Below are 1,153,433 nucleotides of genomic sequence, written 5' to 3'. Positions count from 1 at the left end.
TCCAATGCAGGCATGGCATGTATTCCTCGTGCCTTAGTTACCGGCCCCTCCAGTGATGCGATACCCCTGGCATCGGACCTCGCTCGCGCCTGTGCAAGTGATGAAATGATTGCTTCGATCCCTGCCTACAGGCCCCTCCTGTGTGCGGCTGGACTGCTCGTAATCACCTTCAAGCAACCTGCCGGATCGACAGCGGCATCCTCTTCCATGAAGTATTTAAGAAGTCAGCTCAGTTCCTGCCGCCTGAGTGAACACAGGAACAGCTCTTTCCACTAGACGCTCCAACGACTCCCCTTTGCACTGCAGGCATGGCTTGTATTCCTCATAACTTAGTTATCGGCCACCTCCTGCGATGCGATAGCCCTGGCATCGGACCTCGCTGGCGCCTGCGCAAGTGTTGGGATGACTGCTTCGCTCCTTTCCTTCAAGACCCTCCTGTGCGCGGCTGTATTCCTTGAACTCACCTTCAAGCAACCTCCCGGATCGAAAGCGGCATCATCTTCGTTGAAGTATTTAAGAAGCCAGCTCAGGTCCTACCGCTTCAGTGGACACAGGAACAGCTCTTTCGACCAGACGCTGAAACGTTTAACCTCTCCAATGCAGGCATGGCATGTATTCCTCGTGCCTTAGTTACCGGCCCCTCCAGTGATGCGATACCCCTGGGATCGGACCTCGCTCGCGCCTGCGCAAGTGACGGGATGATTGCTTCGCTCCCTGCCTTCGAGCCCCTCCTGTGTGCGGCTGTACTGCTCGAAATCACCTTCAAGCAACCTCCTGGATCGACAGCAGCATCCTCTTCCATGAAGTATTTAAGAAGTCAGCTCAGCTCCTGCAGCTTCAGTTGACACGGGAACAGCTCTTTCAAACAGACACTCAAACATTTCCCCTTTCCAATGCAATCATGGCTTGTATTCCTCGTGCCTTAGTTATCGGTCCCCTTCAGCGATGCGATACCCCTTGCATCGGACCTCGCTCGCGCCTGCGCAAGTGATGGGATGATTTCTTCGCTCCCTGCTTTCAAGCCCCTCCTGTGTGCGGCTGGACTGCCCGAAATCACCTTCAAGCAAACTCCCGGATCGACAGCGGCATCCTCTTCCATGAAGTATTTAAGAAGTCAGCTCAGCTCCTGCAGCTTCAGTGGACACGGGAACAGCTCTTTCAAAGAGACACTGAAACATTTCCCCTTTCCAATGCAATCATGGCTTGTATTCCTCGTGCCTTAGTTATCGGCCCCCTTCAGCGATGCGATACCCCTTGCATCGGACCTCGCTCGCGCCTGCGCAAGTGATGGGATGATTTCTTCGCTCCCTGCTTTCAAGCCCCTCCTGTGTGCGGCTGGACTGCCCGAAATCACCTTCAAGCAAACTCCCGGATCGACAGCGGCATCCTCTTCCATGAAGTATTTAAGAAGTCAGCTCAGCTCCTGCCGCTTCAGTGGACACGGGAACAGCTCTTTCGAACAGACACTCAAACATTTCCTATTTCCAATGCAGGCATGGCTTGTGTTCCTCGTGCCTTTGTTACCGGCCCCCTCCAGTGATGCGATACCCCTGGCATCGGACCTCGCTCGCGTCTGTGCAAGTGATGGGATGATTGCTTCGCTCCCTGCCTTCCAGCCCCTCCTGTGTGCGGCTGGACTGCTCGAAATCATCTTCAAGCAATCTCCCGGATCGACAGCGGCATCCTCTTTAATGAAGTATTTAGGAAGTCAGCTCAACTCCTGCCGCGTCAGTGGACACGGAAACAGCTCTTTCGACCAGACACTCAAACGTTTGCTGTTTCCAATGCAGGCATGGCTTGTATTCCTCGTGCCTTTGTTACCGGCCCCCTCCAGTGATGCGATACCCCTGGCATCGGACCTCGCTAGCGTCTGTGCAAGTGATGGGATGATTGCTTCGCTCCCTGCCTTAAAGCCCCTCCTTTGTGCGGCTGGACTGCTCGAAATCATCTTCAAGCAATCTCCCGGATCGACAGCGGCATCCTCTTCCATGAAGTATTTAAGAAGTCAGCTCAGCTCCTGCCGTTTGTGTGAACACACGAAAAGCTCTTTCGACCAGACACTCAAACGTTTCCCCTTTCCAATGCAATCATGGCTTGTATTCTTCGTGCTTTAGTTATCACCCCCCTTCAGCGATGCGATACCCCTGGCATCGGACCTCGCTCGCGCCTGCGCAAGGGATGGGATGACTGCTTCGCTCCTTTCCTCCAAGACCCTCCTGTGCGCGGCTGTATTCCTTGAACTCACCTTCAAGCAGCCTCCCGGATCGACAGCGGCATCCTCTTCAAATGAAGTATTTAAGAAGCCAGCTCAGCTCCTACCGCTTCAGTGGACACAGGAACAGCTCTTTCGACCAGATGCTCCAACGATTCCCCCTTGCAATGCAGGCATGGCTTGTATTCCTCGTGCCTTAGTTATCGGCCCCCTCCCGCGATGCGACACCCCTGGCATCGAACTTTGCTCGCTCCTGCGCAAGTGATGGGATGATTGCTTCGCTCCCTGCGTTCAAGCCCCTCCTGTGTACGGCTGGACTGCTCGAACTCACCTTCAAGCAACCTCCGGGATCGAAAGCGGCATCATCTTCGTTGAAGTATTTAAGAAGCCAGCTCAGGTCCTACCGCTTCAGTGGACACAGGAACAGCTCTTTCGACCAGACGCTCGAACATATAACTTCTCCAATGCAGGCATGGCATGTATTCCTCATGCCTTACTTATCGGCCTCCTACTGCGATGAAACACCCCTGGATTTGTCACCCCTGGCATCGGAAATCGCTCGCGCCTGCGCAAGTGTTGGGATGATTGCTTCGCTCCCTGCCTTCAGGACCCTCCTGTGTGCGGCTGGACTGCTCGAAATCACCTTCAAGCAACCTCCCGGATCGACAGCGGCATCCTCTTCCATGAAGTATTTAAGAAGTCAGCTCAGCTCCTGCCCCTTCAGTGGACACGGTAACAGCTCTTTCGACAGATACTCAAACGTTTCCCCTTTCTAATGCAGGCATGGCTTGTATTCCTCGTGCCTTAGTTACCGGCCCCCTCCAGTGATGCGATACCCCTGGAATGGGACCTCGCTCGCGCCTGTGCAAGTGATGGGATGATTGCTTCGCTCCCTGCCTTCAAACTCCTCCTGTGTGCGGCTGGACTGCTCGAAATCACCTTCAAGCAACCTCCCGGATCGACAGCAGCATCCTCTTCCATGAAGTATTTAAGAATTCAGCTCAGCTCCTGCCGCTTGAGTGAACACAGGAACAGCTCTTTCGACTAGACACTCAAACGTTTCCCCTTTCCAGTGCAATCATGGCTTGTATTCCTCGTGCCGTAGTTATCGGCCCCCTTCAGCGATGCGATACCCCTGGCTTCGTCACCCCTGGCATCGGACCTCGTTCGCGCCTGCGCAAGTGATGGAATGATTGCTTCGCTCCCTGCCTTCAACCCCTCTTGTGTGCGGCTGGACTGCTCGAATCACCTTCAAGCAGCCCCCCGGATGGACAGCGGCATCCTCTACAAATGAAGTATTTAAGAAGCCAGCTCAGCTCCTACCGCTTCAGTGGACACAGGAACAGCTCTTTCGACCAGACGCTCCAATGATTCCCCTTTGCAATGCAGACATGGCTTGTATTCCTCGTGCCTGAGTTATCGGCACCTCCTGCGATGCCATACCCCTGGCTTCGTCACCCCTGGTATCAGACCTCGCTCGTGCCTGCGCAAGTGATGGGATGATTCTTTCGCTCCAAGCCTTCAACCTCCTAGTGTGTCCGGCTGGGCTCAAACTCACCTTCAAGCAACCTCCCGGATCCACAGCGGCATCCTCGTCAATGAAGTATTTAAGAAGTCAGCTCAGCTCCTGCCGCCTGAGTGAACATAGGAACAGCTCTCTCGACCAGACACTCAAACGTTTCTCCTTTCCAATGCAGGCATGGCTTATATTCCTCGTGCCTTAGTTATCGGCCCCCTCCAGCGATGCGATACCCCTGGCATCGAACCTCGGTCGCGCCTGCGTAAGTGATGGGATGATTGCTTCGCTCCCTGCCTTCAAGCCCCTCCTGTGTGCGGCTGGACTGCTCGAAATCACCTTCAAGCAACCTCCCGGATCGACAGCGGCGTCCTCTTCCATGAAGTATTTAAGAAGTCAGCTCAGCTCCTGCCCCTTCAGTGGACAAGGGAACAGCACTTTCGACCAGACACTCAAACGTTTCCCCTTTCCAATGCAGGCATGGCTTGTATTCCTCGTGCCTTAGTTATCGGCCCCCTCCAGTGGTGCGATAACCCTGGCATCGGACCTCGCTCGCGCCTGAGCAAGTGATGTGATGATTGCTTTGCTCCCTGCCTTCAAGCCCTTCCTGTGTGCGGCTGGACTGCTCGCAATCACCTTCAAGCAACCTCCTGGATCGACAGCGGCATCCTCTTCAATGAAGTATTTAAGAAGCCAGCTCAGCTCCTACCACTCCAGTGGACACAGGAACAGCTCTTTCGACCAGACGCTCCAACGATTCCCCTTTGCAATGCAGGCATGGCTTGTATTCCTCCTGCCTTAGTTATCGGCCCCCTCCCGCGATGCGATACCCCTGGCATCGAACCTCGATCGCTCCTGCGGAAGTGATGGGATGATTGCTTCGCTCCCTGCGTTCAAGCCCCTCCTGTGTGCGGCTTTGCTCCTTTAACTCACCTTCAAGCAACCTCCCGGATCGAATGCGGCATCATCTGCGTTGAAGTATTTAAGCCAGCTCAGGTCCTACCGCTTCAGTGGACACAGGAACAGCTCTTTCGACCAGACGTTCAAACGTTTATTTTATTTATTTATTTAGAAATACTGTCAACCCTCAGTTGAGGGTCATTACAGGGAGGGATGTTACATATACGTTCATGCAAAAAAAAACTGCCAGATACAAAAAGAAATATGCACATGCACTACAGCGCCCTAAGGATATAACACAAGATACGATATACAGACTATGTATTCAAATGTTCACCCAGCTGCCGCACGCGCACAAACAGAAAAAAAAGAAAAAATAGAAAAAAGAGAAAAGAAAAAGCACTTTACAATATCCACACGGTACAGTTTTAGTGAAGAACGTTGATTGCATTCGTAAACAATGCGCTATCAGAACTGCGAACAATTTCTGTAGGCAGCTTGTTCCACAGCTCTATTGACTCTGGAAAGAACGAACAACGAAAGGCATTGGTTCGGGACAAGTATGGTCGAATAGCTTCACTATAATTTAAGCGGGAGCTCAGTCTGCCTTGAGGTTTTAATTACAAGTCTTTATTAATTTTTAGTTCGCCGTTAATTATTTGAAATAACGTTTTTACTCTCTGTCTCTTGCACCGATCTTCCAATAATTCAAGACCGCAAGACTTTAACATCGCAGAAACTGAGTCTGTCCTTCTATATTTCGAGCAAATAAAGCGCGCCGCCCGGCTCTGCATCTTCTCTATTTTGGCCCACATTACCTTTTGATGGGGCTTCCATGCTACTAATGCCTATTCTAGGGATGGTCGAATAAGAGATCTGTAAGCCAGCAGTTTAACATCTTTTGTTGCCCTCCCAGTTTTGCTCTTAAAAAACCCAATTTCTTCTGTGCCGCTGAGCACACTCTTTCTACTTGATTGTGCCATTTTAAATCATGCGAAATAGAAACACCAAGATATTTGAAACAAGAAACATTAACTAGATTGTAGCCTTGAATATCATACTGAAAAGTAAAGATATTCTTTTTTGCAGTGATATGCGTGTATGTGGTCTTATCAAAATTATTTTCATTTGCCACTTATCACACCAACTCCCAAACGCCTGAAGGTTTCGGTTGAGCTTAATCTGATCCTCTAAACAAGATATCGGCGCAAAAATTAGGCAGTCATCTGCAAAGAGTTTTATCTTAGCAGAACTATCTAAAGCGCTTGCTACATCATTGATGTAAAGCAGAAAAAGTGCTGGCCCTAACACGGACCCCTGAGGCACTCCTGAGTATACATCTACAAAACCAGACTCGGAACCATCAACGCGAACTGCCTGCTTGCGGTTAGGTAAATAATCTTCAATCCATTTTAGAATGTCGCCATTTATACCAGCTTTGTACAGTTTAAAAAGTAATTTACGATGAGGAACCTTATCAAAGGCTTTGGCAAAATCAACGCATATAACATCTGTTTGTTCACGGTTGTCCATAACTTCGAAAAAATCATGCAATGTCTCAATGAGCTGCGTCACTGTGGAAAGACCCCGTCGGAACCCATGCTGGCATGCGCAAAGGAGGCCATTTGATTCTAGGAAGATAATTATATGTTTTGTTATGACGTGTTCCATAACCTTGCAGCAAACTGACGTAAGGGATACAGGACGGTAGTTATTCATTAGAGTACGATTGCCACTTTTAAATACGGGGATAACTATAGCACAACGCCAGTCCTGGGGCACGGAATGGGTGCTTAGTGATTTCTGAAAAATAATTACCAAATAAAATGATATCCACTCAGCATACCTTTTCAAAAAGCCAGTAGGTATTCCGTCTGGCCCAGAAGCCTTCTTGTCATCTAACTGTAGCAACTGCTGGAATACGCCCCTCTGAGTAAAGTTGATAGCGTCCATGGAACTTTCGCTGAAAGATGCCCCATCATCTACCGGAAATGGTCGATCACTGCGCGTGAATACTGATTGAAAATATTTGTTTAATCCATCAGCGATAACACATTTTTCTTCTACTAGAACATTTCCTAACGTCATTTGCTTTATTTTTTCCTTTCTGCGGTCTAAATAACGCCAAAATTTTTCTGGGGAAATCTTAAGAAAACCACTTAAAGTGCGATTAAAAAATGTTTGCTTCGAGCTCAGTAACAAAGCCTTTATTCCCTGACGTACTGCGTGTATTTCCCTAGGATCTGCTTTTCCTCTGCGCAGCCTTTTTAATTTCCGTTTCGCGTGAACAATATCCCTCGTTATCCATGGGTTACTCCGCTTCGTTTTCTTGAGTCGGGTCGGAACGAACTGATCTATGCAGACTTGAATAATAGTTTTAAAGCGCTGCCACAACTCTTCAACTGTTTCGACCTCGGAGACATTTTCAAATTCGTTGAAACACTTTTCTAAATAATCTAGAATAGATGTATCATCGGCCTTAGCATAGTTTTTGATTTCAACACGTACAGTAGGTTTTGTAGGTGGTGGTTTACAAGTAAGCACATTCAGCAAAATGATTTTGTGATCGGATATACCATCCGTGACTGCCATTTCAAAATCGCCTACTTTATGGGAAAGGAACACCAAGTCAAGTAATGATTGCGATTGAGACGTTATGCGTGTGTTTTCCTTCACTATTTGCCTTAAATTATGAAAAAATGTGATATCCAATAATTTCCAATAATTTTTCGGCACTAGAAATTTCTGTATTTCCAGGCGAAATAAGTTCGAAATCGATATGTGGCAAGTTAAAATCACCAGTCATTATTAGCCTGGTGTTCCTGTTTACATGTGAGCAAAGAAATGTATTTAACATATCTAGAAAATCAGGTGAAGTAGTTGGCGGCCTATAAACGACTCCTATGAGGTACGACATGCCAGAAAACATGATTTTACACCACACCGATTCCGACATGTCACACATAACCGTACAGGCTGTCAGCGATGATTTAACAATAATGGCCACACCACCACCACCACGAGAGTCCCGATCCCACCTAAACATTGTGTAGCCAGGAGGGATAATGCAGTCGCAAGAAATAGCACTGTTGAGCCATGTTTCTGTAATGCAAACGACGTGCGGTCGCTCAGATAGCAACAGACATTCTAATTCAGTGACCTTGTTAAGAATACTGCGGGCATTGAGCGAAACGATTCTGAGCTATGCTGTATTTGAGCTGCAGGAAGGCATGCCCTCCTTGTCATTGCAAGCTTCCTCTGACACTTTGCGATTGCTATGGCGGCCCTTATCACGGCGTTCTTGGCAAAGAATACGCTCGTTGCGACTGTGATCCCAGGCATATAGACGGTCATCAATCTTAAGCCTATCATGAACCAGAGACACCTTTTGCTTGTTGTCCCTTTCTATAATGGCAGATTCCCATAATTTCTTTCTAACGTCTGCAGTTTCCTTCGCATAATCATTGCTGACATGAACAGATTTTCCCTTAAGTTTCTTGCAATTTTTTAGAATGCTGTCCTTTTTCCTGCTGTCATAGAATTTCATTATGATAGGTCTATGTTTTCCTGGCTTCTTCCTTCCAATACGGTGAATTCTTTCTATTGTGGTGACTTGGACACCTAGTTCTTTTTTAAAAATGTTGTCCGCAACAGCTGCCCTCAGATCTGACTCTGTTTCGCTCGCCTCTTCCGGGACACCAAACACTAAAAGGTTGTTACGCCGCCCACGGTTTTCAAACTCACCTAATCTTTTGGCCTGTTGCCTGACAGTATCCTCGAGCTTATCTATTTTTGTGGTCATTTCCTGGATTACCACTAGGTAATCTGACAGCTTTTCTGTCCTTGCTGAGAGAACACCAATTTGTTCTTGAATTGAATTAAGTTTCCGGTCGGTTTCTACCTGGTTGTCTAGAATGGCCTTCAAATACTCTTCCGTCGGGGGCCCTGGATTCTCCTCAATATCTCCCGAAGACAACAACAACAGCATCACTGACCAGCAGTCAACCTAAATGGCGCGACATCTGCGAGGGCACGGCAGAACTATGAGAAATCTATCGTCACTGCGATAGGAAATATAATTAGGCCACGAACCAACCTGCAAAACGAGCAGAAGCTTTTCAGCCATGCTGTCCCTCAGGCGCGTGCCGTGCCCTCTGAGGCCGTGGGTGTCGAGGTGCTGCCTTTGTAGAAGTTCCGCCGATGACGTAATTCTCGAAGGAAGCTTGTCGGCGAATCGGAAATCCGTCATGTCCCCCATGCGGCCAAGTAGGAATGACGGGCCACGCGGCTTGCATGTTGTCGCATCCGATAGCATGTCGTTGTCGAGATGACATGGCAGGCAGGATGGCAATCCATCCCAGGTGATCGCTGTATCCGAAAACCACGACAGGGCCTGCAAAACGAGCAGAAGCTTTTCAGCCATGCTGTCCCTCAGGCGCGTGCCGTGCCCTCTCCAATGCAGGCATTAACCTCTCCAATGCAGGCATGGCATGTATTCCTCATGCATTACTTATCAGCCTCCCACTGCGATGCGACACCCCTGGCTTCGTCACCCCTGGCATCAGACCTCGCTCGCGCCTGTGCAAGTGTTGGGATGATTGCTTCGCTCCCTGCCTTCAGGACCTTCCTGTGTGCGGCTGGACTGCTGGAAATCACATTCAAGCAACCTCCCAGATCGACAGCGGCATCCTCTCCAATGAAGTATTTAAGAAGCCAGCTCAGCTCCTACGGCTTCAATGAAGACGGGAACAGCTTTGCCGACCAGACACTCAACCGTTTCTCCTTTACAATGCAGGCATGGCTTGTATTCCTCGTGCCTGAGTTATCGGCCCCTCCTGCGATGCCATACCCCTGGCTTCATCACCCCTGGTATCAGACCTCGCTCGAGCCTGCGCAAGTGATGGGATGATTCTTTCGCTCCCAGCCTTCAAGCTCCTACTGTGTTCGGCTGGGCTCGAACTCACCTTCAAGGAACCTCCCGGATCGATAGCGGCATCCTCTTCACTGAAGTATTTAAGAAGTCAGCTCAGCTCCTGCCGCCTAAGTGAACACAGGAACAGCTCTTTCGACCAGAAACTCAAACGTTTCCCCTTTCCAATGCAGGCATGGCTTATATTCCTCGTGCCTTAGTTATCGGCCCCCTCCAGCGATGCGAAACCCCTGGCATCGGACCACGGTCGCGCCTGCGTAAGTGATGGGATGATTGCTTCGCTCCCTGCCTTCAAGCCCCTCCTGTGTGCGGCTGGACTGCTCGAAATCACCTTCAAGCAACCTCCCGGATCGACAGCGGCGTCCTCTTCCATAAAGTATTTAAGAAGTCAGCTCAGATCCTGCCGCTTCAGTGGACACGGGAACAGCTCTTTCGACCAGACACTCAAACGTTTCCCCTTTCCAATGCTGGCATGGCTTGTATTCCTCGTGCCTTCGTTATCGGCCCCCTCCAGTGATGCGATACCCCTGGCATCGGACCTCGCTCGCTCCTGCGCAAGTGACGGGATGATTGCTTCGCTCCCTGCCTTCAAGCCCCTCCTGTGTGCGGCTGGACTGCTCGAAATCACCTTCAAGCAACCTCCCGGATCGACAGTGGCATCCTCTTGCATGAAGTATATAAGACGTCAGCTCAGCTCCTGCCGCTTCAGTGGACACGGGAACAGCACTTTCGACCAGACACTCAAACGTTTCCCCTTTCCAATGCAGGCATGGCTTGTATTCCTCGTGCCTTAGTTATCGGCCCCCTCCAGTGATGCGATAACCCTGGCATCGGACCTCGCTCGCGCCTGAGCAAGTGATGTGATGATTGCTTTGCTCCCTGCCTTCAAGCCCTTCCTGTGTGCGGCTGGACTGCTCGAAATCACCTTCAAGCAACCTCCTGGATCGACAGCGGCATCCTCTTCAATGAAGTATTTAGGAAGCCAGCTCAGCTCCTACCACTCCAGTGGACACAGGAACAGCCTTTCGACCAGACGCTCCAACGATTCCCCTTTGCAATGCAGGCATGGCTTGTATTCCTCCTGTCTTAGTTATCGGCCCCCTCCCGCGATGCGATACCCCTGGCATCGAACCTCGATCGCTCCTGCGGAAGTGATGGGATGATTGCTTCGCTCCCTGCGTTCAAGCCCCTCCTGTGTGCGGCTTTGCTCCTTTAACTCACCTTCAAGCAACCTCCCGGATTGAATGCGGCATCATCTTCGTTGAAGTATTTAAGCCAGCTCAGGTCCTACCGCTTCAGTGGACACCGGCACAGCTCTTTCGACCAGACGTTCAAACGTTTATTTTATTTATTTATTTAGAAATACTGTCAACCCTCAGTTGAGGGTCATTACAGGGAAGGATGTTAAATGTACGTTCATGCAAAAAAAAACTGCCAGATACAAAAAGAAATATGCACATGCACTACAGCGCCCTAAGGATATAACACAAGATACGATATACAGACTATGTATTCAAATGTTCACCCAGCTGCCGCACACGCACAAACAGAAAAAAAAGAAAAAATAGAGAAAAGAGAAAAGAAAAAGCACTTTACAATAACCACACGGTACAGTTTTAGTGAAGAACGTTGATTGCATTCGTAAACAATGCGCTATCAGAACTGCGAACAATTTCTGTAGGCAGCTTGTTCCACAGCTCTATTGACTCTGGAAAGAACGAACAACGAAAGGCATTGGTTCGGGACAAGTATGGTCGAATAGCTTCACTATGATTTAAGCGGGAGCTCAGTCTGCCTGGAGGTTTTAAATACAAGTCTTTATTAATTTTTAGTTCGCCGTTAATTATTTGAAATAACGTTTTTACTCTCTGTCTCTTGCACCGATCTTCCAATAATTCAAGACCGCAAGACTTTAACATCGCAGAAACTGAGTCTGTCCTTCTATATTTCGAGCAAATAAAGCGCGCCGCCCGGCGCTGCACCTTCTCTATTTTGGCCCACATTACCTTTTGATGGGGCTTCCATGCTACTAATGCATATTCTAGGGATGGTCGAATAAGAGATCTGTAAGCCAGCAGTTTAACATCTTTTGTTGCCCTCCCCAGTTTTGCTCTTAAAAAACCCAATTTCTTCTGTGCCACTGAGCACACTCTTTCTACTTGATTGTGCCATTTTAAATCATGCGAAATAGAAACACCAAGATATTTGAAACAAGAAACATTAACTAGATTGTAGCCTTGAATATCATACTGAAAAGTAAAGATATTCTTTTTTTGCAGTGATATGCGTGTATGTGGTCTTATCAAAATTAATTTGCATTTCCCACTTATCACACCAACTCCCAAACGCCTGAAGGTTTCGGTTGAGCTTAATCTGATCCTCTAAACAAGATCTCGGCGCAAAAATTAAGCAGTCATCTGCAAAGAGTTTTATCTTAGCAGAACTATCTAAAGCGGTTGCTACATCATTGATGTAAAGCAGAAAAAGTGCTGGCCCTAACACGGACCCCTGTGGCACTCCTGAGTATACATCTAGAAAACCAGACTCGGAACCATCAACGCGAACTGCCTGCTTGCGGTTAGTTAAATAATCTTCAATCCATTTTAGAATGTCGCCATTTATACCAGCTTTGTACAGTTTAAAAAGTAATTTACGATGAGGAACCTTATCAAAGGCTTTGGCAAAATCAACGCATATAACATCTGTTTGTTCACGGTTGTCCATAACTTCGAAAAAATCATGCAATGTCTCAATGAGCTGCGTCACTGTGGAAAGACCCCGTCGGAACCCATGCTGGCATGCGCAAAGGAGGCCATTTGATTCTAGGAAGATAATTATATGTTTTGTTATGACGTGTTCCATAACCTTGCAGCAAACTGACGTAAGGGATACAGGACGGTAGTTATTCATTAGAGTACGATTGCCACTTTTAAATACGGGGATAACTATAGCACAACGCCAGTCCTGGGGCACGGAATGGGTGCTTAGTGATTTCTGAAAAATATATTACCAAATAAAATGATATCCACTCAGCATACCTTTTCAAAAAGCCAGTAGGTATTCCGTCTGGCCCAGAAGCCTTCTTGTCATCTAACTGTAGCAACTGCTGGAATACGCCCCTCTGAGTAAAGTTGATAGCGTCCATGGAACTTTCGCTGAAAGATGCCCCATCATCTACCGGAAATGGTCGATCACTGCGCGTGAATACTGATTGAAAATATTTGTTTAATCCATCAGCGATAACACATTTTTCTTCTACTAGAACATTTCCTAACGTCATTTGCTTTATTTTTTCCTTTCTGCGGTCTAAATAACGCCAAAATTTTTCTGGGGAAGTCTTAAGAAAACCACTTAAAGTGCGATTAAAAAATGTTTTCTTCGAGCTGAGTAACAAAGCCTTTATTCCCTGACGTACTGCGTGTATTTCCCTAGGATCTGCTTTTCCTCTGCGCAGCCTTTTTAATTTCCGTTTCGCGTGAACAATACCCCTCGTTATCCATGGGTTACTCCACTTCGTTTTCTTGAGTCGGGTCGGAACGAACTGATCTATGCAGACTTGAATAATAGTTTTAAAGCGCTGCCACAACTCTTCAACTGTTTCGACCTCGGAGACATTTTCAAATTCGTTGAAACACTTTTCTAAATAATCTAGAATAGATGTATCATCGGCCTTAGCATAGTTTTTGATTTCAACACGTACAGTAGGTTTTGTAGGGGGTGGTTTACAAGTAAGCACATTCAGCAAAATTATTTTGTGATCGGATATACCATCCGTGACTGCCATTTCATAATCGCCTACTTTATGGGAAAGGAACACCAAGTCTAGTAATGATTGCGATTAAGACGTTATGCGTGTGTTTTCCTTCACTATTTGCCTTAAATTATGAAAAAAATGTGATATCCAATAATTTTTCGGCACTAGAAATTTCTGTATTTCCAGGCGAAATAAGTTCCCAATCGATATGTGGCAAGTTAAAATCACCAGTCATTATTAGCCTGGTGTTCCTGTTTACATGTGAGCAAAGAAATGTATTTAACATATCTCGAAAATCAGGTGAAGTAGTTGGCGGCCTATAAACGACTCCTATGAGGTACGACATGCCAGAAAATATGATTTTACACCACACCGATTCCGACATGTCACACATAACCGTACAGGCTGTCAGCGATGATTTAACAATAATGGCCACACCACCACCACCACGAGAGTCCCGATCCCACCTAAACATTGTGTAGCCAGGAGGGATAATGCAGTCGCAAGAAATAGCACTGTTGAGCCATGTTTCTGTAATGCAAACGACGTACGGTCGCTCAGATAGCAACAGACATTCTAATTCAGTAACCTTGTTAAGAATACTGCGGGCATTGAGCGAAACGATTCTGAGCTATGCTGTATTTGAGCTGCAGGAAGTCATGCCCTCCTTGTCATTGCAAGCTTCCTCTGACACTTTGCGATTGCTATGGCGGCCCTTATCACGGCGTTCTTGGCAAAGAATACGCTCGTTGCGACTGTGATCCCAGGCATATAGACGGTCATCAATCTTAAGCCTATCATGAACCAGAGACACCTTTTGCTTGTTGTCCCTTTCTATAATGGCAGATTCCCATAATTTCTTTCTAACGTCTGCAGTTTCCTTTGCATAATCATTGCTGACATGAACAGATATTCCCTTAAGTTACTTGCAATTTTTTAGAATGCTGTCCTTTTCCCTGCTGTCATAGAATTTCATTATGATAGGTCTATGTTTTCCTGGCTTCTTCCTTCCAATACGGTGAATTCTTTCTATTGTGGTGACTTGGACACCTAGTTCTTTTTTAAAAATGTTGTTTGCAACAGCTGCCCTCCGATCTGACTGTTTCGCTCGCCTCTTCCGGGACACCAAACACTAAAAGGTTGTTACGCCGCCCACTGTTTTCAAACTCAACTAATTTTTTGGCCTGTTGCCTGACAGTATCCTCGAGCTTATCTATTTTTGTGGTCATTTCCTGCATTACCACTAGGTAATCTGACAGCTTTTCTGTCCTTGCTGAGAGAACACCAATTTGTTCTTGAATTGAATTAAGTTTCCGGTCGGTTTCTACCTGGTTGTCTAGAATGGCCTTCAAATACTCTTCCGTCGGGGGCCCTGGATTCTCCTCAATATCTCCCGAAGACAACAACAACAGCATCACTGACCAGCAGTCAACCAAAATGGCGCGACATCTGCGAGGGCACGGCAGAACTATGAGAAATCTATCGCCACTGCGATAGGAAATATAATTAGGCCACGAACCAACCTGCAAAACGAGCAGAACCTTTTCAGCCATGCTGTCCCTCAGGCGCGTGCCGTGCCCTCTGAGGCCGTGGGTGTCGAGGTGCTGCCTTTGTAGAAGTTCCGCCGATGACGTAATTCTCGAAGGAACCTTGTCGGCGAATCGGAAATCCGTCATGTCCCCCATGCGGCCAAGTAGGAATGACGGGCCACGCGGCTTGCATGTTGTCGCATCCGATAGCATGTCGTTGTCGAGATGACATGGCAGGCAGGATGGCAATCCATCCCAGGTGATCGCTGTATCCGAAAACCACGACAGGGCCTGCAAAACGAGCAGAAGCTTTTCAGCCATGCTGTCCCTCAGGCGCGTGCCGTGCCCTCTCCAATGCAGGCATTAACCTCTCCAATGCAGGCATGGCATGTATTCCTCATGCATTACTTATCGGCCTCCCACTGCGATGCGACACCCCTGGCTTCGTCACCCCTGGCATCAGACCTCGCTCGCGCCTGTGCAAGTGTTGGGATGATTGCTTCGCTCCCTGCCTTCAGGACCCTCCTGTGGGCGGCTGGACTGCTGGAAATCACATTCAAGCAACCTCCCGGATCGACAGCGGCATCCTCTCCAATGCAGTATTTAAGAAGCCAGCTCAGCTCCTACGGCTTCAATGAACACGGGAACAGCTCTGCCGACCAGACACTCAACCGTTTCTCCTTTACAATGCAGGCATGGCTTGTATTCCTCGTGCCTGAGTTATCGGCCCCTCCTGCGATGCCATACCCCTGGCTTCATCACCCCTGGTATCAGACCTCGCTCGAGCCTGCGCAAGTGATGGGATGATGCTTTCGCTCCCAGCCTTCAAGCTCCTACTGTGTTCGGCTGGGCTTGAACTCACCTTCAAGCAACCTCCCGGATCGATAGCGGCATCCTCTTCACAGAAGTATTTAAGAAGTCAGCTCAGCTCCTGCCGCCTAAGTTAACACAGGAACAGCTCTTTCGACTAGACACTCAAACGTTTCCCCTTTCCAATGCAATCATGGCTTGTATTCCTCGTGCCTTAGTTATCGGCCCCCTTCAGCGATGCGATACCCCTGGCTTCGTCACCCCTGGCATCGGACCTCGTTCGCGCCTGCGCAAGTGATGGAATGATTGCTTCGCTCCCTGCCTTCTAGCCCCTCTTGTGTGCGGCTGGACAGCTCGAATCACCTTCAAGCAGCTCCCCGGATCGACAGCGGCATCCTCTACAAATGAAGTATTTAAGAAGTCAGCTCAGCTCCTGCCGCTTACGTGGACACGGGAACACCTCTTTCGAACAGACACTCAAACATTTCCTATTTCCAATGCAGGCATGGCTTGTATTCCTCGTGCCTTTGTTACCGGCCCCCTCCAGTGATGCGATACCCCTGGCATCGGACCTCGCTCGCGTCTGTGCAAGTGATGGGATGATTGCTTCGCTCCCTGCCTTCAAGCCCGTCCTTTGTGCGGCTGGACTGCTCGAAATCATCTTCAAGCAATCTCCCGGATCGACAGCGGCATCCTCTTCCATGAAGTATTTAAGAAGTCAGCTCAGCTCCTGCCGTTTGTGTGAACACAGGAACAGCTCTTTCGACCATACACTCAAACGTTTCCCCTTTCCAATGCAATCATGGCTTGTATTCTTCGTGCCTTAGTTATCACCCCCCTTCAGCGATGCGATACCCCTGGCATCAGACCTCGCTCATGCCTGCGCAAGTGATGGGATGATTGCTTCGCTCCCTGCATTCAAGCCCCTCTTGTGTGCGGCTGGACTGCTCGAATCACCTTCAAGCAGCCTCCCGGATCGACAGCGGCATCCTCTTCAAATGAAGTATTTAAGAAGCCAGCTCAGCTCCTACCGCTTCAGTGGACACAGGAACAGCTCTTTCGACCAGATGCTCCAACGATTCCCTTTTGCAATGCAGGCATGGCTTGTATTCCTCGTGCCTTAGTTATCGGCCCCCTCCCGCGATGCGATACCCCTGGCATCGAACTTTGCTCGCTCCTGCGCAAGTGATGGGATGATTGCTTCGCTCCCTGCGTTCAAGCCCCTCCTGTGTGCGGCTGGACTGCTTGAACTCACCTTCAAGCAACCTCCGGGATCGAAAGCGGCATCATCTTCGTTGAAGTATTTAAGAAGCCAGCTCAGGTCCTACCGCTTCAGTGGACACAGGAACAGCTCTTTCGACCAGACGCTCGAACGTATAACCTCTCCAATGCAGGCATGGCATGTATTCCTCATGCCTTACTTATCGGCCTCCTACTGCGATGAAACACCCCTGGATTTGTCACCCCTGGCATCGGAAATCGCTCGCGCCTGCGCAAGTGTTGGGATGATTGCTTCGCTCCCTGCCTTCAGAACCCTCCTGTGTGCAGCTGGACTGCTCGAAATCACCTTCAAGCAACCTCCCGGGTCGACAGCGGCATCCTCTTCCATGAAGTATTTAAGAAGTCAGTTCGGCTCCTGCCGTGTCAGTGGACACGAGAACAGCTCTTTCAACCAGAGATTCAAACGTTTCCCCTTTCAAATGCTGGCATGGCTTGTATTCCTCGTGCCTTAGTTACCGGCCCCCTCCAGTGATGCGATACCCCTGGCATCGGACCTCGCTCGCGCCTGTGCAAGTGATGGGATGATTGCTTCGCTCCCTGCCTTCAAGCTCCTCCTGTGTGCGGCTGGACTGCTCGAAATCACCTTCAAGCAACCTCCCGGATCGACAGCGGCACTCTCTTCCATGAAGTATTTAAGAATTCAGCTCAGCTCCTGCCGTTTCAGTGGACACGGGAACAGCTCTTTCAACCAGAGATTCAAACGATTCCTCTTTGCAATGCAATCATGGCTTGTATTCCTCGTGCCTTATTTATCGGCCCCCTTCAGCGATGCGATACCCTTGGCATCGGACCTCGCTCGCGCCTACGCAAGTGCTGAGATGATTTCTTCGCTCCCTGCCTTCAAGCCCCTCCTGTGTGCGGCTGGACTGCCCGAAATCACCTTCAAGCAACCTCCCGGATCCACAGCGGCATCCTCTTTAATGAAGTATTTAAGAAGCCAGCTCAGCTCCTACCGCTTCAGTGGACACAGGAACAGCTCTTTCGACCAGACGCTCCAATGATTCCCCTTTGCAATGCAGGCATAGCTTGTATTCCTCGTGCCTTAGTTATCGGCCCCCTCCAGCGATGCGATACCCCTGGCATCGAACCTCGCTCGCTCCTGCGCAAGTGATGGGATGATTCTTTCGCTCCCAGCCTTCAAGCTCCTACTGTGTCCGGCTGGGCTCGAACTCACCTTCAAGCAACCTCCCGGATCGACAGCGGCATCCTCTTCAATGAAGTATATAAGAAGTCAGCTCAGCTCCGGCCGCTTGAGTGAACACAGGAACAGCTTTTTCGACAAGACACTCAAATGTTTCCCCTTTCGAATGCAGGCATGGCTTGTATTCCTCGTGCCTTTGTTATCGGCCCCCTCCAGAGATGCGATACCACTGGCATCGCACCTCGATCACGCCTGCGTAAGAGATGGGATGATTGCTTCGCTCCCTGCCTTCAAGCCCCTCCTGTGTGCGGCTGGACTGCTCGAAATCACCTTCAAGCAACCTCCCGGATCGACAGCGGCGTCCTCTTCCATGAAGTATTTAAGAACTCAGCTCAGCTCCTGCCGCTTGAGTGAACACAGGAACAGCTCTTTCGACTAGACACTCAAACGTTTCCCCTTTCCAATGCAATCATGGCTTGTATTCCTCGTGCCTTAGTTATCGGCCCCCTTCAGCGATGCGATACCCCTGGCTTCGTCACCCCTGGCATCGGACCTCGTTCGCGCCTGCGCAAGTGATGGAATGATTGCTTCTCTCCCTGCCTTCAAGCCCCTCTTGTGTGCGGCTGGACTGCTCGAATCACCTGCAAGCAGCCCCCCGGATCGACAGCGGCATCCTCTCCAATGAAGTATTTAAGAAGCCAGCTCAGCTCCTACCGCTTCAGTGGACACAGGAACAGCTCTTTCGACCAGACGCTCAAACGTTTAACCTCTCCAATGCAGGCATGGCATGTATTCCTCATGCATTACTTATCGGCCTCCTACTGCGATGCGACACCCCTGGCTTCGTCACCCCTGGCATCAGACCTCGCTCGCGCCTGCGCAAGTGTTGGGATGATTGCTTCGCTCCCTGCCTTCAGAACCCTCCTGTGTGCGGCTGGACTGCTCGAAATCACCTTCAAGCAACCTCCCGGATCGACAGCGGCATCCTCTTCCATGCAGTATTTAAGAATTCAGCTCAGCTCCTGCCGTTTCAGTGGACACGGGAACAGCTCTTTCAACCAGAGATTCAAACGATTCCCCTTTGCAATGCAATCATGGCTTGTATTCCTCGTGACTTAGTTATCGGCCCCCTCCAGTGATGCGATAACCCTGGCATCGGACCTCGCTCGCGCCTTCGCAAGTGATGGGACGATTGCTTCGCTCCCTGCCTTCAAGCCCCTCCTGTGTGCGGCTGTACTGCTCGAAACCACCTTCAAACAACCTCCCGGGTCGACAGCGGCATCCTCTTCCATGAAGTATTTAAGAAGTCAGTTCAGCTCCTGCCGTTTCAGTGGACACGAGAACAGCTCTTCCAACCAGAGATTCAAACGTTTCCCCTTTCCAATGCAGGCATGGCTTGTATTCCTCGTGCCTTAGTTACCGGCCCCCTCCAGTGATGCGATTCCCCTGGCATCGGACCTCGCTCGCGCCTGTGCAAGTGATGGGATGATTGCTTCGCTCCCTGCCTTAGAGCTCCTCCTTTGTGCGGCTGGACTGCTCGAAATCACCTTCAAGCAACCTCCCGGATCGACAGCGGCATCCTCTTCCATGCAATATTTAAGAATTCAGCTCAGCTCCTGCCGTTTCAGTGGACACGGGAACAGCTCTTTCAACCAGAGATTCAAACGATTCCCCTTTGCAATGCAATCATGGCTTGTATTCCTCGTGCCTTATTTATCGGCCCCCTTCAGCGATGCGATACACTTGGCATCGGACCTCGCTCGCGCCTACGCAAGTGCTGGGATGATTTCTTCGCTCCCTGCCTTCAAGCCCCACCTGTGTGCGGCTGGACTGCCTGAAATCACCTTCAAGCAACCTCCCGGATCGACAGCGGCATCCTCTTCCATGAAGTATTTAAGAAGTCAGCTCAGCTCCTGCCCCTTCAGTGGACACGGTAACAGCTCTTTCGACAGATACTCAAACGTTTCCCCTTTCCAATGCAGGCATGGCTTGTATTCCTCGTGCCTTAGTTACCGGCCCCCTCCAGTGAAGCGATACCCCTGGCATCGGACCTCGCTCGCGCCTGTGCAAGTGATGGGATGATTGCTTCGCTCCCTGCCTTCAAGCTCCTCCTGTGTGCGGCTGGACTGCTCGAAATCACCTTCAAGCAACCTCCCGGATCGACAGCGGCATCCTCTTCCATGAAGTATTTAAGAATTCAGCTCAGCTCCTGCCGCTTGAGTGAACACAGGAACAGCTCTTTCGAACAGACACTCAAACGTTTCCTATTTCCAATGCAATCATGGCTTGTATTCCTCGTGCCTTAGTTATCGGCCCCCTCCTGCGATGCCATACCCCTGGCTTCGTCACCCCTGGTATCAGACCTCGCTCGCGCCTGCGCAAGTGATGGGATGATTCTTTCGCTCCCAGCCTTCAACCTCCTACTGTGTCCGGCTGGGCTCGAACTCACCTTCAAGCAACCTCCCGGATCGACAGCGGCATCCTCTTCAATGAAGTATTTAAGAAGTCAGCTCAGCTCCTGCCGCCTGAGTGAACAAAAGAACAGCTCTCTCGACTAGACACTCAAACGTTTCCCCTTTCCTATGCCGGCATGGCTTATATTCTTCGTGCCTTAGTTATCGGCCCCCTTCAGCGATGCGATACCCCTGGCATCGGACCGCGGTCGCGCCTACGTAAGTGATGGGATGATTGCTTCTCTCCCTGCCTTCAAGCCCCTCCTGTGTGCGGCTGGACTGCTCGACATCACCTTCAATACACCTCCCGGATCGACAGCGGCATCCTCTTCCATGAAGTATTTAAGAAGTCAGCTCAGCTCCTGCCGCTTGAGTGAACACAGGAACAGCTCTTTCGACTAGACACTCAAACGTTTCCCCTTTCCAATGCAATCATGGCTTGTATTCCTCGTGCCTTAGTTATCGGCCCCCTTCAGCGATGCGATACCCCTGGCTTCGTCACCCCTGGCATCGGACCTCGTTCGCGCTTGCGCAAGTGATGGAATGATTGCTTCGCTCCCTGCCTTCAAGCCCCTTTTGTGTGCGGCTGGACTGCTCGAATCACCTGCAAGCAGCCCCCCGGATCGACAACGGCATCCTCTACAAATGAAGTATTTAAGAAGCCAGCTCAGCTCCTACCGTTTCAGTGGACACAGGAACAGATCTTTCGACCAGACGCTCCAACGATACCCCTTTGCAATGGAGGCATAGCTTGTATTCCTCGTGCCTTAGTTATCGGCCCCCTCCCGCGATGCGATACCCCTGGCATCGAACCTCGCTCACTCCTGCGCAAGTGATGGGATGATTCTTTCGCTCCCAGCCTTCAAGCTCCTACTGTGTCCGGCTGGGCTCGAACTCACCTTCAAGCAACCTCCCGGACCGACAGCGGCATCCTCTTCCATGAAGTATTTAAGAAGTCCGCTCAGCTCCTGCCGCTTCAGTGGACACGGGAACAGCTCTTTCGAACAGACGCTCAAACGTTTCCTATTTCCAATGCAGGCATGGCTTGTATTCCTCGTTCCTTTGTTACCGGCCCCCTCCAGTGATGCGATACCCCTGGCATCGGACCTCGCTCGCGTCTGTGCAAGTGATGGGATGATTGCTTCGCTCCCTGCCTTCAAGCCCCTCTTGTGTGCGGCTGGACTGCTCGAATCACATTCAAGCAACCTCCCGGATCGACAGCGGCATCCTCTTCCATGAAGTATATAAGAAGTCAGCTCAGCTCCTGCCGCTTGAGTGAACAGAGGAACAGCTCTTTCGACTAGACACTCAAACGTTTCCCCTTTTCAATGCAATCATGGCTTGTATTCCTCGTGCCTTAGTTATCGGCCCCCTCCTGCGATGCCATACCCCTGGCTTCGTCACCCCTGGTATCAGACCTCGCTCGCGCCTGCGCAAGTGATGGGATGATTCTTTCGCTCCCAGCCTTCAACCTCCTACTGTGTCCGGCTGGGCTCCAACTCACCTTCAAGCAACCTCCCGGATCGACAGCGGCATCCTCTTCAATGAAGTATATAAGAAGTCAGCTCAGCTCCTGCCGCTTGAGTGAACATAGGAACAGCTCTCTCGACTAGACACTCAAACGTTTCCCCTTTCCAATGCAGGCATGGCTTATATTCCTCGTGCCTTAGTTATCGGCCCCATCCAGCGATGCGATACCCCTGGCATCGAACCTCGCTCTCTCCTGCGCAAGTGATGGGATGATTCTTTCGCTCCCAGCCTTCAAGCTCCTACTGTGTCCGGCTGGGCTCGAACTCACGTTCAAGAAACCTCCCGGATCGACAGCGGCATCCTCTTCAATGAAGTATTTAAGAAGTCAGCTCAGCTCCTGCCGCCTGAGTGAACATAGGAACAGCTCTCTCCACTAGACACTCAAACGTTTCCCCTTTCCAATGCAGGCATGGCTTATATTCCTCGTGCCTTAGTTATCGGCCCCCTCCAGCGATGCGATACCCCTGGCATCGGACCTCGGTCGCGCCTACGTAAGTGATGGGATGATTGCTTCTCTCCCTGCCTTGAAGCCCCTCCTGTGTGCGGCTGGACTGCTCGACATCACCTTCAATACACCTCCCGGATCGACAGCGGCATCCTCTTCCATGAAGTATTTAAGAAGTCAGCTCAGCTCCTGCCGCTTGAGTGAACACAGGAACAGCTCTTTCGAATAGACACTCAAACGTTTCCCCTTTCCAATGCAATCATGGCTTGTATTCCTCGTGCCTTAGTTATCGGCCCCTTTCAGCGATGCGATACCCCTGGCTTCGTCACCCCTGGCATCGGACCTCGTTCGCGCCTGCGCAAGTGATGGAATGATTGCTTCGCTCCCTGCCTTCAAGCCCCTTTTGTGTGCGGCTGGACTGCTCGAATCAGCTGCAAGCAGCCCCCCGGATCGACAGCGGCATCCTCTACAAATGAAGTATTTAAGAAGCCAGCTCAGCTCCTACCGTTTCAGTGAACATAGGAACAGCTCTCTCGACTAGACACTCAAACGTTTCCCCTTTCCAATGCAGGCATGGCTTATATTCCTCGTGCCTTAGTTATCGGCCCCCTCCAGCGATGCGATACCCCTGGCATCGGACCTCGGTCGCGCCTACGTAAGTGATGGGATGATTGCTTCTCTCCCTGCCTTGAAGCCCCTCCTGTGTGCGGCTGGACTGCTCGACATCACCTTCAATACACCTCCCGGATCGACAGCGGCATCCTCTTCCATGAAGTATTTAAGAAGTCAGCTCAGCTCCTGCCGTTTGTGTGAACACAGAAGCAGCTCTTTCGACTAGACACTCAAACGTTTCCCCTTTCCAATGCAATCATGGCTTGTATTCGTCGTGCCTTAGTTATCGGCCCCCTTCAGCGATGCGATACCCCTGGCATCGTCACCCCTGGCATCGGACGTCGTTCGCGCCTGCGCAAGTGATGGAATGATTGCTTCGCTCCCTGCCTTCAAGCCCCTCTTGTGTGCGGCTGGACTGCTCGAATCACCTTCAAGCAGCCCCCCGTATCGACAGCGGCATCCACTACAAATCAAGTATTTAAGAAGCCAGCTCACCTTCTACCGCTTCAGTGGACACAGGAACAGCTCTTTCGACCAGACGCTCCAACGATTCCCCTTTGCAATGCAGGCATAGCTTGTATTCCTCGTACCTTAGTTATCGGCCCCCTCCCGCGATGCGATATCCCTGGCATCGGACCTCGCTCGCGCCTGAGCAAGTGATGTGATGATTGCTTCGCTCCCTGCCTTCAAGCCCCTCCTTTGTGCGGCTGGACTGCTCGAAATCATCTTCAAGCAATCTCCTGGATCGACAGCAGCATCCTCTTCCACGAAGTATTTAAGAAATCAGCTCAGCTCCTGCCGTTTGTGTGAACACAGGAACAGCTCTTTCGACCAGACACTCAAACGTTTCCCCTTTCCAATGCAATCATGGCTTGTATTCTTCGTGCCTTAGTTATCACCCCCCTTCAGCGATGCGATACCCCTGGCATCGGACCTCGCTCGCGCCTGCGCAAGTGATGGGATGATTGCTTCGCTCCCTGCATTCATGCCCCTCTTGTGTGCGGCTGGACTGCTCGAATCACCTTCAATCAGCCTCCCGGATCGACAGCGGCATCCTCTTCAAATGAAGTATTTAAGAAGCCAGCTCAGCTCCTACCGCTTCAGTGGACACAGGAACAGCTCTTTCGACCAGATGCTCCAACGATTCCCCTTTGCAATGCAGGCATGGCTTGCATTCCTCCTGCCTTAGTTATCGGCCCCCTCCCGCGATGCGATACCCCTGGCATCGGACCTCGCTGGCGCCTGCGCAAGTGTTGGGATGACTGCTTCGCTCCTTTCCTTCAAGACCCTCCTGTGCGCAGCTGTATTCCTTGAACTCACCTTCAAGCAACCTCCCGGATCGAAAGCGGCATCATCTTCGTTGAAGTATTTAGGAAGCCAGCTCAGGTCCTACCGCTTCAGTGGACAAAGGAACAGCTCTTTCGACCAGACGCTCAAACGTTTAACCTCTCCAATGCAGGCATGGCATGTATTCCTCGTGCCTTAGTTACCGGCCCCTCCAGTGATGCGATACCCCTGGCATCGGACCTCGCTCGCGCCTGTGCAAGTGATGAGATGATTGCTTCGATCCCTGCCTACAGGCCCCTCCTGTGTGCGGCTGGACTGCTCGAAATCACCTTCAAGCAACCTGCCGGATCGACAGCGGCGTCCTCTTCCATGAAGTATTTAAGAAGTCAGCTCAGTTCCTACCGCCTGAGTGAACACAGGAACAGCTCTTTCCACTAGACGCTCCAACGACTCCCCTTTGCACTGCAGGCATGGCTTGTATTCCCCATGACTTAGTTATCGGCCACCTCCTGCGATGCGATAGCCCTGGCATCGGACCTCGCTGGCGCCTGCGCAAGTGTTGGGATGACTGCTTCGCTCCTTTCCTTCAAGACCCTCCTGTGCGCGGCTGTATTCCTTGAACTCACCTTCAAGCAACCTCCCGGATCGAAAGCGGCATCATCTTCGTTGAAGTATTTAAGAAGCCAGCTCAGGTTCTACCGCTTCAGTGGACACAGGAACAGCTCTTTCGACCAGACGCTGAAACGTTTAACCTCTCCAATGCAGGCATGGCATGTATTCCTCGTGCCTTAGTTACCGGCCCCTCCAGTGATGCGATACCCCTGGGATCGGACCTCGCTCGCGCCTGCGCAAGTGACGGGATGATTGCTTCGCTCCCTGCCTTCAAGCCCCTCCTGTGTGCGGCTGTACTGCTCGAAATCACCTTCAAGCAACCTCCTGGATCGACAGCAGCATCCTCTTCCATGAAGTATTTAAGAAGTCAGCTCAGCTCCTGCAGCTTCAGTTGACACGGGAACAGCTCTTTCAAACAGACACTCAAACATTTCCCCTGTCCAATGCAATCATGGCTTGTATTCCTCGTGCCTTAGTTATCGGCCCCCTTCAGCGATGCGATACCCCTTGCATCGGACCTCGCTCGCGCCTGCGCAAGTGATGGGATGATTTCTTCGCTCCCTGCTTTCAAGCCCCTCCTGTGTGCGGCTGGACTGCCCGAAATCACCTTCAAGCAAACTCCCGGATCGACAGCGGCATCCTCTTCCATGAAGTATTTAAGAAGTCAGCTCAGCTCCTGCAGCTTCAGTGGACACGGGAACAGCTCTTTCAAACAGACACTCAAACATTTCCCCTTTCCAATGCAATCATGGCTTGTATTCCTCGTGCCTTAGTTATCGGCCCCCTTCAGCGATGCGATACCCCTTGCATCGGACCTCGCTCGCTCCTGCGGAAGTGATGGGATGATTGCTTCGCTCCCTGCGTTCAAGCCCCTCCTGTGTGCGGCTTTGCTCCTTTAACTCACCTTCAAGCAACCTCCCGGATTGAATGCGGCATCATCTGCGTTGAAGTATTTAAGCCAGCTCAGGTCCTACCGCTTCAGTGGACACAGGAACAGCTCTTGCGACCAGACGTTCAAACGTTTATTTTATTTATTTATTTAGAAATACTGTCAACCCTCAGGTTAGGGTCATTACAGGGAGGGATGTTACATATACGTTCATGCAAAAAAAAACTGCCAGATACAAAAAGAAATATGCACATGCACTACAGCGCCCTAAGGATATAACACAAGATACGATATACAGACTATGTATTCAAATGTTCACCCAGCTGCCGCACGCGCACAAACAGAAAAAAAAGAAAAAATAGAGAAAAGAGAAAAGAAAAAGCACTTTACAATATCCACACGGTACAGTTTTAGTGAAGAACGTTGATTGCATTCGTAAACAATGCGCTATCAGAACTGCGAACAATTTCTGTAGGCAGCTTGTTACACAGCTCTATTGACTCTGGAAAGAACGAACAACGAAAGGCATTGGTTCGGGACAAGTATGGTCGAATAGCTTCACTATGATTTAAGCGGGAGCTCAGTCTGCCTTGAGGTTTTAATTACAAGTCTTTATTAATTTTTAGTTCGCCGTTAATTATTTGAAATAACGTTTTTACTCTCTGTCTCTTGCACCGATCTTCCAATAATTCAAGACCGCAAGACTTTAACATCGCAGAAACTGAGTCTGTCCTTCTATATTTCGAGCAAATAAAGCGCGCCGCCCGGCTCTGCACCTTCTCTATTTTGGCCCACATTACCTTTTGATGGGGCTTCCATGCTACTAATGCCTATTCTAGGGATGGTCGAATAAGAGATCTGTAAGCCAGCAGTTTAACATCTTTTGTTGCCCTCCCAGTTTGGCTCTTAAAAAACCCAATTTCTTCTGTGCCGCTGAGCACACTCTTTCTACTTGATTGTGCCATTTTAAATCATGCGAAATAGAAACACCAAGATATTTGAAACAAGAAACATTAACTAGATTGTAGCCTTGAATATCATACTGAAAAGTAAAGATATTCTTTTTTGCAGTGATATGCGTGTATGTGGTCTTATCAAAATTAATTTGCATTTCCCACTTATCACACCAACTCCCAAACGCCTGAAGGTTTCGGTTGAGCTTAATCTGATCCTCTAAACAAGATATCGGCGCAAAAATTAAGCAGTCATCTGCAAAGAGTTTTATCTTAGCAGAACTATATAAAGCGGTTGCTACATCATTGATGTAAAGCAGAAAAAGTGCTGGCCCTAACACGGACCCCTGAGGCACTCCTGAGTATACATCTACAAAACCAGACTCGGAACCATCAACGCGAACTGCCTGCTTGCGGTTAGGTAAATAATCTTCAATCCATTTTAGAATGTCGCCATTTATACCAGCTTTGTACAGTTTAAAAAGTAATTTACGATGAGGAACCTTATCAAAGGCTTTGGCAAAATCAACGCATATAACATCTGCTTGTTCACGGTTGTCCATAACTTCGAAAAAATCATGCAATGTCTCAATGAGCTGCGTCACTGTGGAAAGACCCCGTCGGAACCCATGCTGGCATGCGCAAAGGAGGCCATTTGATTCTAGGAAGATAATTATATGTTTTGTTATGACGTGTTCCATAACCTTGCAGCAAACTGACGTAAGGGATACAGGACGGTAGTTATTCATTAGAGTACGATTGCCACTTTTAAATACGGGGATAACTATAGCACAACGCCAGTCCTGGGGCACGGAATGGGTGCTTAGTGATTTCTGAAAAATAATTACCAAATAAAATGATATCCACTTAGCATACCTTTTCAAAAAGCCAGTAGGTATTCCGTCTGGCCCAGAAGCCTTCTTGTCATCTAACTGTAGCAACTGCTGGAATACGCCCCTCTGAGTAAAGTTGATAGCGTCCATGGAACTTTCGCTGAAAGATGCCCCATCATCTACCGGAAATGGTCGATCACTGCGCGTGAATACTGATTGAAAATATTTGTTTAATCCATCAGCGATAACACATTTTTCTTCTACTAGAACATTTCCTAACGTCATTTGCTTTATTTTTTCCTTTCTGCGGTCTAAATAACGCCAAAATTTTTCTGGGGAAGTCTTAAGAAAACCACTTAAAGTGCGATTAAAAAATGTTTCCTTCGAGCTGAGTAACAAAGCCTTTATTCCCTGACGTACTGCGTGTATTTCCCTAGGATCTGCTTTTCCTCTGCGCAGCCTTTTTAATTTCCGTTTCGCGTGAACAATATCCCTCGTTATCCATGGGTTACTCCGCTTCGTTTTCTTGAGTCGGGTCGGAACGAACTGATCTATGCAGACTTGAATAATAGTTTTAAAGCGCTGCCACAACTCTTCAACTGTTTCGACCTCGGAGACATTTTCAAATTCGTTGAAACACTTTTCTAAATAATCTAGAATAGATGTATCATCGGCCTTAGCATAGTTTTTGATTTCAACACGTACAGTAGGTTTTGTAGGTGGTGGTTTACTAGTAAGCACATTCAGCAAAATGATTTTGTGATCGGATATACCATCCGTGACTGCCATTTCAAAATCGCCTACTTTATGGGAAAGGAACACCAAGTCAAGTAATGATTGCGATTGAGACGTTATGCGTGTGTTTTCCTTCACTATTTGCCTTAAATTATGAAAAAATGTGATATCCAATAATTTTTCGGCACTAGAAATTTCTGTATTTCCAGGCGAAATAAGTTCGAAATCGATATGTGGCAAGTTAAAATCACCAGTCATTATTAGCCTGGTGTTCCTGTTTACATGTGAGCAAAGAAATGTATTTAACATATCTAGAAAATCAGGTGAAGTAGTTGGCGGCCTATAAACGACTCCTATCAGGTACGACATGCCAGAAAACATGATTTTACACCACACCGATTCCGACATGTCACACATAACCGTACAGGCTGTCAGCGATGATTTAACAATAATGGCCACACCACCACCACCACGAGAGTCCCGATCCCACCTAAACATTGTGTAGCCAGGAGGGATAATGCAGTCGCAAGAAATAGCACTGTTGAGCCATGTTTCTGTAATGCAAACGACGTGCGGTCGCTCAGATAGCAACAGACATTCTAATTCAGTGACCTTGTTAAGAATACTGCGGGCATTGAGCGAAACGATTCTGAGCTATGCTGTATTTGAGCTGCAGGAAGGCATGCCCTCCTTGTCATTGCAAGCTTCCTCTGACACTTTGCGATTGCTATGGCGGCCCTTATCACGGCGTTCTTGGCAAAGAATACGCTCGTTGCGACTGTGATCCCAGGCATATAGACGGTCATCAATCTTAAGCCTATCATGAACCAGAGACACCTTTTGCTTGTTGTCCCTTTCAATAATGGCAGATTCCCATAATTTCTTTCTAACGTCTGCAGTTTCCTTCGCATAATCATTGCTGACATGAACAGATTTTCCCTTAAGTTTCTTGCAATTTTTTAGAATGCTGTCCTTTTCCTGCTGTCATAGAATTTCATTATGATAGGTCTATGTTTTCCTGGCTTCTTCCTTCCAATACGGTGAATTCTTTCTATTGTGGTGACTTGGACACCTAGTTCTTTTTTAAAAATGTTGTCCGCAACAGCTGCCCTCAGATCTGACTCTGTTTCGCTCGCCTCTTCCGGGACACCAAACACTAAAAGGTTGTTACGCCGCCCACGGTTTTCAAACTCAACTAATCTTTTGGCCTGTTGCCTGACAGTATCCTCGAGCTTATCTATTTTTGTGGTCATTTCCTGGATTACCACTAGGTAATCTGACAGCTTTTCTGTCCTTGCTGAGAGAACACCAATTTGTTCTTGAATTGAATTAAGTTTCTGGTCGGTTTCTACCTGGTTGTCTAGAATGGCCTTCAAATACTCTTCCGTCGGGGGCCCTGGATTCTCCTCAATATCTCCCGAAGACAACAACAACAGCATCACTGACCAGCAGTCAACCAAAATGGCGCGACATCTGCGAGGGCACGGCAGAACTATGAGAAATCTATCGTCACTGCGATAGGAAATATAATTAGGCCACGAACCAACCTGCAAAACGAGCAGAAGCTTTTCAGCCATGCTGTCCCTCAGGCGCGTGCCGTGCCCTCTGAGGCCGTGGGTGTCGAGGTGCTGCCTTTGTAGAAGTTCCGCCGATGACGTAATTCTCGAAGGAAGCTTGTCGGCGAATCGGAAATCCGTCATGTCCCCCATGCGGCCAAGTAGGAATGACGGGCCACGCGGCTTGCATGTTGTCGCATCCGATAGCATGTCGTTGTCGAGATGACATGGCAGGCAGGATGGCAATCCATCCCAGGTGATCGCTGTATCCGAAAACCACGACAGGGCCTGCAAAACGAGCAGAAGCTTTTCAGCCATGCTGTCCCTCAGGCGCGTGCCGTGCCCTCTGCAATGCAGGCATTAACCTCTCCAATGCAGGCATGGCATGTATTCCTCATGCATTACTTATCAGCCTCCCACTGCGATGCGACACCCCTGGCTTCGTCACCCCTGGCATCAGACCTCGCTCGCGCCTGTGCAAGTGTCGCGCCTACGTAAGTGATGGGATGATTGCTTCTCTCCCTGCCTTGAAGCCCCTCCTGTGTGCGGCTGGACTGCTCGACATCACCTTCAATACACCTCCCGGATCGACAGCGGCATCCTCTTCCATGAAGTATTTAGGAAGTCAGCTCAGCTCCTGCCGTTTGTGTGAACACAGAAGCAGCTCTTTCGACTAGACACTCAAACGTTTCCCCTTTCCAATGCAATCATGGCTTGTATTCGTCGTGCCTTAGTTATCGGCCCCCTTCAGCGATGCGATACCCCTGGTATCGTCACCCCTCTCATCGGACCTCGTTCGCGCCTGCGCAAGTGATGGAATGATTGCTTCGCTCCCTGCCTTCAAGCCCCTCTTGTGTGCGGCTGGACTGCTCGAATCACCTTCAAGCAGCCCCCGTATCGACAGCGGCATCCACTACAAATCAAGTATTTAAGAAGCCAGCTCACCTTCTACCGCTTCAGTGGACACAGGAACAGCTCTTTCGACCAGACGCTCCCTTTGCAATGCAGGCATAGCTTGTATTCCTCGTACCTTATTTATCGGCCCCCTCCCGCGATGCGATACCCCGGGCATCGAACCTTGCTCGCTCCGGCGCAAGTGATGGGATGATTCTTTCGCTCCCAGCCTTCAAGCTCCTACTGTGTCCGGCTGGGCTCGAACCCACCTTCAAGCAACCTCCCGGATCGACAGCGGCATCCTCTTCAATGAAGTATTTAAGATGTCAGCTCAGCTCCGGCCGCATGAGTGAACACTGGAACAGCTCTTTCGACCAGACACTCAAACGTTTCGCCTTTCCAATTCAGGCATGGCTTGTATTCCTCGTGCCTTAGTTATCGGCCCCTCCAGCGATGCGATACCCTTGGCATCGGACCTCGGTCGCGCCTGCGTAAGGGATGGGATGATTGCTTCGCTCCCTGCCTTCAAGCCCCTCCTGTGTGCGGCTGGACTGCTCGAAATCACCTTCAAGCAACCTCCCGGATCGACAGCGGCATCCTCTTCTATGAAGCATTTAAGAAGTCAGCTCAACTCCTGTCGCTTCAGTTGACACGGGAACAGCTCTTTCGACCAGACACTCAAACGTTTCCCTTTCCAATGCTGGCATGGCTTGTATTCTTTGTGCCTTAGTTATCGGCCCCCTCCAATAATGCGATATCCCTGGCATCGGACCTCGCTCGCGCCTGAGCAAGTGATGTGATGATTGCTTCGCTCCCTGCCTTCAAGCCCCTCCTGTGTGCGGCTGGACTGCTCGAAATCACCTTCAAGCAACCTCCTTGATCGACAGCGGCATCCTCTTCCATGAAGTATTTAAGAAGTCAGCTCAGCTCCTACCGCTTCAGTAGACACGGGAACAGCTCTTTCGACAAGACACTGAAATGTGTCCCCTTTCCAATGCAATCATGGCTTGTATTGCTCGTGCCTTAGTTATCCGCCCCCTTCAGCGATGCGATACCCCTGGCATCGGACCTCGCTCGCGCCTGTGCAAGTGATGGCATGATTGCTTCGCTCCCTGCCTTCAATCCCCTCCTGTGTGCGGCTGGACTGCTCGAAATCACCTTCAAGCAACCTCCCGGATCGACAGCGGCATCCTCTTCCATGAAGTATTTAAGAAGTCAGCTCAGTTCCTGCCGCTTGAGTGAACACAGGAACAGCTCTTTCGACTAGACGCTCCAACGACTCCCCTTTGCAATGCAGGCATGGCTTGTATTACTCGTGACTTAGTTATCGGCACCCTCCTGCGATGCGATACCCCTGGCATCGGACCTCGCTGGCGCCTGCGCAAGTTTTGGGATGACTGCTTCGCTCCTTTCCTTCAAGACCCGCCTGTGCGCGGCTGTACTCCTTGAACTCACCTTCAAGCAACCTCCCGGACCGAAAGCGGCATCATCTTCGTTGAAGTACTTAAGAAGCCAGCTCAGGTCCTACCGCTTCAGTGGACACAGGAACAGCTCTTTCGACCAGACGCTCAAACGTTTAACCTCTCCAATGCAGGCATGGAATGTATTCGTCATGCATTACTTATCGGCCTCCTACTGCGATGCGACACCACTAGCTTCGTCACCCCTGGCATCGGACCTCGCTCGCGCCTGCGCAAGTGTTGGGATGATTGCTTCGCTCCCTGCCTCCAGGACCCTCCTGTGTGCGGCTAGACTGCTCGAAATCACCTTCAAGCAACCTCCCGGATCGACAGCGGCATCCTCTTCCACGAAGTATCTAAGAAGTCAGCTCAGCTCCTGCCGCTTCAGTGGACACGGGAACAGCTCTTTCTACCAGACACTCAAACGTTTCCCCTTTCCAATGCAGGCATGGCTTGTATTCCTCGTGCCTTAGTTATCGGCCCACTCCAGTGATGCGATAGCCCTGGCATCGGACCTCGCTCGCGCCTGCGCAAGGGATGATTGCTTCGCTCCCTACCTTCAAGCCCCTCCTGCGTGCGGCTTACTGCTCGAAATCACCTTCAAGCAAACTCCCGGATCGACAGCGGCATCCTCTTCCATGAAGAATTTAAGAAGTCTGCTCAGCTCCTGCCGCTTCAGTGGACACGGGAACAGCTCTTTCAACCAGACACTCAAATGTTTCCCCTTTCCAATGCAATCATGGCTTGTCTTCCTCGTGCCTTAGTTATCGGCCCCCTTCAGCGATGCGATACCCCTGGCATCGGACCTCGCACGCGCCTGCGCAAGTGATGGGATGATTGCTTCGCTCCCTGCGTTCAAGCCCCTCCTGTGTGCGGCTGTGCTCCTTGAACTCACCTTCAAGCAACCTCCCGGATCGAAAGCGGCATCATCTCCGTTGAAGTATTTAAGCCAGCTCAGGTCCTACCGCTTCAGGGGACACAGGAACAGCTCTTTCGACCAGACCCTCAAACGTTTAACCTCCCCAATGCAGGCATGGCATGTATTCCTCATGCATTACTTATCGGCCTCCTACTGCGATGCGACACCCCTGTCTTCGTCACCCCTGGCATCAGACCTCGCTCGCGCCTGCGCAAGTGTTGGGATGATTGCTTCGCTCCCTGCCTTCAAGACCCTCCTGTGTGCGGCTGGACTGCTCGAAATCACCTTCAAGCAACCTCCCCGATCGACAGCGGCATCCTCTCCAATGAAGTATTTAAGAAGCCAGCTCATCTCCTACCGCTTCAGTGGACACAGGAACAGCTCTTTCGACCAGACACTCAACCGTTTCTCCTTTACAATGCAGGCATGGCTTGTATTCCTCGTGCCTGAGTTATCGGCCCCTCCTGCGATGCCATACCCCTGGCTTCATCACCCCTGGTATCAGACCTCGCTCGAGCCTGCGCAAGTGATGGGATGATTCTTTCGCTCCCAGCCTTCAAGCTCCTACTGTGTTCGGCTGGGCTCGAACTCACCTTCAAGCAACCTCCCGGATTGATAGCGGCATCCTCTTCACAGAAGTATTTAAGAAGTCAGCTCAGCTCCTGCCGCCTAAGTGAACACAGGAACAGCTCTTTCGACTAGACACTCAAACGTTTCCCCTTTCCAATGCAATCATGGCTTGTATTCCTCGTGCCTTAGTTATCGGCCCCCTTCAGCGATGCGATACCCCTGGCTTCGTCTCCCCTGGCATCGGACCTCGTTCGCGCCTGCGCAAGTGATGGAATGATTGCTTCGCTCCCTGCCTTCAAGCCCCTCTTGTGTGCGGCTGGACAGCTCGAATCACCTTCAAGCAGCTCCCCGGATCGACAGCGGCATCCTCTACAAATGAAGTATTTAAGAAGTCAGCTCAGCTCCTGCCGCTTCAGTGGACACGGGAACACCTCTTTCGAACAGACACTCAAACATTTCCTATTTCCAATGCAGGCATGGCTTGTATTCCTCGTGCCTTTGTTACCGGCCCCCTCCAGTGATGCGATACCCCTGGCATCGGACCTCGCTCGCGTCTGTGCAAGTGATGGGATGATTGCTTCGCTCCCTGCCTTCAAGCCCGTCCTTTGTGCGGCTGGACTGCTCGAAATCATCTTCAAGCAATCTCCCGGATCGACAGCAGCATCCTCTGCCATGAAGTATTAAAGAAGTCAGCTCAGCTCCTGCCGTTTGTGTGAACACAGGAACAGCTCTTTCGACCAGACACTCAAACGTTTCCCCTTTCCAATGCAATCATGGCTTGTATTCTTCGTGCCTTAGTTATCACCCCCCTTCAGCGATGCGATACCCCTGGCATCAGACCTCGCTCACGCCTGCGCAAGTGATGGGATGATTGCTTCGCTCCCTGCATTCAAGCCCCTCTTGTGTGCGGCTGGACTGCTCGAATCACCTTCAAGCAGCCTCCCGGATCGACAGCGGCATCCTCTTCAAATGAAGTATTTAAGAAGCCAGCTCAGCTCCTACCGCTTCAGTGGACACAGGAACAGCTCTTTCGACCAGATGCTCCAACGATTCCCCTTTGCAATGCAGGCATGGCTTGTATTCCTCGTGCCTTAGTTATCGGCCCCCTCCCGCGATGCGATACCCCTGGCATCGAACTTTGCTCGCTCCTGCGCAAGTGATGGGATGATTGCTTCGCTCCCTGCGTTCAAGCCCCTCCTGTGTGCGGCTGGACTGCTTGAACTCACCTTCAAGCAACCTCCGGGATCGAAAGCGGCATCATCTTCGTTGAAGTATTTAAGAAGCCAGCTCAGGTCCTACCGCTTCAGTGGACACAGGAACAGCTCTTTCGACCAGACGCTCGAACGTATAACCTCTCCAATGCAGGCATGGCATGTATTCCTCATGCCTTACTTATCGGCCTCCTACTGCGATGAAACACCCCTGGATTTGTCACCCCTGGCATCGGAAATCGCTCGCGCCTGCGCAAGTGTTGGGATGATTGCTTCGCTCCCTGCCTTCACAACCCTCCTGTGTGCAGCTGGACTGCTCGAAATCACGTTCAAGCAACCTCCCGGGTCGACAGCGGCATCCTCTTCCATGAAGTATTTAAGAAGTCAGTTCAGCTCCTGCCGTGTCAGTGGACACGAGAACAGCTCTTTCAACCAGAGATTCAAACGTTTCCCCTTTCCAATGCAGGCATGGCTTGTATTCCTCGTGCCTTAGTTACCGGCCCCCTCCAGTGATGCGATACCCCTGGCATCGGACCTCGCTCGCGCCTGTGCAAGTGATGGGATGATTGCTTCGCTCCCTGCCTTCAAGCTCCTCCTGTGTGCGGCTGGACTGCTCGAAATCACCTTCAAGCAACCTCCCGGATCGACAGCGGCACCCTCTTCCATGAAGTATTTAAGAATTCAGCTCAGCTCCTGCCGTTTCAGTGGACACGGGAACAGCTCTTTCAACCAGAGATTCAAACGATTCCCCTTTGCAATGCAATCATGGCTTGTATTCCTCGTGCCTTAGTTATCGGCCCCCTTCAGCGATGCGATACCCTTGGCATCGGACCTCGCTCGCGCCTACGCAAGTGCTGAGATGATTTCTTCGCTCCCTGCCTTCAAGCCCCTCCTGTGTGCGGCTGGACTGCCCGAAATCACCTTCAAGCAACCTCCCGGATCCACAGCGGCATCCTCTTTAATGAAGTATTTAAGAAGTCAGCTCAGCTCCTGCCCCTTCATGGACACGGTAACAGCTCTTTCGACAGATACTCAAACGTTTCCCCTTTCCAATGCAGGCATGGCTTGTATTCCTCGTGCCTTAGTTACCGGCCCCCTCCAGTGATGCGATACCCCTGGCATCGGGCCTCGCTCGCGCCTGTGCAAGTGATGGGATGATTGCTTCGCTCCCTGCCTTCAAGCTCCTCCTGTGTGCGGCTGGACTGCTCGAAATCACCTTCAAGCAACCTCCCGGATCGACAGCGGCATCCTCTTCCATGAAGTATTTAAGAATTCAGCTCAGCTCCTGCCGCTTGAGTGAACACAGGAACAGCTCTTTCGACTAGACACTCAAACGTTTCCCCTTTCCAGTGCAATCATGGCTTGTATTCCTCGTGCCTTAGTTATCGGCCCCCTTCAGCGATGCGATACCACTGGCTTCGTCACCCCTGGCATCGGACCTCGTTCGCGCCTGCGCAAGTGATGGAATGATTGCTTCGCTCCCTGCCTTCAAGCCCCTCTTGTGTGCGGCTGGACTGCTCGAATCACCTTCAAGCAGCCCCCCGGATGGACAGCGGCATCCTCTACAAATGAAGTATTTAAGAAGCCAGCTCAGCTCCTACCGCTTCAGTGGACACAGGAACAGCTCTTTCGACCAGACGCTCCAATGATTCCCCTTTGCAATGCAGGCATAGCTTGTATTCCTCGTGCCTTAGTTATCGGCCCCCTCCAGCGATGCGATACCCCTGGCATCGAACCTCGCTCGCTCCTGCGCAAGTGATGGGATGATTCTTTCGCTCCCAGCCTTCAAGCTCCTACTGTGTCCGGCTGGGCTCGAACTCACCTTCAAGCAACCTCCCGGATCGACAGCGGCATCCTCTTCAATGAAGTATTTAAGAAGTCAGCTCAGCTCCGGCCGCTTGAGTGAACACAGGAACAGCTCTTTCGACCAGACACTCAAATGTTTCCCCTTTCGAATGCAGGCATGGCTTGTATTCCTCGTGCCTTTGTTATCGGCCCCCTCCAGAGATGCGATACCACTGGCATCGCACCTCGATCACGCCTGCGTAAGAGATGGGATGATTGCTTCGCTCCCTGCCTTCAAGCCCCTCCTGTGTGCGGCTGGACTGCTCGAAATCACCTTCAAGCAACCTCCCGGATCGACAGCGGCACCCTCTTCCATGAAGTATTTAAGAATTCAGCTCAGCTCCTGCCGTTTCAGTGGACACGGGAACAGCTCTTTCAACCAGAGATTCAAACGATTCCCCTTTGCAATGCAATCATGGCTTGTATTCCTCGTGCCTTAGTTAGCGGCCCCCTTCAGCGATGCGATACCCTTGGCATCGGACCTCGCTCGCGCCTACGCAAGTGCTGAGATGATTTCTTCGCTCCCTGCCTTCAAGCCCCTCCTGTGTGCGGCTGGAGTGCCCGAAATCACCTTCAAGCAACCTCCCGGATCCACAGCGGCATCCTCTTTAATGAAGTATTTAAGAAGTCAGCTCAGCTCCTGCCCCTTCAGTGGACACGGTAACAGCTCTTTCGACAGATACTCAAACGTTTCCCCTTTCCAATGCAGGCATGGCTTGTATTCCTCGTGCCTTAGTTACCGGCCCCCTCCAGTGATGCGATACCCCTGGCATCGGGCCTCGCTCGCGCCTGTGCAAGTGATGGGATGATTGCTTCGCTCCCTGCCTTCAAGCTCCTCCAGTGTGCGGCTGGACTGCTCGAAATCACCTTCAAGCAACCTCCCGGATCGACAGCGGCATCCTCTTCCATGAAGTATTTAAGAATTCAGCTCAGCTCCTGCCGCTTGAGTGAACACAGGAACAGCTCTTTCGACTAGACACTCAAACGTTTCCCCTTTCCAGGGCAATCATGGCTTGTATTCCTCGTGCCTTAGTTATCGGCCCCCTTCAGCGATGCGATACCACTGGCTTCGTCACCCCTGGCATCGGACCTCGTTCGCGCCTGCGCAAGTGATGGAATGATTGCTTCGCTCCCTGCCTTCAAGCCCCTCTTGTGTGCGGCTGGACTGCTCGAATCACCTTCAAGCAGCCCCCCGGATGGACAGCGGCATCCTCTACAAATGAAGTATTTAAGAAGCCAGCTCAGCTCCTACCGCTTCAGTGGACACAGGAACAGCTCTTTCGACCAGACGCTCCAATGATTCCCCTTTGCAATGCAGGCATAGCTTGTATTCCTCGTGCCTTAGTTATCGGCCCCCTCCAGCGATGCGATACCCCTGGCATCGAACCTCGCTCGCTCCTGCGCAAGTGATGGGATGATTCTTTCGCTCCCAGCCTTCAAGCTCCTACTGTGTCCGGCTGGGCTCGAACTCACCTTCAAGCAACCTCCCGGATCGACAGCGGCATCCTCTTCAATGAAGTATTTAAGAAGTCAGCTCAGCTCCGGCCGCTTGAGTGAACACAGGAACAGCTCTTTCGACCAGACACTCAAATGTTTCCCCTTTCGAATGCAGGCATGGCTTGTATTCCTCGTGCCTTTGTTATCGGCCCCCTCCAGAGATGCGATACCACTGGCATCGCACCTCGATCACGCCTGCGTAAGAGATGGGATGATTGCTTCGCTCCCTGCCTTCAAGCCCCTCCTGTGTGCGGCTGGACTGCTCGAAATCACCTTCAAGCAACCTCCCGGATCGACAGCGGCGTCCTCTTCCATGAAGTATTTAAGAACTCAGCTCAGCTCCTGCCGCTTGAGTGAACACAGGAACAGCTCTTTCGACTAGACACTCAAACGTTTCCCCTTTCCAATGCAATCACGGCTTGTATTCCTCGTGCCTTAGTTATCGGCCCCCTTCAGCGATGCGATACCTCTGGCTTCGTCACCCCTGGCATCGGACCTCGTTCGCGCCTGCGCAAGTGATGGAATGATTGCTTCTCTCCCTGCCTTCAAGCCCCTCTTGTGTGCGGCTGGACTGCTCGAATCACCTGCAAGCAGCCCCCCGGATCGACAGCGGCATCCTCTCCAATGAAGTATTTAAGAAGCCAGCTCAGCTCCTACCGCTTCAGTGGACACAGGAACAGCTCTTTCGACCAGACGCTCAAACGTTTAACCTCTCCAATGCAGGCATGGCATGTATTCCTCATGCATTACTTATCGGCCTCCTACTGCGATGCGACACCCCTGGCTTCGTCACCCCTGGCATCAGACCTCGCTCGCGCCTGCGCAAGTGTTGGGATGATTGCTTCGCTCCCTGCCTTCAGGACCCTCCTGTGTGCGGCTGGACTGCTCGAAATCACCTTCAAGCAACCTCCCGGATCGACAGCGGCATCCTCTTCCATGCAGTATTTAAGAATTCAGCTCAGCTCCTGCCGTTTCAGTGGACACGGGAACAGCTCTTTCAACCAGAGATTCAAACGATTCCCCTTTGCAATGCAGGCATGGCTTGTATTCCTCGTGCCTTAGTTACCGGCCCCCTCCAGTGATGCGATACCCCTGGCATCGGACCTCGCTCGCGCCTGTGCAAGTGATGGGATGATTGCTTCGCTCCCTGCCTTCAAGCTCCTCCTTTGTGCGGCTGGACTGCTCGAAATCACCTTCAAGCAACCTCCCGGATCGACAGCGGCATCCTCTTCCATGCAATATTTAAGAATTCAGCTCAGCTCCTGCCGTTTCAGTGGACACGGGAACAGCGCTTTCAACCAGAGATTCAAACGATTCCCCTTTGCAATGCAATCATGGCTTGTATTCCTCGTGCCTTATTTATCGGCCCCCTTCAGCGATGCGATACACTTGGCATCGGACCTCGCTCGCGCCTACGCAAGTGCTGGGATGATTTCTTCGCTCCCTGCCTTCAAGCCCCACCTGTGTGCGGCTGGACTGCCTGAAATCACCTTCAAGCAACCTCCCGGATCGACAGCGGCATCCTCTTCTATGAAGTATTTAAGAAGTCAGCTCAGCTCCTGCCCCTTCAGTGGACACGGTAACAGCTCTTTCGACAGATACTCAAACGTTTCCCCTTTCCAATGCAGGCATGGCTTGTATTCCTCGTGCCTTAGTTACCGGACCCCTCCAGTGAAGCGATACCCCTGGCATTGGACCTCGCTCGTGCCTGTGCAAGTGATGGGATGATTGCTTCGCTCCCTGCCTTCAAGCTCCTCCTGTGTGCGGCTGGACTGCTCGAAATCACCTTCAAGCAACCTCCCGGATCGACAGCGGCATCCTCTTCCATGAAGTATTTAAGAATTCAGCTCAGCTCCTGCCGCTTGAGTGAACACAGGAACAGCTCTTTCGAACAGACACTCAAACGTTTCCTATTTCCAATGCAATCATGGCTTGTATTCCTCGTGCCTTAGTTATCGGCCCCCTCCTGCGATGCCATACCCCTGGCTTCGTCACCCCTGGTATCAGACCTCGCTCGCGCCTGCGCAAGTGATGGGATGAGTCTTTCGCTCCCAGCCTTCAACCTCCTACTGTGTCCGGCTGGGCTCGAACTCACCTTCAAGCAACCTCCCGGATCGACAGCGGCATCCTCTTCAATGAAGTATTTAAGAAGTCAGCTCAGCTCCTGCCGCCTGAGTGAACAAAAGAACAGCTCTCTCGACTAGACACTCAAACGTTTCCCCTTTCCTATGCAGGCATGGCTTATATTCCTCGTGCCTTAGTTATCGGCCCCCTTCAGCGATGCGATACCCCTGGCATCGGACCTCGGTCGCGCCTACGTAAGTGATGGGATGATTGCTTCTCTGCCTGCCTTCAAGCCCCTCCTGTGTGCGGCTGGACTGCTCGACATCACCTTCAATACACCTCCCGGATCGACAGCGGCATCCTCTTCCATGAAGTATTTAAGAAGTCAGCTCAGCTCCTGCCGCTTGAGTGAACACAGGAACAGCTCTTTCGACTAGACACTCAAACGTTTCCCCTTTCCAGTGCAATCATGGCTTGTATTCCTCGTGCCTTAGTTATCGGCCCCCTTCAGCGATGCGATACCCCTGGCTTCGTCACCCCTGGCATCGGACCTCGTTCGCGCCTGCGCAAGTGATGGAATGATTGCTTCGCTCCCTGCCTTCAAGCCCCTTTTGTGTGCGGCTGGACTGCTCGAATCACCTGCAAGCAGCCCCCCGGATCGACAACGGCACCCTCTACAAATGAAGTATTTAAGAAGCCAGCTCAGCTCCTACCGTTTCAGTGGACACAGGAACAGATCTTTCGACCAGACGCTCCAACGATACCCCTTTGCAATGGAGGCATAGCTTGTATTCCTCGTGCCTTAGTTATCGGCCCCCTCCCGCGATGCGATACCCCTGGCATCGAACCTCGCTCACTCCTGCGCAAGTGATGGGATGATTCTTTCGCTCCCAGCCTTCAAGCTCCTACTGTGTCCGGCTGGGCTCGAACTCACCTTCAAGCAACCTCCCGGACCGACAGCGGCATCCTCTTCCATGAAGTATTTAAGAAGTCCGCTCAGCTCCTGCCGCTTCAGTGGACACGGGAACAGCTCTTTCGAACAGACACTCAAACGTTTCCTATTTCCAATGCAGGCATGGCTTGTATTCCTCGTTCCTTTGTTACCGGCCCCCTCCAGTGATGCGATACCCCTGGCATCGGACCTCGCTCGCGTCTGTGCAAGTGATGGGATGATTGCTTCGCTCCCTGCCTTCAAGCCCCTCTTGTGTGCGGCTGGACTGCTCGAATCACATTCAAGCAACCTCCCGGATCGACAGCGGCATCCTCTTCCATGAAGTATATAAGAAGTCAGCTCAGCTCCTGCCGCTTGAGTGAACACAGGAACAGCTCTTTCGACTAGACACTCAAACGTTTCCCCTTTTCAATGCAATCATGGCTTGTATTCCTCGTGCCTTAGTTATCGGCCCCCTCCTGCGATGCCATACCCCTGGCTTCGTCACCCCTGGTATCAGACCTCGCTCGCGCCTGCGCAAGTGATGGGATGATTCTTTCGCTCCCAGCCTTCAACCTCCTACTGTGTCCGGCTGGGCTCCAACTCACGTTCAAGAAACCTCCCGGATCGACAGCGGCATCCTCTTCAATGAAGTATTTAAGAAGTCAGCTCAGCTCCTGCCGCCTGAGTGAACATAGGAACAGCTCTCTCGACTAGACACTCAAACGTTTCCCCTTTCCAATGCAGGCATGGCTTATATTCCTCGTGCCTTAGTTATCGGCCCCCTCCAGCGATGCGATACCCCTGGCATCGGACCTCGGTCGCGCCTACGTAAGTGATGGGATGATTGCTTCTCTCCCTGCCTTGAAGCCCCTCCTGTGTGCGGCTGGACTGCTCGACATCACCTTCAATACACCTCCCGGATCGACAGCGGCATCCTCTTCCATGAAGTATTTAAGAAGTCAGCTCAGCTCCTGCCGTTTGTGTGAACACAGAAGCAGCTCTTTCGACTAGACACTCAAACGTTTCCCCTTTCCAATGCAATCATGGCTTGTATTCGTCGTGCCTTAGTTATCGGCCCCCTTCAGCGATGCGATACCCCTGGCATCGTCACCCCTGGCATCGGACGTCGTTCGCGCCTGCGCAAGTGATGGAATGATTGCTTCGCACCCTGCCTTCAAGCCCCTCTTGTGTGCGGCTGGACTGCTCGAATCACCTTCAAGCAGCCCCCCGTATCGACAGCGGCATCCACTACAAATCAAGTATTTAAGAAGCCAGCTCACCTTCTACCGCTTCAGTGGACACAGGAACAGCTCTTTCGACCAGACGCTCCAACGATTCCCCTTTGCAATGCAGGCATAGCTTGTATTCCTCGTACCTTAGTTATCGGCCCCCTCCCGCGATGCGATACCCCGGGCATCGAACCTTGCTCGCTCCGGCGCAAGTGATGGGATGACTCTTTCGCTCCCAGCCTTCAAGCTCCTACTGTGTCCGGCTGGGCTCGAACTCACCTTCAAGCAACCTCCCGGATCGACAGCGGCATCCTCTTCAATGAAGTATTTAAGAAGTCAGCTCAGCTCCGGCCGCATGAGTGAACACTGGAACAGCTCTTTCGACCAGACACTCAAACGTTTCGCCTTTCCAATTCAGGCATGGCTTGTATTCCTCGTGCCTTAGTTATCGGCCCCTCCAGCGATGCGATACCCCTGGCATCGGACCTCGGTCGCGCCTGCGTAAGGGATGGGATGATTGCTTCGCTCCCTGCCTTCAAGCCCCTCCTGTGTGCGGCTGGACTGCTAGAAATCACCTTCAAGCAACCTCCCGGATCGACAGCGGCATCCTCTTCTATGAAGCATTTAAGAAGTCAGCTCAACTCCTGTCGCTTCAGTTGACACGGGAACAGCTCTTTCGACCAGACACTGAAACGTTTCCCTTTCCAATGCTGGCATGGCTTGTATTCCTTGTGCCTTAGTTATCGGCCCCCTCCAATGATGCGATATCCCTGGCATCGGACCTCGCTCGCGCCTGAGCAAGTGATGTGATGATTGCTTCGCTCCCTGCCTTCAAGCCCCTCCTGTGTGCGGCTGGACTGCTCGAAATCACCTTCAAGCAACCTCCTTGATCGACAGCGGCATCCTCTTCCATGAAGTATTTAAGAAGTCAGCTCAGCTCCTACCGCTTCAGTAGACACGGGAACAGCTCTTTCGACAAGACACTGAAATGTGTCCCCTTTCCAATGCAATCATGGCTTGTATTGCTCGTGCCTTAGTTATCCGCCCCCTTCAGCGATGCGATACCCCTGGCATCGGACCTCGCTCGCGCCTGCGCAAGTAATGGGATGATTTCTTCGCTCCCTGCCTTCAAGCCCCTCCTCTATGCCGCTGGAGTGCTCGAAATCACCTTCAAGCAACCTCCTGGATCGAAAGCGGCATCCTCTTCCATGAAGTATTTAAGAAGTCAGCTCAGCTCTTACCGCTTCAGTAGACACGGGAACAGCTCTTTCGACCAGACACTCAAACGTTTCCCCTTTCCAATGCAGGCATGGCTTGTATTCCTCGTGCCTTAGTTACCGGCCCCCTCCAGTGATGCGATATCCCTGGCATCGGACCTTGCTCGCGCCTGTGCAAGTGATGGCATGATTGCTTCGCTCCCTGCCTTCAATCCCCTCCTGTGTGCGGCTGGACTGCTCGAAATCACCTTCAAGCAACCTCCCGGATCGACAGCGGCATCCTCTTCCATGAAGTATTTAAGAAGTCAGCTCAGTTCCTGCCGCTTGAGTGAACACAGGAACAGCTCTTTCGACTAGACGCTCCAACGACTCCCCTTTGCAATGCAGGCATGGCTTGTATTACTCGTGACTTAGTTATCGGCACCCTCCTGCGATGCGATACCCCTGACATCGGACCTCGCTGGCGCCTGCGCAAGTGTTGGGATGACTGCTTCGCTCCTTTCCTTCAAGACCCGCCTGTGCGCGGCTGTACTCCTTGAACTCACCTTCAAGCAACCTCCCGGACCGAAAGCGGCATCATCTTCGTTGAAGTACTTAAGAAGCCAGATCAGGTCCTACCGCTTCAGTGGACACAGGAACAGCTCTTTCGACCAGACGCTCAAACGTTTAACCTCTCCAATGCAGGCATGGAATGTATTCGTCATGCACTACTTATCGGCCTCCTACTGCGATGCGACACCACTGGCTTCGTCACCCCTGGCATCGGACCTCGCTCGCGCCTGCGCAAGTGTTGGGATGATTGCTTCGCTCCCTGCCTCCAGGACCCTCCTGAGTGCGGCAGGACTGCTCGAAATCACCTTCCAGCAACATCCCGGATCGACAGCGGCATCCTCTTCCATGAAGTATTTAAGAAGTCAGCTCAGCTCCTGCCGCCTGAGTGAACACAGGGACAGCTCTTTCGACCAGACATTCAAACGTTTCCCCTTTCCAATGCAGGTATGGCTTATATTCCTCGTGCCTTATTTATCGGCCCCCTCCAGCGATGCGATACCCCTGGCATCGGACCTCGGTCGCGCCTGCGTAAGTGATGGGATGATTGCTCCGCTCCCTGCCTTCAAGCCCCTCCTGTGTGCGGCTAGACTGCTCGAAATCACCTTCAAGCAACCTCCCGGATCGACAGCGGCATCCTCTTCCACGAAGTATCTAAGAAGTCAGCTCAGCTCCTGCCGCTTCAGTGGACACGGGAACAGCTCTTTCTACCAGACACTCAAACGTTTCCCCTTTCCAATGCAGGCATGGCTTGTATTCCTCGTGCCTTAGTTATCGGCCCACTCCAGTGATGCGATAGCCCTGGCATCGGACCTCGCTCGCGCCTGCGCAAGGGATGATTGCTTCGCTCCCTACCTTCAAGCCCCTCCTGTGTGCGGCTTACTGCTCGAAATCACCTTCAAGCAACCTCCCGGATCGACAGCGGCATCCTCTTCCATGAAGAATTTAAGAAGTCAGCTCAGCTCCTGCCGCTTCAGTGGACACGGGAACAGCTCTTTCAACCAGACACTCAAATGTTTCCCCTTTCCAATGCTATCAAGGCTTGTCTTCCTCGTGCCTTAGTTATCGGCCCCCTTCAGCGATGCGATACCCCTGGCATCGGACCTCGCACGCGCCTGCGCAAGTGATGGGATGATTGCTTCGCTCCCTGCGTTCAAGCCGCTCCTGTGTGCGGCTGTGCTCCTTGAACTCACCTTCAAGCAACCTCCCGGATCGAAAGCGGCATCATCTCCGTTGAAGTATTTAAGCCAGCTCAGGTCCTACCGCTTCAGGGGACACAGGAACAGCTCTTTCGACCAGACGCTCAAACGTTTAACCTCCCCAATGCAGGCATGGCATGTATTCCTCATGCATTACTTATCGGCCTCCTACTGCGATGCGACACCCCTGGCTTCGTCACCCCTGGCATCAGACCTCGCTCGCGCCTGCGCATGTGTTGGGATGATTGCTTCGCTCCCTGCCTTCAAGACCCTCCTTTGTGCGGCTGGACTGCTCGAAATCACCTTCAAGCAACCTCCCGGACCGACAGCGGCATCCTCTTCCATGAAGTATTTAAGAAGTCCGCTCAGCTCCTGCCGCTTCAGTGGACACGGGAACAGCTCTTTCGAACAGACACTCAAACGTTTTCTATTTCCAATGCAGGCATGGCTTGTATTCCTCGTTCCTTTGTTACCGGCCCCCTCCAGTGATGCGATACCCCTGGCATCGGACATCGCTCGCGTCTGTGCAAGTGATGGGATGATTGCTTCGCTCCCTGCCTTCAAGCCCCTCCTGTGTGCGGCTGGACTGCTCGAAATCATCTTCAAGCAATCTCCCGGATCGACAGCGGCATCCTCTTCCATGAAGTATTTAAGAAGTCAGCTCAGCTCCTGCCTTTTGTGTGAACACAATAACAGCTCTTTCGACCAGACACTCAAACGTTTTCCCTTTCCAATGCAATCATGGCTTGTATTCCTCGTGTCTTAGTTATCGGCCGCCTTCAGCGATGCGATACCCCTGGCTTCGTCACCCCTGGCATCGGACCTCATTCGCGCCTGCGCAAGTGATGGAATGATTGCTTCGCTCCCTGCCTTCAAGCCCCTCTTGTGTGCGGCTGGACTGCTCGAATCACCTTCAAGCAACCTCCCGGATCGACAGCGGCATCCTCTTCCATGAAGTATATAAGAAGTCAGCTCAGCTCCTGCCGCTTGAGTGAACACAGGAACAGCTCTTTCGACTAGACACTCAAACGTTTCCCCTTTTCAATGCAATCATGGCTTGTATTCCTCGTGCCTTAGTTATCGGCCCCCTCCTGCGATGCCATACCCCTGGCTTCGTCACCCCTGGCATCAGACCTCGCTCGCGCCTGCGCAAGTGATGGGATGATTCTTTCGCTCCCAGCCTTCAACCTCCTACTGTGTCCGGCTGGGCTCCAACTCACCTTCAAGCAACCTCCCGGATCGACAGCGGCATCCTCTTCAATGAAGTATTTAAGAAGTCAGCTCAGCTCCTGCCGCCTGAGTGAACATAGGAACAGCTCTCTCGACTAGACACTCAAACGTTTCCCCTTTCCAATGCAGGCATGGCTTATATTCCTCGTGCCTTAGTTATCGGCCCCATCCAGCGATGCGATACCCCTGGCATCGAACCTCGCTCGCGCCTGTGCAAGTGATGGGATGATTGCTTCGCTCCCTGCCTTCAAGCTCCTCCTGTGTGCGGCTGGACTGCTCGAAATCACCTTCAAGCAACCTCCCGGATCGACAGCGGCATCCTCTTCCATGAAGTATTTAAGAATTCAGCTCAGCTCCTGCCGCTTGAGTGAACACAGGAACAGCTCTTTCGAACAGACACTCAAACGTTTCCTATTTCCAATGCAATCATGGCTTGTATTCCTCGTGCCTTAGTTATCGGCCCCCTCCTGCGATGCCATACCCCTGGCTTCGTCACCCCTGGTATCAGACCTCGCTCGCGCCTGCGCAAGTGATGGAATGATTGCTTCGCTCCCTGCCTTCAAGCCCCTTTTGTGTGCGGCTGGACTGCTCGAATCACTTGCAAGCAGCCCCCCGGATCGACAGCGGCATCCTCTACAAATGAAGTATTTAAGAAGCCAGCTCTGCTCCTACCGTTTCAGTGAACATAGGAACAGCTCTCTCGACTAGACACTCAAACGTTTCCCCTTTCCAATGCAGGCATGGCTTATATTCCTCGTGCCTTAGTTATCGGCCCCCTCCAGCGATGCGATACCCCTGGCATCGGACCTCGGTCGCGCCTACGTATGTGATGGGATGATTGCTTCTCTCCCAGCCTTTAAGCCCCTCCTGTGTGCGGCTGGACTGCTCGACATCACCTTCAATACACCTCCCGGATCGACAGCGGCATCCTCTTCCATGAAGTATTTAAGAAGTCAGCTCAGCTCCTGCCGTTTGTGTGAACACAGAAGCAGCTCTTTCGACTAGACACTCAAACGTTTCCCCTTTCCAATGCAATCATGGCTTGTATTCGTCGTGCCTTAGTTATCGGCCCCCTTCAGCGATGCGATACCCCTGGCATCGTCACCCCTGGCATCGGACCTCGTTCGCGCCTGCGCAAGCGATGGAATGATTGCTTCGCTCCCTGCCTTCAAGCCCCTCTTGTGTGCGGCTGGACTGCTCGAATCACCTTCAAGCAGCCCCCCGTATCGACAGCGGCATCCACTACAAATCAAGTAATTAAGAAGCCAGCTCACCTTCTACCGCTTCAGTGGACACAGGAACAGCTCTTTCGACCAGACGCTCCCTTTGCAATGCAGGCATAGCTTGTATTCCTCGTACCTTAGTTATCGGCCCCCTCCCGCGATGCGATACCCCGGGCATCGAACCTTGCTCGCTCCGGCGCAAGTGATGGGATGATTCTTTCGCTCCCAGCCTTCAAGCTCCTACTGTGTCCGGCTGGGCTCGAACTCACCTTCAAGCAACCTCCCGGATCGACAGCGGCATCCTCTTCAATGAAGTATTTAAGATGTCAGCTCAGCTCCGGCCGCATGAGTGAACACTGGAACAGCTCTTTCGACCAGACACTCAAACGTTTCGCCTTTCCAATTCAGGCATGGCTTGTATTCCTCGTGCCTTAGTTATCGGCCCCTCCAGCGATGCGATACCCCTGGCATCGGACCTCGGTCGCGCCTGCGTAAGGGATGGGATGATTGCTTCGCTCCCTGCCTTCAAGCCCCTCCTGTGTGTGGCTGGACTGCTCGAAATCACCTTCAAGCAACCTCCCGGATCGACAGCGGCATCCTCTTCTATGAAGCATTTAAGAAGTCAGCTCAACTCCTGTCGCTTCAGTTGACACGGGAACAGCTCTTTCGACCAGACACTCAAACGTTTCCCTTTCCAATGCTGGCATGGCTTGTATTCTTTGTGCCTTAGTTATCGGCCCCCTCCAATGATGCGATATCCCTGGCATCGGACCTCGCTCGCGCCTGAGCAAGTGATGTGATGATTGCTTCGCTCCCTGCCTTCAAGCCCCTCCTGTGTGCAGCTGGACTGCTCGAAATCACCTTCAAGCAACCTCCTTGATCGACAGCGGCATCCTCTTCCATGAAGTATTTAAGAAGTCAGCTCAGCTCCTACCGCTTCAGTAGACACGGGAACAGCTCTTTCGACAAGACACTGAAATGTGTCCCCTTTCCAATGCAATCATGGCTTGTATTGCTCGTGCCTTAGTTATCCGCCCCCTTCAGCGATGCGATACCCCTGGCATGGGACCTCGCTCGCGCCTGTGCAAGTGATGGCATGATTGCTTCGCACCCTGCCTTCAATCCCCTCCTGTGTGCGGCTGGACTGCTCGAAATCACCTTCAAGCAACCTCCCGGATCGACAGCGGCATCCTCTTCCATGAAGTATTTAAGAAGTCAGCTCAGTTCCTGCCGCTTGAGTGAACACAGGAACAGCTCTTTCGACTAGACGCTCCAACGACTCCCCTTTGCAATGCAGGCATGGCTTGTATTACTCGTGACTTAGTTATCGGCACCCTCCTGCGATGCGATACCCCTGGCATCGGACCTCGCTGGCGCCTGCGCAAGTTTTGGGATGACTGCTTCGCTCCTTTCCTTCAAGACCCGCCTGTGCGCGGCTGTACTCCTTGAACTCACCTTCAAGCAACCTCCCGGACCGAAAGCGGCATCATCTTCGTTGAAGTACTTAAGAAGCCAGCTCAGGTCCTACCGCTTCAGTGGACACAGGAACAGCTCTTTCGACCAGACGCTCAAACGTTTAACCTCTCCAATGCAGGCATGGAATGTATTCGTCATGCATTACTTATCGGCCTCCTACTGCAATGCGACACCACTGGCTTCGTCACCCCTGGCATCGGACCTCGCTCGCGCCTGCGCAAGTGTTGGGATGATTGCTTCGCTCCCTGCCTCCAGGACCCTCCTGAGTGCGGCTGGACTGCTCGAAATCACCTTCCAGCAACCTCCCGGATCGACAGCGGCATCCTCTTCCATGAAGTATTTAAGAAGTCAGCTCAGCTCCTGCCGCCTGAGTGAACACAGGGACAGCTCTTTCGACCAGACATTCAAACGTTTCCCCTTTCCAATGCAGGCATGGCTTATATTCCTCGTGCCTTAGTTATCGGCCCCCTCCAGCGATGCGATACCCCTGGCATCGGACCTCGGTCGCGCCTGCGTAAGTGATGGGATGATTGCTCCGCTCCCTGCCTTCAAGCCCCTCCTGTGTGCGGCTAGACTGCTCGAAATCACCTTCAAGCAACCTCCCGGATCGACAGCGGCATCCTCTTCCACGAAGTATCTAAGAAGTCAGCTCAGCTCCTGCCGCTTCAGTGGACACGGGAACAGCTCTTTCTACCAGACACTCAAACGTTTCCCCTTTCCAATGCAGGCATGGCTTGTATTCCTCGTGCCTTAGTTATCGGCCCACTCCAGTGATGCGATAGCCCTGGCATCGGACCTCGCTCGCGCCTGCGCAAGGGATGATTGCTTCGCTCCCTACCATCAAGCCCCTCCTGTGTGCGGCTGGACTGCCCGATATCACCTTCAAGCAAACTCCCGGATCGACAGCGGCATCCTCTTCCATGAAGTATTTAAGAAGTCAGCTCAGCTCCTGCAGCTTCAGTGGACACGGGAACAGCTCTTTCAAACAGACACTCAAACATTTCCCCTTTCCAATGCAATCATGGCTTGTATTCCTCGTGCCATAGTTATCGGCCCCCTTCAGCGATGCGATACCCCTTGCATCGGACCTCGCTCGCTCCTGCGGAAGTGATGGGATGATTGCTTCGCTCCCTGCGTTCAAGCCCCTCCTGTGTGCGGCTGTGCTCCTTGAACTCACCTTCAAGCAACCTCCCGGATCGAAAGCGGCATCATCTCCGTTGAAGTATTTAAGCCAGCTCAGGTCCTACCGCTTCAGGGGACACAGGAACAGCTCTTTCGACCAGACGCTCAAACGTTTAACCTCCCCAATGCAGGCATGGCATGTATTCCTCATGCATTACTTATCGGCCTCCTACTGCGATGCGACACCCCTGGCTTCGTCACCCCTGGCATCAGACCTCGCTCGCGCCTGCGCAAGTGTTGGGATGATTGCTTCGCTCCCTGCCTTCAAGACCCTCCTGTGTGCGGCTGGACTGCTCGAAATCACCTTCAAGCAACCTCTCCGATCGACAGCGGCATCCTCTCCAATGAAGTATTTAAGAAGCCAGCTCATCTCCTACCGCTTCAGTGGACACAGGAACAGCTCTTTCGACCAGACGCTCCAACGATTCCCCTTTGCAATGCAGGCATGGCTTGTATTCCTCGTTATTTAGTTATCGGCCCCCTCCAGTGATGCGATAACCCTGGCATCGGACCTCGCTCGCGCCTGCGCAAGTGATGGGACGATTGCTTCGCTCCCTACCTTCAAGCCCCTCCTGTGTGCGGCTGGACTGCTCGAAATCACCTTCAAACAATCTCCCGGACCGACAGCGGCATCCTCTTCCATGAAGTATTTAAGAAGTCCGCTCAGCTCCTGCCGCTTCAGTGGACACGGGAACAGCTCTTTCGAACAGACACTCAAACGTTTCCTATTTCCAATGCAGGCATGGCTTGTATTCCTCGTTCCTTTGTTACCGGCCCCCTCCAGTGATGCGATACCCCTGGCATCGGACCTCGCTCGCGTCTGTGCAAGTGATGGGATGATTGCTTCGCTCCCTGCCTTCAAGCCCCTCCTGTGTGCGGCTGGACTGCTCGAAATCATCTTCAAGCAATCTCTTGGATCGACAGCGGCATCCTCTTCCATGAAGTATTTAAGAAGTCAGCTCAGCTCCTGCCGTTTGTATGAACACAATAACAGCTCTTTCGACCAGACACTCAAACGTTTTCCCTTTCCAATGCAATCATGGCTTGTATTCCTCGTGTCTTAGTTATCGGCCGCCTTCAGCGATGCGATACCCCTGGCTTCGTCACCCCTGGTATCAGACCTCGCTCGCGCCTGCGCAAGTGATGAGATGATTCTTTCGCTCCCAGCCTTCAACCTCCTACTGTGTCCGGCTGGGCTCCAACTCACCTTCAAGCAACCTCCCGGATCGACAGCGGCATCCTCTTCAATGAAGTATTTAAGAAGTCAGCTCAGCTCCTGCCGCCTGAGTGAACATAGGAACAGCTCTCTCGACTAGACACTCAAACGTTTCCCCTTTCCAATGCAGGCATGGCTTATATTCCTCGTGCCTTAGTTATCGGCCCCATCCAGCGATGCGATACCCCTGGCATCGAACCTCGCTCTCTCCTGCGCAAGTGATGGGATGATTCTTTCGCTCCCAGCATTCAAGCTCCTACTGTGTCCGGCTGGGCTCGAACTCACGTTCAAGAAACCTCCCGGATCGACAGCGGCATCCTCTTCAATGAAGTATTTAAGAAGTCAGCTCAGCTCCTGCCGCCTGAGTGAACATAGGAACAGCTCTCTCGACTAGACACTCAAACGTTTCCCCTTTCCAATGCTGGCATGGCTTATATTCCTCGTGCCTTAGTTATCGGCCCCCTCCAGCGATGCGATACCCCTGGCATCGGACCTCGGTCGCGCCTACGTAAGTGATGGGATGATTGCTTCTCTCCCTGCCTTGAAGCCCCTCCTGTGTGCGGCTGGACTGCTCGACATCACCTTCAATACACCTCCCGGATCGACAGCGGCATCCTCTTCCATGAAGTATTTAAGAAGTCAGCTCAGCTCCTGCCGCTTGAGTGAACACAGGAACAGCTCTTTCGACTAGACACTCAAACGTTTCCCCTTTCCAATGCAATCATGGCTTGTATTCCTCGTGCCTTAGTTATCGGCCCCCTTCAGCGATGCGATACCCCTGGCTTCGTCAACCCTGGCATCGGACCTCGTTCGCGCCTGCGCATGTGATGGAATGATTGCTTCGCTCCCTGCCTTCAAGCCCCACTTGTGTGCGGCTGGACTGCTCGAATCACCTTCAAGCAGCCCCCCGTATCGACAGCGGCATCCACTACAAATCAAGTATTTAAGAAGCCCGCTCACCTTCTACCGCTTCAGTGGACACAGGAACAGCTCTTTCGACCAGACGCTCCAACGATTCCCCTTTGCAATGCAGGCATAGCTTGTATTCCTCGTACCTTAGTTATCGGCCCCCTCCCGCGATGCGATACCCCGGGCATCGAACCTTGCTCGCTCCGGCGCAAGTGATGGGATGATTCTTTCGCTCCCAGCCTTCAAGCTCCTACTGTGTCCGGCTGGGCTCGAACTCACCTTCAAGCAACCTCCCGGATCGACAGCGGCATCCTCTTCAATGAAGTATTTAAGAAGTCAGCTCAGCTCCGGCCGCATGAGTGAACACTGGAACAGCTCTTTCGACCAGACACTCAAACGTTTCGCCTTTCCAATTCAGGCATGGCTTGTATTCCTCGTGCCTTAGTTATCGGCCCCTCCAGCGATGCGATACCCCTGGCATCGGACCTCGGTCGCGCCTGCGTAAGGGATGGGATGATTGCTTCGCTCCCTGCCTTCAAGCCCCTCCTGTGTGCGGCTGGACTGCTCGAAATCACCTTCAAGCAACCTCCCGGATCGACAGCGGCATCCTCTTCTATGAAGCATTTAAGAAGTCAGCTCAACTCCTGTCGCTTCAGTTGACACGGGAACAGCTCTTTCGACCAGACACTCAAACGTTTCCCTTTCCAATGCTGGCATGGCTTGTATTCCTTGTGCCTTAGTTATCGGCCCCCTCCAATGATGCGATATCCCTGGCATCGGACCTCGCTCGCGCCTGAGCAAGTGATGTGATTATTGCTTCGCTCCCTGCCTTCAAGCCCCTCCTGTGTGTGCGGCTGGACTGCTCGAAATCACCTTCAAGCAACCTCCTTGAGCGACAGCGGCATCCTCTTCCATGAAGTATTTAAGAAGTCAGCTCAGCTCCTACCGCTTCAGTAGACACGGGAACAGCTCTTTCGACAAGACACTGAAATGTGTCCCTTTTCCAATGCAATCATGGCTTGTATTGCTCGTGCCTTAGTTATCCGCCCCCTTCAGCGATGCGATACCCCTGGCATCGGACCTCGCTCGCGCCTGCGCAAGTAATGGGATGATTTCTTCGCTCCCTGCCTTCAAGCCCCTCCTCTGTGCCGCTGGAGTGCTCGAAATCACCTTCAAGCAACCTCCTGGATCGAAAGCGGCATCCTCTTCCATGAAGTATTTAAGAAGTCAGCTCAGCTCTTACCGCTTCAGTAGACACGGGAACAGCTCTTTCGACCAGACACTCAAACGTTTCCCCTTTCCAATGCAGGCATGGCTTGTATTCCTCGTGCCTTAGTTACCGGCCCCCTCCAGTGATGCGATATCCCTGGCATCGGACCTCGCTCGCGCCTGTGCAAGTGATGGCATGATTGCTTCGCTCCCTGCCTTCAATCCCCTCCTGTGTGCGGCTGGACTGCTCGAAATCACCTTCAAGCAACCTCCCGGATCGACAGCGGCATCCTCTTCCATGAAGTATTTAAGAAGTCAGCTCAGTTCCTGCCGCTTGAGTGAACACAGGAACAGCTCTTTCGACTAGACGCTCCAACGACTCCCCTTTGCAATGCAGGCATGGCTTGTATTACTCGTGACTTAGTTATCGGCACCCTCCTGCGATGCGATACCCCTGGCATCGGACCATGCTGGCGCCTGCGCAAGTGTTGGGATGACTGCTTCGCTCCTTTCCTTCAAGACCCGCCTGTGCGCGGCTGTACTCCTTGAACTCACCTTCAAGCAACCTCCCGGACCGAAAGCGGCATCATCTTCGTTGAAGTACTTAAGAAGCCAGCTCAGGTCCTACCGCTTCAGTGGACACAGGAACAGCTCTTTCGACCAGACGCTCAAACGTTTAACCTCTCCAATGCAGGCATGGAATGTATTCCTCATGCATTACTTATCGGCCTCCTACTGCGATGCGACACCACTGGCTTCGTCACCCCTGGCATCGGACCTCGCTCGCGCCTGCGCAAGTGTTGGGATGATTGCTTCGCTCCCTGCCTCCAGGACCCTCCTGAGTGCGGCTGGACTGCTCGAAATCACCTTCCAGCAACCTCCCGGATCGACAGCGGCATCCTCTTCCATGAAGTATTTAAGAAGTCAGCTCAGCTCCTGCCGCCTGAGTGAACACAGGGACAGCTCTTTCGACCAGACATTCAAACGTTTCCCCTTTCCAATGCTGGCATGGCTTATATTCCTCGTGCCTTAGTTATCGGCCCCCTCCAGCGATGCGATGCCCCTGGCATCGGACCTCGGTCGCGCCTGCGTAAGTGATGGGATGATTGCTCCGCTCCCTGCCTTCAAGCCCCTCCTGTGTGCGGCTAGACTGCTCGAAATCACCTTCAAGCAACCTCCCGGATCGACAGCGGCATCCTCTTCCACGAAGTATCTAAGAAGTCAGCTCAGCTCCTGCCGCTTCAGTGGACACGGGAACAGCTCTTTCTACCAGACACTCAAACGTTTCCCCTTTCCAATGCAGGCATGGCTTGTATTCCTCGTGCCTTAGTTATCGGCCCACTCCAGTGATGCGATAGCCCTGGCATCGGACCTCGCTCGCGCCTGCGCAAGGGATGATTGCTTCGCTCCCTACCTTCAAGCCCCTCCTGTGTGCAGCTTACTGCTCGAAATCACCTTCAAGCAACCTCCCGGATCGACAGCGGCATCCTCTTCCATAAAGAATTTAAGAAGTCAGCTCAGCTCCTGCCGCTTCAGTGGACACGGGAAAAGCTCTTTCAACCAGACACTCAAATGTTTCCCCTTTCCAATGCAATCATGGCTTGTCTTCCTCGTGCCTTAGTTATCGGCCCCCTTCAGCGATGCGATACCCCTGGCATCGGACCTCGCATGCGCCTGCGCAAGTGATGGGATGATTGCTTCGCTCCCTGCGTTCAAGCCCCTCCTGTGTGCGGCTGTGCTCCTTGAACTCACCTTCAAGCAACCTCCCGGATCGAAAGCGGCATCATCTCCGTTGAAGTATTTAGCCAGCTCAGGTCCTACCGCTTCAGGGGACACAGGAACAGATCTTTCGACCAGACGCTCAAACGTTTAACCTCCCCAATGCAGGCATGGCATGTATTCCTCATGCATTACTTATCGGCCTCCTACTGCGATGCGACACCCCTGGCTTCGTCACCCCTGGCATCAGACCTCGCTCGCGCCTGCGCAAGTGTTGGGATGATTGCTTCGCTCCCTGCCTTCAAGACCCTCCTGTGTGCGGCTGGACTGCTCGAAATCACCTTCAAGCAACCTCCCCGATCGACAGCGGCATCCTCTCCAATGAAGTATTTAAGAAGCCAGCTCATCTCCTACCGCTTCAGTGGACACAGGAACAGCTCTTTCGACCAGACGCTCCAACGATTCCCCTTTGCAATGCAGGCATGGCTTGTATTCCTCGTTATTTAGTTATCGGCCCCCTCCAGTGATGCGATAACCCTGGCATCGGACCTCGCTCGCGCCTGCGCAAGTGATGGGACGATTGCTTCGCTCCCTACCTTCAAGCCCCTCCTGTGTGCGGCGGGACTGCTCGAAATCATCTTCAAACAATCTCCCGGATCGACAGCGGCATCCTCTTCCATGAAGTATTTAAGAAGTCAGCTCAGCTCCTGTCGTTTGTGTGAACACAGGAACAGCTCTTTCGACCAGACACTCAAACGTTTTCCCTTTCCAATGCAATCATGACTTGTATTCCTCGTGTCTTAGTTATCGGCCCCCTTCAGCGATGCGATACCCCTGGCTTCGTCACCCCTGGCATCGGACCTCGTTCGCGCCTGCGCAAGTGATGGAATGATTGCTTCGCTCCCTGCCTTCAAGCCCCTCTTGTGTGCGGCTGGACTGCTCGAATCACCTTCAAGCAGCCCCCCGGATCGATAGCAGCATCCTCTACAAATGAAGTATTTAAGAAGCCAGCTCAGCTCCTACCGCTTCAGTTGACACAGGAACAGCTCTTTCGACGAGACGCTCCAACGATTCCCCTTTGCAATGCAGGCATGGCTTGTATTCCTCGTGACTTAGTTATCGGCCCCCTCCCGCGATGCGATACCTCTGGCATCGAACCTCGCTCGCTCCTGCGCAAGTGATTGGATGATTCTTTGGCTCCCAGCCTTCAAGCTCCTACTGTGTCCGGCTGGACTGCCCGAAATCACCTTCAAGCAACCTTCCGGATCGACAGCGGCATCCTCATCCATTAAGTATTTAAGAAGTCAGCTCAGCTCCTGCCCCTTCAGTGGACACGGTAACAGCTCTTTCGACAGACACTCAAACGTTTCCCCTTTCCAATGCAGGCATGGCTTGTATTCCTCGTGCCTTAGTTACCGGCCCCCTCCAGTGATGCGATACCCCTGGCTTCGTCACCCCTGGTATCGGACCTAGCTCACGCCTGCGCAAGTGATGGGATGATTCGCTCCCAGCCTTCAAGCTCCTACTGTGTCCGGCTGGGCTCAAACTCACCTTCTAGCAACCTCCCGGATCGACAGCGGCATCCTCTTCAATGAAGTATTTAGGAAGGCAGTTCAGCTCCGGCCGCATGAGTGAACACTGGAACAGCTCTTTCGACCAGACACTCAAACGTTTCCCCTTTCCAATTCAGGCATGGCTTGTATTCCTCGTGCCTTAGTTATCGGCCCCTCCAGCGATGCGATACCCCTGGCATCGGACCTCGTTCGCGCCTGCGCAAGTGATGGAATGATTGCTTCGCTCCCTGCCTTCAAGCCCCTCTTGTGTGCGGCTGGACTGCTCGAATCACCTTCAAGCAGCCCCCCGGATCGACAGCGGCATCCTCTACAAATGAAGTATTTAAGAAGCCAGCTCAGCTCCTACCGCTTCAGTTGACACAGGAACAGCTCTTTCGACGAGACGCTCCAACGATTCCCCTCTGCAATGCAGGCATGGCTTGTATTCCTCGTGACTTAGTTATCGGCCCCCTCCCGCGATGCGATACCTCTGGCATCGAACCTCGCTCGCTCCTGCGCAAGTGATGGGATGATTCTTTCGCTCCCAGCCTTCAAGCTCCTACTGTGTCCGGCTGGACTGCCCGAAATCACCTTCAAGCAACCTCCCGGATCGACAGCGGCATCCTCTTCCATGAACTATTTAAGAAGTCGGCTCAGCTCCTGCCGCTATAGTGAACACAGGAACAGCTCTTTAGAGTAGACGCTCCAACGATTCCCCTTTGCAATGTAGGCATGGCTTGTATTCCTCGTGACTTAGTTATCGGTCCCCTCCTGCGATGCGATACCCCTGGCATCGGACCTCGCTGGCGCCTGCGCAAGTGTTGGTATGACTGCTTCGCTCCTTCCCTTCAAGACACGCCTGTGCGCGGCTGGACTTCTTGAACTGACCTTCAAGCAACCTCCCGGATCGACAGCGGCATCCTCTTCAATGAAGTATTTAAGAAGTCAGCTCAGCTCCGGTCGCATGAGTGAACACTGAAACAGCTCTTTCGACCAGACACTCAAACGTTTCGCCTTTCCAATTCAGGCATGGCTTGTATTCCTCGTGCCTTAGTTATCGGCCCCTCCAGCGATGCGATACCCCTGGCATCGGACCTCGGTCGCGCCTGCGTAAGGGATGGGATGATTGCTTCGCTCCCTGCCTTCAAGCCCCTCCTGTGTGCGGCTGGACTGCTCGAAATCACCTTCAAGCAACCTCCCGGATCGACAGCGGCATCCTCTTCCATGAAGCATTTAAGAAGTCAGCTCAACTCCTGCCGCTTCAGTTGACTCGGGAACAGCTCTTTCGATCAGACACACAAACGTTTCCTTTTCCAATGCTGGCATGGCTTGTATTCCTTGTGCCTTAGTTATCGGCCCCCTCCAATGATGCGATACCCCTGGCATCGGACCTCGCTCGCGCCTGAACAAGTGATGTGATGATTGCTTCGCTCCTTCCCTTCAAGACACGCCTGTGCGCGGCTGGACTTCTTGAACTGACCTTCAAGCAACCTCCCGGATCGACAGCGGCATCCTCTTCAATGAAGTATTTAAGAAGCCAGCTCAGCTCCTACCGCTTCAGTGGACACTGGAACAAATCTTTCGACCAGACGCTCCAACGATTCCCCTTTGCAATGCAGGCATGGCTTGTATTCCTCGTGTCTTAGTTATCGGCCCCCTCCCGCGATGCGATACCCCTGGCATCGAACCTCGCTCGCTCCTGCGCAAGTGATGGGATGATTGCTTCGCTCCCTGCCTTCAGGACCCTCCTGTGTGCGGCTGGACAGCTGGAAATCACCTTCAAGCAACCTCCCGGATCGAAAGCGGCATCATCTTCATTGAAGTATTTAAGAAGTCAGCTCAGCTCCTGCTGCTTGAGTGAATACAGGAACAGCTCTTTCGACCAGACGCTCAAACGTTTAACCTCTCAAATGCAGGCATGGCATGTATTCCTCATGCCTTACTTACCGGCCTCCTACTGCGATTCGACACCCCTGGCTTCGTCACCCCTGGCATCGGACCTCGTTCGCTCCTGCGCAAGTGATGGGATGATTGCTTCGCTCCCTGCCTTCAGGACCCTCCTGTGTGCGGCTGGACAGCTGGAAATCACCTTCAAGCAACCTCCCGGATCGAAAGCGGCATCATCTTCGTTGAAGTACTTAAGAAGCCAGCTCAGGTCCTACCGCTTCAGTGGACACAGGAACAGCTCTTTCGACCAGACGCTCAAACGTTTAACCTCTCAAATGCAGGCATGGCATGTATTCCTCATGCCTTACTTACCGGCCTCCTACTGCGATTCGACACCCCTGGCTTCGTCACCCCTGGCATCGGACCTCGCTCGCGCCTGCGCAAGTGTTGGGATGATTGCTTCGCTCCCTGCCTTCAGGACCCTCCTGTGTGCGGCTGGACTGCTGGAAATCACCTTCCAGCAACCTCCCGGATCAACAGCGGCATCCTCTCCAATGAAGTATTTAAGAAGCCAGCTCAGCTCCTACGGCTTCAATGGACACGGGAACAGCTATTTCGACCAGACACTCAACCGTTTCTCCTTTACAATGCAGGCATGGCTTGCAGTCCTTGTGCATGAGTTTTCGGCCCCTCCTGCGATGCCATACCCCTGGCTTCGTCACCCCTGGTATCGGACCTCGCTCGCGCCTGCGCAAGTGATGGGATGATTCTTTCGCTCCCAGCCTTCAAGCTCCTACTGTGTCCGGCTGGGCTCGAACTCACCTTTAAGCAACCTCCCGGATCGACAGCGGCATCCTCTTCCATGAAGTATTTAAGAAGTCAGCTCAGCTCCTGCCGCTTGAGTGAACACAGGAACAGCTCTTTCGACTAGACACTCAAATGTTTCCCCTTTCCAATGCAATCATGGCTTGTATTCCTCGTGCCTTAGTTATTGGCCCCCTTCAGCGATGCGATACCCCTGGCTTCGTCACCCCTGGCATCGGACCTCGTTCGCGCCTGCGCAAGTGATGGAATGATTGCTTCGCTCCCTGCCTTCAAGCCCCTCTCATGTGTGGCTGGACTGCTCGAATCACCTGCAAGCAGCCCCCCGGATCGACAGCGGCATCCTCTATAAATGAAGTATTTAAGAAGCCAGCTCAGCTCCTACCGTTTCAGTGGACACAGGAACAGCTCTTTCGATCAGAAGCTCCAACGATTCCCCTTTGCAATGCAGGCATGGCTTGTATTCCTCGTGCCTTAGTTCTCGGCCCCATCCCGCGATGCGATACCCCTGGCATCGAACCTCGCTCGCTCCTGCGCAAGTGATGAGATGATTCTTTCGCTCCCAGCCTTCAAGCTCCTACTGTGTCCGGCTGGGCTCGAACTCACCTTCAAGCAACCTCCCGGATCGACAGCGCCATCCTCTTCAATGAAGTATTTAAGAATTCAGCTCAGCTCCGGCCGCTTCAGTGAACACAGGAACAGCTCTTTCGACCAGAGACTCAAATGTTTCCAATTTCCAATGCAGGCATGGCTTGTATTCCTCATGCATTACTTATCGGCCTCCTACTGCGATGCGACACCACTGGCTTCGTCACCCCTGGCATCGGACCTCGCTCGCGCCTGCGCAAGTGTTGCGATGATTGCTTCGCTCCCTGCCTCCAGGACCCTCCTGTGTGCGGCTGGACTGCTCGAAATCACCTTCAAGCAACCTCCCGGATCGACAGCGGCATCCTCTTCCATGAAGTATTTAAGAAGTCAGCTCAGCTCCTGCCGCTTCAGTGGACACGGGAACAGCTCTTTCGACCAGACACTCAAACATTTCCCCTTTCCAATGCTGGCATGGCTTGTATTCCTCGTGCCTTAGTTATCGGCCCCCTCCAGTGATGCGATACCCCTGGCATCGGACCTCGCTCGCGCCTGCGCAAATGATGGGATGATTGCTTCGCTCCCTGCCTTCAAGCCCCTCCTGTGTGCGGCTGGACTGCTCGAAATCACCTTCAAGCAACCTCCAGGATCTCTAGCGGCATCCTCTTGCATGAAGTATATAAGACGTCAGCTCAGCTCCTGCCGCTTCAGTGGACACGGGAACAGCACTTTCGACCAGACAGTCAAACGTTTCCCCTTTCCAATGCAGGCATGGCTTGTATTCCTCGTGCCTTAGTTATCGGCCCCCTCCAGTGATGCGATAACCCTGGCATCGGACATCGCTCGCGCCTGAGCAAGTTATGTGATGATTGCTTTGCTTCCTGCCTTCAAGCCCTTCCTGTGTGCGGCTGGACTGCTCGAAATCACCTTCAAGCAACCTCCTGGATCTACAGCGGCATCCTCTTCAATGAAGTATTTAAGAAGCCAGCTCAGCTCCTACCACTCCAGTGGACACAGGAACAGCTCTTTCGACCAGACGCTCCAACGATTCCCCTTTGCAATGCAGGCATGGCTTGTATTCCTCGTGCCTTAGTTATCGGCCCCCTCCCGCGATGCGATACCCCTGGCATCGAACCTCGCTCGCTCCTGCGGAAGTGATGGGATGATTGCTTCGCTCCCTGCGTTCAAGCCCCTCCTGTGTGCGACTGTGCTCCTTGAACTCACCTTCAAGCAACCTCCCGGATCGAAAGCCGCATCATCTTCGTTGAAGTATTTAGGCCAGCTCAGGTTCTACCGCTTCAGTGGACACAGGAACAGCTCTTTCGACCAGACGCTCAAACGTTTAACCTCTCCAATGCAGTCATGGCATGTATTCCTCATGCATTACTTATCGGCCTCCTACTGCGATGCGACACCCCTGGCTTCGTCACCCCTGGCATCAGACCTCGCTCGCGCCTGTGCAAGTGTTGGGATGATTGCTTCGCTCCCTGCCTTCAGGACCCTCCTGTGTGCGGCTGGACTGCTGGAAATCACCTTCAAGCAACCTCCCGGATCGACAGCGGCATCCTCTCCAATGAAGTATTTAAGAAGCCAGTTCAGCTCCTACGGCTTCAATGAACACGGGAACAGCTCTGCCGACCAGACACTCAACCGTTTCTCCTTTACAATGCAGGCATGGCTTGTATTCCTCGTGCCTGAGTTATCGGCCCCTCCTGCGATGCCATACCCCTGGCTTCGTCACCCCTGGTATCAGACCTCGCTCGAGCCTGCGCAAGTGTTGGGATTATTGCTTCGCTCCCTGCCTTCAGGACCCTCCTGTGTGCGGCTGGACTGCTCGAAATCACCTTCAAGCAACCTCCCGGATCGACAGCGGCGTCCTCTCCAATGAAGTATTTAAGAAGACAGCTCAGCTCCTGCCGCCTGAGTGAACACAGGAACAGCTCTTTCGACTAGACACTCAAACGTTTCCCCTTTCCAATGCAGGCATGGCTTATATTCCTCGTGCCTTAGTTATCGGCCCCCTCCAGCGATGCGATACCCCTGGCATTGGACCTCGCTCGCGTCTGTGCTAGTGATGGGATGATTGCTTCGCTCCCTGCCTTCAAGCCCCTCCTGTGTGCTGCTGGACTGCTCGTAATCATCTTCAAGCAATCTCTCGGATCGACAGCGGCATCCTCTTCCACGAAGTATCTAAGAAGTCAGCTCATCTCCCGGCCCTTCAGTGGACACGGTAACAACTCTTTCTACCAGACACTGAAACGTTTCCCCTTTCCAATGCAGGCATGGCTTGTACTCCTCGTGCCTTTGTTACCGGCCCCCTCCAGTGATGCGATACCCCTGGCATCGGACCTCGCTCGCGCCTGCGCAAGTGATGGGATGATTGCTTCGCTCCCTGCCTTCAAGCCCCTCCTGTGTGCGGCTGGACTGCTCGAAATCACCTTCAAGCAACCTCCCGGATCAATCAATCAATACTTTATTCAACATCATCAGGATGTTGGGTGCGCCGGCAAAAAGCCAGTGATGAGGCTTGACGAGTGTGACGCACCCTGCAGAGGCAGTTTGGCAGTGACACACATAAACAACAGAAAGAAAGAAACCAAGTTGATACAGAGAAGATCATGGATTAACATTCGAACATTTAGGGCATGCGGTAGTACAGTTATCAATCAGTTGTTCGTCAACTCTGATTCATCATTTAATAAATGTGGGAGAGTGAAGCGCAACATTTGACAGCCATAATTTGTGCGCGTCCTAGGTAACAACCATTTCAAACTTGTTCTAGTTGAATTCATAGAATGTTTAAACTGTAATCTTGACAGCTGTAACATCCTGTTCAAATGAAGTATTTAAGAAGCCAGCTCAGCTCCTACCGCTTCAGTGGACAGAGGAACAGCTCTTTCGACCAGATGCTCCAACTATTCCCCTTTGCAATGCAGGCATGGCTTGTATTCCTCGTGCCTTAGTTATCGGCCCCCTCCCGCGATGCGATACCCCTGGCATCGAACCTTGCTCGCTCCTGCGCAAGTGATGGGATGATTGCTTCGCTCCCTGCGTTCAAGCCCCTCCTGTGAGCGGCTGGAATGCTTGAACTCACCTTCAAGCAACCTCCGGGATGAGAAGCGGCATCATCTTCGTTGAAGAATTTAAGAAGCCAGCTCAGGTCCTACCGCTTCAGTGGACACAGGAACAGCTCTTTCGACCAGACGCTCAAACGTTTAACCTCTCCAATGCAGGCACGGCATGTATTCCTCATGCCTTATTTATCGGCCTCCTACTGCGATGCGACACCCCTGGATTCGTCACCCCTGGCATCGGAAATCGCTCGCGCCTGCGCAAGTGTTGGGATTATTGCCTCGCTCCCTGCCTTCAGGACCCTCCTGTGTGCGGCTGGACTGCTCGAAATCACCTTCAAGCAACCTCCCGGATCGACAGCGGCATCCTCTCCAATGAAGTATTTAAGAAGACAGCTCAGCTCCTACCGCTTCAGTTGACACAGGAACAGCTCTTTCGACCAGACGCTCCAACGATTCCCCTTTGCAACGCAGGCATGGCTTGTATTCCTCGTGACTTAGTTATCGGCCCCCTCCAGTGATGCGATAACCCTGGCATCGGACCTCGCTCGCGCCTACGCAAGTGCTGGGATGATTTGTTCGCTCCCTGCCTTCAAGCCCCTCCTGTGTGCGGCTGGACTGCCCGAAATCACCTTCAAGCAACCTCCCGGATCGACAGCGGCATCCTCTTCCATGAAGTATTTAAGAAGTCAGCTCAGCTCCTGCCGTTTGTGTGAACACAGAAGCAGCTCTTTCGACTAGACACTCAAACCTTTCCCCTTTCCAATGCAATCATGGCTTGTATTCCTCGTGCCTTAGTTATCGGCCCCCTTCAGCGATGCGATACCCCTGGCTTCGTCACCCCTGGCATCGGACCTCGTTCGCGCCTGCGCAAGTGATGGAATGATTGCTTCGCTCCCTGCCTTCAAGCCCCTCTTGTGTGCGGCTGGACTCGAATCACCTTCAAGCAGCCCCCCGGGTCGACAGCGGCATCCTCTACAAATGGAGTATTTAAGAAGCCAGCTCACCTTCTACCGCTTCAGTGGACACAGGAACAGCTCTTTCGACCAGACGCTCCAACGATTCCCCTTTGCAATGCAGGCATAGCTTGTATTCCTCGTACCTTAGTTATCGGCCCCCTCCCGCGATGCGATACCCCTGGCATCGAACCTCGCTCGCTCGGCGCAAGTGATGGGATGATTCTTTCGCTCCCAGCCTTCAAGCTCCTACTGTGTCCGGCTGGGCTCGAACTCACCTTCAAGCAACCTCCCGGATCGACAGCGGCATCCTCTTCAATGAAGTATTTAAGAAGTCAGCTCAGCTCCGGCCGCATGAGTGAACACTGGAACAGCTCTTTCGACCAGACACTCAAACGTTTCGCCTTTCCAATTCAGACATGGCTTGTATTCCTCGTGCCTTAGTTATCGGCCCCTCGAGCGATGCGATACCCCTGGCATCGGACCTCGGTCGCGCCTGCGTAAGGGATGGGATGATTGCTTCGCTCCTTGCCTTCAAGCCCCTCCTGTGTGCGGCTGGACTGCTCGAAATCACCTTCAAGCAACCTCCCGGATCGAAAGCGGCATCATCTTCGTTGAAGTATTTAAGAAGCCAGCTCAGGTCCTACCGCTTCAGTGGACACAGGAACAGGTCTTTCGACCAGACGCTCAAACGTTTAACCTCTCCAATGCAGGCATGGCATGTATTCCTCATGCCTTACTTACCGGCCTCCTACTGCGATTCGACACCCCTGGCTTCGTCACACCTGGCATCGGACCTCGCTCGCGCCTGCGCAAGTGTTGGGATGATTGCTTCGCTCCCTGCCTTCAGGACCCTCCTGTGTGCGGCTGGACTGCTGGAAATCACCTTCAAGCAACCTCCCGGATCGACAGCGGCATCCTCTCCAAGGAAGTATTTAAGAAGCCAGCTCAGCTCCTACGGCTTCAATGGACACGGGAACAGCTATTTCGACCAGACACTCAACCGTTTCTCCTTTACAATGCAGGCATGGTTTGCAGTCCTTGTGCATGAGTTTTCGGCCCCTCCTGCGATGCCATACCCCTGGCTTCGTCACCCCTGGTATCGGACCTCGCTCGCGCCTGCGCAAGTGATGGGATGATTCTTTCGCTCCCAGCCTTCAAGCTCCTACTGTGTCCGGCTGGGCTCGAACTCACCTTTAAGCAACCTCCCGGATCGACAGGGGCATCCTCTTCAATGAAGTATTTAAGAAGTCTGCTAAGCCCTTGCCGCCTGAGTGAACATAGGAACAGCTCTTTCGACCAGACATTAAAACGTTTCCCTGTTCCAATGCAGGCATGGCTTGTATTCTTCTTGCCTTAGTTATCGGCCCCCTTCAGCGATGCGATACCCCTGGCATCGGACCTCGCTCGCGCCTGCGCAAGTGATGGGATGATTGTTTCGCTCCCTGCCTTGAAGCCCCTCCTGTGTGCGGCTGGACTGCTCGAAATCACCTTCAAGCAACCTCCCGGATCTACAGCGGCATCCTCTTCCATGAAATATTTAAGATGTCATGTCCGCTCCTGCCGCTTCAGTGGACACGGGAACAGCTCTTTCGACCAGACACTCAAACGTTTCCCCTTTCCAATGCAGGCATGGCTTGTATTCCTCGTGCCTTAGTTATCGGCTCCCTCCAGTGACGCGATACCCCTGGCATCGGACCTCGCTTGCGCCTGCGCAAGTGATGGGATGATTGCTTCGCTCTCTGCCTTCAAGCCCCTCCTGTGTGCACCTGGACTGCTCGAACTAACCTTCAAGCAACCTCCCTAATCGAAAAAAGCATCATCTTCTTTGAAGTATTTATGAAGCCAGGTCAGCTCCTACTGCTTTAGTGGACACAGAAACAACTCTTTCGACCAGACGCTCAAACGCTTCCCCCTTTACAATTCAGGTGAGTGCAAACCTTCCTTTTTATGCGAGGAGGAGTAATGACATATGCCTGGTGCTGTTCCGTGTCCACGAGGTTTTTGCGAATGTTTTTCTATGGCTCTCTTGTGGTTATGCGCCTGTCGGAGCTGGTTTTTCCTCGCCTTAGCTCCGACAGATTTGGCGACCCGGCATCGAACACGCAACCCCATTACCCTACATGGATTCCCCTGGCTCTTCCGACCTTCCTACCAGCGGGCACCCGTCCCAGAAATCTCAGCCTCTCGTTGCTTCAGTGGCCGCGTTCCAGCTAGTCAGCGTGCCGCCGTTTTGGCCCTATAGCCCCCGCGGTTGGCTCCTTCAGGTTGAGGCGCATTTCCAGCTGCGACGTATCACCAGCCAGGAGACCAAGTTTCTCCACCTCGTGTCGGCCTTGCCTCCTGACGTCGCCGAGCATTTAGCCGACGTCATCAGTTCGCCGGACTTTGCTCGACCCTTCGAAACCTTGAAGGCGGCTTTCATCGAGCAAACTCCACCGCCTCCTCAGTGCTACAGAGCTTGGTGACAGCCGCCCTTCGCAGCTCCTCCGTCGCATGCGCCAGCTTCTGGGAGAGTCCGCTGCTCAGCACGACCCACTTCTGCATGAGTTGTTCCTTCAGTGTCTTCCCCAACACATGGTCCCCATCCTCGCAGCTGCGGGTGATGTTTCATTAGACAAGCTCGCTTAACTCGTTGACCGTGTTGCATAATACTCACGGCTCCCTAACGTCAGCTCCGTGAGCAGTTCGTCTCCAACTACTGCCGCAGACTCCTAGCTTTCCAGCATCGAATGTCGACTTGATGCTCTTGCCAGGCGGCTCGATGTCCTCGCGCATTTGCCGCGCCGTTCTCCGTCGAGGTTCAGGCCACGCCGCCCCTCCCCCTAATACCAGCCATCCGACGCGCGGCCAGCCACCTCTCCCTCGGCTCTCTGCGGGTACCACCGTATTTTCGGCAGCTCTGCCCGCAAGTGCACAAACCGGTGCTCGTTGTCGGGAAAAGCTGCGGCCGGCTAAAACAAGTTGCGTATTACTTAAAGCTGCTACATGTATGACACGGCCACGGACGCTATCGTGAACATTGCGACAGGCACGCAGGGCAGGCTCTGATTCCCCCGCAGCCGGTTGGGAACCCAACACATCCTAGGTACACGTGAGGGGTAATTGTCGGGCATCTAAAGCCTTTGAATCAGTTCTTTTCGCTAACATCGGAAGTGTTCTTAACAAATATAACTCGTTACCATCAGCTATCGACACGTGTTCTGCAAAAATTATTGCTCTAACAGAAACCTGGCTAACCGCGCATGTCCGTGATTCTGATATCTTTCTTAACGCTCATCAATTTGCATTATTTCGTTGTGATGGTGCAGCAGAGAGAGGCGGAAGCGTGCTGCTGGCGATTTCAAACAATATCACTTCATCATGTGTGCATGTTCCGACTGACAGAAATGGTAAGGACAGCAGTAACGCTTAATCTCCAAAAAGTCATAATAGGAGTGTGCTATCGCCCACCATCTCCCTCCCCCACCTTCTGCAATGAACTTCACGATGTCATTTATTCTGTCACTACACATTTTCCGCATCTCCGATATTTCTACTAGGTCATTTTAATTTTCCCAACATCACTTGGAGCTCCGACATTCCCAATTTGTCGCCATTCTCGTCTCTAGCTTGTGAATTTTTGGATGTATGCTCAGTTTTCACATTACAGCAGATGTGCACGCAAGCGATAAGACTAACAGCTAATGTTGCCAAAACACTAGACTTAATCCTAACTAGTTGACCCGCAATAGTTTCACCTATAGTTTATCTGCCTGGCCTTAGTGATCACGCTATTCTTGAGTTTTCCATTAAGTTAACTTGTCCAGAAACGAACAAAAAGGTAACAGTGATACGCGATTATAAGCGAGCCAATTTTCAGGCAATAAACACTGAACTCTCTTCTTTTATTGACATTTTTCTTGACGACTTCGTCAGTCGTACTGTTCAATCTAACTGGAACAATTTTTCGTCCAAAGTAAATCAGCTCACTAAACGGTTCATTCCCCAACGCACCATCATCAACCACACTAATGTTCCCTGGTATAGCAATCATATCAAGCCTTTATTCAATAAAAAGAAGCGACTTTGTCGTATCACTAAGCTTTCCCCCACTAGATAACGTTGGGCTTCGTACTCGGCTGCATCCGAGGCATACGTGCAGGCAGTTAAAGACGCAAAGAAACACTTTCACCCAGAGATTCTTCCCTCTATGCCCACAACAAATATTAGAAAACTTTTTCGCGTGATTAATCCCATGACCGAAGAAAATATCGTCCTCACCGACTCCTCTGGTGACCCTATTGCTTCAGACCTTGTTGTCTCAATTCTTAACCATTCAATTGCTGAGAACTTTTCTGTCATATCTGCTGCACACATGCCTACAAATCGTAATTACCACTACGCAACTATGTCGCCAATATTATTTGATACTTTTGGTGTCATTAAACTTATTGATAACCTCAATCTTCATTCCACTCCAGGTTGTGATCTTATTAATCATATGTTTTTGAAAAACACTTTAACCTATGTTTCCATTACGCTAACAAAAATTTTCCAACAATCTTATATGACCAATCTATGCTACCGAAAAAGTGGAAAATTGGGAAGGTGATTCCAGTCTACAAGTCGGGTAGCAGAACATCTCCCCTCCACTATCGTAAAATCTCTCTAACTAGCACATGTCGCTAAATATTTGAACGTATAATATTTACAAATATCGCTAATTATCTTGAACTAAACGCTTTCGTCTCATTGACACACGACGGTTTTGAAAATTTTACTCATGCGAAACTCATCTAATATGTTTTACACATGCCTTACACACTATTGACCATTCATCTCTAACTGACTGTTTATTTCTAGATTTTAGTTAAGCTTTCGATAAGATTTTGAAGTTAGAAGTTTATTTTCATTTCAAAAAGAAATGAGGGTCCGAGACAAAACGTGAAGGTTAACTCACTTGACGACGCTCGGGCCCCATTGCATGACAAAACATTAAGGTGTCGGTAGAAACATTTGGTGCATTTACAATTTAGGCAGTACATTCCAGTACATTTACAGACCTTTTTGTTCTTACCACGCATAGCTGAGTCTTTGTTGTTAACGCTAAAGACACAATATGAATGACAAACATGATCAGCGAATAATAGCAATTTTACATAGCAACAAACCCGCAAAAAATCCAAAAGACACAGGAGAAACACACCTCAGGAAAAGCAGAAAAATTAAATTTGCGAGAGAAAGAATGAATGTATCATTTTCCTATTTACATTTTCAATATTAACTTTATTTTCGCGAAAATAATTTAGCAGAGTGGGCAGAGTATGTGCAAGAATTTTCTGGCCAAACGTCGTTCTTACTAAAGGTACCGCCCAGTTATGAGCAGAACGCGAAGGATATGTTCATGTAAGTGTTGTAGACTGGCGATCGAAAGCATTGTACTCTCAGAGGTAGTTATGTGCACGCAATAACAACTGCAACAGCTGGTATCAGAGCGCACTTTAAGTTCGCGCTTTAAGTTAACGCTATCGCTAAATGCCTGTAGGAAAGTGATTCATGGATGTCGGCTTTTTTCGACGCATCTTTTCTCTACAGGTCAGTGGCACCGAGCTCAATATTGAACCGCGCACGGTACTGCGAGTTGCAAGATCGTTCGCGTATTTGGCGCCGCTCGCTGGACTGTAACTTTATGCCCCCGTATTTATATTGCGTGGACTGCGAGGAAGCGAAGACCGGCCGACACGGCAACCCTTACACAAGTGCCTTTATTCCGAATAAGGTCCATGAAAGGCGCACGCCTAGGAGCCACACACAGAGAGCGGCGAGGCGCGCTGGAATCTATGCGCTTCTCGCTCGTAAGCAGGTGCCGTTGGCATGGAGGAGCTTCTTCTAGTTTACATGTGCGTTCACATGAATAATCAACATGCAGAGGAGTTTTAGAATTCATACCCAGCCGAACTTGCTGTTAAAACCCGCTAAGCATTGAATAATAACCCACACAGGTGAATCAGCAAGTTATCAGAGAAGGCTGTCAGGAATTCCTTTTAGTAGATTTGCACATTTTCGTAACAAACCACTGAGATTTAATTGTCCCTATGATAAGGACACACTTTACATAATAATGTGCCTGCATCCGGCATACTTCTCTTGATATTAATTCTTGCACTAGTCTTAATTTTTAGTTTACTCCTTCCCAAACCTGACTTAGTACGCGACAGCAGCAAATCCGGCAATGTTCGATTTGTGCACAATAATAAAATGGTATGATCAGAAAAGAAAAAGATATAGGAGCCGTGTGGCTTAACTCACGAGCATGTGTTATGGCTTGACCTACAGTGGAGCTTGCATCAAATGCAAAACTTGACCACAAACATAGACAAAATGTTTTTGAACGTCGCTATTGGCTGCTGTGTCCCCATATACTCTTTGCACTGCCACTGGAACTGCGCTTCATGCCTTATGCCTTCACTTCGAGTTGACGTACACATCAATATTATTTTTGAATTTTAATTTTCACAGCAGTGTTCTGCCTCAACCACCGCATCATTATAATGAGCTTGCGCTGAGAAGGAATTTTGTTCTTTTTAGTTGAAAAGGAACAGCGCAAACACAGGACGAAGAGACGAACGTACAACACAGGCTTTCATCTCTTCGCCCTGTGTTTGCGCTGTTCCCTTTCGACCATGTTAAACCAACTAGCCCGCAAAAACACCCTCGTAAACTTTGTTGTTTTTCCATGAGTAAGCATACTGACATAGAAACTACGCATGGAATATTTTTATTATAAAGCACAAAACAGGGCACAGAAAACATCACAGCGAAACAACAGCACATGGAAAAAACGCCATATCGACAAAGCGACACAGGGAAAAAACAGCATGGCGACAAAACAGCACATCGCAGTACGGTGCAGCACTGCTGGAGGGGTGGAATATATATCCATAACCGCAAACGGTAAATCGCAACACATGCGGCAGCGAACTTTGGAGTTAGCGAGTGCCCATTTCGCAGACTCAATAAGAAATGCGGTAGAGTAATATTCGCGATATTAAATACTCACTTTTAAGAGCGTTTGCTCTTACTCATCAGGTTTCGAGATCTCGTGGGGTCTGCAACCACCCTTGATCACAGCGCCATCTGTGGCAGCAACTACTCATCACGCTTCGAGATTTCGTGAGGTCTCCTACCACCCTGAGACCATTGCGCCATCTGGGGCTGCAAGTAGAAAGCAGCGCATATCGCATTGAGCCTTGTAGCGTCATCTACAATAGCATTGTAGAAACAATCACCTGCCGCGTGCTAATGATGACGTCACGGTCTAATATGGTGTATAGAGGTGGAACTATGTGAGTATGACGTCACGGGACGAAATGGCGGCATAGTTTCGGTTTCTCTCATCCAAGATGCCGGCCATTAAAATTTCTGGTGCTCTCTAACCCCTTTCCTCTCCACCCCTCACCAAAAAATAACCTAAAACGGATGGGAAAGCTGTCCCGTTAGGAGACCGCTATACATGTATACATTCGTTCCGCTATATATATATATATATATATATATATATATATATACTCCGACAACAACCGGCACCCATCCGGAGACAGTTGTATACCGAATTTGGTAAGCAAATAAAACCCTATGGGTTGTGGAATCGAAATAAAATCACAATTAAAAAATATGTAAATATGGTATACATGCAAATACAAACTAAAGCGTTCCCATATCATACCGCAATCCTAATTCTAGGCACACCTTGACCACCCAAACGAAGCAAATTCCGTTTGGGACGCATCTTGAGGGGGTGCAACTCGACAATGGGTAGACGTGCATCGGAATTTCTCTGATAGATGGCGCCAGGCGGCGATCGTTCCGCTAGGCGGCGTGCGTGCACGCGTAGCCGCGCATGGTGGCAACAGAGGTGGGCAAAGCTCAGCCCGTTCGCCTACCTTGCCGTGCCCGAGCTGCAATACCCTATGTGCCAGGCGTGAGCGAGTCATTGGCCCGCATTTTTCGCACCTACGATGTGCATATAGCTCACATGCCTGCGTGCAAGCTTCGTCACGAGTTGGTGTCCGTAAAGGACAAGCTAAAAAGGAAAAGTTTCCCGGAGTAATTTATAAACTCCCCTGCTCAGACTGCGATCACTCCTACATAGGTGAAAGCGGAAACTTTGAAAGACGGCTGAATGAGCACAAGAATGATGTCAAGAAAAAGAAGGCTTGTTCCAACGCACTGGCTGAACACGTTGAAAACACGAAGCATGATATCGCTTGGGAAGAAGCGGCAATTATCGGCCGTGAGAAAAACTGGATGTCACGCCAATATCTGGAGTCTCTGTTTATCCAGACAACAGATCAGACGCTCAACCGTAACATCGGCAATCTAAAGCCCTCGTACGCTAGATGCCTGCGACGATTAGCACAACGTACTTAAGCTTTGTGTGCGAAATTTTTCCATCAGTGAACAAGACTTCCGTGTGGAAGTCGAAACGTCCTTCCATCTTGACAACACCTTTTGGTCGGCGCTTCATTATTTTCGCCAATGTATTCACCCGACCAGACGAGATTTCGTCGAACCTTAGATTTCATCATGCTACGACGGTCGTATGGCCAGAATTTCATCCCTCAAGTGCGCCAGTTCGTTTCGCTAACCGTCCGGCTTTCTGCGTTCAAGGCTCATCTAGAATTCAACCTCATATGCAAAGCCAGGAACCTAACCCCGCGGTCCCTCCGCTTGCTACGACCGGTCGATACGCCCTTCGGTCATAGCGTGGTGTCAAGAGCAGAACGACAGTTGCTTCAAGCCAGAATCCTGGAGTGCAAGGACTCAATAAGGCACCTTCACAACCAAGCCTTTTTTGCCCGTCGCCGCCTTGAACACCAGTGTCCGAACGAGTTCGTCAGCATCCAGTTGCACGCGAACTTCGTAGCTAGTCTACAGTCTGGTCAGCGTGGGCGCACACACAAAGAGAAGCTAATCAGACTGCTACCTGGCCGTAAAGGGAGTCCGGCCAACAGACCTACCCCCACCGTCCACAATCTGTCTTCGTATAGGCCTACTCGAACAGAGCTCGCCGTTCAGGAGCTTGGTTTGAACTTCAATACGAGAGCGGCTCCGGACGCAAGAAAAATCATCTGTGCCGTGGAACAGGCTGTGGGACGCGTGGAAAACAATCGCCGAGAAGAAGCTCCTACCCGTGCGATCAGCATACTCGCCAAGCTGCCACATCGGCACCCCACCCCACTCCTTGCTCAGGAGCGTGATGCAGTCAGGAGCCTGCGGAGCAATACGGATATCGTAATCCTACCTGCTGACAAGGGCAACGCCACCGTTATCCTAAACCACCGCGATTACTTTGAGAAAATGACAAAGCTTCTGGAGGATGATGGCACGTACATGCGACTCAAGCGGGACTCTACACTCAAGGTAGAGCGAGAGTTGCAAAGGCTTTTGACAGACGTCTTCCAGTTTGTTCCACCACAGCACAGGTCGTTATACTTCGCGCTCCTCTGCCACAATGGATCTGCCCCTGCTTTATACGGCCTCCGGAAGATCCACAAGTCAGGCGTTCCAATGCGACCAATAGTGGATTTTACCCGCTCTCCCTTGTACCGGCTTTCAGGCTACTTGCACAAAGTTTTTTCGCCACTCGTTGGCAAGAGACCGACTTTCATACGCAACTCCTTTGATTTTACTGAAAAAATACGCGAAATCACTATTGACAGCGACGAGATAATGGTGTCATTTGACGTCAGTTCACTGTTTACCAGCGTCCCCTTGGATCTGGCGGTGGAGGTATGCCGTTCAGCACTTCGAGACGACGACGGACTGAGTGCTAGGACACCCATCGATCCATCGGACCTGTTGAAGCTTCTGCAGTTTTGCTTGAAGAACACGTACTTCATCTTTCGGGGCACTGTCTACAAGCAGGTTCATGGCACTGCCATGGGAGCATCTATCTCGGTCACAACCGCAAACCTCACAATGGAAGCACTGGAAAGCCGCGCTTTGGCTTCGTTCGAGCCGCGCCCGAAGGTCTTCCTGCGGTACATTGATGACTGCTTTTGCATAATCAAAAAGAATGCCTTGGCTGCTTTCACGAACCATTTGAACAGCATGGAAGATTCCATCCAGTTTACCGTCGAGGAGGAGATTTCTGGCCGTCTTCCTTTTCTGGACGTCATGGTGGAGCGACGTGATGACCGCCTATCGTTCAAGGTGTACAGAAAGGACACGCACACAGGCCAATACCTTCACATTAATTCAGTCCATCCTAAGTGCCATAAGCGCTCCGTCGTTTCTACCCTCGTCCGTCGTGCGGAAAGAGTATGCTCGAAACCCGAAGAAAAAGCCTCTGACATACGCCAAGTGCGACGCGAGCTCAACAATTGTGGCTACCCACAGCACTTCGTGAACGCTGTAATACAGCAGACAACGAGACCAGCTCAGCCCGTTCGCCTACCTTGCCGTGCCCGAGCTGCAATACCCTATGTGCCAGGCGTGAGCGAGTCATTGGCCCGCATTTTTCGCACCTACGATGTGCATATAGCTCACATGCTTGCGTGCAAGCTTCTTCACGAGTTGGTGTCCGTAAAGGACAAGCTAAAAAGGAAAAGTTTCCCGGAGTAATTTATAAACTCCCCTGCTCAGACTGCGATCACTCCTACATATGTGAAAGCGGAAACTTTGAAAGACGGCTGAATGAGCACAAGAATGATGTCAAGAAAAAGAAGGCTTGTTCCAACGCAGTGGCTGAACACGTTGAAAACACGAAGCATGATATCGCTTGGGAAGAAGCGGCAATTATCGGCCGTGAGAAAAACTGGATGTCACGCCAATATCTGGAGTCTCTGTTTATCCAGACAACAGATCAGACGCTCAACCGTAACATCGGCAATCTACCGCCCTCGTACGCTAGATGCCTGCGACGATTAGCACAACGTACTTAAGCTTTGTGTGCGAAATTTTTCCATCAGTGAACAAGACATCCGTGTGGAAGTCGAAACGTCCTTCCATCTTGACACCTTTTGGTCGGCGCTTCGTTATTTTCGCCAATGTATTCACCCTACCAGACGAGATTTCGTCGAACCTTAGATTTCTTTTGCCCTCGTTTTTACTTTTCCTCCCTCACCCTCACTATTGAATCCGTGGCCCTCCCTCACCCTCGTCCTCATTCTGAAAAGTTATCCGGCCCTCCCTCGCCCTCAGCCTCACGTCGTCGGCCCTCCCTCTACCTCACTAACAGTCACTTTAAAATTCAAGTTATATTTTCTAGTCTGCAACTTCCGGCGATATTACTGAGTAATAAACATACAAGACAAGCCCTCAATGCTCTTTTGGACGAGGGGCTAGATGCTTGTACTGTTGTGTGCGTGCGGGCATGTGTGAGGGAAGTGTTCGAGCTAATACGTGAAACAAAACAGAGACAGTTACGAGTTGGGCCTTAATATGACATTGTGCCTTTACTTCTGGCACGCACTACATGCATACATATGCCCTGTACTTATAACATTTCATTGTTATCTATGTTTATTTGCCTTATACTGCAATCCCCACTGGGGATTTTAGAAGAGTGGGATACAGATAAGTAAACACAATGTAATAAATCAGGCAATGAGCACCAAAACAAAGTATAATAATGTAGCTCAAAAATTTTGAAAAAAATAAGCATACACAACAGATTTTTTAACATTACTGGAATGAAATGTCGACAGATGATTTTGAAACGTGGTCGTTGGATAGGAGATTCCGTTCAATTACTGCTAATGGAAAGAAAGAATACTTAAAACGGTTATTACGCGTGGTAAAGGGCGTTACTGTGAGTCTCTGCCTTTGTCTAGTGGCGTAACCAGATGACAAAGAAATTATTCTCGTGAGATCTGTCTTATTGCTACGACACAGAGATCTGTCATATATTGGCCGTTTATAAAGTTAAATGGGAATTTTAGTCGTGACACGCGGGTTTTTTGCGTTAATGGGGGCAAATCCGCTTAACTTAAGAATTCTGTCACTGACGTACGTCGAATCTATTATAAATGAAGCGAGCTGCTTTTCGTTGAAACATTTATGTCTTATTAGTGTAAGTTTTATTTATATATTTATTCAGGTACCTACAACACCCGCTGAGGGCGTTTTGGTAGGGGGGATACAACTGCAAAGCATACATCGTCATGCTGATGAAACTGTGTAAAAAACAAGCAAACTAACAATAAAAATACGACGCATTCCAATACTGAGCAAACTGATACCAAAACAATCATGAAAGCAAGAAAGATGTAAATGGCATATTGTAATATGAACAAGTGTATACTAAAAAATTCGAAAACGCAGAGCAACACAGCACACACAAAAAAAGTTTATTCTACGGAAGGGGCAACAGGGAATTTTCAAAAGAAGACTGCGGGGCTGAGACAACTTCTTCTGGCAATTCATTCCAATCATGCGCTGTTTTGGGGAAAAAATGGGTTTTTAAAGACATTTATACAGCACCAGTATTCTTGGACCTTTTAAGAATGATCTAAACGGGAGGATATACAGCTGGGAGCTTTCATGTATGACTCTTTAGACAAACCTGTTGCGCCTGTAAAAATACTGTAAAATAGCTCGTCTAAGGTATTTGCGTCTGTCTTGCAATAGAGGCAAGCCAAAATTTTTTCACATCTGAGAGGAGCCTTTCACATAGTTTTCGGACACAAACCTTGCTGCTCGTTTTTGAATTCGTTCAAGTTCGCTGATAAGCGTTTTTGTTTCAGGGTGCCAAGTCGCACAACCATATTCTATGATGGAATGCACGTTTATCAAGTAGAGTATCTCCTTAAAATCAGCAGGTGCCTGCTGGAAATTGTGTTTTAAAAAGTTTAACACGCGGCTAGCTTTGGCAGCAATATGGTTTACGCGGTCGTTCCAAGAAAGGTTGTTTGCAATGATAACACATAAGTACTTGTGATTCTTAAGAAATGATAAGTTTCTGTCGCCTAAAGAGTACTGGGTAGGTAATGGTTGCTGTTTATTTGTAAATTGCAGAACTTTACATTTTGAAAAATTTAATGCATTGTTCCATGTTTTGCACCATGCCAGGACAGAGTCGAGGTAACTTTGCAATTCATAGGAGTCGCTTACACAATTGACGTCACGGTAAATGAAACGATCGTCAGCATACAATCTGACCCGACTAGAAACCTGGTCAACTATATCATTGATAAATATTAAAAAAGAAGAGGGCCCAAAACTGATCCCTGGGGAACACCAGATAAGACTGCAATATTCGATGAACTTGCGCCTTCAAGAAAAACGGGTTGCTTTCTACCGACGAGCTACGCTTCAAGCCATTTCAGCAGGGTGGGTGGAACTTTGAGGGTATACAGTTTCAGTAATATTAAATTATGGGTGACAGAATCAAAAGCTTTTTGAAAATCGTAAAATATGCTATCAACCTGGTTACCATTGTTAATTTAAAAAGCAACATCGTGAGCGAATTCTATCAGTTGCGTATCGCAAGAAAATCCATTTCTGAAGCGATGTTGCTTTGGACAAAAAAAAATTGTTATCCGAGAAGTGTTTAAATAAATTAGTGTAAACGATGTGCTGTAGCGATTTTCATATGACACTTGTAAGGGAGATGTGCCTATAGTTTACAGTTTTTGTTTTGTCGCCACTTTTGTATAGAGGAACTACGTTGGCGCCCTTCCAGTCATCGGGCAAGGCGCCGACATCCATTGATTTTTGTAATAGTGTTACTAAAAAGGGAGCGACAGAAACTGCACAGTTCTTCAAGATGCAGTTCAGAATACAGTCAGGACCAGGTGCCGTGTTTACCTTGAGCTTCTCCAAAAGTAACACTATTCCATGTGTTGAGAAATCTATGCCACTCATCTCCGTAAACTCATTCACAATATGTAAACCGTCGGTAGGACATGCCGATAGAGAAAAAACTGACTGGAAATAACAATTAAACTGTGCAGCCTTGCCTTCCAGATCAGACCTATAGCTGAATTCACCTATAATATTGGGAACGTTGTCTCTTACACGCTTTCTTTTTCTGATAACGATACGGAGGGTGCGCTTATACAATCTTTTGGGAACCTTGCTATCATGTGTGCTTCTAAAATTTCTCTTGTCAGTGAGTCGCGGCTCCTACCTATCACAACGCACTCGTTGTACAGTGGCTTGCAGGCATAGATGTGAAGAAAAACGTTTCCTCGACTGCGAATGCTGATACGCGTGTGCTTTATTTCGAGTTTTTTTTATATATATTTATGACTTGTGTGCATTTCCTTCCATTTCTGGCCGCCAGTCGGGTACTTATTCCGGCTGGCAGCTAATAAAGATTTTAGCTGTGAGTCGGCTCTGTGCGGTGTCCCTTCCTGTGTCCTTCTTCTACGTCCCGTTCGTTGTGCTGTACTTATGGAATATAGAAACCAACTCGCCCAACAACTTACCTTGTCGAACTCCTCGCTAAGCTGTTTTATTCCGTAAATGATCAGGTTGTTTCTCCTGCCTCTGTTTTCTAAATCATCTATCTGGTTCCTGACAGTACTAAGCTGCTCCTGAAACAAGGTAACCATGTGGGCTAGTTGGTGTATTTCAGACATAACTTCACCAGCGAAAGCACAATACACCAGGGGAAGAAGAATACATGACAAAGCTGGATTAACAGCTGAAGTTTAATCGAGAAACGGCCAACCTACGACACCAGAAGACGCATGCGTATCAGACACATTAAAAAAAACGAAAAAACAAATTCATAAGTGGCGTTTCACCAAGGAGTGGATACACGCTCCATATCTGGCAAACAACAAAAATGGCAAGAACTGCACTCTGAAGCATGCCAACAAGTTCGTTGCTTGTTCGACGCGTGTCGTTTACAGGTTACCCTTGTCATGTGGCAGATGTGTTAATGACCGCGCACGCGAACATAGCAATTCCCTGAGAAATTTGTCTGATCAAAATAATCTCCCACGTCACTGCAGGAGTTGTAAAGATTATGTCGGAAAAGGAAAAAAACAGGGAGGAGAGGGAAATCCTGGAGGCCTACCATATTAGGTTGCAAGGCAGTGACACATGCGTCAGTGCACCGTCGTTATACCTCATTAACAAGGAATTTAATTTCCTAAGCAAAAGTGTCCGCGTGCAATTTTGACAAGCAAAGTATGTGCCTTTTTTTGTTTGCCAGATATGGAGCGTGTATCCACTCCTTGGTGAATCGCCACTTATGTATTTGTTTTTTAGTCTTTTTAGTGTGTCTGATACGCATGCGTCTTCTGGTGTCCTAGGTTGGCTGTTTCTCGATTAAACTTCAGTTGTTAGTCCAGCGTTGTCCTGTGTTCTTCATCCCCTTGTATCTCGTGCTTTGGCTGGTGAAGTTATTGGTGCTCCTGAAGTTCCGATATTGCCGATTCCATGCCTCTTACCTTCGTGGCTAAGGTATTTAGGCCCGACAACTGTTTCTCAGTGCCATCAATTTTTAAACCGGAATGTTTATTCTCAGTTATGTTTTGAGACGCCTGCAGGCACTCCATTATTGAATTAATCTTGCTCTGGCCTTCTAACAATTCCGATAGCATTCGTTTCTCAATCGGGCCAGGATTTGTTTCAACACCGCCGCAAGGCAACAGATCTTTTCATAATGCAGTCACGCAAGAAAGGAAACGCTGAACACGTAGTGAGCAGGGCAGCAACACTAGAAAGCGATGGCCACCCCAGTAGCAATGTGCAGATTTGCAATCACTAACCTGGACATCAAAGCAAGAAGTATTGCTTAGCATGCTGCCTAGTTTGCTGCTACTATGTCCAGTGTGTTAAAATAGACTGCTAAAATCAGTCAGCGCGTTGTTGTGTCTGTATACAAAAAAAATGGCAGTGGCTTATCTCAGCTATACCAGGATATACGTAGCGAGAGGTACGTTTTCCTGGCTGCGCTTGTTGTAGTCGCTGTATGTTTAGCAATGAGAGACGTGTAGGCTCCATCTCAGCGGCCATGCGCCGTCTTCCATAGGCTGAATATCGGCGGCTATAGCGTCGTCTATTGCACTCAGCAGTCTGGCATCTCCGTGTGGCAAGCCGTTCCTCCCTCTGTTCAGGCGTCTCTGCTGCTCTCTTCGAGTTCTTACGCTCATTCTATCTTTGTTGAGTAGCCAAATGCCAGGCGACAACCTCAGGATCGAAAGAGTTAACATTCTCTTGTCTACAGCGCCGTTTAGCAGCGGCTGGACTTTCCTTCTCTGCATGCATATCAAATAATGTGATACAGACGCCCATTACATCTCCGCCTTTTATACGCAAAGCTGTCCATGTGACGCGCGGTACGGGTCATAGAGCGGTGTGCGGCGAGGCGGCGACGTAAAGCCCCTCAATGAAGTTCAGTGAGGGGATTTGCGGCGACGAAGCGCGCGGCGCACCTGTGGGATCTCTCTCGTTACCATTGTATCGGCGCATGCGCACAACTCCTCATTCGCGTGACGTAACGCGCTGCTCCGACGGTGGAGCGGGCGCGCGGCCGCAACGACGGCGAAGCGCCTGCTGCTCCTCCGGTTGCCATGGTAACGGCGCATGCGCGCAACTTTCCTCTGCCCCCCACCGCGAAATGCTAGACTAGTAGCCCAGAGTAGCTCTTGCTACAAAAACTAATGTACGTAAAGAGTATTTAGAAAAAAATTCAGTAGCAGGTCGCTTAATTACCATTGCCCGATGACATTGAGATTGCACTACGTTCTCTGAATTTGACTGCTTCTAATCTTCCGCCATTTCGTGCGGTTTTCTGCATGGTCGTCTGATGACGCTTCCACGCGCACGGATGGAAGATGATAAAGACCGCGCTTTCAAACTACAGCGTGAGAGGCTGGCACTTTCAACAACTCTCGTGAACGCGGCTACATGACGAAGACGCCGACATTGCAAGCACAGCACGAGAGCTTGACAGTTTGTACAGGCAGGATGTTAGGATTTCTCCAAACTGGTTGTTCAAATTAGGGAAGTGTATGAACCGACCGGCATAAAACCGGCGTGGCACTCTTTCTTGGTGATGTGCTCGGCCTATACCTCTCTGCTACGGCTCTTTTGCTCTCTCTTTGTGATGTGCTTCATGGCGTATCCTAAAAGCTTTGTAATTAATTTAGTTAATATAAATGGAATATATTTATAATTTTATAAATGTCATGATTTGAAAAAAAAAAAGCTGTGGCGACGGCGTGGTGGTCTGAAGTAGCGGCCAGCGGAACTGATTTTTACGCAATAGCGTTAAGGGGTTCGTGTCGCAGAAAAGCCGGCGTCGGCGGCGTTGGCCGTGAGCGAAAAATCCTCCTCCTCGCACTCGTCCTTCTCCTCCCAATGTACCCCACTGCCCCAACAGATAACGCGCGACGGCAGCGCCTCCCGCTCGTCTCGTTCGGGCGCAGTGGGCACGCAGGAATGACGCGGTGAGCAGCGAACAACGCAGCGCGCATCCAAGGCGCGTTCACCACGAAGCTTGCGGCTTGCTGCCCTTTCGTTCGGAGCGGAAGCTATGCTGGCGCTCGTGGCATCGGGTTTGTCCAGAACGATGTGGCGACGAAGTACGGCTGCAACTTGACTCCCGTGCGTTTGTGCAAGGCGCCTGGCAGCGCTTCCACGTGGTATGCCGCTCCGCGCGTCCGTTTCGCCGTACGTAGCAGAGTGATTTGTCTAACGTGCAAGGCGTCGCGCCCAACGGGCGACGGCTTCCCGTGGACTCCCTGACAGTGCTGCAACACGCTGTAGCGTTCAACTCTTAAAGGCGATACTTGAGCGTCCTCCGATTTTTTTAGAGCCGCCGTGAGTTCGCATCCCGCTCCCCCAGCTTTAAAGTTTTTTTTTATTTCTTCAGTGTCTTCTCCCGTGCGGTTCTGGCTTTCCGCTGCAGTCAGGATCTTATGCGGTCGCTTAAAATAAAATATTATTGAGGCCACGTGAAGACTAAACGGCTCGCTAAAATGCAGCATTTGTGCTGAATAACAGTAATCACTAACTCCCCGAGTCTGGAGTCAACGATTCCTGTGGTTGCCATTTTAGTGCTCTAGCATTTCCAAACCGCCGAAAAGTCGTTGTCTGTCGGTCCGAACCCTGCTTCTAGCACGTAGGCCACCCTGGTCACGTGACGCGACGTCATCGCAACTTGCCCATCGGATTGTGAGCAATTTAATGATTAGTTGCTAGAGATTTCTCAGAAGCAACATAGTTCTCACAAGCCACACCGATGGCAGCACCTGCCGTGGCAGGGCAGTGGCGCGTCGCTTAACCGCTACACCTCTGCGCCTGGGGCAGAATCAGGACTCCCAGGTACCTGTGAATGTAGAAAATAACCAAATCTACCGCAGTACAAGTCTAAAATGATGCAGTAAGACGCAAACTTACATCATATTGCATGTCAACCAAAGTACTTAAGCATGTTCAGGCCAAAGAACAGCTTAGAAAATCAAGATAAACCATGCGAAAAAGGACTAACGATGCTAGCGCACGATAATTCACGGTTAACCCCAAGCGAAACCACCCAAGATTGCTTCTACGTCTACGCCTTACTCAAACGCTGAGTGTCAATTCCCTGCCATGCCTGCTAGAAATTTTGGTCATAAAATCAGGCGCGCGATTTCGCGCTCACAGGTCTTACCTGGGACAGAAATAAACCAACATATGTTGACGTTATTTGGAGAGCAGGACAATTTGTTCTTTTTTAGCACATCGTAGAATGCAAGGTGGAGCGAGGGTTGATTCAGACGAAGGTGATTATGACGCTGCTTTATTTTCATGGTAAGACTACAGTGGCCGCCTTTGCCCACCACATTGCGGCACCGCTTTCCTATGCCGCAAGTCCAGAGAAAATAGAATATAGAAAGAAGATATGACTGTACACAGAGCGTGAATAAAAAAAATCCACACCAACGCCGCCAACATGCTTTGATTTGACAGTGGAATTTCGCAAAAGAATTTTTTGCGTAGCAGCCAATTTTGTGAAACCTAAATGAGCTGAAATCAGACTTCGTTCCGGCAAAGAAGGCCTAGAACTTTGGAATTCAACAGCAATACTAGGTATAATTTCTACGTGTTTTACTCTACACTCTGATCATCCGACAGACTCGGGGCTGATAATGAAAATGTTGACTGCGGTACCATGCTTCCCGTAGGACTGGCGGCCACCCGCTTGGCCCGGCCAGTGACCCCTTGTTAGCGCACTATACAGGGTGTCTCGCCGAATACTTAACACAACTTAAAAAAAACGTTTTTAAATTAGAAGAGCGCTCTTTTCGACGGTGTAGTACATCACGGCGACGGAGAAGGTGTGCTGCACCCGCGTTTCGTGTTCTCCTCGTGTAGCTCCAGAGTGCAGAAACTACGACTTCCCCGGGATCTTCACCCTAAGAAGTAGCGCTTTAAAGCGGGAATTCATAACGGCCGGCACAGGCAAAAGCGTTAGCTTGGAGTACGGTTCAGGCCACCACCCTCGCCCTCAAAGTGTAAATTCTGCCCTCCCTCACCCTCATCTAATTATGTCTTCCCTCCCTCGCCCTCACCTCACTATGTCTTTCCTCTCTCACCCTAGCCCTCACGCATTTTCATCCGCCCATCCTCCCTCACCTCACCGAGTGGAATCCTCATGAGGTGAGAGTGAGGACGCCCTCATGAGGGTTCGCCCTCGTGAGGATGCCCATCGTTGGGTGGCAATTCACCCCGTTTCAAAGGGCATTACATTCCGTTTCTCGACACGAGCGCGCGTTCTTCTTCGCTTTCTTCATCTAGTAAACCAAACGGCTAACGCTCGTTACTTCAACGCCTTTCAGACGGTGGCGGCCTTTTTTATGGCGGGTAATGGAATGAATAACGCTGAAGAAGTTTTCAGGAAGCATCTAAGAAGGAAAAGAGGGTTGTTCAGAGAGGGGTGTTCGCTGACGTGTCCTTGCTGGCTGCTGCTATTCTCTGCTTCTCCTGGTGGTTCCGGCTTGTTCATCATTGGTGATTCCGTACTATGTTGGGGGGTTTTGGCCAAGGCGTAGGTTAAGCCGCAGTTCATGTGAACCTGAGGGTGCGTTTTGCTGAGATGCCGTTGACCTCCCCAGGTTGAGGGTTGGCAGCTTGGTTTGCCAGCTTCCCAGCCCAAAGCCTTCAACTTGAGTCTTTAAAAAAAATGGCATTGACGCAATTCCCGCGTCTCGTCCCAATCGGTGAGGGTGCGATCAAAATGAAAATCCCTAAACTAATTAAACAGGAGCTAAGATCATTGACAGACCACTATCTGCAGATCTTTGAAGTGCGTCCATTTGGCCGTAGAGGAATTGTGTGCAAGTCCTCATACATCGCTTGTGTTGCAGATTTGCTTCAGTGCAAAATTTTCAGCTCACTGCCGGTTAAAGCATGCATTCCCAAACAGCTTGCATGTGTCAAGGGTATCGTACGTGGTGTCGATCCAGCATCAATTCTAGAAGTATTTCAGGATGCAGGACGTGGGGTTCTTTCAGTCTACCGCTGAAGTAGAGAGGTAAATGGCTCGCGTGTTGCTACTGTCTGTGTGATGAACCAGTTTCTTAAAATGGCCCTGGGCCCACACTGGGCATGAGGAGATTGATGCACCGACTCCAAAATGATTTTTGAAGTGATTTAATTAAAGCATCTGGCTCGATGCCACTTACGGGACCGAAGCTGGGCTCGTCGTCGCCGGGGCTGAGTCAGCGTGGTGTGGCACGGGCTCGATGAATGGCTGGTTGTCTGCAGCGGCCGGGCTGGGAGTTCCTCGTGGCTGTGCTGCCCTCGTTCTCGGCTGGTCGTTGGATGAGCTGTCAGGCGTGGAGGCGCGTTGGCGAAGGTCGAACGTTAGCGACGGCTAGACCCCGGGCTCAGGTCAATGCGCAGCCCCAGTCTTCTGCCTCGCTCCGTCTCCGGCCCTCTCGTCCACTCGCTCTTTTCTCGCCCCGATCGCTCTCCTCCCTTCCTCCCGTCGGCTTCCGCTTTTAAAGCCTTTGCTTCTTTCTTCAGCCGTGGCCGCGCCTTTGTCCACTCCCCCGTGGCTCTCGAGGGGTGCATAATGACGGGGACACTCAAGCGTCGTTCGACAGGGCCGTCGACGGTTACCATATATGGTCATGTTTCTCCGCCACAACCAAATATGGTCATGTCTCTCCGCTGCGACCCGACGCCAGGACGGCGCGGCCAACCGTCTCCAGGAAAAGTCACTGACCGGCTCACCGTGGCACCGGTGCATGTGCACGAATCGTCACATCTGTAATAACAACATTTTCTGGCTCTTCCTGCCCTGCTGAATTAAAATCTGGCCGATTGTATACCGCGTGGACACTTTGGAACCCCGCCCTCTTCAATGCACCAACTGCTGGTGGTTCGGGCATAGCGGCAAAGCATGCAAGTCAGAGACCCGCTGCCGTTTATGTGGAGAAAGTCATTCTGCTGATAACGTCAGAGCAGCCTCATTGTTGCCTCTGCAGCAACATCCACTCAGCTGATGATGCCGACTGCGCTAAACGTAGTGAAGAGCGTAGCTTGTTGGAGATTATCAAAGAGAAGTGGTGCTCAAGAGCCGATGCTTACGCTGTTCTTAACAGGAAAAAAGACTCATATGCTAGTCGTGGGCGCGATTCTGTTTGGGACATTGAGTCCAACTTGACTGCCTCAATTGGGATCACAGTAGAAAATGCCTTTAATAATGTGGTTGAGCGAATGCTAAACGCAATTTTTGACGCGTTGGCTCAGTTTGGTGCCGTTCAGTCTGTGTCACCATCAACACCCGCTCTGGCAGCAGCGTCTGCATCTGTATCAGCTTGTGCAGCTAGTGCTAGCCGCTCAACATCACCTCCTGATGCTCCCCAGGTCCCAGCTAACATCTCTGTTCCTAGCAGTGCAGGTCGCACTGACATCTGCACAACAGATGTCGAAATGTCGTGCCCTATGCAGAAGCGCCGTGCTTCCTCGTCACCTTCTAGATCTAGTTTTCCACAGTTGAAAGCTAAAAAAGGACCACCAAAACTTCTTCCCACGTTGATATCCTTAAAGAGGCGGTTTCTGCCTTTTCAATTGGTCAGTAATCATGGCAGGTATCAAAGGGTTGCAATGGAACTGCCGCTCCGTACTGTCTTCTCTTCCAGATCTAGAAATACTTATTCACAAACATAAACCTGATATTGTGCTTTTACGAGAAGCGTGGTTATCACCTTTTAGATCATGTTCAATGAGAAACTTTCGAGTTTTCAGGTCAGATCGAAATGTTGGCAGGGGAGGTGGATTGGTAACCATGCTTTCTAGACGTTTATGTCATCAGGCATCTATCTCTAAGAAAATTCTCCCTGACTGTGAGCTTTTTAGCGATAAAAATTTCATTTCCGCATTGTGCCGATATGACAATTGCTAATGTCTGTTTTGTTTTAGGTGTACGCAGGACAGACTGTTTTAATGAGCTTGGTGACTGGCACAAGCAGTGCAGTCATCGCAGGTGATTTTAACTCTCACAATAGTGACTGGGGAAGTCGTAGTGATTCCTGCGACCAGCTTCTCTGGTCGTGGCTGTCTGCAAATGCTGTACGCTGCTGCAGTTCCAGAGAAGTAACCTTTATGCGAGGAGTTGCTCGCTCAGTCATTGACTTAACTTTATGAGCAGGTATGCTAGAGGTGACTGATTGGTCGACACAGGATTCGTGTACATCTAGTGACCACTTTCCTATAACTTTCACTATTTGGTTATCTCCGCTCAAAACTAGTTGTGTAACCCATAAACTTGTCAACCACAATATTTTTAAAAATTTGATATTCACCTCAATTTCCTCTGTAGTTAGTACAAGCCGGGATGACAGAGCGCAGCAGACGGTTTCATTTTTGAAAAATGCAGTAGAACACTGAATATTCACTGTGCATGCAGCAGCCTCTAATAAAAAGCCGTCTCCTTGGTGGACAGAAGAATGTGAGAAGGCCTATCGTCGCAGAAAGGCGGCCTGAAGATCCTGCAGTCAGAGACCAGCTAATTGGTTAAATTACAAATTTATTTCTGCATCTTTCAAATGAACAATTGCAAAAGCTAAGGAGGAGTATAACCAAATTTTAAACACATATATTTCAAATCCTTGTAATCAGAAGCCCTCTATAGATTCATGGAACGTAACAAGCGTTCTGCGGTCCCTCTCCTCACTAGTTTAACAGTGTTATCAACACAAGAGGCTCAGGAAACCCTGGAGCGTATTGCTCAGGGATTGGCGTTACGTTTCCAGACGCAGAAAAACGTCCCTTTGTGCACAATCTCACCCTCTTCGGACTATACCGAGGTTGACGCATCAGAGCTCCTCTCAGTCCTGGCAATGTTGCATCCTGCAGCTCCTGGACAAGATGGTGTCACTGTTGGTATGATTAATATTTTAGCCCATGATTTTACCAGTGACCTCTTAGATATCGTCAATGCTTCGTTGGAAAATGCATGGATTCCAAGCGTTTGCAAAACAGCGAAAATTATTTTATTGATGAAAAATGCAGGAAAAGGTTACGTCATAGATACTATTCGGCCAATTGCGCTAACTTCAAATTTAGACAAATTAATAGAAAGAATAGTGCACAGTCACCTCACAAAACATGTTCATGACGTCAACGGTCTCAGCTCAGCCCAGATTGGCTTTCGTCGCGGATGCTCTATATGGTCCGCGCGTGTGGATCTAGAGAGCAGAATTCTGCTTTCGCTACGCAGGAGGGAAGTTTCAGCTTTGGTGACTCGATGTAGCAAAGGCCTATGACAGTGTAAAGCATACTATACTACTTAACAGGCTTGCTGAGTTACATCCTACAACCTACATTTATGCGCAGATATCTGAATTTCTGAAGGACACATACTTTTACTGCACAGGGGGAACCCTATGTTCTAATAAATATTATCAATCAAGAGGTGTGCCGCAAGGATTGGTACTATCTCCGCTGCTTTTTAAAATTTTGGTTAGTGTCATCCCCAAACAACTTTTGTGTATGCAGATGACATAGCTTTTTCCGCCTCGCCCAGGGATATCCATTCCCTTTACCAGATTCCGCAGGGATATTTGGATACTCTTGGAATATTGTTGCACGGTATTAATTTAACCCTGAATGTTGACAAATGCGGCGTTTTGGTATTTCCTCCAGACACGCCTTTGCACATTTCTTTAGCCAATCGCTCTAACCAGATTCCACAAGTGGAATGTGTTAAATATTTAGGTGTTACTTATCACCCATCATTAGATTGGAGCCTTCATATAAAGAACTATGTGCCTAAAGGAGAACGCGCTCTAGGCCGGCTGACAAGAATCGCCAATAAAAAGTTTGGGATGCGCCGCTTGACAATATTGTTACTATACAAAGCCTATGTAAGACCTATACTTGAGTTTGGTTGCATTCTGTTCTCTGGTAGTGCAAACTACAAGATTAAACCCTTAATATTACTGGAAAGGCGCGTTCTATGTCTCTGCCTTGGTCTCCCAAAATCAGTTTCAAACGCCCTGCTTTATCCGGAAGCCCGTATCCTTGATCTAAGTTCCCGCTTTCAAATACTCACGGTGCGAACTCTCGTCAGGTCGTTGGACCCGGTGACTGATGTCTGTACTCCTATTTTTGTGTCTCAGCAGGCCTTATTCTTTTCTCATCATTGGCCACGGTATCAAATGCCACAAATTATGTTAACGCAGAACCTTTTTCACGCCGATTGCTGTTGATCTCAGTTTTTGCAGAGGGTTGTTGACACGCCGGCAGCAATGGAATTCAATCTTTACCACATCTTCCCATCTCATGCGAAACACAAGCCGGCAATCATTATAAATGGCCTTTTCTCTGATCATATATAGGAGTACCCCTATCATACCGTGCTTTCTACCGATGCCTCCGTCAGCTGCCAAAAAGCTGCAGTTGCCAACTTTTCGCAGGATTTAGCCTGGAGCTTTTCTCTCCGCATCCCTGATTATATTCTTATATTCTTTGCAGAAAGTTTGGCTATTGGATTGGCCCTGCACAAAATTTCATGTCATGTGTCGCACGTTATTGTTCACGCTGATTGTCAGTTTTAGTCTCCCTTGAAACATGACAAAAATGTTCTCTGAGCCGTTTTCTGCGATTTTTGTCCCATGCACTTTGAAGGAGGTCCGTTTTGTCTGAGTCCCTGGCCATGCAGGCCTTCATTCAAATGAGGTGGCTGATTACTCAGCAAGGTCGGCTCTTGACGGGTCAGTGACACATCCTGTCCAGATTTTCAGCCTCCTGGCGAATTCCATGTTTCAGCGGTTTCAACAAATATCAGCCAGGTTACGTGATCCCTTACTAAATACCACTGATTATCAGCACTTAGCATATAATTGGAACGTCCGTTCTGGTAAAACCAGGCTGTGTGAGGAATCAATGACGCGGCTGCGGTGCAGGATTCCCAGTTTGAATTTGTATCTCTGCAGGTGTGGGTTGACACTTTCAAACTATGTGACGCATGCGGGGATATTGAATCTGTAGACCATTTTCTCCTCTACTGTACATAGTTCGCACTTCAGAGGAAGATTCACCTGGAGGTTACTCTCTCCAGGTTATGGCTGCCGTTATTTCTTCCAGTGTTATGATCGTTCGGTGCAAGCGCCAAAGGATTTGCATTGGGTTCAATTCATGGGATTCTCTATGATTACATAATTTCAACTGGTAGGTTGATTTGCTAATTCTTTTAAAATTCATTGAGCTCTTCTTTTTTTCACTAAACTGCTGTCTGTTAATTTACTTTAAATTTTCTTCTGTCGTTTTTATTGATACATTTTTCAAAATTCACACTGGGTGCTAAAATTTTGTCGTAATCTCCGATGGAAATTTCCTTGTTTATGTCACTACACTTTGGCCAATCTCCCCATGTGGTTATATGCCATGCCTTAAGAGGAAGAAGAAGAAGAAGAATCCATTCTGCGGTCTCGCTGAACGGCTCGCTCGTGGCCCGTATCTCGCTCGCTGGCCTTCAAGCGTGACGTGGCCCAGGAACCCAGGCTGCGGGGTGCGGCTAAGTACCTGGCGGTGTTGCGCTAGCTTGCTAAATTTCTCCTTCTTTTTGTCTGTGCCTGCTTCCTCCTGTTCTGGGGGGATTGGGCGCGGGGCGAGGGCTTAATGTCTACTTCTCCTGGTCAGGCGTTTTCCCCTTGGTCGGCATCTCTTTCTCAAGGCCAGCTCCCAATTGATCTCTTTTTCCGCAGTGGAGTTTCGAGCATTCCAGTCGATTGAGTGCCTTGCGATGGAGGCGCTATCCGACTGAACAACCCGGGGGCAGTGCAGGTGGCTTTTCAATCCACATCCAAGCACTTCATGCGAATTACGGATGTCCGGCAGGTCGCCAGTGGTGGTATTTTGTGCAGGTCACCGGATAAAGACTGCATTGAAGACCTGCTAAAGTGTACGACTTTCGCCAACCACCCGGTGAGCGCATTCATTCCGCCTCATCTAGCATGTTCCAAGGGCTTGATCCGAGGGGTCGACTCTCGATTGAGCCCTGTGGAAACGCTTGAGAACCTCTCGCCTGCGGGAGTGATTGCTGTCCATCGATGCATCAGGATGGTTGATGGTGTAAAAATTCCTACGGAGTCCGTCATTGCCACATTTGCAGGAACATTTTGCCCGTCAGAGATTAAGGTGTGGCCATTGGTTTTTCGAGTAGATGCCTTTAATTCTCGGCCCCTTCAGTGTCAAAACTGCTGGCGATTTGGCCACAGCGGCAAAGCCTGCAAATCGGCCTTACGCTGATGTGCCTGTGGGGAACGTCATTGCAGAGAGGAATGTCCTGAACAGGAAAAGAAATGTTGCTTGTGTAGTGGTGCTCACCCTTCTGATTCGTCTGACTGTCCTGCAAGAGCGCAAGAAGTTCAGGTGCTTGAGCTTATAGACAAGCGCAGATGCACGCGGAGAGAGGCTTTTGCCGCAGTCAAGGAGAGAGCCTCAGGCTACTCTAGTGTGGCCGCCAAATGCCCACCCATAATGGATTCTAGTTGGTCCCAGGCTATTACAGCGGCAGTTGAGAAAGCTGTGACAAATGCAATGGATCGCATTATGGAAATTAACCGTATCCACGTGCATTTCGCAGGTCATAACTGCTCAGATCACCAATATTCTGCAGGTGTCCACCGCTCCGGTCTTGCCTTCTTTGGCTTCGGAAGCTACTCCTCCTTCTGTAGTAATCGATTCCGCTCCACAGGGCCAAGAACAATGTGAGCAACAAAAGACCTCTCAGGCCTCTCCTTCGAACAGCGTTATGGACGCATCCTCTATGGACTGTATGGATATGGAGTCTGATCTTCGCGCCCAGAAACGAAGTGGGTCTCCTCATAATATTGCAGGTCCATCTTGCCCCCGGTCAAAGACAAAGAAAAGTAACGCAAGTCAAAATGCTAGGACCAGGATTCTAGAAAGGGCAATCGCGGCTGCGGCTCTCCCGCCAAGATTGGGTTCTTAAGTGTACTCCAGTGGAATTGTCGATCTATATTTTGAGCTTCAACATATTTAAATTGCCTATGCAATCAGCTTCTACCCGATTTAGTTGCTTTACAGGAAACATGGCTAACTACAAATTTCAATTATAATCTCAAGGATTACCGTCCGTTCCGGCTTGAGCGGTCATCACGAGGGGGAGGATTGTTAGTGCTCATCTCTGCAATGTTTTGCCGCAGGGCATGCATTTCTTTCCAATATGCGGACAATTAATGTGAAATCCTTGCGGTTGACCTCAGTGTCCCAGGTCAACAGCCCTTTACCTCGGCCCCTTGATTCACTCGTGTCTAGTAGCCGATGTCAGGTTCTATTACTTGGAGACTTCAATTGGCACCGTGTGTCGTGGGGGTTTAAAACAGACAGCTTTGGTTCTAGACTATTTTATTGGGCTTCTGACAACAACTTGATCTGCAACAATTCCGGACTACCAATGTTTGTTCGCAGTCAATGCCGCTCTGCCTTGGATTTAACTTTTTCCTCCCAATGAGTCTCTGTTATGTCTTGGGCGCCTGTTGACTGTGCAACAAACAGTGATCATCTACCGATTAGGTTCAAGTTTGCGTACAAATTAACGCTTCCTGAGAGACATCAGCGCACGTTAATAAATTACAGTTGCTTTAAAGACACGCTAAAATCAGCACTCCAAATCACTTCAGACCCTTGCGCTCAGACAAGTGCCGAAAGCAAGGCTGCACATCTATGCTTAGTACTGGACCATGCAAAGCAAAAGTGAATTTTTTGTTAAGGAAACCAAGGGTGCAATCGCGAACAATTGGTGGAATGCTGAGTGCACGCGTGCTTATAGACGACGGAAAGCAGCTTGAAAGAAACTTCTCATCAATCAATGCCCGAAAAATTGGTTGGATTATAAGTATGTTGCAGCAACATTTAAGGGCACTGTCTCCCGTGCAAAGGAGTATAATACAAATCATTATGATTTCCTTTCACAATCAGTAAATAAACGAGCTTTGTTCATTTTCATGAGGCGCAACAAGGTGATTCCACCGGCTGCCAACATTGAATCCCTCGTTCAGTCTCTTGCTGACATCGCAAAGGCCTTAGAAGATATTGCGTGTGGCCTAGAGCTTCGCTTTACATCTGCTCTACCTTCTCCTGCTATATTCACATGCACCTCAAGTGATTTCACTGAGGTCTCTATGCCTGAGCTGTCGCAAATTGTTCTGTGCTTATCCCCAGCACTCCCGGCCCCGATAAGGTCACTTCATCTATGATCAAAATTTTGTTCAATGAATCTCCTGCAGACCTGTTGGCTCTAATTAACCATTCGATTAAGGGTCCTTGGATACCTCATCAGTGGCGTCTTGCTGAAATAGTTCCATTGCTTAAAAAGCAAGGGGAGGGCTTAACATTAGACAACATATGCCCTATTTCATTAACATCAAACCGAGTGAAATTGGTGGAAATGGTCCTTCTCAGCCGTGTCATGTCATTCATTTCGCAAAATGCCCTCTTGAATTCATGTCAAATTGGTTTCAGGCCGGGTTTTCAATTTGGTTTGCTCATAATGATCTAGAGAGCCGTATTAAATTAGCTCGCAATAGAAAACAGTTTGCTGCGCTTGTCACCTTGGATGTCAGTAAAGCATACGACAGCGTTGAACACTCGACTCTTACTAAGATGACAGGAACTGAACTTCCCAAGCTATTTTGTAGCATGGATTTCATTTTTTTTTTTGAAAAAAGAATTTTACGGCTGGCAAAGTGGTGTTTCCTCAAGGAGATTTCCACACACAAGAGGTGTACCTCAAGGATCAGTTCTCTCACCTGTCCTTTTTAACATTTTTCTAAACTCAATTCCATGCATTCAAAATGTGAAAACTTATGTGTACGCCGATGATATTGCATTTTTTGCATCAGCAGGTGACATTCACGCTCTTTATCGAACCCTGCGAAATTACCTCAATGTTCTTGACAACTGGTTAGGAAGAATTCATCTGTCCCTCAATGTGAAGAAATGCGCATTTTTAGTATTTCCGGTTTCTGTTCCTGTAAATGTATGCCTGGTCTATAGAAATAACATAATACCTCAAGTTCAGACAGTGAAGTATCTCGGAGTAATATACGACTCTACTCTATCCTGGCGGCCACACATTGAGCATGTTTCGGCGAAAGCAGTTCGGGCCATTGGCATCCTACCCAGGCTTTGTAGTGCTTGGTCAGACATGAGAAGGCATACACTTCTGATGATTTATAAAATGTACGTCCGCCCAATTTTGGAGTTCGGGTGTGTTTTATTCTCAGGAGCTCCTGCCTCTAAACTTCGCCCTCTTGTGCTGTTGGAGCGTGAGGCGTTGCGCCTTTGTCTGGGGTTTCCAAAATATGTCGCCAATGCTGTTCTGCACATTGAGGCGCGAATTCCATCGTTATCAGCTAGGTTTCCCCTTTTAACAGTTCAAACATTTTTAAAATTGTGCGACTCACCTCTTCCAGCTTCCAGAATAATATTTCTTAGTCAACCTTCCGCCTTTTTTAGTGCCGCCTGGTCTCGTTTTCATACTCCGCAGATATGTTACGTGCAGTCCCTCTTTGATCCCATAAATATTCATTTCACAGATGTCCGCCAAATGTATAACAACTCATAATCGGTCCAGATTGAATTCGATGACATTTTCCCATCGAATGCAAAGTTGCAGCCCTTCCCGCTTCTTCAGGGTCTGTTGCAGGACCATGTAAGGTCCTTTCCCTCTCATGTTCTTATTGCTACCGATGCCTCGCAGGATCGCGAAAAGGCAGGTGTGGGAATTTTTTCGCCTTCACTGGATTTGCCTTTTTCTCTCCGTCTTCCTGACTTCACACCAATTTTTCTGGCTTAATTATTAGCAGTAGATAGATAGATAGATAGATAGATAGATAGATAGATAGATAGATAGATAGATAGATAGATAGATAGATAGATAGATAGATAGATAGATAGATAGATAGATAGATAGATAGATAGATAGATAGATAGATAGATAGATAGATAGATAGATAGATAGATAGATAGATAGATAGATAGATAGATAGATAGATAGATAGATAGATAGATAGATAGATAGATAGATAGATAGATAGATAGATAGATAGATAGATAGATAGATAGATAGATAGATAGATAGATAGATAGATAGATAGATAGATAGATAGATAGATAGATAGATAGATAGATAGATAGATAGATAGATAGATAGATAGATAGATAGATAGATAGATAGATAGATAGATAGATAGATAGATAGATAGATAGATAGATAGATAGATAGATAGATAGATAGATAGATAGATAGATAGATAGATAGATAGATAGATAGATAGATAGATAGATAGATAGATAGATAGATAGATAGATAGATAGATAGATAGATAGATAGATAGATAGATAGATAGATAGATAGATAGATAGATAGATAGATAGATAGATAGATAGATAGATAGATAGATAGATAGATAGATAGATAGATAGATAGATAGATAGATAGATAGATAGATAGATAGATAGATAGATAGATAGATAGATAGATAGATAGATAGATAGATAGATAGATAGATAGATAGATAGATAGATAGATAGATAGATAGATAGATAGATAGATAGATAGATAGATAGATAGATAGATAGATAGATAGATAGATAGATAGATAGATAGATATGTTTATTTGAGTGTGCCTCAACAGCCAAGTGGCCTAAACGAGCGCACACTAGGTCAGATACATCAAAAACACCACTTCAAAAGATTTAAAAGCAGGCACGAAAACAACAATTAGGCAAATATGCCATGTCATTAAACGTTTTGTTATATCATCATCATCAGCCTTACTACACCCAATGCAGGGCAAAGGCCTCTCCCATGTCTCTCCAATTAACCCTATCCTTTGCCAGCTGCATCCACCCTTTGCCTGCAAACTTCTTAATCTCATCCGCCCACCTAACCTTCTGCCGCCCCCTGCTACGCTTACTTTCTCTTGGAACCCACTCCGTTACCCTTAAAGACCAGCGGTTATCTTGCCTTCGCATTACATGCCCTGCCCAAGCCCATTTCTTTCTCTTGATTTCGACTAGGATGTCATTAACCCCTGTTTGTTCCCTCACCCACTCTGCCCGCTTCCGATCTCTTAACGTTACACCTATCATTTTTCTTTCCATGGCTCGCTGCGTTGTCCTTAACTTAAGCTGAACTCTTTTCGTTAGCCTCCACGTTTCTGCCCCGTAGGTGAGTACCGGTAAGATTATGCTGTTGTACACTTTCCTCTTGAGGGAAATTGGTAAACTGCCACTCATGATCTGCGAGAATTTGCCATATGCGCTCCACCCCATTCTTATCCTTCTAGTTATCTCCCTCTCATGATCCGGATCAGCTGTCACTACCTGCCCTAAGTAGACGTACTCCGGCACAATTTCTAGGCTCTCCCTGCCAACTGTGAACTGTTTTTCCCTTGCTAGGCTGTTGAACATTACCTTGGTTTTCTGCATGTTAATTTTTAGACCCATCGATCTGCTCTGCCTGTCTAACTCGTTGATCATGATTTGCAGTTCACCTGCTGAGTGACTCAGCAAGGCAATGTCATCAGCAAATCGCAGATTATTTAGGTATTCTCCATTTATTCTTATTCCCAACTGTTCCCAATTCAGGCCTCGAAAAACCTCCTGCAAACATGCGGTGAACAGCATTGGCGAGATCGTGTCTCCTTGCCTGACACCCTTCCTTATTGGAATTTTATTGCTGACTTTATGGAGGACTATAGTAGCTGTGCAGTTGCTATATATATCTTCCAGTATTTTGACATAAGGCTCTTCTACCCCCTGATTACGCAATGCCTGTATGACTGCTGAGGTTTCCACTGAGTCGAATGCTTTCTCGTAATCAATGAAAGCTATATAGAGAGGTTGGTTATATTCTGCGCATTTCTCTATCACCTGATTGATAGTGTGAATATGATCTATTGTGGAATATCCTTTACGAAAGCCTGCCTGATCATTTGGTTGATTAAAGTCTAACGTTGCCCTGACTCTATTAGCGATTACCTTAGTAAATACTTTGTAGGCAACGGATAGTAAGCTGATCGGCCTGTAATTTTTCAAGTCCTTGGCGTCTCCCTTCTTAAGAAATAAGATAATGATTGCATTCTTCCAAGCTTCTGGTACAGTCGAGGTCATAAGGCATTGCGTATACAGGGTGGCTAGTTTTTCTAGCACGATGTCCCCTCCATCCTTCAACAGATCTGCTGTTACCTGATCCTCCCCAGCTGCTTTTCCCCTTTTCATTGCTTCTAAGGCTTTCTTTACTTCATCTTTCGTTACTGGCGGGATGACGGATTGCTGTGCACTGCTGTTCTCATTAGCGCTCTGATTACATTGGCTACTGTACAGGTCTGTGTAGAACTCTTCGGCTACGTTAACTATCTTATCCATATTGCTAATGACATTGCCCTGCTTGTCTCTTAATGCATACATCTGGTTTTTACCTATGCCTAGTTTCCTCTTCACTGTTTTTAGGCTACCTCCGTTCTTTATAGCATGCTCGATTCTCTCCATATTAAACTTCCTTATGTCAGCTACCTTGCGCTTATTTATTAACTTTGATAGCTCCGTTAGCTCTATTCTATCGGTAGTGTTAGATGCCTTCATGTTTTGGCGCTTCTTAATCAGATCTTTCGTCACCTGAGATAGCTTCCCGGTATCTTTTCGAACTGTCCTACCGCCTACTTCTACTGCGCACTCCGTAATTATTGATGTCAGGTTATCGTGCATTGAATGAACATCAAGATTTGTAAACGAGTCATTGGACAGATGGCGTGCAAATCGGGATAAAATGTGTCGAAACATTTTGCAGCTTTTGCATGCGGCACACGAAAATTCAGCGACATCAGTAAGGTCCCACAGTTAATGTAACCGCGCACGACGTTTTGCAGAAACTGCATGTCACGTATGCGTCGCCTGTCGCCAAGGGTAGACATATTGAGGTCTGCCAAGAGAGAATCATAGTCGTAGAAATGACGGCGACCAATATATCTATCATAATAGATGCGTTTGAACTTACGCTGGACATTTTCAATTTTCGTGCAATAGGCGACAGATACGCTATTCCAGGCTACTGACGCGAACTCAAGACGCGGTCTCACAAGGGCACAGTATAGAGTGCGTAGACATTCGTGCCGTCGAAATTTTTTTGTTAATCTAGAGATAAGACCAATATGCCTCAATGTGCGTAACACAATTGAATTTACATGCAGTCTAAAATCAAGCTTTGAATCAACAACAACACCAAGGTCTCGTACATGAGCCAGGCGAGAAATCTCACCCGCCAAAAGTGTGTAATCAAACGTAACTGTGTCGCGTTTCCTCGTTAGAGACAGAACGGAAGTCTTCTTAATATTCAGTTTTAAGCGATTCATCAAACACCAATTCTCAACGTTGTTAATGTCAGCTTGCAATTGGCGGCAGTCCTCAATATCTCCAATATTACGGAATAATGTGAAATCATCTGCGAAGAGCAAAATTCTCGAGTTCTTGACATGTAACGGCAAATCATTAATAAACACTAAAAACAACAGCGGTCCTAAGTTGGAGCCCTGAGGCACTCCCGAAGATGACAGAAATTCGTTGGACACACAGCCGGAAAATCGTACCATGTTACGGCGGCTGCCAAGGTAGCTTTTGAGCCACCTGCAGTATATGGGGCAAAGTCCGTATCTTTCCATCTTCATCATAAGTACCTCATGGGAAACCATATCGAAAGCTTTGGTCATGTCAAAGTAGACTGCATCTACCTGACCACGATTAAATACATGTGGCCCAGTATAATCAAGAAAGCTGCATAAATTCGTTTCCACAGAGCGACCTTTCAAAAAACCGTGCTGCAGAATCGAGATCTTCTGTTTGAAGTATGAGCCCATGCGTTCGCACATAATCATTTCAAAAACTTTCGCAAAAGAACAAATTAGTGACACAGGACGAAAGTTGTTTACATCACAAGCATCGCCAGACTTGAATACAGGAACAACTACTGACAACTTCCAATGACGAGGGAAAACACCAGTTCGCAACGATAAGTTGAACAAATGCGCCAAAACAGGGCCGAAAATGTCAGCGCATCCTTTGATTATGAAGCTGGGAATTTCATCAATTCCTGTTGAAAGTTACGAAAATTAGACTTACGAAAATTAGAAACTACCGTTTCCCAGGTCCTGGTTATGACAGACTCTCTGTCCATTTGCTCTTCATTATCCTCAGCCACTGAGTCTCGGGCATTACGCCTCTTTAAGTTCCTTATTCCGCTCCATCTAAATTCGGTAAGGTTGCTTTGGGTACCAGGTCACATGGGCTTTCACTTAAATGAGGTTGCGGATTCCTTAGCAAGAGCCTCTCTCTGCGGCCCAATTGTTGCTGTCCTGCCAACGTGTGCATATGGAGCTGCGGTGAGGTTTCGCAGCTACACAATATTTCAGGAATTTGCTGCCTCGGCTCTTACATCATCTCCCGAATATCAGCATCTTCTGCATCCTTGGAGTAGCAAAGACTGGCGCTCGCGCAGACTAGAGGTCTCTTTCATCCGTTTGCGTTGCCGGGCTCTCCTTCTAAATTTATACCTTCACAGATCTGGCCTGGCGGCTTCCTCACTGTGCCCTTTTTGTGCCGAACCTGAGACATTAGATCACTTCCTGCTGTTCTGCCGCCGCTTCTCTCATTTGAGGAAGCGTCTTTTGCAAACTCCATTTCATCAACTGGGCTTGCCTGTGTCCTCCGCGGTTGTTCTTTCCATTGGTGCTTCTTTGCTTGGACGAAGCGACAGGAGTGTGTGCTTTGCTGTGCAAAATTTTCTTCAAGAAACGCAGCGACTCCCACTCTAATTTCTTATTCCCGCTCTCAGTCAGTACGACAGTGAAACATTACAGCCATTGAATACTATTATGCACATTAAGCCATTGTCCCGTCCTCGATCTCAGAGTTGACAGGACTCTCTACTTCCGTCTTCCAATCTATCAGACTACATACTATTACCACTCCTTTTCCCATCAAAACTTTCCTGTATCCAGCAATTAACCGCCTGTTTCTTGGCCGCGCCCTCGTAGTGGGTATGTGACAGCAATGTCTGAGGCCTTCCTTCCTTCCTTCCTTGACTAACATGGTGCTGATTTCCGCAAACACGCGCGACATAGCACTCTGGGTATACCAAATTTCTCATTCTTCAAAACTCTCGCTGTCGGAAATTGAATCTTCAGCAATTTTGTTTGGAGCGAGCCACAGAGCCTTCACACACCGAAAATATCCAGTATGCGATGCTTACATTTAACGATGGCAGGACTGCCCGAGCCGATGTTTTCAGTTTGTTTGGTGTTGGAACAGGACGCTGCACAGTGGTTGTCCGAGGGTGAGCTGAGCTTACTCTACTTTGAAAAATGGGCTATACAGCTGACCTGAAAATTCATGCATCAGCGTGCTTTTGCTGAGTGTAATTTTATATTGAACCTCTTTTTTTCACTTCAAAGAGAATTATCTCGAAACCTCAATTTTCGCAACATTTGACCAAAGCTACTTTTTTCGCTTGAAAGGCAGTTTTATTAAGACATCAATTTTCGCCAAATTTGACCCTTTTGCAGGAACCACAAGAATCACCTAACAAACACATGTGGGAGTGTACAGAAGCAGAGTTGTAGAATGAACGCAGGGAATTTCGTTTCATAGGATGTTTTGTGCCAAATTTGATTTGAAGATTGGTTGGATCCAGAAAAAGTAACAAAAGGGTAATGTACTATGTTTGTCCTTATAAAGACAGCATGAAAAGCTGGTCACAATTATACCAGTGCGATGGCTCTATCCTAGGTAGTAGTAGTAGTTATAGTAGCACTGTAAGACATTTAATCATCCTGGTTATAATTACACCGGTGCGACGTTGGAGCAGGCACGAGCGGGCACCCATGGCATGCTTGTAGACGCAGGGCTGCTTTCACACCACGACGCAGTGGATGGCGAACCTTGCACGCAGCTGGACCTTCCGCAGAGCCGCCGCCAGGAAGTGCTTACGTTAGCGCACGACATACCATGCGGGACTATTTTTCGCAATAGAAAACTAAGCAGCGCATACGCAGCGCATTTTTCAGGCCGACGCTCGCCGCTGATGTTTGATGTTACTGTCAGATTTGCCACACCTGTCGTTACACGCCACACTGGAAGGTCCCCTTTAGTACATGCAAATATGGTCATCAGCAATTACGACAGCAGTTACCTGTGTTACATAATAAACTTAACACTGCAAATATTCACATTAACGCAAGAACTCCTCGATCTTGGAAACTGCAGTGTATGCGATACTCTTCCGCCAATGTGCTACAGTCGTCTCTACAAAGTAGTACTGTTTAGAGTTTTTTCTCATTATTTATTTCTACAGTAATGTATGCTACTGTGTATTGTATTATTGTAAACTAATGCATGGTGCTGTATTTTTTGTGTGCCATTGTATACGCCCCCTTCTTCTGTGGCGCTGACCAGGAACGCGCCTTTCCCACTTCGATCGCCACCACGCCAGTGTTGGCGCATTTGGATGTTGCAGCCCCCACCAAAGTCCATACTGACGCCAGTGGCTACAGCATCGGCGCTGTGCTCTCTCAGCGGCAATCCGGTCACGACCCTGTCATCACCTACGCCAGCCCCCTCCTCTCTGCCCAAGAGCTCAATTACTCCATTACAGAATGCGAGTGCATAGCCCCTGTTTGGGCAGTTGGGAAATTCTTTCTCTATTTATACTGCCGCCATTTTACGGTTAAAACAGACCACCATGCGCAGTGCTGGCACTATTCCCCGAAAGACGCTAAGGCCGGCCTGGTCGTTGGGCATTGCGCCTGCAAGAGTACGATTACACAGGGATCTACAAGTCTCGCAGGTTGCACACACACGCCGACTACCTCTCCCGTCACCCTGTTGGCCAGTCTGACAATCTTGGCAGTGCCAGCGACGCCAACCTGTTCCCTGTCTCTGCCCTCGCCCACGTGAGCGAAGAACAGCGCCGCGATGACGAGTTGCACTCTATTTTCAACCGCCTCAACTCCGCTCCATCTGATTCTCCGATGCGGCGCTTCGTGCTCCATGATGAATGTTCATATCGCCGCAGCCTTAATCCAGCTGGCCCCGACATCCTCCTAGCAGTGTCCAAGCACCTTCCTCCTGCCATCCTCCAAGAGCCTGAGGTTTGAAGTTTGAATTTGAAATTTATTTTACCGCAAAGCAAAATGATACATGAGATGTAGTAGGGAATGTAGGGGAAACGATACATACAAGTAGCTTGACTAGCCCCACCTCCCAATAACTGACAGCGGACGCTTTGACAGAGGTAGGTAGCACAGATTTACACAACAAATATCACAACTACGATTCTAATTTGTAAACGACAGACTCAAAATGCAAACAACACTGTTACATCACAAATTGGAATAAACAGCGGAATATTGTCAAGCTTTACACAAAAAGCGAATACAAGTCAAGTGTAGAAAGTGCACGCAAATTCTCTATTGTGATGTGGCATTTATTTAAAACCTGTGGATTTTTGAATTTAAAAGTTTATTCGGCCATATTTACAATAAGCCCCCGGGTAGAGACAAAAGGAGACGGACAGAGCATGCCTCCTGACGAGGCCTACACCCCGGCTTACCCGTCAGGACACTGGTGACAAAACGGTAAATCACATTTACAATTAAAAAAAATCACTTTTCAAGAAAAGAACAGCATACTTCAGGGTAGCAAACCTGATCACAAAGAAAAAAGAGAAATACATTCTGATAATCTGAACAAAAAACAAACACGACACCGTTACGCCCGAACTGTCTATCCATAAAAATAGAACACAGCTTATAACTAGAAAACGAAAATCATTAGCAAAATTGATAACACACTTGAGTATAAATATAACGGCAGCAGAAAAATCCACTGCACTCATAAAAGATGGTACCAACTTAACTCAAGTAATTGCAAAATTACAAAACAGGAAACAGCAACTTCAATTTCTTCTTAAAGGCAAAACAGCTTGTAGATTCTTGAGCCATTTCCACTAAAGATGGGTGCGCATCACATAAGGCTGCAATTTGGTTATTTATACTTTATGTTCCATAATTCGCTCTACATGTTGTAGTAGGTAGGGAAAGCACACCACGCAATTCGTATTTACTGTTTCTAGAAAGGTACATATTCTGGAAGGAAGTGAAATCCTCCTTAATACTATAAAACATGTGAATTGCTAAGCTTAAGTCATAAAAGTCAAGGAAACTGCGTGTATGAAAAGTTTTGAAGAGATTTGTTCCATCAGTTGGACATATACTTGAGGCACGTAAGGCTCTTTTCTGGGGAGCAAATAATTTATGTGAATAAGTTTTATTGCAGGTACCCCATACTAGATTGCAATATACTAGATTACAGTGAACCAGAGAAAAATATATTTATTTTTAACCTGCTGTTGTAGAAGGTGTCTTATTCGATTAATGACACATAAAGATCTGGCCATCTTCAATCTGATGTTGTTCACGTGATCGGTCCACCCTAGATCACTGCGGAAATACACACCAAGAAAACGAATGCTATGCAGTTCTTCAATTCTTAAGTGGTGAAACTGAAGTGAGATGTGGTGATCTATTGGCTTTTTTTGGGGGTGGAAAAGCATGAATTTCGTTTTGTTAACATTCAATTCAAGTTGATTAACAGAGAGCCAAATCATTAACTTTCTCAGCCAGACATTTGATTGCTGTTCAAGTGTTTGTAGGTTAGTGACCGAAAAGAACACGTTTGTGTCATCGGCATACAACACAATATAAGTAGTATATGTAAGTAGCGTATAAAAATATTAACAATGTCATTGATATATACAATAAACAAAAGGGGTCCTAGAATAGAATAATGGGGGAGCCCAAAGTTTTCTAAAGCAAACAAATTTTATATTATGTATTTTCGTGTATTGCCTGCGTGCATTTAAATAATTCTCAAATAGTTTAGTGGTAATTCCATGAATTCCTTATATCTCGAATTTTTTAAGTAATATTGAATGCTTAACCGAATCAAAAGCCTTGGAAAAATCTGGAAATATACAAACCCTGTAAGCCTACTTTCAAAATTTTGAACTAAACAATTTTTATGTCTAAAAGCGCTGTTTGGGCCGGTAGAGAGTGTATTTTTGCCAGATGCACCCAGCGTCGCTGACGAACTGCAGATCGCACGCGTTGCAGTTATCTTCTGATGACGTAGGAGGCAATCTGCGAGGTCAGAAAAACGCCGCTTGAACGCTTTGCGGTGATCCGTGCCGGCGCCACAGCTGTCCGATGAGTGAAGGAGATGACGCTGTTCCAGGCTTTCTGAATGGTCAAGAGGGGATGGTCGGGAGGGGGCGTAGGTTGAATGTCCTGGCCGGTAGGGAGTGTATCTTAAGCAGATGCTCTCAGTTCAGTTCAGTTCAGTTCAGTTTTATTCCTTAAAGGCCCCCATTTCAGGGGGTGTTACATAAGGGGTGGGATTACATTTGTAGTGAGGAAAACAAACAGCGATGGTCATTTAACATTGAAGGTGATCTGTTACGCTTTCTTGAAAAGCAGATGTTAAAGCGATGTCGACGATGTCATGGGGTAGGCCGTTCCAGTCCGTGGCTGTTTGAAGAAATAACGAAGCTGAAAACGTAGTAGTGCGTGATAGTGGGCGGGCAACTTGAAGGGGCTGACTGGTGCGGTGAGATATGCGTGATGCGGCGGCGATATACGGTGCTTGATTGAGAGAAGAATAAAAGAATTTGTGATAAAGGGTGAGGCTAGCAATGCGACGACGAAAAGAGAGGGGTGGCAGTCCGGATGTAGCTTTCAAGGATGAGACACTGACGTCATATGAGTATGAGGAATGAATGAATCGGGCAGCACGATTCTGCACAGCCTCCAATGCGGTGATTAGATATGCTTGTTGTGGGCTCCAGATGGGGGATGCATATTCTAATTTGGGTCTTATAACTGATTTATACGCGAGCAATTTAACATTTGGTGGGGCAAGACGAAGGTGACGTTTTAGAAAACCGAGTGTTTTGTTTGATGCTGAAATGATGTTACCAATATGAACCTGCCATGATAGATTAGAAGAGAGGGTGACTCCTAGATATTTATATGATTGTACTTGCTCAATCTGTGTGTTAGAAATTGAATAATGAAAGAGATATGGATTGTGACGGCGAGTGAAGGACATGAGTTTACATTTAGTAGGATTGAGGGACATTAGCCAGTTATCACACCAATTTAGTACGTTGTTAAGCTCTGTCTGAAGAGTGTATTGATCGTGATAGTTATTAATGGTGCGGTAAATAACACAATCATCTGCGAAAATTCGAATACTACAGGAAACATGCAGGGCCAAGTCGTTAATATATATTAAGAATAGGAGGGGACCGAGGACAGAACCTTGTGGGACCCCTGAAGTAATCGGGAGAGATGTAGACAGATGGCCGTTAAGATAGACTGACTGAGAACGGTTAGTTAGGAATTCTTCAATCCATTTGAGAGTATTAGGGGGTAGGTTCAGCTTTGAGAGTTTTAGTAATAGCCGGCGGTGGGGAACCTTGTCAAAAGCTTTGGCGAAATCAAGAAAGAGGGTGTCTGTCTGCATATTATGGTCTAGATTAGTGTGCAAGTCGTGAAGGAAAAGCGCTAGTTGGGTTTCGCAAGAGAGGCCCTTACAAAACCCATGTTGTGAGGGGTGACAGAAATGGTTTCGGTCCAAGAAGTTTACGATTTGTGAGTAGATGACATGTTCCATGATTTTACAAGGCACACTAGTCAATGAAATGGGGCGGTAATTCAAGGGCGAGTCTCTGTTACCTGATTTGTAGACTGGAACGACCTTCCCCGTTTTCCAATCAAGAGGCAAAATTCCTGAGGAGAGTGACTGTGAGAAAATGAGACATAAATATGATGCACAAATTGATTCCACGTTTTTCAATAGTTTTGAATTAATCAGGTCCATACCAGCTGATGATGAAAGTTTCATATTACGAATTATGGATGAAATGCCTTCTTCGACGAACGTGACTGCCGGCATGGGGGTTTCTAAGTTAAAGGGTGGTAATTGTGAAAGTGCGTTGGGTTCGGTAGTGAACACAGATGTGAATGCATGGTTAAATATTTCTGCGCAATCATGGTCAGTCACTGCTTCATGTGAATCATTCGTCAGTTTAATATCGGGAGGATGTGTTGGGTTTAAAACTTGCCAGAATTGCTTGGGGTTTCTTATAAGTAAGTTTGGTAAGTCATTGTGATAAAATGAGTACTTGGCGTTACGAACAGAAAGTAGGTATGATTTTTCGGCCTCGAAGTATTTTCCTCATGCGGCCGGCGTGTGGTTTCGTTTGGCGGTACGAAACAATCGTTTCTTTTTGTTTTCGAGTCGTTTTAAGCGCTGGGTAAACCATGGTTTATTGCGATTAGTATGAAAGGTAATCCTTGGTACGAACATATTAGTGAGATGATTTAATTTGTTCTTGAATATTAGCCAGTTTTCATGAATTGAGCGAGTGTGAAATGCGGATACGTATTCAGGAAAAAAGGAGTTAAGTTCTTCAGTTATTGCATTATAGTTACCCTTATCGTAGAGGTGTATCGTTTTATCGGATGTCTGTTTTTGAGTCGAGGTAAATGAGAATAAAGCGTGCATGACTTTGTGATCGCTGATTTCAGGAAGGTAACTGATGGATGATACATTCTCGGGGCTGCTTGTTAGTATCAGGTCGAGTGTGTTTGCTGATTCTCGTGAGACACGGGTTGGTTGGGAAATTAATTGAGTGAGGTTAAAATTTAAACTGACATCGATGAAGTTCTTCGCCCCTGCATGACACGTTATTGTGGAACTAGCTATGTTCTGCCAATCAATATCCGGGTAGTTAAAATCACCAAAAAGAAGAATACGGGCATTTGGATATGTGAAAACAAGTTTATGAAGGATGTTGTTCAGGTGACGTGGGAAGTCTGGACTAGTCTGGGGGGGGGGGGGGGGGGGCTGTAGCAAACGCCAAGCAGAACTGTTACGGGGGGAGCGCGACAGATGAGCCATATGGCTTCAATGTCGGATGCGACGTCAACAACAGAGCACGATATGCCTCGATGAATGGCAACGAGAACACCGCCCCCCCGTTTGCCTTTCCGATCGTTTCGATACACTTCGAAGTTGGGTAAATCGGCCAAAATTTCCGCATCCGTTACGTCACTATTTAGCCAAATTTCTGTTAGTATTAGTATGTTGCTTCCGGATGACGACATGATGTTTGATATGAGTTCGCGCTTTGGAAGAAGACTACGGATGTTAGTGAATATTATCGAAAACGAGAGAACATTGTGCGGTGGAGCGGGTCGACGATTTGTTAAAGTTTTGTGACGGGGCAATTGCTATGCTATTTCCTTAACGGTTTGGGATGATGCGTCAAATACATAGCGTTTTGAGCCGATGTGCAGGGTTTTGAAGCGCAAGGAGTACTTGTTAGAATTGGCTTTGGCAAACACTAGTAAGTGTTTACGCGCGTGTCGAACGGTGCGGGAAAAGTCCTCTCCAATACTGTAGTTTGTGTCTTTTAATTTACGGCCATTTGATAACAGTGTGTCTTTGGTTTTATGAGATATGAATTTTACGATTACGGGACGAGTTCGGTCGGCTGCATGATTTCCGAGGCGATGCGCTCTTTCAATGTCGTTAGGTTCCAAGGTTATATCAAGACTATTGCGGCAAACATCAATGACTAGTTTTTCTGACTCAGCCCACGTTTCAGCGCTAGCAGGGTCAGAGATGCCATAGAAAATGAGGTTATTCCGACGTGATTGGTTTTCCGCGTCATCCAGGCGTGTTTCTAGTTCTTCAATCTTTTTAGCTTGGTTGATTGTGGTTGACTGCATTATTTCAATATCGTTTCTGAGGTGAAGAAGTGTTTGGTAATGCGCTTCGAGATCGGCCATTGGTTTGTCTAGGCTTGCTATGGTTTGATCTGTTGTGTTCAGCTGTGTTTTGAGGCCCTGTATTTCCGTAATCAACAGGGTCTGTCCCGCGTTTAGCTTCTGTAGTTCAGCGAGTACAGCAGCGTTTCCCTCAGGACCAGGGTTAGTCTCAACGTCACCTGATAGCATGAGCAAGGAATGAATTACGTGAGCACACTCAACGGCAATGGCGACACAGCAGTGCGGGCTCGGAAACTGCACCAAAATATAATTACTGGATTTTTTAGCGAAGAGGGCATACGATGTACTGACCTGCATCGCAAAGGTACGCGGATTAGGTGGCTGCGCTGTGGTGCAGTCACCGAGCCCACGAAGCGGTGTCAGCGGGTGAAGCTCTTTTATACATGTTGGCATTGTTGCTGATGTCGATGTGGCCACCCATGGTACTGTGATTTCCGGTGTGTGCAGCTCCTCTGGCGGCACATCCAGTAGGGACGAGCACTCGTCGGGCGGTAGATGGCAGGAGCCCGGGTCATCACCAGTGTACGGCAGTGCGCACACCGATTACGCCCCCGTAGACAGGCCTGCCAGAGACGGCAGCAGCAGGCTGTCAAATGCGAGGACGGTCGTCTGCATCGCAAAGGTAAGCGGATTAGGTGGCTGCGCTGTGGTGCACTCACCGAGCCCACGAAGCGGTGTCAGCGGGTGAAGCTCTTTTATACATGTTGGCATTGTTGCTGATGTCGATGTGGCCACCCATGGTACTGTGATTTCCGGTGTGTGCAGCTCCTCTGGCGGCACATCCAGTAGGGACGAGCACTCGTCGGGCGGTAGATGGCAGGAGCCCGGGTCATCCCCAGTGTACGGCAGTGCGCACACTGATGACGCCCCCGTAGACAGGCCTGCCAGGGACGGCAGCAGCAGGCTGGTAAATGCGAGGACGGTCGTCTGCATCGCAAAGGTAAGCGGATTAGGTGGCTGCACTGTGGTGCAGTCACCGAGCGTAGCTGACGGACTGCAGATAATAATAATAATAATAATAATAATAATAATAATAATAATAATAATAATAATAATAATAATAATAATAATAATAATAATAATAATAATAATAATAATAAATCTTTTATTGCACATAACGTGCAGAGGGCAATGAAACGGGCCTGTCAAAGCCTCTAGTGGCTTCAGGGGCTTGGCCCGGCAAAGTAGGCAGACGGACGTGCAATATAAACATTAAATATGAACATAATATCAACACAATACTAACACGAAATGAATAGTGACCAAGGTGCAAAAGGTTAGGAAAAGTAGCATGAACAAGTAATGAAAATAAACTGCAAGGAACCTAAGTTAAGAGAACTGTAGTTTAACAATTCATTACTGATCATGAACATTTTTCAGACATATGGGAACCGTGTTAAAATGAGTGAACTATGATTTTAGCGCTTTTTTTGATGTTGCGGAAAACAGTTCCTCTGGCAGGTCATTAAAAATTTGGGGAACATAAACACAGCGCCTGGCTTCCCCATACCTTGTTGAGGAGCGCGGCACCTTAAAACGAATGGAACTACGCAGGCGTCGGGAAGCTGTATTTCGCGTTTTGAAATTGCTGTCCCAGAAATGTCGTACAACTACAGTCTGTAGAAAGAGTGTTCGAAAGCATGGAAGACCAAGTGCTGTGAAAAATATTATCAGACATAGAGAAGGCGGCGTTATAGGCTATGTTTCTTTGTATGTTTCTTAATAAAGTGTCAACTTTGTTTTGCCATCTGGTGGAGCAAAAACGAAAAACAGTAATCCCATATCGGAGAATGCTGTACACCAGAGCATGCGCAATATTTTATTTATGTGAAAAGTAACAGTGCATTTTATATGGAAAAACAACCAGGCCGCGCTCCGAAGCTTATCACGGACATGTGATCGCTGGCTGTGCCAAGACATATCACTGTCGAAGAAGACTCCCAAGTATTTTACCGAATTCACATAGGCACGCACCGACAGGGAAAACAGCCGTGAACATGCAGAAAAACCGGCGCATCCATAGCGGTTAGTTTTAACGGGAATCTGAAGAAAACTAGTTTTGTTTTAATCGAGTTAACCTCCAAGCAGTTATTAGCGAACCAAGTCATTGTTTTTTCTATATTATTCTGGAGATTAGTAATTGCCATGTTGTAAGAAAAGTGCTTGGAAAGCAATACAGTGTCGTCAGCGTTTTTAAATATTAGTCCTTTGGAAATAACGTGAGATAAGTCATTAACGAACAAATTGAACAGAAGAGGTGATAATATGGAGCCCTGTGGAACCCCGGCCTTCAATAGAAGTTGACTACTTACATTTGCCATCCTGTCTAAAACAACAACTTGTAAAACGACCAGAAAGGTAATTCTTGAGCACATCCTAAATTGGACCTCTGAAGCCTATGGAGTTTTGTTTTTCGAATAAAATACCGTGATTAACTGTTCCAAAAGCTTTATAAATCTCTAAAAATAAAGCAACACTAAACATATTTTGATCGAAAGCTGAAAAAAGTTCATCGAAGAACACTTCCAGAAGAGCTACAGTACCACGACCGTGAACAAAACCAAACTGGCGGGTTGACAAAATGGAAAATTTTTCAACAAAGGATGACATGGATCTCAAAAGAAATTTCTCGATTTTGTGGGAAAGTATAGGCAAGATCGAGATGGGTCGATAGTTTTTTATGTCGTCTTTTCGTCCTCCTTTAAATAGCGGTTTAACTAAAGCAGTTTTAAGGTCATCCGGGAAAAATGCAGTGCGCAGAAAACCATTCAGCATGAAAATCAGAACATCAGACAATGCTTCAAAATTTCTTTGGAGCAAATTTGCTGACAAGCCGTCAATACCAGGAGGTTTATTTCACTTGAAGCTAAAGATTATATGACGCAGTTCTTGTTTTGTAATGCTGGCTAGAAAAGCGGACGCAGAGTTTGATTCTTTCAACGTGTATTGGTATGTCTGACTGGAAGATGCTTTCTCTGGTGCAAAAAAACGATTAAAACTCTCTGCGACTTCGGTGAAATCGCCCGGGAAAAAGAAAGCGGGGAGGTGCTTGCAGAATTTTTGCCATGAAAATGGTTTATCAGTGGCTATGTTTTTGCGGAATTCCTTGACGACTGGCGAATTTCTTGAAAAAAGTACTTGCGCTTCGCGGACCTTAGCAGAGCGACCAGCCTATTTCTTGCGGGTCTATACTTCAGCCGTAAGGCTTGATTTTTTGGTATCCGTTTACACCGTCTCCAAAGTATGTCTCTGTACGAAATGGCACGCATTACGTCAGGGGTCAACCAGTTATATTGTCACGGACGCCGGTAGGACGTTCAATCCCTGGCAGAACAGTACCTGGCGAGCACACTGCGCAGAGCGTAGCCGGCAGGGCCTAGCACCGAGGAGAAGAGGACGAAGTCCGGCGCGCGACAAAGGTCGAAGACAGACCGCACGGGGGAGCCGGTAGCGTGATGGCTAAACTAAGTGCGGCATTGCCCCTCCCCTCTGGAAAGGCATTGACTCGATGCCTGACAGTGAGGGGGAGCCACGTGTTGGTGTTAATAGAATGCCAGGCACCGAACGTGGTGAGAGTTGTCCTAGCGGGCATGGTATGGCTTGAGTCTTGCGACGTGCACAATTTCGGGCGTCGGCGGGCGTCTGGAAGAACGAACACTCCCTTGCGGGCGCACTTCATACGTAACGTCGCTGAGTTGGCGGAGTACCTCGCAGGGGCCGAAGTAACGGCGCAAAAGCTTCTCGGAGCGACCGCGCAGACGGATGGGGCTCCAAACCCACACTTGATCGCCAGGCTGGAAAATGACTTCGCGGTGACGGAGGTTATAGCGGTGAGCATCGACTTCTTGCCGCACGCAGGTTCGTTGCCGAGCCAGCCGGCGGGCAGCCTCTGCATGGCGAACGAATGCATCAGCGTCGGCATTGGATGGGGGGGCAATATCGGGCAACAACATCGTGTCCAACATAGTCACGACTTCACGACCGTGTACCAAACGATAATGGCGTGAACCCCGTCGTCTCTTGAAGGGCAGTATTGTAGGCAAACGTGACGTACGGAAGGATTTCGTGACAGTTCTTATGGTCGCCGTCGACGTACATAGAAATCATATCAGCGATAGTCTTATTGAGGCGCTCGGTTAGGCCGTTGGTTTGAGGATGGTAAGCTGAGGTCTTACGATGACTTGTGCCACTGAGCCGCATAACTTCCTGAGTAAGCGTGGACGTGAACGCTGTGCCTCGGTCAGTTAAAACATCATAAGGGGCGCCATGGCGGAGGACTATGCAGATGATGAAAAAGTCAGCAATTTCAGCAGCAGTGGCGCGGGGAAGGGCTTTCGTCTCACAATACCGGGTGAGGTAGTCGGTGGCAACCACAATATACCGGTTACCCAATGATGACGTGGGAAATGGGCCCAGTAAGTCCATGCCGACTTGGTGGAAATGAATTCTCGGCGGATCAATGGGTTGGAGCAAGCCAGCCGGCTTGAAAGGTGGTTTCTTCCGACGTTGACACTCGCGGCAAGTACGTACATAACGCTTGACAGTCGCAGAAAGCCTGGGCCAGTAATAACGGTGACGAACTCGTGCCATCGTTCGAGAAAACCCGAGGTGGCCGGAAGGAAGCTCGTCGTGGCATGCCTGCAAAACGTCAGTGCGGAGCGCCGTTGGAACCACGAGCAGGTAACCAGAGTCCGTCGGGGCGTAATTTCGTTTGTAGAGGACGCCATCTCGCGAGCAAAACGACGACAAGCCACGCGCGAATAGACGAGGCGGTAACGAGGCGGTACCCTCAAGATAATCGATGAGTGGCCGCAATTCCGTGTCGTCCCTCTGGTGTTGAGCGAGGTCGGACGTGGTCAGAGCACCAATAAAGAGGGTGTCATCTTCGAGGTCATCAGAGCTGGACGGGATAGGAGCACGGGACAAGCAGTCTGCATCGCTGTGTTTGTTGCCCGACTTGTAGACAACTGTTACATCAAATTCTTGCAAGCGAAGACTCCAACGAGCTAGCCGGCCCGAGGGGTCTTTAAGATTCGCGAGCCAGCACAGTGAGTGGTGGTCACTCACGACCCGAAACGGGCGACCATACAAGTAGGGCCGGAACTTCGGTATCGCCTACACAACAGCTAGGCACTCCTTTTCTGTGGTTGAGTAATTGGCCTCGGACCGAGACAGCGTGCGGCTGCCGTAAGCAATCACACGCTCAACACCATCTTGCCACTGGACGAGGACTGCACCGAGGCCAATGTTGCTGGCATCGGTGTCAAGTTCTGTATCCGCCTCCTCGTCAAAATGGGCAAGAATGGGCGTTGTTTGTAGGCGTTTGCGGAGCTTTTCGAAGGCGTCGTGCTGTTCCTGTGCCCAGACGAAAGGCTGATCGTCTTTTGTCAGCCGTGTGAGAGGCTCAGCCAGCCTGGAGATGTCTTGCACGAAGTGTCGGTAATATGCGCAGAGGCCAAGAAACCGGCGCACAGCTCGCTTATCAGTGGGAGTCGGGAACGCAGCTACAGCAGCCGTCTTGTCGGGGTCGGGGCTGACACCCTCAGGTGTCACAACATGGCCCAAAAACTTAAGCCGTTGGTACGCGAAGTGGCATTTTTCGGGTTTTAGAGATAGACCGGCTGATCGGATGACCGTCAATACTGCACTCAAGCGTTTGAGATGTTCTTCGTAGGTCGCAGCGAAAATAACCACATCATCAAGATAGACGAGACACGACTGCCATTTGAGGCCAACCAGGACAGTGTCCATCATTCTTTGAAAGGTGGCAGGAGCGGTACACAGGCCAAAGGGGAGCACCTTGAACTCGTACAAACCGTCAGGCGTTATGAACGCGGTCTTTTCACGGTCACGTTCATCGACTTCGATCTGCCAGTACCCACTGCGTAGATCAAGAGAGGAAAAGTATCGGGCATGACGCAGGCGATCGAACGAGTCATCAATTCGGGGCAACGGATAAACGTCCTTTTTAGTAATCTTGTTGAAGCGACGATAGTCGAAGCAGAATCGGAGAGTGCCATCCTTCTTGGCGACCAGCACAACGGGCGAAGCCCACGGGCTTGTTGACGGCTGGATAACCTCGTCGCGGAGCATTTCCTCAACCTGCCTCCGAATCACCTCCCGTTCTTTCGCAGACACTCGACAGGGGTGGTGTCGTATAGGCCTCTCGCCTTCATCCACTACAATGCGGTGTTTAGAGACCGATGTTTGTCGAACTTTAGAAGTGGTCGCAAAGCAGTCACGAAAAGAGTCGAGGATCATGTGGAGGCGGTGTTTCTGACCGGCGGTTAGGTCGGGGTTCACGTCAGTCATAACGGGGGCGTCAGACGTCGATGCATGGGTATCGTTGAGGGAGCAGGCGCAGTGGGAGACTGAGTCACTAATTTCATCGAAATAGGCTATGGCGGTTGCTTGCGGCAAGTGGCGGTATTCGGCGCTAAAGTTCGTAACAAAAAGCTGCGTTCGCAGTCCGCGGAGGGAAGTAACACCCCGCGCAACGCAGACTTGTTGACTCAGCAGTAACGACAGGTTACCTTCCGCAACCCCGTGAGGAGTGCGTGGGTTGGAGCATTCCACCGTAATAAACAAACTGGAGCGTGGTGGTAGCGTGACATTGTCATCAAACACGCGAAAAACAGGCCTGTCGGGCTCGCTGCTGTCGGCAATGGCACAATGAGGTGAGGACGTCACGACAAGTTCGCGGAGGTTGATTATCGCACCGTGTTCCCGAAGAAAATCTAACCCGAGGATGAGGTCCTTCGAGCAATGAGCCAACACAGCGAAGCAGGCAGTGAAGGTGACACCACGAATCTCCATTCTAGCGGTGCAGACGCCAAGCGGTGTCACCAGATGGCCTCCAGCTGTCCGGATGTGTGTTCCAGGCCAAGGTGTCAGTACTTTCTTCAGGACAAGCGTCAGACCACGACTCATGACGGAGAAATCGGCGCCGGTATGTACGAGAGCAGTCACGCGGCGGCCATCAACGATGACCGAGATTTCAGCCGAAGCTTGGTCACCGTCAGAAAAACGCTGTGTGAGGGAGGTCGGACTAGGGGATCGTTCTAGCGGTCGGGTTGGGGCGTCAAGCGGAGGCGTCTCCGTTCGTCGAAAAGTCGTCGGACTTAAGGGTCGTTCAGATTGTCCAATTGAGGCGTCAAACGAAGAAGGCGTCTCTGGGCGTCGAAAGGTCGTCGCGGCGTGGGGTCGGAGGTCGGGTCGCATGCTAACATCGGTGAGCGGAGAATGTTCGTCATTATGTCCGGTGACGGCGGCCCTACCTCCGGGGGTCGCCGTCCTCAGTTTTCCCGGCGCGGGCTGGAGGACTGCCGGACGTAGGACTGGCGAACTGGTGAAGAAAACCGTCGAGGCGACGGTGATCTGGACTGACGTTGGGCAGTGGGTACAGGTGGAACGTTGGCCGCTAGGTACTGATCGATCTCGCGGGGTCGTTCACCATAGCGCGGCAGGGGTGCGTCGGGCGAAAAGCCGCGCAGGCCAATCCGGCGGTACGGGCAGTGACGACGGATGTGGCCTGCTTCGCCGCAATGGGAGCACAGGGGCCTGTTGTTCGGCGTTCGCCACATGTTTGCCTTCCTGACGGGTGGGCGGTCGTCTGGCAGCGCTGTCGTATGCGGGAATCGGTGGGACGGCGCGGTAGGGGCATGAGAGTAGAACGCCGGCGGTGGTGGCGCAGGACTTCGCAATGTCTCGCTGTATGTCATCACATAGGGCGCTGGCGGTGGCGGCGGTGGAGTGGGCTGCACCGTGCGGCGTATCTCGTCACGGACAGCCTCCGAGATGGCGGTGACACTAGGAGGCTGCTCCACAGAGCGAAGGTTCTGCAGCTCTTCGCGAACGATGCTCCTGATGAGCTCTCGGAGGGAGGTGTTCTCATCCCCGGGCCTCGGCATGTGGCACTCCACAGCAGTGATGTTTGAGGAACGGCCGTAGTGCGCAAACCGCTGCTGCAGGGCGCGCTCCATGCCTGCCGCCTCCTTTGCAAAATCGGCGACTGTAGCCGGAGGATCGCGCACGATCCCAGCGAACAATTGCTCCTTGACGCCCCGCAACAAATGGCGCACCTTCTTGGCTTCCGACATCGAAGGATCAGCGCGGTTGAAAAGCCGGGTCATGTCCTCCACGAACATCGCCACGCTCTCGTTTGGCTGCTGCGCTCTCGATTGCAGGGCCAATTCAGCACGCTCCCTCCGCTTGTTGCTGCTGAACGTATCCAGCAACTGGCGCCGGAAGTCTTGCCAGGTGTGGATGGCGGGCTCGTGGTTTTCGAACCCCGTCTTGGCAGCGTCCTGGAGGGCAAAGTAGACGTTCCGAAGCTTGCGGTCCTCGTCCCACAGATTAAATTCAGAGACCCTGTCACACCCATCCAACCAGTCCTCCACATCTTCAAACTTGTCACCATGAAACGGCGCGGGCGTACGAGGCGAATGAAGAAGCAGCGGTGGCGGACTCACAGTTTGCTGGAAGGTCTGGCTGGCCACCGTAGAGGTCATCTTGCGGGATGGCGCGGCGAGGGGATTGTACTCGGGAGCTAAGCCTTTCAAGCGGCGGCTTGACTTGTGGACAGGTGTCGTGCCCAGGGGGTGTGGCTGAGCGCTGGAGGTTCCTGGGACCTTTTCGTACATAGATCGTACCCAGCAGCTGCACCAAAAATGTCACGGACGCCGGTAGGACGTTCAATCCCTGGCAGAACAGTACCTGGCGAGCACACTGCGCACAGCGTAGCCGGCAGGGCCTAGCACCGAGCAGAAGAGGACGAAGTCCGGCGCGCGACAAAGGTCGAAGACAGACCACACGGGGGAGCCGGTAGCGTGATGGCTAAACTAAGTGCGGCAATATTCTCTTCGGCGATTTTTTATTATGACGCGTTTAGAATTGTTCTCAAACTTCCTTATTTGGTCGCAGAAGATACTATAGACCTTCTCTGGTGAATTAGAATCAGTTATTGCTAACCAGTTAAAATTGCTAATTAAGCTATCTAAGACACTATGGTCAGCTATTGTAATATAGGTGAGGTTATTTGGAACAGCGTTTCGTGAAGTATTTGATAAAGGAAAAGATGGAGACGAACGACAAGCAACCAGATAGTGATCGGCGAAGCGCTGTAATATAACACAAGAGGCAAATGAGTAGTTAGGAGCACGTAAGACAATGTGGTCTCGTCTATACATGAACTAGTTAGATGATCGTTAACCATTTCTTCACGAGTAGGAACTGTGGTTGTATTTATTAAACCACATGAGAACAGGACAGACAAGTAATCGGAAACGATGCTCATTGTAGGGCACAATGTATTTATGTTTAAGTCGCCCACTAAACATATTTCTTCCACGGAATTCCAGAGGTGCAATATTTCTTCGAGTTCAAGCAGAAATCGGGTGATACTAGCGCATGGCGGCCGATATACAGCCAACAAACTTAAACACCGGGCGCCGCAAGTTATCTTCAACGCTAAACATTCCGCATGCGCGAAGTTCACGTCCATTGATGAAACATCAAATTTATCACTTACAAAGATGGCGATTCCACCACTTCGACGATGAGGCCTTGTCACAAAACGACTTTGATAGCCTGGCACTGAAAATGTACGCAAGCAAGGATCTGAAGTATTGATTTCTGTCAGCACGAATACATCGACGAATCCTATTCCTGACGTAGCGGCTAGCTTGAATTCTTCCCAGTATTTGCGAAGGCTCCTGATATTTGTATTTACAATAGTGAAATCATTATCAACGCTCACACTTTTGGTGTGAGCGTTGATTAATAATAATAATAATAATAATAATAATAATAATAATAATAATAATAATAATAATAATAATTTATTGCCATAACATCTTGTTATACATACAAACTCGGGCCTGTCAAAGCCAAGAGAAGGCTTGCAGGACTAGGCCCGGCAGCAACGGCGAGCGAAAGTATAAGCAATAAAATATCATGGTAAGTGTACATACACTGAAATATAACTACTAAACAAATTATATAGTAAAAAAGAACCCACTGTAACAATGACGTGCTCTCTGCATCATTTTTCCTTATAACATCGATTTCAACATCCGTTTCAACGTCGCTTTGGAAGTGGCAGAAAATACATGATCAGGAAGACTGTTGAATATTGCGGGGACATATACACCTCGTCTTGCTTTGCCGTATCTGGTTGAGTATTTAGGAACTATGTAGCGCTGACCTTTACGTAGGGTTCTGGTAGCAACTGATTTAGTCTTGAAGGCAGGATTCCAAAAGTGTCGGAGAACTACTGTTTGTTTATATAAACTTTCGAAAGACGGAAGGGCCAGAAATTTAAACAAGTTTCCTCGAGGGGGAAATGAACGTTCGTAGGCAGTACTCTTCAACATGCTTTTTAGAAGGGTATCTACACGATCTTGCCACCTTTGCGAACAGTGCGCAAAAACTGTGATGCCGTACCTTATAACACTGTACGCTAGTGCATGCATGATTGTCTTTTTTACAGATACAGTAAGGAAAGATTTAATTGTAAACAATAGCCATGCAGTGCTACGTAATCTGCTACAAATATATGCCATGTGACTGTGCCAAGACAGATCACTGTCGAAGTATATACCCAGATATTTTATACAATGAACATTTTCAACAGGAGCGTAATGGCAATCTTTACCGTTGTGGCAGTGTAAGAAACAGATTCAGTCAGTACAGTTGTCTTCAAAGGGTTTCTAAAACAAACTAATTTTGTTTTTTGGTGGTTTACCAAAAGACAACAACAACAACAACAACAACAACAACAACAACAACAACAACAACAACAACAACAACAACAACAACAACAACAACAACAACAACAACAACAACAACAACAGCAACAACAACAACAACAACAACAACAACAACAACAACAACAACAACAATGATAATAATAATAATAATAATAATAATAATAATAATAATAATAATAATAATAATAATAATAATAATCAATCTACTTTTTCGGTGCCCAGGAACAACCCAAAGGTCTTGGTGCTGGTACACCATTCACACGCACAAAATGTAAATTTATTTCACTACAAAGGAAGACACTCAGGGGAGGTAATGCAGCAGTCAAGGCGATAGAAAAAAAAGACAAACTAGGCGTGACAGCAAGCATGAAGCAAAAAAGCGAAAACAAGAAAACAGCGAGAGCAGCGGTAAATGAAAACAGCAAGAACAGGCAACAGACATGTAAATAACTAATGAAACAATAAACAAAGAGAATGTACATAAGAACAACCGATAACAGCCAAGTACAGCATATTGCAAAATACAAACAAGAATAATGCCAATACTAATATGAACGAATAAGAAACCACTGAAATACAAGCTAGAAATCCAATCATACACAATAAGAAACGTAATTAGTGAACGCGTTACAGACAATCAGGCGTGAGTACACAGTATTAAAGAAATAGTATTAATGAGAACAAGTACACGTGATGAACAATTAAGGAGAGAAAAAAACAATATAATACCGGTGCAAACGCACAAGTGTAGTAAAGACAAAATGCATGAAAGGGGAAGTTATGTATGAGAAAGAGTGCTCAAAGTGGAACGTCACGGACATCCAATATAAAGTGTGACGATTCGTGCACATGCACCGGTGCCACGGCGAGCCGGTCAGTGACTTTTCCTGGAGACGGTTGGCCGCGCCGACCTGGCGTCGGGTCGCAGCGGAGAGACATGACCATATTTGGTTGTGGCGGAGAAACATGACCATATATGGTAACCGTCGACGGCCCTGTCGAACGACGCTTGAGTGTCCCCGTCATTATGCACCCCTCGAGAGCCACGGGGGAGTGGACAAAGGCGCGGCCACGGCTGAAGAAAGAAGCAAAGGCTTTAAAAGCGGAAGCCGACGGGAGGAAGGGGAGAGCGATCGGGGCGAGTGGACGAGAGGGCCGGAGACGGAGCGAGGCAGAAGACTGGGGCTGCGCATTGACCTGAGCCCGGGGTCTAGCCGTCGCTAACGTTCGACCTTCGCCAACGCGCCTCCACGCCTGGCAGCTCATCCAACGACCAGCCGAGAACGAGGGCAGCACAGCCACGAGGAACTCCCAGCCCGGCCGCTGCAGACAACCAGCCATTCATCGAGCCCGTGCCACACCACGCTGACTCAGCCCCGGCGACGACGAGCCCAGCTTAATCAATCAACCAATCAATTTATTTAGCATTTCTTTCAATACAGAAATAAATGCAAGGATAAGAACAAAAAGCTGCTTCTCGAGCAGCTTGACAACGGTTCTTACCCCTTGTTTTCTCTTGACAACGGATAACAGCAGAAATAATACAAAGCTGCGATTAAAAATTGTACGAAGATAAGAGCATGCAGTATACATAGAAATTGTAAACACAAAATATATAGAAACACAAAATACATAATATACATAGTAATTCCAAACACAAAATGCCGCATATTAGTAAAAAGTAATAATACCGGTTCAATGTAACTGATAGACATGGATTCAATAAGACGAATACTAATACTTAATCACCAATATTTTGCACACTGAAGAACATCTAACGGCGAAATTGACATATGGCTATACAGGACTACAAACATTTCCTGCTACATTTGCAGGCATAGAAGCGCAGACCAGTTTTACGACACACAGCTGTAATGCAGCCACCATTGAAAATACGTGTACAAAAGGCTGCAATAATAAAACAAGATTTCAAAACATTGATGTTACCTTCCTAAATAGTAAGTGAACAAACGCTTAAGGTGTTGTTTCGATAGTGTGTGGATGTCCGTGTTTGAATTACGATAGTTGTTAAGTAAAGTAGGCATAATGTATTGTGGTCTGTTCTGACCATGATTCGTGCGGGAAAACGGCACCAACCATACTTCTCTTGTTCTTATATTGTACGGTACCTCGGGTGGTTTTGTTAAATTGCATAATCGTAGAAAAGGCATCCGATTAAATTTCAGGGAATATTTGTATTTTAATAGGGCATTCAGCTCGTACATATGTGTCACAGGAACAACACCAAGTAAGGGGAAAAGGTCACTTGTGTGAGCGTCGTATGGAGCATCTGCTAAGTGACGGAGAGCTCTTTTTTGTAAAAGAAGGAGTTTGTTGATGTTCGTTAGTGATGTAGTTCCCCATACAAGATTACAATAGTTTAGGTGAGGATTGAAAATAGCATTATAAAGTAGCAGCTTTATTTTGAGTGGAAGAACTTGTCTAAATCGGCAAAGTATCCCGCAAGCCCTGGCCAGACATTTAATCACACAGTCTACATGGATATCCCACATCAAGTTCTCGTGAAAGGTGACACCGAGCGTTTTCACTTCTTTTGTTATTTCTATCTTCTCAGATCCTAAATAGAGATTAAGATAACGGTCAACCAATTTTTGTGATGGCGAGAAAATGACAGCCTTTGTTTTTTTATTGTTTATTGCTAAAGAATTAATTTTGCTCCATTCTGACAATTTATTCAGGGTAATATTTCCTAATTTCTCGAGTTCCGTCGTATCGTCACATTGAATGAAAAAGCTCGTGTCATCTGCATAAATTACCAAGGAGGCTTCTGGGGATACCCGTGTTATATCATTAATGTATATATTGAAGAGTACCGGTCCGAGGACACTGCCCTGTGGTACTCCGCATGTTATGCTTCGTAATGTGGACTGCTCTTCTCCGATAGAAACGCATTGTTTTCTGTTTTCTAAATAAGATCTTAGGAGAGCAAGGACAATGCCACGAAAACCGTAGTGCTCTAATTTAGCGAAAAGAGTTTGATGATTAATTCTGTCGAAAGCCTTTGAAAAATCAACGTAAACACCTAATGTTATTTTTCTTTCTTCGAATCCTTTGATAATGAAATCTTTTTGGGTTAGAAGAGCCAGTTCCGTAGACAGACTTTGGCGGAAACCAAACTGGCGCTCCGACAAAACATTATGCTTATTACAATATGACATAATCATTTTACAGATGACTTTTTCAAATCTCTTTCAGATAACTGGCAGCACCGAAACTGGGCGGTAGTTCGAAAGCTCATTTTTGTTTCCAGATTTGTACAGGACAGTTACTTTAGCCCTCTGCATGTTCACTGGAAAGACACCAGTGGCTAGACAAACATTGGAAATATGGGCAATAACATCTTCCAGGAGGTCAACAATAAACTTAATAGGCCTGATTTCTAGCCCGTCTATATCTCGTGCTTTGCTGTTTTTGCCGGACATAAAAACTGAGTGAGTTTCCTGTGGTGTAATAGGTTCAAAAAAAGCAGAGTTTGCATTTTCATTATGGTTGCTATTTGCAAGAGTTGTGAAGTATTCGTTAAAATGAGATGCTAATTGCATACCAGTTAATTGCTGATCGTTGATCGTGACTTGCAGACTATCATTCTGTTTAGTACCTGGTTTCAATAAATGATTTATTTCACGCCATATGAGGTCACTGCGGCCAGATGCCTCATTAAAAACGTGTTCGTAGTTATTTTTCTTAGATTTCCGCAAGAACTTCGTGACATTATTTCTGTATTTTTTAAAAGCAGAAAAGTCTGCGGGATTTGTAGTTTTCACGAAATGAAAGTACATTTCATCTTTTTCGCGTATCATTTCGAGGCACTCATCTGTGAGCCATGGTTTGCGAATTTTTTTTTTAACTCTTTACTCTTTTCACATGAAAACAACTATCGTAAACATTCTAAAGGACAGTCATAAACGTGTCATATGCTAGATTTTCGTCTGTGCATTCATATACAGAGGTCCAGTTTGTGCATTCCACCCGACTTCGAAAAAGATTGAGAGATTTCAGGTTAATATTTCGTGAAAGAAAAGACATTGGGGGATTGGCACAGTTTTTCAAAACACCATTTTGTTTGCAGATCAGATAAATTGGCAAATGATCACTTAGCTGTGCAGCAACGACACCTGATTTGGCGCACTCCGTTGTTTTGTTTGTGATAAGCAAGTCAAGAAGACTTTCAGAACAGGAGGTGGTGCGTGTGGGTTCTGTTATGACGTTAGTGCAGTGAAAGGAATCTAGAAGTGTTTGAAACTCATGGGAGCTGGAAGTGTCTTCAATCAAATTTATGTTACAGTCGCCACCAATAATGAGATTCAATTGATTGGAACATGTAAAGCTTAATAACTTAGCTAGAAATGTGAAAAAGAGGTCAGGTTTACCGTCCGGTGGGCGGTATATAACAGAAAAAACAGTGTTTTGGCTTTGTAGTGTTAACACTTCATAACCAGCTGTCACGGCGGAGAATTCGGAGAGCATATTGCAAGTAGGGCGGTTGGAGACAAGTTGCAATACGCCGCCACCTCGGCGTCGGCATCTGTTTAAGTAGAAGCTGTTGAAGCCATCCATGGTAAGTACGCCTTCTTGTGAAGTGTACCAGGTTTATGTTACTATGATGACGTCAAATTTGAAACTAAAGCTGTTAAAGAAAGCTGTCAATTCGTCATTCTTATTTTTTGCAGACTGCGCATTGCAGTGCAAAAAACTAAGATAGCCATTTTTGTTTGGTAGTGTGACATCGCGTGTTGCGGTCATCGTGAAAATCTTTAAGATAAGCTAGCACATTTGAGGGTGGCACTTCAAGATATCTTTGCTAAGTCAGCTTCGCATGTGATTGGTACGACAGTGGAAGTTTCTGTTTTCCGCGCAAAAATTTTTCCGCCCTTCGACCAGGCAAATTTCCAGCCCATTTCCTTTTTCTTTCTTATAGCTTCTCCGAGCAGTTTTTTTCAGTTGCGGGCACAGGTGCTCATTTACAAATACTGATTGGGTGGGGGAAAATCCCAAGTCTTCAGTCGTGAACCTCGTCTTTTTTGCCTCATCGTCAACCGCATCCCGTTTTGCTCTGCGGTTGAAAGCCACAACAATGTTTTGGCCCTCAGATGGATTCCATGCACGTACGCAATGGCATGCCTCAACATCCTCCTGTGTTATTGGCTCACCAAGAGTGTCGCCAACTTTGCCAATTATATCAATCAAGTTTTCATTTTTGTTTAGTGGTATTCCCTTGATTTCTATATTTCTGTTTCTTGAATACTGGTCTTGGGCAGTGATCTTCAAAGCATTTTCTTGCACTTGTCCCGTAAGCGGCATCGAGCCAGATGCTTTAATTAAATCACTTCAAAATCATTTTGGAGTCTGTGCATCTATCTCCTCATGCCCAGTGTGGACCCAGGGCCATTTTAAGAAACTGGTTCATCACATTGGTGTCAGAAGTGGGGTCCACACTTAAATCATTGGGCAAAAGCTGGACTGCACCCCCGGCGAGAGGAGCTTGAGGCACTGACTATATTTGGTCTAATATGGAAGAAGCCCACTCGAGTGCACAGCCCTTTGGGGCAAGCGTACTTGCATTAGCAAACATGGTGGAGAGATTCACTGGCGACGGTCAGGGGCCGTCTATTGTTGAATTTTTTGACATGTTGGAGCAGGTGCGCAAAATGGGTGGGTTAACGGATGCACAACAGCTGAGAATGGCGAAATGTCGCATGTCAGGGGCAGCACATGATTTTGCCTGGAGAGATGAGGGAGTCAGGAAGGCGGGCACGTTGGCTGAATTTAAAAAGCTAGCGTTTAAATATTTTGACAGGGAACCTTCAAGCGTAAAGCTCAGGCGGTTCCTCGACGCTCGGCAGAAGCCGGGGGAAGACGCACGCGCGTTTGCCTCCCGCCTTCGCTTCCTTGGGAACGAAACCCTAGCGCGAGAACCGGGGCCTGATGGTTCGAAGCAAAAGCACGCCAGAGAGCTGCTTCTGGAGCAGATGACGTCCCAGTTCATCACTGGCTTGAGGGATCCGGTGCGCAGGTTTGTTCTGTCTAAGGCGCCGTCTACTTTTGAAGGAGCGGTAGAGGCAGCTGTAGACGAGGAGCGTAATGAGTTGCTTGTCTCCAGTGAGGAGAAGGTGCGGCTTGTAACAGAGCCAAAAAGTGCAAGCGCCGACGCGAATGTTACTCAGTTGACCGATAGGCTAGACCGGCTGGAGGCGCTCCTCGCGGAAGGGCTACAGTTAAATAACAGGGGCAATTTCCGGAACCGTGAAAGGAGGCAGGTTCGCTGTTATGCTTGCAGAGGGTACGGACACGTTGCCAGATACTGTCCCGAGCTAAACCGCGAATCTGGTACGCCAAATGGGCAGCAGCACGCGCCGACCAACACGGGGATGGAACAAAGATATATTGTGCCAAAATACGCGTAGAGTCCCCCGCAGCCGAGCCGGTTGGGGGGAAGAGCAGTAATAGCTGTGCTATTGTAAGCGTTTTTGGAGAATCCTGCCCGATTGCCAAATTCGTGGTAAACGGGGTCACTTGCAATCTGTTGGTTGACACTGGCTCCCGGATAACGCTCCTTAAGCAAAAGTTTTTTGATCGACTGACAAGGAAGGGAGACAGGCAGGTGCATGAGGCCCGAGAAACTCCGAAAGTAAGATTCGTGGGCATCACAGGAGCTGACCTCGGCACGGGAGGACTGTACCTTTTGCGCTTCACAATCGGGAACGAAAGTTTTGACCATCCCAGCTACATTTGTTCCGATGCTGTGTCGTTGCCGGATGGTATATCGGGCCTCGTAGGTCAGGACCTGTTACGGCAGCATGGCATCGATCTCATATTAAGCCAGAACTGCCTTTCCTGTCGCGGGGCTTTGGTCCCATTAGCAAATCGAGAGGCCGAGTACGTTGCACGAGTGGACTATGGGGAACAGAGCGCGAAACAGGGCTCGCTGGCACACGCGGGCGTTAGTGTTAGGACAACGAGAGAAACAGTGGTGCCGCCTCGGTCAGAGATAATCTGTGTGAGAGCGATGTCAGCTCAGATTGATGAGCGACACATAGGAGTCGTTGAACCTATAGAGGGGCTCGCAATAGGACTGAGTGTGGCGGGCTGTTTGGTCACGGTTGACTCAAAGAAAAGGGTTCCCGTCCGCTTATGTAACTACTCGCAACAAGAGCTTCACCTGCCGAAAAACAAAAACATAGCTACATTCTCCACGGCTGAGGTAGATGAGCAGGGTACCACGATTTGCACTACGGGCCTCGTCAATGAAAGGAAAGGAAAAGAAGGGAACCTGCAGTTTGACCTCTCTCACATCGACTGCAAAGAGCGAGGAAGAGTTGAGGGTCTCCTACAGCGCTACTCAGATGTGTTCGCTGCATCGAAGCTAGACCTTGGAAAGTGCGGAGTGATTAAACACCGCATTACGACTGGCGACTCGCCACCAGTGTACCAACGGGCCTATAGAATTCCCTACTCACAAAGAGAGGAAATGGATAGGCAGGTCCAAGAGCTAATCGACAAAGGCATTGTTGAGCATTCCAAGTCGCCGTGGGGGGCACCGGCACTTCTAGTTGAGAAACCCGATGGTTCATTTCGACTGGTAATAGACTACCGGCGATTGAATTCCATTGAATTCCCATCGGCAACAGAGATGCAAAAAACTGTGAGCACCTGTTTGACATAATGTTTAGTTTTTCTTTATCACAGATTTAATGAACCTACGCGTGTCCAGGGGAATGCCTGTTCAGTACTTGATCTTGCTTTGGTATCGCAGTCGATAACACCACATTTACGCGTTGAAGAAGAGATTTCAGATCATAAGATGCTGGTTCTAACATTTTTTACTCTGCGTATGAGCGCTGGGTTTAAGACCAAAACATCTCGAATAGCTTTCAAGGACTATAGCCGAGCTAATGATGAGAGTGTTATTGACTACTTAGAGGAAACCTTGGATGGTTTCTCGGCTGAATCCTGTGGAGGCGTTAATGGCCTTTTGATAAAACTAAAAGAAGCTATAATGCATTGCGAAAATAATTTCATACCTACAAAATTCAAAAGAACCGAGCGGAAAACACCGTGGATCACGCGGAGTATAATTCACCTAAAACGAAAACTAAGAAGGCGTCGAAGAAAAAGGATAAATTCTGCGGAGATAATAGAGCTCGCATGCAAATTGAAATTAGAAATAAAAGCTGCAAAAGACTACTTTCATAAGGAATCAACAGCAAAAGTTTTGGCTCTACTTGTCGAAGCCAGAAGGCGTGAGCAGTAAAATAGAAGTGGCAGGTTTGGTCATAGAAGACAAGCGCGTTGTAGCAAATACATTTAACACCTATTTCCAATCCGTCTTCACGCGCTGGCCAATATCGTGTGCACCCGTGACAGCCGCTGACACCCGGATGGGCGGAGTTGTGATAACTGAGTCGGGCATTTTAAACTTACTTTTGGAAATAGACACCAAGAAGGCGCCGGGGCCCGATAATATATCAAATGTATTTTTGAAACGATACGCGCAGCAGCTGTCTCCCTTTTTGCAAATTATATTTTCTTAATCGCTGAGTACAGCCTCTCTTCCCAAGGATAGGCTATGTGCCAAAGTAATACCCATTCATAAAGAAGGCAATAAATTACACGTGGAAACATATAGACCAATATCACTAACCAGTTGCTGCTGTAAACTAATGGAACACATAGTAAGTAAAGCCGTCATGACATACTTACAAGAAAATAACATATTATATCCTAAGCAACACGGTTTTAGAAAAGGCTTGTCAATTATAACACAATAATTAGAAATAACACATGATTTCGCATCAATAATTAACTCCAAATTCCAAGCTGATGCTATTTTTATTGATTTCTCGAAGGCTTATGATCGCGTCGTGCACTGTAAACTAATCGAGAAAATAAAGTCTATCGGAATTGAAAACAATGTAGTAGAATGGATAGCAGCCTATCTGTCAAACCGAACTCAATATGTTACTATAAAAAATTATGACTCGGACCAACTCGAAGTTTATTCAGGGGTACCACAGGGGTCCGTATTGGGGCCATTATTATTTCTAATATACGTTAACGACATCGCCGATTGTGCAGAAAATGGAGTAAAATTGCGGCTATTCGCCGATGACTTGGTAATTTATACAAGTGTACAAGGAATCGAGGACCAGCTTAGACTAAATACTATACTAAGCAATATAGCCCGCTGGTGTGACATGTGGGGAATGGAAATTAATCTTAAGAAAACACAGTATATGACCATAACTCATAGAAAGTCGATCTTTAGGTTCAATTATACATTAATGGGCAACGATTTAATACAAACTGACACAGTAAAATATTTAGGCATAACCTTTACAAGCGCGTTAAAATGGAATACCCATATCGATAATACATGCACGAAGGCCTTCCGAACACTAGGTTTTTTGCGAAAAAAATTAACTGCAGCACCATCCTATGTGAAACTAACAGCATATAAAACCTTAGTAAGGCCAATTCTTGAGTATGGTAGCATAGTGTGGAACCCGCACCAGAAAGGACTCTCACAGAAATTAAAAAGCATCCAAAATAAAGCGTTGCGATTTATTTACCATAAGTATTCTCGACACGAAAGCGTAAGTGCTCTTAGAAGCCAGGCAGCACTGCCTACTGTGACATTCCTTGTGTGCTACGAGGTACATTCCTTGTGTGTGCTACGAAGTACATTCCTTGTGTGTGCTACGAGGTACATTCCTTGTGTGTGCTACGAGGTACATTCCTTGTGTGTGCTACGAGGTTCCGCGTTCGACGGCGCGGCGTAGACGGAGACCCAGATGACAGCGGCATCATCAATTACCCAGCCATGCTCTTTGAGTGACGACCAGAACGAAGGGACCCGCCGCCGTGACAGCGGCATCATCAATTACCCAGCCATGCTCTTTGAGTGACGACCAGAACGAAGGGACCCGCCGCCGCCGCCGCGGGGAAACAGGCTTTATCCTCCCCAATTGGCGTGGCGGTTCCAGGGGCGGCCCTTCCGAGCACATTCCAGGACAAGGGAACTGTCAGCGATCCAGAGCGCGCCTTACCTTGAGGAGCGAGTGTCAGTTGATGGATGAAGAATGGAGGCCGGTGACCCGCGGGAACTGTCAGCAAGCCAGAGCGCGCCTTACCACAGCCGACGCTATGCGCTACCTCGAAGACAACCTTCTTTCCCGCGGACTCAACACGTGAGGGGGGCGAGACCACGATGCGGTGGTATGTTTGTGCGCCCAAGTGAAAGCCCTAGCCCCCCTCCTTCCCCTCCGGCGTGGGCGTCCTCACCCTACGGAGTGTGGAGAAGAGGATATAAAAATCGAGAAGCAGTACGGAAGAGACACGCTCAGGACGACATCGTTCGCCAAGAGGGCCTTCAGCGCCGAAGCCCGACGGCGTGCAGCTTCTGCCAGCAACCGCTCGAGCCCAACTCCGGAGCCACTCCATCGCCCCCATGAAGTCGTCGGCACGTAAGCTCGGACGCCCCAGCCTCTGATGTATAATCTTAATCATGTGTAATTATTGAATATATCTGTTTGTTTAAACTGAGCCATACGGTGTCTCTTTGCCTCTCCGTCCCGTGTGGACCTGCGCATTATGGGGGTCATCACACTGGTGTCAGAAGTGGGGTCTCAAAAGCAAATGTCCTCTGAATGCTGTGACATTCATGACTTCAAAATTGTAATCAAAAGGGAATCACGGGACTGATTGTGGGACTTTTACCCCCATTTGAGAGGCTTGAGGCACTGGAGGGCTTGAGAAAAAAAAAAAAGTCTGTATCTGAGGGAGCTCCCACTCCACAGCCGTCGCTCGGAGCAAGCATGCTGGCATTAGGAAGCGTCATTCCGACGTTTACGGGAGATAAGACAGGGGTTCCAATCTGCGATTTCTTTTCCATGCTAGAAGAGATTGGGAAAATGGGGGAATGGTCCGATGCTCAAATGCTGGGAATGGCGAGGTGTAAGATGGCAGGAGCTGCTCATGATTTTGCATGGCGAGACGAAAAAGTAAAATCCACAAAATCATTTGCGGAATTTAAGAAGCTCGCGTTTGAGCATTTCGACACTGAACCACGTCACGTGCGGGTACAGAGGTTCCGTGACGCCGGACAGATGGTAGGGGAGGACGTGCGAACATTTGCGTAGCGGCTTCAGCGCCTAGCACGCGATACGTTAAGCAGGAAGGAGGAAGGAGACCAGCTAAGGAAGAAATACGCGGAGGATCTACTTAAAGAGGAAATGACCGCTTTGTTCGTGGCTGGTCTGCAAGACCCCGTGCGCCGGTTCGTGCTCTCGCGCAAGCCGAGCAATTTCGACCAAGCCGTGGCGGCCGCATTGGATGAGGAACGAAATGAGGCGCTAACGATAGCCGCAGCGAGAGTACGCGTCATAGAGAGAGCGGTGCTCAACCCTGAGGTTGCTCTCTTGACAGAGCGGTTAGATCGCTTAGAAAAGCTGCTATCTCAGCAGGTGGAACGCCAGGTTGAAGCGCGCGCTCAACAGCGCCCATTCGCTGGAAACCGGAGACCGCCACAAAGCTACAGGCGCGGTATGCGAGATTTTGAAGAAATCGTATGCTTCGCTTGCCAGGGTCGCGGACACATCGCCAGGTTCTGCCAAAACGTGCGCCGTGGGGAGCCACAAAGAGAAGCAGGCGAGACACGCCCTAAGCAAGCCTACAGCGGGGCTCCAGATACCGAGACAAAAAACTAGATAGTCCTCCCCAGCCTGAGGAGCGTGGGGAGGGAGCAGTAGATGATGAGGTGGTGGTAGTTTGTGTGGCCGACGAGGCATGCCCTGTTGTGCGTTGCAAGTTAAATGGTTGTTGTATGGAATTGTTGATAGATACGGGGTCAAAGGTGACATTGCTTAAGGAGAGCAGTTTTAACACGCTTCGAAGGAAGGGGGACCGCGAGGTGTTGGAAGCGTCTGGTGGTATGACAACCAAATTTGTAGGCATAACGGGGGATCCTCTTGGCATAAGTGGACTCTACCGGTTACACTTCTCTCTCGGCGGAATTGCATTGGAGCACCCCTGCTACGTATGCCCGGACACGGTGTCTCTGCCAAACGGAGTGTCAGGTATGTTAGGGCAGGATTTTTTGAGAAAAGGGAAGGTAGTAGTCTCATTCTCTGAGGAAGAGGTTAATGCGGGCGGATCAAAAGTTCCGTTTTTGAACAGGAGAGGGGCTGAGATTCGCATTACCGATATTGACACCCGTCAAACAGTGGGATCATTGGAGAAGGTATATTCGCGGGTTGCCGTCAGGCTGGTCGATGAGGCGGTCGTCCTTCCTTGGTCGGAGCACATTTTGTACGCGTTTGTGCCTTCAGATGCAGAGAGCGGCGCCGTGGGAGTGCTTGAGCCGGTCGACTCTCTCAGCAATGGCCTGAAGGCAGCCGCGTGCCTCGTGACAGTTAATGACGCCCACAGAGTGCCCCTACGGGTGGTTAACTGTAGCCAGCAGCCACTGAGCCTTCCCAAGAACAAAACATTGGCTTTCTTCACCTCTGCGATAGAGAAACGTGAGCCCACCGATACGGTACTCGCAACTGTAGAGCATGCTAGTCCTTCGGCTGCTCCAAAGGTGTCGTTCGATCTTTCTCACGTAAAATCCAGGGAGAGGGAGGCTCTGGCTGGTTTGCTGAACGACTACTCGGAGGTATTCGCCGCGTCCAACCTGGATTTGGGCTGCTGTGGCGTTATAAAGCACAGGATAGAAACCGGCACTTCATCGCCCGTTTACCAGCGTGCGTACAGGATTCCTTACTCCCAACGTGAGGAGATGGAGCGGCAGGTGCAGGACCTGATTGATCGCGGCATTGTCGAACACTCAAAGTCACCCTGGGGAGCACCAGCACTATTGGTGGAAAAGCCAGATGGCTCGTATCGATTGGTAGTGGACTACCGCAAACTAAATGCCGTAACTCGCATCGATCCATACCCCATCCCCAATATACAGGAGACGCTTTCTCAGCTGGGCTCTGCCAGGTACTTCACGGTAGTGGACATGGCGGCGGGATTCAAAAACGAGGTGAAATACCTCGGGCACGTTGTTTCAGCTGACGGCGTGCGACCGGACCCTGAGCAACTAAGGTGTGTCTCAGATTTTCCATCCCCGACTAGCGTCCGCCAGGTCCGGCAGTTTCTCGGCCTGATCGGTTACTACCGAAGGCACATAGAGGAGTTCGCCAAGCTCGCTAAGCCGCTCACCGCCTTAACAGCCAAAAATGTCGCCTTTCGCTGGGACGAAAACGCGGAGAATGCTTTTGGGGCCCTGAAAAGGAAGCTAATGAGTGCACCGCTGTTGCGCCACCCGGATTTTAATTTGCCCTTCGTTATGTCCACAGATGCGTCAAAGTTCGCAGTTGGTGCCGTGCTATCTCAGGTTATCGAGGGCAAAGAACATCCCGTTGCTTTTGCTAGCCGACAGCTGAGCCCCACAGAGCAAAAGTACGGAGCTACGGAAAGGGAGTGCCTCGCCGTTGTCTGGGCAGTAAAGCACTTCAGATGCTACCTTTACGGCCGCAAATTCAAGCTAGTCACAGACTGCCATCCTCTGAAATGGGTGATGAGTGTCAGGGACCCTAGCTCGCGACTCGCTAGATGGAATCTACACCTGCAGGAATACTGCTTTGAAGTTGAGCACAAGTCAGGAAAGACGCATCTGAATGCTGATGCACTCAGCCGCACAGCTGCCGTGGCAGCTATAGATGAGTTTGTCCCCGTAGTCGACCCCGCCGAATTACGCACAGAGCAGTGCAAAGATCCTGACCTGAAGCGAATAATCGAAAGCTTAGAGGGCGCACCGTCTCACCCCGAACAGCTAGGTTATTTCATTGGCAAAGACGGCACCCTGTGTCGGCGCACGAGGCCAACCAGGAAAGGGAGACCAGAGAAAACCGCTTGGGAGAGAGTCGTCATACCTCGGTCGTGGACAGGAAGGGTTCTTCGCGCGTTTCACGATGCGCCATGCGCCGGTCATTTTGGCGTAGCGAAGACACGCAGGCGTGTGGAGCGTTTGTACTTTTGGAGTGGCATGCGACAGGATGTTAGAGACTACTGTGCGAAGTGTCATTCCTGTCTCGAAAGAAAAACACCCAAGGGACGAAGACCAGCTCCAATTCAGCCGTTCCCTGAGGTTTCGGCTCCCTTCGAGCGGACAGGTATGGACATAATGGGCCCATTGCCCACGACCACTTCGGGAAACAAGTACATTTTAGTATTTGTCGATCACCTTTCAAAATACGCGGAAGCGGTAGCACTCCCAGATCAGAAGGCAGACACGGTTGCAAGAGCATTTGTCGAACAGATCGTGCTCCGACATGGACCCCCGAGGCAACTCTTGACAGATCGGGGAACGAACTTCGTGTCGCAGCTAATGAGGAGAGTTTGCGAGCTGCTTAAGATCGCTAAGAAGCAGACAACACCGTACCATCCGGCTTGCAACGGCGCGGTGGAGCGACTGAACCAAACCGTGGCCGGGTTCCTGTCGCATTTTGTTTCGCGCGACCAATGGGACTGGGACTTGTGGCTCCCGTATGCAATGTTTGCCTACAATTCCGCAGCACACGAGAGCACGGGCGAATCGCCATTCTTTCTTCTCTACGGCCGAGACCCGGACCAGCCTAGTGAAGTGCCAGAGGGCCCCCGTCGTGTCCCATACGCTTCACTGGACGACTATAAGGTGGAGCTAGAATCGCGCTTGCAAGTGGCGAGGGACATCGCAAAGGAGGCCTTAAAGAAAGCGGCGAAGCGCAGGAAGGAGGTGCACGATCGCAGTGCTAGAGACGCGCCGTTTAATGTGGGGGACAGCGTGTACATTGAAAACTGCCAAAGGCAGATTGGGCTAGCTCGTAAGTTCCAGACGAAGTGGAGAGGACCGTGCGAGGTTGTCGAGAAGCTTTCTCCGGTAAACTTCAGAGTCCGAGACGTGAACCGGCGCTTGATAAGGATACACGCAAATCGCCTCAAGTCGGCACCGGTTCAGTATTCACGAAATGAGGAAAGGGAAAGCGCGGATTTTGATGGGGACAGAAGTGAAGCGGAGCGCGCAGATAGTTCGCAAGAAACGCCCTCTCCTGCATTTGTTCGGCAGGCGCCAGAGGTGACGGCCAGAATGCCACCGGATTTACTTCATGCATTGCTAGAAGAAGAAGCGCGCGAGGTTGCCGCGCAGATAACGCCAGGAGAGGCTCCTGCCACGAGCCCTCGCGAGTCCCAAAGCAGACAAAGGGTCACAGACTTACTTAGTATGATTCATGAAGGCCGATATCCGCTGCGAAATCGGAAAGCTAAGTCGGACTAATGGTGTAAACAGAGCGGAGTTGTGAACTGGTCAGAATTGTGTAATGCCGCAGCTCATAACATTGCTATATGCGTATGTGTTAAGTTATCGGAGTTAGTAGTTAAACCTTTCTGTCATTAAGTAACACCTTCACAGGAGAGCATGCGGAGCGCATGCAGAACCTGCCCTACTTCCTTTCGTTATCTATATTTTTGTCTGTGCCGTGATCGTGCTAGAAGTGGGAGCTCCTTTGTAACTGTGGTAAATTTATTTCGTCCAGTTTGGACTAGAAAGGAGAGGCTTGGGTGCTGAGTTTCATGTTTATCTGTAAAAGAAGATCAGTGCTGCCCCTGGAGACGCCAGTTATGACAGCGGAGGCATATGGTGTTGTGCAGTGGTGTTGAGTGCAGCGAAAAGTGTTTTGTCGGACGCACTGTGCGAGGCGATTCAGAAAGACAAGGGGAGCTGCAGGGACTCAAATGTTCGGAGAACATTCTTCTGGAGGGTGAGCGAGTGTGACATTCCTTGTGTGCTACGAGGTACATTCCTTGTGTGTGCTACGAGGTACATTCCTTGTGTGTGCTACGAGGTACATTCCTTGTGTGTGCTACGAGGTACATTCCTTGTGTGTGCTACGAGGTTCCGCGTTCGACGGCGCGGCGTAGACGGAGACCCAGATGACAGCGGCATCATCAATTACCCAGCCATGCTCTTTGAGTGACGACCAGAACGAAGGGACCCGCCGCCGTGACAGCGGCATCATCAATTACCCAGCCATGCTCTTTGAGTGACGACCAGAACGAAGGGACCCGCCGCCGCCGCCGCGGGGAAACAGGCTTTATCCTCCCCAATTGGCGTGGCGGTTCCAGGGGCGGCCCTTCCGAGCACATTCCAGGACAAGGGAACTGTCAGCGATCCAGAGCGCGCCTTACCTTGAGGAGCGAGTGTCAGTTGATGGATGAAGAATGGAGGCCGGTGACCCGCGGGAACTGTCAGCAAGCCAGAGCGCGCCTTACCACAGCCGACGCTATGCGCTACCTCGAAGACAACCTTCTTTCCCGCGGACTCAACACGTGAGGGGGGCGAGACCACGATGCGGTGGTATGTTTGTGCGCCCAAGTGAAAGCCCTAGCCCCCCCCCCCTCCTTCCCCTCCGGCGTGGGCGTCCTCACCCTAGGGAGTGTGGAGAAGAGGATATAAAAATCGAGAAGCAGTACGGAAGAGACACGCTCAGGACGACATCGTTCGCCAAGAGGGCCTTCAGCGCCGAAGCCCGACGGCGTGCAGCTTCTGCCAGCAACCGCTCGAGCCCAACTCCGGAGCCACTCCATCGCCCCCATGAAGTCGTCGGCACGTAAGCTCGGACGCCCCAGCCTCTGATGTATAATCTTAATCATGTGTAATTATTGAATATATCTGTTTGTTTAAACTGAGCCATACGGTGTCTCTTTGCCTCTCCGTCCCGTGTGGACCTGCGCATTATGGGGGTCATCACACTACCCTTGTTTGTCGGCGTCGTGTGGCTGTCATGAAATTCCTTTTTATGCTGTGTAATAACAACATTAATATAGATAAGCGAGATTACGTGCAGCCACCACACCGACACTCCAATAGAACCTGTCATAATAGACACATCAGGCAGTATCCGACACAATGCGACACGTTTAGGTATTCATATTTCCCATGGGCAATTGAAATCTGGAATACATTGCCAAAGGAAATTGTAGAAACAGATTCTGTGGATAGCTTTGTTGCAAAATTGGAGTCATATTTTGGCTGTTCATGAAAGTATTTGAATGCGTAGTTCCAAGATATTGCGTTGGTTGAGTGATTGGACACTAGTGCACGTGTAATTTCATTTTAAATGTAAATATTGCAATGTGCTGAATAGTGGTGTTTTATAGATCCGCGATAACTACAAGAATATTATATGACAAATATTACAACTGTTTTGAGTACTTTGTTCCCTGATTCATGTGAAACAAAAGAAAGTGTCTTGTATTGAATTCCAGTGCTGTTGTATGGCAGTTTTTTTTGCTCTATCTATTTTTGTTTGTTTTTTGTTTTTTCCTGCTTTTCCCATGCTCGTGTGTATATCTTACAATCCACTTCCTGTTTGGGCTTGTGCAAAGGCCTACAGTATTGTTAAATAAATAAATAAATTACAAGGACAGATCCCTACCCGCTGCCACAGGTGCAGGAAACCCTCGCGCAGCTTGGGTCAGCCAAGTATTTTACAGTTGTCGACCTCGCATCGGGGTTCTGGCAGATCGAAATGAATCCAAACGATGTCGACAAAACCGCATTTAACACTCCGTCTGGCCACTTTCAGTGGAGACGCATGCCGATGGGACTTGTTAACAGCCCTGCAGTCTGGCAGAGAACTGCGGACGTAATCTTGGCCGGTTTGCTGGGAAAGAGGTGCTTCGTCTACACGGACGATATAATAATTTACAGCAGCACCTTTGCCGAAAACTTGGAGGCCATTGAGGAAGTGCTGGTCAGATTGCGAGCTGCTGGCTTAAAATTGAAACCTTCAAAGTGCCAACTTCTACAGCGGCAGGTCAAATACCTTTGCCATATCGTTTCCGCAGACGGCGCAGAACCTGAAGCGGGAAAGTAGCGTCCGCGACTTCCCTAGACCAACTGGAGTTCGAGGCGTTCGCGAGTTTCTTGGCTTAGTCGGATACTACCGAAGGCATGTGCGAGATTTCGCCCGAATCGCAAAGCCACTGACTGCACTAACAGCAAAAAACATAGAGTTCGTATGGTCGGAGTAGGCAGAGGTGGCGTTCGAAGAACTAAAGGAAAGATTAATAACCGCTCCCTTGCTAGGATATCCAAACTTCAGCCAGCCTTTCATTGTAGCGACTGACGCCTCGAAGTTTGCAGCGGGTGCAGTGCTGTCTCAGAATTCGGACGGCAAGGAGCACCCTATCGCGTTCGCGAGCCGGCAATTCAGTCCAGTCGAGGAGCGGTACAGTGCCACTGAGCGGGAGTGTCTTGCAGTGGTTTGGGCCGTGCGGCACTTTCGGTGCTACCTCTATGGCCACAGATTCAGGCTAGTGACCGACTGCCAACCCCTTAAGTGGCTTCTAAACGTGAAGGATCCGAGCTCACGCCTCGCGCGCTGGAATCTGCAACTTCAGGAATACGATTTCGAGATAGAACACAAGCCAGGCAAGGTGCACACTAACGGGGACGCATTAAGTCGAGCTAACCTGGTACGCACCGTGAATGAGTTTTGTCCGGCCATAGATACAAATGATATCCGCACCGAGCAGCGAAAGGACAAAGGGCTAGAGAAAACATTTCATGCCATTTCTGGGGGGATCGCCCGGGATCCCGACAATTGTTACTTTGTTGACAACGAAGGAACCCTACGAAAGCGCACCCGGCCTACGCGGTCAGGAAGGAAGGCTAGCCAGGTGTGGGAAAGAGTGGTGGTACCAAAGTCAATGGTGCCGCACGTCTTGAGGGTTTTTCACGATGCCCCATACGCGGGCCATTTTGGAGTAATGAAGACGCAAAGGAGGTTGGAGCACACACCGAATGCGGTGGTTGATGGACAGAGACGGGTGCCATACGGGTCACTAGATGATTATCGAGCCGAACTGACGTCTCGATTGCAAGTGGCCCATGACGTAACAGCCGAAGCATTACGGGAAGCAGCCGACAAAAGAAAAAGGCGGTTCGACACTAGGGCTAGGGCGGTTCCTTTCAGGGTGGGAGACCGCGTATACCTTGAGTGTGTGCAGGTCAAGGCAGGGCTTGCCCGTAAGTTAACGCCCAAATGGAAAGGACCTTACCGCATAGTAGAGCAGCTATCGCCGGTTAATTTTCGGATTCGGGAGATCGCAGGGGCCTCAACCGCTGTGGTCCATGCTGACCGGTTAAAGCAAGCACCAACATGTTCGCCTCTTTCTGAAACGGCTGCCTCAAGGGTACAGGAGGGGGAGGATAACCTTCGCACGGAGCCCGCCATTGTAAATAACCCTGCATTGCAGAAAAGCGGTCAGAGCGGCCGGCACAAAAATTTCAGTCCATGTGATGAACTGGAACACTTCATGCAGTCGCAGCTCGGAGGTGCCCTTCTCGAGGAGGAGGCATTCCAATCTGGCAGACGTATTCCAGCCGCTAGGTACTACCTCCGTAACCGAGTAGTGGACAGGGAGGTACCTCACTAGGACTACCTTTCCTTGTTTTGTACATTACAAGTGCGCTTCGTTTAGTTTCATTTTTTGTTCGTTCTCTTGTTTGAGATGTTGTACATACTGTTAATTATGGTCTTATATTGTGCACTCGAGTGGTATCTACGGTGAAGAATTGTTCTGAAACTCCGCTCTGGCTCGGTGCTCGTGGGGAAGAAAGGAGCGACTTGTGCGGGATACTGGCCCGAACAGCGCGGCGTGTGTGTGTGCGCGTGTGTGTGTATGACGTATTCCTAATGTTCAATGAACATTCCTTTTAAGAACGAGCGGATGTGACGATTCGTGCACATGCACCGGTGCCACGGCGAGCCGGTCAGTGACTTTTCCTGGAGATGGTTGGCCGCGCCGTCCTGGCGTCGGGTCGCAGCGGAGAGACATGATCATATTTGGTTGTGGCGGAGAAACATGACCATATATGTTAACCGTCGACGGCCCTGTCGAACGACGCTTGAGTGTCCCCGTCATTATGCACCCCTCGAGAGCCACGGGGGAGTGGACAAAGGCGCGGCCACGGCTGAAGAAAGAAGCAAAGGCTTTAAAAGCGGAAGCCGACGGGAGGAAGGGGAGAGCGATCGGGGCGAGTGGACGAGAGGGACGGAGACGGAGCGAGGCAGAAGACTGGGGCTGCGCATTGACCTGAGCCCGGGGTCTAGCCGTCGCTAACGTTCGACCTTCGCCAACGTGCCTCCACGCCTGGCAGCTCATCCAACGACCAGCTGAGAACGAGGGCAGCACAGCCACGAGGAACTCCCAGCCCGGCCGCTGTAGACAACCAGCCATTCATCGAGCCCGTGCCACACCACGCTGACTCAGCCCCGGCGACGACGAGCCCAGCTTCTGTCCCGTAAGCGGCATCGATCCAGATGCTTTAATTAAATCACTTCAAAATCATTTTGGAGTCTGTACATCAATCTCCTCATGCCCAGTGTGGACCCAGGGCCATTTTAAGAAACTGGTTCATCACAAAAGGAAGGGAGAGAATTTTCGAATATATCAAGGTGAGGACAAAGAGAATTAAACAACTTTTGCATTCTGTCCAGAGGGGAGGGGGAGTGCAGGAGCGCAGAAACTTGGAATGGTCTGAATTCCCTTATGCTCTTTCGCGGTACACGCAAAAGGATACGCGCTAGGAGCTGAGGGCATAGAATGTGACCATGAAGAAGTTTATACAAGAAAATTATATCTGCCCTCACGCGACGGCAGCTAAGAGAAGGAAGCTGCAGTGAGTTACTCCGTCTGGGACGAGAGCTGGAAGTTTTGCAAGAAAACCGATGTTGAAATATGCGTAAAAACTTTAGCTGAACTCTGTCGATTTTTTCACAGTTCGACTGGCAAGTGCCGTTACAAACAACAGACGCATATTCCAAAAGCGGCAAGCATATGGAGAGGTAGGGCTTTAAGAAAGGAAGTGGGGATCGAAACTCTCTCGAAAGCCTGCAGATGAAGCCGAGTGTACGCATAGCCCGTAGAGCAATGCGTTTTGTATGAGAGGAGAAGCTGAGGCTACGGTCGAAAAGTACGCCAAGGTCATTAATTTCATCAACCCTGGGCAGCGGCCTACCATTCACAGAATAAGAGTAGAGAAGACTGTGCGTTTTACGCGTAAATGAGACAACCTTGGTTTTAGATGAATTGAGAGTGAGCCCATTCTTCAAGCACCAATCAGAGAAGGCGGATATGTCCGATTGCAATAGCAAGCAATCATGAAGAGTATGTATTGCCTTGAATATTTTTATGTCTTCCGCATAAAGGAGAAGCGAGGAGTTTTTGACCACGGAGGAAACGTCATTGATAAAAACAGAGAACAGAAGCGGGCCTAATACCGAGCCCTGAGGAACTCCGCTGGTTGGAGTGTAAACAAATGAGGTCTGTCCATTTACACTGACAAAGCAGGACCGATCAAGAAGATAGTTGCGTAAGAGGGCTACAATTGAAACGTCGATCTCAAACAGCAGAAGCTTTTGAAGAAGTAATGAGTGAGTAACAACGTCGAAAGCTTTGCTCAAATCACAGTACACAGCGTCTACCTGACTCCTCTGAAGGACTTTAGCTGATGTATACGTCATAAAAGTCACAAGGTTAGTTGTAGTAGAACGACCTTTTATGAAACCATGCTGATTATGTATGATTACATGTTTGAGGTGGAAGGAAAGTACTTTGTGCAAAGCTAATTCAAAAAGCTTAGAGGTTGCACAAAGAAGAGAAATAATAATAATAATAATAATAATAATAATAATAATAATAATAATAATAATATATTTCTATCAGATAAAATAAAATTTGATGGAAGAGATGAAAAAAAGCGGCAATTCGCTTGATGGAGTTCTCACCTCCAGTTCAGACGGCAATGGCAGGAGACGAGAAACGCTGTAACTGAACTGAAAAAGTCTTTCAATATAACATAAGTCGCGTTCAATATATGTCAGTAAAAACATAAAAATAAACATAATAGTGCATGCAGTGAAACAGAATACAAGGTACTATAAGCAATGAACACTATAGGTGACTAAACAACAAAACCCAAAAAAGGGTGGAAAGCATTTCATGCAACAGCAGTTGATGTATTAGTAATATCTGGATAGAAAAATGATACTTCTCAGAGAGGAGATAGTAATTTGAGGGAAGCTAACGCTAGCCAGTTAACTGGCTTAGTAAAAACGGTAATGTGATAGCTAATGCTTTGAAACTCGTAGTTTGTTCTTGTTAAATATGATGATAATATGTGGATAAATATAATATAATGATAAAAATGATGAATGATTCTGATGGAAAAGAGCCAGAAAGGAAATGATATCAATATGTCGGTTTTGCTCAACTTTGTACTAGCGCAACAGCCTATAAGCATAAAGATTTAGTATGGTAACTATCTCGAGGTCAATTATCAAAATCCTTAGTTGTGTGTCTGCTGGGTAAGTCATAAACTAGGAAGAATTTTTTAAAGGACGGATATCTTATGTTAGTTAGTATGTGTTGCGGTTGCCCACACTGTAGTGTATGATTGCATTTTGTTCAACGAAATCAACAGCCCTAAAGATAAAATCCTCTTTAACTCTAACCTCCAGAAAATTGACACTTGGTGCATTAATTGGGATATGCAGCTTAAAGCCGCGAAGGCAGTTTTTATGAAAATCAAAAACAAAGAAATTGTAGACTCATTTCCATACACCCTTCCATCGCATCCCCTTGTAGAAGTTAAAGAATGTAAATAACTTGATGTTACCATAACTAATAATCTAAGTTGGAACAGCCATATTGCGAATACATGCTCATCCTCCTACAGAAAACTTGGACTTCTTCGCCACAAACTTAAAAACGTTCCTTCCCGGTTAGCATACTACAGACTCATAAGTCCCAAACTAGAGTACGCGTGCACTGTCTGGGACCCTTATACCAGGAAGAATATTGAGGCATTGGAGGCTTTACAGAAGAAAGCCGTGCGCTTCATCTTTTCTAAATATGCGCGTCTGACTCTCCTTCCATTTCAACGGAAGAGAAAGCCATCCCACAAGTGCAAATACGTAGAAAAATCCAAAGACTACAATTTTTAGTTCTGCTGAAAAACAACAATCTCTCCATGGGTTCCGAACTTAACCTCGCATCTCTTACAACTCGTCCCATAAGACATCATCATGCACATCCTTTAACTCCTTATCATACTAAAATTAATGCCTTTAAATATTATTTTTATCCACACACTGTTGAGGAATGGAACAAGTAGCCTTCCGATGTCATCATGTTCATTCATTCCACTAGCATATTGTCGTCGTCTACCTCATAGTCGTGTTTCGTATTTATGTATGTTTTCTTGTAAGAGTTTAACATGTCTCAGTGTATTTTGCTTACTTATGTTTCGCGCGATGAATTAATATTCACAATGTTGTATTCCCCCCCCCCCCCCCTCCTGCTAGGGCCCACTTAGGGCCTGCAGTATTTTCTAAATAAATAACTAAATTAAGTAATTTAATTCGGAGCAGAATAAGGAAATGTATAAGAAAAGTGAGTTTTTCCGGTAAATTATTTTTGTGCCGCGATAGAAAGCCGTTGCCTTTGGATGTCTTTAGCATGACATGATTGACATGGTCATCCCGTTTCATGTTTTCTTGGAAGCACACACCAGGTGATTTGAATGAGTTTACTATTTCAGTTAATTGTAGTTTGTAAAACAAACCTAATTATGCGCTACAGCTTTCATTCTTCGGACGGAGGAGTACAGCTTTAGATTTTGTCACAGTTATTGAAAAGGAATTTGCGTCCGGCTATTGTTCTAAATGGTTGAATATGTGATTAGCATGCATGTTTAGATCGTTTTAGGTATCATTTGGTATAGGAATAGTGTCATCTGCAGAAATGATAAAACGGGCGGAAGTGTCAATAGTAACAACATCATTGATATAGAGGTTGAACAGCAGAGGACTAAGGATACTGCCTTGAAGGACACCGGTGTTAAGTGAGCGTTGTGAGGATTTAAAGAGTTTGATGTATACATATTGTTTTCGAGATGATAAATAAAATTTCATGAGCACTAAAGGCTGTCCTCGTATCCCATATAATTCAAGGTTTCCTAAAAGCGTATTATGGCTAATTATGTCGAATGCCTTCGTGAAGTCCACAAATATACCTAGTGCTAACAATTTCCTTTCAAAATGTTCTAATATGTTTTTCGTTTGGTGAGGAAGGGTGAGCTCTGTTATTTTATTTCGTCTGAATCCATCCGGTCAGCAAGTAATTATGTTATGAGATTGCAGAAATTTTTTCATTCGTCTTAGTATGATTTTTCTAGGCGCTTAGAAAATACAGGAATAATACCAATTGAAGCGTAATTACCGATGTCATCTTGTTACCTTTTTTATAGAGGGCAGTCACATTTGGTGATTGCATATATGAGGGGAAAATTGCTTTTTCCAGACATAAGTTATATATATAAGCAAGGAAAGCAGAGATGTATTCACCAATATATTTCACAGGGCGAATTTGGAAGTTGTTGACTTCACAAGAGGTGGAGTTTTATCATTCATCGAATGTTCGTATGGTTTCTCTTTCATCAACAGGCGCAATGAAATGAGTGGCAGGACACCTAGAGATAAATGTGAGGTTCAATTCAGATGCAGGGTGAATACATTGTGTGAAATAAGTGTTAATTGCTTGGGCTAAGTTTTCACCTGTACATTCTTTCCTGCCATGGGTGACCTTATTGAGATACTTGGCATTAAGGAATCGCAACTTTATCCAAGGTATGTCAGGACGAACGACTGTACCAAAGCAATTCCCGTAACAGTAACTCCTTGCATTACGTTTATCACTGTTTAACTTATTTCTTTATGGCTTGTATTGCTCTAGAATAGAAATGTTTTTATGTAATAAAATAATTGTACAGTTTATTCTTCTCTTTAATACGTGCGAGTAGTTGCAGTGGTATCCGCGATTTTTGCGCGTTCCTAATCTATCCTTTGTTTTTAAGAGGAAAGTGCTCGTTATATGCGGAGTTACATTTTTCTACTAAGACTTGATGTGCTTGGATCACGACACTTTTGTTACACACGTCGTTCCAGTGTACAGCGCAAACCTCTACAGGAAAAGCGTCAAGGGTGCTTGGGGTTAAAACTTCCGGAATCCACTTCCGGAAACAGGCGGGATGCAGTCGCCACGGACTACGCTACCCGCTACGCGATCACGCGGGCACTGCCAACCAGCACTGCTACCGACGCTTTCTCCTTTACAGCCTAATCTTACATCATGGTGCTCCCCGCCTACTTCTTACCGAGCGCGGCCGCTGCTTTTTCTCCAGTGTTGTCGACGACCTTTTTTGTTCCTGCTCTACTAAGCACACGCTCACCACCGCCTATCCCCCGATCATCGGGACTGGGACCTCGCTCTCCCCTATGTTACTTTCGCGTACGACTTCTCCCGTCTTACGTTTTATACGGCCGGAAGCCCCAATTGCCTTTGGACACGCTGCTGCCTACTCCTGCTGCTCCGCCATCTGAAGACTGCACGCGGCAGCGGAATCAGCAGCGGCTCGAGCGATAAATCGTAACACGCGTCTTGCAGCTGCTTTTCGACCGCCTGAGGAACACGGTGCGGTGATAGCTGTTGCCGGGGGGCATCATCATTGGCCCGCGGACCACTCGTGATTTCGTCATCTCCCAGCAAGGCGTTGAGAAGAAGAACCGGCCCCGCTCCGGGGCATTGCACGCGGCAGCGGCATCAGCGGCGGCTCAAGCGATCCATCGTAACACGCGTCCTTTGTTTTGCAGGTTGTTCTTTTCGCTTCACAAAGTGTAATAATACACGATATGTCTGCGGCTGTTGCTGCCGCTGCTGCCACTTCTAGTCGCTGATGCTCTTGCTTGTTCCGAACTGAACAATGTCCGTCCACACTCCGTCTGATATATGCTTAGCATGTCACGAAACTTTGAACAAGGATTCCACCCTTATCACATGCTCTGTATGTACTTTTGCTTATCATGCAGGCAGTTGTTCTGGAGTGGCTGAATCAGCAAATAAGGCAAAGCCCGACATAGAGAAATTATCGTGTAAGGTTTCAAAATTGAGGACAAGCAAAAGCTCTAAAATTGAGCCCGGGGCTGACATTACGGCAAAGCTAAGCACATTAAACAAAAAATCAGTATGGTTCTTCCGATCATAGAAAATTTGATGAACTACTGACTATGAAATGTGACATTCAGGCAGTGCAGAAATCTATCGATTTTCTGTCGAACAAATATGATACTCTGCTAGAAGCAGTGGCATTGCAGGGAAAAGAAATTGGTGAACTAAGATCGAGGGTTGAGAAAGCAGAGACTGGCACTTCACTCCAGGAAATTAGAAAATTGAGAAAGGAGATTAACGACCTTGATCAGTATAGCCGCAGGTAGAATGATCAGTATAGCCGCAGGTAGCCGCAGGTAGCACTCTGAGGATGAAGACCTTTTGGTGAAACTTAATGGAATGGCGCGCAAACTGAATCTGCCGGAAGTAACAGCAGAAGACGTGGAGGCTATCCAAAGACTGCCTAGGAAGCCCGGCACGGTGCCGGCTGTGCTTGTCCGCTTTTCTGCACGAGCGAGGAAGAACGAGTGGATGGACCAACGAAACTCCTCCATGATAAGCAGCTAAACGCGCGCTTTTTTGATAACCTAAGCCACTATAAAAGGAAGCTAATGTGGCTTTCTAAGCTCAGATCCAAAGATATATAAGTTCGCTTGGTTCAAGAATGGAAAGGTATGCGCTTGCTAGGAAACAGCCAGGCGATTCTGTCATCCAAATAAAGAATAAGGGTGACGTCGACAAGCTTGTTAAGAAGGAAAGGTTCAGCTTTTGTCAAGTTACAAACGACTGTAATGACTAATGACCTCAGCTATTATAACACTACATCATTCAACAATGCCTTGAAGGAGCGACAATCAGTTCACAATTTATTATCCGTGTTTCACCTCAACTCGCGCAGTCTGGAATATAAGCATATAGACGTCAGCTTGTACCTTGAGTCGCTGAATCTTGATTTCAGTGTCTTAGTGTTTAAAGAAACTTGGTTTTGTGGGCCAAATGATGTAGTCTTGTTTGATAACTATCAGTATGAAGCAGTGTACCACTGTAACCAGAAAGGAGGTGGTGTCGCTCTTTATGTGAAGAAAGATATAACATTCGCCGTCACACCTGAAGACACGGTAGTCAATGATGATTATGAACAGCTCACAGCTAGAACACTGCTTTTACAATAGGTGTGCTATATCGCCCACCTTCTGGATACTTACAAAATTTCTATAAGTTCTTTGAGGACCTGTGTGAGAACCTTATGCGTCTAAAGGCACTAGTTCTCACATTAGGAGACTTCAATACTAATCGGCTCTCAGCAGATTGTTCCTCTTGCAACTTAGTGCAGTTTGCACAATCTGCTGGCCTGGGTAACGTAATCAATGTGTCTACCCGTATAACCGCAAATAGCGAGTCAGTAATTGATTTGTGCTTTACCAGCAGCACAGATCATGACTCTCGAGCCGGAGTTCTAAAGACAGGAATTAGCGACCACTTGCCAGTGTGCAGTTTTTTCCCGATTAATAGCAAAGTTCCTGAAACAGATTTTCCCCGAGGGCATATCAATGATCTTAGCACGATGTTCTAAACTCTGAAAATGCAAATGAGGCATATAATTTCTTTTTGAGAAAATAACTAATGTATATTACAAACCTTCCCCTATCAAGAAAGTAAGAAAATATCCGAAAGCCAGAAAACCATGGATCACAAAAGAACTTGTAAGAAGGATGAAGCTACGAGACGGAATATTCCAGGTGTTTATTGCAACCAAAGACTTAGAAAAGCTAGCAGAATATAAAAGAGAGCGAAATAAATTAAACTCTGAGCAAAACAAAGTGCGAACGGTGTATTACATTAACAAATTTACAGACTGCAACTGCTCGCAGAAAACTTGGAGGCTAATGAAATCATTACTTTCTAAAAACCGCAGCTTGATACCGCAAGAGCTCAGCATTGATGGTGTCACTTACCGGGGATCTGACCTGGCTGACAAATTAAATGCTCACTTTTTAACTTCTGACATATCGGGTAGCAGCTGCGCAAATAGTCCGAACGTTGAGTTCTCGACTTACAGAGTAAAAGCATTTTTCTGCAGCCAAATATGCCGCTTGAAATAGCTGCTGTTATCATGAAGTTGAAAGATTTCTGCGCAAGTGGCTTTGATGACATAGCAGTTCCTCCAGTGAAAGTTGTGTCAGATATTTTGTGTGTTCCTGTTTCGCATATATGTGATGTTTTTCTTAGAGACGGGTTATTTCCCGACAAAATGAAAATCGCCCGCGCCTGCGCAGTTCATAAAGGCGGCGATCGAACAGCTCTTAGAAATTACAGACCTATATCCATGTTACCCGTGTTTTCGAAAATAGCAGAGCAAGTAGTTTGTTTTTTGGTTAACAAAATAATCGTAACCGAGCATCAATACGGGTTTCAAAAAGTCAAGTTAGTTGAGTCTGCCTTGCTCAGCATTAAGGAAAAAACAATTGCAAACCTAGAAAACAGACTTTACACACTTGGGATATTCTTAGATCTCAAGAAGGCTTTTCATTCTATAAAACATAATATTCTTTTCTCAAAGCTACATCGATATGGTATTCGGGGTATTGCACTCGACTTGATGAAAAGTTATCTGCAGAATCGCTTTCAATTTGTAGGCCTCGGGAACAATAAATCGTGTCTGGAAATCATGAAATGTGGGGTCCCACAAGTTTCGATCTTAAGGCCAATCCTATTCTTAGTCCATATAAACGATAGTGTAAATATTCCTGGAATATTGGACATTATCTTATACGCAGATAATACGAATGTCTTCTTTAAACGAAGCAGAATAACCAGCCAAATATCTCAAGCAAATACATGGCTGCAAGGACTGTCATCCTGACTCTGTTGCAATCAGCTGATCTTGAACATTGAAAAAACAAAGTACATTCTTTTAGCAACACAGCAAAGTGGGCGAATTGGTATTGCATCTTAAGGTACGAAACAGCGGAACTAACACGAAGGACCAGAAAAAGAAGAATACACGGACAGCGCGTGTCCGTGTATTCTTCTTGTTCTGGTCCTTCGTGTTTGTTGCGCTGTATCGTACCTTAAGATACATTCTTTTTCGTGCCAAAAAAAGAAGTTTGCTGATGTTTCGATCCATCCTGTTTTTCAAGGAAAACCGATGAAACGCGTGAACGTGCATAAGTTTCTGGGAGTATATACTAATGGCTATTTGGGGGGAGGGGGGGGGAGGAGCTCGACTCGACACGTAACACAGTTAAGTATAGAGATTTTTAAAATCACTGGCATGCTGAATAAACTGAAGTTTGATACCTATCTGGTTTAAACGGCAATTGTACGTACGCATTTAGAATGGCATATTAGTATGGAAAAATACAATGAGAACCAATCTTGAAAGACTACACGTGGGACAAAAGAAGGCTATAAGAATAATCGTAAATAATCCATGATATGAACACACCGCACCTACTTTTCAGAAATATAAGATATTGACAGCTTTCAACACGTTTTGGTCCAGCCTCGCTATGCAGGTGTATCACGTAGTCATACCTGTTGGTTTAACATTTCTTGAATCCTACAGATGCCAGTATTATGCTTATAATTTTACGTGAAGGCAAATATGTGAATAATAGAGCTCGAACATCATACGCAACACAGCTAGTTTGCCATCAAACTCCCGAACTGCTTAATACTTACCCTCAGCTAGTCGACGCCCTATCCGAGTCAAATTCATCATCTGGGTTTAAAGAACGCGTGAAAGATCTCCTTCGCAGTGTATAGTATGTAGAGGAAATGAATCTATCTCACTGCGTGTAGTCCGCACGTACGCTGTGCATTTATGTTTAAAATCATGCTACCCATAGTTCCTGCCAAAATTATGATCATCATAGTGTTATTCGATTAGTATTATTATAATAGTATTGTTGTAGTGTTATTGGAATTGTACTTGTAATGCCCCTGCAAGCATTCTCTGTGCAGACCACTTGTGTGTACACTGATATTTTGGTCGTTTTGGTCGTTCGCGGCACCGGCGCGAACAGAACGAACAATTCACTTTTCACCCTTCTCCAGGTGGTGGCCTATTCTGCACAAGTTCTACCGGAACATGGCCTCGTCAACGTATCGTGGAACACGGCTTTCCTTTGCGCCGCACAAGAAACAGGAGCGGCTGCAACAAGCTTTGACGAATGGCAATGGACCGGCAACCGCTGCGTCGGCACAGCACCAGGAGCATCGACATTGTCGGCGGAGGCGTTTTCCTTGAACCTGCCTGTCCCTGATTTCGGCAGTTGGCTTGGCGGCACCGGCGCGAACAGAATGAACAATTCACTTCTCACCCTTCTCCAGGTGGTGGCCTATTCTGCACAAGTTCTACCGGAACATGGCCTCGTCAACGTATCGTGGAACACGGCTTTCCTTTGCGCCGCACAAGAAACAGGAGCGGCTGCAACAAGCTTTAACGAATGGCAATGGACCGGCAACCGCTGCGTCGGCACAGCTCCAAGAGCATCGACATTATCGGCGGAGGCGTTTTCCTTGAACCTGCCTGTCCCTGATTTCGGCAGTGGGCTTGGCGGCACCGGCGCGAACAGAATGAACAATTCACTTCTCACCCTTCTCCAGGTTAGTGAAAAACGTTATTACAGCAGTATGAGGGACGATTGTCCTGGTTTGCTAGTGCTGCCGAGCCCAGATGCCCTCTTGTCTATTGCTGTTGAGTGTTGCGATGTCATTTCTGGCATTCTGCTGTGTTGTGGCGATATTGAAACGAACCCGGGGCCCGACACGGCGGCTTTGTTACAAACTATTCTTGATGGTCAAAACGAAATCAAGGCGGATATATCAGAAATGAAGCATAAGCTGTCTAACATGGAAACGGTGGTATCTCATGTGACCGAATTGGCTAAAAGGCTTGAGGAGTCTGAGAAAGATCTATCTAGTTTGCGTGCAAGCATGGATAACATGTTGAGAAAGATCGACGACCTCGAGAATCGTTCTCGTCGAAACAATGTTGTCATTCACGGTATTCGTGAGGTTCCAGATGAAACGTACGAACAGCTAAAAATCAGTGTAGTAAGCGGTGTTTCTCATGAAAAACTGGGCGTTTCCGTGGCGAGCACCGAACGTATTCATAGGATAGGACGACCAAGCACAGAGCGTCCCAGGCCTGTAATTGTGCGTTTTGGCAACTATAATGAAAAGGTAGAAGTACCAAAAAATACCAAGAAGTTAAAGGATACAAATTTTTCCGTTCACGAAGATTTCTCAAGTATCGTCAGGAACAGAAGGCAAAACCTTTGGAAGAGTGCTGCAGATAACCGAACGAATGGAAAAAAAGTGGCTTTAATTTTTGACAAGCTGAAAATAGATGGTGTCATGTATGCTTGGAATGACGTTACAAGCGAACGTTATCAGGTTCATCAGCCGCTATCAAATGCTTCCACGTCTGCCCGAGAGAGTGCTTCTACGCCTACCCGGGGGAGTGCTTCTCCATCTGTTCAAGACTGACAGACAAGCGAAAATGAATTTCATATACTAAACATAAATGCACGCAGTCTTGTTAATAAGGTAGAGGAGCTGGAGCACGTTTTATTATAACACCAACCTGATGTGTCACGGAAACTTGGCTTCACCCAGATATTTTGGATACGGAGATATGCCCCCCTGGGTATGGCGTTATCAGATTTGACCGCAGCAGCCGAGGGGGAGGCGTAGCTATTTTCATTTACAATACGATACAGCACACGGTTATTTCAGGCCCTCATAACGTCGAATCCGCTTTTTGCCGAGTCTATCGCGGAACACATGAAATTTTAATTGGCGCTGTGTATAGTCCTCCGGGCGCAACTTCAGACGTCATTGATGCATTGAACGACTTTCTACACCATTTGCGAATTCAAAACAAAAACGCGATAATCGCGGGGGATTTTAACGTTGCGGATGTGAAATGGCATGAAATGATGCCGGGGCAACGTGAACGAGAGGCAGCGCTCGGTCTTCTAGATTTGTGCTTTTCTCATGGGCTTCAGCAGGTAGTACGAGGGTACACAAGAGTACAGGGTAACCGCAAATCAGTTTTAGACCTTCTTTTTCTAACTCAAGGTCTTTTGTCACAGCCGGTGGAGGTAGAAGTGTTGCCTGGTCTTTCCGATCATTGTTTAGTTAGTATGAAATTGTCCTTTGCCTCTTTTCGAAAGAAAACGATTGAAGTGTCATCTTAGAGAGATCTTAACAGGGAAGACACCGCCGTACTTGACGAGCTAGATTACTGCTTTGGCCCGTTTGAAGAACTAAGCTGTAACGAATCAGTGACTGTTAATGAACTATGGTTAGAATTCAAATCTTAAGTTCATAGGTGCATAACTCGTTATGTGCTACTGGTCACAAAAAAGAAACATGCGTGCCGACCGTGGATAACAAGGAACATTATTCAACTAAAAAGAAAAATCGGCAGGCGTAGAAAAAAGTACCGACGCACACTCGATCAGGCTGCGTTGAGTGACATGCTAGCTCTAAGTAGTAATATGAGGTCACACATAAAGGAATCTAAATTTAAGTTTTATAACGTTACATTGGAAAAATTTCTACGAGAATCACCTCAAAAGTTTTGGAGACACTTGGCAGTACCAAAGAAAAAAGTCGCGGAGATAAGCTCAGAGAGCGGACCTATAAGTGAAAAGACTGAAATGTGCGATCTTTTCAATAGATACTTCGCAAGTGTTTTCGGTGAAGACGATAACAAGCCAGCGGATACTAGGTTCGCTGCTGAAACACGCGCAATTGACGACATAAGCTTATCGATAGAAGGCGTACTGAATTTATTGTTGAGCCTAAAAACATCAAAATCAATGGGCCCTGATGATATTCCTAACCTGTTTTTGAAGCGATACGCAGAATGGTCAGCTAGATACCTCGTACTAGTGTTTAGGAAGTCACTATCAACAAGCACGGTTCCCGATGATTGGAAAACTAGCAAAATAGTTCCTATTCTCAAGACTGGAGATTCAAAAAACGGCCAGTAATTATCGTCCCATCGCACTAACGTCAACCTGTTGTAAGCTTCTAGAGCACATTGTCTCAAAGCACATTCGACAATACTTAACAGATATTGAATTCTTGAATAGGTGTCAGCATGGTTTTCGACAGGGCATGTCAACGGTTACACAATTAATAGAAACTTTGCATGATTTTAGCGAAATCATTGACCAGAAAGGGCAAATTGACATAATATTTCTAGACTTTAGGAAAGCCTTCGATCAGGTAAATCATAGAAAACTTTTAAGCAAATCTCAATCAGTACTCAAAAACTCAAATATAGTTCGTTGGCTGGAAAGTTTTCTTGTGGGCCGCAGGCAATTTGTAAGTATTGACGGGAGCGCATCCCAAGTGTGTGACGTGACAACGGGAGTGCCACAGGGCTCGGTACTCGGACCGTTATTGTTTCTTGTTTACATAAACGACCTCATTGAAGATTCAGAAATCAAGGCCAGATTGTTTGCAGACGATTGCATTATTTATACTAATGTTAATTCAGTTGAAGATCAAGTTAAGCTTAATGGTTACCTGCTAAACATTAGCGAATGGTGTAGAAAGTGGCAAATGTCTTTAAACCCCAGTAAAAGAGTATGTATGACAATCACACACAAACATCAGCCACTCGAATTTGGCTACTCATTACAAGAAAACAAACTTAATCGAGTAACAGAATATACATACCTGGGAGTGACAATTACTTCAGACCTGCGTTGGAACACTCACGTACATAACATTGTTGCTAAAGCAAATAAAAGATTAGGATTCATTAGGCGGTCACTTAAGCAAGCTACACAGGATACTAAACTTACGGCTTATAAGATGCTCGTACGCCCGACAATGGAATATGCGTGTGAGGTGTGGGATCCCTACACTCAAACACTTGCAGCTGAACTGGAGCGAGTGCAGCGACGTGCACTTCGCTTTATCTATTCTCGCTTCCGAAGACAAGATCAGGTAACCCCACTTTACACTTTAGCGAACTTGCGCCCTCTTCAATGTCGCCGGAAACAAAACAGACTCATTCTTTTCTATAAGATTATGAACAACATGGTACATATCGATAAGCAGCAATACATGAGCGAAACTACTTCACGTATCACTCGGGGTAAACATTGCAGACACGTAAAAGAACAAAAGTTTTCTAAGCACTGCTAAAAGCATTCCTTCTTCCTGTCCACAGCGAGAGAATGGAACAGACTGCCAGAGAATGTGGTGCTCGCATCGGGTGTGGATGTGTTCTCTGCCGGAGTTCGTGATTGTTGGTATAGTGCCTGATATAATGCGCCTTGCATTTGTGTTGGGCATGGTGTTTTCACATTGTTTTCTGTTTCGTTGCAGCGATATTTTTGCGCATTTTTATTTGTTGCTTAGAGCTCAGTTCCATTTTTTGATAAGTTAAAACTTGGCACCGACTGGATGGTGCTGGTGTTTTGTTTGTCGTGTTCCGCCTTTGTAATCTGTACCCTGTATCGCTCCTATCTTGGTCCTGACCGGACTGATAGTATCTCTAATAAATAAATAAATAAGTTAGTGCGTGTACATCGTTAAATATTGTACTTAGTGCAACATAACCTTTTTTGCTTTTGTTTCTTTTTATGCTTTCTTGCTTTTTCTCACCATCAGTGCAGTGTTACTTTCAATCGTCACGCCGTTTTATGAGGCATTGTCTGCAATAACGGTTCCGAGGCATCGTCAGGAGTTTCAATACGCCTTTTGCCGCGGCTATCCAGACAGGAAAATTGAATATGTATGTGCATATACACTGTACCAGTTTCGGTCAAAAATAATTAAAGGAATGAATACGCCCACGACGCCTTTGCCCGTGCAGACCACGCCCGTCAACTGGCATGCTCCCGACTACTCGCCTCGCAGGCCTTCCAGCAGGTGTTCTGCGACCGCGGTCACCGCATAGTCTCTTCCTCTCCTGGCTCTCTCGTCTTGCTTTGGTCCCCATCTCGCCGCGTCGGCCTCTCGCAAAGACATCTGTCCCGCTATATCGGCCCGATCAGGTAACAGCAGATCTGTTGAAGGATGGAGGGGACATCGTGCTAGAAAAACTAGCCACCCTGTATACGCAATGCCTTATGACCTCGACTGTACCAGAAGCTTGGAAGAATGCAAACATTATCTTAATTCGTGAGAAGGGAGACGCCAAGGACTTGAAAAATTACAGGCCGATCAGCTTACTATCCGCTGCCTACAAAGTATTTACTAAGGTAATCGCTAATAGAGTCAGGGCAACGTTAGACTTTAATCAACCAAATGATCAGGCAGGCTTTCGTAAAGGATATTCCACAATAGATCATATTCCCACTATCAATCAGGTGATAGAGAAATGCGCAGAATATAACCAACCTCTATATATAGCTTTCATTGATTACGAGAAAGCATTCGACTCAGTGGAAACCTCAGCAGTCATACAGGCATTGCGTAATCAGGAGGTAGAAGAGCCTTATGTCAAAATACTGGAAGATATATATAGCAACTGCAAAGCTACTATAGTCCTTCATAAAGTCAGCAATAAAATTCAAGTAAGGAAGGGCGTCAGGCAAGCAGACACTATCTCGCCAATACTATTCACCGCATGTTTGCAGGAGGTATTTCGAGGCCTGAATTGGGAACAGTTGGGAATAAGAATAAATGGAGAATACCTAAATAATCTGAGATTTGCTGATGACATTGCCTTGCTGAGTCACTCAAGAGGTGAACTGCAAATCATGATCTACGAGTTAGACAGGCAGAGCAGATCGATGGGTCTGAAAATTAACATGCAGAAAACCAAGGTAATGTTCAACAGCCTAGCAAGGGAACAACAGTTCACAATTGGCAGCGAGAGCCTCGAAATTGTGCCGGAATACGTCTACTTAGGGCAGGTAGTGACAGCTGATCCGGATCATGAGAGGGAGATAACTAGAAGGATAAGAATGGGGTGGAGCGCATATGGCAAATTCTCGCAGATCATGAGTGGCAGTTTACCAATTTCCCTCAAGAGGAAAGTGTACAACAGCATAATCTTACTGGTACTCACCTACGGGGCAGAAACGTGGAGGCTAACGAAAAGAGTTCAGCTTAAGTTAAGGACAACGCAGCGAGCCATGGAAAGAAAAATGATAGGTGTAACGTTAAGAGATCGGAAGCGGGCAGAGTGGGTGAGGGAACAAACACGGGTTAATGACATCCTAGTCGAAATCAAGAGAAAGAAATGGGCTTGGGCAGGGCATGTAATGCGAAGGCAAGATAACCGCTGGTCTTTAAGGGTAACGGAGTGGGTTCCAAGAGAAAGTAAGCGTAGCAGGGGGCGGCAGAAGGTTAGATGGGCGGATGAGATTAAGACGTTTGCAGGCAAAGGGTGGATGCAGCTGGCAATGGATAGGGTTAATTGGAGAGACATGGGAGAGGCCTTTGCCCTGCAGTGGGTGTAGTAAGGCTGATGATGATGATGATGATGATATCCGCCCGTACGGCGCCATGAAAGAACAGCACACGACAAAAGAGAATACATCAAAACAGCGCACAAAAAACAGCACAGCGATAAAACAGCGCAGGGAAAAAACAGCGCAGAGACAAAATAGCACAGTGAAAAAACAGCATGGCGACAAAACAGCACAGGAGAAAAACCCGATGTTTTGTCATCGTGCTTTTTTTCCCTGTACTCTTCTGTAATTCTGCTGTTTTATCGCTGTGCTGTTTTGTCGGTGCGCTATTTTGTCCGGCGTGCTGTTTTGACGTGTGCTGTTTTTTGCTTGGGCTATTTTGTCGCCATGCTGTTTTTCCCTGTGCTGTTTTGTCGCTGTGCTGTTATTTCCTTGTGCTGTTTTGTCGCTGTGCTCTTTTCTGTGCGCCGTTTTGTCGCATGCTGTTTAGCAGTGTGCTGTTATTTGGTGTCCCCGGCACGTACAGTGTCCTGCGCTATGCAGGCCACCGCCGTCACTTACGAGAACGATCCGGCCTTCCCGGACGCCACCTCCCGCCAATTTCAAAGTGACGTTGTCCACGTCTCCCGCTTGAAACCATAGATCTGGCTGTGCCCAGCGGCGACCCTCAAGAACTCCGTGACGGTGTTCTTCCGGCCGGGCTGCCGTGCAACGGTAAATCTCTTGGAAAACGACGTAGAGGAAGTGCCTGGGTGTTGCGCGCGCTGTGTCCGGTGCTCCCTGTTATGTGTGCATTGTGCCCTGGTCGTCCTTGCGTCTGACTTGCCTTCGGGCAACGTGACAATATTTTCAATATAATTTACATCTTAAAATACGACTGTGCTCTTGTGTTTTTTTTCTTTTCGTATATTGGAAGTCCTTGCAAAGCTTGCGCAGTTCTCTTTGCTCCTGGTTGCGGTTGTTTGCTTCTGCTACTGCCGGCAAGAATGTAACAGCGAGCGTGGTCCCTGCAAGCCAACAACTCTGTCGGCTTTTTGATCGCGCTTCCAGCGCCACTTTGACTGAAGCAAATAAAATGATTGCATGATTCATTCATCGAACAGGCGTTCCGCAGATAGGGTGCCAATCACTCCTTTGACGCGGTTACAGGGACCATTGCAGGTTGTGTATATTGTCACGAAGTGGTGGCTGCAATCCGGAGACCAGAACGATGGTGAACATGGCGTCTAAACAAAACTCTTTATTTGGACTGACTTGCGCCCACAATGGACTGAATCACTCAGCGGTGGGGCAGAAACAAGCGTGCTCGGCGGCCCTCGAACAGAATGCCCGCCGCTTCCGGCCATGCTCAATTTAAAGCTGATAGCGAACTTTCGTGATAAAATGTGCTAAGTTACTAGAACATTCTGGAACAACGTAGAACCAGCTCTGCCTGGATGCGATCAAGATAAATCTGGTCGCATCTTGCATCCCGAACAAAGCAATAAAGCAGCGTGCCGGCAGCTTTGAAGAATTAAACTCTGCAAAGATTTGCGGCATTACTTCCTTCTTAAAGGAGCATTGACTTGATGCATTAAAACAAATAAAACTGTGTGTCGCCGCGAGAACGACAAGCCAACCTGAACCAAGCGGAAGAAACGCTTCGCGACGAATTCATCCTGCCTTCACACAGCCCATGGGCGGCTCCGGTTGTTCTAGTCAGACAGAAAGACGGCGCACTTCGATTCTGCGTTGATGAACGCCGCTTGAACAACATAACAAACACGGACGTCTACCCTCTCACCCGCATCGACGACCCACTGGACCGGCTCTGCAACGCCAAGCATGTCTCATCGATGGACCTCAAGATCGGCTACTTGCAAATTTCAGCCGATGAAACAGATCGCGCGAAGACCGCATTCATCAGTCCGGATGGCATCTTCTAGTTCAAAGTGATGAATATTTGTATGGTATATTTGTGTTCGCCACGAACTTTGAAGAGCACCTATAAAAGCTTTGAGCAGTGCTAGACGCAATCAAGTCGTCCGGCCTATCCTTGAAATCAGAAAAGTGCCACTTTGCTTATGAAGAGCTGCTGCTTCTAGGCCACATCGTTAGCACGAGGAAGTGCGCCCAGACCCTCAAAAAGCAGCTGCTATTGAAGAGCTTCCACCTCATGCTGATAAGAAAGCTCTGCGCACATTTCTGGGTCTCTGTCCGTATAACCGACGATTTTTTAAAGCGAAGTTTATTGCTCCAGGGCATCAATGATGGGTGAGGTTGTGATAAATTATTTAGTAGAGATTAAATGAATTGAAAAAGGTTAGCTGATTTGATGAAGTCCAGTAGAGAACGATGGTACGGTCCCTACGTCCAGGCAGTGTATGAAGCAGGGTTGCTTGGTGAAAGACCTGCTACCATCAGGTGCCGGATCCTTGTAGGCTTGAGAGCTGGGCAGTCCCACAGTAAGTGATGTATGTCGGCTTCAATGCCCTCGTGTTTACATATCGGCCACCCTGGCCGAGGAAACAAATCTCGGTATTGAGGCCACTTCCGAGTGCCGGCTGGTGTGAGGGCAACTCCGACCCGGATCCTCATAAGCGCAACCTCCTCTGCACGGGTAAGACCGCGGGGTGGGGTTACCGCACACGGAGGGATGAGAGCACGTGTGCGCCGCCGGAGGAGCTCCTTTCTTGATGAAAGGAGGGTAAAATTGTCCAAATGAAGGAGCCCAGGCGGTGATGAGTTTGTATTCGCAAGGCGGGTCGGTAAATCTGCCTGGCTTTGATAGGTCAGCAGATCCTGTGGGACCCACTCAATACGTACTGGCTGCGGAATGCGTGCCGCGATCCAGTGGATGTTCTGACATATCGTTGGACAGCGGCTAACACGTCGTAGCAACCGGACAAATTGAAGGTCGTCAGTGCGGATGACAATGCGGGCTGCAGGGAGCATAGTATGTCGGCCACGGAGCAGAGAGCTTCTTGAACTGCAACGAGCTCAGCACAGAAACACGAAGGGGGTTCCGTAAGCTGAAACCAAGAGGTTTGATTCAGGGCAGTTCTGCACGGGCAGTAGATAGCTGTTGTTGCTGTGCAGTCTTCTATGATTGCGTCTACGTAGACAAGAATGGATCCATCAGGCAGGCAAGCATCTTGTTCCTCAAATTTCTGGCGAAGCAACGATGCCGAATTAGCAGATGTTGGCCGGCGATTATCTGTTGGCTCGTTGTCACTGAGCCGTACAAACTTCCATGGGGGAAGAACTGGCGTTGGCGGCTGAAGAATGGAGTGTGACGTTGCATAAGTCCTCAGTGCATGCGCGGAGTGCGATAGACTGGCCTTAAGGCTGCGCGCTTCACGGCGCTGCTGCCCCAGCTCATCAATGGTGTTGAGCTGCGCATTCTCTTGTAAAGCTATGACCGGTGTGATGCGTGGAAGGCACGTAATGGTCCTCATAGCCTCTCGGTTCACGGCTTCAAGGTGATCCCTATGGGCTCTTGTAAGATGTTGAAACTGGGCTTGATAAACAATACGTGGCTGCAGAACTGCCCTCACCAATTGCCGTGCAACGAACGAGCCTGCCCCACCCGTTTTAGGAGCAATTCTTCTAATCAAGCCCAAAGTCTGAATAGCTTGCCTTTTTGCCTGCGACAGCCATGCAGTCGCTGATCCTGATTGGTGAATCATTAAGCCAAGGATTTTTACACTTGGACTTTCCTGTAGTGGGGTACCTGATAGACAAAATTGGACTTGCAGCAAGTTTACGGCGTCCCCAGCGGTTGGTGACTGACGTGTATGTTGTTTTATGCACGAATAGCTGAAGTCTGATGGATGATGCGTAATTACAGGTAACATCCAAGGCAGATTGTAGGGCAGCCTCCTGAGTACGGAGATCTTGGTGAGTACTCCACACCGTGATGTCGTCAGCGTACTGAAGAAATTTTATGTCACGGATGTCATGTAAGCGCCAAGCCAGCGGGATGAAAGCAATATTAAATAACGTCGGCGACAATACTGATCCCTGGGGCACGCCGCAGAGAGGAACAAATAATCCGACCGCTCCGCCGCTGAGGCGTATTGCCAATTTTCTGCCTTCCAAAAATGATTCGACAAAGTTACGCCCTCTCAGTGGTAGATGAAGCATGTCAATAGCGTTCAGAATGGCTGCATGACTGATGCTGTCATATGCCTTTTCAACGTTCATTGCTAAAACAGTACGCATATTGCGGCTGCGGGTAGATGACCAAACTGCAGATGCCAAGACAGCCAACCCGTCCTCTGTACCAATATATCGACGAAAGCCGATCTGTGCTGGCTCGTAAAAACCGTGCAGCTCTAGCCACCATGACAATCGTGTGGCCAGCATTTTCTTCGCCAGCTTGCACAGCGTAGGAGTTAAGTAGATAGGTCACAAGTTGGCAAGGTCCGTCGGAGGCTTTCCTGGTTTCGGGATTGGAATCACGACAACGAATTTCAGCTCTCGGGCACCACGCCATCCAACCATACTTTGTTTATGGTGTCTAGTAGTTGAGGGAGTTGTTGAAGGTGGGGATCGGGGTCGCTTCTCGACACAACCTCGGTCAAGATGACGCCCGCTCCGTCCAGGACAGGAGTGCCGCTGAGTGAAGCATTCGTTAGTGGAGGAAGAAGACTTGGTTTATTTTACATATTCACAAGCTTTTGAGTTCTGAAGTGAGCTCCTTCAACTGCATCTGCAGTCCAGTTTTATACACTGCGTCTTCCCTAGATTCCCCAGGTAGGGGACGCCCTCGCCGTGGTGGGTGTGGACAAAACTTGCGCTATCACACACAAACAGACACCTCCGCACACATGGACACGCCCCTCGCATAAGTTGAGCCCGAGGGAGAGTGGTGTGCGGCCAGGACCCCGTCAGGCTGGCAGGCGACGTCAGGTGTTCGGCCCGCTCTCCGCCGGTCGGTGAACTTCGAAGAAACCGAGGCGCAGCCCCGTTGGAGATAATCCCCAGTGGTTCTGCCATTAGGCATGGCCGGCGAAGCCTGCAGACAAGCCACTGTGGCGATCTGTACCCAAGCTGGTGCTGTGCCCGCGAGGCCAGGGGTAGTCGGGTCGGTGGAGACGTCGGGGAAAATCGGAAGACATCCGGAACCACTTCGCGGCCCGTGGCAGCGACTCCTTAAAGGGATTTTCGCAGAACCCTGCTCCCCGCTTGACCCACGCAGCAATGACCGGGCGAGCGCGGTAGATGCACCCCGTAGACACCTGGCGAGAGATTCGGCCTTTGTGGCAATCCTCGAGACATGCTGGCGCCAATCCTAATACCAGCTGGCGGCCATTCCTAGTACCTCCTCCGCGGCCAGGAAAATCTCGTTCGACCAGTGGTAGCAATCCATTGCCGATGAGAGATGGGCTGGTCTTGGGAATGGGATGACCGGTTATCTTCTGCGAGCAGCAACCCCCAAACCTCCCACAATGGCAAACAGCGGCCGGTTCGGCCCCAGCAACAAGGCTCCACACGACGCGAAAGCACCCAGTCTGTGCCCCTGATCCACCAGGCTTATCCCAACAAATAAGGTAATAACATAACAAATTCCGACTCCGAATGGTTCCGCCATCTAAGTCAACGTATCATGGATATTTGGGCCACAACAAAGTCAGAGCCGTGCATGAAATGGATCGAAGTACATAACTAAACTTGAAAAAAAAAACATACATAGGTCTGCTAGTAATACACACACACACACACTCATAAAAGCTGGAGGACCCTTTTCACCTTAAGCACTTCAGAATAGCCTGCTTAAACCATCGGCATTGCCATTCATTTTTCCTTTCTTATACCTCACAGAGAAGTTGTACTCCTGAAGCATGAGGCTCCAACGCAGCAAGCGTCCGTTCTTTTGATACATCTGCCTCAGCCACGTGAGTGGGCAGTGATCCGTCTCAAAAACGAATTTTGATCCGTATAGGTAGCATGACAGTTTTTGTGCTGCCCAGACTAAGCATGCGCATTCTTTTTTTGAGGCGCTGTAAGCTTCCTCCCTTAGCGTCAGTTTCCGGCTTGCGTATAGGATGGGATGCTCTTCGTTGTCTTTTCCGACCTGACTATATACAACGCCCATCCCCTTATCACTCACATCGCGCAGAACTACAAACTCTTTTGTGTAGTCAGGCGTCCGCAATACGGGCCGTGAAATGAGTACTTTCTTGAGCTCTTGAAAGGCACTCACCTTTGCTTCATCCCAAAAAACCCTTTCGGGCTCTCCCTTTCGTAGCGCATCTGTCAATGGACTCGCTCGTTGAGAATAGCAAGGAATGTACCTCTGATAATACCCAACAAGCCCCATAAAAGAGCGGATGTCTTTCTTTCTTCGATGCGTTGGAAAGTCCGCTATGGGCTTAATTTTAAGTTCCGAAGGCTGCCTAGTTCCACGACCTACAATGTGTCCCAGGTAGGTCACTTGTGAACAACAAAAGTTACACTTTTCAGACTTCAGTGTGAGCCCAGCGTCCCGCAACCTTGCCAACACGCTACTCAGATGCGCGATATGCTCCTCCGAGCTGTTCGAAAAAATGGCTATGTCGTCCAAGTAGGGACTGCATAGGGACTGCATAGCTCTGCATGTCTTTAAGTACAATATCAATTAATTTAGAGAAACTATACGGTGCGTTCTTGAGGCCGAAGCTTAAAACTAGAGGTCTGAAAGTCCCAATGGGTGAAATGAAGGCGGCATAGCGGCTGGAGGTGTCTGAGAGAGGAACCTGCCAATATCCACTCACCAGATCTAACGTAGAGATGAACTGTGCCCCACTTACCCGCTCCACTCTCTCTTCAATATTGGGAATCGGATAGAGCTGGTCTCTGGTGATTCAATTGAGTTTTCGATAGTCCACGCATGGACGAGGCTCTTTACCTGGCACTTCGACGAGAATCATAGGGGAAGTGTAATCACTTTCAGTTCGTTCGATTACCCCGATTTCGAGCACTCGCTTAATCTCCGTCTCCAAGATCTGCCGTTGACGTGGTGACACTCGATAAGCTTTTGACCTGATTGTTTCGGAGGAGGTCAGCTCGATCTCGTGAGTGATCAGGTCAATTTTCCCTGGCCAACTGCTAAACATCGCTTTGAATTCTCCCAAAAGACCCTTAAGTTCATCTACCTGTTCCTCTTTCAGAACATCAGCCCTCGCAGAGCGCGCAAGAATGTCCTGGACGCTGCACTCCGCATCGTGGTTTGTTGCTAACTCAGGTAGATCAGCCTGTACTTCCTCGGGTGCGTTTAACATCATATTTACCTCCTCCTCCCTGCCTACATAAGGTTTCATCAAATTGCAGTGGTAGATGGTAACCTCATTTCTCTTGCCGGGTTTTTTCAGGACATAGTTTGTTTCTGACAGCCTGTGCTGAACTTCCACCGGACCCTCACACTGCACTTCCATTTTGTTTGTGGTTTCTCGACTCGTTGACATGCGTCACACGACTTCACGTACCGCTCCACGTCTTTGAAGCACCCTGGCCAGTAGTACTCCATTAAAAGTCGCTCTTTCGTTTTCTTGATCCCCAAGTGTCCCGAACAGCTGTTCCCATGACACAATCTCAGAAGGTCCGCCCGGTATTTTTCCGGAATCACCAGCTGATCAAACGTCTTGCCTTTGCGATCTCTGTGGTGCCTGTACAGCAGTCCGCCTTTTTCGAGTATCGTGATGTTACGCCTCGCTATGCCCTTTTCCGCGGTAGCATGCAGGCGCCTCAAACTACGGTCATTCTTTTCCTCTGCTTTCAGCATATCCCTGTCTATTTCCAATAGCCGCTCAAAACTGTGCGAAGTCGGGGCCAATATTGACGCTCCGACAGGCTCTATTTCCTGCTGTTCGCTTGGCGCCGCAGCTGCGTCGATGTCGCCTGATCTAGCGACAACCTCGACCCCTTGTTCAGCCACTAGGTTTGGCTCCATGATTTCAGGTTCTGCTCCGATTTCTGCTTCTCCCTGTCCCAGGTCCTGAGTTAACTGAGCGGCGAGCTGGCGGGTTTTAGAGCGCGTTAGTGCCTGCACTTTTCCTTCTCCAAAGATCTGCCCTCGCTCACGCAAGAGCCGGTCAGACCGGTTTGAGAACAGATAAGGATATTCCAGCGGAACTGTTTTCGAGACGGCTGCCTCCGTCACCAGTTTTCCAAACGGACCTGAAATTTCAACCCTTGCCATAGGTAAGCAAACACTGTGCTCCTCCAACACCTGTTTAATCCAAGTTACTCCTCCCGTGAAATCCTCAGACGTAACATAGGATGGGTGGACTACATCCATCGTAGCCGCACTGTCCCTGAGCACCTTACAAGGCTTGCCATTTACCCCTAACTCATGAAGGTAGGGGCGAAGCAGTTCTAGGTTTTCATCACTACCGTTTACGTACGCTAACACCAATCGCTAGTTTCTACATCTTGCAGCGATGTGCCCTGTTTCTTGGCATTTATAACACCGCAACGGTTGCCTGGCCTCGAACTCCTTTTTCCCCGCCTTTTCTACCCCTTCGTCCTTCGTTTGACTGCCGCTCTTCTCTGTAGCCTTTTCGGTGAATTCTTTTTGTGTTACACCCTGCCCCACGTTTCTATTTAGAGCCGGCCGTCTAGAAGAAAAATACTTTCTTGAGGTAGTTCCTCTTTCTGACTGGTCTTCCTCCGCAGTCGCCTTTCTCCGCGTCGAGAATCCTTCTGCGAGTTGAGCTGCTCATTCTACTGTCTCTACCTTTTCTTTGTCCTGCACCCATAGTTTTACGGACGGTGGAATGCTGCGGAAAAACTGCTCCAGACAAACGCACTCAACTACCTTGTCCCTGCTTTCGTACACGCCTGCCCCCTTAAGCCACTCTACAGGGTTGCTTTTCAATGTGTACGCAAACTCCGTATAATCCTCATTGCTTTTTTTTGTTGCCTCCCTAAAACGCTGCCGAAATGCCTCATCTGAAAGGCGGTATTTCTTCAGAAAAGCAGATTTCACCTTTTCATAATTTTCCGCATCCTGTTCGCTGAGCCTGGCGATCGCATTAGCCGCCTCGCACGGTAAAAGACCTGGCAGGCGTTGTGACCACAAATTTTGTGCGATTTTGCTCTTTTGACACGCCCTTTCATAGTTGATTAGATACAGACCGATGTCTTCGCCCATCTTGTCTGTACGGTGAGACTCTACCCTGTTTAATCTGTCACTAATGCTTGCTCCCCCGTTTTGGGCTGCCAGACGCTGACTTTCGAGTTGGAGCTCCCTCATTTTCAGTTGTATCTGATCTGCGGCTTCCTTTTCTTTTCTTTCATCCGCTGCTTTCTTTTCTTCATCCTCTGATTTCTTTTTTCATCCTCTGCTTTCTTTCTTCGCCGTTCTAGCTCTTTCTTTGCCATTTCCCACGCAATTTGCATCGCTTCTTCGTCCGCATCGCTATTATTGATTGCTTTTATGATTGCCCCTTTCCTCATTCCTTCCTCCACTTCCACATCCAACTCATCACACATCAGCAACAGCTCTTCCCTATCAACCTTCTTGAAGTCTATGACCGTTGCCACAAATGGTGGCTTTGCCCACTCGCTAATGTTCTATGGTTGTGTGCAAACTACACTGTGCTACAGACACCCGATTACCAGCAGTTCAAACTTTTTACCCAGAGTTTAAAGCCTGGTGAATCATAGAACAAAGACAAAGCGCTCACCCGTATATGCAGAACGATGCCACCTGGTCCATCCCAAGCGCTGGCAACCAGTTGTTGAAGGTGGGGATCGGGGTCGCTTCTCGACACAACCTCGGTCAAGATGACGCCCGCTCCGTCCAGGACAGGAGTGCCGCTGAGTGAAGGATTCGTTAGTGGAGGAAGAAGACTTGGTTTATTTTACATATTTACAAGCTTTTGAGTTCAGAAGTGAGCTCCTTCAACTGCATCTGCAGTCCTGTTTTATACACTGCGTCTTCCCTAGATTCCCCAAGTAGGGGACGCCCTCGCCGTGGTGGGTGTGGACAAAACTTGCGCTATCACACACAAACAGACACCTCCGCACACATGGACACGCCCCTGGCATAAGTTGAACCCGAGGGAGAGGGGTGTGCGGCCAGGCTGGCAGGCGACGTCAGGTGGTCAGCCCGCTCTCCGCCGGTCGGTGAACTTCGAAGAAACCGAGGCGCAGCCCCGTCGGGAGATAATCCCTAGTGGTTCTGCCATTAGGCATGGCCGGCGAAGCCTGCAGACAAGCCACTGTGGCGATCTGTACCCACGCTGGTGCTGTGCCCGTGAGGCCAGGGGTAGTCGGGTCGGTGGAGACGTCGGGAAAAATCTGAAGACATCCGGAACCACTTCGCGGCCCGTGGCAGCGATTCCTTAAAGGGATTTTCGCAGAACCCTGCTCCCCGCTTGACCCACGCAGCAACGACCGGGGGAGAGCGGTAAATGCACCCCGCAGACACCTGGCGAGAGATTCTGTCTTGGTGGCAATCCTCGAGACATGCTGGCGCCAATCCTAATACCAGCTGGCGGCCATTCCTAATAGAGTGCAGCGCTACTCAGGTTCTTGTACACCTCGCACTGAATATTGTCCGAGCTGGGCGCTGTTTTCTGTTTCGCATCATTTATTGCAGCCAGCAACACAGTCATAGAGAATGAACACGAAATTTCATCTACGTAGACATCAGACGGCATTTGATATACATGCGCTGGGATGCCTGCCATATTTAAACCAGCGGCTGAAGAAGGCACAGCATCGTATTTTGGGAAAAACTTTCGCGCTGATTCTTTGGCGAAATCATCTGGCGACAAGTTAGTCACGAAGCATGCGGCTGCTGCTGCGTCAGTCGAACGGCGACCGCGTTCCATTGTGCGGAATGTTCGCCAGAGAGAGGCATTCGAGGAATTTGCAGAAATTTGTTCGCACCACGCATGTCACTGCCGTCGAGAGAGGTCGTGTTCATATTTGCGTGCCTTCGCTGTAAGATAGTGCAATCGCGTACGTGCCTGCGACGAAGTAGGGTCTCGCGTAGCAGCCAGCTCGACTTGACGGCGTGCCGCCCAGAAGTTAAGAAGGCCGAGGTCTGGTGCCGGTGGACCAACATCAGTCCAGGTGGTAGTTGTAGCACTGTTGAGCGCTGTTTGTATGCGCTCAACAAGGATTGGCTAAGAATCTGAGGAGAGATTGTCCATACAGGAGCGAAAACTGTCCCAGTTGGTCACAGAACCTTTGTAGCGTAAAGGTCGGAAATATGAGGTGTGAAGACCGATCATGATAGGGTGATGATCGCTTCCCCAGCAGTCTGGCGCCAGGAGAGAGCACCCGGACCCGACAACCACGTCAAGACTGGAGCATAGGAAGCACTGCGAGTTTGACGCACTGGCCGTGTTGCAGTCCCAGGATGGTTGAGCAGCACAAATTGGGCATCTGTCCCGCACACGCCTGCCACGAGGGCTCGAAGTAGAGTACCAACAATCCCTATGATGGGCATTAAAGTTATTACCGACGATTTGTCAAGAACATTTCACGCATCTCCACCCACCTCACAAAGGGAGACTTGCCATTTGAATGGGAAGCGCCGGAACTGGAAGCCTTGAAGGAACTTCAGCGTCTTCCGATCCTTGCGCACTTTGATGAAGACGCCGATACTGAATTTCACACCGACGCAAGCACCGTGGGAGCAGGAGCCGAACTCGTTCAGAAAAGTGAGGGACTGGAGGAAGTACTCGCATACGCTAGCCGTTCCCTGCCCAAGGCCGAGACTAACTATTCGACAACTGATTGCCTTGCCTCAGCTGGGCAACGTCGAAATTCCGCCCCTACCTGTACAGACGAACGTTCAAGGTGGTTGGCGATCACCACGCGCTGTGCTGGCTTGCAAATTTGAAGGACCCCTCTTTCCGCCTCGCTCGATGGAGCCTGCGCCTCCAGTAGTTTGATGTCGCCGTCGTTCACAAGTCCGGACGCAAGCACTGTGACGCCGACTGCTTGTTACGAGCCCCTTTAGATGCACCAACGCGGACGACGATAGAGGACGCCTTCCTGGGACCCAACGGCCCCAGCTCTTTTGCACAGCAAGAAAGCTTGGACCCCGACCTGAAACACCTCATCGAGTAGTTGGAAGGCAAGCTTTCTTCACCCCCTCATCATTCAAGCGAGGATTGTATTCGTTCTGTGTACACAATGCCGTCCTCGTGAAAAAGCAGTTGCGCGTTACCCTCGATGATGGCTTCAGTGTTGTTGGCTTTCCTGGCGCCTACGGTGAAGATGACGCTTGAACGGGATGGAACGCTCACTTCTTCTTCCAGGACACTCAGGGTAGTGTGATTTTTTAGAGTTCTCGCCGAAGAGATGGCGTCCTTCTTCGAAAGCGTGATCAGCTTGGATCGCAGGTCGATGATGGCCTGATGCTCAAAAGGAAATCCATTTCCAAGATCACTATGTGGAAACAATGCCATAACACAACGAAGGTCGCAGGATAGGTATGTTCCTTATGACAATCACTCGCGCTGTGTATAGTGCTTTTGGCGTAATGAGGTGGCCCCCTGCGGTGCGAATTTGTGGGCCGTCCCAAGCGGTCGTGACTTTCTTCAGCTGCGCAGCGAATGTTCAATTCATCACCCAGTAATCGGCTCGTGCGTCGACTAGAGCGGTAAATTTCCGGCCATCGATAACCACTTCTAAGTCGGATGTTCTGGCTCTTGCGTGGCACGTCGTCCTGGGCGTCGTGTCACGGCTTTGTCGGGTATGGGAATCGTGGGCAGAGCGTGTCATTGAAGCTTTTGTCGGTGGCGGCATAATTTTCAAGGCGGTGGTTGTCGTGGTCGAGGTCAACGTTTCTAGGCAAGGAAAGTTGGAAAACTTGCCCCCGGGATGCGGCTTCACTTCCGTTGCCGCTTTCATGGATGGATGGATGGATGGATGGATGGATGGATGGATGGATGGATGGATGGATGGATGGATGGATGGATGGATGGATGGATGGATGGATGGATGGATGGATGGATGGATGGATGGATGGATGGATGGATGGATGGATGGACGGACGGACGGACGGACGGACGGACGGACGGACGGATGGATGGATGGATGGATGGATGGATGGATGGATGGATGGATGGATGGATGGATGGATGGATGGATGGATGGATGGATGGATGGATGGATGGATGGATGGATGGATGGATGGATGGATGGATGGATGGATGGATGGATAAGGCTGAACCCTTTAAATCGGGCGGTGGTTCAAGCCACCTAGGCATGACTTGCGAAATTTTACTCTGTTCTTGATTTTAGCCACCAATCAGATAACCTTCGCTTGGTTACTTCTACCCGCTTAAAATTTACCTTCCCTTCAGTGTCCTTAAACCGCAGTGCCTTGGATAAATCAGCCCCGCTGCTTTCCACTGTAGGTTGGAGCCCCTTACAGTAAAGTATCAAGTGTTTAGCCGTTTCCTACCCCTCTCCGCACGCAACGCACAACGTGTCTATCTCGTGGTACCTGACTCTAATATCTTAGTCCGCAGAACCCCCGTCCTGGCCTCCAACAACAAAGAGCTTCCCCTACAATTATCATAGATATTTTCTTTGGCAATTTCCTGCTTAAGGATCCTATATGTTCGCAGTGCCGATTTCGTCAGCATCTGTTTTGCACAGAGCTCTCTCTTTCTTTAACCAGTTTCTAGACCGATAATTGCTGATTTGCCCCTCTTCTGCTGTCCAGATATTTGCTTGTAAATTTTATAGTTTTCTTTCTTCATTTCGTGTCAATATTCCTTATGTACAGGTATCTGAAAACTTTCCTAGCCCACTGCTTTTCCCCCATTTTTCTCAATCGCTCCTCAAATGCTCTCTTACTGCTAGCTTCTCTGCTCTCCAACGACGTGCATCCCATATCAACCTGTACCGCATGATTTGGTGTATTGCCATGTGCTCCCAAAGCTAGCCTCCCTACGCCGCGTTGTTTGATTTCTAACCTTACTTGAACATCTGGCCTCATGCACAGGACCGCATTACCGAAAGTCAGGCTAGGAATCATCACCGCTTTCGAGATCTCTCTTACCACTTTGTACCTATTGTAATTCCACAGTGCTCCGTTTTTCATGACAGCTGGATACCTACTAGCTATATTCATTACATATTTTTCGTGCCCTGTCAGATATTCCGCACCGTAATTTAGCCACACCCCAAGATACTTGTACTCATCCACTACTTCTAGCGTGAACTCCTGTATTCTATGCTCGCTGGCGTCATCGATAAATATCATGACTGCAGATTTTTCTTACTAAAATTTTAACCTAATCTCTCTCCCTCTCTACCACAAATGTCTATCAACCTCTGCAAATCTTCGTTGTTGTCAGCCATCAGAACTATATAATCCGCCTATATTAGTCCCGGTAAGGACTGTTTAATCCATTCCCCTTGCTTGAAAAAAGAAAGGTTGATGTCTAGTCCGCTCCTCTCTAGCTTGGCCTCGAACCTTTGCAGGTACAACATGAACAACAAAGGACACAGAGGACATCCTTGCCTAAGCCCCCGCTGTATCTTTATAGGCCCTGATACATTTTTTTTCATTTTATAAGCACTCTGTTACCTTTATATACTTATTTTAAAAGATTTAATACTCTATCTTCCACATCCAATGTGCCCAGTGTATCCCACAAATACTCTTGATTTACGTTGTCGTAGGCTCCCCTATTATCCAGAAATGCTAGCCATACGGGCCTGTCTTCCTTTTCTGCAATCTCTGTACATTGCGTCAATAAAAACAGATTGTCCTCCAACCTCCTTTGTTTGCGGACCCCATTTTGTAGCTCCCACAGCACCCCCTGGTTCTCCACCCAAGCCCGCAGTCTGTCCTTTATTATCTGCATCACCGCCCTGTAAGCCACAGATGTCACTGTTATGTGACGCTAGTTACTTACGTCATCTTTGCCCCCTTTCCCTTATATATTATGTTCATTCTACTCAATCGCCATTCATCGGGGACTTTGCCATCCACTATAATTTTATTCCCTACCTGTATTAATGTTTGCTTGGATTTTGGTCCTAGCTTCTTTATTAACATAATCGGAATGCCATCTGGTCCTGTTGTTGTGCCACTAGGAACCTTTTTCTCTGCCCTTTGCCACTCTCTTTGCTCAAGTGAAGGAATTGCAATAACCGGTCTATCCTCCTTCGATAAATTATGTGCAACATTTCTTTCTTTAAATCTCAAAGAGACGCGAGCGCCATCACTGGGGTTTTGACAGTACCAAGTTAGTTTTGTCGGTTTTCTCTTTGCCGCCGCTACGCCCATTCGCTGCGCTTGGTAATGTGGGCAGTTTGCTGAAAAGCTACGCTGTGAAAAGCTACGCTGAAAGGTCTACGCTGGCTCGCGCCTCGCCTCGTCTGCGCCGGATGCGGCAGCTTCAAGCCCCGCTCATCTAGGTAGTGGAATGTTCGCGTCCGCTGTACGCCTGCGGTGCGAGAGGCCAGGATGCTCGGGGTTGATGTTTTGTGTGTAGTTGTCGGCCGAAACTTAAAGCCTTCTTTCCGCGGTTCAACGCGGCAAAATCAGAGAAACGCGATGTGCCGCTTACCCCCTCGTAGTTTGGGTTCCTCGTGTGTGTAATATGCGGTTGTGCAAAGTAGACTGTAACCGTTCCTGTATTTATTAGATCACTGAAAGTTGAGTGTTTGTAAATAAAACTTGGCAATAGCTTACAAAGACACTAAATGTTTTTGATTTATTTTTTCTTGCCGCATACGCACTTTAAATTTTTCTTCAGCCACTTTCTGTTTTAATGCGTCGCGACGAAAATATATTCGTCCTGGTGATTGAGGCATTTTCTGCAAGTAAAGTGATCAATACTGGGAGCACGGTAGATTTACTTCTTGAATGCGTATCTAATACGCATGTGATAAGCTATTTGCCAACGCGTCCTCAACGTGCCCAGCTAAGGTTATGGATATAAATGCTACTAAGCCGTCTTGTTTCATTAATACAAAAGCGATGAAGGCGCAAATTACCTTTGTATTCATTATAAATACGTTTCTGTACGCACGCGTTTCAGCGTCAGCTGACGCTCCTCAAGCTGGAAGTAGCAGACGACGCGCACATCCCAAAGTGACCGCAGCGGCAACGCCAAGGCGGCAACCGTTTTGGGTTCAGTCTGCTCCCGAGCGCACCGCCGCAGTTTTCGAACTGCCGTTATCTAAAAACTTTAGTCGAGGTTGTCACTGTATGCAGCACCGGCAGCAGCGGCAGCGGCACGCAGTTTCAACGCTCAAAGCTCGCAGTTCAGTACTGTTGCAGGCGGCACGTTGGAGTGACTTGGTATGGTGGCAGGTTCGTGCGACAGTTTTACGCCTGGTTCTTTCTGCGCCTCGCTTTGCAAGCCACTGACAAGCAAGATATTGGAGAGCCTGTTAGCTGCCCGTCTTTTGCCGGATGAGGCCGCCACGGGCCCTGTCGACGTGCAGGCTATAAAAGGGATCATCGAGGACGCGTCCATCACACCGGCAGCAGCGGCAGCGGCACGCAGTTTCAACGCTCAAAGCTCGCGGTTCAGTACTGTTGCAGGCGGCACGTTGGAGTGACGTGGCGTGGTGGCAGGTTCGTGCGACAGTTCTACGCCTGGTTCTTTCTGCGCCTGGCTTTGCAAGCAACTGACAAGAAAGATATCGGAGAGCCTGTTAGCTGCCCGTCTTTTGCCGGATGAGGCCGCCACGGGCCATGTCGACGTGCACGCTATAAAAGGGATCATCGAGGACGCGTCCATCACACCGGCAGCAGCGGCAGCGGCACGCAGTTTCAACGCTCAAAGCTCGCGGTTCAGTACTGCTGCAGGCAGCACGTTGGAGTGACGTGGCGTGGTGGCAGGTTCGTGCGACCGTTCTACGCCTGGTTCTTTCTGCGCCTGGCTTTGCAAGCAACTGACGAGAAAGATATCGGAGAGCCTGTTAGCTGCCCGTCTTTTGCCGGATGAAGCCGCCACGGGGCCTGTCGACGTACAGGCTATAAAAGGGATCATCGAGGACGCGCCCATCACACCGGCAGCAGCGGCAGCGGCACGCAGTTTCAACGCTCAAAGCTCGCGGTTCAGTACTGTTGCAGGCGGCACGTTGGAGTGACGTGGTGTGATGGCAGGTTCGTGCGACAGTTCTACGCCTGGTTCTTTCTGCGCCTGGCTTTGCAAGCCACTGACAAGCAAGATATCGGAGAGCCTGATAGCTGCCCGTCTTTTGCCGGATGAGGCCGCCACGGGCCCTGTCGACGTGCAGGCTATAAAAGGGATCATCGAGGACGCGTCCATCACACCGGCAGCAGCGGCAGCGGCACGCAGTTTTAACGCTCAAAGCTCGCGGTTCAGTACTGTTGCAGGCGGCACGTTGGAGTGACGTGGTGTGGTGGCAGGTTCGTGCGACAGTTCTACGCCTTGTTCTTTCTGCGCCTGTCTTTGCAAGCCGCTGACAAGCAAGATATCGGAGAGCCTGTTAGCTACCCGTCTTTTGCCGGATGAGGCCTCCACGGGCCCTGTCGACCTGCAGGCTATAAAAGGGATCATCGAGGACGCGCCCATCACAACGGCTGCAGCGGCAGCGGCACGCAGTTTCAACGCTCAATGCTCGCGCTTCTGTACTGTTGTAGGTTAGTAACTACATGATTGTGTAAATTTTTGCCTTTGCTATTTGCTGCTGTTGCTGCTGGCACGGTGTGACTTGTCTCCAGTAGAGCAGTGCAAAGTGTGTGAAAATGGATGTACCGATCCCGTGAAATCAATAACACGCATTGAATGTGGTTGCAGGTACCATACCGTAAGGTGTGCTGGCATTCCTGATGCCACAGTAAAATCGAATGGTGAAGCGTATAAACAAGCATGGCGATGCACGACATGCCGACGTTCTAAGCCTCGCTCACGGTCAGGAAATGTGGTGAAAGTGCCTGAGGCGCAGGACGACGTACGCGTGTGGTTGAAAGTCATTAACGATAAGCTGGACCTGTTGCTACCCCTGAAAGAAACAGTTGAGGGTCTAGAGGATGAGCGAACAATATGATCATCTCTTGGCACGTACTGAAAAGAATGAGCGCGATGTCGCCGATATGAAGAGCATACTGGAAATGCCTGAAGCACGGGATGAGGTCATGCAACTGAAAGCCGAAGTTGACAATTTGGAATGGCAAAACCGTAAGCTGAACCTGAAGTTCCACGGGATTCAGGACACAGAGAACGAAAATTTACTGGAAAAGATAAACGTGCTAGCAGCTAGGGCCCAACTTCCACAACTCCTGCAAGATGACGTTGTGGCGATCCACCAACTGCCATTGAGGAAAGACAGAACGGAACGCCAGGCATAATTTGCCGCTTTGCGAAAGATGCAAAGCGAAGTGAATGGGCCGTTCCTTTTTAATCTCCACGTGAATGACATAGTAAGCGTAGCTCCAGCTACAAAATTCATCATTTACGCAGACGATACGAGTCTATTCTTTTACGCAAATGATACCGTTAAAGTAATTCGCCATGCGAATGAAAGCCTAGCTGAGCTAGAGAAATGGACTGAAGAAAACGTTTTAAAAATAAACATACAGAAAACAAATGCAGTTTTATTTCACGCCAGAAATAAACCTATAACAACTAGCCAATCTGTCTTGCTTGATTTAACCCCACTTGAAATGGTGCCTTGTGTTAAAACTTTAGGTGTTATATTTCACGAGACCTTATCTTGGGATGCACTATTAACTGCTTAACAAAAAAAAACTCGCAAGTAGTCGGCCTCATATACCGAAATGCAAGTGTACTACCGCGTAATGTAATGATGCCACTGTATAATACTGCCACAGTATCAAGCAATCCAGTGGCGCCATACCGCGGCCGAACTTGCCATGCCTTGCGCACTCCAGGGGCTAGAGGTTTTCGTCGTTTTCCTCGCTCGAGCTCCCTGCTGTCTTGCACTCCCAGCACGTCTAATTAAACCTGGTTTGAGTGCTTCGACCGTTTGTCGGTGACATATTTGGTGGAGCCGCTGGGTAACGGTCCATGTACGCTGACCTCGACGACACTCTTGACGTCAGTTCTCAACGCGTGGCTACAACACCAGTCCACAAGGCGAGCCGCCGCCTGCGAGGCCTACAGCCAGAGTTCGGCCAACTCGCAAGACCAGCAAGGGCCATGACACTCACCGCGGCTAGCCAGACAAGTCAGCACTCCGGGAGTGCCCCGCCATTTGTCCTTCACGCACCTCGATCGCCGCCACCGTTCCACGGGGACAGGTCCGAGGACGTCGAAGACTAGTTGGCCAGCTTTGACCGAGTGGCGGGTTTCAATGAGTGGAACGGCGAGCGCAAGCTGCGCAACGTCTACTTTGCGCTGCAGGACTCGGCCAAAACGTGGTTTGAGAACCACGAAGCTTCCTTTACCACCTGGGAGGCTTTTCGTCGAGAGCTGCTAGCGATATTTACCAGATACGAAAAAAAAGAGAAGGCTGAAATCACCCTGCGCCCAAGATCACAGCAGCCGAATGAGAGCGTCCCGATGTTCATAGAGGACATGACGCGACTGTTCAATCGGGCCGACCCTGCTATGCCCGAATCCCATAATGTACGCCACTTAATGCGTGGCGTAAAAGAGCAGCTATTTGCCGGACTGGTCCGTGACCCGCCACGAACAGTGTCCGACTTCACCAAGGAGGCAATGGGTGTCGAGCGCTCTCTGCAGGAACGGGGCGCCCACTACGGACGTCAGGCTACTGTAGCAGCCGCTTCCCAGTACACGCCTACGTCGCTGCCCGCCGAGGAGCTTCGGGAGCTTGTAAGGAGCCTTGTGCGCGAGGAACTGGCGAACCTTCGCTTTGAAGCTCCACACGTCAGCGTCGCTGCCGTAACGGACGTGGTCCGCGAAGAAATCCGACGAGTTGTGCAGCCACCCCCCGCTCCACACCCGGCGCCCTCCGTTATGGCGTACAGCGAGGCGCTACGAAGTCCCGGGCCAGTGATACGAGCCTTTTCCCCCGTCGCTCCTGTGCCATACCTGCAGGAGCCAGTCGCAACTGTACCCTCCGTGCCGCAGGAGTTCAGGCCACCCGTGAGCAGAGCGCACGTTTGGCGTACGCCAAACAATCGGCCGCTCTGTTACCACTGCGGGGAGCCCGGCCACATCCGCCGCCACTGCCCCTACCGCAGAATGGGTTTAAGGGGGTTTTCACCTGACGCACCTTACGGTGAAAGACCACGGGATATCGAACAGTACTTGGCTGATAACGTGCAATCTTCGACCTCACAGCGACGCCAGTCCCGATCGCCATCCCCAAGGTGGTTCTCTTCGCCCGGCCGCCCGTCATCCTGTGGCCAGTTCAGAGGCACGTCCCCACGTCGGGAAAACTGAATACGGCGTCCTCCGGTGGTAGGGCTGCCGCTACAGGACCGAGTCAAGAGCCTCCACCCGACGATTCGCCGCGACGCTCCGACGGACGACGACCTGACCCGACGACCTAGACGACGCGCTGCGACCGACTGGTCTCCGCCGAAATACCCGTATCCGCCGACAACCACGACGTTACCGCACTCGTGAATACCGGCGCCGATTTTTCTGTAATGAGCTGACGGTTAGCCACGGCCTTGAGGAGGGTTCTGAGCCCTTGGTGTGGGCCGCAGATCCGGACAGCTGGTGGCCACATGGTAACTCCGATCGGTGTCTGCACTTCGCGAATCCAGATCCGCGGTGTTACTTTCCCTGGTTGCTTTGCTGTGTTACCCGAGTGCTCCAAAGACCTCATACTCGGTTTGGATTTCCTGCATGAGTGCGGTGCCGTTATCAATCTCCAGGAGCTAATAGTGTCGTGTTCCACCCAAGGCCCTGTCGACGACGATACTGAGCCAGGCAGGGCTACGTTATGCGAATGTGACGACCACGTATTGATCCTGTCTAGAGCCAGCATGTTTGTTACCTTCGAGTGTGATAACAGCCCCAGCACTCGTGGCATCGCTGAAACCATCTCACTGCTCCTGGGCCGGCAAGTCTGTGTAGCTCGCGGATTTATTGAATTGAACAGTGGGCGAACCGAACTTTTAGTGACCTATTTTGGTTCTGAACCACAGTTTTTGCCTGGCAATACAGCTATAGCGTATTTCGAAGAACTTAGCAAATTCGCAGGACAGCACTCGCTGTCCGAAATCCCGGCATCAGGGGAGGCACCGACCACTCCAATAAAAACCGACGTGAACCCGAACCTCCCATCTAATCAGAACGCTGCCTCGAGAGCATTATCGAATCTTTCCGTGACTGTTTTGCCTCGACCTCCAAGGACGTGCCGACTCCGCTCATAAAGCACCGTATTATAGTTGACGCAAACCAGCGACCGTTATGCCAGCCGCCTTATCAAATTTCTTCGAAGGAACGGGATGCCACTCGCCGACAAGTTCAAGAAATGCTCCAAGACGACGTGATACAACCGTCGACGAACCCGTGGGTATCGCCTGTTGTTCTAGTGGCGAAGAAAGATGGAACCCTACGGTTCTGTGTTGATTACAGGCGTCTAAGCAGTCACCAAAAAGACGTTTATCCTCTGCCACGCATTGATGACTCCCTGGACCGGTTACGCCACGCCACGTACTTCTCGTCACTAGATTTACGCAGTGGCTATTGGCAAATCGAGGTGGACGAAAGCGCCCGGGAAAAGACCGTCTTTATTACACCGGACGGTCTGTACGAATTCCGGGTGCTTCCTTTCGGCCTGTGCTCGGCTCCTGCTACCTTTCAGCGGATGATTGACACCGCGTGCTTGCCGATCTAATGGCAGTCCTGCGTAGTGTACCTAGATGACGTAGCCATCTTCTCCGCCACGTTCGAAGAGCACCTGAGGCGCCTGCGCGCTGTGTTCGCAGCAATTCGTTCGGCCGGTCTTTCCCTCGAAAAGTGTCACTTCGCCTTCCAGGAGTTGAAGTTTCTCGGCCGCATCGTGAGCGCTAAGGGAGTCAGCCCTGCCCCCGATAAGACAGCCACCGTCGCTTCTTTTCCCGTGCCAACCGATTAGCGCAGTGTGCGCCGCTTTCTTGGTCTCTGCGCCTATTATCGGCGTTTTGTGCCGAACTTCTCCCAGATCGCTGTGCCCCTCACCCGCCTCAGGAAAGATGCCGAACCGTTCCTCTGGGGCCAGAGCAACAACAGGCCTTCAAAGGCCTCCGCACTCGTCTCCAGAGTACGCCCATCCTTGGCCACTTCGATGAGTCAGCCGACATTGAACTGCACACCGACGCCAGCAACATCGGCCTCGGTGCGGTTTTTGTGAAGTGGCTGGATGATATCGAACGTGTCATCGCATACGCAAGCCGCACCTTGTTACGCTCGGAGGCCAACTATTTCACTACTGAAAAAGAATGCCTGGCAATTCTGTGCGCAGTGACCAAATTTGGCCCGTATCACTTGGTAGCATCACTTGGTAGCTGCAGTGATGACAGCAAGACCGATGTAGATATAAAGGCTCTTCTTTCATCTATCAGTCTGAAGATTGAAAGCCTACTAGCCCTCGTAAATCGGGTGGAAGCCATGGAAGAATCTGTCAGGAACATGTCTGCCATTTTTGAAGATTTGAATAAAAAAACAAGCGGTGTGCAAGAAAATGATGAGGAAAGAAGGTGCAAGAACTGGAAGAAAGGGACGAAAGTAACATATCAGCCCAGGAACAGCTTCGACGAGAAGTAAATGAGCTTGAGTTTAGAAATAGGCAGCTTAATTTGGAGTTCATGGTGTTCCTTGTCTGCAAGATGAAAACTTGCTCACGATATTGAATGAGGTTGCAGATAAGATCAACGCATCATCCAGACTAACAGGACGGCACACAGGCTGCCCGCTCAGAAAGATAAGATACCCGGCATAATTGTGCGCTTCACAAGGCAGGCGATCAGGGAGTCGTCGTTGAGTAAGAAGGACAACCTAAAAGACAGTAAGCCGAACATCTTCATCCAAGGAAACCTAACCAGACAAAACCAAGAACTGCTTCTAGGAACAAAAAAAATGAGCGAAAGATGCCAAGTTGAAATATATACGGTATACCCAAGGGAAGGTTTTTGTGTGGATGATGGATAGAGCAAACGCAAATGCCTCCAGGACCATGACCGCAAAATGAAGTATGCACTGAGTGCTATACCTAAGTGAGCAGCGCAAAGCTGTATGAGCACATCTTTCACTCGCCAGATGATCTGAACATTAGAGTATCTAATTTTAGGTCTTCCGTACTAAAATGTGTACTCCTAAACGCAAGATCTGTCCGCAACAACACATTGGCTTTAGAAGAATCCTTCAGTAAATTTTCTTTTAGCTTTTCTGTTATAGTCAGCGAAACATAGAGCACGAACGGGAGAGAAGTTTTCAGAATGAAAGGCTACAATACGTACTATATCAACCGCCCTTGTGGTCGTGAAGGTGGCACTGCAATTCTCACTTTGGAGCAAATGCACGGCGAACTGCTTGATTCATTTAGCATAGTGACTCCAGACTATGAAGTGTTAAATTTAATTGCAGATAAGGTAATATATTGGTCTGTTATCGACCGCCAAATGGGCATGTTTCAACATTTTTTTAATTTTTGTGAAGGCTTTCTTTCATTTGTTGTAGAGAACAAGTATAAGCTGATCGCCGCAGGTGATTATAATATTGATATGGGTGTTAGCACTCCTACTAATACAAATTTGAAGAACCTTCTTTTGTCATATGGATTTGACATTATTCATGAACCAACCAGAATAGCAGCTGAATGTGAGTCAGTGCTGGAGATATTCATAGGAAACCTTTCATCGCAAGGTATAATAGCTGGTGCCCTATCATGTTTCATTAGTGATCACCTTCCCGTGTTCCTTTGTTTACAAGTTGTCCGCACTCTAAACTGTTCGTCTGTTGACAGCCTTTACCAGCCAGTAACTGATACGGCTTTTAAAGGGCCACAGAAAGGGGTGTTTGAGCTTGGCTTTAAAATGCTTGCACTATGTAGAGTGCAGGCCGAGTACGCGACCTCAAAAGCGAGCGGGAAATTTACAATACATTTGTAAAAAATCCCGCTTTCGCACCTCGCGGCGACGCGCGGTGCCGGGCTTTCGCACGAAAACCTCGCATGCGACGTCACGTCTTGCAAACGACGTCAGCAGCCGGGGTTATCATTGGTTCAAAGCGCCAAATTCTTTCAAACGTCACGCGCTACCGCGGCCGTCACCACTCCGCGCGCGCCGCAGCCGGCGGAGGTAGGGGATGGGCCGAGTGAGTGGGGCCGGCGGAGGAGCGTCGCCGTTTTGGCGTGCGAGAGGAGAGGAAAATGCGCGAAAACGCGGAAGTTCAAATTTTTTCCGCCTATAATTCAGCTTCCACAAAACACATTAAAATAATTCTTGCTGGGGGATAATTATCAACCGTCGTCTTTTAACATCCGAGATATATCGCACCTTTAGTAAGACCCCCTATCTGGGTCCTTTTAACGCGTTTAAGAATGAGCTGCTTCAAATAGACTGGAGCGAAGTCCTGAATATACATGATGCTAACAACCCCTACAATTTTTTTTCAGATACCTTCAAAAGATTGTACAATGCTCATTTTTCGGTTAAAAGATGCAAAAATATTAGACATTCGAAAGCCATGGGTCACACATGAACTGTACCAGCAAATGATAGCAAAAGAGTGTTGTGTTGTGTTGGGTGTAATGGCACATAGGCAGCTAAGGCCATCATGCGTCAAGCTCAAGGTATAGAAATGGTTCAATGTAGAGTGTTTAGGAATATGAAAAATCGTCGATAGTGTAGATGGCTTAAAATATTGAACTGCCTGGTAAAAAACACAGAAGAAATCTGGGAATAGCTAACGTTAAAAGCCACAGAGAAAGTAAGGTAGCCTCAGCGGCTATCCTTGGCTGGGCAAGGATCCTGAGGCTCCCAACTAATGAAATAAAAAGCCTTAGCCTTCTTCTCAAGAATTAGAAAGTGGCTGAGGTGTACCATGCAATAAAGCGAACCAGTGGTTCAAAATTTACAGTTTTTCAAGTACCCCTTCTTCTTTTAAAAAGCTAAAAACGGAAGGCATGTTAACAATGGCATTATCATCTAAGAGCAGTGCTGGATGAAAAGGATAGCATTCATTATAAAATTGAGGGAAAAAGGTATTTTAAGTTTCACACATGAAAATAAAACGTGTGAAACTGTAAGATCACATGCGCATTCGCAAACAGGTTTGTTTTGCTTTATTAGCAGGAAGTTGTGCGTAAGGTGCGTGTGGCCTATCCGGAGACGGCATAAAATCACTTCCTTAAAACGTTCCTGGCGAACACATGATTTAAATTCTCCTAAAGCCGGTTTTACCAAGTGTAGTTTATTATTCACTTCTCCGTTCCAAGCGGACTGCCATTTTCCTCTTAATTTACGCTGTACTAAGTTCATGCAATCCCCAAAAGGTATATTTACCTTTTTTATTTCCTTGCCGCGAACTTTAGCAGCGCAAAAATCCGCCCTCTCGTTGCCTCTTATCCCGACATGACTGGGAACCAAGCAGAGATTTATATATTGTCCTCGAGCTGTCGCTGTTACTATCTTGTGTATGATGTCACCAAGAATCGGAGTGACTGCATTTCTAGAGTGCAGAGCTGTAAGTATACTGAGGAAATCTGTGTAAATAACACTGTTGGTGAGGTTTTCGTAACGTTCTGCAGTGAAGATGGATGAGCACTGTGGAAGTCGTACAGTTATCCGCGACTTCCCTCGGGCCACTGCGCTTCCTATGTAAACGTCCGTTTTTGAACCATCTGTATAAAAGTGCGTAAAACTACTGCATTTTTCTTCGAGTGCAAGGGATTTCTGTAGTATATGCTGGTGCGGAGTTTGAGTTTGTTTTTTATGGAACTGAGTAAGAGTAAGATCACAGATTGCAGGAAAATTGTAACATGCAGGCAGTCGATCTCGTCTCCGAGCGATTTCAGGTAATGTATCTAGTACGCCGAGTTTTTGGCATATCTCTGCATAACGCAGGAGGAGTGGCCTGATAGCGAGCGGTTTTTTGTTAAACAGTGTTCTAGATGGGCACTTTTTCACTATTGGATAACATAGGTGTTTGGGCAGTGAACGGATTTTTAAAATGTATGAGCATACGAGCATGGTTCTTCTATCTGTAAGTGACGGTTCATTGATTTCTACATAAAGACTATTTATAGGCGACGACCTGTAAGCACTAGATGAAAGACGCAAACCTAAATTATGTATTGGATCTAGTCGTTTCAGGTACGAAAGTTTCGCTGGCCCGTAACCTATACATCCGTAATCTAAGGTAGGATGAACAACCGACCGATATATTGACTGTGTATTTTTAGATTTTCAGAAAGCATTCGATGTTGTTAATCACCAACTACTTTGTTTTAAGCTCGGCAAACTAAACATCGACCCAAACATTCTTTCATGGATCGAGAGTTTTTTGCGTAACAGAACTCAATTCGTCACTGCAAATAACGCTGATTCCTCACCATGCTCTGTTACCTCCGGCGTGCCTCAAGGTTCCGTGCTCGGGCCGCTATTGTTTCTAATATACATTAACGATCTACCAATTTCTATTAACTCCACAATTAGGCTTTTCGCAGATGTTTGCGTTATTTATCGAGTAATCCAATCCGCTTCAGACTCATCCTTACTTCAAAGTGACCTAAATAAGGTATCTAGTTGGTGTAATATTTGGTTTATGAAACTGAATACTAACAAGTGTAAGGTCATGCGTATTTCACACCAGTCTGCTAACAAAAATCTTATTCCCTACAATATTTCAGCCCATGTCTCTAGTTTGTTTATTGTTAACTGTGCTAGTCTCTCGCATGTTGCTACAGTGGATGATGTACAAGCTATCATGAGGTCGTCGACATAGACTGAGTACATCATGAACTTTTGGATTATTTTCCTTATAGAACTCATCTTTACAATAAACAGTGTTGTGCTTAAAATACACCCCTGAGGAACCCCGTTCTCTTCAACGAAGTTCCTGGAAGTTGATCCCAGGCGTCGGAAAGAAAGCGGTCGGAAAGAAAGTAATTTATGAAGTTCGACATCCTGCCACGGATACCTAGGTCCGCTAAGTCGCGGAGGATCCCAAACCTCCAGGTTGTATCATAGGCCTTCTCCATATCGAAGAAAACGGCAAGACAATGTTGTTTGTGTATAAAAGCTTCTTTTATTGTGTATTCGAGGCGAACTAAAGTGTCTGTCGTTGAGCATCCCTTGATGGACATCAAGAAGTTCGCGGGATTGAAAGACAAATGTTAATATTATATTAAGGACACTTTCAAAAGATTTCGCGAGACAGCTTGTGAGGGCGATCGGCCTATAGCTACTTTGGGAAGTTGGTGGTTTCCCAGGTATCAGGAGTGGCACTATGACGGCTTTCTCCCACCCCTTAGATGTTTTTCCTTCTGTGAATATTTTGTTAAAACAATTCAAGAGTGCCTCTATGGCAGGGTGGGAAAGATGGTCAAGCATTTCGCAGTGTATCTGGTCGTGTCTTGGAGCAGCTTTTTTGCCGGCATACAGTACTTTATTTATTTCCTGGAGGGTAACAGACAATTGTATTCTTCATTAACCCCTCCACTTGTTGGGAGCCTGTGTTTTTCCGCTGTGCTTTTGTATTTCGAAAATGACAGGCTATAGTGTGATGAACTTGAAACTGCTGCAAAGTGCTCCCCCAATATGTCTGCCTGTTCTCCTATATTTGTTTGTGTACCGGGTGTTGTCAAAAAAGGAACTGTGAAGGGTGAGTAGCTACCATTTAATTTTCGAACTTGCTCCCACATTTTCTGCGATGGAGTTGAACTATTTATAGAAGACACATGAGCTCTCCAGGATGTTTCTCGGCATTGCGCCGAATATACCGTGCTTGTGCTCTGGCCTTTTCGAAATGGATAAGGTTCTCGTGCGTTGGGTATCTGCGAAAGACTCCCCATTCTTTATTTTGCTGTTTCTCTTTTGCTTCCTTGCATTCAGGTGTTTACCTTCACTTAGTGGTTCTGACGGACCACTCCTGATTATTTTGAAATTGATAAGGGTGCAGCAGTAAGGATGCATGATGTGAATGCGTCGTTTATTTCGTCTATGTCGAGATTTTCTAAAGCAATATTCTCTAAACTGGACCGTTCTCTAAACAATTTCCAGTTAGCTAAATGTAACTTCCAACGGCGTGGTTTTGTCGGGATGACTGTTGGTGAGGATGACAGGCTTATTATGACAGAAAGGTGATCACTCCCATATAGGTTGTCAAGAACATTCCATTTAAAATCGGTAAAAACTCTTGGTGAACAAAAAGATAAATCTAGGCAGCTCATTTTTCCACCGCTTGGAGAACAGTAAGTCTGTTTTCCTGTGGTCAGGAGGCAGGCATTGTTGCAGAGGATAAAATATTCTAAAATCCGGCCTCTGACATCCGTTTGTACGCTTCACCAAGAAGTGGAGTGAGCATTAAAATCCCCAACTAAAAGATATGGTTATGAAAGTTGTATTAAAAGACTTCCTAAATCGTGAAGTGTGACTGTTAGGTGAGGTTCAATGTATATGAAACATAGTTTTATTGTCTTAAAATCAAGGACAGTGACAGCAACTGCCTCATATGAGGTCTTTAGGTCAATTTTTCGAGTAGCAACACCACCCTGGACAACTATAGCAGCGCCTCCAGAGAGCCTGCTTGAGGTCTCTCGGCCACATCGAAAGACTTGATACTTTTTAAGAATTTTTTTTTCGGTGGTCTTAGGTTAGTCTCCTGGAGAAAGAGTGCTACCGGGGAGAATGGATTTAAATTATCTGTTACATCAGTGTAGTTGTTTAAAAGTCCACGACAGTTCCGCTGAACTATAAAAGCCATGAATATAGACTAGTTAAGGATAAGCTTTAGAAACTAGGTTTGTCGGTCTTTTGGACCTGTTATAGGGACTTTATGCCTTTTTTTCGCTCAAGAGAGCTTTGCCGCCGCTGCAGCGGGGCGAGGGAGGAGTTGTGTCCATCACCTCAGGAGAGGTGCTGGAGGAACGCGGCGTCGCCGCGGGTGTTTGCGTTTCAGACCTCGCCCGACGGGGGGAAGTCGTGCGGGATGCCGACCCATGGACCGGCGCTCCCTGCTTTCGGGGTGACAGCACAGCCTCCGCTGTCCCTGCCTATGGCGTGGATGGCCCTGCCATCGTCTCGATAGAAGCCGCCTCGGCAGGTTCCAGAGTGCTGTGTGGCGCTACGCCCCTGCACACCACATCAGCGAAGCTGGATTTCGCTGTGAAGAAGAATTGGTTGGTGAGGGCAGATCGCCTTCTCGCTTCTCTAAATGAAATGTTTCCTTTGGTCTTTATAGTGATTATCTCCTTTTCGTTCTTCCAGGACAGACACGCCCTAGAGTATGCAGCATGGTCTCCATCACAGTTTGCGCAGCGTAGGGCTGCGTCACATCCCTCAGAAACGTGATCCTTCGAAGCGCATTTTGCGCAAGTTTTGCGGCTGTGGCAGCTCTGTGAGCCATGATCAAACCATTGATAATTGAAGCATCTTCGTGGGTTCGGAATATAGTGCCTGAATGTTACTTTTATGTATCCTACTTTTAAGGTTTCAGGTAGTGTACTTGAGTTAATGTTAGAACCAAGTGCTTTGTATCTATTTCTATATTGTCTTTCCGGATTTTCATTCTGTACACATCTATGACATTTTGGTCGGACAAGCCTTCCAGCATTTCTTTCTTAGTTAGGTGTAAAATGTCATTCTCAGAGATGACGCCACGGACAGTGTTAAGTGATCGATGAGCTGTTATGGAGACCGGGAAGTCCCCTATAGAAGCAATGTTTGAGAGTTTCGAGCACTGGATGCACTCACGCAGTTCAAGGAGAAGGTCGCCGCTGGTCATTTTTGAGACCTTGTAGCCCGGGCCCAAGGTATGGGTTAAACATTTAGACACAAGGAATGGAGAAATTATTCTTGCTTGTTTTTCATCGCTTTCACTGTGAATTATATGGAACTTGGTGAACGTCGGTTTCTTTTTGACAAAAAGTCTGCTGCTTCGTACCACCCTCTCTTGAGAGAGTGATCTGGTTTTGAAGGGGGGGGGGAAGGGCATAAGAAAATCTAGTTATTCGGTCAAGGTGCCAGCCACCCACCACGGAGTCCAACAAGGGGACGGGAGAGGGACTTGAAAACAAGTCCTGCCCACGCCAGCTGTACACCTCAACTATAGCCAAACATGACGCAACTCAGGGTAGTTGGTCACTCACGGTTAACCCTCGCCGCCAGAAAAAAGGAAAAACCAAGAACTGAGTAGGAGAGAGGAGAGTGGTGAAAAGAGAGTAGGAAAGCGAAAGATAGACGGGAGGGCCTGAAAAGGCGACTGCCGATTTCCCCCGGTTGGTTCAGGCCGGAGGTGCCGTCTACAGGAAGCTGGGGCCAAAGTGGTGTGTTGCCTCCGTCGAGGGGCCTTAAAGGTCCAAACGATCGGCATCGGCTCAACCACCAGGAGCCCCTTTTCTCCGGACACGGCGATGCCACGCACGGCTAGGTGTGGGTGCTCGGGTCCGTGGTGATGCACTGTTCACCATCATCCCCTTGCGGGGATGTCCCTGCGGATGCTCGGGAACCCGTGGTGTCGCCACTCACCAACGCCAGCAAGCTGCAGACGCCCCCTTGCGGGGAGAGAGCAAAAGATAAGCTCTACAGACAGTTCTTAAACACCCGCAATCCTGATGATTTGACCGTCTTTAATCGATATCTGAACCAACTAACAAAAAAAAATGCGCACTTCACGTAAAGAATACTTCTCACGTTTTTTGGATGTCAAAAATGTGCCGAGTGAGTTGCTCAAGGACAAATTAAGCACACTATTGCGTCGCGATAACCAACATAGGTGCATTTCAAAACTAGCGATTAATGGCAAAGTTTTGCACGAAGCGGAACTGGCTGATACTTTCAATAATTTTTCTACAAATAAGAGTACGCCAGGAAGCTCCTCAAATGCATGTAGGTATATCAGCACGTGGAATGAAAAATCATTATTTTTGCGGCCAGTAAATGTACAGGAAGTAATTTCAACAATAAAAACGAACAGCAGCAGTAGAGATATCGAACAAGTTCAAACAAAACCAGTAAAGTATGTCGCATATATCACAGCACCAGTTCAAACGCATATATTAATAAATGTCTGACGACATCGACATTTCCGGTGAAAATGCAAACCGCAAAATTAGTAGTGCTTTTAAAAAGGGAAGCCGAAATTAATTGGACAATGAATTGGGCAATTACCTCGCGGTGGCTATTTTACCAATATTTTCTAAGCCCCTTGAAAAAAATAGTGTAGGGTTGTAAATTTTTCTCATCACTGCGAAATAATAACGGAACACCAGTTCGGGTTTAGGAAGAATATGTCTACTGAATTAGCTCCGCTTCACCAGAAAGAGTATATTTTAACGCAGTTTGAAAGCAAGGCAATAGAAGTCGGCCTAGTTGTTAATATTTCCAAAGCATTCGACCAGGTGATTCATGATGTTCTGCTGCAGAAGTTGAACTTTTACGGTTTACGAGGGCGTGGATTACAGTTATTGGAATCTTTTATCTCATCGATGTCAAGTAGTGCAAATAAACAACTCACGATCACGTGTTCTGCCACTGCCTTGTGGTGTTCCACAAGGCAGCATATTGGGCCCCTTGCAATTTAACCTGTATATTTGTGACATTGTTAACATTCATCAGAACGCCAAATTTATTATATACGCAGATGATACCAGGATATTTTTTTCTGGTAAACACATCGATAAACTCATCACTGATTGTAATGACACCATAGACCAACTGCAGCAATGGCCCTTATCCAACTACATGAAAAATAACGAAAATAAAAGAAAAACAGTTGTCTCCTAGCCAAAAATAAACCTGTTCCTCCTCATGCCGATATTGTTTTCAACTCTCATCCTGCTGACATTGTTGACCATTTCAAATGTCTATGTGTAATATTCACTGCCAATCTATCCTGGGAATCTCATGTGAATTTTGTATTACCCAAATTTGCTCTAATAACCGGTGTAGTCCGTCGTCTACGATGCATGCTTTCTACTAAAACAAAAATATTGCTCTATAATTCGGCTTTTTATCCACTCGTCAATTACTGCCAACTTTTCTGGGGCACAACTACCTTCTCTAACGCACAAAAAATTCTATATGCAAGAACGGTATCTACCCCACGTGTACAATACTGGTTATAATGCAACCACTGCACAATTATTTCACAGTGCTCAATTTATTACAGCTCACAAGCTATACCGCTACCGTTTGAGTGCTCGGTTTAAATATGAAGTGAAAAAAAATACTCACAGTCTGGATGCCTTGGCACATTTAGAAAGAAATGAGAAATGTTATAATACTAGACGTGGAGAAAACTGGAAGGTTGCTGTACCGCGCCTGAATTCTGATATGGAGCGTGTGTGTTATTCTCTGCCATCTCTTTTAAAGTATTATCAGTCACTAAATTTTGATTTATTTAATTTTTCTACTGTTCAACTTGGTGACCTGTTTGCTGATTGACTAACTTGATTTCATCTAATCTGGTGCTTGTTTTATCTAGCTCAGGACTTTTTATTTTCTTCTCCATTGACCAAATGTGTTGATTTGTTTATCGCTTGTTCGTTTCCTGGTGCTGTCTAGACGCTGCCTTATATATGGGGCTACGGACTCGTCAAGCCGCCAAGTGGCAGCTTTTTTTTTTCCGTAGCCCCTCCACTGTAGCACCTGATGGAAAATAAAGATTTGACGTCATTTGAAAGAGACGCTTCATTTCTTCCTTGTAACCGCGTACGGGCTCGTTCGGAAGCTGGATCCTGGACTCCAGGAGTCGTTCGGCTCATTCGTCACTACACTGGCGATTGTCTTCAGAAGTTAACTCTTGAATAGCCCCCATGTCGTTAGGGAAGACTCGTGGTCTTCATACCACGCGCGTGCTGAGCCCTCCAGTGAGAAAAAAATTGGCTGCGGTTTAGCTCTGGTTAAACCTGGAGTGATGCGATAGCTACAGCTGGCTGAGTGGAACTCGTTCAGTCGAATTGCAAAATCAGCCTTTCGCTGCTTCGTTTCGCTGGGCGTTCCTTCTTCATCTTCGTTCTTGCACGTGAATTCACTCTCCCGCTCCCCACTCCCCTCCCCTCCTCGATGGAAATGTACAGCGCAAATAAAGTCGAGGACAGAAGGAAGACACATGGAACACAGGAGCGGGAGCGCTCGTGTGTTACATGTGTCTTTCTTGTGTCTTGGTCTTTATTTGCGATTTACATTTCCATCATGAATCACAAACATGCCCAGACTGTCACCTTAATGAAATCGGAGACTCCGAGATTCTCTTCTTTGAATAGCTGACATCTACAGAATGTAGCATCCTGTTTCATATTGGCGGATTTCTCGCGGAAAGCATTATCAAAGAGATAAACAGTTGCAACCAGTACAAGGCACAATGCAGTGTTTTTTGCATTGCTGACAGAGAAAAAAAAACTGCCCTTGCAGCCTTTTCCTAAGCCTTTGCACAGTAGTGTTCACTTTAATATGTAAACAAGCTACTCACCAGCTACCTACAGTCAGCTGACTGTTAATGCCAAAGTCATGCTTATCTTTTTAATATATAAGTTGTGTGCGTGTGTGTGTCTGAATTGTGCATGCATTAAAATTCACATTTTGGCACGCTGCGTTCAAATGCAAATGCACATGAGAACTTATGACGTTTCCAGCTATTTGGAACAGGTAAAAATCAGTTGTAATTAAAGCATTTCAGCATTTCACAGAAGAGTGACAATGCAACAATAGTCACTTATTTTCTGTTGTGTTTTTCAGTACATTATTAAAGCCAAAATATAAATAGCGCTGTGTGGCTGCAAAGGGGCTTAGACGTGCATCACTTGGCTAAGTGCAAGGGTTTGTACTGCACAGTGACAGCAGGCCTCTTCCATGTCTCTACAATTAACCCTGTCCTTTGCCAGCTGCGCCCACACTATGCCTGCAAACTTCCTACGTGGAGGAAAAGAAGAACTTCGCCGAAAGAATGAGGCAACACAAAGCAGACGTCCGACAAATGAACCGTCAGCGCAGCGCAGTGGCCGAACACTGCGAGGAATGTGACCACCGAGTTGACTTTGAATTGACACTGGAGACCAAAGCTAACCAGCGCAGGAGGCTTCTGCTGGAGTCGTAGCACATACAACAGACACGAAGGAATGTTAATCGCTCCCTGGGGACACTTCCTTCGTCTTACATCCATGGTTTGCGGCCATTGACCCGGAGGTATTCAACACGAGGGCTTAAAAAGCCAAGCTGCGCCTCGCCCGTAGTCACACCTTGAAGAAGGGACCGAGCCCGTCCCGAAACGTCGTGTTTTTCAAAAATTAACCTGGTTGGCGTCAGTGATCTTTCTACTAAATTAATTTCCCAACCAGAGAGACTTCTGTCAAATGTTTTCTTTTGAGTTGGTTCGTGTTTGAGGAAGGTTAGAAACTGCGCTAAAGGACGAGGACAGTAGAATCTGAATGCGGTGTAGTGCGAGTTCAGTTTTGCATGTTCGTTCACCTGGCCTCGAATATTCTTACCAGTTATATTGCAGAATTTTCTTCCCTGTGTTTACCTGTACATGTGCGAGTGAAAAATGTGGTAGTTCGTCTGCTTCCACCTTGAATATATGCTGTGCTTTCGCTACCTTGAATAAACTTTTGTCAATTTGCGCCTTGCTCTCGTATTCGTATACCTTTACCTCGATCCTGTTGTCGTCCTTTTGCGCAGTTTCTAACTTTCCCCACCAAAATATTGCCTGTTTTACGGAACATATTTAGCACAGCATAGCGTGCTTACTTGTGCTTACTGTAGCTGCTCTGCGTCATGCAAGTAGAAAAGCAAAGCAGCACAGCACAGCGCACAGTAAACCGGCTCTCGCCGGAAATTTTGCGCTAAGTAGCGAGGCTGAGTACTCTCTGCTTTTTCTTCTGGCTGCGGCCGTGGGTCTGTCTGCTGTCTTTGTTCCAAAGAGAGGGAACAATTGAAAACCACTGCACCCTGCTGCGGACAAACAATGTGGTCAGCGCGAAATCACTCACACTGGCGGGAGGGTATCTTATCGGGGGACGAAGCAGTGAGCGTGGGATCTTCTCCCTTTCCCTGGCGAAGGACGCGCTGCTTGGGCTCTCACCTGATGGGTCTGCTCTTACGTGTTTTGCTGGCGTCCCAGCACACCGTACGGAGAGGAGTTATAGGACGCTTGCAAAAAGGCATCCAAGCGAAGTATGCGGAATAGGACGGCTACCTATTCCCCTCTTTTGCCGAGGTAGTAGCAGTGCATGGTTCAAGTATTTGAGGAGGAGTTTAAGCTATTAACGTGATGCGCGGAGGTAAAATCTCAGCAAGAGAACCGGCATACGGCACAACCACAATTAAAGCTTATTCGAAAGTTCTGCCGCAATATAATGGAATATCTAAGGTGAAAATAAAAGTAGCGCCAAAATGGGCAGTAGCTTGCGAGACAGTTTAAGAACACGCGCAAAAACGAAAGGTCGTTAACCTCGTTACGGCACCGATGGCAAACGTACGTCTTTTTGCGTCAGGGGAGCAATCCTTGCCGAGTCAGGGTTATGCGACGGGTGGCGCGCAGTAACCCGATCTTCTGAGGTCAGGAGCGCATTAGCGTTCTCCATCGAAGTCGCAGCCTCGAGAGTCAGTCACAAGTGCTTTAATTCTCACAATGTCGCGACGTCCATTGAGTCAAGTACTAGCCGGAGTTTCTGTGCGCACAGAGGGCGCAGACGTAGCCGAATTCCTGGCCTACACGGCGCTGTGTCCGCAACCGGGGCCGTGCGGATCAGAGCAAATATTCGCCTTGTTTTCCGGCAGAGGCCAGCGTATCCGACGCGCCACGAAGGAAGGCGACCACTCAGCCATTGTGCAGCAGGTCAGCGCGCCGTGGCTGGCCCTTTACCGAAGGCCCTGTGCGTCATCGTGTTTGCGCGAACGGAGAGAATCGCGCAGATTAGGTTTCCTGTCGCGCTTCGCGGCCGGCTCTCGTTTCTTCCGTGACGCGCTCGATAAAAGCGCCGCCGATTTCTCCTCCCGGTCACGTGCCTGACAGTTGATCGGACAACGCGGTGCCGTCAGGCGGCGTGTCCGCGATAAGTCGTGGAATCGAAGAAAGGACGGCGTAGTGTGGCTTGCGGGTGCTCGTGGCGGCAACGAGATGCTGTGGCTGCTGTGGCTGTTCGCTGCCGGCGTGTCGGAAAATGTCGCGGATGGCGGCCCCGTCCTGTACGTGGAGCCAGAGCAGGTTCATCTCTCGTACGGAGGTGAGTTCGTCTCTGAGACGAAGCCGAACTGATTGAAGGCTCATTAAGCGCAGTGGTGTTTTGTCGGCACTCCTGAGGCCTACGTATTTTTTTTCCCATTTGAAAACACGTGAGTTCGAGTGATTTGATAATGATGGGGTTTTATGGCTCTGTGCACGGGGAAATACGGATGACGCGCGCGTCTGATTTGCGTCCAGCCTCGTTAATGGACACGGGTGCGCTCTATTTGTCATGGCATCCAGCCGCGAAAGGGAAAGCTAGTGTAATCGAATAAACACTCACAGAACGCTTTGCTTGCGTATCTTCCTGGCCATCCCTTTTGCATCGCATAATACGTTCCAACTCCGGTCATAACCCTTCAGGGCAATGGCACAGGTCGTACAAGAAGCATTAAATGATTACTTTACATATATGGGCGAAAAGCGTACTATTTTGTGTGTTACGGCGGTTTCATCTGAGCGCGTTGTCGCTTCTATCCCTTCTGATTCTTGATGCACAAGTAAAAAAGAATTGAGCCCAAATGGGCTTCGACTTCTAGCGGCAACTGCGCACCCCAATTTCCTCATTTTTGACTCCCTCTCATATACCCGCCGCGATGGCTCAGTGGTTAGTGCGCTCGGCTACGGATCCGGAGTACCCGTCTGCGTCGGCAGCGTTTCGATGGAGGAAAAACGCAAAGGCGCCCGTGTGTTACGCGATGTCAGTGCAGGTTGAAGATCAGCAGGTGGTCCAAATTATTCCGGAGCCTTTCACTACGGCACCTCTTTCTTCTTTCTTTCCCTTCTTTATCATTTCCCTTACGGTGCGGTTCAGGTGTCCGCCGAAATGAGAAACAGACACTGCGCCATTTCCTTTCCCCAAAAACCAATTTTCAATGTTTCTCCCTCAGCAGGTTAACGCCAAAAGAAGAATAAAATAAAAGGCGGGAAATGCCAGCCCCGGCGAAGCGTTCAGAGGTTTAATTGACGGAAAGGAACAGTCACTGAAACCAAGGAGCGTAAGGGATGAGTAATGTTCTGTTGATATTCAGCGGTCTTCTTTGTTGGTCCGATCGCGGATGAGAGCGGCTTCCAAGAGCAGTTTCACAAAACGATGCAGGTGCTGTTGAAGAAGAGACATATTTTCTTGTTACATTTTCCATTAACACAAAAATATAAGAGATGCAGTACGCAGCAGCGTCGCGGTTGTGGCCGTCCATGGCATAATTATGGCTCGCAAGCCGTTATGAATGGGCCAGCCGCGCACGACTGCCCGGAAATACGCGGAGCCCTCGGACGACCGAGGGAGCTCTGAGCTTGCGACCACGCACAGTCGCTGATCCGTTCAAACTCAAACACACCCACCGCCGAGCCTCTGTTCTTCCCGTGTGCAGCCGCCCACGCTTTGTTTATGTCAGCAGTTGCGTGCATACGCGTCTGGTGGCCGCGACTCTCGCCTGACTCCACATGTGCGGCGCCCGCCTTCGGCAAGTGTTTACGTCGGCTGAGGCCAAACATCGCGATTCTTGGATAGCAGCAGAGACGTGGGAAACCCGGGGTGACCGGGTCCCAGGACACCGCTGCTGTATCCAGACGCGGGCTCTGTAAGCGGGTGCGAGTGCGGTGGGTCAGGGTTCGGCCGGCAAGGAAATTCCCCTGTTGCCGACGTCGCTACAGCCTCCACCAAAATTCCGTTGCAGGGCTTCTTCACTCTGCGGCGGGTGTTTACTTTAGATGACATAAGCAACCAAGGGCATCCCACAAAATTCAACAGTGCAGAACTACAGGAGGAGGGAGTAAGTGGGTCCGGCGGCAAACCAAGAAACATGAAATAAGAGACCAAATGGCGGCCCAATGCTGTGGGAATAAAACAAGACAGTTCACAGCTGGGCAGAATGGAGAGTTCATTGTCTTTTTCACAGGCGTGCTGCTTACGCGTCAGCCACGCGCACTTCAGGGACTCACAACACGCACACAAATAGATTGGAAGCGAGGTGCACGGTTCGCGATCCACTGCTGTAACGACACTAAGGGACTGCGCTGCCACAAACCCCTCCAGAAATGTGCCTGCGGGCAGTGTCATGCATGATTAATGGGCCACCCACCCGCTGTTCTGTAATCCTGACAGGGCGTCAGCGACATCTTGAGCTTTGCCTTTGCGATGGGTGAGGGTAATTTTTTACGCTGAAGGGCAAGTGCCCATCGAATTAGTTTCGCACTACTTGGAGTACCGGTAGTCAGGTAAGCAAGAGGGTTATGCTCAGAAACTACGTTCACTTGAGCGCAAAAAGCCAGTTATCGAAGTGCCCCACACGACTGCGAAAGCCACTTTTTTTTTCTTAATTTCGCCCAACGTGTCTGCGCGGCAGCAGACTTATGACTGGCGCATGCAAACGGCACTTCCCCACCCTCATCAGTAATTTGCGACAGGCAGGCTCCTGCCGCTGTTTCGGAAGCGTCCACGAAGAGCCAGTATATGGTTTGTCAGGGCGGGGCGTTTCGAGGATCGCTGTCCTGCATAAAGAGTACTTCAAGGCCTCGTATGCGCTTTCTTCGTTGCCTCAAGGTACAATGGTTGGGATGCGTCTGGCAGTCAGCGTAGTGAATGATAAAGCCACTTGCGCGAAATGCGGTACGTATACGCGGTTGTAATCGCACAGGCCCAAAACGCTCCTGACCTGCTTTTTTGTGATTGGGCGCTGCATCTCTTTAATCGCGGCTACCTTTCTGGGATCTTGTGCATGGCTGCCTGAGCTGATCACATGTCCAAGGTAAGAAATGGAGGGCTGAGCAATCAAGCATTTAGCCCCAGCCACCGTCATGCTCGCCTGGTGTAGCCGTTCCAGCACGACGTGTAGGTGCCGCAGCTGGTCCTCCCACGACATCGAGAATACGGCAATATTGTCTAAGTACGCGCAGGCGTACTCGCGATAATCCCGCAAAAGCCTGTTCATGAAGCGCTGAAAAGTGGCCGCCGCGTTTTTCAGCACGAAGGGCATTACCCTCCAAGCAAACTGGCCATCATGCGTAACAAATGCCGTGTACCTTTGGCTTTGTTTTTCCAATGAAACCTGCCAGTAACCGCGCTTCAAGTCAAATAAGCTAACGAAGTGTGCGCGCCCCACTGTGAAAATGAGCTCCTGGGAGAGCGCAGCGGGGAACTTATCCTCTATGCTGATGTCGTTTAGGCTGCGAAAATCGACCCACATCCTCATAGTGCCGTCTTTCTTTGCAACACAAAAGACTGCGTGAGCGAACTCACTTTCGGTCGGATAAATTAGTCCCATCTCAAGGAGCTCCTCCAGTTGTCGGCTGACCGCCGACTTAAGGGCTTCCGGAATTCGATACCTGTGAGGCGCTTTCCGTGAATGGCCTTCTTGCAGAGTGATACGATGCCGGCCCACCCCGGCGATTCTCACCTATTCTCGGAAGTGGTCTAGTAACGCTCGGAAGATTTCGATTACCTGATTGGCTCTACTTTCCTCTAAATTCGCCGTGGCGTCTTTGGAAACGTCTGAAAGCTGCACGCATCCCTCCTGAGGTTGCGTGGCTGCCTAATTAACCACTGCAAATTCCTCGCCTTCGTGGTACATTACTCCCACGTGGTCGACTCGAGCGACGTAGGGCTTAAGTTTGTTAGCGTGCACCACGCTTCGCTTCCCCTTATTGTTTTTTACCAGATAGGAATGGTCACGCTCTCTGCCCACAACCGTTGCTGGCCCGAACCACTTCGCAGGCATCTTACTGACCGGTTCTGACACAAAAATGGATACCTGGTCTCCAAAACAAAAGGGTTTAGGCTTTGCTTTTCGGTTGTAATATGAAGCGTAGTTTTCCTGCTGGCGGTCCACCGTTAGGCTGGCATCCTCAGCGGCATTGCGTAAGCTTTCACGGAGCCGACGTAGAAACTCCGCCAGACTCTCACGCAGTGTGGGAGGCACCTCTACCGGCCCTGTCCATGTGCCCTTCAGTATGGCCAGCGGACCTGCGATCGTGCAGCCGTAAAGAAGCTTAAAGGGCGACATTCGTGTGGTGTCGTGCGGCACCTAACGGTAGGCCCAAAGCACGAACGGGACATATTTGCCCCACTGCCTAGAATTCCTCTGGATCACTTGATGAAGCATGTTTTTCGAGACTGTATTCCATCTTTCGACTGACCCATTGCTCTCTGGGTGGTCGGTGTTGAGAATTTGGGGGAGCAGCCCAAGCACTGCAGGAACTCGCGTTTCAGAGCCGCAGTGAACTTAGTTCCCTGAACGCAAGAAATGCGCTCAGGGATTCCCGTCCGACTGAATGTTTGGAATAATGCCCCGCACGTTGCTTTTGCTGTTAGAGTTCTTAGACAGACCACCTCCGGCCACCTAGTGTGTAAGTCTACCACACATAGGGCATACCTATGACCGCGCGCAGATGGCGGTTAAATGGGGCTATATTATATGCATATTTAAATTTTAGAGCGGGGACTCTGGCCGTCTAAGCGGAGTGATCGGTACCCGATCCGCGTTACGCCGGCCCGCACGTAGCTGGCAACCCTGCCACGACGCATAGTGTCGTTTCACGTCGGCCTCCATGGCTTGCCAATAAATTTTATTCCAGCCATTGTCTTTCGGACTCCCAAGTGGCCTCCCTAAGGTGACTCATGCGCAAGCAGAAGTACCTCCTTGCGTTTTACGCTCGGCAACATCAGCTGTGTTACGCGATCCCCCACAGGCGGTCGCTGTGGAAGAGGATGCCGTCCTCAATAAACATTCCACCTCTCCCTGCTTTGGCGTCGGCGTAAGCCTTGCTCACGGATGGGTCACTGCGCTATGCGGAAGTGAACTCATTCCGCTTCTCGTGCTTACTCGGTGCCTCGTAATGCGGAATAACACCGTCCTCTGATGCTTGGGATTCTGGAGACGATGCTTCTGGGTTATCGTGGTTAGCCAAAAAACACCACCCATGCAGTGTCATGCATGACAGTATAATCGTGCTCGCATTGTTGGTTTATACGTAGCCCCGCCGTCGTTGCGACCGTCGACGCGCAGAACTCCTGCGAAGCCTGCCGCAAGGGTTCCCACGCTTCCGTGGACAACAGTCCGTCTGTATGGGCGGCCAGCTCCTCCGTCAAAGCACAAAGTATTTGACCCCTTTCACGAAAACTGACGTCACCACCCGCTTGCCCCTATCGGAGGTCAAGGAGAGGATTACAGTAACAAGTTTTGCTGGTATTTTCTGGCCAAACGCCGAAACCAAGGTAATGCTTCCGCGTGGCTCCGCAAGATCTGCCGGGACAAGGCTGTCCCTCAAGACTGTTATCTCGCTGCCCGAGTCTAATATCATATTCAGACTTGGTTTGCCCCGCATCACTTCGATATATGCCGCGCAGGGGCGCGAGGGTTGTTTCTCCGAAACACGTGACACGCCGCCTGTGAACGTGAAATCAGGTCGTCCGCGACTGCGACTCGTTGCACGCGGGGTTTTTCTCGTGACTCCGCTAACTTTTTCTCTTGAGTCTACTGGCATTGAGCCGCCATGTGGGTCGCGTCGCCGCACCTGTAGCATCGTTTTGAGACTGTGTTGGCTTGTTTAGGAACGCGGTTATCCTGCCTCATCTTCCTCTGCGCAGAGGCTAGCCTGTTCCAAAATCTTTGGTAGATTTCGCCGTGTCTTGTGCAGTAAGTCGGCCACTCTCAGCCTGGTCACGCACTGCTAGCAGATTTGCAAGAACGGGGGCCTGAAACCACTCGTTTCCTTCTCTCAGGATTACATAACGCAAGGCCTCTGCAGTGAGCGCCGATTTAAGCTTATCAGCAACGAGTAGTTAACTTCTCGAAGCTGCTCACTCCGCGAGCCTCCAGATAATAGCTGAGGTAGCTCGTAATTCGTGTGGTGAATTGCTGCCAGCCCTCATCTCTCCTTCTATATGCAGCAAGAAATTTTTTTCTTGCACTCACTGGGTGTGAGTCGCATTTCTTTCAAAACTGCTGCCTTTATACGCTCAAAGGTAAAGTCTTCTTCCCGGTTAAGAGTTTCGCACAAGCAGTTCAATTTTGACGCTATTTGGCGTAAATCAGGTGCGCTTGTACCTCCGGTGGGACACCGTACCTTTCAAAGAGACACTCCACGCTGTCGAACCACACTGTAACCTCAGCTTCAGGAGGAAATTTTGGGATTGCTCCGCCGAGCATTTTTCAATAGTTCCGAAGGCTGTTATCTGCACGTGAGCTCGGATCGTCGGCCAAAGAGCTGCTTTCGTTCCCTGCGGAAGCGTTAAGCTCTGCCAATTTAACCTGCTGCTCCAGCTGCTTTTTCTTTTCCCGTTCTATATGCAGTGTTTCTGATACCGGACGCCTGTCTACAGTAGCTGCGGTAGTTTTAACTTCTGGAACGCTCTTCGGGAGCCTAATGGCGGTGTTCAAGCGCTCCATCGGGCTGTCTTTCCTTCACGTTAGTTTTGACTTTTGACCCGCCCGCAGAAGCGGCATCAAGGTGCTCGGAAGCACCACCTGCTTCTTTTTGCTTCACTTGGGTCTTAACTCTGGACATCTTGTGACAGTGCACCACACCACGAAGTTACGGTACACGAATGGATCACTCACCCGCTCATGTTCCCTTGCCCACAGTCAGCGGCCGTGTCTGCAACGATGTGGGCCGGAGAGTCACCGCTGCTGCTATTTAAGCGCAGGATGTCCGCAGTGATGGGTCATGATCCGCAACTCCTCTTCACCTCCTAGTAGCCGCCGTCAGCTTCTTCCACTGAAGACAAGATGACGTCCACGATCCTGTCTCGGCTGCGCCAGTAATGTTCCGTTGATATTCAGCTGTCTTCTTTGTTGGTGCGATCGCAAATGAGAGCGGGTTCCAATAGTAATAACGATAATAATTGGTTTTTGGGGAAAGGAAAGGGCGCAGTATCTGTATCATATATAGTTGAACACCTGAACCGCGCCGTAAGGGAAGAGATAAAGGAGGGAGTGAAAGAAGAAAGGAAGAAAGAGGTGCCGTAGTGGAGGGCTCTGGAATAATTTCGGCCACCTGGGGATCTTTAACGGGCACTGACATCGCACAGCACAGGGGCGCCTTAGCGTTTTGCCTGCATAAAAACGCAGCCGCCGCGGTCGAGTTCGAACCCGGGAGCTCCGGATCAGTAGCCGAGCGCTCTAACCACTTAGCCACCGCGGCGGGTGCTTCCAATAAGAGTTTCACAATACGATGCAGGTGCTGTTGAAGAAGAGATATATTTTCTTGTTACATTTTCCAGCAAGAAAAAAACATGAGATGCGGTACGCCTCAGCGTCCCGGTTGTGGTCGCGCACTGCACACTTATCGCCCGCAAGCTGTTGTGAATGTGCCAGCCGCGCACGACTGCCCGGAAATACACGGAGCCCTCGGGCGACCGCGGGAGCTCTGAACTTTTGACCGCGCACATTCGCTGCTCCGTTCAAATTCAAACACACTCGCTGACGAACCTCCGTTCTTCCCGTGTGCAGCCCGCCCACGCTTTGTTTATGTCAGCAGTTGCGTGGCATACTCGCCAGGTTGACGCGACTCTCGCTTGGCCCCACGGGTGCGGCGCCCGCACTCGGCAGGTGTTTACGTCTGCTGAGGCCAAACATCGCGATTCTTGGATAGCAGCCGAGACGTGGGAAACTCGGGGGTGACCGGGTCTCAGGACACCGCTGCACCCGCCGCGGTGGCTCAGTGGTTAGGGCGCTCGACTACTGATCCGGAGTTCCCGGGTTCGAACCCGACCGCGGCGGCTGCGTTTTTATGGAGGAAAAACGCTAAGGCGCCCGTGTGCTGTGCGATGTCAGTGCACGTTAAAGATCCCCAGGTGGTCGAAATTATTCCGGAGCCCTCCACTACGGCACCTCTCTTTTCCTTTCTTCTTTCACTCCCTCCTTTACCCTTCCCCTACGGCGCGGTTCAGGTGTCCAACGATATATGAGACAGATACTGCGCCATTTTCTTTCCCCAAAAACCAATTATTATTATTATTACACCGCTGCTGCAGCCAGACACGGGCTCTGTAAGCGGGTGCGAGTGCTGCGGGTCAGGGTTCGGCCGACAAGGAAATTCCCATGTTGCCGACGTCACTACAGGATGTCTTTATTAGTAGTTTATCAATGTGAGATTAGAAATTGCAGGCCTGCACTTAAGCCTGCTCAAGAGCTGAAATGAGAAAGCCTTCCCTCTCTTTCTTCCTTCCTTTTTCATTTCCCACGAACTTCACAGGACTCGAACCCACGGCTTTTTTTGCCACCGCTGTCATCATCTTCACTTTCATCACCACTGTCATCATCGCCGCTGTCACTATTGCTAACTATCACCATCACTATCATCATCGCTATGACCATCTGTCACTATCAGAATAGGTTATCGAGGATCCCAGTGACGTCACAGGGGACCAATCTCCGGCGACACATGTAGCAGACACTTCCGGCATCAACATAGCCATGTTATGCTTTCGCATTTGTAAAAGCAGGAGGAAAAACAACCACATGACGCCGGTGGGATCCGAACCAACGACCTCCGAATTTCGCGTCCGATGCTCTACGAACTTGCCTAAAGCAAAGTTTGATTTGTTTGAGCCAGTCAAAATAGATGAAAAGTGGCGAAAAAAAAGAAGCCCAAGATGTAATTTTAAAACCAGATGCAAATTAGAAAAAAAATGGTGGTTGGTTTACGTAGTTAGGCCGAATGCGAATAAGGTGTGCTAGCAGTTCGGTTTTCACTTCGGTTCCGGTGTTCAGATCCAGTGTTCACGGATGACAGTTGTTCGGATTGCGATAATATGCGGAATTGGCCATTCTGTGCATTCATAGATCCCTGGGAGTCTTCCTACCACGCCTGGCGCAGTGGTGCAGCGGTCAAGCGATGCGCCACAGCCCTTCTATGGCCCTGGCCTTCTATACATTATATATAGCAGACAAGGCAAATGAAATAAGGGGCTCGTTTAACAAACATATGAAGGAAGCCAAAGGTCAACGAAACCAAGGTGCATAGGGGAATGTTTCTATTTTTTTAATTTTAGGGCTGCTCAGTGGGAGAACAATACTTGAATTATTCTGTCCCTTGAAGAAAATTACTTAAAAAGCACCAGAGAAAACAACCATGCTGCCGGTGGGATCCGAATCTACGACCTCCGGCAGAATACCGGCAGGCAAATGGGAGGGCCTTTTCCGACGCTCACACGGGTTACAAACGGAAACCTAACGCTTGACAGAACGATACAGACCAGGCAAAAAGAAGCAGTGCAGCGTACGTGCGTACGTGCGGGACACGCCAAGATGGCTGGCTGTCGGCAGATAGAGCAACTCTTCAAGGACAGAAGAGCGTAGACGTTGGCGGTATGACGAGCAGCAGCAGAGGGCCACCGGAGCGTAGGTTGCGGCGATACAAAATGCCATTCTGGAGCACAGAGAGATTCAGAGACGGAGATCGATTTGCGGAGCGGAGGCCATCAAGGATGGGTGGTAAAGATGAGTTGTGGCGCTGTTCACTGGCGATACCGGTGAGATCAGAAAGAGCTAAGAGGCGGGGCAGGGTCTCAGCGTATTCTAGGTCACGTGGCTCCACAAGGTACCGGGATAAACAGTAAGCGTCTTGGTGATGACGCCGTAACTTGTACACGACAGAGTATGAATATTCTTGGAGGCGCAAAGTTCAAAGACCAAAGCGACTGGTGGGATCTTTTAGTGAAGACAGCCAACAGACAGCGTGGTGATCAGTGACAACATCGAATAAACGGCCGAACAGGTAGGGTCTTAATTTAGCTACTGCCCAGAGAAGGGCGAGACACTCGCGCTCAGTAATGGAGTAATTTTGCTTTACGGCGGAAGATAGGCGACTGGCATAAGCGATGACTCGATCTTGACCTTGTTGATGTTGGGCTAGCACTGCGCCGATCCCATATCCGGAGGCATCGTGCGAACTTCTGTGGGAGACGACGGGTCAAAATGGGCTAAGATAGGCGGAGTGGTCAGCAAATTAACGAGGGAGGAAAATGAGTTCTCTTCAGCAGGACCCCAGATAAAGGGGGTGTCGTGCTTAAGAAGGTCGGTGAGGGGGCGAGCGATGCCGGCAAAATCTGATAAAACGGCAAAAATACGAGCACAAGCCGACAAATCGGCGCACCACTTTCGACGACTTAGGAAGAAAAAAGTCGAACACAGCTTGAATTTTGACTGGGTCTGGGCGTACTCCAGAAGCGTCAACAAGGTGTCCGAGAATAGTGAGCTGGTGGCGACCGAATTTGCATTTCGATGAGTTCAGCTGGAGTCCGGCGTTACGGAACACTTCTGAATACTGGAGAGGCGTTCGAAGTGCGTGGCAAAAGTAGGCGAGAAACCACAACATCGTCTAAGTAACAGAGGCAGGTCGACCACTTAACGCCGCAAAGGGAGTCCATCATTCGTACAATGGTAGGCGGCGCGTTACAGAGGCCGAACGGCATGACTTTTTACAGGTATAAGCCATCAGGCGTCACGAAGACGGTTTTGCGGTCTTTTGCATCAACGGCAATTTGCCAGTATCCGGATCGAATATCAATTGAAGAGAAATATTTTGCGCCGTAGAGGCGATCTTATGCATCATCGATCCTCGGGAGAGGATATACGTCTTTTTTTGTGATGCGGTTGAGGTGGCGGTAATCAACGCAAAAGCGCAAGCTACCGTCATTCTTGTTAACCAGGACAATTGGTGAAGCCCTAAAGGCTTGACGAGGGCTCGATGATGTCTTTTGCGAGCACAACGACACCTCGTTAATAGCTGTCCTGTGCTATTACAGATTCCCTTTGGAATGCCAGCTACAACGTTCCGGAGATAACACCGAGTGCACGTGCCCACACGACACCCGGATGACCACGGAAGAATACGGCCTGCTATCAACGATCCGGCAGTCGGCACTACCGTCGGCAGAACAGCTATAAAACCAGCCCAGCACCTCTTGGACATCACTTTGGCAGCAGCAGTGGCCACAACGACACCTCGTTAATAGCTGTCCTGTGCTATTACAGATTCCCTTTGGAATGCCAGCTACAACGTTCCGGACATAACACCGAGTGCACGTGCCCTCACGACACCCGGATGACCACGGAAGAATACGGCCTGCTATCAACGATCCGGCAGTCGGCACTACCGTCGGCAGAACAGCTATAAAACCAGCCCAGCACCTCTTGGACATCACTTTGGCAGCAGCAGTGGCCACAACGACACCTCGTTAATAGCTGTCCTGTGCTATTACAGGTTAGTGTTTCATCTGTTTCACAGTAGAAATAAGCCTAGTCAATTGTCTCACTGCTGCTGCTGCTGCCAGGTGTACAATGTGTAACGATAACGAATGTCCCACGTGTCAATTAGTGGTGGAGGACGAAGATGGCCTCTCTTGCAGTGAATGCAAAGCTGTGTACCATGTAGGCGAGTGCGCTGGCGTGTCAAAAACTACACTGAAAAAAAAGAACTACCGACAAACATGGAGATGCCCCAAATGTAGGAAACCAGACAGTGAAAACCAACAGCTTGAAAAAGCAGACATGGAGCCAAGCATGCAGAACATGTGGCAAATGTTGCTAGCCATCAATCGCAAACTGGAAACACTGATGCCATTGAAACAGACAGTTGAAGGGTTAGAGCAGTCTGTTCAATTCATGTCCGATCAACTGACTAACTTACTGGACCGTGTTGATAAAAACGAGCACGCGATAAAGGACATCAGGAGCCGAGTCAAAAAACTAGAAGAAAACGAACACACTGAACCGCTAATAGCCCAGCTAGACGAATTAGAATGGCGAAATAGGCTAGCCAACTTACAGTTCCACGGCATACCTCAAACAGATAAAGAAGACCTCTTGGCAAAAATCAACATTATCGCTGCAAGGATTGAGCTTCCGCAACTTTCTGATGACGACCTGGATGCAATACACCAGCTGCCGTCAAGGCGGGGTAAGGTCCCTGCTATTATCTGCCGCTTCTCTAAACAAAAAACTCGTGACCTATGGTGGGAAAGCAGGAAAAAGATCGGGAATGGAAATGACAACGTGCATATTCTTGAGAACCTAACCAAACGAAATCGGGAGCTGTTGCAAAAAACACAAGAATGGACAAAACACCACGACTACAAATACGCCTGGCACAGTAACGGCAAGATACTGGTCCGGAAATCTGACGGCACATCGGCGATAGTGGTGTCCAAAGCATGTGACCTCGATCGGCTTTCATAGGGGTTTGGCTCCTACTCTTAGGCATACTGCTTTTCCGCACCCACAATGGAGCCACTTTGTTCTCCCTCGGGCCAGACAACGTATCCGTCCTTACGACCATCTAGCACATCCATAGCGCCTACTGTGAGCAAGAAAATGTCGTTCATTCACATCAACGCTCAATCGTTGCGCAACAAAGCTGATGAGTTTGAAGCGTTTCTTTCCACACTTAACTTTCGTTCCAATATACTAATGATCACTGAAACTTGGTATCAAAACACATGTGAAGCACTGGACTTGCCAAACTACAACACGTACGTAGTGAATCGCTCTGACAAGCGCGGCGGCGGTGTTATGATAGCGATAGAAAAGGATCTGAGCTACAGCCTTGTCACCGACTTTACTTACGTTCATGATGACTATGAAATCCTCTCCGTGCGCAACGGCAGAAATATCTTCACAGTTATCTGCCGGCCGCCTAAAGGCAACTTCTCCAATTTTAGCAGCTTTCTTGACGAATTCCTCGAATGGGTGACAGAAAATATTCTTAATCTTGTTCTAGGCGGGGATATCAATGTAGATTTGCTCTCATATTCTACCAACAAACTAGAAATTGAGTCCATATTGCAGTGCAATAGTTTTATTTCTGTTATAAAAGAGCCCACTCGGTTGCAGGCAGCGACGGCAATCGACGTCTTTTTCACCAATCTTCCAGCTGATTGTTTGAAATCAGGGGTTATTACTGCTCATATCAGCGACCACCTGCCCATATACCTGATAGTCGATTCTTTAACGTCTAAAAAACAATGTAGTTCAACTGTAATAAAATACAGGCGCATTAATCCTACCACATTAAATCACTTTCGTGTTGCACTAAGGAATATTGACTGGAGTGTCGTTGTCAATGAAACCGATCCTAATGATGCCTATAATGCGTTCATTACAATATTTAAGTCTAAATATGAAGAAAACTTTCCTTACGAAACCTTCCAAAAACCCCGGAAAGCACGAAAACCGTGGATAACCACAGAATGCCTAAAGATGATAAAAAGGAAAGCAGACATGTACAACCGCTTTGTCCAAACTAGGTCACTGGATGACCTTCAACAATTTAAAACATATCGGAACCAAGTTACGTCCTTCCTTCGTCGTGCGAAAAAAGAGTACATCGAAAAACTGTTCAACGGTGACTTGCTTAAAAAGGCTGATCTTGTGTGGCGCAACATTAATGAAATTTTAAATCGAGGTACAACTCCTACTGGCGTGTCCGAAATTTTGGTCGACAACAAACCTGTGAACGGAAAGGAGTTAGCAGACACTTTCAACAATTACTTTCTGTCTCAAGCAGCTCAAAATGGGAATTTAATGAGTGTGCAGTGCCTGGACGATAGGGTTGTTTCTAGTGCATTCCTCTCACCTACTGACGCGAATGAAATCAGAAATGATCTCCTGGCCTTGCCCAACAGTAAGGCACAGGATATTGACGGCCTGAAAATGTTACCAGTCAAACATGTAGCCGATATCGTTAGTCCAGTCCTGGAATATATTTTTAACTCCTGCATAGAGCAAGCAGTGTTCCCCAAAAGAATGCAGATTGCGAAAGTTGCGGTTATTCATAAAGGTGGAGACAAACATCATCTGTCAAACTATCGACCTATTTCTATTCTACCTGTTTTCTCAAAGTGTTAAGAAAAGATACTGTTTAAACGAATAAACGGTTTTTGCAGCAAACATAACATTATTAATCCCAGCCAGCATGGCTTTCGAAAACATTTTTCTACTGAAACCGCGCTCTTAACCCAAAAAGAACTTATTTTAGAATCATTTGAGCTGAAACTACTTACGCTAGGAATCTTCGTCGATTTTTCTAAAGCTTTCGATCGCATCAATCATAAAATAATGTTAGCTAAGCTCGAGCACTATGGTTTCCGCGGCAAGTTTCTTCAAATATTTCAATCTTATCTAGGCTTTCGTGTGCAACAGGTGATAATAAACAACTGTTTATCAGACGCCTTGCATATATTTTCAGGCGTTCCACAAGGTAGTATACTGGGGCCCCTGCTTTTCCTCCTTTACATCAATGACATCGTCTGCCTAAGCAATCATCCAAGTTATGTCATTTACGCAGACGACACTTCCTTATTTTTCAGAGCCGCAAACTTGGTAGATCTTGAGCAACAAGCAGCAGATTGCTTACACTCTCTACATGAATGGTCCAAAATTAACTCCTTAAACATAAACACTGAAAAAACAAAAGCAGTGCTTTTTAGACCTCGCAATAAACTGACTTTATTGCCACCACTTTTTCTTAGGATGGGATCATCATCCATTCAGTTAGTTCCAACTGTCAAAAGTCTTGGTGTTCTTTTTAATGAAAATTTGACTTGGAACGATCACGTTGACCTTGTGGCTAACAAATTGTCTAAGGCCGTTGGCATTTTATGTCGACTGCGATATTTTATGCCAAAGCATTTAAAGCAAATGCTGTATAACGCACTTTTTTCTTCTGTTGTTGATTACTGTTTACTGCTCTGGGGTACCACATCTTTCACTAACATCAACCGCTTGCATCGTTTACAAAAGAAAGCTGTTAGAAATATTGTGAACGCTCCTCGACTCGAACATTCTGCACCAATTTGCGAAGAACTAGGCATCATCCCACTTCCTCAGTTATACAAAACATTACTTCGCAAACGATACAGGGCAAGCGTCATTAAAAACAACTGTTTTATGTTACAGCTGTCAAGATTACAGTGTAAACATTCTATGTATTCAACTAGAACAAGTTTGAAATGGTTGTTACCTAGGACGCGCACAAATTATGGCTGTCAAATGTTGCGCTTCACTCTCCCACATTTATTAAATGATGAATCAGAGTTGACGAACAACTGATTGATAACTGTACTACCTCATGCCCTAAATGTTCGAATGTTAATCCATGATCTTCTCTGTATCAACTTGGTTTCTTTCTTTCTTTTGTTGTTTATGTGTGTCACTACCAAACTGCCTCTGTAGGGTGCGTCGGCCTCGTCAAGCCTCATCACTGGCTTTTTGCCGGCGCACCCAACATCCTGATGATGTTGAATAAAGTATTGATTGATTGATCTTGAGAGGCATGGAGCCGACTACGGGCTATTTGGCGCGCCAGCGTTGCCTGGGCGATGGCATCCCGAGCTTAAGCAGTGGTGGGGACTGAAGAAGGCGGCATGAGTGTCTCTTGATTTATTATGGTGCGTTCAGCACTGGACACTCGGTACAGACGCCTGTCGAGCGGAGCGGCATCACTGGTATTTGTGCGATGCGGCGCCACAGACGTACGAAGCAAAACACGGGCATCAAAGTCAAAGATGTCGCGAAAAGATGATAAGAGGCACCTAAGCTCGTGAGCTTGCATCGGCGGTATGTCAGAAGCGATCATGTCGGAGTAATCTTACGTTGGTTGTTCTGTTGACGTGGCCGCAGGCAAGAGGCATTGATAAGTGGAAGGTAAGCAGCTGCCCACCTCTGATATGAGACATTCGGCAGCAGGGCACAGCGTAGCGAGTGAGATGCATTGCGAGAGCGGTTGGATGTACGAGCCAAAGTTCAGGGCCGGAAGGTACGCTTGGTTTGCCGACATTGAAAAATAGTGTGGGCAAGCGCAATACTTCGCGTGAGGGCGACTACAAGTTCCAGAGTGACTATATGTAGTGACCTTTAGGGACAGGGGGAGCAGATGAGAAAGAAACGTAAGTTGTGGATTGAGGCGGTAGACGGACAAACTTGACAGCACAAAGACGAGGTATAACTGGGGACGGTGACTCAGCAGAAAGGGGAAGGTCAAGCAGAACAACACTGGTGGCGCGGCTGATGAGGGATGAATGCTCAGACAGGAGGTCGAGGCCAAGAATAACGTCATGAGGGCACTGGTCCAGAACAGAGAATAGAACGTATGTATGACGGCCGGTTATGGTCACACGGGCTGTGCATAGTCCAACCACAGGAGGCGGTCCGCCGTCGGCAGCGCGGAGAACAGTGGATGCAAGGGTCAGTACTTTTCTGAGGTGCCGTCGTAGGGTTGAACTCATGACGGATACGTGCGCGCCCGTATCGATCACGGCTCTCACAGGCACTCTATTGACATGAATGGCGAGCAAATTATGGAGTGTGCGAAGAGCTTAGCGAGGGTTTTGGGACTGGGGATGTACTGCAGCACCACCTCCAGACACTGCAGTGTCTAGTCTTCCACTTGCGAGCGTCCGTAGGGGCCAGGAGAGGAACGACGGCGTTGGAGCGAACGAGACTGCCGACGCAGGAGGGGGGGGGGGGGGGGGGTAAGCGGCTGGAGGGAGGAATCGGGCCGTGACGATAGCACTGACCTGGGCTGGAGGGGTCGTGAGTGGCTGGGCTGCTCGTCGTTGCGGTGAGAGCTTAGAGGACTGTAAGTGCTACGACAGGACCAATAATTGCGACAGTGACGGGAGATGTGGCCAATGCGGTGGCAGAGGAAACAAATGGGCTTGTCGTCGGTTGTCCGCCAGTCGTTACGGTTACATCGACGTGGAGTGAAGTACGAAGGTCGTCCAGGAGGAAGCGCAGCGATTTCTGGTGGTGGTGAAGGACGTACGAAGCTGACGGGCTGGAGTCCAACGGTTGCAAGCTCTTGACGGACCAAGGCTTCTACCAGAGAGATTGTAGGCAAGTGGTTATCTCCATCACGTAGATGCGGGGGGGCAGGGGACATAGCTTCGAGTTCCCGTCGAATGATGCGGGTCACATTTTCCGGAGGCGCTGGAGTTTGCCAGGAGAGCAGGTCTCACATGAGGAAGCCGCAGCCGTGTTGCGGAGACGGGTGCACGGCTGGTTAACACGCCTGCTTTTAGCTTTCTCGATGCGGCGCGGCGACATTCCTTAATAATGCCGTCGACTGTAGTGCAGTTCTTGATGCCTCACGAAGTTGAAGTCATCGTCGGTGATCCCCTTCAACACGTGGCCCACTTTGTCAGATTCGGGCATGTTATTGTCAACTTTGAGGCAAAGGGCCAGCACGTCCTGAATGTACGAAGCATAGGATTCCGGAAGTTTGAGCTCGGGATGCAAGGTCCCTCTGAGCGGCAAGGGTTCGGCCGGGCGGCCGTCAAAACAGTTCGCGCCGTTTCTGCTTGCAGACGTCCCAGCTGGTCAAATCCGTGAGCTTCGTACTAGACTCGGGCAGTGTCTTTTGGATTGAAGGTGTCATTTGCGAGCATAAGGGTCGGATCCCAGCGGTTGTATGTACTCACGCGTTCGCACATGTAGATCCAGTCGTCGACGTCAACCTTGTCGGTGCCAAAAAATGTCTCAGGGTCACGAGGGGCAGAAAGAACGAGCGATGGCGTGGCCGGTGGTGATGTTTGCTGGGAGGCGTCTTGGGTCGTGGTTAGCGAAGACAGCTGGCGGCCGCAGCCGAGCTCCGTCGTCGGTAGGCGTAGGCGAAAGTAGCACCTTCACGAAATATGTTGCGGGAAAGAATATATTGACAGTTATTTACACAACTGAAGAGAACAGCTGTGATCGGCACCTAGAACACAGCCAGAACTTCGTTGGTTACAGGCGCGAAAAAAGAAACAACACAAGGCACTTGTTCAATCGCTAATTGTCGTCATCGTCTACCCGCTGCAATACACACACACACACACACACACACACACACACACACACACACACACACACACACACACACACACACACACACACACACACACACACACACACACACACACACACACACACACACACACACACACACACACACACACACACACACACACACACACACACACACACACACACACACACACACACACACACACACACACACACACACACACACACACACACACACACACACACACATATATATATATATATATATATATGTATATATAATATATATATATATATATATATATATATATATATATATATATATATATATATATATATGTCTTTGCGGTACATTGTACGTCTACTTGTAACCTTGTAACTCACTGCAGTTTGTTCTGTGTAAGGATTGATTAGAGCAACCTGTGATTTTCGCTGATGTCCTATTTTGTGGTTTGTCGTGTAACCACCAACCATTTCTCAGTAGCATTTTGCAAAGTCTTGTGTAACAGCTTTTTTACTTCTTTTTTTAGATGTCTCGTTGGCATTCAGTCTTACCACCATTCCTGGCGGCTTCTCTTGAATGTTGCCTACTTCTTGCGCAGGAGTCAAGCGCTTCACACTTGTAACCAAAATGCAGTGACGAGCGTCATCTCGAGAGTCATTACACTGTCTAAGGAAGCCATGAGGTGCTGGGGAAAGGAATTTCCCTTCGCCTTTTTATTTTTGTAGCTTTTATTTTCCGTCGTCCGCCCCTTTCCAACCCCTGTATCCATTTAAGGGGGTCGCCTTTTCAAGTTGAGATCTATTTTTTCCCCTTCGTCATCTTTTGCATCCCTCCATCCTATTGTTCGCACTGGTGCTTCACGGTACTCCTGTACCTCTCGGGCGCTTTAAAAGCTGCGTGTTTCGAAAGTTGTAGTACACTCGAAAAGACTTGTCGTCCAGCCAAAACATCGTGAATTAAATCCTTGTTGTTTTTCAATTTTTGGTGACTGTCATATGCTGACCAATCAGCTGCCAAGAAATCACCTTTGGTATGTATGTATGTATGTATGTATGTATGTATGTATGTATGTATGTATGTATGTATGTATGTATGTATGTATGTATGTATGTATGTATGTATGTATGTATGTATGTATGTATGTATGTATGTATGTATGTATGTATGTATGTATGTATGTATGTATGTATGTATGTATGTATGTATGTATGTATGTGTGTATGTACAAATGTTAAAAATAAGAGACAATCACAAGAAAGGTGGACAAGACAACGCGCTTAAAAAAACAAAAATAAAAAAAACAAGAAAACGCGTTTTCTTGTCCACCTTTCTTGTAATTGTCGCTTATTTTTGCGCTAACATTTGTACATAGAACTATGCACCAACTAGCCCCGCAACAAGTGTTACTTGAGTATGTATGTATGTATGTATGTATGTATGTATGTATGTATGTATGTATGTATGTATGTATGTATGTATGTATTTATGTATGTATGTATGTATGTGTGTGTGTGTGTGTGTGTGTGTGTGTGTGTGTGTGTGTGTGTGTGTGTGTGTGTGTGTGTGTGTGTGTGTGTGTGTGTGTGTGTGTGTGTGTGTGTGTGCGCGGAGAAAGGCGGCAGGATAAGATTTTTTGTTGACTACTGGAAGTTTAGCCAGGTCGCAAAAAAAATGTCCGCCAATTTGCTCGCCTACTATCTAGAGCTCAATAAACGCTTTCCTTCCTTCCTTCCTTCCTTCCTTCCTTCCTTCCTTCCTTCCTTCCTTCCTTCCTTCCTTCCTTCCTTCCTTCCTTCCTTCCTTCCTTCCTTCTTTCCTTCCTTCTTTCCTTCCTTCCTTCCTTCTACCCGTTACCGCGCATTGATGACTCTTTGGACCGGCTATGTCACGCGCGCTACTTTTTTCTTCGCTCGGTCTAAAAAGGGCTATTGGCAGATCGAAGTTGATGAACGCCCGACGGACTTTATGAATTCAATGTTCTACCTTCCGGATTGTGCACCTGCCCAGCGACATTCCAGCGAATGATAGACGCAGTCTTTTCGGGCTTTAAATGGCAAACATGACTGGTCTACTTGGACGACGTCATTCTATTTTCCCCAACTTGGAGGGACCACCTCGAGCTTCTTTCTACCCATGCTATAGGCTATAAGAACTGTTGGGCTCACACTGAAACCTGAAAATTTTCATTTTGATTATGGAAAACTCTTGTTCCTGGGCCACGTTGCTTCATGATGGCCATGACATCGAAATGGGTGCCGCGGAATTTACCCAACGCGCAGAAGAAGCGCGACTGCGCATTCGGAACCAGCAAGGTCGCGACGCTTGGCGTTACAGTCGCCGCTACCGAGTAGTGACCACTGATCTCCACTAGGGGGCTGGATGGCGCATTTGGTGCCCGAAAGTGAAGCCATCGGAAGTAAGCGGCATTGTGCCGGAAGTCATTCTTTGGCAGTGCACTAGTACGAACCTCAACACGGTTTTTCAGTCTCAGTTTTCGTTTTCCACTTAGTATTTCGTCTTTTTGCCTTTCTCATCTTTTTCAACGACAATGTCGACCTGTAGCGCTGTCAACTGCATGAGGAGACCAGCAAAGTCTCCGGGAAAGACGTTAAGAAAATATGGGCCTATTTAACTGAAATTTGAGGACACTAGGAGACGACAGGACGTCGCCGCAAACAGCACGTACGGAGCCTCGTCTACTCAGCTCTGTGTCGTACCGTAGTGCTATAGCTTCGCCAACTCTGCTCTTATTTGTGATGCACGTTGTTGCGCTCTAAGGCCCCCCCATTGATGGTATCCCCCATTGATGGTATCATCAATGGGGGATAAATTTAAGAAAGAATAGATGCAAACCATAACCAGACAGCTTACTTTGCAGTGACCATTTTGCGGAATTGTGTTTAGACCGAACCGGAGCGATGGCGGGCTACTATCTAGTGAAGTGCCGACGGTGTTCTGCTGTTTCACACTAGCGGCTCCCAAAGGTACGGTACTGCTTTTTCGACGAAAGGGTATCGTATGTTTTTTCAAGGAAGCCTGATATACGCCGAAATGCTATTTTTTCAAGTCCTTTTGAAAATACTGGAAGTATGGAAATGAGTCTGTAATTGGATATCGCAGTTTTATTGCCTTTTTAAAACAGTGCAAGTACTTTAGCTGTCTGCATTTTGGTGGGAAATACCCCAGATTCAGACAGAGGTTGTAAACATATGCTAAAACAGGTGCAATAATATCTAAGACGTCCTTTACAGGTGTAATATGCATGCCATCAATGTCACGAGACGTCGTATTACGTAACTCAGAAAATAAATGGACTAGCTCAGTTTCAGTAGTAGGAGATAAGAAAATTCAATTCAATTCGTTTATTTTTCAGTGGTACAAAGACAAACTCTGAATGGTCCCCTGGACTAAAAGTGGCACTAAGCAACTTGACGACGGCCCAGGGGCCACCTTACAAGACAGCAGTCGACGCATATTATCAACGAAAGAAAGAAAACCGCACTCATCAAAGGTCACATTGAAAATATATGGGCTATAAAGCAGGTCTCAAAAGCGCATATATACACGAAACAAGCAGTGCGACAAAAAGAAAATCATGAGATACTATAAGAGCCCCTGGCCTGAACGTAATTTTTGGAATTACTGTTTATACATATACCAGCTGGTTAGGTTAAAAGCACGTCTGGAAAGTAAATGACACCCTAAAGCGATAAACATCACCTGCCATCGATGAGAACAGACATCGTTGCCACCAACTCGAAACTGAAACTGCGCCAGCTGCATTACGAGTGGCTCTTGGAGTGTCACGATTTCCGCGCCATCGTTCGCCTCTTCTTTGCTACATGAAAATTCGGTTTTAAGACGGCTTTGCCCCATCGTCATTCCACTAATTCTCGTAATTACACTCGGAAGACAAGAACGAGATAAGAAAATGATGTTTAATGCACGTACCCTTTTGCCGCGGCAGTGCGAGACATGCATGGCTTTTTTTCTTCGGTTTCTTTGAAATTACACGGTTGGTTCCCCAAACTATGCACACATTTCTCGCTTTGAGCTAGCTTATTCCTTTGTTATTACAGTGTACGTTAAATGAAAAAAAATGTGAAAAACTGAAGATGGAAGCCCGAAAGATGCGACTTTTTGCATTGAAATACACAGCAGACACCGAACTTCCGGGGCATGCTGCCCAACTTCCAGTGGCTTCACTAGCGTCCACTTCGGAAAGCGGGAAGGCGGCATCCAGCCACCTAGTGGAGACCGGTGGTGGTGCCGTTCGAACCGGATGAGAAGGTGTGGGTGTGGACTCCAATTCGACGTCGAGAGCTTTCCGAGAAACTGCTCAAGCAGTACATCAGCCCCTACAAAGTGGTCCGTGAACTGAGCGACGTCACATATCAAGTTCTTCTAGATGGCTCTTCCACAACTACTCGTCGTCAGCAGAGAGCCGAAGTGGTCCATGATGTGCGGCTGAAACCTTGTTTCTCGCGGGAGCTGTGTTAGTGGCCTAACCTCGCGCCATCACCACATGTTTTTTATTAGGACTGCTTATTTTTTTCTTTCTTTTCTTGTGCATGCCTCGTGCGCTGAAAAGAAGAACCTGAAGTTCCTCTCCAGCCTGGTCTCGATGCTCTTCGCTGGCGTCTCGGTTAAAGCTTTTGCGTTGGAGTATGAATCTTGTGTCCGGGACCCAAACGGCTACGTGAGAATATATATATATATATATATATATATATATATATATATATATATATATATATATATATATATATATATATATATATATATATATATATATATATTTATATTAGCAGACAAATCAAATGAAATGAAGGGCTTGTTTGACAAACATATTAAAGAAGCCAACAGTCACCGAAACTAAGGTGCATAGGGGAAGGTTTCTATTTTTTTTAGATGACTTAGGACGTCATCTAACGGCGAGGGCGGAAACCGCGCGTCCTGTAATACCGCGGGCGTGACGTTCTGCGTGTAAGCGATCGAACCTTAAGAGTGTTCACCAGCGCCACCCTCGTCCATAGCGGTGGACGTAGCACGTCCTGTAATACCGCGAGCGTGACGTTCTGCGTAACACTCGCGGTATTACAGGACGTGCTACGTCCACCGCTATGGACGAGGGTGGCACTGGTGAACACTCTTAAGGTTCGATCGCTTACACGCAAAACGGAAATACCCACGAAAGCAGGAGATTGGACAACCGTCGCCGTAGCTCAGTTGGTAAGAGCACCGGACGCGATATTCGGAGGTCGTGGGTTGGAATCCCACCGGCGGCATGGTTGTTTTTTCTGCTGCTAAGTAATTTTCTTTAAAACCAATTCTGGCACTTGAGAATAAAAAATAGAAACAGTCCCCTATGCACCTTGGTTTCGGGGACTGTTGGCTTCCTTAATATATACACACACACACACACACACACACACACATATATATATATATATATATATATATATATATATATATATATATATATATATATATATATATATATATTGCATAGGGGACTGTGCGAGGTGCATAGGGGACTGTTTCTATTTTTTGGTTTCGGGGACTGTTGGCTTCCTTAATATATATATATATATGTATATATGTGTGTGTGTGTGTGTGTGTGTGTGTGTGTGTGTGTGTGTGTGTGTGTGTGTGTGTGTGTGTGTGTGTGTGTGTGTGTGTGTGTGTGTGTGTGTGTGTGTGTGTGTGTGTGTGTGTGTGTGTGTGTGTGTGTGTGTGTGTGTGTGTGAAAACATATGTGCGAAAACTTGTGAAAACATGACGTACTTGCTTGCTTAAAATAATATGGAGCGAAGTATCCACTTCGTTTAAAGAAACGTCTCTATTTCACTCGACGTTTCGATGGGGGACCGATCTTTTTCAAGAGTGATTTTAGCACGGGGCGGCAGAAGGTTAGGTGGGCGGATGAGATTAAGAACTCCGCAGCCATAGGGTGGGTGCAGGTGGCAAAGGACCGGGTCAATTGGAGAGACATGGGAGATGCCTTTACCCTGCAGTGGGTGTACTCAGGCTGATGAGATGATGATGATGACGACCCAGAGCTGGAGGGAGAAAAGACAATACAGAATAGGTAGAAATGTAAAAAAAAGAAGCAAAAAGCAGGAAAGAGCAGTTGGAGCTCTACGACGGGCGGCTGGGGGAAAAGGGAATAAAAAGAAAAGAGAGAGCGCGTAGAACATGTAGCCAGTAGAGAAGTACAACGCCCAGGTGAGACCCCTGTTTTGTTAAAAGAATCTTGACCCAACCATAAAGGAAGAAGTCAAACAGCGGTCAAGCAGTGTTTTATCTCGGGGGAATACTGCACCCCTTGCTGGTATAGCAGCTGCAGGTGGCCATCGCACCCGCACCTAGTTATGCAGCTCAAGCTGAATTATGAGAAAAGTAAGAAATTTCAAAAAAAAGTAAAGAGGAAAGGGAGCCAAAGGAATTTTGGCAGTGTGAGCGACCTCAGGTATGAGCTGAGACTGGTCCCTAGTCGAAACGTCAGAAAAACCTTATGCTTCTAAGCGCGTGTATCAGTCTACTTTATATATATATATATATATATATATATATATATATATATATATATATATATATATATATATATATATATATACGGTTTGGTTTATGGGGGTTTAACGTCCCCAAGTGACTCAGGCTATGAGAGACGCCGTAGCGAAGGGGCTCCGGAAATTTCGACCACCTGGGGCTCTAACGTGCACGGACATCGCACCGTACACGGGCCTCTAGAATATATATATATATGTATATATATATATATATATATATATATATATATATATATATATATATATATATATATATATATATGAGGTACTTGACTGCTTAAAATTATATACATCGAAGTATACGCTTCATTTAAGGAAACATTTTTATTTGACTCGACGTTTCGATCGGAGGACCGATCTTTTTCAAGAGTTACCATACAGTGCATGGGCGCGTGTTCTCATAGCATGGGACTTGACACACAGAAGGCTTAAAAATAAAAGAAATAAAGAAAAGTGAAGAAAAGGAAAAAGAGGGAGGGGCGGCCGGGAGAACGGAACACAGCTGACACCTATGGCATATTAGGGAAGCAAAGGTGGCGCGTCGCGTACCCGTGAACTCACTGCACACACACACACACACACACACACACACACACACACACACACACACACACACACACACACACACACACACACACACACACACACACACACACACACACACACACACACACACACACACACACACACACACACACACACACACACACACACACACACACACACACACACACACACACACACACACACACACACACACACACACACACACACACACACACACACACACACACACACACACACACACACACACACACACACACACACACACACACACACACACACACACACACACACACACACACACACACACACACACACACACACACGAAGCGAAAGAGGGAGGCCGGGCTGGGTGCGCACGCGGCTACTGCGACAAGAAAAAAGAAAAAGAGAGAGAGAAGCAAAAGCAGAGAAAAAGGGGAAAGCAATGAAACGTGGTGGGGCTTAACAGAAGAAGGGATGCGTCCGCCAATTGTGGGTTTCGGTATGCCTCTGTCCGCGTATGTGCGGCCCCGAGCGGCTCCGAAAGATGGCCCGGACGAGGCGGAACAGGTTGAGACCGCCCAAAGTGGCTCCACATGGTGACACGCGAGCCGCTAAAACCAGATGAACTTCCCATAGGAGGACAAGATGGAAAGGCTTGTTGACAGGAATGCAAAAAACAAGAGATATAGCACAGAGAAATTTCAAGAAATAAAAAATATATAGAAATATATAATGACAAAAAAAAAAAGAAGAAAGAGAAGGGGACATATGGCCCTCGCGGGACCAAAGAATGAGTTGAACAGCAGATGGAAACAAGCCGAAACTGACATGCAACAGGGGTATACCTCAGACGACTCAGTCAGTGGTGGTACTTTGTCTATTAGGCCTGAAATTTTCTTTGGTTTCTGCCATCGAAATTGACGATAGGGTGCCATGGTTTTCGTTGATACCCTTTTGCACTGTGTTAAATTTGAAAATAAAGTATGATTCGCGTTGTTCGCGCTCCCGGGTGTTTTTAAAGCTACTCTGCAATATCGTTACTTTAAGTTTGTCAAACTCGTGGCCTTTTTCGCGGAGGTGTCTCGATAGTGGGAGGCCAGGGAGAGATTGAGTATGTGATTGGGGCTTATTAAATCTTAATCGGAAGGAATTGTCTGTTTGGCCAATGTACTGCATCTGACATTCGCCACACCCGAGCATGTAAACAACATTACTGGAATCGCAGTTTAAGTCCTCTCGGATAACATGTTGAAATCTGAATGGGTACTTTTAGTCAGTGCGGTGGTTTGCATGTGTTTGCAAACTTGGCATCTGCTCTTTCCCCAAGGTGTGCAACCCACCGGCCTCGGTTTATTAACCATTGAGTGCACAAGGTGATTTTGTAAATTTTTTGGCCTTCTGTTTGTTACCCGGGGGACCAATGGAAGAATTTTTGAGAGCCGCTCACTTTGTTCTATGATATTGAAGTGGTTTTGAAGGATTTTGTTAATATTCGGTAGGTTGTCTGTGAATGTCAGTACTAGATTAGAGCGATGCGGTGTTGGCGGGGATTCCGCAGGGATGTGATTACGGTTAGTAACTTCCGCCCTTTTAATGGCATCGTCGATGATTGAAGGCGGGTAGCGCTGTTTCTTTAGAAGTTGCATAGGGGAATGTTTTTTTTTAATTGATAGTGCTGATTAATGGGAGAATAATTCTTCGATTATTCTTTGGTTTAAAGAAAACTACTTACAAAGCAGCAGAAAAAACAACCAAGTTGTGTTTTCAGTCTCTGACGAAGGAAGGCCAGACCCTGGTCGAAGCGTTAGTATAAAGATTTTTACTTTTCCCACCGTGTGCCCACTCTATTGCGTTAATTATATATATATATATATATATATATATATATATATATATATATATATATATATATATATATATATATATATATATATATATATATATATATATACACTTTACATCTCTACACTTTATTACTGTCTGCTCGTGTGGGGTACCGCATCACGTACGAATCTAGAAAAGATACATAAACTTCAGAAAAGGTTTTTGCGAGTACTATTTAACATGCCATACAATGCCCGCACATCAGACTTATTTCCGAAAGCAAATATAATACCCGTGTTTAACCTTTCTCATTACAAGTTAAGTCAAGCTTACAAACGGGAAGTAAAAGAGAATTTACAGTTCCTTCATGAGTTATCTGATCGCACCAGGAACACACATTCTTACATCACAAGGTGTACGGAACAGTTGAAGGCAGTCACTCCGCGTGCCAATTATTTTACACAAAAGATATCATACACACTAGCAACACTTTTAAATTTGTTTCTGAAATCAAGTCTTGATATTTATATAACTGATGTACGAGCTTTACGTCAACACTTTGTCACTCAATCTTTTTTAAATAATTGAAGAGCGTTTTTCAGGTAATCTGTGTTTTTGCGTTTATTTTTTGTGCAAATTTCACATGTGGTCAATTGCTTTGTATATCTCCTGCTCAATCGCTGTTTGCCTTGTAAAGGAGGCTGCGGGCTCTAGTCAAGTCGCATGCCTCTAAAGGGACTTTTACTCGCAGTCTCCTCCATCACTGATGGAAATAAAGAAGTTATTATTATTATTATTATTATTATTATTATTATTATTATTATTATTATTATTATTATTATTATTATTATTATTATTATTATATATTGGCAGGTTGGCCACCATTCCGTGGGCAGTCGGGCAGCCTGCAACAAAACAAGCTTCACACAGACAGACGAGCAGACAAAGACACGAGGCTAAATGTGGGGAATGGCCAATATAAGTGCAAAAAAGATCAAGTGTACCTTTAGTAGGAAGAATAAACAAGGGTCGGAAGGAGCGCACAAAATGTTGTCTAATGCGAAAAAGTGAATGCCAGGCGGCAGGTAGCGTGCAAACAAGCAAAAGAAACGTGGTGAAAGAAAAGAAAATGAGATAACAGGTTATGTTCTTAAAATGCAATGTCACCGTAAACCACGCGAAAAATGGAATAACAAAAGGGGGAAGGTGAATGAAGGCCCCCTGTTGCTCGGTTCTCAAAGATGCTTTTGGCGTCGCCCCCAGGCCTCTTCTGCCCACCTTATGGCGGCGCGCAAACCTACTGTGGCCTAGGCATGCCTGGCAAGAACTGGTCTGACAGCACACTGAAACAATTCGCTCTCTTTACGAGCGTAGCACCGAGGAGGGCACGCTTTCTATACCCTATTTTTTTATTTTTGGAAAAGGGTGCACTCAATATGCCTACACCATTAATACGGCTTTTATGGGTTCCCGAGGTGGAGCGATGGCGAAGAGCTAGAGTGTCTAGCTTGCAAGAGGACCGGGATTCGAATCCCAGTGCTACTCAAGTCTCCACCGGATTTAAAAAAAGAAAAAAACTCCGCGTGTCGGTGGAATTGCATAACCAGACCTCGGGTGCTGCCTAATCTCGATTACCTGAACCAATACCCCACCCCCTCACCAGAACAGGATTTGGCCACCCTGGTGTAGTAATGCGCCACTCCCGCCTATATGAGTAAACCAATTAACCCTCGGCCCTCAGTCCCCAGCGGCTGCGGAGTAACTGAACAAGGCGGCGGTCAGACCTGTGACGCAACGAGGGGTGCTAAGAATCCCTGGCTCCGGACAGGCCGCCATTGGCAACTGAACCTTGCAACGTTTAACGCTGCAACCTTATGCAGTGAGGCTAGCCTAGCAGCGCTGTTCGAGGAACTAGCGGGTACTAAATGGGACGTCATAGAGCCTAGTGAGGTTAGAAGGACAGATGAGGCATACATAGTACTAACGGGCGGGCACGTAATATGGTATCGTGGGTTAGCGGACAGACGAGAATTGGTTGCGGGATTCCTCATGAATTGCGATATAGCTGCCCACATAGAGAAGTTCTATAGTATTGCCGCGAATATTTCCAGTGTTTGTTCGTTTTTCAAATCTGCCGCGACACCACCTTATCGCTTTGTTTGCGACGCAAGACGCGACTAGATTTATCTCGATTGATCGCAGCCAGGCAAAGCTGATTCTACGTTGTTCCGGAATGTTCTAGTAACTTTGCGCCCTTTATCTCGAATGTTCGCTATCAGCTTTAAATTGAGGGGAGGGGGTGGCGGTTCTCCTTCTTTCTGCCGCCCCTGCTACGCTTGCCTTCTCTTGGCATCCAGTCCATTACCCTTAAGAACCAGCGGTTATATTGCCTTTGCATTACATGCCCTGACCAAGCCCCGTACTTCCTCTTGATTTCGGCTAGGATGTTATTAACTCGCGTTTATTCTCTCCCACGCTCTGCCTGCTTCCGATATCTTACTTTTACACTTATAATTTTTCCTTCCATACCGCTCTGCGATTCGATGATAGTGGTGGTTCGACAGCGTAACAGCACACACAGACCAAGTAGGACACAAGACACACAAATCAGCTCTGAACTTACAACTGGTTTTATATTGGGAAGAAGCACGTCATATATACAGTCACGGAAAAACAGCGCACATGCGCAATGTCAAGAAGACACCTAGTGATAGTAAATGGTAAAAGCAGCTTTAAAAGCACGTATGCATCCGCTGGACCGCTACCCACTATGTAGCAGATTGATTTCTAGAGGCGATAATGAAACAGATGGCGTACTCACGCATCCTTCACTTTTTCTCATAATGTAAAATGCCTCAGCTACTTCTTGAGTGCCCTGGTCAGGATGAACGAACAGGACATCAGTGTCATCAAAAAACGACGTGCTTTTGCACGCGAAACAATGTTTAGCCAGGTTAGTTTCTTTCTTCATTACAGAATTAGCGTACTCCATGAGCCGCACGTTAACGCAGCGGCTAGTCTGTCCCCACCCTTTCTAGTTTGTTAGGTGCAGAGAACAGAACCTTTACCCTATGCTTGCTCCCCACCCTTTTAATCCGGTGCGACAGCTTGTGGACATATGGCATAACCACTACCCTTCTACTTTCTTCCGTACCCTTTTCCAGCCCCGAGGTACTTGCAGACAATTTCAGGGAACGGCGGACTTTGTCCGCCCTCGAAACGAGAACTGAGTCCGGGAAAGCAGCTTCCCTACATCTGTCTGCCTGGGCTAAGAGCCTGGCATCATTTTATGATAACAAGATTTCTTTACTGCCATGCCTAAGCATCCCGTAACGATACCGCTTTTTACAAGCTTTGAATGAAAGGACCTTTAATTCAAAAGAGGCTTTTCACTCCTGGATTAATACTGCCAACAGACAAGGTTTGATTCGAAAAACAACTTTAAATCAAGGAATTGCAACACTGTTTCCTGAGGGACTTCATGTGTGAACCTCAGCCCCGACCCATTCCGTGCAAAAACATCAAGAACATTTGACACAAATTCTGGATTCACGGACCTAGCCAGTATAGGTAATCGTCAACATAACGAAAAATGCGTATACAACAACCGGCTAGATCAGTCTCAACTTTCATATCAACCCGGCTTAGATAAATGTTACTGAGAATGGGGGCTACCTTCGCACCTATGCACACACCCGATTTTTGCATATAAAGTTGGCCATCCCACTCAACAAACGTGTTACTCAGGTAGTAGGTTAACAGTTCCAGAAAAGATCCTGTCGTGATTCCACACTCATTTTGGAACACGCATTCATCGTTGTCCTCCGTGATACATTGCTGAACATATTGGATTAGTTCATAGTGTCGAAGAGAATAAAACAAGTCAACCACATCGACGCTAAAACCATCACATAGTGCTGGGCTCTCATTTCGGAGGAAATCAACGACTGTCTCACAATTAGGTACGAGAAACGGATCCTTTACGTGAAGTGACGACAAATGTTTGCACAGATAGGTAGACACAACCAACTGCCAAGAATTGCGCTCAGATACGATTGCCCGAAAAGGAACGTTAGGCTTGTGCGTCTTAGCACTAAAGAAAATTTCTAGCATCGAGTGTTCAGCCTCCCTCACTTTCTTTGCCATACCTTCTAGCTCAAAATTCCGAAGCAAAGCCACTACCCCATTCTTGCTCAGCACCGGATTCCTAGTGACACTTTTGAAGTTCTCCATAACTGCTTCATGGGCCTTTTCGGAAAACTGGTCCTTTGACATTACTACAAAGAAACCCTCCTTGTCCGACTGGACAGTGCGCAAGCGGTTATCGTACAGATAGTCGACTAATGAGCGAAACTGATTATACTTCCCCTTCGAACTAACGCATCTAGAGGCGGCATCAATGCACTCTGACTCGCATTTTGTTCGGTCTGCAGCTGGGGCTTTAGAAGAGACATCACGTGCAAGTGCCAACCTTTCGACGGTCATCATGCCCGATTCTAGGCAAAACTTCGGCCCAAGACGCAAAGTTTGTGCATGCATTGGATCCACGGCGATGTCTCCAAGTACCAAAAGCTTCCCTCCCGCGGAAGAACGCCTCTTGGCTTTGGGAAGGGAAGACCGGACGACGTTCCACAGGAATTCCGTAAGCTGGTCTGTAGTCCTACACCACTCACAAAAAACACGCTGGTTCTGGCGAGGTGTCCCGCTGGCGCATCTTGACCACAACACATCCTTAAAGAATCTTGCCTGGCGCATCCATTCACTTCGAAGAATCTTGCAGACCCTCTTCGTGTGCCCCGTGGAAGGTCTCAGCCAACCGCAAAGTGCCTGTACATCCTGAGGGCAAATGTCTTGCCGACAGTGCCACGGAGCAGTGCGTGCCCGGCAGATACACACAGCTATAAGCGGAGATAGGACAGCTGGGTTAGACAAGTCCAAATTGTGACACATAAAAGACGCCCATGTACTAGAAATATACTGTAGAAGAACTGCAGATTGGGCTAGTTGGTGATGCATAGTGGTCGGTCGACAGCGCAACAGCACACACAGACCAAGTAGGAGACAAGACACACACATCAGCGCTGAACTTACAACTGGTTTTTTATTGGGAAGAAGCACGTCATATATACAGTCATGAAAAAACAGCGCACATGCGCAATGTCAATAAGACACCTAGTGATAGTAAATGGTAAAAACAGCTTTAAAAGCACGTGTGCATCCGATGGACCGCTACCCACTATGTAGCAGATTGATTTCTAGAGGCGATAATGAAACAGATGGCGTACTCACGCATCCTTCACTTTTTCTGATAATGTGAAATGCCTCAGCTACTTCTCGTGTGCGCTGGTAAGGATGAACGAACAGGACATCAGTGTCATCAAAAAACGGCGTGCTTTTGCACGCCAAACAATGTTTAGCCAGGTTAGTTTCTTTCTTCATTACAGAATTAGCGTGCTCCATGAGCCGCACGTTAACGCAGCGGCCAGTCTGTCCTATGTATGTAAGGCCACAGGACAGGGCAATTTGATACACAACGCCCATCTTGCAGGGAACATATCTATTTTCATGTTTTTTCAGGGCCAAAAATGGGCTTCTGCCGCACGAGGCGGATGTAACGTTGTATGGCGGAAGTTATCGCTGATCCATCAGAGCAACTGTGGTAAAGACCCTTTTCCCAATCATCTAACCCAGAAGAGCCGAGCACCACGCCGGGGGAAATCTTGCACCCATTAGACACCGGTGGGTACCCGGCGGCACTGGGGATCGAACCCAGCACCTCCCGAATGCGAGGCGGATGCTCAACCACAAGGCCACCGCTTCGGTAAGAAGTTTTCGGTCTTCCACAAGAGTTCCCCCTAGCCATACACGAAGTAGGCCAGGGCCAGACCACTTCCCAAGAAGCGAGTCCCATAAGTTGGAGCAAAGCTCGACAACTAGTGGACCCCCACACCAGAGACTGCTCTTGTACCAATTTAGGTTTGGTCATCCTCGGGCCCGAAAGCCCTCCTATCGAGCGTGGCGGGCTTGTCCACTACTGCCACCTCGTTGGTCGTGTCTGGGTCCAAACCAGGAGCTTCGGATAGGCGGGGTCGCTACTCCCCGTGATGCGCTTCCGTGCTGCGCACCCCTGCCAGACGCCGAAGCGCCCTCGACTTCGGGTAATCTCTTCGTGCCGCACTCCAAGCGAGAGCCCGATTGTACCAAATTTTATTAAGCGTCTTGGCTTTGACGCCGGCCCTGGTGTACTAAGTCAGGACCTACCGCCTACGTACCGGGAAGTGCGAGTGTGGGCTTCATCCCACACCGTTATGGTCTCACAGCAGTACTACTCACAGGCTCTCAAGGGACGCAAGCGCCAGTCCTGCTTTCGCTTCGCCCTCGGTCTCTTCGCCTACTGAGACGCCCGCAGGCCTCAGCGTTTCCCAGAGATGGCCCTGGTTGCCCGGAGGGGGACCGAGGACAGACCCAAGCAGCGCTCCCGAGTGATGGTAGGGCTCGGGTTACACAGGGACGCCCCTACCCCTGATGACTTTAGTCAGCGGGGATTTCCCTGCAGCGTATTCGCTTGAGACTTAGCCGCAGCAGCCTATCCCTAAGCTGCCGTGGCGTATGAACTCTCTCGCTTTCGATGAGAGGGAGAGGGTCACCACAGCCCTTCCCAGGTTCACCAATGACAGTTGCCCCCAATAGACTGGGTTACAGGAGCACGCAACTGCTCCCGGCGTTACGCCTAGGGCCTTCATCGCCGAGGCCCGCCGCCGGCTGGGTTACAGGAGGACGCTACCATTCCCACAGTTACCCGGCCTTGGAGCATCTCACGTACTCCACAGCCCCGGTCGCAGACTTCGACTACGTCCAGGGAGCCAAACCCTACGGTTAGGCCACCGAGAACAGACGGCCCAGTCAATCCAGCCCATCATCAGCGAAACTGCCAATGTTCTGGTTGGCGCCGCGGACCACCACCTTCCAAAAACCGTCTGCCCCGAGGCGCCGTACCCCCTTAAGGGAGCACGAATTAGCCCTATTTTCAGTAGGGCCTCCCCGGGTGAGAGCTCACCCATGTTACTGAGAACCCAAACTCAGCCAGCCTTCAGCTTGCTTTACAGGCTCACGCCAACCGAGGCCGGCTGATGAGATGGAGAACTTAAGCAACACAATCTCCATCTCTCTTGGACTACTCTTAGCGTTACCCAGGGCTCACGACAAGGAGGTAGTAGTCCGTTGAGAGCCCCAAACCATGAAAATAGATATGTTCCCTGCAAGATGGGCGTTGTGTATCAAATTCCCCTGTCCTGTGGCCTTACATACATAGGACAGACTGGCCGCTGCGTTAACGTGCGGCCCATGGAGCACGCTAATTCTGTAATGAAGAAAGAAACTAACCTGGCTAAACATTGTTTGGCGTGCAAAAGCACACTGTTTTTTTATGACACTGATGTCCTGTTCGTTCATCCTGACCAGCGCACTCGAGAAGTAGCTGAGGCATTTCACATTATCAGAAAAAGTGAAGGATGCGTGAGTACGCCATCTGTTTTATTATCGCCTCTAGAAATCAATCTGCTACATAGTGGGTAGCGGTCCAGCGGATGCACACGTGCTTTTAAAGCTGTTTTTACCATTTACTATCACTAGGTGTCTTCTTGACATTGCGCATGTGCGCTGTTTTTTCGTGACTGTATATATGACGTGCTTCTTCCCAATAAAAAACCAGTTGTAAGTTCAGCGCTGATTTGTGTGTCTTGTCTCCTACTTGGTCTGTGAGTGCTGTTGCGCTGTCGACCCACCACTATGCATCACTAACTAGCCCAATCTGCAGTTCTTCTACAGTTTATTTCTAGTACATGGGCGTCTTTTATGTGTCACAATTTGGACTTGTCTAACCCAGCTGTCCTATCTCCGCTTATAGCTATGTGTATCTGCCGGACACGCACTGCTTCGTGGCACTGTCGGCAAGACATTTGCCCTCAGGATGTACAGGCACTTTGCGGTTGGCTGAGACCTTCCACGGGGCACAGGAAGAGGGTCTGCAGATTCTTCGAAGTGAATGGATGCGCCAGGCAAGATTCTTCAAGGATGTGTTGTGGTCAAGATGCGCCAGCGGGACAACTCGCCAGAACCAGCGTGTTTTTCGTGATTGGTGTAGGACTACAGACCACCTTACAGAATTCCTGTGGAACGTCGTCCGGTCTTCCCTTCCCAAAGCCAAGAGGCGTTCTTCCGCGGGAGGGAAGCTTTGGGTACTTGGAGACATCGCCTTGGATCCAAGGCATGCACAAACTTTACGTCTTGGACCGAAGATTTGACTAGAATCGGGCATGATGACCGTCTAAAGGTTGGCACTTGTACGAGATGTCTCTTCTAAAGCCCCCGCTGCAGACCGAACAAAATGCGGGTCAGAGTGCATTGATGCCGCCTCTAGATGCGTTAGTTCGAAGGGGAAGTATAATCAGTTTCGCTCATTAGTCGACTATCTGTACGATAACCGCTTGCGCACTGTCCAGTCGGACAACGAGGGTTTCTTTGTAGTAATATCAGAGGACCAGTTTTCTGCAAAGGCCCATGAATCAGTAATGAAGAACTTCAAAAGTGTCACTAGGAATCCGGTGCTGAGCAAGAAGAGGGCAGTGACTTTGCTTCGGAAGTTTGAGCTAGAAGGTATGGCAAAGATAGTGAGGGAGGCTGAACACTCGGTGCTAGAAATTTTCTTTAGTGCTAAGACGCACAAGCCTAACGTTCCTTTCCGGGCAATTGTATCTGAGCGCAATTCTTGGCAGTTGGTTGTGTCTACCTATCTGTGCAAACATTTGTCGTCACTTCGCGTAAAGGATCCGTTTCTCGTACCTAATTCTGAGGCAGTCGCTGATTTCCTCCGAAATGGGAGCCCAGCACTATGTGATGGTTTTAGCGTCGATGTGGTTGACTTGTTTTATTCTCTTCCACACTATGAACTAATCCAATATGTTCAGCAATGTATCACGGAGGACAACGATGAATGCATGTTCCAAAATGAGTGTGGAATCACGACAGGATCTTTTCTGGAAATGTTAACCTACTACTTGAGTAACACGTTTGTTGAGTGGGATGGCCAACTTTATATGCAAAAATCGGGTGTGTGCATAGGTGCGAAGGTAGCCCCCATTTTCAGTAACATTTATCTAAGCCGGGTTGTTATGAAAGTTGAGACTGATCTAGCCGGTTGTTGTATACGCATTTTTCGTTATGTGGACGATAACTTGGTACTGGCTAGGTCCGTGAATCCAGAATTTGTGTCAAATGTTCTTGATGTTTTTGCACGGAATGGGTCGGGGCTGAGGTTCACACATGAAGTCCCTCAGGAAACAGTGTTGAAATTCCTTGATTTAAAGTTGTCTTTCGAATCAAACCATGTCTGTTGGTAGTATTAATCCAGGAATGAAAAGCCTCTTTTGAATTACAGGTCCTGTCATTCAAAGCTTGTAAAAAGCGGTATCGTTACGGCATGCTTAGGCATGGCAGTAAAGAAATCTTATTATCATAAAATGATGCCCAGTCTCTTAGCCCAGGCCGACAGATGTAGGGAAACTGCTTTCCCGGACTCAGTTCTCGTTTCGAGGGCGGACAAAGTCCGCCGTTCCATGAAATTGTCTGCAAGTACCTCGGGGTCGAAAAAGGGTTCGGTAGAAAGGAGAAGGGTAGTGGTTATGCCATATGTTCACAAGCTGTCGAACCGGATTAAAAGGGTGGGGAGCAAGCATGGGGTAAAGGTTCTGTTCTCTGCACCTAACAAACTAGAAAGGGTGGAGGCGGCGGTTCAAAGAAGGCATGAAGGGCGCAGAAGAAATCCTTGCAGCATAGACCATGAAAATAGATATGTTCCCTGCAAGATGGGCGTTGTGTATCAAATTCTCCTGTCCTGCGGCCTTACATACAAAGGACAGACTGGCCGCTGCGTTAACGTGCGGCTCATGGAGCACGCTAATTCTGTAATGAAGAAAGAAACTAACCTGGCTAAACATTGTTTCGCGTGCAAATGCACCCCCGTTTTTTTTTTTTTTTTGATGACACTGATGTTCTGTTCGTTCATCCTGACCAGCTCACTCGAGAAGTAGCTGAGGCATTTCACATTATCAGAAAAAGTGAAGGATGCGTGAGTACGCGATCTCTTTCATTATCGCCTCTAGAAATCAATCTGCTACATAGTGGGTAGCGGTCCAGCGGATGCACACGTGCTTTTACACCTGTTTTACCATTTACTATCACTAGGTGTCTTCTTGACATTGCGCATGTGCGCTGTTTTTTCGTGACTGTGTATATGACGTGCTTCTTCCAAATGAAAAACCAGCTGTAAGTTCAGCGCTGATTTATGTGTCTTGTCTCCTACTTGGTCTGTGTGTGCTGTTGCGCTGTCGAACCACCACTATGCATCACCAACTAGCCCAATCTGCAGTTCTTCTATGATTCGATGATAACATTGCCTTGCTAAGTCTTTCGCAAAATGAACTGGAAAGCATGATCAGTGAGTTAGACAGAGCAGAATGGTGGGTTCAAAAATTAATATGCAGAAAACCAAGATAATGTTCAACAGTCTCTGAAGAGAACGGGAGTTTACAGTAGGTAGCAAGGAGCTGAAAGTGGTAAGGGAATACGTCGACTCAGAGCATGTATTCACCGCAGTTCCGGATCACGAGAGTGAAATAACTAGAAGAATGAAAATGTGGTGGAGCGCATTTGGCACATTCTCTCAGATCATGAACGGTAGTTTACCAATACCCCTCAAGAGAAAAGTATATAACGGCTGTATGCTACCGGTACTCATCAATGGGGTAGAAACATGGAGGCTATAACGGAAGTGGTTCAGCTTAAAGGGAAGACAACGCAGCGCACTATGGAAAGAAAGATTATAGGTCTAACGTTAAGAGACCGGAAGCGGGCACAGTGGGTGAGGGCAAGAATGCGGGTTAATTACATCCTATTCGAAATCAAGAGGAGGAAAGGGCTTGCTCAGGGCATGTAATGGGAATGCAAGTCCGTCTGCACGACCATGCTAGACGCCATGCTGGCCAATGTTACAGAAGAAGAGATCGTCGACGTTGCCGCCTACCTTAAACGCGCAGAAGCAGCTCGAAGGCTTGCCCGATTACGGATCAAAGATCAGCAGCGGTCCGACGCCAGACGCTACAACCCACGAAGCATTGGAAGCACTTGCATATCTGGGCCATGGCCTTGATCGTGCCTGTTGGCTGGATCAGTCGTAGGCGCTGCACACTGCCCTGAGTACGCCAACATCCCTGACGCAGTAGGCGTAGAAGGCTTTGGCAGTGGTGACCAAGTTGCATCTGAGGCAGCAGGTCCAGCCTCACCAAGCGCCGGGATCCCTTAATTTGGTACGGTTTTTGGTGGAGGCAGACAAGCTGCAGTTGGGTTTGGGGCATTATTGTCAAATGTGACTGCTTTCTTTGACGACCTTCGGCGGCACGAACGACGTCGTCGCACCTTTGCGGGGGCTTGCTTGTGCGTAGAATGGTCTCGCACCATTTGCTTCAGTACCGCCCGCTCGGTCTTTAGCCGGGGGCAGTCTTTCGAGGAAGAGTCATGAGGGCCGTGGCAGTTGGCGCACGTCAAGGTAGTCGCGCAGCAAACATCACCGCTGTGTGACTTGGAGCATCGCGGGCACACGATGGAGTTGATGCAGACGCCGCTCACGTGGCCGATCCTCATGCACTTCCTGCATTGAAGTGGCTTAGGCACAAAAGGTCGAACTGGATGACGAAAGTGCCCAACCTTCACGTACGATGGTATGCAGTCACCCTTGAAGGCCAGCTTGATGCATGGAGATCTGCCTAACCGCTGAACTTGAATGATGGAAATGCCATCGGTTGCCGGCTTGATCAACATGGGTAAATCTGCATCACAGATGGCGATATCGACGTTGTAGATTACGCCAGCCGTAGTGCCGCTGTCCTGGAGAATAAGGGGACGTACAGTGATGTTGCCGAGTTTTGGGATTGCGATTAAATTCTCTAGTGAACTTCGCTCCACCACATCAATGGCAATGACGTTTTTGAACGGGTTGATTCTGACATCTTTTATGCCTCCCGGTACAAGGCTCTCCAGATAAATAAAGATGGCTTGACTGCTCAGTAGGTTCAAGTTGTCCGTTGAGTTCAACGGCACAAACAAGGATGTATGCGCTGAGGAACTTCGCGCCCTGATGATCGTTGGCGTTCTTGAAGAGGACACCGTTGACGTGCTCGATGAGGACGATTCGGCTTGTCGACGCAGTCTGCGCTTGGCCTTCTTTCCAACAACCGGTATGAAGCCGTCGTCGGCCGAGGACGAGGAGTTTTCACTTGGCACCGAGTACACAACAGTGCCCTGGCTGCTCGAGTCACTCTGGCGATGCAGGCGCTTCCTCTGGGCGGCTGCTGCCGACCCACCGGGTTCAAATAGAGGCACAGCAGCCTCCACTTCTATCGCCGTGGCATAAAGGGAGCGGCGCCTCCCTGATTATAGCACAAATTACCAAAAAACTGCACAGACGTGAAGGCAGCGTTCTGATACAGAACAACTTCGTCTTCGTATTCACAAACTTCAAAACTTCACAGCGAACAAAACAGCCTGCCTCCTTGTTGTACCTGCTTGTCTTCGCAAAGAAATTCTACAGGCTTCACACGACGAGCCGACAATTGGACATCTTGGGTTTTCTCGCACCCTCCGCCGCATTCAAGACAAGTATTACTGGCCCGGACTGTGTGCAGATGTCGCACATTATGTGAAAACCTGCCGAGATTGTCAGCGACAAAAGACCCTCCCATCCGATCAGGAGATTTTCTTAACCCCATTGAACCCCCCTCAAGTACCTTTCAGCAGACCGGGATGGACTTGCATGGCCCTTTCCCAAAGTCATCGTCTGGAAATAAGTGGATCATCATAGCGACGGACTACCCGACCCTCTAAGCGGAGGCAAAAGCTCTACCGAACGGAACAGCAGCAGAAGTCGCGAAATTTTTCGTGGTGTGCATTCTTCTGCGACACGGTGCCCCCGATGTGTTCATCAGGGACAGAATAGAACTCGAGGCAATAAAAATTAATGAAAAATAATGGCCTCTCCCGCGCCACTGCTGTATCGTGGGTGTAATCTCAATAGTAATATAAAAGTTGTGGCCCTGAGGCAATAGAAATTTTGCCACCCAAAGGTGGAAAGAAATCAATAAGTAAATGCTATTATAGCGATCCGCAGCCGGGGGAGTGGGCCCGGGGAGACTCCCCTGATCTCCCCTGGGAAGTAGCGGAAGAGGTTGGATAAAAGGGTTATGGGATTTTGGATGTGAATGGGGACAGCGAGTTTTTCGTTCACATCCTTCGAATGTATCGACTCCAATACTGGCCTGCCTGGCCAGGACAGGGTGGGCGTCGAGATTGCCCAATGGTGCGGCCCCCACTCATGGGATTACCGACCACTCACCAAACGCAACGGGGTCCGACCGCCGGAGACAGGAGAACCTACGACGGGGTTAGCTACCTGGGGCCCCTCCACGACACCCGGTTCCACAGTCCGTACCGACTGCAGACCGGAGCGTCGGTTATTCCGACTCACAGGGACTGTTCCGTCAAAGTGCTTTTCCCGGTTTTTCAGACTCAGGGACAGAGGAACAGCAATCACGGCGGAACTAACGCAAGCCATCCTCCTTTACAGCCAAACCAGCCACCGGAGGACAACTGCATACCATCCGCAGACCAAAGGACTGACCGAGCGCTTGAACAAAACCACCGCCGATATCTCGCCATGTATGTCGATGCCGAACGCGAGACCTGGGACGTCATCCTGCCTTACGTCGTCATCGCCTACAACACCGCAGTGCAGGAGATCAGCCAGATGACACCTTTTAGGCTCGTCCATGGCAGGGAGGCCACGACTACGCTAGACGCCATGCTGCCCAACGTTACAGAAGAAGGGAACGTCGACGTTGCCGCCTACCTTCAACGCGTAGAAGGCTCCGGACTTTAAGACCAATCCGGACTTTAAGAGCGTTAGCACTTACTCATCACGTTTCGGGATTTCGTGGGGTCTGCTACCACCCTGAGACCACAGAGCCATCTGTGGCAGCAATTATAAAACAGCACATCTCGCATTGCGACTTGTAACGCCATCTGAAATGGCATTGTAGAACCCACTACCTGCCGCGTGCCAATGAAGACGTCCCGTTACAATATGCTAGATAGAGGTAGAACTATGCGGCCGTCAAAACGGCGGCCATTAAAATTGTTTGTGCCCTCCCATCCCGCTCCCCCTTCACCTCCTAAAAATATCCCATAACTCGAAGAAAGTTCTCTTCATAAAAGTTGTCGCTATAACTGTATACATTCGTTCCGCTATATGTACCCAGAAACAAGAGGCACCCATCCGGGGACAGTTGTGTACCGAATTTGGTAGGCAAATAAAACACTATGCGTTGTGATATAGAAATAAAACCACAATTAAATAATAGATAAACATTGCATAGATGTAATCACTAATTGAAGCGTGACCGTATCGCATCGCAAGCCGAATTCTGGGCCCACCTTGACCCCCCCCCCCCTCCAAAAAAAGCAAATTCCGTTTGCGACGAATCTGGAGTGGGTGTAACTCGACAACGGGCGCGTTCTTCTTCGCTTTCTTCATAGTAAACCAAACAGCTCACGCTCGTTACTTCAACGTCTTCCAGACGGTGGCGGCCTTTTTTTTTTGCAAACGGACGCCGCCGGACTTTCTGCAGAGCAGAACCCTTGGAGCTATCACTTTAAGCCATGCCTCAATTATTCTCATTTGTAAAACTGCCGTTTTTCCCAGTTTAAATTGCGAAAGTTATTCCTGTCTTGCAGACAGAGTACAGGCGTTTCATATTTACTAATTATCTTGCTATATTATTCTCAGTAGAATTTCATCAACTTTTGGTCTAATGCTTAGATAAACCTAATATAATTTAACTCTGTCACTGCTATTTCCGGTCAGTTCTCCTACACAATTGGAGCCTATTTGTTTTATTGATTATATTATGCGCTGTATTAATCATGGTGGCTTTGCTGAATCCGCGTTTTTAGATTTTACTGATGCCTTTGAACTGTTAATCATTCCATTTTACTTAAAAAACTAACTTTGCTCCGCAACAGACCCATTTGGGAATTACTTTATTGTGACAGAGAAAACAAAAACTAGCAGATAGACGGGAGACGCCCTGGTCAACATTCCGCTGAGAGGAGCTTGTCCCGTCCATCTGCTCTGTTTTGTTATCTCTGTCCCTCCACATGCCGCCAAAGGTAGCATGATGAACCAACTCGCCCAGTAGAAAGTTGTATTGAATAACAGACCCAGTGTCCCACCTCCTCAGGAGGTGCTTCATGATCGTAAAAATAAAAGTCGGTACTGCTCGAACCTTTTGATGACATTTTTTCGGATACAGGCGCGAAAACAGACACAACACAAGGTAGAAAGATGGGATGGAGCGCCACTCACGACTGATTTATTTGAAGGCAACACGGACAAACATATACCATAGTACACGCAAGGAGTGCTATCATCTTCGTACCTTTTGATGACCTCAAGGTGTTACTAAATACAGACCTAAAGATAGGCGTTAATAAAGATAGCTTAAATATTTATGTAATATATTAACGATCTTTCTTGGATTTTTAGTACATTTTTGTATATTCTAGGACGATGACACTCGCATCTTGTCTTCTAATACGTTCATGGACGATATCTTTTTTAATTAATAGTATAGCAAGGTAAGGAACTGATTGATCGATCTCTGGACTGAATTAATTATTAACGCCACTAAGACTAAATTTTGTATTTGACGTAAAAACCCTTGGTTGCACGTGTTTGAACTCGCTGTTGTAATGATAATCATGTGCCCAATGACACCAGTGGTTTGGCACTTCTGCAAATTTCTTAAATCCTCCATTATTATAGCTTATTTTTTTTTATTCACGCACCTGAAAGGTGCTTTACGGGCATACATAGTGGATTGAAAAAAACTGGAAGGGACACTTAATCTCCACCTTAAAGGGGCCCCGAAACACATTTTCAGTCCATTGTTTTGCCTGTTGGTTGCATAAAATGAGTTACAGTGATGCTATTAGCATCGGTAGTAACGCGTATACTCCGGTTTTTAATATTTTAATTCTCCCAAAACCAAATTCCGGCGCTGACGGTGTCACCATACAGTGGCGGTTTTTAGCAGCGGATATGACATCACTTAATGGGAGCTAGATGATTGGACAAAGAGTAAATATGCTAAAAATGGGGTTAATAACTGGAAACACGCTTTGTCAAGTTTTTGTGTTTTACATTACATCAACAAAACCAAATTATTTCCCTTACATAAAAGCGCTGTAAAGCAAGTAAAGCAAAAATACACCACCAGAGGCTCTGGCTACTTTTTGCATCGAAGGACTTTGCGCCTCTCTGTAAACATGCTACGACCTAGCACACAACACTTATGGCTACTCTCTATGTATTCGAGAACGGTTTTGCGGAATTGGTCCGATCGAACCATTGCACTTTATAAGCGTTCGTTCCGGTCCCAAGGAAGGATGCAAAGAAAAAAGCCGTTCATTTCACATTTAGCAGTGCGCATCGTATGCTTGTGGAGGACCACCAGGCGGCACTGGGTCAACTGGGCATTGACCCAGAGAGAGCGAAGTGGTCAGAGATAGAACAGCAGTTGAAGGACGAAGAAGTAGGTGTATACGCGCTATGCGAGACACATCTCAGGGATCTAGAAGACCCACCATTTATTGATGGCTACGTCTGGGAAGGGAGCAACAGAACAACTACGGAGAGGAAGGGAGGTGGAGTAGGTATTCTGATACATCAAAAAACAAATTGGCAAAGAATAAAATCAACTTGCAAAGAACATGTCTGGGTATCGAGTACAATTGCCGGTAAAAGGACATGGCTAGGAGCAGTTTATTTAGAGACAGGGGACAAATGCAGGCAAGAGAACACGGATCTAGTTAAGTGTCTCAATGACGATATAAAGCAGTTTGGAGAAGGCGCCAATATTATTCTATTGGGGGACATGAATGGCCATATCGAGGATCTGGATGGATACACAGATTATAACGGGAAGTTGATGCTAGACTTCTGTGAGCGACACAACCTAGTTATTGTAAATAGAGAAACTAAGTGTGAGGGACAAATCACGTGGGAATCCCGTAACAGGCAAACGACCATTGACTACTGCTTAATCTCGCAGGAGATGTATAGCAAGCTAGCAATGATGGAAATAGACGAAGAGGGGAAGTACAACCTCGGTTGTGATCATAAGCGTATTAGTCTACAGTTGGGAGCCCTGCTCAAAAGAGGAATGACGGGGAGTCAAAAAGAGTGCGGAAAATTAAATGAGGAACAAAAAGTGCAAATAGCGGCGTGCATAGAGGAAGCAATGGAGACACATCCCATGGAAAAGTGGGATTATAATATATTAGAACTCTCATTAGTACAAAAATAAAACAAGTAAAAGGAGTAAACCGCTGGAGAGGAAAGAGGAAGCCACGAAGTTGGTGGAATAAGGAAATTAGGGAGGCCATCGAACAACGACGGTTGGCATCAAGGGAACATAGAGAAGCAAAGAGGGCGCAGTTATCTGAAGAGGAAATAGGCCGAAAATGGGAATCTTATCGACAAAAGAAACAGCAAGTGCAGGTCCTCGTCCAGGTTAAAATAAATCAGTCCTCTGATCGCTGGCTGGCTGAAGTTCGCGATGCAATTAAAGGGGGGCCAAGAAAATTCTCGAACCATTTAAGCTGGCTGGGCAAAGCGAATCACAGAAAGCAGGAACAGATTCACGATGCCGAAGGAAAATGTTTAGAGGGAGATGACGCTGTGAACTACATTTCGTCAGTTATAGCTGAGTCATTTAAGGAAGACGATAGAGTAATCACCCCAAATGAGAGAGAAACACAGGAACGCACAATAGAAAACAGCGTGGAACTGACGAATCTTAACTAGAAAAAGGCGGAAGCAAATATTCCAACATGTGCATCAGCAGGGATCGACGAAATTCCAATCAAGCTAATTAATGAACTTGGCCCAAGAGGCAAGGAAACGCTGGAGAAAGTATTGGAGGCAGTCATAACGAATCAGCAAATTCCGCCCACCTGGAAACAGAGTAAAATGAATTTGATTTATAAAGGAAAAGGCAATAAGACGAACATAAAATCCTTCCGACCGATTACGATAACATCAGTTACATACAGGCTGGCGATGCAGGCAGTGAAAATAAAAATGCAGCCATGGGTAGAAAGTAATAGAATACTCGGAGAACTTCAGAACGGGTACAGAAGTGGTAGGCGTTTAGATGATTGCCTGTTGGTGCTTACCCAGTGCATAGAAATAGCTGAGGCGGAAAACAGACTTCCGTATTTAGCCTTCTTGGATATAAGCAGTGCATATGACAACGTGAATAGAGAACTCCTGTGAAACATATTAAAAGGTGAAGGTGTCAGTCATGAGGTAATTAATTTTCTACATGAAATATATCAAGAAAATGAAGTTCAAATAACATGGGAAGGAATTAAGAGTACAACTATCCAGATACACAAAGGAATAAGGCAAGATTGTCCTATATCACCGCTGCTGTTCATGTTTTATATGATAAGTATGGAAAGAAGGCTACAAGGAAGCAATCTAGGTTATGATCTGTCATACACATTAGGCGGAAATGTTGTTGAGCAACGACTACCGCGTTTAATGTATGCGGACGATATTGTACTGTTACCAGAAAGCCAGGAAGATTTGAAAACTTTGGTGAATTGCTGTGGAGACGAAGGAGACAGTCTTGGTTTCAGTTTTTGCGCAACTAAGTCAGGTCTGATGGTTTTCAACGGCACAACTGATCAGAAGCTTACAAAACAAGGCCATGAAATACCCCGAGTGGCCGAATACAAATATCTCGGGGTTTGGGTAAACAACGGTCATATGTACGCGGAAATAGACGAACAGTCTCTCATAGCAAAAGGGCGAAGAGATGCCGGGATAATGAAACATACGGCGTTTTGGGGGTACAACAGGTATGAAGTCCTCAGAGGTATTTGGAAAGGAATAATGGTGCCGGGGCTTACTTTCGGGAATGTGGTTCTATGCTTAAGGGCTGCAGTTCAGTCGCGATTAGAGGTAAATCAGAGAACTGACGGAAGATTAGCACAAGGTGCCCACGGGAAAACCACGAACGAGGCAATACAGGGGGATATGGGCTGGGCAACGTTCGAAGCACGGGAAGCTCAGAGTAAAGTACTATACGAGGGCGCTTGAGGAAACTGGATGATAACAGGTGGGCAGCTAAGGTATTTAAATAACTGTACAGAAAGAGCGTTGACACACAGTGGCTGAAACGAACTAGAAAGCTGGCCAGCATGTTTGCCAGAGACGAGGAAGGAGAAAGAAAGAGCATTAAACGACACGTTAAAAACGTCGAAGGTAAAAATTGGGTAGATTCAATGGAAAAGAAGCATAGTGTAGAACTATATCGATGCTGGAAAAGGCAGATCAGGAAGGAAACGTTTTATGATAACTCAAGAGGCAGTGCCCTCCTCTTTGAAGCTAGGTCAGGGTGTCTTCGAACGCGTAGCTACAGAAAAAAAATTTAACGAAGAAGATGACACATGTGCTGTGTGTGGTAAATCTGAAGAAACAATAGAACACCTCATCCTAAAATGCGATGGTATCCATCCCGATGTCGATGCAGGCACAGTCACTCTTCCTGAGGCCTTAGGGTTTAGAGATAACAGTAGTCATGTAAATAAATCTGTGGTGGAAATTAGCAAAAAGCGATTGGAGGATTGGTGGCACAAAAGCAGAGGTGACATAAGTTTTCAAGTGTAGGAAGACGTTTTTTTTTAAAGGAAATGGCGAATTGTATTAACAACTTACAGCAGAGTAAACAAAAATAAAGGAAAAAAACTGAGCGTAGTGGCAACAACCACTGCCCCGTTTCAAAGGGAACGCTCCTACCTTCCATCCATCCATCCATCCGTCCACATTGTGGTCATAACCATGCAAACGGCGCTGCCAGCCTTGGCAAGAACGAGTTACAGAGAACAGGCAACTATGGAGAGCAAACTTGCGCGACGTGCTCAGATAGGCTGTTTTGATTGGCCCCACCAAGTGTCGTCATTGGGAGAGTGAAAAGGGAATGGGGAGCTGCGCGAAAATCGAGTGGAAGGCAGCATTTTGTTTGCTTGCATTTTGAAATTTCTTCATTGAATAAATCCTGTTCCTATGCATCGATTCTTGTAATTCTTTTTGAGTGAGCATCTGTGTGACACAAAGAATCCATCTGAAGTGTAACCGGCATGCGTTCAAGCGGTGTTTCGCAGCCCCTTTAAGGGTGTGAAGCTATTCCTTTATTATAGGTTAAAGGCCATATATGCAGAATTGGTTATTCTCTGCTTAACATTCATACATCTGTAATCATTACAATTCTGGCGCAGTGGTGCAGCGATGCAGCGATGCCCTGTAATGGCATGTGCTGCCACCGATGGAGATTGTGCGACGCAGCAACCTCCCGCGATGAACCATTAATTTAACACGCACTTGCTGGCGAGGTGGTTGTGCATATACTCACGACTGCAGCGCAGTGTTAACAGGGACAATTAAGACAAGCAAAGGACGCAAAACGCAAGCGCTGACTGACGAAGGAGTTTTTATGAAGCAATACGTACACAATATATGTATACGAAAGCAGTGGCAGTTGTAATCAGATCCAGTCAACGTCACTTGGTGTAAAGGGTCAAAAAGAGAAAAAAGACATAAAGATGATGAGGATTAGATACCTAGGCTATTTAAAAGAGACGTTTACAAAAAAATTAATAAACTGCACTGGATTTGTGTGTAGCGTGCGGAGCGGAGCAGCCGGCAGGCCGAGAAGGTCCAGCGCCGACATCCGATCGCGTAGCCGTCGAATTCTGATTTTCGCGCGCCCGCCGAGCGTGCTGGCTATGTCGTCTTCTTCTGGAGCCGGGCACAACTCTGCACGCTACACACACATCCAGAGCACTTCATTAATTTTTTTGTAAACATCCCTTTTAAAAATTCTAGGTCTTTAATCCGGCCCCATCACCTGTTATGTCTTTAGTTCTCTTTTATGACCCTTTACACCAAGTCACGCTGACTGGATCTGACTACAACTGCTACTGCTTTCGTATACATACATTGTGTACGTAGCGCTCCATAAAAAATCCTTCGTCAGTCAGCGCTTGTGTCTTGCGTCTTTTGTTTGTCTTGTCCTTGTTACCACTGCGCTTCAGTCTTAAGCATTAATTTAACTGCCACCTGCCACGGTGCGCAGTTTGCTTACAATCCACTGGGCGCGCTGTGATGACGCCGCAATTGGTTGCGTGAAGTAGGTGGCTCACCTGACTCGCTTTTCTGTGGAGTTTTCGCTCACGGTGCCGACGGCGACGCCGCCGTTTCTGCGACACGAGCATGGCATTGAAAGACCCCATAAATTATCCGAATGCGTAGCACAATCAATCACAACACAAGAAAACATACAAAACACCATGCCGATCAAGTGAGGGCACAACTAGACAAAAAGCGGGGTTGAGAACACACACTCAGAAAGGTAGACATCAATGCTATGCACGAGAATAGATGACGATAACGCATTCAGACAAGAGCCCATTAAGGCTAAGCACGCTGCAAGTACTTCACTTTCCCAAAAAAAGCCTCGTCATTGTTTGTGAACACGATTTCCGCAGGTAGTTTATTCCATGGAATAGTGGCGAATGGCGCATAAGTTTGGTGTGATCGATTGTGGGTTTTACCTTAAAAAGGTGATCTTGTCAGGGAAAGAAGCAATCAGCCGTTTCGTCGCGGGATTCTGCGAATAAGGAAGTATTGGCATGAAGTCTGTGAAATTCAGGTAGCAGAGCAGCAAGTCATCGGTTTCAAGTGAAAATCAATTTAGAGACAATTTCATACCAATAACGATGGAGTATCAGAGCACTTGCTCGTGATAAGCCTGGCGCTCTTATTCAGCAGTGATTACAGTTTTTCTGTTTAGGTTTCGGGGTTTAACGCCCCGAAGCGAGTCAGGCTATGAGATACAGTTCGTGTTTTTCAACTGGATATGTTTGATGCAAATTCAGATGTTAACGCCGTATTCTTGTTGCAATCTAAATAATGCAGTATATGCTAAAGATTGCTATCCCGGTTTGCAGGGAGGAAGTGACGCTTGATGAAAACGAGGCTCCTGGACGCTTTGGTGGCTATGTAATCAAAACATTTGTGTTATGCCAAATGTCGATAATTGTGAACGTTTAGGTATTTTTTTGCAAGGACCTTCTCAATGGCCACGCTCTTGATAGAATAAGAGATGGGCTGAGTTGCTGTAGCGGTCGCGCATGTTATGGTCTTCGTTTTCGAAACATTTACCTCCACCAGCACTTGTTCGCATCACTTATCGATTTCATCAAGGTCCGGCTGCCAAGCATTAGCATGACGGGCGTCAGTAGCGCTTCTGCTAATAGGACCGTCGTCGGAAAATAGTCTGAGTGTAGAAGTAACGCAGTCGAAAAGTACGGCACAACCGGTCCTAAAATACAACAGAAATTTCAGTAGTGTCATTACGACAAATTTTTCTGTAGTATTGCGAAGTTGCCTGTTGTGGCGGCACAACTGGCTCTGTGTCGCGAATTTGAAAAACGTCCCCGGCTTTCCGAAGGGGAACGCTATCGCGTGCAAGCTCGAACACGACCACAAACAGATCAAATAAAACAAAACGAAGTCGTGTTTTTAATTTAAAGGAAAAAAAGGGAAAAAGAAACGGAAATACGAAGAAAAACACAATCAACACGCACGCAACACTACAGGTTAAAGGCAAGCGTTCACCAGGACTTGAGCGTCCCAAGTGAAGCGGGGATGCCTTGCGCATAGTGCGGACGCGGGTTGATGAACTACGACACGTCGCTAGCGCTGCATTGAAGGAAGGCGGAAGAGAGCCAGGTGGGAGCGGAGATGACCACAGGAAGAAGCCGGTTAACTACCGACAGCAGACCCAAGAACTTGGCAGCAGCCGGACAAGCGTAGCCAGGACCCGTCGACGGCGTCCCGAAACGCATGTAGGCTTTATGCAGGCTATCCAAGGAGGCTTGCGTCTGTGATCCAAGGGAGGTCCTCGGCAGCACGGAGCCAACGTCCGACGGCTGCCACCTCCACGCTTGAATGACACGATCTCCGCTGCGCTGTCTCCCTTCACACCTCGGTTTTCTGACACGTCAGCTCTGCGCTCCTTGTGCTCGCCGCACTCTTCATCGTCGTCGCCTCGCAAACACCATTCGCGCTGGGCTGGCCCGTGTAGCGTTCCGCTGTCGACGCACCGCTCTCGACAAATCGCACTAAAAAATTTCCCAACTATCTGTTGTGCACCTCACACTCTGTCGTTACGACAAAAGACTGCTCAATACTGCACAAAATCCTGTTGTTACTACAGGAGTTTCTGTTGCCAGATCCCAAAATAGTACAGGAAAATGTGTTGTGACAACAGGAAATTTTCTGTTGCAGCCTATGGCGTTGAAAAAATTAAAGACGAAACCGGCCCAAGCACTGAACCTCGCGGCACAGCAGACTTTACAAGTGTTAGTGCCAAATTAGATCTAGTGCCAAAAACATGTTGGCGAGGGTTAGTTAAGAACGTAACAACCCAGTTCATGACGTTCCTGTTTGTGTTAGGATCGGCAAGTTAGGTTGTAAGACAAGTATGAACAACCTTGTCGAATGCTTTTGTGAAGTCAATGAACACGGCATGAATTCTTATTAGGAGAAATGTAGCGCCTTAAAGCATGGCTATGAGTTCAAGTAACTGCGGCTCGCAGGAACGACCGCGCAAGAACCTGTGTTGGTGATGTACAAAAGAAGTTGCGCTGATGCAGGTACTTCGTTGTTGCCGTTTATATGACATGTTCTACCATTTTGCACGACCTACTCGCTAATGAGATGAGACTGTAATTTACAAGGGCACAAGGACATCCAGACCGAAATATATACGTATAATCCTTGCGATTTTCCAAGTGCCGGCCACATTTCCTTCATCAATATACGGTTGAAAAATTGAAGTGGGAATGCGAGCTGTGATTGATTTAGTTAACCTCAGCAGTTCTGGATATGGATATATGTCATCAGGCCCAGGGCTGTGTTGTTAGCAAAATAATCAACCGCGTGTTCAATTTCTTCCTGAATGACAAATATATTGTTCGTGACCGCGTTTACAGCAGCAGCATTTAAACCCGGGAGATTTGGCGTTTGATTTGTAAACACTAAGTTAAGAAATAAGTAAGGTCGATCGAGAGCTCTGCGGACTGAAAAATAAAGTGCTTAACTATATCTATAGGACGTGAAAAACGGAACTTAGGACTGATAGTTTTTGAAAACTTTTGAGTGTCGCTTGTCAGTGAAACCGATATTTTATGATTAAAAACATATCTTCGTCTCACTAAAATTCTAATTGTAAATGACAATATTTTCACGTTGTATTTATTTAAATCATTTAAGAGGTCGAACGATTTGCTTAAATGTAAAGGCACTCCTTCTTGGCCAGCTGTTTCGCTTAACGTTGGAAGTGAACCATATGTTCGGCAATGACACCGTGGTTGTGATTTCTGAAATGTGTCAGTTTAGCGCTTACTATGTATCTGTTGTCCTACATACTTCGGCTTAACAGCCATTCAAAGAAATGCGCTAAAAAAATCATAATTCACTAATCAATAGATCAAATTTTCACGCGCGTAGTGATGAAAAGTGATGAACCACCAGGACCAAATTACCGCCCTTTTTCAGTTCAATAAAAAATTAGCGCTCTAACCCCGGTTACACCTAGATTATCCCACTGCAGGACTGCATGCATGCTGTTCAACGCTTTGATCTTATGCATACGGAAGGAAAAGCACAACGAAGGCCGTCAGTAAAAAAAAAAAAAAGGAAGTTCCGTGCATTTATTTCGCGTTGCGTCACTTGTAAGGTACGAGTGATGACGTAGTGTGTACTACATGGGTGGAGTGCTTTCTCGAAACGAGCCAAATCCAAAAACCCAAATCAAGTCATATTAAACTGTGACGACATGCACAACGCACATCTTTCATCTGAAAATAGCATGAGAAGAAAGTGGTCCACGTAACGCCTGGAAATCAACGCTCAAGATCAATTTAAATTGAAGGATGAGTCATATCCTGCTGATGTAAGGATAAAAATAAGCCAACTGCACTCGTGAGAGCTTTCATTGTCAGGTTGACCCTGTTGAAGCAACCGTGACTTCATTTGTGTCAACGGCTCCCATAAATTGCGATATGACCTGAACTCAACTAAGCATGGTGCAATGCATGGGACATGAGACGAAACGTTTTAAAATGCAGTGTTGTTAAATTTAAAAACAAAAGGCAACATATAGGTACCCAATATTTTCTACGCAACAGAAAGATCTTAGTTAAAATCTACAAGTACTTCAAGTGTAATCAAGTGTACAAGTGTGATCGTCGCTAACAATCTTTCCGTTAATAACCACATTATCCACATCGCCGCTAAAGCTAGTCGTGTTATAAATCTTTTAAAGCGCCATTTCAGGCAGGCATCTTCTAAATTAAAAAAGACTTTTTTTGAAAAATGTTCGTCCCATATTATACTATTGCTGTGCGACTTGGGACCCTCTAACAAAAACACTTATCAGCGAACTTGAAAGCATCCAGAAACGTCTGTCACGATTTGTATACGCAAAATACGATTTTACTCAAAGCTCCTTTCAGATATGCAGGAATCTGGGCTGCTCAATCTTACAGGAGAGAGGAAGTATATACGGCTCAAGCTGTTCCGCAGCATCTTTATAGCTGCAACAGGTTTGATAAAAGGTGGTACATTACAGAACCCCAGCTATGTCTCCTCCCGCTTAGATCATACTAAGAAAGTTACTGAATACATGTGCTGTATAAATATATTTAAAACTCATTCTTTCCCAAAACAGTTCATGATTTAAATAAATTGCCGGAGGAGGTTGTGTAGCCCCACCATCTTCTCTTGGTAATACTTCGGCGTGTCTTTTGCTAAAATAGTACTTCTGTCGCTGCTATGCATTTTGCTCACTGTAAAATTTTTAAACACAGTTTTCATCTACGGGGGATATAGTACGGCCTCATTTGTAGTTGCCAGTTTTCGGGTAAGTCTCCATGAGTTCTTATACAGTGCGCTGGCTGTATGACAATCTAATCTTTCATTGCCTTCCTGTTTTTTTTACCCTCTCTTTGTTCTCGTTTGTTGTCAGAGTAGGGCGCGTTTGTATTGTTATTTTTACTTGTGTTCTTTTCGCTTTTCTACGTAGTGCGTCATCTCTATGACATTGTATTTTTCCCCTTGTGTCTCCCTACAATAATGCCACCAACGGGCTCTGTAGGTACCAGTATAAATGAATAAATAAAAATAAATAAATAAATAAATAAATAAATAAATAAATCACTTATATTGTGTCAAGAGTTGTTTCATTTCTTCTTTCTTCAACAATGCTTTCTCATAGACTGCATAGATATAAATAGATGAGTGGAAGATCTGAACCCAGAAAATGACGATTGCGAAGACTTTAGCCGTGTCGACGAAGAAGCAAGGGTGCACCTCTGCTGCACTGAGCGTTAAAATCTTGAGTTGGGATAATTAATATTGTCTCCATAATTTCAATATTTTTGGCGAAAGAGAAGGCGCAGGGAGGAAACGACAGGCGTAGCTGTTATGTCTGCTTCTGCGTTTTCACTATAGTAATCATCAATATAGGAAACTTTAGTGAAGCAGAAGACATTCTAGGTCGTATAACCTCAAGCTAGTTCCATTTGCCGCCGACGAGGTTCGAACACACACACACAAAGGGAGTCACGTCGGTGGTTGTGACCGCAGCCTACGGTTTGCGTGTTGCTGGAGCACAGCAGGACCCGTGAATGCGCACAGTGATTGTTCTAGCTTCTTTTCTCCTGAATTCCGGACATAATCAATTTTATTCATTGTAGAGAATGTGGAGAAGGTGAAACTGCATATGTAAATTGGTTGTTAGGGAAAGGAAATGGCGCAGTATCTGCCTTACATCTCGGCGGACACCTGAACCGCGCCGCAAGGGAAGAGAATAAAAGGAGATTAGGGATGAGCCTTAATGGGTGCTTTAATACGCACCTAATAAAGCTCATTCATATTGTCCTTTTCACATACTCTTACCCTTGTATTATGTTTATTTATTTTTTATTTATTAGTTACCTGCATCGCCCCGCAGGGCATTACAGCAGGGGGGTACAGACTTCATTTATAGGTATAAAGCAATTATTGCAGTGCATGGAAAAATGCTTCGTTAGATGTAATACAAACAATGCTCGATGGCAAACTGTTCCAGTCCCGAACAGTTCTATCAAAAAAAGAATAACGCAAGACGTCACCCTTGCAAGAAAATTCTCTGACCTTCAAGCAGCGGTCCAGTCACTTTGATATATAATGAGGTGCCTGGATATATTGTTCGCGGTTTATGCCAGTTCTTGAATAATAAATCTCATGGAAAAATTTCAATCTGATGTACCTTCTACGGTCCTTCAACTCTTGCCAGTTAAGTTTTCGTTTGCTTTCCGTCATACTAACTTGCCAATTATAATTCCCAAGAACAAATCTAACTGCCCTATTCTGAATTTTTTCTAATTTTCCTACACGCTCAGATGTGTGTGGGTCCCAGCAAACACATCCCTATTCAAGTATGGAGCGTACATAACTGAAATACAGCTGTGTTTTTAAGTTACTTGGTAAATGGCTAAAATTCCGCCGTAGAAAACCCAAACGTGACGCTGCCTTATTCGCAATATAATTAATGTGCTTATTCCATCGTAAGTCCGATGTAAAAAAGACGCCTAAATATTTAAATGACTTGCTTATGTTGAGAGTAAAATCATTAATTCTATACCTATACGGATGATTAGCACGTTTTCTTGTGAAGGTGACGTGAACAGTTATGTTTATTTTAAGGACATGTCCCAACGTACACACCAGTCTGCCACAGTATCTAAATCAGTTTGCAGGATTTGTGAATCAGAAGTGGAATTTACTACTCTGTTAACTACACAATCATCGGCAAACATCCTGAATGAAAACTGTTTGCCAACTGAAATATCATTAATATACAGCAAAAACAAAAGTGGTCACAATACTGAGAATTGGGGAACTCCCGACGTAACTGGTGCATACTGTGAAGAAATACCTTGTTGAGGGTTTGACGGAAACTCGTCTGGCGAGGGAAATTCAGCATATCCTTTTAAACGAACACTCGAGACGGGCTGCTGCTTATGTACATAAGCAGCAGCCCGTCTCGTTTTTCATCCCATTGTGAACAAGGCACCCGTAGTGGTGCCGAAACGTCAATTCTCTTACGGTTATTTTTTTCCTTTATGACTTTGGCGAGTGTTCGTTTAAAAGGATATGTGAAGAAATACCGTTCAGAACAACAGCCTGCCTTCGTAACGACAGATATTCTGCAATCCACGCAATTACTTTACAATCCAGGTTATACGCTTTCAATTTGGAGAGAAGAAGACTGTGCGCGGCAACATCAAATGCTTTGCGGAAATCCAAGAAAACGCAGTCCACAATTTGTTGCTTATCGATTGCCGATGCCAAATTATGAACGAACTCTACCAGCTGCGTACTGCAGGAAAATCCACGCCTGAAACCATGTTGACTAGTGCATAGGAGATTGTGTTTGGTGAGATGGGCCATAACGCAACTATATATTACATGCTCCATAATTTTACAGGTTATGCTGGTTAAGGAAACGGGTCTGTAGTTCTGAACGGAGTTTCGCATACCACTCTTATGTATGGGCACGACACGCGCTACCTTCCAATCTGCAGGCAAGTCGGTTTCGTTAAGAGACTTCTGGAACAGCCGGGTGAAATACAGACATAATGTATCCACACAATTCCTTAAAATTGCGGCAGGAATGTCATGAGGGCCACAAGCCTTAGCCTGATTCAAATCCTTCAATAATTTACGCACACCGTCAACACAAAAAGTAACTTCCGGCATGCAATCTATTTCAAGAGGTAATGCAAAACAGACAGAACGTGAACTAGGTGGAAAAAACACAGATGAAAAATAACGGCTAAATATTTCAACTTTAGCCTCATCATCATGGATGGTTATCTCATCATTTTTCAGAGCAGGTACTGAGCTGTCATCCTTACCATTACGCTTCAAATATCTCCAAAATTCTTTGGTATCTCTGACAAGTTTTTCTCCTAAATTCGAAAAATACAAGTCTTTATAGATGTGAGACTTCTGTCTGAATTCATTTTTTTATTGTTTTCAGCAAGGTCAAGCACTCTGGCGATTTAGACAACTTGTATCTTCGATACATTCATCGCTGTCTGCGAACAAGGGCACGTAACTCGGTGTTAAACCAGGGTTTATCTCGAGCTCTCTTACTTGATATAACGCTTGATGGAATAAAAGTTTCACGTAATTCGAACAATTTCTGTTTGAATGTATTTCATAGCTGTTCGATATTTAAGTTATCCGCGAGTTCATCAAAAGCTGGAAAGAACGAATCGAAAGCAGCGCTAATCGCCTCGTAGTTGGCCCTGCTGTAGACATAAATATTTCGCCTAGGTGGTTTTGCAACCTTCACATAGTGAACTAATAAATCTGCTAGCATAATATTGTGGCCGCTCAAACCAGGCAACACTTGTACATTGCATACAACACCAGGCACGTTACACAGCAAGAGGTCGAGTACGTGACCAGTTCCGTCCGTTCGCGATGGCTCGTGCACATAATGACAAAAGGTGTTGGAATCTAAAATGTCAAAAAAAGTTGAGTATAGATTCCCTCGAGCTATATCTCTTGGTTCGTCAGCTGACCAGTCAATGTCCGGAAGGTTAAAGTCCCCCCCCCCCCCTAAAACAAGGCATTCAGTGTTAATGGTTTCAAGAAAATGAGATAAGCCAACTAGCGGGTTTACAGAAGGACCAGGAGGCCTATAAAATGACCCAAGAACCATTGGTTTCCCGTTCGGCAGTCGTACTTTGCAAACAACCAATTCAGTTTCACTATCAGAGAATTCCATTTGAGCGCACGGGACACTTTTATGGACCAAAATAAACACTCCTCCGCCACGTGCACAACGGTCGCGACGAAAACACTCGTACGTGTCAGGAAATATTTCAGCGCTTGAGATGGTCGGATCGAGCCACGATTCTGTTCCCAAAACAAAGGTCGGTTGGACGGTACGAAGAAGAAAGTGAAAGTCATCAACTTTATTTTTTATACTGCGGCAATTGATTGACAAAATGCTGACTGGGCCATCGCAGAATGAACAGTGGTTTGTCATTGTTCCCGTACGGTGCCGGCTTCATTGTCCCATTGGAAACGCCTACTACCCAAATGAAGCGTATCGTATTTCAGAACTGCTTTCACGCCTTTTTCGCCATTTTGTTTGGCATAATCCCATAATTTCTTTCTCTTATCACGGAGAGTACGGGAAAATTCTTCAGATATAGCAACACTGGATACCTTGAGCTTGAATGCATTTGCAAGCACAGCCTGGCGGTCTTTAAAGGAATTGAAGCGCACAATGATAGGCCGGTTTTTCTCTTGGGAGAATTTACCCAGCCTATGAGCACGTTCAATAGACACGGAAGACAATTCCAGCTTCTCAGTGCACTGACTTATGATAAGCTCCTCAGACTTGGCTGCCGTCTCACTGTCATCATAATCAGTTAAGCCGTAAAAAAATCAAATTATTACGCCTTCCACGATTTTCCAAATCGTCTATTTTTGCAATCATGCTTGTCAGAACTTCATGATCTTTTCGTTGTTGATCTTCAACGTTGGCTAGAGCTGTTTCAATTGCGTCAATTTTTCCTAGCTTAGTTTCCAATACAACAAGCCGGGCTTTTACGTCAGTCACGTCCGTGGTAAGCTGCGATAACTTGGAAATAATTGTGGTTTGACCATTCAACAGCTCTTGAAATTGCTCAGCTGTTGCTGGGCCAGGGTTCCTCTCAATATCCCCGCCACAAAGCAACAAGATTAGCAGATAAAACGCTGGGCTACGAAAAACTGAAAAATGCCTCTTAACATACAGACGATTTGACAACACAAAACCGCGTGGCTTACAGGAAAAAGTAAGATAAAGCATTTGGGGTGGAACCGGCAAAATGTAGCGCGACGGTTTCAAAGGGTGAAAAAGACCAACCTGCGTGAGCAGTAGAAAGCTTGTAAGGGTCACCGCCATCTCGCCGGTTCCACGCCCCATCGTCACAGTGCTGCTCCGATGCTTTTGTAGCCGACACTTGGCAGCGTCGACGCCCACTTGGCAATGTTGCCAGCTCGGAATCACAAACTGTTCAAATTCGTCGCTGGCTGGGCACTGTTGCAATTCGAAGTTCTCAAACAATTCAGGCGTACACGAAGAACCACTGTCGACCAATTCCGGGCACGCGTCGTCGAAAACCAGATCTTCGGCATTTTCACACTCAGCTATTTCTCTAATAATACTTATTCCTAGTTACATGAAAGCAACATCTTATCAACCCGCTACCTTTTTCGGTATTACTTCGGTATTATTTTCGGTATTATTTCGGTATTACACGTGTTTAGGCTACTAAAACACATTTCTCCTGTCTAAATAGAAATGACAATACGTACAGTAGGGAAAATTACGCAGCCTTTGCAGACTGGAAGAGCTTTGTAGTTCAAAAGTAGATAATTATTAAAGCAAAACGATGTCGTCTGTGACAGCCATGTGATTTGAAACATATTGCGATTTTCCCTGAAACCTTCATCATGATTGCATATTTTCAATAATTAGCTAAGTCTTCTAATTGCAAAAGGTTGCTTTTATCTTTCCGTTTTTCAGTAATTTTGGCACCATTGTAATCGGTAAGTTTAACTCTATTTATGCTTGGTTATGGGGTGCTTTCCTTCCTTCTACGTTTTACGGAAGTCTTTTAAATCGGCTATTATATTTTCTTCGTAGGTTGTGGGGGTCTATTCGGGATGCCCTGTACAGTCATTTGATTACTGACCACTCGAATGTTTATTTGAGATTTTGTTTACTTCAGATTTGCAAAAAGAGAAGCTTTCGAATGATCACTTTCATGAGAATATGGCGGTGGGATAAAATTGTGGCCGAATTCGCGAATTCTCGGGGGTGATTTTATTCTGTGGCACAGTCTTTTACAGTTGCAGAAGAAGAGTCTATCGATATCATGCCAAGGTGGAGCCATCGAACATCTTTACACATCTCACCAGTGGACGACTAAGTGATACCGAGTTGCACTGCTGCGAACACTCTAGGTAGACAAAGTGGAAGCTTGGGCATGTGTGTGTAATTATCTTTACAGCACAAGACAGACATGGCGTCGTGTCTGTGTACTCGTCTCGTTCTCATATTTTGCGCTGTAATTATATTAAGAACACTCTCAGCTCGAAGGAGTACTTATGGAACTGACGAACACTGAACTTGATCCTACTTAAGAAGTATCCAAGAAATGGAGTGCAATTTACTTGAGTATCATCTGAAATCTGCTATTGATAGTACCACTGATATTATTAACAGTATATTGGGACAGTTAGTTGCTCGTAGAGTATTTCGAGAAGCTACATCCAGTGTGAATTTAACTTTCGTGGGTGCGCATTGTGACGCAGTAGACTTTTATATTGAGGCAAATCCACATTTACTGCTCGGTGTTGGCGCTGGGGGCTGCCTTATGCCGGGGTTCCACGGCAAAGTGGTGTAGAGAGTTTCGACCTCAGGTATGCCTAAATAGTACGCTATTTGTGTATATATAAGAGCAAACGACATTTCCACAACGTTAAATACTGCCCAGCGGCAACGGCATCAGATAAAAAGGAGACAACACTTGGCACCAAATCAAAGTACTACTAGCGACATTTTCATGGCTGTATCTGGCATGCGAACCAGGTATCTTTTCCTTCGCTTTAAATGCGTTGCAGGCCAGAAAATTTCACTTCAGTTTAAACAAGCTACCGAAGTAAGTGGTCGATATTTTACACCACAGAAAAGAATTTTGATCCCGGTCATTATGAGGGAGAAAGCGCGATACTTTTTTGTGGAAAGCAATGCATAATATATTAGCGTAACGTTCACATGAGCGGTGCGATGCCCCCTTCTGATTCAGGCGGGAGAAGTGAATGCGGCTCCTTGCTGCACGCTTTCAGCGCTTCCTACGCAGATGGTGGTGACGTGGACGACCTTCCATCCGACCAATGAGTCCGTAGTGGAGTTCGGCGAGAATGGCCTCGACCGGCGGGCCACTGGCTACAGCTCCAAGTTCTACGATGGCGGCTCCGAGCGCAGGCTCATATTCATCCATAGGGTTGTACTGGAGGACCTCAGGCCCGGAGCCTTTCATGGTAACTAAATGCGCGCGCCGGAATCGCAAGCGTCTCTGTGGAGTTCGCAGTGTGCTTTGAGACTCAGAAAAAGCGCTAGTGACAAAGAAAATGCAGAGGAGCGCTTGAGGTGTGCTGTGGCTGAGTACTGAGTCTACTGATTGTGGCTAGCCATACGAATGGGATATGTGGTATTGGGTGTATGGCCTGCGGTGTTTAATGTTGAGAAGTGACGCACGGGCTATGAGAGACGCCATAGTGCAGGGCGTCCAATTTATTGAGACCATATGGGTTCTTTTACGTGCGCTGACATCGCACAGCACACGGGCGTTTTTTTTATTTACCCTCCATCGATATGTGGCTGCCGCGGCTTGGATGCGATCCCGCGGCCTGGAGACCAGCTGCCAAACGCCTAAGCCAGTGAGCTACATGGCCGAGTGAAGGATCAAGAAAGGCACGGACGTGTCAGCCGGCACCAGTTAGGCCACTAATTTTGCCGTGCGCATGTGGAGGAGGAAAAACGAAAGAATAAAAAATATGAGAAAAACTGGACACGTGGCAGGCAAAGCGACGGCCCAGCAAAGCTACTGCCCAGACATGCGGTGGTCCTGAAAAAAGGTTTTCTACTCGCGCTCCTTCTTCTCACAACTCTCTTCACCGCATCTGTAAGGCGACCGAACTCGAGTGCGCTGTTTTCGCATCAAGCGAGTTACAGCGCCTGTCCTCCCCACGCTAAGAGTGAGCGACCTCGTGATATTTTCTACTGGTCATGAAACCTGGGTTCAGCGATACGGGTGAATTTTGTACGCTGCCTACTGTGCTCGCACCGCGAGGCTGCATGAGCTTAAGGGAGAAATGTGTTCTGTAGAGAAGTGCAAACATCTGAGGGTTGTGAACTAACGAAGGAAGAGACGATAGAAAGACAGCTGAAGAGCATCTGAAGACGGAAAGAGGAATGTGGCTATAATGAGGCATAGAGCACAGTGGGGCCGCAATGGATGTCTAGTCGTACGAATGGTTTGCGAAGGTCTAAGTGTTCTGGGGATGACAATGGCGAACGCCGTACTGTAATTGAAATAAGACATACTACAAAGATTGGCGATTAGCAGAGAACGGTTGGAATATTGCCTTTAGGTGCTAATGGAACTACAATGAACGAAACTCTACAAGCGAGATAGGTTAGTCGGCCTTTCAAGCACGGGAGTCACTGAGGCTGAGAAAAACAGATGACACTACTCGGGCAGCCATTGTCAATTGTTGACACTTGATGGAAGGCAGGGCCTAGAAGGCTGACGACGACAATAGCAGACCACAATAAAAATTAAGTTGTCAGGAACAACAGAAAGGATTGGATTGGAAAACATTTAATTCGTCAGAAAATGCAGTATGCAGACGATCCGTGCTAGGTGGCTATCAGTCCACGGCTGACAGCGACCTGTGTAGCCCACTCAATGACCCGGGTTTGAACTCCCAAATCTAAGCTGACCAACACGGCCTCCCACTGCTCGAGAGTAGGAACCTGTATTAGAGATTTCGGGGGCGGCTCCTCTTTACATTTCCACAATAGGTGATCATAAGTGGCTAAATCACCACATAATGTACATGCAGGGTCGAATTCACCGGGGTAGAATTTTGACAACAGGTAAGGCGTCATGAAGGATCGCGTCTGGAGTCGCCTCCAAGTGGTCTCTTGCTCCTTATTAAAGGCTTTGTCTGGAGGAGGGAATATCCTCCTTTCAAGTTTAAAATGATTAGTAATATCGTGAAAAGATGATAGGCCGTCCTTCGAAAAACTCTCAGCAACGACAGCGTCCCCTGCTCGGCTGACGAATCCTCGAGCTGTTATGTGTGCCGCTTCGTTACCAGGGTTCCTCGAGTGAGCCGGGGCCCATATCAATTCAATAATTCTGTCTAAGTCTTTGGTTTGACCCAATATGCTCATTGCTGACTGAGAAATTCTGCTCCTCGCATAATTGCGTATGGCAAATTTAGAGTCGCTGAGTATGGTTAATGATAGCAAATACAAGCATAAAAACAGTTTCTCGTGAAATCAGAGAGGGCAAGAGCGAAATCAGGAAGTAGAAGTTGTACGGTATTTCAAGCGGCAGTTCGCTTTTTTTTTTACCCGTGGGAAGGAGACAGTATACAGTTAAGCACAAGCATCGAAACGATACTTGTGTGGCCTGCGGAAGCGGTGTAGGGAATGTTAAACATATCTTGGTAGTCTTTAAAGCATACTTGACGGTCTCGGCTTAAGACAAGATACGACCGTTAGTTATTTATCATGCCTTACACGATGCAAGAAAGTGACAACTAGACCGTATTCCTTATTCCTGGTGACGTACGTCTTAAAAAAGGAATAGCTACCGAGCCACTAGTAGGGTTGTTACCATGACAAGAGTAGAGACCACGGCCATAAATTACGGCGAATTTGTGGTTTTACTTCCGGGGAAAGCGCTCCCGCGATGCTGCGCCTTGCTGTGCGCAGTCTACCACTGTGGTTCCCGAATGGGCTGGAGCGCCACCTTCTGGTTCCGGTCGAAAAATGCCAGCGCCCATTGGAGCCCCCGGCTGGCCGTGTTCGGGGACATGGGGAACGTGAACGCCCAGTCCTTGCCGTTCCTGCAGGAAGAGGCCCAGAAGGGCACCATCGACGCCGCCCTGCATGTCGGTGAGGGCAGTTCACCACCTCTTTCAAAGGCTGCGTCTCCGAGCTCATAGCAGTGAAACCACGCTTGGAAAATTAGTGCTTTCACTGTGCACCCTTGGACATCGTCCGGGCTGGATTTGCGTGCCCTGGGCTTGGTGCGAAAATTCATTTCTCGTGTCCGTATAGCCAGAAATAGCTCACTGTGGCATTGTGAACATTGCGCATAAAAATTTAAGAAAACACGCGCATAGTGTGGCAGAAAATATGGCAGCCCCTGGGAAAGACGGCCAGTTCCGAGAATATGCGGCAAGGTTCTAAAGACGGCTCTCAAGACGAGACATGGCGACGAACGGTGCAAGCTGCGATAAGTGCAGGTTTTCCTTGTTCCAAGGGCGGGAGGGAAACACTCACTGGCACTGCCCTAAGTTGTAGCATAGAGGAACAAAATGACCGCTCGCGTTTGTTCTCTGTGCCGATACTGCGATGCCGCCGCAGCATGATCGATTTTCGGACTGTCGCTGCGTGTTTGCACTTTGTATTTCTCGTAGTGGCGGTGCGGGTAGTGGCAGCAACAGTAGTCGATTATGGCTAATACAAGCAAGGCAAGCGGGTGCGCAGAATAAATTCCTCGCTGAATCACAGTAATTGAAAGGCGGGTGCATTAACTATCGTGCTGCCTGAAAAGTCGCGGTCTTGTGCATGTAATGTGTTCTCTCGTACATCGACAAAAATATACATGAATAAATCGTTGTTGGGAGGAAATGAAGAAGGTGTGATAATTTTTTAGATCATGTAGAGGATACGTCGGGCAAAGAATTGATAAGGAAAGGTTTCAATTAAGCAGGAACACAAAGGTCATTGCAATTAAAACACAGCTGCTGGCCGCCCTGCAATCAACTTCCCCTGCCCAGTGATGCTCACCATGGCGCATCTCTGATAGTGCGTTTAGAAAAAGGGAGTGAGGTGGTGGATAAGTTAACGCATTCTTGAGGCGAACGTTCCCAACTGTACTATGTTCATTTCTTTGCGCTAGTAGTTTTGGGAAAACAGATATTAGTAGCTGATCGCAAGAAAGCGGTAGCTTTTGTTGCAGCAAGCAACACCGTGCCTGTGAGCCCGTGACACGCCACAGGGTCAGCGTGAGTTCGGTCCTCGGTGGAGCTGGTTGACGTCGTGTGCAGTCTGTCCCGTTGTGTCTCGGAAAAGAAGCGAATGAAAAATAAAACGAACCGCGCGCCTCATAGAAGTGCACGAGGGCGGAAGTACGAGCGAGTTGGTTGTTCAATGTCACAGCGCGAAAACGACATCACGAGCAGGAGAGCAGAACACACACAGCACTGTGTATTTCCTGTTCTCCCTTTCGTGATGTGATTTTCGCGCTGTGACCACGTTACATAGAAGTGTACCTGCACTGCAGACATTATAACTTCATTGGCGTCTTTTGTCACCCCTGCAGGTGATTTCGCCTACAACATGGATTCGGTGAGATATTTTCCTACCTCTTCACATCGCACTTTGCACAGACATGCTTGCAGCCCAGCATACTGGGCTCGAAAAGCCGGCGCGATTGCCAAACGCCAAGCGGGCCATTGGGACGCAGCGACGGCATAATTCTCCCACCACCTCTAATCCTGCGCCCAGCCAGCTTGGGAATTTAGGCATTTCACTGTGTGAGAAATCGACACCGAAGACTAAAGCAAGATCTACTCTCCCTGTATAAAAGTGCATCTTTTTAAATCCTTAATATTCATTTGACGTGTTAGGATAAAGACATTTTTCCTGCGTCTTGCAAAACTTTGCAGACATTTAGTCACTGCTTTGCCGAAATGTGCTTCTTATTACCAGTTGGAGCGTTATTGCTGGTAAAAGAAACACAAATATTGAACCGCTTATCGTTAGTTTCGGTGTCAATTATTTCAGCGCACCTGGTGTCTGAAGGAGAAGTGACGTTTTAGAATGAATCATTCCTGCGCATGCGCACAGTGCGTAAGGGCGCGGTGATGCCCATTTTGTACAAACAACATATTTACAATGCTGGTCTATTATGCGAGTTTTCCGTAAACTCTGTAGTCTAATTAGGAAGAACACTCTCTAGGGGTTCTTCTACATAAGACAAAGCAGTATACAGTACCGTGCGCTATGAGAAGTCCAGTTAACCTGCTTCTGCAATGCCCGCTCCAGCACATCCCAAAATAATATTACGTATTTAGAATCAATTAAGCACTGTTCAGTACTGTTAATATTAAAAACTGCAGTAGAGAAGAAGAATGACAAAGAAGCAGACCACGAACAAGGACGATGCTGCACTGGCTATTTAACTGAAACTTAAGATGAAAAAAGCCTGGGAATCTAGAATATAAGTGGGCGTTCTCAAATAGAATTCAGTTCTCAGTGTATCATCGTCCTTGTACGTGTGTTCTTTCATTGTCATTCTTCTTCTCTGCTGCAGTTTATAATTTTTGATAATGCACCAACTAGCGCAGTAACCCTCGCTTTTAAGTATAAAGACGTGCTGTCCAGGCAATGCAGAATAAAGGGAACGGTAAATTGACGGCGAGAATATTCAATTTCATGCACAACGATTCTTCAGCTTCACGAGATGTATGACCAGACGGACTTCGAACCAGAATGGTGTTCGCTCTTGGTGTCATGCTTAGCCTTGCCTCCCGTCTAGCGATATGTGGCCACGAAGTGTTTGGTTTGGGGATTATTTTGATACCGCTTGATGAGGGCATACTAAATAGGTCAATTACGTACAGACAACATTGTATCACTGTATTAAATACGAAGGTGAAAAAAGAAAAGAAGAACAGGGCTTGTTTGATCCGATTGGTGCATGTTGATGGAAATGAGTGAACAACGCATAAGTCTGTGTTCTTCTCTTCCTACCTGTCTGTTAGCAATCTTCAGTCGCTTTCAGCAGAACAAAAAAAGAAAGCTCCGGCATTGGCAAAACTGTTTGAGGCACCGGGGAATGAAGTTCCCCTGTTTTCGTCGGCGTTGGTTCGAATCCCGCTCGGCGATGATTTCTTTATCTGCTGGATCCCGTAGCCATGACAATCATACGACGCTCCGGTTTCCTTTCCTCCGGCCGCTATGGAGGGATTGGAGCTGTCGTCTTGACTGGCTGGACAATGGTATGCATAGGAAGTTTCCTGCCGCTGGCCAAGTATTCAGTCGCAATAACGTTTACGTGCAACTGGCAGCATGACTTAGAAGTTGCGCAATTTAGGCACTTAATATAACTGTGCAGTAGCAGACGCAGCACAGATGGAAAACGAGGCGGAGGCATGTTAATAGCATCTAACCACGATCTCCACTGCACCAAAATCGATGTACCCTTCCCTCTGGAAATACTGTTCGTTCGTACTAATGTTTCAGACCCACCTTTAATAATAGGCGCCTGTTACCGTGCTCTCGACGCTGACGCCAGCTTTATCGAGCATTTTCACTAAGTGCTCTGCATAGTGTCATATTCCTTCCCTAACAATCCATTGCTTCTTTTCGGCGACTTTAATTTTCCAACCATAGCCTGGTCTGATATAGCACTCACAACCTCCAAATCCTCAGTCGAGAGCGAGTTTGTCACTACTTCTCTTACGTTCGGTTTCTGGCAACTGATTTCTTTCCCTACAAGACACAATAGCCAATATTTCAGCTTGTTTCATGTTTTGCTCGACACACACCTTGACAACTTTTCTGAGCTGACAATCTTGACAGTGCTAAGCTGTGACTCTGTTATTCACACAATACATCACTCACAAGTAACGTACCCGAAAAAAGTAGGCAAAAAATCACGTGCCTTTATGACAGAGGAGATTATGTCGCGTTCAACGACGAACTAACACAGTTTTGTCCCCACTTCTTTGACAAGTTTCGCAATCGTGCAGTGGAAGCCAACTGGTTAATGTTCAAATTCAAAATGCAGCAGCTCATCAAATCACACATTCCCACCATTACCCTAACAGAGCGACCATCTTCGCCCTAGTATAACAAATCACTAAAGCGCCTCAACAATAAAAAGAAAAGGCTCTATCGCAGCGCAAAACAGTCAAAGAAACCATGCGCATGGAAAAAATACCATCGCATTGACAAAGAGTTTCAATCCATAGCTGCTAAAACTAAACGTTAATTTTTTATTTACACTATATACCTAATATGTTGCGTAATAACTCGCATCAATTTTGGAAGTTTATTAACCCACGTTCAAAAACACCTATATCTTTATGCGACCAAAATAGCCTTGCTATTCCTGATTCTGATGTCCCAATGACACTCAATTCAAGTTTTTGTTCTGTTTTCACCAAAGAACCGGGTGGGAACCTTCCTCATTTTCCCGAATTTCATTATCCTCTTAAGCCTGAAATAGTTTTCGATTCCCGTGCCATTTGCAAACTAATTGAAGGTCTGAAGTCTTCATTCCCCACCGTAATAGATAACATAAACTCAAAAGTGCTTAAAACTACAAAAGAACCACCAGTATTGTTTTGTCAAACATTTTTCAACAGTCACTTTCATCTGGAGTGGTGCCGCTGAATTGGAAAATGGGCAAGGTCATTCAAGTCCCTGAAAAAGGTTCTTCATGGGCTAGTTAACAACCAAACGGTATATTGCTACAGGTGAGGCAGCATATAAATGAAATGGCACGAGTAACAACACAAAATAAGCATGAGAGAAAGATACCGCACAACCACACAACTTGACTAAAAAAGGGGGACGTCACTGATTAAGATACGCAAGTTCCTTTGATAGTAGATTTATCGATGGGCTGCTGATACAGGTGTTACCGAGCTTTCTGATATGGCAAGCCTCCGAAATGAGCCTTGTGGTCTCATCTTTATAACGGGCGATGATAGTGGTCCTATTGAGGTGCGCTTCGCAATCATCACACTCAGCACAAGTCTTGACTTCCGACCCATTTCCATTACTAGCATTTGTTCTAAACTAATGGAGCATGTCATGTTTTCCCACATTATGAATTTCTATATTTGCACTCACTTTTTTCATCCCAGCCAACACGATTTTATTAAAAATTTACCTTGTGACACACAACTTTCTCTTTTCATAAATGATATAAGCTCTCAATTAGACCTGAACGTACCGGTAGACTCCGTGTTCTTAGATTTCGACAAAGCATTTGACAAGGTCCCCCACAACAGACTGTTCTTGAAACTTTCACACTTAAATCTTCATTCCTTAGTTTATGCTTGGTTATGTAACTTCCTAACTGGCTGTCATCAGTTTGTTTTCGCAAATAAACATTCTTCTCCTATTTCCCCAGTTACCTCCGGTGTGCCACAAGGCTCCGTTCTTGGTCCCCTCCTTTTCTTAATATATATTAACGACCTTCCTGATGGCATTTCTTCTAACAAACGACTGTTTGCTGATGATTGTGCTTTTTACAGGCCCATTAGAAATAACTCGGACGTCGTCGCTTTACAACGTGACTTAAACATTGGGGAGAAGTGGTGTGAAACTCGGTTAATGTCCCTTAGCATTAAAAGATTCAATTATCTATTTCCACCGTCGCCACTCATATATAGAGGCATTTGAGTAATAATAAATAAATTAATTAATTAATAAGTAAATAAAAAAAGCTTCGGTAGATGAATTCGAGGTGCTGGCAGAGCGAATACGCATTTAAAAAAGTCAACTGCTCTCGTTTCTTGTACGACAGCGCTAAAATACCGCATAGACAAGGCATGAAGATTTTACCTTTCCTAGGCCTTCCCTGTGGTGACTGCAGAAATCATTGTATAGTCATTTGAAATGAATATCAGTCCCCCCCCCAAAAAAAAAACAAAACAAAAAAAACAGAGCAGTGCAGTACATGCTACCGGTAATGTTGTGTGTTTTCCCTCGTGCGCTGTTATCCGCAGGGATTCGCACTCACGAGCCACTTAACTACTGGCACACGCTGGCACTCTTTTGAGGCTTGCATGGTTTCTCGCTGATTCAGTATAAACCTTAAGAATGCCATTCTCGTCGCCAGGACAGAAGATGAGAAAAAGTGGTTCTGGCGCAGTCTTAGTGAATTGTAAACTGCGAGGCTTAAAGCAACACTGAGTACAACTCCACCAAACGATGTTCTAGGTTAAATTAATTCTCTGCCCTTTCTGGCTATGCTGACAGTTCCCCAGCCGCAAAACACAGATTTATCGGAGAGAAAATGTCATTCGAAAATTTTCCCGCTAGTCCACTCAAACTCGTCACGCCCACCGGAAAAGAGAGGCGTCACCGTTTATTAGTAGTGTGCGCAGCCTCTGAGATTCGCTCCCAGAAAGTGGCGTCGACTGATGCAATTTACTTGCGAAGTAGGTAGATGATGGCGACACCTGTATTTCACTTCTCTTTATTCTTGTCTAGCTTGTAAAAAGGTTCCATTTCCGGATAGAGTAGTCTCTGCGGTGGTCTATTATAGATGCAGGCCAACATCTATTGGTGCTAGGGTGTCCCTTTAACGTGCCAAAGCGACTGATGGGCAATGAGTGACGAGGGACTCCTGATTAATTTCGACAGTTCACGGGCGCCTTTTGCGTTTTAGGGTGAAGCCTAGAATGTCATTGGTCTTTTCCAGGACAACGCCAGGGTTGGGGACGAGTTCATGCGCCAGATTGAGCCGGTGGCTGCCTACGTGCCCTACATGACCTGTGTGGGGAACCACGAGAACGCCTAGTAAGTGGCACCCGCGAGAAGCGCAGGTAATAGTTTCCGCTTGCCGCTCAAATCAGAGAATGAAAGCACCGTGCGCATTGTGTTTCACGGCACGGACAGCGTTCGTCAACTCGTTAGCACTACTGCTTTCGCGACGTAGCGTAGAGATGCGCGCACAAACGGCGGACGAATTTGCGAAGGAATAGCTGACAGCGGTGGAGCGAAACAACCAGGGTAAAGCAGCGCCACGGGGGACCAACACACTTCGTGCTCATTGGTAGCTGTCCGTGCATACGGCAGTGACAATACATTTTCTTCTTTAGGTGCACATTATGGCACACTAGGACTGAACAAGATATTTTTACTCAGCGCTTTAGAGTAACGTAATGTAAGGTGTACAGAGCATAGAGTTCGTACAAAGTATGCCTTGTAATAACTCATAGACGTCGCAACGTAGCATGATCGCACACCTTCGACATGGACATATAATGCTTTCGCAGTCGGGTATCTGCCGAAATTTTCTTATTCGTAACTGGTTTGTAAGCAGAGTGGAGCAGAGTTGTCCACTCGCCGTGTAGGTTGAAGAAGTTGGAGGACCCTTCTGCTCCATCTACTTGAATTAATTCCGCGTTCTCTGCGGTGGATGGGAAAATGTTTAGTCACTTGTAGCGAGGCCACATTTTTGTCAGTGTATCGAAGAAGAGAATGCGCCACAGCTACTAAAGGCATGCGCATCTTGAGTGAAAGCCTGGTTTAATGGTACATGTAGTTTAAAGTAACTGTATATCAGTTTTTCTTGTGAAGCAATTAGTGCTACTCCGCTAAGTTAAAAATACGCCTTTTTTGGGCAACTTCATTCATTTTGTCCCGCATGTGTATCGAAGCGGCAAGCTTGCCATTAAAAAAAAACGCTGACCAACCTTTGGATTCAAACCAAGGAAAACTCTGAGTCCAGCAAATTCAGAAGCTACAGAAATCGCTCCAGCGCTCATTCTGAGGTAGTTTCTTGGATCCGACAGAAATGTATGCTGTGTGATTCCCGCTTCCCTGCACTTTAATTAGGGCTTGCTATTTGTAACCCACCTCCAGAATTAACAGTTGTGCAAGCGAAACAAAGGACCAAGTGGCACAAAATAACAGGATGAATGAAGGCTAGTCCTACGTCTTCGCGTCTCGTCCGCTGTATTGCTAGCGCTAATAAAGAAATCAGTGCTACCTAGGCGAACCAAACTCGCTAATGGTACTTATTCAGGGAGTGCGTTGCTCCTCCGTTCAGTCTGGTGGGGTAAAGAAAGAACTAAAGCACGAGACACGCCTTGATTCCCCATTGAGGAATTAAATAAACGCCTTTTGCGAATAAGAGTGTAGAGGAGGCGCGTTGCGAGGCGGCTTCGACTCGGGGTCATTCTTGGCCATCACGCGCAGCACAGAAACACACTGTCGGATGTAGGGGCACCCATTGGAGTCCTGGACGAGGAATTTCAACCGCAAATCCCGTTCAGTAAAGACTGATTCATTTATTCATTCAACCGAGGAGTGCTTAGGCACAGAAGGGTGATTATTCGGGCTAGTGGGTCTTGTCCCGGGTTTTCGCGCTATGTGACCTCAAGCGTGTAGGCAATTCATTGCAACGTTTAGAGCCAAACGCTGAAATTTTGGGACCATTTTAGAGCGAAGACTCAACTACTCTCGTTCTTCAAGGTCATGCCGGTACGAAAGACGACCTTGGGAGGCAGCGGAGAGCAAACTAAAATCCTTCCCTCCCCCCCCCCCCCAAAAGAAACGAGAACAATCCTAAATTGAAATAAAACTGAAACCAAAACAGAAATAAGATAAAAAACTAAAACTGAAAGTAAGAAAAAGTTGAATAAATCAAAATGACAGGTGCAATAAGACAAAAAAACATCAAAATAAAAATATCAGAAATAAAAGTAAAGAACTGCAGAAAGATATGTTTAAAGAATTGCAGAAAAGCAGCTTTCGCTCTGCATTAAGGTTCGGCAGAATTGCCACGAACCTTGGTAATTTTTTTTTAGAAAAACAATTTCTATGCTTGCTGAGTGCGCGTTGAAATTTTCACAACCCAGTGGCAGTTGGCGAAGCATACTAAACCGCCTTGCAGCTCACTACATTTTTTTTTTTTTGCTGCGCTAGCGCTATGGCTTCCAATCTCGAAAAAACCAGTTGGCTTTTTGTCTGAAGCCCGCTAGACCTGTAGAAATAAAATACATATATCAGCTACTGCGCCACACCTGGGTATTGAACCCGCGGCGGCTCGAGCAGACCAGCTGTGCTGGCCACTGCACGAGGGCACGGTGCTGTTGCCGGAAGCGATCACGCCTCGTGTTTAACTGCCGCTTTCTCGCGCTTTGAATTGCACGTTGTCGTCTTCATCAACTCCTCTCCGGGCGCAATGGATCCAGAACACACCGCTATCGCTGTGCCCTATTAAAGGACGCCCAAAGAAGTTTTAAAATTAAATGAGTTCAAAGGGGCCTAATGAGGGAAAAAACATGCAGGAGAAGCTTGCAAATTCGATGCTTATAAGAATTCGAATCTATGAAGCTTCTAGGTAAAGCATGCAAAATGTTTTTGCACTAGCATTTAATATGGTGTCGTAATCGTCTATTGAACCTCAACGATTTTCAGGCTTCTCACTGCGCTGCAGAAGTGCGGGGAAACTCGTGATGACGTCATTGTTGCTGAAATTCCAGATATGCTTCGCCTGCATGCTGCTGTGCATCGTCCGATGTCGCCTCACAGACACCTTCGATGGCACTGGTTTTCATCCAATTAACAGCAGCTTCTTCTCTAAAAACGTAGCACCTTCGTAGGTGACATCATTATCGGGGTCCGTGGCAGTGCACTGCAGAGAAGCCTGAACGCCGCTTTGTGCGGTGATTGAGCCGCCATTTCAAATGCTAGCGCAAAACGATATCGCAGGCTTTACCTTCATGCTTTGTTCTTTTGGCCCTTTTATTTTCATCGAATTCTAGTGCCTCTTCAGCTGTCTTTTAAAGTGCATTAAGCGGTCACAAATTTTTTTGTTTCACAGACGGCGACATATTACTAGCGTTAATAAACACAAAGGACAGGACTAGCGTCTGTCCTGTGTGTTTCTGCTCTCTGTCCTTTGTGTTTATTAACGCTAGTAATATGTCGCCGTCTGTGAATCAAAAGCACCAACTAGCCCAACTTAATTCTTTAATAATTTTTTTTGTGCGCCAGCACTAAGGTCATCAATCTCCGTTTTATGCCGATCCCTGCTTGCCCTTGAAACCGTAGCCTCGAGTTGAAAGCGAAATGGAAAATGATGTGTTAATTAATTAGTTAAATTGGCTGTAATTTTTTTCTTTGCCAGCAACTTCTCCAACTACGTCAACAGATTCTCCATGGTCGACAGCGCCGGGCGAGTGAACAACCACTTTTTCAGGTACGAACTTCCTCGCCTCAATCCTCGTGGTGGCCTCGCTTTTCCTACTGTTTCCTCCAGTTCGCTGTGTGTCCATGGGCCTGAAAGAAAGATGGTTTAATCGTTCCATTGAGAGCATTAAAGCTGGACGCATTGATTTTAAGCTACCATTGTAGGACGTAGACACCCGCGCCCTGCAGCTTTCCTTCCTAGCAAACGTTTAAGGCTTGCGGTGATATGAACATCTTTCCATGAGGAAGAAAGCTACTGCAAGGTACTGTTTTTGACGTATTTAATGTTTGAAACTGCTGTTAACACCTGCGGGCCGAAAGCAAAATGTTTTCATGCTTTTTACACCTCATATTGGAATGTACAATTTTCAAAGAACATGCTGAAAAACATTTTCGAGTAACGTCATTCTCAGTTGCTCATTTGAGGAATTAGGCGTTTCAGAAGCAAAAACGATAGGAGTGCAGTCAGTAGTCAAGTAGTCATCATTAAAAGCACGCCAGGGACAAAAGAACGTCATCATAGGCTCAAATTTGCGCTATCCAGCTCGACGAGTGTTGTTGAATATGGCGCGTAGATCAGAGTTAAACACTGTCGCCACTTCCGCCGCGATGTGCTGAAATGAGTCCGGCTGACCAGTCGTCTTCAGAACGCGCTTTTCAAGGCGATTTTACAGAGCAGACGAATCTTGACACTTTTCTGAGTTTTTGGGCGCCCTCAGCAACGTTCGAGTGTTACAGGTGTAGACAGCTGTGCCCTGTTTCCGTGAGGACACAAATCTGCGCATGGTGCGGTAGAAATTGGTAGCCGTCATATTTACTGCACGTGGTACAGGCGTCTTTGAATAGAGATATTTTTCAATCAATAAATAAATAAAAGGAAGGTGGTGCGCAAAGACTGTCAAGTGCAAAAATCAAGATCGAAAGAAGAGAAAGAAGCTCGAGGTGTTGGCTAAAAGTACAAAATGAGAAACGTGTGCAGGGACTACAAAATGTGGCTTCTATGCCTTTGCGTGCCGAAGACGCCTTTCGCCTGAGCGTCCCAAGAAAGCTCCGAACACGTCCTGGACGGCGGTAGGAGTTGGGCACAGTTCTCAGTGACGGGCTGCTGCAGTTTACTCGATTAAAAACAAGTGTTCATGTCTCTCTTGTTTTTCAGCTTTGATATCGGGCCAGCGCACATCATAAGCCTATCAACGGAGTTTTACTTCTTCCTTGAATACGGGTTCATGCAGATCAAGCACCAGTACGAATGGCTGGAGCAAGACCTTAAGGTATGCCCTTTCCATTGGCTGTCTGCTGGGCATTGACGCAAAACGTGCGGGGCTCTTCGTTGTTTTTGTTCACACCTGCTTAGAGTCGACTGGCGATAAATGAGGAGGATGGCAGCTGCGCGCTTGAGCCATTCGCATTTGGTGTAATCGTCATCTGAGGCACGCCAAGGTTTTTCAACCGCTCGCGCTGTAAGGACCTTGCTTGCTTGCCGAAGTGTGTCTCTTCGCTTCGGAGAACTTCTGAGAACACCATTAAGAATTTGCCGCGTGAGTGCGAAATGTCCCCAGAAAGGCGCCGATTAGGACGCCTGCACTATACAGCCCTCTTCGCTCTGTACAAACAGCTGGTGCTCGTCTGCATGGCATAAAACACAATTTGCGCTTTATCTTTATTAGACAGCGTATTCTGTTTGTACCGCTTTTACCCTTGCTTGTATACGCAGTGGGACAACTCTGTAGAACTCACCAGTGCGGTCGCAGCCTGGGAAACACTTGATAGCCTGGTTGCTGACATCGCATACGGCTGGTGCTTCTCACTAATTTTATCTACTATCACCGATGTGAATATATTACATTTTAAATCACTGGGTCCAGAAATATGTTCAATGGTCGTTCGCATTAATTCAAGCGGCCTATTTTGTTATCCGCATGCGATGGCGAAGACTGCTGCTGGCCGCCTGAAGCACTGCTGGGCAGTCTGTGCCACACCGGCGCTTCCCGTTCATTGTACGTGTGTCCTGCGATGTAAGAAGCAGTCTGTTTCAGGTCGCTGTTGTCAACACATCAATCAATGGCCGTTTGCACTAACTAAGACTTGTGAATTTGATCTACACAATCGACCAAATCGAATACAGTAACCTTGCGGACTCGTTAGGCCTGCTAGTAACGGAACCGGGTCATCCTCGACTAAAATTTAAGAATTTGGCAACCGTAGGTGTTGAAGTGTGCACGTATCAAACGTAGAATTTTTGTTCGCTTATTTCTAATGCAGATAAGGTAGAGAAAAGAGCAGATATATTCACGCCGTCGCCTCATCAGCGTGAAGTCATCAGCGACCGTACGCCGACGTGATTTGTCGCTGTCGTTGGGCTGAAAAACATGTCACACCACAGGAATATGCGGTCTTTTGTCGTGCTGGCTTCGTTGGCGGTCTATTAAAGCGTTATAAAACTCCGGTTAGTGACATCCTGGTCGAAATCAAGAAGAAATGGGCTAGGGCATGGCATGTACTGTGAAGTCAAGGTACCCGACGGTCGTTAAGTGTAACGGACTTGACACTAAGGGAAGTCAAGCGTAGCAGGGGCGGCAGAATGTTAGGTGGGCGGATGAGATTAAGAAGTTTGCGGGGATACGGTGGGCGCAGCTGGCACAGGAGAGGGTTAATTGGAGAGAAGGGCAATGACCATTCTGCTGCAGAGGACGCAGTCAGGCTGATGATGATGAGCAACGACCAGGGTCAGGTGTTAGATCACCTGCGGAGATGATTCGCATGGTGCCTCTGCAGTGGACGCCTGCGATTTTTGAGTGCAGAGCAGACTTGTTTACTTTCAGTAAAGAGAATGGGTGCTGGCTCAAGAATCTGCCCGCGAACATGGCAATGATTCTTGTCTCTTGGTGACGCATGGCTGGAAAAATTCTCTTAGCCAAAATAAAAAGAGCATAATACTCCGGGACACTATGTCTTCAAACTTCTTTCGCAAAGTGGTGCTGCCTTAAAGCTAAATAGCTTCATTTGCAACTCGTGCTCAAAATGGTCGACCCGCAGAGCAAAGGGAAAAGAGAAAATTTCGAACTTTTTGGAGAGGCTGCGCATGTCTTGATACCTTATTTTGAATTCTTCCCAGAGAATACGGAGCAAATCTGCGAAAAACTAATTGGATCCTTTGGCAACACACCCTAGTGACTTGATAGTTGGAAAATGGTCTAGCTTTCTCGCTCTTATCTGCCACTTCTAGAATTGTAGCTTTACGTTAAACGCACGAATATCCTCTCTAACTTTCGTGAAGATTTTTGTTTTGCCGGAAATTCTGCGTTCAATATGTTCAGGTAATCGCATATATGTCTCGAGAATAGCTTATGAAAGAAGCCACTTCTGATATGACCGCTCAAAAAAGTTTTTTTTCCCCTTCAAAAAGTGTACACTTCCTCTCCGAGATCGAAAAAATCGCTTCAGCGCTTTTCCATGGCTTAACGGGCGTTCGTTCATGTCTTATAGGATTTCCACTGCGACTGGACTGTATCTCTTGTGACAGAGATGTATGTGAGCTGATGGTTGTTGACGGCTCAAAAATGAACGAAGTTCAGTGCGCCAAACGCAATGTCCATGAGCAGTAGTAGTAGTAGTTCATTAAAATAACAATTAAAAGAGGATAAGATTTTTTCTAGCCCCGGCATCTGCCATCGATACTGAAGCACCTGAGCTGGGGCAGCGGAAGTAAAGGATAGCAGGCAGAATGGGGAAATTAAATGAAAGAAGTGAGGAAACAGGAAGAGAGGATAGGGCGAGAGGTAATACACAGAAAATATTTCAATAAGAAATGTGTACAGGATGCACGCGTGATTAATTCATGACGAAGTAGCAATGTTCATGAGAGATTTCATATTCAGTATCGTGGTGCATTTTGCTCCTTGCTTAAATGTGAGATGCACCGGTGCAAATTGTTCGGTGACCCCCAGCCCTGAAAGATTCGTTCGCAAACATCCTTCAAGACCTCTCCTGCTTCTGATCATTGCGTACAGTTTGTTGCCACATAGCATCCAGTCCCACGGCATGCCGATGCGTTCATCAAGTCCTTCAAGCACCGACATGTTTGGCGCTGCTGTTGTGCTGCCTCTTATCGAGACCAAATCCAGAACTTCTTTATCACGTTGAGATTACTGTCAGCGCCCGTAGTGAAAATAGCAGAATGAACGTTATCTCTCATGTGAGTTTTTATGTAAATACCAAGAATAGTCCAGCTTGATAGCTTGATAGTCCAGACAACAATTCACTAATGCCTTTTCAATGCCGTGGCCCATCACATCAATTCGCTCAACAACAGTTTTTGGTTGAAAGGCTTATTTTTTTCGAATTGCGACCACCATGAGGTTTTCCCTTCCCTTGTTAACTTTTTGCTTGTTTTTAAACTTGCGACAGATAACCCGAGCGACTTCAAGCAAACAGTTTTTCACAAATAAACCATCAGCAAACTGCTTTTGGAGATTTTTCAAGTAGGTTTCACGTAATAACGCTTGCTATCACCGTTTCTTCCGCCGTTGTGGCAGGCTCTTGGGAAAAGTCTTGCTATTCTTCGAGTTACGGCTTCAGCTGAGCAACTTTGTCGTCATGCATGTTTCCAGTTAATGCGCTGTGCTATTCACGAGGTCCGGACTAGAAGCAACGTTGCTTGTTGCACTTTTTCGGCACAGCTTCACAATTGCACTGGGATTCAGTGAAGAAATAGACAGTTCCCGTCGACGTCGAAATCACTGCTTCTCATCTTCAGCTTTTCGCTTCGTTCCACACACAGCGATATTCCAACCACGGATTTTCACTGCAAAAAGGTCATAGGGCCACAAGGGCTGTAGAAAATACTGAAATAAATGTTGCCAGAGGTGATAAACACAACTTAGAGCAGGCTATCGGCGCGTGGCATTTGGCATTGTGGTGCGCCTTAATAAAACTTCCCGAAGAGTGTCGCAAGGGATGAGAAGAAACTGGCAAAATTGATTTTGAAATTCCCCCAAGAAAGAAGTGTAGTATGCTGTATGTGGAGCTTAACGCCTCAAAGCGGCAGGTAGGCTAAAGGCTATGAAATTAGCACCTCGACCTAAGAGGATCACTCTTCAACCCTAGCCATGTCTTTGCAGGAAGGTTTTCATGGCTCTGCGATCACATGTACTCATTGAATCAGTTGAAGGAAACAAGCAAAGGGGGGTGTTGGTTAAATGGCGACGTCATGACGTGGGCAAATATGGCGGCGCCTATGCTGTCGTTCGCGCCTCGAGTTACGGGCGAGTAGCGATAATGAAGAATGACACTGGGGACGAAACAGTAAACTAATGCACCGCCAGTTTGTTTATGCAAACGTGGCTAGAGACGTGCAGCACGACGCACTGCTGAATTTTCAGCTACATGTTCATAGCAAAAACTTTTTGTAAACTTGTACCGTTGGGCGCTTCCGTCAACGAAAGCTTGGAAGGGGCAAAGCCTTGAAGCCATTGCGCGAAGAAGGCGGCGTCAGCAACAAAAGCCGCGGTATTTTTTAATGAACACTTCGTTTTTCTTCATTGTTTGGAGCTAATTTTAGCAGCTGTATTTTAAAGTTTTGATCTCAGAGGTGCATAAATTTGCACTTGCATTTTAAATTTCATGGTTGGCTTACGGATCAACTGAAGTAGAGCTTGCCAAGTTCCGCAATGAAAGTTGCCACGTGATGTAGTTGAGAGTAGTCTACATATTTCTTCAGCGCATTTGTATCAAGGACTTCGAGAGGAAAGTTACAGCTCACTTATAGCGGTTTGCTTCAGGTGATTTGTACGACAGGCCTATTTGCACTTCAGTACAGTTGCAGCTCAACGAGAATTCATGTAGCGCTCACCTTCTGGGAACACTCACACGAACAGCAGACGACATCATGGTTGTAGACCGACCAACGACAGCAAGGCTTCAAAAAAAAAAAACACCACGAAATAGGTGGAAAAGAAAGCTCGGAAATCGCTTTAGACTGCTCATTTTTTATTTCATATTTTTTATTCATTCAACTCTCAGGCCCAAAGGCATTAAAGAGGGAAGTGGTTACAAAACAAAAATACATAAACAGATACAATGCATACACCCGCCGCGGTGGCTCAGAGTTAGGGCGCTCGACTACTGATCCGTAGTTCCCGGGTTCGAACCCGACCGCGGCGGCCGCGTTTTTATGGAGGAAAAACGCTAAGGCGTCCGTGTGCTGTGCGATGTCAGTGCACGTTAAAGATCCCCAGGTGGTCGAAATTATTCCGGAGCCCTCCACTACGGCACCTCTTCTTCCTTTCTTCTTTCACTCCCTCCTTTATCCCTTCCCTAACGGCGCGGTTCAGGTGTCGAACGATATATGAGACAAATACTGCGCCATTTCCTTTCCCTAAAAACAAATTATTATTATAAAATGCATACTACATAAACCGTGACACTGAAGACGCCGACCACAACAAAGAAAAGAACACACAAAAGACATTTCGGCTCCCATACGGGAGCCTTGTTCACAGTACTGTGAACAAGGCCCCGTAACTGTGAACAAGACTCCCGTATGGGAGCCGAAACGTCTTTTGTGTGTTATTTTCTTTGTTGTGGTCGGCGTCTTCAATGTCACGTTTTATGATTCACCCCGACCAGACGAATTTTCGTCCAACTCTTGATCTCAATGCATACTACAAAACAAGTATTATCATCCACCTCTTATACAATGTTAACTAGTGCAGAACGAAAATGCGTGTTATCAATTATGTCGACGATATCTGCGGGAAGGCGGTTCCATTCACATGATGTACGAGGCAAGAAAGACTGAAATGCCGTTTTAGTGTTACATGTTTCAATGCCAAATTTGTGACGATGATCAATGCGATTTGACACGTATCGGGGGGACGAAATGAGAGAATCGCGTAGCGTGGGTTGATGTTATAGTTTATGAAAAAGGCTCAAACGAATTGTCTGCCGGCGGGATGTTAAAAGAGGTAAAGAAAGATTACCTTTCATGCTTGTTACACTTGCGGTAGGGTTAACGTTTAACAGGACAATACGAGCAGCGTTATTTTGAACCAGCTCAAGCAAAGTAATCAGCTTTTCATGATGGGGATCCCATATGGCGGCGGCGTATTCCGGATTAGAAGGTATTAGTGTTTTAAACAGCAATAATTTCAAAGAACATGGAGTTTTGGAAAAGTTACGGCGCACGTATCCCAACATGCGGTTAGCTTTGTAAGTAATGTACTCAATATCGCGCGTCCAGTTAAGGTCAGCAGAAATATGAACACCCAGGTATTTATATGAAGTGACCGCTTCTAAGGCAACGTTATTTAGGTAGCACACAGGCGGAGAGTTGGCACTTCTTGATATTCGTATAATTTTGCACTTATTAGTATTAAGTTCCATAAGCCATTCATTACACCAAAGAGAAATGTTATACAGATCACGCTGAAGAATATTAGCATCGTCGGGAGATTTTATTTCACGGAAAACAACGCAGTCGTCAGCAAACAAAAGACCGTTAGATGATAGAATGGAAGGGAGATCATTGATGTAAATAAGATGTAAAAGGGGTCCAAGCACTGACCTTTGTGGCACGCCCGAGTAAGCTTTGCTGAAAGGTGAGTTAAAATTATTTGCGGAAACTAACTGCGATCGGTTAAGAAGAAAGTATTCAATCCATTTCTGAATGTTGTAGTCGATATTCAGTTTGGTTAGCTTTAAAAATAATAAACGGTGACGTACCTTGTCAAATGGTTTAGAGCAATCTAGGAAAATGCAGTCAGCCTCTGATGAGCGATCAAAAATATGGTGAAGTTTGATAGTGAAGCTGGCAAGTTTGGTTTCGCAAGAAAATGACCTCCGAAAGCCACGCTGTGCGGGTGTAAAAAACTAATTAGACTCGAGAAAGTTCACAAGGTTAGTGAAGATGAGATGTTCTAATAGTTTGAAACAAGTACTAGTCAGCGAGATGGGGCGATAATTTGTAGGGGGTGTTCTATTTCCTGATTTGAATAATGGAACCACCTTCCCGACATTCCATGGTGTTGCCAGAATGGAACTATTGAGAGTCTGCTGAAAAATCTTTGGTAGTATTAAGGTGTTGGAGGCAATTGTATTTTTTTTAAATTCAGCATGAATACAGTCAAAACGAGGCGATGAATCAAAGTTTAGCAGTTTAGCAACGCCGTATGAAGCGATGAAAATTTGAGGCATAGTTGGGAAATTATACCGGAGTGGAACGGGATGTATGGTGCTTAATGTGCGCGAAACGTTCTGAACAAAAGTTTCGTTAAGTTCTGATGCGCATAAATGAGCCGGAATAGGGTCCCCTGACGAGTCAGCTAAGTTAATAGATTCTTCGGTATGTGTGTTGATGGCACGCCAAAAGTTTTTAATGTTGGTAGACAGCATGGATGGTAACGTGTTAGAAAGGAAGTAATCTTTTGCTTGCTTAAGCGAAGTTATACAGGCATCAGCGGCAGTCTTGCATGCGTCCCAGTGTGCGCTACAAGGTGATAGCCCAGCTGTACGATATGGGCGTTTTTTTTTTGATAGCGTCTTATATGGGCGGTACACCATGGGGCTTGAGGATTAGAAGTGATGGTGTGTCTTGGAATATATTTCTGAGTTCGTGAACATTGGCCGTGAACATATCTCACTTAGTTTTCACAGAGCGATCGTATAAGTTTCTGAAGAAGTTTTGAGTAAAAACCGATAATTCATTGTTAATGGCATCGAATTCTGCTCTAATATAATCTAGTATGGTCTTTTTCTTTCTTGTAGTTTTAGAACAGGCAGTGTTAATGTAGAAAATGAGCACAGAGTGGTCACTTGTGTTAGGTAAGTAGGTGATGGCTGAAGAAAAGCCGGCTCGATTGGTTAGGATCAAACCTAAATTTTTGGCTGTATTTACAGAGATTCTGGTAGCGTTAGTGACCAAAAGGTTAAGTGAAAAAATGGAGCATAAACCAAGAAAATCACTGGCATCGGATGAAAATTGAGATAGGGTGGGAGGCTGGGTATTCCAAGAAATATTCGGGAAGTTAAAATCACCTAGTAAAAACAAGGAAGCCGATGGAAATCTGGTGTGTACTATGATAAGTTCGTCATGAAGGTCGTTCATAAACGAGCGTATTAAAGGAGGAGGATGATAGCATACGCCAAATATTATTTTCTGATGGTTTAGAGTAACTGATGCCCAGTTTCCTCGACGCTATTAGTGTTCATACATGATGACGGTATGTTTTTCTAAATACCAAGTAGTACGCCGCCTCCCCGCTGATTACTTCGGTCATTGCGATATATTGCGAAGAGGTGTATGTTGTGAAAGATTTCGTTGTGAATTTTAGATGATAGCCAAGTTTCACTAAGTGCGGTGATATGCGCAGAACAGGTGTTGATCGCCTCTGAAAGATAATCTTTCTTATTGAAGACACTTCTGATGTCAGTATACAGAATCGTAAGATCCGATGGGGATGAATGACCGCTTCCCCTCTCGCGCCCCTAGGACGCCCCATGTGACGAAGCGACTGATCCTTGGGGCGCGTGTTTGGATGGCACCTCGATTTCATCAATTGTGTCATTGGATGGATTGTAGTACATACATGAAGCCTTTGCAGCGTATATATAGATTATTGTAGCGAAAGCGAAATCTAGGTGATCCCGGATGCCCGATTCCAAATTCGGTGAGTTTCCGTCTCGCAATTCGAGTGGCGGGTGAAAAATCTTCGCTTATTGAAATTTTGTGTTCCTTGAAGTCATTGCGATGCGATATGATTAACCCTTGTATTTTGTAGTTGGTAAACTTGGCAATGATGGGTGTGCAGTTATTAGCGGAAAAGATCCCTAAACGATACAACACGCTGAAATGACTCGTTTGGTAGCGAGTCAAGAACCTTCGTTAGTGCTGTTGTCAGTGTGCTTTCTGTTTTTTGCCAAGTTTCAGATGAATCTATGAGTCCTTGAAAAAGGGAATTATCGCGGCGTTACCTGTCTTCCATGTCATGTAGGCGTTTTTGTAAAAAAATTATTTTGCCCCTTGTCATGCACAGGCCCCGAAAGGATAGACAGCTAGGTATCGTGCTGTTTGTGTCATTTTGCGATTCCCCGGCGCCAGACTAGCAGTGAATTGAAAGGGCGCCGCTCTCACGGGTACGAAGAGGCCGGCGACGCTCACTGGCAGCGGTGTCACGTGTTTTGCAGGAAGCCACTCGTTCGGAGCGTCGCCGCGAGAGGCCCTGGATCATCACCATGGGACACCGGCCCATGTACTGCAGCAACAACGACCGTGACGACTGCACCATGTACGAGAGCATCGTGAGTGTGTCTCTTTCTGTCCCGCTGAATAAGTCAGTTCCCACGAGGGGGCGTTCCGGCAGTTTAGGTGTGTCGTTCGAGAGCAGAGAAGCTAGCAGTAAGATAACATTTGAGGAGCGATTGAGAAAAATGGAGGAAAAGCAGTGGGCTAGGAAAGTTTTCAGATACCTGTATATAAGGAATGTTGACGCGAAATGGTGAAAGCGAACTAGAAAATTGACACGCAAATATCTGGACAGCAGTAGGGGGGAAAATCAGCAGTTAGCGGTTAAGAAAAAGGTTAAAGAAACAGAGAGAGCTCTGTGCAAAACAGGGATGCTGGCGAAATTGGCACTGGGAACATACGGGATATTTAAGCAGCAAATTGCTAAAGAAAATATCTATGATAATTGTAGGGGAAGCTCTTTGTTTTTTCAGGCCAGGACGGGAGTTTTGCGGACTAAGACATATAGAGTCAGGCACCACGAGATATACACGTTGTGCGTTTGGTGCGAAGAGGAGGAGGAAACGGCTGAGCACTTGATACTTTTCTGTAAAGGGCTTCACCCTACAGTGGAAAGCAGCGGGGCTGATTTACCCAAGGCACTGGGGTTTAAGGACAGTGAAGGGAAAGTAGATTTTAAGCTGGTAGAAGTAACCAAGCGAAGGTTATCGGATTGGTGGCTTAAATCAAGAGGAGTAAAATTTCGCAAGTCATGGCTAGGTGGCTTGAGCCACCGCTAGATTTAAATGGTTCAGCCGTATCCATCCATGTGAAAGAAAGCTGGCTTGTTGCCTGGTTCTTCTGAATGTATCAGAGGAGGAAAACAACAAAGGAATAAATTAATCGGAGCCCAATGCCAATACTGACCCGCTGTTTTTCATTACGGACCAATGTGGATTCTGGCAATCATTGCGGCTTGTCAAAATTTGGCAGATATCGGTAGATTTGTGCCTACATATCGGTCGATTCGTACCTACAAATCGGTAGATTCGTAGAATTACGTCTCAATAACAGTGGAAGAGCCCATTTCCGGCAAATAATACAGATTTCATGCGGCCGCGTTTTGCGAAGCCCAAGCGCATTACTAGATCTGCAGATATACATTATCGATCGCGGACGTTAAAGTAGGATAAATTCATTTTGTTCCTTCACGTGTTGTAAGAAGTGTAGTTTTCTAACCTTCCCCTTCAGTTTTTTCTGTCCCATGAGGTATCTAAAGAGCTAAAGACTAACTTGCCAGCCTCCCAAAGTAACTGCAGTCACAACTGGAAATTGCATTCGTAGCGTCTCTTACCTGGCTCGCGATGCAATTCTATCAACCTGAATTAACTTATAAGCATGTACTTTCTGGAATCATTTTTTTGGCGGTTTGAAACTGCAGACGCTATGCAAGACATACCAATTTCACTGAGCACACGCAGGTACCTCGTCGTTTGCATCAGGTCTAACTGCACCCCCCCCCCCCCCCTTGTGCGTGGCATGTGACTGCGTTTCACTGCCAACGCCAGGGAAGGTGCAATTTCACACGTGTCGCCCCCTTCATCAATTTCAAAGGCTTCAGTAATTTCTCTTTCTTTTTCGGTGCTCCCACTGGTATCACAGATGTAGTCATGTACCGGGAAATAATCTTAGCAACTTTGCAATGTTTCGCCAATTCTGCTCCGCCGGCCAGTGTTAAAAGATCCCTTCGGTGCTCTCGTATGCGGTCGTTCGCACACTGTCCAGTTTGGGCAATGTATACTTTGCCACAGGCAAGAAGAATGGTGTGCACAACTCCCGTTCTGCACGTCACAAACTTTGGTGCATCTTGCTGCAACACGGCTGCTTCGTTTCCGTTAGTGATGAACATAAAATACGCAAGTGATGAAGTCGCACAAAAGATAAAATTCGTACTATGGCCCCAAAATAACGGACCTACAAGATGGACCATCTCAATTACCTTAATCATGCCTATTATAAAACAAACCATATTCTAAGAATGTTGAAGAACCGTCCTGAAAAATCTGTATTATCCTTTGATCACTTATAATGTTCCACCCACAGCGCTTGTAATGAAGTGATTTCTTTTAACATCTTTAATAAACTGTGCGTTTTATCTAGTGCATGCAATAAATGTGGTTGTGCATGCTTTTGTATGCACATTTTAAAACATTTTTTCTTGCCATTCTCTCTATGATGTGGCCTACGTTAGTGGAAGTAACATAGGACACACATCCCCCTTATGGAATTCCTTTGGACCTTGGAGATAAAAAACAAATGAAATGAAAGTTGACGTTTTGTCAGACATATTATTGCCTTTTCGTCAACCTCCTTGACAACTGCGTTGTTGCCAAAATAAACTCTGCTTCAACTTCAACATAGCCGCACCAGCTTCTCAGGAGCTGTGAACAGAACACCAAAACCACACTTCTGTGCCAGTTCTTCGGGGCGGTGCGATAAACGGTGGAAATGAGGGACTACGACCCGTCAGTCATCGGCGGCTTGCAGTCACTTATTCATTTTCGCTGTCAGCTCAACAGGAACGGGACACAAGACGAAGGACTAGCACAAAAAGGCGCTGACTATCTACTGGTTTTTTTATTGAAGAACGAAAAGCGTATAGATACAAACAGTGAACTACTTATCAATCAACAAAAGTTATCTGGAAGGCACGTGGAAGGTCAGATAGCTCAATTCCTTCTCGAATAACGTTATGGAAAGGCTGCTGATAGATTTTGTGCCGTTGTGAATATAAAAAGCCTCCATTACCTCGCGTGTTAGTTTATTGTTATGTCGGAACAGGAGGCACGTGTTCTTGTAATCGGCAGCACATTGGAACGTTTTGCACTGGAAAGACGCTTGGGCAAGGGGGTCCCCTCTAGTTCTCATTTCTACATGATCCTTTTCATGCCTGCATTGGCAATGCCTGCTGTGGGAGCCTGTGTGAGACAGGGGGTCATTTTTCCTGGTGTTTTCATGCTCCATCAAGCGTTTGTTAACGCACCTGCCAGTCTGGCCAATGTACATGGCACCGCAGGAGAAGGGGACCTGGTATACGTATACCACCCCTACTTCGCAAGGTATAGATGGCACCACATGACGCACCTGACAAGCATCCCTCTTGCTCTTGCCGTAGTGCCTCTGATTGACCTGTTTGCACATTGCCCTAAATTTTCTAGGTGCAGAAAAGACATCAACGTCGTATCTGCCCGCAACTTTTTTCAGCCCATGCAACAGGCAGTGTGCATACGTGACCACAGCCGGCTTTTTCTTCTTTTTGGCTTCTTTCGGCTGAGCCTCATTCTTGAGCTGCCTAAGAAGTTTCTCCGCTGCCCTGGAAATGAGTTGATCTGGGTACCGTTCACACGTAACCTGCCTGTTTGCGCCAAAATGCTCTCGCGCGTCCTTTCATGGCAAGATTTCCTGAGAGCTGAATGCAGGCAAGATACGGCAATGCCCTCCTTTATGAGCTTTGAATGGCCGGACCGGAAGTTTAGCAATGGTTTGGCAGTCCTCGGGCGATGCCACCAACACAAGTGTTATTCCCTCCCAGACAGTGCCAAATCCAAAGACTGCAGTTCCTTGCTGCTGGGAACTTCAGTTGTGAACTCCAGCCCACGTCCGCATTCCTTAAATGTCTTCAGAACGTCGACCAGACTTCTAGGCAAACTGCCTGTTCGGGTGAACACCAAGTAATCGTCGACATGCCGAAAAATTCTGACAACTACCCCATCCAATGCCTTTTCAATTTCCCTATCAATCCTGCCTAAAACGATGTCGGCTAACACAGGTGCCACCCTGGAGCCTATGCAAACCCCCGACGCTTGTACAAAAGCCTTTCCCTCCCAATCAACCAGTGTTGCAGATAGATAAAAGGACAAGATTTCTAAAAAAAAACTGTCAACCAAGACACCGCATCTATTGATAAAAGCACTTTCATCATTGATTGGTTGATTGGGAGGTAAAAGGCTTTTGTACAAGCGTCGGGGGTTTGCATAGGCTCCAGGGTGGCACCTGTGTTAGCCGACATCTTTTTAGGCAGGGTTGATAGGGAAATTGAAAAGGCATTGGATGGCGTAGTTGTCAGAATTTTTCGGTATGTCGACGATTGCTTGGTGTTCACCCGAACAGGCAGTTCGCCTAGAAGTCTGGTCGACGTTCTTAAGGAATGCGGACGTGGGCTGGAGTTCACAACTGAGGTTCCAAGCAACAAAGAACTGCAGTTTTTGGATTTGGCACTGTGTGGGAGGGAAAAACACTTGTGTTGGTGGTATCGCCTGAGGACTGCCCAAACCATTGCTTAACTTCCGGTCTGGCCATTCTAAGCTCATAAAGGGGGGCATTGCCGTATCTTGCCTGCATTAAGCTCTCAAGAAATCTTGCCATTAAAGGACACGAGAGAGCATTTTGGCGCAAACAGGCAGGTTACGTGTGAACGGGTAACCAGGTCAACTCATTTCCAGGGCAGCGGAGAAACTTCTTAGGCAGCTCGAGAATGAGGCTCAGCCGAAGGAAGCCAAAAAGAAGAAAAAGCCGGCTGTGGTCCCGTATGCACACTGCTTGTCGCATGGGCTGAAAAAAGTTACGGGCAGATACGACGTTGATGTCGTCTTTTCTGCGCCTAGAAAACTTAGCACAATGTGCAAACAGCTCAATAAGAGGCACTAGGGCAAGAGCAAGAGGGATGCTTGTCAGGTGCGTCATGTGTCGCCATCTATACCTTGCGAAGTAGGGGTGGTATACCAGGTCCCCTTCTCCTGCGGTGCCATGTAAATTGGCCAGACTTCGAAGTGCGTTAACAAACGCTTGATGGAGCATGAAAACACCAGGAAAAATGACCCCCTGTCTCACACAAGCTCCCACAGCAGGCAATGCCAATGCAGGCATGAAAAGGATCATGCAGAAAGGAGAACTAAAGGGGACCCCCTTGCCCAGGCGTCTTTCCAGTGCAAAAAGTGCCAATGAGTTCCCGGTTACAAGAACACGTGCATCCTGTTCCGACATTACAATAAATTAACACGCGAGGTAATGGAGGCTTTTTATATTCATCACAATGGCACAAAATCTATCAGCAGCCCTTCCATAACGTTATCCGAGAAAGAATTGAGCTATCTGACCTCCCACGTGCCTTCCAGATAACTTTTGTTGATTGATAAGTAGTTCACTGTTTCTATTTATACGCTTTTCGTTCTGCAATAAAAAACCAGTTGATAGTCAGCACCTGTTTGTGCTAGTCCTTCGTCTTGTGTCCCGTTCCTGTTGCGCGGAGAGCGAAAATGAACACTTACCAACTTGCACAAATTTCCGCCTTGCTGCAGTCACTTATTTTTACTCTCTGCTTGCTCTTGCAGACCATTTAGCCAACGCGGACTACCCCACGGAAACGGCGATTGCGGTGATAGAAGTGACCACAAGGGAGCTTAATGATGACCTTGGTAGTGCCAAAGTGAAGGCAGGAGCGGTGGGCTCCAATCCGTTATTTCCACCGTCTATCCCACCGCCCCAAAGAAGTGGCACAGAAGTGTGGTCTTGGCGTTCTGTTCACAGCTCCTGATAAGCTGGTACGGCTATGTTCATCAGTCACGGAAACGAAGCAGGCGTGTTGCAGCAAGATGGACCAGACAAATTTGTGACTTGAAGAACGGGAGTTGTGCGCACCATTCTTCTTGCCTGTGGCAAAGTATACATTGCCCAAACTGGACAGTGTGCGAACGACAGCATACGAGAGCACCGAAGGGTTCTCTGGCCGGCGGAGCAGAATTGGTGAAACATTGCAAAAGTTGCTAAGATTATTTCCCGGTATAGGACTACATCTGTGATGCCAGTGGGAGCTCCGAAAAAGAAATAGAAATTGCTGAAGCCTTTGAAGTTGATGAGGGGGCGACACGTGTGATAGCGCCCCTTCGCTGGCGTTGACAGTGAAAGAAATTGTCGGCGCAGTCACATGCCACGCAGAAAGGGGGGGGGGGGGGTGCAGTTAGACCTGATTTAGACGACGAGGCACCTGCGTGTGCTCAGTGAAATTGGTATATGTCTCGCATACGTCCAGTAAAAGTTACTTCACGTCCAGCGGGTGTCCCTTGTGTCTTTGTCGTAGGTGTATCGTCTGCGTTTTCATACCGCTAAGAAAATGATTCCGGCAAGTACAGATACAATCTAGCTCAACTTACCGTTTTTGACAAAGCATGCACATGCTTGGGGTCACACACTTGACAAATAAAAGCCACCATCTTGGAATCTGGGTTCCAATCGCACTACAACCAATCAATCAGAGAATCATTTTTATTTCAGAATTTTAAAGTTGTGTCGCGAGGTCTAAACCAAAGCGTAGGCAAGCTAGCTTGTCTATTTCAGTCGCCCTATTTTTTTGGCCACCTTCTTAAGAATAATGCTCACCTCGCTGGCATTTTTATTTCGTTTATAAAACGCGCTATACGTGGCCAGGCAACATGCCTGTATTGTGATTGCGTGCCACTCTGAGTCATTGCCCTTTCACGTGTTTTTGTTCAGTTTATGGGATGTGTACATTTCGCAGGCTAGGCTTTGTCAGCCTAAGTGTAGCTTCGCCTCTTGTCCTTTCTTTTCTTTTTTTTTTGTGCCGCACCCTTTTACCCATGGGTGTGTTGCTCATTATTCTGCACCCTGTAAGTTGGCGATGTGGGTATGTTCTCTTGGTATATTAAATGACCTCTAAAACACAACATCGCGGCTTTCGATCGCATGATTTAGACCACATTTTAGCTTGGTGTTTTTTCTTACATATTCACCGTCATTGATATAGATACTGATAACGTCCAAGTATAAACTTAGGAGACTGTCTCTAGCTCAGGTTATTCACGCGAAGACCGGTTCCCGGCCGAAACATCCAGAACTGTGTTCGTTCACCACGCCTGTTTCTTTCGTGTATATATGCTGTAGTGAAGAAAAAGATATATTTCATTTTTTCAAATTTAACTTTTTGTAGCGCACTAAAATGTTCGCAAGAGGTTGTTGGGATGCCAATATCAGTCTTTTTTCACAATAGCAACCAATGTTTATCATCACATTAAGCGACAATTTGTTCCCACAGTTATTTTTTCGAAATGCCTTCTGCGCTGCTTGAAGGTATCGGTGATTATATATTTTGTATTACAAACTGAGGCAACAATTGCAAGAAGACCTCTTTCACAATAGCCTACTGTATCAGTGACACACGTAAGCCTTTTTCGGCGATCACTGCTTGATCCCGCCCAAGACTGGCATTGAAGCTGGCATTGAACGTCTAGCTCAGGGTCCCACTTTTGCAGCAGCTTCTCAACTTAATGCTAGGCTTTCCAGGCTTTTTTTTAGTGCAGGCAACGCACAACGGTTATCCAAATATATATTTATTAGATAGTTTATGTTTCTGATGGTTTGACGTCCCAAAGCGCCTCAGGCTGTGAGAGACGCCGTACTGGAGGGCTCCGGAAATTTCGACCACTTGGTTTTCTTTAACGGCAGTACACGGCCTTAGAATTTCTCCTCCACCGAAATGCAACCGCCGCGGCTGGAATCGAAGCCGCGTCTTTCGGCTCCAGCCCAGCGCCATAACCACTGAGCCACCGCGGCAGCTCTATTCAATGGGAATATTCTCTTCAGGATAGCTTGACCACTCCTAAGGTCCACCCTCTTCGTCTTCATTCAATCTTTCAGGACGTAATTCTTTAGAAACACATACTGAAATCCCAAATTCTCGCCTGCCTATTCGCGAGAAAACTCAACTTTAGGGGGCGCAGCGAAGTCTGGCTACATGGCATGGCATTCGTAGCTCGTCGCTTATGAATGTATGGGCGTTCCTTGCATGCGGCGAAATTCGCCCTGTTGTGTGGGGGATAATTCCATCTTTGACGCTGAGTATTCAATCTTGACGTTATCTAAGGCTTCCGGAGAGTATCAGAGAGAATTTGCGGCGACGGCGTTGCTGTCGATTCTCGCAAAATCTTGGTAACAGAGCTAACAAGAATAAAAGCGCAACAACACGACACAAAGAAGGAGGAAACCGACAGGACAGGCGCTAACTTGCAACACTTTACTGTCTTCATAAACCCCCGCGTATATATCAACCACAGGGGGGGGGGGGGGGGGTAAAGACAGATAGGGGGGAACACAGTTGAAAGCACGTGCGTAGAAAACTCGAATATGGCACAACAAGAACAGGTGATTCCGCAGATACTATGCCATATCTAAAAACTGACATTCTTTTTTATACATCACGATCGACGGGGTGCTAACACATGCACTCCCACTCTTACATATTCTGTGCGCTTCTATCAATTCGCGTGCGATCGTGTCTTTACTTTTGCAGATTACACTTGTTTCCAGAAGTTTTGCTCCACATGCCTTCTTTCTTCCTTCTTCTTTCCAGCAATCCTTACAGTGAATCGGTAGATTTGACCCGGTCCCATTCTTTAATGACAGACTGTGTTCTCTCAAACGGTCATTAATACATCGCCCCGTTTGGCCGATGTAAGTTTTACCACACGTCAGTGGGATGCTATACACAACTCCAACCGCACAATTTACAAAAGGATTAGCATGTTTCGTTTGGCAAACTTTATTCTTGTCCTTATCCGGGTTAGTCATTCGGCACAATGCGGCGAGTTTCCTGGGAGCAGAAAAAACCACTGGCACCTTGTACTTGGAAGCAACATGCTTAAGATTATGTGCAACTTTATGCGAATACGGGATCACAACTGGTCTAATTTTCTTTTCTGAGGTTCCACTCTTTTTTCTTTTCGTACTTTCTTCACCTTTTTTAGTAAAGCTTCAAGGACTGAGCTCAAGACCGAAGGTGGAAAGCCCGCCTGTTTTAGCTTCTGAATCTGGGCGTAAAAGCTTTCCTGCGCTTTGTGGCAACACGACTTCTTTAGAGAGGATTCCAGGTACATCATGGCGACGGCGCGCTTTACCGTTTTCGAATGCGTAGAGCCGTACGGCAACAGTTCCTTGCGGGCACGGGGGCAATACTTCCAGCTGCGCTTTCGTCAGTAATGGTGATGTCAATATCTAAAAACTGCAAGCTATTTCCCTTCGGGAGCTCATAGGTAAAATCTAAGCATCCAGCGTGATTTTAAAAATCAGCTAAAACTTCTTCCACGACCCGCTGGTAGGACAAAGATGATTGTTTCCTTAATACAATTAAAAAGTCGTCAACGTACCTAAAACTCTTCAAAACACTGCCGTCAACAAAAGCACCTGCCAAGGCTTTGTCAATACCCGCAAGAAAAATGTTGCACAGTATGGGTGCCACACACGAACCAATACATATTCCGTTCTTCTGCAAATAGACCCGATCCTGGAACGAGACAGTCGTGGAACCCAAGTAAATTTCTAAAGGTGTCAGGAAGTTATCTACTGAAATGCCCGCGGAATTTTGGAAGGCAATTGGGCCATTTTCCTCAATGCCGAGCGAAACAGCCGCCAGCAACTCTGGTTGTGGAACGGAGTAAAAAAGATCAACAACGTCAACTGAAAAGATATATCCGACGAACTCGTTGTTACTCAAAAATTCACTAATATCAAGGCTGTTCCTTACAAAGAACGGATCATCTACTACGAATGTTTTGAGCTGTTTCAAAAGATAGCGGCTAACCAGGTACTGCCAGGTGCCTCTTTCACTGACTATGCACCTAAAAGGGACAAGTTCTTTATGGGTTTTGGCGGTAAAAAATACATCCAAATTATTACTCTTTCAGTCACGAACACCGTTTGCGAGCTTAATCAAACCCAGCTCCTGACACAAAGAAAAGGCTTGACTTTTTACCTTCCCTGGTTTCAGTTTTGTCGCCTTGAAATTTCGGCGAATGGCCTCATTCGCTTTTTCACCGAACATGCCCGCCGGCATGGCGACGAACCCTCCTTCTTTGTCGGCCTGCATGAGCCGAAGGTCATTGTTCCGGAAAAAATTCACAACACGCTTCGTTGGCGATCGAGGACGGCGTCCTGATGAGGCTATCAACCCCATCCAAGAGGCATCTTACACACACACACACACACACACACACGCACGCACGCACGCGCACACACACACACACACACACACACACACACACACACACACACACACACACACACACACACACACGCACACGCACATACATACATACATACATACATACATACATACATACATACATACATACATACATACATACATACATACATACATACATACATACATACATACATACATACATACATACACACACACACACACACACACACACACACACACACACACACACACACACACACACACACATACATACATACATACATACATACATACATACATATAGAGAGAAGTGGGCACTTCTACAAAGACACTTTCATTTATCAACGTTTCGACCGCGGTGCGGTCTTCTTCAGGACTGTAGTGGTCTCGCGTCAGATGGGCGTTTTAAGTTTGTGAGCTCAAGAGGAGGGAGAAAGGAGTGTAACACGCAAATAGCAACAGTTCAAAAAATTGAAAAAAAATAAAAAATAAAGATGGGGTGCGGGGAGCAGACAGGTACAATATTGGGGGAGGAAGCAAAAAAATAGAAATAAAAGAAAAAAGGGGAAAAACTAGTATAGTAAGGAAGGGTGGCGTACAAAAGGAGATGGCGAAACGAGAGAAAGGGACAGGAAGACGGTGCGGGGGACATGGGCAGCACGGCAACCACAGGCTTACGAAAGCAAAACGTGCAAACAAAACTCAAACAAAATGCACTAACACAAAGGGCGCCGCTGCAGATGCGTGGCCAAAGAGGAGCCGCTGCGCAAATGGCACTGGCAGTGACGAACAGGCCAAACCAGGCGCCTTTTGGGGGTGTCACTTATTCCGGTGTGCCGAGGGCTTGAACGTTAAGGAAGGAGTGGGCTACGTTAACGAGCACATGTGTAAGAACTTACTCACGGGGTCTGGGTTTCACTGAACGGTGCACCACTCTCCCTGGGCGGGTCGTTGAACCGACCTCGCCGGGAATACTTGTTTGTAGGGAAGGAGGGCTGGGCTAGCTGTGTGCAAAGATTTCAAATTGTCGGAAAATGTAAGGAAAGAATGTCAAAAGCTTATCAATACTGCACGAGGCTGGATAGTGTAAGTAAGGAGGAGTATGATTGCCTATGATATACACTAGGAGTTATAAAAGGTATACCTGAGTTAGCCAATTAACGAGAAGTGTAGTATTATTTTGTTTGGAGGTCGTGAATAAAAGAAAGGGTACCAGGCTTTTCGTTAAGACCTTCTTGAATAGTATTAAACTTGTGGATAAAATAGGATTCACGTTGTTCACGTTCTCGCCTGTTTTTGAAGCCCCCTTGACTTGAATAATTGTTACTTTTAGTTGATCAAATGGGTGTCCTTCTGCGTTTACATGCTTGGATAGGGGAAGGTTTGGGAGAGACTTGGCGTGTGCGCGGTGATTGTTAAATCGAATGCGGAATGCAGTGTTTGTCTGTCCTATGTATTGCTGGTTACACACAGTGCATTCAAGAAGGTAAATTATGTTTGATGAGTCGCAGTCAAAGTTACCGTTGATTGAATGCTGAAAAACTGACCTCGTACTAGTTGCGGAACACGTAGTCTGCATGTGCTTGCAAACTTTGTAGCGACCTTTACCACAGGGCTGGCATCCATATTTTGGGGTTTTGTGTTCCTTGGAGTGGACTAGATGGTTCTGAATGTTTTTGGCACGCCTGTAAATCACGCGGGGTGCGCATGAAAATATTTCCGATAGTCATTGACTTTGCTGGAGAATGTTAAAGTGCTTATTAAGAATTCTGTTTATGTTCGGTGCGTTACTGTTAAAAGTGAGGATAAGGTTTGTAGTGTAATCATTTCGGTTATCTATTCGGTGCCCCTGGAGCATTTGACTACGGTTAAGATTTGAAGCTCTGCTTATGGCGTCATCAATAAGGGAACGTGGACAGCGCTGTGTTAAGAGCACGTTGCGCATGTGTTCGGAGTTTTCATGAAAGTCTAGGTCGTTAGAGCAGATTCTTCGAAAACGATGGCCCTGCGAATAAGGGATGCTGGTTTTGCAGTGACGGGGATGGGCGCTTTGAAAATGTAGATATTTTTGTGAGTCGGTTGGTTTTCTATAAACGGTTGTACGAACTGACCCCTTGTCCACCAGAATGTCAACATCAAGAAAATTGATTTGACTGGCTGAGTAGGTGTGCGTAAACTTTAAGTTTGGGTGCACGGAGTTGAAACTGTCAATGAAATGGATAAGTTGTTGTTCTGTGTTTGTCCATATTATGAAAATATCATCCAAATAGCGCTTGTAAAAGTACGGCTGAATTGGACAAGAAGAAAGAAATTTTGACTCTATATGATGCATGAAGATATTGGCATAATTTGGGGCCATTCTTGTTCCCATAGCAGTGCCACTTACTTGCAGATAATATTGAAGATCAAATTCGAAGTTATTATATTCTAAGACAATTTTGGCTAGCGTTCCTAACACGTTTGGGCTTGAATCTCCAAGCCCAAACGTGTTAGGAACACTAGCCCGGTGCTGCTGGGCCTTAAAGAAAAGATGCTGCGAATAAAGCCAACAATCATAGTTTTTTCTCCTACGCGCATCCAGTGATAGCAATCACATAATAGTGCGAGCCTGAAGTGCTCTCTGATCCCAGCCGCTGCAGTTGTTTATGGGTGGCGACGTTGCGATAGCAAAGGCGAGTACGACCACAACAGCTGCGTAGGAGTTTCGCACCTTAGTAACCGTAGGAGGAGATAATACGCACTAGGAAGGACGAAATCGTACCACCAGAACCGGCGAAAGAAGTACTGCCAGTCAAGCCCTCTGAGTCTTTGGCCGGCCTGTTAAGTGTATTGTGTTTTCGATTGCGCACAATAAATATTGTATTGTATATTATTGTGTCTATATTTTTCTTTCTAGATCCGCGGAGAATCGCACTACGGCCAGTCCTCCGGCACCGATTGTTGCACCACGAGAGTGGTTTATGAAATGATGCGTCACTGTGTTGGCACGGACTGCGGAACGGTGGATGCTTGGTTTCCCGTTCGCTTTTTTAGGATTTTGTGCTCTATGAGCGTCATGCTAACGGGTTTCCATTAGGCTGGCGAGGGGCGTCTGGTATGGAACCTCCACTCTTCGTTTCTTGCCTGCGCCGCCTGGTGCCGCATGGGTTGGTTAAATCGCGAATAGTATTAAGCATAACCTTTTCAAAAATGACCTCATCAACCTCTTCGCTCATGGTTCCTTAAATTTATTTATTTATTTAAATACCCTAAAGGCCCAAGTGGGCATAACATAGGGGGGGAGGGCATGAAAACAACACAATACAGATTATTGGCACACAGTAGTTAACAAATACAAAGAATAACTACATATACAAATTGCAAGTACACATCACTGCAGTCGCTGAAAGATACATAGGTTGAGCGTATAAGACTTAATGCTTCAACAATACTGAAAATATCACGGTGAATTTTGTAGGCCAAGGTGCGATGAAAGTTTTGTTTGGAAATGTGATAACTCAGTTTCAGAAATTATGTCAGCCGGTAACGAGTTTCACTCTGCCATAGATAATAGTAAGGGTGATGTTTGATATTTCAGTGTTCGTGCGAAGATGGGTTGCACTTTGTGGGAATGATCAGACCGGGATGAAACATGATGGGCAGGGGCGATGCGATCAGCTGTGAACGGGGAGCCATCGTAGTACAAGGAATGAAAAAACGATAAACGAGAGAACTTGCGTCGAGTGATAAGGTCGGGAATACTAATAGTTTGCTTCAATAATGACACACTTTCATACGGTGAGTATGAAGAAAGGATGAACCTCACAGCTTTATTTTGCACAGACTCAAGACGGTTAATTAATGAAACACTACTTGGACTCCATATTAAAGATGCATATTCTAAAGCTGACCTTATGAGTGTAGTATACGCGCGAAGCTTTGTCTCGGGGTTGGCAAGATATAGACGACATTTGATGAGTCCCAGTTTCTTAAATGCTTTGTTTGTGATGTGATTTATGTGGGTGTTCCAGCTTAAATCAGCACTGAGATAAACACCTAGGTACTTAAAACAATCCGTTCTTTCAACTGTATTCTCATTAATTGTGTAGACATTATAAGGTATATTAGTGCGCGTGGAAAAGGTCATCAACATTGTTTTTTTTATATTAATTTCCATCTGCCATAGCTTGCACCATTTATTTAGGCGCACTAAGTCGGTCTGTAGAATAACTGCATCAAGGGGGGTGACTATCCTTCTATAGATTACGCAGTCGTCAGCGAACAGTCGCACGTTAGATTATATGTTAGATGCTATGTCATTAATGTAAATTAAAAATAGTAATGGCCCTAAAACGGATCCCTGTGGGACTTCCGATATGACGCGTGAACTGCTCGATGAATACTCTTTAATTTTGACGCTTTGGGAGCGATTACTTAAGAATTCTCCGATCCAACGGGTGATATCGCGGTGCAGTTGTAGGTTGTTAATTTTCTTCATTAGTCTTATGTGGAGAACGCGATCGAAAGCTTTTGAAAAATCTATAAATATGGCATCAGTATATATTAATTCGTGTACCGATTCACGAAGATCTGTTAAGAGCTCAAATAGCTGTGTTTGACAGGACTTTTTTTGCCTAAAGCCATGCTGGTTAGCAATAAGCAAGTTATTGGCGTTTAGGTGGGCCATTATGTTTGAGTAGAGGATATGTTCAAGCAACTTGCAACAAATCGATGTTAGTGATATGGGGCGATAATTTTCCGGTGACGTGCTATCACCAGATTTGAAAACTGGGCTGACGTTTGCGGTTTTCCAGTCATCGGGAATGCATCCTGTATCTAAAGACTGCTGAAATATTAAAGTTAGTAAGGCAGCCGACACGTGCGCGGTAAGTTTAAGAAGTTTGGTATTGATACCGTCTGGACCAGGGCTACAATTAAGTGGAAGTCGCTCAATAGCTCGGGCAACACCAGCTGCGCTAATGATGATTGGTTCTGATGGATGAAGCACTAACGGTTGTTGAGGTTCACGGTAATTAAAAGGCACGGATTCGGTTGTAAAGGTGTCTGTAAAATGCTTGTTGAATAGGCCAGGCATTGCCTCTGGAGGTGTCACACGTCCGTCCGCATCTTTCAATACTGGTATCTCATGGCTGCCCTTAGGGTTTCTCACTTGCCAGAATTTTGCAGGGTTGGTTCTTAACAAGTCGGGTAAAGTGTGGTTAAAAAATTTGTTTTTAGCCTTCTTTATGGCGATTTTGGTCGCAGCAGATACGTCTTTGTACTGTTGCCAGGCGCTGTCAGAGTTGACTTCCTTAGCTCTACGGTACACTTTTTTCTTTTTGTTTAGACACTTCTTAACATCTTTTGTGAACCAGGGGGAGTCAGTTCTTGTTTTGATGTGTAATTTTGGGATGCAGGCATACTCGATTTCCTTCAACTTATCGCGAAATAACAACCAATTTTCGTTTGCCGTGCGAGTTACAAAGGTGGTTTGAAAAACATGGGCAAAGTCTCTTAGCATGCGGTTTATTTTTTCATGATCGCATTTCGGGTTGTTTAGGATGCATTTGGTCGTAATATGTTTGGCAGGAACGTACATGGGTACTAAACTGTGGACGAATCTGTGATCGCTTATCTCTTCGAGTACGTAGGTGCGGGAATGAGTAGGAAGGTTTGTAAATAACAGATCTAGAACGTGATCACCTCGGGTGAGCTCCTGTACCAGCTGAGTTAAATGAAACGCTGTCATTGTATCAAGCAGGCGGGAACATTCATGGCGATTCGATCCGGAAGTGACAGATGACGTTTTCCAGTTAATAGCGGAATAATTGAAGTCGCCTCTTAACAGTACAATGCTTTGGGGGTATGTAACGAAAATGTATTCTAGTGCATCCTGCAGGTGATCGACAAAATCGGGAAGACTGTTTGGAGGCCGGTAGCATGCACCTATGATATATGTGACACCTTTGAGCCGAACCATGACCCATAGCAGCTCAAGACACGTTTCAAAGGCGACGGGACATGGCTGATAATCGCTCCGTATGGCGATCATTACGCCTCCTCCCCTACCCTCTTTCCTGTCTTTTCGAAAAACAGTTAGGTCCACAGGAAGTGATAGTTCGCTGTTGGTAACGTCGGGCGTTAGCCATGTCTCGGTGCCAAGAATGATGTCTGGAGAGCACGTAAAAATTATGCCTTTCACGGTGTCAAGTTTGGGAACAATACTGCGGAAGTTTGCAAGAAGCACAGAAATTTCTCGAAGCTTGCCGGCTGACCACTTGCTTTGAGTTTACGGTCATTCAGGACTGCGCGCTTCTTGTTCGAGTATCAAGCAGGCGGGAACATTCATGGCGATTCGATCCGGAAGTGACAGATGACGTTTTCCAGTTAATAGCGGAATAATTGAAGTCGCCTCCTAACAGTACAATGCTTTGGGGGTATGTAACGAAAATGTATTCTAGTGCATCCTGCAGGTGATCGACAAAACCGGGAAGACTGTTTGGAGGCCGGTAGCATGCACCTATGATATATGTGACACCTTTGAGCCGAACCATGACCCATAGCAGCTCAAGACACGTTTCAAAGGCGACGGGACAGGGCTGATAATCGCTCCGTATGGCGATCATTACGCCTCCTCCCCTACCCTCTTTCCTGTCTTTTCGAAAAACAGTTAGGTCCACAGGAAGTGATAGTTCGCTGTTGGTAACGTCGGGCGTTAGCCATGTCTCGGTGCCAAGAATGATGTCTGGAGAGCACGTAAAAATTATGCCTTTCACGGTGTCAAGTTTGGGAACAATACTGCGGAAGTTTGCAAGAAGCACAGAAATTTCTCGAAGCTTGCCGGATGACCACTTGCTTTGAGTTTACGGTCATTCAGGACTGCGCGCTTCTTGTTCGAGTACCTTCACAACTTGTTCCAAAGCGGGGTCATATTTGTAGGTTGCACCACGCAACTGCAGCTTATTAAACCGATTAGTAAATACACTCCAGGAGACGATCTCCACGAGTGGAGAATCAGACCTGTGCCATTGCGTTCCCAGCTGTCTGTTTTGACATATTAAACTGACAATGGGGTCCAAACAAATCGTGTCTGAGGCGAGGTAAACAAAGAAATCCATCGTTTCCGCACGGCAAAAATTTCGATTCATCCAATTAATCCAGAATAACGGCCTGAGGGGCGAGTTGGTGCATCATGAAATGAACAGCTGCGCAAATCAGGACACAGACAAGAAAGAGACACGACATGCGCACTCTAACAACTGTTTATTCTATGGAAAGGTGGCATATTTAAACAGTTCCGCTCAAGCATGATACTCATCCCATTATCACTTCGAACCCAGCACGTGGTATGAAAAGCCGCTGCGTCAGGTTAACAGACTATATACTGCAGATTAAACAAATAGATATCTCTGATCAAAGGAATTAAAAAACGAATTAAAGGGGCCGTCTCTTAGCAAAAGCAGTGTCCAACTATCGTAGCAACAGCAGAGTCGTATAGGAAAAGCAAAAGCAGTCAGAAACCAAAAAAACAAAATATAAAAAGTAAAAAACCAATAACAATCGTAGCAAAATCAGAGTCAAAAAAATGAAGCAAAAGCAGTCAGAAAATAACGATAAAACCAATAAAAAAATTAACAACCCCCCTAAACAAACAGCAGACGGCCGCTAGAAATGCTAGGCTGAAAAGTAGCACAGAACAGGACGTCACAAAAAACTGTCTAGGAAGGAAACTTCATTTCTACGGAGGAATACCGAGGCGTCGCTGACACATGTGCTTCCTGTCTTTTTTATCATAAATGCCTCAAGTATTTCACGCGCCACCTGATCGCGACTCCTGCCCAGAATACTTATTTCGTTAAGCACCGGCTCACACTTGCAGTCTCTACAATGGGGAGGCAAATTTGACCCGCCTCCGCTTTCTAACGTTTTCTCATGCTCCCGTGCCCTGTCGTTAATGCAGTGACCCGTCTGGCCTATATAGACCCTTCCACATGTCAGTGGGATTTCATAAACCACTCCGACAGCACAGGATACGAATTGCTTGCCGTGCCTCTTTTCACACAGGGCTTTCTTCTTCTGGCCGATCCGCGAGCGTAACCCGCTCAGCTTTTTTGGCGCGGAGAAAACGACAGGAACGTCGAACCGGCCAGCAACCTTCTTCAAACTGTGCGCCACTCGGTGTATATAGGGGACGACTTGTGGTCTTCTTGATCCCGGCTTAGCAAGGGATTTTTTCTTCTTGCCTTTCATTTTTTGAAGGAGGGTCTCTGCTACGCTGCAAACGACAGAACACGGGAAGCCAGCCATTTGAAGCCTTTCGATCTGATGGTTGAAGCTAGCTTCAGCCATGTGAGCACTGGACTTCAGCAATGCAGACTCGAGGCAAAGAGAAGCGATAGCCCTTTTTACTGTCTTTGAGTGCGCTGATACGTACGGAAGCAGCTCCTTCTTTGCTCGGGGGGAATACATCCAACACACTCGCCCACCTGAAAACTTGATATTAATATCTATAAACTGCAAGCTGTTGTTGTCTGGTAGTTCGTGAGTAAAAGCCAGTCCTTTTCCTTGTTGTCTAAACGCGGATACGATTCTTTCCACTGTGCTGGGGAGCGTCAGTGCAGAGTTGGTAGATTTTAGTATCACCAAGAAGTCATCCACGTATCTAAAAATTCGCAAGACTGGGCCACTGTCGAGGGAAGAAGCTAAAGCACGGTGGTGTCTCTTTCTTGTCTGTGCCCTGATTTGCGCAGCCGTTCATTTCATCCAATTAATCATCCACTTTTTCCCGTTCGTTACCTGTCCCCAGTGGGTGTTACTTTACCAACTTCACCCTGGAAACCCAATTCTTTCTGCAGATGTACGGGTTTGAGCTGGGCTCCTGTCGTTTAACTCAGCACATTGCACACGAAGTCTCTCATTCCATTGACCCACTGTAGAGCCTGATAACATGGTCACATCTGAAGTGTCGATAACAGATAGTCTAGAGCTTTTTAAGCTCGCAGGAACAATGTCTTTCTTAACAACTTGGTTGGTCATTCTGGCTTGTCTCCTGCGAAGATCGCGGAACCAAACATCCTCTGAACGTACATCTCTTCACAACTTCTGATGGCGTTCACTGCGCTGCTCTGAAACCTGGTGAAATTTGTTGGCGTTTCATCATACAGTTGCGGCCATAGATAACTGCTATTTGGCGAAAATAATGAAGCGCCGACCAAAAGGTGTTGTCAAGATGGAAGGACGTTTCGACTTCCACGCGGAAGTCTTGTTCACTGATGAAAAAAATTCGCACACAAAGCTTAAGTACGTTGTGCTAATCGTCGCAGGCATCTAGCGTACGAGGGCGGTAGATTGCCGATGTTACGGTTGAGCGTCTGATCTGTTGTCTGGATAAACAGAGACTCCAGATATTGGCGTGACATCCAGTTTTTCTCACGGCCGATAATTTCCGCTTCTTCCCAAGCGATATCATGCTTCGTGTTTTCAACGTGTTCAGCCAGTGCGTTGGAACAAGCCTTCTTTTTCTTGACATCATTCTTGTGCTCATTCAGCCGTCTTTCAAAGTTTCCGCTTTCACCTATGTAGGAGTGATCGCAGTCTGAGCAGGGGATTTTATAAATTACTCCGGGAAACTTTTCCTTTTTTAGCTTGTCCTTTACGGACACCAACTCGTGACGAAGCTTGCACGCAGGCATGTGAGCTATATGCACATCGTAGGTGCGAAAAATGCGGGCCAATGACTCGCTCACGCCTGGCACATAGGGTATTGCAGCTCGGGCACGGCAAGGTAGGCGAACGGGCTGAGCTGGTCTCGTTGTCTGCTGTATTACAGCGTTCACAAAGTGCTGTGGGTAGCCACAATTGTTGAGCTCGCGTCGCACTTGGCGTATGTCAGAGGCTTTTTCTTCGGGTTTCGAGCATATTCTTTCCGCACGACGGACGAGGGTAGAAACGACGGAGCGCTTATGGCACGTAGGATGGACTGAATTAAAGTGAAGGTATTGGCCTGTGTGCGTGTCCTTTCTGTACACCTTGAACGATAGGCGGTCATCACGTCACTCCACCATGACGTCCAGAAAAGGAAGACGGCCAGAAATCTCCTCCTCGACGGTAAACTGGATGGAATCTTCCATGCTGTTCAAATGGTTCGTGAAAGCAGCCAAGGCATTCTTTTTGATTATGCAAAAGCAGTCATCAATGTACCGCAGGAAGACCTTCGGGCGCGGCTCGAACGAAGCCAAAGCGCGGCTTTCCAGTGCTTCCAACGTGAGGTTTGCGGTTGTGACCGAGAGAGATGCTCCCATGGCAGTGCCATGAACCTGCTTGTAGACAGTGCCCCGAAAGATGAAGTACGTGTTCTTCAAGCAAGACGCCTGCCGCCATGTCCACGGTTCGCGTCGCCGATGGCAGCCCCGCTGCCGTGATTGGAATGTGCACTGCGAGAGTCAGCATTGCCGGGCGTCATATACCCGTTCTGTTCACCGTCCTGACCCGGTGCCCTCAGGACATAATCCTTGGCCTTGACTTTTTAACCGCCCATCAACCCTTATTGACTGTTCCTCAGGCCTTCTTCGATTGGATCTGCCCCTGTGCAATGACGACTCCACCAGCTCACCTCGCCTTCAATCCACCGAGTTTGCATGCCTCCCGCCACAAACTGCTGTCTACATCCCTCTGTCGCCTTCTCCTCCCGTCCCTGATGGAGACTACGTCGCCTGCCCTATCACCGCTGTGATTCTGAATCGTAATGTCCTTTTTCCCCACACCATTGTCCACATCACCAACAACTGCACCTGCCTCCCTGTCCTCAACTTTAGCCTGTCCCCTCAGGTACTTCCGACCGGCATTTCCCTTGCTGATCTGTCCCCATTGACCGATTGCACAGTTTCTGTCCTGGCAACCCTCCCGTGAGGACTCTATTTCCCGGATGATCGCGGCTGATCTGCCCTCTGCTGATTCTACAGCTCTTCACAGCCTTTTGTCCTGCTACAGTGATATTTTTGACTTTGGGGACCGTCTCTTGGGTTAAACCTCTGTTGTCGCCCACCACATTGCCACCGGCGAAGCCCGCCCTATTCACGGACGGCCCTATAGGGTCTCCCTCGCAGAGCGCCGTGTTATTCAGGCGGAGGTGGACAAGATGCTGGCCCGCAACCTCATCGAGCCTTCGAGTAGTCTTTGGGCGTCCCCTGTAGTGCTTGTTAAAAAGAAAGATCAAACCTGGCGATTCTACGTCGATTACCGCCATCTGAATGCCGTCACAAAGAAAGACGTCTACCCTTTGCCCCGAATTGACGACGCTCTCGACTGCTTGCACGGCGCCAGTTACTTTTCCTCCATCGATCTTCGCTCAGGGTACTGGCAGATCGCTGTCGATGAACGGGATCGGGAGAAAACCGCATTTGTCACCCCGGACGGCCTGTACCAATTTAAAGTCATGCCTTTCGGCCTGTGCAATGCCCCTGCGACCTTCGAGTGCATGATGGACTCCCTCCTGTGCGGTTTTAAGTGGACGACATGCCTCTGCTACTTAGATGACGTGATTGTTTTTTCGACCACATTCCAAAGCCACCTGCATCGCCTTTCAGCCATCCTTGCCGTCTTCTGCCGCGCTGGTCTTCAGCTGAACTCGAAGAAATGTACATTCGGCCGCTGTCAGCTAAAGGTCCTTGGCCACTTGGTCGATTCTGCTGGGATCCAACCCGACCACGACAAAGTCCGCGCCGTGCGTTCATTTCCTACTCCGCGCTCCTCCGGTGATGTGCGCAGCTTTCTCGGCCTATGTTCCTATTTCCGCCGGTTCATCCCGAACTTTGCGGAAATAGCCCGACCTCTTACCACGCTCCTCAAGAAGGACATCCCGTTCTCTTGGGGACCCCCCCCCCCCCCCAAGCTGACGCCTTCAGAGCCCTTATCAGTGTCCTCACTGCTCCACCTGTGTTGGCGCACTTTGATCCTTCAGCCCCTACGGAACTTCGGACCGATGCGAGCGGCCATAGCATTGGTGCCCTACTTGCTCAGCGGCAACGCAACAAGCTTCGCGTTAATGCGTACGCCAGCCGTCTCCTTTCTGTGTCAGAGCGCAATTATTCTATCACCGAGCGGGAATGCCTCGCTCTGGTTCGGGCTATTGCAAAATTCCGCCCTTACTTGTTTGGGCACCCTTTCTCTGTTATCACGGATCACCACGCCTTATGCTGGCTTTCTTCGCTCAATGACCCTGCTGGCCGGCTGGGGCGCTGGGCTCTTCGCCTTCAAGAGTACGCATTTTGTGTCGTCCACAAGTCCGGCCGCTTGCACCAGGACGCGGATTTCTTGTCCCGTTACCCTGTCGATCCGCCTTCCTCCAACGAATGCAAGGCTGACGCCTGCGTCTTATCCATCTCGGCCTTCCGCAACATTGCGCAAGAACAGCGCTTGGATTCGTCGCTACGTTCCCTCATCGACCGCCTCACTGCCAACCGCTGTGATGCGTCCCTCGCCCCGTTTTTGCTCCATGAGAACGTCCTCTACCGGCGCAATATGCGGCCTGACGGCGCTGACCTCTTGCTCGTGGTCCCTCAACACCTGCGCAGCACCGTCCTTGAACAGCTTCATGACGTTCCCACGGCCGGTCATCTTGGAGTCTCCCGCACCTACGACAGCGTGCGCCGCCGCTTCTTTTGGCCCGGTCTATACCGTTCTGTCCGCCGTTATGTGGCCGCTTGCGAACTGTGCCAACGGCGGAAGACGCCCTCGGTTCTCCCTCCCGGGCACCTTCAGCCGTTCCCATCCCCGTAGACCCGTTTTCCCGCGTCGGCCTCGACCTGCTCGGCCGTTTTCCGGTGTCTGCTATGGGAAACAAATGGATCGCGGTCGCGACGGACTACTCCACGCGCTACGCTATTACTCGAGCGATCCCAACCAGCTGCGCAACTCATGTCGCTGATTTTCTCCTGCACGACGTCATACTCCACCACGGTGCTCCCCGTCACCTGCTCACCGATCGCGGTCGCTGCTTTCTTTCCAAAGTGGTCGCCGAACTCCTCCGCTCCTGCTCCGTCCGTCATCAATTCGCCACGGCCTACCATCCGCAGACGAACGGCCTCACTGAACGTCTGAACCGTACCCTCACCTACATGATTTCCATGTACGTCTCCGACCATCACCGCGACTGGGATATTAGCCTCCCATTTGTTACATTCGCCTGCAATTCTACGCGTCACGATACAGCCGGTTTCTCCCCTTTTTACCTTCTTTTTGGCCACGATCCTTTGCTGGTCTTCGACAGTGTACTGCCCCCCACCGCATCCACGAGTTCTTACGCTCGGGACGCCATCGCTCGCGCCGACGCTGCCCGTCTTGTCGCCCGCCAGCGGCTGTCGGCCTCCCAAGTCAATCAGAAACGACGTCATGACTGTCGCCGTCGTGAAGTCACCTACTGTCCTGGCTCCCTTGTGTTACTCTGGATCCCTTCCCGCCGTGTGGGCCTTTGTGAAAAACTGCTTCCCCGATATACAGGCCCTTATCGGGTCGTACGTCCGGTGACCGCGGTGACGTACGAGATCACCCCGCTACATCCGCCATCTCCGGCCGCTGCACCCCGCACCGACATCGTCCATGTGTCCCGCCTCAAACCTTACAACTCGCCGTCTAGCTGGCCGTGAGGGGGGGGGGGGGGTCATGCTACGGACGCTGGGAGGACGACGAAGTGGTTGGTTACGAAGACGACGCTGAGGTGCGCGCTTGTGTGCTGAGAGTCTACTCCAAGCCAACGGTTCCTTGCGTAGCAGGTTACCTCTGCTATTTCTACTGCTGCTTCTAGCCGCCACGTATCAATATATATATACAAGCGTTTTCTGGACGATATCTTCCTCATCTGGCCTCACGATGAAGCTAGCCTATTAACATTTATAGGAAACTACAACAAATTTCACCCATCGATATCGTTCACCCACAGCATCTCCAAAACATAAACTTCTTGGACGTGACAATACAGAAAAAAGGAAACGTACTTAAGACAACGCTCTACAGAAAGCCCACCGACCGCCCGCAGTATCTACATTTTAAGAGCAGCCACCCGCACCACTGCAAGACGAGCATACCTTACTTTCAGGCTCATAGATACCGACGGATATGCTCTGAGCTCGATGACTTTGACCGCCATGCTGAACAACTAAAGACAAATCTCTTACTGAAAAAATATCCCGCTTCCATCGTGGAAGACGCTATTCGGAAAGCTAGCGGTCTAGACAGAAATAAAATACTGAGTCCCCAAAAATTCCTGCAAGGTGAAAGGCAAACCAACCTCGTTCTCACACATTCATCAAACATGCCACGCGTGAACAATATCCTCTTAACACATTTAAACATTATCGAGCAAAGCAGTCGCCTTTCCCGCATTTTTAAGCAGCCCCCAAGAGCGGTATACCGGCGCGGCAAGAACCTCAAGGACATTTTAGTTAAATCCAGAACATCGCGCAATGCTAACCCAAACCCCTGGTGTCAACCCTGTCGAAAACCACGCTGCAAGGTTTGCTGTCACATGCTGACAACAGGAATTGCAAAAGGTACCTTCTCTGACTTTACTTTCACAATCAAAGAAACTCTAAATTGCGACAGTGCAAATGTGGTCTACATGCTTCACTGCAGCGTGTGCGGCATGCTGTACATCGGGCGGACAGAAACTCCGTTCAGGTTGCGATTCAACAACCACAAGGCCCACATTCACACACTGCCAGACCTACCCTTTTCTAAGCACCTATGTCTGCCACAGCACTCATTTGAAAGCATCCGGGTCGTCCTCCTACAGTGGGGTTTTCAAACCGGCCGCCAAAGCGAACAAAGGGAATCGTATTTCATACATAAATTTCGGACATTAACCCACGGCATTAATAAGAACTTGGGCAATTTTGCCTTCCTCAAAAACCATTCCAATTGAGAAAGAAGCTCCCGTCTGTTATTTTCCATTTGTTTTCCTTTTATCTTGCTCACCATGCGCCCCCCCCCCCCCCCCCCCTCTTCTTTACTCCATGCCGGTTTCCCCTTTTCCTCCTTGTCCTCCTACCCCCTTCTCGAAATTGTCAGCGGTGGGACGCGCGGCGCAGGCGCCCTCTGACGAACGGCCGGTGGTTGCTGTCTGCAGCGGCTTGTTGCGGGATCGGGTTTCCACACGGTGTCTGGACGACTGCTTTTCCGCCGCTGGGGCGGCGTGTGCCGCCCTCCTAACGGTTATTGGTGCCTCTTGAACAAGGCGAAATGATGCGGTCTTGACAGCTGACAGTAAATTACATTACAAGAGTTCTTAACATCTGCACCGCTGGGGAGCGGGTCATGCTATGTGCGCCTTTGTGTTTTGTTTCAGTGTATTCTGGTGTTTTCCTTTTTGTTCTTTTCTTGTTTTCCCTGTTTTCGTTATTTTCCCCTTGTGCTCGAACTTCTAGCTTCCACAGAAGGAAACCTTTCTTGCTTAAGTCTTCTCGGCGAAAATCCAACCCCCTCAGCCTCTGCTGCATGTGTCAACTCTGTATTTTAACTAGCTTTTTTAACTTGTTTCACATCCGTTCTCCTTTCCCCTTAGTGGACGCCGACACAGAGAGAGAGAGAGAGAAAGTGCCTCCTCTCCCTCTGCATTTAGGACCGTAAATGCGCACGTCTGTGTATTCATTCGACTTAACCCTGATGAAGGACGGTCCACCCTCTGAAACTGTTGGTGAATAAACCTAGATAATCGAACCAGTTGTGACCTTTTCACTGTGCAAATTTTCACTGGCCCGTTGAGCAACCCTGACAGCTTCCACACAAACACACACACACACTCACACTCACACTCACACTCACACTCACACTCACACTCACACACACACACACACACACACACACACACACACACACACACACACACACACACACACACACACACACACACACACACACACACACACACACACACACACACACACACACACACATACATACATACATAACCAATAATAAATATATGGCTAAATGAAGCGTTTCACAACTGCATTTTGCATCTAGCAACCAAATACGTTTATATATATATATATATATATATATATATATATATATATATATATATATATATATATATATATATATATATATATATGATATACTGCATACTATTGTAGGCACTATATTGTATGTACGTTGTAAGGTATGCCCTCATATGACCACTACCATATTGGCAAGAAGAACTGCGTCAGACTTTTACTGTAAAATAAAAGGGAGTTTCACTTGCGACAGCAGTAATGTTATCTATCTGCTCGAATGCAGTGTGTGTAAGCTGCAGTACATCGGACCGACTGAACTGTATACCCTTCAGGTTCTGATTCAACAGCCACCAATCACATGCCAAAACCCTTCCTAGTCTTCCGCTCTCAAGACATGTCGCAACTCCCGGCCACTCATTTGATAACATTACAGCCACAATACTTGAATCTTGCTTCAAATCTCACCATGATAGAGAAGTATGAGAATCTTTCCTAATTTTCAAATTCAGAGCACTTATGGCGAAAATAACGAAGCGCCGACCAAAAGGTGTTGTCAAGATGGAAGGACGTTTCGACTTCCACACGGAAGTCTTGTTCACTGATGGAAAAATTCTTTCTACCCTTGTCCGTCGTGCGGAAAGAGTATGCTCGAAACCCGAAGAAAAAGCCTCTGACATACGCCAAGTGCGACGCGAGCTCAACAATTGTGGCTACCCACAGCACTTCGTGAACGCTGTAATACAGCAGACAACGAGAGCCCGTTCGCCTACCTTGCCGTGACCGAGCTGCAATACCCTATGTTCCAGGCGTGAGCGAGTCGTTGGCCCGCGTTTTTCGCACCTACGATGTGCATATAGCTCACGTGCCTGCGTGCAAGCTTCGTCACGAGTTGGTGTCCGTAAAGGACAAGCTAAAAAAGGAAAAGTTTCCCGGAGTAATTTATAAAATCCCCTGCTCAGACTGCGATCACTCCTACATAGGTGAAAGCGGAAACTTTGAAAGACGGCTGAATGAGCACAAGAATAATGTCAAGAAAAAGAAGGCTTGTTCCAACGCACTGGCTGAACACGTTGAAAACACGAAGCATGATATCGCTTGGGAAGAAGCGGCAATTATCGGCCGTGAGAAAAACTGGATGTCACGCCAATATCTTTGTCTATCCTTTGTCTTTGTTTATCCAGACAACAGATCTGACGGTCAACCGTAACATCGGCAAACTATCGCCCTCGTACGCTAGATGCCTGGGACGATTAGCACAACGTACTTAAGCTTTCTGTGCGAAATTTTTCCATCAGTGAACGAGACTTCCGTGTGGAAGTCGAAACGTCCTTCCATCTTGACAACACCTTTTGGTCGGCGCTTCGTTATTTTCGCCAATGTATTCACCCGACCAGACGAGATTTCGTCGAACCTTAGATTTCATCATGCTACGACGGTCGTATGGCCAGAATTTCATCACTCAAGTGCGCCAGTTCGTTTCGCTAACCGTCCGGCTTTCTGCGTTCAAGGCTCATCTAGAATTCAACCTCATATGCAAATGCAGGAACCTAACCCCGCGGTCCCTCCGCTTGCTACGACCGGTCGATACGCCCTTCGGTCATAGCGTGGTGTCAAGAGCAGAACGACAGTTGCGTCAAGCCAGAATCCTGGAGTGCAAGGACTCAATAAGGCACCTTCACAACCAAGCCTTTTTTGCCCGTCGCCGCCTTGAACACCAGTGTCCGAACGAGTTCGTCAGCATCCAGTTGCACGCGAACTTCGTAGCTAGTCTACAGTCTGGTCAGCGTGAGCGCACACACAAAGAGAAGCTAATCAGACTGCTACCTGGCCGTAAAGAGAGTCCGGCCAACAGACCTACCCCCACCGCCCACAATCTGTCTTCGTATAGGCCTACTCGAACAGAGCTCGCCGTTCTGGAGCTTGGTTTGAACTCCAATACGAGAGCGGCTCCGGACGCAAGAAAAATCATTTGTGCCGTGGAACAGGCTGTGGGACGTGTGGAAAACAATCGCCGAGAAGAAGCTCGTACCCGTGCGATCCGCATACTCGCCAAGCTGCCACATCGGCACCCCATCCCACTCCTTGCTCAGGAGCGTGATGCAGTCAGGAGCCTGCGGAGCAATACGGATATCGTAATCCTACCTGCTGACAAAGGCAACGCCACCGTCATCCTAAACCACAGCGACTACGTTGAGAAAATGACGAAGCTTTGGAGGATGATGGCACGTACATGCGACTCAAGCTGGACCCTACACTCAAGGTAGAGCGAGAGTTGCAAAGGCTTTTGACAGACGTCTTCCAGTTTGTTCCACCACAGCACAGGTCGTTATACTTCACGCTCCTCTGCCACAATGGATCTGCCCCTGCTTTATATGACCTCCCGAAGATCCACTAGCCAGGCGTTCCAATGCGACCAATAGTGGATTTTACCCGCTCTCCCTTGTACCGGCTTTCAGCGTACTTGCACAAAGTTTTTTCGCCACTCGTTGGCAAGAGACCGACTTTCGTACGCAACTCCTTTGATTTTACTGAAAAAAATACGCGAAATCACGATTGACAGCGAAGAGATCATGGTGTCATTTGACGTCAGATCACTGTTTACCAGCGTCCCCGTGGATCTGGCAGTGGAGGTATGCCGTTCAGCGCTTCGGGACGACGACGGACTGAGTGCTAGGACACCCATCAATCCATCGGACCTGTTGAAGCTTCTGCAGTTTTGCTTGAAGAACACGTACTTCATCTTTCGGGGCACTGTCTACAAGCAGGTTCATGGCACTGCCATGGGAGCATCTATCTCGGTCACAACCGCAAACCTCACGATGGAAGCACTGGAAAGCCGCGCTTTGGCTTCGTTCGAGCCGCGCCCGAAGGTCTTCCTGCGGTACATTGATGACTGCTTTTGCATAATCAAAAAGAATGCCTTGGCTGCTTTCACGAACCATTTGAACAGCATGGAAGATTCCATCCAGTTTACCGTCGAGGAGGAGATTTCTGGCCGTCTTCCTTTTCTGGACGTAATGGTGGAGCGACGTGATGACCGCCTATCGTTCAAGGTGTACAGAAAGGACACGCACACAGGCCAATACCTTCACTTTAATTCAGTCCATCCTACGTGCCATAAGCGCTCCGTCGTTTCTACCCTCGTCCGTCGTGCGGAAAGAATATGCTCGAAACCCGAAGAAAAAGCCTCTGACATACGCCAAGTGCGACGCGAGCTCAACAATTGTGGCTACCCACAGCACTTCGTGAACGCTGTAATACAGCAGACAACGAGACCAGCTCAGCCCGTTCGCCTACCTTGCCGTGCCCGAGCTGCAATACCCTATGTGCCAGGCGTGAGCGAGTCATTGGCCCGCATTTTTCGCACCTACGATGTGCATATAGCTCACGTGCCGGCGTTCAAGCTTCGTCACGAGTTGGTGTCCGTAAAGGACAAGCTAAAAAAGGAAAAGTTTCCCGGAGTAATTTATAAAATCCCCTGCTCAGACTGCGATCACTCCTACATAGGTGAAAGCGGAAACTTTGAAAGACGGCTGAATGAGCACAAGAATGATGTCAAGAAAAAGAAGGCTTGTTCCAACGCACTGGCTGAACACGTTGAAAACACGAAGCATGATATCGCTTGGGAAGAAGCGGAAATTATCGGCCGTGAAAAAAACTGGATGTCACGCCAATATCTGGAGTCTCTGTTTATCCAGACAACAGATCAGACGCTCAACCGTAACATCGGCAATCTACCGCCCTCGTACGCTAGATGCCTGCGACGATTAGCACAACGTACTTAATCTTTGTGTGCGAAATTTTTCCATCAGTGAACAAGACTTCCGTGTGGAAGTCGAAACGTCCTTCCATCTTGACAACACCTTTTGGTCGGCGCTTCATTATTTTCGCCAATGTATTCACCCGACCAGACGAGATTTCGTCGAACCTTAGATTTCATAACTGCTATTTGAGCTGTCCTGAGGGCGTTATGGAAACCTCACGCTCCACCTATTGCTTATAAAAATATGAAGTAACGCATTTAACCGCAAAATATGTCGCCTGAAAGTGACAGTAAGTTAATAATAATTTAGAACAGACGGAAAACGAACACGGTGAAAAGCGCCTATGAAATAACAAAAATGGAAAACGAACTGGAGGCAAATATTCACGCCCCCCCCCCCATAACTCCAGATGGAAGAAGAAGGCATTATTGCATTATACGGCATATACTCGTGTCTAAGCCGCGCGTTTTTCATCAAATTTTTTCAGCTGCGGGTTACATACGAATCAGGCCTACAGCTACACATTAGCACACTGTGGTGCCACTGCGATTACTGTGTCTGCTAATTAATAAGCTGGCGAAAGATACGAACATTTTATTTCACCGAACGGTGGCATATTTAAACATTCAGCTCAAGCATGAGGTTTATCCCATTATCGCTCCGAACCCAGCACGTGGAACGAAAAGGAGCTACATCAGGATAACTGACAAGAAAACTTTAGCCCGTGCAGATAAACTAACAGATTCTGATAAAAGGAATTAGAAACGAAAAGGAGGCGCCATCTCTTAGCAAAAGCAGTGTCACACAATTGTACAGCAACAGCAGAGTCATACATGAGAAGCAAAAGCAGTCAGAAAGTAAAAAACCAATAACAAATAGCAATCGTCGCAAAAGCAGAGTCAGAAACCGAAAAGCGACAAAAATGGGAAAAAATAAAACCAATAACAAAAAATTAAAAAAAAAATTAACAACTTACCTAAACAAACAACAAACGGCTGCTAGTAATGCAGGGCTAGAAAGTCGCACAGTACATGACGTCACAAAAAACTGTCAAGAAAGGAAACTTCATTACTACGGAGGGATACCGTTAGTGACTCTTCGGATACCGTTAGCGACTCTTCCGAACGAAGCAGCAGATAACAAAGACCAAATGGCTTTGGGCAAGGCACCATGATAACCGGAAACAGAAAGCCTTGGAAACGTCGTGTTGCGCAGCGATGATGGTAATGGATGAGGTGTGGGAAAAACTGGCCCCATCTTGTACCACTTTGTGGCGCGTTTTATTCTTTTTTTTTACAAATTTTTTCGGCTGAAAGTTTGGGGTCGGGGCTATACAGGTGGGTGGCTGTTACACGAGTATATACGGCAAAGATTCATAAATAGCAACCAGGGTGATTTATACCCGAAATATCTTATATTTATGCGAGAAAATTGAAAATATATCTTTTGCTCACTGCATACATACATACATACATACATACATACATACATACGTACGTACGTACGTACGTACGTACGTACGTACGTACGTACATACATACATACATACATACATACATACATACATACATACATACATACATACATACATACATACATACATACATACATACATACATACATACATACATACATACATACATACATACATACATACATACATACATACATACATACATACATACATACATACATACATACATACATACATACATACATACATACATACATACATACATACATACATACATACATACATACATACATACATACATACATACATACATACATACATACATACATACATACATACATACATACATACATACATACATACATACATACATACATACATACATACATACATACATACATACATACATACATACATACATACATACATACATACATACATATTCCTGAAGGAAGCCAACAGTACCTGAAACCAAGGAGAATAGGGGATTGAAAAGAAAAATGGTGGTGCTCTTTAATAGGAGACTAATTGGGTAATTATTTATTTATTTGTGATGCTTTCAGGGCTAGGGTCGGGTGTTACAGAGGGGAGTGGGATATACATAACATGAATAAGAGAAAAGCACAGGCGTACACATACAGGTGTCAATCGAGAAATGTTAAACAGTGCAAAACTGATTAAATAGGAACACCAAAATATAACGACCAGAATCCCTGATTAGAGCACAAGCCAGTGCAAAAATGATTAATAAGGAACACTAATATATAACGGTAAGAATCCAAAAATACTATACAAGTAAGAATCGAAAAATAACTAATAGCACGTCTATTATAAACATGGACACTAAAACGAGCTGTTAAAGCATTTTTGAACAAGGTCTGGTTTGGTTTAGTGGGTTTACCGTCCCAAAGCGACTCAGGTTATGAGGGACGCCGTACTGAAGGTCTGCGGAAATTTCGACCACCTGGGGTTCTTTAACGTCCACTGACATCGCACAGCACACGGGCCTCTAGAATATCGCTTTCATCGAAATTCGGCAGCCTCGGCTGGGATCGAACCTGGGTCGTTCGGGTCAGTAGCCGAGCGCCATAACCACTGAGCCGCCGCGGAGGCTTTTTGAGCAAGGTAACATCTGTAATAGACACAAGAGCATCGGGAAGGCGCTTCCACTCTTTTACTGAATGCGGAAAGAATGAATTGTGAAAGGCAATTGTGCGGCATGCAAAAGATCCAATTTTATGTTTTATGACGATGGTCCACGCGAAGTGACGTAAAAAAGGGCCGTTGGAGCAAAAGATCGTGAAGTGTGCCGTAGTAGTATATTTTATGCAGCAAACAAAGTTGAAGCATCTGACGTCTCAGTGAGAGTGGTGGTAGGTGTAACGTGTTCTTTATGTTAGTTGTGCTGGCAGTAAGATGATAATTACTTAGTTTGCAACGAACAGGTCGATTCTGATTAGCTTCGATGGTTGTTACTAGAAAATCAAGGCCGAGGTCCCATACAAAGACAGCATACTCAAGATTGGTACGAATAAGTGTTTTATAAGGTTGTAGTTTAAGGCATAAGGAAAGGTTCGAAGAATTACGCTTCAGATAGCCTAGAGAACGATTAGCGTTGTTAGTTATATAGTTGATGTGCTGTTGCCACGATAACTTGGGTGAGAACAAGACGTCTAGGTATTTGCAGGATGTTACCTGTTCCAGTGAGTAAATCTGCATGATATGAGATGAACAATTAGTGTTAGTTCAAGATGTATGCACTACATTACACTTCTCTGTGTTAAGAGTCATTAGCCAAGCCTGACACCACGTAGTTACTGAGTTAAGGACCGATTGCAGAATCCTTGCATCATCAGGATTGCTTATTTCGCGATAAATTACACAGTTGTCTGCAAAAAGGCCAGCGCCAGACTGAATTTTGTTCGGTAGGTCATTGATATACATTAGATAGAGTAAAGGTAACTTAATAGAAAGCAGAAGAAAAACCACGTGTCGCCGGTGGGATTTGAACCCACGACATCAGAATTTCGCCTTTGGTGCTCTAGCGGTGGTCAATATTGTCACTGTCACTTTTCTTCCGGTTTGTAATCAGAAATATTTAAATATTTGTCCAGTTAATCTAATAATGAACACCACAAATTAATAAAAAACAACCTCTATGCTCATTGATTTCGGGGACTGCTGGCTTCCTTCTTGTATGTCATAACGGGGCGCTATTTTACATTCCGTTGTCTGCTATATTTACCTTTGTATAAAATTATATTAGAGGAACTGAACTCCACAAATTAATAAAAACCAACCCCTATGCTCCTTGATTTCGGGGACTGCTGGCTTCCTTCATGTATGTCATAACGGGGCGCTGTTTTCGCTTCCGTTGTCTGCTATATTTAGCTTTGTATAAAATTATATTAGAGGAACTGAACTCCACAAATTAATAAAAACCAACCCCTATGCTCCTTGATTTCGGGGAATGCTGGCTTCCTTCATGTGTGTCATAACGGGGCGTTGTTTTCCCTTCCGTTGTCTGCTATATTTATCTTTGTATAAAATTATATTAGAGGAACTGAACTCCACAAATTAATAAAACCAACCCCTATGCTCCTTGATTTCGGAGACTGCTGGCTTCCTTCATGTATGCCATAATGGGGCGCTATTTTCCCTTCCGTTGTCTGCTATATTTACCTTTGTATAAAATTATATTAGAAGAACTGAACTCCACAAATTAATAAAAACCAACCCCCATGCTCCTTGATTTCGGGGACTGCTGGCTTCCTTCATGTATGTCATAACGGGGCGCTATTTTCCCCTCCGTTGTCTGCTATATTGATACGTGGCGGCTAGAAGCAGCAGTAGAAAGAGCAGAGGTAACCTGCTACGCAAGGAACCGATGGCTTGGAGTTGACTCTCAGTACACAAGCGCGCACCTCAGCGTCGTCTTCGTTACCAACCACTTCGTCGTCCTCCCAGCGTCCGTAGCATGACCCCTCCTCGCGGCAAAAGCACCGTCCCGGTGCGCACTACACAGGCCAGCTATACGGCAAGTTGTAAGGTTTGAGGCGGGACACATGGACGATGTCGGTGCGGGCTGCAGCGGCCGGAGATGGCGGATGTAGCGGGGTGATCTCGTACGTCACCGCGGTCACCGGACGTACGACCCGATAAGGGCCTGTATATCGGGGGAGCAGTTTTTCACAAAGGCCCACACGGCGGGAAGGGATCCAGACTAACACAAGGGAGCCAGGAGAGTAGGTGACTTCACGACGGCGACAGTCATGACGTCGTTTCTGATTGACTTGGGAGGCCGACAGCCGCTGGCGGGCGACAAGACGGGCAGCGTCGGCGCGAGCGATGGCGTCCCGAGCGTAAGGACTCGTGGATGCGGTGGGGGGCAGTACACTGTCGAAGACCAGCAAAGGATCGCGGCCAAAGAGAAGGTAAAAAGGAGAGAAACCGGCTGTATCGTGACGCGTAGAATTGTAGGCAAATGTAACAAATGGGAGGCTAATATCCCAGTCGCGGTGATGGTCGGAGACGTACATGGAAATCATGAAGGTGAGGGTACGGTTCAGACGTTCAGTGAGGCCGTTCGTCTGCGGATGGTAGGCCGTGGCGAATTGATGACGGACGGAGCAGGAGCGGAGGAGTTCGGCGACCACTTTGGAAAGAAAGCAGCGACCGCGATCGGTGAGCAGGTGACGGGGAGCACCGTGGTGGAGTATGACGTCGTGCAGGAGAAAATCAGCGGCATCAGTTGCGCAGCTGGTTGGGATCGCTCGAGTAATAGCGTAGCGCGTGGAGTAGTCCGTCGCGGCCGCGATCCATTTGTTTCCCATAGCAGACACCGGAAAAGGGCCGAGCAGGTCGAGGCCGACACGGGAAAACGGGTCTACGGGGATGGGAATCGGCTGAAGGTGCCCGGGAGGGAGAACCGAGGGCGTCTTCCGCCGTTGGCACAGTTCGCAAGCGGCCACATAACGGCGGACAGAACGGTATAGACCGGGCCAAAAGAAGCGGTGGCGCACGCTGTCGTAGGTGCGGGAGACTCCAAGATGACCGGCCGTGGGAACGTCATGAAGCTGTTCAAGGACGGTGCTGCGCAGGTGTTGAGGGACCATGAGCAAGAGGTCAGCGCCGTCAGGCCGCATATTGCGCCGGTAGAGGACGTTCTCATGGAGCACAAACGGGGCGAGGGACGCATCACAGCGGTTGGCAGTGAGGCGGTCGATGAGGGAACGTAGTGACGAATCCAAGCGCTGTTCTTGCGCAATGTTGCGGAAGGCCGAGATGGATAAGACGCAGGCGTCAGCCTCGCATTCGTTGGAGGAGGGCGGATCGACAGGGTAATGGGACAAGCAATCCGCGTCCTGGTGCAAGCGGCCGGACTTGTGGACGACACAAAATGTGTACTCTTGAAGGCGAAGAGCCCAGCGCCCCAGCCGGCCAGTAGGGTCTTTGAGCGAAGAAAGCCAGCATAAGGCGTGGTGATCCGTGATAACAGAGAAAGGGTGCCCAAACAAGTAAGGGCGGAATTTTGCAATAGCCCAAACCAGAGCGAGGCATTCCCGCTCGGTGATAGAATAGTTGCGCTCTGACACAGAAAGGAGACGGCTGGCGTACGCAATAACGCGAAGCTTGTTGCGTTGCCGCTGAGCAAGTAGGGCACCAATGCCATGGCCGCTCGCATCGGTCCGAAGTTCCGTACGGGCTGAAGGATCAAAGTGCGCCAACACAGGTGGAGCAGTGAGGGCACTGATAAGGGCTCTGAAGGCGTCAGCTTGGGGGGGTCCCCAAGTAAACGGGATGTCCTTCTTGAGGAGCGTGGTAAGAGGTCGGGCTATTTCCGCAAAGTTCTGGATGAACCGGCGAAAATAGGAAAATAGGTCGAGAAAGCTGCGCACATCACCGGAGGAGCGCGGAGTAGGAAATGAACGCACGGCGCGGACTTTGTTGGGGGCGGTTTGGATCCCAGCAGAATCGACCAAGTGGCCAAGGACCTTGAGCTGACGGCGGCCGAAGGTACATTTTTTCGAGTTCAGCTGAAGACCAGCGCGGCGGAAGACGGCAAGGATGGCTGAAAGGCGATACAGGTGGCTTTGGAATGTGGACGAAAAAACAATCACGTCATCTAAGTAGCAGAGGAATGTCGTCCACTTAAAACCGCGCAGGAGGGAGTCCATCATGCGCTCGAAGGTCGCAGGAGCATTGTACAGGCCGAAAGGCATGACTTTAAACTGGCACAGGCCGTCCGGGGTGACAAAGGCGGTTTTCTCCCGATCGCGTTCATCGACAGCGATCAGCCAGTACCCTGAGCGAAGATCGATAGAGGAAAAGTAAATGGCGCCGTGCAAGCAGTCGAGAGCGTCGTCAATTCGGGGCAAAGGGTAGACGTCTTTCTTTGTGACGGCATTCAGATGGCGGTAATCGACGCAGAATCGCAGGTTTGATCTTTCTTTTTAACAAGCAAGACAGGGGACGCCCAAGGACTACTCGAAGGCTCGATGACGTTGCGGGCCAGCATCTTGTCCACCTCTGCCTGAATAACACGGCGCTCTGCGAGGGAGACCCTATAGGGCCGTCCGTGAATAGGGCGGGCTTCGCCGGTGTCAATGTGGTGGGCGACAACAGAGGTTTGATCCAAGGGACGGTCCCCAAAGTCAAAAATATCACTGTAGGAGGACAAAAGGCTGTAAAGAGCTGTAGAATCAGCAGAGGGCAGATCGGCCGCGATCATCCGGGAAATAGAGTCCTCATGGGAGGGTTGCGATGTAGGGACATTGGAGACGGCAGTCGTTGGGTCAGGAGCCAGGACAGAAACTGTGCAATCGGTCAATGGGGACAGATCAGCAAGGGAAATGCCGGCCGGAAGTACCTGAGGGGACAGGCTGAAGTTGAGTACAGGGAGGCAGGTGCAGTTGTTGGTGATGTGGACAATGGTGTGGGGAAAGAGGACATTACGATTCAGAATCACAGCGGTGATAGGGCAGGCGACGTAGTCTCCATCAGGGACTGGAGGAGAAGGCGACAGAGGGATGTATACAGCAGGGATGTAGACTCTCAGCACACAAGCGCGCACTTCAGCGTCGTCTTCGTTACCAACCACTTCGTCGTCCTCCTAGCGTCCGTAGCAATATTAACCTTTGTATAAAATTATATTACAGGAACTGAACTCCACAAATTAATCAAAACCAACCCCTATGCTCCTTGATTTCGGGGACTGCTGGCTTCCTTCATGTATGTCATAACGGGGCGCTATTTTCTCTTCCGTTGTCTGCTATATTTACCTTTGTATAAAATTATATTAGAGGAACTGAACTCCACAAATTAATAAAAACCAACCCCTATGCTCCTTGATTTCGGGGACAGCTGGCTTGCTTCATGTTTGTCATAACGGGGCGCTATTTTCCCTTCCGTTGTCAGCTATATTTACCTTTGTATAAAATTATATTAGAGGAACTGAACTCCACAAATTAATAAAAACCAACCCCTATGCTCCTTGATTTCGGGGACTGCTGGCTTCCTTCATATATGTCATAACGGGGCGCTATTTTCCCTTCCGTTGTCTGCTATATTTACCTTTGTATAAAATTATATTAGAGGAACTGAACTCCACAAAATAATAAAAACCAACCCCTATGCTCCTTGATTTCGGGGACTGCTGGCTTCCTTCATGTATGTCATAACGGGGCGCTATTTTCCCTTCCGTTGTCTGCTATATTTACCATTGTATAAAATTATATTAGAGGAACTGAACCCCACAAATTAATAAAAACCAACCCCTATGCTCCTTGATTTCGGGGAATGCTGGCTTCCTTCATGTATGTCATAACGGGGCGCTATTTTCCCTGCCGTTGTCTGCTATATTTACCATTATATAAAATTATATTAGAGGAACTGAACTCCACAAATTAATAAAAACCAACCCCTATGCTCCTTGATTTCGGGGACTGCTCGCTTCCTTCATGTATGTCATAACGGGGCGCTGTTTGCCCTTCCGTTGTCTGCTATATTTACCTCTGTATAAAATTATATTAGAGGAACTGAACTCCACAAATTAATAAAAACCAACCCCTATGCTCCTTGATTTCGGGGACTGCTGGCTTCCTTCATGTATGTCATAACGGGGCGCTGTTTTCCCTTCCGTTGTCTGCTATATTTACCTTTGTATAAAATTATATTAGAGGAACTGAACTCCACAAATTAATAAAAACCAACCCCTATGCTCCTTGATTTCGGGGACTGCTGGCTTCCTTCATTTATGTCATAACGGGGCGCTGTTTTCCATTCCGTTGTCTGCTATATTTACCTTTGTATAAAATTATATTAGAGGAAAACTCCACAAATTAATAAAAACCAACCCCTAAGCTCCTTGATTTCGGGGACTTCTGGCTTCCTTCATGTATGTCATAACGGGGCGCTATTTTCCCTGCCGTTGTCTGCTATATTTACCTTTGTATAAAATAATATTAGAGGAACTGAACTCCACAAATTAATAAAAACATACCCCTATTGTCCTTGATTTCGGGGACTGCTCGCTTCCTTCATGTATGTCATAACGGGGCGCTGTTTTCCCTTCCGTTGTCTGCTATATTTACCTCTGTATAAAATTATATTAGAGGAACTGAACTCCACAAATTAATAAAAACCAACCCCTATGCTCCTTGATTTCGGGACTGCTGGCTGCCTTCATGTATGTCATAACGGGGCGCTGTTTTCCCTTCCGTTGTCTGCTATATTTACCTTTGTATAAAATTATATTAGAGGAACTGAACTCCACAAATTAATAAAAACCAACCCCTATGCTCCTTGATTTCGGGGACTGCTGGCTTCCTTCATTTATGTCATAACGGGGCGCTGTTTTCCCTTCCGTTGTCTGCTATATTTACCTTTGTATAAAATTATATTAGAGGAACTGAACTCCACAAATTAATAAAAACCAACCCCTATGCTCCTTGATTTCGGGGACTTCTGGCTTCCTTCATGTATGTCATAACGGGGCGCTATTTTCCCTGCCGTTGTCTGCTATATTTACCTTTGTATAAAATAATATTAGAGGAACTGAACTCCACAAATTAATAAAAACATACCCCTATTGTCCTTGATTTCGGGGACTGCTGGCTTCCTTCATGTATGTCATAACGGGGCGCTGTTTTCCCTGCCGTTGTCTGCTATATTTATCTTTGTATAAAATTATATTAGAGGAACTGAACTCCACAAATTAATAAAAACCAACCCCTATGCTCCTTGATTTCGGGGACTGCTGGCTTCCTTCATGTATGTCATAACGGGGCGCTGTTTTCCCTTCCGTTTTCTGCTATATTTATCTTTGTATAAAATTATATTAGAGGAACTGAACTCCACAAATTAATAAAAACCAACCCCTATGCTCCTTGATTTCGGGGAATGCTGGCTTCCTTCATGTATGTCATAACGGGGCGCTGTTTTCCCTTCCGTTGTCTGCTATATTTATCTTTGTATAAAATTATATTAGAGGAACTGAACTCCACAAATTAATAAAAACCAACCCCTATGCTCCTTGATATCGGGGACTGCTGGCTTCCTTCATGTATGTCATAACGGGGCGCTGTTTTCCCTTCCGTTGTCTGCTATATTTACCTTTGTATAAAATTATATTAGAGGAACTGAACTCCACAAATTAAAAAAAACCAACCCCTATGCTCCTTGATTTCGAGGACTGCTGGCTTCCTTCATGTATGTCATAACGGGGCGCTATTTTCCCTTCCGTTTTCTGCTATATTTATCTTTGTATAAAATTGTATTAGAGGAACTGAACTCCACAAATTAATAAAAACCAACCCCTATGCTCCTTGATTTCGGGGAATGCTGGCTTCCTTCATGTATGTCATAACGGGGCGCTGTTTTCCCTTCCGTTGTCTGCTATATTTACCTTTGTATAAAATTATATTAGAGGAACTGAACTCCACAAATTAATAAAAACCAACCCCTATGGTCCTTGATTTCGGGGACTGCTGGCTTTCTTCATGTATGTCATAACGGGGCGCTGTTTTCCCTTCCGTTGTCTGCTATATTTACCTTTGTATAAAATTATATTAGAGGAACTGAACTCCACAAATTAATAAAAACCAACCCCTATGCTCCTTGATTTCGGGGACTGCTGGCTTCCTTCATGTATGTTATAACGGGGCGCTGTTTTCCCTTCCGTTGTCTGCTATATTTACCTTTGTATAAAATTATATTAGAGGAACTGAACTCCACAAATTAATAAAAACCAACCCCTATGCTCCTTGATTTCGGTGACTGCTGGCTACCTTCATGTATGTCATAACGGGGCGCTATTTTCCCTTGCGTTGCCTGCCATATTTACCTTTGTATAAAATTATATTAAACGAAATTGGGTGTCGTATGGATCCGGTGGAACGTAAAAGCAGGTAGATCGACGCAGTGTGAAAGAATGAACCGCTTTAATGCTGGCATTTCGGTCAGGGTCCGGTCTGGTCTTCTCTTCTCTAAGACCAAACCCCGGTGAGAACGTTGGTATTAAAGCTGTTCGTTCTTCGACTGTGCTTCGATTGATATTTTTTATATATACTGAGTACGCGGTGGCAGAAATTTCGCCTCTTTCATCGGTACATATCTATAATCGCCATCGCCCGCCTTTTTCTCAGGATCGCGCTCTGGGTGCCTTGTTGTTTTCGGATAAAGACGTCTGTTTAAGCGGTGGCTCAAAATTTTTGTACCTCTATGCGTGTAACATTGCGCCCTTAACTCGTGCAAAACTTCAGCCCGCGGCTTTCTACGGATGGTGTGGTCAATCTTGTATATTTTGAACATCTTGATTTTGAGAAAAGATAAAGAATGAATGAATGAAAACCTTTATTGTTAAGGAGAATTCTCGCGGCGTAGGTGGGTCCTTCTGTTCAGGGTCTCAGTGGCCTTTGCAGTCTTATGAGCCCTGTCGATCAGCTTCAGCTGTTCTTTAGGTTTCGAGCAGGACAGCGCAGCCTCCCACTGCTCCGGTGTTGGTGTGTTGTTTGTTAACGCTGCCTGGATTTTCTGACAGGCCCATGTAACGTGATAAAGCGCTGAGTGTTCCCCGCAGAGCAGGCATTTGCTGTCTTATGTTGAACGATAGATTTTGCTTAGTAAAATGAGATTGGATTATGTAATAGTCTGCAGTTGTCTCCAGGCAAGGATAAGGAACTGAGCAACCATATGTTTACCTTGACACCGGCAGTGAAATTTTGAAGGCCTACAGCATATTGTATTTGGATTTCGTTTTTTCAGTGAGAATTTATCCACGGAAGAAAACATTTAAAGGCATGCGGCATATAATTCAGGTGATGGTAACTGCAATGCAAAATCAATACAATACAGTCGAGGCTGGCAATATCTACCTCGAAGTTGACCGCAAAATTGTTCCATTTATTCATAATTCTTTACTAATACGTGGTGGTAGCAGCGCCGGGGACAGCAGACGAGCAGACGGAGCTGGCGCCGAAATGAACTCCTTACTGGGGTGGTTTGGGTCCAAAAGGAACTGAAGGACTCAGCGGTAGCGATGGCAACAAATGTGCTCTGCGGTTGTCGATGGACAGAATCAACGCTCCTCTCGGCCCCACACAAAGCTGAAAACGTTCGAGGTAAAGGACAAAAAGCTAACACTTATTTCTCGGATTACGTAGAAGCAGTTGCCCCTGGCTGCGATCATTCAAAATAAACCTCGTCGCACTTTGCACCACAAACAAAGCGATAAAGCCGCGTACCGGCAGCTGGGAGCACCAGAAAAATAGTAGTAAAGCAACCTTCTCATTAATATACAGAGAGGGCGATTTTTGAACTCATCGGTCATACGATGGATTATGGTTTGTGGGGTTTACCATCCCAAAGCGACGCAGTTTTTGGGAGATGCCGTAGTGAAGCGCTCCGGAAATTTCGACCATTTAGGGTTCTTTAACGCGCACTGACATCGCACAGTACATGCACGGGCCTCGAGAATTCCGCCTCCATTGAAATGCGACCGCCGCAGCTGGGATCGAACAGGCGTCTTTCGGCTCAGCAGCCGAGCGCCATAATCGCTGAGGCACCGCCGCGGCTTTGTAATAAAGAAGAAAGAATACATTGCAACCAGGCTATTGAGGCGGTTCTTTCAGCGACACGCCACCCGTCAGCGTGGTGACAGCGCACCAGGCGTTGCTATGCCCGTCCTATACTTCGCATCGAACGCGAAGCGAGCAGTTCTTCAGAGCTAGCTACAGCCTATATCATACAAGCACCTCGAGCACACCTGCTGCAATGTCTTAGGCTGATATACTCCACCAGTCCTTGGATTTTCCTATCCCTCTATCCGCGATACACCAGCAGTGCGGGTGCGTAGGCCTCGGTCTACACTCTGTCAGCAGGCGCCAAAGGCCGCGCAGCCGACTCGTTAAGAGAAGAGCCACTTGCAGGGCGCGGCACGCACGGTGTGCTATGTTTCGAAGGAGCGGCGAGAGAGGAGTTTTATATGCTGCTATACATTCCTGTACTTTTGATTTTCAAGAGGCCATCGCAGCGAATAATTGGAAATATCACGGCGCTATATATCCGTGCTGGATATATAGTCGCAGGTATTCAATGCTACACTGGTTGTTAAAGATATCTCTAAGGGTGAAATGGAAAGTTTCGCATCCCTTCATGCAGACCAAGCTGCAAAAGTGATTGTCGCTGGTGTTGCCGGTATGCGTGCATGCAGGTGCGCAAGGGCATCCCCCTGGTCCACCTGTACGGACTAGAGGACCTCTTCTACAAGTACGGGGTCGACCTCGAGTTCTGGGCCCACGAGCACTCGTACGAGCGCCTTTGGCCGGTGTACGACCGCAAGGTGGGTATATTTTGACATTCATTCATATTGATAACCGCAAGGCACAGTGACCCGGAAACCTGCCTCCTCAAAAGATATTGCAGTAATACACGTTCTTGGGAAAGTTCGTGCACAGCTTGAGTAGACGAAGCGCACAAAAGATAGCACACAGACACGAGAGAGGCGCTATACTTGCAACTGTTCATTGAATTCAGGACCTGCTTATTTATAGCCAAGAGGAAGGCGTGGTGGATTGGGAGACAAAAACCAATACAACAAATAACAGGTAAATGACATTTGCGAGGGCAAGAACAAAGGGAACAAAATTCAATCAATTCTTTCTAAACTTATCTAAAAACATACTTTTATCCTTATGAATGACAAGCGATGGGGTGCTAACAGAGGAACTCCCGCTTTTTCTACATCCCATGCATGGGCTTCTAGCAATTCGCGGACAATCTTATCTTTGCTTTTATGTAATATCTGAGTGTTTTGGAGCTTTGCGTCCCAAATTTTCTGCTCTTCTTTTCCACAGACCTTGCGCGGAGCGCTGAAAATCTGAGCGCTGAAAGCACAGAGTTATGTGCGCTTCCCAGCAAAGCAAACACGGTGCGCTTCCGCACTGTAACAGACGACACGAAGCACCGCCTCCTGTGCGTCTGCGCCACATGGTTTCGATGCGCGACCGCACCGGATGCGCTGACGCGGAGCGCGGCCACGCTTCGCCGTGTTCGCACATATTTTGAACCACCCTGTACACCTTCCCACAAGTCAGCGGGATGCTATAATTAAACTACCCCCACAGCACATTTCACAAAAGCGTTTTCATGCTTAGTTCCGCATTCTGATGGCTTGGCATTATCAGTTCCAATCTTTCGACATAGCGACGCAAGTTTGCTATGTGCAGAAAAGACCACAAGAACTTTGTATTTCACAGCTACATGATTATGATTATGAGCCACTTTGTGGGAGTGTGGAATCACCTCCGGTTTGATTCTCCTTTCAGATACTTCATCCGCCTCGCTCTTCCTTTTTCTTTCTTTTTTTCACCTTTTCAACAACGCTTCTGCCACCGAACTTATAACCACGGAAAGAAATCCTGGCTGTTTAGCTTTTGAATCTGTGCACGTCAAAGCTTTCCTGCACTTTATGACAGCAATATTTCTTTAGAGCGGATTCAAGACACATGATGGCAATGACATGCCAGTTTCACAGTTTTCGAGCACGTCGAATCGTACAGCAACGATTTCTTCCGGGCACGAGGATGATACATCCAGCAAACGCCTTCTTCGTCAGTATGGTTATGTCAATATCTAAAAACTGTAGCTTGTTTTCTTTCGCGATATCATAAGTTAAATCCAAACCCTTGACGTTGTTTAAAATCTAATAAAGTACCCTGCACAGTTTGCGAGTAAGACAGGGGCGATTATTTAGTCAATATAATTAAAAAATCGTCCACCCACATAAAGGTCTTGAGAACTTTGCGTCAAACCCCCCGATAAGGTTCTGTCAATGCCCGCAAGAAATAGGTTGCACAACACGGGAGCGACGCACGAACCAGTACATATTCACTAAAACAGTTTTCGGGGAACTTGGTGCATAGCTTCGAGAAATCAAGCGCAACAAGGACAGCACACAGAAAGGAGAACGACGGGGCATGCGCTTCCCTGTCGCTTGTTCCTTCGTTCTCCTTTCTGTGTGCTGTCCTTGTTGCGCTTCATTTCTCGAATCAATAGATATTCTTATTTTTTGCACATACATTTGATTTTGAGAAGAAACGCTCGTCGAAGACAAAGAAAACAGTAACAGTGCTTGGAATTTACCTGCAGATATACCAGCAATATTTTGGGAAGAAATTAGGCGGTTCATTTCGATGCAGGCCAAGACAGGTGCCATCAACTCTTCGTGCGGTATACAGTAAAACAGATCTACCGTATCTACAGAAAAAACACAACCCAGTGACTTGTTCTCCGGCAGAAATTCAATGACTTCAAGGCTGTTCCTGACGCCAAACGGATATTCTACGACCAGGTTATTGAGCTGTTTTATAAGGGAGCGGCTAACTTGATTTTGCCAGGAACCTCTTTCGCTTACTATGCACCCGAGATGTACACCTTCCTCGTGTGTCCGCGCAGTGAGTACCACATCTAAACTATTGCGCTTAGTGTCCTGAATATATTTTGCGAGCTTCTGTAAACCCAATTGTTCACATAAGGAAATTACCTTACTTTTACCTTTCCAGGTTCTGTTTAGGGGTCTTGAAATTCCTGTAGATAGCCTGGACCGCTTTTTTGCTGAACATGCCTGACGGCAAGGCGACGAAGCCTACTTCTTTGTCGGGCTGCATGAGTCGTAGGTCATTGTTCTTGAAAAAATCTACGACATGTTTCATTCTAGATCGTTGGAGAGGTCCGTTAGTAGGTACGGTCCTGGTGATGCTGTCAACACCGTCGAGCAAGCACCTTACTTTGCCCTGCGCGTCGGCCTTGTTGGAAATTCGGCGGTTCAGGGAAAGGAGCTCATGTTCCGGGATTTTCGGCTCGACGCTGTACTTTGAAACCTTCTTGAGCACTTCAACGATGTCTCCCGGAATGTATGCTCCCTCAAGAATCTGAAGTGGCGTACCGCCGTCTTGGGCGTCTTTGCTGTCTTTGGGTAGCGCAAGCAGAGCCTCCTGCCACAAGAATTGTGCGGTCTGGGCTGCTAGTTTCCGCAGGTCAGACTGCAGCTTCATGCCGGCGATGGTCATAGGGTCCAAGGAAAACCATATTAGACGAAGCCAATCGTAGAACAGGCGAACGTTTCGTCATAGCTCAGATCTTAACATCTGGCACTTTCTTTTACCATGACCGATGGATGGTATGGCGACACCAAACAATGCAGCAAGTACACGAGGTATGAGTCTGTCGGAGCTAAGGCGAGGAAGAACCAGCTCCGACAGCATTGAGGTTCGACTGTTTATTTGCGCTGTTGTTGTTGTTGTTACCCTCATACAATGGCACATGCCCACGTAGGGGCATTGGCCAAGAATTGGGGGCACAGAGAGTTTTTCAGATAAATATTTCCTGGATGAAAATAAAATGAATGCTGAGGAAGGAAGAAGTAAACAAAAAGAAATAGCGAAATTAAACGGGAAATGCATAACGCACGCAGGAGATCGAGACTGATGCTTATAGCCGAGTGGCTAAATGATAATGATAATAGTAAGAATAAGATTAATATTGGAAAAAAATAATAAAATGACCAACGTAGCCGGTTTGATTCCATTCAAAAATTTGGGACGGCGTTAAAAATAGACCTGTGTCTGTACCCAAGTATGCTGGCTCCAAACGACAATATGACTGGGCTGCTCAAACAAAGGCCAAGCTGTTGTAGTGGTTTTTCTAAAAACGGTCTTCTCATCATGGTGTACCGGCGACAAAACAACAAAAAAATGGTTTATGGTTTCGTGCTCACCACTGAATAACGCACACGGAATTAAGCGCCAACTCAGACCTTTGCAAATAAAAATTTAAGGGTGGGATCCGGCAGCGCAGCCTTGATAACGATACCTCAAGCTGCCGTGAATGGCATGATTGCCTGCTCCTCGAATACTTCAGTTGCAGGAAATCATAAGATCTTAAAATAGATTCAGTTGTCATTCTTAACAAATTCTGTCTTCGAAACCTCACTGCTGTGATGTACGCTGTAGCCGGAACGATAGGAAGCACGGGGCCATTCAGGGACGCCTTTGCCAGGCAGTCCGCAACATCATTGGCTGTCAAACTGCTATGACCTGGCACCCATATCATGTGAACAAGGCTCAAATGCGGAGGGAGTAATGAATGGAAGATGTTTAAGATTGGCGAATCCACAGCCGAAGCAAATGTCGAACACAAAGAAAAAGTCTGTAATGACAGCCACTGCAGAGAAAGCTGGCTCTAATTTTCGAACAGCAAGCACCACCGCCAGAAACTCCGCTTAGAAAATTGGGGTGTAGTCAGGAAGCCGCACAGAAATAGACCAATCTAGAAGCGGGTAATTTACCCGCCCCTGCATTTTCATCACATTGTGAGTCGTCAGTAGCTATGGTTAAGCTAATAGGTATGCTTTGTAAATGGTCTTCTAATAAACAATTTAAAATGCGGGGTGGTAAATGCTTAGCGTTTTTCGGGAAAATGTCATCATAGACAATTTCTACAGAGGACCCACTGTTTTTTGTCGGAAGGATATTATACAAAAGTAAATTTAAAGGATCAAGCAAATTTTGTACCATAACTACCTGCGGGGTATGAAATCTAGGCCAATGGACTCTAAAAAAGCAAGTCGGCTGACAACAAAAAACAGACAAAGAGCTGTGTAAATCTCATTCATATATCCTTAGGCACGTCTGAACAGCTAGGAATTGAAATCTATATAATAAATGAGGAATACAGGCTTCAAGATAAAGCACATTATTGGCCAAAAATTTGGGAATGCCAAGGCATAACCGAAACGCTTCCCGCTCCAAAAGAACAAGCGAGCAAATTTCGTAAGCAGCCGTACCAGAAAACATCACAGATCCAAATTCTAAAATTGGTCGGACATACAAAACATAAATCAACAAAAGTGCATCTCTCGCCCACAGCACGAGCTCCTTTCGCTGCAACATGGTCAAGGTGAGGGCGCCATGTGAGTCTGTCATGATAAATGACTCCGAGATATCTTAATGACTTAAACTGAGGCCGCTGCTCGCGCTGCGGCGGCCTCACACAACTTCCTCTTTCTTGTCCGGCGCCGCGTGCCATGGAGTGCGAGCCGACCGCGGCGCGAGGGGCGCTGCAGGGCTCCCCCCCCCCCCCCCCCCCCCGTAGAGCGAAGCCACAGGATTCGCCCAGCAGATGTGCTTGGAGGATGCTGCGCACAATGGTGGCGCAGTCGGAGCGAGAGCGAGTGTATATAGGGCCGACGGCTGAGGCGGTCAGCAGCCACGACGTCTTCACGGCCTTTGGCGTCTAATGTGAAGGTCTTCTGCGCACGACGGAGGACACTGAACGGTCCATCGTAGGCCGGCGTGAGGGCTGGACGGACGTGGTCATGGCGGATGAAAACATTGGTGCAGGAGGCCAGGTCCTGGCTGACGAACACGGACTAAGGGTGACGAGCTGCAGAGGTGACAGGAGTAATGTGGTGCAATGTGTTGCGTAGGTCTTGGATGTAGGTGGAAGCGTCATGGATTAACGGAGGGGAGGAAGGAGAGCAGAAGAGTTGCCGGGGTGAGCCTTCAGTGTCAAGCGAATGCCCACGAGGACGAGGGGAAGGTGGTCGGACCAGCGTCCCCTTGACCGATAAATGGTAAGGGCAGCCTTCAGTTGTCGATGCAGGCGTTCCACCATGCCATTGGCCGAAGGATAGTAGGCGGTGGTATGGATGTGGTGAACGCCCAGAATATTGGCAATAGCAGTATACAGGGCCGATTGAAACTGGCGGCCGCGGTCGGTGGTGACGACCGATGGGCAGCCGAAGCGAGAGACCCAGCCGGCCATGAAGGCAAAGCAACGGTCTCGGCTGTAGTGTCAGCAATGGGCAACGCCTCGGGCCAGCGGGTGAAACGATCCACACAGGTGAGCAGATAACAGGCCCCACGTGATAATGGAAGTGGCCCAAAAATGCCTACGTGAACGTCGGAAAACCATGCGTCAGGCGGCCGAAAATGAGAAGCAGGCGTTACGGTATGCCTGTGAACTTTGGCGCGCTGGCAGTGAAGGCAGGTTCGTGCCCAGCGGCGGACGTCGGCATTCATGCTTGGCCAAAGGAAACGAGATTTAATTAGCTTCTACGCAGCGCGAATACCAGGGTGGCTCAGGCGGTGCAGTTCTTCAAAAATGGTGCGACGAAAAGCCAAAGGTACGTAGGGGGGCGAGACGCCACTGGATGTCTCGCACATAATGAACTGGGAGGAAAACGACAGTGGACAGTCGGCGAAGGGAAGGGACGTGGATGAGGAGCGAAGACAATGCAGCTCTGGATCATTGCGCTGTGCAGCCGCTAGCTCCTCCATGTCCACTGGTGATTCAGACGCCATGGAACTAACACGAGAAAGCGCATCAGCAGCAGCATTCTCCGGGCCATAAACGTGACGGAGATCCACTGTAAACTCGGAGATAAAACACAGTTGGCGGACCTCGCGTGCAGTGTAGGCGCTGCGGTTCCTTTGGAAGGCAAACGTCAAGGGCTTATGGTCCGTGAGGACGTGAAAGTCCCGGCCTTCCAGGCAATGACGAAAGTGCTTGATGGCGAGGTATGTAGCAAGCAATTCTCGACCGAAGGTGCTGTATTTAGTCTCAGGTGGATTCAGCTTTTGGGAGAAAAAACCGAGGGGCTACCAACTAGACAAGAAAGAGCAAGCTGGGCTAGGCCGCTGGAGCGCGAGCAGCGCAAATAAACAGTTCGAACCTCAACACTGTCGGAGCTGGTTCTTGCTCGCCTTAGCTCCGACAGATTTGGCGACCCGGCTTCGAACACGCAACCCCATCGTCCTACATGGATTCTCCTGGCTCTTCCGCCCTTCCCACCGGCGGCGCACCGTCCCAGAACGCTCAACCTCTCGGTGCTTCGGTGGCCGCGTTCCAGCCAGTCAGCATAACGCCTTTTTGGCCCCATAGCTCCCGCGGGCGGCTCCTGCATGTTGAGGCGCATTTCCAGCTGCGACGTATCACCAGCCAGGAGACCAAATTTCTCCACCTCGTGTCGGCCTTACCTTCTGACGTCGCCGAGGACTTAGTGGACGTCATCAGCTCGCCGGACTTTGCTCGACCCTTCGAAACCTTGAAGGTGGCTATCATCGACCGCAAGTCAGCGTCCGAGCGCAGCAAACTCCAGCGCCTCCTCAGCGCTACAGAGCTTGATGACAGCCGCCCTTCGCAGCTCCTCCGTCGCATGCGCCAGCTTCTGGTAGACTCCGCTGGTCAGCACAACCCAATTCTTCGTGAGTTGTTCCTTCAGCGTCTTCCCCGACACATGGACCCCGTCCTCGCAGCTGGGGGTGATGTTTCATTAGACAAGCTCTCTGATCTCGTTGACTGTGTTGCGGGCTACTCACGGATCCCCAACGTCAGCTCTGTGAGCAGTCCGTCTCCAACTACTGCCGCAGACTCTCAGGTTGCCAGCATCGAATGTCGACTTGATGCTCTTGCCAGGTGGCTCGATGTCCTCGCGCCTTTGCCGCGCCGTTCTACGCCGAGGTTCAGGCCACGCTGCCGCTTCCCCGAATCCCAACCATCCGACGCGCGGCCAGCCACCTCGCCCTCGACTGTCTGCTGGTACGACCGCATTTTCGGCAGCTCTGCCCGCAATTGCACACACCCGCGCTCCTGGTGGGGAAATGCTGCGACCGGCCACTGACGGCGGCAAGTGGTACTGGTGGCCGGACATGCCGTCTCTTTTACGTCTCGGACAAGATTACTGGCACTCGTTTCCTGGTCGACACGGGAGCACAAGTCAGCGTCATAGCGGCCTCTTAGGCAGATCGCCGTCGCAACGAACGGACCTTCCCGCCCCAAGCGATCAACAACTCCCACATTCGTATTAACGGCCAACGGTTTCTGACGCTTAACCTCGGATTGCGCCGCACGTTTCGCTGGATCTTCATTATCACTGACGTCTCGCAAGCCGTACTCGGCGCGGACTTCCTCAGTTCCTTCAACCTAGACGTCGACATGCAAGCTCATCGGCTCATAGATCTCAGCACGCACCTCTTCATCACTGCGGCGACTGGGCTGCGCGCTCTCGTCCCTGTTTCGCCGTATGAGAAGGTGTTGCTGATTTTCCGCATACCAGACAGTAACCTGTGAAACACTCGATCACTCACCACATCGTGACTTCGGGGCCTCCGGTGTTTGCTCGCAGTTTTATTGTCGGAGCTGGTTCTTCCTCGCCTTAGCTCCGACAATATTGCTAGAAGCCCACCGGATTAAAAAAAGCGGGAGTTCCTCTGTTAGCCCCCAATTGCTTGTCATTCATAATAAGGAAAGTATGTGTTTAGATAAGTTTAGAATGAATTTTTCTACTTTTGTACCCTCCAGTGTAGTATACTTGCCCTCACACATGTCATTTACCTGTTATTTGTTCTATTGTTTTTTGTCTCCCATTCCACCACGCCTCTCTTGGCTATAAATAAGCAGGTCTTGATTTCAATAAAAAGTTGCATGCAGCGTCTGTCTCGTGTTATTCTTTGTCTGTGTGCTGTCTTTTGTGCGCTTCAGCTACTCATTAACTAAAGATTCCTACTTTTTACTGCAACAAGGAGTTAAAGAACGGTGATATAGATATCACATGATCTTTAACGCGAGATCGTTACGCGGAAAATCCGGCGTTGTTGTCGTTGTTGTGAGCGAAAGTTCACAGGCATGGCTTTGGCAGGTGGTCCCCATAGAGCAACCTAGGAGGCAGGAGGGCCACCTAGATTACGTGACTTTGCGCAGTCTTCAGAGCCTGCACACCGGATAGTGAGAAAATGGCCCACCGCGGAAGCTGGCAGTTAAAGTAATGACTGGGCGCTCGGGAAGAGTAGCCTGAACCTCTCAAAGCCGAGCGCTGGGAGCACCTGTCCTTGCAGTGCAATGGCGCATCGCATAACAGCTGCACCACTGCGCGAAGAGGACTCCCAGGGATTTATGAATGGAGAGTAGAGAATGACGTCTTGCATATATGGCAATTACTCTAGGATGCTATCGCGTCATACCATCAAGGCGGAGCTTAAGTGGCTGCTCCGATTTTTTTCATATGAACGTAAATACTCAGCAGCTTTGTACGCTGCTATAGCTTGACAACTGGGCAAAAACCATCTTGGAGCCCAACGGGTTAAGAGCAGTTTGAGCTGAAGAAATGATCTTTGAACCAATTGAGCAAGAACCATAAAGTTGTTGTCTAAGCATGAAGGTATAGACTCTGCCGTCATAATTTCGGCTCTAATGGGTCCGCAAGCTGTAGCTGCCAAAGCTAATGCGAAGTTTCGCCAACTAAAAAGTAACGTCATTTATAATGACGTACCTCGCGTCTTTTTTCAGCATGTGAGCAACTATACAAATACAAAGACCGTTTTATTGTTTTGCGCAGGTGTTTAATGGAAGTGCAGAGAAGCCATACACGAACCCTCGTGCCCCCGTACACATCATCACGGGATCTGCTGTAAGCAATTTTTACCTTTAAAAAGGACTCCTCTTCAGAGCTACACATCGTGTTTTCGCAAACCACGTGCATACATTAAATTCTGTTGTCCTTGTAGACGTTTCTTTCATGCGACATGCTCACAAATTTATGGATTGTTTCAGTGAAAGCTTTCGAAAATTCCTAAACTTATGGCAGTCGAAAATAATAATTGGTTTTTGGGGGGAAGGAAATGGAGCAGTATCTGTCTCATATATCGTTGGACACCTGAACCGCGCCCTAAGTGCCCCGCCGCGGTGGCTCAGTGGTTAGGGCGCTGGACTACTGACCCGGAGTTCCCGGGTTCGAACCCGACCGCGGCGGCTGCGTTTTTATGGAGGCAAAACGCTATGGCGCCCGTGTGCTGTGCGATGTCAGTGCACGTTAAAGATCCCCAGGTGGTCGAAATTATTCCGGAGCCCTCCACTACGGCACCTTTCTTCCTTTCTACTTTCACTCCCTCCCTTATCCCTTCCCTTACGGCAATCGAAACCGAGAGAAAATCTTTTCAGGAAAAAAATTATGATTCGCGGCGGACGTTTGTTATTTATAAAGTCATGCCTACTATAGGTATCTCGCTCGAACGGCGCACCGGGGAGTAAACTTGTGTCATTTTCTAGTGGCTTTGCGCTCGAAACAAGGCCATATTGTGCATGCACATCTTTAAAAACTGCATCTGGCGCGTAGCGGTGATAGTAATAAATACACAACACAGCGCGCCTTTCGAGCGCTCTAGACAAGTGTGTGGACAACAGTACAAGGCTATGCTAGATAAATTTTTGAGACCAAGCAAAACTTTCTCTAAAGACCGCGCCAGGAAATCATATAATGGACCTAAATTTTGTGCTTGTGGCACGCCAGGTGAATTTTTTTGTAGCGTGAGCTACACTGGCCGAGTTTGAGCAATTTTGCGTGGCTCCTGGAGAGCCGTGCTGCGCATGCGCGAGGAACAGTGACGTCATACGGCGCACAGCTGGCGCGCCTCGCCGGTCTGCGCATTGCAGGAGTGACGTGATAGCCGCGGCAGATGCACTGGCGCCGGCACGTGCCCAGCTGTGCCCCTCCGTTGCGCAGTAGCCAAGTCTGACGCTGCGCCAGAGCCGCTTGATAGCGCCTCTCATTTTGCGCGCATGTGCAGAGGTATCAAGGGGGGTTTGCATTAGCGGGGCGTTCACCAGTCTGGTATAGCCATAGAGAAGGAGAGCGAAATTGCTGCTCACGCTACGTATATCCTGGCATAGCCGAGCTAAGCCACTCCTAAAGTTTATGGAATAGGTATAAAACGGACTTGAACGTAACGCGTCATAATCATGTAGCTGACTCATCATCATCAGCGTCAGCCCGACTGCGCCCACTGCAGAGCAGAGGCCTCTCCCATGCCTCTCCAATTGGCCCTGCCTTGTCAAACACGCATAAAACACGGTTTAGATCATCCCAGTCGAAATCAAAAGGAATAAATACAAGAAAACCGCTGATCGTTAAGGGCAACGGAGTGGATTCCAAGAGAACGCACGGGTAGCAGAGAGTGACGGAAGTTAAGTCGGCGGATGAGGTTAAGAAGCTTGCGGGAATACGGTGGCCACAACTGGCAAAGGACGGGGTTAATTGGAGAGATATGGGAGAGGCCGTTGTCCTGCTGTGGGCGTAGGCAGGCTGTTGATGATGATGTGCCAGATCCCGCCATCCTTCCCCGTCATCTTCTCATCTGCCCGCGTAACTTTCTGCAGCCCCCTGCTTCTCCTGCCTTCTCTTGAAATCAGTGCCTTGTTTTCTTTTTTTATGTATTCTTTCATCTGCCTCCTCCCATCATCATCACCCCCCATCGGGATACTGTTTTTACTCCTCTTCCCGTTCCCCAGTGCAGAGTAGCAGGCCAGATATTTTTTTTCAGGCCAACCTCTCTGCCTTTCAAGTCAATAAACCCCCTCTCTCTCAGTCCTTAACCCTTAAGGGCCATCGGTTATCTTGCCTTGGCATTACATGCCCTGCCCAAACCCATTGATTCCCGCATATTTCTATAGGATCCCATTATCCCAACTACTGAACTAGCTGATACTTGTAATAAATTACATTTTTTAGAAACTTTTAATGCATTTACGTTTTGCACGTGTAAAATTGTTGGTAATCCAGTTACTATGTTCAGTGATCAATTAGTTTTAAAATCTTACAATTTTTTTCTAGAAACATCTTGTAAACAGGGGCATAACTTCGACAATCTAAACTCGGTGGTAAACACAGGCTTAACATGGAATTGACTGGCGCTAGAGCGGCAGCGGTAAAGCTGCAGAGAAGATGCGACCACGACGATGTCCGCACATGCAAGCCCGAGCAGCCTGCCTGCCTTTGACTAGCGTCATGTTCCGCTCTCCGCCTTTCCCTAAGAATGCACAACGAAAAGTCGTGCTTAATGAGTTTGGACTTTGTCACTTAAGCGCGCGCACCACCGAAGCATGACATTTAGAAGTAAGTTCGGGTTAGTACGCATGGTCTTCTTTTGTTAAAAAAACGCACTTTCCTCCAGCGCATACTTCAAGATAATCTTCAGTGTCTCTGTTGGTGTTTTAACAAGGAAATGAAAAAATGCCGAACAAAACTCCGAAACACAACTGCCAGTGAAATTAACAACGCATGTGCAGCAACAGGCCGTATATAGATCCAGCGAGTAGCATCAGCAGATTTTATTCATGCATACCTATGTATGCTATGTATATTATACCTCATCAATCAGGATATAGCTGTCAACATAAACATATTCTTCAGCATTAACGAGAGGGTGGCACTTATAGTGATGAAGCTTGATAAGTGGTACAAGGTTAATATTGCGCACGCCTACGCGTCTACATCCAGCCATGATGACCCGGTCGTTTAAAGCTTCTATCAAGACGTGGAATGGACAATAACAAACTAAAATCGGTGTACGCTGCACTGATGGAAGATTTAAACGCGAAGGACGTGGAATGGACAATGAACAAACTAAAATCGGTGTACGCTGCACTGATGGAAGATTTAAACGCGAAGGTAGGAAAAAAGGAGGCCATAAACCAGGCGACTATGGCATATGACCTATGAGTAGCGGGAGGGAGTTATTAGTACAGAGTTCACAGTGAGAAATAATTTACGGATCATGAATACCTTCGTCTGCAATCGGGAGAACAGGAATTAGACCTGGAAAAGCCCCATTGGTGAGACTAAAGGTGAAATAGGCTTCATATTGTGAGCTCACCCTGGCATCGTGCAGGATGTCGAGGTCCTCAGAAAGGTACGTTGCAGTTACCTGAGAAGGGTAAGGTCTTAAATTAGCTTAGACGTGACGAGAGAACGGTAGGTGTCGTCAGGCTGATGATGATAACGACATTTGTTGTATGCTTACAAAGCTTGATGAATGACGCAATAGTAAACAGTTCAGTTCCTTTTCGTGAGCTGTAATTGACTGCTGAGTTAAGTTTGATTTAAGCTAAGTAATTGCAATAAGTTAATTGGTTTCTTTGACGTGTGCAATATTGAAATTGTCATTTACCGAAACAAATATACCGGGTGTTTCATAGAAGGTGAAACAAATCTTTAAAAAATTGGCTTTTTAGGTATGAATGTAGATTCTTCGGCCCAATAATACCTGCGTTGTGGGACATCAGAAGAGAACTAAAAAATATTTACTAGTTAGCGAGCTAACTAATTTTTGATGATTCATTTATAACATTACAGGTAGGCACCTGGTGGCAAATCGGAGATTTGAATCCTGTCATTAGTGCTACCCATATAAGATTTTATAATTTAGACAGTATCAAAATACATGCGATTTCGAAAAGCACCCAAACAAAGCAGTCCCTCCATTGTAGGTATTGTCTAAATTTGTCTGAATAGCCAAATTTATCAAGCCTCAGGATTAAGCGTAATCGCGTTTTCGAAACTCTAAACAACTGACATGGCTATTAATAATGAACGCACACACGTGTATAATTGCAACCAGGAGTCTAACTGCTACAGTTAAATAATTATTAATCAGAAATTTGTTAAGTGCCTATGTAGTTAACATTATTCGCCTGTTTTTCGATATCAGCTAACGCACCCTACTGTTGTGCCACAGAGGCCGCCTTGTACCCCAGAAGCCTATTTTTGAAAATGCTAGTTCACCTTTGATGAAGCACCCTGGATAAGATTCGAAGGTGACCCCAACTGGTCCAGGGATGCCAGGAGAAGCTGGACCCGTTTGTGAAGAACCCGTCTGCATGGAGCGCAGCGCGTTTCTCCGACTACGGCTACACGGTGATGAAGCTCCACAACGGCACTCACCTCACTCTGCAGCAGTTCTCCGTTGAAAACGTAAGTTCGACCAGGGGTCTAGGCCCTGGCCGCAACTTTTACTCCAGCAGTTTATAACCCTGCTACATGGCATTTTCGAATGCCTTCCTACCGGACGTCATTCGACTCGACTGCCAAAATCACACTACTAGTCAAGTTTTTCAACGACAGTCGGTTCGATGACATTCAGTCGACGGAGCTCCGTGGATACATTCGAGATGTTTTCAACTCGCGAGCAGAGACCGCACCGACCAGTAGCCGTCACTGTTGCCATCGCTTCGCCCCGACCACATCCGCGCCGCACGACAGCACCGGCTGTGTGGCTTTTGATTTCGATATCCGCTGCTAGCTTTTTACTGCTTTTTCCTTAGCAAACAATTCGCTTAGTCGCTAAGTGAGTGCTTGAAGATAATAGTGCACAATTGAGAATTTACGGAGTGTGTGCGAAATTCTCCTAGGATTGCACCGATGAGGACTGATTGTCCCTGCACTCTGCGGCGTGATCAGTAGGTGATTTTATATCACTTTAATCAAAAGTATGTTCAGCGACCATATTTATTAACTGAAACAGCCTAATTTGGCTTTGTGTTTCGAATTTTCTTTAGTGTTTTTGTGTATATTCGTGTTGCATAGTATTGCCCCTCCTGCTAGGGCACAGAAGGGCCTGCAGTATTCTGTAAATAAATAAACAAAATAAAATTTGTTAGCCTCAAGTAACGGCCACAACTGATTCTGGCCGCCTAGAGCATTACTCGGTAGTTATGGTCACACCGCCCCTTCCCGTTCGTTGTATGCGCGCCCTGCGATGTGAATATTAGTCGATTTCAGGTCACTTGTCAGTACTGCACTCCATGGCCATATTAATTTGTAAAACTTGTTAATTCACTCACCACAACCTCCAAAACCACACACCGAACTCGGCAGACTCCCTAGGCCTATTGTCGTCTCTGAAGGGGGTCGTCGTCGATTAAAATTTAAGAAGTCGTCAAGCGTGTAGCGCTGGTGAGTGCTGAAGTGTGCACATGTGAAATGTAGCCGATAGTCTTGTTTATATCTAATATGGATGACGTAGAGGCAATCGCATATATATTCCCACCATCGCGTCATCAGCGCGAACTTTTCGTGCAGCCGCCGATCTGTCGAGGTCATGGAGGATGACCGTCCGCTAATTGGGTTTCTCGGTTTCGTTGGCCCGAAAAACAAGTCACTCTAGAATTACATGCTGTTGTTGGTCGTGCTGGCGTCGGAATAATGTGACCGCGGTGACCGCCGACGTCGTCGATGTACACTGAACATGAGCTGAACCTTTCGAATGAGTTTGGCTATTGTCGTGTTGCACCGCGGTCCGAATGCCATTCCAAGTCTGGAATGCCGCTCGTATAAGATGCATTTCGAACGTACCAGTGCAGCACGGGTACTAGCGAGAATGACTGTTTTCTTCGAGGACTTATAAGGCTGTGGAATGAAGTGGTGCAAGCATCATGAGAACTTCGTCGTTAGTTCCAGCGCAAACGACTTGGGGCGTAAGCATTGTGTGTGCACTGCTCCTGAACCGTCGCGGTGGCCGAGAAGCCTGCTGCTTACCGCGAGGTAGTGCGCTAGAAACTCTACCGCTTAAACCTCGCTTAGGTGGAGGGGTAATGAATGAATGGATGGTTGCCATAAAATGTAAAGTTTTATGGTGGACTTAGGAAAAACACTGAAATCAGCAGCTTGACTAGTCCTCAACCCGTCTCGGGGCAGAAGCAGCACTGCATATGTAGATAAACAGAAATGACGCAAGCATAAGTGATTTGAGAAAAATAAGGATACCAAGATAGTCATGGACTGAAGCGAAGCAGTTTAGTTGAAGACATGATTTGGGCCAGCATGAACTTTGGGACACAAACGAAGAGAGACACATGGAACACGGAACATACTGCTGACTAACACCTTTAATGAAAAGGCGCGGAACACGCGGAAATATATACAGTGGTAAAGGTGGAGAGAAGGATGGAGAGAAGGCAAAGGGCATGGCGAAAGAAGGCCGCACCAAAAGCAAATGTAACAACAATCCTTAGAACAAAAGACGAAACAGCCGTTACCGGGAAAGCGAAATCACTGAGCCGCCCACAATCTTAGGCCGCGTTGCAAAACTGTGCGCACGTGATGAGAACCAAAGCAAGATCGAGAATCAGTTCTAAGAGTAGTCACAGGATAAGATCTAGGCCACAACAAAGACAGTGAAAGAGCAAAAGCCGCGTCATAAAAACAAAACATGAAACAACTGAAGGTCAGCGCTTGAAAAATCATGCCCGCACCAAATGGGCCCCAGCTTTTCGAAGCAGATCGCTAGATTAAGGGCAGCTGGTTACCCCCAAGAAATGCTGATCACGATAAGCGAGGCGCTGCTTCACCGCTTGCCTCGCAAGGAATCTGCAACCACGGGGGAAGAAACGTGGACCAGCAAGAACGTCGTTGTTGTACCCTACGTCCACGGCTTTACTCACAACCTCAAAAAGATCGCCGCAAAACAAGCTGTCAAGGTGGTTTGCTCTGCACCCAACAAAGCATACAAGATGTGCCGCCAAGTTAACAACGAAGAGCGAAGGATGAGATGCGCAGTAGACCACCAGACAAGATAAGCAGATTGCGACGAAGCTGTAATTTATCATTTCCCTGTCGCATGCGGTAAATGTTATATTGGACAGACAGGCAGGTACGTCAATGAAAGAGCTAGAGAACACGCAAATTCATTAAGAGCAACTGCTACATCCGGTTTCCTGGCTCTTCATTGCCGCCAGCCTAAGCACCCATGCACGGCCTACCTCGACAACATCTCAATCCTTGGAAGAAAAAAAGATAGGCTGGCCAGGGAAATCATCGAAGCTGTAGCCATCCACAAGAAAGGGAAGGACTGCGTAAGCACCCCGTCAATTGCACTCTCAACCAAAGAAAAAACGTTCCTCCATGATGTTTGCCCTGTCCCATGAACCGGCCAAATTATACGCCCGTCCTGTTCGGCACCATGTTTGTGCTTTTTGTTTTTTATCTCCCACATCATGTTTTAGGTTTCTAGCCCTGTTTTAGTCGTGTCACTGTTGGCATTTTGGTTTAAATTCAACTTCAGGCTTTTAGCTCTGTTTTAGCCGTGTTAGTGTTGGCTTTTTTTTGTTTTTTTCAACTCTCGTCTCACCTGTAGGCGAAGGAGCTTTCATGATTTCACAGCCTCATGTCCATCTTCATGTTAAACTTCTAGCTTTGTTTTGGCGTGAATTCTTGCGGGTTTTTCATTCATATATTCTTTCAGTTGTTTCGTGTTTTGTTTTTATGACGCGGCTTTTGCTCTTTCGCTGTCTGTGTTGTGGCCTAGATCTTATCCTGTGACTACTCTTAGAACTGATTCTCGATCTTGCTTTGGTTCTCATCACGTGCGCACAGTTTTGAAACGCGGCCTAAGATTGTGGGGGGCTCAGTGATTTCGCTTTCCCGGTAACGGCTGTTTCGTCTTTTGTTCTAAGGATTGTTGTTACATTTGCTTTTGGTGCGGCCTTCTTTCGCCATGCCCTTTGCCTTCTCTCCATCCTTCTCTCCACCTTTACCACTGTATATATTTCCGCGTGTTCCGCGCCTTTTCATTAAAGTTGTTAGTCAGCAGTGTGTTCCGTGTTCCATGTGTCTCTCTTCGTTTGTGTCCCAAAGTTCATGCTGGCCCAAATCATGGATTCATACCAACTGGCCCAGAAAAATGCCATTTTGCAGTTTAGTTGAAGAGCAGAATTAATATGGAAGAAAGTATTCTAATACACGTGCTTAAACAAACACTGGAAGAGAGAGCTGGTTCCACAAATATTAAATAATAAGAGCAGCGAAAACAGGTAAATGAACTGGGTTTAGTACTGTAACTAACGCCGAGGATTTTGCGATTTCTCAATATAGATAGAGTGTAACAAATTAATCGCTTTGTAGAGCTGGTAGGCGATGGGCTGCACAGACCGATATTCTGGAAACCATGGTGTTTCATTACAAGTTGGCCATAGAATTAATGTGGGGTACTTTATTTCTACACTGCTTAGCGTAAGTCAGTACTACTCGAAAATGAAAGAAGTTGGGAAATTTAAGTAACTGTAGGTCCTTAAACACTGAGCCAGTAGGGGAATCAAATGGTTTATTGCACTCAACTCGTTATGCTTAGAATGTCATCTTCCCGGGGGTGTCCATTTTAAAAGGGGCACTGCTATGCTGTTCGCCGTGGGTAAGAAAGCCGAAATACTGATCCAATAACCGACCATCACGCCTTGAAATTTTTCCGCCTAGCTTATGAAGCAGCATAGATACTGGTTGTCAGGAAATAAAGGGGCAGTACTTCTTGACGTACACCCCCACTGTGCTATGAAGAAAGGGAGGAAGATGGCATTGAAAGAGCGATGGCCAAATGTTGAACATCCGCCTCGCATGCGGGTGGTGCGGGGTTCGATCCCCAGTGCCGCCGGGTACCCACCGGTGATACAATGGGTACAAGCTTTCCCCTGTTCTGGTACTCGGCTCAATTAGAGTGAAATGCTTGGGAAATGGGTCTTCGACACCAACTTGAGAAGTCGAAAATACCTTGTGCCGTGGCGCTATTTGGCCATATATGCCCTTGCGCCGTTAAAATTCATAATCATCCTCATCGTTATTGAAAGAGCAAAGAGAGAAAAAGGTGCCCTAGTGGGGGGCTGCGTAAATATTGCGACCATCTGGGGATCTTTAACGTGCACTGACATCGCACAGCACAGGGGCGCCTCCATCGAAATGCGACGGCCGCTGCCGCATTCTGACAAGGGTACACCAGCTCAGTCGCCTTAATTCCAACAAGGGTACTCCGGCTCAGTCGCCTTAATCACTGAGCCACCGTGGAGAGTTAGAATAAAAATTTTCCGCATATTTCCCTCTTAGCAAATGCACCAGGCCGAGAAAGGAAAAATAATATTACAGTATACGGCGGCACCCCGTCACGAAAGCGTCACCCAGCCAATTCGGCTCGGTTTACTAGGCCTCTCGCCACGGCTAGTATTATGTATCGACCTCCAGATTGACTATATATAAAGGCGCTGTTCGCACGAGAGGGACCGGCATCATAGCTGCGGACCGGAGGGAAAAGGAATTTCAAAAAGATGGGGAAACCTTGACTGGCAATAAAAACTAGAGCAGGTCAGTTCGATCACATTTTGCTTTAAAACGCGGCTGCCGCGGCCAGGACTGACAGCGTTGCGCTCGGGCGGAGTGCAGGACGTGACCAAAAAGCGCTAGGCGCGACGAGAGACGTACGCCTAATTCATTACGTTGTTCTGCATCATGGACTGTCCATTTCAAAACTTATTCCTTCCGGGCGCAGTCCAGGTATCCACCAAGCGTGGGACTGCTATCGGGTATTTGCTGAGCGTCTCACAGGCCAATATTGGCATCTTGGTGGCGACAGCCTAATTATGACGGATTGCTAATGAAGACGGTATCTCTAATGATCTCGCATTCTAATAATAAGAGTACGTGAAGCGGCATTCGAGTTTTTTTTTTCGATAATGATCAGTGACAGCTTCTCTATTTAATTGGATTAGGTACCAGAGTGTAAACGCTCAGCATTTTTCATATGCCACTGCATTTTGTATAATGCATGCAACTGTTGTGCAGGGTCTGCAGCTGCTGGACGAGATCACAATAGTCAAGGACAGCCACGGAGCCTACCCGGGCGTTCAGCGCTAGGCCGCTTCACGTGTCGCCCGGTGTCGCGACGGCGAAGTCTGATTAAAGTGGCCTTCCCGCATGTGCCCCCCTCTGTTTCTGCAAATTTTTGCGCACGCTCCGCTCCGTCGAAAGCTGTTCACTGCCTACATCACCGAACACGTTTAATGGGTTGGAAGCTAGTTCTACATTTGTGAAGCTGAGAAGCCACAACTTTTTTTTTTCTAAAAGACACTTTTCTTTTATTCATTGACTGCGTCACAAAATAGAAGAATTTGGTTAAAGAGAAACTGGTTACCTGATTGACCAGGTTGACGCGGATCTGTATACGGCCAAGCGGTATCATGTCATCTGTAGCGAAGTTGCCAGCTTATACAGCCGGTCGTGGTGCAAGCTCGTTGCAGCGAAACCTCACGGAGAAAGCGATTTCAGACGCCTTCACTTTTCTCACGGGTACAGGTGGCCTCCTTGGTATCAGAATTCTTTGCAGCCAGCCAGGTCATTGGTGGTACGTGTTCTCTGGCAAAGCAAGGAGCTCAACAGAGGAACCTCTGCGTTTAGTTTTTAAAATTGTTTTCCTTTCGGCATACCCCGCGGTGTAGAAGACGATTATGGCATCGCTTTCTAGGTAGCAGATTACAGCGGGCCAATATAAGAAATCCTTTAGCAAAGCACGACCTAAGTAGGCCCAGAGTTCCCAACGAGCATCTGTTATTGGCTGAACCACTCACTAACACACTAACACATCCAAAGATGACCCTGGTTCTCCGTCGCTTACCCAGTACTGGCTGTGCCGTCATCAAATCCTGGCCATCATGGGCCACGTTAGCCAGAATTCTCCCACTCTTTGCTATTGCTGGCTGTGCCATTTTAGAATCATTGCTATCACGGGCCATGTTAGCTAAAGTTCCCCCCGTCTGCCAGAATTGGCTTCTTCTATTTTAGAAAGTTTTCTATATTGCACTAGCTTTGCCATCACTGACCCAGTGTTAAAAGTGTACTGGCAAACGCTGGTGAACCTTGTGCCATCTGCTACAATGGCATGCCACGCGGACTTTTGAGTGGCACTTGAGTCAAATGGTATTCAACACTTCGAACTCCATTCGGGCCAAACGGAGTTCTAAAGTGCTTCACTACAATTTCCAAACGCATTCGCTTGCTGTATAGCAACTTCGTGCTGCTGCCGCCGGGTTTTGTTCTGTCCGTCCGCTGATTTTTAATGGTACAACGTAGTGACGACGACTTCGCTGGTGGTCAGTGGACTGTGCATATTCCGCCACAGATGAACCGGTCTGTCACATAAAACCGACGACAACCCCATCCAGACCAACCACTACATATCCTTGGAATTCTATCGTTAATACTGGGCAAGTAGAAGCGGCTGCAACTAACCACTCATATTTTTTTAAACTGTCTCGTAAATTTAGTATTTAACGAATGGGCGCTGGCATGACCCAGTGGTAATGACGCGTGAAATGTATGGCTTAGCCAAGCCGCTAATAAAAAAAAAATTTTTTTTGACAAGCACACTGACTGAGCTCCCGCTGTTGGCTTTGTCCGATTTCTGGGCATAATATCCCGCCTATTTGTCATGTAAATTATGTATTTGGAAGTGATTTTGCACGCTCTGCTTTCGTGAGTATCTGAAAACAAGCCCAAGGGCGCACCCCTCTAAAAAAAAGTAAATAACTTTCATTTCAAAAAATGTTTTTAAATAAAAAAGCGCTTTATTTGCTTCACTCTAGTGAATTCACTGCCACACTGCGCAGCAGGTGTTTCATCATCATCAGCATCATTTATTGATCAATTAAGGACCCTTCACAGGGTATTACATAAGGGGGGGGGGGGGGCGACGTACGTAGGACAATACAAGAACAAAGTCAAAGAGGTAGAAAAACGAAGAACAAATCTAGTAAAACACACACACACACACACACACACACACACACACACACACACACACACACACACACACACACACACACACACACACACACACACACACACACACACACACACACACACACACACACACACACACACACACACACACACACACACACACACACACACACACACACACACACACACACACACACACACACACACACACACACACACACACACACACACACATATATATATATATATATATATATACAATGAGGGCAATTAGGACAACGAATACAATCAGTAACATCAAATGAGAACACAATTAAAACAGTTACAAAAAATCTATCGAGTGGAGAAGGGGATTTACAAACGAGTGGCTCAAGCACATCAAACTATGGGCGAGAAAAGAAATATAGACAAATTTATTGTTCAAAGAAGGACAGTAACCGGTCTTTGAATTTGACAGGGTCACTTTCCATGACAGTAGAATTTGGCAATTCAATCCATTCCTGTATTGCAATTGGTAGAAATGACTTATTAGAAGCAGATGTTGGGCCACGGCACTGTCCACGAAATGCCTCGCCATTCACCGTGCCTGCTGTTTCAGGTGCTGCTGCTCACCGGCTATCACCTGCCTGTTTCATCGACTTGCCGACTGGTTCCGCAATCTTGCGGTGCTAGCTGGTTTCTAAACGGCTGCGGCTGCTCATCCGATCATCTGTGCGCACCCCTGCCGATTTTGGACACTTTCGACCTTCAGGCCTGGCAACATGCTACATTATCAGCTGACGAGGACACCTACATAAAGCACTCGGATTTCACCGCCCCCTTGGGCCACGGCACTGTCCACGAAATGCCTCGCCACTCACCGTTCCTGCTGTTCCAGGTGCTGCTGCTCACCGGCTATCACCTGCCTGTTTCATCGACTTGCCGACCGGTTCCGCAATCTTGCGGCGCTAGCTGGTTTCTGGACGGCTGCGGCTGCTCATCCTATCATCTGTGCGCACCCCTGCCAATTTTTGACACTTTCGACCTTCGGGCCTGGCAACATGCTACATTATCAGCTGACGAGGACACCTACATAAAGCACCCGGATTTCACCGCCCCCTTGGGCCACGGCACTGTCCACGAAATGCCTCGCCACTCACCGTTCCTGCTGTTCAAGGTTGGTTATTACGAGTGTTCTTGTTACCGTGATGATGATGTCTGTCTTGTAGCAGTGTCGTGGCCACCCCATATTCTGAAACGTTTCCGCTCGGCGGCAGTGTACATTTGGCGCATTTTGGTCCTGGGTGGGGACGTTGAAACAAACCCGGGCCCTATGACGAACGGCCAAGAGGAAAAGCTCGAACTGGTATATGTAACTGTTCAAAAGCTTGAGACGAACCACGCGAATATCCTCGAAAGTGTTAACAAGATTCTTGCAATTCATATTGGCCTGCAAAATGAAATGAAGACTTTAAACGATCGTGTGCATGAACTTGAACTCAAAATCGAGTCTATTCCAGTTCTTCAAAGTGACTTAGTCTTTAGCTACCCGTGTGCAGGAACTGGAACTTAAAAAACAGTCAGTGCCTACCACAGTGTCTGCCACGAGTTGTACACACGATGTATCCAACATTCAAGTAAAACTTGACGACCTGGAAAATCGTTCCCGCCGGTCTAACATTCTTTTTTTATGGTGTTCAGGACACTGATGAGTCTGAAACTTGGGAAGACTCTGAGCGTCATGTGAACGAATTCTGTTCTAGCAAACTTGGTATCAGGTTGTCTTCCTTAGCCCGTGCTCACCGCATAGGCCGTTTTTCTCAGGAAAAAAGAGACCCATTCTTGCAAAGCTGTTCAACGAAAAAGAAGTCGAAACGCTTATGAATAAGGGCTATAAACTCAAAATTCCGATTTCAGCATTTCGCGAGATTACTCGAAAACGGTTCGTGAGAAACGCAGCCAACTGTGGAAGTATGCCAAATCAGTAAAAAAAGGTGACAAGGTCCGTTTGTCTTTTGATAAACTGCATATCAATGGTGTCTCCTATTTCTGGGATGATCAAACCAGTAGCGCAGTGCGCGTGTCCCTTGCCTGACGCATCCCTTCCAGTTCCCGTAAAGTGGCAAGCAAACCACCCGTGCGGCCAAACGCGCAGCGTTGCTCCAATTACGATGTCAGTTTTCTGTACACTAACATAAGGAGTGTTCTTTCTAAAAACGTAGCACTTTCTTCTGTGATTCATGCTGCTCCTCGGTCATCGCGCTTACCTAGACTTGGTTAAATGAAATGGTTCCTGATGATGTCGTTTTCGCCTGTGACTCCGAATTCAACATATTTAGTTGTGACCGCATGGGCCGTAGAGGTGGCGGTGTCCTTCTGGCTGTCAATAAAGTGCTCACTGCTGTGCCTATCGAGGTCACGTCGTACCTAGAATCGGTATGGGTCCAGTTGAGTTGTGGTCCCACGGTCGCCATCATTGGCGTCATGTACCGCCCTCCGGACATGCATTCTTCATTCGCAAGTCAGTTTTCTAATTTACTAAGCGATCTTACTTGTCGTTTCCCGAATTCAAGCTTACTTTTACTTGGTGACTTTAACTTTCCGGCTATTAACTGGTCGGCATTAACAGCTCCTGCCAATGATCCTGAAGCTCAGGCTTTCCTCCAGTCCTGTCTCGATTTCTCTTTGCAACAACTTATTTTTGAACATACGCGTCGTTCCGCCACTACAGCCAATATTCTCGATCTTATCTTGACAAGTGATCCTTACCTTTGCTCCAACATTGCGCTCTTAGAAGGCCTTTCCGAGCATTCCATAATCACGGGTAACCTGAATTTTGTGCCCCATAAAAAGGTAACTCGCACTAAACAAATAAGGTGCTACAACCGAGCGAACTTCGGTGAAATTAACGCTCAGTTGTCAGTCTTTGCCGATCATTTTCTTCACGATTTTTCGTCACGCTCCGTGGAAACGAACTGGAACCTGTTCAGCGTGAAACTTGCTACTCTCATTGACAGATTCATACCAGTCATCAGTATCCCATGCACTAACACAGCTCCTTGGTTTATAGGCATCTACGTCGCCTTAATAACAAGAAAAAGCGCCTTTACAGACAAGTCGACAAGAACAGACACTCCGAATCTTGGCAACGGTACAAACTATGTGATAAGGAATATCAGTCTGAGTTGGTATCTGTACGTAGGCACTTCACACACGATCTACCGGCAATGCTAACAAACAATCCACGGAAGTTCTGGCAGATAATAAACCCCGCGAATCATCCTGACATTACTCTTACCAACGCGGAAGGCAGCAGTGTTCCAGTGGCCGAATGCGCCGAACTTTTCAATAACGCATTCACATCCGTTTTTACCCGTGAAGATCTCATTCTACCTCCTATTTCTGTCAGCACTTCTAATACGTCAATGTCCGAAATATGTATCAGTGAGACAGGTATCTTATCCTTACTAGGGAAGCTTAAAACATCAGCATCAGATCACCTTGGCTTTAATAACAAAATACTCAAAAATTCATCTGATGGTATTCATCGCATCTTGTCCGCTATTTTTTCGCAATCTCTATCATCAGGCGTGATTCCGCTGGACTGGCGCCTAGCTTAAGTTGTGCCAATTTTCCAGTCTGGTGATCGTTCCTCACCACTAAATTACCGACGCATTTCATTAACTAGCACTGTTTGCAAACTTCTTGAACACGTAATTCACTCGCAGGTAATTAACTATCTTGAAGAACATAAAATTATCTTTAAATATCAACATGGGTTCCGTAAAGGCTACTCATGCGAAACGCAACTTGCCGGATTCATTCAAGACAAACATTCATCGATTGATGCTGGCATTCAAGTAGACTCCATATTTCTTGATTTTTCTAAAGTTTTCGAAAGAGTACCTCACAACCGGTTATTATTGAAACTAGCACTGCTTAATATTCACCCTCTTGTCATTGCATGGGTTACAGATTTTCTCTTTTCCAGGTCTCAATTTACAGCTGTCAATAACCACAATTCGTCTTTCAGTCAAGTACACTCTGGCGTCCCACAAGGAAGTGTGCTTGGCCCCTTACTTTTCCTAATATTTATCAACGAGTTACCGGATTCCATTTCTTCCCATATCAGACATTTTGCTGATGATTGTGTAATTTATCGCAAAATTTATTCTAACACCGATTGCCAATCCCTTCAATCTGACCTGGATTCAGTAACAGCATGGTGCTCAACCTGGCTTATGCAACTTAATCATTCAAAAACTAAGTTGATGTCTTTTACTAACCGAATGTCTCGAATTCAAACAGCATACTCCTTAAATAATAGCTCACCACGTATAAGTACTTAGGACTTCACCTTCATTCAGACTTAGCATGGAACCACCATATTAACCTTATGCTTGCATCTGCTAATCGGTCATTAGGTATCTTAAAACATAACCTAAAGCATGCTCCTCCTCACCTCCGTGCCCATGCCTATACCACTCTAATTCGACCTAAAATCGAATATGCCTCGGCTATTTGGTACCCTTACCAATCTTACCTAATAAATAACATTGAATCATTGCAAAACCGCGCCGTTCGTTTTATTTCCTCCGATTATTCACGTAACACCAGCATCACAGCCTTAAAGAAACGCGCAGGTCTCCAGGATTTATGTCTCCGCCGCAAAATTGCACGACTATCACTTTTTCATAAACTTTATCATCATCCATCACTTCATAACGACTTTTTTCTTTGCCTCCTTCGATTTTTGACCGCCGCGATCATCCCTTTAAAGTTAGGCGTTTCACGTGCAGAACATTTAACTATGCGCATTCATTCTTACCACGCACAATATCTGACTGGAACAATCTGCCTTCACATATCGCGACCACCACTGATCCTGATAAATATTTTAATCTTATATCTTCAATAACTACTGCTTAACTCTTCGCATACATTGTTATTTTTTCATGGCTTCCTTTACAGGGTATGTTATTGCAGGGTATGTTAATAAATGATTCATTGCATTAGTGTTCTGTTTGTATAATTTTTATACTGCAGTAATCTTCGTTCTATGCCGCGCTGACATTCTTTTGATTCTTTTGCTTATGTCATGCGAAGTGTCTTATTTTTGCTTTTGTTGTTTTATATTTGTGGTTTTGTTTTATTCTGTTCATTTGCCTGTGCCCCCCCCCCCTATGTAATACCCTCTCGAGGGCCTTTAGGGGTATTCTGTATAAAGAAATATATATAAGATGTTGATCCATGGAGGCGCTGTATACTTAAGCTATTGAATAAGCGTCGAGATGAACGTGCTGGTGGATGAAGAAAAGATTGGCGCAGAGCGTGAAATGATAGAATATCTTGTGAAAGAGGCATGGTCGTGATATCTTGCGGCGAAATACCAATGAGGGGAGATCCAGTGATGATTTTATTCTGCTGATACTGATTGTGTAGTCGTATTTTGAAGATATAAAGTGAGCGGCGCGGTTCTGCACAGATTGCTTAATGAAGATCATAAATAAAACGTAATAACTTAGTGCAAGTGCATTCGCTAAGCATACTTTGAGCGCAATTTTAGCAACGTCCTGAAACGATGTAGGGGCCTCGTAATTTGCAATTACAAGTTGCGCACGCTCGAAATAATAGGCCGCCGCTTCGTAAACGCACGCGCTCGCACCCTGGGAGATTCATACGCTTCCGTACGTCGTTCCGTGTTATCGCGCCATTCCCTGTGTTTTCCGATTTGCCTTTTCCGTCTTTCCCTGCAAATCGTAATGTTGCAAATTGTTTTTTCTGCATTTGATTGTTCTGTTGCGTAGTATGCATTGAGGGCTACGGCTCTTGCTCGCGTCTTTGCTTATTTGCTCGCAAATTATTTTTTTTTCTTTCGAACAATAGCTTTATTGATGAAAAGCATCGGAAATAGTTGCAAATTACAATCCAACTTGTTTTTGTTTGTTTTTGCTTTTTTGCGTGAAACTGCCACACCAACAAAAAAATTTGACGCTTCTTCGACGACCAGCGAATAATCTACTGACAAGTGCCGGTAGACGCATGTTAACCTAGCTTGTTTGCCACATGTCCCGTATATAATACCATGAAAGAATGAAATTTTCTTGCATAATATTTTATTTATTGTTTTACATTTTTGTTATTTTATGATAACGTTTCAAGCCATCTTGAACTAGCACACGGCCCCACAAAATACGCGAGTGTCTGAAGTCGTTTCGGCGAAATCCATCTAGAAGCTCCACGTTTTATGCTGCAAAGTTTTTGACTGCCGAACGTGGTGCTTTTCCTTCGGCTTCGCAACAATACTTTGGCGCTTCCGCGTTCTCCATACACTTGTTTCGTATAGATATTGCCTTCTGAGCTGCCCATGACTCATTCTCTGAAAATTCCAAACCCCTTTCGCATGTTTCAGCAACCGTCCCCTCTCTCTTTCAAGTCTCGTATCTCCCCAACTCTTCTCTGAGCTGTGCAATTTTCCACGTAGCGCGCTAACACCCTACCACGCGAAGCGCATTTCTTTCTTTGTGATTTTTTTAAGCGAAATTTATTGCCCCAGGCATCAATGATGGATGAAGGTGTGATGAATGATTTAGTAGAGATTAAATGAATAGAAAAATGTTTGCTGATTCGATAAAGTCCAGTAGAGAACGATGGTACGGTTCCTGCGTCCAGGCAATGTATGAAGCAGGGTTGCTTGGTGAAAGACCTGCTACCATCAGGTGCCGGATCCTTGTAGGCTTGAGAGCTGGGCAGTCCCACAGTAAGTGATGAATGCCGGCCTCAATGTCCTCGTGTTTACTTATTGGACACCCTGGCCGAGGAAACAATTCTCGGTTCTGAGGCCACTTCCGAGTAGTGGCTGGTGTGAGGGCAACCCCGACTCGGATCCTCCAAAGCGCAACCTCCTCTGCACAGGTAAGACTGCGGGGGAGGGCAACCGCACACGGAGGGATGAGAGCACGTGTGCAGCGCCGGAGGAGCTCCTTTCTTGATGAAAGGAGGGTAAAATTGTCCAAATGAAGAAGCCGAGCCGGTGATGAGTTTGTATTCTCAAGGCGGGTCGCTAAATCTGCCTGGCTTTAATAGGTCAGCAGATCCCGTGGGACGAACTCAATACGTACTGGCTGCGGGATGCGTGCCGCAAGCCGGTGTATGTCCTCGCATATCGTGGGACAGCGGCTAACACGAAGTAGCAACCGGACAACTTGAAGGGCGTCAGTGCGGATGACAACGCGGGCCGCAGGGAGCATAGTTATGTCGGCCACAGCACAGTGCTTCTTGAACTGCAACGAGCTCAGCACAAATAAACGAAGGGGGTTCCGTAAGCTGAAACCAAGAGGTTGGATTCAGGGCAGGTCTGTACGGGCAGTAGATAGCTGTTGTTGCCTTGCAGTCTTGTATGCTTGCGTCTACGTCGACAACAATGGATCCTTCAGGCAGGCAAGCATCTTGTTCCTCAAATTTTTGGCGAAGCAATGATGCCGAATGAGCAGATGTTGGCCGGCGATTATCTGTTGGCTTGTCGCCGCTGAGCTGTACAAACTTCCATGGGGGAAGAACTGGCGTTGGCGGTTGAAGAATGGAGTGGGACGTTGCATAAGTCCTCAGTGCATGCGTGGAATGCAATAGACTGGCCTTAAGGCTGCGCGCTTCACGGCGCTGCTGCCCCAGCTCATCAATGGTGTTGAGCTGCGCATTCTCTTGTAAAGCTATGACCGGTGTGATGCGTGGAAGGCACGTAATGGTCCTCATAGCCTCTCGGTTCACGGCTTCAAGGTGATCCCATTGGGCTCTTGTAAGATGTTGGATCTGGGCTTGATAAACAATACGTGGCTGCAGAACTGCCCTCACCAATTGCCGTGCAACGAACGAGCCTGCCCCACCTGTTTTAGGAGCAATTCTTCTAATCAAGCCCAAAGTCTGAATAGCTTGCCTTTTTGCCTGCGACAGCCATGCAGTCGCTGATCCTGATTGGTGAATCATTAAGCCAAGGATTTTTACACTTGGTCTTTCCTGTAGTGGGGTGCCTGATAGACAAAATTGGACTTGCAGCAAGTTTACGGCGTCCCCAGCGGTTGGTGACTGACGTGTATGTTGTTTTGTGCACGGATAGCTTAAGTCCGATGGATGATGCGTAATTACAGGTAACATCCAAGGCAGATTGAAGGGAGCCTCCTGAGTACGGAGATCTTGGTGAGTACTCCACACCGCGATGTCGTCAGCGTACTGAAGAAATTTTATGTCACGGATGTCATGTAAGCGCCAAGCCAGCGGGGTGAAAGCAATATTGAATAACGTCGGCGACAATAATGATCCCTGGGGCAGGCCGCAGAGAGGAACAAATGATCCGACCGCTTCGCCACTCAGGAGTATCGCAAATTTTCTCCCAAAAAATGACTGGACAAAACAACGCACCCTCAGAGGGAGATGAAGCATGTCAATGGAATTCAGAATGGCTGCATGACTGATGTCATGCGCCTTTTCAACGTCCATTGCTAAAGCAGTACGCACATTGCGGCTGCGGGTAGATGACAAAACGGCAGATGCTAAGACAGCCAACCCGTCCTCTGTACCAATATATAGACGAAAGCCGATTTGTGCTGGGTGACCAATATATGGACGAAAGCCGATTTGTGCTGGGTGATAAAAACTGTGCTGCTCTAGCCACCATGACAATCGTGTGGCTAGCATTTTCTCCGCCAGCTTGCACAGCGTAGGAGTTAAGGAGATAGGTCGGCGAGGTCCGTCGGAGGCTTTCCTGGTTTCGGGATAGGAATCACAACAGCGGATTTCCAGCACTCTGGCACTAAGCCATCCAACCATACTTTGTTATATTGTCAAGTAGTTGAGGGAGTGCAGCCCTAATCAGGTTCTTGTACACCTCGTACTGAATATTGTCCGGGCCGGGTGCTGTTTTCTGTTTAGCATCATCTATTTTTTTTCTCCATTTATTTTGGACAACAATACATGGTGTCCGCGGGGAGATGCTAAAGGAGACCAGGATGTCTCCTGACGAGGCCTAACACCCGCAATTACACGTCGGTGCAGATGGTGTGGAGTAACATATGAGAACAGTGGTACACCAAACACGGCGAGACAGGAATTCAAAGCAATTACACAAGCACTGGTCAGGTAGAAAATAATACTGAAGGGGTTATCAACAATGAGCAAGAGTTAGTGGCGTACAAAAAAAACATACATACAGTACAGTAGGAATAACAATGAAATGCAGCAGGTATGCATAATAAAATTTCACACGGGGGTTCAAAAGATGCCTCATTTTCTTCTTGAGTTGATGAATGTTGAAACTCTCTTGGGCACAAGCAATTAATGTTGGATATGTGTTGCATAAAACTGTTATTTTGTGATCTGTAGTCTGGGTGCCGTAGTTAGTACGAGGCCTAGAACCAAAGAAATTGTGCGCAAGTTATGAGTGATTGCTCTATTCAAATAAGAACGGGAAAAAAATTGAAAGTCATGTTTTATTTTTTGGTAGATTAGGAGTGCTAAGGAGTGTTTGTAGCATAGAAAAACCGGTGACACCTTACAAGAGGTAAACATGTCATTAGCACTAATAGTATATCTACCCAAAGTGCGCAAGGCTCTTTTTTGTAGAGCAACAACCTATCCGAGTCAGTTTTATTACATATTCCCTACACTAAGAGCCTATACACAATATGAGAGTGAATAAGAGAAAAATATAACTGTTTTTTTTATTTAGAGAATGGACACGCAATTCCATCTACGTCGACATCAGACGGCATTTGATATACATGCGCTGGGATGCCTGCCATATTTAAACTAGCTGATGAAGAAGGCACAGCATCGCATTTCGGGAAAAACTTTCGCGCTGCTTCTTTGGCGAAGTCATCTGGCTACAAGTTTGCCACGAAGCATGTGGTTGCCGCTGCGTCAGTCGAACGGCGACCACGTTCCATTGTACGGAATGCTCACCAGAGAGAGGCATTCGAGGATTTTGCAGAAAATTGTTCGCACCACGCATGCCACTGCCGCCGAGAGAGGTCGCGTTCATATTTGCGTGCCTTAGCTGTATGATAGTGCAATCGCATACGTGCCTGCGACGACGCAGGGTCTCTCGTAGCAGCCAGCTCGGGTTGACGGCGTGCCGCCCACAAGTTACGAAGGCCGAGGTCTGCTGCCGGTCGACCAAGATCAGTCCAGGTGGTAGTTGTAGCACTGTTGAGAGCTGTTTGTATGCGCTCAACAAGGATTGGCGAAGAATCTGAGGAGAGATTGTGCATACAGGAGCGGAAAGTGTCCCAGTTGATCACAGAACATTTGTAGCGTAAAAGTCGGAAATGTAAGGCGTGAAGACCGATGATGATAGGGTGATGATCACTTCCCAAGCAGTCTGGCTCCATGTGCCAAGAGGGAGTACCCGGACCCGACCACCACGTCAAGTCTGGAGCATAAGAAGCACTGCGAGTTTGACGCACTGGCCGTGTTGCGGTCCCAGGATGATTGAGCAGCACAAATTGGGCATCCGTGAAGGCGTCCCGCACACGCCTGCCACGAGGGTTTGGATTTGGGTACCCCCAATCCTGGAGAGGGGCGTTGAAGTCGCCTCCGACTAAAATCGGACACCCGGGATACTGCCGACGGACACTTGTTAGCCAGCCAAGATTAATACGGAAGGAAGCACCCCCGGCTGGTCTAACGTAAAATGAAACGACCACAATGGTTCCCTTCTTAAGTTTCGCAGCCACTGCCACTACCTCTTGATACGACGTGCACCAGTTTTTGAGAGCAAGGCGTACATGCGGAGAACGTTACGCAACCGCTTTTCCCTTGGGAGCAGCAGTTTGTACACGACGGTCTATCATTGAAGGATATATGTAGGCACTGAAGCCTGGAATCGATGGCAAGGCGTTTGTTTCCTGTAGCAGCATGGCCCATACCTAGAATTTGTGAATTTGTAGTCGGGTCTTGAGCTCTCCCACCTTCGTGAAAATGCCTCTGCAGTTCCACTGCAGCACACCAGCACGATTGGAACTTGCCATTTCTATTTACTAGCCCAAGTGCTGCGGAATCACGGACGTCAGGTTGGACAACTGGTTGACCATGAACCGGAGCAAAGAAGTAGCAGTGTTGTCCAGTGGCATTGCGGTAATCTGGGAAGAGGCGGCAGGAAATGACAGTGGTGGGCGACAGGAAGGCGACGTTGCTGCGCTATTGATAGATGCGGTGGATGATTCCGCTGCCCGTCTACGTCGAGCGAGCAGTTCACGGTGTTGCCGGAGCTTGGTGACCTCCGCTAAAAGACATGCGTTTTTTTCGTCGACTGCGGTCATATCGTCGTGCGGTAGTTCAGGCACACTGCGCTGCTTTGCTGGCTGTTTTCGGATGCGTTCTTTTCGCACAGTGCCGTTAGAGGACCGCTGAGATGAAGGATCATGCGAGGTGTGCTCAGGGAGCTCCGGCCACTTGTCGTCATCCCACTGGAGAGCTGCAAACCAATTGGATGCTGCAATGAAGTTATACTGTCTTGTATTGGCCATAGCTTAGTCATTAGACGACGAGCCTGTTGTGTTGCCTTTTGCTTTGTCGGACAGCTTGGAGATGTTATCTCGTGGTCGTCGGATTTACAAAGGCCGCATCGATAAGCCACTTTCCCTTTCGATGTACTTTCACCGGCAGCAGTGAACGGGCGGGATTTGTGCATATGTCCAGTACGGAAGCAGGTATAGCAATATACCGCACTCGGTTTATATGGCCGAGGCCGTAAAATACAACCATAATAGTACAGACGGGCTGGTAGCGTCAGAGGGCCTTGCAAGGTGACTATGCAAGAGCGCCCCTTTCCCATGCGTCGGGCCTGGATGACACGGTGCGTGGGACAGCACAGCTCACGCTGGAGGGCAGTTTGATCCTCAGTGATATCGACGTTGTAGACGACGCAGCGCTGCAAGTCGGTGCCTTCAACTAAATACACTTGTACTAGCACTGAGATTTCGCTTGTCAGTGAAATACTGGTGAGCGTTTGCAGCCATTCTACGGCAGTCAGAGCCGGAAGCCATACTGCAATGGTGTTGGACTTTGTCCTGGCTGTGAAGCCCCGAAAACATTTGGTTCCGAGGCATGCGTCCAAGTTAGCTTGTAAAATCTTCAGAAGGCGAGGATGCAGTTCTCTTCAAATAGGGCACGTATTTACGTGGGTGGCGGAGTTTTTCTTAAGAGGCTGTGCAGCCACTTTAGCAGGGACACCCTTTACGCACTTTCTTCTAGCAGTTTCTCGCATGCGCAGCTACGTGCTGCACTGTTCGTGCACCCTCCCCCCCCCCCCCCCAATAAAAAAAAATCTTCGTTTCTCCATCTTTCAGATGGAAATTTTTCTTGCGACCACACAAGCTCTGGAAAAAAAATGGCTATCCCCACTGCAGCCACCACCCCTCCTTCCCTGCATCTTCGTTGTCTCCCCTGTCATTCGTCACAGCGCGATGCATCGCCACGACACATTCTTGCCTGGACGAGTCTTGCCTTGTCTGGCACGGCGGCGCCCAATCGCACAACCAGCGCGGCGAAAGAGCATGCACACTCGAGCTTGCTCCGTTCTAGTCTGCGCAAGCGGAAACCCACATCTGATACTATATGAGAGCTCCGACGCGGTTCACTACCCTGGCCTGCAATACCTACTTGTAAGTACTACAAATATTTTATCTCGAGATACGTTCGGAAATGAATGTGATTTTGGGAGTAAGTGTTGCTTTCACTACATGCAGCTTTATTTTTTCCGGCAGTAAAAGAGAGCGAAACAAAGCACGAGGACGACTTGTATGTACCCACTCTCATTGCGAAATATCTGGCTTGACGTCGTGTGCAGTGTAAACCTGCTCGAATGGTAAGAACTTTATTTTTCGTCTTCCGTCCGATGAGTTCTTCAAACATTCACTACTTTGTCGAAAAGCGGCTTTGAAATCATGTGACCTGACATCCGATGCATTCAGGAATACATTTGTCATGTACCGATTATGCAGAACAGAAATCAGAATTACTTAGTGTTCCACTCCAGAGCAGCCGGTAAGGATATGTGTACTACTTCCGTACTGTTTCTCTTTGGCTTTCACACTTGCATGCGCAATTGAAAATCCGCAATTTCTGGTTAAAGCTTTTGCCAACGTTTTCTCTGAATGAAAAAAAGACATTACTCTGGATTGTCAGACCGGTGTTTTGTGTGGTTTTCAAGTCAGTTTCGAATCAAATATTACATGCAATTGTAACGACTAGGCTGAACTGTTGGATTAAAAGAAAAGTGTCCTGACTTTCTTCCGTCCAGCGTATTTATTTTTAACCCCATCCAAGAAACAAACTTTGTTGAAAACTTGTTTCGACGTCAATGTGGAGAAGCTACAACGTGTCGATCTTTACCTGAATAAAAAATGAGCTGTCAATTTAGAGACACGCAGTTATGATATTAAAACAAAATAATACATTAATTTCTTTCCAATATCACACTAATTTGTTTTTGCCACATTGAATATCTTTAAAGAAGGTGCGACGGCGCATTATAATAAAGTCAACCATTTCGAACAAGAAGAACTAAATTTCATTTTGTGCAATTAATGCGGTGTTAGCTACAAATTATCCTGTAAAATGTGCTGCGAGTGTTTTTACGCAGACTGTGCCTCACAAAATTCAGTGTTATTTAATCATTTCTGTTTCTGTTTTTTGACGGCCATATTTAGCTCACCATGACATCATGCATCTCTCTGGAGGTTCGACGCATCGTGAGGTCATCGTGAGGACGAGGAATTTGTTTGAATGCAGTGAAGAGTCCTCTTGGAAGAAGAGTGCAACGATTACTTCAGATATGACTGATCAGTTCACACGAGGACAGCTTCGTTAATCATTTTATGGATGTCTTAGCCGTGTTAAAACAACTTGCCGAGCTGCGTTGTCCAACCTGAATCATCGGCACGCAGCAAACTTAAAAATAAATGATTTTCCCACAGCCTCTGCCACCATGCTCTTGGGGCCTCCTTTCTTTTATTTACCAGCATGGCTGGTAGCCGCGCAAGTCATCCTGATCGTGCTAGAAGCGTGATCCTTGTAACTCGATAATAAACCGGTCTTTTTCCAGAATTCGGCATCCTCATTTATGAATATTCACTAGGTTGAAGTCATTTGCCAGTGGGTTGTTATGTTGCATGGGCCAATTTTCGATAGCAGGATACCAGTGTTTGAAATCTGGATTTCAGTGTTTGAAATCTGGATATGTCAGTGTTCGAAATCTGGATATGTCAGTGTTTGAAAGCTGGATATGCCAGTGTTTGAAAGCTAGATGCCAGTGTTCGAAAGCTGGAAAGCCAGTCCGAGGCTTTTACTGCCCCATGTCGCGGAACAAACGTCAGGCCTGCGTTGGCCGTACGTTGGCCCAAAACTGGCCTGAAAGTGCAGCCTGAAAGTGTCAGAGTGGTAGCGCTTTGCCTAAATGCCAATGCAGGACCGCCGTTCATGTCAATTTTTGACAATGATCGCCCGGTGTTTGCCCGATTCTGTTCTACTGCCTAGGTTGTCTTCTCGAGGTTAACATAGTCGGATGGCAATTACGATTTCGCCAGCAGAACGGAAGCTTACAGCATATTATGGGAAGCCTGTATTGCTCCCGTTTTTACGCGGCTTACCATCAAATGCGGGGCGGGCCAGGTGAAGGATCATTGGCCCCTTCGTGAGAGAAGTGGAAAGAGCGATTCCGGCGGAGCGAGTGGCAAATGACTCCTTCGTTGATATTTAATAGCAGCTAGCTCGCCCAATTTATGTATCATTTGCAGTAGATAACATCTGAGTGTTGTGGGGTTGAAATAACGGGGCAAATGCGTTCGCCCCGCTTAACCACGGCTGACAGTTGGAAACCGCCGCATCGCACCCTGTGATTTTGAGTGCACGCAGACCACGGCGGGCCTCGCTCTGAAGGGAACAAAGGAACGAAACTCTGGCTGACAAAAGCAAGCATTTATTGGTGCAACAACAAAATACGCTAAAGAATCGAAGTTTTCCGACTCACCACCAAGGCTACGAGTGAATGTTCGCCCACGCTAGGTCAAGGCAGAAGCTCCACGGCCGGACGAGACGAGTTCACAGGAATGTCCCCTTGAGGCCTCACCTCGCTAGCAGGTGGCAAAGCGCCGCGCCGAAACATCCGGACGCGACGAGTTCCCGAGCCGAAGAGAGCTGTATCACGCGCGCGGGAAACAGCTAAGTTAAGCTATCAAAAAAGAACGCTGAGGGGTAACACATCCTAGAGGGGACGAAGCAGGCCGAGTCACCACAGTGTACACGTGTTGTAGTACCCTTTCGATGCCTGGAGCATAGGCTTCAGGCGCCAGGTGGAGTCAATGGCGTCGCATTCCCGGCGTGGGATAGAGAATGCCATCCCATATCCAAATAATGGCAGCCCAACTTGAGGCATGCATTTGGCCCAACGGACGACATTCAGTTCGGTGCGAGGAGTGCCCGACCAGACCAGAACAGCGCTATGCTTGACCGAAATTCGGGATTGCCAGCAAAGTTACTACCATTTCTTCACGGCAAGGTGAGTGCAGTAGTGGATTATTGAATTGGCTGACATGATAGGCTTTATGCTTCAGCGCTTGTTTTTTTTGCGAAATGTTGGGGAAATTCAGCCACGAGGTGCGCATATGGAGCACAAGACAAAGCCGTCCACGGAGGCCAGCGGACACAAAGCGAACGAGTGCAGAAGCCGGAAAGACTTAGTTTGGTTTATGGGGTTCAACGTCCCAAAGCGACTGAGGCTCTGAGGGACACCGTAGTGGACGACACCGAATAATTTCGACCACCTGGGGTTGGTTAACGTGCACTGAAAGGAGCAAAGCAGCTGCTGCGGATCAGGTAGCAGCAAATCTGTTGAACGATGGAGGGGAGATTGTGCTGGAAAAAATACCCACCTTGTATCAGCAATGCTTTACGACCTCGAGCGTACGAGAAGCTTGGAAGAATGCTGGCATAATTATAGTCAGTAAGAAAAGGAGGCGTCAAGGTGTTGAAAAATTACAGACCGCTCAGCTGTAATAAATAAAATAAATAAAAATTCATAAATAAATAAAATCCCTGGATAACGCAGGACCTGCTGCGCAAATTAAAGGTTAAAAAAAGCTGTTTGCAAAGTTCGTTAAATCCCGTGACCCATCAAAGCTACAGAAATCTAAGAAATACCGGAATTCTCTTAACCGAGAGCTGAAATCCGCGAAGTTTAATTACTACAGCAGCGCTTTCTCCTCCATGTCTGGTAAAAATATGAGCGCGGAATGGTGGCAACTTAATAAAACTATTAAACCGGAATCCCAAACCTACTGTCGCCTCAGTAATGAAAGACGGCATAGCCATTAGCGGAGACGATCTCTCAAAGGCATTTAATGACCATTTTTCGAGCATCACAAAAACAATGCTCTTTTCTACCGCACCGACTGCCGGTTACGCTTTGCGAACACCAACTGTTGCTGAGTCTATATTCATTTTCCCCACAACTGTAGCTAAAGTCGTAGCAGTTTTTAGTAACCTAAAATGTAGCAGTGCAGCACTATTGTCAGGTAGCACAGAAGCCGAATTATTTTCGCGAGCCAATAACTTCCTGGAGTATCTTCACGAGTGGTGAAGAAATAATAATCTGAAAGTGAATTCTGATAAGGCGAATGCCGTTTTATTCCGAACAAGAAACAAACCTGTTCATGCGAACTTCACCCTATCACTAGAACGCAAAACGATTGCACTCGTGCAAAACATAAAATGCTTAGGAGTAATCTTCGCAGAGTGTCTCACCTGGGACGAGCAGATCAATCATGTTCGGAAGCAACTGAATCGCTTCAACCGTCTTATTTGCCAACATATGGACACACTTCCGTCTCAAGTAAAGGTCCTTATTTATCAAGCATTCTTTCTCCCATCACTGACATACTGTCTCACAGTTTGGGGAACGACGACCCAGCACAACATATCCAAAGTAATAAGAGCATAAAAGCGGGCAATTAGACTAATAGCAAACGTATCGTGCACCCACAGACATTCATACTTCATTAAATTTGGCATTCTAAAGATCACTTCTTTGTTTCCTTTCAGATTGCTATCAATGTACAAAACTGCTGTTATTACTAACAATGAATGCACTCTCTCGCTTCTAAAAATATCTCGCTATTCAATGGTGTATGTTACCCGCGCTCATTTTCCTTGGTCATTGCCTCTTTGTCGCACCAAATACGGTATGCAATCATTGTCTTTTATTATTTCAAAATACCTGAACATTATAAAAATAACAACATATCACTAAGAGATGTCACAGTGAAGAGCCTAAAAAACATTTTGTACCTTTTTGAACACGTTTAGCTTGAACTAAGATTATAACGCGGGTAAATTCTGCTTATGCTGTACACTTAGATGATGTTGTGCTTTTGTTTTGTAGTATTTACATCGCCTTTTTTTTTATTGTGATGCTAAATGTTGAAATGCTGTATTTATTTCATGTTCATACTTTAGTTTCTGTTTTGACTGCCTCACCTGTAGCTGTCTTGTGAAGAACTGAGGCAATAGGCTGCCTCGGCAATGTGGGCGTAGGGTGCCTGTCAAGCAGCATTTAAGCAGCTTTTTTCCCTGCGTCCTTTCTTTCTGTGATACCAGTACCACTAAGAGCGCGAAATACACTTGAACTTCAACAACTTCAATAACAAAAATGCAATACAAATACAACTACAAAAATACAAATAGAAAAAATACAGAACACAACTAATAATAGATGAAGAAAAGCATGCACTGAAGAACAACCACGCTCAAAAAGACAAAAACACTAATGAAATGAAAAGAGACGCGCAAAAGATCTGTGCGCCATGTCACACATCAGATAAGAATGATGCGAAATTGACCTTCAGTGCAGAACTCAGTGACGCCAGCCGGTAGCCTGTTCCAATCATTGATCTTCCGTGAAAAGTACGAAGCTTTGTAAATATGCCTTACATTTAATCTCTCCTATCTTCCAGTGATGATCAAGTCGTCTAGAAAGAAAAGTGAGGTTGAAGCAGGTACCGGTCTTTGTCAATGATCAACCTTCCAAAATAGATGTGATGCATGATTTGAAACCTCAAATGTTTCCTACGGTTAGCTATAGATCCCCTACCATGGTGGTTTTTGAGAGACGTGAGACTAGTTGCGAAGCTGTAAATATTGGACACAAATCTCGCAGCATTATTCTGGACGCGCTCGAGCATGTCACATAAGTAAGCAAACTGAGGGTCCCATACAGGGCAGGCATATTCAAGAATTGGTCGTATGTAAAGGAAATACAGGAGTTGTTTGGCATTATACATCGCTTTATTGAAATTTCTTTTTAAGATATTAAGCATTCTGCACGCCTCGGATGTGATATAGTCAACTTTGTCGTCCACGTTAGGTTATATGTAAAATAAACACTGAGATACCTACATTCAAGTACTTTTTGCAAGGGAATATAATGTAATGAGTAACTTGTTTGTAAAGGGGAACGCTTTCGAGTGAAGGAAATAAAATGGCACTTTTTAGCGTACAAAGACATTTGCCATTTTGAGCACCAGCACTGGATGGAATCAAAGTTTTGCTGAAGTTTTAAGGCATCAGAGGAACTTTCCATAACATGGTAAATGACACAGTCGTCAGCATATAGCCGAGGTTTGCAGGTAAGATCCAAGACAATATTATTGATATGAATCAGAAAAAGAAGAGATCCAAGTACAGACCCCTGCGGTACACCTGAGGAAACATTTACGAAATCTTAGTGCGAACCATTAATCAAAACTCGCTGTATGCGGCCCTGAAGATACGAATAAAGCCAGTCGATGACAGTGGGGTGCAGACCAAGACAACTTAACTTATGCAATAATATCAAATGAGGTACAAAGTCAAAGGCTTTCTTAAAATCTAGAAATACGCAATCTACTTGAGAGTCACGGTCATAGGAAGAAAACAGGCCATTACTAAACTCAAGCAACTGAGTAGTACACGAAAAACTTGACCTAGAGCCATGCTGAACTTCTGCAAAATACTAATGAGAGTCAAGGCGTTTTATGAATGCGCTATATATTATGTGCTCCAACGTTTTACAGCACAAGTTGGTTAAAAAATCTGCCGATAATTAACAACAGAGCTTTTTAGACCACTTTTGTGCACTGGTACCACATTAGCATTTATCCAGTTATTTGGTAGAGACGCCGAATTAAGAGAGGCTCGGAACAAGACCACTAAGTAATGAGATGTTTCATTCGCGCATGACTTTAAAACAAAGTTAGGAGCACCATCAGGACCACCGACAGAAGATGAATTGATATCACTAAGCAATTTTAACAGGCCTTGGTGAGAAAAACTAATCCACACATGGTTTCAGTAACAGATTCATTGAAGCAGCATGTCTTATCACCATAATTAATAACAAATTCACCATCGAGGTTTAAATTCAGGATTCCATCTGGTTCACGTTCGTTGTGCTTCAAAAACGTCCACAACTCTTTGGGAATACTACGCAGTTATTATCCCAAGTCATTTAAAAAGCTATCCTTAAGAGCTTTAATTTCAGTTTTAGTGTACTACCAAGAGCACGAATCGACTGCAATACTGCAGGGCACCGTTTTTTTTTGTATGTTTCAAGGAGATGATGTTTCTTCCCAACAAACACAAAACCTCCTCAAAATCTCCCAGAAATATCCCATCAGGACATTTGGAATGTCCCCAGAAGGTCCTCATTTTCCCGAATACATCCAAAAAACGTCCCCACAACTAGCCGTGTCTAAAACGTTATGCGTCCCAGGGACGGCCCCAGAAGGTTAATTCTAGATTTCACGGCTCTAGCTCAATAAAATTATTCTTTTTCATGCAGACTTCAGGCATCTAAGCGCACATATGTGCCAAAGTTCAGGCACATGCTTACAGTACAGGTGGTGTAATACATCAGTCCACTGGCGTGAATGCTTGCTGGCTAGGCCATTCAGACTTACCTGTTTACATGAAATGTGCTTTAACAAGGTGAAAATTTGGGCTGGTTGATGCTTGAACTTGTCACGGGAGCAGCGCAGCACGAAACAAAAAAGAGAGAGGCGGGACACGACGCTGAATAACAACCATATTTTTAATTTACGTTCATCGAATATACACATCTCGCTCGTATAAGAAGGAAAAGAAAAAAGCATGAAAAACGCGCCAGATGTACACGTGGTGAAATATTAAGACATCGCACGCAGATAATCAACTTCTCTGTCACGAAATTGCCCCGCCGCGGTGGCTCAGTGGTTAGGGCGCTCGACTACTGATCCGGAGTTCCCGGGTTCGAACCCGACCGCGGCGGCTGCGTTTTTATGGAGGAAAAACGCTAACGCGCCCGTGTGCTGTGCGATGTCAGTGCACGTTAAAGATCCCCAGGTGGTCGAAATTATTCCGGAGCCCTCCACTACGGACCTATTTGTTCCTCTCTTCTTTCACTCCCTCCTTTATTCCTTCCCTTACGGCGCGGTTCAGGTGTCCAACGATATACGAGACAGATACTGCGCCATTTCCTTTCCACCAAAAACCAATTATTATTATTATTGTCACGAAACGCTATTGAAGGTATGCAGACACATACGTCGCTCTTTGGTCGGATGTTGAAGGCTTCTTCAATCTCCCTAATTCGTTGATCGAAATAGGACGGGATGACCATTGTGTTGAGAATGATGCAGCGATGGCGTAGAGGTAGAGCATCCGCCTCGCGTGCAAGAGGGCCGGGGTTCGGATTCTGGTGCCGCGCAATTCTCCACCGGGTTTCACAAAAAAAATCCGCGTGTCGATGGAATTGCATAACCAGGCCTGGAGTGCGGCCTGATCTCGGTGACCAGAACCGACAACGCACTCCCTCACCAGAGCAGGACTTGGCTACCCTGGTGCAGTTCTTGGCCACAACCTTCTATGATCAAACCAATTAACCCTCGGCCCTCAGTCCCCAGCGGCTGCGCAGCAACTGGCCACGGCGGCGGTCAGACCTGTGACGCAGCGAAGGGTGCTAAGAATCTCTGGCTCCGCACAGGCCGCCATTGGAATCTGAACCTGGCAACGTTTAACGCTAGAACTTTATCTAGTGAGGCTAGCCTAGCAGTGCTGTTCGAGGAACTAGCGGGAATTAAATGGGATGTGATAGGGCTTAGCGAAGTAAGGAGGACAGGTGAGTCGTATACAGTACTAAAGGACGGACACATACTGTGCTATCGCGGATTAGAGGCTAGACGATAACTAGGTGTGGGATTCCTCATAAATAAGGATATAGCTGGCAACGCACAGGAGCTCAATAGTATTAACGAGAGGGTAGCAGCTATAGCAATTAGGCGGAATAGGAGGCACAAGCTGAAAGTGGTGAAGGCCTACGCGCCCACATCCAGCAATGATGACCAGACCGTTGAAAGTTTCTATGAGGACGTAGAATTGGCAATGAATAAGGTAAAATCACAGTACACTGTACTGATGGGCGACTTCAATGCGAAGGTGGGCAAGAAGCAGGCTGACGACCACGCGGTAGGTGACTATGGGATAGGCTCTACAAATAGCAGGGGAGAGTTAGTCGAATTCGCGGATAGAAACAATTTACGGATCATGAATGCCTTCTTCGGCAAACGAGGAAACAGGAAGTGGACCTGGAAGAGCCCCAATGGTGAGACTAAAAATGAAATCGACTTCATACTATGCACTAAACCTGGCATCATACAGGATGTGGCCGTCCTCGGAAATTTGCGTTGTAGCGACCACAGAATGGTAAGGTCTCGAATTAGCTTAGCCTTGAAGAGGGAACGGAAGAAGCTAGTCAAGAAGAATACCATTAACGAGTTAGCCGTAGAAGGGAAAGCACAGGAGTTTAGGATAGCGCTGCAAAACAGATATTCGGCTTTAGCTGAAGAAGACGATCTTGATGTTCATACAATGCACGAAAATCTGACATCAATAACTGCGGAATGCGCAGTAGAAGTAGGCGGCAGGACAGTTCAACAGGATACCGGAAAGCTATTTCAGGTGACGACAGATCTGATTAAGAAGCGCCAAAGCATGAGAGCGTCTAACCCTACCGACAGAATAGAACTAACAGATCTATCAAAGTTTATAAATAAGCGCAAGGTACCCGACATAAGGAAGTTTACTATGGAGAGAATCGAGCATGCGCTAAAGAACGGAGGTAGCCTAAAAGCAGCGAAGAGGAAACTAGGCATAGGTAAAAACCAGATGTATGCATTAAGAGACAAGCAGGGCAATGTCATTAGCAATATGGATAAGATAGTTAACGTAGCTAAAGAGCTTTACACAGACCTGTACAGTAGCCAATGTAATCAGAGCACTAATAAGAAAGACAGCAGTGCACAGCAATGCGTCATCCCGTCAGTAACGCAAGATGAAATAAAGAAAGCCTTAGAAGGAATGAAAAGGGGGAAAACAGCTCGGTAGGATCAGGTAACAGCAGATCTGTTGAAGGATGGAGGGGACATCGTGCTAGAAAAACTAGCCACCCTGTATACGCAATGCCTTATGACCTCAACTTTACCAGAAGCTTGGAAGAATGCAAACATTATCTTAATTCATAAGAAGGGAGACGCCAAGGACTTGAAAAATTACAGGCCGATCAGCTTACTATCCGTTGCCTACAAAGTATTCCTAAGGTAATCGCTAATAGAGTCAGAGCAACGTTAGACTTTAATGAACCAAATGATCAGGCATGCTTTCGTAAAGGATATTCCACAATAGATCATATTCACACTATCAATCATGGGATAAAGAAATGCGCAGAATATAACCAACCTCTATATATAGCTTTCATTGATTACGAGAAAGTATTCGACTCAGTGGAAACCTCAGCAGTCATACAGGCATTAGGCAATCAGGAGGTAGAAGAGCCTCATGTCCAAATACTGGAAGATATAAATATCAACTGCACAGCTACTCTAGTCCTTCATAAAGTCAGCAATAAAATTCAAATAAGGAAGGGCGTCAGGCAAGCAGACACTATCTCGCCAATACTATTCACCGCATGTTTACAGGAGGTATTCCGAGGCCTGAATTGGGAACAGTTGAAAATAAGAATAAATGGAGAATACCTAAATAATCTACGATTCGCTGATGACATTGCCTTGCGTAGTCACTCAGGAGGTGAACTGCAAATCCTGATCAATGAGTCAATGAGTTAGACAGGCAGAGGAGAACGTTGGGTTTAAAAATTAACATACAGAAAACCGAGGTAATGTTCAGTCTAGCAAGAGAACAGTACTTCACAACTGGCAGTGAGGGCCTGTAAGTTGTAAAGGAATACGTCTTCTTCGGGCAGGTAATGACAGCTGATCCGGATCATGAGAGGAAGATAACTAGAAGGATAAGAATGCGGTGGAGCGCATATGGGGCGTTCTCTCAGATCATGAGTGGCAGTTTACCAATTTCCCTCAAGAGAAAAGTGCAAAGCAGCTGTATCTTACCGGTACTCACCTACGGGGCAGAAACGTGGAGGCTAACGAAAAGAGTTCAGCTTAAGTTAAGGACAACGCAGCGAGCGATGGAAAGAAAAATGATAGGTGTAACTTTAAGAGATCGGAAGCGGGCAGAGTGGGTGAGGGAACAAACACCGGTTAATGACATCCTAGTCGAAATCAAGAGAAAGAAATTGGCTTGATCAGAGCATGTAATGCGAAGGCAAGATAGCCGCTGGTCCTTAAGGATAACGGAGCGGATTCCAAGAGAAAGTAAGCGAAGCAGGGGGCGGCAGAAGGTTAGGTGGGCGGATGAGATTAAGAAGCTTGCAGGCAAAGGGTGGATGCCGCTGGCAAAGGAGAAAGTTAATTGGAGAGACATGGGAGAGGCCTTTGCCCTGCAGTGGGTGTAGTAAGGCTGATGATGATGATGACGATGATGACGATGATGAGCAGCGCAATACAGATGTAATTTCAGTTTATTAGATGTGCGCTTTGCATTTAAATGAATACAAACAGGAGACGCATATGTATGCACCATTTAACACACAATGTACAGAGCACTACGACACCAGCATATAATAAAGCCAAATTTTTCTCTAGCTCTGAGAAATCTGAAAAATAAAGCAATAAAAACATAATACAGGCTGAAAGTTGATGCACCTCAAGCAAACAATCTAAAGGGCACAAAAGCATATATGCACACGCAAAAGCAAGTACATGTAAAGAGCAACCTGGGTGTCAAAGAAACAGACGATATGGGCGTACGATACAGAGACGCGGTTTCAGGTCACGGATATTCTGCGGGGTGAAACCTCCCTCTCGCTTTGCCTCTCGCACGAGCCTCGGAGTAAGCTTGAGCGTGTTTTCAAAACAGGAAAAGAAATTAATTCTACGAAGCGAAAATAAAAAAAAACGAGCATAAACCAACATACCTTGACGACGTTGCCAATGAAAACCCGGGGATGAAATAAAATGCTGCAACTATATACATGAATTCAACGCAGCCTTCTGTCCTGTGCCTTCTTACGGCACAGCGAACGCTCAAACATACGCCTTACATCCTCGTTACACCCCCGTTTTATTTTCTTGTGTCTAAGTGTGGAGATAAGACTGAAGTTCTGAAAGGCGCAAAAGGCACACACACACAGGAAAAAAGGGGGATGACACAAAGAGCGCCTACTACCAACTGAGTTTTTTGCGGAAACACCCTCTTTTATAAGCCAAGACATATCAACCACGAACCGGAAGCAGGAAAACACATAATCATGGTTTGAATTCACATTTCGAAACACCATCGGCAGAAAAGAAAAAGCCACCAGAAAAAACAAAAAACCCCAGAATCTAGAACTACACGTGGCCGTCTAAGAAACCCAGCTCCTGGCGGCAGAGTTTAATGGATGAAGTGCTAATGCACGTCGACCCAACTTTCTGTATATGGTAGGCTTCGATACTCTCTCTTTCAAATCGCTCCCTGCCTCTGCCGATAAACGTTGCCTGTTCCAACACCGGTCCACAATCTCTGCATTCCCTAAGACTGATAAGACTGCTTGGAGCCGGATGGAAAAGGGGAACGTCTTGAGGTTGGAGCCCTGGCTCGCCGCACCCATGGTATAGCAGACCGCGCGTGCGGCACAATAAGGCGTGGGAGGCGAGATCAAGGGGATCAAGGCACAAGTAATCCGGTGGGGGGTGGGTTGAAAGTCAGCGACGCGAACACAACACAAACTATGCCGGTGCGACAGGACGGCAATGTAGGTAGAGCAGGTTAATCCATGGGCACTCACATCAAGAGTCTGGTGGGCTTCCGAAGATCTCTCCCGCCTATGACCGCAGTGGACGGCCACGCTGCCACCAGCAACACGCCACAGTCGTCGGAGGCGCTGAGGGATGCAGAGTGCGCGCTAGGAGTCACCCATTGCCTTGAAATCCGCTGTCGCGAACGACGCCTGTAAGAACGCCATTGTGGTGTAGGGCCGTGAAGCTGCGCAAAAGACTTGCGATGCGCCGCGCGCCGCTGCATCAGTTCCAAAAGGAATTATGTGGGCACACCAAGGTGCGCGGGAAAGCTGCCATGAATCCGTAGCTACGAAGTTCACGACAGCCCAGTGATGAGAGCAAGAGCTGCCGCGCGCTGGGTCTTGCGCGCGAGCGGCTAGGGGCTGCGCGAATACGTGTGCGCAAGATGGCTTCCGTCCAGCGAGGAAGCCGGGCGAGCGCAGCGAGGAAGTCGGACGAGCGGTGGGAGGCCATTACTGCGCCTCTGCAAGACAGCGGCGTGACGAGGACTGCTGGTAGTTGGAGATGCCTGCAGGGACCGCCGCACCGTGCTGAAGTTGGAAACACTATAGAAGACTGGCACGTTGGTTACCGCCGCTCCCGGCGGTGCGATGAAAAGGCAGACCGCCATCGCCTGCCTGCCTGCAGCATGGGTCCGACGGCCCACGATAGAGATGCGGGGTGAAATGCGCTTCCTTCGGCTGTTCGAACAAAACTGCTTGATTTCTCAAAAAGGCGAGTGCAAGAGCAAAACCTTCTCCCCTTGTAGCTTTTGGCGCGAGGGAGAGAGAAAAGAGAGCAAGGAGTCAATTTGTATTTTTTGTTGGAAAGCATTGGTCCCAAAATCGTGCTCCCAGTTACCTTTCTGGGACCAAAATGCTATGATTTGTTTTTGTTTCTGCTTAACACCCTCGAAAAAAAACGTTTCGAAGACATTAGTGGGCGCACTTCCCCTTTTCTTGTGTTTCTGTGTCCTGCCTCTACATCCTGGAAATGTTCGATAAATGTTTTACTGGGACAGGGACATTCCATCCTTTGTGGGCGCACCTGGGGAGATACGTTGTTTGCTGGGTTCCTTATAAGCCGTCTGGTGTGCCGCGGAATCCACGGTTTTTCGGGGCGGCGCTTTCCAGAAAGAATTTTGGATGGGATATACTGATCAATTAGGCATTCCAGCTTATTCTTGAAAACTTCCCAAATAGAACTACAATCCAGATTCTGGCTAATAATAATAAATTCAGGAAGGAAAGACGAAACTTAGGTCACCATTGATGTATAGTCACCCTTATTAAAAAGAAAACCTTTCGAGGTCGACCTCTTGGACTTAAATATGGAAAATGTCGAACATTAGCGACAACACAACTGTGGTCGCTTATTCCTGGTATGATCACAGTGTCACGCAATACTGAAGGCCGGTTGCAGAACAGTAAATCTCTAACACTGAAGATGAGTGCTCAGTTTCCTGTGTGGGCTCAGTGTAGAACTGATATAGGTCATTAGTAGTAATTAATTCATTATAAGGTGAAAACAATGAAAAATGGTTCGTACGAAGAGGTTTGTAGTCTACCCATTTGAAATCAGGCATGTTAATGTCCCCGCCAAAAAGAAACTCATTTTTTAAGCTGAGTAGAAATTCACACAGCGATCTGGAAACGTCAAGGAGGACGGTAGACTGAGCAAAATCGCCAAATTCTTTCCATTGTTTTGTTGAAGGTTGCACCATACTGACTCGCAACCAACTAGGGGTGCTGTTATTAATGAAGAGCTAAAACACTGGTCAACAAGAAAGACCCCTCAACCATGCAAGTGTCGATCGCTACGGTGCGCGTGATAACCGGTGGGAAATACTTCAGAGCTGAGAACAGAATTGCCCAGCCATGATTCAGTGCCAATTATAACATGAGGTTGTACAGAGGAAACAAGAGTAGCAAATTCAATAATTTTATTTTTGGTACTCCTGCAATTCACGACGAGAGTTAACAATCAAAATCTGATGACGCCAAGGGCACGGAATGAAAGGTGGGCACGAGCAGCGGTGCGGGCAGTTGCCTCTCTTTTTGTCATTCTCGAAGCTCAACGACTCGGTCATGTTCACAATAATAGACAAAACACTTTTTGTTGCCAAGGAGCTTATCAAATCGCAACATGGAAGGAAAAGCCAGGTCACGTGCGTATTGTGAAAGCCTGAAGCGTGCCTTTCTGACTGCGGACGCGAAGTCTTCGCGTATGGCAAACTTAGTGTCCTTTTAGCTTAGGGCCGCATGCTAAGATATTGTCTTTGACTTTAAAACTACAAAATTCAACGACAATCAATCGGTGCTTCCCATCAACAAAGCGACGTATTTGATGAGCCTTGTCGATGCTTTCAGGTGGAATATTTTGGTTACGATGAGACGAGAAGATTTCGCGCACATTTTTTTCAGATTCAGACCAACTCTCAGTTGCGGAATCATTTAGACCTAGAATAAGCAAATTATTCCTGCAGGACCTATAGGAAACATCTTCAAAACAGGCCTTAAGATGAACAACGTCCCTGGTCAAGGTGTCAACAAACGATGATGCGTTTGAATCACCAGCCCTTGCGGCCATCCGTGAGGGATGCATGTTCTCTAGTGTAGCGATCCTGCCCAGTAAACATGTTAAGGACGTACTTGTAGCATCCTGCTGCTGTTTAAACATATGCTGTTCCTGAGGGAACTGCAAGTGATAAAGTTCTAGTCGTTCTATTCCAGCGTAAATGCCATCAATTGTTTCATTATCCGAATTCATCTTGTGTGTATCAAAACCGGGACCGGGGTTGCTCTCAACATCACCGCATCTCAACAGTAAAACTTGACATAACAGACCATGACCATACTTCAACTTAGCAACACACTTTTTCATAACACAAAGCAAGTCATCGGGGCACGACGCGGAAGTAATACATCGATTGAAACTACATTAGCATGCAGCGGGAAACCGGTAACCAACCTGGGCGAAAAACAGTTGTAAACGCATGGCCGATGCAATGTCGCGCCCCAGCTGGCCGGCTTGAAACTCGCGAATGAATATCCGCCCCTCGGAGATAGTGCTGCTAGTGCGTCCTTGTTGCCAGATCAACAGTGTGATCGAATCCAAACTGGGAGGCAGATGCGCAGGTGGTACGCAGCAGCTTGTCATCGAGGCATCGTCAGCAGCAGCCGAGCTGAGGTTGATGTTAACAGCCGCATGCTTGGGTGCTTTATCCAGCTATATATCCACGTACGATCTGTAGAACCTTTTCGTTAGCCTCCACGTTTCTGTCCCATTGGTGAGTCCGGTAAGATTGAGCTATTTTATACTTTCCTCATACGGGAAATGGTAAACTACCATTCATGATCTGAGGGAAGCTGCCAAATTCGATCCACTCAATTATGCTATTTATTTCGCTCTCGTGATTCGGCCCTACGGTCACTACCTTTGATAAGTAGACGCATTCCCTTACCACTTCCAGCACCTCGCTACCAATTGTAGACTCCTATTCGCTTCCAGGATAATTGCACAATATTTTGGTTTTTGCACATTAATTTTAGACCCACAGTACTGTTCTGCCTGTCTCACGAATCGATCATGTTCTGCAGTTCATCTTCTGAGTGAATTAGCAAGACAATGACATCAGCGAATCACAGTATACTAAGGTATTCTCTATCAACTCTTCTCCCTAAATTTTCCCAATCCAGGCCTCTGAATGTCTTGTAAACAGAGGGTCAATACTATTGACGAAATCATGTCTCGCTGTATTGTCGACAGCCATTCTTATTGGAATTTTATTCCTAACTTCATAGACGACTGTCGAAGCTGTGCACACGGTATAGACATTTTCCAGTATTTTCACATAAGGCTCTTTTTCACATAAAACATGACTGCTGAAGTTTCGAATGAGTCAAATTCTTTCTCGTAATCTCTTAAGGCTGTAAATATGGGTTCGAAATACTCTGCTCATTTGTGTATCAGTGCATTGACTGTGCGAATATGGTCCGCTTGTCGAGTACCCTCTTCGAAAGCCTGCTTGATCATTTGGTTTATTGAAGTCAAAGGTTGTCCCGGCTCGATTACCGTTTATCTCAGTAAATACCTTGTATTCAACGGACAGTAAGCAGTTCGCTGTGTAAATTTTTAAGTCTCTGACATCTCTCTTCTTAAGGATTAAGATGATGTTGGCGTTCTTCCAAGCTTCTGGTACGCTCAAGGTCATAAGGCATTACATATACAAGCTGGCTAGTTTATCGAGCAGAATCTCCTCTCCATCCTGTAGCAGACCTGCTGTTACCTGATCTTCACCAGCTACTTTCCTCCTTTTCGTTGGTCATTTCCGATTGCACATCTTCAAATTAGCTTCCGACTAACTAGTCATCATGGGTGGATGTGGGCCAGTAGGCGTGTGTGACTTTTAATTGTGCTTCCTATTAAACCTAATTGCAATAACTGCCACCATCTAGTTAGTGTTTAAGAATTCCTCTGTGTTGTAAGCTGTATCCTGATTGAGTAGGAATACGGATGAGCAGGAACAGTGCATGCGCGCCCTTTCGTACTGTATAAGCTTTATCTTGGCTCCTAACCTCGCTAAGCCCCATGATATTCAGTCTAGTAGCCGCTAGTTCCGCGAACATCACTGCTAGACTAGCCCGACTGAATAAAGTGCTATAGTTACACGTTGCCAGGTTGTTTTCAATGGAGGCCTCTGCGGAGACAGAGAATCTTCATACCTTCGCTGCCTCACAGCTCTGACCGCTGTTTTGGTGAGTTGGTTCGCAGCCGCTGAGCACTGATGGCCTTCGGTTAACTGGTGGCAGGAGGTAGTCGGCAATTAATACACCAGGGTGGCAAAATCCTGTTCTAGTGGGGGAGTGCATTGTCGGCTATGGCCACTGCGATCAGGCTGCACCCCACGCCTTGATATGCAATGAGATGAACACCTGTCTTTTGTATCGCGTTGAAAATTGCGCACCACTTTCAGGCGAGGGGGATGCTCTGCCTCTACCTCATCGATGAAGCGCTGCAATCCGCTTTTAATCACATGATCAGCCTGACACGCACAATGAAGGATAAAGGCCTCTCCGCATTCTCTTGAAACAACCCTTCCTTGAACAGCGTCAGCTGACGGGCTAGTTGGTTTTCCATAGTGTTTTACTAGCGCAAGAAGTGGACGACGCAAGAAGTCGCAAGAAGCACTCGTTTGTCTTTGTTTTGTGTTCCTTCGTCCGCGTCTTCTTGCGCTGGTAAAACACCAAACCCTTCCTTTTCCGATGACCTTTCTCTTTCCGATGGCATTAACAGTGGAAGGAGGAGGAGGGTATGAAGTGAGAGGAGGAATGCGTGACCTGTGAGCGGCTGCCACTGGAACCATCTAAGAGGCGGTTATCGTGGAAGGAAGAGGGCATCGAGAGGGCGGAGAAATCCCTAACTGGAGTATGCTAACCGTAGAAGGAGGATGGTATGGCGAGAGTGTAAGAAGGTTTAACCCGACTGTTGTTACCATGAGAACTACCAGGAAGGTGGATGGTGTGTCAAGTGCGGAGCGATATCCAAACGTAGAATGTTTACAGTGAATAAGGAGTGGGGGACAGATCATAAGAAAGACGATTACACGTGATTTTTAAATAAATGCAGCGACACTGAATTATTCATCACATTTCAAGGCTATCTAAACAATCTTCAACAAAGATATTTGGTTCGCTATAGATGGGTACTTCTGTGAATATTTTGAAGCACGTGTCATTAATTCAGACCTATTATGTAAAAACTTAATTCACTGTTAAAGCCTCCAGATAAGGACGGCGCCTTTGAAAGCATAACATTTGGCGACAATGTGGTCACGGAGACCGTCATGTCGAATGCTTTTAGCAGCTAGTTGACATATGTGGCAGGCATCTCTTGTGACAATACTGCCTATCCATGCATCAAAGATCGCATAGAAAGTAGGATTTTTCTTTATTCTCTTTCTGAAGCTGAGGTTAAATCGACGTTTATGGGACTATCTAATAGTCTGGCCTGTGACGCAGAAGATTTTTAGGATAGACCTGTCAAGTTTGTTATAGACGTATTATCTTCTCTGCTAAAATTACTGAAGTGCGTACTTCTGTTATTTGATAGGTACGGCAGACACTCGGAAGACTTACCAACAGGGCCACTGTTTGGAAACAGCTCTTTGTTAAGAGCTGAAGAAGTTTATTATGTCAAGTTACTTCAATACATACAGAAAATAGCATTCCTGCTCCTATACACACACTCGCTCTTCGCAGGCAAGAGCACATAAAGCCTAGAACAAGCAACAATTTCGATTAAGAAAAACATTCTTATGACCATGTTCCGCTACTGTTAAATTATCAGCCACATAATGTTTACTTGAACAAACCAATTCCGAAAAAACTGCAAAAGAACTGGTTAGCGAGAAACAATTTTCTATCAGTGACTTCTATTTTTTGTGCGGAGTGTGCAAAGAGAGACATTTTTCTGGTTTAATGCCACCTTCTTTATCTTTATACATGCTCGTCAAGTTGTCTGAGCTTTTAATCTGTGTTCATTGCTTTCCCTCTTGCAGAGCAATAAGTCAATTGTATGATATCATCATCGTCATCAGCCTAACTGCACCCACTGCAGGCCAAAGGCATCTCCCATGTCTCTCCAATTAACCCTGTCCTTTGCCAGCTGCATCCACCCTTTGCCTGCAAACTTCTTAATCTCATCCGCCCACCTAACCTTCTGCCGCCCCCTGCTACGCTTACTTTCCCTTGGAATCCACTCCGTTGCCCCTAAGGACCAGCGGTTATCTTGCCTTCGCATTACATGCCCTGCCCAAGCCAATTTCTTCCTCTTGATTTCGACTAGGATGTCCTTAACCCGCGTTTGTTCCCTCACACACTCTGCCCGCTTCCGGTCTCTTAACGTTACACCTATCATTTTTCTTTCCTTGGCTCGATGCGTTGTCCTTAACTTAAGCTGAACTCTTTTCGTTAGCCTCCACGTTTCTGCCCCGTAGGTGAGTACCGGTAAGATACAGCTGCTTTACACTTTTCTCTTGAGGGAAATTGGTAAACTGCCACTCATGATCTGAGAGAACGTCCCATATGCGCTCCACCGCATTCTTATCCTTCTAGTTATCTTCCTCTCATGATCCGGATCAGCTGTCATTACCTGCCCGAAGAAGACGTATTCCTTTACAACTTACAGGCCCTCACTGCCAGTTGTTATGTGCTGTTCTCTTGCTAGACTGAACATTACCTCGGTTTTCTGTATGTTAATTTTTAAACCCAACGTTCTCCTCTGCCTGTCTAACTCATTGACTCATTGATCAGGATTTGCAGTTCACCTCCTGAGTGACTACGCAAGGCAATGTCATCAGCGAATCGTAGATTATTTAGGTATTCTCCATTTATTCTTATTTTCAACTGTTCCCAATTCAGGCCTCGGAATACCTCCTGTAAACATGCGGTGAATAGTATTGGCGAGATAGTGTCTGCTTGCCTGACACCCTTCTTTATTTGAATTTTATTGCTGACTTTATGAAGGACTATAGTAGCTGTGCAAGTGCTATTTATATCTTCCAGTATTTTGACATAAGGCTCTTCTACCTCCGGATTACGCAATGCCTGTATGACTGCTGAGGTTTCTACTGAGTCGAATGCTTTCTCGTAATCAATGAATGCTATATATAGAGGTTGGTTATATTCTGCGCAATGCTCTATCACGTGATTGATAGTGTGAATATGATCTATTGTGGAATATTCTTTACGAAAGCCTGCCTGATCATTTGGTAGATTAAAGTCTAAGATTACCCTGACTCTATTAGGGATTACCTTAGTAAATACCTTGTAGGCAACGAACAATAAGCTGATCGGTCTTTAATTGTTTAAGTCCTTGGCGTCTCCTTTCTTATGAATTAAGATAATGTTTGCGGTCTTCCAAGGTTCTGGTACGGCCGGGGTCATAAGGCATTACGTATACACAGGGTGGCTAGTTTTTTTAGCACGATGTGCTCTCCATCCTTCAACAGATCTGCTGTTACGTGATCCTCCCCATCTGCTTTTTCCTTTCCATTGCTCCTAAGGCTTTTTTTACTTCATCTTTCGTTACTGGCGGAATGACGCATTGCTGTTCACTATTGTCTTTCTCATTAACGCCCTGATTACACTGGCTACTGTACAGGTCTGTGTAGAACTCTTCGGCTACGTTAACTATCTTATCCATATTGCTAATTACATTGCCCTGCTTGTCTCTTAACGCATACATCTGGTTTTTACCTATGCCTAGTATCCTCTTCACTGCTTTTAGGCTACCTCCATTCTTTAGAGCATGCTCGATTCTCTCTATATTAAACTTCCTTAAGTCGGCTACCTTGCGCTCATGTATTAACTTCGATAACCCTGTCAGTTCTATTCTGTCGGTAGTGTTAGACGCCCTCATGCTTTGGCCTTTCTTAATCAGATCTTTCGTGATCTGAGATAGCTTTCCGGTATCCTGTCGAACTGTCCTACCGCCTACTTCTACTGCGCACTCCGTAATGATGGCTGTGAGATTATCGTTCACTGTATGATCATCAAGTTCATCTTCCTCAGTTAAAGCCGAATATCTGTTTTGCAGCGCTATCCGAAACTCCTGCACTTTCCCTCTTACGGCTAACTCGGTAATGGACTTCCTCTTCACTAGCTTCTTCCGTTCTCTCTTCAAGTCTAAGCTAATTCGAGACCTTACCATTCTGTGGTCGCTACAACGCCCCTTTGCGAGGACGGCCACATCGTAAACGATGCCATGTGTATGTTGTGTTTCTTTGTATCTGTATGTACAGGAGTCTGCACGACACATAACTGTATGGACTACATACATTTATGACTGCATCTGTTGAGTGTATCTACAAATGTGTTTTCTGAATTTTACTGCAATGCTGCCAAAACTGCGTGCGGAGAGAAGTCCTGGTCAGGCGCGAGGCCTTTAGCTCTCCCTTCGCTTTTTCCGCTATGCGTAAACAGGAAAGAAACCAATAATAAATGAGCAACTTATTGATTTTACTTGTATTTTTTAAAACATTTATTATAAATAAAATGCAAGTTTCTAAAGTAGTAGTTTACAAGAAAGGAGAGAAGAGCTCCCTCTAAAATTGCAAATTTTTCTTCTAATTATCTTCTGCAAGAGCTTAGAAGGAGATTTTTCCTTCCGACTAGAGAATTGCATCGAAAAAAAATTACGTCATACCAAAAAGGCAATTTGGGTTCCGGAAGAATAAATCAACTGAACTGGTGGTCATTCACGAAAAAGAGTACATTTTAAACTTTTCTGAAAAGAAGCATATCGTACTTCGTATTGTCATAGATTCCAGAATAGACTTTGACTCGTTAAACCAAAAATTGGTGATAACGAAGTAAGAAATGTACAGATTAGAGGCCGTCCACTGCAACTTTTGAAACCCTATTTTTCGAATCGGGCACAACATACAGGTATTTGACGGCTTTGAGCCCAGCCCAAAGAATATTAAATGTTAAAAGAGGCTGCAAGGCAGCGCATAGGGACCTCTGATATTTAACCAATATATTAACGACATAGTAAACATCACTGACAGAGCATGCTCTTTTACTTATGCAGACGACACAAGTGCTTTGCTTTCAGCGAGCGACTGCGATACCATGATGGACATAGAAACCGTTCCTTTATCTGAACTAAACACCTGTAGAGGACGAAACGAGTTTAAAAAATGCAAACAAAAGCAATGCAAGTCTCAAGCATGTATTACGCGTTTCTCAGCGTGTTATTTTCCGACCAAAGAACGAACTTCAGCATACGAGGAAAACATTACTAATTAATGGCGCAGAAATTGAGATAGTGGACATGTTTAAAAGGCTAGGAGTTGTCATCGGCGCTACAATGTCGTGAAATCACCACGTTCACATTATCTTGTCGAAATTCACTCGTCGTAGGCTACCTATATCGCCTCGGAATAACACTTCCAGTTAGTATTAAACCACTTGTATGCAAATCGTTGTTTTCCTCCCATCTTAACTATTGTCACCTTGTCTGTGGCTTGTCTACTCTAAACAATCTTGAAAGAATTACGCTGCTTCAAAAGAAAATCACAAGATGTATGTTCCTGCTTAGTTTTAGCCAAAGTACGAACCAATATTTTGAGCATGAATGCATTATAAATATTTTGATATCTATAGTTTGCAGTTGCTTTCCCGGTATAAAAGGAGCCAGTTATTCATAATGATTACTTACAAACATTGTCCTGCGTAACGCCGAGCGAAGAATTGCATCACACGAGGCATCACGAGCCTTGGCAGATAAAACCCAGGACAAATTGTGGACTACACATGATCGCTTACCAGTTACCAAACACCTAAATATTCTCCACCATAAAATTATTGTCACGGTGTTGGTGAACAGAAATAGACCGGAAAACTTGGCAGCACGTCCTTCAGGAGGGGAGGCGGCGAACTTAGTCTTTCAGTTAGAGCGCCACCAGAATTATCTTCTTTGAGCCTGAGCGCCACATGACATTACTGATGTACTTAACGCGCCGATTCGTGATCGTTCCAAGTGTTACTTGGGTTTCAATGAATAGTCTAGTACTTTATTTCTAATTATTATTATTATTATTATTATTATTATTATTATTATTATTATTATTATTATTATTATACTCTTCATGATTGCTTGTCATTGCAATCGGACATATCCGCCTTCTCTGATTGGTGCTTGAAGAATGGGCCCACTCTCAATTCATCTAAAACCAAGGTTGTCTCATTTACGCGTAAAACGCACAGTCTTCTCTATTCTTACTCTGTGAATGGTAGGCCGCTGCCCAGGGTTGATGAAATTAATGACCTCGGCGTACTTTTCGACCGTAGCCTCAGCTTCTCCTCTCATACAAAACGCATTGCTCTACGGGCTATGCGTACACTCGGCTTCATCTGCAGGCTTTCGAGAGAGTTTCGAGCCCCAGTTCCTTTCTTAAAGCTCTACCTCTCCATATGCTTGCCGCTTTTGGAATATGCGTCTGTTGTATGGAGCGGCACTTGCCAGTCGAACTGTGAAAAAATCGACAGAGTTCAGCTAAAGTTTTTACGCATATTTCAACATCGGTTTTCTTGCAAAACTTCCAGCTCTCGTCCCAGACGGAGTAACTCACTGCAGCTTCCTTCTCTTAGCTGCCGTCGCGTGAGGGCAGATATAATTTTCTTGTATAAACTTCTTCATGGTCACATTCTATGCCCTCAGCTCCTAGCGCGTATCCTTTTGCGTGTACCGCGAAAGAGCATAAGGGAATTCAGACCATTCCAAGTTTCTGCGCTCCTGCACTCCCTCTCCCCTCTGGACAGAATGCAAAAGTTGTTTAATTCTCTTTGTCCTCACCTTGATATATTCGAAAATTCTCTCCCTTCCTTTATATTGAATGTCCGTGACGTTCCACTTTGAGCACTCTTTTTCTCATACATAACTTCCCCTTTCCTGCATTTTGTCTTTACTACACTTGTGCGTTTGCACCGGTATTATATTGCTTTTTCTCTCCTTAATTGTACATCACGTATACTTGTTTTCATTATTATTATTTCTTTATTACTGTGTACTCACGCCTGATTGTCTGTAACGCGTTCACTAATTACATTTCTTATTGTGTATGATTGTATTTCTAGCTTGTATTTCAGAGATCTCTTATTCGTTCATATCAGTATTGGCTTTACTCTTGTTTGTATTTTGATATATGCTGTACTTAGCTGTTATCGGTCGTTCTTGTGTTCATTCTCTTTGTTTATTGTTTTATTAGATATTTATATGTCTGTTGCCTGTTCTAGCTGTTTTCATTTACCGCTGTTCTCGCTGTTTCCTTGTTTTCGCTTTTTTGCTTCATGCTTGCTGTCACGCCTAGTTTTTGTGTCTTTTTTTTCTATCGCCTTTACTGCTGCATTACCTCCCCTGAGTGTCTTCCTTTGTAGTGAAATAAATGTACATTTTGTGCGTGTGAATGGTGTACCAGCACCAAGACCTTTGGGTTGTTCCTGGGCACCGAAAAAATATTGATTGATTGATTGATTGATTGATTGATTGATTGATTATCGCAATGTGTTCATCGCAAGTTTTGTTACCGTTTTTTGATGTCACTGTGATGCTTTTGCCTGATAAGTGCCCAATGTTACCCTAACGCTTCAGTATATCTACGAACGGAGGGCTCGACAAGCCCTGGAGGATTCATTCTTCGGCGCTCTTCATTCTGCGACGAATAAATCTGTGGTGTTATTGTGAGGCACAACCGGTGAGTGGTTGCCACAAGAACCACCAGGAGAGTAGTTACCCTGGGAGGATGAGGGGGCTACTTTGGAAGGAAGCGGGTACGGCTAGTATCTAGGAAAACGTAACCGGAGGGTGGTTACCCCGGGAACCTTCCGCAGGGTGGTTAACGCGTAAGGCGGTAAAATCGACAACTGGAGGACGGTAACCATAGAATGACAAGGTGTGGCGACAGCGTAAGGCGCAAGCGGAGGATTGATTGTTCATGATGACAAATAACGTGAAGAGAAGAGTGAAGACAAACAAGATAGCGCAGACAAGCGCTTGTTCGCAAATGAGGTTTTTGTGGAATGGAGTCAATTTTATGACACTTTGAAGAATACAGAACAGGCAGACTTCGCGGGAAAGCTGTAGTATAAGAGTTAAATTCATCGAAATGCAGCTCGTGTCACTCATCGCGTCAAAAAGGAGAAATTAGCATGACAAAAAACCTTCATCTGTCACACGGTGGTTGGTTGCCACGAGGAGGGTAGTTACTATGGAAGGAGATTGAGGGTCACCGTGGAAAGATAGGGGTAGGTGGATAGTTTACGAATGCGTAACCTGAGGGTGGTTGCCACGGGAAACACGCGGATGGTGGTTACCGAGGAATGGGGAGGATGGAAGCAGGCGGAGGACTAGCACGGTCCCTTTGCGGCGACTGCTGTGAAACGCGCCGCTTGGAGCAGAGGGCCATCGGGGGATCCGTGCGCCTAGAGCGCCGAACTTGAGAGGAATGTCAGCGGAACTGACACGCCAGCCTTCTGAATCGAGCGCAGGACTTCACATGGTTTTGGTCAGGTCCAGGAAAGACTCTAGCTGGCTGAAACATCGCATCACATCCCGTGGGGCTACGGCACGAGCACCAGTCGCAGTTTAAACTGATAATTAAACCTGTTTTGTCTTTTACCGAATCATGTGTCTCATTTCTCTTCACGTCTTCATGAATTCTGTAACACCTGACGAGCCCTAACCAGAGTCGTCACATGAGGAAAAGCCGAGACAAAAAAAAAAAAAAGACCTATTCCTTTCTGCATTACGTTCGGCAGGGATGGCTTTGCGGCAGTTAAGATGGCTGAGGTTTAGAAGAGGCGCCACATAGCGCGCTGTTTCTCGAGGCCCCGCAGAGATTGAAATTGAAGCAATGCTAAGTAATGGCCGCAAGCTAACAGAAACAGATTTTAGTATTGGACGTGACTATTTGCTTGCTGTCCGTGACAAACGCCGCCAGCAGCTTGAGTTCTCCCAAACGATTAGAGAAGAATCTGACCGCGTGCGCCTAACTTTCGAGAAATTGCATATTATTAAGGATATTTATATGTGGAATGTCGGGAGTGGCCTATCGGTGCCAGGTAGTCATTTCATAACAGACCGACCGCTTCCAACAGCCAGCACATCTTTTACAGCGTCTTCGTCATTCTCATGGAACATTTGTCCTAGTTCAGAGAATAGTAATAGTTTCCTTTTCAGAAATATCCGAAGCGCACTTTGAAAATCTGTTGCCCTTTCTTCACTCGTCGACTCAACGTGCGCTTCACTTCTGGTATTAACTGAAACTTGTTTGGATCACTTTATTCCGGTTGTTAACATTCTTCTCAGTGAATCCGAATTTTGCTTTTTACATTGTGATAGGAAAAATATAAAAGGAGTTGGCGTCCTTATTGCTACAAAGAAACAAATATCTGCTGTTCCCCATCGTTGTCACTACTTTTGTTTAATGTGTTTGGTTTGGATACGTTGCAAAATCGGTGTTGCTGATGTTATTGCTCCGCTCTACCGACCGCCAGATATGACAGCCATATCTACTGGGGAATTTCATAGATTACGGAGTGACTTAGATGTACGTTTTACTAACTACCTTTTACTAGTAGTTGGTGTTCTTAAATTCCTTAACATTGATTGTCCTAATCTTACGGTTAACCCAGTGATGATGAAGGCCACACGTTCGCGTGTTCAACTTGTCACTTATCCTACCCGGCGCTCAGCCACAACGGCAAATATTCGTGATCGCGTCCTAACAAATAACTCTGGGCTTTGTTCGGATATCTTGCATTTACAATGCCTATCTGATCACGACATCATCACCAGTTAAATAACTCGGCCATTCAGTAGAAAGAAAACTTCTGCGAAGCAAATTCATTGCTAAAACCGAGCTATTTTTGATAGGATTAACTGTGGACTGCAATCATTTTCGTAGGACTACCCAGCTGACTATTCATCTCGCTCAGTCGAAATAAATTGGCAATCGCTTAAAAACACATTGACTATTCTTGTTGAAAAGTTTGTACCAGTCATCAGCATCAGATATTATAAAAATGCACCGTGGTTCACAAATCGCCTTCATCGTCTTAATAATAAGAAAAAAAAGCGTTTGTACCCCCAAGTAGCCAAAACAGGTCTTCCATATTCATGGATAAAGTACACGCATTGCAATCACGAATATGAGTCACTGCTCAAAACAACTCATGATTTCTTCAGTCACGATCTGTCCACCATGTTAAGCAATAACTCTCATAGATTCTGGCGCGTCATCAATCCGAGTTCCCTCCCCGAAATAGTGCTAATTATTTCTGATGGTGAATCACTGACTGAAGCTTAGTGTCCACAGCTTCTTAATGACGCATTTTTATCCGTGTTCACCTATAAATAAACCACTTCCTCGCCCATGTTACAGCCATCTTCCGTCACTTCCAAGCCAGAAATTATCATTATTTAGTCAGGCATTATTACCCATTCGAATAACCTAAAATTACTACTAGCTCTGATTACCTTGGTTCCACTAACAAAATACAAAAAATGCCTCTCTAAACCTCTATCAATTATTGTCATCGGTTTTTTCACAATCGTTATCATCTGGTACCATTCCTGAGGACTGGCGTACAGCGAAAGTAATACCAGTTTTCAAATTCGGATTCCACACTATTCCACTTAACTATCGCACTATCTGATTAAAAAGCAAAATCTGTAAACTCCTCGAGCACGTAATACATACTCAATTCGATAATTATCTAGAGGAGCACGATGTAATTTTCAAATACCAGTACGGTTTATCGCAGGGGTTATTCATGCGACACCCAACTTGCTGCATTTACAAACGGCATATTTTCCGCAGTAGACGCAGGCTTAAAGGTTGACGCAGTATGTTTAGGCATTTTTCATCGCGTTCCCCATCACAGGCTCCTAACCAAATTGACGCACTTAAATCTCCATCCAAACGTTATTTCAAGGATAAAAACAGCTCCTCTACAACAGAAAACAATTCACTTCTGTCAATGGCTTCTCTCTCCGCGTAACATGTTCTTCTGTACCCGTAGCATCTGGATTCCCCCACGGTTGTGTATTTGGTCTTCTGCTTTTTTTTTCCAAATTTCATTAACGATTTACCCCAGTGTACGTCTGTCGTCTGAAATTAGGTTATTCGAGGAGGATTGTGTTAAATATCGTAATATTACTAATGAAACCGACCACCATTTCCTTCAGTGATCATGACGCTGTAAAGGCTTGATGTTCCTCCTGGGTAATGTCTCTAAATGCATTTAAAACAAAGTTAATTTCGTTAACTAACCGGTCCCCTCGAATTCCTACAGCCTACTTCCTCAATAACGATAGCGTACATCTTACAACTACTTACAAGTACCTAGTAGTCGATTTTCAGTCTGAGCAAACTTGACATTGCCATATTAAAACAATCTTAGTATCAGCAAACCGCGCACTCTGCCTTCTTAGGCTTCATCTCAAACACCCGCCTTCACACTTGAAAAAACTTGCTTACATGAGGCTAATCTGCCCGAAAGTTGAGTACGCCTCTGCCATATGGGATTCTCAACAAGCATACGCCATAAACAGCATTGTGTCCCTGCAAAATCGTGGTGTTCGCTCCATTTTTTCAGATTATTCACGCTTCACCAGTGTCACAGCATTATAACAACGCGCCGAGTTGGAACCACTATTATGTCGGCACCATTTCGCTCGCCTAACCTTAGCTCACAAATTGTTTCATCATCCCACCCTCCAAGATGACTTCTTTTCGCCACCCCCTGCAGTCTTTCCTCCCCATGACCACCATAACGAAATAAAACGCATAACGTGCCGTTCATCGGTCTACGCGAAATCATTCATTCGTAGCACATTAATAGACTGGAACAACCTGCCATCACACATAACTACTGAAGTTAACTTTCAATCCTTTCAGCACTCGTTAAAGCAAACTATGGACAAACATATTTTGTATTTTTGTTGTATTATGTGCATTATAGTATTACTGAGTATTTTATTTTTCATGGGTTGTTGTTTTATTTGTGTAATTTACTACCATTATTTTGTACTTCGTTATTGCATGCATTGTTTGTTTTATTTCAAGTGACTATGCCGTACTTTCATGCTTCTATCACCTCCCCCTCCCCGACCCCCCGCCATGTAATACCCTCGCACGAGGGTCCCTTAGGGGTACTGTAAATAAAATTAAATAAACTGTTGCGAAATTTACCTTTAGCCCAGCTATCGTAACAGTACAATTAATACGGCTACCATTATGATCTGTGCAAGGATACCAGCCTTCCGCGATGCCCTTTAAGCAAATAACCCCATTGTTCAGTCCCAAAAACCCATCACGGGCTGGCACTTTGTGACAAGGCCATGGTTCCGGCGGTATTTCTGTGAGTTTCGGTCATGAATATTCATGATTCTAGAAGTACACCTACCTTACACCTCCTGCAGCAACTCTAAAAAAAATGATGGCTTAATTTAGTCTAAGGTAACAGTAACCTCGGTATTTGAAAGCACAAGTATTCGCCATTGCTTTTGCTTCGGTTCCTACTGTAGCAGTGGCCCCCTTTCGCCGGCGTCTTGGCATCAGCGGCCGAAGAGCAGACAGAAGACACATCAGCCGCGTGACAGAGAACTCCGGCATGGCTCGATTAGATAAGAATCAAAATCTTCTCTTGGGCTTGACAGATGGCTGAGCTCTATGCAAGAAACAAAGCCGACTTTAATCCGAAACCCACTTTTGTGCTTTCGCATATCTTCAAGCAGCTTCAGTTAGGGAAAGTAAATTCAAAGATGGTTCTTTGCCGTTTCTTCGGAAGGGCACAAGACCTCTCCAAACGTGAATTCGACGGTGTTGAAGGAGCAGACGATGATTGAAGCCAGGTGATGAAGACAAAGAGAAAATATATTTACAGGATGTACAAGGGCAAACTGCGTTACAAGTTGAGTCACACAGACAGTCGAACTGTAACTTAAAAGAAAATATCTCACACAGAGAAACTTGACAAGACCTTACTCATCGGCCCGAGGTTAGAGCCTAGGTCTGTACAGTTACGTGCCACTGCACGGAGCCTCTAGCTCAACTAAGCAAGACTAGACAAGGCTGTCCTCCAATGATTTTACATGCAGTTTTAATGCTTTTGCAAACAAAGAAATTTGGGCGGTCATATATCGAGGCCACCCCCAAGCTTGGATAACCAATGGAGGTAGCCACAGCCCCTGAAGGTTGGACCCAACTTCGAGCCCGAGGCTTGGCTATAAAGAAAAAGAAACATATACAGAAAACATTTTGAAAACCCTCTCCCAGAGGGGAGTTGTCGGCCTTAGCGCTTGATGCTTTCCCTTTCCCTGCCGCACCCGCGCGTCGCCTCTCAAAGGATGAAGCGTTTTTTTTTTTTAGCTAGTTGGCGGGACCACTGACCCACTGGCTCGCCGCAGGAATGTGAGACGGCGGAGAACCGCGACGCTTCGGTGCCATCGAGAATGCCAGAAGAAAAAAAAAAGGGGGCCAATGCGGAATGCGGGGGGATTCGCATTCTGCCGCCGTGGGAATGCTGCCTGAGATCAAGCGGCCCCACGTGCTCGTTGTGCGCGCCTCGCATGCTTTCCTGGTGCGCTTAACAAAGCCAGGCGTCTTCAGCCGTCACAGCGGTCAAGCAGTGAGTGCCTCCTGCGCCTTTGCCACTGCTTGCGGGGATAGGGGAAGGGGGGGGGGGGGGGGGGTAAGGCACGCGGGTAGGGGGGGAGCGTAGACCGGAGGCCCGCAAGCTAAGGGAATAAAAAAAATATGCGCGTTGATGGAGCGCGGCCTTACAGGGAACAACAGTATACCTTCCATTCAGAGATCTCATGCTTAGGTCTCCTCGATTTGGCTGCACTTTCCGCACTAGTTCACAAAAGTGCCGTGTCAGTGTAGTGCCAGTTCTTGCGGCGCGAGTGTAGCCCGACACTAGTGCTGTCGGTGCAGCGGCCAAATCGAGTGCATGCAAAAGTGCTGAAACTTTCGTCTGCTGCGGCCATGTACGTGTTGGTGTTTGTGGCGTGTTTTCACATATGCGCGAGATTGTGCTAGCTGCATTGCACGCTGTGTATTTGCTCCAAGTGGCACATCTCGTGGAGTGGCTATGAACTTTGTTAATTCCAAAAGCGGTGAAGAATTTGACACCGTTCTTTCCGTTGCGTTGTTTAAAGGGGCGCAGGCCGGTCGACCGTCACTTATTGAACGGGTACTTTGAAGAGGCAACAATTAATTAGACAGGTTATTCAGACTACCGCTCGAGACGATCTTTTACAGTCCATGCGCGTGATTCAGGCTACTTCCGTCCTATCGAAAAGTGACTACGGTTGTCCGCCAAGAGTTGCCTGATCTATATTTGAACTCAATCGCGTTCACTTTCGGCGGACGGTGACGGCGACGTGACTGTCAGAGGCTAACTGGCAGGCGAAGGTGTGGGCTGACGGCGACCTCAAGCCCAGTCGCTGTCGTAAGCGGAGGTACTGATGTCGCAGCGAGCCACAAACGTTGCGATCGCCCACGTATTATAAGACATCTCACAATCTGCCTCTTATGGAAGCGCTCCATCGTGCTGCGTTTATAATAATAACTGCACACAAAAGAGAAATGGTACGTGTAAGCAACGTGCGAGGCTGGACAGAAAGATGCGAACCCATACGCAGTACGTACTTCCGTACGTGCGCCATGCCAGCCAGTCGCTTACGCGCGTACACAGACACGCGCACACACACACGTATATGCGCACTGTCATTTCAGCTGTTTGGTGAAGGCCCGGCGGAGATGCCGCGTCTTTCACGGGTACGCGGCCGTCTCAAACATGGTCTGAACGCCGCTCACAAAACAAGCGGCCGCGGAGCCGTCTGCTACGGAGCGCGCCAAGCACCTTGCACTACTTGCACGAGAAGAGAACTCGCCGGGAGGCTAGTGCAGCAGTGCAGAAGAACTCGTGCAGCACGAAGCCAAATCGAGTGCCGAAGTGCAGGTGGCACTAGCTGCACTGTCAAATCGAGTGCGAGAGTGCCGCACTTCCTGAACTGGTGCAAAAAGTGCAGCCAAATCGAGGCTCTTGGCTCTATGCATTTTCCTTCATTTATTTTTAATACACCTTGGATACAGTGCATTGCTTTCGCTGATTTTCGACTAGCGGCTTGGAAACATTGCGTCACGGCAACAGGTGGTTTAGATGGCATGGCTTTGAAGCGTTCACGCAGGGCGCTTCCCTGTAGCTCTTCACTCCATCGATAACCGAAGCTGCTCCCAGGCGCTTAGTTCGCTCAGCCGCCCAGCTAGCCTTTCCTACCGATTGTCATCTAGCATTCTCAGCAGCATTCAGGCGAGCCGTCATCGTGCGTGCTTTGTCGCCGAAAATGTGTCAGTTACGGGCGAAAGCAGCGATATCGCGTGCAGTTTCAGGTGGTAACATTCTGTGGGAAGGTGAAGCATTACTGCCGTTAACGTAGACAAGCGAGCTTGCCCGAGTGCCCGAGTGGTTTTTTAAAGTATGCAGGGACAAGGCTGCGTGGACAGTGCCCGGGTTCGAGGAAAGGAAAAACAGGGGCAGACACCCTTAAAAGAGCTGGTGTCGCTACTTTGTGTTTCCCGGCACAGAGCTTCAGGAAAAAAAAGTCCACTCTTCCTCGATGTACCACAGACTGTGTTTTCAGCGAGATTTGGTACCAGGGTAACCGGAGTACTAAGAGCGCTTACATCGAGACTTCCCGACGGCGGATTTGAATGTGTTTCAGCCGAGTGCAATGTGCTGGGATCGGTGACAGATGTGCCGGAGCGGCGCATCTGTCACCGTACTCAACAGCTTAATCTAAACAAAACTTGAGGCTCTATTCTGTAACGATCTATTCGATTTTCAATTTCACTTGGTCGTGACACAAAGTGATGAAAGCAACAGCAGGCGGGGAAGCAAATGGCCGACCACCGACACGGGCGGTCTGGTTCCAGCGCCGCCGCGTCGCATAAACCCATATACCACTTGATCGCATAAACCCAAACCCAGTTTCATTGCCGAGGCTTGATTAACAGCGATGAAGCTCGTCTTGCACTGCTGCTTGAATGCGCTGAGTGGTGACAAGGACGAAACGAGACAACGACTCCCCCCGTCTGGCATGCCAAAAGTGTCCTCCTCTTCCGTCATTCGTGGGCGTCCGCCGGTGAATGGCTAGAGGGCCCGTTTGTGCAAATCAAGGCGGGGACACATGTGCGAATTCGCACGCTGCGCGCCGGTATAGGAAAGAGGAAGTACTGGGCCGCTACGATTTAGCGCGCTTCGGCAGCGTGCTGGTCGCCAGAAAATTCGCTCCTAACACGAAGACGCTTCATGGTCGCATGGGCTGGCGGCCATCAGAGCCACTGATCACGGAAGCCAAATGTCCCGTAATGCTACGCGTGCTGCTGAGTCTCCTTGCTGCGCGCACGTGCGGTAGAAATAGGCTTCTTAGGAGCGAAAGAAGCCACAGGGCGTTACTGAGGGCAGCCAAACAAGTGGTCGCGCTCGCACAACGAATACACCTGGAGCGAACGTGTGACCTTCGATGCGTTGTGTGCTGTCGGGAAGTGTGCACGACAGCACGCAACGAACTGCGTGATCGTAACAGGAGGTGTAAACTTGTGCTTGCGAGGTGACGAGACGATCCAGAAACAATCACAATTACACGCAAATTCAATAAATAAGCAGTGGGAATTGCCGCAAAAGTGTCATGGCAGGCGACGATGTGCATCGTGGTCGCTGCATATTCTCTAGGCAGCGTTAAGTCCACTGGCTGACCTCCTCAAATGTGGCCTCTTCCTGTGTGTGCCTCCCATATCATCGACCTGCGTACGTGTTTAAAGCACTGAATTATTGCATCGCTCACTGTATAAGCAATCAATGCTGCACTGGCATCCAAACAAAATGATAATAGCACAGGTGATCGATGTGCGCAAAACATTAGACGAACCACGCACATTAGAGAGACAAGGAAAGGCGCAACACTAGCAATTAATTTATTCTTCGTAAACTAACGCATACATATGCCTTTTCCCACACCTGCGCGAGCGAAAAAAAAACTCAAGTAATGTGAGATTACTGGCAACGACGCTAGAACAGAAACTTAAACTCGGCTGAGTACACAGATATGGAAGTATCGCTGATGCATCCTCCAGATTTTTTCTTCTTAATATGATGTGCTTCGAGAGCCAGCTGCGCGTGTTCATTTCTGTTCCTGCCCAGAATCGCCGTCTCTTGGAATCGTGGTGCACATTTACTGCAGTCATTAATGTGGAGCAAAATGTGTGCACCTTTGTCACTTTTATTTCTTGCATTTGGCGCATGCTCTCTGAGTCGCTCATTTATGCGGCGCCCTGTTTGCCCGATGTAGTACGTCTTTCCACACGAGATTGGGAAAGCATACACGACTCCGGAAGGTTGTCCCTAGCCTGATTTGGCAGCCATGCCTTCCATCACCGCACGTGTGGGAGAACAGCTTGGAAAGCTTGTTCGGCGCTGAAAACTATAGAGGGACTCCATATCTCTTGAGTTGGTTGGAAACATTATGTGTGCATAAGGCATCACCACTGGCCAGTACGTTTCATATTCGGCCGTCCTCTTTTTTTGGCGCTCTGGTTCTTTGCTTCCGGATCAGGGCCTGAGCCACAGCTGTCAAAAGTGATACAGGGTAACCTGCTGCCAAAATCCAGTGCACTTTTTATCAAGCATTTCATATCAAGAAAAATGCTGAAGGATGCATCAGCTATACTTCCATATCACATTACTCAGCCGAATTTAAGTTTTTGTGCTCGCGTCGTTGCCGGCATTCTCACATGACTTGAGTTTTTTTGTTCACTTGGGCAGGTATGGGAAAATGTACAGTCGTGCGCAAAAGTGGTATACAACACGCAGCCGGTGGCGGAGCTCTGGAAATCTGCATTGCAATGCCATCCAGCAGCAGCTATTTTGGATCCAGACAATCGTGCCGGTGCCCCATTTTATCGACAAGCATGTCTGTTAGCTCGGCTCGATGCGTCGCGCTGCTTCTCGCCTAAATGCTCCGACGCAATAAAAGTCGCGTGGGTGGCGTTTTTCTTTTTTCATAGTTCTGTTTTCCCTGCATGGTCGAAACACGACAAGGCAACCGGCGCATGGCCGGCTCTGGCCGCGCTACGATATCACTAGCGTAATGGTCGTTCGCGTGACGCTAAGTCGCCGAACAAAAGGCCATGTCTGTGGCATCCAGCTTTAATTCAACGTTGACAGGTACGGTTTTGCTGCGGCAACGCTCAGTATTTCACCGAACAGTAGCGCGACACAAAGAAAGGAGCCGAATGACTTGCCTGCAGATAAGGTGGGTCCCCCTCGAGCTGTCCCGGCCCCTGCCACGGTCCCTAGATGGCGTTTCGATGCAGTTTTCCTGAGCTTCGCCACCGGCTTCGTGTTGTGTACCACTTTTGTGCACGACTGTATATATATGTGTTGGTTTGAGAAGAATAAAATAGTTGCCCGTGTTGAGCCTGTACTTGTGTTTCTCTCGTGAACGTGGTCCGTGTAATGTTTTGAGCACATCAATCATCTTTATTATTATCATGCACCAACTAGGCCCTGCAGAAGTGTTATTGAAGGAACTAAATGATCCACAAGTTTTCACGATGACAGACTATCAGATATTTACTGAAATGATGCATTAACTAAATATATAGAAATTACTGGCACAAAGGCCTTCAAATTGCCTCAAAGTTTTAGCAGCTTGCCCATTATTCGGTTCATGACAAAATTAAGGCACATGAAACTAGACGTAACCACATGAGACCATAGTTACATCATAAACAGGTTCATTATTAATGCGTTCGCATTAAAGCAGTCAGCGCAAGCGGAAATTATGACCGCCGTAATTTGCGAGGTGGAAATGCAACGTACCACCTCGGATATAACGAAATTTAGCTTGTCATCCTCGGATATGACTAATGTTAAGGCTCCTAACGCATTCATAAGCTCTTCCGAGGATTGCCTAAGACTTCTTTCGTTTTTGCACAGTCGCCAGTAAGGATTGTCTAAGATTTATTTTTTTCGCACTTTGGCTATTTCCATTTCCTATTTGTATTTCTGTGGAGAATACCTTAATAATCGGCAATTCGCTGATTACATTCCCTTGCTAAGTTACTCAGGAGATATACTGCAAAGCATGATCAAAAGGCTAGAAAGGCAGAGCAAAACAGTGGGTCAGAAAATTATGTAGAAAGCCAAAGTAATGTTTAACAGTCTCGGTAGCGAACGGCAGTTTGTATTTGATAGTGAGGTGCTGAAAGTGGTAAGGGTATGCGTCTACTTAGGGCAGGCAGTGACCGCAGATCCGGATCAGGAGAGTGAAATAACAAGGATAACATTGGGGTGTAGGAATTCGGAAAGTTCTCTCAGATCATGAATGGCGGTTTACCAATGTCACTAAACAGAAAAGTACATAACAGCTGTATCTTACCGGTGCTCAATTAGGAGGCAGAAACGTGAAGGCTAATGAAAAGCGTCCAGCTTGAATTAGGGAAACTGCAGCGACCCATGCAAAGAAAAATGATAGGTGTAACGTTAAGTTACCGGAAGCGGGCAATGGGGGTGAGGGAACAAACGCTGGTAAATAACATCCTAGTGGAGATCAAAGAGAAGATATGGGATTGGGTAGGATATGTACTACGAAGGCAAGACAAACGCTGGTCCTTAAGAGTAACGGAGTGGATTCCAAGAGGAGGCAAGTGTTACAGGGGCCTGCAGAAAGTTAGTTGAGCGGATGAGATTAAGAAGCTTGCGGGGATATGGTGAGCGCAGCTCGCACAAGAGAGGATTAATTGGGGAGATATAGAAGCCCAGGCAGCACAACAGCATTAGTCGAACGTTGGGCTATCATTGGCAAAAATTGGCACGAACATCGGTCCTACACTGTCATTTACGCTGAGCGCTACCATTTTGACACATTGGCCCTACTTTCATGCCAATTTAGGGCCAACGTACTTCCGATCAAGGGGCCAATGTAGGCCTGGCGTTCGTTCTGCGACATGGGCCAGTAAAGGTCTCAGATTGGCATCCAGCTTTCGAACATCGGCATCCAGGTTTCGAACATTTGCATCCAGCCTTCTAACATTGGTATCCAGCCGTCGAACATTGGTATCCGGCTTTCGAACAATGACATCCAGCTTTCTGTAACCTCGGCCAGTAAAGGTCTCGGACTGGCATCCAACTTTCAAACATTGGTACCCAGCTTTCGAATAATGGTATCCAGCTTTCGAACCGCATCAAATTTTTGAGCAATGGTATCCAGCTTTCGAACACCGGCACATGCAAAACCGGCTGCTGGTTACTGACCAACATTTTCGATTTATTCTTCGAAAGTAACCAGGCTGCATGGCTGGCATTTGGCTTGGAGTGACAAATATGTGTACGGTAAGAACCCTAGGATGTCCTCACAATCCAACACTCGTCTCTAGGGAAGGGCTGCCCTACACAACGGAGATGCAAACCTTGCACCCTGGTTACTTTTCGCAAACATGGTACTATTCCACCTACCAGCCCGCAGGAAGGTAAGCAAGAAAAGAGCCAACCAGAAGTATTAAAAAAAAGATCTTTATTCAAAGAAGCTGTGAGGCACTTGAGGTGGTGTGCCTATAGGCAGGGGTCAGGACCTGGAGTGGGGTGCCGGGCTTGTGGTGGGGCCCTGGGCAGAACGTGTGGTGGGGTGCTGGGCAGAACTTGGGGTCGGGTATATTTATTTTCATGTTTGCTGCGTGCCGATGATTCAGGTTAGACAACACAGCTCGGCAATCTGCTGTAGCACGGCTAAGAGATCCATAAATTGCTTAACGAACCTGTCCTCCTGTAAACTGATCAGTCATATCTGAAGTAATCGTTGCACTCCTCTTGCAAAAGGACTTTTCTACTGCACTCAAATTCCTTGTCCAGCTCTTGCACGATGACATCACAATGCGTCCAGCCTGCAAAGAGAGGCATGATGTCATGATGAACCTAAATATGGCCGTCACAGGACAAAAACAAATGATTAAATAACACTGAATTTTGTGAGGCACAGTCAGCGTGAAAACACTCGACTCATTTTACAGGATAATTTGTAACAACTAGCACCGCATTTTTCGCACAAAGTGAAATTTAATTTGCCTTGTTCCAAATTGGTGATTTTTAGTTAACTGCGCTCTAGTAAGATATTCAATGTGAAAAAAGCAAAGTAATGTAATATTGAAAGGAAGTAAATGTTTTATTTTCTTTTATTTTCATAACTGCGTATCTCTAAATTGAGAGCGCATTTTTTATTCTGGTAAACATGCACAAGTTGTAGCATCTCCTCCATATGGACGTCAAAAGAGCAGTTTTGAACAAAGCTTGTTTGTTTTGGATGGGGTTAAAAATAAATACTCTGGACGAAAAAAAAACTCAGAACACCTTTGTTTGTTTTTTTAATCCAACAGTTTATCTTAGGCACTTCCAATGCATGTAATACAGATTCGAAATTGACTTGAAAACCACACAAATCACCCGTCTGACAGTCCTGACTAATGCATTTTTTTTTCATTGGGAGTTACCTTGGCAAAACATTTTGCCTTAAATTGCGGATTTTTCATTGCACCTGCAAATGCGTTAACCACAGAGAAAGAGCGCTGAAGTATTACATATATCCTTACCGACTGGTCTGTAGTAGAACACAAAATAATTCCGATTCCTATCCTGCATAAGCTCTACATGTCAAAGGTATTCCTGAATGAATTGAATGAAAGGTAAGAAGAATTCAAACCCGCTGTTCGACAAATTAGTGAGTGTTTGGTGAATTCATTGCGCCAATGACGAAAAATAAAATTCTTACCATTCGGGCAGATCTGAACTGCGCACGTCAAGCCAGACATTTGGCAATGAGAGTAGATACATAGAAGTCGTCCTCGTGCTTTGTCTCGTTCTCTTTTCCTGCCGGAAAAAATAAAGCGGCATGTAGTCAGAGCAACACTTAATCCCAAAATCACATTGATTTCCGAACGTATCTCAAGATAAAATATTTGTTGTACTTACAAGTAAGGTATTGCAGGCCAGGGTAGTGAATCGCGTCGGAGCTCTCAAATAGTATCGGTTGTGGGTTTTCGCTTGCGCAGACTAGGAACGGAGCCAGCTCGAGTGCGCATGCTCTTTCGTCGCGTTGGTTGTGCGCCGCCGTGCCAGACAAGGCAAGACTCGTCCGGTCAAGAATGTGTCGTAGCGATGCATCGCGCAGTGACGAATGGCAGGGGAGACGACTTTGATGGGAGGGAGGGGCAGCAAGGAGGGAGTCATTTTCTTTTACACAGCTTTTGTGGTCCCGAAAAAAAGTTTCGAGCTGAAAGGTAGAGAAAAGAAAATCTTTGGGGGGGGGGGAGAGGGGAGAGGGAGGGGGGTGCAACGAGCCCCGCAACGCGTACCTGCACATGGAAGAAACAGCTAGCAGAAAGCGATTAAATGAAAAAGCGCTTCGGGGGGGTAGCGCGCTGCCTTGAAAAGGGCACGTGCGGGAGATGAGTTGGGGAGGTAAGAGACTTCAAAAGAGAGAGGGTAGGGGGGCCGAAACATGTGAAAGAGGTTTGGAATTCTCCGAGAATGAGTCATAAGGTAAGCCTGCGGAAAACGTGGAAGTGTCAAAGTATTCTTGCAAAGGCTCTGGAGAAGCATCATGTCCTGCGACCGAAAACTTTGAAGCGAAAAATGTGGCGCTCGAGATGGACTTCGCCAAAACGACTTCAGACACTCGCGCGTTCTGTGGGGCCGTGTGTTAGTTCAGGGTGGCTTAAATGATAACATGAAATAACAAAAACAGAGAACAATAAATTAAATATTATGCAAGCAAATTCGCACACTTTCATAGTATTATATACGGGACATGTGGCAAACAAGCTAGGTTAACATGCGTCTAACACCATTTGTCTAGCACGTCGCCCATCAGTACAGTGTACTGTGATTTTACCTTATTCATTGCCAATTCTACGTCCTCATAGAAACTTTCAACGGTCTGGTCATCATTGCTGGATGTGGGCGCGTAGGCCTTCACCACTTTCAGCTTGTGCCTCCTATTCCGCCTAATTGCTATAGCTGCTACCCTCTCGTTAATACTATTGAGCTCCTGTGCGTTGCCAGCTATATCCTTATTTATGAGGAATCCCACACCTAGTTATCGTCTAGCCTCTAATCCGCGATAGCACAGTATGTGTCCGTCCTTTAGTACTGTATACGACTCACCTGTCCTCCTTACTTCGCTAAGCCCTATCACATCCCATTTAATTCCCGCTAGTTCCTCGAACAGCACTGCTAGGCTAGCCTCACTAGATAAAGTTCTAGCGTTAAACGTTGCCAGGTTCAGATTCCAATGGCGGCCTGTGCGGAGCCAGAGATTCTTAGCACCCTTCGCTGCGTCACAGGTCTGACCGCCGCCGTGGCCAGTTGCTGCGCAGCCGCTGGGGACTGAGGGCCGAGGGTTAATTGGTTTGATCATAGAAGGTTGTGGCCAAGAACTGCACCAGGGTAGCCAAGTCCTGCTCTGGTGAGGGAGTGCGTTGTCGGTTCTGGTCACCGAGATCAGGCCGCACTCCAGGCCTGGTTATGCAATTCCATCGACACGCGGATTTTTTTTGTGAAACCCGGTGGAGAATTGCGCGGCACCAGAATCCGAACCCCGGCCCTCTTGCACGCGAGGCGGATGCTCTACCTCTACGCCATCGCTGCATCATTCTCAACACAATGGTCATCCCGTCCTATTTCGATCAACGAATTAGGGAGATTGAAGAAGCCTTCAACATCCGACCAAAGAGCGACGTATGTGTCTGCATACCTTCAATAGCGTTTCGTGACAATAATAATAATAATTGGTTTTTGGTGGAAAGGAAATGGCGCAGTATCTGTCTCGTATATCGTTGGACACCTGAACCGCGCCGTAAGGGAAGGAATAAAGGAGGGAGTGAAAGAAGAGAGGAACAAATAGGTCCGTAGTGGAGGGCTCCGGAATAATTTCGACCACCTGGGGATCTTTAACGTGCACTGACATCGCACAGCACACGGGCGCGTTAGCGTTTTTCCTCCATAAAAACGCAGCCGCCGCGGTCGGGTTCGAACCCGGGAACTCCGGATCAGTAGTCGAGCGCCCTAACCACTGAGCCACCGCGGCGGGGCAATTTCGTGACAGAGAAGTTGATTATCTGCGTGCGATGTCTTAATATTTCACCACGTGTACATCTGGCGCGTTTTTCATGCTTTTTTCTTTTCCTTCTTATACGAGCGAGATGTGTATATTCGATGAACGTAAATTAAAAATATGGTTGTTATTCAGCGTCGTGTCCCGCCTCTCTCTTTTTTGTTTCGTGCTGCGCTGCTCCCGTGACAAGTTCAAGCATCAACCAGCCCAAATTTTCACCTTGTTAAAGCACATTTCATGTAAACAGGTAAGTCTGAATGGCCTAGCCAGCAAGCATTCACGCCAGTGGACTGATGTATTACACCACCTGTACTGTAAGCATGTGCCTGAACTTTGGCACATATGTGCGCTTAGATGCCTGAAGTCTGCATGAAAAAGAATAATTTTATTGAGCTAGAGCCGTGAAATCTAGAATTAACCTTCTGGGGCCGTCCCTGGGACGCATAACGTTTTAGACACGGCTAGTTGTGGGGACGTTTTTTGGATGTATTCGGGAAAATGAGGACCTTCTGGGGACATTCCAAATGTCCTGATGGGATATTTCTGGGAGATTTTGAGGAGGTTTTGTGTTTGTTGGGAAGAAACATCATCTCCTTGAAACATACAAAAAAAAACGGTGCCCTGCAGTATTGCAGTCGATTCGTGCTCTTGGTAGTACACTAAAACTGAAATTAAAGCTCTTAAGGATAGCTTTTTAAATGACTTGGGATAATAACTGCGTAGTATTCCCAAAGAGTTGTGGACGTTTTTGAAGCACAACGAACGTGAACCAGATGGAATCCTGAATTTAAACCTCGATGGTGAATTTGTTATTAATTATGGTGATAAGACATGCTGCTTCAATGAATCTGTCACTGAAACCATGTGTGGATTAGTTTTTCTCACCAAGGCCTGTTAAAATTGCTTAGTGATATCAATTCATCTTCTGTCGGTGGTCCTGATGGTGCTCCTAACTTTGTTTTAAAGTCATGCGCGAATGAAACATCTCATTACTTAGTGGTCTTGTTCCGAGCCTCTCTTAATTCGGCGTCTCTACCAAATAACTGGATAAATGCTAATGTGGTACCAGTGCACAAAAGTGGTCTAAAAAGCTCTGTTGTTAATTATCGGCAGATTTTTTAACCAACTTGTGCTGTAAAACGTTGGAGCACATAATATATAGCGCATTCATAAAACGCCTTGACTCTCATTAGTATTTTGCAGAAGTTCAGCATGGCTCTAGGTCAAGTTTTTCGTGTACTACTCAGTTGCTTGAGTTTAGTAATGGCCTGTTTTCTTCCTATGACCGTGACTCTCAAGTAGATTGCGTATTTCTAGATTTTAAGAAAGCCTTTGACTTTGTACCTCATTTGATATTATTGCATAAGTTAAGTTGTCTTGGTCTGCACCCCACTGTCATCGACTGGCTTTATTCGTATCTTCAGGGCCGCATACAGCGAGTTTTGATTAATGGTTCGCACTAAGATTTCGTAAACGTTTCCTCAGGTGTACCGCAAGGGTCTGTACTTGGATCTCTTCTTTTTCTGATTCATATCAATAATATTGTCTTGGATCTTACCTGCAAACCTCGGCTATATGCTGACGACTGTGTCATTTACCATGTTATGGAAAGTTCCTCTGATGCCTTAAAACTTCAGCAAAACTTTGATTCCATCCAGTGCTGGTGCTCAAAATGGCAAATGTCTTTGTACGCTAAAAAGTGCCATTTTATTTCCTTCACTCGAAAGCGTTCCCCTTTACAAACAAGTTACTCATTACATTATATTCCCTTGCAAAAAGTACTTGAATGTAGGTATCTCAGTGTTTATTTTACATATAACCTAACGTGGACGACAAAGTTGACTATATCACATCCGAGGCGTGCAGAATGCTTAATATCTTAAAAAGAAATTTCAATAAAGCGATGTATAATGCCAAACAACTCCTGTATTTCCTTTACATACGACCAATTCTTGAATATGCCTGCCCTGTATGGGACCCTCAGTTTGCTTACTTATGTGACATGCTCGAGCGCGTCCAGAATAATGCTGCGAGATTTGTGTCCAATATTTACAGCTTCGCAACTAGTCTCACGTCTCTCAAAAACCACCATGGTAGGGGATCTATAGCTAATCGTAGGAAACATTTGAGGTTTCAAATCATGCATCACATCTATTTTGGAAGGTTGATCATTGACAAAGACCGGTACCTGCTTCAACCTCACTTTTCTTTCTAGACGACTTGATCATCACTGGAAGATAGGAGAGATTAAATGTAAGGCATATTTACAAAGCTACGTACTTTTCACGGAAGATCAATGATTGGAACAGGCTACCGGCTGGCGTCACTGAGTTCTGCACTGAAGGTCAATTTCGCATCATTCTTATCTGATGTGTGACATGGCGCACAGATCTTTTGCGCGTCTCTTTTCATTTCATTAGTGTTTTTGTCTTTTTGAGCGTGGTTGTTCTTCAGTGCATGCTTTTCTTCATCTATTATTAGTTGTGTTCTGTATTTTTTCTATTTGTATTTTTGTAGTTGTATTTGTATTGCATTTTTGTTATTGAAGTTGTTGAAGTTCAAGTGTATTTCGCGCTCTTAGTGGTACTGGTATCACAGAAAGAAAGGACGCAGGGAAAAAAGCTGCTTAAATGCTGCTTGACAGGCACCCTACGCCCACATTGCCGAGGCAGCCTATTGCCTCAGTTCTTCACAAGACAGCTACAGGTGAGGCAGTCAAAACAGAAACTAAAGTATGAACATGAAATAAATACAGCATTTCAACATTTAGCATCACAATAAAAAAAAGGCGATGTAAATACTACAAAACAAAAGCACAACATCATCTAAGTGTACAGCATAAGCAGAATTTACCCGCGTTATAATCTTAGTTCAAGCTAAACGTGTTCAAAAAGGTACAAAATGTTTTTTAGGCTCTTCACTGTGACATCTCTTAGTGATATGTTGTTATTTTTATAATGTTCAGGTATTTTGAAATAATAAAAGACAATGATTGCATACCGTATTTGGTGCGACAAAGAGGCAATGACCAAGGAAAATGAGCGCGGGTAACATACACCATTGAATAGCGAGATATTTTTAGAAGCGAGAGAGTGCATTCATTGTTAGTAATAACAGCAGTTTTGTACATTGATAGCAATCTGAAAGGAAACAAAGAAGTGATCTTTAGAATGCCAAATTTAATGAAGTATGAATGTCTGTGGGTGCACGATACGTTTGCTATTAGTCTAATTGCCCGCTTTTATGCTCTTATTACTTTGGATATGTTGTGCTGGGTCGTCGTTCCCCAAACTGTGAGACAGTATGTCAGTGATGGGAGAAAGAATGCTTGATAAATAAGGACCTTTACTTGAGACGGAAGTGTGTCCATATGTTGGCAAATAAGACGGTTGAAGCGATTCAGTTGCTTCCGAACATGATTGATCTGCTCGTCCCAGGTGAGACACTCTGCGAAGATTACTCCTAAGCATTTTATGTTTTGCACGAGTGCAATCGTTTTGCGTTCTAGTGATAGGGTGAAGTTCGCATGAACAGGTTTGTTTCTTGTTCGGAATAAAACGGCATTCGCCTTATCAGAATTCACTTTCAGATTATTATTTCTTCACCACTCGTGAAGATACTCCGGGAAGTTATTGGCTCGCGAAAATAATTCGGCTTCTGTGCTACCTGACAATAGTGCTGCACTGCTACATTTTAGGTTACTAAAAACTGCTACGACTTTAGCTACAGTTGTGGGGAAAATGAATATAGACTCAGCAACAGTTGGTGTTCGCAAAGCGTAACCGGCAGTCGGTGCGGTAGAAAAGAGCATTGTTTTTGTGATGCTCGAAAAATGGTCATTAAATGCCTTTGAGAGATCGTCTCCGCTAATGGCTATGCCGTCTTTCATTACTGAGGCGACAGTAGGTTTGGGATTCCGGTTTAATAGTTTTATTAAGTTGCCACCATTCCGCGCTCATATTTTTACCAGACATGGAGGAGAAAGCGCTGTTGTAGTAATTAAACTTCGCGGATTTCAGCTCTCGGTTAAGAGAATTCCGGTATTTCTTAGATTTCTGTAGCTTTGATGGGTCACGGTATTTAACGAACTTTGCAAACAGCTTTTTTTAACCTTTAATTTGCGCAGCAGGTCCTGCGTTATCCAGGGATTTTATTTATTTATGAATTTTTATTTATTTTATTTATTACAGCTGAGCGGTCTGTAATTTTTCAACACCTTGACGCCTCCTTTTCTTACTGACTATAATTATGCCAGCATTCTTCCAAGCTTCTCGTACGCTCGAGGTCGTAAAGCATTGCTGATACAAGGTGGGTATTTTTTCCAGCACAATCTCCCCTCCATCGTTCAACAGATTTGCTGCTACCTGATCCGCAGCAGCTGCTTTGCTCCTTTCAGTGCACGTTAACCAACCCCAGGTGGTCGAAATTATTCGGTGTCGTCCACTACGGTGTCCCTCAGAGCCTCAGTCGCTTTGGGACGTTGAACCCCATAAACCAAACTAAGCCTTTCCGGCTTCTGCACTCGTTCGCTTCGTGTCCGCTGGCCTCCGTGGACGGCTTTGTCTTGCGCTCCATATGCGCACCTCGTGGCTGAATTTCCCCAACATTTCGCAAAAAAAAACAAGCGCTGAAGCATAAAGCCTATCATGTCAGCCAATTCAATAATCCACTACTGCACTCACCTTGCCGTGAAGAAATGGTAGTAACTTTGCTGGCAATCCCGAATTTCGGTCAAGCATAGCGCTGTTCTGGTCTGGTCGGGCACTCCTCGCACCGAACTGAATGTCGTCCGTTGGGCCAAATGCATGCCTCAAGTTCGGCTGCCATTATTTGGATATGGGATGGCATTCTCTATCCCACGCCGGGAATGCGACGCCATTGACTCCACCTGGCGCCTGAAGCCTATGCTCCAGGCATCGAAAGGGTACTACAACACGTGTACACTGTGGTGACTCGGCCTGCTTCGTCCCCTCTAGGATGTGTTACCCCTCAGCGTTCTTTTTTGATAGCTTAACTTAGCTGTTTCCCGCGCGCGTGATACAGCTCTCTTCGGCTCGGGAACTCGTCGCGTCCGGATGTTTCGGCGCGGCGCTTTGCCACCTGCTAGCGAGGTGAGGCCTCAAGGGGACATTCCTGTGAACTCGTCTCGTCCGGCCGTGGAGCTTCTGCCTTGACCTAGCGTGGGCGAACATTCACTCGTAGCCTTGGTGGTGAGTCGGAAAACTTCGATTCTTTAGCGTATTTTGTTGTTGCAGCAATAAATGCTTGCTTTTGTCAGCCAGAGTTTCGTTCCTTTGTTCCCTTCAGAGCGAGGCCCGCCGTGGTCTGCGTGCACTCAAAATCACAGGGTGCGATGCGGCGGTTTCCAACTGTCAGCCGTGGTTAAGCGGGGCGAACGCATTTGCCCCGTTATTTTAACCCCACAACACTCAGATGTTATCTACTGCAAATGATACATAAATTGGGCGAGCTAGCTGCTATTAAATATCAACGAAGGAGTCATTTGCCACTCGCTCCGCCGGAATCGCTCTTTCCACTTCTCTCACGAAGGGGCCAATGATCCTTCACCTGGCCCGCCCCGCATTTGATGGTAAGCCGCGTAAAAACGGGAGCAATACAGGCTTCCCATAATATGCTGTAAGCTTCCGTTCTGCTGGCGAAATCGTAATTGCCATCCGACTATGTTAACCTCGAGAAGACAACCTAGGCAGTAGAACAGAATCGGGCAAACACCGGGCGATCATTGTCAAAAATTGACATGAACGGCGGTCCTGCATTGGCATTTAGGCAAAGCGCTACCACTCTGACACTTTCAGGCTGCACTTTCAGGCCAGTTTTGGGCCAACGTACGGCCAACGCAGGCCTGACGTTTGTTCCGCGACATGGGGCAGTAAAAGCCTCGGACTGGCTTTCCAGCTTTCGAACACTGGCATCTAGCTTTCAAACACTGGCATATCCAGCTTTCAAACACTGACATATCCAGATTTCGAACACTGACATATCCAGATTTCAAACACTGAAATCCAGATTTCAAACACTGGTATCCTGCTATCGAAAATTGGCCCATGCAACATAACAACCCACTGGCAAATGACTTCAACCTAGTGAATATTCATAAATGAGGATGCCGAATTCTGGAAAAAGACCGGTTTATTATCGAGTTACAAGGATCACGCTTCTAGCACGATCAGGATGACTTGCGCGGCTACCAGCCATGCTGGTAATTAAAAGAAAGGAGACCCCAAGAGCATGGTGGCAGAGGCTGTGGGAAAATCATTTATTTTTAAGTTTGCTGCGTGCCGATGATTGAGGTTGGACAACGCAGCTCGGCAAGTTGTTTTAACACGGCTAAGACATCCATAAAATGATTAACGAAGCTGTCCTCGTGTGAACTGATCAGTCATATCTGAAGTAATCGTTGCACTCTTCTTCCAAGAGGACTCTTCACTGCATTCAAACAAATTCCTCGTCCTCACGATGACCTCACGATGCGTCGAACCTCCAGAGAGATGCATGATGTCATGGTGAGCTAAATATGGCCGTCAAAAAACAGAAACAGAAATGATTAAATAACACTGAATTTTGTGAGGCACAGTCTGCGAAAAACACTCGCAGCACATTTTACAGGATAATTTGTAGCTAACACCGCATTAATTGCACAAAATGAAATTTAATTCTCCTTGTTCGAAATGGTTGACTTTATTATAATGCGCCGTCGCACCTTCTTTAAAGATATTCAATGTGGCAAAAACAAATTAGTGTGATATTGGAAAGAAATTAATGTATTATTTTGTTTTAATATCATAACTGCGTGTCTCTAAATTGACAGCTCATTTTTCATTCAGGTAAAGATCGACACGTTGTAGCTTCTCCACATTGACGTCGAAACAAGTTTTCAACAAAGTTTGTTTCTTGGATGGGGTTAAAAATAAATACGCTGGACGGAAGAAAGTCAGGACACTTTTCTTTTAATCCAACAGTTCAGCCTAGTCGTTACAATTGCATGTAATATTTGATTCGAAACTGACTTGAAAACCACACAAAACACCGGTCTGACAATCCAGAGTAATGTCTTTTTTTCATTCAGAGAAAACGTTGGCAAAAGCTTTAACCAGAAATTGCGGATTTTCAATTGCGCATGCAAGTGTGAAAGCCAAAGAGAAACAGTACGGAAGTAGTACACATATCCTTACCGGCTGCTCTGGAGTGGAACACTAAGTAATTCTGATTTCTGTTCTGCATAATCGGTACATGACAAATGTATTCCTGAATGCATCGGATGTCAGGTCACATGATTTCAAAGCCGCTTTTCGACAAAGTAGTGAATGTTTGAAGAACTCATCGGACGGAAGACGAAAAATAAAGTTCTTACCATTCGAGCAGGTTTACACTGCACACGACGTCAAGCCAGATATTTCGCAATGAGAGTGGGTACATAGAAGTCGTCCTCGTGCTTTGTTTCGCTCTCTTTTACTGCCGGAAAAAATAAAGCTGCATGTAGTGAAAGCAACACTTGCTCCCAAAATCACATTCATTTCCGAACGTATCTCGAGATAAAATATTTGTAGTACTTACAAGTAGGTATTGCAGGCCAGGGTAGTGAACCGCGTCGGAGCTCTCATATAGTATCAGATGTGGGTTTCCGCTTGCGCAGACTAGAACGGAGCAAGCTCGAGTGTGCATGCTCTTTCGCCGCGCTGGTTGTGCGATTGGGCGCCGCCGTGCCAGACAAGGCAAGACTCGTCCAGGCAAGAATGTGTCGTGGCGATGCATCGCGCTGTGACGAATGACAGGGGAGACAACGAAGATGCAGGGAAGGAGGGGTGGTGGCTGCAGTGGGGATAGCCATTTTTTTTCCAGAGCTTGTGTGGTCGCAAGAAAAATTTCCATCTGAAAGATGGAGAAACGAAGATTTTTTTTTATTGGGGGGGGGGGGGAGGGTGCACGAACAGTGCAGCACGTAGCTGCGCATGCGAGAAACTGCTAGAAGAAAGTGCGTAAAGGGTGTCCCTGCTAAAGTGGCTGCACAGCCTCTTAAGAAAAACTCCGCCACCCACGTAAATACGTGCCCTATTTGAAGAGAACTGCATCCTCGCCTTCTGAAGATTTTACAAGCTAACTTGGACGCATGCCTCGGAACCAAATGTTTTCGGGGCTTCACAGCCAGGACAAAGTCCAACACCATTGCAGTATGGCTTCCGGCTCTGACTGCCGTAGAATGGCTGCAAACGCTCACCAGTATTTCACTGACAAGCGAAATCTCAGTGCTAGTACAAGTGTATTTAGTTGAAGGCACCGACTTGCAGCGCTGCGTCGTCTACAACGTCGATATCACTGAGGATCAAACTGCCCTCCAGCGTGAGCTATGCTGTCCCACGCACCGTGTCATCCAGGCCCGACGCATGGGAAAGGGGCGCTCTTGCATAGTCACCTTGCAAGGCCCTCTGACGCTACCAGCCCGTCTGTACTATTATGGTTGTATTTTACGGCCTCGGCCATATAAACCGAGTGCGGTATATTGCTATACCTGCTTCCGTACTGGACATATGCACAAATCCCGCCCGTTCACTGCTGCCGGTGAAAGTACATCGAAAGGGAAAGTGGCTTATCGATGCGGCCTTTGTAAATCCGACGACCACGAGATAACATCTCGAAGCTGTCCGACAAAGCAAAAGGCAACACAACAGGCTCGTCGTCTAATGACTAAGCTATGGCCAATACAAGACAGTATAACTTCATTGCAGCATCCAATCGGTTTGCAGCTCTCCAGTGGGATGACGACAAGTGGCCGGAGCTCCCTGAGCACACCTCGCATGATCCTTCATCTCAGCGGTCCTCTAACGGCACTGTGCGAAAAGAACGCATCCGAAAACAGCCAGCAAAGCAGCGCAGTGTGCCTGAACTACCGCACGACGATATGACCGCAGTCGACGAAAAAAACGCATGTCTTTTAGCGGAGGTCACCAAGTTCCGGCAACACCGTGAACTGCTCGCTCGACGTAGACGGGCAGCGGAATCATCCACCGCATCTATCAATAGCGCAGCAACGTCGCCTTCCTGTCGCCCACCACTGTCATTTCCTGCCGCCTCTTCCCAGATTACCGCAATGCCACTGGACAACACTGCTACTTCTTTGCTCCGGTTCATGGTCAACCAGTTGTCCAACCTGACGTCCGTGATTCCGCAGCACTTGGGCTAGTAAATAGAAATGGCAAGTTCCAATCGTGCTGGTGTGCTGCTGTGGAACTGCAGAGGCATTTTCACGAAGGTGGGAGAGCTCAAGACCCGACTACAAATTCACAAATTCTAGGTATGGGCCATGCTGCTACAGGAAACAAACGCCTTGCCATCGATTCCAGGCTTCAGTGCCTACATATATCCTTCAATGATAGACCGTCGTGTACAAACTGCTGCTCCCAAGGGAAAGGCGGTTGCGTAACGTTTTCCGCATGTACGCCTTGCTCTCAAAAACTGGTGCACGTCGTATCAAGAGGTAGTGGCAGTGGCTGCGAAACTTAAGAAGGGAACCATTGTGGTCGTTTCATTTTACGTTAGACCAGCCGGTGGTGCTTCCTTCCGTATTAATCTTGGCTGGCTAACAAGTGTCCGTCGGCAGTATCCCGGGTGTCCGATTTTAGTCGGAGGCGACTTCAACGCCCCTCTCCAGGATTGGGGGTACCCAAATCCAAACCCTCGTGGCAGGCGTGTGCGGGACGCCTTCACGGATGCCCAATTTGTGCTGCTCAATCATCCTGGGACCGCAACACGGCCAGTGCGTCAAACTCGCAGTGCTTCTTATGCTCCAGACTTGACGTGGTGGTCGGGTCCGGGTACTCCCTCTTGGCACATGGAGCCAGACTGCTTGGGAAGTGATCATCACCCTATCATCATCGGTCTTCACGCCTTACATTTCCGACTTTTACGCTACAAATGTTCTGTGATCAACTGGGACACTTTCCGCTCCTGTATGCACAATCTCTCCTCAGATTCTTCGCCAATCCTTGTTGAGCGCATACAAACAGCTCTCAACAGTGCTACAACTACCACCTGGACTGATCTTGGTCGACCGGCAGCAGACCTCGGCCTTCGTAACTTGTGGGCGGCACGCCGTCAACCCGAGCTGGCTGCTACGAGAGACCCTACGTCGTCGCAGGCACGTATGCGATTGCACTATCATACAGCTAAGGCACGCAAATATGAACGCGACCTCTCTCGGCGGCAGTGGCATGCGTGGTGCGAACAATTTTCTGCAAAATCCTCGAATGCCTCTCTCTGGTGGGCATTCCGTACAATGGAACGTGGTCGCCGTTCGACTGACGCAGCGGCAACCACATGCTTCGTGGCTAAATTGTAGCCAGATGATTTCGCCAAAGAAGCAGCGCGAAAGTTTTTCCCGAAATGCGATGCTGTGTCTTTTTCATCAGCTAGTTTAAATATGGCAGGCATCCCAGCGCATGTATATCAAATGCCGTCTGATGTCGACGTAGATGGAATTGCGTGTCCATTCTCTAAATAAAAAAAACAGTTATATTTTTCTCTTATTCACTCTCATATTGTGTATAGGCTCTTAGTGTGGGGAATATGTAATAAAACTGACTCGGATAGGTTGTTCGCTCTACAAAAAAGAGCCTTGCGCACTTTGGGTAGATATACTATTAGTGCTAATGACATGTTTACCTCTTGTAAGGTGTCACCGGTTTTTCTATGCTACAAACACTCCTTAGCACTCCTAATCTACCAAAAAATAAAACATGACTTTCAATTTTTTTCCCGTTCTTATTTGAATAGAGCAATCACTCATAACTTGCGCACAATTTCTTTGGTTCTAGGCCTCGTACTTACTACGGCACCCAGACTACAGATCACAAAATAACAGTTTTATGCAACACATATCCAACATTAATTGCTTGTGCCCAAGAGAGTTTCAACATTCATCAACTCAAGAAGAAAATGAGGCATCTTTTGAACCCCCGTGTGAAATTTTATTATGCATACCTGCTGCATTTCATTGGTATTCCTACTGTACTGTATGTATGTTTTTTTTTGTACGCCACTAACTCTTGCTCATTGTTGATAACCCCTTCAGTATTATTTTCTACCTGACCAGTGCTTGTGTAATTGCTTTGAATTCCTGTCTCGCCGTGTTTGGTGTACCACTGTTCTCATATCGGAAAACACAGGGGAAGGCGCGATCACAGCGAACGACGTAGGGAAGCGTAGGAATATTCTCTTACCGCGTGTTGAAGCGGCGGCCTAATGTTTCACGCGTGCGCAACTTATAATTGTAAATTACGAGGCCACTGCTTATCGTTTCTGGACGTTGAACTTACACTAAGTTATTACGTTTGATTTAGTATCTCTATTAAGCAGACACCCACTGCGCAGTGTGGCAGTGAATTCTTTAGAGTGAAGCAAAAAAGCGCTTTTCTCATTAAAAAAATCATTAAATGAAAGTCATTTGATTTTTTTAGAAGGAAGCCCTCTTGGACTGGTTTTCAGATACTCGCGCAAGCAGAGCGTGCAAAAACGGTTTAAAATACATAAAGTTCATACAAATAGGTGGGTTATTATGCCCAGAAATTGGACAAAGGCAACAGCGCGTAAGCTCTGTCTCTGCACTTCCCAGAAAAGTATTTTTTTTATTAGCGGTGTGGCTAAGCCATATCTAGTTACACGAATCATTACAACTGGGTCATGCCAGCGCATATTAGTTAATTACTAAATTTACCAGACTTTTTCAAAGGATTGTTAGTGATCAGTTGCAGCCGCTTCTAGTTCCCAGTATTAACGATAGAATTCTACAGATCCGTATTTGTCTGTCTGGATGGTGTCGTCGTCGGCATTAAGCCCGATTCACATGGATGCGATTTTCGCCGGCGACACTGCAAACTCCATCGGTCTAGTCGCAGACGGCTGGCGATCGAGTTCCGCCCGGTTGGTATTCAGTCGCAGCATCGTTGTGCTCGCTCAGTGACTGAACAATGGGGAGCGCCGAGACTGCGTGCGACGTGCAGTCACGCGGGAGCTGTTGAAGCGGCGGAAGCAAAACTGTTTATTCTAATGAAAACATTGAAATAATGCCCCACATCTAAAAATACACTCGTCATAACATCATCAATACCTTTCGTGTAGCGTTTCGGTCGCGTTTATTCATGGATTGCCTTTGCAAACATCATGAAACTTTGACTGTCCCTTTGACCGAATTCGCTGCGGAGTGGCATGTGAAAGCACCGGCCGAAAATCGCACTGCGGCATCACCGGCTAGGCCGACTGTTTTCTTTCTAGTTGCAGCATGTGAAACGGGCCTTATGCGACAGAGCGGTTCCTCTGTGGCGGAATATGCACATACGACTGACCACCACCGAAGTCTCCGTCACGTCGTTGCACAACTCAAAATCAGAGAACGGACCGAACAAAAGTCGATGGCAGCAGCACACAGCGAGCTAATGCGTTTGGGATGCTTCGGAATGCGTTTGGAAATTGTTGGGAAGCACCTTAGAGCACAATTCATCAGCGGCGGAGCCCGCGGCAGACGTCGCCGCGCCGCGCCTCGACGGCGTCCACACGCTGCTCCTTTAGTTTCTCCTGTGCGAGAGCTCCCTCTGGCCGGCGCGATCTGCTGACAGCTTAATTCGGTTCATTTGAGTTTTTTCGTCGTAACCATGCCTCTATCTCCGACTGCGCATTCGGAAAATATTCGTTGTTTATCCAACTCCACACATATACCGCGAAAGTGTTCGGTAAGAAAAAGGTTAATAAAACTTCAAATTCTTCAACTCGCCCAAGCGCAGCCCAGGAGCTCAAACAAGTTTTAGCGCGATCGAAAATTATAAACTATTATAAATTATAAATTATAAAATCAATGTTCTACCCAGTATAATGGATGGTGCAATGTTCACCAACACCTGCAAGTATACTTTTAACACAGGATAAGGGGAGGCAAGCAAAGGCCAATATAGCCAGGTTTCGAAAATGGCGTAGTGAATTCTGGCAAAGAGTGGGATAACTCTGGTTAACATCGCCCATGATAGCCAGATTTCTAAAATGGCTTAGCCAATTCTGGCAAAGAGCGGGAGAACTCTGGCTAACATCGCCCACGATAGCCAGACTTTGAAAATGGCTTACCCAATTCTGGCAAAGAATGGGAGAACTCTGGTTAACATGGCCCATCACAGTTATGATTTTTTGATGGCGCAGCCAATATCAGATCCTCATTGGCAACTCTGCGCCTACTTAGGGCCACTCTTTGCCGATGGCTTTTTAATATTGGCCCGCTGTCATGTGCTACCTGGGTCGTGGCCACTCCTATCGGGTGCCATTAGCTGAGAAACCCAAATTACGAGTACGCATCATTCTCATTAATATTATATCAAACGGTGCGAACACGAAATACATGTACAACATTCTTCGACAAAAATTTCGAAAATCGAAAAAATGTAAGGAACTCTTCTGGCAATATTGAACGTAATGGGCCATTATTGCGATTTGTAGTAAAAGTTTTCTTTTAAAGTTTTTCCATCGCTTGTATAGATCAGTGAACACTACCATTTCGATAGAGGCGAAATTCTAGGGGCCCGTGTAGAGTTGCGATTGCCCAGTGCACATTAAAAAACTGCAAGTGCTCGAAATTTTTGGCGACCTTCACTACAGCGTCCTTCATAGCCTGACTCGCTTTGGGACGTGAAACCGCCATGAAACAAATGAATATATATATTGCTTGGGGCCATAAAAGACATCACTTCCCGTAAGTTTCCGGCTCACATTCGTGTTGTTGCCTCCCGACGCGGTTGAAGTGTCTATCAGCAAATCTTTCTTGCCCTCATATCCAGCAGATGGTCTACATAGACCCCTTCTAACATCGTTCTGGCTACTGTGCCGGAGTACAGGGGTTCGAACCCGACCGCTGAGGCCGCGTTTCGATGGAGGCGGAACACAAAAGGCGCCCTAGTCAGGTGCGATAGCAGTCCAAATTAGAGATCCCCAGTTGGTCGAAATTATTCCGGAAACCTTCACTACGGCACCTCTCTTCTCCTTCTTTCACTTCAGTTTTCTCCGCTCCCCAATGGCGCCGTTTAGGTGTTCACCGAAAAGTGAGTAAATAAGTCATTCCCTATACTAAACCAAATTTTAATTTCCCACAGTGATTAACGCTAGACTGGAGAACATGACTCGGATCTGTTTCGTGCAAGCGGGCCCTTGAATGTGCCAGGAAAGCAGGACTGAAAGGGGCAGTCCATAATGCAGAGCAATGGCATGAATCAGGCGCGCGTCTCTCGTCATGCTCAGGGCGCTCTGGTCACATCTTGCACTGCACTCGCACGCAACGCTACGTCACTACCGGCCGCGACGACCGCGTTTTAGAGCGAAATGCGATCATACTGCCCTGGAGGTTAAGCGCACACCTTATCCTTCGCGTGTTTGTTCCTGCGACACCAGTGGTCGAGACTACTTCAAAGTGATGTCACTCTATTCCTGGAGAATTGTAAGTGCAACGTTACCATTTTTAGGCGTGTGAGACATGCACCCAGTGGTGCAGTTAGGCAGTGTCTTACGCAAACTCCGTGCAGATGGTGTCCCCAGACTCTGTAATTTAGGTTCCATCTTTTGACCACTGCAGTGTGAAACAATTGCAACATGCTTTTCCGGCGCAATTCACACGCAGTTAAGAAGCACTGGCGCAGCGAGTTATTTGCCCGTAGCGTTATTTGCCCGTGGTGTCCGGTAGTTTCCAACCTGTACTCTTCAGATATATAATGAACGCAGTAAAAAAAATCTGAAGTCTGGATATGTTGAAAGCAGATGTGATATCGGCGTTTATTTAAAAGTATCATATATAAATCGCAGGTTTGAAACAGAGAAGGTTCGCGGCTTTTGCTTTTGTCCAGGCGGAGACAGACATTGCACTTGTTCCTCGCAAGCGGCATTAATCTTCTTCCAAAGCAGGAGATTGAGTTTTCCTTAAGACGCCAGTGTTTCCATTGAGCTGAACATAATCACCTGAAAAAAATTTCAAATAGCAGCTGTTATGACTTGCGCAGCCTTTACAAGCCTTCAATCTAAACAGGAATAGGAGTGGCCAATTTAGCATGCCCCTGGTATGCTGTACTATTTGGGACAAAAGTGGTATACTCCACGCGGCGGGAGCCGGAGCACCGGAAAACTGCATCGCAACGCCATCTACAGGCGGCATCTGGGTTCTATACAGCCAATGGGACCACTTTATTAACTGCAGGCATGCCTCTTGAGTCGTTTCGAGTGTTTCGTGCTTCAGCTCGCCAAAATGCCGAGCTGCGCCGCAGCAGTAGCAATCTGGTGGCAGTCAGCGGCAAACCTTTGTCCTGAACTAAACGTTTGCTTTGTTTTGGCAGGCTTTGCAGGTCGTGGAACAGCATCAGCTGGAAAACCGCTCGTATAATCAACGCCTATCATCTTCGCAACTGATTCTGGTGACTGATCATCGCATGCGGATCTCAAGGAGGCTGCACTTTCGACATAGCAAGCCATCCTTGACTTCGTTGGCTCTGGGCCTATATAGAATATATGTCAATGATTTAGTTACGGTTGCTCCTGAAGAGGTCTCTGTTAAGTTATTCGCAGACGACTGTGCTGTGTTTAAACAAATTTCATTTGAACATGACCACAGCTGTGTACAAAAATCAGTTTTTGCCATTGAAGAATGGTGTCTGAAATGGGCCATGGAACTTAATAGTGAAAACACTGTTCTCTTGCTTATAACTAGAAAAAAGTCTCCCAGTTTGCTTCCTTACCTTCTTCGCGGCAATATGATTTTGGAAGTTGAGAAATATAAATATTTAGGTGTAACACTTGACAGTAAGTTAGAATGGTAGGCACACATTACTAATATTTCTAAAGCTTCATTACGAAAGATATGGGTTTTACGAAGAAAACTGAAAACTGCCACAGCACATATAAAAAAAATTGCCTTACGAAAATTGTGTGTGGTCATTACTTGAATATTCTTCAGTATTGTGGGACCCATACATGAAAAAGACATAATGATTCTTGAAATAGTCAATAGGAAAGCGGTTTGGTTTATATACGGAAAATACAATACGGAAGACTCTCCCTCGCAGTTTATGATCTCAATTACATTCATACACCAGAAACCCGCAGAAAAATTAATAGATTGATATTCTTATTTAATAGTTTAACAGGAAAAAATAAACTCAAGCTTCCAGAGTGCATTGAGCGTCCTCTAGTGAGAAAGACTCGGGGCGTTCATTAGCATTCACTTGCTCCCCTTTTCGCCAAAACTAAGTTTTATATAGTTTATTCCCTAGAACAGAACAAGATTGGAATTCGTTACCGGCATCTGTTTTTTCCTCACAAAATTTTTCTAATGCCTTACATCGTCTACTTACCTGCTAATATTGTTTATATTTATGTTTTGCACCCGTGTGCTGTTAATATTGTATAATATTATTCTTTTGGTTTTATTATTTTGGTTTATTCTTTTCGTATCTGTGTGTTTATTATTGTATAATTTTATTCTTTTTGTTATGTAACAATGTAAATTCATTCCTGCTTGGGCCAAGCAGTGGCCTGCAGTATTCTGAAATAAATTTATTAATCACAAAATAAATAAATAAGGACCTGCCAATGATGTACCCCTGGCGTCGATCACCTATAATATAAAGGCCGCAACTTCGTGGATCGTTGCAGTCAGCGGTAAACCTTTGTACTGGACTAAACGTTTACGTCACTTTTGGCAGGTTCTGCAGTCCGTGGGACCGAATCATCTGGAAAACCACTCGTATTATCAACGGCTATCATCTTCGCCAATGATTTTGGTGACTGATCTACGCATGTGGATCTCAAGGAGGCTGCAGTTAAGGCGTAGCAAGCCATCCTTGAGTTCATTGGCTCTGGACATGCCAATGATCTCTCCCCTGACGTCGATCACCGATTATTTAAAGGCCGCCAACCGTGGATCGTTGCAGTCAGCGGCAATCCTTTGTCCTGGACTAAACGTTTGCTTTGCTTTTGGCAGCTGAGTGTTGGTTACATCTGTTGCAATGCATCATTTTTTGGGTTTTGCCGCTCATTGCACCATTACTTCTTCGTGTACTTCTTGTTCAAAAGCCATACCGAAAGATAGAAGGTTCATGAGTAGTACCTGTGATCGCGAATTTCACCTGGGGAAAAACTGCTCGTCAGATGTGTACAGTAAAGCGTGAAACGTGGAAATGTCCTTCATGCAGGATTGATTCCGTTAAGCAACCCGACGTAGCATCGACCCCAGGTGACGGTTCATTCTCGCAGCAACTGTCTGCTCTGAATGTAAAACTGGATTCTTTGACTACAACTGTTGCAGCACTGATGGTGATATTGAAGAACTATTGTTTTTCAAGGAAACTAGTGAAAAGGTTGCTTCAGTAGTCGAGGATATACAGTCTGCTACTGATTTCCTCTCGTCACGGTATGACTCAGTGCTTTCTACAGTGACCACTAATTAGGCTGAGCTTGCAGACCTTCGAACACAAGTTCAATCGCTGTCTTCAACAGTAGTTTCCCAGACACAAGTCATTGACAGGATGAGTGGGGAGATAAAAGACCTCGAACAATACATCAGGAGATGTAACTTCGGGATTCACGGCCTTCCACTCAACTCTGATGAAAACCTGCACTCTTTATTAAGTGCGTTGTATGGCAAGCTATACATAAATGATTTTCAACCAGCAGATATCTCAGCAATACATCGGCTGCCATCCAGAGGCGACTATATTCCACCGATTCTAGTGTGAACTCAGTCAATTTCTGTTAAGGAGAAATAGCTCGGGGCTTGGAAGGGCCTTCCCGATTTGGTGCAAGACGATCAGTTTCCTCGGCTATTTTTTAACGACAACCTGTCTCAGGTCAATCGCAAGTTGTTCCGACTAGCCAAGTCTTGTGGTAAAGAATAGGGTTTTGAGTTCGTCTGGACCAAATAGTCCGAAGGCGCACCTCTCATTCGCATCAGCAAGCTTTCTGATCTTGAAAAACTAACATAACCATGTCTGACATTGGTTTCGTGAAGTGTTCCGATTTTTCTGAAGTCCGGAAGTTCATTCAGCATCACACAGGCAATTCATTTCAATTTACTCTTGTTAATATTCGCAGTATACGGAAACACTGGCACCATTTTTGTGCGCTAACTCACCCTTTTCATTCAAGTTTTGACATTGTTGCTCTCACGGAAGTGAACGTTTCGTCAAATGTGTTATCACATTCCCCGCTGCCAGGTTACCAGTTATATTCTTACACTCGCCTACAAGGAACAGGAAGAGGAATCGCAGTTTTTGTTAGACTCTTGGTCCGTTTTTGAAATTAGTATTACTTTCACTCAAGCAGAAGTGGTTGCGCTCCGCCTGAGTGCCCCCAGGTTGTCGTTGGTTCTTCTCACAATTTACCGCCCTCCTTGTTCTAACGGTAGAATCTTTTTAGCTGAGCTTCATTCTGCAATGTCATCAGTATCCCGTGAAGAACACATGTCCATTATCGGTGATATGAATATCGATATTCTACGCCCCACTGTGCCAACGGTCGCAGATTATCTGGCCACCTTATCAAAGTGGGGACTAGAGACTCCGCAGCCCTGCACGTCAGGAATACTTATCTGGGCAGCTGGTCTCGTCTTGCATCGACCACATAAACGTGCGTTCTCGAAACCTTTCGGTGCGATGTGCTGTGGCTGCAGTCAAGCTTGCAGACCACTATTTCGATTGCTGCTCGCTAACGGATGGTTCGAGCTACCCTGAATCTATGCGCAGCCAGCAAAAAGTATCAGTACTAAGATTATAAGCGTCTTGATGAAAAAATAGCAATGTACGATTTGGATTCTCTTATTGACAGTGTGTCCCCATGCGGACTTAAATGACAGTTTTGTCGAGGTTTTTCGCCCACACACAGCCGATTCTTTACGCATGGTGATAGTTAAGCAACAAAATTTAGACAATAAGTGCATGTCGCCTGTGATATCGGAAGCCGTTAAAGAGAAAAATCTGCTCTGGGCGTGACCAAGACGTGCCCCAAACTGTTGTGAACTACGATTGCAATTTAAACGTGAACGAAACAGTGTGAATCCGTCTGGCCAAGCGCAAGCACTCTAGGTCTGAGTTTAATGACGCTCGTTTGAACCGCAAGAAAAGATGGTTATTGGTAAATAATCTGAAAGGAGTGAGCGCTGCAATTTATAATGATACACATTTCATCTCTCATTTCCGTAACGATGCACAAAGCATTGCGAATAATTTAAACAAACTATTTTCTCTGCAGTCTGGTGCATCTCGACGGCCACCCTACCGCCTGTCCTATGCCTTCCAATGTGATGGAATCTGGTTCCCTTCCTGGTATTACCGAAGATGATTTAAGGTTTATAGTTTTCAGTCTTAAACGCAGAAAATCTCCTTGTCATGACGGCCTCCTGGTTTCTGAATTGTGCAGAAATTTTGAAGCGATTAAAGATGTCCTACGTGCTAGTTATTCCAAACAGTATCATTTCGAGGGGTATAATACTGACTTCAGTGAAAACTGCTAAAGTTATACCTTTGTACCAGGGTGGCTCCAGAAACCTCATGAGTAATTACCGACCTATCTCTATTCTGCCATGCATTGGCCAAATTTATGAAAAGCATCTACTGCATACCATGACGAATTTTTTTAATACACATAGTGTTACATCACCTTGTCAGTATGCCTTCATACCAGGAAAAGGAACAACCGATCTTCTTGAAGAAATCTCTGGCGTACTAAATTCAACTTCCGATAAGAATTAAGTTGTATGCTCTTTTTCTTGACGTAAGCAAGGCTTTCGATAGCATCTGCCACGTTCTTTTGCTTCATAAGCTTTCTACACTGAGCTTTCGAGGTTCGTTTTTACAATTGCTTACTTTTTTTACAGGATAGGCGAAAATATGTGTCGATTTCAATACTCCGTAGCAATTTCACGGCAATTACCTCCGGAGTCCCGCAGGGTACTATATTGAGTCCTGTGTTATTCTATGTATATATTAATGATTTTGCTAACAATGTGCTTGTTCTATTGTTTCAGTATGCTGACGACACTGTTATTGTTGTACGCGCAAAAAAAAAACACTGAGGCTGTAACAGCATTGAAGATGGCAGCTATTAAAGCCATGGACTGGTTTAAGTATAATATTAATGTGAATACTTCTAAAACGCAACTTTTGTTTTCATATCCCATTAAAACAACTTGAGTTCAGTCCTCCTGTTTATTTGCATAAATCCTCTTGACTTCATTGTAGCTGTGTACCAGTAAAATATGCGCATTCGGTCAGATATCTTGGCCTGATCTTCAACAGTGATCTTTCTTGGAACTCGCACCTTTTTGTTTGCCAAAGACTTCGAGCTGTATCGGTCGTCCTGTATAATATTAGATATTTTATGCTTTTTTCCGTCCGCAAATGTGTTACACACCCTCTCCTATAGTGTACTTAGATACGGAATCACTATTTATGGTCATTGCACGGTTCGCTGGCAGCACAGGTTGATTTCGCTTCTGCGTTTACATCTAAAGAATATCGCCTACGACCTGCCCTTTGGTAATAAGATTGACATTTTTAGGAGACTAAAGCTTCCCAGTTTTAACGCTTTGCTAACAGAAACCATTGTGCTTAAACATTTCTGGCACAGTCAGTTCACCATTCCATATGTTCCCGCATGTGATTTAAGACCGAAATGCCGTTACTGCATTCCTCGGTCCTCAACCCAGTACGGAAAGCGTACCCATGAATACTATGTTCCTGCCTGTTTCAATAGTTTGCCACCTAGGGTGTTCCGCATGACAACAAAATACACCCTGAAAAAAATTTTGCGGATATCTCCGCGTTGCATCCTGCCCCGTGATTATTTCACCTAATGTTACTGTCTTAATTTCACATTACTGTCATACTTTTTTATGTTGTAATAGTTATGTCCCAATATTTGTCTCTCAGCGCGTTAACTTTTTTAGTTGTTGCCCAGTTCGATGCAGCATCTCTATTTTCCTTTGTTTTGCCAATGCTCGCTGTCTGCCAGGCGCTGCCACTCAAGCCCTTTGAGGCTTTGGTAGACCTGCTTTTTGGTTTACGAGAATTAACATGAATAAAAGCACTATCCGTCTGTCTGCCTGTCCGTTTTCCAACGCACGTTCGTGATATGAATTGAGAGCCGGCGCGCACGGCGCCGCTCGATATCACGGCGAGCTCATGCACGAAACGTTGAAACGAGTCAATCGACATGCCTGCAGATAATAAAAGGCTCCTATTGGCTGTCTCGATCCCAGATGCCGCCTGTAGATGGCGTTACGAAGTAGTTTTCCGTTGCTCCGGCTGCCGCTGCGTGTAGTATACCACTTTTGTCTCTGATAGTACATCAGGGCGAGTGCCCACTTGATAGGAAAGCTCTACTGTTGCTGAAATTTCACTGCCCTATCGCCCTCCCTTCGCCTTTGTTTGAAACGAGCCCGGCGTGCGCTCTCAGTAATATCCTCATGCCCTTTAATTGCGGGACGTGATGTAGCTTCAGCCACAAGTGAGGGGCGGGAAACCGAAATAGATCGGAATCTTTATCACAAACGAAAAACTCTCTTCATGTTTTCTTCGCTTTAAAGACCTGGCCGTCAATTACGCGTCTCTGTAATGCTAAATATGAGCGCATATGTTAACGAGTTAGAATCTGTGGAGGTCTTAATAGGGCAGATAAATAGTTTCTGGCCGCTTAATCGCGGTTGACACATTTCAAAACCGCCCGGATCCCACCCCGTGATCGCGCACGCTACCGAGCGCACGCCGACCACGGCAGGCCTTGCTCTCAGCGAACAAAGGAACGACACATTGGCCGACACAAACAGGCATTTATTGCTACTAAAACAATAACGCCAGCTAGGAACAAAACACTGTAAGGAATCGAGATCGTCCGGCTCACCAGCAAGTTTACGAGCGAATGTTCGCCCACACAAGGGCAAGGGATACTCCGAAGCCGGACGGGGCGAGACACGGGAACAAGTCTCCCCGCCACTTCCTCGCCCCGCTGGCGAAGAGCGGAGCCGCGAGCGACACGTCCGTTCGTGCCGACGATCCCAGCCGAAGAGAGTGTACTCTCCCGTGTGCGCAGCATGTATGAATGAATGGATAAGGCTGAACCCTTTAAATCGGGCGCTGGTTCAAGCCACCTATCCATGACTTGTGAAATTTTGCTAGTGGTTTTTGGCCACCAATCCGGTAACCTTCGCTTGGTTAGTTCTACCCGCTCAAAATCTACTTTTCTTTCACTGTCCTTAAACCCCAATGCGTTGGATAAATCAGCCCCGCTGCTTTCCACTGCAGGGTGAAAAGCCTTTTACATAAAAGTATAAAGTGTTCAGCCGTTTCCTCCTCCTCTCCACAAGCACCGCACGTGTCTATCTCGTGGAACCTGACTCTATATGTCTTAGTCCGCAGAACTTCCTGCCTGGCCTCAAACAACAAAGTGCTTCCCCTACAGTTTTCATAGATATTTTCTTCGGCAATTTCCTGTTTAATGATCCCGTATGTTCCCAGTGCCGATTTCGTCAGCAGCCCTGCTTTCTACAGGACTCTCTCTTTTTCTTTAACCTTTTTTCTCAGCCGATAATTGCTGATTTGCCCTCCGACTGCGGTCCAGATATTTGGTTGTCAATTTTCTAGTTCACTTTCTCCATTTCGCGTCAACATTCCAATGTACAGGTATCTGAAAACGTTCCTAGCCCACTGCTTTTCCCCAATTTTTCTCATTCGCTCCTCCAATGCTATCTTCTCTGCTTTCGAATGACGCCCATCTCGTATCGCCCTGTACCCCCTGGTTTGGTGTATTGCCATGTGCTCCCAAAGCTAGCCTGCTTACGCCACGTTGTTTGATTTCTAACCTTGCTTGAACAGCTGGTTTCATGCACAGGACCACATTACCGAAAGTCAGAATAGGAACCATCACCCCTTACCATCCCTCTTACCACTTCATACCTATTGTAATTCCACAGTGTCATATTTCTCATGAAAGCTGCATTCCTACTAGCTGTATTCATTACATATTTTTCATGCTCTGTCAGATACTCACCACCGTTATTTATCCACACCCCAAGATACTTGTACTCATCCACTACTTCTAGCGCTAACTTTGTTCAATGCTCGCCGCCCTCATCCTTAAATATCATGTATGCAGATTTTTCCTTACTAAATTTGAAACCTAATGTATCTCCCGCTGTACCACAAATGTCTATCAACTTCTGTAAATTTTCCTTGTCAGCCATTAGCTCTATATCATCCGCGTAGATTAGTCCCGGTAATGACTGTTTAATCCAATCTCCTTGCTTGAAAAAAGAAAGGTTGAATCCTAATCCGCTCCTCTCTTGTTTGCTCTCTATAGCCCTTGCAGGTACAACATGAAAAACATGCTGGTACAACATGAACAAAATTTTTTTCCCATTTTATAAGCACTCTTTTACCTTAATATATATCTTTTAAAACATTAATTACTCCCTCTTCCACATACAATGCGCCCAGTATGCCCAACAAATTCTCTTGAATAACGTTTTCGTAGGCTCCCCTGTTATCCAGGAATGCAAGCCGTAAGGGCATGTGTTCCTTTTCAGCAATTTTTATACACTGTGTCAATGAAAATAGATTATCCTCCAACCTCCTTTGTTTCCGGAACCCATTTTGTAGCTCCCCTAACAACCCCTCATTCTCCATCCAAGCCTGCAGTCGATCCTTTATAATCTGCATCACCGCCCTGTAAATCACAGATGTCACTGTTATGGGACATCTGTCTGACGCCGTCGCGTAGCAATCACGCCGCCCTAGGCACCCTCCCTTGTTAGTTAAGGTGACTAACCAGGGAAAGTCACGTGGCGCGCCCCTCCTGAGGCGAAGCCGCGGGAAAGCAAACCATCCGGAGGAGCTGCGGGGCTGTCGCCACATCCCCCCCCCCCCACCTTAAATAGACCCTCGCGCCTGAAAGTACATGCTATGAAAGAGTCTCCGCATGCTCATGCACTTGAGGCAGGTCTTGCAGCGGAGGTCACGCCGAGAGCGTCCACGCAGACTTCCGCGCTGTTCCGAAGGCGGCATGAAGGTCTTCGCTAAGACGACTCGCATGGCCTGTGGACTACGGTGTCCACAGGCCCGCGAAGAGAAGCCTGGTTGAAAGCTGCAGTCCATGATGCTGCAGTCCATAATTCTGCAGCAGTCGCCAGGGCAACAGCAGCCGGAGGTGACTGCGGACTGGCCTCGCCACAGCTGCCCCGAATGGATGGGGCGAACAGGATGCAGGGCACTCCGTCGCAGCAGCGAAACGATGTCCCCCGGACAGCAAGCCTGTGCGGCTCCACCGGATGTGCAAAACTGTCGAAACGCTCTCGGCGTGCCTTTAAGGTAGGCCACAGGAGGGGAAACGGCGTCCGCAAGGGCCTCGTGGCACAATGCCTAGCTCGCTAGCAAAACGTATTGGGCGGCTGCCCAAACGCAAAGTTCGAGTGAACAAAGCCCTTTCTTGAGTAGGACGAGACTTCTCGGTTCCTGCGAGGTTATAAGAACTGGTGGGTAGCAAAGTGTACCACCTCTCAGCACCACAGTCCGGTGGTCGTGTCTCGTCTGACGTGGTGCCGGCAGCTTCGAAAAGCCTCGCTACCACCCCGACCACGACAGTGAACAGAACAAAAACCCGAAACGGGTTACGTGTGCGCAGCCACGAGGAGGCATCCGCTCTGTGGGGTGTTCCTACTCCGTTCACTGCACAAAGCAGCTTCTGAGCGCTCGGCGTCCATCATATCGGACGGTGTCGGAGCGCCCGGTGCCGAGCTGCAACACCAGCGAGCTCGTAGTGGCACCCGTGACCCTAGGCCACCCGGCTCCCGGAGCCGCGGCTACTACAGTCGAAAAAGAGTTAGCAGAGAAATATATATACAGAAAACTCGGACCACCCACGCGGTTTCCGTGCTCAATCGCTAGGCCTCGCGCTCGCTCGATGCGGACCATGTGGTTCGCGTACTGAAGAAACTCCAGAACAAGCTTGACGAAAAATGTGCTGAGCATGTCGAAAAGTTCAAACGTGCTGCAGCGCAATACACCTCGCACTCAAGAAAGCATGCCGTAGGTCCTAGTGATCAGACAGAGAACCGTCGAATGTTTCAAGAGCAGGCCCCACGTTGGGCTGCCAGACGTGGGGATTTTAATAGGGGAGATAAACAGTTTCTCTGCGCTTAATCGCGGCTGACACAGGACCCCACCCCGTGATCGCGTACGCTATCGAGCGCAAGCCGACCACGGCGGGCCTTGCTCTGAGGAAACAAAGGAACGACACTCTGGCTGACACAAACAGGCATTTATTGCTACTGCAACAATATCGTCAGTTAGCAATAAAACACGCTAAGTAACCGAGGTCGTCCGACTCACTAGCAAGGTTACGAGCGAATGTTCGCCCGTGCTAGGGCAAGGGATACTCCGAAGCCGGACGGGACGAGATACGAGAGCAAGTCTTTACGTCACTTCCTCGCCCCGCTGGCGAAGAGCGAAGCCGAGAGCGTAACGTGCGCTCGCGCCGACGATCCCAGCCGAAGAGACTGAGAGTGCGGTCCACTTGACGCGCAGCAATTAAACCGTCCGTGGCGCCCTTCCTTGCTGGTTAAGGGCACTAACCAGGAAAAGTCACGAGGTGCAGCCCTCGTGAGGCGAAGCCGTGCGAGGGTGCACCGCGGGAAAGCAAACCGGAAGCGGAAACTGCGGGGCAGCCCCAACAAATCATAGGCGATTGCGTACGAAACACGCAGTGCCGCATGGCTTCGACTTCTAGTTCCTCCTCCTACGCTTGCCTACCAAGACTTGATTTAGAGAAGACCTAGCGCAAAAACTTGCAACCACGAAGACAGAACAGACGAGACACAAGCGCTAACTCACAACTGGCTTTTTTATTGAAGCAGGATGCAGTTTATATACGGTGAAGCTTCAAGGGGAGAGAAGGGTGACAAGGAGGAGAAGGTGAACAAAGGGAACATCGCTTCGCAAAAAACAGGCAGGCAGGCAAAAAATCATACAAGAAAAAGTTACATGAAAACTGAATCTAAAAATTGATACTCTGAATCAAAAAGAGATAAAGAAGGGGTACTGATGCACCTACTGCCATATTTCTTGATGTAGAAAGCCTCCAGACTAACACGCGCCGTCTTATCAGTGCTCTTGCCAAGAATCTTCGTCTCATTCAAATCGCCTCGCACCCGTCGCAGCTCATTACGTGCGCAACCAAATGTGCGTACTTGTCTTTTAAGTCTGACAAATTTCGGGCATGGTCCCCCAAGCGCTCATTGATGCAGCGGCCAGTTTGACCAACATAAAACTTCCCACATGTTAAGAGGGATAGCGTAGACCACTCCTACGGAACACTTGATGAGCGGAGTGTCGTGCTTTATCTGGCAACCCCGCTTCTTAGAGCTGGCGATTCGGGGGCACAACTTTCCCAGCTTGTTGGGAGCCTGGTGTACAGCCACACGAGCTCATCGCTGCGAAGAGGAAATTGGCCCAAAAAGTAAGAGATGGAGAGAACCAAGACCGGTGCCTCCTAGAGGGTGTGGACTGTTTGAGGAACTGTTCACCAAGCCGCGTATGTGTGCAGAGCCAGAGATTGTTGAATGGTGTTGTTTCCTTCTTTAGGCAGAACAGCCTTAAGCTTCTTCAAGCTGACAAAGAGACTGGGTTTGTTGTTTTGCCTGACGAAATGTACAATCAGAAAGCGCGTGCGGTAGTCAATAAGAACTTTGTACAGGTGAAGAAAAGTGCTGTTAGAATTAAGACAAAATTCATTAACTTTTGTAAAGAGTTAAATCTTCAAACTCTTGCCAAGGATATAAAAAAGAGCAAAGGTAATAGCCTAAATGCATTCTTTACAGCCAAGACCCACAAGCCAGAAACCCCTTTCAGAACTATAGTCAGCGAAGAAGGTTCTTGGCAAAAAAATGTCAGGAGCTTTTTGCAAAAACATCTTAAGTTACTTGAATTGGACGACCCCTTTCTCACAAAAAATTCCACAATTGTCGCTGAGTACCTACGGGGTTCCGATGACATCGGCTTTGGGTTTTCAGTAGACGTGCAAGATTTGTTTTATTCGGTACCTCAAGACCAGCTTTTGTTGACTGTAAGGGAATGCATAGAAGCAAACGGCAACGTGTCTTTCCAGAATTCTTCAGGACTGCCGGTTGATAACTTTATCGCTCTTTTGCAGTTTTACCTAAGTGCTACTTTTATACATTTTGACAACCTGCCTTTTTTGCAGCGCAACGGTGTGTGCATAGGGTCCTGCGTGGCCCCTATCCTTTGCGATATATTTTTAGCAAAGGTTGATCAATCTTTAGATAAACTTTTTTATACGCGAGGGGTTGTTTTAAAGGTTTTTAGATATGTTGATTTTTTAGCACTTTTAAAAAAGCAGACACCCTTCACCTACCCTTCTACAGTAGGTGAAGTTTTGGATGCTTTTGACAAACATGGACTTGGGCTAACATTTACGCATGAACTTCCCGACACTAATGTTTTACAGTTTTTAGGTTTGAAACTAACATTCCTTGAAAGACACGTTTGCTGGGGCTATTACCCGCGTGCAAAAAAAGATATTTTGCCTTATGAATCTAGGCACTCCAAGATTGTTAAAAGAGCTATAGCGCCGCATTGCCTGGAGTCTTCTCTCAAGAAATCGTGCCCGCATCAGTTGCAAGTCAGCTTTCACAATCAGATGGGCCGACTTTCGGCGGCTGGGTTCCCCTGCTCTGTGTTGGTTGCTGTTTGCGAGACCCACCTCCAAAAACTAAAACACGGAACCTGAAGAAAGTCCGGAGAAGATCCTGCCAGGACACAAAAGCCGCTAGTTGTGCCTTATTTACACAAGACCTCGCACAACTTGAGGAAAGTGGCCAACAGGTATGGCGTGAGTGTCGTTTTTTCGGCTCCCAACAAGCTGGGAAAGTTGTGCCCCCGAATAGCCAGCTCTATGAAGAGGGGTTGCCAGATAAAGCACGACACTCCGTTTATCAAGTGTTCCGTAGGAGTGGTCTACGCTACCCCCTTAACATGTGGGAAGTTTTATGTTGGTCAAACTTGCCGCTGCATCAATGAGCGCTTGGGGGACCATGCCCGAAATTTGTCAGACTTAAAAGAACAGTACGCACATTTGGCTGCGCACGTAATGAGCTGCGACGGGTGCGAGGCGATTTTGAATGAGACGAAGATTCTTGGCAAGAGTACAGATAAGACGGCGCGTGTTAGTCCGGAGGCTTTCTACATCAATAAATATGGCAGTAGGTGCATCAGTACCCCTTCTTTATCTCTTTTTAATTCAGAGTATCAATTTTTAGATTCAGTTTTCATGTAACTTTTTCTTTTTCTTGTATGATTTTTTGGCTGCCTGCCTGTTTTTTGCGAAGCGATGTTCCCTTTGTTCACCTTCTCCTCCTTGTCACCCTTCTCTCCCCTTGAACCTTCACCGTATATAAACTGCATCCTGCTTCAATAAAAAAGCCAGTTGTGAGTTAGCGCTTGTGTCTCGTCTGTTCTGTCTTCGTGGTTGCATGTTTTTGCGCTAGGTCTTCTTTAAATCAAGTATGCACCAACTAGCCCAAAAAGAGGTGTTAATGCACTACCAAGACTGGTAGAACTAAATATATAATATAAAATAATAATGCATTGCTTAAATGGATAATCGGGTGGAAATTGAGCCTGTGCCCAAATACAGTTTATTCATTGAAACTATTCACTCACACAAGTTTCCGAACGGTGGCTGTGATGTGCTGGACAGGTTGTAATTACAGAAAACAAGCACAACTGCGATATTATAGCTCCCTTTTCATTTCTTGTCATTTCAGTTATTGGGGCGAGCCGGCGTAAGAGCAGCGATGAAATAAAATGACGAAGCACCGGTTGTATCGTAGTTTTCGCTTGTATCGTGTGCCTCAACTGATCTTATTGCACGGCTTTTGAAACCTTAACAGAAAAAATTGAGGAACAAGATATTTATTGGCCACGTGCGACTTCCATATGCCTAGCAACGTTTATTAGTGCTTTGCAATTCATTCTGAAGAAATAACACCGCCCAGATTCGATGCGCCTGATCAATTTCATTAGGTGCTGATGCGCAGCTGCCGTCCTCGGCTATATCGGAAACGTGCTGCTTTCCCACCATATATGGATTGCCCCAGGGAGCACGAAGACGTAGGATACCGTAAAAAAAAAATTGGTTTCCTACCCGCAATTAAAAAAAAAAACTGAAAGGGCACTACAAAGACGGCATTGGAGAAATGCGAAAGCATTAGTGTTTGCCGCTGCGTTGGGGGCTCCTAGTCGACTTTGTTAGCTCTTGTCTATATGGCATCATATGAAATGTTCTAGAACTATTTGAAAACCTACATATCTTCCTATGTATCAGACACCGAAATTCAGGGCTCCGTTTTTTGCTTGCTCTAATTGGTCGTGACGTCGTGACGTCGTCAGACGTATGGCATGACATCACACCCTTATGACGTCACGTGGTCTCAGTAATTAGCCACATTAATTGTCACCATTATTACCTGTGTTAATTACCTTGTTAATTACCAGAAATTATTACTCTCACTAGTTATCATTGATTATGATCGTAAAATCGCGTATTTAATGATGACTAATGTTAATGACCAATGACTATTATTTCACATTGTTCAATCACTGACTTTATATATATCACATAACCACACTTGCTCTTCATGTTTTTCGGACACATTTTGCGGGCACTTCCTGTGCCGACATAGCCCAGTCATGCTTTCGCATTGAAAGAAAACGCCACAGCAATTAGGTTGCCTGCTCTGGAGTTTACAGCGAGCGTCTAATGTCCTTCTAGCGATTAAGTTTTGGGTCGTTTCCTCAGTTTCAGTTTCTCACGTGTTTCCACTAAAATTTAGATACCATGCATCCACGGCCACTCCTCTACCGCATCCTGCCACAACAGGTCTGAGATGCAGTGGCGTGGAGAACTGATAACGTACACAGGGTTGCTGTTCGTGACAAATTCTTTAATATTCTCATTAAGTGTGCAGTTCAACCATTTCTATGCAATTTTAACTATCGGATTAAACCTCAAATTTTCGAGTCCCTCAACCAATCATTATTTCAAGTGCCATTTGCCACGATATGCAGGTTGCTCAGAAACCAGTGGTCAGGTTGCGATGCCTTCAAAAGGCCTGGTGACCTTTTTGTACCAATCACAATGGCCCATCAGGGCACTCTGTGACGACGTCACAATGTCACGTGACACTTATCGATCAATCAGGGAAATTTGCTGCCCGAGAAGGAGGAAATTTTGTTTTTTTGACGACAACCTAAATGCTACCGCATTAAAACTGCTCTTATGCAGCGCAGTGGAGCCCAGGAAGCGCGTCTTTCAACAGCACAAAGAGAGCAATGCCACCTTCGTGCACTCTCGAGAGTACGTACCGGTGGCGATCATCGTCGCGATCCCCTCGATTCCGACGACGCACGGCAAGCCGTACTCCCGAGCCACAACGGCGCCTGTGAGAACACAGAGCGCGGCATAAGCAATGGGTTAGTAAACTCTGCTGTGCACCTCCACACACCTCACGAAGGCATTGACCACCTCCAATTTCGCATGCCTCTCTGGAATACGCACGGGAAGCATGTAATTCAGGCAAAGACCATGTTCGAAGGTCACTGACCAGATCGGCACGAAAACGTTACGGTGACACGTAGGCTCCGCATCTAACGGTGTGACTTCAAAGCGTTAATTGCTCCATTCGCCGTTTCTCTTCGCACGTAGCCCCTTTTGTTTGTCCACATCCGCACATTTATCACAACACAGTTTCCCCATTCTTGTCTTCGAACTCTTCCACACAGCAGTTTGCGCACATAGTGTTTCTCCATTTAGTATCTCACTAATTAGCATACAACTATTTTACTACACCTATTACCACGTTTGTAAGCGTCTTTCAAGTTAAGCGAACCGCACATACACATCACCCCTTCTTGTACCTCAGCCAGAACGGTGTTTCTATATTGCCTAGCCCGTAGCGTGCCTTGCTAGCGACTCTATGGTCGTGGGTTACAATAGCGGCTAGAATTTATGGACACTTTTTATTTGCATAAAATGAATTACTTCATAAACTGAAGTCGCTTGAGGCGTGCGCCGACCTTTATATTGCAATTACAAGTCCTCCTTTTCAACGTTCTCCATCCAGACCTAATGGCGTGACGTGACGTGTCACGTGAATTTTCTGCAACGCCGATACCGTCGGAACGACGCCGTGTTGTCCGCTGAACGGAAGCTTTAACACTGTCGCGTTGATACTTACGTTTCGGGAGCGCTTCCAATCCGGTCGCTCGCTACAACTATAGACTAACCAACGCAACGTGTTCATGTTTTGAAGCAGTCTGTAATGAGTTTACTGACTTTGCATACGTGGAGTGAAAGCTGTGAGCGGTCCTGTCAGGTGTGCCGAAATGTGCGGGGCAGGCGGTCCATCGGCTCTAAAAGATTTGCCAATTAATCGGCCCCGCTTGCCTACCGTTGCACTCTTGTGAGGTCTGGAGTTGTAGATGGATAACTCCATCACCGGAGTCGCCGACAAGCGATTCGGTGTATGCTTGATCAGCCGCCGCCGACCGGATGCAGAAGCTGTCCGACAAAGTTCGCTTACTCTATTGCAAGCCAAGTCACGGCGGAGGAGTACCAAGAAGCAGGAGTGCCATTAACAGCGAACCAGGAATATCTTCTGCGCTGGGTGGTGCATTGCGAATTGACGGAAAACATAGCGCGATAAGGACAAAAGGGACGTGCTCAGCGCCCGTCTTGTATATGGAGTGTTTCTCTCGTATATTTAATCAGTGTGTGCGTGTGCGTGCGTGCGTGCGTGCGTGCGCGTACGTGTGCGTGCGTGTGCGTGCGTGCGTGTGCGTGCGTGTGCGTACGTGCGTGCGTGCGTGCGTGTGCGTGCGTGCGTGCGTGCGTGTGTGTGTGTGTGTGTGTGTGTGTGTGTGTGTGTGTGTGTGTGTGTGTGTGTGTGTGTGTGTGTGTGTGTGTGTGTGTGTGTGTGTGTCACTGAAAAAAACGGGGATCGTTTCATGCGTTGCCTCTCATGGTGCAGGTCCTTCAAGGTCGGTTCACGCGCACATTACATTGGCGACGAGGGTCAGAGGAGGAGGGGGCGTAACAGCCTTTTCGCTTCCCGTCATGAGGTTTTCCGCACCCGCACCACCGCCCCCATTCCTACCTGTTCCTGGCCGCCCGGCTGTTCCTTGGTCACATTGGGTGCGATTATTCGAGAATTGCATACTAGTTCCGGGAGCGTCTGATTTTGCTGCAGAGCGTCGAAAAGCCCTTCGTATCCACAGTCTGGGCGTCGAAGGCCAGCTAATATTCCCCACGCTTCCTGTGTCGCCAGAATGCTCCAAGGAAGGTGAGAACGCTACCACTAAGGATTTACCTGCAGACAGTCCGGAGGCATTGTTGCCAAGACAAAGACCATGCCTTCGCCGTATGCCGATGTGGTTGTAGCTTTGCGGAACCATTTCGGTGCCCAAACCAAGATCGTCGCAGAACGTCACCGCTTTCGCAAGCGAGTCAGCAGCCGGGGAATCTATCAACGAGTTGTGTTGTTGCACTGCGTGAGCATGCAGCCGCGCTTGAAGATGCGCTCCGTGATTAGTTCGTGGCAGGCATTTCTTCGCGACATGTCCGTGAGCGTCTGTTGCTCAATGGCGCGAGTCTTGTTTTTTTCTTTTCACATGCTATGATTTTGGCTAATCAGACAACTGAAGACGTCCAAGCATTTTCGTCTGCAAGTGTACACCACGTCGCTACTAAGAGCGACGCCTTCTTCCACTGATTTCGTTGCGGTTCTAATTGGCACTCTGCTGCGTCTTTCCACTAGAGATGTGAAGCCCTGAAAAAACACTCAATGTTTGGAACAAGAAAACCGGATTTTTTTCGTTTAATTTAGCCAAGAAAAAATTGAAAAGAAGTATCCAAAAATTTCTTATGTAATTTCAAGGTTTTAGGATTGCTTCCTTTCAGTCTAGGTTTTTATGTTTGCTTTAAAAACCACTACAACGCGTATCACTAAACGATTTGAGAGCAGTCATCATCGCGGGTGGCAGGTAGCGCTTTTCAAATGTTCGTGCTGCGAGTACGCGGGTTGAAGGCCAGCTCACATAGATGCTCCAGGCCGAACTTGCCAACACACCTTTTGTTTACTTCAACTCAGGGCTGAAGTAAAACGAGATGGCTGAAAATTCTGCAGCGCGACACACACTGCAGAAAAGAACATGAGCTGCTGCGTACGACGCGGGTTTAGCCAAATAAAAGCCCAGCTTGTTGGCGAGAGAGAGTGGGTAGGAAGGCCGTACAGTAACGCTACTCTAGATCAAGCGAGATGGATTCGAACTGCCATCTAATCAACTGTAGGCGAAACCAAGCGATACCATTAACTACTACGGCCTATGTCATCTAGAATGAACAAGGGTGCGCAGTGCTGCGATCTGTGCTCTGACAAAACAAACACAAGAAAGAATACTTGGAGCGGATGCTATTTCGTTAGCGTGGAAGACGGTCCTCGTTTTGACAATGATTCGCTCGCGGTCGAACGGTTGGGAAGACTTTTCTGTGTGCGAAACGTTCACTGGCGGAACAAAGCAAGCAGTACGCAAGTACTACGGTGTTCACCACGGATTTCCGAATGCCACATTTGACGAGCCATCTCTTGGTGAGCAAGAAGTGCCCGCTGGACATGAAGAAATTTTACGGCAAGGAAACAAACGCCAAGCATCCGGGTGGTGTGTCAGCTAAGTCATCAATTCAAACAAGTGAGTCACAACTCTGGAGACGCGATGAAGAGCAGCCATTGCCAAAACGAATCATGAGACGGTTTCTGGAAGCCCGTGCAAAGCTGTCTGCTCCTCATTACACCAATTTCTTCTGCCATAACCTCATTACAGTCTGACAAAATAATGCTCTGCTGTCTGACGTTCCGGAAGCCTTCCATTCCATTAGAAACGAACTAGCAGCAAACCTGAGGACCTCCGTGCTGATAAGCGAGGAACAGACTTGAGCGAAAGAAATCGTCAGCAGGTGCGAAAGCTTTGTTTGCGACCAGTCCACATTGCTGCTAATTTTTGGATGCATGATACAGAGAAAAGCATCTAGACGATGCGCAGATTGCGGACAGCTATGAGTGGATATCTCTGCAAGCAGGGCACATTACACTGGACATCCGTAAACTGACTTCCAACGTAGCACAGTACAGAACGTCCGCAGGAATTTGGTCCAAGACAGGGGTCTGGGACTCCGCGGAGTTCGTGGGGCCATCTACCCGGTGGCAAGGCCTCTGCACCAACGAGCCGCTAGCTCCTCTGGCTTATGCAAGGTATATTGCTGGGCCAGTTGGTAGTTGTGGAACACCATGGAATTGCAGCGCTGGCAGACAAGGACATAAAGAGAACACACACACGCAATTGCGCTCAACTGTCAACTTTATTGTGAACATGTGTGACATTAACACAGGGCATTAACACGCAAGCGCATCTACTGCACAGATATGAATGGACAATCTTTTGATAATGCATTCAGGGAGGGCTCAATCACGACAAGACTGCAACAGTAACGAAAATCGCAAATTGGTAAAGGCTGGGTCAAGAAATGCCAAACGCCAACGCATAAACACGGTAACAAGGGAAAAGTGAGGCATAAACATAGCTGAGGAGGCATAAAAACAAGCGAAAAAATTACTATAAAACCAAGTTAAAATGACATTGATGGGCAAACACTTAACACGGCGAAAATTCATGAAAATATAAAAACGTATGAAAAGAATGGAGGTCAAAAATTAACACAGCCAAAAATTAAATGAGGCTAGCAAAACACGGGTAAAAAAACTAAAATGAGGCAATGATAACAGCCAAGAAATTCAGTGAGGCGCTACTAACGAGTAAAAATAATAATGTCAGTAAAGCAAAAATTAACAGCCCCCCCCCCCCCAAAAAAAAAAAGATATATGATGAGCGCTTAGCTGGGTGAGGAAAGGGTTTAAGGTGGATTTGAATCCGGTGTAATCATACTGACCCATACAGGTATGTCATCTCTTTTTCTAGGATTGCTACTGAAGGAATGCCAATGCAGCCTGCTTTCAGGTTGTCAATGATTTCTGCTTAATTATTTCTCGAGTCAACTGCTTTTTGTTTTTTGCTAAGACTAGTGTTCGCAAAGATTGGAGGGCGGCTTTTGCAGGATGGGCAGTCTCTGTAGTGGATGGCCAAGTTCCTTGATTTTTTATCTCTCACGTTCAAGTTGTGCTCCTGCAGTGTTCTGTTCAAGCAACGACCTGCCTGTTCGACGTATTCTTTGCCGCAGGACAGAGGAATAGAATAGACGACTCCCGTGGCGCATGACACATACGGGTCCTAACGCCTAATTGTGCATTCTTTCCTTTATTCGACTGGCTTGTTCACGCGTCTACACAGCCTGGAAAGGCGATGAGGAGCAGAAAAACTAGCCTGCACTCCTGCTTTTTCCCAATTCTTTTTAAATTGTCAGAAATCTGGTGAATGTATCGAATGACCGAGTTTTTGTTCCGATCTGTTTCGTTCGACGTAGTGGGATTGCTTCGCCTGGCACTGAGCATATTTTCGGCTACTGAGAAGAGAAGCATTGCCGGGTACCCGGAATGAAGCATTCTCTAGACTTGAACCTGAAAACTTGCAACCTGGAGCTCTTTTTCACATCAAAAACGTACAAAGCTGAGTGCCCGTTCCGTGTCGTCTCAGAAAAAAATACTTGGCAGAAGTCCATTGCAACTTTTCTTCAAGCCAAACTGAAGCTGCTAGCTAAATGGCCCGTCTTTGGTTAAAAATTCAAAAGATGCCATTCTGTTCCTGCAAACAAACCAGAGTAGAGCCTTTCTGGGTTTTTCGTCCAAGTTAAATATTTGTACTACTCAATCCCTCAGGATGAGTTGCTTCGATGTGTGAGCGAGTGCATTCATCAACACGGCAACGTGGCCTTCCAAAATGCCAGCGACGTCTCATTAGTGGCTTTTTGGAACTTTTATCTACTTATCTAAAATCCACCCACAGTGAGTGGAGCGGCTCCCTTTTTATCCAAAAACAGGGTATCTGTATCGGTTCATGTCTCGCCCCCATCTTGAGCGACTTCTACCTAGCCAAGCAGGACAGAGCGCTTAGCACAAAGCAGAAAAATTTACCGGTTCCGAAAATCTTTAGGTGTGGGGACGATTATCTAGTTTTTTTTAAACAACGACGAGGATGAATTCCTGCAGCAGTTTTACAGGGTGTTGGTCATTTTCAATCAATGCAGGATCATCACCCCTGATTTTAACCCATGCGATCATCACACCGGATTTTACACCCATGAGATACCGAAGAATGGCTCCATTCGCTTTCTCGAGCTAAGGTTTGCAGTTTTCACCAGAACACGTTTGCTGGTCTTTTGAGCCAAGGGCCAACAAGCCTGTCTTACCCTACGACTCCGCGCATTCAAAGCTAATAACGAGAAACATTGTTCAAGCCGCCTTCAAAAACGCGTTAACCAAGTTTTGTCAGCAGTCTCTGAAGACAAGTCTTCAGGTTCAATCCTAGAGAATGCTTCATTCCGGATACCCGGCAATGCTTCCCTCCTCAATAGCCGAAAATATGCTCAGTGTCATGAAAAGCAACAAGCCCACTACGTCCAACGAAACAGATCGAAACATGATGATGACGATGAATTTTTATGGCGCAAGGGCATCTATTGCCAAAGAGCGCCATGGCACAAGGTATTTTTGACTTCTGAAGGTGGGCTCAAAGAACCATTTCCCAAGCATTTCACCCTAAATAAGCCGAGCACCTGACCAGGGGAAAGCTTGTACCCATTGTATCACCGGCGGGTACCCGGCGGCACTGGGGATCGAACCCCGCACCTCCCGCACGCGAGGCGGATGCTCAACCACTCGGCCACCGCTGCGGTCAGATCAGAACAAAAACTCACAGTTATTCTGTACATTCACCAGGTTTCTCACAATTTAAAAAAATTGGAGAAAAAAGCAGGAGCGCAGGTTATTTTTTTCTGCTCCTCATCGCCTTTCCAGGCTGTGTAGACACGTAAACAAGCAAGTCGAACGAAGGAAAGAATGTACAATTAGGCGTAAGGCGTATGTGTCATGCGCCACCGGGAGTCGTCTATTCTATTCCTCTCTCCTGCGGCAAAGAATACGCTGGACAGACAGGTCGTTGCTTGAACAAAAGACTGCAGAGCACAACTTGAACGTGAGAGATCAAAAATCAAGCAACTTGTCCATCCCCTGTCGAGACTGCCCACCACGCAAAAGCCGCCCTCCTATCTTTTCTAACACAAGAGTCTTGGCAAGAACAAGAACCAGTTGACTCGGGAAATAATTGAAGCAGCCATCATTGATAACTTGAAAGTAGGCTGCGTTAGCGTGCCTTCAGCAGCCCTCCAAAAATAGAGATGGCATACCTGTCTGGTTCAATATGATTGTACCGCATTCGAATCGACCTTAAACCCTTTAATACCCCATCTCAGCGCTCATCATTTACCATTTTTTGGCCTGCTAATGGTTGCCTCACTTATGTCAATATTTTGACTTGCTTTTAGCGCCTCATTGAATTTCTTGGCTCTTATCATTGCCTCATTTTAGTTTTTTACCTGTGTTTTTTTAACCTGATTTAATTTTTGGCTGGGTTCATTTTTTGGCCTCCATTCATTTTATACGTTTTTAACTTTTCATGAATTGTTGCCCTGTTAATTGTTGCCCATGTACGCCATTTTTTCACTTGATTTTATACCAATTTTTTCGCTTGTTTTTATGTCTCCTCACTTATGTTTCAAGACTGCGACCTATTACTAGCGTTGAAATACAAATGACAAAGAGCAGAAACACACAGGACAGACTCTAGCGTCTGTCCTGTGTGTTTGTGCTCTTTGTCCTTTGTATTTTAACGCTAGCGTCTGTCCTGTGTGTTTCTGCTCTTGGTCCTTTGTATTTTAACGCTAGTAATATGTCGCAGTCTGTGGATCAAAAGCACCAACTAGCCCAACTTAATTCTTTAATCACTTATGTTTGTGCCTCGCTTTACCCTTGTTGCCGTGTTTGCTGCTTTGGCGTTTGGCATTTCTTGACCCAGCCTTGACCAATTTTCGGTTTTCTTTTCTGTTTTTAGTCTTGGCGGGATCGAGCACTCCCTGAATGCATTATCAAAAGATTTTTCAGTCATATCTGTGTATTATATGCGCTCGCGTGTTAATGCCCTCCCGTTAAATATAAGGCACGGATCACACATGTTCAATATAAAGTTGACAAAAGAAAACAGTAAAAAACCGCAGTAGAATAAACGGCTGGCTCACGGCGGGATAGTATTATTTATAATTTTATTTTATTTTTCTGCCGTAATATAGGTAACTGAGAGCATTTTTGGTCTAAATTTCATGTGCATCTTTCTCTCACACAACGGTTGGGAATCGAGTTGCTCGTTGCGACATACAAACGAAGAAAGCCAACAGCCTCTGATTCCGAGGAAATCAAAGGGCTACGTATTTAAGAGAAAGCAAAGTAAACATTAGTAAAAACTCGCATAAAAAATAACACAACGGAAAAAATTGCAAACTTCGAGTTGACGTCTGTTGATGACGAACTGAAAGGTACAGAAGATACAAATACAGATGTAATGAACACGATGTAAAATAGGTATGTGATAACAAATCGTGCAGGAAATCTTCGATTCTGATTGTTAGCATTTTGACAGTGATTATAAAAAAAACACTCAAATAGAGAAAAGTGTGACACGTAGCAAAACAAATTTTTGAATACATCGAAAAATTCACTTTCAATTGTATTTCTAAAACAAGTTTATTAATTATACTTGCTAATGAAGGGGATAAGCTGTTCCAGTCATTGCTAGTTTCAGGTACGAATGAGTTGGCGCCCATGACAGTGTTGAAATGCGGTATACTAACTTTCTGGTTATGATCGCTACCAGAAGAATTTAAAGGTGCTAGACTGATTGAAAGAGTACGTAAATATGTGTTATGATAAAAGATTTTGGGAAGCAAAGTAATGCGGGCGTTTTCGGTGATCGGATAACAGAGGCATGTTTATTAAATATTTCATGTGGGTTACGCGTGATCTCTGACTGTAATTATTTCAAACAAAACTGGCGGAGCAGTTTTGTACAGCCTCCACGGTCCGCGCTTGTGTTAAATGTCATGATTCCGATATTGTTGCAGCATGCACAAGCTGAAAGCGAACGTAAGTGATGGACAGGAATTGTTTTAATGATGATGGCGCATGAGAAAAATTTCGGCGCAAGCAGCGTAAACTACAGTGAGCTTTAGACACTATGTTATCAATATACAATTTTCAAGATAAATTGTTAGTTACGGTCACACCTACATAACAGCCTGAGGTTGTGGATTTCAGTAAAGTACTAGTGAGTATAACTATGAACACCGCAGCTATTAAGACAAACCCTCGTACCTTTGCACTTCGTAACATTTATTCGGCTCTTGGACACGAAAAAAGATATTCGTCTATAAATGAGGAGGACGATCTTAATGTTAAAACAATGAACGATATTATCACATCTATCATTATGGAGAGCGTAATAGAAGTAGGCGGTAGGATGGTTCGACAAGATACCGGCAAGCTATGACAGGAGACAAAAAATCTGATTAAGAAACGCCAAAGCATGGAAGCGTCTAACCTTACAGACAGAATTCATTAGGCTAAGGTATCAAAGTTAATAAATAAGCGCAAGGACTGCCGATATAAGTAAGTTTTTAACGGAGAAAATCGAGCATGCAGTAAAGAATCCAAGTAGCCTAGAAGCAGTGAAGAGGAAAGTAGGCATAGGTAAAGACCAGATACATGTGCTAAGAGACAAAGAGGGCAATGTCATTGGCAATATGGATAAGGTAAAGTAGCCGAAGAGTTAAAAAGATACCTATACAGTAGCCAATGTAATCAGAACGCTAATGAGAGAGGCATTAGCGCACAGTAATTGGACATCCGGGCAGTAACGAAACAGGAAGTAAAGAAAGCCTTAGGAGCAATGCAAAGGGGGAAGCAGCTGGTGACGATCAGGTAACAGCAGATGTCTTGAAGGACGGAGGGAGATCGTGCTAGAAAAACTAGCCACCCTGCATACGCAATGCCTTGTGACCTCGAGCATACCGGTAGCTTGGAAGAAAGCTAACATTGTCTTAATTCTTAAGGAAAGAGACGTCAAGGACCTGCAAATGTACAGACCGTTCAGTTTACTGTCTGTTGCCTACAAGGTATTTACAAAGCTAATCGCAAATAGAATCACGAACAACCGTAGGCCTCAATCATTCAAATGATTAGGCAGGCTTTCGTAAAGAGTATTCAACAATAGATCATATTCTCACAATCAATCAGGTGATATAGCAATGCGCAGAACATAACCAACCCCTATACATAGCCTTCATTCATTACGAGAAAGCATTTGACTAAGTGGAAACGTCAGCAGTCTGGCAGGCATTGCGGAATTTTCACATGTCTCGTGACTTATGTGAAAATACGGGAAGATATATACAGGATAGGGTAGGATAGGATAAACTTTAATTGCTCTAATTATAAGGTCATTCAGCGGTCCGACAGAGTTCTTCCATCTTCCTGATGGTGATATCTTCTGTCTGTCAGGGTTGGTGCCCCTATTCCAGGGCTCAACTAAGGGTGGCTGCTCGTCGGGCATGCTGTATGAGCACCCGTTGTATACACGGGTCGCCACTGGAGAGCACCCTCTCCCACTGTTCCGCACTCGGGTTTTATACTCTATGTAGTGCTTTGTTTTTGCTGCATTCCCATGTAATGTGATAAAGGATGGGCTTTGCGCCACACCATGGGCATGTGTTCCTATATTACCCAGGGAACATTTTGCTTAGCGTGTTTAATTTTGGGAAAGTTCTGGTTTGCAGTTTCCGCCAGTGTACTGCGTCATGTTGGTTTAGTATGTTGTGGGGTCGTGAGTATCTTATCCTCGTTCCTCTATGATAATGTAGTAGATCTGAATACGTCGAGGTCACCGTCATGAAGTCGTCGGTGTCGCCGTCTGAGCCAGCTCGGTTTGTATGCTCTAGAGCGATCTTGTCGACCCTTTGGTTGCCTTCAATGTCGTTGTTTCCCGGTATCCAAAACAGGGTGTGTCTGACTCGATTTTTGTTCTGGCCTGCGCGGAGGAGGATCTGGAGCGCTTTGCGGCCAATTCTGCCATTTGCATAATTACGGCATGATTCCTTAGAATCTGTTAGTATATGTAGGAACTGCACAGCTACCATATTCCTCCATCAAGTCAGCAATAACATTCTAATAAGGATGGGCGCCAGCGCCGCCTAGCCGAACCCGAAGAAACTCAAAATCGCCACACGCATGTGCAGACCCCCTGCCGGCGCGACCCTCTCATTCCTCTGCTTGCCTCGCATTCGGCCGGCAGCACTGTCGCGCAGATGATGGTTATAGTGCCCTTAGTAGCGAGCTCACATTTCGGAACGCACAGACCGCTGCCTTGATGCCGCAGAGCCTGCGGGGGCGGCACTACCATTATGCCCCTTTATCTGAGACACCTGTAGGCGCATTTCCATCGCAAATAGCTCGCGTGCTTAAAACTTTAGTTGCCTCTGGGACTCATTTCCACCTCGCTATCGAACAAATATACTCAAAACACTCGATCTACCGCTGCTGTTTCGGGTTCCTTTAATATAGCTGCCGTTGATTTTCGCTTGCTCCTACGATGCAGTGGAAATACATGCGCCCTGTGTGTCTCTCTTGCAGCGCATTGCTCCTCCATTAGAATCTGGCCTAAAAGGTCAGCATAAAATAAGACGAGATCGCCGCTATTGGAGCTTTTTGCAGCGCGATCCGGCGTCGCAAGGATAGTGACTGCTTCCAAAGGTGCTGGATGCCGCTGCTGGGTTGCCACGCCTATATTGACCGATGTGTAAATGCAACCGGAAGCAGTAAAGTAATACACCTCGCACAGAAGAGTTAGGATCGCTTGCCGGTGTCTGTCGTGGCTCAATCTCTGATTAGTGGGCGCGCACGGGCACTTATATGCAGAATTTTGCCCGCACGGCACGCAACAGTGACGCACCGCTGCTGCGGCATCAACGTGGGTGAAACAGCGACTGCTTGTAGTCATCCTGTGGCGTAATTACGGCTCGCACTCAATCGAATCTATCTAAAAAACAGTCTCATTTGCCCCTCTCCTATTTGTCGGCCGTGGACGGCGTCCATTTTGATTTTTTGCTTCACTGATTGACGTCGTAAACGGCCCAGAAGTGTTGACGTTGCCCACCTAATTATGCGGGCAGATTGAGACAATTTTTGAGGCTGGAAAATGTAGTCTCAAAGCATTTGAGACAGAAATAGAAAAGGGCGGCTGTTTACATCGTCGTATACGCGGGTGACTGCGCGAGCAACGGTGTAGGAGAGTGCATGAAGACGACGTTGGCGCGCGGCACGAGTTATTTCGACGATTCGACTTAGGAATGAGAGTGCGCAGTGGCTGTGCGACGAACTCGCCGTTGAACTGGAAGGTGCGCAGGTGAGTGCGCTGTCAGTGTAGCGGCAGGTGCTGGGCGCGCTGCGCTTCTTCGCCACCGGTGGGCTTCAAGGCGCCGTTGAAAATGAAGAAAACGTCGGCGCAGCCCAACCGACTGTAAACAAGTGTTCGCGGAGGGTAGCGGAGACCGATGTCAACGTTGGGTCGCAGAAGGGGTGTGTTCTCTTTCCGAGGAGACCTGAGGAGAAGGCGGCGGTGAAGGAGGGCTTCCTTTGCCTAAACTTTCGCCGCGGCAGCATCCCCGGCGTCGTCGGGTGTGTCGATTGGGCACTCATCACTATCAAGGAGTCTGGGGGCAGTGCTGCGAACGAGCCGCAAACGGTTCTGCGCTGAAAGCGTGATAGTGAGTATACCTCGGCCGACGTTTTTGACCGCATGAGTTCAGCTACAAGTGCGGGCCTCGGCAGCTACAGTAAGTTCGTGCTGTGCGTGTTTTTTCTCAGATCTGTGGCGCGAACATGCGCAATCTGGCCGTGGACACGCGCTGACCCGCATCCTTCCACGACACGCTCGTCTGGAGGCACTCCAAGGCGGAGAAAGCCCTGGTGGACGACGGTGAGTTTTTCCTAGGTAAGCAGCAAATTAGCCATGTAAACCATTGGGCGAACTCTGTCACATATATTGAGCTCCACCACAATGCATTTGCCCGGATCTGCTAAAGCTACAAGAATGAGCCTGGCTAGTTACACCAATGTAGACACGTTACAGTATGATACAGTGTATTGCCACCCTTTTGTAAATTATAATTGCAGCAGAAACACAGGACACATATTACATTGTTGAAATGCATAGCCTTTCCTGTTGAAGAAACCAAAAAAAAATGCACCTGGCAGCACTTGTGTTTTGTAGGCAATCATAGTGCATCATTTATATCAATATGATGGTAAAAGACTGACCTTACAGCAGTGCGCACTTATACATCTCAATCCTGCGTGTCTGCATGCTCTTGTATGTCATAGTCAGCAAAGCCTGGATGTGAGCTACTTGGCATGAGTCTTCTACTCTATAGCAGATCGTCCTGTTAGGCTGCTGAGATTACTGAGAAACGACATGCTTACTGCGTCATTTCTTGTTATGCAGGAGGCTATGAATACCGACTGGAGCCATGGCTGCTTGCGCCAGTTGCGTGCCATCACAGACCCGACGTAGTAGAATGTCTGTACAACGCGCCACTTGCTTTCACACAATTTGTGGCTGAGCGCTGTATTGGTGTGTCGAAAAGTTGCTTCCGGTGCTTTAAAGGGCACCGGATGCACCACTGCCAGTGGGAGTGGACAGTGTGCATCATCACCGCACGTGCTGCACTTCACAGCCTCTGTTTGGATGTTCCCAGGTCAGCAGAGGGTGCAGGCGACACTGCCACTGACCCAGATAACAATGAACCACCTCTAAATGGTGGCTAACTCGATCCTCCTCACCTACCTCGTGGGAAGAGCAATGCGCTACTGTATTTTTAGCCTCTGTATGACGACCCGTCTCCTGAGGCAGGCGCACCTAGGGATGGTGCAGCGACAGTTGCGGTGGAAACTCTAGCGTCTAGCAACGACTCACCATGCTGGTGTGGAGAGTCATATCAGCCACTGTCCCTGTTGCCACTGTTATTGCCTTGTTTCAGCGCACAACACACATATGCAAGTGTGTGAGCAACTGTGTGATGTGGTTGTGCCCTTGGCCAACCTGTGTGCAGCCAGAAGCCTGCAGTGACAAACAGGTGCCCCCACCGGCTATCACTTCATTTTCAGTGTGCTCGCCAGTATACCTCCCAGTCCCTCAGCAGCGTGTTGCACAGTCTCTTCCTGAAGGCGGGAAAAGTGTTGAAGCAGCTCGCCCAATTTGGGAAAAGCTTGATTTTGAACTCTCTTTTGTCAATGCTTATGTCAGCCCACCTGCCACTTCTATGCTATCTCCTTCCAGCTGGGTCGAGTGCCTGTGGTCATTACCTGTGTGACGAAAATGCATGAACCAAAGTGTAGTGCTCGAATAAGGCGCGGAATATTTGTGATGCTTGTTGGAATCAAAAAGCAACACAAAGGTTGTTTTTAGTGCATCACACATTCAGTAAGCGCGTTTATTTTTTTAGGCACAGCATTTGACACGAGTGTGCTTCTATTGCAGAAAAGGCAGTGTACATACAAGCATACTTTAGCTTGATGTACAATTACCATAATGCGTTTGTGAGCGCAGTTAGGAAAAAAATTGAAAAATTGAGTTCAAAGTGTCTGTTTTCTTTCATACAGAGGCTACCTGTACAATAAAAACTACATAGTACAGTGTACATAATGCATTTTGAGGACTAGAAAACATTTTGGCACATATAAGATGTGTAAATACTAAAGCTAAGCTTTTAGCTTAATGATATGTGGCTAGGTGTTTCACTCTGTGCTAAAAGCTGTACCTACTGCAAGGAGACCGCTGTACAACAATGCATAATAAAGATTGTAAGGTGCAGTGGCTACAATGACTGCTGAATTACTAGAACATCTTCAGTGATAGACAAAGATGTGTAAACATCATAGACACATCATCAAGGAGATGGTGTGTGAGTAGAGGTCAGTTTACAATCACAAATCATGCAACACCGTTACTGGAAATGCTCTACAGCTCTAAGAATATGCGGGAAGCTCCATTATGGGAAATTTCGAGCACTCGGTTATTGCCCCTTAACTGACACCTAGCTTGGTTTGCGATAACACAAGGCTAGGAAGTCTTGTCCTTGATGACACGAGACGGGGACAATGCCGAATGGCCGGACAAGCTCCTTATGCTACCGCATAATATCTGTAACAAGTGCAACTGCTTTCAAGCTACTGTTCGTCTAGGTATTTAATATCCTTGTCATTTTGAGCTGGTTGTTTCCTTTCTAACTGGAGCGGCCTGTATACAGGGTGCCTCAGATAAGATGGACCATAATTAAAAAAAAAACCTAAGTGCTCTTCCGACCTGAAAGTAAGTGCATGTTAGAAGCTATGCAAAGTATTTAAAGCCCTTCAAACACTGCCCTCACCAAACCAAGCAATACCAACATCACTCCGCCTGCTGAGCAAAATACAATAACATATTACACATCCCTGTCCTGTCCTACCTACCTCACTGCCCTGGATCATATGCAATTCAAGCGCTCTGTACCAGCGGACATGAGAAAATTTGCTCAACTTTCTGCCCAGTTGCAATTAGCCTCTACACAAGCCATACAAGCAAACTACTTCTTTCCCGGTTGGCCCTGGATCTACTACAAGATCAGCAAATAACGTTAATAAAACAAGCTCATTCTCTCCTCGGCGACAATAGCAAGGTTATCAATGCATCTGCTTCCTTTCACTCTAAACGAACTGAGTGGATCATAAACATCACAATTTCTGCATCCTGCACAGGAAAAACAAGAAACTACCGCAACTGAACGTCAACCGAACGGAGCTACAAAAATACCAACGGAACATCAAGTGCTTAGCCCGATGTGGGCGGCATCACTAGGCTACGAGGCAGAAGAGTGCTGCCACAACGGCAGGCCGTGTCGACTCTCATTTCCCACACGTAGATTGCAAGCTATCAGCAGCTGCACCTGTCTGCTCCCGTCTGTCGGCAGTTGCTTTTGTGCGATGACAAATGGTTTTCTGGTATTTTCTCAAGAAAATAAACAGAATCACACATCACTCCGTCACCAATAGGCGCCGACCGAGAACACAGACTAAAGTTGTCTTCGTCGATTTTCGAGCCGAGCGCTGCCTGTAAGTTGATCTCGGCAGGCCCGTAGCATTCACTGCCTTCAATCAGATTTTTCTGCGCTCTGAAGACATCCACAAAGTACCTTGATTTTAGACGACACGCAAGAAAACAGGAACTAGCCATGGAATCATCTGTCTTCTTGCAATCCGCCACGTTCACGTTATGCCACTGCCAGCGCGCCCTCATGGAAAGAGAGGTTAGCCGACTGCAAATTTAATTGCAAAACTGAGAATGCTTCTAATTTTCCTTCGTGTTGTTGAGTTTTCAACAGAGTTTATTACCAAAATTCTTCATTTTTTCTTCATTGCGTTTCTGTTTATTTCTAGACTAACATGTTCACGCTTTACCGCTGACAGCACACCTTCGCGGCAACAAAAGTGACTGAACATCGAACTTAATTGCAACAGGGTCATTCCAAGCCAAACGTCCCAGACGTTGCGCTCGACCAACTTCAATTTGTTCAAAAAAATTCATGAAAACTTATCCTAATGTGCATAATCAAAGTCTGAAATATTTTTGCCGAAAAACGTTTCTTCGTGAGTTGCCGTCAGTTTTAATATTTGAAAAGGGGAGAAACCAGGCACTGGTCAAAAATTAATAAAAAATTAAGACATTTAGAAAACACTTCACAATTTGTTTCAGTGACATTTTCACAGATTCAGGCTTTCGATATAATTCGGAATTTATACGGCATAAATATTTAAAGAAAATAAAAAAGGTATGAAAATGTGTCATTTTTCTCATTTTTTGTTTTAAATATCAACTTGCTCACGGAAATAGCCACCTTGTTTCTCCAGATGTCGAGTATGTCGAGGTGATGAAACTGCGTACATGAAAGTAAAATAAAATACTAAAGTTGCAAAAAGTGCGTTTTGAGCCAAAAACACTCGTTAATTTCACCCTGAGGTGGTCTAAGCAAAAATGCATACAATAGCGGGTCACATAGTACTGTTTATTTTCTTTCATCGCTGAAATTTTTGTGTAGGTAATTTTTGTTAAAATGGAGAAAAGAATTTTTGAAGTTGAGCTCTCGCGCCATATGTTGCGTCGCCTCTTGATGCCTCTTCACCGCAGAGCACGACACTGCCGACACTGTGGCCAGACGAAATGTAGAGTTCTTGTTCTTAAGTGAGGTTTGCACTGCAGGCAAGCATGGGAACGTTGAGAGGTGTTCGTGAGAAAAGGTTTTCTTAACGCTGCGGGGCGGCACATGCCCAAGTGAGCTAGTTGTTCGGTGTGGTTCTGTCGCAGTCATTCATTCTTTTCAGCGCCATGACAGGCGGAAGCACCAACATAAGAGCTTCTGAGACGCCGATCTGGAAATGACCAGAACGATCCGGTGTTGAAACAATCCGCGACGCAGCAGCGCCACGTAGTACCTTGCCCCTGTGGCCTGCAGAGGCTCATGCCCGGTTGTTTCCGATGTGAAGTCTTGGTTTTATTTTTTTTACCCGCCGCGGTGGCTCAGTGGTTAGGGCGCTCGACTACTGATCCGGAGTTCCCGGGTTCGAACCCGACCGCGGCGGCTGCGTTTTTATGCAGGCAAAACGCTAAGGCGCCCGTGTGCTGTGCGATGTCAGTGCACGTTAAAGATCCCCAGGTGGTCGAAATTATTCCGGAGCCCTCCACTACGGCACCGCTTCTTCCTTTCTTCTTTCACTCCCTCGTTTATCCCTTCCCTTACGGCGCGGTTCAGGTGTCCGACGATATATGAGACAGATACTGCGCCATTTCCTTTCCTCAAAAACCAATTATTATTATTATTATTATTGGTTTTATTTGATTCAATCAGTGCAATTTTTGCATTAACACTCCAGCGACCACTGTAGACGAGCCACTGTGCTGGCGAAGCACCTTCACGCGAGCGACGCACATTCGCACGAGCGAACCGCGTACACCGCCAGCACGTCTCGCGTTACTGACCGCAGCGGTGTGCACTTCGCATCGTCACGTGCGCTCAGAGGCGCGCGCTCTCCGCGGTCTTATTCGGATGTAAATAACGCAGCCGTGCTGCGCCCGCTATGCTAGCTGTTCATCCCTCGTCGTGGTCCATGCGAAACAGCACGCCGAATACCCTCGTTTTTTTTCTCTTGCGTGCGCCGCACCAAAGTGTGTCTGTTAGAATTTTGAAAACGATCTCGTTCACTAAGTGCCGTCCGCCGAATGTCACGCAATAACTTCTTTAGCTCCAGCCCTAAAAATGCATGACAGCGAACAATGGCAAACTAAAGTTATCTGGCCATAAGTGCATGTCATGTCATGCCAGGGCCGTGTTCTGCGGTGAAGAGGCATTAAGAGACAACGCAACTAGCGGTGCGAGAGGTCGAATTCAAAAATTCTTTTTTTTTTCTTTAAACAAAAATTACCTCGATAAAAATTTTTGAGATGAAAGGAAATAAACTTTAATATCTGACCCACGCTTGTTTGCATTTTTACTTGGACCACCTCAGGGTGATATTAACGAGTGTTCTTGGCTCAAAACGCACTCTTTGCAACTTTAGTATTTTATTTCACATATGTGCGCAGTTTCTTCACCTGTAACATTTGTTATAGGTACTAGACATCTGCAGAAACAAAATGGCCATTTTTTAATTTCAAAGAGCAAGTTGATATTTAAAACAAAAAATGAAAATTGGTCACATTTTCATACTTTTTTCGATTTTTCAAAAAATATTTATGCCCCATAAAGCTGCATGCACCGAATTATATCGGAAGCGTGAATCAGTGCAAATGTCATTGAAAAATATTGTGAAGTGTTTTCTAAATATCTGAATTTTTTATTAATTATTGACCAGTGCCTGGTTTCTCGCCTTTTCTAAATATTAAAACAGCCGTCACCTCACGAATAAATTTTTTCGGGAAAATATTTCAGGCGTTGATTACGCGCATTAGGATAAGTTTTCATGAATTTTTTGAACAAATTGGAGATGGTCGAGCGCAACGTCTGGGACGTTTGGCGTGGAATGACCTAAAACTGAAAACACTGCTTCTTTTGCTTGGTGCTGTTGAGTTTGAAATACAGTTTCTTAGCAAAATAAAACTTTACTCATTTTATTCACTGCGTCTTTACAGCTAAACTTTAGTCCACGGTCCCTTGTGCGAATAAATGATTGCGGGGCGGTGCCCTCCTAATAGCCACTGCAACCTTGCTGCTAATTGGCTGATTCTGCGGTCGGCATCTCACGGTGTCGTCCTTTTGACGTTACGATCTCCGAATTGAGACTTTTCGAGAGCGATCCGTAATACCGCCCCTGATATCCGAAGGTGCACGCGCAATGGGCGATCAGAGCGGGTTCCAGTATGGGAACGGTGTGCTTCGCGGGAGACAGGCAGGGTGCACGCACCGGCGCTGCGTCGGCGCCTCGCAGGGCCAAGGCGAACCACCAGTGTTAACTGTAGGAAATGAACACAAAACTGCGGCAGTGCCCCGAGTGTTTCGAGCGCGTTTGTTTGCTAGCGAGACGCAGATGATCCCCAGCGGCAGCAGAAGTTCGAAACACGCGGGCTAGTTGCGGAGTAAACGCACCTCCAGCTGTCTCACACGAGGCGGCTTAATAGACACGTTTAGTTGGCCGTACGGAACGGGCTTACGTACGCAGAAGGGTTGCTGGCCGCGAGTGCACATGCGTAGAACGTTCCATGCCACTGGAAGAGTGCACCCCTATTTTTCGAAGCACTCGCGTGCTGAAGCGGTTCCGCAAGCAGGTAGATAGGGAAATATTTGAGGCTTTCTGTATCAATAAAGCAGGAGAGAAATACCTGAGCACCCCTTCAATATCCCTCACGGGTAAAGTTGCATACCTGGCAAAAAGCACACGCTTGAATCTATTGTGAATTTACTTGTTTTCTTTTGTTATCTATGTGTCGGCGGTAACCAGAGACCGTGTTACTCAAATACGTCTTGTGTATCGAGCATACGCAGATGGGCATAGTGATTTCTTCTCCTACGTGTGCAATAAACGGCAGTTGAAGTACCAGCCTCTGTCCTGTGTGTTTCTGCTCTCGGTCCTTTGTGTGTGTTTTCATGTCCCGACATGACCTACTTGATGCGGTGTGGGACCGCGCAGTGGCCCAGGGACCGAGCAGGGTCTAAAACTCATTTGCGAAATAAAGTATTTCTGTCTGTCTGTCTGTCTGTCCGCGCCTACGTGCACAGTCCTAAACGACTCCAAAAGAGTTATAGAAAATTACTCGGCAGGTTTTATCTGTCACCCGGCTGCACGTATCCTTTGTGCCTGCACTCCAGACCATAAGATCAACCTAGTCTGGGTACCCGCCCACGCGGGAAGCGCTAGAAACGAAGTGGTCGACCGACTAGCCCGAGGCCTAACTAACCGGGCAGCCGGCCCCATTGACTCACAAGCTCTTGCCGAGGCTCTCATGAGCCTTGCCGAAATCACCAACCTCCAAAGAGAGACGAGACACCCCTTTTCGCCTCCTCACCCAGACTTAAAGCGAGCGCAATCCACCATACTCCGCAGGTTGCAGACACACTCGGTCCTTAGCCATTCTATACTATCACTCATAACAGACGGGGAATACGACCCCACCTGCCAAAATTGTAACCAGAAAAATCGCCACCAGCCGCGGTGGCTCAGTGGTGTCGTGGATCGGGTAGCATGCCGTCGCTCAGCAGGTGTTGTCGGGCAGAACAGGAACGAAGCGGTCCGGAGACGGATTTAAGGTGACCAAAAGGGAGAACTTTATCTACACTATTTAAATTGTCATGGTAGCGTAAAAACTTGGTCGCAGACCGACCGGCGGAGCGGCCACTCTACTCGAGAGTCAGAACACACACACTGCTCTCCCCTCTTCTCGGAGTTTTTGTCGACGAGCCGGGTATCCTCCTCGCAGCCGGGACACTTAGGTCCTCCTCTCCCAGTCCGCTGCTCGGTAGCAGCCTGTGCCAGCGCGCCCAGCAGCAATTCTGGGAAGGCGGGTTTGGCCCGGAAGCGTCCCCAAAGTGTTCCTGCAGGAAGGCTGGACGAGGCAATCGGGACAACAAAGGGAGGGTCCGGCATATGGACTTCCGCGAACGACGGCGCCTCCCAGTCTCCGTCTGTGGGTCCGTCATGGACACATCTGCCGTTGATTAGGTCGTCTCAGCCCAAGGATCACAACAGCTCGTTCGCCGCCAGGTAAAGGCCTCGAAAGGGGCTACATCTCCTCGGTGTCCTCTGAAGAGGCCGGATCAGCTGGACAGGTTCCTTGTTCTCCGGGTGGTCCTGATGGGGAATGACTGCAGACCCAGACTCTCTGGTAGGGCATTAGCGATCAAGCCTGCACAATGCCCCCAATCCAACAAGGCAAGAGCACCACCGACCACTCCTAGCCGTGCCAGGCAATCCTGGAACAACGCCTTAAGCTGTTCTGCATGAATACGCCCCGTTTTTCCCACTCCCAGGTCGTCAGGTAGGGTGAGTTGCGTGCGTATTAGACATATGCGGGCGATTTCAGAGCCCAGTACCTTACAATTTTGAATGAGATTTCGCGGCATTGTGAAAAGAAACCGCAGCTGCCGCTGCAATCAAGAGACAAACAGCCGATGGATGGGTTACGAGAGCCTAAAGTTGGACATACGGGAGGAGTTCAACATAACATTTATCATTCTCACCTAAGCTACAACTGAACACAACATCAAATGCGGAAGGGCACTCATAGAAACGAACGTAAAAGCAAATAAAAACTTTCATTACACCAGGTACGCTTAGACGAGCGCCTAGTATAGCCAATTTCGCTTAGCGAACAAAGCCTCTGCTGAGACCATCGGCATTACCATTTTCTTTACCCTTCCGGTAGCGAACTTCAAAATTATGCTCCTGTAGGGCGAGACTCCAGCGGAGCAAGCGTCCGTTTTTCGGAGACATGTTCTGAAGCCAGGTCAATGGACAGTGATCAGTCTCGATGACGAATCGCGAACCGGCCAGGTAACACCGAAGCTTGTGGGTGGCCCACACTAAACAAGCGCACTCCTTCTCCGTGGCACTGTACGCCTGTTTACGGGTCGTCAGGTTTCGGCTTACGAATAACACAGGGTGTTCCTCTCCGTTCTCGTCGCGCTGGCTCAGGACCGCCCCCATGCCCCTCTCACTCGCGTCGCATTGAACAATGAAGGTGCCGTCGTATGAAGGAGCCTTTAGTACAGGCCGGCTGGTAAGCGCTTTCTTCAACGCGAGAAAAGCCTGCTCTTTGCTGGTATTCCAGTTCCCCTTAATCGGCTCCTCCTTCCTTAAGCTATCTGTGAGCGGACTCGCCATTTCCGAGTAGCCTGGAATATAATGCTGATAATAGCCAGCCAACCCTAGAAAGGCGCGTATGTCAGTCTTTATAGACGGCCTAGGATAATCGCGTATGGCTGCGACCTTAGCGTCCAGCGGCCGGCGGTAGCTCCGTCCGACAACGTGACCGAGATACTCGACCTCGGCTTTACCAAGCTTGCACTTCTCAGCCCGGAGAGTCAACCCCGCCTCTCGCAGTCGGGTCAAAACCTCGCGCAAGTGGCGCAGGTGAGCCTCCCAGTTGTCGGAGAAGACGGCAATGTCGTCCAGGTAAGGAAGCGCGTATGCTTCTGTACCTGTCAGCACCCGATCCATCAGCCGAGAAAAGCAAAACGGCGCGTTTTTGAGCCCGAAGCTCATCACGAGTGGTCGGAAAGTGCCGAGGGGAGAGATAAATGCCGCGTACTGACTGGCTCTATCCGTCAGGGGAACCTGCCAGTAGCCGCGGGTTAGATCAAGAGTTGAGACATACTGGGCCTTGCTGACCGTTTCTACCCGCTCCTCCAAATTAGGGATAGGATAAAGTTGGTCTCGTGTGATGGCATTTAACTTTCGGTAGTCGATGCAGGGCCGTGGTTCCTTCCCGGGTGTTTCTACCAGTACGATAGGTGACGTGTATTCGCTTTTCGTTGGCACAATAACGCCGAGGTCAAGCATGCGGCGAATCTCAGCATTAAGGATCTCCCTTTGCCTCGGCGAGACGCGATACGGTCTGGAGCGAATAGGCTCGTCGGTGGTCACCTGAATATCATGCTCCACTAGGAGTGTCTTTCCCGGCTTGTCAGCTAGAGTGTCCTCGAAATCTGAAAGTAGCTGCTGGAGGTCCTCTTTCTGTTCGGTAAGATCTGCATCACCACGTATCATCTCGAGAACTCCAGTAAAAGAGGGGATATCACTGCCTGGAAATACAAAATCTGTTTGCACCTCTTCAGGTTCATTCAGCGCAAGCTGGACGATTGCTTCACGTTGTCGACAGGGCTTCATGAGGTTACAGTGATAGATCTTCACCTCGTTCCGCCTACCCGGGATCTTTACCGCGTAGTTCGTTTCTGACGGTTTTTCTACAACCTGCGCGGGGCCCTCCCACTGCACGTCCAGCTTGTTTGCCTTCGACGCGGCCAGCAGCATTACCCTGTCTCCCGCCGAAAATGATCGCTGTCGTGCGTTTCGGTTGTGGTAGAGTTTAGCTTTCTGCTGGGCCGACTTCATGTTGGCCTCAACGAGCTCTCTGCATGACTGAAGCCGTTCCAGAAGCTGAAGTACATATTCAAGGACGGTGGGATCCTCGCCTTTGCCCTCCCAAGATTCGCGAAGCATGCGAAGGGGCGACCTGAGCGACCGGCCGTATGCCAGTTCAGCTGGACTAAAACCGGTCGCTTCATGTGGCACTGACCGAAGCGCGAACATGGTAGCTGGCAAGCATGCCTCCCAGTCTCGGTGGTGCTCGTAGCACATGACCCTGAGGACACGTATTACTACGGAGTGCCACGCCTCGACACTGCTACTCTGAGGGTGTCTGATAGAGCTGTGGATAAGGCGATTGCCGCATTTCCCTAGAAATGTGACCGTAAGTGCGCTCGTAAAAACGCTGCCTTGGTCACTCTGCAACTCGGCGGGGAAATCTATTCTAGAAAAGACCTTTAACAGCCCGTCGACAATTCCCACGGAGTTCAGCTCTCTCAGGGGAATTGCCTCCGGGAACTTCATCGCTGGGCAGATGAGTGTTAAAATGTAGCGATAGCCTGATGCGGTAACAGGTAGTGGACCTACAACGTCCACCACAAGGCGCCGGAGTGGTTCGCTAATTAGTGGCACAAGTTTCAAGGGCGCCTTGCATTTATCGTGGGATTTTCCTACCCTTTGACATGCGTCGCAGGTCTGGACAAATCTTTCAACATCTTTGAAGCACCCTGGCTAATAAAATTCTCTTAAAAGCCGGGCCTTTGTTTTTTTTTTTTGATGCCGAGATGGCCGGACCAGCCGCTTCCTTGACATAGCTTTAGAAGGCCTGCCCGATATTTTTGGGGCACCAATAGTTGGTCGTAGTGCACACCTTTTTTGTCTTTGTACTGCCGATACAGCACTCCTGCGCGCTGCGTCAGAGCGACGTTTTTCATTCCCAGTCCCTCACCGACATGATCATGCAAATCTCGGAGAGTTGCATCACTGTCCTGTTCAGCTGCGATGGTCTGTCGGTCTACTTTAATCAACTCGGGAAAGCCGTCTAACTGGGGAGGCAGAACTGAAATTTCCAACTCCTCAATGGCCTCGCCACACGGCGCTGAAGGCGTCTCATTTCCGAAAGCAGCGGTCTCTGCGCCCACCTGCACAGTTTTTTTCGCCCGTTGCATGCCTCTCTGCTTCCCCGGAATGACTCAACTGGGCCGCGATTTCGCGGGCTTTAGAACGCGTAAGCGCGTGCATGGAGCGATCCCCATAGCTAAACCCTCTCGTCTCCAACTGCTCCTCCGAGCGGTTTAAAAAGAGGTAGGGGCACTGCTCTGGCAAGGTCGCCGACACCGCCGCTTCAGTGTGCAATATGCCAAACGGGCCCTCAATAGCCTCGTATACATGAGCCCGACGTTGCGGGTCGAGTCGGGGCGCGCCAGATGTCGGGCTGGCCAGCCCGACCCCACCGCGTTTACAAGTGCCGGTTTTCTGTCGGGCGGAGATCGCCGCTACCCCTAGCGTCGAGGAAGCAAACCACGCGTGATGCAAGGGGAGGAGGAACGCCAAATGTTTCCTTTCCCGTCTTTCCAGTCGGTTGGTTCGCCCGTTCACGTGCGCGCTCTCCTCGAGGCCGGCAGCGGCTCGCTTTGATTTCCAATGGGTGTCTCCGCTGCTGTGTTGAGCTTCATGCTGTGTTGAGCTTCAGCGGAGTCAACACCGTACATACGTGCTTGAACGAGTGGCCGATGGCTTAATAGATCGCTCATATGGCCGAACCACTTCCATGCTGATGGGGACGCTCCGCTCTTGTTCTGTTCCAACAGCTCCTAAAATCCACGAATAAATTACCTGAGAGGTACACAAGGGCAACTTTTTCAATACTTACAAGCGTAAACCTTTTTTTCATGTTTTTCCAGCAAGTGCGCAGCTGTTCCCATGTAAAATTATAGCCCATAGCGCGCATCTCCCGCTCCAATTCTTTATACACATCTTGGTTCCTCTGGCGCTTGCTGTCGAGTGCTTCGCTCACGCTTCTAGCTTCTATAAGCGCCAAGAAACTTTTAATAGATTCTTCGCTCCACGCCGCACGCACGCTCGTACTGGCCATGGTACTCGTACTTGCTGCCATTTTCCCGCAGTACGGGACCAGAAAATATCTCCGAGTTCCTGCGCAGTGCCAGCCAGACAAGAGAGGAGGCAAGAGACGAGACAAGGAGGGGAGGCGCTTAGCCGATGCGGCAGCGTATACATGCTTCCTAGAACCGGGTCGGGCAACGTCGGGAGGAGTCAACCCACCCCTGCAGCCGGGCTGGCCCAGCTCGACTCGACGACCACTTATCTCGACCCCCTAGCGTATACATGAGCCCGACAACCGGTTTTCTACCCGACAGCCGACTGAACCCGACTTTTGTCGGGCTCATGTAAACCCCCTGAATGGTGACGCGCGCGACAGGCAGACGGACACTGTCCTCTTGGGCCACCTGCCTGATCCACGCGCACTCGCCCGTGAACTCCTTCGGCGAAACGAGCGCGGGCTGCACCACGTCCATTGTAGCGGCGGAGTCGCCTTGGACGCGGCACTCTCTCGCATTCACTGTCATTTTGCGCATATATTGTTCCAGTAGGCGCATGTTTTCCTCGTCGAGGGTGGTGAGCGAAAAAACAACTTTTGCCTTTCCGCAGCCGCTCGCCAGATGACCAGGCTCGTTACAGCGGAAACAGACTGGCGGTTTCCTCACCTCGAAGGCTTTCGCCCGCTCTTTTTGCTTCTTTTCTTTGTCCGCGTAGTCTCCCTCTACGGGCTCTTTTCCGTGCTCCCCCTCGTGTATCCCTTTATCTCCCTTCGTGGGGGTCGCTCGGTCCTCTCTCCGCCATGGACGATTCACGGAATTCCTGTACGGCTTTGTGACTGCCCGCACGTTTTCCTTCCCTCCGTCGCGCCTGGCCTGAAATTCTTCTGCAAGCTCCGCGGCGCTCTCCAAGCTTTTTTTTTCGGTCCTATCTAGAACCCAGAGCCGCGTTTCCTCATTCAAACAGTTGTAGAACTGTTCTAGGTAAGTATGTTCTACAACTTTGCCGCGGACCTTATAAACTTCTGCGGCCCTGAGCCATTCGACTAAGTTTGCCTTTAACTTGTACGCAAAATCTGGGTAGGACTCTGTGGCCTGTTTCGCGGAGTTTCTGAACCGCCGACGGATGCGTCGGCCGACAATCGGTACTTCTTAAACAATGTCGCCTTCACTTTGTCATAGTCGTCCGCTTCCGCTTTAGTAAGCCGAGCCAGCACGTCGGCAGCCTCACAAGGAAGAACCGTCAAGAGGTGTTGAGGCCAGGTGGTGCGAAGGATTGCACTTTTTTCGCATGTGCGCTCGAAGTTTACAAGGAACAACCCTATGTCCTCGCCCATTTTGATAGGAGACAAAAGATCTTTCATTTTTGGCGACTTAGATGACAGGTTATTCTCAACATTGGGCGTGGCCGCTTTAGCCTTTTCCGCCTCAGCTTCAGCTAGCCTCACTTCCAGTCGCTTGCTCTCTAGCTCAAGCTCATATTGCCTTTTTCTTTCCTCCTCCTCAGCTTTATTCTTTATGTACTCCCAGCGCTCTACGATCTCCTCATCCTCGAAGCCGCCTTCTTGGATCGCATCGACAACTTGCCGTTTTGTCATAGATTTACCGCAATCAATCCCCAATTCACCACATATCAAGACCATCTCCGTCTTCCGCAGCTTTCTCCAGTCCATGACTGCCCTTTTTTGTGATCGCTAGTCTCTCAAGAGAGTTGGTGCAAAGCAAGGTTCAAATTCAAACAGGCATCTGCGACCAAATTTTGCCTGCCAAGAAGAACAGCACTTAACGTTAAGCCTGGCAGGACTCCAAGGAAAGAAGGCGATGCACTCACCAAACCGGAGCTAGGACATCACGCAGGCCATCCCACCGCTGCCAACCAGTTGTAGCATGCCGTCGCTCAGCAGGTGTTGTCGGGCAGAACAGGAACGAAGCGGTCCGGAGACGGATTTAGGGTGACCAAAAGGGAGAACTTTATGTACACTATTTACATTGTCATGGTGGCGTAAAAACTTGGTCGGAGACCGACCGGCGGCACGGCCACTCTACTCGAGAGTCAGAACACACACACTGCTCTCCCCTCTTCTCGGAGTTTTTTCGACGAGCCGGGTATCCTTCTCGCAGACGAGACACCCAGGTCCTCCTCTCCCAGTCCGCTGCTCGGTAGCAGCCTGTGCCAGCGCGCCCAGCAGCAAGGAAGGCGGGTTTGGCCCGGAAGCGTCCCCAAAGTGTTCGCGCAGGAAGGCTGGACGAGACAATCAGGACAACAAAGGGAGGGTCCGGCATATGGACTTCCGCGAACGACGGCGCCTCCCAGTGTCCGCCTGTGGGTCCGTCACGGCCACATCTGCCGTTGATTAGGTCGTCCCAGCCCAAGGATCACAACAGTGGTTAAGGCGCTCGTCTATTGAGCCAGAGTATCCGGGTTCAAACCCGACCATGGCGGCCGTGTTTCGATGGAGGCTAAACGCAAGCGCGCCCGTGTACTGTGCGATGTCAGCGCACGTTAATGATCCCCAAGTGGTCGAAATTATTCCGCAGCCCTCTACTACGGCACCTCTTTATTCGTTTCTTCTTTCACTCCCTCCGCTATCACTTCCGGTGCGGCGCGGTTCGGGTTTCCACGGAGATATGTGAGACAGTTACTGCGTCCTTTCCTTTCCTGCAGCCGCGGTGGCTCAGTTGTTATGGCGCTCGGCTGCTGTCCCGAAAGACGCGAGTTTGATCCCTGCCGCGGTGGTCGAATTTCGATGGAGGCGAAATTTAGAGGCCCGTGTACTGTGCGTTGTCGGTGCACGTTAAAAACCTCAGGTAATCGAAATTTCCGGAGCCCTCCACTATGGCATCCCAATAGCCTGAGTCGCTTTGGGACGTTAAACCCTCACAAATCAAATCAAATTTCGTTTCCTCAAAAACGAATTTTCAATTTTTCTTTTTTGGAGAAAAAAAATGGCGCAGTTTTGCCTCACATATCTTGGAGGACTCCCGAAGCACTCCGTAAGAGAAGAGAGGAAGGAGGGAGTTAAAGAAGAACGAAAGAGGTGCCGTAGTAAAGGGTTCCGGAATAATTTCGACCACCTGGGGAAATTTAGCGTGCACTGACATCGCACAGCACGCGGGCGCCTTTTGCGTTTCGCCTCCATCGAACCGCTGTCGGGTTGGAACCCGGGTACTCCGGCTCAGTAGCCGAGTGGCCGAGGCCGGTCACGCCTGCTCGCGTGACCTATCCTGGCAACGAGGCGGCTAATTCAATCACTCGCGATTCGACTGGCCGAGCAAGCCCGCTCCCGGCGGCAGTAGATACGCGCGTTGTGCTCCTCACGTGCATTGTACCTGCCTTGCATTCCTCTGCACCATGCAGTACCGCCTCTCACGTCACACCTTCCCCTTGCGCACAAATCTCTTTCTCAGCACCTCGAACACTAATGGCGCCAGCTTCATGCCCACACATTTCTTACTCCCGCACGTCTTGCCCTCCTCCACCATGGGACGTACTCACCAGCCTACCGGAAGTGACAGCTGCCGCGCCGAATACGCTCATGTCCTATTCTCCTGCCCAGCACACTTGCCCTATGCCTCTTGGCACATAACCAGTCCGCAGCAGTGGGAGGCTGCTTTGTCGAACACCGAGTCGGTTCTCTAACTTCGGCTGGTGACGTGGCAGAGGACGTCGCGACTAGGCACAGCCTGGATGTCACAACCGGCAACCTGAAGGTCGCCCACAGCGGCTCCTTTGTTTTTCTTTACTGTTGGCCTTGTTATCAATAAAAGATTTTCACCACCACCTTCACACCGCGTATACATCTTAGGCGATATCAACCTTGGTGATATAACCTCCAAGCATTTTCCCCTGCATAACGGGGGCGTTCCTCGAGCGTCGACGAGAGCGGACATGCTTCGCATGAGCTCTATGAATTTCGGCCTCTGAACCTGGAACATCTTACCCCACGTTCCTTATTTTGGTCTTGCAAGATCTGTGAAAGCGCCTGGACTCAGCAGACCGAAAATCTGTGAGTGTTCTTATTTAACACCATTTTTTGTGTTTACCACGTGCGTGCTACGCTACGTCTAACGAACGAAGGAGAGAACTTTCCCGGTCTCCCGCGTGCCGCGGAACACATCGCTATGGAAATAACGGTGCAGGGGCAACCCATTACCCACGAAGAGCTGAACGACGGTTCCTGGATTACTCTGTTCAGGTACCAGGAGCTCTACCGTAAGCATAACGCCGCAGGCCCGAATGACGGACGCGGGGTCTGGGCCACGCCGGGGAAAGGTGCCAGCGGAGACACAGGAACCAACAACAAGGCTGAGGCGGGACAACGACAGACAAAAGCCAAGCTGCCGCACATGATGAAGATGCAGCTTCCGCCGCTGCCGACCGACGGCTTTAAAGCTGCTCTCAGACTGCAAGTTTCAATCAACTCCCCTCTCAAGGGAGAGGCCGCCCTACTTCAGGCACTGCCGCTGGCATCGAGGACAGCACAGCGTTCTACGAAGAAACCGCCCAGCGACACCCAATCAACCAAACTATTACTGCCAGTGCCCCCAACAGTGCTCGTGCAGAAGCCAAGAGATTCCTCGAGGCCTTGACCATCAACGCCAAGACGTGTCCCGTCAAAACGTACGTACCGGCCCCGGATCTCTGTATGAAGGGTGTTGGCATAATGAATATAGCGGTGAATCAGACGAGCCGCTAAAACTTAAGTACGAGCAAATGAACGCGGTTGTAGATATCATATCCGCAAGGAGACATGGAAAGTCCAGCCCCACTGTAGTCGCTGTGGCTACTGCGACGCTCCCCAGAGTTTTCCGGTATCCGGGAGCCCTACATAAAGTTGTCCTGATTCTCAACAGGGCGGAAGTATGCTTCAATTGCAGAAGAACTGGGCATACACAGGACGTATGTCCTCAAGCCAAAAAAGCGATATGCCACAGGTGCGGAGTTAATCACCCGTCACCACTGGAAGGCCAGAAGCCGCCAGGCCCCATGCATAGTATGCAAAGGGCCCCACAACACAGGCAGCACAAAGTCCAAATTCCGTTTTGTCAAAGGCCGGACGCCAGAGACAAGGGCCAAAAAGACCGCCACCAACGTTTCCCAGAAGCCAAGAGGAAGATCGAAGACCCGGAACGCAGCCGGCTACCAAAGATACTCCTCATCTTCCTTCCCGCCTTTGCAAAGGAAAAGTAGCAGTACAACAAAAGAAAAAAACCCATATGGCGCAAAGTCAAGCGACCCCAGTCAAAAGAGGGACCAAAGTAACCCCTGGAACGCCACGGAGGACAAGACCATCTTCTGGAAGAAAGAAGACAACGATGATAAGGCGAGGGATCAGGATAGAGTCATCTAGAGGCTTCTTTCATGCACAGATAAGCTAGAAAAATTGGTAGAATCCTGAACGTAATTCATCCAAACACTCGAAAATGAGCGCTCTCAAAAGGAGCTCGTTACACGCACTCAACAAAGCCCACCTATGTAAACGGATGATCTTTCTCCTACAAAACGACCGGCGCCCAGCCCGGAGTCGGAGATCTCTACACCTAGGAAAAAGAATGAGGACAGCTCCTCGAGGGGTGCACCAAAAGGCCTACTCTTTAAAAGAATGAATGAGATACAATAGCGCTTAGATGTCAGTGTCAAAACTTGAGACCTCTATTGCTATCTTCGGGCGTTGGCAGCAGGAGGCCACACCGATGCTGCGGGAACTTAAGATTGCGCGTGAGAGCACAGATCAGCACATTAAGCAGATCGGATCGGTTCTACACGCCATGATGGGGCAGCAGCACATTACCGTAACATCCCTCCCAGAAGGGACCGACCGTCGGAAAACATGGATTCCGCCCACCGCAAACTAATTACAGTCTGGCAGTGGAACTGCAGGGGGTACGCACGCAAGAAGGCCAAACTGCAGATCCACATCCAGAAAACCGAGGTCAAACCAGGCATTATCGCGCTGCAAGAACCCACCGGAGTGGCCACTCTTCCCGGATACATCACCGTTACCCAACTGCGAACTAGCCGCAAATACCCAGCAACAACTATTCTAGTCAAAAGGGACACCAGCTATGTGCATCACGAAATTGAAGACATAGACCAAGATTATACACTCATGCAAATTATCACCGGAGAGAAGGGACCGAGGAGCACCTACATCCTCAACGTCTATAGCTCTTTCAGGGATCACACTCAGCAAACCACTAAACTCGTAGACAAAACCATGAGGAAGACGACAAAGCTCATATCCCGGAATGGGGCTACCCGAAACCAATGGTAAAGGCACGGCGATACAGGGAAAGATTGACGAGCTCGGCTTCACGCTACTAAACGACACTACCAACACCCACGAGAACCGGCAATATTATATCTAGCTATGGTAATCCAGATATTTCACATGCTCGAAACGCGATCAACCCACATGGCTCAACACCGGCGAAGACCTTAACAGCGACCACTACATTATCGCCATTACGGTAGAAACCAGCTCCCGTAATAAGAAGACATGGAATTCTTGTAAGCATAAGGACTGGTATAAATTCAGAAAACACAGGGACAATAATGCTCCGTGCAGCATCTCAGACTTGGAGAAGTGGGTAAGGCATCATACATTCCGGGTTAGCGCATATGTGGGAAGCCAGACATTATCTCATGAAGAAATTGAAGAAACAGATAATCAACCGAGAGCTCAAGGTACTCATTCCACGGCTTGAGAAGGAAATTTACGGCCATGCCTATTACCTTACAAGGCACAACTGGTAACAAGTATGCGGCAAACTTAACGCGCAGCTGGGGAAAAAAACACGTGGAACCTCCTCCGCCACCTTCTTGACCCAGCTCATTCCAATACAGTCACAAGAAACGCCATAGTAAAGGTCATCCACGCATACCAGGGAAGCGGTGAGGAACTGATCTTGTCGCTACAAGACAAATACGTCAACTCTCATAAAGACGCCGTATTGTACCCGAAATACACTGGATGCGGAAACAAAACTCTTGACGAGCCTTTAACGGATGCAGAGATCTGGGCCGCCCTGTCTGAACTCAAAACGAAATCTGCTGCCGGGACAGGTTAAATCAATAATAAGATGCTGCGGAACCAAGATCTCAAAATCGGTCCCCGCCATCACGGATTATTTGAATCAGTGCTCGGAGACAAGAAGCATATCCCATTCCTTAAAGCATACAAAGATAATCCTTATCACCAAACGCAACAAGAAAATAAGGCTTGATAACCTTACTCCGATATCCCTTACCTCCTGTTTAGGCAATTGAATGTTGTACTTAACAGACTACAAGCCTATGCGCAAGACTACTCTCTCCTACCACACACCATGGTGGGCTTCAGAAGGGGGCTCTGTATGCAGGACGTCATGCTACAACTGGCTCATCGCATTATTAACAAGTATAAAAGGGCAAACACACAATCCATCACGGCTATGGGCCTAAAGAAATCCTTTGATATTGTCTCCATTATACTATACTGGAGCACCTAAACGAAATTAACCTCGGTAGAAAGGCTTACAACTATATCAGGGCCTTTCATAGTGAGCGCATGGTGGAAATTCACTTCGGAACCCTCAAATGTGACACAGTACAGTTGGGAACTAGGGGCACTCCTCAGGGTGCTGTCCTGTCTCCATTCCGTTTCAATCGGGCACTAGTCAAGATGGAATGGACAATATCCCTGGAGTACAGCACAGCCTATGCACGGAAAATATTACGCTATGGGCAATGGGAGGCTCCCAGGACGAAATATAGGCCACTCTCTAAGGGGCCGCAGACGTCATCGATGAAGAGGCCAGGAAAGCAGGCCTCGAATGCTCTCAAGGCGGAAAGCTGGGCTAGTTGGTGTTTCATCATGAATTAAAAGACTAGCGCATATAACAGAGACACAGACAAAGAAGTAGACAGGACGAGCGCTAAACATAAACTGAGTTGTTTACTGAACATAAAGGAACATATAAGCAATTCGGTGGTGCATGCGCACACTGGGTTAACAATACATAGACAATCTAATCAAGGTGTGGCAAACTGTTCTTTAGGTACATTTTTTCTTTTTTGGTCAAGGTAAGTGAACTAGTGCTTACACAGTTATCACCTTCTCTGTCAATGTGATAGGCCTCACAAATCTCGCGACCTAACTTTGTGCCTCCCCAACCAAGCACACACGTGGCACCAAACGCCGGCACGCACCCGCACCGCTTACAATGATTGGCCAAATGACCGCCCCCCGCCAATGAATCTACCAGCGTGCTGTGCTCTCGTAGCCGCTCGTTCAGGCACCGTCCAGACTGCCCCACGTAGCATCTACCGCAGGAGAGGGGTATGCGGTATACGATGCCAGTAGTGCAAGGCACAAACTTGCATACGTGTTTTGTGGTGCAGACCGGTTTCCTTTCTTCGTTGACCGCTTTGCACATGCGCACCAGCTTTTCGGGGGCAGTGAACATCACGTCCACACCACACCTCTCTCCAACTTTCTTCAGCCGGTGCGATAGCTGGTGCACGTACGGAATAGCGGTACGCCTCAGCCTCCTGCAGCTAGTTTCCGCTGCCACGCCAGGGCGGCCACCTGCCCTGATTTCTTTCAGGAGGCACTGCGCTACAGCCGTCACGGTATCCATAGGAAAACCGGCGTTCTGCAACCGGTGCACTTGCGTCTGCAAACTGATCTCAATTTTATGCTGGCAAGACTTCTCGAGAGCACCACGCAGGCAATTTTTTGCAATGCCCCGTTTTACCAATTTCGAATGAGCCGAATTGTACGCTAAAATTTCCTTTTTTTGTGCGTGGCTGGTACGACCAGCAGATGTGCCCCGTGCCAAAGAACAAACAAATCTCGAGGAATTGGAGACACCCGTTGATCGGAACTTCATGCGTGAATCTCAGCTTGACAGAACATTCACCGAAAATATCTAAAACACTTTTTACAACCTGTGGTTTGTCACTCTCGTTCTCAACATTCACAAACACAATAAAATCATCCACATATCTAAAACACCTCACTACACCTTTTTCCCTTTTCATGCACGCTGCAACGCGTTTGTCAAATTGACTTAAAAATATTTCGCTAAGTATTGGAGCTATGCATGAGCCTATGCAAATACCGTCTTTTTGCACGAACAACTTGTCGTTAAAACAAATAAAGGTGGATGAGAGGTAACACTTAACTAACGCTACAAAGTCATTTACAGAAACCCCGCTGCTATTTTGGAACTTAACAGCCCCCCAGCTTTCAATTCGCTCTTTTACTGCGTCTAGTAACTCTATTTGGGGAATGGAATAAAAGAGCTCCTCATTATCTACTGAAAAGGCGAAATTAGCTCCTGAATTACCACCTTGCTCACCCAAAAATTCAATTACATCCTTTGAGTTGCTCACACGAAAAGGGTCTTCTACATCTAGCTGGCTAAGGTGCTTTTAAAGGTATTTTGATACCAGGCCTTGCCAGGCTTCATTTTCGGATACAATCGCTCTGAGTGGCATGCCTTCTTTGTGGGTTCTGGCGGAAAAGAATACGTTCAGACCCAGCGTCTTCGCTGTTTTTACAGACTGATATAGTCCTGTCAAATTGAGTCGTTCACACATTTTTAATGCCTCTGCTTTTACTTTTCTGCCAGATATTTTCAGGGGAATAAAATTCTTGTCAATAGCTTGCTTACCCTTTTCAAGATACATCGTTTTGGGCAACACGACGAATCCACCCTCTTTATCAGCGGTCAGCAAAGAAAGGTTATTATTCTTGAGGTAATGGATTGTATTGCTCACCGCTAGCGTTACCCCACGCGAACACGGCTTTCTACTCGACAAGCAGTCAACACCTTCGGAAATACATCTAGCCTTGTCTTCCACGTCTGCACATTGCCCTACTTTCCTAACCATGGTAATGAGTCCGAGAGGTGTTTCGTTAACCTCATTACAAAATTTAGGCCCGCAGCTCAAAACCTTTTGAACTTTATCTGGGAGACCACATTCTGCTAAACACAACACTTTTTTCTTAGGGACATCTTTGGAATCCTCTTTTGCTTTTTTCCAAGCACACAATGATGGCAGGCCACAAGACCAAAGAAACTCGGTAACATTCGCTGCCTCTCTGGCCCAAGTCCTGATAAAGGCATCACAGGTTACCTGGCAGCTTGTCCTGGTCGCAGCATGCACACGTAAGCACAACTGCAAATACCGAATGCAAATCCTTCGCCCTGAAGAATGGACTGGTACCGCCTGACGTGCAAGCTTTGTTCCATCCCTACCAAGCATCTGTACGACATGCCAGAAGAATCACCAAGATCTTCCGTGCCGAACTCTGGAGAAGCATTCGGTATTTGCAGTTGTGCTTACGTGTGCATGCTGCGACCAGGACAAGCTGCCAGGTAACCTGTGATGCCTTTATCAGGACTTGGGCCAGAGAGGCAGCGAATGTTACCGAGTTTCTTTGGTCTTGTGGCCTGCCATCATTGTGTGCTTGGAAAAAAGCAAAAGAGGATTCCAAAGATGTCCCTAAGAAAAAAGTGTTGTGTTTAGCAGAATGTGGTCTCCCAGATAAAGTTCAAAAGGTTTTGAGCTGCGGGCCTAAATTTTGTAATGAGGTTAACGAAACACCTCTCGGACTCATTACCATGGTTAGGAAAGTAGGGCAATGTGCAGACGTGGAAGACAAGGCTAGATGTATTTCCGAAGGTGTTGACTGCTTGTCGAGTAGAAAGCCGTGTTCGCGTGGGGTAACGCTAGCGGTGAGCAATACAATCCATTACCTCAAGAATAATAACCTTTCTTTGCTGACCGCTGATAAAGAGGGTGGATTCGTCGTGTTGCCCAAAACGATGTATCTTGAAAAGGCTAAGCAAGCTATTGACAAGAATTTTATTCCCCTGAAAATATCTGGCAGAAAAGTAAAAGCAGAGGCATTAAAAATGTGTGAACGACTCAATTTGACAGGACTATATCAGTCTGTAAAAACAGCGAAGACGCTGGGTCTGTACGTATTCTTTTCCGCCAAAACCCACAAAGAAGGCATGCCACTCAGAGCGATTGTATCCGAAAATGAAGCCTGGCAAGGCCTGGTATCAAAATACCTTCAAAAGCACCTTAGCCAGCTAGATGTAGAAGACCCTTTTCGTGTGAGCAACTCAAAGGATGTAATTGAATTTTTGGGTGAGCAAGGTGGTGCTTCAGGAGCTAATTTCGCCTTTTCAGTAGATATTGAGGAGCTCTTTTATTCCATTCCCCAAATAGAGTTACTAGACGCAGTAAAAGAGCGAATTGAAAGCTGGGGGGATGTTAAGTTCCAAAATGGTAGCGGGGTTTCTGTAAATGACTTTGTAGCGTTAGTTAAGTGTTACCTCTCATCCACCTTTATTTGTTTTAACGACAAGTTGTTCGTGCAAAAAGACGGTATTTGCATAGGCTCATGCATAGCTCCAATACTTAGCGAAATATTTTTAAGTCAATTTGACAAACGCGTTGCAGCGTGCATGAAAAGGGAAAAAGGTGTAGTGAGGTGTTTTAGATATGTGGATGATTTTATTGTGTTTGTGAATGTTGAGAACGAGAGTGACAAACCACAGGTTGTAAAAAGTGTTTTAGATATTTTCGGTGAATGTTCTGTCAAGATGAGATTCACGCATGAAGTTCCGATCAACGGGTGTCTCCAATTCCTCGAGATTTGTTTGTTCTTTGGCACGGGGCACATCTGCTGGTCGTACCAGCCACGCACAAAAAAGGAAATTTTAGCGTACAATTCGGCTCATTCGAAATTGGTAAAACGGGGCATTGCAAAAAATTGCCTGCGTGGTGCTCTCGAGAAGTCTTGCCAGCATAAAATTGAGATCAGTTTGCAGACGCAAGTGCACCGGTTGCAGAACGCCGGTTTTCCTATGGATACCGTGACGGCTGTAGCGCAGTGCCTCCTGAAAGAAATCAGGGCAGGTGGCCGCCCTGACGTGGCAGCGGAAACTAGCTGCAGGAGGCTGAGGCGTACCGCTATTCCGTACGCGCACCAGCTATCGCACCGGCTGAAGAAAGTTGGAGAGAGGTGCGGTGTGGACGTGATGTTCACTGCCCCCGAAAAGCTGGTGCGCATGTGCAAAGCGGTCAACGAAGAAAGGAAACCGGTCTGCACCACAAAACACGTATGCAAGTTTGTGCCTTGCACTACTGGCATCGTATACCGCATACCCCTCTCCTGCGGTAGATGCTACGTGGGGCAGTCTGGACGGTGCCTGAACGAGCGGCTACGAGAGCACAGCACGCTGGTAGATTCATTGGCGGGGGGCGGTCATTTGGCCAATCATTGTAAGCGGTGCGGGTGCGTGCCGGCGTTTGGTGCCACGTGTGTGCTTGGTTGGGGAGGCACAAAGTTAGGTCGCGAGATTTGTGAGGCCTATCACATTGACAGAGAAGGTGATAACTGTGTAAGCACTAGTTCACTTACCTTGACCAAAAAAGAAAAAATGTACCTAAAGAACAGTTTGCCACACCTTGATTAGATTGTCTATGTATTGTTAACCCAGTGTGCGCATGCACCACCGAATTGCTTATATGTTCCTTTATGTTCAGTAAACAACTCAGTTGATGTTTAGCGCTCGTCCTGTCTACTTCTTTGTCTGTGTCTCTGTTATATGCGCTAGTCTTTTAATTCACAACTCGAATGCTCCCCTGAAAAATCGGAGCTTACGGTCGTCCACAAACAAAAATTAAACGCGCCCTTGACGACAGTCATTGTACAAGGCGTGGAAATCAAAGGTCTAGGAGACTAGGATCCTGGGGATCAGGCTGCAAACAGACTCGGGCAACGCTTCCACGATTAATAAACTTAAATGGGAAGGCCACCAAACTACCAGAATAATATAGAGAATAACTAATAGAAAAAGAAGCATGAAAGAACACGCCCTCTTCAAGCTAATAGATGTCTTTATCATAAGCAAGATTACATACTCGCTTCCGTATCTAAAACTCAGAAGAGACGAGGTGGAAAGAGTCGACGCCATCATCACAATAGCTTATAAAAGAGCCATCGGCCTGGCTCGCTCGACTCCCAACGAGGGGCTACTCAAAGTCGGGGTCCACAGTACCTACAAGAAAATCAAGGAAGCACGACACACTGCCCAAATAAGGCACCTGTCTGGCACACCCGCCAGCAGGAGAATACTCGGCAAGCTGCGGATTCAGGGTGTACCCTTAGAAGATCTCCCCAAGTTATCCCAAGAACGGCCGCCTCGATCACGCGCGGTCCTTCCGCTCCTGCTGACGGCGTGGTGGAATGACACATGCTTGGAGAAGCGCATACATCGGAGGGTGCACGTGTGCAGTCTGCCGTCAGCTTCGCTCTAAAATGTGGTGACAGCCAAAGGAAACTGCAAGTAAATCAAGGTACGTCTCTGCATATCCTCAAATCAGGTTTACACAGTGCACGTTGTTTTTTGTAGCATAATACGATCGAGACGCAGCTAAGGCTGCGTAGATGCATGACTTGATGTGCCGCATTGCGCATGTATTGAAATATCTATTCTGGCGAGTGAGCTGCCGCTGTGCTTAAACGCTGCCCCTACAACGCTCGTCTTCCTTTCTTTTTATCTATTTTCCCTTGAAAAAAAGCATTACTGTTTCCGAGCTTTCTTGTCAACGTGGCCCCTGACTGTATTCTGGGTTTGTCTTTTTAGGTAGATTTTCACTAGCCTCGTGCTGGACAAATTATATACTCGGGGCTCTTCCACATGGCTTTTATTTTTTTACATTGTATAGCTTCAAGCGAACTTGAGTGGTGTTGGGAGTAGGCTTCCTAGCCCTCAAGTGCTGCTGCTGAAGGGGCAATGCTGCTATCACCCATGTGTTATGTATTATCGCGTTGTTCGAGTCACTTCGATTCAGACAAAACATTATTTTGATTATCAGGGACTTTAACCTCATGGATAATTTCCTGTATTTTCAGGAACATGCCACATTGCGGCGTGCCGTGCTGCAAATCCAGCACAAAAAAAAAGCTTGGCTTAAGCTTCCATGGATTCCCAGATGATGAAACTCTCCGGCACGCATGGCTGAAAGCTATATCGAGGAAAGATTTTACTCCGAATGATAAGTCCGCCAGCAGGGTCGTCTGCTCTTTGCACTTCTTGACCAATGACTACCGTTCGTAATCCGCAAAAATCCGGCGTCTGAAGCGCACTGCTGTACCCAGTTTTTTTTTCTGGATACCCGAGCTATATGCAGCCGCAGATAGCAAAAAAACGGCGAAAATTGGAGCGTGAGCAACCACCTTGCGCAGTTCCTAAAACAAATGATGCTTTCAGTCCAATGAACTGCATTAGTGAGGAAAGCAGCCATCTGCTCTTACCTGCTGTAAACAGCAAACACTCTATTGTGTTCTTCAAGCTAATCCTCGAGGCTTTGAAAATCATCGCCCAGCTACTTCAATACCTGAATGTGCTACGCAAGAGAAGACCACGCCTCGATCACATCCTCAATAGTGGCAAAAAATTCATAAAGCCCCCTCCTATCAAACATTGCTGCTGTTGTTACGGACAGAGTGGCTTATCGCAAAAAATTAATCACCAAGCCGCCAGTCGAAAGGTTTTGCTCGTTTAAACAGCTTGAGCTTGCGCGAGCTGACTCTTTATTGTAAATAAATTCCTGCATACACTGACTTTGTGATGCTGGTAGTTTTTACTACGACTACAGCCATGATATTGTTACGTGGTCCAGGCGGGAACGACGCGAGAACGCCCAGGCACAGCACACAGGTCAAGAGCACAGGGCGGCCCGCACAGAGCACCAGGCACAGAGCACCGAATCCCAGAGCCCGCGCGCCTCCGAGAGTCTTCATTCATCTCTTCTTCTATCCGTTGCATGGCCCCCGGTCGCAAAAAACACCCTCTCGGTGGAAATTAGGGCGGGGCAAGGGATTGCGACAAGTAGGGCTTGAGGCGAGAGACGTGGACAACGTCACTCTGAGATGCACCGGAGGTGGTCTCCGGAAAGGCCGGGGCAATCTCGTAGGTGACGGCGGTGACCTGGCGGAGCACACGGTATGGGCCAACATAGCGGGACATTAGTTTTTCGCAAAGCCCGACACGGCATGTGGGCGACCAAAGCAAAACGAGGGCTCCAGGGGAAAAGTTACCATGCAGGTGGCGGCGGTCGTAGTAGTCCTGCTGTGAGGCCTGCGAGGCCTTTAGGCGGGAGCGAGCCAGTTGGCGGGCGTGGTCGGCGCGGGCAATAGCGTCGTGGGCATATTCAGAAGGCGGGGAAGGAGATTTCGGAAGCAGCGTGTCCAAAGGCAATTGGCGTTCACGACCGTACAACAAATAGAACGGGGAGTAACCGGCAGTGTCATAACGAGAAGAATTGTAGGCGAAGGTCACGTATGGAAGGGCAATGTCCCAGTCCCGATGGTCCGGGAAAACTACATTGCGAGCATATCCGTGAGAGTGCGGTTGAGGCGCTCTGTAAGACCGTTGGTTTGGGGATGATAGGCGGTGGTCTGCTTATGTTTTGTTGAGCAGGAACGGAGAATGTCGTCGACAACTTTAGAGAGAAAGCAACGGCCGCGGTCGGTGAGAAGTTGGCGGGGTGCACCATGACGGAGGATGAGGTCGTAGAGGAGAAAATCGGCCACGTCGGTAGCAGTACTGGTGGGAAGGGCCCGCGTGATGGCATAGCGAGTAGCATAATCTGTCACAACGGCAATCCATTTGTTTCCGGAGGTAGACTCCGGAAAGGGGCCCAAAAGATCCAAGCCAACACGATAGAATGGTTCAGGGGGCACATCAACAGGCTGGAGCAAACCCACGGAGAGCGTGGCGGGAAGTTTCCGGCGCTGACACTGGTCGCAGGCATGAACATAGCGGCGGACGGACTGGTAGAGACGGGGCCAAAAGAAGCGACGACGCACGCGGGCGTAAGTACGCGAGACACCCAGATGTCTAGCAGTGGGGAGGTCATGGAGCTCGTGGAGGACATCGTTGCGCAGATGCTTCGGGACAACGAACAGTAGGTCTGGGCCGGCGGGGTTCAGGCCTCTGCGGTAGAGTGTGTCATGATGAAGTACAAACCGGCGCAGGGCAGGGTCAGATGGAGAGAATCTGAGGCGGGAAATAATAGAGCGGAGCTCGATATCTCGTCGCTGCTCATCGCCAAGGTGAGTAAGAGCGGAGAGCGAGAAGAGGTCAGCGGCGGAGTCACTACCAGAATGATCAGAAGAGGCAACGGGATAGCGGGAGAGGCAATCAGCATCAGTGTGTAGCCTACCGGACTTATATACCACGGTATAGTCGTAGTCTTGGAGGTGTAAAGCCCAGCAACCTAGGCGGCCAGTAGGATCTTTCAGTGATGAGAGCCAGCAGAGCGCATGGTGGTCGGTGACAACCGTAACAGGGTGGCCGTACAAATATGGGCGGAATTTCCCAACCGCCCAGACAAGGGCTAAGCACTCACGTCGGTAATTGAGTAATTGCGCTCCGGGGCGGAGAGGAGGCGGCTGGCGTAGGCGATGACACGGTGCTGTTCGGATTGCCTCTGAGAGAGAATAGCGCCGATGCCATAGCCACAGGCGCCTGTGCGGACTTCAGTGGGAGCTGTCACATCGAAGTGGGCCAGAACCGGCGTGGTAGTAAGCTTCAATATCAAGGTGGAAAATGCGTGTGCTTGGTCGGATCCCCAGATGAAGGTGGCGTCCTTTTTCAGGAGGTCGGTGAGGGGGCGGGCGATGTCGGCGAAGCCATCAACAAATCGACGAAAGTAGGAGCACAGCCCTAAGAAGCTGCGGACGTCGTTACAGGAACGTGGCTGAGGAAAGTTTTTAACGGCTCGGATCTTATCAGGGTCAGGGTGCACCCCCGTGTCGTCGACGACATGACCCAAGATGGCGAGTTGACGGCGCGCGAAACGGCACTTAGACGAGTTGAGCTGCAGGCCAGCATGACGAAAGAGGGAAAGGATCTGAGAAAGGTCAGTGAGGTGAGAGGAAAACGAGGGCGAAAAGACAATGACGTCATCGAGATAGCACAGGCAGGTGGACCACTTAAAGCCTTGCAAAAGAGCATCCATCATGCGTTCAAATGTGGCTGGTGCGTTGCATAATCCGAAAGGCATAACTTTGAATTGATAAAGGCCATCAGGAGTCACAAAAGCGGTTTTCTCAAGGTCCTGTTCATCTACAGCAATTTGCCAGTAGCCGGAGCGAAGATCCCAGAGCACGCGCGCCTCCGAGAGTCTTCATTCATCTCTTCTTCTATCCGTTGCAATATTTAGGTATACAGATTAATCAGAGCCACTGGACATTCCTCTCCACGGCTGTCGACTCAGGTGAGCAGACTCTCTCGTACAGGAGGAACCGTGCCGAGCTTGCCTAATCAACATAAAATTGACAGCTCAGCGTGCAACATCGCCTGCCCATTTTCATCATAGTACAATTGCCATTTTCCTTCTAGGCCGTTTTTTGACCGGTAAACGCGTTCTGACAGAGCTAGTACGTCATGTACAAACGTTCATGAATATACAGGAAAAAAAAATTTATTACTGCGTTGCCTCGTCAATCGTGGCACTTCCTTTATAAAGAAGTAATGCCTTTCCATGCTTTCATTGGCCTGCTGCGCCCAAACCCGCAGATATGATTGTTTTCCGGGTAGCACTCGTTTCGCATGGCACCATGACTGCCCGCTTCGGGCAACATGCGGCCGTAGCGTCTGGAGCTTAGTAAAGAAAAGATACCTAGCCGCAGGAGGCATTAGTGTTCTTGTTTAAACTTTCTTCATCGTGGTTTTCCACCACTCTACTACATCCCGCAATACGTCCAAGGTGCCGCAAATCGCCTCGTGCGAAGCGATAGCAGGGGAGGCGAGGGGTCAGGCACGCGCGCCGCGGTGCGGCGAAAGGAGCGGCCACGCCCTCTCCGCAACTACACCCTCTCCGTCCGAATGGAACGACCGGAGCAACCCTGCCGCGCGTGCCGATCCAGGTGGCCGTGTCCCAAGCAATATCCGAAAGAGGATCACAGTGAAACCTCACCCCCCCCCCCCCCCCCCGAAATATGAACCCTCACGCGCACCAAGGCCGAAGAGAAGCAAGAGCGGAGGGCCTGCAGAAGACCCTGGGCCGGCTGCAGGATGTCCTCTACGTCGACGCCGCAGAAGACGCGGAGAACGAGAACAAGTACTCTGTATGCGGAGTGACACATCCCGGCCATCAACCAGCAAGACTTGGCAATGGTGGAGACGGTTTCCACCTCTAGACCGCTAGCCGCGGAGGAGGCCGCCATCGCCACGGCCATCGCCTTTAGAGACGCCACTACCATAGTACGCGACTCGAAGTTGGCGATGAGCAACTTCGCTAGGGGTAGGGTCTCCCGTGCCGCCGCGCAAATACTCACAGAAATAAGAGACTCTTGTCTTTTGAGAGGTAATGAACTCATATGGACCCCAGATCATGCGGGGAATCCGGGAAATGAGGCTGCCCCCAACACATTCGAGAATTAGCCTGCCGAGCGGTGGCGCAAAGTCGGGAACCGCAACCTTTTAGTAAGCCACTCATATCATACCACGAACTCACAGCACATTACAAAGCATTAAGAACAACACTACCACCACCCTATAAAACTTACCAGACAGTAACAGGTCATGTGGAGACCGCCACAGATGGGGACCCTCCTCACCCCTAACTACATATCTAAATTCATAAATAAGCATATTAATCTCTTCTGCCACTTTTATGGTGAGAGCGATAACTAAGACCATATGATCGGCGCGTGCCAAGTCCGTAAGCCTCCCCAAAAATCTTCCCTGACTTCTCAAAAAAAGCTTATGATACGTTCAGGTCCAGCGATGACCCCGACATTCAGTCCGAGGCCTGCGAAGGGGCCGGCGTCGCCAAAGGTCTCCACGGCCTGCGGCACGCCAGCAAACGTGCCTTAATCCCCTACGCTTATGCGCAATAAAGTTTTGCCAGCCTCCGCCCCTGCCTCACCGAGGAACCCCACAAAGGACGGTCCTATCGCCGTTGATTTTTAACACTGCCCTAGCGCCGGTGGCAAATACCCTTGCTGCTATCCAAGGGCTCCACACAGTAATATACGCAGATGATATAATCTTGATAGCGCAGCATGCTGAACTCTCTTCGAAGACTCGGACTCAGATTCTCATTTGCTGAACTCTCGTGGAGCAAACTCATGTAAACTTCATCGAACGCCAAGATCAACTGAATCTCTCATCTGAATCATGAACCACCTTTGCAGGATGAGTGTTCGAAACTGGTTTTGCCCCCCATAGGGTGCGGCGAAGTGTGCGGAGCCTCTTCCAAGCGCACACCCCTGAGGAAGCCGGGCGCCGAGCCGGGGTACACTTGTACCCATTTTTACTGGTGGGTAGCCGGCGGTGGGCTTCGAACCAACCACCTTCCGCAGCCCTTGGAACAACCCAGGATATCCTGCAATCTGCCATAGACATCACCGCCACCGATTTAGCAAACACAGGCCTCCGTTGCTCTCCAACTAAATTGAAACTATGCGACTGAAACCCCTCCCCAGCGACCCCCTCACTGAGCTACACATGTACAGGGATCCAGTGCCCATTGTGTCTCAGGTGAGGATTCTCGGCCTTCTCATTAACAACACACTCGATGCAACCGCCGCACTTCACCTCTTGCAAAGACAGACCAAACAGGTCGCTGCACTAATCATGCGCGTGGTAGCCTGCAATCATGGGTTGTCTGAACGCGAGACACTCAATATGGTTCAATACAAAGCTGGCTGAGAGATTTAATACATTTTTTACATCGGTTTTCACATGTGATGATGGCGAATCGCCGTTTTTTCAACCTCCGGATAGCCCTCTTATATCCGATGTAGAGCTCAGTGCGGAAGGGGTGCTGAATTTTCTTACGTATATAAACTCCAAAAAGATTCCAGGCGTATAGATAGAATCAAGAATAAATTTTTATATAGACATGCAGAGGGGAGTTCCAAATTTCTAGCCAAAATTTTTCAAACGTCTGTCGACAGTGGTTGCGTTCCCGCTGCTTGGAAAAGCGCGAAAATAGTGCCTGCGCATAAAAGTGGTCCTACTTCAAACGTTGATAATTACGGACCGATTTCGCTGATTAGTACTCCTTCTAAGACACTTGAACATATCATCTACAAACATTTATTAACTTACCTTGAATGTAATAATTTGTTATTTGCAAATGAGCATGACTTTCGCAAGGGATTTTCCACGAACACACATCTCACTCAAACCGTACACGATCTCTGCTTGTCAATTAATTCCTCTTTGAACAGACATAGTATTTTTGAATTTTGAAAAAGCGTTCGATAAAGTTTCGAACCCTAAGCTGTTACTTAAAATCAGATGTATATTTAAAAACGAAACGATAACTAAGTGACTTACATCCTGTCTTTCCTGCCAAGCACAGTATGTTCAAGTTCATGCTCATAAATCTAGCTTTATTCCAGTAGACTCCGGTGTACCGAGAGGCAGCGTCCTGTGCTCCATCCTATTTTTGATTTTCATCGGTGACTTGCCTAACGACCTAGGCGTACCGGACATATTGTGTGCAGATCACCGCATCATTTATAAACAAGTTGCTACTCTGGAAGATCGCGTTGAACAAAATCCTAACTTGCAAAAAATCAACGAACAATACAAGAGGTAGCAGATGGTATTAAATCCAAATAAAGCAGTTTTTATGACAATTACAAGACAGAAAATTATCTTAGATTACAGTTAAAGCATCGATGATAGAATACTAACCAGGGTTAGTAAATACAAATACCTTGGATTAACATTTACCTCTGACCTACGTTGGAATTCACGCAGAGATAATACAAGCTGCAAGGCCTCCAAAGCACTGTAGAGCCTCAGACGAAATATGCATAGTGCAACCCCTAAAATAAAATGTCTCGTTTTTAAGAGCTTGGTAAGGCCCATCCTCGAATATCGAAAAATTGTCTGGGACACACTCACTGCATTCAAGTGCTCTAAGCGGGAAAGAATTCAGCGTCTCGGAGCAAAGTTTATATGTAATAGGTACCGACATTACGATTCCCCAACATCCTTGTGTAAACGTGCTTATTTGGAAGCGCTTGATCTTAGAACTAAATGTGACAGGCACAAGTTTCTTTTCCAGATTATTAATCGCAGCTTGAAAACAAACAAATCAAAGTACTTTAAAATTAAAACTGGAGAAATATCACGCCAGCGTCACAGCTTGTATATACCAATGCCTACTGTCCGAAATGATCGCTTCAAATTTAGTTTTTTCCTAGGAACCATTAAGGAATACAATATGCTACCAAACTTTGTTGTCACTTCACAATCACTTAGAATTCTTATAAGCTGCACAATGTTTTATCGTTTAAAGGAATTATATGCCAGAGTTTAGTTTTGTATAAGTGGCGAATGCTTTATGTACTGAATTTCGTGCTGAATTTTTTGTACCACATACTAACTCAGCACCAAACACAACAGGCAGACATCGTAATACGCACGACTGTCACCTCCGCCCTACGTCTTCCACGGTCGGTTAGCACGAAACGCCTCCTGGCCACTGGTACCCACAATACTGTGATCGAATTAATAGCGACTCAACGCACCAACCAATTAGCCGCCTGAGTCGACCGGAAACAGGACAACGCCTGCTGCGACAGCTCCGTCTCAATCCACCCATTCCCACCCGAGAAAGTCCTGCACCTATCATTATTAATCTGGGCACGCAGGATCGCATATATCAGAAGTCCCTACCGTGCAATACGAGCGCTAGCCTCCATCAGGGTAGGCGGCAGGCTCGAGCCATCTATTACATCAAAACATACAGCATCCGTTCCGATATCCTTTATGTCGACACGGCAGAAAATAGTAAAGTAGGATTTTTCACGGCAGTCGCAGGCGATGAAGACGACGCAGTGGGGACTGGCGCCACTATAAGAAATAATTCGCCTGCAGCGGCGGAAGCAGCCGCCATCGCACTTGCGCTGGCCCGCTCCACCACTGACAAAAACATAACAGACGTTTGCAGATTCCCAGCTCACATACCGCCACTACCTAAATGGTGGGACGGCGCCGGCCACACACCGTATTCTTGCCACAGCCACCTCTCCCGACCGAACGGATACTCTGTCGTGGATCCCTGGGCATGCCTCGATCCCAGGTAATGAGCACGTTCATTAGCGGGGATCCTTACCAGAACTTTCCTCGTGGACCTCGGACGATCAGGCACCCAATAACGCGCAAGAAACCACATCGGTCTTTTCTACATATCATTAAATCACCTCATTCTATACAAACACAGCCGCATAACAGTGCCACCACCCCAAAGTACCTTTTAGCCCTTATCCAGCACCACAAGGCGACAATTTAAGACGGGCTTCTTTATTTCACCCTACCATCTCTCATGCTTCCCTCCTCATTTTAACACCTGAGGCGTGCCCAAATCCGCACCTTTCCATTAACTGTGGGAATGTCCTTCCCCACAGACAGTACTCCCATCCCCAATCCCATTCTTTCTTCCTGGGAGGCTGCTTTACGGACAACTCAGCCCACCGGCCAGAAATGGCTGGTGGATTGGGCTTTATGTGAAGCTCAAGCCCGTGTACTCCGGGGTCAGTAGGGGACCGACCTAGAAGTATTTCTTTTTTTGCCATCTAATAAATTTGTGTCAATCCATCCGTCCTCCACATCGCGTCTTCGAGAGAGAACACCTGTTCTCTTGTTTGCCTGGCTGTTCGCAGAAAGGTGGACGCAAGTCAACAACAGACTTCGAAAATCTGTGACGGTTCCCCGTGAGCACAGTGTTATTACAAAATATTCTCTCTGGCAGCCGATATACCTGCCAGGCTGACCGCTCTTCAAACATAAGCTTACGTAAACAGCTTTGTTGTTAAAAGGCGCCGCCATGTGTTATATATAGAAAGGCACGTTTTGTCATTCATTGTTCATGTCGTGGGCTTGAGCTCCACTCTGTAGTAAGGTGTGCTACATTATCGCATCGATAAATGGATGAGGCAGATTTCACTTTATAGGCTAAATGTGAAACGCGATTCAGACAGCCGTCTTTTCATCTGAGTAATACTGATATTACGCATGGAAATAATCTTTTTTTCGGGTTTAAAATTTTAATTCCTTCGGTGGCTTTTTAAACCGCTCCCTGCTCTACAGGCGTTTTCCTTGCTGTATGCGCACGTCTTGCGTGCTCTCGATAAATTTCAGCTGAAAGTGCAGAGCTTGTGCTGTTCCTGTTATTTTGAAGGCACCATTCCAAACAATGTTTTTGCAGAAAAACAGGTAACCTGCGTTCGTGCTATGTGAATGGACACTTTGGTTGTTTTTGCAGCGAAAGCTACAGTGGCCACGAACTCTCAGCTTCGCCGTGGTCGCAGTCCCACCATGGTCACACCGCACCACGTGACCAACCACGTGACTGGTCACGTGACCAACGTGTGGCGAACCACGTGAGCAGCAATGGCGCCACGGAGCCGGCAGCTGCTCCGTACCACATGACCGATCACGTGACCAACCTCGTGGTGGGTGGCGGGATCCTCTGAAACTCCGCACACTCACTGAATTAAAAAAACCCTGCGTCGAGGCAGGGAAAGGAACCAGGGCTTTAGGCGTTTGAGGCGAAGACGCTACCACTCCGCCACGACGGCTCTTCTTTTTTTTTTCTTTATTGCATGGAAATAGTGCCGAAAGGAAAGTCTAAGCACGCTTGCGCCACTAAACACCAGGCCACCTTACCCCTGCATGAACCCTCCTTGCAAAACATCAAAAGTCTGGGAGGCACACACATGCATCCAGATAGGGAGCCAGCTAGGCGGCTCTTTCAGGGCAGCATATACTCCCCGCACCAAAGCGCATTGTTCACGAAACAAAGATTACGACGACCGTTGTGATTCGGCGTGGCGGTCCATCATGCGGCTGTTCCAGAGACTAAATAGTTCCAGCAACATAAATAAATCCTATGGCACAGCACTGTTTTTCTCCGTGGGCAAAAAACAAATACTGTAGGGTGTGATGAAGCCATGCCTTCGCAGGCAGCGTTGACGTGTGCAGATTAAAAAAGAATGTTTTCGCGGAAGAAGAAATGCACATTCGCCTTACACATTTTAAAACAGTGGTGTCAAGGAACTCCAGAAAAGGTTGCCGATACAACGGTACAGGGAACAAATACTCTTTAAGTGTCTGAGTCATCTGCCTTCTGGAGAGGCTATACAGGTAGTCTAAAGATAAGCACACAGTGGGGAAATTGAAGGTGTCAGCAACTTCCTTAAGGAATCCCCTTAAAGGCCCCTCACGAGTATGTCCAGTCGGTGCGAATAGGAAATGCAAATAAGCACTGAGACGCCTAATAAGCGCGGCTACTAAAAAAGGGTGGTTTGAAGGTTTGAAAAGAAAACTGCGAGACAAACTGATGCACGAATAAGTGAACAAGTCCGATTCCACTAAGACTCCACAGAAAGAAATAGGTTATCGCGACGCATGGGTTCCCATTGGAAACGCCGTACGAATGCAGCTAATATTCTGTGCATCACCTGCACTTTCTTCTTCGCACGGTGGAGAACCTGCAGCACATAGGCAAGTTTTCAAAAATAAAGAAATATTGCAGATTTGAGCCTGATCAAAAACTGATAGTTCCCTGTCCATCCAAGCCTGGGTTTGTCGCCTCATGGAGGCTATCTGAGAATACCAGTAGGCGCCACTGTTGCGAATTTGGTGAAGAGGAACCCCCAAGTAATGAAAGGGCGAACAGTCCCAGCTTATGCCACCATAATGACTTGGCACTGTACCCCAATAACCCAACCAAAACCCCTTGAATTTACCTAGATTAAGAGCCGCACCTGATATCTCGCAAAACTGTTCAGTCAAATGCAATTCCTCAAGCACACTCTTTTTGTCAGGACAAAAAAGGGCGACATCATCTGCATAGGCTAAAATCTTAATTTCACACTGCGCCAAGGAGAAACCACGGATAGGTGTGCGGTTAATAATACTGAGGCAGAGGGGTTCAATGTATAGGACAAACAACAAAGGCGATAAGGGACAGCTTTGGCGAACAGATAATTTCAATGGAATAGGTTTCGTTAGCTATTGGTTAACAATTAGCCTTGTATAGGACTCCTTATAGCACAGTCTTATGAACCTAAGCAAAACATCTCCAATATTTGCATGCTCTAAGGCCGCAAACAAGAAATCGTGACGAACTTTATCAAGGGCCTTGGCAAAGTTAATCTGAATTAGAGCTACTTGTCCGATCTCATCTGATACTGTCTCAACTACTGAACGTGCAGTATGAATATGGGTTTGGATGCTGCGCCCTCTGATACCGTAGACGTGATGCGTGCCTATTAAGTGAGCGACAACTAGCAGGGCCCTTTGTATCTTTTGGTTTAAAAGTGCTGAAGCTCTGCTTTAACGGCAGTGATATCTTTACATAGGCAGCTAGGCTAATCCTCTCTAACTCATGCAGCACAACTAAAGTACGGCTGAGCTCTCGGAGGTGATGTCTCTTCAAAAACGCGATTCTTGCTGATTCTTCAATAGCAATGTTTTTTTTCTTGTTTAAATAAGTCCGATTTTTGCAAAGCTGAAATATCCCGGTATGACAACGTGTCCATCAAGCAATTTGATACAGCACGTTTGAAGATTTCATCTCAGAGCAGGCAGCTATACAGGTTCCACAGCTCCCATCGAGGATGGAGTATGCGCCGACTGAACCTCCCTATCTGAAGAGACACCATGCAGTGATCACTGAAGAATATGGGCCGCACCCAGTAGCCAAAAACGCTGCATAACATGTCTGCTGAAACGTAAATCCTGTAAAGCCGAGCACTAGAGGAACACCGAAAACGAGTGAAACTGATTATATGTCCCTTATCTTGCCCAACATCTAGCAGGTTGTATTCGCCTGCCAAATCAGTGAGTAATACAGCAGTAGGGTCATATTGCTTACTTAACACTGCCTGGTCTTCATCCCTACAAACACCTAACGACGGCTCAAGGCTTATTCATGAATAAAGGCGAATCTAGTGAATGCACGGGTATCATATATTAACTCCTCCGAACCAGATGTCGCAGCGCTTTCGCTAGGTGTATCCTGGCCTAGCAGAGCTAGGTTATCATCAATTTTTTGTAGCGAAGGCTACATTGGCCACGAATTCGTACTTTCGCCGTGCTCGCATTCCCACCGTGGTCACACCGCGCCACTTGACCAACCACGTGACTGGTCACGTGACCAACCGCGTGACGAACCACGTGACAACTAGCCAGGCAACCAGATTAACCTGGACTTGCAATCAAGATTAACCAAGGCTAACCAAGCTATGCCTTAGATTTCGCTACGTATATCCTGGCATAGCCGAGCTAAGCCACGGCCATTTTTTAAGGTTTCTTTCGAATCCCTCGGCTCACGGAACCTCTTGGTTGGCGCAGCACGGCCACGTGACCACTGTTGCGCCCATTGTGAGGCGAGCTAAAAACGTCGAGTAAGTGTGCTGACCATCCTCCATTTCTCTTTGTGTGGTCGTGGAGTTTCCCTTATCATCATGAACAACTTCCAACTCGGCACAATTTCTGTTTTAACGAACCAACAACCAGACTCTAGGGTGCAAAAGGAACTGACTCAACTGGCAGCTGCAGCATCACTTAAATTTAAGTGCTAGTCTTGTAGTGAATAAACTCACTACTCCTCTCCCGGAGGCCTCCGTGCCGTGCCGGAGAGGGTAGGTAGGGGGTCCGGTTCGAACATTAAAAGTTATTCTGTTTTTTAATCTAAACCTGAAGCAACAAAATGCTTACCATGTGAGAGGGGGCCACCAATCTCAGTCACAACGCCGGCCAAGAGAGGAAAGTACGGAGTCCAGCCAGTGTCAGTCGCGTTCGTGACGAGGATCTCTCCTTTCTGCGTGTGTGTGTGTGTGTGGGGGGGGGGGGGGGGTAATGGCAAGCGCCGTTCTTTAACCGGACAGAAAGAGAAAAAGCCGTTCGGCAGGGCTGCCTCTTTCTGGTGTGTCGGCTGCGTAGTCACGCAGATTTTTGTCAAGTAAAGAAGAGGTCACCTCCCGCCGTTAAGCATGTAGAGAAACATGTCTCCGGATGCACTCACGCGCAAAGTAGCTTTGAGGAAAACAAACCTACAGTTCTGCTCTACAAAAAGAGCTGCATTTGTGTGAAACGGCTCGGCTGCCAAGTTTTTGTATGCTTGTGCAGGAACACGCAGAGTGAAGTCGAGAGCATGACGGAATCCCGTCTGGTCCGGGGGGGGGGGGGGGGCGCATTTAAAAAAAACAGAGACGCCGACCAGTAAGATGAAATTTGAAGTATACATTTCGGCGCCCAGAACGGGGGCCTTGTTCCCAATGGATTCACACCAAAAGAGTTCGTCCTTAAAACCTAGAGTAGTCGCCACAAGGATCACGCGTAAATTGAGTTAAGATTACCCTCGTTACGATTAAGCGTGTGCGGCGTCTGTATCAACAAAGACTCGATATGAAGCCGTGATGTGAGTTTTTTTTCGATGATTCTTGAATTTTCCCACTCGATTTTGTGATTTTGCGTGACCGCGTACTCTGCTAAGGTGTTATTGCGAGTATTTACATTCTGCACATCACGAGCATGTTGTTGTAAGCGCTTCTTGTAACTTCCAGTTTCGCCGACGCATTTGCCGTTGCAACCTGCGCAAGGTATGGCGTAAACAACTCCTGCGAATTTCTCTTACGGCAACTGGTCTTTCACATTCATCAGTGGTCGTATGTTTTGGCGGGGACATGGGCTACTACTTTCACGTCATATTCCCCTAATGTACGGGCAGGAAACTCACTTGTTTTCCGAACACATGGAATAACCGCACGTTTCTTGGGCGAAGACGGGCGTCAGGTTGTCGAGGTAATGACACCTGTCATTCTGTTGGCCTCTGATTCCATTGTGAACAAGGCCCCTTCTGGGCGCCGAAACGTAAACTTGAAATTTCATCCCAGTGGTCGGGATGCCCTGTGCCCTGTGCCAGACGCCCTGTGCCAGACCTATAAACGCATATCTTGCAGGGAACGCCTGCGGACTGGAGCCATGTTGGCCGAGTTCTCTGCAAGCGGTTGGTGCGCCGATGTCCGCGTAATGTGCAGCATAAAACTGCATTATCTTTAATTTGCGTTTGTTTCCTATAATGGACAAAGACTGGCGAAAAAAATCTGCTGGACTGACAGTAACGAGAACAGAATCGGCATCGACGACAGCGAGAAGTGGCTAGCCGCGACAGGCAGTCGAGGTGAAAGACGCATGCATGCACGGCACGGATGGAGGTGTTACGGGCACAGCGAAGATTGGGGTCACAAGGAGAGGACATTCAGCAGCCGTAAATCACAGCGCCTCGTATTTCTCAGACCTCGAGGATTCGAGCTACGCTTTTCTGTCTTGAAAGGAATTGGAAAGTAAATGGAGTGACTACCTAACTGAATTCACTCAAACGCACCCTTACGGCCACAAAGGCAACAAAGCTACTCCACCTTGGGGGATTCTCCTAAACATGGGGCCAGTACCGTACCCGCTTCCAGTGACTGATCAAATCGTCCGTGCCCTACCTTACGCTAACCGTGCCGGGTCCGTATACCGAATTTGTGTCATAATAAAAAGCGTCATAATCTGCCGCAGCGGGCACACCTCATTGGTCAAAACGCCGGAAGCGGATGTGGTGGTTCGCATGCAGCGAGAAGGGTCGAAGACACCAGACGGTGACGTCAAACACAGCGTGCGCAGCAGATGCTCGACACCCCACATGGCGTCGTGCTCTGAAGTGGAGCCTTTCACTTCGAAGTGAACTCCTCGATGTTACTGCCTTTTCCGGACCGTGAACTGGCTATAAACTGGGTACGGGACTTTTGCTTCGTCTCATCTTGCCTATAACAAATTTAATGGACGATAAATTCGACCTGTTTTCTATTCCGTTCGACGATTCGGTAGCTCCTAGACCTAACGAGCACCAGTTTGTTGCAGAAATTGTTCTCTTCATTCGAACTGGATGGCGCAGCTATCACCGAGTTATCTCTACTGCTTATGTTGAATGATGTAACATACCAGCAGAATGACCCATAAAATACTTGTCTTTACTGCGCGCAAACGTGCATTTCCTATTCTAGAGCTCTCTATTAGCTGTTGAAACGTCCTGCGTCATGATCGTGTGTAATGTCTGCCAGGGTGAAATCACTCACGTGCACGGATGGTCAGTCGCCAGCGATGCGCTGCTACAGCGAAGCGTTTGACATGCCAGAGGTGGATTTTTGGTGATCTTACGGTTCTCGATAGCCGCGGTAGTGTGGCTCTGCATTATTGAGCTCGCGAGTTAGCTTGCGAGTTAGTTTGAAGGCGTCAGTGGGAATGCGTGTGCTTCGTACCATGGCGAACCTATGAAAACTTCGTCTGCGAAGTATCCCAACGGATATATCAAGAGAAACACAGTAAGAAGGTTTTTTAGCTCGTCCCTTTTACTTATTTTCAGTGCCTGCATAAAATGAATGAAAAAACGTAAATTACCATCTGCACAACCATCTGACCACCACACCAATTTACATTCAGCGATGTTGCAGACGGCCTGTCTTCACGGCGTCTTGGTTCAGCCTGGCACGAAGTGCGCATTTTGCAGCGAGTGAGTGCATGCTACCAATTTTCCTCTCCGTTCCCTTTTCCTCAGGATAAATGTAAAACACCCTGCTTTTCGAACAAGCTAGCTGCCTTTGATTTACCATTGGCGATCGACGGCTGTAGAGGTCGCCTTCTGTCACTGAAAAGCCATGCGTGGTTGCGTACAATATTTTCTTCTTTAAGTACACTTCCGGCCTTTACGGTGCAGAAAAGAGGGCCAGAACTGCATTGTTTGTGTTTGCTGAAGCCAATTGGGTAAATAAAACAGCTTTGATATTACTCCTTTACAGTGAAATCCGATGCGTAACCAAACTTGTGGCTGAACGTTTATTCTGTCGCAATGGTCGCGTTCTTTTTTTTCTCGGCAAAAAGCACAAGCGCCGCTGGGCGCTTCGCTGTGGCAAACGCAACGCAGTGACATCCTGCCGCCGCTCCCAGTCGCAACCGAACCGACATCGGCTTCCGTTTTTTTTTTGTTTTTTTACCAATAGGGTGTGGCCGAAGCGACAGATTATGACGCTTATTATTATCACACAAACTTGGAATACGGCCCCTGGTCAACTCAATTCGAAGAGCGGCTTCCTTGGTGAGGCGGTGGTGTCGGTTTCGAACCCCGGACTGGGACCAATTTTTCTTCAACATCGATATGTCTATGGAAGCTGTATAGCCTTTTTTTGTAGCTGTATGGTAGCGCTTGGTGTGGTCGTCATGAAAAGTTGGTCACTTTTTATAAATATACTCCACTCAGAGGTATTCCCCTAAACATTGCAACAGATTGAAAGAAAAATGGCGCGATAACAATGAATGAAGCAGGACTTCGACAGAGGAGCGCCGAATGTGAGGATTCTCCGCACGGTTTCCACGGGTTCGCCACATATTTTGTTTACTGTAAGGTCTACTCAATGTCATTGCAGTTTCGTTGAATTGTCGTGTAAAACACCGTTCTCACCTGGATCAGATGAGCTTCCTCGAAACTCGGCGCCACACGGGCTCTGCCCTCTGCCACGCCCTGAGACATGGGGCTTCCTAGGGCATGAGGAGAAATGCAAAGAGGTGAAAAACAAAGCTGGTTACTTAGAAATCAAATAGTGCCTTAGAAAGACGGAAGAATCATACTTCTGACCTTAACTTGCCGCACGTTAATATGCAAGAAGGAGCGCAGAGATTCTGTAAGTTCTCCTGTAAATAACTAAGAAAACTGAGATGGTGACAGATCATATCGTCCTAAGATAGCCTCTAGGCGACTGTCATGAGAATCACCCCGTTAAGATGCTGACGAATTGAGTTTTCGTTTTTATAACAGGAGTATTAAATGTGAGGCAGGGTGCAGTAGACCGATCTAGACTTATTTCTACCGCCTATTACGTGTCGTCGGGCTCCTTTCAGTAAGCAAATTCTGATAACGTGTTTCGTCTCGAAACCACGTACAGAGCACCTCGTTAAAGATCGTCTTTGCATGTGTGCTGCTTCTAACAGCGCGGTCTTTTCAACCGCATTCCTTTTAATAGCTGAAAAGCTAACATACACGATAAGAATAATGAAAATGTGGCCAAATCTCCTGCTACAAGCGTACACAACGGAAACCGATCATTGCGGAGAACAAAACGCAGAAAAAAGTGAGAGCGGTTTAATTCTGCTAGACCGGATAGTCGAGCGATAGGTATTCTTGCTTCTACAATGATTTATTTATTTTATTTTTTATTTATTTATCTGGTACCCACAGCTCCATTCAGCATTACAGTGGGGGGATTACAAATACAAATGTATAGAGCACAATACAAAATGAGAAACGCGGTCACATACACGTAAAAAGAAAAGCAACAAAGCTTCGGGAGGATGGTTTTGAGATCAATGAAAACAGGCATGAACACCTTTTTATCGCTACAATGAGATGACATTAGAATTGGCACGAAATGGGAACACACACATGCACTTACATAATAAGTTGGACAAGGCTGTCGTCAGATTTAATCGCGACCTATGCCAGCAGTGATACGAAAACCCATATGAAAGAGAGAAAAAAAACACTACGAACACACAGATACAAGAGCATTGATAATAAATAGGAATAAAGTTATCACTTCCATTCACAACCAATAAACCATGTCTGCTGTGAAATGTAGCCATGAAAAAGAAAAAAAAATGTGCGAGAAATTCATTGCAGGGGCGCCAAATCTTTTAATGAAGAGCCAAACGCGTCACTTGTTGTGCTGATAACGAGAGATGAGGGCAATCGGTTCCATTGGCGAATTGTTTTCGGGAAGAAGAAGAACTGAAAGTTTCAGTTTTGAACTTGTGCTCGCACACTTTCTTGTCTTTATCCAAACGTATGAACACAAAATGAGATGAGAGAATGTATTTTTCCCGTGGGATACCAGTTCGGGAATGGTGAATCTCATGAAACAGTTTTAAACAAAGCAGAGATCTGCGATGATCTGATGATTCCCATCCTAATGCTAGTTTCGAAAGTGTATCACTAAGTATAACAAGAAAATTCAAACAGCGCTAAACAACAGGACAAGAAAGGAGAGGAGACAAACACGGCGATGAACTTACAACTAATAAACAGCGCCGTGTTTTTTGTCTCCTCCTCTTTCTGGTCCTGTTGTCTAGCGCTGTTTGAATTTTCTTGTTACCGTGGAACACCAACTCGCTCAACCTGCCGTCTTTCTAAAGTATAACAAAATAGGCTGACCTATAAACCTAGGACGAAATGAGCAGATTTGTTTTGCACTTTTTCAAGCTTGCATAAAATTTCCCTGGTCACTAAGGGAAGATTTCCAGTGTTCCTGCGTAAGAAGCCAACAGATATAGAGGCTTTGGCAGCGAAGTAGTCTAAGTGCCGGTGCCAACTTAAAGATGAGGTCAGATATACTCCTAAATATTTATACTCGCGAACTCGCGAATTCTCACCCGGGTTTGAAAAAAACAACAAAAAACACCGCGTGTCGATGGGATTGCATAGGCAGGCATGGGGTGTGGCCTGACCTCGGTGACCAGAACTGAAAACGCACTCCCTCACCAGAACAGGATTTGCCCACCCTGGTGTACACTGGCCACAACCTTCTATGAACAAACCAATTAATCGTCGGCCCTCGGTCCCCAGTGGCTGCGGAGCAACAGATCAAGGCGGCGGTCAGACCTGTGACGCAGAAGAGGGTGCTAAGAATTTCTGGCTGCGGACAGGCCGCCATTGGAACTTGAACCTTGCAAAGTTTAACGCTAGAACCTCACTAAAACCTTACCGACATATGAAAGTTTAATATGGAGTGAATCTACCATGCCCTAAAGAACGAGGTAGCCTAAAAGCGGTGGAGAGGAGACTACACAAACCTATACAGTATCCAGTGTAATCAGAACGTTAACGACAGAGACAGTAGTGCCCAGCAATGCGTCATCCCGCCAGTAACAAAAGAGGAAGAAAAGAAAGCCTTAGGAGCAAAGCAAAGAGGAAAAGCTGCTAGTGAGGATCAGGTAACGGCAGATCTGTTGAAGCACGGAGGGGAGATTGTGCTAGAAAAACTAGCCACCCTGTATACGCAATGCCTTATGACCTCGACCGTACGTGAAAAACGCAAATATAATCATAATTGATAAGAAAGGAGACGCCAACGACTTGAAATTTACAGACCGCTCAGCTTACTGTCCGTTGCCTACACGGTATTTACTAAGGTAATCGCTAATAGAGTCAGGGCATCCTTAGACTAAAGGATATTCCACAATAGATCATATTCACACTATCAATCAGGTGATAGAGAAATGCGCCGTATGTAACCGACCCATATATTTAGCCTCCATTGATTACGAGAAAGAATTTCACTAAGTGGATGCCTGAGCAGTCATACAAGCATTGCGAAATCAGAGTGTAGATGAGCCTTATGTCAAAGTACTGAACGATAAATAAAGGAACTGCAGAGCTACCATAGTCCTCCATAAAGTCAGCAATAAAATTTCAATAAGGAAGGTCATCAGGCTAGGGGAGACGATCTCGCCAAAGCTATTCCCCGCCGGTTTACAGGAGGTATTCCGAGGCCTGAATTTGAACAGTTGGGCATAAGTGTTAAAGGTGAATACCTAAATAATCTGCAAATCGCTGATGACATTGCCTTGCCGAGTCACTCAGGAGATTAACTGCAAATCAGGATCAATGGCTTAGAAAGAACAGAAAGATGGGTCTAAATATTAACATGCAGAAAACCAAAGTAATGTTTAACAGTCTAGCAAGGAAACAGCAGTTCACAATTGGCAGCGAGGCACTGGAAATGGTAAAGGAATACGCCTACTTAGGGTAGGTAGTGACAGCTTACCCGGATCATGATAGGGAAATAACTAGAGGAATAAGAATAGGGTAGGGCGCATATGGCAGGTTCTCTCAGACGGGAATCTTATCTCGCTGCCGACATCTTCTTCCAACACAGACCAAAATCCAAATTTATCACGCACTGTTTGCTTCACATATCGACTACTGTGGTCTAGTATGGGCTACAACGACAAAAGGAAACGTTGCAAAGATAGTTGTACTTCAAAAGAGAATCATGCGACATATTGCAAACCTTGATTACCTGTCTCCCACGCGAAGTGCTTTTATAAGCTACAACATCATTATTGCTGAATATATGTATCCATATCGCCTGCTCCGGTCTTTTTACTTTTCCACTGTAGCTTTTCAGGATTTTTTAATGAATCTAGGATCTCTAAAAAGAAGACAGGTTACACTATCCACGCGTAATGATGATGTCTGGGTGCGCCCGAAATTTCGAAATAATTATAAATTTCAGTCACTACAGCATAATCTGCCATTTATTCTAAATGAGCATAAATGTGTGATGAGTTGCGGCGTAAAATAACTGGGAATGTTTTTTCGATTCAAAGAATGAATGGCTATGCGTGTTTACCTTTTCATTTGCAAGTGCTGTTTTTCAAGAACATGTATGTATTCTAATTTTCTTTATATTTCTGTCTGCTTAACTTCTCTTGTTGGTATTGTGCTGTGTTCAAAACTATAAGTACAGTTATTGTAGACACATTTTGAAATCATATGCTGTTTGGTTAATAATTAAATTGCATTTCTGCTATTGTATAACTCATTGTTCTTTGCATTTCTTGATGTTAATTAATATGGACACTACCTGTTGCTGTAAACCACTACTGCCTTGTAGAAGGGGTCATGAGCCTAGTCAAGCTGTCGAGACAGCTTTTAGCTCTTGACCCTTTCCAGGATCCATTATTTCTGGAAAAATAAAAGAATTGAATTGAATTGAATTGAATAGCAGGTTACCAATATCCCTCAAGAGAAAAGTGTAAAGCAGCTGTATCTTACCGGCACTCTCATACGGGGCAGAAACGTGGAGGCTAGCGAAAAGGGTTTAGCTTAGGTTAAGGAAAACACAGCGAGCCCTGAAAAGAAAACTTATAGGTGTAATGTTAAGAGACCGGAAGTGGGCAGCGTGGGCGAGGGAGCAAACGCGTGTTAATGATATCCTAGTCGAAATCAAGAGGAAGAAATGTGCTTTGGCAGAGCATGCAATGCGAAGGCAAGACAACGGCTGTTCATTAAGGGTAGCGGAGTGGATTCCAAGAGAAGGCGAGCGTACAGGGTGCGGCAGAAGGTTAGGTGGGCGGATGAGATTAGGAAGTTTGCAGGCATAGGGTGGGCGCAGCTGGCAAAGGACAGGGTTAATTGGAGAGACATGGCAGTGGCATTAACCCTGCAGTGGGTATAGTCAGGCTGGTTATGATGATGAATTCATGCAGGACAACATCAAACACCTTTCTAAAATCCAGGAATATGCAGTCTACAGTTTCTTGATTATCAAGTGCTTCGGATAGGTCGAAAGTAAATTCTAGAAGCTGTGTCACGCTGGACAGCTTATTGCGAAATCAATATTGGTATGGGTTGGATAGGCTATGAATGTCTAGTTGTTTTACTGTGCATGCGTATTATAGATCCCCTATTGTTTTGCAGGAGGAAGATATTAGACACATTAGACGGTAGTATGAAACCGTGCTGCGCGAACCAGATTTATGCATGGTACAACAGACGCAATCTTTCAGTCCTCAGAAAGACAGGAATGATTCGAAGAATTATCAACGGGCACTTTTAGGTATTGGGACATAGAGCGTCCACAAGAGATCAAAAAGGTAGTTGGTATACAGTCACGACAGCAGCTTTTGAAATATCCATGCGCTGAAGCAACACCTGTATTCCGCGACAGTCAAACAACTTTTTCATGGGTGGTACATCAGTAATAATCATCCTTTTGAAAGTTTCGTCACGTGCCACTCAGTGAGTGAAAACAGATTTGAAATAGGCATTAAAACAGTCTGCCTTTCCAATGGCAACTGTTATGATAGCGTCACTTCCGAGCGGTAGAATAGATATGGTATCCTTTTTATTTTATTTTATGTATGTCCAAAATTCCTTCGGATTTAGTTTGGTTCTTAGATCAGATGTCTCAAAAAAAGTTAACTTGCCAGTATCTATTGCAGCCTTTACGATAGTGGTTATACTTTTATTTTCAATGAAATTCTGAAGTTTTGGATTATGTTTGAAGCTGCTATAGGCTCTGTGCTTTTTTCGTGTTAACGTGCGTAAACGCTTTGTGAACTATGTCGTATTTCGCCTGTTTGTTAAGGTCGAGAATGGAATAAGTCGATCGCGTAGCTCCAGGACTTTATTCATGAAGCAGGACCAAAGCTCCCTTGCAGTGCAAGTTTCACCAAGGGTTTGAAAAGAAGAAAATATCAATCCAGTGCAGAATTGTTGACCGGTGCGTTGGCTCTAGCTTAACTGTAAATACGTCGACTGCTGTTTTCCATTCTTCTATAATCAAGATTCATTTCGCAAATAACAGCATCATGATTCCTTATACCGGGAATGACGGAGGTGAAATGGATACGTTCCGTGTTGTCTGTAAGCAAACGATCCAGTATATCGCTTCCTCTCGTGGGCTGCGACACAGCTTGTGTAAGAGCGAGTGTACTAAAATCGCTTTTTGACGATGCGCCGCGGTGGCTCAGTGGATAGGGCACTCGGCTATTGAGCCGGAGTTCCCGCGTTCGAACCCGGCCGCGGCGGTCGCGCTTCGATGGAGGCGAAATGCAAAGCCGCCCGTGTGGTGTGTGATGCCAGTGTACGTTAAAGATCCCCAGGTTGTCGAAATTATTTCGGAGCCTTCCACTACGACAACTCTTTCTCTATTTCTTATTTCACTACCACCTTATTCCCTTTCCTTTCTGCGCGGACTTAAAGAAAAAAAGAGAGAAACAAATGTCGTCGTGAAAGGCTCCGTATTAATTTCGACCCCCTGGGGATCCTTGATTTCTACGACGCTTACTGAGAGGGCACGTTAACGATCCCCATGTGGTCGAAATTATTCCGGAGCCCTACACTACGGCACCTCTTTCGGCTTCACTACAACTCTGTCCGGTCGCTACACCTCCCATTAACTCCCACAAGCTTCCGCAATATGTCAGGGACCATATCACTATTCACCACTACATAAAAATATGCATCCAGTGCACCACCTGGCTTGACGGGCAGCCCGCGCCCGAGCCTTGCATAAATCACATGGAAATGAACCAGACATAGTCTACGTAGACGGCGCGGAGTACTCCCAACCCTAAGCTTACGCTTTCTCCGTACTCTCCAACAACCTGCAGCACACGACATCGGGCTCGATCAGGGGAAGCATTTCGATAGAAGCGAAAGAAGCAGCCATCGCGCTAGCGATGTCGTCTTCCACTGCCACTCTTATCCTGAGCGGTTCCAAAACCGCCATTCAAAATTTTGCCCGCGGGCAGATACATACTGCCGCCTATAAAAATGTCACTTCCAACTCCCAACAACCTCGTCCTATCTAATAGTCTGGGCATCGGCCCATTCGGGCAATCCCGGTAACGAAGCGGCGCATTCCGCTGATAGAGCGTACGTCAACCGAGCGGCGTGTACCCAAGACCCAGGCAGCGCGAGAGACCGGCTTGTCACATATCACGACACCACGCTACACTACCTCAAAGAGCGTCTACTTTCCCCCGCCACACAAATCGCTGACAAAACAACAGACGACCTGGCGACAACTCCAGGCCCACACATTTCCCTGCCCAGCGCTACTTGCACTTTTATTCCTTTCTACTCAACCCCCGAATGTTCCCTCTGTGGTGCCCCGAGAGCCACATTCGACCACATTATGTTCATCAGCCGACAACTGCAACTACCGGCATAGTGGGCACTCGCGGACTCGGAGGGGTGGGAGGTCGTGGTCTCTTGCTCCGACCCGGACTTGCAACTAAGGCAGGTGCAGTGGGCGGAGAAGGCCACCGTCAGACAAGGGAAGAGAAGTTCACAATTCTAGCCCGTTGGTAAAAAATGCATGGGTACTTCTGTTCAATAGAACAAACATTTTGTATAGGCATTACAATCAGCTAACAAGGGAATTGTCTGAGGCATATCATATTCACAAAAACTCCGACATGTGCGTCAGCACACCTTTTGTTGTAATACATGATTGCGAAATTCGGTATCTTGGTTCAACACAGTGATTCGTTTTGTCATTTTGGGGTAGGCGAATGCGCTGCTGGCTGCCTTGTGTGAGCTATTTAACCTTGTGTGTTTTCCAATAAACTTGAGTTGATAGTAGCGCTTGTCCTTCGTGTCTTTCTCCTTGTGTCCCCTGTCGCAGCGCTTTCGAAAGTTTTCAAAGATGTACCAACTAGCTCTAATGTCCGTGTTACTCCAATTTAGGACGTTAAACCCCTCTAAACTAAACTAAAACCAACAGTTGCAGCTCTAGAAAGTGGATGCACCCACTTTGTGGAAGCTCAACGGTAAAGTTCTTGGATTTAGAGCAACCCGCGAACGCGATAAAGTGCATTCGGCAGATTTTCTCAGATCATGAATGGCGGCTTACCAATGTCCCCCAAGAGAAATGAAATATCAGCTGTATCTTATCGGTACTCGCCTATGGGCGAGAAACGTGGAGGCTAACGAAAAGCTGGCCCAGCTTAAATTGAGGTCAACGCAGCGAGCTATGGAAAGAAAAATGATAGGTGTAACTTAAGAGACAGAAATGGGGCAGAGTGGGTCAGGGAATAAACGAGGATTAATGACATACCAGTCAAAATGAACAGGAAGAAATGGGCCTTGTGAGGGCATGTAATGCGGAGGGAACACAACCGATGGCCTTTGAAGGTAATGGACTGCATAACGAGAGAAAGTAATCGGAAGAAAATTAGGAGGCGTATGAGATTAAGTGCGCGAGATCAGGTGGCCGCAGCTGGCACAGGACAGGATTAATTGGGGAGATATGGGGGAGGCTTTTGTCCTGTAGTAGAGTTTGTCAGGTCGATGATGATGATGTCAAGAAGGTCAAAACCGAATCTGCAAAGACCTCCACGGACAACGGCCTCCAGATACATTGGGCAAAGCAGGAAATATGTCTACGAGCTGTAAACTTTTAAAGCCCCCGCATCTGCCAAGCTAAATTCCTGCTGTACCCTGTTATCATGCTGAGCCAAGAATATTTCAGAGAGAACTGCAACTACACAGGATACAATCCACGTATTTCGCTTTTGTAATAACGGGTTCTGGCAGGAACTACCAACCATAGATTCCAAGAAACATTCAAGCAAACCTGAAAAGGAACCCACGGAAACACCACAGGAGGAGGAGGAAGAAGAGGAAAGGCAGGGAGGTTAAGCGGAAGAATAATCGGTTTGCTACCCTACACGGGGAGAGAGGGGTAAGGGGATAAGAAAGGAAAGAGAAAGGAGAGTCTTTATCAGCACGCATAGAGCAGAAAATGGTTCATCATGTAAAATAGAAAAAGTTGAGAGACGTTTACGTTCCGCCTTAGGAGTGAGACGCGATAGCGTTCCCTCCTGTTCGAGCACCCGCTGATGTAGTTGGCGCATCAGCATTCAGGGAGGGCGTACACACAGAAGATACGCACACGCCATCTGCTGGGCCAGCACCATGAATGGCGAAGGGGTTTCAGTGGGTGCCACATGATGACGCTACGATTGCACGCGAAATTCTTACACAGTGTACGCGAACCACGGAGGAAATTTACCGGAAACGCATGGTACTCGCCTAATTCCAACATCTGTAATTTACATGCTCATAAATACTCATGTACGTCTCAGTGCAGATCTCGAAGGTGCATTTCTAAGAACCGATGCATTCATTAGACGCGCCTTTATTCACGTTAAAACGTCGAGCCACTTTGGCGTAGTGAAACCGCTCACTTCTCAACCGCCAAAGGCTCTGGTTTGATTCCCGGCCTAAACCTCTGTTTTTCTTTTATTCATTATGTGTGCGTGACCTGTGATTTTTACGCAGCCCCCGCATATTTCAGACGCGCGGTGCCGGCAACAATATAGCTGTATACACTATCGCTGTATACAGAATAGAGCTGTATACACTATCGCGTAATAAAGAAGCTTTTCAGCGTTGTGGGGCCCGCGTCGCGCCGAGCATTCGAAGTGTGCTCTGCTCTCCTCACGCCTCCCCGTTTGTTGTCCCCGACCTTCCATTCCCGGTGATGGCAGGGAAAGCCTGTAGGGCGTCAAGGTTGATAAGCGGGGTTGGCAGTCTGGCTTGACCCTCAACTCCGATGGACGTCTGGCCACCGATGCAGTAAACTGGATACTGAAAGGTGTGAGACAATAAGCCCATTATTTCAACAAATGTCGTGAGCTTTTTTTTTTGAAGCGATGTTTATTGCCTCAGAGCATAAAAACTATGAACTGAAAGATGAGTAAGATGCTTAAATAAATTTTAAAAAAATGAGCTGATCTGATGAAATCAAGAAGTGAACGATGATATCGACCTTGTGTTCATGCAATATATGAATCCGGATTGTCCGCTGAGAGTCCTACTGACGCCAGGTGCCGAATTCTCGTCGGCTTCAGCTCCGGGCAGTCCCACAACAGGCGGTGGATATCCACCTCACAGTCTCTGTTCTTGCAGACTGGACACCCGGTGCGGGGATATAAATCTTTGAAATGCGGCCACTTGCGTGTCACAGCTGGAGTTAGGGCAACCCCGACTCGTATCCTCCTAAGCGCGAATTCCTCTGAACGAGTAAGACCACGGGGGAGGGTTACCGCACACGGAGGAATTAGACCACGTGTTCGGCGCCGGAGGTGTTCCTTTCTTGTTAAAAGGAGGGTGGTGTCATCCGGAGTGAGGACTCGAGGCAAATACGAGGTTGGGGTCTTAAGGCGGGTCGCAGAATCTGCGCGGCTTTGTGCGCTCAGGACGTCACGCGGAACCCACTCAAAACGGATTTGTTGCGGGATGCGTGCCGCTAGACGATGGATGTTTTTTTCAGTAGGACACAGGGGCGCAACAAAAACACACGGAGATAGAAGTAGACAGGGACGAGCGCTTACTATCAACAGGCTTTATTTGACGTAGACCGCTAATATACTTTCGCCTACCCAAGCGCCACTGTGCGAATCACAAGCACGTGGGTAACAGAAAACACCAAAAGAAATCGAAAGGTAGGCGATTACAGAAATCTATCTAAGAAAACCGTTTCAGATCGGCGAAGCATTACAGACGAATCACTGATGCAGTTATCTCCTTTTTTTCTGATGTAATAGGCTTCCACCAGTTCCCGTTCAATCTGATCGCGGCTTCTCAACAATACTCTACAGTCCGATAATCGGGGAAAACAGGCGACCTTAGTCTTCTTGGAGCCTTCTTGGCAATGGTCCGGGAGATGGGAGCCTGTCTTCTTTAAAGAATTTTTGTGCTCCAGAAGGCGCTGGTTGAGGCAGCGTCCAGTTTGCCCAACGTAAACCTTCACGCAAGTGAGAGGGAACTCATACACCACTCCTTTTTTGCAGGTTACGTGGGGCTTACGGTGTTTTACGCCACACTCTTGCCGTTTTTCTTTTCTTCTTATGCGTGCGTACAGACCAGACAACTTTCTCGGAGCAGAAAAAACAACTTCTACTCCGTACTTCTTGGCCACCTTCTTGATGTTGTGGGAAGTTCTGTGTACGTATGGTACCACCTCCGGCCTTGAACACTTCGTTGGGTCTTTCGCGTTGCTCTGCTTGCTGCCCTTCAATTTTTTGACCAAGGACTGCGTCACAGCAAGAATCAGGGAATCAGGGAAGCCTGCCTTTTCCAGCCTTGAGACCTGTGACAAGAAGCCAGCGTACACAGCGTGGCGACAGGACTTCGTTAGTGCCGATGAAAGACATTATAAAGCGATAGCCCTTTTGACCGTCTTAGAATGATTAGAATGACACGGTAGCAAATCTTTGCGCGCAGACAATACCGCCAGCAAACATGTGAAGGGTTAAATGTTAAGGTGAAATCTAAAAACTGCAGTTGGTTATCACTGCTTGGCTTTTCATGGGTAAAGGTGAGTCCCATGCCTTTCCTACCAAACGTATCTAAAACATCAGCTACGGCCTCGTCAAAACTAAAATCACTTTCCTTCAACAGAACCAGGTAGTCATCTACATATCTGAAAACATGAGCTACACGGTCTGAGTCAAAAGTTTCACTCAAAGAGCGGTCAACTTGCGATAAAAAATAGTAGAAAGAACCGGGGCTACGCAAGAGCCTATGCAAATACCTTTCTTTTGAAGATAGGTACGATCATTAAATTCAATAAAAGTGGCATTCAGGTAAAGCTCTAGTAATGACATGAAGTTGTCCACGTTCAAACCAGTGGCATTTTGAAACGCGGTGATACCATTTCTATCTATACAATCACGCACCGCGGTGAACAGGGGCTGGTGTGGAATAGAATAGAAAAGATCCTTAACATCGATTGAGAAACCGGTCTTAATATTCCTCGCAGACTGAACAAAGGCTATCACTTCATCAGAGTTCTTAGTGGCATAAGGGTCCGCATCTTGCAGTGTCCTGAGGTGCTTGAGCAGGAACAGGCTGACTTCCTTTTGCCATGTGCCCTTTTCGCTAACTATGGTCCGAAAAGGAATGCCGCTCTTGTGGGTTTTTGCGGTGAAAAAAACCGATAAACAATTCCCTTCAGCCTTCCCAATGGCGCCGGCTAGTCTGTGCAGTTGAAGTTCCTCGCAGAGTGACATGGCACTTTTCTTCACTGAAGATCTTTTCACTTCCACTGTCTTAAAAGACTTGGTGACGGCTTCAACGGCCTTTTCGTTGAAAAGGCCTGACGGAATAATGACGAAACCGCTTTCTTTGTCTGCATCCATAAGCTCGAGCGAATTGGCTTTGAAAAAAGCAACAACCCTTGCGGTGGGATCGGATCGGTGGTTTGGAGTACTCCTATTACTGACTGACCTCGTGATGGTGTCGATGACGTCCAGGAGGCACCTTTCCTGGTTTTCTTGCTCCGTTCTGTTGGCAAGTCGTCGGTTCAGGGACAGCCATTCGTGAGGCTTGAGAATGGCTGGGACGCTGAATTTCGGCCCCTCCTTTAGGACGGACGCAAACTCTTCCGGTACTTCGGCTCCTCCCAAGACTAGCACATCTTGGCGTTCCGGTGTCTTCATCTTGACTTTCCTCAATTCTTCCAGGCGTCTTATCGCCTGGTTGATGGAGCACTTCCACCAAACTTCCGTTGTCTGGACTGCGAGCTTCATGAACTGGCGGTGTCTGATGCCCGCGAGCCACTCCTGGTTTTGGGCATAGCATGCCGCACGTAGAAGGTCTTGAAGTAACCTCACTTGGTTCCATAGTTCGGACCGGAGGATCTTGCATACTCTTTTGGCATGACCGAAGGACGGTTTGAAAAGACCGAACAGGCCAGTGACCTCACTTGGAATGAGGCCTTTTCGCTGGTAGAACCCAAGAAGCCTGGCTCGGCAGGTCATGGTCACAATGCTTGCGATGAGCAGGGGAGCATGGGTAGGTGAAGGCTGAACACAAAGCAAAGTATATTAACGGTCTACGTCAAATAAACCTGTTGATAGTAAGCGCTCGTCCCTGTCTACTTCTATGTCCGTGTGTTTTTGTTGCGCCCCTGTGTCCTCCTGAAAAGATATGAACCAACACGCCCAAATACAAGTACTTCTGAGTTATATTTCTTCTGCATCGGGCTCTTTGCTTTGTGTTCAGCCTTCACCTACCCATGCTCCCCTGCTCATCGCAAGCATTGTGACCACGACCTGCCGAGCCAGGCTTCTTGGGTTCTACCAGCGAAAAGGCCTCATTCCAAGTGAGGTCGCTGGCCTGTTCGGTCTTTTCAAACCGTCCTTCGGTCATGCCAAAAGAGTATGCAAGATCCTCCGGTCCGAACTATGGAATCAAGTGAGGTTACTTCAAGACCTTCTACGTGCGGCATGCTATGCCCAAAACCAGGAGTGGCTCGCGGGCATCAGACACCGCCAGTTCATGAAGCTCGCAGTCCAGACAACGGAAGTTTGGTGGAAGTGCTCCATCAACCAGGCGATAAGACGCCTGGAAGAATTGAGGAAAGTCAAGATGAAGGCACCCGAACGCCAAGATGTGCTAGTCTTGGGAGGAGCCGAAGTACCGGAAGAGTTTGCGTCCGTCCTAAAGGAGGGGCCGAAATTCAGCGTCCCAGCCATTCTCAAGCCTCACGAATGGCTGTCCCTGAACCGACGACTTGCCAACAGAACGGAGCAAGAAAACCAGGAAAGGTGCCTCCTGGACGGCATCGACACCTTCACGAGGTCAGTCAGTAATAGGAGTACTCCAAACCACCGATCCGATCCCACCGCAAGTGTTGTTGCTTTTTTCAAAGCCAATTCGCTCGAGCTTATGGAGGCAGACAAAGAAAGCGGTTTCGTCATTATTCCGTCAGGCCTTTTCAACGAAAAGGCCGTTGAAGCCGTCACCAAGTCTTTTAAGACAGTGGAAGTGAAAAGATCTTCAGTGAAGAAAAGTGCCATGTCACTCTGCGAGGAACTTCAACTGCACAGACTAGCCGGCGCCATTGGGAAGGCTGAAGGGAATTGTTTATCGGTTTTTTTTACCGCAAAAACCCACAAGAGCGGCATTCCTTTTCGGACCATAGTTAGCGAAAAGGGCACATGACAAAAGGAAGTCAGCCTGTTCCTGCTCAAGCACCTCAGGACACTGCAAGATGCGGACCCTTATGCCACTAAGAACTCTGATGAAGTGATAGCCTTTGTTCAGTCTGCGAGGAATATTAAGACCGGTTTCTCAATCGATGTTAAGGATCTTTTCTATTCTATTCCACACCAGCCCCTGTTCACCGCGGTGCGTGATTGTATAGATAGAAATGGTATCACCGCGTTTCAAAATGCCACTGGTTTGAACGTGGACAACTTCATGTCATTACTAGAGCTTTACCTGAATGCCACTTTTATTGAATTTAATGATCGTACCTATCTATATTCAAAAGCAAGGTATTTGCATAGGCTCTTGCGTAGCCCCGGTTCTTTCTACTATTTTTTTATCGCAAGTTGACCGCTCTTTGAGTGAAACTTTTGACTCAGACCGTGTAGCTCATGTCTTCAGATATGTAGATGACTACCTGGTTCTGTTGAAGGAAAGTGATTTTAGTTTTGACGAGGCCGTAGCTGATGTTTTAGATACGTTTGGTAGGATCTCACCTTTACCTATGAAAAGCCAAGCAGTGATAACCAACTGCAGTTTTTAGATATCACCTTAACATTTAACCCTTCACATGTTTGCTGGCGGTATTGTCCGCGCGCAAAGAAAGATTTGCTACCGTTTCATTCTAATCATTCTAAGACGGTCAAAAGGGCTATCGCTTTACAATGTCTTTCATCGGCACTAACGAAGTCCTGTCGCCACACTGTGTACGCTGGCTTCTTGTCACAGGTCTCAAGGCTGGAAAAGGCAGGCTTCCCTGATTCCCTCATTCCTTCTGTGACGCAGTCCTTGGTCAAAAAATTGAAGGGCAGCAAGCAGAGCAACGCGAAAGACCCAACGAAGTGTTCAAGGCCGGAGGTGGTACCATACGTACACAGAACTTCCCACAACATCAAGAAGGTGGCCAAGAAGTACGGAGTAGAAGTTGTTTTTTCTGCTCCGCGAAAGTTGTCCGGTCTGTGCGCACGCATAAGAAGAAAAGAAAAACGGCAAGCGTGTGGCGTAAAACACCGTAAGCCCCACGTAACCTGCAAAAAAGGAGTTGTGTATGAGTTCCCGCTCACTTGCGGGAAGGTTTACGTTGGGCAAACTGGACGCTGCCTCAACCAGCGCCTTCTGGAGCACAAAAATTCCTTAAAGTAGACAGGCTCCCATCTCCAGTCCATTGCCAAGAATGCACTAAGAAGACTAAGGTCGCCTGTTTTCCCCGATTATCGGACTGTAGAGTATTGTTGAGAAGCCGCGATCAGATTGAACGGGAACTGGTGGAAGCCTATTACATCAGAAAAAAAGGAGATAACTGCATCAGTGATTCGTCTGTAATGCTTCGCAGATCTGAAACGGTTTTCTTAGATAGATTTCTGTAATCGCCTACCTTTCGATTTTTTTTGGTGTTTTCTGTTACCCACGTGCTGGTGATTCGCACAGTGGCGCTTGGGTAGGCGAAAGTATATTAACGGTCTACGTCAAATAAAGCCTGTTGATAGTAAGCGCTCGTCCCTGTCTACTTCTATGTCCGTGTGTTTTTGTTGCGCCCCTGTGTCCTCCTGAAAAGATATGAACCAACACGCCCAAATACAAGTACTTCTGAGTTATATTTCTTCTGCATCGGGCTCTTTGCTTTGTGTTCAGCCTTCACCTACCCATGCTCCCCTGCTCATCGCAAGCATTGTGACCACGACCTGCCGAGCCAGGCTTCTTGGGTTCTACCAGCGAAAAGGCCTCATTCCAAGTGAGGTCGCTGGCCTGTTCGGTCTTTTCAAACCGTCCTTCGGTCATGCCAAAAGAGTATGCAAGATCCTCCGGTCCGAACTATGGAATCAAGTGAGGTTACTTCAAGACCTTCTACGTGCGGCATGCTATGCCCAAAACCAGGAGTGGCTCGCGGGCATCAGACACCGCCAGTTCATGAAGCTCGCAGTCCAGACAACAGAAGTTTGGTGGAAGTGCTCCATCAACCAGGCGATAAGACGCCTGGAAGAATTGAGGAAAGTCAAGATGAAGGCACCCGAACGCCAAGATGTGCTAGTCTTGGGAGGAGCCGAAGTACCGGAAGAGTTTGCGTCCGTCCTAAAGGAGGGGCCGAAATTCAGCGTCCCAGCCATTCTCAAGCCTCACGAATGGCTGTCCCTGAACCGACGACTTGCCAACAGAACGGAGCAAGAAAACCAGGAAAGGTGCCTCCTGGACGGCATCGACACCTTCACGAGGTCAGTCAGTAATAGGAGTACTCCAAACCACCGATCCGATCCCACCGCAAGGGTTGTTGCTTTTTTCAAAGCCAATTCGCTCGAGCTTATGGAGGCAGACAAAGAAAGCGGTTTCGTCATTATTCCGTCAGGCCTTTTCAACGAAAAGGCCGTTGAAGCCGTCACCAAGTCTTTTAAGACAGTGGAAGTGAAAAGATCTTCAGTGAAGAAAAGTGCCATGTCACTCTGCGAGGAACTTCAACTGCACAGACTAGCCGGCGCCATTGGGAAGGCTGAAGGGAATTGTTTATCGGTTTTTTTCACCGCAAAAACCCACAAGAGCGGCATTCCTTTTCGGACCATAGTTAGCGAAAAGGGCACATGACAAAAGGAAGTCAGCCTGTTCCTGCTCAAGCACCTCAGGACACTGCAAGATGCGGACCCTTATGCCACTAAGAACTCTGATGAAGTGATAGCCTTTGTTCAGTCTGCGAGGAATATTAAGACCGGTTTCTCAATCGATGTTAAGGATCTTTTCTATTCTATTCCACACCAGCCCCTGTTCACCGCGGTGCGTGATTGTATAGATAGAAATGGTATCACCGCGTTTCAAAATGCCACTGGTTTGAACGTGGACAACTTCATGTCATTACTAGAGCTTTACCTGAATGCCACTTTTATTGAATTTAATGATCGTACCTATCTATATTCAAAAGCAAGGTATTTGCATTGGCTCTTGCGTAGCCCCGGTTCTTTCTACTATTTTTTTATCGCAAGTTGACCGCTCTTTGAGTGAAACTTTTGACTCAGACCGTGTAGCTCATGTCTTCAGATATGTAGATGACTACCTGGTTCTGTTGAAGGAAAGTGATTTTAGTTTTGACGAGGCCGTAGCTGATGTTTTAGATACGTTTGGTAGGATCTCACCTTTACCTATGAAAAGCCAAGCAGTGATAACCAACTGCAGTTTTTAGATATCACCTTAACATTTAACCCTTCACATGTTTGCTGGCGGTATTGTCCGCGCGCAAAGAAAGATTTGCTACCGTTTCATTCTAATCATTCTAAGACGGTCAAAAGGGCTATCGCTTTACAATGTCTTTCATCGGCACTAACGAAGTCCTGTCGCCACACTGTGTACGCTGGCTTCTTGTCACAGGTCTCAAGGCTGGAAAAGGCAGGCTTCCCTGATTCCCTCATTCCTTCTGTGACGCAGTCCTTGGTCAAAAAATTGAAGGGCAGCAAGCAGAGCAACGCGAAAGACCCAACGAAGTGTTCAAGGCCGGAGGTGGTACCATACGTACACAGAACTTCCCACAACATCAAGAAGGTGGCCAAGAAGTACGGAGTAGAAGTTGTTTTTTCTGCTCCGCGAAAGTTGTCCGGTCTGTGCGCACGCATAAGAAGAAAAGAAAAACGGCAAGCGTGTGGCGTAAAACACCGTAAGCCCCACGTAACCTGCAAAAAAGGAGTTGTGTATGAGTTCCCGCTCACTTGCGGGAAGGTTTACGTTGGGCAAACTGGACGCTGCCTCAACCAGCGCCTTCTGGAGCACAAAAATTCCTTAAAGTAGACAGGCTCCCATCTCCAGTCCATTGCCAAGAATGCACTAAGAAGACTAAGGTCGCCTGTTTTCCCCGATTATCGGACTGTAGAGTATTGTTGAGAAGCCGCGATCAGATTGAACGGGAACTGGTGGAAGCCTATTACATCAGAAAAAAAGGAGATAACTGCATCAGTGATTCGTCTGTAATGCTTCGCAGATCTGAAACGGTTTTCTTAGATAGATTTCTGTAATCGCCTACCTTTCGATTTTTTTTGGTGTTTTCTGTTACCCACGTGCTGGTGATTCGCACAGTGGCGCTTGGGTAGGCGAAAGTATATTAACGGTCTACGTCAAATAAAGCCTGTTGATAGTAAGCGCTCGTCCCTGTCTACTTCTATGTCCGTGTGTTTTTGTTGCGCCCCTGTGTCCTCCTGAAAAGATATGAACCAACACGCCCAAATACAAGTACTTCTGATGGATGTTTTGGCAGATTTCTGGGGTGCGACTGACTCGTCGTAGTAGGCGTGTGAATTGAAGGGCGTCGGTGCGAATGACAATGCGGGCCGTGGGTAGCATGCGAACGGCGGCCACAGAGTAAAGTTCCTCTTGAACCGCAAGCATCTCCGCACAGGAGGAAGGAGGTTCTGAGAGGCGAAACCTTGACGTTTTGCTCAGAGCAGGCTTGCAAGGACAGTAAACTGCTGTTGTTGTTTCGCAGGCCTGAATGCTTGCGTCAACGTACATAACGATGGAGCCATGCGGCAGATTGGCCTCTTGCTCTATAATTCGGTCGCGAAACGACGATGCCACGCGGGTAGATGATGGTCGACGTAGATCAGTTGGCTTGTTGTCGCTTAGCTGCACAAAACACCAGGGAGGATGAACTGGCGGTGGCGGCTGTAGAATGGAGTGCGATGAAGCATATGCCCTGAGGGCACACGTGGTGTGTGTAAGGCTTGACTTTAGGCGGCGAGCATCGCGTCGTTGCTGCACCAACTCATCTAGTGTATTCAGCTGCGCACGTTCTTGGAGCGCCACGATCGGGGTAATGCGGGGAATGCAAGTGATGACCCTCGTGCCCTCTCGATTAACATCTTCTATACGATCCCATTGAGCCCTCGTCAAATGCTGGAATTGGGCTTGGTAAACGAGGCGCGGTTGCACAACCGCCCGCACCAACTGTCGTGCAACATGAGAGCAGGGTCCTTCTGTTTTAGGAGCAATGCGTCTAATCAGACCGAACGCCTAAATTGCTTGCTTTTTAGCCAGAGAAAGCCAAGCAGTACCTGTTCCTGACTCGTGTATTGTCAAGCCCAATATTTTGACGGTCGAACTTTCTTGAAGTGGAGTTCCGGATAGATGGAGACGAATTGGCGTTGCAGACAGTTTACGGCGCCCCCAGGGTTTGGCGACTGACGCGAACGTGGTTTTGCTCACTGAAAGCTGCAAACCAATTGAAGAAGCAAAAGTCGACGTAATATCTATGGCTGACTGTAGGCCTGCTGCTTGAGTCGTCAGGTCGTTGTGATTGCCCCACACCGTTATGTCATCAGCATACAATAAGAACTTAATCTTGGAGACATCATGCAAGCGCCAAGCAAGGGGGATAAAAGCAATATTAAATAATGTTGGCGATAACACCGATCCCTGAGGAACGCCGCGAAGAGACCCAAATGATCCGACGGCCTCACCACTAAGGCGTATGGCAAAGTGTCGGCCTTCAAGGAAGGATTTAACAAAATTGCGCACTCTAACGGGGAAATGCAGCATATCAAGCAATTTCAGGATGGCAGCAAAACTGATATTATCGTACGCCTTTTCAACGTCCATGGCCAGTACAGTACGTGCATTGTGACTGCGAGTTGAGGCCAGAACTGCTGACGCCAAGACAGCCGGTCCATCTTCTGTACCTATGGACTTACGAAAACCAATTTGGGCGGGATGGTAGAAACCATGGTGCTCAAGCCACCACGACAGTCCTGTGGCAAGCATTTTTTTCGGTAAGCTTGCATAATGTTGGCGTAAGCTATATAGGCCGGAAATTTCCGAGGTCTGTCGGCGGATTCCCCGGCTTTGGTCTGCGGATCACAATAGCCGATTTCCAAGTTTCTGGTACGACGCCTTTTATCCATACCTTGTTAATGGTGGCGAGGAGTTGAGGCAGTACAGTGGAGCTTAAGTTCTTATAAACCTCGTACGGAATGGTGTCAGGAGCGGGCGCAGCTTCCGACGGGCCTCGTCTATTGCTGCAAGCAACTAAGGCATTGAAAATGGGCTTGCAATTTCCTCGGCGTCGGCTGTAGATGGGAGCTTATCGACACATGCTGGAATGGCAGCCAAGGGGGCTCCTATGACCCTTGGAGGCAACACATCGTACTTGGGGAAAAACTTCCGCGCTGCCTCTCTGGCGAAATCATCCGGAGCTAAGTTAGCTGCCAAGCATGCTGTGGCCGCTGCGTCAGGACGACGGGAACCATGTTCCATTGCACGAAACCTTCGCCAGAGAGCAGCATTCGATGAATTTGTCGAGAACTGCTCACGCCACGCATGCCACTGCCGTCGCGAGAGATTGCGTTCATATCTGCAAGCCTTGCCAGTAAGGTAATTCAGCCTTGTCCGTGCTTGCGCAGAAGTCGGGTCTCGGGAAGCTGCCATCTCCGCTTGTCGGCGAGCAGCCCACAGGTTAAGCAGACCATCATACGGCGCCGGGCGATTCACGTCTGTCCAGGTGACAGCAGCAGCCTTATTCAGCGCAGAATGTAAGCAGTCCACAAATAGTGTAGATGATTTCAGAGAGAGGTCTTCGACGGTGGTGCGAAACTTGTATCAATTGACCACAGAACACCTACGGCGTAATCGGCGGGCCCTTGATGGATGGAGACCGATGATGATACGATGGGGTCACTACCCCAGCAGTCTGGCTCCAGGTGCCACGATGGAGTCCAGGGTCCTGACCTCCACGTAATGTCCGGAGCATATCTTGGAGTACAAGCATGGCGCACAATCCGCGTTGCTGAATCTGGATGGTTGAGTAAAACAAACAGTGCATCCGGGAATGCGTCCCGCACACGCCTACCACGGGGGCTTGAAGTGGGGTAGCCCCAGTCCGGATGAGGGGCGTTAAAGTTACCACAGACTAAAACAGGCCACCCTGGGTGCTGTCGTCGTAGAGTTAATAACCACCCCAGATTAATGCGGGAGGGAGCTCCACCGGCGGGTCCTACATATTATGACACGACCACAACAGTTGCCGTGGGAAGCTTCACAGCCACTGCGACTACCTCTTGATATGAGGTGCACCAGTTTTCTAGACAGAGAAGAAACTTGAGGAAAACGCGCATCAACGTACACCCCCGCCTTTCCCGGAGGGGCAACAGTGTGCACACGGCGGTCGTTCATTGAAGGAGACATGTATCCATTAATGCCCGGAATGGATGGCATGGCATTCGTCTCCTGCAGTAGCAGGGCCCACACCTGGTGCTTGTTCATGCGAAGTCGAGATTTGAGCTCTCCCAGCTTTGTGGAGAGGCCTCTGCAGTTCCATTGGAGCACACCAGAACTACGTGTACTCGTCATGTTCGATTAGGCTTCCAAGCGTTGTAATAGAACTGATGTCAGGTTAGATAACTGGTTTGCCATAAATCGGAGGAGGGATGTTGTTGAGTTACCCTACAGTGTTGCAGAAGACCTGGTAGAGTCTGCGAAAAACGCATGAGGGCTGGACGTAGTCGAAGGCGCTGCAGCATTCATTGGCGTGGAGTAGGATTCCGCTGGTTGTCTACGGCGAGCAAGCAATTCACGGTGTTGCCGTAGCTTAGAGACCTCGGCTAAAAGGCGTGCAATTTGGTCGTCAACTGCTGCCATGTCCTCACGCAGAGGTTCCAGTATGCTGTACTTTTCTGTAGCTTGAAGCCGACGGCGATCCTTGCGCACTTTATCGCTGTACGACAGTTGGACAGGGGCTGCAGGTGGATTGGGTTCAGAAAGCTCCGACCAGTCGTCTTCATCCCACTAAAGAGCCGCAAACCTGTTGGATGTCTGTATCGAGGCTCTGTTTTCATCATGAGGCACTTGCTTACGGATCCTACACCGAACCTTCTCAGTTGGTTTCTGTTTTGTTGGGCAAGTTGGAGAGGTGATCTCGGGGTCGCCAGTCTTGCAAAGTCCGCACCTGTAAGACGGTGAGCCTTGTGGCCGAGCCTCATCTTGCGTTGCAAAAAGGCATGATCGGCGCATGTGACCAGGTCTGAAACAGCTGTAGCAATAGACAGCACTCGGTTTGTAAGGGCGAGACCGCAGAATGCAGCCACAGTAGTAAAGTCGTTCTGGGAGAGTTGGTGGGCCGTGTAGTGTGACGATGCACGAGCGCCCCTTTCCCATATACCGCGCTTGGATGACACGGTGGGTTGGCAGTACAGCTCACGCTGGAGGGTCGTCTGGTCTTCGGCAACGTCGGCGTTATAAACAACACAGTGTTGTAGGTCCGAACCTTCTACTAGGTACACCTGGACCGGAACCGGGACCTCGCTTGTAATCGTTATGCACTTGAGCGTTTGCAGACGCTCGACAGAAGCCAAAGTCGGGAGCCACACAGCGATGGTATTCGATTTAGTTCTAGACGTGAAGCCACGAAAACCTTTGGTCCCAAGGCACTCGTCCAGGATCGCTTTAAGAATCCTGTTTGGAATGTCTATCAGGCTTTTGGCTGCCAGAGCTTTAATGGCCATTTTATACGATACCGATCCCGATGTCGGCATAGCCACGTGGTTGGCATACGCTGGGCAGGAACGCTTGCCTTGTGAGCTGGATTTGGCAGAAGAATTCTGCGCAGTATCCTCGGATGGGCGCTTTTGAGAACTGCGGGAAGCCGGTGGCACGGATGGAGGTGCTGAAGACAGGTCCATTGGAGAGCTCTCCTCCTCACGCTGCACGGATGTAGCCCCATCCAACAGTAGAGGCTGGGCAGCCATTGCCGAGTTCCGCACAGAGGGCAGATCGCTCACGGGCTGAGGTGCATTTGAAGAAGGCGGGATGTGCGTTGCCGCTGATGGAGCGGAAGCAGGGACCGATGCCGGTGAAGCCACCTCTGCCAGCGCATCACCGGGGGCTGTAGGCCTAGCCTCGGAGCCCTGTCCAGCTGCCGGGAGGACTGAAGGACATTTGCTTACTGCCACCCAGTCAGACGGCGCATGAGCCTCGGGAGCTTCTTGAGATGCTGCGAAGTCAGTTTTTTTCATATAAGGAACTGTAGCGAACCATGGCGGCCGCGCCTGATGACGCATAGGCAGATCATGATGACGCATAGGCAGATCATTGACCAAGCACCGATGAAGACGAGGCGCCTGTGAAAGACGAAATTTCGCCGCGCTGCACGAGATCGCTTGGTTTTTTTGGACTGGCCGTCGGCGCTGCTCGCTACCCTGCTCGTTGTTTTGCGTCGCCCGCCGAGAACTCTTTCCCCTGACTTATTTGTGTACAAACTCCCTTTCACTTGGTGGAGCTGCGGATTTGCTGACACCGTGCAGCTTCGAAGTCGTACGCTTCCGGTCATCACCATGCCCAAAGATTCCACCCCCCCTTCTGCAGCCCTGCCGCCGGCCGTCGTTTGCGCTGGAGCTTTGCGCCGGCGCGGTCCTGCTGTATTCAGTGGAACCGGGGACCATGACGTCGAGGACTGCTTAACCTCGTACGAGCGGGTAAGCACCGATAACAAATGGGACGATGCCCCCAAACTGAACAACGTCATCTCTCACGAACATTCTAGTGGTGTCTGTGGACGGTCTGTCTGTGTCCGCGCTTGTCGACATGGGTGCTGCTGTGTCAGTGATTGATGAGAGACTGTGCCGTCGCCTACGGAAAGTGACAACGCCATTTTCTAGTTTGTCGCTTTGCACTGCAACCGAAGTGCGGATCGCACCTTTGGCCACATGCACAGCGCGGGTTGTCATCGCTGACATTTCGTACACTGTCGAATTCTTGGTCTTGCCGTCTTGTTCGCACGACGTGATTCTCGGGTGGGACTTCCTGTCAAAAAATAACGCCGTGACCGATTGCGCCCGCGCTGAGGTAGAATTTGCTGCATTGTGCGACGAACTAGCCGACGACTTCCATTTCGTGCGTCCGCAGAAGCTCACCGTCACTGAAGACGTCCATATCGCTCCGGAGGCTTCAGCGCTTGTACCCCTATCGTGCCCGCCACGCCGGCCGTCACCGTTTTATTTACGCCTTCTACTTCATTTGTCCACCGCAAAAACCTGCCGCTGCCGTCTACTGTTCTCGATGTTCACGGAGGTCTCACGAAGATGTTTATCAACAATCCATCTTCTTGCCCGCTTACACTGCTACGTGGCGAATCTCGTGGTTCAATTCAACCTGTCCACATTCCCTCTGACCTGGATGCCCCCGTTACCTCCCGCCGCTCCTCCATCAACGCTCTTCATTCTGATTCGGCACCTGATCCACTGCCCGACGCCGCTTTCCAAGCCGCCATCGACGACGCTCTTCCTTCCGCCCACCGGACGCAGCTCTCAGCCTTTCTGCACACGTTTCGCTCCACTTTCGACGTCGCCCACACTCCTCTAGGCCGGACTTCCACCGTCGCTCATCGCATAGAGACTGGTTCTCACCCGCCTTTTCTACAGCGGCCATATCGTGTGTCGGCAGCAGAGCGCCGCGTGATTAGTGAACAAGTTGAGGACATGCTACACCGTGGTGTCATCCGTCGGTCTCACAGCCCTTGGTCTTCGCCGGTGGTACTTGTAAAGAAGAAAGATGGCTCAATCCAATTTTGTGTCGACTACCGCCGCCTCAACAAAATTACCCACAAGGACAATTACCCTCTTCCCCGCATGGACGACGCTCTTGATTGCCTCCAAGGCGCTGAATACTTTTCTTCCCTTGACCTACGTTCCGGCTACTGGCATGTACCGATAGCTGCACCTTTTTTTTTTATTCGAGAAGTGTGCCATGAGGCATAAGTTGAAAAAAGGAAAGGGGGAAGGAATGCACGGGATTGAAGGTAAAAGAAGGAGTGAAGAACCGTTGCGCTGAGGTAGTCGCAGAGGTTGTTAATGAAGCGGTTGTCCATTGTCCACTTCACGAAGTCACTTTCGCGGTTCCACCGCAGGCCCACCTCCCTGAGGAGCCGTTTTCTGATAGCAACCGTCGCTGGGCACGTCCACAAGTGCCGCACATCACATATGTCCGGTGCAGCACTACAGTGAGGGCACCTGTCAGGTAGTGGCAGATCTTTGGCACGCCACCGATGACGGACAGATGGTGTCAGAGCCGCCCCTGCCTGAATGCGGCGCACGGATACCTCCTCCTGCCGAGTAAGACTACGGGGGAGAGGGTGCGAACACGGAGGAATTAGAGCGCGTTTTCGCTGGCGCAGAACTTCGGAATCGGAAACGTGGGACAGGAACGGATCTGGGGGAAGAGGGGAAGGTGGCGGATCGTCTAATGTATGAAGATGAGTCATAGCATCCGCTTGAATGTTATGTGGATCCTGGGCATGGCCGCGAATCCAGTGTATGCGCACAGGACATGGATACTTTGCGCAGAGCACATGAATAGATTGTGAAATCTGGAACGTTCGTCGAACAGCCTTAAGCTGTTTAAGGGCGGCGCGGGAGTCGGTGTAAATGTGAACCGTATTGAATGTTGGAACGAGCGGAAGGGAGGCAATGGCATTGTAAATGGCTTGAAGTTCCAATGCCAGGGGAGTGCACGTATCCGCAGTATACGTCGCGCGAGAGTTGAGATGCGGATGAGATGGACTATACACAGCAGTAACTCCCCTCTCTGCAGAATGAGATGCATCCGTGTATAATATGCACCCTTCAGGCAGATACGCTGCTGATACCGACGGGGAAACAGTGGGGCGATTGTCAGTGAGCTGGCAATAGGACCACGGTGGAAGTGTCTCGAACCTGTAATCCGATTGCAGAAGAGAGCGATAAGAATAATTACTTACTCAAAATATACTGACTCTACTGAACCACTTTTCAAGTCCACCGGCATTCTACCTTTCCATTCCATGTATAAATTAAAGATAGCCCAGACAATTCATAAAATACTACAGCTCAATGAACCGCTTCCCCACAGTATCTTTATAACTCCTATAAGGGAGACTAGGGCTGCTAGTGCAAAACATTTCAATTTGCCCGCCTGTCACAATACTTACGGGCAAAGATTATTAGAATTCAATGGAGTTTTAATCTGGAATGGCATTCCTAATGAGGTTAAAACAGAAACAAATTTTGTACGATCGCTCAAAATGTTCCTGATGAATATGTGAAGTATATGGTATGAATTTTTTACTTTTTGTTTCGAAGAGAAATATGTTTTTTGTGAGCGTTTTGTTTGTATTCCTGTATTTTTTCTCCGCAAATCTAATAACGTTCTAATTTTCATTTTAGGAATAGAAATGTTTGTTTCCGCGTGCTGCAAATATGTTGTATTGTATTGTGTTGGACCCGAAACTAGCCCCTGGCTATGGGTCCAGTTATTATTGTACATATTGAATTGTGCTCAGTTTCATTTTCGAATAAAAAAAAAACGATGAAGTTTGAGAGACTGTTCTCGAGCTCTATTTGCCACCCGTTGGTCGATGATTTCACTGAGTGTATTAAGTTGGGCGAACTCCTGTAGCACAGGTATGGGTGTTAAACGAGGCAGATATGTTATGACGCGCATAGCCTCACGATTGATAGCTTCAAGGGAGTCCCATTGTCTGCGGGTGAGACGTTGAAATTGGGCCTGATATACTATCCGTGGCTGAAGGATAGAGCGCACAAGCTGGCGGGCCGTATGAGCACGTGCGCCACCAGAGCGCATAGCTATGCGACGAATCAGACCTAGAGTAGCGTGAGCCGATTTACGGGTGGCTGTCAGCCACGGGGTGCCAGCCCCAGATGTATGGGGCAGAAGACCAAGTATACGAACAGTTTCTACCTGAGGAATCAGAGAATTATGTACCGTAAAATTTAAAGGGGGAGCTTTCCGTAAGGCGGCTTTATTTCCAATTCGAATGAAACATGATTTAGTAGGAGAGAGTGTTAGACCCAGAGGTGGGAGGCGAGATGTCAATACATCCAGCGCGTGTTGAATAATAATAATAATTGGTTTTTGGGGAAAGGAAATGGCGCAGGATCTGTCTCATATATCTTTGGACACCTGAACCGTGCCGTAAGAGAAGGGATAAAGGATGGAGTGAAAGAAGAAAGGAAGAATAAGTGCCGTAGTGGAGGGCTCCGGAATAATTTCGACCACCTGGGGATCTTTAACGTGCACTGACATCGCACAGCACACGGGCGCCTTAGCGTTTTTCCGCCATAAAAACGCAGGCGCCGCGGTCGGGTTCGAACCCGGGAACTCCGGATCAGTAGTCGAGCGCCCTAACCACTGAGCCACCGCGGCGGGGCAGCGTGTTGAAGGACCGACTGATGAATAGACGCATCTGGATGACAGCACCACAAGGTGATATCATCGGCATATGCAAGCACGCGGATAGAAGGGATGGTCTCTAGGGCTCGAACAAGAGGAATTAAAGCCACATTAAATAATGTGGGGGCGAGAACGGAGCCCTGCGGCACTCCTCTATTGGAAGTGAAATTACCAAAGGGCTTTCCGTGGACACGCACGCTGAAGGTTCGATTTGCTAAAAAGGCGTGAATGGAGAGGAGGAACCGGTGAGGGAGACCAAGAGTTTGAAGGGAGGCAAGAATGGCAGAGTGAAGGATGTTATCATATGCCTTTGTTATGTCTGTAGCGATTACGGTTCGTACAAGGTGACTCTGTGGAGAGTGGTCAAGCACGTCCGCAGCCAAAGTAGCAAGGCCGTCCTGCGTTCCAATTTGTGGGCGGAAACCAATTTGGGAATCTGGGTAACAATCATGGGATTCCAGCCACCATGATAAGCATGCGGCTAGAATGTTTTCATAAAGCTTGCAGATGATAGGGGTACGAGAAATTGGACGAAGGGCCGAGAGAGATACTGGAGGCTGACCTGACTTGGGTATTGGAACCACAATAGAATGCTTCCAGTCTCCCGGCATGACGCCAGAAAGCCACACTTCGTTAAAAGTATCAAGTAGGGTTTCCAAAGCCCTCCCTTCCATGTTACGGAATAAGGAGTTAGGCATGCCGTCGTGCCCCGGAGTAGTAGTAGTTTTTAAACGGTCAAATGGAGGCCAGCAGCTCTGCCATGGTGAGGTCAGAAGTAATCCCATCGGGGGCTCTGTTACCGATAAGTAAGGTGGAGACGTAGCGGTGCAGTCATGGATTGGAAAAAATTGACGGGCCGCTTGTTGTGCAAATGTGTCCTCATCCACATTTAGCGCGAAGCGAATGCTCTCTGTGTAATCTGCAACCTGAGAAGGGCGCTCCATGGCGTGAAACACTCTCCAAAGATGTCGATTGCCCTGCGTAGAGGACAGGCGGGCACACCATGCAGCCCAGCGTTGCCTGCCTAGCCGCTTTGCATAGCGCCGCGCCCGTGCGGTAGCGCGGTGAAGAGTAGGAAGAGCCGAAGGGTCATCGAGGTGACGAGTAGCGTAAAGATCCGCCTGGCGACGAAGAGCCCACAGATTCAAGAGATGTATGTCCGGGTTTGGGTCGTCTTCATTTAGAGTAGTGGTAATAGTGTGAGTAGCGAGAACGGCAGATAGAGTAGACAATGCTGAAGAGGGGTTGAATGTATATAAATGATTGTCTGCGCGTACAGTGTCCCATGATGTTATTCGTACAGTGCGGCGTATTTTCCGTAGACGCGTAGGCGTGAGGGAGATAAAAATAGGGCTGTGATCGCTACCCCAAGTATCAGAATCAACAGCCCAACGAGGGTTACCGGGGCTTAACCACCAAGTCAAATCAGGTGAATACGGGCCACCTCGTGGGCGGGTAGAAGTATTCGGGTGGTTTAAAAGTTGAAAGGAATGATCCGAAAAGCTCCCTTGGATGTGTGAATCCGATGGGCAACCCCACGCAGTGTGTGCGCCGTTGAAGTCACCACCAACTAGAATAGGGATACCCGAGTTGGTAGAACGTAGAAAACGAACCCATCCCAGATTGGGAGATGCGGAGCCACGACGATTATAAAAATTAACTAGAATAAGGGGTGTGCGTGCAGGTTTTACGAGAAGGGCGACAACCTCTTGACGTGTGTTGCACCACCGTGAAAGGTCGAGCGGTGTGTGCGGAACTGAACTGTGAATATAAATTGCAGATTTACCTGGGCTGACGGAGGAGGCGGTGCAACGGCGATCAGGGATAGATGGTGAATGGTATGCGCAGAAACCTGAAAGGCGTGAGAGTGCATTATGCTCTAGCAGTAGGAACGCCCATGCCCTCAGCTTTCCGTCGCGAAGGCGGATGTTCACTTCAGAGGCCTTATTAGCGAATCATCGACAGTTACACTGCACCACCACCGATGATGATGCGCTATCCATGACGAGGCCGAAGAGCTTCCACGATGAGGGATGTCACCTGCTTTATCAGCGCTAATATCTTATCCACTGTCGGGGTAGTCACGGCTAACAGGTGGTCGGCACCTGATTGTGGCCCAGTGCTTACCCTAGGTGATTCCTCTGATGAATGCTCCCGAGTTATGAGAATTCTTCGATAGGATTGAGAACGACGCTGTTCCCGGCGCTGGGTGAGTTCGTCTAGTCGGCGGCGAGCCTCCGCGATTGAATTGTCTAAAGCTGTGTCTTCATCTGTGGTATCCACATGTGATGAATGCACTGGACGTCTTGGCGTACCAATTGATCCGGGAAGGTGAGCCGCTTGTGCATATGTGCGCTGGCGAGGAGACGTATGGTGAGCAGCAGGCTCAGATAAAGGAAGTTCAGGGAAGTCGTTGTCATCACACGCGAGAGCTGCAAAGCGATTACTTGTAGGAACATCCATTTTTGCAGGTGACTTGTGAAACTTCTTCGCTTGCTTCTTCTTTGGACAAGCGGGGGAGTGAATGTCATGGTCCGGCGATTTGCACAGGGCACAATGAGCTGTTGGTTCATTCATGTCGGCCACAGCTGCTGGATTAGGGCAGGTATTTTGGATATGTCCTTCTTTGTGGCAGTGATAGCAAAAAATACGACGAGGTCGGAAGGGCTGTGGTTTGACGATCGCACCGTAGTAGGTAAGGTACTTCGGGAGAGTCAACGGGCCTTGCAGGATGAGCAGGTATGAGCCCCGGCGACCCATAGGCCGTGCTTGCAGTACAACATGAGTTGAACAGCGAATATTTGCGCGCACCTCCTCGGGAGGACTCGTGCTGTCGACATGATAAACCAATAATGGCTGCATTTGGGCGAGTTGGTTTTCCATTCTGAACGTAAAAGCGCAAAAACACAAGGACACAGACTAAGGCAGACAACACGAGCGCTTACTTCCAACTGATTTTATTTCATGCAAGAAGCGAAATTTATACTCTTGATAAGTGTCTGCACATGCTTACAGGGCAATTACCGCAGAGTTATGACTGATACCAGTTATCATGTAACACATATGAAAGATGTCAGATATGCCATCTCTTTTTGTGACAGCAGAATTGATGGAGCACTTATGCAATCATCCCCAGCTCGCGCTATCTCCAAAGCTTCAACGATTTCTCGGGTAATTTGGCATTTGTGCACGTAAAGGACTTTTGCACTTGTGAAAGAGAGGACGACAACCCTCTTTACTTTTTCTTTTGCACTTTAAACAATGAATGCTCATGTGCCCCCCTTTTTTGTTGTTCACAACGTAGTCATGCTCGCTCAACCGCTCGTTCAGGCATCGTCCCGTTTGGCCTATATAGTATTTTCCACATGATAAGGGCACTTTATAAACAACACCTTCTTTGCACCTCACAAACGGCTTTTGATGCCTGATTATGCAACCAGTTTTTCTTTGGTTTCCTGATGTACTTTGCTTACATAATGACATCAGCTTATTTGGGGCAGAGAACACCACGTCAACGTTTGCCCTGTTACCAATTTATCTAAAAAAATTGGTAACAGGGCAAACGTTGACGTGGTGTTCTCTGCCCCAAATAAGCTGATGTCATTATGTAAGCAAAGTACATCAGGAAACCAAAGAAAAACTGGTTGCATAATCAGGCATCAAAAGCCGTTTGTGAGGTGCAAAGAAGGTGTTGTTTATAAAGTGCCCTTATCATGTGGAAAATACTATATAGGCCAAACGGGACGATGCCTGAACGAGCTGTTGAGCGAGCATGACTACGTTGTGAACAACAAAAAAGGGGGGCACATGAGCATTCATTTTTTAAAGTGCAAAGAAAAAGTAAGAGGGTTGTCGTCCTCTCTTTCACAAGTGCAAAGTCCTTTACGTGCACAAATGCCAAATTACCCGAGAAATTGTTGAAGCTTTGGAGATTGCGCGAGCTGGGGATGATTGCATAAGTGCTCCATCAATTCTGCTGTCACAAAAAGAGATGGCATATCTGACATCTTTCATATGTGTTACATGATAACTGGTATCAGTCATAACTCTGCGGTAATTGCCCTGTAAGCATGTGCAGACACTTATCAAGAGTATAAATTTCGCTTCTTGCATGAAATAAAATCAGTTGGAAGTAAGCGCTCCTGTTGTCTGCCTTAGTCTGTGTCCTTGTGTTTTTGCGCTTTTACGTTCAGATTGATAAACCAAGCAGCGGAGTGTGTCAGGACCAGATGCAAAATATATTTACACCGGGACATGCTTGCTGTCATCCAGGGGGATCCGCGTAACTGCGCAAAGTTTCTGGGCGTCCATCAAGGATGACAAGTTTACCGTGATGGTGTTCGATGGGCGATGGACGACAAACCAGCAGTAGTTCGATGAGCCAAGGGCATGGTCAATTGTGGCTTGCAACATTCCGGGCAGGGATGACAGTCATATCAAAGCGCAATGTAGGCTTGATGGTAACGCGGAACGAGTTCGCAGCAGGCGGAAGAGAGCCTTGACTCACGGGAGGCATCTGTGGAGGAGGCTCAGACGCTGGTGACGGCCCTTGGTGGGAATACTGAACTGGCGCGACGGGCACAGTTTCTTGAGGGAGTGCCACGGGCACGGAGGCGGTAGGGCAGTCCATGTCACAGGCCAAAGTCGTAGCATCGGAAGACGGCGCAGGCTGGAGGCCCAGAGGCGCAGACGATTGCGTGGACGGGGAGGCTGCGTCCGGTGGCAACACAGCGGTCATCCGCGTAGCCGTCGTCGACAAAGCAGTATCCATGCAGACGCGTAGCGCGGCCTCGCTCGGCAGCGCCGAGCTAAGCCTAGCTTGCCCCTGAGGGTTCCGGTTGGGTTTTCTTACTTGAGAATGCGCCCGCCGTGCCGGGAATTTCTCCGCAGGGGCGTCGTCAGCATTCGGTTTCACGGAGGGCACTGTCCGACCCACGCCACACGCGAGAAGACAGCGAAAAGCGAAAACACAGACCAAGAAACAGACACGTAGCCACCCACTATGTCTTCGTCTTCTTCGTCGAGGCTGCACCTGACAGAGAAAAGACAGCATTTGTTACACCCGACGGCCTCTACGAGTTCAATGTGATGCCATTCGGCCTGTGCAACGCACCCGCCACATTCGAAAGAATAATGGATAACATCTTGCGGAAGTTCAAGTGGCAGATATGCCTCTGCTACTTGGACGACATTGTTGTCTTTTCCGCCGATTTCACGACGCACCTCGCACGCTTACGACAGGTTTGGCTTGCCTAACTGAGGCCGGCCTGCAGCTGAACCTCAAGAAGTGCTCAGAAGTTGATCATCTTGGGGCACATCGTCTCCAAAGAAGGCATTCTTCCTGGTCCGGCCAAGCTCTGTGCTGTGGCGCAATTTCCTAAACCTCTGTCGCTCAAGCAACTTCGAAGCTTCATAGGTTTGTGCTCCTATTTCCGGCGCTTCGTACGCAATTTCGCGTCGATCATTGCGCCACTGACGAAGTTACATGGCGGAAACAATGACATGTCGGGCTGGTCGGCCGAGTGCGATGAAGCGTTCACTACCCTGCGCCATCTTCTGACTTCGCCTCCAATACTCCGACACTATGACCCATGTGGAGAACATGTTTCCCCCCTCCATTTCGATGCGGCCCATCTTCATCGTCGGCCGTCGGGACGGACAGCCCCGGCTGGGAGAGGAGGGAAGTCTCCCTCATAGGGAAAGGGAACGGCGACGGGAGCGCCACCTCGTAGGTTACGCAGAATTCTGCGGAACCGGAGAGAGGCTCTTCGGGATCCGGCCAGCGTCGTGAGCGGTGGCAGCCGCACGCTCTCGTCACCTTCCGCGGCACCTTCCGCACGGGGATTCGTTGTGCCTTGCCGCCGGATTTCTGGTTCCAGGCAGCGAAGCGAGCGCAGGAAACGCGCGCTATGGTCGTCTTCCCCAGCAAATGCTAGGGAATGGCTTTGCCCCAAGAATGCGGCGCGCACGGGAAAACCCGGCCGCCATTATCGGCGCATACAAACGTTCGCCGCCGATACCTCCGAAGTCGCACCCCTGCGCCAGCCGGTAAGTCGGAAGCCCTTCTTACGTAGCCTTCTATATCCGAGGAATGCCTCGTTGATGTTTTGTAGCTAGCTGGCCCGCTCTATGTATTAATTGCAAGTGTAATAAATAGCATATGAGTGTTCACGCTGTGTCGTCCCTTCCCTTTGTCCCTCGAGCACGAACCCCATCCGCGGTTAGCGAGCGGGAACGCTGCATCCGCGGAGTGGGAGTGCGGGTAGGGGCGGAAGGCTGTCCCCCCTTGGTCCCGCTGTATTTCCACTCCCAACAGCACCTACCGAGGTCCATATGGATGCGAGTGGCGTTGGCCTCGGAGCTGTCTTGGCTCAGCGAAAAGATGGGTTTGAAGAATACGTAGTTGCGCAAGCGACTCGCGTGCTCACCAAAACTGAATCCAACTATTCCGTCACGGAGAAGGAATTTTTAGCTTTTTTATGGACACTAGCGAAATTCCGGCCCTATCTGTACGGTCCCCGGTTTGACGTCGTCACGTACCACCATGCGCTGGGCTGGTTATCGTCTATTTAAGATCCATCCGGTCGCCTCACTCGATGGGCTCTTCGCCTTCAAGAGTTTGACATTCGCGTCATCTGCCGTTCCGGCCGTAAGCACATGGACGCCGATGCTTTGTCTCGGTCTTCCATTCCCAGCGACGCTGCCTACTCCTCGGCGACAGATTCAGTGCTTTCGCCTCTTACCATTGCTGATATGCCTGTGGAGCAGCGAAAAAACCCGTGGCTTGCTTGCCTAATAGACGCCGTGTCTTCTTCACAAAACGTTGCGCCTTCAAGAACATTACGGCGTCAAGCTCCGCACTTTGCCCTCCGGGACGGCCTTCTATACCGCCGCAACTGCATGCCTGATGGTCGGCGGTGGCTTCTCGCGATTCCCCGCCAATTACGGTCTCATATTTCGCCTCTTACCACACCGACCCTCATTGTGCGCACACTGGTGTTCTGAAAACATTCAAAAGACTTTCTCATCGCTACTATTGGCGCGGCATGTACGCCTATGTTCGGAAATACGTCCGATCGTGTCATCGCCTGTCAGCGGCGGAAGACCTCGGCTCCTCGTGTGACCGGCCCATTGCAACCAGTCCCTTGCCCGGCACGTCCCTTCGATCGTGTTGGTGTTGACTTTTACGACCCCCTTCCATGCACGGTGTCTGGGAACCGCTGGATTATCGTCGGCGTCGACCATCTCACCCGGTATGCCGAGACAGCTGCCCTTCCTGCTGCTACTGCCCGCGAAGTTGCGATGTTCCTGCAGGATCATTTTGTTCTTCGCCATGGCACACCGCGCGAGATTCTAAGTGACAGAGGCCGCGCCTTTCTTTCCCACGTCATTAAAGCTCTGCTTACCGAATGTCGCATCGTACATCGGACCACCACTGCCTACCATCCCCAAACTAACGGGCTAACCGAGCGCTTCAATCCTACTCTCGATGACATGCTCACGATGTACGTCGCAGCGGATCAGACCAACTGGGACGCTGTCCTCCCTTTCGTGACGTACGCGTACAACACCGCCACGCAGTCAACCACCGGTTTTACCCATTTCTTCCTGCTGTATGGGCGTGAGCCGTCGTCCACGATGGATACCATCTTGCCATATACTCCTGACGCCTCCGAGTGGGCGTCCCTCTCCGAAGTCGCAAAGCATGCGGAGGAATGCCGCCAGTTGGCGCGCTCTTTTACCTCGGCATCGCAAGGCCGCCAAAAGCATCGTCACGATCACGATAGCAGGCAACAAGTTTTTCCGGTAGGATCCCTAGATTGGCTCTGGGTTCCTGGCACACCACTAGGATTGTCCTCGAAATTCCGTACAGAATACCACGGCCCTTATCGCGTCGTCCAGCAAACGTCGCCTGTGAATTACATCGTGGAGCCGCTCAACCCATCTTCGGACTGCGCCATCGCGGCCGAGGAACCGTCCACGTCAGCCGCCTGAAGACCTACTACTACCCGCTCATCTTGTCCTCGCCATAGATCGCCAGGGTGGCTCCTCTTCGTTCCCGGGGCAGTTGTAGCGAACCATGACGGCCGCGCCTGATGCCGCATAGGCAGATCACTGACCAAGCGCCGATGAAGACGAGGCGCCGGTGAAAGACGAAGGTTCGCCGCGCTGCACGAGATCGCTTGGTTTTTTTGGACTGGCCGTCGGCGCTGCTCGCTGTCCTGCTCGTCGTCTTGCGTCGCCCGCCGTGAACTCTTTCCCCTGACTTATTTGTGTACAAATCCCCTTTCAGAGCGTATTTATGCGGATGGCGGGACTTTTCACAGGAGCGATGTGCAGGGACATCGCTTAGCAGGGACACTTCGTCTTTTTCCTCTCTGTCGTGAGCTTGTTCCGTATGGCTCCGGGTAGAGGAATCACCTCAACGTCCAGTTATATCAAGTTGCTTGCCACTGAAATTCCTTCTTCCAGGACAGCCACGATCGACAGTCGCCGAGTGGACGACTTTGTAGGTGTCTTGTGGGGTGACATCTTGATTGACAGCGCAGAAAACGACGAGACACCTGAAGGAACACACGACGAGCGCTAACAACAAATGCGTTCACTCAGAACGCTTGTGGGGTGAGACTCCAAAGATGACGCTTTACGAACCTGCTAAATAGCGCTTCTGAACTTTCGTCTTCCGTATCTATAAAGCTGAAAGGACACTGCTCCTTGTGCGTCTCGCAGAAAAGGACATTCGCTACCGCACCATCTTGCCCACTTGTAAACCTTACAGCTGTACAACCGCCCGAGGCTTAGTTGTTTAAGCTCTCATGCGGTTTAAGCGCTCAAGCGTAGCTCTCATGCGCCCGTTCCTGCGTTCCGCGTCGTAGTGGTCGGCGTCATCAGCCTAACGCGCCACCTGACAGGTGGCGTGCTACTGCGTGGGACAGGTGGCGTGTTCGCAAGTAGTAGCAGAGCGAAACGCCATCTGCCACGGCGAGAGCGGAGGAATGGACAACCGGAAGGCGGCTGCCACGAGAAGATCCCGGAGTGTGGCTAGCAGGTAACACGCCACCAGCCAGCTGTAACGGGTAGTAGCTGTCATGGCTGCCACGATGAAGATGTGCTCTCAACTTGCGCATTACCTGCTATCGCAGTCGTCTATAAATTTTTTTAGTTCGTCTGGTTTCTTGCCATCCCTCAGTAGAGGCGTCTAAGCACTGACCCTCGAAAGGGGTGGATGTCCTGACGCTTTGTGAGACCTCTATCTCCATCCCACCCGCCAGACATGCGCTGCCTTTCCACACTGTCGTTACGCCTTGTCTCGGCTGACAACGAGGGAGGGTTCTGCATTTTACATAGCAATGCTTTTAATCCAAAACCACTGGATTTCATTTCCTCTGTTTTCGCGACCTATTCAAACATGTCCCTTAGAAGGCACACGCAAAGAGGTGGTGTCTTCGGCACAGTGGTCTTTGGGTAATCACTTATGAAGTTATGAAGGCAGTCGACAAATGCCACAAAGCAAGATACCACTTAGAACTACTGCCTATGAATCTAGCGAAAGGCAACATTCCTTTCCTACATTTCTTGCACCATCATCATCAGCAGCAGCCTAACTATACCGACTGCAGGACAAAGGCCTGTCCCATATCCCTTCATTTTACCCTGTCCTGCGCCAACTCCGGTCACCCTATCCCCGCAGACTTCTTAATCCTATCCGCCCACCTAACTTTCCATAACCCCGTGCTACATTTACCTTGTCTTAAAGTTCGGTCCGTTGACCTTAACGACTATCAGTTAATTTAAAAACCTGCACATTACATGCTTTAGCCAGGCAAATGTCTCCTTAATTTAAACTCGAATGCTATTATCCCACGTTTGTTCCCTGACCTACTGTACCTTCCTCCCGTCTCTTACCGTTACACCAACCACTTTTCTTTCCATAGCTCGCTGCGCTGTCGTTGACTGTAGCTGAGCCCTTTTCGTTAGCCTTCACGTTTCTGCCTCATAGGGGAGGTATACAGCTCTTAAACACTTCTCTCTTCAGAAATACTAGCCCACTGCTGTTCATGATCAGAGAGAAACTGTCAAATGTGCTATAACACATTCTTGTCCTTCTAGTCATTACATTCTCCCGGTCAGAATCTGCTGCCACTACCTGCTGTAAGTGGACGCATTTTTTTGCCACTTGCGATGCTGCTGAACGGTATTTTGGTTTCCAGCATATTAATTTTAGTCCCATAATTCTGCTCTGCCTGTCTAAGCCACTGATCATGCTTTGCTATTCATCCCCTCAGGGACTTTGCGAGACAATGTCACCAGAGAATCGCAGATTACTCTTGTATTCATCATTAACTCTTACCTTCAAGTGTTCCTTATCCAAGTATCCGAATACCTCTTGTAGACAGGCGGTGAGTAGCATTGGCGAGACGATGTCTTCCTACCTGGCGCCCTTTCTTATTAGAACGTTATTTCTGACTTTATAGGGGACTACGGCGGCAGCGCAGCCGCTATGATATCTTGTAGTGCATAAGGCTCATCTGCGCCTTGATTCCATAATGCCTGCATGTCTGCTGTGGTTCCGACTGTGTCAAATGCTTTCGCGTAATTTGCGAGCGATGTCTGTAGGGGCTGGGAATCTTCTGTGCATTTCTCTATCACCTCATCGATAGTGTGGACATTAACTATTCTTGAGCCACCATTAAAAACTCTGCCTGATCTTTTGGTTGACTGAAATCAAAGGTTTTCCTGATTCTTTTCCTGACAACCTTTGTAAATACAGCGTAGGCAACGGACAATAAACTGATCGGTCTATAAACATCTTTCTTATGGATAAATAAAATGTGAGTTCTTTCAACCATAGGTACGCTTGAGGTCTTAAGGCACTGTTTAAACAGGGTGGATAGTATTTATAGCACAATCTCCCCACCGTCCCTATCCTCAGCAGTCGCTTTCGCCATTTGAATTACTCATATGACTTTCTTTACTTCCTTTTTCGTTGCTTTTGTGATGTCCCAATGCTGTGCTCCACTGCTTCTTTCATTAAAATCCCGTTGACTACTGTATAAGTTTGTGTAGAACTATTTGGCTACTTTAACTATATTATCCATAATGCTAATATTGCCCTCTTTGTCTCTGAAGGCAAACATGCGATTTTTCCCTCTGTCTAGTTCCCTGTTCACAGCTCTTAGGCTACCACCGTCTTTAGAGCATGCTCGTTTCTCTTCACATTGTGCTTCCTTATGACGACTTCTTTAAGCTAATTGATTAGCTTTGATTGCTATACCAGCTCTATTCTGTCTGTGGGGTTAGAAACTTTTATGTTTGGCTTTTCCTGATCAGGTCTTTTGTCTCCTGAGGAAGGTTGCCGGTATCCTATATAACTATCCCACCCCTTACTTCTACTGCGCACTCCGTAATGATAACTGTGAGAAATTATCGTTCATGATTCAAACTGAAAGACTGTGGTCCTCAAGTACAGCCGAACATCTTCTCTGCAGTAAAATACTTTTTTAGGGGGTTTAACGTCCCAAAGCGACTCAGGCTACGAGAGACGCCATAGTGAAGGGCTCCGGGAATTTTGACCACCTGGGGTTCTTTAACGTGCACTGACATCACACAGTAAAATACTGAATTCCTCTGCTATTCCTCTTATCGCTATCTGGTTTATGGGCTTCTGCCTCTCTAGTTTCTTCCGTTTCCTCTTCACGTCTAGGCTAATTCGAGGCCTTACCATTCTGTGGCCGCTACAGTGCCTCTTTTCGAGGACCATCACATCCTGGACGATGCAAGGCCTGTCGCACATATGACGTCTATTTCATTTTTAGTGTCGCCATTGGGGCTCTACGCGTCCACTTCCTGTTCTATCCTTTCCGGATGTAGGTATGCATGTTCCGTAAATGATATCTGCGACATTTGCTAATAAATCTCCCAGCTATTCGTACTTGTTCTCTGCCCGGTTTCCAACCTTCTTCTTGCCTACCTTGGCATTGAAGTCGCACATCAGTACAATGTACTGTTTTTTGCAATGTCATCCTTACGATTTTATCTTTTTCATCGGGAACAACTTTAACCACATTTCAGGATTTTTTAGAAAGAGGCCCAAGGCCTTCTCGCTTGACACAGAGACCTTCCTTATTCCTCACGTTATGGCTTCCTGCTTCATTATGTCGGCAAGTTCTCTGACAAATACGCATGCTTTGATTTCGAAAATTCGAGTGCTGTTCCAATTAGTGAGCTGTTGCAACTTTTTACCTCATTTACAGTGCGCTTATGCTTGACGGGTCGCCTAACTTGCAAAAGCAGTGTCTGCATTCGGCACTGCAATGCGCCTATTAACAGCCTTTGTTCTCGCTGATTTAATGCCTTAACAGTTCCCTAAAAGACTGAAAGTTTTCTGAAAGATCTGAAAGTTTTCCTCGTTTGGTGATGACAGTTTATTTTTTTTTTCAATGGTTAATAGTATGCCGCCGAATGTAAAGGAGAACGTTGCTGGATCTGTTTGCAATGTTTCAGTCCTTTCGAAATCACATACGAAGTCCAGATGAATTAAAAATTTTGAGGGCACTTAAGTCTGCTTGCGATAGCATGTTTATGAGGAAAGGAAAGGACGTAGTAGCTCTCAGATCTCGATATCTCGGTGGACACCTCAACCGCGCCTTAAAGCAGGCATCTGAAGGCGCATGCCATTTGGCCGAACCCTTGTCGCAAGTCTCAGAAAGCATGCAATTGAAGATGCATATGTGACTTGTCCGAACCCATGTCACAAGCTATCCTCCAACTTGACTAAAACATGTAAGCTCTATGCAAAGGTAAATGCTATGACACTACGCTATGACACTATGAACGGTTGCTCAAAATTTTGCTGAATTTATCCGGAAGTACTGCCACCACACTGAGGTCAGCCAGTGATGACATCGCGGGGATTTCGCCTGTACCTGCGATATCTGTTGCTCAAACCAGCCTCGTCGCTTCGGCAGACGCGGTTTTGCGCCAAGCGTGTCTTTCCGTCATTAATTGCGATGACGTCATCGTTTTTCATTTTGTTATTTTAAACTTTATTAATTGTTTTTTATGAATAATTAATGTATCATTTGGTTTTGCTAATTAACGGTGTGAAGATATCATTCTTCATCACGTCACACAACTCTATTTATGTACCAATTGTCACACACATTCAATCATAACTACTAAACTGCATCTCATAACTAACTTGCCATACTAACGAAGGCAGGGACATCAGAAGAGCGCGCTAAACGTGTTCGTCCGCCCCAGGTCGTCTGCGTGTCGTCTGCGTGTCGTCGGCGCGCGGCGTACAAAGATATGGTTAGAAAAGAGTGTAAATCGGCGCTATCTGCGTACCATAAGTGTACGCACGCTTACGTTTGCTAAACGCAAGCTTTTGCGTTTTGTGGGGCGTTACACCTTTTCTCACATTCGCACATTTAGTTAAGCGTACGCAAACTGAGATGCAACGATATGTTCCGCCTAGTGGCGTCATCTGGTCGTTTGAACTGGAAGCATTTTTGTCACCAAACAGGCGCTCGTCTTTAAGGTTAGACCCCGCCGCGGTGGCTCAGTGGTTAGGGCGCTCGACTACTGATCCGGAGTTCCCGGATTCGAACCCGACCGCGGCGGCTGCGTTTTTATGGAGGAAAAACGCTAAGGCGCCCATGTGCTGTGCGATGTCAGTGCACGTTAAAGATCCCCAGGTGGTCGAAATTATTCCGGAGCCCTCCACTACGGACCTATTTGTTCCTCTCTTCTTTCACTCCCTCCTTTATCCCTTCCCTTACGGCGCGGTTCAGGTGTCCAGCGATATATGAGACAGATACTGCGCCATTTCCTTTCCACCAAAAACCAATTATTATTTAGGGTTAGAAGCGTCAGAATCGTCATTCTAAATAAAAATTAAGCAAATTTATCGCTAATACATTTTTTTTTGTAGGCGAGATGAGATGAAGCGAATGCCCGGTGTCCCATTTATGGCCAGTGAACGTGCTGAAAATCGCAATAACACTTTAAAGCATGCTGTGCCATACATAGTCCCGTATCCCTATTTTATACTGGCACTACATTAGGCAGCGTCAGAACGTTGCCTGTGCACTCCTCGCAGCTTTGGTAGTGCTGCGGCGAACTACTGGGATGGAGTATATACACTAGATGACTCAGTACTTTCTTGTGACCTGTTCTATGACTCAGCACATTTTGTGACTCCAATTGGGACTAATGACCCAGCGCTTTTTTGTTACCATGACTCACCACATTTTGCGTGTGGTGAGTCGGGTTTGAACCCGACCGCGGCGGCTGCGTTTTTATGGAGACAAAACGCTAAAGGTGCCCGTGTGCTGTGCGATGTCAGTGCACGTTAAAGATCACCAGGTGGTCGAAATTATTTCGGAGCGCTCCACTACAGCACCTCTTTCTTCCTTTCTTATTTCACTCCCTCCTTTATCCCTTCCCTTACGGCTTGGTTCAGGTGCCCAACAATATATGAGACAGATACTGCGCCATTTTCTTTCCCCAAAAAACGAGTTATTATTATTATTACTCTATAAAAACGCAGCCGCCGCGGTAGGGTTCGAAAAAGCCAAATTTTGTCGAGCCACAGCGCCAAGGGTAATCGCGTTTTGTAAATTCTAAAAACTGATATGACTATTACTACCGACAGGCAACAAATCTTTGATTGCACTATTAAAAATTAGTTAACCACCTTACTGCTTAAAGCGATTCAACTGTTTTGTGGTGTCCGCCAACACTGGTAATACTATGCTGAAAAAGCCATATTTTTAACCAGAATACCTATTTTTGAGAATTACTTCAAGTCTTCCCTGAAACACCTGCTATGTGCCTTTCTTGCAATTTGAACCTTCGTGTATGCCCGGTAGGGTTGTTTGCTGTCGTTGCCTGGCATGATTTGTGCAGTCATGGGCAAAAGTTTTCGGGATGAGTATTCGCAGAACAAAAATCTATTTCAGTACTGTTAGGGACAGCAGGTGAATAAAGTGCATAGAGGAGTGACGAGGCAGGCGGTCTCCATCTCCTAGAAGAATACCATTTGACTGGCTAGCAAGAGAGCGCAGAAACAATACTTTTTTTGCGTGAATCCGCATCCAGCAAACTTTTGTCCATGGCTGTACACGTAACACCATGAATGTCTAAGCCAAAGTGCGTGATTTACCATTAGCGCACCCTGCTAGTTCACACAAGTGTTGGGCACTGGTCGCATTAAACACTTAGCTTCTTTGTTTTTCCAGTGTGTACAAAAATTTAGCGAGCCAAGCGTTCTAAAACCTAGCAGCCCCCATAAGGCAAAGCCACTTCTACCCATTTTCTTACTAAATACTACTAGAATCCGTTCCTGATTGTAATGCTGTTCACAATAGCTTGCTAATATATTAACTATAACTACTTGCACTTTTACTACCTCCAGTTACTGAGATGGAAGTGTTCTGTGTGACAAGTATCTGGTTAGTAGTCACCTAGTGAATTCCACGACCTTTTTCTTAAGACAGCAGACTGTCAAGGCAGCTCAATAAAACCGCCAGGGGTTGCACACTTGCCTTTAATCTCGAAGTCCCCTTCGATGTGCTTCCTCACTCTTTCGATCTGCAGTGGAAGGAGGTAGAAAATAAGCGGTATCACCAGTAACTACTCAGAGCCGCCCATAAGGCTATCCTCATGAAGAGGGCGCTTTCCGTGCCAAAGAGCATTTGTGTACCCGCAGTTCCCGTAGCACAGTGCATCCAGAAGTATTACACAGGGAACATTTTCAACATTACAGCTTGAGAGAGGTGATCGGCACCTGCTGATTGCCATCGTGTGTTGCTGGTGCACGTATAACAGCGCATGTGACGCAAGGCGCACCAAACCGCAGAAACATGCAAGGACACCCTGAGGCACAAGCGCATATAGGACATGAATAAAACTCATTCTTGGCAATACACACACACACACACACACACACACACACACACACACACACACACACACACACACACACACACACACACACACACACACACACACACACATATATATATATATATATATATATATATATATATATATATATATATATATATATATATATATATATATATATATATATATATATTGCCAAGAATGAGTTTATATTTCACATGTCTATCGACTATTAGGCCGCTACACTTGTCCGAACAAACTAACAAGTGTAAGACCATGGTGCCAAAACGTAAAAACATGACACCGACGAAAGTATCAGCCACCTCCGCAAATCGCTTGCGGTGTTTCGCTTGCGGAGCTACGGGATTGCGCTAAATTCTGATTACTTTACAGGCGTCCTTTGCGAAACGAAGCCCCGGGGTTGCTCTTGACCTCAAACACCACAGTGTTCACGAAAAACCTTCTCTGAAACACCTGCTATGTGCTTTTCTTGGAATTTGTACCTTTGTGTATGCCCGGCAGGGTTGTTTTTTTTTTTGGTAAGGTTGTTTTTACCACAGCGGTCACGACCACAGCAGAGGAAATACAAGATCCACGACAGCCGCTACATTACTCTGACAAGTAATTTACACTGCGTTAGTTTAAAGACGTCTCCCGGATGGTCGTTCACGATGTGAGCTAGCGACGAGCGTGTGCTTCAATACTGAAAATTTGACAGCGCTTCTGTGCTAGCCGTTAGTTACTATATGATCAGTACCCATTACGAGCTCTTCTGCAGCGAATTCACTTGCTGGGTAGATCAGGGCGAATGTGAAATGCATATAACGCTCGCATTTCGTGAAGCTGTGAATGGAGTTACGCGAAATTTCAGTTCATTCTGACATACCCTCTAATTCGTGCCAATCCAAGCTAGCGCCGTCACCTTTACCTCAAAAACGCATTTCTTCAGTAACTCTGCTGATTACAACTAAGCGAGATTTTTCTTTCGCATCCCTTTGAGTCGAAAAGGCAAAACATGCGTCGTCGTATGCCCTGTGTTCCCAGTTTGTCGCGCTTGAAAACATTCAAGTCTCACCGGTTTCGGGATGCCGACAGAGATGCTGGGGTACGTGGCCTTGTCTACTTCCGCGTAAATGCGCTGGCGTCGCTGAGCCCTGGAAAGGAGCACGCGCGACAAGCATTTCCAAGCTCTTTTTATGCAGTCAGTGAGAAGAGGCTAGGCAGACAACACTCACGGCAGCAATGTGGGCCCCACGGCGGGGGTGCAAGAACGGGAACGGGTAAACAACTGTTCGCTGACGACGAAAATTCCTGAAGGGAAAGAACATACACTGGGGACCGTTCCTCAGCCGTTTCTTCACTGTCATTGAGAGTACTGTGTAAGTTGCCAAATAAGTAATTCGAGGGAACACTTCAGCCCCGCCTTAAAGGTATTTCACGATAGCGTTAATGGGTTATTGCCTATATATGTGGAATTGGTCATTCTTTACATTACATTAATGGATCCCTAGGGAGTCCTCATAGCACTGCTGGCCCAGTACTGCAGCGAGAAGCGATGCGCCACAGACTGCTTTGCGATGGGCTAGTGGGGCTCACGTTGCTCTTCCAGAGCAACCTCTCGCGACCAATCATTAATTCAACTACCACCTGCCACGGTGGGCAGTCGGGTGGCACGTTGTGATGACGTCACAAGGCCGTGTGACTTAGGTGGCCCACCTAGGTTGCTTCCCCGGGTGTTTTCGCTCACAACACCGACGCCGGATATTTTGCCGAACGGTAGCGCTGCAGGACTCCTCGGCTCAGTCTTTTATTTATGACGCTCTGGGCTCACGCCACCGATCCTTTGTGCGCCATGCGGGGACGTTGAATTCTCAGATCATTGCATCCTCTCCTGCCGGCGGTTTGCACGGCAGATAATTAGGCGTGTGCAAATTCTCCTCTTGCGATTAGGGCTGCTGTTTACTATTCCCGTCCTCGGTTCTACCGTCCAAGAGCATGCCCTTGAGCTGGTGAGTCAGCTTCTTCACACGTATGTCATCGAAATCGGCAGATATTTGTGCTAACAGACATTTTTCTTTACTTGTATCTCAAAATTTATTGATTTGTTATTTTTTTAAATTCTTTATTTTAACTCTCACACCTTCTTTTCCTCGATTTTCATTCAACTACCCCTAAATCTCTAAAATTCGTTATCCGCTTTAACAGATTCCTGAATTTTTATTTATGAAGTGCCTGAGGTAAGTCTGTATTAATTTTTCTCTTGTTTGGATCTGCACGAAACTCTGGTCAGTCCCCCACCGTGGGTATCTGCCATTGCTGCAGAGGCAACAACAACTGGAGCCTTGATTATGTCGCGTTAATATACCGAAGCGAGAAGAAAAGAAAACAAAATAAACCAGTTTCTTAAAATGCATCTAGCTTGAGCGCTTCGTTTGTAGCTAGTCATGGAGGTAGATAGCTGTCCCTCTACAAGGCGCATTGACGATTTGCCTGTACTGATGTATACCTTAATTCTTATGGGCGCTGAAAGCATCTGTGTGAGGCACCTCCAGGCAGGGCAGCCCGCCTATCAACTGCGAGCTGTGCGGCTGACGACTTCATGTTTAGCAGCCATTCCTCCTCCTTGCTGATTCGTGTTTCAATAGCTTGCATTGCTTGTGAACCGAAGAGGTCTCACCGAAAAACAGTGCGCTTACACGGGACAAAGAAGACACGCACAAACACAGCGCTGTCCCAAGCTAGCGACCACTGTGCGTGTCTTTATTTATTTATTTATTTATTCATTATACCCTGAGGGCCACTACGGCATTAGAGGGGAGTGGGTACAAAAAAGTGAGATAAATTTAACAAACTGGAGTTTATGAAGCAGACAAGATGCAAACATGACTTCTACATATACATCGTTAGCTAAGGCGTTGAGGAGAAAATAAAGATAACACGATATAAAATGTATCCTATTTATACAATGTTAGCGAGAACGTTCTTGAATAATTGATGATCGGTGATGGTGGCCGTCGAAGGAGAAAGGTGATTCCACTCATTTGATCTGTGTGGTACGAATTGCTGAAAAAAAGATTTTGTTCTGCAGAAAGGGATGCCAACGTTATGAATGTGGTCAAGCCTCGGCGATACATACTCAGGTGGTGAGGTAAGTACGGTACGAAACTGCGGGTGATAGAATAATTTGTGAAAAAGGCACAGACGAAAAATTTTGCGGCGGGATTACAGGGATGCTAAGTTAAGGCTAAATTTCATGGCACTGATACTTGCTTTCCTGGTATAGATAGAAAGAATGAAGCAAGTAGAATTATTTTGATCCATTTCCAATGCCTGTGTTAGGTTTGTTTGACCTGGATCCCAAATTGACGCGGCATACTCGAGCTTGGACCGTATTAGAGTTTTATAAAGGAGTAATTTTAGAGAGGAAGGTGCTTTGGAAAAGTTGCGTCGTAAGTAGCCAGGCATTCGGTGAGCGCTGGATGTTATATGCGCGATGTGAACGTTCCAAGTTAGATCAGAGGTGATGTGAAGGCCGAAAACACTAGTAAGTAGTTACCGGATCTAACGGTGCGTTATCAAGAGAATACACAGGAAATTCGTTAGCGTTCCTTGACACCCGCATAAATTTGCATTTATTAACATCCGTCCCGTGTAAGCGCACTGTTTTTCGGTGAGATGATGTTCCAACTGGTTCCGCAACTATCCTTAATGCAGCTATGTAGGGTGTCTGCTGCATCTTGTGTTGTTCTGATACTGTAGAAGCTTGGGCAAGTTGGTGTGACACGGTTTTTTCAGCAGTGCAGGGGACAAAGGACGTGACAAGTGCACAGACACGGCGCTGAACTAACAACTGGATTATTGAGGTGATTTTCAGTACTTAAATACATTGGCAACCAATCTCAAATGAAAAGACAAATACACAAAACAGATTGACGAAAATGACAATTCCTGAGCACAGGTCTACAGTGGCACAAGACCAGCTGCGCAAGTTTTTCTATTCGCATCAAGGAAATGTAGTTCTTTATCAGACAGAGCTATTGAGGCAACGCTTACGCATTCATCTTTGAATTTATGGATTCCTTGAGCTTCAATGATTCCACGAGTGATTTTTGTTCTATTATCTGACAGCACTCGACACTGAGTGAAAACAGGATAACACGGCGGTTTTTTGTTCTTTTTTTTCCTCTGTGCAGTCTCTGCAATGAATGCCAAGGTGACGGGAAGCGGTGCCGCTCACGTTGTTGTTTTGTTCCCGCAGCCGGTCGTTGAGGCAACGACCAGTTTGCCCCGTGTAGTGCTTGCCACATGTAAGCGGAAACTTGTACACAACATTGCTGCTACATGGTACAAAACCTTTTTGGTGTTTCTTATCGCAGCCAACCATCCTTTCATTGCTGCTGTTTACAATATGGCAGAGTTTGGAGAGCTTATCGGGCGCGGAAAAAACAACGTTTACATCTGCACGCGCTCCCACCCTTTTCAGATTATGTGAAATGCGGTGTAGATAATGAATTCCTTATCTAGACCGCATTATGTGAAATGCGGTGTAGATAAGGAATTCCTTATCTACACCAGTCTTAACTAAAGCAGTCCGGCACATAGCAAACATGGATTACCGTGCTCACACAGAAGAATTTTTCAACCGCGCGTTCACATTACACCAGCTCATGACCTATATGAATATCATTTAGCATTGAGATATAAAAAGTGTATACGCTACCACCAGAATACGTTCCTAGAACTATCTTGCCTGAAAGCCACTATTCCAACATATGCATTTCGAAAACAGTCATTCTGGTGCGTTCCCTTCTGTCGTACAGAATACGGACGTTCTATGTTACGCTTTCCAGTTCCAGATGCTTTAAATAAGCTGCTGAGTAGAGGCACATCTGTGGAAAAAAGTAGCCCACGTGACATTCTTGTCGCTTTGGAGCGGTGACTTTCAGTCCTGTTGATAAATGTGCTAACATACGCAAGCATTTTTTTCCAATTATGTGTACTTTATTCTATCAATCAGTTTGTCATATTATAAAAAGTGTACAAAAGCTTTAGTGTTCATGTTTTGGGCGTATATGCTCTTTTCTTTGTCTTTTAACAATATATGCTCGCAGTGCCTCTTAATTTTTTGTGTTTCTACCTTGTCATTGTTAACCACGCTCTGCTGTCTTCGTTGTATTTTGCCTTGTAGAAGGGGGCCCGGGCTCCTTCAAGTGAATTTTTTTCACTTTTCTGCCCGGGCCTGCCTACGTCTTCCTAATGTAAATAAAGACGAACTTGAACTTGAACTTGATGGGCACCTAGACCTTGATGAGGTTCACTGGTCACTGAGCAAGGTCAACAAAATAATGAAGTTTCGGGAGCGCTGCGGCTCCCTTGTTCACAATCACAATTGTGAACAAGGGAGCTGTATAATTGTGAACAAGGGAGCCGTAGCGCTCCCGAAACGTCATTATTTTGTTGACCTTGGCCAGTGACCAGTGAACCTCATCAAGCCATGATTCCTGAGCAGATGGTATGCCGTCGAACCCTCGACTGGACCTAGACCTTACCGAAGAAAGGATGTTGGCGAAGTGTGAGCAGAATGACCTGATTATGGCAAGTAGGGCAAGGAAATATGACGGCGTAATCACTTGGGAATTTGGTGCCTCCCACTCCAGCACCGACAACTGCATAATGACGGGAGATTTATATGAAATTGTGAATGTATTGAAAATAGACAAGAAAAGAATACCTGGTACTGGGAGCGGCCATAAGAGGTTAATTGTAATGAATGGGATAGAGGAAAGGATGAAGGTGGTCCTAGAAATAATAATATGCAAGAAGAAATTCGGTATACTACGACCGTCATTTTATGACCATATCACCAGCAGTAGAAACCTATACTAGAACTGTCTCCAATAGATCACGAACGTATGATGAAGTTCTAAAGGTAATTCAGAGAGAGAGATAGAGATAGAAATTTGCTAGTTAAGAACAACTGATGCAGGGCATAAAGACCCAAATGTTGGTGGGACGTGGATATTAAATGTCCTGTATATGAACCCGTCAAGCCGCTTCCGGGGCACACCGGAAAGAAAAACAAGAAACTAGACCCTTGCCTGAAATTCAAGAAAAATGGGACGAGTACGAAAAGCAAAAGAACGATGCCCAAAATACGATTCAGGAAAAGATTAAGGCTACAACCAATATTCGGACAGGGGAAGCCAGCACCTAGAATGTTCTGGAACTACCGGAAGGCACTTCAAAGGAGACGCGCCGCCTTATACAGGAAGACGACGGTAACTTATGGGGAAATGAAACGGCCATGCAAATTCAGTCTCCCTGTGAGCTTCTGACGTAAGCTCGGAGGAAAATAGGCGGTAAATGGTGTCTCCTCTCCATAATATGTAATGTTTTGTTGCTACCGCCTTAATGCGCATGCACTGATTATCTTCCCTCTAAACCAATGCTACAAGTGTGCGTTTCGATAAACTTACTTGCAGTAAGCCCCAGTCCTGTCATGTCTGTCTCTGATCTGGTTCGAAAAAAAGTAGCGCTAAATTGCTTCTCAGAAACAGTGCATCACCAATTAGCCCCGCGCCGTGTTTTTTTTTTTTCAAATTCATTTCGAAGAAGTGCTGTTAGAATCCCGCAGAGAAAAGAATGTCTTGCGCATGAAATGGCCCACACGGCCGAGGCGTGTGAACGACATGCAGGGCCCTCGGCAGCGGCAGACACTCACCTGAGAACGAGCTCGGGCGCCCTGGTGCGCAGCAGCAGGCCGATCTCCTCGAAGGTGAGGAAGAAGAGGAGGTCGGCGTCGGGCAGTCGACCTTCGCGCACCATGCGCTGCGCCATGCACTGGCACACGAGCCGCAGCTGGTGAATGGTGCGCACCACTGCCGACTGCACAGATAATCAACACACATACCCGAGCACCTACACAGGGCTGGCAGGAAGACGCGTTGCAACGAGTGCGCGCTTCTACATTGGCCCACGAAAGTCAAGCTAAGAGGACAGCAGAGGCACCCATGATACTTTATATTTAAGGGGGCTTGAAGGCCGATTTATTCTTAGACCTGACCCGCAGCAGTGAATGAACTGACTGCCGTTAGAAACGTGGACTTGGCTCATGCATTGCGTTATGCAGGTACAGCCTTTCTAAAAATATACTGACCAAAGCATTGTCTCTAAGCTGAAAGCAAAAGCGCAAAAAACAAGGACGTAGAATAAGACACACAACACGAGCGCTCACTTCCAACTGATCTTTATTACATGCAAGAAACAGATTTTTATACTCTCTATAATGCCTGCAAGGCATTAATACAGACTAGTGAAAGATAGATGAGTCATCGATCGTCACACTTGAATGATAAAAGATAGGACATCTCTTTTTGTGAGAGCAGAATTGACGGAGCACTTACACAGTCATCCCCAGCTCGCGCTATCTCCAACGCCTCAACAATTTCGAGCGTAATTTGACATTTGTTCCCGTAAAGGATTTTGCACTTGTGAAAAAGAGGACGACAACCCTCTTTTCCTTTGCTTTTGCATTTTAGGCAATGAATGCTCATGTGCCCCCCTTTTTTATTGTTCACAACATAGTCATACTCACCAACTCGATGATTTATGCATCTTCCCGTTTGTCCTATATAATATTCACCACAGTATAATGGCACTTTGTAGACAACACCTTTCGCGCATCTCGCGAACGGCTTTTGATGCCTGATCGTGCAACCAGTTTTTCTTGGGCTTTCTGATGTGCTAAGCTTACATAGTGAACTCAGCTTATTTGGGGCAGAGAACAACACGCCAATGTTTACCCTGTTGCCAATTCTTTTTAAGACTGTGCGAAAGCTTATGTTTTCACAAGTGTAAAATCCTTTACGGGAACAAATGTCAAATTACGCGCGAAATTGTTGAAGCGTTGGAGATAGCGCGAGCTGGGGATGACTGTGTAAGTGCTCCGTCAATTCTGCTCTCACAAAAAGAGATGTCCTATCTTTTATCATTCTAGTGTGTCGCTCGATGACTCATCTATCTTTCACTACTTTGTAGTAATGCCTTGCAGGCATTATCGAGAGTATAAAAATCTGTTTCTTGCATGTAATAAAGATCAGTTGGAAGTGAGCGCTCGAGTTGTGCGTCTTATTCTACGTCCTTGTTTTTTGCGCTTTTACGTTCAGCATGGTAAACCAACTCGCCCAAACTCGGCCATCATTGTCTTTAATAGTTTTTGCAAGAAGAGATACGTTAATGAGGCCCATTTTCTCCCGTTCTCTACCTCCCTCTAGAGCGATTGGGTTAAAGATCTGCGGCGACAGCTGCATTTCGTCGCACATGTCGTTTGAAAAAGCTGGATCTTTTCAGAGAGAAGGTCGCTTGGTGTCGCAATGAAATTAATCACAGTGGCCAATATGCCACTCGTGCCCCACAGATCTGACCACGGAGAATCTCCCACACTCGTTGCACCCAGAAGAAAGATGAATTTATACAAAATATCTTGTTGGCATTTCGGGATTGAACTAGCAGTGGCACGCGGAGCTAAATCCAACTGCACGCTTGCATGCCTTACAAACATGCTTGCCGGCCTTCGGATTCAGAGGCGTATCCGATCCCTGAGGACAATTTATTCCGGCGCAAGCATACTAATGATTCTTCCTTCACGTCAGGATCTGCCGGTGTGCACAGACTCACCTTGGCTGTCTCCCGTGCAGCTACCGCACTCCGTGCCTTGGGAATGACAAACTTCAATATAAGCCTGAAATATATTTTCATGTTAACCCTCCACAAGTGAAACGGCTTTTCCGGTCATTTTCAGTTTCAATACCTGACTACCAAAGACGAACGCGTTAAAATTTCAATTTACAAGAATTTACTTGTGGCGTTCATCAAAATAATTATGGCACATCAGTGAGAAGCGCAAAGCGCAAGTTCCTCAGATCAGCCTCAGTGATATCCTGCCTGTGCCCATTCAAGCTATGAGAATAATCTGTTAATCACGAGCTTTTTTTTGCGATGAGGACGCCTGACACAAGCTGTTTGCCTAATCTTCACTACAAAGGGAGAGAACAAAGCTATGAAACGGGACAAGAGAGCAGACGAGTGCTCTAAGAAACTAACTGTTTATCGCTGTGGGCTTGGCAGATATACATATAAAAATAGCGAGACTGCAAACAAACAACCAGAATTCAAGCATGTAATAGAGTGCCAATTTTTCTCTCGTCATCTATAAAGAAACACCGTTCCTGGGAGGGTACTATACCGCCTATACGGATCACTGACACGCATGCCAGCGTATTGCCAATGCTGTATACGCCTACGATCAAGCTTGTAGTTAAATTTACTGAAGATAGTGGCGTTTGCGGAAAACGCCTCATAGTCATCGTGCTCAGCGCAATGAACAGCTTTGGTCTGATTGATTCTTAGTTTCGACTGCACGCTCGCGTATTTATTTATTTATTTATTCCTTTATTTATTACATACTGCAGGCCCTTGGGTCCAGGCAAAGGGGCATTAGTATATATCCAGACAATAAGGAAAAAAAACAGGAACAAACAAGTACACGTTTATACAATATTTAGTCACACTGCAGTCATCAAACCATGGTTCCAGTCCGATACTGTCTGAGGAAAAAAGGAAAATTTAAACGTATCAGTTCGAGCATAATAGGGTGTGAGTGAGTCAGGATGATGATGTCTTGTGAGGCGCGTTAATTCAGGCGTTATATACGGTGATTTACTCATTTGAAGTTTGATGTTAAGAAGGAGGGAAAGGAATTCAAGTCTTAACTGCTTTCGACGTGATTCAAGAGTGCGTATACAATTGTCTGCCATAATTTTAGACGGAGAGTGAAACCGTGCAAATTTGTTAAATATAAACCTAACTGCCTTTCTTTGTATTCATTCAAGGTGACTGATATTTGACTTAGTGTGAGGATCCTATGAAATACACGCATACTCGAGCTTTGGTCGAACAAATGAAAAGTAACAGAGTAATTTCAAATTTGTAGAAGCGTTTTTTAGTTTGTGCCTCAAAAAAGCACAGTTTGCGGAAAGCAGAGGAACAAATATTACTAATATGTGTGTTCCATGACAATGTTCGTGTCAACGTAACACCCAAATATTTGTAGTTGATAGCTTCGCGTAGTGGAGAAGAACCTAATGTATAAGAAAAAATAAGTGGGTTTTTTTTTTACGAGTGACACGAAGGCAAACTAATTTTTCAGCGTTGAGAAGCATCCCCCATTCATTGCACCAATTCAATATCCTGTTTAAGTCTGCTTCAAGGACAGTCTGGTCATGTGGACAGGTTATTTCGTTATACAGGACACAATCATCGGCAAAAAGCTTAATTTTCACACCGCGAGATATGACATTAAGGATGTCGTTATTGTACAGTAGGAAGCGTAGGGGACCCAAAACACTACCTTGCGGTACCCCTGACGTACACGATCATTGGCGCAGCATCCAATTGTCTCTCTAATGCCACACGGCAGCGCTCTCCCGCGAACCTTTCCGCTGCATGCATCCACAAATATGTGGCGCTCACGACCACCCTTTTTCTTTTTTTTTGCTTCACCGTCTTTCACAATCCTCCAATTTGTACCGGGTGGTAAAACGCGGGTTCCTGTCAATTTACTGGTATTCTTCTTCAGACTACGGGGGACTGTACTTTAGCGAACTGCTAATTTTCTGTAGTGGGATGACTTAGGGATTCTACCCTGGTCCTTCCCTATTTAACATTTATGTCAGGCAAATAGCCAGGATTTATTTAAGAAGGGTGCCTAGCGTCTTGCATCTGGCGGAGAGAGAGGCGGGAAGGGGGGCTGGGGGGCGCTTTCTGAAAAGAATAGTTGAGCCCTGTGCTCGCAACTTGTGTCTCAAATTCAGTTTCTGCCTCTCCAATCTTACGTTTTCAATTTCCATTAGCATCGCTTGTTTTTCCAATAGGATGTGTCGTATTTTGGATCGAGTAGTTTTCCCTGTGCCCTCGTACGCAGGAAACAATGAAACCAGCGAGCGACACTGTTCGCTGCTTACGTCAAAGCCCAAGTTGATCCGCCACACATGGTTAGGCAATTTGGTGTTTCCTAATTGTCTCGGGACAGATTGAAGTCCATTTAAACATCCGACCAGATCCACAACAGAAGTTTGCTAGATGCTCCAGTCCGCTGCGATACGTCTGCCCCCATGGTACCCTTTACTTCAGTTCCACAAACACTAGGCTTTACTCGCTGCTTCTTCTCTTCCGAAGCAAAGTTTTTCCCAGGCGATCACTGTCGCTTTCATCTGGTAACTCCATCACGCCTTGCTGCTCCGTCTACAAATCTCGACACTGTTCGGGAGATCTTTTCTCCTTAAGTCGTTATCCGTGTCTTCCGATTTTCCGAATCCATCATCTTCTTCCTGGAGCTCAATTCTCTTCTTTTTGCCACTAGGGTGAGAACTGTGTGCAGCCCTCAGTCAGCTTGTCTTCTCATTCATCACTGAGCAGTGGTTCTGCACGTCTCGATAATGTTGGCTGCACAAATTAAGATATTTTTCCAGTGATTCCTTCGTGTGCAGGAATCCTTTCTCTTTCCGCACCTTTGCCTGGATGCACTCTCGTTTCCGCTTCTTGGGCCCGTGATGACGTTGCACATCCGTCGTCACCTCCTATGGATAGGGCCGAGACATGGCATCGCGCACAATGCTATCGCCACCGCATCCTCCAGCACGTGGCGAACCCTGAGCAATTATACCGCCGCCCGCCTAGAACTTTCCGAAGGGTAGAGGCGGTAGTCCTCCGCCGCGCCCAGACTGGCCAGCTTCTGTCGCCAGCAAAGCTCAACCTCATCAACCCGCACTCATACCCGACCCCTCAATGCCCGGCATGCCCGGCCAGAGGCACGGCCGAACACCTTTTGTGGCGCTGCCCTGCTTTTGGCGTGGTGCTGGAGCGAGCACTTCAGTCCCTGGGCGGGCACCGACCTGGCACCTTGCAGGAATGGGTCGATCCACCATTACACATCGGATCATCGGACGCACTCCGGCTCTGGCGGGCTTTTCTCCTATACTTCAAGGAAGAAGAAGGGCCTGGGCGTTTCTTCGCAGAGCCGACCACAGGACCACCCCACTTCGAAGAAGAAGTGGAGACCGGCCTTCCTCCCCCTCCCCCACCTCCACCCCCATGAAGCCCCTCATTTATGCCGCAAGGCTAGGCCTATTTTATGCAGAAATAAAGACGCATTAAAAAAAATTAAGATATTTGATCGTGATGATGCCACTTCCTCTTCCTAAAAGATTTCATTAGATATACATACGAGGGTGTCGAGTGTGGATCTCACGAGGATCGAATCGTGGACGCGGGCTTTGCAACTGCAAGTGATGCGCCCAAAAGCGTATTCTCCGAAAAGTTCCTGGTTAAGTCGTGTAGAAACCTGATTTTTATTAATACCGTCCCTTGAAGTTTGCTGCAACATTTGCAGCCTCAATTTTGCATGCCTGCTACTTCGATAACTCCCAAGAGAAAAGTTAAACCTCTCTCCAAAACCGACGACTCCTGGCCTACGCCGACCTCAAGCGTTATCGACCTGCTTGGCCGGCGCGAACGAGCTCCCCGAGTCCTTTTGTAGCGCGCCTCCAATCTGTCATCTTCCCTTCCGTTCCTCCCCGATACATGAGAGAGCCAAATCGGCCACCCTCCCCTAGATGCCCAGAGGCAAGAAAGCGGTGACGAGGGTCCGCAGACGAGAACGGGGCAGCGAAGGCTGACTTCCCTCCTGATGACAAAGTCTGGGCCCATTAGTCGACCTCTAATCGAGATTCGCCAGCATCTGCCGGTCTTGCTTGATAGCAACTCTACCACTTGCCCTGCTTTGGACCGCTGTATACCTGGATGCTCACTCATCCGTTTCAATCTCCGAGCAGCCCGTCTGAATGCACGGGTTACATTCCTACTTGGGATTTGTTGACCGGCTGACGGTGATTAGTCCGCTCACTGCGCAGCGCCGTCTACGCGCCGGCATCTTCTAGGGCACACGAGGGGCTTTCTCGTGTGCTGACCACAACGACCTCCAATTTGTGCTCAGCCAATAGTTCATTTTCCCTACCTTTTTTATTTCAACTAGAGGGTGTAAGGTATCGACGGACCTACGCACAGCTGCGCAGAGTATATAGTCACGAGCGCCAGCAACCTACCCTCTGCGTTATCTCGGTGAGGTGGAGGTTCACGTGACGCCAGCTTTCACGGGCGGCCGGTTGTAAAACGCCCTGGCCGGAGTACCGGGCTCCCCCGCTCCGGGCACCCCGCGGACATGCATACCGCCAAGCACGCGCAGATAACATGAAGCGAGCAGACCGCGTCGGCTAGCCAGAGGCATCCATTCATAAGAAAACAGGGTGCTGACGCCAGGGCTGGTTTTACCTCATTCTGAGCCCTGTGCGAACTCCTGCCGTGATGTGTTCCTCTCCCCCTACGCTTACATTTTCGCTTCTGATTTTTGCTTTTGATTTCGGAGCTTTTTTCAACTACACGCACAATCTTGAAATGAATCTGACACATGGAATGCCTCTGACAGCGCATAGGCCCATATACCCTGACGCCAATCGAGATCACAATGTACTGAATTTACAGGCAGATAGAACGCTTGCATCCATTAATGAATGATTATGATGATGTTGATGTTATAGAGAGAGAGAGAAACAGAAGAACGGAAAGGCAGGGATGATGATGTGACAGTATCCTTGGCGGGTGTTCGGAATGTGATACTGAATTTGGATGTCAAGAAATTAAGCGAGCCTGATGAAACGCCCATTGCATTCCTCATTAGATATTCATTACGGCCATCTCGTTACCTACTCAGTCTGCTCTTTAAATCTCTTATTTCTGGTACTGTACCTAAGTACTGGAAATTGGCAAAAGTTCTGCCGTTATTTAAGTCAGGCAGAAGCAACATCTTGACAACTACTGGCCTATCTCGCTTACATCGTCATGATGTAAAATGCTTGAGCATGTCATCCACACACACATCGTAGAATTTCTTTAATCGAATAGAATTTTATCTAATGTTAGATTTGGTTTATGAGAGTTTAACGTCCCAAAGCGACACAGGCTACGAGGGACGCCGTAGTGAAGGGCTTCGGAAATGTAGATCGCCTGGGGTTCTTTAACGTGCACTGACTTAGCACAGTACACGGGCCTGTAGTATTTCGCCTCGATCGAAATTCGACCGCCGCGGCCGAGATCGAACCTGCGTCTTTCGGGTCAGCAGCCGAGCGCTATAACCACTAAGCCACCGCGGCGCCTCTTATCTAATGTTCAGCGTTGTTTCAGGCGAGGTTTTAGCACATGTACCCAATTATCGGAATTCGTGCATAACATTGCACATAGCTTGGACTGTGTTCGTCGAATTTGTGTGGTTTTCATGATTTTTTAAAAGCTTTTGACACTGTAATTCATTCTAAGCTAATGTTCAAATCAAATTCACCCGTAATAACCGCAAAGACACAAAACACACATGACGGAAACCAACAGTCACCGAAACCAAGGAACATAGGAGATGTTTTTTTGCATTTAATTTGTGCTGTTCATCAATGCAAGTTTAATAGGGCATTTACTTTAAGATTATTGATTATAAAGCAGTAGTCACTGGACGTGAAATTCGGAGGTTGTGGGTTTGGATGTGACCAGCGGCATGTCAATGTTTTTTCTTTGGCTTTATAATTAATTATATTGTAGCCAAGAGAAAGTTGAAAAGGACTGCCGCGTGCCGACAACGACGCTGCTGCTGGCGGACCTGCCTGTTCCTGTGTTTGTGCTCCTGCTATCACCACCTGCGCTCGCCGCCGGCCTATAGGTCAAGCAAGCCGTGACATTTGGTGGAGGTACAGGGTACCGCATCTCATGCAACGCACCCCGCCTCGCAATTCGAGCGCGGTACTAAGTCCTGGCTGTTCGGTTTTCCTGGAGCCCTCGGGAGAAACAGCGCTAGCCGACGTCAGCAAGGCCAAGCGCCGGAATTCGGACTCTTGCACCTGGGATCGAGGACATCTAGGACCAACGCCACCATGCCATCCCAGACACAACAAACCGACCCCGCGATTGCGACGAGGATCGTCTTGTGCATGTCACCCCAAGATCTGTCGCCCCGTACTGCGTCTGAGCGCCCGCGCTGACCCTCAGGCTAGTGAAGAGAAGGTGCGGGCCTTGATGAGGGGTGTCCGGAATTGCATCTTTGGTGGCCTCATCCGCAATCCTCCTACCACAGTGGCCGAATTCGTCGCTGAAGCTACCAGCATCCAGCACGCATTGGCGAAAAGAACCAGTCACTTTCAGCGACTGAGCGCCCTTTCTGTCGTCTCAAGTCTTGCTTCGTCTGGCCTGAGCGATGTTGGCCTCACGGATGTTCGCGAAATTATCTGCGACGTCGTCCGAGAGGAACTGAAAAGGCTGTTCCTAGCTCCTGAACAGTCTGCATCTGTCTCCATCGTGACGGCTGTTCAGGACGAACTGCGACACGCGCTGGCGCCAGAAGACGTACCAGTTGTGGCTGCAGCCGACCAACCATCTCTGAGCTACGCCGCCACCGTCTGTCGTCCGCCTCCCGTACATCGTCACTACCAGACAGCTGCCGATTCCGGCTCTCGACGCCACGAGATCGTACCCCCGTCTGATACACGCCTGAAACCGCTGGCCCGCAGAAAAACCTGCATCTGTAGGACTGCAGACCGGAGGCCGCTGTGTTTTCACTGCGGAGAGCCTGATCACATGTACCGCTACTGTCCGTACCGCGAACTCAGCCTTCGAGGTTTCAACCGGGCTGATCCGCTCCCCCGCCACTGTGAACAGCCCCGCGATGTACAGGACTACCTTCGACGCTCTCCATTGCCAGTGTCAGCTCCATCTTGCACCTCTCGGTCGCCTCCCCCTCGCCGATCATCCCCCCCCCCCCTTCCCGCGGATTTCGCGTTTCGGGAAAACTAAGTACGGCGACGCCTGGAGTTGGCGTTGCCGGTGTTGCACGCAGTAAAGAACCTCCGCCTTATTTGGAATGTCCCCGCTCGACTGATGACACCCTTGGAAGCGAAGACTGTTCTCTGGCCTCAGAGCAATGTACACGTTTTAATCGACGGTCGTGACGTAACGGCGCTTGTCGACACCGGTGCCGATTACTCGGTTTTCAGCGGCAACTTCTCTCGGCGTCTTCGCAAGGTTACCACTCAGTGGGATGGCCCGCACATACCGCGGGAGGTTACCTCGTAATCCCTGTTGGCAAGTGCACTGCCCGCATTGAGATTCACGGTGAGACGTGCCCAGCCACACTCGTGATCTTGGAGAATTGCTGCAAAGAAGTTATTCTTGGCATAGATTTTCTTCCTGAGTATGGCGCTGTAATCGTCATAGGTAGTAACAAGTTGACCCTGCGCGCACGTTCTTCATCGCCAATACCTCTTCGGGCGCCTCGCACTGCGATGAAAGTTGTTTCCGACCATGTTCACTCGCCGCCGTTGTCGACAGTTTTTCTCCCGGTCCGAGCCGATACAACCGCATGTGGCGAAGGCGTTCTCGAACGAAGTGTCCAGATGTTACTTACGCGGGGCATTGCTGTAGCGCGGAGGATCGCCAATGTTCAACGTGGGCGTCCCAACATTTTAGTGACCAACTTCAGGAACGAGCCGCAGCACCTGACAAAAGGGCTAGTTATAGCCCAACTGGATTAGCTTAGCGACGTTCGCAAAGCTGTTCCGCTGCCTGAGGAGGGGGCCCCACCCGGGTCATGTGACCCTACAACGTTGCCCCTGGACATCGATCCCAAGCTTGAGTCTGCCCATACACGCGAACTGCTCTATCTTTTGCATCGGTACCCCAACTGTTTCGCGACGACATCCCGATTTAACCTGACGCCCGTCGCCAAGCACTGAATTATTGTCGATACCGCGATGCCCCGATTCGCCAACCGCCGTACCGCGTTTCCTTGACAGAGAGGGAAACCATACAAAAGCAAGTGCGCGAAATGATTAACGACGACGTCATCCAGCCATCCAACAGTCCGTGGACCGCCCCTGTAGTACTGGTCAAGAAAAAAGATGGGACCCTTCGATTTGGTGTCGACTACAGGTGACTCAATGAGGGGACCAAGAAGGACGTGTATCCACTACCTCGCATCGACGACACTCTCGACCGTCTCCGTCATGCCAGCTATTTTTCGTCCATCGACTTGAAGAGTGGATACTGGCAGACTGAAGTGAATGAGCGCGACCGCGAGAAGACCGCAATAATAACACCGGATGAACTCAACGAGTTTTAGGTCATGTCGTTTGGTCTGTGTACAGCGCCCGCGACATTTCAACGAGTCATGGATACTATGCTCGCCGGACTGAAGTGGCAGACGTGTCTCGTGTATCCAGATGACGTTGTCATCTTCTCCAGCCCTTTCGCTGACCACCTTGTGTGCCTTGAAGCGCTTCTTCAAGCTCTTTTGACCGCCGGACTCACGCTCAAGCCTTCAAAGTGCCGCTTCGCATGCAGTGAGCTTAAGTTCCTAGGCCGTGTCGTCAGCCAACGGGGTATCGACGCCTGTACGCCGTCGAGGTGTCTCCGTGAAACTCATAAAGCGCTACTTTGGCCCGTATACGGTTCTTCGCCGCATCGGTGAACTGAACTATGAGGTGCTGCCCGAAGGAATGCGACCGTCATCTCGTCGTTCCCTCCGCCCTGAAATTGTGCACGTTGTCCGGCTTAAGCCATATTACGCGCGATAATCGCCTGCATTTCCTACCGCCTTCTACATCGGCCAGCAAGATTTCTGGGGCCCTGTGTGGTTTTCCGCCAAGTGTTTTTTGCTCTCGAGTTAGCATCGGGACGATGCTTCTTTATAGGGGGAGGTAGTGTAGCGAAGAGAAAGTTGAAGCGCGATTGCCGCGTGCCGACGACGACGCTGCTGCTGGCGGACCTGCCGGTTCCTGTGTTCTTGTGCTCCTGCTATCACCGCCTGTGCTCGCCGCCGGCCGCTATGTCAAGCAAGCCGTGCTAATATTAAAATAAATATCCTATTAACCTCCCACTGATGAAGACCATAAATTTAAAGCAATTAAAAATCACCTCTGTTCCTTGCTATCGGTGACTGTTGGCTTCCGTATATACGCCATAACAAGCCCCTCTGTTCACTTCCCTTTTGCGCCCAGACAAAAAACAAGTTATTCTTCAAAAATCCTGCCCGTTTGAGGTGAACATATATTTCGGCCGCCTGATTTACCCTTATATGAAAATCCAAAGGCTACATTATGCAGCACTTTTTTTCATTTTCGTTTAATTTGACTTTCTGCCATTGGTCACTGCTCTAGGTGAGATAGCCCGTGCGGATGACGTTACGCTTGTTGAGGCAGAAAAACGTCCACGACACTACTTCCTTGCAAAATCACGCCACATGCCCTCGCCGCACTACTGGACCAACGCGAAGACGTAGAATTACGAGCCCGGTGACGCGTTTGTCACGCCTAGCGAAATTTTTCGAGGCTAATCCCGTGTTGGAAAAACAACTTTGCGGTGGGTGAGCGCCGCATTCGCGTGGCAAGGTTCCTGTGACTCGGCCAGAATAGATGCGGCAGCCGGACCGGCCGTGCGTGGGATTGGTCGTTTCCTTTCGCACCTCTTGTTTTAGGACTGACGCCGCGAGTACATGAATCTACACAGAAGGAATTCATCTTTACATAATGCAGCTCCGGCATATCATGAAGGACGCAATGACATCATGGTCATGCATGTTGCTCTCAAAAGAAAGGAACGGCAACGTGGCATTTATAAAAGAAGGGAACTCCAGAAACTTTTGCAGCGAGAAACGTGTATGGGACACCTACCAGAAATGCCGTTTCCAGCAGGCGGAGGTGGAAGCAGGGAGCGGAGGAAAACTCACAGCGCCGGCATACTCGGCTCCCCTAGCATGCCCAGGCAGAGGAAAGCACGATGGAAGCTACGAAGGGAAGTTCTGTAGCCTTGATTCAAGCAAGAATGGCATTTGCAAAAGTCCGCAGAGCCCGAGGTGAGCGAGTACACCCGGGGAATTGCGGAGGATTACCTATCTGCGTTTTGTCTTTCGCATTTCCTTTCTTTGCCGATGCAGAGGTTGACGCGTTGCAGATTAATAGTGGCCAGTTATGGCCGCCTCGCATACATAGCGCCACAACGCGCCTTGTCTATGTCGCCTGCGGGGCCTAATCCAGTCTTTAAAAGTAGCATCCAAGCCGGACAGTGTTGCCAGCAGCTATTCTCCTGGTCCTGAGTGACTCGCCCACCATGTCGGCACTCCGGGAGAGAGAGAGAGAAACAACTTTATTGCCATAGAATGTCGGCATTTAGGGCACCCGGGTTTGGTGTGGCCCCCAGGTGGGGGCCACTTCCTGTGCCCACAAAACAAGTGCCAGTTGGATGGTCTTGCCTGACCTTCTGAGGAGTTTGTTCCATCTCTCCTCGGAGGGCGCTGGCAGTAAGGTTCGTGGGGGCGGGTTTCCCGCGGAACCCCAGACGATATGTTCCTGGGTGGCGATTGCTTCCTGGCTACAATTTTGGCAGGCCGGCTCGTATTCTCCGTCTGTGATGAGTGATAATCTAGAATGGCCAAGGATCGAGTGTGTCTGTAACCTGCGGAGCATGGCGGCTTGCGCTCGATTTAAGTCAGGGTGAGGAGGCGGGAATCGGCGTCTGGTCTCTCTGTGGAGGTTGGTGATTTCGGCAAAGGTCTGGCGAGCCTCAGCAAGAGCGTCTGGATCCGTGGGGCCGGCCACCGGGTAGGTTTGTCCTCGGGCTAGCCGGTCTGCCCGTTCGTTTCCAGAGTTTCTCGAGTGGGCAGGTACTAAGACTAGGTCGATCTTATGGCCGGCAGTGCAGCCGCGAAGGATGCCTGCAGCGGGGTGGCAGATAAAACCTGCCGAGTAATTCTGTATCGCTCTTTTGGAGTCGCTTAGGACTGGACGCGTACGTGAGTCCGATGACCAGCGCGATGGCGGTTTCTTCCACCGCGGTGAGAGAGTGGGCTCGTATTGTGGTGGTGGGGACGAGAGCGGATTGTGGCGTGGTTGCACAAGCCACATATGTGGTTGCGTTTTGCCGCGCAGCGTACACGTGTATTGCGTGCTCGTGGGCAAGGTATGTGGCAGCCAGTGCTTGGGCTTTGAGCTGGCGGCGCGTTTCATGGCGGCCAGGTAGGATGTTTTTGGGGATTGGTTTGACAACAAGGCGGCCATAGACCAGTATCGGAAGGGGGGCCGTGGGGTTGATATTAAGAATGTCCAGTATGAGCTGGCCGTGTTTGGTGCGGGTGAGACGGTGGATTTTGGCGGTCTTGTGCGCCTCTATGAGTTCTGTGATCGTGTTGTAGATGTCGAGTTGGAGATGCTGTGTGCTGGAGCAGCCACAGTACCGCTTTGTACGCTGAACCTATAATTCTGTTCACAGCTTCCTCGTCCTTTCGGTGAAGGTGATAGTAGTGGTGGGAGTAGGCTATCCTGCTGATGAGGAAAGCCTGCGGGAGCCGACAGAGGTCGTCCACCTTCACACCTCTGGTACACATTCGGCGGATGAGGCCGTTGATCTGAATGGGAGGCGCTGAATGGCCTCCTAGTTTTGCGTGTTGTTCAATATTAGCATGCCCAGAATGCAGGTGTTCTGGACCGGATGTACGGGGATGTGTGTCGACTTGGAGTGCACTAGACTCTTGCGGGTCGGGGACGGGAAGTGAAGTTATCTGTCCCTGATGAATAGCAATTCGGACTTCGTGGGAGAGCATGTGAGCCTGTTTGCTTGAACAAAGGCGTGGACTTTGTCAATTGCTCTTTGAAGGAAGCTTTGGATTTCCCCGTCTGAGCCAGAGTTGACCAGAAGGTAACGTTATCGGCATATATTGAGTGTTTAATTTGAGGTATGTCTTCTAGGTGTAGAAGGAGGCCTCTAATTCTAGTGTTGAAAAAGAACGGAGAGATGACTATCCCTTTTGGCGTTTTTCGGGTGCCTAGGGTCCCCGAGTTGGCAGTTGGCAACAAGTACGGAGTCCCCATGGACTTCTCCGCCCGCTGCAGTTTGGCGAAGATATGCCCCAAGGTTAGCAGCGGTGCCAAGGCTAAATCTGGGTGTGGAAAGAAGCACTCGAAGCCTTACGTAAGGTGTGCCACGGGAGTGGTCTACGAGATTCCCCTTGCATGTGGCATGGTGTACGTCGGCCAGACTGGACGCTGCGTAAACGAGCGTGCAGGGGAACATAAAAGGTCGTTAAGGAACGCATCAAATTCGCCCGAGAACCTACCTGCCCATTGCCGCTCGTGCATTGTAAAAACGGAAAAAAACTGTGAACCACGACTTGGCGAGATTAAAATTATGGCTAGAAGCAAAGATAGGTTAGCTCGGGAACTGGCAGAAGCCTTTTTTATCTAAAGAGAGAGGTGGCATGTGAGTCAGCACCACTTCTATCTCCCTACGAGAAAATGAGTATAGATTGCTGAAGAATACGCGATATGAGTATGTTTGGTTTGAGTGTGTGTTTCTTGGTGTTGCGTTTCTTTTTTTCTTTTTTTCTTTTTTTACCATGTAAGAAATGCGCATGCATTCACCTTCTTCGGGCCATATATATGCAACATGTGGCTTTCAATAAACATAGTTGGAGTCAGCGCCCGTCCTGTCTGGTATTTCTGTGTGGTTTGTGTAAAAATTAGCGCTGTTTTTATTTTTCTTGCACGATGTTAGACTTATCAGCCTTCCATGTCGGTTCTCGATGGCACACTTCTATGTCAGATTCTTGAATTGGCTCACTAACTGCATCTCCATTACTTGAAACAATTTCAATCACACTCGCTGTCGTTTTTCATGACGCCTTGAATTTCAAGGTTGTACATTCTTGAGTACTGTTCAGAGAGAAAAAGTTGCTTGTCCAAATCAGCACCTTACCTTCCAGACGTTTATGCATTGCGCGAAACGTCCCATTTTCAGAAGCAAGGTACTTATGTTTTGCAATTTCAGCGTCCAGCTTTTCTTCGAGTTCTTTGATAGAGGCATCCGCAAGCTGAAGGCTGTGAATTAAACCTTGCTTTTCGGACTTGAGTTTGGCTTCGCCTTTCCCGTTCCAACGATCTCATTTAAAGGAAGTGGCAAGGAGCGGAGAGATTCTGGTCTGTTCCGTAGGAGCGGAGCAACGCCAACCCTCATGACTCACTCCCCTCCCGCCTTCTCGATGGCGTACGAGCCAAGGCAATCGCGCACCTAAATAAACCCTACTCCTGGTCGCTTGCTCTCAAACTATTATTAAATTTATTCAAAGTCATTACATCATTTCGAGGCCTAAGAGCGCCATAGGCCCGGTGCTCATTAATATTCGTTATGTTAATACTGCAATCGAAAGAGTCGCCAGCCATCAGTTATTCGGTGTTTGGTTGAGTGAGACAATGTCTTTAAATATACAATTTTTAACCTTCTTTATAGCTTCAACCAGATGGTCAGTTGCCTTTAAAAATTCGATAACAATATGCCTACATTGCTAAGAAAATCAATGCAATATGCACTTCTTATTTTATAATCAGTTGCTGTACTATCATCTGAGGAACTATGACTTCCGGTAATTAGCAAAACATCATTATGATACAAAAGAGAAGACTCAGAGAAACTGAAGGATATCATCAAACACCACAGAAACTACCCACAATGCCTCTGTTCAATAAACAAGGTATTCAGAAAGCAGATGATATATGTTTCGACTATTTCAACATATTCACAAAAACAGATTATATACCTAAATTGCTAACACTTCTTCTATAACGTATCAGACATAACTTCACCAGCGATAGAACGGGACACCAGGAGAAGAAGACGACAGGACAACGCTGGACTAACAACTGAAGTTTAATCGAGAAACGTCCTGGGTCACCAAACGACGCATGCGTATCAGGCTCACAAAAAACCCCTAAAAGACAAAACCTATGTGGCGAATCACCTAGGAGAGGATGCACGCAACATAATTGGCAAACAAAAAACAAACAAAAAACACAAAAGCACAAAAACACATAATTTGCCTGTCAACCTTGCACTCGTACACTTTTGCTCAGGAATCTAAATTCCTTGTCAGTGAGATTTAAAGACGGTGCACTGACGCATGTGTCACTGCCTTGCAACCTAATATGGTAGGCCCCCAGGATTTCCCTCTCCTCCCTGTTTTTTCCTTTTCCGATGACTGACATGTTGTTAAAAGCTGGAACGCAGTCTTTGCAACTCCTGCAGTGACGTGGGAGATTATTCTGATCAGATAAATTTCTCAGGGAATTGTTATGTTCTCGTGCCCGGTCATTAACGCATCTGCCAGTTTGGCCCGTGTACACTCTACCACATGATAGGGGTAACTTGTAAACGACACGAGTCGAACAAGCAACGAACTTGTTGGCATGCTTCACAGTGCAGCTCTTGGGCTTCCTCCCCTCACTGGCCATCAGTTGTTAGTCCAGCGTTGTCCTGTCGTCTTCTTCTCCTGGTGTCCCGTTCTATCGCTGGTGAAGTTATGTCTGATACACACCAACTAGCCCACATGGTTACCTTGTTACTGTTCTATAACGTACCACTGTGGAATGGAAATAAAATTTATTGCTCAAATCCGGTCTAATCAAGGTAAACAGACGCTAAGAGACGAAGTACTAGCGCTCTTAATTGTTTACCTTTCCTTAACTAAATAATAGTTTAGTTTAATAATGTCATTTGAATTCTTTAAAAAGGGGTGCTGTGAGAGCATAAAGAATACTTGATAACTAGTAATAGTAAGTTACCACAATATTTCAGCAGCAATTTCGTCACAGTTTTTGAGCGGTTATACGAATTTTAGTGCTTTGCTGTCCTGCAGTGTGATAACTTCTTTAGGCTCATCCTTGAACTTCATGTAGAAAAGTGACTGCTGAAAAATGTTTAGCTGCATCACCTTATTTGAACAGGAAGAAGCCTTTATTTCATCATTGCGTTATAATCTAGATATATCTCCTATTTCTCCCTAGCTTGGATTTCGACTCGGCTGATATGCACAAGTGCGATTTTTTTCGCCAGTGTCTTGCGGACTGTACATAGATACTGAGGCCTTCCTTTAGTCTAGGAAGACTACCTTTTGCCTCAGCTACCCGTTTTCGTAGCAAGAAAAAAAATTAAAACACAAAGAACAGAGTAATATAATTTAGAATACGTTCAGTGTTTTCCTTGCTTGCGCGCCTTTCACTATGCAAGCAGTGATTCTGCCACGCTCGAAAACATTTTACGGCGAGAGTGGTTAATGAGAGCCCCGCCCGAGCTGCCGTGCAACTGAGGCCTGTTGTGGTTGCAGTTGCACCCTAGGTGTGGCTTAAGTGACACCAAGAGCCGAGCCAACAGAGAGAGAAGAACCGTAGAGCGAGAAAATGGAGATATAAATGAAAAGACAAGAACAAATAGGGCTTAAACAAGGCTACAGCACTGCTAAAACATGACAGCTGTGGCCGAATGTCTGAGTCTTGTTTGGGTATTGATTTTGTTCTTTCGAGAATCCTGCGGTAACGGGCCCCTTCACCTGGCGCCGGAAATGCGTGATGTCGGAATGAAACACCAAAGCGCACGTGCCGTACTTCTATACTCTGCAGCGATGTGTTCGTTCAAAGCCTCCTTATGAGTAAGTACTTCGGTGGACCCTTTACTCAGAAACATAGACCAGGCCATTTGCATACTTCTGCTTAAAGTATACAGGTGAAATATTGTTTGTTCTAATGTGCTGTTCGAGTTTCATTCCGGCCTGCCTGTACACAAGACGCAAGCCCGCTAAACCTTGCCTCTTTTTGCCTGTGCAAACATACCTTCTGCACGCATGACTTATTTTACGCATGCTTTTGCAGCTCCACGCTTGGCTAAATTATAGTGAACTGGCTGAAAGGGTAGAAGACTCTTTTGGAACCCCGGGGAATAAGCGATCACATACACTGTATAACTCTAAAACATAAAGAACCATTCACACCGAAACCACTTAGCTGTCTCTTGTGCTGAGCGCGAAGGTCGTGAGGCGTTTCTGAGATACCCCCCATAATCGCTAAATTTAAAGATATGATTGCTAACTCATTTCAAAGGCCTACAAAACTGGCAATTATGATGACACGAGTCTCTCATACGCCTGTGGCTCTACTCCCCGATGAACGGGCTTTCATCAGCGACTAGTGAAAACATTGATGATTTATCACACATTTTGTTTTGTTTCTTTTCGCGCGTACTCTTTTTTCTCTGCATGCGTAATCATTTTGGCCGCTATCGCAGACGTCCGTCATCTTGTGTTTTGCCGCGTTTCTTAGCGTTATTTGCTGCCTTTATACATGTCGTGATTAGCCGACAGAAGTCGATGTTGTTAGTCCTCTCACCAGCCGTTCGATCTGGCTCCTCGAACGGGGCCAACAATTAAGCAATAAAATCAGCATTAGGGATGTCGCCGTGGGGTCACTTATTTCTTCTCCCATGCGTCGTCCTTTTACGATGCGTGATGATATCTTTACATAAGGCAGTTCCTGGAGTGTCACTGCATCGACCGCTAACACAGCTACGGACGTGGCAACTCAGCATTGGGGCTCTGTAGCCGAAGAACCAAAACGCTGGACTAACCCGAGGCTATGTTTAAGCTACAGTGCTTTTTCCATACACTTGTGAAAGCCACTCACTGTCCTAACTCTTTTTAACTGGGATTGAAACGCACGTACCTCTGAAGAAATGTGAGTTTGTACGGAAGCTTCGAGGTATCCCAAGGTGCGGATGACGTCTTCTTGTGTGTCTCAGGAGCCGCCGCCGCAGCTGCCTAGAAGGCAGAAAAGACGAGTAGGCACGAACGTGAGTGGATTGGAAAGTGTCCAGGCCAGACGGTGCGATTCCGCTTGGATGGACCAGCTTGAATGTTTGGACACGAACGTAGAAAGCCAAGCATAGTCGGTGGTGTGTCCTGTTTGTCTTTCTAAATCAATGTCCAATCTTCAAGCAGGTCCGCCCAAGCGACCGTAACACCCGGCAGGATTTTTATTTATCGCATTTATTTATTTATATTGCGCTGAGGCAATAATGCTTAACTGCCAAAGAATTCTCAGCTGCTGCAAAGATACAGTCCTTCTGCTGATCATAGTTAGATGCAGTATGCGAGAGAGGGAAGCTTAGAAGATCGGCTGCCCTGCAATGGGAGAACCAAACAGCGATGAAAAGGGAAATAGAGAGACGGAGCCGAAATTTAAACGCAAGGAGATGCGCGCTGCAGTGCGACATCATGTCGGGCAAGCAGGCCGCCCACAAGAGCCGACGCATGTTTTGGCAAGCCTGCATGGCTGGCTATCCACATGGTCATCTTTCATGGATTTTGTTTTCCCTCAGCGGTCGCTGACACCGTCAGTCTCGGCACAGCCCAATGTTTGTCTTTCAGCGCTCATCAGAGGGCCTTCGGAAAACAGATGTGCCACTGACTCATCACATCCAAAAGAACCATGCCGCCGATAGGGAATGAGTACCGGTTCTTGAAAGCAGTCCCGAGCCTCCGACGACAAAGGCAACTCGTTTCACGTCGTGGGAAACAAAGCGGACCCAAAAGGTTGAATGTGAAAGGTTGAAACTGAAAGGTTGAATGAGCGGAGGCTCATTATTTGCAGTTGGCGCCGGCTTTGTGCGGCAGGCGCGAGATCCCGTGCAAACATGCCAAGAGTGACGTTGCGTGAACCGTCACTTGTAGCAATGGTAATCGCGACAGCTCTGTCGTCAGCGATCGGGCGTCGTTTTTAGTGTGGCGCGCCCTGTCAAGCTGCTGTCGACCCGGAAGCAGCTTTTAATGATTGGACAGGGGTAAAGTTCTCACATTTGCGTCGCTAGTTCTTCATTCAATGCTTTGTTTTGGGCGAATTGGTTCATTCCTAATAAGGTAGGTACTTGCGCTTGGATCTCACTTCGGGTATAACCTTGCCTTGCTTCACCACTTTTTTACCCTGTTGACTGACCACATTTTTGCTTCTGAGCTGCGCTCTGTACACGTTGTTTGTGTTACTTCGTTGTGTCCTGTCTTCTTCTTACAAGTACCGTATTTGCCAACTGTAACCAGGCTGCCCGGTTTGCTTCTGAGTTGTATAGCGGAACACTTATTTATTTATTTATTTATTTATTTTATTTATTTATTTATTCATTTATTTAGTCCTCAAATGCCCCTCGGACAGGGGTTTTACATGAGGCGTTATCGCACCCATCAAGCTACAAATCACTGGGAGGTAAGAAGAACACTTTTCCTCACCTTCCAATACCTTTTTTTGTTTTTAGCGAAAGCCGCAGGGGCTCCTCTATATGAGGGAGAAGCAAACCATGCAGCCTGGTTACCTTTGGCAAAGACTGTACGCACCTTATTAGACGTTAATTATGCAGAGCGAAGCGTAGAGCAGCTTGCAGGCCTTGCAGGCTTGTTTAAAATAACAACCAAAAATACCACTTTTGTTAGTTTTCTGGTCTAATCAACTGAATGGCAGCCCGAAGGGCAGCGAGTTTCGCCTCTCTCGACGAAGTGTGGCACGTGGGCCCACTTCGATCAATAAGGAGTTGAATGAAAGACCACAGCCCTGCACAGCTGGTGGAAGAAACAGGGCCGTCTGTGTAGACACGAAATCGTTGGCTGTGGGTAGCATGCAGAAGTGCAAAGGTGCGCCCTTCTCCACTGCGTGAAACAGCGTCGGCCCATCTGCGGTGTTTGTGAAACTTGCCCCTCTTTTAAATAGCTTTCTATCCGCTTGCGTAGCTTCGCTTCGTGGCCAAGACTGCCCAAGGACGCGCATGGCGAAAAAGAGAGTCGAAAGGCGCTTGACGTCACGAGCACCGGCTGTCAGGAGGCGTTCAGAATGAAGTTACCCTTCAAGTGGCGAAGTTAGTGCGATGATATCAATCGCAGACCTGTTTTGGCGAAACCCGTGCATCTCTTCAGCATACTCATTTTAGCGCTCGAGGAACCGTATTAGCTCACCTACGCAACTCAGTAGAGCAATAGGCCGGAAAGATGCGTAGCTTCTTCGCTGCTTAACAGATATTGTCACTGAGAAACGGTTGGCGTAAGCAGGGCTGGTTTACTTGCTTTAATTAGACGCGCAAGACGTTGGAAAGCGCAAGGCAGCAGGCAGCACGAGAGATGAAGAAGACGAAGGATCTAGCCCCGAGATGGCTCAAGGCTTGCCAACTGCCAGGAAATGCAGTTTAGCCGCTCTATGGCACCACAAGAGTAGTTAGTAGCGTAGCATTGCTCCCCCTCTCTTGAAGACACCGACTCGGTGTGGTAGCAATTGCAGGCAGGACCACAAGGGTAGTCGCACGTGTCTGGCGTGTGGTGTAGACACGCGCGAGGGGCTAGCGGACGTGGTACGGCTTCATCCGAGCGACGTGGACAACTTCAGAGGTCGGCCGTCTAGAAGAGCGAACTGTTCCTTGGGGGAGAACTTCGTAGGTAACTTGACTGAGCTGGCGGAGCACCTCGTAGGGGCCAAAGTATCTGCGTAGAAGCTTCTCAGGGCGTCCCCTCATGCGGATTGGGCTCCACACCCAGACTTGTTTGCCGGGCAGGTAACGCACATTTCGGTGGCGGAGGTTGCAGCGCTGAGCGTCGTGAACTTGCTGGTGTCGGATGCGCTGTCGATCGAGTTGGCGGGCGGCCTCAGCGTAACGAACAAATTGGGCAGCACCCATAACAGAGGGGGTAGCGCTAGCTGGAAGCAGCACTGCATCCAGCATGGTTGTGGCTTCGCGACCATGTACTAAACGAAATGGAGTGAAGCGGGTCGTTTCCTGGACCGCAGTATTATAAGCAAAGGTGACGTAAGGGAGTATGGCGTCCCAGTTCCGGTGGTCCGCGTCGACATACATAGAAATCATGTCGGCGATCGTCTTGTTGAGCCGTTCGGTGAGGCCGTTCGTTTGAGGGTGGTAAGCGGTTGTTTTGCGGTGACTGGTGCCGCTTAGGCGCATAACCTCCTGCGTAAGGGCCGAGGTGAACGCTGTTTCCCTGTCAGTTATAACGACGGTGGGTGCACCGTGACGAAACACAATGTTTTGAATGATAAAGTTCGCAATTTCGTCAGCAGTACCACGGTGAAGAGCTTTAGTCTCACAGTATCGGCTGAGGTAGTCGGTGGCGACCACAATGTAGCGGTTGCCCAGCGAGGACTCCGGAAATGGGCCGAGTATGTCCATGCCAACTTGGTGGAAGGAAACCTGAGGCGGATCAATAGGCTGGAGTAGGCCGACTGGCTTAGTCGGCGGCGTCTTGCGACGCTGGCACTCGCGGCAAGTCCTTACGTAACGTTTCACAACGGCAGCAACCCTTGGCCAGTAGTATTTTTTGCCGTATTCGAGCCAAAGTTAGACAAAAACACAGGTGACCAGAAGATGGGCCATCATGGCTCGCCTACAGGACTTCGTCGCGAAGGGCCGTAGGCACGACGAGTAGATAGACAGCTTCTGTTGGACTGTAGTTTTTCTTATACAGGACGCCGTCACGTAAACAGAACGACGACAGCCCGCGCGAAAAGATTCGCGGGAGAGACAGAGCGCTTAATTCTAGATACTCAATGAGGGGCCGTAGTTCGCTGTCGTCCCTTTGGTGTTGAATGAGGATGGACGTGGAGATGGCACCAAGAAAAACAGAATCGTCGTCGGGGTCAGCTCACTTGTTCTCGATAGGAGCTCAAGTACTGTTTGGATTACTTGTATTGTAATTAAACTATTGTACGGTTCGTTTGTACCGCAGTGTGTCGGCAGTCTTTGTTTCTCTGCTGTATTTTTGTATTTTAAAAATGAATCGCTGTAGTGGGATGAGCTGGAAACTTCGGAAAAATATTCGCCTAAAATATCTGCCTGTTGTTGTAGACTAGTCTGTACACCGGGAGCGGTAAGAAGGGGGACTGTGAACGGAGAGTAGTTGCCTTTTAGCTTTCTGACCTTCTCCCACATTTGTTTTGATGTGGTTGAGTTGTTTATCGACGACACGTAATTTTTCCAAGAAGATTTTTCTGCACTACGACGGATATAACGAGCTTTTGCTCTCGCCTTTTTAAATTTTATAAAATTCTCCTGTGTGGGGTATCTGCGAAAAATGCCCCAGGCTTTGGTTTGTTTCTTTTTTGCTTCTTTACATTCTTTTGTGTACCAGTATTTGTGATTTTGTTTTACTATTCCAGAGGATTGAGGAATAGCTTGGCGTGCAGCGGCAATAATACAGTTTGTGAGACATTCGTTTAGTTCGTCTACACTCACGTCGTCAGAAACTATTCTATCTAGGCTGGCTTTTTCACGGAACAGTGCCCAGTCGGCTAAGTGCAGTTTCCATCGTTGTGGTTTAGGTGGGATTACTTCGGGTGAATGTGCTAAGCTAATTAGTATGGGTAGATGATCACTTCCATATGGGTTATCTAAGACATCCCAATTAAAATCTGTAAAAATCGAGGACGAACTAAAAGACAAATCTATGCAACTGAATTTTCCTGAGCTAGGGGAACAATAGGTTTGTTTGCCAGTGTTCAGGAGGCAAAGGTTATTGGAGAGTATAAAATCCTCGATCAGTTGGCCTCTAGTGTCGGTTTTGTTACTGCCCCAAAAACTGGAGTGGGCGTTAAAATCTCCGACCATCAAAAACGGTTCTAGTAGTTGCACTAAAAGGTCTTGTAAGTCTTGGAGTGTTATTTTAAGATGTGGATCAATATAAACGCAGCACACTGTGAGTGTTTTAAATGTGTGCAGGATGGCCGCCACAGCTTCTAATTTGGTTTTAAGCTTGTGTTCTCGGGCTGCGATTCCACTGTTAACAATGATGGCTACGCCACCCGAAAGCCGGCTCACCTGCTCTCGGTCACGGCGGAAGACCTTATAGTGTTTTAGAATGTTTTCGTGTTTAAAGCCTAAATTTGTCTCCTGTAAACACAAGGCGACAGGTGAGTATGTGGCTAATATGTCTTTTATGTCGCTTAGGTTATGTAAGAGTCCCCTACAGTTCCAGTGTATAAAAGCCATCTTGTATTATGTGGGTACTGAAAGGAACTAGGTTGGGTTTTCAGGCGCCCTTATTCGGGGCTTTTCTTTTTTTTTCGGTCTATGGAGCCCCGCCGCCCTTTCGACGTCGACGCCTTAGGACTACTTTGACTTGTGTACATCGTGTCCATCGCATCCTCCGACACGCTGGACGAACGTGCTAGCCGCACGTTTGTTTTGATGTTCGGCCTCTCCGTGTAGGGAGGGACCTTGGGGCCCGCGGACCTGGAGGTCCGCGCGTCCTGTTTTGTGGGTGGTGGCGCAGCGCTAGCTGCTGCCACCTTGGGCACGGGTGGCCCCACTACAGGCTCACTGCGTGTGGCCTGAGTGGGAGCCAAAAGCGGCTGTGGTGCTGTGCCCCTTTGCACCACATCGGAGAAAGTAGGTTTGTGTATTGAAGCTACCCTCTTTCGCGCTTCCCTAAATGTTATGTTTTCTTTGACTTTGATTGTGACAATCTCCTTTTCTTGTTTCCAAACTGGACATGCGCGCGAGTATGCAGGATGGCTGCCCTCACAATTTACACATAGGTGTGGTTCAACTGCACAGTTTTCGGAATCGTGTTCATGGGAAGAGCATTTAGCACATGTGAGTTGGCCCCGGCAACTCTGAGAGCTGTGGCCGTAACGTTGGCCTTTGAAGCAGCGTCGTGGGTTTGGTATGTACTGTCTTAGTTGGAGCTTTATGTAGCCTATTTCTACGGAGTCGGGGAGGATACTAGATGCAAATGTCAGGACAATGTGATTTGTGGGGATTTCTTTATTATCTCGTCTCATTTTTATCCTGTACACGTTGGTCACGTTTTGCTCCTTCAAACCTTCCAGAAGTTCTTCATCAGTTACATATTTGAGGTCATCATCTGAGATAACTCCCCTAACAGTATTCAAAGATCGGTGTGTGCTGATTGTGACCGGTATATCTCCGAATGACTTCACTTCTGACAATTTCTCTTGTTGGTGGTTGTATAAAACTTCTAAAAGAAGGTCTCCGTTTGCTAGTTTTTTGATCTTGTACCCTTCTCCTATGGCACTTGTTAAAGTCCTGGTAACAATGAATGGTGACACTTGTCTAGCAGTTTGTTCCTCGTGTACGCTGTGAACAACGTGGAATCGAGGGAAGCTTGTAGCGTTTTTTTGAAGAATTTATCTCTCTCGGTGCGCCCTCTTTTTCGAGGGAGATCTGGTTGTAAGAAATGAGAAGCCATGGAATGTGTTCTTTGTTCGGCAATGGTGGCAGCCACCCACCATGGAGCCCTACATGGGGACGGGACAGGTGCCTTTAAAAAGCCCTGTCTGCGCCAGCTGTACACCATCACTATAACCAAATATGGCGTAACAAAGGTTTGTCAGCCACACAAGGTTAACCCTCGCCGCCAGGAAAAATGAAAAAACCAAGAAGTGAGTGGGAGACAGGAGAGTTGTGAGAAAGGGGTAGGAAAGTGAAAGATGAAGTGGAGAATAGGAAAAGGCGACTGCCGATTTCCCCCGGTCGGGTCATGCCGAAGGTGCCGTCTACAGGAAGCTGGGGCCAAAGTGGTGTGTTGCCTCCGCCGAGGGGCCTTAAGGGTCCAAACACTCGGCATCGGCTCAACCACCAGGATCCCCTTTTCCCCGGACACGGCGATGCCACGCACGGCGAAACGTGGGTGCTCGGGTCCGTGGTGATGCACTGTTCACCATCATCCCCTTGCGGAGATGTCCCTGCGGATGCTCGGGAACCCGCGGTGTCGCCACACACCGTCGCGACGCCTGCAGGCTGCAGGCGGCCCCCTGCGGGGTGTATCACGTCGTCCTTGAGCATTTCATGAACTTGGCGGCGAATGGCATCGCGCTCCTTCAAAGAGATGCGGTAGTGCGGCTGACATAACGGCCGTTGGTTGGCGTCAACTATAATTCGGTGCTTTGTGAGCGGTGTCTGCCTAACCTTGTAGGTCGAGGCAAAGCAGTCGCAGAAAGACTGGATAACGCTTTCCAAGTAGCGTTTCTGGTTAGTTTGGAGGTTTGGGTTCACGTCAGTGTTTATGGGAGTGGTAGGTTCCTCCACTGATGCCGGTGCTCCGGACAAAGCGTGCTGTCCCGCGAATTCGCTGAGTTCCTCGAAGTACGCAATAGCTGTTCTGCCAGGCAAAAACTGAAGTTCACAACCAAAATTGGTCACCAAGAGTCCGGTTCGGCCCTTGTCCAGTTCAACAATTCCTCGAGCAACACAGACTTGCCGACCAAGGAGCAGCGACATGTTGGTTTCAGCAATACCACGAATTTTGGTGCTGTTATCGCACTCTACAGTAACAAACATGCTGGATCTTTGTGGGATCAAAACGTGGTCGTCACAGACGCATAACTTACCCCTGCGTGGCTCGGTATCGTCGTCGACAGGACCTTGGGTGGAAAACGACACGATTAGCTCCTGGAGGTTGATAACGGCACCGTACTCTTGAAGGAAATCCAAACCGAGTATGAGGTCTTTGGAGCACTCGGGTAACACAGCAAAGCAGCCAGGGAAAGTAACACCTCGGATCTGGATTCGCGAAGTGCAGCCACCGATCGGAGTGTTACCACGTGGCCACCAGCTGTCCGGATCTGCGGCCCAGACCAAGGGGTCAGAACCTTCCTCAAGACCGTGGCTAACCGTCTGCTCATTACCGAAAAATCGGCGCCGGTATCCACGAGTGCGGTAACGTCGCGGTTGTCGGCGGATACCGGAATTTCGGCGGAGGCCAGTCCGTCGCAGCGCGTCGTCGAGGTCGTCGGGTCAGGTCGTCGTCGGTCGGAGCGTCGCGGCGAATCGTCGGGTGGAGGCTCTTGACTTGGTCCAGTAGCGGCAGCCCTACCCACGGAGGACGCCGTCTTCAGTTTTCCCGACGTGTGGACGTACCTCTGAACTGGCCAGAGGATGGCGTGCGGCCGCGCGAAGAGAACCGCCTTGGGGATGGCGATCGGGACTGGCGTCGCTGCGAGGTCGAAGATTGCACGTTTTCAGCCAAGTACTGTTCAATATCCCGTGGTCTTTCACCGTAGCGTGGTCGAGGTGCGTCAGGTGAAAACCCCCTTAAACCCATCCTGCGGTAAGGGCAGTGGCGGAGGATGTGGCCAGGCTCTCCGCAGTGGTAACAGAGCGGCCGATTGTTTGGCGTACGCAAAACGTGCGCTTTGCTCACGGGGGGCCTGAACTCCTGCGGCACGGAGCGTGCTGTTGCGATTGGCTCCTGCAGGTATTGCACAGGAGCGATGGGGGAAAAGGCTCGCATCGCTGGCCCGGGACTTCGTAGCGCCTCGCTGTACGTCATAACAGAGGGCGCCGGGTGTGGAGCGGGGGGTGGCTGCACAACTCGTCGGATTTCTTCGCGGACCACGTCCGTAACGGCAGCGACGCTGACCTGTGGAGCTTCAAAGCTAAGTTTCGCCAGTTCCTCGCGCACCAGGCTTCTTACAAGCTCCCGAAGGTCCTCGGCGTGCAGCGACGTAGGCGTGTACTGGGACTGGGACGCGGCTGCTACAGCAGCCTGACGTCCGTAGTGGGCGCCCCGTTCCTGTAAAGAGCGCTCGATACTCATTGCCTCCTTGGTGAAGTCGGACACTGTTCGTGGCGGGTCACGGACCAGTCCAGCAAACAGCTGTTCTTTTACGCCACGCATTAAGTGGCGTACCTTCTGGGCTTCGGGAAAAGCAGGGTCGGCCCGATTGAACAGTCGGGTCAAGTCCTCGATGAACATCGCGACGGCCGCGTTCGGCTGCTGTGATCTCGAGCGCAGGGCGATTTCAGCTTTCTCTTTTCTTTCGCTGCTGGTAAATGTCACTAGCAGCTCTCGACGAAAAGCCTCCCAGGTCGTAAAAGAAGCTTCGTGGTTCTCAAACCACGTTTTGGCCGAGTCCTGCAGCGCAAAGTAGACGTTGCGCAGCTTGCGCTCGCCGTAACACTCATTGAAACTCGCCACTCGGTCAAAGCTGGCCAACCAGTCTTCGACGTCCTCGAACCTGTCCCCGTGGAACGGTGGCGGCGATCGAGGTGCGTGAAGGACAAATGGCGGGGTACTCCCGGAGTGCTGACTTGTCTGGCTAGCCGCGGTGGATGTCATGGCCCTTACCGGCGCTGTCAGTTGGCCGAACTCGGGTTGTAGGCCTCGCAGGCGGCGGCTCGCCTTGTGGACTGGTGTTGTAGCCACGCGTTGAGAGCTGACGTCAAAGGTATGTTTGAGGTCAGCGTACATGGGCCGGTACCCCGCACCTCCACCAAATATGTCACTGAGAAACGATTGGCGTAAGCAAGGCTGGTTTACTTGCTTTAATTAGACGCGCAAGACGTTGTAACGCGCAAGGCAGCAGGCAGCACGAGAGATGAAGAAGACGAAGCATCTAGCCCCGAGATGGCTCAAGGCTTGCCAACTGCCAGGAAATGCAGTTTAGCCGCTCTATGGCGCCACTAGAGTAGTTAGTAGCGTAGCAATATCATAACGGTGCACAATTTTCGTCAGCTCCCACTCCTTGAGGACCTCACCAGTCAGCCGGGAAGAATTGTAATATTCGTGGAGACGAAGGCGGCAGCTGCGAGGTAGCTTACCGATAGCTTCATAGCTCCCTTCGCCGTGGCCCGTTGACGTGCGCCTGTTTTATTCGGCGATGGCTGTGAAGGCCAGATCCAGCGCAAACAGTGTCGCCCTAAATATATATATCCTCCGCGTAAATGGAGAGCGCTACGACTGTGGCGATGTGACGATGAGGCCTACAAAACCAAGGTTGAAGAGGGCTGGGCTGATCACTGGACCCCGTGGGACTCCATGTGAAATGTAATTGGAAGGCGCTGGTGCATTCTCAGACTGCACAAAGGCTAGATAAATGACTGCGCGTATTACAGCTGAACACGAGACCCGAAAGCTTGAAAAGTGGTCGTGTCTATTACGTTATCGTTCGTCTTTGACGTCCATGAAAAAGAAGCCACGCTTGAGCATGAAGAGTATTTGTGATTCGGAACATTTGTTCCAGAGTAAACCGCATTGTAGACAGGCAAGTGCCTACGTCGTAACCTGGGCAATATATCTAGTAACACCTCAGGTTGCGTTCTATGCGTTTAAATTCCAACTTAATCGTGATACACGCTAAGTGAACAACAGAGCGGAAGTAATTAAGGGTCTTGCCGACGTTTCGACAAGAGGACTTGTCGAAATGTTGGCAAGCATCCAGAGTATTTCCCCTCCCTTGTTCACTTTGTGTGTATCAAGAAACCATGTGCCTACCGTTTCTCTACCACGGACTCTAATCTTTTCCATGAGTTTACGGGCGCAGCTGGTTTTGTGTAGTTGAACGATATGATGTGTGGTCAAACGCTGGCTTCCTGAGTTTTCATAATGGAACCAGACCGCTGTAGATTCGTTCGTTAGGCAACTGTACTCTCTAACAATGCCTTGTCGTATTAGCTCGAAAGTGCAGGGAAAAATACGTCACACCACGGAACGTCTATAATCACCCAGTGCGGTGTCTATCTCTTTAAATGAAAATATGGGATCCATGAGCGAATATGCACTGGCAAACACTTCGCCCGTAGTGAGCATTGCAGATGGGGACTTGCAATGGGGACTTGCAAAGTCTTCACTGACTTCAACATCGCCTCCTGTTAACTGTGAGAGACTTGAAAGGAGATCTTCGAAGGCCGCGCACGCTTTCCAGGCACGTGACAATAGCACTGAAACAAAAAAGCAATTCACAGAAACAGTTCTAACGCAGGGCTTGCCAGTTTTCCCATCCAGGTTTGCATCCTCTTTCTCATTAGGTTTGCATCTCTGAGTTCGAGAGGCGACTTTGTCCGCCATTCAGAGTGATCGAAGATGCGTATCTTGGCATTGGCTTGAAGAAACAAGTCGCGTGTTTCTCAGCCTTTCTCGTGCTTTTCTTCCCGCAGATCCGGGAGCAAGGCCTCCCGGCATGCGTCTTCAGTGAATGGCTGTGTTAAAAGAATAACAGCGCACACATACTGACGAGAAGCAGAATGCACGAAGACCGCAGTAAGCGAGCAGCTGATAAGCTGAGCAGAAGAATTGTGGAAAAAAATCTGCTGAAATGACGAGTTCATTAGAAAAAGAGTAGACAGGACGACGGAGTCCGTTCATTGTCCTTGTGAACGCATTCCTTTTCTGGTCGTTTTCTATCCGTAACCATGCACCATCTGTGCCAGCAAGCTACGATTCTTCAGTCTTGAATAGAAGAGAAAGCGACATGTAGACACAAACAAGATAATAAGTAGGTCGGCTTTCCGAAGGATGAACAGGGGATGAGTAGTAGTCAGTGGTATCCGACAAAAGGAGACTGTCTTTCGTGCAGACATACGATAGGTTGTTCAACGCACTTTCGTTTGACCACGGTCTCTGTGTAACGCTGTCGTTCTGTTTCAAGTACCCAGTACAATTTCTGCACGAGGCACAGTGTGCGACTGAGTGCTCTTATCGTTGCTTGGAGAACTACGGGAGATGATCGGGAAATATCGCCTGCTCTTTGCATGCTCATATTTCATCAGGCAGCGGGATGCGATATGCTGCATTCTTTGGCAACTGGAGTCGAAACTGTACTGGTACCTACGCCTCATCCCCCAAGTGGCTCGTGGTTGAGTGGAAGCGTGAGAATATGAGGCGACGGCTCCCACAAACCTGGATCGCGTCGTCTCGCGCTCAAAACTCCCACTCGACAGCGAGCCACATGCAGGATGAGGCGTAATAACCGAATGATGACGCCTTGAGTCGATCGTGCTCGGCTTCAACGCAGCCATACTCACAGTTCTGAACAAGCGCATTTATAAAGGGCTATGAATGCAGTTTTCTCGCATATCGTAAGAGTGCACCGTAAAAATTAATATATCCCCACATCTCCACTCGGGACGCCTCTGCAATGTATTGTCACAAACGCACCCCATTAGTTTTCTATCGCAGTTTTATCCACTGGATGCGAACGCAGGATTAACTCTAAAGCAACATTTTGCTAAGCATCGGAAGATTAGACTTCTCTCATCAATATGCTCATAAACTTATCATAAAATATTCCACACTTGCCTCACAATTAAAAGCGATGCCCAAGAAAGCTGGACTTGAGCATAAATGAGACAACGTGCCAGCGGTGTGTCGTCGTATGATGCATTTGTTCGTTTAGCCTCTGTAATCCTGCACGCACGGCTGTGTTGATTGATTGAAGTGCGCAGGACGATCGCGAATAATTTGGGAGGGATCACAACCGTACTCGGCCCCAGCGTAAGCGAACAGCCCGGAACCACGTCAGTGGGGCTATGAGCGCGAAAAAATGCCTGGCAAGACGATGCCTGCACCTGGCGTACGCGGTGCCTTCCGGAATGCGCGCAAGAAATGGTGATCCCATTTGTAGGGAGTACTCTCCACGAGGATGGGCGGAAATTAGTAGGAGAGACTCAGCAGAGATAGGGGTGGCCTAATCGCCAGACTGTAACCGAAATTCAACTGCGCACTTTGTTAATTAGTATATTAAAAATTCCACGAATGATATGTGAAACAACATGGCGGTTAGAAGCCCTTCATGACGAAAGAATGCGCGATTCGGTATTTTATTTCCCGTTCGACTGCGTCCGCTTGGGTTAAGGTTGATCGTAGGATACATTGTTGTGACATCCAATTTGCCTGCTTTGCTCAGCGCGTCGAACTACGAACCGCGGAGACCATATTAAATAGTGCCGTGTATATTAATTATAGTCCCCTTAACACCGCTCCCCTCCGCTACTCACCCCCCCCCCCCCCCCCCCCCCACCACCAAGAAACAGTATTTCTCTCACATCTCGGCGGACACATGAACCGTGCCATAAGGGAAGGAAGGGATCAAGGAGGGACAGAGAGAAAAAAAAGGTACAAAAAGGTGGCGTAGTGGAGGGCTCTGCAATAATTTCGACCACCTGGGGGACCCTTATCGTCCACTGACATCGCACAGCACACGGATGCACTTTGCGTTTCGCCTTCATCGAAACGCGGCCGCCACGGCCGGGTTAGAGCCCGGGTACTCCGGCTCAGTAGCCGAGGGCCCCAATCACTGAGCCACAGTGGCGGGTATTTTTGCGTTTAGCTAAGTTGTTTTCTCCTATGCTTTCGACAAATTCTGATACCATCGTGTACATCACGAAACGATGTTTCGTTTGGTACCTCCTGCATCTCTCTACCATCACTGATTCGCCCGCCACGGCCCTCCGCAGGTCGCCCCCATTACGGTTTCGAGGACCAAAGGTCGTCGGTACAAATCCCTCACAAATACCAGGCTACAACTCGCCTAACAACTTCGTCCGCCAACTTGTGCCGATTCGTTTCCAACCACTTCGAACCTTCTGTGCCAAACGGGTGAGCATAATTTTGTCACCAATGGCGACCCCACGTGGCACCAGTCTCGGCACCTGCTCAGACGGCGAAACGCCAGCATAGGGGCTAAACCGGCCGCCGTGCCTGCTCGACAAGTGCGCGCGCAGTCACGTGATCGCGGGTCACAGTTTGCTGACCTGAGATTTGATCAGAAGGGAGGGGGGGGGGGGGGTGTCAACGAGCGCTCCGCAGGTGGCACAGAACCCCTCGCAGTTCTCGGCGCTCGGCCAGACGGCACCACGCGACGGCGACCGCTTTTTAAGTTTCCTTAGAAACGGCGAAGTAAATTGGGCAGCAGTAGACGTTAGCAAGCAAATGGAATATTGGAGAAGTATACAATGAGAAAAATGAGAACTAGTTTATAGACGGAACTTAGCGCATTGAATAAATAACCGGAAAACAAGATGCATATTTTCCGATAATTCTCAGTCTTTACCAGTCGTTCTCGTGGCCTTCAGGTTGTTTAGCGTGTGCGAAACATTGGGAACTTCAACAATTCGCTTGCCACCAGGCCGATAAAAAGTGGATGCCTGTTTTCATCCATCATCTGTAATTCATCAAACCAAAAAACATTCGGGGGATTTAGTCTTTCTGATTTGTAGAGTTGTAGTTTAGTCTTTCTGATTTGCAGAAATTGGGTTTCTTGAACGTGTGGTTTGATGTGATCATTTGGTTGCCTTGTCACCTTGTGTTCTTTTTATATTTTGTGTACAGCGCATGTGTTCCTCCCCCCCCCTCCCTTTATATATTTTGTGCTGTGGCTGAAAATAAGTCAGATGTGAGCGCCAGTCCGTGTCTTCCTCTGCTCTTGTGTGTGTTGACCTGTGCGCTTATTATTCCGTCAATCTGCAATGCACCATATAGCCTGTCAGCAGGTGTTGTTAAACTATCTTCTAAATTATCAGTGTACGCAGTACAACTATACAGAAAGTGCTATTAGGCCAACCCTATTTTTTTTTGCAGCAAAAGCTTTGTGCATGGGTACATCAGCTAAAATGAGTATAGTGACGTTCTATTTTTATTTTGTTACAAAAAGTGGCATCTAGCTCGTGTTCATTGCTCACTGTGAATAATTTTTATTATGATCATGTAAAGTTTTAGTTCTATTATTTGTGAAAGCATTCAGTTCAAACAACGACTGTCCGTATTTATTTTAATGCATATATGTTCCCCACAGCATGTGTATGCCTTGTAAAAGGAGGCTTGAACCTCGTCAAGTGATTTGTTTTTCATTTAATATTCGAGTCCATGCCGCTTCAAGAGAGGGGAGATTTTCTGTCCTTGCTCAGCTGTGAATGCGACCAGTGCACTCAAATATAATCCAAAAAGTGCAGACCCCGCATGGTGCTTGCATGTTCAGGCATATGCGCTGTATTACACATCAGCTACCCGCGGTTCCTTAATCAAAGCAAATGTTAGGCCTTCCTACCTTCAAGGACTGGATCAGTGAAGAAGGATCCAACGACCATGGCTTGATGTAGACGTCAAACTACGGCCAAAAAGAAGGAAAGAGAGTTCGGTTACCAGAATACTTCATAATATCACCCTGTGTGCTTTTCGAAGCGTCAGAAACGAGTATTGTGATGTAGTGTCGCTTGGCATAAGAATGTGCTATTCCCTCGCTTTAAATTATTGACGACTATAAAACTGTCTCTGCTCAAACAATTTAATAAAATTTCAGCGGCGCTTAATTCTCATATGAGATGACACTGCCTTAGCATAAAGTGTTCTTCTTGCTTTGAATTGATTCTCGTATACTTTTTGTTCTCATTATTTGTGATATACTTTGCCTTGTGTTTCTTTTCTCATTAGAGGTTCTTTGCTCAAATTTGCTGAGAAACTTTGATCTTTTCTGAGTTATTTTTTGTTGTCATTTTTTCCGAGCCATTCGTAGCCATTTCATTTTTCTGACTCATCCTAAATCATTATTTGTCATTACCAATTTTACATTTCTTTAATGAAAATTTTTGGGAATTCTTGCCTCGCCATCCATCTTTCGGTTTTTCCATCCTCTCCCCTACAAGTGAAGAGGAGCATATATATATATATATATATTGAGGAAACATAACAGGATTTAATTCACGACGTTTCGGCTGGAGGACCAGCCTTTTTCGAGTGTAGTAAGCGTTTGAAACACGCAGTTTTTATAGAGCGTGCGCGAGGTACAAAGTTTACAAGTAAACAGCGAAGCACGAGTTCAAAACACTAGTGGGGGGGGGGGGGGGCAGGGAAGAGACCAGGAAGAACATTTTTTTTAACAAAGGAAGAGAGACAATCGGTGACAATCTAAGAAGGCGTCGCCTAACCTGAATGCAGGTGTTCCCAAGGGGTAGAAATTTTTTTTTATAACAAAAGAATAAAAGATTAAGATAATAAAAATATAAAAAAGGGGGAGATTCTTTCCCACCACCTCAGGGCTGCCTTGGAAAGGCCCTCGAGGTGTCGCTCCTCTCAGCATTTTGGTGACAAGTGTGAAGGGCTCGACCCCTGTACAAGGAGGAAGCTACATTCCAGAGAAACTGGTAGGGGGGGAGAGGGGGAGTAAAGAGGAATGAAAACGAGGCCTCTAATAAAGAAAAAAGGACGATGAAAGAAAAAAATAAAGAAAGTAGTGAAAAAAGGAAAGAAGAGCCATGTACGAGGCTTGGTAAATTTGCATTCAGAGAAGGGTGGTGGCAACACGAGAGAATACAAAATAGGACATTAAAAAAAAAAGGGGGGGGGGATTCTTTTCCATCACCTCAGAGCTGCCTTGGAAAGGCGTGAAGGGCGCATTTTGATGACAAGCGTGAAGGGCTTGACCCCTGTACATGAAGAAGGCAACATTCCAGAGGAACTGGTAGGGGGGAAGGGAGGGGGGTAAAGAGGAATGCCAACGAGGCCTCTAAAAAAAGAAGAGATGAAAAGAGAAACAAAAACAGAAAGACAAAAAGAATAAGAAAAAGAAAGAAAATTAGGGAAAAAAAGGAAAGAAGAGCCATTGTACAAGATTTGGAAATATCCATTCTGACAAGGGTTGTGGCAACACGAGAGAAATCAAAAAATACAAGTTCCTAATCAATCCTTAGAAGGGAACTCCATACACACGCATACAGATAGAGACAAAAGACGAGGCTAACAATAAATCCAACACCAGAAACGAACTGCAATGATTCGGAAGTACAATCTACCGCAAGGCAAATCACCATTCAGAGTAAACAATGTAATGGTCACCACGGCAGTTCATCTATGTATGAAGCGAAGACCGACATGACAGCAAAAAAAATGAGGGGGAATAACAGCAAATGGGTGACAATATAATACAATGCGCGACAATACAAGATTAGAATAATAATAAAAAGGGGAAAGAAAATAGCAGTAAATGTGGGACAGTGCAAGTGAAGAAAGGAAAACACGTCGGAAGCTATGATTGTTATGCATGCTGCCGCCCGTTCTATGCGTCTGGGATAATTATTTGGGATAGTCCGGGATAATTATTATTCTAGGAGTCTGGGATAACTATTTGTCACATCTATTGAGTGCGTAAGCATGATAGTCTGCCTACTGCTTCCTTAATGCCGCTCGAGACTGTGTTAAATTTGTGGATCAGGTACGATTAACAGATCTCGCGGTCATAATTTGTTTTGAACCCCGATTGGAGTACAATAGCTGTAAAGTTATCGAATGGGTGCCCAAGGTTATTGATGTGTTTTCAAAGTGGGAGATTTGGCTGTGTCCGCATATGTGATCTGTGGTTTTTGATGCGAATTCTGAACGGTGTAACTGTCTGCCCTACGTACTGAGCTTTACAGGTGCCACATTCCAGGAGGTAGACAACATTAGCGCTGCCGCATGAAAAGTTACCTTTTATCTTAAATGAGAAGGATGACGCTGTGCTTTTAGCACTGGTTGTTGTTGTCATCATCGGACAGAGTTTGCACCTAGGTTTATTGCTTGGCACGGATCCTCTGAAGCTACGGTTGCCGATTGTAGACGATGTTATCATATCCCGGATGTTCCTTGCGCGCCTATACACAACACGTGGGGGATCAGGGATAACTTCTTTCATCTTTTCACTCTGTTGAAGGATGTTGTGGTGTTTTTTAAGAATTGTGCTAACATTGGGCATTGAAGACGAATGGGTAAGGACCAGATTGACTTGATAGTCCGGGCGTGGCTGCTTTTTGCCATTTATGAGTTCGCGCCGGTCATGCTTTGAAGCTTTCTTGACTGAATCGTCGATAACTGACAATGGGTGCCTCTGTCGTGCTAGGTCCACACGGAGTTGCTCGCAGTTTGATTCAAAGTCGCATTTTTTAGAGCAAATCCTACGGAAACGTAGGGAGTGACTGTAAGCGATGGATGTTTTTCAATGGCGAGTGTGACTGCTCTGGTAGTGTAGGTACTGGTGACGGTCGGTGAGTTTTCTGTAGACAGTTGTCTCAAGTTTGTTCTTCGTGATGGTCACCTGGACGTCAAGAAAATTCATTGTAGAGGGTGAATGCGACGAGGGAAACGAGATGTTAGGATGAGTGCTGTTGAAGTCCGAAATAAACTTAGTGAGTTTTTCTTCACCCTGTGTCCAGACCATAAATATGTCAGCGATGAATCGTCTGTAAAATATTGGTTTAAAAGGAAAGTTGTTGAGGAATTTCGTCTCAAGCACAGCCATGAATATATTAGCGTAATTTGGTTCAATTTTGGTTCCCATTGACGTTCCACTTATTTGCACGCAGTGCTGGCCATTAAACTCGAATTTATTTAACTCAAGTATCAGTTTTAACATCTCTGCAAGTGTGCTGCCGTCAACTGGTTGTTTAGGTTCTAAGCGCTCATAAGCATAGACGACTGCGTTGATGCCATCAGCATGCGGTATATTGGTGTACAGTGAAGCGACATCCAGGGTCACTAGTAGGGAATCATCTGCAATGACTAAGTCGAGAATTTCACTCAAAAAATGGGTGGTGTCCTTAACATAGGAAGGATATCATGGAAGGATATCCGTGATGAGGCTGTCGACATAACTCGAGATGTTTTCAGTAACGGTTCCAATTCGAGAGACAATTGGTCTTCCCGCATTGTTTTCTTTATGAATCTTTGGAAGAAGATAAAAACGTCCTGGACTTGAATGTAACGGAATTAGAGCTTTTGCGATCTTGTCCTCAATTTTCTTCTTTTTTGCTAAAGCTAAAATATATTCTGAAACTTTCTTATTATACTCTGGCGTGGGATCAGTAGGGAGAGCCTTGTAAAATGTGGAATCACTTAATTGCCTTTGGGCCTCATCAAGGTAATCCTTTTCATTCATAACTACGATGGCGCCACCTTTATCCGCTGGTTTTATTACGATGTCAGATCGGCTGCTGAGAGCCTGCAACGCATTGCGTTCAAGCATTGTGAGATTCGGGCGATAAGAGCGTCGTTTTTGAAATTCGGAAAAGATATCCTTTTGCACTGCCTTTATGTATAAATCTAGACACTTATCGCGCTGCGGAGGTGGTGTCCAATGAGTAATAGATCGAAGTTTTGGACCAGGATCTAATTTTTGGAGGCGACCGTGGTAGTATTCTCTCAGTCTAAGGTTTCGGGAGAAATTATCCATATCTTTGTAAAGTTGAAGTTCATTAATTACACCACTAGTAAGGCCCTTGGACAGCACCATGCACTCATCGTGTGACAAAGTTACTGACGAGAAATTAACAACATTGTTTGGTGTAGATTTGGTGACTTTTAAATTTGATTGACATGAGCCTGAATTGGGTGAACTGATTCTTATATCTCATGCAGAGGTTGGACTACCGGTTGAAAGGAGGTGACAAATTTCTGATTCTGACGAATGGAGCTGCAGAGGAACCCCATCCCGAAGGAACTTCCCCTCTCTCTGAGTTAGGAGTGAACGCTGTTTCTTGGTTAGAAATAGCTCTAATATATATATATATATATATATATATATATATATATATATATATATATATATATATATATATATATATATATATATATATATATATATATATATATATATATATATATATATATATATATATATATATATACACCTTGCAAAACTAAGGTTCATTCCTTTGTGTGGACACATTTACCCATCACATATAAAAATATAATTGAAAACAAAAAATGGTCATGGGACCTCGATTACCGTTTTTATCTGAACATGCCCATATATATATATATATATATATATATATATATATATATATATATATATATATATATATCACCCCTCTTCTACCTGCCAACCGTGGCAGGTGGCTCCATCGTGTGCACCACTACGCTAGACGCCGCCTGTTATTCACGACAGGGCTTCTGATGCCAAGCCATTAATTACGGCCGCTGCGACAGTTGGCTCGCTCGGTCATGCCGGCATGTGTTCGAATAGTTGGGACTATTTCTGGGCGGAGTGCCCAACATCGACCTCTATCGCCTACTTCCTTATGTCACCTAAGCCATCTATAATGTGTGGCCTAGCTTCGCCCTCGTTGGTATGAACTACGAAGGTGCTAGAGAATTTCGTTGCGAGAGTTTCGGTTGAGCTAGTTGGTTATAGCATGAGGTAATTTGCGCAAAAGTGAACAGCCCTGTCTTGTGTGTCTGTTTTTTCGCGCCAGTACGCCTTGACGCAAATTATGTCGTGCTAGCGAATGCCGGTAGTTCTGGAGCACAAAGGGGTAGAACAGCAAGATACTCTAATGCAGCTGCGCCTAGAAAGCTTGAGTGGAAGCAGAAAGCCCGGCTCCTTTTGTTTGCGCACAATATGTGGATCTTTTCAAGGCTGTTACTGAACGACGCTGGGCACCTCTTTGACTGCGCGGTGGCCGTGCCTCTTGATGAACTCCCGATACATTTCGCCGCACTCATCTTCAGCCGTCGACAGCCACTCAGATGCTTCCTGTTGGAAGAAAAAGTAGGCGGCATTTGATAGGCTGTTAGCTGCTATTCATTTGTTTCATTAAAACGAGGAGAGAGTGCGTGTGGCCCCGAATGAGGGTGCAAACGGAGCCTGCGCGCACTTAATTTTTCTCTAAACGTAAAACACCTCTGAAAACAACATCGCGTTAGTACTGCAGACAAAATTTTATGTTGAATTGTTGGCTTACAGCGTAAAAGCATGAGCCAAGGACGTGCAGGCAAAAGGCGTTAAGAAACACCTGACTAAGGCCTGCCCACCTACAAGAAACTAAAATTCCAAGTGTTTCACAGCAGCAGCTTATAACAAAAAACAAACGCTGACTAGAATGAGAAACAACACTGACATGGTGCAGTGGGATCTCCACAACATAAACAGTAGGCAGTGTCAAACTAGGATGTTATGCGCGACTCGTTTAAACATGCAGTCACTCTTGTGTCTCGAACACCAAGGTGAGTAGATCGGGGCAGGTTTTTAAAACACGGGGTATTGTGGGCGTCAGATTTGGTGGCCATAATTTTTGCGTGACTTAGAAGGCTGGCATGAAGATGATCGAAATTTATAATTGGTTGGGGTGTCAAGGTAAGTGTTCTGTCTTATTTGGTTTTTGTGTATAGCAAGCTTTTTATGAAACATTTTTTTTTTCAATTCCTATGAAGTTGTATTTTCTAATATCTACTGCTGTGTCTTCACTGAGTGTAAGGTCCGATATTGCACGCATAACTCTTTTTTGTAGCGAAAACAATTTTGCTATATTAGAGCAGTATAACTGCAATTCACACCTCATGGGTAATATACTTCTATATTATGCCCACTAACTGCCACCCTTTACTACTCAAATAATCTTGATGGTTGTTCCCCGGTACGTGTTCGAAAATTACGGCAAGAAGTTTTATTATTTTCACGTTCTAGCGTTGAGTTTTCAAATTTTGGCGTAAAGTTATCAGCCATTGTCTTGAGTTTAGCCCTACATATGACATTTTTAGTCTGTGTAACGTTTAATTCCAAGAGATTACGTTTTAGTCAGGTAGCAAGTTCTAACAGCCAGAACCTCACCTCTCTTTTGGGAACAACCATGACACTTCCAGAAAAAAACACGTTAATGTCGACGGCGTAAATAATGATATTCTTAGTAATGGGTATCTTGACTATGTAATTATTTATTTATTTCGACATACTGCAGGACAATGCTTTGGTCCAAGCAGGAAGGGCTTAAAAATGCAAGCATACAACAAACAGGATACATGCAATGCGAGAAAGAACACCTGGGAAACAACACACTTGTGGAAAAAAAATTGTTAGGTAATGAGTGGCAACGACAGATCGCGTCTATGATAGGAACGCGAAATTCATGACAAATAGCTCTTTTGTAAGGAAAACAAGTTATATTAAGCATGATAAATATGAATTTTTAATTATTTCACCAGATCACTGCTTTTAAAAATATTACGTGGCAAAGAATTCCAATCTGTGAGTGAGCTGGAAAGAGACTATATTTAAATGTGTTAGTTGCGAGCAAAAACTGGAGCTAAAGATGTTCATTTTTATGCTTCGTTGTTCTTGTACTAGGATGTTTAACAGATTGTGGGATGGTTAATTTAATCTGTTCAGCAAGGATGTTATAAATAAATGATAGGCGGCTAATCTTCCTCCGGCTTACACTACAATTATATATAACCGCCGTAGATCATGAGAATGCGTTGCACTTAGTCATGCAGGCATTACGCAGCCAGGGTGTAGACGAGCCATATGTGACTGCACAGCCGCCATACTCCTCCACAGAAAAAGTAATAAAATCCCAATATGGAAGATTGTCAGGCAGAGAGAAAAACGATTTCCTCAATAGTCTTCACAACATGTTAACACTGATTAGGTTGGGGCAACCTAAAAGAATGAAAAGCATTATGCCCCTTCCTGCACCACATGATGTGTAACAGCCTTAATCCAATTTCAAAATAAAAGAAGAGTCCCAGGGCAATGACAGGAGTTCTTCGGAGACAAGGTGTGGGGACAAGCACAGCAATCCCCTTTAGTTTTATTTCCAGCAATGCACCCTGCAGTAGCCTCCCGTCGAGGAGGGGCGCCCTCTGACTTTCCCACGGCCGGCCTCGAGGGGAGCCCGCGCTTTCCTTCTCACGGCCTTCGCAATGGGGTCTGTTTGCGCCTCCCGCCGCACCTCGGCGGCGTCGCCACTTCCCCACCGCTCCGCCGCTGCGATCGCCGTTCACGTGGAAGGAGAACGCGCGAAAGCTCCCAGTTCGGCCCGCGTTAGTGGTAACCGTCAAGCCTTTATATTTTGCCTCTTGCGCTTTGCGCAAAGACCGTGTAGTGAGCCCCTTTGCCATGAAAGAATTCTGAAACGACGGATTAACATTTGCGTGTTCTGTCTTTTAGCCCAACCGCGTATGGTCTAATGTATGCTTCGAGCACAGACGTCAACACGATCTACCCATATGAAATCTAAAGTCTGATGAAAACTCATCTGGTCGGGTAGAAGATTCATGTATGAAGAAAAAGGAACGCCGACCAAAAGGTTGTCGTGGCTTCCCTCGTCCGACGTGCCAAAAACATCTTCCCAAGGCGAGAAGATCGGGCTGCTTACCTACGCCAAGTGCGCCGAGAATTGAGTGAATGCGGCTACCCCAAGCACTTCGTGGATTCTGTTCTTCAACGGTCTTCACGCCCATCAGAACCAGTTGGTCCTCCTTGCCGAGCCCGAGCAGCTATCCCATATGTGCCGGGCGTGAGCGAATCTTTGGCTCGCGTTCTACGCACTTACGGTGTGCACGTCGCTCACGTTCCTGCGTGCAAGCTGAGGCATATGAGCTGGTGGCCGCCAAAGACAAGATAAAGAAAGAGAAGTTTCCTGGCGTCATCTATAAGACTCCCTGCGCAAACTGCGACTACTGCTATATCGGCGAGAGCGGGAATTTCGAAAGGCGATTGAGGGACCACAAGAATGACGTCAGGAACAAAAAGATTGCATCTAATGCACTTTCGGAACACGAGGAAGCCGCGACGCACAATATAGCTTGGGAAGAAGCAGCAGTCATCGCAAGAGAAAAGAATTGGCTGTCACGTCGATATTTGGAATCCCTGATAATCCAAACAACAGACAAAACCCTTAACCACAACGCAGGCAATCTCCCGCCTACGTACGCAAGATGCTTGGGGTGATTACTGCGACGCACTTAAGCTTTGTGCTTTGGGCTTTCCGCCCAGTGATCAAGGCTTCCGTATGGAAGCCGGAACGTCTTCGTTTTAAACAACCTTTTGGTCGGCGTTCCTTTTTCTTCATACATGGATCTACACATATATTTGCTAGAAAGGAAGTCTATCAGCTTCTGTAGTTCGTCTTGCGGCAGGTTCTTTATGAGTGTGTAGAATGATATGCGACGTGCAACAAGGATGGCAAGTTTCAAAGAGTAAAGGACTCTGCAGCGTAAGTATAGCTCCTGAAATTTCAAGCGCAGCTGCTTTAGTTTTGCACAACAGCGGCATTAAAAAATCATGGCGTTCCCCAGGAAAACGCATCATGCTTTCTGCAAAAGGAAGGCGTATAGACAAGACCCAACCCTGGCCGCTGCACGCACGCGAGGTCCAAGATCTCCTCTTGGAAAGGCAGTTTGAAGTTTGCGGGCGTCTCAGGACCACCCACCCCATCCGATGACAACGCAAAAATTATGTCAGTTTTGACAGTAACTTCAAGCATTAAGTAACTGCCAGCAAAGCAAAATTAGTTCGGTACTGTGCTCTGTCTCAATACAATCCGCTTTCACGAGCGGACAGTCTTATCTGAGAGGCGACGACTACCAGCTTTCCATTATTCCCCTGCATTTATACAGCCTCGTCATCGCTTTCGATAAACCAACCTGAGAGCATGAACTTTCCTCACCTCATTCAGGAAACAAAGTATCACTCCAAGAAGAAGTTTTCCGCAACCTAACGAAGCTCGACTCACAGTAATCTCACAGCAGTGCGCGTTATACCAGCTGGCTTGGATTATAATGTAAGGAACTAAAAATTAAAATTTGCGACGCTTAGTTAGTAAAAGTCCCTGAATTTAAGAGAATAGAGGGCATTAGACGTTCAACTGCTTTGTCTGAAATCTTTTAAAGATATTTAAACCAAATATTTTTAGACAGCTTCCGGACACGCCGGGTTGAATTTATACGTGGACACAAAAAAATTACCCTTTTATGGTAGCTGAAGTCATTCATAGGACATACATAATTTCTGAAATTACAATACTCAGCACGTGCAAATATCTTTGGCAGCATAATACGCAGCTTGTGCTGGCTGCTTCTGTAATTACGTTCTGGTAACATCAGTCAGGCCAGAATGACGGCAAGAAAGTTTGTGTCCAACTCGAAAACTATTTATTGGGCGAACTCGACGTGTCTCAAACAGAAAGCAGTTCTGCACGCAGCAATAAAACAAGTGCTTGGTCAACTAAGGTCAAAAGGACGGTCGCTCTCGGCCTTGCAAAATTTTAAGGTGACAAGGAACTCGAAATATTAGACGCCTAATGTGCTTACGGCAATTTTGAACATGAAGAGAGACTTGCGCGCGGCTACAGTTATTCCCGAGAAGTCTGGTGGCCTCTCGTTTGACAAACAAAAGCGGAAAGGCCGCGTGCCATTGGCTTCGAGTAGAGAACAATGCATTACTCTGCTTCTTGACACTTGCGCGCACATTAGCAGTAAGTATTCTTTTGACTATCGATACAGTCCTCTCGTTTAAGGAAGTTGTCATGACTTTATATATATATATATATATATATATATATATATATATATATATATATATATATATATATATATATATATATATATATATATATATATATATATATATATATATATATAACGCTAAGGCGCCCGTGTGGTGTGCGATATCAGTGCACGTTAAAGATCCCCAGGTGGGCGAAATTTTTCCGGAGCCCTCCCCTACGGCATCTCTTTCTTCCTTTCTTCTTTCAATCCCTCCTTTATCCCTTCCTTTACGGGGCGGTTCAGGTGTCCAACGATATATGAGACAGATACTGCGCCATTTTTCCCCCAAAACCAATTATTATTCTTATTATTTATTTCGGTGCTATGGTCACCATGAACAAGCGGGCTGCTTAAAAACGTGGAGGGCACAAAACAAGGGAGGGCACCGGCGTCACAACCACACGAGCGCCAAGAACGGCGTGACTGCTGCGCGCAAGCATGGGGAACCCGACGCATACTCTTTTGGGGAACGTTGCCGCGTACAGATTGTTCGGCCACGTGCTCCGCTCTTCGCCATCAGAGCGAGGAAGTGGCGGGGATACGCCCTCTCACACCTCGTCCCGTCCGGCTTCGGAGTTTCCCCTTGCGCTAGCGTGGATGAACATTTGCTCGTAACCTTGCTGGTGAGTTGGACGACCTCGGTTCCTTAGCGTGTTTTGTTGCTAGCTGACCTTATTGTTGTTGTAGCAATAAATGCCTGTTTGTGTCAGCCAGAGTGTTGTTCTTTTGTTCAGAGTAAGGCCCGTCATGGTTGGCGCGCGCAGAGTAGCGTACGCGATCACGAGGTGTGGTTCGGGCTGCTTTGAACTATGTCAGCCGCGGTTAAACGGGGAAAAAGCATTTATCCCGACTATTAAAAATGGTTGTAGCTTAGCTCGGCTATGACAGGATATATGTAGCGAAAGCAAGTGCAAAACTCCCCGGTTGGCCTTGTTCACATATTCCACAACGTATGAAGCACAGGCATAAACGACCAGTATGACCTGTAGATCCATGTTTGATGCCAGCACTGAGGCTATCCAACGATTGAAGGGTTAGCGTCACTTTTACGCCTATTCTCTAGGCTAACGGAACGCTGTTCATCGGTTTCTCTAGCCCTCCGCTGGTCTCTTGGTCGCATTCCATCATCACGGGCCGTCTTCAGTCTCTCCTCCGGCTGCAGTCGCTGCTGCTAGCGATCGAGACACCAGACATTAAACGTGCCTGTCTCGCGGCGGCATATTGACGGCGGCGTTTAGCCAGTCGTTCGGCGCGCTGTTCGTCTGTTTCCTGTGCGATTCGTTTCCCCTTCATCTCGTTCCGCTGTCGATTCCAGGCCTCATCCAGCTGATCAGAATTGTCGCCGTCCATACTGTCGCCTGAACTGTTGTTGCGGCGCATGCCAGCTCTCCTTTTCAATCCTGTGACATCTCATCGCGCATGCGACGCAGCTGTCGAAGCGAGCGGAGGCGAGCGCAACGACGAGGAACGCGGTGTCACGTCCTACCAAACTGCGGCGAGCGGCGCGATGTGACGTCATGCCAGATGGCGCGGCGGGCGCGCGAAGTACAGTAACCTTCCGCAGCGAGGCGCGCGTTGTGACGTCACGTGCCTTGATGGAGTACCGCCAAGGCGAAATCGCGAGTTTGCGGCCAATAAATATTTCGCTTTAAAACCCCACATCTGGCGCCCAACGTGCGGCTTGGTCTGGGAACGTTGGACGATTCTGCTCGGCTGGAGGAACGCTCTTTGTCCGGGCTTGGAAAGTGCTAAGCCTGGAGTGAATTTTGATCGCTAGGACCGGCGGCATGTGTTCTTGAGTGCGAGGTGTATTGCTCTGCAACATGTTTGGACTTTTCGACATGCTCAGCACGTTTTTCTCTGGAGTCTCTTAAAAGAGCACGAGAATCACTTGGTGCGCATCGAGGCAGCGCGAGGCCTAGCGCCCGCGGAGTGGCCGAGCCAGAAGCGAGTCAGTAGAGAAGCTGCGTGGGTGGTGCGAGTTTTCTGCACACATTTTTCTCTACTGTCGATGTTTTGACTTTGGGAGAAGCCGCTCCGGCAGCCGGGTGTCCTGGGGCCATGGATGCTGCTACGAGCTTGCTGGCATTGCAGCTCGGCACCGCCCGATACGGTCCATGGGCGCCGACCGCGGAGAAGCCGCTTCGTGCAGTGAACGGGATAGGTCCAACCCTCTGAGCTGCGCCCGCACTTAACCCTTTTCGGGTCTTCCCTTTGTTCACGGTCGTTGTCAGGGTGGTAGTTAGGCCTAAGGCTTCTCGGAGCTGCCCGAACCACGTCAGAAGCGACATGATAGCGGACCGTGTTGTTGAGAAGGGCGCACTTTGTTGCCCACCTGTTTTTTTTAACTTTGCACGAACTGAGCCATCCCGTTCAAATCGAGAAAGGGCTTCCTTCACTCGAACTTTGCGTTTGCACAGGCGCCCGACATGTTTTGCTAGCGAGTTAAGCATTGTGCCACGAAGCCCTTGCGGACGCAATTTCCCCTTCCCGTGACCTACGTTCAAGGCACGTCGAGAGCGTTTCGGCAGTCTTGTAGATCCAGTGAGCTACCAAGGCTTGCGGTCCTGTGCACATCATCGCACTACCGCCTGCTACGAAGCAGCGGCCTGTATCCTGCTCGCCGCATCCATTCGGGGCAGCCATGGCGAGACGAGGGAGCACTCACCTCTGGCTGCCATTACCGTGGAGACTACTGCAGAATCCTGGCCTGTAATTTTCAACCGGCCTTCTCTTCGCGGGCCTGCGGGCACGTATTCCATGGGCCATTCGAGTCGTCCCAGTGGAAACCTTCACGCCGCCTTCGGAACACCGCGGAAGTCTCCGTGACCCCGCTGCATGATCTGCCTCAATTGCATGAAGACCAGGAGACTTCTACATAGCATGGGCTTTCAGGCGGGAGGGTCTATATAAGGTTGGGAGGATGTGGGGACGCGCCTTGAGTCCCCTTAGTTTGCTTTCCCGCGATGTATCCTGCAGTAGCCTCGCCTCGAGGAGGGGTGTGCTTTGTGACTATCGTAGTTACCTTAAAGGGAAGCTGAAACGGTCTTCAAATCGCATGAAACGCTGTGGTTGGGAAGAAAGGACCTTGAAAATCATGTAATTTTTTCCCGATTCTATCCGCAAACAGAGCTGCAATCGCTTCTTAAAAACCCTCCGCCGGCACGCCCTCGTCGCTTCCGGAAGTGCCGGGTGGGGGGACGGCAGAGACGGAGAACTGGCGGAAGTGACGCCATTCACGGAGAGTCGGCCGGCCGTCCGGCTCCGCTTGCTCCGCTGCGGCCCGCGCTTTGGCGAACGAAAGATCAACGCAACCTTCTGCCAGTGCCGTTTGTTTTCTCTCGTTCCAGTGTTCCGTGTAAGAAGCCTGCATATAAACCAGTTTTGGTATGGTACCGCGGCGGCTGCGTTTTTATGGAGGAAAAACGCTAAGGCGCCCGTGTGCTGTGCGATGTCAGTGCACGTTAAAGATCCCCAGGTGGTAGAAATTATTCCGGAGCCCTCCACTACGGCACCTCATTCTTACTTTCTTCTTTCACTCCCTCCCTTATCCCTTCCCTTACGGCGCGGTTCAGGTGTCCAACGATATATGAGACAGATACTGCGCCATTTCCTTTCCCCAAAAACCAATTATTATTATTATTATTATTATTATTATTATTATTATTATTATTATTATTATTATTATTATTATTATGGTACTCCTTTCGAACAGCGCTCAGCACACAGCTTGGTAGAATCCGTCGGTTGTTCACCCCCAGCCTCTTCCACGTTAACCAAACAATCTGGTGGTACGCAGCATGCCGAAACTGACTGCACAAAATATGTGCTGCAATATATCTCTTTTCGTTATATTACTTTCTTACCTGTTTGTAAACTCTTTGCCTTTTCCAGCTGGTTCACATCCACGCTGAGCTAAGGCCACTTCCAGCACTGTCTTTAAGGCACACAGTCTTGAACTTTTTTGAGGTCGTTACGCACTGTGTGCCTTTTTGTTTTTTCCTGATTGCTTGCACCTCATGGCAGTATAAGCAATTCTCTTAATATTTCATCAGCGCGCAGCACATGCAGCTGCACCTAACTGAACAAAAACCGATTATATAAGCTTAGTATACCTGAGCAAAGCAAAGATTTTCATTCATGAGCGCTTGGTCATGGCTGACGATCGATAATGGCGTCAGAATTCATAGAAATTTGTCCTTGAGTCAGAACGGCAAAGTGGTCGAGCAGCGGTATGCATATATCTGCCACAAGTAATTCTGCTGGTTATCTCGATACACAGCAGCAGCAACTATATCTCGCAGCATACTCGTTTTGATGAGCAGCACTGCGAGCTCCGAAATTTCCCGCTTGCTTAGCTTCTTATCAGGCGGTGGCACCGGTTTTCTGCTTAGTCTGTAGTTCTCAACAATTTCGGAATAGGTTTGCGCGCGCTCGTCCAAATTCCGACAGTCCCGCGGTTCCACAGTTACCCGGAAACAAAGGTTATGGGAATGCGCTGTCTACACCGGAGTCGACGAAGATATTGATAGCAGAGAAAGCTGGGAAGCCCTACTGCGCAGCGAAGAACCCGCTCGGCAGAAACAAGCCAATCCGCCTGGCCGCTGGCTCCGCGAAGAGACAAAATCTATTTGTTAGCCTTTAGTCACGGAGGCTCCGGCTCCGCCCTCCAGGCCTGCGTGCCGAGGGCGGTGAGTAGTAAGGGGTCTCCATTTCCGGTGGAAATGAAAGCTGTCATCCACCCATCCATCCAGTCGAGATTTCCAACACGTGAAAATGCCGCGAACTGACTTTCGCTGCCGGCGCACTCCGCGGCGTCGATCGTTTGTTCCGCCGTTTTCTGAAGCTGCTGATGGCTCGAACATGCATGGTGAAAGTCCAAACTGTTCAACACTGCTTGAATTATCCATAGTTTCTAAAACGTAGTCCTTAAAGCCCGCTGAAGCAACGCGCTACGCAGCAAAGCCGTCGGTGCCGGCCGGAGATCCCCGTGGATGGCGTCACGACGGTCCCGACCAATCGCGGGCAAGAGCGGCGTTCGCTTGGCACCCTGAGGCGATGGGGCGCGTTTTCTTCTAAAAACAGCTTTTTGCGTTTATTTCCGCTGTTTTTGAATGAGATAGTCTGTTTCTGCGGACTAAAAGCTACAAAATGACCTAGAGAACTCATTTTTTTCGAAAAGTGCTTCAGCTTCCCTTTAACTAAGAAGGGAGGCCGCCGGCATCGCAGCAATATGAGCGCCACAGACGGTTTTAGTACTGCGCGCACGGGAGAGAGCACATCCCGTTGGACTGGGACGCTTGCCTCGAGCGCACGTGTCGCCCGCGGCGCTCCGCTCTCCGCCAGCGGGGCGAGGCCTCTTGAGAAATGCGCTCCCGCATCTCATCCCTTCCAGCCGAGGAGTATCCCCTGCCGTAACGTGCGCGGACGTTCGCTCGTAATGTTGCTGGTGAGTCGGACGACCTCGATTTCCTAGCGTTTTGTTGCTAGCTGGCGTTATTGTTGCTGCAGCAATAAATACCTGTTTGTGTCGGCCAGAGTGTCATTCCTTTATTCCCTCAGAGCAAGGCCCGCCGTGGTTGGCGAGCGCTCGGTAGCGTACGCGATCACGGGATCACGTCGGGGCGGCTTTGAACTGTGCCAGCCGTGGTTAGGAGGGGAAAACGTATTTATCCACACTAACAAAACCCGACACAAGATAAGGAAAACTTGGAAGAGTTAATGAAGAATACCTTAATTATTTGCGATTCGCAAATGACATTGCCTTGCAAGAAACAGAGCAAGAATTGCAAAGCATGATCAAGTACTTAGAATGGCAAAGCAGAACGGTAGGTCTGAAAATTAATATGTAGGTAAGTCAAGTAATGTTTAAATGTCTCGGAAGGGAAGATCAGTTTGCGGTGGAAGTGGCAAGGGAACACATCTGCTTAGGGCAGGTAGTGACCGCAGGTCTGGACAACGGCAGTGAAATCATCAGATGTATGGTGAATGTAGCATGCACAAGTCTAGCGATGGTTCAGCGATGCGCAGACACTACTCAATGAAAGTCTAGTGTACGGTGACAAGCGCTATCTCTGGAGGGGCAGCTCTGCACCCTTCCGCCTGCGTTGCTTACCTCAGTGCTCATGTCAAGGAAATGCTGCCTGTCCGGTGACCTCCTCAGGGTGGCGCCCAACTCCTGCGGCAAAATTACAACCATCAGCAGTGTGTGCGCAGCTGGCCCGAAGCTAGCTCAGACAGGAGCAGCCACTTAGATGAACGTTGCAGATGAGGTTATGTCTACAGTTGAGCTCCAGCTTTCGCTTAGATCTCCGTTCACTGGATTCAGGCAATGTGCGTTCTGGACTGTACCGCGCATGCGTCGGAAGCTGCCTATCCGCCAATTGGAAAGCAGCTTCCAGAGCTCAGTGGGAATACGGCTGCGCAAGGCCATTCTTATTGGGAATCTAGGAAGGAGACGCCTGTCTATGCAACTAAATCGTTCGGTTCAATGAAGGAAGAAAAGCTACCGTTGGGGAAGGTATGGCCTACTCGCATATCATATTCCTGCTTCCAAGGACCGACGTTCAACTCCCTGCTAGCGTCGTTCCACTCCCTGGATAGAAATTAGCTATAAACTAGCAGAAGGGCACTTTGCACAAGCGGGCTCTTCGTCAATGCTTCGTTCGCTAACGCTGGCGGCATGCTGTACATCCTGCGTCGTTTACTTGATGTGCTCTTCTAGACACTCGCAGTGCAAATTGCAACTCCGATTTTGTTAAAACGCTTGCAATAGCATAAGATGGGCTCTAAAAATAACTGAATTATCTTTTGCTACAATTTCAACTTTTCGCTGCGTTTCTGTCAAAAGCCGTGACGTTTCGATCTGGTTTCCACGTGAAGGAAGCACCACTGATTTACTGTCTCTTTTTAATGACTGTTGCCTTCCACCGGCAGCATATCGTAACCATCCCCTAATTTTCGCATACTCTTGTCTGTGCATGACATTCAGCTATTCACGCCAGTAAGCGCGTATGTGTGTTGGCTCTAGTGCTTAAATGTGCCTGAAACTGCTTAAAACAACTCTTGTAATATGAAGGAATACACGCGCTTGCTATGGCCTCCATTGGAAACCTTTCTCGCACTGACTTCCGCGTCCTTGGAACCTGCTGAACAGGCGAGAAACAGCAGGGATTTACCCAGACTCCCTAGACAGCAGCGCATTTCTTGTTAGGCCAGTAAACCGTGCGCGGCTGTCGCTCCGGCGATTCCGTTGCCCATTATAATGGTCAAAATTTTCATAGCCGGCTTACACAATAGAAGGAAAGATTTCTCATTGCTTCGGTCGAAAGTTTATAATAGTGCGACGACACATATAATTTTAGTTCACCTCGCGTCTTCGTTTTATGAGGATGCTATGATGAAGAATTTTCGCATTGATTATTTTGATCGCTTTAATGCGTCAGTTGAAAAAATTATGCTTGCCTACGCGCCGCCGAACAATAGTGATCGCTACGTCAGACTGCAAAAGTTGGTATGCGAAGGCTGCATAAAATACAGCGCAACTTAGCATGCGGACATTGACGCTGAGCGTTCTCTTGTCCTTCTCAGCACTTTTCGCCTTGAGTTGCACTGTATTTCTGAGGGTAGCGCGCAGAAGGTTGCTTTAACTGTTTTAAAAGCACGAACCGCCAATACTGCAGGTATTAGAGTCTGTTAACGGACTTGGATAGAGGCAGAAAAAAGCACCTGTATCATCCTCGGCACCTCCGCACTTTCCACATCACCTCCCAGCAGTATCTTGGACAGCTCACAAAACACTTCCATATTGAGCTCTGCGTACAAAAGAAAACAATTTTCTTGCGAAATTCTTTTTCGATGGTGCTTCATCATAACAGCTCTCCTATGAACCACCGCCATTAAACAACAAGGCTCAAATTGATGTTCATTACAACCTAAGAAAACTGGCACTGCAAGCAGCATGCTTACGAGCGCGTTTTTGCCCTTCCCCGTATGAGTCACGAGTCCGTCACGTTTGTGATGTTCCTTAGGTAGCAGCGCGTAAGCATAACGCTTTATTACGGCGCCACATACCCTGTTACTTACGGACAAACAAAAAAGTCATCTCAATTCCTCTCTCCGTCCCACGTGCAAGGTGGCGTACTGGATTACTACAAATCCACCCACCAAACTCTTCCCACTCCTTGCAAAGGGCTGGGCAAGGCCAACGAGCAGGTACTCCTGCGCCTGCTCACTAACACGATGCTGTGCCCGGCAACTCTAAAGCATTTCAATCCTCAATTCGACGGGCGGTGCTCACACTGTGGGGAGGTGTCGGACACCTACCACATGGTGTGGGCCTGCCAGCAGAACCCATCCCTACCCCCTATCCCAAACCCCACCCGAGAGGACTGGGAGGCGTCCCTGTCCGGCTGCTGCACCCTCCAGGCCCAAAGGGCCTTAACGCAGCGTGCCCGGGCTGCGGCAACCGCCAATGGGGTGCCTGACTAGGCATCCCCACCTAGTGGTTGTAAGGGCGTGACCCTTCAGGTCACGGACCCCAACACCTCTCTCTATAATTAATAAATGTTTTTACCACCACCACCACCACTGGGCGTCGCCTAGTTAATCTCCCTGCCTTTCCGCTCACCATTCTTTCTCTCTCTATGGCGCGGAATAATAGTAGAGGGAGGGACGGATCTAGCCATGGTGACCCGCGCTTCGGAGAGGGGGCCTGAAAATCTGGCGGAAATATAATAGTTGAACGTCACTCGAGTGTTCGTGAATTTCACAGTATTTTAGAAATACGGAAGCCAAGCAACCGCCCTCTTAATAGCTCTGATGAGAATATACACGCTGGATGTCCAAAGATGCCTGCGGTGCGGTAAGGTATGCTATATATGATGTATGGCAAGACATGGTGTGTTATGATGTGGTATGATATGGTATTGTGCAGTGCGGTATGATATGGTGTGGTATGATACGGTATGGTATGGTATTATATGGTGCGGCATGGATTGTGTTGTGCGGGAGGCTCAGAATCCCAAGGCTGCCCATCGGCAATAAGACGCCTTAGTGGACAACATCGGATTCATATCGACCACTTGGAGTACTTCAGTCAGGCATCGAGGCAGCACAAAGGCATTTCCGGCTCCTTCGAAATGCGTCCCGCGATTATGGGCTCAGCAGCCTAACGCCATTCGACGCCGAACGCCCTGAGCGACATTCCCTTCATGTTAACAAGAAACTGAAGAGCTGCACAATAGATTTCTCCGTGAGCTTTGTTTATCGCACACGCGGCCTGATCATGATGACGCAAGACAAGAACAGACTGCTCTGGAATGATCCTTCACTTCACTTCACTTTATTCACCTTAAAGACCCCCTTCAGGGGGTATAACTTAAGGGGTGGGTTAGCATATTCATCAACAAGTACAAGTCATTCCTTGAAATAATTGCCTACAGTATCTGCAAAATACAGACGGGTGCGCGATGGCAGCGATAACGGTGGGGAGGGCATTCCAGTCCACAACATTTCGGGGAAAATATGAGCCTGAACAAGTTGCAGTACGGGATACAGGGCGGGCAATCTGAAACGGATGGGCAGTGCGGTGGGATATGCGGTTCTGCTGAATAATGTAGGGTGGTTGATTTAGAGAGCTATGAAAAAATTTGTGGAGCAAACTGACGCTCGCAATGCGGCGGCGGTCAGCGAGGCTTTCAAGATCGGAATTCTTCTTCAGAGCTGAAACGCTGGAGGTGTATGAATATGCAGAGTGAATGAAACGCGTGGCGCGGTCTTGAACTGATTCGACTGCATTTGTTAGGTTGTGGGATTGACTTGGGGAGATAAAAACGTTCTCCCCACTCAAACACGGCTGACACGGTTCAAAGCCGCCCGGACCCCACGCCGTGATCGCGTACGCTACCGAGCGCTCGCCGACCACGGCGGGACTTGCTCTGAGGGAACAAAGGAACGACACATTGGCTGACACAAAGAGGCATTTATTGCTACAGAAACAATAGCGCCAGCTAGCAACAAGGTACGCTAATGAATCATGGTCGTCCGACTCACCAGCAAGGTTCCGAGCGAATGTTCGCCCACGCTAGGGCAAGGGATATATACTCCGAAGGCCGGAGGGGACGACTACGGGCAACACCCTCTAAATACTTTCTTCAGGCCTCTCCAGGCTTTCCTTTCCACACGCGCTACGTCACGCCAAGTGTCCGGTCAGGCTGCTCACCAAGCGCGGCTCCGCTCCGCTCGGTTGTCTCCCTCGATGTGCTCGCGCTTGCCCGGGCAAGCACAGACACGAACGCAGTCTTGCAGTGAGCGTCTAGCTGCTGCTTGAGTCTTTCAGCCTGGCGTTGGGTGCATTTCCGTTCGCTCCTCGCACGGCTGTGTCTGTTTCGTGTGGCCGTTTCTTGTGTGGCGTGCGTACCTGTGCTAGCGCACGAATGGGAAACTGATTGCCTGCCGTGTAGCGAGTGCAACTTCGTGAAACATGGGCCGGTGCTGTGTTCCCGGGTGCCGCGGGAACTACCAGAATGGTCCCAAAGTACGTGTTTATTGCTTCCCAAGAGACGAAGTACGAAGAAAAGCCTGGTTGCGAGCCATTCCACGGAAGGATTTCACACCTACAGAGCATTCGAGGGTAAGACTCTGAAATATTGCTTAATAGGCGCTGGTAATTATCTTAGTTGTGAGCTGTCGCTCCCGGAAAGGCATGCTGTCTTTGTAGGCAATGATATCACTTCTTACACTTATGTATGAATTGTCCAGGAAGCATTTAGTTCTGTGGATGTGCATAAGGCTTGTGTAAAAGCTGTGTAAATATGTAAAAGCTGTTCACTATTCAGACTCTTTTTACTTAGTGTTTTAGGCAATGGAGAGTCATGGCGAATGGCCTTGCTTCATTTTCTCGTGCAGGTGTGTGAACTGCACTTCCACGCAGGCGACTTCATTACGACGTTGTCACACCAAGATGAACTGACAGGGAAAATAATAGAGGTGAAGCGTGACAGGCTACAGTTGAAGATTGATGCTGCGCCTTCTGTTTTTCCAAACTGCCCAAAATACTTGTCCTCAACGCCTGGACGGAGTGAATCGCCAGAGACGAAAAAAGCAAGAAGGGAAAACGCTGCTTTGCAGGAGGCTATGAGGAAGTCACTTCAGTCTAATGAGCTTGAACAGAAAAGAAACAAAGTTTCATCTTACGAGGAGTTCAAATCTAAGTTGCCTGGAATCTGCAACACGAAATTCTGGACCGTTTCTGTCGATGAGCAGTGCGTTAGGTTCCTTCTCATCGAGAATGATCCTTCACCTAATGTGAAATGCGCCTTGGTAGTTCTCCCTGATCTGTCACTTTCTGTTTTCTTGAATGGAGTGAAGCTTCTGTCGCTTCCTTCAGGCAGGATTCTGCCAGCTCAAGTATGCGACACCTCCAGCCTGTCCTTGCTGCTAGAAGAACTCGAGATAGGCTTGCATAATATACCTGAGGTGACGAAAGAGTCGAAACATACTAAAGTATTGCAGTTTGTCGGTTCACTGCTTGCAGACCTCATTGAGGACAGTGATACGACGAAAGAACAGTCTTCTTTGCTGAAATTTCTGGTTGAGCAGATAGAGCTTCTCCTCGCGAAACAGCATGTGTATAGCGCAGAGCTGCTGGTATTCGCCAGTATTTTGAATTCAATTTCTCCTCACGCATATCACTTCACAAGAGCTGCATCAAGAATCATTCTGCCCCATCCTTCCACACTGCGCCGTGTTTGCTCAAATTACAAAGCTGACCCTCTTGTGGAGCAAAATCAACCGCACTGTCTCTCCTACATCCGAGAACGAGTCAAATCAATGAAAGACCACGAGAAGACAGTGACCCTGATGATCGATGAGATCCACATAAAACCATACTTCGACTACAAAGGGGGCACAATAGTAGGATCGTCGGTTCATTCAACGGAACCAGCAACAACAGCCCATGTGTTCATGGTACAATCACTCCTTTCTGCAAACAAGGACGTCATTCACATATTACCTGTGAGCAAACTGAGCGCAGAAATTTTGCACGAGCATGCTAAGAACATAATCATTAATGTTGAGAAAATGGGGCTCAAAATTATCGCTGTGATAACGGACAACAATGCTCTGAACCGCAAGATGATGTCGTTATTTGCTACAAGTCCTCAGGTGAGCATTGTCTATCCCCATCCAGCCGATAACGCTCGCCCTCTTTTCTACGTGGTCGATCCTGTGCATCTCTTGAAGTGCATTAGGAACAATTGGATTAACCAGAAAAACCCTGGAACATGCCTCTATTTCCCTGAAATGGACTTGAGTGGAGCAATGCCCGAAGGGCCTCCTCGTATGAAAGCTGCTTCTTTCGCAGCTGTGCGGCAGCTTTATTCTTCAGAGAAGACGTCGCTTGTGAAGGCTGCTTACAGACTGAACGCAAAAGCCGTGAATCCAACCTCAATGGAGCGGCAAAATGTAAAGCTCGCTCTCGACGTCATTAATCAGTTTGTTTCAAATGCCCTCAGGACACATGGTTCCGCGTTCAAGATTCCTCAAGCTGAGTCGACTGCTCTTTTCATTGACGTTATCCTCACATGGTGGCAAATAGTCAATGTTAAGACCCCTTGCAAAGGCCAGAGGCTAAGGGACAGCATGCAAGACCCTGTAAGGTCTGTTGATGACACACAGTTAGCTTTCCTGAGCGGCGTTGTGGACTGGTTGGACGCTTGGGCAAGAATAAACATCACCAGTGGCTCGCTGACGAAAGAGACTCACAGTGCTTTGCGACTGACATGCTATTCTCTGGTAGAACTCTCGCGCTACTGCTTAGAAGAACTTCACTTCAAGTACGTACTGCTGGGCAAATTTCAGACGGATGCGCTAGAAGACCGGTTCGGCCGTTACCGCCAGCTGGCAGGATCACAGTACCACATTTCCGTGCGTCAGCTCTACGAATGTGAGAAGAAGCTTCGTCTTCAAAAACTTTTGACATTTCCACGCGAGGAAACAGAGTTTGAAGACGTAAGTGAGGATCTTGTCCCATGCAACTTTTCTGTGGCTGTCAGCGACGACGATATTACACACGCCCACTCTGACATGGATGCTATTGTCTACATTGCAGGATACGCTGCTCATGCTGCTTTAAAGAAGCTTTCATGTTCTGCTTGCTTCAGCACATTGGTGATTGAAAATCGAGAGATCGAAGCGGAAAATACTGCCATGATAGCTAACCTGTCGAGAGGAGGGCTGAAGTTTCCCCAGCCATGCACAGTTCACATGGTACTGATGACTAAACTAGTTGCAGAGAAGTTGTCTTTTGGAGCAACCGCGGAAGATTTTCTCTCCTGTAGAAATCAACGTGGTGTCGTGATTTCACAGACGATTTCCCTCCTGGACGAACACGACATTGAGACATGTGAAAATGGCCACACTGCACAAACTCTCCTGCGCTTGGTAGTACGCGTTGCAACCAACGTTGTTCTAAACAACTTTTGCAAACTAAGAAATGATGCCATACAAGACAATGCGCAGCAGAAGGCCGCAGCCCGGAAAGCAGCAACGCTTAAGAAGAAGTAAGTTTTATTCCCAAGCAATAAAAATGCTTTGCGCACACTTCATTGCTGGTGTCTCGTCGTTTTTTATTGTAAGGGTCAGATTAGCTGTACAAATACTCAACAGCGCAACATTATTGTGAGTGTCATTATTGCTGTGTGTGAAAGCTTTAAGCAAAACACAATACAGAATAAAACTAACACAATGCGCAGTAGACGGTGTTTTTTTTTTCAATGTTCACGAACTTCTACTTTAACAACTAGATATACGCATGTGCGGTCTGTGCGGATGGATTTTACCGCACGGCAGACATCATGTACGTGATAGAACCTAATAATTAGATGATTAATTGAAATTAACTAATCAATTTTTTATTATAATGACCAATAATGCGAAATTGGCGGCCGTATGCTAAATTGTTTATTATAAAAAACTGTATTAGCAGCTCGAACTTTCTTGACAATAAGGTGTTCTGCAATAAAAAAAATATATAAAGCAGATAAAATGATAGCCTAAGGCGCGCACAAACTAGCGAATTTCTTTTCTGCAGCAACGACAAAAATGAAATGAAGGAATCACTTATAAGGCAGCTACGTACGGCAGTACCCGAATAGTGCAGACGGGCGCGGCGCGCTGAAATCGCGGAGCGCGGGGCCTGCACGGTCCCTTGGCGTGACGTCACGCGGCCGGTGGAGAGGCCTTAGCATTGAGAGGGTGTTGCTACGGGAGCCTGTCTCCCCGTCGCTTCCTCGCCCCGCCAGCGAAGAGCGGAGCCGCGAGCGACACGTCCGCCCGCGCCGACGATCCCATCCGAAGCGCCCTCTCCCGCGCGCGGGCTTTGGCAGTCTCCCCCGCAGCGATGCTGGCGCCCTCTCTTGCCAGTTAATGTAACTGACAAGGGAATGCGTTCAGCCTCGAGGTGAGAAAGCCGCTGCACGGTGCCTCGCGGGAAAGCAAACTCAGGGGGCTGCAGGGCATGTCCCCACAACCCCCCTAACCTTAAATAGACCCATGCGCTTGAAGGTACATGCTATGGAGGAGTCTCCTCGTCTTCATGTCCTTGAGGCACGTCTTGCAGCGGAGGTCACGCCGACAGCGTCCACGCAGACTTCCGCGGTATTCCGAAGGCGGCGTGAAGGTCTACGCTGGGACGACTCGCATGGCCCGCGGACTACCGTGTCCGCAGGCCCGCGAATCGAAGGCCGATGGGAAAACTGCAGGCCAGGATCCTGCAGTAGTCGCCAGGGCAGCAGCAGCCGGAGGTGACTGCTGACTGGTCTCGCCACAGCTGCCCCGGATAGATGCGGCGAACAGGATACAGGCCGCTCCGTCGCAGCAGGTGGCAGCGAGACGATGTGCACCGTACAGCAAGCCTGGTGGCTCCACCGGATCTGCAAAATTGCCGAAACGCTCTCGGCGTGCCTACAACGTAGGTCACGGGAGGGGAAACGGCATCCGCAGAGGCCTCGTGGCACAATGCCTAACTCGCTAGCAAAACGTGTCGGCGCCTATGCAAACGCAAAGTTCGAGTGAACAAAGCCCTTTCTTGAGTTGAACGAGACTACTCAGTTCGTGCGAGGTTACGAAAAAATACGGGCGGGCAGCAAAGTGCGCCCCCTCTCAACGACACGGTCCGGTGGTCGTCTCTTTTAACGTTGTGCAGGCAGCTCCGAAAAAGCCTCAGACCTAACTACCACTCCGACAACGACCGTGACCACAACAAAGACCCGAAACGGGTTATGTGCGCGCAGCCGCGAGGAGACATCAGCTTTGTGGGGTGGTCCTACCCCGCTCACTGCACAAAGCAGCTTCTGAGCGGTCGGCGCCCACCGTATCGGACGGTGTCGGAGCGCCCGGTGCCGAGCTGTAATACCAGCGAGCTCGTAGCGGCACCCGTGGCCCAGGGCCACCCGGCTCCCGAAGCCGCGACTCCCAGAGTCGAAAAAGAGACAGTAGAGAAAATATATACAGAAACTCGGACCACCCACGCGGCTTCCGTACTCACTCGCTTCGAGCTCGGCAACACCGCGGGCGCTAGGCCTCGCGCTTCCTCGATGCGGACCAAGTGATTCTCGCGAAGAAACTCCAGGAGAAAATGTGCTGAGCATGTCGAAAAGTTCAAACATGCTGCAGCGCAATACACCTCGCACTCAAGAAAGCATGCCGCAGGTTCTAGCGATCAAAATTCACTCTAGGCCTAGCACTTGTCAAGTCCGGACAAGGAGCGTTCCTCGAACCAAACCGACAGTCGTCCAATGTTCCAAGAGCAGGCCCCACGTCGGGCTGCCAGATGTGGGATTGAATTGGGGAGATAATTACGTTCTCCACACTCAAACGCGGCTGACACGGTTCAAAGCTGCCCGGACCCCACCCCATGATCGCGTACGCTACCGAGCGCTCGCCTACCACGGCGGGCCTTGCTCTGAGGGAACAAAGGAACGAAACATTGGCTGACACAAACAGGCATTTATTGCTACAGAAACAATAACGCCAGCTAGCAACAAGGTATGCTAATGAATCAAGGTCGTCCGACTCACCAGCAAGGTTCCGAGCGAATGTTCGCCCGCGCTAGGGCAAGGGATATATACTCCGAAGGCCGGACGGGACGAGTACGGGAGCCTGTCTCCCCGTCGCTTCCTCGCCCCGCCGGCGAAGAGCGGAGCCGCGAGCGACACGTCCGCCCGAGCCGACGATCCCAGCCGAAGCGCCCTCTCCCGCGCGCGGGCTTTGGCAGTCTTCCCCGCAGCGATGCTGGCGCCCTCTCTTGCCAGTTAATGTAACTGACAAGAGAATGCGTTCAGCCTCGAGGTGAGAAAGGCGCCTTAGCGTTCTTCCTCCATAAAAATGCAGCCGACCGCGGCGGCTGCGTTTTTATGGGGGAAAAACGCTAAGGCGCCCGTGTGCTGTGCGATGTCAGTGCACGTTAAAGATCCCCAGGTGGTCGAAATTATGCCGGAGCCCTCCACTACGGCGCCTATTCTTCCTTTATTCTTTCACTCCCTCCTTTATCCCTTCCCTTACGGCGCTGTTCAGGTTTCCAAAGATATATGAGACAGATACTGCGCCATTTCCTTTCCCCAAAAACCAATTATTATTATTAAAGCCGCTCCACGGTGCCTCGTGGGAAAGCAAATTCAGGGGGCTGCAGGACAGGTCCCCACATGCCCCCAACCTTAAATAGAACCACGCGCCTGAAGGTACATGCTATAGAGGAGTCTCCTGGTCTTCATGTCCTTGAGGCACGTCTTGCAGCGGAGGTCACGCCGACAGCGTCCACGCAGACTTCCGCGGTATTCCGAAGGCGGCGTGAAGGTCTCCGCTGGGACGACTCGCATGGCCCGCGGACTACCGTGTCCGCAGGCCCGCGAATCGAAGGCCGGAGGGAAAACTGCAGGCCATGATCCTGCAGTAGTCGCCAGGGCAGCAGCATCCGGAGGTGACTGCTGACTGGTCTCGCGACAGCTGCCCCGGTTGGATGCGGCGAACAGGATACAGGCCGCTCCGTCGCAGCAGGTAGCAGCGAGACGATGTGCACCGGACAGCAAGCCTGGGTGGCTCCACCGGATCTGCCAAATTGCCGAAACGCTCTCGACGTGCCTTTAACGTAGGTCACGGTTGGGGAAACGGCATCCTCAAGGGCCTCGTGGCACAATGCCTAACTCGCTAGCAAATCGTGTCGGCGGCTGTGCAAACGCAAAGTTCGAGTGAACAAAGCCCTTTCTTGAGTTGAACGAGACTACTCAGTTCGTGCGAGGTTACAAAAAAAACGGGCGGGCAGCAAAGTGCGCTTCCTCTCAACGACACGGTCCGGTGGTCGTCCCTTTTAACGTGGTGCAGGCGGCTGCGAAAAGCCTCAGGCCTAACTACCACTCCGACAACGACCGTGACCACAACAAAGACCCGAAATGGGTTATGTGCGCGCAGCCGCGAGGAGACATCAGCTATGTGGGGTGGTCCTACCCCGCTCACTGCACAAAGCAGCTTCTGAGCGGTCGGCGCCCACCGTATCGGACGGTGTCGGAGCGCCCGGTGCCGAGCTGCAATACCAGCGAGTTCGTAGCCGTACCCGTGGCCCCAGGCCACCCGTCTCCCGGAGCCGCGACTCCCAGAGTCGAAAAAGAGACAATAGAGAAAATATATACAGAAACTCGGACCACCCACGCGGCTTCCGTGCTCACTCGCTTCGGGCTCGGCGACTCCGCGGGCGCTAGGCCTCGCGCTCCCTCGATGCGGACCAAGTGATTCTCGCGAAGAAACTCCAGGGGAAAATGTGCTGAGCATGTCGAAAAGTTCAAACATGCTGCAGCACATTACACCTCGCACTCAAGAAAGCATGCCGCAGGTCCTAGCGATCAAAATTCACTCTAGTCCTAGCACTTGTCAAGTCCGGACAAGTAGCGCTCCTCGAACCAAACGGACAGTCGTCCAATGTTCCAAGAGCAGGCCCCACGTTGGGCTGCCAGATGTGGGGTTGAATTGGGGAGATAAATACGTTCTCGCTACTCAAACGCGGCTGACACGGTTCAAAGCCGCCCGGACCCCACTCCGTGATCGCGTACGCTACCGAGCGCTCGCCGACCACGGCGGGCCTTGCCCTGGGGGAACAAAGGAACGACACATTGGCTGACACAAACAGGCATTTATTGCTACAGAAACAATAACGCCAGCTAGCAACAAGGTACGCTAATGAATCAAGATCGTCCGACTCACCAGCAAGGTTCCGAGCGAATGTTCGCCCGCGCTAGGGCAAGGGATATATACTCCGAAGGCCGGAGGGGACGAGTACGGGAGCCTGTCTCCCCGTCTCTTCCTCGCCCCGCCGGCGAAGAGCGGAGCCGCGAGCGACACGTCCGCCCGAGCCGACGATCCCAGCCGAAGCGCCCTCTCCCGCGCGCGGGCTTTGGCAGTCTCCCTCGCAGCGATGCTGGCGCCCTCTCTTGCCAGTTAATGTAACTGACAAGGGAATGCGTTCAGCCTCGAGGTGAGAAAGCCGCTGCACGGTTCCTCACGGGAAAGCAAACTCAGGGGGCTGCAGGGCAGGTCCCCACAAGGTATGCATGGTGTGGGCTCCAGATGGGGCTGGCGTACTCAAGTTTGGGTGTGATGAGGGCTTCTTAGGCGAGAAGCTTCACGTGTTGCGGGGCATGGCGAAGATGACGTTTCATGAATCCTAGAGAATTCTTAGCAAATGATATGATTGTGGTAATGTGTGTTCGCCAAGAAAGATCGCTGCAGAAGGTGACACCAAGATACCTAAACGATTGGGCGCTTTCGATAAACGAGTTAGCAACTGCACAGGAAAAAATAAAGGGGTTGTGTTGTCGATGAAAGGAAACGAGTTTGCATTTGTTAGCATTTAGCGTCATTAGCCAGAGGTCGCACCATTTATGGACGCTCTTAAGTTCGTTTTGAAAGACCATTTGATCAGAAATGCTAGTGACAGTGCGATAGATTACGCAGTCATCAGCGAAGGTACGAATTTTACATGACACATGTGAAGCTAGATCATTAATATATATTAGAAACAAGAGTGGGCCGAACACAGATCCCTGAGGGACGCCAGATTTAACAGGGAGATCGCTTGACCGGTGGTTGTTAATAGAAACGAACTTAGAGCGGTCAGCGAGACATTCTTTAGTCCATTGCAGGATATTAGTGTGTAAATTTAAAAGGGCGAGTTTTAATATTAAGCGCTGGTGAGGTACCTTGTCAAATGCCTTCGAAATATCTAAAAATAAAGCATCGGCCGGCAGGTTGGGGTCAAGGTTAGCATGCACGCGTGAGTGAAGATTGCCAGTTGGGTTTCGCAGGACAGCCCCCTACGAAACCCGTGTTGAGCCGGATTAAGGAAGTTGTTTGAATCCAGAAAGTTTTTGATATGGGTATAGATGACATGTTCCATGATTTTGCAAGGCACGCTGGTTAAGGAGATGGGACGATTATTTAGCGGAGAATCCTTTTTACCTGATTTGTGGGCCGGGATGACCCTCCCCACCTTCCTGTCGTCCGGTAAGGTTCCTGTCGACAGCGATTGCAAAAACAATAATGAGAGATAGATGGCAGAAATTTGTTTTGTGTTTTTCAGTACTTTTGAGTTCATTCCGTCCACTCCAGCGGCTGACGAAAGTTTAATTCTGTCGATAAGATTTTCGATACCCTGCGCTGTGATTTCGATGGGCGACATTGCTTGCAGTGGTACAGTAGGCGGAGTGGGCAATGGTGAGGCAGTTTCGTTTGTGAAAACAGATACAAACGCGCGGTTAAATATCTCGGCACATTCAGTGTCACTGGCATCCTCGCCTGCGGCATTCGTTAGAGCGATGGTGCGAGTTGGTTGCGGATTTATTATTTCCCAAAACCTCCTGGGGTTATTCGTTAGAATTTTTGGTAGATCAGTATGAAAAAATGCTTGTTTGGCGCAGCGAATTGCAGTGTAATACGTATCCTCGGCCTGATAGTACCGATCTCATGCATCTGCGCCTGGGCTGCGTTTCGCTCCACTATAAAGTCGTTTTTTATTCTTTCTAATCTCTTAAGATTGTGTGAAAACCACGGTTTTTGGCGGTTTGCTCGAAAACTGATAGAGGGAATAAATCTCTTTGCCAGTTCTTCGATCTTCTTTATGAAAATTGACCAGTTAGCATTGACAGACCGGTGATGAAATGTGGATTGAAAATAAGGCAGGAATGCTTCTAGCTCGTTGTTGATTTCTTCGTAATTGCCTTTGTCGTACATACGGATAGTTTTCTTGAACGTTTGGCGGGCTGTGAGGGAGAACTTAAATATGGCATGGATAACCTTATGATCACTGATTTCACGCAGGTAAGTAATCGATGATCAGCTTTCAGGTTTTTTGGTCAGTATTGAGTCCAGAATATTTGAAGATCCGTGAGCGACGCATGTCGGTTCGAGCACCATTTGCGTCAGGTTAAAATTTAAGCATACATCTACGAATTCTCTTGCTTCAGGGTTGCCGGCGGTTAGTGGGCCTACGATTTGCCAATCGATGTCAGGGTAGTTAAAATCGCCTAGGAGAACAATTTGCGCACCACGGTGTTTTTTTAGTAATTTGGACTAGTGCATCGTTCAGGTTAAGCGCGAATCCTGGCTTGCTGTTGGGGAACCTGTAGCAGATGCCAAGTAGAACTGTTTCCGGTGGAGCGCAACATTTTAACCACCATATTTCTAGATCTGTAGTAATGTTAACATGGGAGCATGATATATGGTTGTTAATGGCAATAAGGACACCTCCTCCGCGTGTGCCTTGACGATCATTGCGGTAAACGTTGAAATTTGGCAATTAATCCAGGATTTCATTATCTGCCACGTCGCTTGTCAGCCACGTTTCAGTTAAGATTAATATGTTGCTGCCTGAAGATGAAGGAGATTAGACAGGGCTTCGCGCTTTGGAAGGGAACTGCGTATATTCGTGTAGATTATAGAAAAAGAAAGATTAACTCGACGGGTAGCCTGTGGTTGTTTGCGCGCGATCCGACGGCGACATGATTCCTATGCGATTTTTTCACGGTCTGTGTGTCTTGGTCGAACATATAACGTTTTGGTCCCAAGTGCAGCGTTTTGTATCGAAGGGAAAGGGGTCCTGGCTTGGTTGTGGCGAAAGCCACAAGGTGTTTTCGGGCATTTCGGACGGGCCAAGAAAAATCTCCGCCAGTATTGAAATTTGTATATTTAAGCTTTTGGCAATTCCCAAAAATGACCTCTTTGGTTTTGAAAGCAGACATCTTCACTATTATTGGTCTTTGGCGGCCAATGCTGTGACGGCCAAGGAGGTGTGCGCGCTCTATGTCTTTAGGGTCGATTACGAGGTTCAAGCTACTACGGCAATGCTGGGTTATTTTTTCTGATTGGTCATAGGATTCTTTCTCATTTGGGTCAGGAAGTCCATAGAATACTAGATTGTTTCTTCTTGAGCGGTTCTCGAGATCATCCAGACGTGTGTCTATCTCTGAAAGCTGGTGGGTCGTTCTAGCAGTGCTGGTTCGGAGTGTTTCAATTTCTGTTCGCAGGGTACTAATTACCTCAAATTGGGTTTCAAGATTCGCAATTCGTTCACTTAGGCCCAGATAATGTTTTATCTTTTGCTACTAGTTGATTTTTCAGGCCTTTGACTTCGGAATTAAGTTTTGACTGACCAACGCTCAACTTTTGCAGTTCGGCCAAAACAGCATCAGTATTAGGAGGACCCGGATTTGTTTCAACGTCGCCTGATAGTAACAGTAAAGCATGAATCACATTAATGCATTCAACAGCAAGGCAGAAGCAGCACTGTGGGCTCGGCAGCTGCACCAGACAATAATTACTAGTTTTCTTAGCAACAATAGTATATGGACCACCGACCTGCGTGACGAAGATAAGCAGATTAGCGGTCCCTGCAGTGGCACAGCCGCAGTGCCCACAGTGTGCCGAAGGTGGGTGTCGCTGTTTTATAGCTGACGCAAACGGTGCTGTCGGTGACGATGGGGCCGCCGACGCCGCTTGTTTGGTCTAGTTTTCGTGAGGTGGCGTTGCCAGGGGCTCCCAAGTGTCGGTGGCGACCGGGTGACGAGCACAAAGTTCGCCTTCCTGTTGTGGCGTCCGGATGTCTGGAACGATGCCAGGTGGTCTGGCTTCCAGACTGGCAGGAAAGCGAAGGTGATGGTTTGAGCAAAGACCTGCATGACGAAGATAAGCGAATTAGCGGCCCGTGCAATGGCACAGCCGCAGAGCCCACAGTGTGCCGAAGGTGGGTGTCGCTGTTTTATAGCTGACGCAAACGGTGCTGTCGGTGACGATGGGGCCACCGACGACCCTTGTTTGGTCCAGTTTTCGAGAGGTGGTGTTGCCAGGGGATCCCAAGTATCGGTGGCGACCGGGTGACGAGCACAAAGTTCGCCTTCCTGGTGTGGCGACCGGGTGACGAGCACAAAGTTCGCCTTCCTGGTGTGGCGTCCGGATGTCTGGAACGATGACAGGTGGTCTGGCCGTCCAGACCGGCAGGAAAGCGAAGGTGATGATTTGAGCAAATACCTGCATGACGAAGATAAGCGTATTAGCGGTCCGTGCAGTGGTATAGTCGCAGAGCCCACCTGCGTGACGTTTGGCAGTTTCCACGGTGTTCTATATTGTTCTCTGTGTTTTAGGCGCTGTATCTCGAAACAGCCCGCCGAGAACTACCAGTGTTTGGACCTTGGTCGCACTTCGAATGCACTTGCTGTTATCGCCGGTGCCACTGCCCAGATGTTTCCTGCCTACGTGTCAGCGCATTTGACGCTTGTCCTCTGCTTTCGTGTCTCTTAATTCCAGACACCTGGGACTGCATGTCGTCTTCCTATGACAAAAGGGCGGCCTTTTTTTCTGTACCAGTGGTAAGCGTGTTTTGTGTGGCGAGTTTGATAGAAATGCTTTGTAGCAACGAACAGTGCCCTGTTTCGATTCTTATATGCGGCTAGAGTTGACATCAACGTCAAGAATACAAGCCAAAAGTTTCTGTGTCAGGGGCACAGAGCGTCGCCGTAAGGCAGAATTAAAGGCTAGCCTAAACATGGCAAAAAACTTGGGCCTTCTTAACAAAACTCCTAAAGAAGGAAATGCGATAGCATGAGGAACTTGGTCCACTCCCCAATGCCTTCCAAGTACCCTCGAAATTCTGGAAGCAGGCCCACCTAAGATTATGGAATATGGTGGATTAGTGGGTGGATTAATTTAGACTACTGGGATAAGTAGGCGCAATTAGTGTGGATTAGTCGGCAGAATAATGTAGAAGAGTGGGTCGGATTAGCATAATCGCATATAATTCAATGAAAGGTACTCGAAAATTATATTCCTCAATGTGAAAATTTGGTGGTGCTCGTGATGTCACTGCCCTCTCAACCAGTGAGGATGTTTGATTGCGGAAAACCCGGTGTTTTTTGCAAGACGATAGCCTGAATGCTGGGCCGCATTATTAAATACACACACGACTGTGGAGCGAAAACGGCCGCCGCACTAGCGTGAACAGTCTGTTCATTCTTGCTAGCCATGCCAGCGTCTACACTAGGTAACGCCTCCCAGAAGCCAACCGAATGGACTATAGACGTTTGCAATGACGGCTCCCTGGGCGCTGCAATATTGTTCGATGGCTGCAGTACGCCCATCCCGCTAGCATGGTAGAAGCGGCAGTTGAGCCGGTTTACGGCAGTCCAGAGAGGTGGCGTTTCGAGACCTCCTTCTCCCAATGCAAAGGTCTATATGCAGGATGTACTGGACGGCACCAAGAGCAATCTCATGTTATTTTAAACCGGCGCTGTGATGACCATAATAAGCATCATTTTTGGACCATTTTTAAGACATGCAGGCGCTTAAAAGACGGCGAATATTACCTTTTAACAGACCTTAGCTCGGGTCGAAGTTGATTTTCAGTCTCCGTTCGCTAACCACTGTTGGCAGTGTATCATGATGTCGCGGGTGAGCAGAACGTCCTCCTCCCAAGCCGCGTTGACCCTTGTGGGCTCGCAAGCGCTTATCGGTGCGCCCTCTAATTAGTTCACTTGGTGACAGTGCGGAAACATATTTCCACAGCGGGGAAGCGCCGTTGATATTCTCGCTCGCTGCAGGTCATAAGATGAAATGCACTCACCTCCGTTGGCAGTCCCGAGAACTTGCAGGACGATGAGGTTGTAGAGCGATGACGAAGCAAATGCGCCGACCTGAGCGACAGTGGGCTGAAAAAAGATAGAGCTCTGCTGTGGCGTTGCCGGGTATCCAAGTGCACCAAACTCCTCTGCGTTTGGAATAATTAATGCTCATCGGCGGAGCACCTAAGACTACTCTCCGCCATTGTACATAGCTTAGTTTCTTTATTGCTGAAATTTAATTGACCACTCTCAACAGCACGGGTGAACCATTGCAGTTAAGCAAAAAATGTGTAGAACAAGAGTGACCGTTTGTGTTGTGTCACAATAATGACACAGTCAGAGAACTGCGACAGGTAGCTCACTCCTTTCCAGAAAAAGGTTGTGGCGCCAAAAAAGACAACACATAGCAAGCGAAACGGGACAGGCGCAACTTCGAACTGTTTATTCACCGCGAATGTGGATAAATATGAGGACAACAATCAAGATGGGTAGAAAGAACCAGACATGAGCGCGACGCTTTTACAAAAAAAAGTGGATAAAAGATAGGTATTCACACACGTATCTCAACCCTGTGTATCTAAAAAGGCAGTTTCATTCTTATAAATGGTGATAGATGGGGCACTAACACAATCCCTACAGGTGCTTTTAATATAGAAGGCCTCCAACAGTTCACGGGCTGGCTGGTCCTTACTTCTGTTTAAAACCTTCGTTTCCTTCAGTCTTCGTACACACTTAATCTTTCTTTGTATATCCGCTTTGTAAATCCCGATTATGTTCCGCTAATCGGTCGTTAATACAGCGGCCGGTTTGGCCGATGTACTTCTTTCCTCACATGAGGGGAATCTGATAGACGACTCCCACGGCACATTTAACAAGCGGAGCAGCATATCTCTTTTTACTCTCAGTTTTGTTTACCTTCACTGTAAAAAAAGTGTGTAAAATTACAGGCGTTTTTGCAGAAATTTACTGTTGCCGCACGGAAAAAATCTGTTACTGGAAAAAACAGAAAGGTGATCAAGCAAAAAAACAGACATTTTCTGTTTTTGACCGCCTTGGTCTAGTCACGTGCGTCTCTATTAAGAAGTAAGCTACGAATAATGCACCTGAACACCTTAAAAACATCCGTTTAGTTTTTAAAGCCTAGAGTGTAGTAAACTAAATTTTTCGCACAACTAGTACTACGTGGTTGCTTTTGATGCGGAGCTGCACTTCGCAAGATGACTTCCGCATGAAGAGGGGCTTGGTGTCTTCGTGCGTCGATTTATTCGTTTCATTTGGAAAGGTGAGTGAACAAACAATCTCTGCCACTTGATACAGACAGTGTGATTTGCTTTGTGTCACCGGTGGAAATCTCTAAACTATATTGTAGACGTTGCTTGCGATGGAGGTGGATTACTGTAGCGAAATATTAAGGCATGGGCACATAGCTCGCATCTCACTAAATAGCGGGAAAGCCCTAGCCCTGCGTAACTTTCATCCTCCGCCTTGCGGTTTCAAGCTGCCTACGCTCCGTAAACTGTTCATGGTGAAGGTGCAGCTTTGACACGCAGTTAAAAGTTAAAACGAACAGGACGAGCGCTCACGCGCGAATCACTTGCCGCCGCGGACGCCGCCGTAGCGGCAAGCGTCGTGTGTCTTCCATATTTCATTGTGCTAGCTTCTAAATCGTGCCGCGGCCTCGCTACCGCAACCACGCAGCCCTTAATTTTCATCGCATTCACGATTGCCTCTAAAGGCTATCTGAAATCTTTGCAGCGTGTTTTAACGTGGTGTGTGCGTTAAATTTGAGATCTGCCAGGGCTCGGGTTCTCGCTTGAGCTTCGACTCGCGGCATTGGCCGCCGCGCCGACTGTCGTCATTCGGCCGGCGCACCGGCCACTCGCGCGAGCCGAACCAGTCTCGCGAGATTCCAGCCCTGCGCCAGCTTGTCGTTTCGAATGCAGCGGCATCGCATATTGCTCACGCGGAGCTACGGCTGAGCGGAGGCCGTTCGGCTCACGGTATCTTTGAACTCACGAGTGTTCAGACTCTGCAGGCGTACGCGAACTTTCTCGAGTAAACAAAGCTGCGGTCTTGGCCCTTGCCTAGCTGTCGACAAGCAACGTCGACCCGGAGGTGGATCGTTCGTTTCCAGCTTTGCGGTTGCTACGCGGCCTGCGCTCCCCCGTGTATTGCGGTGGAGCATGTCTTCGCCTCGGTAGGCTCGGCGGCCTGGTCGCCGCCGCTGTATCGGCATAAGCGTCAAATAGATTCCACACGGCTTTTGCTATGGCTGCGAAATATAATCTGAAAATTTTAATGTTGAATATGCTGTTTGATCTGTTTGTCGGCTAATGAGACTACCATTTTGGACTATATCACGTATTACGGACAGTTCTGGACGGTGAGATGCATGTTATGCGGGGAACGGGTCGTCGGTCACCCGCACGTGTCAGTTCTCTTCGGAGGCTGGCGCAGAATTGCAAACGGCGTAGATGCTTGACAGCATGCTTAAATTACAATGAAATGAACACTACCTGAACTCGAGGTAGTAAAGGACTAAATACTGACACTTAATTACCGACCCTTAATTAGCGATAAACAATTAGTGAATAAAATGGCTATAAATGCTCCGAATGTAATCAGACGAACGGTATTTGACCTGGAGGTAGTAAAGGAGAAATGGTGACCTCTGATAAGTGACCCATCATTAGTCAAAAGCAATTAGGGAATTAAATTACCAGAAAATCAGCCAAATCAACAGTACTTGAACTTGACATAATTTAACAATTAGTAGTACCTGACTAGTGACCGCTAATTAGTGAAGAGTAATTAGTGACTTAAATAACCAAAATTCTCCGAATGTAATCAAATTAACAGTACTTGAACTGGACATTGCAGAGAACTAAATATACTTGTATTGAATAAAACTGATTACTTATAATCAGTTTTGGTCCAGTTTGGCTGAGGTCAATTTTTGGGTGAACCATGCTGAAATTTGGCAGTGGCCCGGGCACCAAATTCCAAGTTAACTCATGTTCGGGTCATGGTTGACCCTGGTTATGGCTATCATGTATAGGCACAGTGTCATCACTATGCTTGGCTAACTGTTATAGTGTTCCTATGCAGCTGCTTCACAAGTAAGCAAGAGCAGAATTTTATTGGGGTAGGAACCTCCGGATTAGTGCTTTCGCGCTAAAAAACTGGCAGAAATGCATTCACAACCTGAGCGGAAGGCTCCCGGCCTTTGTAAAGTAGTAGATACTAACTTAAGGCATCTGCAATCACGCTGCAGCTCAGTCAAGAGAGCCTGTAACTAAGCCAAAATAAAACCGCAATCATCACGCACTAGTGCATGGCCGCGGTATTCAAAGCAAATGCGACGATAGAAGTACAACGTGGACTAGCTAACACTGATCATCCATTTACTTTGCGTGACAGATGCATATATCAGAGAACAAGCCTAAATAACAGCTCCTATGTAAGGCACTGTTTGGGTTTCAGTATAAAAAAAGAAAACGACTTCTACCATGTTCAGGACAGGTGTGTTCAAGCTTATGTATTCAAATGCATGCTGTTCACAGTACAAATTAGTATCTACGGTGCTGCTATATTAATTGGTTGAAAGTCAGCATGCGAGGCGTCTCCCAATTAATGATTGATCATACTGAGCTCAAGGCAATTTTTATCTAACGTATGTACAATCGTGGTAGCGCAGGAAGGATGAGCATCATGATCGACAAAAAATGTACAATTAAGGCGACGCGTTAAAGCTGAAAAATAAGAAAGGTGGCTTACTTCCTGCTGTGGCGGCAAGAACTAGTGGCGCAGGTTAAGTGCACATCTCCCGTACTCCCATACTCTCCCAGTTTCTATCCTTGTATAGCTAACAATGTTAAAGTTATATGGATAATAATTTAATTATTTCCATTCTGGTTTTTTCAGCGATGTACTCCTGCAGCATATGCAGCAACATTACTTCGTCCCTCTCTTCCTTCTACAAGCACATCGCTTTGCACAAAAATGTGAACCAGTTCCGCGTCAAGTGCCCTTTTCGAAGTTGTTGCAAGATGTTCCGTAAAGTCGGCAGCGTGTACAGCCACATATGCCGTGAACACAGACAAGCACGACGTGCAGAAGGCGAAAGCCGCAGTGCTATAACTGTTCACAGATGTGACTTCGTGTGCTCTGTGGATGCCTGCATTCAGCTCTGCAAAGATTATAAATCTCTTGTGGCACACTTGAAATGTCACATTACCGAAGGGACAGAGGTGAAGTTCCCATTTCAGAACTGCAGCAAAGCGTACAAGAACAAGGCTTCTTTCTCCTCCCACCTTTCACGCTACCACGTAAAGGCCACAAACTCAGCTCCGCAATCGCAGGTTCAAACTATGGTCAGTGCAATTGCTTCAGAAGCTGTCACAGGAAATATTCAGTCTGCTGAGAACTCCTGGGACAACGAGCTTGAAGAAGCTCCAATTGCAAGTACTCATGAAGGTTCCCCCAGAGACTGCCAGGAAACATGCAGTGACGAAGTTACTGATGCTTTCGCTCATCTATACCTGAGATTGCTGTCAGAGCGTCACGTTCCTTCATCCACTGTGCAGCTGATAGCAGAGGCTATATATGACATTCAGACCGCTAATGTTTCGATGATGACTTCCATTCTTAAAGCTAGGCTCAAACATGTTGTGTGCAGTGAAGAAGTTGACAAGATAATCGACGAAGCTTTTGAAGCAGATCTTGTCTTAGCTGTGCACAGAGATCCGGGTGGTGTGTTCCGCAGTAAGCACACCCGTAACTTGCATTTCAAGAAACGCTTTCTCTTTGTGGAGCCTGTTACAATACTACTGGGAAGAAACAAAAGAAATAGGGATGCAACATTCTACTACGCGCCAGTATTAAAAACACTGGAGGCCATGCTAGAAAATGAAGCTGTGGTTAAGCAGTGTGATGAACTCTTACCAAACACCAACAGAGTAATGAAAGACTTCACCGATGGCAGTGTTTTCAAGTCTATTTTACTTTACAAGGATCATCCAAAAGCGTTAAAGCTAATTCTTTTCCAGGATGCTTTCGAAGTCGTAAACCCACTCGGTTCTGCGAAGAAGAAGCACAAGCTGCTTGCAGTTTATTTAATTCTTGGCAATCTTTATTCATGGAAGAGATGCTCAACTGACTCCATCAAGCTCTGCTTGCTTTGCAGTGAGACCTACTTTAAATACTTTGGTCAAGACAAAATATTTGCACCCCTGATTGATGATCTGAAAAAGCTCGAAGCAGGCACAGTCGTCACTACAAAGGGCACACGTCTGATTGGCACAGTGTGCGCAATCCTCGGTGACAATCTTGGAAGCCATGGAATTGGTGGCTTTGTTGAAAACTTTAGCAATGCAACACACATCTGCAGGTTTTGTTTGGCGGGAAGAAGAGACCTCTTCTCTCCACTTGCATTGTCAGGTGTATTCGAGCTGAGAACACCAGACAATTACAACAGTGCTGTCCTAACCTTAGCAGCCGATAGCTCCTTAAGTGCAGAAGAGGGAGTAAAGTTTAGGTCTTTGTTCAACGATCTGAAGTATTTCGACGTTTGTGCACCAGGGCTTCCCCCTTGTTTGGCACACGATCTTTTTGAAGGCATAGTGTCATTCGACCTTTCTTTGTATATTCAATATTTTGTCACGGTTTGTGAGTGGATTTCTCTAGAGGATCTCAATAACCGTATAGGTGGCTTTCCTTTTAGGCACAGCGACCTCAATGACAGACCATGTGAGGTTCCTGTAAAGAAATCACTTGGAGGCCATGCTATTCAGAACTGGAATATGGTTCGTTTTCTTCCCCTCTTCCTAGTCGGTTCCGTTCAGTCTACAGAGAATGAGGTCTGGAAGCAGGTTCTGATGCTGTCAGAAATTGTTCTTTTAGTTACTGTGCCAGCAGTTACAAGTGCAATGGCTATGAGGCTCCAAGATATCATCGAAGATTACATGACAAGCAGAGCAGCTCTGTTCCCAAATATTCCATTGAGGCCAAAACACCATTACCTTCTTCACTATCCAATGCTTATTATGCAGTTTGGTCCCCTGATCAGATTGTGGACAATGCGATGCGAGAGCAAACACAGCTACTTCAAGGAAATGTGCTAGAAATTGTCAAAATTTCAAGAATTTGACGTTGACTTTATCTCAGTGGCATCAGCTTTTCCAAGCTTACAAGAACACAGGAAGCAGTACTGACGTTCTCGACAATGCATCTACTTTCATGATCAGCCTTTGCAGTCCTGAAATTCAGAACGAAGTTCGGGAAGTTGTTTCTGATAAAGGGGAAATTTTCTCAACACAGCAAGCAACTATTCGGGGTCTGTTGTATGAGTGCAAAATGCTAGTTGTAATGTCACGGCAGAACGGCGAACTAAAGTTTGGAGAAATACAGCTGATCCTGTCGAAAGATGCCCGGCATTTTTTTCTTGTAAAAACTGTTAGTACATCGTATGAACCAGGAATGCAGTATTTTAACATCTTAAGTAATGACGGTCCAATCAAGTGCATTGAGCTCGACAGCTTGCTTGACAACACACCATTAATCCAGTACAAACTTGCCCGCTGCAGTTATCCTGTTTTTGTTTTGAAGCATGGATTACTTGATGGAGTTTGAACTGTGTTTCAGATAGCTGCAATGGAGTTGGAACAACGAATTTCCAACTGGCTGCCAGCCCTGGACAAGGAGATTGTAGAGCTGACAGTCCAGAAGCTGCAGCAATGTGGTGTAGAGTCCCTGGAACATCTGAAGTATGTGGTTGAAGAGGATTTGCAATTTTTAAATCCCATCAGCAGAAGGATTCTTCTTGAAAGGTTTCACTCAGCGGCTACGCCCAACCCACCAGTGTCACTTTCTCCCAACGACATTCAATCGCCTACAAGCACACAGTGTGCAAGCTTTTCTACACCTTGGGAGGTTTTCCCACCACAGCTTATGAAGGCTTGCCAAGAAGGGAAGCGTCCAGTAAAGAGCGACTTTATTGAAATGGTACGACTTGTGAGTGACCATATTCTTGCCATAAACAGGAAGCCAGGTCGCAAGATCTTGAGGGCAATCGCAGCTGAAATTGTGAGCCATTACCCAAAGACATTCGAGGACACCCTAAATGGGGCAGTAATTGGCTCGGGTATTGAGACACTCTTGTGGAAACTTGAAAATTGTGTTAACAACAAACGAAGGCCAAGCTCTGAGCAGACACATCAGTTCGAACCGGACGATGAACTGGACTTAGAGTGTCAAACGAGTGAAGATTCAGAGAGACTCATATGGGTGTGTGGCATGGCAACCAAAGCTTCCATCTGACGAGACTGCTGACTCACAGGAGAAGAAAAAAGACGACTTGCTGTCGCAGTTCAGGCTTGCGTTTCCAGATGAAACCATGGTTGCACAGCTCATGTCAGAGACTTATGCATCACAACGTCAGCTTATCAATGCATCCAAAAATATTCGAGACATTGAGCGAAGCTGGCCATTTCTGTTTCAGGCAAAGCACCTGACCAACCACGTAAACATCTTGCTAGGCTCAAATGTTGCAAAGACTTTCGATGACCGACTAAAGACTGTTGGACGGCAAGTTTTTCGTTACGCACACAGCCAAGTAAAAAAAGAATGTGTGAAGTCTTGTCTCCAAGAAATAGAAGCTGCCAAAACTAACAGGAAGTCAATGGCAGTTGAATACGAAGCCATGCCACTACTACTGCTCGCAATCTTCGGAGAAGACAAAGAGCTGTTTTACAAGCTAACAGAGGTAAAAACTGATAAATGTAGTTTGCATTATTTCCTTGCAGTCGTCGCACGTTAATGCACAATGTGAAGTGTCCCATTAAGTTATTCCTCCCCATAATCAAGTCAGCACTGCCTTTTATAACAGTAGTGCAGTGATTGTTTTACCCACGTCTCTAACATTTGTACTGAGATAACAGAAAAATCTGGAAGTTTTATGTCAACCTTGCCCATAAACAAAAATTTATCCTCAAAGCCAGCAGACTTGCTGCGGTGTGTTTTAGCGTGCGACGCAATGGTAACTCATATTTAAGTGAAATGGCGTCTGTGTTGAGGACTTAAGGCAACATTTTTCTTTTATTACATGCCATTGACTGATCCTAATGCTAATGCACATGTGAATTGGATTTTTCATATAAGGAGATGGTCAGCGACGATGACTTGGGGGATCTGCCAAGCTGTCCTTTCATCTGCGCGAAAGGTAAGATACTGATGACTGACTAAAGGGGCAGTTCTTAAAAAAATTGCTGAAAAATGCACTAAATGGTGCTACCTTGTCCGAAATGCAAATCTTTATTTTATTAGACAAATGTATGCAATTTATTAAAAGACACTTCCCGCTGATTGAAATGCTTAATGAGTATTGCTGGCTCGATGTGCCTATCATATATAGGTCAATGCAATCTTCGTCGTTATCCCTTCCTCGTTATTCACTTATCCTCCTAAACCTAATGGTGATGGACCCACCCCTCTGAATAAAAACTTTACGTGTAACTGAAAGACATAATAAAAAAAGGACAAAGCGAATAATAATGCTTCCTTCCAACTCTTTTCCAGGATGGACTTTTCTCACTGCTAATTCATACACAATCTGCGTGGACACCCATCCAGTGCTTCATGCATCGAAGCCAGACGAGGCCTTCAAGCTGCTGTTCTTTGCCCATTTTGCTTTTAACATCCAGTACCAGAAGGAGACGAGCCTGTGCTTGGAATTCACACAGAGGTAAGAACTGAAGCCAATGTTCACTCACCTGTACACTTGCCTGACGTCACAGCACGCCCTGTGCAAATGCATACTGCAGTCTGCCAATCTTCCAGAACCTTATTTAGAAAAGCGGTTACTACGCTGCTAAACTGAGTGTACGCGAAGAAAATGCACTTCAACTGAAAACCTTTTTGAACAGTGTGCGTGTTCATCGAGAATATCATACGGTCAATGAAGTTTGCTTATAGAGGTGAAAGTTGGCATTTCTTCAGTTTGGCATTGAACTAGCACTGGGACGCAATAATGCTAAAGATATTTGGTAGTGTGCTGTAGTATAGGAGCAGCAGCGAAGAAAATTTGCTTTAAGGTAGGGAGTTATAGCAACATTGTAGTACAAGAAATTAATAATTGATTTACCATTGACTGACGTAATAACATGCCCTCATTATCCAGTCTCATTTTTGAAAATATGTGTCAAACAGCGAGACGTCATAAAGAAACCTTTTATCTCTATAGTTAACAGTACAGCAGCAGCTTGGGATCACGCCTGTGTGCTGTCTATTAGTTCTGCTGGAAGGCTAATGCAAGAGCATACAGACAAGGATGCATTCTAGTAAATGTGAAGGTCTGAGATCAGGTATTTTGTTTGGTTTGTTATAATAAAGCACAACACCAAAAACAAAGCAAGTGACAAGCACGCAACTGTATTATAAACGTTAATTTTTTTTTAACCTTTGCAGCCTTCTATTTTAAAAAGTGTGAGAAATGCGCCGGTGCTTTCTATTGTGCTGGATTGTACTGCAAAGTGGACATTATGTACCTCATAAGGATGAATAATTAGACGATTAATCAGCTTAAATTAGCTAACAAACTTTACTATTTCTGCTTTTTAAAGGGAAGGTTGTATTGCAAAATTTATCTGGCAACATCGAAGGTTAGGCTTATTTTTAAATTTTGTTACTCAGCAATGTATTTCGAAGTATCGAAGGAAAGCTTGTTCAATGGGCTGGCCCACTTTACCTATCTATACAATGCCGTAACTGCGCATCGTATTCTTGCCGAAATCTAGTTAACTTATACATCATAAAAATACACTAACTGTGCCTGTACTTGCTGCATGCATTAGAAGTGCGAGAAGCGATTTTTCTATGAATATGCAATGGTGGAAAGCTGACTCAACGAGCTTTCGTATGTGTATTTTTGTTGGTCGATGTCTGGAATGATACTGCCATTTAGGAGTATTTAAAAACAGCTCATATTCAGAGTTGACGACCATCAATTTTGCAACATAACCTACCTTGCTTCTGAGATGAAAAATAGAAAAGTCAGTCAAAGTTAATTATGTAACTACAGATACATTTGAGGCACCTAATGTCTGCCTTGCAGTACTGTCCAGCTCAGAAGACCACACCGACGTAGCTAAGTATTTAAAACATATCTTCAAAAGTGACAAAAATCACCCTGTATATAAAATATCAATCGGAAGGAAAAAAATGTCTCTCCCGCTCTTTTTCTGCCGCATCTCACACACACACACTTAAGGTAATGGAATCGGGGTACGGATTTCAGGGTGTTTTTTATGAGAGAGGGGTGCGTCCTGACATGGCAAACCGTTGTAGCAAGGTAGGCAAAAGAGACCTAACGTTTTATTAAAGCACGTTTCTCCTTGTTTTATCCGTTCAATCCTCCTCATTCATAGGGCCACATGTACTGTAGTGGCTATGAGTTCCTAGGGCGCATAAGCTACGAACTAGTCCGACACTTTTATCATTACCCACTGGATCAAAACCTCACTTGTGGAGATGAAAGTCGATCTCAAGTCATTCAATATGTGGTAGTAAAATGAGGTGATCACTGAGAAGCAAGGTGCTTAAATGACTTCAGTAGCATCCTAGATACTTCTGTTTCCAATGGTACCTGTATGACCGGAAACTCCAACACATGCCTCGTAAACAATGACATTGTAGAAGCATCGTATGCTCTTTCCACCCAGCACTGCCTGTGAGTCATGCTGATCTGTGGTTGTTGACAAAACGAATCTTGCTACTTTATCGCTATGAGGAGCTTGAAAAGAAGGTTTGAGCAGCAAAGTGATGCCTCACAAAGCTAGAGTTTTATTTCTGGGTGGGAACAGGCAAGATATTAGTGTTTTTTTTTACTTAGCTTTTACCCCTCACAACGTAGCGGATCATATATGAGACCTGATTTTTTTAACACATCCGCCCTTGTCAGAGTGGTTGTGCAAGTGTAGAACGAATATATTTTTGTCTTTCAACTATAAAAATTAAGTTTTTGTGCCTGGTCGTTAGTGATAGCTCGTGGCTCTTTGTTTCAGGGCTATTGCAGGTATTAATCCTGCAAGAGGAACAAAGGTGCAAAAGAATGGCGGGAAGCAGCACTGCCTGTCACCAAGAGTGGCTGCACTCGCAACGGCTTTGAAAGACTATGACTTTTAGATTTTTAGTTTCTGCTGCTTGTGTTGTATAACATTTTATTATGTTGGGCTCAGAAATAGTCTTCGAGCTATAGAAGACTGCTGATGCTGATGTGACTTTCGATTTAATAAAGTGTTCATTCATATCAAGCTGCTTGGCTTTTGGTTCTCAGGCAATGCTATACTGATGAAAATCAGTGTTGTGCAAACGTTTCATATTTAGATATTCTTAAATTACTTCACGCAACTTCCCTCGAGCAACGAATTATGTAATATCACACTTTCATTGGCATAAACGACGCAAAGATCGTATTTGTAATTTAATGAGCCCTTGTGCTTGCACAGAAACCGTATTTTGTGCGGGCAAAAAAATTGTAATAAAAGAACAACTAATAGTAAACAGAACATTGCAGAAATTTCAAATATATTTTCTGCCAACCAAAAAGATAATTGTGTGTAAATTAACAGGGCAGCCAAAAACAGACAACTAAACTCAATTTGCAGTCACAGATTTTCTGTACATGATAGAAAAGAAACATTGTAAAATAACAGAATAACTGAAAACAGAAAAGTGAATTTCACAGATTATCTGTACGTGACAGAAAAGAAACACTGTAAAATAACAGAATAACTGAAAACAGAAAAATGAATTTCACAGACATTTTACAAGCTTTCAGTAAATAATGAGAAAGAAAAACCTGAAAATCACAGACTTGCTTTGAAACAGAAAATGAAATTTCACAGAAATTTTACAGGGATTTTCGGTAAATGATAAAAATCTAACATTGTAAAATAACCGAAAAACTGAAAAACGGAAAACAGAACTGTACAGACATTTTCTGGCAGGACAGCTGCCAGAAAATGTCTGTTTTTTTTGGAAAAAATTTTTTACAGTGTTGTTGGGATCAGTTTTAACGCACAAGCCAGCCAGTTTCTTTGAGGCGGAAAAAACCACAGGAACCTTATATTTTGTTCCCACATGCTTCAAATTGTGCGCCACCTTATGGGTGTACGGGATGACAACCGGTCTACTTTTGCTTTTGGTGACTTCATCTTGGTCACCTTTCTTACTACGTTCTTTCTTCAATTTTCGCAACAGAGCTTCAGCTACTCTGCTTAAGATCGACATTCGAAAGCCTGCTTTTTCCAACTTCCGAATCTCGGATTGAAAGCTTTCCTCCGCTTTATGGCAACATGATTCTTCGGCGACGCTGCCAGACACCTCTGAGCAATGGCGCGCTTTACTGTCTTTGAATGGGAAGAATCATAGGGCATTAGTTCTTTTTGTGCGCGAGGACGATACATCCAGCAAAACCTTTGGTATTTAAAGGTGATGTCAATGTCTAAAAACTGCAATTTTTTGCCTTGGGCAAGCTCATGGGTGAAGTCCAGACCTTTTCCAAGTAGTTTAAAACCAGATAAAACTTCTTCCACTGTTTGTGAGTAAGATGAGGAAAACTGTTGGTCACCTTTCTTACTACGTTCTTTCTTCAATTTTCGCAACAGAGCTTCAGCTACTCTGCTTAAGATCGACATTCGAAAGCCTGCTTTTTCCAACTTCCGAATCTCGGATTGAAAGCTTTCCTCCGCTTTATGGCAACATGATTCTTCGGCGACGCTGCCAGACACCTCTGAGCAATGGCGCGCTTTACTGTCTTTGAATGGGAAGAATCATAGGGCATTAGTTCTTTTTGTGCGCGAGGACGATACATCCAGCAAAACCTTTGGTATTTAAAGGTGATGTCAATGTCTAAAAACTGCAATTTTTTGCCTTGGGCAAGCTCATGGGTGAAGTCCAAACCTTTTCCAAGTAGTTTAAAACCAGATAAAACTTCTTCCACTGTTTGTGAGTAAGATGAGGAAAACTGTTTCCTCAAACCGGCTCCAAACCTGTTCCACTCAGTGGAAAACGTTTAGGGCCCTACGCGACCAAGAGGGGGCGAACAGTATGGATACGTATAAGTCTACCGTAAACCACCAGTGACAGAGAAGCAAACACAGACGACCACTTGGCAACTGGCATGGTTTATCACTCGCTAATTTTAAGAATAGTTTATTTTCTGCATGGATACAAACCGCAGCAAATATGCGCGCTGATAATTATAACAACCAGCAGTTGCGAGTGCAGCCTGATAGGCAAAACTACGCTAGCATAATGGCCGTCGTTTACAGAGCGTGCGAGCTGCAAGCTACAATAAAATTAGCGAAAGCTGATTATCATTTTCCTAAATTAAAAAGACATGACCCGATGTATAATGTTATCTTCCGATGCTCAGCAATAACTGCTGTCTTTCCACCTTATCTCCGCAATGTGTCAAGTCGCGTCACCATCTGACAATCAAAGGCCAACATTGGCTATGCTTTCCTTGCCTTGGAAACAACTCCTCACCCCGAAAGTTCTCCTCCACCGGCCACACTGCGTGACCCGCCCAGTCCGTTTTTGCTCCATATCCATCTCTTCTATGACGTCAACAATTCAAGCGGAGGCCGAGACTCGTTTGTTGTGTCATTATTGTCACGTAGTGGTGACGGCAGTCCGGCAGTCACGAAGACTTGGGAAATGGCTTCCAAAATAAACTTTTTATTGGGGCTGACATGCGCTCAAGAATGAACGCTTGGCGGCAACGATATATCAACAAGCATCTTCGGCGCTCGTCGAACAAGAATGCCTACTGGTCTCGGCCGTGCTCACTTAAAAGCTTACAACGAACTTTCGGGATATGTCGTGCAAAGTAACAGTGACAGTTTGGAACAACGTGGAATTGGTTCCGTATGTAAGTGCGATCATTCGAGGTAAATCACGGCTGGTCTGGAGAGCGCGAGCTCCTTACCGGCCGTGGATAAATTCGGTCGCGTCGCAAAGTGATGAAGCCGCATGCCGGCGGCATGAACAAATAAACATTATAAAGCTTTGCAGCAATGTTTAAAAGCTGCATAGTCCAATAAAGCTTATTTTGTTTAAGTCGCATAAAACAGCGGAATTTGTACCTCCCCTTTGCAAAAGCGTGGAAATGATAACCTTCCGTTACTGCCACCATTTCTTCCTTACCGACACCAAAGTTGCAGACGCGTGAAACTGCTAAACTCATAGAAAGTTTTCCGGAAAACACAACGACAAAAAAATATCCTGATTATCTTTGTAGTATACCAAATCAGACGCACTTAATCAGTCGCTGACCTGGTCAAGACAGTACGACAAAGCGCTAATGAATCTTCATTGAGCACGCCATCGCTTTTTAAAGTTTGGTACAAATAGGCGGTACACCCGGCATTTATCATCAATGAAAGGCACTACATTTCTTTGAACGCGCTCTACCTAACGGGCTCATTATCTGATATGTGGTTCCGACACCTTTCCAGCACAAAAGCTGAGACTTCGTGAAAACTTTATATAGAGGGCCATTTTGCTTTTAAAATTTCGCAGACTTTTATAATCATGTCGAAATATAAAAATATGTGAAGGAAAGGTAAGTGTCTTAGCGAGGGTCACTTTCAGCAACCTGTAGCTCTCAAACTCTGAAGTAGGTATGTAGTGAAGTATAACAGTCCAAGCACTTTCTTCCAGGTGACACGCAGCAGCACAATTTTCTCTTTGTTTATCGCCATATACCAAAGTGGACATCATAAGAGTTTGCCTGGTGGAGTGTGGAAACTAATTTTTACGAAGTTTTAGGCATTAGTATACATGGATCAGTTCACGGTATTCCCCTACGGCCGCGAAATTACTTATAATTGAATTTCTTCTTGATGCTGCTACTGTTTCGTCAGCCGAACGATGGGTGTGACGTTTAAGAAGTGCTCAGGAGGCGTTAGGCATGGAAAACACTGCAATACAATCTTTGATTTATGGTATTAATTCCCTGCAGCGCTTAAGCAGAGTCCTTCATTGAAGGATTCTGGCTTAAGCCGGGCTGCTTCAAGAGCTCGCAAGACAACAAACGATGCATCAGTGGTTATTTAGAATTTTTTTGCATGCCTCATGCGACCTAAGGACTTTTAAAACGTCACAGCCATAGTTCGGTGGATGAAACCGAGAGTAAAACATCTTAAGAGACGAAATTCTATCTTAACTTACTTAGCGGATGTAGGCGCCTACCACGTGGTAATTCGCATATTCGGATGTATTATGCACCATTACATAGAAGAACACGGGCAGGAATCTAATCAGCCTAGAATTTTTAAACCACTCAACTTTTATTGTCGTAGCATTGGAAACGACAGGAAAAGCTGGGATTTTAAGTACTGTGCCAACAATGGGCCCTTCAATGCAAAAATGTTTTAAATATTGCCGATAAGTGAAGAGATTAATTATTGGAGCATAATTTTAAATGTTCAAAAAAAAACGCAGGACACCAAAACAATGTTCCACAGAATAGTAAGGGAGCAGCAGTTCACAATAGGTAGCTAGGTGCTGGAAGTGGTAAGAGAATACGTCTGCTTGGGGCAGGTGGTGACCGCTGATCTGGACCATGAGAGAGAGGTAAATAACTAGAAAAATAAGAATGGGGTGGAGCACATATGACCGGGTCTCTCAGATCATGAATGATAATAATAATAATAATTGGTTTTTGGTGGAAAGGAAATGGTGCAGTATCTGTCAAATATATCGTTGGACACCTGAACCGCGCCGTAAGGGAAGGGATAAAGGAGGGAGTGAAAGAAGGGAGGAACAAATAGGTCCGTAGTGGAGTGCTCCGGAATAATTTCGACCACCTGGGGATCTTTAACGTGCACTGACATCGCACAGCACACGGGCGCCTTAGCGTTTTTCCTCCATAAAAACGCAGCCGCCGCGGTCGGGTTCGAACCCGGGAACTCCGGATCAGTAGTCGAGCGCCCTAACCACTGAGCCACCGCGGCGGGGAAAGATCATGAATGGCAGTTTACCAATATCCCTAAAAAGAAAAGTATACAACAGCTGTATCTTACCGGTACTCACCCACGGGGCACAAAAGTGGGGGCTAACGAAAATGCTTGAGCTTAAGTTAAGGAAAAGGCAGCGCGCTATGGAAAGAAAAACTATAGGGTGCAACGTTAAAAATCCGGAAGCGGGCAGAGTGAGCGAGGAAACAAACGCGGGTTAATGGGATCCTAGTCGAAATCAAGAGGAAGAAATGGGCCTGACCAGGGCGTGTAAGGCGAGGGCAAGATAACCGCTGGTCCTTAAGGGTAACGGAATGGATTCCAAGAGAAGGCAAGCGTAGCGGGGGGCTGCAGAAAGTTAGGTGAGCGGATGAAATTAGGAAGTTGTCAGGCATAGGGTGGGCGTAGCTGGCAAACAACAGGGTTAACTGGAGAGACCTGGGAGAGACCTTTGCCCCGCAGTGGGTGTAGTCAGGCTGATAATGATGATATTGATGATGAGCCCCTGAGCGTTGCGCTGCGGCTAGAAGGGGCAACCATATAGATTTCTAAGAAAATTCGCATTTCAAGAAAACGTCGTCATAGTCAGGGGATCGAACTCGACGCTCTAGTTAGCTCTACCAACTAAGCTATTCAGAACGGCAAGGAGAGACATGGGAGAGGCCTTTGCCCTGCAGTGGGTGTAGTCAGGCTGATGATGATGGTGATGAGGATGATGTTTAACCACAATAATACCATGGGAGCATACGTCAGCACATATATTAAATCAAAACCAACATTTATTTCAAAACCATTGTACTATCTGCCAATGCAGCAACTCCAGTTCTGCAACACAGCTTCCTTGTGCGTCAGAAAACCCTGTGCACAGATGGTGGTACCGGACTCGGCGACAATATTTAGGTGCAGTACTGGCATCTTCAAGGACCACTCATATTCGCGAAGGGTTCGTGCACGCATCTGAAGAGGTTGCGCACTGCATTTCCAGCGTCCTTGAGGAGGGGATTGTCGGCAGCACTAACCCTGTGGCGCACGGCCGGTGTCTCTTCTTATAGCGATGCGAGCGCTGTTCCTAACTGCTGCACTCAAGTAGGGCCACTCTGGCGTTGTACAGGAATACCCTCGAACAAAAAGCTCACTTCTACGTTTCGCCACCAGGGTAACTTTTTGCATGAATTTATCTTTCAGTTAACACTCTGACCTTTTTTGAAAATAAGCTTAAATATCTTAACCCTTATCTTAATATCTTAAGCACCTGAGATTCGAACAGTACTCATTGGAGATAGCAATTTTTACAGATTTCTTGACAAATTCAGCATTTAGAAATTTTTCAGCACATATGCTAGCTCCCCACCACTTGAGACACAAAGACGGTTGCCCAGAAAACGACTCCAAAAAATCCGTACCCATCACTTGAGACACAGACGGTTGCCCAGAAAACGACTCCAAAAAATCCGTATGCGCTCTGCTGCCGCCCTTGTCAGTTGGGCCTGCCTCGTGTTCGGAACATTGAGCATGACGTAAAAGAAAGAAACCCCTTTTAATTTTTTTCGATTCACTATCTACGACACTGGTTTGCTTCGGGCTACTCTTGAGAAAAAAAAATTCTTTATCAGAGCAAACTATTTCGGACCATAAGAATTTGTTAGAAAAGCACATAATTGGCACTGGAAGCTGGAAGCCACCTCAAAAATGCGCAGCACGGTTGTGTTTTACTTGCTTGCGGTTGCTTGTTGCTTATGAATATCGTATTTTCTTGTTCTTTTTGGGACAAGTAACTTTTTATTCTCGAGCTACATTCAGCGCAAGCATTCGTGGCACAATGCAAGACCGAAATGAAGCCCGCGAAGAGCTGAAGAACATCTCACAAGTAAAGCCCATAGAATGCGCACCCGGTACATTGCGCAGGAAGAAGAAAGGTCAGAGCTTAAGCCATAAAAAAAACAATGGAAGAATAACGGAAACATAATAAACATCGACGCGACAGGCCCGGTTCAAGGCATCACGATGATAGCAGTCACAACCCGGGATGGCAACCTCAGAAACAGCGCATCATTTAGGTTGAGACACCGATCGATGTCCAACCATAATTAACTGTGTCCGACACGACCGCTACCTTCAAATTTGGAATGGTTCATTTACAAACATTTGGCCCGACCCACCCTCGAAATTTCACCTCAACCGATTCAGACGAAAATCAATGTCCAATCCTAACTGAGAGAGCCTGACACGACCGCGACGTAAAAATTTGGCCCGGGCCATTTCCAAAATGCTTTTCTTTGCTTTTGCTTGCCTTTGCAGTTATAGAGGGGCGCGTTGCCATGCATGAATTCGGCGTATCGACAACCATGCATTAAAGCTGATAGTTGAAGCTTTTGTGTGTGTTTTCTTTCATCCACGTCTTTCCCTGCACCACCATTCCTATCAGAACATGTCGCACCAACTTGCCCAAACCTTTACGCTGCTTGTGGCAGGGAAGGTGAAATGGTTTTTTGAAAATTTGAAGTTCTTCTTGAAATCGAATCTATGAACTTCAAGGTAAAGCATGCCAAGTATTTTTTCGCCAGCATTTAAAATAGTGTCGTAATCACCGATTACAACCGCAACGATAGTCAGGCTTCTCTTCACTAGATTAGAGAAGTGCGGAGAAACTCGTAATGACGTCATTGTTGCCGAAATTTCAAATGTTCGCTACCTGGACCCACGAGCTAGAGTGAGCGTTCCAACACCGGTAAACAATGATTCATGGGCTTCACCGTCGGTGGCGCTGGTTTACTTCCTTGAAAGAACCGTTTATTAGCTGGAAACGTAGCGCCGCCCTATGTGACGTCATCGCTGCGGCCTCTGCCAATCGCTGCGCACTGCAGAGAAACCTGGCCACCAATGCGGATTTATTCTGCGATTACGTCACCATTTCAAATCCTAGAACAATAATATTTCGCATGCGTTACCTCCAATTTTCACACATTTTATCCCTTCAAACTCGTCGAATTCTAAAACTTCTTCACCTGCGCTTTATGTCCAACTTCCAGTAATCGTATTCTTGAGTCGTGCATTCCTGTACACGCCCTCAAAACGTGGCGAAGATACACCGGGGTGGCCGGCACGGAACATTTGGGTCATGTGCTGGTCACTACATCTTCCTGACGCCCATCGGCACATCACCGAGAGGTAGGGGCTGCCCCAGCCCTCCCTCTTGTAAGGCATACCTCCTCCAATCCCGTTAAGTTATGAGGGAGGAGGTAACTGTACGGGAGAATTGTACACGTTCACTTCTTACAGAGGACGACGAGATTGGAACAGGGGAGCGGAAATTTAAAGAGAGGCATTTGTATTTGTGACTTGGTGTGTATGGGCATCTGCTTTCCTCTGCAATATTCTGAGAACTTTTTGTGTCCAATGTGCCTGGATGTGTTTCATTATTTTCATACCGAGAACATGTATCTTCTGAGTGATACTGTCTTTGTCACTCTTTCTAGTTGCTTAATAGCCTCAAAGGAGTCCGTTCATATCATCATTATCCTCGGTGATGCAAGATCTTATGGAAAGACAACAGCCGATTATGTGGCAAGGAGTAATACATGTCTTCTACGTCTACACTGGCTGTTGTCTTCCGTAAGATCTTGCGTCACCGAGGATATGATGAAATGAAGTTTTTGAATGATTCAGTCGCTTCTTCACAAGGAGTTTTGAAAATTTTGACTGTGTACTTGCATTCCACAATGGTAGGGTGGGCAGGTAAGATATATCTACAGAAGTAGGCAGTTTGCATCGGGTCGCCTGTGACACCCATTCTGAGTAGTATATTTTTTAGCGAAGTGTATCGTGTTCTCTGCCAAAGATTGGAAGGTTTAAACAGAGGTATCTTTCGTTATGTCGTTGATTTTTTTTATCTTAGTTGATAATGCAGGGTTCAATAACAGCATGGTTAACATTTTGAGAACCTTCAAAGAATCTGAATCTGGTCTCATGTTTACCCTTCGGTTTCCAAGAGACAATGAGTTGGTTTCTGGACCTTAAGCTGCACTTCAGTTCTAGGCATGATTGCTGGCAATATTGCCCTAGGTAAAAAAAAAGCCACTGCTCAACTATAGCTCCGAACATTCTAAGCTAGTGCAGAATAGAAAAGCTATTTCTTGTCTCAAATCGACCCTAGCAACATCCGCCCATCATGTTCAATACGACGGCTTCAATGCCCAAGTTTCCAGTATGATAAAAGCAGGCTATCCTAGCAATGCCATTTCCAAGTCTATATGAAGTTAATGAAGTGGGTCACAGGCCATTCATGCCCCCCCTCCCCACTGAAGCAAACTCGAAGAATCGCGCTGTCGTTTCTTACATTGACCGCTTATCTCATGGGTTAAGACACGTTTCGAACTGATATGAGGTCGTAGTAGCCCTATCTGCCCCCTGAGATTAGGAAGACTTTGTCTTCTTGTGCAAAGAGAGGTGAAAAGCGTTGATAGTAGCTCCCGTTCCTACAAAGTGAAGCATTGAGCGAAATTTGTGCGATGTAAAACTCGTGTGGCGTATAAAATTCCGTTCCTCTGTGGGTTTGTGTACATAGGCCAAGGCGGGCGGTGTGTAAACATTCGCCTTAGCACAAAAATTATTGTCGTGAGGGGCGATGAGCAGCTCCCAGAATGCAACAATTGCCGTCCTCTCTTTGAGGCCACTCAGGTGCTGTATCGTCATCTGCGACAAAGAACGAGAGAGGTGATGGAAGCATTCCACATAGCCTCGCATGGGAACTGCGTGAGCAAGCCTTCGCTCTCGCTATTGTGCTCGCGCTCCCTTCCTGCTGTTGAGTTCGGCGAATTTGGACATGGGGAGGATTCCCTTAAAACTACCGCGAAGGTGAATGAGCCCTCTGGAAGAAACGTGGCTGCAGGAATGTCGGAAGCAGCGACGACAATGGCGTCCCCACGTGTTCGAACATGCCATCGGGTCGACGAACGGAGTGTTGTCCTCTTCAGTCACGCTGGGGTTGAACAATTGCCCGAGAGCTGCGCCTTCCACATGGGTTCCACGTTCCGGTCATCAGACGACGAAGTACAAGATCAGTGTTGTCCTCTTCAGTCACGCTGGGGTTGAACAATTGCCCGAGAGCTGTGCCTTCGACAGAGGTTCCACGTTCCGGTCATCAGACGGCGAAGTACAAGATCTTTCAACCCCTGCTGGGAGACAGCCCGCATTCCTGTGTCACGCAGGCGCCTTCCTGTTCCACATGGGCGCTGTCCGAACCCACGTGCGCGCCCACCTGGAGGCCATGTGGACGACAACGTGACCGGGTCGTGTTCCCTTTCCATCGACCGAGCTGCGAGAGAACATCAGGACCGCCCTGCCGGGAATGGTACCATCAGTGCCATCGTTTGATTGGACATCATTCTTCGAACTGTATTCCCCAACTAGGGATCTGGGGAATACGAAGAGTATTTAACGAGCTGCTGGTTTGGTACCAGAAGGGCTATCTGCGCAGGTTTTAGTTTTTTGTCTTCTTTTTTAACCTTGATATGTCAACTATGTTTTTGTCGGTGCCTTTGGTATCGTTTTGTATTTAAGACTTAGTGTCCTTCCAAATAAACCAGTTGAAAAAAGGCGCTCGTCTTGTGGTCTACTTTCTGTGTCTCGGCTTTGTTTGCGCCCCCATTTTCATCGTGAGCACTTTACCATCATAAACGCTTTGTCGTGCCACGCGTTGAAGGTTTCGTGCAAGAACTTTCACTCTTGCACAACGGTGATACTGGTAAGGCCTAGAGAGTTAGACTTATTTGTGGTCGCTTGCTGGAGCTTCGACTTTTTGGTCATCCGGGTGAGTCGAAATGACCGCTTCACAATGTAACGATGGTGCTTTTCACTGAGTCACTGCCCGTTCATTTGCTAAGTTAACCTATGAAGCGGTGTCTACCCTGTACATGGTATAATAACATAATCTTGCACCATGACCGTGTATTTTCGCGGTTGGAAATGATTTGCCGTTTTCCTGAGCCAATATTTTCGTGGCTCAAACAAGGAGTTGTGTCAACATTCGCCTCAGGAATAAAAGGGTTCCATACGCGTTTTTCAAAAAGTAGCTTTTTACATTGCCTTAAGGACAGTTTAACTCGCGAACTGATGGAGGCATAGATCACGAGGAAACAAAATAAAAAATGTAGCAGCCAGCCATCGGTAAGGTACAGCGAGATGCGGTGGGTGGATCATACATGGACTCTAACAGCAGGGTTACTATAAGTGTCTCTGCTCATCTACTTTTTTTAAAGCAGGTTTCAAGCTACCGATACTGGGTTTCGCGTCGTCAACGTCACCAGAGTAGCAGTAGTATTACAAGTAATAGTAGTAGTAGTAGCAGCAGCAGCAGCAGCAGCAGCAGCAGCAGTAGTAGTAGTAGTAGTAGTAGTAGGTATAGTATGCTGGTATGTTGCAGTCGTAGGCGTGACCGATTGGTGCGTTGCCATGGGAACCACTAAGAGGGTGGTTATCGTGGAAACAGGAGGGTAGACGCAAGCGGAGGGAAGCCTAATCGATGTTTGGTGGTTACCACTGGAACCATCCAGAGGGGCTGGTGGTTACGGTGGAAGGAAGAAGCATGGCGAGAATGGAGAAATTTCCAACCAGAGGACGGTTGCCGTGGAAGGAGCGGGAAGGACCCCATAGCGAAAACTGCTACGTCTGAAATATACTTCACGATATTTATAATGTACTTTAAACACATTTTTTATTCATGATTGCACTAAAGATAAGCCAGAAATAGGTTCCTGAAATTTTATGCTTCGTATACGAAATATACTCTTCATATTTCCCAAAAAACGTCACTTCAAGCATGCTTCAAGCACGTTTCAAATACGAGAAAACATATGAATGCGGTTTTAGCATCTTATCAATATATTAAAGGTGTACTTTCGTAAATATGAAATTAATTCATACGAAGTATAGGTCACTTAAAGCATGTTTCGAGCACGTTTCAATCACGTGAAAAATATGTATGCCGTTTTAGTATCCTGTTAATGTATTGAAAGTGTACTTTCTTAAATATGAAATGAATTCATTCGAAGTATACGTCACACAAAGCATGCTTCGAGCACGTTTCAAACACGTGAAAAAATATGTATGCGGTTTTAACGTCTTGTCAATGTATTAAATGTGTACTGTTCTAAATATGAAATAAATTCGCCTGAAGTACACTTTATTTTTAACAAAAGGGCAGTCCTTTTATACATATTTACAGCACACTTTTAGCTACCCTAGAACAATCTAGTGTTCGAAATCACGTTTCGGGAATCGCCTTTGCATGTTGGCAATGTATTGAAAGTGTAGTTTCACAAATACGGCATTAATTTATCCAAAGTATAGCTCAATTCTAACGAATGAACTGTCCACGTAAACGTATTTGCAGCACACTTCAAGCTGCCGTGGAACAACCTAGTGCTCGAAATCACGTTTCCGGAAGCAGTGAAAATTCTCCCTTTTCTGTCGTCCACTCTTTTATGTTAACGTCTAAAAGAAAGGCAATCGCCACTAAGTTAAATTACGTGCAGACAGCGTGATAGTATTATACCGGCTATGGCTCCATGCGCGCATACTGGGGCCGATAATGCCAGCGAAAAGGACCCCGACTGGCAAGGCGCACCGGCTCCAATAGACGCCCTTGTAATTTTTGGTTGACAGTTCGACTCCAGACCGAGGCCTGACGCAAATTACGACTAAGAATTCGGTTCTAGATAGACCGCAGATTGGAACGCGACCACTCCGACGCTTCTGCGACAATTTGGGGGCCCACAGTCTGCGCAAAAAGCGCCTCACCGGGCAAGATAGTGTGTCGCCTCTCGGGTAGTATATATAAGCCAAGCCAAGTATTAAGCATGTCGGAACAGTTCCTGATGTCACTTTCCTTCGGCATTTCCTGTGTCGCGACATCTTTCCCGTTCATGTCCCGTCACCTGACCTTCCATTGTCATAGACTTCTTGATTACAGCACGTTTTCTCTGGGATTGTCTGTTACCTCATGCTACCCGCGGTAAATTAGTGGAGCGGGGAGTCCTTCCTTCTTTTGGACACCTACTTTATGTTGCCTCATGCTTATAGCCAGCTCATTCATTACTTCTGGTGTTGACAACATTAATCAGTATTATCCGGTGAATCCGACTAGTAAAAATCTTTTATAAGCCGAAGTGAATATATTTTTAATGTGTTAATTGCGTATTTCAGTGCATTTTTAATGTAATTATTGTATATTTTAGGATATATTTAATGCATTATATGTACATTTTTAGTATATTTTTATGTGAAATAAATATACTAAGCAGACAGAAAATGTATTTTTGACGCATTTGTAAGAATGCTTAAAATATTACTCCTAGCGTACTTAGAAAGCATTCATATTGCATTTAAGCATAGGGACAAAAAATGCGAAATTAATATGAAATGAAGACGATGTGTTCAAAATCCATTTTTAGCGCAGGCTTTTTTCGCCAAGGGGCGACAGCGTAAGGTCAAACAGGTATGTAGTTGCCACGATAAAGACCCGGAGGGTGGCTACCCTGGAAGGAGGAACGCATAATGACAGCTTAAGGCACAAATGGAGGATGGTTGCCGCGGGAACCACCCGGAGGGTATTTGGCCTGTAAGGATTAGTGTATGGGAAGGCCGTAGGATTGCGTAACTAGAGGGTGGTTACTACGATAACCATCCGGAGGGGAGGGTGGCTACAGTGGAAGGAGGAAGGTAGGACGAGAGCATAAGGCGCAAGTGGGGGGATGGTTGCCGCGGGAACCATCCGGAGGGTATTTAGCCATTAAGGAGTAGTCTATGGGGAGACCGTAGGATTGCGTAACTAGAGGGTGGTTACCACGATAACCATCCGGAGGTTGGCTACAGTGGAAGAAGGAAGGTAGGACGAGAGCATAAGGCGCAAGTGGGGATGGTTGCCGCGGCAACCACCCGGGGGGTATTTGGCCTGTAAGGAGTAGTCTATGGGGAGACCGTAGGAATGCGTAACTGGAGGGTGGTTACTGTGATAACCATCCGGAAGTAGCTACAGTGTGAGGAGGAAGGCAGGGCGAGAGCATAAGGCGCAAGTGGAGGATGGTTGCCAAGGGAACCACCCGAGGGGTATTTGGCCTGGAAGGAGTATGGGGAGACCTTATAAATGCGTAACTAGAGGCTGGTTACTGCGATAACCATCCGGAGGTGGCTACAGTGTAAGGAGGAAGGCAGGGCGAGAGCATAAGGCGCAAGGGGAGAATTGTTGCCCCGGGAACCACCCGAGGGGTATTTGGCCTGGAAGGAGTATGGGGAGACCTTATAAATGCGTAACTAGAGGCTGGTTACTGCGATAACCATCCGGAGGTGGCTACAGTGTAAGGAGGAAGGCAGGGCGAGAGCATAAGGCGCAAGGGGAGAATTGTTGCCACGGGAACCACCCGGAGGGTATTTGGCCTGGAAAGAGGAGGGTATGGAGAGATCGAAGAATGCGTAACTGGAGGGTGGTTACTGCGATAACCATCCGGAGGGCGGCTACAGTGCAAGGAGGAAGGTAGGACGGGAGTAAAAGAAGCAGGTGGAGAATGGTTGCCAAGGGAACCACCCGCGGGGTATTTGGCCTGGAAGGAGAAGAGTATGAGGAGACCGTAGGAATGCGTAACTAGAGGGTAGTTACTGCGATAACCATCCGGAAAGCGGCTACAGTGGAAGGGGGAAGGTAGGACGAGAGCATAAGGCACAAGTGGAAGATGCTTTCCAAGGGAACCGCCCAGGGGGTATTTGGCCTGGAAGCAGGAGACTATGGGGAGACCGTAGGAATGCGTAACTAGAGGGTGGTTACTGCGATAACCATCTGGGGGGCGGCTACTGTGGAAGGGGGAAGGTAGGACGAGAGCATAATACGCAGGTGAAGGATGGTTTGCCACGGGAACCACCCGGAGGGTAAATGGTCTGATAGAGGAGGGTATGGGGAGATTGTAGGAATGCGTAACTGGAGGGTGGTTACTACGATAACTATCGGGAGGATAGCTACCATGGAAGGAGGAAGGAGGGTGTGATTAGAACGGTAGAGGGGGAGAAGGAAAGGCAGGGAGGTTAACCGAAAGAATACCCGGGTTGCTGCCCCGCACGAGGGGAAGGGTGTAAGGGGATAAAAAATGAAGGAGAAAAGAGAGCAGCAGGAAATTGAACTATGCCAAGCCACAGTGTTAGGTAAAGTCACAGCGTATCGTGCCGGCCAGAAGTTCTCAACAAGCGGAGCAGTGCATTGGAATATTTCACCGCCGACAATCGCCGCGGCCTGTGGCCTAGAATCTTCATTTCCGTCAGTGGGCGTGGATCTAGACGCTCACAAAGAATGTGGGCTATAATCATCACATCCGCAGGTGGCACATGCAGGGCTATCAGCCATACCGATTAAGGAAGAGTAATGCGTGGTGAATGCTATACCAAGCCACAGGCGACGCAGAAAAGTTGATTCATGTCGTGGTAGGCCGGATGGGGGCCTGAGCTTCAGACCTGGGTCCAAGGTTTTTGAGCACGAATTCGAAAATTGGCTTGAATTCTACGCGGCAAGTGTGACGTCCCGCGCCAGTCCTCTAAGTCTACGCGCTGCGTCGGCTCTCGAGGGGATGGACACACAATCGCCTTCATGGTGAGCAGATCACGCGGCGTCGTCCGCGCGGTGGTTGCCTGCTATGTCGCTGTGTCCTGGCAGCCACTGGTAAACGATATCGTGCCCTTTATTGATGGCGATGTGGTGGAGCTCTCGGATTTTTGCGAACAATTTTTCATGGGACGCATGACGAAGAGCAGATTGTAAGGCTTGAAGGGCTGCCTTTGAATCAGTGAAAACATACTTTGGTGGGGTGTTTCCTCATTGATATGCTCAATGACGGCACGAATAGCAGTAAGTGCTGCACCAGTCGATGAAATCCCGTGTGGTGTTTTCATTTTGTTATCTACGGTCCTTACGGAGATGGCCACGGAGCCCGAGGAACTGGAAGGGCTGTTTACTAGTAAGCGCAAAAAAAACAGACGAGGGTCAGAGTACGGGACACAAAAACACGTTCACGAGCGCTACTACGAACTGTTTATTCACGCTGTAGTGTACTACAGCGTGAATAAACAGTTGGTTGTAGCGCTCTTGAACGTGTTTTTGTGTTTCCTACTACACTATGAATAAACAGTTGGTAATAGCGCTCGTGAACGTTTCTTTGTGCCCCCTACTCCGCCCCGCGTCGGTTTTTTTTTGCGCTTCCTAGTGAACAACTTGCATCACCAACTAGCCCGGCAGCTTACTCTCCTGAATTGGAATGGGTCACTGAGCCATCGGTGTATACGTGCATTCGGTGTCCGTGTTTCTGATGCAAATATTCTAGAGCGGTCTGTTTTAATGCTGTCGACAATAAATCAGCCTTCTTTTTGACGCCCGGTATGGAAAGAAGCCCACGAGGTCGGTGCAGACTCCAAAGTAGAGAAATCGGTCTAGAGGTTGGTGTAAATTGGGCCGGTATAAAGTCGCGATGGGCACAATAATTTTCGCTATCTATGTACGCGGCCGGATAGCAGGAACACTGGCAAGGTGGTGTGCGGGAATGCCAGCGAGGTGACGAATATGCGCTCTCAAGGCTTCGATTGTTACAAAGGGAGTCACTAGATCCTCCTGAGCAGTGAGTACTGTTGCGGCTGTAGACGCGCATTTTGGCAGTCCTAGACACGTCCGGAGAGCTCGAGCTCGAACACTTTGTAAAACCTCCATGTCCATTTTCCTGAAGTTTCCTAGTGCAGGGATATTGTATCGTAGGAATGGCATGAATAATGGGGTGCACAGCTGGCGCATCGACTGCACTGATGCTTCCCGCGACTTCCCTCCGAGAAAAAGAGAACGTGTACGATCGACATCACTCGGCTTTTCATGTAAGAGACGTGGGCTCCGTGTTAGATTACGATCGATGATTACTCCAAGGAAGCGACGGCTTCTTTCGTAGGTTATTGTTCAGCCGCATATGCATACAGGGTAGTGGGATATGCTCTTGCGTGCAATGGTAACAAGGGAACATTTTTCAGTAAAAATCTTCAGGCCTTGCAGGCGGAGGTTGGCCGTGAGAATGCTTGCCGCCTTTTGAAGCCTTGCCTGAACTTGTGGTCACGTAACTCCAGGTTTCCAGATACAAATATCGTCCGCATAGGCTGAGACTCGCGCCGACTGTGGTAGTACATCGATAAGGCCGACGAGCGCAAGATTGAAAAGCGTTGGCATAAGTACACCGCCCTTTGGGACTCCACTGGAAGTGTGATGTGAAGATGTTGGTGCGTCCTCTGTCTGCATAAATAGTGATCTGTTGGATAGATAACTGCGTATTCAGGAGGACATGCGACCACCAAATTCTGCAGACTACAGAGTCCAAAATGGCTTGATGAGTGACGTAATCATACGCCCCTTTGACATCAAGAAACAATGCCGCGGTCAACCGGGTCTGATGCTTCTGATGTTGAACTGATGGCACCACGTCAATCGCTCCATCAATAGAGGAACGTCCATGCCGAAACCCGGACATTAAATCTGGGTATAATTGGTAGCGCTCCAGATAACACTCAATTAGCGTAAGCACCATCCTTTCCATAAGTTTGCCCACGCAAGTAGTCAATGCAAAGAATGGTGGAATGCAACACGGTCAACACAGGGCAGCAGCTGCAAAACGCGGCGCTTGAGGACACGGTTACCGAAGACGCCGCCAGACGAGAGCGGCGGGCTCGAGAGGAGAGGTAATTTAAAAGCGAGTATGTGCGGAGAACTCTAAAAAAGGTACTCTAGAATTGTACAGATACGAAGTCGCCCTCGTGTTGCCCAGCTCAACTACCACAACATAAAACTCCTTAGCAGTTGTTGCTGAATCTTTGCGTTACGTAGTGGCAACCGTCTTATATTTTTTTTTTCATGAAGTTCAACGTCGTATTCTGCAGTAATATACGCGTGCGCGTGTTTGCGACTGTTTGGTGCGTGTGTTTTAGTGAGCATTGTTTTATCTGCAGCGCGTGCATTGCCAATTAGGCCAACTTGCAACTCTATCGCTTCATGAGTTCAACTAGCAGCTAAAGCTTGCGCAGCGAGGCGTGGAGACCCAGACGGCTGTCTTTGAGCGTTGCACTGCCACGGGAAAGTTCCCTGTAGTCATAGGCATCCATTTGGTCACCTCGAGTTGATCACTGTTGTTCGGTGACGTTGCCGCTGCTATCAAGCGTGAGTTTTGAGAAGCGAGTTATCTACTGGCTCGCTCGCGATTGGCCATCACCAATGGAAAGGCCGCCAATCAGCCAGTGCTGAGGTATATTCCCATGGAAGCTTGAAAGCAGTGGCAACGTGACCGAATGACTAACTAATGCGAGTGGGCCAACCAGACTCGAAATTAAAATTATATTTGCATAGAATACGGTTCCATGGTCGCATCTCGCGTCACCAATTGATACAGCCATTGCCGGCGGCTTTGAGTACGAACAGACAGTACAAAGCTTCGCGGTATGTTTTTGCCGCTTCATTGCCATATTACCTCCATAATGAACGCATCACAGCCAAAGCACGTTCACTAAAAACTAGATTTTCTGCGTCGTATTACAAAAACACTGTCCTTCAGAAATTAAATAGATGTTGCATACAGCATATTGCTACGTGACGGCGAGGCGATGAATACAGAACTACAAGACGGATTGTGATGGCATGATTTCAATGGTTTTGGTCCTAGCACGAGCGCTCCTACCCGCGCCGCTGCCCGATTCATCGTGCTCTAGCCTCTGACATGACCCGAGGCCACCGAGCCATCGTCTCGGCCGTGAATTAGAATGAGCGCGCTGGCTATTTGCAGGACATGACAGTGGGCGTGGGTGAATGCTTGACCTGAGAAATGAACAGGGTGAAGGGCTTGCCGCCACGGCGTATAAGAGGACGATCAGATGAGCGGTGACCCACCAAGCTTCAGGGCCGCAGGTCACCTGGAGCCGACGGCCGGGGCTCATGGACGCAGCGAACTGCATGGGCAGGGGGGCTCACGTGAGAAAGGGGTCGGTGGGGTCATAATGCCTCGTCGCTTCAGCGTCTTCAGTTCCTCGTGTTTACTGGTCCGAGTAGAGGACAAGGCTGGGGTAAGGTCGCGTCTTGTCTGGAAGGCTGGGACAGAGCCGGGCGACGCGGACCAGGAACACGCGGCCGACGACCACAGCTGACGAAGTATGCCGTAGCTCCAGAAGTAGGATGATGAGGAAACCCCGCATCTCACACGAAATGTACGTCACGGCAGGCCGATGAATACAGAATGACACAACCGATGGTGATAGTACGACTTTAATGGGTGCGGTCCTAGTGGGAGCGCTCCTGCCCGCGCCACTGCCCCCTCCGTCGTCTCCTAGCGCGCGACAATATATCAGGTGAATACTTGATCCCGCCTATACGGTGTGGGATCCCTGGCTCAAAATTGGCATTCGATGGAGAGGAAAAGTGCAAAATTTTGCGGTTTGGTTTCTGCGCTCACCACGCGCAAAGCAAAGTTCTATTATATGGGCAGGCTGAACTACACCATGTTTTTTTTTCTTCTGTGGTATTCTTTCCCTCCCTCCATCTGCCCCCTCTTCCTCCGCTGAAATGTCAGTTTTGGGCTGTGGGTATTCTGAGAAAAAAATGAATACGAAATAGAAACAATGGCAAGCAGCCACTGCAAGTCTTACCGAGAAGCGTACGCTTTACTGTGAAAGAAGTGTAGCCCCACAGGACCTCGAAAACGCGGTACGAATCATACCTCCCGAAGGTGGTGGAGGTTGCAGCAGAGGTAGTGGTACATCTGCGTCGCGGTCAGCATTCCCTCCACGGACAGGCGCCGGTCGGCTGCCTTGGCGGCGACTTTTTCGAGACCCTTGTCCACAGTGAGCAGCAGCTGCAAAGGAAAACGCCTGGATGAAGAGGACTGGCCTTTGCGAGCTGGCAATGCATGGATGACATGGGCATTCCCTTTGAACCCGGGCAGCCGCTGAAGCCGTGCTGCCTGACTAATTTAAGCACCGAATTAGTTAATTTAAAGTCACCGCCATGATATTACGAAGCACGCTTCGATGGTCGAACTTTTGTCACGCCTTACCTAGCAAAATTTAGGAAGTATTAACAAACATATTAGCACATGCCGCTGGTGCGCTCCTGTATGAACCCATGAAAGCATCATATCTTGTGTACGAAACGAGCAAGAATTTTCGCATCCGGAGCCTGCTCCGTAATACTTTTGCCGCACCTGTATATGTGCATGGGGCGCGGTAAGCGACAACAGAAATCGCCATCTAACCTGCGTTCTATCCTGAATCATCGTTAGGTCAAGTTAAGGGACGTGCTGTGTTCAAACGTATTCTATGCCATTTTTGTCTCATTTCATAGCTCTTTCTGATCTACTGATTTTGTATTTCTTTTATTTTAAGTATTATTCTGGTTCTTTGACATTGTAATGTATTTTATTTCGTTCTATACATATTATTGCATTTCTAGGCTTATATTGTAACTTTTGAATTCTGTTTTTACGCCACCAATATTTAGCCTTTTCTTGATCGTACCTAGTGTTGTGCTAATTTTCCCTTCACTACGTACATCAAACACCGATGGCGTTAGGCAGTCTCACTGTCCTATTCATAGAGTGGAACAATTTACTAGCGCACATAGCCATTGAATCTAACGCCCTCCACATTTCTTGCTCTCCCCTGCAGCGACGTTGGCGTTTGAAATGCTGACAATTTTTTAAAGTTTTATTCTCAGTTGCCGCGCTTTTGCGATTGCTTCTGTTCATTTCGTGCCTAACACGTACACTGTATTATTTTCTCATTCCGTTATGCCTAATCGTTTTCTTTAAACCTAAAATTTGTGTTTATCGCCTGCTTCTTTATTTACTCTGGTGCTTAAATATTTTTTCACGTTATACCTAGCCTGTTTATTCTTCGTTTGCTTGTTAATGATATTCCTTATACATGTTTTTACACTGACCCCCTTTTGTAATACCCCATTAAGGAGGACCTTTAGGTGTATGCTTATTAAATAAATAAATAAATATTCTATATCTGATGTACACCTCTGAAACATATTAGAGAATGTTTATTGTTGGCTACAATGCTCCAGCAGGTTACATAATTTTTCATTGCTTCGTCATGTCTACTTTTATAAGGCCTTGATTTGAAGCAACCTTATGTGGCCTCAAAAAAAAAAAAAGGCCCTCTCTGCTAACACAACTTTTCCTTTCTAACCTCACTTTTGCTGCTTCGGCATTCACGCAACGGATTTTTTTGCTTCAATTTCCATTTCCTTCCCCAGTTAGCAGTTTCAGTTACGAAGAACTTCTATTTGACGCTCGTGGCAATTTCCTGTTCTCTGTTGTTGAAAGTGCACCTTTTCGTAAGCTTGCTAGTCCTTTTCCTCCTTCGCACGTAAACGTTTTGTACTCTATAAGTGCATGAAGTCTATGGCTGCCCGCCTCCTGTGATTCATTTTGCTCAGTCTCTCGTCAAGAGATATTTCGCTTTGTAGTTGCCGTGCTTTAATTGGCGCCTAACCATTACTGCCCTGTGCTGCTCATTTGTTGTCGTTCCATGAGCACCTAAAGAGAATCTGACAAACATTTTTTCGTTGATTTGGCTTGCCACAAGCAGCACCGCGAAGACCAAAGACGATCGCGAAACAACTGCCATAACCTCTCTATGGAGATGTTTGTCTTTCTGTCACAATATTCAAGGTGCCACAAAACTGGAATTTCACCAACTAACCCACAAGAATGCTATTCTGCTATAAACTGAGGAACTGCAATGCAGCTTAGTCACTCGGTGCGCGACAAAAATAGGGGCACATATTTTTCCCCCTACATTTTCGGGGTCGTGCAGACATAGGAATAGAAAAGGGAAGCGTAACGGAAGTAAAGCGATCGACTGCAGCGATGCGATAAATTAAGAACACCGCTTAAAGGAACTAGTGATTGTCGGATCATTTGTAAAACAAGCAAATTGTCACTCACAGCACTGTAGCGAAATACCCACATAGGGTGTTGAGTTTCCATTTTGAAATTCGTGAAAAATAAAGGGTCTATATTTATCATTATTTCTCTCGGCACTATTAATTGCAAGGATTGGGACATTAAAAGAGCACAAATGCCGAAGTCGCCTGTGCTTGCACGCGGCGCACGTGAGAAATGTTGACCGACGATTACGCTTCTTGATAATGCAATTTTCTAGCTCAGCTGTTGCGGTATTTGAACCGTTGGTAACCGCGAACCGAGCACGCAGCGCCGAACGGAGGCGTCTCTGGGTTACGACGGCGCAGCACGCACAGAGATCGCAGCCGCCGTGCCTTCCCGCGGGCGACCGAGCGATTGTGGGGCTTTACGGCGCGCTTAAGCTCAAGCGACTTTTACGGCACGCGCTACTCTGACGTCATCTCTTAGCGGGTCGCCGGAGCGGAGCACTTCACGCATGGCCTCTGCGATCCCCCTCTGCGCTCGTCTCGGACATACGAGCACGGGGGGGGGGGGGGGGGGGGGTGATCGCAGACGCCATGCTTCACACACAGCAGCCCTACCCTGCATAGAAAAGGAACCAGCGAAAATAGACGCAAGACAAGAACAAAGGAGGCACACACCACAACGCTGGACTTACAACTGATTTATTGCGATGAAGAATCGCTCATTTTAAAGGAATTTCCTGCCTGCGCACCCACAGACAATACACTTCGCGCACCACATGATGACATGCCTACTATAACGATAAAAACTTGTACTCCTTTTCAGTGATAATCACAGACGGCTCGCTGACGCATTTCTGCTTATTCTTTCTGATCATGAATGCCTCCAATAGCTCACGCTCACGTTTAGATTTCCCCCGCCCGATAATGCTGGCAATGTGAAAACTAGGAGAACATTTGCAGTCCTTTACATGTAAGGCTAGATTGCTGCCTGTGCCTGTGCCCAAAGTTGTGCGATGTTGCCTCAGGCGCTCATTCAAGCATGCTCCAGTTTGGCCTATGTAGATTTTCCCGCATGACAATGGGATTGAATACACCACGCCCACTGCGCATGTGGTGAACATAGTCTGGTGTTTTGTGTTGCAAACACCGGTTCTGCGAATGTCTGCAAAGGTTTTGGCGCACAAACCGGACAGTTTGCAAGGAGCGTTGTGGTGTGTGCCTCCTTTGTTCTTGTCTTGCGTCTATTTTCGCTGGTTCCTTTTCTATGCAATATGAACCAACTAGCCCAGCAGTTTGCACTCCAGCCCTACCCTCTTGATCTGCGTTCCTTCTCGCGCTCTCTTCGCTGTCGCCATCTTTCATTCCCCGCTTTGCTCCGCGCTCAGCAACGGCGAGGCATATTGTAACTTTTGAATTCTGTTTTTACGCCACCAATATTTAGCCTTTTCTTGATCGTACCTAGTGTTGTGCTAATTTTCCCTTCACTACGTACATCAAACACCGATGGCGTTAGGCAGTCTCACTGTCCTATTCATAGAGTGGAACAATTTACTAGCGCACATAGCCATTGAATCTAACGCCCTCCACATTTCTTGCTCTCCCCTGCAGCGACGTTGGCGTTTGAAATGCTGACAATTTTTTAAAGTTTTATTCTCAGTTGCCGCGCTTTTGCGATTGCTTCTGTTCATTTCGTGCCTAACACGTACACTGTATTATTTTCTCATTCCGTTATGCCTAATCGTTTTCTTTAAACCTAAAATTTGTGTTTATCGCCTGCTTCTTTATTTACTCTGGTGCTTAAATATTTTTTCACGTTATACCTAGCCTGTTTATTCTTCGTTTGCTTGTTAATGATATTCCTTATACATGTTTTTACACTGACCCCCTTTTGTAATACCCCATTAAGGAGGACCTTTAGGTGTATGCTTATTAAATAAATAAATAAATATTCTATATCTGATGTACACCTCTGAAACATATTAGAGAATGTTTATTGTTGGCTACAATGCTCCAGCAGGTTACATAATTTTTCATTGCTTCGTCATGTCTACTTTTATAAGGCCTTGATTTGAAGCAACCTTATGTGGCCTCAAAAAAAAAAAAAGGCCCTCTCTGCTAACACAACTTTTCCTTTCTAACCTCACTTTTGCTGCTTCGGCATTCACGCAACGGATTTTTTTGCTTCAATTTCCATTTCCTTCCCCAGTTAGCAGTTTCAGTTACGAAGAACTTCTATTTGACGCTCGTGGCAATTTCCTGTTCTCTGTTGTTGAAAGTGCACCTTTTCGTAAGCTTGCTAGTCCTTTTCCTCCTTCGCACGTAAACGTTTTGTACTCTATAAGTGCATGAAGTCTATGGCTGCCCGCCTCCTGTGATTCATTTTGCTCAGTCTCTCGTCAAGAGATATTTCGCTTTGTAGTTGCCGTGCTTTAATTGGCGCCTAACCATTACTGCCCTGTGCTGCTCATTTGTTGTCGTTCCATGAGCACCTAAAGAGAATCTGACAAACATTTTTTCGTTGATTTGGCTTGCCACAAGCAGCACCGCGAAGACCAAAGACGATCGCGAAACAACTGCCATAACCTCTCTATGGAGATGTTTGTCTTTCTGTCACAATATTCAAGGTGCCACAAAACTGGAATTTCACCAACTAACCCACAAGAATGCTATTCTGCTATAAACTGAGGAACTGCAATGCAGCTTAGTCACTCGGTGCGCGACAAAAATAGGGGCACATATTTTTCCCCCTACATTTTCGGGGTCGTGCAGACATAGGAATAGAAAAGGGAAGCGTAACGGAAGTAAAGCGATCGACTGCAGCGATGCGATAAATTAAGAACACCGCTTAAAGGAACTAGTGATTGTCGGATCATTTGTAAAACAAGCAAATTGTCACTCACAGCACTGTAGCGAAATACCCACATAGGGTGTTGAGTTTCCATTTTGAAATTCGTGAAAAATAAAGGGTCTATATTTATCATTATTTCTCTCGGCACTATTAATTGCAAGGATTGGGACATTAAAAGAGCACAAATGCCGAAGTCGCCTGTGCTTGCACGCGGCGCACGTGAGAAATGTTGACCGACGATTACGCTTCTTGATAATGCAATTTTCTAGCTCAGCTGTTGCGGTATTTGAACCGTTGGTAACCGCGAACCGAGCACGCAGCGCCGAACGGAGGCGTCTCTGGGTTACGACGGCGCAGCACGCACAGAGATCGCAGCCGCCGTGCCTTCCCGCGGGCGACCGAGCGATTGTGGGGCTTTACGGCGCGCTTAAGCTCAAGCGACTTTTACGGCACGCGCTACTCTGACGTCATCTCTTAGCGGGTCGCCGGAGCGGAGCACTTCACGCATGGCCTCTGCGATCCCCCTCTGCGCTCGTCTCGGACATACGAGCACGGGGGGGGGGGGGGGGGGGGGGGGTGATCGCAGACGCCATGCTTCACACACAGCAGCCCTACCCTGCATAGAAAAGGAACCAGCGAAAATAGACGCAAGACAAGAACAAAGGAGGCACACACCACAACGCTGGACTTACAACTGATTTATTGCGATGAAGAATCGCTCATTTTAAAGGAATTTCCTGCCTGCGCACCCACAGACAATACACTTCGCGCACCACATGATGACATGCCTACTATAACGATAAAAACTTGTACTCCTTTTCAGTGATAATCACAGACGGCTCGCTGACGCATTTCTGCTTATTCTTTCTGATCATGAATGCCTCCAATAGCTCACGCTCACGTTTAGATTTCCCCCGCCCGATAATGCTGGCAATGTGAAAACTAGGAGAACATTTGCAGTCCTTTACATGTAAGGCTAGATTGCTGCCTGTGCCTGTGCCCAAAGTTGTGCGATGTTGCCTCAGGCGCTCATTCAAGCATGCTCCAGTTTGGCCTATGTAGATTTTCCCGCATGACAATGGGATTGAATACACCACGCCCACTGCGCATGTGGTGAACATAGTCTGGTGTTTTGTGTTGCAAACACCGGTTCTGCGAATGTCTGCAAAGGTTTTGGCGCACAAACCGGACAGTTTGCAAGGAGCGTTGTGGTGTGTGCCTCCTTTGTTCTTGTCTTGCGTCTATTTTCGCTGGTTCCTTTTCTATGCAATATGAACCAACTAGCCCAGCAGTTTGCACTCCAGCCCTACCCTCTTGATCTGCGTTCCTTCTCGCGCTCTCTTCGCTGTCGCCATCTTTCATTCCCCGCTTTGCTCCGCGCTCAGCAACGGCGAGGCATGCCGCTCCCACCGGAAATGGGCTACGCTCTAGAAATAATTGAGGCCTTGACCAGAATGAGCCGAATAAGGTGCTGTCCCTCTGCTCCTGGGCTCAGTGCAGAAAAGCATTGGTTAAAAAACTAAACATTTTCACAGATTTGCATGCCTGTCTAGTTGGGTTTGACTGCTTATAATTAACCGCACATCTCCAACCAAAACACTAATTTGAATTTTGGTTGGGGATGTGCAGTTTAATATAAGGATTTGTTATGCACAAAGAGCGCGGAGTACCCGGGTTCTAACGCGGCAGCCGCGGCCGTATTTCGATGCAGGCGAAGCGCAAAAGGTGTCCGTGTACTGTGCGATGTCAGTGCACGTTATCAGGGTGTCCAGGTTAACTTTAGCCAAAGGTTAAAAATAGGATATTTGTGTTACGCCAGGGAAACCATTTGCATAGATCTACCAACCGGCTTGCGCATCATAGGAAATTTTTTGTTGTGCATTTGAATAATCAGCATTCAAGGAAATCTTTATAAATGGGTAAATATTGACTTTAACAGAAAGTGTTAATAGCAAAGTTGGAGAGCACCTTCAGAAACCCCCATTCCATTTATTTGCGATAAGGAAAGCCTGACGTATATCTATTTTCCGAGCTCCAAAGAAAACCCGCGAAATACGAAGAATATCACCTGACTAGCGCATTCGGGCGCTACGATTGTGCTGCTCTCAATCCTGGATTGAGTGAACGAAATCCGCTGCTGGCAAGGCGCGACGACCTCATTGCTCCGGCAGGCGATATGTCGACGGTGGTTGCGACGCCCGCGTGAGGCAGGTATGTAAGCGTGACGGTGCGAGTGGCAGCGTGAATGGGCGTTTTTGGCTGCTATGGAATCGAAAGATACACTTTTTATGCTAGGCGGCCTAATGCTTCAAACTGACCGCCCGCTGTGCTGCATGTGCACATCATCGTGGTCAGCCTGACTACGCCCACTGCAGCTAGGGCAAAGATCTCTCCCATGTCTCTCCAATTAACCTTGCCCTTTGCCAGCTGCGGCCACCTGATCCCCGACTTGTTAACCTAATCCGCCCACCTAACTTTCTGCCACCCCTGCTACGCTTGCGTGGAATCCACTCCGTTACCCTTAAGGACCACTGTTTACCCAGCCTTCGCATTACATAGGCCCTGAAGAACTTGCATTGGGGCTAGTTGGTTCATGATTAATGATTAAAGTTCTGAAAGGCGCAAAAGACACACACACAGGGAAAGGCGCTCTTTGTGTCATCCCCCTTTTTTCCTGTGTGTGTCTTTTGCGCCTATCAGGACTTCAACATATGCCCTGCCCATGTCCATTACTTCCTCTTGATTTCGACTATGCTGCAATTAACCCGCGTTTGGCCCCTCACCCATACAGCCCGCTTCCGGTATCTTAATGTTAACCTATCATTTTTCGTTCCATAGCTGAATGTGTTGTCCTTAGCTTGAGCTGAATCGCCTCCGTTAGCCTCCACCTTTGTGCCCCATAGGTGAGTGACTACCGGTAAGATACACCTGTTGCACACTTTTCTCTTGAGAGATATTGGAAAACTACCATTCATGACCGGAGAGAGCCTGTCATATGCGCTCCACTTCATTCTTTTTCTCGTGGTTATTTCCCTCTCATGATCCGGATCAGCTGTCACTACCTGCCCTAAGTATATGTGTTCCCTCACCACTTCCAGCACCTCAATACTAATTGTGATCTGCTGTTGCCTTGGGAGACCGTTGAACATTACTTTCGTTTTCTGCGTGTTAATTTTTCAGGGGGGGGGGGGGGGGTTACACGTGTAGCCAATGCTATTCACCGCCTGTTTACAAGAGGTATTCAGAGGCCTGGATTGGGACGAGTTGTGGATAAGAGTTAATGAAGAATACCAAATCTGGGATTCGCTGATGACATTGCCTTACTAAGTCCCTCATGATATGAACCGCAAAGCATGATCAAAGGATTAGACACGCAGAGCAGAAGGACATTAGCACGATATGAAGCAAATATCAGTCGGTGCACATAATCACGACACTAGCGCCACCTCTTAGCAGTCACGCATCGCAAAGTAGGCGCCGCGACGACAGATGCGGTGTCGCGCAAACATTGATCAGAAACATGGCGACGTTGAGTGATTATGAGACAGTGTTTGTGCGCACTGCTCACTTTTAGCAACAAATGCATTGCTCAGTGTGAAGATGAAATTATCGATACAGCTGGATGTGCATATATATATATATATATATATATATATATATATATATATATATATATATATATATATATATATATATATATATATATAAATCACCAAAAATTGAAGAAACATAACAGGATTTAATTCACGACGATTCGGCTGGAGGACTAGCCTTTTTCTAGTGTAGTACAGCGTTTCAAACACGCAGCTTTTATGGAGCGTGCGCGAGGTACAAAGTTACAGCAAAGCACGAGATCAAAAAACTAGGGGGGGGGGGGGGGGGAAAGAGACCAGGAAGAACAATATTTTTTTTTACAAAGGAAGAGAGAGTCGGGAGAATTCCCTCTCTTCCTTTGTAAAAAAAGTATTGTTCTTCCTGGTCTCTTCCCCCATCCCCCCCCCTAGTTTTTTGAACTCGTGCTTTGCTGTAACTTTGTACCTCGCGCACGCTCTATAAAAGCTGTGTGTTTCAAAAGCTGTACCACACTCTAAAAGGCTGGTCCTCCAGCCGAAACGTCGTGAATTAAATCCTGTTTTGTTTCTTCAATTTTTCCTGATTTTATATTATATTGACCAAATCAGCTGCCAGAAATCACGTTTGGTATATATATATATATATATATATATATATATATATATATATATATATATATTATGGGGCCATGGAGCTATCGAACAGCCTAAAATTACAGCAGGTATATGTACATATTGTGGGGGGATTCACGCGAATCCCCTGTCCCATAAAACGGCCGCGCCTAATTATCACGCGATGTTATGCGCGCGCCGTTCGGGAGGTTTGCGAGGGAGGGCATTCACGCCACCCCCGCTTCCTTTCGCGCCCTCGCAGCGACACCGCCGCGGAGACTCCCTTTTGCCCCTCTTAGCACGGAGAGACCTCCACTCCACATCCCGGGAAAAGGCGCGGTCGCGCGGTTCTCCTGTGGCCCGCTTGTCTTCTGGCGGGAGCCGCGCACACGCGCGGACGCAGATCTGCCACGGAGACCACTGCCGTTATCGCCCGGCCACCGTGTGTGAACTGACCGCCGCGGGCCGTGAGCGAGGAGCCACGCGAGGTAAGCGGAAACTTCCTCCCCCACCATTTTGTGTGCGTTCACCCCTTTTGTGCATTTCACCCCCGTACGCGAGCGGAACACTCCCTCGTTGCGGCGGTTGCATTCTTGTTTGCTGCTAATTCTATTGCTCGGCAGCAATAAACGCTCATCCGAGTAGAATACTCGTGTTTGTCCCCTCTGGCCCGAACCCGCCGTGGATGCGACTTACTGCACCGCGGGTTGGGGGTCACAGCTCTGACTGCTAGGGCTAGCACGCCGGTGCTAGAGAGCGACAACTGCTTCTAGCCCTTTGATCGTTATTACATGAATAACCCCCATATTCTTGGCGCCCAACGTGGGGCCCGAGGTGTGACAAACCGAGTGCCTGTGTGACCGACTGCCGACGCACAGGCTAGCCATGGCGGCCAGCGGGATTGACTTCCAGTCCCTGCTGTGGTTTTCCGATAGAGGCTGACGCTAGCCCCCGCGATCTAATATCGTTTGAGCCGAGCGGTGATTCACACGACACACTGGCTCAGACGAGCGGCCACGCTAGGCACTTCTCGCCAAGCGCTATGCCACCAGGTACGGACAGCACGGCGCAACCTGCGCAGCCTTGCTCATCCCACGCGGCCCCTCAGCCAGAACTTCCTGGCCAGGCCAAACCCCAAGAAGCTGTGCTGCGCAACGCTTTGCGCCTCATAGAGATCTTCACGGGTATCGTGCAGAACAACCTGCAAACACCCGCTCCAGTGGCAAGACCTAGGCTACGGGTGGACCTTCCCAGCTACGGCGCTATCGTGATCTTGTAAGTGCCAACGAGTACCCAGATTGCGTGCTGACCTACCAGCAGGCGACGGGGCTTACCGATGGCGAGGTTTTGGCGCGTGTCGTGCCAGCCTCACTGACTGATCAGGCTACCCGCTGGTTCCGCCTTAATGGCCACCGGTCACGCACAATGGAGGAATTCCGAGCGAGGTTTCGCGAGGAGTTCTTGCCCGCAGATTACGATCGTCGTCTGCGGCGCGAGTTGGAGCTGCGTACTCAGCATCCGGACGAATCCCTGCTTGAGTACGTGAGGGCGATGGACGAACTTCCCCTCAGCTCCAACGGCGAGAAGGCAGAGCGTGTAACGCGGTAAGCTCACCCTACCTTCGCTGCCTACCTAAGAGGCGTGCAGTTCAGGGACTTAGACGAACTCGCCTCGGGTGCCAAGCGCATACAGGCGGACATACTCGCCTCCCCCGCGTATCGGCCACCACCGCCAGCGTCACAGGCACTTGAGCCGCGATGCGCCTGGAGCGGATACACTTCTCGCATTCCTTTCCGGGGTGCCGAAACGGTTGCATTCAGTGACGGGCAACTGAGAAACGGTTGGGAATTGTCTGACAAAGCTCTCGACCCGTACACGTATGCTATGCGGGCAGCACACGCTGCACCTGGCCAAGGTACGCAGAATCGGGACCGACATGCCGACCCAAGGACCGGGAATGCAGACGCCCCGTGAACCGAGAATACGCGCTTTCGGGAAACGAACGAAGGCGCCGGTGAGCAACGCTGCACAGCCGGCGGCGTCAACAGCGGTACGCTGTGAGTCACACGAACTTCTAGCCCCGCTGGCTTGTCGTTTGGAACCACCCAGCGACACGCCAGTCCCGCTTATGAGCTTACAGTTGCTCGACGTAAGTTCACGGCTTTCCTAGACACAGGAGCGAGCGCATCGCTGTTTGGCGACGAGGTAGGCGAGCATCTCCGTCGGAACGGTCTTCAAATGCGAGCGAGCAACCTCACGTTCCCATTAGCCAGCGGCACAGCCCACGCGAGCGGTTCCGCGCGGCCTGTGGTGCGGTGGGAGAAACGAGACGCCAGCCCTTCGCTCACCTCTCCGGCCTATCGGTTCCAATTATTCTTGGTAGAGACTTCCTCGCCAAGACGGGCATTGTTATTGACGTCTGCAACGGAGGATATAGGGTGCGACCATGTGGCACCCTGAAACCTTACGTTAAACCTCCAAATGCGTCAGAAGCACATTCGCTTTCCAATGCTACGCGCGCAGACATACGCAACGATCGCCAGAAAAATCCCGTCAAAACGCCTTCGGCCGAGCGGCCATACCAGCCGGTCAACCGCGCCGAGAGGAAAAACGAGGAAGGGAACCCCTCCCTTCCCGTGCGACCCCCTGTTCCCCCGGCGGTGGCACTCTGCGCTGCGGCGGCATGCAGGCCTTCCCACCCGCTCCTGAACAACTCAGGCGGTTTGTCGGGAGGAAAAAGCGCGCTTGCCTCTGCTCCTCAACGAATACGACGCTGTATTCACGGAGCGGCCTGGCTGCACTACGCTCGCTGGTTAGGCACAAAATTGAGACAGGCGACGCGACGCCGTTCCGTGGAAGTGCAATTTTCGGCCGGTCAGCTTGGCTAAGAGGAAAGCGCTCGGTGACGCTCTGGACGAACTTCTCGACACAGGCGTTGTGGAACGTTCAAACAGCCCCTAGGGGTTTCCAGTGCTGCTGGCGCCCAAAAGGATGGAACTACCCGCCTTTGTGTGGACTATCGACGCCTGAACGAGGTGGCAGGGAAGGAGGCATACCCACTTCCAAGCATTCCCTCGATCGTGTCTAATGTTGGTGGAGCGAAGTACTTCACTACGCTCGATGCCAGCAGAGAATATTTTCAGGTGGAGATGACTCCCAGTGACCGAGAGAAAACAGCTTTCACTTGTCACAGGGGACTTTTCCAGTTTACCCAAATGCCTTGCGGCCTGGTCGGAGCGCCCGCGACGTACCAGCGTCTGATGGACCGTGTCCTAGGCGATGCAAGGTGGCACCACGCTCTTGCTTACCTGGATGACATTGTGGTCTATTCGGCAACCTTTGATCAACACTTACGTCCTCTCAGGGACGTTCTGGAAAGGCTGAGGTCAGCGGGAATCACTCTGAACCCGAACAAGACCCAGATAGCGGCGAACCGAATAACACTGTTGGGGTTCACGCTAGACAAAGGACGCCTTTTGCCGTGCGAGGACAAGCTGCGGGCTATATTACAGTTCCCGTCGCCGGCAGACATAGGTGTACTGTGACGCTTTCTGGGGCTGGTGAACCTTTATCGCCAGTTTATCCCAGATTGCGCAGCTCTGCAAGCCCCCTTAACGGCATTGTTGAGGAAAGGTGTGAAGTGGCATTGGGGACCCGTGCAAGAGGTGGCACTACGCCATCTCACTTGCGCGCTCGCGGAAACCACAGAGCTGAGGCTGCCTGACCTGAACAGGGAATTTGTGATCCACACGGACGCTTGTGGCCCGGGCTTAGGAGCAGTCCTGCTTCAAGAGCACGAAGGTAGCCTGAGACCGGTGGCGTTCGCTAGCCGATCATTACCTCTCGCAGAGAGAAACTATTCCGTGACTGAAAAGGAATGTCTCGCGATTATCTTCGCTCTTCGGAAGTTCGACTATTACGTCGACGGAGTCGCCTTCGTGATTGAGACTGATCACATGGCACTCACGTGGCTGAGGCGCCTAGGCGAGCCGAGCGGACGCCTAGCGCGATGGGCGCTACTCCTCCAGCGTTACGACTTTACCGTGCGCTACAGGAGGGGTAAAAACAACGTGGCCCTTTGATGGCGTGGGAAGTAACAACACTGCCCACTCCGCCGCGCCCGACAGCCGGAGCAGCGCGACTGCCGCGAAGCTCGCCCAACGCCCCGAGGGAGGGGACCACCCGCCTTCCCAGGGCAAAGCGTGAACCACTTGGAATTCGTCAGTTCAGTGGTGAGCGTTTTCAGCAGAAAGGAGCTGCTGGAGGCACGGCGGGAGGATCCATTTTGTCGAAAAGTGTTCGACGGGCTCAGGGATCCAGCGGCGCGGCCGCGGCGCACATGGAGGCAACTGGTATTGTTGTCCGTGCGGGGCGCTCAAACACAGCTGGTAATGCTGTGAGCGCGATGGATTCCTATCTGCTCGACTCCGATGGCATCCTGCTGAGATATATCCCCTCCGCGAAGGATACACACGAGTCCTTCAAGGTGGTGATACCACGGTGATACCGCGATACGTGATGAGAGAAGCACTTTTACGCTACTTTCATGACACGTGCATCTCTGGGCATGCGAGTGGCCCTAAGACTTACCTCAAGATATGCCGCCTCGCTACCTGGCCTGGCATGAAGCGCGATGCGATTCGCTACGCCCGCTCGTGCGACGTGTGCCAAAGGGTCAAGCCGCGTGGTGGACGCACACCCGGGCTTATGCAGCCGATTTAAAGCCTGGGTCCTTGGCATATTGCTGCTTGTGACGTCATGGGACCTTACCCCACGACTCCCAGTGGAAACCACTTCCTGCTCGTTGTCACAGACCATTTAAGCAAATGGGTGGAACTGTTCCCACTTCGAAAGCTCTCGGCACGCGTAATCATAGGGAAGCTGATCGAGGTGTTCACACGATTCGGCTAGCCCGGGCAGTTGATAACGGACAATGCATCGTACTTCACTGCCAAACTCTTTGTGGACTCCTGTGCGGCCCTTGGCATTAAGCACAGGAGAACAACCACGTATCATGCCCAAGCGAATCCCACGGAACGCGTGAACCGCAACATCAAGCACATGCCCGTTGCATTTGCGAGGAAGCACAGCGACTGGGACACCTGTCTCCCCGAGATTGGGTTTGCTCTCAGGTCGACCGTGAACCGCTCGACTGGGTACACACCTGCCGCTCTCGACCTTGGCAGGGAGCTGACGAACCCGGTAGAACTTACTCTCCAGGTTCGCAGCAACACCCCGATTGCTTCGTCGGCACGCGCCGACTACGCGACCGGGCTGTGCACGAGGATGACGGAGGCTTTACACAAAGCCCGCCGGAATCTGAGCACTGCTCGAGCCCAGCAGAAGGCGCAGTATGATCGCTCTCACCGAGAAATTCACTACAAACCGGGCGTAGGGTTCGGCGCGCTGTCGCATCTTTTTGTACATCTGTTGCGAATATTCCGCGAGAGGGCCGTGACCTAGGCTGCACGTTCGGTTTTGTTTTATTTTGTTTTGCTTTGGTGCACGCCGTTAGAAGGGGACTCATGCCTTTTTTGTTAGTCTCCCCATTCGTCCTTGCGGTTTTCTTCGCCGCTCCGGACGGCGGGGCTATCTGCCGGCCTCGACCTTGGACCCCTGTCCCCTTGGCGAAGGATTGCGAGACCACCTAGGGAGGAACTCGGGGGTAAGGGAAAATGCTGACATCAGTTCTGAGCTTTCCTATTCGTCAAAACTGATGAGCCGCATTTAGCAGTTTATTTTTACGTGTGGAAAGGGGCGCGGTCATCTTCGGGGTGTACCCGCGAAGGGAGCCGCGCCCGTGTGCTTTTTGCTCTAGCTACTCCTAGCTGGCGGCTCTCGGGCTGGCCGAGGGCGGATGGAGTGACCGTGGAGAGCTAGTGCAGGGCGCGCCAGTTTGACTGTTGGGACGTGGTGTCCCTCGCCTCTGTGCAGGCGGTCGGCTAGGCCAGCCGCGGATAGTTGTGGCCGTATACTGACGTTTGTTTGTACCCATCTGTAAATGGCCTGTATAAAAGTTCGTTTCTCACTAATTCGCTTCGCCTGCAAGTCATATCATCGAGAAGCCTTCAAGCCGTGCATCCAGTTTCTGGAAATCACCGGACCAACACTACCGGCAAACCTTTACTGGCGCAGTCGACAGTACTGGTGCTCTGCAGCGGCCCCGAGGAACGGACGAAGACATCCACGGAGAGAACGACGAAGTTCGGCATCCAAGGCGAGATACCAAAAGGACGACAGGCTACGGGGGTACGAAGGTGCGAACCGCATCGGGCGTGAAACGCCGAAGACAAGGCAACAGACACAGAGTAGTATCCCTGAGCAACGGTGGCAGTTGGAGGATTGAAGCGGACACGGCCTTCAGCGGACAGAAAACGGCATGCCAGAGTAAAGGCGGCAGCTAGCGGCTTCAGTCGGCACCTGGTCCGAGGTCGCCGCCATTCCTGCCCGAAAAGGGGATCCTGAGCGCAGCTCCTAGTGAGTTCCCTGGTTCCTTCGTTTTCTTAGCGGTCACTGTTTGACTAAGGCTTGCGTAGTTGATGATAACCCGATTTGGTCATCTTAACCCCGACAAGGCATCTACGATGGACAGCGGTAGTGACAGTGGTGACAGGGGGGACGGCGGAGACAAGGGCAGCAACGAGGCGTCGGGGTCACGGCATGGCCAAAACATTGAGAAAGAGTTGGAATTCTATGAAAAAAAGATAAGAGCCTTAGAGCTCGAGATGCAAATCATGCGTGCTCGAAGCCAGAATGCGGCGCCTTCCGAGGACGGGCGGTTGAGACAGTACGCTAAGCTACTCGCCGGCGCGTTCCCCAAATTGCCGGCAGACGGTCAAGCACCCGTCTGGTTTGAGTCAGTGGAATGCTCGCTTGTGGCTTACAACGTGCCGAAGGAACATTGGGCGCAGTTTGTGTTCCCGGTGCTGGCTGAGCGGGTAGCCTACTTATCGACACGGTTCACCGCAGAGCAGCACAGGGACTATTACAAGTTGAAGGCGGTGGTCCTAGACGAGTTGAAATTTTAGCCGCAGAGTATCAAAGGCAGTTTTCTGGGGCCACCAAGCGCCGCGAAGAAACCTGGAAGGCTTTTGTCACACGCGTCCAGAGTTACTTAAGGGCACAGGGTAAGGTAAAATTAGAAAAAAAATCGTTTTTTTTTCTTTTGGAATTTTAGAAGTTCAATTCTTTCTACACATGTTCCATGATCGCACTTTCCTCAGAAAGCCATATTTACGGCTGAAAAACGCTTTTCCCGAAACCAAGTAGTGAGCGGCCACGCCCCCTTTCAGGATTAACGTCAATTTTTTCAACCAAAAAGTCCACCACCTGATTTCAAAACTTGTCTAAAATCAGCTACATATAAAAAATTGTCTGGCAACTATTGTACAGCTCCTCTTTTTTAGCCAAGACAATCCTGAGACGCTTTGCACGTTTTTTCCACGTTTCTGCAACCTTCATGCAGCTGCGTCCGAGTGCTATCCCTTTCGATCAGTATTGTAAATTGTGCCGGTGTTGGTTGCTGCTGATAAGTTGAGATGCCCAGGGCAAAGAAGGCCTTCGTCAGGCGTGAATTTCACGGCAACCGCTACGCTCATTGTGAAAAAGCAAAAGGATGTCCACGACCGAATGAGATCCCGAACGCCGAACGCGCCAGCTCCTCGACATCGAAGCTTTCAAGATTTTCTCTGTGCTTCCAGGAAGAGGATGTGCTGCAGAGCAGCAGCCAATATGCCTTAATGGACATGGGCGGCATTTGTGCCGCAATTACACAGATTTGTGTGTGCAGAGAGTGCGGTGGAAGTGTTGAGCTCATCGAAATTGTGACAAAACGGGTAGGTGTTGCAAGCGTTTACAGTTTGAACTGTGAAGTGTGTAGTGCCGCACAACGATTTGAGACGTCGAAGAAAACTACTTCTGGCCTCTATGAAGCCAACCTCAGGTTAGTGTATGCCTTGAGGTCCATTGGTAAGGGAATGGCTGCAGGAAATATACTCTGTGCTATGCTAAACCTTCCTAAGCTGCCAACAAAGTTTGCGAAATACAATCAAGAGCTTCTAGGTCACAACGAAGCTGCTCCTCAGGAGTCGATGAAAAGGGCAACTGACGAAGCTGTGCAGCTGAATGAGGGGGATAAAGACATCGCAGTTGCTCTTGATGGAAGCTGGCAGAAGCGAGGCCATACTTCCAATAACGGTGTGATGACCCCCATAATGCGCAGGTCCACACGGGACGGAGAGGCAAAGAGACACCGTATGGCTCAGTTTAAACAAACAGGTATATTCAATAATTACACATGAATAATATTATACATCAGAGGCTGGGGCGTCCGAGCTTACGTGCCGACGACTTCATGGGGGCGATGGAGTGGCTCCGGAGTTGGGCTCGAGCGGTTGCTGGCAGAAGCTGCACGCCGTCGGGCTTCCGCGCTGAAGGCCCTCTTGGCGAACGATGTCGTCCTGAGCGTGCCTCTTCCGTACTGCTTCTCGATTTTTATATCCTCTTCTCCACACTCCCTAGGGTGAGGACGCCCACGCCGGAGGGGAAGGAGGGGGGGGATAGGGCTTTCACTTGGGCGCACAAACATACCACCGCACTTATTGTCTCGCCCCCCTCACGTGTTGAGTCCGAGGGAAAGAATGTTGTCTTCGCGGTAGCGCATAGCGTCGGCTGTGGTACGGCGCGCTCTGGCCCGCTGACAGTTCCCTTGTCCTGGAATGTGCCCGGGAGGGCCGCACCTGGAACGGCCACGCAAATTGGGGAGGATAAAGCCTGTTTCCCCGCGGCGGCGGCGGCGGGTCCGGTTGGGTCCGGTTGGGCTTAAACCCCTTTCGTTCTGGTTGTCACTCTCAACGAGCATGGAATGTACCTCGTAGCCCAGCACACACAAGGAATGTACCTCGTAGCACACAAGGAATGTCACACTCGCTCACCCTCCAGAAGAATGTTCTCCGAACATTTGAGTCCCTGCAGCTCCCCTTGTCTTTCTGAATCGCCTCGCACAGTGCGTCCGACAAAACACTTTTCGCTGCACTCAACACCACTGCACAACACCATATGCCTCCGCTGTCATAACTGGCGTCTCCAGGGGCAGCACTGATCTTCTTTTAAAGATAAACATGAAACTCAGCACCCAAGCCTCTCCTTTCTAGTCCAAACTGGAAGAAATAAATTTACCACAGTTACAAAGGAGCTCCCACTTCTAGCACGATCACGGCACAGACAAAAATATAGATAACGAAAGGAAGTAGGGCAGGTTCTGCATGCGCTCCGCATGCTCCCCTGTGAAGGTGTTACTTAATGACAGAAAGGTTTAACTACCAACTCCGATAACTTAACACATACGCATATAGCAATGTTATGAGCTGTGGCATTACACAATTCTAACCAGTTCAAAACTCCGCTCTGTTTACACCATTAGTCCGACTTAGCTTTCCGATTTCGCAGCGGATATCGGCCTTCATGAGTCATACTAAGTAAGTCTGTGACCCTTTGTCTGCTTTGGGACTCGCGAGGGCTCGTGGCAGGAGCCTCTCCTGGCGTTATCTGCGCGGCAACCTCGCGCGCTTCTTCTTCTAGCAATGCATGAAGTAAATCCGGTGGCATTCTGGCCGTCACCTCTGGCGCCTGCCGAACAAATGCAGGAGAGGGCGTTTCTTGCGAACTATCTGCGCGCTCCGCTTCACTTCTGTCCCCATCAAAATCCGCGCTTTCCCTTTCCTCATTTCGTGAATACTGAACCGGTGCCGACTTGAGGCGATTTGCGTGTATCCTTATCAAGCGCCGGCTCACGTCTCGGACTCTGAAGTTTACCGGAGAAAGCTTCTCGACAACCTCGCACGGCCCTCTCCACTTCGTCTGGAACTTACGAGCTAGCCCAATCTGCCTTTGGCAGTTTTCAATGTACACGCTGTCCCCCACATTAGACGGCGCGTCTCTAGCACTGCGATCGTGCACCTCCTTCCTGCGCTTCGCCGCTTTCTTTAAGGCCTCCTTTGCGATGTCCCTCGCCACTTGCAAGCGCGATTCTAGCTCCACCTTATAGTCGTCCAGTGAAGCGTATGGGACACGACGGGGGCCCTCTGGCACTTCACTAGGCTGGTCCGGGTCTCGGCCGTAGAGAAGAAAGAATGGCGATTCGCCCGTGCTCTCGTGTGCTGCGGAATTGTAGGCAAACATTGCATACGGGAGCCACAAGTCCCAGTCCCGCTGGTCGCGCGAAACAAAATGCGACAGGAACCCGGCCACGGTTTGGTTCAGTCGCTCCACCGCGCCGTTGCAAGCCGGATGGTACGGTGTTGTCTGCTTCTTAGCGATCTTAAGCAGCTCGCAAACTCTCCTCATTAGCTGCGACACGAAGTTCGTTCCCCGATCTGTCAAGAGTTGCCTCGGGGGTCCATGTCGGAGCACGATCTGTTCGACAAATGCTCTTGCAACCGTGTCTGCCTTCTGATCTGGGAGTGCTACCGCTTCCGCGTATTTTGAAAGGTGATCGACAAACACTAAAATGTACTTGTTTCCGGAAGTGGTCGTGGGCAATGGGCCCATTATGTCCATACCTGTCCGCTCGAAGGGAGCCGAAACCTCAGGGAACGGCTGAATTGGAGCTGGTCTTCGTCCCTTGGGTGTTTTTCTTTCGAGACAGGAACGACACTTCGCACAGTAGTCTCTAACATCCTGTCGCATGCCACTCCAAAAGTACAAACGCTCCACACGCCTGCGTGTCTTCGCTACGCCAAAATGACCGGCGCATGGCGCATCGTGAAACGCGCGAAGAACCCTTTCTGTCCACGACCGAGGTATGACGACTCTCTCCCAAGCGGGTTTCTCTGGTCTCCCTTTCCTGGTTGGCCTCGTGCGCCGACACAGGGTGCCGTCTTTGCCAATGAAATAACCTAGCTGTTCGGGGTGAGACGGTGCGCCCTCTAAGCTTTCCATTATTCGCTTCAGGTCAGGATCTTTGCACTGCTCTGTGCGTAATTCGGCGGGGTCGACTACGGGGACAAACTCATCTATAGCTGCCACGGCAGCTGTGCGGCTGAGTGCATCAGCATTCAGATGCGTCTTTCCTGACTTGTGCTCAACTTCAAAGCAGTATTCCTGCAGGTGTAGATTCCATCTAGCGAGTCGCGAGCTAGGGTCCCTGACACTCATCACCCATTTCAGAGGATGGCAGTCTGTGACTAGCTTGAATTTGCGGCTGTAAAGGTAGCATCTGAAGTGCTTTACTGCCCAGACAACGGCGAGGCACTCCCTTTCCGTAGCTCCGTACTTTTGCTCTGCGGGGCTCAGCTGTCGGCTAGCAAAAGCAACGGGATGTTCTTTGCCCTCGATAACCTGAGAGAGCACGGCACCAACTGCGAACTTTGACGCATCTGTGGCCATAACGAAGGGCAAATTAAAATCCGGGTGGCGCAACAGCGGTGCACTCATTAGCTTCCTTTTCAGGGCCCCAAAAGCATTCTCCGCGTTTTCGTCCCAGCGAAAGGCGACATAAAGGCGACATTTTTGGCTGTTAAGGCGGTGAGCGGCTTAGCGAGCTTGGCGAACTCCTCTATGTGCCTTCGGTAGTAACCGATCAGGCCGAGAAACTGCCGGACCTGGCGGACGCTAGTCGTGGATGGAAAATCTGAGACACACCTTAGTTTCTCAGGGTCCGGTCGCACGCCGTCAGCTGAAACAACGTGCCCGAGGTATTTCACCTCGTTTTTGAGGAATTGGCACTTAGAGGGCTTCAGCTTGAGACCCGCTCCTCTTAGTCGCACCAAAACCTGCTCAATATCGCGCAAATGGTTCTCAAAACTGTCACTGTATATGATAATGTCATCCATATACACGAAGCACAGCCTCCTCCCCAGAAGACCTGCCAGGATAACATCAGCGGTTCTCTGCCAGACAGCAGGGCTGTTGGCCAGACCCATCGGCATTCTTTTCCATTCATAGTGCCCTGTGGGCGTGTTGAATGCCGTTTTCTCGGCATCTGCCGGATCCATTGCTATCTGCCAGAATCCCGCCGCCATGTCCACTACCGTGAAGTACCTGGCAGAGCCCAGCTGAGAAAGCGTCTCCTGTATATTGGTGATGGGGTATGGATCGATGCGAGTTACGGCATTTAGTTTGAGGTAGTCCACTACCAATCGATACGAGCCATCTGGCTTTTCCACCAATACTGCTGGTGCTCCCCAGGGTGACTTTGAGTGTTCGACAATGTCGCGATCAATCAGGTCCTGCACCTGCCGCTCCATCTCCTCACGTTGGGAGTAAGGAATCCTGTACGCACGCTGGTAAACGGGCGATGAAGTGCCGGTTTCTATCCTGTGCTTTATAACGCCACAGCAGCCCAAATCCAGGTTGGACGCGGCGAATACCTCCGAGTAGTCGTTCAGCAAACCAGCCAGAGCCTCCCTCTCCCTGGATTTTACGTGAGAAAGATCGAACGACACCTTTGGAGCAGCCGAAGGACTAGCATGCTCTACAGTTGCAAGTACCGTATCGGTGGGCTCACGTTTCTCTATCGCAGAGGTGAAGAAAGCCAATGTTTTGTTCTTGGGAAGGCTCAGTGGCTGCTGGCTACAGTTAACCACCCGTAGGGGCACTCTGTGGGCGTCATTAACTGTCACGAGGCACGCGGCTGCCTTCAGGCCATTGCTGAGAGAGTCGACCGGCTCAAGCACTCCCACGGCGCCGCTCTCTACATCTGAAGGCACAAACGCGTACAAAATGTGCTCCGACCAAGGAAGGACGACCGCCTCATCGACCAGCCTGACGGCAACCCGCGAATATACCTTCTCCAATGATCCCACTGTTTGACGGGTGTCAATATCGGTAATGCGAATCTCAGCCTCTCTCCTGTTCAAAAACGGAACTTTTGATCCGCCCGCATTAACCTCTTCGTCAGAGAATGAGACTACTACCTTCCCTTTTCTCAAAAAATCCTGCCCTAATATACCTGACACTCCGTTTGGCAGAGACACCGTGTCCGGGCATACGTAGCAGGGGTGCTCCAATGCAATTCCGCCGAGAGAGAAGTGTAACCGGTAGAGTCCACTTATGCCAAGAGGATCCCCCGTTATGCCTACAAATTTGGTTGTCATACCACCAGACGCTTCCAACACCTCGCGGTCCCCCTTCCTTTGAAGCGTGTTAAAACTGCTCTCCTTAAGCAATGTCACCTTTGACCCCGTATCTATCAACAATTCCATACAACAACCATTTAACTTGCAACGCACAACAGGGCATGCCTCGTCGGCCACACAAACTACCACCACCTCATCATCTACTGCTCCCTCCCCACGCTCCTCAGGCTGGGGAGGACTATCTAGTTTTTTGTCTCGGTATCTGGAGCCCCGCTGTAGGCTTGCTTAGGGCGTGTCTCGCCTGCTTCTCTTTGTGGCTCCCCACGGCGCACGTTTTGGCAGAACCTGGCGATGTGTCCGCGACCCTGGCAAGCGAAGCATACGATTTCTTCGAAATCTCGCATACCGCGCCTGTAGCTTTGTGGCGGTCTCCGGTTTCCAGCGAATGAGCGCTGTTGAGCGCGCGCTTCAACCTGGCGTTCTACCTGCTGAGATAGCAGCTGTTCTAAGCGATCTAATCGCTCTGTCAAGAGAGCAACCTCAGGGTTGAGCACCGCTCTCTCTATGACGCGTACTCTCGCTGCGGCTGTCGTTAACGCCTCATTTCGTTCCTCATCCAATGCGGCCTCCACGGCTTGGTCGAAATTGCTCGGCTTGCGCGAGAGCACGAACCGGCGCACGGGGTCTTGCAGACCAGCCACGAACAAAGCGGTTATTTCCTCTTTAAGTATATCCTCCGCGTATTTCTTCTTAAGCTGGTCTCCTTCCTCCTCCCTGCTTAACGTATCGCGCGCTAAGCGCTGAAGCCGCGACGCAAACGTTCGCACGTCCTCCCCTACCATCTGTCCGGCGTCAAGGAACCTCTGTACTCGCACGTGACGTGGTTCAGTGTCAAAATGCTCAAACGCGAGCTTCTTAAATTCCGCAAATGATTTTGTGGATTTTACTTTTTCGTCTCGCCATGCAAAATCATGAGCAGCTCCTGCCATCTTACACCTCGCCATTCCCAGCATTTGAGCATCGGACCATCCCCCCATTTTCCCAATCTCTTCTAGCATGGAAAAGAAATCGCAGATTGGAACCCCTGTCTTATCTCCCGTAAACGTCGGAATGACGCTTCCTAATGCCAGCATGCTTGCTCCGAGCGACGGCTGTGGAGTGGGAGCTCCCTCAGATAAAGACATTTTTTTTTTCAAGCCCTCCGGTGCCTCAAGCCTCTCAGATGGGGGTAAAAGTCCCACAATCAGTCCCGTGATTCCCTTTTGATTACAATTTTGAAGTCATGAATGTCGCAGCATTCAGAGGACATTTGCTTCTGAGACCCCACTTCTGACACCAGTGTGATGACCCCCATAATGCGCAGGTCCACACGGGACGGAGAGGCAAAGAGACACCGTATGGCTCAGTTTAAACAAACAGGTATATTCAATAATTACCCATGATTAAGATTATACATCAGAGGCTGGGGCGTCCGAGCTTACGTGCCGACGACTTCCTGGGGGCGATGGAGTGGCTCCGGAGTTGGGCTCGAGCGGTTGCTGGCAGAAGCTGCACGCCGTCGGGCTTCCGCGCTGAAGGCCCTCTTGGCGAACGATGTCGTCCTGAGCGTGCCTCTTCCGTACTGCTTCTCGATTTTTATATCCTCTTCTCCACACTCCCTAGGGTGAGGACGCCCACGCCGGAGGGGAAGGAGGGGGGGGCTAGGGCTTTCACTTGGGCGCACAAACATACCACCGCACTTATTGTCTCGCCCCCCTCACGTGTTGAGTCCGAGGGAAAGAATGTTGTCTTCGCGGTAGCGCATAGCGTCGGCTGTGGTACAGCGCGCTCTGGCCCGCTGACAGTTCCCTTGTCCTGGAATGTGCCCGGGAGGGCCGCACCTGGAACGGCCACGCAAATTGGGGAGGATAAAGCCTGTTTCCCCGCGGCGGCGGTGGCGGGTCCGGTTGGGTCCGGTTGGGCTTAAACCCCTTTCGTTCTGGTTGTCACTCTCAACGAGCATGGAATGTACCTCGTAGCCCACACAAGGAATGTACCTCGTAGCACACACAAGGAATGTACCTCGTAGCACACAAGGAATGTCACAACGGCATATTCTCTGCGACCAGTGTAGACTCTGGGAAAGTGCTGGATGTGGAGGTTTTGTCTAAACGTTGTCCAAAGTGCAGCATCAAGGGTACAAACAGTGACCCCCTTCATAGAGAGGTGTGCCAAAGCAACTACCAAGGCACCAGCGGTGGAATGGAAGTCGCAGGAGCACTGAAAATTTTCGGCAGGAGTGAGGAGCTTCACGGCGTTCGATACGTCAAATACCTTGGGGATGGTGACAGCAAGGCTTTTATGGCTGTGAAGGCACAAATGCCATATGGTGATTCCGTTGAAATATCCAAGGTTGAGTGCATAGGGCACGTGCAAAAAAGGATGGGCACAAGGTTACGAAGGCTAAAAAAGGAAACAAAGCAGGAAAACTCTCTGATGGAAAGAGCCTCTCGGGCCGAGGCCGACTGACTGATGCAGTAATAGACAAGCTTCAGACGTACTATGGTTTGGCCATCAGAAGAAATGTAGGAAACCTGGATGAAATGCGAAAGGCCGTTTGGGCAACCTTCTTCCACTTATCGGCCACAGACGATGACCCATGCCATGGACTTTGCCCAAAGGGACCTGATACGTGGTGTGCCTTCAACAGAAGTCAGTCAGAGGGCAAGCCATTTTTCCACAAGGAGAGTTTGCCTGCATCTGTCTTGGAGGCTATCAAACCCATTTATAGGGAGCTATCGAAGGCTGAGCTCCTAGAGAAGTGCCTGCATGGGCGAACTCAAAATGCAAATGAGTCGTTCAACCATGTTGTTTGGGAACGCGCCAAAGAATGTGTTCGTTAGGCTTCGGACCCTACGGATGGCAACACTGGATGCTGTTCTTTCATTTAATGATGGTAGCATCGCACGGGCCAACGTTTTGAAGGCGTGCGGATTGAACCCAGGGAGCAACACCATCAAGTGGCTGAGGGAAGCTGACCATAAGCGCATGTACTTTGCGGACCGAGCAACACGACAGCTTACAAAAGAGGCCCGACAGTCAAAACGACAAGCCGAAAAGCGAAAAAATGACGGCGACAGTGACTACGAAGCAGGGGGCTATTAAACCAATTACTATGGAGGCGTTTCTGCGAATAAATAATGGTTTTTCACATCTTTTTCTCTTTACGCTCTATTATCTCAAAACAGTGTTTTTTCTTACAAAGGTACCATTATTTTTTTTTATTTGTTGCTTAGACGTTTGCCTAAGAAGGGGCTGAGGCTAAAGGCACAATGTTGCCTGACAGGGCCTCAGCCCCCTACTACATGACAAACAAACATACAAATTACAAATTATAACAGTCCGGCGGGCCGGTAAAAAAAAGTAGGCCAGATGTAAGCGTTATACAGAGGAAAATACATACGGAAAAAAAAATAGACAGAAGCGCGTGACAAAAATTTGCATAATAAATGTACGATGAGTATATAAATAAGAAACAAGGACCAAGACATACATGAAACACTACATCAAATAACAAAGTTCTACTTAAGGCTTGTTCTAGCCTACTGAAAAACAAGACATTATGTACATATAAACACAAAAAAAGAGTACAGAGAGGCGAACACAGAATCAGTAAAAAAAAAGAAGAAAAAATAGACCACAACTTGCTCGCATAAGAAATTTTAGCGATTGCTATAGGTGACATCGCTGCAGAGAAGAGCTCCCTTACATTCGTTTTTGAAAGTGGAGAAGGGTTTACTGTAATTAATATTTATATCTCTTCTATTGAGAATTCTGATAACTTGAAAAGAAAGTGCTTGACGACCATAATTTGTCCTTATCCTCGGCATCTCTATTTTCGGGTCTCTGATAGCGTACAAGTTTATTCTGTCTGCGGATGTGACATACAAGCGATTTTTATGTATCCATTGGAGCAACTTAAAGTAGTATACCTTGTCTGCCCTCAGCATATTGTACTTTAAAAAAAGTGGATGCGTTCTTAGTTCCCTATTTTCGCCATGATAATTTTCGCATATGCGTAACACTTTCTTCTGTAAAGTAATTAATTTTTTGTAATTAGTTTCAGTTGTCGTACCCCAGACTAAAATACCATAACTAATTCTAGAATAGAATAGAGAATAATATAATGTCTGCTTCATCCAAGATGGAATCAAGTGCTGGATTCTGTAAAGACAACCAATGATCCGTGATAAATCAGACTTAAGGCAACTAACATGCGCGTTCCAGGACAGATCACTGCTGAACCATACACCCAAGAATTTTTGCTCAGTGACCTCCTCCAATAGGCTACCTTCATATCTGATGCTAATAGGGTTCTGATCCCTAACGCTTGTCGGTTTAAAAATTACGTATTTAGATTTTGTTGTGTTTAGAGTAATGCGATTGGCTTGTAGCCACCTGGAAACTTTTAATAAGTAATCATTGACAGATTTTTCAAGGCATGTTTTTGTTGTTCCTGTAAAAAATATATTCGTGTCGTCAGCATACATGATTAACTGGGGGAATCCTGGTATCATAGTTATATCATTCACATATATAAGAAAGAGTAAAGGCCCCAAAATTGATCCTTGAGGGACGCCATGTTCTATCTTCATTTTACTCGAAGTGCGATCGTTTCAAGACCGTTTCATGCCTTTCAAGACAGACGGCTGATTTTTTTTGCAATCATCTATATAAGTGTTGCCAACTACTCAACTAGAATTAAGCAATTTCACTGAGCAGTTATTCTGTTATGAATTTTGAAATGCGCAAAGAAAGGCCAGATTTGTGTACTACCGGAAAAAATTTTATTAAAAATCGAATTTCAACAGATTTCAAATATTCTAGTTCAGTAAAAAGAGCATAAAATTTGGCAAACAATGATATATGTATTATTAGGCTACTTTTATTAGTTAGTGAGAAACATGTACCTCAACATGGCCTAAAATGCATGGGAAGTATAGGGCTTACCCTGTGCCCTTAAACTTTTATTTAAAGTCACGATGCTAGTCGTCTTTTGACGGATTATTGAAGCTACTGGTTGCCGACCAGGTCAAGGCGGGGCTACCAGAAGAAGCACATAAATATGTCAAGCTGCGCGAGGGTGAGAAATGGCTGAATGCGGATGAGATAGCTGCACTGCTACAGACATTCGAGGAAGCCGCCGGGAAGGGAAGCGCTCAGAGGAAAGCCGACAACTTTAAAGGTTTGTCACGCCCCCATAACCGAGAACTGAAGCCCCACCTACGCAGAAGCATGGAGCAGAGCGAGGGGACAGAATAACCGCAGTCAGGCCAGGAGGAGAAAAGAAAAAGGTATCGCGGTCGGGTGGCTGTTTCCGATGCGGAAGCTGGAGACATGTCGTGAACTGCCCATTTGGTCGTGAGAACCCAGCTGACAGACGAGAGAATCCACCGCGAGATGATAGGCTAACGGCACGCGTGTCCACCCGTGCCTTGCAATCCACGCGTCCAGCGCTCAGGTACATTAAAATCTGCTGTAGGGAAGCGGTTATTGGCGCTATTGTGGACTCCGGTGCAGATATCACCATAGTGCGCGAAAGCCTTCTATCTGAGGAGTTGGTATCCCCACATGGGACGATCGATCTCGTCTCCGCTTTTGGAGAGGAGGTAGAGGCAAAACTGGCAGTAGTTCCGTTGGCGCTGTGTCGTGGCGCTCCCCTGATCGAAAATGTGGACGATGCGACACCGGTGTTGTGTGCGCTCACCGACAAGCTCACACAAGCCGACTGTCTGACTTCCGCAGACGCATGGGAACAGCTGCACGACTCGGGCAAAACGGACAGTGAGGGTCTCGTGCAGGCGGTGGGAACTCTGTCGCCGCCGGCTGAAGACAGACCCGATAGATCAGGGCCAGACTTAGGCACCGAGCCCGTCCTGGCGTTCGCAGACGAAACCCTGCCCTAGCAGACAGTTGACAGTAATGAGGTCGAGCCATCACAGGCGGGCGGCACGGCTGAGCTTAGCGGGGCACAGAAGTTTCGCGTAGAGCAGCATGAGGATGAGACTGCGTCAGGCCTGGCAGAACGCCAAGCAAGGAAAGGCGGGCATGTCTATCGTAGTCGGAGATTTGTATCATAAAGACCAGGTGCTAGGCCAAGGGGTACAGCTCGAGATCGCGGCCGACATTGCGGAGCTAACGACTAGAAAACAGCCAGAGGCGTAATCGTCGCACTACAACAAGCACGCAATGGTAAAAACCTTTCGCGAAGGTGAGGCGGTCCTCGTCTTTGATGACAAGAGGCCAGGGAAAATGTACCCGAAGTGGCTAGGGCCGGCGGTGGTGACAAAAAGGTACCGCGAGCACTCGTACTATGTGCAGATGAGTGACGGTCGCCGCATGCTAGTACATGCGAATAAGCTACGCCCTTACGTCGGGAAGGTAGGTTCGGTGAGCGTCATATTTGATGACGACTGCGATTTTGCAGAAATCGAATATACCCCGCGCGCAAGCAACGTCCCGAAGGGCCGGGTAATGCCTACGCCAGATAAAACAAGCCACTTAGACGGGGATGCAGCGGAGCTGGTGCATGCCACGTTCGAGCAGATCCAGGCAATATTTGCGAACGAACCGTCGATCGCGCGCGTGGTCGAGCACAGCATAAAGCTCGCGGAAGGGGCAACTACAAGCCTCATCTACCCCCTGTAAAAGTCCTTTTGCACACCCGATCGTGTGTGTTCCCAAAAAAGGCGGGTCGGTACGTCTCTGCAAGACTACCGAGCGCTGAACGCGGTGACCGAGACGGACGCATTTCCTATGGTTTGCCCCCAGGAGCTGATCATGCGAGTCGAAGCCGCGAGGTTCATAACACTTCTGGACCTCAGGCGCGGCTATTGGCAGGTGCCACTCGCTCAGGATTCTCAGCTTCCGACAGCGTTCATCTCGCGCCTAGGTTAATTTGCCTGGCGGGTGATGCCTTTCGGTCTTAAGAACGCAGCGGCAACCTTCCAAAGGAACATGAACCAGTTGCTAGTCGGGCAGGAAGAATACGCTTGCGCCTATCTATACGATATCGCCGTATTCAGCCAATCTGTAGAAGCGCATATCCATCATTTAAAGCGAGTTTTTTGCACTCTGGAGGAGGTGGGCCTGCACGCTAGCTGGGAGAAATGCCAGGTAGCGATGCCTTCAATCCGCTACCTGGGGCATGTTGTCGGCTCAGGCCGGCATGGCCCAGCCAAAGAGAAAATTGAGGCCATCGAAGGAATTCAAGCCCCTAAGACAAAGAAATAATTGAGGAGCACCCTTAGGCTGTGCGGCTACTACCGTAGCTATGTTCCCAATTTTGCAGAAATCGCTCTGCCACTAACACGCCTGACAGGAAAAGGCGTGTAGAACAAAATACCGTGGTACGATGACGCGGACAAAGCCTTGAAAACCCTGAAGAAAGCTCTAAGCGAGGCGGTTTCACTGACCACTCCGCACCCGCGAAAGCCGTATATGCTTTTTACAGACGCGTCGGCAGTAGTAGCCGGTGCCTGTTTAGCTCAGCTTTCTGACAATGGCACTGAGGCGCCGATAGCGTTCGCCAGTCACAGGTTCGCACCATCGCAGATGCGGTGGGCGGCAATCGAGAGGGAGGCATTCGGGGTAATCTGGGCTTTAAAAAAGTCTGAGACGTGGGTGTTCGCCGCCCACCGTGACTGTCATCACTGACCACAATCCGCTCTCCTTTCTTACGAGCAGTGTGCCTCAAAGTGCAAAGCTTACGCGCTGGGCTCTTGCGCTCCAACGCTACAATGTTACCATTGAACATCGCAGAGTAGCCGACCACGCTAACGCAGATGCCTTGCCTAGAATACCCAAAGCTTGTTGGGATAGTGCACTGGCTGACGTCCCGCAGTGACCGCTGGGGATAGTGGACCAGAGAACTGTGTGCATGGACAACAAACTGTACTCGTTGTACTCAAGAAAGGCGCACGTCGATCGAACGAAAGTGTGGGATTTCTGTGCGTGTTTTTTTGTCTATATTTTGTGGACCTTAGTAGCATGTATCTGTGTGTGTGACGAAGGATCGCAGCATGCGGGCTCGCAGGCTCCGGTTGCTTGCTCGTGCAGAGATACTCAACCGTCACTTGCCGAACCCTTTTTGTTGTTTGTTGCCTCGGCTTATCTCTGAATAGATTAGCCGAGTCTTGGTGGGAAGGTGTAGGGTTCGGAGCGCTGTCGCATCTTTTTGTACATGTGTTGCGAATATTCCGCGAGAGGGCAGTGACCTAGGCTGCGCGTCCGGTTTTGTTTTATTTTGTTCTGGTGCACGCCGTTAGAAGGGGACTCATGCCTTTCTTGTTAGTCTCCCCATTCGCTCTTGCGGTTTTCGCCGCTCCGGACGGCGGGGCTATCTGCCGGCCTCGACCTTGGACCCTTGTCCCCTTGGCGAAGGATTGCGAGGCCACCTAGGGAGGAACTCAGGGGTAAGGGAAAACGCTGACATCAGTTCTGAGCTTTCCTATTCGTCAAAACTGATGAGCCGCAGTTAGCAGTTTATTTTTACGTGTGGAAAGGGGCGCGGGCATCTTCGGGGTGTACCGGCGAAGGGAGCCGCGCCCGTGTGCTTTCTGCTCTAGCTACTCCTAGCTGGCGGCGCTCGGGCTGGCCGAGTGCGGAGGGAGTGACCGTGGAGAGCTAGTGCAGGGCGCGCCAGTTTGACTGCTGGGACGCGGTGTCCCTAGCCTCACCAAATCGCTTCGCCTGCAAGTCATATCATCGAGAAGCGTTCAAGCGGTGCATCCAGTTTCTGGAAATCACCGGACCAACACCACCGGCAAACCTTTACTCCGGGTGACCTGGTGTTGAGACGCAATCACGTCCTGAACGACGCCAGTAAGAAATTCTCTGCTTCTCTGGCGCCGAAATGGACGGGCCCGTATGTAGTTCGGGAGAAACTTTCCTCTCTCGTCTACAGGCTGGCAGACTTGACGCTAAGACCGACCGGCGGACCGGTGCATGTCTGTGATCTCAAACCCTACATTGACAGAGGGAACGAGTGCCCGGTGGAGAACCCCCTCCCCCGCCAGCAGGCAGCCGCACCGAGAGGCAAGGCTCGACAACAGAGCCCAACGCCATGTTACAACTTGCACCCACGGCAGAACTAACTCTGGCCAACGCGCAGGGAGTAAGTTCTGCTTAATATGGACAGAACGCCCCTTCCATATTTCGCACTGTCGCTTCCAGAGTGAGCAAACGCTTTCTCTTCGGAAAAGACCGAGCGGGGTTAGATTAACTTAAACAAAAAAATTTTAAATGTAAAAATAACTAGAAAGAAAAGACAGCCTTGCAGCCGCAGGCCAGCCTTCGCAGCGAGCCAGCAGGAGAGCTGACGGACGCTGAGACGACCGTTGCTGCTTCGAACATCCAAAGCCGGGCCGTTCGGAGAACGGCCGCATTCCAGAACCAAGAGCCCGCGGTCACCACCGAACAACCAGGCCGAAAACAAATAGCTTCCGGTCGGCCACGGGACGAGCGAGCAAAAATTCGGGGAAGCCGGCGCCAGTGTCTTCCACAGTGAATGCTGCAGCAAAGAAGCCGCCTTGGAGTCTCCCGTTCCCCGCAGTGGAGGCTTCGCCCACGAAAGAAGCTTGGTACCCCGCTTGGCTGCCTCGCAAGCCCTCGGCGGCAGCGGGAAAATGGGTCGACGCGCCTTTGCCGGCACTGCCGAGAGCAAAAAGAAGGCGAGCCAGGAGCGAACTGTGCAACCAGCTGAATGGAGGCCTGCTGTACGCTGTGCAAACGGGTCAACACGGTGTGTAATTGCCCCGACTATGCCTGCCGCCGCCGCGTCCCGGGAAGACTGCCATGGCCGAGTGACCCTCTGAAGCGGGACCTGCGGTCATCGACGCCCTTCAGTGATTGGCTCCACGGGCGCCCATGGCGGTCGTCTGCACTTCCTTCCTGTCCTGGCGTCCACGGCCTTCGACGACGGCACTTGTGGCTGTGAGCTGAAACTTTCCTTAATTGGTTTTAAAGTTAAACAGTGTTTCGCCGGCCCCACTCGGTACAGCCCTCGGTGAACGCGGTCCTTCTTGGCCGTAGGGCAGTTTTAAGGAGGGGGATGTTATAATTGTTTTTTTGGGAAAGGAAATGGCGCAGTATCTGTCTCATATATCTGTGGACACCTGAACCGCGCCGTAAGGGAAGGGATAAAGGAGGGAGTGAAAGAAGAAAGGAAGAAGAGGTGCCGTAGTGGAGGTCTCCGGTATAATTTCGACCACCTGGGGATCTTTAACGTGCACTGACATCGCACAGCACACGGGCGCCTTAGCGTTTTTCCTCCATAAAAACGCAGCTGCAGCGGTCGGGTTCGAACCCGGGAACTCCAGATCAGTAGTCGAGCGCCCTAACCACTGAGCCACCGCGGCGGGTGGGGATGTGGGGATACACGCGTATCCCCTGTTTCATAGTAACGGCCGCGCGTAATTATCACGCGATGCTATGCGCGCGCCGTTCGGGAGGTTTGCGAGGTAGGGCATTCACGCCACCCCCGCTTCCTTTCGCACCCTCGCAGCGACACCACTGTGGAGACTTTCCCTCTTTCCCCTCTTAGCACGGAGAGATTTCCTCTCCACATCCCGGGAAAAGGCGCGGTCGCGCGGTTCTCCTGGGGCCCGCTTGTCTTCTGGCGGGAGCTGTGCACACGCGCAGACGCAGATCTGCCACGAAGACCGCTGCCGTTATCGCCCGACCACCGTGTGTGAACTGACCGCCGCGGGCCGCGAGCGAGGAGCCACGCGAGGGGAGCGGGACCTTCCTCCTCCACCATTTTGTGTGCGTTCCACCTTTTTGTGCACTTCACCCCCGTACGCGAGCGGAACACTCCCTCGTTGCGGCGGTTGCATTGTTGCTTGCTGCTAATATTGCTCGGGAGCAATAAACGCTCGTCCGAGTAGAATACTCGTGTTTGTCCCCTCTGGCCCGAACCCGCCGTGGTTGCGACTTACCGCACCGCGGGTTGGGGGTCACTGCTCTGACTGCTATGGCTGGCACGCTGGTGCTAGAGAGCGACTACTGCTTCTAGCCCTCTGAACGTTATTACAAGAATAACCCCCATAATATGAAGGCAGACTCAATAGGCTGGCGTCAATACCAGGAGACCCGGTACCGCTTCCGTAAACTTCTTTCGGAGCGTACACACAATCCCGGTGCTTCGCCAACATCGTCTGCAGTCTTAAGAGGACGCTGAGGGAAAATTCACGGTGGCCTGCGTCGATATATTACCGTGTTAAAGTGACAAATAGGGCATTTTGGTTGAAAACTAGGGTTTTGTTCACTAGGAAATGCCAAAAAAGCTACAAGCAGCTGTCGGCACCACCTGTCGATTTCACACTAAACTGTCGTTCATGGAGAGAGTTTTTGACGCAGATACGAGAGGCTAGGCTGCAACGCCATTCACTTGTAGATTGTGATCGAGGAGTCACTTTTGAAGTTGAATGATGAAACGCTTAACATGCCCTATCCAGTGCGCAGAGGCGGTGTTTAACCGATGACTGCAATTTACTGTTTCTTGCCACTCTGCGGTATGAGCTTGTCGCACAATGCATCCCAAATATCCTCTGAACGAACGATCCTCAGCGGGGCAGAGGTGCAGCGCGGCCGGTTCTCAACCCAAAAGGCGGCCGGTTCGCAACCCAAAAGGCGAGTCCCGTCCGACCACATTTTTTTCTTTTCGGCGAAAGTGCTGACGACTACGTCACGACCCTCTCGGCCAATGGTTCTTTTTCGTGACTCGCATGGACGCCAGCTGTTCTCGACAACGCGACCTCTGCTGCTATCGCACGAAAACTTGTCTTTCGTTTCCGCACACTCATCAAAACAGCCAGAAGTAGTTGATACAGTCTGTTTTGCCAAGATTAAGAATTGTATGCAGTTGATCCTCTCAGTACGAAAATTACCAAGGGTATCGAAAACATTTATCTAATGCCTGATCCCCTTTGCCTGCTGCATATTCCAGGGCACGCAGCTGGTATTCATTCTTTCACTGACGGCTGCAAACCTGAAGCTTACCGCGGCGCGTAAACCATGTTCTGATTGTTTACCGCTCAGTGCTGTTCTGCTCAAATTACCTCCAAAACTGAGCGACTGAAGGTACAAGGTAAAGATGCAAGTACAAATGCTGCCTAATTTCGTTGGCTTTTCCCCTATATAATGACACATAGTCAGGATTTAATAAAGCGGCCCGTGACGGTGGCTCAGTGGCTTTGGCATTCGGCTGTTGATTCCGAGGTCGCGGGTTCGATGCTGGCCTCGGCTGCCGTATGTTGGCAGACGCGAGCTACAAAAACGCCTGTGTGCAGTGTAATGTAAGTGCATGTTAAATAACCGCTGGAACTGGTCTAAAGTGATTCGGAGCCCTACACCACGGCGTCTCTCATGTTCTGAGTCACTGCTTTGTTCACAGAAATACAAATTTCTGCCTTGGAGTTTTCTGTTTTCCAGGGAAAATGAAGCCAACGCACTTTGGAACCACTTCTCGTTACCTCGAGCATTTTCCCCGATGTTCGAGACGGCTATCAGTGTCGTCCTTTCTCGAAATAGTCCACTGCCCTGTCTTTAGATGGAGCAGCCATTCTACCCATGGCCGCCGAGCGGAATCTACCTCAAAATATATCCAGTCTGTTTTTCGGAGCCTCCGTTTGTCTGAGTTCCGTCGCTGCTAAACAACAATACCAGACGGCTGAAGTTTGTAGCGTACAGTGCTATTCGATATGAACAGGGAAACTCGATGCTTTGTTAAAGAGAGTTCAGAAAACACCCTGCAGCATTCGATTCTTTTAGCATTGTAATTTCTGCTTTTTGGGGAGTTCAAACGTATACGCTGACTCACTTTCAGTGCGTGGTAGATCTGCAGGGGCAGCTTGGTCCTGTCGCTCAAGCGGGCTCTCTTGACGCCGGCGTTGACTTCCTCGGTCACGTCTCGTCCCAAAGTGCTGAACATGACCGCCTTGTCCCACAGCGTGGCGGCCTGGCCAGTGGCCCGCGTGCCCTGCAGTGCCGCGAGAACTTTTCAGCTGTGTTGGTGCTGCGTGTTTCTCCTTCTGTGTCGCACTGTAACAATTCATCACTGATCAAGACTAACCGATGCTGATCTCGAAATTGGCTCCCTTCGTTTGGGCAACTCACATCGCTGAGCCACAGGAAGTAGTTGTAGCGCTGCTGGAGCATCCAGAGAGGCACGTACTGCGTGGGGTCAGGGCTGTACATAAGGGCCAGCTTGGTGCCGATGTCCTGCAAAGAACAGCGGAGAGACTTTAACGTTCTACCCTCAGCTTCTGGTCTCCACAGTGTCGCCACTCAGCGCTCTTTTTCATTTAAACCCAGCATCAGGCCTAAGCGCCCGAGAGACCACAGAATAAGGGAATAAAAAAATGGGCGCTGCTTGTTCTATGCCCTCCGGACCGGCAAGCTCTCAACGTAACGATAAGCACCAGCGTAACGCCCTTCCAGAAATCCTCCATGGGTTCTACTTTATGCTTTTTAAAAAAGTACATCTTAGGGGTTGAATAATTACCTCTGCCGCTGCTGCTGTCGCTACTGCAAAAAATGGCGGGTCATTTGAAAAGACCCCAAGACACACCAAGAAAGTACAGGAATTTAATTCTTAACGTCTATGAAACAGCACGCGTATAAACACATGATAATTACTGCTGACCGACTTAGCAGAAAAAAATTTATAAATAATATAAAGGGCTGCAGGTCCCATTTCTGAACAATTCTCATTTTCACTCCTGTAAAATGAGAGAGAAATCGCAATGCATTTCTCTTTTGTTCAGGACTCAATACTCCGTTTTCCCGAAGAAGCCATTAATTAATGTTTTTCTTCCACTTTGTGAAAAGGAGTAGCCTGCTCTACAATAAGACACCAACGTATCTTTATGTACATGTCAATAAAAAAACTAATAAATTCATAGTACGTGTCACAGGCGACACATATGTAAAGATGCTGCAGACGGATTTGTATCTGAGCTCTGTGGCTGTTATCGAGAAAGAAAAAAGATAACTTAATCTTTATAAAGATACTTAATCTGTACAAAGTTAATCTGTATAAAGATAACAGCGAATCACTTTCTGATAAAGGGTGGCTATCATTAGCTGCGCATTTCACGCTGTTCACTGTTTGCAGTTGCACAGTTTTTTACCGCGTGTTCACACCCCGATTTCAGCTTTTTATCGCGTTTGCTAATGGTCCTTCCAGGATGGCTCTTTACACCTTCTCGATTTAAGACATCTTCATTTGTTTGCTGTTTCGATGTTTAAGCGGCGACGTTAACTACTTATCTCGTGACTGTGCAGCATTCCATGCTCTCGTCCGCACCTCTCATTTTCACCTATTCGTATGCCTGCAGGCTCAAATAAAGATCAGTCAGCCTCGTGCATCGTCTTCCGTACACGCATTCTCTCTCACAGATGGGAGCCAACCATTTTTCTATGCTAATCGAGAATTTTCATAATAGGCTTGGCAGATATTTTGCGACAACAAAGGGCTATTAAAGGGGCAGTCAGGACAAATAGACGTTGGCCTTGTCAAGACAGTACCGCATTCTTATTCCTTACGTCGACGCCAATATTTTGGCGTGGATCACAGAAGCTACGCCACACTCCATTCACATGAAAGCGGTGTCAGCCCTTCCTTTTCTGTACGGACGTGGAGGGTTCGAATGGAGATTCGAGAATATTTTTAAATGTTATTTTTGAGCCAATAAATGGGTCTCTGCTGCCAGATAGACGTCAAAACCGCAAGAAAGAACAATAACTGGATGGAGTTTTTTTAAAGTTAATTAATGAGTAAAATAGAAACGACAGTTCCTCTCAGCACTTGCACCTGCAGATGCATATCCAGGATTTGCCATTCATCGTTAGGGAGAAAAAAAAGCCCATCGCAAATACCCTGCAGTAGGCGTCGAAGGCGACACGCATGAAGGACAGGCTCAACGGGGACGTCGCTCCAGGCAGCACCTCCCTGAAAAACGAATGTCGTCGCCACTGAGGGTGACAGTAAAGGGGGCCAGGCAAGTGTGAACAGTAAATTTTGCAGGGAAGAAAATACTGACAGGGTGTTTACCAACGTGTAAAGGAATATGCAGTCATAGCTCTCTGCGCTGCGCATTTAATACTGTTCATACATTATTTATTTGTCGTTTTCGCTGGTGGAGTGCGCTTGACGTCGCGATGCTGTCACTCGTTAAGTCATTCTGTTCAGAGCCCTCAGCGTGGTACGTTTCCATGGCTATAGTGGGAGGGACGCCATTCAAGACACCAGTAAGCGCGCACCGGGCAGAACCGCGAATAGTGCCCTTAATAGCTGTTTGTGTAGGACATGCGACCTGCTTTTCAAAGCATCGAGGCCACTGAACTCAGATGTGCGTGAAATAATTTAGCTATAAGTGAGAAGTGATGCTTGTTTGTTGAGTCCATGACATGTTGGCTGAGACGGTAAAACAGCGCGTAACAAGACGGGACCGAGGAGCACGCGCCGACACAAGCGCTCATCGTGTGTTGCTTCTTCGTACCGTCTTGATATGCGCTGTTTTACCACCAGCTGAGCTATAGCCTGCAGACACGCAGTTCCGTTGGTAAACGGAGCTCTTCATAGTGCATTATGCTCTTGTATTGGAATAAAGCCTCCTTGGCAGCCACATCACGCAGCGCAGCCAGACTGATAACAGCCTGCAGAAGCATTTAGGCCCCTAAAATTATTTTTTTGTAATGTTTGTTAGCCCCCGAAGCCACATGCTAGCGGCGTTGAACATGAATAAAGAAACATCACATTGCATTGGCCGTAGCAACGAAATGTTGCGCGGTGACATAAGCCAACCATCAAAAAGCTACCAGGCGTCACCGGTTGTCCTGGTCAAGGACGAAAATTTTACAAATCACTTTAGCGGCAGGTTCGATCGCTTAAAATAAATAAACATATAAGATGTCTACTCCTCCCACATATCGACTATACACACTGCAGCGATTGTGCAACGTCAGGTACTCCTCGTCGATGGATCCAAAGCGCGACAGCAGGCGTATTGAAGCCGACGAGAGAGACTGCGAGAAGACTGTAATACCTTGCGGCTTTTTAGAATTCAAGGTCATTCCATTTGGACTTTGCACCACACCCGCACTGTTTCAACGGGTCGTGGACACGATGCTGGCAAGCCTTGCGTGGCAAACGTCTGTCGTTTATCTCTATAATGTCGTGGTATTCGCAGCAGAATTTAACGAATGCCTATAAGGCGTCTGTGTGAAGTGTTTGAAGCCATCAAATCTCGTGGACTTGTATCAAAACAACAAAATGCGGGTTCGCCAAAGAAAACTTGTTTCTCGGCCACGTTACCCGTAAGGACGGAGTGCGGCTCGATTCAGCAGAGACGGCCATTATCGCACAATTACCACAGCCTGGCGACAAAGAAGTTGTCTGCATATATATCAAAATACGCTCAGAATAACGTTATTTTGAAGCGAAAGCCTTTAATGGCTCATGCTCGCGTCCGTCCGTCCGCTACGCTCAACTCGATAAGAAAAAAGAATCTTTGTGCACGATGGGCTTCGAACCACGCCATTCGGTTCCTCAGCTGAGCGTGGTAACGACTACGCTACTTCCTGACAACTCATATGTAGTTCCCCTTCTCTAGGATTCTACAGAAAGGCGTCATTATCATACGGATGCTTCCCAAACGCCCTCAGTACTCTCAGTACCAGCAATTCCTCGCAACAGCAACGCTCGGACCCTGCCTCAGCGCTTCATTCGGCACCCGAAAAGTTGCTGATGCGCAAATTGTCTGTCTTTGAAACATATAACTGTGATGACCCCCATAATGCGCAGGTCCACACGGGACGGAGAGGCAAAGAGACACCGTATGGCTCAGTTTAAACAAAGAGGTATATTCAATAATTACACATGATTAAGGTTATCCATCAGAGGCTGGGGCGTCCGAGCTTACGTGCCGACGACTTCATGGGGGCGATGGAGTGGCTCCGGAGTTGGGCTCGAGCGGTTGCTGGCAGAAGCTGCACGCCGTCGGGTTTCTCGCTGAAGGCCCTCTTCGCGAACGATGTCGTCCTGAGCGTGTATGCAGTAGAATTTCAATAGTCGTCCGTTTCTTCGAGGATGGTTCACAAACCCTTCCTCTAGTGTCGTTCGGCTTGGAAGATGAACAGGAGGCGAGCTTGTAGATGATGACAGCAGATCATAATTTTACAACATACATATACAGAGAGTTAAACTGGAAAAAGCAGAACTGAATTTACAAAAGAACAAACTTTGCACTACTTTACTCATCGACCGGGCAGGTTAGTGCCTAAGTAGCATCACATTACATGCTAAGCATGGAGCCCCAGCTCAGACTGGACTGCATCCGTTTACATGCGCTTTTAAGCACTTGATTAACAAAGGACTAAGGGCGGTCATTTCCAGTGGCCCGCCCAAAGCATCAATTCTCCAATCCAAAATAACATGCGAGATGGGGACCACCCCTTGGGTTGGGCTTAGCCTCGAACCCAGAGTCTGTTAACAATACAAACTAAATAAACAACAAAAACGCCACCACTCTCTCTCAAGTGAGAGTATACACAGGCTCTCTCTTCGGAGCTAATTCACTAGCGCCTGTCTTTCCACATTCTTGGCGAGTACTGCCTGTCCGCCATGACAGGTGTCCGTCACGGCCCTTCTGGGAATGCGCTTTTGTTCACGAGGCACGGCGGGAAGCTGTGGGTGCCTTCCCGGCGATAGCCCACGTCGAAAGGGGAAGGAGGGAAAGAATGTTGTCTTCGCGGTAGCGCATAGCGTCGGCTGTGGTACGGCGCGCTCTGGCCCGCTGACAGCTCCCTTGTCCTGGAATGTGCCCGGAAATTGGGGAGGATAAAGCCTGTTTCCCCGCGGCGGCGGCGGCGGGTCCAGTTGTTCTGGTCGTCACTCAAAGAGCATGGCTGGGTAATTGATGATGCCGCTGTCACGGCGGCGGGCCCCTTCGTCTACGCCGCGCCGTCGAACGTGGATCCTCGTAGCACACACAAAGAAATACCTGGGTTTCCGTCTACGCCGCGCCGTCGAACAATGTACCTCGTAACACAAGGTATGTCACATAACGATATCCTCGCGCAAAACATCGCACCGAACAAGATCAATTTTCTTTCGGTACCAGCAAGCCTTTGGAAAGAAATTGTACGGTAAACAATAGACGAGCCGAAAGCTGGGAACTTCGGGTTTTCTCGCACCCTTCGCCGAACTCCGGACAAATAATATTGGTGCCGCACACCAGCTGAAGGCGCAAGGTAGATATAAAATGGTAGCTAGGTTTCCATAGACGACCTATTCTTCCAAGCATACCGCGCTCTGCCACGGACACTACGGTGCAGCAGCCAGCGTTGACATGAGTGGGCCACGAAACGGGCTATCAGCGGCACGACGGACACCACGCCCATGCAACGGACACTACGGTGCTGCAGCCCGTGTCACCCCAAGCAGGCCCTGAAACGGGCTACCAACGACACGATAGACACGGCGCCCCTGCCACGAACACTATGGTGCAGCAGCCAGTCTCGACACGAGCGGGCCATGAAATGGTCTATGAGCGACACGACCGACACCGCGCCCATTGAACGGACACTGCGGTGCAGCTGCCAGTGTCGACAGGAGCAGGCCCCGAAACGGGCTCCCTACAATACGACGGACACCGCAACCCTACAACAGACACTACGGTGCCGCAGCCCGCGTCGCCCCAAACGGGCCACGAAACGGGTTACCAACGACACGACGGACACCGCGCCCCTGCCACGGACACTACGGTTCAGCAGCCAGTGTCGACTCGAGCGGGCCACGAAACGGGCTCCCTACAACACGACGGACCCCGCGACCCTGCAGAAGACACTATGGTGCAGCAGCCCGTGTTGCCCCAAGCGGGCCACGAAACCGGCTACCAACGACACTAGGGCCACCGCGCCGCTGCCACGGACACTACGGTGCAGCAGCCAGTGTCAACTCGAGCGGGCCACGAAACGGGCTCCCTAAAACACGAGGGACCCCGCGACCCTACAGCAGACACTACGGTGCAGCCGCACGTGTCACCCCAAGCGGGTCACGAAACGGGCTACCAAAGACACGACGGACAACGCGCCCCTGCAACGGACACTACGGTGGAGCAGCCAAGGTCGAACGAGAGAGCCACGAAACAGGCTACCTACGACACGACGGACACCGCATCCCTGCAACCGACACTACGGCGCAGCAGCCCGTGTCACCCCAAGCAGGCCACAAAACTGGTACCAACGACACGACGGACACCGTGCCCCTGCCACGGACACTACGATGCAGCAGCCCATGTCGTCACGGTCGGGCCACGAAACGGCCTACCGCTGACACGACGGACACCGCGCCTCTCCCACGGACACTACTGTGCAGCAGCCAGTGCCGACACCAGCGGGCCACGAAACGGGCTACCAGCGACACGACGGACAACGCGCCCCTGCAATGGACACCACGGTGCAGCATTCCGTGTCTCCCCAAGCAGGCCATGAAACGGCTTACCAACGACATGACGGACACCGCGCGCCTGCCATGGACACCACTGTTCAGCAGCCCGTGACGACACCAGCAGGCCATGAAACGGCCTACCAAGGACAGCACGGACACCGCGCCCATGCAACGGACACTACGGTGCTGCAGCCCATGTCACCCCTAGCAGGCCATGAAACGGGCTACCAACGACACGATGGACACGGCGCCCCTGCCACGAACACTACGGTACAGAAGCCAGTGTCGACAAGAGCAGGCAACGAAACGCGCTCAATAAAACACGACGGCCACCACGCCACTGCCACGGACATTACGGTGCAGCAGCCTGTGTCGACACGGGCGGACCATGAAGCGGGCTCCTTGCAACACGACGGACCCCGCGACCCTACCGCAGACAACGATTCAGCAACCCGTGTCACCCCAAGCGGTCCACGAAACTGGCTACCAACGACACGACGGAAACCGCGCCCCTGCCACGGACCCTACGGTGCTGCAGCAAGTGTCGACACGAGCAGGCCCCGAAACAGGCTCCCTACAACATGACGGACCCCGCGACCCTACCACAGACACTACGGTGCAGCATCCCGTGTCACCCCAAACTGGCCACGAAACGGGCCACCATCGACTAGACGCATACGCGCCCGTGCCACGGACACTAGGATGCAGCAGCTGGTTTCGCCGCAAGCGGGCCATGAAACGGGCTCCTTACAACACTACGGACCCCGCGACCCTACAGGAGACTCTACGGTGCAGCTGCCCGTGTCGCCCCAAGCGGGTCACGAAACAGGCTACCAACGACACTACGGCCACCACGCCCCTGCCACGGACACTACGGTGCAGCAGCCAGTGTCGACTCGAGGGGGCCACGAAACGGGCTCCCTACAACACGACGTACCCCGCGACCCTGCAGCAGACGCTACGGTGCAGCAGCCCGTGTCGCCCCGAGCGTGCCACGAAACGAGCTACCAACGACACGACAGACACCGCGCCCCTGCAACGGACACTACGGTGGAGCAGCCAGGGTCGAAGGAGCGAGCCACAAAACAGGCTACCTACGACACAACGGACACCGCATCCCTGCAACGGACACTACGGCGCAGCAGCCCGAGTCACCCCAAGCAGGCCACAAAACGGGTACCAACGACACGACGAACACCGCGCCGCTGCCACGGACACTACGGTGCAGCAGCCAGTGACGACGCGATCGGGCCACGAAATGGGCTACCAACGACACGACGGACACTGCGCCTCTCCCACGGACACTACTGTGCAGCAGCCAGTGCCGACACCAGCGGGCCACGAAACGGGCTACCAGCAACACGACGGACACCGCACCCCTGCAACGGAAACTACGGCGCAGCATCCCTTGTCACCCCAAGCAGGCCATGAAACGGGCTACCAACAACACGACGGTCACCCCACCCCTGCAACGGACACTACGGCGCAGCAGCCCATGTCACCCCAAGCAGGCCACGAAACGGACTCCCAACGGCAAGACGGACAATGCTTTCCTGCAACGGACACTACGGCGCAGCAGCCCGTGTCACCCCAAGCAGGCCACGAAACGGGCTACCAAAGACACGACGGACACCGCGCCCCTGCAACGGACACTACGGCGCAGCAACCCGCGTCACCCCAAGCAGGCCACGAAACGGGCTAGCAACGACACGACGGACACCGCTTTCCTGCAACGGACACAACGGCGCAGCAGCCCGTCTCACCCAAAGCAGGCCACGAAACGGGCTACCAACGACACGACGGACCCCACACCCCTGCAACGACACTACGGCGCAGCAGCCCGTGTCAACCCAAGCAGGCCAAGAAACGGGCTACGAACGACACGACGGACACCGCACCCCTGCAACGGACAGACCGTGTCACCCCAAGCAGGCCACGAAACTGGCTACCGACGACACGACGGACACCGTACCCCTGCAAAGGACACTACGGCGCAGCAGCCCGTGTCACCCCAAACAGGCCACGAGACGGGCTACCAACGCCACGACGGACACCGCGCCCCTGCAACGGACACTACGGCGCAGTAGCCCGTGTCACCCCAAGCAGGCCACGAAACCGGATACCAACGACACGACGGACACCGCATCCCTGCAACGGACAATACGGTGCAGCAGCCCGTGTCACCCCAGGCAGGCCACGATACGGGCTACCAACGACCCGACGGACACCGCGCCCCTCCCACGGAGGCTATGATGCAGCAGCCAGTTTCGACAATAAGCGGGCCAAGAAGCGGGCTACCAACGGCATGACGGACACCGCACCCCTGCAACAGACACTACGTGCAGCATCCCGTGTCACCCCAAGCAGGCCATGAAACGTGCTACCAACGACCCGACGGACACCGCGGCCCTGCAACGGACACTACGGCGCAGCAGCCCGTGTCACCCCAAGCAGGCCACGAAATGGGCTACCAACAACACGCCGGACACCAAGCCTCTCCCACGGTCACTACACTGCAGCAGCCAGTGTCGAACGATCGAGCCACGAAACGAGCTACTAACGACACGACGGACACCACCGACACTACGGTGCAGCAGCTCGTGCCACCCCAAGAAGGCCACGAAACGGGCTGCCAACGACACGATGGGCAACGCGCCCCTGCCACGGACATTACGGTGCAAAAGCCAGTTTCGATACGAACGGGCCACTAAACGGGCTACCAACGACACGACGGACACCGCACCCCTGGCACGGGCACTACGTGGAAGTAGCCGGTGTCTGCACTGGCGGGCCACAAAACTGGCTCCCTAAGAAGCGATCGACACTGTGCCCTGCCACGGACACTACCGTGCCAGTGTCGATACTTGCGAGCCGCGAAATGGACTACCAACGATACGATGGACCCCACGCCACTCCAACGGATACTTCGGTGCAGCAGCCCGTAAAATCCCAAGCAGGCACCGAAATGGGCTACCAAAGACACGACGGACACCGCGCTCTGCCGCGGATATTACTTTGCAGCAGCCAATGTCGACACGGGTGGGCCACAAAACGGGCAGCCTATGAAACAATCGACACCGCGCCCCTGCCACCGACACTACAGTGCAGCAGCCAGTGTCGACACGAGCAGGCGACCAAACGGGCTACCAATGGCACGACGGTCACCGCACCCATGCAACGGACAGCCAGTGTCACCTCAAGCAGGCCACGAAACGGACTAACAACGACACAACGGACTCCGCGCCCCTGCAACGGACACTACGCCGCAGCAGCCCGTCACCCCAAGCAGTCCACGAAACGGGCTACCAACGACTCAACGGTCAGCGCACCCCTGCAACGGACAGCCCGTGTCACCCCAAGCAGGCCACGAAACGAGCTAACAACTACACGACGGACTCCGCGCCCCTGCAGCGGACACTGCGCCGCAGCAGCCCGTGTCACCCCAAGCAAGCCACGAAACGGGCTACCAACGACACGACGGACACCACACCCCTGCAACGACACTACGGCGCAGCAGCCCGTGTCAACCCAAGCAGGCCAAGAAACGGGCTACGAACGACACGACGGACACCGTACCCCTGCAACGGACACTACGACGCAGCAGGCCGTGTCACCCCAAGCAGGCCACGAAACGGCCTACCAAGGACACGACGGACACCGCGACCCTGCAACGGACACTACGGCGCAGCAGCCCGTGACACCCCCAGCAGGCCACGAAACGGGCTACCAAAGACTCGACGGACACCGCTGTCCTCCAACGGACACTACGGCGCAGCAGCCCGTGTCACCCCAAGCAGGCAAGGAAACGGGCTACCAACGACATGACGGACACCGCTTTCCTCCAACGGACGCTACGGCGCAGCACCCCGTGTCACCCCAAGCAGGCCACGAAACGTGCTACCAACGACATGACGGACACCACACCCCTTCAACGGACACTACGGCGCAGCGGCCCGTGTCACCTCAAGCAGGACACGAAACGGGCTACCAACGACATGACGGACACCGCACCCCTGCAACGGACACTACGGCGCTGCATCCCGTGTCACCCCAAGCAGGCCACTTAACGGACTACCAACGACACGACGGACACCACACCCGTGTAACGGACACTACGGCGCAGCAGCCCGTTTCACCCCAGACAGGTCACGAAACGGGCTAGCAACGACACGACGGACACCGCTTTCCTGCCACGGACACTACGGCGCAGCAGCCCGTCTCACCCCAAGAAGGCCACGAAACGGGCTACCAATGACACGACGGACACCGCGCTATGCCGCGCACACTAAGTTGCAGCAGCCAATGTCGACACGGGTGGGCCACAAAACTGGCAGCCTAAGAAACAATCGGCACCGAGCCCCTGCCACCGACACTACGGTGCAGCAGCCAGTGTCGACATGAGCGGGCCACGAAACGGGCTACCAATGGCACGGCGGAAGCCCCATCCCTCCAACGGACACTACGGCGCAGCATCCCGTGTCACCCCAAGCAGGCCACGAAACGGGCTACCAACGACACGACGGACACCGCGCCCCTGCAACGAACACTACTGCGCAGCAGCCCGCGTCACCCCAAGCAGGCTACGAAACGGGCTACCAACGACATGACGGACACCGCGCCCCTGCAACGGACACTACGGCGCAGGAACCCACGTCACCCCAAGCAGGCCACGAAACGGGCTAGCAACGACACGACGGACACCGCTTTCCTGCAACGGACACTACGGCGCAGCAGCCCGTCTCACCCCAAGCCGGCCACGAAACGGGCTACCAACGACACGACAGACACCGCGCCCCTGCAATGGACAATACGGCGTAGCAGCCCGTGTCACCCCAAGCAGGCCACTTAACGGGCTACCAACGAACTGGCGGCTGTGTTTCGTAAACGGCCAAAACGATGCGCAGTTCTCGAGTGTTAGGCCTGGTCGAACCGCCGACACACTTGTAGGAGAGAATCAACCATGGACCAGTCTTTGCACAGAAGAAGGTTGAAGGCGTTTACATCAATACCTTTCAGAATGTTCCCCGTCTCATCGGCCTCGGACATTTCTTGATCAACTTTTTGTGCACAGGGCCAAGAGATTGTGAATATAGGAAATGTATTAAGACTCCCTAGACAATTGAGCGTGAGCACCAACTTCCTTCTTAGCTACGAGCTGCCTTCCAATACGCTTCCCAAACAAGTCTCGGAGCTTCTGCTTGCATATGTCCCAGGACGTAAGATCTTCGTGGTTTACGAATCATGCACGTGCGGTTTCGGCGAGGTAAAATATATTCGCAAGCTTGAGCGCAGCGTCACGCCTGTTATGCTTGCTTACACGCTCGTAAATCGAGAGCCAGTCCTCGATATCCAATTTCGTCGGTGCCGCAGAAGGTGCCTGGGACACGGGGCCACAACAAAAGTCGGTACTGTTGCCGTGGATGTAGCCGCTTTGATAGTCATCCCGATGGTACCAAGGTGACGACAGCTGCGTATATCAAGCTTGTGGGCGTGGAGGGTGAAGGCGTTACCCCGCACCTCACAAAAAATGTTAGGGGTTATCTCCACAAAAAAATTGTGCAGCGCAGGGGGGCACTCTACGTCCTGAGGCTTGGTTCGTTGGTTGGCCTCAAATAAAGATGGCACACACACACTTCGGGAGAGTGACCAAGACAAAGGCGGTGAAATTGTAGTGGCGCTGGTATCGTCAGCCGAGCTGATGAAGACAAAGCTCGCAGCCCAACCTGGCCCTCATTTTTCTATCCCAACCACACCTGTTTTTCACTAATTATTGGCCACGCTATCAGCTTCCGCAAGTTAGGCTCACGAAGAATCTGTTAGCCCCGCTTCAGGTTGATCTGATCTCCTTGCAACAAGTTGCAGATACGCAGGCTGACGCCGTCTTCAATTATGACCTTATTTTCCCGTCCCATGCGAAAAATATGCCCGTAAAAATCCTAAATGGTCTCCTTTCTGAAAACCTAGAGAATTTTCCCCTTCATACTGTTATCTCCACTGATGCCCCCGGCAGCTGTGAGAAGGCGGCGGTTGGGATATATTCGCAGGAGCTGCCTTGGAGCTATTCCGCGTTCGTATCCCAGATTATACTCCTATATTCTTCGCAGAGTTTCTGGCCGTTAGTTTGGCTCTTTTCAAACTTCCTAGGCATGTAGCACGGGTTCTTATTCTTGCAGACTGCCTTTCACTTCTAGTCTCTCTCCAAAATTCGTGGAAATCTTTACTGAATCGTTCGCTTAGGTTTTTGTTCCGCGCACAGTGCGTGAGATCCGCTTTGTCTGGGTACCTGGGCATTCCGGCGTCTATTTTAACGAGGTGGTTGATGTATTGGCAAGGTCAGCTCTCAGCGCTCCTGTAATCTATACCGTCCCTCACCTCATTCTGGTAGAAGCTTCACGTTTCTAGCGATCCCAACATATTTCAGCCAACCTGAGTGATCCATTGCTCAATACCGTGAATTTTAGCCACTTAAAGTTCCAATGGAATATCAGGTGGTGTAAATCAAGGCTTTGTGAGATGTCAATGACGCTTCTGCGATGCAGAATCCCTCACTGAAATTTGTACTTATGTAGATGTGGGTTCGCTGCGAAAAACCTTTGTGTCTCATGTGGGCAAGTTGAAACAATAGATCATTTTCTCCTCTCTTGCCGGCGGTTCGCACTTCAGAGAAAACAGTATTTGGGGGTGCCTCTTTCGAGGTTAGGACTCCCACTGTCTCTTCCAGTTATTCTTTTGTTCGGTGCGAGCGCAAAGATTCCTGTTAACCAGTGTCTGCGGCTACCTTCACGATTACATAAGTGCAACTGATCGATTACCTTGTTAGCTGTATACAAAATTTTGTCGCATGTCCAAATATGCTCGATTTTATTCCTGGAAATTCATATTTATTTTATTCATTTGACTTTTCCAATTTTTATCTTGATTCAGTCTTCTCACGCCTATTTTAACCCGCGCAAATACCTCATTGGGATTATCTACTGAACCTTGGCAAATACCCCTGCGCGGGTATGTGCCATGCTTACTAAGGAGAAGAAGAAGAAGAAGACCTGGCTCGCGCAGTTCAGAACGCTTTCGGCAACTGCGTTCAGGTGAATAGCCACCCGATTCTTGGCCGATCCCCCAGTGTGGGTATGTGCCATCTTTCTATAAGCTAACAACAACAACAACAACAACTGACCTGGCCAGCAACGTCAACAGCCCGCTCCGCCGGCTCACCAGCCGCGGCTACCGGGACTCCAATAAATATGGACCGCCTTCCATACATCGGGTGACTCCAGACGACAGCCCCGATGCACGCAACGCCGCTCCCACCGGCTCTGCACTCCTGCCCGTCCTGACCCTTCACTTGGTCTCGCCGCTGCACGCCCGCTGTTCACACCCGGCCTGCGGAAGTTTCCTCTCGCCGCCATGTACGCGCCTACCATCGCACACGGTGAGCTCCTCCAGCAGTACCAACGCTCCTCACTTCCTCGGCTGCCCGGCCTGACCGCGTTTTATGCCAGGGACCCCGTTTTGTGGCTGGCGCTGCTGGACTCGCACTTTCATGTCAACAACGTGTCCAGCCAGCTGCTGCGCTATCAGTACGCCGCCCGCGAACTCTCACCCGGTCTCCTGGCACAGCTGTGGTTGCCGCCTCCTGGCCCCGACATATACGCCAATTTCAAGAAGGGCCTGACGGCATATTCCGTCTTGGAGCTCCCGCCGACTCTCTGCACTCCTGTTCCGGACTCCAAAGCTGCGGCGCCACTCGACTCACCATCTCTGGCCGCATTCCCGAACAGAGCTCCTTTGGTTTTCCCTCCGCCAGCTTATGCACCGGAGCCGCTCCCCCCACCGGTGTGTCGACTATTGCCGCCACCGAATGAGCTCCCATCCATGGTTCGGCAGTGCCACGCGAGCACGCACCGGTCTCTTGCCACCATTCGCACTCAGCTGCCTCATCCTACACCGTGGTTTCCCCAAGCTTGCTCCACCCGTCCCTTCAAGCGCCTTCTCTACCACTGCCTCCAGGGATGCCGCACGCCCCGTGCGCCCCCGCGTCGACTCGGACTCTTCCGTTTCATCGCACGCCTCCGAACACCTGAGCGCCGATCATGCCACTGGCGGGCACAGGCGCCCGGCCGATGCCAAGAGCGCTGTGTCGAACTCAGTTGTCCCAATGACCTGTGTTGTGCATCCCGATGCACACGCTCCTGCAGTTCAGCACTCTGGCCTTCTGGAAGCCCAGACGCTTCCACTTCATCCAAGCTCTACCTCCCATGACCCGTGTTCTGTGCCTCAGTCCAGCTCAGCGCTGCCTCTTTCTTTCGCGCAACCCCAACAGTGTCTTCTTCCCATCTCCCAAAGCCTCCTGCCAAGACACTTAAGCTTTCAACAGTGATTTTTTTATGGGTCACCTACCAGTGCGCCATTTCTCACGTGAGCAGTGTGCTGTTCGTCCGTGCCTACGGGGACACCCATATTATTATTTCATCGTGCTGGCCCGTGGCCATTCCTCGGCCACCGACATTCAGCCTTGTCCGCCCTCCGAAGGCCTGAACCTAACGCCGGCGCCCCAAATCGGATCATCAATTTTCGCCTCTCCCTGGACATTGTGCTCAACCGAATTCCCAGGCTCTCCACGGGTCTTGTACATAACTCTTTTCGTTTTTTTTCCCTTTATCGCGCATCGTGCGGGGGGTGGGGGGGAAGCATCTGTAGCGACGCTGGTATCGCCAGCGGCGCTGATGAAGATGAAGCTCGGAGCGCGACCTGGCTCACGCAGTCCAGAACGCTTTCGGCAACCGGCTTGGCCAGCAACGCCAACAGCCCGCTCCGCCGGCTCGCCTGCCGCGGCTACCGGGACTCCATTAAATGTGGACCTCCCTCCACAAATTGCTGGAAACAGGAGCGTTTAGAAGAGAAAAAGGAGTAGTCATAGGATATAGGCTGACAAATGACGACGCACCGACTGGTGTTTTGTTATCTGGGAGATCGAAGAAGGCACAATGGCTCTATGTGCATAATCGTATACAATGCATGTTTCACAGGGTGTCTACCAAGTTGACGTTTCCAAATTCCCCCAGTTTTCCCGGTTTTCCCTGAGTGCATTTGTAAAATTCCCTCAGTGACAGTACTTTGTTTTATGCGCAAACAAGCTGGCACAAAGCCGCCTGATGGTATCACTCTCCAGTAAGCATGCTAAAAAATAACGATTTAATCCTATTTTAATAGTAATTAGTGTTGATGTCATTTAATAAAATGAAGAGAGATTAGCAAAATGCAAAGCAAATCGAAAATCGTCGTAAAAATGCTAAAACAGAGTGCAAATAGAATTGAACATTTTCGAATACGAACGAAAGCGAAAACGCATGCGGAAACAAATATTTTTAAATGTGAGGTATTTCTATCTACTGATAGCAACCGCAATGGTATGGGACCTGAACTTAGGCGTCACAAGTACGATTCTCTCTCAGCAAGTCTATTCAGACGAACTGCAGATTATAAAAACCTCAGTTTGTAGAAGTGAAAGAGCGACAAACCTCAAAGTAACGCTCGAAAGTCAACCTCAAGCGCGTGCACAACACCAGTGTTGCATAACTGCTTTAGAGAGTTTATTTTCGTTTGGATGAAGGACACTTGCATCTCGGCGTCAGCCAACACTTTGTTTTTTTTTTTTCAAAAGCTCAAGCTCTTTCACAGAAGCGGCGGCACGCTTCCTTTCCCGTTCCTGCTCAGTGCATCGGCTCTTACTGCTATCGTCCTCTCCATCTCCTCTTTCGACCATGCGTTTTCCCCACGGACCATTTGGAGCATCCTCTTGGCCAGCTGAACGTCGGCAATTCCTCCTGCCGACATTACGGCGTCATACACGATTCGCTGGGTGACCAAAGATTGCTCCATCTGATTTTCAACAAGGCATTCCTTGTTAATAGAAAATTCCCGCTCGACAGACGCATTTCCGTGTGAAAGAGACAGAATCACATTCACAAATGTGAACAGTTCTTTGTTCGAACCACAGATGCCTGCCCAAAGGGCAACCAGCTGATGCATGCACCTACTGAAATTTTTCAATGCCGCTTGCATCGAGGCTAGGGAGCATACATGCTTGTAGGACAGTATCGCCCGGTCAGCTTCTGTTCCTGAAATCCATTGGTGCTGTGTTAGAAGTTCAAATGCATCATTTAGACGCCGTTCCCCGAGATCGGGAATCAGCGCGCACGCGGGATCTAGAGATGACGATCCCCTCGCCAGCTTGAACCTCCACGGCTACCTCTCCGCGATATTTTTGGTGCAGTTCTTCACAAAAGTGGCTCTGTCCCTTCTGAACCCTAGGATAGCTGAATCTGAAAGTTTAGGGGCCTTTCGGAGCGCATACTTCGTAGCAAACTCAAGGTCAATTTCGTTTGAAACAGGTCAGCGCTAAATAAGACAAACACGGCGAGAGAACGACGACACAAGGGATGAGGTCAACCTTGGGCATCGCAACTACGTTCGCAGTAAGATCCATGTCCACCTTGATCAATTTCAACGGACTGTCCGCCGCCACTATTACTTCTTTCATTACTATTCTACTATGTAGTGATCGTAGAAGGTTCTCCAATGCTGCTGCAAGAAATGGAAGCATAGGCGACTCGGTCTGGAACTGAGCCAGGAACGGCTGCAGCTCCTCCGTGATGCCAAGCATAAAGGTTAGCTTTGCAGACAGCAGAGGATCGCGAATGGCCGTTTCGACCACGCAGTAACTGGTCGGTCGGTTGTTCTCGTTTCGACACGAATCGACGTACACTTCTAGGTACGACAGAATCTCAATAGCTCTTGAAATTACACGAACATTTTCAAGCCACCGCACAGCCCAAAATATTCATAGGGTAAATGTTGCTCCCGGTTATGCGGGCGTATTCAGCGCGTCGGGCAGGTACACATTTGAATAAGCTGCACAAAGCACGAAGAAATTCCACGAGTTGCCAACCTGTTGCCGCGTGTCCGGTTTTGAAAGCACTGTTCACAACATGAAGGGCACAACTACCAACTTCGAGAATACGACCGCCTTCGCTGGATTCACAAAGTTCTGGTTTGGTCTGACGGAGAAATTTTATATGTACATTTGGCCCATTCATTCAGATCTTAAAGGGACTATGCAAAGAATTCAAAGTCGCTTGTAAATGTTTTCAATGCTTAGAAATGATGCTAGTGAGCATTCACACCAAGTATGAGACTTCGGAACTGAGCCGGCAATTTATTATGAATTTTTAAAAACCGTGTTTTTTGAAATTCGCGGGCCGATTGGTGTGATCGTAGTGACCGATTTTGGAACTAAAATCGTGGAACAAAGACGTCACACTGCCAATGACGTCGCCAGGCCACCACACGCTCTCATTCGCTGGAGCCACGGCAGCCACGACGTCGCGGGCACACTTCCGGTAGCCGTGAAAATCGTCTACTCGTGCCGCCGCGCGACCCTCTCGGTCAAGCGCGAGCCAGGGCATTGCATTCGATCACATGGCTTCTTGAACAAACAGCGCGAACAAAGACGAGCACAAAAGACAAGAAAGCGATTGTTCAAGATGCTTAACCAACTAGCCCGCCAAAACGTGTTAACACATGGCTTCAATTACTGCTAACTACAACAAACGACAAGCAAAGAAACCCGACGCGCGCCGCAATCACGCCGCCGACGCTGCTGCTGGGGCGCTGGGTGCGACAACCGGAAGTTGCAAAGGGAACATCAGCGGATGACGTGTGGTCATGGGCGGGGCCCAGTCCCAGAGCTGTTTTCTCTATTTTTGTCTGGTGCTCCGCGTGTACGAGTTGAGGGGAGAGAGGAGGAGCGGAATTTTTAATCGTCTGTACCTTCGTTGTTATTGATGCTAGCTTAAAAATTCTTGCGTTGGGGTGACGAGTGATGAAATGGCCATCTCTCACCTGCTTTCCGCATTCTCAATTAATTTATTGCATAGTCCCTTAAGAATTTGTGACCAGGAGAGTCCATCTGTGGAAGTTTTAAAAGCGGACACCAATTCCTCCGCCCACGTCTGCCCCCGAAAGCATGTACGTCAGGTAGCGCGTTTTCACGCTCTGCTCTGCATCCAACCAAAAGCGAACCAACACGACCATTTGCTCTCTTTGTGCAACTTTGTTTAACGATTCGTCAAACGCCACGACCAGGTGGGAGGCTTGGCTTACTTCCGAGATGAGGTTCGCCTTGAAGAAAGGTGCGAGGCCACAGACATGTCCTACATTGTCCTTGCCAAACTGCATTTTCTTGGCTGTAGCTGATGATGGGAACATCAAACGGAACAGAGAAGCCGATGCCGCGGCAGCACGGAGTAATATGTCCATCATAACAGCGTTGAGGCATCACATAACTTCAGCATTTATGACCGCTAAGTCACGCTCAAAGATATCCTTTGTTGTACGATCGGGTTGAACGTCCGTCGCAGTAGTTGAAACACTTGAAGGATACACAGATACTGACGGCACTGGCTCGGCATTGGTCACAACGGTGGCCCGCGGTGTGAAAAATGAGGGTACAGAGGGTGTCCCGCGGCATTGGTCACAACGGTGGCCGGCGATGTCAATAATGAGGCTACAAAGGGTGTCCCGGCTGCGGTAATGGCCAGTCGGTGCTTCTTATTTTCAGCGTGACTTGTCGCTGCTCTTCTTCCCATGTTTCTGAGCGAAAACTGCTTTCTGCATAGCGCACAGTACGCCGCGTTCAGGTTACTTTCGACAGGCAGGCTGCAAACTCGCAATGTTTCGCATTCGTCCAGCCCTGGACGAAAGTGCAATTGAAGGCGGTTATGCTTGACACATCGCACACAGCTTGCCTGCGGCACCACAGCGGTCATTAAAACTAAGCCGATTCGACACGGCGCAGAGACTGACAGCTCTGGCCAGGCCCGGTGCTGGCCCTGACATAATTAGTTGCTTTGCTAGCGTCGGCAGCTTGCGGAAAGGCGCGAAACTTTTTCCCTTTCTCCCAAAGCTGCGCCGCCTGCATCACGTGCGTGCACCCCCTGCGGCAGAAATGGACGCTTCCATTAAGGAGATGCGCAAGGAAGAAGTGTTCATTTGGGACCATCTCAAGTTCTCAGAACGTTTTCTGCCGCCTTGTTGGAGCTGTACACTCGGAAAACAAGGGGAGGCCGCTGCCTGTCGAACAGCGCACGTGCGAACCGTAGGAAGCGCGCGCTCTGCCGTCGGCCACAGCGCCGGAGAAGCGCGGGAAAGTGTCCGCTTTCGGCGGTAGTACGCTTCGAAATTGGAAGCGCCGCTGGCGCCGCAAATCTTCTTGCCGCCTTGCTGGGATGCTCAACTTGACAACACAACGTAGGAGGCCAGCGGCCGCTGTGGACGCCGCACGGGATAATCCGTTCAATGCCAGTCCGCATTGTTTACACGAGGCAGCATTATCCCGACTTTTGTTCCTTTTATGCAGAACTGCAGCTAATTTTTCCTCATAAAAGCACAAATCCCCTGAGTTTTCTTTAGTTTTTCCAATTTATCGAAACTCCCAGAGAATTCCCGGTTTTCACGGTTTTCCGGGTTGGTTGACACCCTGTTTCAATTTCGCACTGACTGAGAGCCGAGAGAAAGAAGGGAAAAAAACCTCCGTATGGGAGTCGCTGCGTTTCTGAGGCTTTGAGAACGTTCACGCACATACTCTCAATGTCGCCATCTTCAAGAGCACCGATAGTCACTTCATTGTCAGCGGGGAACTCTTGCAACTACTGACTAACACATTCCCTCCAACACTCCACGCTATCTTTCCAATAATGTACACTCTTCCCTTTACACTCTGCCACATGGCTTGGGACAGTCAACATAACAAGAATATCACAACTCTACGTATCCAACGATCGAAGAGTGGAAGAGAGCTGTCCAGCAGCACTGACGTCGACCGTCCAGTATATGGCTGATCGAAGGGGCGAAGACGCGAATTATACATGGGTGGCTGCTATTTCCGAGCATGCGCCTGGTGCCGCCCATTTCCGTCGGCTCTCCCGCCAATGGTTCACGAAGCGCGGAGGCCACGCACTCTCCTGTTTTCTCTAATATTGCTCCTACCTGTACAATGTATTAGGGCCCCAAAAATTGCCGCCGCAGCGAACGTGTCAGTGAGCATTTCGTTGCAGACCACTGCTACCGCGGCGCGATGTGGATAACATTGTACTTTGCTCTCCTTTCCTCTTTGAAGCACAGACTACCAATGCAGGAAAACTGGCCATTTAAAGAGGAAGGAATACGAAAAGCCAAATGAGACATCTTTCAGGCGTTGTTATGAATTGATAATTACTCTTTATCACAAAGAAATTTATTAGGGACTTTCAAAAATAGATTCAGAGAGCACTTAAGACTGCTTACGTGCTATGAAGGCGAAAGCGTGTGTCATTGTGAGCGTTCCACCTCGACGCAGGTTGCGTACTGAGAAATGAAACGAAGAGGCGCCTGAGAACGCTGATTCCACAGCTGATTCCATAAACGCTGAATCCACAGTGATCCCAGAGAAACATATGGTTACTCAGTTCCAATACCTGGCGCGAGCTAGCTTCCAGCCTAATAAACGTATGCTACATGGAAAGAGATATCGTTTGACACCACCCGCAACGTTTTACGACGAACGCTTGCGTCACAATTTGATACAAAACTGTTTTCGAGGGAAGGAAATGACGCAGCAACTGTCTCACATCTAGGTGAACATCTCAACTACGCCTTAAGGCAAGAGGAAAAGAGTCTGGGAAGGCATCAGGAGTCTGGGAAGGTGAATGTGTCGTCGGTTCAAATCACTCTCGCAAGCTAGCCTCCAACTTGACTAGAACATGTAAGCTATGTGCAACGAGAGATCATATCACACCAACAGAACGCTGTACGAGACTCGGTTGCTTACAATTCCGGTATGAATGTAGTCGGGAAAACTGGAGCAACTTTGAGGCCGGCCAGCGGGGGGTGTGCATATATTCAAACGATATCTGCACGAATGTCTGAAATGGAGGTGCTCGCGACTTGTTGTGTGCGTCCTACGGCCACTTGATGATCTCACCCAATTTTTCCTGCCATCGCCAGGATTCTCTGTAGAGTACACAGACAGTAACACACGCCACCGGATTTTCTCGTAATAGAACTAGTAGTGCTTTCGTATTGATGAAATGAAACATTCCAACACCCATCACTCAATAATCAATGTGACGTTGTACAGAGGCCAGCGACGTGCCTTAAGCTGCGGACGCCTGTCTATACTGCACTGTTATATTTTATTCCCTGGCTAAAGTTTTGTGGAGCCCCTGTATAATGTCGCACTTACAACGCTTAATAAATTAATAATGAGCAGTGCAAAATCTTTTGAAGGTCCAAATTAATTCCAGTGCAGTTGCAGTGAAAACTCTCTCCAAATTAAGTAGAGGGAATAGCTGCCAACTCACGACATGTTTGCCTTGCTGAGAACTTCCTTCTCCGACTTCAAGCCATTGTCGAATTCGTGAATCATCTCGCAGTCCGTTTCTTTGAAGAACGTCGTCACCGGTCTTGACTGAAAAATGCAGTTTCTCGTTACATCTCCCCAAAGCATATATTCACATAGGGAACATATGCATAAGAGCCTATAAAAGGAGACGGGACTGTCAACGCACCTGGAGCATGTAGAACTTGCCGTTGCATATTGCCCACTCTATATCCTGAGGTGCTGTACATGTCTTCTCGATCTGTTGCAGACGTAAATGAAAGCGGCAACAACAAAAAGTAAGGAGTGTAACTTAATTATTTCCGCCCGAAGCTTGAAGATTCAATTATATTAATAATAATCATCAGCCTGGCTACGCCCACTGCAGACCGAAGACCTCTCCCATTCCTCTCCAATTAAACCTGTCCTGTGCCATCTACGGCCACCCTATTCCTGCAAACATCCTAATCTAATCCGCCCACCTAACGCATGTCGCCCCCTGCTGCACTTGCCTTCTCTTGGAATCCAGTCCGTTACCATTAACGCTCAACGGTTGTCTTGCCTCCAAGTTAGAAGCCCTGCCCAAGCCCATTTCTTCGTCTTGATTTCGACTAGGATTCAACGTTTGCTCCTAATAATAATAGTAATTTAAAGATACAACAACCTAACGTGTTTCTTCCTATTGGCCATTCGTTGCAGTGCTATAAACATGGTTGGAAGTTTTAGCTTGAGTGACAGTAATTTGTGCTGCACACTGCAGCATATGACTTTTTCAGCGAGTGACCATCTGAAGCGCAGAATATGAAGAGGACTGTCGGTTTTCATTAGCTATATTTAAGGTCATGCCGTTACCACCACTTTATTTCTAAAATATGGGCATCTTGCATTTTGAAATATGTGACCGCAATTTAAGTTAAGTTATATTTTCTGCTGTTTTAATTACCAACAGAAACATCATTGAATATTCCTATAATAGCAACCTAGTTCTCCCTATGATATAGGCACTGAAATCACGCCGTTATAAATACGTTTATTATTTTAAAAATTAAATTAAGAAATCGCTTTTACGTTGCATGATCTTATAATAACCTTGTCTTAACCTCTCAATCTAATCATTGAATACTCAAGTATGTTATGAGCATCAGTAATGTGAACTTTAGCAAAATAGTTCAGCTGTAATGTTTTCCAATTCCGCAGCTGAATTCGTTATCAACCTTGTCGAAGCTAGTAAAAACTTGTCGCTGACTCTTTCGCATCTCTCCTCAGGGAAATTTAGCTGTTTTTTTTTAAGCGGTCTCATCCATGTATTAACTACTCGCTGTTAGGCATTTTACAGTTTCATTTTACTAAGGTGGGAGGTCTCACCTACGGTTTATCACCTCGAGACCTTCAGCTGTGTATTACTTGTACTCTATTACCTTGTTTAATTTATTTATTCATTTGTTTATTTATTTACTTACTTAATTATTCATTTATTTATTTATTTAGCCCTGAAATGTCCCTAGGCAGGGATTTTGCATGAGGGGTGGGCGGCTCATTCCAGTCTTTCGTTATATGTTGAAAAATCCACTGAATATGCGATATGCGCGCCCGTGCGGAGGGTATACCGACTTGGAATAAATGGCCAAGGCGACTGGCTGTGGCGAGTGATATAACGGTTGGAACATGAAACGGAACAAATAATGGACGTGGCTTTCTTACGTCTTTTGTCTGTATCATGTAGATAAGAATAATGCGATGCGTGCCTGCCTCCAGCATCTTCGGCGCATGCTCGCGTCTAGTGCTCCCTTTTACGTAGCGGATATTAAACGAGCGCGAATAAACGCTAAGGGCGTCTTCGTTTGCACGGAACTTTTCCAGGCTGTTTATCTGCCGACACCACTAACGATACAGTTTCTATATTGGGACACTAATATAGGAAGAATTGTCATGGAGAATAAATCGACCTGTGCGGTTTTCGATAGATTCAAACGAATTATAAAGATTCTTCTGACGAGGGCCCAGAACCGAGCATGCATATTCTAGCTTGGGCCTTAAAAGAGATTTATAAGCAAGGGTTTTTATGGTAAGGTAGGCAAATTCCAGATTCCGCCCGAGAAATCCGAGAGTGCGGTAAGCCTCGTTAGATATTTTTGCTTTGTGAGGGGACCACGAAAGATTTTGTGTTAAGTCATAAAAATGTATAACATATCACATAACATATTGCTGAGCTATCTAAAGATATCCGTGGGTGTTACTTAAGAATGACGGGGTGGAAAGAGATTAATTACGTTTTACTGACGTTTAAAGTCATTTGCCATGTTTTACACTACTTTTTTTTGCATTTTGCAAGTCGCGTTGTAGAATGGAAACATCTGACTTATCGTTAATGGGTCGAAATATAACACACTCATCAGAAAGTAGATGTATATTAGAAGTTATATTACTAGGGAGGTCATTGATGTAGATTACAAAGAGAAGTGGGCCCAGAACCGAACACTGAGGTAAACCGGAAGTCGCAGGACGCAGTGGAGAGGAGTGGTTATTTGAGAAAAGGAACTGATGTCGGCCGATCAAAAACTACGTAGTCATTATAGACTATGCGATAAACTGAATAAATATTAGAAATTTGAACTTACGTGACGAAAGGTTTCACGTGCAATAATTGACAACGACGCAGAGCGCAATGCAAAGAAAAATGAGTGAAGTAGCATTCAGACAACAGAAGTTGCTTGATGAAAAATGTTATACATCGACGTCTTAGGTGAAATTATGCAGAGGAAAACGGATTAGATTCCGAGAGAAGGGAAACGCTGCAGGGTGGCGCATTAGATAGGAACTTGAAATTCCTTTTTTTTACCCTTGTTATTGTTTCCCCCAGGAAATGTAAAAAGGCACAAAAAAGGAGAGAGAGTGCCCGGACTAGCAACGCTTTTCCAGGGATTTCTAAAAATCTCAAAGCCAGGAAAGAGTCGTCCATTCGGAGCACAAAATGTATGTCAGAAAAGGCGCAGCACATTCTAGGCTGGACTTATTAATGGCGGCAACTGCATTCCGAGCAGTTGTTTAACAGGGCCCCCATGCCCGCGTATTTTTCTTTGGGTGGGTAGCGTGACCGCCTTCTCTGGCTCAGAGAAGGAAGCATCTAGAAATCCACATTGCAAAGTTTGGACTTACTCTGTCGGTCCCGCTTCTTCTCTCCTTAGGCGCAGGCGCCAGAGGCTTTGCGTTGAAACAAATTTGCGAATACCTTCACGGTTGCTTAACAGCTACCGGCGTATTCCTTTGCTAATCGTATTCAAAATTTCCTGAACTTAAAAATATCTGTCAGTATTTTTGTTTCATTCAATTCTATGAACTTCTCTCCTGACGTTTTCATACTTCAATTAATCTTTGACTTATTACACTAAGCCCATTCATTAGATTGCAACCAATTTATATTTCTCGCTTGGCCCTCCTCACTGAGCCCTTGCCAACCTTTCTTCGTGGATACGTGCCATGTTACACAGGAAAAAGCGCCCAGCGGAAGAAGAGGCTAAAAATCAGCAGGCCTACGCCGGGCTGCAGACAAAGGAAACGATAACGAGGCACAAGACCCGCCTGCGGTGCCTCCTAGCTCAGAACCGCTCACTTGCAGGGATGTAACCGAGTACTGCAAAGCGCAAAAAATAACGCTTCCACCACCACCACACAAAACCCTCAATAGGGCCGACGCCATAGCCTGGCACCAGCTCCAAACTCTCACGTGCCTAACATTTCTCGGAAGCACCTTTTCTCCCGAGGCCGTAGCCCAAATGCTGTCCCCAGTGCAGATATCCAAACCCAACACTCTAGACCTCTGTCTGTGAGTGCCCTAATCCACCAGGAATGCAAAAAACCATCTCCCACCGTTCATTCTCCTCCTGAAAGGCTGCCCTATCAGGCTATGGACCCGAGAGACCAGCAATCGCTGATCGAGCAGGGGCGGGCGCGCCTGATAGCGTCAGGTCCCGGGCTTAGGAGTCCACCCATCATGGAGGGCTATAACTAGACCTAAATAAGTGTTTATTACCACCACCACCGCAACCAAGGTGCCACGTTAGGTTATTATGCGGGCCTGTAGAATTACTGGTAGGATGAGTGGAATTGTTCACGATTGCGTACAAGTCATATTTATCGGCGAATATTTCAAGTGAAATTTGACTTGTGAACCTAATATCACGAATTTAAAGAAAAAGGAAAGATCTAGTATAGTCTGCTACTGAACGAAAAGGTATTTGCTGATCAAATCGGTAGCGTTTTCATTCAGGCGGTATGTTTAATACACGGAACCAAATTTGGGGGATGGCTATGCTCTGCGTTAAGGAATGGAGCGACATCATTAATGGTTGTTTGCTGCTTTACACACTCGAAATAGCATACACCATTATGCATACTAAATAATGTGAGACAACGCACTACACACAAGCTGTAATTTAAGTTTAGCGAACGTGTGGTAATTGCGTAGTTCGGTTCATAACTGATGACACCAATCTTCTTTTCAGCGCTTTTATTTTCTTCACCGCCTTAAATCTTGCAACGACATTGTAGTCATGCCATAGCTCCTAATCACAGTTTAACACGACCTTTAGACATTCATACTCCACGGCTCAACGTGTGACGTCACAAGCCTTTTTCACCAATCCTGAGTTAGTGCGACAACGCGCACGCATTTTCCTCTGAACGTTTGCTGTAACGCTGTCGCGTTAAACGCTCCATGACAATTTCTCAAAAGCTGGCGTGGTACTAGAAGGAAGATCCATGACGGAATTCATGCTGCATTGGGTAAGAACATGGTGGTCAAAGCACATGGTTCATTATCTTACGCTGCATCAGTAATGAGAGAGATTTAGCTTAGCGTAGACGTATACCGGTTTCCCGGATGCCTGCTGCACACGCACATCAGCACCACCTGGCCTCAGCAATGCCACAGCGCGTGCGCAGCCGGCATCCGGGAAACCGGTATACGTCTACGCTAGTACGTCTCCGCTACGTTAAACAGCTCCATTATGCTGGTAAACATATCGAAAGCGATGCTGATTAAGCTATGAGGTCAACAGCTCCCAAAACTGCCTCATTCACTCTTCTCGTGAAATAAAATTATGTAAGCATTTTCCGGCGGCGTTGCTGGCACACCTGAGTTTGTGAGGGATTCCGTATGCAAGTGCTCTAGTTTTTCTTTTCTTTTTTTTCAAGTGAACCAGCTTCTCCAAAAATATAGACATGCCTCCTCCGTTTACCTGCGTGCCAATATAAGCCAATGTCTCCACGTCTTCATTCGAGAGGCAAGGCGCTCGAGATTGGTCCTCAGCAACTGGGAGCATCACGACTCCATCGCTCTCTGCAAAAAATGTGTCATGAGCCAGAGAACAAGGAGAAACAGCACAGAATGTGCGGTCTCTTCAGTGCAATTGATATTTTCGTACATGTGCTTTGAAATCTAAAAGTTGAGCAACTCGAGACTTGTTCAGCGCATTTCAGGCTAGCGATGACGTAATCTTTTCTCTATGAAGGCACATTTAAAGTGGCATTTTACGAGCAGTCAGATCCTCCACTGATGCTATTCGTCATATTACCTCCGGGACCAGAGAGAGCGAAGTCTCGGTCCCAGCCAGACGGATCCTCCAGTTTTGGTCGGCCGCGTGGTCTAGTCGCGGCCATAACAGGGAGCACGCCTCGGCTTTGAAGTTCACCCGGTGCCGGCATAGTCGACGTTGTAACACGAGAACATCGAGGTTAAAATATATCGTGCAGATACAGGGAATCGTCTTTCAGATCACGAGGTGAGCATGCGCTGCGAAGGCTCGTTGGTTCGAAGGGAATAAAAAGTGGACCCAGTGAATGCGTCGTGGTCTTCGTGAAGTGTCTTCGTGCACTGGTGCACCCTGGAAGCGCTGCGACACGCTGTCGCGTTCCAATCTTAATGGCGAAGCATGAGCGTCCTCCATGTTTTTTTTAGAACAGCGTAGGCGGGGCTTATGTGCGCTAAACGCAAACATCCGCACTTCTAGTACAGCGTATGCAAACTAGTGCTCCTCTATTTATCCAGGAACACTAATGCAAATCGAGACGCAGCGGTATTGGATTGAATTAAATTTGGTGCTTGAGCCCAGTGGTGTCGTCTAGTCTTTAAAGTGGGAACACTCCTGTTAACAAACCAACGCTCCTTTGTAAAGATAGGAGCGGCAGAACCGTCACTCTAAACGAAAAATACACCAAGTTTACAGCTCATACGTTTCATTATAGGCGAAATAAGACAAAGCGAAAGCTCGATGCCCCATTTATGGCAAATGAACGTACTGAAAAAAAAAATGGTTGTGGCTTAACTGTGGCTACGCCTGGATATACAAGCGAAAGCTTCGCGCGCTTGGAATTCCGCACCCTCTCCAGTGAAGCAGCTCGCTGGGCGATATCCGCGGGTTGGTCAGACGGTGCTCAAAGCCGGCCCCGCTCTCATGCATGGCCGAGCTCCCATTTACTACAAGGTAGATGTTTACTAGGCCAGCGCGGCGCTAGGGTGGCTAGCGGCGCTGCTCTTAGCCAGGCGCGTGGCCAGTGACGTGGTCAACGCGGCGACCCAGCTGCGGAGAGCGCCTGCGCCAAGCCGACGGCGGCGTTGCCCAGGCTACAGCGCAGCTCCGGTCAAATGAAGTTCAAACTGCAGCCCACGGAGGGCGCCGCTAGGCCAGTAAAGTTTTCGCTGTAGGAATGGCAGGGCTTCAACGTAGTTAAACCAAGTCGACGTGCTAAAGCATGCCTTTAGCGTGAGATTGCCGCATGGTTTGCTTTTTTGGGTCGTCGTCACCTCGGCGACGATATTCGACTCACGTTAATCTCTGGTCGAGGTTAACTTGATACGATCTGTTCACGCGGCAGACCGAAATCGATGAAGACGACGATGTGCAATGCACAGCACAAGAAGGTGGTGTAGTTTAACACGATGCGTGATCGGCTGCGGCGACAGTATAGACATAAGCCCCCTATGCTAGCTAAGCTGCCACCGCATTTGCTTTATATCTCGAACCCTTGTGCCTTACTATCATCAGACGTGAACTATTCAAGCTTTCTCACTTGATCAGTCGAAAATTAGGATTTTAGCCTAAGCTTATGACGTCGCGCTTTTCTGCTCTGATAAAAAGAGTGGGCTTGAAGCTTTGCATTTAGCAGCGCAGTTCTGTGGCGTCTCTGGCACGGCTCTAGATTTCGAAAAGTGTCAAGGATTCTGGCTGGGCAACTAGGGCACGAAACCTGATTGTTTTGGTGGCATAAGCTGGGACTCTGACTCCCTACAGCAAATTGGGGTTCCCCTTCATCAAACCAGAATAATAGGCCCTAGTCTAAAATTCTATCTGTGAGGCGTCAAACGCAGGCGTGGGTGGGTCAGGAGCTCTCGATTTTTGCTCGGGCTCAAGTCTGCAATGTGTTCTTGGTAGCAAAAGTCTTCTATGCATTCCAAATGATGCACTGTGCCACGAAGTTACAAGCGCTGCACAGACTATTCGCGACGTTTGTTTGGCGCTCCCAATGACAGCCTTTGCGTAAAGACAGTTTGTTTCTTTCTCTCGAGGCTGGTGGAGTTGGCTTCGTCCACGTGTTTGTTCATCAGCTCGTTTCATGGTTTTTGTTCTTCAAAGACGCAAGCCACCCCTTTCTGCCAGCCATGCTTAAAATGCGACTAAGTTATCGTCTGTCTTATCGGTTTTCTTTGACTGGTTATGGCCGTGAGGGAGCTTTGTGGGCTTTCCCGAAGAAGGTTGCTTATGCCTGACTGCTTGCTCCTCGTTGCGATATTTACTTGACCTGTCAAGGCGGCGGATGACAAAACTACTAATAGAATCTCTATACCCTGTGCCTCTGAATCGGCAGCTTTACCTTAGTTTTATGCATTCGAGTCTATTGAAGCGAGTTCAGCGAATCTATATTCAACTTTCTGCAAAATTTTCAAACTCCACACTTAGGCTGTGCCCGTCAAGGTCTGGCTTCGCGCCAAAAGGACTATCCTGCCTCTGTCGCTGAACTGTCGCCTGTGCGGCCAACCAGAGATGATCGATCATTGCCTTGTGTGGTGTCGTGACGCAGTTTTTTTAAAGCGAAAGCTTCACTACTGCAGCCAGCGAGCCGTTTCGGCTCGTCGCGCACTTCAGCCGTATGCGCGTGGTCTGACTTTGAGCCGCTGTTTTCTAGCAACGCCACAGCCGTGCTCCTACAGATGGCGCCGCCGTCGACGCCGCTGCCGTCGCCGCTCGCTCCACCAGATGTGCTCCGCTGGGGTAGAGGGAAAGGAGGTGTCGCCTCGTTGGGGTACGTGTGTGTGTGTGTGTGTGTGTGTGTGTGTGTGTGTGTGTGTGTGTGTGTGTGTGTGTGTGTGTGTGTGTGTGTGTGTGTGTGTGTGTGTGTGTGTGTGTGTGTGTGTGTGTGTGTGAGTGTGTGTGTGTGTTGTAGTAAGGAACATCTTACAAAGCACTGCGTCGCGAACTTCCAGCGGTACTGTCCAGGTACAGACAAGAGGCAGCGGTCAGTCCAGAGCACGCACGAGGGACAGAGCGTCCGGCGCTTCTCGTCGTCTTCGCTAAGCGCCAGCCTCTGAAGATGCCAAAGCTGAAGGCCAGTCTTACAATATATATATATATATATATATATATATATATATATATATATATATATATATATATATATATATATATATATATATATATATATATATAGTGATTTCTGGCAGCTGATTTGGTCAATATAATATAAAATCACCAAAAAATGAAGAAACATAACAGGATTTAATTGACGACGTTTCGGCTGGAGGACCAGCCTTTTTCGAGTCGAAAAAGGCTATATATATATATATATATATATATATATATATATATATATATATATATATATATATATATATATATAGACAACACGCTCAAGAGACGCCAGAAGAGCGCGCCGCACGACTCGAGAAGCGTCGTAACGAAGATGCGGCTAAAAGAAATCGTGCCACGTCCCGGAGTGACTCTTCAAGTGCGGAAAAGACCGGTTTGAGTTGTCGAGAGCGTCGGAATGAGACGCTGCGTAGACGACGCGCCTAGGAAACGACGATTTGGCAGTTAAACTTGGGTAAGCCAGAGCTAAACCACAGCCCATTTTTCTTTTTTTGATATACTGCAGCGAATAATCAAGAACGACATTTGAAATAGCGCTGTACACCATAAGGTTCTTGCCTGCACTAAAAAAAACTCCAGGAATCGGTGCGATATGTTAATGCTTATTGGACTTTTTAGCCCGTGAAGGAGTTGCATGATGGATCGGCACGCAGATCCTCCTCGTTCATATAAGTCTTCGTTGAGCGAACAGTGCGCCTTTGTGCGGGGGGTTTATGCTGCGCGGGACCAGCCGCCTGAATGGTTGCCGGCACTTGACGCATGGGTATGCCTCGGAATTTTGATGTGAAGGTGGATGTTGTTGTGTGTTGGGTTTTATGGCACATAAGCAGCTAAGGCCTTCATGCGCCAAACTCAAGGTGTAGAATTGGCTTTCTGTAGAATGTTTACGAATATCAAAAAATGCCGATGGCGTAATGACCTAAAAACATTGTGCTGCCTAGTAAAAGAAGAGAAGAAATTTGGAAATCGCTAATGGTTTTATACAAAGATTGAAAGAGTGAATCGGGAGCTGGCGAACACACGCCAGATCGCTGCTTAAATAGGGTCCCCTGTCCCCAGGTCCCTAGTTGGGGAATCTAGTTCATTAAAAATGCGTGGAATCACTGTGATGTAGATCACGTGTCCAGTCTTCCGGGTCCACCCCCAGCCACACACTCTTGCCACTTCTGGCAGATTAGGGTCCGCGCTGTCCAGGCTTCAGTGATGAATAGCCCGAAGGGAGTCCCATGGCCGCGTCGAAGGTCAGTCACCTGCACTTCACAGCGGTAACGTGGGAGCGAAAGGATCCCACCGCAGTTCGCAGAAGCTTTCACGTGGAGCGTGGGACCGAAAGGCTACCACTGCAGTTTGCAGAAGGTTCCACGTATAAGGAAAAGCACAGTCTAAGACGAAGTTGTTTCCGAAGCACGAGGATTCCGGCGACGTTGGCTTAGTCAAACCCGGCCGCATTTCTCACGGCTCATTTGCAGTCCCGCCGCTCGCCGGCTCCCCCGTCGTCCCCTCCGGGAGAAACATGTCCCGGGTGGGTCCGGCGTTGAGAACAAAAGACAGGTTCACCAAAGCCGTTCTCAGACAGCGGAGGGCCGTTTCACCCCGTAAACAGCAGGGGGGGGGGGGAAGGACCCTTGTAGACGCCACCACCTGCTCTCGTAGCGCTGCAACCACATCGACGGCCCTTTGAAGCCTCTGTCGATTGATGATTCCCAGTGGCTTGAATATTCTTGGCATGTTGGCGTCTCCAAACGTAACAGCTCCTCCGCGGCCAGGACAATCTCGATCGGCCAGTGGTCACAATCACTGGTCGAGTAGAGATGACTTGAGTTGTAGCGTGGGAGGCCCTTCTTCATCTTGTCTGCAAGCACAGAGTAGTGTCCTAAACTTCGGACAACGGAGGCATTAGTCGAAATCAGCCACTCAACATGGCGCCACTCCCCAGGCAGTGCACGAAATTCACCCGAGAGCCGCCAGGCTGTTATGCATTACTACTGCATTGTCAATGTAAACGTAAGCACAAAATTTTGTAGCTGACAGCAATAATCTCGGCTACTAAGAACAGCTTCCATGTCTGCCAAATTCGGTGCCAAAGACCGATTCGCCGAACACGGCTTGAAGAGAGGTGGCAAATTTGGAAGCAAAAGAAAAAGGATAATAGGACACCACGCCAAAACAAAGCTAACTAGTACCTAAAAAATACGAAAAGGCACCGAATTGCCACCGAACGGATACCTCAATTATGGGAATAACCTGCTCAATCCGTCGGCATTTCCATGACATTTGCCCCTTTTGTATCGCACAGAAAAGTTATATTGCTGGAGGGCTAGACTCCATCGTAGCAAGCGGCCATTCTTGGGCGACATTTGACGCAGCCATGTAAGCGGACAATGATCTGTCTCGAAAGTAAATTTCGCCCCGTAAACATAACAGGCTAGCTTCTGGGCGGCCCAAACCAGACAAGCGCATTCCTTTTCCGAAGCGCTGTAGGCTTCTTCCCTTACGGTTAACTTCCTGCTGGCATAAAGGATAGGGTGCTCCTCATTGTCGTCTCCGACTTGGCTTAATACGACCCCCATACTCCGGTCGCTGGCGTCACACTGGACCACGAATTCCTTGCTGTAGTCCGGCGCGCGTAACACGGGCCGCGAAACCAGCACGCTCTTCAAGCTCTGAAACGAAATTTCTTATGCTGCGTCCAAGATAACGCTATTCGGCTTTTCTTTGCGAAGCGCATCGGTCAAAGGACTTCCTAGCTGTGAATAGTTGGGTATGTACCTTTGGTAGTACCCCACAAGACCGAGAAATGACCGTACATCCGTCTTAGTTCGGCGCTGCGGCAATTCAGCGATAGGGGTTATCTTGAGGTCTGACGGCCTCCTCGTCCCCATCACTTGTACAGAAAGCTGCTACAGCTGTTCTCCGCAGAAGTCTGTAGCCTCACTTCGTTCGCTTAATCTTTGAATAGCAAAATCGGCTAGCTAACCCAGCGCCGCTAAACACAGGTACTCAAATGGGCACAAATTCACGTACTTTCATTGCCTCTGCAATGCGTTAGCTACACTATCGCGAATGAGTCAAACTTTTGGTATCTAACTATGGCCCCCCCAACAAAACTTGTCTTCCGGTATCTGCTAAAGATACAAAGCGAAACGTGTGCTCAAAATTCAAACACAAAGAAATTTACTTGCTCGGGACGGTTCTACATAAGCAAACAGCTCATCGTCTGTTCAGGAACTGTGTCGCTGCACTCCTGTGAGTGCCTTTATCACTTGATAGCATCTCAAGTTGACACACGTCCTTTCTAACCAAGTCGCACAATTACCTTTATTTAAGTGTTAAGAAAACAGTAACACTTGATCAAATCCAAATTTTAAACCTAAAACAAAGTAGCATTTCCTTCCCCGTTTTTACACGCACACACAAAAAGAGGAATAAAAAGAACAGCTACTTCGAATTGCTACGCGGGGTCAAACATGGCTCACCACCCCCGCGTCGAAAGGATTAGTCCTTCAGCCGCACCCGCCGGGGTCGCGCTCTGACTGTACGACTGTCAACTCGTGACAAAGGGCAACTGAAAGAAGACATTCCTGATCGCTACTGTCATCTCCACAGCCCCTCGACGCGCTCAGTAGGCCTCGGTAGCCCATGCAGTGCCGATAACCGATTCCGGGCGACGGACAGCGACCGGAGCGAGAAGCTGCTCTCTGTTCTCGCCCCAAGCAAGCCCGCCTACCCTTTCGCCCTGCGCGCCTCCTCGAATACAGTGCGGAAAGTGCAGGACCCATCCTTGTCAATTGTGGGCGCCGAACACTGCCTGCATGCGTGATCTCTATTGCTCGACCCCTGAGCTCGCATGCGCCGGGTGTACCGCAATCTAGCGCCCTCTGATCTTTCCTGCCACTTTGCCTTTTTCTTTACCGCCTTTCTGTCAGGTCGGGGTTGTCTGGGTCTTAACGCTGGCCGATGCCCTTTGAAGAACCTCGCTCCTGTCCTGCTTGCAAGATGCGCTTTTCTCTTTCTGTTACTGCGGTCACCTTTAGAAGCACCTGCGCGTGCCGCCTGACCAGTAACTTTAGCTGCAAAATTACAAGGTTCCATGCGGGAAGTCTTTTCTTTCCCTTATGCCGCACTTATATCTGTGCTAACGTTAGCACCTGTCTGCGCTCCTGGATTTAGGGCTTGGCATTTCAACCGTTTTTCTTGGTCCGTGCCCTCTTCCTGTTTTTGCGCCCAGACCCTTCCTTTTGCGTCTCCTGATCACAACTAGATTGATCTAGCTCTACAGAGTCACCTCGGAGACATTCATCCAATTGCAAACTGGCCGCTTTGCCTTCGCAGGTCAGTGTCAGCTCCACACCGCTGACAGACGGACCTTCTGCTGCCCCCGAGTTGGGCAGTTCGCTTTCCTGAAGGCAGTCCTCCACCGCCCGCTTATCGGCCTGAGCACTTACCCCTGAAACGCCCTGCTCGCCTGCAATGGAGCTATCCTCCTCTGTCTCCCCGTGGCTTTCGATACAGCGTTTCAATATTACACGTCCGTAATCTTCGTGCAGGTTATGCGCTGTTTCACAGTACTGTTTTACGTCGTCACGTCTGTCCAACTGGAACGATCCGGCCTGACTCGCTCTCTCTGGAGTCTTGCCTCTCGAGATCTCATCTTCCAGTTCCTTTATCTCATGCGCTAGCTGCAACCTTCTGAGCTCCCATTTCTTTCTCTCTGCCGCTAGCCTTTGTTCCTCTATGTTTCTCCGCTCATCTTCCTCTTTCTTTAGCTCATCTTCCTTTTTCTTTCGCTCAGCTTTGAGGAGTTCCCACGTATCGGTAATTATTCCTTCCTCGGCAGTTTCCAAGAGCAATTTGCAAATGACCGTCTTTTTGATCTTAATTCCTACATCTACACCCAACTCTTCGCACAATGACAGCAAATCTGACCTTAGCAACTTCATTAGGTCCATCTTTGCTGCTCTGAGCCTTGACTTTGCTGAACAACTGTTGACGTGAGCTACACGCACTCAGACTCACTGATCAACTTCCCTCGATTCCCAGGAGTTCAATGTATTAACCCAAACAATTGAAGCCTGGCGAATCTCAAGCAAAGTTCAAGCACTCACCCACGGAAGCAACACCACGCCGCATGGTCGATCCAACCGCTGCCAACCAGTTGTTAGGAGTGGGGCTCCAAGTTCCATAGCAGGAAACCGGTGTTGGGGGATTGCGCTTCGATCCCACCGCTGCCACCAGTTGTTAGGTGCGGGCCCCTGGTTCGCCTGTGCCGTCTCTCGCCAAGGTCGGTGTCCCCGGGTTCCGGATCGGGAGACTGCTGTGGTGGGGGTGACGAAGAGATGAGAGGGTCTTCGAGGTGAAGAAGAGACTGCAGGGTTTATTTACATTTATACAAAGATTGAAAGAGTGAATCGGGAGCTGGCGAACACACGCCAGATCGCTGCTTAAATAGGGTCCCCTGTCCCCAGGTCGCTAGTTGGGATTCTAGTTCATTAAAAATGCGTCGAATCACTGTGATGTAGATCACGTGTCCAGTCTTCCGGGTCCGCCCCCAGCCACACACTCTTGCCACTTCTGGCAGATTAGGGTCCGCGCTGTCCAGGCTTCAGTGATGAATAGCCCGAAGGGGGTCCCATGGCCGCGTCGAAGGTCAGTCATCTGCACTTCACAGCGGTAACGTGGGAGCGAAAGGATCCCACCGCAGTTCGCAGAAGCTTTCACGTGGAGCGTGGGACCGAAAGGCTACCACTGCAGTTTGCAGAAGGTTCCACGTATAAGGAAAAGCACAGTCTAAGACGAAGTTGTTTTCGAAGCACGAGGATTCCGGCGACGTTGGCTTAGTCAAACCCGGCCGCATTTGTCACGGCTCATTTGCAGTCCCGCCGCTCGCCGGCTCCCCCGTCGTCCCCTCCGGGAGAAACATGTCCCGGGTGGGTGCGGCGTTGAGAACAAAAGACAGGTTCACCAAAGCCGTTCTCAGACAGCGGAGGGCCGTTTCACCCCGTAAACAGCAGGGGGGGGAAGGACCCTTGTAGACGCCACCACCTGCACTCGTAGCGCTGCAGCCACATCGACGGCCCTTTGAAGCCTCTGTCGATTGATGATTCCCAGTGGCTTGAATATTCTTGGCATGTTGGCGACTCAAACGTAACACCCCCCACTTCAGCCGCTCACCATCCCCACAGCGCCGCCAGTCCCGTTTGCCGCAACGACCACGCCATTCTCCTCTTAGCCCCTACGGGCAATCATAGGCGGAAAAACTTGCTTCTGCAGCGTCTAGAGGTCATGCTGCAGTGACGACCCGGCCCCAAAATCCTCGTTTAGTTCTTCGTGCCTCGCGTAATTTACTGGCCATACAAGTCGATGGAGTTGCCGTCTCTGCTATGGTTGACACGGGCGTCCACATTTCTGTGATGAGTTCCGACTTACGTCGCCGCCTCTGCAAAGTACTGACGCCTGCTCCTACAGCTGTTGTTCGAGTTGCCGATGGCACAACGTCCCCAGTCCTCGGCCTGTGTGCTGTTCGTGTGATGATTTCTGAACGCCAAACCACCGTGCTCTTTACCGTTCTCAACCACTGCCCTCATCAAATCATTCTCGGCCTTTATTTCCTTAGTGAGCACGCAGCCCTTATCGACTGTGCTACAAGTGTTGTTGAGTTGGACCTACCGTTCCTCTTAGAACCACATGCCCCAGTTGTGCACCGTGTCTGTACTGCCGAGTTCACCCGCTTTCCACCTGCAGCCGCTACTTACGTTTTGTTTAAATCTGTTCCACCTCTTCCCAACCGCCAGTATGCCATCACTCCTGACCTTGATTTGCCCGTCACAAAGAATGCTGCCCTTGCACACACGGTTGTCATAGTATAGGCAAACAGCGCATGTCTACCTGTTCTCAACTTCAGTACGCACGTCCTGACGTTTCCTCAAGGCATGTGCCTTGCCACGCTGTCCCCGACTGACGAATACGTCATCTCTGCAGTCACAAAATGTGTATCGCCCTCTTCGGACGGTCATTTTACAGCTATTCCGAGACCTGACCACTGTTCTAATATGGTCGCTTCCGATCTCACCGCAGACCCAGCACAGGCGCTTACCCATCTACTGGCATCCTTTCAGGACACATTTGATTTCAATGACCGCCGTTTAGCTCGTACGACTATTGTGCAGCATCGTATCAACACCGGTGACGCCGCTCCTCTGCACCGCCGGCCTAACAGGGTGTCCAGTTCCGAACGCGACGTGATACAAAAGGAAGTCGAAAAGATGCTCGCTAAGGACATAATCAAACCATCGTCTAGTCCTTGGGCCTCTTCCGTCGTCCTCGTTAAATTAAAGACGGCAGTTTGCGTTTCTGCGTTGATTACCGCCACCTGAACCGCATCACAAGAAGAGACGTGTACCCACTCCCAAGGATCGATGACGCTTTCGGCTGCCTCTACGGATCTCAATACTTTTCTTCCATTGATCTTCGTTCCGGTGGCAGATGGCCGTTTATGAGCACCCCCGTAACAATATTGACCACACCACAGATTAGTTTAGCGTTATGGAATAACTATCTACGTGGGCGCGTGCCACCAGACGCGTTCTGTGGTTCCTAGTGCACGCTCTTTCGTGCTGTCGGGTAGGCTAAATAAGAACAGAAATTACAAGGGCCACATTGCCGAATAGCTAGATTTTTTCAGACGGTGAGAAAAATTATGAATGCAGCAGCTTGTAGAGTGCCCTTTTTTTCTCTTTTGAGAACAGCGTCATGCGGTGAATCCTGACATGATTGCCGGCTCACTGCCGGTAGGAACAAGAGCCATCCACTGTTCCCATCGCTTTGCTTCGTAGAACTTGTTTGGAGACAAGAAAAACATTGTCCCTGGTGAGTTCAAGTATGTCTTATTGCAGACTGCTGTAAAGCAATTCATCTGCAACCACATAATATCACAAAGAATGGGAGTGGCTTAGCTCGGCTGTTCCAGGATATACGTAGCGAGAGGTACGTTTCCCTGGCTGAGCCTGTTGTCGTCACTGTATGTTTAGCAATGAGAGACATTGGGTATACACACGTTTTATTCATTTTGCTCGACAGAGACGAAGGCTGCCCAATGATCTGTGAAGTAGCATGCAGCGGTCTCAATTTTGTCAATACCGTATGTCGATTTAGCAGAGCCTCTTTAGTATACAAGCTCTATAGTATTTCCCCGTTGTGTAGTCTGCACATGAGGGTCCGATGCTATATTAAAGTCAAACTTTTCTTTCATACACTGATTAAGAGAGTCCTGTATCCTGTTGAAATCACCCAAATTTCCACACAACTGTGAAACCGTGCCGTAGGCTGGCATACACGTGGCAACCACATCAATCGTCTGCTTGAAAGACGTTCCCGGTGCCACGTGGGCTACTTGCATGATAATGCCGCTTTCCAGAAGCAAAGCACAGCAGGGCCCGGATTACAGAACTCGCTCTGACCGCTATACAATTGAGAGCGCTCAAAATGCCCGCTCCTATTGGTCGCCGGCGCCATTTTGAAAAGTTGCGTCACGTGAAGCTGCAATGGCGTCACGGACAAGAAAAAACATACTACGCGGCACACCTAATTATTCCCGCGGTTTTAGACTTTTTTTGCGAGCGCGAAGAGTCGGTCTACAGAGTTTTAGGGGGAAAATGGCGGTGGCGGCGTATGCTATCTATTGGTGGCGGAGGCGGCAACGTCGGCGCCAGCAACGAGGAAGGACGGTGTACGAGGACGCGTATGACTTGCCGGACCAGCGGTTTCGTCGCTTATTTCGACTGGGTAAGGAGAAAGTGGAGCGGTTGTGCGGCGAACTTGCCGACGAACTGCGAGGCGTACGGACGAGCGCTTTGTCGGTGCGGCGGCAGGTTCTGTACGCTCTCCGTTTCTTTTTTTTTTGCCTCCGGGGGCTTTCAAGTGTGTGTCGGCAACGAGCAGACCGTCGGCCTCGCACAACCGACGGTCAAGTGCGTGCGGCGTGTGCTCCATCCCCGGCGTCGTCGGCTGCGTCGACGGCACGATGACTGCCATCAAAGAGCCGCGGGGAGACCTAGCAAACAGGGCAGCATTCTGGAGCCGCAAAGGATACTACGCGGCGAACACCATGATCGTGAGTAGACTGGTTTTCTGACCGCATGTGTTCGAAAGCCGCGACCTCGACAATGGAAGTTCACGACTAAGAATGTCTGCCTGCGTTTCTCGCAGATCTGCGACGCAAACATGAATATCCTTGCGGTCGACCCTCGCTGCCCGGGGTCTTGTCACGATGCCTTTTCTTGGCGTTATTCTAGGCTGCGTCGGAAGGTGGAGCGCCGGCTGCTGGAGGATGGAGAGTTTCTTCTGGGTAAGCTGCCTGTTGATCATCGGGCCACTTCGACAGCATATATTAAGCTACAGTACTTCGTAGTGGCTCATGCCTAAATGAGGCGGGTTATAACATGGAAGACATATAACAGTATGATGTATCGTATTTATTTTTGTGTATTTACCGTTACTACTGGAGTAGAGGCACAATACACATTGTTATAAAGTGAATCGTATTTAACGCGTAAAACACCAAGGCAAAAGAGGTGTGCACACTGCTAGTGTTGTGTAGGTTATCACAGTACATCATTAACCTAGAAGGCTGTGCTTACCGAGGTACCCCTTAGTCATGAATCTTCTACATGCCTATGAATTCTGGTTCAGCATTCTGGTTTTGAGCTGCTGGTATGAATCATTTATTACATAGACAACAACACACTTCACTGCAAATTTTGGTCGTGCAGGAGACAGCGGATATCCACTGGAGCCGTGGCTGCTCACAACAGTGTCAGGGCATCCTGATGCAAACACTGCAGAAGGGCAGTACAACGCAGCACATGCCTCAATGCGATGTGTTGTGGAACGCTGCACTGGCGTTCTGAAAAGCCGCTTCCTGTGCCTTCAAAGGTACCGGACACTCCACTACGAGCCGGAGCGGGCGGTGGTCATCATTTCAGCGTGTATTGCGTTGCACAACATCTGTCTAGAGGAAGCCCTGGCAGCAGACGAAGACGCCACTACCGATGAGCCCGACAACAATGGGCCACCTCTGCTTGCCGGGTACTTGGCGGGGACAGGATCCCGCATATCCTACCTGTGTGGTAGAGCCATGCGAGACCGTATCATCGGCTTCTTTTGCACAACTCGTCCGCAGAGGCAAGCATACCTGCAGGTTCTGCGGTGACAGCGGCAGCAGCAACAGCAGCAGCACCACCACCGGCAGTAAGCTCTACACCGTCTGGTAGCTGTGGCTGCAATGACTCACCGTGCTGGCGTGGCGAGTTGTCGCAGCCACTCTTGCTACTGGCAGTGCCATTGCCTTGTGTTAGTGCGTGAGCCCCTGTGTGATATCATGCCCTTGGCGACAGGTATCCATATTCCAGCATTTCTAAAATACTTTTTCTTACGTGTGCTTGAAAGCCTCCAGTGGCAAGATATGAAGTGAACACACCAACTGCTGCTCCACCGACAGTGGTCACCAGTATGCCTTTCAGTGCATCAGCAAGCTTGCCGCACAGCTTTTGCACTTCCTCCTTCTCAAGTCGAAATAGACGGCGAAACAGCTCGTCCAACAAGTGAAATGCATCCTTGTACACCGTCTTTCGCCGTTGCTTACGTCGACCTGCCCATTTAGCCATACAGTAGCTTACGGTCACCACGTGTTTGATGAATGTCCACGAGGGAAAAGTGTAGTGCGGAGACTGTAAGACACCAGTAAAGCGTTTGTTTTTGCATCACATTTATTCATTGATCACAACAATTTTTTTGCCACAGCTGTTCATACCAGTTTCCCAACTGTAAAACACAGCAGGGAAACAAAAGCATGTAGCGTCAACAGTGATTCGCATATGCCTTGTCGAGTACTGCGCAGAGATTGCACAAAAAAGTTCTATCTTACACTGTGGCCAATTGGGCGAGTTGGCTTCACAATTTTAAGGGCGAACAGTGCGAAAGACATAGCCGGAAAGCAGAGGCGACAGAGGACGAGCGCTCGTCCTATGTTTTCTTTGCTTTCCGTCTAAGTCTTACGCACCGTTCGCCCTTTAAAAAAACTTCATCTTGACTGCAAGCATTGAATGCTAGCAATTACAGGATTGCCATGTTGTGCATACTTGTATGCCCGTTGTAGCCCAGGTTTGTTCTTTGCTGAAACACATTACATAACTGGTAGAATGCTCAGCAAGTGGTACACAAGACAATGCTCTTCGTAGGTTTTATTTGACTAAAAAACCATGTTACGTGTACAAGACACACGATTATCACAGACGATGATGCCGACATGGCTGCGTTTAAAGTTGTTTAAAGGACCCACCTAAAAACGGGATTCATTACCATTGTTGCATCATACCTTCAAAGGCGGAACTCAAGAGTCCCCCAAATATTTTTTGCCTGCATCCAACACCAGTTCAGAAGTGACCTTGGACGAATGCTGGCAAGCCTCATTTTTCCTCGGGCCTCTCGAGGATAAAACATGTTACAGTGCACACAATGGACACTGTACGGAAGCTGGAAATGTACGGAAAATCAGGAAAAGTAAGGCGAAAAAAATACGATTTGGGAACATGCGAGCAAACAAAATCGAAGTGAATCGAAGGCACAAAATCGAAGTGTTCAAACTTTATCCAGAATCCCCATATTATGACGCCCCTCTTAGCTACAGTCACTTCAGAACACTGTGCCCCACATATTGCACTTGCAAATGAAAGAAAACAAGCGCTAGAAATTGCACCTCGTGCAGCTGCCACAGCTGCAGGTAAGCAATTGAAAGAAATAGAAAATAAAAACAGTATATGAGGCTTCCACAATTGGCAGAGCTTAAAATACATAACTGGAAGAAAAATAAAGTGTGTGAAGCGTCTGGGCCTGCAGAGCTCATAAGAAATAAAAAAATTATGCTATAGCACAAGGCAGAGGTGATCTTGAATAAATACAGAAGCAGAAACCTGACAGAGAAGCAAATATTGTAAATAACAACAAGCTTAAAACAGCACTTCAAAAACACAAACTAAAAATGGTACATCTCTGCAACTGGCAGAGAAGCAAACAATGTAAATAAAAATAAACACACAAAACGGAAATTTTAAAATGAAAATTAAAAAGAGTTCAACGAGTCTCCACCAGGCAGAGAAGTAAATAATGTTCTTGAATAAATATAAACCAATGAAGCTGTTCTTTCATAAATATAAAAACACGCAAATAATGCAAATAAAAATGAACAATTCAATGAGGTCCAGGTGGCTCAAGCTGCTTTTGTAAGATCAGCGTCAGTAGATTCACGCTCCGGATGAGCAGCTCTTGCTGCCCATTTGACGCCTGCGCAGCATCTGCCACCTCCCGTATGGCCTGCATGTAAATCAGCTCCAATTACAAATTTCAGTGACAACCAATATTAAGATCTCGCTTAAGTTTTATGTAAAATGTCAGGTGCTGAGATATTTTGGGCAAGGTATAGTTGTAGAAGACTCGTGTCAGCTTCATAACTGAGCGGTCTCAACCACGCCCCACTAGAGGTGTCAGAGCAGAAGTAGATGTGCTCAAAAGAGAGCACTGATATTTATGCTTAAGGTGACAGTTTCGACTCTGCAAAGTGCAGTGTGCGCAGCGAGTACACACCTCCAGCACTCTCTGCTGAAACGGAGCGTCCTGGCGGTTCCGGGCCTCAGTAAGGTCAGCCAAAAGACGCGATTCATAGAGCGTCTGGCGCAGCACCTCATTGGCCTCATCGTCTCACCGTCGCTTCCCAAGAAGGTTAGACGTGGCACGCGGTGAGGGCTGCAGTGGGGGCTCTGGTGTGTGCTGCTGTGAGGGCTGAGGTGAGAACTGCGGCGAGGGCTCCGGTGTAGCTGTCGGGAAAGGAAATGTGCTCATCACGCAATGCGTCATGGAAAAAGCCAAGCATTTGGTGCAACGTGTTAGAGAACTTGACATAAATATACAGGACAGCAATCTCGGGCAGCATTGTTGTAGTATATTTCATGTGCACATTTGCTAGACTACTAGGAGATATCGCAGCCTCACTGCAAGAGAAATAAACATTCTGCACTGCGTGGCAAAGCCAGAGAAAGACAGTTTTGTGGGCACTGCAAAATCACTGCAGTAATTCGGCTTCTGCCGCAAATGCTGCCAGCAAGGATAGTGTTATTACTTTCAAGCAGCTGCCAGAAAGGGTAGTACGGAGCTTGAAAAATGGCAAGCCAACTCACGATCTGTGGGGCTCAGTGTATCTTGTCGACAACTTGCGAGGGTCTCCGTTCATCTCCTCTGCTGTAGCAGGCTAAAAGGTGCGGCTCGTTGGTACTCGCAAACCATGAAACTAAAAGAACACCAGCAATATAGAAGCAATCAATAATGCTCGCCCACTAGTTTATGCATTCCTGCACCTCCTCCGAGACTAAAATAAACCACAGATAAAATAAACAGTGCTTGTAAGGCGCAAGGCACAGACATCATGTTTTTAAATGACCAGCCCATCGTTGTTGAGAATCGACGTGAGCTGTTTCCACAGCTCGCGCTTTTCAACAGCTGTGTATGAGTTTATTATGTCGGCAGAAGCCTGAGCCAAGAGCGAATGGCTCTTCATAAGCTCTATTATGATTAGTTCTTGCTCGCTAGATATTCTTCGTGTTGCCGCCATTTCGGGACTAGAATTTTCGCACAGAGCATTGCAGCAGCGAACAGAGTGGTGAAAACAAACAGGCAATAGTTTCTGTTCCGCTTTTCGAAGGCAGAGAATAACAGGAAAAAACCATTGCTCTGGTTTCGGGCTAATATGTTTTTACAGGAACATATGCGTGTTCTGCGCTGCAGCAACTTATGACGCAGCCAAGAACGAACGAAAACAAGCCAGGTTGTTAGAGTGCGCCCAACCGCCTTGCTTGGTTCTTGCTCTTTCCCAACGAAATCATTTTTGCCAGACGTTTATGAGGCCAAAAATGTTGATTTTATCAAACAAACCGTGCTTCTTGGTGGTCTTGTATTTCCTAAAGCAAAAGAAACAGAGCCCAAATCATATACTTGGCATATCGCATATTATTTGGAGTCCCCACCATAAATAATAGGCAGATTATAACGAATTCATAACCTTGCAGCACGCTTTGTATACTCGAACTATTCCAGGCACTCCAGCATCTCTAACCTACTAAAGAAAGCATATCTACACAGCCTAGCTCAGCGTAGAGCAGTATCGGGACTGAAGTTCTACCTACTTTACCACGGACACTTCAACATAACAAAAGAAGCATACTTTGAGGAACCATTCCTCCACTACTCAAGGACTAACAATATGAAAGCACTTCGTCAACCAATAAGCCACATTAATGTTCAAAAATATTCCTTGTTCCCTTCAGCTATCCATTACTGGAATAAACTACCATCTACTGTTGTGAACCGCAACACAGTGGAATTTTTCTTTGAACAGGTTAATCTTCTTGATCCAATATCATTGCCACCGTGATGCCTCTGTAATCATGAAATTGCATTGTGTATTTATTGTGCATATACCTGCCTTCCTTGTTCGATTCGCCATTGTCATTTTTTTCTGCCTTGTACCCAGTTCTGCATGGGCCCGAGAAGTGCCAGCAGTATTTGTAAATAAAAAATAAGCCAATAACATAGGCTTACCTCAAGTTGTCTTCGTCGATTTTCGAGCCCGACGTTTCTTGCAGGTTCCTTTCTGGAGGCCCGTGGCCTTCAGTGGCTTCGATAAGGGTTATCCACGCACTTGGGACAACCAAATAGAACCTTCATTTCAGACGACGCGCAAAAAAGCAGGAACTAGCCGTGGGATCAGCCGTTTTCCTGAAGGTCGCCATGTTCACTGTTTACATCTGCCAGCGCGCCCTCATGACAACAAAAGTTACCCACGAAAGCAGTTATTTGCATAAGTGAATGTTCTTCTTGTTTTGCTTCATGTCGGTGAAAGTGAAATACATTTTTTGAAAGAAAACAATATTTATTTTATTCACTGCGTGTTCTTATAAAAAGTTAGCATACGGCCCCTTGCCGTGAAAATAGGCCTCTTGTCTTGCAAATAAACGCTTCCGGGGCGACACTCCACTAGCCATTGGTTGATTCCGCGTTTCGTCACGCTTAGACGTCTCGCCTTGTCGTCATGCTGTCGTAATTTTGACGTCACGCTCTACAACTTTAGAGCGAGTTCCGTAATCCGGGCCGAGGCTTCACCATTATTCACCGCGATCGAAGGGAGATGTCTGACAACGGTGATACCTTGTTTCAGGTACACACAGACTCCAGCGTTCTTATTTGGTTCGAGCCAACTGCCAGGCGACAATCTCAGGATCGGAAGAGTTAATCTTCTCTTGTCTATACCGCCGTTAAACAGCGGCTGGACTCTGCTTCTCTGCATGCATGTCAAACGTTGTGATACAGACGCCCACTACATATCCACCTTTTATACGCAATTCTGCACTTGCGGCGTGCGGCTAGGCGGCGACGATGAACACGGCGCAGCTGTGGGGTCTCTCTGGTTACCATGGTATCGGAGCATGTGCAAAACTGCTCATCCGCGTGCCGTCCCGCTCGGCTTTGAGGGTGGAGCGGGAGCCCGGCCGCGGGGACGGCAAAGCGCGCGCCTCACTTTGCTCCTCTTCGGTTGCCATGGTAACGGCGCATGCGCATAACTGACCTCTCCCATGTACCGCGAAATGCTCGACTGGTAGCCCCAGTGTAGCTCTCGCTACAAAACAACGAGCAAAGGAAGAATACGACGCGCTCCCGGGCAGTTTTGCCGCATCTGAGCCGCGCGAGCCGGCGCGCGTCTCCCAACCGGTCTGCCCTCTCCGCCGCGAGGGGCCCGTGCATCGCGCCGGAGTTACTCGACGTAATTCTTTTTTAACCGCATTTCGGGCAGCCAACTTGAGTTGAGATTCGCCGCACTGGTTGGTTGAGCAGATGCAGCCGAAAGGAATCCTGGAGGCGCTGCGGGCAGAAGGGAGGGTCAACGCGCCCGAAACGTGGTCTGCACACACGACAAGATAGAAAGCAAGGGTGGTCAAACGGGCTAGTTCGTAGCTCATATTTGGAAAAACAGCGCACCTTTAGACATGGGCAGAGGCAGATATAACGACACAGCGCTGTGTCGTTATATCTGCCTCTGTCCGTGTATAAAGGTGCGCTGTTTTTCCGAATAAGATAGAAAGGTGCGTTTGAGAAACAACCCAGGTGCGTTCATTCAGGAATGTGTACGTGCGGCGCTAATACAAGGGGTGGCCGTGCTGCAAATTTATTCGTAATGCATTAGAGGGGCCATGCATCGAGAATTCCAGGTGTGCTTGTAGCCCAGTCAAGTGGCGCCGCGGTGGGATGGAAGGAGAACAAAGAACGACGGGGAAAGTGCTCAAGAGGGAGGAGGAAAACATTAAGTATAGTGTACTTGTCTACCTCCATGTGATGCCGCAACACTTCAGTCCTACCAGAGCAGCTGTCGCTAGTATTGCGGGTTCGTGCTGGTCAGAGCGGTCTTAGGAAGAAGGGCTCTCAGTCCATAGCTCAACCGGCCACCGCTATCTTCTCGGCACGCTCGATGAGCCGGCGCTGGTCGATCGGCTCTGCGCCGGACAGAGCATCATGCCGAGAGGAAGGAGGCGTGGTGTCGTGCAGGCGCAAACGGAATGGTCCAGTGTAGGGCGATGCTGCTGGTAGATCGGGCATTTGCCCGGGCAACGTCACGGAGGGCGACAAATGCGGAAAGGTGGCCGGAGCCACGGCCGGTCTCGAGAGGAAGCGCGCGCCGCAGCCGTTACTCGAGTCCGGCAGTGCCGGAGCATGTGAGCGCGCGCGGTGGGGGAACTTGAGCAGCAGAAGAAACGAGAGAAGAGAAGGAGGCGGAAGAAAAGAAGAACGCGCTTGCGGTCTTGTCGAGCTGGGAAAGAGAAGCGCAGCTGCGGCTTGAGAGAAAAAATGAGTGAGCGAATAAAAAGCATGTGATTTTATGTGCGGCAATCAACCACTTGGCATCATCAAACCGGAAGTGACGTCATGATACCGGGATAGATAAGTGGTGTTGATGGCACAAAACCTAAAGTGACCACCTGGAATAACTGACGCCAGCAATGCGGAAGTGACGACAAACGCATCGATGGGCTCCTTGTGCTATCGCAACTCTAGCTGGACATAGTCTAGGCGTCCGCGGCGAGATTTAGTGCCACATATGCTTCCGCTGTATCTAAATGTGTCGCGGACGTGATGGATCGTGCGCAAGTAGTGTGGCTGTTTTTGTGTGGCAAAATGGACATATAAGGTGTTCCTGGATAGCGGGCACTTGCATCTGTCGCGAAATCCCGTCATGCTCATGCATTCCCATCGGATGGAACCATCGATTACTCTACTAATAATTAATAATAATAATTGGTTTTTTGGGAAAGAAAATAGCGCAATATCTGTTCAATATGTTGGCGGACACCTGAACCGCGCCGTAAGGTAAGGGATAAAGGAGGGAGTGAAAAAAGAAAGGAAGAAAGGGGTGCCGTAGTGGAAGGCTCAGGAATAATTTCGACCGCCTGACGATCTTTAACGATTACCCTAAATTTTTGTTCTGACATTTTTCGCTTCTGCTCTATTTAGACACCACACTCTGAATAATACGGCTAATAAGTCGACAGCATGACGAAAGCTCATCTGGCTGGAGAGAGACATCGCGAAAAACATAGACGCCGACCAAAGTAATCAAAAAAAGAAGAAAGATGACTTCTCGGCTTGCAGGACTAGGAGGCAACAAAGCCCCCGTGCTTGGAGGCGTTACGCCATCTTTGATTTTTTAAATGTCTTGTAGGCGTCATTGTTTTACAGAGTACGGTTAAGAACTTTTTCCTGTGCTTCTCGGCAAATATGGTTGGACACAGTGTTATGCAATTAGTGCATTGATCTCGTTTGGTTTAACAAAGACAAAATTGATGTTTCGCCGCACGCGGGAGCTTGACTCATGAGCCACGAAACTTCAGTCGGGCGGACAGGCATAACAGCTACTGCTGAAGAGAGGATCGCTGGTTCATGAACAAACCAAGAAAACGTTATTGACTATTTAACCCTGTTTGTAAATGTGTTACATGTGCGATACCAGTTTCCCACCTCTGTGAAACCCTGTCCGGCTATGAGGATCTCTACTGAGATCCATGGCTTAGGCATGTGTTTTGAAACCAAGCACGAAAAGTAGGGACTTTTAGTAACCATTTTCTGCTTAATGTGCACGAGAATGGAGTGGTCGTCCTCGATGTTAGCCGGCGAAACCTTGAGCATAGTTTCTGTCAGTACCTGAACATCAACTGTCGGCTCATTTACCTCGCACTGACCAGAGTTGTATAAAAGCCGTCTAAACTACATAAACAGGATTCGGGTAATATCAGCCACCCCGCCGCGGTGGCTCAGTGGTTTTAGCGCTCGGCTACTGAGCCGGAGTACCCGGGATTTAACACGACCACGGCGGCTGCGTTTCGATGGAGGCGAGACGCAAAAGGCACCCGTGCGCTGTGCGATGTCAGCGCAAGTTAGAGATCACCAGGCGGTCGAAATTATTCCACAGACCTCCAGTACGACACATCTTTCCAACGCCTCCTCAGCTTAATAGTTAGAGGAGGCGTTGCTCTTTCTCTCCTTCTTCGTTCACACCCACCTTTCTCTTTTCTATTACGTCGTGGTTCGGGTGTCCACCGAGATCCGAGATATTTACCGCGCCATTTTTCGTTTGCTCAAAAATAAAGAAAAGAATATTAGCCGTTCCACAAACGGATTTAATCGACGCAATTGAGTAGGTTTGGAAGTAGATACATTACCATTACACACTGAATATAAAGGTACCTTTTGTACCTTTTGTTGTGCCAAGGATATCTCATAAGTCGTGCGCACAGCAAGACTACTTACATCACTTACGCCCTAACAAATTGGAGGGCGCTTAGGCTTCGCCTTTAAGAGTGGAACGCACAGCGTGTTGCAGCACTGGCAGGGAGTCCACGGAACGCCATCGCCCGTTCGGCGCGACGCCTTGCCCGTTAGACAAATCGCTCTGCTACGTATGGTGAAACGGACGTGCGGAGTGGCAAACCACGTAGAAGCGCTGCCAGGCGCCTTGCCGAAACGCGCGGGACTCTAGTTGCAGTCGTAGTTCGTCGGCACATCGTTCACGACAAACCCGATACCACGAACGCCAGCATAGCTTCCGCGCCGAACTGGCAGCAAGCTGCAAGCTTCGTGGTGAACGCGCTTTGGATGTGCGCTGCGTTCGCCGCCCATCGCGTGATTCCTGCGTGCCCGTACGTCCCCACTACGCCCGAACGAGGCAAGCGGGAGGCGCTGCTGTCGCGCGTCATCTGTTGGGGCCGTGGCGTACATTGCGAGGAGGAGGAGGAGGTGGGAGAGAAGAGATTCTAAAGCGGAAGCTTTATTGGTAGCAAACTCGCGATTTCGCCGTGGCGGTACTCCATGGACGCACGTGAGATCACAACGCACGCCTCGCCGCGGGAGGTTACTGCGCTTCGCGCGCTCACCGCGCCATCTGGCATGACGTCACACCACGCCGCTCGCCGACGCCGCCGTTTGGTAGGACGTGACACCGCGATCCTCGTCGTCGCGCTCACCTCCGTTCGCTTCGACAGCTGCGTCGCATTCGTGATAAGATGTCACAGGATTGAAACGGAGAGCTAGCGTGCGCCGCAACCACAGTTAAGGCGATAGTATGGACAGCGTCGATTCTGATAAGCTGGAGGAAGCCTAGAATCGACAGCGGAACGAGATGAAGAGGAAACGAATCGCCCAGGAAACTGACGAACAGCGCACCAAACGACTGGCTAAACGCCGCCGCGAATATGCCGCCGCGAGGACGCAATCCCCCGGTTTCAAGCTGGATGCTAACGCTAGTCGAATCGAAGCCAAGAACGTCGCAGTGTGTATCTATGTCATGGAAAACATCGACACCGCTCATTTGCCTACCGTGGCGATAAACAAGGGAGAAGATTGTGCCGTTCGGCTAGTGGAAAATGGGGTGGTCCGGGGGGTATACATGGCGCCGAACAATACTGTCAGTGATGTCATAGATGTGGTAGCCACTTGTGTCCCCTAGCGAGCAAATGCCGAAGAACTGTGCGTTGTGGCCTGTAATTTCAACCACGCTCCGAACTCATTCAACGGTCTCCTGAAAGACATGTTTCACCTGGACCTAGTCAGTGACCCCAACGTACAGACTACGCAATGGGGCTCTACATTGACCTCGTCATTCAGAGGCAAACACTGACCTCACAATTCACCGTAGGAATGATCAATACGGCCGCATGCTACTTCCCAGATCATAGAGCCGTCTTCGTAGCAATCAAGAAACAACCACAACAAGAAGAAATGCAATAAACTGTGTCTTAACAATGTGTCGTCTTTAATGCAACAACAGTACATGCCTACACAACCAGACTAACCTGGACTTGCAAACAAGATTAGCCAAGGCTAACCATGCTATGCCTTAGCTTTCGCAACGTATATCCTGGCTTAGCTGAGGTAAGCCACTGCCAATTTTTCCCCGTTTTTCTCAATCGCTCCTCAAATGCTATCTTGCTGCTAGCTTCTCGGCTCTCGAACGACGCCCATCCCATATTACCCTGTGCCCCATGATTTGGTGTATTGCCATGTGCTCCCAAAGCTTGCCTCCCTACGCCGCGTTGTTTGATTTCTAACCTTTAACATCTGTCTGGTCTAGTGCACAGGACCGCATTGCCGAAAGTCAGACTAGGAACCATTACCCTTTCCAGATCCCTCTTACCGCTTCATACCTGTTGTAATTCCACAGTGCCCTATTTTTCACGACAGTTTCATTCCTACTAGCTTTATTCATTACATATTTTTCATGCTCTGTCAGATACTCAGCACCGTTATTTATCTACACCCCAAGATACTTGTACTCATCCACTACTTGCAGTGTGAAATCCTCTATTCGATGCTCGCCGCCCTCATCATAAATATCATAACTGCAGATTTTTCGTTAGTAAATTTGAAACCTAATCTATCTGCCTCTGTACCACAGATGTCTACCAACTTCAGCAAATCTTCGTTGTTATCAGCCATTAGCACTATATCATCCGCGTACATTAGTCCCCGTAATGAGTGTTTAATTCATGCTCCCTGCTTGAAAAAAGAAAGGTTAAAGCCTAGTCTGCTCCTCTCTAGTTTGGTCTCTAACAGTTGCAGGTACAACATGAACAACAAAGGAGACGATGCTGGAAGAAGACGAAGTGTCCCTGCTAAGGTGGCTGCACATCGCTCCAGTGAAAAACCTCGCCATCCGCATAAATACGTTCCTTATATCAAGAGAACTGACTTCGCACCATCTGTTGAAGCTCCAGAGTCTTTATTTATTTATTTATTTATTTATACATACTGCAGCGCAATTATATGCGCTATGGCAGGAGTGGGAAAACACAAAAATGCAAGGAAACAAAATGCAGCAAAATGTACAAAGCGAGCACTACAAAAAGTTAAAATCACAAATGAAATATCAAACAAGAAAGGAACTGTTAACGACAGGGTAAGAATACACAGCTATTATGCGTCTTCAACGGCAGTTACAAAGTTTTGAAATGGACAAGAACGAATGGACCCGGGTAGAGAATTCTAGGCTTCTATTTAACGGGGAAAAAACTGAATTTGAACATATTAGCATGCGCAAAATACGGTATCAAATTAAGCTCGTGATGACTTCTTGTAGATGATAATGGTGCAAAGTTAATGTAGTGGTTAGCTGACAGCCTTACTGAGGAATTGACGACACAATGTAAGAATTTTAATGATTCAGTGTGGCGACGGACAGACAGCGTGGTTAAATTCAATGAGAGAAGTGTAGAAGAGGGTGAGAAATCGCGATCATAACGATGACATATAAAACGCACAGCTTTCTTCTGGACTGCTTCTAACATGTTAATTTCGAATTGCTTGTACGGGTTCGACACTACAGCTGCGTAATCAAGAACAGGGCGGATTAGAGATTTATACAACAGTAGCTTTGTGTCTTTTGGTGAATTGGGTAGCGTGCGTCGTAGATAACCTAGTTTTTTTAGTGCTTTATTACATACGTAATCAATGTGTTTAGACCAAGACATGTTATCCGTGAATATGACACCAAGATATTTGTACTGCTAGACCCTATCCACCACACGGCCATTGAAAGAGTAACTAAAATGGGAAACGGAAGATTTGTTACAAAAAGACATGAGGACGGTTTTGTCGAAATTAATTCTCATTTGCCAGGTACTACACCAACTACAAAACATAGCAAATGACTCTTGGAGGTGACGATGATCATTAGGGCCATTAATTACTTCGTATAAAACGCAGTCATCAGCGTAAAGACGAATGTTAGAAGAAATGTTATGCGGCAAGTCATTTATACATATTAAAAAGAGTAGTGGTCCAAGGACGGAGCCTTGAGGCACACCTGACGTTACATCAACAGCAGTAGAATGAGAAGAATTATAGGATACGAACTGGGAACGAGATGAGAGAAAGCTAGAAATCCAATCAACCAAGTGAGGATTGTTTAGTATAGAATTTAGTTTAGCAAGAAGCTTGGAATGTAGAACAGTATCGAATGCTTTCGAGAAGTCTATAAAAATGGCATCAACTTGGTTACCGATATTGAGGTTATATAATATATCATGAGCAAGTTCTGTTAATTGTGTTACCGTACTAAAACCGCGCCTAAACCCATGCTGAAAGTTAGATAGCAAATTATTGGATTCAAGAAAAAGCATGATGTGTTTATGAATGATGTGCTCCAACATTTTGCATGACTGTGATGTCAATGAAATCGGTCTGTAGTTCGACAAGCACTGTCTATCACCAGATTTGAAAAGAGGGAGCACTTTGGCTAATTTCCAAGAAGAAGGAACTGTAGCGGATGATAAGGACTTGTTGAATATGATGGTCAGATATTTCGAAGACCACATGGAGTAACGAACCAGGAACGCATTATGTATTCCATCTGGGCCGGTACATTTCTTAACGTCGAGGTTTAATACAAGATTTAGGATGCCATCAGTGTTTATGACAGCATCACTGATTGCTGGAGAAGAAATTATATTAGTGAGTGGCGGAATGACGTTGTTATCCGGAACGAACACCGAGTTAAAATATTTGTTGAAAGCATCAGATATTACAGCAGGCTCACTGATGACGTCATTGTCTAATCTGAACGAAGTGGATGAAATGTCACGAGGTAAGATGGATGACCAAAATTTTCGGGGGTTAGTTCTTAACAGATCGCGCAGGTGGACACGAAAAAAGAAATCCTTGGCCATGCGCAACTTAAGATTAAGTTCTTTTTTTGCCTTGTGAAATCTGTCTAAGGTTATGGGATCGTTGCTTCTTCTCGAACGCCTTAGCCTACGAAGGCGACGAGATAAATGCAAAATGTCTCGAGTCATCCAAGGAACATTAGTATTTCTTTTCTTAGTTTTAATAGGAACAAAGCGTTGGACACAATCATTGACAAGACATTCAAAGTAATTAGTAAGAAAACTTACGTCGTGGCTAGCTGAGAAAGCAGACAATGTATCGAAACGATCAGCTAAAACCTCAATAATGGAATGGTCGTCAGCACGAGTGAAGTCAGGAAAAGTAGTAAACGAATAGGGTGATTTGGAGACTGGACAAGAGAGTGAAACTAACACGCCTTTATGGTCTGAGAGCCCATCAATTACTTCACAAGAGAAGTCATTTTTGGCCAAAGTAGAGTTTAGAAAAACTAAGTCGAGGATGGAATTCAGCCTAGTAGCACTAGAAACAACCTGAGTTAGTCCAAACAATAAGGAAATGTTAATTAGTTCTTTACAAATTGTAATGTCACGACCAAATGCAGACAACGATGGCCAGTGGATGCCAGGAGTGTTGAAGTCTCCCAAACAGATAAATCTTGAAGTAATGTTGATCTTGGGCATGAAATTTGCGACAGCGTGAAGGACATCAACGGAAGAACCAGGTGGACGATAAATAACACTGATTAGAATACTATAATTGTTTAGATAAACTTTGCACCACAAGGATTCTGTATCAGGGGGAGAAGGCAAAACTGAGAATAGTAAATCCGATCTGATAAGCAATGCCACACCGCCGCCGATACTGCAACTTCTGTCCAAGCGCACAGTAACAAAACCTGGTGGGGTGAATTCGGAGTCATAAATTCCACTATGCAGCCAAGTCTCCGTTATGCCAATAATATGGGGGGAGTGAACAGAAATAAGGGACAGTAAATCTGGAAGTTTTTTAACAATGCTGCGAGCGTTAATATTTAGAACAACTAGCTTATCAGGACGGCCAGAGCTAAGTCAGGGAGTCGATGATGCGGCAGTCAAGGACACAGGCGCAGAACAAGCAGGATCATTGTATGCTTTTACCAACGAGCTAGAACTTTCATCCCAATTGTAACGAACCTTGTCAATGAAGGCATGATCGAAACTTAACCTCACGATAGAACCGCTGTCACAAAAAGACACTGATGCGTCCCAGTCATGCGCCGCATGACTGGGTGGCAGTAAGCAAATGTCCTTCAGTCATCCCGACAGCTGGACTGGTCTCCGAGGCTACGCCTAGGGCCACCGGTGACGCGCTGGCAGAGGTGGCTTCGCCGGCGTCAGTCACGACTGGTTCAGCACACCTCCTTTGACAACTGAGCCTGGTGTCAGCTCCTGGTTCCTGCTGCCGGCCCATCAGCGGCAGCGCACATCCCGCCTTCTCCAAATGCACCTCAGCCCGTGAGTGATCTACCCTCTGGGCGGAACTCGGCAATGGCTGCCCAGCCTCCACTGCTGCATGGGGATTCAACCGTGCAGCGTGAGGAGGAGAGCTCTCCAATGGACCTGTCTTCAGCACCTACATCCGTGCCACCGGCTTCCCGCAGTATTCAAAAGCGCCCATCAGGAGACACTGCACAGGATTCATCTTCGGTCAACTGCAGCTCACAAGGCAAGCGTGCCTGCCCAGCGCATGCCAAGCAGGTGGCTGTGCCGATATCGGGATCGGGATCGAATAAAGTGGTCATTAAAACTCTGGCAGCCATTCCGAACAGGATTCTTCAGGCGAAGCAGGACGCGTGTCTATGGACCAAAGGTTTTCGTGGCTTCACGTCTAGGACGAAATCTAATAACATCGCTGTGTGGCTCCCGACCTTGGCTGCTGTCGAGCGTCTGCAAACGCTCAAGTGCATATCGATTACAAGCGAGATATCGGTGCCGGTCCAGGTGTACCTAGTAGAAGGTTCGGACCTACAACGCTCTGTTGTTTACAACGTCGACGTTCCCGGAGAGAAGACGACCCTCCAGCGTGAGCTGTACTATCCAACCCACCGTGTCATCCAAGAGCGGTATATGGGAAAGGGGTGCTCGTGCATCGTCACACTACAGGGCCCACCAACTCTCCCAGAACGACTATACTACTATGGCTGTATTCTGCGGCCTCGCCCTTACATTCCTGTCTATTGCTACAGCTGTTTCAGACCTGGCCACATGCGCCGATCATGCCCTTTTGCAACGCAAGATGAGGCTCGGCCACAAGGCACACCGTCTCACAGGCGCGGATTTTGCAAGACTGACGATCGCGAGATCACCTCTCCAACTTGCCCAACAAAACAGAAAGCAACTGAGAAGGTTCGGCGTGGGATGCGTAATCAAGTGCCTCATGATGAAAACAGAGCCCCGATACAGACATCCAACAGGTTTGCGGCTCTTCAGTGGGATGAAGACGACTGGCCGGAGCTTTCTGAGCCCCATACACCTGCAGCCCATGCCCAACAGTAGTACAGTGATAAAGTGCGCAAGAATCGCCGTCGCCTTCAAGCTACACAAAAGCACAGCATACTGGAATATCTGCGTGAGGACATGGCAGCAGCTGATGACCAAATTGCCCACATTTTAGCCGAGGTCTCTAAGCTACGGCAACGCCGTGAACTGCTTGCTCGCCGTAGGCAACCAGTGGAATCTCACTCCACGCCAATCAATGCTGCAGCGCCTTCGACTACGTCCAGCCCTCATGCGTTTTTCGCCGACTCTACCAGGTCTTCTGCATCGCTGCAGGATAACTCAACAACGTCCCTCCTCCGATTTATGGTAAACCAGTTATCTAACCTGACATCAGTTCTATTACAACGCTTGGAAGCGTAGTCGAACATGACGAGTACACGTAGTTTTGGTGTGCTCCAATGGAACTGCAGAGGCCTCTCCACAAAGCTCGGAGAGCTCAAATCTCGACTTCGCATGAACAAGCTCCAGGTGTGGGCCCTGCTACTGCAGGAGACCAATGCCTTGCCATCCATTCCGGGCTTTAATGGATACATGTCTCCTTCAATGAACGACCGTCGTGTGCACCCTGCTGCCCCTACGGGAAAGGCGTCGGTGTAGGTTGATGCGCGTTGTTCTCAAGTTTGCCTCACTTTAGAAAACTGGTGCACCTCATATCAAGAGGTAGTCGCCGTGGCTGTGAAGCTTCCCAAGGCAACTGTTGTGGCCGTGTCAGAGTATGTAAGACCCGCCGGTGGAGCTCCCTCCCGCATTTATCTGGGGTGGTTATTAACTCTACGACAACAGCACCCAGGGTGGCCTGTTTTAGACGGTGGTGACTTTAACGCCCCTCATCCGGGATGGGGGTACCCCAATTCAAGCCCCCGCGGTAGGCATGTGTGGGACGCATTCGCGGATGCGCTGTTTGTTTTACTCAACCATCCAGATTCACCAACGCGGAGTGTGCGCCATGCTCGCAGTCCAACATATGCTCCGGACCTTACGTGGTGGTCAGTACCCGGGACTCCCTCGTGGCACCTAGAGCCAGACTGCTGGGGTAGTGACCACCATCCTATCATCATTGGTCTCCATCCATCAAGGGCCGACCGATTATGTCGTAGGTGTTCTGTGGTGAATTGGGACACGTTTCGCACCACCGTCGAAGATCTCTCTCTTCAATCATCGACACTACTTGTGGACTGCATACGACTGCGCTGAATAAGGCTACTGATGTCACCTGGACGGACGTGAATCGCCCGGCGCCGGATGTGGGTCTGCTCCACCTGTGGGCTGCTCGCCGACAAGCGGAGATGGCAGCTTCCAGACACCCGACTTCTTCGCAAGCACGGACAAGGCTGAATTACCTTACTGCCAAGGCTCGCAGATATGAACGCGATCTCTCGCGACGGCAGTGGCATGCGTGGTGTGAGCAGTTCTCAACAAAGTCATCAAATACTGCTTTCTGGCGAACGTTTCGCGCAATGGAACATGGTTCCCGTCGTCCTGACGCAGCGGCCACAGCATGCTTCGCAGCTAACTTACCACCGGATGATTTCGCCAGAGAGGTAGCGCGGAAGTTTTTCCCCAAGTATAATGTGTTGCCCCAAACGGTCATAGGAGCCCCCTTGGTTGCATTCCAGCATATGTCGATAAGCTCCCATCTACAGCCGACGCCGAGGGAATTGCCAGCCCATTTTCAATGCCTGAGATTCTTGCAGCAATAGACGAGGCCCGTCGTAAGACTGCGCCCGGTCCGGACTCCATTCCGTACGAGGTTTACAAGAACTTAAGTTCCGCTGTACTTCCTCAACTCCTCGCCATAATTAACAAGGTATGGATAGAAGGCGTCGTACCAGAAACCTGGAAATCGGCTATTGTGATCCCCATAGCAAAGCCAGGGAAGCCGCCGACAGACCTCGCAATTTTCCGACCTATATCGCGTACGCCAACATTATGTAAGGTTACTGAAAAAATACTTGCCACACGACTGTCGTGGTGGCTTGAGCACCATGGTTTCTACCATCCCGCCCAAACTAGCTTTCGTACGTCCAAAGGTACAGAAGATGGACTGGCTGTCTTGGCGTCAGCAGTTCTGGCCTCAACTCGCAGCCAGAAGTATACGTACTGTACTGCCCATGGACGTTGAAAAGACGTACGATAATATCAGTCATGCTGCCATCCTGGAATCGCTTGAAATGCTGCATTTCTCCGTTAGAGTGCGCAATTTTGTTAAATCCTTCCTTGAAGGCCGACACTGCCATACGCCTCGGTGGTGAGGCCGTCGGATCACTTGTGCCACTTCGCGGCGTTCTCCAGGGATCGGTGTTATCACCAAAATTATTTAATATTACTTTTATCCCTCTTGCTTTGCGCTTACATGATGCGTCTGAGATTAAGTTCTTATTGTATGCTGATAATATAACGGCGTGGAGCACTCACAACGACCTGATGACTTAAGCAGCAGGCCTACAATCAGCCATAGATATTACGTCGACTCTTGCTTCTTCAATTGGTCTGCAGCTTTCAGTAAGCAAAACCACGTTCGTGTCAGTCGCCAAGCGCCGTAAACTGGCTGCAACACCAATTCGTCTCCATCTATCCGGAGCTCCAATTCAAGAAAGGTCGACCGTAAAAATCTTGGGCTTGACAATCCAAGAGTCAGCAACAGGTTCTGCTTGGCTTTCTCAGGCTAAGAAGCAAGCAATTCAGGCGTTGGGTTTGATTAGACGCATTGCTCCTAAAACAGGCGGAGCCCGCTCTCATGTTGCACGACAGTTGGCGCGGGTGGTTGTGCAACCGCGCTTCGTTTACCAAGCCCAATTCCATTATTTGACGAGGGCTCAATGGGATCGTCTAGAAGCTGTTAATCGAGAGGCAATGAGGGTCATCAATTGCCTTCCTCGCATTACCCTGATCGTGGCGCTCCAAGAACATGCGCAGCTGAATACACTAGACGAGCTGGTGGAGCAACGCCGTGATGCTCGCCGCCTAAAGTCAAGCCCTACACACACCACGTGGGCACTCAGGGCATATGTTTCATCGCATTCCATTCTACAGCCGCCCCCGCCAGTTCTTACTCCTTGGCGTTTTGTGCAGCTAAGCGACAACAAGCCAAATGATCTACGTCGGCCATCATCTACCCGCGCGGCATCGTCGTTCCGCGACCGAATTACAGAGCAAGACGCCAATCTGCGGCATAGCTCCTTCGTTATGTACGTTGACGCAAGCATCCAGGCCTGCGAAACAACAGCGGCAGTTTATTGTCCTTGCAAGCCTGTTCTGAACAAAACGTCAAGGTTTCGCCTCTGAGAACCTCCTTCCTCCTTCTGTGCGGAGATGCTTGCGGTTCAAGAAGCACTTTGCTCTGTGGCCGCCGTTCCCATGCTACCCACGGCCCGCATTGCCATTCGAATCGACGCCCTTCACGTCACACGCCTACTACGACGAGTCAGTCGCACCCCAGAAATCTTCCAAGACATCCATCGTCTAGCGGCACGCCTCCCGCAGCAAATTCGTATTGAGTGGGTCCCGCGTGACCTCCTGAGCGCACAAAGCCGCGCAGATTGTGCGACCCGCCTTTCGATTCCAACCTCGTCTTTGCCTCGAGTCCTCACTCTGGATGACACCACCCTCCTTTTAAAAAGAAAGGAACACCTTCAGCGCCGCACACGTGCTCTAATCTCTCCGTGTGCGGTAACCCTCCCCCGTGGTCTTACCCGTGTAGAGGAGGTTGCGCTTCGGAGGATACGGGTCGGGGTTGCCCTAACTCCATCTGTGACACGCAAGTGGCCGCATTTCAAAGATTTACATCCCCGCCCCAGGTGTCCAGTCTACAAGAACAGAGACTGTGAGGCGGATATCCACCACCTGTTGTAGGACTGCCCGGCGCTGAAGCCGACGAGAATTCGGCACCTGGCGGCAGTGGGACTCTCACCGCTCAATCAGGATTGCTATATTGCCTGGGCACAGGGTCCATATCATCGTTCACTTCTTGATTTCATCAAATCGGCCATCTTTTATCATTTATTTTAGTATCTTACTCATCTCTCACTTCATAGTTTTTATGCCCGGAGGCAATAAACGTCGCTTCAAAATATATATATACTTTTTTCAATGATTACTTACTCCTCCTTCCACTTGCAATGTGCCCAGTATGTCCCACTAACCCTATTGAATAACGTTGTCTTAGTCTCCCGTCATATCCAAAAATGCTAGCCATAGGGGCCTGTCATCGAACATAGAGCAACGCAGAATCAGCTCCTCCTGGATGCGATCAGTCGAGATAAATCTGGTCGCGCTTTGCATCGCAGACAAAGCGAGAAAGCGACGTGCCGGCAGCTACGAAGAATGAACAAACAAACACTACCAAGATTCGCAGAATCATGTAGTCTATCCAGTGTAAGGAACTCTGGTCTTCAGTTTACAAAGCTACACCGTAGACCCGAGATGCACTAGAGTTTTTGAGGCGAAAGCCTTTAATGGCTGATCATTGTCCGTCCGTCCGTCCGTCCGCGAAATCTGTCACACTACAGCTGGCAACCAAATGGCGTCAACGTCAACTCAATAAAGAAAAATCCTTTTGCACGGCGGGATTCGAACCACCATCCTTCCATTCCGTAGCCGAGCCTGCTAGCGACTACGCTACTTCCTACCAACGCATATGTGTTAAGTTCTCCTTAACCACACATGAGTGACACTGGCAGCAACACCGCGCTAAAGGCTTTCGCCTCACCACACTTTAGGTCAGCAAAGTGCCCTCCTAAATTTTTGAACATCCGGACCTGCTCCACTTTCAAAAAGTTGAGCAAATAAGAGGCGATTGGTTGTTTGTGGGAATAAGTAAACTGGCAGTTAATTGGAATGAATTTTTGATGCTAGGGTTTAATAGCACGCACTTGCTGAGGAGCAGAGGGTGATCACCTGGCTTTTGGCGCGGACAATGTCAATTTCCCTCTCGCGGCTGCCGGTGACTTCAGAGGCAGTTTATTTCGCTCATTACGTAAAACCTGCCCCTGTTTTTGTGTTACCGTTTAGGTTAGTTATTAAGATGCTATGACCCTTCTTAGAAGCCTGGAGAAATTCCGTAATCTTTTAATTTATATTCCTGTTACAGTTTATTAGGGGTGTCTAAAAATAACCATTCACAAGGTGCATAAGGTAGATTTTCTCTCCGGTTTGTTTTCCCTTTCGGTTCAAGTCATAAAATGCTTGAGAGTTTGTTTCAGGTCTCGCGGCTGCAGTTGCAGAATTCGCGTGCGGGCAGGTCTATAAGGAGAGCGCAAAGGAAGCAGTAGGCGGCATGTTCGCTTCCTGTGATTTCTTCGACTGCTTTCGTCTTGATTTGTACGGTCGCGTACTTCGTATTTACTACTTCTCACCGGACACGGTGGTGTAGATAGATTTGTGGCCCAGCTGCACGGAGTGGACGAATGGCCGCGCTGCCCCCGTCCTCTTCAGCACGAACGCGTCTGGTTCAGCCGACGCCGACACCACGGACTGCAAGAGGGACCGAGGACAAAGTGAGCGGCTGCACAGTCTGTGGCACTTAACAAGAGTGAGGCCACGGAAGGGCAGCCAGTGAGCTTGCTGAAATCGTGTCCATTGCAGTACAAGTACACTCCAACGAGGTGTAGGTTTGGATGAGCCATTTGGTTAAATAGCTGGCGCTAAAAAGTCTGGAAGCGCATATGGCGTTGCTCTGTATTCTTTTTGGGGTGTCTTCTTGATAAAACTCATTTAGAGAACACCCGTGGCGAACCAATTATACCACACGTAACTTTTGTTACGGTCACTGGACGATGTTTACGTGGAAGAGCAAGAAGCACATCCTCCTCAGATGCCTTCTGAAATGCGAAGAATAGTGGTAAATCACAGCATTCAATCGAATATCCGAACATTTGAAGAGATGATAGACGGGTTACTACGAATCACATTCACCTGAGAATGTGTACTTGCAGGCAACTCATAACTCTCACAGCAACAGTTGGCCGGTGCTGTACAAAGGGCACAGCTCTTGATACAACGTACAGGCGAGAGCTTGCAATGCTTGCTCTTTTTTCACTGATTTTCGTTTCCACTACATACGTCATTGAAGTTGTGCCATACAGGTGCTCTGCACGGATTTTGGGGTGAGGTCAGCTGCAGGAGGTTTGCACGGCTCAGAACTGGTAACTTGTCTCTTTTTCTCAAACGATCGTCACAACGTGGTCTTTCCACATGTGTCCAACAGCTGGCATGCACACCTATTTCCTCTTCATTAGCTGTCTTTCCACTCTTAAGAATTTAGTTTCTTTTCTGCTGCCCTTGCATGCCTATGCAAATAAGCCTGTTCCCATTTTGTTATCTTCATAATCTCCTCACTCGCTACTTTGTTGGCCCCGACATCCCTAATTGCCTTCTCTTCTCTGCTACCGCATGATCTTAAACCCAGAGAGCCTGTGGGGCTCCTAAAGAAGACACTGCGCGGCCTATATCGCCTGCCTGCCTTCCAATGAAATGAATGTCGCCTCGTTGAAGATCTTTCGCTACGCCTGCTTCTCGCGGTGCTCTTTTTATTTCTGCGCGTTCGCAGTGCTTCTTGTGACCTAACATTCGGGTCTTTCGGGCTTCACGGCTACCACTACCCTCCCCACTTCTATTACCTGTCACTATACTATCACCAACGACTGAATTTCGAACAGCAAAACTGAGGAGTAAACACAAACACACCAATATACTAGCTGCTGGAGAGGAATTCAAGCGAGATTGATTAACACTTCGCACGGATAGTCTTCGAGGCTTTGAAGCAAAATGACGTTTCACTAGCATTGAAATCCCCTCAGCGGAGAGCCTCTTACTTTGCTGTTGCAGGTTCTATTTCCGTGTTTCATTTGTTGCTGATAGTACCGCCCGAAGCGTGTGCACAGCCATCTGTACTCCGGGTGATATCGTTCGTATCACTTACACTACCTGGGCTAAATGATGAACTGCTTCTGCTCCAGATCAATTTAGACCAGCTTCATCCATGCAACATTTTCAGAAAATTTATTTTTTGTCTTCTGCAGCTTTGTATTTTATCTTGCGCCCTGAGACGTCCCGCACATTTCTATTACCACTCCTTAGCACCTCCTCATCGTGCACATTTCGCTCTTTCCAGCTCTGTCAGAGCTTCCAGCCCTTATAAAAATGGCCTATAGACTTCCTACAAACTTTTCATAGATCTATTGCTTCCATATAGATATTATCGTTTGTCTATTTCCAGTCTATAGACTTCCTATCGACAACAATTTACGAAAAGTGTGTAGCCATATATCGATAGGTTTTCTACAGATTGCCTGTGAGATTTGTAAGGAAGACTACTCTACCTTTCTTAGAGAAGCTTTAAGCATACAACCTAAACATTCTGAAGCGGATTTACAAGACCTCTTTTCTGATACTAAAAATAAAACAAAGGCATGACAGTCGCCAACCATAGGTCAGACAGCAACCGGTGATTAAGATAAACACAAAGAACAGCCTATATCATAATTTCATTAAATCCAAAGCTGAATATGATTTGACAGATTTTAAAAAATACCAAACCCGCTTGAATGTCGAACGTAAGAAATCCAGAAACGCCCATTGCATAAATCAATTTGCGTCGACTCAAGGTTATGCCGGTATTACGAAGAGGCGACTAAACGCTTTTCTATGGTAAAATAACGAATCTGGTGACTTGAAAACTCTAATTATTAACGGCGTAAGTATATCGTGAAAAGTGGCTTTAAATAATAACCTCAGTGACGTTGTTTGCATTAGCGACACTGTATTTCTCAAACCGGTTGAAGAAGCATATGTAACGGCAGCTCTCAAGGAATTGAACAGTAGCACATCAGCTGACATTGACGACCTCCAAGTCGCGAGATAAAGCCTATTAGTGATATTTTTTTTTACCATATGTTTGGCACATCGTAACCTTTTGTATCAGCACCGATGTATTCCCTCGTGAAATACAAATCGCAGGGGTAACTTATCTTTAAAAAAGGCGATAAAAACCAGCTCGGAACTTACAGCCCAACATGTATCTTAACCGTATTTTGTAAACTACTCGAAAAAGTAATACTCAGAAACTTTTTCAGTTTAAAAAAAGCACCAAATCATAATAGCCGGTCAGTATGGCTTCCGTAAGCATCGCTGTACTGAACTTGCATTATTAGATCTAAGGGAATATATATCTAATGCGCTCGAACACGATGGGATAGTGATTCGTATATTTCTTCATTTCTCGAAGGCGTTCCACCTACTAAACCATGAAATGCTTCTTTGTAAGCTTGAGCGCTGTGGTTTCCGCGCCCGTGCACTGTCACAGACAGCAACAATAAATGGCTTTCTATTAGATATGCAATATGTAGGCTCTGGTGTTACGCAGGAACGTTATTGGTCCCTTTATATTTAATATTTATATTGTCACGCGTGAATGCGGTGATCACTGAACACAGGAACGCAGGATCCGACGAACGTCTGCACCACAGCTCAAAATCACTGACACCTCCGCTTCCTCTTCATCGAGACGGCGCGTGTTTCAGGTCAGCGCTAAGCGAAAATGCGGAATGCACTGTGTCACTGGCCCCCGGCAAAAAAAGAGCATCGTCCCGATACGTAGCCGGTGTGTGGAAAAAAAAAAGTTCACCAAGGGAAGTTCACGTGTTGTGCGGCCGTAAGTCCAGCTCTAGCGCTACCGCTCGTAGTAAGGCTTGAGGCGGACAACGTGTACCACCTCAGGGTGCTGGGAGTGCCGAGTCTTCTGAAAGCCGTCAGGAACGACCTCATAGTTCAGGTCTCCAAGTGGCCTGATGACTTTGTAAGGTCCAAAATACCGGCAGAGGAGCTTTTCGCTAAGTCCGCGTCGGCGAATGGGAAACCAGACCCACACACGGTCTCCTGATGAGTACCGAGCATCACGGCGTCGGAGGTTTAGTGATGGGCATCTCGGCATTGTTGGTCGAGAATCCTCACCCTGGCCAGCTGACGAGCCCCTTCAGCGAGGTGCAGGAAGGTGTGAAGATCCGCCTTCGGGTCGATGTCGTCCACATGCGGTAACATGGCGTCTAGCATCGTGGTCACGTCGCGGCCGTAAACGAGACGGAACGGTGGCATCTTTGTCGTTTCCTGAACGGCCGTATTGAATGCAAAGGTGACGTATGGGAGCACTTCGTCCCAAGTTTTGTGCTGAACGTCGACATACATGGAGAGCATGTCACCTAGCGTTTTGTTTAAGCGTTCCGTTAAACCGTTCGTCTGAGGGTGGTAGGATGTCGTCCTTCGGTGGTCTGTATGACTGTGGAGTAAAATCTGCTGTAAGAGGTCAGCCATGAAAGCTGTACCCCTGTCGGTGATTAGGGACTCCGGGGCACTGTGACGCAAAACGATCTGATGGATGAAAAATTTTGCTCCGTCAAGGGCTGTGGCACTTGGCGCAGCTGATGTTGCTGCGTATCGGGTCAGATAGTCAGTTGCCATGATGACCCACTTGTTTCCCGAATGAGAAAGAGGGAATGGGCCCAGCATGTCCATCCCGATCTGCTGGAAAGGCCGCGATGGTGGTGCTATAGGCTTCAAGAATCCAGCAGGTTTTATTGCGGGCACTTTGCGACGCTGACAGCCTCGGCACGTTCTGACGTAGTGTGCAACGTCCGACTGAAGGCGGGGCCAGTAATACTTCTTTGATTCTTGCAAGCGTGCGGGCTACACCCAAATGTCCAGAAGTCGCTTCATCGTGTGAAGCCTGAAGGATTTCGTCCCTTAGGCTCGACGGTATAACAATAAGGTATTGCTGATTGTTTGCGGCGAAATTTTTCTTTACGAGGACACCATGGCGAACGCAAAGAGATGCTACCGAGCGCTTGAAAGCCTTCGGGACAGTCGGGCGGGTCCCGTTAAGAAACTCAATGAGGTCCCGAAGTTCTGGGTCGGCGTATTGTTTGTCAGCAAGGCTTGTAGCACTGATCGCATTTAAGGTGATGTCATCGTCGTAGTTTCCGTCCTCCGTTGGGGATTCGACGGGGCCACGCGAAAGGCAATCGGCATCCGAGTGTTTCCGGCCGGACTTGTACGCCACTGTCATGTCGTCTTCTTGGAGGCGCAGACTCCATCTGACAAGGCGGGCTGATGGACCTTTGAGGGTCGCAAGCCCACACAAGGCATGATGGTCCGTAACTACAGTAAAACGTTTTCCATAAAGGTAGGGTCGAAATTTCGACGTCGCCCACACGATCGCTAGACACCCTTTCTCAGTTGTTGAGTAGTAAGCTTCAGCGCGAGACAAAGAGCGGCTGGTGTAAGCTATGACTCGCTCACGACTGCTGTGGATTTGAACCAGAACGGCACCCACGCCTACGTTGCTTGCGTCAGTATGAAGCTCCGTATCTGCGTTTTCGTCGAAGTGAGCCAGAACTGGAGGTCCTTGCAGGTGACGTTGAAGAGTTTCAAATGCTTGAGCTTAAGGGGCATCCCACGTGAAATGCGTGTCTTTCCTTGTCAAACGCGTCAGGGGCTCGGCGATTTGAGCGAAATCTTTCACAAAGCGACGGTCATCATCATCATCATCAGCCTTACTACACCCACTGCAGGGCAAAGGCCTCTCCCATGTCTCTCCAATTAACCCTATCCTTTGCCAGCTGCATCCACCCTTTGCCTGCAAACTTCTTAATCTCATCCGCCCACCTTACGTTCTGCCGCCCCCTGCTACGCTTACTTTCTCTTGGAACCCACTCCGTTACCCTTAAAGACCAGCGGTTATCCTGCCTTCGCATTACATGCCCTGCCCAAGCCCATTTCTTTCTCTTGATTTCGACTAGGATGTCATTAACCCGTGTTTGTTCCCTCACCCACTCTGCCCGCTTCCGATCTCTTAACGTTACACCTATCATTTTTCTTTCCATGGCTCGCTGCGTTGTCCTTAACTTAAGCTGAACTCTTTTCGTTAGCCTCCACGTTTCTGCCCCGTAGGTGAGTACCGGTAAGATCATGCTGTTGTACACTTTCCTCTTGAGCGAAATTGGTAAACTGCCACTCATGATCTGCGAGAATTTGCCATATGCGCTCCACCCCATTCTTATCCTTCTAGTTATCTCCCTCTCATGATCAGGATCAGCTGTCACTACCTGCCCTAAGTAGACGTATTCCGGCACAATTTCTAGGCTCTCGCTGCCAATTGTGAACTGTTGTTCCCTTGCTAGGCTGTTGAACATTATCTTGGTTTTCTGCATGTTAATTTTTAGACCCATCGATCTGCTCTGCCTGTCTAACTCGTTGATCATGATTTGCAGTTCACCTCCTGAGTGACTCAGCAAGGCAATGTCATCAGCAAATCGCAGATTATTTAGGTATTCTCCATTTATTCTTATTCCCAACTGTTCCCAATTCAGGCCTCGAAATACGTCCTGCAAACGTGCGGTGAACAGCATTGGCGAGATCGTGTCTCCTTGCCTGACGCCCTTTCTTATTGGAATTTTATTGCTGACTTTATGGAGGACTATAGTAGCTGTGCAGTTGCTATATATATCTTACAGTATTTTGACATAAGGCTCTTCTACCCCCTGATTACGCAATGCCTGTATGACTTGTGAGGTTTCCACTGAGTCGAATGCTTTCTCGTAATCAATGAAAGCTATATATAGAGGTTGGTTATATTCTGCGCATTTCACTATCACCTGATTGATAGCGTGAATATGATCTATTGTGGAATATCCTTTACGAAAGCCTGCCTGATCATTTGGTTGATTAAAGTCTAACGTTGCCCTGACTCTATTAGCGATTACCTTAGTAAGTACTTTGTAGGCAACGAATAGTAAGCTGATCGGCCTGTAATTTTTCAAGTCCTTGGCGTCTCCCTTCTTATGAATTATGATAATGTTTGCATTCTTCCAAGCTTCTGGTACAGTCGAGGTCATAAGGCATTGCGTATACAGGGTGGCTAGTTTTTCTAGCACGATGTCCCCTCCATCCTTCAACAGATCTGCTGTTACCTGATCCTCCCCAGCTGCTTTTCCCCTTTTCATTGCTTCTAAGGCTTTCTTTACTTCATCTTTCGTTACTGGCGGGATGACGCATTGCTGTGCACTGCTGTCTTTCTCATTAGCGCTCTGATTACATTGGCTACTGTACAGGTCTGTATAGAACTCTTCGGCTACGTTAACTATCTTATCCATATTGCTAATGACATTGCCCTGCTTGTCTCTTAATGCATACATCTGGTTTTTACCTATGCCTAGTTTCCTCTTCACTGTTTTTAGGCTACCTCCGTTCTTTATAGCATGCTCGATTCTCTCCATATTAAACTTCCTTATGTCGGCTACCTTGCGCTTATTTATTAACTTTGATAGCTCCGTTAGTTCTATTCTATCGGTAGTGTTAGATGCCTTCATGTTTTGGCGCTTCTTAATCAGATCTTTCGTCACCTGAGATAGCTTCCCGGTATCTTTTCGAACTGTCCTGCCACCTACTTCTACTGCGCACTCCGTAATTATTGATGTCAGATTATCGTGCATTGAATTAACATCAAGATCATCTTCCTCAGTTAAAGCCGAATATCTGTTTTGCAGCGCTATCCTAAACTCCTGTGCTTTCCCTCTTACGGCTAACTCGTTAATGGTCTTCTTCTTCGCTAGCTTCTTCCGTTCCCTCTTCAAGTCTAAGCTAATTCTAGACGTTACCATTCTATGGTCGCTGCAACGCACCCTTCCGAGGACGGCCACATCCTGAATGATGCCAGGATTAGCGCATAGTATGAAGTCGATTTCATTTTTAATCTCACCATTGGGGCTCTTCCAGGTCCATTTCCTGTTTTCTCGTTTGCGGAAGAAGGTTTTCATGATCCGTAAATTATTTCTATCCGCGAATTCGACTAATAACTCTCCCCTGCTATTTCTAGAGCCTATCCCATAGTCACCTACCGCGTGGTCGTCAGCCTGCTTCTTGCCCACCTTCGCATTGAAGTCGCCCATCAGTACAGTGTACTGCGATTTTACTTTATTCATTGCTGATTCTACGTCCTCATAGAAGCTTTCAACGGTCTGGTCATCATGGCTGGATGTGGGTGCGTAGGCCTGCACCACTTTCAGCTTGTACCTCCTATTCAGCCTAATTACTATAGCTGCTACCCTCTCGTTAATACTGTAGAGCTCCTCTACGTTGCCAGCTATATCCTTATTAATGAGGAAACCCACACCTAGTTCTCGTCTATCCTCTAACCCGCGATAGCACAGTATGTGTCCGTCCTTTAGTACTGTATACGCCTCACCTGTCCTCCTAACTTCGCTAAGCCCTATCACATCCCATTTAATTCCCGCTAGTTCCGCAAACAGCACTGCTAGGCTAGCCTCACTAGCTAAAGTTCTAGCGTTAAACGTTGCCAGGTTCAGATTCCAATGGCGGCCTGTCCGGAGCCAGAGACTCTTAGCACCCTCCGCTGCGTCACAGGTCTGACCGCCGCCGTGGTCAGTTGCTCTGCAGCCGCTGGGGACTGAGGGCCGAGGGTTAATTGGTTTGATCATAGAAGGTTGTGGCCAAGTACTACACCAGGGTGGCCAAATCCTACTCTGGTGAGGGAGTGCGTTGTCGGTTTTGGTCACCGAGATCAGGCCGCACTCCAGGCCTGGTTATGCAATTCCATCGACACGCGGATTTTTTTTTTAAACCCGGTGGAGAATTGCGCGGCACCAGGGTTTGAACCCCGGTCGTCTTGCACGCGAGGCGGATGTTCTACCTCTACGCCATCGCTGCATCACTCTACGCCATCGCTGCATCACGACGGTAGTAGGCACATAATCCTAGAAAGCAGCGGACTTCCTTTTGGTCCTGCGGTGGAGGGAAATTGGCAATAGCTTTGGTTTTGTCCGGATCCGGCCGAACTCCCTCGAAACTGACGACGTGACCCAAGAACTTTAGCTCAGTGTAAGCAAAGCGGCATTTCTCATTTTTTAACGTTAGCCCAGAAGACTTTATGGCTCGCAGCACAACTTCAAGGCGCCGAAGGTGCTCCTCGAACGTTGGGGCGAACACAACAACGTCATCAAGGTAGACGAGTCATGTCTGCCACTTCAGGTCTGCCAGAACTGTGTCCATCAGCCGTTGAAACGTCGCGGGTGCAGTGCACAAACCAAATGGAATTGCCTTAAACTCATAGAGCCCGTCCGGAGTAATAAATGCGGCTTTTTCTCCGTCCCGTTCATCTACATCGATTTGCCAATACCCTGATTTTAGGTCCATGGATGAGAAATAATTTGCATAGCAGAGGCGATCGAGAGCATCGTCGATTCGAGGAAGGGGATAAACATCTTTTTTAGTTACTTTGTTTAGGTGACGGTAGTCCACACAAAACCGCAGTGTAACATCTTTTTTCTTCACGAGGACGACAGATGCCGCCCAGGGACTACGAGAGGGCTGAATGACGTCGTCTCGAAGCATCTCCTTAACTTGACGGCTGATTGCGGCGCGTTCTGTGGAAGACACGCGGTAAGGTGACTGTCTGAGAGGGTGCACGGCGTCATCTGTAATTATCCGATGCTTGACCAAGTGTGTTCTGCCGACGCGGGAAGAAGTCGAGAATGTATCGCCGTAGCGCTGGAGGAGATTTTCTACTTGGCCTCTCTGCTGCGGCGAAAGTGCGGGGTTAATGTCGTACTGGAAGTCGGGAACAACGGTGTGAACTTCTGTTGACGACACCATGGCAAGACTGGGCGCTCGTCGAATATCGGCGATACCATGAACGTAGGCCACAGTAGTCCCAAGGCTAAGATGTTGGTGCTCACTGCCAAAATTCGTAAGCAGGACTTCGGTTTCTCCGTTTTCGAGGTAAACGACCCCTCTGGCGACAGCAAGGCAGCGGTCGAAAAGCATAATTGGTTTGCTTTCGACGACACCTTCAAACTTTCGCAGCGTCTTCGCGCCGACAGAGATCACAACGCTCGAACGGGGTGGAATGGTGACGTCATCAAGAATGAAAAGAGCCGCGGGACGTTCGAAAGCACTGTGGATTGCGCTCTCGGTGGAGAACGTCACTGACTTCGATTTAAGGTCAATGACCAAGCCATTTTCTGTCAAAAAGTCCATTCCGAGGATTACGTCCCGGGAACACTGGTCGAGTACGACGAAGGTGGCCAGGTACGTGTCCTCTTCGATGGTTAATCGTGATGTGCACGTGCCAGCTGGGGTGATCAAATGACCCCCAGCAGTACGAAGCTGTGGGCCCGTCCAAAGTGTGGTCACCTATTTCAGAGTCGCTGCAAAAGGTCCACTGATTACCGAGTAGTCGGCGCTGGTGTCCACAAGTGCGGTGACGTCGGTACCGTCGATTGAAATGTTCAGATCAGCAGTTGCAGTCGTAGGTGTACGGGAACGTCGCGGAGCCCGCTCACAGCTGCGGTGCGGCACCAGGAGGTTTCGTTGCGGCGAAGAATTGATGCGGCGAGGCGTGTTATCGGTCTGGTGATCGTCGGTGTGTCGTATAAGCGGTCGGTCATGTTTGTGCAGCAGTGGAGGATCTTGGACATGTCGCAGGTGAGCAACCTTGCCCCCAAAGGTTGCCGCTTCTAGTTTTCCCGACGGGGACTAGGAGACCTTCCACGCAAAATGTCGGCGGAAAAACGTCGCGGAGACGAGAAACGACGTAGAGACGGCGACCGGGCATAGCAGTGTGGCGCTTCGGGTGTCGCGGCCAGGTAATCGCTTATTTCTGGAGGCCATTGACCACGCTGCGGTCGGGGCGCATCGACACGATATCCCTGCAGACCCATACGTCGGTAACGACAGTTGCGGTAGACGTGACCGGGCCCACCGCAGTGATAGCACAGAGGGCGATAATCGGCGGTACGCCAGACGTCGCTCTTCCGAGGGAGAACCTGAGAAGGGTGAGGTGGGTGTGGTTGGCGGCGAATGTGGCCAGGTGTATCCGGGCTACTTGGAGGTGGCGGTGGACGGCGAACGGCTGCGGCGTATGTCATCATCTGGGGTGTTGTGTTCGGGTGAAGAGGGGCTGGCGGCGTGAACGCCTGTTGGACCTCTTCACGAATAATGTCCGAAATGAAAGAAACTTGCGGCGACTCCGGGGCTGGAAAGAGCTTTTGAAGCTCTTCGCGTACGACAGTCCGGATGGTTTCCCGAAGGATGTCGTGGCTAGAAGCATCGACACCGCTGGTAGACATCAGCGACGGCGGACGCTCGTACTGTCTGGATCTCATGTCGAGCATCTTTTCCATCGTAGCGGCTTCGGAAACAAATTCGGCGACCGTTTTGGGCGGGCTTCGAGCTAACCCAGCGAAGATCTGCTCCTTGATGCCCCTCATAAGAAAACGCAGCTTCTTCTCTTCGGACATGTTGGGATCAGCCCGGCGGAAGAGCATCGCCATTTCCTCGGAGTAAACGAGGACGGTCTCGTTTGGTAGTTGGACGCGTGTCTGGAGAAGCAGCTCGGAACGTTCTTTCCTGAGGAGGGTGGTAAAAGCCTGCAAAAACTGAGTCTTGAAGGAGCCCCATGTTGTTATTGTGGCTTCTCGGTTCTCAAACCAAATACGAGCTGCACCCTCCAGTGAAAAAAACACGTGCTGCAGCTTCGAGTCGTCAGCCCACCTGTTGCATTGGGCTATGCGCTCGAACTTCTCGAGCCAGTCCTCCGGGTCCTCACCTGGGAAACCTTGAAAGGTGGGTGGTTCGCGTGGCTGCTGCAGCACGACAGACGGCAAAGGGATGGCATCCGGCATGCTGACGGGAGTGTTTGTGGGCACTGATGGCCGCGCTGAGGTCAGTTTCCTGGCGGTCGGACGAGACTGCAGAGGCCCGAACTCTGGTTGCAGTCCTTGCAGCCGCCGGCTACTTTGATGGGTGGGCGTGACTTCGACTCTCAAGATGTCAAGCGGGCTGGAGTCTCGGCTTCTTGGAGGGGTCCTGAGCATGGGATGCACTACCCAGCAAAGCTCCACCAAAATGTCACGCGTGAATGCGGTGATCACTGAACACAGGAACGCAGGATCCGACGAACGTCTGCACCACAGCTCAAGATCGCTGACACCTCCGCTTCCTCTTCTTCGAGGCGGCGCGTGCTTCAGGTCAGCGCTAAGCGAAAATGCGGAATGCACTGTGTCAATATCAATGACATTGTGCAAGCAACTCCCCTAGTCAAATTCCTCATCTATGCTGACAGCGGCAGTAATTTTCTTGCCGGAGATAATATAACTGAACTGATAGATGCCGCAAACAATGCACTAAGCGAATGAAAACTTGAGTAATAAAAACGCGCTATGGCATTAACAATGTAAAGACTATACTCGTTTTTTTAATAGGTAAACACAAGCCAGTTTGCCTCACTAAGGATATATTCCTTCAGTATGTGCCCATAGAAATCATACCTTTATTTAAAACAATAAGCGTAATATTTACTGAAAGATTGTCATGGGATGAGCATGTTAGCTTCGCAGTAAATAAATGCTCATATAATATTGGCCTTCTCTATTGGAACCGTAAGATGCTGCTACAAAATAATTCTCATGCTGTATAATTTATTTTTGTAGTCAAGAGTTTGACGAAACGTCGTCTGGTCAGGTAGAGGCATAATAAAAACATAGGGTCACTGACCAAGTCAAAATTTTAAAGAAACGTATTGACGTTTCGGAAGCCCTACGGCTTCTTTGTTCACAATGGGTGAAACCAGGCAAAAGCATGCGTTTATATCTTATTCAAAAATGCGTCGTAATGATCTTGCGTAGTCAGCAGGCAGATTTCCTTGCGTCCGATTTAGTGTACCGGGAGTGGTTTGTATCATCAAGGACTCTAGATACAGGCGTCTAGAAGTGATTCGTTCTCTGGCAAGCACACGTGCCCCGTCCCAATTGATGACATGTCCAGTCTCTTGCACGTGTTCGGCCAGAGCGTTAGCAGCACTGCGTCCTTTCGCCACGTCATTTTTGTGCTGCTGGATCCGTCTGCACCAGTTTCCGGATTCCCCGATATAATTCCGGTCGCAATCTTCACACGGAATCTTGTACACGACCCCAGGATATCTGTCAGGGGGAAGCGGGTCTTTCACATTGACGAGCTCGTTTCTAAGCTTGCTTGTTGGAACGTGGGCAACTTGCACGCCGTACTTTCGGAATACCCGACCAAGTGCTTCACTGATATGTGGCATGTAGGGGATGGATGCGCGTTTTGGCTTAGAAGCATTGGCGACGTCAGAAGGTGGCGGTCGCTCCAGTACTTTCTTTTTTGTGTTTGCCACAAAACTTCTTGGATAGCCATTTCTCGCCAAATCCCTTTCAACAGTCTTTAGCTCTTCCTTCAGGGACTGCTCGTTCGAGCACGTGTTTATTGCTCTTTCGACTAAAGAGCAGACGACAGAGCGCTTGTGTGCCATCGGGTGGACAGAATAAAAGTCAAGATAACGGCCTGTGTGCGTAGGCTTTCTGTACACGGTGAACTCCAGGCTCGTGGGTTTTCGCGTCACACGGGTGTCCAGAAAAGAGATGCAGCCATTCGCCTCCTCTTCCACAGTGAACTTGATTGAGGCTTCTATGCCGTTGAGGTGGTTTAAGAACCGTTGGACGTGTTGTTTCTTTAAGATGCAAAAACAATCATCCACGTACCTGACGAATAATTTAGGGCGTGGCTCGAATGTTTCTAGGGCTTTCGTCTCGATGGCTTCCATTGTGAGGTTAGCCGCCGTCACGGAAATTGATGCTCCCATGGCTGTGCCGAAGGTCTGTCGATAGTAATTGCCACCGTACGAGAAATATGTGTTGGCAAGGCAAAAGGAAAGAAGCTTACATAGGTCGGGTACGTCGAAAGGTGTGCGCTCTTCAAGAGACGAGTCCTCGTTCAAACGAAGCTTGCAGGTTTCCACAGCCAGGTCAACCGGAACGCACGTGAAAAGGGAACAAACATCGAAGGAAACCATCACTTCACCACTTTCAAGTGCGACGTTCTTCACTTTGTTAATGAAGTCCACTGAATTCCGTATATGCGTCTCGGTCTTGCGAACTAGAGGAGATAAAATCTTGTGCAGGTAGCGAGACAAACTTTGGAGTGGAGACCTTGTAAAATCCACAATAGGACGCAACGGAACACCTTCCTTATGAACTTTCGGCAGCCCGTAGATAGCTGGCGCCGATCCGTTTGTGCAGAGTAGCTTGTAATATAGGCTTCTTTTTGACGGTGGAAGGAACTGAAAAATCGTTGACAGTAGCTTTTGAAGGTCCCTCTGGACTTTAGAAGTGGGGTCTTTGGGTAGGCGGCTGTAAGTTTCCGGGTCCTGAAGCAAATCTTCAATTTCGGCTTTATAAGACTCACGGTCAAGAATAACTGTGATGTTTCCTTTGTCGGCTGGTAGTATCGCAATCCTGCGGTTACTGCGTAGCCTTTCTAGTGACTTCCGCTCTTCTGAGGACAGAGGGCACACAGGGTCAGACTTGCGTATACGTGAAAGTATCCCTATCGCCTTCGTACGGACTTCATCCCTGAGACCAACGTCTAAAAGTTGAACAGCGCTTTCAACGGCAGAGATCACTTTTTGTGAATCTGGTGGCTTTCCTTGGTTGAAGTTCAGTCCGTGACTTAGAACCTGGGCTTCGCTCGGAGTCAGAGTGTAAGAGGAAAGGTTCCGTACCTCAGACAATGGTGTCGCCCGTATGCCCCTTTTTTCGGAGGTAAGTTTGTCGAGCTTCGATGCCTGGGCCCTCTCGTGTTTTTCCTTTGTCAAGCGGGCTTCTTGGTTGGCAACGAGTTGGATCTCGTGAAAAACATCTGGAGCCGAAGATTCTAGGAGGCGCCTTTCACAGAACACATCATTGTCAAGGCGTTTCAGAGTAAGTTTGCATTCTTCAATGCGGGCTTGGACGAGAAGGCGCTCCGCTTTGTTGATCACTTGGTGTCCAAAGGCAGATCTTACGGGTCTGTGCAGACGAAGGGATCTCGGCGTCACACGGTGAATCTTACAGGCCAAGTTGAATTGCAGATGCGTTCGGAAAGCTGCCAGTTTTGACGAACTACGAATGAAATGGCGGATGCTTGTAATGACTGGCTGCCCATACTTATGGCGTATGTTGATGTAGTCAAGAGTTTGACGAAACGTCGTCTGGTCAGGTAGAGGCATAATAAAAACATAGGGTCACTGACCAAGTCAAAATTTTAAAGAAACGTATTGACGTTTCGGAAGCCCTACGGCTTCCTTGTTCACAATGGGTGAACCCAGGCAAAAGCATGCGTTTATATCTTATTCAAAAATGCGTCGTAATGATCTTGCGTAGTCAGCAGGCAGATTTCCTTGCGTCCGATTTAGTGTACCGGGAGTGGTTTGTATCATCAAGGACTCTAGATACAGGCGTCTAGAAGTGATTCGTTCTCTGGCAAGCACACGTGCCCCGTCCCAATTGATGACATGTCCAGTCTCTTGCACGTGTTCGGCCAGAGCGTTAGCAGCACTGCGTCCTTTCGCCACGTCATTTTTGTGCTGCTGGATCCGTCTGCACCAGTTTCCGGATTCCCCGATATAATTCCGGTCGCAATCTTCACACGGAATCTTGTACACGACCCCAGGATAGCTGTCAGGGGGAAGCGGGTCTTTCACATTGACGAGCTCGTTTCTAAGCTTGCTTGTTGGAACGTGGGCAACTTGCACGCCGTACTTTCGGGATACCCGACCAAGTGCTTCACTGATATGTGGCATGTAGGGGATGGATGCGCGTTTTGGCTTAGAAGCATGCTTTTGCCTGGTTTCACCCATTGTGAACAAGGAAGCCGTAGGGCTTCCGAAACGTCAATACGTTTCTTTAAAATTTTGACTTGGTCAGTGACCCTATGTTTTTATTATGCCTCTACCTGACCAGACGACGTTTCGTCAAACTCTTGACTACATCAACATACGCCATAAGTATGGGCAGCCAGTCATTACAAGCATCCGCCATTTCATTCGTAGTTCGTCAAAACTGGCAGCTTTCCGAACGCATCTGCAATTCAACTTGGCCTGTAAGATTCACCGTGTGACGCCGAGATCCCTTCGTCTGCACAGACCCGTAAGATCTGCCTTTGGACACCAAGTGATCAACAAAGCGGAGCGCCTTCTCGTCCAAGCCCGCATTGAAGAATGCAAACTTACTCTGAAACGCCTTGACAATGATGTGTTCTGTGAAAGGCGCCTCCTAGAATCTTCGGCTCCAGACGTTTTTCACGAGATCCAACTCGTTGCCAACCAAGAAGCCCGCTTGACAAAGGAAAAACACGAGAGGGCCCAGGAATCGAAGCTCGACAAACTTACCTCCGAAAAAAGGGGCATACGGGCGACACCATTGTCTGAGGTACGGAACCTTTCCTCTTACACTCTGACTCCGAGCGAAGCCCAGGTTCTAAGTCACGGACTGAACTTCAACCAAGGAAAGCCACCAGATCCACGAAAAGTGATCTCTGCCGTTGAAAGCGCTGTTCAACTTTTAGACGTTGGTCTCAGGGATGAAGTCCGTACGAAGGCGATAGGGATACTTTCACGTATACGCAAGTCTGACCCTGTGTGCCCTCTGTCCTCAGAAGAGCGGAAGTCACTAGAAAGGCTACGCAGTAACCGCAGGATTGCGATACTACCAGCCGACAAAGGAAACGTCACAGTTATTCTTGACCGTGAGTCTTATAAAGCCAAAATTGAAGCTTTGCTTCAGGACCCGGAAACTTACAGCCGCCTACCCAAAGACCCCACTTCTAAAGTCCAGAGGGACCTTCAAAAGCTACTGTCAACGATTTTTCAGTTCCTTCCACCGTCAAAAAGAAGCCTATATTACAAGCTACTCTGCACAAACGGATCGGCGCCAGCTATCTACGGGCTGCCGAAAGTTCATAAGGAAGGTGTTCCGTTGCCTCCTTTTGTGGATTTTACAAGGTCTCCACTCCAAAGTTTGTCTCGCTACCTGCACAAGATTTTATCTCCTCTAGTTGGCAAGACCGAGACGCATATACGGAATACAGTGGACTTCATTAACAAAGTGAAGAACGTCGCACTTGAAAGTGGTGAAGTGATGGTTTCCTTCGATGTTTGTTCCCTTTTCACGTGCGTTCCAGTTGACCTGGCTGTGGAAACCTGCAAGCTTCGTTTGAACGAGGACTCGTCTCTTGAAGAGCGCACACCTTTCGACGTACCCGACCTATGTAAGCTTCTTTCCTTTTGCCTTGCCAACACATATTTCTCGTACGGTGGCAATTACTATCGACAGACCTTCGGCACAGCCATGGGAGCATCAATTTCCGTGACGGCGGCTAACCTCACAATGGAAGCCATCGAGACGAAAGCCCTAGAAACATTCGAGCCACGCCCTAAATTATTCGTCAGGTACGTGGATGATTGTTTTTGCATCTTAAAGAAACAACACGTCCAACGGTTCTTAAACCACCTCAACGGCATAGAAGCCTCAATCAAGTTCACTGTGGAAGAGAAGGCGAATGGCTGCATCTCTTTTCTGGACACCCGTGTGACGCGAAAACCCACGAGCCTGGAGTTCACCGTGTACAGAAAGCCTACGCACACAGGCCGTTATCTTGACTTTTATTCTGTCCACCCGATGGCACAGAAGCGCTCTGTCGTCTGCTCTTTAGTCGAAAGAGCAATAAACACGTGCTCGAACGAGCAGTCCCTGAAGGAAGAGCTAAAGACTGTTGAAAGGGATTTGGCGAGAAATGGCTATCCAAGAAGTTTTGTGGCAAACACAAAAAAGAAAGTACTGGAGCGACCGCCACCTTCTGACGTCGCCAATGCTTCTAAGCCAAAACGCGCATCCATCCCCTACATGCCACATATCAGTGAAGCACTTGGTCGGGTATTCCGAAAGTACGGCGTGCAAGTTGCCCACGTTCCAACAAGCAAGCTTAGAAACGAGCTCGTCAATGTGAAAGACCCGCTTCCCCCTGACAGATATCCTGGGGTCGTGTACAAGATTCCGTGTGAAGATTGCGACCGGAATTATATCGGGGAATCCGGAAACTGGTGCAGACGGATCCAGCAGCACAAAAATGACGTGGCGAAAGGACGCAGTGCTGCTAACGCTCTGGCCGAACACGTGCAAGAGACTGGACATGTCATCAATTGGGACGGGGCACGTGTGCTTGCCAGAGAAAGAATCACTTCTAGACGCCTGTATCTAGAGTCCTTGATGATACAAACCACTCCCGGTACACTAAATCGGACGCAAGGAAATCTGCCTGCTGACTACGCAAGATCATTACGACGCATTTTTGAATAAGATATAAACGCATGCTTTTGCCTGGTTTCACCCATTGTGAACAAGGAAGCCGTAGGGCTTCCGAAACGTCAATACGTTTCTTTAAAATTTTGACTTGGTCAGTGACCCTATGTTTTTATTATAATTTATTTTTACAATCTCGTTTCAGCTATTGCCGTTTAATTTCGGGTGCAACAACAGCAGGACATATTCAGAAACTGCATGTGCTGCGGAAAAAAAAGTTTTCAGAATCCACGAAAACACTCAACAAACCTACCACAAGCCAACAATTTTCTTAAAGCAATATACATTTCCAATTGCTAAGCTTTACGACTACCGCTTGAACATGAGTATGAAAAACTAGGTCTCAAAGAACGCACCTTTTCCTTCAAAATTAGCTCGTCTAGAAAAACGAGATTCATTTTCATTTTTTCCTTTCATATCAGTTATTTTTCTATTTTCAGTGTAAAGCACAAGAAATATTGAGCGGTGAAGCGGAAGAACTTACAGAACTTCGTATGGTGATCAAAAACTTTAAAATAAACTACCCGACTTCTTAACAACCTCGTACAAAACAATAATGTCCTTCAAAATGATACACGCCGGAACTTGCTCGAGTATTTCTTGCATTTATTATAAACATCTTCGTTTGTGACCTGCTTAACCTACTTTTTTCATTTATTCTTTTAAGCTCGCAATGATTGCGACCTTCCCGCTAGTTTTCACCGTGCTGTTGTTGGTGTGCCGATTGCTGTAAACTGAAGACAGTTTTATTCTCTCCATTTTTGCTCGTGTTGAGATGCACATGTGATGTACTCTGCTTTATGTCCATATGCCAGACTACTGCACTGCTGCCAAAGTGGGGGGCCTTGTCAAACTGTCAAACGGCAGCTTTTACTGCGGGCTATCTTTTGTACCTTGCTGGCAAAATAAATTGAGTTCAATTCAATCCTTAGAAGAAACATTGTACATCATCCAGCTACGATTTTTTTTTCTTTATTGCCTGGCTTTGACACAGAAAATTGCACATAACAAACAATCAACAAAAGACAAACGCTATGTACACCCGACTCGAAGTCAGCCAGCATGAGTCTGGCTTCGTCAACTTAAAATTCACGCAGTGTACAGAGTGGCTCTAGTCTTGAGAGCCACTCCGGAGGCTCCGCTGCGGCCTTCTGAATGGCCAGAAACATGTCCATACTTTCTCGAAAGTAGATTCGGGCGGGTCTTGCGTCTCTGTCACAGTGAAAACCCGCCATTCTCGATCGCCATATACAGTGGAGGCCTGTCAGCATTATTAAATCATAAGGCACCCCATCCTCATTTTCAACACATAAGTAACGGATGCCATACGGGTCTAGTGGAAATTCTTTCTTTAAGGTTCGCTGTAATACATCCCAAAAATAAACCCCTTCCCAACAGTGTAAAAATACATGGTCTATTGTTTCAGGCTTTCTGCAAATTAAACAGTGAGAACCCCAGGGTAAAAATAATTCCTTTCCCTCTAAAAATTTTTTAACCGGTAAGGTTCCGGTGTGCAGCTTAAAAAAGAAGGTTTTGGTTCCTGATGGCACCTGCATGTTTTTAACTCTCTTTAAAACATCTTTGCCTTGGCCTCCACAGTACAAGGCCCTGTACAAGGGCACCGGGAAAACTACATCGCACAAAGCACGGTACAGCTACGATGAGCACTAGACACGCGCTCCCATGAAATTGTTATGCCGCGGAGTTCGAGGAAGAAGAGGAGAGAGGCGCACACAGTCTGATCTGGGCTCTGGGCCGTCGGCGACCAGCTTTCATCCACCGAGATTTCACCTGTATTAAAGCCATTTCATCCGCTACATTTAGTGGAGGTGCTGGGTAAATACGTCCTGGATTCGCCAGTACCTCGTCGCAGCCGCCGTGTAGCAGGTTTGCCACCTTTCTCGCCGCAACTGTTCCTCCCAATGCCTACCACGCAAGCGACGCAGACTCGGGTACAGCTACCTGACCAAGAGACGGCCTTGCTCCATCAGCGAGAGCCGCGTACGTTCCACGGCGAGACCGAAGAGGACGTTGAAGAATGGCTTTGGCATTATGAAAGGTGCAGCAAGTACAACCGTTGGGACTCTACCGCCCGCCTGTACAATGTCGTTTTCTTCCTTGCTGGCACGGCTGTGACTTGGTTTCACAACCACGAGGAGATTCTCACTACCTGGAGCCGATTTGTCGAAGAAATCAGTAAGTCCTTCGGAGACACTCTTGCGAAGAAGGAACGCGCTGAGCAGCAACTTTCTCAGAGAGCCCAGCTGCCCGGCGAAACATGCACGCGGTACATCGAAGAAGTCTTGAAACTTTGCCGCACTGTCAACCGGCAAATGCTAGAAGATGATAAGGTCGGACGCCTTCTCAAGGGGATTGCTGAGGACGTGTATCACTTCCTTATTTCACGCGACACCCTTGATACGGTTGCAGATGTCACAAAGCAGTGTCGTGCATTTGAGTCGCTTAAAGCATGGATAGCGCCCAAATTCGGCCGCCTCTCGAATGTCACAACCGTCGCCAGCATCGACGTTCCCGACCCCGAAGACATCGCTTCTATAGTCAGGAGGATCGTACGCAAGGAGTTGGCTGCTCAGCGGCCACGTACAAATTTTGATGTACATTACCAAGAGCCATCGAGGTCCGTGCCATCATGGGAACAGCCTACGCCATGGACTGCTGCCCCAAATGGAAACGGACCATGTTACACCACCGGCTCCGAGCGGACCCGGCAATCGACGTCGCACCCTTATTTCCAGCAGCGTCCGTCCCATCCTGGTAAAGTGCCTCGTGGTGCGCCCCGTCGCGTGTCTGTCGCCTCTCCTCAACCTCCAACGGATCCTGATATGAGCTACCAGAGCAGCCAGCCGCCCATATGTTACGGCTGTGGATGCAGCGGACACATCTCCCGCTTTTGCCCGCGTCGACAACTTTCTCTACCCCCTGCACAACGCGCACCACGCTTCAGCAATGACGCCCTGTGGGAGCGGCCGCCCGCTAGCTTCTATTAGCCTCCTTCTCCCCCCCCCCCCCCCCCCCCGAGGTGCACGCAATGACTCCCCTGTCTCCGATCGCAGTATCACTCCGCCGCCGCAGCGGCAAGGCCGTTCACCATCCCCACGTCGCCGCTGCGTTTCTCCACCGCTGGGAAACTAGGTCGTGCGACCGATGGAGGTAAGGTCGCCGGACGGTCAATTTCGAGAATACCTCTGCCTATCATCATGTTAAAGAACAAAGTGTCAGTGTGTGTTGACAATGTTGAGACGGATGCTTTGGTTGATACTGGTGCCGCTGTGTCAGTTATGAGTCTTTCATTTAAGAACCGCCTTGGACACAAAGTTATGTTTGTGTGGGACAGAACTGGTACGTTTTGTGGAGTTGGGGGTGAAACTCTAGTTCCGGATGGCCTGTGCTCGGCTTCAGTTGTACTAGGTAACGAGTGCTACAGAACAGAATTCGTTGTGCTGAGACGTACCACACATGAAGTTATTTTGGGTGTTGACTTTTTGCGCGAGTGTGGTGCAACGCTTGACTTTGGTAGCGGTGAGATTTCTTTGAAGTCGAACACTATTCCGGCATTAGTGGATAACCTGTCCTGTTATCATGAAAGAGTTCTCTCCCTGACAGAAGATGCGCTGCTGCCTCCGATGACGGCAACATTTGTGCCCGTGAAATCATCGGACCATGTCTTGGGAAGACATTCAATAGTCGTCGAGCCAGATGTTCAGAACGGGGCGAAGAAAAATGTGTTGGTGCCAAGTGCCATCCTGGAGGCAGTGGGTGGTCATGCACACCTCTGGACTGTGAACGTGTCAGAAGAGCCTGCTCGTCTTCCTTCTGGTCTAGTACTCACGAGATTTGAGAACCATGTGACCCCCACCATTGAAACTATTTCTCACTGCAGCGGCGCCGCGCAAGCACAGTCTGAATATGGTGCTGCGCTTGAGCGCATGGTCAACAAATCGCTCCCGTCTAGTGAACGCCATACCCTCAAAGACATTTTGACGGCTCATATCCAACTATTCGACTTTGTCTCCAACGGATCTGGTAGCCATTTCCCTGCCTCTCGACTGCAGCATAAAATTGACACTGGAAGCGCACCCCCTATTCGCCAGAAACCTTATAGAGTATCTCCGGATGAGCGCAAGTTAATTCAAGAACAGGTGGACGACATGCTGCAGAAAGGAGTTATCCGCGAGTCTTCTAGTCCGTGGGCCGCACCTGTGATCCTAGTCTGGAAAAAGACAATTCTTGGCGATTTTCGTTGACTACCGCCGTTTAAATGCGTTGACCAAGAAAGACGTGTACCCGCTACCTCGCATTGACGACGCCGTCGATTGTCTGCATTCAGCGCCATATTTCTCTTCCGTTGATTTGCGACCTGGCTATTGGCAAATTCCCCTGCATCCATCCGACCATGAGAAGACAGCTTTCGCAACCCCAGATGGCTTGTACGAATTTAATGTGATGCCGTTTGGTTTGTGCAACGCCCCCGCGACATTCGAGCGCTTTATGGACTCTATCCTTCGCGGGTTAAATTGGGAAATATGCATGTGTTATCTGGATGATGTCATCATTTTCGGCAAGACCTTCCAGGAGCACAATGCCAGACTGCGTGTTGTTCTCGAATGCATCGGCAAATCGGGACTCATTTTGAACTCTAAGAAGTGCCATTTTGGGGGCCGGCAAGCTCTAGTTCTTGGCTTTCTAATCGACAAGGATGGCATCAGGCCCGATCCGCAGAAGATCGCTGCAGTCCGCGATTTCGAAACTCCACGCACCATGAAAAGCCTTCGGAGCTTCCTGGGACTCTCTTCTTATTTTCATCGTTTCATTGCTGGCTTTGCGCAAATTGCCCGCCCCTCACATCTCTTCTACATAAGGGTTCGCAGTTTGTGCGAACCCCTGAGTGCGAGTCCTCGTTCCATCTCCTCAAATCTTCTCTCACTTCAGCACCCCTCCTGCGGCTCTTCGACCCTTCTGCTGTGACGGAGGTTCACACTGACGCCAGCGGCGTCGGTCTTGGGGCAGTACTTGTCCAGCTGCATAGTAGGGCTGAGAACGTTGTTGCCTACGCCAGGCGCACGTTAACAAAATGTGAGCGTAACTACACTGTCACCGAATTGGAGTGTCTAGCAGTTGTGTTCGCTGTGCACAAGTTCCGACCCTACTTATATGGACGCCACTTCACTATTGTCACAGACCATCATTCTCTGTGCTGGCTCATCGGACCTCGCGATCCATCTGGTCGTCTGGCGCGCTGGGCACTGCGCTTGCAAGAATATAAGTTTGCTGTCACGTACAAAAGTGGCCGCCGTCACGCTGATGCAGACTGCTTGTCCCGCCATCTATTGCCGACTTCAGTCGCCGATGAAGACTGTTTCGACGGGTGTTTAACCTCGCTCGCGCCGACCTTCCCCAGTGAGGCGACCTTTCGGCGCGAGCAACGTCGCGACCACTCACTGCAGCCCTTTATAGCAGCGGCAGAAGGAGGAGTTGATTCAACGCCCTTAACTGTCAAAGATAGCATTTTGTTCAAGAAGAACTACTCCGTTGATGGTGCTGCCCTGCTTTTGGTCGTTCCGAAAAGTCTCCGTCGGCAAGTTTTGCACGCTATGCACGATGACATCACATCTGGAAATCTAGGTTTCTCCCGCACTCTGCACCGACTTCGCCAGCGTTTTTATTGGCCGCAAGTTTATGAGAGCACCAAGCAGTACGTTGCAACATGTGAAGAATGCCAACGATTTAAGCCACGAACCATCCCGCCGGCCGGTCCTTTGCAACCCGTAAAACCACCCACTTCCCCTTTTGAAAAAGTTGGAATTGACCTTCTAGGTCCTTTCGCAAAGTCTTTTGAGGGACGCCGCTGGGTGATTGTGTGTGTAGACTATCTCACCAGATACGTGGAAACCGCCACTCTCGTTACCGCAACGGCTGATGCTGTTTCGACGTTTCTCCTACGCACTGTTATTCTTCGCCATGGCGCACCCCGTGTTATACTAAGTGATCGTGGAAAGCAATTTACTGCTGATGTCGTGGAAGAAATGCTCCGGCTTTGTGGATCGGACTACCGGCACTCCACACCCTACCACCCGCAGGCCAACGGTCTTACCGAACGCACCAACCGCACTCTGACGTCAATGTTGTCCATGTACGTCTCGTCTGATCATCGAAACTGGGACGCAGTGCTGCCATATGTGACGTACGCTTACAACAATGCCAATCATGAGGTCACCGGATATTCTCCCTTCTATTTGCTTTATGCCAGAACTCCCCGCATTTTTCTCGACACGATCTTCCCGTTTTCCTCCAACGAAAACGAGTCGGTTGGCCAGATACTATGCCGTGCCGAAGAATCCCGTCGTATAGCCCGTTTACGTACCCTGGCCACGCAACGCCGTTCGAAAGAACATTACGACCTGCGTCATCGTGCCGTGACTTACTCTCCAGGAGACTTTGTCTGGCTGTGGACGCCAATCCGCAAAAGAGGGTTGTGTGACAAGTTCCTGTACAAGTACGATGGCCCCTTCGTCGTGCTGGACCAACTGTCTGACGTGAATTACGTCGTCGCCAAAGTGACGACGGATAAACGCCGTTCCCGCAAGACATAAGTTGTTCATGTGGCTCGCTTGAAGCGCTGCCATCGCCAATCTACCTAACTTTCTCGTGGACGAGAATCATCTGCACCCGGGGAAATTGTTACGCCGCGGAGTTCGAGGAAGAAGAGGAGAGAGGCGCGCACAGTCTGATCTGGGCTCTGGGCCGTCGGCGACCAGCTTTCATCCACCGAGCTTTTACCTGTATTAAAGCCATTTCATCCGCTACATTATGTTCCATGGCCAATTTCTATCGATTTATTTATACTTAGGTGGTGTTTGCACATATCGAACGGATGGAGTTATGGCATTATAGAAGAGAGGTGGGTAAAGAGTAGAAGCAAGTAGAACACAACTCCATGGCCAACGTACAAAGCAAATGTACGAAAAGGATTATACAATTAAAGCTAATATTACACAATCTACAATTTTATTTGCCAGTGATGAGAGATTATCCCAACGGCGCAGTCTTCGGAAAAATAATTAACCAAATTCAGTTTTACACCTTAAGTTCCGAATTTCGTGCCGGTGATCAAAACGCTGAGACCTATTGGCTTCCAGGGGTGAGCGATGAGGGGCTAAGTGGTATGTAATGGTTTTAAAAACATAAAGCTACGCAAGGGACAGGACACAGAAGAGTAGTAGCTGGTTGGCCTCAAATAAAGCAGGAACATAATATCCGCCACGGGGGAGTGACCAAGACACCGGCGGTTAATTGCAGGAAAGAGAAATGAAAAGGAGTAGTAATAGTGTATCGGCTGACAGATAGAATAATGAACAGGACGAGCACTCGTCCTGTTAACTCCTTTTCCGTGTCTTGTCCGTTGCGCAGTTTTATGTTTTTATAATAATGACTTATTGTATGGCGTCAAAATATCTTTTTCCTGTCGAATTCCAATTTCACTATGATAAATATTACGCAAAGTTTATATTGCAGTTTCTTTCGTCGTATCTTTAGACACCGTGATAGAATTGATGTTGTAATACCACAAAAGAGTTCGGCTGCTGCGTCACTAGAAGAAACAAAGAAGCCAGCAGTGCAAACGCCTTCCACGCGTTGGTGTCCATTAGAGCACGCTGCAGAATGCCGCTGCTGGCATGCTAAGCGGGAGAAAGTTACCTGTGAATGTTGAACCGAAATCGGTCTCTTTTTCTGTTACGCTCCCCCGTCGGACTGCAGAGGTGTTGCATCCAGGTTCTTGTTTTCTAGCGTTCAACTCGTCAGACAAGAAAAGAAAAAAGAGTGTGACCTCACCTCGCCAAGACCGTAGTTCGCTGTGACGGTGATTTGCGCGGGGCTGCCGGTCACTGGGTCGCAGGTGAACATCACTCCGGCCGCGCTTGCGTCCACCATTTCTTGGACCACCACTGCCATGGGCACATCCAGAGGCTGTCCGTACTGCCTGCGCACGAACGAAAATGCCTCCGATATTCTCATCGCTTTCAACTATTTCAATAGGAATAACACACTCTAGGAAGTAATTGTGCTCCTGTAATGAAATTCATTGTAATCAGTGAGTTCTTTTACCTGCTAGTAATTTAGTAAAGCAGTTACACTGGGAGAGCAACTTCGTGGCTAAAGTAATTACTCAGTTCCAAAATTACTGCTCCTCCATATGTCGACGAAGCTCTCGCGTCTCGTTTACCGGTGTAGGCCCCTAGAAATAAGCGTAGGCGAGGGAAGCAGCCTACGTGGATAAGCGGCTACCTGCGCACTTGCGTCAGCCACCGTCATTACGACAATGGCTCAGAAAGCCGCTACACAGTTTAAGCTCTGCTGGCTCTGCACACACCGACGCGACAACAGGCGTGACAGCCAGGAGCGCCATCGCATGTCGAGTCACTGGAACAGTTCCGATGACTGTAATGACATGCTTCGTTGCACACGTGACGACGCATTGCGAGCGTTTGAGCGATGTTTCGACTGTTTCGTAGGACCACCTCATGGTGACGGCTGGCTGGTAGGCAGGAAAGCTTCCAAACGAAACTCTTTATGGCGCTCACTTGCGTTCACAACTCTACGACGGCGTTAGCAGTAAACGTGTCGCCGGTCGACGAAAGTCAGAATCAGAAACCGTCTTCTCGCCCCGAGTAGTGGGACGCGGTTCTGGCTTCGCAAAAGGCCCGACTGCGGAGAACGGCGGCGGGTAGAGTAATGCCTCCACCGGACCGGAACGGTAACGGAGCTCCGCGCTCTCGATGGGAAGCGGTCGCTCTCTCCCGAGGTCAGAAGAAGGGTCAAGGAGAGACCCATCCCGTACCACATGAACCACAAACTCCACGCAGGGCGGCGCGGGGCACGTGTTGACCGACAACGGCTACAATCCAAGGGCGACCCGCACGAAACGTACGCGAACGTGGCGGCGTACCCAGAAGGGGGCCTCTTTACGGTAGCCGCCGTGATTGGAAGGGACAACATGAGCCTTAACCCTCGCGGCCTCCGTCAAGGCAGAGGACCCAGCTGCGGCTAAAACCACAGCCGCCGCACTAGTCATCAAGCACAACGACAGGGTGGGCAGGGAAGTTCACGTCGTCACCGGTTCGCAACAGGCCTGCAGCAACTTAACCAACGGGGGAACACAGCTGCTAGCGGCTCAGAACCTGGAAGAATACCATCAAATTGCGTGGACGCCGGGCAACACGGGACTGAAGGCGAGCGAAAGTTCGAACGTTCCGCTCAAGCCAAACGAGCGGGGCAAAAAACAAATACATTCCCAAAACTTCACAGATAAAGCAAGATATACCCACTACGACACCGTGGCCCGTGGTGCGCCGACACACGCTCTTCCGCATCTCGTGGGGTTTCGGGTCTAGCTCATCGTCTCGCGCTCGTCTTGCAAGTTCGTCGAGCAGCCGTGGACTCCTGGAATGAGCAAGCCGCCGACTCGACCACTCAGACGAGATCAGTAACCTCGCTCTTCCTAATAAATGTTTCTCCTCCTCCTCTCGCGTTGAAGTTTTCAGACAGCATAGACCATTGGAAATAAGGCGCATATTAAAAATGTCAGTCATCTCAAGCAATGTGGAAACTGTTGTGCGGCCGCGTTACGATCCGCGTCGCGAGGAGACGAAGAGAAGCCGTGGGACAAACGACACACACCCAGCAGGTTCCCAAACAAACCAGCTGCCCCCTTTATTCACTATGTGTATACATGAGGTGCTTCACAGAAGCCCGCCATCAATTTTAAAAGATAGCTTTTTAGGGCATGGCGATGCCAGTGTTGGCGGACTCCCAAATATACGCGTATGATGTTAAGTAGTAAAGTGGTTATGTAAATTTTATTTTCTAACTTAATAACTATTACACATAAGCCGGCGATTAGCAATAGCTAATTCTTAAAATTTCGACATCGCGATAACTCCCGCAACTTTCGCTCAAAAATTTTGGCCAACATCACGACCCTGTGCTGTGCGCAAAGAGGCGCCCGTAAAATCGCGTCATTCCGCGGGGCATGTCCCACGTGACCTTCTCTGCCTCGCCTGCGCTGCTGCGCACACTGCTCCCAGCCGCTCCGTTGCAACCGTTCGCCGAGTATTACATTCCCCGAACCTTTTTCTGTGGGCAACCGTAAGAAGAATGTAAGGAAGAAGTTGTTCGGTTTCTGGTTTATGGGGGTTTAATGTCCCAAAGCCACTCAGGCTCTGACGGAAGCCGTAGTGAAGAGCTCCGAAAATTTCGACCACCTTGGGTGATCGAAATTTTCTAGCTAGGTCACCAACGGAAAAGTAGGTGACGTAGCTGCCACCCAAGAAGCGCGGCCTCATGACGTAATGAGACCCCCCCCCCCCCCCCAACGCCGCAGGTGGCAGTTAAATTAACGATTCGTCTTGAGGGGCTGCTAGTAAAGAGGAACGTTTGTCTCACAAGCACCGCCCGTGGCTGTGCATGAAACAGCCACCTGCCTGGGTAGTGGGGCATTGCCACAGCTGGCGCATAACTGCGCCAGGAGTGGCACGAGGACACCCAAGGATCTCCGAATGTGAAGTAGAGAATGACTCACTTCGCATATATGGGCACTGTTGTGACGGGTGCATTCCGCCGTGTCACCACTGTTGCGACTGGTGGCTGTCGAGGTAGAGCGCCCGAGTTTCTTGGCATTCGGCGCGCTTCCACGCAAGGGCTGGCCAGCCGAATCGGCGTTTGGATCAAACGAAATGGGGCTTTATTCCGCTATACATTTTATGACATTATTATTCAGTTTGGAGCCTCGAAGCTTAGGCAAAAGTAAATAGTGTAACAACATCAATTCCTTGCTGAAATCTAAGCAATTGCAATGAACGAGGAGGTGATTCTAAAAGGCTAAAGTTAAGTCATGCACAAACTCTGCAAGCTGTACGGTGAAAAAAATGTCTTCGACGAAATGCGTGCTGCTTGGGGTTCAGAACTATACCGGCCAGTATCGGCTACCAACGATATTGTATAAAAAAGTCACGCGTACTTTTTTAAGAAATGGGCGCGGCGAGGCCAGTGCAATCATGCCACTCACGAAACGCTTCCTGCTTATTTCACAAATTTTCCTGCTGGCCGACGCGGCACTTCATGTGCCACAACCAGCTGCCCAGTGTGCATCTTCAAGGCATCGACCCATAATAATAATTGGTTTTTTTGGGAAAGGAAATGGCGCAATATCTGTCTCATATATCGGCGGACACCTGAACCGCGCCATAAGGGAAGGGATAAAAGAGGGAGTGAAAAAAGATTCCGAACCTGATTCCGTAATATCGACTTGCCCGTCATGGGCAGAACTGAGCATGCCCAACGCAACACACAGAGAACTACCGTCGCCAGTGACGTCACCTGGCTTCCCTTTAAAAGAGTGTCCGCAACGATTTTTCATCAGTGGGCTCGGCGAGGCGAGTGCAATTATGCCGCTCACGAAACGCTTCCTGCTTATTAAGGCAAAAGCCTTTAATGTGTCGTACTGTCGTCCGTTCGCAGAGGGTGTCACATGTTTAACTCAGGAACTGAAAGGTCGAGAAAAATTTGCTCACGACATCAAGACCATGCCTCGGACCTGGTGCAAGTGCGCCGTGAGTTGACGACTTGCGGCTACCCCAGGAAATTTCTAGCCTCCGTGGAACGCCGCTCAGTGCTCCTAGAGGACACGGCCCGCAACCATTGCCAATCACGTGCCGCCATCCCCTATGTGCCTGGTGTAAGCGAAGCACTGGGACGTGTGCTGCGCTCGTACGACGTTCACGTTGCCCACGTTCCCACCCACAAGTTACGGCACGAACTTGTGAATGTGAAGGAAAAGCTGGAAAAGGAAAAATTTCCGGGCGTGGTGTACCGGATCCCTTGTGCTGAGTGCGATTATGTATGCATAGGCGAAAGCGGTAATTTTCGAAGGCGCCTGAAAGAGCACAAGAAGGACGTAGAAAACCAAAAAGTAGTTGCTAACGCTCTTGCGGAGCATGCCGTATCAGCAAAACATCGTATCTACTGGAATGAGGCCTCTATTATCGCCAAAGAAAGAAACGGGCTTACACGCCAATATCTTGAGTCGCTGGCGATACAAACGACTAAAAAAACACTTAATCGCAATGACGGCAATCTCCCGCCAGTGTATGCAAGATGCCTCGGACGATTATTGAAACGTATTTAAGAGCCCGGTTTCTTCGTAAAGCCTTCAGTGAACAAGGCTTCCGTAAGGAAGCCGAAACGTCGTTTATTGACACAAGCCTTTGGTCGGCGATTCTTTTTTTTTGTTTTCCTATGAAAGAGATAGCAGAAAACAAATGGATGCTTCAGATAGAGGAGGAAATACTGAAACTATGAGCCAAATGTGACGACTGTAGAATAATTATTTAATTAATAATAGGCAAAATTGTTCAAATTGCGTCGAAATGGCGCGGACGTCGATACAGCCGCGGGAACACTGTGACGTCACATCAACAGGAAGTCGTCACGGCATAGTGAAAATTGTCACAGAATGGTCGGAAAAAGTCGGACTTTTGTCAATTTAAAGGACCCGCCGCGGTGGCTCAGTGGTTACCTGGCTCGACTACTGATCCGGTGTAGCCGGGTTCGAACCCGACCGCGGCGGCTGCGTTTCGATGGAGGCGAAACGCTAAGGCGCCCGTGTGCTGTGCGATGTCACGACACGTTAAAAATCCCCAGGTGGTCGAAATTATTCCGGAGCCCTCCACTACGTCAGCAATTTCTCCCTTTCTTCTTTAACTCCCTCCTTTATCTCTTCCCTTACGGCGCGGTTCAGGGGTCCGCCGATATGTCAGATACCGCGCCATTTTCTTTTCCCAAAAACAAATATCAATTTCAAATTAGATGAAAAAATGTGTAATTAAGCGTAATTAACACTTAAGGTCCCCTAAAAATGTATAATTTGGGTCTCGATATAGGCACGGGAACGGTGTGACGTCATATCCACCGGAAGTCATCATGGCATAGTGAAAATCGTCCCAGAATGGTCAGCGTTCGCCTCTCAACACTTTAGTTCCCAAAGTGTCTCATAATTTTTTCACAGATTAGTTGTGTTCACTGCATTCGTAGCAATGACCTTACATTGTTGATTGTGCCGTGCCCACGGACATTGCGAGCGATTGCTTACAAGTGTTTTCTGGTACGTAAATTATTAGTCTGTGGAGACGTTGAAGAGATCCCAGGATTTACTGTTGAAGAAATGTTTGCCGATCTGAAAAATGGCCAATCGATCATATCTAAAAAGCTCACTGACATTAGCGACTATGTGAAATCTACGGAAAACAAAATCGAAGCTCTTGAAGGCCGCAAAACTGAAGTAGATAAGTTTCGTCAGGAAATTTGTGACAAAACAGCGCAAATTGAGACTCTTCAAGAAAAAGTTCGTACGTTAGAGCGCATAGTTCAGCAACACAATGAAAAATTGACAGATCTTGAAGACCGTATAGTCGCCGATAAAATCTAGTAAATTTTGGTATAAAACAACAATGATGATGGTAGGTTTTCATGGCACAAGGGCACCTAAAGCCAAAGAGCGCCAAGGTATAAAAGAACAAGATAAAGAGAATGAAGGAACCTTGCTGAAAGCGGTTGTACACTACCCTTTTCTCGAGAAATTGCAAGTCAAGCAGCTCTGTCGCTAGGATACACTGTCTTGCCAAAAATTCAGGAAATAGACCCGTAAATGTGTACTTTCAAGATTTTCTGGAGAAAGAGGGTGTGCTCCGCAATGCCAAGAAACTGAAAGGCTCCCCGATTTCCATCCAACATGATCACAGTCGAAATACGCTCCGTAAAAGAAAACTGACGTGGCAGAGTGCGAGCACTGAACGGGCGAGCTCTAAATAACGTGTTTTCTTGGTCCATCACAAATTGAGCATAGATGGCAATCTTTATACCCGGGACAACTTGCAGGATGAGCGCGTTCTTATCAGAGAGGCTCGTGAACCGCGAACTTCCCCTTGACGGGGCGCATGCTCCATTGATAAACAGCTGAGGCTATAAACTTTAATGCCAGGAGCCTGGCAAATAACTCTGAAGAACTTGAATTACTTCTTTCGAAATATGACCCGCATATAACCATCATAACTGAAACCCGGCTGCATGATGCGATATTAGCGATGAATCCTTGATACCCCCTCTTATCAAAATTTTCGACGTGACCGCCTAACCCATGGGGGTGGAGTTGCTATAATTTTGAAGAATACATTTGCTGCAAGCGTACTGCCTCAAATTGAAGGTCATGAAAGCCTGTTGTTGAGGGTCGACTGTTGGGGCCACAACATTGTGGTGTGTGCGGTTTATCGTCCACCAACGGCCTCTCCTCAGTTCCTTGAATCGCTGTACGATTACATGTCTGGACTTAAACACCAGTATATAATTATGGCGGGTGATTCTAATCCTCGATCCATCAACTGCAATAAGAAGCCAGAGCTCCACTTACTGAACAGCCCTCTAATTGATGTCATGCGACCTACAGCAGGTCGTACTTAAGAACAGCTGTGTGAATGACAATAATGGCTCGATTTTAGACCTGGTGTTCGTCAGCAATGACATTTCTGAATTTGAAGTACGCGTACAAGACGGCGTATCCGATCATAAGCTTGTTTTTTTTTCTCGTGTCGGCTTGCTGACTGTCTACAAAAAGAAAAACCGTAGAATAGAACTGTAAAAGACATTGCCCATGCTGATGACGAATCAATTATGGACGAACTTTGGAAATTGCCCGACAATTTGCCAAAGACTGATGCAATGACATCATGGTTAATGTTTTAGAGCACAGTTATGTATTGCATGGAAGTATTTATTCCGTATCGAGAATAAAACCAAAGCGAAGAAATTCATGAGTAAATCGAAAAATTATACCCTAAACGCAGGGTGAAGCGTGCGAAAAAGCGAAAAATTAAAAATCTTGTTTTAATTCGAAAACTCTAAGCCCAGCTCTGACTGAGTTATTACCCGCCCGAAAAAAGTATTTCTCCTCAACGCTGCCACATTTCAGGAAAACTAGCCCACAAAGATTTTGGCGTTACCTTGGCAGTGAAAGCGCGGACATAGAAAAAATGTTGAAAAATGGCGAGCTCATTACAGATCTCCCAAAATTGCTGATGTTATAAGCAATTAGTTTCATTCCGTGTACTCGCACAGGGACACTCTAAACACAAATACACCTATATGGGAGTAAAAAGGACCGTTTTACTTCCTTTCTACTCCTTTTGTTTAGAGTGGATGAAATAGCCAATATGGCTTTACCATCGATTCCTGAGACAGACCTTACAACATTTGAAGGTGTTATGACACTGGTACAATATCTTAAAGAAAAATCTGTTCAGTAATTTTCTGAACACCAAATGCTGCCCCTGGAATTCTAGATTTCCTGAATAGGGCCTACATCCTCGCAAAGAAATTTTGAATATTTTTAAATTGCAAGGTAGTTTAAAGGAAATATTTAAGGCAATGGTCCATCTTTTCAATCCGTGGCAAAGTCTTTTAAAATTTTTAAATCGTTGGCGCCGAGCAATTTATTTATTAATTTATTCAGATACCCTGAGGGCACGAAGGCATTAAAGAAGGGAGTGGGAAAGACATGCCTTGAGTAAGATACAGTGCAGCAGAAAAACAAATAGAAGAAATGACAACGCGGCGAAAAATGAACACAACAAAACACAAAAATAAGGCAAAAGAAGGCAAAGGGAAAAGAAAATAACAAATCCCCAAAAAAGGAAAAGATTTCTGGCATACAGAAATAAGACAGCGAATACGAACGCAAAATAAAACTTACTAAAATCTACAGACAGAGATTACATAGGGCAGTCTTAAAAGAACTTGGGTTAGTAGTGTCGACAATGTGCCTGGGAAGGTGGTTCCCGCTGTCAGAAGTTTCGGGGACAAAAGAAGAAAAAGCGTGTTTAGTATGGCATGACGGAACACCTACTTTGCGAAGATGATCAATGCGGCCTGAAACATATGTAGGGGTAGTTAGAAGCCGGCTCTTAAGGAGAGGATTGTAGTAATAGATCTTATGAAATAGGCATAAGCGAGAAATTTTTCGGCGGAGTGAAAGCAGTTGATGATAGCAAAAACAAAAAGTGCAAGAGTATTAAAATCAAATCTTCCAATATATGAAAAAAATGCATTCAGACTGTTTCCCGTTCAAAAATGCTTTCGATCGGAATTGTTTGGTATGAAGTGTTTGAGGACAAGAGACGGCAAGCTTGAATAACTGCTGTGCACAGTGTGAAGTAAGTTTTTTCTCTTGCTAAACATGTTTGGTATGTTGCTCGTGTAATATTATTTTTGACCAGTTTTCGGTTTGGTTGGTTGGTTTATTGGGTTTAACGTCCCAGAGCGACTCAAGCTATGATGGATGCCTTGCGGAAATTTTGACCACATGGGGTTCTTTAACGTGCACTGACATCGCACTGTACACGGGCCTCTGGAATTTGCCTCCATCGAAATTCGACCGTCGCGGCTGCGATCGAACCCGCGTCTTTAGGGTCAGCAGCCGAGCGCCATTACCCCTAAGCCAACGTGGCGGCTAAAATTTTACCAGTTTTCGCAATTCACGAAGCATGCAATGTTTAGTAGGAGAGCTCGCGCTAACGAAACTCATTTTTATTTTTTTGCCAGTAATGTCCTCCGCCGGTCAGGTAATGCAAACAATTATTTTGGAGACTGACATCAACAGCTGTGTTATGGAGACGCGTGTGAGGCAAGGTCAGTGGTCCCCTCATTGTTCCGACGTGTGACGCCCGGCTCAATTCCTGAAGTTACTTTAATATATGTAAAAAGTTCTAAAATAAAAGTATTCAAAATATATTCTTGCACATGAATGAGCATTTTCATGTGAACGATGGCTCTGCAAATAAAATGTGCGGGGATGCCCTTGTGCTGCGACCCGCATTAAAATAATTATACCAGCCGTTTATCTCAATGGCATTGATTAACCATGGAAACTATCGCAATTTTTCTGTTCGATATAAGCAAGCAGCAGGCAGGCACATTTCTTGAGTGTTTTCGTTCTTCTCTTCAGTCTAGAGTAACACCTTATGGGCAATTAATTTTATGTTCAATTAAAACTTATTTTCCTTCTTATGCAGCGAAAAACATAACGAAATCCCAACAATTTGTTCAACAGAGTTGCGTGCACCAAACTGCTCAGCCACCCAATAAAATTAAGTATTTTGTGAAAATGACCCTGCAAAAAAGTATTTACCTCGAATTCCACATCTTAAATGACCTTGTCATTTACTCGCGACACACATTTCGCCGTTGCGGTAATGGCATTTCCGTCAACAATCTTCACGGAGTGGAAAAGATCCACTAGTACTTTTTCTTTTCAAGTTGGCGGTGCGAAAGGAAAAAATCGCTGTCCAGTATTTTTTGGACCCACATCTCAAAGTGGGCTGCCACGATAGAAAGAAATGCGAACAGCATGGCGCATAGGCGCTCCGCTGTTGGAATTTATTTCTGCCATGCTTATGCTTGGCTCGCAATATAAATACGCTAGAGACATCCATGATAAAATAATATACCACTTTAGCACACTTTTGCTGTCACCCAGATTGAGTTCATTGAATATAAATTTTAACTGCGCCGCGCTGTTGACATTTCTTTCTATCGCCCCTGTACAATTTCCTAATCATCTGAAGCACGTCAGCACTCCAGCAGGAGGGAAAAAGCACACGACTGCGCAGATTTGTAGACAGGCCAACGCGTGCAAAACATGTGCAGAACTGGCCTTTTTCAAACGAAAGCGCGCTACTCGCGCAGCTACTCAATGGGAGGGATGACCGGCCTACCCGGTCAATTGTGCGGAGTCGGCCGAAGAGGGCGCTTTTACCTGGCGCCTCCAGCGCCCCGCTGCGAAGCTGCGGTTCCCTATATACCCGCACGACCACGTGGCTATGACGTGTATCACATGGTCTTACGGCACCCCCATCGGAGGTCATCAGGTGGCTTCACGTCACCCAGTCGGATGTTCTTAAGGTCAAAGGTCAACACAAAGGTCACCCAATGTCAAAGGTCAAAGATCAGAGGTGGACTCAATGTCAGAGGCCAAAGGTCAACTAAAGGTAATTGGTCAAGGTCAAAGTCTCAAGGTTTCGACACCATAACTGAACCATATATGACCATACACGGCTAACATGGTTCGGCTGAAGGTCGTTCAATGTCATTCTCCGGGCTACGTCACGACTGCTCGCCTAGCGTAGTGAAGCTTTTCGCTTCAAAACAAAAGAAGACTTGGACACACGACTTTGTACTGCACCCAGTTGGTTTCACTCGGCTAGGGCTCTACTCTTCACGATATTCAATTATGCCTGAGGCACGTCATTAGTTATTGTGTATTTATTTCTGTTTATTATCTTTTTTTATTTTCTGGACCTTGTCGCTTTAACAAATCTACAATCTTGCCATCGAAAAGTTTGGGGACCCCTTGGCTGAAGTATATGACGCTGTATTTGCGGTACGAAGTATATTCTGGGTTTGCCTCATTCCAGGCAAACCATGAAGAAAAAAACACACTAGGATGTAAAATTTGCTTTTCGGCGAGTTGGTTTGTTTCCATGCTTGCACGGCACAGCGCAAGAAAGAACGGAGCATAAATTTCGCCGCGATGAGAAATGCATTGTGCGTCTTGTTTGCTTGAAAAAGAATAACACAGTGCCAAAACCGCAAGACACCACACACTATTTCTCATCTACTCGCTTCTCTTTCATCTGTTTTCTTCTCCTTCTTGTTCATTAATTACCAGAGAGCCCTTCCTATGATTTTCGCACTTACTTTTTATAGTTGACATTTGTGAAGCTGAACTGCGAAGCCCAACATTTCAGCACGCCACCCATGACCTGCGACACACATGAACGGCGGTATTAGGGCCCGAATGCTGAAGGTATGCTTTCACAAGTTTGGTTACCTTTTTCTTGGTGCGGAGCCCAAGTAATGTCGCCATCTGGCCGGCGGCCGACATATCCTCACAATCTTCGCCTGCGATTTGCATGATGCGACAGTTTTGCTCAGTGCTCAACTTTATTCTCTGGCTTTGATCAACACTCACCCAGCGCCGACGACCTGACGGCAAACCTTGTTTCCTCTTCAAAGTTGTTTAGGCACCTGGATATTTCGTTCTCCACTTCGGCTGGGATCTTCAGCTTTTCAATCCCGGCCGCCACACTGCGGACAATTTACTCGGAACTCAGCTTTATATCCGAACCAAAACATTTTTCTTCTTACTTGCCTAGGCACGCGATAATCACGTGAGCCCGTAAGATGCATTAATGAGGCACTACGCCGTTTTCTCAGAGTAACCCGATAAGGAGAAGGGCCAAATTTTTAAACAAAAACAGATTTCTTTACTACACTCGGCAATTTAAGCGAACTTTCCCCGTTCTGGTGCTAGCTGCGTGTATTGGATTCCAAGAAAAGGCAAGCGTAGCAGGGAGTGGCAGAAGGTTAGGTGGAAGGATAAGTTTAAGTTTGCGGGCATACGGTGGCCGCAGCTGGCAAAGGACAAGGTTAATTGGAGAGACACGGGAGACGCCATTGCCATGCAGTGGGCGTTGTCAGGCTGATGACGATGATGATGATGACACCATGTGGCGTTGACTGCATCTGATTACCACTGCCACTGCTTTCCTTTACACTGTGCCCATTTCGCTCCATAAAAACCAGTCATTTAGCGCTTTTTCCAGTCTGATTCTCATTTACCCTTCAGGCACCTTTATTCGCGGTGCTCTAGTTATGTCAAACGTTAAAGTATCATATGTTTTTATGCCTCAACTTAACTCAATTGCCACACTGCGAAATGCTCTGCTTTTGAGCCCTGTGAGAATTACTGGAATCATGGTCGAACAGCAACAGCGTTAAGCGGACTGAAAGTTTTGCTCCACAATGCACTCGTAAGGTTTCAATGCATACACCACCTTCTTCAAGTACTACTGATGTGTTCAACAACATGAAACTGTGTGTTCGCACACGCCGCGATGTCTTTTAGCAAGGACAGTTACCTTTCCGGGATGCACTAGAACAGACGGGCGCTTGTTATTTTAAAAATTAATATTAAAGTACTACAACATTGAAGATACAGGCTTTTAGAACAGCTGTCCTTGATGGCGTGTTGCGTTGCAGTGGAAAGCTTTCGTTGACAGTCTTGAACTTCGGTTAGTGGACCTGCAGTTTCCGCACTTGACATGTGCAAGCCTGTTAGTCGTTTACGTTTATCTTAGAGTAATTTTCATTAATATCTACATAGACACTTAATGGGGCTTGAATTATCTCTAAATACCAAAGTTTGGCCGGAGGCGCGCGGATGCAGCAAGCCTCACATGCTGTCCAAATTGTAATGGCTGCCGCCGAAATTGAAATTGTGCTTCTTGTTCTAATGTGCATTTCTTCTGAATCATGTACTTTCATTCTTTATAAGGTGCCTTTCTTTTGTATTATTTTCCCCACCCTGCAACAGCTCGAGAAGGGCTTAAAGTATTCTAAACAGGAAAATAAAAAAATCTTGCATAATATCTCTGACGAAGCCAGCGAAATCCACTCCGCCAATTCTGAAGGAGACACGAGCACACAATGACCAATACGGCATAGTTCCTGCTACCTCGAGCGCTGCGTTATTAGAGACTTGTCAGGTTATCCTTCAAATTCAGACACCTGGCAATTTCCAGGGCATTCATTGCTCCCCCTATCATGCTCGTTAACAGGACAGACGAAAGGGGACACAAACTAAGCCTTGGTTCTACAGTAATGGCTACTGCACAGCAGCATAGCTGTCACTGGAAAACAAAGAAGAAACAAGGGGGGGGGGCTTTCATAACCACATTCCAGTACAAGAAAAGCGATTGCTTTGAAAGTTTGCGCAGCCCCCGAAAATACAAAGGCCCCCCCCCCCCCCCAAAAAAAAAAATTTAGGAAGAAGCCAACTCCGGTAAATGAAGCTGAATTAGTGTGTGGATTAGGGAGGATTGGTGGCTTGATTAGAGCGGATTAGTGGATAGGAGTAGTATAATCCCTTATGATAATCCAAGAGAAGGCACTCGAACATTGCAGCCCTCAGATTTTAAAATTTGGAGGCGCTGATGACGTCATGACCCTGTTGATCAGTCAGGAAATATTGCGAGGGAGAAGGAGGAATTCTTTTTGTGACACGACGACCTATATGCTATCGTGTCAAAACTGGCTTCTTTGTGACCCTGGCGAATCTCTGCAGGGCGCGTCTTCTCCTATTCATTCCAAACTCGATAGCTGCTTTCGTTCCTAGGCAAGGATTTACGTTCGCTCCTTCAGAATGAAACTTTGGCAAGCCTCAAAAATGCCTTCTGGTTTCAAAAATAACGTCAGGGTTCTTCTTCCGCACTCATAACTGCTCCTCGTCGCAGCTCTGACCTGTGTATTTATTTATTAGTTATATAAATGCAAGACAACTCTGACAAGTTCCTAAATATTATGGCGACTTTCTTTAGTAACAGTTGCAATACAAGGACGAATTTTAAGAACGCCCCTAACATTGTGAACCCGCTGCGGTGGCTCAGTGGTTAAGGTGCCTGTCTACTGAGCCATGGTACCCGGGTTCGAACCCGGGAGGCGAAACGCAAAAGGTGCCCGTGTGCTTTGCGATGTCAGTGTACGTTAGAAGATCCCCCAGGTGGACGAAATTATGCCGGAGCCCTCCACTACAGCACCTCTTTCTTCCTTTCTTCTCTCAGTTCCTCCTTTATCCCTCCCCTTACGGCGCGGTTGGGATGTCCACCGAGATATGTGAGGAAGTTACTGCGCCCCTTCCTTTCCTTAAAAAACCAGTTTTCATTTCCCTCAACACTGTCACGAAGAAAAAATCTGTCAATTTGCACTGTCGTGAAACCAAATCGCCCTGCCCCGCTTGTGACTTTTATCACGAGTTAACTGAGATTCCGTTGCACGCGGGCAGATCTGATATCCTCCAGATTACTTTTGGAGCCCGGTGTACCCCTTTGTAATGTAAAACCTCGTCAAACTCAAACATTTGGTATCATCTTTCCAACTTAGCCGCGTTAAGAGGCATCGTGCTTACCGGATGCAGACGTCTTTCAGCGTTGACTGGCTATCATCCCTGCAGGCAAAAAAAGGACAACAGTTGAGACCCACATAATGAGCAGCTACGCCCAGGGCGCAGCGAGCCAAGTGCCTTTCAGCCAGGCCAAAACTGAGGCAACGTAGCAGAGCTGCTCGCTGCTCGAGGACAGCGGTAAACAAATGTCCGTTCCTTTCAAGTTTCTCTGAATCATCATATGCTCTATGTAGAATGGCCCACATACCTCAAAACTACCGAGAGTAATCGTTTCTGAATAAACACCGAATTTATTTTCTGTATTTCCTTTCCAAAGCTGCTTGATTGCTGTATACTCACTACATTAGAATGGGAGGGTTTTACTCTACCGCCTTATTGGTTAATTCCGAAACTGCCCAACCATTTCAGTTTATTATCCTCTGTTTGGATGGCACAGGATATAATCCACTTCAAACTCCTTGACCTCCTAGTAAACACACCACGAAAAACTCGTAGTGGCATTGTTACCTAAGAGAAGTGAAATAATTGAATGTAACTGAGTGCTTCGCTCACTTCACCGAACTATCACCGATGCGAGGACCTTAAGTGCGAGTCTACGCAGAGTTCGAACAAAATGCAACCAGACCAAATGCTGGAATGCCCAACAATAAAACTTTTCAGCAGAGCACTTTTTAGTGAAGGCAGAGGAAATTATTGAAAATGCACTCTGCTTAGAAGCAGCGCAAACAAAAGGACGCTGAACTGAACTCCTTTCGACTCCTTAGTTCCCTAATGGGCTGCGCGTCAGCGTCATTTGTTTGCATGTCCATGCCTTGAAGTGGAAGCTCAAGTAGTCAACGCACTTGTCTTCAGAGTTCACTCCTATCGGTGTCCCGTTATATTTCACCTACAGTATAGCACAGCAAAGTAATTTGGTATACTAAATTCCAATAAAAACTCACCTTGCTCTTGATCTCTCGATCTCTTGGATAATGTTTCTAAACTCCCCACTTGACGCTAGGAGCTTGTAAGAGGCCGTCGTTACCACGAAACCACGAGGAACTGAAAACTGACGGCGTGAGCCAAGAGATTCTGTTATTAGGCAGTAGCGATGACAAGGGTACAGTGCTCAGAAAGAATGTACTTTACAAGGGTAGTTTATAACAGGAATTTTATTTCTTAGCCTTCGCTAACAGAAAGGCCAACATTAATCACAGCACTAGTTCCTGTATAGCCAGATGGCTGGAGCCTGCAGATGTGCTTTTCAAGACTAATAGCTCAACACTTTGACGAAGCAACGCCCAAAGCCCTAAACATTCCCCTAAACATTTGACCAGAGCCAAGTTCTTTTAGCAAGATGAATCATTGGTACCCACGTAGTATGCGCCATGGACGTGGAAGTGTGTGCATCGCCTCCGTCTATTATAATACAAACACAAGTAAAATACATTTCTTTCAACATGAAGGTTGTGAGGGGTACATCCAGAAAGCCTATGACTGGCTTGACAGAGCGCTGTATAGCTTTACACACTAAAAATATGCCTACTGAAAATACGCTACTGTAAATATGCCATCTTTCATTTTAATTCCACCAAATTAAAAAGAACTAATTGCGATCAACGGGATTATTATTATTGTTATTATTATAAGGAAAACAACAAAACTTGCTTGAAACGCGTTCTGTTGTAAAAACCAACACATATGTTCACTTTGTGATTATTCTGCATTATGTTTTCAGCAAACGCTAGGTTTTAAGGAAAAGTTTAGTGTCCTCAAGACAAACACGAATGTAGAAAAGACAACAGAGCTCCGATGTAGATCCTTCTGAAGCTAGGCTTTGTCTGCATCACTAATTTTAATGCCGTGAGGAGATGCATGGTTGTATCCAAAACATTTTTTATTAAAATTCAAGCACCAGACTGCAGTGACTGTTATACATGTTACTCTATAAATATGCGATATATACAATACTTAAGGTAATACAAACACCATAAAAATGCACCAGAATACAGATTAAATTACCAACAGTAATTACAAAATATTATTTGAAAATGTTTTCGTTAAAGGTAAGACAAGCAAGGATGGCACCCAATGAACATGGCACTATCAAAAACAACAAAAATACAGTTCTCTATAAACACACTAAATATCACAAGAAGAACAAACAAGAGACGAACAACGAAGATTTGCATATCTTGAATTACGCTGCTCAGCTTTTTACCGGCAACGTAGAGGCTGGGAGACGAGACAACGAACTTATTGGAACTACTCATGTATAGCGACAGTCCTCTTTTAAAATGGCATCTTTCGCGCCATCGCTTTGGCGAAATCAGATACAGTCTGTTCGAAGGATAGATCGCGGAAGAGGTCACTTTCAATGGACATGATAGCAAGCGAGCTCACCTTGTCGTGAAGGAGGCTCGAAAGAAGGCGATTTTTTATCAGCGAAAACTTGGAAAACGATCGTTCCGTCTCAGAAATATGGACGACCGAGCTTGGCACCGTTTTCACAGCATCCAGACAACCCAGATGAGTCAAGCCTTGCTTCTTGCCAGCAAACCTTGGTGATGGAGTTGGCAAGTTCTCCACAGAAGCACAGTCGGTACTAATGGGAGTTTGACACGGACTCTGAGTAGAGCGATCATACTTCTCCGCGGAAGCTGCATTCAGTAGGTATTTTGTCATCTTTGGTAGCTTCTTTACACACTATTTGTAACTTCGCCTTCCGTTTAGACGCACCACTTTGATGCTTCCGACCGAGCATTTACGCAAGAATGGATGCTAATTGTTCACCGCACCGGGAGCTTCGTCAGCCGACGCGACGGCAGGTGTCCACTGGTGGCCGTACCGATGACTGGCGCACGCTGCTTGGATGGTCCGTGGCTGGCCGAGAGTGGTGCGTCCCCCGGGAGCTCCTCAGCGGGCGGGCTTATACAAGCTTAACCGGCGGCTCGGGGCTGAATCGCAGCCCACGATCAACTACCTTTCATAGACGCGAGCCGCGTCTGTCTGTTACTAGCGCCAAAGCAGGCATCCACATACGCATAGAGTTCCTTGTACAAATTCCCTCTTCTTCGTACACACTCACTCCTTTTCCCGTTCCGGTCTCGTCTTCCTATTGGCTAGGAGCAATCGTCTGTTCTGGGAGGTTCTCGATTTTTATTTCGCCTCGTCGACACCGAGCTCGAGAACTAATGGGAGAGGGCGACACATAGCGCGAGCGAAGTTACGCGCCCTCTGTCGCCTCTGAATCATCTTTTTCTACTTCTTTCTGGAAGGTTGGGCGGCCAGTCTGACCTACTTTTTCCGTCGAGCGCGCGCGAGGGTGCGCAGCCACTAGGCAGGAATGGGCCCTAGAGACAGGCCTTTGTGTCCAGCTTTCCAACTTCCCCATTTACTCTTCCACAACCCTAGTCCGAACAGTGAACATTCCATGCCCCACGGCACGCGGACAAAAGCACGTGTGACGTCTTCTTTCCTTTCCTGCCTAGACTCTGCCATCCGACTCATCATCATCTGCTATCGGACACTTCCTCCCCCGACCAAATCACCATCACGGTAAAGAACAGTCAAATGGGAGGCACTGTTGGGTACTGCAGCACATCCTTTCTATGAGAAGGACAGAGAAGGAGCTATTTCAGAGGTGGAGGGTGGCGTGGTGGTGACGAGGGGAAGAGGGAGATTGAGGTCCTCATTCCACATTACATGTTTTAGGTGTTTCCGTTGCCCCTCCTCTCCAGACAGCACTGGACTGACGGACTGACAGGAAACCACGAAAACTCTCTCTTCGTAAGTAAGAGGGCCCCGCCGGGGTGGCGGGGGATTCCTGTTTTTGCAGCTCGACAGGCTCTCCCGAAATGGTTGGTACTGCCCGAATTAGACACGACAGGAGCACAGGAACAAGCACGGCACCTGTCGTGTCTAATTCGCGCAGTGCTAACCTTTTTTTTCAATGAACCAACTAGCCCTGCAAGAACGTCCTACTCTCCCCAAATGATCGGGCTAAACGCATGGTGTTACATTAGGCGGGGGCCCCGTCTGCTCGTTCTGGTTTTCTCGCTTCGTACATGTCGCTCGAAGTTCCGTTGCCCGTGGTTCCATATACTAAGCAGGTTAGAATAAATGGGCCCCCTTTTCGTACTCTCCGAGGTGAGGCCCTGTGCTGCAGTCCCCTTGCCCCCCCCCCCACCTTATTCCAGCGCTGGGACGCAGGAACTACAGATCCTCCGCTCATGCGACTTCAATAAGCAGATCAGACACACCCTGTTCTGGATACCAGGGCACACCGAGATTGCGGGCAACCAAGAGGCCGACAAGACCGCTCGAGGGCGCACAAACCGAGCGGTCTTAACCTTGTGGGAACCTGCCTTGCAGCCCCCTGTGTTTGCTTTCCCTTGAGGCACCGTGCAGCAGCAACCTCACCTCAAGGAGAAACACATTCCCTCCTCAGTTACATTACATGGCAAGAGAGGGCGCCAGCGTCGCTGCGCGAGAGACTGCTTGAAGCTCGCGCGCGGGATAGGGCATGAGGCTCTTGGGCGGGGATCGTCGGCGGAGACGGACGTGTCGCTCGCGGCTCCGCTCTTCACCGGCGGGGTGAGGAAGCGACGGGGAGACCCACTCCCGTATTCTCGTCCCGTCCAGGCCGCGGAGTATTCCTTGCCCTAGCGCGGGCGAACATTCGCTCGGAACGTTACTGGTGAGTCGGACGACCTTGATTCATTAGCTTACCTTGTTGCTAGCTGGCGTTATTGTTGCTGAAGCAATAAATGCCTGTTAGTGTCAGCCAATGTGTCGTTCCTTTGTTCCCTCAGAGGAAGGCCCGCCGTGGTTGGCGTGCTCTCGGTAGCGTACGCGATCACGGGGTGGGGTCCGGGCGGCTTTGAACCATGTCAGCCGCGATTGAGTGGGGAGAGCATACTTATCTCCCCAAGTCAACCCCACAACCTCCGACCTCGAAGAACCCATAATGGTAAACTCAGGCTTTTCAGACATATTAAACTATTTCAGAATATTAGGATAACATACCCCCCCCCCAAAAAAAAAAAATTCTAAACCAGCACGAAGCGGTACAATTGTGGAAACTGCAGACAGGACCATTCCCAAATCTAAACACATTAAGAAAATGTTCCCCACCCAGTATAGGAGCACATGCCCATGGTGCGGCGAGAAGCCCACCCTATACCACATCATATGGGAATGCAAAGAAAACAAAGCATTCTATCAGATCGAAAATCCGAGTGCGGAACCGTGGGAGAGGGCGATCTGCAGCGGCAACCCGTGCACACAATGGGGGCTCATACAGCACGCCTGACGAGTAGCTATCCTCAGTGGAGCCCTGGAATAGGGGCGCCAACCCTGCGAAAGCAGAAGACACCATCTGAAGATGGAAGAGCTCTATTTGACCGCTAAATAAGTCTACTTAGAGCAATAAAGTTTTTCCAATCCAATCCAGCAAATTGATGTTGGCGTTTCAAACCCTCTTTGCTTGACGCGGATCTGTGGCTCCGGCATGCGGCGACTACCGGAAAACCCCTACGATTTGATGTAAGCTACTGCGTCAACAGATGACGCGCGGGCAGTTTAAAGTCCGGAACCTACGTTCGGAACTTACGTGCCTACGTCGAGAAGAACAGCGTCCGTGTCTGCAGAGTGATGTGCAAAGATGACCGCAGGCCGCCGAAGTCACCCATTAACATTATCGTGTCATACCCTTAAAACGCAGCGTCCTCCGAAATGTTTGTCGCATTGGGGCTTCCGTTTTTCTCCATGCGTGAGCACAAGCAGCTCAACGTTAGCAACGCAGAAAGACAGGCACATTGTCCCTGTTCTTTGCACTATGCGCAGAAAGGGCTTTCAAGTTTTCTGCGCAGCCAAAACCCATAAGTCAGGAACCGTTCAGGACCTTTGTGAGCAAGTTAGTTATCTTTTCGCCAACAAGAATTTCACGGGAGTCACTGCTTTTCGGAATGAACGAACATCAAGTGGCTTTTTCTTCCGTGTGGATGCCGGGGACTTATTTTCTGTTGTGCCACATGAAGACTTGTTTGAATTGGACTTTCAACTTAAAAACATCCTGAAGTGGCGCATGGGCTACGGAAGAAGCCGCAGTGGAGGGTGCCGGGTTATTTTAGAACACCTGCGGTTCTTTAAGAGGAGCTTACATCGCAAAGTGCCGTTTTTAATGTTCCGTGTCAATCGAAACGCGGCCGTCGCGGAGGGGTTTGATCCTGGGTCCTCCACCTCAGTACCCCTGAGTGCTAATCACTGAGCCACCTCGGCGGGCATGCTAACCTGTTTAAATCTGTACGGCTGCGGATTGAAACCAAGGTAGTTGTTGCCGTTCAGAACTCAGCCGGCATAAGTGTGTACTTAGTGACCTTGCTCGAATATTATATCAACAAGGCATTTGTATTGGCTCCTCTGTCACCCCAGCAGTGTATAATGCTTTTTAATACATAAATGGCCAGTTCAGCAAATAATTGATACGCAGGCGATTTCTCTGTGATTCTGAAAACTATCTTTACCTTGACGTACACCACCAAAACGGGAGAGGACTTATCCGCGTTCATACAAGAAGAGAACGACTTCGTTTTTACCAATGAACTCTCAATTATTAACAGCTTGAATTTTCAGATGTTAATACTACGCTTTTAGAAAGGCAAGTGCGATGGCCCTTTTCAGCCTGGGCATGAAAAGACCTGCCTCTTGGCTCAGCGCCTTCCAAGGCTGAGAATGGCTTCTCTTTTCCTGAACTCTGCGTTACTAAAATCATGCATTCACACGTGTGAGGCCATTTTAATAAACTTCCCTGCTCTATCATTGTTGGAACAGCCGATGCCTGCTTCAAAAGATAAAAGGGGAAATAAGGGCAAAGCCGAAAATGGGAATGACACGACTCGAGATGGTTTCCTGTGTGCAGAGCGCCCGTATTGTGGTACAGCTATATAAAAGGTGACTATGTGAAAGCGCAGTGGGTACTGTGCTACCTCCAGTGTGGTTAGGTCTTATCCGTTTTCTTTTTAAAACGCCGCAAAAAGCAGATGTTCCTGTAATGTGTGCTTGGTCTGGTGAGGCAAAATGCGTTGTTTCAATAGGTAAAAGAACGCTGGCGCAGGATATCCCCTCCGTGTTTGTTCCAGTTGAGGAAGGAATTACAGGCTGTTTTATATCTGTCTCAATACAGCAGCGGCAAATCTATAGCCTCATTTGGGAGCATTCACAACATTCCTTTGCTGCCTCGTGCTGTGTGTCCTTCTGAATGAAGTTCTTCGCGACGTTCGTGGATAGTGCCTGCTAAACTCGAGAAAAATAACCGCGAGCTAATCAGTTTGCCTTCAGGAAACCTGCAAAGCAGGCAAGCGGCATGTGGAAGAATCATGTATCTCTTTCGCAGCGCAAAGTTTTGTACCATCAGATTCCTCTGGCAGTAAAAATCCGACAGCCTTCATAAAAATGCACATTTCAGAGACATTCTATGTTTGTTATAGCCTATAGTTTGTCACAACAAAATTGGGCTCATACAGGACTCACTGTCTGCAACTCCGTGGCGACTGACTGCAGCACCGCAAGGGACGAACCTTTGCCACCGGTCAGCTCTGGGCACTTGCTGCAGGCGTTCGCTATATCGGATACCAGGGGAGCAGGGTCGGGAGCTTCTGCTAGAATGGAAAGAAAAATGGTTCGGTACAATGTAAGGGCGAGGAAGCCTTGAATAAGGGAACAGAAACACAACGTGCCACCCATGAATCATGATTAATGACGCGCAAAACACGAAACAAATGAACATCTATCTCATGGAGAGCAGTATCACGATCGGTGCGTTTGCTGCATGCGTTGGTGAAGTGTCAAGTCAGGCTAATTACTGGGATGAGCAGTGGAAAGTAACATTTTAGGCAATGTTAAGGATAAAACTACCAAGACATCCCTTTCCTGCAAGTTTTGTTGGCCTGTTGGAAAAAAAATAACCACCTGAGCACCGGTAAAATCAGGATGTCACAGTAAATGAACAAAGCCTTGTATAATGATTTTGATGAAGAGTGTACGTTCCGTCCTGTTCGTTCTCGTCCCGTGCTTTGGAGCTGTTTTCCTAATTAGTTACTAATAATTGATTATGTGTAATAAATTATACTTGCTGAAAATTTTGAAATAGATTGACTGCTTACTTTAAGCCGACCGACATTCCCGCAGCTGAGGAGGAATCCTTTCAGTCTTGTGCTTTCTGGAAGTGTGCGTCCGCTTTAAGGCGAGTAAGAATCATCCAAAGTATTTTTAATGCCACAGCATCTATTATCTGGCTGGTTGTGCAGACACCCCGCCGTCATCAGAAACCCGTGGCAGAAACGCGACCCATAAATGACGTCATCACCCCTAATGGAGCAATACGCCAACGGCGCCTCCACCCCCCCCCCCCCTCCCCCCCGCTCCCCAAAAAAAACACCTTGTACCTCAAAGCGAGATTTAGGTGTCCATTGACCCAAAGAGCCAGCTATGCGCCGTTTTTCCCTCGAAATCAACCAAGTCTAAAACTTCCGCTGACGTTGAGAAAAGGAGAAAGGTGCATAACGGGCCCAATTTGTGCGTGGATGCCATTGCCTGCATGCTGAAAGCCCGGTTTAGGTGTCCGCTGACCCAGTGAGACCGTTACACTTGCTGCGCACAGGCTTCACACGCACACACACCGCTGAACCCCGGGCAGTGCGGCTAGAACTGCTTTCGCACAAAAAACGCGGCAGCACTGAACTCCACAACATTAAACTTAGCGACATAACAGCGACACGCTCAGCGATAAGTAAGGCTCTCGCATATATGTCTTGCCATAAGAATTGCTTAGGTGCTTCCATGATTTCCTTTGTTGACTCAAATATCGCAGCACAGTAACAAGTGACCATTTAGTACCTTTAAAAAAATGCGTTCGTTAGGGGGTAAAATGGTAACTTGAGGCCAATTTAATAATTATTTCGGTAATCGATTACTGACAATCAGTCACGTTTTTTTCCGCGAACAAGTTGCAACCAACTGCGCAGCTTCGATAACCCGAACTTCGCGGCAAACGCTGGTGCTTCCTTCGTAACAGGCAGACCGGCAATGGGCGACCATTACCGTGCCACCGCGTACGGCAGCGCGCATCCCGAGAAATATTACGGGACAACTCTGTAGGGACCCTCCGTCGTGTCAGAGCTTCTACACAGACAGACAGCTTAAATAAGACTCGTAACACAAGCATTCTGTTGAAACCAACTCTACTGCTAGGGAGTTTTGAAGTATATATCAGGAGACATACCTAGCTGTTCCGGGCAATGCTCATTTTTTCAACGGGAAATTGTTTATGGACGGTAATTTTTCCCCTATTCTAAGACTGTAGCATAACAAGCTATATATCCACAGATCGTTCCTCGGGACGCTTGCAGTTATGTACTATTCATTGTCAAATGAGCACTCCATTGGTTTTCTGTGGTGGTTTTAGCTACTCGATGCGGACGAAGGACAAACTTTAAAAGCATGCTTTTCTTACGCATCGAAACGTTAGATTGCTCCCATCAATATGTTCCTGACATTACCATCCGAAGTTGCCTCAAAAGTAGAAGTGATGTCCAAGAAAGTTGGACTTGAGCACATGGACTGCTTGGGCTTCTGCGGTGGAAAAAGTAACAGCGCAGCAAAACAAGGACAAGACACACACGGCGGATTGTGTTTTTTCGTCCTTGTCTTTATTGCACTTTTTTTAGTAGGTAAACCTATCCGGATTGAAGTTTATACACTTGTTGCCGTTCAGGTTTCATTCAAAAAGCACTTAACAATGCAGCAAAAAAAAATAAATTAGAAGTACGGCCGTCCGCTAAACGAGCTTATATCTACGGGTATAGTGAAATAGCCCGGCAGTATAAGGGTGCATAACAAGCTATATATCCACAGATCGCTCCTCGGGACGCTTGCAGTTAAGGCGACGTTTTGAGCTTTTCCTTGGTCTTTCCCGCAACCCCTACTTACAGCGCCAGTATCAACAAGGGGCGGCGCTTCATAGGAAAGTCATGCCCGGGCATTGCAGCATTGCGCGTCCACGAGCTGGCGCGGAAGGTTATTTTATTTATTTATTTCCATGTGCCCACTATTATCGACAGGACTTTGGTATCCTCAAAGCAGTGAAAGAAGAGGAAAAAAAACAAAATACAAAGCACACTAAGAATAATTGGTTTTTCGGGAAAGGAAATGGCGCAGTATCCGTATCAAATATCGGCGGACACTTGAACCGCGCCGTAAGGGACGGGATAGAGGAGGGAGTGAAAGAAGAAAGGAAAAAAGAGGTGCCGTAATTCCGACCACATGGGGATCTTTCACGTGAAAAACAGAGCAACAAAAGAGAAATTAGAACGGTGAAGATGACGACAATGACAAAGAATGATAGAAGCAGTTAATAACGTCCCTCCCTCCAGCTCGTATATCGAGAGTGTCTCTGCTGTGCGACGAAAAGAACAGAAAACAACTACTCGGAAAAAATTAACACTGTATGACAATATATCAAGCAATACATACTCGTTCATTCCAGTCGAACATATTCGTGTTAAGGTAATTAGGTTCGAAAGAGAATAACGCAAATGTCTTTTCGGTTTGACTTTTGGTCTGACCCAACTGGTCACCAGCCCAAGAAGGCAGAACGCTAAATCATATAACATATTAGACCTGATACTAACGTCACATACAGAAAACTTGGTATAACTCTTGAATCTGCTGGATATCAGTGACCACTCAGTAATACACACAACGTTTCTCAACCACTTACCGCACCCCAAAAAAATAACTAAAACAATCACACTTTTTGATAAAGGAGACTATGAAAGCATCAACAGTGAACTTGACGCGTTCCAAACTTGGTTTTTAACAGATTTTCATGATCGCACTCCTGAAACTAATTGCCTACTGTTCAAAAACCAAATGCACGCTCTAATTCAAAAATTTATACCTACCATCACCGTAACTGAACGCCATGAATCACCTTGCTTAAATTCGTGCTAAAACGCATGAATAATAAAAAGAATAGACTTTTCCGAACCGCCAAGAAAACCAATAACCCAAACACGTGGCAAAATTATTAAGAAGCATAAAGATCCTACAACCTACAAGTAAACAAAACTAAACCTATCCTACTACTAAACCTACTAAACCTAACTAAACAAAACCATCCCTTTGGCGCTTTTCGACGGGAGTGCGCCGGCGTCAAGTGACAAATGCTCCGACGGCCCATGGAATGCGTTCGTGACGCAGCTGCTAACACTTCTCAAGCTTTTTACTACCGATCGGCATCGACGTCAACCATCGCAGAAGATATAAATGGGCTGCACCATCGCCACCCCTTCGTGGGCATGGGAGCAGCGATACGATGTGGTTCACGAACTTGTTTCGTTTTTTCATCCTTCAGTGTCCGGTCCTCTTCACTGGCAGCGTCGCTTCGGATCCAGTTCTGTGCTACGACGGAATCCCTTTGGCGCTCTTCGACGGGAGTGCGCCGGCATCAAGTGACAAATGCTCCGACAGCCCATGGAATGCTTTCGTGACGCAGCTGGTAACCGCTTCTCAAGATTTTTACCACCGATCGGCATCGACGTCAACCATCGCAGAAGATATAAATGGGCTGCACCATCGCCACCCCTTCTGTGGGCATGGGAGCAGCGATACGAAGTGGTGCACGAACTTCTTTCGTTTTTCCATCCTTCAGTGTCCGGTCCTCTTCACTGGCAGCGGCGCTTCGGATCTAGTTCTGTGCTACGACAGAATCCCTTTGGCACTTTTCGACGGGAGTGCGCCGGCGTCAAGTGACAAATGCTCCGACGGCCCATGGAATGCTTTTGTGACTCAGCTGCTAACCGCTTCTCAAGATTTTTACCACCGATCGGCATCGACGTCAACCATCGCAGAAGATATAAATGGGCTGCACCATCGCCAACCCTTCAGTGGGCACGCGAGCAGCGATACGATGTGGTTCACGAGCTTCTTTCGTTTTTTCATCCTTCAGTGTCCGGTCCTCTTCACTGGCCGCGTCGCTACGGATCCAGTTCTGTGCTACGACGGAATCCCTTTGGCGCTTCTCGACGGGAGTGCGCCGGCGTCAAGTGACAAACGCTCCGACGGCCCATGGAATGCGTTGGTGACGCAGCTGGTAACCACTTCTCAAGATTTTTACCACCGATCGGCATCGACGTCAATCATCGCAGAAGATATAAATGGGCTGCACCATCGCCACCCCTTCGTGGGCAAGGGAGCAGCGATACGATGTGGTTCACGAGCTTCTTTCGTTTTTTCAATCTTCAGTGTCCGGTCCTCTTCACTGGCAGCGTCGCTTCGGATCCAGTTCTGTGCTACGACGGAATCCCTTTGGCGCTTCTCGACGGGAGTGCGCCGGCCTCAAGTGACAAATGCTCCGACGGCCCACGGAATGCTTTCCTAACGCAGCTGGTAACCGCTTCTCAAGATTTTTACCACCGATCGGCATCGCCGTCAACCATCTAAAAGATATAAATGGGCTGCACCATCGTCACCCCTTCAGTGGGCATGTGAGCAGCGATACGATGTGGTTCACGAACTTCTTTCGTTTTTTCATCCTTCAGTGTCCGGCCCTCTTCACTGGCAGCATCGCTTCGGATCCAATTCTGTGCTACGACGGAATCCCTTTGGCGCTTTTCGACGGGAGTGCGCCGGCGTCAAGTGACAAATGCTCCGACGGCCCATGGAATGCTTTCGTGACTCAGCTGCTAACCGCTTCTCAAGATTTTTACCACCGATCGGCATCGAAGTCAACCAACGCAGAAGATATAAATGGGCTGCACCATCGCCACCCCGTCAGTGGGCATGGGAGCAGCGATACGATGTGGTTTACGAGCTTCTTTCGTTTTTTCATCCTTCAGTGTCCGGTCCTCTTCACTGGCAGCGTCGCTACGGATCCAGTTTTGTGCTACGACGGAATCCCTTTGGCGCTTCTCGACGGGAGTGCGCCGGCGTCAAGTGACAAATGCTCAGACGGCCCATGGAATGCGTTGGTGACGCAGCTGGTAACCCCTTCTCAAGATTTTTACCACCGATCGGCATCGACGTCAACCATCGCAGAAGATATAAATGGGCTGCACCATCGCCACCCCTTCGTGGGCATGGGAGCAGCGATACGATGTGGTTCACGAGCTTCTTTCGTTTTTTCATCCTTCAGTGTCCGGTCCTCTTCACTGGCAGCGTCGCTTCGGATCCAGTTCTGTGCTACGACGGAATCCCTTTGGCGCTTCTCGACTGGAGTGCGCCGGCGTCAAGTGAAAAATGCTCCGACGGCCGATGGAATGCTTTCGTGACGCAGCTGGTAACCGCTTCTCAAGATTTTTACCACCGATCGGAATCGACGTCAACCATCGAAGAAGATATAAATGGGCTGCACCATCGCCACCCCCTTCAGTGGGCATGGGAGCAGCGATACGATGTGGTTCACGAACTTCTTTCGTTTTTTCATCCTTCAGTGTCCGGTCCTCTTCACTGGCAGCGTCGCTTCGTATCCAGTTCTGTGCTATGACGGAATCCCTTTGCGCTCTTCGACGGGAGTGCGCCGGTGTCGACAAATGCTCCGACGGCCTATGGAATGCTTTCGTGACGCAGCTGGTAACCGCTTCTCAAGATTTTTACCACCGATCGGAATCGACGTCAACCATCGAAGAAGATATAAATGGGCTGCACCATCGCCACCCCTTCAGTGGGCATGGGAGCAGCGATACGATGTGGTTCACGAACTTCTTTCGATTTTTCATCCTTCAGTGTCCGGTCCTCTTCACTGGCAGCGTCGCTTCGTATCCAGTTCTGTGCTATGACGGAATCCCTTTGCGCTCTTCGACGGGAGTGCGCCAGCGTCGACAAATGCTCCGACAGCCCATGGAATGCTTTCGTGACGCAGCTGGTAACCGCTTCTCAAGATTTGTACCACCGATCGGCATCGAAGTCAACCAACGCAGAAGATATAAAAGGGCTAAACCATCGCCACCCCGTCAGTGGTCATGGGAGCAGCGATACGATGTGGTTCACGAGCTTCTTTCGTTTTTTCATCCTTCATTGTCCGGTCCTCTTCACTGGCAGCGTCGCTACGGATCCAGTTTTGTGCTACGACGGAATCCCTTTGGCGCTTCTCGACGGGAGTGCGCCGGCGTCAAGTGACAAATGCTCAGACGGCCCATGGAATGCGTTGGTGACGCAGCTGGTAACCACTTCTCAAGATTTTTACCACCGATCGGCATCGACGTCAACCATCGCAGAAGATATAAATGGGCTGCACCATCGCCACCCCTTCGTGGGCATGGGAGCAGCGATACGATGTGGTTCACAAGCTTCTTTCGTTTTTTCATCCTTCAGTGTCCGGTCCTCTTCACTGGCAGCGTCGCTTCGGATCCAGTTCTGTGCTACGACGGAATCCCTTTGGCGCTTCTCGACTGGAGTGCGCCGGCGTCAAGTGAAAAATGCTCCGACGGCCGATGGAATGCTTTCGTGACGCAGCTGGTAACCGCTTCTCAAGATTTTTACCACCGATCGGAATCGACGTCAACCATCGAAGAAGATATAAATGGGCTGCACCATCGCCACCCCCTTCAGTGGGCATGGGAGCAGCGATACGATGTGGTTCACGAACTTCTTTCGTTTTTTCATCCTTCAGTGTCCGGTCCTCTTCACTGGCAGCGTCGCTTCGTATCCAGTTCTGTGCTATGACGGAATCCCTTTGCGCTCTTCGACGGGAGTGCGCCGGTGTCGACAAATGCTCCGACGGCCTATGGAATGCTTTCGTGACGCAGCTGGTAACCGCTTCTCAAGATTTTTACCACCGATCGGAATCGACGTCAACCATCGAAGAAGATATAAATGGGCTGCACCATCGCCACCCCTTCAGTGGGCATGGGAGCAGCGATACGATGTGGTTCACGAACTTCTTTCGATTTTTCATCCTTCAGTGTCCGGTCCTCTTCACTGGCAGCGTCGCTTCGTATCCAGTTCTGTGCTATGACGGAATCCCTTTGCGCTCTTCGACGGGAGTGCGCCGGCGTCGACAAATGCTCCGACGGCCCATGGAATGCTTTCGTGACGCAGCTGGTAACTGCTTCTCAAGATTTTTACTACCGATCGGCTTCGACGTCAACCATCGCAGAAGATATAAATGGGCTGCACCATCGCCACCCCTTCGTGGGCATGGGAGCAGCGATACGATGAGGTTCACGAACTTGTTTCGTTTTTTCATCCTTCAGTGTTCGGTCCTCTCCACTGGCAGCTTCGCTACGGATCCAGTTCTGTGCTACGACGGAATCACTTTGCCGCTTTGTCGACAGGAGTGTGCCGGCGTGAAGTGACAAATGCTCCGACAGCCTATGGAATACTTTCGTGACGCAGCTCGTAACCGCTTCTCAAGATTTTTACTACCGATCGGCATCGACGTCAACCATCGTAGAAGATATAAATGGGCTGCACCATCGCCACCCCTTCAGTGGGCATGGGAGCAGCGATACGATGTGGTTCACGAATGTCTTTCGTTTTTTCATCTTCAGTGTCCGGTCCTCTTCACTGGCAGCATCGCTTCGGATCCAGTTCTGTGCTACGACGGAATCCCTTTGGCGCTTTTCGACGGGAGGGCGCCGGCCTCAAGTGACAAATGCTCCGACTGCGCATGGAATGCTTTCGTGACGCAGCTGGTAACCGCTTCTCAAGATTTTTACCACCGATCGGCATCGACTTCAAACATCGCAGAAGATATAAATGAACTGCACCATCGCCACCCCTTCAGTGGGCATGGGAGCAGCGATACGATGTGGTTCACGAATTTCTTTCGTTTTTTCATCCTTCATTGTCCGGTCCTCTTCACTGGCAGCGTCGCTACGGATCCAGTTTTGTGCTACGACGGAATCCCTTTGGCGCTTCTCGACGGGAGTGCGCCGGCGTCAAGTGACAAATGCTCAGACGGCCCATGGAATGCGTTGGTGACGCAGCTGGTAAACCCTTCTCAAGATTTTTACCACCGATCGGCATCGACGTCAACCATCGCAGAAGATATAAATGGGCTGCACCATCGCCACCCCTTCGTGGGCATGGGAGCAGCGATACGATGTGGTTCACGAGCTTCTTTCGTTTTTTCATCCTTCAGTGTCCGGTCCTCTTCACTGGCAGCGTCGCTTCGGATCCAGTTCTGTGCTACGACGGAATCCCTTTGGCGCTTCTCGACTGGAGTGCGCCGGCGTCTAGTGACAAATGCTCCGACGGCCGATGGAATGCTTTCGTGACGCAGCTGGTAACCGCTTCTCAAGATTTTTACCACCGATCGGAATCGACGTCAACCATCGAAGAAGATATAAATGGGCTGCACCATCGCCACCCCCTTCAGTGGGCATGGGAGCAGCGATACGATGTGGTTCACGAACTTCTTTCGTTTTTTCATCCTTCAGTGTCCGGTCCTCTTCACTGGCAGCGTCGCTTCGTATCCAGTTCTGTGCTATGACGGAATCCCTTTGCGCTCTTCGACGGGAGTGCGCCGGTGTCGACAAATGCTCCGACGGCCTATGGAATGTTTTCGTGACGCAGCTGGTAACCGCTTCTCAAGATTTTTACCACCGATCGGAATCGACGTCAACCATCGCCGAAGATATAAATGGGCTGCACCATCGCCACCCCTTCGTGGGCATGGGAGCAGCGATACGATGAGGTTCACGAACTTGTTTCGTTTTTTCATCCTTCAGTGTTCGGTCCTCTTCACTGGCAGGTTCGCTACGGATCCAGTTCTGTGCTACGACGGAATCACTTTGCCGCTTTTCGACAGGAGTGTGCCGGCGTGAAGTGACAAATGCTCCGACAGCCTATGGAATACTTTCGTGACGCAGCTCGTAACCGCTTCTCAAGATTTTTACTACCGATCGGCATCGACGTCAACCATCGTAGAAGATATAAATGGGCTGCACCATCGCCACCCCTTCAGTGGGCATGGGAGCAGCGATACGATGTGGTTCACGAATTTCTTTCGTTTTTTCATCTTCAGTGTCCGGTCCTCTTCACTGGCAGCGTCGCTTCGGATCCAGTTCTGTGCTACGACGGAATCCCTTTGCCGCTTTTCGACGGGAGGGCGCCGGCCTCAAGTGACAAATGCTCCGACTGCGCATGGAATGCTTTCGTGACGCAGCTGGTAACCGCTTCTCAAGATTTTTACCACCGATCGGCATCGACTTCAAACATCGCAGAAGATATAAGTGAACTGCACCATCGCCACCCCTTCAGTGGGCATGGGAGCAGCGATACGATGTGGTTCACGAATTTCTTTCGTTTTTTCATCCTTCAGTGCCCGGTCCTCTTCACTGGCAGCGTCGCTTCGGATCCAGTTCTGTGCTACGATGGAATCCCTTTGGCGCTTTTCGACAGGAGGGCGCCGGCGTCAAGTGACAAATGCTCCGACGGCCCATGGAATGCTTTCGTGACGCAGCTGGTAACCGCTTCTCAAGATTTTTACCACCGATCGGCATCGACGTCAACCATCGCAGAAGATATAAATGGGTTGCACCATCGCCCCCCCCCCCTCAGTGGGTATGGGACAGCGATACGATGCGGTTCACAAATTTCTTTCGTTTTTCCATCCTTCAGCGTCCGGTCCACTTCACTGGCAGCGTCGCTTCGGATCCAGTTCTGTGCTACGACGGAATCCCTTTGGCGCTTTTCGACAGGAGGGCGCCGGCGTCAAGTGACAAATGCTCCAACGGCCCATGGAATGCTTACCTGACGCAACTGGTAACCGCTTCTCAAGATTTTTACCACCGATCGGCATCGACGCAAACATCGCAGAAGATATAAATGGGCTGCACCATCACCGCCCCTTCAGTGGGCATGGGAGCAGCGATACGATGTGGTTCACGAATTTCTTTCGTTTTTTCATCTTTCAGTGTCCGGTCCTCTTCACTGGCAGCGTCGCTTCGGATCGAGTTCTGTGCTACGACGTAATCCCTTTGGCGCTCTTCGACGGGAGTGCGCCGGCGTCAAGTGACAAATGCTCCGACGGCTCATGGAATGCTTTCCTGACGCAGCTGATAACCGCTTCTCAAGATTTTTACCACCGATCGGCATCGACATCAACCATCGCAGAAGATATAAATGGGCTGCACCATATCCACCCCTTCAGCGGGCATGGGAGGAGCGATACGATGTGGTTCAGAATTTGTTTCGTTTTTTCATCTTCAGTGTCCGGTCCTCTTCACTGGCAGCGTCGCTACGGATCCAGTTCTGTGCTACGACGGAATCCCTTTGGCGCTTTTCGACGGGAGGGCGCCGGCCTCAAGTGACAAATGCTCCGACGGCCCATGGAATGCTTTCCTGACGCAGCTGATAACCGCTTCTCAAGATTTTTACCACCGATCGGCATCGACATCAACCATCGCAGAAGATATAAATGGGCTGCACCATCGCCACCCCTTCAGTGGGCATGGGAGCAGCGATACGATGTGGTTCACGAATTTCTTTCGTTTTTTCATCCTTCAGCGTCCGGTCCACTTCACTGGCAGCGTCGCTTCGGATCCAGTTCTGTGCTACGACGGAATCCCTTTGGCGCTTTTCGACAGGAGGGCGCCGGCGTCAAGTGACAAATGCACCGACGGCCCTTGGAATGCTTTCCTGACGCAGCTGGTAACCGCTTCTCAAGATTTTTACCACCGATCGGCATCGACGTCAAACATCGCAGAAGAGATAAATGGGCTGCACCATCGCCACCCCTTCAGTGGGCATGGGAGCAGCGATACGATGTGGTTCACGAATTTCGTTCGTTTTTTCACCCTTCAGTGTCCGGTCCTCTTCTCTGGCAGCGTTGCTACGGATACAGTTCTGTGCTACGACGGAATCCCTTTTTCGCTTTTCGACGGGAGGGCGCCGGCCTCAAGTGACAAATGCTCCGACGGCCCATGGAATGATTTCCTGACGCAGCTGGTAACCGCTTCTCAAGATTTTTACCACCGATCGGCATCGCCGTCAACCATCTAAAAGATATAAATGGGCTGCACCATCGTCACCCCTTCAGTGGGCATGTGAGCAGCGATACGATGTGTTCACGAACTTCTTTCGTTTTTTCATCCTTCAGTGTCCGGTCCTCTTCACTGGCAGCGTCGCTTCGTATCCAGTTCTGTGCTACGACGGAATCCCTTTGCGCTCTTCGACGGGAGTGCGCCGGCGTCGACAAATGCTCCGACAGCCCATGGAATGCTTTCGTGACGCAGCTGGTAACCGCTTCTCAAGATTTCTACCACCGATCGGCAGTGAAGTCAACCAACGCAGAAGATATAAAAGGGCTGCACCATCGCCACCCCGTCAGTGGCTATGGGAGCAGCGATACGATGTGGTTCACGAGCTTCTTTCGTTTTTTCATCCTTCATTGTCCGGTCCTCTTCACTGGCAGCGTCGCTACGGATCCAGTTCTGTGCTACGACGGAATCCCTTTGGCGCTTCTCGACGGGAGTGCGCCGGCGTCAAGTGACAAATGCTCCGACGGCCCATGGAATGCGTTGGAGACGCAGCTGGTAACCACTTCTCAAGATTTTTGCCACCGATCGGCATCGACGTCAACCATCGCAGAAGATATAAATGGGCTGCACCATCGCAACCCCTTCGTGGGCATGGGAGCAGCGATACGATGTGGTTCACGACCTTCTTTCGTTTTTTCATCCTTCAGTGTCCGGTCCTCTTCACTGGCAGCGTCGCTTCGGATCCAGTTCTGTGCTACGACGGAATCCCTTTGGCGCTTCTCGACGGGAGTGCGCCGGCGTCAAGTGACAAATGCTCCGACGGCCGATGGAATGCTTTCGTGACGCAGCTGGTAACCGCTTCTCAAGATTTTTACCACCGTTTGGAATCGACGTCAACCATCGAAGAAGATATAAATGGGCTGCACCATCGCCACCCCCTTCAGTGGGCATGGGAGCAGCGATACGATGTGGTTCACGAACTTCTTTCGTTTTTTCATCCTTCAGTGTCCGGTCCTCTTCACTGGCAGCGTCGCTTCGTATCCAGTTCTGTGCTACGACGGAATCCCTTTGCGCTCTTCGACGGGAGTGCGCCGGTGTCGACAAATGCTCCGACGGCCTATGGAATGCTTTCGTGACGCAGCTGGTAACCGCTTCTCAAGATTTTTACCACCGATCGGAATCGACGTCAACCATCGAAGAAGATATAAATGGGCTGCACCATCGCCACCCCTTCAGTGGGCATGGGAGCAGCGATACGATGTGGTTCACGAACTTCTTTCGATTTTTCATCCTTCAGTATCCGGTCCTCTTCACTGGCAGCGTCGCTTCGTATCCAGTTCTGTGCTACGACGGAATCCCTTTGCGCTCTTTGACGGGAATGCGCCGGCGTCGACAAATGCTCCGACGGCCCATGGAATGCTTTTGTGACGCAGATGGTAACCGCTTCTCAAGATTTTTACTACCGATCGGCATCGACGTCAACCATCGCAGAAGATATAAATGGGCTGCACCATCGCCACCCCTTCGTGGGCATGGGAGCAGCGATACGATGTGGTTCACGAACTTGTTTCGTTTTTTCATCCTTCAGTGTTCGGTCCTCTTCACTGGCAGCTTCGCTACGGATCCAGTTCTGTGCTACGACGGAATCACTTTACCGCTTTTCGACAGGAGTGTGCCGGCGTGAAGTGACAAATGCTCCGACGGCCCATGGAATACTTTCGTGACGCAGCTCGTAACCGCTTCTCAAGATTTTTACTACCGATCGGCATCGTCGTCAACCATCGTAGAAGATATAAATGGGTTGCACCATCGCCACCCCTTCAGTGGGCATGGGAGCAGCGATACGATGTGGTTCACGAATTTCTTTCGTTTTTTCATCTTCAGTGTCCGGTCCTCTTCACTGGCAGCGTCGCTTCGGATCCAGTTCTGTGCTACGACGGAATCCCTTTGGCGCTTTTCGACGGGAGGGCGCCGGCCTCAAGTGACAAATGCTCTGACGGCGCATGGAATGCTTGCGTGACGCAGCTGGTAACCGCTTCTCAAGATTTTTACCACCGATCGGCATCGACGTCAACCATCGCAGAAGATATAAATGGGTTGCATCATCGCCCTCCCCCCTCAGTGGGCATGGGAGCAGCGATACGATGTGGTTCACGAATTTCTTTCGTTTTTTCATCCTTCAGTGTCCGGTCCACTTCACTGGCAGCGTCGCTTCGGATCCAGTTCTGTGCTACGACGGAATCCCTTTGGCGCTTTTCGACAGGAGTGTGCCGGCGTGAAGTGACAAATACTCCGACGGCCCATGGAATGCTTTCGTGACGCAGCTTGTAACCGCTTCTCAAGATTTTTACCGCCGATCGGCATCGACGTCAAACATCGCAGAAGATATAAAAGGGCTGCACCATCGCCACCCCTTCAGTGGGCACGGGAGCAGCGATACGATGTTGTTCACGACCTTCTTTCGTTTTTTCATCCTTCAGTGTCCGGTCCTCTTCACTGGCATCGTCTCTACGGATCCAGTTCTGTGCTTCGACGGAATCCCTTTGGCGCTTTTCGACGGGAGTGCGCCGGCCTCAAGTGACAAATGCTCCGACGGCCCATGGAATGCTTTCGTGACGCAGCTGGTAACCGCTTCTCAAGATTCTTACCACCGATCGACATCGAAGTCAACCATCGCAGAAGATATAAATGGGTTGCACCATCGCCCCCCCCCCCCCTCTGTGGGCATGGGAGCAGCGATACGATGTGGTTCACGAATTTCTTTCGTTTTTTCATCGTTCAGTGTCCGGTCCTCTTCACTGGCAGCGTCGCTTCGGATCCATTTCTGTGCTACGACGGAGTCCCTTTGGCGCTTTTCGACAGGACGGAGCCGGAGTCAAGTGACAAATGCTCCGACGGCCCATGGAATTCTTTCCTGACGCAGCTGGTAACCGCTTCTCAAGATTTTTACCGCCGATCGGCATCGACGTCAAACATCGCAGAAGATATAAAAGGGCTGCACCATCGCCACCCCTTCAGTGGGCACGGGAGCAGCGATACGATGTGGTTCACAAATTTCTTTCGTTTTTCCATCCTTCAGCGTCCGGTCCACTTCACTGGCAGCGTCGCTTCGGATCCAGTTCTGTGCTACGACGGAATCCCTTTGGCGCTTTTCGACGGGAGGGCGCCGGCCTCAAGTGACAAATGCTCCGACGGCCCATGGAATGCTTTCGTGACGCAGCTGGTAACCGCTTCTCAAGATTTTTACCACCGATCGGCATCGACGTCAAACATCGCAGAAGATATAAATGGGCTGCACCATCGCCACCCCTTCAGTGGGCATGGGAGCAGCGATACGATGTGGTTCACGAATTTCGTTCGTTTTTTCATCCTTCAGTGTCCGGTCCTCTTCACTGGCAGCGTCGCTTCGGATCCAGTTCTGTGCTAAGACGGATCCCTTTGCGCTCTTCGACGGGAGTGCGCCGGTGTCGACAAATGCTCCGACGGCCTATGGAATGCTTTCGTGACGCAGCTGGTAACCGCTTCTCAAGATTTTTACCACCGATCGGAATCGACGTCAACCATCGAAGAAGATATAAATGGGCTGCACCATCGCCACCCCTTCAGTGGGCATGGGAGCAGCGATACGATGTGGTTCACGAACTTCTTTCGATTTTTCATCCTTCAGTATCCGGTCCTCTTCACTGGCAGCGTCGCTTCGTATCCAGTTCTGTGCTACGACGGAATCCCTTTGCGCTTTTTGACGGGAGTGCGCCGGCGTCGACAAATGCTCCGACGGCCCATGGAATGCTTTCGTGACGCAGCTGGTAACCGCTTCTCAAGATTTTTACTACCGATCGGCATCGACGTCAACCATCGCAGAAGATATAAATGGGCTGCACCATCGCCACCCCTTCGTGGGCATGGGAGCAGCGATACGATGTGGTTCACGAACTTGTTTCGTTTTTTCATCCTTCAGTGTTCGGTCCTCTTCACTGGCAGCTTCGCTACGGATCCAGTTCTGTGCTACGACGGAATCACTTTGCCGCTTTTCGACAGGAGTGTGCCGGCGTGAAGTGACAAATGCTCCGACGGCCCATGGAATACTTTCGTGACGCAGCTCGTAACCGCTTCTCAAGATTTTTACTACCGATCGGCATCGAGGTCAACCATCGTAGAAGATATAAATGGGCTGCACCCTCGCCACCCCTTCAGTGGGCATGGGAGCAGCGATACGATGTGGTTCACGAATTTCTTTCGTTTTTTCATCTTCAGTGTCCGGTCCTCTTCACTGGCAGCGTCGCTTCGGATTCAGTTCTGTGCTACGACGGAATCCCTTTGACGCTTTTCGACGGGAGGGCGCCGGCCTCAAGTGACAAATGCTCCGACGGCCCATGGAATACTTTCGTGACGCAGCTCGTAACCGCTTCTCAAGATTTTTACTACCGATCGGCATCGAGGTCAACCATCGTAGAAGATATAAATGGGCTGCACCCTCGCCACCCCTTCAGTGGGCATGGGAGCAGCGATACGATGTGGTTCACGAATTTCTTTCGTTTTTTCATCTTCAGTGTCCGGTCCTCTTCACTGGCAGCGTCGCTTCGGATCCAGTTCTGTGCTACGACGGAATCCCTTTGACGCTTTTCGACGGGAGGGCGCCGGCCTCAAGTGACAAATGCTCCGACGGCGCATGGAATGCTTTCGTGACGCAGCTGGTAACCGCTTCTCAAGATTTTTACCACCGATCGGCATCGACGTCAATCATCGCAGAAGATATAAATGGGTTGCATCATCGCCCTCCCCCCCTCAGTGGGCATGGGAGCAGCGATACGATGTGGTTCACGAATTTCTTTCGTTTTTTCATCCTTCAGTGTCCGGTCCACTTCACTGGCAGCGTCGCTTCGGATCCAGTTCTGTGCTACGACGGAATCCCTTTGGCGCTTTTCGACAGGAGTGTGCCGGCGTGAAGTGACAAATGCTCCGACGGCCCATGGAATGCTTTCGTGACGCAGCTTGTAACCGCTTCTCAAGATTTTTACCGCCGATCGGCATCGACGTCAAACATCGCAGAAGATATAAAAGGGCTGCACCATCGCCACCCCTTCAGTGGGCACGGGAGCAGCGATACGATGTTGGTCACGACCTTCATTCGTTTTTTCATCCTTCAGTGTCCGGTCCTCTTCACTGGCATCGTCTCTACGGATCCAGTTCTCTGCTTCGACGGAATCCCTTTGGCGCTTTTTGACGGGAGGGCGCCCGCCTCAAGTGACATGCTCCGACGGCCCATGGAATGCTTTCGTGACGCAGCTGGTAACCGCTTCTCAAGATTCTTACCACCGATCGACATCGAAGTCCACCATCGCAGAAGATATAAATGGGTTGCACCATCGCCCCCCCCCCCACTCAGTGGGCATGGGAGCAGCGATACGATGTGGTTCACGAATTTCTTTCGTTTTTTCATCGTTCAGTGTCCGGTCCTCTTCACTGGCAGCGTCGCTTCGGATCCAGTTCTGTGCTACGACGGAGTCCCTTTGGCGCTTTTCGACAGGAGGGCGCCGGCGTCAAGTGAGAAATGCTCCGACGGCCCATGTAATTCTTTTCTGACGCAGCTGGTAACCGCTTCTCAAGATTTTTACCACCGATCGGCATCGACTTCAAACATCGCAGAAGATATAAATGAACTGCACCATCGCCACCCCTTCAGTGGGCTTGCGAGCAGCGATACGATGTGGTTCACGAATTTCTTTCGTTTTTTCATCCTTCAGCGTCCGGTCCACTTCACTGGCAGCGTCGCTTCGGATCCAGTTCTGTGCTACGACGGAATCCCTTTGCGCTCTTCGACGGGAGTGCGCCGGCGTCGACAAATGCTCCGACAGCCCATGGAATGCTTTCGTGACGCAGCTGGTAACAGCTTCTCAAGATTTGTACCACCGATCGGCATCGAAGTCAACCAACGCAGAAGATATAAAAGGGCTGCACCATCGCCACCCCGTCAGTGGGCATGGGAGCAGCGATACGATGTGGTTCACGAGCTTCTTTCGTTTTTTCATCCTTCATTGTTCGGTCCTCTTCACTGGCAGCGTCGCTACGGATCCAGTTCTGTGCTACGACGGAATCCCTTTGGCGCTTCTCGACGGGAGTGCGCCGGCGTCAAGTGACAAATGCTCCGACGGCCCATGGAATGCGTTGGTGACGCAGCTGGTAACCACTTCTCAAGATTTTTACCACCGATCGGCATCGACGTCAACCATCGCAGAAGATATAAATGGGCTGCACCATCGCCACCCCTTCGTGGGCATGGGAGCAGCGATACGATGTTGTTCACGACCTTCTTTCGTTTTTTCATCCTTCAGTGTCCGGTCCTCTTCACTGGCATCGTCTCTACGGATCCAGTTCTGTGCTACGACGGAATCCCTTTGGCGCTTCTCGACGGGAGTGCGCCGGCGTCAAGTGACAAATGCTCCGACGGCCGATGGAATGCTTTCGTGACGCAGCTGGTAACCGCTTCTCAAGATTTTTACCACCGATCGGAATCGACGTCAACCATCGAAGAAGATATAAATGGGCTGCACCATCGCCACCCCCTTCGGTGGGCATGGGAGCAGCGATACGATGTGGTTCACAAACTTCTTTCGTTTTTCCATCCTTCAGTGTCCGGTCCTCTTCACTGGTAGCGTCGCTTCGTATCCAGTTCTGTGCTACGACGGAATCCCTTTGCGCTCTTCGACGGGAGTGCGCCGGTGTCGACAAATGCTCCGACGGCCTATGGAATGCTTTCGTGACGCAGCTGGTAACCGCTTCTCAAGATTTTTACCACCGATCGGAATCGACGACAACCATCGAAGAAGATATAAATGGGCTGCACCATCGCCACCCCTTCAGTGGGCATGGGAGCAGCGGTACGATGTGGTTCACGAACTTCTTTCGATTTTTCATCCTTGTGTATCGGGCTTGCGTGATAACACGATAACAATGTGCCTGACATGCGCAGTGCTTAAACCGCGCTATCACGAAGGCTATATCAATGCTCCGCAATAAACTTGCTCTTCTTGTTCTGGCCTTCATGCTGTCGAGTGCCGTCATTGCGAACTGATACATGGTGTCAGAAGTGGCCAGTTGGGCAGGGCGTAGCTCGGAGCGCCATGGATCTGCTGAAGCCCCCGGAACCTTTGCAGCTCTCCGGTAACCTGTCGCAGAATTGGAAGCGTTTTAAGCAAAAACTGGAACTCTTCATCAAGGCGACCACGCCAAAGGACGACCCAAGAAGCGGAGCAGCGAAAGCTGCACTCCTGTTGAGCGTTGCCGGAGACGAAGCACTTGACGTCTTCAACACGTTTACGTTTGGTGAGCAGGAAGACAAGGAAGATTACGACACCCTGGTCCGGAAGTTTGAAGCATACTGTGCCAAGGTAAGTAATGAAGTGCATGAGCGGTATGTTTTTCGCTCGAGAAAACAAGAAGACGGAGAGCCGTTCGAAAGATTTATTAGAGACCTCAAGAAGCAAGCAGCGCAATGCAACTTCGAAGGACTGCACGATTCAATGATCAGGGATCAGATCGTCTTTCGGACGAATAATCCCAAACTGCGTGAAAAAATGCTGCGGGAAAAGGGCTTAACGTTGTTAAAGGCTGAAGAAATGTGCAGGGTAGCGGAATCAGTGGCACAAAGAAATCAGGTCTGGGCCAGGCCCGGTGCCAGCATTGACTCCGTCTCTCGCAGTAGGGCATCGTGCCACCGCTGCGTAGACCGGCAAGAGACCAGTGCAGTAAACGGTAGTCCGTACCGGTGCAAGAAATGCAACCGACGGCACGAGCCGAGGCAGTGTCCTGCTTACGGAAAAAGATGCAACACTTGTCGAAAGCTGCATCACTTTGTGATTTGTTGTCCGGCCAGGGCGCTCGTCAACGAAGTCAGCGCACAGTTCAATGATGAGTTTGATGTTCTTGACGTCTGCATCGACAGCTGCATTACTGGTGATTGGACTGTCGAAGCCAAAGTTGGGGGTCGAAAAGCATTATTCAAGGTGGATACCGGAGCACAAGCAAGCCTCTTACCATTTTCGATATACCGCAAGTTGAAAACTGCCGAACTGAATCCTACGAGCTCTGTGCTGCGAGCATACAATGGAGGCATCATCACCAACTTCGGAACAACAGTCCAAAAAATAACAGTTGGAGATGCTGCAACTACAGTGAAATTCTACGTGGTGAAAAATGGACGTCGTGCAATACTGGGGCTTCACGCATGCGAAGCTCTAGGCCTTGTGCAGCGCACAGTGGACAGTGTCAACACTTCTGCTGAGTACGAAGCGATCAAGCACTTCAGGCACGTCTTTGAGGGTTTAGGATGCCTAAAGCAACCATACAGCATGGTACTACAGCCAGATGCTACCCCAGTCGTCCACCCAGCGCGGCGGGTGCCCCTGTCTTTGCGCCAACCGCTTCGCGACGAGCTTCAAAGAATGGAGAGAGCTGGTATCATCACAAAAGAAGATGGACCTACAGACTGGGTAAGCCCTTTGGTTTTGGTGAAAAGGAAAGACGGCAGTCTTAGGGTGTGCATGGACCCGAGAAGGATCAATGAGCATATAAAGAGGCAACACTACCAGCTTCCCAGGCGAGAAGATATTGAAGCAGAATTGACCGGCGCTTGCTACTTTAGTTGCCTAGATGCAAACTCTGGATTTCACCAGATACCCCTCGACGACGCAACATCAAAAATTTGCACTTTTGCCACTCCTTTCGGTCGATACCATTACTTGCGCCTGCCGTTTGGCATTTCATCGGCACCGGAAGTTTTTCACAAAATGCTGAGTCAGATGTTGGACGGGCTGCCAGGAGTTCACGTGTATATCGACGACATTTTGGTGTGGGGCACTACACGTCAAGAGCATGATGAACGGCTAGTAGCAGTTCTGAAAGCTGCCGAAACAGCAGGATTGACACTAAACGCCGAAAAATGCAAGTTCGGTTTAACAGAGGTGCATTTTCTGGGTGACGTTATCGGACAAAAAGGAATTTCCCCGAACCCGAAGCTTGTGCGCAATCTGTTGGAAATGCCAACACCAAAAAGCAAAACCGATCTACAGCGCATGTTAGGAGTGATCAACTACTTCGGAAAATACGTGCCAGTGTGGTCAGAACGAACAGCGATGCTGCGAGCGCTTATCAAACCGCAAGTCGAGTTCGAGTGGACCGAAAACCACGCGAAGGAATGGAAATGCATCACGCAGGCACTTGCGACATCACCCTTGCTAGCAATATTTGACCCCAAAAAGAAAACAAAAATAACTTGCGATGCGTCCAAGGACGGCGTCGGAGCGGCGCTTTTACAGTGTCACGGTGGTGACTGGCGACCGGTGGCATATGCTTCACGAGTCTTAACACCACCGGAGCAGCGTTACGCGCAAATTGAAAAGGAGACGCTGGGCATTCTGTTCGGTTGCGAGAAGTTTCATCAGTTTGTGTATGGACAGACGGTCATTATCGAGACCGACCACAAGCCACTTCTGTCAATCGCTGCTAAAGGAATTTGTGACATGCCCCCACGATTGCAGAGATTTTTTTTAAGACTTCTCAGATATGACTATGTTCTACAGTACGTTCCAGGGAAGCACCTGGTCTTGGCAGACATGCTCTCACGATCGACTACACCCGAGGGTGTCGACAATGCTGGTGCCACAGAAGACGTCGAAGTTCACGCACTACAGCTCCTGAACGGCATGGTCACGGTAACAACGCAGCAAAAACTGGCAAAGAAAACTGCTCGTGACTGCTACTTGCAGACTGTCGTCAGCAACTTATCAGCAGGAAACCCAATTCAAGGTGAGCTGAAGCCGTTTTCATCTGAACTGTCCGTAATCAACGGAATTCTGTTCAAAGGAACAAAAGCTGTCATACCGAGAAGCATGAGACAAGAAATGCTAACAAGAATTCATGCCGGCCACCTTGGCCTAAACAAATGCAAAGAAAGAGCAAGACTTCTCGTTTTTTGGCCAGGCTTGAACAACGACATCGCAGTGCTTCTCCAAAACTGTTCTACATGCAGAAAGTTCGCGTACCAGCAAGCCAAAGAACCGCTGATAATGCGCCCGGTGCCGCAGTGTGCGTGGTACAGGGTCGGAGCGGACATCTTTTGTTTTGGGGGAAATTCTTACGTTGTCGTATATGATGCTCTTTCCAACTTCCCAGATGTCGAGAGGCTTCCAGACACAAGCGCAAGAAGTGTTGTTGCGGCTCTGAGTGCTATGTTTGCTCGATACGGCATTCCTATCGAACTGTGCACTGATAATGGACCACAGTTTTCAAGCCAAGAGTTCGCCGCCTTCGCTAAAGAGTATGATTTTGCGCACGTCACGTCTAGCCCACACTACCCGCAGTCTAACGGCCTTGCTGAAAAAGGTGTGCAAATTGTCAAGCGGATAATGAAGAAAACTCAAGACGCACGACACGACTTCTGGCTAGGCCTTCTGGCCTACCGATCAACGCCACTGATTGATGGTCAATCCCCTGGCGAGCTTCTTCAAGGCAGGCGCCTTCGATCTAATCTCCCCGATTTTGGCGGTATCAAGACTATCGAAGTCAAGAAGCACCGCCAGACGCCCAAAGGACAGCCGTTGCCTCAACTAGGTAAAGGTGACGTCGTCAGGCTGCGAGGCACAACTTGGTCACAGAAAGAAAAGGTGGTTGGGGAAGCTGCCCCGAGGTCCTACCACGTTGTAACTGAAAGTCGTCGTGTTCTTCGGCGCAACAGGCGACACCTGCTTCATTCCAGCGAGCAGTATGCTGAAACAAGTGACGATGACATTGACGACGACTGCGCAGACGAAGCTGACCCAAATGCAAGGAACAGTCCAGGGAGTGTGACACCGCAGCCTTATGGCACTACAAGTGCAGCACCCCAGCAGCCTCCGGGGCTCTGTGACCAACATCTAGCCCACGGTGCCACGCCTTCGGCTTCGATTACCCATCCAGAGCAACCCACAAGTGTCATCAGTCTGAGGAGGTCGACTCGTACCGCGAAGCCCCCCCAACGTCTTCGTTATGACGCTGCTTTCAATCAGTTATCATGAACTTGAACCACTGTCTTGTGCTAACCTTGGAAGGATGTATCGGGCTTGCGTGATAACACGATAACAATGTGCCTGACATGCGCAGTGCTTAAACCGCGCTATAACGAAGGCTATATCAATGCTCCGCAATAAACTTGCTCTTCTTGTTCTGGCCTTCATGCTGTCGAGTGCCGTCATTGCGAACTGATACACTTGAGTGTCCGGTCCTCTTCACTGGCAGCGTCGCTTCGTATCCAGTTCTGTGCTACGACGGAATCCCTTTGCGCTCTTCGACGGGAGTGCGCCGGCGTCGACAAATGCTCCGACGGCCCATGGAATGCTTTCCTGACGCAGCTGGTAACCGCTTCTCAAGATTTTTACTACCGATCGGCATCGACGTCAACCATCGCAGAAGATATAAATGGGCTTCACCATCGCCACCCCTTCGTGGGCATGGGAGCAGCGATACGATGTGGTTCACGAACTTGTTTCGTTTTTTCATCCTTCAGTGTTCGGTCCTCTTCACTGGCAGCTTCGCTACAGATCCAGTTCTGTGCTACGACGGAATCATTTTGCCGCTTTTCGACAGGAGTATGCCGGCGTGAAGTGACAAATGCTCCGACAGCCTATGGAATACTTTCGTGACGCAGCTCGTAACCGCTTCTCAAGATTTTTACTACCGATCGGCATCGACGTCAACCATCGTAGAAGATATAAATGGGCTGCACCATCGCCACCCCTTCAGTGGGCATGGGAGCAGCGATACGATGTGGTTCACGAATTTCTTTCGTTTTTTCATCTTCAGTGTCCGGTCCTCTTCACTGGCAGCGTCGCTTCGGATCCAGTTCTGTGCTACGACGGAATCCCTTTGGCGCTTTTCGACGGGAGGGCGCCGGCCTCAAGTGACAAATGCTCCGACGGCGCATGGAATGCTTTCGTGACGCAGCTGGTAACCGCTTCTCAAGATTTTTACCGCCGATCGGCATCGACGTCAAACATCGCAGAAGATATAAAAGGGCTGCACCATCGCCACCACTTCAGTGGGCACGGGAGCAGCGATACGATGTTGTTCACGACCTTGTTTCGTTTTTTCATCCTTCAGTGTCCGGTCCTCTTCACTGGCATCGTCTCTACGGATCCAGTTCTGTGCTACGACGGAATCCCTTTGGCGGTTTTCGACGGGAGGGCACCCGCCTCAAGTGACAAATGCTCTGACAGCCCATGGAATGCTTTCGTGACGCAGCTGGTAACCGCTTCTCAAGATTCTTACCACCGATCGATATCGAAGTCAACCATCGCAGAAGATATAAATGGGTTGCACCATCGCCCCCCCCCCCCCCTCAGTGGGCATGGGAGCAGCGATACGATGTGGTTCACGAATTTCTTTCGTTTTTTCATCGTTCAGTGTCCGGTCCTCTTCACTGGCAGCGTCGCTTCGGATCCATTTCTGTGCTACGACGGAGTCCCTTTGGCGCTTTTCGACAGGACGGCGCCGGAGTCAAGTGACAAATGCTCCGACGGCCCATGGAATTCTTTCCTGACGCAGCTGGTAACCGCTTCTCAAGATTTTTACCACCAATCGGCATCGACTTCAAACATCGCAGAAGATATAAATGAACTGCACCATCACCACCCCTTCAGTTTGCATGGGAGCAGCGATACGATGTGGTTCACAAATTTCTTTCGTTTTTCCATCCTTCAGCGTCCGGTCCACTTCACTGGCAGCGTCGCTTCGGATCCAGTTCTGTGCTACGACGGAATCCCTTTGGCGCTTTTCGACGGGAGGGCGCCGGCCTCAAGTGACAAATGCTCCGACGGCCCATGGAATGCTTTCGTGACGCAGCTTGTAACCGCTTCTCAAGATTTTTACCACCGATCGGCATCGACGTCAACCATCGCAGAAGATATAAATGGGTTGCACCATCGCCCCCCCCCCCCCCCCTCTGTGGGCATGGGAGCAGCGATACGATGTGGTTCACGAATTTCTTTCGTTTTTTCATCCTTCAGCGTCCGGTCCACTTCACTGACAGCGTCGCTTCGGATCCAGTTCTGTGCTACGACGGAATCCCTTTGGCGTTTTTCGACAGGAGGGCGCCGGCGTCAAGTGACAAATGCACCGACGGCCCATGGAATGCTTTCCTGACGCAGCTGGTAACCGCTTCTCAAGATTTTTACCACCGATCGGCATCGACGTCAAACATCGCAGAAGATATAAATGGGCTGCACCATCGCCACCCCTTCAGTGGGCATGGGAGCAGCGATACGATGTTGTTCACGAATTTCGTTCGTTTTTTCATCCTTCAGTGTCCGGTCCTCTTCACTGGCAGCGTCGCTTCGGATCCAGTTCTGTGCTAAGACGGATCCCTTTGGCGCTCTTCGACTGACCACACCCAACCCACGCGAGTGGGGAACAGCATCAACCGAGATTCGTGCCCAGACTTATCATTTGTCAAAGGGGTAAGGCACGCAAGATGGGAAAACGACGGCGAAACTCTAGGCAGTGACCACTGCATCCTGCGCATCCATATAGAAACCCTCCCGATCAGGCGACAACATGGCCAGGCTAGACTGACAAACTGGGAAGCCTATAGGAAATCCAGGGCACAGCATGAAGGCGCTGAGATCACCGACATAGAAGGCTGGGTCGCAAGAATCAAGAAAGACTGGCGAAAACTAACCCGAAAGGTCGCCCTCACTACCAACACACCCGAGGTGGACAAACATCTCTTACACCTTTGGGACGCCAGACGGGGCCTACTAAAAAGGTGGAAAAGGCAAAAGCATAATAGGCGGCTCAAGCGTAAGATCGCTGAGGTCACCAGACCAGCGGAAGAATATGCGACGGAGCTCTTGAGGCGCGACTGGAACCAAAAGTGCAACGAACTTCAGTGGACTCTATGTTGTGCCAAGACATGGGCCTTGCTAAGGGCTCTCATAGACTCAACCACCACATAATCCGAAACCCGTAAGACGACCCAAAGGATCGCGCACCAGTTCCAAGGCACTGACGAGGAAATGCTACAGAACATCAAGCAGCGTTACATAGGCAATGCAACATACGCCGACAGCAGCTTGGCATACACGGGCGAAACGAATCCCGCTCTGGACGAACCCCTTACCATAGAAGAAGTCAGACACGCTGTGATGTCCGCCACAAAGAACACAACACCAGGGAGGGATGGCATCACCAATGCCATGATAAGAAATCTGGATGACAATTCAATCAAAAGATTCTCGGAGTTCATAAATAAACACTGGGAACAGGGGACCCTCCCGGACGACTGGAGACATGCGGAAATAGCAATGATTCCGATGTCCGGAAAGACTCCAAACCTGGACAATCTTAGACCCATTTCCTTAACATCATGCTTGGGAAAAATGTACGAGAGAGTTGTGCATCACAGGTTGCAGACCCACCTTGAGGACAACGAACTCATGCCGCACACTATGTTTGGATTTCGAAAATACCTATCGACACAGGACGTTCTCTTGCAGATCAAGGAGGAGGTACTTACTTCCGTTCCAAAATATGGAGAAAACATCTTGCTCGCTCTCGATCTTCAAGCGGCCTTCGACAACGTCAGTCACAGGGCTGTGCTGGAGGGGCTCAGCAAACTGGGTTGTGGGCAGAGAATATTCAACTATGTGAAAGCCTTTCTGACTAACCGAACCGCTACCATTGGAATAGGAGGCATCAGGACTGACACCTTCAACACCCCAGAAAAAGGAACACCACAAGGCTCTGTGCTATCACCTATGCTTTTTAATATTGCAATGATTGGTTTAGCAAGGGCTCTCGAAAAAATTGAAGGAATCAGGCATGCCATCTACGCAGATGATATCACAATCTGGGTGACAAGGGGATCCTTAGGCGAAAAACAAGAGCTTCTTCAGCGAGCGGCAGACACGGTCAACGCATACGCCCGACACTGTGGACTTGCATGCTCCCCTGAAAAATCCGAGGTGCTCAGAGTCTACAGACAAGGGTATGATCTGCAAAACTCCATAGATATCTACATAGGGGAAACGAAGGTTCCAGAAGTATCGAAAGTTAGGATCCTCGGCATGTGGGTCCAAAGCAACCGTCGTATTGATCTCACGATCAGACAGCTAGCAAATACCACAGCACAGATCACCAGGATGATTGCAAGAATTTCCAACAGAAGAGGTATGAAGGAGGAAGACACATGTAGGCTAGTACAGGCCCTCGTGGTCAGTAGGATCTTATACGGCGTCCCCTACCAAACACCGCTCGAGCAAGAAAAGGAGCAGTTGGAGGCAATTCTTAGAAAAGCATACAAATGCGCTCTCGGACTGCTGGTCAGCACTTGGACGCAGAAATTCCTTAAACTGGGCATAAACAACACAGTACAAGAACATATCGAGGCCCACCTTATCGCACAGAAAACAAGACTGATTCTTTCCGCAACAGGCAGAAACACGCTGCGGTTGCTGGGCATGAGGGACGCTTTGAAAGAAATCAATAGCACAGCGAGCGTTCCAAATGAAATCAGGAGGATCATTGAGATCAGTTCGATTCCAAAAAACATGCATCCAGATATACATAAGGCGAGAAGAAAGGCAAGATCTGAATTCCATGAAAGAAGCTTCGCCGGGGCAAAAGACGTATTATATGTTGACGCAACAACATACAGACACCGATATGGCTTGGTAGCCAGCGTGGTGGATCACCAGCTCAGGGAAATCAACACCGCGTCGATAAAAACCAACTACGTACTCGGGGCTGAGGAAGCAGCAATTGCACTCGCCATCACCCTGCAGAGTGACGAGCCCCATGCACACATCATTACAGACTCGCAAGAGGCGTGCAGAAGATACAGCAGTGGACGCATATCCACTGCAGCCATTCACATACTCAAGGCGAGGACAATCACTTTTAAGAGATGCTTCATTACGTGGACACCAGGCCTTGAGGCTGTCAAAGGGAACCAATGTGCGGACGCCAATGCCCGAGCATACGCCAACCGGGAGGCGCGCACCGAAGGGGAACTGGACGCAGTCACTAGACGGTATGGAGCCATCTTAGAAGACCAACGAGCCCTCCGGAGGACCTACCCGCCTTTCCACAAAGACCTTAGTAAACAGCAGTCGGTTGCCTGGAGACAACTACAGACTAATACATACCCCAATCTGAGTTTACTCAGCAAAATCTATCCAATCACTTATGAAAACAAATGCCCGATATGCGGTGAACACGCAACGCTTTACCACGTTACATGGGCCTGTCAGAAAATGCAGGCAGCGCCGATAAACAACACACCTACACCGGAGCAGTGGGAGGCTGCGCTGTCCAGCTCGAAGCCTGAAGAGCAGCTCAAGCTGATCAACAGGGCTCGCAAGACTGCAAAGGCCGCTGGGGCCCTGGACTGAGGGCTCCACCTACGCTGCGAGAAATAACCCTTATACAATAAAGTTTTTCATTCATTCATTCATTCATTCATTCGACAGGAGTGCGCCGGCGTCAAGTGACAAATGCTCCGACGGCCCATGGAATGCTTTCGTGACGCAGCTGGTAACCGCTTCTCAAGATTTTTACCACCGATCGACATCGAAGTCAACCATCGCAGAAGATATAAATGGGTTGCAGCATCGCCCCCCCCCCCCCATCAGTGGGCATGGGAGCAGCGATACGATGTGGTTCACGAATTTCTTTCGTTTTTTCATCCTTCAGTGTCCGGTCCTCTTCACTGGAAGCGTCGCTACGGATCCAGTTCTGTGCTACGACGGAGTCCCTTTGGCGCTTTTCGACAGGAGGGCGCCGGAGTCAAGTGACAAATGCTCTGACGGCCCATGGAATGCTTTCCTGACGCAGCTGGTAACCGCCTCTCAAGATTTTTAGCACCGATCGGAATCGAGGTCAAACATAGCAGAAGATATAAATGGGCTGCTCCATCGCCACCCCTTCAGTGGGCATGGGAGCAGCGATACGATGCGGTTCACGAATTTCGTTCGTTTTTTCATCCTTCAGTGTCCGGTCCTCTTATCTGGCAGCGGCGCTTCGGATCCAGTTCTGTGCTACGACGGAGTCCCTTTGGCGCTTTTCGACAGGAGGGCGCCGGAGTCAAGTGACAAATTCTCCGACGGCTCATGGAATGCTTTCCTGACGCAGCTGGTAACCGCTTCTCAAGATTTTTACCACCGATCGGCATCGACGTCAAACATCACAGAAGATATAAATGGGCTGCATCATCGCCACCCCTTCAGTGGGCATGGGAGCAGCGATACGTTGTGGTTCACGAATTTCTTTCGTTTTTTCATCCTTCAGTGTCCGGTCCTCTACACTGGCAGCGTCGCTTCGGATCCAGTTCTGTGCTAAGACGGATCCCTTTCGCGCTCTTCGACGGGAGTGCGCCGGCGTCAAGTGACAAATGCTCCGATGGCCCATGGAATGCTTTCGTGACGCAGCTTGTAACCGCTTCTCAAGATTTTTACCACCGATCGGCATCGACGTCAAAAATCCCAGAAGATATAAAAGGGCTGCGCCATCGCCACCCCTTCAGTGGGCACGGGAGCAGCGATACGATGTTGTTCACGACCTTCTTTCGTTTTTTCAACCTTCAGTGTCAGGTCCTCTTCACTGGCATCGTCTCTACGGATCCAGTTCTGTGCTACGACGGAATCCCTTTGGCGCTTTTGGACGGGAGGGCGCCCGCCTCAAGTGACAAAATGCTGCGACGGCCCATGGAATGCGTTGGTGACGCAGCTGGTAACCCCTTCTCAAGATTTTTACCACCGATCGGCATCGACGTCAACCATCGCAGAAGATATAAATGGGCTGCATCGCCACCCCTTCGTGGGCATGGGAGCAGCGATACGATGTGGTTCACGAGCTTCTTTCGTTTTTTCATCCTTCAGTGTCCGGTCCTCTTCACTGGCAGCGTCGCTTCGGATCCAGTTCTGTGCTACGACGGAATCCCTTTGGCGCTTCTCGACTGGAGTGCGCCGGCGTCAAGTGACAAATGCTCCGACGGCCGATGGAATGCTTTCGTGACGCAGCTGGTAACCGCTTCTCAAGATTTTTACCACCGATCGGAATCGACGTCAACCATCGAAGAAGATATAAATGGGCTGCACCATCGCCACCCCCTTCAGTGGGCATGGGAGCAGCGATACGATGTGGTTCACGAACTTCTTTCGTTTTTTCATCCTTCAGTGTCCGGTCCTCTTCACTGGCAGCGTCGCTTCGTATCCAGTTCTGTGCTATGACGGAATCCCTTTGCGCTCTTCGACGGGAGTGCGCCGGTGTCGACAAATGCTCCGACGGCCTATGGAATGTTTTCGTGACGCAGCTGGTAACCGCTTCTCAAGATTTTTACCACCGATCGGAATCGACGTCAACCATCGCCGAAGATATAAATGGGCTGCACCATCGCCACCCCTTCGTGGGCATGGGAGCAGCGATACGATGAGGTTCACGAACTTGTTTCGTTTTTTCATCCTTCAGTGTTCGGTCCTCTTCACTGGCAGCTTCGCTACGGATCCAGTTCTGTGCTACGACGGAATCACTTTGCCGCTTTTCGACAGGAGTGTGCCGGCGTGAAGTGACAAATGCTCCGACAGCCTATGGAATACTTTCGTGACGCAGCTCGTAACCGCTTCTCAAGATTTTTACTACCGATCGGCATCGACGTCAACCATCGTAGAAGATATAAATGGGCTGCACCATCGCCACCCCTTCAGTGGGCATGGGAGCAGCGATACGATGTGGTTCACGAATTTCTTTCGTTTTCTCATCTTCAGTGTCCGGTCCTCTTCACTGGCAGCGTCGCTTCGGATCCAGTTCTGTGCTACGATGGAATCCCTTTGGCGCTTTTCGACAGGAGGGCGCCGGCGTCAAGTGACAAATGCTCCGACGGCCCATGGAATGCTTTCGTGACGCAGCTGGTAACCGCTTCTCAAGATTTTTACCACCGATCGGCATCGACGTCAACCATCGCAGAAGATATAAATGGGTTGCACCATCACCCCCCCCCCCCCCCCTCAGTGGGTATGGGACAGCGATACGATGCGGTTCACAAATTTCTTTCGTTTTTCCATCCTTCAGCGTCCGGTCCACTTCACTGGCAGCGTCGCTTCGGATCCAGTTCTGTGCTACGACGGAATCCCTTTGGCGCTTTTCGACAGGAGGGCGCCGGCGTCAAGTGACAAATGCTCCAACGGCCCATGGAATGCTTACCTGACGCAACTGGTAACCGCTTCTCAAGATTTTTACCACCGATCGGCATCGACGCAAACATCGCAGAAGATATAAATGGGCTGCACCATCACCGCCCCTTCAGTGGGCATGGGAGCAGCGATACGATGTGGTTCACGAATTTCTTTCGTTTTTTCATCTTCAGTGTCCGGTCCTCTTCACTGGCAGCGTCGCTACGGATCCAGTTCTGTGCTACGACGGAATCCCTTTGGCGCTTTTCGACGGGAGGGCGCCGGCCTCAAGTGACAAATGCTCCGACGGCCCATGGAATGCTTTCGTGATGCAGCTGGTAACCGCTTCTCAAGATTTTTACCACCAATCGGCATCGACGTCAACCATCGCAGAAGATATAAATGGGTTGCACCATCGCCCCCCCCCCCCCCTCAGTGGGCATGGGAGCAGCGATACGATGTGGTTCACGAATTTCTTTCGTTTTTTCATCCTTCAGCGTCCGGTCCACTTCACTGGCAGCGTCGCTTCGGATCCAGTTCCGTGCTACGACGGAATCCCTTTGGCGCTTTTCGACAGGAGGGCGCCGGCGTCAAGTGACAAATGCACCGACGGCCCTTGGAATGCTTTCCTGACGCAGCTGGTAACCGCTTCTCAAGATTTTTACCACCGATCGGCATCGACGTCAAACATCGCAGAAGAGATAAATGGGCTGCACCATCGCCACCCCTTCAGTGGGCATGGGAGCAGCGATACGATGTGGTTCACGAATTTCGTTCGTTTTTTCATCCTTCAGTGTCCGGTCCTCTTCACTGGCAGCGTCGCTTCGTATCCAGTTCTGTGCTACGACGGAATCCCTTTGCGCTCTTCGACGGGAGTGCGCCGGCGTCGACAAATGCTCCGACAGCCCATGGAATGCTTTCGTGACGCAGCTGGTAACCGCTTCTCAAGATTTGTACCACCGATCGGCATTGAAGTCAACCAACGCAGAAGATATAAAAGGGCTGCACCATCGCCACCCCGTCAGTGGCTATGGGAGCAGCGATACGATGTGGTTCACGAGCTTCTTTCGTTTTTTCATCCTTCATTGTCCGGTCCTCTTCACTGGCAGCGTCGCTACGGATCCAGTTCTGTGCTACGACGGAATCCCTTTGGCGCTTCTCGACGGGAGTGCGCCGGCGTCAAGTGACAAATGCTCCGACGGCCCATGGAATGCGTTGGAGACGCAGCTGGTAACCACTTCTCAAGATTTTTGCCACCGATCGGCATCGACGTCAACCATCGCAGAAGATATAAATGGGCTGCACCATCGCAACCCCTTCGTGGGCATGGGAGCAGCGATACGATGTGGTTCACGACCTTCTTTCGTTTTTTCATCCTTCAGTGTCCGGTCCTCTTCACTGGCAGCGTCGCTTCGGATCCAGTTCTGTGCTACGACGGAATCCCTTTGGCGCTTCTCGACGGGAGTGCGCCGGCGTCAAGTGACAAATGCTCCGACGGCCGATGGAATGCTTTCGTGACGCAGCTGGTAACCGCTTCTCAAGATTTTTACCAGCGATCGGAATCGACGTCAACCATCGAAGAAGATATAAATGGGCTGCACCATCGCCACCCCCTTCAGTGGGCATGGGAGCAGCGATACGATGTGGTTCACGAACTTCTTTCGTTTTTTCATCCTTCAGTGTCCGGTCCTCTTCACTGGCAGCGTCGCTTCGTATCCAGTTCTGTGCTACGACGGAATCCCTTTGCGCTCTTCGACGGGAGTGCGCCGGTGTCGACAAATGCTCCGACGGCCTATGGAATGCTTTCGTGACGCAGCTGATAACCGCTTCTCAAGATTTTTACCACCGATCGGAATCGACGTCAACCATCGAAGAAGATATAAATGGGCTGCACCATCGCCACCACTTCAGTGGGCATGGGAGCAGCGATACGATGTGGTTCACGAACTTCTTTCGATTTTTCATCCTTCAGTATCCGGTCCTCTTCACTGGCAGCGTCGCTTCGTATCCAGTTCTGTGCTACGACGGAATCCCTTTGCGCTCTTTGACGGGAATGCGCCGGCGTCGACAAATGCTCCGACGGCCCATGGAATGCTTTTGTGACGCAGCTGGTAACCGCTTCTCAAGATTTTTACTACCGATCGGCATCGACGTCAACCATCGCAGAAGATATAAATGGGCTGCACCATCGCCACCCCTTCGTGGGCATGGGAGCAGCGATACGATGTGGTTCACGAACTTGTTTCGTTTTTTCATCCTTCAGTGTTCGGTCCTCTTCACTGGCAGCTTCGCTACGGATCCAGTTCTGTGCTACGACGGAATCACTTTACCGCTTTTCGACAGGAGTGTGCCGGCGTGAAGTGACAAATGCTCCGACGGCCCATGGAATACTTTCGTGACGCAGCTCGTAACCGCTTCTCAAGATTTTTACTACCGATCGGCATCGTCGTCAACCATCGTAGAAGATATAAATGGGTTGCACCATCGCCACCCCTTCAGTGGGCATGGGAGCAGCGATACGATGTGGTTCACGAATTTCTTTCGTTTTTTCATCTTCAGTGTCCGGTCCTCTTCACTGGCAGCGTCGCTTCGGATCCAGTTCTGTGCTACGACGGAATCCCTTTGGCGCTTTTCGACGGGAGGGCGCCGGCCTCAAGTGACAAATGCTCCGACGGCGCATGGAATGCTTTCGTGACGCAGCTGGTAACCGCTTCTCAAGATTTTTACCACCGATCGGCATCGACGTCAACCATCGCAGAAGATATAAATGGGTTGCATCATCGCCCTCCCCCCCTCAGTGGGCATGGGAGCAGCGATACGATGTGGTTCACGAATTTCTTTCGTTTTTTCATCCTTCAGTGTCCGGTCCACTTCACTGGCAGTGTCGCTTCGGATCCAGTGCTGTGCTACGACGGAATTTTTTGGCGCTTTTCGACAGGAGTGTGCCGGCGTGAAGTGACAAATGCTCCGACGGCCCATGGAATGCTTTCGTAACGCAGCTTGTAACCGCTTCTCAAGATTTTTACCGCCGATCGGCATCGACGTCAAACATCGCAGAAGATATAAAAGGGCTGCACCATCGCCACCCCTTCAGTGGGCACGGGAGCAGCGATACGATGTTGTTCACGACCTTCTTTCGTTTTTTCATCCTTCAGTGTCCGGTCCTCTTCACTGGCATCGTCTCTACGGATCCAGTTCTGTGCTTCGACGGAATCCCTTTGGCGCTTTTCGACGGGAGTGCGCCGGCCTCAAGTGACAAATGCTCCGACGGCCCATGGAATGCTTTCGTGACGCAGCTGGTAACCGCTTCTCAAGATTCTTACCACCGATCGACATCGAAGTCAACCATCGCAGAAGATATAAATGGGTTGCACCATCGCCCCCCCCCCCTCTGTGGGCATGGGAGCAGCGATACGATGTGGTTCACGAATTTCTTTCGTTTTTTCATCGTTCAGTGTCCGGTCCTCTTCACTAGCAGCGTCGCTTCGGATCCATTTCTGTGCTACGACGGAGTCCCTTTGGCGCTTTTCGACAGGACGGAGCCGGAGTCAAGTGACAAATGCTCCGACGGCCCATGGAATTCTTTCCTGACGCAGCTGGTAACCGCTTCTCAAGATTTTTACCACCAATCGGCATCGACTTCAAACATCGCAGAAGATATAAATGAACTGCACCATCACCACCCCTTCAGTTTGCATGGGAGCAGCGATACGATGTGGTTCACAAATTTCTTTCGTTTTTCCATCCTTCAGCGTCCGGTCCACTTCACTGGCAGCGTCGCTTCGGATCCAGTTCTGTGCTACGACGGAATCCCTTTGGCGCTTTTCGACGGGAGGGCGCCGGCCTCAAGTGACAAATGCTCCGACGGCCCATGGAATGCTTTCGTGACGCAGCTGGTAACCGCTTCTCAAGATTTTTACCACCGATCGGCATCGACGTCAACCATCGCAGAAGATATAAATGGGTTGCACCATCGCCCCCCCCCCCCCCCCCCCCTCAGTGGGCATGGGAGCAGCGATACGATGTGGTTCACGAATTTCTTTCGTTTTTTCATCCTTCAGCGTCCGGTCCACTTCACTGACAGCGTCACTTCGGATCCAGTTCTGTGCTATGACGGAATCCCTTTGGCGCTTTTCGACAGGAGGGCGCCGGCGTCAAGTGACAAATGCACCGACGGCCCATGGAATGCTTTCCTGACGCAGCTGGTAACCGCTTCTCAAGATTTTTACCACCGATCGGCATCGACGTCAAACATCGCAGAAGATATAAATGGGCTGCACCATCGCCACCCCTTCAGTGGGCATGGGAGCAGCGATACGATGTGGTTCACGAATTTCGTTCGTTTTTTCATCCTTCAGTGTCCGGTCCTCTTCACTGGCAGCGTCGCTTCGGATCCAGTTCTGTGCTAAGACGGATCCCTTTGCGCTCTTCGACGGGAGTGCGCCGGTGTCGACAAATGCTCCGACGGCCTATGGAATGCTTTCGTGACGCAGCTGGTAACCGCTTCTCAAGATTTTTACCACCGATCGGAATCGACGTCAACCATCGAAGAAGATATAAATGGGCTGCACCATCGCCACCCCTTCAGTGGGCATGGGAGCAGCGATACGATGTGGTTCACGAACTTCTTTCGATTTTTCATCCTACAGTATCCGGTCCTCTTCACTGGCAGCGTCGCTTCGTATCCAGTTCTGTGCTACGACGGAATCCCTTTGCGCTTTTTGACGGGAGTGCGCCGGCGTCGACAAATACTCCGACGGCCCATGGAATGCTTTCGTGACGCAGCTGGTAACCGCTTCTCAAGATTTTTACTACCGATCGGCATCGACGTCAACCATCGCAGAAGATATAAATGGGCTGCACCATCGCCACCCCTTCGTGGGCATGGGAGCAGCGATACGATGTGGTTCACGAACTTGTTTCGTTTTTTCATCCTTCAGTGTTCGGTCCTCTTCACTGGCAGCTTCGCTACGGATCCAGTTCTGTGCTACGACGGAATCACTTTGCCGCTTTTCGACAGGAGTGTGCCGGCGTGAAGTGACAAATGCTCCGACGGCCCATGGAATACTTTCGTGACGCAGCTCGTAACCGCTTCTCAAGATTTTTACTACCGATCGGCATCGAGGTCAACCATCGTAGAAGATATAAATGGGCTGCACCCTCGCCACCCCTTCAGTGGGCATGGGAGCAGCGATACGATGTGGTTCATGAATTTCTTTCGTTTTTTCATCTTCAGTGTCCGGTCCTCTTCACTGGCAGCGTCGCTTCGGATTCAGTTCTGTGCTACGACGGAATCCCTTTGACGCTTTTCGACGGGAGGGCGCCGGCCTCAAGTGACAAATGCTCCGACGGCCCATGGAATACTTTCGTGACGCAGCTCGTAACCGCTTCTCAAGATTTTTACTACCGATCGGCATCGAGGTCAACCATCGTAGAAGATATAAATGAACTGCACCATCGCCACCCCTTCAGTGGGCTTGCGAGCAGCGATACGATGTGGTTCACGAATTTCTTTCGTTTTTTCATCCTTCAGCGTCCGGTCCACTTCACTGGCAGCGTCGCTTCGGATCCAGTTCTGTGCTACGACGGAATCCCTTTGGCGCTTTTCGACAGGAGGGCGCCGGCGTCAAGTGACAAATGCACCGACGGCCCATGGAATGCTTTCCTGACGCAGCTGGTAACCGCTTCTCAAGATTTTTACCACCGATCGGCATCGACGTCAAACATCGCAGAAGATATAAATGGGCTGCACCATCGCCACCCCTTCAGTGGGCATGGGAGCAGCGATACGATGTGGTTCACGAATTTCGTTCGTTTTTTCATCCTTCAGTGTCCGGTCCTCTTCACTGGCAGCGTCGCTACGGATACAGTTCTGTGCTACGACGGAATCCCTTTGGCGCTTTTCGACGGGAGGGCGCCGGCGTCAAGTGACAAATGCACCGACGGCCCATGGAATGCTTTCGTGACGCAGCTGGTAACCGCTTCTCAAGATTTTTACCACCGATCGGCATCGCCGTCAACCATCGAAGAAGATATAAATGGGCTGCACCATCGCCACCCCCTTCAGTGGGCATGGGAGCAGCGATACGATGTGGTTCACAAACTTCTTTCGTTTTTTCATCGTTCAGTGTCCGGTCCTCTTCACTGGCAGCGTCGCTTCGGATCCAGTTCTGTGCTACGACGGAGTCCCTTTGGCGCTTTTCGACAGGAGGGCGCCGGAGTCAAGTGAGAAATGCTCCGACGGCCCATGGAATTCTTTTCTGACGCAGCTGGTAACCGCTTCTCAAGATTTTTACCACCGATCGGCATCGACTTCAAACATCGCAGAAGATATAAATGAACTGCACCATCGCCACCCCTTCAGTGGGCATGGGAGCAGCGATACGATGTGTTCACGAACTTCTTTCGTTTTTTCATCCTTCAGTGTCCGGTCCTCTTCACTGGCAGCGTCGCTTCGTAACCAGTTCTGTGCTACGACGGAATCCCTTTGCGCTCTTCGACGGGAGTGCGCCGGCGTCGACAAATGCTCCGACAGCCCATGGAATGCTTTCGTGACGCAGCTGGTAACAGCTTCTCAAGATTTGTACCACCGATCGGCATCGAAGTCAACCAACGCAGAAGATATAAAAGGGCTGCACCATCGCCACCCCGTCAGTGGGCATGGGAGCAGCGATACGATGTGGTTCACGAGCTTCTTTCGTTTTTTCATCCTTCAGTGTCCGGTCCTCTTCACTGGCATCGTCTCTACGGATCCAGTTCTGTGCTACGACGGAATCCCTTTGGCGCTTCTCGACGGGAGTGCGCCGGCGTCAAGTGACAAATGCTCCGACGGCCGATGGAATGCTTTCGTGACGCAGCTGGTAACCGCTTTTCAAGATTTTTACCACCGATCGGAATCGACGTCAACCATCGAAGAAGATATAAATGGGCTGCACCATCGCCACCCCCTTCAGTGGGCATGGGAGCAGCGATACGATGTGGTTCACAAACTTCTTTCGTTTTTCCATCCTTCAGTGTCCGGTCCTCTTCACTGGTAGCGTCGCTTCGTATCCAGTTCTGTGCTACGACGGAATCCCTTTGCGCTCTTCGACGGGAGTGCGCCGGTGTCGACAAATGCTCCGACGGCCTATGGAATGCTTTCGTGACGCAGCTGGTAACCGCTTCTCAAGATTTTTACCACCGATCGGAATCGACGACAACCATCGAAGAAGATATAAATGGGCTGCACCATCGCCACCCCTTCAGTGGGCATGGGAGCAGCGGTACGATGTGGTTCACGAACTTCTTTCGATTTTTCATCCTTGTGTATCGGGCTTGCGTGATAACACGATAACAATGTGCCTGACATGCGCAGTGCTTAAGCCGCGCTATCACGAAGGCTATATCAATGCTCCGCAATAAACTTGCTCTTCTTGTTCTGGCCTTCATGCTGTCGAGTGCCGTCATTGCGAACTGATACATGGTGTCAGAAGTGGCCAGTTGGGCAGGGCGTAGCTCGGAGCGCCATGGATCTGCTGAAGCCCCCGGAACCTTTGCAGCTCTCCGGTAACCTGTCGCAGAATTGGAAGCGTTTTAAGCAAAAACTGGAACTCTTCATCAAGGCGACCACGCCAAAGGACGACCCAAGAAGCGGAGCAGCGAAAGCTGCACTCCTGTTGAGCGTTGCCGGAGACGAAGCACTTGACGTCTTCAACACGTTTACGTTTGGTGAGCAGGAAGACAAGGAAGATTACGACACCCTGGTCCGGAAGTTTGAAGCATACTGTGCCAAGGTAAGCAATGAAGTGCATGAGCGGTATGTTTTTCGCTCGAGAAAACAAGAAGACGGAGAGCCGTTCGAAAGATTTATTAGAGACCTCAAGAAGCAAGCAGCGCAATGCAACTTCTAAGGACTGCACGATTCAATGATCAGGGATCAGATCGTCTTTCGGACGAATAATCCCAAACTGCGTGAAAAAATGCTGCGGGAAAAGGGCTTAACGTTGTTAAAGGCTGAAGAAATGTGCAGGGTAGCGGAATCAGTGGCACAAAGAAATCAGGTCTGGGCCAGGCCCGGTGCCAGCATTGACTCCGTCTCTCGCAGTAGGGCATCGTGCCACCGCTGCGTAGACCGGCAAGAGACCAGTGCAGTAAACGGTAGTCCGTACCGGTGCAAGAAATGCAACCGACGGCACGAGCCGAGGCAGTGTCCTGCTTACGGAAAAAGATGCAACACTTGTCGAAAGCTGCATCACTTTGTGATTTGTTGTCCGGCCAGGGCGCTCGTCAACGAAGTCAGCGCACAGTTCAATGATGAGTTTGATGTTCTTGACGTCTGCATCGACAGCTGCATTACTGGTGATTGGACTGTCGAAGCCAAAGTTGGGGGTCGAAAAGCATTATTCAAGGTGGATACCGGAGCACAAGCAAGCCTCTTACCATTTTCGATATACCGCAAGTTGAAAACTGCCGAACTGAATCCTACGAGCTCTGTGCTGCGAGCATACAATGGAGGCATCATCACCAACTTCGGAACAACAGTCCAAAAAATAACAGTTGGAGATGCTGCAACTACAGTGAAATTCTACGTGGTGAAAAATGGACGTCGTGCAATACTGGGGCTTCACGCATGCGAAGCTCTAGGCCTTGTGCAGCGCACAGTGGACAGTGTCAACACTTCTGCTGAGTACGAAGCGATCAAGCACTTCAGGCACGTCTTTGAGGGTTTAGGATGCCTAAAGCAACCATACAGCATGGTACTACAGCCAGATGCTACCCCAGTCGTCCACCCAGCGCGGCGGGTGCCCCTGTCTTTGCGCCAACCGCTTCGCGACGAGCTTCAAAGAATGGAGAGAGCTGGTATCATCACAAAAGAAGATGGACCTACAGACTGGGTAAGCCCTTTGGTTTTGGTGAAAAAGAAAGACGGCAGTCTTAGGGTGTGCATGGACCCGAGAAGGATCAATGAGCATATAAAGAGGCAACACTACCAGCTTCCCAGGCGAGAAGATATTGAAGCAGAATTGACCGGCGCTTGCTACTTTAGTTGCCTAGATGCAAACTCTGGATTTCACCAGATACCCCTCGACGACGCAACATCAAAAATTTGCACTTTTGCCACTCCTTTCGGTCGATACCGTTACTTGCGCCTGCCGTTTGGCATTTCATCGGCACCGGAAGTTTTTCACAAAATGCTGAGTCAGATGTTGGACGGGCTGCCAGGAGTTCACGTGTATATCGACGACATTTTGGTGTGGGGCACTACACGTCAAGAGCATGATGAACGGCTAGTAGCAGTTCTGAAAGCTGCCGAAACAGCAGGATTGACACTAAACGCCGAAAAATGCAAGTTCGGTTTAACAGAGGTGCATTTTCTGGGTGACGTTATCGGACAAAAAGGAATTTCCCCGAACCCGAAGCTTGTGCGCAATCTGTTGGAAATGCCAACACCAAAAAGCAAAACCGATCTACAGCGCATGTTAGGAGTGATCAACTACTTCGGAAAATACGTGCCAGTGTGGTCAGAACGAACAGCGATGCTGCGAGCGCTTATCAAACCGCAAGTCGAGTTCGAGTGGACCGAAAACCACGCGAAGGAATGGAAATGCATCACGCAGGCACTTGCGACATCACCCTTGCTAGCAATATTTGACCCCAAAAAGAAAACAAAAATAACTTGCGATGCGTCCAAGGACGGCGTCGGAGCGGCGCTTTTACAGTGTCACGGTGGTGACTGGCGACCGGTGGCATATGCTTCACGAGTCTTAACACCACCGGAGCAGCGTTACGCGCAAATTGAAAAGGAGACGCTGGGCATTCTGTTCGGTTGCGAGAAGTTTCATTAGTTTGTGTATGGACAGACGGTCATTATCGAGACCGACCACAAGCCACTTCTGTCAATCGCTGCTAAAGGAATTTGTGACATGCCCCCACGATTGCAGAGATTTTTTTTAAGACTTCTCAGATATGACTATGTTCTACAGTACGTTCCAGGGAAGCACCTGGTCTTGGCAGACATGCTCTCACGATCGACTACACCCGGGGGTGTCGACAATGCTGGTGCCACAGAATACGTCGAAGTTCACGCACTACAGCTCCTGAACGGCATGGTCACGGTAACAACGCAGCAAAAACTGGCAAAGAAAACTGCTCGTGACTGCTACTTGCAGACTGTCGTCAGCAACTTATCAGCAGGAAACCCAATTCAAGGTGAGCTGAAGCCGTTTTCATCTGAACTGTCCGTAATCAACGGAATTCTGTTCAAAGGAACAAAAGCTGTCATACCGAGAAGCATGAGACAAGAAATGCTAACAAGAATTCATGCCGGCCACCTTGGCTTAAACAAATGCAAAGAAAGAGCAAGACTTCTCGTTTTTTGGCCAGGCTTGAACAACGACATCGCAGTGCTTCTCCAAAACTGTTCTACATGCAGAAAGTTCACGTACCAGCAAGCCAAAGAACCGCTGATAATGCGCCCGGTGCCGCAGTGTGCGTGGTACAGGGTCGGAGCGGACATCTTTTGTTTTGGGGGAAATTCTTACGTTGTCGTATATGATGCTCTTTCCAACTTCCCAGATGTCGAGAGGCTTCCAGACACAAGCGCAAGAAGTGTTGTTGCGGCTCTCAGTGCTATGTTTGCTCGATACGGCATTCCTATCGAACTGTGCACTGATAATGGACCACAGTTTTCAAGCCAAGAGTTCGCAGCCTTCGCTAAAGAGTATGATTTTGCGCACGTCACGTCTAGCCCACACTACCCGCAGTCTAACGGCCTTGCTGAAAAAGGTGTGCAAATTGTCAAGCGGATAATGAAGAAAACTCAAGACGCACGACACGACTTCTGGCTAGGCCTTCTGGCCTACCGATCAACGCCACTGATTGATGGTCAATCCCCTGGCGAGCTTCTTCAAGGCAGGCGCCTTCGATCTAATCTCCCCGATTTTGGCGGTATCAAGACTATCGAAGTCAAGAAGCACCGCCAGACGCCCAAAGGACAGCCGTTGCCTCAACTAGGTAAAGGTGACGTCGTCAGGCTGCGAGGCACAACTTGGTCACAGAAAGAAAAGGTGGTTGGGGAAGCTGCCCCGAGGTCCTACCACGTTGTAACTGAAAGTCGTCGTGTTCTTCGGCGCAACAGGCGACACCTGCTTCATTCCAGCGAGCAGTATGCTGAAACAAGTGACGATGACACCGACGACGACTGCGCAGACGAAGCTGACCCAAATGCAAGGAACAGTCCAGGGAGTGTGACACCGCAGCCTTATGGCACTACAAGTGCAGCACCCCAGCAGCCTCCGGGGCTCTGTGACCAACATCTAGCCCACGGTGCCACGCCTTCGGCTTCGATTACCCATCCAGAGCAACCCACAAGTGTCATCAGTCTGAGGAGGTCGACTCGTACCGCGAAGCCCCCCCAACGTCTTCGTTATGACGCTGCTTTCAATCAGTTATCATGAACTTGAACCACTGTCTTGTGCTAACCTTGGAAGGATGTATCGGGCTTGCGTGATAACACGATAACAATGTGCCTGACATGCGCAGTGCTTAAACCGCGCTATCACGAAGGCTATATCAATGCTCCGCAATAAACTTGCTCTTCTTGTTCTGGCCTTCATGCTGTCGAGTGCCGTCATTGCGAACTGATACACTTGAGTGTCCGGTCCTCTTCACTGGCAGCGTCGCTTCGTATCCAGTTCTGTGCTACGACGGAATCCCTTTGCGCTCTTCGACGGGAGTGCGCCGGCGTCGACAAATGCTCCGACGGCCCATGGAATGCTTTCCTGACGCAGCTGGTAACCGCTTCTCAAGATTTTTACTACCCATCGGCATCGACGTCAACCATCGCAGAAGATATAAATGGGCTTCACCATCGCCACCCCTTCGTGGGCATGGGAGCAGCGATACGATGTGGTTCACGAACTTGTTTCGTTTTTTCATCCTTCAGTGTTCGGTCCTCTTCACTGGCAGCTTCGCTACAGATCCAGTTCTGTGCTACGACGGAATCATTTTGCCGCTTTTCGACAGGAGTATGCCGGCGTGAAGTGACAAATGCTCCGACAGCCTATGGAATACTTTCGTGACGCAGCTCGTAACCGCTTCTCAAGATTTTTACTACCGATCGGCATCGACGTCAACCATCGTAGAAGATATAAATGGGCTGCACCATCGCCACCCCTTCAGTGGGCATGGGAGCAGCGATACGATGTGGTTCACGAATTTCTTTCGTTTTTTCATCTTCAGTGTCCGGTCCTCTTCACTGGCAGCGTCGCTTCGGATCCAGTTCTGTGCTACGACGGAATCCCTTTGGCGCTTTTCGACGGGAGGGCGCCGGCCTCAAGTGACAAATGCTCCGACGGCGCATGGAATGCTTTCGTGACGCAGCTGGTAACCGCTTCTCAAGATTTTTACCGCCGATCGGCATCGACGTCAAACATCGCAGAAGATATAAAAGGGCTGCACCATCGCCACCACTTCAGTGGGCACGGGAGCAGCGATACGATGTTGTTCACGACCTTGTTTCGTTTTTTCATCCTTCAGTGTCCGGTCCTCTTCACTGGCATCGTCTCTACGGATCCAGTTCTGTGCTACGACGGAATCCCTTTGGCGGTTTTCGACGGGAGGGCACCCGCCTCAAGTGACAAATGCTCTGACGGCCCATGGAATGCTTTCGTGACGCAGCTGGTAACCGCTTCTCAAGATTCTTACCACCGATCGATATCGAAGTCAACCATCGCAGAAGATATAAATGGGTTGCACCATCGCCCCCCCCCCCCCTCAGTGGGCATGGGAGCAGCGATACGATGTGGTTCACGAATTTCTTTCGTTTTTTCATCGTTCAGTGTCCGGTCCTCTTCACTGGCAGCGTCGCTTCGGATCCATTTCTGTGCTACGACGGAGTCCCTTTGGCGCTTTTCGACAGGACGGCGCCGGAGTCAAGTGACAAATGCTCCGACGGCCCATGGAATTCTTTCCTGACGCAGCTGGTAACCGCTTCTCAAGATTTTTACCACCAATCGGCATCGACTTCAAACATCGCAGAAGATATAAATGAACTGCACCATCACCACCCCTTCAGTTTGCATGGGAGCAGCGATACGATGTGGTTCACAAATTTCTTTCGTTTTTCCATCCTTCAGCGTCCGGTCCACTTCACTGGCAGCGTCGCTTCGGATCCAGTTCTGTGCTACGACGGAATCCCTTTGGCGCTTTTCGACGGGAGGGCGCCGGCCTCAAGTGACAAATGCTCCGACGGCCCATGGAATGCTTTCGTGACGCAGCTGGTAACCGCTTCTCAAGATTTTTACCACCGATCGGCATCGACGTCAACCATCGCAGAAGATATAAATGGGTTGCACCATCGCCCCCCCCCCCCCTCAGTGGGCATGGGAGCAGCGATACGATGTGGTTCACGAATTTCTTTCGTTTTTTCATCCTTCAGCGTCCGGTCCACTTCACTGACAGCGTCGCTTCGGATCCAGTTCTGTGCTACGACGGAATCCCTTTGGCGCTTTTCGACAGGAGGGCGCCGGCGTCAAGTGACAAATGCACCGACGGCCCATGGAATGCTTTCCTGACGCAGCTGGTAACCGCTTCTCAAGATTTTTACCACCGATCGGCATCGACGTCAAACATCGCAGAAGATATAAATGGGCTGCACCATCGCCACCCCTTCAGTGGGCATGGGAGCAGCGATACGATGTGGTTCACGAATTTCGTTCGTTTTTCATCCTTCAGTGTCCGGTCCTCTTCACTGGCAGCGTCGCTTCGGATCCAGTTCTGTGCTAAGACGGATCCCTTTGGCGCTCTTCGACTGACCACACCCAACCCACGCGAGTGGGGAACAGCATCAACCGAGATTCGTGCCCAGACTTATCATTTGTCAAAGGGGTAAGGCACGCAAGATGGGAAAACGACGGCGAAACTCTAGGCAGTGACCACTGCATCCTGCGCATCCATATAGAAACCCTCCCGATCAGGCGACAACAAGGCCAGGCTAGACTGACAAACTGGGAAGCCTATAGGAAATCCAGGGCACAGCATGAAGGCGCTGAGATCACCGACATAGAAGGCTGGGTCGCAAGAATCAAGAAAGACTGGCGAAAACTAACCCGAAAGGTCGCCCTCACTACCAACACACCCGAGGTGGACAAACATCTCTTACACCTTTGGGACGCCAGACGGGGCCTACTAAAAAGGTGGAAAAGGCAAAAGCATAATAGGCGGCTCAAGCGTAAGATCGCTGAGGTCACCAGACCAGCGGAAGAATATGCGACGGAGCTCTTGAGGCGCGACTGGAACCAAAAGTGCAACGAACTTCAGTGGACTCTATGTTGGGCCAAGACATGGGCCTTGCTAAGGGCTCTCATAGACTCAACCACCACATAATCCGAAACCCGTAAGACGACCCAAAGGATCGCGCACCAGTTCCAAGGCACTGACGAGGAAATGCTACAGAACATCAAGCAGCGTTACATAGGCAATGCAACATACGCCGACAGCAGCTTGGCATACACGGGCGAAACGAATCCCGCTCTGGACGAACCCCTTACCATAGAAGAAGTCAGACACGCTGTGATGTCCGCCACAAAGAACACAACACCAGGGAGGGATGGCATCACCAATGCCATGATAAGGAATCTGGATGACAATTCAATCAAAAGATTCTCGGAGTTCATAAATAAACACTGGGAACAGGGGACCCTCCCGGACGACTGGAGACATGCGGAAATAGCAATGATTCCGATGTCCGGAAAGACTCCAAACCTGGACAATCTTAGACCCATTTCCTTAACATCATGCTTGGGAAAAATGTACGAGAGAGTTGTGCATCACAGGTTGCAGACCCACCTTGAGGACAACGAACTCATGCCGCACACTATGTTTGGATTTCGAAAATACCTATCGACACAGGACGTTCTCTTGCAGATCAAGGAGGAGGTAATTACTTCCGTTCCAAAATATGGAGAAAACATCTTGCTCGCTCTCGATCTTCAAGCGGCCTTCGACAACGTCAGTCACAGGGCTGTGCTGGAGGGGCTCAGCAAACTGGGTTGTGGGCAGAGAATATTCAACTATGTGAAAGCCTTTCTGACTAACCGAACCGCTACCATTGGAATAGGAGGCATCAGGACTGACACCTTCAACACCCCAGAAAAAGGAACACCACAAGGCTCTGTGCTATCACCTATGCTTTTTATATTGCAATGATTGGTTTAGCAAGGGCTCTCGAAAAAATTGAAGGAATCAGGCATGCCATCTGCGCAGATGATATCACAATCTGGGTGACAAGGGGATCCTTAGGCGAAAAACAAGAGCTTCTTCAGCGAGCGGCAGACACGGTCAACGCATACGCCCGACACTGTGGACTTGCATGCTCCCCTGAAAAATCCGAGGTGCTCAGAGTCTACAGACAAGGGTATGATCTGCAAAACTCCATAGATATCTACATAGGGGAAACGAAGGTTCCAGAAGTATCGAAAGTTAGGATCCTCGGCATGTGGGTCCAAAGCAACCGTCGTATTGATCTCACGATCAGACAGCTAGCAAATACCACAGCACAGATCACCAGGATGATTGCAAGAATTTCCAACAGAAGAGGTATGAAGGAGGAAGACACATGTAGGCTAGTACAGGCCCTCGTGGTCAGTAGGATCTTATACGGCGTCCCCTACCAAACACCGCTCGAGCAAGAAAAGGAGCAGTTGGAGGCAATTCTTAGAAAAGCATACAAATGCGCTCTCGGACTGCTGGTCAGCACTTGGACGCAGAAATTCCTTAAACTGGGCATAAACAACACAGTACAAGAACATATCGAGGCCCACCTTATCGCACAGAAAACAAGACTGATTCTTTCCGCAACAGGCAGAAACACGCTGCGGTTGCTGGGCATGAGGGACGCTTTGAAAGAAATCAATAGCACAGCGAGCGTTCCAAATGAAATCAGGAGGATCATTGAGATCAGTTCGATTCCAAAAAACATGCATCCAGATATACATAAGGCGAGAAGAAAGGCAAGATCTGAATTCCATGAAAGAAGCTTCGCCGGGGCAAAAGACGTATTATATGTTGACGCAACAACATACAGACACCGATATGGCTCGGTAGCCAGCGTGGTGGATCACCAGCTCAGGGAAATCAACACCGCGTCGATAAAAACCAACTACGTACTCGGGGCTGAGGAAGCAGCAATTGCACTCGCCATCACCCTGCAGAGTGACGAGCCCCATGCACACATCATTACAGACTCGCAAGAGGCGTGCAGAAGATACAGCAGTGGACGCATATCCACTGCAGCCATTCACATACTCAAGGCGAGGACAATCACTTTTAAGAGATGCTTCATCACGTGGACACCAGGCCTTGAGGCTGTCAAAGGGAACCAATGTGCGGACGCCAATGCCCGAGCATACGCCAACCGGGAGGCGCGCACCGAAGGGGAACTGGACGCAGTCACTAGACGGTATGGAGCCATCTTAGAAGACCAACGAGCCCTCCGGAGGACCTACCCGCCTTTCCACAAAGACCTTAGTAAACAGCAGTCGGTTGCCTGGAGACAACTACAGACTAATACATAGCCCAATCTGAGTTTACTCAGCAAAATCTATCCATCCACTTATGAAAACAAATGCCCGCTATGCGGTGAACACGCAACGCTTTACCACGTTACATGGGCCTGTCAGAAAATGCAGGCAGCGCCGATAAACAACACACCTACACCGGAGCAGTGGGAGGCTGCGCTGTCCAGCTCGAAGCCTGAAGAGCAGCTCAAGCTGATCAACAGGGCTCGCAAGACTGCAAAGGCCGCTGGGGCCCTGGACTGAGGGCTCCACCTACGCTGCGAGAAATAACCCTTATACAATAAAGTTTTTCATTCATTCATTCATTCATTCATTCATTCATTCGACAGGAGTGCGCCGGCGTCAAGTGACAAATGCTCCGACGGCCCATGGAATGCTTTCGTGACGCAGCTGGTAACCGCTTCTCAAGATTTTTACCACCGATCGACATCGAAGTCAACCATCGCAGAAGATATAAATGGGTTGCAGCATCGCCCCCCCCCCCCCATCAGTGGGCATGGGAGCAGCGATACGATGTGGTTCACGAATTTCTTTCGTTTTTTCATCCTTCAGTGTCCGGTCCTCTTCACTGGAAGCGTCGCTACGGATCCAGTTCTGTGCTACGACGGAGTCCCTTTGGCGCTTTTCGACAGGAGGGCGCCGGAGTCAAGTGACAAATGCTCTGACGGGCCATGGAATGCTTTCCTGACGCAGCTAATAACCGCCTCTCAAGATTTTTAGCACCGATCGGAATCGAGGTCAAACATAGCAGAAGATATAAATGGGCTGCTCCACGCCACCCCTTCAGTGGGCATGGGAGCAGCGATACGATGCGGTTCACGAATTTCGTTCGTTTTTTCATCCTTCAGTGTCCGGTCCTCTTATCTGGCAGCGGCGCTTCGGATCCAGTTCTGTGCTACGACGGAGTCCCTTTGGCGCTTTTCGACAGGAGGGCGCCGGAGTCAAGTGACAAATTCTCCGACGGCTCATGGAATGCTTTCCTGACGCAGCTGGTAACCGCTTCTCAAGATTTTTACCACCGATCGGCATCGACGTCAAACATCACAGAAGATATAAATGGGCTGCATCATCGCCACCCCTTCAGTGGGCATGGGAGCAGCGATACGTTGTGGTTCACGAATTTCTTTCGTTTTTTCATCCTTCAGTGTCCGGTCCTCTTCACTGGCATCGTCTCTACGGATCCAGTTCTGTGCTACGACGGAATCCCTTTGGCGCTTTTCGACGGGAGGGCGCCCGCCTCAAGTGACAAAATGCTGCGACGGCCCATGGAATGCTTTCGTGACGCAGCTTGTAACCGCTTCTCAAGATTTTTACCACCGATCGGCATCGACGTCAAACATCCCAGAAGGTATAAAAGGGCTGCACCATCGCCACCCCTTCAGTGGGCATGGGAGCAGCGATACGATGCGGTTCACGAATTTCTTTCGTTTTTTCATCCTTCAGTGTCCGGTCCTCTTATCTGGCAGCGGTGCTTCGGATCCAGTTCTCTGCTACGACGGAATCCCTTTGGCGCTTTTCGACAGGAGGGCGCCGGCCTCAGGTGACAAATGCTCCGACGGCCCGTGGAATGCTTTCCTGACGCAGCTGGTAACCGCTTCTCAAGATTTTTACCACCGATCGGAATCGACGTCAAACATCGCAGAAGATATAAATGGGCTGCACCGTCGCCACCCCTTCAGTGGGCATGGGAGCAGCGATACGATGCCGGTTCACGAATTTCTTTCGTTTTTTCATCCTTCAGTGTCCGGTCCTCTTATATGGCAGCGGCGCTTCGGATCCAGTTCTGTGCTACGACGGAATCCCTTTGGCGCTTTTCGACAGGAGGGCGCCGGCGCCAAGTGACAAATGCACCGACGGCCCATGGAATGCTTTCCTGACGCAGCTGGTAACCGCTTCTCAAGATTTTTACCACCGATCGGCATGGACGTCAAACATCGCAGAAGATATAAATGGGCTGCACCATCGCCACCCCTTCAGTGGCCATGGGAGCAGCGATACGATGTGGTTCACGAATTTCTTTCGTTTTTTCATCCTTCAGTGTCCGGTCCTCTTCACTGGCAGCGTCGTTTCGGATCCAGTTCTGTGCTAAGACGGATCCCTTTGGCGCTCCTCGACGGGAGTGCGCCGGCGTCAAGTGACAAATGCTCCGACGGCCCATGGAATGCTTTCGTGACGCAGCGTGTAACCGCTTCTCAAGATTTTTACCACCGATCGGCATCGACGTCAAACATCCCAGAAGATATAAAAGGGCTGCACCATCGCCACCCCTTCAGTGGGCACGGGAGCAGCGATACGATGTTGTTCACGATCTTCTTTCGTTTTTTCATCCTTCAGAGTCCGGTCCTCTTCACTGGCATCGTCTCTACGGATCCAGTTCTGTGCTACGACGGAATTCCTTTGGTGCTTTTCGACGGGAGGGCGCCCGCCTCAAGTGACAAATTGCTGCGACGGCCCATGGAATGCTTTCGTGACGCAGCTGGTAACCGCTTCTCAAGATTTTTACCACCGATCGACATCGAAGTCAACCATCGCAGAAGATATAAATGGGTTGCACCATCGCCCCCCCCCCTCAGTGGGCATGGGAGCAGCGATACGATGTTGTTCACGAATTTCTTTCGTTTTTTCATCCTTCAGTGTCCGGTCCTCTTCACTGGCAGCGTCGCTTCGGATCCAGTTCTGTGCTACGACGGAGTCCCTTTGGCGCTTTTCGACAGGAGGGCGCCGGAGTCAAGTGACAAATGCTCCGACGGCCCATGGAATGCTTTCCTGACGCAGCTGGTAACCGCTTCTCAAGATTTTTACCACCGATCGGCATCGACTTCAAACATCGCAGAAGATATAAATGAACTGCACCATCGCCACCCCTTGAGTGGGCATGGGAGCAGCGATACGATGTGGTTCACGAATTTCTTTCGTTTTTTCATCCTTCAGTGCCCGGTCCTCTTCACTGGCACCGTCGCTTCGGATCCAGTTCTGTGCTACGACGGAATCCCTTTGGCGCTTATCGACAGGAGTTCGCCAGCATCAAGTGACAAATGCTCCGACGGCCCATGGAATGCTTTCCTGACGCAGCTGGTAACCGCTTCTCAAGATTTTTACCACCGATCAGAATCGACGTCAAACATCGCAGAAGATATAAATGGGCTCCACCATCGCCACCCCTTCAGTGGGCTTGGGAGCAGCGATACGATGCGGTTCACGAATTTCTTTCGTTTTTCATCCTTCAGTGTCCGGACCTCTTATCTGGCAGCGGCGCTTCGGATCCAGTTCTCTGCTACGACGGAATCCCTTTGGCGTTTTTCGACAGGAGGGCGCCGCCGTCATGTGACAAATGCTCCGACGGCCCATGGAATGCTTTCGTGACGCAGCTGGTAACCGCTTTTCAACATTTTTACCACCGATCGGCATCGACGTCAAACATCGCAGAAGATATAAATGGGCTGCACCATCGCCACCCCTTCAGTGGGCACGGGAGCAGCGATAAGCTGTGGTTCACGAACTTCTTTCGTTTTTTCATCCTTCAGTGTCCGGTCCTCTTCACTGGCATCGTCTCTACGGATCCAGTTCTGTGCTACGACGGAATCCCTTTTGCGCTTTTCGATGGGAGGGCGCCCGCCTCAAGTGACAAAATGCTCCGACGGCCCATGGAATGCTTTCGTGACACAGCTGGTAACCGCTTCTCAAGATTTTTACCACCGATCGGCATCGACGTCAACCGTCGCTGAAGATATAAATGGGCTGCACCATCGCCACCCCTTCAGTGGGCATGGGAGCAGCGATACAATATGGTTCACGAATTTCTTTCGTTTTTTCATCCTTCAGTGTCCGGTCCTCTTCACTGGCAGCGTCGCTTCGGATCCAGTTCTGTGCTACGACGGAATCCCTTTAGCGCTCTTCGACGGGAGTGCGCCGGCGTCAAGTGACAAATGCTCCGAAGGCCCATGGAATGCTTTCGTGACGCAGCTGGTAACCGCTTCTCAAGATTTTTACCACCGATCGGCATCGACGTCAACCATCGCAGAAGATATAAATGGGCTGCACCATCGCCACCCCTTCAGAGGGCATGGGAGCAGCGATACGATGCGGTTCACGAATTTCTTTCGTTTTTTCATCCTTCAGTTTCCGGTCCTCTTATCTGGCAGCGGCGCTTCGGATCCAGTTCTCTGCTACGACGGAATCCCTTTGGCGCTTTTCGACAGGAGGGCGCCGGCGTCAAGTGACAAATGCTCCGACGGCCCATGGAATGCTTTCCTGACGCAGCTGGTAACCGCTTCTCAATATTTTTACCACCGATCGGAATCGACGTCAAACATCGCAGAAGATATAAATGGGCTGCACCATCGCCACCCCTTCAGTGGGCATGGGAGCAGCGATACGATGCAGTTCGCGAATTTCTTTCGTTTTTTCATCCTTCAGTGTCCGGTCCTCTTATCTGGCAGTGGCGCTTCGGATCCAGTTCTCTGCTACGACGGAATCCCTTTGGCGCTTTTCGACAGGAGGGCGCCGGCGTCAAGTGACAAATGCTCCGACGGCCCATGGAATGCTTTCCTGACGCAGCTGGTAACCGCTTCTCAAGATTTTTACCACCGATCGGAATCGACGTCAAACATCGCAGAAGATATAAATGGGCTGCACCATCCCCACCCCTTCAGTGGGCATGGGAGCAGCGATACGATGCGGTTCACGAATTTCTTTCGTTTTATCATCCTTCAGTGTCCGGTCCTCTTATCTGGCAGCGGCGCTTCGGATCCAGTTCTGTGCTACGACGGAATTCCTTTGGCGCTTTTCGACAGGAGGGCGCCGGCGCCAAGTGACAAATGCACCGACGGCCCATGGAATGCTTTCCTGACGCAGCTGGTAACCGCTTCTCAAGATTTTTACCACCGATCGGAATCGACGTCAAACATCGCAGAAGATATAATTGGGCTGCACCATCGCCACCCCTTCAGTGGGCATGGGAGCAGCGATACGATGCGGTTCACGAATTTCTTTCGTTTTTTCATCCTTCAGTTTCCGGTCCTCTTATCTGGCAGCGGCGCTTCGGATCCAGTTCTGTGCTACGACGGAATCCCTTTGGCGCTTTTCGACAGGAGGGCGCCGGCGCCAAGTGACAAATGCACCGACGGCCCATGGAATGCTTTCCTGACGCAGCTGGTAACCGCTTCTCAAGATTTTTACCACCGATCGGCATCGACGTCAAACATCGCAGAAGATATAAATGGGCTGCACCATCCCCACCCCTTCAGTGGGCATGGGAGCAGCGATACGATGCGGTTCACGAATTTCTTTCGTTTTTTCATCCTTCAGTGTCCGGTCCTCTTATCTGGCAGCGGCACTTCGGATCCAGTTCTGTGCTACGACGGAATCCCTTTGGCGCTTTTCGACAGGAGGGCGCCGGCGCCAAGTGACAAATGCACCGACGGCCCATGGAATGCTTTCCTTACGCAGCTGGTAACCGCTTCTCAAGATTTTTACCACCGATCGGCATCGACGTCAAACATCGCAGAAGATATAAATGGGCTGCACCATCGCCACCCCTTCAGTGGGCATGGGAGCAGCGATACGATGTGGTTCACGAATTTCCTTCGTTTTTTCATCGTTCAGTGTCCGGTCCTCTTCACTGGCAGCGTCGTTTCGGATCCAGTTCTGTGCTAAGGCGGATCCCTTTGGCGCTCTTCGACGGGAGTGCGCCGGCGTCAAGTGACAAATGCTCCGACGGCCCATGGAATGCTTTCGTGACGCAGCTGGTAACCGCTTCTCAAGATTTTTACCACCGATCGGCATCGACGTCAACCATCGCAGAAGATATAAATGGGTTGCACCATCGCCCCCCCCCCCCCTCAGTGGGCATGGGAGCAGCGATACGATGTGGTTCACGAATTTCTTTCGTTTTTTCATCCTTCAGCGTCCGGTCCACTTCACTGACAGCGTCGCTTCGGATCCAGTTCTGTGCTACGACGGAATCCCTTTGGCGCTTTTCGACAGGAGGGCGCCGGCGTCAAGTGACAAATGCACCGACGGCCCATGGAATGCTTTCCTGACGCAGCTGGTAACCGCTTCTCAAGATTTTTACCACCGATCGGCATCGACGTCAAACATCGCAGAAGATATAAATGGGCTGCACCATCGCCACCCCTTCAGTGGGCATGGGAGCAGCGATACGATGTGGTTCACGAATTTCGTTCGTTTTTTCATCCTTCAGTGTCCGGTCCTCTTCACTGGCAGCGTCGCTTCGGATCCAGTTCTGTGCTAAGACGGATCCCTTTGGCGCTCTTCGACTGACCACACCCAACCCACGCGAGTGGGGAACAGCATCAACCGAGATTCGTGCCCAGACTTATCATTTGTCAAAGGGGTAAGGCACGCAAGATGGGAAAACGACGGCGAAACTCTAGGCAGTGACCACTGCATCCTGCGCATCCATATAGAAACCCTCCCGATCAGGCGACAACAAGGCCAGGCTAGACTGACAAACTGGGAAGCCTATAGGAAATCCAGGGCACAGCATGAAGGCGCTGAGATCACCGACATAGAAGGCTGGGTCGCAAGAATCAAGAAAGACTGGCGAAAACTAACCCGAAAGGTCGCCCTCACTACCAACACACCCGAGGTGGACAAACATCTCTTACACCTTTGGGACGCCAGACGGGGCCTACTAAAAAGGTGGAAAAGGCAAAAGCATAATAGGCGGCTCAAGCGTAAGATCGCTGAGGTCACCAGACCAGCGGAAGAATATGCGACGGAGCTCTTGAGGCGCGACTGGAACCAAAAGTGCAACGAACTTCAGTGGACTCTATGTTGGGCCAAGACATGGGCCTTGCTAAGGGCTCTCATAGACTCAACCACCACATAATCCGAAACCCGTAAGACGACCCAAAGGATCGCGCACCAGTTCCAAGGCACTGACGAGGAAATGCTACAGAACATCAAGCAGCGTTACATAGGCAATGCAACATACGCCGACAGCAGCTTGGCATACACGGGCGAAACGAATCCCGCTCTGGACGAACCCCTTACCATAGAAGAAGTCAGACACGCTGTGATGTCCGCCACAAAGAACACAACACCAGGGAGGGATGGCATCACCAATGCCATGATAAGGAATCTGGATGACAATTCAATCAAAAGATTCTCGGAGTTCATAAATAAACACTGGGAACAGGGGACCCTCCCGGACGACTGGAGACATGCGGAAATAGCAATGATTCCGATGTCCGGAAAGACTCCAAACCTGGACAATCTTAGACCCATTTCCTTAACATCATGCTTGGGAAAAATGTACGAGAGAGTTGTGCATCACAGGTTGCAGACCCACCTTGAGGACAACGAACTCATGCCGCACACTATGTTTGGATTTCGAAAATACCTATCGACACAGGACGTTCTCTTGCAGATCAAGGAGGAGGTACTTACTTCCGTTCCAAAATATGGAGAAAACATCTTGCTCGCTCTCGATCTTCAAGCGGCCTTCGACAACGTCAGTCACAGGGCTGTGCTGGAGGGGCTCAGCAAACTGGGTTGTGGGCAGAGAATATTCAACTATGTGAAAGCCTTTCTGACTAACCGAACCGCTACCATTGGAATAGGAGGCATCAGGACTGACACCTTCAACACCCCAGAAAAAGGAACACCACAAGGCTCTGTGCTATCACCTATGCTTTTTATATTGCAATGATTGGTTTAGCAAGGGCTCTCGAAAAAATTGAAGGAATCAGGCATGCCATCTACGCAGATGATATCACAATCTGGGTGACAAGGGGATCCTTAGGCGAAAAACAAGAGCTTCTTCAGCGAGCGGCAGACACGGTCAACGCATACGCCCGACACTGTGGACTTGCATGCTCCCCTGAAAAATCCGAGGTGCTCAGAGTCTACAGACAAGGGTATGATCTGCAAAACTCCATAGATATCTACATAGGGGAAACGAAGGTTCCAGAAGTATCGAAAGTTAGGATCCTCGGCATGTGGGTCCAAAGCAACCGTCGTATTGATCTCACGATCAGACAGCTAGCAAATACCACAGCACAGATCACCAGGATGATTGCAAGAATTTCCAACAGAAGAGGTATGAAGGAGGAAGACACATGTAGGCTAGTACAGGCCCTCGTGGTCAGTAGGATCTTATACGGCGTCCCCTACCAAACACCGCTCGAGCAAGAAAAGGAGCAGTTGGAGGCAATTCTTAGAAAAGCATACAAATGCGCTCTCGGACTGCTGGTCAGCACTTGGACGCAGAAATTCCTTAAACTGGGCATAAACAACACAGTACAAGAACATATCGAGGCCCACCTTATCGCACAGAAAACAAGACTGATTCTTTCCGCAACAGGCAGAAACACGCTGCGGTTGCTGGGCATGAGGGACGCTTTGAAAGAAATCAATAGCACAGCGAGCGTTCCAAATGAAATCAGGAGGATCATTGAGATCAGTTCGATTCCAAAAAACATGCATCCAGATATACATAAGGCGAGAAGAAAGGCAAGATCTGAATTCCATGAAAGAAGCTTCGCCGGGGCAAAAGACGTATTATATGTTGACGCAACAACATACAGACACCGATATGGCTCGGTAGCCAGCGTGGTGGATCACCAGCTCAGGGAAATCAACACCGCGTCGATAAAAACCAACTACGTACTCGGGGCTGAGGAAGCAGCAATTGCACTCGCCATCACCCTGCAGAGTGACGAGCCCCATGCACACATCATTACAGACTCGCAAGAGGCGTGCAGAAGATACAGCAGTGGACGCATATCCACTGCAGCCATTCACATACTCAAGGCGAGGACAATCACTTTTAAGAGATGCTTCATCACGTGGACACCAGGCCTTGAGGCTGTCAAAGGGAACCAATGTGCGGACGCCAATGCCCGAGCATACGCCAACCGGGAGGCGCGCACCGAAGGGGAACTGGACGCAGTCACTAGACGGTATGGAGCCATCTTAGAAGACCAACGAGCCCTCCGGAGGACCTACCCGCCTTTCCACAAAGACCTTAGTAAACAGCAGTCGGTTGCCTGGAGACAACTACAGACTAATACATAGCCCAATCTGAGTTTACTCAGCAAAATCTATCCATCCACTTATGAAAACAAATGCCCGCTATGCGGTGAACACGCAACGCTTTACCACGTTACATGGGCCTGTCAGAAAATGCAGGCAGCGCCGATAAACAACACACCTACACCGGAGCAGTGGGAGGCTGCGCTGTCCAGCTCGAAGCCTGAAGAGCAGCTCAAGCTGATCAACAGGGCTCGCAAGACTGCAAAGGCCGCTGGGGCCCTGGACTGAGGGCTCCACCTACGCTGCGAGAAATAACCCTTATACAATAAAGTTTTTCATTCATTCATTCATTCATTCATTCATTCGACAGGAGTGCGCCGGCGTCAAGTGACAAATGCTCCGACGGCCCATGGAATGCTTTCGTGACGCAGCTGGTAACCGCTTCTCAAGATTTTTACCACCCATCGACATCGAAGTCAACCATCGCAGAAGATATAAATGGGTTGCAGCATCGCCCCCCCCCCCATCAGTGGGCATGGGAGCAGCGATACGATGTGGTTCACGAATTTCTTTCGTTTTTTCATCCTTCAGTGTCCGGTCCTCTTCACTGGAAGCGTCGCTACGGATCCAGTTCTGTGCTACGACGGAGTCCCTTTGGCGCTTTTCGACAGGAGGGCGCCGGAGTCAAGTGACAAATGCTCTGACGGCCCATGGAATGCTTTCCTGACGCAGCTGGTAACCGCCTCTCAAGATTTTTAGCACCGATCGGAATCGAGGTCAAACATAGCAGAAGATATAAATGGGCTGCTCCACGCCACCCCTTCAGTGGGCATGGGAGCAGCGATACGATGCGGTTCACGAATTTCGTTCGTTTTTTCATCCTTCAGTGTCCGGTCCTCTTATCTGGCAGCGGCGCTTCGGATCCAGTTCTGTGCTACGACGGAGTCCCTTTGGCGCTTTTCGACAGGAGGGCGCCGGAGTCAAGTGACAAATTCTCCGACGGCTCATGGAATGCTTTCCTGACGCAGCTGGTAACCGCTTCTCAAGATTTTTACCACCGATCGGCATCGACGTCAAACATCACAGAAGATATAAATGGGCTGCATCATCGCCACCCCTTCAGTGGGCATGGGAGCAGCGATACGTTGTGGTTCACGAATTTCTTTCGTTTTTTCATCCTTCAGTGTCCGGTCCTCTTCACTGGCATCGTCTCTACGGATCCAGTTCTGTGCTACGACGGAATCCCTTTGGCGCTTTTCGACGGGAGGGCGCCCGCCTCAAGTGACAAAATGCTGCGACGGCCCATGGAATGCTTTCGTGACGCAGCTTGTAACCGCTTCTCAAGATTTTTACCACCGATCGGCATCGACGTCAAACATCCCAGAAGGTATAAAAGGGCTGCACCATCGCCACCCGTTCAGTGGGCATGGGAGCAGCGATACGATGCGGTTCACGAATTTCTTTCGTTTTTTCATCCTTCAGTGTCCGGTCCTCTTATCTGGCAGCGGTGCTTCGGATCCAGTTCTCTGCTACGACGGAATCCCTTTGGCGCTTTTCGACAGGAGGGCGCCGGCCTCAGGTGACAAATGCTCCGACGGCCCGTGGAATGCTTTCCTGACGCAGCTGGTAACCGCTTCTCAAGATTTTTACCACCGATCGGAATCGACGTCAAACATCGCAGAAGATATAAATGGGCTGCACCGTCGCCACCCCTTCAGTGGGCATGGGAGCAGCGATACGATGCCGGTTCACGAATTTCTTTCGTTTTTTCATCCTTCAGTGTCCGGTCCTCTTATATGGCAGCGGCGCTTCGGATCCAGTTCTGTGCTACGACGGAATCCCTTTGGCGCTTTTCGACAGGAGGGCGCCGGCGCCAAGTGACAAATGCACCGACGGCCCATGGAATGCTTTCCTGACGCAGCTGGTAACCGCTTCTCAAGATTTTTACCACCGATCGGCATGGACGTCAAACATCGCAGAAGATATAAATGGGCTGCACCATCATCGCCACCCCTTCAGTGGCCATGGGAGCAGCGATACGATGTGGTTCACGAATTTCTTTCGTTTTTTCATCCTTCAGTGTCCGGTCCTCTTCACTGGCAGCGTCGTTTCGGATCCAGTTCTGTGCTAAGACGGATCCCTTTGGCGCTCCTCGACGGGAGTGCGCCGGCGTCAAGTGACAAATGCTCCGACGGCCCATGGAATGCTTTCGTGACGCAGCGTGTAACCGCTTCTCAAGATTTTTACCACCGATCGGCATCGACGTCAAACATCCCAGAAGATATAAAAGGGCTGCACCATCGCCACCCCTTCAGTGGGCACGGGAGCAGCGATACGATGTTGTTCACGATCTTCTTTCGTTTTTTCATCCTTCAGAGTCCGGTCCTCTTCACTGGCATCGTCTCTACGGATCCAGTTCTGTGCTACGACGGAATTCCTTTGGTGCTTTTCGACGGGAGGGCGCCCGCCTCAAGTGACAAATTGCTGCGACGGCCCATGGAATGCTTTCGTGACGCAGCTGGTAACCGCTTCTCAAGATTTTTACCACCGATCGACATCGAAGTCAACCATCGCAGAAGATATAAATGGGTTGCACCATCGCCCCCCCCCCCCCTCAGTGGGCATGGGAGCAGCGATACGATGCGGTTCACGAATTTCTTTCGTTTTATCATCCTTCAGTGTCCGGTCCTCTTATCTGGCAGCGGCGCTTCGGATCCAGTTCTGTGCTACGACGGAATTCCTTTGGCGCTTTTCGACAGGAGGGCGCCGGCGCCAAGTGACAAATGCACCGACGGCCCATGGAATGCTTTCCTGACGCAGCTGGTAACCGCTTTTCAACATTTTTACCACCGATCGGCATCGACGTCAAACATCGCAGAAGATATAAATGGGCTGCACCATCGCCACCCCTTCAGTGGGCACGGGAGCAGCGATAAGCTGTGGTTCACGAACTTCTTTCGTTTTTTCATCCTTCAGTGTCCGGTCCTCTTCACTGGCATCGTCTCTACGGATCCAGTTCTGTGCTACGACGGAATCCCTTTTGCGCTTTTCGATGGGAGGGCGCCCGCCTCAAGTGACAAAATGCTCCGACGGCCCATGGAATGCTTTCGTGACACAGCTGGTAACCGCTTCTCAAGATTTTTACCACCGATCGGCATCGACGTCAACCGTCGCTGAAGATATAAATGGGCTGCACCATCGCCACCCCTTCAGTGGGCATGGGAGCAGCGATACAATATGGTTCACGAATTTCTTTCGTTTTTTCATCCTTCAGTGTCCGGTCCTCTTCACTGGCAGCGTCGCTTCGGATCCAGTTCTGTGCTACGACGGAATCCCTTTAGCGCTCTTCGACGGGAGTGCGCCGGCGTCAAGTGACAAATGCTCCGAAGGCCCATGGAATGCTTTCGTGACGCAGCTGGTAACCTCTTCTCAAGATTTTTACCACCGATCGGCATCGACGTCAACCATCGCAGAAGATATAAATGGGCTGCACCATCGCCACCCCTTCAGTGGGCATGGGAGCAGCGATACGATGCGGTTCACGAATTTCTTTCGTTTTTTCATCCTTCAGTTTCCGGTCCTCTTATCTGGCAGCGGCGCTTCGGATCCAGTTCTCTGCTACGACGGAATCCCTTTGGCGCTTTTCGACAGGAGGGCGCCGGCGTCAAGTGACAAATGCTCCGACGGCCCATGGAATGCTTTCCTGACGCAGCTGGTAACCGCTTCTCAATATTTTTACCACCGATCGGAATCGACGTCAAACATCGCAGAAGATATAAATGGGCTGCACCATCGCCACCCCTTCAGTGGGCATGGGAGCAGCGATACGATGCAGTTCGCGAATTTCTTTCGTTTTTTCATCCTTCAGTGTCCGGTCCTCTTATCTGGCAGCGGCGCTTCGGATCCAGTTCTCTGCTACGACGGAATCCCTTTGGCGCTTTTCGACAGGAGGGCGCCGGCGTCAAGTGACAAATGCTCCGACGGCCCATGGAATGCTTTCCTGACGCAGCTGGTAACCGCTTCTCAAGATTTTTACCACCGATCGGAATCGACGTCAAACATCGCAGAAGATATAAATGGGCTGCACCATCCCCACCCCTTCAGTGGGCATGGGAGCAGCGATACGATGCGGTTCACGAATTTCTTTCGTTTTATCATCCTTCAGTGTCCGGTCCTCTTATCTGGCAGCGGCGCTTCGGATCCAGTTCTGTGCTACGACGGAATTCCTTTGGCGCTTTTCGACAGGAGGGCGCCGGCGCCAAGTGACAAATGCACCGACGGCCCATGGAATGCTTTCCTGACGCAGCTGGTAACCGCTTCTCAAGATTTTTACCACCGATCGGAATCGACGTCAAACATCGCAGAAGATATAATTGGGCTGCACCATCGCCACCCCTTCAGTGGGCATGGGAGCAGCGATACGATGCGGTTCACGAATTTCTTTCGTTTTTTCATCCTTCAGTTTCCGGTCCTCTTATCTGGCAGCGGCGCTTCGGATCCAGTTCTGTGCTACGACGGAATCCCTTTGGCGCTTTTCGACAGGAGGGCGCCGGCGCCAAGTGACAAATGCACCGACGGCCCATGGAATGCTTTCCTGACGCAGCTGGTAACCGCTTCTCAAGATTTTTACCACCGATCGGCATCGACGTCAAACATCGCAGAAGATATAAATGGGCTGCACCATCCCCACCCCTTCAGTGGGCATGGGAGCAGCGATACGATGCGGTTCACGAATTTCTTTCGTTTTTTCATCCTTCAGTGTCCGGTCCTCTTATCTGGCAGCGGCACTTCGGATCCAGTTCTGTGCTACGACGGAATCCCTTTGGCGCTTTTCGACAGGAGGGCGCCGGCGCCAAGTGACAAATGCACCGACGGCCCATGGAATGCTTTCCTTACGCAGCTGGTAACCGCTTCTCAAGATTTTTACCACCGATCGGCATCGACGTCAAACATCGCACAAGATATAAATGGGCTGCACCATCGCCACCCCTTCAGTGGGCATGGGAGCAGCGATATGATGTGGTTCACGAATTTCCTTCGTTTTTTCATCGTTCAGTGTCCGGTCCTCTTCACTGGCAGCGTCGTTTCGGATCCAGTTCTGTGCTAAGGCGGATCCCTTTGGCGCTCTTCGACGGGAGTGCGCCGGCGTCAAGTGACAAATGCTCCGACGGCCCATGGAATGCTTTCGTGACGCAGCTTGTAACCGCTTCTCAAGATTTTTATCACCGATCGGCATCGACGTCAAACATCCCAGAAGGTATAAAAGGGCTGCACCATCGCCACCCCTTCAGTGGGCACGGGAGCAGCGATACGATGTTGTTCACGAAATTCTTTCGTTTTTTCATCCTTCAGTGTCCGGTCCTCTTCACTGGCATCGTCTCTACGGATCCAGTTCTGTGCTACGACGAAATCCCTTTGGCGCTTTTCGACGGGAGGGCGCCCGCCTCAAGTGACAAATTGCTGCGACGGCCCATGGAATGCTTTCGTGACGCAGCTGGTAACCGCTTCTCAAGATTTTTACCACCGATCGACATCGAAGTCAACCATCCCAGAAGATATAAATGGGTTGCACCATCGCCCCCCCCCCCCCCTCAGTGGGCATGGGAGCAGCGATACGATGTTGTTCACGAATTTCTTTCGTTTTTTCATCCTTCAGTGTCCGGTCCTCTTCACTGGCAGCGTCGCTTCGGATCCAGTTCTGTGCTACGACGGAGTCCCTTTGGCGCTTTTCGACAGGAGGGCGCCGGAGTCAAGTGACCAACGGTCCGACGGCCCATGGAATGCTTTCCTAACGCAGCTGGTAACCGCTTCTCAAGATTTTTACCACCGATCGGCACCGACTTCAAACATCGCAGAAGATATAAATGAACTGCACCATCGCCACCCCTTCAGTGGGCATGGGAGCAGCGATACGATGTGGTTCACGAATTTCTTTCGTTTTTTCATCCTTCAGTGCCCGGTCCTCTTCACTGGCAGCGTCGCTTCGGATCCAGTTCTGTGCTACGACGGAATCCCTTTGGCGCTTATCGACAGGAGTTCGCCGGCATCAAGTGACAAATGCTCCGACGGCCCATGGAATGCTTTCCTGACGCAGCTGGTAACCGCTTCTCAAGATTTTTACCACCGATCAGAATCGACGTCAAACATCGCAGAAGATATAAATGGCCTGCACCATCGCCACCCCTTCAGTGGGCATGGGAGCAGCGATACGATGCGGTTCACGAATTTCTTTCGTTTTTTCATCCTTCAGTGTCCGGTCCTCTTATCTGGCAGCGGCGCTTCGGATCCAGTTCTCTGCTACGACGGAATCACTTTGGCGCTTTTCGACAGGAGGGCGCCGGCGTCAAGCTACAAATGCTCCGAGGGCCCATGGAATGCTTTCGTGACGCAGCTGGTAACCGCTTCTCAACATTTTTACCACCGATCGGCATCGACGTCAAACGTCGCAGAAAATATAAATGGGCTGCACCATCGCCACCCCTTCAGTGGGCACGGGAGCAGCGATAAGATGTGGTTCACGAACTTCTTTCGTTTTTGCATCTTTATTCTTTATTCTTTATTCAAGAGTTACCCCGCATTTGCCCGAAGTTGTTATAGCAGGGGGGTTACAGATTGGCAAAAAATACATCTTCACTTGCAGAGCACACTTGCTCCTCGGAAAGCCGGTTCCACTGTTGCACTGTTTTAACAAAAAATGAATTTGCAAACATGTTCGTCCCGGTACGGTACTCTCTAATTTTACGGGAATGGTCATGTCGTTGAGAAACGTAAAAGGGTTGTTTTAAGTAATTTTCAAAATCAATCCCCGTTTTTCCGTGACTATTAATTACAGCAATATTAGCCTCAATTTTCTTCTACGGGAAGCGAGTGGTTCCAATTGCAATTCTTTTTTCATTGCTGTACAACTATCCCTTCGCCTGTACCTACCCAAGACGAACCTTGCTGCTCTGTTATGAATTTTTTCAAGTTTTTCAATTAACACCCGATGTGCAGGGTCCCATACAATACAGGCATATTCAATGATAGGTCGAACACAAGAGAGAAAAGCAGTTTTCTTGAGGTTTGGCTGCGAAGACCTTAAACTCCGCTGTATGAAATTTAGTGCCCTACCGGCTTTGGTAACCACATGATCCACGTGAGCATTCCAGGAACAGTCATCCGTTAGTATAACACCTAAGTATCTGTAAGTACATTTCTGTGTGATCAATTCATTACTTATGCGATACTGAGCTTGGACTTTGATTTTTTTCGTGAAAAACAAAGATGAGCGCATTTCTCCGTATTCAAAGACATTTTCTATTTCAGACACCGATCGTGGATAAGTGTTAAGTCAGTTTGGAGTTGAACGACGTCATTGGCATTGTTAATTTTCCTGTACAAAACGCAGTCATCTGCAAACAGACGTATACTTGAGGAGATACCGAGTGAAATATCATTTATATAGATTAAGAACAGGAGTGGCCCCCGGACCGACCCCTGTGGGACCCCTGATGTCACATCAACGTAATCTGAACATACACCATTAAGGACTACACGTTGGCGGCGGCCGAGCAAATAATTCTGAATCCATACTATAACAGCTATGTCCAGATTCAACATTTTTAGTTTATAGAGAAGGAGTGGGTGTGACACAGTGTCAAACGCTTTCCGGAAATCCAGAAATATGCAGTATGTTTGGCCCCCGCGGTCAACTTCAGATACAAGTTCGTGATAAAATTCAACAAGTTGAGTAGTACATGATAAACCTTTCCGGAACCCATGTTGTTCCTTCATCAGCAAATCATTCTTTACCAGGTGGTTCATTATTTCTGTGTATAAGATGTGCTCAAAAATTTTGCATGAAACTGATGTTAGAGAAATAGGCCTGTAATTTGATACATCTTTTCTTGATCCGCCTTTGTGAATCGGGACCACATGAGCTATCTTCCAGTCGTGTGGTAAAAGACCTGTATCCAAAGATTTTTTATAAATAAGGCATAGATACTGTGAGATAGGATAAGCACAGTTCTTTAGCAACCGGGGTGATATGCCGTCGGGACCACAGGCCTTTGATTCATCTATATCCTCTAGGAGCGCTAGAATCCCTTACACTTATTTCGACTGGCGGCATTGCTGGCGCATAACTTGTGTAATGTTGGTGACTGTTGATATGGTTAGGGGAGAAAACAGACTTGAAGTGATTATTAAAACACGTTGCCTTCTCTAAGTCACCTGAGATGACCTGTTGATTATAAACGATTTCACCTACCCCAGATGAATCTGTTCCACACTCCCTTAAGTAGTGCCAAAAAAGTTTAGGGTTTTTCTTCATTTTAACGTCCAGCGTTTTAAAGTACTCCTCTTCGCAGTTTTGTTTTTCTTTGTGCTCACGCGTTAGTACAAGTAATCTGCTGAAGTCATCTTCACGTTTTGTTCTCTTAAACTTGTGGTACGCACGCCTTCTTTTCCTTATCATTTTTATCAAACTGGCAGTCACCCACGGCTTTCTGCGTTTCTTCAGTCAAGCTGAATCTATACTTGGCACGTGTGCATCCCTCAGTTCAAAAAGTTTTTGCTCAAATAAACGCCATAATTTATGAATATCGCACTCATCATAAAAGCACTCAAAAACGGGCAAGTGATTTTGTAATTTTTCGGACATTCTAGCATAGTCACCTTTATCGTAAAAAAAGACTCGCCTTGACTCACATTTCTTTTGTCTACTATGCGATGCTTTTATGCATGCAATGACCGCCTGATGATCACTAATGCCTGGAATAACATGAACAGCATTAACTTGATCCGGAGAGTTGGAAAAGAAAAGATCTAAAACATTTTTATCCCTAGTTGGTTCCTGAACGTACTGTACTAAGCCAAAAGTATCTATGATGCTCTTCATTTCTATATCGATTCCACAACCTGTTGTGGTTACACACATGCCATCACCCCAGTGCAGATCCGGCAGATTGAAATCACCCCCGAGCAATATCGGTTTTTGGGAAACCTCGGAAATGATTTCATAAAGTGATTGCAAAGTGCTCAGATCAGAACCGGGAGGGCGATAAAATGATCGAACAGCGTATGACGAGTTGTCGTGCACACCAGTGTACACCAGATTGATTCAACATCATTGTAATCGACATCTAGTAATGATGATCTTAAAGAGGAATGCACCAACAGAAAGACGCCCCCGCCAAACCGGGATCTGTCTTTGCGGTAAGCAATGAATTCTTTAGGAAACACCTCGCTATCCCTGATTGATGCATCTAACCATGATTCAGTACCAAATACTATGTCTGCCTTTACAGACTCCAGAAGACTAGCAAACTCATCGACTTTATTTACAATGCTTCTGCAGTTAACGATTACGGCAACTAAATCTCGTTGGAGGCTTTTCCTTGGATGAATGGGGCGTCATCGTTTCATGGCGGGAACAACCACCTGCTTTTCTTTGTCCCATATAAAAGCCTTTCCGTTCAGAATAAGTTTGTCGTACTTTAGTTTTATCTTGCTTTTGTCGGCCTCCTGAATTTTTGCGTATTCCCACAGTCGCTTCCGAACATTACGTGTCTCTGTTGAATAATCTTGATCCACGCTATACTCAGAACCCTTAAACTTTTTCGTGCAACTCATGACTTCTTGTTTCTCTTTATAGGAGGCAAAATTCACTATTATAGGTCGTGCAGTCTTATCACTGAAACGCCCGACACGGTGCACCCTTTGTACAGTTTTCAATTCGATCCCTAGCTTTGACTGACAGATGCTTTTGATTAGGTTCTCAGATTCTTCCCATGTTTCTGATTGGTTGCTGTCCTTAACGCCATAGAAGACAAGGTTTTGCCTCCGACTTTGATTTTCAAGATCGGTATTCTTGCTATGCAGATCCTTTACCTCTCGCGTTAAGTGTTCAATAACATTAGCCTGTTCAATAACCACTTTGTCGAGAGCGTCAATCTGTCCTCCAGCTTTGTCAAGTTTACTGCTTATATCCCCTATGATGGCTTCATGCTTAGCGATCCTCGCGTCGATGTTATCTAACTTAGCCATAATAGCTGCCTGACCGCTTTGTAAACTCTTAAGCAGTTCCACTTGACATTCACTAAGAGGGCCAGGATTGAGCTCAATATCTCCGGAAAGTAGCAGTAGAACCACCAGGTACAACACCCGATTCACAATCAGGCGAAACTGCCTGCAACATACAAGTTTGCGTACTCGTCTGCTACGACCAACAGAAGCACTTGGCGTGGGTGAAGCCGGCAATGCATACAGAGGTTCTCGTATCACAATAGAATAGCGGTAACTAACCTGCATGTGCAACAGCAGCATGAGGCGCATGTCGGCAAGCGTGCCGGCTCCAAATCCCACGTAGCCAAAGCGCAGCGGGTTTAAGTAGGCTTGGTTGTAGTCACGCGGCTCCTGATGCTCGAAGAAGATTGGTGGGTCGCAGTCAATGGAATCAGTGTCCGAGTGAAGCTTGGAAACGTTGATAACCGGCGATCCCCTCTTGTCGACGGTGGTCGACACGGCGGTCAGCTTCCAACCGCTCACGGCCGATGAAAAAGGCTCGATGAGGCAAGGGGACATCGCCTGTCCTGTCGGGCCGAGCACAGCCGAGGTTCCGAGCGTAAAAAAGACCTACATGTGCAACAGCAGCGTGAGGCGCATGTCGGCAAGCGTGCCGGCTCCAAATCCCACGTAGCCAAAGCGCAGCGGGTTTAAGTAGGCTTGGTTGTAGTCACGTGGCTCCTGATGCTCGAAGAAGATTGGTGGGTCGCAGTCAATGGAATCAGTGTCCGAGTGAAGCTTGGAAACGTTGATAACCGGCGATCCCCTCTTGTCGACGGTGGTCGACACGGCGGTCAGCTTCCAACCGCTCGCGGCCGATGAAAAAGGCTCGATGAGGCAAGGGGACATCGTCTGTCCTGTCGGGCCGAGCACAGCCGAGGTTCCAAGCGTAAAAAAGACCTGCATGTGCAGCAGCGTGAGGCGCATGTCGGCAAGCGTGCCGGCTCCATCCTTCAGTGTCCGGTCCTCTTCACTGGCATCGTCTCTACGGATCCAGTTCTGTGCTACGACGGAATCCCTTTTGCGCTTTTCGATGCGAGGGCGCCCGCCTCAAGTGACAAAATGCTCCGACGGCCCATGGAATGCTTTCGTGACGCAGCTGGTAACCGCTTCTCAAGATTTTTACCACCGATCGGTCGACGTCAACCGTCGCAGAAGATATCAATGGGCTGCACAATCGCCACCCCTTCAGTGGGCATGGGAGCAGCGATACGATGTGGTTCACGAATTTCTTTCGTTTTTTCATCCTTCAGTGTCCGGTCCTCTTCACTGGCAGCGTCGCTTCGGATCCAGTTCTGTGCTACGACGGAATCCCTTTGGCGCTCTTCGACGGGAGTGCGCCAGCGTCAAGTGACAAATGCTCCGACGGCCCATGGAATGCTTTCTTGACGCAGCTGGTAACCGCTTCTCAAGATTTTTACCACCGATCGGCATCGACGTCAACCATCGCAGAAGATATACATGGGCTGCACCATCGCCACTCCTTATGTGGGCATGGGAGCAGCGATACGATGTGGTTCACGAATTTCTTTCGTTTTTTCATCCTTCAGTGTCCGGTCCTCTTCACTGGCAGCGTCGCTACGGATTCAGTTCTGTGGTACGACGGAATCCCTTTGGCGCTCTTCGACGGGAATGCGCCGGCGTCAAGTGACAAATGCTCCGACGGCCCATGGAATGCTTTCGTGACGCAGCTGGTAACCGCTTCTCAAGATTTTTACCACCGATCGGTCGACGTCAACCGTCGCAGAAGATATCAATGGGCTGCACAATCGCCACCCCTTCAGTGGGCATGGGAGCAGCGATACGATGTGGTTCACGAATTTCTTTCGTTTTTTCATCCTTCAGTGTCCGGTCCTCTTCACTGGCAGCGTCGCTTCGGATCCAGTTCTGTGCTACGACGGAATCCCTTTGGCGCTCTTCGACGGGAGTGCGCCGGCGTCAAGTGACAAATGCTCCGACGGCCCATGGAATGCTTTCTTGACGCAGCTGGTAACCGCTTCTCAAGATTTTTACCACCGATCGGCATCAACGTCAACCATCGCAGAAGATATAAATGGGCTGCACCATCGCCACCCCTTCTGTGGGCATGGGAGCAGCGATACGATGTGGTTCACGAATTTCTTTCGTTTTTTCATCCTTCAGTGTCCGGTCCTCTTCACTGGCAGCGTCGCTACGGATCCAGTTCTGTGGTACGACGGAATCTCTTTGGCGCTTTTCGACGGGAGGGCACCGGCCTCAAGTCACAAATGCTCCGACGGCCAATGGAATGCTTTCGTGACGCAGCTGGTAACCGCTTCTCAAGATTTTTACCACCGATCGGCATCGACGTCAACCATCGCAGAAGATATAAATGGGTTGCACCATCGCCCCCCCCCCCTCAGTGGGCATGGGAGCAGTGATACGATGTGGTTCACGAATTTCTTTCGTTTTTTCATCCTTCAGTGTCCGGTCCTCTTCACTGGCAGCGTCGCTTCGGATCCAGTTCTGTGCTACGACAGAATCTCTTTGGCGCTCTTCGACGGCAGTGCGCCGGCGTCAAGTGACAAATGCTCCGACGGCCCATGGAATGCTTTCGTGACGCAGCTGGTAACCACTTCTCAAGATTTTTGCCACCGATCGGCATCGACGTCAACCATCGCAGAAGATATAAATGGGTTGCACCATCGCCCCCCCCCCCCCCTCAGTGGGCATGGGAGCAGTGATACCATGTGGTTCACGAATTTCTTTCGTTTTTTCATCCTTCAGTGTCCGGTCCTCTTCACTGGCAGCGTCGCTTCGGATCCAGTTCTGTGCTACGACGGAATCTCTTTGGCGCTCTTCGACGGGAGTGCGCCGGCGTCAAGTGACAAATGCTCCGACGGCCCATGGAATGCTTTCGTGACGCAGCTGGTAACCGCTTCTCAAGAATTTTACCACCGATCGGCATCGACGTCAACCGTCATAGAAGATATAAATAGGCTGCACCATCGCCACTCCTTCAGTGGGCATTGGAGCAGCGATACGATGTGGTTCACGAATTTCTTTCGTTTTTTCATCCTTCAGTGTCCGGTCCTCTTCACTGGCAGCGTCGCTTCGGATCCAGTTCTGTGCTACGACGGAATCCCTTTGGCGCTCTTCGACGGGAGTGCGCCGGCGTCAAGTGACAAATGCTCCGACGACCCATGGAATGCTTTCGTCACGCAGCTGGTAACCGCTTCTCAAGATTTTTACCACCGATCGGCATCGACGTCAACCATCGCAGAAGATATAAATGGGTTGCACCATCGCCCCTCCCTTCAGTGGGCATGGGAGCAGCGATACGATGTGGTTCAAGAATTTCTTTCGTTTTTTCATCCTTCAGTGTCCGGTCCTCTTCACTGGCAGCGTCGCTTCGGATCCAGTTCTGTGCTTCGACGGAATCCCTTTGGCGCTCTTCGACGGGAGTGCGCCGGCGTCAAGTGACAAATGCTCCGACAGCCCATGGAATGCTTTCGTGACGCAGCTGGTAACCGCTTCTCAAGATTTTTACCACCGATCGGAATCGACGTCAACCATCGCAGAAGATATAAATGGACTGCACCATCGCCACCTCTTCAGTGGGCATGGGAGCAGCGATACGATGTGGTTCACGAACTTCGTTCGTTTTTTCATCCTTCAGTTTCCGGTCCTCTTCACTGGCAGCGTCGCTTCGGATCCAGTTCTGTGCTACGACGGAATCCCTTTTGCGCTTTTCGATGGGAGGGCGCCCGCCTCAAGTGACAAAATGCTCCGACGGCCCATGGAATGCTTTCGTGACGCAGCTGGTAACCGCTTCTCAAGATTTTTACCACCGATCGGCCTCGACGTCAACCGTCGCAGAAGATATAAATGGGCTGCACCATCGCCACCCCTTCAATGGGCATGGGAGCAGCGATACGATGTGGTTCACGAATTTCTTTCGTTTTTTCATCCTTCAGTGTCCGGTCCTCTTCACTGGCAGCGTCGCTTCGGATCCAGTTCTGTGCTACGACGGAATCCCTTTGGCGCTCTTCGACGGGAGTGCGCCGGCGTCAAGTGACAAATGCTCCGACGGCCCATGGAATGCTTTCGTGACGCAGCTGGTAACCGCTTCTCAAGATTTTTACCACCGATCGGCATCGACGTCAACCATCGCAGAAGATATATATGGGTTGCACCATCGCACCGCCCTTCAGTGGGCATGGGAGCAGCGATACGATGTGGTTCACGAATTTCTTTCGTTTTTTCATCCTTCAGTGTCCGGTCCTCTTCACTGGCAGCGTCGCTTCGGATCCAGTTCTGTGCTACGACGGAATCCCTTTGGCGCTCTTCGACGGGAGTGCGCCGGCATCAAGTGACAAATGCTCCGACAGCCCATGGAATGCTTTCGTGACGCAGCTGGTAACCGCTTCTCAAGATTTTTACCACCGATCGGAATCGACGTCAACCATCGCAGAAGATATAAATGGACTGCACCATCGCCACCTCTTCAGTGGGCATGGGAGCAGCGATACGATGTGGTTCACGAACTTCGTTCGTTTTTTTCATCCTTCAGTTTCCGGTCCTCTTCACTAACAGCGTCGCTTCGGATCCAGTTCTGTGCTACGACGGAATCCCTTTTGCGCTTTTTGATGGGAGGGCACCCGCCTCAAGTGACAAAATGCTCCGACGGCCCATGGAATGCTTTCGTGACGCAGCTGGTAACCGCTTCTCAAGATTTTTACCACCGATCGGCATCGACGTCAACCGTCGCAGAAGATATAAATGGGCTGCACCATCGCCACCCCTTCAGTGGGCATGGGAGCAGCGATACGATGTGGTTCACGAATTTCTTTCGTTTTTGCATCCTTCAGTGTCCGGTCCTCTTCACTGGCAGCGTCGCTTCGGATCCAGTTCTGTGCTACGACCGAATCCCTTTGGCGCTCTTCGACGGGAGTGCGCCGGCGTCAAGTGACAAATGCTCCGACGGCCCATAGAATGCTTTCGTGACGCAGCTGGTAACCGCTTCTCAAGATTTTTACCACCGATCGGCATCGACGTCAACAATCGCAGAAGATATAAATGGACTGCACCATCGCCACCTCTTCAGTGGGCATGGGAGCAGCGATACGATGTGGTTCACGAACTTCGTTCGTTTTTTCATCCTTCAGTTTCCGGTCCTCTTCACTGGCAGCGTCGCTTCGGATCCAGTTCTGTGCTACGACGGAATCCCTTTTGCGCTTTTCGATGGGAGGGCGCCCGCCTCAAGTGACAAAATGCTCCGACGGCCCATGGAATGCTTTCGTGACGCAGCTGGTAACCGCTTCTCAAGATTTTTACCACCGATCGGCCTCGACGTCAACCGTCGCAGAAGATATAAATGGGCTGCACCATCGCCACCCCTTCAGTGGGCATGGGAGCAGCGATACGATGTGGTTCACGAATTTCTTTCGTTTTTTCATCCTTCAGTGTCCGGTCCTCTTCACTGGCAGCGTCGCTTCGGATCCAGTTCTGTGCTACGACGGAATCCCTTTTGCGCTTTTCGATGGGAGGGCACCCGCCTCAAGTGACAAAATGCTCCGACGGCCCATGGAATGCTTTCGTGACGCAGCTGGTAACCGCTTCTCAAGATTTTTACCACCGATCGGCATCGACGTCAACCGTCGCAGAAGATATAAATGGGCTGCACCATCGCCACCCCTTCAGTGGGCATGGGAGCAGCGATACGATGTGGTTCACGAATTTCTTTCGTTTTTGCATCCTTCAGTGTCCGGTCCTCTTCACTGGCAGCGTCGCTTCGGATCCAGTTCTGTGCTACGACCGAATCCCTTTGGCGCTCTTCGACGGGAGTGCGCCGGCGTCAAGTGACAAATGCTCCGACGGCCCATAGAATGCTTTCGTGACGCAGCTGGTAACCGCTTCTCAAGATTTTTACCACCGATCGGCATCGACGTCAACAATCGCAGAAGATATAAATGGACTGCACCATCGCCACCTCTTCAGTGGGCATGGGAGCAGCGATACGATGTGGTTCACGAACTTCGTTCGTTTTTTCATCCTTCAGTTTCCGGTCCTCTTCACTGGCAGCGTCGCTTCGGATCCAGTTCTGTGCTACGACGGAATCCCTTTTGCGCTTTTCGATGGGAGGGCGCCCGCCTCAAGTGACAAAATGCTCCGACGGCCCATGGAATGCTTTCGTGACGCAGCTGGTAACCGCTTCTCAAGATTTTTACCACCGATCGGCCTCGACGTCAACCGTCGCAGAAGATATAAATGGGCTGCACCATCGCCACCCCTTCAGTGGGCATGGGAGCAGCGATACGATGTGGTTCACGAATTTCTTTCGTTTTTTCATCCTTCAGTGTCCGGTCCTCTTCACTGGCAGCGTCGCTTCGGATCCAGTTCTGTGCTACGACGGAATCCCTTTGGCGCTCTTCGACGGGAGTGCGCCGGCGTCAAGTGACAAATGCTCCGACGGCCCATAGAATGCTTTCGTGACGCAGCTGGTAACCGCTTCTCAAGATTTTTACCACCGATCGGCATCGACGTCAACCATCGCAGAAGATATAAATGGGCTGCACCATCGCCCCCCCCCCTCAGTGGGCATGGGAGCAGTGATACCATGTGGTTCACGAATTTCTTTCGTTTTTTCATCCTTCAGTGTCCGGTCCTCTTCACTGGCAGCGTCGCTTCGGATCCAGTTCTGTGCTACGACGGAATCCCTTTGGCGCTCTTCGACGGGAGTGCGCCGGCGTCAAGTGACAAATGCTCCGACGGCCCATGGAATGCTTTCGTGACGCAGCTGGTAACCGCTTCTCAAGATTTTTACCACCGATCGGCATCGACGTCAACCATCGCAGAAGATATAAATGGGTTGCACCATCGCACCGCCCTTCAGTGGGCATGGGAGCAGCGATACGATGTGGTTCACGAATTTCTTTCGTTTTTTCATCCTTCAGTGTCCGGTCCTCTTCACTGGCAGCGTCGCTTCGGATCCAGTTCTGTGCTACGACGGAATCCCTTTGGCGCTCTTCGACGGGAGTGCGCCGGCATCAAGTGACAAATGCTCCGACAGCCCATGGAATGCTTTCGTGACGCAGCTGGTAACCGCTTCTCAAGATTTTTACCACCGATCGGAATCGACGTCAACCATCGCAGAAGATATAAATGGACTGCACCATCGCCACCTCTTCAGTGGGCATGGGAGCAGCGATACGATGTGGTTCACGAACTTCGTTCGTTTTTTTCATCCTTCAGTTTCCGGTCCTCTTCACTGGCAGCGTCGCTTCGGATCCAGTTCTGTGCTTCGACGGAATCCCTTTGGCGCTCTTCGACGGGAGTGCGCCGGCGTCAAGTGACAAATGCTCCGACAGCCCATGGAATGCTTTCGTGACGCAGCTGGTAACCGCTTCTCAAGATTTTTACCACCGATCGGAATCGACGTCAACCATCGCAGAAGATATAAATGGACTGCACCATCGCCACCTCTTCAGTGGGCATGGGAGCAGCGATACGATGTGGTTCACGAACTTCGTTCGTTTTTTCATCCTTCAGTTTCCGGTCCTCTTCACTGGCAGCGTCGCTTCGGATCCAGTTCTGTGCTACGACGGAATCCCTTTTGCGCTTTTCGATGGGAGGGCGCCCGCCTCAAGTGACAAAATGCTCCGACGGCCCATGGAATGCTTTCGTGACGCAGCTGGTAACCGCTTCTCAAGATTTTTACCACCGATCGGCCTCGACGTCAACCGTCGCAGAAGATATAAATGGGCTGCACCATCGCCCCCCCCCCCCCCTCAGTGGGCATGGGAGCAGCGATACGATGTGGTTCACGAATTTCTTTCGTTTTTTCATCCTTCAGTGTCCGGTCCTCTTCACTGGCAGCGTCGCTTCGGATCCAGTTCTGTGCTACGACGGAATCCCTTTGGCGCTCTTCGACGGGAGTGCGCCGGCGTCAAGTGACAAATGCTCCGACGGCCCATAGAATGCTTTCGTGACGCAGCTGGTAACCGCTTCTCAAGATTTTTACCACCGATCGGCATCGACGTCAAACATCGCAGAAGATATAAATGGGCTGCACCATGGCCACCCCTTCAGTGGGCATGGGAGCAGCGATACGATGTGGTTCACGAATTTCTTTCGTTTTTTCATCCTTCAGTGTCCGGTCCTCTTCACTGGCAGCGTCGCTACGGATCCAGTTCTGTGGTACGACGGAATCTCTTTGGCGCTTTTCGACGGGAGGGCGCCGGCCTCAAGTGACAAATGCTCCGACGGCCAATGGAATGCTTTCGTGACGCAGCTGGTAACCGCTTCTCAAGATTTTTACCACCGATCGGCATCGACGTCAACCATCGCAGAAGATATAAATGGGTTGCACCATCGCCCCCCCCCCTCAGTGGGCATGGGAGCAGTGATACCATGTGGTTCACGAATTTCTTTCGTTTTTTCATCCTTCAGTGTCCGGTCCTCTTCACTGGCAGCGTCGCTTCGGATCCAGTTCTGTGCTACGACGGAATCCCTTTGGCGCTCTTCGACGGGAGTGCGCCGGCGTCAAGTGACAAATGCTCCGACGGCCCATGGAATGCTTTCGTGACGCAGCTGGTAACCGCTTCTCAAGATTTTTACCACCGATCGGCATCGACGTCAACCATCGCAGAAGATATAAATGGGTTGCACCATCGCACCGCCCTTCAGTGGGCATGGGAGCAGCGATACGATGTGGTTCACGAATTTCTTTCGTTTTTTCATCCTTCAGTGTCCGGTCCTCTTCACTGGCAGCGTCGCTTCGGATCCAGTTCTGTGCTACGACGGAATCCCTTTGGCGCTCTTCGACGGGAGTGCGCCGGCATCAAGTGACAAATGCTCCGACAGCCCATGGAATGCTTTCGTGACGCAGCTGGTAACCGCTTCTCAAGATTTTTACCACCGATCGGAATCGACGTCAACCATCGCAGAAGATATAAATGGACTGCACCATCGCCACCTCTTCAGTGGGCATGGGAGCAGCGATACGATGTGGTTCACGAACTTCGTTCGTTTTTTTCATCCTTCAGTTTCCGGTCCTCTTCACTGGCAGCGTCGCTTCGGATCCAGTTCTGTGCTACGACGGAATCCCTTTTGCGCTTTTTGATGGGAGGGCACCCGCCTCAAGTGACAAAATGCTCCGACGGCCCATGGAATGCTTTCGTGACGCAGCTGGTAACCGCTTCTCAAGATTTTTACCACCGATCGGCATCGACGTCAACCGTCGCAGAAGATATAAATGGGCTGCACCATCGCCACCCCTTCAGTGGGCATGGGAGCAGCGATACGATGTGGTTCACGAATTTCTTTCGTTTTTGCATCCTTCAGTGTCCGGTCCTCTTCACTGGCAGCGTCGCTTCGGATCCAGTTCTGTGCTACGACCGAATCCCTTTGGCGCTCTTCGACGGGAGTGCGCCGGCATCAAGTGACAAATGCTCCGACAGCCCATGGAATGCTTTCGTGACGCAGCTGGTAACCGCTTCTCAAGATTTTTACCACCGATCGGAATCGACGTCAACCATCGCAGAAGATATAAATGGACTGCACCATCGCCACCTCTTCAGTGGGCATGGGAGCAGCGATACGATGTGGTTCACGAACTTCGTTCGTTTTTTTCATCCTTCAGTTTCCGGTCCTCTTCACTGGCAGCGTCGCTTCGGATCCAGTTCTGTGCTACGACGGAATCCCTTTTGCGCTTTTCGATGGGAGGGCACCCGCCTCAAGTGACAAAATGCTCCGACGGCCCATGGAATGCTTTCGTGACGCAGCTGGTAACCGCTTCTCAAGATTTTTACCACCGATCGGCATCGACGTCAACCGTCGCAGAAGATATAAATGGGCTGCACCATCGCCACCCCTTCAGTGGGCATGGGAGCAGCGATACGATGTGGTTCACGAATTTCTTTCGTTTTTGCATCCTTCAGTGTCCGGTCCTCTTCACTGGCAGCGTCGCTTCGGATCCAGTTCTGTGCTACGACCGAATCCCTTTGGCGCTCTTCGACGGGAGTGCGCCGGCGTCAAGTGACAAATGCTCCGACGGCCCATAGAATGCTTTCGTGACGCAGCTGGTAACCGCTTCTCAAGATTTTTACCACCGATCGGCATCGACGTCAACAATCGCAGAAGATATAAATGGACTGCACCATCGCCACCTCTTCAGTGGGCATGGGAGCAGCGATACGATATGGTTCACGAACTTCGTTCGTTTTTTCATCCTTCAGTTTCCGGTCCTCTTCACTGGCAGCGTCGCTTCGGATCCAGTTCTGTGCTACAACGGAATCCCTTTTGCGCTTTTCGATGGGAGGGCGCCCGCCTCAAGTGACAAAATGCTCCGACGGCCCATGGAATGCTTTCGTGACGCAGCTGGTAACCGCTTCTCAAGATTTTTACCACCGATCGGCCTCGACGTCAACCGTCGCAGAAGATATAAATGGGCTGCACCATCGCCCCCCCCCCCTCAGTGGGCATGGGAGCAGCGATACGATGTGGTTCACGAATTTCTTTCGTTTTTTCATCCTTCAGTGTCCGGTCCTCTTCACTGGCAGCGTCGCTTCGGATCCAGTTCTGTGCTACGACGGAATCCCTTTGGCGCTCTTCGACGGGAGTGCGCCGGCGTCAAGTGACAAATGCTCCGACGGCCCATAGAATGCTTTCGTGACGCAGCTGGTAACCGCTTCTCAAGATTTTTACCACCGATCGGCATCGACGTCAACCATCGCAGAAGATATAAATGGGCTGCACCATCGCACCGCCCTTCAGTGGGCATGGGAGCAGCGATACGATGTGGTTCACGAATTTCTTTCGTTTTTTCATCCTTCAGTGTCCGGTCCTCTTCACTGGCAGCGTCGCTTCGGATCCAGTTCTGTGCTAGGACGGAATCCCTTTTGCGCTTTTCGATGGGAGGGCACCCGCCTCAAGTGACAAAATGCTCCGACGGCCCATGGAATGCTTTCGTGACGCAGCTGGTAACCGCTTCTCAAGATTTTTACCACCGATCGGCATCGACGTCAACCGTCGCAGAAGATATAAATGGGCTGCACCATCGCCACCTCTTCAGTGGGCATGGGAGCAGCGATACGATGTGGTTCACGAACTTCGTTCGTTTTTTTCATCCTTCAGTTTCCGGTCCTCTTCACTGGCAGCGTCGCTTCGGATCCAGTTCTGTGCTACGACGGAATCCCTTTTGCGCTTTTCGATGGGAGGGCACCCGCCTTAAGTGACAAAATGCTCCGACAGCCCATGGAATGCTTTCGTGACGCAGCTGGTAACCGCTTCTCAAGATTTTTACCACCGATCGGCATCGACGTCAACCGTCGCAGAAGATATAAATGGGCTGCACCATCGCCACCCCTTCAGTGGGCATGGGAGCAGCGATACGATGTGGTTCACGAATTTCTTTCGTTTTTGCATCCTTCAGTGTCCGGTCCTCTTTACTGGCAGCGTCGCTTCGGATCCAGTTCTGTGCTACGACCGAATCCCTTTGGCGCTCTTCGACGGGAGTGCGCCGGCGTCAAGTGACAAATGCTCCGACGGCCCATAGAATGCTTTCGTGACGCAGCCGGTAACCGCTTCTCAAGATTTTTACCACCGATCGGCATCGACGTCAACAATCGCAGAAGATATAAATGGGCTGCACCATCGCCACCCCTTCAGTGGGCATGGGAGCAGCGATACGATGTGGTTCACGAATTTCTTTCGTTTTTTCATCCTTCAGTGTCCGGTCCTCTTTACTGGCAGCGTCGCTACGGATCCAGTTCTGTGGTACGACGGAATCTCTTTGGCGCTTTTCGACGGGAGGGCGCCGGCCTCAAGTGACAAATGCTCCGACGGCCAATGGAATGCTTTCGTGACGCAGCCGGTAACCGCTTCTCAAGATTTTTACCACCGATCGGCATCGACGTCAATCATCGCAGAAGATATAAATGGGTTGCACCATCGCCCCCCCCCCCCTCAGTGGGCATGGGAGCAGTGATACGATGTGGTTCACGAATTTCTTTCGTTTTTTCATCCTTCAGTGTCCGGTCCTCTTCACTGGCAGCGTCGCTTCGGATCCAGTTCTGTGCTACGACGGAATCTCTTTGGCGCTCTTCGACGGGAGTGCGCCGGCGTCAAGTGACAAATGCTCCGACGGCCCATGGAATGCTTTCGTGACGCAGCTGGTAACCGCTTCTCAAGATTTTTACCACCGATCGGCATCGACGTCAACCATCGCAGAAGATATAAATGGGTTGCACCATCGCCCCCCCCCCCCCTCAGTGGGCATGGGAGCCGTGATACGATGTGCTTCACGAATTTCTTTCGTTTTTTCATCCTTCAGTGTCCGGTCCTCTTCACTGGCAGCATCGCTTCGGATCCAATTCTGTGCTACGACGGAATTCCTTTGGCGCTTTTCGACGGGAGTGCGCCGGTGTCAAGTGACAAATGCTGCGACGGCTCATGGAATGCTTTCTTGACGCAGCTGCTAACCGCTTCTCAAGATTTTTACCACCGATCGGCATCGACGTCAACCATCGCAGAAGATATAAATGGGCTGCACTATCGCCACGCCTTCAGTGGGCATGGGAGCAGCGATACGATGTAGTTCACGAACTTCTTTCGTTTTTTCATCCTTCAGTGTCCGGTCCTCTTCACTGGCAGCGTCGCTACAGATCCAGTTCTGTGCTACGATGGAATCCCTTTGGCGCTTTTCGACGGGAGTGCGCCGGCGTCAAGTGACAAATGCTCCGACGGCCCATGGAATGCTTTCGTGACTCAGCTGCTAACCGCTTCTCAAGATTTTTACCACCGATCGGCATCGACGTCAACCATCGCAGAAGATATAAATGGGCTGCACCATCGCCACCCCTTCAGTGTGGGCACGGGAGCAGCGATACGATGTGGTTCACGAACTTCTTTCGTTTTTTCATCCTTGAGGTTAGTCCAGTCTCATCCAAGCGTTCAAATGATATCTGCCTCATTATGCTCCCTTGCCCACAAGTGCGGTTAGAAAATGTATGCCAGTGTTATTATGTGCTCAAATTGCTCTTGTCCGGAGAAGTTGAATTAAACCCTGGGCCTGGCGATAACACCCGTAACAACCCTCAAAACCCGACGCCCGAATCTGACAGCAGCGCCATACTCGCACTTCTAGATGATCTAAAAATTCGCTCAACAAACATTGAACAAGGGCAGGCCGACATATTGAACTTAATTCAGTCTATTACATGCAATCAAGAGGAACTAGACGTGAAGGTTACTGATATTTCAAACCGGCTTATAAATGTTGAGACAAAACTTGCGGGTTTTAAATCCGTCCGTCAGGATCTTAATGCTCTCAAGCCAACTGCTGAACGCATAACCAAAGAAATTTTTCTTTAAGGGTCCGAATGAACGACCTTGAAGATAGATCCCGTGGAGATAACCTTTTATTTTTCGGTATATCTGAAGACACTGAATGCCCCGAGACATGGTTGCAGTCAGAAAAAAGAATCGTGAATATAATAGAGCAACAAATGTCAATTACCCTTTCCAGTACTGATATCGCCCGGGCCCACCGAATCGGCATTTCAGACCCTACGCGGCCGATAATCGTGAAATTTTCCAATTACTAAACAAAGCAAATGCTATTAAATGCTCAGTCGAAACTCGAAGCCCATCTGCAAGACATGCTTGAAAAAAACTGGTGGAATTTGCGAAGGAGACTGCACCCAACACGCGCTTCAAACTGAGGCACGTAAGGTTATTATTAAAAAAGAAATGCTACACCTGTTGTGCTGAAAGTGATAGCATTCGTGAACAAACTAGAGTGTATGCTACTACTTCACTTATTGATCCCAATGCCGCGGGTGGTTCTGATTCGGGATAGCAGGCTGGGCGCCTTCGTCCGCGTGCGCAGCCGGTCTCTGGAATTTCAGTGCTGTTCACAAATGTACGCAGTGTTGTTCGCAATCGCGATGACCTTTCCTGTGCCGCCGATACCACATCGGCCGACATTATTGTCCTAACGGAAACATGCCTGAATGATTCTGTTAGAAGCATGCAAATCGTCGCTACTCAAAAGCGGTACTACATATTTCGCTGTGATCGCGCAGTCGCACGTGGTGGCAGTGTTCTGGTCGCGGTCTCTGATCATCTTGATAGCCTTCACATTGATATTCCTACGACACGAGAGTTTTTATGTGTGCAGATCACGACTGAATATCAAAAACTTCTATTGTGTGCATGCTACCGTTCGCCCTCTACTGGGATTGGTTTTTGCAGCAACCTTCATGACGCGCTAAGCGCTGCGTGTGCCAGATTTCCAAATCTTCCGGTTTTTTTATTTGGTGATTTTAATTTCTCTAATATTATCTGGTCTAGCGTTTCGTATACCACTATCAACTCTTCGTCAGAATCCTCTAATTTTGTTAATCTTCGTTCCAACTTTTGTTTAACTCAGGTAATAACCTAGCCTACGAGGGTCACACCTTATACATCCAGTGTATTAGACTTGTTGCTAACAACAGCCCCTGATGCTGTTTGCAATATTACCTATTTACCAGGTATAAGCGATCATTCTTTATTACATGTCATGTTGAACTTCCCTGCTCGAACGTCACAACAATATAAAAGTAATATATGATTATGCTTAAGGAAATTACACAGCAATCAATAAAGCACTTGAAGTCTTCCTTGAAGAATTTCTGAAAAACTTCAACGAAAGATCCGTAAATAATAACTGGCGGCTTTTCAGAAATAAGCTTTGCAAGTTGGTTGACTTGTATATTCCTCGAAAAAAGCTTTTAACTAACTACACTATTCATGGTACAACCGCTCTTTAAAACGTCTGAAAAACAAAAAAAGGAGGCTTTTCAGCAAAGCTAAGTCTTCTGCAAAGCGTGAGCACTGGTCAACGCTCCAAAAAACTGTTAACAGTTACAAGAAGTCTTTGAAGGAATCGAAGCATTACTACACTAATGTGACGTTGTCAACGCTTCTAACGAGCAATCCAAAGAAATTTTGGAGTAGTGCCAATAAACGAGACCAGTCACCTATATCCCTCGTTGACCCTCAGTCAAACCCTATTTCAAGCGCTAACGTCTCTGACATCCATAACGAGACCTTTAGTGCAGCTTTTTCAAGTACCATAACTGACATTACTGATGTTAGAGAATATGCATGTAACATAAGCTTTCCAATGGACCCTGTCGGGTTTGGTTATGACGGAATTATTAACATAATTAATAATTTGAAAATCTCTTCTAGCAGGCCTGATAACATTAACTCCAAAGTCCTGATGAATACTAAAGTGTACTCCGCAATTTTTTTACTGAATATATGTGAGCAATCGCTTGAAGCAGGAGATATACCACACGAATGGAAACTGGCTAAAGTGATTCCACTCTATAAATCTGGCGACAGGCATTCACCCTTCAATTATCGTCCCATATCATTAACTTCCATTTCCTGTAAAATCATGGAGCATGTAATATTTTCTCAATTATCTGGTTTTTTTTAATCATTTTTGTTTTTCACGCCTACACAACATGGTTTCAGGAAACAGTTTTCCTGTGAAACGCAGCTATTATCTTTCAGCAACGAAATTTATTCCATTCTTGATGAAGGTTCAGAGGTCGACGTCATCCTCTTAGATTTTTTCAGGGCTTTCGGTAAAGTGTCCCATAGTCTGTTGTTGTATAAGCTTGCTCATCTTCATATCGACCCGAATGTTCTAGCATGGATTCGTTGTTTTTTATCTAATCGTTCGCAGTTTGTCCACGTTAACGGTCCTCAATCATCTTCAATGCCGGTTACGTCTGTGGTATCACAAGGATCGGTACTAGGACCCTTATTATTCCTTGTGTACATTAATGATCTGCCTAACAACATAAAATCTTCTGTCAAACTATTTGCAGATGATTGCATACTATACCGTGAAATTAAAAACCCTAATGATGTCCACTTATTGCAAGCAGATCTGAACTGTGTTACTGACTGGTGTACTAAATGAAAAATGGTTCTAAACGCATCAAAATGCAAGTCCATGCGCTTCTCACGTCAAGGCGTCTCGCCACCAGCCTCTTACAGCATCAACAATGCTTCGTTAGCCCCGGTCACCTCGTATAAATACCTCGGCGTACATCTGACATCAAATTTATCCTGGAACCAGCATATTACATACATTACTGGAAACGCTAACCGTATTCTGGGTTACATAAAAAGAAACTTGGCGAATGCACCCTTTTCAGTCAAACTCCTTCTTTATAAAACACTGGTCCGTTCAAAGCTTGAATACGCCGCGTCGATATGGGACCCTCTAACTAAGCCCCTTATATCTGTTTTGGAAGCTGTTCAGAACCGTGCCGCTCGTTTTATCCTCCACAACTATGCCGGACATCAAGTGTCACACTAATGAAAAGCACTTTGTCACTGCCATTGCTTTCATTGCGCACAAAAATTTCACGACTCTGTGTTTTTTTAAGATCCACAATCTGGATCCTGTTTTGAAAAACTCTTTGCTCCTTCCGCCCACCTATGCTTCATCGCGCATTGACCCTTCACGCAAAGTGGGCGTTCCACATTGTCAGACTTCCGCTCGCTTAAATTCTTTCATCCCAACTACATAATCCGAGTGGAATCACTTGCCAGGAGATGTGGCACTCACCAACGATCTTGAGAATTTCAAGAAAAAGTTAAGCGCCTGCATTTCTTGTTCATGATATGTGTGCCCTTCGGTTCGCAGTCCCACATGAACTCTGTTTTGCTGATTTGCAGTTTTGTGATTTGTTAGTTCTTGTTTTCTTTCTTCGTTTTTTTTTCCTGCAGCTTTCCATAGATGTGCACAATTCCTGAAATATGTACAACTCAGTGCAGTGCAGTATGTATGCTGTAACCCATGAACGTATTTCAATTTCCTGTTATCTGTGTTTCTTGTTCCACTCCCCTCAATAATGCCCGCTGGGCCATAAGGGTATTTGAAATAAATAAATAAAATGTAATCGACGACTTTTCTGTAATTTTTCAGTTAGTTTTCTGGAGTTGTACCTGACCACTGAAATGAATTACACTTCTGATGAAGTAATTGTAATTGGTTACCTATTTACTGTATACCATGTAATCGTGGCCGGCGAGTGATTGCTAAACGAAAACCGCATGCAGCACGAGAGCAAAACACACCCAGCAGAAACCTGTCCCCGAAGCAGATGTTCCCAGAATGTTTGCCCTTTTGGATTAGAGTGAAAATACGGGCATAGCGCCGTCCTCTTAGTGAGCCATTTGAACGCGGAAGCATCGGAGCTCAGGAGATCTGAATTAACGCGGGGTCCTCGTCTGCGGTGTCCCTCATAGCCCCTGCTTCGGGACGACAGGCTCCACATACTAGAGTACCTCAAAAGGGAAGGAAGGCTGCACAATACAGCGCGAAAAAGTTCCAAAAAGCGCCACGTGCGTATATAAGAAGTGCCAGTCCATAGTTGCTCTGTGACTTGCAGCAGTCTCTTTTCTTTTAATGCGACAGCTATGGACAGAACACTCGCTTCCGTGTCCGATATCTCGCGAACTAGTTGAAGACTGGGCTCGAGCTCTCACATAGGAGTCAACGGTAATGAGGTGGCAGACAGTCTCGCCCATAAAGCTCTCTCAAGGATTCCATCAAAAAAAGTACCTCAAGATGGAAAAAGTCTCTGCAGGAAAGAGTCAAGGGTTCGACGAAAGCTCGTCTGGTCAGGCATTAGTAGAAGCAAAATATTACAGTCACTGACCAAGTCAAAGTAATAACAAATTGACGTTTCGGAACCCGTACGGGTTCCTTGTTCACAATGAGGCTAAAATGGCAGTGGTCGAAACTTAAATACCCAGAATATGACGTAATGACTGTATGTACACGGGTGGCATCGTCCCTTCCTTCCGGTTCATAGTATCAGGTGTCGTCTGGATGAATGATGACTCAAGCAAAAGCCGTGCCGTCAGGTTCCGCTCTTTGGAAAGAATTGCGGCGTTGTCCCAGGCGATATCATGCGTTTTTTCGTGCGCGTGCTCGGCAATCGCATTGGAAGCCACTTTGTGGTTATCAACATCGCGCTGATACTCTTTCAATCTTCTGGGGAACTTTCCCGTTTCGCCTATGTAAACGTGGTTACAATCACCGCATGGGATTCGGTAGACAACGCCGGGAAAGCGGTTATCTGGCAGGGGGTCCTTGACATTCACCAGCATACTTCGAAGTTTGCTGGAAGGCACGTGTCCGATGCGCAAGTTATATTTGGCGAAAATACGGGATAAAGCTTCGCTTATACCCCGTACATACGGAATTCCAGCAGTGGCGGTGAAAACCTTTCGACTGGAAGAGCTCGGCTGCAAAATATTTTTCTCGATCCTTTTCACAAAATGGTTGGGATAGCCGTTGGACGAAAGTTCTTGGCGTATCATTTGGAGTTCAGCTTGCAAATCTTCCTTTTCTTTGCAGATTCGTGTCGCACGCCTCACCAAAGATGACACAACGGATCTTTTGTGGGCAATCGGGTGATTCGAATTAAAGTCTAAGTACTTTCCTGTGTGCGTAGGTTTCCGGTATACTTTGAAGGAGAGTCCATCGCCCTTGCGTTGTACTAATACGTCGAGGAACGGGAGAATGCCTTGTTGCTCATATTCGACCGTGAACTGTAGTCTCTGCTCGAAAGAATTTAATTGTTGTAATAACCGGGAGACGTCCTGTTTGCGTAGGATGCAAAAACAATCATCTACGTAGCGGTAAAAAAGCTTGGGTTGAGGTGTGAATTTACTGAGGATTTCCGTTTCTAATGCTTCCATTACAATATTTGCGGTCGTTACGGAAATTGAGGCGCCCATGGCAGTGCCCTGTGTCTGCGAGTAAAACTTTGAGCAATATGTAAAATACGTATTGCTGAGGCAGAACCGTAGTAAATTAGAAAGGTCTGGGACGTCAAACGGAGTGCGTTCAGCGAGAGTGGTGTCCCCTTGCAAAAGCTCTTCGCACTTAGAGACGGCCAGGCTGACCGGCACTCTGGTGAACAGAGACGTGACGTCGAAGGACACCATTATATCTTCTTCGTCCAGTTGCATGTTGCGCACCATTTCAACAAAGTCGCAGGAATTGGCCACATGTGTTGCGCTTCTACCGGCCAAGGGGCCTGCAAGGGAGGCTGCACGCCTTCTTTTAACATTTCTGCGGGACACGGATCTTGTTTCTAAATGGTGACAGCAGGAACGGACTATGGCCGACTGTGCTTGAATGTGTGCGTAGATGGTGTCTTCCGGAGTGGACTGCGTTATACTGTGAGTGAATGTGTGTATGGATCATCATCATCATCATCAGCAGCAGCCCTACTACCCCCACTGCAGGGCAAAGGCCTCTCCCATGTCTCTCCAATTAACCCTATCCTTTGCCAGCTGCATCCACCCTTTGCCTGCAAACTTCATAATCTCATCCGCCCATCTAACCTTCTGCCGCCCCATGCTACGCTTACTTTCTCTTGGAACCCACTCCGTTACCCTTAAAGACCAGCGGTTATCTTGCCTTCGCATTACATGCCCTGCCCAAGCCCATTTCTTTCTCTTGATTTCGACTAGGATGTCATTAACCCGTGTTTGTTCCCTCACCCACTCTGCCCGCTTCCGATCTCTTAACGTTACACCTATCATTTTTCTTTCCATGGCTCGCTGTGTTGTCCTTAACTTAAGCTGAACTCTTTTCGTTAGCCTCCACGTTTCTGCCCCGTAGGTGAGTACCGGTAAGATTATGCTGTTGTACACTTTCCTCTTGAGGGAAATTGGTAAACTGCCACTCATGATCTGCGAGAATTTGCCATATGCGCTCCACCCCATTCTTATCCTTCTAGTTATCTCCCTCTCATGATCCGGATCAGCTGTCACTACCTGCCCTAAGTAGACGTATTCCGGCACAATTTCTAGGCTCTCGCTGCCAATTGTGAACTGTTGTTCCCTTGCTAGGCTGTTGAACATTACCTTGGTTTTCTGCATGTTAATTTTTAGACCCATCGATCTGCTCTGCCTGTCTAACTCGTTGATCATGATTTGCAGTTCACTTCCTGAGTGACTCAGCAAGGCAATGTCATCAGCAAATCTCAGATTATTTAGGTATTCTCCATTTATTCTTATTCCCAACTGTTCCCAATTCAGGCCTCGAAATACCTCCTGCAAACATGCGGTGAACAGCATTGGCGAGATCGTGTCTCCTTGCCTGACGCCCTTCCTTATTGGAATTTTATTGCTGACTTTATGGAGCACTATAGTAGCTGTGCAGTTGCTATATATATCTTCCAGTATTTTGACATAAGGCTCTTCTACCCCCTGATTACGCAATGCCTGTATGACTGCTGAGGTTTCCACTGAGTCGAATGCTTTCTCGTAATCAATGAAAGCTATATATAGAGGTTGGTTATATTCTGCGCATTTCTCTATCACCTGATTGATAGCGTGAATATGATCTATTGTAGAATATCCTTTACGAAAGCCTGCGTGATCATTTGGTTGATTAAAGTCTAACGTTGCCCTGACTCTATTAGCGATTACCTTAGTAAATACTTTGTAGGCAACGGATAGTAAGCTGATCGGCCTGTAATTTTTCAAGTCCTTGGCGTCTCCCTTCTTATGAATTAAGATAATGTTTGCATTCTTCCAAGCTTCTGGTACAGTCGAGGTCATAAGGCATTGCGTATACAGGGTGGCTAGTTTTTCTAGCACGATGTCCCCTCCATCCTTCAACAGATCTGCTGTTACCTGATCCTCCCCAGCTGCTTTTCCCCTTTTCATTGCTTCTAAGGCTTTCTTTACTTCATCTTTCGTTACTGGCGGGATGACGCATTGCTGTGCACTGCTGTCTTTCTCATTAACGCTCTGATTACATTGGCTACTGTACAGGTCTGTGTAGAACTCTTCGGCTACGTTAACTATCTTATCCATATTGCTAATGACATTGCCCTGCTTGTCTCTTAATGCATACATCTGGTTTTTGCCTATGCCTAGTTTCCTCTTCACTGTTTTTAGGCTACCTCCGTTCTTTATAGCATGCTCGATTCTCTCCATATTAAACTTCCTTATGTCGGCTACCTTGCGCTTATTTATTAACTTTGATAGCTCCGTTATTTCTATTCTATCGATAGTGTTAGATGCCTTCATGTTTTGGCGCTTCTTAATCAGATCTTTCGTCACCTGAGATAGCTTCCCGGTATCTTTTCGAACTGTCCTACCGCCTACTTCTACTGCGCACTCCGTAATTATTGATGTCAGGTTATCGTGCATTGAATGAACATCAAGATCATCTTCCTCAGTTAAAGCCGAGTATCTGTTTTGCAGCGCTATCCTAAACTCCTGTGCTTTCCCTCTTACGGCTAATTCGTTAATGGTCTTCTTCTTCGCTAGCTTCTTCCGTTCCCTCTTCAAGTCTAAGCTAATTCTAGACCTTACCATTCTATGGTCGCTGCAACGCACCCTTCCGAGGACGGCCACATCCTGAATGATGCCAGGTTTAGCGCATAGTATGAAGTCGATTTCATTTTTAATCTCACCATTGGGGCTCTTCCAGGTCCACTTCCTTTTTTCTCGTTTGCGGAAGAAGGTATTCATGATCCGTAAATTATTTCTATCCACGAATTCGACAAATAACTCTCCCCGGCTATTTCTAGAGCCTATCCCATAGTCACCTACCGCGTGGTCGTCAGCCTGCTTCTTGCCCACCTTCGCATTGAAGTCGCCCATCAGTACAGTGTACTGCGATTTTACTCTATTCATTGCTGATTCTACGTCCTCATAGAAGCTTTCAACGGTCTGGTCATCATGGCTGGATGTGGGTGCGTAGGCCTGCACCACTTTCAGCTTGTACCTCCTATTCAGCCTAATTGCTATAGCTGCTACCCTCTCGTTAATACTGTAGAACTCCTCTACGTTGCCAGCTATATCCTTATTAATGAGGAAACCCACACCTAGTTCTCGTCTATCCTCTAACCCGCGATAGCACAGTATGTGTCCGTCTTTTAGTACTGTATACGCCTCACCTGTCCTCCTAACTTCGCTAAGCCCTATCACATCCCATTTAATTCCCGCTAGTTCCTCGAACAGCACTGCTAGGCTAGCCTCACTAGCTAAAGTTCTAGCGTTAAACGTTGCCAGGTTCAGATTCCAACCTGGATTGTGGCACAACAATGGCCTATGTTCTACTGTGACTGAATATGTGCATATATGGTGACTTCTGGAGTGGACTGTGATGTGGACTGTGTGGATTGATTGTGTGCATAGATGGTGACTGCGGGAGACAATGTGTGCTATTTTAAGAGGCTGTGCGCATAGCGGGGTAGATGCGACATTGTTAATATAGAAGGGACGCTGCGGTGGAACAATTGCCGGCAGATAAAGCAAGGCTAACCCAACCTGTAGCATTCAACACCTCAACTCAACTCAACTGGGCTGGAGCGAACAAGGACATCTGTTGGCAGTGCAAGGGGATCGCTAGCTGCTTTTCCCTGTTCTTGATGTTCCTGTCCCACGCCGTGTCTGTCGGCACCTTAACGCGACATGGAATGCTCTGCCGCTTTTTCCCAACCCCTCTTCGGCGTGCAGGGTGGCTTTCTGGCAGAGCTTGGCAAGCTAGCTTTGTACAGCTGCTTGCTCAAGTGAGTATTGGAAGTTTTCGCTTATATGTCTTTTCCACAAGTCCTGCTCCTCTGGGTGTACGCTCGTTCTGAACCATGAATTAAGAACCACCTTGCATTGCCATTTGAGCTTGTGAGAGGCCGGAAAACGCTGCAAATTCGGATGGCATGACAAAGCTCAATCTCCCATTGAACTTTCCGTAGAACAAGGCAGATGCAGAACACATTTTTTTATCATGTGACACTGTAATTACCCGCCCTTATTTTTCATATCCTCACCCTCCTTCCTAGAATGTTTGGCTTCACTCAGGCTCGGCAGACGGTCAACGGGTCTTAGCGGAGCAAGCGCTCTTTTTCATTAAATCTTAGTATTGGCCTTCAATATTGACCTACGCGTGCGTTAGCTTCAGAACAGACCGCCCAAAGAACCCACCACGAGACACAGACACACGAGACACAGTCTTGCAAGCCGCAAGACTGAAGGCGGCTGGATAACCAGACCCGTTGTTGGTGTCGGTTGCAGAAAAAGTGCTTAAGACTGTCTTTAAGGCGAACCATGAAAATGCGAAAGAAAGAGATAAAGAGGCTGGTTTGGCCTCATGTGCATGCGAACCTACAAAAAGTCGCAGAAAGGCGCCAAGTGCGGGTCGTATTTTCTCCGCCTCCAAAACTTCACAGCCTGTGCGCCAAGGTAACTCAGGCACTAATTAAAGACGCCACTACGAATGGTCTTGCGGCGTTAGGCACCAGAACAAGTTTGCAGCATGTGTTGAAGGAGTTGTCTAATATTCCAATGTCTTCCGGCTCGGCCTATGTTGGCCAGACGGGAAGATGCGTGAATGCGAGGTTCCGAGAGCACAAGTGCAACAACTCACTAGTCAAAGCCTATGGCAACCTCGGCGCACATTGCGCCAGGCAAAAGTATAAACCTTTACTGGAAAAGACCTTTGCTGGAAAAGAAACACAATAACAGTCACAGGGGATTTGTGCAGAAGCATTTTGTACGGCTTCAGTTACAGGCGGCCGGGGGTACATAAGCGGCCCACCTGTGGTTTTCCCCCCTAAAGAAAAAAGTTTTTTTAGCAGCACTGAAGTATGAACATGACTTTTGCGACGAGGGTTGATTCCATCACGGCTGCTTTCTTGCCTGCTCGGTTTTTCTGCTGGTTTATTTATTGTTTCTTGTGTTACTTTTCCCATGATTAGGTGCCTACAAAATACACCCCGTCGAAAATGAACTCAGCTGAAACTCTGCGCTTTTCTGTGTCTCGTGGTGCATTCTTTGTGTTGTCTGTTCAGAAGTTAGCGCACCCCTATGTCATTATGAACGCCCATTTAGCCCCCTATAAAGGATTTCTGGCTTCGAATAAAGTTTTTTCTTTCCTCCTCCTGATGAGACGCAAAATGTTACCAGGTTCACCCATGCATACTGCCTTCGTCAACTCCCCCTCACTCCACGCGCACGAACGGAGTTGTTTGACGTTCTGTAGTTCGTTTCATTCACTCGTGTCGTGCCCACCGCCAACATTAACCTCTCGCAGATTGCGGTTCTCGACTATCAGGTGCAGAGCAACTGGCACAACGCAGAAAAGCACGGCCGCAACTGTACGCAAATGTGTTTAATGAAGCATCAGCGCCTGCGCTCTTCTGTAGCCACGTTGAAAAACGCTGATGCGGCGACTCTGCGTCGTGTTACCAGGGCCTCTCGCTTTAGTGACGTCTATTCATCTCGCCCCTTTCTAAGACTGCAGCTCAATCGAAACCGGCCTTCCTTCTCTCCTATCACTGCCAGTCGTGCGGACAGCAGTTCTTGAGAGACATTCACATGGCACTGGTCCTGTGTTTGCACACCCACATATCTTTCAAGCAGGCCACCATATGCTATGGTGAAACCTGTGCTGGGCCTACTGATTCAGGGAAAGCAAAACAAAATGTCGATACTGCCAATTCTCAGACTTCAGCAGATTACTCTGGCCTAAAGGGCGCCCAAAGTACAACGTAAGCGGTCCGCTTGGTGGTGGCCCTGTCCGCCGAGACACCGCAATGTATGGCTGCCGTCGCTGTTGTGGCAGCAGCATACGCGTGCACCTCTACTGTGCGCCCTTGGGCTGGGCCATTGAAGGTGCAAGTAATAATCCCCGCTGTCCCTGCCACTGTGACACTTCCTGTGGGCGCGCTGGGAAGGCCCTAGTATGCGTCTGATGTGCGCTGCCATACCGCGGGTCTACGGAGCTTCTCTGACAGCTTGACGTGCGTCACGTGCACCGGCTCGCAGCCTGGCACGCAGGGTTCGGCCGGGCTCACGTTTACAAGGTATAGGCAACAGCGCCATCCGCCCAGAAAGAGGCAGAAGAATCGAGATTTTCTTCAGAATAGGGGACCCAAGCGTTGGGCCCCTATTGGCGCTGAGCACCGCGGCCTTGCGGCATGTATTCGCGAGAGTATTACAATAGAGAGCCAGCCACATCTGGATTACATTAGCCCTCGGCAGCGCCATTATGACTGAAAACTGAAGAAATAAACTGTGAATCACGCAGATTGATTTTAGAGCGCAGCTATTAAGTGCCCGTTATTGGGTTCATCCGCGTCGCCCTCGCGGCCGTTGGTATAACCGAGCGAACGATAGTACCGCCGCTGGCTCATAGATGGCGCCTGAGTGGCGCGCCGTAGCTTTCTTCGAGGACCCAGAGCTCTGAGAAAACCAGTATAGAGAAGGAAGAACCAAGATCAAAGGGACGGTGGAACCATAGGAGAAGAAATAGACACAAGTGCCAGGGCCAAGTTAATTCAGATATGTTTCATTAACATGCAAGGTGGCAGGAATAGACTGAAATGGGAGGAAATAGAAGAACTGTTAAAGGCAGGAGGAATTAATGGTATATGGTTTCGTGGAAACGCATCTTAGAGACATGGAGCAACTACCCTGTAACCCAGACTGCGCATGGGAATATTGCAATAGAACAGAGGGCAGCAGAAAGGGGGTGAAATTGGGGCATTCATTCATAAAAGCAAGAATTTCCAAAGGGTTAAACTGGTATGCAAGGAACATTTGTGTCTAAAAGGAAAAGTTGCAGGGGAGAAAACACTCCTTGCATTTGTATATCTGCGGACAGGAGCTAACGCCAAAGAGGAAAACAGGAAAATGTTAGAATGTATTGCAAGCGACATTGATGAGCTAGGAGGATAGGGCGAGATAATTATATTACGCGACATGAACGCACATATAGAAGACCTGGATGGGTACACAGATTCGACAGGACGCATGCTGCAGGACATGTGTGACAGGTATGATTTAGTTTTATGCAACAGTACCGAGAAGTGTGAAGGGCTCATAACATGGCAGGCAGGGAGTCTGCACTCGACGATAGATTATGCAGTAATGTCACAGAGAATGTACAATAGATTAGGGGTAATGAGCATAGATCAACATGGTTCCAGAAGTCTAGGTAGTGACCACAAGCGTATCAAGTTGAGTTTCAGGAGAGAAGCCAAAGTAGGACTGAAGCTAGATGAACAATCAGAGGGGAATTTTTACTCAGAAAAGTAATTGGAAGCAGCAGCCAAACAAATTGAGCAAGTAATTTTTGAGTATAGTGAAACAGAATGGACTTATACTAAATTAACTCGATTAGTGGAGATAGAGCTAGCTAAGGTGAGTTGGTGGGATGACGAGGTCAAGAGGGCGATAGAGAAACGTCAGGAAGCGTCCAGGGAACACAGATATTCCAAGAAGGGGGGAACCAGAAGTTGAAGTAGACAGAAAATGGGATACCTTCATAAAGTGTAGAAGGGAAGCTTCCTATTTGATTAATAAGAAAATTAGAAGAAAGGGAGCCCAGTGAACGTCAAAAGTAAATAAAAAGGATAGAAAAGCAGCTCAAAAATTCTGGAAGCATCTAATTGCAAGGATTAATAAGACTACGCTAGAACCAAGGTTTATTGTTACAGGTCAGGGTATTCGACTAGAAGGGGATGAAGCGATAAAAGACATAGGAGCAAGGATGACAGAAAAATTTGAAGAAAGAAATGTTGCGCATAATTTACCGAAGGAGGATAGACCGGTTACTGCAATAGCTTCACTTGAGCAAAGCGAATGGGAAAGGGCAGAGAAGTTTCCTAGTGGCACGTCCACAGGACCAGATGCTATTCCGATTATGTTAATAAAGAAGCTAGGACCAAAATCCAAGCAAACATTCTAACAGGTAGCGAATAAAATGATAGTGTATGGGAATGTCCCCGATGAATGGCGATTAAGTAGAATGAACATGATATATAAGGGAAAGGGGGCAAAGCTGACGTATGTAACAACCGTCCCACAACAGTGACATCTGTGGTTTACAGGGTGGTGATGCAGATCATAAAGGACAGATTGCAGGCTTGGGTGGAGAACGAGTTGGTGCTAGGGAAGCTACAAAATGGGTTCCGGAAACAAAAGGAGGTTGGAGGACAATGTGTTTTCATTGCCGCAGTGTATAGAGATTGCTGAACAGGAACACAGGCCCCTATGGCTAGCATTTCTGGATATTAAGGGAGCTTACGACAACGTTATTCGAGAGTATCTGTGGGACATACTCCATCCATCCATCCATCCATCCACCCACCCACCCATCCATCCATCCATCCATCCATCCATCCATCCATCCATCCATCCATGCATCCGTCCGTCCGTCCGTCCGTCCGTCCGTCCGTCCGTCCGTCCGTCCGTCCGTCCGTCCGTCCATCCACCCATCCATCCACCCATCCATCCATCCATCCATCCATCCATCCATCCATCCATCCATCCATCCATCCATCCATCCATCCATCCATCCATCCATCCATCCATCCATCCATCCATCCATCAGTACAGTGACAATATAGGCTTTCCCAGAGTTGCGCGAAGGTGCATGCATAGGCAACCAAGTTGAGCAGAGAAGCCATGCGCCGTTTTTGCAGGGGAGTGGCAGCAAGAATGGCTAGGGAGTCGTAAAGGTTATAACACTGCGATGCGCAAAGCGGTTTTCTCCTTTGTATTGAAAATCAAAAGCAGTCTCAAGCAACCAGTCTCAATTTTTTGTGGTTCTTCTCTCTTCGGTTGCCTTGTTGAAACTTGCCATGATATATCGTTTGCTTTCATACGTATAAAATTGGTGCATGCCTCCTTATATAAGAAATTAAGTTACCTGGCATATTCTTTCGCCTCTTGAAATGGGCTTTTCGTGGCCCATGCGCAGCAAGCATTTATGAAGCACGGATTCTCCAAGGTACGAGGTTGGATAAAATGGTTTGTCATTCTCCGAGTGTTTGCTGCAGTTCGGAGCAGAACACCCTGGCATATTGGTCGCGAAGACATCCCCGAGAAGCAAGAAATGCATGAAACCTCACTGTATATAGAAAACGAACACAGCGCATCAAAACAGAAATGTGAGCGACTTACCCTCAGCGCGGCGCGCTGCCGCCACGAGAGGCGATGCAAAGCGGCCGGAGTGCCCTGTAGGGTTGGCTTCACGGTGGTAGAGGGTTGTCCGGCAGTCGCGAGATTACGCGGCGAAGAGAGGAAAGAAGAAAAGAAGCGCGAAACCCTGGCCAAGCCTATATATACTAACTCTAGGGCGCCGTAAAGCCTTGGCGCGTGCGCACCGTTCTTCGTAAACACTGCATGAGCAGAGGTAGGGTGACAAATGGAGGGGAGATCTGTCTGCGACGGCACGCTCAACCGAGGAGGCATGCCGCCACAGTGGATATCCGCATCTGCAGTACCGACGCCCACGTCCACCGGGACCACCCCCCCTTCCAGTCGAGCTCCAAGCTTTGCAAGACTCTAGCACGAGCACTCCCTCCTCGCTGTCGCGCCACGCACCGCTCCATCTGCGGGCGGTGCTGAGAATTGAGGTGCCCGCGGCAGATTTACCGCGTCTTGCGCGCCACGCAAAGCGTTGTACTCCTGGTGTATACCGTCTGCATATTTCATACAATACAAAATTATATCAGCCAGTTATTTCCGAAGAAAAAGCGACGCAACCGGTGGAAATGCTTCGTCTGCCGCTGCTGCTAAATGAGCTGCCCAAGCAGAGACCCAGCGCCGCCGCCGCCGAGAGGACCCTGCCGTTGTCTGGTACCACTTCCCTTCTTCCTTTGAGCATGTTCTCGGTAACCGATAACTAGAGTGTAAATGGGTAGCCAGAGCCGCTCAACCGAGTCACCTGGCTATAAAACGCAGAATCCAGTCGATGATCACATGATTTCGTGAGAGCACTGCAAAAGCAAGACTTTATAATTGCCCGTTTCCCTAGTTTTCAGTGGGCTGAACCAAGACTTTACAATTGCCCGTTTCACTAGTTTTGAGTGGGCTGAACCAAAAGTAGAGAGAGGCTTGTTTCCTCGCGGTTCATAAGCCCAACACACATGGTCAGCAGAAAAATAAATGCCCATATCAAGAAATCTGATGAATTTGTTCACAGCCTCTTCATACGTCAGGATTAGTGGATGAAGGCATTCGGAAAACATAGGCAAGACACTAAACATGTTAGCCTGATCGGACATATCTTGTGCGTTGGTAAAAACTAGAAAATCATCAACGTATCTGAAAATGCCTGCAACACTGGAACCTTCTCTTCTGCGTTTCAACTCTCTTTCCCACTGCGCTAGAAAAATGTCGCTCAAAACAGGAGCAACGCAGGAGCCAATGCATATTTAGTTTTTTTGAGTGACGATGTTACCTTCCCAAACTGCGAATGTAGACCTGAGGTAAGTTGAAAGCAATTCCATAAAGTAACCTACGGACAAACCACAACTGTTCTGAAACAAAATCACTCCGTGTCTGTCAATGCAGTTCCAGATACTGATCAATAGGTTGTCCTGTGGAATAGAATAATAAAGGTCTTTAATGTCGACTGAGAAACCCGACAGGTTAGCCTTGGGCCTTTCCTTAAGAAATCGGATCACCTCGTCAGAGTTCACCTTGAAAGGGTCGTCAATTTTAAGACCATTTAAATTTTGCTGCAGAAACCTTGCAAGCGACTTCTGCCATGTCCCATTCTCAGAAAAGAAGTACCCGCAGAGGGCAGTTCACTTTATGAGTTTTTGCAGCGAAGAAAAGTTCCAAGCCAACCTTTTCCGCCTTGTCTATGGACTTAACAAGCTTATCCAAATTCATGGAGCTGCATAATCTTTTTGCCGCACTCTTTACACGCTTCAGACGTACCTCATTTTTTCTATCGAACACCGAGAACACCGCTTCCTCTGCTTTCGCTTCGTACGTGACCTCCGACAGCACCACAAAGCCTCCTTCCTTGTCGGTGGTTAGAAGCGCTAAAGAATTATCCCGCAAATAACAGGCACTTCTCTGGATGGGCAATCTATGACACTGGGCTTTACAACGAGAGACAACGCCTACACCCTCCGAAATGCATCTCCCACTCTCCGAGCGAGGAGCCAGACTTGACACTTGCCTCACCATGGCCAAACGTTCGGCGGCTGTCTTCTTTGGCTCCACGGCGAACTTGGGTCCGCAGCTGAACACCTGCCGCACATAAAACGGTAGTTGGACATCACCGACGATGTGGACAGTGTTTCCGTGATGCGGTGTCCTTGGCGGAAGCATCCGCCGAAGCGCAGGAAGCTCTTGCTGCCATATAAATTCCGTTGTCCTGTCAACTTCGAGGGAAAGTTTCCGCCAACGGAAACCAGCGCTCGCAGGGCTCCCGCCTGAGCCAGCCCACAGCCGTAGATGGTCTTTGAGAAGACGGGCTTGTCGCTGCCATTCCGAGCGCAAGAGTTTGCACATCCTAACGCTATGGCTATTCGGTGCCGAGACGCCGAACGGTGCCACAAGATCGGGAGGGGTTATCCTGTGGCGGATGCAGAAACCGAGTGACCTGGCCTTGCAAGAGGCCATCGCTACCAAAGATACAATGCGACATTGGTCGCTGAGAGAGACAGAGCCCTGAGAGAAAATGAACTTGCTTAAAATCAGTTGCTGGGCGAGTTGGTACTTCATGCTTACATTCACAGAGCAAAGACGAACACGGACACGAGGGGAGACACCACAATGCGCCGACTTCAACAACGTTTATTGCTGCGCACAGCGAATACATATAGAGTGCAGCGGGCATGCCCAGCAACGAATAGGAAAGTCATGTGAGACTGGTAGCAGCGCCAAACCACAAGGGAAACACATCATCATAGGTACAAGAAAGAAAACATAAAGCTAAAACCTAAACGTCAGGACATGTTCAGTATCTTGCCTATGTCAACGTCTTGTCTTGCAGTCAACGTTCATTAACTGGGAAGGAAAACCCTACCTTCAGAAAGAAGGGATATGCATCGGGTCGTGCATAGCGCCAATTCTGAGTAATCTGTTTTTAACAAAACTTGACAAGGCTGTTTCCAGCCACCTTGCCAGCTTGGACGTAATCAAGGTCTTTAGATTTGTTGATGATTTTTGTATTCTTGTTAAGTGTGACCAAGGCTCACTTGAGTCAAAGGGTCATAGCATTTTAACTACCATAACAGAACATTTTAAACCGCTTGTTTTAACATGCGAATTGCCCATCAATAACTCCATTAGATTTTCAGATATTAACTTCGCCTTTCACGCTCATCACATATGCTGGGCCTACCAGCCGCGAAGCAACAAGCCGATGCTGCCATATCACTCCGCTCATTCAAAACTGATAAAAAGAGGTATTGTCAATTTATGTTTTCGAAATGCCCTCCAGAAATCTTGTCCACACATGATGACCGATAGTTTTCAAGAGCAGTCCAAGAGGCTTACTAATGCCGGATACCCCTCCCATGTTCAAGTTTCTGTTGCAGAAAAACTTGTTAAGAAAATGAAACCAGAAAATCAATGTAATCCAAACCTAGTTCCTCGTGAACGGAAAAACCTTGTTGTATTACCTTATCTACACAAGATTTCCCACAATTTAAAAAGAATTGGTCAACGAGCGAATGCGACCGTCGTGTTCTCGGGGCCGAAAAAACTTGCAACGTTGTACAAACTGGGAAAAACCAACACCAACAAAGCGCGCGGATGCGCAACTAGGCACCAGAAGCCCTACGTCACGTGCGATGAAGGTGTTGTATATCAAATTCCCTTGTCATGCGGGAAACACTATATCGGCCAGACGGGAAGATGTCTGAACGAGCGCCTAATGGAACACGCTCGCAACGTCAGAAACGGGCAAGGCGGATCGCTGGTTGACCACATTCTCGCATGCAAGTCAAAATCCTGTAACCCTTTCTTTGATAAAAGTCTTGTAATAGGAAAAAGTAGAGAAAAGTTAACGCGCGAAATCATTGAAGCCGAAAAGATAAATAGGTCAGGATGCTCGTGCGTAAGCACACCTTCCATTCTCCTCTCAGATAAAGAGCTCGTTTTTCTAAGAAATCGATACTGTTCGCACGTGTGATTACTGTTTTCTGGTGTATAAATGTGATGCTTCAGGAGAATAAAATTTGTTGGAAGTTAGCGCTCGTGGTGTTCGTCTGTCGTCTCTTTTGTCCTCGTCTTTTGCTGCGCTACAGTGTATTGGAACTATGTACCAACAAGCCCAAAAAGCCACGCTAGAGAAGTGGTCGTCTGTCCCTCCGAATCCTGCTTCTAGCACGTGGGCCATCTTGGTCACGTGACGTTGTGACATCATTACAAGCTTCCCACCGGACTGTGAGCGAAGTGCTCACCGTGGCAGTTCAATTAATGGTTAATCGCGAGAGATCCCTCAGGAACAATGTGAGTCTCGCAAGCCTCACCGATGGCAGCAGCTGCCATCTGAGGCAGTTGCGCGTAGGTTAACAGTTTTACCTCTGCGCCAGGAGTGGAATCAGGACTCCTGGGGATCTGTGAATGGAGAGAAAGACCAATTCTCTGTAGTACAAGTCTGAAATGATGAAATATCACGCAAACAGATATCATGATATTGTCACGTAGTGGTTACGGCAGTCGAAGGAGCGATGAAAACGGACAAATGGTCTTCTGAAAAAAAAAAGTGTTTATTGGGCTGACTTGCGCCCCAATGGACTGAATCCCTAGATGGCGGCGAAGCGACAGGCCTGCTGGGCGGTCGTCGAACAGAATGCCTGCCGCTGCAGGCCGTGCTAAATTTCAAGCTGACAGCGAACTTTCGAGAAAAAGCGTGCAAAGTTACTAGACCATTCCGGAACAACGTAGAATCAGCTCTGCCTGGCTGCGATCAACCGAGATAAATCTAGTCGCGTCTTGCGTCGCAAACAAAGCGATAAAGTGGTGTGGCGGCAGATTTGAAGAACAAACAGTGCAAATAATCGCGGCATTACTCCCCTCTCAAAGAAGCATCGACCCGATGCATTAAAACAAATAATGCGACTAGTAAGAGATAAAATGGGTCTTGCGAAAATAGAGCATGGGAGTGCAGCGTCATTTAGCGCGCATAATACGGCTTCAGACGGACTACATGGACAACTTCTGGTCGTACGCGGGGTCGCTGGGATGCAGTCATTGCTTCAGGAATGACTTCATAATCCAGTTCACCTAGCCGTCGAAGAACCTTGTACGGGCCGAAAAAACGGCGCAAAAGCTTTTCACTCAATCCACGGCGGCGAATAGGCGTCCAAACCCAGACTTGGTCTCCTGGCTTGTATTCCGCGTTGCGTCTTCGTAGGTTGTAGCGTCTGGCGTCGGTCCGCTGCTGATCTTTGCTCCGTAATCGGGCAAGCCTTCGAGCTGCTTCTGCGCGTTGAAGGTAGGCGGCGAGGTACGTTCTCTTCTTCTGTAATGTTGGGCAGCATGGCGTCTAGCGTCGTTGTGGCCTCCCTGCCATGGACGAGCCTAAAAGGCGTAATCTGGGTGGCCTCCTGCGCTCCGGTGTTGTAGACGAAGACGAAGTAAGGCAGGATGACATCCCAGGTTTTGTGTTCCGCAATGACATAAATGGCGAGCATATCGGCGATGGTTTTGTTCAGGCGCTCGGTCAGTCCGTTGGTCTGCGGATGGTATGCAGTTGTCCTCCGGTGGCTGGTTTGGCTGTAACGCAGGATGGCTTGCGTTAGTTTCGCCGTGATTGCTGTTCCTCTGTTCGTGATGAGCACATCGGGGGCGCCGTGTCGAAGAAGAATGCACTCCACGAAAAATTTGGCTACTTCTGCTGGTGTTCCGTTCGGTTGGGCTTTCGCCTCGGCGTTGCGGGTCAGGTAGTCGGTCGCTATGATGATCCACTTATTTCCAGGCGTCGACGTTCGAAAAGGGCCAAGCAAGTCAATGCCGATCTGCTGAAAGGGCCTTGAGGGAGGTTCAATGGGGTTCAGAAATCCTGGTGGTCGTGTGGGAGGGGTCTTTCGTCGCTGACAATCTCGGCAGGTTTTCACATAATGAGTGACATTGGCAGACAGTCGGGGCGGGTAATACTTGTCTTGAATGCGGCGGAGGGTGCGAGTAAACCCGAGATGTCTAGCTATCGGCTCGTGGTGTGAAGCGTGTAGAACTTCTTCACGGAGACAAGCAGGTACAACAAGGAGGTAGGCTGCTTTGTTCGCTGCGAAGTTTTTCTTCATGAGGACCCCTTTCTGTACACAGAAGGAAGAAAGTCCTTGCTTGAATGAGGCAGGGGGTGAAAAAACTTTGCCTTCCAAGCACTCGATGAGGCGTTTTAGGTCGGGGTCCGAGCGTTGCTGCAGGCCAAAAGAGCTGGAGCTGATGGGTCCCAGGAAGGCGTCCTCATCGTTGTCCGGCGGCGGCGCATCTACAGTGGCTCGTGAGAGGCAATCGGCGTCAGTGTGCTTGCTTCCGGACTTGTAAATGACGGTGACGTCAAACTCCTGGAGGCGCAGACTCCATCGAGCGAGGCGGTCAGAGGGGTCCTTCAAACTGGCAAGTCAGCACAGCGCGTGGTGATCGCTGACCACCTTGAACGGTCGTCCGTACAGGTAGGGGCGGAATTTTGACGTAGCCCAGATGATGGCAAGGCACTCCTTCTCAGTTGTCGAATAGTTAGCCTCGGCCTTGAAAACGGAACGGCTAGCGTATGCGATGATTTTCTCCAGCCCGTCGCTTTTTTGAACGAGGACGGCGCCTAGGCCCTCGCTGCTTGCGTCCGCATGAGCTTCAGTATCGGCGTTTTCATCAAAATGCGCGATGATCGGTGGGAACTGTAAACGACGCTGAAGTTCCTTGAAGACTTCTGCTTGCGGCGCTTACAATTTAAACAGCACGTCTGCCTTCGTTATTGGGTCAGGCGCTCGGCGATACGCGAAAAGTTTTTCACAATTCGTCGGTAATATGCGCACAGTCCGAGAAATCTGCGCACTGCTTTCTTAACGGTCGGGGGTGGAAACTGTTCAATAGCAGCTGTTTTCTGCGGGCCTGGGCGTACTCCCTCCTTGCTAACGATGTGGCCTAGAAACAGCAGCTCTTCGTAGGCAAGGTGGCACTTCCCTGCTTTCAAGGTTAGGCCAGACAACTTGGTGGCGTCTAGTAATGTTCGAAGTCTTTTGAGGTGCTCTTCAAAGTTCGAGGCCAAGACAACGACGTCATCTAAATATAACAGAGAAATTTGCCGCTTCAGGCCTGCCAGCAGTGTATCCATTACTCGCTGAAACGTCGCTGGTGCGGAACAGAGACCAAATAGCATCACCTTGAACTCAAACAGCCCATCCGGAGTGATGAATGCTGTCTTCTCGCGATCTCTTTCGTCGACCTCAATTTGCCAGTAGCCGCTCTTGAGGTCCATCGATGAGAAATATTTGGCGTTGCAGAGGCGGTCCAGTGTGTCGTCGATGCGGGGGAGGGGGTAGACCTCCTTCTTTCTTATGTTGTTCAAGCGGCGGTAATCAACGCATAATCGAAGTGCGCCGTCTTTCTCACTAGAACAACCGGTGCCGCCCATGGGCTGTTTGAAGGCTGAATGACATCGTCACGAAGCATTTCTTCGACTTGGTACCTGATGGCTTGTCGTTCTCGCGGTGACACACGGTAGGGGCTTTGACGGAGAGGTCGGACGTGTTGGTCCGTTATAATGCGATGCTTGGCAATTGGCGTTTGTCGGACCTTCGGCGATGTCGAAAAACACTCACTGTAGCTTCGAAGCAGATTGCGGATCTGGTCTTGTCTGTTCCGGTGCAGGGCTGGGTTGATGTCGAAAGTGGGCGAGTTCTCTTGGTCAGGCGAATCTTCTGCGGATGGGTCGGAGAGGACGAAGGAGTCTCGTACGTCGGATATTTCGTCGCAGAAAGCAATCATCGTTCCTCTGTTAATGTGCCGGTATTCTTCGCTGAAGTTAGTCAGCAGTACTTCGGCCTGGCTATTGCGGAAATGTGCGATGCCTCTTGCGATGCTGATTCCTTGGTCTAGAAGCCACTGCATGTTCCCCTCGATGATGGCTTCAGCGTTAATGGCTTTCGTGGCGCCTACGGTCACGATAACGCTTGAACGGGGTGGGACGCTCTCTTCTTCATACAGGATACTCAGGGCAACGTGATTTTCTTGAGTTTTCATCGAAGCGATGGCTTCGTCCATCGAAAGCCTGGTCAGATTACATCGCAGGTCGATGATAGCCTGATGCTCATTAAGGAAATTCATTCCCAAGATCACTTCGCGGGAGCATTGCGGTAGCACAACAAAGGTCGCAGGATATGAATGTCGCTTGACAGTCACTCGCACTGTGCATCGTTCTAATGGCGTAATGAGGTGGCCCTCTGCGGTGCGAATTTGTGGGCCGTCCCAAGCCGTCGTGACTTTTCTCAGCTGCGCAGTGAGTGTTCCATTCATCACCGAGTAATCGGCTCCTGTTTCGACTAGAGCCGTAACTTTTCGGCCGTCGATAGTCACTTATAAGTCGGAGGTCCTGCCTCTTGCATTGCATGTCTCTCTCGGCCTCGCATCACGGCTTCGTCGCGTATGCGAGTCGCGGTGGGGCGTGTGGTCAAAGCTTTTCTGGGTGGCGGCGTCGTTTTGAAGGCAGCCTGCGTCGTGGTCGGGTTTCTCATTTTTTGCGGCGTCGGTGCAGCGAGTGTAGCTTCTTCATGCGGCGTCGCGGGTGCAGCGTCTTCATGGGGCGTGCTCGATGGAGGACCTTCGGCGTTTCGCTCGTGAGCAACCTCACCTCCAGAGGTTGCTGTCTTTAGTTTCCCCTACGGGGGCTGGGAGCCCTTCCTCGTACCGCGGCAGCGTAGCTGCGGCGTGGCGACGCAAAGCGCAAGGTTGATGGCGATGGTGCCCCGCCGCGGTGGCTCAGTGGTTAGGGCGCTCGACTACTGAACCGGAGTTCCCGGGATCGAACCCGACCGCGGCGGGTGCGTTTTTATGGAGGAAAAACGCTAAGGCGCCCGTGTGCTGTGCGATGTCAGTGCACGTTAAAGATCCCCAGGTGGTCGAAATTATTCCGGCGCCCTCCACTACGGCACCTCTCTCTTCCTTTCTTCTTTCACTCCCTCCTTTACCCTTCCCTTACGGCGCGGTTCAGGTGTCCAACGATATATGAGACAGATACTGCGCCATTTCCTTTCCCCACAAAAACCAATTATTATTATTATGGTGAGCACGAAAAGCGGTTCGTCGTGTACTCCTCTCGACGCAGGTACTCGTCGATTTTCTGCGGACGTTAGCCGAAGCCTGGTCGTGGGGCGTTAACGGCAAATCCTCGAAGACCGGTACGTCGGTACGAGCAATGACGAAGAATATGGCCGGCCTCACCGCAACGGAAGCACAACGGCCGGTTGTCGGAAGTCCTCCAGGCGTCGCATTTCCTTAGGGTTGAGCGTCGATCGTAGGCTGGGCGGGCGGGGGTAGGGAGGTGGCGTTCTGGAACAAGTCGTTCATGTCGGACATGATGCAGGGGTTGTCGTTGAGGCTGAGGAGTCCTTACTGCAGCGGCGTAGGACATGGCCTGGGGTTCTGTGACCGTCGGGGTGCCAAGTGCCTGCTGCACTCCTTCCCGTACCACATCCATCAGAGTAGCTGCTTGTGGCTGTGGGGAGGATGGCAGTAATCGGCGTAGCTCCTGTCAGACGATTTCGCGGCGAGGGCCAAGGCTCTCATCGACCTGCACGCCAACGGCGAGCACGTGCGGTACGTGGACGCGGCCGAATACCAACGGAACGCCTTCGCAGCGGTCGTCATAGAGGCGTCGACCGGCGCCACGAGGACGGCAGCGAGCGTGAGAAGCGCCGGTGCGGAACAAGCGGAGGAGGTGGCCATCGCCCTGGCCATCGCCGACGCAGACTGCTACACGGTGCTGAGTGACTCGAGACAGGCGGTGCGAAACTTCTCCAAAGGCCAAGTCTGCAGGGAGGCCGAGAGCGTACTACGAGCGACCAAACTGCAAGACAGAAGAGTGGTTTCCGCGAGAGGGCAAGTGGTTTCCGGCGCACGCGGGCGACGCGTCGGAACGCAGTGAAAACCACAATGAGACGGCACACGCAGCGGCGCGAGCGCTAGCCAACCGCGCCCCGGCAACACAGCGTCCGATGTGGTTCGGAGCCAAGGACCGCATGACGGACTACAGCGAAATCACGAAGGCCTACCGCCTGGCTCGCAGGATTCTCCCACCCCCGCACCCGAGGCTGAGTCGAGCGGAGACGGTACTACTGAGACACCTCCAGACCGGATCGCTACCGAGCCCGGGACTGATGCATCGCTTGTACCCCGAGACCTACCCGACCGATACGTGTATAGTCTGCCGGAGGAAGACGGCAGATCACACGCACATCTTGTGGGACTGTATCAAAAATCCAAAGGAAGCAAGATCAAGAACAATCCCGCCACGACTGGAGGCAGCCGCGAAGAGCAACGACCAAGACCAACTGCTATGGGCCGTCCAGCAGGTCCTCGGGGCGCTCGAAAGGCAGGGACCCTGCGAGCCGGCAACGGCGAGCGGAGACCCGCGCCGAGTGACGGCAACCTCGTAGACGACGTAAGCCTTCGTCGGGTCGCGCGAGCGCCCAACTGCAGGCACAAATAAAGTTTGATCCAATCCAATCCAATCGCGGATAATTTCCCGCAAGCTGTCGCTGGTGGTTTCCGTCGTGTCCGAACGGATTGCAAATGCAGAAGGGCGATTATACTGCCGAACTCGGACGTCGAGGGTCTTCTCAATCGTGCAGGCTTCTTGCATGAATTCCTCGACTGTTTTTGTCGGCTGGGGACTAGGCTGCCAAAGAGTTGTTCTTTTACGCAGCGCTTTAAAAACTGGACTTTCTTTTCCTAGGTTATCTCAAGGTCGGCGCGGAGAAACAGGCGCTTCATCTCCTCGACGTAACCACGGACGGGTTCATTCGGAAGCTGGATCCTAGACTCGAGGAGTCGTTCGGATCTTTATTTCCTCACGACACTGGGCAATACCTTCAATAGCTCTCTCTTGAATAGCTCCCATGTCGTAAGGGACGACTCGCGGTTTTCGTACCACGTGCGTGCGGAGCCATCCAATGAGAAAAATACGTGTCCAATTTTTGCCGCATCACCCCACTTGTTGAATGAGGCCACGCGCTCAAATTGGTCCAACCATTCTTCAGGGTCTTCCCCTAGGGATCCACTGAAATTTGGCGGCACCCGCGGCTGCAGGCTGCAGTATGATCGGTGTCGACATCTTCGGCGAGGTTGCGGTGCTCGTAGCAGCGTCTTTTCGGTCTTTTCGCTTTCTGGTGTGGTCCGGCAGGGTCCCGAACTCAGGCTGCTCCCTCTGGAGACGTCGGCTGGCTCGTTGAGCTGTTGGCTCGTCCTCGGGTGCGGAGCGCTGAGGGCTGGCGTCACGACTTAAAGGGGGCGTCCGGAACATGGAAGGCGACCCACCACCTCCACCAGATTCCACGTAGTGGTGACGGCAGCCGAAGGAGCGATGAAAACGGACAAATTGTCTTCTAAAAGAAAACTGTTTATTGGGCTGACTTGCGCCCACAATGGACTGAATCACTCGACGGCGGCGTAGCAATATGCGTGCTCAGCGGTCGTCGAACATAATGCCCGCCGCTGTCGGCCGTGCTCAATTTAAAGCTGTTAGCGAACTTTCGAGACATAGCGGTCAAATTTACTAGAACATTCCAGAACAACGTAGAATCAGCTCTGCCTGGCTGTGATCAATCGAGATAAATCTAGTCGCGTCTTGCATCGCAAACAAAGCGATAAAGTGGTGGGCGGCAGATTTGAAGAACGAACCAACACTGCAAAAATTCGCGGCAATATATCAACCAAAGTAAGCCAGTTCAGATCAAGCAAAAGAATAGAGTCAGGATAAACCATGAAAAACGAGGGCTAATGGTGCTAAAGCACCATAATTCGTGGTTAACCCCAAGCTAAACCGTCCGCGATTTTTTGTAACGATAGCTGCATTACGCCACCTCTTTGAGCCTTCAGCGTGGCCACTCTGCGGCCACCTTGACCGCCTCTGGTCACGTGGTTGGTCGCGTGATGCGGAGCAACTGCTGCTGCCGGCGGCGCGGCACGCCGGCGAAACCGAGCTGCAACAGCTGCGCGAATGCGCCGTGTCAAGTGTGACGAAGATGAAGAAGGAACGCCCAGCGAAACGGAGCGCCGAAAGACTGACTTTGCACTTCGACTGAGCGAGTTCCACTCGGCCAGATGTAGAGATCGCGTCACTCCAGGTTTAACCAGAGCTAAACCACAGCCATTTCTTATTCCACGTCTACGCCTTACCCAAACGCTGATTGTCAATTTCCTACCATGTCTGGAAGAAATTTGGTTCATAAAATCAGGCGCGCAATTGCGTGGTCACACGTCTCACCAGAGACGGAAATAAACCAAGTGATGTTCCTGCTACTTGGAGACCAGTACTACCTTTTCTTTTTTAGCATATCGTACAATGCAAAGCAGAGCGAGCGTGATTCAGACCAAGGTGGTTAATCTGCTTCTGTATTTCCATGATAAGTCTACAGTGGTTGGCTTTGCCCTCCACATTGCTGCCCCTCTGCAATTCCAGCGAAAATAGAAAGAATATATGACTGCACTGATCTACTCACAGTGTGAATGAAAAAAATTCCACACAACGCCGCCAACCGGGTTTAATGTGACAGTTGAATTTCGTCGAAGTAGTTTTTGCGCCGCTGCCAGTTCCTTGAAATCTCACTGAGCTGAAATAGGACTTCGTTCCGGGAAACAAGACTTAGACCTTAAGAATTCAGCAACCGTACTAGGTATAATTTCTTCGTGTTTTACTCTACACTCTGATCATTCGACAGCCTCGGGGCTGATAATGAAAATGTTGACTGCTGTGCTACGGTTCTCGTTGGACCGGCGGCCACCCGCATCAGCCCGGCTGTGCCAATTGTTAGCGCACTATACAGGGTGTCTCACCTATGACTTCACACAGTTTTAAAAAATAGGGTTTTTGATTTACAAAATATCTTTTTTCGGCATAGTATTGTCAGCGGTGTAGTATATCGTGGTGACAGAGGAGCCGTGCGGCTCCCCGCCTTTCATGTTCGCCTCGTGTACCTCCAGACTGCAGAACCTACGTATTACCCGCGAACCTTCCCCCTGAGAACTAGCACTTTAAAATGGGTATTCACAACGGTCTGCACAGACAAGAAACCACCATCGCCCTCAAACAGCGCATCTTGCCTTCCCTCACCCCCACCTGATCATATCTTCCCTCCCTCGCCCTCACCTCTTCGTCTTCCCTCCCTCGCCCTCACCTCCCCATGTTTTCCCTCCCTCACACTCGCCCTTACGAATTTTCATGCACCCATGCTCCCTCACCTTCACCTCACCGAGTAAAATCCTTATGAGGTGAGGGTGAGGACGCCCTCATGAGGGCTCGCCCTCGTGAGGATGCCCATCTCTGGACACAATATTCTAAAGCTCTCTCACCGGAACGATCATTTCGGCAGTGGTGGTTGCGAGACGAATTAGAGAGAAAGGAACGCTGTACTTAGGTAATTGCGTCGAAAGAGTAGCTATAAATGGAGTGAAATTTGGTGATTTGGATCCGTCTCAGCCCCGGTACAGTCGAGCATTACATAAGGATTCGTCCTTGGGCCGCTTTTTTAATCTTTGTCAGTCACCTATTAAACTAAGTGAACATTACAATAACGTATTTGCAGATGATTGCACATTATATCAATTAGTTAAGAGCTTCAGTGACCCACCCGGCCCTTTAAAATTCTTCATAAGCCAAGGTTGAAGCGTGGTGCGCCGCATGACAAATGACAATTGATGCAAAGAAAACGGTCGCTATGTGAGTGACGCAAAAACGAAAGCCTTTAAAATTTTCTTCCAGCATCCACCTCCGGTTAGCAACTACAAACACCTACACCTCATACCTACATCCGAACTTGGATTCTTCAGAAGGTCGCTAAGACAGTCGACACAAAATGTCTGTCTTTTAGCATATAAGGCATTCATTAGGTCAATTCTCGAGTATGGATTATTATTACTATCAGACCCGTACACCCAGAGAAACGTCACACAATTAGAAAAAGTGGCGCGAAAATCTTCTAGGTTCGTATTTAACTGTTTTATCTGGCAAGTACCTATTTAGAATGCAATTGTTACTATTCATAATGCAAACCTTGAGGCAATACAATCAAAACAATATCGGGACCGACTTAAATACACGTATTTTACGTATTTCAGTCTGTATCTCAAGTACATGATATCGTTGGGCTAGACAAGGATATGTATACATTAATTTCGTTACCATGGCGCGCGCCGCGATCTCATCATATAGAAAAATAAAGGAATATTCCGGCAGGACTGACGTATTCGTTTTTTCCATTAACGGTAGCTGAATAGAATGCGATTACCACATGTACAGTGGAATGCCCGATTGCACAGACATTCTGCAACATGCTCAACCTTTAGGCGGGATACTATTAGCATTGTACGTGAGGCTTTGTGTTCTTTTTTCTGCTGTCACTGGTTATTTTGCTCCGCTCAGTCGATCAAGCATAGCTGGGCCTGTATTCCGAATGTCCGTCATTTTAGAAACAGTGATTTTCGGTCACACCTGGTTGGCCGAAACGCCGGAAGTGGATGTCAGTTCGGTCGCGAGTGTGAGCGGCGGCAGTATGTCACTTCGTGGCGGTTTCCGCAGCGAAATGTCCAGCGGAGTTAGTGCTCTTTGCCGATGAACGGAACGCGCCGAAAGAAAAATTCAGCCATATTAAAGGTTGCGCATCAGATGCAATAGTAAAGAGGTAATCAAAAGCTGCTTCGTTCACCCAGTGGACTGAAACAAATAATCGCTCCAGGTACCATTCCACGCGTGTTAGGAACATTCTTTTTATGAGTTTGCCGATGCCGCTGGCCAGTGCAGTCGGATTGTATGACGTAATTTTGAGTGGTGATTTCCCCGGTTTTAGAAGTGAAACGTGACGATCGGTGTTCCATTCCATAGGAACTGTTCCTTCACTTCATGGCTTTATAAGCGGCCAAAAGGGCCAGTTCGGCATATTTCCCAAGGTTGGCAAAGTGCGCAGCACGTCACACCGTCAGGCCCTGGCGATGATGACCTTCTACAACAAGCCAGCGCAGCGTCAGGTTCCTCCATGGAGAATAGGAGATCCATCCGTGATACAGAGAGGGTGGGACATCGCTGCGATTAAGCGTTGCGGGTGGACTCAGTAGCCCGGTGTCCTTGCGCAGAAATCCCCGGCTTCCTCGACCTCGCTGCGTCTTTGGTGGAGGGCGAGGGACTAGAACGGGTCACGCTGTTGTGGGGACGTGCGGAGGCCGCGAATGACATTCCAAACGTGTGACAGAGGCTTCTGTGGATCGAGCATTTCGCAAAATGACCTGCAGCGTTGTGCCTGCAGGATTTGAATTTTGCGCTTAATCTTTTTTCTGTGTGCGCCTTGCATTCCTTTGGTCGAGGCGTGAAGTTCTTGCACCGGTATCGTTCTGCCTTCCGTCGTAATCTTCGCAGTCGCTGTAATACGAGATCGAACTCGGTGTAGTTTGCAACAGCGTTAAAGAAGCAGGTTACATTGTCCATGGCCTCCTTAATTTTTTTCGTCAAGAACTGTGGTTAAGCCTTCGCTGCAAGCATCCTCCATAAGTTCTTTAAAACCTTCCCAGTCGATGCGCCGCATACGTGCGGCAGAGGGAGGTGCGGAATGTACAGTAATAATCAGGTACGTTGAAATATGGTTGCTGCCATATGTTTATACATGGGAAAACCACCGGACGCTGCTGGTAAGGCATCGAGACACGAAAGTCAAGTCCAGAGAGCTGCTGTAGGTCACACCTCGAATATAAGATCGAGTTTCGTCATCTAGTCACTGAAGACCACATTCGGAGGTGGTGCAAGGCGGAGCACATTTTTCTTATTTCTATTCATTTAGTCCTAGTATAATCTATAAGGAGACGAAGGACATAAGCTTTCTTTCCCTAAGGTTCATCATCACGCTTCTGCACATGGTGTGGCGTGCATTAAGGCAGCCTGTAATTATCCATGGACCGAATGTGACTGCCATCAATGCCTCAGTCTTTCGGCGTCGAAGCGGTCCGATATCGCGATGTACGCAGCCACAAGCGTAAACGTTAGGCCCGCCTCTTTAAATATATTGATTGCCTTTGTAGCACATATGTGAGTTCACGTCGGATGTACACGATGACATCGCTGGTTCTGTTGCGCATAAGTGAGGCAAATGCCTCGTAACCGGATATTCGAAAGATCTTCAGTACCTTCAGTTCACAAATGACAAGCAGGGGAAAGTGATTTTCGTAGATATAGAGCCAAAGAACTGAAATGCGGGACTGGAGACCGCAGGCATTCCACTATCCCTTCAGAAGATAATTTTCGCCAAGCCATGGTGTCTTGAGCTGTAGAAAAGCGGAAGCCAAGCAGAAAAAAAAAATTGCACACTGTGGGAGCATTGGCCGAGGAAATTTTCGGCGCACCTAATGGGAGGCGTTCGATGGGTTCGCTCTTTAAACTCCTTCGGTTACGTAGGTGTCGTGGAACGACTGATTGAATCGCTGTGCTCTTTCTTTTCGAAATAGGCCCGATTTTGGAGCATGCCGAAGCGGCCCTGAAGTCCTTGTGTTTCTAGATAATCATTTGTCACTTGTCAACCAAAAGAGGCACAATCTGATACTTGCCGGTTACATTAATGTTAGTATGACCAGCAATATTCCGAAGAAAACAGGTTTTCACAATGAATTGTTACCTAATGGCTGTGTAAACTGCGTATTCTCCGTCACTGAGCACTAAAAACGTCAACGTAAACAATTCTAGATTGGGTAATAACCAATTATGATCCGAACCTTGCCACCACAAGTGCTTTTATATGCTGTTTGTCATCACTTGGCAGTCTTTTGCAGCAAAAGAACCTGTACTCGAGCAAACCTCCGCCATAAAGTGTTTACTGTTGATCGACCTGTAACCCCTACCCTCTTTGAAGCTTTCGGTCAGGAGTTAGAAGCAACCTGTTGGGACGAGGTCCTTCAGGCCCAACTGTCTACGCTTGTGGAGATGTCAGTTTCCTCCCTAAGAACGGATGAAACCTTTTCCTGTGACTTCAGCTCATTGCTCACCGGCGGTCCCTGTCAACTGTACGCGAAATAATTCCAGCAGCGGCGTTGGTTTCTTTGTACTTCGTACAACTACTACGGAACCAGCAAGGACGACGGCCTGCAGATTGCTTCAGTCACTATTTTGAGTAATCCTCTAGTCACATCCGTTGTTTTTTTTTTCATTTAAAAGGTAGAACATCAAACACGATAGAAAGTTGAAAACACAGCAAGAAAAAGTGCATCAGAATGCAAGTACCTCGGTGCTTATTTCACACAGTAAATTAAATGGTCTTGGGGGAATGCTTGTAGCGCGACAAAAAAAGACAAGGGACTGAAGATGAATGGGACAAGCACTTGTCCCGTTCATCTTCTGTCCCTTGTCTGTTTTTTTGTCGCTCTGCAAGCATCCCTCAAGCCAAATGAACCAAATCACACAGCAAAAAGTTTTATTAAACTTAAATGGTGCGTACACATCCAGCAGTCATTACATAAGGTGAGTAAAATGTTTTGTTCTTGTAAATTTCAAATAAGCGTCCAAATATGTTAAAAAACACTTTATTTTTTGCACATTACATCTATCCTCGATTAGGCATGCATTGTTTGGGATACATATCGGGACTCTATGATACATTCAATACAAAAACTCCAAAATCAGGCCGCACGCTTCGTATGCAATAATTATAACCCTTTTCAAAGTATTGCCTAGATAAAGGCCATGCTGGGCTGGGAAACGTTAAGCGCCACAAGAAAAATCTTTGAGGCTCAAATTATTCCACAGTGTCTTCTATAATCGAAGAGGCATTGATAAGTGCAACTCCCTCTCGGAGTCAACCTACGTCTCGTCTAGTCGAGGCCTACGTCTCGAATATTTGCGATGTATACGTGCTTGGCGCGAAATTTTGCTAACAAAATATCGGTCCTGTATTCCAGCTCAAGCTGCCATGGTGGCTCGGTAATTATGGCGCTCGGCTGCTGAACCGAACACGCGGGTTCGATCCCGGCAGCAGCGGTCACATTTCGATGGAGGCGAAATTCCAGTAGTCCGTGTACTGCGCGATGTCAGTGCACGTTAAAGAACCCCGGCTGGTCGAAATTTCCGCAGCAATTCACTTCGGCGTCCCTCATAGCCTGAGTGCCTTTGGGACGTTAAACCCCCATAAAACAATAAGCCATAAATTACCTCAACCATCTGTATCTTGGCAACGAACTCCGCAGTTTATAGATTACTCGAGTTAATAGCAGCGTTCTAGATGTCTAACGAATGCAGGTTATGGTCCAGAATATAAAATCGTGGCCATGGATGCAGCAAGAAGAGCGGTCAATTGTTAAGACATTTTGTCGTTAATAATTTACTACTACAATATCTTCTCTTCAGGCTTTTATTTTAAATGTAGTTATAGGCTTTTTCAAACGCAGTTTACGCGTACATATTCACTGTTAGTAACTGATAAAGTTTAGTACTTTTTTAAGAAACATTCTTTTCACGCACGCACGCACGCATACAAGCACGCACGCATGCGCACACAAACACAATCACTTGGCTCCCAAACAAAGAAGAAAAAAACACTTGATCCCAAGCAAACAAAAACTAAACTTTTCAGCACTTACCGTAAACATTCTTGTGCTTAAAATGATCCGGGATGCGATACGTTGTTGGCCCGTGCCTATGTTTCAAACAAAGAAGGCATGGCTATAGCGCCACACAGCCACAACGTGTCCAAGACCAGTTTTGTGGTATTGCACACCTCTCAAAGAAAGTTTATTACAGACCTATCAATATATTTTAGTAACGTTGCCATACCGCAAACATATTGCAATTAATTCCGTGGAGTGATCGTTGACTAGAACTATAAATTTAATCGTAGTGTTGCCTGCGTAGTTAATCAAGTTGGTTTTGGAATAAGAACACTCATCAGAACAAGGCAATTTTTAAATTTACATACATTGCTGTCCATATATATTGCGTATTTATACACCACCATATTAATTACTACTACAGCAGTTCATGGGCTAGCGTGTACAGAACTCATCCTTTCAAGATTGATTTTTATGCAGAAGCAAGTGCTTCGAATGATCACTTTCTCTTCTTTTACTCAGCCATCTTCGCTTTTGTTCTAGTCAGTGCGTATCCCGCCCATTGAAAGACTATACAAATTTCAAGTCCTGATTTCAATTTGCAAAGTCCTCAATAAGCATATTTCAGCTGTCTCCTTGAAAGCTTATTTAATACTAATAATAAGACGCCTTATGCTTTGTAGAACAATTTAGTGTTGCCAGAAGTAGGGACTAATTATGCGAGCAAACGACTTCCTCCGCTGCCATTCCCACTTGGAATAATTTGCCTCCTCTACTGAAATCACCAATGGTATTTTGTAGTTAAAAAAATGTTAAAGCAGCGCATATTTGTACTGTTCGATATTTATTATAGCTTTATCCTCAAAAATTCTTTATCACAATGTGTTACTACATATTTATCTCTTTTTTGTTGCTTGTTTTCTTCATCATTTCACTGCTTTTATTTGCACTTGGAATTGTATATGCGTGTGCGTGTGTGTGTGTGTGTGTGTGTGTGTGTGTGTGTGTGTGTGTGTGTGTGTGTGTGTGTGTGTGTGTGTGTGTGCGTGTGCGTGTGTGTGTGCGTGTGCGTGTGCGTGTGCGTGTGCGTGTGCGTGTGCGTGTGCGTGTGCGTGTGCGTTAGCAGACTGGGCAAATGAAATGAGGGGCTTGTTTGACAAACATATGAAGGAAGTCAACAGTGACCGAAACCAAGGCGCACAAGGAATTTTTTCTATTTTTTTTTGTAGTGTCAATCAATGGGAGACTAATACTTCGATTTATCTGTCGCTTGAAGAAAAATACTTATAAAGCAGCAAAAAAAAACCATGCCACCGGTGGGATCCCAACCCACGACCTCCAAATATCGCGTCCGGTGCTCTACTATAAATAAAAAAGCATTCCCCTGTGCACCTTTGTTTCTGTGACTGTTGGCTTCTTTCATGTATATATATATATATATATATATATATGAGAGAGAAGCCAACAGTCATATATATTAGATATATATAAATATTATAAAATCACCAAAAATTGAAGAAACATAACAGGAAACGCTTATTGATGTGTGCTTTACGAATATTTGCACTAGTGATGTCCCGGCTGGCGTTTTGACATTAAGCATTAGTGACCATGTGCCTATATTCTGTATAGTTCCGAGTAAACCAAAACAACAAAGGAGTAAACCGGAAACTTCTACATTTAGAAGAATTGATGAAAACAGCTTATCAGAGTTTCGGTGTCTTTGTGCTAGCACAGATTGGAGTAATATTTTAAGACAGGAGGATGCATGCCAATCGTACACAAATTTTATATCTACTATTCAAGAACACTATAATATTGCATTTCCGCAAGCAACGCACAGAACTCATAGAAAATCAAGAAAGCCGTGGATTTCAAAACAACTATATGACCGCATACAGGAAAAGAACAGACTTTTTTCTCGTTTTGTGAGAACAAAAGACACTGACATTCTCCGTCAATTCAAAACGTTCCGCAATAAGTTAGGCGCTGACATTAAAAAAGCAAGAAGTGATTATTACGAGAGAAAGTTCTCCATGTCTGATGGCTCGAAGGGAACATGGAATACACTTAACGATCTTCTAGGTAAAAACAGAACCAACGCACCCGTTTCACTCCACATTCATGGTGCGAACTATGATGGCGCTGACCTAGCGAATGAATTTAATGGGCATTTCTTATCTGTTTTTCCACGAAAATCAACTGATGGTCCATATCAAGATGCCTCAGTCTATATAACCAGTAAACAAAGTAATTCCATGTTTTTGTTACCATGCACTGACTCAGAAATAATTACCATTATTCACTCCTTACGCAGTAATAGTGCTCCAGGTGTAGATGGCATAGCTCCAGTCACGATCAAGAAAGTAGCAGATGTCATTGCGATACCATTAGCACATATAGTCAACCTAATGTTCACGACAGGCACATTTCCACATCAGTTGAAAATAGCTCGTGTCACTGCCATTCATAAAGGGGGTGACATTAATGATTTAAATAAATATCGGCCGATCTCCATTCTTTCAGTTTTCTCTAAGATTGCGGAACTTGCAATCAACACACGTCTTTCTCAATATCTCGACAAAAACCATGTCATCGCCAAGCAACAGTACGGATTTCAAAAAAAAAACAAAACAACTGAGGCCGCCTTACTGGAAATCAAAGAAAAGCTGATTGGAAACATAGAAAATAAACTGCTAACAGTTTGCATATTCCTTGATATGAGGAAAGCGTTTGACTCGGTTAACCATAAGATATTGCTTGAAAAATGCAGTGTTATGGAATACGAGGCGTTCCTTTAACCTTATTTGCTAGCTACCTTGACAACCGATCTCAAACAACTATCATTAACGGTATTTCATCTGGGATTGGTCAGATTGTGTCTGGTGTGCCAGAGGGCTCCGTTCTAGGACCAACGTTGTTCTTATTATATATTAATGATATCGTCAGCCTTCGTCCAGCAGACAACATTATAATCTATGCAGACGATACTAACGTATTTTTTTCAGGGCAAGATAGTAATATTTTGCAAGCAGCCTCCAATAGTTGGTTATCCCAATTGTCTGTTTGGTTAAAATCAAATAGGTTAGAACTTAATGTCAGGAAAACAAAGTACATACTGTTTAGAGCCAAAAATAAGGAAGTTCCGAACAACTTCCAAATTCACTTCGAACAAGCTCCTATAACTCGTGTCAGCTCTACAATGTTCCTTGGAGTCATTTTTGAAGAACACTTACTCTGGGCAGATCATGTAAACTACGTTTGCACTAAAATGGCTCGCTCTGTTGGTATCCTAAATAAATTACGCACAATACTGCCTCGAAAATTCAAACTACAAATTTATTTCTCTCTAGTCTTTTCGAAATGTACAATATTGTTTGTTGATCTAGGAAACGACTACCTCAACCAATCTTGCGAAAGTACTTACTTTACAAAAAAGAGCTGTACGAGCGATTGATAATTTACATTACAGTGAGAGCACGGGTCCTTCCTTCCTCAACCATAGACTGCTAACCATCACGGCCGCTTACCACAAGAAGCTTGCTGTTTATATCAGAAACCTTATGAAAGGAAACTGGCAGACTTTCGAGAGCACATATTTAATTGCCCAAACAGCTTACAGTCTAAGGCACCCTCAATACCATGCATCAAAATCCCGTACAAACTATGGGTTCCAAAAACTAACTCACATAATTCCTCATACATTAAACACCTATCCATACTTAACAAAATTGTCAGTACAAAATATGTCCGAGGTCAGATTTAGGAAATCTGTTCATGAATATTTTTGTTATAGCTAGTTGTGGTGTGTTTTTACCTAATCAGTTTTTGTCTTTGTTATGTTTTGCTCTTAGTTTTGTTGTGCTTAGCTCTATGCATGACTGATTTCTGTTTCGTTGTTGATATATATCCGGTGCTTTTCTAGTTTCTGTTACTTATGGAAATTTTGTACCATTGCCAAGTGCCACCTTGTTTTTTTTTTTTTACATGGGGAGGGCAGGCCTCTGTCAGGCGCTACTAGGCGCCTTTAGCTTGCTCTCCCTTGTTTGCAGTCTCTGTACTGGCCAAACAAAACCAATAAATGAAATGAAATGATTTAATTCACGACGTTTCGGCTGTAGGACCAGCCTTTTTCGAGTGTAGTACAGCGTTTGAAACACGCAGTTTTTATAGAGAATGCGCGAGGTACAAAGTTTACAAGTTTACAGCAAAGCACGAGTTCACAACACTTGGGGGGGAGGGAAGAGACCAGGAACAACATTTTTTTTAACAAAGGAAGAGAGAATCGGTGCAGGTGTTCCGGAGAGGCCGTTTTTTTTAATAACAAAAGAACAAAAAGATTAAGATAATAAAAATATAAAAAGTGAGATTCTTTCCCACCACCTCAGGGCTGCCTGGAAAAGGCCCTCGAGGTGTCGCTCCTCTCAGGATTTTGGTGACAAGCGTGAAGGGCTCCACCCCTGTACAAGGAGGGAGCTACAGTCCAGAGAAACTGGTAGGGGGGGAAAGGAGGGGGAGTAAAGAGGAATGCAAACGAGGCCTCTAATAAAGAAATAAAGACGAAAAAAAGAAAAAAGGAAAGTAGTGAAAAAAGGAAAAAAGAGCCATTGTACAAGGCTTGGTAATATGCATTCAGAGAAGGGTGGTGGCAACACGAGAGAATACAAAATAGAACATTAAAAAAATGAAAAAAAAGGAAAAAGAAAGAAAAGGGGGATTCTTTTCCACCACCTCAGGGCTGCTTTGGAAAGGGGTGAAGGGCGTATTTTGGTGACAAGCGTGAAGGGCTTTACCCCTGTACATGCAGAAGGCAACATTCCAGAGGAACTGGTAGGGGGGAAGGGAGGGGGGTAAAGAGGAATGCCAACGAGGCCTCTAAAAAAGAAGAGAGAAAAGAAACGAAAACACAAAGACAAAAAGAATAAGAAAAAGAAAGAAAATTAGGGGAAAAAAGGAAAGAAGAGCCATTGTACAGGACTTGGAAATATGGTGACCGTAACCAAATGGTGATCGTAACCACGTTGAGAATTACCGCCCAATTTCCATATTAAGCTGCATAAACACACTTTTTGAAAAACTCGTTGCAAAGAGAGTGAAAATATTTCTCGAGAAAGAAGCCTTGCTATCTCCTCAACAACACGGCTTTAGACCAAACAGATCAACTGGGACGGCCGTCATATCGCTAACAGACACAATCAACACTTTCCTAAATGATAATAAAATAGTCTTAGGAATTTTCTTGGACATTAAGAAAGCATTTGACACTGTTGATCACGAAATTTTACTAAAAAAGCTGGTGCATTACGGATTTAGAGGTATCAGTTTAGAATTCTTCAGAAGTTATCTCAATAATCGGCGGCAAATGATCCAACTTAGTGGTGTAAAATCCGACTTTGAAACAGTTACGGCTTGTGTGCCTCAGGGTTCAGTCCTTGGTCCGATTTTTTTTCCTTGTATATTAATGACCTGCCCTATTTCACACAACACTTCTCAGTTTTTATGTATGCTGACGACACTGCTCTTCTATGTGCTCATGAATCTACAACGAAACTTATTAGCACCGCAAACCGAGAATTGGAAACTTTGTGCAGCTGGTTTATTTCAAATAAACTTATTGTAAATGTCAATAAGACAAAATGCATAATACTTAGGAGCTCAAGAAAAATCATACATGAAAACCTGCCTTCCGTGCAATGGCTGGGAATACCTATTGCACTTGTCAATAACATCACTTATCTTGGAATAATTCTAGATGAGAACCTACACTGGAAGCCATACATTCAGGCGCTTTGTAAAAAGTTAGCTGCAGCATGCTTTGCACTGTACAAATGCTGAGATTATTTTGGTAATGACATACTCAGAATTATTTATTTCTCAATTTTTCAAAGCCAGTTATCATATTGCATTGAATCATGGGGCCACACCTACCGATCTTATTTGGAACCACTTAGGGTCTTGCAAAAAAGGGCAATTCGATTCATTTCACATTCAGGATACAACGCCCACACTGCTCCTCTTTTTAAACAGATGGATATACTGCCACTACAATCATTACTTGAATACAGGACTGTCTTGACAATACACACATGCCTTAAAGACAATTACCCGTTACACTCATCGCTATTCTGTATCCCACCACTATGCACTCGCAACGCCACTCATAGAAATTTCCTTCTTCCGAAAACGAAAAATGTCTATGGAGAAAAGGATGGCCCATGTTGGTATTAAGCTGTGGAACAAGCTTCCAAGTGAACTCAAACATAGTAAAACTCTTCCTGAGTCATTGAAGAAATATTATAAACAATGAGTGAAGCCAGCGTTTTTTCTTTTCATGTATTTTTGTGTGTTTGTATGCGTTTGTAAAAGAGGCTTGGTGCTCTGAATATTGTTGCTCTATGTACCCATTTATGTATTTCTAATTTCATGAGGTTTAATATGTATGTAATTAATTTTAGTACTGCCTGCAATTTTCTTTGAAACTGAATTGCATGGATCCCAACTAGCTTTTAGCTAGGGATCCAGATGTTTTCACAAGCATGCCTTGTATGAATGTTGAGAAATAAAATTGAATCAATCAAATCAATTCAGACAAGGGTTGTGGCAACACGAGAGAAATCAAATAATACAAGTTCCTAATCAATCCTTAGAAGGGCACTCCGTACACACGCATACAGATACAGACAAAAGACAAGGCTAACAATAAATCCAACACCAGAAACGAACTGCAATGAGTCGGAAGTATAATCTACCGCAAGACAAATGACCATTCAGAGTAAACAATTCATCAATGTATGAAGCGAAGACCGACATGACAGCAAAAAAATGAAGGGGGATAACAGCAAATGGTTGACAATATAATACAACGCGTGACAATACAAGATTAGAATAATAATAAAAAGGGGAAAGAAAATAGCAGCAAATGTGGGACAATGCAAGTGAAAAAAGTGGGGACAATGCGAGTGAGAAATGGAAAACACGTCGGATGCTATGCTTGTTATGCATGCTGCCGCCCGTTCTTGAGTCTGGGATAATTTATTTTTGATAGTCTGGGATAATTATTATTCTAGGAGTCTGGGATAACTATTTGTTACATCTATTGAGTGTGTAAGCATGATAGCCGGCCTACTGTTTCGTTAATGCCGCTCGAGACTGCGTTAAATTTGTGAATCAGGTACGATTCACAGCTCTCGCGGTCATAATTTGTTTTGAACCCCGATTGGAGTACAATAGCTGTAAAGTTATCGAATGGGTGCCCAAGGTTGTTGATGTGTTTTGAAAGTGGGAGATTTGGCTGTGTCCACACATGTGATCTGTGGTTGTTGATGCGAATTCTGAATGGTGTAACTGTCTGCCCTACGTACTGAGCTTTACAGGTGCCACATTCCAGGAGGTAGACAACATTAGCGCTGTCGCATGAAAAGTTACCTGTTATCTTAAATGAGAAGGATGACGCTGTGCTTTTAGCACTGGTTGTTGTTGTCATCAACGGACAGAGTTTGCACCTAGGTTTATTGCATGGCGCGGATCCTCTGAAGCTACGGTTGCCGATTGTAGACGATGTTATCATATCCCGGATGTTCCTTGCGCGCCTATACACAACACGTGGGGGATCAGGGATAACTTCTTTCATCGTTTCACTCTGTTGAAGGATGTTGTGGTGTTTTTTTTAAGAATTGTGCTAACATTGGGCATTGAAGCCGAATGGGTAAGGACCAGATTGACTTGATAGTCCGGGCGTGGCTGCTTTTTGTCATTTATGAGTTCGCGCCGGTCATGCTTTGAAGCTTTCTTGACTGAATCGTCGATGACTGACAATGGGTGCCTCTGTCGTGCTAGGTCCCCACGGAGTTGCTCGCAGTTTGATTCAAAGTCGCCTTCTTTAGAGCAAATCCTACGGAAACGTAGGGACTGACTGTAAGCGATGGATGTTTTACAATGGCGAGTGTGACTGCTCTGGTAGTGGAGGTACTGGTGACGGTCGGTGGGTCTTCTGTTGACTGTTGTCTCAAGTTTGTTATTCGTGATGGTCACCTGGACGTCAAGAAAATTCATTGTCGAGGCTGAATGCGACGAGGAAAACGAGATGTTAGGATGAGTGCTGCTGAAGTCCGAAATAAACTTAGTGAGTTTTTCTTCACCATGTGTCCAGACCATAAATATGTCATCGATGAAGCTGGCCATTAAACTCGAAGTTATTTAACTCAAGTATCAGTTTTAACATCTCTGCAAGTGTGCTGCCGTCAACCGGTTGTTTAGATTCTAAGCGCTCATAAGCATAGACGACTGCGTTGACGCCATCAGCATGCGGTATATTGGTGTACAGCGAAGCGACATCCAGGGTCACTAGTAGGGAATCATCTGGAATGACTAAGTCAAAAATTTCACTCAAAAAATGGGTGGTGTCCTTAACATAGGAAGGATATAAGGAAGGGATATCCCTGATGAGGCTGTCGACATAACTCGAGATGTTTTCAGTAACGGTTCCAATTCCAGAGACAATTGGTCTTCCCGGACTATTTTCTTTATGAATCTTTTGAAGAAGATAAAAACGTCCTGGACTTGAATATAACAGAATTAGAGCTTTTGCGATCTTGTCCTCAATTTTCTTCTTTTTTGCCAAACCTAAAATTGATTCTGAAACTTTCTTTTTCTACTCTGGCGTAGGATCAGTAGGGAGAGCCTTGTAAAATGAGGAATCACTTAACTGCCTTTGGGCCTCATCAAGGTAATCATTTTCATTCATAACTACGATGCCGCCACCTTTATCCGCTGGTTTTATTACGACGTCAGATCGGCTGCTTAGAGCCTGCAACGCATTGCGTTCAAGCATTCTGAGATTAGGGCGATAAGAGCGTCGTTTTTGAAGATCGGAAAGGATATCCTTTTGCACTGCCTTTATGTATAAATATAGACACTTATCGCGCTGCGGAGGTGGTGTCCAATGAGTAATAGATCGAAGTTTTGGACCAGGATCTAATGTTTGGAGGCGACCGTGGTAGTATTCTCTCAGTCTAAGGTTTCGGGAGAAATTATCTAGATCTTTGTAAAGATGAAGTTCATTATTATACCGCTAGTGGGGCAAAAGTTGAGGCCCTTGGACAGCACCAAGCACTCATCGTGTGACAAAGTTACTGACGAGAAATTAACAACATTGTTTGGTGTAGATTTGGTGACTTTTAAGGTTGATTGACATGCGCCTGAATTGGGTGAACTGATTCTTATATCTGATGCAGAGGTTGGACTACCGGTTGAAAGGAGCTGACAAATTTCTGATTCTGACGAATGGAGCTGCAGAGGTACCCCATCCCGAAGGAACTTCCTCTCTCTCTGAGTTAGGAGTGAACGCTGTTTCTTGTTTAGAAATAGCTCTAAAAGTACAGTTTCCTTATCGGTCAGATGAACGTCTTTGCGTAGCTGAGCTTCCTTGAGCCTCAAAGCGTCCAGACAAGACTTATCATGTTGGATTACAATATCCATTAGTTCTCTTGATGCTTTCTGAAGTATGTCCTGCCAATGGGTTTTTAGAGGAAGCGATAAGTCCGATGTGGCTGGTTTTAAATATATTCTCATGCCTTTCGGATTGATATTTGCATGGCTATACAGGTCTAAGGTTTTCACATGATGTTCGTATCTAGCTCTTTTTTCTACAACCGTTCTTAATGTTAAAAACGTTTTCGATACAGAAGTTTCAATCAGTTCACCTTGGTGTTTAGCAGATAGTCAGTTCTTGGATGAATTTTTGACGACGTCCTCTTAGCTCCGCAGGGAGTAGCGCGGCTTTGGCTCAGGTGTCGCAGTGGATGGATTCTGCGTCGGTGGCGGTCTGGGTGTTTTCGGAGTGCCGTGGGCATGGTCAGACCACGTTGCTTGTGCCCTTCTAGTAGATTTCCGGAGCAGGATCTGCTGGAGGTGACCCGCTATTATGGCCACACATTCAAAACTGGGATGCAGGCCATCTGCGGCCATTACTCGTGCAGGTGGAAGCCTCTCCAGCCCATGGTCCACGTAAAAGACTCCTCTTGTGCGCTGGCAGTGCTTGCGCAGCATGGTGTTGAGGCGGAAAGCTTCGCGGTTACAACGCTGGACGGTCCTCATGCCAATGCCTCGACGACGTCGGTTTAGGGCACGAGGAAGCACAAGGGTCACGTAAACCGAACGCACCTGAGGATGGTCAGATTTGATGGTTCCGAGCAGAGTCTTGTACCGCTCGAAGGCAACTTGCGCCGGCGTTGTTGTAACGTCGTTAGCACCGACGTGCCGAAGAACGGTGGTGGTGGAGCGCGGCACGTGATCCAAAAGCGAGCCGATATCTTCTATCCTCGCACCTAACATCTCGTTTTCCTCGTCGCATTCAGCCTCGACAATGAATTTTCTTGACGTCCAGGTGACCATCACGAATAACAAACTTGAGAGACAACAGTCTACAGAAAACCCACCGACCGTCACCAGTACCTGCATTACCAGAGCAGTCACACTCGCCATTGTAAAACATCCATCGCTTACAGTCAGTCCCTACGTTTCCGTAGGATTTGCTCTAAAGAAGGCGACTTTGAATCAAACTGCGAGCAACTTCGTGTGGACCTAGCACGACAGAGGCACCCATTGTCAGTCATCGACGATTCAGTCAAGAAAGCTTCAAAGCATGACCGGCGCGAACTCATAAATGGCAAAAAGCAGCCACGCCCGGACTATAAAGTCAATCTGGTCCTTACCCATTCGGCTTCAATGCCCAATGTTAGCACAATTCTTAAAAAACACAACAACATCCTTCAACAGAGTGAAAAGATGAAAGAAGTTATCCCTGATCCCCAACGTGTTGTGTATAGGCGCGCAAGGAACATCCGGGATATGATAACATCGTCTACAATCGGCAACCGTAGCTTCAGAGGTTCCGCGCCATACAATAAACCTAGGTGCAAACTCTGTCCGATGATGACAACAACAACCAGTGCTAAAAGCACAGCGTCATCTTTCTCATTTAAGATAAAAGGTAACTTTTTATGCGACAGTGCTAATGTTGTCTACCTCCTGGAATGTGGCACCTGTAAAGCTCAGTACGTAGGGCAGACAGTTACACCATTCAGAATTCGCATCAACAACCACAGATCAGATGTGCGGACACAGCCAAATCTCCCACTTTCAAAACACATCAACAACCCTGGGCACCCATTCGATAACTTTACAGCTATTGTACTCCAATCGGGGTTCAAAACAAATTATGACCGCGAGAGCTGTGAATCGTACCTGATTCACAAATTTAATACAGTCTCGAGCGGCATTAACGAAACAGTAGGCCGGCTATCATGTTTACACACTCAATAGATGTAACAAATAGTTATCCCAGACACCTAGAATAATAATGATCCCAGACTATCAAAAATAATTATCCCAGACTCAAGAACGGGCGGCAGCATGCATAACAAGCATAGCTTCCGACGTGTTTTCAATTTTTCACTTGCATTGTTCCCAGTTTTTTCACTTGCATTGTCCCACATTTACTTCTACTCTCTTTCCCCTTTTTATTATTATTCTAATCTTGTATTGTCGCGCATTGTATTATATTGTCACCCATTTGTTGTTATCCCCCCTCATTTTTTTTTGCTGTCATGTCGGTCTTCGCTTCTTGCATTGATGAATTGTTTACTCTGAATGGTCATTTGTCTTGCGGTAGATTGTACTTCCGACTCATTGCAGTTCGTTTCTGGTGTTGGATTTATTGTTAGCCTTGTCTTTTGTCTGTATCTGTATGCGTGTGTGCGGAGTGCCCTTCTAAGGATTGATTAGGAACTTGTATTATTTGATTTCTCTCGTGTTGCCACAACTCTTGTCTGAATGGATATTTCCATGTCTTGTACAATGGCTCTTGTTTCCTTTTTTCCCCTAATTTTCTTTCGTTTTCTTATTCTTTTTGTCTTTGTGTTTTTGGTTCTTTTCTCTCTTCTTTTTTTAGAGGCCTCGTTGGCAATCCTCTTTACCCCCCTCCCTTCCCCCCTACCAGTTCCTCTGGAATGTTGCCTTCTGCATGTACAGGGGTCAAGCCCTTCACGCTTGTCACCAAAATACGCCCTTCACCCCTTTCCAAAGCAGCCCTGAGGTGGTGGAAAAGAATCCCCCTTTTCTTTCTTTTTTCCTTTTTTTCCTTTCTTTAATGTCCTATTTTGTATTCTCTCGTGTTACCACCACCCTTCTCTGAATGCATATTACCAAGCTTTGTACAATGGCTCTTTTTTCCTTTTTTCACTACTTTCCTTTTTTCTTTTTTTCGTCTTTTTTTCTTTATTAGAGGCCTCGTTTGCATTCCTCTTTACTCCCCCTCCTCCCCCCCCCTACCAGTTTCTCTGGAATGTAGCTTCCTCCTTGTACAGGGGTGGAGCCCTTCACGCTTGTCACCAAAATCCTGAGAGGAGCGACACCTGGAGGGCCTTTTCAAGGCAGCCCTGATGTGGTGGGAAAGAATCTCCCTTTTTAATATTTTTGTTATCTTAATCTTATTGTTCTTTTGTTATGAAAAAAAAACGGCCTCTCGGGATCACCTGCACCGATTCTCTCTTCCTTTGTTAAAAAAAAAATGTTCTCCCTGGTCTCTTCCCTCCCCCCCCCAAGTGTTCTGAACTCGTGCTTTGCTGTAAACTTGTAAACTTTGTACCTCGCGCATTCTCTATAAGAACTGCGTGTTTCAAACGCTGTACTACACTCGAAAAAGGCTGGTCCTCCAGCCGAAACGTCGTGAATTAAATCCTGCTATGTTTCTTCAATTTTTGGTGATTTTATATTATATTGACCAAATCAGCTGCCAGAAATCACTTTTGGTATATTACTCCAATGGCTCCTGATACCATCACCATGAGGAAGGACATAACGTGCAAATTTCCTCGTACTACAGTGACGTCTGCAGTAATTGGGTACTCTCAAGTGAAGCACGTTCACAATCACTTCGATTCTCATCTACTTCGAACGCCTGCATTCACCTCCCAGTCCGGTGCGAGAATAGAAGACATCGGCTCGCTTTTGGATCACGTGCCGCGCTCCACCACCACCGTCCTTCTGCACGTCGGTGCTAACGACGTTGCAACAACGCCGGCGCAAGTTGCCTTCGAGCGGCACAAGACCCTCCTCGGAACCATCAAAGCTGACCATCCTCAGGTGCGTTCGGTTTACGTGACCCTTGTGCTTCCTCGTGCCCTAAACCGACGTCGTCGAGGCATTGGCATGAGGTCCGTCCAGCGTTGTAACCGCGAAGCTTTCCGCCTCAACACCATGCTGCGCAAGCACTGCCAGCGCACAAGGAGTCTTTTACGTGGACCATGGGCTGGAGTGGCTTCCACCTGCACGAGTAATGGCCGCAGATGGCCTGCATCCCAGTTTTGAAGGTGTGGCCATAATAGCGGGCCACCTTCAGCAGATCCTGCTCCGGAAATCTACTAGAAGGGCACAAGCAACGTGGTCTGACCATGCCCACGGCAGTCCCAAAACACCCAGACCGCCACCGACGCAGAATCCATCCACTGCGACATCTGAGCCAAAGCCGCGCTACTCCCTGCGGAGCTAAGAGGACGTCGTCGAAAATTCATCCAACAACTGACTATCTGCTAAACACCAAGGTGAACTGATTGAAACTTCTGTATCGAAAAAGTTTTTAACGTTAAGAAAGGTTGTAGAAAAAAGAGCTAGATACGAACATCATGTGAAAACCTTAGACCTGTATACCCATGCAAATATCATTCCGAAAGGCATGAGAATATATTTAAAACCAGACACATCGGACTTATCGCTTCCTCTAAAAACCCATTGGCAGGACATACTTCAGATAGCATCAAGAGAACTAATGGATATTGTAATCCAACATGATAAGTCTTGTCTGGACGCTTTGAGCCTCAAGGAAGCTCAGCTACGCAAAGACGTTCATCTGACCGATAAGGAAACTGCACTTTTAGAGCTATTTCTAAACAAGAAACAGCGTTCACTCCCAACTCAGAGAGAGAGAAAGTTCCTTCGGGATGGGGTTCCTCTGCAGCTCCATTCGTCAGAATCAGAAATTTGTCAGCTCCTTTCAACCGGTAGTCCAACCTCTGCATCAGATATAAGAATCAGTTCACCCAATTCAGGCGCATGTCAATCAACCTTCAAAGTCACCAAATCTACACCAAACAATGTTGTTAATTTCTCGTCAGTAACTTTGTCGCACGATGAGTGCTTGGTGCTGTCCAAGGGCCTCACCTTTTGCCCACTAGCGGTATAGTTAATGAGCTTTAACTTTACAAAGATCTAGATAATTTCTCCCGAAACCTTAGACAGAGAGAATACTACCACGGTCGCCTCCAAACATTAGATCCTGGTCCAAAACTTCGATCTATTACTCATTGGACACCACCTCCGCAGCGCGATAAGTGTCTAGATTTATACATAAAGGCAGTGCAAAAGGATATCCTTTCCGAATTTCAAAAACGACGCTCTTCTCGCCCTAATCTCACAATGCTTGAACGCAATGCGTTGCAGGCTCTAAGCAGCCGATCTGACATCGTAATAAAGCCAGCGGATAAAGGTGGCGCCATCGTAGTTATGAATGATTAGGATTACGTTGATGAGGCCCAAAGGCAGTTAAGTGATTCCTCATTTTACAAAGCTCTCCCTACTGATCGTACGCCAGAGTATAAAAAGAAAGTTTCAGAATCTATTTTAGGTTTGGCAAAAAAGAAGAAAATTGAGGACAAGATCGCAAAAGCTCTAATTCCGTTACATTCAAGTTCAGGACGTTTTTATCTTCTTCCAAAGATTCATAAAGAAAATAATCCGGGAAGACCGATTGTCTCTGGAATTGGAACCATTACTGAAAACATCTCGAGTTATGTCGACAGCCTCATCAGGGATATCCCTTCCTTATATCCTTCCTATGTTAAGGACACCACCCATTTTTTGAGTGAAATTCTCGACTTAGTCATTCCAGATGATTCCCTACTGGTGACCCTGGATGTCGCTTCGCTGTACACCAATATACCGCACGCTGATGGCATCAACGCAGTCGTCTATGCTTATGAGCGCTTAGAATCTAAACAACCGGTTGACGGCAGCACACTTGCAGAGATGTTAAAACTGATACTTGAGTTATATAACTTCGAGTTTAATGGCCAGCACTACGTGCAAATAAGTGGAACGTCAATGGGAACCAAAATTGGACCAAATTACGCTAATATATTCATGGCTGTGCTTGAGACGAAATTCCTCAACAACTTTCCCTTTAAACCAATATTTTACAGAAGATTCATCGATGACATATTTATGGTCTGGACACATGGTGAAGAAAAACTAAGTTTATTGCGGACTTCAGCAGCACTCATCCTAACATCTCGTTTTCCTCGTCGCATTCAGCCTCGACAATGAATTTTCTTGACGTCCAGGTGACCATCACGAATAACAAACTTGAGACAACAGTCTACAGAAAACCCACCGACCGTCACCAGTACCTGCACTACCAGAGCAGTCACACTCGCCATTGTAAAACATCCATCGCTTACAGTCAGTCCCTACGTTTCCGTAGGATTTGCTCTAAAGAAGGCGACTTTGAATCAAACTGCGAGCAACTCCGTGTGGACCTAGCACGACAGAGGCACCCATTGTCAGTCATCGACGATTCAGTCAAGAAAGCTTCAAAGCATGACCGGCGCGAACTCATAAATGGCAAAAAGCAGCCACGCCCGGACTATCATGTCAATCTGGTCCTTACCCATTCGGCTTCAATGCCCAATGTTAGCACAAGTCCTAAAAAACACCACAACTTCCTTCAACAGAGTGAAAAGATGAAAGAAGTTATCCCTGATCCCCCACGTGTTGTGTATAGGCGCGCAAGGAACATCCGGGATATGATAACATCGTCTACAATCGGCAACCGTAGATTCTGAGGTTCCGCGCCATGCAATAAACCTAGGTGCAAACTCTGTCCGATGATGACAACAACAACCAGTGCTAAAAGCACAGCGTCATCTTTCTCATTTAAGATAAAAGGTAACTTTTCATGCGACAGCGCTAATGTTGTCTACCTCCTGGAATGTGGCACCTGTAAAGCTCAGTACGTAGGGCAGACAGTTACACCATTCAAAATTCGCATCAACAACCACAGATCACATGTGCGGACACAGCCAAATCTCCCACTTTCAAAACACATCAACAACCTTGGGCACCCATTCGATAACTTTACAGCTATTGTACTCCAATCGGGGTTCAAAACAAATTAAGACCGCGAGAGCTGTGAATCGTACCTGATTCACAAATTTAATACAGTCTCGAGCGGCATTAACGAAACAGTAGGCCGGCTATCATGTTTACACACTCAATAGATGTAACAAATAGTTATCCCAGACACCTAGAATAATAATGATCCCAGACTATCAAAAATAATTATCCCAGACTCAAGAACGGGCGGCAGCATGCATAACAAGCATAGCTTCCGACGTGTTTTCCATTTTTCACTTGCATTGTCCCCAGTTTTTTCACTTGCATTGTCCCACATTTACTGCTATTTTCTTTCGCCTTTTTATTATTATTGTAATCTTGTATTGTCGCGCATGGTATTATATTGTCACCCATTTGCTGTTATCCCCCCTCATTTTTTTGCTGTCATGTCGGTCTTCGCTTCATACATTGATGAATTGTTTACTCTGAATGGTCATTTGTCTTGCGGTAGATTGTACTTCCGACTCATTGCAGTTCGTTTCTGGTGTTGGATTTGAAGTAGTCGAGACTTGGACGAAAACTCGTCTGGTCGGGGACGATCATAATAAAACTTAAAAGGAGGACGCCGACCAAAAGTAAAAAACAAAAAACAACAAAATGACGTTTCGGCTCCCGTACGGGAGCCTTGTTCACAATGAGAAGGATTAGAAAGTGCAACAGGATTAAATACGTTTGAAAAGAGGGCGCAGGGAGCGTGCGTATACAGGAGTTCGATTTCCAGTGTTGCGATTGAGGGTGTTGGGTTTATTGTTAGCCTTGTCTTTTGTCTGTATCTGTATGCGTGTGTACGAAGTGCCCTTCTAAGGATTGATTAGGAACTTGTATTATTTGATTTCTCACGTGTTGCCACAACCCTTGTCTGAATGGATATTTCCAAGTCTTGTACAATGGCTCTTCTTTCCTTTTTTCCCCTAATTTTCTTTCTTTTTCTTATTCTTTTTGTCTTTGTGTTTTTGTTTCTTTTCTCTCTTCTTTTTTTAGAGGCCTCGTTGGCATTCCTCTTTACCCCCCTCCCTTCCCCCCTACCAGTTCCTCTGGAATGTTGCCTTCTGCATGTACAGGGGTCAAGCCCTTCACGCTTGTCACCAAAATACGCCCTTCACCCCTTTCCAAAGCAGCCCTGAGGTGGTGGAAAAGAATCCCCCCTTTTCTTTCTTTTTTCCTTTTTTTCATTTTTTTAATGTCCTATTTTGTATTCTCTCGTGTTACCACCACCCTTCTCTGAATGCATATTACCAAGCTTTGTACAATGGCTCTTTTTTCCTTTTTTCACTACTTTCCTTTTTCTTTTTTTCGTCTTTTTTTCTTTATTAGAGGCCTCGTTTGCATTCCTCTTTACTCCCCCTCCTCCCCCCCCTACCAGTTTCTCTGGAATGTAGCTTCCCCCTTGTACAGGGGTGGAGCCCTTCACGCTTGTCACCAAAATCCTGATAGGAGCGACACCTGGAGGGCCTTTTCAAGGCAGCCCTGAGGTGGTGTGAAAGAATCTCCCTTTTTTATATTTTTGTTATCTTAATCTTATTGTTCTGTTGTTATGAAAAAAAAACGGCCTCTCGGGAACACCTGCACCGATTCTCTCTTCCTTTGTTAAAAAAAATGTTCTTTCTGGTCTCTTCCCTCCCCCCCAAGTGTTCTGAACTCGTGCTTTGCTGTAAACTTGTAAACTTTGTACATCGCGCATTCTCTATAAGAACTGCGTATTTCAAACGCTGTACTACACTCGAAAAAGGCTGGTCCTCCAGCCGAAACGTCGTGAAATAAATCCTGTTAGGTTTCTTCAATTTTTGGTGATTTTATATTATATTAACCAAATCAGCTGCCAGAAATCACTTTTGGTATATATATATATATATATATATATATATATATATATATATATATATATATATATATATATATATATATATATATATATATATATATATATACATGAAAAAAGCCAACAGTCACCGAAACCAAGGTGCGGTAATACAGGACGTGATACGTTCGCCGCTATGGACGAGGGTGGCGCTGTTGAACACTCTCAAGGTTCGCTTACACGCAATAAACATAAATACCCACGAGAGCAGCAGAGTGGACAGCCGTCGCCGTAACTCAGTTGGTAGAGCACCGGACGCGATATGCGGAGGTCGTGGGTTCGGATCCCGCCGGCAGCATGGTTGTTTTTTTCTGCTGGTCTATAAGTAGTTTTCTTTAAATTAAAGCTTAATTGAAGTATTTTTCTCCCACTAATCCGCGCTATAAATTAAAAACCCATTCTCCAATGCAGCTTGGTTTCAGTGACTGTTGGCTTCTTTCATGTATTTGTCAAACGAGCCCCTCATTTCCTTTAACTTGTCTTTATATATATATATATATATATATATATATATATATATATATATATATATATATATATATATATATATATATATATATATATATATATATATATATATATATATATATATGTGTATATATATATATATATATATATATATATATATATATATATATATGTATATGTATATATATATATACATCGAAGTATACGCTTCATCTAAGGAAACATTTTTGTTTTACTCGACGTTTCCTTATGTGAAGCTTATACTTCGATGTATATTATTTTAAGCAGTCAAGTACCTCATGTTTTCGCAACTATATATATATATATATATATATATATATATATATATATATATATATATATATATATATATATATATATATATATATATATATATATATATAGCTGTAACCATGCAATGTACTGCAAATAAGAAATGAAAAAAAACACAAGCCCACTAGTCATAATAATTCTGTCGTGAGTCGACGACTTTTGATAAGCGTCGATCACAACTGCTCCAGATAAAAAACAAGTTGTGCTGAATGTCGTGGACTTAGTAAAATAATTTAACCACCGTCAAAGACCTCCAAAATGGCTAACTCATTCCTCCAAAATACAAGCGCATCAAGTTTTGTGGATTTATCAAAGTTTTGCAGTTCATTACGGCTGACTGACTTAGCACACGCTACCGAAAGCACGAGTGGGAAGAAGCTGAGCCTTGATTCCCTACTTGTGTTTCTGAGGTCTTAGTAGCACATGCATATGGAGCTACACCAACAGGCTCCTACTTTGGCTATGCAGGTCGGTCCTGCTGAAGAGAGCAAAATAAAAATGATTTCTTTTAGTTTTCTTTTTAGACCAACCTGATAAAATGCCGCGCTACTTCGAATGAACTTCGCGAATAGCTATAGCTACGAGTGATGGAATGAAAATATCAGGAATGATGAACTCTCTTTTCAAGACCGGAGGTTTAGCTTCTCTCCGGAATACTGCCGCCAGAGAGAAGTTGCCAGGAAGGGTCATTGTCAAGAACACAGGTATCGATACCCTAGTGACTGCGCCATCCCTGTCGTTTGTTGACGCAGAGTATGACTTCCTTGAGAATGACTCTCCTTGTAAGAGGGCTTGAGTTGTGGTGTTGTTTCTCTTGCTCTTCTTTCTTGGCTCTAGCGATGCTAACATGATCGGGACTGAGCATGTCATGTGCTTTTGCTTTTCTATTCTTTCTTTTTGTATATATTTCCTGTCCCAATAATTTTTTTAAATTGATAGTGAGCGCCTGTTCTGTCCTCCTCCTCCTTCTTCGTCCTCGTTCGTTTGGTGCCGCAAATACATGGATCCTTACCAGCTTGCCCAATTTTCTGCCCTTTTGCACTTTAGAGATAGCTCTTAAGGGATTTATATTTGGGGATATATTGAGGTAGAAAAGACGCAGTTACCTCATATCGCACTGGTGTAGTGCTCAAGTGATGTACCCCTGCATTGGCAGGCGGCTGTTCCAGACAGAGCTACCCGTAGGCTTATGCGACTCAGGTTGAGCGTGATATAAAGTGAGTGCATTAATGACCGGTGCGTGCGTTAATGACATCCACCCACCGATGGTGGTGGGTGGATATCATTAACGCACCCACCAGTTACGCCGACGGCAATGACGCCGGACGACTACGACCCGCAAGCCAGGGACGGGCGCCCAACAGCTGTCGCTGTACAAGAGAAAAGATCCGGGCAACACCCGAGCATAATGCTTTCTGAGTGTCCACTCCAGACTCACTACGCGGAGCTGTAGCTGAGCTGAGTTAGTCCAAGTGTGTTGAATGAACGAGAGAAGGAACAAAATGTGTCCCACGCAGATCAACTTAACAGGCCATTGGCTCACGCTTACTGACGGGATCTGTGCGAGGCCGTTCCAGAAGACCCGGCTGCTCTTTTAGGCGACGCAAAGTGAGGGCACAGGATGCTGCACGCCGGAAAGCGGCCACGAGAAGACTTGAGTGTCCGGCTGTCTCTATCCGGCGCAGAAGACAAAGCTGCTGCAAATTCCGCTCTCTCGCGTAAACTGCGCCGGCTGCCGTCGAAAGAGTGGACCATGCGCGAGAGCAACCTTCGTGAGTGAGCTCAGTCAACAGAAAACTCGGCATGGTGTTGCAGTCGTCTCAGCGGATAAATCAGTTATTTTCAACTATGTACTCCATCAGCAGTTGGGGCCGCTTTGCGCGCTTAGTTTGTGAAAAAATGGGGCGGAAGAAAGGACACTGACGGGGAGACTTTCTGGCGTCACATAGTTGGCATGTGAGCCTTGAGAAATGTTGTGCGCTCGTCCGTGTTCATTTTCTCGCCTGCGTCTTTTTCGCTGATTTCAGACCAAGCCAACCAGCTTGAGAAATCTTACAGAGGCGATTTCCTCTCCATAACATTTTTCATTCCATTCGCGAGAGCCCAGCCAAGGGAAATCATGTGTACAACGTGGACTATCTTTCTCTTCCGACATGCGACGACGCCGTCGCCTAACCTTGAGAAAATCTCACTAACGCCCCGCTGCGACCAAGCGCAGAGCTCTTCCGCCGCGAAAGTGACTTGCAGCGCCTTAATTTCAAAACTTGCTGTGCCCGTCACCGGCCTGTGCAGTGCCCCACCATGCAGGCTTGGCTGTATGTCTTACCGCTTTATAGAAAGGGCGAGACCGGATCCTTTGCTCTGTTCGCACCACAAGTCCGCGTCCGTCACATGAACTTCACAGGAATTGTCTTCGCTTTTGAAAACCAGCGACGGTGTTCGATATAATACATCCATTGGCATCGAAATTGGACCTGAAAAGAAAGAGCGACACATAAAAAAAACCTCACTCATTACGTTCTATTTATTCAATTATTTATTGCGAGTTGTTACTGTGACTGCACATTACTTCGCGTCACCAAGCACTGCCTGCTTGAACACAACTGAACAACCCATTCTCGTATGAGCCCGGAAATCAGGCTCAATGCATTGTCAAATAATAAATAAATCAATAAATTCCTACGTACGACAGCGCAGCGTTGCGCTATGACAGGAGTGAGTTTATATAGCAGGCGTTTCCGTAGCAGGATGCTGGAGAAAGTCAGCTGGGAGGATGTCTCCCAAACTTACAGGAGTTTTGTCCTGCAGCAGGTGTATAATTAGGCTGATGATAATGGTAATGATAAACACGTTGTTTTCATTATTTATTTATCTTTTGTTTAGTCGAAAATAATGCTTATGGAAAATGAAAATTTCGAAAAACAGTCTCGCGTTTCACTGTTAGGCCGAAATTACGCTGTGAGACTTTACCGCCTTCTCGTTGCTGCCGGCATCAATTCTCATATTCTCGTCGCGTTACGCTGCAAGGTTCCGTCGCTCAGTGCGCACAAGAGGGCTCTGGGATTAGGTCACTTCTTCTAAAGCTCCCCCATAAAACACGTATTGTGGAATTGCGAGCTCTTAAAGGGACACTGAGGAGAAATTGAAGTTGGCTAGTATGGATAGAATACCAGCTCCTGATCACAAAAACGCCGCTCTTACTGAAAACAAAGCTCTTGTAAGGTAGAAAATAGCAAGAACCAAAATACAGGTATCGCCACCACAGGCCAATCTCGCAAGTACAAGCGTGGTGACGCCATAGGACAAGAGACGCCACCTTGGAGGAATTTTCTATCCTACTTGGTTTCGCGAATCTCTGAGGGTGACAAAGGTAGGTTGCGCAGATCAATATTAAAGTAAGTTTTGTTTTCAAACCAATAGTGCACTTTTATCACACAAGGAAGGCAGGCAACAGACAACCTGAATGTTGGAAGCAAAGAAAACAGATGCTTGGCGGCGCCACAGGCGACCAGGAAAGTTAGATTTGTTATGGCGCTTCGCGTCTATGAGCTTTGCGTGCCCCGTGGTTTTGTTTTTGACGCGCTTCGATTTACAAGCGCCGAACAGCAGAGGAACTCGAAGTGCTGCTTCAAGTGCTAGTTAACCTTTCAAGGAGCCTGTTAAGGCTTGTCAGATGATCGCCACGGTCGATGAAAAGCTATGATGGCACGATGGTCGGTGATCGTACAAGGCAGCACTTGTGTATTCGCACGCTTGCCCGGCGAAACATTCCCGGCTGTACCAGTCAACTTCAAACTACTTAACGGAAATCGTTTATTAGGGACGGGGGACAAGGTACAAGGCAGTTCAGAAAAATTGCTGATGGCCTAGCTCTGTTAGGCCAGGATATACCTAGCGAAAGCGCAGAGATTTCTGCATCAGAAGAGTGCATTCACTAGATGCGCCGTCGTGGCGGAGCGGCAGCGTTTCCGCCTCAAACGCCGAAGGCCCTGGTTCGATTCCGAACCGAACCTCGGCACCGGACTTCTTTTCTTTTATTCAGTGAGTGTGCGGGGGGTTTCAGTGGCTCCCATGGATGCCGCCGCTGAATACGTTGGTTAGCGGTTAAGCGCTGGCTCTGTTAAGGCGCGTTTATGCTGCGGCGAGGCGCGCGCGCGCGCGCGCTGCACGGCGAAGTCACGTCGGTCAAAGCGAGACCCTCTATACTCACTGCGCTTGACCGCCGACGCGTTCGGCGGCTTCGGCGCACTCTGACCGCACTGGCGGGGAGATTGGAGCATGTATCTATTTCGCGCCGAGTGCGCCAGCCGCCGCCGGCCCGGCCAGACTGATTTGGCTCCGCGGCGAGGTGCGCGTTATATTCAATAGCTGCGGCAGTTGGGCGGAGCTGTTCTTTTCGAGCTCGGCTATTTTAATCCATTCACAGTACATATCTGAAGGTGCATGCAAGTTGGCGAGAGAGCCAGATCCAGTGGACCCGTTGGATATAGCGGAAGCCGTCGTGCGCCGGCTTTGGTTACAAGCCGCCGACTTTAACGCGACCGCCCTCGAGCACCCATTTGTTTTTTGTGGCAAAAAATAAATAAACAACTTGGCCCTTGCAACCGTGGGAGACCTCGACGCCGCCTGCTGCGCCCTGCAACCGCGCCGTTCAAGGAATCACAATCCGTTGGCCCCAAAGCCCCGGCCAGCCTCCGATGGGCGCAAGGCGCCGACCTTGTCCTGGCCCCTTGCGACTCCCCGCACTGGGGTTATGATATTTAGTTTGCAACGGCTGCTCTCTGAGGAAGGAGGAAACCAACCGCCGGCGCCAAACCTAACCGTGCTCCCTCAAAAGCGTCGCACGCTCTGTGGGGCTGAGGTGGCTGAAATGCAGGCCAGAGTTTTTGCGAGAACTACGTCGTCGGGTTCGGGAACGCCATCCATCGTAACGCTGGCAAGACGCCGGTGCAAACGTAAACGAAGCGACGGTGGCGACCCCCGGTAGATGCCTTCAACGTGCGGCGGCGGTAGCTTTCATTTCGGCAGCTGCTAGACCGCACCGCTAGCCGCCAGAAATCACGGAGTCTCCGTTTACATCACGTTTCACGTCACTCCGTTCTGTGTCGTCATAAGAGTTCTCGAGTTTGAATCAGAGCGGCGGGAAAAAAATTTTCAACTTCGAATCCAAATTTATTGGAAATAAATGCATCTTCGCTCCCGGACAAGCGTCAACAAAGCCATGAAATGCCGAACTATAAGATATTGCTAACAAAAAAATTTCATAGGGTTCTCCTCAGTGTCCCTTAGAGCACATTGTGCAGCGTTTATTGGGAGCTAGCAGTTGGCATTTTTAGGGGAGCTGAAGGGAGCTCACGAAGGCGAGCTCTAAATTTCGAGTACTGCACTAATAATAAAATTCGCGAATCATTAGAAATGTCTGTCTAAAATACGCAATCAGCATTGAAAAGGCAGTCTAGACCGAAGTACCATGCCATCATCCACGGCACGTTGACGAAAGCAAGAGAACAAAAAACAACGGCGGCCTCAAAGTTGGAAACTGAAACGCGGCCTCACTACAATTTACGCTGCGCAAAAACAGCAATCAATGCCACGTAATTGTAGGAGAAGAGTACAGTAACGCTAGTTTCAGGTATGCTCACGCATCCGCAGACCACACAATACCTGTTCCTTTCGCGCGCCCAGTGGCGAGCCGGCGCCAGATCGTGACTGGCGGTGGGCAGTCATGAGCACCACTCAGGTGAGTCGAGCGTTGCTCGTTCCCGCTAGGGCAACACACGCGAATGGGGACGAAGCACTGCCTACATTCAAAAGCAAATATTCGACACATTGTAAAAAGAAATTTAATCTAAGTTAGAAGAGAACGCCAACCAAAAAATGGACAATAAAAATAGCCGGTGGTTTAGCTCTGGTTAAACCTGGAGCGACGCGATAGCTGCAGCTGGCGAGTGGAACTTGGTACATGACCAACCACGTGACCAACCACGTGACAACCCACGTGAAAATGTGGTAGCGCAGGCCCGTCATGGCGGCGCCGCCACGCTGAAGGCTCGAAATGCTACCGTAATGTAGCTATCGCTACAAGACAATGTTTCAGAACCTACTGAGAGTCTGATCAGGGGTTTTAGTAGGTTCTGAAACGCCGTGTTTTTTCATGTGCTAGTACGTACAGGGGGCATTCTCCGTGTTTGGACGTTTTGTGTTTGTCTGAAGCCGGTTTTTGTGGCAGGCCGCTCACCTGCCCACAGGGTGGTAGGCAAACTGCCCATCGTGTCCGGCGGCAGCTCATTTAAAGGCGCCATGACAGCCTACTTCCGCGCACGCCCTGCGTATTGCATTTAATTCCCAACACGTTCAATTACAATTCCCCGAAGTTTCAGTTCGTTCTGTGCGGTACGTATCTTCAAAAGGAATTTTTTCCCATTTCTTTTGCGAACTGCTTACTGCTCTGCCAACCTCTGATCGCTGACGTCACAAGGGCACAACAGCCCGGGTCTTCTGCTGCGCGCTGTTGGCTGCGTTGAAGCTGCTTGCATGCACACCGTGGGCGGTGGTCGCTTGAAAAGTTTTTTTTTTTTAGCTTAGCGAAATAAAATTAATTTTCCTTGTTTGAGCTTATAGTGATCCTTGGGAAAGCGAACATTCTCGTGGCGCCCGTTTTCCGATTGTTGAGGAAACAAATTCATGCCCCCATGCTTCAATATTGACACTTAGAATCATGTTATTCGTGTGCTATGAACGCGGTCTCTTCTGAGCAGTCAAGTGCTCCCGTATCTGAAGAGCGGCACGTGTCGTGCATGCCTTCGCCGATGTGCGCCCCGATCGCAAACACGAATCCCGCGTACTCGCTAGTTCTCGTCACAAAAGCGCCAGCGGTCAGCCGTCGACCGAAATTCAAGAATCTGGCAAACGTTCATCGCGGATTACCATGAAAGTGTCAAGATAAGAAATGAGGCCGCTCCTTTCTCTTTTTTCGATGTGGATAAAGTACACATAAGCGCAGTTGCCGTCGCCTCACCAGGCATGAAGCCTTCGCTCGGCAGCACGAGCCCAAGCGACGGCGGCGACCGTACTGTTGTGCGGTGTTTTTTGCCCGTGTCGCTTGCCTCGCCGTTCGGCTCTATGCGCAGGCGCTAATTGAAAGCACATTCTTCGCTGGTGCACGCACGCCGCGTATGTTACCGTGGCTAGCATGAGGCCCAATCAGTTTTAAAATTTCTAAGTTTGTAGAATGTCATACCAGCAAGCCCCCAAGCACAATCTTCTGGTTCCCACTAAGCTCTCTCTTTACACTAGTATGATACGCGGTCGGTGGTCGCTACGGCATATGCATACCGACCAACCCACCGACAGTCGGTCGGCGTCACATCGGCTTGATGTGACCGGACCCTACCTATACCGAAGAAAAACTGCGTTACGGTTATCGTTTTTACGGCACCAGTCATTCATATACGGAGGAGAACTGTTACTTAGATCGCCTGCGAAAGTAAAGGAAAGAAGACACCTCGATCGCTACCCGAATAACAGACGACGTTGCTCCGTGTACGCCCTTGTAACGTCATTAGAGCATTAAATATGTCGGTCGCTGCCTGTGGGTGGAGTTTCACAGTCGCAATTTCAATCACAGTTTATTTTTTTAATTATACAGAGCGTCCTGGGCAGCCAAATTTTGGAAATTGAATCATAGTCTCTTGTATTAGTTGCTGAAGTACAAAACTGCAACATGCAGAACGACCATGTCATGGCCCCCTTAATTATGAGAGGCTGTTCGGGAATAGCAACCTGGCTCGCAACCCAGCCTATGCAACCAACACATCATGCTAGTGCACATATCCGCATTTGGCCTAATTATCCAAATCGAGCGATAATTTTTGGTTGACGTTGTTTTCCAACTTAAATCTAAAATTAAATACACTCGATGCCTACATGTTTCAGATGTCTCCGGCACTTACCGCTTCCGACGTGCAGCAGAGCGCGAGCGATTTGAGCGGCTTCTTGCGTCCTCACGAGGCTGCAGTCGATAGGCCGCATCACCGACGTCGGCGCGTACACGGACCCCAAGTACACACTGCGAAGAGTGCGAACAAAGGGTCCACAAGCAGCCGTAGCTCGCACTCGCAGTCGTTTTAAAGCATTCACTTCAGGTTGAACAGCTGATCTACTTAATAATAATAATAATAATAATTACTGATCTACTTGCAATCATGCATTTTGCTGCGTACTTAATTTTGCCTGACATGCGTACTCCTTTTCGCGCGTTTTTATTTCCGAATACTTCGTGAAAGTGGTCTCGCATCGTCATTGAGTTTTTTTTTCTTTAGAGTGATGTATTTCGCGATGTTTCTTTCATGGCTGCAGGCTATTAGTGGTGCCCTGTTTATAGTAGGGCTACACTGTAACGCTGTCCCTTGCAGCTTTGCGGTGGTTTTCCGAAATCACACTCATTATTGCATTCCTAAGCTTCGCAGTATTCCTCATTACTCTTATATTTATGCCCCATTCCTTTTTCGGAAGCGAGACGTAGACGGCCAAAACCCGAGTCCCACTCCCGCTATAGCGAACCTCTCTGAAGCCCATAACAGGCGAAATGCTACAGGGCCTAGCAAGGGCTTCAATCAGTGACATGTACAGTACTCACGGATTGAAATAGGACATTCGGAGCGCGTGGCCGTCGCTTCATGGAACGCCGCCCGTAGACGCTCATGGAACCAAGGTGGTGCATTGTGGTATGGTGCGAGAGGGAGAACATCTACAAAGCAGAATTGTTCCTTCCAGTAGCCATGAGCCGGCCTGTGGTTTACCACATGCCTGCGTGGCACTGCAAGGCTAGCGCTCCGAATGTCCTATTTCAATCCGTGAGTACTGTACACCTTCGGCAATAACAGCGAATTAATAACAACTCAGGAACTTGCGTTTTCACAAAACTCCGCATTATCCAGACAGCAGAAAGAGCTCACCCATTTCGTCCACCATAGCGGTTCGTGTGAACCAAATGGAACATGTTGCCGTCCTGAAAGAGTCGAGAAAGTCCCACTTGTTTACGCAGCCATTTGCCTAGGGGTCTATTGAAGCGCCAGTTGTGAGGAATGCCTCTTGGTGAGCCGTGGTTATACTCTTTTCAAAATAATTGCGCCCACACAAGACAGGGCGCGAGATATTGTTGACGCAAGAGAAATTTTTAGGTATGCTCCATCAAAAGGTTTATTGAATAAAAAAGTGAAATTCTTGGGTTGGTAACTGATATGACACGCGCATTATGTTCTCAGCACGCGCCGCATGGAAGGTTTCTATTTGTGGTTTCTTATCCCGATTGTTAAAGCATATATATTTCCAGCGATAACAATAAAATCCAATTGAAGGTTAGAGCCTATGTGTGTCTATTTTGACGTTCGGCCTTGAGTGTGCGCTGTTGTTTCCAAAAGTCTGCAGCACCAACTTGCCCAAAATGCAACGCTTTTGGCTCCAGCTTAGAAAGCGACCTTATAGTTGCCCTGCTTCCCATCACACTTGACTTACGTTCACTGAAGCACTTCAGAGGTGCTGGCAAATAGCAAGTTCCTCGCATGGTGTCATGATACCAGCCCTGGATGGAGCATGATTGCTCCAGAAATCAAGAATCCTGAAATCAACACTATTTTTTTCAAGCGATGTTTATTGCCTTCGGCCATAAAGGTTATGAAATGAGAGATAAATAAGATGCTTAAATAAATAAAAAAGGGGCTCATCTATTGAAATCATGTAGTGAACGATGATATGGACCCTGTAACCAGGCAATATAGGTATCCGGATTGTCCGGTGAGAGACCAACCGCTGCCAGGTGCCGAATTCTCGTCGGCTTCAGCGCCGGGCAAACCCACAACAGGTGGTGGATATCCGCCTCACAGTCTCTGTTTTTGCAGACTGGACACCCGGGGCGGGGATATAAATCTTTGAAATGCGGCCACTTGCGTGTCACAGCTGGAGTTAGGGCAACCCCGACCCGTATCCTCCGAAGCGCAACCTGCTCTGAACGGGTAAGACCACGGGGGAGGGTTACCGCACACGGAGGGATTAGAGCACGTGTGCGGCGCCGGAGGCGTTCCTTTTATGTTAAAAGGAGGGCGGTGTCATCCAGAGTGAGGACTCAAGCCAAAGACGGGGTTGGGGTCGAAAGGCGGGTCGCAGAATCTTCGTGGCTTTGTGCGCTCAGGAGGTCACACGGGACCCACTCAATACGGATTTGCTGCTGGATGCGTGCCGCTAGACGATGGATGTCTTGGCAGATTTCTGGGGTGCGATTGACTCGTCGTAGTAGGCGTGTGACGTGAAGGGCGTCGGTGCAATTGACAATGCGGGCCGTGGGCAGCATGGGAACGGCGGCCACAGAGAAAAGTGCCCCTTGAACCGCAAGCATCTCCGCACAGAAGGAGGAAGGAGGTTAGGAGAGGCGAACCTTGACGTTTTGTTCAGAGTAGGCTTGCAAGGACAGTAAACTGACGTTGTTTCGCAGGCCTGGATGCTTGCGTCAACGTACACAACGATGGAGCCATGCGGCAGTTTGGCGTCTTGCTCTGTAGTTCGGTCGCGAAACGACGATGCCGCGCGGGTAGATGATGGCCGACGTAGGTCAGTTGGTTTATTGTGGCTTAGCCGCACAAAACGCCAGGGAGGAAGAACTGGCGGGGGCGGCTGTAGAATGGAGTGCGATGAAGCATATGCCCTGAGTGCACACGATGTGTGTGTAAGGCTTGACTTTAGGCGGAAAGCATCGCATCGTTGCTGCACCAGCTCATCTAGTGTATTCAGCAGCACATGCTTTTGGAGCGCCACGATCGGGGTAATTCGGGGAAGGCAAGTGCTGACCCCCATTGCCTCTCGATGTTAAGCTTCTAGATGATCACAATCAGCCCTCATCAAATGCTGGAATTGGGCTTGGTAAACGAGGCGCGGTTGCACAACCACCCGCATCAACTGTCGTGCAACATGAGAGCAGGCTCCGCCTGTTTTAGGTGCAATGCGTCTGATCAAACAAAACGCCTGAATTGCTTGCTTTTTGGCCCGAGAAAGCCAAGTAGTACCAGTTCCTTACTCGAGTATAGTCAAGCCCAAGATTTTTACGGTCGAATTTTCTTGAATTGGAGTTCCGAATAGATGGAGACGAATTGGTATTGCAGCGAGTTTACGGCGCCCACAGCGGTTGGCGACTGACACGAACGTGGTTTTGCTCACTGAAAGCTTCAAACCAATTGAAGAAGGAAATGCTGCTTGCGTCATCAGGTCGCCGTGAGTGCTCCAAACCGCTATGTCATCAGCATATAATAAGAACTTAACCTCAGAGACATCATGTAAGCGCCAAGTAAGGGGGATAAAAGCAATATTAAATAATGTTGGCGATAACACCGATCCCTAGGGAATGCCGCGAAGAGGCACAAATGATCCGACGGCCTCACCACTGACGCGTATAGCAAAGTGTCGGCCTTCAAGGAAGGATTTAACAAAATTGTGCACTCTACCGGGGAAATGCAGCATGTCAAGCGATTCCAGGATGGCAGCATGACTGATATTATCGTACCCCTTTTCAACGTCCATGGCCAGTACAGTACGTGCATTGTGGCTGCGAGTTGAGGCCAGAACTGCTGAAACCAAGACAGCCAGTCCATCTTCTGTACCTATGGACGCACTAAAGCCAATTTCGGCGGGATGGTAGAAACCATGGTGCTCAAGCCACCACGAGGTCGTGCGGCAAGCATTTTTTCTGTAAGCTTGTAGACTGTAGGCGTAAGCGCTATAGGCCGAACATTTCCGAGGTCTGTCGGCGGCTTCCCCGGCTTTGGTATGGAGATCACAATAGCCGATCTCCAGGTTTCTAGTATGACGCCTTCTATCCATACCTTGTTAATGGTGGCGAGGAGTTGAGGCAGTACAGCGGAACTTAAGTTCTTGTAAACCTCGTACGGAATGGACTCCGGACCGGTCTTCCGACGGGCCTCGTCTATTGCTGGAAGCAACTCAGGCATTGAAAATAAGATTGCAATTCCCTCGGCGTCGCCTGTAGATGGGAGCTTATAGACATATGATGGAATGGCAGCCATGGGGGCTCCTATGACCCTTGGAGGCAACACATACTTAGGCAATACCTTCCACGCTGCCTGTCTGGTGAAATCATCCGGAGCTAAGTTAACTGCAAAGCATGTTGTGGCCGCTGCGTCAGGACGAGGGAAACCATGTTCCATTGCACGAAACGTTCGCCAGAGAGCAGCATTCGATAACTTTGTCGAGAACTGCTCAAACCAAACATGCCACTGCCGTCGCGAGAGATCGCGTTCATATCTTCGAGCCTTGCCAGTAAGGTAACTCAGGCCTGTCCGTGCTTGCGCAGAAGTCGGGTCTCGAGAAGCTGCCATCTCCGCTTGTCGGCGAGCAGCCCATAGGCTAAGCAGACCCACGTCAGGCGCCGGGCGATTCACGTCCGTCCAGGTGACAGCAGTAGCCTTAATCAGCGCAGTTTGCATGCAGTCCACAAGTAGTGTAGATGGTTGCAGAGAGAGATCTTCGACGGTGGCGCGAAACGTGTTAAAACTGACCACAGAATACCTACGGCGTAATCGGCGGGCCCCTGATGGATGGAGACCGATGATAATAGGATGGTTGTCACTACCCCAGGAGTCTGGCTCCAGGTGCCACGAGGCAGTCCCGGGTCCTGACCACCACGTAAGGGCCGGAGCATATGTTGGACTGCAAGCATGGCGCACAGTCCGCGTTGCTGAATCTGGATGGTTGAGTAAAACAAACAGCGCATCCGTGAATGCGTCCCGCACACGCCTACCACGGGGGCTTGGAGTGGGGTACCCCCAGTCCGGATGAGGGTCGTTAAAGTCACCACCGACTAAAATAGGCCACCCTGGGTGCTGTCGTCGTAGAGTTAATAACCACCCCATATTAATGCGGGAGCGAGCTCCACCGGCGGGTCTTACATAGTATGACACGACCACAACCGTTCCCTTTTGAAACTTCATAGCCACTGCGACTACCTCTTGATATGAGGTGCACCAGTTTCCTAGAGAGAGGCGAACTTGAGGAAAACGCGCATCAACGTACACCGCCGCATTTCCCGGAGGGGCAACAGTGTGCACACGACGGTCGTTCACTGAAGGAGACATGTATCCATTAAAGCCCGGAATGGATGGCAAGGCATTGGTCACCTGCCGTAGCAGGGCCCACGACTGGAGCTTGTTCATGCGAAGTCGAGATTTGAGCTCTCTTAGTTTTGTGGAGAGGCCTCTGCAGTTCCATTGGAGCACACCACAACAACGTGTACTCGCCATTTTCGATTAGGCTTCCAAGCGTTGTAATAAAACTGATGTCAGGTTAGATAACTGGTTTACCATAAATCGGAGGACGGATGTTGTTGAGTTACCGTGCGGTGCTGCAGAAGAGCTTGTAGAGTCTGCGAAAAACGCATGAGGGCTGGACGTAGTCGAAGACGCTGCAGCGTTGATTGGCTTGGAGTGATATTCCGCTGGTTGTCTACGGCGAGCAAGCAGTTCAAGGCGTTGCCATAGCTTAGAGACCTCGGCTAAAAGGCGTGCAATTTGGTCGTCAACTGCTGCCATGTTCTCACGCAGATGTTCCAATGCGTTGTGCTTTCGTGTAGATTGAAGGCGACGGCGATCCTTGCGCACTTTATCACTGTAAGACTGTTGGACAGGGGCTGCAGGTGGATTGGGCTCAGAAAGCTCCGGCCTGTCGTCTTGATCCGACTGGAGAGCCGCAAACATGTTGGTTTCTGTATCGGGGCTTTGTTTTCATTCGGAGGCACATGCTTACGGATCCCACGCTGAACCTTCTAAGTTGCTTTTTGTTTTGTTGGGCAAGTTGGAGTTGGGCAAGTTTTGTTGGGCAAGTTGGACTCGTGGTCGTCAGTCTTGCAAAGCCTGCACCTGTAAGACGGTGTGCCTTGTTGCCGAGCCTCATTTTGCGTTCTAAAAGGGCATGATCGGCGCATGTGGCCAGGTCCGAAACAGCTAGAGCTATAAAGAGCACTCAGTTTGTAAGGGCGAGGCCGCATAATATAGCCATAGTAATAGCGTCGTTCTGGAAGAGTTGGTGGGCCCTGTAGTTTGACGATGCACGAGCGCCCCTTTCCCATATACCGCGCTTGGATGTTCGCTGCCGCTGATGGGCCGGCAGCAGGAACCAGGAGCTGACACCAGGCTCAGTTGTCAAAAGAGGTGTGCTGAAGCAGTCTTGATTGACGCCGGCGAAGCCACCTCTGCCAGCGCGTTACCGGTGGCCCTAGGCGTAGCCTCGGAGGCCAGTTCAGCTGCCGGGATGACCGAAGGACATTTGCTTACTGCCACCTAGTCAGACGGCGCATGAGCTTCGGGAGCTTCCTCAGATATTGTGAAGTCAATTCTCTTGATATAAGGAACGCATTTACGCGGATGGCGAGATTTTTCACTTCTACGATGTGCAGCCACTTTAGCAGGGACACTTCGTCTTCTTCCAGCCAACAATTTGGTGTACTTTTTTGTTTGCAGTTTTGTTTGCATTCGTTCGCCTTGGAATAAACCAAATGCCAACGAGAGTAGTCACTGGAGCACCGGGTTCTAACAGATTTTCGCCACACTGAAGCGACTCTTGTGAAAGAAGATTAAGGGACTAAATGAAGCCAGTCCCTGTGGATTGTTACCACGGTACCGTTCTTCCATGTTCACATTTCTTATGGCGGGGAAGCTACTTGCATTGAGAAAGGAGATTTTATAAGTTACAAAGACCAAAGCCATTCTTCACAAACAAATCACTGTAATGTCTCGATCGTGCTGATTTGTTCGCGTACCTCCGAGACCAGAGCGTGCTCTTAACTCTTCCTATCCGCGGTTACGGAGTCCGCTATGTACTCAACGTAATCACAATACCACAACTTCGAAATACAGAAACGAGAAATAATATTCGCAATTTAACGTGAAATTTCTAATCCGCACAGCATCTCTAGTGACTAAACAGACTCTAACAAAGCCACCAAAAGCCCAACCACGGTATCCCACCGAAATAATGCCACGTAATTGTCCGCTGCGTCCTTTTATTTTCTTGTACAGTGCGTACACAGTTGTATCGTTTAGCTTTAGCGCACATAACAAGACAACGGTTCACACGCCGGTGTTTACTTAGCCGCCGGCGAACAATAAAAGGACAGCCAAGGTGATGCGCAGCTACTTTGAAGCGGAAGCTTCACTACGAGGGGTTTTCATGAGCGTACCGTCAGTGCATCCTTGAACAACTTGGGTCGCACAATCCCTACGGGTGCCTGTGATAGGAGCAGCCACCTGCCAATGCAGTGGCGCATCACATAAACGCTGCCCCACTGCTCTGGCAGAGGTATGAAGGCTCGCCGCCATTTATGAATGTTAACTAGAGAATGAGCAATTCTGCATATGTGGTCATTAAACAACAAAATACATCGCGTCATGCCCTTACGGCGTAGCTTATGTGCCTCCTACAATTGAAGGACCACCACCTGCTTTCGCACGTCCAAGTTAAATCCCTGTCCATTTTTATGAAGGTAATAGCCTTACCAATGACGTCAAATGCCCTCATGGTTTCTCAGCAACGAAGCAACATTCACCATTGTGCGCGCTTACGTACTGAAAGACGCAAAGCATCCCCTGGTTGTCGGCGAGACACAGTTAAAACACACCGCGCGCAGTGCACGAAGCTGCGCGTGTGCATCCTCTTTAACGATCCCGTCCATACGAGACCGGTTCCTTGGCCTCGCCCCCCCCCCCTCTCTCTGTCTTCATTGGGTGCCGCTCTCGTCCCGCTCCCGTCATCGTGGTCTCGCCTTCGTCGCTGACGTGCAGGATGATCACACGTGCGACGACGAGCAGCGCAATTTGTTTGCTTTGAACTCCGCGCCTCAGGCCTAGCTTCCGCTTTTAAAGCGCCCTTTATCCGAAAGTGCCCGTGGACTGATTTCATTGGAGAAGACCGTGTAAGACGAAAAATTCTTTAGTTTATTCTCGCATTGCTCAGTAGCGCTCGTCGTACTGATGCAGACAACGCCACTGCGTTTTCTGCTCCAGCTTAAATCCCATCCCTCTCGTAAAGAACCCGAATGACTTTAAACAGGTTTTACGCTGGTTTTAGAAGGACCCGTTTAAAAGGTATAGAGGCTTAAACAGGGCTTGAATGACCATTTTTGGCCTCGTACGGGTTTGAACCACGCGAGTATGGGCTGCTTGAAAAGGTTTCCTTATAAAAATGGTCTATAGACCGTCTATAGACTTCTTGTAGACTATTTCCTTCTTATAGATGTTTCTTTTTGTCTACTCATAGTCTATATATATTGTAAGGCTAAAGAAGAAGATGCGTCTGATGATTTGAAAAGACGAAGACGAGGTGACAGTGTTCTCGAGAGTTTTTGCCAGCGCTACGCTTGTGTGTCTTTTGCCGATCTGATCCCAGACTGCTGCCGTTGCCGTTCCCGTCGCCCCAGTACCTCGTAACAAACCCCCCGTTACATTTGGTGGAGGAGCCGGGTAAAAACATCAGCCCTGGAGCTCCGTAGTCGTGCTCTCCCGGCGCGCACGATGCCTGAGGACGTCCAACACCAGGCCGTACAAGTGGGCCAGGCTGTCATCTGTGCCGGCTCTCTTCGTCAACGGGACCCGACCATTTTCAGCGGGACTGACGAGAACGATGTGGAAGATTGGCTCACATCGTACGAGCGGGTGAGCGTATACAACAAATGGGACGATGTGACGAAGCTAAACAACGTCATCTTTTATCTCGCCGGTGTGGCTAACCTCTGGTATCGCAACCATGAGGCAGATATTCAAACCTGGTCCATTTTTAAGACTAAATTTGCAGACGTATTTGGTCGACCGGCTGTCAGGCAACTCCGAGCCGAACAGCGATTGCGTGAACGATCTCAGCAGGCTAGTGAAAGCTTCACTAGCTACATTGAAGATGTCGACTTGTGCAAGCGGGTCAACGCTCGTATGTCGGAAGCCGACAAGATCCAACACATCTTGAAAGGCATCGATGACGACGCTTTTCAGATGCTTCTAGCGCGCGACTTGCGTACCGTTGCTGAAGTCGTCACGCTGTGTCAAAGCTTTGAGCAGTTGCGCAAGCAGCGGATTCTGACACGCCAGCGGCCACAGCAGGTTGAGTCGCTCGCTGGGCTCACGCCTGCTCCTGACCCCTCGCTGCTACAGCAGATTAAAGACTTCGTGCGGGAAGAAGTGGCACGTCAACTTTCCTTTCTGCCGAGCGCTCACGACCGACCATCATATCTGACTCCAGCGCTCCGACATACAATTCAAGAGCAAGTTGCTGAGGCTCACCGGCTCATCCGTCACCACCTGTCACGGTTCCGCTGACATACGCTGACGTTGTCGCCAGACCACAACCTGTGGCGGCTCCGCTCACATATGCCGAAGCCGTCGCGAGACCGCCTCCTGTCGCGGCTCCAGTGACATATGCCGATGTCGTAGCAAGACCGCAGCCGCCAATCTATAGTGCGCCTCCGGCGCATTTGCGAGGGCCAGTGGCTTACCGACGACCTACTCCAAGGGTCAGCGATTCCTGGCGCACAACGGACAATCGGCCGATTTGCTTCTTTTGTGGTCTCCCAGGTCATGTAGCTCGGCATTGCCGCCGTCGTCTCCCGGACGCGGAAATTCCTCCCCAAGCTCCTGGGTACTGGCCCCCACCGAGTCAGTACTCTGTGCCAGCTGCGCCGCCGCAAAGTCGTACTTCCTAGCCGGACCGTTCCACCCTCTCCAGCCGCCGGCCCTCTTCTCCACGACGCCGGTCTATTTCGCCTATGCGACGTCGCCCCACCGCTAACCAGGAGGAAAACTAGGCGCCGCAGTTCCTGAGGCGAGAACTGCGTCCACAACGAACTTCGAAAGGCCTCATCCGTCAGCCGCTAACCTCATTGAAATTTCCGTCGACGGCGTTTCTGTCATGGCGCTTGTCGACACTGGTGCTGCCGTTTCCGTCATGGACGCAAAGCTGTGTAGTTCTTTAAGAAAAGTAAGGACGCCAATTGCTGGACTCTCACTGCGCACCGCCAGCGCTCAGAACATCCAGCCGTCAGCAGCGTGTACCGCTCGCGTTGTAATCCAGGGGACCATTTATGCCGTCGAATTCGTCGTACTGCCCTGCTGTTCTCATGCTGTTATCCTGGGCTGGGATTTCCTATCGCGCCATGCTGCTATCATCGATTGTGCTCGAGCTGAAGTCGAGTTCTCTCACCTGCCCGAAGCTGTCTTGGACACTGCCCCTCCTGGTGCCTGTGTTAAGGCCCTAGTTGCCGAAGACATTGACCTGCCTCCCTGCTCTTCAGTCCTCGTACCCCTCTCTTGCGGCCCTCTTCGCGACGACACTGTCCTTTTCACTCCGTCCCCTATCTTTCTGCACCGCAAGTGTCTGCCTCTGCCATACGCTGTACTGACTATATCCGCTGGCCTCTCCGTACTGTTCGTGTCTAACCCATTCTCGTTCCCCAACGCCTTGCGCCTAGGTGAATGTCTCGGCACGGTACAACCATTCGCGTCTCTGCTCATCCGCGAAGAGACGGACGACGCGCCGCACCTCTCCATAGCCGCACTCAGCCCACCTACTGCTGCGCCCGATCCCTCCTCAACCGAAGCATTCCTTCGCTCCATCGATGACAACCTTCCAGCGCCGCAAAGGGCACAGCTTCTCACTTTACTTAATCAGTTTCGCTCATCATTTGACTCACATCAAAGTTCCTTGGGCCAAACTTCCACTGTCACCCATGCCATCGACACAGGTGACCACGCACCGCTGCGACAACGTCCCTATCGTGTGTCTGTCGCCGAGCGCCAAGTTATTGAAGACCAAGTCGACAAGATGCTCCAGAGCGGCGTCATTCAGCCCTCAAGCAGCCCATGGGCGTCGTCTGTGGTGCTCGTCAAAAAGAAGGATGGCTCCATACGCTTCTGTGTAGATTACCGCCGCCTTAATAAGATTACGCGCAAAGATGTCTATCCCCTCCCGCGCATAGACGACGCTCTGGACTCTTTGCAAGGGGCCGAACTCTTTTCATCTCTTGATTTGCGTTCCGGGTACTGGCAAGTTCCTATGAAAGAAGCCGATCGCCCCAAAACCGCCTTTGTGACACCGGATGGCTTGTATGAATTTACGGTGATGCCCTTCGGGCTTTGTAACGCCCCCGCGACTTTTGAGAGGATGATGGACACCATTTTGCGCGGACTTAAGTGGAAGACATGCCTTTGCTACCTCCACGACATTGTGGTCTTTTCCCCGGACTTTGACACCCACCTCTCCCGTTTGAAGCACGTCTTGACCTGCCTCTCTGACGCCGGCCTGCAGCTGAACTTAAAAAAATGCCGTTTTGCCGCTCGTCAATTAACCATCTTAGGTCATGTTGTCTCTAAGCAGGGCGTCAGTCCCGACCCAGCGAAACTTCGTGCTGTGGTTGACTTTCCCAAACCTACCTCCATCAAAGACCTGCGCAGCTTCCTGGGTTTGTGCTCATATTTCCGCCGGTTTATTCGCAACTTTGCGTCCATTGCTGCGCCTTTGACTCAACTGCTGTCTGGAAGTGCGGATTTATCACTGTGGTCTCCAGCGTGCGACGACGCATACACCACCTTGCGCCGTCTCCTCACGGCGCCACCCATTCTGCGCCATTTCGACTCGGCCGCTCCTACCGAAGTTCACACGGACGCCAGCGGTGTTGGCCTCGGCGCTGTCCTCGCCCAACGCAAACCTGGCTTTGACGAATACGTCGTTGCTTATGCTAGCCGCACACTCACACCAGCAGAACGCAACTACTCCGTAACTGAAAAAGAGTGTTTGGCGATTGTATGGGCCCTCGCGAAGTTTCGACCGTACATTTATGGGCGCCCTTTTGACGTTGTGACCGACCACCATGCGCTCTGTTGGCTTTGCAACCTGAAAGACACCTCCGGCCGCCTCGCTAGGTGGGCCCTTCGCTTGCAAGAATATGATATCCGCGTCGTGTATCGCACCGGCCGCAAGCATCAAGACGCCGATGCACTGTCACGCTGCCCCCTTCCAGCCGAGATCGCCAGCCTTTCCACCTCCGACGCTTCTCTGCCCTTGCTTCGCCTCAGCGACATGCCTTCAGCGCAACGCATGGATCCCTGGATCGCTTCCCTTCTCGACTTTCTCGCCAACCCGACGGCTGCTTCACCGTCACGTGCGCTCCGCCGCCAAGCTGCCCATTTTGCGATCCGTGACACCCTACATTATCGCCGTAACTACAACTCCGAAGGTCGCAAGTGGCTGCTCGTTATTCCACGTCATTTACGCTCGGAGATATGCGCATACTTCCATGCTGCCCCCCACAGCGGTCACGCGGGCGTTTTCAAGACCTACACCCGCATACGGCTGCGCTACTACTGGCGCGGAATGTACACCTTTATCATGAAGTACGTGCGCGCATGCATTCCCTGCCAACGTCGCAAGACACCTCCCCATCGTTCTACTGCTGAGCTGCAGCCGTTACCATGCCCTCCACGCCCGTTCGACCGCGTTGGCATTGATTTATACGGTCCGCTTCCATACACTGCAGACGGCAACCGTTGGGCTATAGTAGCGGTGGATCACCTTACACGATATGCCGAAACTGCTGCCCTTCCGGCTGCCACAGCGACGGACGTCGCCTCCTTCATTTTGCACCGATTCATCCTTCGCCACGGTGCACCTCGTGAACTGCTCAGTGACCGAGGCCGCGTGTTCTTATCTGAGGTGGTGAAGGCGCTTCTCAAAGAGTGCAACACGATTCGCCGAACTACCACCGCCTATCATCCGCAGACCAATGGCCTCACTGAGCGATTTAACCGCACACTCTGAGACATGCTCTCCAAGTACGTCGCTTCTGACCACACGAATTGGGATCTCGTCCTTCCGTACGTTACTTATGCGTACAATACCGCTACGCAGTCTACCACCGGATTCTCTCCTTTCTTCCTACTTTACGGCCGCCAACCCTCTGCTACTATCGACACTATCCTCCCTTACCGCCCTGATGAATCCGAATATCGGCCTGTTTCCGACGCCGCGCAACACGCCGAAGCCTGCCGCCAAATTGCCCGGTCACTCACCACTGACACCCAGCATCGCCAGCGCTCCCGCCTCGACCAAGACCAAACCCCACCGAACTACACTTCTGGTGCACTTGTGTGGCTCTGGATCCCTTCAGGAACTCCCGGTCTCTCCTCAAAATTTCTTGCGAAGTACCATGGTCCCTACCGTGTGCTGGAGCGCACCTCTCCGGTTAATTATATCGTGGAACCCCTCACGCCGTCTCCTGATCTCCGCCGCCGAGGACGGGAGACCGTTCATGTCCAGCGCCTCAAGCCCTACTACGACCCCGCCGTCTTGCCATCATCCTAAGTCGCCAGGATGGCTCCTCTTGTCCCCGGGGTGATTGTAAGGCTAAAGAAGAAGATGCGTCTGATGATTTGAAAAGACGAAGACGAGGTGACAGTGTTCTCGAGAGTTTTTGCCAGCGCTACGCTTGTGTGTCTTTTGCCGATCTGATCCCAGACTGCTGCCGTTGCCGTTCCCGTCGCCCCAGTACCTCGTAACAAACCCCCCGTTACAATATATATATATATATATATATATATATATATATATATATATATATATATATATATATATATATATATATGTTACGAACGTAGGTTGCGTTGGCTCGCAGAATAAAGATTTAAGTGGGCACTTCTACAAAGACACATTTATTTACCAACGTTTCGACCGCTGTGCGGTTTTCTACAGTCCTGGAGAAGACCGCACCGCGATCGAAACGTTGGTAAATAAATGTGTCTTTGCAGAAGTGCCCACTTCTCTTATATATATATATATATATATATATATATATATATATATATATATATATATATATATATATATATATATATATTGTCACGGAGTTCTCACGGAGAGACGCTTCAACAGCTGGAGTCGGCAAGAGGAGACGGTAATGGCGGCCGATCCGTGATAGCACGATCGCAACCTCATCGTCTTCGCGGACAGCTTGCGCCACCTGGCAACACTAGGTGGCATTATTCCCCCCTCCGAAAAAGAAGGGCATCGCAGTGGGGCCGCCAGCAGCGTAGGCGCGCTAAGGTTCAGAAGGGAAACAGAGAAGGACGCGAGGAAAACGGAGCACACACAGAGTCACAACGGAGGGCCGCTAAGCCGTTTTCGGGCATAGTACGGCTTAAGCCGCACAACGTGCACAATGTCAGAGCTGTTGGGCTGTCGACGTCTCGGTTGCGCGGCACCGTCGGGAACCACTTCATAGGTAACATCACTGATACGCCGTAGCACTTTATAGGGGCCAAAGTACCGGCAGAGTAGTTTCTCGGACAAGCCCTGGCGGCGGACAGGTGTCCACACCCAAACTTGTTCACCGGGATTGTAGTCGACCTGTCGGTGTCGAAGGTTGTAACGGCGCGCATCAGTGCCCTGCTGCTGGCCGATGTGTACGCGGGCAAGCTGACGGGCTTCTTCAGCGCGTTGGGCAATTTCATGAGCATCGGGTGCGAGTTGGTCGTCATCGAGGCATGGTAGCATCGCGTCAAGCATGCTCTGGACTTCACGTCCATATACAAGACGAAAGGGAGTAAAGCGTGTAGTCTCCTGGAGGGCCGTGTTGTACGCAAATGTGACGTACGGTAGCACCTCATCCCAAGTTTTGTGCTGAACGTCTACGTACATTGACAGCATGTCCGCAAAGGTCTTGTTTAAGCGCTCGGTTAGCCCATTGCTCTGCGGATGATAAGCTGTGGTCTTGCGATGGCTAGTGCAGCTCAACGTAAATATATGGTCGATTAGCTGCGCTGTAAACGCTGTGCCTCTGTCGGTAATAACGCACGAAGGGGCTCCGTGCCGCAAGACGATGTTTTGCATGAAAAAGTCGGCGACCTCTGAAGCTGTGGCACAGGGTATCGCCTTGGTCTCGGCGTAGCGAGTCAAATAGTCAGTAGCGACTATGATCCACTTGTTTCCTGAGAGTGACAACGGAAAAGGACCGAGAAGGTCCATTCCTATTTGATCGAACGGAGAGCGGGGTGTAGTAACGGGCTTGAGAAAACCCGCCGGCTTAAGCGGTGGCGTCTTCCGGCGCTGGCATTCACGGCAGCTTTTTACGTACCTTTGGACATCGTCCGAGAGTCCGGGCCAGTAGTACATGTTGCGTATCCTGGCGAGCGTCCGGGAAAAACCCAGATGGCCTGAAGTGGGCTCGTCGTGGCATGCCAATAAAATGTCGGCGCGAAGATCGGCCGGAAGTACCAGAAGGTAAGCTCTTTCTTGGCCTCTCGAGTTCTTCTTGTATAAGATACCTTCGCGCAAACAGAAAGAGCCGAGACGTCGAGCGAAGTGTCGTGGTAGAGGCATGGCGTGACCTTCAAGGTTGTCAATCAGCGGTCGGAGGTCCGTGTCAGCCCGCTGCCGGGCTATTATGTCCGATGCATTAAGTATACCGAGGAAACCGCTGTCGTCGTCGATTTCGGGACCGGAAGAGTCGAGTGGTGCACGCGACAGCGTGTCGGCGTCTTCGTGTTTACGGCCCGACTTATATACGATGGTAATGTCGAATTCTTGGAGCCGTAAACTCCAGCGGGCCAATCGTCCAGACGGGTCTCGCAAATTAGCCAGCCAGCATAGGCAGTGGTGGTCGGTTACGACTTTGAATGCGCGGCCGTAAAGGTAAGGGCGAAATTTCATGGTGGCCCATACGACAGCAAGGCATTCCTTCTCTGACGTAGAGTAATTGCGTTCGGCGCGGGAGAGAGTACGGCTAGCATAGGCTATAACTCTCTCAATGCCCTCTTGGTGTTGGACAAGGACAGCTCCAAGACCGATATTGCTGGCGTCGGTGTGGATCTCGGTGTCGGCCTCTTCGTCGAAGTGTGCAAGAACGGGAGATGTCTGAAGGCGTTGGCGGAGCGAAGAGAAAGCCGTCTCTTGGTCTATTGTCCAAACGAAGGAGGTGTTGCTCCTGGTGAGGCGCGTCAACGGCTCTGCAATTTTTGCGAAGTCCGCAATAAACCGTCGGTAATATGCACAGAGACCCAGAAAACGCTGGACAGCTTTCTTGTCAGTCGGAGTAGGAAAATTGGCGACGGCGGCTGTCTTGTCGGGGTCGGGTCGAACTCCGTCGGCGCTCACAACGTGACCGAGGAACCTGAGCTCTGTGTAACCGAAGTGGCACTTCTGGGGCTTCAGCGTAAGGTCAGCGGAATGGAGGGCTCTGAGGACAGTTCGCAGGCGCACGAGATGCTGTTCAAAAGTTTCTGAAAAAACGACAACGTCGTCCAGGTATACAAGACAACTTTGCCACTTGAGGCCGGTGAGGACAGTGTCCATCATCCGTTGAAACGTCGCTGGCGCAGAGCACAAGCCAAAAGGCAGCACTTTGAATTCATAGAGGCCATCTGGTGTAACGAAGGCAGTTTTTTCGCGGTCCCGTTTGTCCACTTCAATTTGCCAATAACCGCTCTTCAGGTCAATGGATGAAAAGTACTTAGCACGCCGTAATCTGTCCAGGGAGTCATCAATGCGGGGCAACGGGTAGACGTCCTTTTTAGTCACATTGTTTAATTTACGGTAGTCCACGCAGAATCGAAGTGTTCCATCCTTCTTTTTAACAAGGACAACAGGCGAAGACCACGGGCTTTGGGAAGGTTGAACTACACCGTCGTCAATCATCTCCTGAACTTGCTTTTGGATTACTTCCCGTTCTTTGGCGGAAACACGATAAGGCTGCTGGCGGATAGGGCGAGCGTCGTCATACGTAATGATCCGGTGTTGCGTTAGGGGCGTTTGACGAACTTTCGACGAAGAAGCGAAACACTGTTTATACTCCAATAGCAAGTGCTCTAAGGCCAGGCGCTTTCCTTCGGGGAGGTTGCAGTTGATGTCGACATTCGGAACAGATTGGTCGTCAGTGGCGCGCGATGATTGGTCGTCAGGGGCCGCTGCCGCGAACGCAAAGCAGACCGGAACATCCACAACCGCTTCAGCGGTAGCGATCGCAGTTCCAGAGAAAAGGTGCTGGTGCTCTGGAGAAAAATTTGTAACAAGGATCGCAGACCGGCCAGCGCGAATTGTTAGTAAGCTTCGAGCGGCGCAGATGCCTTGAGTCAGGAGGAGCGAATGATTAGCCTCGGCGACTGCTTCAGCGTCGTGCAACTCAGCACAGGCGACTTCAATCAAAACACTGCTACGGGGCGGAAGTGTGACGCTGTCGGCGAAAACGCGAAGTGCGGCACTGCGTTGGCAGGAGTTGTCGAGTTCGGCGGCTTGCTCTGTGGAAAACATGACGATTTGGTTGCGCAGATCGATAATTGCTCCATACTCCCGCAGAAAGTCGATGCCGAGGATTAGGTCCCGAGAACACTCGCCCAGGACGATGCAGCTGACGACGAACGTGGACTTGCTGATCTGAACGCGAGCAGTGCACATACCCTTGGGCGTAACCAGATGACCGCCGGCAGTTCGAAGGTGCGCGCCAGGCCAAGGGGTAATCACTTTTTTCAGAATGGTCGCCAGTTGTCCACTTAAGATCGAATAATCGGCCCCGGTATCAACTAATGCGCTTACTCGGCGACCATCGATAAGAACGGGTATTTCTAAAGAAACGCGGTTTTTTAACTCTGGTGATGGCGTCGGCGGGTTTTTGTCGGATTGTAGCGGCGACGACGGGAGGTCTTCAGCACAGCGCCCCCCAGCGACCTCGCCCCCGAAGGTCGCGGGTTTCAGTTTTCCCGACGAGGACTTGGCGATCGGCCCGGTGCCGCTCGCGAAAAGCCGGGAGGTGTCGGGGAAGAGCGCCTCGGTGAGGGTGAGCGCGACTGCCGCTGCGCTCGGGATGGATTGCGCTGGTCCGCAAGGAATTCTTCAATTTCAGGGGGTCGTTCACCTTGACGGGGTCTCGGTGAGTCGGTGCGGAAGCCTTGGATGCCGATGCGTCGGTAATAACAATTTCGATAAAGATGACCTGGCTCTCCGCAGTGAAAACAGAGCGGTCGTCGGTTAGGTGTACGCCAAACGTCGGCCTTTCGGAGGGGTGCTCGACGATCCTCGAAGTACTGCACCGGTTGCACAGAGGGCCGCGGGGCTTGAGGCGTGGCGTGAATTGGTGGCGGCGAAGCGGGAGCCGGACGCCTTGCAACTTCGGCGTACGTCGGACGGTGGTAGTCCCCAGGCAGAGGTGGTACGTCGACCACAGGAACAGGGCCCCGGAACGCCTGTTGCACCTCCTCTCGTACAAGAGCGGAGATGGAACCGAGCGCAGGCTGCGACGGGCTACAAAATTTGTGAAGCTCCTCACGCACGATTGTGCGAATAAGTTCCCGCAAATCATCAGGATGCTGTCCGATGGTGGCAAACGATGATGTGACTGCAGCAGCATGCACGGGCCGGTCGTAACTGGCGCAACGCTGTTGCAGGACCTTCTCCATCGTTGTGGCTTCCGAAAGAAATGCAGCAACTGTAGATGGTGGGCTGCGCACGAGGCCTGCGAACAGCTGCTCTTTGACGCCTCTCATTAAGTGCCGAAGTTTCTTCTCTTCAGGCATGGCAGGATCAGCTCTCCGGAAGAGCCGCGTCATGTCCTCGACGTACATTTGTACGCTTTCGTTCGGTAGCTGGACGCGGGACTGGATTGCCCGCTCCGCTCTTTCGCGGCGATCCGCGCTGGTGTAGGCCTCCAGCAGGCGACGGCGAAACTCTCGCCAGGAAGTTAGAACTTCCTCACGGTTCTCAAACCACGTGCGGGCGCCATCCTCTAGGCTAAAGTAGACGTTTCTTAGTTTCGCGGCGTCGTCCCACTGGTTATAAGCAGCCACACGCTCGAAGTGAAGGAACCAGTCCTCCACGTCTTCGAAAAGGTCCCCGTGGAAGGCCTTGGGAACCCGCGGGGTCTGCAAGGTATAGTGGGCAGGTGTAGCACCGGCAGCTTGCGTGAGAATACCGGTGGCTGGTATCATGACTGGCGCGAGTGGTCCAAGCTCCGGTGAAAGTCCCTGCAGCCTCCGGCTGAAGCGGTGTACCGGGGTGGCAATCGGCGCAGGGCTGGCGGCACGGCTCCCTGGAGGGGTTTCTTGCATGGGATACTCGTACCCAGCACCTCCACCAAATTGTCACGGAGTTCTCACGGAGAGTTCTCACGGAGCGCTCGTCCTGTCTACTTCTTTGTCTGTGTCTCTGTTATATGCGCTAGTCTTTTAATTCATGATGAAACACCAACTAGCCCAGCTTTCCGCCTTGATCTCACGGAGAGACGCTTCAACAGCTGGAGTCGGCAAGAGGAGACGGTAATGGCGGCCGATCCGTGATAGCACGATCGCAACCTCATCGTCTTCGCGGACAGCTTGCGCCACCTGGCAACACTAGGTGGCAATATATATATATATATATATATATATATATATATATATATATATATATATATATATATATATATATATATATATATATATATATATATATATATATATATATATATATATATATATATATTGTCGATGGACTGCCTATAGGACTTGTATTGCCTACTGACTGTTCTCTGCGGTTCGTCTATAGAGCGTCTAAAATTTATACACAAAAGTCTAAGGACAGTCTGTAGACTCTCTAAAGAAGATTCATAAGGGTTTAACCAGATCCAATTGAGCATCTCACGCTCAAATATGATAAACCAAGACCTGTGAGAGCTACTTGTACACAATTCTATGGAACCCACTTGATCCTCACACACTCGTACGGGATCACTTAATACACGTAATAGCTGCATGCGCTGGTTAACGTCAAAGACGTTCTCCCCAAAGAAAAGTACCCTGGCGTTGTTTGCAGCGTCCCCTGCTCTGATTGTGACAGCGTCTACATCGGCGAGACTGGTGATTTTAATAGACGCCTAAAAGAACATTGTAATGACGTTAGAAACAAAAAAGTGAACTCTAATGCTATCGCCGAACACTCCGTATCAACCGGCCACGATATTGACTGGGGTAGGGCACACGTGCTGGCAACTGAAAAGAATCAGTACCGTCGCCTTCACCTCGAATCATTATTCATTCAAACGACTAATCGCACCCTCAATCGCAACACTGGAAATCTAACTCCTGTATACGCACGCTCCCTGCGCCCTCTTTTCAAACGTATTTAATCCTGATGCACTTTCTAATCCTTCTCATTGTGAACAAGGCTCCCGTACGGGAGCCGAAACGTCATTTTGTTTTTTTTTTTGTTTTTTACTTTTGGTCGGCGTCCTCCTTTTAAGTTTTATTATGATCGTCCCCGACCAGACGAGTTTTCGTCCAACTTTCGACTTCATCAACCTTCGCCGGGCGTACGGCCAACCCATCGTCACAAGCATCCGTCAGTACGTGTCCCTGGTCACCCGTGTCGCATCGTTCAAAGGCCATCTTCAATTCAACCTGACGTGCAAGTCTTTAGCACTTATTCCACGATCGCTTCGTTTGATTCGTCCCGTCTGCACATCCTTCGGGCTGAACGTTATTGCGAAGGCTGAACGTTCGCTCCTCCAAGCCAGGATACTTGAATGCAAACAAAAGCTTAGAGCAATGGAAAATGAAGCCTTTTTCGCCCGCCGCCGCCTGGAATCCCGCTACCCGAAGGAATTTCCTAGCATTCAGCTGCATGCCAATCATAAAGCAACCACGGTGTCTCGGTCCGCTGACCGTGCACACAATAACAAGTTACGTCAACTCCTTCCGCTCCCTTCAACTACAGAGAAAGCTGCGCCTTCAACGGTTGTTCATAACCTTTTTTCTTATAAACCCAACAGCGCCGAGCTTTCTGTTTTAAACCTGGGCCTAAATTTCAACACTGGACCTACCCTGGATGCCAAAAAACTTGTGTGTGCCGTGGAAAACGCGGTTAACCAGGTTGAAACTTCGCGCCGAGATGAAGCAAGGACTCGTGCTGTCAGCGTCCTCTCCAGGCACCACCCACAGCATCACACGTCCCCACTGACCACTGAACAGCGTGAAGCTGTGAGGAGCCTTCGCAAGAACATGGATCTTGTTATACTTCCAGCAGACAAAGGAAACATGACAGTTCTTCTGGACCGCAATGACTACATAAGCAGAATGCAAGATGCAAGATGCAAGATGACGCCACCTACTCCCGTCTCGACAAGGACCCGACCACAAAGGTGCAGCGCGCTTTACAAAGACTACTTTCTGACGTGTTCAAATTCGTTCCTCCTTCCCACAAAGCACTTTACTTCAAACTGTTGTGCACGAATGCTTCCGCCCCCGCTCTTTACGGGCTTCCAAAGGTGCACAAACCTGGTATGCCGATGCGGCCCATCGTAGACTACAGTCGTTCTCCTCTTCACAGTTTATCCAGCTACCTTCACCGGATCCTCAGGCCACTTGTCGGTCTCGTCTCAACACACGTACGCAACTCGACTGACTTCATCAAGAAGGTAAGCGACGTATCACCGGACGATGACGAGTACATGGTTTCGTTTGACGTCAAGTCGCTTTTCACATGCGTTCCCGTTGACCTCGCCGTACAAGTGTGTTCTGCTGCCCTTGAAGCTGACAATTGTTTACCACAAAGGACCCCCATTGACATTTCAGATCTCCGCAGGCTCGTACAGTTCTGCCTGGACAACACTTATTTCGTCTTCCAAGGCTCTTTTTACCGACAACTTCAGGGCACACCAATGGGCGCCTCTATCTCAGTGACTGTCGCGAATCTGACTATGGAATTTGTTGAGCGCCGTGCCCTTGAAACATCCCCATCACCGCCAAGAATCTTTCTTAGATATGTAGATGACTGCTTCTGCCTCATTCGGAAAGATGATTTGCTGGCCTTTTCGTCCCATTTAAATTCCATTGAAGAAGCGATTGATTTCACCGTCGAAGAAGAAATTAATGGCGCGTTGCCCTTTCTGGACGTATTGGTAAAACGAAACAGTGGAAAGCTATCATTCAGCGTCTACAGGAAACCCACCCACACCGAAAGATACCTTAACTTCAAATCTGTGCACCCGGCTAATCAAAAGAAATCTTTTGCCACAACCTTGTTCAAACGCGCAGAACGCATATGCAGTTTTCCTGAAGATCGGGCAGTCGACTTTGGTACTGTACGGCAAGAACTCGCGCGAAACGAGTACCCAGCTGCTTTTGTGGCATCCGCTGAAAAGCAGTTATCTTGCCCGACACGTGAAACTCCCGTGTTGTCCCCTCTGAAACGTGCCGCTGTTCCCTACACACCTGGAATAAGCGAAGCCTTGGCGCGTATTCTGCGCACATTCCAAGTTCACGTTGCCCATGTCCCCACAAGGAAACTTCGGCATGCGCTGGTTAACGTCAAAGACGTTCTCCCCAAAGAAAAGTACCCTGGCGTTGTTTACAGCGTCCCGTGCTCTGATTGTGACAGCGTCTACATCGGCGAGACTGGTGATTTTAATAGACGCCTAAAAGAACATTGTAATGACGTTAGAAACAAAAAAGTGAACTCTAATGCTATCGCCGAACACTCCGTATCAACTGGCCACGATATGGACTGGGGTAGGGCACACGTGCTGGCAACTGAAAAGAATCTGTACCGTCGCCTTCACCTCGAATCATTATTCATTCAAACGACTAATCGCACCCTCAATCGCAACACTGGAAATCTAACTCCTGTATACGCACGCTCCCTGCGCCCTCTTTTCAAACGTATTTAATCCTGATGCACTTTCTAATCCTTCTCATTGTGAACAAGGCTCCCGGACGGGAGCCGAAACGTCATTTTGTTGTTTTTTTTTTGTTTTTTACTTTTGGTCGGCGTCCTCCTTTTAAGTTTTATTATGATCGTCCCCGACCAGACGAGTTTTCGTCCAACTCTCGACTTCATCAAATTGACCTTGTCTGGATTAACAGTAGAAGAACGGCATATTGGGCGATTTGGAAATGCTCGATAATATTAAAACAGCGCTAAGCAACAGTCTCGATCGTGGATGTGTTCCCTTCGTTCTTGGTCCTTGTTGCATTGCGAAGATTTAATATTATGGGTTAACAGGGCGGGTTTCTCGCTCGTAATGTCGGTTAGCTGCAGAGTAAGGCGCCCGATAATATTATATTTTAAACCAATGTGAACGCAGAGGTTGTCCTTAGCTCGCTTTGTTCTTAATGTTTATTTCGAGGTGAAATTATGTCGGAAAATTATGACCATATTACATCGTAGCTGCATAAGCGGCTCTCGCAAGCAAGACTTTGTCTCGAAAGGTTCCACCCAGGACCGTATTTTGGGATGCCCTGCTATTAATTATTTTTCTGTCGCTGACAGCCTCACCCGTTTCGTGAAGGCTGATAGTCACTGACAATGGTAAGTCGCCGGATCCGATGCTAAAGCTAGCGCTCTTCACTGTCACAGAGGCAGCCACCGTCGCAACTGTCACCGAAGCTACTCCTATTGCAGGACAAAGACCTCTCTCATACCCCTCTAAGTCCTGTGCCAATTTTGGGCACTCTGTTCACCCCACTAAACATCCGAATCCCAACGACATCGCTGCCATTACATGCCCATCCACATTTGCCGAAGCTGTTACCGACCTTTTTTCAACATAACACTTGCGCAATTGACTTTTTTGTGCCCACCACTTCTGTGATACCACTAGTGGGTCCTTAAGCTATGTAAATTAAATGAAATTAAATTAAATTCACCCAACTTACACTCTGCTGGCCCGGGTTCGTTTGCCTTCGCTTGAAATCCACGCCTCAGAGACCATCGGTAATCGTTCCTTCGAACTGTGCGCCCATGCCCATTAGTTATTCTTGACTTCGACTAGGATATCATCAACTCGCCTTTGTTCCTTGAGCCACTGTGCTGTCTCCCTCACTCTTAATATTACAATTGCCCTTTTCCTCTTCATAGGTGGCTGCATTGTCTTCACTTTTCCTTTTCCTAGCCTCCGTGTTCCTGCCCCATATAGGACAGTACTGGCAACATAGAAGCTACGTATTACATAATTTCCTTCCGAGGGATAGTCGTTTACAATACCTGCCATAAGCAATCCGCGGCATTCTTACTTATCTAGGTATTTCACTTTCATAGTCCCGACTTGCGGTCACTACTTTCCCGAGATAGATATCACCATCATGATCATCATCATCAGTCTGACTACGCCCACTGCAGTGCAAAGGCTTCTCCCATGTCTCTCCAATTAACTGCGTCGTCGGCCAGCTGCGCCCACCGCATGCCCGCAAACTTCTTAATCGCATCCGCCCACCAAACCTTCTGCCGCCCCCTGCTACGCTTGCCTTCTCTTGGAATCCACTCCGTTACCCTTAAGGACCAGCGGTTATCTTGCCTTCGCATTACGTGCCTTGCTCAAGCCCATTTCATCCTCTTGATTTCGACTAGGATATCATTAACACGCGTTTGTTCCCTCTGCCACTGTGCCCGCTTCCGATCTCTTAACGGTATCATTTTTCTTTCCATGCCTAGCTGCGTTATCCTTAAATTAAGTTGAGCCCTTTGCGTTAACCGCTACGTTTCTGCCACGTAGGTGATTACCGGTAAGATGAAAGTGCTATATACTTTTTCTCTCGAGGAATATTGGTAAACTGCTATATATTCTGAGTGAACCTGGTATAAGCGTGCCACCCCATTTTTATTTTTTCAGCTATTGCCTTGTCAAAATCCGGTTCTGGATAATCGGGACTCTCTGGAAACCTCAGCTGTCATACAGGCATTGCGGAGTCAGGATGTAGAAGAGCCTTATGTGAAAATACTGGAAGATATATATATCTACTGCACAGCTATCGTAGTCCTCCATAAAGTCAGCAATAAAATACCAATAAGAAAGGGCGTCAGGTAAGGAGATACGATCTGGCCAGTGCTATTCACCGCCTGTTTACAGGAGGTAATCAGAGGCCTGAATTGGCAACAGTTGGGGATAAGAGTTAATGGAGAATACTTAACTAATCTTCTATTCGTTGGTGACATTGCCTTGCTAAGTCATTCTCTAGATGTATTGCAAAGAATGATCCTTGATTTAGACAGGCAGAACAAAATGGTGGGTCTAGAAATTAACATGTACAGAACCAAAGTAATATTCAACAGCCAAGCAAGGGAACAGCCCTTCACAATGGGAAGTGAGGTGCTGGAAGTGGTAAAAGAATACGTCTACTTGGGGCAGGTAGTGACATCTGATCCGGATCATGAGAGGGAAATAATTAGAAGGATAAGAATGGGGTGGAGCGCATATGACAGGTTCTCACAGATCATGAACAGCAGGCTACCAATATCCCTCAAGAGCAAAGTGTACAGCAGCTGTATCTTACCGGTAGTCACCTACGGGGCAGAAACGTGGAGGCTAACGAAAAGGGTTCAACTTAAATTAAGGACAACGCAGCAAGCCATGGAACGAAAAATGATAGGTGTAACGTTAAGAGACCGGAAGCGAGCAGAGTGGGTGAGGGAACAAACGCTGGTTAATCACATCCTAGTCGAAATCAAGATGAAGAAATGGGCTTGGGCAGGCCTTGTAATGCGAAGGGAAAATAACTGCTGGTCCTTAAGGGTAACAGAATTCCAAGAGAAGGCAAGCGTAGCAGGGAGCGGCAGAAGGTTAGGTGGGCGGATAAGATTAAGAAGTTCGCAGGCATAGGGTGGGCGCAGCTGGCAAGGAACCCTGTTAATTGGAGAGACATGGGAGAGGCCTATGCACTGCAGTGGGTGTAGTCAGGCTGCTGCTGCTGATGATGATGATGAATCCGGTTCCACTAATCTTCTACCTTCTCTAACTAGGCGTGTTCCTTTACCACTTCCAGCACCTCACTACCAATTGTGAACTGCTGTTTACAATTGCGTCACAACTGCTACTTCCACTATACAACTGCCTCTCATTGAATAGTGACGTGCTCCCAGAGTGTCGAACACTGCTTAAGTTTGCACCTTATTAATGCATAGTCCCATCGTTCCGATTTAATTTTGATTTGAGTGTTGAGATCCTCAATCAAACGCAGTAATTGTAGCTCTGGGCATGCTTAGCAGAGCACTGTCATGAAGAAATTTTAGAGTTCGGAAGGGTCCTTCATGAGCTTTTATAATGTCGGATTCCCATTTTAATTCTCTGATTGCTTCCTGTGAAGCTGTAGTGAAAACAAGGGAGAGTTTGTTGCTTTGGCTTACACGCTTCATGATTTTTATAAAGTCACTTCCTCTGAAGTTGAGTCAGGACACTGCCCTAGTTTTTGTAGGTATTTTATAGGGCCTTTTCCTCCGCATAATTGTAGATATTTCGAAGGAAAGATACGTGTTTTTTTTTGCGTTCTACAATTTTGCAAGTGCTTGTTGTATTCTGGCCACTAGTATTATCGTGTCTAATGGCGTGAATATGATCTACTCCTTGTACCCATTCCGGAAAGCCAGACTGTTTTCATGGGTGACTGAAAATTCATAGGACGCCAGTCACTGGTGGGGCAAAAAGCATTAACGTTTGCTAAGAAATTGTTATCGAACCACTATTGGAACTGGATCTCGAAACAATCGGCAGGCTCTGATAATATCGCCTCAGCATTCTTAAAAAGACCTGAAAAAATTCTGGCGAGATTTCTTCTCATAATCTCTCATAATAATCTCTCATTCTCATAATCTCCTTAGATTCAGGCATTCGGTCTCATGACAGGCGTGTTGCGTGCTTTGCACGTGTATTAAAAATAGAAACCTATCGGAAATTAATAATTACCACCGATATCACTCAATTATTTTCCTTACAAATTAATGGAGCATATTATACTGAAATATTTAATCAGTTTTATATATACGAATGTATTAATTTGCAACAGACAATACCGCCTTTGGCAAAGATTTTCCACACCGTACACGAACTAAGTAAAACTCGACAGCGGCCAGCTAGGTTGATGTTACATTTGTGAACTTCTGCTAAGCATTCAATAAGGTTCCTCCTCATAAGCTAATAACTAAATTGAAAGCAATAGGCATCGATCCTCAAGCCATAGCTTGGGTTGTGACATATTTCAGAGGCCTTTGCCCTGCAGTGGGCGTAGTCGAGCTGATGATGATGATGATGATGATGTGGATATTGAAGAGCACTGCTCTCGCTTTCTAGATGTTTACTCGGGTGTTCCACAAGGCTCCGTCTTGGGACTTGATTTATTTAATATTTAAACCAGCGATCTGTTCGGTCAGGTTATCCGCCGATGACTGCACTATTTTTGCAAGTATTGCAGCGAACCATAACGGACGGTCTTGCCCTGCAGCCGATGAAGATGAAACAGCCGAAGCGCGGCCGTGCGAGGTAGCTGGTGTGCTCTGCCTGGCTGTGCTTGGTGTCGCCCGCCGCTGTTCAGATTTGTGTGACTTACGTTCCCAAATTTACTTTCTATATTCATTCTCTCTTACCTTAAACGCGAACTTGCAGGTTCTAGCAGATTGGTGCAAAAAGTTTATTAACTTTTCTTTAAACCGTTTATATAAGCGCTACCAGCAATGTCAACAAAATGAAATTTACGTATGGTACTATGGACAACATAATTAGTCGAGTAGATGAATACCGGTACCAGGGGGTGACTTTAACGTTGGATGTTAAATGCTCAACACATAACTAACATATGATCATCTGTGAGCAGCAAGCTAGGATTCCTAAAATATAAACTCAGCAATTCATCCAAAGCACTTCAGCATCAAGCATACAAATCCTTAGTTCGACCCACTCTTGAAAAGGCTAGCATGTTATGGCACCCATACACTCCAACGAAGATAGAAAAAATTAGAAAACACCCAAAGATAACTGGCATAAGCGAAGGGACTTGAGACAGGTCTGAACCTTTGGCTGGAAGAAGAAAGGCTGCGCTTTTTTCTGTTTCGTTCTCTGTATATAGAAAAACTAGGCATTCAGCCAAATGATTGCTTCGAAAGGCGCACTGCTGCAGGCCTTCCCGACATAAACACGTGCGTATCATCAAACCAGTCTTTGCCCGCACAAATTCGAAGAAATGTTCATTCTTGGCGAAACTGATATCCGATTTTAATGAGTTGTCTAAGGATTCACCTCTCCTTTCTCCAATGCCGGGAGAGCTTATTTATATGGCTCCATGATTAAAAATGGTTATTTATTAGCTCAGACATAGTCTATTTTGTTTATTCGGCAGTGTTTGCGGCACGAAATTCCGCATCATGTACTTTATATTACAACTGTGTTGATTTGTGTCAGTGTACAATTTCTTGTGTAAAATTATTTGTGACCGCCCTATTTGTGCTGATTCTGAGGCACAGGTCTTATTAACAAATGAATGTACTTTCTACTGCTTGGACCCATTCGATCTGCAGTGTTTTGTAAATAAAATAAAGAAATAATGTTCTCTAAATTCTTACCTTGCCAAATGACTTGTAGGCAACGGACAGTAAGCCATGTAATTTTGCCTCGTCTGCCATCCCCTGTCATGTGTGTTTATATGATGCTAGCGAAGAAAGAATAGAAGCAAATAATTGCCACCGGCTGCTAGAGCTCACGGGGGGTAATGGACACTCATTTGGAGGGTTTCCTTAACATGGCCACAATGGAAGCGGACCGCGGTGCTTTTAGATTTTGCTCACAGGCCAATGTGCCAACGCGGTGTAGAATCTGGCCCCCGACCCTGTTCTCGGTGAAAGAACGGCGAGGAAGCTTGTTTGGAGGCTGGAAAGAAAAACAGAAAAACTACATGCGCACTTACCTCGAGGAATCCGAAGTGATGATCCTCCACGTAAGGTTCGTCAATAATGTGACCTGCGAAATATTACTGCTTTGAGAGCCCATTTAAAGAACACATTTAAACGCGAGCAATATGCAGCTACCAGCATACTGGAACGGCACAGTTCATGTATGTTGTTCAATTTATGTTATTTTATTTTATTTATAAATTCAGGTCTCAAAAGAAGCATTTAGTAAGGGGTCTCAAATACAGAAGTTTTTGTAAAGTAGGTTAGAAACAAAAGCATTATGGTAAGTACAACAAAACAGCTAAAAACTTGAAGGATAAGATGTCGCAATTCACAAAACAGAACTATGCGTCATGGAACAAAATAAGGTGAATACACAATTTATAATGCAAATACAGACAAAAACATGAGGACAGCTGCGCACAAACAGAATCATCGAGGAAAGAGTGTCAAGCGGCCAAAAACAGTGATATGCCTTTCTTCTTTCACTCCCTACTTTATCCCTTCCCTTACGGCGCGGTTCAGGTGTCCAACGATATATGAGACAGATACTGCGCCATTTCCTTTCCCCCAAAAAACCAATTATCAGGAGTATAGAAATCACGCGCTAAGCATTATCAACGAAGTATTTGAGTAGAAATTCGCGAATAGATGTTCGTGATGATGTGCGCGGCTGTGCATTTCGGAATATCGTTCGACAGGCGTGTGGCACGCGGGAAGGACAAAAAGATATAAGCTTGTGTAGCGTCATAAATGCGGCGGTAGCTGCAGTTATTATCTGATCTATGTGATAAGTAGGTGGGACGTTATAGATGCGTTAGCGGTGAATAACCGGCATGGCCGTATTTATGAAAGAGAGATAAATGGGCAACATCTCGACGAATTTTCGACGGATGGATTGAAAATTCGAGCTTCAGTTGGGTCTCACTGGTCCGGTAATTATAACTGGCGAAATGACACGAGAGGCCCTGCTCTGGAGATAGTCCAACTTCATTGTTAAGTATTTTTGATGAAGTGACCAGATGGATAAAGCTTACTCTGGATGCTCTCTGACAAAAGTTATGCAAGATTGCTTGCGCACGTAATTGGCGCGCTTTAATAGTATAATATATATTGTTTTTATGCGGCACCAAACAAAGGCCACGAAACCATAGGACAGTTGGATATATACGATAATATGATAGAATACTGCCGATACTATCCTCCTACCGAGTAGGATGACTGGATAGACTGCCTCAAGTGCAATAATTTTATTACTTTTAGCTTTATGTAACGAATAATTCTTGTCGTCTAATAATGCTATGGAATTAAATATCTTACTGCACTAATTTCATGACAAAATGAATAAATTAATTTCAACATTTTCTCTTCAAAGTCGTGGCCAAAACTTTAGTCACTTTTCTGGCAGCTCGGGCGCCTCGACAGTAGGAATGACGCGGGGCAAACGTGGAGCAGCACACGCAGACGAGTGGCCACGTGCGCGCAGGGCGACGCAAAAACGATGAGGCCGGTGGCCACACGTGGCTCTTCGGTTGAAGGACGCACTGCCCCTAGCCTGAGGGAGCTGAAACGGTGCGGGGCTCTTTCTTCTTCGGCCCATGACAAGCTCGCTGGCCCGATTCACGCAGGTGGGCTCTGAGATTCCGCTCAGAAGAGGTTCACACGACAAACCAGCAGGTACAAGAATGAACGGTTAAGGAAACATGCGCTTGCGCTAACAATGACGAGGGTGGTCAATTGCCACCGCACGCTCATTCCACCCGCAGGCGTAGGCCCTGCTCTTCTCCTGTAAGGACTGCCGTTAAAAGTCAGCATTTGAAGCCCGGGAACTCCTAAAATAGTTTTCAACAAGCAAGAATTCACCTTGTAATAATCGACTAATTACTCATTGGCATCCAGCCAAGAGCAGACATACGGCTACAAAGGAAATCTATACACCTTTCTCGGAAAATTCGCAGTTAAAGAAAAATTCGTCCTGGTCCGGGGTTCGAACCCGGGACCATCGCTTTACCAGAGCAATCGCTCTACCAACTGAGCTAACCGGGACGTCAAGCTCATGGTAGGGAGAGAGCGAATTGATCAATAACTTCAATAATAAATAACAATTCGCTCTCGCCCTACCATAAATTCACCGTGCCGGTTAGCTTAGTTGCTAGAGCGACTGCTCCGGTGAAGCGTGGATCCCGGGTTCGAACCCTGGACCAGGACGAATTTTTCTTTAACGAATTTTCGGAGAAACGTGTATAGCTCTCCTCTGCAGCCGTACGGCTGCGCTTGGGTGGATGCCAATGAATAATTACTCCCTTATTACAAATCTACTCCACCTTGGGGCATTCCCCTAAACATTTGACCAAGAATTCACCTTGCGTGGCAATGGAAGTTGCGCTGTATTATCAATGGTTTCGAACGAATTCTTCCAGCAAAAGTCACGATCGGCGCCTTAGTGCCGTACAGCGAGCCTTGCGCGTTTGCTCCAGGGGATACGGAAGGTCGTGTTTAATAAAATTAGTTGAGCGTGGTGCGCGGATCTTTGTTCTGGTTCCTATGCTCCTGTCCAAGTTCACCTATGTCTTGCCACGCGCGCTGACGAGCCTGATTGGGCCGTTCCTATTTTCCGATTGGAGTACAGGAACTTATCGCTTCGGAATGCTTTGTTCCAAGAAGCGGCTCACTTGATATTCTCTTGTGCTCCGCATGCATTATGGAGACCGTGTTGCACGTGCTCCCTTTCGGGGCTGCTCTACGAGATTTTATGCTGTTTGTCGTGATATTCTGCTAACGAAACTAGCTTTATTAGGGTTTCGCAAATCTTTTTTGAACATATTAACAATCTTTGCACATGATAGGCATTAGTGTGCAATGTTTAAGCAATTTTACATTTATTCAGCCCGAAGTCCCCCAGGCTTCTAAGTTGAGTCCCTAGCTCTTACCTTTGCGAATCATAGAAATTCGCTAAAGTAGTAACCAGTCATCTGTATGAATTGGCGGATGATACGCTTATTATATTTTGTGCTACTAGTTATTCTGGTAATCTTAGCTCCTTGAATCATATACAACAGAAACTACGGAATAGTTCGCCGCAAGTTTAACAACCATCAATACTTGTAAAATGCGACCTGTTTCCTACGGAAACGTTATTTTCATAACACATCTGGCTACTCTACATGAACGTGTCAACTTGCAGTGCACCGTCTTTGGTGAGCGCAGAAACCTGGAGGCTAACGAAAAGGGTTCAGCGTAAGCTAAGGACAACGCAGCGATCTATGGAAACAAAAACGATATGTATAACGTAAAGAGACCGGACGGGGGCAGAGTGGGTGAGGGAAGAAACGCGAGTTAATGACATTCCACTCGAAATCAAGAGGAAGATGCCCGACATCTTCGCCAAACCTCGTCTTCTAGCGCAGCGTTTTTTCTTCCCTTTCCTCGCCCACCTAATAGAGTAAGCAGATTAAGTAGGTTTCTCCACTGCTTGTAAAGAGACTGTCACAAGCCGTGCATACACGTCCCGAAAAAGTGTCACGTCTTGCTCACCACAAAATTACACCTCATCGCTTTCATCAACACGCAGACCACGTGATACCCACCCTCCCACTCAAGCTAGTGAAACAAACCAGATAACGCAGCGACGAATCTTCACAACCAACTTCAACGTTGCAGGCAGGCTTAGCGCGAGACAAACGAGGACAAGATAGGGACACTTGACGAGCGCTCACTTGCACTTGAAAGAAACGGAAGCAGAATTACGAGCTCGAGGAACTGAATGCGCGTGCCCAGCTAACCACTGATCAAGACGAGGGGCAAGATAAAAACAATCTGATCCAATATAATACGGGCCTAAACGATGATATAAAATTGCACGTAAAGTAACAGGAAGCGTCTTTTCCACCTTCAAGCAGCAAAACTCAAGTAATTACGCAGCATTTATAAACATAGATTCCTTTCGCAACAGAACAGTAGACGCTTCATTCACCCACTCATTGCTTCCTAACCTATCGATAAATGACGCCTCAAGAAGCTCCCTTACAAGTTGTCCTTTAGAACAGCCAATAATGTTTTCAAATATTGCTCAGGCAGGTTGTAAGATTGAGATGATTTGCAAGAAGCAGCGTGTTCCCATAGGCGTTCATGGAAGCAGCGACCGGTCTGCCCTATGCTAAGGCCACCTGCAAATCATGATTTGTTAACAGGCACACAACCCCACTTTGATTTGTTCAACGTAAGTTTTTGTTAAAGGCTTCCATAATTTATTTGGCATAACAGATTTACTTCTGTAAGCACACCTATAAACGCTTAGCAAATAATTACGTACCATTTTGTGTTCATTACAAGAAAATAAGTGCTCACTGAGAAAAAAGCCAAGATAAACTTCAGTGATCGTCTTTCCACAACAGTGCCGCGTTATATCGCCGAAAACAAAAGGTAGTTCATCCGTAGGAAATAACATATGCCGAAAATAACCGAGAACTCTGTTCTGAAATACACACCAAAAAAGTTCCGCCACATTTTCAGAAAAATAGAACCAAAATATCTAAGCCCTTGTTATACCCTAGGCCGCTGACTAAGATAAAAAAAAACTGCACCTGATCCCCAAGGTCACAACCAATTTATGAAAAAATAAGGCATCAATATTTCTTTCCAACCACATTTCATAAATTGCCACAGCCTGCGCTGAATGCCAGCCGAAGACGGGTAATTAGGAGAACATTTACATCGAATGTCCAAGATAACTTGTTTGATTTTAAATTTATGTTGGGCTAATATTTTGTGTACATTGTTTGTGACCTGACCGCCAGGCACTGCCATTTGAGGATTTGTCGTGTATTCCATTGCTTTATGTTGCATTGAAAGAGACATCCTAAGGTAAAATAACATAGACGAAATCTGCAAAAACAAGGAAGAACATGGTCGAACGGGAAGCATCGAAGCTTTCACCCTTACACTATAGAATGAAAGCTAAGCCATTTTGGGTAAACCAAACCTCTTCCGCTGGCCTTTCTTCCGCTCTTCCAGTCTCGCACCTGCTCCGTGCAAGAGTGGGGGAGAGCTCCTAATAACTAACAGCATTCTGCAGAATATGGGCGAACAATTTTGACTCGTTTTCATTCGTGAGGCTGGCTTAATCGAGTGCCAGTAATGCCAGCATTGACGTACGCCGCCACCCTGCATAAGTGGAGCAACATTGGGAAGAGTAGAGGACCCGAGGCCAATGCGTCTGAACGGGTTCCATCGGGAAGCACTTCCTTTCCCTGCCTTTGTCCACGGTCCATCTTGGCGCCTCAGGGAGTGCCAGGGAACTAGCGTATTTTTTTTAATGGCGGCGAACTAGTCTTGACAACTGATTGTTACTCTCGGACCTGGAATTGCTGAAAGAGGCTGTTTCCTTGAACACGCACCTCTTGTTCGGACCTTGTAGCCCCACAGGCACAACTCCTTTCTTTGTTCAGCCACGGTCAATTCACCCGCCATCATGCCCGCCTGGTCGTAGGCGTCCAATTCAGTGACCAACCTGTACAACGAAAAGACGCGCCGTTAGAAAATGCAATTGAACACGGTCGCTCGTTGGCTGGGTTCATCCACCTGCAGATTTCTTTTCATATGAGCTCTAACGTATTTTTTTTCGAACACGAATCGCGACTATAGTGACTATATATTGCCAGTGGGATCTTTTCTACTTTAGCTTGTAACATACACGAGGCATGGCAACATCTAAACACTCGACAAGCTTTCCTGCAATCAAGGAAATAAAAATTGATACGAGTGAGCAGCTACGCACTGAATGCCAAAAACTATTACGCGAGCAAGCGCACTTTTTAGAGAAGAATATAATATAGAAGCCTTTCACTGCCATCGTCCCAATAAGGGCTAGGCCGCACGTCTATCTCGAAGAAAAGTGTAAGATACACATTCAGAGCCTATGTCGTTCCACTTCCTTTTACTGGCGATAACTTTCAAATGATATTGGGCTATAGAACCCATTCGAAAAACACTTCGAGGATATACACTGTAAAGTCGCGAGCTCGCTCACGAAAACCACTTCAACCATGTATACCGCAATCCAGGCGATTGCGGTGCAAAAAGTTTTGATAAGGTGGTACAACGTTGATCGGGGAAGTTTTTCGAGTAGCTGATTTTTTAATCTTGCTTGCCATGACCTCATTTAATTCGGCACAAGCGAGCCTTCAAGAAGAAGACAGAACTGAGGGAACAGTTCACAAACTTCATTGGCAAGATGTTCAAAAACGGCTCCGCAGAGGAAGCCTCACTGCTTCGAGAGGGAGAAGAGCGTTGATGACTCCCCATCATTGGTGTTGGCCATCCACGAAACCCTGCAGAAACGCGAGTCTTGCTTGATTCCAGTGCACAGTTTGATGCTGCGCCATTAAACAGTGACATGATGATTTAGAAGAACTTTTTGTTGGGCTAGATGGTACATACTGTAACAAAAGAACTGTAGCGCGACCAAGACGAACACAAGAATAGAAGCACACAGGACTAGCGCTAAACTTCATCTAACTTTATTCACCGGTAGCGCAGCAAATATAAGGAAAAAACCCCGATCACGTGCAGACACCAGATCACATACACCACTATCAACAGAACCGTTCAAGATATGCCATCTCCGATTTGTATAAATTCACAGACGTATCGCTAACACAATATACGCCTCTCTTCCTTATATGAAATGCCTCCAGTAGTTCCCTTGCCCTAGTATCGGTGAATAAAGTTTGATGAAGTTTAGCGCTAGCCCTGTGTGCTTCTATTGTGTTCGTCTTGGTCGCGCTACAGTTCTTTTGTTACAGTGACATGATGAACAGCCTGCCGGGGGTGCTGATCCTGTTCAGGAAGGAACCCGTCGCTCTAACAGTTGGCAGTGAACACAACTACTGCTTCCACGTCCGAAAGACCTTTGGAATTAACTGAGTCTTGTGGTTTCCCAACAACGAAATCCATAACCACGTTATCGAGTATCGAATGAGTATCAAAATAGTCTCTCCCCAGCAGCTGCGCCTTCGGAGAACACTACGAGAATGAGAGAAAAGATTTAGCAGGGATGTCAGGCAGTTCGTCGAGAGGGATTTCTATGTCGACGTTGGTTTCAAGTCTCTCTTTGCAGAGAAGGCAGTCATCACCCTAATAAGCCGCACGCAACAAATGCTGGCAGCCTGAAACCATTGGCTCCACAAAATATCCTCAAACTGCCCCACATTGTTTGAAGCATTGCCGGAAGAAGACCATGCTATAGATTTGAAAGATCTTCATTTGTGTCATGGCGTACTGTATCGCGAATTGGTAGCGCGTCCCCGACATTCCGAAGGGGAACGCTATCGCGTGCAGATTTGAACAAGAGAACAAAGAGATCAAACAAAGCAAAACGAAGCCGTATTTACAATTTAAAGGAAGAGGGGCCAATAAGAAACGGACACGAAAACAAGAAAAACACAAACTCAACACGCGTACAAGACAACAGAATAAAAGTAGAGTTCATCAGGTACTGTGCATCCCAGGTGAAGCGGGGATGCCTTGCAGACAGGGCGGACGCGGGTGGTTGTAGTGCGACGCCAGGGGCTTAAAGCAGGCTATCCAAGGTTACCTTTAGGCAGCACGGACCCTCAGTCCATCGGCTGCCACCTCCACGCTTGCAAGGAACGCTGGAGGCTTGCATCGGTTATCCAAGGGAGATCCACGGTAGCACGGACCCAACGTTAGACGGCTGACACCTCCACGCTTGAATGACACGACCTCCGCTGCGCTGTCTTCCTTCACACCTCGGTTTTCTGACACGCCAGCTCTCCGCTCCTCCTGCTCGCCACGCGCTTCGTCGCCGTCGCCTCGCACACACCATTCGCACGCGCACACGCACAACGATTGGCTGGCACGCGCAGCGCTCCGCTGTCCGACGGGCCACTGTGGACGCACCACGCTCGAAATCCCCCCGACGATTGCGTTTGCACATCACATATGCCCCCTCCCCCCCTCGGAAAAGTTTTTTCACATAGAAAAAGCTACCTTTGGAGCCCACAACGCTTTTGTTCATGTGGTAGACAAGACCGAAGGCACTTTACACAGTGACACATGGAGGCACAGGGAAACTCGCACGGACAGAATATGGGGCTAACATTATACATCTGGCAAAAGGGAAAATAAAAACCATACAAAACATCAGACAGAAAGTTTAAACACGTCTGCACCATAAAGTTCAGCATGTACACACTGAACAGCGCATAACTGGAGAACGGAAGAAGACGGAAAACAACCCACAAACACTATCACACTTCATTGGCACAGATACCCATTGCAAACACCGGATAGTAGCACTGTACATTGGGCATAAGGCATAAACCTCCGGCACTTTACAAACGACTCATGCAATCGGCGCCTACGTTTTAGAAGCCCTTGATTTGAAAAAAATAAGACGCTGACCAGTGAAAAAAGGTTCGTTCTTGACGTTTCGGCTCCCGCACGGAAGCCTTGTTCACAATGAATTCATCACTAAACAAGGGTTGTTTAAATATGATTGAATAATCGGCGCAAGGAGCGTGCGTATATCGGGTGTAAATTACCGTCGTTCCGGTTTAACGTGTGTGACGTAGTTTGTATGATTAGGGATTCCAGATGAAGTCGTGATGCTGCTACTTTTTCGGTTGCGATGATCCTTGCCTTGTCACAGTCAATGTTGTGGCCATTCACGACGGCGTGCTCCGCTAAGGCGTTGTTGCGAGTGTTTTCATTTTTTACGTCCCGAGCGTGCTGCTGCAATCGCTTCCGGTAGTTCCCAGTTTCCCCGATATACACACCGTTGCTGGCTGCGCAGGGGATTTCGTAGACAACTCCGAAGAACCTTTCCTTTGGCAGTGTGTTTTTCACCTTTACAAGTTGATGGCGCATCTTTCTGGCCGGGACATGTGCCACCTGCCCGTCATATTCAAGTAGGACACGTGCCAGGCATTCACTTGTATCCGGCACATACGGCACAGAAGCCCGTTTCTTGAGCGGAGGGCGGGCGTCCGGTAGTCCTTGTTTTGCCAACTGACGTTCTACCGCGTCGATGAAGCGCCTAGGGTATCCACAGCTTTTGAGGTCATCCCGTACCTTTTTCGCGTCCAGGGTCGCATCCTCGGGCCTTGTGCACAACCTTTTCGCACGCTGCAATAACGTGCTAACAACGGCCTTCTTTTGGCTGGCAGGGTGCACTGAGTTTAAATATAGGTAGCGGCCAGTGTGCATCTCCTGTCGGTATACGCTGAAAGATTGACCCTGGCCTTCCCGTGAAACAAGGACGTCAAGGAATGGCAGTCTGCCGTCCAATTCTTCTTCTATAGTAAACTGAATGGCTCTTTCCAGGCTGTTAAGATGGTCCAGAAACTTGCTCACCACGCCTTTTTGGATGATGCAGAAGCAGTCGTCGATGTAGCGGAAAAATACCTTCGAGGAAGGGACAAAGGAGGCCAACGCCCGCTGTTCCAGCTTTTCCATGGTGAGATTGGCAGCCGTAACCGAAACTGAGGCGCCCATGGGGGTCTCGTGTACCTGATTGTAAAACTTGCCCATGAAAACGAAGTATGTGTTCTTTAGGCAGAAGTCTAGAAGCCCGCGCAGGTCCAGTACGTCTATCGCTGATTGTTCCGGCAAAGTAACATCAGCCTCGAGGGCAGTGGTGCAAACGCTGACAGCAAGGTCTATCGGGACGCTCGTGAACAGGGACTTAACGTCAAACGAAACCATCACCTCATCTTCATCGATTGAGGTGCTGCGGTTCTTCTCGACAAAGTCGAGCGAATTGCGGACGTGACTGGGACTCTGGCCAACGAGCGGAGAAAGGACCTGGTGCAAGAACTTCTAGAGGTTATGCAGGGGGGAGCGAGTGTAATCCACGATGGGCAATCCATAGAAAGCAGATGCGGATCTATTGTGGCTAAGCAGTTTGTAGTAGAGAGCTTTTTGGTTCGGAGGAACGGCCAGAAAAACGTCGGACAGCAACTTTTGAAATTCTCTTTCCAGCTTTAGTGTCGGATCCTTCTTGAGGCGGACATAGGTTTCACCGTCTTCCAGAAGAGATAGCATCTTCTTTTCATAGTCAGCCTTGTCCAGAAGAACAGTCGCATTGTCTTTATCTGCCGGTAGAATCACAATGCGTTCATTTTCACGGAGACTCTTCATAGCGTCCCGTTCCACACGTGACAACGCAGAGCGGGAAGGTCCACGATGAACGGCGTTCAGTACGCCAACCACTCGGGTGCGGGCTTCTTCGCGGCGAGTGTTTTCGACCTGGCTGAAAGCATATTCCACCGCGCACACTAGTTTCTTCTTGTCCGTTGCGGGTCCTATGCTGACATTCAACCCAAGATTCAGCACATTCTTTTCAGCTTTGATCGCTCTGTACGACGATAAGTTATGCACTACGGTTCTTGAAGCCACCTTAGTTTTTACTGGTTTCTCGGAAAGAAGCTTGGTCACCTTATTGTCGTGGGCAAGCTCACCTCTATTGCGTTGAAGGTCAGACTTGTGATTCGCATGCAACTGGATGCTGGCGACTACGCTGGGGTAGTGGTGCTCCAGGCGGTGCCGGGCACAGAAGGCATCGTTCTCCGAAGCACAAATTTTTTCTTTGCAGTTCAAGATCCTAGCTTGTAGAAGCTGCCGTTCCGCCTTTCCGACCACACTGTGCCCGAAAGGCGTGGACACAGGTCTATTGAGTCGTATGGAGCGGGGAACTAGGTTACGGGCTATACATGTTAGGTTGAACTTAAGATGGTTCCTGAATGAAGTGACACGGCAGTTAAGGTTGACATATTTGCGGATCTCGGTGATGAATTCCTGGCCATACGCCTGGCGAAGGGCGATGAAGTTGAGTTGGGCGATGAAGTCACACGCTCAACTTCGAAGCCCTTGATGTACTCGACCCGAAAGGTATACTCTTGTAATGTTAGGCTTTAACGCAGTATCTTGCTGTTCAAGTGCTTTGCCTTTGCTAAACATTGTAAGGGTTTGGTGTTTGGTCTGAATGATGAAGAACGTCCCGTACAAGAATACGTGGAATTTCTCAACAGCTCAGACTATCGCCAAACATTCGCGTTCAATCGCTGAGTAGCGAGATTCACGAGGTAACAACTGGCGACTCGCATATGATACCGGGTGGAGGATTCTATCATGCTCCTGCAGGAGAACGGCGCCTACGCTGACCTCGGAAGCATTTGTGCGAAGCACGAACTGCTTACTGAGAATTGCAGCTCCTAATACGGGCCTCGATGTTAACGCGTTCTTGAGCTCGTGAAAGGCGGCTTGCCGCTGTGGTGTCCAAGAGACAAGGTTGCGTTCATTATGGCGTGTCAACTCCACGAGCGATTGGACTTTGTCGGCATAGCCAAGGATGAAATCGCGGTAGTATCCGGCAAGCCCTAAGAAGGAACGCACTTGCTTCTTTGTTTTTGGAAGCGGTACGTTGACAAGCTTTTCCACCACCGTTTCCAACGATTGGATGGTCCCTTCTCCATGCTAGTGTTTAAGGAAGGAGAAGTTAGTGGCTCCGATTTCACTCTTCTGCGGCTTGATCGTGAGGCCGGCCTCGCGCACCTTGCTAAATAGCCTGTTTAAAGTCCAAAGATGTTCTTCCCAAGTAGCTGTTGCTACGAAAACATCGTCGATGTAATAAACGACATTGCCTAATGCCTTGTAATAGAATACGCATCAGGCGCGTAAAGACAGCCGATGCTGTCTTAATGCCGAAGGGCATATAGACGAACTGATAGTGACCGGATTGGGTAGAGAACGCTGTATTCGGTCTCTTCGCTTCCACTAAGGGTACCTGCCAGTAGCCTTTAGCCAGGTCAAATTTCAAAATGTACACCTTGATTCCAACCACGGTAAATATTACGTCAGTTCTTGGAAGTGGCTCTGCATCAGACACAAGAACATCATTGATGCGTCAAAAATCGAAGCAAGTCCGATAGGTGTTGCCTTTCTTTTCAATCAGAACGAGAGGGGAGTTGTATCGAGATTTGGAACGCTCAATGACCCCCAATTCCATCACCTCGTCTATCTCATTTTCGACCACGTCCTTCATGGCAAAAGGCAACAGGTATTGCGGGGTATTCACGGCTTCAGAAGTCGAGAGCCTGAGTTGACACTCCACTAGATTAGTCGTCCGGGAAATCTCGAAAAAGATGTCTGCATACGTGTCAAGCAAGCTCCGAATCTCCTGTTGTTTGTCGTCATTGAGCTTGGGGGAGATCTGCACGGCTTCAATTCTTTTACCGTGGTCCATGCTAAGAGTAGGCAGTTGTCCTTCTGGGTCACCTTCTTCTATTACAACGAAAGATGACGCATGCACGGTCTCTTGGGACGCACGCTCTTCGTACCGTTTGAGCATATTGCTGTGGAATAGCTTGTTAGTGTGGCCCAAGTCGATCCAATAATCCACGTCGTTCTTTCACTGCATCAACAGTTTATTGTGGCTACTCGGCAAAAGAATGAGACGCGATCTCCAACCCTTAAATACTTCTTCCTGCTGTTCCTGTCGTAGCATCTCTTCTGAGACTCTTGAAAACGCAACAAATTTTGATGTGCCGCTCTCACAGTTTGCTCGCGACGTTCTCTTAGATCGAGAACGTAACCATATGTCGTCTTCGTGTCTTCTCCCAGCTCTTCCCTGGTGCAGAGCTCTCTGAGGACTGGGAGCGGTCACTCGCACATGTCGTCCAAATATCAACTCTAAGAGAGAAAACCTCAGACTAGCCTGCGGCACCTCTCTGTATGCGAACAGGAGCGGCGCGACATAACGATCCCATGTTTTGGGCTGCTCCTGATTGAGCTTCAGCAGCACCTGCTTGAGTGTGCCGTTAAATTTCTCCACCATCCTATTGCACATTGAATGGTAAGGCGTCGTGCTGAGATGTTTTACGGCCAAGAGATCATTGAGCTCTCTCATCATTGCGGTAGTGAAGCAAGAGCCCTGGTCACAAACGATCTCTCTAGGAAAACCGATTCGTGAAAATATCTCCACCACACCTTCTGCCACGGTCGCTGAATCTATCTTTGGCAGAGACACGGCGTCCGGATACCGCGTGGCAAAATCGACAAGAGTGAGAATATATCTATCCCGTTTCACCGATGTGGGCACCGGCGGACAGACAATATCGACAGCGACCCGATCAAATGGAGTGTCGATAAGAGGCATGGGTCCCAACGGAGCTTTCCCGACTTTGCCTTTCGGGCACATCCTTTTGCGGGAGTCGCACGACCTGACATACCTCTTAATCTCCTCTTGCACTCCCGGCCAGTAGAATTCTTCCAGAACTCGATCTGTACTCCTCTTAATACCCTGATGCCCGCCAACGGGCTATCGTGGGCAAGGCTTAACTCCTGTGATCTACAAGACTTTGGAAGTACTACCTGTCGAACCTCTCTAACGGAATCGAGATGATAGAGGCGGTACAGAAAACACTTTTCAAAAGAATACGAGTGCGAAGTGCCGTGCTTGCCATGGAACACCTTTCCTACTTTCACCGAACACACCTTCAATGACTCATCGCCTCTTTGCTCTGCTTCTAGCATTTTCTTGGTGAACCTCATCGGACCACCGCTTAAAGCTGTACTTTCCCTCCCTCGTCCAGAAACTTCCCTTTCAGCGAACACCACTTTTGAGTCCTTGCCCTCACCATTTTCACTGGCGACCTCGTCATTGGCTATGTCAGGGCATAATGTAGCAACGCCCTCCGGTTTCTTCTACTTAATATCTGGAATTGACCGCTCACAGGCCTCTGGCATATTTCCAATTATGACATCGTACAATGATGTCTCCATTAAGTTTACCAGGACCATGCCAGTGAAATAAGGGGAAGCGATATAGACTTGTGCCTGATAAATTTCCAGACAACTGCCATCAAGAAGGAACACCGTAGGTCTCAAGCCAGTGAGAGGTGAATCAGGAACTAGGGCCCTCCTCACAACCACCGCATTACTTCTCGTGTCCCGTAAAGCCCGTACGGGTAGACCTCGGAGCTCTCTCTCTCTAGGACAGGCATGCGTTGTGCATCTGCAGGCTTTTTCCGCACAAGTCCGACCACCACCTTATCCTCTGCTGGTTCAAGCCTACCTGCTGTTGCGGATACCGCTTCAGGCGCAACACACTCTGGCTGAACACAACACCACGACTGCTTCAGGTTTTAATACTTTCTTGAGCAGGAACTTACATCATGTCCTGTTTTTCGACAAAAAACGCAATAAACCTGTTTTGGCTTAGAGCGACAGTCGGCAGCCTTTTGTCCAGATTGTCTACTTGATGGAACCTCCTTATCTCTCGGAATGCCCACCTGTAACGATTCTTTGAACGAAGGCAAGTTTCTTTCTCGCTGGGCCTCTAGAAAGTTGTCTACTGCCTCAGCCATTTTGTCCAATGTCTTGCACTCTCTTTTTTGAAGGAAATTTTCCAGAAAACTATGACAGTTTCTCATGAACTGTTCCGCCACCACCAAATCACGTAGGTCAGTGTATGTTGTGGCCGTTCCCGACATCTCGACCCATCAATCGAAAACACTGAGCAGGCGTGGTGCGCATTGCTTGCCTGTTCCTTTATCTGGTGGCTTACTTTCACGAAACCTTTCGCGAAAGCCCTCTGCTGTAAACCGAAAATGTTGGAGCAGGGCTAGTTTTGCCTTATCATATTCCATTGAATCTGCGGGCGACAATCGACCGAACACACGGAGAGCCTCCCCAGTCAAAGACATAATCAGTGCCGTAGCCCATTTTTCCTTGGGCCAGCTGTGCCCTTCTGCGGTACGCTCAAAACGTATGCTAGCGACTTTCCATGCTCGCGTTCGGCTTGTGTTTTGCGCTTCTCAGCCTCTGCTTGCGCCTTGGCGTACTCGCATTCGGCAGCCCGTGCTGCGCGTTCCCTCTCTTGCTCAGCAGCCACCCACGTGCGCAGCTCGGCGTCTTTCAACCCTATGCGTTTACCCAACTTGACCAAATCCTTTATTGTTGCCATCGTATCTTTTTGCGGACCCACGAAAGGGGGGAAAAACACGAATTCGTCTTGCCGTGGACGCCAATTGTCGCGAGTTGGTAGCGCGTCCCTGACTTTCCGAAGGGGAACGCTATCGCGTGCCGATTCGGACAGACAGACAGACAGACAGAAAAACTTTATTCAGCAAGTGAGTTTTAGACCCAGCTGGGTCCCTGGGCCACTGCGCGGTCCCGCACTGCATCAAGTAGGTCATGCCGGGACATGAAGTGGGCAGCCCGAATCACCGCAGCAAGCTGCGATGTCGGGTCTGCAGACATAAGCAGGACCTCCCAGTCCTCCCAGCTCGAGATGGCGTGCTGTCCCCGCGGGGGAGGGTCAGCAGGGCAGCCAAAAAGGATATGGGAGAGTGTGGCATGGGGGTCACCACATAGGGAGCATGCAGGGGACGTGCCGCAATAGTGGGATAAAAGCTGAGGGGATGACAGAGAGCGGGTCTGGAGGCGTTTGAAGAGGATCTGTTCGGAGTGCGTAAGAGAGGGGTGGGGAGGAGGGTAAGTCCGACGGTCCAAACGGGGTATTTGCGTGAGCTCCGCAAAGGTGTGCGCCCGCTCCCTCGAGAATCCTGGATCGAGACTGTCCTGAGCCCGGCAAATCAGACCTCGGGCCAATTTATCGGCAGCCTCGTTTCCAGGGTTCCCAGAGTGAGCCGGCACCCACTGAAGCTCTACCCTGCGCGGTAAATTTTGGGTAGGGGTATTCAACAATTGCCAGGCAGGGACGTGAATCCTGCTCCTGGCAAAGTTGGACAGAACCGTTTTGGAGTCGCTGAAGATGTATTGGGCGTCCGAATGTGCAAGGGCTAGGGCGATGGCGGTCTTCTCTGCCTCCTCAGGCGTAGAGTCCGAGGAAAGACGGTGAGTTAGGGGGTGAGGTAGGGTTGGATTGTAGGCAACTGCTACCGCTTCATGCGCTGTACATGCGGCATCTACCCAAACGGCATCGTGGGCTTGCCCATAGTACTTATGGAGGGCATTATCGCGAGCTACGCGGCGAGGGATGTGATATTGGGGATGGACGTTTCGAGGATGGGGTTTCACAACGAGAGGTGTATGGATGTGTCGAGGGATGGGTATAAGGGTTGACTGGTTAGCGGGTATGTTGATGCGAAGGGAGGAGAGTATATGGCGGCCAGTGGCGCTCGTGGCAAGTCTAAGGTACTGTGTCTGAAGGTGCGCGTCAACTAGTTCCTGAATGGTGTTATGCATGCCTAGTGCAAGACGTTTGGCTGTGCTAGTGCTACGAGGTAGGTTTAGGGCTGCCTTAGTCGCAAGGCGGATCATTGCGTTCACGCGTTTGGTTTCCGTGCGGTTCAATTTGAGATATGGGGCCGCGTATAGAATGTGGCTAAGCGTAAATGCGTGCACTACTTTCATGTTGTCCGCTTCGTCTAAACCCTTGTTAAGGGAGGACACTCGGCGTAGAAGGTGCAACACGGATTGCGTGGAGGCCTTGAGCCTTTTAAGGGTATGTTCATTTTGTCCAGAATCCTGCAAGTGGAGGCCAAGGATGCGGAGGGCGGGTGTGATGGGGATAGGGGATCCTTTTAAATTGGTTTGGATGGACGAGTTAGCGCTAGATTTTGGCCTAATTAGGAAGAGCGCTGACTTAGATGGGGAACATTCGAGCCCGATGGATGGATGATTCGGACAGGAGAACAAAGAGATCAAAGAAAACAAAACGAAGCCGTATTTATATTTTAAAGGAAGAAACGGACATAAGAAAATAAGAAACGGACACTAAAGCAAGAAAAACGCGCACTCAACACGCGTACAAGAGTACAGAATAAAAGGAAAGAGTTCACCAGGTACTGAGCGTCCCAGGTGAAGCGGGGATGCCTTGCAGACAGGGCGGACGCGGGTGGTTGTAGTGCGACGCGTCGCTGGCGCTGCGTCGAAGGATGCTACGGAAGGGAGCCAGGTCGTATTAGGACCGGAGAGAACTGCAGGAAGACGCCGGTGGTCTCCAGTAAACAGTCCGAAGAACTTGGCAGCAACAGAAGAATCCCTACCCAGAAGCCGTCGACGGCGGCCTCGGACGCCAGAGGCTTAAAACAGGCCATCCAAGGTTACCTTTAGGCAGCACGGACCCTCTGTCCACCGGCTGTCACCTCCACGCTTGAGAGGAACGCTGAAGGCTTGCGTCGGTTATCCAACGGAGATCCACGGCAGTACGGACCCAACGTCAGACGACTGCCACCTCCACGCTTGAATGACACTATCTCCGCTGCGCTGTCTTCCTTCACACCTCGGTTTTCTGAGACGCCAGCTCTCCCCTACTCGTGCTCGCCACGCTCTTCGTCGCCGTCGCCTAGCACGCACCATTCGCACGCGCAGCACTCCTCTGTCCGCCGCGCCACTGTGAAAGCACCGCGCTCGAAAATCTCCCGACGATTGCGTGTGCTCATCACATACTGCAAATGCGACGCAGTCTGCGCATTTCGTTAAACCTGAAGAAGGATGTCTTCACTTCCAAGGCTTCAAGAGAAATCATTCATTCGGCACGATGTCTTGTCAGTGGTCAATAGTCACCGTTCAATGCAAGTCCCTCCTCCCAGAACTAGTCACCGAGACGTGTGACTGGGACTGTATACTTCCTGACGATAAAAGCTCAGTAGGAAACCTGGAAAGACTCCTTATTTCAGCAGCTGCACATACTTAACACTTATGCCCCCACCTCACTCAACATCGCACGACGCAATTAGCCGCAAACCTTCCAAGATACATCAAGCAAGTGTGTTGCTGCGCAGTAGCGTATACCTCAGAGTGACACATCCAGGTCGTGTGTGCAACGTTGTGTTCGCCATCGGAAAAGCTAAACTAGCGCCACGCCACAGCACACTATTCCGAGGCTCGAGCTATGTGTAGTACAGTGTTGGCAGTAGAGCTATAAGAGCTCTTTAATCATGAAATTGACAGTGAACTTGGCGCTGCAAACTTCAAAACTGGCAGCAAGGCAGTCCTAGGCTACGTACATAATGAAACTCGAAGGTTTTATGTGTTTGTCAGTAACCGGGTAGAACGCTTCAGAAGCTTTACACGCGTCCAGAACAATGCCACGACTTTTCTTCTGACATGATGCCTGCGGATCTAGGAACAAAGTTCATGCCTGAAGCCGACCTGGGAGAATAAGAACGGTTGTCCCTGAGTTTCTGCATGATCAAGAAAATTGTTCGCGCTTACAGAATGAAAATCTGTACTTAACGGATGCTGACTATGAGATGGAAGTCCGGCCTCAGGCGAATGTTCTCCCAACCAGTGTAGGCGCCAAAGAGCTCGGCACTAAACGGTTTAAGCGCTTTCCAAACTGGATTAGGCTGATTCATGAAGCGACACTGATCATACGTCTAGTAAGCTGGTTGCGAGTTCTGCTCATGATGTAACAGCTCGTCTGGATGACCGCTCGTGTTACGCCCTTCGACTTTGCGCAGAATGTCTAGCCCAAGCGAAGGCAGCCATTATTATCTTGTTCTTCAAAAACAAACCTCCAGAGCAGCTGTTCGCGTTGCACGCCGCTGCTGTTAACGTCGTACCCGAAGGCCGAAAATGACGACTGTCTAGTGGCAGCCTCTGTAGTGCACAGTGCGAAGTGGCCGCGCTAAACGGTCTGTCGACCTTTCCATTTAGGGCGTCGCAACATTGCTCACGTTGCGTCCACTTGATGCCAGCGCAATGGAAGGGGCAACGGGACCAGTTTGCAAACGCCCATAGAGGACGCCCAATGGAAAGGTCCATATAAGCGGTAGATTTATTAGCCACCATTTGAGTAGGTGGTGGGCTGAGTCGGTGCGATTTCACCCATCTATTTCTTGGCCTTTTCCTTAGAAAAAAATAGTGTTCAGCATGGTTTTCCTATTTAAAATTGCTCGCTTGGAGGCATGCAACCATCTTTCTTGCCCCCCCCCCCCCCATCCCTACAACCCCCGCTAACGTATAGATACTTTTTGCGAGGCTTGAGTTAAGCTGGTTGTCAGACCTGCTGCGCAAAAGGTACTCATTTGGCTCCTCATGAGAGAAAAAAGATATTAGTCACTTCAGCATATTATTCTCAGAACCTTGGATCGCTCAAAGGCTTTATTCCTGACAATATATATTCTTCTTTAATACGCTGTTCTACTTGTGTTATTTATGGATAATTATTTTTTCCTCCATCACGTTAATGACTCCAAGTGTTTTCAAACGATATTGTAGAAAGGTTTGGTTTGGTTTGGTTTATGTGGGTTTAACGTCCCAAAGCGACTCAGGCTATGAGAGACACCGTAGTGAAGGGCTCCGGAAATTTCGACCACCTGGAGTTCTTTAACGTGCACTGACATCGCACAGTACACGTGGGCCTCTAGAATTTCGCCTCCATAGAAATTCGACCGCCGCGGCCGGGATTGAACCCGCGTCTTTCGGGCCGGCAGCCGAGCGCCGTAACCACTCAGCCACCGCGGCGGCTTATTGTAGAAAGGAGTGAGCTCTGTCTGCCAAGAGACTTGCACTTTCGAGCTGCCTGCTTCAGGTTTTCCGCCTGAGGCCCGACCATTCTCTTTGAATAGAAATGAAGTCATTCATTCATTCATTCATTCATTCATTCATTCATTCATTCATTCATTCATTCGTTTAATAGTAATGGGTCTATGTTTTCTGTGAGACAGAGAAGAAGTGAGCCGTGGCATGGTAGGCAGTAGAACGCTCCACTAGACAAGGCACACAATACCTGTCGATGTCACAGAGCATATTCGCCGTGGCCCTCTTGGAGAGGCTGTCGGCCAGCAGCGGCGAAGACAGCTCGGCTGGCTGCTCCAGTGTGTGTGACACGGCCGACCAGCTGCGCCGCCACCAGGATGAAAAAGAGAAACGCCAGGCTGAGACCACTCCATGGAGACCACTCTCGGCACAATGTCGACGGGCAACATTTCCCTGTACCATAAGCATCAAATAAAACGCGAGCAGAACTGAAACGCAAGCACAATCAAAATCATTAGCCACTGGAGAGGAAACACAGGCGCGGCCTGACGCCACTTCCAATGAGCGGTCTTGGCGCCTTCGATGCGAAAATGAGCGCGCTCTAGTATTCTGCCTCTCTATAGTGTAAGAACTTCCAGTTTTGTAGTTGGCGTTTTGTTTGACACTGATAGCACGCGCCGTCTTCTCTATCCCGAGAGCAAGGAAGCCGATAGAGTCATTTGATGATGATGATGATGATGACCTCAGGCTGAATGAGACATTTTCTGATCAACCTACTCTTTTCCTCTCTCTCTCTGTCGACTCACGGTGAGCCACAGAGACCGCGTGGTTACCGAATTTACAGAGAAGGTAAGTACAAAGAAGGAGCATATTTTTGGCCAATTTCACAAGTCACAATGTCGTCTCCTCCGACGACGCTGCATTTTCTCTTAACCTACGCCGACCTTGCTTGTACCAAGCGCACTTCAATTTCTCTTCGGAAGGACCGAAAAGAAGCTTAGCGCGCCTCTGTTTTTCAGAAAATTCCTAAACATGTGCGTGTAGTTCATTTTCTTTGCTTGTCAAGTAGCTCTATTCTGTCAACACGGAGACAACGTTTACCATTTTTTTAGCGTATAGAACTAACATTTCGTAAGTGAAATAAACTGAAACTAAGTTTTATTCAGCGGTTATAAAGAGCAAATTGAAATCGGAAAGAATCCCAAAGAAAAAAACAACAACCGAAATAAAAGTTTTAATTAGAATAAAAATCGCCCTGTTTCTGCAATAGCCATGCTTGAGGTCATTTTTCGAATCAGAACTCATGCACAAACATCAAAATGAGCCCTACTCACATAAACCCAAATTTCACATGGACATCGGCTTCTTTCACGCCTGCAGCTCCAGTTTCTTGGTGCTTCCTGCAGGGCACAAGAAAATGTTCAAACGATGTGTTTGACAAACAGCTTTTTCTGAAAGTGTGCTGCACCTAGCCGTGAATTTTTTTATTTCAGGTAAATTTCGCAGTCTACATGTCGCAAGATGATGTTTTTATGCTACAAGGCGAACGAACTAAGTAATATTTCGCGAATGGGCGAGGACAGTAGCATTTCGTTGGCTACTTTTGTCAAGACAGATTTTTCCTCCAGCCATGACGCTATTTTGTTTTATTTCCACAATTTAAAGCGGATCCTGCATATTTAAAACCGAAACTGATTCCGCGATGCTTAGGCTGCTCATATGAGTACTCTTGGCATTTAAATATTGTTTTTTCTATCAAATATGACACTTGGTATAAAATTTTGTACATGCGTGTATGCAGCATTAACCGCTGAGGTTTGGTGGTGAAAAAACAGACAATATTTTGAGACCCCGACATACCATTCCACCGGAAAAAATATTTCTTAACGATGCAGATAAAAACTGCCGCCTGAAAGAATTAAAGGGACTGTGCAAAGAATTCAAAGTCGCTTGTAAATGCTTTCTGTTTAGAAATGATGCTAATGAGCATTCACACCAAGCATAAGTCTTCGGAACTGAGCCGGCAATTTCTTATAAATAAAAAAAAAACGTGTTTTTAAAATTCGCGGGTCGATTGGTGTGCTCGTAGTGACCGATTTTGGAACTAAAATCGTGGAAGAAAGACGTCACAGTACCATGACGTCGCCAGGCCACCACACGCTGTTATTCGCTAGAGCCTCGGCAGCCACGACGTCACGGGCACACTTCCGGTAGCCGTGAAAATCGTCTGCTCGTGCTGCCGCGCGACCCTCTCGGGCAAGCGCGGGCCAGGGCATTGCCTTCGCGCATATGGTTTCAATTTTCCTCTGCCGCCTCCTTCTGTCGGGAGTTCCGGAGCCACTCGCATGGCTCTTCGTGGGCACGCACAGGGCCCGATGTCCATCACGGCCGCAAGAGCGAGCAGTCGCACCTCGAGGTCCGGGTTTATTACTGCTAACTACAACAGACGACAAGCAAAGAAACCCGACGCGCGCCGCAATCCAGGAAGGCGTAGAGAGACCGGAGAGATGCCGCCACGCCACTGACGCTGCTGCTGGGGGTCTAGGAGCGACAACCGGAAGTTGCAAAACGAACGTCATCTGATGACGTATTCAAAGGCGGGGCCCAGTCCCAGACCTGTTTTCTTTATTTTTGTCTGGCGCCCCGCGTGTACGAATTGAGGGGCAGAGAAAGAGCATAATTTTTAATCGTCTATACCTTCGTTGTTATTGATTCTAGCTTAAAAATCCTTGCGTTGGGGTGACGAGTGATGAAATGCCTATCTCTCGTCTGCTTTACGTAATCTCAATTTATTGCATAGTCCCTTTAACGTCCCGAAACGACACACGGGCTACGAGGAACGAAGTTGAGGTCTCCGGATTAATTTAGACCTCCCGGGGTTCCTTAACGTGAGCTCACGTCGCACAGCACATGAGCCTTTATTGAACTAAGGTCGCCGGCATCGAACCCAAGGCCTCCAGATCAGCAGTGAAACGCGACATCCACAAATCCGCCTTGGTGTGTCATCATTCTAGGCGGAGAAAAAGGTGCAGCTGCAGCGGAAATAGACTGCAAATAACCGGCGACAACCTGGGCGCAAAAGAAAAGTTTAGAGAAAAAAATTCTTTGTAACAGGTGACATTGTGTTCAACCTTCATCACGACTCAGGGTTGGGAAAGGGATTCATCATCATCATCATAATCATCATCATCAGCCTTACTACACCCACTGCAGGGCAAAGGCCTCTCCCATGTCTCTCCAATTAACCCTATCCTTTGCCAGCTGCATCCACCCTTTGCCTGCAAACTTCTTAATCTCATCCGCCCATCTAACCTTCTGCCGCCCCCTGCTACGCTTACTTTCTCTTGGAACCCACTCCGTAACCCTTAAAGACCAGCGGTTATCTTGCCTTCGCATTACATGCCCTGCCCAAGCCCATTTCTTTCTCTTGATTTCGACTAGGATGTCATTAACCCGTGTTTGTTCCCTCACCCACTCTGCCCGCTTCCGATCTCTTAACGTTACACCTATCATTTTTCTTTCCATGGCTCGCTGCGTTGTCCTTAACTTAAGCTGAACTCTTTTCGTTAGCCTCCACGTTTCTGCCCCGTAGGTGAGTACCGGTAAGATTATGCTGTTGTACACTTTCCTCTTGAGGGAAATTGGAAAACTGCCACTCATGATCTGCGAGAATTTGCCATATGCGCTCCACCCCATTCTTATCCTTCTAGTTATCTCCCTCTCATGATCCGGATCAGCTGTCACTACCTGCCCTAAGTAGACGTATTCCGGCACAATTTCTAGGCTCTCGCTGCCAATTGTGAACTGTTGTTCCCTTGCTAGGCTGTTGAACATTACCTTGGTTTTCTGCATGTTAATTTTTAGACCCATCGATCTGCTCTGCCTGTCTAACTCGTTGATCATGATTTGCAGTTCACCTCCTGAGTGACTCAGCAAGGGAAAGGGATTACATTCACGTAATTGTGTGGATGGAGGACAGGAGCTTCCCCTTTGAAACGGGATGATGACAGTTGTCACCATACTCGCCTTTTTCTTCCTTTTTGTTTAATTGTGTTGTAAATTGTTCTTAAAATTCGGAATTTTCTTTAAATACGTTTTACTGAACCGCAAACCTTATGCCACCTCTGTGCTTTTGAGCCGCCAATCTTCCTATCGTCTTTTGCTAATTTCCACCCCAGATTCATTATACATGACCATTGTTATCTCTAAATTCTAAGACCTCCAGAAGAGTGAAAGTGCCTGCATCAACATCCGCACGGCTCACATCACATTTCAGTGTCAGGTGTTCTATTGTTTCTACAGCTTTTCCACAAACGGCACGTGTCATCTTCTTCGTTAAATTTATTTTTGTAGCTCTGCGTTTTAAGACATCCTGACCTAGCTTCAAAGAGTAGGGCACTGACTCTTGTGTTATCATAAAACGCTTCCTTCCTGTTCTGCCTTTTCCAGTATCGATATAGTTCTACACTTTGCTTCTTTTCCATTGAATCTATCCAATTTTAACCTTCTGCGTTTTCGAGAATAACGGCCTGAGGGGCGAGTTCGTGCATAATGAAATGAACGGCGGCGCGAACAAGGACTTGTCGTTTAATGCTCTTTCTTTCTCCGTCCTCATGTCTGGCATACTTACTGGCTGGCTTCCTAGTTCTTTTCCGTCATTTTCAGTAAACGCTCTATCTGTATAGGTGTTTAAATACCTTTGCTGCCCACCTGTTATCGTCCAATTTCCTCAGGCGTTCTTCGTATAGCATTTTACTCCCAGCTTCCCGTTCTTCGAACAATGCCGAGCCCATATGCCCGTGTACTGCCTCGTTTGAGGTTTTACCGTGGGCACCTAGCGCTAACCTTTAAACAGCTCTCTGATTTACTTCTACTCTCGACAGAACTTCTGCCCTTAAGCACAGAACCGCATTCCAGAATGTAAGCGCCCCTCCGGAGCCCTCCACTGCGGCACCTCTTTTTTCCTTTCTTCTTTCACTCCCTCCTTCGCCCCTGCCCTTACGGTGCGGTTCCGGTGTCGACCGAGATGTATGAGACAGTCACTGCGCCATTTCCTTTCCTCAAAAACCAAAACTCAATTTTTAAGCCCCGGCATCATTATTCATTACTAAATACCTCGCACTGCTTCATATTTGTTGTACCCCCATAGTGCCCTATGTTTCATTTTCCCTGCATCTCTTCGCTGTTTCGGTCGAACAGACTATTCGTGCTTATTCGTGAATATCTGCCCATCATTTACAAATACTCCGAGATAATTGGATTGTAGGCACTTCATCAGTTGTATCTTTGAAAATCATCACACCTGACTTGGTTGCGCCAAAACTGAAACCTAGAGCGTCTCCTTCGTTTCCACAGCAATTAACCAGAGTTTGCAAATCGTCTTGGCTACGTGCTAACAGTATAATATCGTTCGCATACATTATACCTGGGAGCCTTTGCTGAACGATCTTTCTGCCTAATCTGTTCCACAGGTTATAACTTATATTACATTCTTGTAGCCTGCTTTCCATAGTTATCTTATAAAGCACGAACAGCAGCGATAATAAAGACAACCTTGCCTTAATCCTTCGTGTGCCTTTACAGTTGTACTTTTTATTCCATCCAATGTAATATTAACTTTATTATGTCTGCATATTTCCTACAGAAAATCCATTACCTCATTAGCAATACCTTTATCTTTTAATAAGTTCCATAAGAGTTCCCTGTTCGCGTTGTTGTATACGCCACTTCAATCCAGAAATGCTAAAGAGAATGGTCTGTTTTCCGCCTTAGATATATTTCTGTGCATTGGGTAAGCAACAACAGATTATGATCCAAGCGCGTACCTCCTCTGAACCCATTCTGAAGTTATCTGAGTATCTTATTGCGTTCTACCCATGACTGCATTTTTAATTTCACCACTTGCATCAGCAGTCTGTATATAACTGATGTTATCGTAATCGGTCGGAAGGATTTTATGTTCGTCTTATCGCCTTTCCCTTTATAAATCAAATTGATTTTACTCTGTCTGCAGCTGTGAGGAGATTCTTCACTTGTACCTCCAATGCTTTTAACAACGTTTCCTTGCTTTTTGGGCCATGCTCATTTATCAGCTTCATTGGAATTTCTTCTATCTCTGCGAATATGCTTTTAGGAATATTTGCTTCCACCTTTTTCCAGTTAAGACTAGTGGGTTATAAACTGCTTTCTATTCTACTGTCCTGTCTTTCTCCGTCATTTGGGGAGATTACCCTATCGTCTCTCCTAAATGACTGAGCTATAACAGATCTAATGTGGTTCACAGCGCCGTCAACCTCTACACATTTTATCTCGGCATCGTAAATCTGTTCCTGCCTTCTTTGATTCGTTTTACCCAGCCAGGTTGCATAATTCTCTGACCCCTCTTTAGTTGCATCGCGAACTTCAACCAGCCAGCGATCACAGGACTGATTTATTTTGGCCTGGACGAGGACCTGCACATGCTGTTTCTTTTGTCGATAAGGTTCCCATTTTTGGCCTATTTCCTCTCCAGATAACTGCGCCCTCTTTACTAATCTGTGCTTCCTTCAAGCCACCCGCCGTTATTGAATGGCCTCCTTAATTTCTTTGTTCCACCAACTTCGTGGCTTCCTCTTTCCTCTCCAGAGGCTTACTCCTTTCCCTCTTTTCATTTCTGTACTGATGAGTGGCTCTAATTGATTATAATCGCAATTTTCCGGCGTTTGCGTCAATTTCCGCTCCGCGAGTGGACATTGTTTCGTACCAATCGCCAGTCCCTTGTGCTAGTCTTTTATCCGTTGCACCGGTACTCGGTTCCTGTTTTTGATGAAGGAAGTTTGTCGCGTGGCACGTACCTAGACTGATCGTTCATTTTTCATTTTCTACATTCTTAATTAGCAACTTCACCGGAAGAGAACAAAAGGTAGTGAGCATTTTTAATAAAGCCGCATGGTATTACACGGCAATCATGAAAAACGCCATGCTAAGAACAGAATGTAAAGCAGCCTTTCCAACATGGTTGTTTGAGGCTTTCGAAATGTTGAATATTAATTGTATTTATTGGTGACAGGACAATTATTTATTGGTGACAGGCACCATAAACATGGTTTCCGGCACAGAGGACACGAATTCACTGATAATGGAGCAGAAAGATAATTTTATTGTTAAAACAGAAGAGTCCTACTGCCTCTTATCCACAGCAGCTATTTGAGATATCTAAAAGGTATTCCAACCTGAACACCAGTAGTGGATGGCATGCATTCAGATGGTATTGAGCATAATACAGCTCATGCTTTTTGCCTAAAATACTCAATAAAAATATACGAAAACATGATTCATTACAAAGGTGTGGCTTGGAAATATTTTAATCACTCGTTCCCTGCTGCTTTATTTCAAGCACACCATAATTGGGCACATCGCATAAAACATATTTAAAAATATCCCCTTTCTTGCAACGTTCACATCATCCATTACCAAGATAGGTACAAATTTTGTTTATTCGAGAAAACTCATTGCTACCTATCCATATGAAGTGCACACGATAAGGCAGTGTGGAGAAAATACGGCCACCTTCGTGAGCCCCGGATAGCGACAGTGCAGGAGCGAGCAGATGTATGGCAACTGACGATGGTCACAAGCTACACATGAATAACTATGGAATAAAAATATAAATAAAGCCTCGATTGCTCATAGAAATATACAGAAAAAATCGCATTAACCCTCTTTTGTCACCGCATAAACGCATGGCGGAATTACATGAAATTCTGGGCTGCAATGTTCCACAGGCTCTAAAATGAAATGTTTTCCAATACTTGCAAAACTTTTAGTTCCCTATTATGAAACACAAGCAGCTTTAGGCTGGGTCTTTTGCACGAAATTACATTGGTTAGAAGCGGAACGTAGACCGGGTAATTTTGTACTAAAGTATATGAAGAACTGGAGCGCACAAATTTGTACTAAATAAAATAAGGAAGAAATTTTTTGAAGCTGCTGCGCTGAAACGGTACGCTGTGACCGGCAAAATCAAGGAATGACAAAAACAGACATAGGACGGGCGCAAGCAAAGAACTGGTTTCTTGAGGAAAGACCGATGGGGTTCTGTAGGATGGTCACATGAGAGGGCAAGTCCTCTTGGAGACCGCTGCGCGGAACCTCTGCGCTTCCGTGCCTACCATGAGGCTGGCGCAAGAGAAACACATCGATCCTTGCACGGATCGTGCTACGTGTGCTGTCTATGAGATTCCTTTGGTGTGGACACGTGTGCTACATCGGCCAACCCAGCAGGTGCCTCAGTAAAAGATTAACATCGCTGGCTTTGCAGCTAACAGTGCTGGAAATCAGTTTGATGATCATTACATGCAAAGGGTCCTGATTGCCAAAGCCGGAGACTAGCCTGAGAATACACCTTTGGATTTTACCGAATGAAATAGAGTCTGGGTTTTCAGAAGAGTGTCAAACTGTCTCTGGTTTTGCACCCATGTACTGGCATTGTTTTCGCGTTATTTTTTTGTTTTTCCATTTTGGTTGAAACTGGCGCTCATTTTTTTTCTTTGCTGTGGCGGCTGAAGATTTACCTCAGCTTTCACTCGGAGTTGTTCAATTTTTTTTTGTTTTCGTCACGTTACTTTTTACTTTTGACTCTGCTTTTGCTCCGTTGTACCTGTCACTGCTCTTTCTGCGGCTTTTTGCGCCGCCCATTCTTAACTGTCAGCTTGTTATTCCTGGTCATTTGGTTCTAATCTCTTCTGCCTACACTTTCTTCAGATGTGGTCTTGATGTGCTCGCGGAATAAAATGGTTTAGGTTTATCAAAGGATGATCGCTTGCTTGGTTAATTTTCTGTTATTATTAGTGCCTTGATTGTTTTTTGCTCTTGATTCCTGGTTGTCACGTTGGTCACGGCCGGCAAATAAATCCTGCTCTTTCTCGTTATTAAACTGTTGGTAGTTTCGGCTCTAGCCACAAATGTTTCTGGCAGGAAACAGCGCTTAGAGGAGACAGAGGAGGTTGGAAACACAAAGATAACAACCCTAACTCTCCTCTGTCTCGTGTAAGCGCTGCTTTCCACCTGAAGATCATACACCAGCCAGCCCGAATTTTTGCCTTGCTGAAGTCACAAACCTTGCCTAAATGCTAACGTTGCGCAGTGAAATTTGTTTAATGTGTTCAAAATTAACTTAAAGAAATTCACTGATCGCTGCATAGTCTTACCATACATCTCGCCTTAACTGTTCAAATCCACCATTTTATAGTGACCTGCATTTAGTATGTTTTAGAAATATGCACAATTATCTAATATTTTGGTTTCAATATATTCGAGTAAATATTGCAAGCTGGCCTGGTTGGTTGACATGCTTGGGTGGTGGTGTGTTGTCTTCCTTTGTCTCTGTGCTTTCTACGCTGTTCATCACCCAAAGGTTTCTTTATGTTTCACGCGCACGCAGTCTAATTGGTGATCGCTTCTCTCTGAAGGTCGTTCCAAACACCTGCCGCTGGTTTTTCATCTCCCTATAAGAAGTGTTTTTGTTTTTCTTGCTTTTGTCTTGCATCAAACCAACTTCGTGTGTCGACTGTCTGCTTTCTGTATTTTTCCGAGCTAGGAGGTCACGGCTACGGTATGTTTAACTTGGGACCACCTACTGTATATTAAATTCCAGCAGAAACAACATACAACAAACTGACGTAAAATTTAATTTGCATTTAAGTCTAGCACAGGGATAGCTACTTCTTTGAGTATTTATTTTATTTATTTATTTAGCAAATACTGCCCGCCTGTGTTACAGGCCTTAGGCAGGAGTGGGGTACAAACATATTGATAAAAATGACAAGTACATTGCAAAAGAAGCAGATAGCGAACAGAGCAAAAACCAGTACATACAACATAAAATCGATTACAAAGACATAGAACATATGATGACATCGATCCTGGCAGCAAACGAAGGCATCGGACTTGGCCCAAAACAAGGATACATAAGAGCCCTATACATCCTTCAGAGCTTGTAAAAATAAATTCACCGATTCGCAATTGACAACATCAGCAGGTAAACCATTCCACTTAGTGATAGTATGGGGAAAGAACGAATACTTAAATACATTAGTTTTGCATGAAAACGCGGCAACTTTCTTAGTATGGTAAGAGCGTGTAGGGTGTCGAGATGTGTGCTCAACTAAAATTGCTTCCTCTATTGTTAGTTTATTGTGATAATACAAGTAGAATAACTTTAATTTTTCTCGATGACGACGCATGGCCAGGTGTTCAAGTCCTGCGGTTTGCAGTAGATCTGTTGGGGAAATATTCCAACTGCAACAATGAAAGATAAATATAGCAGCTTTGCGGTGGACATTTTTTATTTTAAGTTTGTTACTTTCGGTCCAGGGATCCCACACTGCCGCAGCATATTCCAACATTGGCCGAACAAATGTTTTGTAAGCTAAAAGCTTTATTTCTTGTGTGGATTGTGCCGGCGTTCTTCTCAAGTAGTGCAGTTGTCTTAGAGCTTTTTTTTCTATATACGATATGTGCTCGTTCCATCGAAGGTCTGAGACTATCTGAATTCCTAAGTATTTAAAAGCGTTGACAACTAAGAGGGGCTCATTGGCTAAGCGGTATGTAAAACGAAAAGGATTCTTTTTACGTTGCACAGTCATCGCTACTGTCTTGTTGGAATTCAAAGTCATTTGCCACGTGGAGCACCATTTTTCTACTATTGTCATTATTTCCTCGAATACATTTTACTCTCGTTGGTAGTTTCAGTTCCAGTCTGATCTGCCTTTTGTGTTCGTACAGGTCATTTCCCTCCCGCTGCATTGATCCCCTCGATACGCTAAGTAAGCTGGCATCTTTAGAAGACCAGGTGCTATGCAGAGGCTGCGGCGGAGGTACCCGCTAGGCAGTGATGGCGTAGAGGTAGAGCATCCGCCTCGTGTGCAAGAGGACCGGGGTTCGGATTCTGGTGCCGCACAATTTTCCACCGGGTTTAAAAAAAAAAACCGCGTGTCGATGGAATTGCATAACCAGGCCTGGAGTGCAGCCTGATGTCGGTGACCAGAACCGATAACACACTCCCTCACCAGAACAGGACTTCGCCACCCTGATGTAGTACTTGGCCACAACCTTCTATGATCAAACCAATTAACCCTCGGCCCTCAGTCCCCAGCGGCTGCGGAGCAACTGACCACGGCGGCGGTCAGACCTGTGACGCAGCGGAGGGTGCTAATAATCTCTGGCTCCGGACAGGCCGCCATTGGAATCTGAACCTGGCAACGTTTAACGCTAGAACTTTATCTAGTGAGGCTAGCCTAGCAGTGCTGTTCGAGGAACTAGCGGGAATTAAATGGGATGTGATAGGGCTTAGCGAAGTTAGGAGGACAGGTGAGACGTATACAGTACTAAAGGACGGACACATACTGTGCTATCGCGGATTAGAGGATGGACGAGAACTAGGTGTGGGATTCCTCATTAATAAGGATATAGCTGGCAACGTAGAGGAGCTCTATAGCATTAATGAGAGGGTAGCAGCTATAGTAATTAGGCTGAATAGGACGTACAAGCTGAAAGTGGTGCAGGCCAACGCGCCCACATCCAGTCATGATGACCAGACCGTTGAAAGTTTCTATGAGGACATCGAATCGGCAATGAATAAGGTACAATCACAGTACACTGTACTGATTGGCGACTTCAATGCGAAGGTGGGCAAGAAGCAGGCTGACGACCACGCGGTAGGTGACTAAGGGATAGGTTCTGATCATGACAGGATCATGAATACCTTGTTCCGCAAACGAGAAAACAGGAAGTGGACCTGGAAGAGCCCCAATGGTGAGACTAAAAATGAAATCGACTTCATACTATGCACTAAACCTGGCATCATTCAGGATGTGGCCGTCCTCGGAAAGGTGCGTTGTAGCGACCACAGAATGGGAAGGTCTCGAATTAGCTTAGCCTTGAAGAGGGAACGGAAGAAGCTAGTGAAGTGGAAGGCCATTAACGAGTTAGTCGTAAGAGGGAAAGCGCAAGAGTTTAGGATAGCGCTACAAAACAGATATTCGGCTTTAGTTGATGAAGATGATCTTGATGTTCATACAATGAACGATAATCTGACATCAATAATTACAGAGTGCGCAGTAGAAGTAGGCGGTAGGAGAGTTCAACAGGATACCGGAAAGCTATCACAGGTGACGAAAGATCTGATTAAGAAGCGCCAAAGCATGAGGACGTCTAACCCTACAGACAAAATAAAACTAACTGAGCTATGAAGGTTAAAAAATAAGCGCAAGGTAGCCGACATAGGGAAGTTTAATATGGAGAGAATCGAGCATGCTCTAAAGAACGAAGGCAGCCTAAAAGCAGTGAAGAGGAAACTAGGCATAGGTAAAAACCAGATGTATGCATTACGAGACAAGAAGGGCAATGTCATTAGCAATATGGATAAGATATTTAACGTAGCCGAAGAGCTCTACACAGACCTGCTAAGAAGCCAATGTAATCAGAGCGCTAATGAGAAAGACAGCAGCGCACAGCAATGCGTCATCCCGCCAGTAACGAAAGATGAAGTAAAGAAAGCCTTATAGGAGCAATGAAAAGGGGAAAAGCAGCTGGGGACGATTAGGTAACAGTAGATCTGTTGAAGGATGGAGGGGACATCGTGCTAGAAAAACCAGCCACCCTGTATATGCAATGCCTTATGACCTCGACTGTACCAGAAGCTTGGAAGTATGCAAACATTATCTTAATTCATAAGAAGGGAGACGCCAAGGACTTGAAAAATTACAGGCCGATCAGCTTACTATCCGTTGCCTACAAAGTATTTACTAAGGTAATCGCTAATAGAGTCACGCCAACCTTGGACTTTAATCAACCAAACGATCAGGCAGGCTTTCGTAAAGGATATTCCACAATAGATCATATTCACACTGTCAATCAGGTGATAGAGAAATGCGCAGAATATAACCAACCCCTATATATAGCCTTCTTTGATTATGAGAAAGCATTTGATTCAGTGGAATCCTCAGCAGTCATACCGGCATTGTGTAATCACGGGGTAGAAGAGCATTATGTCAAAATACTGGAAGATATATTTAGCAACTGCACAGCTACTATAGTTCCTCATAAAGTCAGCAATAAAATTCATATAAGGAAGGGCGTCAGGCAAGGAGGCACGATCTCGCCAATGCTATTCACCGCTTGTTTACAGGAGGTATTCTGAGGCCTGAATTGGGAGCAGTTTGGAATAAGAATAAATGGAGAATACCTAAATAATCTACAATTCGCTGAGGACATTGCCCTGCTGAGTCACTCAGGAGGTGAACTGCAAATCATGATCAATGAGTTAGACAGGCAGAGCAGAAGGATGGGTCAAAAATTAACACGCAGAAAACCAAGGTAATGTTCAACCGTCTAGGAAGGGAACAACTGTTCACAATTGGCAGCGAGAGCCTGGAAGTTGTGAAGGAATACGTCTACTTAGGGCAGGTAGTGACAGCTGATCCGGATCATGAGAGGGAGATAACTAGAAGGATAAGAATGGGGTGGAGCGCATAAGGCAGGTTCTCGCAGATCATGAGTGGCAGTTTACCAATTTCCCTCAAGAGAAAAGTGTACAACAGCTTTACTTTACCGGTACTCGCCTACGGGGCAGAAACGTTAAGGCTAACGAAAAGAGTTCAGCTTAAGTTAAGGACAATGCAGCGAGCCATGGAAAGAAAAATGATAGGTGTAACGTTAAGAGACCGGAAGCGGGCAGAGTGGGTGAGGGAACAAACGCGGGTTAATGACATCCTAGTCGAAATCAAGAGAAAGAAATGGGCTTGGGCAGGACATGTAATGCGAAGGCAAGATAACCGCTGGTCCTTAAGAGTAACGGAGTGGATTCCAAGAGAAAGTAAGCGTAGCAGGGGGCGACAGAGGGTTAGGTGGGCGGATGAGATTAAGAAGTTTGCAGGCAAAGGGCAAGGGGCAGCTGGCAAAGGACAGGGTTAATTGAAGAGACATGGGAGAGGCCTTTGCCCTGCAGTGGGTGTAGTCAGGCGAAGATGATGATGATCGGCTAGTGCAGAATTAACTGTGTGGTCTACGTGGCAAGGGCATGACAAATCATTAGTGAGGTGAATTCCAAGGTGCATAAAGGAGTTCATGCAAGAGAATAACACATCGGTCGTAACTTTTCCAAATATAAGGTCGGCAGGTTGGGTGCATACGACAATCTTAGTGGTATTCAGAGGCAACCATTGTTGTATGCGCACCTGGTTATTTCGGGCGGCAGAAGCACAGGGCGCGTTGGTTACGGGACGGCACAACACACACTCGTTCTCGAAAACGTAGATGAGTATCGAAGAAGGCAGATCGTTAACGTAAAAATGCGGTGTTTGCTGCGGAGCAGACATCAGAGCTGGTAGGACGAGCTGAAAAAAAATTGCACGGGGCGTCCTTACTAGCGCACCTGAGCAGTCCGTTGAAGGCGACGCGCCAACGGCGGTTGGGCGCCAGGCGCTGCAGCCGGAGGCCGGCGGCCGAGAATACGCTTCCCTCGCTGCGGTCCAGCGTGAAGGCGTACGGCAGCGTGTAGCGGGCGCCGTCGGCGGCGTACAGTGCCAGCCACACGTGGGCCACGCGGTTCTTGAGGCGGGACACTCTCAGCGCCAGCCGATCGCCTCTGCAATTCACCCCGCTGAACAAGAGGCTGTCCTCGGCCTGCATGCGAGAGAGTTGCTGACTACTGAGCATCCGCTTGAGTACGTCGACTGCCGGCCTTTCCCATATGCCTCCAACTAATCGTGTCCTGTGCGAGCAGTGCCCACTTACCAACCACAAAGTTGGCACCAACTTGCGTAGATGAAGCTCACAATAACACAGCACACAGGAAAGGAAGACACGAGACAGGCGCTACTAGCAACCTGTCTCGTGTAGCGCCTGTCTCGTGTCTTCCTTTCCTGTGTGCTGTGTTTTTGTGCGCTTCATCTACTCAAGCTATGAACCAACTTGCCCAAGAACGTGTTCTATCGAAATGCCTTCGCACCAACTGACTACACCAATTACTGTTATTATTATTAAGGAATTAAAAGTTCAAGTCCGGTCGCAAAATGATTGTGTTGATTGTGTTGGGTTTTATGGCACATAGGCAACTTAGGCCATCATGCGCCAAACTCCAGGTCGCAAAATGAGGAAGCGTATTATTCGTGTTATAAATACCGACTTCCAGCGAAGTGTTCGCCCGATGCGCGTGAGCGGTCCCTCGACAACGCAACAAGTCATTTCTTTTCATAACAGCACGCGCCATTAAAATCATTGGCAGCACTTTTTTTCTAACTCAAAATTCTTGCTTTGGGGAACCCTTGCTTTTATCCAGCAAGAGTTCCGTAGCGGCGACCACACTATCTCTTTATCTATGCCAGGGGTTACTTCAAGTATGTAAAGCGAAGGTAACGAAAACGTGGGTTTAAAATACAGAGCTTTCAAGAATACCTTGGTTACTGGCCAGCAGATTATAAAACTGTAAAAAGATTTTATGCACTCAATAGTAAATGTATCATCAGTGTGCAATGATATTGAATAGACTCGGCTGATTCTGGCGCTTCCAAAAATAAGCAAAACTTTCCCATAAATTGAAACTGGTGGCTTACCTTAAACAGGAAGCCAAAATCGCTTAATTATTTCCTGGTGTAGCAGTATGGCCATTCACACTGTTTTCTATTTCGGGAGAGTTCGGGAGAAAGCTTACCGACCGCGGCGGCTGCGTTTTTATGGAGGAAAAACGCTAAGGCGCCCATGTGCTGTGCGATGTCAGTGCACGTTAAAGATCCCCAGGTGGTCGGAATTATTCCGGAGCCCTCCACTACGGCACCTATTCTTCCTTTCTTCTTTCACTCCCTCCTTTATCCCTTCCCTTACGGCGCGGTTCAGGTGTCCAAAGATATATGAGACAGATACTACGCCATTTCCTTTCCCCAAAAACCAATTTAAAAAAAAGCTTAATTTGAGCAGCGAATGGAATGAATTGAATGCCGTAAGGCGTAGCAGCTGTTTATGTGTTTCATTGTGCCCAGTTTCCCACGCTATATTGTTGCAGGTGCTGGTTATTGCGTTCGCGCGAAACAACTTCGCCTGTTGTTATCGCGCCCTTTACGCGTTTGCGCACTGCTCCGGCTAACGTTGAACGATAGCGTGTGCTATCTTTGTACGGGCCCATCATCACAATCAGTATGTGACCTCCTCGCCGTACCGAATTCCCAGCGTAAGGAGACTGGCTCCAGTTTAGAGAGTGATTAAAGAATTAAGTTGGGCTAGATGGTGCTTTTAATCCAGACTGCGAAATATTACTAGCGTTAAAATACACAGAAAGGACATAGAGCAGAAACGCAGGAGAGAACTGCGTGAGCACCCCTTCGATAGCCCTCACGAGTATAGAAATTGCATACCTGGCAAAAGCACGCGCTTCCATCTATTGTGAAATTGCATACCTGGCAAAAGCACGCGCTTCAATCTATTGTGAATTTACTTTTTCTTTTGTTACCTATGTGTCGGCGATAACCAGAGATCGTGTTAATCAAATACCACTTGTGTATCGAGCATGCGCAGATGTGCAAAGTGATTTGTTCTCCTACGTGTGCAATAAACGGCAGTTTGAAGTACCAGCCTCTGTCCTTTGTGTGTACGCTAGTAATATGTCGCAGTCTGTGGATCAGTGTAGAGAGATTCCTGCCTCAAGAATTGCCCGACGGTGCAATTCCTGAAACATGCATCGCAACGGTCATGATGAAACCGTCGGCCTCTCCACTCCACGGGTGACAAGCACTCGTATCAAGACAGGTTGATGGCATACCTTTCGGTCAACGGAGTTCCGCACGAAAAGAACGTTTCTGCTTTAAACACTCCGACTGGTGCGAAGCCCTACACACGGCTCAAGTCGTTGCCGGCACCGGACGCCCCGTCCTCGCGAAATTTTGACTTTCCTCTCGAACTCCTGGGCTGGGCAGCGCAGCCGTGCGACATCGCATAGCATGCGAAGTTTTACAGGCGGTCGCAGCGAAGTGGTTAAATTTGTTGCTGAACTTAGAAGCCTGGTGGACAGTAGCGAATTTGGAAGCTTCCTGGATGGAGCGCTGCGAGGCTGTTTCATCTGCTCCCAGAAGGCATTCAGCGTGCATCTTTCAAAGGGGACAAAAAGGTAACATTTCAGAAGGCTGTAGATAGAGCTTAAGCCATGGAAGCCGCATCTAAAAGCTTTGCGCTGACTCAGAGCAGCGGTAATAAGCTGGATGGCTGAGCTAGTTGGTATACATAATTAATAACACACTGCGGCAAAGAGGAAACACCGACAACGAAGGAACACGCGGATAAGGACGATGCTTCTCCGTCTTTGTCTGTGTGTTCCTTCGCTGTCGGTGTTTCTTCTCTGCCGCAATTTATTACTATTTATTAATTCATAGCAGCGTGCCCGTGTCGCTAGATCTGAGCAAAACTAGAGCCGAAAAGCAGTCTACGACGCCGCAAACCTGTTTCCAATGCGGTTCGCCTAATCACTCTAGAGAAGTGTGCCCTCCTGTCGGCGATACGTGCTACAATTCTAACCGCGAAAGGTGCGTTCCACGCGCCTGCCGCTAACAAAAGGAAGATAGGGAGACGAAGCATCCGAGACGAGTGAACTGGATGGCGTCTGCCCGAAACAAGTCGTCTGTCCCGTTTCAAGCAGCCAACGTAGTCCCGTTTAGGGTGCCCATGAACGACGCCCTGCTTGACACCGGCCCAGCCGTCACCTCGTGGCGCGAATTTAAGAAGCTTTTTTCCAACTAATCAATTGCAGCCAGCTTTGTTTAAACTGCGCAGTATACTGGAACGCTGCTCGTGAACCACAATGACCACGTTACGAATCTTCTCCTGTATGTCGTGGACACTACAGGACCAACACGTGTCGGCAGAGAATGACTGCAAGTTATTCGGCAGCATTGGAAGAATAGGGGTGTTTTTAAGAACCTTGGTCCTTCTCGAGACATATCAAAGCTAAATGCCCTGCTAGGCAGCCACAATGAACTTTTAAAGGATGAGCGGGCCGTGCTTGTCTTTCGTGAAAGAACGCGACCGAAGTTTGCAACCACGAGATGCGTTCCACTCTTTCCACACTATGAAGCGAAAGCTGAACTTATAAAAATGGAGATGCTTGGCATCATAACGCTACTAGCTACAAGTGGCTACACAACGTCCTTAGCCTTCGAATGGGTGGAGATAAGAAGACCAGCGTCAACCCCAGACCACTACCCGCTTCCTTAGATAGACGACCTTCTAGCAGCACCTGCGGGAGGAGAGGCATTTTCTAAAATCGACCTCAGTACACTGTAAATTAACACAAATGAGCCCAAATAGGAGAATAAATGGCTACCGTCCGCTTCTTAACTGCTTATCAAAAATAGTGCGACCGGCAGTATGTGCTGAAAATGAGGAAATTCCCCCTTTTTCACTGCTGTCACGAAATCAAGGAGCAAAATAGAGCATTTACTCCATTTTACTATTTTACCAAACACGAGCACGTCGCCTTGAATACTATTTCAGGCCCTTTAAAAACTTCTTAGCGTCTGCCCGCTGCCTAGCGGCAGCTGCCGGTTAGCCGTACTTGCCGTGGACGACGCCGCTCCCTCGTCGCTACTTGCTCGTTCACTTGCCTCTGCTCCTGCTGCTTCACGCACGTTTGTCACGATACAAGACACCGGATCATCGCCGCCTTGTGCAGCAGTGTGCTGCACAGACTCTGCCTCTGAAGCCTCCAGCGTGTTCGCGGAACGCTTGGTGTTGCTTAGGCTTAGCCAGCCTAGCTCAGTCGACCCAACATGGCGGAGTGTGACAGGGCGACCTCCCTGCAGCCTCCGGCTTACCGCATAGTAATTTACGTGCGCTTGCCGTGATACAAGATACTGGACACCATCGACCTTGGCAGCAACACGCTGCAATGAACGTCTCACTCAAGCCGGCAATACGTGCAACAGCAACGACTGGCCATTCATTGTCAAAGCAGCAAACAAATGTTGGCGACTGCCGTTTCGCCGCGCCGACATGGCGCCGTATGTGTACGACGCATCAGTTTTCTCAATAGCGACGGCCCCTCGTTCGTTCGCTGCCTCTTTACGTGAACCTGCCGGCTTACAAAAGAGCGGATTATCATCGTCATATAAAGGGGTAGGCAATATTGAACTTGTAGCGCCCCTCGCGCCGCGCTCGGCTCGAGGGCCATGGCACGCGGCGCCGGACAAGAGGAGGTTGGGCTAGGCCGCAGGAGCGTGAGCAGCACAAATAAACAGTCAGACTCATTTTGGAATTTGGCTGCATACTTTTTTCTGGCTCCCCTAAATATAAGCTTTATCCGTTGCTGCTGTTAGAAAGGCGCGCACTGCGCCTCTGCCTAGGTCTCCCTCAATCAGTTTCCACCGCAGTTCTGTACCTGGAGGCTCGTATTCCCGACTTTAACTCCTGTTTTCCCCTTTTAACTGTCAGGACTGTTTTGCGGGCATTTGAGTCGGCTCCTGGTGTGGCTACACCTATTTTCTTTTCGCACCCAGCCCTCTTTCTCACTCCTCATTGGCCAAGGTTCCGCCTCCCTCAAGTTGTTTTTACTCAGAACCTTTTATCCAACATTGAAGTAGTTCTCAATTTTGTATACAGAGTTGGTTGAGCAACGTCCCCTGTGGATATTGCTTTTGATTATATTTTGCCACCTAATGCGAAGCATCTGCCTGCAAGGACACTAACTGGACTCCTCTTTGATCACCTTGCCCATTTCCCGCACCATACTGCGATTGCAACCGATGCGTCTGGGGCAGGCCAGAAGGCAGCGGTTGGTGTTTTTCAGAGTCTGTCTCGCGAAGCTTTTCTGTTACAGTCCCGGATTACACAACCATATTTCTAGCAGAGTTTATGGCCCTTGGGCTGGCCGCTTTGAAAATTCCCACAACTGTTTCTCAGGTGATATTCCTCTCAGATTCTCTATGTTTTGTTGGCGCTGGAGTCCACACGAAACGCTTTTTTGAGACGCTCACTAAAGTTTTTTTTTATTCCTGGATGGGCGAAACAGGTGCGCTTCGTTTGGATACCAGGTCACTGTGGTGTTTCACAAAACAAAGCAGCAGACTTTTTGGCAAAATCAGCTCTAAATGCACCTGTTGCCTGTAGCGTCCCTAATCTTGTTTTTTTTTCGGAATGACTCGATTCAGGCATTCGGCAGCAGCGGTGACGGACCGTCTTGTTTGTGCGCCCTGATAAGCGCATCTTTTTTGCTGTGCAGCGGGCCATTCCTTCAAGTTGCTCTTCGTGGCCCTAGATCAAGCTGTGCCCTGAAATATCAGACATTGCTGATTAGTGAAACCTGCTGCCTGGTTGCCCGCGAACGGAAACTCTGTGCGTCCACCAAAACAACGCCCACCGGCTCATTCAGGCATTCGGCAGCAGCGGCGACGGACCGTCTTCTTGGTGCGCCCTGACAAGCGCATCTTTTTTGCTGTGCAGATTGGTGCACGGTCTTCTTCTGCTTAGATCCGACCGCGTTCATTTGCCGCTGTCGCTGCTGCTGCCATACATGCTGTCACTCCTTTCATTTGGAATTGTTTCTGCTCAACGCGAGTAGTCGTGTCAGATACACCAATTTGTTTGTCTTGTAAGCAGACGCTCCCAGACGGCAGTCCGTTCGCCACCTGTACTGAATGTGACCTTAACTGCCACTCTGGTGCCTGCTCATAGGGCTACGAGAAGTCTGGAAAGGGTAAAGACACCAAAGATCCCTGGAAGTGCCCGACCTGTTCAACGGCGAGAACGAGAGGCACTAAAACATCTGTAAAACAAACTGACGAGCAAAAATGTGAACACGCGGTCGAGCTGACTACTATCAGTAAAAAAATTAACTCTACTCTTAGAAATGAAAGCTCAAGTGGATTGCTTACCTAGCTTAAGGGAAGCCATGATTAGCCTTGAGGAAACAGTCCAAATGATGTCTGCTAAATACGATGACATCCTTGCTAACCAAGGTAAACAAGATACAGAAATTCAGAACGTGAAGAGGCGCCTGGACTATTTGGAATCATGTGACCAGAACTCAGAGGCAGCAGCACTGAAACAGCAGTTGAATGACCTTGAAAAATACGGAAGGAGGCAAAACTTTTATATACACAGTGTTGAACAGAAAGTTGTGGAAAATCTGATGACTGCGGTCAATGAGCTAGCTGCGCCTTAGGGTTTAGGCCCTCTTTGTGACACTGATGTTGAAGGCATTCATCGGATTCCTACGAGGGCTGCTAAGCATCCGCCCCCATTCTCATTCGCCTCACTAACCGGAAAGCCAAGGAACAACGCCATGCTAAAAGCAAAGAAATCAGGGAAAATGACAGCAATATTCGCATCTATAATAACTTGACAGCTGTCAATAAGCGACTGCTTTGGCCCACGCGCACAAAGGCAAAGAATATTGGCTACCAGTTTATCTGGCAGAAAAACGGAAGGGTGTTCACGCGAAAGAAGCCTGGCGATAGTGTTATCGCCGTAACGGATGAAAGGGACCTTGATAAAATTCAGCAGCCTGTTTGCAAGCTAATACTTTGCCCTAGCATGGTAATGCACATGACAAGATCCTTTAACAAGCGAGTGAAAGAATTTCTGCAGCCTAATGTTAGTTTCTTTTCAGTTTTTCAATTAAATGCCCGAAGCCTCCGCAATAAGCTGGATAAACTATCCCTTTTTCTGGATGAACTTTCCGTTCAGTTCGATGCTCCGGCCTTTACCGAGACGTGGTTTACTTATGAATCGGAGGTGCCACACATTGAAAATTACAGCAGTTTATCTCTGTTTCGAAGCGGGAAACGTGGAGGCGGTGTGTCATTGTTTCTGAAGAGTAGCATTACATACCAAAAAGTTCCAGAATATTATCTCACTAACAGTGATTTCGAGGTGCTAACTGTACGCTGCCGCGGTATACTTGTCATTGTTGCTTATTGTCCGCCTTCTGGCCATGTTGCCCAGTTTACTGCCTTCCTCGATGAAATCTTTGATTACGTGTCACTGGACAACCTGAATGCCGTGCTCATAGGTGACATGAACGTTAATTTACTGTCTGACGACACAACCACGACTGACATTTAGCAGGACTACATTGCCATAATTTTGAGAACCTAATTGAATCTCCTACAAGACCCACAAAAAGCTCTAGCAGTTTTATAGACGCTTGTTTCACGAATGACAAAAGCAGACACATTTTTTCTGGTGTTTTAAACTTGGATTAAATGACCACATGCCAATTTTTACGTTACTCCTCCAAAACAATAAGCGGTCTTATTCTGAAGATCAACAGATCACGTAAAGGAGAATTGATGATGAAAGTTTAGCCCACTTTCGCTATCTTGCCATCAGTACAAATTGGGATGACATAATGAAAAAGGCAGACACGAATAAATCGTTTGACGTATTTCTGGAAGTTATAAACAGACTCTATACGCAAGCGTTTCCAGAACGTTCTTTCCGGAAAAGCAAAAGATGTAGAAAACCTTGGTTTAGCAGTGCCTTGCATAAGAAAATTATAGAAAAAATAGGATGTTTGCGGTCTTTGTAAAGACAAAAGGTGCTCAGCTATTCCGTGAATTTAAGAAAGTTAGAAATAAACTTGGTTCTGATATCAAAAAGGTGAGTGCGCAGTACTACATAAACATGTTTGCTGAGTGTAACACCTCAAAAGATACGTGGCATTAAATAAATAATTTACTTGGGTGTAAGAAAAACAACGTGCCGCCTAAACTTCACATTGACAACAATGTTTACAGCGGCATAGATTTAGCAAATAAATTTATTAACTACTTTGTTGTTTCTGGTAAACCTTCACATATAGGAGATAATCACAGGCACCCGACCACCTACATACGCAGCACATCCGCAGATTCCATTTTTTTATCCCCTCATAGCGATAACGAGGAAATTAACGTAATCACCTCTCTGCTTGATGATAGTGCCCCTGGAATAGACAATCTCCTAACAAGACCAATTAAATCGACAGTTGACATTATAGCTAAGCCGTTAGCTCATATATGTAACTGGATGCTTACTACAGGCTGGTTCGCCGACAAAATGAAAATTGCTCGTGTTACCGTTGTGCATAAAGGAGGTTATGTAAATGAACTGACCAACTGCAGACCGAATTCCATCTTGACAGTATTGTCAAAAGTGGCTGAAAAAATAATATATAGCCGTTTGTTTGATTACCTTAGTAGAAATGAAATAATTGTAAAACAACAAAATGGTTTCCAGAAAATTCGAACAACTGAGTATGCACTATTGGAAATAAAAGAGAAAATTATTGAGAACATTGAAAATAAGCTTATAACACTAGGCATATTTTTAGATCTGAGTAAAGCCTTCGACTCTGTCAATCACAGCACATATATTACTTAGGAAATTAAATTGCTACGGGATAAGATGATTTGCACTATAACTTTCCAAAGCTACCTAAGCGACCGATGTAAGTTCACTAAAGTCAACAATGCATGCTCGTGCATGGGTCTTGTCACCACTGGTGTTCCCCAAGGGTCTATTCAGGGACCAGTTCTGTTCCTGCTCTACATGAATGATGTAGTTAACTTACCTCACACCAAAAGCATCATAATTTATGCAGACGACACTACTGAATTCTTTGCTGGGCAGAACTTGCAGGTCATAAAGGAAACGGCGAACTCTTGGTTACAAGAACAGTCTTTCTGGCTAAAATCAAATGAACTAACATTAAACATAGATAAAACAAAGTGCATCCTATTGAGAGCAAAAAACATGAAAGTAGATAGCAACTTCTTCGTCACATATGAAGGCAGTCGTCTTACTCAAGGAACATCAGTAAAATTCTTAGGCGTCATGTTTGAAGAGCACTTTCTTTGGACAACTCACATGGAATATATTCGCCCAAAGATAGCCCGATCTGTAGGCGTACTAAACAAATTTAGAAACCTGTTACCGGAGAAGGTAAAATTACAAATTATTCCCTTTTTCATTCGTACATGTACTATGGTTTACTTACATGGGGTAAAACGACCACCACAAACCTGAATAAAATTTTCACTTTGCAGAGGCGAGCCGTTCATGCCATTGCAAACCTACCCTTCTCTAAGTGCACATCCGATCCTTTTTCCAGGTATAGCTTGTTAACCATACAGCAAAGTTACAAGAAGAAACTAGCAATGTATATTAAGAGTCTCGTTGCAGTAAGTAAACATGATTTCGGGCAACAATATCTCATATTAAGCTCAGCTTATAATTTCCGGCGACACAATTACCATACCTATAAGCGCCGTACAAATTATGGTTTTCAGAAGCTAAACTATCACATACCTAATCTATTAACACCTACCGCGGAATTCTGGATCTAGCACTTCAAAACCACACACGAAACACTTTTAAAAACAAAGTTCATGCAATGCCGGCTTCCTAGGTGAATGATACAAATTCCACCCTTGTGTTTTCTAATACATTTTCATTCCTGTGCCTTATACTTCTTTCCTTCATGCAAGTGTATTCTACTTTTAAGTTGCCTCCTAGGCTTTGACTTTGTTTTGGTTATGGGTGGCTTCTGCGCAAAATTTCTAAAACTGTTGCTGTCTGCTGTTGATTGTCAATGTCCAGGACTACATGCCCTTGTCAGGTGTTTGCAACACCTTTAGCCTTTATGTCCTCGGTTTATGTCCTCGGTCGGCGCAGTATCTGTCTAACATATCGGTGGACACCTGAACCGCGCCGTAAGGAAAGGGATAAAGGAGGGAGTGAAAGGAGAAAGGAAGAAAGAGGTTCCGTAGTGGAGGGCTCCGGAACAATTTCGACCAACTGGGGATCTTTAATGCGCACTGATATCCCACAGCACACGGGGACCTTAGCGTTTTGCCTCCATGAAAACGTAGCCGCCGCGGTCGACTAGATTTCAGCATTTTCAGTTTATAACCGCCACGTGCAACGATCCCTTACTCTCTACTGTTGACTACCAACATCTCATGTACCCGTGGAAGGCTCGTGCGTGTAAAACCCGGAAGTGTGAGGTTGCGATGATACTCATGTGGCGCAGAACTTCCCATTTAAATCTTTACTTATGTAGATGAGGGTTTAGTCCCGCAAACCTTTGTGCGGCTTGTGGTGAAGTCGAGACAGTGGAGCATTTCCTATTCTTTTGCCGGAGGTTTGCACATCAGAGGAGAGCACACCTCGAAACTCCCATTACAAAGTTCCGTCTCACTTTGTGGGTTCCCCTCCTCCTCACTTTCAGCGCGAGCGCCAGGGGTTTTGCATTGCATCAAGTTTGCGAATACCTTCACAATTATATACAGCTACCGGCAGATTCCCTTGCTAATTGTTTCCAAAATTTCCACATTTAAAAGAGCGTTTGGGTATTTTTATATATTTAATTCTCAGATATTCTCTCCCGATATTTTGTTTTTTCCTTTTCTTTTTAATTACTCTGAAATTTGACCCAAGGCACAATCACTAGCTTGGCACTAGCCTACCCTATTCTATGCGGTCTCCCCACTGAACCCTGGCTAATCGCCCGTCGTGGGTATGTGCCATGTCAATAAGGCAGCGATGGCATAGAGGTAGAGCATCCGCCTCGCGTGCAAGAGGACCGGAGTTAAAAACCTGGTGCCGCGCAATTCTCCACCGGGTTCATAAAATGAACCGAAAAAAAAAAACCGCGTGTCGATAGAATTGCATGCATAACGAGGCCTGAAGTGCGGCCTGATCTAGGTGACCAGAACCGATAACGCACTCCCTCACCAGAACAGGACTTGGCCACCCTGATGTAGTACTTGGCCACACTTCTATGAACAAACCAATTAACCCTCGGCCCTCAGTCCCCAGCGGCTGCGGAGCATCTGACCACGGCGGTCAGACCTGTGATGCAGCGGAGGGTGCTAGGAATCTCTGACTCCGGACAGGCCGCCATTGAAATCTGAACCTGGCAACGTTTAACGCTAGAACTTTATCTAGTGAGGATAACCTAGCAGCGCTGTTCGACGAAATAGCAGGCATTAAATGGGATGTCATAAGGCTTAGTGAAGTTAGGAGGACAGGTGAGACGTATACAGCACTAAAGGACGGACACATACTGTGCTATCACGGATTACAGGATGGACGAGAAATAGGTGTGGGATTCCTCATCAATAAGGGTATAGCTGGCAACGTAGAGGAGCTCTATAGTATTAATGAGAGGGTAGCAGCTATAGTAATTAGGCTGAGTAGGACGTAAAAGCTGAAAGTGGTGCAGGCCTACCCGCCCGCATCCAGCCATGATGACTATACCGTTGAAAGTTTCTATGACGACGTAGAATCGGCAATGAATAAAGTACAATCACAGTACACAGTACTGATGGGCGACTTCAATGCGAAGGTGGGCAAGAAGCAGGCTGACGACCACGCGGTAGGTGACTATGGGATAGGTTTAGAAATAGCAGGGGCGAGTTATTAGTCGAATTCGCAGATAGAAATAATTTACGAATCATGAATACCTTCTTCCGCAAACGAAAAAACAGGAAGTGGACCTGGAAGATCCCCAATGGTGACACTAAAAATGAATTCGACTTCATACTATGCCCTCATCCTGGTATCATTCAGGATGTGGACGTCCTCGGAAAGGTTCGTTGTAGCGACAACAGAATGGTAAGGTCTCGAATTAGCTTAGCCCTGAAGAGGGAACGGAAGAAGCTAATGAAGAGGAAGTCCTTTAACGAGTTAGCCGTAAGAGGGTTGGTACAGGAATTTAGGATAGCGCTGCCAGACAGATATTCGGCCTTAACTGAAGAATACGATATTGATGTTCATACAATGAATGGTAATCTGACAGCCATCATTACGGAGTGCGCAGTAGAAGTAGGCGGTAGGACAGTTCGACAGGAGACCAGAAAGCTATCTCAGGTGACGAGAGATCTGAATAAGAAACGCCAAAGCATGAGGGCGTCTAACCCTACCGACAGAATAGAACTGACAGAGCTATCGAAGTTAATAAATAAGTGCAAGATAGCCGACATAAGGAAGTTTAATATGGAGAGAATCGAGCATGCTCTAAAGAACGGAGGTAGCCTAAAAGCGGTGAAGAGGAAACTTGGCATAAGTAAAAACCAGATGTATGCGCTAAGAGACAAGCAGGGCAATGTCATTAGCAATATGGATAAGATAGTTAGCGTAGCCGAAGAGTTCTACACAAATATGTACAGTAGCCAATGTAATCAGAGCGTTGATGAGAAAGACAGCAGTGCACAGAATTGTGTCATCCCGTCAGTAACGAAAGAGGAAGTAAAGAAAGACTTAGAAGCAACGGAAAGGAAAAAAGCAGCTGGGGATGATCAGGTAACAGCAGACCTGTTGAAGGATGGAGAGGACATCGTGTTAGAAAAAATAGCCTCCTTGTATACGCTATGCATTATGACCTCGACAGTACCAAAAGCTTGGAAGAATGCAAACATTACTTTAATTCATAAGAAGGGAGACGCCAAGGACTTGAACAATTACATACCGATCAGCTTATTGTTCGTTGCCTACAAGGTATTTACTAAGGTAATCGCTAATAGTCAGGGCAACCTGAGACTGTAATCAACCAAATGATCATGCAGGCTTTCGCAACGAATATTCCACAATAGATCATATTCACACTATCAATCAGGTGATAAAGAAATGCGCAGAATATAACGAACCCCTATATATAGCCTTCATTGATTATGAGAAAGCATTTGATTCATTGGAAACATCAGCAGACATACAGGCATTGCGTAAACAAGTGGTAGAAAAGCCTTATATCAAAATACTGGAAGATATATATAGCAACTGCACAGCTACTATAGTCCTCCATAACGTCAGCAATAAAATTTCAATAAGGAAGGGCGTCAGTCAAGGAGACACGATCTCGCCAATGCTATTCACCGCCTGTTTACAGGAGGTATTCCGAGGCATGAATTGGGAACATTTGGAGATAAGAGTTAATTTAGAATACTTAAATATATGTGATTCGCTGATGACATTGCCTTGCTGAGTCACTAAGGAGGTGAACTGCAAATCATGATCAACGAGTTAGACAGAGAGGGCAGTACGATGGGTCTAAAATTAACATGCAGAAAACCAACGTAACGTTCAACAGTCTAGCAATGGAACAGCAGTTCACATCTGGCAATGAGGTGCTGGAAGAGGTAAAGGAATTCGTCTACATAGGGCAGGAAGTGACAGCTGATCCAGATCTTGAGAGGGAAATAACTAGATTGATAAGAATGGGGTGGAGCGCATATGGCAGGTTCTCTGAGATCATGAGTGGCAGTTTACCAATTTCCCTCAAGAGAAAAGTGTACAACAGCTGTATGTTACCGGTATTCACCTATGGGGAAAAAACGTGGACGCTAACGAAAAGAGTTCAGCTTAAGTTAAGAACAACGCAGCTAGCCATGGAAAAAAATGATAGGTGTAACGTTAAGAGACCGGAAGCGGGCATAGTGGGTGAGGAAATGAGGGAACAAACGCGGGTAAATGACATTCTAGTCGAAATCAAGAGGAAGAAATGAACTTGGGCAGGGCGTGTAATGCGAAGGCAAGATAAATTCTGGTCCTCAAGGGTAAGGGAGTGGATTACAAGAGAAAGTAAGCGTAGCAGGGGGCGACAGAGGGTTAGGTGGGCGGATGAAATTTGGAAGTTTGCAAGCAAAGGGTGGATGCATCTGGCAAAGGACAGGGTTAAATGGAGAGACATGGGAGAGGCCTTTGCCCTGCAGTGGGTGTAGTAAGACTGGTAAGGATGATGATGACAAAGACAACAACAACAACAACATATAAACTGCTCGAACGTCAACGCTATCGGAGCCGATTGTTCCTCGCCTTAGCTCCGACAGAATTTGGCGACCCCGCTTCGAATGCGCAACCCCTTCATCCTACATGGATTCCCCTGGCTCTTACGCCCTTCCTACCGGCGACGACCCGTCTCTGAACGCTCAGCCTCTCGGTGCTTCGATGGCCGCGTTCCAGCTTGTCAGCTTGCCGCCATTTTAGCCCAATAGCCCCCACGCCTGGCTCGTGTAGGTTGAGGCGCATTTTCAGCTGGAAAGTATCACCAGCCAGGAGACCAAGTTCCTCCATTTCGGGTCGTCCTTGCCTCCTGACGTCGCTGAGGACATAGTGGACGTCATCAGCTCGCCAGACTAGGCTCGACCCTTCGACACGTTGAGGCGGCTATTATCGAGCTCAAGTCAGCGTCCGAGCGCAGAAAACTCCACAGCTCCTCAGTGCTACAGAGCTTGGTGACAGCCGCCCTTCGCAGCTCCTCCTTCGCATGCGCCATCTTCTGGGAGACTCCGCTGCTCAGCACGACCCACTTCTGCGTGAGTTGTTCCTTCAGCGTCTTCCCCAACGCATGGTCCCCATCCTCACAGCTGCGGGCGATGTTTCATTAGACAAGTTCGCTGAAATCGCTGACCGTGTTGCGGACTACCAGAAAGCTGATGCGCTTTCTCGTGTTAGTGCCATGGCGTCCGAATCCCCAGTGGACATGGAGGAGCTGGCGGCTGCACGGCGCAGTGATCGGAGCTGCATCGTCTTCGCTCCTCATCCACGTCCCTGTCCTTCGCCGAATGTACACTGCCGTTTTCCTCCCTGTTCATTACATGCGAGACATCCACTGGTGTCTCGCGCCCCTACTTACCTTTGGCTTTCCGTCGCGCCATTTTTGAAAAACTGTACCGCCTGAGCCACCCTGGTATTCGTGCTACGCAGAAACTGATCACATCTCGTTTCATTTGGCCAAGCATCAATGCCGACGTCCGCCACTGGGCACGAACCTGCCTTCGCAGCCAGCGCGTCAAAGTTCACCGCCATACCGTCACGCCTGCCTCTCCTTGTCGGCTGCCTGACACATGGTTCAGAAGAGCAAGGTTCCGGGCTAGTTGGTAATGTTGGTAGTTGGTTGTGAGTCAGCGCTCGTGTGTGTCCGTTCTTCGTGTGTCCGTGTTTCATTGCGCTGTTTCTTCCCTTCATTGACACATGGTTTTCCCACATTCACATAGACATTGTTGGACCTCTATGTGTTGGACATTGTCGAAGCTGGTTCTTCCTGGCCTTAGCTCCGACAAACTCTCCTTCGATGCCACTGACGCGCATGCGCTCAACGCCACTCCCTCTTCAGTGCGCGGCGGGTTCAATTGAACCCCGGGTGCGCCGCGATGAAAGGCGTCATGGTCGCCCCGAGGAACCATCTCACACAGCGATCACTAAGAAAGTATCTGAGAATTTTTTTGTTGCATTCGGCTGAAGAAAAGTGTGTGGCGGTACTGTCATGGCTTTATACGTTAATATTTACAACCGGAAGTGTTACTTTTTCCCCACACAATATTTTCTCCTTGTTCCTACACCCCATGGATATGGAAAACTTGTACAGGCAATGAGCAGAGTTCGTGAATATTTGTGACGTTATGACGAACAGCTATGAGAACAAAACCTCACCTGCCCTAATCGGTTGCTCCCTTTCCTGTGTTTTAAGAGGGTCTTGTGATGCAAACAAACCAAGCGATTTTAATATTTGTAATCATGAGGACAGGAGGATGCCTTAGCGCCAAAGGGGATTGCCTTCATTTTACGTTTACATTTCCTTGTTACATTTTACATTTGCCGGGTTCGTGGCGTCTAAACAGCAGCGATTTTCAAAAGCGGACATCAGGTGGTGACCATACTGAACGCTGCCTTTCTTGATCGTTAGGCGTCTAGTTCCAAAATGTAGGTATGCTGTAAGCTCTTCGCATTCGAAAAATGTGAAAATAAGCAATTTCCTCTTTGCTTCCAGTTTTCGAACACCTTCCTTTTATGTGAAACTCGTGGAGGCAAGCATTCCGGTTCAAACTGCCGATCCCGGGAACGCAGCGAAAGAAAAAGAACAGAGCCTACACAGGTATACAAGATCTCTTGCTCGAAGTGTTCGGCGTCGTACATTGATGAAACTATGAACCTCGCCGAAAGAATGAACCGACACGAAGCGGATGTCAAAGAAATGAACAGGGAGCGCGGAGGCGGACACTGCGAGGCTCGTGACCACAAAATTGGCTTCGAGGGAACTATTGTGCTGGACACTGCGCCGTGCCCGCGCAGAAGGCTCTTACTTCAGTCATGGCATATTCAGCAGACGCGGGGCAATGTTAACCACTGTCGCCGCCCCTCTCACATCAACGGTCTACGTCCAGTGACCCGGCGGATGACTTACCGAGGGCTTAAAAAAGGAAGCTGCAACTCGCAGCTTCCCTTCTTCATGCTGCCTGCTATCCTTTGTTTCCGCTGCCCCAGCTCAGGTGCCGCCGCCACAGTGACGGCAGATGCCGGGGTTAGCAAAAATCTTCTAACTTCCATTTTTATTATTATATTTAATAAACACCTACTACTACTAATACTATTACTACAACTACTACTACTACTAATACTACCACTACTACCACTACTACCACTACTACTACTACTACTACCACCACTACCACCACCACCACCACCACTACTACTACCACTACTACTACTACTACTACTACTACTACTACTACTACTACCACTACTACTACCACTACTACTACCACTCGCTCGCACCTTTTGGAGGAACCTAGTAGGTTCCGAAACGTCGCGTTTTCGCTTTTTTTCGTTTATTGCTTGGCGTTCTTTCTAACTTAATTTACATTCCTTTCCCAACGAGACAGATCTGTGTCGAATGTTTTCTTTTGAACCCTGGCCAAGAATGTGACAGCAAACCAGAACAGAAGACGGGTTTGTAGTGGGAGGGTGGAGCTGGGGTCCGCGTACTCTGATTTTAATAATTACTTTTGATCTCGTGTCTGTGCGGCTTGAGGAACGTTCTGACAAGCGAAAATATTATATCACAACACCCCTTTCAGTTCAGGAAAGCAATCAAAGGCAGTGTGAATGCTCAAGTGCCTCAGTAAGACAATTTTATTTTTTCAGTTTTATGCTTTATGGAGAAAGGGTTCCCGATCAACGCTGCTTTTCATTCGCCGCATTGCATTAAAGGCAACGAAAGTGGCTCTCTCGGCAACTTGTGAAATCCTGAAAACCGCGTGAAGCCGCTCTCATCCGACAGGGTAAAGATATGTACTAGCTAGTAGATTAGCTGCTATGTACTAATAGCTAATCTTTAACCGTGAATGACGTTCGAAAGGCAGCAATACCTATGTTATTGATAAATGTCCCCTGAATTGCTAGTGTGAACATGACTTAGACTACACTCGAAGCACCTCATACTTCAAGCTTAGTGGTGTAATTGCTTCCATGCGCTGAATTTTTTCTCTGATGTTTCTGTCAGAAGGAGCCTCCTTTGACGTCGTGCCTTGTAATCAGAGATAAAATGGCATGCCTGTATGTTGACAGCAAATCATTTCAAGGTGCCCTCTTCGCTTTCAAATGTGGCATCTCTAGTTCCATTACTTTGGGCATTTCAAATTGGATACCCAAAAAGAGCGTGGGTCAAGGCACTCTGTAAACATCGAAAATAAGCTGCGGGACACTTGGCTCGAATGTATCGTACACAATGAAAATACTGTTTGAAATCAGTTCTCAAACACAAAGGCTTCCATAGAAGTGCTGCATTTCAAACGGGATTCCTCATCAACTGAAATACATTCGTCTGGGCATAATATATGCAACCTTATAGTAATGAAAATAGCTCCAAAAATTTCCTGTAAAAGGTACTCTAAAGGAACAGGCAAATACTCGTGAAATGTACTATAATATACTATATAAAGTACTATAAAGGAGTGTATAATACTCCTATTAATTGCCATGCTGGCTCCTTTTTGAGCGCAACATTTACTCAAAATAACCTCTTGTCTAAATAGCGGTAACACTTTACTCCTTCAAGCACTCCACAAATACTTCTTCCTGTTTTGAGGAGTACCTAACAGCACTTTCGGGAGCACACTACGCAACGAGATATTTAGTCCTATTTGCGAGCTTTTCTGTTTACACTGTACGGCCTACCAGCCGGTCATGATAGATGACAGCTCCCAGAATCTACTGACGTTAAACACGCACAAGGGCTTGCATAGTGTCGTCCATTCTTAACAAGAACACAGCTCAAAACAGCTACACTGGGTGGAGCGCCGGATACGCTGAACCGCGTTCGTACTAAGAGTGCGACACTATGCAATATGAATCATATGGCTTTCGACCTTTCGTCAGCTCCAATCATATTTCAAAGAATCACGGACAACATTCTGAAAAGGTTGAAAGTAGTCAGTTGCCATCTTCATTAATTAGTTCATTCATTCATTGATACTGTCAGCCTTTCTTAGGCTTTTACGGGAGTGGAAAATCTAATAAACACACATTCAAATCAAGGTACATTTCACAACTACGACATCGACACAAAAGACATAAAGTAGAAATGAAACAGTAGTTAAGAAAACACATGTGCTGAGGAAGAACTATTATATTGGTGCACTACGGTCCAGGAATGATTTCAGGCATAGAAAAGCATCGAGGGAGTTAATATTTAAAATGCAATCAGGCATTGTTGTCACAGGTAAGACCAAGCACGGCCGGTCTGGAGCGCGCGTACAAAGGGCTCTTTGCCCGCGCAGTCCGCTGACTGGTGGTGGCGCTGTTAACCAATTTGGATATATTGATAGTTGACAGTTGACAGCCGTGCGTTGCGGACGCTTACTTCGGTGCCTTCGATTACGCGTGCTGACCGGGACCGGACGGTCGGACGACCGCGAGAGCGCCGTGACTACGACAAATAGATCAGTTCTTTCCTTTAACATTTTGAGATATTAGATTTAGGCTAGTTTTAGATCTAGGCTAGTTAGGTGAAGTGCTCGCGAAAGAGCAGGTCAGTGACCTACCAGCCGGGTCTTTTCCGGCCGGCAGCTACAGATCTGTAGCGCTCATTTGTGAGTTTAACTAGTTTATACAGGTAGTTATTCGTGTTTTTTTTCACATCGGCTTTTGCGGTAAGTAGAATTTTATTTGAGCACGTGCTTGCGGGTGTTTCTTTTATAGCCAGTAGATATTCTAGCAATTTGTGGTAGCAACAATAGAGTGCTGCTAAAACGGTCAAGCAACTGAAGGTTAAATGCAAGGAGCGTGAGGAATCGGTGAATTTGAAGGAAACGCGGTTTGAATATGTAGAGGAGGCCGAAGACGCGAATTTTTGTGTTCAAACGCTGCGTATATAGCTCACGCCTGGACAGGGCTGATGAAGCGAACGCCAGCCTAGCGCTACGTATCGATGCCCTAGAAAAAGAGCTACCGGCAGAGAGGGCAGAGAAGCGCAAAGTTCAAGAACAGCTTGGTGAATTGTTGGACGCAAAAATGGCCGACACCACCAGGCGAAGTCACATTGGCGGACATTCCAGCGCCAGCCACGTGGATGGGGCCTGCACTGGCATGGACAGCAATAGGAAAGTAGGGCAGGCAGGTTCAGACAGGAACAGCTACGCACACGTGGCAACTAGGAAGTCTGGAGGAGATGGAAAGGAGGGGAACAAGGTAACCCCAAGGAATGGGGTAGGTCGCAGTCGCAGATAAGAGGCATCAAAATAATCCTTAAGTTCGGAGGAAGGAAGAGAATACCTTAGTGCTTATCGGTGGTGACTAAAATATGAGGAGGTGCAAAAGAACAATAATCGAGCATGTAAAGGGTGATAAGCGGGTAGCAGTCCGGGCACTCCCAGGCGGGACAATGGGCGCAGGAATGAGAGACACAAAAAGCGAACTTTCTGAGAATGTTGCAGAGCGCAATTTGGTAGTGGTGGCGTCGGGGCAAACTGATATTTTGAATGGTGAAGCCGCAAAAGTAGTGGAAAGATTAGTGGAGGGAGATGACGATTTAAGTGCGATAGCACAGCACAGCGAGTCCAGATCGTGGTATGTACAGAGCCGGAGGTGCAAGGACGGAAAGGAGGAGTTCTCAAGGACGTTGTGGCTGTTAATCGGGAGATAAGGAAGTTAAGCCAGGAGAAACCTTTTGAAGTGCAAACAGGATAGTGCATAGAGAAGGCTTTGGCAGAGGCTTGACACGAGATGTCATCCATTTTAATGGAAGGCTAGGAGCCGAGATCGGCTGACGCCTGGCAGGCCGGGCAGTAGCCTTTTTAGGGGGTCCAACGCGGCTAAGGGCGTAAGGGTAGGTAGAAGCAAAGTAGAAAGTGCAACAATGGCGGCTGACGCCAATAAAATGGCCACTAGGAGGTCCAGGAAGAAAACTACAATAAAAAGATTTAATGCCACGATCAGGTACATAAACATGCAAGGTGGTAGAAAGAGAGCGAAGTGGTTAGAAATAGAACACGAGTTAAAGGACGAAGAAGTAGGTTTATACTCGCTATGTGAGACACATCTCAGGGATCTAGAAGATCCACTGTTTATGGACGGCTACGTCTGGGAAGGGAGCAACAGAACAACAACGGAGAGGAAGGGAGGAGGAGTAGGTATGCTGATACATCAAGGAACGGATTGGCAAAGAATTAAGTCAACTTACAAAGAACATGTCTGGATATCAGGTGCAATTGGCTGTAAAAGGAAATGAATAAGAGTAGTTTATTTAGAGACAGGGGAAAAATGCAGGAAAGAAAACAAGGATTTAGTTAAGTGTATCAACGACGATATAAAGCAGTTTGGAGAAGGTGCCGATATTATTCTGCTGGGTGACATGAATGGCCACATCGAGTATCTGGATGCATACACAGATTGTAACGGAAAGTTGATGCTAGACTTCTGTGAATGACACAACGTAGCTATTGTAAATAGAGAAACTAAGTGTGAAGTACAAATCACATGAGAATCCCGTAACAGGTAAACGACCATTGACTACTGCTTAATGTCGCAGGGGATGTATAGCAAGCTCGCAATAATGGAAATAGACGAAGAGTGGAAGTACAGCCTCGGAAGTGATCATAAGCGTATTAGTCTGCATTTGGGAGCCCTGCTCAAGAGAGAAATGCAGGAAAGTTAAAAGGAGTACGCAAAATTAAATGACGAACAAATAGCGCTAATAGCGGCCGACATAGAGGTAGCAATAGAGAAACATCCCATGGAAAAGTAGGATTATAATCCGTTAGAACTACTCATTAGTACAAATATAAAAGAAGTAAAAGGAGTAAACCGCTGGACATGAAAGAAGAAGCCACGAATTTGGTAGAATTAGGAAATTAGGGATGCCATCGAACAACGACGGTTGGCATCACGGGAACACATAGAAGCAAAGAGTGCGCTGTTATCTGAAGAGGAAATAGGCCAAAAATGGGAATCTTATCGACAAAAGAAACAGCATGTGCCGGCCCTCGTCCAGGCTAAAACAAAGTAGTCCTCCTATCGCTGGCTTGCTGAAGTTCGCGATGCAAATAAAGGGGGGCGAAGAAAATTCTGGAACCATACAAGCTGGCTGGGCAAAGCGAATCACAGAAAGTAGGAACAGATTCACGATGCCGAGGGAAAATGTTTAGAAGGAGCTGACGCTGTGAACTACATTGCGTCAGTAATAGCTGAGTCATTTAGGAAAGACGATAGCGTGATCGCCCCAAATGAGGGAGCAACACCGGACAGCACAATAGAAAACAGCTTAGAACTGACCAATTTTAACTGGAAAAGGCGGAAGGAAATATTCCAAAAAGCATGTCCGCAGTGATAGACAACATTTAAATCAAGCTAATTCATGAACCTGGGCCAAGAGGCAAGGAAAGGCTGATAAAAGCATTGGAGGCAGTCATAACAAATAAGCAAATCCCGCACAGCTGGAAGCAGAGTAAAATGAATTTGATTTATAAAGGAAAAGGCGATAGACGAGCAGAAAATTCTTCCGACCGATTACGATAACATCACTGATATACAGGATTGGGATGCAGGTGGTGAAATTAAAAAGGCGGTCATAGGTAGAAGATAATACAATACTCGGAGAACTTTAGAACGGGTTCAGCAGTGGTAAGCGCTTAGATATTAGCCTGTTCGTGCTTCCGAGTGCATAGAAATAGCTAAGGCAGAAAACAGACCTCTGTATTTGGCCTTCCTGGACATAAGCGGTGCATACGACAACGTGAAGAGGGAACTCCTGAGGAACTATTAAGAGATGAAGGTATTGGTCATGAGGTAATTGATTTTCTACAGGGAATATATCGATAAAATAAAGTTGAAATAATAAGGGAAGGAATTAAGAGTACGAAAACTGTCGAGGTACACAAAGGATTAAGGCAAGGTTGTCCTCTATCACCGCTGCTGTTCATGCTTTATATGATAAGTATGGAAAGAAGGTTACAAGGAAGCAATCTAGGTTACAATCTGTCGTACAGATTAGGCGGAAGAGTTAATGGTTGAGTGACTACCGGGTTTAATGTATGCGGATGATATTGTGCTGTTAGCAGACAGCCAGGAAGATTTGCAAACTCCGGCTAATTGCTGTGGAGACGAAGGAGACAGTCTAGGTTTCTGTTTTTTCGCAACTAAGTTAGGTTTGATGATTTTCAAAGACACAACTGATCAGGAGCTTACAATACAAGGCCATGAAATACCCCGATTGGCCGAATACAAATATCTCGGGTTATGAATAAACGAAGGGCAGATGTACACGGAAACGCACGAACAGTCTCTGATAGCAAAACGGCAAAAAGATGCCGGGGTAATTAAATATAGGGCATTATGATGGTACAACAGGTATGTAGTACCTAGAGGCATTTGGAAAGGAATAATGGCGCCGAGGCTTACTTTCGAGAATGCGTTTCTCTGTTTAAGGGCAGAAGTTCAGTAGAGATTAGAAGTAAATCAGAGAGCTGTTGGAAAGTTAGCGCTAGGTGCCCACGGTAAAACCACGAACGCGGCAGTACCGGGGTATATGGGATGGGCGTCGTTCAAAGCACGGGAAGCTCAGAGTAAATTACTATACGAAGACCGCCTGAGGAAATTAGACAATAACAGGTGAGCAGCTGAGGTATTTACATACCTATACAGAGAGAGCGTTTACTCACAATGGCGGAAAAGAACTCGGAAGCTAACCAGTAAGTATGCCAGACACGAGGACGGAGAAAGAAAGAGCATTAAACGACAGGTTAAAAATGCGGAAAGTAAACATTGGATAGATTCAGTGGAAAAGAAGCATAGTGTAGAGCTATATCGATACTGGAAAAGGCAGACCAGGAAGGCAGCATTTTATGATAACTCAAGAGGCAGTGATGAAAGAAGGCGCCGACCAAAAGAAAAGATGGGATGACGTTTCGGCTCCCGTGGGGGAGCCGAAACGTCATCCCATCTTTTCTTTTGGTCGGCGCCTTCTTCTTTCGTCATGTACCATCCCGACCAGACGGGTTTCCGTCAGACTCTAGACTTCAAGAGGCAGTGTGCTACTCTTTGAAGCTAGGTCAGGATGTCTTAGAACGTGCAGCTACAAAAAGAAGTAAAACTCTAGTTTGGGCGAGTTGGTTCATGTTGAAAGAAAAACTGGTAATGGCGCAAGAGACGGGGACACAGAAGGCACACAAAAAACAGGACTGACGCCAACTTACAACTGGGGTTTATTACACCTAGCCTGGCTTTTGTACCACAACCAAGCCATATCAACAAATGAGTAAACGTTGTACATATAAAACGGCAATTCATGCGAACACTGGCAACAAAGTAACGCTGATCACTACAGAATCTAATCTACACAGAGCTTGGGAAGCCAACTTCTTTTCTGGCCAGCAGAAATAATAACAACATCATCCAAGGGCATGACAAGTCCACACTATCAATTTATGAAACGCATGAAGAAGGCGAAAAAGAGCACGAATTGAACGACTATGAGATAAAACCACGTGAAAAAAGATGACAATGAGGAATGAAGTCCGAAGATACAGCGCCTAGCGTCAAGTGATAAAAACTGAATATCATTCCTGTAAAAAACAGTCGTCTTAGCGTCTAAAAAACTAAAAATTGTAAAGCACCGAAAGAAAGAACGAAACAAGAGCACAAAACCAAGGGAAATCTGCGAACTACAAAAAACTTTCTATAAAAGACGTCTCGGCACTGCTAAGAATAATGGAAGGCCTGCTAACGCATTTGTTTCCAGCTTTTTTGATGAAATATGCCTCAACAATCTCTCTCTCAGTTTTATCTTTTCCACTCTTCAAAAATCTAGTTTTCTCAAATTCGGGACGGCACTTAGAACAGCTTTTGCAGTGGTCAACGAAGAAGCTCCTTTCGTTGTTGCGCAAGTTTCGGGAATGTTCACTTGCACGCTCATTAAAACAACGACCTGTTTGCCCGATGTAAACCAGGGCACAGCTAAGCGGTATCTCATAAACCACTTGTGTCCTGCATTGCGTGAAATTTTTTTGTGTTTTATAGTGCAAGCCGGCCGCTTTTCTCTGTTTGTCATGGCACAGTCTTGAAAGCTTACAAGGCGCGGTGAATACAACCTGAACATTATGTCTGCTCGCTATTTTCTTAATATTATGCGACACCTTGTGAATATACGGTATTACTGTTACTGATGAATGCGAAACCGGCTCCCGGTAGCCAGTGTTCGCATGAATTGCCGTTTTATATGTACAACGTTTACGCATTTGTTGATATGGCTTGGTTGTGGTACAAAAGGCAGGCTAGGTGCAATAAACCCCAGTTGTAAGTTGGCGTCAGTCCTGTTTTATGTGTGCCTTCTGTGTCCCCGTTTCTTGCGCCATTACCAGTTTTTCTTAAAAAAAGAAATTTAACGAAGAAGATGACACATGTGCTGTGTGTGGTAAATCTGCAGAAAAAATAGAGCACCTCGTACAAAAATATGGTGGTATTAATCCCGATGTCGACGCATTCACTCTTCCTGAGGCCCTAGGGTTTAGAGATAACGATAGTCATGTAAATAAGTCTGCGGTGGCAATTAGCAAAGAGCGATTGAAAGATTGGTGGCTCAAAAGCATAGAGGTGAGATAAGGATAAAAGTGTTGGGGACGTATTTAAAAAAATGGCGAATTTTAATAACTTACAACACTAAAGTTAAACAAAAACAAAGGAAAAAAACTTACCATGGTGGCAACCACCATCACCAAGTTTCAAAGGGGACGCTCCTACCTTCCATCCATCCGATATTGTGATACCCTCCGCTTTAGATAACCAGAGCGGCATGCTGCAGTAAGCCATTTAATGTGCCTGTGTGCGTAGTAATTCTTGACGACTTCTTTAAGCTAATAATGATACATTAAAAAAAACATATGTCTGAGAGGGCATTTTAACCAGCATTTTAATGTGATAGCGTTCTGAAGCTCGTGTCGCAGGAAATCCAGCGTTTTCGTTGGCGTCATTGACCGTGATAGAAAAATTCCCGAAAAATCCCCAGAGGAGGAGGCTAGGAAGTAGGTGGGCTGGCTAAGTCACGCGACCTTCTGACATCATCACAACTTGCCCACCCGATTGTGAGCATACTGCCCATCGTGGCAGGTGGCTGTTAAATTAATGATTCGTCACGAGAGGTTGCTTGGAAGAGCAACCTGGTTCGTACAAATCCCACCGGTGGCAGCACCTGCCATCGCAAGGCAGTGGCGCATAGCCAGTGCATAGCATAGCCAGGAGTGATAGGAGGACTCTCAGAGATCTATGAACGTTAAGTAGAGAATGCCCAATTCTGCATTTATAGAAATACCCCATTCGCTATCGCATCATATCATTAAGGCGGAGCTTCAGGGTGATTGTTTCTGAGCACGATATATGGCAGCACTCTCGCAGCATATTCCTGCAACGGTCGTTATCAATGCTAACAATAGACTGCCCTTTTCTTGTTCGTAGTGGCCGAGAAGTCACTGATTTCCTCGGAAGCGAGTCAAAAAAGGGGGTAAGCGCCTTTTCGATTGACCTAAAGGACATGTATTACTCCTTGCCACAAGACGCCTTATGTGACGTTGTGCAAGAATGCATTGAAGAAAAGGGAGTTGTTTGCTGCCGTAACGCCTGTGGCGTGAACACTAAAAGCTTCCTTGAGCTGCTCTCGTTCTACTTGCGCTCCACCTCCGTCGAGTTCGAAGGTCAGCTGTTCGTGCAGCGAAAAGGGGTCCGCATAGGATCGTGTATTGCGCCCTTCCTAAGTGACCTTATGCAAGCACTAACCGATAGAAGGTTGAACGAGGCCCGGCGAGACAGCAGTGTAGAGCGGGTATTTCTTTTCATTGATGACTTCTCGCTTATCCTCAGAAATACAAGCAGCGGCTTTTCAAAGAATGCTGAAGAATTACGTGCTCTGTTTTCTAGCTTCTTGTGCGCTTTTGACGTCACGGGGGAAGTACCTGAGGAGAACCAACTCCAATTCCTGGACCCAAGGCTCTTTTTGGAAGACAGGCGCCTTTGTAGGCAGCATGCCCCACGTTCGCAGAAGGCGTTCCTGCCCTATTCTGCCTCGCACTCGAAAGTGTTAAAGCGTGCATGAGCTGTGAGTGATCTAAGTAACGCCCTCAACAGGTCTTGCCACCACCGAATCTTCGAAAGTGTCAGAGCTCAAACTGAATAAGCTACTTGCAGCATGTTATCAAAAGGATATCATGAACAGTTTTTCCATCATCTTTTGAATGAACTGCGTCGACCAGCCGCCTCCAAACATCCTGATGAGCGTCCACTCAAGACAGCTAAAATCCCATCAGTTCATGGCGTTAGTCATCGACTGCAAAAGGTAACAGGAAAAAGCGGTGTTCTTCTTGTTTTCGGCACTCAACAAATTACATATTTTGTGCAAGAAAGTAAATGAGATAAAGAAGAAAAAACAAGAGGAGTGCAGAACGAAGCACGTGACTCAATATGTGCAATGCAAAAGCAAGGCAGCCTATGAGATTCCTCTGTCATGCGGTGCTACCTATGTCGGCCAAGCTGGTCGTTGATTAAATGACCGCTTAAGAGAGCACGCGAACGATATTAGGAGAGGCAGAGATATTTCGCTCACCAAGTATATGATGGCTTGCGAATGCAATTGCGACGTTCGAAAAATGCAAAATGCAAAGTGCTGTGCCTGTACGGACGCCAAAAAAAAGCGTGAACTTTATGAAGCGTTTCTGATTTATAAAACGTGTGATAAATACTAGAGCGTACAATCTCTTCGCTTATCGAAGATAGAAACAGCGTTTCTAGATTTGGACCACTAATATCAGTTTTGCACTCGTATCTTTTGCTGTTATGTGTCTTTCTGTATTTATTGCGAGATCCCATGAAATACACTCAGTTGTAAGTTCAGCGCTGTGTGTGTTGTTTCTTTTCTCTATCTCGTGATTCGCCCTGTTTTCGACATTAATCATTAATCAACTGGCCCAACAATCCTGGCTTTTGCGCTTAAGCGCCACTGCCATTTTTTAATTTTTTTACAACTAATCAGAACCAACCGCGAATATGCTGCAGTGGTATTTTCTGTTACTCCACGTGCACATAAATAGCATCGAAGCGCGCGAGCCAAACTCTTCAACGAAGCTGTTGTTTTGAAAGAAAAGCGGTAGACTCAGCACTCCGAAGACAAGACCTTAAGCCACAAATGTTACGTCTCCGGCATTTAATGTCCATCATTACGACCGCCAGTCCCTTCTTGTCGTTTACATCGGTTAATGCCTTCGTTATGTTTACAAGCATGACCCTCACACACTTTCCAGTGATGAGAGTCTGGCCCCGTCTCATTCAATGTTCGTGCTAGAAGGAAATGTAGTGCGCACATCTGCCGTCGTCATCAAGACCAGCATCTTCACAGCGGCAAAAGCTCAAAGGAAAGCACGACGGAAGACTTTATACCCCATTTCAAGGAGTCTGAAAGCGACACCGAGACGCCTCCAGCTGCGGTAACGAACGACCCTCTTGATGAGTCGGTGACTCCATTCACAGAGGGACTGGCGACCTCTGGACAGATAGTAGCCATTGCGTCATTGCATTGTATAATATGCCCAAGGACGTTGTCAGCATTAGAAAGGAGATGTGTGCGCGTGAGACTACACGTACACGTGTTGTTATCGCGCCCTGCATGCCAATATGCACTTTTCGGCAATGGCTGATCTAATAGCCCGTCCTGGGTTTTGAAGACATCATGCACCCTCTTTCCCAAAAGTAGCCGAGAAGCAGGTTTTTGCTTCTCGACCGTATAGTGGAGTCTATACGGCACCCCCAAAGATCGAAAGGGGTCAGAACATGAGGACAAGGGTTCACCTTACTTTAGACAAACTCAGAGCTTAAGGGTTGCCAAAAGGGCTTCGCTATGCGGCTAAGAGACAAACCACCATTGCTCGGTTACTTTTGGCAAGGACGGTATGGCCCATCGCGTTCAGTATGTTACCTGCTGCTACCTGCAAAGATGTAGGAATAAATGGTCCTCTATGCTTCGCCTGCGTCGCCCATTTCCTGGATGGTAAACATGAGTGGTGGCAGTATTTTTACTATAAAAAATACGAATACCAGCCGCGGAAACAGCAATATGTCCGTCGGGCTACCGATCGGTCGGGCTGCCGAGGGCTGAGGACTGTAGAGATCGATAGGCAGGAAAACATAGCAGACGGTGCCAGGGAGGATAGTGGAAACGAAGAAACGCTATAAATATCGGTAGTGCGATCGTTTCCACGGACTTGTGTACCTAAAGCTAGGGGAAACTGTAGGCACAAATAAAAAATTTATTGGAGGCACTTAGATATATTTTAACTACGAGAAGGCGAAAGCCGTTTGTAATTTTTATCCAAATGATAAATCTTTCGGTGATCTCAAGGTCACGTGACCTTAAGTGACCTTAAGATCACGGGACATCACAAGGTCACTTAATCTAGGTGGCGATGTAACGGACGGACGTTCACTGCTAGTATGAGCCATTAAAGACTATCGCCTTAACACACAATGAGACAAGCTCGTGTCCAGTCATTCAGGCAAGATGAGAAAGAGAGTCATGCAGAAGTCTTCTCTCGGAGTTCCAGGCTGTAGGCGAACGTTTATTGCATAATAGAACACACAATATGCGGCGCGGGAATGTTCAAGTGGTCTAAGCCGGCAGGCGATATTATTATTCCTCTCGAAGGAGGATAAGAGTTAACCTGATTGAAATCACTACATTCACGGGTCTGGGTGCGCAAAGAATTTCACATCGCCGCACCATTCTTTCTTTTCTCCTTTCTGCCTCTCTTGCTCGAAGATGCACATTCTCTCGTTAACCATACCAGTTGGGAAGCTTTCCATAAAAATTGAAAGATGGTTGCTGGGGAAAGGAAATGGCGCAGTATCTGTCTCTCATCTCGGCGGACACCGGAACCGCGCCGTAAGGGAAAGGATAAAGGATGGACTGAGAGAAGAAAGGAAGAAAGAGGTGCTGTTGTGTAGGGCTCTAGAATAATTTCGACCACCTGGGGATCTTTAACGTACACTGACATCGCATAGCACACGGGTGCCTTTGCGTTTCGCCTCTAATGCTATTTATTCTCCACCAGTTTAGAACAGGTAGTTAGATTTCTCGATTGGGAAGAGTTTGGGATTAGGGTTAACAGAGAATACATAGTATGGACATTGACTTGCTAAGCCCCACCCCCTATAGTCTATGCATGCGATTCTTCTCATTCTGTAGCCCACAGACCCATGTTACGCAGAAGGTATCGTTTTTCTTTGTTGCGAAGAGGCGCGTTTTACCTTTTACTTCTTGCTTTGTGCGGCGACGTAGAGCTTAACCCAGGTACTGGCGAAATGCTCCTGCAGCAGCTATTGCAAGGCCAGACAGATATTAAGGAAAAACTTGCAACCATCGAGCGATATCAGGAAGAAAACAAAACCACTATGTTGAATCTGAATGTCCATATGGACAATTTAGAAGCAAAAATTGCAGGTCTCGACGAAATGCGGGCCATTGTTGAGTACTGTAGGGCGAGTAATGAAAGGCAGCGGTCTGAGTGGCAAACTTTGATGAAGAAAGTGGACGATCTTGAAAATCGATCTCGACGGTGCAATCTGCTATTTTATGGCATTAAGGACGATGAAGAACACGAGTCGCAAACAACTTCTGAAAAAGATTTACTGGACTTGTGTAGGTCTACTCTTGGAATAGACCCTGGAATAGAAAGAGCCCATCGCCTATTACGGTTCAGCTCACAAGGAACTCGCCCAATAATTGTTACATTTAGTTCATTCAAAGAGAAGGAGGCTGTTCTGTCGAATGCAAGGAAATTGAAACGAAGTTGTACTAGCATTTCGGAGGACTTCTCTGAATCACTACGAAACAGAAAGAAAATTCTGTGGGATTACGCCAAATCTCACAAGGGCAAAGCGCATCTGAAATACGACGTCCTTTACTTGAATAGCGTGAAATACATATATGATGAATCTCAGGGCCAGGTAGTTCGGACTACTTGACAAGCTAAACCTAAAAAGTCTGTTTTGTCATTTTTAGTTCTAAATTACAGAAGTATTTAGAATAAAGTGGACAAGCTACGCGGTCTAACTGACATGACGAGACCGTCTGTTGTGATCGGATGCGAATCTTGGCTAGATGGGGATGTCATCGATAGCGAAGTTTTTCAAAGCAATTACATCAGCTATCGAAATCATCGGGACAGTCATGGTGGAGGCGTATTTATTCTGGTAGACGTCTCGGTTAGTTCTCGTAAGATTGAAATTGATGCTGGAACAAGTGAGGCAGTATGAGCTCAAATTAGACTTTTAAATGGTAAATCGCCAAGCGTATGCTCGTTTTATAGGCCACCTGGAAGTCAGCTTAAAGCCGTGAGCGACCTAACTGACATGATTGAAACTGTTAAAACTGACTGTTTATTTATTGGATGTGATTTTAACATCCCTGAAATAGACTGGAGCCCACCAAGTGTTCCGTCTGGAGCCAATACTGCATTAGGCAAAGAAATGTTCAATCTATGTAATTCATTCAGTTTATCTCAAGTAGTGCTGCATCCAAATCGTGGCAATAATGGTTTCGATTCATTATTGACTAACCAACCATCAGCAGCTTTTTCTACTATTGTATTGGCCGGTATCAGTGATCAAAGTTTTGTTTTGTAGAAATGAACATTCAGTATGTTAAACTTGAAGACTGTGGCAATCGGCGCATTTACAGCATGGCTTTCGCAGTGGCTACTGATGTGTTACCCAGCTAACCGAGTTTGTTCATGACCTGTCAAGTGCATTAGATAAAGGCAATTCTGTCGACTGCATACTTCTAGATTTTAGGAAGGCATTTGACGTCGTAACACACTCCTTATTAATACAAAAATTATCTTGGTACAACATAAATTAAAACAATATTAGATGGATAAAAGAATATTTGAGCATTAGGCGTCAGTGTGTTGTTGTCAACGGTAAGCAGTCGCATGAGGTTCCTGTAACGTCAGGGGTGCCACAGGGATTCATCTTGGGCCCTTTATTGTTCATAATTTACATGAATGGCATCTTTTCAGGTATTTCTTCATGCCTGCGTCTTTTGAGGATGATTGTGTATTGTATAGAATCATTAACAATCAGAGTGACTGCAATGCATTACAACAAGACTTGTGTAAAGTAGCCCAGTGGTGTGAAAATTGGGGAATGCATGATAATTTGCAAAAATCTGTTCATATGTGTTTCACTAAAACGAAGGTTCCCCACAATTTCACTTATAGTATTAATAATAGTAGACTGCTTTCAGTGTTGGAATTTAAATATCTTGGTGTATAGTTAACCAGTGCATTGTCTTGGCGCCTTCACGTTGAATTTGTTACTGCCAAAGTATGCCCCGTTTTGGGCTTTCTGCGACGTAACACAAAACTTTTTCTTTTAAAGACTAAAGAACTACTATATAATACAATAGTTAGAAGCATACTTGAATACGCTTGCACAGTCTGGGACCCGAAATCCCTGCTTGACATTCAAAAGCTGGAAAGAGTTCAGAATTTGGCCGTTCGTTTTGGTTTTTATAACTATGGGCGATATTTCAGTGTAACAAGCGCTAAAATAGCTTTGGGTTGGGAAAAACTGAAACAACGTAGGAAAGTTCTGCGTTTAAGGTTGTTTCATAATATATTTCATTCAAGAACTGGAATAGACAGAAAAAATATATATAGTCAATCCTGATTATGTGTCTTTACGAATAGATCATTCACTTAAAGTTAAAGAATAAAGATGTCGGATTGACCTTTTTAAAATGTCATTTTTCCCCAAAACAATTTCGGAATGGAACAAGCTGCCCGAGGAAGTAGTGTCCATATTATCAAATGATTCATTTTCTTAGATGCTGTGACAGTTCCTTTATTTTTTATCTATAATAATTTTGTGTTCTTTCTATCTGAACGTTATCTTTTTTTGTAACCACCTGCACGCGGTGGTATTTGTGATTTTTTTCTTTGTAACCCCCCCCTCCCCCATCACAGCAATGCCAGAAAATGGCGCTGTGGGTATGATGATAAATGAATAAATAAATAAATAAATAAATAAGGAATGAACTGCAAAAAATGATCAATGAGTAAGACTGAAAGAGCAGACGGTGGCTTTAAAAATTAACATGCAGAAAACCAAAGAAATGTTCAGCAGTCTCGAAAAGGAACAGCAGTTTACAACTGGTATAGAGGTGCTGGACGTGGTAAGAAAATACGTTTACTCAGGGCAGGTAGTCGCCGCTGATCTTGATCACGAGAGCGAAATAACTAGAAAAATAACATTGGGTGGAGCGCATTTGGCATGTTCGCCCAGATAATGAATGGCAGGTTACCAACATGACACGATTAATTGGAAAGAAATGGGGGAGGGCTTTTTCCTGCAGTGGGCGTAGTTAGGCTGATGATGATGATGATGCGGGCATATAGTGCGAAGGCAAGGTAAAAGATGTTCTCTAAGGAAACGATGTGAATTGCAAGTAAAGGCAAGCGTACAGCAGATGGCGGCCGAAAGTTAGGTGGGCAGATGAGATTAAGAAGTTTTCTTTGAGTGGCTACGGCTAGCACACGACGAGGTTAATTGGAAAGATATGGTCTTCCATTGCAGGCTTTCGCCGTGCAGTGGTTGTAGCCAGGGTGATGTTGATGGTGATGATGGGCAAAGCAACAGTGCTCGCCTTGTGCAGGTGCTCCTTCGCCGGGCACGGACATTCCTGCGCCCACTCTTGGGGCGTGCAGAGGGCGCCATTGTTGACGGCGTCGTCTCGACTCTCGGGGTGCAGGAGGTGGAATCGCCGCCCTTTCTTCGTTCTCTGCAGGTACGTGAAGCGGGCCACGGCCAGCAGGTACCGCAGCAGATGGCTCAGTCCTACGCAAAAAAAAAGCCCACTGAGCGTTGCATCAATGTGAACAAGCCCGCAGCTGTCAATCTGAGTAGAGCGCGAAAAATAAGGAACGCGTGGAATGAAAAACGACTAAGGAACGGCTCTACCGGCAACTATGACTTTTAATGAGAGAACACAGACAGGAGAAAAGATTACACGCAGCCGCCCTGAGTACATAATGGGCTTCGTACTTGCGTTCCCATTTCCGACAGGGGTCATTCCACGCCAAACATCCCAGACGTTGCGCTCGACCATCTCCAATTTGCTCAAAAAAATTCATAGAAACTTATCCTAATGTGCGTAATGAAAGCCTGAAATATTTTTGCCGGAAAAAAATTATTCGTGATGTGATGGCAGTTTGAATATTTAGAAAAGGCGAGAAACCAGGTGCTCCTCAATAATTAATAAAACATTCAAATTTTTAGGAATCACTCCACAATTATTTATTTCACATTTTCAGAGATTTTGGCTTTCGATATAATTCGAAGCATGCAGCTTTATGGGGCGTAAAGATTTCAAAAAAATCGAAAAAATGTAAGAAAATGCCATGTTTGTCATATTTTGTTTTCAGGATCAACTTGCTCTCGGAAATTCGAAAATAGCCATTCCCGTTCTATAGACGTATAGTAACTACAACAAATGCTACAGGTAATTAAACTGCGTACATTAAAGTAAAAAACACTAAAGTTGAAAAAAGGTCGTTTTGAACCAGAAACACTCATTAATTTTACGCTGAGGTAAACCAAGTAGAAATACAAACAATAGCGGGTTGAGTAGAAAAGTCTGTTGCCTTTCATTTCTGAAATTTTTCTCGAGGTGGTTTTTGTTTAAAGTGAGAATGTTTGAAGGTGAACTCTTGCGCCGCAAGTTGCGTCGCCTCTTAATGCCTCTTCACCGCAGAGCACGACACTGCCGACACTGTGGCCAAACGAAATGTAGAGTTCTTGTTCTTAAGTGAGGTTTGCACTGCAGGCAAGCATGGGAAAGTTGAGTAGTCGAACAGGTAATCGTGAGAAAATGTTTTCTTAACGCTGTACCCCAAGACTATTCGGCGATACTAAATTACTACAAGGGCTACAGAAAGCGGTATCCACCACCGCACAACTCCCTTAGCAGAGAGGTCTCTGTCGCGTGGAGGCAGCTACAAACGGGCTCGTACCCGAACCTAAACGTCCTCAGCAAAATGCATCCCACACAATAAAATGACAAATGCCCCTAGTGCCACGAAACACCCACGCTGTATCGCATAACGTGGGCGTGCCAGAAGACAGACGTGGTACCCGTTATACCAAACCCGAGTGCGGAGCAATGGGAGGGAGTGCTCTCCAGCGATCTCCAGTTCGACCAAGAAGGTCTGGTTCGGCGAGCACAACTGGCAGCACCATCCAGCGGAGCCCTGGACTAAGGGCAACCGACCATTCTGCAAGAAGATGGACGAAGCCATCTGAAGACCGCAGAAGAACAGCCAATCTAGAGCTCAATAAAGTTTTTCACTCACTAACTCTTAACGCTGGTGGCGCCACACGCCCAAGTGCGCTAGTTGTTTGGTCTGGTTCTTTTCAGCGCTATGACAGACGTAAGCACCAGCATAAGAGGTTATGAACGCCGATCATCTGGAAACGACCAGAACGATTCGGTGTTGAAACAATCCGCGACGCAGCAGCACCACGTTGAACCTGACCCTTGTGGCCGTCAGAGGCTTGTTTCCGATGTGATGTATTTGTTGTATTTCATCTAATGAGTGTAATTTCCGCATTAATACTCCAATCAAAACAACACAGGCGAAGCCCCTTCGTGCGGGCGGCGAACCTACGGGCTATCAGGCCGCGTTCACCGCCAGCGTTACTCGCCGTAGTGATGAGCACTTCTCCACTTCGCGTGCGCTTCGAGGCGCGCGATCTTATTCGGATGTAAATAACGCACTTGTGATGCGCCTGCCATGCTAGCTAGTCATCCCTTCTCGTGGTCCATGCGAGACAGCGCGCTGAATGCCCTCGTTTTTCTTCTCTTGGCTGCCCCGCACCAAAGTGTGTCTTTTCGAACTTCGAAAACAAAAACGATCTCGTTTGTTGCACACCATCCGCCGAATGTCATGCGATATCTTATTTAGCTCCAGCCCTAAAAATGCACGGCAGAGAGCGACGGCAAACTGAAGTTGTTATCTGGCCATAAGTGTCGCGTCATTCCAGGTGCCGTGTCCTGCTGTGAAGCGGCGTTAAGGGACGACACAAGTTGCGGCGCGAGAGCGCAACTTCAAAAAAAGTTTTCTCTTTGAACATAAAGTACCTCGATAAAATTTTCAGAAATGAAAAGCAAGAAATTGTTCTTTGTAACCCGGTATTGTTGGTACTTTTACTTAGACCACATCAGGGTGAAATTAGAGAGCGTTTTTGACTCAAAACGCACTTTTTGAAACTTTGCTATTTTTTTAGTGTGATGTATGCAGTTTCATCACCTGTAACATTTGTTATAGGTACTAGACATCTAGAGGAACCGAATGGCTATTTTCGAATTTCCGAGGGTAAGTTGATACAACGAAAAATAACAAAAATGGCACATTTTCATACTTTTTCCTGTTTTTTAAAAATATATATGCACAATTACGCTCCATTAGCAAGGTGAAAACTTGGGCTGGTTGGTGCATGATCTTGTAGCAGGAACAGCGCAGCACGAGACAAAGAAGGGACAGGCAGGACACCCTCGTGTCCCACCTGTCCCTTCTTTGTCTCGTGCTGCGCAGTTCCTGCCTCAAGATAAAGCTGCATGTTGCGAATTATATCGAATGCTTGAATCTGTACAAAGGTCAATGAAAAAAATTGTGCGGTGTTTTCTAAAAATTTGAATTTTTTATAATTATTCAGCAGTGCCTGGTTTCTCGCCTTTTCTGAATATTCAAACGGCCGTCATCTCACGAATAAATTTTATTCGGAAAAGATATTTCAGGCTTTCCTTACGCACAGTAGGATAGGTTTCAATGATTTTTTTCTGCCTATTGAAGATGGTCGAGCGCAACGTCTGGGACGTTTGGCGTGGAATGACCCACAGTACGAAAGCTCCTCATGCACCAATATCAGTGTACACATTGCAAAACCAGGCCAGGAATGTATGACAGTTTCCAGTCTGATCTCTCTCACACATAGTGAAATCGCTCTTCGAGGTGGCATATGAATCATGCCACATGGGGTTAAGAGATTGTCACAAAGTTTGTGGCTGCCCTGTCCTTCACTCACTAGTTTGCGGCAGCCGAGGTAGCCAAAGAACCTTTGTTCGGGAACTTGCCGCAGTGCGGCGGCGACGGTTTTGACCTCCCGCTTAGACGGTTAACGCCACGCTGCGCTGTAGTGTCATTCCAGGCCACTCCGCCCCCTCCCCTTATTGCAGCGTGGCGCTTGCCACACACGCGGATAAACGGTGTCGGTCTCGTCGGGGGATGCACTCTCGGCGTACTTTACGACCGTGGACTGCGGACCGTTGGCGCGCTGTGCCTTGCGCTTTTTATGTGTTTGTTAATGACGAAAACGCGGCGGCGGGAAAACCGCGAGCCGAGCAGCTGGCTTGGAGAAATCGGTGCTTGTGGACGTGGGTGAGGACAGCCAGGGAAACTATCGGCAAGCGAGCCTAGGCCGCGGTCTGACAGCGGCCCCGAAGACGCGCGGACGGTGGCCCAAGTTCGTCCGTATCCGCGACATCCCATGAGCCCCGCAACGAGCGGCCGCAGCCCGCCGCTCCGTGCTACAGGACCTAGCCACCCGCAGCTAAGCCCGTCAGCTAAAGCTATTTTGCTATGCTTGTGCTTGTAGAATTTCCTCGTTGATGTTCACGTGAGTGAATTGCTTGTTACCCAACTTTCATACGCCTCCTGCCTCCGGTCAACGGTTAATCAGGCGTTGCCCCTATTGCCGGTCAGCAGTCCGAATCTGTTATTATGCGCGCGGGGTGGTGAAGTTCTTTGCTGCGCGTCCACCAAACTTACGGAGAGTACAGCGGTGGCCAGGTTGGTCCGATTAATTATAATTTCGGCGCCAACCGATTACCAAGCCGGCCACAGCTCCGCTCGCTCGCTGACAGCCCACAACGCGCTCATCGGAACCAGTTAGCTTTCTGTGCCGGCGAGTGAATGATATGTTCACTTTTCAAAGCAATGAAGCACTTATAGTCTGCTGCAGTTGGCAACCAGCAGTGCTGCGTTGCTATTGTCACTCAGTAACCGCTGAATTCAGGATTACTGCTGAAATGAACGGCGGCACAACGACAACGGCAGGAGAAAAGAACAACACATGGCGCATTGTTTAGGATTCTTTATTCCTCCCAACTCTTTATTAGACGGAAGTGAGACATATTTATAATCATCAGCTAAAGCATGTGACACAGTGCATTGTCGCTCCGAATCCAGCCAGTGAGAGAAAATCAGCATGAAAGCAAGACAGCACACATGTAATCGCAGTACCGCTGCGCGTAAAGTACTAGCTTTTGATAAATGGTTTCCGAAGCCACAGAGAGGAGTAAAAATTTTTGGTAGCAAAAGCAGTGTCGAGCAGCCGTGCGCATGTGTCCTTGTGCCTTGTATTGTGCCGTTGGCCTTCCCACGTAGTTCATTTCATCGTGCACCAACTCGCCCCATAGGCCATTATTGATAAGTGCTGCGTGCGTGCTCTTCTATCAACCTCAACCTATAGTCCACGGTGAAGAGAAGGCAGGTGGATTGTTTTGTTGCAAACACAAAGTGAACGTGGGAGGGAAAAGCCACAGAGAGCTTTCCAGCGTTTTGACTGGAGGAGTTTTCTTCGTCTATGTCATTCAGTCCCTCATAATATTTCTTGATGCAAATTTCAAGCCTAACGCAAGTTTTGTTATACGTCGGAAAGACTGATAACGGACACCACATTTCACATCTTTTTACGGAATAATTCGTTATAATGCCTATCTCTTTTTTCTAAAAAATAAATGGCTGAATCGGCTTCAAAGGGATACGATTCAATTGCTAGAGTTATTCTGAGTGCAATTTTAGCATTTGTATGCATGTTTAATGAAGAAAGACGGCTTAGTTGGCGGTTTTCATTCACTAGCTGGAACATGGTAACGAGCGCTAAAAAAAATTCAGGGAGCGCTTTGTTGACCGAAAGTGCGGCGAGGCGAAAGCCTTTAGCGCATTTTAGATGCTTGTGTCACTGATGTGTTGATAGGATGTGAATTAAGTACACAAATGTTTGTGAATTTTAAATGCTGGAGACACTGGAGGTCGTCTGGGAGGCATCATATGATTCGACGTCTTTCCGCAAACACTATCCAGCGTCTTAGACAAGGAGAAGGACGTAAGCGTTGGCAGGAAGTAGCGTACTCATTAGCACGCTCCGCTGCGGTATGGAAGGATGGTGGTTCGAGTCCAATCGTGCACAAAGATTTCTTATCGAGTTGAAGAGCGTAATGGACGGACGGACGGACGGTATGACATCAGTTCCGTTGTCGTGACTTCCAGCTGGCGATGTAACGGGCGGACGGGATCTCGACCGGGAGTATGAGCCATTAAAGGCTTTCGCCTTAAAACGCAAGGCGCAACGAAAACACCAACAGGACCGACGCTAGGCAACAAATGAAGTTTATCAGACATGTAGGTGAAAATGCAGAATGCATGCACATCTTAGCATGCTCGAGAAACTCAAATACATGATAAGCAATCTCCGATCGCATAAAGAATAAAACCAAAATCTATAGCACCTTCAAGCGCGTGCTTTCTGCCAGGCAAGCAAATTCTTTTGTTGAGGGCTTTTGACGGGATGATCAGGCACTTGTCTCCTGTTTTTCAGTACAAAATGCCTCATATATATCACTACTTGCCTGCTTCCGCAGCTGGTTCAGAACTCGGGTGCTGTGAAAAAGAGGGCTGCAAACCTGCTACCAGAGCTGCGACAGTTGTTCGGTACATCGGCTATCTTTAGTTCAGGGACTGATCCGTCTGGCCTACATAGCACTTGCCACAAGACAGTGGGATAAGATACACCACTCCGATGTTGCAGTTCACAAACCGCGTGATGTGCTTGATCCCGCAGAATTCACCTTCAAATGCAGGGTTGCGGACCATGTGGCCCATCCTCGACATATTTAGCGGCGCCGAGAAAACGACACGAACGCCGCTCTTTCCCACCACCCTCTTGAGGCGATGGGAGGGGTCTTGCGCGTAAGATACTGCCACAGAACGTCCCTGGGGACCATCATTGCTGCAGCCTGCTTTATTGCATCCACGCCTGACCGCTTTAACGAGACTCTATCACAATGTCATCCACTGCTGCCTGCCAATAGCCGGTGCGAAGATATGTGGAGAAGAATTTGGCACCGTAGAGGCATTCAAACGCGTCGCCGATTCAAGGGAGCGGGGTACAGGCCTTTTTGGATATCTTGTTTCATCATCATCAGCCTGACTGTAGGGCAAAGGCCTCTCCCATGTCTCTCCGATTAAGCCGGTCCTTTGCCAGCGGCGCCCACCCTATTTCTGCAAACTTCCTAATCTCTTCCGCTCACCTATCCTTCTGCCACCCCTGCTACGCTTGCGTTGTCTCGGAATCCACTCCGTCGCCCCTAAGGGCCAGCGGTTATCTTGCCTTCGTAGTACATGCCCTGCCCAAGCCGATTTCTTCCTCTTGATTTCGACTAGGATGTCATTAACACGCGTTTGTTCCCTCACCCACTCTGCCCGTTTCCGGTCTCTTAACGTTACATCTATCATCTTTCTTTCTGTAGCTCGCTGCGTTGTCCTTTTAAGCTGAACCCTTTTCGTTAGTCTCCACGTTTCTGCCCCTTAAGAGAGTACTGGTGCGCGAGTACAATTGCGCGAGTACAATTCCCGAATAAACGCATTCAAATATAGTTTTTTTCCTCGAACAATAGAGGATTGCAACAGTTTGCCTGTACAAGTCGCTGCTGCCCCTCCCACATCTTTTTACACAGATTTGCAAAACCACATTATACGATGACTGTAATATGTTTTGTAACTACGAAGATGTGTCTACGCGCAGCGGCACTGTAATATCGGAAATGCCGAATAACGGCCACCTGGCGCCCCACGCGCAGCCTGCTCCGCTTGTCTGCTCCGGGAAGCCTCGACAACGGGACCCGGCTGTCTTCAGTGGGCTCAAATGCGTCAGCGTGAAGTCACATACTGCGGGGATGCTGTACCATGGGGGCATTTGGTCTTGTCGTGATGCGATGTTAAATAGAGTGTTTAGAACAGCTAATTCTTCGCATTTAGCTTCAAAGCGCAGTACTAAAGGCCTGATAAAATTTGGTTTGTTGTTGAATAATCTTTTGCGTGGGCACTTGGTAACAATGGGATGGCAGAGATGTTTCGGAAGAGAATGGAGTTTTCAGGCATATGTGCATGCGAGTGCGATTCTTCGATCCTCTAGAGCATTCTCATAGCTTCAACATAAAGGCTGGTTACTGGTAATGTTCTGTATGCTCAAAATGATAGGCTCAGACCAAGGTTATGAATAGTGTCTAATCAATTAAGGTAGGATGTTCTTGCTGACCCATATACTGCGCACCCATAGCCCAGCTTAGAGCGTACAAGAGAGCGATAGATTTGTAAAAATCATGCTCTGTCAGAACCCCACGGTTTTCTTGAGAGCACTTCTAGAAGATTGACGGCTTGAGAAGCTTTCTTTTTTAGGTTGTTAATATGCGGTATAAATGTGAGTTTCTTGCCAAAAGTGACGCCTAAAATTTTATTTTCTTGTTTAACTGGCAGCGCTGCTTGGTTCAAGGATAGATTAGGATCGCCGTGTAGGCCCCGTTTCAATGAAAACAGGGCAGCTACTCTTTTTTGAGGTGAAAATTGTAACCCATTTCTGTCTGCCCAAGCAGCCAGTTTATTTAGTGTGATTAGTATTTTTGCAGGAAGTGAAAGCTATCTGTAGGTCGTCTACATAAGCAGAATATATTATGGAGTTGGGTATTAGTTTAGCTAAGGAATTCATTTTTACTACGCATAGTGTTGCGCTTAGAATGCCATTGTCTTGGGTGCAAGTCATGGAGAGAGTTCCTCCCAGGCGGACTCGGAATGTGCGGTTTTTAAGGAGGTCTTTCAGCCGTTCAGCATCCTGCCGCAGATACCTAGATCTGCTAGGTCATAGAGGATGCCGAACGTCCACGTGGCATCGTAGGCCTTCTCCAGATCGAAGGACTCACCGATACAGTGCTCCTTGTGGGTGAATGCCTCCCGGATTGCGTTTTCTAGGCGGACAAGGTGATCAGTGCCGGAGCATGCTTTTTTAAATCCACATTGATGTACGTTCACAAGTTGTCGGGATTCAAGGACGAAGATTAACCTAATTTTTACTATATTTTCGAACGATTTAGCAATGCAGCTGGTGTGACTACCGGTCTGCAGCTGCTAGGACTTGGTGGTTGTTTTCCGGGCTTAAAAAAAGGTACTACGACTGCTTTTTCCCTCTCCTCCGGAATGCTGCCTGTTATCCATATTTTGTTGAAGAATTTCAACAGTGCATCTACGGCAACATCTGAGAGATGGGCAAGCATAGTGTAATGCACGTTGTCTGGGCCTCGTGCTGTCGTTTTCCTGGAAGATAATACTCTTATTAACTCTTACATTGTGATAGACTGGTTATAATCCTCATGCATGCCTGCTCCAGATGGAAGTTTTTGTTTTTCTCCTATTGCTGTTTGCTTCTGGAGCGTGTTTATCTAATTGGACGAACTTGAAACTTTAGCAAAATGCTCGCCTAACCTAATATGTTGGCGTGTTCTTCTAATCATCTTAGTGTCCCGGGTGTTGTCAATAGAGGAAGTGTGAAAGGGGTATGGTCACCAGTGAATCTACGAACCTTTTCCCACATTTTCTTTGAGGTTATTGAGCTGTTCATTGAGAAAACATGTTTCTGCCGCGAGGATTTCTCTGCATTTGTTCGAACGAACCGCGCTCTGGCCTTGGCCCTCTTAAAGGCGAGCAAGTTTTCCGCAGTGGGATACCTACGCTGAGAGCCCAAAGCTTAATTTTCCTCTTTTTTTTGCCATTGTGCATTCTTGTGCGCACTATATTTTGTGTTTCTTGTGTACGAGTCCTGTTGTTTGAGTACGGCTAGTGTAGCGGCCGATATTATGGACGTATTAAACTTTTCATTTATTTCTTTTATGCGGAAGTCTTGACAAAATTCTTTTTCTAGAGTGGCACTTGCTGTGAAAAAGTGACCAGTCGGCGAGATAAAGTTTCCAGCGCCGTGGTCTTGTGGGGGTGACTGGAGTAGACAATGAGAGGCCGATGTCAGTAGGTAGGTGGTCCCTTCCCAGAGGGTCATTCAAAACGTCCCATTTAAATTGGTTAGACAAAGATAGTGATGCGAAAATTAAATCGAGGAAGCTCATTTTTGGCGGGCTTGGGCCAAAATATGTGGCGTTTCCTGTATTTAAAAGACCGACAGTATTTGAGAAGAAAAAATCTTCGATTCTTTGTCCCTTCGAGTCCCATCGTTCGCTTCCCCAACATGGGGAGTGAGCGTTAAAATAGCCAACTACCAGATATGGCTCCGGCAGTTCATTGATCAGGCCATCTAATTCTTGGATTGTTAATGTTATGTGTGTTGGAAGATATAATGAACCTAATGTTACTCTTTTGTAGGTAACGACTGCCTCAAGTTTTGTGCTCGGCTTGTTTTCTTTAGCAGGGACGCCCCTTTAAATGACAAATGTGACGCCTCCCGAGAGTCTATTTGCCTGCTCGCGATCGCGTCGATAAGTTTTACAATGTTTTAAGATATTCACATGTTGCGGACTAAGATTGGTCTATTTAAGGCACGGTGAAATGGCCATCATTGACCCTAAAATATGTGTTATGTCCCTGTAATTCCTCAACAGTCCTCGACAGTTCCATTGAACCACAAAAGTCATGTTTGTTTTTTTGAATGGGAATGGAACCGAAAGAATTTATTTCTCTGGGCCTGTTATCAGGGTCCTGCCTTTTTTTCTATCGAGAGAGCTGTTCTGCCGCTTCAAAGCGGACGGACTGGGAGTTACATCCATCACCTCACCAGAGGTGCTGGAGGACCACGAAGCCGCGGATGTCTGAGCCTTAGGCCTCCCCCAGTGAGGGAAAGTCCTGCGGGAAGCCGACCCATCGGCTGGAATTCCCTGCTTCGGAGATGGCAGAGCCGCTTTCGCTGTCCCTGCCTGGGGCTGGATGGCCCTGCCATGGGCTCGGTGAACAAGGCCTTGGCAGGTGCCGGAGTGCTGTGCGGCGCACCGCCCCAACGAACCACATCAGCAAAGTTTGTTTTTGCGGAGAAGGTGAAAGTGTTCTTTTTATTACAGAGGTACTGCCAGCCTTCGCAGAAGGCCTTTGGCAGGAGTGAGCATACATGGTGAAGAAAGTACAAAAAGCGCTACGAGATATGATAATGATAACAGTGGTGTCATCCGCCTGCTTGAGCAGATTAACATCGAGAAGAAAAGAAAAAAGAAAAAAATAAGAAAGAAAAATGCTTTGTACAAGCTCGCGCTGTTCAGGCATATAGAAACAACACTGGCACATAACACAAGAACCCTGGCATCAATAGCACGCTTTAGTAAATAAACACTAACGGTAGACATACGCTGATCCATCAGCAATGACAATAATCACAACCACAAAGCAATATCAATAGCGGGAACCAAAACGCTTAGGTTGAGTTAACTTATGCACTTCAATTTTGATAATAAAGATTCGACAGTCGGGCATTCCACAGCGTCGCAAGGCAAAGCGTTCCACTGACGGAGGGTTCTCGGAAAAAAGGAATTTTGAAAGGTATCTGTTCGGCACATACATTCTTTTAATTTTTTGGAATGGTTTGATCGTGTACATCGCCGTATAACATGTTCGATATAAATGCTACTATCTATACCTAGCTTACTATTGTAGAGTAGATGCATGTATTTCATTCGTTCAAAATACCGTCGCAATTGTAATGGTTCTAAATTAGCTTTTTCCACAAGTGCAGTTGCTGAGGTACGCCAACTATATGAGCTATAGATGAATCGAGCTGCCTTTTTTTGGATGCTTTCGAGTTTGGCAATGTTTAATTGAGTGCACGGATCCCAGACTACAGAAGCGTATTCAAGAACGGGTCAGATAAAAGTTTTGAAGGCAAGGAGTTTTATCTCTTGTGTAGAATTGCGCAGGGTTCTTCTCATGTAACCTAGTTTCTGCATAGCCTTTTTTGTAATGTATGAAACATGTTCATTCCATCTGAGATCTGAGGTGAGGATTACACCTAAGTATTTACAGCTTTTAACGGAAGATAAAGGGTGTCCATTGACGGAATAGGGAAATAGGAGGGGTTTTCTTTTGCGTGTTACTGTCATTGTTACCGTTTTCTTCCTGTTTATTTTCATTTGCCACGTTGAGCACCAGTTTTCTTTTTGAGCTAGCGAAAAATTTAGTTGAGATTGGTCATTCAGGTTTTTAATTTCTTGATAAATAATACAATCATCAGCAAAAAGTTTTATTTTCACGGGTACTACACTAACAATATCATTAATAAAAACTAGGAAGAAAAGGGGCCCAAGAACAGATCCCTGTGGAACACCCGACTGGACAAACATATAGCTCGAGCACACTCCATCAATTCCCACACATTGGCCTCTACAGGAGAGATAAGCTGCTATCCATGCAAGCAATGTGTCGTTCTTGAGTATGGTTCGCAGTTTTAATAGCAGCTTTGGGTGGGACACGCAGTCGAAAGCTTTTTCAAAATCTAAAAAAATAATATCGATCTGGCTTTGTTTATCGAGTGCTGCTGCCAAATCATGCACTGCCTCTATAAGTTGCGTGACCGTAGATACGCCCCTGCGGAAGCCGTGCTGTCGGTAATCGACTAAGTTGTGCTCCTCCAGGGAAGAAGATATATGTTTGAAAATAATATGTTCCATTATTTTAGCGCTTGTGCTCAATAGAGAAATTGGTCTATAGGATGCTAGAAGTGATTTGTTTTCCGCTTTCGGTATGGGCATAATTTTTGCATACTTCCAGTCAACTGGAAGCGCTGCTTGAGATAGAGATATTCTAAAAATAACAGATAAGTATTTGGAGCACCACTCTGCGTACCTGTACAGGAAGGCGTTTGGGATCCCGTCAGTTCCGTGTGCCTTTTTTGTATCGATGTTCAGTAAAAGCGATAAGACGCCTTGTTCTGATATGGATACATCACTGATAGCGGAGTTACCATGGCATGCAAAATATGGTCTTTTGCCGTCATCAAATGTAAATATGGAACAGAAAAATTTGTTGAATGCGTTCACAATATGGGACTTGTCAGTCACAGTCGCACCGTCGATACACATACTACAGAATTGGTCTTTTCTCGGTTTAAAATGCAGCCAGAACTTGGCAGGGGATGAGACAAGGAAATTTTTCATGGTTACATGATGATAATTATATTTTGCTTTTCTTATGCATCCCTTCAGCTGAAGGTGCATGTCTGAAAGCTTGAGCATATTAGAAGGAGAGGGAGACTTCCTGATTTGTTTACTAAGTCTTTTTGTTTTCCGCTTTAAGCGCACAATCTCTTTGGACATCCAGGGATTTGTGTTATGTACAATTTTTTGAGTACATGGTACGAAATCATTTATACACTTTAACACCAAACTCTTAAAAATTAACCATAAGCGGTCCACCCGACATGTCTCGGAAAGAGAGAGGAAGTTAGAAAAGGAGCCGTCCAACGCATCCAGAATGCCAACGTCATCGGCACGTGAAAAATTTGGAAAAGCACGTTCATGCTTCCTGCAGTTAGGAACAATGTTTAGTTTGAAGGCTAAGCATATCATCTTGTGGCCTGATATGCCTTCCACGATTTGCAGTTCTGGACCACGACGTTGAAGAGTGGAAGAGTCGTCCCACTTCCTTGAAAGCGATCTTTTGCTTTATCTTCATTGTAATTATCTCTTTCTCATTCTTCCAAGAAGGCCACGGCCTTGAATATGCGGGGTCATCACCAGCGCGGTTCGCGGAGCAAGCTGAAGCTCCTTCATAGTTATCAGAATCATGGTCTTTTGAGGCGCATTTAGCGTACGTTTTGTGGCCACAACAACTTTATGACCCATGTCCATATCTTTCACAATTAAAACAACTTCGTGGATTTGCGTTGTAATGGCATACATTTATTTTCAAGAAGCCTGCTTCTATGGACTCTGGACGTGTGCTGCCATTGAATGTAGCGACTATATGTTTTGTTGGGATTTCTTTGTCATCATTCCTTATATTTATACGGTGTACTTTTATGACATTTTGATTCTTGAGGCCTTCCAGCATCTCTTCCTCAGTGAGGCGGATAAAATATGTTTCACAACTAACACCACGGACGGTGTTCAGGGATTGGTGTGCAGTGACAGACCCAATGTTGTCCTCAATGGACACTTGGTTAGAAAGTTTGCAGTACTGAACGATGTCTTTTAGCTCGAGTAATAGATCACCAATGGGCATTTCTGACAATTTGTAGCCTGGACCGATGACATAAGTCAGATATTTTAAGACTAGAAACAGGACATAGCTCTTGCAGATTTTTCTGTTCCCTCCCTATGAAGGACATGATATTTTGGAAATGACTCTTTCGTTTTCCTGAAGCATTGGGCAGTGATGTCATCGGTCCGCACCCTTTTCAGAGTGCGATCATTATGTGTAGGAAGTGGAGCCATAGAGTATGATTTTATGTTCGGCCACGGTGCCAGCCGCCCACCACGGAGCCCAACGAAGGGACGGGGCAGGAACTTGCAAGCAAGTCCTGTCCACGCCAGCTGTACACCCCAACTATACCCAATATGACGAAGTTCAGGGTAGTTCGTCACACAAGGGTAACTCTCGCCATCAGGAAAAAAAGGAAAAGCCAAGGAGTGAGTAAGAGATAAGAGAGTTGTGAGGAAAAGATACGAAAGTGAAAGATGCATGGGAGGACAGGAAAAGGCGACTGCCGATTTCCCCCGGCCAGATCAGGCCGGAGGTGCCGTCTACAGAAAGCTGGAGCCCAAGAGGTGTGTTGCCTCCGCCGATGGGCCTTAGAGATCCAAACGCTCAACATCGGCTCAACCACCAGGAACTCCTTTTCCTCGGACGCGGCGATCCTACGCACGGCTAGGCGCGGGTGCTCGGGTCCGTGGTGATGCACTGTTCACCATCATCCCCCTGTGGGGATGTCCCTGCGGATGCTCAGAAACCCTTGGTGTCGCCACTTACCAAAGTCTGCACGTTGCAGACGCCCCCCTGCGGGGCTTGGTTACAATACAGGTTTCTAGGTAGCGTGCGTAATAAGCGACAGAGTTTTTCCTCTAACTTGGCTGTGCTAGTTATGGAGTTATTATTATTAATCAGAGTTTATATAGGCGGCACAGTTTTTATTATACATTGATATAAACGGAACGATGTTGGGATTTTTATACAAGTCTGAAGTTTGCAAACGATATGGGAGATTGCAGGCCAGGCACACAATGGTAATTTTTCTTCAATATTGCCACGCGCCTGACTCGCGCCCCCTGCACGCTGAGCCGCGAAGATGACAAAGCAAACACGGTCCCGTGAGGGGCACTCGGGCGGTGCTATGTTTCCGAGATTAAACTGGGCCGCTCTGAGGCCCCTTCCTAGGTTGCGGCTGCCCTCCTCCTAGTTTTTGACAATACAAACAAATGCACCGTTCAAATTCCGTGCATATGAGTGTCACATATAATAGGGAGTCTAAAATAAAACTATGAAGGAAAGAGGTGTCAAGAAGATGACGTAGATTAACCGAAGACTAAGGAAGATGTAGAAGCATTCGGTGAGGTGGAGAGAGATGATTGGTGGGGAAGAGAAGAAGGAGAAGACGACGACAAGGCTTACGTGGAATAACGCCAAGGCTATAACAGGGCGAAGGAGAGCGAGGCACGGGGGAGAACAGAGAAGCGGAGGCTCTGGTGGGTCAGGGACGCTTCGGCTGGAAGAGAGCGGCGCCGGCTACTGCTCCGGTGAGTTCGCGTTCTACGGCTTCGCACCGTGGACTTCCTGCCGATCCTGAGCCCATTCCGGGGAGTCAACGGAGGACCCTACCACCTGCTACGGCCAGGGGTGTCTCCAGCGCTGTTGCCACCCATCCGGGCGGTGCCCCCAACGCCAACACCGGCATCAACTCCACGGGCGCTTGGACCGGGAGCTTGTACGACGCAGCAAACAACGCCGCAAGCGACACCAGCCCAAGCACGTCGAACGCAACCTCGACGCCGGCTATTGGACCCATACAGCGCTGCAGCCGCACCGAACCAACCGTGAGCATGAACGCCGACCACTAACAGTAGAACGCTAGTATTACACGCTGGGAGCAGTGTTCCCGTGTCGTGTGTATTTACAGTCTTCGTATTTTGTGTTAGTTTTGTTGGTTTTGTGTGGTAGCGTGTGTGTCACGTAGGGTGTATTAAATGTGCGTCTGTGTGGGTACACCTGTCGCCTAGTCCATTCTTTTCTTTCGGTCCGAGTGTTCTCCGGGGAGATCCGTGACAAAGAGAAGTGGCGAGCCTGCCAGGATTCATTTCCTTTTTTCTTTTCACTTTGCCTAGGATCTTTCCGACTTCCAGACGGCAGAAAGGATGGATTTCGCAAAAACATTAGAACTGGCGCTCAAGTTCGAGTTAAGCTAGGAAGAGGCGATGTGTCTCCATGAGGAGAAGGCAAAGAGGCAGAAAGAGGAGCCAGATAGGCTGAGTGAGGAAAGGGCGCAAGCACGCGCAGACGCTCGCGAGGCAGTAGAGCGAGAGGCTAGAAGGATAGAACGGCAGAAGGAGTTTCTTTTGTGGAAAGAGGCGCATGTCGCAGGAGGATATGAGGAGATCACGGACAGTGATCAGCGTTTCTTAGCGGGTAGAGAATCTCCTTGACCGGCTAGAGTTTGTCCAAGAAACCTGATGACTCCTTTTGATGACAACAGAGATGATTTGGACGCGTATCTGCAACTATTCGTGCGGATAGCTTTGGGGAAAGGCTGGGAGCGAAGTGAATGGCCATGGCATTGAGCACGTGTTTAGTCAGAGAGGCGCTGAATGTGTTTGTAAGGATGCCTGCTGCTGATTCCATGGACTAGAAAAAAGTCAAAAAAAGGCACTCCTCCAAAGATTAAGGCTTACGGCAGAGGGTTTTCGTGAGAGATTTCGCACCGCGAAACATGAGGATTCTTGAACCGCTAAGCAGTTTTCCTGCAGGCTGACCAACTATTTTGATAGGTGGCTTGATATGTCAAACACAGAAAAGAGTTTTGAGGGGATGCGTGACAAGTTGGTCACAGAGCAATTTTAGCCTGTTGCAGCTCAAAGCCAGCGCTATCCTGAAAGTTGTGTTCATTGGAAGAGTTCGCCGACACTGCAGACCGATTCCTCGAGGCTCAAGGGCTGAGAAATTTGAGTAAAGCAAATGAGGAAACACAAAGGGTCCTAGAGATAGATGCCACAAAATTAAGAGCATATGGCGGTGCATTTAAGGCGCCAGTAAGGTATTTTCTCTGCGGCAAGGTGGGACACCGTGCAGTTGACTGTCGACTAGTAGCATTACCCAAAAGACGCAGGTTGTGTGTCAAGGTTGTAAGAGGAGTGGTCATACTCTGGATGAGTGCCGATACAGAACGCAGGACTGAGCTGCATGCGTTGCCGACTGTAGGGTAGAACTTGTCACGCTACCCGAAGTACCACAGCTAAAAGGAGAGGGAACGCCGCTGGGAAACGAGACGGTGAGCGGAACACCAAAGTCGAAAGCAGCAATGTCGGTGGTGGTTCGGCAAATATGGGACCGTCCTATATTGCTTTTTATTGACAACGGAGTCAACACAGTTTTGGTTCGGAGAAGCCTGGTGAAGGACGAGGATCTTACAGGGGAAGCGTCGGCCGTCACTCTTGTAGATAGCGCAGTGAAGTAAAGTACCTTACCGAAGCCATGATTCTAGTGTCCACGCCATATTATACTGGACAGGTAGTGGCAAAATACGTAGAGCAACCCATCTACGATTTCATCTTGGGAAACATTACGGGTGAAAGAAGTGTCGAGGACTCCGATCCCGAGTGGAGGATGCTCGACGTTGAGGAACATCCAAAGGAAGAAAGGCCTGCGACAGCTCACGCGGGTGCAGTCAGTTTCTAGTCGGCCGTGGAGACAAGGGCTCAAGAGACAGCCCGAGCAACGCGGCGTCCGCTCTCTACTCCCGTTACAATGTGCCTGAGCGTAACACTGGGCGAAATTGCAATTAGGCAAAGAAAACACCCGAGCTTGAAAGCCTGCTTCGAAAGAGACGGGGAAAAAGTGAAAAGAAAGAAGAGTCGTACGTCATTCGAATATTAATTGGTAAATGGTGTTCTGTACAGGGAATGCATAGTTAGCTCAGGGAGACGGTTCCAACAGCTGGTGTAACCGAGAGATATGAGAGAAACCGTGTCACGCCTAGGACATGACGCCATTATGGGCGGACACCAGGGTGTTCAAAAAACGGTGGCTAGGATCACCGAGGAGTTGTTCTCGCCAGGTGTCCAGAGTGACGTTAAATGCTTTGTTCCCTCATGTGACGTGTGCCAGCGCACAGTTCCGAAGGGAAGAGTTGGTCCCGTACCTTTGGGCAAGATGCTAGCCATCGACCTACCGTTTCAAAGGGTGGCTATTGAGATTGTGGGGCCAATCTCTCCAGTATCCATCAAAGGCAATAGATATGGGCTTACTCTCGTTGACGTGGCCACTCGTTATCCTGATGCTATTCCACTGAGGACTATTGACAGTATCCAAGTGGCGAAGGGTCCTGTGGAAATGTTTTCGCGTTATGGGTTCCCGAGGGAAGTTTTGAGTGACCGGGGCTCGAACTTTACATGGGAACTAATGAAGGAGGTTAAGCGCCTTTTGTCAGTAAGGCAGTTACTGACAACGCCTTACCTCCTGATTGGGATAGATATCTCCCCGCTCTTTTGTTCGCAAACGAGTCTTCGTTTCTTGCCCTTCGAGATGTTGTATGGGAGAACCGTTAGAGGTCCACTAACAATACTCAAGGAGCAGTGGGCTAATAAGGAGATTGAATCAGATCTAAAGACAACATACACATACGTTCTTGAGTCGCGGGACATGTTGGAGGAAACGTGCAGGCTGGCACATCAAGGCCTGGAAAGGGCGCGCGAACGCTATAAGGGATACTGTGACAAGAAAGCCACTCACAGAAATCTCAATCCAGGCGACAAGGTTCTCATCCTGCTACCCACGGATCATAATATGTTACTGATGCAGTGGAATGGCCCTTACTTTGTGACACCGGAGAAAAATGACATGGGTACTTCAGAATAACTGCCTGAGGGGCGAGTTGGTGCATGATGAGTCCTTCCTGTCCTCAAGTACATATGCTCATCGCTCACATCGCTGCTTCGACCTGCCGTGCAAGATTCATCTCATTTTGTCTCCGCAAAGGACTTGTCCCCTCCGAAGTGAATGCCTTTTTTGGTGTGATTAAGCCGTCTATTGGACACGTCCAGCGGCTCTGCCGCATTCTGAAATCTGAACTGTGGAGACAAGCACGTTTGTTTCATGATTGGTTGCGCGTGTTGTGTTTCACCCTGAACCCAGACCGGCTCGCCAAAAAGGAACTGGGTGCTCTAAGACTTCTTTCTTCGCAAACCGCGGAATTTTTGTGGAAACGCTACCTCACTGTTCTCCCGCGGAAGCCTGAAAAGAAGAAGGTGAAGCCTAGGAGCCTGGTCGTCCTTGGGAATGCCTCCGTTCCAGAAGAACTTGCCGCTACTCTAGTGAAAGGGCCGAAATACAGTGTTCCGCCCAGAATCCCTGCCTTCGAGCTCCTCTCCCTGAACAGGAAGTCGGCAGATAAAGCTGGTGAGGACCGGGAAAGATGCCTTTTGGACGGTGTTGACGAATATTGCAATTGACCTTGCAATATTCTGATTATGCTGCTGTCAGTGTTGGTTCTGTGTCTCGGGTGCAATCAGAATGCTTTTATCTTTTTGGAAGTTCTTATCATTTTTCTGTAACTTTTATTTCTGTTTTGTTCTCTTGTGCTGTATTGAATTTTACTGTTAATGTACTTACCCCCCCCCCCCCCCTACAATAATGCCTCTCAAGGCGCTGTAGGTACCTTGAATAAATGAATAAATGAATAAATGCTGAGGATATCCCGGAAAAAGGACCTTTACCCGGAGGAGAGCACGCAACACGTTGTGTCGTTCTTCAAGGATAATGACCTAAGACTTCTTCAAGCGGACAAAGAAGGTGGTTTTGCGGTGGTTCTAGCTAGCCTTTTGAAAGAAAAGGCGACGCAGGCCATATTGAAGAACTTTGTTCAGGTGAAGAAGAGTGCCTGTAGAGTGAAAACGAAAGCCATCTCGTTGTGCAATGAGCTGCAGCTTTGCAGGCTGGCCAAGGGAATCAGCGATTGCAAGAAAGGGTCTCTTGATGTGTTTTTACGGTGAAATCCCATAAGCCAGACATGCCATTCAGATCCATTGTTAGTGAGAGGGACTCTTGGCAGCAAAAAGTGAGCCAGTTTCTTTTGAAGCATTTGAAAGGACTGGAAGTGGACGACCCCCTCACCACCAAGAATTCTACAGATGTGACAGCTTTTTTAAAAGACCAGTCCTCTATCGGATATATGTTTTCTGTGGACGTTGAAGATTTATTCTATTCAGTTCCGCACAGCGACCTTTTCAAATCCGTACGGGAATGTATTGAGTATAATGAGCCCATTGCATTTCAGAACTCAGCTGGACTTAGTGTCGACAACTTTTTATCACTACTAGAATTTTACCTTTGGTCTACGTTTGTTTCCTTTGAAACTGAAATGTACTTGCAGAGAAGAGGCATTTGCATCGGCTCCTGCGTTGCCCCAGCGTTATGTAATATATTTTTATCAACTATTGACCGTGATTTAGCTTCTTCCCTTGACAGTGGTCCAGTCCTGCGAATTTTTAGATACGTGGATGACTTCTTGGCTATACTAAAAACCACTAACTCTGCATTGACGCTCCCCAGCACAGTGGAAAGAATCTTATCCGCGTTTAGACAACAAGGAAAAGGACTGGCTTTTACTCACGAACTACCAGACAAAAACAGCGTGCTGTTTTTAGATATTAATATCAAGTTTTCAGATGGGCGAGTGTGCTGGATGTATTCCCCCCGAGCAAAAAAGGAACTGCTTCCGTACGCATCAGCGCACTCAAAGACAGTAAAAAGGGCTATCGCTTCTCTTTGCCTCGAGTCTGCATTGCTTAAGTCCTGTGCTCACATGGCTGAATCTAGCTTCAACCATCAGATCGAAAGGCTTCAAATGGCTGGCTTCCCGTGTTCTGTCGTTTGCAGCGTAGCAGAGACCCTCCTTCAAAAAATGAAAGGCAAGAAGAAAAAATCCCTTGCTAAGCCGGGATCAAGAAGACCACAAGTGGTCCCCTATATACACCGAGTGGCGCACAGTTTGAAGAAGGTTGCTGGCCGGTTCGACTTTCCTGTCGTTTTCTCCACGCCAAAAAAGCTGAGCGGGTTATGCACGCGGATCGACCAGACGAAGAAAGCCCTGTGTGAAAAGAGGCACGGCAAGCAATTCGTATCCTGTGCTGTCGGAGTGGTTTATGAAATCCCACTGACGTGTGGAAGGGTCTATATAGGCCAGACGGGTCGCTGCATTAACGACGGGGCATGGGAGCATGAGAAAACGTCAGAAAGCGGAGGCGGGTCAAATTTGCCTCCCCATTGTAGAGACTGCAAGTGTGAGCCGGTGCTTAACGGAATAAGGATTCTGGGCAGGAGTCGCGATCAGGTTTCGCGTGAAATACTGGAGGCCTTTATGATAAAAAAGAAAGGAAGCACATGTGTCAGTGACGCCTCGGTATTCCTCCGTAGAAATGAAGTTTCCTTCCTACACAGTTTTTTGTGACGTCATGTTCTGTGCTACTTTTCAGCCTAGCATTTCTTGCGGCCGTCTGCTGTTTGTTTAGGTGGGTTGTTAATTGTTTTATTGGTTTTACATTTCTTTTTCTGACTGCTTTTGCTTCATATGTTCGAATCTGTTTTTGCTACGATTGTTATTTGTTTTTTAATTTTTATGTTGTTTTTTGGTTTCTGACTGCTTTTGCTTCTCCTGTATGATTCTGCTGTTGCTACGATTGTTTGACACTGCTTTTGCTAAGAGATGGCCCTTTTGTTTCGGTTTTTTTTTTAATTCCATTGATCAGAGTTATTTGTTAGTCTAATCTGCAGTATATAGTCTGTTAACCTGATGTAGCGGCTTTTCATACCACGTGCTGGGTTCGAATTGATAATGGGATGAGTATCATGCTTGAGCGGAACTGTTTAAATATGCCACCTTTCCATAGAATAAACAGTTGGTAGTGTGCGCATGCGGTGTCTCTTTCTTGTCTGTGTCCTGATTTGCGCAGCCGTTCATTTCATTTCATTTCAAAAACGACATGGATTATGAATTATTGAGAAATAACACCAAGAAGGTTTTCCATGCAAACATGTTGAAAAAGTACGAAGAGTTCCCGTACAGTGCGCCCCCAAGGTAGCATGCTCGGTAGTGGCCGAGGAGACCGATAATGTTGCCGAGGTGCCCACGTGCAGTGGCAAGAAAAGTGTAAGATGGAATAAGGTGCTAACAAACCCCAGTTTTAATGAAGACGGAAGATCACAGAGAAGGCCCTACTCCAAAGCAAAGGGGTTGTGTTTTCGGATGTTCCGGGCAAAACGGATGTCATATGTTGCAAACTAGATCTCTCTACAGATAGACCAATCAGCGTGTAGCAATACCCACTACCTTTAGTAGTTCAAGAATCAAATGAAAATGAGGTGCGGATTATTTTGGAGCTTGGTGTGATTATGAGGTCGTGGTCACCATACAATGCGCCTCTCGGTGTTGTCAAAAATCCCGATGGTACTAACCGACTGTGTGGATTTTCGTCGGCTTATTGACATCATAGTACCCGATGCCGAACCTATACCAAGAGCGGAAGTGGTCTTCGCTAAGGTGGCTCACAAAAATTTTTTTCTAAATTTGACTTAGCTAAAGAGTATTGGCAAATACCAATGCAAGATTCGTCTAAAGAGAAGACTGCCTTTTCGTGCTCGGCGGATTTATTCCAGTTTAAAATCATGCCTTTTGGTTTGAAGACAGAATATGCAATATTCACGGAGCTGATGAGGGAGGTTTTAAATGGGCTCCAAAATGTAGAACACTATATTGATGAAATCCTTGTGGCAACAGATACATGGGAAGAGCATGTAATTACACTGGAAAAACTATTTTATGGAATTCAGCAAGCCAGGTTGACCATAAAACAGGCAAAATGTGAGGTGGTCTTTGAAGCCATTTCTTTTCTCGGACACAAGCTGGGGATGTGCCGCATAGCAACGAAAGACGACATCTTGGACAAAATACAGCAGGCCCGGACACCGACAACCAAGAAAGAGGTACAATGGTTCCTGGGCTTAACGGGAAACTACAGGGACTTTATTCCCGATTATGCCCACATAGCCGATCCGCTTGTCGAACAAACTAAGAAGGGGACAAGCAATAAGCTGAATTGGACTTTTGAACATGGAAATGCCTTCAATGATGTTAAAATGGCATATGGCAAAACCGCTCGTTCTGCTTTCTCCGAATCTGGATGAAGAGTTTGTGCTTCGCACTGATGCATCAGACCGAGCTTTATGAGCCGTACACATGGAAGAAGAGAATCGCTTGCTACGTCCGGTATTTTTTGCAAATAAGAGATTATCGGCTAGTGAACGCAACTACTCCACTGTTGAAAAGAAATGTTTGGCGGTGGTGTGGGCAGTAAAGAAATTCCACATTTATCTTTATGGGAGACATCTCAGAATTCATACGAATCATCAGCCGCTTGAATACTTATCCAAGGCCGAAATGAACAATAGTAAAGTCATGAGATGGTGTTTGGTCTTGAAGGAATACTCGTTTCAGGTGGAATATATTAACGGCAGAGATAACGTTGGAGCGGACTTCATGAGTAGGACCAACTGAACAGTTCTAGGCATCACTGGGATGTATCTTGTTGTTGTGGATGTTCTTGTTATGTGATTATAAAAGGGAGTGAGTTGTGGACATCAACATGTTTATTAACTACTCTATACGGAAAACGGCAGTGGTGTGTTAATGTTCCGAAAATGCAGTTTGGTGAGCTGTGTTAGTGGTGTGCTTTTGGTCTGTGCTGGACATCTGCGGTGTGTTGTGTCCTTGGTCCGGAATCGCCAAAGAAGATAGTCGGTTGGCTGGATGGCTTGAAGATGAGGATGACGTGAACAGTTTTTCATGAAAAAACTCTTGAGAAAGGGCGGGCCTTCTCACATATAATAGGGAGTCTAAAATAAAATTATGAAGGAAAGAGGTATGAATCAGACGACGTGGATTAACCGAAGACTAAAGAAGATGAAAGGAGAAGCATTCGGTGAGGTGGAGGGAGATGACTGGTGGAGAAGCATTCGGTGAGGTGGAGAGAGAAGGTTGGTGGAGAAGAGAAGGAGAAGACGACGACAAGGCTTACGTGGACTAACGCCAAGGATGTAAAAGGGCAAGGGAGAGCGACGCGGGGAACGAACAGAGAAGCGGTGGCTGCGGCGGGTCAGGGACGCCTCGGCTGGAAGAGAGCGACGCCGGCTACTGCTCCGGCGAACTCGCGTTCTACGGCTTCGCATCATGGACTTCCTGCCGTTCCTGAGCCCGTTCCGGGGAGTCAACGGAGGACGCTACCATCTGCTACGGCCAGGGGTGTCTCCAGCGCTGTTGCCACCCATCCAGGCGGTGCCCCCAACGCCAACAACACCGCCATCAACTCCACGGGCGCTTGGACCGGAAGCTTGTACGAGGCAGCCAACGACGCCGCCAGCGACGCCAGCCCAAGCACGTCGAACGCCACCTCGACGCCGGCTATTGAATTCATAGAACGCCTCAGCGGCACCGAACCAACCGTGAGCACGAACGCCGACCACAAACAGTAGAACGCTAGTAGGAGACGCTGGTAGCAGTGTGCCCGGGTCGTGTGTATTTATAGAATTTGTGTTTTGTGTTAGTTTTGTTAGTTTTGCGTTGTAATGTGTGTCTCACATAGGGTGTAATAAATGTACGTCTGCGTGGGTACGCCTGTCGCTTAGTCCATTCTTTCGGTCCAAGTGTTTCCCGTGGAGATCCGTTACAATGAGCATTCCTATTTCAAAACGTACTTTCTACCACATGTACCGTATTGTTTGGAACATAGGCCGATCGTTTTTTTAACACATGTTTTGTTAATTGCTACGTCCGCTTATACTCGAGGAATTTTTTTTCGTTGTATGCATAAAATATGACGACAACGCGTAAGAAAGAAAGAAAGAAAGAATCACGCAGGCGCCACCCCCACGAAACGCCAACAGAAGACTGCACAGCAGCCGTTGCTATCCGTTGCCGACGTCGATAAAAGAACACGCTAGAACCTGGCTCCCATATCGACTGGCTGCCAATGTTGACCTCATTTTCTCTTCGAGTGGTGGTGTGGGCAAGTTCGGCGGCAGTGCAAGTTTTGACCTTCGGCGCCAAGCAGACGGTGTCATTATAGTGCTGCCTACAAGAGAAAAGTAGCGTTTGCTGCAGAGCAGCCTCCAAACCTGCAGGCCTGTCGGGACTTCGGTGCGGACAAAAAGAATGTTCGCAGTTGGACGGAGCAGCGTGAGGAAGTTTTTGCTTGCGCCGCAAAGACGAGGGCCTCCACGGCCCCGAAGAAAGGCCGCCATTCCGAAGAGAAATCAGCAGTGGCAGAGTTCATGAAATCGCGAAGATCAGCGGCACCTGCAGTGACCACAGAAATTCTACAGGCCAAAGCAAGGAAGCTGGCAAGCGAGCGTGGCATCTCACGGTACCAGTGAAACGCGCGAGCCAACTCCAACGCTCCAACAGGCCGTAGCAAGCACGCGTCGCTAGGAGCTGTAGCCAGCTGGATCGCTGCAGCCTGTGCATGGTGACATTCCGAAAAGCTTGGTTGCGCGCTCATCCCGTTTGGTTGCGCGCTCATCCCGTTTCCAGCGCACTAGATGGCGCAGAATATTTTTCACTGTAAGAGAGGCCATCTAAGGTTCCAAGAATCTCGTCTGGTCGGGTAGTGAATTCATGTCAAAAGAAAGAAATAACGGCGACCAAAAAGGTTGTTAAAAGATGTTAATTAATGACGCTTCGACTTCCGTACGGAAGCCGAGTTCACTTAGCTACAGTGTACTAGAATAGGAGCAGAGTGTTCAGACGGCAGAGCGGGCCTCGTAATGCTTTGAAGCCGGGAACGTGGACGTGTCCCGGATGTATGCGGTGGCGCTGCTGTCGCGCCGACTGTACGGGTGTGTTCTCCGTGCGTTGCGGCCGGCTACACCGTGCTTGCTTAGCTCCACCTTGCTTTTGAAGAAAGTAGGTATTTCGGTCAGTTGGGCCGCGCGCATATTTTGCTGAACTGTAAGCACTTTATCATGTAAATAAAGATATTTGCGAATGAACTGTGCAGCCGCCGCGGTGGCTCAGTGCTTATGGTGCTCGGCTGCTGAACCGAAAGACGCGGATTCGATCCCGGTCATGGCGATCGAATTTTGATGGACGTAAAATTTTAGAAGCCTGTGAACTGTGCGATGTCAGTGCATGTCAAAGAACCCCAGGTGATCGAAATTATCCGGAGGTCTCCTCTACGGCGGCCCTCATAGCCTCCTTCTGAACAGTAGCGCAACAAGACTGTAGCGCAACAATTTATGCCCCAATTACTAATACCGTTGATAAAGAATCCCTCCAGGGCAATCTTAACCGCATTCAATCATGGTGCAATCAGTTGTTCATTAGGCTTAATCCCAATAAGTGCAAGCTCATGTCTTTTCATCGTAGTCGCAACCCGAATTTACTTATAAGATTTCTGATTCTCCTGTCGAACTTGTTCTGGCCTATACTTACCTCGGTATCACTATCAGCAATGACTTATCATGACTCGAGCACGTAACAAAGCTAATACCATCTGCGATTAAAATCTAGGCTTTCTTAAACTTCATCTTCACGACGCCCCTCAAAATGTAAAGCTACTTGCTTATAAATCATTAATCAGGCCAAAACTTGAGTATGCATCCGCCATCTGGAATCCACAGCAAGCATACCTCATTGATTCATTAGAAGCCGTGCAAAACAGAGCCGCCCGTTTCATTCACCGCTCATACTCATCCTATATTAGTGTTTCATCTCTCAAGCTACAGTCCCAATTATACAGTCTTTCCCTCCGTCGCCGTATTTCTAGTCTGTGCCTATTTCACAAATTTTATTATTCCTAGCTCAAATAGCATCCATACGTCTGCGCACCGCCATCACGCACGTCTCACCGCATTGGTGACGCAAGTAGGTGACGTGGCTTTGTGGGGGCCATCACATGCCCATCGGATTGTGAGCTAACTGCCCACTGTTGCAGGTGGCAGTTAAATTATTGATAGGCCGCGAGAGGTTGCTCGGAAAGAGCAACCTGGATCGCACAAGCTTCACCGGTGGCAGCACTTGCCGTTGCAGGGCAGTGGCGCATCGCTTAACCGCTGCACCATTGCTCCCGGAGCGGTGTGAGGACTCTCAGGGATCTATGACTGGGAAGTGGAGAGTGCGGAATTCCGCACATATGAGCATTAACAAACTAACGCTATAGCTTCATATCCGTGTGGCGGAGCTTAAGCGTCCCTCCATTTTTTAGTCCTGGCTCCTTTTTTCTATGGAAGGAAAATACTTCAACAGGGTGAGTTGTTGGGCTAGTTGGTGTTCGGATTTTACAGGCATATTTTTAGCGCAAAGGACGGGACGAGATACAGACAAGACGAGCACGGGCGCTACTGACAACTGCTTTATTGAAGAAAGATCGAGGCATATAAATACATATCTGGCCTGCGCCAGCGCTACCTAACAAGGAACTTGGAATCACAGCAGATGACGCGATAGGAAATTGATCTCAGCATTATACAAAACGACAGACGTGTCACTAACGCAGTTCTGACCCCTTTTCCTGATAAAGAAAGCTTCCAAAGTTTCACGGGCAGTTTTTTGACAACTTCTGCCAAGGATTGAAGCACTCCGGAACCGTGGCTCACACTTGGTGCAAGCAATGCAGTGGGCAACTAAATTCGTGCGTTCCTTATTGTACATATCTTTAGCATGCTCCCGGAGTCGATCGTTTACGCAGCGCCCTGTCTGGCCGATGTACACCTTGCCACATGACAGGGGAATCCTGTACACGACGTTCATAGCGCACTGCACAAACCGTTTTTCGTGGTTCTTTTTACAGCCCCTTTTTTTGTCTTCGCAAGTAATGCGGCGGCTCAGCTGAGCAAGTTTCTTAGGGGCTGAAAAAACCATAGGCACGTCAAACCTATTAGCCACCTTTTTCAGGTTGTGGGATACCTTGTGCAGGTACGGTACCACTTCCGGCTTTTGCTGACCATCCATAGTCTTTGCTGCAGATGCGCGCTTACCAGGATTCATTTTCTTGAGCGTTTCCGCGACTGCCATCACGACCGACCCAGGGAAGCCGGCTGAAAACAGCCTACCCAATTGATGCTCAAAACTTGCCTGCATCTCATGGACACACGACTTCCTTGGCGCCAAATCCAAGCAGAGAGTTGCTATGCCTCTCTTTACTATTTTCGAATGAGAGGAGTCGAACGGCAAGAGCTCTTTTTGTGCTCGGGGAGAATACGCCCAGCAGACGTGCTTTTCCCTGAACATAAGCCTCAAGTCTAAAAACTGAAGAATCCCTTCGACTGGAAGTTCGTAGGTAAAACTGAGCCCTCTGCCATGTAGTTTAAAATCATCAAGAACACACTGTAATGTTCGCTCATTAGAAATGGGGCAGAGGTTGTTTAAAACAATTAAAAAGTCGTCCATAAAACGAAAAACTTTAAGGACTTTGTCATTGTTAAAATGATTAAAATGATCGTGTAATGATCGTGTTTCGCCTTCATGGGGACATGCAAAAAGAGTTTTGAAGATCTTACGCTCGGAACTGTGGCGCCAAGTGCGTTTATATTTCGACTGGCTGAGGACTGCCATTTCTGCTCAGTTTCCGGAATGGATTGCTGACAAGAGATTCTTCTCCTTGAAACGTGAAGCAGCGCGCCTGACTGAATTTTGGTGGAGCTACAACCTTCGATGGATCCTTGGTACCTTGGGGAAGCCGAAGGTCTCTAAACACCGAAAGGGAGGCCTAATCGTGATGGGTGGTGCTTCCATTCCCTCCAACATTTCGAATCTTCTTGACAAGGGTCCCAAGTTCGGACTGGAGCCCTCGGTTCCACCACACGAACTCGTAGCCTTGAATAGGAAAATGGCTAAGAGGGCCCAGCAGGAAGACTGGGAACGATGCCTCTTGGAAGGAATCGACTGCTTGGCCAAGAATGTGAAAGTGACTGGTCCCAAGTGTGCTAAGGATGGTTTGCAGAATGTTGTGAACTTTTTCAAGGATAATGAGCTCTGTCTTTTGCAAGCAGATAAGGTGGGTGGCTTTGTTGCCTTGCCTAGGTCTATGTACAATGAAAAAGCAGCTTCGGCGGTTACCAAGAACTTTGTCCTAGTGAAAAAAGGCCAAACAAGAGTTAAGACTAAAGCAGCCGAACTTTGCAAGCGTTTAAATCTGGAGAGGCTCGCAAGGGATATTGCAGTCAGTGAAAGTTCCGCGTTGCAGGTGTTCTTTAGTGTTAAAACCCATAAACCGGATTCCCCTTTCCGCACTATTGTGAACGAAGGTGGTACATGGCAGCATTGTGTCAGTAAGTTTCTTTTGAAGGTGTTGAATGGCCTTGTGATAAATGACCCCTTCCTCGTGAAGAACTCTACCGATATAGTTCGATTTTTTGAAGAGAATAGTGACGTGAAGTATGCCTTCTCTATCGATGTTGAAGAGCTCTTTTATGCTGTGCCTCACCCTGAATTGTTTGCTGCCGTCAAAGATTGCATAGATGAAAATGGTGCTGTGGCTTTCCAGAATGCTGCAGGTTTGACGGTAGACAACTTTTTAGGCCTTTTAGAATTTTATCTTCGTTCCACTTTTATCAAATTTGACGACCAGTTTTATCTACAGAAGAAGGGCATTTGCATTGGTTCATGCATCGCCCCTAGCTTGTGCAACATTTTTTTATCATATATTGATCGCTCTTTACACGATCATTTTAATCATTTTAACAATGACAAAGTCCTTAAAGTTTTTCGTTTTATGGACGACTTTTTAATTGTTTTAAACAACCTCTGCCCCATTTCTAATGAGCGAACACTACAGTGTGTTCTTGATGATTTTAAACTACATGGCAGAGGGCTCAGTTTTACCTACGAACTTCCAGTCGAAGGGATTCTTCAGTTTTTAGACTTGAGGCTTATGTTCAGGGAAAAGCACGTCTGCTGGGCGTATTCTCCCCGAGCACAAAAAGAGCTCTTGCCGTTCGACTCCTCTCATTCGAAAATAGTAAAGAGAGGCATAGCAACTCTCTGCTTGGATTTGGCGCTAAGGGAGTCGTGTGTCCATGAGATGCAGGCAAGTTTTGAGCATCAATTGGGTAGGCTGTTTTCAGCCGGCTTCCCTGGGTCGGTCGTGATGGCAGTCGCGGAAACGCTCCTCAAGAAAATGAATCCTGGTAAGCGCACATCTGCAGCAAAGACTATGGATGGTCAGCAAAAGCCGGAAGTGGTACCGTACCTGCACAAGGTATCCCACAACCTGAAAAAGGTGGCTAATAGGTTTGACGTGCCTATGGTTTTTTCAGCCCCTAAGAAACTTGCTCAGCTGAGCCGCCGCATTACTTGCGAAGACAAAAAAAGGGGCTGTAAAAAGAACCACGAAAAACGGTTTGTGCAGTGCGCTATGAACGTCGTGTACAGGATTCCCCTGTCATGTGGCAAGGTGTACATCGGCCAGACAGGGCGCTGCTTAAACGATCGACTCCGGGAGCATGCAAAAGATATCTACAATAAGGAACGCACGAATTTAGTTGCCCACTGCATTGCTTGCACCAAGTGTGAGCCACGGTTCCGGAGTGCTTCAATCCTTGGCAGAAGTTGTCAAAAAACTGCCCGTGAAACTTTGGAAGCTTTCTTTATCAGGAAAGGGGGTCAGAGCTGCGTTAGTGACACGTCTGTCGTTTTGTATAATGCTGAGATCAATTTCCTATCGCGTCATCTGCTGTGATTCCAAGTTCCTTGTTAGGTAGCGCTGGCGCAGGCCAGATATGTATTTATATGCCTCGATCTTTCTTCAATAAAGCAGTTGTCAGTAGCGCCCGTGCTCGTCTTGTCTGTATCTCGTCCCGTCCTTTGCGCTAAAAATATGCCTGTAAAAAGGAAAATAAAGTTGGCTTGAACTTGACTTCTTTACTCTTACGATGTACGTGAAATGCAGTACTGGCTCTTCAGCTGCCTTGGACAGTTAAAAAGTGTAAACGTTAAATTTAACTTGAAATTTGCGAGCTACGCTATAGGTTATCAATCAGGTGCCAGGCTTAGCGTCTAACAGGTCAGTAAGCGCAAGAGGCACACGAAAATTTCAGCCCCTGAATAAAACCCTCATAACAGAGAGCCACAAGCACACTTGCCTGAAATTATTTCAACCTCTGCAATTTCAAAGGATCCTGCATACTGACGCTGTATAAATGATCTCAAACGTTATTGAGCATTATGGAGAATAATTTAAATTTAATAAGCTTCTTTCAGCTGAATATTGCTCAAACGGCACTGAACACGGTTTTAATAGCTTTCCTGAGAAAAAGATGAAATATTGTACTGTTTGATTATAGATTGCACTGTATGTTTCTGCTCTTTCATACAGCAAAATAATATATAACCGGCACGCCCTTCGTTACTTATACATTCGGTGTGCAAAGTCGTTACGCCGTTTGCATTCCCCCCTCTGTGCAGTATGTGCTCGCTATAAAGGAACCGATGTGCTTCGCGAAGCATCTCAGGAAACCCGTAAGGGAGCCTGTAAGGGAGTCTGTAATCGGCGCTGCTTAATCGATTGGCTCTAACACGCTACACCTCCATCAGAGGACTGGGATTATTGTTTAGGCACTAGCCTAGCAGACTGCGCAGATTTATTGCTATTTGGTTAAACCTTCACAGAAATGGCGTAAAAACAGCCACAAAAGCTGCAACATTTATGCCTGGTAACTAGCGCAGTAGACATTATTCAAAATATCTGCCCCTTTCCTGTGGTCCAAGTGCCCACCCACTATGAAACTGCTTTTTCTTTTCATTTGTTTCATGCATTCACGAAGAATGTTATAAAAAAATGGCTGTGGGTTTGCGGTGGTTAAACGTGGAGTGACGCGATAGCTACATCTGGCCCCAGTAGAACTAGCTCAGTCGCATTGCAAAGTCAGTCTTTCGCCACTCCATTTCGCTGGGCGTTACTTCTTCATCTTCGTCCCACTTGACACGGCGCATGCGCAGAGTTGTAGCAGCTGTTGCGCGCCGCGTCACCGGAAGCAGCAGCTGCTCCGCACCACGTGGCCAGCCCACGTGACCAACCAATTGACCAACGGCCGCACCACGGGATCAACTCACGTGACCAAAGGCGCCGCCACCGAGCTCAAGTGGTGCCACGCTGAATGGTCGAAGAGGTGGCGTAGTGTAGCTATCGCTACAATAACTGCGTTTCACCAGCTTGGACCCGCCATGGTGGCTGTGGTTAGGGCGCTCGACTAGTGAACCTGAGTTCGCGGGTTCGAACCCGGCCGTGGCTGCCGCGTTTTGTTGGAGGCGAAACGCCAAATGCGCCCGTGTGCTGTGCGATGTCAGTGCACGTTAAAGACCCCCAGGTGGTCGATATTTTTCCGGAGCCCTCCACTACGGCACCTCTCTCTTCTTTCACTCCCACCTTCCTCCCTTTCCTTACGGCGCGGTTGGGGTGTCCAACTAGATGTTAGACAATTACTGCGCCATTTCCTCTCCTCAAACATGGCTGTGGTTTAGCTCTGGTTAAACCTGGAGTGACGCGATAGCTACATCTTGCCGAGTGGAACCAGGTCAGTCAAACTGCAAAGTCAGTCCTTCACCGCTCTGTTTCGCTGGGCGTTCCTACTCCATTTTCGTCCCACTTGGCACGGCGCATGCGCACAGCTGTTGCAGCTCGGTTTCGCCGGCGCGCCGAGCCGCCGGCAGCAGCAACTGCTCCGCACCATGTGACAAATCACGTGACCACATACTTGGCTGGCCATGCGACCAACCACTTGACCAGGGGTGGCCACGGCGGCCACGCTGAAGGCTCGAAGAGGTGGCGTAGTGTAGCTGTCGCTACAAAAACCAATTTTCATTTTCAGCAACTTGGCAAGGCTCTCGGTGCCGTGCATTGCAACACACACCCCGATTACCACGCCACATGTTGAACGGCTCGCGCACGCGCTCTCCACAAATACTACGGGTCCGAGAAGGACGCCGTATCGGTGGAGGCGGCATGCGCGGGCACGGCTGCAGCAGTGGCGGTCCTAGATCACACGGGCTGTCCACTAATATCCGCCCCCTCCCGACCACCGCTACTCCAGAATCAGCAGAGAAGGCTGCAATAGCTGCTGCATTGCTCCCACTGAAGCTCGGTACATTCTTTCCGACTCAAAAGCTGCAATACCAAATTTCGCTAGAGGTCGGATCCACGAGACCGCCTACCACGTGTTGCACTCAATTTCCCCTTAGCCATCCCGACAAGTGGAGCTGATCTGGGTACGTGCGCACTCGCCATATACTGTTAACGAGGCCGCCTATTTCCACGCCAGAGGACTCAGAAACCGAGCGGCGGCGGACTCGGGCCACGGCAACTCGAGACAGCGCATGCATACATTCAGCAAGCTAACGCAGGCCTATCGAGCCGAGCGGCAGCTGTACCCTTCACTCATCCCTTACCATCCGCCACTACATCCTGTGGCGCCGTCGGCAGACCCGAAACCTCCCCACCTCTACCTACTACCCTGCATGCACCCGGGTGCCTTCACCCTATCTTGTTCCTTGTGCTATCGCCCCACTGCAAAGCCCGGCTGATCCTCCCCCGCCGGGCTCGGAGCTCTCCACCTCGGAGGAATGGGAGGCCTCACGGCGCGCGACCAACCCGCACCGCAGAAGACCAACGCCACGCCGGCCTCGGATGTGATGCAGAGAAATGGACTGTCAGTCATCTAGTGCAGTGAGGCCGTGTCTGGCCCAGGGTAGCAGCCCACACCAGTGGACATTAGAGCTTTATCTCTGTCTCTTCCTTATATTGTACAAAGACGCGCACTCTCCTTGGCTCCGGCAGCGCGAGCATGCACTTACTATGTGTGAAGTGACACTAGCACAGATAAGCGGCATCGTGAGTTTTCAGCAAACGCGCATGGCGGCGCACCGTGATGTGCCCCTGGTCGCGTGGCGCAGCGCAAAGCTCCTCTGGCTATGGATCCGAGAATCCCATGCTGGAATCATGGCCGGCTCGTTTTTGTTTTGCAGCTCCATGCAGTGGGTTGTCAAACTCTGTCGAAGAAACTCTCTGGCAAAACTCTGGAGGTGATATACAGAATTGTGGAAAAGGAAACTTGGCGCAAATGGAGGAAGTGTGGAGGAGTAAAGCCCGCGTACAGCAACCCTTTAATTGCATTAACATGATGATGCTTGCTTTCGCGTCAGCGATAAATATCAATTAATCTATGTTCCTTAAGGCGACCGGCTTGCTTTTGTCCTTTTGACCCCATTGGGCCCGATCCCCGGTGCATTGCAGGTTCTACTTGGCATAACACTTTCGCTTGCTTCGATGCCCTGGATATAGACACGGTCACTCACCAGAATTTCAGCTTGAATATCAAAATATAAACAGATCACTGCTCCATCTCACACATTGAGGGTTGTCTACAAATGCACTTTCTTAAAATAACAGAGTTTGATCAACAGGACACCGCCTTCCAAGAGAACTTTGCTCTTCCTTTGTTGCAGGTCAACAAGAACCCTACAAGAAATAATGATATTGTGATATTTTTGCGGGCTGGCTTTTGATCAGAGCATGACGTTATTTAATTGCAGAGTGAAGTCGGTATTGAATGATATAAATAATTTGTCAATATCATCGCCGGGAAACGGTGCAAGCAGGAAACGCTTCGCAACTATTCGCAGCTTGGCCGGCGTACCACCTTTTCGGACAGCTCGCAGATGCTAGTAGCCACACTCTTTGAACCTCTTTCGTCTAGGTGACTTTAGGCCCGATTTTTCTCCTTGAGCCGCCTCGGCCGCCTTCTCGAATCCGCGTGCTAACGCATAGTGCTACGGCGTCAGCCAACACGACGACTTTTTAAGGCCTCTCCACGTTTGCGTGACGTCACCGCACTGCGACGGCCCAGTAGGTTCGGCTTCCGCGCTCGCACGCATTTCAAAGTGCTGATTATGTCTCTCGAAAAGAAAACTACCTTTTTTTTAAATCGTGTTTTGCTTGCCCACACCCTAACCGAATGTTTTTTTTGTTCTTGTTTCTTTGAAAGTATAAGCAGTTACATTTTAGCAGACTTTTACTGACTTTATATCAAAGCGCGCATGAGTGAAGATACGTTCGTAATATTTTTTTTTATTGAAAATGAACAACGCAGAGGACTTTCACAAGTCATATTTTATTTTCAGATGAGAAACACGTTCAGTAGGAGTAGGAGGTAAGGAAACTGTTACAGCACTGAATCATAAAATGCAGTAAGTGAAGCCAACAACAGAAAAGCTGTAAACAGAAAGCAAACAAAAGAAAATATGCAGAATATATAATAATACAACGCAAAAACTGGTTTCGAAACTTAAAAAAAACTAACAAAAACAGTCACAAGCACACAGAGTAGTCAATTCTTCAATGTCTTCAATTTTCTCTCTTTTTCTTTTGCAGCCTTTTCAACTATAAGTTGATCATTTTTTCTTTTACAAAGGTTATTTAGAAGCGTGTTTGCCGCTGCACTTAGGACATAGTGCATTACCAACTGCGGAGTGTGCCCATTCTCACACACATCAAAGTCAATGCCGTCGTTTAACACATCATGTGTGAGTGCCAAGAGAGCCTCCTTTGATTTGGTAGTGCATGAAACTGTGTCGCATGCTGTTCGCTTCTCAGTTTGTCAAGAACTATCTCAGCAGTAAGAACAGCATTTACTATGGCAGGCTGTGGAAACTTGAGACTACCACGAGTCATGGCCTTGACTAACTCCCCACCTTCTACTTCAATTTCATCTTCTAGCAGTAAATTTTCTTTGCAAGTCATGCATGACAGCTTTTTGAACGCAGCGTGGGCACAATAGCCAGCAACGTAAGTGGTTGCTGGGAGATTTGGCGCCTTCGCATAATCGTCGTCCGTTACCTCAATGTCAAACACTTCAAGTACTGCATCGTTTACTGCCACCGCATCTGTTGCAGCCTCAAACTCTGGGAGCTCCAGAATGTTCTGCAGACGAAGCTTTCGCTCCGACTCATAGACATGTCTTATGGAAATGTGGTATTGCGCACCGGAGAGTTGGCGGTATTTGCCAAACCTCTCTTCCAAGCAATCAGTCTGAAACTTTCCTAAAATACATACTCAAAGTTCATTTCATCTAGGCAATACCTAGTCACCTTTACCAAGGTGTCTATCGTGAGTCGGAGCGCACTGTGAGTCTCTCTTTTAAGTATGCCTGTGTCAAATTTGAGAGACTGCCACAGATCTAGCCACTCCACTATACTTAACAGAAACTGGATCTGTGGGCTTGACGCTGATGTAATCGGTGACTGCAGCTCATCACGAAGTCGAGTACCCTTGTTGCATGTCTGTTGCATTTACAATGTTCCACCACTTTGTTATTGTTTCAGGGATATGTACAGTACCAGACACATGATCTAGCTCAAGTCTGGGCCCACATGCTCGCAGAGCTGCTGCCGTAGACGGGCTGAAAATCCTTAGCGCAAGCTTGACATTCTGTCGCTCAATATTCGATGGGTTCAGAGATTTAGACGAAAGTGTTGGTGCTGATTTAATCAGCTGACCCTGTTCTTTCGAGTGAAGTTCTCGAAGTTTTAAATGAAGCTGTAAGTATAGGTGGCTTTATATTAGGTCCTGTGGGGCTAGGAAAGAACATGCATGTTCCAGCATTTCGCTGATTGATCCAGTTATTCCTGATGCATTTTATTAAGTGTACAGGATCAATCAGAAAAAACAGAGGACGTTTAGAGTCTGCAGGGTGTGGATACACACTCTGAAGTTTGCAGGGGGCCCCAAAAAGTGACATTGTTTTCCGGTTGATGGAGTTATTGTCAGCTATGACTGCGATTATACGCAACCCAACATGCTCTAGCTGAGTAATGATGCTATGCAGAATAGTGTGAAGCTGCTGTGCGTTGATGCGCTCTACTGGCAGTATGTGCACAACATTCTTCTGACGCGAAAGCAAGCTTTGCATCATAAAAACATGGGCTGTTTTTGCTGCAATAAGGCTATTTGTAGCCGCACCAACAATTACTCCTCCCTTATAATCAAAATACGGCTGCAGGTGAATTTCGTCCATCATGAGTACAATTTTTTCATGCTCCGTCATTGCTGCGACAAGCTTCTTTGCATACGATAGGAAAGAAGTGCCTTGCTGTTCAGCTGCCGGGCTTACGCTGTAGGAGTTACATATACGACGTATTGTAGATTGATGGGGTAATCTAAGGTTTCCGGAACTGTGAAGGAACCTATAAGCATGCGGAGAAACTGTAAATAAAATGCTTGAGAATACCAGCAACTCTGCAGAATACCGGGATGACCTGCTATGCTTGACAACAAGAAGAGAAACTAGCTCTTTCAAAAAACTAACTGCATTGGGTTGTTCAACATCTGCCAGTTCACAATTTAAGGCATCTTCAAGCAGGGAAAGTGCCAACTTAAGCAAACCATCAAATGTTTCTTCATGCTTAGACAACAATTTTCCGTGAAACGACTCTACAGCATCCAGCAGACCTATCAAGCAACGGATATCATGTACTGTGTGAGGGATGGTATCTATGCCATCAATTGTAGTCAGCTGCACATTTCGGTAATGAACTTTCACCGTGAGGTTCTCTAAGACCGTGACTGACGACAAAACACGAGGGACGTCATCAACAGCAAGATTGAGAAAAAGGACGCAGGCAGGTCGAGAAATAACATTCCAAAAATCAGAAAGCTTGATTTGAGGAAGGCACTCCAGTAGAACTTGGAAAGTGTCAATCTTGTTCTTTGCTTCTTCCTCCTCGTGTGTCTGGAGTGACATGGCGATGGCATCTCGTAAAGAAGCTGCTTCAAGACGCATTCTCTATTCAGTCGGTGCTTCTCGGGACGTAGTGGCGGGCGCAGAAAGGTACGCGGGACAGTTCAGGGATACACTGGGAATGGCGTCGGAGCTGAGACGAGCGATCTTCAATTTTGCCTTGACGACTTTGCCCGTTTTTGAGTCCACATACTTAGAAGTCCGAATGTCTGATTCTTTAAAGTGCCGCTCGCAGACCTGCAAAGCCCAGCGCAGATTAAAACGTTAGCATATTTAAGATGATTAATTCCATGGGTGCAATAGCAATTAGCGCAGTGAAATATTTCAAATTTAGAATATTTCCAGCTCGCCCACTAGGCCATGTTGTAGCGCATTATGTACACACAGCTACGTTGCGGAATAAATATCACGCTTTTTCGACTTACCACTGAGCGCTTTCCGGGTTCGAAATCAGCACGTGGAATGGCTTTCAACCATTGCCTCCTTCTGTCAGCATCAGCTGGGAAAGTGAAGACGCGCACAGTCTTTTCTCCATCGTAATTCCCGCGGCAGCCGGGAACACAACAGCGTCCTGGCATTTTAACAAATGGCTCAGGAACTGTCACACGCGCACAGCGCTTTCACAGACGTTTCCCAGGATTGCACTTCGAGTATTCACAGCCCGCAAGGAAGCTTCAGCAAATGACACAGAAAGAAAGAACGGCGGAGGAACAGCATGTAACACACGACACGTGCAGCACATGTTCAAACACGACGGTAGTGATGTTTACAGCAATCGCGATGTCTCCTTTCAAATGATTGCTTTCAACAATTTACTAGAAAAACTGCACAAAGTAAGCTTTTAAAAGATTGAACAGTTTCCAGAAATGCGAACGAAGATTGTTACATTGAACCAGATATCTTTCATGTCTTTTAAAACGGTGAAATTCATTATCTTCAATTTGCTATACGCAAATACGCCTCGGAGTACTCCGCACTTCAACAATTTGAAACAGCGCGGGAGGAGAACGGCGGCAGCGGCTGCCAGGAGGTGCTGCCGCACCGGTCGGCGGTGGCTGCTCCCGCGTCGTAGTGCGGTGACGTCACGCGTCGGAGGAGAAATCGTGGAGAGGCCTTAAAAGTCTAGGTGGTGTTGCGTCAGCCGCTCAGCTGAGCGCGTCTGTGCCCGGCATCGAACCCGCGTCGCCTCCCTCGCTCGCAATCGCCCAGCCCATGAGTCAAATCCTGCCACGCACAACTCTGGACGAGACGAAGGGCGACCTTTGACGATGACATCGACCGGCCCAACGCTTTCAGTTTTGTGTCACTCCGTTAGGCGCCGCCACCTCTTGGCTCACGCAGTCGGTACTAGCCCCGTTAAAACAATGTAGCCTTTAAATATTAAGGTTCTTGTTGTTCCGATTCATGTGTATAGAAATACCAGCTTCGCGCAGTATGCTGCATTGGTAGCACAAACTATTTGAAGCCGCTTTGTAAAATAGGCTCTGCACACAGAGTGAAGTATTCTACATAAGCGTGTAAGTACACACCATGGATAAAATAAAAAAATATCAATCAAGGTCAAGTGATCTCAGGCGCATCATCCGCGCTACCGAGAAGCTATGGCTGAGGACAGCCGATGGCACCCATTAGAAGATCACGCAAAGCAGCGGTCTTATCCCAGCACCGACTGCCTGCTACTGGGCACCGGCCTTGTTGCATGGCTGCTGTGCACATTGACTCTCGCGCAGTTCCCTGGACACCTGAAATAAACTCTTAGACCAACTCCACTAGGCCGGCATCGACAGACGGTTTAACGAAAAAAAAGGTACTCCACAGGAAACGGAGTTTTTATAGTTTCTTAGGCTAGAAGAGAGGTTTCAAAATGTACCAAATGAAGGCATTATCCCTGCTGGCCATTCTCGCAAGGAGCTAAGGCGACGCCAAAACAGTTTGTTATGCGCGCATCTCTGAGTTAGGCTAGGCCATTCACTTGCAAACGGACATCACGCAGTGATTCTCGGCCTCGACCTCGGAAGTATCACTGGAGTGGCGGTAACAAAAATTACCGGAGTACCTTTAAGTGTTACTAGTGAGAAATAATCGCAGTTCTGTTCAAATTTCATTCCAATTATATTTCATTTCTATTCGAATCATATTCAATTCCTTTGAAGTGGCGCATATGTAAGCACTAGTACTGACTGTTACTGGGTGACATTTTGCGCTTTCGAGCGCTTGATGATATTACATCGTTTCGACGAATCGCGAGTTTTAAACGCAACTTTTGGGACCAAGTTGTTGGCAGCCATGGGTTCCCGCTTCACTGAGATATCTAGTGCTCTCGCATTAAAAGTATTCTGTTTATAAAGCCAATTCTCTCGGCAATAAATGCCTCTTACGCTGCCGGGCAATCATCGACGCAGCCAGAAGTGGCCAATGGATCGGTCTCTACAAATGCAAAAATCCGCCGTAGTTGTCCTTGGTGACTCTCTAATGCCAGCTGCCACACAGGTGCGCTGTGCCGTGGTGCTGGTGGCCGGTTGCAGCGACTGAGCGCTGAGGGAGAAATCGTCGTTCCTGTTTCCGGCGCCTCATGCCCCTCGAAAGTACGCGGATGTAGTGGAGCGTCATGAGACTCACCTTGGCCCAACCAAAGGGAAAATCCCCGCCGGTAGAACTGCGCCAGTAGTGCCCACAGGGCCGCTGCCAGCGCCGGAGCCGCCCGCATGGTTCTGTCCGCCGCGGCGACAGCGGCCGCCTCTTATCCGCGCAGATAGCCGTGAGCTCCGATTAGCGGCGCGTGCCCTACGGCTGTGCTGCGCGCCGGAGAGCGAACGAGGACGAACGCTTCCTCCCCCCTTCGGACACGTAACCTGCACTGCGGATGGTGGGCGTCTCAATTCAACGGAGCCCCGCGGCAGACGACGCGCGGCCGCAGACGGCCCGGAGGCGAAGCCACAAGTCAGTTCAACCATGGACAGCCAAAGAGAATGTAGCACTTTTTGTGCGTGTTCGTGTTGACTAGTGCGGGGAATCAGTTCCGTAATATGTTAGGTAGAAGATAGCTTATCAGAAACAAAAGACAACCACATGCCACCTGTGGAAGCCAAGCCAACGGCATCCGCCTGCCGCGTGCAGTGCTCTTTTAAGTGAGATACAAAGGGTTTCAGATGTGTTCGTGTTACGAGCAGCCTAACCTTCAGAGTGTTCGCTAGCGCCACAGAAGCTCATTAGGTACAGTAACGTATGCGACGTGCGGTGATCGTGGGTTGATTCCTCCAGCGGTTGTCTTTTCCTATGGTTATTAAGAACTTGTTTGTTACCTGATTTATTACGCAGTAGGCAAATAACCTACGCGAATCAATACGAAGATTCAAATTATGTTGCATTTTCATCTGCTCTCAAAGGCCTGTTTCGTATGGGCGTCCGTGAAATCTTAACGTCTGCTTATCCTGTGCGCTAGCTTTGCCTCTTTCTCTATAACACGACGCAGTGCAAACACAGCTGCAGAACCAATCCTATTCGCCGCTAGCACTCCAGCGGTGCGCTGCGTAGCAGAGAACAGGATAAACGTCGGAATTTCACAACGCAAGGCTCACCGACGAATAGTCTGCTTTCTGAGTTCCCGCTCTGTAGACCCTCGTTGGTGCAGGTAACCGCAGCAGTGTGTCGTCGCGCCTCGGTAAAAACGTTAAAATGATGCGCTTCAAGCGCACGCAAGGGCTCTAAAAGAGAGTTACATAGAGCGCCGAGCAGCTATGGTACTTCCTATGAAACCTGATGCGAACACCATGGAGGTAGGTTATATGAAAATAAAACCGGCTAAATTAACATTGCCATTCGTGGTTCTTTGTTTCGCATTTCGTTAGAGAGCAAAGGCGATATTTCACTTCAGATAGGCTCTCAAATTCGATCGCGTGGCGAAACAGCTGATTAAAAGCGCCGGCCAAGACCAACACGGGTAAGCAACGAGTTTATTTCCGTTTGCGTGGTTCGATCCTTACCGTCGTGGTTGTGCAGGTGAACTTAATAAAAGCAGTGCACGTTTGGTTACAGCGAAATACGTGACTACTGAACATACATAACAGCACAACATGCGACTGCAGGCAGGCGGAGGGCGGAAAGTTGACAATTAGTGGGCTCCAAAAAAATTAACGAGTTGCTCACGCGCATCTAAGAAGTGCTTTTTGTGATGCTGCAATCGCATATCGTAGCCAGTGGAGGTAGTTGATGATCTTTTTTTTTTCTATTTCGCCCTTAGTGGGCACAAGTATGCCGCAGTCATGACTGAAAATTTGCTCTGCTAACATCGTTTACCACAACTGCAAATATATGAGCCCTGTTCGAACAGAGTGACAATAGGCCACGGCACGAAGAGTTCCGCAGCCTTGCGAACGTTTCTTAAAACTGCAAGTGCCAACTGTTGCTGTCATGTGGAGAGATTTATACTTATAGAATGGTTAAAATATTCTTGGTGAAGTCGCCGAAAAAGTGCGGGAAAGTTTAAATTCAGTGGCTGCTTCGAGCCTCCCAGAAAGCGGTTAACATTTACCGCATATTCAGCTGAATAATCATCCCATGTGGCTCAATGCGGAACGGCCGATTTACCCGGCGCACTTATAGGGCCAGCGTTAAGTAGAAGGACGGCGGGTATCTTCTCCCTGACGCCTGCGCGGCCATCTGGAAAGACGGCGATGGCAACACGCTCGGCCCTACCTTGTGTCGCCGTGCCTTGCGGCGCTCCTGCCAAGACACTCCGCAGAGCGTCCTGGCTCACCTCTGGGAAACTCCGCAAGTCGATGACGAGCGAGGCGTGGCTGTTGCGCAAGCGTCGCGTCAAGGATTTACATCGCGCAGCGTGACGATGCGTGCTGTACGTGAGGATCTCGCGGCAGTGAGGCAGAGAAGTGCCTACGGAACCAGACACCCTTCGCCGCTCAGTTGGAACTGGCCTCGACCGGCTGGCTTGCAGAGGTGCCTGTGGGTGAACACGCTGTGCAGCTCGACAGACAGGCCCCCCAGCGCCGAGCCTCGGGAACCAGGATCGCAGTTTCAGTCCCGGGTAGCTGATAATTTACTCCAGGAGTATAAATACCGCGCCAAAGTAGGACAGGGAAAGCCACACAAGAAAAAACCACCGACGGCCTAGCTCTGTTAAGCCAGGATATACGTACCGAAAGCGCGGAGGCTTCTGCATCGGAAGAGTGCATTCCCTAAATGCGCCTTTATTCATGGTTAAACCTTAAGCCGTCGTGGCGGAGTGGTAGTACAACATGAACTGGTGGGCGAGTTGGTCAGACATAGTTTTTGTAAACCAGCGCAATGGCTCGTGTTTTGTCCCTTTCTGTTTGGCTTCGAGCTGTTGCGCTGGTTTACAAGAACTATATAGGAGTGGTAGTGTCTCCGCCTCAAACGTCAAATCCCCTGGTTCGATTCTGAGCCTTGGCACAGGTATCTTTTATTCATTGGGTGTGCGGGGAGGGGGGTTTCAGTGGCTACCATAGATGCCGCCATCGAATACGTTGGTTAGCGGTTAAGCGCAGGCTCTGTTAAGGCGCGTTTACACTCCGGCGTAACGCGTGCGCGCGAGCTGCACGGCCACGTCATGTCGGCCAAAGCGAAACCCTCTACTCCAACTGCGCCTGACCGCCGACGCGTTCGGCGGCTTCGGCGCACTCTGACCGCACTGGCGGAAACTTGGAGCACGTCTCTAATTCGCGCCGAGTGCGCCAGCCGCCGCCGGCTCAGCCAGACCGGTTCGGCTCAGCGGCGAGGCGCGCGTTGTGACGTCGTGTGCCTCCTCGGATCGCCGCCACGGCGAAATCGCAAGTTCGCGGCCAGTAAAGCTTTCGCTTTAAAAATGCATCGATTACTCGGTCTCAGGTGCACGAGCGGCTTACAAAATTTAGCCTAATTTTCTGTCCGCATGTGCTGCTCTGTCCGCTTCTTGGCATTCTTTTGTTGTTTAAGTTTCGACTACGAGAGTAACTGAAGTTCTTCTGACACCTTATTCATCATCACCATCATCACTGACTACGCCCACAGCAGGGCAAAAGACTTCCCCATGTCTCTCCAATTAACCCTGTCCTTTGCCAGCTGCGGCCACCCAATACCCGCAAACTTCTTGATCTCATCCGCCCACCTAACCTATTGCTGCCCCCTGCTACGCTTGCCTTCGCTTGGAATCCACTCCGTTACCCTTAAGGACCAGCGGTTATCTTGTCATCGCATTACAAGCCCTGTCCAAGCCCATTTCTTCCTCTTCATTTCGACTAGGGTTGTCATTAACCCGCGTTTGTTCCCTCACGCACTCTGCCCGCTTTCGGTCTGTGAAGATAAATGTCCGACACTACACCCCGAAATCGCGATGGTGTCTCAACTGCCACCGATACGGTCATGGCTCCCAGAAATGCTTGGTTCGAAAACGTATGCGAAATGCGCCTCACAAGAGCACGACGACTTTTCCATGCAAAAAAAAAACACTTTCAACTTCACAGCAAGGACAAATTTCGCCGATGTGGTAAGGGGGGGAGGGGGGCGCTGCCACCGCCCGGGCAAAGCCTCAGGCAGGGCCAGCAAGCGTTGCCCTGCCACTGGCAAAGCTCTCACCGTCCCCTGAGTGGGCGGATGATCAGACTCCCCCATCTAGGAGGAAATCCGAAGTTGGTACACGCGCAGCATACCCGCGGGAATCCAACGAGGCGATGGATATATCACATAGCACGCCCTTCCTGCACGGGCGGCACCGCTCACTCGAGCTCAAAACAAAGGAAGGACCCGATTAATGGGTCCTCTAATTAAGAAAAAAAGCCCTATAAAGCAGCGTTTTTTGTACACTGGCACAGCCGTGGACTTTTCAATAACTGCAATGACATAAAAAAACCTTTTTGACACTCTGCCTTGTGGCTTTATGGCCATAGGAAACGAGTCTGTAGGTCTTAAATAAAAGAACTTTTAAAGAATATGCAAAGTCTTTCGTTGTGACAAAGAGCGAACAAGCAGGTTCTCTGGAGGTTTTGCTATTGTCATTCAGGGCTGTGTTGCAACTCGCGAAATAAAACTTATAACTAACCATGAAGCTGCTGCATTCACCGTCATTCACTTTTAAACAATCACAATGTGCTCTATATATCTTGAGCCACACCTAATAGTTAGACTTAATGACTGAGAAGCACTTTTACTACAGCTACCAGAGCCATATCCGGTAGTTCAGGATTTTAATGCCCACTCTGTCTTTTGGGGAAGCGAACAGAGTGACAATAAAGGTCGTGCTTTAGGTCTCATTTTCTTGAACAACGCTTGCTGCTCAATACAAACAAACCCAGATATTGCTCGCCGACCTCAGGAAAAATGAGCTGCATACACTTGTCTTTTAGTTCAAATATTCGTTATTACTGATATTTATTCGGATGCTTCTGGCAACGCTTGTGGAAGCGATCACCTTCCTGTAGTAATTATCTCGTCAAAACCACCATCAATAATTCAAAGTGAACTACGCCGCTGGAAGCTGCACTTAGGAGACAGAATGTTTTGAGAAAAGGCCAATCTGGAGAAAATGTTTTCGGATGATCACAGCGTCCGCAAACTTAATGAAATTTTCACAACCTGTACTATTACTGCAGCACGCCTAGCCATTCCTCAGTCTTCGACAGTGGTATGAGAGAATCACAAGATTTGGTGCACCAAAGTCTCCAGACAAGCAAAAAAGAAACAAAATAAAACCTGGGGGCTCTTTCGCAGGTATCCAACGGCCGATATCCTTGTAAAATTCAAAAAGGCGAGAGCAAAAGCCCTATATATTCGTCCCAGTGCGGAGAAATCTTCGTGAGAAAGCTGTGTCCTCTATCAATAGTTCTATTGCATCCAGTAAAAAAAAATGTAGGAACAAGTTCATAAACTAAACGCAGCTTCTCCCATTTCACAATTCGCTTTCTTACAGCCCCTGGTACAGAAACAAGCATAGAGCAACAAGAAGACATCTTAGTTGAACATTTCTCAAGCGTTTCTTATTCTTTACATTAGAGAGAATCATTTTTAAAATACAAAAACACTTCTGAGAAATTTCCGACAATTGGTTGCATAAACGAACCATATAACAGTTTAACCACGATTCTTGAAATGAACAGAGTTCTATCTGCCGGCAAACAGACTGCATCCGGTCCCGATTAAAAACATTACGAACTGCTGGCGCACCTTTCTCAGTGCTCTGTAAAAGCAATTTAAGAATTTTTGAACAACATATCGATGTCAGGAAAAATACCTTAACCCTGGAAAAAGGCCTTTATTGTGCCATTATTGAACCCTGGAAAACAACCAACCTACCCTGGCTGTTCCAGGCCCATAGCCCTTCCAAGCTGCCACTCTAAATCTTTTGAAAGCATCGTGAACATTGGGCAGATGCTTGTTCTTTAACCTAGTGGACTTCACCTCCAGCAGTGTGGATTAAAAAAAAAGCTTATTCCACAACTGACTATCTTGTCCGCCTTGAAAATATAGTCAGAGAAGCATTCCTACACAGATAACACTGCCTCGCGGTCTTTTTTGACCTAAGGCCTAAGACAGAACATGGAGGTTCGCGACCCTCAGAGACTTAGCAGACCTAAGCATTCGCGGCAGGATGCTTAACTGCTTGAGAAATTTACTGCCTGATGGTTCATTTCACGTACGTCTAGATTCCAACCTTTCTAGAAAATTCAGGAAAATGGGGTATTGTAAAAATGAATTCCCTATCTAAAACAATTCCACAGTCCATTATGTATTGCGTATATATCGCCCTTCAAATTGTATGCACATTCTCCAGCTTCTCAACATGTGAGAGACAGATACAACTCACATAAAACAAATTAGCGATCTGGGCAGAAAAAAAATGGATTCAAGTTTTCTACGCAAAAAACAGGGAGTGGAAGTCATGCAGACGCCTGGAACGGCTCATTGAAGTAATCTTATATCGTCTGCGCATAGGCCACACACAGCTGACACATAACTTCCTAATGATAAAACAAGACAAACCTCTATGGGAAAGATATGGAGATGAGCTCACACTAAACAATATTTAATTCTCGTGCTCAAAACTCGATAAAAGTAAAGAAAGATCATTTTGCTCAATTTTGTAATGAATGCATTTCTTTTCATACAGTGCTGCTCTTAGGTGACAACGCAAATGTTCACCTGTCGTCTTTTTTTTTAGGGAAACAGGCTTTCATGACAAACTCTAAATTCTGGCCCACTGCTTCGCTAGTTCTTTTTAGACCTCAGCCATTTTCACATTCCTGAGAAGAAGGCTGAGGTTTTTATTTGAATGGTTGGCAGCCTCTAGATCCTTGCTCAGCCAAGGATGACCACTGAGGCTACCCGACCTTGTTTAAAGATAATGCTACTAGCCATTTATAAAATTTCTTTCCTTTGTCATCACTTGGTAGTACCAACAAGCATTTCTCGCCCCTAGCCAGAGTGCTTTTTCCGCAATTTTATAAATTTCTTCAGAAACGAATTTTTCACATACCTTGAGCTTGGATTGTGTCAATGCTGCCCATACTCGAAGCAAACGGCGTCTTCGACCTGCTGGTACAGCCTATCTGCCATGAACACGTGTCAAGCGCGCTGCCTGTAAAAGAATCTGTACACGAGTTGGTATCAAAGGCGGTTGTTTTTGTTTTTTTTTGCTTCGTGTCTTGGCTTTAAACCCGACAAAACTCTTCTGGTCCGGTTTCTCTCTCTTTCAATTGTTTCTTTTTCATCTTTTGAGAGGACCAGCAGCAGTGGATAACGGTATAGCGGGCGTCACGGAAGCATTGCTCTAATGAAATTAATTACGTTAAAGTCTAGAATGCATTTTTTCGGAGTTTTTATTCTCATTACTCTCAATACATAATTCAGAAGTAGCACCAGAATTAGCACACTCCATCTTAGAAGTACAAGTGTGGCTAGCGTTAATAATTCGCCCCATACCAGATTATACTTGCATTTCATGAAATCCTACAAAAGTAAGGTCTGTGTTGCTGCGGTAACTTTCCTTCCACATTCCCTTCGTCATTATTCACTACAGTTCACAGCTGTAGGCTTTTGCAATCTTTTAAATATTTATGCATTGATTTTTGTTCATACCGACATTCAGTTAGAGGTTGCATTACACTAGCTAAGTCTACGTCCACAAATATTACCATGAGCTTAACCAGACCCCTTGTTTTGCTTTAACCGACGCATTTTATGTAGCTGCCCTCTCCACTGAGCCATCGAGGTTCGCAACAAGCTGTGCAAATCACTTCATTCACTTCAACGCGGCATTTATTGCAGCAATTAGTGACAGTTAATTGCTGAAGGAACAAATTCACTCATATTGTTTTCTTTGGAACATATTATTTTTTGCTTCTTGCCCTTGCGTTTTAATTTGTGAAGACATGAGCAGGCCTCACCACTGCCGGACCAATAAAGTGAAACGGCGTGGAGCCGGCGCGACGATGGAAGTGCCACTCACGCATTTTTTGCTGCTTGTGCAGGTTATCACCGATGTGGCTACGAAATAGCATGCCACCCAGCTTAGCATGAACGGAATGTGCACGGCATCGACAGTCTACAGTAAAGCGTCCCAAGGCAATGACACTGAGCGCACGACGTGCGCGGCAGCTGATTTTGACCAGTGCAGTCTTCCGACCTACGAACATTGGGACCACGACGAAGAAAACCGCCTACAAAAGGAGGACATCCCCAGTGCTTTACCGGGGCGTGGAACCGGCGCGACGATGGAAGTGCCACTCACGCATTTTTTGCTGCTTGTGCAGGTTATCACCGATGTGGCTACGAAACAGCATGCCACCCAGCTTAGCATGAACGGAATGTGCACGGCATCGACAGTCTACAGTAAAGCGTCCCAAGGCAATGACACTGAGCGCACGACGTGCGCGGCAGCTGATTTTGACCAGTGCAGTCTTCCGACCTACGAACATTGGGACCACGACGAAGAAAACCGCCTACAAAAGGAGGACATCCCCAGTGCTTTACCGGGGTGTGGAACCGGCGCGACGATAGAAGTGCCACTCACGCATTTTTTGCTGCTTGTGCAGGTCAGTGAAGTACCGTACTGCTCGCAGTTCACAGTGTTTTTACTGCCGGTTCCACCCCAAGCCCTCTACAAGTGTATTAGATCTCACTCAAATCCTATGCGCCGTGCACGATTTAGATTCGTATTGTTGCGGCGTTTCTCTTTTTATTTTTTCTTGCTCACTGTATGTGGAGATGTTGAGCTAAATCCAGGGCCAAACTCAGAAGTTACGTTGCAGATGATTATGGATGGCCAAAATGAAATTAAAACAAAACTTGAAATTATCGAGACCAATCAGATAGAACAAAGCTCAGTGTTACAAGCTCTAACCGACAGGAATAATTCTTTGGAATCACGGGTTGCTTCGATTGCCAAAGTTGAAACGGAACTGCAAGGATGTAAAACGTCCAGTGAAGCCAACCAAAAAACCTTGAAATTCTTTTTATCGAAAGTTTACGAGCTTGAAAACCGCGGCAGGCGTAACAACCTAGTTTTTTACGGCATAGAAGATAAGAACCCGCACGAAACTTTGTCCGATTCAGAAGACGCTATAAAGAAAGTGTGCGAAACAAATCTCAGTTTTTCGCTCTCAACAGTGGAAAGGGTTCCCTGGATTGGAAAATTCAAGCAGGGGAAAAAAACGGCCGATTATAGCTCATTTTTCTTCGTTTAAGGAAAAAGAGAAGGTTATGCAAAACGCAAAAAGCTTCAAAGACACAGGAATGAGCGCGTCAGAGGATTATTCGGAGACATTAAGACGCAAAAGACGGCATCTTTGGGAATTCGCAAAAGGCAGAGCAGACAGCACTGATAAGGTCAAACTCAAGCTAGACATGCTGCTTATCAATGACACCAAATACATCTACGATGACGCCACTAACGAAGTTGTACCCTTTGAATGACCACATGACGGTACACTCGCGAGGCTTTCGTGTCTGGTGGTGAATTGTCGTAGCGTCAAAAATAAGATTGATGAATTCAGTAGCCTTCTCCATACTGTCAAGCCATCGGTAGTTATTGGAACTGAATCATGGTTGGCGAGCGATATCGGCGATGGTGAGGTATTTCCAGAATCGTATGCATGCTACCGGAAAGATCGCAATAGCCATGGAGGGGGTGTGTTCATCCTAATCGACAAAAAAATTCAGTCATCCCAGATAAACACCGATTGCGGATCGTGTGAAGCAGTATGGTGTCAGTTGAGACTCCATAATGGTAAAACCTTATCTATCTGTTCATTTTACCGGCCACCCGGAAGTGCATTTCATCCCCTTATAACACTGACTTCTTTGACTGAATTAATTACAACTAATTTTTTAGTTATTAACGGTGACCTCAACTTGCCTAACGTCAACTGGCACCAGCAAGCTAGCATTCCAGCAACTGGGGGGCTCAATGAGGCTCTGGTAAATTTAATGAACCTATTTTCCTTAAACCAAAACGTTCTCAAACCAACTCGAGGGGAGCATATCTTAGACCTATTATTCACAAACGAACCTGAACTAGTTGAGTCAACAATAGTAGTGCCGGGAATTAGCGATCATGAGGCTGTCATATGTGAATTAAATTTAGAAATCGTGAAGGAATATTCTAAAAGTCGTCGTGTCTACAATTATGAAAGGGCCAACATAACGGAAATTAATCTAGCACTAGATAGTTATTATGTTGTGTTTGAAACTATCGCTGAAGCTAACGACGTTGCAGAGCTCTGGTCATGCTTTAAAAGAAAAGTTTTCGAGCTCCGTAACCGCTTTGTTCCTTCCTGGATATTAACTCCAAAAAGAAAGAGAAGCAAACCATGGTTCAAGACAGAATCAATCTACTAATGGATTCCATAAGCTTAAATTGCTAACAAATGAGGTATAATCTGCACTGAAACAGGCGAAGAAAACGTACTTTGATTCATTTTATATTAAAATCAGCCAAAATCCTAAAGAACTTTGGAAATATATAAAAAGAAACAAAAAGGATAACTTATCTATTCCACCTCTTCTGGAAGCTGGAACAGAAGTCAGTGATGCTGCAGATAAAGCTGAGTGTTTCAATGCATATTTTGCCTCAGTGTTTTCTAAGAAAGCGAAAACCTCCAGCGGTTCAGCCTCGCCCGTCACGATTACAGCCTCATCCTCAGAAAATCCTTTTTTTTAGCTTGAATGGCATCATGATGCTACTGGACAGGTTGAGGACTGCTAAGGCTCCCGGCCCGGATGGTTTACCAAATGCGCTTCTACGGGGGTGCTCAAGTTCAATAGCACCATTCTTGAAAATAATATTTGAAAAATCACTGGCAGATAGTTCCCTTCCGGACGATTGGAAAGTCGCTTCAGTAGCTCCGATATACAAATTCGGCCCTCGAAATAAAGTGTCAAACTACCGTCCTATCTCACTTACCTCAGAGTAGAATTTCAAAAGGTCGTCCGTTTCTTCGAGGATGGTTCGCAAACCCTTCCTCTAGTGTCGTTCGGCTTGGAAGATGAACAGGAGGCGAGCTTGAAGATGATGACAGCAGAGCATATATTTACAACATACATATACAGAGTTAAACTGGAAAAAGCAGAATTGAATTTAAAAAAGAACAAACTTTGCGCTACTTTATTCATCGACCGGGCAGGTTAGAGCCTAAGTAGCATCACGTTACATGCTAAGCATGGAGCCCCAGCTCAGACTGGACTGGACTGCATCCGTTTACATGCGCTTTTAAGCACTTGATTAACAAAGGACTAAGGGCGGTCATTTTCAGTGGCCCGCCCTAAGCATCAATTCTCCAATCAAAAATAACATGCGAGATGGGGACAACCCCTTGGGTTGGGCTTAGCCTCGAACCCAGTCTTGTTAACAACACAAACTAAATAAAAAACAAATACGCCACCACTCTCTCTCAAGTGAGAGTATCCACACGCTCTCCCTTCGGAGCTAATCCTTGCCTCAGGCATTTCGCCACCCATCATCGGTCCGCGTCGCCCGTCAGCAACAGAGGAAGGGGCGAAAGGGCCCACGATGCTGCCGCTCTACCGACGGCGGGACACAGCTAATAAGCATGCAGGGGTTCGTCTGTCGCTCTGGGAAGCCAGATTAAGGGTCGCCCCTGTCTTCCCACATTCTTGGCGAGTCTTGCCTGTCCGCCATGACAGGTGTCCGTCACGGCCCTCCTGGGAATGCGCTTTTGTTCACTAGCGCCTGTCTTCCCACATTCTTGGCGAGTACTGCCTGTCCGCCATGACAGGTGTCCGTCACGGCCCTCCGGGGAATGCGCTTTTGTTCACGAGGCCCGGCGGGACGCTGCGGTTGCCTTCCCGGCGATAGCCCACGTCGTTAGGGGAGGGGGGGGGGGGGTCCGTGCGTCAAGCGACCGTACCGTTTTCGTTCCCCGTACGCACTCGGGGGCTCTCGCTTATACCGGGGAGCGGTTTCCGCGTGTGCCGGCGCCCCACTTCGTGCAAAGGTATGCAGCTGGAAAAGAGGGGCGGCTTTACACTCAGTTCCCTGCAAACTTATCGAACATATTCTGTATTCAAGTATTATAAAACATCTTGAAACCCATGGCTTGTTAAACCCCTACCAGCACGGTTTTAGAAAAGGATTGTCGTGCTTCACGCAGCTGACCGAATTGGCCCATGACATTGCCAAAGCCTTAGATGCCAGCACCACTGTCGACTGTATCTTTTTAGACTTTAGTAAAGCTTTTGACACCGTTCCACATGATTTGCTTATACAGAAATTGTAGTCTTATAATATTGATTGTCGCATAACTGCCTGGGTAAGTGAATATCTACACGCGAGACGTCAATTTGTAATGGTGCATGGAGCTGAATCTGATGTTGTTGATGTAACATCAGGCGTCCCTCAGGGTTCCGTCTTGGGACCTCTTCTTTTCTTACTGTACATAAATGATATCACTGAAAATATAGCATCACACATGAGGATGTTTGCAGACGATTGTGTCCTGTATAAAATTATAACATCTAATGCTGACCGTGATGTCCTTCAAAACGACCTTGACACTGTTCATAAGTGGTGCGGAAAATGGAAAATGAATCTCAACTTGGACAAAACAGTGTGCATGGCGTTTTCGAGGAAACGCACAAAGCTAGTACCCACATATACTATAAATAATGCAAATCTGAAAATAGTTGATGAATTTAAGTATTTAGGTGTCTATTTCACGTCATCGCTCTGCTGGCATCGGCACGTTGGTTATATAGTTGGGAAGGCCTGCAAATCCTTAGAATTTCTCCGCCGAAACACTCGTTCCTTCCCGCAAGCTACCAAAGAACTCCTTTCCAAAACTTATGTGAGGTCAGTGCTGGAGTATGCTAGCACGCTGTGGGATCCTCCTACCATAGGTGACAAAGAAAAACTTGAGAAAGTTCAGTCCTTGGCGGCTCGATACGTACTTGGTAAGTCAGGTAAACGCAACTTCAGTGCAACAATAGCAAAAAAAGTCCTCGTTTGGGAATCGCTAGAACAGCGGAGAACTACGCTGAGGCTCAAACTCTTCCATAACATATACTACTCCCACATTGGCATTCCACGCGAAACATACATCTTCAAACCACATTACTATCCGCACGCCTTGACCATGATCAAAAAGTACGTGAATACAAGTGCAGGACGGCAGCATACAGCGACTCTTTTTTTCCAATGACCATTCGTCAATGGAACCGTTTGCCGGCCGTTGTTACTTCCATCTCATCAAATGGATCCTTTTATTCCGCTTTGAACAGTGTCACGTCATTTCATAGCTAGACGGTGCGTCGTTATCTGTGCGCTGCTTCCTCGCTTCGTGTGTCCCACTGTGTGTACCTGTGTCTTCCTGTCAATGCGCAGTATACCTGCGTGAAATACACGTATGAAATTGCATGTCTACTGCATGTCTACTGCGTTGGTGCTTTCTCCTGAAATACACGTTTATTGGGTGAACAACACAGTTGACTTTCTTGTACCCTAAATTCTGTACATAGATGCGCATTGCGTCAATGTTGTTATTCTTTGCTTACTTTGCGAATGCTTCGGCTACTGTTTCTCTTTTTTTGTATTTACCTGCATTTATGTGCTGTTACTGTATCAACCCCCCACTGTAATGCCAAATGGCGCTGTGGGTAAAAGATAAATAAATAAATAAATAATCAGCGCAGCTTCACTATACGGGGCACATTGCTGAGGTTTTCATCGCTCATATGTCTGTCTGAGTTTACTTGAGTAAAAACATTGTGCATATCTGACGCAGTGCGCGCTTAATATTTTGATTAATTTGCTTCACACAAGCCTGCCCGAGGGTTCTAGACACATTTGCTCACCGTTGTAATATTTGTTTTTACGCTGTGCCCCCACAACTGCTACGGCTACAAATGATGCTCCAAAATCTATAAATAGAATAAATAAACAGTAAGTGAAATAGAGAGTGAAGCGAAGCGAAAGGGCAAGTTACATTGCGATGCGTTTATCCAACTGCTTTTCTGAGCGAAACCTCAGTCTGACATTCTGTACAAACCTACCAAGCAGCACAAAAATCAATTTTCATATTTGGTGGCATGGAGATTGTGTTAACATGACAATAATGACTAAAATGTCTTTGAAGTAGCCAACTAAGGCATGACATGTAAAGATAGATTATTGCGAGTAACATTCAGTCTTCCGGTATGGGAGCAGAATCGCGTGCAAAAGCATGTTTTCGATTCTTCTTGTTCAAGGGGCACTGCATTTATTTCTAGTCCTACGACTTATGCTGTTACTCAGCGACTTGTCAAAATCACCTGGAGCGCTGTGTTTTAGTGCGCATTTAACTTATTGTTGCCTCTTCTTGTGTGATTGTAAAAGAAGTCCTTTCCTAATACTCTATACCTCTCATGCAGTTCTCTTGATGCTGAATTCCACCATATCATGGAGGAGGCTACCTGCTGCTGCTGGTGATGCACACATGTAATTAGGGGGAGGCTATTTGACACTGTTGGCAAGCTATGGGGTGGCACTACAGGTTGGCAAGCTACGGGGTGGCAGAAGGACGCCTGAGGACAGTGACCAACGACAAACAGAACCATATGGGCGCCCGTTTGGGGGAATAACGGGACGGCGCCATCAAGTAATAACCCGTTTCTGTGAGGAGCCGGCCCACCGTAGAGAGCTCCTCGCAGTTGCGGCCCGCGGCGTCGCAGGGGCCACATGTGTTTTCGAGGGCACGGAGCCGCTTGCACCACTGTTTCTGCACTACAGAAATAGCAGTGGACTTGCGATTTCTCCTCGCCCGTTCCCACGGGTCGACTCTGCAACGAGTGACTCCAGCTGCTATAGTGCTGTGCAACTTTGATACGTTCCCATCTTGGAGAAATGTGCCTCGTGTTGGTTTGGCCCCTGCCCGATGGAGGGGCGGGAGCTTAGGGTATTTAATTAAGCAGTGTGCTGAGAGAGAAAGGATGCTCTGGGCCCTGGAAACACGGCTCATCCAGTCGCTGGACGCTATGTACTGTCACATTTTTACTCTGTTATTTCTTCATTACGTAAATAAATTTCGTAAAAGTACCATTAAACCCGCTTGTTTTCGTTTTCCCAATCTTCAAGCTTCACTATTTCCTACGCCCGAAGATTCCGACGCCCTACCAAATGGAGCCAGGGTTCGAGTTAGCCAGCGCGCCACGACAGCTTCTAAGCTGCTACACTTCAAGCATGCCTTATACCAGGATGCTTCACATCTTTAAATTCGTAACGGGGTTACTTCGCCACTTGGATTGTTATTGTTGACAGTCATATCAAGATGCTAAGAGGGAATTAGGTTTGATTCCTTACTCTTCAAGCGACAGTGCCGTGCAGTGTGTGTCAATGTGCGTACATGCACACAGGTTTTTCCAAAGGTTCGTTATGGTCTGCAAGCTTCTCGAAACCGCGTGCATAATGGCACGATGTAGCCAGAATTTATTGGGCCCCAACATCAAGGGTAAGCGCGCTTTCGGAATTCTGAAAACTGATATGGATATTGCTTACCGTGGGCTACACGCCACTCAATAATTAATGAGCCTAACAGTAATAATTAAAAACTAAATTTTAAATATTATTTAACCAGCCTGCTTGTTAGCACGTCATAGATGTATTCTTCTATACTTGTCACATAAAATAGGGAGTTTGGAATAGAAGTGTGAACGAAAGAGGTTTAAAGAAGACGACGAGGATGGCGATAAAGACTGCGTGTATTAACCGAAGAATAAAGAAGATGAAGTATTCGGTGAGGTGGGAAGAGATGATCGGTGGAGAAGAGAAGGAGAAGAGAACGACAAGGATTTCGTGGACTAACGACGAGTTACACAATTTTTGTTAGGTCATCCCACGCTTGACATATGCAATCTGCAATTTAAATAGTCACCGCCTGGTTATGGCCAATCCTCCTTGTTGTGGGTATGTGCCATTTTGTGAGGGGAACAACAATAACAACAATGACGCCGAGGCTATAAAAGCGCGAGGGAGAGCGATGCACAGGGGGGGGGGGGGGGTGGGGGGGAGAAGAGAGAAGCGGAGGCTCCAACGGGTAAGAAACGCTTCGGCTGGAAGAAGTCTCGTGACGCCGTCGGAGGAGGACGCTTTTTTTCGGAGCTCCAGTGACTACGACTTCGGCCGTATAGTTTCGTTTTGACGCGTCCGGGACGCTTGGCGCGTCGCCCTTCGCGGGTTCGTTCAGTCCTGGACGCGTCATTGCTTTCTCTATCTCCGTTCTCGATTACTTCTGTTCCTGTGAATTGCGCGAAGGGTTCGGAAAGGTGCTCCATGCCAACCGATACCGGATTTCGCCGGGTAGGACCACTGGTTACCCATCTTTCGTGATTTTAAGTGCACACACTTGGCAAACCGCGTTTGGCCTAACGCTATGCCGAACGCCGGTGCCGCGCCGCTGGGACCTGCTAACCACGCGGACCGCCCAGAACGATCGCATCATGGAATACGCCTTAGAGGCCGTAGACATTACTCCGTCGCAGCTTGCCGAAGGAGGATGCAAGACCGTTCTCAACCTGCAAGAACCTGCAAGACCGTTCTCAACCTGCAAGAACCGGAGCGAAGAACGCCATTCATGGGAACGCAGACCCAACGAACGCGCCGGCGACGACGGGGAAGGAGCACGGCACCGCTACCGGCGTTCCTCGCGACGAAGGCAAGTCCACATCCGCTCTTCGGAAAAATCCACCTGTCCGACGTAGGCAGGCACCTCTCCCACGTCTACCAGAAAACGACTATAAAGTCGTCGTCAGGCCGCGAGGCATGGACTTGCGCCCCGTCGCGCCGCACAACATTCTCCGAGCTACCTGTGTAGCGTTCGACCTACCGCTTGAAGAGATGGTGAATGAAGACAGTCTTCGCGTTAACACAGTTAACAATACATTTGCCATTAGCACACCGAATAAGATCAGGGATTCTGTGTATAGCAACCTGACACTGCTCAAGATGGGCGGCAATGCGTACGAAGCGACATCGTACATGCCAGCGCCGGACGACTCCACGAGAGGCGTCATTTATTATGCATACGATGGCGGGACAGCCGATGAGGTCCGACAGGGATTTCTGAAGCGGAACCACGGGATTCCGGTAGTGGATGCTCGCCGCCTCGGACAGTCAATGTCCATCCTGGTGACTTTCGCCGCCAAGAAGGCTCCAGACACCATCTACTTTTGGGAGAGCCCTTCCCGCGTGCACCTGTACAGGGAGCAGGTCGAAACCTGTTTTAACTGCAGAAGAGTCGGTCATCGGGCGGAAGTCTGCTACAAACCCAGGACGCCACTGTGCCGCAGATGCGGCGAAGAACACCCTCCCCCAGCCGAGGGGGAAGAGCACACGTGCATGCCAAAGTGCATTGTGTGCAAAGGCGCCCACAACACCGGCAGCAGGAACTGCAATCATCGCTTTGTAGACCGCCGCCCCAGACACAACCGACAACAAAAGAAGCAAAATGAGGAAAGTGACCAGCAGTCCGGCCACAAGTCGCGTTCCAGAGACAAGACCGGCAATCGATCGTCGAGCCACCGTCGGGGCAGCAATTCCCACCGCTGTCGTCGAGCCAGGGTGCCAGTTCGAGACAAGGAAGCAAGGACAGACGGAGGAGTGCGAGAAGGAGCAGGAGTGGAAGCTGCTCAAAAAAGCAGGTTAGCTGGCCGGATGCGGCCTCCTAAAACTATGCGGCTCGCGAGAAGGAGCTCATAGCCAAAATACAGTCCAGAGCAAAACCATTGCGCAAATGCAAAGAGAGATAGTCGAAACGAAAGGGCTATTTAAATCGCTACAACCCCCCGCAACAGCCATGCCCCACGTATCTCGCACGCCCCCCTCTCCCGCGCTAAGCGCTATACCCTCCACCAGTAATGCGATGAAAACGGATAGCCGCATTAACCTCAAAAGGCCGGCTCCTTCCGACGAGAGCTCCGGAACGAAACGCGCTGTGGAAGCGTCACAAGAGGACACCCCGCAACTGACAATCAAACCTAAGGCTACAGACAAGATAAGAACCGAAATGAACGCTCTCGAGAACAAATTTAGCGGTCTTGATGAAAAAGTTAACACTCTTACGAAAGAAGTAACCCAGCTGGGTACAAACATCGCTACATTTTTCAATCAAGTAGTAGAACGCCTCGCGGCCTTGGAGGCAAGCCGTAACGTAATGCCACCAGTCGCGACCCTGCCCGTGATCATCCCTCCCATATCCCACCACGGCCCCTCCCCAACAAATTGATATATGGCAATAGAACTGCAGGGGGTTCCGCAGCAAACGGAGAAACCTGCAGTTTCACATCCAAAACGTAGGTAGACAACCGGGCGTGATAGCCCTTCAACAAGCTAGCCGGCGAAATTACCAGGCTATAAAGCATTCATTCCCCCCTCGAACGCAGTGACGAAGTCGACGACCCCGTTCACAGCTACCTTTGTGAAACGCAACATTACGGCGATACAACACACTATAGACAGTTCTAACAAACAATACACTTTACGAGAAATTGTGCCGAGGAAAAAAGGAGACGCAAATCTCTTTCTTCTGAACTTATACAGTTCCCCGAAAGACAGAGGCTCAGGAATTCCCGACCTACTGCTTAAAGCCACGCGCCTGGCCGCCAGGGCAGAACTCCTGGTGGTAGGCGACTTTAACGCCCAACATTCAGCTTGGGGTTATCGCAAAGACAATCCCAAGGGCATCAAGCTGTGGCAAACGATCCAAAACCTGGGCCTCACAATTCTTAACGATCCCCAAGAAAACACGCGGGTCGGAAATAGCGTTAGCATAGATACCTCACCGGATCTCACACTCTCAGAAAACATTCTCGACGCCCGCTGGTCCAACACGAAACACACTTCATCCCCAAACCGGGATGAAGTGAAACACACCTTTATCCCCAAACCGGGAAAGAAACTCTCGATCGAGAATCTGCGGCCCATCTCCCTCACGTCTTGCATCGGAAAACTCATGGAGCATGTCATCCTTAACCGATTGCAAATTTACGCAGAAGGCCGCGACCTACTTCCTCCCACAATGATTGACTTTAGGGCTAGCCTGTCCACGCAGGGCGTGAGGCTCCAGTCTAAGAAGGACGTGTTGGACCCTCCACGCGGGACCGGAACGAAGGCAGTGCTCGGGCTAGACCTGAACAAGGCCTTCGACAACATCTCGCATGAGGCCATCCTCACGAACCTCTCTAAAATAGACCCGGGAGAACGGACATTCAATTACGTCCGATCATTCCTATTCGAGCGGACCGCAGAACTTGCATTACGAGGCCTCAAATCGGAGCCCATTCTTCAGGTAAGCCTAGGCACGCCGCAAGGCTCAGTGCTCTCGCCTTTCCTCTTTAACCTTGCACTCATTACACTACCTCCCAAACTCGCCGCCTTTGCGGGGCTGCAGCACACTTATACGCGGACATCACCCTGTGGGTGATCACTGAGAATGACGGCCAAATAGAAGATACACTGCAGCAGGCGGTTGACATAATTGAAACTTACGCGTCGGGAGCGGGCCTTGAATGCTCGCACTCGAAATCGGAACTGCTGGTTCTTAGGGCGAAGCCACGCGGTAGAAACGCAAACCTGAAACCGTCGACCTCTCTGAATGTATATGTGCAAGGACTTCTGGTCAAGGAGGTCCAAACCATACGCATACGGGGCATGTACATACAGAGAAATCGTAAAAACACCGAAACAATCGACAGCCTTACGGCCATGGTCAATCAGACTGTGCGGCTAATCAGACGGATCTCCCACAAAAGACGAGGCATGAAACAGAAAGATCTATGTCGACTTGTGCAGGCTTTCGTGCTGAGCAGGATCGTCTATTCCCTCCCTTATCTGCAACTGCAGCTCGCCGAAAGGAACAAGGTCAACTCTGCAATCCGGTAGGCCTACAAGGCGGCCCTTGGGCTCCCGCACAGTACGTCCACGCAAAGGTTGCTGGCCATTGGGGTTTTGAGGCGGGCTGGTTGGTGGATTTCATTCATGATTGAACTGCGCGAAAGAAACGGGGACCAAGAAGAAACACGTACACACACACACAGCGCAGACACACACAGCGCAGCGCAGTCTGCGCTGTGTGTGTACGTGTTTCTTCTTGGTCCCCGTTTCTTTCGCGCAGTTCAATCATGAGCCATTGGGGTAAAAAACACACTCTCGGAGCTGTGCGAGGCGCACCTTGTTTCCCAGCTCGGACGACTCACTCGTACGAGCCCGGGAAGGGCCATCCTATAGAGACAAAAGATGTGCGAACAGCTCCCAGAGAGGCACTCGAAAACGCAATTGCCCACGCACATCAAGAAAGCTCTTTTGATTAAACCCCTACCCAAGAACATGCACCCCGTGCACCACGAAGGCCGACGCACAGCGAGGGCTCGTGCCCTACACACCAAATACGGCCGGAACGACAATGTGGCGTACGTGGACGCAGCGGAATACCGGCAAACCCAGAGAAAAGCGTTTGCACTGGTTGCGGTGAACGCGAACGGCGTCCCCTTGGCGGCCGCATCGATAGAAACCACCACCTCTGAGACGGCGGAGGAAGTGGCAGTAGCCTTAGCTATAGTGAACACGCGTGCTGATATTATATTCGGCGACTCCAAAACAGCCATGCGCAATTTCGCGAGGGGCCGTATCACATCTACCTCACTCCGCATCCTTCGAAAAGCCCCCCCCCCCCTTCCGATTAGAGAAGTTGAATTGATCAGGGTCCCGGCCCACTCGTATAATCCAGGGAACGAGGCGGCTCACGCGCAAGCCCGAGGTTTCGTCGACCGGGCAGTGAGCGCACCCTCCGACCCGAATTTCACGAGGAACGGGTTGATCTCATTTCATGACATCACCCATCACTTTAGGCTGGAGAGGCGCGCATATCCCCCTCCCCACAAATCGTTAACAAAAGTGCAGAAAATTCCTTGGCGCCGACTGCAAACACGCTCCCTTCTGAATCCGGCAGTGCTTGCCCTCATGTACCCTGGCCAGTACGACCCAAACTGCCATAAATGTGATGAAAGGGCCACATACGACCACATTCTCTGGAACTGCGCAAATGATCCGCCTCCGCCGGAGTTGATACAGCTCCCTTCTCCCGAGCGGTGGGAGGCCGTGCTGGTCAGCTGGGACCCTAACATTCAAGTACGGGCAATTGAGCGTGCAATGAGGTCGCCATCAGCCATGGGCTAGCGGCCATCTAGTATGTGTCTCCTGCAACCTGCTCTCGGCGCAATAATTGTTTTACAATCAATCAGTCGGCTGGAAGAGAGGAACGCCGGCTACTGCTCCGGTGAGCTCGAGTTCTACGGCTTCGCACCGTGGACTTCCTGCCGTTCCCGAGTCCGTTCCGGGGAGACAACAGAGGACGCTACCACCTGGTACGGCCAGGCGTGCCTTCAGCGCTGTTGCCACCCATCAGGGTGGTGCACCCAACGCCAACATCACCGGCATCAACTCCACGGGCGCTTCGACTGGAAGCTTGTACGACGCAGCCAACCACGCCGCCAGCGACGGCAGCCTGAGCCCTTCGAACGCCAACGCCGACCGCTAATAGCAGAACGCTAATAGTTGACGGTAATAGCAGTGTTCCCGGGTCGTGTGCATCGGTAGTCTTTGTGTTAGTTTGTTAGTTTTGTGATGCCAGTGCTTGTGTCACGTAGGGTGTATTAAATGTGCGTCTATGTGGGTACATCTGTCGCCTAGTCCATTCTTTCAGCTCCAGCGTTCTCCGGGGATCCGTGACAAAGTAAAATGGCGAGCCTGTGCAAAGATCCATTTTCTTGTTTCTTTTTGCTTTGTCTCGGATCTTTCCGATCTCAGGGCGGCAGAAAGTATGGATTTGGCAAAAACGTCAGAACTGGAGCTCAAGCTGGGGTTAAGCAAAGAGCCGATGCGCCTCTATGACGAGGAGGGAAAGAGGCAGAGAGAGGAGCCAGATAGGCAGAGAGAGGAAATGGCGCAAGCACGAGCAGACGCTCGCGAGGCACAAGGGTAGGAGGATAGAAGAGCTCGCGAAGCAGAAGAGTGGGATACTGAAAGAGCTCGGGAAGCAGAAGAGCGGTCGGATAAAAGAGCTCACGAGGCAGAGAGAAGAGCACGAGAAGCAGAACAGGAGAGAAGAAGGATAGAACGGGAGAAACAGTTTATTTTGTGGAAACAGACGCATGTCGCGGTAGAATATGAGGAGATCACGGAAAATTATCAGCGTTCCTTAGAAGGTACTGAATCTCCTAGACCAGCCAGAGTTGGTCCAAGAAAGCTGTTCGCTCCTTTTGATGACAAGAGAGATGATTTGGACGCATATCTTCAAGGATTCGAGTGGATAGCTTTGCGGCAAGGCTGGGAGCTCAGTGTGTGGGCCACGACATTAAACTTGTGTTTAGTCGGGGAGGCGCTGAATGTGTTTAGGAGGATGCCTGCTGCTGATTCCATGGACTGCGAGAAAGTCAAAAAGGCACTCCTCCAAAGATTCAGGCTTACGGCAGAGGGTTTTCGTGAGAGATTTCGCACAACGAAACCTGAGGATTCTGATACCGCTACGCAGTTTTCCTGCAGGCTGACCAACTATTTGGACAGGTGCCTTGATATGTCAAACACAAAAGAGTTTTGAAGGGGTGCGTGACAATCGGGTGACAGAGCAGTTTTTAGCATGTTGCCGTCCAAAGCTAATGCTATTCCTGAAAGAAAGTTGTGTTCGCTGGAATATTTTGCCGACACTGCATACCAATTCCTTGGGGCTCAAGGGCTGAGAAATATGAGTAAGACAAAGTAGGAAAACCAAAAGGTCCTAGATACAGATGCGACAAAACGAAGAGCTTATGGCGGTGCATCTAAGCCGCCAGTAAGGTGTTTTCTCTGCGCCAAGGTGGGACACCGTGAAGTTGACTGTCGGACTAGTAGCGTTGCCCAAAAGACACAGGTTGTGTGTCAAGGTTGTAAGAGGAGGAGTCACACTCTGGATGCGTGCCGATACAGAATGCCGGATCGAGCTGCATTCGTTGTCGACTCTTGGGCAGAACTTGTCACACCACCTGATGTTCCACAGCTATAAGGAGAGCAAACGCCACAGGAAAATGAGGCGGTGAGTGGAGCACCAAAGTCGAAAGCAGCAATGCCGGTGGTGGTTGGGCAAACAAAGGACCGTCCTATATGGTTCTTAGAGACAGCGGAGCCAACACAGTTTTGGTTCGGAGAAGCCTGATGAAGGACAAGGATCCTACAGGGGAAGCGTCGGCAGTCACTCTTGTAGATAGCACAGTAAAATCCCTTCCTGAAGCCAGGATTCTAGTCTCCATGCCGTATTATACTGGACAGGTAGTGGCAAAATGCGTAGACCAACCCGTCTACGATCTCATCTTGGGAAACATTACGGGTGCAAAAAGTGCCGAAGACCCCAATCTCGAGTGGTTGATGCTCGAAACACCGGACACAACTGCAATTAGGTAAAGAGAAAACCCGAGCTTGAAAGCCTGATTTGAAAGAGTTGGGGAAAAAGTGAAAGGAAGGAGGAGTCTTACGTCATACGAATATCAATTGGTAAGCGGTCTTCTGCACAGGGAATGCATATCTAGCTCAGGAAGGCTGCTCCAACAGCTGGTGTTACAGAAAGATATGAGAGAGACAGTGTTACGCTTAGGACATGACGCCATTATGGCCGGACACAAGGGTGTTCAAAAAGGGTGTCTAGAGTCACCAAGGGGTTCTTCTGGCCAGGTGTCCAGAGAGACGCTAAACGCTTTGTTCGCTCATGTGACGTATGCCAGCGCACAGTTCCAATGGGAAGAGTTGCTCCCGTACCTCTGGGCAAGACTCCAGCCATCGACCTACCGTTTCAAAAAGTGGCTATTGACATTGCGGGGCCAATCTCTCCAGTATCCGTCAAAGGCAATACATAGGTGCTTACTCTGGTTGACGTGGCCACTCGTTATCCTGACGCTATTCCATTGAAGACTATTGAGAGTATTCAAGTGGCGGAGTGTATTGTGGAGATATTCTCGCGTTATGGCTTCCCGAGGGAATTTTTGAGCGACCGAGGGTCGAACTTCTCGTCGGAACTAGTGAAGGTGGTTAACCGCCTTTTGTCAGTAAGGCAGTTACTAACAATGGCATACCATCCCATGCGTAATGGGCTTGTAGAGCGTTTCAATGGCACCCTCAAAAATAGGATCAGGAAAATGTGCCAGGAGAGACCCCCCTTTTGGGATAGATATCTTGCAGCTCTTGTTCGCTTACCGTGAAGTACCGCAAATGAGTCTTGGTTTCTCGCCCTTCGAGATGTTGTACGGGAGAACCGTTAGATGTCCACTTACAATGCTCAAGGAGTTGTGGGCTAATAAAGAGATTGCGTCAGATCTCGAGACAACATAAACATACGTTCTTGAATTGCGGGACAGGTTGAAGTAAACATGCAGCCTTGCATATCAAGGCCTGGAAAGGGCGCGCGAACGCTATAAGGGATACTATGACAAGAAAGCCACTCACAGAAATCTGAATCCGGGTGACTGGGTTCTAATCCTGCTACCTACTGATCATAATAAGTTATTGATGCAATGGAAGTGCCCTTACCTTGTGACGCCGGAGAAAAATGACATGGATTAAGAATTATTGATAAATAACACCAAGAACGTTTTCCATGCAAATATGTTGAAAAAGTATGAGGAAAGCGTTCCCGTACGGTAAGAGGTAGCATGCTCGTTAGTGGCAGAGGAGATAGATGATGTTGCCGATATACCCACGTGCAGTGTGGAGAAAAGTGTAAGATGGAATAAGGTGCTGAAAAACCCCGATTTGAATGAAGACAGAAGATCACAGATAAAAGCCCTACTCCAAAGAAAGAGGGTTGTGTTTCCGGATGTTCCGGCCAAAACAGGTGTCATATGTTGCTAATTAAATCTCTCTACAGATAGACCAATCAGCATGAAACAATACCCACTACCTTTACTAGTTCAAGAAGCAATTGAAACTGAGGTGCGGAATATGTTGGAGCTTTGTATGATTGAGAGGTCGTGGTCAGCATAAAATGCGCCGCTCGTGGTTGTCAAAAATTCCGATGGTACTAACCGATTGTGTGTAGATTTCCGTCGGCTAAATGACATCATAATACCCGATGCCGAACCTATACCAAAGCAGACGTGGTGTTCGCTAAGGTGGCTCACAAAAGGTTTTTTTTTCTAAATTTGATTTAGCTAAAGAGAATTGGCAAATACCAATGGAAGATTCGCTGAAAGAGAAGACTACCTTTTCTTGCTCGGTAGGTTTATTTTAGTTTAAATTCATGTCTTTTGGTTTGAAGACAGCATCCGCAATACTCACGAAGCTGATGAGGAAGGTTTTGGACGGGCTCCAAAATGTAAGCTACTATATTGATGACTTCCTTGTGGCAACAGATACGTGGGAAGAGCATGTAATTACGCTGGAAAAACTCTTTTACAGAGTTCAGCAAGCCAGGTTGACCATAAAACCGACAAAATGTGAGGTGGGCTTTGAAGCCATTTCTTTTCTCGGACACAAGCTGGGGATGGGCCACATCGCGACGAAAGGCACCTTCGACAAAATACAGCAAGCCCACATACCGACGACCAGGAAATAAGTGCAGTCGTTCCTGGGTGTAACGGGATACTACAGAGACTTTATTCCCGATGATGCTCACCTAGCCGATCCGCTTGTCGAACTCACTAAGAAGGGGCAAGCAATAAGCTGAATTGGACTGCTGAACATGAAAATGTCTTCATGATGTTAAAATGGTATCTGGCAAAACCGCCCGTTCTGCTTGCTCCGTATTTGAATAAAGAAATTGTTCTTCGCACTGATGCATCAGACAGAGCTTTAGAAGACGTACTTTTGCAAGAAGAGAATCGCATGCTACAGCTGGTATTTTTTGCAGTAACAGATTATCTGCTAGTGAATGCAACTACTCCACTGTTGAAAAGGAATGCTTGGCGGTGGTGCGGGCGGTAAATGAATTTCACATTTGTTTTATGGGAGGCGTTTCAGAATTCAAACGGATCATCAGCCGCTTGAATACTTAACCAAGGCCAAAATGAAATACAGTAAAGTCATGAGATGGAGTTTGGCCTTGCAAGAATAGTCATTTAAGGTGGAATATATAAAGGCAGAGATAACGTTGGAGCTGACCTCACGAGAAGAGCCAACTGAACAGCTGTAGCTATCTCTGGGTTGTATCTTTTTGTTGTTGTTCTTGCTGTTGCAGTGTACTTATACAAGGGAGTGTGTTGTGGACATTAACATGTTACAGGACACCGTACGGACAACGGCAGTGGTGTCCTAAAGTTCCGTGAGTGCAGTTTAGTGTGCTGTGTCAGTGGTGTGCATTTTGTGTGTGCTTGTCATCGGCGATGTGTTGCGTTCTGGGTCCAGAATCGCCAGAGAAGATAGTCAGTTGGTTCGCTGGAAGGCTTGAAGATGAGGATGATGTGAGCAGTTTTTCATGGAAAGAGTCTTGAGAGATGGGGCCCTTGTCACATATAATCGGGAGTTTGGAATAGAAGTGTGAACGAGAGAGGTTTGAAGAAGACGACGAGGATGGCGATAAAGATTGCGCGTATTAACCGAAGAATAAAGAAGATGAATAAGTATTCGGTGAGGTGGGAAGAGATGATTGGTGAAGAAGAGAAGAGAAGAAGAAGAAGAGGACGACAAGGATGACGTAAACCAACGCCTAGTTTATAAAAGTGCGAGGGAGAGAGAGGCAGGGGGGGAGAGCAGAGAAGCGGAGGCTCCGGCGGGTCAGGAACGCTTCGGCTGGAAGAGAGCGACGCCGGCTACTGCTCCGGTAAGCTCGCGTTCTACGGCTTCGCACCGTGGACTTCCTGCCATGCCTGAGCCCGTTCCGGGGAGTTAACTGAGGACGCTACCAGCTGCTACGGCCAGGGTTGTCTCCAGCGTTGTTGCCACCCATCCGGCTGGTGCACCCAACGCCAACATGACCGGCATCACCTCCATGGGCGCTTGGACCGGGAGCTTGTACGACGGCGACGCCAGCCCAAGTACTTCGAACGCCACCTCAACGCCGGCTACTGGACCCACGCAACGATGCATCAGCACCGAACCGTGAGCACGAAAGCCGAACGCTAATAGTAGAACACTAGTAGTGGACGCTAGTAGCAGTTTTTTCGGGTCGTGTGTATCAGTAGCCTTTGTGTTTTGTGTTGTGCTAGTGTTTGTGTAACGTAAGGTGTATTAAATGTACGTCTGTGTGGGTACATCTTCCGCCTAGTCCATTCTTTCGGCCCGAGCGTTCTCCGGGAACCTGTGACAATACTACGCTGCTGACAATGTTATGCCGAAAAAGCTCTCTTTTAACTCAAAAAGCCTATTTTTAAATATTTCTTAAACTCTTAGGTGAAACACTGCGTATGTATATGGTGAGATTTTATGTTCATATGAAGAAGCCAGTTACATATGTAATGCCTACTGGCAATAAAATTTTGTCTCGAAGTTCCAAAGAGGCTTTTAGTAAATAATACGAAATCTCTAGAATAAGTTTGTATTACCAAATATTCTTTTCTTCTGGGGCACACAGTAAAACATTTTGACGTGAGTGCTACCCATGTCAAAAACATCTTGTCATCATTATTAGCAAGAGGGCTCTGAGGGCTCTAGGGCTTTTGTTCCGAAAGCAATATTCTTTTCGTCTGTTTTACAACCTCAAAACAATTTTTTTAGGGTGTTTCCCAGCATTTCTGTACCGAGGGCTTGTGTGCAGTAAATGAATGTACTAATTTACGTTTGCTTCTGTCATTTTTTAAACAGTCGATAAAGCAGCGTTCACAAAATGCTTTTGAAGTGTAGAAAGTGTGTTGATAAAAACGTCATGCAGTGTCGCTACGCACTTCCTTCATATGTTGATAAGTTCTCGGTAAGAATTATAGACTTTCTATAAACATGAGTCTGAATATAGGTCGCCATTAGTCCGAAGACCGTTGATTACGTTGTTGATAGACACTTGCATTATGTCATTGATTTTATGTATATAGAAACTGTGGATAAGTCGGTGGTAAGGGGTTTAACTGGTTTCTGCGCACTTGGGTGTTTTAAATATCGGTGAGCAATTGTCGGAAGACCGTTGATAGGTTTCCATATACATTGTTGGCAAGTCTGTGATAGAAAGTATATAAAAGTGTCGATAAGGCAATGATAAGTAGTAAAAATGGTTTTTGCATAGCATAGTTAAATTTCTTTATGATCGTTGGCCAATTGTCAAAAGATGATTGATAGATTGTCACTACAAAGTATAAAGGCACTTTAAATACTTTATTCGTTTTAAATAGGTCCTATTAACGTTTCTCTGAAGTTATTGTAAAGAAGGTTGCTAAAAATTTTTGTACGAGCATGCTTCACGATTGTCACTTAGTGCTCCTTCCTATGTTTTGCTTCCTCGTAGTCCACACACAGAAGCAGGCTGCACATCCTTGACGCATGACCGTCTCTGCAGGTGAGAGTACGATTCCGATGAAACTGCAGTTACCATCACTGATTGGCATTATTTCGCGCACACAATTCCTGGCCGGTTTGAGCGGGTCTCGGAGCCGAACAAAAACAAAAAAGCTAAACTGCAATACATAGATATCCCGAGGCATGCCAGAGTTCGTCGGCGTTTATCCGACGCCCGTTCCCCGTATACTCAGGGTGCAAGTTCGTCCGGCAGGAACACGGAGTTACGGACAATGGCAAAGTTTTTCTTCCAAACTTTGGTCTTCCAGAGCTCAGCTTTGTCTCTTGTTCGGAAAAAGAAAGAGAGCGTCAAGTGCGGTTGCACCTGCCTGCCAATAAGCAACGAAGGCCATGGAACCAGACCGACGCGCATGCTATCGCACTCGAAAGTTTGCGCCATTCCAGGCGCCTGTCGTCAACCTTTGGCCGCTGTTAGACACAGACAAGGTGAACAATGAGAACGGACATCGAGAAAATGTCAACACACGCGACAGAAGTGCGGCATAAGCACTACCGCAGTCTCTTTTTCCGCCGCAGTGCAGGAAAATAGGTTTTCTTTTAATGCTTGGTATTTTCTCCTGGCACCTTTAATAGAATTTTGCAGGAGAGGAGCTAAACATAAAAAACGCTTTTCACATTTTGTCTGCCCCGCTTGGGGTATATTTGTAATAATCAGCTGAAAAGGCAAAGTTGTCTGCTTAAACGGACACTCAACATATAAAGCAAGATACTGCACTAGACACACACATTAGCCCTCGGAAACATTACCAAAGTTTTTATCGTGCATAAAGGCGGCCGCGCTGCTCAGAAAATCGCCAGTTAAATTCCCAATATCCTACCATGCATATATATACTCCTATACTTCTCTAGAGGCACTCAGCAACCGTACACACTAAACACAAATCAACCCAGATGGGTGTTTTTGGCTTGTCCTCTAGCGTCCTCCCAAATCGAGGTTCGATATACACCGTTAGACTTGGGGTAGATTTCAACACCAAAAAATACGGAGGTCTTACGGTCGGCGAAGGGAGCAGATTGGCTGTAGATTTTTACACCAAGAAATACGAAGCACTTGCGGTTGACAATGGTAGTATATTTGGTGTAGATTTTAACACCAAAAATTACGATGCACTTCCAGTTAGCAATGGGAGGTTTCAACCGCGGCGATGCCCTGAGCGGTGGCTGCGGTATCGTGTTTATGCAGGCGCTAAGATTTCGCAACGCCGGTATCTAGGAGGAGGAGGTGATGACAGCGCTCCGTTTTTCTATATTGCATTTTTGCTCTTTCTTACAAGGCCACTAGAACTGCTAACTATATAGACGGAACGGTGCTAGTTCATTAATCACAATAAGCAGGTTCGAATGCGCTTTGTAATCATGAACAAAGCCCAATCGAACTTCAATGTTGAGATATAACCAGCCCCGTTCCGTCCATACCGTTACGAAGTAGTACTGTAAGGAACAGGGCAAGAAGGCTGGATACAAAGTGCATCGGACCGCTGTCTTCACCTCCTCTTTGATGCCTGCGTTGCACGATCGTGGCGCCATGCATACACACGACGTCGCAGTCACGTCGCAGCGTACTGCCGTACATCGCGGAAACAAAACGAGACCAGCGGCGGCGGCAAGGAAACGTCTTTAATCTGACTCCGCTGTGTATACGGCACTTCTGTGAAAAATACACTAACCATGGCTCCGGCGCTAGCCGAAAGTATCTTGACGGGGTGGTTCTGAATGGGAAGAAAAACAGAGTTGGGGAGACGACAGGCAAGGAAACTGAAAACAAGACCGTGGTAACGGATCTACGTGCCAAATTCCTGCAACACATTTTTCTTCTCGTAAAAGTATACCATCTCTTCACTGTGGTCCAAAAACCGAATCCCTGAAGTTAAAGAACCTGAATGGTGCACAAGCCACTTGCGGGCAGCTCCACATTGGACAAATAATGTTTGCCATCTCTCTGCCTTTAGAAGTTTTTAAGAATGCATTTGTATATTGTATCCTTAAAATCCGTTCATTACTGTCACTTATTTTTCAGTCCATAATGGACCTTTTTAAAGAAAATTTTGAATTCCGTGCTCCACTCGCGCATTGAAAATACTTTTCGAGCACTGTTTTCATCCAGTCCATAAGTCCTCAAAGTCGATAAAAGCAGAAGGATTCGCCGTAAGGATTACACAAAAATATTGCATATAGCTTGTGCTCCGTGGTTTTATTTTCGAACAAAAATATAGTTCTTGGATTTTACCTTCATAGTACAAGGCACCTGTGTAAGTTTGTTAGACTTTTTTTTTCTAGACAGCAGTTTTAAGCACTTTACATAACATTGTTACTAGCACGTCCTCAAAACACTGTTCGCACTTTAACTTGTGCATGCGACTGATTCATTCCATTGGATGTTCGAAAATACTGAAATACACAGACCACCGCTGCAAATTGCACTGGATTATCACAAATGTCAGTTACTAACCTACACACATATCTGAAATATTAACACCAGCAGCATTAAAAGGCTGCTTAACATGTCAATCTTATTCAATTGAAAAGAAATTGAAGAGCCTGCGTAAAGCAAAGGTCACAAAGACCAGTAGATTACAAGTTTATTTTTTTTAAATGGAGGACAATAAACAACATTTGAAGCCACAATTCTTGGACAGGTATTAGAGACAGGGACTAACTTGAAATCAGCACCTAAAAGTAATCAAAAAGATACAATAGCAAATCTTGAAAAACAATGCAGAGTTGACTTGAAAACCTCGCTACACTTCAGGCTAACTGAAGCTGTCAGATAAGATTAGCTAAAAAAATTTATGCACCAGACAATTCCCAGTGGCTAATTCCAAGTGGCCAACTTCAAGATGCAGATTACCAACTACAGTAAAAGAAATACTAAACAGACATCCTAAAGCAGCCCACTAAATCTACAGTAAAATATCACAGGTATGCAACCTCTAATATTTGTGTTTGTTATTGAGAAACACATAGGATGAACATAACCTTAGAAAATGTATACAATGCATTCAATTTAACACACAATCACATAAAAAGAACAGAAAACAAAACTTTACACTCAATATATGGAGGCCTATGCTCTAGAGAAAGTTTATGTGCCCCAAAAAATATGTTAGCCACCCATATGAAGGAGTATGTGTCAAATAAAATGCAGCACTCATAACTTATATGGAAAAAATTAGAATACAGAAACACGTGCACATGCTTTTCAATCTAGCTAACAAGTAATGACTAATGCTGAAACACAAGGAATTAGTGAGCCTGGTATTACATGACTGTGCGCACTACAAGCAAGGCAAAAACACATGGGCTAAGGTCAAAGCGCTGACACATGCATTCTGTTTGATCGGGAGAAAGGCATTCATCACCTTCACTTTAGGACGAAGTGAAGAAAAATTCCAGAAAAGTTCCCATGGCAACTTGATCACACTAAGGACTAGTAACTTTGTGATTAAATAAGTAATTGAATTACTGAAGACCTGTGTCTAAGCACATATTTGCTTGAAAACTTAATTGTTCACCAAATCCATTATCACCATTATTTTTTTTCTAATTAAAGGATATGTATAAATGCTAGCAAATGTGTCATGTGGCAGAACGGGAAGTCTATAAAAAAACAAAAAACAAATACAAAATGCTGACAGTGCTCCCAGGAAGCTGTCCAAGCTAGATGCAAAAAGATAAAAACCATGATTAGCCCATGCAGGGACAAGAAACCAGTGGGGTGATGATTCTTAGGGTCAATGAAATGTTGCTGTTCCTGTTTGTCATGTCTTTCCATGCTGCCACATAATGCGAGTACAGCATTTGTCGAAGCTCAGAGCCCAAGGAATTCGCTTCTGAGCCTTGTTATGCATCGCTAGCATTCCAGATCTCTTGAAGGTACCGAAAATCTTGCCCTGACCACCGTGAATGTTGGACATCCATGGATGCTCAGAGGCCTTATTACACGGCTTAGAAGCCCAACCCTTTGGCTCTGTACTTTTTGACAAAGGCTATACATCAGTTTTCTCAAAGTTTCATGCTGATATTGTTTTCCTTTTTCTTCGCTCTGGCCAACTATATCATGTCAACATTGATAAGTTATAGCAGCACAGTTTGTGTTCCACTACCAGTATTCCAAACAGTACCAAAAAACTAGACATGTAAAACATGTACAGGCAGATAAAAGAGGAAGCTGTGAAGGAAAGACAATGGTTTTTAAAAACTGATGAGCACAAAACCATCGAAGCGTGGTTTATTTTAAGCCAAGCATCTAAGAGCACTCTCAAGAAAGGTCAGCAGACAGAGTGCCTTCTTTAGATTTTCCAAACGGAACACCCAGAAGGCTGCAAACAGCAGAATCCCCACAGAAGTGATGAGGTTTTCACTACAGGGTGATGGCCAATGAACAGGAACACTGCGCCTTGATAGGTGAGGGGGCATGCTGTAAGTGCTTGGTCCTGCAAAATTAAAAACGAAATATCACTGACATTTCTAACACATGTAGAAGTGCAAAAAAATACTGTCGCATTTCAGTATAACGCACAATATGACGACACTCCTAGGGATGAATTCATGAGGGGCTGGTCTCCCCTCCTCAAAGTGAGAAATTTTACATAGAAAAACCATGCTCAACCGAATTTTTTCAAGCATAAAGTAAAAGAAATGCGAGGTTCCAACATGTCACTGACCGATTTTTAAAGATAATGGTAACCAGGCTAATGTACTTGGAGCTATCAACACTAGCTTCAACTTCATTGCCCACCACTATGTGCCCACCACTTGGTGACAAGTTTTGTATCAAAACTTTTTCATTCATGATTCGTTAGTATGGATGAATCACTTTGCGAGAATTTTGCTCGGAAACCAACGTGTCCATATTACAGAGGTGCGACTGTATATATGATTTGTCCATTAGAGCCATGATCACATTTAATGGGCCACCACAACTGTGCAAAAGTTAAATAAAATGCTGCAATGGCCTCCCTGCCAAAGATTTGAAAACCATATTCGAGCTATAACACAACTGAGCTGCTCAATCTCATTTAACTGCAACCAGTGCAGCAACAGCCTAACTGTAATCGAACTAGAGGCTAAAGAAACAATGGTGAGCCACTGCTCATAAGGGAGTGTGATACAAAGTGTGCATTCGAAAGGTACAGCTGCACACGAAAGCAACCACTCTTGCTTTATTCGTGACATTTGATACATATGGCAACTAGAGAAATTTTTGCTGAGCATCGAAGAAGCAAATGTTCTCTAGGGAATCACATTTTGAGCACCTACAACAGCCCGGGAAGCAACAATCAGTACTCCCCATCAATCATATTTGCGTGTGTATAATGAAGACCTAAAAATACAAGACTGGTATGGTGTTGTTCGAAGTGTATATCACCATTATACACAGCTTGTGAAGTAGCACTCCACAATGATTGGATGCCATCGAAGACTACAACACAAAACACTCTTTTCCAACTGAAAATAGAAAATAGCTGCACTGTATCCAGACCTCATTACCATTTGTCAATAAAATGAAAAAACCACAGTCGCAAAAGCAAATAATGGTGATCGCCTCCCGATAGTTTCGTGCAAGTCTAAAGAAACCACAACCATCTCAACATTGGATTATTGGTTAGTTGAAAAGAGTGGTAGTGAACACGCGTGAAAATGAGACAGTAGCAATGCAAACCCCAAAATAGCAGCGTGTCAGTACGCTGTATCTGGTTTAGTCATGAAAGTACTCTACTTTTAGAACTGAGCATAATTGCAGCAGTTACACTGGCTCCTTATTCCTACTATTGTCTATTTTTTAATTGCACAAGTAACTATGCCTGAATTTTAACGAAAATCCCTTGGGGGTCAGCAGCTCCTTACTGTCACTGTTTGCATCCCGCCTCTTTGCAAGATAACGAAACACCAGGGCTTTGTGCCAGCCCCATTCTAAAATAAATAATCACAAAAGCCAAGCTCTGCTAAGGCTCATGACATCAATGACAAAATTTGAGTAAATTCTGTGCCTAAAAGGTAGTCATCAGATGCTCAGATAAATACTGAGCTGCTATTTTCGTACAATAATTTCAGTTCCTGCCTATGTCGACCAATAATTTGCACAAAAATACCTACAAGTGTTTCAGGGGGCATCTTTCTTTGCGACTTAACTCTGAACTGTTTGGTACTGCTTGTAGATTAAACTGATGCAACCTTGGAGTTCTTCATAGATTAGAACCTGTATAGAACAATGTCCAGTCAGGTTTGATACCAAGCAAATCATTACGAATAAAATGTATGTCGTTCGAATTACTGACTCCAATAATGATAGGTGAGCAAGGCAATGAAATATGTGATGCTTTGAAATTAAAGCAGCTGTTATATTTTCACAAATAGTGACAGCACGTTTATACTGCACCCATCGAAGTTATGCCGCAACGAACCGCAGAACATAAGGCAAGAACTGACAGCCGTTGCTTTCTCGCTTTCAATCGTGTTCCAGTGACAAAGAGATTGCGCCATTGACTGAAAGCAACAAATAATCAGATTGGAAATCTAAATGTGGCGGCCGAATCTATGACGGCAGAATACAAGTATGTACTTCAGAAGCTTTGAGCACATTCATAAACTTGCAGCGACGCGCACGATAAGCAAATTCATGTTTTTTTGTGGGGAACCATGGCATTTTAGAAAAAGCAACCTGATTTTTTTTATGTTAATAGCGATGCCGCATACCTAGTTCTGCGAACATCCATGAAATTAAAAGTGGCCAAAAATGCTGCACATATCTAAACTACAATTACACAAATGCTTCGGAGGGCACTAAAATAAAAATGCCGAAAACCTACAGGCGCTTGCAAGGTGTGCTTCAGTGCAGACGCAAGCAGACTTGTACAGAGCGCTCGTGCGGTGCTTTGCGGAATGAAGGCGAACTATAACGCAGGCAGTGGGATTGACTGACAATGCAGGTGCTCAAGCGCTGGCGCATAGTCATATAAAACAACCCATACACTGGCAGCGCGTCGTTAAGACTGCGCTAATGTTTTGCTCCATTCCGCAGCACAGGGCTTCAGCGCTCCACACAAGCCTGCTCACGTCTTTATCGTGCAACGTTATTTAAGACGCAAAATCACTTACCATGACGGCGAGACGGATGTGAGAAGGCAGGGATTCAAAAATATCCTTCCGGGCAGCAGTGTCGAGGTAGAAATTTCTCTCCCGCTGGCCAAGGGCGCGGCAAAGCCAGCGCTTGTCTCAATTCGCTCACAACGGCGCCATAGCGCCATTCGCAAACCAGAGCGAGGGGCAAGCTCAGCCGTCGTTTACGATATCCACTTCAGTGAACTCGATTAGCATCCATCTTTCCTTTCCCCATCGCGCATCGAAAAGCAGCAGTGTCGAGCGCGAAGTCGCCGCTCACGATATCCGTTCCAAGAGAGGCTGCAGACAACCCGCCGTGCTCAATTCTGCGACGCAATCCGAGACGGCCCCGCTGGCGCTGCTAGGCCTAGCGCATACGTCGCTCAGTCTCAGCGTCCGCACTCACGACTCTCTCGCCGTCTTCTGATCCTTTGCGCCGCCTGCTATCGATTGCATCTCGACCGAAACCAAAACTTGCTGCTTCGTTCCGGAACTAAGCGAAACAAATAAAAGTACACAGTTCCACTGGCGCATTCTTTTGAACAGCAGCAGGAATTCGACCTCGCTCCGTGTCAGTTGCCGTACGGTGTTTTTTTTTACGCCGTTCGGAAGGTTCCGAATGTCGACAACCACTCCGTTAGAGACGTCTGATGAACGATTGCGGACCTCGTTAGCGCACCGTCAGTTCTAGCTGGTGTTGCTTCGGTGTTTATGATATCATGTGCACCGTTTTACCGGTGTTCTCGTCTGGTGATGCGGTGTTTTAAAGCGGACGAACAGCGATAAACCTCCCATCTCGTGTCATTTGTGTTTAGTGTGTACCGACATCGTCATAAAGCCAGCTGATAAGGGGTGGAGGCATTGTTATCTTCAACAGGGATCATTATATAGCAGAAGGCACCCGACAGCTTTCTGACAATAATTTTTGTAAACAACTTCATGGTGATCCACCGACGAGTACTCAAAAGCTATATTTCATACCCTCCTCCACCTCACAAAACGCAATGAAATCTCCCCAAAACTATGTAAAGCACTCACAGCTAGCCATCCTTCTCCTGGGCGTTTTTACATGCTCCCTAAATTACATAAAGCCGGTATCCCTAGACGGCCAATAATTTCAGGAATCGGCACCATCACAGAACCATTATCAACGTACATTTACACACTAATTAGTCACATTCCGCCCACACATCCATCCTACATCAAAGACACAAACCACTTTCTCCGCCAGAGAGACAACGTAGCATTACCTGAAGGAGCCTTTCTTGTGACCATGGATGTAACATCCCCACGCCGGCGCCATTGCAGCCCTTTAAAAACCTTATGAACAGCAGAGACCTCATGAATCTCCAAGCCCAAATATCTTAGGAACATTAGTCAAAATTGTGTTGGAAAATAATAGCTTCGAATTTGATCTTCAATATTATCTGCAAGTAAGTGGCACCGCTATGGGAGCAAGAATGGTCCCAAATTATGCCAACATCTTCATGCATCACAGGCAGTCAAAATTTTTTCTTGTCCAATTCAGCCGTCTTTTTACAAACGCTATTTCGATGATATTTTTATAACATTGACGAACACAGAACAACTTATCCATTTAATTGACAGGTTCAACTCCGTACACCCAAACATAAAGTTTACGCACACTCACTCAACCAGTAAAATGAATTTTCTTCATGTTGACATTCTGGTGGACAAGGGGTCAGTTCGTACAACCGTTTATAGAAAACCAACCGACTCCAAAAAATATCTACATTTTCAAAGCGCCCATCCCCGTCCCTGCAAAACCAGCATCCCTTATTCGCAGGCCCATCGTTTAAGCAGAATCTGCTCTAACAACCTAAACTTTCATGACAGCTCCGAACACATGCGCAACGTGCTCTAACATAGCGCTATCCGCCTTCCCTTATTTATGACGCCATAAGCACAGCTTCAAATCTGAACAGTAACCAAATACTCCAGGGGCACCGAAAAATAACCGAAATGATTACACTACAAATCTTATTCTCACATTTAACAGTAACGCACCGAACATAAACCGAATTCTTAGTAAGTGCTTTAATATCCTCCAGCAAAGTGAACGACTAATATATTTACATGCGCACCCCGCGTGATATACAGGCGCGCCAAAAGCATTCAGAACTATCTAGTGCACTCCCAGGAACACAAAACCCCAAAATATGGATGTCACCCCTCTGGTAAAGGTCGCTGCAAAGTTTTCAAACACATGCAGACTACGTGTTTCGTAACGAGTACGAGGTCAGGTTTCCGGCATTCAATCAACGGCAACTTTGACCGCGACTCATGAAACATTATTTATCTTCTTCAATGCACTCTGTGTATTCAGCAGTACATAGGACAGAGAGACACTGAATTCCGCATTCGATTTAACAATCACCGCGAACACACCAAGCCTCTCCCAAATCTTTCCTTATCCAAGCATGTAAACTCCGAAGGACACTCATTTGACCAATTAAAGGTAACCAATTCTTCAAGGGGGCTTCAAAAACACTCGAGGACGTGAACAACGTGGATCCTATTTTACCCACAAGTTTGATACTATTCAAGAAGGTCTCAACGAAAAGCCTGGTACCCTTTCTTTTATTTACGCCCTCCAAACAATATAATTAGTCAGTTGGCTAACTTTTATGTACCATTCATAACTCCAAGTATATATCCCAGGCATTCATACCCCTCGTTACTCACACTATCCTGCCTCATGGAGTATTGATAAACTTTGACCATCCTTTTTTTTTTTGACACGCAAAACATAAATACCCACGAAAGCAGCAGATTGCACAGCCGCCGTCGTGGCTCAGTTGGTAGATCACCGGACGCGACATTCGGAGGTCGTGGGTGCGGATCCCACCGGTGGCATGGTTGTTTTTTCTGCTGCTTTATAAGTAATTTTCTTTAAACCAATTGGTTGGCACTACAAATTGAAAAAAAATTACAAAACATTCCCATGTGCACCTTGGTTTTGGTGACTGATGGCTTCCTTCCCGATAAATTTCAGTAATAAGTGCAATACAAAGAAAAACGTTAAAACATAAAGCATTAGACAAAAGGGAAAAATGAACACAAACAAAAACAGCAAAAACAGCAAATTTTACACATTTCCTTTGCAGCAAAGAAACTGTTGGAGTTTTTTTATGTGAGTTTCTGTGGCGATGACTGATGGTAAACTATTCAGTTCCATGGTAGTACGGGGAATGCATAAATTGGCGTTAGGCGATGAATGACACTTTACGCGTTTGATTTTTAAACAATGATCACGGCGTGGAAAGATGGCATGAAGTGACTGAAACAAATCACTGCGAGGGGATGGGTGGTGATAAAGCTTACGGAAAAGTGTTAAACGAGCAAGTTTACGACGATAGGACAAATCTTGCAGTTCAGCGCGTTTTTTTAATGCTGTAACACTTGTGAAGGGTGAGTAGTCTGAAAATATGAAGCGATCAGCGCGGTTCTGCAAGGATTCGATGTTATTTATAACATCGCCAGTAGTAAGAGCCAGACAATGCCCTCCTGTCACCAAATGGGAAAGAAAAAGGGTCCACCTGCCCCGGATACCAGGAGGCGCTAGAACGCCAGTATGCAAGAGGCTCTAGTATGAAAGCCAGGCCATCTAGGTCTTCTTTGTTCATACTCCGGAGACGAAAGACGCGTCTGGCGCAATGTAAGTTGCCTTCCGGGATACGCTTGTTGAGGAAGGCTGGAAAAGACAGCTGATTACTTCAGTAACGGCTCGTCTTCAAGTGGCAGAGGCCGTCTATACTTGCACTGTTGTCGCAGCATTTCGGAGGGGCGTGGAGGTGCAAACAATAGCAGGGGCAGGACTGCCTCTTCTGCCTTATGTCGCCTCCGCGCCGCAGTAGAAGCAGTCAGACCGCGACCCGGATGGGCGCGGCTGAAAGAAAGCCAGAGGGAAGTGAAATGTGAAGTCCAAACTGGATGTTTGGTTCAGTTGTTTTTTCAGCTCTTTTGCAAAGGAGCTGAAGGAATATTAAGCTAAACTACCACGTTTTTGTTCTCATGTGCGGTGACTAATCTATCATTGATGAGATGTCGTTTTATTGCATAGGCAAATTCGGTAGGATCATTTTGTCCTCAAAAGTGGTTGATGTTAAACCGCATCGGTTGTCCTATTATTTGATTAGGCGCTCGTTCGGTCAGTCATGGAGACGGATGTTTAAAAAAACGCATAGTTTACAGGGCGTAGCGCTTAGGATAAATGGAGCTTGTTAAGTGCGACTTTTAGTTGAAGGCTATTTGAAAGGTTTTTACGCGAAAGGGAGTGGCTGTGAATGCTTCTTTGAGCCAGCATGACGAGCCAGTGGGGAGGAACATTGCGTTCTGTTCGTGATCAGGAACCTCACGACCCGTGAAGATGCGTACACTGCCTCGGAGAAGGAGTGCGCATGTTTAGTGTGGGCTACTCAAAACTGCAATGCTACTTGGCAGGCCCACGATTCGTCATCGAGACCGATTGCTGCCCATTGACATGGCTCCGCAACATGTCTCCAAAGAATGGACGTTTGCAGCGCTGAAGTCTCAGCCTACAGAAGCGTAATTTAGAAGTGTCCTATCGGAGAGGAATGGAAGATGGGAATGCTGGTGGTCTCAACAGAGGTTTTGTTCATTGGGTAAGGTTGGATATTTCAGGCGCTCTCTAGACGTAACTACCTTTCTGAAGTGAGTTGATTTTCAGTGTATTTATATTTTAAAACCTTTTTGTTTAAGGACAATATTTGAGGGTTTTGTTATGTATAGTTGCAGTGCGGAGGTAACGCTTTGTATGTAGTACGTTAGGCATAGTTGAGCGTTTGAGGTTATGATATTGATATATAGTTCTAGTATAGTTGAACTTTACAATCCTCGAAACTCATTTATTTACCGGCCGCCCGTCTGTGAATCACAATGGCGGCTGTAGTTTCTTCTAACCTCAAAGCTGATACAAGAAGAAATCTAAGGTTCGACGAAATCTCGTCTGGTCGGGTGAGTACATTGGCGAAAATAACGAAGCGCCGACCAAAAGGTGTTGTCAAGATGGAAGGACGTTTCGACTTCCACACGGAAGTCTTGTTCACTGATGGAAAAAAATTCGCACACAAAGCATAAGTACGTTGTGCTAATCGTCGCAGGCATCTAGCGTACGAGGGCGGTAGATTGCCGATGTTACGGTTGAGCGTCTGATCTGTTGTCTGGATAAACAAAGACTCCAGATATTGGCGTGACATCCAGTTTTTCTCACAGCCGATAATTGCCGCATCTTCCCAAGCGATATCATGCTTCGTGTTTTCAACGTGTTCAGCCAGTGCGTTGGAACAAGCCTTTTTCTTGACATCATTCTTGTGCTCATTCAGCCGTCTTTCAAAGTTTCCGCTTTCACCTATGTAGGAGTGATTGCAGTCTGAGCAGGGGATTTTATAAATTACTCCGGGAAACTTTTCCTTTTTTAGCTTGTCCTTTACGGACACCAACTCGTGACGAAGCTTGCACGCAGGCACGTGAGCTATATGCACATCGTAGGTGCAAAAAACGCGGGCCAATGACTCGCTCACGCCTGGCACATAGGGTATTGCAGCTCGGGCACGGCAAGGTAGGCGAACGGGCTGAGCTGGTCTCGTTGTCGTGCGATCAGCATAATCGCCAAGCTGCCACATCGGCACCCCACCCCACTCCTTGCTCAGGAGCGTGATGCAGTCAGGAGCCTGCGGAGCAATACGGATATCATAATCCTACCTGCTGACAAGGGCAACGCCACCGTCATCCTAAACCACAGCGACTACGTTGAGAAAATGACGAAGCTTCTGGAGGATGATGGCACGAACATGCGACTCAAGCGGGACCCTACACTCAAGGTAGAGCGAGAGTTGCAAAGGCTTTTGACAGACGTCTTCCAGTTTGTTCCACCACAGCACAGGTCGTTATCCTTCACGCTCTTCTGCCACAATGTATCTGCCCCTGCTTTATATGGCCTCCCGAAGATCCACAAGCCAGGCGTTCCAATGCCACCAATAGTGGATTTTACCCGCTCTCCCTTGTACCGGCTTTCAGGCTACTTGCACAGTTTTTTCGCCACTCGTTGGCAAGAGACCGACTTTCGTACGCAAATCCTTTGATTTTACTGAAAAAATACGCGAAATCACGATTGACAGCGACGAGATAATGGTGTCATTTGACGTCAGATCACTGTTTACCAGCGTCCCCGTGGATCTGGCGGTGGAGGTATGCCGTTCAGCGCTTCGGGACGACGACGGACTGAGTGCTAGGACACCCATCGATCCATCGGACCTGTTGAAGCTTTTGCAGTCTTGCTTGAAGAACACGTACTTCATCTTTCGGGGCACTGTCTACAAGCAGGTTCATGGCACTGCCATGGGAGCATCTATCTCGGTCACAACCGCAAACCTCACAATGGAAGCACTGGAAAGCCGCGCTTTGGCTTCGTTCGAGCCGCGCCCGAAGGTCTTCCTGCGGTACATTGATGACTGCTTTTGCATAATCAAAAAGAATGTCTTGGCTGCTTTCACGAACCATTTGAACAGCATGGAATATTCCATCCAGTTTACCGTCGAGGAGGAGATTTCTGGCCGTCTTCCTTTTCTGGACGTCATGGTGGAGCGACGTGATGACCGCCTATCATTCAAGGTGTACAGAAAGGACACGCACACAGGCCAATGCCTTCACTTTAATTCAGTCCATCCTACGTGCCATAAGCGCTCCGTCGTTTCTACCCTCGTCCGTCGTGCGGAAAGAATATGCTCGAAACCCGAAGAAAAAGCCTCTGACATACGCCAAGTGCGACGCGAGCTCAACAATTGTGGCTACCCACAGCACTTCGTGAACGCTGTAATACAGCAGAAAACGAGACCAGCTCAGCCCGTTCGCCTACCTTGCCGTGCCCGAGCTGCAATACCCTATGTGCCAGGCGTGAGCGAGTCATTGGCCCGCGTTTTTAGCACCTACGATGTGCATATAGCTCACGTGCCTGCGTGCAAGCTTCATCACGAGTTGGTGTCCGTAAAGGACAAGCTAAAAAAGGAAAAGTTTCCCGGAGTAATTTATAAAATCCCCTGCTCAGACTGCGATCACTCCTAAATAGGTGAAAGCGGAAACTTTGAAAGACGGCTGAATGAGCAGAAAAATGATGTCAAGAAAAAGAAGGCTTGTTCCAACGCACTGGCTGAACACGTTGAAAACACGAAGCATGATATCGCTTAAGAAGAAGCGGCAATTATCGGCCGTGAGAAAAACTGGATGTCGCGCCAATATCTGGAGTCTTTGTTTATCCAGACAACAGATCAGACGCTCAACCGTAACATTGGCAATCTACCGCCCTCGTACGCTAGATGCCTGCGAAGATTAGCACAACGTACTTAAGCTTTGTGCGCGAAATTTTTTCCATCAGTGAACAAGACTTCCGTGTAGAAGTCGAAACGTCCTTCCATCTTGACAACACCTTTTGGTCGGCGCTTCGTTATTTTCGCCAAAGCTGATACAAGACTGTAAGATGCGGTGCCAATGAATCGCCCACACAGGTCAAGTCCCCAGCTCACAGTATCAGACCGCCTGAGGGGCGGGGGGGGGGGGGGGGGGCAAAAAAGGTATGACATTCTAGCTAGCAGCAGAGCTTAAGACTTTGTTCTTTAATCGTCTGGCTAACTCGAGAGTGGGTGGAGCTCTTGCGTTGCTGGGGCGGGGTATTGTGCAAACTTTATCACTACTGCTCTAGTTCAGACCCTTGGCCTGCAGACAACAGCCCACAGATGACCCAGGAAACAGGGTATCTGCCCAGCTTATTCAGAGGACAGCGAGGAGCTGTAACCCCTTCCGAGACCTCTACCTGGCGGTGGGCGAGCTGTTAAGATCGTACTTCTAGCCACGCGGGTCCGGAGCAAGAGACGTTCGGGAGCTGTCAACAAAGCCGACAACCTCGAGACGGCTGCGCGCGGGATGCCTGTAGAGCCACTGAGCTCAAGACCGCCACGCAGAGCCGAAATATATGAGTTCCCGTCGGCCTGCGAGCCGTTTGTCGACACGGTCGCGCCGAAGAGTTGCCGCGCCGAGGAGCTAGCTGGGTATACGTTACGTGAGTTATAGCACGCCTCCAGTCTTGTCCCGGTCCCGTTGGAGGATCCCTGCCTCGGGAAACCCTAAACGGCGCTTTCATCCGCACTGCTTTTCGGGGAAACCCTCCCGTTTCTTTTGTTTGTGCAGACAGGTCTGGACCGTTCTGACCACTCAGTGTGCTAAAGTCCTTAAGGGACTAAGGCTGCCAACCTACTCATATTTACCTATGTGGTCTGATGAAGTGGAACGAATGTTTGCGACTTACAACGTCCCGAATTCCAGTAGGGTGCTTTTAATAATTCCGACTCTAACGGTGCGGGTCGGGTACTTGCTGCGTGGACTGGGAGACGAAGCGTGCCGTGATTACGAGGCGGTGAAGGCAGCGGTCTTGAATGGGCTTCAGCTAAACCCGACCGAGTACTTGGAAAAAATCGAAGGAGCGTCTTAGCGCAAAAATAAAACATGGGCACAGTTTGCATCATGAGTAAAGACCTGCTTCGAATACTACCTCCGTTCAAGACAAGCGAGCACAAAGGATGAAGTGGTGGCACTCGTGGTAGCTGACCGGATAAAGGCGAGCCTTAGTGCGGTAGGTCTTGAGTACATTCACTTACGCGAAGGCGAAAAATGGCTTAAGCCAGAAGGGGTGTCCCGAGCAATGCAGACTTTCGAGCAGGCAAAAGGAAAAGGCCGTGCAGTGAGACAGGCGAGCGCACAGCCTGCACACAAAGAACATGCTGCCCACGCAGCGCGCCACTGGTCCCATCCCGGGCTATACACGATGGGATACGGCAGCCCACATGCTACGTATACCGAGCTGCAGGTCATCTCGCTTAACACTGCCCACGAGTCAATCAAAAGTAAGACGATAACCGTAGAGATGCCCTGGCAAGCAAGGTGGTAATAGTAAACCCAGAGACTGTTAAAGACGCCCCTGCGATTCAGTATGAGAACACTTTGGTCGCAGAAATCAAAGTGCCTCAGCGAGAGGAAATACGAGTCTAGACTCCAACAAGTGCAGCTAGACTGTGCTGGCGTACCCACCGTGGCCATAATAAATACGGGCAGAGAGGTCACCGTAGTGACGGAGGACCTCAAAATTAGTAAGCCTCCCCGTCGGTCTAGGATCGTCCACGTTGCTGTTAGAGCCGCAAAAAGTGCAGATTATTTGTGCACTGACCAGTAAGCTCGCCGAAGGAGTGGACTGTCTTCTATCTAAGGAAGACTGGGGACTGATATCACAAAACAGCGAGGGTGAAGCAGTGGCAGTGTCTGCTGGGATCCCTAAATCTGGCGCGACAATTGGCCACCCGGGTAGTGAGTTTGGTACAGGAAGCGAAACGGTATCTGAGGCGACTATACTTGAAACAAGTGCGGAAGCCCTGCCGGCCGAATTGCAGGATAAGGAAATAACGGATGCACCGGAGACTCTCAGCCAGCGGGAAAAATTTCGTGCTGCGCAGGTGACCGACGAAACTCTCTTAAAGGCATGGTCTGACGCGAAATCCGGAAAGGGGGCATGTTCATATCGGAGGGACTGCTGTACCACTAGGACACGATCACAGGTTCTAAGGTTAAGCAGTTGTTGAACTGCGAAAGACGTCAGGAGGTACTGCTGCTAGCACACGAGTCCTTGTGGAGAGCCCATCTCGGGCCTAAGAAAACGAAGACAAGGGTAAAATAGAGCTTTTATTGGCCTGGCTTCGAAGTGTAAGTGTATTAAGCAGCACTGTAAAACATGTCACGGGTGCCAAATCTGATCAGACACATCGATTCCAGATACGGTGCCTATCACTCCCCTCACTAGGCCGGAGCCACTATTACAGGTGGTTAACGTGGACAGAGTAGGGTCGATTGACGTGTGCTCCGCGCTAGGGCACAAGTATGCGCTTTGCCTAGTGGACCTAAGTACGCGATAGCCTGAAGTGGTTTGCTTGCGTTTACTAACAGCAAGAGCGATGTGCGCCGCGTTGCTGACAGTATTTACTCGCAAAGGTGTAATCAAGGAACAAACTGCATCGCAGCTCACCCAGGCGTTTCTTGCTATAGGCTGGGATGTTCGCCCCGCTTTTCTACGCCGGAACATCCAGAGAGCAACGGGACCGTCGAGAGGTGGAACTGCGTACTCAAAAACATATTTCATGTTCTGGACAAGGACGCCAAAAATTGGAACAAACTAACCCCATTTGTGCTGGGGGCATACCGAGACGTCCCCCACGACACAACCGGGGTAGCTGCATTAAGCTTGCTTTACGGCAGGAATCCGACCGGACCGCTTGCGATCCTGCAGCGCACGTGAACGGGTGGGACACTGGTCCCAAGTACACTCCGAGAGGCGCCCGCGAAATACTTTCAGCAGCTTCGCGAATAGATGGAGATAGCGGCTGAGGTAGCAGGACTAACGGCTACCGCTCGCCAAGGTAGCTATGAAGAGGCGTACAACAGGGCTACACGTATTAAGAGCTTCAATGTTGGCGACCAAATTCTTTTGTTCGATACATATCGTGGGGGTAAGCTCTCACCGAAAGGGTTGGGGCCGTTCCCAGTAGTAGGACGAGAGAGGCAAAATTCGTACCGCATAGACACTGGGGCGCGAAAGACTTCTGTTCTACATGCCAACCGGCTCCGGCCGTATTACGCGCGAGTCAGTCACGAAGGCGTAGTGTTCGATGAAGATGAGGAGTTTGAAAACGCAGAGTACGCGCCTCGCGCGGAAGCCGGAATTCAAGGAAAAATTCCGATTGACCAAACAAAAGTGACCCATCTCAAGGAGAACAACGCTCAGAACTGGCAGAGCTCTTCACAAGGTACCCAGAGGTGTTTAGCGAAACCCCCGGGATCGCCGAAGTGGGAACCCATTGGATCATGCTCGAGGGCTGGTACAGGCCCAAACGAGCCTTCCCGTATCGGGTGCCGGAACTTCTCAGAAAGGAGGTAAGCCGCCAAGTGGAAGAGCTATTAGAGCTAGGGCTGATATACCCCCGTCAAAAGCGACTGCGCGCATCCCGTGGTATGTGTGGGAAAAAGGATGGCTCGGTCCGTCTATGTGTTGACTACAGAGCCTTTGAAATTTATCCCTGTGGCAGATTTACGACGCGGCTATTGGCAGGTCCCGGTAGAACCAGAGAGCCAGCACTTAACGGCCTTCCTAACGCATGACGGCCAGTACGCCTGGCTAGTCATGCCTTTCGGGGTAAAAAATGGTGCAGCAACGTTCCAGAGACTGATGGACGTACTTCTGTCCAAACACCAAGGGTATGCTACGCGTACCTTGACGATGTCGCAACCTTTTCGCAGTCGTGGTCAGAGCATCCTGAGCATATGTGGAGTCCATCATGAGTCTTTTACGTGAGACTAAGCTGAAAGTAGGTAGTGAAAAGTGCCGGATTGGCCATACGTGCATAAGGTATATGGGACACGTGGTGAGAGGAGGCAGACAAGAAACGGATCCCGACAAACTCACAGCTAACCGCGACATACCCGCGCCAACGACAAGAAAAGAGCTTCGCAGCTTTCTCGGGCCTTGCGGATGCTACCGTGAGTATGTGAAAGGTTACGCGGAAGTTGCCTCACGCTGACAACTCTGACGAAACGTGGAGCCCAAAACCCAATCCATTTGTCGGACGAAGCCCAACGGGCGTTCGAACAACTGCAAATGTCACTCGTCGGGCGACTATGGTGAGCAGTCCGGACCTTAACAAGCCTTCTTGGCTGTTCACAGATGCGTCTGAGATCGCGACTAGCGCCTGTCTGGCACAGATGCACAATGATGGTCGGGAGAGGCCGATTGCTTTCACCAGTCACCACTATACTCCGACACAGTCAAGGTGGTTGACAATCGAGCGCGAAGCTTTCGCCGTTATCTGGGCGCTGAAAAAATTTGACTACTGGATAATTGGGGCGGAAATCGATGTTGTCTCCGACATTGATTGCCGGACTGTCGACTGTCTTACTAGACCGCGTGCACGCCGCATGGGTCAAAGCTGACGAGGTGGGCTCTCGCACTGCAGCGCTACAACGCAGCGATCACCCACCGAAAAGGGGCCAAAATGCGAACGCGGACGCGTTGTCTCGCCTCCTCAATGTAACACGGGAGGGAGCGGATCGAGCCTAAGCCATCCGGCGAACGTGAACGTTCCCGCAAGCCAGTGTGCATGTTCTTCTTTTTGTGTTGTGTGTGCGCTCGGGTGCCGTGAAAACTGCCCAACTTTTACTCAAACTGCGGTATTGAAACGGGCGACAAGGTGCAGGGAAAATGTGAAAAACGCCCGCACTCCAGCGTATTTGTGTGTGCGCGTGTTTTTTTTTTTTTTTTGCAAGAACTCGATGTCTCATCTGTCTTATTTTCGGCTAGTCTGTGCTAATACCCCAGATATCCTCATGAGGGGGAATTCGTAGAGCCACTGAGCTCAAGACCGTTCACGCAGCAGCCAAAATATGCGTGTTCCCGTCGGCCTGCGAGCCGTTTGTCGACACGGTCGCGCCGACGAGTTCCCGCGCCGAGGAGCTGGCCGGGCACACGTTGCGTGAGTTACAGCGCGCCGGCATGTCTCGTCTCGGTCCTGTTGGAGGATCCCTGCCCCGGGAAACCCGAAACGGCGCTTTCATCCGCACTGCTTTTCGGGGAAACGCTCCCTTTTCTTTTGTTCGTGCGGGTGTGTGCCGACTCCCCGTATTCACCGTGGGGGAAACGGCGCCGCTTCTGGGCAATGCGCGGGAAGCCGGGAACACGGATTGTGCCTGCTCAGTGCCAGTGGCGCGCTTTCCGAACGCTGGCCTTTAGGTTTCTGTTTCTTTAGGTCAACGTGCTGCTTCGACGGTGGCATGCCATAGTTCCAGAACAGCGCGGAAAGATATCTACCTGAGCTAAGCTCATTGCCCGAACTTGCAGTCAACGGCGGCGCCGAGACGATTTTTCGTTTGGCCATGTGTTTTTATTTCTTCTGGCTGGCGCCGTTTCGAGGAAGAGGAGGCAAATGACGGTTCTGCGTGCGTGTGTGTGTGCGTGTGTGCGTGCGTGTGCGTGTGTGTGTGTTCCTGCCTCAATTCGTGAGCGCAGTCCGACTTCCTTAGGGGAAGCTAGGTGCTCGCTGGAAACACTGTAGGCCCGCCTAAATATGCTCAAGAAGTACTTTGATTTGGGCTAGTTGGTTCATATCTTGAAAGAAGTACACGGCCACAGGGGAGGGGGGGGGCGGACCAATGAGCGATGTGCTGAGGGGTTAGCAGAGACGTTGGCGGGATAATGGGGGCTCTCGTCAGGAGCTTTTGACAGGGAGAGCTCTGGCGGCTCCGCTCTGTTTTTTCTCTCCCTTTGTTCTATTCTGCCTTTACTGTATCATACATGCTACTCAAATATACATAAATTTTTTTTGTTCTCCAACGAAAGTCGTCGGCATCATCCTTCGTGCAAATGCCAATCAGAAGAACGGGCTGTCACGGCAACGAGACGGCCTGACCTCGCTACGAAGAAGCAGCGAGAAGGAAAAAGGAAAGAACCTCTACTATGCCTTTTGTCTAGGGGAAAAAAAAAGGTTCCCCCGTTACCGCGCCAGCTGGCCACTTCGACGGGACAGAAGTACTTGCTGTTGGGCTAGTTGGTTCATCGTAAAGTATAAAGGCGCAAGGGAACGAACACAGGAAGAGGCGCTCATTCTGTATCTGTGTCTTCCTGTGTTCGTTCTGTTGCGTCATTGAACTTTATCTCGACGGGACGTTAGAAATAACTTAAGACAGAGACAACCGGCGCGACTGCAACGGACTCTCCCACGGGCTGCCAGTGTGTCAGCGAGGACGACGCAGGGGCAATCCCCGGCGTATCCACGGCAGCGACGCCAGCGCAAATCTGCCAGTGCACTGATGAGGAACACGTGCGACCACCTGCGAAACGTGGGAACGCTACTCGCAGATATTTCCGGTGTCTCCGCGACGCCGACGGCATCCTCAACTCAAGCTCAACACGTAACGGGGACGTGTTTTTGCTCTTTTTTGCTTCTAGGTCAGTCAACGTTGGCTCGAGCGCTCGTCTGGCTAGCTATCCGGAATTAAGTCGGCTTTGCTCGATGTTGGCGCCTTTTGTTTTGGCGCGCTTTTCGCCGTATTTGCCGCTCGAGTGGAGCATTGTGTTATTCTCTTCGTGTTTCTCTGCGTTGTTCTCTCTGTGTTTGCTGCACTTTTTTGAGCTTGTGCACGTTGGAATGGGTGAAGTTAGGAACAAGGTCCTCAGTGACGAAGTGACCGTCACGTTTTTAGCGCTCGTTGAGAGCTGCCAACCGATCTGGAACATTGAGCACACTGACTACCTCAACATGACGCTAAAGGTGCATTTATAGTCCAACGTGTTCAGCGCGCGGGCGCGCGTCGCTCGCAGTCAGTCGCGCTACGCCGGTTTCGCTGCGCCGGCCGAAGCGCCACCCCCTCTATACTTCGATGCGCCCAGACGCTGCGCGCCGACTTCGGAGCATGCGCAGAACGACCTCCGCCTCGCGCGCCGATCGCCGACACGCCGGCAGTTTGAATTCCGTTCGCGCCTTTTTCTGCGTCGCCTCATCCGTTTCGTTCCACCCACGGCATTGCGGCTACTAATGAAACATGGCTAGGGTGTTATCCGCGCGACAGAAACTTGCTCTCGTTTTACAAGGGCACCGTTTGCGGCGAAAGCGCAGGCGCTCGATGTATGTGCGAAAGATCGCTCTCCCCACGGGAACGACTCACCCGTGGAGAGACCGGTGCTTCGCCTCCTGTTGCCAAGCGTTCTCTTTGCCCTGGTGGTCTCTGAAATCCAGCCTTTTGGTGTCGTATACACAAGTGTGTTGTTTGATGGCTTCGATAAACCGTTCCACAACGATATCCGGCACAATTTCAATATATGGGCAGCTCGCGCCACTCACGCCGCTCGCACTGGCATCCGCCATTTTTCTCCGCGCGATGCATTGTGGGTCGACGCAGCGCTGGCGCGCAATTGGAGCAGGAGCCAAATCTGCGCCGGGCCCGTCGGGGCACGCTGGCAGCCGCTGGTTACGTTGGCCGCTGCAGAGCGTCGAACAAGAGACAGCTTTTTCACCAACGCAACGCAGCGTGCGCGCGCGCGCGCTTGCTTGCGTTACGTTGGACTTTATTCGCGCCTTTAAGAAATCGATTGTGGCAAAATGTCGCTACGGAAATGGATGTGCGACATCCCGAGTCGGCCCCATACACAGTCGGGACGTAATGTTTTTATTTTTATATTTACTCAAACCTTTGAGCTAAGTGGGCGTTCGAACTTGCCCTTGCGATGCATCTTAATTTGTTAATTAAGAGTCCCTACGCAGGATTCTTGACGGCGCTGTTTCCAAATAAGCGCCGTACGTTCCGAAATGAACGCAAAAAACAGAGCGTCGAAGAGCGGCCAGGGCACCGACGAAGTTTACTCTGGCAAGGGGCGGTTTTACTCGTGCTTGGCATTCTTGGATGCCGCAAGGAACGACGATGGGCTTGGAGAAGTGGAAAGTGTAATTTTTCCCATTTATTTAGCACGAAATGAGTGAAAAGATTTATATAGCCCTTCTTGAGTAACTCTTAAAAATGGAATTTAGTGCGAAAAAAGTTTTAGTGCGAAAGCACTCATAGGATCGTCAGAGCCCAACAAAAATCTTGCGCATCTTTCATCTTGAATGCGTATCTTGCTCTTGCAGCGCTCGTAGCCATAGCAACTTTGACGCCAAGCCGCAAGAATTTGGCCCGGGCAACCCCTGAAATTAGACTTTGGCCGATCTGCACCAAAATCGAAGTCCAATCATAATTGGGCGTGCCCGACACGATGACGACCTCTAAATCTGGCCTGGGCCACCCCCGAAATCTGACCATGTCCGATTTCAACCAAAATCGATATCCATCGTTGACAGTGCCCAACACGATGGTGACTTCCAAATTTGTCACGGGTCATTTCCAAAAATTTTGGCCCAGGCGACTTCAGAAATTAGACCTTGGCCGCACTGGGTCAAAACCGATGTCGAGCTGTAATTGGGCGCGCCCGACACGATGGTAACCTCCAAATTTGACCTTGGTCACTTTCAAAAATTTGGCCTGGACCGCCCCCGAAATTTGACCTTGGCCGATTTTCACCAAAATCGATATCCATCGTTGACCGTGCGCAACACGAAGGTGACTTCCAAATTTGTCACGGGTCATTTCCAAAAATTTGGCCCGGGCGACCCTCGAAATAAGACCTTGGCCGCACTGGGACAAAACCGATGTCGAGCTGTAATTGGGCGCGCACGTCATGATGGTGACCTCCAAATATGACCTTGGTCACTCATAAATTTGGCCTGGACCACCCTCGAAATTTGACCTTGGCCGATTTTGACCAAAATCGATGTCCAGTCATAACTGACCGCGCCCAACGCGATGGTGACCTCCAAACTTCGTCTCGGCCCTTTACGAAATTTGGCCCGGCCATCGAGAAAAAAAAGGCAGTGCTTTCACGCTGTAAGCGGTGTAACGCAGTTATAATCCTAAATTTTTTGTTAACACAGCCGCCCAGTGAAACCACTCGAGACACCGGCTGCGAGACGACAACTGAAGTTGACCTCTCCCAAACGTCACCTACACAGCAGTGGCTCCAAGCTGAACAAGTTATAGCAGGGCCATCTGCTCTGGAGACAGTCTCTCAAGAGGAACTTCCCGTACCTCACCTGCTCAGCCGCACTGCCAAGCTGGTCAACCACCTCGGCCAGCTGGGGCTCCGACAGCAAAAAAAAGGAAAGCGAGTGACCTGATGGTCCAACGTACCGCAGCACTAAAAAAAGTAGCCGAAGCATTTTTTAAAGACGACGGGGAAGATTCCGCAGGAACGTTTGGCAAGATGGTTGCAAGTTACCTTCGAAAACTGAATGACAAGAAGAGGTTGCTGTGCCATCATTGACGCTATTCTGCCGCACTTCTACGAAGCAGGAAATAACGGCCAAGCAGAGTCTCCAGATGAGTGGAGGTGTGCGCAGCTGTAATAAATGCTCAGTTCTTTGCCGTGCTTTATTTGTGAACAACAAAATTACAAGTCAAGTATGAGCGCTGCTTTCTTGAATGAAATACACGTGGAGTATACACTGACATTTGTTCATTACAACTGCAACATCGCAGTCATTACAACATGTCAATAAAAAGAGATAGGTCACTTTTCATATATACATCTTCATCCTGTGTCCGAAGAAAATTGAGCCAGTTTATTGAATCCAAGCTTGTTAAGATGAAAAAATTCGCTACTAAGGATGCTAGTAATACTCCAGAAACGCGAGAATCTGAAAACACGTACGCGTTATATATTTACATATGTTATGCCTATGGTAGATGAAGGAAGATGAAGGTAGGTGGCAGATGAGGAAGGAAACGAACATAGTTTATAGAAAATTAAGAAATCAGAACGGCGCTGCATGAAACATTGATTTTTAAAATAAAAATTACGCAAAAGAGCAGCAACAGGAGCTGCCATAAAGAAATCATCGCATATCAGTGCACAGTTAGGCAGATAAAATCACCCCAACAGCCAAAGCAGGAGAATCACCGTGCAGTCTTTTCTGCTGATCAAACAGTATATGCCCTAAGTCCCTCTGCCATGGCACTGCTCCTCGACCATTAAAATAGACCGAAAGGCGATCACGCTGCGAACATGCCATAGCTCTAAGCCGGCCCCGTGATGGCTGAACAGAAAAAATTGTCCACTCTGCTCTCAAGAGCGGCTTCGGCTGGTTGCACGGGCTCAGCAGCAAGAAAGTTGTGAAGCACACATGCGGTGGCAACATACAGGGATGCTCTCTTTGGTTCTGCTTGCAACGCAGTGTGTACAAACGGGAAGCGGTTTGAGAGGATACCGAACGCATTCTCGACGACGCGACGGGCTCTTGATAACCTGTAAAGGCAAGAGGCATACAGCTGGCGTAATCCTTAAGGAATTGCTATAAAAAGAATTCGTGGAAGTACGAACATTTCATTAAAAGACACATTAACCCCAAGACATCTTTAAAATAGTAGTACCTGTAGTTGAATATCCTTTGGGCTGAAGATAAACAATTTATACCGTAAGGTTTCATGAGGTTTTCTGACAAAGGAAAAGCATCGTCTCCGACAATGACTGGGGGAATGAGGAGGTCTGGCTGGTCACCAATCTTGACTGCATCAGGAAGCCTTGCTGTTTTGTTGTCAATTGCTTTTTGCAGCGGAGTGGTTTGCCACACTCCAGCATCCCCTTGAGACACGGGAGCACCAACATCAACGTATCTGAACTTGTAATTCGCATCAACAAGTGCAAAACGCACAGTGCTGAAGGTTTCCTTATAGTTGAAAATAACGACCCCGACTTCTTCGGCTTCACAATGCATACGTGCTTCCCGTCTTTAGCGCCAATGCAATTTGAAAACTGCCATTTTTGTCCGAATTCTTCTATAACGACTTCCCATTTTTCCTTGCTCTTTGGAGTTCTCAAAACGTATCCTTTTAGTTCAGCATATATCGCTGAGCAGGTTTCCTCTAATATGGAGTTCACTGTAGAGTGGCCAAGTCAGAACTGGCGGCTCAACGAATACTGCGTTTCTCCTGCACACACAGACAAAAAAAAAGAAAAATTTGGTTAACAGCTGCCTACTAAAGGCCCATTCACACTTGCTAATCGCGAAGGGCGTGCGACCGGCTGTCGCTTGCGTCCAGGGAGCGGCTTGACTGTACCGACGAGCTTTGTCGTCTCTCTGAATACGAAACGGTCTTCTCTTCAAGAATTTCGCCGCCAACAGTAGGCAATACTTGCTGGTCGTCCCTGTGAACCTACGCGACGAAATTCTTTACGCCTACCATGATGAACCAGCTTCCGGCCACCTTGTTGCTACTAGAACACAAGCTAGGATTTAAGACAAGTACTACTTGCCTCGCCTGGGCCCTGACGTTGCGCATTACGTCCGCACTTGCCGGGATTGCCAGCGCCGCAAAGTTCCGCCCGTGAAGCCAGCCGGATTCCTCAAGCCAATTGAGCCGCCTTCGCAAGTGTTTCAACAAGTCGGCATGGACTTGCTCGGGCCCTTTCCTAGATCAGACTCCGGAAAAAGGTGGATAATAGTACCCACTGATTATCTCACACGTTATGCAGAGACAGCATCTCTTCAAAGTAGCACCGCCACCGAAGTAGCCCAGTTATTTGTTACTCAAATCGTCTTACGTCATGGTGCTCCACAAGTTTTAATTACGGACAGAGGGGCTGCCTTTACCTCTGAGCTACTGCACCATGTACTAATTTTCAGTCACACCAGTCACCGTCGAACGACTTCTTATCGTCCTCAAACTGACGGACTGACGGAACCTCTAAACAAGACGCTTGACGACATGCTTTTAATGTACGTGGACGTGGAACATAAAACCTGGGACGACGTCCTACCCTACGTCACGTTCGCATACAATACAGCCGTGCAGGAAACAACCAACATGACACCATCTGGCCTAGTTTATGGACGTCAGGTCAAGACAACACTCGATGTCATGCTGTCTCATGTCGACGATCATCCAAATGACGACGTTGCGTCTTTCTTACAACGCGCCGAAGCTGCCCGCCAACTCGCACGGGTTCGAATTCAGGACCATAGGGACAGGACGCCCAACGCTACAACATACGGAGGCGGCATGTGGAATACCACCCGGTGACCTTGTCTGAGTTTGGTGTCCAATCAGACGATGCGGACTGAGTGAAAAGCTCTTGCGCCGCTACTTCGGTCCTTACCGAATTGTGCGACGCCTTGGAGCCCTCAATTATGAAGTTCGTCCTGTCTCACCGAACCGTCTCGTTTCATGCCCGTCATCGCAAATGCTTCGTGTAAATCGCGCATGCTTGGCTTCTGCATTCGAAAGCGCATTCTGCCTCCCGAGGTGCTGGGCTTGTTTGTGGTCAGCGCTGTGTTTTGTCCCTTTCTGTTTGGCTTCGAGCCGTTGCGCTGGTTTACAAGAACAAGTCCCTCATGAGACTCAACAATCTCGACGCCACCACCGGCCCGAGGTGGTCCACGTGGTTCGCCTGAAGCCCTACTACGCAAGGACACCACCCTAGCTCTTCTCGAGACCCCCTGCTTTCTTTTCAGCATCGGGTCGATGCTTTAGGAGGAGGGGGCTAATGACGCCAGCGCTCGGGAAGACGAACGCGCCGATCAAGAAGAGAACGAAGTGTTGAGGAAGCGCTCTCGTCCAGGGCTACGCCGCTACTGACTCTCGGTCGCTTAACGCCGTTGCTGACTCTACGCCAACGCCAACGTGACAAAATTAGAGGACATCTTGTGAGGAAGGATGTCATGCATCTTAGTGAAAAGATTGCCGAGCATTGAAATTTGCCGAGCACTGAAATTTTGATAGGGCATGATGAGATTTTGATTGAGCATGAGCACGACGAACAGCTCAAGGTTGCTTCAAACCTCAGTGAAATTCATTTTTCAGATGGTCACTTCACAAAAATGAAGGTTGGAATCACTGTGCAGCTATTCAGAGAAGCCCATGTAGGAATTAAGTACCTTGTGGATCAAGGAGCGTTACCATCGGAAGCTGGAACCACTGCTTGGTTTTTGGAACTTTCATTCAAGTGGTACACGATAATGACAGCTCGCCATCCGTTGGTCGCCTTAGGCATGACTGACAAAGAAAAATATGGGCGAGCAGTTTCAGTTTGGAACCTTGCGTCAGAAGTTGTCTCGGAACTCAGCATTGACGTCCGAAAAATCTGAAAGCCCTGCCAGTCAGGCGTAGTCATGTGGACAGATGTTGTGCTGAAGCTACACCTTTACCTCCTAAAAGACTGCGGGTACAAATTTGTCCTGACTGGCAGGCTTTTCCAAGACTGCTTGGAGAATTTATTTTCCGTAATCCGAATGCGGGCGCCTGTGCCTAACTCTTATGATCTTAAAAATGCCATTAAAATTGTGTCAGTGAGCCAGTTTCTAAAAGTTTCAAAAAAATCTGGGTACGAAATTGACGACAGGGATTATCTAGTTGAGTTTCTCTCTCCATAAATACAGCATGCGAGGCAGTGCGAATATGACGAAAATGAGGAAGTCATTGATGTCGATCTGCACCCAGTGTCTCCTATCGAGGGCGACATACTTTCTCATTTAGCAGGATTCTTAGTTAGGCCAATTTTGTCTACTGTGGAACATTGCTTGGTCTGCATGCGCATGCTGACTGCGTAAGAGCCCGGAGAACAGCACAAACTCGTTCAGCTGAAAGAGTTTGTACAAGGTGGGAAAAACTTACGCAAGACAAGAAGTTCTGAAAATTGTTGAGCAGTGCGAAAGGACATTTAATTTTTTTTTCTGAAACAAGGGATATTAGTCGTGGGGGGGGGGGGCGTGAAACCGGCACTACTATGGCTGTGCCATTCACGTCTTTGCTGCTCTTCATGCAGGTTGGTGCTGGCTCACTTACGAGCCGCTGCCCCGTCATCACCGAAGAGAACATCGTTCAAGGGCCGTCGTCGCAAGTTAACAGCACGTCATGCGCAGCTGACACTGTTTTAGAAAACACCGACTTCAACATCACCGAGGAATACTGCAGTGCCGCTGCTTTTGGACGTTGCGCAACTCGGGTCGAGCTACCATGGGCTGTTAGCAAGAACCACTTCCATGTACAAAAGGCGGCGAGCTTCAGTCTGGATTGGGAGCGTGAAACCGGCACTACTATGGCTGTGCCATTCACGTCTTTGCTGCTCTTCATGCAGGTTGGTGCTAGCTCACTTACGAGCCGCTGCCCCGTCATCACCGAAGAGAACATCGTTCAAGGGCCGTCGTCGCAAGTTAACAGCATGTCATGCGCAGCTGACACTGTTTTAGAAAACACCGACTTCAACATCACCGATGAATACTGCAGTGCCGCTGCTTTTGGACGTTGCGCAACTCGGGTCGAGCTACCATGGGCTGTTAGCAAGCACCACTTCCATGTACAAAAGGCGGCGAGCTTCAGTCTGGATTGGGGGCGTGAAACCGGCACTACTATGGCTGTGCCATTCATGTCTTTGCTGCTCTTCATGCAGGTTGGTTCAGATGATATATGTGCGCAGCGCGTTTTTGCCTTGCCGGTTTCACCCCCTGTGCTTTTCGCGAGTGTATGTTCGCGATCAGGGGCCAGGCGACCTTCTCGTAGAAGGAAGACTCACTTTTTGCTACTTCGTCGCGCTGCATTTTAGTTCCTGATGCTGTTGTTATGCGGCGATGTTGAACTAAACCCTGGGCCCGGTGACACGATACTGCAGCAACTCTTGGATGGCCAAAATGAAATCAAGCAGAAGCTAACCGCTATTGAAAAGTACCAAGGAGACAATAAGGCCGCTATGGCTAATATAAATGCGCGTATGACCAAGATTGAAGCAATTATTGACAGGTTCGAAGAATTATGCAGTAGCGTTGCAGAGTATAAGTCGAGCTGTGATTCCTTCCAGGCTAACTTAGCATCGTTGGTACACAAGGTGGACGATCTTGAAAACCGTAGTCGGAGGTGTAACTTAATTTTTTTTGGCGTTGACGGAGATGACGCGCTGGAACCATATAGAAAATCTGTAGAGCGTGTTGTCAATCTGTGCACTTCAGTATTACAAGTCGGCGAGGTGGAAATACAAAGGGCACACCAACTTGGCAAATTTAACGCTGACAAGCAACGCCCTATAATTGTCAAATTTTGTTCAGATAAGGACAAACAGATAGTTCTGCTGGCGGCTAAGAAATTGAAGGGTACAAGAATTTCCAATTCGGATGATTTTTCTGAGCCATTGCGAAAGAAAAGAAGAATGCTTCTAGAATATGCGAAGGAAAATCAGTCCGAGGCAGATAAAGGGTACGTAAAGCGTGACGAACTCTACTTGCATAAAATGAAGTATGTTTATGACGAATCCATGGGGAAGGTTGTGCGAGTTTGACAAAGCCGAGAGAAAGGCGCGTTGTTATCGTTCCTTATCGTTAACTGCAGAAGCCTCCGAAACAAAACAGAGGAATTTTTCAACTTGGTTGACATGAGCAAACCATCTGTAATTTTGGGCACTGAATCGTGGTTAGATGGTAACGATAGGGATTGTGATGTCTTTCCTAGCAACTACGTTAGCTATAGAAAGGATAGAGACTGTCGCGGAGGTGGTGTGTTCATTCTTGTTGATCAAAATATACAGTCGCAGATGTTATGCAAGTCACATGATTCTACTGAGGCTGTCTGGGTGCAACTTTGTTTGAAAAATGGAAACTCACTGGCGGTGTGTTCCTTTCACAGGCCTCCTGGCAGTAAGGTACAGGTTTTAACTAAGCTAGTGGAAGATGTAGAAGTGAGAAATTATGACTCCTTAGTGATCGGTGGTGATTTTAATTTGCCCGAAATTAATTGCTTGCAAAATTCAACAATACCTAATGTGTCTAGTGCGTCAGCAAAAGAATTGATGAAGTTATACAACTCATTTGCGCTATCGCAGTTGGTGTGCCAACCTACTCGTGGAAGCAATGTGTTAGACTTACTTTTTACTAATTTGCCTTTGGATACGCAACCTGTGCGGATCTTGCCAGGCATAAGTGACCATAACGCTGTTTTGTGCAAGCTGAAATTGGAGTACATTAAAGTCGCTAATAGCGCAGGTAGACGGATATACAGCTATCGAAAGGCACAAGTCGATGAAATCTCGTTGGCACTCGACTCGTATTACGACGTATTTGAAACATTGTCAGAGTCGCTTAACGTAGAAGAATTGTGGTGTTTACTTAAAAAGAAGATTTTCGAGTTGTGGGACCAATTTGTCCCGGCATGGGTACTGACGGCAAGGCGGGCTAGAAGTAAGCCGTGGTTCACGAGGGAAGTTCGTAGAGCACTGGGGAAAAAAAATCAAGTATACAAGGCGTACAGGAAGAAGCCGACACCCCAGAAAAAGCAACAATTGCAACAAGCCACAAATGAGGCGAATTCCGCAATATCACACGCGAAAGGTATTTTTTATGCTTCTTTTCATTCTAAGTTAAAAAGCAACCCTAGAGAATTCTGGCAGTTTATCAAGAAGAATAGAAAAGACGAAGTGTCAATTCCTGTGCTCGAACACAATGGGTCTCTTGTGCAAGATAGTCTAGATAAGGCAGAATGTTTTAGCTCGTTCTTCGGTTCTGTTTTTTCTGCGCGCGCAACTGATACTGATTCAATATTTCACTACGGGCTTATCGGAGGGGAACCAGTGAATGACATCGTATTCGACAGGACGGGTATTCAACTACAACTTGAACGTTTAAGTACCACTAGTGCCAGCGGTCCCGATGGCTTGCCGAACTATCTGCTTTCCGCCTGTGCAGGCCCGTTGTCTAAATTCCTTTATGTGCTCTTTGCCAAATCCTTAACATGCGGAATGTTGCCTATAGACTAGAAAATTGCCAATGTTGTTCCTATTCCGAAGTCAGGACCTCGAAAATCTGTGTTTAATTATCGACCGCTGTCCTTGACTAGCGTACCTTGCAAGATCCTTGAGCATGTACTTTTTAGCAATATCATGACTCACTTAAATTTGTTTTCCTTGTTGATCTCTCAGCAACACGCATTTCGAAGTGGTTTTTCTTGTATTACTCAGCTTACAGAATTAACGCACGACCTAGCATCCACTCTTGACAAAGGGGGCTATGTAAATAGCATCTTTTTAGATTTCAGGAAGGCTTTTGACCTAGTGCCCCATTTTTTACTACTTGAAAAATTATCGTGGTACAACATAAATAAAACGGTTGTTGAATGGATAAAAGAATACTTAAATTGTAGGACACAACGCGTAGTCGTTGGAGGTAGGCTGTCGCATGGTGTTGATGTGGCATCGGGGGTGCCTCAAGGTTCAGTTTTGGGTCCGCTATTGTTTTTGTTGTACATGAATGACATTACCGTTGGCATATCGTCTTTCATCCGATTGTTTGCGGACGACTGCGTTCTGTATCGCGTTATGAAAGGTCCCGATGATTATAATGAATTACAGAAGGATTTAGACAAGGTTGCAGAGTGGTGTGATAAATGGGGCATGAGTATAAATCTTGATAAAACTGTGCAGATGTGCTTCACGAGACAAAGGTCACCAAATGTATATACATATAGCATTAACGGGACAAATCTTGCATCCGTGCGCGAATATAAATACCTTGGGGTGTACTTGACCCCTCAACTATGCTGGCACCGTCATGTTAACTATATAATTGCTAAGGCGTATAGAGTTCTTGCTATGCTACGTAGAAATGCGAAGTGCTTTCCTTTAGAAACAAGGAACCTGCTTTACAAGACTAACATAAGACCAATACTGGAATATGCTTGTACTATCTGGGACCCGTGGACTGCGACAGACATAAAGAAACTAGAAAGAGTACAAAGCTTAGCAGCCCGTTTCGTGGTTCAAAATTATACTCGGTATTTTAGCGCATCCCAAGCAAAGGAAACATTAGGCTGGAATACACTTCAAAATCGTAGAAAAACATTCAGATTAAAATTTTTGCACAATATATATCATTCTAAAACCGGCCTCAATCGTGATAGCTACATAAGGCCCCGGAGTACACTTCTGGCAGGCGCGATCACCCACTTAAGATTAAAGAGTATAGATGCAGGACGGAGCTTTTTAGGATGTCATTTTTTCCTAAGACGGTCAGTGAGTGGAACAGGTTGCCCGGCGATGTTGTATCGCTATCTTCAAATGATGCCTTTGCTTCAGCAGTATGACTTGCATTTTTTTATTTACTTTTTTACTTTGTGCTTGCGTCAACAGAACCGCTTTGTTTCACTTCGCACATGTACGGTTATGCTCTGCTTCTTTGTTCCTTCTTTTTGTTGTGGCGGCGATTTGCCCTGATCTGTATCTTCTATATAAACTGTATTCTATCTGTATCCTATATAAACTGCGGTTTGTCAATGATATATGTACTTCTCCCCCCCCCCCCCCCCCCCCCCTGAAATGCCAAACTGGCGCTGTGGGTACTGTGATAAATAAATGAATAAATAAATAAATAAATAAATAAATAAATAAAAAAGCCAATGAAGACACTAAGACAAATGATTATCAGTAGTGTGGCCCTCCCACAAGTTTCGTCCACACAGCAGTTAGAAATTTTTCAGAAACTTGTTGACCGTTTTGTGTCCCCTAGGCTTCGTGTTTTCGCACGATGGCTGAACACACTTGAACTGCCTGATCGATCCTATGGAAGCAAAACAGTAGTAGGCGCAGGCCTTCAGTGAATACAAGTTGCCTTTTGTTTTAGAACAGAGAGCGGAATGTGTACATTCAATATCATGTATATTGTAAACAAATGGATTATTCTTTGCTGTTCTGATATTTACGTGTTGTGTTTCACTCAGCAACACGAACTCCTATGGTCAGTGCATTTGATGTCCGCCGTATTCCGATGGCGAAAAGTGCGGAGGCTTGGAGTACTGACCCACAAAATATATCTTTTAATTTGGTTTTCTTGAAGTGGACAGGCTGGTCATTACGAGCTGGCATTGCCTGGAACCTTCCCAAAACTGAAGTCAAAATTTCACGGCGAATAAGCAGTGGTTATGGCTATCACGCTCTTGTGCAAAGTGAATCATACACACACACACAAGTTCATTGTAGACTACGAAAGAAAACCACGCAGTAGCAGATTCAACAAAGGTGACCGTTTCACACATTTCTTGAAAGCAAGACAAATTATAAAATATTGTGAGTCAATCTTGTGCTACCATTAAACAGTGAGACTCCTACACAGCTCACTGGTCTCTTTCAACAACACCCCAAACACGAGGTGAGCCGTGTATGTCTAAATCTTTTGACAGTTGTTATGCTTTCATATAATTATCTTGATATAATTAGCTTGATATTCTCATTAGAACTGCCCGAGTGGCAGTGTTTGGTGATTATGAAACTCCAGCTCTAAATAAGCAATTCTGACTGTTAGAAAAGCATTCGAGATGTAGAGTATCCGGGTGTACAGAGCGCTGGAAATGTTACAACCGCTGTGAGAATGTAACGAATGTTCTCAAGGCGCCGAATTTCTCAGCAGATGAGCTGCGAAACATGACATATTTTAGCTTAACTACTGTTTGAAACATCTCCGGTACCACCCTTTCTTGTTAGTACACCAGATTTGCGGATTTTCACGCGGTAGTGGAAGTTTTGTCTTCCGAACGGCCCGCCGCCGCATTGCGCTCTATGCAGCCGAACGGGAGAGTGTGACCCAACATATGTTGCCGTCGCGGGCAGTGTCCTCACCCTGAAAGCGGAGGCAAGCGGGCATGAGGCACCCTAGCGCCTGCTAGGCTTTAGCGCCTGCCGCTCGTCTCGTTTGGGCGCAGTGGGGCCGTGCGGGCGGGGACGCAGGAATCACGCGCTGAGCGGCGAACAACGCATCGCACATCCAAGGCGCGTTCACCACGAAGCTTTCGGCTTGCTGCCCGTTCGTTCGGCGCGGAAGCTATGCTGGCTTTCGTGACGTCGGGCTTGCCGAGAACGATGTGCCAACGAACTACGGCTGCAACTTGAGTCCCGCGCGTTTCGGCAAGGCGCCTGGCAGCGCTTCAACGTGGTTTGCCGCTTCGCGCGTCCGTTTCACCGTGCGTAGCATCAGGTTCAAGCGGCTTCGAAAGCGTTGGCCGTGAGCCAGAAATCCCGGAAGGATTAATAATTAAAAAGAGCAGCAAGTTGGTCTAGGTACGGAATCTATAACCCATTACGCTATCGCGTCATATCGTCAAAACGGAGCTTGAGTGTCCCCTCCAACATTTTACAATGCAAGCAATACTGCGACTAACAAACTTTGGCTTTTGCCTTCTCGTTAGCTTAAGACAACGTTTTGCAGCTCGCTGCGCACGTTCTCATTCTTCCTCTGTGGGCACTAAGGGCTAGCCTCACATACAACGACAGCATCCAAGTAAGGCGGTCACTTATATTGATATTCTGAACATTCACGCACCTTGGAAGACAGGAGGAGGTTTGTTACCAAAATTTATGCCTCCAACACGGCATGGCCCATGTCAAAACGTCTTCTGTGCACCGCGGCTGCTCCAAAAAGCGTCAAGCTGTTCCCGCCCGTAGGCAAACCGACCGCAAACGACGCTGCTCCGCCTGCTGCGCGTGCGCCGCCTCGCTCCGCACGTGTGGTACCGCAGCTCCAGGCTGTATTTCTCCTCGAAAGAATGAATGTCGACCAAGTGTAACAAAGTTCCTGGTATTTTTACGCCGATGTAGCGTGTGTCATGTTTATGATGTTTTTAAATTGTTTTGTCATTGGTCCTGCTCCACCCTGCACAGATTCAAGCGCGTAATATTTGAATTGCGAGTTTGAACGGTAACGTACGAAGTGCCATTTCGAAACGAGAACTATCGGTGCGCCGACTCATATGACTTACCACGTTCAGCTTTTCCCGTAAATGTACCAAAATTGCTTGCAGTGTAGAGAAAAGTCTCATGCCTTCATACTGTGAAGAAGAAGAAGGGCATCATCCTATATTTACCGAGAAAAAGAAGAAGAAGTAGCCGCACTGCCATCGCTCAGCTCGAGCGCCTGCTGACCTGAACAGACGAGAGACTCGCTCGCCGCCGTAGTTTCGCCGCCGCCTCAGCGTGAACCGAAGCCCCCGTTACACACCTGTACTCCATGTACGCGAAAACTCACGCGAACGCGAAGGCGACGGCGGCGGCGACGGCTGGCGTTCGCTCCGTCGCTTGTGGGCAACCTCCATGCAAGCGAAGGCGGCAGGCGACGCGAACCCGCGACGTGCGCAGCGGACTCCGTGCTTTGCGCACTGAAGCTTAGAAACACGCCCGTAACCTGTTCTCTCCCTTAAAATTTTGTGAGTGTGCCTCATAGTCAGGGCCAAAGGAATATTTCCTCTACGGCAGCGGTGTAGCGGCAGTGGAGATAGCCAAAGGCGTGCTTGCGGAGACGAAGTCACATCACGGGTTCACGGGGGAGGTGTGCTTTCGTTCGGTGCCTGTGCACTCCGGCTTAGTAAAAACACTCCCATAAACTGTCACCGCAGTTTGATTGTAAGTGAGCGAACTATAATTTACCAGTGAGAATGCGCGCCGCGAGTGTTTCTGCACAGTTGGAGCGCAGCGGCACGGTGGATCGAGCGCCGGTACCAGCGGCTCGACACGCATCTCTCCCTGCAGTACGCCCGCTCACGTAGCGCGCTCCAAATGCTGTTAGCCCTCCGCACCCAACAAGTAGATTGTTTTAATTATTTAAATCATGCGGGTCTGCCTCTCAGCTACAAAAAAAAATATTTTATCGACGGTGGCGATGACAAAGATGACGGGCGGGTTTCGTGAGATGTACCCGTGAGAAACCGTAGACAATCCGGAAACGGCTTTGGGGGTGTTACGTTTCGCCTACGACGCGCGGTATAGCCGGCGCGGATGCAACGGACGCCGGGGCTTCGTTCAAAGTGGCGGTCATTTTTGGCCCGTTCAGTGCTGCCGTAACGCCCCCCCGCCAAGCGCGTCAGGCAGGTTTCAATGCCACGTGTCGTCGTGTGTGCGTGTGTGTGTGTGAGTGCATGTTGGTGCCCACGCTTGTCAAAGCGCGGCAGCCGGGGAGAGGAGCTCCCCCAACTGGGAGGCGAGGAGGTCTGACCGGCGCCGGCCCGGCGGACGCGCACGTCACGTCTGAACATGTCCGAGCGTCGCCGTATCGGGCGCCTCATCCCGTGCCGTTCCTTCTTGCCCTCGACTCCGAGGGTATAAAAAGCAGCTGCCCCGGACGCCAAAGAGAGACTTCGATTTCTTCCTTCGAATAACGTGGTCGCCCTGACCGGCTGCTCTTTTGCGAAGCCAGAATAAACAAGTTGTTCTGTTGCCAGTCGACTCATCCTTTGCCGGGACCTTCGGATGTTTCCAGCTGTGCCCCAGGCCGCCAGGCCAACGCTACCCTTGGGGCTTGCAACCCATTTGCAACAACTGGTTGCCAGCGGTGAGATCCCGACAACGGAGGCCAGCAGCGAAGATATGCGGTCAACTGTATGCTGAGCAGCACAACGACCATCCGGGAGCAGTGCAACGAGCCCTGTGTGATGACTGGTTGCCTGCAGCGGAACGACTGCGCTGAATTCTTGGCTGCGAGGTTTGGTGAGTGCGGGACTTTCTTCTTCTGAGTTTTGCCAGGCTTTTGTTAGTGTCAGAAACAGAGCTGGTAATTGTGGTTGTCGTTGCTGCCGGGTTAGTTTGCGGAAAGACAATAGTAGGCAGTAGAGAAAGCAGCATTCGGAGCAGCCATGGATTTGAAGTCGCTGCGCAAACCGAAATTGCTGGAGCTTGCAAGAGAGTTGGGTCTGGATGTCTCAGACAAACTCAGAAAACCAGAACTGCTAAGGGCTATTCTTGAGTTGGAGGCTGAGGATGACGAGCTGTCGGAATGCCTTAAGACCATTGAGGAGAGTGAGCAAAAAGAGAAAGACGAGCGCGAACGTAAAGAGCAAAAAGAGAAAGACAAGCGCGAACGTAAAGAACAAAAAGAGAAAGACGAGAGCGACCGTCAACACGCTTTGGAAATGAAGCGTCTCGAGGTAGAGATGGAACGCGCTCGTAATGGAAGTCAGGCACACGGTGCAGGAGAACGAGTATCGTTCAAAATGACTGACCTGATGCGGCCGTTTAAGCTTGGAGAGGACATTGGTTTTTTTCTGGTTAACTTTGAGCGAACGTGCGAGAAGCAGGGGTTCTCTCGGGAAACGTGGCCACAGCGCTTGCTCACTTTGTTACCCGGCGAGGCGGCCGACGTAGTTGCTCGCTTGAAGAGAGAGGAGGCAGAGGATTTCGACCAAGTGAAATCGAGTCTGCTAAAAAAGTACAGGCTGTCAGCGGAGGCGTTCCGTCGGAAGTTTCGGGAAAATGAAAAAGGCAGAAGTGAGTCATAAACAGAGTTTGCCTACAGGCTTATGTCAAACATGCAGGAGTGGCTCAAAGAAGAGAAAGCGTTTGGTGACCACGAGAAAATTCTGCAGTGTTTCGGGCTGGAACAGTTTTATAGTCGGTTACCTGAGAACGTGCGGTACTGGGTCTTGGATAGGCCAGACGTTAGTACAGTGGCTAAAGCCGCCGAGCTAGCCGAGGAGTTTGTGACGCGTCGGGCTCGCGGAGCTAAGGACGGTCAAAAGGGTGAATTTGGCTCCAAGTCTGAGAGGCCGAAGTTCACACCCATGAGAGCAAGGGGGGACACACGTAGTGCGGATGCGAGTGAAAGCAGTCCGACCGAACGTAAGGAGACGGCGGCAGCCGAAGCCGAACGCAGAAAGCGGTTCGAGACGAGGCAAGCGCGCGTGTGTTATACGTGGCAGAAGCCGGGTCACTTTTCGGCGCAGTGTCCAGAAACAAAAACAAAAGTCGTGTTTTTGTCATTATGCAGAACTGACGAGAACATGAAGCTTCTCGAGCCTTACATGCGAGACTTCCTCGGGAACGGGAAAGAGTGCCGAGTGCTTCGTGATTCCGCAGCTACAATGGATGTAGTTCACCCCTCTTACGTAGAACCCGATATGTTCACGGGCGAGTGCGGATGGATCAAGCAAGCCGTGGAAGCTCACAGCGTGTGTCTGCCCGTAGCAAAAGTGCTTATTGAAGGACCTTTCGGAGCAATTGAGATGGAGGCCGCAGTGTCATCTATGCTGCCCCCCCCAGTACCCGTACCTATTTTCGAACACCTCCTGCGCGAGAAGGGGCTTTTGTTTGGTGAGGCTAGCGTTCAGGCCTTAACCAGATCGAGAGTTCGGGAGCTCGCTGCAAAGGCGGTAGTTGCAGGGCCGACGTTTTCGAACAATGAGAAAGGGTCGGAGGCGCAGCAAGCTGATACTCAGAGCATGTCCGAACTGAATAAAATTGAGCCTGTAGCGTTGAAGGCACCAGGTACTGGAGAGGAAATGCCCGACACAGGAAAGTTAGAAGAGCTATCTGCAGATTTGCTCATCGCGCCTACGTCAGATGGACTTAATAGGTTGCTAAAAGTCAGCCGGTCGGCTTTGATAGCCGAGCAAAAAAAGGATGGCAGCCTAGAAAACATGCGCTGCAATGTCAAGGAAGGTATCGCCAAGAAAAATGCTCGTTTTGTGGAAAGAGGTGGGGTCCTGTACCGGAAGTATCTAGACCGCAGGGGAGTCGAGTTCGATCAGCTGATCGTGCCTCAGTGCTACCGTCAGGATCTGTTGCGCTTGTCGCATGGCGGTTCGTGGTCCGGACACCTAGGAGTTAAGAAGACTAAGGACCGTCTCTTGCAAGAGTACTATTGGCCAGGGTGTTTTCGTGACGTAGAACACTTTGTGAGGACATGTGACACCTGTCAGCGGGTTGGCAAACCAGGGGACAAATCGAGGGCGCCGTTGAAGTTGGTACCTATCATTACGGAGCCTTTTAGACGGCTCGTTACGGATACAGTGGGACCTCTGCCGGTAACAGCCACGGGGTACAGACACATTTTGACTGTGATCTGCCCAGCGACAAAGTTCCCTGAAGCAGTGCCGCTTAAAGAACTCAGCTCAGTTGAGATAGTCAATGCACTACTGTCCATATTTGCGCGAGTTGGTTTTCCTGCGGAAATCCAGTCAGATCAGGGCACAGTGTTTACTAGCGCTTTGACGACAGCCTTTCTCGAAAGGTGTGGGATAAAGCTGTTACACAGCTCAGTGTACCACCCACAGTCGAATTCCGTTGAGAAGCTCCACTCCGTCATGAAGCGCGTGTTGAGAGCATTGTGTTTTGAACAGCAAAGTGATTGGGAGCTGTGTCTGCCTGGGGTGATGTTTGCATTAAGGACCGCGCCGCATGCGGCTACGGGGTTTTCGCCAGCTGAGCTGGTGTACGGTCGCTCGCTGCGGTCTCCGCTTCGCATGCTTCGAGACTCGTGGGAAGGCAGGGGCGACGACCCAGTCGTGGTCGAGTACGTGCTTAGTCTCCTCGAACGCTTAAGGAGGGCACAGGAGTTGTCAGGTGAAGCAATGGCAAAGGCCCAGCAGAGGGCCAAGGTTTATTATGATCGGACAGCCAGGGCCCGTCGTTTTGAGGTGGGCGATGAGGTAATGATATTGCGCACATCGCTAAAAAACAAACTCGACGTGCAGTGGGAGGGCCCAGCACGGATTGTTCAAAAACTGTCGGATGTTAACTACGTGGTGAGTCTGCCAGGAAAACGGAAAGCACAGCAAGTTTACCACTGTAATCTGCTCAAACCCTATAGACAACGGGAAGCAGTGGTGTGTATGATGGTAAACGTTCCCGAAGAGCTTCCGGTCGAGCTTCCGGGACTAGGCTCAGTGACGAACAGGGAAGACACTGATCAGGTCATTAGTGACTTAATCATTAAAGCACCGCTGTCGGCTGAGCAGAAAACCGAACTACACCAACTCTTACAAGAGTTTCAAGGTCAGTTCTCAGAGAGGCCTGGTAGGACTTCTGTCCTTACTCATGATATAGAACTTACCTCCCCAGAGCCAGTACGATCCAAGGCGTACCGGGTGTCACCCCGCCAGCGCGATATTATGGAGGCTGAGGTAAAGAAAATGCTACAGCTCGGTGTTATTGAGGCGGGTGAGAGTGATTATACCTCCCCTTTGATTTTAGTCGAGGTACCGGGCAAGGAACCTCGTCCTTGCGTCGACTAACGCAGGCTTAATTCCATCACTAAGGATCAAATTTATCCGATCCCTAACATCGAGGAGCGCCTTGAGAAAGTTAGTAGCGCTCAGTTTATTTCCACCCTAGATCTTGTCAGGGTTTATTGGCAGGTTCCACTTACAGAAGAGGCTAGTAGGTATGCGGCGTTCATTTCACCAATGGGAACGTTCCGTCCTAAAGTTTTGAGTTTTGGTTTGAAGAACGCGCCATACTGCTTTTCAAGCCTCATGGACAAAGTGTTGCGGGGACAGGAAGAATTCGCTTTACCGTATTTAGACGACGTAGCGATATTCTCCGCATCCTGGTCTGAGCATATGGCACACTTGCGGGCAGTGCTAACCCGCCTGCGCGAAGCGGGCTTGACAGTCAAGGCTCCCAAGTGCCAATTAGTACAGGCCGAGGTTGTCTACCTCGGTCACGTGATTGGACAGGGTCGTCGCCGCCCCTCTGAAATAAAGGTGGCCGCTGTGCGAGACTTCCCGCAACCGCGCACGAAGACCGATATTCGGTCGTTCTTAGGTGTCGCCGGCTACTATCAGAGGTACATCCCCAGGTACTCCGATATCGCGGCTCCCCTGACGGATGCTCTAAGAAAAACAGAGCCCCAAACAGTCGTCTGGAGCGAGACAAAGGAAAGAGCTTTTAGCGCCCTAAAGAGCGCCCTAACAAGCCAGCCTGTGCTACGATCGCCAGACTACACAAAAGGGTTCGTTGTTCAGTGCGATGCTAGTGAGCGAGGCATGGGCGTTGTACTGTGCCAAAGGGACAATGGAGAAGTGGAACACCCCGTCCTGTATGCTACTCGTAAGCTGACCTGTCATGAGCAGGCGTACAGCGCCACCGAGAAAGAGTGTGCGTGTCTCGTGTGGGCCGTTCAGAAATGGTCATGCTACCTAGCCGGCTCGAGGTTTATCATTGAGACGGATCACTGCCCTCTCCAATGGCTGCAGACCATCTCTCCCAAAAATGGCCGCCTCCTGCGCTGGAGCCTCGCTTTGCAACAATATTCCTTTGAGGTGCGTTACAAAAAGGGGAGTCTCAACGGTAACGCCGATGGCTTAAGTCGAAGCCCCTAACGTAGGAATCCGCCTCAAAGTTGTGTGTTACTGATGTTTTCTTCCTGAAGCAGGACTTTAAACATATTGCTTTTGTATAGTGTTTCAATGTGATGATGTGCTTTCTAGTGCAATTTTCCAATTTGCGGACGCATTCTGAGTGCTGCTTGACTACTGTAAGGAACTAGGCAGTAGTATAAAAGGGGAAAGAGCCTGGCAGAGCTTAGTGAGGGTTGTCTCGTGCTTGCTGACTGAGCAGTTGCGTTTCGGCGTAGTTCTAACGCTTGCTGGGAACGAGAACAAAAATGGCAACTCTCCCGAAGTTACTTTGCAGTGTCCTGTGTGAACCTGAACCTGAGAACGAGGCCTTCTCTGTGCGCTGCGCTCAAGCAACGTCGAGGGACGACCGGTTTCGATTACGAGCATCATCGAGCGACATCCCTCCGGACAGCGGATGCAGTCCCCTGACCATCGGGATCTCCTTCTCCCGGCGGGGCGGTCTGTTACGTTTCGCCTACGACGCGCGGTATAGCCGGCGCGGATGCAACGGACGCCGGGGCTTCGTTCAAAGTGGCGGTCATTTTGGCCCGTTCAGTGCTGCCGCAACGCCTCCCGCCAAGCGCGTCCAGGCAGGTTTCAATGCCACGTGTCTTCGTGTGTGCGTGTGTGTGTGTGTGAGTGCATGTTGGTGCCCACGCTTGTCAAAGCGCGGCAGCCGGGGAGAGGAGCTCCCCCAACTGGGAGGCGAGGAGGTCTGACCGGCGCCGGCCCGGCGGACGCGCACGTCACGTCTGAACATGTCCGAGCGTCGCCGTATCGGGCGCCTCATCCCGTGCCGTTCCTTCTTGCCCTCGACTCCGAGGGTATAAAAAGCAGCTGCCCCGGACGCCAAAGAGAGACTTCGATTTTTTCCTTCGAGTAACGTGGTCGCCCTGACCGGCTGCTCTTTTGCGAAGCCAGAATAAACAAGTTGTTCTGTTGCCAGTCGACTCATCCTTTGCCGGGACCTTCGGATGTTTCCAGCTGTGCCCCAGGGCGCCAGGCCAACGCTACCCTTGGGGCTTGCAACCCATTTGCAACAGATGGGACTCTGGTTGGCCAGTCGCGTGGGGAACTTCCGGGCGACGAGCGAAATTTTCTGTGGGCGCAGATCCGAGCGACACGGCAAGCGACATATGCATTTTGCTTCGCGCGACGGCGTCGCTCGTCGCTTGCCGCCGTCGCCTTCGCGTTTGCGTGAGTTTTCGCGTACATGGAGTCCAGGCTACATTTGGTAGAGGTTCGGTTTAGCATCCTCGCAACACCCTGGACCTGCACAACCGCACGCTACCAACCCCCGCTATGCCCGGTATGCCTGAAGCCGCCCACCACCAAGCCGTGCAGGTTGGCTCACCAGTCCTCTGTTCCGGCTCGCTCCGGCAGAGGGACCCGGCACTCTTCAGCGATACTGACGATCATGACGCTGAAGACTGGCTCACATCATATGAGCGGGTGAGCACATATGACAAGTGGGACGATACCACCAAGTTGAACAATGTCATCTTTTATTTGACCGGCGTTGCCAACTTGTGGTTTCGAAACCACGAAGCAGACTTCCCCACGTGGACTACTTTCAAGGCGAACCTCACCGAAGTGTTCGGACGTCCTGCTGTTCACAAGCTGCGCGCCGAACAATGCTTGCGCGAGCGCTCTCAGCATTCGGGTGAGACGTTCACCAGCTACATTGAAGACGTGGTCAACCTGTGCTCGCGCGTCAACACCCAGATGTCCGAGGCAGACAAGAGCAAGCACATTCTGAAAAGCATCGAGGATGACGCCTTTCAGATGCTGCTGTCGCGATGTCTCCGCACCGTTGCCGAAGTCGTCAGTCTCTGCAAGAGCTACGACAAGCTGAGCAAGCAGAGGCTCATCACTGACCAGCACGCAGCAGCGCCTGTTAAGTCGCTTGCCGGCCTGTCGGCTGCACCCGACCACTCGCAACTGTTGGCGCACATAAAAATTTTGTGCGTGAGGAAGTTGCACGGCAGCTGTCGCATCTGCCATCCCCTCCGTGCAATCTCCTTTCCTGGCGCCCGACCATCGCACTGCCATCAGCGAACAAGTGGCTGAGGCCCTTCCACCGATCCCTCCGCTCGCACCTGCACAGCCGCCCGCACCTATCGATGCACCCCTGACCTACGCTGCCACCGTCACAAGGCCGCGGCCACCTAACTACCGCCCAACCTACGCTCCACCTCAAGCGTCTGTGCCTCAAGTTCCTCACGCTCCGACGCCTTTTTTGCGACCGCTTCGACAATTCTGCAATCTCTGGCGTACTAGTGACAATCAGCCTATTTTTTACTGTTGCGCACTGCCTGGTCATGCGGCCCGGTTTGCCGTCGTCGTGCGCCAATCTCCCCTTTTGCCGGTTACTGACCTCCTCCCAGTGACTACTCACCGCCAGCCGAGCCGCCCCAGAGTCGCCCGCTTTCACCTGATCGCACCACCTTCTCCACCCGGCGCTCACCTTCTCCTCGTCGCCGCTCCCTTTCTCCCATGCGTCGGCGCCTGAACCTTTCGCAAGAGGAAAACTAGACGCCGCAGTTCCTGAGGCGAGAACTGCGCCACCAGCGAAATGTTCAAGGCCTCAGGTATGTCCCACCAATCTGATCGCCGTTTCTGTAGAGGGTGTTTCTGTTCTGGCGCTTGTCGACACCAGTGCTGTTGTTTCTGCCATGGCCGCCTCCTTTTGCCGCTCCTTACGAAAAGTGAACACCCCACTTTCTGGATTCTCGCTGCGCACCGCAAGCGCGCAGGCTATTGCGCCGCTAGCGACGTGTACGGTTTGCGCCGTTATTCAGGAAATCCTCTACGTGATTGAATTTGTCATTTTACCAACCTGTTCTCAGGAGATTATCTTGGGTTGGGACCTCCTGTCGCGCCATAACGCAGTCATCGATTGTGCTCATGCTGAACTTGAGTTCTTTGCGCTCAGCGGTTCCTCGCCGCCCGATGCCCCTTCTGCTGCTCCTGCCAAAGCCGTCGTTGCCGAGGACACTGAACTGCCTGCCTGTTCTGTTCTTGTGCCCCTCACTTCAGACCTTGTTCGCGCCGGCAACGTACTTTTTACACAATCGCCCCTCTTTCTGTGCCGCAAGTACCTGTCCATACCTTACGCTGTCCTCACTCTGTCAGCTGGCCTTAGCACGTTGTTCGTGACCAATCCGTTTACATATGATTCCGCTGTGCGTCGCGGTGAGTGCCTCGGTACAGTACAAATCGTTGACTTCATTCTTTATCACGATAAAAATGACGATTCGCCGTCCCTTGACGTCGATGCCCTCAGCCTGCCGGTTCCTGCACCCGACACTTCGTCTACAGACGTTTCCCTTCCCTCCATCGACGCCTCTCTTCCTGCACCTCAACGATCTCAACTTCTCGCTCTGATTCATCAATTTCGTTCCTCCTTCGATTCACACCAACCCGCTTTCGCCCGCACGTCAACTGTCGCCCACCATATCGACACCGGTGACCACGCCGCTCTGCGTCAGCGCCCATATCGTGTCTCAGGCAGTGAGCGCCAAGTTATTCAAAACCAAGTTGACACCATGCTTCAGAGCGGCGTGAGTCAGGCCTCACACAGTCCCTGGGCTTCGCCCCTGGTCCTCATGAAAAAGAAAGACGGCTCTATTCGTTTCTGCGTTGATTATCGCCGCCTGAATGAGGTCACACGAAAGGATGTTTACCCTCTTCCGCGCATTGATGATGCTCTGGACTGCCTTCAAGGAACGGAACTCTTCTCTCGACTTACGCTCTGGGTACTGGCAGGTCCCCATGGCAGCCGACGATCGCCCTAAAACCGCGTTTGTGACCCCTGATTGCCTGTATGAATTTACCGTCATGCCTTGTGGACTGTAATGCTCCTGCTACTTTTGAGCGCATGATGGGCAGCATTCTGCGTGGCCTGAAATGAAAGTCGTGCCTGTGTTATCTCGACGACATCGTGATATTATCGCCCCACTTTGCCACTCATCTGTCCTGGCTGAAGCACGTCTTAACCTGCCTTACGGATGACGGCCTTCAACTCAACTTAAAAAAGTGTCGATTTGCTGCTCGTGAGCTCACAGTTTTAGGCCACGTTGTGTCAAAAGAGGGCGTCCGCCCCGACACCGCCAAACTTCGTGCTGTGACTGCGTTTCCAAAACCTACTTGCATTAAGGAACTGCGCGGCTTCCTAGGCCTCTGTTCCTATTTTTGGCGTTTTATTCGCCACTTTGCGGCCATTGCTGCCCCTTTAACACAGCTTCTCGTCAACAATCTGGATTTTTCGATTTGGTCGTCTGCCTGCGACGACGCCTACAACACCTTGCGCAGTCTCCTCACGGCACCACCAGTCTTGCGCCACTTCGACCCGCAAGCCCCAGCTGAAGTACACACGGACGCCAGTGGCATTGGCCTCGGGGCTGTGCTCCCCCAACGCAATTCTGGATTCGAGGAATATGTGGTTGCTTACGCCAGCCGCACCCTCACGAAAAGAGTGCTTGGCCATTGTATGGGCCCTTGGAAAGTTTCGACCTTTATCTCTGTGGCCGTCCGTTTGACGTGGTCTCCGATCACCATGTCCTATGTAGGCTTTCTTCGCTCAAAGATCCCTCCGGTCGCCTGGCTCGATGGGCTCTCCGTCTCCAAGAGTATAACATACGTGTCCTATATCGGTCGGGCCGCAAGCATCAGGACGCTGATGCCCTGTCCCGCTCCCCGATACCTGCCGAGCTTGCCAGCCTCTCCGCCCTCGAATCCTCTGCGCCTTCGCTCGCTATCTGCGACTTGACTGCGACTTGCAGCGTAAGATGAATGGATTGCCTCTCTTCTTGATTTTCTCTCCGACCCATCCAAGCCTCCAGCATCCGGCGCCCTTCGTCGCCCTTCGTCACTTCACATTTTACAATTCGCGATGACCTGCTCTATCGGCGCAACTATAACTCTGACGGACGGAAATGGTTTCTCGTCATCCCCCGACATCCCAGGTCCCAAATCTGCACATGTTTCCACGCTGACCCGCAATGCGGCCACGCGGGAGTCTTCAAGACGTACAATCGCATCCGTCTCCGGTACTACTGGCGAGGCATGTATAATTTCGTCCTCAAGTACGTCTGCTCCTGCCCGTCCTGCCAACGCCGTAAGCCACTGCCTCATCACTCCGCTTGACAGTTGCAACCACTGCAGTGTCCTCCTCGCCCCTTCGACCGTGTTGGCATCGACATATATGGCCCTCTGCCGTACACCGCTGCTGGCAATCGCTGGGTCACTGTTGCCATTTACCACCTGACCCGGTATGCAGAAACCGCCGCGCTCCCGGCTGCTACAGCTCCTGAAGTGGCGTCCTTCATTTTGCAGCGCTTTATACTTCGCCACGATGCGCCTCGTGAACTCCTCAGTGACGGAGGACGCGTATTCTTGTCTGATGTCGTTAAAGCTCTACTCGCCGAGTGCAATATCACTCATCGGACTTGTACAGCCTACCATCCGCAAACAAATGGTCTAACTGAACGATTTAATAGCGCTCTGGGCGACATGCTGGCGATGTACGTTTCTGACAACCACACGAGCTGTGACCTCGTTCTACCCTAAATTACGTACGCCTACAACACTGCTACTCAGTCCACCACCGGTTTCTCTAGTTTCTCTCCATTTTTTCTGCTCTACGGCCGACATCCATCCGCTCCCATCGACACAGATCTTCCATACCGCCCTGCCTCATCTCAGTGTACAACTATTTCTGAAGCTGCCCAGCACGCCGAAGACTGCCGCCAGATTGCACGGTCGCTCATGGCAGACACTCAGGGGTGCCAGAAACACCGCCATGACGACGGTCACCTTGATCCGGATTTCCCATTTGTTCGTCTGGCTGTGGACACCTTCCACTGCTCCCGGCCTCTCAAAGAAACTTCTTTCGAAATACCATGGCCCCTACCGCTTCCTGGAACGCACATCCTCCGTGAATTACATTATTGAGCCCCTCACACCGTCTTCCGACCTTCGCCGACGTGGTTGCGAGACTGCATGTCCAACGACTCAAGCCATACTATGACCCAGTTATGTTGTCGGCACCCTGAGTCGCCAGGATGGCTCGTTTTCTCCCCGGAGCCACTGTGAAAAAGAAGGGCATCATCCTATATTTACTGAGGAAAAGAAGTAGCCGCACTGCCATCGCTCAGACCGAGCGCCGGCTGACCTGAACAGACGAGAGACTCGGTCGCCGCGTGGTTTTGCCGCCGCCTGAGTGTTAACCTAAGCCCCCGTTACAATACAAATAACTCCACGCAATCAATACGTGAAAGTTAATAACTGAACCAGCAATAACATGCTTTTTTTCTGGCAGCACATCAGGCTGCTCGTTTATTGCTAAACTGTCCTTACGTCGTGCATTTCTTCAAAATTGCATTCGTTTTACTTTTTGTCACGCTAATACTGTTCAGAAATAAAACGTTTTTCCTGTTCACCTCTACCGGCCACATAATGTGACGCCCGAAGAGTTGTATCCTTGCCAGAAATAACAACGTTTTTAGGAACCATTTGCGAGAGATCACGCACATTGAGCGGGCGCGCTCCAAGCTGCACGTAGGTGCTATCGGGTGCGACGTCATACCGACACCATTGGCTGGAAGCCTTCCTTTGAAAGGAATTCGCCACTTCGTTCTTGCTCTATCCGACCGTAGTTGCCTTGTCCTATTTCACGGCCAACCGCATGCATACACTCCGGCTCAATGTTTCCCTGCAGAACCGCTGTAACCTTATCTGCTCATGCGAGCCTCGCTAGGCACAGCGAGACGAGTGCCGCTTCTGAATGCGTGGTCTTCGTGTCTTCCCCAAAGCAGTTGATTGAATGGGAGGAAATTTGCGCCCCCCGTTCTAACAGAAGCCCCCATGGCCCCCACTGTGCTTATAATATAATTATAATTGGTTTTGGGGGGAAAGGAAATGGCGCAGTATCTGTCTCATATATCGTTGGACACCTGAACCGCGCCGTAAGGGAAGGGATAAAGGAGGGAGTGAAAGAAGAAAGGATAATAGGTTCCGTAGTGGAGGGCTCCGGAATAATTTCGACCACCTGGGGATCTTTAACGTGCACTGACATCGCACAGCACATGGGCGCCTTAGCGTTTTTCCTCCATAAAAACGCAGCCGCCGCGGTCGGGTTCGAACCCGGGAACTCCGGATCAGTAGTCGAGCGCCCTAACCACTGAGCCACCGCGGCGGGGCCTGTGCTTATGAGCTGAAATGGCTTTCCCCTCTTTTATCGGTATCGTCGCGAAAGGTGCTGTTCAAGTGTCGTGCTCACTCAGATCGAGATAGTTATCGAGCCATCCCCCACAACTTCAATCTCCTAACGTAACCGACTTGCGAGGAGCACAATTTGCTGCAATGACCTTCTGTAACCCAGGCATGCGTGAACTTTAACCACTGAGGGCTAAGGTCATGTAACACATCAGAAAATCGGTGATTAGACACTTCATTTGGTGTATGTTTCTTTTTTTTTGTGCTCTAGAGCACTGCTAGAAGCATCGATAGGAATCTTCTCACCACTAAAATGCGCAACTTTTCTTGTTATTGAATAAAATTTGAGCCAAAATTTGACCCACTTTCGTAGCATCCAAGCTTTGCGCAAATGAACAGAATGATAAGCAGAATCAAGCTTCGTCACTCACAAACCCGGCAAGCGCAAGGAGGCTCGCTCAGAAGTACCTCGCGGAAGTGCTTGGATTCGAACTTATTAGAAAGCCCTGTAAAGGCCACTATTTTCTTGGTGGCCCTTCATGCAACACAATGTGGCAGTTTTACGTAAACAATGCACTTAATTTCACTGTGGTTTGATTTGGTTTATTGCATTTAACTTTCCAAAGCGACTAACCGCCGTATTCACAAACGGGCCTTACCTTTACCATACCTTCACCCGAAAGGCGACTTTCATAAAGGTTACGGAAAATGAAAGATACAGGAAAGGTCAAGCCGCGTTTCTGAAACCTCTCTTACGGAAAGCGCCCTTACCCGCAGAAGAAAGCGGTATGGTAGCGAGGCTAAAAAAGTATCAAAACTTCCGTCACCCGTGCATGCACTCACTTTTTTCTTTCCTGTATAAGTAGTTCAGCAAGTACTGGGGCTGTCATACACGTTCGTTAGACCAAAAGAACTAGTCTATCTGTAATTTTGACGCACGTTTTCTTTTGCACTAGCCACAATGATACGCAGTCGTCACCACAAGAAGCTTTGTTGAGTCGGTTTTTTTATTTTCTTGTGCGTCCTGTGTTGTCGTGTGGGCGTGTGTGTGTTTAAGCTGTTTGCGCTTTCATTAATTACTAGATACAGCATTTGAGTTTTTGTATATATTACATTGTCTTTGATAGTCTATTTATTTGTTTCGAAAACGTGCACACGGAGCAAAAAAAAAAAACTTTTGCGATTTGATCAACGTGCACAAGTCAGTCATAAAATCTAAAAAGAGCGACGGGGCATCACACGGAAAAAAAAGAAGACATGGAAGCTTCTTGCTGAACAATACAAATTAGTATGGTTGCTCTGCCGCTCTAAATTTAAGCTTCTTAGAACCTCTAACCACCCGTAATCACCTGCGTCACGGAAACTGAGTTGCCCAAATTTTTAGGTCATCCTATGTAAGCCGCATGCTATTGCAATGGAAGCAGTCACCGCCCGGTTATGGCCAATCCCCATTGTGGGTATTTATATGCTTGGGTATCGGGACCGAGGTCTTCACCGCATGACGATGAACTCTGCAGACGACGGAGGGAAGCCTTCAGGAGGGTTGGTAAACTTGAAGGTTTATTTACATATTTACAAGAGAAGCAGGAAGACAAAAAGTCAGAGATGAAGGGCCGTGAAACCAGCCCAATCGCGGCTTAAATACAGTGGATATTCCCTAGGCACCTAGCTAGGGAAACCGGTGGCTGATCAAGCGTCCAATGGGCAGACACACTCTTCATAGTCTCTTCCCTAACCCCGTGACCGCTCCGCCCCCACAAACACGTGCACAGGAGATAAGGAATCCTGGCGCCTTGAGGTCCTGGAATGCGGTTTCCGACCGGTTGACCAGGTGCATAAGGTCGTTGGCTTAGCACGCGGTGATGCCCTCCGTGGGAAAGAGGCGTCCTGACGGCCCCGGGCATTCCAGAGGGTAAGATGAATCAGCCGTGTCCGCCCCCGCTTTGTCTGGCAGCGCAAGTGCAAGCGAGCGAGGCGGGTCCGGCGCCTTTGTTCGGGTCTTTCTGCCGGTCCACGTGAGGGCGCAGTTCGAGAGAAACGCCGCATTCCATACTCCGGACGAAGGGATGAGAGGCCTTTCGTCACAGCTCACTGTCGCCAGGAGCCGTTCCTAATCCTCTTCTCAGGACGACAGCACCTTTGGTCAAACATAGTTCGATGGCGCCTGCCGGGCTCGTCTGTTCCCGCTGTCGGGGCCTCCGATCACAACAGTATGTGTCATTTTTGTGAGGCAATCATCAACAACTGCAGCACCGACGTTCGGCCGCGCACTGAGCCCAGCTGCGCAAGTGTTGGAAAATTTTAAAATAAAAGTAGCGAGAAGCAAAGGCAGCAGACATGAAGGGGATTTTTGTACAGGTGGGCTCTGCTTTCATTATTGTACTTGACTAAAAAAGCAATTCCTTGCTTTCCCCGACCATCAACGCATTTAATTCTCGCATGCTTTGTGCTTTCTGCTAAGCAATTTTCGGAAACTTGGATGAGGACGCTGAAACAATGAAAAGGAACAACACAAGCACTATTTTTTTTTCATTTCATTTCATTTATTGTTCTCTTAATGGCCCGAAGGCATTACATAAGGGGGGAGCAAAATCAAGGTCGAAAGGGAAAGAATAAATTGACAAAAGAGAACAATAACAAAACAAAAAAGAGTACAGTTAAATGATCTTGTCACGCGTATACAATGCAAAGTAAAATTCACGGGTTTGAAACACTATGTATATATATATATATATATATATATATATATATATATATATATATATATATATATATATATATATATATATATATATATATATATATATATGAAACACTCAATTAATACAAGAGAAAAATATAGTGAAAATGGCATCACACAGAAAAAAGTAAAAATAAGTAAAAATAATCAGATGTTCAAAGTGCCGAATCGAATATGGCAGGAACCTTTTGCCCTCATGAAAAATGGTCGTTTAGTTTATCCCGGAATGATTTGCGGTTAGTGCATGATGCGATGGTATTTGGCAGGCCATTCCATAGTGCTATCGCGTCCGGAAAAAATGATGACTTTAGAGCTAAGGTGCGACAGTTGATGCGTGCGATGCTATGGTCATGGCTTAGGCGGCTAGACGTCCTGTGCGGGGGTTGCAGCTTTTCGTGTCTCGTGCGTGGGTGATAGTAGAAATGATTAAGAAGACAGAGGCGAGATATAATGTGGCGTGACTCGAGTGAAGGGATGGCCAGGGAATCTTTCAGAGCTGTGATACTGGTTTTCTTTGAATAGCAAGATGATATAAAACGGACGGCGTGATTCTGTATGGCTTCAAGGTCAGCGGCGAGGTACGCTTGTGATGGGTGCCAAATGGATGGTGGTGGTAGTGGTTTATTTAAAATAACATAAAAGGAAGGTAAAAGATTTTTGCTAGCCCCGGCATCTGCCATCACGTGCGGCGGCACCTGAGCTGGGGCAGCGGAAATAAAGGATAGCAGGCAGGTGGGAGAAATGAAATAAAAGAGGTGAGGGGACAGAAGAAAGACATGGGGGGAGGTAAATAGTACACTACATAAAATAGATATACACTGCATAAAAACATTAAAAGTAAACACTATAAATGCAAAATAAATATACTATATACATTATTTACACAAACAGTCAAAAAGTCAGTTGTCTTCGCGGCGCGCGTGTGCTGATGTCGGGAAACTCGGCAGTCAATGGTCACACGCGCGCCGCACTTTGCACGCAACAGCTGGTGTGGGGCGCCCAGCTGTTAGAGCGTCCGAGGTAGCACACACGAAGCGTTCAGTCACAGCACTGTACTACCTGGCGCAGAACAGGCGGGACGTCAAGCCCGCCTGTTCGAGAAATACACACAGGCTCACCAAGGTTCGCTCGCGGGTGCGCGCACTGCCTTGCGGCCACAGGAGCGTCTCGAGCGAGTCCGGGAAGATGCCCAGCGCTCTGTAGGCCGCGAGCATATCGCGACGAGCGTCAGCGAACGCGGTGCAGCGTAGGAGTAGGTGCTCCATTGTCTCCACTGCACCGCATCCATCACACACATCACTCGTCGCAATTCCGTGTCGCACCCGTCGTACCCCGGGCCACACGCAACCAACGCGCGCGCGGAGGATCATTGCGCGTTGCTGCCGCGAAAGGGCACGGCAGCCGTTGAGGCTGGGTATGCGCTCACCTCCGGCGATGCGCGGGTCCGGGTGCTGCTGTCGGAGATGTTTCTGGATCACCGCACGCACATCCTCCAGCGAGAGGGGGTGGTCACTGGCTGGCAGCTGGTGTGCGGCGGTCGCGAGACTGTCGGCCTCTTCGTTGCCCGCAATGCCGCAGTGGCCTGGCACCCACTGGGCCCGCACAACGCATCCTTGTTGCGCGAGCCGCGCGATGCCGGAGCGGATGGCTCGCACGAGTGGTGTGCCACGGCCGTTGCACTGCAGGCGGGTGAGGGCGGAGCGGGAGTCACACAGCAGAGCACTCCTGGGTGGCGGGGGGGGAGATTGTGAGCAACAGGTCCACCCCGAGCTGCAGTCCGAGCAGTTCTGCGGTGGTGGACGAGCCCAGGAATGCTGCGTGCGTCTGGCTGTGCAGCCGCAGGGCGGGGACGGTGGCCGCCGCTGCGAGGGAGCAGCTGTCTCTGACCACTGAGCCGTCTGTATACACGAGGAGGTAGTCCCGGAGTTCCTCGTGTATGACGGCTCTGGTCAGCTGCTGCACAGCGCAGAGGGGTGTGCTCCGCTTTCCCTCGATACCGACGATGTCTCGCTGTATCTCCGAGGCAGCTGGCCAGGGCGGGCAGGGTCCGTAGGGGGGGGGCGGCATCAGTTAGGCGCTCGTACTCCTGCAGCGCCGCGCCCATTCTTGAGTGGGGATGCGAGCGCAGACGCTGCAGAAGCGAGGCGCCGTCCGGTGCGCGGTGCAGGCGATCAATGTGATGCAGTGCCCTGCGCGTTGCTTGGAGCTGGAGCGGCCAAGCTCCTGCCTCGGCCAGCGTCGCGGCGCTCTGAGAGTTCTTGGGCAGGCCGAGGCACACGCGCAGGGACTTGCGATGTTGCGTCTCCAACTTTCGCCAGCACGGTTTGCGCACCGTGACGAGTGGCAGCGCGTAGAGTGCCGCCCCCAGCGCTGCGGCGTTGTAGAGTCGCAGCGCGGCATGCTGGCTGATGCCCTGGCCTCGAGCGGTGAGCCTGTGCACGGCGGCGGTGGTCCTCTTCAGCTGCAAACAGGCCTTGGTCGCCGCGGGGCGGAAGGAGAGGCGCCAGTCGATGTCCAAGCCCAGGTACCGCACCGACTCTCGCCAAGGAATCGGAGTCCCGTCCAGTGACAGTGGCGCTGGGCGGGCGCGCGAGCGCGAAACGCAAGCCATGGCGACCGATTTGCCTGCGCTCAGCGACAGACCCAGGCCGCGCAAGCGGGCGTCAATTGCCGTCAGCGCCTCCTGAAGGCACCCACGCACGCGGAGCGCCTCGCCCGGTGGCCCACGGCACCACAGGGCAATGTCGTCCGCATATATGGACATGTACACATGGTGTCGGTCGCCCGCGGGGAGGCAGGCCGGCACCACCGACATGGCCACATTGAAAAGAAAAGGCGACAAAACAGAGCCCTGCGGCACGCCCTGTTCCACCGGACGAGGCTCGGAGAGCTTGCCCCCTACTCGTACGCGCATGATGCGCCCGGTCAGGAAACCGCGAACATATTGCAACAGGCGCCCGCTCACGCCTGCCCCCTCCAGTATCGCGAGAATTGGTGCTCGGAGGACGTTGTCAAAGGCACTGGAGACGTCCAGTAGCAGCAGCAGCGCTACGTGCCGCGCCGCTCTAGCGTGCTCCAGCGCCGTGACAACATCCGAAATCGAATCGGCCGTGCACCGCATCGCGCGAAAACCAGTCTGCCGCTCGTCAAACAAATCAGCCTCCGCGACTCGCTCGTTCAAACGCTGCAACGCCATGTGCTCCATGAGCTTACCCGCTGCCGATGTTAGTGCCACTGGTCGGTATCCGCTCAGCTCCGTCGGTGGGCGACCGGGCTTCAGGATAGGGCTGATGACCGCAGTGCGCCACTCCTCTGGTAGTTCCCCGCGTTCCCACACCAGGTTGACCTGCTGCAGGAGGACCTGTCGTTGCTCCGCATCCAGGTTCCGTAGCATCTGGTAGGTCACCCCGTCCGGTCCGGGCGCCGATCGACGGCGGCAGCGCTGCAGCGCGTTATTCAGTTCCGCGGCGGTGAAAGGCGCGTCACAGGGACCTTCCGAGGTGACGGGGGTGGGCGTGGCACCGCTTCTGGGGCTCTCCGATGCAACCATGCTGGCTGCGCCCGCGGGGCTTTGCGGCGCGAACCGATCGGCAAACCGCTCAGCGAGTTCTTCAAAGCTGAGCCCGCTCGCTATTGCCAGGGCAGCAAGCGGCTGAGGGTTTGCCTGCGGTTCGGAGATGCGCCGCAGGGTGTCGAAAAGCCTCCGCGAGCTAGCGTCCTGCTCCATCCTGTTGCAGAGTGAAGCCCACTGCTGCCGGTATAGTTTGTTGGAGTGGCGGCGCGCCTTCGCGTCCAGGCGGTTGTAGACAGTCCAATCGGCGGCCCTGTCGGTCCGTCGCGCCCTGCGCTCTGCCTGGTCTCTATGAGCGCGCAGCTCCAGCAGGCGGTTGTCTGGTGCGGGCTGGCCTGCCCGCACTTCTGCTGTTCTGGTGGCTGCGAGGGCGCTCCGGACCAAGCTGGTGAAGAAGGGCGCGCCTGAGGCAGCCGCCTCGTCTACAGCCTGCCTGAACGCGCTCCAGTTGACAATGGAGTAGGTTCGTTTGGCGCGCGCCTCTACTGCAGTGGGCTCAATCAGGATGGAGTAGTGGTCTGAGCCCCAGAGAGATGGTGATCGGTGCCATGTCGCCTCGATGCCTCTGGATGCGAATGCAACGTCGATGCAGGAGCCGGGTGTTCCGCGTCGTCGAAAGGTGGGCTCGCCGGTGTTCAGGGCGGTGAGTCCCAGCTGCGTGGCTGCGTCGTGCAGGTCGTCTCCTCGCGCTGTGTGACGCGCACTGCCCCACGCACTGTGGTGCGCATTAAAGTCGCCACAGATGATTTGGCGCGGGGCACAACACGACGACACTGCACTAAACAACAGCGCGTTCCACGCGACAGCTGGGCGCACATAAACACATGCCACCGACGTGTCAACACCACCGACGCGCACTGTCACCACCACACACTCCTGTGCATCGGATGTCGCCGCCGCCGAGCCGACAAAAGTATGTTGCACGTCCCGCCGCACATACAACGCGCACCGCGATTTCCCAGGCGGATGGGAGCGATCGCCGCATGGCACTGCTGCACAGGTCAGCTCCTCACATGATGTTGGTGAGTGGTAGCCGACATATCCAGGTAGTCGCCCTTGGGGGTCCCCGTCGTGGACGCGCACATACGTCTCCTGCAGCGCGATAACTTCCGGCGAGCTCTCCGCTATCCGCACGCGGAGCTCGGAAGACCGCGCCGCAAGAGACCGCACGTTCCACTGGAGAATGGTGGGGATCCGTGGGGGGGCCCGGCGACTAGCCATGGTTGTCGGCATCCAGTGGAGGAGAGCCTGCAGCTTCTAAGCAGGCCCGGCGACCCTCTGAGCCCTCCGGAAGCAGGGAGCTGAGAGCCCGCAAGGCCAGCCTAAGCTGGCTGATCTCGCGGTCCCGTGCGTCCGGAGGCTGGCCTGGGGCTTTGGCAGCGGGTGCGCGTTTTGGTGCCTGGCGGGACGCGCGCGGGCCCGGTTTCTGCCGGTCCCGCTGTGGAGGCTGCTGGCTGCGATTGCTCCGTCCGCCCTTCACCACCTGCGCATAGGAGAGAGCAGCAGGCGATGTAGTAGGTCGCTGCGGGGGACCCTGGGTCGCCGTTTCCGCCGCCACCACGCCCCGGACCGCGCGTCGAGACAGTGGCACCTGCGATGTGGCAAGCAGGGTGGCCACATGCCTCTCGCGCTGCCAATGATGGCACATGGGGTCCGAGGCCGCGTGTGGCCCGCCGCAGTTGATGCAGCGCGGCTTGCGGCTCGAGCAGGCGCCCTGGTCGTGGGGGCCCCCGCAGCGGATGCAGCGGACTGGAGCTCGGCAGGCTCCGGTGATGTGGCCAAGACCGCCGCACTTCCCGCACTGCAGCGGTCGTGGCCTGCAGGGCCTCACAGCCAGGCGCCTCCTGTGGATGGAGATATGGGCTGGTGGTGTCGGCGCCGCGAACCGGACCGTGAGCGTCGAGTCCGTGAGCGACGCCGACACGATCGGCACAGCCGACTCGGTCGCGGCGAGCAGCTGCTCCACTGTCCGGCGCCCGTCCACCCCGAAAACGAGGCCGGAACAGTGGTTGCGCGTGGCGGGCTCCCTCGCGCTTACCGCCACGCCACGTATGACGCTCATGGCGAGCAGCTCGCGCAGGGCAGCATCGCTCCCCACGTCCGCAGCCACAACGCCGCGCCGAGTGTTGACCCGGACCGCCAGGACACCAGGCCGCGATCCCAGCTCCTCCGCCAGTTCCCAGCCTTGGTCCCTCGTGAAGGTGGTACCCCGCTGGGCTGGGCGGAAGAGCACGGTCCCCTGGATATCTTCCGGGACTCGAACCGCGGCTGCCGCCCCGGCTAGGGCAGCACTGCGCCTCCGCTGGGCCTTGGTAGTCTGCAGCCTCCAAGGCACGAGGTCGCAGGCTGCCTCCGGGTCACAGCCGTCCCCGCGCGCTGGATGCTGCGCGCTCTGAGGAGCCGTGTAGACAGACAAGGGCTTCTCCCCTCGTCGCGTGTCAGCGGGGCTGACGACAACAGCCTCCCCCTCTCTGCCGCTTGAAGGTCTCCCCTCCGTCTGCCGCGGTGAGGGAGAGGGGGGTCCGCCAGGCACGTCCTCGCCGCCTCCCGGCGGCTGCTCCTCGGAATGTCCGAGAGAGGGGGCGGCCTCCGCGTCGCTGGGCGCTCCCTCGCTGGGAAGGGAAGGCCGGAATGCGGAAGAAGCCCCCTCTGCTCCGCCGGTGATTGACAGGCCGCTGCTGCCGTGGTATGCGGCTGGCCTGTCCATCGCCACGTGGTCCTCAGCGCCCTGCTCGCTGGCCCCGCGGAGCTCTCTGCCCGGCCTGGCCCTGCGTCCCTCTGTGGTCCCAGCAGCAGGAGGGGATGGCGAGCGAGGACGCTTGCGGACCGTGGTTTCATCCATGGGCTCCAGGTCCGGGTCCGCTGTCGTGGCCGCGATCCCGCTCGCCGTCGCCAGGGCTCCAAGGGTGGCAGGGGGGCCCGTCGGTGCGACCACGTGCTCCGACGTGGCAGAAGGCTCAGCAGGCAGGCCACGCGGCAGCGGCAGCTCGCCAGGTCCTCGGGGTTGATGGGGCACGCCGTACGTGGCCGTAGGTCCCGGGGCGATGCCAGCGTTCCTCAGGAGGCCGTTCACGCGCTCCAGCTCGACCAGCAACGTGGTGAGGCTGGTGCGGCTGCAGCCGTGTGCATCGGCGCTGTGCGAGCGCGGCATGCGTATCAACGCGCTCGCCGCAGGCCTGTCGAGCACAAGAAGGGGGGGCGAAAACGTGGGCTCCATTATGGAGCCCCTCTGCGTTCGAGTCCTAGCCGTGGTCCCGCCGTGGCCAGGTCAACTCGCCCGTTGTGTTCAGAACAAGACGGCGATGCTGGTCTTCAGGTGCAAACAACGTCCACAACCGTCGACACACTCAACATCGCTCGCACTCAAGAGAGAGCACAGAATTCCAAATGGCCGCCGAGAAAAAAACTTCGAACTTCGATCGCGCGTTCCGAAGAAAACGAGCGTGGGGAGAGGTACTCGCAGCTTTCGGGGTCGGGCGGGAGCCCATCCGCGCACGTCTGCTCCGGTCGGTGGGCGCGGGGCGAGTCCAAAATGGATGAGGCATATTCTAGTTTTGGGCGAATGAATGTTATATATGCAATCTTTTTATGTCGGGGGATGCGGCATTCAAGTTACGGCGCAGGTATCCTAGTGTGCGAGAGGCTGCAGCGCAGATGTTTTGAACGTGAGTTACCCATGATAGCGATGGCGTTAGATGGAGGCCAAGATATCTGTACGATAATGCGGGATCAATGGAAAATGAGCCAATACTGTATTGATGCAGATTCACGGTGCGTTTTCTGGTGAACGACATGGATTTGCATTTGTTAATGTTTAAGAAGAGGAGGGATTTATCGCACCAAGAGGAGAGTGTGTCAAGATCGGACTGAAGCAAAGATGAATCGTCGGTTGCCCTAATTACTCTGTATATGACGCAATCATCGGCAAAAAGCCGTAATTCCGATTTTATATTGCAAGGGAGGTCATTAATGTAAATTAGGAATAGTAGTGGTGACACGCCGGCGCCCTGAGGGACTCCCGATGTTACATTGGAAGGAGGAGAGTGGCTATCATTTGTAGAAGTGAACTGCTTGCGCCCTGAAAGAAAATTTTCGATCCAACGGATTAGGTTGACGGGTATTCCTAGTGATGAAAGTTTTTGAAGTAAATGATTGTGCGGGACCCGATCAAATGCTTTGGAGTAATCGAGGAATATAGCATCTATTTGGAGGTTGGCATCCATGGATTCGAGCAAATCGTGTATGAACTCGGCAAGCTGGGTTTCACATGAAAGGTGTTTCCTAAAACCATGCTGGTGCGAATAAAAAAAGTCGTTAGATTCAAGATGTGTCATTAGGTTTGTAGATATAATGTGCTCGAGTAATTTTGATGGCACACTGGTTAGAGAAATAGGATGGTAGTTGGAGGCTAATTTGCGGTCACCGGATTTAAAGACTGGGATGATTTGGGCAATTTTCCAATCATCCGGAAATTCCTGGGATTGTAAAGACTGAGTAAAGATTAATTGTAGTATCTCAGCCGAAGTCGTTGATGTGTTTTTAGTAGTTTACTATTGATATGATCACAGCCTGTTGTCGAAGACACTTTTAGAGAAGCAATAAGGTTGCTGATACCGTTGGCATCAACCTGGATCATAGGCATCGCCACTGATGAGGATTCTGGTGAAGTTATGGCGGTAGAGTGGCTTACAGGAGAAAACATCGAGACGAAATAGCTGGTAAAAACTCTGGCACACTGATCTGGTTCGACTGGTTCTCCATCAGTTCCCACAAGCGCTGTTTGGTTCGGGCGAGACCTAGGGGATAGAATGCGCCAGAATTTGTTGGGGTTCGACTGTAGGATTCTATGTAGATCAACGAAAAAGATTTTCATTTTTTGCAGCAGCTAAGCTTTCAATGTACATTGATAATATCTGTCCCATATAATAGGTGAATTACATTTCTTTGCTGATCGATAGAGGCGCTTTTTCCTGTTTAGGAGACTTTTCAGGCTTACGGTAAACCACTCATTGCTATGATCCGACCTAATATTTATGTTTGGAATGTATTTGTTTCTGAGGTTTATCATTGCTGTTTTGTACAATTCCCAGTTATGATTAACTGTTCTTGATAGATAAGACTCACAGAAATGCTCATAAAACCGTGTAAGTTCCGCGTTGATGGCATCGAAGTTCGCATTATTATAATTGAAGATTATCTTTTCAGCGGTTGATCTAACTTTCAGCAGTAGTGATATAGAAATGTGTAGAAGTGCATGGTCACTGAGTCCAGGAAGAGCCGTTACACCTTTAATGTCTTCAGGACTGCTCGTCAGCAAGAGATCAAGGGTATTATTCCCTCTCGTCGGAAGTGTTATGGCTTGATGGAGACTGAAATCAAGGGTTTGATCGAGGAATTGCTTGGGCTCACTGGACTGCGATTTATCAGGTATGCTAAGTAGAGGCCAGTTTATCTGGGGGAAATTAAAATCGCGAAATAAAAAAATCGGTGATTTGGGAAAGTTATCTCTGATATACGCTAAACAACGGTAGAGTGAGTTGATGAAAGATGGCCCATAATCGGGTGGCCGGTAACAATTGCCAATTATAGCTTTGACAGTTGAGGTATGAACACAAACCCATGATAATTCGAGTACGTCGTCGTGGTACACTAAGGGTGATGACAATGTATTTCTTACAGCTTAGAACACCACCGCCTCTACGGTTGCGGCGATCGCGACGATACGTGGTGAAGTTGAGATTAGCGGGAAGGACTTCGTTATCGAGGATATCTTCAGTTAACCAGGTTTCAGTTGGAATGATAATGTGCGCGTCAATGTCGTCGATGAAGCTATGAAGCTGGTCACGCTTTGGAATTACGCTCCTTATGTTGGTAAATGTGATATGGATGTCGAGGTAAGATGGAGGACGTCTGGTGTGAACATGATTCGTTGCGCGTCATTCACTACCATCAGCGTTGGGAACACGTGCCGTACATTCCGTCACCGTGTCAGTAGTGGGGTTGTACGTAAAACACTTTTTTCCAACATGCAGCTCATCAAGTCGTAGTTTGAAGGCACATTTTTGGGGGCGGATGAACTGCAGAAGTTTGGAACGAGCAAGGCGAGTTTCAGGGGCAAAGTCTTCTCTGATTGCGTAGACCGTGTCTTTCAGTTTGGGCCCACACGACAGAATGTTTTCTTTTGTTTTAAAATAGGCTAATTTAATAATGATTGGGCGCTGTTTATCCGTACAGTATTTTCCGAGTCGATGTGCACGTTCTATACTAGCTGTGTCTAGTTCCACGCCGAGCTCCGTAGAGCAAAGGGATCGTACCTGTTTTTCAGACTCTCCCCAACTTTCTTTCTCGCAGTCCTTAAGGCCAAAGAAAAGTAAGTTGTTTCTTCGCATACGATTGCTTGCGTCAATATTGGCGGCCTGAAGAACTGCAAGCTCACGTTTTATTTCGTTAGTTTCTTCTATTTTCGAATCTGCTAGTTCCTTTTTATGATCAAATTGTAACAAAGAAATGCGGTTGTTTAGTTCGGACATTAGCTTTTCGTGGTTGTCTTGCTTAGCCTTAAGTTCTTTTTAGTGGATTTGATATGTTGACCTGTGCGTCCTCAAGGCGTTTGAGTGCTTCTAGAACGGATGAATTATCAAATAATGTCGGTGGTCCTCGGTTGAGCTCCACGTCGCCTGATAGGTATAACATCAGTTGGGATAACAGGTGGGATAATATACAGTCACAACAAATTTGCACAGCGCTACGCCATTTGATCACATAGGGGCAAGACACCGCTACAAGGCAGCGGTTGCTACATTTGCATTCAATGGAATTGTTCAGGTAACCAACCTGTAATATGAGCAGTGGGTTGAGCATGGTGCAGCGTGCGGTGTCGTGCCCCAGGTGATCTGCGGCGGGTCGCGGTATATATGCTGCGTGGGCGGGTCCGGTGATTCACGACGTTAAGGTGGCTAGATTGGAAAGGTGTGAAGAGCGCGGCGCTTTCCGCCGGCTGAGCGTGACCCCTCTGCGCACCGATCCCGCCAGGAGGAATGTGGCGCTGCTAGTAGCAGCGCGGTAAACTCAGCCGCGTCGGCCTTGCGCACCCCGTAGCAGTTAGTTCAATTCGTTTCGTCACCTGTATTGGAGTGTCTGTAGCAGCGTTTTCTCATCTGAGGGCGAGATGCCTTCAACAACAAAAAAGAAGACGGAGCGTTGGTGCTTTGCGCCTGGGTGTGACACAGGATACAGAAAAACATAAAAAAAAACTTTCTGTTCAGTGCCCCTGTCTGCCAGGGAATGTTTGCCAAGTGGTCTCGAGCGATCCCAAGTGTCAAGGCCGTCGTATCATTTTACAGTCTTGTCACCATCCTTGAAAACGAACTTGCACATGCGTTCAGCCGAACGCGCTTGCATGTCGAAGCTGCGGAAGAGGTATTCTGCAGTCAATTAGTGATACGTGCCAAAAATTAGTCGTTTTTAGCATTCTGTTGCGCTGACAGCATCAGTTGCACGTTTTTATTGCCTCACAAGGATTTTTTTCCCTTAAGGGTATAAATCAGGAGGATGGTGATAAGAAACGGAAACCACTGAAGCTTTGTGTGTTGTAGATAAAATTCTGAAAATTTTTTTCCTTCACTTGTAAATAAACGATTTCATGGCCAGATGTGCTGCTTCATTGCTTACATGAGCGTCAAGATATGGCATACATGCGACAGGTTCGCAAGCGGCAACAAAAACCGATTTGTGCGTTGGGACGCCTGGTTTGTGCTTTGGGGCGCCTTCATTCTACCCGTCGCGATGGCTACTAATGGTTATGGCGCTTGGCTACTGATCCGGAGTACCCGCGGGTTCGAACCCGACCGCGGCGGCCGCGTTTCGATGGAGGCGAAACGCTAAGGCGCCCATGTGCTGCGCGATGTCAGTGCACGTTAAAGATACCCAGGTGGTCGAAATTATTCCGGGGCCCTCCACTACGGCCACTCTTTCTTCTCTTAGTCCCTCCTTCATAATTCCTTCCCTTACGGCGCGGTTCAGGTGTCCACCGATATATGTGAGACAGATACTGCGATATTTCCTTTCCCTAAAAACGAGTTTTAATTTTCGCTTTCAGCCATGCGACTGCAGTTTTGAGGTCCTACGGCACGCATTACAACCTGCTCTTCTCGCCGTACGTACGTGTAGTGGCGGCGTTTCGCTGGCGGCGCAACGCAGAGAGTCAGTGCACGTTGAAACCCAGGTCGTTTAAATTATTCCACAACCTTCCGCTGCGGCATTAACAGCGTCCCTCACATCTTGGGCAGCGTCTCGAAATGTGCATGCACAAAACGCGCATCAGTTCAGCTATGCAATGCAAACTCGGCTTGTGAAGCAGCATATTTCAAGGGAATAATGATGCGAGTTTATGAAACACTATTTTATGATAAATATTCATTCTTTGACACTAGCAGAAAACGCGCGCCCCGCCGCGGTGGCTCAGTGGTTAGAGCGCTCGACTACTGATCCGGAGTTCCCGGGTTCGAACCCGACCGCGGCGGCTGCGTTTTTATGGAGGAAAAACGCTAAGGCGCCCGTGTGCTGTGCGATGTCAGTGCACGTTAAAGATCCCCAGGTGGTCAAAATTATTCCGGAGCCCTCCACTACGGCATCTATTCTTCCTTTCTTCTTTCACTCCCTCCTTTATCCCTTCCCTTACGGCGCGGTTCAGGTGTCCGCCGAGATGTGAGACAGATACTGCGCCATTTCCTTTCGACCGAAAAACCAATTATTATTAAAACGCGCGATAAGCAAAACGGGCTTAATTCCGCTTCAGTGGTTAAATTTAGCCTAGGCGATGCGCTCATTTTGGCTGCGCGCCTTACCGCGCCTCTGCCGTCAGCGCCGCCACACGGCATCGGCGCGCTGTGGGGCCATGTTTCCCTGCCGGTTTTCACACCTTTCCAATCTAGCCACCATAACGACGTCGATGAAGGAATGGGTTGCCAGGCGAGCAGCGGTATGCGGGCTAGGTTCGGAGCGCCGTTGGGTACCGTGCCGAGCACACGGTCATTGACTGCGCACTCCGCACCGTGAACGGTTGACGGGACTTGAGGGAAGGGGCATTCAGCAGCAGGCAGCCAGAACAGCAGAACCTGTAATGTCAGCAGCGGATTGAGCATGGTGCAGCGTGCGGTGTCGTGACCCCTCTAATGATCCTTCCGCAGGGAGGATCTAATGATCCTTCCGCAGGGAGTACATTTTCTGGCCCCGCTTCAGCTTCGTTTCGCAAAGATAATAGCTTTCATGCTGTAGTACATCATGTGAAATTTCCCTTGTTTGTAGGCGCTTGAAAATGAGCGAATTTCACTAACATTATTGCTTAACTTGTGTGGCCTTCTTCAAAGGGAGACCCGCCGCCACCGAGCCGTCTGAACGACGAGCTAAGCCGAGTTGGAGACGTGGAGTCCCGTATCGGAGCGAGGGTGCACAACCCATTTGACAGCGACAGTAGCCATTACAGGGACAGCGGGCCTAATTCGCAAAGTACTTCGGCCGTTGCCGCACTGTTGAAGGTGACGCAGTCCGAGCCTAAGGTGGAGGCTGATGGTATGTGTCTTGCTTGTGTCTGTTCGTGCGTGCGTGCGTGCGTGCGCGCGTGCGTGCGTGTGTGTGTGTGTGTGTGTGTGTGTGTGTGTGTGTGTGTGTGTGTGTGTGTGTGTGTGTGTGTGTGTGTGTGTGTGTGTGTGTGTGTGTGTGTGTGTGTGTGTGTGTGTGTGTGTGTGTGTGTGTGTGCGCGCGCGCGCGCGGGTGTGTGCGTGGGTGAGCGTGCGTGTGCGTGCGTGCGTGCGTGCGCGCGCGCGTGTGTGCGCGCGCGTGCTTTTAAATATGCAGGGTGTCCCATCTAACTTGGACCAAGATTGTGAAATAGCGTAAGCGTTCTTTAGAACTGAAATTGCGTGGATATTGCTAGGGTTTATCTTAAGTTACAGTACTTTTTTTCCCTCGTCCTACTTCAATAATTAGTCGAGATAGATAAATCCACTTTTTAAATATGGTTTAAAACGTCCAGGCATCAATAGCAAATTTGTAGATTCGTTAGAACGGATGCTTGGGCGAGTGGTAAGTCATTTTTAAAACAGAACAGCGCGCACTTTGACAGGGACACGAGGAAGATACGACACAGACGAGCGCTGACTTGCCACTGAAGTTTATTGCTTGGCACTAGCCATATATACAGTTCCAACAAAAAGAAGAAAGCATACAACCATTCATAGATTCAAGTCATTCAAACATGCTGCACAGAACAGGGACGATTACTGAGATCATTTCCCACCCGCTACAAATGCCAGTTCTTTGGGACCAATCGATAAAGAGGGGCTGCTAACGCAGGCGTCTTTTGACTAGGCGATGCGCGCTGCTTCAATCATTTCACGTGTTAGTTGGTTACTGTGCTTAGTTAAGACTTGTGTGCGAGTTAAGTAAGGATGACAAGTTTTGCTCTCACAGTCTCTACAGTGGATGCCAAGATGCCCTTTTATATTGTTATGCACATTGTTATTGTGCTTCTTCAGGCGTTCATTGAGGCATCTCCCCGTCTGACCTACATAAAGCTTGCCACATGACAAAGGAATGGCATAGACTACACCTTCTTCACAGGAGACGAATTCGTTTTCATGATTGATGTCGCACTCTCTAGGAACGAAATCGGTATTAACCATTTTGCACATCTTCCCAAGCTTATCAGGAGACGAAAGATGACTTTGACACATGCCCTATTTGCTATCTTTTTCAGTCTGTGGGAGAAATGATGAATGTAAGGCACAACAGTGGTTTTTTTTTCTTTTTCCTTTCGCGTCAATGAGCCCATCCGTTCCCCTTTTCTGTTTTTGCTCAAACTACCCAGAATCGAGTCTGACACTGACACTAGCAGCTGCTTCGGATAACCAGCCTTTATGAGCCGATCAGTTTGGTGAAAGAAGCTATCTTGCATGGAGCGCATGCCAGATTTGTTAAGCGCATTCTCAAAGCATGATTTTGCCACGGCACGTTTAACCAGCTTAGAATGAGATGACGTTGTAGGCCTAACGCCTCAGGAGCGAATGAAACGAGACCACTGCTACGAGCCGACACCAGAACAGAATTGCCAGCCGTGGCTGCACGAGCCACGACCAGGTGCTGTTTTGATTCTCTTCGCAGGGTGGCGCGCGCTAGCCGGGTTGTCGACGCCGCCCAAGAGCGGGTGCTACAGAGTCCCCCGCCTAGACTGGAAGTCGAAACGGACGGAGGGCCGGCGATGGCACTCGAGCACTAGGTCAGGCGGCGCTGGGAGTCGTTACAGGGCGGTCTCCATGTAAGCCGGTTTAGTAAATACAAGAAGGGGGGTACTGCGCACAAAAAGACAAGGACAAGAAGATAACACAACAGGCGCAGACTCGCGACTAACTTTATTGACAACACGACACTCCTTAAATAGTTTCAAACTGTCACATCACACACATGTGGAAACCAAAAACTTGTCTTCATTCTGATACAGTTTCATTCTGATACAGTTTCATTCTGATAATAGTTTCAAACTGTCACATCACACACAAGTGGAAACCAAAAACTTGACTTCATTCTGATACAGTTTGATAGAAGGGTCACTTACGCAATCTTTATCCTTCTGTTTGATACAAAACGCCTCCGCCAACTCACGCGCCACCTGGTCACGGCTCCTCTTCAAAACTTTTGTATCTGTCAGCAAAGGCAGGCAAGGGTTATTGCGCGTAGCATCCGGGCATGCGCCACAATGCAGGGGTAAATTCGACCCTGTCCCTGATTTCATGGAACGCTGGTGTTCCCTTAAGCGCTCATTCAGACATCGGCCTGTCTGACCGATATATATCCTGCCACAGGTGAGGGGAATCTGGTATACGACACCCGTCTGGCACCTGACAAAACGAGTGGCATGACGCTTCTCGCAGTCCGCTTTCCTCTTCCCCCCGGACATGACCTGAGGGCACAATGAGGCCAACTTGCATGGGGCGGTAAAAACTACCGGCACTCCGTAGCGTTTCGCCACGTTCTTCAAGTTGTGGGATATTCTGTGGATATACGGTAGAACCACTGGCCTCATTTCCTTAGAACGGCCAATATCCCGGCACTTACTATCTTTCAGTTTGCGCAGAAGCTTCTCTGCCACTGCAACAATGATTGAGGCAGGAAAACCAGCCTTCGTCATCCTCATTACCTGATTATTGAGGCTCTCGTGCATCAGGTGAGCGCAAGACTTAGACAAGGCGCCCTGTAAGCAATACGTTCCGATAGCCCGTTTAACAGTCTTGGAATGTGCTGACCTGAAAGGCAACAGGTCTTTCCGTACACGTGGTAAGTTGCCTTTCAGGTCAGCACATTCCAAGACTGTTAAACGGGCTATCGGAACGTATTGCTTACAGGGCGCCTTGTCTAAGTCTTGCGCTCACCTGATGCACGAGAGCCTCAATAATCAGGTAATGAGGATGACGAAGGCTGGTTTTCCTGCCTCAATCATTGTTGCAGTGGCAGAGAAGCTTCTGCGCAAACTGAAAGATAGTAAGTGCCGGGATATTGGCCGTTCTAAGGAAATGAGGCCAGTGGTTCTACCGTATATCCACAGAATATCCCACAACTTGAAGAACGTGGCGAAACGCTACGGAGTGCCGGTAGTTTTTACCGCCCCATGCAAGTTGGCCTCATTGTGCCCTCAGGTCATGTCCGGGGGGAAGAGGAAAGCGGACTGCGAGAAGCGTCATGCCACTCGTTTTGTCAGGTGCCAGACGGGTGTCGTATACCAGATTCCCCTCACCTGTGGCAGGATATATATCGGTCAGACAGGCCGATGTCTGAATGAGCGCTTAAGGGAACACCAGCGTTCCATGAAATCAGGGACAGGGTCGAATTTACCCCTGCATTGTGGCGCATGCCCGGATGCTACGCGCAATAACCCTTGCCTGCCTTTGCTGACAGATACAAAAGTTTTGAAGAGGAGCCGTGACCAGGTGGCGCGTGAGTTGGCGGAGGCGTTTTGTATCAAACAGAAGGATAAAGATTGCGTAAGTGACCCTTCTATCAAACTGTATCAGAATGAAGTCAAGTTTTTGGTTTCCACTTGTGTGTGATGTGACAGTTTGAAACTATTATCAGAATGAAACTGTATCAGAATGAAACTGTATCAGAATGAAGACAAGTTTTTGGTTTCCACATGTGTGTGATGTGACAGTTTGAAACTATTTAAGGAGTGTCGTGTTGTCAATAAAGTTAGTCGCGAGTCTGCGCCTGTTGTGTTATCTTCTTGTCCTTGTCTTTTTGTGCGCAGTACCCCCCTTCTTGTATTTACTATGATTGACCGACTAGCCCAACAACGTACGCTCTTAAGCCGGTTTAAGGCGGTCTAGACTGACGGTCTCTTCGCGGCCGTTTTGGAGGATGGTGGCGGTTTTCGGGGTGCGCCGGAGAACGCGGAAAGGTCCGTCGTAAGCCGGTGTGAGTGGAGCTGGGACAGCGTCGCGGCGCATAAAAACGTGGGTCGATGTGGCCAGGTCGGGGTGTACGAAAATGGTATGGTGGCGGTACGGACGTGGGGGGGGGGGGGGTGGTAGGCCGGAGGTCCTTAACGCAGTCCAGCAGGCGTTGGAGTATTTCTTGAGGCTGGGCTGGAAGCTGCTGGGATGTAAAGAAGTCGCCTGGAAGACGCAAAGCACTACCATACACGAGCTCTGCAGCTGAGCGCTGTAAGTCTTCTCGGATGACGGCCCTTAGACCAAGCAGCACAAGGGGCAAAAAGTCGACCCAGGAGGCGCAATTGAGGCGGGCAGCGAGGGCGGCCTTCAATTGGCGGTGAAGGAGGTCCATCATGCACACGTGTGGGTTAGCACACGGGTGATATGCAGTGGTACGGCAATGCCTGGCGCCGAGAATATTATTAAGGGAAGCAAACAGGGAGGACTTAAACTGGCGTCCACGGTCGGTTGTCACAGTGCCAGGACAACCAAATCGAGATACCCACGCAGAATTGAAGGCGCGCGAAACAGTCTATGAGTGAAGCGGTGGACTATGGTCCAGATATAGCGGTAGCCTCGAGAGATGGGTAGAGGGCCCACGATGTCGAGATGAACATGGTCGAAACGACGGCCAGGGAGTAGAAAGGCTTGGGAAGGTGTCTTGGTATGTCAACAGATCTTCGTCGACTGACAAGGTAGGCACAGCCGCGTCCAAGCACGCACATCAGCGTTGATTCCGGACCAAACATAGCGCTGGGTGAGAAGGCGCTGAGTAGCCCGAATGCCTGGATGGCATATGTCATGGAGAGAATGGAAGATAGGGCGAGGTAGTGAAGCCGGAACAAAAGGTCGAGGAAAGTTCGTTGAAACATCGCACCACAAGGGCTCAGGCGAGCAAGGATGGGGCACAAGCCGTAATCGGAGAGAACGAGGGTTCGCTCGAAAAGCGGAGAGCTCATCGTCATTCTGCTGGGCAGAAGCGAATGCGGCCCAGTCGACGGTGGAAGATGGAGCGTCTACCGCGACTATACGAGAGAGGGCGTCAGCGGCGGTGTTGGCTGCACCTTTCACATGCCGGATGTCGGTAGTAAACTCCGAGATATAAGCGAGCTGACGGAGTTCACGTGACACGTACTTCGATGAGTTGGTCCGGAACACACATGCCAGCGGTTTATGATCGGTTAGCACGTGAAACTTGCATCCTTCTACAAAATGCCGAAAGTGCTGGATAGCGGAGTAGATGGCTAGGAGCTCTCGACCGAAGACGCTGTAGCGGGTCTCAGCAGGAAGTAGCTTCCGAGAGTAAAAAGACAATGGTCTCCACTCGGAGTTAATGTACTGCTGTAAGACGGCTCCGATGGCCACGCTGGAGGCATCCTCCATCAATCTCGTAGGGGCGTCGTTGCGCGGATGGACTAGAAGCACGGCGTTAACGACTGCTTGCTTCGCGGCAGTAAAGGCGGCCTGGGCTTCTGATGACCAAGAGATTGCGGAGGACGGGCCAGCGGTTGACCGGAGGAGGTCGGTAAGCGGGCGAAGTAGCTCTGCACAGTGCGGCATAAAGCGGCGGGAGAAATTCACCAGCCCCAGGAATCGTCGCAGGAGGCGCAGGTTGAGGGCAGGGGAAAATTCTCGATGGTCTGGACGTGGGACGCGAGAGGGCGGATACCCACTGAGGATATGTGATGACCCAGAACCTCGAGCTCAGAAGCATCGAAAACACACTTGGAGGCATTCACAACCAGGCCGTAGTGCTGTAGACGCTTGAACAAAGCACGTAGGTCTTGCTTATGATCATGAGGTGTAGGGCTGGCGATGAGGACATCGTCAAGGTACGCGAATACACACGGTAGGCCTCGCGTGACCTCAACAATGAACCGCTGGAAGGTTTCAGCCGAATTGCATAGTCCAGAAAGCATCCGGACGTACTCAAACAAACCAATGGGCGTCGTGATGGCGGTCTTAGGTATGTCGGCGGGTTCAATGAGAATTCGGTGATATGCCTTAACCGGGTCAACTTTGCTAAAAATGGCGCAGCCGGCGAGGCGCGATGTAAAGTCCTGGATGTGGGGCAGCGGATAGCTGTCGTGGACAGTGTTGGCATTAAACGTCCGATAGTCGCCGCAGGAACGCCAGTCACCGGGATCACGCTTGGGCACTAGATGCAGCGGAGACGCCCACGCGCTGGACGACGGGCGTATAATGCCGAGCTCCAGCATGTGGTCAAACTGACGTTTCGCGATAGCTTGACGGTCTCCAAACAAGCGGCGCGGTCGAGCAGCTGCGGGTGGACCCCGGGTGACGATGCAGTGTGTCACAGTAAGTTTAGGCGCCTGAGTGAGGTTGCATGGCTTAGTTAGCTCCGGGAAATCCGCCAACACTTTTTCGAACTGAGAGGAAGGTATCAGCGTGCGAATGCCCATGAGAGCAAGGTCGGACGAGACTCCCGAGATGGAGAGATGAGTAAGACCATCGGTAAGGCGACGATGCCGCACGCTGACGTCTAAGTCGAAGTAGGGGAGGAAGTCTGAGCCGATGATCGGGCGAACCACGTCTGCGATGACGAAGATCCATCGAAAAGTGCGGCGTAGGCCGAAGTCGAGGGTGAGAGATCGTAGCCCATACGTGGGTATAGACGAGGCGTTGGCAGCCCGGAGCGACAGTCGTGATGGCTTGGAACGATCTGCCTTAGTCGGTGGAACCACGCTGATTTCGGCGCCCGTGTCGATAAGAAACCGGGTGCCGGAGAACTTGTCAGTGACCATGAACAGGCGGCTTGAATGACTGGGGGAACCACACGCCGCCGTTAGTGATCCCGGCGGGCGTTTCCTGGCCACGAACAGGGCGGTGTACACTTCGTGGCTCAGTTGCGAAAACGCCTGTGGTACCAGCAGAGAGATGTAGGGCTGGGACTCCGAGCTTGACGTGAGCGCGAAAGAGCGCGATGATCAAAACGAGACGGACGGGTCTCCAGAGGTCGGCTCCGGAGTGCGGCGACTGAGGCGGCAAGCTCCTCTAGACGGGCCTCAAGGCGCGAAATCGCTGGGTCTCTTGGCGGCGAAAACAGCAGTGAAGGACGGGGAGGTGGCCTCATGAACGTTATCTGCGAGCTCAGCCAGGAGGTCGAGTGTGACGTCACCGGCCGCCGCAAGGACGAGGCGGATGGGCTGGGGAAGGTGTTGGAGGAAAAGCTCTCGAAGCAACGCTGAGTGCTTGGGGATGTCGCGCTCACCGAGAAGCTGTTGCATGCGGCGCAGAAGCTGGGAGGGGAGCCGGTCGCCAAGGTCTTCCCCGGCAAGGAGGTGCTGGAGGCTGGTGCGGTCCGACGGCATAAATCTCTCCAGCACCTTGGTTTTTAGTTGCTGATATGGTGTAGCACCCATGGGGGCGGAGAGAACGTCGGAGAGCTCACCGGCAACGTCAGGAGGCAGACTTGAGGCAACATGGTAGTAGCGCGTCGTCTCCGACGTGATGCGTGCTAGGCAAAATTGCGCCTCAACCTGGTGGAACCAAACTTCCGGGTTCTGGGGCCAGAAAGGTGGAAGGCGGACCTGCAGCGACGAGACGTCCGGCGGACGCTAATCCTACTGCGTGGATGTTGCGGGATCGGTCATTGCTCGTCCTTGGTCACCCTCTCTTGGGCTGCGCCGACAACCCGGCTAGCGCGCGCCACCCTGCGAAGAGAATAAAGACGGCACCTGGTCGTGGCTCGTGCAGCCACGGCTGGCAGTTCTGTTCTGGTGTCGGCGCGTAGCAGTGGTCTCGCGCGCTAGCCGGGTTGTCGGCGCCGCCCAAGAGAGGGTGCTACAACGTAAAGGGGAATAATGGCTTGCTGTTTTGTGGCTCGTGTTGGTCTTACGAGCCACGAAGCAGCAAGTCATTGCTCCCCTTTACGTCATCTCATTCTCATTCATTCATCTTATTATTATTATTATTATTATTATTATTATTATTATTATTATTATTATTATTAAAAACATGGTCACTGATAAATTATCTTCGTGGCAAGAACGCTGCAAACATTTCCCCAATTTCGTTTTTTCCAGGCGATTCGGACGAGGTCGCAGATAAGTTCAACCATCTGTTTGCACTGGCTTCTGAGAATGGATCTTCTTGCCAGGCCGTCCAATACAAGGATTCTATATCAGCGTCCGCTTTCCTATCTAGATTTTCAGAAAATGACCATCACCAAATAATTTTCAGCTTTAAGCGCAATAAGCCTCCTGGCATCGACGGCTTATCCGCGAATTTGCTACACAGAAACTTTGCAGCATTATCCAGTATCCTGCTCTTTATGTTAAACGGTTTTCTTGATACCGCGTTTATCCCCAAGGAGCTTAAAACTGCGATTGTTAACCCGTTATATAAAGGAGGGAAAAGGGATAACATGAAAAACTACCGGCCTATTTCAATCCTACACATACTTTCTCAGATTATTGAAATTTTCTTTTGAAATCCATGTCTTCCATTGTTGAAAAATTTTCAATTCTGTCGACTCGACAGTTTGGTTTTGTAGCCGGCCGTGGTACGGTAACCCTTCTAGAAGAATTCTCTGATGAACTATTTTCATCTTTTGACGAAAATTTGTTTAGCGTTGCTTTATTCTTGAACATATCAAAAGCTTTAGAGACAGTTCATCACGAGATATTATTACAAAAATTATATTCCAGTGGTCTTAGGGGGCTATTTTACGATGTTCTCAAAAGCTATCTCGCCGAACGATTTCAAGTAGTTGTCTTAGACGAAATCAAAAGCGCAAGTCGTAAACTTCCACTGAAGGCCGTAGTTCCTCAGGGTTCCATACTATAACCTCTACTTTTCAATATATTTATTAATGATTAATCTAGGGTTGTCTCAAAAGGTTAAATATTTCAATACGCTGATAACACTGTTTTGCTCTCAACACATATTTCTTATACCATGGCTATCTCGAATCTCCAATGTAATATATACAAAACAATGACTTGGTTCGCTGATAATCATGTAAAGGCTAACGCCTCAAAAACCCAGCTTGTTTGCTTCAGATCCCCTTTAAAATGAACCGCAATAGATGCGCCAGTTTTTCTACGCAGTCACAACTGTCATTCCTGTCGATGCGTGCCAATTACCTACGTGAACTCGGTAAAATTTTTCAACAGTGATATGTCGTGGCACACTCAGCTATCAAAGGTCTGCGATAACTCAGGAGCGCTGCATGGTTACTTATCAACATCAAGGCTATCGTACTGTTTCAAGTAAAAAAAAAAACGATAGCACATGCTTTGGTCTACAGCACTCTTCGATATGGGATTACCGTCTTTGCTTTTTGCCCCACCCGATGGCAAAACCGCGTGGATTCTTTGTTAAGGAACATACTAAGAAATATAGTCTACAATAATTCGTCACTAAAAGATCATAACATCTTCTCGGCGCTTGGCTTACCATGCTTCTGGTCTTTGTGCAAACTGTGGTGCTACGGCATTTTTGGTTTAGTGATTTTAAAACATGCTCCACTGCCCCCCCCCCCCCCCCCCCCCCGAAGCCTTCGTAATAGTGTTCGCTTTGTAGTGCCGCGATCCTAACAAGATATGGTAAAGCTAGACGCTGTGTTCGTGTGCCGAAAATTCTGAACGATTTGCCAAAGGAGGCATTCTTGATTACGTCAAAAAAGAAATTGAAAAACATTATTTGTTCATTGTAACGCGGTTCCTTCAGTACTTCTAATATGCATTGGTCACCATCTCTGAAATATGTACATCTTATTCTATTGGTATTGATCCTTGCCTCGCGATTTCCTCCTTGTTTGTGTTAAGCTTCTTAATTGTTAGTACTCCTGCATTTACCTCGTTATGCGTTGATACTAATATGAATATTGCACACTCGTCCGTTGATTTTGCCGGGCCAAGTCCTTCAAGCCATTGGTGGCTTTGACAGGCCCGTTTCTTGTGCTTTGTATTCTGTTGTGCAATAAATCTATTATTATTATTATTATTATTATTATTATTATTATTATTATTATTATTATTATTATTATTATTATTATTCCCAGTTAACTTTGGTTCGCTTGCTTGCTGCGAGGCACATGCACACGCTGGCAGTTGTGACGGCGGCTGCTGCGGGAATTCGGTAACTGCCACCATTTTTCGTCCGGTAAACGCGCCCACCGTTTCATTTCTTCGAGACTTCCCCAGCACGCCGGCTGGCTATCCCCAGTTAACGTTGCTGCGCGGGCATGCTGTGCCGGCTGGCTGCCGCTAAACGGGAAATTTTATGCCTCGCCCCTCTGCTCGTCATGGTAGTCTCTGCTCGTTGCTTGCTGCGAGGCACATGCACACGCTGGCAGCTGTGACGGCGGCTGCTGCGGATGTGCGTACCTCCTGCTATTCTTCCGGTGAGCGATGCTGGTTGTGTTTGTATTAGCAAGACTTCCTTTGATGAACAATTTCCTGGACTGTTGTTAGTTGCCTTGCCATGTTTCTGCGTTAGTTGCCTCATTTTTTGTTCTTTTTTTACAGCTTCTAGTGTTTGCTGTCCTCAATGGCTAATCATGATAATTGCATTGCTTGTGAAAAGCCTCTTCCTGCTGATCGAAAATTCATATCTTGTGCGGACTGCCAATTTTCATAAAATCTCGGAGAGTCGTGCTCAGGTATAGCCGCTATACGTTTACTACCGTGGGTCAATCCAAGACAGAAGTTTGGGTTTGCCAAACTTGCCGAACGAACAAAAAGAGACTCAATAGTTCTTCTGAGTCTGCTGATGAAAACTGTGTGTCGGAGCCCTCTTTGTTGAATGAGCTCAGAGAAATCAGGAGAAGTCTGCAAATGCTGCCGGCTCTTTATAAGAAAGTTGATTCTCTCCTACCGATGCAGGAAGAATACACGGCGGTCTCTAAATCAGTTCGGGAGCTCGAAGGATCTGCGTCGTTTCTGGCCGATAAGTACGATTCCATTTGGAAATAGCAGCAGGATAGTGAATGACTTCAACTGTCTCAAGCTCAAGGTGCTGAACTGGAAGCTTTGAAAGGAACTGTGTCGACTCAGGCAGCTTTGATAAAAAATTAGAGGAAAATCAAAATGAAATCGAACAATACAACAGAAGAATGAATCTTGAGGTTCATGGTTTTCCTGAGAACAACAGTCAAAATTTAGCAGAACCGCTCATGCAAATGGTATCTAAACAGGAACTGGATGGCTTTTCATCCGGCGACATCGCCGCTGCCCATCGCTTGAAAGCCAAAATTGACGGTACACAAGTGGTCCTTGTGCGCTTCACTTCAGCAGCCTGGAAGCAAAAATTAATGAGGAACTAACTAGGAAAGTTCCAGCAGGCAAGGTCTAGGAAAAGTTTTGTATGCAGCTGAAAAACTTTGAACTACAGTGCACTCGGGTGGCAACTAAAAGAGTCAGAAAGGGTCACTGCTGCATGAGGCCGGACATTCTTGATGCAATTTCGTATCGAGATAGTTTGTGGAAATGGTGCAACAGAAGTCCAAAAACATAGCTCTGCGTTTAGAATACAAGTCAGTAAGAAACAGGGTTTTCGTCCTTTTACGCGGCACCAAGCGCCGTTACTTATTTTATAAACTCCAGAAATCATCAAATAATGTGAGCAAAACTTGGTCTTTGGTAAATTATCTCAGAGGTATGAATTCTAACAAATGTTTTGTTTTGGATTCTTTTAGTCAGCCTCCGCCAGCAGTAGCTGATGCGTTCAACAAAC

General features: G+C 48.2%; 5 protein-coding genes, 1 long non-coding RNA gene, 2 other non-coding genes and 2 pseudogenes across 31 annotated transcripts; 5 read left to right on the top strand and 5 right to left on the bottom strand.

Annotated features, from left to right (window-relative positions):
* Positions 1-107,302: 107,302 nt before the first annotated feature.
* On the bottom strand, positions 107,303-108,928 carry LOC144127826 (uncharacterized; annotated as a pseudogene).
* A 47,422-nt stretch (positions 108,929-156,350) lies between these two features.
* Positions 156,351-163,467, bottom strand: LOC144127751 (uncharacterized). Its single transcript, XM_077660648.1, has 2 exons — positions 162,592-163,467; positions 156,351-156,395 (listed from the first exon to the last, which is right to left on the bottom strand). The coding sequence occupies exons 1-2, from the start codon at positions 163,465-163,467 to the stop codon at positions 156,351-156,353; spliced, it is 921 nt and encodes a 306-aa protein (XP_077516774.1).
* Positions 163,468-191,202: 27,735 nt separating this feature from the next.
* LOC144127825 (acid phosphatase type 7-like) lies at positions 191,203-351,396 on the top strand. 9 transcript variants are annotated; one of them, XM_077660774.1, is made up of 12 exons: positions 191,203-191,438; positions 251,378-251,572; positions 254,040-254,222; positions 255,658-255,683; positions 260,779-260,876; positions 264,217-264,288; positions 265,435-265,549; positions 274,461-274,574; positions 317,468-317,596; positions 326,651-326,722; positions 330,923-331,060; positions 336,689-336,821. In XM_077660774.1, exons 1-12 carry the CDS (start codon positions 191,333-191,335, stop codon positions 336,758-336,760), a joined length of 1,320 nt encoding a protein of 439 aa, XP_077516900.1. In that variant the 5' UTR covers positions 191,203-191,332; the 3' UTR covers positions 336,761-336,821. The 9 variants fall into 9 exon arrangements, with proteins under 9 accessions (XP_077516900.1, XP_077516898.1, XP_077516896.1 ...); XM_077660772.1 differs by lacking the exons at positions 330,923-331,060; positions 336,689-336,821 and adding exons at positions 350,962-351,276; positions 351,361-351,396 and having other exon boundaries at positions 191,209-191,438; XM_077660773.1 differs by lacking the exons at positions 330,923-331,060; positions 336,689-336,821 and adding exons at positions 350,962-351,276; positions 351,379-351,396 and having other exon boundaries at positions 191,210-191,438.
* An 11,689-nt stretch (positions 351,397-363,085) lies between these two features.
* LOC144127822 (rifampicin phosphotransferase-like) lies at positions 363,086-1,048,835 on the bottom strand. Of its 14 annotated transcripts, none has more exons than XR_013313574.1 (42): positions 1,048,510-1,048,835; positions 1,008,456-1,008,646; positions 974,913-975,163; positions 961,834-961,899; positions 960,750-960,860; positions 946,423-946,535; positions 941,041-941,093; positions 913,279-913,331; positions 912,274-912,389; positions 906,648-906,795; positions 885,469-885,524; positions 772,633-772,760; positions 766,062-766,168; positions 765,124-765,162; positions 762,130-762,245; positions 761,989-762,059; positions 761,856-761,920; positions 750,888-751,035; positions 725,190-725,307; positions 690,626-690,726; positions 685,579-685,650; positions 685,372-685,478; positions 665,401-665,473; positions 663,637-663,741; positions 663,341-663,499; positions 628,191-628,325; positions 597,409-597,493; positions 580,977-581,062; positions 579,364-579,426; positions 568,363-568,455; positions 562,999-563,058; positions 547,897-547,991; positions 530,891-530,954; positions 528,936-529,099; positions 523,290-523,368; positions 521,850-521,899; positions 479,015-479,087; positions 475,231-475,333; positions 423,054-423,128; positions 400,171-400,485; positions 399,968-400,068; positions 398,723-399,124 (listed from the first exon to the last, which is right to left on the bottom strand). XR_013313574.1 is itself a non-coding variant. In XM_077660765.1 (40 exons), the coding sequence occupies exons 1-40, from the start codon at positions 1,048,595-1,048,597 to the stop codon at positions 407,519-407,521; spliced, it is 3,954 nt and encodes a 1,317-aa protein (XP_077516891.1). In that variant the 5' UTR covers positions 1,048,598-1,048,835; the 3' UTR covers positions 407,397-407,518. The 14 variants fall into 14 exon arrangements, 6 of the variants coding, with proteins under 6 accessions (XP_077516893.1, XP_077516895.1, XP_077516891.1 ...); XR_013313575.1 differs by having other exon boundaries at positions 772,633-772,757; XR_013313577.1 differs by lacking the exon at positions 423,054-423,128.
* LOC144127821 (uncharacterized) lies at positions 599,470-608,712 on the top strand. 3 transcript variants are annotated; one of them, XR_013313573.1, is made up of 5 exons: positions 599,470-602,590; positions 604,049-605,168; positions 605,564-605,624; positions 605,981-606,146; positions 608,464-608,712. XR_013313573.1 is itself a non-coding variant. In XM_077660761.1 (4 exons), exons 1-4 carry the CDS (start codon positions 604,800-604,802, stop codon positions 608,582-608,584), a joined length of 717 nt encoding a protein of 238 aa, XP_077516887.1. In that variant the 5' UTR covers positions 602,608-604,799; the 3' UTR covers positions 608,585-608,712. The 3 variants fall into 3 exon arrangements, 2 of the variants coding, with proteins under 2 accessions (XP_077516887.1, XP_077516888.1); XM_077660761.1 differs by lacking the exon at positions 599,470-602,590 and having other exon boundaries at positions 602,608-605,168; XM_077660762.1 differs by lacking the exons at positions 599,470-602,590; positions 604,049-605,168 and having other exon boundaries at positions 605,265-605,624.
* On the bottom strand, positions 704,805-708,920 carry LOC144130046 (uncharacterized). The gene is made up of 3 exons (XR_013313944.1): positions 707,257-708,920; positions 706,667-706,896; positions 704,805-706,396 (listed from the first exon to the last, which is right to left on the bottom strand). It is a non-coding gene; the product is annotated as an uncharacterized LOC144130046 (long non-coding RNA).
* LOC144127634 (uncharacterized) lies at positions 791,089-794,306 on the top strand. The gene is made up of 3 exons (XM_077660596.1): positions 791,089-792,574; positions 793,664-793,795; positions 794,256-794,306. The coding sequence occupies exons 1-3, from the start codon at positions 791,207-791,209 to the stop codon at positions 794,304-794,306; spliced, it is 1,551 nt and encodes a 516-aa protein (XP_077516722.1). The 5' UTR covers positions 791,089-791,206.
* LOC144127823 (uncharacterized) lies at positions 810,699-813,105 on the top strand (annotated as a pseudogene).
* TRNAT-GGU (transfer RNA threonine (anticodon GGU)) lies at positions 942,999-943,072 on the bottom strand. Its single transcript has one exon. It is a non-coding gene; the product is annotated as a tRNA-Thr (tRNA).
* Positions 1,048,836-1,140,700: 91,865 nt separating the features above from the next.
* On the top strand, positions 1,140,701-1,140,772 carry TRNAS-ACU (transfer RNA serine (anticodon ACU)). The gene has a single exon. It is a non-coding gene; the product is annotated as a tRNA-Ser (tRNA).
* Positions 1,140,773-1,153,433: the final 12,661 nt, after the last annotated feature.

This window comes from Amblyomma americanum, chromosome 4 (assembly GCF_052857255.1).
Source record: "Amblyomma americanum isolate KBUSLIRL-KWMA chromosome 4, ASM5285725v1, whole genome shotgun sequence".
Classification (NCBI taxonomy): domain Eukaryota; kingdom Metazoa; phylum Arthropoda; class Arachnida; order Ixodida; family Ixodidae; genus Amblyomma; species Amblyomma americanum.
The sequence above is the reverse complement of the archived record's forward strand: the minus strand, read 5'-3'. Positions and strand labels throughout refer to the sequence as shown.

Bases quoted from the DNA above. Each gene is read 5' to 3' on its own strand.
- LOC144127751 (XM_077660648.1), bottom strand. From the start codon at position 163,467: ATGGATGTAGTCCACCCATCCTATGTTACGTCTGAGGATTTCACGGGA. The intron at 156,396-162,591 runs GTGAGGGTCCGG...TCCGGATTGCAG, and splicing joins AAACAAAATGGAAGTGCAGT to CCACCACTTCGTGACAATAT.
- LOC144127825 (XM_077660770.1), top strand. From the start codon at position 191,333: ATGCTGTGGCTGCTGTGGCTGTTCGCTGCCGGCGTGTCGGAAAATGTC. The intron at 251,573-254,039 runs GTAACTAAATGC...TGCTGTGCGCAG, and splicing joins CAGGCCCGGAGCCTTTCATG to TCTACCACTGTGGTTCCCGA. The intron at 260,877-264,216 runs GTAAGTGGCACC...TTTCTTTGCCAG, and splicing joins GGGAACCACGAGAACGCCTA to CAACTTCTCCAACTACGTCA.
- LOC144127821 (XM_077660761.1), top strand. From the start codon at position 604,800: ATGGTTGCACAGCTCATGTCAGAGACTTATGCATCACAACGTCAGCTT. The intron at 605,169-605,563 runs GTAAAAACTGAT...TTTTCATATAAG, and splicing joins TGTTTTACAAGCTAACAGAG to GAGATGGTCAGCGACGATGA. The intron at 605,625-605,980 runs GTAAGATACTGA...ACTCTTTTCCAG, and splicing joins TCCTTTCATCTGCGCGAAAG to GATGGACTTTTCTCACTGCT.
- LOC144127634 (XM_077660596.1), top strand. From the start codon at position 791,207: ATGGATCTGCTGAAGCCCCCGGAACCTTTGCAGCTCTCCGGTAACCTG. The intron at 792,575-793,663 runs GTAAGCCCTTTG...TATGTTCTACAG, and splicing joins AAGATGGACCTACAGACTGG to TACGTTCCAGGGAAGCACCT. The intron at 793,796-794,255 runs GTAACAACGCAG...CCAACTTCCCAG, and splicing joins TCCTGAACGGCATGGTCACG to ATGTCGAGAGGCTTCCAGAC.
- LOC144127822 (XM_077660764.1), bottom strand. From the start codon at position 1,048,597: ATGCGGGCGGCTCCGGCGCTGGCAGCGGCCCTGTGGGCACTACTGGCG. The intron at 941,094-946,422 runs GTGCGTGTTCAA...AATATTTCGCAG, and splicing joins CTACAAGGTCCGAACAAGAG to GTCACATTATTGACGAACCT. The intron at 479,088-521,849 runs GTGTGCAACCCC...TGCCCTAGGAAG, and splicing joins GACTTCGAGATTAAAGGCAA to CCCCATGTCTCAGGGCGTGG.